The sequence below is a fragment of the Tenebrio molitor genome, chromosome X, assembly GCF_963966145.1.
Source record: "Tenebrio molitor chromosome X, icTenMoli1.1, whole genome shotgun sequence".
Lineage (NCBI taxonomy): Eukaryota > Metazoa > Arthropoda > Insecta > Coleoptera > Tenebrionidae > Tenebrio > Tenebrio molitor.
Genome location: NC_091055.1, coordinates 11,115,995 through 12,269,427, shown reverse-complemented (window position 1 = coordinate 12,269,427; position 1,153,433 = coordinate 11,115,995). Strand labels below are relative to the sequence as shown.

The following is a 1,153,433-nucleotide window of genomic DNA, read 5'->3' as shown; positions in this document are numbered from 1 at the left end:
AAAAATAGACTACGCACGACGATGAAGCAGGGACGTCTAGCATATCTATCATTGCTTAGCATAAAGAAAGACTTCGAAGAAATCGTTAATAATTTTGCCTCAAAAAAATCACGTAAAGTGCCGTTCACTTAAATAAATGTATATTATGAGAATTTGTATGTTTTTTAATAATAAGAGTTTGTTTATTTATTGGGAAAATAAAATTGTTAAAATATATTCTTTAATTTAAGGGGCCTCCACTTCCTCCTCTGCCCCGCGCCCTAATGCCTTTAAATCTGAATTTATAACAAATTATTGTTTATTGTTATTTATTTGTTTATTGTTATTACATACTTGTTTACACATATTGCGTGGATTTATTTGTTTTTGTTGATCTGGATTCATAACCTAACTGTAACCCCTTTAACCTGTTACATATCGAAGACCGTTCCTGGCGGCAATATAAAATATTCAGCCAACACAAATTCTCGTAGAATCGTAAGAAAATAACCGTTCTCAAGCTTTTCCTGAAATTGTCATTTTATGACAGTTCGTTCGAAACAATTATTCTGATAAACACATTTACGCCTGGATTATTCAAGTTACGCCATACCTTTTTAATGCTTTTGTTTTTCAGAACCTACTTGACCAGAAATTTTTTGAAACATACTGTATAAATATATGACTGTATATGGTTACATGAATAATACTAGGTTTTTGGTAACGTTTGTAACGTTTTTTTTTAAATAAAATTATTTATCCAATTTCTCATATACAGGTGTCCCAAAATTGGCGTAAAAACTACTTACATACTACCTTGTCGAGAATGTTTAAATGTACATAAAAAATATGGAAAAAATGTTTCCGACAAAAAAATCAATTATTTTTATTATTATTATTAACGATAATACAATGTAAACAAAGATATATTCATACATCATTACCTTGCAATGTTACCGTAAAGGATTTAAAATAATTTTTTCGATTTCCAAAGCTTCTAAATTCTCTATTATGCAGGATTAGATATTGGTAGTGAGTGATCTTGTACTTTGTGATAATATGTACGATTAAACGTAGCTGTCATGACAATTTCATACATATATAATATATAATTGACCTGTTAAGTGCCACTTTCAAAGACCACCAAATCAGCAAATAAGTCCAATAGGATTTTTTTAACATTTTTCTGACGTTTACGGTAATCTCTTCTACACCGTAGTGCACCGTTAGTACGCCATTTTTGGGACACTCTGTATTTTATTAAAATCTCATACTTTTTATGCCATCTCATATACAGGCTGTTTGATAAAAAACGCCTCAACCCATAACTTTTTTATTTATTATCCGATTTCAATGAACAAAAAAACCGAAGATATGGTTTTTCATGCGCTATGAAGCAGCCATAAAATAATTTGTTTTGGCGTTATTTTCAGTAGCTTACGATAGTCAACTTTTTTTTTTTAAATGGACACATGTAGTTTTTTAGGCTCAGTCTGATAAAGTTTTTTTTTCTGAATATAACGCTGTATTAAAAGTTATCGTTTGGTCCATAGCTGACTGAAAAAAAAAATAAAACAATTTTTAATTGTGGTTCAGTTTATTATGAAATTTTCAAGTGTGCCGTGAAAAACAATTGGAATACAAATGGTCAAGTGAGTTTGAAAATTTTCAGGTGCAATCTTGAAGAGTTTTATTATTATTTTCTTGGAAAACATAAATAATAATAATTATTTTTTTTTTCTATTAACTTTTTGTTTTTGACTATTTACGATTTTTATTACACTCGAACATAAAATAATAGTCAAATTATCGCTATCCTGCATGACTGACAATGTTATTTTATACTTAAATAAAAAAAGTTTTAAAAAGCAGATGAAAACTTCTAAGCTGACGTTTAAATGACATTTATCGTACTTTGTATTCAGATTGTTTTTCACGGCACTCTTAAAAATTTTATAATAAGCTGAACCACAAAAAAATGTTTTATTTTTTTTTTCAGTTAGCTATGAACCAAATGATAACTTTCAATACATCATTAGATTAAAAAAAAAAACCTTACCAGACCAAGCCTAAAAAACTACATGTCTCCATTTCAAAAAAAAAAGTTGACTATCGTTAGCTATTGAAGATAACGCCAAAAAAAAACACATTTTATGACTGTTTTGTAGCGCTTGAAAAAACACATCTTTGATTTTTTTGTTCATTGAAATCGGGTAATAAATAACAAAGTTATGGGTTGAGGCGTTTTTCATCAAACAGCCTGTATGTCTGTTTTTAAAATCTGGCAACCCTAGACATGGCCGGTATTACATTTGCTGTTTGTTGTTCAGGGCAAATGCATTAACCTTGCACGGGGTAAATGTAAATGTTATTACAATTACCCCATTCGTTCGTTTTGTTTCAGATGGTGCGGAATTATGTCAAAAAGAAAGGCATCCAACCCAAATACTCTGAAGATAAATTACGAAGAGGTATTGATGAAGTAAAATCTCATACGATGACCGTACATAAGACTTCAGTTATTTACAGAATTCAATCAAGGGTACACGAGGTGCTATTAAAAAATGTAAAGGACGAACAACTGCGCTTTCAAAAAATGTTGAAAACGTTTTGGCAACTTCTGTGAAGACACTGGCTAAATTGGGATTTGGTCTTAGTCGAAAAGAAATATTAGAACTGGTAGGTCAGTTTGTTAGAACGAATAAGGTCAAAACACCATTTAAGGAGGGCATCCCAGGGGAAGACTGGTTCCTCAATCTCAAAAAACGTCATAATTTGTCAATCCGAAAGCCTGGACCTAAGTATGCAAGGAAAAAAGCCGCCACAGATCCATTTATCATGTACGGATATTTCAAATACTGTGATTAAGTTGGACCTGAAAGAGAAACCTGAACGAATTTGGTATTTGGATGAGTGCGGCTTAATTATACCGTCTCCGGCAAATTCCTCGAATGCAGTTGCTCGAAATCAAATGCTCGAAATCAATTGCTCGAAAATGAAATTGCTCGATTTGCTCGAATTTATATTGTCGAAAATATGTAATTGGAGTGTAATTAGTAAATAGAAATTACAATTATAGTCGGAATACTATTCCTCAGTTCACGATTCCTCAGTTCTGTAATTTGTAACAGGAATAATAAAAAAAACACAAATTACAAATGATTACCTTTATTAACAAAAATATTTACGTTTACGAGCCTGCATCGAAGTGGAAGGACATCATTTTGAGCATTTAATATAAAACTTTTTCGCGCAATCGTGTTGTTACTTACAATTGTTGTTGGCACAATCTGAAAGTTGAACTTAAAAACCCTAATGCTGTAAGTAAATAACGACACCGATACCTACTGAGGTAAGTCATTAATGACATTAATGTCTTCAAAATATTCCTGTCAAAAAATTACTTCCAAGCTATTTTTTTTCGTATAAGCGATTGTGCCAGAAACGTTGTGGGATAAGTGCCATAACATAATCTCGGAAGTTTAAAAATTTTCGACTTCGTCTCTATTTTTCAAACTCTTTCTCAATTCTGTTATAATGCACTTACTAACCTTATATCCCAATATACTATTATTGCATAAACTTATTGTTTTATTAAAAAAAAAACTGTTGCGGCCATGGAGAAAATAATGGAATCTCAAATGCCTGCACCCGAAGATCTCTAGCGGCTGTACATCTTTACACTTACCGCAATTACAAATCCCACATCATTAATAAAACCAATCTTCAGATTTTTAATATCGTTTGATTTAAAATCTCATTCATTTTTTCTTCGGTAATTTCGTCTATAAATTTTAGAAATGAATCCTCATATCAGTGTAAAAATCAGAAGTTAAATATTTTGTGTAAAACAGTTTTTTTTTAATTTATTAAATGCAATACGGATGTGGCCTTTGTAATAGTAATCACCGCATTACCGTTCGAGGAACTTGCAATTCGAGCAAAGTCATATTCGAGCAATTGACTTTCGAGCAGCTGATTTCGAGCAATTCGTCTTCGAGCAATTGCGTTCGAGCAATTTACCTAGATTCTAATTATGAATACAGGGTTATTCACGTAAGATGACGAGCCTGACCAGGTAAAAATGCAACCCAAAATACAATTTATAAAGCTATCTATTATCATAATGCACATTTTTCTGTCAGAACTTGACATTCATTAGGCTGACATTAGCTATCTATGTTTTATTATCATAATGCACATAAAACATAGATAGCTAACGTCAGCCTAAGGAATGTCAAGTTATGACAGAAAAATACCTCACTCAACAAAGTATGATTTAATAACAATAATAAGCAATTAAAATCACAAAAGTAATGAGTAAATAGGATCATGTCGGTTCTGTCATCGTTCGAAAATATTTCAAATACTAAATATGAACGAAAAATGCAATGACAGATTTACCTTTCAAAGTAATAGATTACTTATTAATTAATTAATACGCTTATAATTTTTAAATACAACAACACAATGAATGCTTTGTAAAATGTATTTTGAGTTGTATTTTTACCTGGTCAGGTCAGGTCAGGTCAGGTCAGGTCAGGGTCGTTATCTTACATGAATAACCCTGTAGATCCATCAAAATCGAGAGTCGTCAGAGAAAAAGGTCAAAGCACTTCCAGAGTTACTAGTACTTCAGGGAGAGAAAGTAGAACTTTTGTTCTGGCTGCTAATGCTGTAGGTCGCCGAACGCCACTTTTAATCATTTTTAAAGGAAAAAATATAGTCTGTAAGAAAAAGTTCATGACTGTAAGTTTTTCCTTGGTCTCTTTGAAATAAAAACCAAAGGTAAATTTAATGGACCATTTTTATTGCATTTCCCCCAGATTAAAGTCTATCCGAAATGCTAAGAAATAAGAAATCATTATTACATTTGCCCCTTTTTGCCGGGTAATAGTGAGCCATGGTACTTGAATTTCTCACCTTGTTGACAGACTGATTTTAATAAAATTAGATTCGAAAAAAAAGGAAATATCCTTTTACTCAAATGCCAGATCAGGAAGTTCGTACAGATGCACAAAATCATCTATCAAAATGGAAAGATCGCCAAACATGCAAATATCCTGGCTGTAAATTGAAATCCTCAATATTTTGTGAAAAACGTCAGGTTAACCTCTGTCTGAACAAAAACAGAAACTGTTTTTACGACTTTCAGACTCAATAATTTTTTTCTTTTTTGCTTATACTCTATACTGGGTGCACCATGTTAGAAAATAATGAGAAAAATGATATCGGCGTTTTTTGAACTGGGCTGAAGAACATAAAGCTTCACATTACTCTGAAAACGTATTTTTGGCAGACTTTGACCATTTGTCAAACAATGAAAAGCTGAAGAGTTCAACACTTTGGAATCATTATTCGGAATTAAATGTTAATCACATATTCAGATCGCAAACTATACGAAAGTACTTGCTTTTTTAAAAAGAAAAAATTGTGGATACAAAGCAAAAAAATTCACAATTCTATCAAAAGAACAAGTAGACAACTTTCTACATAATGCACCGGATGAAAAATATCTGGCCACGAAGTAAAATTTCTGAGTTCCTACAGCAAGATTTATAAATGATTATTGTAAATTATATTGATATCAGGTGTGACCAGCGCGTGCCGATGTGATGACATGACTAATTTGTTAGTAGCAGATGTTGAAGATATGGGGTCTGCAATTCTGGTGAAAGTTCGAGATATCAAGAATTATAAATCACGGTCCTTTACGATCCTCGGAGAATTTTATCTTGAAATTCGAATTTGAAATTCGAAAAGACATAGAAATAAATAAATTTTTAGTGAAATACTACAACGGTAAATGTGCAAAAATGGTTATGTGGAAACATAAAATAGGATCAGCTGCACGAGAAATAGCCTCTTTTCTAAAATTGCCCTAGTGCAATGAATATACAGATGTCTCAGGCGCACATCAGCCACTTTGTTAGTGGACAATGGTGGTGATATTTCTGCTTTAAAGAGGCATGGGGGTTGGCGTTCTACGGCTGTTGTGGAGAGCTATATAGAAGATTCCATCGAAAATAAAAAACAAACAGCAATGAAAATCCTAGCACCATTAGATATCAACAAACCTAGTACGTCAAATGATGTAAATAATATTGTAAATTTCACAACTATTGGAACAGCCAGCACCAGTAACATAACGAAAGATATTGGGATTATCGGTGCTTTAAGGTTTGCAAATTGTACATTTAAACATTGTCAGTTTCATGTCAGTGCACCAAAAGAAATTTAAATAAAGTGAGTTCACGTTCGGTTTTTTTGTGTTCCCTTTGAAGATAAAATAGTATATATCATTCAGAGTAGAAAGTCTTTTTGTGCCTCGCCCAGTTGTCGGCCTCAACTGCGTTTCGGCCTTCACTCTCTGGACTAGGCACAAAAAGACTCGTTCCTACTCTTAATGATATAATATACTATTTTTGGCCTCCTCAACTCTAAATGACATGTTTACACATTTTGAACAGCTACGGTATCTGGATTTTTGCACACTAATCAAACGGTATCTGGATTTTTGCACACTAATCAAACTATCTGTCATTTTACCGCACGGAGTGTGTACAATACCACGAAAATTTTAAGCTTTCAGTGACCTCCAAAAAAGCTATTAGCTTATCATAAATGAAGTCCATTTATACTAAGACAAGATACCGCTACCATTGAACGGTTCAGTAATTGTTTTCTTCGGAAAAATTGTGAATTCTGATGGCGCCATCTTGTGGTATAAATCGTAAGCATATCAGTTATCGGTATAATAGATAACTTTTTGGTATTTTATTAATCAAATGTCAGTCTTTGACAGGTTTTGCAAAATTATTGGTTACAACAAATTTCAAATTTGAGAAAACGAGTTGTAAAGATTAATACGAGTACATTACTAATGCGGTAGGCATTTTACATCGCTCGGTTTTTGTTGTTGTGTTTCAATCGGGCCTATGGGAGTTGGACCACGTTATCTGAGTTTTCTATAGTCCTCCAAAGCTGCTAAGAGCTCATAAAGTTTTACGGGTATAACGAGCCATTATAAAAATATTAACTTATCTCAAATGGTTTATTACGTGATTAACAAACCGCCCAAGTGAACAGCTGCAGATCCTTTGCGTTAGAGAGAGAGAGGAACTGTTGTTCTTTGCATACCTGATTCAGAAAAAGAAAATTATTAGTAGTTTGAGGATTGAGCCACAATAGTCGGCTTAAAATAAGTTAATATTTTTATAATGGCTCGTTACACCCCTAAAATTTTATGAACTCTTAGCAACTTTGAGAAGTATCTATTTCGGAATTTGCGAATCACACCTAATATATGGCCTCTTAGTATGGGGACACACTACTATTCGCCATCGGCTATTTGGCTTGCAGAGAAAAGCGATACGCATCTTAGCAGGTTTAGGCTATACTGACGACTGCAAAGTTTATTTTACATCATTAAACATACTTACCTTACCATCACTTTATATATTGGTCTGTTTAATTTATGTTAAAACTCACCTGGATGAATACACTTCTCATCGCGAGATTCATACTTATGGAACCCGAAAAAAATCAAATCTATGTTTAAAAGAACTTAGACTTAATAAGTCTCAAACTGGAGTCTTGTTCTATGGTATTAAGTTTTACAACAAATTGCCAGAGGTGGTCAGGAATGCTAGTGTAGACAATTTTAAAATAAACATAAAAAAATTTCTTCTAAAGAAAGCCTACTACAATTTCGAGGATTTTCTGAGGGACACGATTGATACACTAAATTAAAATAGATATAATTGGATTGGTTTGACCTACTTTTATTGTGTGTTATGTTGTTGAAGCATCGTGTATTGTGTTTTGCTATTTTGTTGTACATATTTTGTTGTACATATTTTGTTCTTGTATATGTTTGACGTGTGCGATACCTATTGGGTGGTGTACGAATAAAAATTATTATTATTATTATTATTATTATAACTTTGGAGGACTATAAGTGTTCCGGAGGGTAGGGGATTAAGGGCGTACACGAGTTGGACCACGCTATCTAACTTATTAAATCATATTAAACAATTCAAAGACAAGTACATCGCTAACATTCGAAGATTTCAAATAGTGACGACCAAAAAATAATCTCAAAAATTTACCAATTTTTGATTCTCTATTTCGGTATTCACTTACTAATCCTAAGGTCTAAATTTTTCTAAACCACCATTGCGTAAAGTGAAACTTGCAACCGATAACAGTAACATTTGGCCAAACATTACCAACTGCCTTGTGTATCACAACTTCAAAATCTATGACCACTCGCATAAGTTTAAAATAGTTTTGTTTAGCAACAAATAAAAAAAATGAAAGGTACATAATGACTATTTTTTGTAACCATAAAAAAACATTTTTGCAATATTGGAATGTGCCATCAAGGTAAATATTATCGACCTGACAAAAAAAATACAAGCGTGTAAAACAACTAAATATCATGATTTCATCTCTTTGGCCCTCGATCACTACCTGGAAGATCTTAATTCCTTGGGTAGCGACCGGTGGTCGAACTCGACCACCAGATTAACACAAATTAGGGATGGTGGTCCAACTCGGTGACACCGTTTCAATCTAAAAACCTCGCGCTCTAAAATATAGCCTACCGCATTTGTAATGTATGTAAATAACTATTTTGACCTCCTTTGATGGAAACTTTGCAAATACTGTTCACGTCACATGAAACTTTGTTTTTACGGCGACTGTGCGACGGTGAATTTTTCCTACATACTACGCGGCGAAGTATATAATCCTTGCTTTTAAACTTTAGAAACCTAGAAGAAATAGACAATTTTAAATTAATGAAGCTGAGTTTCAGGAGAACAATATGTATACATTTTGAATTCAATTAGTTTTAAAAAATAAAATATAAAAGAAATCAAAACAGCAGCGCCATCTGTCGGTTCTACCTTACATTTGACAATTCTTGGGTGCGTTCCATTAAAATTCGAAAAATAGTATGTATTGTTTTTAACATTTTAAATTAAAAAACGTCGACCAAAAAGCATTATATACCTTGTGTGTGAAACATTTTGCAGCGTGAAGTTTAATTTGAAACACGACGCACAGCGGAGTGTTTCATAAACTGAGCGTTGCAAAATGTATAGTTGACTCAAGTTGCAAAAAACCACTTGTCATTTGCAACAGCATTTTTTCAATATTTTTAAACCAAATAAAGGCACAAAAAAGCCAGAAAATCATAGTTTGGATTGAATACTTTCCATATAAGTACAGTTTTAAAGTAATTTCAAATGACTAATGCCATAAAAATGCTGTTGCAAATGCAAAATGGTTTTTTGCAACGTGAGTCAACTTTAGCTTCCCACACTCGATTGTAAATAATCTTGACTCAAGTTGCAAAAAACCACTTGTCATTTGCAACAGATTTTTTTTTTAATATTTTTGAATCAAATGAAGGCACAAAGGGACAAGAAAATCATAGTTTGGATTGAATATTTTCCATAAAGTACAGTTTTAAAGTAATTTCAAAAGACTAATGCCATAAAAGTGCTGTTGTAAAAAACCACTTGTCATTTGCAACAGCATTTTTTCGATATTTTTAAACCAAATAAAGGCACAAAAAGGCCAGAAAATCATAGTTTGGATTGAATATTTTCCATATAAGTACAGTTTTAAAGTAATTTCAAATGACTAATGCCATAAAAATGCTGTTGCAAATGCAAAATGGTTTTTTGCAACGTGAGTCAACTTTAGCTTCCCACACTCGATTGTAAATAATCTTGACTCAAGTTGCAAAAAACCACTTGTCATTTGCAACAGATTTTTTTTTAATATTTTTGAATCAAATGAAGGCACAAAGGGACAAGAAAATCATAGTTTGGATTGAATATTTTCCATAAAGTACAGTTTTAAAGTAATTTCAAAAGACTAATGCCATAAAAGTGCTGTTGTAAAAAACCACTTGTCATTTGCAACAGCATTTTTTCGATATTTTTAAACCAAATAAAGGCACAAAAAAGTCATAAAATCATAGTTTGGATTGAATATTTTCCATATAAGTACAGTTTTAAAGTAATTTCAAATGACTAATGCCATAAAAGTGCTGTTGCAAATGCAAAATGGGTTTTTGCAACTTGAGTCAACTTTAGCTGTTACAATAGGAAAGAAAATCGTCTTAGAGCTACCATAAATAATTCCTCTAATTTTATTGCCCCTTTGTTGTGCTGTGCCGACTCAAGGAAGGACAAACATCAGGTAAATTAACAACCCCTACCGTAACCTCCGAGATAGATCGAGGCCGCGACCAACAAATAGTGACGTCACGAAATCCGGCCGACTACTGTGTAACTTATAATACACAATATAAAGAAAATTTTATATTTCAACGATTAATTCCCACATACATCAAATGTTCGTATTCAGCCAATCAGAGCGCTTGCTTTCATCCAAATCAAAAATGTTTATCGCGGATAAATCGTCCTCCTAGTCTGTCTTCTGTCAAAAGCGATTTAAAATTTCATGTTACTCCTGTCAAATATGACATTTGCTATCTTTTAAAAATATTGTGTGCCATACAATTTTATATCAATATTGATATTCATAACTACCTATCCCTACTCAGATATGACCCCCACACAGGAGTATGACTTGTATTCGAGCACTTGGAATGTACAGCTTGCATTCGAGGTACATTTTATTTTTTGTCACTTGTAAGTCTGTAACCGAAAAATATGGGTGCGGCTTCTATTCTATTTCAAAAGATTCACACTTAGATCTGTGTTGGCTTTGCTCTTCTTACTGTTTATGATTATTTTCAAACAATTAAAGCGTGCTTACGATAAGTAAGATAGCCATGGATTGCCATTTACGTACAACTTCTCTGCTTAAAACCATAATAACGACGAAAATTAAAACATAAATCAAATAAACTGTACATAACCTCACTTCACTTCCCTTGTCTTTATACCTACCTATTTAACATAATATCTACCATCAACAATTTTCCTACAATTTTGACTGAATGAACTCGTAATAAACCTTATTTCCAGTATTTCCTTTCCATTTTAATAATCTCTTGGTCATTGTAAAAAAAAGTACGGTAACAAAGTTAATACCAAATATACACTTAACATTTATATCTATTTAATTAAAATATAATTATGTATTTTATTCGCGGATCGGCGGCGCTAATTAGTTTGTATTCTGGAATTAATCTTGCCAAAAATAACCCGACCTAATTTTTTAAATCTGATAAATTTCCCAATTTTCACTAACATTTTTGCTTTAGACAATTTTACTCGTTGAAATTCGACATTTTTATTCAAAGGTTAAACCTTCGAGCTAAAGCTATCGGACCTAACCAGAATAAAAATGCCCAAATTCAACTCGTAAAATTGTCAAAGCAAAAAGTTTTCCTGAAATTGAAAAATTTATCCGATAAAAAAAAATAGGTCTTGTTATTTTACCTTCGACTAAAACTGAATATTGTTTGAAGAAAAATACTTATTATGGTAAAAAACAATAAACAGGGTTTTCCGCATCACCTTAAAGGTACTCAATACATGCGTTGGCTCTTGTGGAGGCCTCGCCAATAGCCCTATCTCTGTGTTTTATAACTTAAGTTTAACTATTAAATTTAAGTAATTTTCTTTTTGGTGGATTCTTATTTTGGGTGCTAATTTGGTCGTTGATTAATTTAAAATAATTATTAAGAAATATATTGGCAAGGATATGACTATTTCAATATCAATATCGACTTCAATGTTTTGTTACATAAAATACATTGTCATTAATTTCTTCTACATATTTTTCCAATTTTAACATTGTCAACTCCCGTAAAATGAGCCTTTGTTTACCGCTTCTTAGAAATTCAGTTTCATATTTATCTGAAATAAACCTAAGCTCACTAAATATCTGATATGCCTGAACAGAAGCTTCAAAGAATAATTCAGAGGGTTGTTTTTTAGAGCACCTCTTGTTAAATTTTTTAAACATTCATCAACATTTGCAGTCATTTTCACCACAGCTGGTAAAATTTAAAACAAAATCTGAATTGGTGGTAATGTATGTTAAACAATTTTCTCAACCGTCAACAAATTTAATTAGTGAATGTGCACAGTATCCGGCAATATAGAACAAATATGACAATATAGCAGAATTTGAGGATGTATCAAATGAATTCTTTAATATATCTGAAAAGAAAAAGATATTTTCAGATAACCGAAAAAGACCATTATCATTTTCATTTCTGTCATCCATTGAAAAGTCTTTTAAAGAAAATGTTTCAAATCTCGCGGACGTTAATTTAAGATGGTTTAAAAGTTTTAATTAATATTGGTCTTTTTCTTGTCACCTCTAATAGGGATCCATCGTTTCTGGTCATTTTATCGACTCTTATAAATAACCGATGACTGCGAAATGTTTTGTTGGATTAAATGACTCGCTATGAATGTATTTAATCCATCTTTTTTTTATTTCTTCATCTTTTGGAAAAGAAAAGACGGTCACATACATACAGCGTGATCAACAATGACTGAGTCTGTTGGCAATTAAACAATTGAAAAGTACTGGTGTTTTTTGTCTCGTAACTGGAACTGACCGGCTTTTTTAACTTGAAACGACATTAAAAACATGTTTGGGGTAATCTTGTAGTTTACGTCGCCCAAACTGTGCATCGCTTCGCGCACCATGCTAAATGTGTACAGCGTTGCCAGACTTATTTATTTGTATCGAATAAGAGAAAATTCACAATTAAGATCACGTGACGGTGATTTTAATTATACAATTATACTCTGTGCAGGCAGGGATGGGCGGTGTCGACAATTTGTGTCGACAATGTCATTGTCGACGCGTCGACAATTAGCCAGATGTCGAGAAATTGGAAGCTGTCAACAATGTCGACAATGTCAACAATGTCGAGATTCCGATAATTAAAGTTTTAATTGCATTCAGAAAACATCCTTACTATCGAAATAAAAATTTACGAAAAGTGAAGGTTTCAAATGCACTCTACGTAAATTTTGTTCTAACGGCGTATGTACGCATTTCAAAATAAATTCAATTCTGAAAAATTAAGTTAGGTTATGTCATGTTGTTGACGAACATCAACTACTTTCTAGAAGCCTTTTTTGCGATAAATAGGAATGTCTGATTATTATCAACGCATACAATTTGGATAAAATTTAAAATAAAGTGGGACAAGTCTTGCTGCAGATTTTCGCTAATAGGTACAGTTGCGGCCAAATAAAACTGGACAGCAATTTTTTCTATTGTAAATCGGAATTAAATATTAAGTCACCTGAAAAATCATCACGAAGGAGATAACATAAAAAACTATTTTTCAAATTGACATCATCCGCCACTGTTATGTTGTGCCCACAGGTATGGGTATCTGGTTACCAGAGAAACTTTCATTTTAAAAGCCTAAATTACCAAAATTTATAAAGATGACATAAAATGTCAATTTAGTGGTAGCTTTTATTTGGCCGCAACTGTACGTATTTAATATTTAATTCATTGCAACCGGTTGTAAATGTAAAGTTTTAAATGTGACACTTGTCAAAAATAAAATCCAAAACAATCAAATCGAACATGGTCCGCATTAACAATTTGGTTAAGTTGGAAATAATGCTAAAGCTGAGTACGGTTGGTCAATAAGGAGGATTGCTCTCAGCTATAATATCGCTAAATAAACAAGAGAACAACGAGAAGCCACACTAGTTTGATTTGCAAAAATCACCTTTATTGACTATGACATCAGATGACTCCCTCAACGATCATTTATATGCGCCAAATTTATACAATTGGTAATTGTTCACTTTAACTACTTCTGGAATTTTCGCGTTTTTTTCTGGCTAGACACCCTCAGGGCGTCCTCCTAGATCGTTATACTAAGACATTGGCGCGATCTTGAAACACAACAAGAGAAAAAAAAAATGGCATTTGCACAAGGTTTTAATGGTGCGAAACGATCTAGGAGGACGCCCTGAGGGTGTCTAGCCAGAAAAAACGCGAAAATTCCAGAAGTAGTTAAAGTGAACAATTACCATACAAGTATGTACCTATCATTTATGAAACCAAATACGAAATTCATTTTTACCGTTATGTTTTAAAATTATATTATTAGAAAAGTTTTCGCTACGGGACTGCGGCCGGTCGGGATCAAGTTAGGTAGAAAATTTCAAGGCAAAACCGAACATCTGGAAGCTTCAAAAAATTGCACCCTTCAACGCTCCATTATTGTAAATAGCACCGACCCAAACAAATCCTTTAATAAACATTTCAATGCCGAGTATGACACTTTGTATCCAATGTTTAGCAGATATAGGATATTTATCTGACTCTGAAGGCCGATCTAATAAAACTATAATATTCACCACATACAGGGAACGGCATTGTGGCCATTGTATAGGTAGGTGTATTACCCAAAGTATTACAATTAAATCTGAATTTACTAAGAACGATCCCTGTAAAGGCTGTATGACACGATGCTAAATTTTGTAGAAAATTTGTTAGAAAATGAGAGAGGACCAATGAACGATCAGAATCTGACAAAGACAGACTATGATCCTGATCGTTCATTGGTCCTGATCGAGGGTCTCTCTCATTTTCTAACAAATTTTCTACAAAATTTAGCATCGTGTCAAACAAGCTTAATTGAGGAAATGACTGTGCGTTCGAAGTTTCTACCTGATTTGACAAGAATTATGAATGAGACAAAAATGACCCTTATGGTAAAACATTTTTAAGGTAAAATTACAATGAAACGGTCGGTACCAACATCTTCATCTGGTGTCCCATCGGTTTATTAGTCTGGCCTTCAGATTCACATAAATATCCTAAAAGATGTTTGCAAATTTATGTTTTTAATTTTGATGCAACGCCAAGACAACAATTTGCAGGCCCTTTGACGGCTTTCAATTAGTTGTTCTCCGATGCCACCTGGCACCCGCACAAAGTTTCCGTATTTATATACATAGTTTCCTATCTACCTATGACACTTATCGCTAACATTTAAAATTACAGCTCAATTAACACAATTAATATGAAGTACGAGTAGGAGCAATTGTATTTAAAAAAAAATTGCTGTTCACGATTGATTTAAACACGCAGCAGGCCAAGATATTTTTTTGTTAGTTTGGCCGAAGGTCTCGTCATATGAGGTTCGTTATTAAATATTCGTCCTGTTGTCAATTCCGTAATTGATTTAGTAAAGTCCATTCAAAAATTTAAAAAACACCACCTGTTGCTTTAAGTTGGTAAAATTTAAAAAATCCAAGGTAGATACTTTTTCATACTATGTTGGTGACTATAAATTATGACATTTATTTGATTCAAAATAAAATTCAATTGCTTTGAATTTCGTTCATATTGTTTTATTAGCAGCACGTTTCATTTATTTATTGATTCTTATTATTTCTACTTAAACATGCCCAGAAAAACAAGACACTTAATAAACTTTTAACCTCAAAATTACAAGTCTCGCCAAATTTTACACTAGACAGCGTTGCTGATAGTAATTATCGAGGAAAATGTGACGTTGGTGGTTTTTTGATTTTTGAAGGGACTTTAGAATTCAATTATAACCTAAAATAGATTTATTATGCCAAATCACAATGTTGATTATTATTGATTGCCAACTAAAATGTCAAATTTTCAGACATTTCGAATTTGAAATACGTGTGAATGTTGTATAATAAATTGTTGGCATATATACGACAGTGCATGTAAGATTTAAGTCATACATAACCTCACATTATTACAATTTCCGACATTGTCAATATTGTTGACGCAGTGTCGACGTTTTATCGACATTGTCGACATTGATGACATTTTATGACATTGATGACGTATTGTCGACGTGTCGACGTCGACAAATAAAGTCGACGCGTCGACGCCCATCCCTGTGTGCAGGAGCCCCTCTACCACCTATTGTACCGCAACAAAATTTAAAAAAAGCACACTAAACCAGGGAAACAGATCAATTAACAAACGCATTGGAGTCGTACACATCCAACTAAAAGACGCGCTCAATTCTAATTATGATCTGGCAACAATGCAGAGTCTATGGGGCTGCGCGTATGAGATGCGAGATGCGCAGTTTGGGCGACGTAAACTACAAGCTTACCAATTTCATTGTTACCAACCATAGAAATAATAACCTATGGAACGAGCGTTGCGAACTGCGCCTGTTGGCATCGTAAGTTAGGCAACTTTTCTTACGCGTAAGGGCAAAAGCGCTCCAATGTGGATATACTTTACACGGAATGTTACGGTTTCACTCGACGTTATTATGATTCTCTATAATTATATTTCGTGTTATTTGTGTTGTTATTTATAAATACTTTAAAAATTCTTTCTTTAATGTGGTGTAGTCTTGCGCAGCTTATAAGTGTTACTAATCGTGCCTCAAAAAATTCAAACGTGTCTTTTCACGGGTAAGAAAAAGTGAATAAGATTAATAACGGTTAATATACACAAAATCAAAAAAATTATTGTTATAACTAGGAATAAAAATTATCACAAATTATGACCGCATTTTTCCAACAGATTCGAATTTAAGGAAAAAATGGATAATACAGTGTGGAATAAAATGATTTACATCTAGTTACCTTTGCATTACCCTTGTAAAAATACGAAATGCCGCTCTACAAAAAAAACAAAGCCTAACCTCAAAATATTTATCCAAATTCCAAATGTGATTTATTGCGAAGGGATGATACGAATGCAAGGTTGAGATTGAAATTAAAAAGGAGCTAACAAAAGCAAGTCACAGATAATGTTGAAAGTGGCCACCAATGTTTGTTAATTCAATTTAGTAAATTGTAACAATTGTCAATTCGATTGATGACATTTATTGACAGAACTAATAGTTCGGCACTTCGAAAAAAAAAGTAGAGCGGTACAGGAAAATTTACATGTGCAAAAATTCCAAAGGTAACTAGATGTAAATCATTTTATTCCACACTGTAGCTACTCGCAGGGAGAATATTATTCCATCAAAAAGTTGTATCTACACTATGTAGCGATCATTAAAAAAAATGATTTTGAGTATAAAATAAAAGGAAGTACAAAGTTAAAAAAAATATGCTGTGCTATCAATTTTCAATTTTTCACCACGCCTATCCTACAAAAAATCAGTCATAGGGAAAATAGAAAACGGAAACCAATTAAAAATAGGTAAGTTGAATCAACATTCAATGACCTATTTTGAATTGGTTACTTCAAATTTTCACTTAGAGAACATCTTTTTTTTGTAGGTAAGTCAATAATGTAATCAATCACTAAGCACAATTTTGACTTACCTACAAAAAAAAAGATGCTCTCTAAATGAATATTTCAAGTATGATGAGACTATTTATAAAAAATATAGAAATATTCTTTTAGAAAAATTGGTATAATAAAAAAAACATTATTGAGGAAATTGAAGTGCCTTTCTTGAAGCGCTATTCATAAAAAGGTAAATATGTTATTTTCTGTTTATATAAAAATTAGGTATTGTTTTATTTTTGGAAAAAGAAAGGAACCTTCAAGTTTTGGGGATTTCAAAAAAGAAGATTTAAAATATTCGCTTAAAGCGGAAACAATGTGGATAACTTAGCTGAACATTTAAAGGAATCAAAAAAGATATCGGAAGACTGCAGTAACTATTGACTAATTGTAAATGTGCTGAGAGAGTATTTAGGTTGTCTCTCATAATACTGCTGTTCCAAATAAGTTAATAAATTCTTAATCTTAGCTGGCAGACAATTAAATTACAGTGATTTTTTTACAACCTTAAGTAATCACATTTTGAATCAGGATCCTTTAAATAATCATGTCATTCAACTAATCAAGATTATTTTAGAAATGTTTCTTAATATCAAAATTCACCATATAAACAAAAAACGGAATGAAGACCAAAACGCATAAGGCAAATGTATCCTAAATGAATTTTATTTAAAAATCTGTAGAATTACCTCGTTACTCCTAATTTCGTAAATTTAAAGCGTCAATTTTACTTTTAATAAACTATTGTTCTACTTTTAAAAAAGGTTAAAAAAATAATAATTATATTTTAGGGGTAGTAGTTTATTAGTCTTTATAAACTACAGATATATATCAGTTATATACATTTTAATAACAGTTATCGATTGTTTTGAAATCATAATTCTCATTTTTTACTAAATAAAAGTTTAACTTTTACAATAATATTTGTTTTGTATAAATCTAATGTGCAAATTTGTTATAAAAAATCTTTTTTTTTGTATTTTAAATAGATATTTCAAGCCCGCGTCAATGCAAACTCGTAGCTTTTTGTCCTTACGAACACGGCGGGTTGCCTAACTTACGATGCCAACAACGGTTCCGTATCGCGTATATTAGCACGCTCGTTCCATAGGTTATTATTTCTATGTTACCAACAGACTCAGTCATTCTTGATCACACCGTAATTGCTTGAACAATTAAGCACACAGCATTTATCAGGCATATTTAATGAAAGGAAAAAGACTCACCCAGGTATATATTTAGTCAAATTTTTAGCGCTTTTGATAAAATAATGTTTATTATTATATCCTAAACGGCACCAACCAAAAGATTATTTTATACCTAACTAATAATATATAGCTTTCACTTTTTCATTTGTTGAAAAACACAAATTTTACGATGCACTTCAAACAAAGCCAACGGCCATCCATATTAGCTGACGCCACGATATACATTCTTCTTTCTATCATGGCTGACGCTAACAACATCAATCGATCACTTAGCGTTTTTCACTCATTTAAGAATCGTCTTCAACCTAAATGTGGTAAATATAAAAAGGCTACCACCTTTAATTTATCACTTTAACTTTTATGAGCTATTTTTTACACTTTTTAAAAAGAAAACTTGCGAAAACGAAGCTACTTACACGTCGCGATCAACGAACAAATAGACTGTTCCGAGTTCCCGCTCGACGCATGGCGTGCACGGTCAATCGGAATTTGTGACGTCAGATCACGTGACACAAGCTTTAGTCGCGACCCGTATATTCACGGAGGCCTTGCCCCTACTTATTTATGGTAGTTATAAGACGAATTTCTCTCCTATTGTAAAATGATTTACAATTTAAGTCAAAATTGACTATTTTTTGACGAAGACTTTACACATAATTATTGTTTTCATTAATTAAAACCTATTTTGCGTTATATTTTGTTCCATGTATCAGAAAATGGTTTTTGTTGCCTAGATCACAATCTGTGCCATATTTGGCAGGAGTAGCTTTTTCTTTTTTTTTGACAAAAAAACATGCAGCAATTGTTTTTAAATATTTTTCTCGGACTTCAGAATCCACAAGTTACAACAAATATTTAATTTAGCAAGATATAAAAAATCAGGCGGTAAGGGATTAACTTTCCCAAACTGAACTACAAAGACACAAAAAAGAAACTTTTGGGACAATAAGTAAAATCATTACTGTTAGAAGATACGTACATTTTCTTACCGATGCAAAACTGCCTGCTCCAGAAAGTTCCTGATCCAAATCGGATCTGCACTTCAACACTATTGTTATATACCTAGTTGCACAACATGAAAAATTACTAAACTTTCCACTTGGTCAGGGATCGGTTGAATCACGTTTAATTTAGGAAAAGATCGGCTCTTTCTTGCGTCTTCATGACGAAGAAGCAAAAAACCGGCGATTTTTTGCGTCTTCATGATGAAGAAGTAACAAATCACCAATATTGATTCTATCTCGAAATCCTCTTCGGGCTCGTTACCGATTTTTATTAATGGGATCACTGAAACACATCATACCGAATTTGAAAACCTTTCGCTTTAACCTAACCACACTACACAAATACAACCGAACAACCGCCATAAACGACCACACCACGGTCCACGGTGCAAGATTGCCCGCTAACTTCTAACCAATGGCGTGCGAGCGCGCGAAAGACGTCAGCCGGCGTGCCCCTTTGAACGTATTCGTATACAATTCTTACCACTAAGGAAAGAAAATTGAAACAGCGATGGTTTATGGAAACAAAGTAGGTCACCTGAACGAAAATAAATTGTTTTATTTTGTGTTTTATTATAAATGCGGAAAAAAAGTAGATATGACAAAGGTAACAGAATTTTTATAACACTGTTCGTCTCATTTTTTTTTTGTTCTTTTAGTGCTCTTATCAATTGAAAGTTTCCTCTTACGCAGCATCATTTTCTCCTTTTTTGCATTAAGATATTTTATTCTTACAAAAACTCTTTGGCGAGAAAAAGCCAAAATTAATTCGTCAGTAATAATATTTGGCTTGTTCATTTTCTTAGTATATTCTGTTGTACGTTTAATGATATTCTTGCCTTCTTGAAATTGCTGTTTATGATATTTTTGGTAATATTTTTCCATAATCTTCACTTGGCTTAACCACTCACTAGAAGGCTCGATCAAACCACCAAACGAAAGGCTTTGAAGCCATGATGGCATCGCATGAAAGGTTAAATCTTTTGTTGTATGCGTAAACGTCACAAGGTATGGATGCTTGGTGAGATTTTGCTTCGCTAAGAAGCCTGGAAGATAAATCAATTCATCAGACTCTGATGCTCGTCCAGATCTGCTGGCTGAACTAGTTGTGAAAGTACTAGTGGTTAGTGGAGCTACTATCATCCGGAATTTCTTCATTGCCCAAGGGTTCTGTAACAGTGAAATTGATCATTTTGGCCTGTTTAAAGGCCTTCGCTAAAAGAAATTCTTCTTTAATTTCTTCTGGTTGGAGCTCTACTTTCATATGGCTTTGTGTGATGCCCGGATTTTTTCCTAAGAGGATCATTCGAATCTTACACAGCGCATATAAGGATGATGGATGATCATGAAGGCCACCTCGAGTACCTACATATCTAAAAATATTATTAGTAGGGGTTAAAAAATCCAATACAAACATAGACACAAACAAAATTAGATAAATATATTGTTTAATCATTTCAAACATGATAATCCCTAGGTATATGAAGCGAAAGAAAAACCTCTGTAAACCTGTTTACTTTTTAGGAGCAATCGTTATGAGTGGTTTCTCTTTTTTTAATGCCAGATATTACTTTGTATTCTGTTTATAATGTAAATAAAAATAAATACCTGTGAAAAAAAAATTTCAAGACAATCCTGATTTAAGCGGTGGGTCAAAATGTATGTAACATTTAATGAATCCACCATATCCTTATACAAATTCAGCAAAGAATTAATCGAAATTAGAATTCCCTTTTGGAATATTTGAAGTGGGACACACATGTACATAACATAACATGCTGCCAATAGTATTTTTCATTTCATTCAAAATCGAATTTTGATTGCTTAAATCTAATCCATACGATTTCTTTGTTGGTACAGTACCAGAAGGTGTATATGCATTAAAAAGATGGAACCAATTATTTACAAGTTGGAAAACATTTACAACATCTCTTGCTAAATGTTTGTTTTCACCAGGAAGATAGTGTAGTAAAGAAGTCGAAGTTGTGTTTGAAAATAACTCTGCAGCCAGTCTTACATTTTGTCTTTGAGCTCTTCGCAGTTCAAATGAAGTGCTGTTAGTTTATGGCATGAACTAATTTCAGTGTCGGTATCTCTTAGCAAAGCTTTTATAGGATCTGATGTCAATTTTGCCCGTCTGATAGAATAAAACCTGTATCAAGAAACCAATTTCTGAGAAGCTTCAACAAGTGTGGTAAATATATCAGCAAAAAAATAGATATGACCTTCAATTTGAGGATGTATAATAAATGTTTTATCTATATTTATTGTCAATTCTTTCCTTAGACCTTGATTTCCACCACCACAATCAGAAGCACAAGCAACCACATTATAATTTATTTTATGAAGTTTGGAAATGATTGTTCAGGCCGTTAGCCCTACCACAGGTGGGGGTTACCACCACCCCCAACGCAAACCCTTGTTAGATTTGTAAGCACTTGCAACTGAAGAATAAAACGAGAAGCATCATCTCAATAAGTCTTTCTTTTTACTTCACCAATTTTAAAAGCGCCAAACGATATCGCAATTGGTCCTTCGAGAAAACGCGAACAATGATACTCTTCAAAATAACCTCAGTCATCTTTTCATGTATCTATACAGGTTGCTTCCAACTGTCGAATAAGCTTCTGGCTAATACCTCTTGCATATGTGAATGTGGACCCATAATTTCATCATCTTTTTGATGGTATTCATAAGTACCACTAACTTTCATTTCATCAAAACATGGAACTGTCGTTCTTTGGAAATTACTTTTAACATTTCCTGCAATTTCCATTACTCACAACACATCTTCTAGAACGCCATGTCGAAGACCTATATTTGCAGCCCAGTGTTGCAGAGTTGATAAGCCTGCTAATGGAAGCTTAAAGTCTCCCTCAAGTATATGTAACATCGTTTACTAAAATAACCCAGTGTAAACGCTCGAGATAATTCCTCCTGTTTCCACCGGGCTTTGGTCTGCAAACATAACATTTGCTCCTTTTACTTAGATTTCCAATGCTGTGTGTTCTTTCATAACGTTCATACTGCTTTCTTGAATCAAAATCTTTGTCTTCAACATTTCATTTTCCTTTTCTACATCTTGCTATTTTTTTAGGACACTAATATCTGTTTCCTTACTACTGGATGGAATGTCATAAGCAGTTAAAGCAGTATCTTGAACATTTTGATTTTCGACATTAGACTGTACAACAGTGGATTGTGTTGGTGTGTCTGTACAAGTGATTTCCTTTCTTTGATTTCCGCCCGTTTTGTTTTTTCCGATATTGTGGCCCCAATAGTCTCACGTTCTGGTAAGAGAAATTGTGAAGGAATAGCTGTAATTCCGTAAAATATATTGACAATATAAACAATGGCAGCTAAAAATAATTTACCATTTTTTTTCAATTTTTTTGGGATCGTTCCCATTACTTTCGAGCTTGTATTTCATCTTCATAATCTTGGGGAGTCTTTTGCAAATCTAAAAAACATTAACTGGTCTCCGGCTTCCTTAGGTAACAAACTTCTCCTGTGTAAAGAAATAGACAAAATCAAACTTTTATTCCAGTAACATTTTTTAGATATGTGTTATAATTTTCTAGTAATCATTTTTTCAATTTGAAGAACTACTGTGTGAGATCCACCGGATTTCTAAATTATAAAGGCGGCAGCTAAGGCATTTTCCTTTACAAATCCCTATTAGCTTGGTATTAATAATTACAGATACGAACAGTGGCTCTCAAACAGTGGAAACAGAGTTTAGTCAGTTTAGTTCAGCATAATAAAAAAAAAGCAAATTGAAAAAAATATCACTAAGAAAAGTTGTTCATTTAACCTAGCTGTGCATCTTAGAAAAGTTTGTTACCTTAAACACCAAACACCCTGTATATTAAACGAAAAAATGACACAAATAAGAAAAAATATAACAAAATAAAATTCTGTAAATCCTTTCAAAAATTAGAAGCTAAAAACAGGATAAAAAACAAAATAACATTCACTCAAAAAAAAGTAAAAAACAATTCAGAAGTGCACTATCTTGAGAATGTAAGGAAGGTTTTTGATCAAAACATTTGCAAACCGCGGTCGATGTTGTAGCCTGATGAAGTGATGACATGAACATTCTACAAATTTTTCATCTTGCATTACAAACACTCTCGACATTTTTTTCAGAAAAGGGAAGCCCTTCCAAAAGTATAAAATTTTCATGTTCAATGTTAAAAAAATGTCCCGGTATACTATTTTATCTACTTTGCTTTTTACAAATTTCTGAAATTTCAGCTGCTCAAATTTTCATAGTAGACTATAAATTTACTTCATAGCTTCACTCGTTATTTAGCTTAATTAGGTTCTAACGAGAGGCCGTACCTTCGGAAGGTTTTTTAAAAATAGAATTAAAACGATTGAGCACACTTCACTTAAATTTTATTTAACAAATAATCGACTATGGTGGCGTTTGGTCCCAACAAATGATAGAAATAAATAAATGACTTTAATAACAGAAGTTGGTGGAAATTTGACCCAATGAGATTTGACTCGCGGCCCTCGAATTGAGATCTGACTCATGAATAAATTACTAAGCTGGGCAAATATAGGAGTTTATGGCGCGAACAGCATTATACGAGTTAAATTGAACCCGACGCGATGCCCTGGAATCTCTCAGTCTAGCCTGGTCTAATAAAGGGTAAGACAAAAGGGGCAAAGGTTCTAACAGACTTAGAAGGGTACTTCTCTTCACGTGTCAGCTGTACCTAAAGGGTCACTATCCACCTAAATTTGGCGATGGCTCTTTGTGCTCTACGCCGGACCAACAGCTAATTCAGAACGATGGACACTGGCGGCAGCTTCCCCCAACCGAGAGAAAGTCCCAAAACGACGAATAATGAATTAAGATGTCCCCCTTTTTTATAATAATTTAAACTTGTCGAGAGCACGTTTCCCCAATCGGTAAATGCAAGAAGATCACATACTTCGCGAGAAAGAATTTAATTCAAGATTCTAAAGAGTCACGTGGTCATAAAAAGCTCAAAGAAAATAATATAATCGTTACTTTAGAACGATAAAGAACTAAATGCTGTTTGACTAATTAAATCACGACTACAAATAATGTTCAAGAATTAGAGAAATAATTTACCTTGTAAATGTAAAGCACGTGGTCAGAAAATGGCTGCTGGAAGTACTGAACGTACCTCCGGCTACTTTGGAGATCAAACCCCGAGTGAATCAAAAAAGCCCTGTTTTTTGTTCCGCATTTGGTTTTGTCATTCTTCGCGCACCCCACTTTCGCAACCCCTACTTGACCAAAGTGACCAATCAGCTCTCGGTTCTACTTTACGCTGATCGCGACACCTTTTTGATATCTTCTAGAACTTTTGAAATTACCGTTTCCGTTTTTCCACCATTATTTTAAATGTTTAAATTTAGACTTTTGTTAGGACCAGACCGAATGTACATAATTTGCTGTTGAATTAGAACTCTGAAAAGGAACACTAAATTACTGACTATACAATAACAAACTTCAACATCAAGAAACAAACACAATTAAAACGGAACAAACAGAATTAAACAGGAACATTGAATTACTGAGTCTATACAATAATAAAATCAGCACCAAGAATTAAACAGAATTAAAATGAAACAAACAGAATTAAAATGAAACAAACAGAATTAAAATGGAACAAACAGAATTAAAATGAAACAAACAGAATTAAAATGAAACAAACAGAATTAAAGTGAAACGAATTAATATTATTTTGAAACCTAAATTGGGCTTGAAACGCTGTTACGCAAGTGCCATGTCATGCAACTAAGTTCCGTTGTTCTGCTACTTCTAAAAATTGTTCTACATTGGTTTGATTCCCCAAAACTGTTCTAATTAATAATTAATTCGTAATTTACATTCTCTCTCTCTCACTCACACCTCTGATTTCTACGACTACCTGGCTATACCGTTACAGTGTTGTCCGTGTTTTCTACCGTCTCCCTTTCTACCGTGCCTTGTTACATTTCTAACTAAAAGTGCAGATGATTCTAGTTATTTTCTACGATAAAGCGCTCTGTTTCTAATTTGCAATTCTCGCCCTTTAATTACAAATATGCCACAAATTTGAGAATGCTAGAAAAGGTAAATTAACCTAATGAACATTGATTTGGTGGTTCTCTCAATTTGAAACCTGCTAACATCAAATTCATTAATTCAATTATCCCCTGATTTTAACTGGACCACCCAAATTGTCGAACATGTAATTTATTGCAACGCTTCCTTTCCCCTGAACACTTGTTTCCCTTGGGCTATGTTTTGCCCCGGACTTGTAAATACTTTTAAAGGGCCATATAATCTTATACCTTAAGCGTTACTTTACCTGCATTTTCAAAGAAAGGTTGGCAGATTTCACTTGAGGAGTGTGGTGCCACTCTTGTGGACAAAGCAACAATAAAATTTACAACTGACCAGCATTTCCGTCGCAAATTAACGGTATTTAAAATATTTCGTTGAAATTATTTTAAAATTAAAATTCTTAATTTATCGAACCTATTCGGACCGTTACAATATTGTATATATAATGAAAACGAATTGCGGCAGCTATACATGTGTATTGCGACAAAAAATAAATATAAACAGAGAACAAACAAAAATATAAACATGATTCTGCATGTAACAAAAATAAAAATATAACTATGAACAACAAAAAAACAGTTCGATGTTACGATAAAAATAAAATGCGAATTCTATAGCTACATAACAATATAAATATAATATTTTAGAACAAGCAACAAAAATAAAAATACAATTCTAGGAACAACAAAAAAACAGTTCGATGTTAAGAGAATTCTATACATAACATAAATAAAATAAATTTGAACATGCAACAAAAATAAAATTCTATGAACAACAAAAACAAAAATCTAAACAAGAGTAACAAAATGAGTCCGTTCATTCAATTGAATCACAAGTTGCTTGGTAGAGGCATCAAAGAAATTCCAAGCATCTCAATGTCGGCAGCTCACAAGTATGGCAAGGCACATGAAAAAGAAAATATATTAGTAACGAAATATAAAAAATATTAGTAACGAAATATAAAATAAACATAATTTTAAGTTTATTTATTGTCAGAAAAAAGAAAACATTTTAATATAGATACAGTACTTTGCCCTAATTTTTTTAGAATGACCAACAGTGGTAGCAGTTCGTTTACCATTTTTATTATCCCGCAAATATTTAAAAAATGTTAATCTAACACATTTATTAATAATTTCTTTATGACAGTGATGCTGTTCACAAAATGAATAATTTAATAAATTAAAATATTTTCTTTTAAATTTGTCTTCCAATTGATCCTAATGACCGTGATCATCCAGAAATTCATATAATTTAATATGAATTGCATCCACAAGTTCTGTCACACGATCATTAGGATACAGCAAACAATCCAAATCTTTGTTTCTCACTTTATGGGAGATAAACGCATGACTTGCTGCTACATATGAACTTGCCGGATTTTGTTCGTTAACGAAACATTCACTGATAAGTTCATGTTCTTCATCCAAGTCTGTTTCATGTAAAACAAGATCCGCAGAAGAACTGTTTTCAATTAGATATGTGCAAAAATCGCCCAAAGATTTGCAGTTATCTTCCTTGCAGTTACTACCTCTAGAAAGAGGAGAACTGAAGTTATTGATAATTACAGTCTTTACACATGATGGCACGTGGGGTTGGTATTACAAACACCGTGCTGTCGAACTTAACAAAACAAATTCTCCACTGGATCCTGATTTAAATTTCTTAATGACAAATACTGCAAACCCATTCCCTTTAAATTTTTCCACAAATGCATAATTGCCCTAATTGTGATTTGCCAACCTTCCACAAATTTAAAATTTGTTCGAAGCTGACCACTTTTAGAGTCAATTATTTTCCAATCCCTGATTCTAGGTAAATTATGTGACCAAAACTGCAAATGTGATGAATCCTTGGATAAAGCACACTTCAGGTTTTTACCTTCAGAAGGATGCAACTGACTTCCATTTAATGAATCTAACAAGCTGCCAATAAATGACACAAATTCTGCAGTATGCATGGCTTCTATAGGTAGTTTACCTTTGTCAGCAAATGTTTCTATAGCTGCTGCAACAGTATGGCTTAACTGCTGAGCAGCCACTTTAACCTTCATTTTGACATAACTATCCTTAAAATTATACAAATTGTACATATTCTTTTACCATCAACAACAAAGTAGAATGGGCTAGGTTTGTCTCTGTTTTCCCCACATTATTCGTTAATAGCAGTTCTATTTGTGGAACCTTGGTCGCAAACAGTAGCTATTACGTTAAGCCCTACTTCTTGTAATTGTTTGATGATGTGAACAATAATTTGTTTCAATTGATGTGTCTTTACAGTATCTCTTGTAAAATATTTGCTTATAATTTTTTGTGATACCTCTTACCATAAAAATAAGAGCATGGTTTGCATAACGATCTGTGCGTCCTAATGACCCAAGGTCTTCGAATCCAGATATTCTTTGTTTAGAGCTTTCATAATGAAAGCCTTCACAAAGAGACCCTTCATCGAAAATTAAGGTACAACATAGATCAAGCTCATCCCTGCTCTCCACATGTAACTTTAGATTTTCTATAATCAATCCGCATTCGAAGGGTATTTTCGATAAAAGATGTTTTAATGTTTTTTATAGGGCAGTGGAAAATAGGCCTGAAGATATCTATACAAACGATGACTTTTCTTATACATTGATAGTGCAAAAGCCTTATCTTGAATTATCCACCTTCGGCCACTAGACTTCCTGTGAACATTTCGTAATTGAGAGTTGATAAACTCTTTAGTTACATCATTAAGGTTCTGCTCAATGATTTCGAATCGTCCATCGTTGTACAAATTTCTGACTGAAGTCAAGTGTGCTCGTTCCCTTTAAGTAAATTTCTCAATTTACTTAACTTTGATAGAATATTGAGATGGATTTGATACATGTCAGACTTCTGTGGTGTTAAATCATTTTTGCCTGTACCCACTTTATTTAAAATCCCCCTTCTATTCTCCAAGAGCAAAGAATATTTATCAGAATTATCAATTGTCGTAGGATGACTTGGAAACACTCTGTGAATCTATTTTACAATAATCATGATCTGTAGAAGTTAGAAGAAAACCGTCGCCTGTGTTGGATGAACACTGTTGTGTACTGTTAATGCCTGTGGTGTCACTTGATAATGTACTAATGGTGATGTTAACATCTGTAGTGTTACTTGATGGTGCATGATGTGAGAATATACTGTTGTCTGTATGTGAACATGAGGGTCTTAACAAAGCTTCATCATTGGGCAAAATAAATTGTGAGGTGTTCGCGGGTTTGGGATCCGTTTGATACTTAAGGCGCTCTTGTATAATCTAATTTCTGAAAGTGATTTTCACAAACATAAAAATTTATACCATTAGTTTCATCAGCTATATTGCATACATTTTTCCATTTGTGAAAAGTTTCAGGATCTGTTGGAAAACTATGAAATTTAAGATTACGATATTGTATTGAAATTAAATTTGAAAAACAAACATTTTTACATGATGGATATTACGTAAATATAATTTCAAACTAACACAAAAGGAATGCTTCGACTGAGATACGAGTACTTACACAATTATATTTCCTTCTATCCTGTCCTGTTATGTTCTTTGCCTCCTGTTGATACTATACCATACCTATAAAGTGATAAAACAAATTAGTTTGGTATTGCATGTAAGATGTTACGTTATTATTTTCTACCACAACAGGTGAAAACTTAAATTTCCCAACTACTCCGGGGAAAATGTAAATAACGATTTTTCGTGACTGATTGTTTCCAGGTCCGGCACACAGACGTCTCGAGAGCAAGACTGTAGAAAAGTACAAGTAGCTATACAGTGAGACAATTTAACAAATTAAATCCAACCTAGATGCCACTGCGGGCGACACACTGTAGTCTATGAAATGAGATACGACAAAAAAATTAAAACAAGATTAACAATTCAAAAGAATCAAGATGTAACGGAAAGAAATGAACTGAAAGGAATTGAAGTCTAGAAGTGAACTAAAATGCTACGCTGAAGGCGCTTAACAACTAGTAAAACTTACAAAAAGTGCCGCTACTACCAGGCTATATTCAAGGTTTAACAATTTAATGAAATTAAAATGAAACTTCCCTTACACCGGGCTTCAGGCTTGAAATCCAATGAGAGTCCCGGGAAGAGTGAGCTGGAGGAAGGTCCTCCGAGTCCCTCTTTCGCCGCTGGTCTATCACGCCGTCCGTATCCTCGGAAAGTCCTCGGGGTCCTTCCTCCCCTCGACCCTTCCTAGGAATAAGCGTAAGTAAGTAAGAGTTAGCCCCGGTGTAAAAAAAAAGATAATGAAATACGATAAAAATAAAAACCTCCGAGAGCCAGCTAGCGCGTCGTTTCTGGCGAGGTCACTTCAGGTCTGATAGCGTGAAACTATGTAAAATGAGCCAAAATGGCGGACAGAAAAAGAAAGACGCTGAAGGACCTTGCCAGATAAGAGTAGCTCCTGGACTCGGGTTCCTCGGCCAGGGACAGTCCGGTGTGAGGTCCTGTTCTCTGGTGGGATCCTGGGGGATGACGCCGGCCCAACAGGGTGGCGAAAATAATCCGCTGACGCGTAGGGTTGATGACCCTCGTGAAGGAAGCCTAAATCCGCCGCAACGTACGGTTTGAGTTCCTCTTGAACGATTTCCAAGCCGCTTCGGTCTTCCTCCACGGGTTCGCCAGCACCTGTTGCACTGAGAAAACACCCCCTAATCTCCCCCTTTGAACACAACACTCACACACGGATCGGTCGTCAACCTCTCACGAGTACTAGTCGAGAACCACAAAAACGTTAGGAATGAAGCAGAAGACTTTGCTACAAGATGAACCAACAAGATGGGACTCCACTTATATAATGTTGGAGAGATTATGGGATCAGAAAAGCGCTATTTCTATGGTTTCATCATCTGCTAATTTCAAAAATATGAGTAGGGCTGAGTGGTCACTAGCAGAAAATGTACTAAAAATTCTAAAGCATTTTTATGAGGCAACTAAAAGTTTTAACAAACATAGTTCGGGTCTGTCTGATGTATGGGCTTTAATAGAATCACTAAAAACCATAATGAAAGATTATTTGACTGAAGATGATGCTGATACAGATGTTACAGCGGCAACGAAGGAAATTTCATCCCAAATCTCTAAGAGGTTTGGCGAAATAAAAAACAACGAAACATATATTCTAGCCACTGCTTTAGACCAACGCTACAAAGCGCAACTATTTTCAGATGAAACAAAAGACGAGCTTAAAGATTTGTTGAAGGAGAATTACCCTTTGCGTTATGCTGATGATCAAGAAAGATGACCACAACAGTATCAAGAGTTTGATAGTCTTGATAAAACCGAGGAAGCGGGCACAATTACATTATTTTCTGTTACCAAAAAATTACTTCTTTCTAAAAACAAATCGGACGAACATTCAACCGGTACAACTAGCAAAAATAAAAATATTGATCGCGATATTGAAAATGAAATCTCCGTATATTTACATGAGAGGACAGAACCATTGGAGTCAGATCTAGTGAAATTCTGGAAAAAGGAAATAAGGTTCCCTAATTTAAAGAAACTAGCAGCATATTACCTAGCTATTCCAGCTGGTTCCGTATTTTCCGAACAAATATTTTCGGAAACCGGCTGTATTGTAACGAGTAAGAGGACGAGTTTGACTGCAGAACATGTGAAACAATTGATTTTCCTTAAAAAAAATTGGATGATCTTGGAAAAATAGGCAAAGGATTTTAAATTTTTCGCAAAATATTGAAGGAGAGTTACCCTTTGCGTTATGCTGATTTAAATTTAACTATTTTATTTTATTTTTCATTATTGTGTACCTTTAATATTCCTACACCCATAATTTAGAAATGTGTTTTTGTTTTAATCTTCATTCTTCATTTGTCTAATAAAATAAAATTAAATATATTAATTTATTTATCCATAATCCATTTTTCTGTTTTATTTACCACTCAATCTAGTTCAAGGATAATGGTTTTTACATGATATTTACATTGTGATGTAAAAACAAGGTGAAATAAAATTTCAGATGCATTTATCTGAAGTATCGGTATGTGAAAGCTAGTATCGGAGTACCGGTATCGGTATCTGAAATTCCGGTATCGGCCCAGCTCTACTTTATATCTTCTCCCCTCCTCTCGCAAATTTGTCGCGGCCGGCACAGGAAGTCGGGGTCCGACAGCCAGTTCTGGAACGTTCTCGAACCTTCTCGCATTTACGATTTACCGCGAAATTTAAATCGTATACATATACCATACCTATAAAGTGATAAAACAAATTAGTTTGGTATTGCATGTAAGAATAATAAATAATTATTATTTGTTGTACAAAACTTTCCCTCCAAATCAATGCATTTGATACAATCTATTATTACATAACAGGCTATTCAAAATGTACTTCTACTTTCACTAAAATAAATTACACATTCACCTATTAATTACAACATATTTATGAGACTTACTCTTGAAAAATAGTTATTTGTATCACGAGGCTAGAAAATGCCATTTTGCAAGTGCAAAACATTTTCTAGCCGTGTAATACACAAAATTTTTTCGGCCGACAATTTATTTAAAGCAAAATACAGGGTGTCTCAAAAATGGCGCCCAATCTCTTGAGGGGTTATTTGAAGAGTTGAGTTCAATTTCGTTGTAAATTTTTTTTTCCTTTGGCTAGTTTCCAAGTCATACACATTTTAAAACAAGCAAATTTGGCGACATCGGTTGGTAAGCACAATCAACCAAACCAATTCTCCTTTGAGGTCAATGTAGCCATTGTTCTTTTAGCGTATTTTGGTAGGTCATTACTCTAAAAAGAAGGACTTCTGTGTTGTTCCACTACCCAAAGGGGTCTTGGAAAAAGTAAAATTGTAAAGTAATTTATAATTCAGATGTAAAATTTGGTAATAAAGGAGATACATCTCTTTGAAATCACCATATTTAAGAGCAAGTTATACAAAATCTGTTGGTCCAATCAAATTTGGTATTGAGATTTACCTTACCAGACTTCTATTCTTTAAGACCCTTAGGAGATTGGGCGCCATTTTTGAGACACCTGTATAATCATTTTTGTAAAAAAATTACCAGATAGGGGCATTTATTTTTCTTCCATTGGCAATATAAAGGATTCAAGAAGCGACTGTCACGACAAAAACCAACCAATTCCTCAAATATTCAAAACCGTCGTCGTTTTTTCTGTTATTCCTAACCGATCGCTTGATACCTCCCTCGGCCACTACTGCTATACACAATGTACAGCTTGCGATAAAGGATACAAATTTGTCCGACATCAATATTTTACACTTAAAAAATTGTACAAAAATGCCACATGACACTGACATTTTGTGCTGCCAACCTAAATCTTTCATTAAAAATTCTTGTGTCGATTTTCTTGCCTAGGCAGGATAAGGCATGTTAATACAGTATAATGCATACCGCTAGGTGCGTCATGCGGTGTCTGTAAGAAGTAGAGCTTACACTTTTGGAATGGTTTGCGATTAATCCTGACAGGAATCCCATAGAGCACGCTTGGGATGAGTTAGGAAGATGCGAGACGTCCAAAAACGCTACAAGCATTAAGGGTGGTACTTGTAGAAGAATGGGATAGCACTAATCAAAATTTGATTAGGCTCTCAATTCAAGGTATGCCTCGACGAATTCACACACTGCTGGATGTTCGGGGAGGTAACACTCGGTACTGAAACCAGAAAATCTTGATTAATTTAAAATAATCTCTTAAAGCGTTTTTCGTTTTTTAATGCTTTTTTTAATGTATGCATTTTTGTTTTGTACTTGTCATTAAAACCTGTATTCGATACAATTTATTATTGAACCGATTAAGTAAAAACATATTAGTTTTCTATTACTCAAAGTAATTGTAATTCTGTTTTAGTTTGTGCGCCACTTTTTTTGTAACTCAGTGTACGAAAATACAATTTTTGAAATTATAAATCAGTTTATTTTCATAATTAAATAAAAACATAAATATATACAGATCGCGAAAAAGTATGAATACAGCCAAATATTTTTAGAACCGTTTATTACATTAAATTTGACTCCCCGTGCCATTTAAAAAAAATCAAATTAGCCTTATATCTTCAAAATAAATAATTTTGGAAAATTGAAGAAATATCAGATAATAGAATTTAAACACTTCTAACTATGTGCCAAATTTCAACAAGCTCTGCTAAACCGTTCTGAAAATATTCAGCTGTATTCATAGTTTCCAGTGATCCTGTATAACTACTTAATTGCAATTAAAATTATTCCATGTCCACTGACTTCACCAAAACTATCGCTGGATTCATCTTCGTCGACATTAATAAATTCTTAGAATTCGAATGGCACATAGGACTTTTCAACTTCGATGACATGTTTAATTCAATTTTTCCACAAGGCTTTGTCTATTTTCATGGGATGAAAATGTGTATATTAGAGGATATGATCGATATGACGCGCACAATTGTGTGAATTGAGAATATCCTATTCCGACTGCCAAGGAGCCACAAACGGCAGCTTTGTTTATACTGACATTTGAATCAGCTTCTGTTGCAACAGTACCTACCTATTTGATACCTATATTACACACTTTGCATTTAGTTACGAAAATACTTTTCAGTCTGTACCTTGATTCCGACAAAATTTCAATATCAAAAAAGCTGCAGCCAAACCCATCGTACTTTAGATTTTTTAAACTTGTTAAAAAATATTGTAAATCTACGACACGCCGACCATGTATTCCAACATCTTGCTGCTTTGGATCTTCCGATAATGTTCAATTCCGGGAAATTATTTGTGGTTTTCATCTGAAGCTGTTCGTTTAGGGACAGGTAATCTCGCCACCAGTAATTACCTTAATCTTTGCGCATCCCTGTTGAGTAAAATCCCATCGGTAATTTCCCCACCAATATTTTTCAATACATTTTTATTGAGGGTCATACCCAATAAGGGTGGATTTAAGTAACTACCTGACACCAGACCCAACTTTATTTGTGTTTTTAGAAAAACTGAAAGAATTTCAAATAGACACTTATATGAAAATACAAAGTCTACATTTGGTAGCAAAAATTCATAATAAGCATGTCAGAGACAGACAAAAATTTATAAATAATATAATAAAGCGACATAATAATAAGATTACAATGGAAAGATTAATTCTTAAAAATAAAAATTTTATTTTTAAGAATTAATCTTTCCATTGTAATCTTAAATAATAAATTGTTTTTCCATATACATGCATTTACTTGTTTTCCTGTCTCAGACTCTCAGATACAGAAATATTTATGTCGGCCGTCCGCCGGCGCCGTCCTTTGGGCAGGTAGGTGTAGAATGTAGATTAATTCCGGGAAGTACAGTGGCGAATTTACCGGTAGGCTTAGCATGCCATTAAACGGTGGTGGCGAATTTACCTGTATCTTAATCTCGTAATGATGCTTGGTGGCGAAATTACCAACACCCGTTCGTTTACGTCCTCGCAAACAATAGGTTCAATGTCTGCTGTTATACCTGATCTGATTTAAAAAAGCATAAAAATAACGTGAGGTGATTCCGAAAACTGTGATTGTAACAACGATTGCTGCTGATTGCAAGTGTTATACAGGTACGAAAAGTAAGACAAAGTAAAATCATTATATTTACCTTTTATTACGTAATGTTTTCATTCTTCTTTATACAGGGTGTTAGGAAATGGTCTCCCAAGAATTTCAGAGTGAGTTTGTGAGGGAATTTTCCCTCACTCGACCACATTTGTGTTCGAAAGCCCTAATACCATTTTTTCCTAACATGAATGATTTTCTTAAAAATAAAAATTTTAAATAGTGCCCCACTGTTTGGGAGCTTTTGTACCATTTTATTGTTGTGATAATTAAATATATAGTTAACATTTTGTAATGAAAGTCAATTGCTTAGCAATCAAAAACAACAATGCCTCATATCAGATTTTATCGCTTACCTACTGTCACAATGACGTTTCGGGTTTAAATATTTCCCTTGAATAATAGATCATCAAAAACTACCAGGACTGCTTTTTTTATTGATAAAATGAATAATTATATTCGAAATATTTATCTAGATTCACCACACCCTTGAGGTAAGTTCCCTTTTATTGCTGCAATGAACTGAAATTATTTGTGCAGCTTCATTTGTGATACCACATCTCGATCAACCTCTAAAGGGATTTGAAATCGAGCACTGACCCTAATAAGATTCGTTAATTTCAGTGTAACTTTATTTATTTGTATTTGTATTGAAAACATTCATAATAATGCTTAAAATATCCTCCGTTTGCCATTACATACCTTCGGACAGCAGCATTGGCATTTCCGCTACATTCCCCATACATAAAATGCATATCTGCATACTCCTCGATAGAATATTCTGGCGTTGTAAACTATTGTAATCTTTGCAGGCGACAGATAAAAGATATATCAAGTCAAAATGTAGTAAATTTCAAATCGTTACCGAGCAATCATTTCTAAATCGAAACATACAAGATTTTTGGTGCACAAAGCAATATTTTAGCAGTCCCAAAACAACAGGGAACAATTTTATTTTCAGAAAACGGTTCAATTTATCCAAAAGCGGTATAAAGGTTTTCGACCACATTTTCTCTGATAAACTCACCCTGAAATTCTTGGGAGACCATTCCCTAACACCCTGTATACACTGGCGAAAGAAATTAAGGCATCACTTGTAATTTCTTCGATATCTTGGAACCGATGTTTTGTTTAAGCGGAGATTATTTGTATAATTAAAATGTTTATCAAGCATGATGTTTTCCTGCTTGTTTTTTGTTTTTTTGTTGTCATGGTATTCTGTCAATATATAAAATAACGCCCTTTTCACTACTATAACTACAAGAAATGTGCAAATTAAATTGTTTTTTGTGTTTGTTGTGAAGTACTTGTAGAAATTAAAATTAAGTGGTAAATAGTGAAGCATAAATATGAATAGGCGTCTGAATCGAAATTTAAGTGTTGAAGAAGCTGTGGCTGTAGTAACATTTGCAGAAACAGGTTTAAGTCAGCGTTACGTCGGTCATCGTCTAGGTGTTAATCAATCGACCGTGTCCCGTGTCTTGAAGAGGCATCGAGAACTCAAGAATACTCAAGACGACCTGGGCAAGGGAGAAAGCGAGCCACAACTGCTGCCCAAGATCGTTTTTTGATGATGCAGACGTTAAGGGAACGGTTTATTACGGCTCCTAGGCTGCAAAATATGCTCACAGAGGCCCACAATGTTCATTTAAGTTACGTTATTATAAGAAAAAGGTTACGTGGTTTTAATTTAACTCCCAAAACACCGGCAAAAGGACCACAATTAACTGCAGACCATCGCAGAGCCAGGTTAACATTTGCTCAAGAACATGTAAACTGGTCACGAGCCAGGTGAACGGTATGCACAATGTAACATTGTTCCAACTGTTATGTTTGGTGGAGGCTTTGTTATGGTGTGGGGTGGCATCACTTTGGAGGCTCGCACGGAGTAGGTTGTCATACCAAGAGGAAGTATCACGGCCGTGTGCTATATTGCAAACATTTTAGAACCACACGTGACGCCTTTTGCGCCTTTTAGAGGAAATTATTTCCTTTTTATACATGATAACGCAAAGCCACATTCTGCCAGAATTGTACAAGACTATTTTGCCCAAGTGGGTATCAGTACAATGCAATAGCCAGCCAAAACCCGATCTTAATTCAATTGAACACCTCTGGGACACGATGGGAAAACGCCTTAGAACACATCCTCGGCGTCCAGCCAAGTAACAAGAGCTTGGACAAAGATTGCAGGAAATTTGGGAAGATATTGGTCAATTTCCGACCCCGACGTTCCGAAACGGCAAGAACACGTGGCAATTTGGTGAGTGCAACTAGTAGCAGACCATGGCACCAATCGGCGATGAGCAAGCAAAAAACGTAGAGCAAAAAATCGCAGAGCTCCAGCAACAGATCAGCGAAGCCCAGAACAAACTGAGGGAGAAAAACGAATCCACTGAAACCAGCGACCCAAACAGGGAGATTGAAGAGGTCCGAACCGCAAGCATGAACTTGCCCGCGTTCTGGCGCAGGGACCCCAGACTATGTGTTCGTGACTAGGACCGTAATGAGGTGCTGGTATTTGTGATTTTGTGTAAATTGTTCGAAGGACCTGATGATTAAAACTCAATGTTTTAATTTTAACAATATATATTCCAACAACAATGAAAGTGGACCGAACTGTCCGAGGGTTAATACAGAAGTCGTTGTCTTTGAATGGTTTTCTAGCGAGGTAAGCTACCTGGAGGGTAGTGCCCACCCTTGACGGACCAAACTACCTGCAGATGCGCCAACGGGCGTATGGGAGTTCGACCACGGTACCTGTGTTTTCTAAGTATTCTGAAGGGTATGAGATTAAGTGCATATACGGGTTGGACCGCGCTACCTGACTTATCTAATTACCCAGGGGATCGGATTTTACCTGTTGGTTCTGGACTAGTAAAACAACAATTTCAGAAGAAAATTTAATGTGGTAGAAATTTACAAGATACAAATTCTATAAATTCGAATTTAGTAATAACATTATGTACATAACAAGCAGCAATTTTACTGTTTACTAATTTTTGCTTCTCAGCTACGTCTTTACGTACTTTTTTTACAAAACGGTTGGCAGTGTGTATTTTAATATAAACCTCACAATGGAAATCTTTTAACACAGATATGAATTGAAATATATTTGGATGAGTGTTATAAAAGTATTAATTAAATTTCGAATGAAATGATTTGCATGCATTTGTAGTACGACATGTGGATGCCGAATCACTTGTCCAAAGCTCTGGAGGAAATGGTGCCTCGTCACTAATGTAATTGTCCAGTACATAATCACAGAATTTTACAACTCTAACGTCATCAGGCATCTTATCAAACAAGTCAAATGCAAACACATCGCTAACATCCGAAGGTTTCAAATAGTGAAGACCGAAAAATAATCTTAAAAATTTACCAATTTCTGAGTTCTTATTTCTGTATTCATTTACTAATCCTAAGGTTTGAATTTTTTTAAACCAGCATTGCGCTAGATGAAATTTGCAACCTATAATAGTAACGTTTGGCCAAACATTACCAACTGCTTTGTCTATCGCAACTTCAAAATCGGTGACTACTGTTTTCGGTTTGAAACATAGTTTGAATTCGTTACACTTTTCTACAATTAATTGAAGTACCTTAATATAAGTTTCTGCAGTTTTGTTTGGTAACAGACAAAAAATCAATGGTACATAATGCCCATTTTTGAAGCCATGCAATGTAAACATTTGAAAAAAAAAATTGCTGCAATATTGAAATGTGCCGTCAACGTAAATATTATCGACCTGACAAAGAAAATACAAGTTTGTAAAACAACTAAATATGATGATCCGGTTGACTTCACTTGCTAGGAGAAGAAAATTCTCTCCTTTATTTGTTGTTAACTCCATACTTTTTACCGTGGTGATTACATCTTCTTACGTTTTTGGAATAATTGGATAAACAGACCGGCGTTCTTCATACATATTTCTTCTGACACATGCCATATCTGTGGTAGTTAGCGTAAGATCTTTATATTGATCTTGATGAAGCTGCCTACAGATAATTTTAGAAGGCTTCTCTGAAGGGTTTTCTGCAGCTCCTCTTTTAACACTGTTGCTAAACATTTGTCTACTTAACGTGGAATCCACATCGTGGTTATGAACTATATCACCACACACAACTCTATTTGTTTTGTCACTCACTTGGGTATACACTTTTGCAGAGCACTCTCTTTTTATACAACGCCATCTGATTTTTCCGTCTTTTGCAATGTGAGCTTGAGAAAATTTGAATTGGTTCACAACAAGTAGCATTTTGCCTTTTTCACTGAACATTGTTGTAACTCCCATTTTGAGTAAATATGTAGCAGGTGTCTAATACAAAACTAAATAAAATCAGTAATTGCTTATACATTTAAATACGTCAAGGTCCAACCACTTATTTTTTCAACCCCCAAGCTAATAGAGTCCCCCCGTCAGTACCTGGAAAAGCTTAATCCCTTTGGTAGCGGTCGGTGGCTGAACTCGACCATCAGATTAACAGAAATTTGGGATCGTGGTCGAACTCGATGACTCCCGCGCCAACATCGCCGGCCCCTTTGAAGGGTTGCCTTCAAATGATATAAATAAGTAAATGACCTAATTAGATATTTACAATTAATGATATAAGGAAACAAGGACGATCGAATGCTTGACCTAGTTTTCGGTAATTTGAAAATTGAGGTCAGTCCTTGTGTCGACGCTCTGACGCCTGAGGATCACTATCATCCATCTCTAGATATTACTGTTTTTATTGAAAATCTGAAACAGAAACCCCACAAGTCTTCAAATCAGCATGTGGCTTTTAACTTTAAAAAGGCAGATTTTGTTGGACTTTACAGAGAGCTGACTGTAGCTAATTTTGCTTTTCTGAACAATGTTGATGACGTGGATGTTGCTGTTTCGCTGTTGGATGACATGTTGCGCGATATATTCATCAGATATGTGCCTTTAAAGCGAAAGTCACTGGGGAACTTTCCTGTGTGGTATGACAGACAGATTATAACATCTATTAGGAGGAAACATAGATTGTGGGTGAGATACAGGAAAACTAAATGCAGGTACGACTATGATCAGTTCTCGGCGTTGCGTAAGCACATCAAGATTCAGACGAGGAATGCATATGATGCTTATCTTGGGAAAGTTTCATCCGATGTGAGAAAGGACCCCAAAAAGTTTTGGGGTTTTTTTAAGGTAAAAAATAATATCAGGTCTTTCCCATCTGTAGTGGTTAGGGATGGTATCATCCTGAACGATCCACAGCCATTGTCGACGCTTATGCTGACTTCTTTGTGCAGGCTTTTGTTTCGTCGGATCCCAACACCGGTAGCAATAGTGATCCAATTTGCGTCAGCACTAATGGCAACTACTTGAATATCCTTGGGGTGGATGAGAACATGGTGCTCTCCGCAATTCGCAGGTTGAAGTCTACGATGACTGCTGGACCGAATCTTGTTCCCTCCTTCCTTATCAAGGATTGTGGTGCTGTGTTGGCTAAGCCCTTGACTTACATTTTTAACCTGATCTTAAAGTCGTCCATCTTCCGGGTTGCTTGGAAGATGTCCGACATGACTCCTGTATTCAAGAGTGGTGATCGTTCCGATGTTACCAATTATCGGCCAATATCCCTTATTTGCAATTTCTCGAAGGTTTTTGAGCACGTTTTGCATTCTCTCGTCTATCCTCATGTGTCTCACATGATCATCGATAGCCAGCATGGGTTCATGAAAGGTCGTTCGACTGCGACTAATCTTGCGGTCATTAGTCAGTACTTATGTGAGATTGTGGACAGGAAGGGTCAGGTCGATTGCATTTACACGGATTTCTCTAAGGCGTTTGACCGCATGAACCATTCTATCTTGCTCGAAAAACTTGAGAGCTTTGGTTTTTCAGGGAATCTGGTGAATTTGATGTACTCTTATTTGTCTGGTCGACGACAGTGTGTTCTGGTCAACGGTTTCAGGTCTCGTGCGTACGGGCAGTCATCAGGAGTTCCCCAGGGGTCGGTTCTCGGTCCCCTGCTCTTTAACTTATACGTTAATGATATAACGGTTGGAATACATTCTCACTGCTTACTGTATGCTGATGACTTGAAAATATATCGACAGATCCGGAGCTCGGTTGATTGTGAACAACTCCAAGCTGATTTGACTACTTTATGCAACTGGTGTAACCGTCACTTACCCCTCAATTTTAAGAAGTGTTGTGTGATGTCATACGCGAGGAAGTTGAAATCCCTTATATTTGATTACTCCCTGGATCAGGGTGTACTTCAGAGACCTGATCATGTTCGGGATCTGGGAGTGACTTTCGAAGCTCACCTGACTTTTGATGAGCACACTCACAACGTACTTTCGGCAGCGTACAGATCGTTGGGTTTTGTGATACGCAATTCCAAAGGAATACAAGAGGTTGATGCTTTGAAGGCTCTGTATGTTGCACTGGTCAGGTCCAGACTCGAGTATGCGTCGCTTGTGTGGTATCCCATATACGGTGTTACTGTCAGCAGCTTGGAGGGAATTCAGAGACGTTTCCTCAAGTATTTGTCTTCAACGGGGTTTATCCGTGTCGGGGGTGCCCCCACGGTGAGCTGCTGCAGAGCTTTGACATCCAAAGTCTCTCGCTCAGAAGGAAAATAAATTCGGCCTTATTTTTGTACCACCTTGTCCGTGGCCGTGTGGACTGTCCTGACTTGTTGGGTAAGTTGTCGCTGCGTGCTCCAAGGTCCAACCTGAGGAGTGCCAGTACGTTCGTGGTTCCAACACCGAGAACCAATCTGCTGAGAAGGTCGCCTTTGTTCCATGCTGTTTCGAACTTCTCAGATTGAGCAGGAAGCTGACATTTTTGTCTGTCGAGCGTCTGACATTAGGAAGGCCTACGGTGCGGTTGAGGTCTCTGAATGTTAGTCAGTTTCGTCTGTCTCCGCTTCAATTGGCTTTTTCAAATTTCAATTTTGCTATTTTTTTTTTCTCTTTTCTCTTCTATTTTACATTTCTCATTTCTTCTCATTGTGTCGTGTTTGTTACTTACTCTTTTTACTTTACATTTCATCTGACTCTTTTAATTGGCTCTTGCCTGTTGAGTCAGTCATTAATTAATAATAATAATAATAATAATAATAAGTATAATTACTGAAACTACAGACATGAATAATATGAGAATAAGTACATGACGTCTCAAGTGAGAAGGAGAATGATTAACAAACTAAGACTAAACAATATAAACACATGAACTTAAGCTAATACATAATAAAATGGATTATAAGAACTATGAAATCACTTGTGACAAATACATGATATGTACACTACAAACATACATCAAATTGAATGAACTCGAATGTCGACGAGAATGTCGTTATCACTAACCGTTCACTCCTTTCGAATGTGACCTGTCTAACGGAAGAACGCACAGTTTTTTGACACTACGCGACACAACCGCTAACCGCACCTTTTGCTGTTTTAATAGACACCACTCTATCAACACCGTCGTGTCCTGGGTGGACCTGGACGACCCTACCAAGAGACCAATGTAGTGGTATGACGTTGTCTTCTTTGATCAACATCATATCTCCTGGTTGAACGTTGTCGTTGGTGATGCGTTGACCCTTTGGACGTAATTGTAGTTGCGGGATGTATTCTCGAATCCATCTGCGCCATAATTGTTGCCGCAATTGTTCGATGCGTTGCCAGCGCGATAATCTGTTTGTCTTCAATTCTTCGAGATTGGGCTCCAATGGCGCCGTCATGGGTTCGCCGATGAGAAAATGAGCAGGTGTCAGGACGGAAAAATCTGTTGGATCTGGACTCATAGGAGTAAGAGGACGTGAGTTCAGACAAGCTTCCACGCGTGATAAAAGCGTATACATCTCTTCATACGTGACTGATGTGTCACCAATTACTCTTTTGAGGTGATATTTAATAGATTTTATACCTGACTCCCATAAACCTCCGAAGTGAGGTGATCGCGGTGAGATGAAGTGCCAACGGATATTTACATTATTCATTTCTTGACTAATTAAATTTTGACATTTTGGTGAATTTAATAAAAGTTTTAGTTCTCGACTGGCACCTGTAAAATTTGTTGCATTATCCGAATAAATTTCTGCGACATGTCCGCGTCGCGAGATGAATCTCTTCAATGCGTTCAGGAAGGATTCTGTAGTCAAATCGCCCACTAATTCAATATGTATGGCCTTAGTGGTGAAACAAATGAACAAAGCTATGTAGGCCTTAACTCTTTGTTTACTGCGTGAGGTTCCAGTCTTTAAATATATTGATCCTGCATAATCTATACCGGTTTTGATAAAGGGACGAGCAGGTTGCAATCTGTCAACAGGTAATTCGCCCATTTTTTGTGTTAATCCTTTGGGATTCGCTTTAAAACACTTTACACATCTGTGAATTATTTTTCTGACTGTGTTGCGACCTGAGATGGGCCAATAGACTTGTCTGATTGAACACAATGTCGCCTGTGGCCCAGCATGCAATTGCTGCTCGTGCTCCTGTCTTACAATAAGCTCCGTTATGTAGTGATTTGCAGGTAAAACTATTGGGAATTTTTGGTTGAAGTTAATCGGTGCATGTGTTAATCTACCACCCACTCTGATTAAGCCTTCCTAGAAATGGAGTTAATGCTATTAATTTACTGTCCTTTCTGATGGTTTTGTTATTCCTTAAATCAGTTAATTCGGCATTAAAATGTTGGCGTTGAATTATTTTCAGAATTGCAACTCTGGCCTTGTTTAATTCGTCGCAAGTTAAAAAACCTGAAACCTTGTTTGTTTTGTGGTGACAATTATGTATGAATCTCAAACATAAGGCTATGACGCGCTGCAATTTGGAGAATGATGAAAATTTTGTTAACGTCTCAAATTCTGGTGTGGCCCTTGTAGCAACAAGCGTTATTTTGCGTTTTTCTGGGACCGATTGAGTCTGATCGGGATAAGAATTGGGCCAGTTCTCAGAAGGAGTTCGTAGCCATACGGGTCTGTGCCACCATAAATTTGAATTAATTAACTCTTTTGGGGACATACCTCTTGAAACAATATCGGCCGGGTTATCCTTTGATCTAACGTGATTCCAATCAGCTCTTGTTGTTGTGTCTTGAATCTCCGAGATTCTATTAGCGACAAATGTTTGCCAGCTATTTGCGTTCGCCGATATCCAAGCCAATACAATGCTCGAGTCTGTCCAATAATACTGTTTTTGAAGATTTAAAATGTTTTTGATATTCTCGCAACTAAGCGGGTTAATAATAACGCGCCACATAACTCCAATCTTGGCAGAGATATGGGCTTTAGTGGTGCGACACGCGATTTCACACACAACAAATGTACATTTATGTTGTTATGCTGATCAATTGATCTAATATATACACATGCTCCATATGCTTGAATGGAAGCATCGCAGAACCCATGTAATTCTATTACGACCGCGGGTGAAGAATTTATAACCTTTCGAGGAATTTACAAATTGGGTCAGTGCCTTAAATCTGTTAGAAACTGTGACCACAGATTCTCGATCGAAGGTGGAACTTGATCGTCCCAATGTAAGTTTAAACTCCAAAGATTTTGTAAAATGATTTTTGCCCGTACGACAATGGGACTAATAAGGCCAATTAAATCATAAGTCTGAGCTATTATGGATAGAATTCCGCGTTTTGTAACTGGATTTGTAGAAAAATCGGAAATGTATTTGAGTTTGTCAGCCGCGCAATTCCACAATAACCCTAACGTTTTTGTGTCTGCTTGCAAATATAGTGTTATAAATTTTGAAATTTCGGATGAATCGGTTGATTTTGGCAAAAGTTCGGAACAGTTCGACGCCCACTTGCACAACTGAAAGCCGCCGACTTTTAAGATTGATGTAATATCATCGCGCATTTCAATCGCTTCGTTTAATGAATTTGTACCTGTCAATAAAACATCCATTTAGAAGTCTCTTAGGATTATTTTACTGGCTAACGGGTAATTTTGAATATTTTCATACGCTAGTTCTTGCAATGATCTCACGGCCAAAAATGGAGCGCATGCTGTACCGTATGTGACGGTTTTGAGTCTATAAATTTCTAAAGGTTTTGACTGATCATCACGCCATAATATTCTTTGATAATCTCGATGTGACCCTTGCATTAAGATTTGTCTAAACATTTTAGCTATATCGCTACTGAGTACGTATTGATATGTTCTGAATCTAGTCAAAATGCTAAACAAATCCTCTATCATTAATTGATCATTCAAACTAATACCATTTGTTGTTTTGGCGGATGCGTCGAAAACTACGCGTGTTTTTGTACTGATTGAGTGTTCCTTGATTACTGCATGATGAGGCATATAGTAACACTTGTCGGTTTCTATTTGACTACCTGGTACCCTTTCCATGTGGTCAAGTGCCAGGTATTCATGAATGAAATCTGAATAACTGTTTTTCAGCGCGGGGTCTCTTTGAAGTTTGGTCTCCAAAGTGATAAACCGTTTCGTCGCCGTCTGCAAGGAATTTCCTAACGGGGTTGTATCGTTTTTGAAAGTCTAGGTCCCGTCTGTAATTTTGCCGAAAGTGCTCCTCACAAAGGATTTCTTCCGACGAAAGAGTTCATTTATTGCCGAAATCCTCAATTTGGAAAAACCGTTCGACTTGTTTATGGAGGATGTCTGCACCAATGTGACAATTGGTAACCAGATGATTATGATTTAAGCTGTTTTGCTCCGGGCTAATGTTCAAGGCGTCGCCAATTATCCAGCCAAAATGTGTTTGTTGTAAAACAGGCTTGTTGTGCCCTAATGAGATTTGACCTTTGTTTAAAATTTGCCAGAATAATTGAACTCCCATTAACATGTCGATGGGTCCCGAGACATTAAAGTGAGGATCTGCTAATTGGAGTGATTGCGGTAAATTTAACGCCTTTGAAGAAAACGTTTGTGCCGGCAAGTTTTCCGTCACCTTGTCAACTACGAAGAATTGCTGTTTTTTGGAAAATTTACTGAATCGTGATTTGAATTTAATGTCTGCGGAATGTGAAATGGTGTTGCCTGCATTGTTAATTCCCGAAACTGTTAGTTTGGTATGCCTTAACGGAACGTTTAAAAGTTTGCACAAAGTACTAGAAATAAAGTTTAACTGCGAACCTACGTCTAACAGTACTCGGCACGTATGGGTAATTGTTCACTTTAACTACTTCTGGAATTTTCGCGGTTTTTCTGGCTAGACAGCCTCAGGGCGTCCTCCTAGATCGTGTCCCACCATTCAAACCTTGTGCAAATGCCTTTTTTTCTCTCTTGTTGTGTTTCAAGGTCGCGTCAAGTCTTAGTATAACTAAAGGGTAAGGAAAATTTTCATTTGCACAAGGTTTGACTGGTGGGAAACGATGTAGGAGGACGTTCTGAGACTGTCTAGCCAGAAAAAACGCAAAAATTCCAGAAGTAGTTAAAGTGAACAATTACCCACGTATGATATTTGCCATGAATGTCTTCGACGTGAATTTGTGCAGTCGATAGTAATACATATGGCTTATTAAATTGACAATGGTTTGTAACAACTAAAGGTTCCGTTGACGATGGTTGTTGTATTGTTTCGATTGACTGAGGTGTTTCGATTATTATTATTATTATTATTATTATGATCAGCGACCGGGCAGAGGCAGAAGCCTGTTATGCCCGCGCCATTGGTATAGGTAGCGCTTAGCGTTATGGTCCATCTGGTGGTCTAGACTTTAAGAGACTGTCATATTTTGCTTTAAAGGAATCAGCGGTTTTACAGTTGACAATCTCTGGTGGAAGAGAATTCCATTGGTCAAAAATTCTATTTGTAAGGAAGTACTGTCTTGCAGTTGTCACGAACCTGTCCTTTAATAGTTTCAAAGAGTGTCCACGAGTGCGACCCCCTTCATGCAGAGTAAACAAATGCCTAATAGGGGATTGTTCAGAGGACAAGGCGCGAAAAACTACCAAGAGGTCACCTCTCACACGCCTTGCTGACAGACTCGGAATGCCCATCAAAGAAAGCCTGGCTGTATACTGGGGTCTGCTTCTGCCAAACGGCACTCTAGTTGCTCTCCGTTGAACCGACTCAAGCAATTGAATATCCCGCTGTAAAACAGGAGTCCAAACACAGTTCGCAAATTCCAAGACAGGCCTGACATATGTCTTGTACAGTTTCGCAAATATTGCTGGACTACTTTTGCGGAAGACTTTGTTTAGAAGGAACAGGATGGAATTGGCCTTCTTAGTTATTTTTAGAATATGATTGGACCAAGACAGATCAAAAGAGACTGTAACACCCAGATCACGATAGTTGTCAAAACTGGCCAGTTCCTTGCCGTTGATGCGATATATATGTTTGGGGTTAGTGTTACCTATGTGCAGTACGCCACATTTATCCGAGTTCAAGGGGAGTAACCAGTCACAGGACCAGTCATGAATGGCCAAGAGATCCTGCTCCAATGCCATACTTTGGTTGCTTATGTTGTATACTTTGATATCATCGGCATACATTGCAAAAGGCGATTTCAATATGCATCCAAGGTCAGCAGTATAGGCTATAAAAAGCAGGGGTCCCAGCACTGAACCCTGCGGCACCCCACTGTGTACCCTGACAGGGCGACTATATGACTCGCCCACCCTTACACAAAAAGTACGTTCGCTTAAGAAAGCGTTGATCCACGCCAAGAGATTTCCTGATATTCCCAGATGCTGTAGTTTGGAGATTAGCCGTCGCTTAGGAACCCGATCAAAAGCCTTGGAGAAATCCAAATACAGTACGTCCACCGAGTTGCCGTTATCAACCTCCCTAGTCCAATCTGCCAGACAGGCGAGAAGGTTAGACTGGATAGATTTACCTGGTAGAAAGCCATGTTGCTGCAATGGAATTAAATCACAGTCAAGAAGAAATCTAACCACCTGGTCGTAGATTATCGACTCCATCGCCTTGACCACTAGGGAAGTTAGACTAACAGGTCTATAATTTGCAGCGTCGAATTTGTCACCTTTTTTAAATATGGGACGCACTATTGCCGATCTCCAGTCCGGAGGTAGAACCCCGGGACCTAAACGACTGCTTCATCAAAACAGACAAGGGGACACTGAGTTCGGCGGCACAGTTTGAGAGAACCTTAGCTGTGATAAGGTCCGGCCCTGGAGACTTAGACACCTTCAATTTCCTGATTTTCTCGCACACTACTGTTTCAAGAAAATCGATATCCGAGAGAAAAGTGGAATTGGGCGGGCCAGGGACAGCAGGGATCCGGTCCCGTGATTCTTTCGTAAAAACTTTAGAAAAAACATCGGCAAAAATGTCGGCGACAACATCGCTGTTGTCTGTCACGGAGCCAGTAATATCTCTGACCTGTGGAGTTCCCACTGGACCCGACAGTTGAGTGCGAATGTGCTTATGAAAGTGTTTGGTATCTTTGGAATTACCAATACTCGCCTCATATCTAGTTCTAGCCTCCTTAATAGTGGTGGAAAGTTTATTAGAGAAAGCTCTATGGGTCTTATAATCAGCTTCAGCCCCAGTCCGCCTGAAGGTACGCCACAACGATCGTTTTTTCCTAATCAACTTTAGAATCTTGGAGTCGATCCAAGGCTTCTTTGAGGATCTTTTAAAAGTTACTCTAGTAGTGTGCTGCGCAATCATGTCTTGCAAAGTGGTTTTGAAAACTTTCCAGTTATGGGTCATAGAAGTATTAGAAAGTAATAAATTCCAGTCAACAACTGATAGATGCTGATTTACCGCAGCCCATTCTACCACTGTTCTCTCAAATGAAACAGTCTTCAATCTGGGACAGGAATAGATCTGAAGCTCGATTCCCAGGGTCACGTGATCTGAGATCCCAATTGGACTCAGGTATTTTAAATTTGTGAGCGAATTATCATCTGAGGAAATGATTAAATCCAGAGTGGATGGTGTCTGATTGAGTCTGAACCTTGTGGGTTCCGATACAAGTTGACATAGGTGGCTGTTAATAATTAGATCAGCCATTAGTTGAGATGAGTTGCTGAATGGCCCGCTGGAGTCCAAAGGCCACAGCAAGTCCGGCATATTAAAATCACCGAAAATGAAAATCTTTTGTGATGTGTCCGCCAGACCTTTGATGAAATCAATCAAGATTTTGTCGTCACTGATAGACGACGAAGGTGGCCTGTATACGCAACCCAAAACAAATGATACAGTTTTGCTGTGCACCCCAAGAAACAGTGCTTCAATACCGCGGAAGTCCCCGGATATTGGTTGTATCTTAAAGTTGGTCAGAACTCTGTTCGCAAAGTACATACAAACACCACCACCCCTCCTGCCGAACCGATCCCTCCGGAATAGTGTGTAACCTCTTATGGAGACCAAACTGTCGGGGATAGAAGATGAGAGCCACGTTTCGGTCAACAGAATGATGGACGGCTCGTCCCGACCCACAAAAGCACAAAAATCATCGTATTTTGCTAAAAGTGATGCGATGTTGGTGTAAGCTATACTACAGGATAAATAATTTGCGTCTGACGTGAATTTTGTTATGTTAAAATAATTGTCCTTACTAGAATTTACGGCTCGCCAACTATGGTACTCAAGTTCAGGTCATCGGCGCTCACCGAATCCTTAGACAATAAGGCTTTCCGGATTCGCCTCTGTATTTTTCGACACTTGTTTTTGATGCTCTTGTGGGGGACCACGTTGTAAACATCATGCAAGAGGTTAATTACGCCTTGAGTATCATTTGTGAAAGATCGTACCAGAGCAAGTATATCCGTTTCACCGCTGACTTTCTCCATGAACTCGACCATTTGGTCGAAGTCAATTGGATACTGCTCAGAGTTATTAACAGCATCTTTTGCAAGCATTAACAGTTCAGAAGTAGAGGTCAGGCTTTCCACTGAGTCACTGGATCTTATCTTTTTGGATTTACCGGTGCTATCGGAATTCGCGTTCGTAGGGTTTGAAGGGCTTAACTCTGTCTCGTCGTCATCCGTCATTTGCCGCTTTCCTGCCAGAGTGTCAGTCGTAGCATGCGTTGTAGGGTTCTTATTAGGGGTAGATGTTTCAAGGTCAGCATCTCTGTCTTGTGGACAGTCGCTCGCATAATGGCCAATCCTTTTGCACTTAAAACATATATCGTCGAACGTCATAAATATACGGTAATTTGTATTATCGAACTTTAACACGACCGAATCTGGCAGCCCGATAGCGTCATCCGGCTGTACATATATTTGTCTGCGAAAACTAAGGACATGTGAATATTCATCATCTAGTATTCTTGCCCTGACAAATGACATTTGCGAAAGTACAGTAAATCCAAGAGCTCTAATTTGATTATCGAAAACATGATGGGGAATTGATGGACAAACATTTGACAAAATAATACGACGCGCAGGGTTTATTAACCGACGTACCCCAACGACCTTGTCATTGATGGTGATGGATGAGTGGTTTAAGACCACGTCATCAACCAAAGACTTACTACTTAAATAGATGCAAATTCGTTCGTTAGAGATTCTCGATGCAAATAAAACGTTCTTGGGAGATACTATACTACCTATAGCTCTCACATAGTCCTGTAACATTAGTCCGTCGGTAGCATTACAAACTACCGCCTGCTCTTTACCAGGGAAAATTGTTGGCGAGTCGCTCGCCATCTTGCAATATGATTTGTATTAGCGCTCCAACCCGGGGGCGAATCCCGGAGCACAAAAATTAAATTTGTTTGATTGGATTTGTTAAAATGCAGAAGTGTGTTGTGTTTTTTGTTGCATTCTCTGCAGCAACCTGACTTGCAATTTAGGGCTGAATGATTGTGTTTTAAGCAAATCACACACAAGTTTAAACGTTTAACTTGGTTAAACCGTTCAGTTACTGCTAACTTTAAAAAATCAGCACACTGGAAAATGAAATGACCCTTTATGCAAAATGAACAAGTGAGTTTAATTCGCAGAAGCGTGATTGGCAATTGCATGCGTTTTGTGCTGCGACGATTGTGATTTCTGATTACCTGAATTTAGCGACTCTAAAATATTGCATTTATTATTTAAAAAGTCTTGAAGGTCTGCCAATTTCGGAATTTCTGAATTCAATTTTGCTTCCGATCCCCTTTTTGTTGGAAAATTCAGTTTTTGTGTAATTATTGGGACAATTAATGGATCCCATGAAATTGTGTTTATGTTTAGAACCTTAAGCGCCTCTAAATTGGAAATGACGGTGTCTAATAATTGTCTTAGACCTGAATATATGGTTTTGTTGAGAGGAGGTGCATTAAGTATGGCTTGAACATGTTCTTGCACAATGAGTCTTGTATTTTTGTATCGTTTTTTGAGTGTGTCCCAAGCGATTGCATAATTGGCCCCTGATATTTTTAAAGATTCAATGCATTTTAAAGCTTCACCCTTAAGAACTCCCTTTAAGTAATGAAAGCGTCTAATATTGTTTAAACCTTTGTTTTCATGAATCTTCAAACGTTTCGCGATCGTTTGTCTCTGACGCGGTATTGTCAGTTAATTCAATTTGGTATTGAACCTCCCTGAACTCCTTGTAGAGATCATCTAGGGCTGACATGCGTGATTTAATTTTGTTTACATTATCACCTGGTGGGAATTATGCAACAAATTTTGATATTCTGTCAAGCTGAGCTATTGTTTGATTTTTCTTGAGTATTAATTCTACTAACTCAGTCATTTTGAAATGAAATATGTGATTGAAATGAATTAAACCTGAATTAAATGTGTCGCTCACGGAATGGATCTGAACGGGAATGATAAATGATGCTCACTGACCTGACTGGTATGTCTTGGACCAACTTGGACTTCTGCTGTTGTCGGATGCTGCTATGGTAATTCCGCTGATGCACGAATTAAATTACTTATCACTAATCACTAACTCGATGATATCCGGCTCTATGGACCAACAATATGTTCATGATCGTGACTAGGACCGTAATGAGGTGCTGGTATTTGTGATTTTGTGTAAATTGTTCGAAGGACCTGATGATTAAAACTCAATGTTTTAATTTTAACAATATATATTCCAACAACAATGAAAGTGAACCGAACTGTCCGCTGGTTAATACAGAAGTCCTGGTCTTTGAATGTTTGTCTAACGAGGTAAGCTACTTGGAGGGTAGTGCCCACCCTTGACGGACCAAACTACCTGCAGATGCACCAACACATAGTATGTATTACATTCGCGATTATGGCCCTTATTTACTCAAATGATTTACTTCACTCGCCTACGGCTCGATTCGTAAACTTAATCTTTGTGAATAAAAACTTCAATTAACAATAATGTTGAAATTGACATGTGACAGCCATATTGATAGTTGTGCCATAGATACCAATTTTTAAAAACAAAATTTTCCAGAGATCTATTAAACCACGAGTGCTTTAATACAGGGTGGTCCAACACTTACCATTTTTGCGATTACGCGGTTTCTAATTATCGAAAAAATTTTACGCTTGGCTAGGAAGAGACACATTATGGAGCTATAAGCCTGTCCCATTATTTTATTTATGATCAATTGGGTTTCGCGTCAAGAGGCGATTAAGTGAAATTAATAAAATTCAAAAAAAATGTTTTAATCTAAATAGGTTCAAACTAATACAGAAAACAGAAATTTGAAAATAAAAAAATAAATAAAAAGCATCACATTGCCGATTTATTTGCAATTAAAGAAGGTGCCGCACAACTGACAGGAATTTATGACGCAGTTACATAAAGTGCCTAATCACAAACCAAACCAGAAGTAAGATTTACAATACCCCATCGCCAAACTGCAGGTACTTACCCTGTCAGGGCCGAACTCGACTATTTTACGCCTAGCAATTTCGGCAAACATTCTGAAGAAATTTTCAAATAAATTACGTAATGAAGTTGAAATTATTCAATATTCAGTTTTCTAAAATATCTATTTTTCATTTAAAGAAAAATCCGTTACTTGCTGCGAATCGTTTCTATCATAAACTGGAATTTCACCAATACTGACCTGAAAAATGGTTTCGGAGGAGCCGACAGCCCTGCGTCAAAAAGATTTATTGGGGGGCCATCACGTTACGAGCTGTCCTATTCAGCTCTACCATAAACGGTCTTGGATTCCAGCTTCCTTTAACTTGATATTTGATCGCAATTTTCACTATTACCTAATTATAATTCAAAGTCGGAAGTGGATCAATAAAAAAGGTGGAGTTCTGTAACTAGTAGAGAAAAAAAAAAAGCTTTCAATATTTGGACCAATTTGATATTAAATCGCTATAAAGTTAGCTCCATCACAAAAATTTAATTGAAAAAAATTGATTATGCTCAATCATAGAATATTAATTGTAGATTGTGCCTACCGAGTTTCAGAATATTTGGACATTTATTAAACGTGTAATCGCAAAAATGGTAAGTGTTGGACCATCCTGTATATAGATAGTCATAAACGACTCCAACTTGAATACAATAATAATAGACCCATTAGAGACGCAAATTCTAAAAACAAATTAGGAGACCTCAAAGTTACCTACAAATACGATTCTCATTGTGCTGAATCGAATGATTCCAAAAATGAACGTTTTTGACAACGAGGAGGTTATATTTTTTCCAGTCATTGAATCGACTTTTTAACAGGAATTAAATGAAAAGATGAAACTGTGCGTTTTCCACCCAAAATTTACATTTTGCTGATTTTAAAAGATTTACTATTTGAGATCAGCTATTTAAAAATACAATAAATTAAAAATTAAATTAAATTTTTGACATAAAATTTGTTATGTGAGTTACCAATTTTTTTCACTCATCGTTTAGCTAGTACGAAGGCCTATCAGAAAAAGGAGATAAAAGTGGGGGTTGTCACTTTAAAAATTATTGATGGCGTCATAATTAAAAAAAGTACTGAAGAATATGCACCTTTTAAAAACAAAGCTAACTTGTTCGAGGATTTTTCTAGAAATTAATACTTACAGTTTTATCGAATTTATTCCAAACTTTACGAACGCACTGTACATTCACTTCCTTAATTCGTTTGGCCATCAAGTAAGCAACATTTATAATTCTATATTTTTTTGTATTTGGTGTTGCTATTTTTAAAATTGTAATAAATTGTTCATTATACAATGTACGAGTATATCGTGTTTGTTTTCAACATCCCCCGATGGTTGCAAGGATTGCGAGATCTGTGCATTTTTTTGTCTTTACAAGCTAGAAGAAAGCGTTTTGTCACTGCGCAACACCTCCGAAACGATCTTCAGGTGACTACATAGACTGTTATTTCCAGCAGAACTGTTTTAAGACGCCAAGGTTTCCAGCAACTGGTCCACGATTAAATCCAGGACATTGTATGGCTCGTTTAAATTTTGCTAAAGAACACAGAAATTGGGACCGCGAATGGCACAATGTTCTCTTTACCGACGACTTGCGATTTTGTTTAACTAACAATGATCGACGTAATCGTGTGTATAGGAGACCGGGCGAACGCTATAGTCAATGTGCGATTCATCAAATTGACAATTTTGGTGGAGGTTCAATTATGGTATGGGGTGGTATCAATTGGACGGGCCGTACTGAACTTGTTGTTGTTGCTGGAGGTAGCATCACCGGCCAGAGATATAAAGATGACATTGTTATTCCCTATATTGACGAATATACTCACAATTTTGGTGCAGGTTTTGTGCTAATGCACGACCTCATATTGCCAGGATTGTAACAGACGAATTAAATTATGCCACTATACAGAGGTTGAATTGGCCAGCTCGAAGTTCGGATCTTAATCCCATCGAGCATTTATGAGGTAACCTTGGACGACGAGTAAGAAGATCACCAGTGCCCCCGCTGACTCTGCAAGAACTGTCTAATTTGCTAATTGCAGAATGGCAGCTAACACCACAAGAATACATACAAAACTTAATTTCAAATTTACCAAGGCGGATGGAAGCTTGTATTACCGCCAGAGGTGGTAACACAAGATTTTAGATTGTTTTTTTTAAATTGTTTTGAATTCATGTTTTATGGTTTTTGGTGTTACAAGTTATCTTTTTGTCCCGTTTGGATTTTTAAAATAAAATCTATGCTAAGTAATGTTTTATTTTTATCAGATAGGCTCTCAAGCATATTATGTGCAAAATCCAAGTTCATAAGCCCAATAATTTTAAAGTTAGAGAGAAATAAATTCTTGATTCGATATTTTTGTCACGAAGTGTATTTCAATTTTTGTAATAAATACATCTTGCCATTTGTTTTTGTTAAAATAGGTAAATACACAATGTTAAAGAAATATTTAAGCAGGTATATTTTAATCCTTTTTACCTGCCCTTCGTGCGGAGTTTGGGGCACCCAAAAGCTCGACGACGACGCGACGCTGAGATTGACGGAACAAAGGAAAACGAACTTAGTTGTGAGAGCTTGGGCAAGTCGACCTCACAATTAACGTTCAGAACGTGGAGCTCGACGACGACGCAGAGGTTAAACGGACTTGGTTGTCAGAGCTTGGGTCAAGCCGACCTTACAACAGTCACAACTAACGTTCAGAAAGTGGAGCTCGACGACGACGCAGAGGTTAAACGGACTTGGTTGTGAGAGCTTGGGCAAGCCGACCTCACAACTAACGTTCAGAACGTGCAACTCGACGACGACGACGAGATTTTGAAGAAAAACGAAAACAGACTTAATTGTGAGAGCTTGGAGCAGCCGACTCCACAACTAACGTCACCATTTCGAAACCAACGCGACGAAGCATCCGAATCAGACAAGAAAAACAAGAAATGGCGATTCAGATGTCAACCGAACAATTCCGGGAATTGCTCCGGACCTACCAAGGTGAACCGACAGTGAACACGGAATTTTTTTAATTGTACCGCTAGATACGACGGCTCAAGATCCGCCACGACGGTAGAAGAATTCGTCACCACTGTGTCCATCTACAAGCAGGTTGAAGGCATCACGGACGAGAACGCGCTCACAGGATTACCCTTGCTGCTTGTCGGAGAGGCAAATCAATGGTGGAACGGTGTGAAAACGCAGGCAAGTACCTGCAACGAAGCCATGACGCTCATCAGGCGGTTTACTTGTTTTAAAGCATATTTCCTATAGGTTACTTCGCATTGGAGTACATTTTATAAAACATCATATACAAGGGTGTATTTTTAAAATGTGCCGAAATTTTACCTACGAGGTTGTAAGACAACGTAAAAAACTAAAAGCAATTAAAAAAAAATGTCGCTCAAAAAATAAATGTCATTTTATTTTTTGACATAAAATTTTTTAAATATTTTTTCCGAGTTCTACATGAAGCCAGTAGTGTCTTCGACCACCCACATTTTCTTTCATATTTCGCACAGATGGGGGTTTATGACCGCTACCCTTGCAGCTTCTTGAAGGGCTGCACAAAACTTGTATTGTATAGCGTCACTTCTACTTGAGCAGCTAAACATTCAAGACGCCTTGTAGTTGTCACAAATTCATAATAAATTCATTTTTGTTAAGTTTAAATCCGTTTATATAATTTAATAACAACATCGTATAATCCTACCGATCGAAGCGTACGATACAACACACTGGTTCTTCGAGCCGGATTTAAACCGAATTATTATAAAAAAGTGAAAAAGTTCTCTAGTGAGTGTTGTCTTCGAGGTTTCCGACCCTTGGTTCAAGAAGCGTGGCAGCATCCAGAAGCTTGGTAAACAAACCCAACGCAATAGTCTCCACCCAGGAAACCAACAGGCAGTCAAGGACAGCGAGACGTACACCCTCTTCGTGGATAACAAATCCAGATCAGAGATATCTGTTTCCTTTTATCAACCATCCTCACCCGCTATTGCCATATTGTTCTTTTTGTATTGTCATTACGCGGCGTGAGAAGTTTGAGTTGCAAGTTCCAAATTAGATTTAATAATGCCGGAAATGGAAAATCCAAAAACTAGTCGTTCCACGGTAAAAGGTAAATTAACGCGAATAGAAAAATACGTAAACGATCATACTATCGAGAAAAATAGAAACGATCTAACCATACGTTTAAACGCTTTAGAAAATATTGTAAAAGACTTAGACAAAGCACAAGTCGGTGTCGAATCAATGCCCGGTATCGAATTAGCCGACGAGGAGGACGAACGTGATTCCTTCGAAGGGCGTTATTTTGATGTTGCTTCAAAAATTAACATTCTTATCCGGAAAACTCAAAATAAGGAAGAGGCGATCACAACAGGTACATCTGTCCGTTCCGTATCAAATTCAAATTGCGATGATTCTTTACAAATTCAATTGCCTGTGTATAGCTTGCCTACATTTTCGGGTTGTTATAAAGACTGGCTCTCATTCTCAGATCAATTTAAGTCATTTATCCATGAAAACGACAAGTTAGATAGTTGCAAAAAATTCCATTATCTAACTAAGGTCTTGCCTAAAAGGCGAAGCGCTTAAGACAGTAGAATCGTTATCGGTGTCAAACAATAATTATCAAATCGCATGGGATCTACTCGAAAGACGTTATGCCAACGAGAGATTAGTAACGCAAGAGCATGTGTATGCTATTTTAAAATTTCCGGTAATTGCAAAGGCCTCACATACGCATTTACGCGAATTAATTGATATGTTGAACACCAACATGGAAGCGCTAAAAATGTTAAAAGTACCGGTAGATAGTTGGGACGCGATTATTGTTCCGATTATAACCGAAAAATTGGACTTTCATTCGAAAAGGGAATGGCAGAGCAAGGTCGATGCATCTATTCCCAAGCATAAGGATTTTTTACTCTTTTTAGAAAAACGCCATCAAACATTAGAATCGTTGTTTCTTACGAATAAACTGGTAGTAACGAACGTCCAACCATCTAAATCAAAATCAAACAGCTACTCAAGCACGTCGAACAACCAGTCGTCAAATAAATCAAAATTTTGCAATGTGTGTAAAAAACCAAATCATTACACCAATCAATGCATCACATTGTTGAAATTAGACCTGAATGAAAGGTTCAAATTAATCCAGCAATTAAAACTATGTCAAAATTGTTTCAAGGACAATCATATTGCCGTTAATTGCAAGTCAAATTTCAAATGTAAGGAGTGCGACGCGAGTCATAATACTCTAATCCACGGTGCGACCAGTCTGGAATCATCAACAGCCCGTCCACAGTCGGTTTCTTTAAATTCTTACTCGCGTGTAAACATAATAGTCCAGTCAAATAAGGCGAAAAAAGGGGTAAACCTCGGAATGAAAGATAATAAGCTACAAACTTGTATAAATCTTTGTTCCGACATTTTATAAGTTGGCTCAAAAGTCTCATAGAATCTCGTGTACACGAGTCAAGATATTGAAGGTCAAAAAAATCGGTTTTTTGTAAATATCTTGTTTCCCTTGCTCTAAATGACATTTGGAGTTATTACAAAAGTTGTAGAGCATAGAATTCTCTACAAATTTTGTCTTAAGGAATATTAGATACATTTAACCCGTGGTGGGAGTATAATAGTGTGACGGTAACGAAGCCAACACTGACCACAGTTTGCGCAGTGACGTCACGTGCGGAGCAAAGTCCGCTGTTCTCGTGCTATTCTTCATAATGTTTAGCAAGTTTGGTGTTTTGTTTTGACTATTTTTGATCGTGCGTTCATCGAAAATCGTTCAATAAACGTTGTTTTTGTGTTTTGTGAATCTAGAACAAGTTTCGTTTGATTCTGAACTGTGTGAGGGTGAGTGTTTAAACTATTTCAATGCCTGGTTGTGCGATGTTTGGGTGTAGTAATTACACGAGAAAAACTAAAGGTTCCGACGTGAAATATTTTCGATTTCCAAGGGATACAAAGATGCGACATCAATAGGTAAATGCCTGTAAAAGGAAGGACACGTTTAAAGTGGCAAACAGTAAGTGGAAATAACCTAAAATGCAGTCCATAAACACCCTTTTTTGTAAGGTTATGTGTGTTCGGTCCACTTCACACCTGACGATTTTGAAATACCATTGCAACAACTCTTGAATTATAGTGTGAAGAATATCAGAACTTTGAAGCCTACCGCTGTACCTGTACCACCTCTACCTGACACCCAGACCAAGAAGAGATCATGTGATCCCTCTAATGGTCGTGCCGAAAGAATTTTGAAAAGACAACGACGTGCCGTCGTTAACAAAGCACTTGCTGAAATGCATTCTAGCAGTTCTAGTTCAAGAGAGGAGTTCAAGTACCAGACACCGCAATTCAGGACGTGGGAAGCGAGAACATATTAGATGGAGATCAGCCAGCATTCAACACTCAAGAAGAAGAAAAGAAAAAAATAGAAATCCTCCAGCAAGAACTTGATATGTGGAAAAGAAAATGTGAAGAGTTAATAGAAAAAAATAATAACTTGGAGGAACAAATACGGAAAATGAAAGTATTACCTAATGTTAGGACCCTTGAAACGATATTTACGCCAGGACAAATTCGACTTTTGTTGAATCCCTCCAAACGGAAGATTCACTGGAATGCAGACGACATAGCATCTGCAATCTCGCTTAGGAGTGTGAGTCCCATCTTTCGATCTTCAAATTATGGTCTCTGAGTGCACGAGACTGCACAATTGCTTAGATAATGTGTTAACAAATTTTCCAGTGTCAGTGAATTGCAAGGTTATAGATCCTTTCCTCTCTGATCACAAAGGGATTGAAATTGTCATTGATCTGCCGACTTTCTTTCTTGCTTTTCTTGCAGTACCATAAGATGTTAGAAAAAAAGAAAGAGTGGAATTAGACAGTACTTTTAATTCTCTCTAACTTTCATTTTAACCATTTTGCCATAAAATTATTAGAGGAGCCAATAATTGGATGTCCTTATTTTTACATGTAAAATCCTATGTCTCGTAAACCAATTCTACACCCGGTATATGTTATGTTTTGTTTTGTTCTGTTTTATGTTGGTTTACTAGTTTATATACTTATATGTGTTTAGTCTTGACTTGTGTAAAACATAATGTTGTTAACACGAATAAAAATTATTATTATATTATTATTATTATTATTATCGTAAATTACGCGCGGACTCACCGACACATTACCGTGAATTTTCCGGTCGGTGAAATCCAACGTAAACAAACCGGCGCCATGATCGTCCATCTGTCATTTTAGAGCGCACGTGTAGTACCGCCGGAAATGGTCATCAAGATGCGCTGTTCGTGCAATCATCGGGACGCCTTATTGCAGCGGAAAATAAGGTCCAGCTATTTCGTATTGCGCGCTCCTAGATTCGGGGGTAACGAAAAAAACCTATCGTGAGCGGAAATCAAGAAGAGTCGGTCGGCGACCGCCGAGCGGGCGGCTGTGCCGCAAGTCGCGAGATGCGAATTACGTGCGTGGCGTTCGGGATACGCAATCATCCCCGAGAGCGGATTGCCGATCGCCACGGTGCTTATCGTCCGGCGCTACCAGGCTTCGGGGCCGTCGAGGAGCCCGAAGAGTTTACCGCTACCGTTACCGATTACCGACTACCGAATACCGTTATCGAGAGACCCCTCGCCATCTAGAGAGAGAGAGGGGTAGTTCGATCCAGTTACCGTACCGTACCGTGAGGGAGTACCGGAAAGTCCTCCTTCAAGATTTATCGTGGAGTACCCCCTTTCAACGGAAAGGAGTCGTTCGCTGGAGTTCAGTATCGTCATTTCGCTTATGGTCCATTTTGTGAGGACACGTCAGGATCACGCTGTGATGCCGCGCCTGGTGTCGCAAGCGTAGTCGAATCTCGGCGAGTCCTGTAGCGCATCGGGATCATCTGCGAATATCTTCAGTATCGTTGTTCGTCCAGTCATATCGTCGTTCGCTAGGTTGATCGTTCGTTAGGTCGAACATATCATCGTTCGTCAGATCGAACATATCGTGTTCATATCAGTATCGCCGTTAGTACCGTCAGCATCATATCGTTTACGGCCCAGAATTTAAGGGAACACTTCAAGGTCACGCCGTGACACCATCGCATCGGAGCCGTACCGTACCGCAAGCTAAAAAGGACACTCATTCGAGGACAACAGACTCGGCTAAAAAGATAAGTCGCCAATTTTTCATTTCGGCATTGTTTAATTAAGAAACGCCTCGAATTTCCCGCTTCTCAAGTTTATAATTTCATGTACATTCATAATTTATTGAGACCTCGCATTTTGCAAGATTTTTTTATATTGTTTTGCACTCAAATTTTCATATAAAGTTTAACTCATCTTCACATGTTTAGTTTCACATTCTCATTGTCATTATCATTCAGAAATTTTTAGAGATCAAAATTTTCGGAACCTTCCCGAATTTAACTTTTCTTTATTAGAATTAAATCATTCATTTTCGTCAAGGTCATAGCCTGACATGAGCCTTGAATATAATTTCATTTTTATCATTTATTCAATCGTCAAAGAATTTTAAGTTCAGAAAGTTTTTTTTTTAAACAGAAACATGTCCATGTAATGAAAAGCTTTTCTGGTAACGACCAAATTAAATTTAAGGCCATCTAAGTGTACTGGTTCCACAAGTCTTTCTTTTTAAATCACAAATTACAGACGAACCATTTTCGTTGTCGTGCGAACCAGTACCAGATTAATGAAACCAGTTTAAGTGTCAGAAGCTTTGAGTGACCGAATAAACAAATCTTTTTAACTCAAAACTCATTTGTGTTGAAAAAGATTTTTTAATAACAGAAATGGGAGTTTCAAATGACGCAAAAATTTTACTCCTCTGAAGTTTTTGCGTAAAATCAAAAATAATTTTTTTCCCTCTTGTAGGTAAACTCAATCCGGGGACATACTGTATTTCTGGCCCTGAAGGCCCGCCTATTCTATATATATAAAACTGAATGTCTGTTTGTTTGTATATTTTGTAAGCAAATCTACAGTTTTACTCCGATCTTGATGAAATTTTGTACACTTGATCTTCAAAACAAGAAGAAAATTACTGTCTACTTAAATTTTACAAAAACCAACCCCTACTACCATTTTCAAAACTGTTAAGAGAAAAAGACAGTTTTTTAGAGTTGGAAATACCCTCACCTTCGCCGCTTCACCCCTATTTCATCCTCTGAGTATATCGTCACCTTCGCCGCTTGACACCCACAAAAAGCAACCCCTATTATCATTTTTAAGCTTGTTAAACACAAAAATTTTTTTCGAGTTGGAAATCGCGTTTGCATGATATGCTCAGGTGTCATAGTTACATGTGGTTGTTTATAAAAGTAGCAATTTCCCAAATGTGTTTGAATGATTGTGTTTTACCGGAAGATGTCTCAAATGAAGCAGAACAAGCTTCAAATAGCTTAATACCGGAAAAATCAAAAGGTAGGTATCTGAAATCAAACGAGACAATCAAACAATAGGAAGATCTAAATAAGGTTACAACTGAAAACAAAAGTGTTATGTTGGCGTATTTTCATGAATTGGTAAGTGATCATAGTGTTAGTTTCTTATTGTATTGATTTTTTTGTTTATATAGCCGAAGCAAAAAGTAGTCTACAGTAAAGTTTTAATTATTCTTCGTAAAAAGACAAACTTCATATTGAAATTACTGCGTTTATCACAATACATGAAAGTAGAAACATAATTTTAAAACATTCTGAAATTTGCGGGCGAAGCCGCGGGTAAAAGCTAGTAAAACTATAATATTCACCAAATACAGAGAGCGGCATTGTGTAATTGCTGTGTAATTCCTAAAGTCAAAGTATTACTATTAAATCTGAATTTACTAAGAACGCTCCATGCAGATGAGGGATTAACTATTCGTTGGGAGTTTCTACCTGATTTGACAAGAATTATGAAGAAGACAAAAATGACCCTTATCGTAAAGTACTTTTAGGGTAAAATTACAATGTAACGGACGGTACCATCTTCATCGGGTGTCCCTTGGGTGAAAAATTGAATATATCTACACGAGTCACGTCACACCAGGGGTTTTTCCAGGTTACTTGCACCCTGTTTATAAAAACTTTGTACATAGCTAATAGAGACAAATGCAGTATCACGCAGACCAATAAATTCATCTCAACCAACACGTCTTTTAATCGACCAGGCGAGAAAAATATGGTGCCAACCTTACATTAAACAACAAATTTTAAATCGTAATGTCGTTTCCAAAGAATCAACGTAATGAGAGTCATTGACAATCTATTTTTAATACCCCCCTCATTAAAGTTCCATTTAAAAAAATCTTAAGGGCGAGGTTACCGGTACGATTTGGTAAAGACAAAATTGGATAAGGATTAAATTGATTTATTTTCATTCAACAACTGCACCTGCGCAGAATCGACCATAGTTGCCAACCGTACTAAATATTGGGTTTGCTAAAACCCGTTTAGAAGACTGAAAAACACTCATCGTTTAAACTGGTTTTAATTCGGGATTAAGGCGGGGTTGTACCTAGCCGCGAACACAGAATCTTTGAATATGCAACCCTGATAACGTTTTCGGGGTCTGAAGTGCGAGGAGGGTTGGTTAAGAAATCATGCAGAGACCAAGGCTGGAATGGAAATGTTCGGCACATTTAGGATATGCTCGAACGTACCTATTTGTGATTAATGATTATATTTATAATACACCGTAGTAAGTAAAATCGACCTCTGGGGTGTAACCAAGTGAACAATAATTGTTCAACAATATACGAAATGAATTATTGACGATTTTTTGAGTAGGACGGAAAGTCACTATGTATTTCCAAAAAGTAAAAATTTAAATTTTTTGTTGATAGATTTGTACATAACTATAATACATACATATATTATACACAAAAGCACAGAATATTTTTTCGTCTTGATCACACCATAATTTTTTCAATTTATAGAAGACAAAGAAAATTAAACAGAAAGAGGAGCAAAATCATATAAGATTCCATGAGATGACACAAGAATTTTATAAATCTTTGGTTTTTGTTATTATTTTTGCAGTCTGTAACTTTACATAAGAAAAAGTCATATTATGATAATTGACTATAATCAAATTAATGTAATATTAGATAGTGTGAACCCGTGGTTTTAAGGCTTATGAAGCTATTCCTTAAAAACTCACAAATATTTTAAACATTTATACCATGGACAAAACGTGCAATTTCGTCAAATGTGTAAAACAAAGTTAAAAATGTTAGATACACATACGAGTATATGCATATAGAATGCAGAGCGGAGATACAACAAAAATTTCACTAATTTTTCAAATGAAAATATGTTAGTAAACTCTGTCCACTGATAGATTGCTTGACATCAATGTAACTAAAAGTGTTCACTCTACGCTATAAGAAATAGATCCGGCGCGAAATTTAAAAAAATGAAAGAACAGGTTTACACATGATGTTTTATTATTATTCTGCATGTTTGCACTTAGGAAAGACGAAAGAAAACTTCAGTATAGCAGGGGTAATATATTAGGTTTTATTAATACAGGGTATTTCAAGAGTGATAATGTGCCCCATGGATTTAAAAATGCAACGCACAATACATTTTCGAATTTCCGAAAAAAGCTGGCTACTGAAATGAAAATATCCAGCTTTTTTCGGAAATGGCTAAAACAAACAAGAGATTATTTAATGTTTAATGCATGAACAAAAATTACCTCTGTATCATTTTCGATGTTTGTAATGTCACTTAAAGTGTTCATTATGCTAGATTCTTGAGGCACGCACTCACTTCACAAATTCAAAGAAATCAACAAAAATCGCAACGGAGAAGATCAAAACAGCAACACGATCAAAACTAATAACTTTTAAAACCAGAGGAACGCAAAACAAAGCTCTAAAGATGAAAAATCGCAAATCTAAATGCTTAAGTTAAGGAATGCTCTTCAATACTTTGAAATCCTTTGGTAGTATTAATTGCCACATTGCAAACTAAACATAGTATGTAAATGGTTTTCATCTTGTCGTTTAGAGTAGGTCGAAATAATCTACCCCAGTTTGTCCTTCTTATCCAACCAAGTTGACTGGAACTTCACTCTTTTATTCATGCTGACGTGATTTTTCTTAAAATGATAGAAGTACTTTAATAATAATAACCAACTTAATGACAATTTGTTAGAATGATAGAATTTCACTTGGTGATATTACGCTTAACTTACCATTTAGCAAGGTGACAATTATTAATCAATCAATGTTACTATTGGTACCCGCCATTACACTCCAATTAGATTTTTGAAACATTTATTAACCTAATTTCATTTCAACATGTTGCCGTCTCGCATGTCATAAAACGCGCGAAAACAAAACAAAGAAGATAAAACAACCAATGGGAATTGGTCCATTTAGCGTGCTACCTTGTTTCACCAGTCATTCACTCATGACCTTATCTCATTCTGTCGACGCAACAAAGCGAAAAACGATATCGAATGAAATTATTCGTGCAGTACCAACCTATACGCAAAATAATTCCCATATTTTACAGCCAATTTCAAAGTAAAAACCAGAACCTATTACTTATATAATAACATACTTTCTTTTATGTCAAAAATAGTACACAATAGTATGAAAATGAATAAAATATGGTACTTATAGTGACGCCTTCTAAATTAGGGGGAAAAAAGGGAAATAGGGGCCCGATTGTGAACCCTGTGGACATCTTGTTCGGTGTTCCGGCATCTGTAATCGCACTCGTATAAGACTTGTTATTTAACAAAAAAATATAAAAATTATTTTCCTGAATTAATGTTCATATTTTAGACGAAATCAGTTCAATAATAATTTATAACGTATCCCACCTCCACCCGGCGGCACGGCAATTTTGCCGGAGTACATACACTATTACGGATATTACTATCAAGTATAGTGCAGTGCTTATCAACATAATTACCGGCGTCTCGCCTCCGCATTTTGACTTTGTTGTGTATTATGTTCTGTGTCAATGTTAAGGAACTTCCTCACGATATGACATGAGTATAATAATATACCTTTTTGAATTTCAACTACCAATGTGTTATCTAAATCCAGAATTTTTAAATTTTTAAAAAGAGATTGCGGTACTATTCCCGTTGCTGAAATTACAAATGGTAAAATCGAAATTTTTTCTAAACAAGATTTCTCATAGCAAGGGAGAGCTCTAAATATTTATTAATTTTTGTGTTGTATGTCTGTGTTATATTATGTGAATTTGGAACAGCTATATCTAAAAGATATGCTTGCTTTTGTTGTTTATTTAAAATTATAATGTCTGGTCTGTTATGCTTAATATGAATGTCAGTTAAAATTGTTCTATCAAAATATAACTTGTAACTGTCATTTTCCAAACAACTTTCTGGTGTATAACTATAATGTGGTTGTGTATTCTTTAACAAATTGAATTTAACAGCTAAATTCATGTGTATAATTTTAGCGAATATATCGTGACGTTTTTTATATCCGCTTTGAGCCAAAACGGTGCAAGAAGAAATGATGTGTTCAATTGTTTCCCCTTCAGTTCCGCAAATCCTACATTTATCAATTATCGATTGTAAACCGCATATGTGTTTTTTATAATTTCTTGTATTTATAACACGATCTTGTATTGCAAATATAAAACCCTCCGTCTCAGGGTGAATATTTGATTTCTTAAGCCATGCATGAGAGGCCTGAATATTAACTTCTAGTTGTTCCAGTTCTTTAAAGCATCTCCCATGTAAAGACTTCTGTTTTATATTTGCTATAGTGGCAGGTATATTTGGCTTAACAATATCTGAAATTATATTATCACTTAAATTTAAAGGTGTGTAGCCTTTATCGGCTGAAACCAAAGCATTAAAAAAGGTGTTATCACGAGCTCTATTGAGGAAATAATTTTTTAGTGAAGCAATTTGATTTTTAGCAGTATTTCTAGATTTGAAAAACCCCTACCAATGTTTTCGCGTGGTAAATTATATCTTTCAATAGCAGATTTAGGATGGTGTTTACTAAATTTGGAAAAAAGAACTCTAGTTTTAATGTTTATGTTCTGTAAATTAGTTTTGGACCATTTTATAACACCGAAAGAATAGGTCAGTAATGGAACAGCATATGTATTAACTGCTTTAATTAAATTATTACCGTTTAATTTTGATTTTAAAATAGATTTAATTCTTAAATAAAATTGCTTTTCTAAATTTTCTTTTATAATTGAGTGTTGAATATGATTTGATTGATTAATACCTAAATATTTATAAAATTCTCCTTTATTTAAATTTTTAATGATTTCTCCTTCTTGAGTTATATATTCTAAATGTTCGTAGTGACCGCGACATATTGATTGCATTTTACACTTATCAATACCAAAACTCATCCCAATATCATTTGAGAAATTTTCAGTTATTGTTACTAAAGATAAAATGTGATTCATTTTAGATGCATAAAGTTTTATGTCATCCATATAAAGAAGGTGATTTAATTTGGATAGTGTGGTATTATTATGTCTAATATTAAAACCATATCCAGTGCTATTTAATAGATTTGTCAAAGGATTAATGGCTAGACAAAACCATAAAGGACTTAAAGAATCTCCTTGATAAATTCCCCGTTTAATTTGAATAGGCTCGAATTTTAATTTAGTATTATTTATTGATAAATTTAAAGTAGTTCTCCAAAATGTCATAACATGGGATAAAAAGTTAATCAAATTCAAATTAATTTTATAAATTTTAAGAATTTTAATTAACCATGAATGTGGTACTGAATCATAGGCTTTTTTGTAGTCTATGAACGCGGTATAAATATTTCTATTATTTTTTCTAGCTTGTTCCATTATTACCGTATCTATTATGAGTTGTTCTTTACAACCAAAACACTCTTTAACACAACCTTTTTGTTCTTCATTAAGTATATTTAATTTTTGACAATGGTCGTAAATTATTACTTTAGGCTAGGGTCACACTACAGACTTTTCATCGGCCGACAGTTTAGTTGGTTGCTTAATAAGTATGAGGACTTATGTGAGTGCGCACACTAAAGCGATTGTAGTCGGCCGACAGATTGATCGAAAACAGTTTAGTTTACCTGTTGGGCGCGGAAGCTACCCAATAGGACTAAATTACACTAGTCTACAAATTTTGACTTTAAAAAAGTATTCTTCGCGTAAAGTACTTTTTTTTATTAATCTTCATATGATGAATACAAAATTTATAATATATACTTAAAATTAGTTTCCGTTTTCTAGAAAAAAAATTACAAGATTTTTGCAAAAATTAACAGAAATCATACTGTTCTTCTGTATATTATTCTGTATATATTGTATTCTGCTTCTGTAACATCTCGACAAACAGTCCAGCAATAATACTCGTCTACAGTGGAAAAATATTCGGAATAATTTTAACTAATTTTTGCTTGTCTACCCATGCTGAATACGAGTTGATAAGTAAAAGTCATTTATTAGTTTAAGTTTTCACGATACCTGATATCTTCCAAATTTAACGATCCTAACCTTCTTGAACTTGATAATATTGATATTTACTTAGTTAGTTGACATTAAATGTCGAAAATATTGTGTTTTAAGTTTCATTCACATTGGAAAAATTAGTGTTGAAATTAGCAAGTGAAATTAACGCAGAAATTAGTACCTTTAGTAGTATTCACAATGAAAAATTAAGCAAAGTAATTAGTGGGATCCGCCATCTGTTATTACACAGGGATATTGATGCATTACAGGGAACTGCTACGCTAAATTGCTAAAAATTTGGATTACAAGGTAACAAGGGTATTACACATGGTTTTGTACTGTTTGTAAATGTTAAAGTAAGTTGCAATGGACGAGAAATGTATACATTTATGTTATGTTTGACGACACTTTGACATGTAAAACAAAAATTTCAAATTGCGCATGCGCGTAACTAAAGTGAACTTACTAATTTCGCGACAAAGTTAGAAGTATACAAACTTTTCCGTAACGTACAAAGTAGACGTACTAATTACAAGCATTGTGAATGCGTCCGCACTTGTTATACTTCTCGTGTTAATTGAGAGTACTAATTTTACGTACTAATTATTCCAATGGGAATGAAACTTTACTGCTTTGTTCTGTATTACTAAGTGATAAGAGTGTTAAAAGAGACATTTTGCTATAAAATATAATTCTTTTTTTTTACTTTTAACACTTTTATCACTTAGTAATACAGAACAGAGCACTAAAACACAATATTTTCAAAATTTGATGCCAACTAACTAGTCAATATCAGTATTATCAAGCTCAAGGAAGTTAGGATCGTTAAATTTGGAAGATATCATTGATATCAGGTATCGTGAAAACTTAAACTAATAAATGACTTTTACTTATCAACTCGTATTCAGCATGGGTAGACAAGCAAAAATTAGTTAAAATTATTCAGAATATTTTTTCACTGTAGACCAGTGTTATCGGCCGATTATTTAGTCTGTAGTGTGGTCCTAGCCTTAATGCAAGCTGTCATAATTTTATAAATTGTAGGTAGACATGTGATTGGTCTATATTTTGATGGATTTTTAGTATCGGAATCTTTTGGTTTCAGATATGTTATACCATGGGCCAAAAACTCTGGAAATGTGTTAGGTTCCCTAATAAATCCGTTAAAGTGATCAAGTAAGCAGTTATGAATACAAGTAAATTTTTTTAACCAAAAGTTATGAATTTGGTCACCTCCAGGGGATTTCCAATTATGTGAACTATTAACATTTTTAATTAAAATTTCAAGGCTAATTTGAATATGATGTCGATTATTACTATCTGGTATATCATTTTCTAAATGAGGAATCCATTCTGCCTGATTATTAAATTGAACTTCATTTGACCATATGTTTGACCAGAATTCTTTAATTTCGTTTATATTTGGTGTACCATTATTAGTTTGAGTTTTATTATCTGTTAAATTTTTGTAAAACAACTTCTCATTATTTCTAAATAGTTTGTTTTCAAATTTCCGTTGTTTATTATTTTTATATCTTTTGAGTCGTTTAGAATAAATATTTAACTTCTGTAAACAAGTGTCTTTGATTTCTATTAATGTTTTATTATATTCATTATATTTTAAACAATGTATTCGGTTGTTATTTAAAATGGATTGAATACAATTATTTAGATGATTAGAATATATACCCTTTAAATATTGAGTTATTCGGAGTGAGTGAGAGGTGATAAGGAGAAGACAGCGGGCAAGAAAGAGAGGGCATGCCGAAATCGCCGAAAGCAAGGAAAGAAAGCAGCAAGAGAGAAAGAGAAGAGGGTAGGATGTCGGAAGAAGGTCTGAACCCATTCAGAAAGAGTTCCAGAACCGAAAGATCCCCAAGTAGAGGCGAAGAAAGAAATCAAAGCAAAGAAATAGAGGAGAAAATAGAAACAGTGCTCAGAGAGATAAAAGAGGATATGGCGGGAATAGTAGAGGAGAGCAGAGCACGAAGAAAGGAATTAGCGGCAGCGAGAGAGAAGGAGGGAGAGCAAGAAAGAGAGGACATGCTGAAATCGTCAGAAGTAAGGAAAGAAAGCAGCAAGAGAGAAAGAGAAGAGGGTAGAACGTCGAAAGAAGGCAAGAACCCACTCAGAAATAGTTCCAGAACGAGAAGATCACCAAATAGAAGCCAAGAAGAAAATCAAAGCAAGGGAATGGATAAGGAAATGAAAACAACCATGATAAGAGAGATGAGAGAGGAGATCAAAACACTAAGAAAGGAATTAGCGGCAGTGAGAGAGGAGAATGGGGAGCTAAGGAAAGAATTAGCGACAGTGAGAGAGGAGATGAGAGGAAGAGAAGAAAAAGGGCAGTTGGAGAAGGCAGATTGGATGAAAAGGATGGACATGATAGAGGAAAAGATGGAACAAAGAGAAAAGAAGGAGAGGAAGAATAATGTTATAATAACTGGAATAGGAGCAATAAGTGGAAATGTAGAGAGGGGGGTGGAACAATGGTTAGAAAGGGAGATAGGGGTGAAAGTGAATGTAAAGAAAGCATTTAAAATAAATAAAGATAAGATGATGCTGGCAAAAATAGAAAATTGGGAGCAGAAGAAGAACATAATGCTAAGTAAGAGTAAGTTAAAGGAAAAAAAAGGTGAGAGGATGTATATAGATGACGATTTGACAAAAGAAGAAAGGGAAACACAAAAGAAGTTAAGAGAGTTGGCCAGAGAGGAGAGAGATAGAGGAAAAAGGGTGAAAATAGGATACAGGAAAATACAGATAAACGGGGACTGGTTTAGATGGGATAAGAGACAGGAGAAACTGAAGAAAATTTGCTAGAAGAAGGAGAGAATAAGAAGACGACTCGGCGAGAAAATGTACAAGGAGAAGGTGAATAAAAAGGTAGAGGGACAAAGACACAGAAAAGTAAGAGAGAAGAGAGAGACTAAGAGAATCGAAGTACAATAGGGAGGGGAGAGAGTGTGTGTGAGAGAGGAAAATGATAGCGGATTGCAGAGGTGGGGACGAGGAGAGAGAGAACAGGAATGGGAAGGAAGGAGAAGAGAGAGAGAAGGTGCAGGAGGTGACGTGAGGACAGTGAGAAGATCGAGATGGATGAAAGAGTAAGGAAGAGGAGAGAAAGAATGGAGAACGAGAGAAGTGAGGGAGAAGAATAAATTGTTATTTTTATGTATGTTTTGTAATCAGGAATCCGAAAGCCCGTATGGCAAAATAAAGCATTTTGTTGTACACAATATTGAGTTATTCTACCTAAATCTCGTCTGATATTATTATTATTGAATTTAATGTTAAAGTAAATATTATTTTACTATCAGAATACATCATAAAAATATGCAAATCAATGAGGTTAAAAAACGTATTAGACATCACTATTCAAAGTCAATTTTGTTTCAGCACCAGCAAAATGTATATGATAATTATTATTCTTACATGTTTGTTATTTTACTCTAAAAAATAAACGTTTCTGCCACTCTAAGAAGTATTAATAATTTATTAATCCTTTCATAATGTACTAATAAACTTGATTCAATTTCAATAGTAGTTGTTTTATTACAAATTAGTAAGAATTATTATTAATTTCCCCATAAGAGCCAATATACCGTATGTTTCAAAAAATTTCTGGTCAAGTAGGTTCTGAAAAACAAAAGCATTAAAAACGTATGGCGTAACTTGAATGTTCAGGTGGAAATGTGTTTATCACAATAATTGTTTTGAATGAACTGTCATAAAATGGCATAAAATTCTACGAGAATTGGGGTTGGCCGTTGGCGTTGGAGCGTGGCGCCAAGATTTCATATTGCAGTACCGCGGAGGCGCAGACGATCGCTTATTTGCTTCGGATTAAAGTTAGGTTATGTACCCGGCGCGACAACAACATCAACAAAAGCAAGTAAACCCGGGCAATATGTGTAAACAAGTAATGTAACAACAATAAACAAATAAATAACCAACAATTAACAATAATGTGTTTTAAATTACTCTAGAGCAAGTGTTAAAAATGATAGCCCTGAGCTTCGATGCACATTGGAAGACTCCTATTCATCAAGCAGCATAGGTGCAAAAAATTGCCACAAATTACGAAGAGTCTCGCGTGCTGTAGGCCCGTCTTATTGAAAATACCCTTGAGCCAGTAGGAGTTGACTGTGAAAACATCAAGAATGTTGTTCCGGTACCTTTCAGCTGTTACTGAATCTTCAAGATCCTTTCGAACAATTCTTTCACAAGTTGACACTGATAACTCAGTCTGCTGCGACAGTTGCCTGAGAGATAATTGAGGTTCGTCTTCCACATTTGACAGTTTCAATATTTTCCTCAGTACGAACTTTGGGTCGAGCACTTCTGCTGAACACTGTCACTTTCTCGAAATGTGTGAAGTGTGTGACCATTGGAAAAATAAAGTTCAATCATGAATATCTGTTGTTCAGGAGTGAAAACCATTCTCATAGAAAACATTTTGCGAACAAAATTATTACGGCAATTAATGACGTTTTTGACAGTTCAGTTATTATTTGACAAGCTGCGCCATACGTTTTTAATGCTTTTGTTTTGCAGGACCTACTTGACCAGAAATTTTTTGAAACATACGGTATAAGTTCAGAAAGTTGCCCACAGTCACGTGGTACCAGTCAGCCTCTCTTTGTTAAACCTGTTATTCATTCGTATGCTCCTTCTCACTCCGGACCGGATTTTAGGCAAAATGGACCACTTTTATTTTTTAAGGCACATGTATGAAACTTGTCTATAAATGATTTCTGGCTTAATTAGAGTAATTAGAGCTATATTTGATTCTGCCTATTCGACCTAAAATGCCCTTTAAATACGTATTTTTCTTTTTAACTGCCTGAACATGCCTAAAATTACCAAAAATCAATTTCATTTTCGCGATTTTTTCCTAATTTTCGAATTCTGGGAAGTTTACGGTATTAAAAATGTAAAAGTGGTACCTCAATAAAATTTACAATGCTTTATGATTTCGAAATTTAAGGAGATTGTTGAAATGTACAAAGTGCAGTACAATAGAGGAATTACTTTTTCGCTTTTACGGTTGGGACCACGGGTTGGGACCATGGTGTCAGCGGTAAATACTCCCACAATACCAAAGTACCACAAACCATTAGACTGGACTACAGTGACAGTGCGGCCATGCGATGTCTCACTTCTGATTGGCTGGCTGAAAAGTCAGCCATTAGTTTGCTAGAGTGCATTTCAACGAGAGGTACACAGGCGTGGCTACCGAGATGCGCCAGATGTAGGGGAAGGGCGACCTAAAATCGAGTGCATTGGCGTAGTCCAGTTTTATTTTTGTTTTTACTTTCACAACACAGAAAATATCAGATTTTCACAACCGAGAGTAGAAATCAAGTTGTACGACATAAAAGAGAAGACGGTGAAGAACAATAACTTGGCTGTGATTTGCGACAAAATGGCGAAAAATCAGCTGTTGAAATGAAATTAGAAAATTCCCTGGAAAGTACAAACTAACGCCGCTACTGTCTAGGGAAGCCACGCCACCGTAGACCGAAACAGATTTCTGGGCAAGTTTATAGACGTGTACCTCTCGTTGAAACGCACTCTAAACTTTGCAGTGTCAGTACGTGTTGTGTGAGAATAAATCGTTATTTTTTAGTTTACTCTGTTTATGAACTGTTTTTCATAGGAAAAAATCAATTTACAGGATTTTTTATTTGTTTTGCCAATACAAAAAGAAAAGAATGTGGAAGTTACACTGTCAGAAAATATTCCAGAACCTAAAATGAATTTGAATATTGGGGAATTAAATTCATTCTACAATGTTTATGGCTATTTGGCGAACAGTACCAATAAAAATTAAGAACTTGTTCCAAGTGTATTGTCTGTGGGGTCAAAAACAGCCAATAACCTACGGTTTTCAAAATCGATTTTGCAATTTTGAATTAAAATAGTGTCATTTTGAATCTCGAAACAGCCTTCTTTTTTTCACTCCATAAAAAAAAACCAGCATCGAAAAGTTTTTTCGACATCGTATGTCGAAAAGTTGGTTACTAGATACCAAAAACATGACAGCATATAACAAATTTTTTCAAGATTTATGCTATTTTAATTCAAAATTGCAAAAAATAGCCCATAATATACGTAGTAAAATGAGGGTTTTTTCAGACGTCGGACAAACTTACGACTAGTAAAAAAAAAACACGTTCATTTTACTACTTACATTGTAATATACTACTAATGTTAAGAATTTTTATTTCTCTAAAATGTCAGATTTAGATGTATGTATTCTCACGTGTTACGTTGCCATAACTTAAAGAAAAACATTTCAGATTAAAAATCTCGGGAAAGAGGAAAGTTAATTTACGAAAAAAATATGAAATTAAAAGTTTATTTAGATCGTAAGGCACGTAAAAAATTTAACCTAGTGTTTTTACCATGCGATCAACAATTATTTAGATCAAAGAAGCCCCTGAGATTTTGGACATATGATGATAGCGATGAATCTTTTATATTCTGAAGTAAAAACCATTTTTGCGTTAAAATTTGATTAATTGTGACAGTTGTTTGACGTTTATTAGCTAAAGTTAGCAAACATACAACACTGTCAAAGTCATAGCCTCCCCAAGTAATTGTTGATCGCACAGTATATGTTTTAAAAGGAATAAACATTTGAAACTTTTGTTTGGATTTTTTTTTCTAAAACCGGTACAAATGATTGGAAATTATTTCTACACATAGTTTTAATCCATGAATTGCATCTGAGCAGCTTCAGTATCTAATTTTTTAATATTAGGCATTAACGCACCTAAAGGCCAATATGCGGCTAGCAAACAAATGGCGGCCAGACGTCGTATGTCCACACTGTTATTATAGAGTCACTGTAGACTGAACTGGCATAAATTACAGAGTTTATCTGCTTGCCTCTGTTATAATGGGTGCAGGAATACACAGTCTAATGGCACAGAATAGAGAACAATTGTTCTCTATTCTGTGCTAATGGTTTGTGATAACGTGCCTTCAAAAATAATTATATTTAGAGTAGGCGTTGACTACGTTTTAATTCTGTTAACAGTGTAGATAATTTCGTAGGCAATCAATTATTCTCCGGAGTTACACAGGTTGCATAGTAAGTTTTGTCCCAATTTCATATTAAAATTTTGACATTTGACATTCGTTCTCTTTCCCGTTTTCAAATTGAGTTGTGTTTGTGATTTTATTCGTTTTATTCCTCGTCTTGCGTACAAAAAATCAGTTCTTGTCAGAACTAAAACGAAATCTGCGTCAGTGTTTTACTGTTTTCCGACATTCTTGTGAACAATGGCTTTCACTGAACAACATAAAGTCTTCATGGTAATATCTTACTTTCGAAATGGTGTGAAAATCGATGGAGTTTGGTAGTATTCCCTTGCGTTATGTATGGAAGAGTTTGGAGAAGAATTCCCAGACATTGCAGTGGAATATACACAGTTTCGATAAACTTTAAACATTTCCTTAAAGAATTTTCAAGAAAATGGATCTGTGGGACGAAAACCTGGAAGCGGCAGGCCAAAGAAAAGAACTCCATAAGTGATTGAAGAGGCGAGACAAGCAATGGAAGAAGCCCTAGGCACTTCAATTGAGCATTTATCACAACAACTTGCTGTGTCTGTTGGTACCTGTCATTCAATTGTGAAAAAAGATCTTCACCTATTTCCCTACCGTCTCACATCTGTTCAAGAATTACATCCAGTTGATCTCCCCCAAAGATTAGAATATTGTCAATGGTTTCTGAATACTTTAGATGTTTACCTTGATAAAACCTTTTACACTGATGAAGCCTACTTCCATCTTAGTGGATATGTCAACTCTCAAAATACAAGAATGTGGAGTTCAGAAAATCCACATTTTTTCATTGAAACACCCCAGTACCCCCAGAAAGTAGGCGTTTGGGCTGCTATTATTAGCCAACACAGAATTATTGGTCCAATCTTTCTTGAAGGTAACAATTGTAATAATGTTTTAGTAATTAATTAATAATCAATGTTTTTTAGGAAATATCAATGCTGCAAGATACAGAAATGAAATTTTGACTCCATTTTTATAACAACAGAATTATAAGCCGTAATACACCAAACAACTGACCCCCTAGATCATGTGATTTCTTCTTGTTGCCATACATCAAAAATTCAATTTACACAACACCCATAAATGATTTGGCAGAACTACGAATAGGATAACACAGAAAATTAATGAAATTAATAATAATCCTATTGTTTTAGAAAATGTAACTAATGCAATTAGGTGAAGGACTAGGTTGTGTTTACAAGAACAGGGTGCACATTTTCAACACTTACTCTAAATTATGTATAAAATTGTTATCTCATATTGTGTGAGGTTATGTGCAATACTTAATTTACAATTCTTATTAGTGTTCACAGCAATGTTAATGTTATCTTTTCTTTTATGGTTTAAAGAAATAAATGAATTGATACGACTAACTATTTGTCACTTTGCTTAAGGTGGGTACTTTCAGACTGTCTGTTTAGTTCCATGTTCAGTTTGAGTTTTCATTCAATATAAATACTGAAACTGAATGGAGAATATGAACTAACCGTGTAACATCCCATTTACTTGTTCCCTTTATGTTAACAGTTACTTGACTTTGGTGCTTTTGAACTTTTGCGATCTTATTCGACTTTCCATTCGAATTTGGGGTATTTTTCTCCTGAAGATTAACTAAAATTTGCAGCAATGCCTCACAAAGATTTCGAAAGCTGAAACATCATCTTCCGTATATTGGCGAAAAGCCATTAGTTAGCAAATAATTTGTGATTGGAATAATGTTTGGATTATTTATTAATGTGAATTTCAATAATCTGAGATGAATGCACTACAAAAATTAAAAATATTTTCTAACCTAATTTTATTTCGTTAAATGTCAGACCAGACGATTCTTGTGTCATTTTCTACGCTGTAAAAATGTTGCAAACAATTGAACTTTCATAGGTTGCTCTAAATATAAATTTATTTGAAGGCACGTTACTTAGGTATTGTTAGAAGCTTTAACGTTTATACAATGGTCCCTGCCATAAAAACAAAAATTAAAATCCCGAAGTGTAACAATAAATAAAAATTCTAAAAATTCTAGAAATATAAAATTAACCATCCCCTCTGAAATTTGGTGGGAGACGTAAATATAAGCATTACAAATTTGTCATTTCTCGTTTACTTTATCTCTGTGCAGTAGTTGTATCTCTTGTGAACCTGTTTAAAATGAACATAATGCCGAAACAAAGTTAGTTAACGCGAAAAAATATTACAGTGGATGGAAGTTCTGCTGTTACTATTCAAAAAGCACAGTCTATAATGAACAAAACCGGAATAAAAAACCAATTAATTTATGTTCGCACTAATTTTAAAATAATCTGCGAAAGTATTACACAGTTGGAAAAAAATGGGTTAAGTACCTTTAACCGATTCTATCAAAATTATTGAAAACGTCTTTAACTCTCTTAAAAAATCTCCAGTCCCTGTAGCAGCAGTAGCATTAAAAAACTTGAAGATGTTACTGAAAAAAATCCTGGATACAAATTTCTTCTAGAATTGGCAAGAAATGGAAGAAATTAATTACAAATTTGCGCCCATTACCTCTTGCGAGGTAGAAAGAAGTTTCTCAAAATACACTGACCGGCAAAAAAGTGGGACATTAAAAAATTCATTTATATTTAAGTATGTAGGTTATTTTTTTTATCCCAAAAGTTTATTTTTGTTTTATTTCCTATTCTCCACAATCTTCTTTTGATTTACTGGGTTTTACCTTTCAATTGTTGAGTTTTTCTTAAATCTATTAAAATCTCAGATGGCGTTTATTTTCTTTCGTCCTAAAAAAAAAGCATTTCTGACATTGTTGTCATGGAATTTTCACAAATTTGTTATTCAAGTTGTCATTTTGTCATTGAAATGCCATTATCGCAAGAAGATTCTGCAAGAGCTATAGCTCTAGTCCACGTGGGCTTCAGCATTTGTGAAGCTGCGAATTCTCTCGGTTTTGCACGATCCAGTGTCCATAGAGCCGTACTTCGTTTTCGTCAGACTGGAGGGTACACCAGAAGACCTGGATCAGGACGTAGAAGAAGTACAAGCGCTCGTGATAATCGATACATTACGATGCTTAGTTTGAGAAATCGGCATATGACGGCAGTTAAGATAAGAAATCAACTGGAAAGGGTACGAGAGGTCAACGTGAATGAAAGGACCGTAAGAAGAAGACTTGGCGAAGCAAATTTAGGGGCCTATCGACCAGCAACTGGACCAGAACTTCTCAGAGGTCATCGGGTTTCCAGATTACTTTTTGCACAGGAGCACTTAAATTGGAATTTAGAGCAATGGAAGTCGGTACTCTTGAGCGATGAGATTTGCTCTCCGATCTCCAGATGGACGGGCGAGAGTTTGGAGAAGACCATGAGAACGCTATGCACCTTGCAATTTTTCTGAAAGGCTCAGTTTTAATGGAGGATCAATTATGGTATGGGGAGGTTTTTCTTGGGAAGCCCGTACACAGTTGGTTTTTATTGAAAGAGGCACATTAACAGCCCATAGGTATATAGAGGAGGTCCTACAAGACCATGTCGTGGGTTTTGCCCAGTTAGCAGGCGATGGTTTCATTTTCATGCACGACAATGCTCGCCCACATACTGCTCGAATTGTAACAGATTATCTTCATGATGTAGGAATTGATACAATGAACTGGCCAGCACGTAGTCCCGACTTAAACCCCATTGAGCATCTATGGGACGTTGTCGGTAAACAGGTTAGAGCGCGGCGTGGTGAGCTGGTGTCTCTTCAAGAGCTTCGAAGTTTCGTGCAAGAAGAATGGGATAATACGCCTCAAGAAGAAATTCAGCACTTAATCGAGTCAATGCCACGAAGGCTAGAAGCTGTAATAAGGGCAAGAGGCGGGAATACCAAATATTGAATTAAGTAGAGGCGTTAATGTTCCTTGTTTATTTATTTTTTATAATTGTATTTTTCTTTTCCGTTGTTAATGTGTTAATTGAAGCCTTTCAAATGACATCTTTGTTAGGTGGTATATTTTTAAGAACAGAATACAAGTAACGACATCATTTTTACTTAATTTTGTAATAATGATTTTAGTATAATATTATTGTATAATCCTAGAAATTCTACCTGAAAGGGCCGTTACCTCCCCCCTTGCAATTGTAAATTTAGTTTAAGCCTGTCCTCCTTTTACCAACATTCGAGATCTGTACCTCAGCCAGCACACTTCGAACGGAGTGAGCTGGTAAAACGTTAATAAATTGTTATTATTATTAACAAGTCTTTATTCAAAAACATTCGACCTCACCGGGTCAAACATTGGTCCTTCGAGCCGGATCTAGTGCGAACAAGTAGTACAATTCACGAAATCAAACCGCGAGTTCTATCGATAAACGTGGTACGAAACTCCAAGAAGAATCGCCACTTCCAGGAACTCCATTCAACCCAGGATTCAAAGGTTCAACTTCCGACAACGTCCAAGGCAGGCGCTCCAACTTCCGAGGCCCATCACGTCGTCAGGTTAGTGTCTCTCTTGATTCCTACCAAATCTACATTAACGTTCAATTAATTCAATACACGCTTCGATTTGCACTGAGATCATATTATTCAAAACAATTCAAATATTCAATCCTCACACATATTCAAGTAACAATCCTTTCAAAATTTATTAAATCAATTTCACAAAATGTCTAAAAAACAACTCGCAGAGGTTGTAATCATCTTAGATACTGTGCAGACAAAATTGCAAAGAATAGAGGAATACGTACAAGGTTTTGATCCCACCAAAGCTAGCATCAACCGCTTAAAAACACGCCAACAAATTCTTGAAGGCATTAGAAAAGAATTTGAAGAGACTCAATATGAGTACGAAATATTAGATTCCAAAAATGACGAAATGAAACAAACTCACATCAGATCTAGAATAGCCTTTGAAAATAAATATTGTGACATCATGTCCGACATGATGGATATTATCGATAAGGTCGAAAATTCCTCTATTTCTCATAGTAACACGGCTCCAACGTCGGGAAACGCCGCTAAAGACGTACCTTTTAATCTACCTGTAATTAATTTAGAAACCTTTTCTGGCAGCTACAAAGACTGGACAAATTTCGAAAATTGTTTCAAATCTGTTATTGATGAAAACAAAAGTCTTAACAACAGGCAAAAATTGCAATATTTAAAATCGTCCCTTCGAGAAGAAGCTTTGCGCGCGGTCGAGTCTTTATCAATATTAGACGAAAACTACGATAAAGCATGGGAAATATTAATAAACCGTTTCAAAAACACTCGCTTAATCGTGCAAGATCACGTCGCGTCAATTCTTAATGCTTCACCTATTAGCAAACAATCTCATTCCCACCTTCGCGAATTATTGGACACGATAACAACAAACATGGCGGCACTCAAAACATTAAAAATTCCGGTAGATTCATGGGACGCCTTAATAATCCCAATAATTTCTGAGAAATTAGACTACGTCACCAAAAAAGAGTGGCAAACATCCCTTGACACTAGCGTACCCACTTACAACGAGTTCGTCAAATTCTTAGAAAAACGTTGCACTGTTCTCGAATCATTAAATAGCTTGTCAACTAAATCTTCAAATCAATCAACGAATAACTCACTTCAAAAATCAAATCAATCAAACAAGCGAACGGTCACTTTGGCTGCTACAAACAAAAGAACAAGTTTCTGTACGTATTGTAAAAACTCCGCTCATTTAATTCACCAGTGCGACGAATTTTCAAACCTATCAGTTCAAAGTCGAAACGAAAAGGCCAGAGCAATGAAACTCTGCCTAAATTGCCTCAGAAATAATCATACCACTTCAGATTGTCGCAATACAGCCAAATGTCGTAATTGCAACAAAAAACACCATTCGCTATTGCACATTGAAAATAATCAAACTGAAAATCCAGATCAGGGTGATTCGTCATTAACTTTGAATAATCATGCCTATGCTACAATTCAAGACACCGTAGTCCTAGCTACTGCAGTTGTTCTAATAAAAAATGCCAAAAATGAGTACAAACCATGCAGGTTATTTTTAGATTCTGGTTCAATGTCGAACTGCATAACAAGAAAAATGTCAGCAAAATTAGGACTTAAACCTCGAAATGAAAATTTTGAAATCAAGGGTTTAAATGGTACGATCAGTACCGCAAATCAGTCGGTTGTCATAGACATCAAGTCTAAATACAGCTCTTATCAATTAACAAAAATAAAATGCATTGTCGTAGACAAAATTACTGAACATTTGCCGTTAGTAGCCATAAACCCATCAGGATTGGAAATTCCCGCAAATATTCAACTTGCCGATCCAAAATTCTACGAAAGTAGTGAGATTGATTTATTGCTAGGCGCCGCTCTTTTCTGGGCTCTATTATGTATCGGACAAATCGTCTTACCTACGGGATTAGTTTTGCAGAAAACGCACTTTGGTTTTATTGCCGGAGGTCCGTACAACAATAGGGGTTCAAACAAAAATGAGCCACCAATAAACACAACCGCCTGTAATTTGTCTGTAGCCGCGTCTCTTTGTAACAGTACTTTAGAAGACAAGGTCTGCAAATTCTGGGAAATCGAAAATGCAGGTGTCGGGTCTCATGAAGAACAAATGTTATCTTCTGAAGAAATTCATTGTGAAAACCATTTCAAAACAAATACCAGTCGCGATTTAGACGGTAGATTCATAATAAAACTGCCAATCAAGAACGAAAAACTAGACATTGGCGAATCCAAAAACTTGGCACTAAAGCGCTTTTACAATACCGAAAGAAAATTCGTGAAAAATCCAGAATTAAAACTGGAATATTCAAAATTCATTCAAGAGTATCTGCAATTAAAGCACATGCAATTAGTTAAAAATTTGCCCGATAAAAACTCCATATACCTACCGCACCACGCTGTTTTAAAGGAATCAAGCACGACAACTCGCTTGCGAGTAGTTTTCGATGCTTCAGCCAAAACCACAAACAATCGTAGTTTAAACGACAATCTAATGTGCGGTCCTACAATTCAGCGAGATTTATTTTCCATAGTGGTAGAATTTAGAAAATTTCAATACGCCCTAAACGCCGACATAACTAAGATGTATCGACAAATTCTTATCCATCCAGATGACAAATATTGTCAGTTAATTCTTTGGCGCAACAACGCGACTGAGCCAGTAAACACATACGCCTTGACAACGCTAACTTATGGTACAAAACCTGCGAGTTTCATAGCAACGCGATGTTTAAAGGAATTAGCCGAAATTAACTCTCACAAATATCCAAGGGCCTGCGAAATTATCAACAATAACTTTTACATGGACGACCTGTTGACAGGAGCAGATTCTTTAGCGGAATTAATAGAACTCAGAGATCAAATCATAAAAATACTTAAACAAGGTCAATTTGAATTGCGTAAATTTCAATCAAATAATATCACAGCTTTACCCACGAATCAAAACGACGAACCAAATTTAACGGTCCAATTAAACAAAAACGAACAAACAAAAACGTTAGGCTTATATTGGAACCCTAAATTAGACACCCTCAATTACGACATAAATCTAGATGACATTCCGCGAAAGGTAACGAAACGCATAATTCTGTCGGTCACATCCCAAATATTCGATCCGCTTGGACTCATCGGTCCCGTAATAATGAAAGCAAAAATCATTTTACAACAACTATGGGCACTCAAATTGGGATGGGACGAAGCGGTCCCTATGTCTATTCACTCGGCATGGACATCGATGTTAAACGAATTAACGCATGTAAAAAACATAAAAGTTCCGCGCTTGATAAGTTCTTACCCACAAGGCAAGGTGATAGAACTGCATGGATTTTGTGACGCATCACAACTAGGCTACGGGGCCGCCATATACCTGCGAACGCATAATAATGAATCGAACGAGTACGACATCAGATTAATATGTGCAAAATCCCGCGTTGCCCCCTTAAAAACCATTACGCTACCGCGATTAGAGCTTTGTGGCGCCCTGCTACTTGCGCGACTAATCACAAAGGTGAAAAACAATATTGCTCTCAATTTCTCACGTCAATTTTTGTGGACTGATTCGAGTATCGTTCTGGCTTGGATCAACACCCCACCTAACTCACTAAAAACCTTTGTAAGTAATCGGATTTCGGAAATAATTTCCTTAAGTTCACCTCAAGACTGGCGCCACGTTCGATCCGAAAACAATGCAGCTGACATTCTAAGTCGAGGTGCCTACCCTACCGAAATAATGAAAAACAAAATGTGGTTCACCGGACCACCTTTCTTAAAAAATCACGAAAGTCAATGGCCACAATCGAACATAAACGTTGGTCAAATGGAAATTGCAGAATCACGAGCACCCGCCCTAATTTGCAATCTAAACGTTGAAATCGAATTTCTCAAAAAATTCTCACAATTCAAAAAACTACAAAGAGTCACGGCGTGGACGCTCCGGTTCATAAATAATTGTACAAGTCAAGACAAAAATTTGAAACCAAATTTATCAACCACCGAACTAAAAACCTCTACTATGACAATTGTGCGACTCCTCCAAGAATCTGAATTTCAAAACGAAATTGTATCATTAAAAAACGGAAAACCTTTAAGCAATAATTCGAAATTACTTCCTCTGAACCCATTTCTTGACTATTTCAATATCATACGCGTCGGTGGAAGACTAAAAAACGCAAACATAAATACTGATATCAAATACCCGATATTATTGCCAAAAAATAATTTTGTGACTAAATTAATAATAAAGCACACTCATGAACAGCAGCTTCATGCCGGTCCCCAGGGCACTTTAGCGGCACTCCGCCAAAAATATTGGATAATGTCATCACGCAGTGTCATACGGCAAGTATTACACCAATGTCATAAATGTTTCAAGGTCAAACCAGTAGTGGCAAAATTCAAAATGGGAAACTTGCCCAATCACAGAGTGCAACCTGCACGTCCGTTTGCAACAACTGGTGTTGACTACGCTGGGCCATTTTACGTCCGGGAAATTAGAGGCCGCGGTAAAAAACTAAGCAAGGCGTATATAGCCTTATTCATATGTTTCGTCACAAAAGCTATTCACATAGAACTTGTAATGGACTTGACCACTCAAGAATTTCTTGGCGCTTTAAGACGTTTCATAAGTAGACGTGGTCATCCACATAATCTGTACAGTGACAATGGCACCAATTTTGTAGGCGCTAACAATGAATTAAACGAGCTCTTTAAATTTCTCCAAAACCAACAAACCCAGAACAAAATTCACAACAACTTAACCGAAATGGGTATAAATTGGCATTTTATACCAGCCAAATCGCCCCATATGAGTGGCCTATGGGAAGCCAACATAAAATCTGTAAAAACCCATTTAAAAAAAGTACTGGGCAATTCCCATTTAACGCAGAATGAACTATACACACTCTTGGTCCGAATCGAAGCATGTTTGAATTCCAGACCACTAACCCCGCTAACCGCAGATCCCAACGACCTTGAAGTCCTAACCCCATTCCACTTCCTTATAGGAGAGACACTAACGACTTTTCCAGAATATGATTGGAGTGAGGTGCCAATCAACCGATTGTCGAGATGGCAACTTATAGAAAAGGTCCGTGCCCACTTCTGGAAAAGATGGAGTCGGGAGTATCTCACGTCGCTACAAGGCCGCGGAAAATGGCAAAGGGAGACACCCCCAGCAGCCGATCTTGAGGGTGCAATGGTACTTCTTGTAGAGGATAATATCCAGCCTCTCTGCTGGAAGACAGGAAGAATCGTGGAAACCCACCCCGGAAACGACGGCCACGTAAGAGTCGTCACAGTCAAAACCAACCAAGGACTGGTTAAACGTTCACTACGCAAGGTATGCCCGTTGCCCATCGAAGAGGAGACAACATAAAGTGAAAGTGTATTATGTGAAGGGCAATTTAGTGAAGTGAATAATCCAATATGTTCAGACATTCGTTTCATCATATGTATTGTTGTTTTCCCGTAAATTCTGTCATAGTGATTACTGTATTCAGAATTATGTATTGCTTAACCTACTCATTATGTACTTGAAGCTCAATTCTTGATACCTTCAACGGGGGGAATATGTATAATCCTAGAAATTCTACCTGAAAGGGCCGTTACCTCCCCCCTTGCAATTGTAAATTTAGTTTAAGCCTGTCCACCTTTTACCAACATTCGAGATCTGTACCTCAGCCAGCACACTTCGAACGGAGTGAGCTGGTAAAACGTTAATAAATTGTTATTATTATTAACAAGTCTTTATTCAAAAACATTCGACCTCACCGGGTCAAACAATTATTTTTCTTGGTGTCCCACTTTTTTTGCCGGTCAGTGTATAAGTTCATTTTGGTGGATAACAGACAATGTTTTAGAATAGAAAATTTAGAGCAATATATTGTATGCAATGTAAATACGAGTATGTATATAACATATAACTAACAAACTTGTAGGTAGATGATATATTAATTAATAAAGAATAATTAGTAAATATCTTGTTGGGTGTACTTACTTAAAACTTTAAAAACCCATTTTTAAATTTAATTAACCACAACTTTAAGGACCTAATGTGGCTTATTTTCAGTTTTTAAGGGACTATTTGCAGTAGTTTAAGGGACTATTTTAGGCACCTATTTCCGACTTTAAATTGCCTAAAATCCGGGCCCTACTAATCGTAAACTAAGGGGTGACCTAATTTACACTTCTAAAGTTCTAAAACTAGGCGGTGATGTCACTTTTTTTTAAATACGACGTGACGACAGGTTTGGAGGACATAGGCTAACTTTAATCGAATGCAGGTTTTCACGGCCGTTGTCAATAGGGTTATTGTTTTCCGGGTTGTGCCGCGGTCGTCTGGATTGCTGGGTAGCTGACGTTTCAATAGCCATGCTGCTATCTTCTTCGGAGCTTGTAAATAAACTGTTTATTTACAGTTTATTTACAAGCTCCGAAGAAGATAGCAGCATGGCTATTGAAACGTCAGCTACCCAGCAATCCAGACGACCGCGGCACAACCCGGAAAACAATAACCCTATAGGCTAACTTTGACCACTGCACAATATAATAATAATAATAAGTTTATTCATGCCAAGATACAGCGTATTTGCACACGTCAACCAACTAGATTTAACTACCTATAAGAGAATGCAGCTAAAAAATTCAACTAAGCATAATAATATATGTACATCAAATTATAATTAATAAGAAGTAAAAGAGCAAAAATGAAAGCAAAGAAAAATTATTGATCAACTACAAGACTTTGTGCACCCATATCATGTAAAATCAGTGAATTTGTTCTCTAAAAACTCTTCAAACGAATAAAATTGTTTTTCTATAAGATATGATTTGATTTTACTCAACAGCATCTTTTCATTAATGGTTTTTGTTATTTTCACCGGAAGTTTGTTAAAAAATTTTTTAGTACGGAGTACGGAGCTGTGGTTTGGAGTCAAAAATGCCAAAAATGGAACCAGAACAACTATACGCAAATATTTTAGATAAACTGACACCAGAAGAACGCGTTATACTCAAATTAAGAGAACGAGAACAGCACCTTGAAGCGGAAAAAAAAGTGAACCAACTTGAAGCGGAAAAAAAAGTGAACCAACTTGAAGCGGAAAAAAAAGTGAACCAACTTGAAGCGGAAATAAAAGTGAACCAACTTGAAAAAAAATTGATGCAAGTGCAATTAGATGCGAAAGAAAAGGTTTTGGCCCAATTAAATTTTGAAAAACTCGAAAAACAAGGATTTATAGAACTGCGTTCATTTATTGATTACTATGATAGAAATTACGTAAATTTCGATGATACCACATCACGAGCTCGAAGATTTGCACGTTTTATGCAAAAGCATCCAACTTCAATGGAAAAATGGGGTGTACAGCTAACTGGATTTGAAAAATGGTTTACTAACTTTTATGATAAGCTTAACCATTACGCGCACCCTTTTTTTCAAAGAAAAAACACATTTTCATTAGCAGAAGGAATACTCGAACCCAAAGATATAACGTTCATTGCATTACTATGGGATATTGCTCCCTTACCTAAACAGAATCTCTACATAGAGGTAGATGATGTTAAGAAAAATTTATTTAAATACTATGAAAAGTAAAATTAAAAAAAAAAATATCTGAAGTTAATGTTAATTTTGTTTTTGTAATATATTTTTTTTATTTTTATGGGATTAATTTTTATGGGATTAAAAATATAAAGCGACTGTCAGGCAAAATTTCTTATCTGTGCGCGTTGTTAACCACTGGAATATGCTTCCTACATAACTTATTGAGTCTGAAAGTGTAAATATATTTAAGAATCGCTTGGATGATCATTTCGGCTGGTAATATCAATTTTCTTTATCTCTGAGTAATATAGCTTTATAAGCTCTACTCATATTAGGTAGTAATAATAATAATAATAATAATAAAAATCAAATATTCACCCTGAGACGGAGGGTTTTATATTTGCAATACAAGATCGTGTTATAAATACAAGAAATTATAAAAAACACATATGCGGTTTATAATCGATAATTGATAAATGTAGGATTTGCGGAACTGAAGGGGAAACAATTGAACACATCATTTCTTCTTGCACCGTTTTGGCTCAAAGCGGATATAAAAAACGTCACGATATATTCGCTAAAATTATACACATGAATTTAGCTGTTAAATTCAATTTGTTAAAGAATACACAACCACATTATAGTTATACACCAGAAAGTTGTTTGGAAAATGACAGTTATAAGTTATATTTTGATAGAACAATTTTAACTGACATTCATATTAAGCATAACAGACCAGACATTATAATTTTAAATAAACAACAAAAGCAAGCATATCTTTTAAATATAGCTGTTCCAAATTCACATAATATAACACAGACATATAACACAAAAATTAATAAATATTTAGAGCTCTCCGTTGCTATGAGAAATCTTTGGCGTTTAGAAAAAATTTCGATTTTACCACTTGTAATTTCAGCAACGGGAATAGTACCGCAATCTCTTTTTAAAAATTTAAAAATTCTGGATTTAGATAACACATTGGTAGTTGAAATTCAAAAAGGTATATTATTATACTCATGTCACATCGTGAGGAAGTTCCTTAACATTGACACAGAACATAATACACAACAAAGTCAAAATGCGGAGGCGAGACGCCGGCAATTATGTTGATAAGCACTGCACTATTACTTGATAGTAATATCCGTAATAGTGTATGTACTCCGGCAAAATTGCCGTGCCGCCGGGTGGAGGTGGGATACGAATAATAATAAAAATTGCACGCTCTGTTTAATTGAACACATAAAAAACCATTATGATGACTTTGAGAAGGGACTAAAAAAATGTTTGGGTAAAAATTTTCCAACTATGCAATAAGGAAATTGAGAAAACTTTTACAGCACAACAAGGTGAAAGTAAATGGAAGAGCCACAAGAGATGATATAAAAGTGTCAAAACACACAACAGCAAGTAGGTAAAAACGTCGCGTCTATTAAAGTAGTATTTCTCTTGAACTACAAATAAAAACAAAACAGACTGGGCACGTGTAGGGGAAACCGGGGCAATGGGGCCACCAGGGGCAATAAGGCCACCCCTATATTTTAAAAACCGCGTTCTTATTTCCTTCAAAATCGGGTGCTGCCATCTTCTAGAGGGAAGAATAAGTTGTATAGCAAAAATGGTCGTTGTGGTGACATCAGTTAGTGTTTTATAAAATAAAAAGCCAAAGCCTGAGTTTTTATCTAATTTTAGGTGTAAGTAAAAGTAAGTATAAAAATAATTTAAACAAAGATATTGCAATGAAAATTTTTGTGTTTAATATAAGATTATTATAACACAGTTTAGTATGTATTTGATTGTCTTATTGAATATTACAGATTACATATTTAAAATGTTTTTAAGAGTCAAATAATGGGGCAATAAGACCACCCACAAAACAAAGTGGTTTATGTGCGTTTTTTCTTTTTTCAGATGATTCTCAATTATAAAAGAACCACCAATAAGGATCATGATGGTGAAAATTCCATTATTTGTGGTGACTATGGTAAAGGTCGCGAGACTTGGTTCAGGTGCACCATATGCGGGAAGTGGGCGCATAAAGACTGTACTGGGGCAGATACGCTTAATGATTATATGTGTGATTTTTGTAATTTTATGTTGTAGGAAGTAAAGCATCATCGTTCGACGGAGAGTAAAGGAACGAGTGTTTGAAATTTCGAACGGATTCTAAATTTTACACCATGCTTCATGAAGCAAATCAGCTGCACAAGCGCAGTAGCAACCTGCATACAAGCGCTAAGCTGACTCAGGTGACCTGACCTAACCTATTTTTTTTATTTTGAAATTCACCTGAAATCACTAAAATTCACTATTCAATTTTATTACCACGAAACGAACATATAATTTGAAATATGCAATATGTATACATATAACCTCAAAATGCGCCTGGTGTTTCGTGGTTTAACTCGATGTCACTTTACAGCGCTCTATTCTGTATAGCTGTGCATCGAGTGAAAACTTGATGACGAACGATCGATATTACTCGATTGTCAACGATCGATGTCTGTGTAGCTCCTGCCTTATTTGGTGGAATTCCACAATGATGAATTCTCCACTTCGGAATACATCTGTCATTCCTGTGTCGAAGACTGTGTCCGAATATCCGAAGTTTAATTAGAATGAATAAAGTTAAGATAGAGGTCAGTGTCTTATTAATTGCCTGAATTAAGTGTGATACTGATAACAGTGCTTTTTTTAAATCAATAACAATATTATGTAAACATCATTATAAGCCAAAGATTTTTGTATTTTTATTTCACTTAGTGTGATATAAATTGTAATTGTGTGGTTCTGAATCTTGTAAGGCTACTCTTACGATTTAAATTTCGCGGCAAGTCGTAATTTCTAGAAGGTTTGCGAACGTTCCAGAACGGGCTCTCGGACCCCGACTTCCGGTACCGGTCGCGACGAAATTACGAGAGAAGGGGCAAAAGGTATGAAAGGTGGAACCGACGCCATTTCGGGGGCTTCACGATCGTAGCGCCGAGTGTGTGTGTTTGTATCCAAAGGGGGAGATTAGGGGGTGTTTTCCCAGTGCAACAGGTGTTGGCGAGCCTGTGGAGGAAGTCCGTATCGGCTGGAGGAGACGTCCAGAGAGAACTCCAACCGTACGCTGCGGCGGATCGAGACTTCGTCCACGAGGGTCAACGACCCTACGCTTCGGCGGATTGAGCATATAGGTTGTCCTGTTTAAATAGTTGTCGTTTTCACACTGTAAAACCTATCGTGGGGAATTAAACTCTTGTAACTTGCATAAGCGTTTCCATTCAACTCCTGGAATTTTACCGTGCCTGTTAGACGTTATATTTTTCATCACTGTTACACCCTCGAGACGTTGGTGTAAGTGAGTAAGACCGAGGAGACTTTCAGTCACACAAAAAAAAGAGTTATTCAAATTTTCCCAAGTGAAAATATGTAATAACCTAGTGGCAATAACGTCATCAAAAAAGACACATGATTCTTATACTGTTTCAACATGTCCTAACAAATTTGTAACTGCAAGTGGGCTAAAACCTAATAAATATTTTTTTGCTATCCCAAACGCACCTCTTGAAAAGAAAAGCCTAGTTTGATACAATAAATCCTAATAAAATCGCAAAAATTGACAACAATTGTATAGGCCGAAAATGTCTTTGCGCTTAAATAAATTTGCAATACCTAAAATTTTTAATAATCATAAAAATATCAAAATTATAGAAAATATAGGTACTTTGACAAATCCACTACCCATCGCTAATACTGTTGCAGCAGAAACGTCAATCAATTCGGACATTTCTTTTGAGAGTAAGTGTAATGAAAATCCAGTCACCACGTATAAACTTTCAAAAGCGGCGTTTGTCTCCAGAACGGCCAAAAATGACACCAAACGTACTAAGTAATTTTCAATATTAAAAGAAATTAATTGCAGAACGGTATCGGAATTGACTCCCAGGAAGAAAAAAATATATTTTCTAAATGGAAAACAAAAAATTCAAATTTGCAAACTAAAAGATATTTGGAATAAATCGCAAAATAAATTAAAAAGTTTATCAAAATTTGAGGCCACCTCGTCGTTTAAAGAGTTGCAGCAAAATCTAAATGCAGGTTAGGTCTCAATTTATACACTGTAAAAGAAAAATTCTGTGGTGGTCGTGAAAAAGTAGGTAAGTCAAATAATTTCAAAAATGAGTTAACAATGTTTACACCTTCCTCAGATTATAATGTAAATTGTGTTAAATTGGTTAAGTCCAGTCCCCTTTCGTTACATTGTAAAATCGGTGTGTGATATTAGGCATCTTCATTTTTTTTGTTCAGTTTTCGTAACTCGACTTGTCCAATTGTTGGTTCTAAAAAACTCAATAAATCAACTTAATTATTTTTTGGACTACACATTTAGCAAGTTAAACATAGTAACTTTACTTAACCATTTCTTCCCGACTTGGGTTTAAACAGTTGATTTGGGTATATAAATGTATCCATTTTCGCACGTGTGTTTTTACTGATCACTTGAGATGCCTAAATGAACACGGGCATACTGTTTATTATTTTATAGAATTCTAAGAAGCTCATTATCTACTCACGTCGCCCTCGCTTCGTTTTTGCGCGGAAGTTTTTTCAGTTACAACGGCCTTTTCTTTCCAAAGTTAGTCAGTTCTAATCTGCTTTTATTCACGATCACCGCGTTGAAAATGTCATTCAATCGGCAATCTGAATTTGTTAACCATATACGGCAAAATGTTAATTCTAAAATAAACGAAAACGTGCCAGTGCCTTCTGTTTCTAATGATAAACAAGAGACCGAAAACGACAGATGTCTATATCTAGGTAAGAAGTTTTTTAATTTTATATTTTTTAGTAACGAAATGTAACAAAAAATAATTTAATTTTTTTTTCGACACTGTCGGATTTTGATAAATGTCAAAACTTGTCAAACGAAATGCCAAGCCAATTTTAAATATTTTAAGCGATTTCAGAGCCTTTAAGTGTCTCGTCGAACAAAAAAACGTTGTATTCAACTCGTTCGTGTGTCAATTGGACTTTTTTTTGCACTCGTGGGCCTTTAAACTGACCCACTCATGCAAAAAAAAGCCCAATTTACACACGAACTCGTTAAATAAATAACTATTATAATCACTTTGTTCTATTTTTTAGATCTACAACTTTCAGACGACAGCGACGTAGATCCTACTGTGACTTTAGGGGATCTTTCTGGGTCATCTTCTGACGAATCGGAAAGAGATATCGGTGATAATAAACTTAATCATTATTTACACAATTATCACCAAACAATTTAAATTACATAAAGAATCATTTTTTTCCGTTCCGTTTAGGCAAAAAGAAGAAAAATACGGAACAATCGCTACCTTTACGAAAGGAGGTTGTTGAAACAAGAGAAGATACTACAATCGAAACTGCCACGTGCGAACACAATCAGACACCGCATAAACCTGCATCCAGTAAAAGTCGACAGTTTAAAGACATCAGAAAAGATCGAGAAACAAGAAAAACACTAAGAAACACTGGTAAAAAGTACACTACAATAAAAAATAAAGTAGTTTCAGAACGAGAAATGATTCCACTTAATCTTTGTCGCATGAAATGTCGCGAAAGGTTAATTGATGAAGAAAGACTTATTGTTTTTAAGGAATATTGGAGTTTAGGTAGTAGGGACAAACGAGCTTATTTCATTAATTCCGCAATAGAAATGAATCCAAAAAAATCACAAAAAACGGATTTAGTAAAAAAAAAAGTTACTTGTAAATACCACTTTTGTATACGAAACAAAAGAATCCAAGTGTGCAAATCATGTTTCATTAACACGTTAGGGGAAAAGAAAGGGTTTACTGAGTTGATTATTAAAAAGAAAAAAATGTCTCCTGCTGGTGTTCTGCTAGGTGATCAGAGACGATTAGTTCCGCCAAAAAATAAAATTCAGTCTGACCAAATTGAACAAGTTAAAATTCACATAAATCAATTCCCAGCATATGAGAGTCACTATTGCCGTCAAACCACATCAAAAAAATATTTAAGTACAGATTTATCGATTTCGAAAATGTATTCTTTGTACAAAGAGCAGAACCTTCCTAATCCTGTTTCTTTATCTGTTTATCTAAGAATTTTTCATAGTTTGAATCTTACGTTTAAACAACCAAAAACCGACACATGTCACAAATGTGATCTTTTCAAAATGAAAATAATTAGCAATGACAATGCAGAAGAGAAAAACAGTTTAATAGCTGAAAGAGACGCTCATCACATCGCGGCTGAGAAAGCATATGAAATGAAAAGATTAGACAAAGCCCAATCAAAAGAAGACCCCCAAAAAATGGCTTTTGCATTTGACTTGCAACAATGTCTACCCACCCCTTACCTGAGCACATCGGTGTCTTTTTACAAAAGACAATTGTGGTCATTTAACCTGACTGCCCATAATCTGGCAAATGACGAGGTGACATGTTATCTGTGGGATGAGACAATTTAAGGAAGAGGGTCAAACCAAATTGCCTCTTGCATTTTTAACTTGCTTAAAAACATCCCACAAAATGTTAGCGAAATAACATTTTATTCGGACACTTGTGGGGGACAGAATAAAAATAATAACGTGGCCTTAATGTTTTTATACGCAATTTCCAGTTTTTCTACATTAAAAATTATCAATCACAAATTTCTGGTCGCTGGTCATACTCACATGGAGTGTGACAGTGATCACGCTTTGATTGAGAAAAAAAAGAAAAAAACAAGTTTAAAAATAAATCATTTAATTGATTGGGTACAACTAATTAGGACGTGTAAAAGGCATAAGCCATTTGCAGTTAAGCACATGAATTTAAAAGATTTTTTTGACTTTGCCTCACTAGCTAAAAACAATGGCCCTTTTATTGTAAAAAAAACTGACACAAACGGGGAAAAGTTTTATTGGAAAAATACACAGTGGTTTCAATATAGACATGGTTCTCCGTATGAATTATTTTTTAAGACCAGTTTAAACGAAGAAGATCAGTTCAAAACCCTTTCTTTTCGCCGCCGTGAAAAATGTTCCAAAGCCATTCCGGAATTAAAAAAGTTTCAGTCGTTTCAGAAACCACGTTGCCTATTAGTGCAGTTAAAAAAAAAGATTTGATGGATTTACTTCCATTAATAGATTGCGTTTTCCACGACTTTTATAAAAATTTAAAAGTAAACGATAATGACCCTGTTGATCCTGACTTAGATGAAACAGACCCTGATGCTGATAATGTTTAAAACTTTACTTTAATTCGGAGTTCATAAATTCATTTCATATTATTTTTATTATCGCTTCCCTTACTAACTGTTTTGTGTATCTACTCGAATGATTTTGTATTTTATAGGAGTACATATTTTGTGTTTCTTTTATTTTGTATCTATTAATAACATTTTGATAATAATGTTGACAGGTTTGTTTTTTTTTTTTTTTTTGTAAAATATTATTATGTTAATAAAATAAATACAATCTGAAAATATTTGTTTTGTTCCACACTGTCAGAATTTGAGAATTTTCTCCTGTGTGAACGGATCTTGATAAATGTCACAACTTGTCGAAGCGAAACGTCAAGCTAATTTTATGCTATTTTGTGCTTACCGAATGCACCTAGTAAAGTTGAAATCAACTCCTTTTGAAATACACACAACAATAAAAAACATGATAATTCATTAAGAAGGAGTAAAAAGACTGTGCAAAAATGGATAACTCATGATTAATAATGGTTAAGTCTAATGTTAATTAAAAAAATATAAAATAAAATAATAAATCAAGGAATTAAATAATTCAGATTTTCAGTTTAAAATTTACTTACATTGAAAGCAAGTACAGGTAGAAAGAAGTTTCTATTTAATTACAGGATTTTAGGAATGATGTGGAATTTTGAATCGTTGCCCTGAAAAATTAACATTTTCGACTTACCTACTTTTTCACGACCGCCACAGAATTAATACGTGGGCTCCTGCCGATAAGGCTTTTGCACTCGCGATTTATAAAAGAGGATCAAGGTGTTATAGGTTCATATCTAAAATTTTAAAATTACCATCGAAATCGACCTTACAAAAAGGACTGAAAAATGTGCCACTTCACTTTGGAGTTCTACTGGATAGATTGTCAAAAGTAATTTCCAAAAAGAATAGGATTAATAGGTTTTGTACCCTTAGTTTTGACGACGTAGCTTTGTCAGCTGATTTAACATAATGCGGGGCCTCAGACTTAATTGGGCACACTAAGGCGAACAAAAGAGATGGCCAAAAATGCGTTGGTATTTATGGTACAAGGTTTGCGCAAAAGTTGGAAGTAACCCGTCGCATATTATTTTGTAAAAAATATTGTTAAAACCTGTCATTTGGAAAATAATATGCGAACTTCAAACTCGAAGTTTCGAAGTGGTTGCCACCGTTTGCGATCAAGGATCCACAAACGTATCGGCGAATAAAAAATTGCAAAAAAGAAACTACCACCGATGGGAGAGAAGGGCCTTATTTTTTCATTAACAATAAAAAAAATATATAACTTTTTTTGATACGCCCTATCTACTTAAAAATATAAGAAATGCACTGTCACATTATAACATTAGATTTTCCAATAACTTTGTAGCAAAATTTCAACACTTCGTAGATTCTTATCAGGTGGATAAAAAAAAAAAGGATTTCACATTCTTTATAAAATTCGCGAATGTTTTTTGAATATTAATTCGCCAGCGAATCGTGCCCTCAAAATGAAGGTATCTGTAGCGGCAAAACAATGAGTGCTACAGTTGCCAGAGCAACTGAAACTGCAATTGCAGTGACACCAGGAACAATTCCTGCAGAAGCCATTCATACTGCAACATTTATAAATAACATTAACGATTTATTCGACAGTATGAATTGTAATCTGCGTTATAAGTTTCACCGTTTGTGTACGTTGATTCTTTAAAATCCAAGATGTTATGCAAAAACTGCCCTGAATCCTTAACTCTTGACAAAGAACTCCAAATAGAAAGTAAAAAGCAAGCTTTGCTTCAGCGAGGATCGAGGCACGAACCGTACCCGGTGGCGGCTTTCTCAAGGAAGTTGAGAGGGCCACCGGATTAACGCAACATCAGATAAGACATAGAAGGGGGAAGCCCGAATACCAGGGCTTCCTGAACCGCGCCAAGGAGGAGGTAAGGAGTGAGGCCGCGAAACGCTTCTCCAGACCAGCTCCTCAAACCTCCAAAAGCACAAGGAAGAAGGCGCCTTTTCCTAGTGCGACGCGTGCCTCGCCCTCGCCGGGTCCGCCAGCGGCGGAGCAACCTCCGAACCAGTGCCCGATCGCCGTCTCCCCCCGCAGAACAAGAGCATCTTGCCCTCCGACCCCTAGGACAGTTAGGGCAGCCAAGAGGCAGACGGTAAAACTCAAGCTCATGCGTATTATCGCCGAGGAGACAACGAAGAAATGAAGGAACAAGATCATCGAAACGGATAGAAAACTCGACCTAATCACAACTGTCGAGGCAGAACCAACTTCCGCTGAGCACGACAAGGGTGATGCAGAGATTCCAGAAGAGACCCCCAATTACGCCCCACTGCCCCAAGACACCTCCACATCAGAGCCACCACCCCTTGCCGGACGGAGATTGTCCCGCGGCAGCCTCTGCAGGAGTGGCACCCTCCCGGACCTAACCTCCATCACGTCGGAAGAGCCCTCCCAATCCACCACCACTTTGGCGGAGTTCCTTATGGACACGATCCGCCAAGGGAGATCCCTAGGAGACGACGCAGACAAAGAAACCATCAACCTCGCCGAAACAAGTCTGAAATTATCCGATCGAGACCTGCTTCAATACATCGAAGAATGGCTGCAAAGAATCATCCCCAAGGGAGGCAAGAGAGGAAAGGGAAGGGGCACGGGTGCCCCCACAAAGAACTACGGCCAAGAAAACACATGTCGGGGTCCTAGGGCAGCCGCCTATAAAAAAGCCCAGAACCTAAACGCTGTTCATATATCAAAAAACCATTGTGGTACAAATGAGTTATCTGTCAGTGTGATCAGTAATAGGAAATGTCATGAAAAATGTGTGTTATTTGCACCACAATGGTTTTTTGACTTTTTTTGCACCGCTTAGGGTAAAGGGAGGAGAGATGGACCGGTAGGAGAGATGGACTATTGGTCTTAAAAGTATCTCAGAGCGCCCCCTCTCCTAACGAATGTTAATTATAATGATCCCAGTTCCTACAAATAACCGCGTGGAAAGAGTGTTCCATTTAAGTGAAATAATAAATAATCTTGGGAAAAAGCAGTGAATAATTTTTGGTGCCTTACATGAACATTAATGTTAAAAAAAATCCGGTAAGTTTACGCTTATTATTCATACTCCAACGTAACAATTAAATGTTTAAAACATATTATAACCTAAAAATGTGGTTATATTCAAGCAGAATTAGCTGCAATTAAGTGGTCCATCTCCCCTCTGCATCGAGGACAGATGGACCACCTTTACAGAGGAGAGATGGATCAAGGGTTTCTTATGTATTTTTCATTTCAGATATGCCTACATTTTATATTCGGAAGAAAAGTGCGGCAAATGATTCATCAGATACTGATAACAACGAAGAAGCAGCCAACAATGTGGAAAACATGGTCGCAAGAAAAAATATTGATTATAAGTTTGTTATTCATTCCAGTCCAACTCTCCTCCCCTCATTGGTCCATCTCACCTACACAGTGGAGGAGAGATGGACTTTTACACATCAGAATATATTATTTTTTTTACGTATGTTCAAAAGAATGGATTTGTGTTTTGTTACGTTTATAAGTAGGCTTAAACTATGTATTATTTTAAATAAATTTTATATTTTGAATTTTCTGAAGTATAATAATTTTGCAGTACATTTTCTAAAAAGTGGTCCATCTCTGCCCCATTTACCCTATAGTTAAGTTGTAGCTAACTTTAACTTATAGTTAAACGACAAATTACTTTGCACGGTATCTTTAAGTAGAGCTTAAATTAGGCATTTACTAATTGTTAAAAATTAATTTGTAGTTTGGGTAGGGATTAACTCAATTGTCATTGTTATGAGGTTATGTTATGACACATGTCACAAGTTGCTGCCACGTGTTTTGTAAATTGTGATTATCATTTCGTTGTTTTATCTTCGAAATGGCTGCAAATCTAAATATGGATGATTACGATAGTGATGGAGATGTGCTGGATGTGATAAATTTTATAGAATTCGGTATACCGCGAACACTTTGTGAAGGATCACATTTCTTCCTTACCCTGGACGAAGTAAAATTTCGAAAGAGATTTAGATTAACGAAAGATACTGTAATGAATATTCTTGGTCGGATAGACCATAATCTGGAATTTCCTTATGATATGTAAGTATAGAAACGATGGGTTGCAATCGTTAATTATTTCGCTTCTTCCATTAACATTACCTAATATTAGTATTTATTTATATTTTATTTTTCTTTCAGAAACAACTGCGTTGCTCCTATAGATAAGTTGTTGATTTGTTTGCGGTTGTATTCAACAGGAGGACATCTTGACGCCGTTGCAGACTTTGCAGGGATGCATCTCTCTACAGTCTCCAGAATAGTGGTAAAAGTATCAGAAGCATTTGCACGGTTGGCACCGAATTATATAGGATTTCCAACTACTAATGACGAGTGTCGAAAAACTCAATAGGATTTTTACAATATCGTTCAATTTCCGAGAGTTTTAGGAGCTATTTAAGATTCAATCTCCTGGCGGCGATGACCCTGAAATGTTTAGAAACCGAAAAGAACACTTTTCCATTAATGGACAATTTACTTGCAATTCGCATTTAAGAATATTAGACGTTGTAGCAAGATGGCCAGGTTCCACTCATGACGCTACCATTTCTAATAATAGCCGTATTAAAGGAAAATTTGAAAATAACAATTACACGAATTGTGTACTGTTAGGGGATAGTCGCTATGCAAACAAAACATATTTAATGACTCCCCTTCTAAATCCTAGCACTCCAGCAGAACAACTGGGTAACGAAAGTCATATTTGAACAAGGAATGTTGTCGAACGGTTGTTTGGAGTGTTAACTGAACAGCTTCATATTTTACGGGCCCGATGTTTAGATTTTTATATTGAAGGTGCTACCCAAATTCAAAATAGATTTGATTTTAGCAGTACTGTATTACAAAACATGGCATTACTAAATCCACATGTCATTTTCAACGAATATCGAGAGTCTCTCATGCCCTTAGCGACCCATTTCCCGAATTTGGTTACAAAAAATTATCTGCAAGCATTAGATTTAGAATGGCGGCAATTAAAGAATTCAAATATAAAATTTGATCATAACGTATGTTTTGGCTAAAAGTCAAAAATGAAAAATATGCTGACACAACTTCTGTATACCCTTTAGCCAATTCGCTTTGAATCTGTTACAGTGATGCGATTGTTGGTACAATTGTACCAAAATAGCTACAATACAGTACACCTTGGTACGTTGGTACCTCTTAGCCCTTTCTGGTTCAATTGCGTTGCAGGTCGACCAAAACAGCTTGGCGGGTGACGCAGTGGACTGAAATCCCTCCCACTAGCGAAGCGCACTTGTTTGTTGTGTCTGGAAGTGTTTAGATCGTGTACGAACTGGCGAAACGGGCTTCAAGTGAACAGCATGTCCAGGCTGTTTTTAGCAAATTTGTTTCATTGAGTGTACCGTACCTACAACCGTAGCCACATCCTTGTCTTACGCTTGTCGCTCTTTTCCTTTCCTGCGCATCTCATCCGCCAAACTATTCTGGTCAAGCAGTACTCTAGTCGGAGTAGCACATTTCGCAAAATCAGGAAAATCGCATCGCAATTCGCATTCGCAATGACAAAATGAAATATTCAAGATCCAACTGTCAAATGTCGAAATCGCGGCAATACCACTGTCATTCTTGTCAAGTATTCAAGTCAGTTGTCCTGTCACTTTAATTGTCAAATGTCAATTGTCAATTTGGTATTTGGTATTCCGAAACGAAAATGAAATGGACAGGTAAATATTTCTTTATTCCATATATGATATTATAATATTAACCTCATTTATCGCAGGTGGCTCATTAAAATACCAGTAATACCACCTACTGGTGGTGATAATAATACTGCGTGTTATTGAAATGCGTTAAGAAAATTTAAACGGTGATAGAACTCATCAAAACAAATTACTTTTCTATTTACCATTTGTTCAAAAACTCAAATTTATGCTCGAATTTATTTTCACCGTATTCCGTGTCATCGAGTCGTTTATGGATGGCACGGTGGAAAAACAGCGGCTTCGTACGAAAAAGGTTAACGCAAAAAAAGTAAATAGGGCAAAAACCCCTAGTCGGATAGATCTTGCAAAAACTTACTGACCCAATTTAGTCACGTCCTTCACCTGCATGCGGCCGTGTTTACAATTTATTGGCAAGTGAATTTACCGTAATTATCGTCAAAAATGGTGCAGTGCACTCATCCGGAGTTAACAGACATGGTGCTGATCTACTGGGAAGCTTTATCGAATGCTGGTGCAGCCAGGCGTTTATACATGGAGAGATTTCCCGGTCGCCAAGTTTCCTGTGCACGTACGTTTGTGAATGCTGTCCAGCATTTAAGGGATTATGGTACTTTTAATCCTGTCAACCGAAATCGAGGCTGAAATTCTGCAAGCTGTTGAGGAAGAACCGAATGTTAGTTGCCGGCGACTTGCATTACGAATGGGTGTTTCCAGTTTCACAATTTGGAGAACGCTGCACGAACAAGGATTACATCCTTATCATCTTCAACGTGTCCAACACTTAAAACCAGAAGATCCACCACATCGAATTCATTTTGTCAATGGCTTCTTCAAAAAATCGACGAAGAACACAATTTTTTAAGCATCATCTTAACCACAGATGAAGCAGAATTTACTCGAGATGGAGTTTTCAATTCGCATAATACCCACATCTTGTCAGAAGAAAATCCACACCAAATCCGAGAATGTGGTTTCCAACAAAGATTTTGTTGGAAATATGCAAACTCCCATCAAGTTGTATGTTTCAAGTTACCTGAGTAAGTACAGTTTGTTATGACATTATTAATAGAAAAGTTGTATAAAACATAAAAGCTAGAAATAAAGATCTGTTTTGAATCCACAAATACGTTCTCAAACACTGCATAGGCTCTACATGTTATGGGCCCAGCACGCTTCCACTGCGCTGAAAAATAAGAAATTGTACGAATTCCGCAACGAAAAAGTAACTTGAAGCTATTTGTGAGTACTACAAAAACGAAAAATGAGCTACACAAGCGTGAAAATCGAACCTCTTGGAAAAGACAATTTCGATACTTGGAAAATCCAAATCGAAGCTTTGCTCATTAAGAATGATTCTTGGAAATACGTGAACGGAACAATTCCGAAACCAAAAGAACAACCAGAAGCCGTAACCACGTGGGAATCAAACGATGCGAAGGCCTGGTCAGATTTAATTTTAACAATCTGCCCATCAGAACTTAAACAGATCAAGAATTGTCCTACGTCAAAAGACATATGGAACAAGTTACACAGCGTCTACCAGTCCCAGGGACCCGCTCGAAAAGCGATGCTCCTGAAAACATTAATTTTGCTGAAAATGAAAAATGGTGAGGATATGAGGGATCACATTCGGAACTTCTTCGACGTCGCGTCGTGGACAAACTCGAAGAGATGGAACTTTGTATCATCAATGACCTTCTTGCCATCCTTCTGCTCTACAGCATTCCCGACGAGTATGAACCTTTTGGAATTGCCATAGAAACCCAAGAGAAATTACCACAATTAGAAGCACTGAAGATAAAACTCCTGGAAGAGTATGAAGCTCGAAAACGAAATTCAAAAGAAAACGTTTCAGATGCCATGTTCATTTTCAAAAATCCTGGTAGGTCAAGTCAACCCAAGAAATCTGAAAATTCTAAAACTGAACGTTTCAAATTCGCTTGTCACACATGTGGAAAAATTGATTATGTGTTCTGAAAAGGCAAAATTCCAAGAAATGAGAACCCTGAAAGTGAAGACCTTGAATTTGGCCAAAAGCTGGTCAACGAAAATTGTAGGAAGCGGTACTGTAAAACTGAGTGTGGAAGAAAATCTCACTGTGAGACTAGACGAAACTCTGTACGTTCCTGACCTACGATCGAATCTCTTGTCAGTCGCGAAGATGACCGAACACGGTTTTGAAGTTATCTTCAGAAGAAACGAAGCCATCGTAACGAATCCCGACACCGGAAAAAATGTCATAGTAGCACGTCGAGATAAAGATATGTACTACATCGACGAGTCGTACGAAGAAAGCAGAGTGTCGCAGACGAGGTCGCAGATATCTATGTCATTACAAGAATGGCATGAACGTTTTGGCCACCTCAACGAAAAGGATTTGAAGAACATTATACGCAAGCAGGAAGTTGATGTAATTGACATTAAGGCCGACGAAGCTTTACCCGTTTGTGAAACGTGTGTGAAGGGCAAGCAGACACGGAAACCATTCACAAGGTCGGTATCTCAAACTACAGAACTTTTAGAACTCGTGCATACAGACGTTTGTGGACCCATGCGCGTGAACTCTCTCGCGGTTCAAGATATTTCGTCACTTTCATAGATGACAAATCAAGATGGTGCGAAGTATATTTCATGAAAAAGAAAAGTGAAGTTATCGAGAAGTTCAAGGAGTACAAAAGCTTGGTTGAGAAGAAAACGGAGCGAAAAATTAAAACAGTCCGATCAGACAACGGAACCGAGTACACCAGCCACTACTTGAAAGATTTTCTGAAACAAGAAGGCATCAGACACGAACTCACTGTAAAATACACGCCACAACAAAATGGAGTAGCCGAAAGAAAAACAGAAGCTTGGTGGAGACGGCGAGGTGCTTAATGATACAATCGGGACTCTCCGCAAGTTTTTGGGCTGAAGCGATTTTAACTGCAAATCACATCAGTAACAGGTGTCCTTCTCGAAGCCTGGGAGGTGAAATTCCATTTAAAATGTGGACGAGAAGAACCCCAAATGTCAGCTATTTCCGAAAGTTTGGGACAACAGCCTTTGCACTTGATAAAGCGCCTGGAAAGGGAAAATTTGATTCAAGATCGAAAAAATGCATTTTTATCGGATACTCCGTACAATCGAAGGTTTTGGGATCCAGAAGCAAGAAAAGTTATTCGAAGCAGAGACGTTACGTTCACAGGACGTAATCAAGCAGAAAATGATTTTACTGATTTCATCGACGAAGAAATTTTCAAGAAAAACCCAGAAAACGTCATTGAATTCAACGTACCCGAAACACAAAAGGAAGATAAACAAACAGAAACCTGCGATCTAGAAGAAGATGGAGAAACTCTCGTGGAAGAAGAAAACGGAGAAGAAATTCCCGTGATAATGAAGAGAGGTCTAGGACGGCCAAAGAAGGTTCTTACTGGCAAGCGGGGGAGACCGCGAAAACTGTTCAACATGATAGAGGTCAACGAAGACGAGGCAGAACCCGAAGAAGAAGAAACCCACGAGAACGAAGAATTGCATGATGTAGCTGGTCTGATCGAGTTTGGCGACCCGCAGACAGTTTCAGAAGCTCTATCTAGTCCAGAAGCTGCCGACTGGAAAAAGGCGATGAACGCAGAATACGAAGCTCTGAAAAGAAATAAAACTTGGATAATTGTAGATCGTCCCCAGGGAAAGAAAATCGTCGAATCGATGTGGGTTCTACGAACAAAACTCAAGAAGGACGGATCAGTCGATCGTCGCAAAGTCAGACTCGTGGCGAAAGGTATTACTCAAAAACCTGGTATTGATTTCAACGAAACGTTTGCCCCTGTGGCAAGACTCGGATCAATTCGTTTGTTCATGGCAATCGCAGTAGAATTAGGTCTCCAGGTACACCAACTGGATTTCACAAGTGCCTATTTGAATGGCGAAATCGAAGAAGAAGTATTTATGGAGGTTCCAAGTGAATTCTACGACATACTAAATGAAAAGGAGTCACGAAAATTCAGAGGAAACAAAGTATATTTGATTAGAAAGGCACTTTATGGCCTGAAACAATCAGGCAGGCAGTGGTACAAGAAACTAGACGAAAAATTAAAACAACAAAAACTGAAACCATTGAACTCCGATCCCTGTGTTTATATCAATAAAGAAGACGGAAACATCGTCATAGTCGTGATCTATGTTGACGACCTCATGGTCGCATCGGACAACCCGAGAAAACTGCAACGATTAAAATCAAAACTGTCGAAGTTCTTCGACATGAAAGATTTAGGTCCGTTGAGCTTTTGTCTTGGCATAGAATTCACACAAGATGTCGAGAAACAAACAATTACCATGTCACAATCAAAGTACATCAAGGAAACCTTAAGTCGTTTCAACATGGAAAATTGTAAAGGTGTAACAAACATCGGCTGGCATTTGATCGGTGGGAAGGTACTCCACCTTGATGTCTCCTCTCTCCACGGCTTCTCGTATGAAGTGGTGACGAATATCTACGTGTTTCGTACGGTTATGAGTACGAAACACGTAGATATTCGTCACCACTTCATACGAGAAGCCGTGGAGAGAGGAGACATCAAGGTGGAGTACCTTCCCACCGATCAAATGCCAGCCGATGTTTTGACAAAGGGATTGTCTTCGCCAAAGCAGAATAAGTGCATCCATGCCCTTGGCATGACTACGACCACATGAAGAAAGACACAAGATGCAGTTTGAGGAGGAGTGTTGGAAATATGCAAACTCCCATCAAGTTGTATGTTTCAAGTTACCTGAGTAACTACAGTTTGTTATGACATTATTAATAGAAAAGTTGTATTAAACATAAAAGCTACAAATAAAGATCTGTTTTGAATAACAAATACGTTTTCAAACACTGCATAGACTCTACAGATTTTCGATTAACGTGTGGGCAGGTATAATTGGGAATCGTTTAATCGGGCCACATGTCTTACCTCCACATTTAAATGGTGAAGGATATTTAAATTTTTTACAAAATGAGCTGAGTAACCTTTTGGATGACGTGCCGTTGGAAGTTCGGAGGGATATGTGGTACTTACATGACGGAGCGCCCGCTCACAGTGCACGAGGTGTTAAAAATTGGTTCGACGCTAATTTAGAAAATCGGTGGATAGGTCGTAATGGACCAGTTTTATGGCCAGCTCGTTCACCGGACTTAAATCCTTGTGACTTTTTTTTATGGGGCCATTTAAAACAGATTGTGTATGAGACTCCAGTTAACACTGTCGAAGAATTAACTGTTCGTGTGAATAATGCTGCCGAGTCAATTCGACGAAATTCCGACATGTTGGCTCGAAGGGCACAAGCGTGCATCGATAACGGAGGGCGTCATTTCGAACATTTAATTTGAAGGTTAGTGCCTTTGATCAAGTGTGGTGCGTAACTTGAATGTCACTCTCACTTACTACGAATAAAGAATTGGTTTTTGCTTGACCATCTAAGTTTTTATCTTCTTTCGCTTTTAATGTACGCAGGGAGACATTGGGCAGTATTAATAAAAGGTAGCAAATGCTTTTGCTAGCTATTTTATAAGCAATTGCTTTAAGTGATATTAATAAAAGTGTAGTAAATGCTAGGGAAACCTGACTAGCAAATGCTTTTGCTCGTTTTAGAAAGCATTTGCTTGACGATATAAGGACTTGCTTCTTTTAATATTAATAAAGTTTAGCATTTACTTGAAATAGTAAGCAATTTCTAGCATAAATGACATTCTCCTTCGTGTCGTACTAGTAGTTATAAATCGGCTGTTAAAGCACCATAAAAGTATGTTTTAAGTGCCAAGAAACCGTAAATTTTACAAAGAAAGGAAAGACAATACCATTACAAGAGAAGATGATGTAAAATTGTTTCATTTCCGAAATAAAAGTGTTCAGTGGATTGCTGATTTTCTTGGGAATGACGATGAAGAAACGCGTGGTGGTGCTTTATCTTCGGTGATGAAAATAAAAATATTGTTGCGATATTATCCAGGTATAAAAAATAAAATTATTCATAGAGTAATAAATAGTGTTAAACTATTTATAGGATTTCAAACTGGGGTAGCTGAACTCATAGAAGTAAGTCAACCAATTGTGTCGAATGTTGTAAAATTTGTCACGGGAAAAATTATAGACAAGGCACCACTTTGGATACATTTTCCTGGCGCCTTGCGTTGAACGGCAAGCAATTACTTGTCAAGCCACTAGCATATGCTTTTGTCAAGAGGATTTCTTTATTAATACCAAAACAAGCAATTGCTAGAAGCAAAAGCTTTTACTTTAAAGCAAATGCTAATGTTAAGTAGCAAATGCTTGGAAGCATTTGCTTATTTTTATTAATATCACCCGTTGTATGGAGAGAAAATTGAAGATTGCAACGTTGACTATCATCAAAATATGCAATCTGAAATCTTTGAAGAATGGTTTGAAAACTCTTTAATCCCAAACCTAAAACCTACTAGCGTCATCGTTCTCAACAATGCTCCCTATCACTGAAGACAGTTGAGAAAGACTCCTAACGCATTAGAAGTTTTAAGGATTAGGACATTTGAAAAAAAATATGTGGTAGACGAAATAGCTAAACAATATGGACATACGGTGCTAAGATTACCTCCATATTTTTGCATATTTACTCCTATAGAACTGATATGAGGTCAACTAAAAAAGAGAATTAGAAGAAACAACGTTTTCCCAAAGTTTGATAAAAAGTTTGTAGAACTGATAAGAAGTGATATGTCCAAAATTACAGCAGATGATTGGAAAAAGAAAATTGAAAAGGTCATGGAATACGAAAATTATTATAACGGCCTTCATGTAGCTGTGACTCGAAATGGAAGTGAGCAATTTATTATTGCAGTCAATAATGAAGAGAGTGACAGTGATGAAGAATACAACAATGAATATAGTGATACGTGTTAATTTTTCGTAAAAATAATAATTGTTTTTTTAGGGCGATGATGAAATAATTTTAACTTTGTTTTTTTTTAATTTATTTTTTTTTAAGTTGAGTTTTAGTTATGCATGTTTTTCTCTTAGTAGTCTTGCTTTGGATTTTTTGCATGATATGGATATTTATTGTTTTACGATTTTTAACAATATATATTTTAATTTTTGGCAAGATATGCTCATTCCTTCACGTGGTTTTTGCTGGGGTTAACAGTTTAAATACGTACATACAAAATAATGTTTAAATTGTTATTATAATAATTGAAGTCAATAATGAAGAGAGTGACAGTGATGAAGAATACAACAGTGAATATTGTGATACGTGTTAATTTTTCGTAAAAATAATAATTGTTTTTTTAGGGCGATGATGAAATAATTTTAACTTTGTTTTTTTTTAATTTATTTTTTTTTAAGTTGAGTTTTAGTTATGCATGTTTTTCTCTTAGTAGTCTTGCTTTGGATTTTTTGCATGATATGGATATTTATTGTTTTACGATTTTTAACAATATATATTTTAATTTTTGGCAAGATATGCTCATTCCTTCACGTGGTTTTTGCTGGGGTTAACAGTTTAAATACGTACATACAAAATAATGTTTAAATTGTTATTATAATAATTGAAGTCAATAATGAAGAGAGTGACAGTGATGAAGAATACAACAGTGAATATTGTGATACGTGTTAATTTTTGGTAAAAATAATAATTGTTTTTTTAGGGCGATTGATTCTATGAGACACGCTGCCCTATACATGCAACTCAGGGCTGAGGAGATCTGGCAGGAAAGATGGACTTGCTCCGACAAAGGCAGAGAAACACACGCCTCCTTCCCAAATGTGACCACTGAGCAGGACCAACTACCGGACCTGACTTTCGCAAGGACTCAGGTGAATTCGGGTGTCATCTCTGAAGAATTGGGAAGAAAGAAGATGACGCATGCGAGACATGCGAGGGAGTACGTGATGATCCTCGACACCGCATCCTGGACTGCCCCAGATACGTGGGGGCCCAGGAGCTCATCAACGAAGAACTCCGGTCCTGGCCCCCAACACTCACAGATATCCCCCACCCACCTCGAAAACGCAATAATTTTTAACATTCTGTCCAGATCGGACCCATCTCTAGACAACGACTGACGCAGGTTCAAGTCCAAATGATACTGACCTAATAGCAATGCCTTTCGGTAATAAATTAGTTAATAAATTAATCATTAACAAAGAAAATAATAAAAATATTTTTTTGATTTTCAACAATTTTTTTCTCAAGCTTTTTAAATGTAAGGGGTTAAAAAATGTATACTGTAATATTGACAGTTAAAACACCTATCAAAATTATGACGAATAAATATGGGTTGCTATTTAAAAAAGTAGATGATGACGTCATTACTTTGACAAGGAACACCCTGTATAAAAAAATGTTACGTCAATAAACGTGAAATTATAATTAAAAATCGACCTGTTTTTGTTCTTTTTTCAAAATAGGAAGTTTTAATTTCTTTGGCCCTCGGTCACTACCTGGAAAATCTTAATCTTCTTGGTGGCGACCGGTGGCGGTGGTGGAAAACTCGACCATCGACAGCAACTTAGGAATGGTGGTCCAATTCGGTGACACCGATTTGATTCTAGGTGTAAGTAGGTACTTAAAATTTTGTTTGCCGGAATTGTTTATTTTGTGAATTTTTTTTATTTTTTATTATTATAAAATATAATTTCCTAAAATACAAACAGAATACCAGGTACCAGTTATAAACAATTTAAACAGCAGTGTGTGTAAAACATTTGTCTGTGCAGAAAACAGCATATCTATTACAAACAAGATGGGCAACCCACGTAAAGAAGAACAGTAGCCGCGAAAAATAGACAATAGTTTTTATAAAAAAATATGTTAGTTTTGTTATGTATCTTTTTAGCAATAAACCTGTCACTTCCATAAACTTATAAAAAAAAAATAAGTTTCGTCTTGTAAAGGGATACAGAGGAAAATGTATCTATACATTTATTGCTGCAAATATAAAAGATGCTAAAATATTTACATCTTCCTCATCTGAGGATATACTGCAGTAATTTGTATTCCTTGGAGAAATTTTGAAGTGAAAAACTCACCAAAAAGCGAAAAACACAAAAACACCACACACATGCGAGTCGGAATGAGAACTAGGCATTATATTTTTATTTCAACTTCATTTGTAGTGTTGGTTAGTGTATGTAAGTAGTTCTGGGAAGTGAATATTTTGTTTTGTTAATTTAGAGCTCGTTTAATGTAAGTTACTTTAGAATTCAAAATGGGAACCCGTGCCTATGACTAATTCAAGCAGAAATGCATATCATGACAATAACAATTACGATTATAGTGCTAGCGATGATGAATGAACAGATGATGAAAATACCACTAATACACCTCCCGTTAAAAGAAAGCGAATAGGGGAAGTGCGTGTAATTTGGACCATTGCGTAAATAGGACCGGTTAAATATTACCGAAAATAAGGCATATAGTGCCATCTAGTGTGTAGAAGCAGAAAGCTTTATGCACTACCATAAGCACAAACAAAGATAGAGCTATAAATGTGTATACAAAAACACAAGGACTGACTAAACATTTTCACCATGAACGGCTCACGCTATAATTCTGCTGTTGATGCCCCAAATGAAAAAAGTTAGACAAGAAACGAAATGAAAATAATTTTTATTGTTATTTTAATGAAAAAATCAAGTTAACCGATCTCCATTATTTATGAATAATAATTAAATAAATAAAATGTGCAACATGAAACGTGCGTAAAATTGACATTTAAGTGAAGTCCATCCAGCACACTTCCAACAAATTTTTGTTTATGAAATAACGATAAATCCAATTTTCATGCAACATATTTTCCTTTTTTTCTCGGAAATTTTGTTATCAAAGGATATAGTTTTTTAATGCCTTTAAAATCAGAAAAAAACTCTAAGAAAATCAATAGAAACAATTATAGGTAACCATTTGAAAAATAAAAGTTACTGTTAGGATTTAAATCGCCGCGCGCTTGTAAATCTTTGCGATTTCTCTAGAACGTTCTAGAAACCCATCGCGACAAAAACGTACACGGACTTCCGTCGAAAAATCGGCGCAGAGGTGGCGAAAGCTATAAATCGTGGGAACCAGGGACAAAAAGGGGAAGTTCACGGCTGTTCGCAGTGTAGTTAGTGCCTGGGGAGAGTTAAGGGGTCAGTGATCCAGTGAATTTGCAGGGCTGACGGGACGACCTAGTGAAGTTCACGAGGGGCCGTTGGACAAAACTTTTTATTCACGGCTTCACCGTATCAGCTGAGAGTGCCCTCGTCAGCATTCAGTTATCGGCGAGCACCGCAGTTTCTTGCGACGGTTCTTTACCGGGTAAATAATTCCGCGGTGATAAGGATCAACGACTCCAGCAGTAAATCCGGAACTCGCTGAAGGAAGGGAGGAAGAGCTCGACGTCCTAACTCTCACCGGAGGGCGGTGTAATCGTTTAGCTTCCGAAAAGGGGTCGGCCTTCCACCCCCTTATATTTTCGCGACTTGCTACCAACCGGTGTCAAAAGATTTGCTCGTTGGGTTCGCGTCAATACAGGGAAGGTCGTGGGTTATTTAGTTGCGTCTTGTCTGGGTCAAAATAGGAGAAATTTTACTGAATTGTTTAGGTGTATCATTTCACGCGACAGTCTGTGAAAAAAAAAACATTCTCCACGAATTTATTGTGTATCATTTCCCGTACTCCGGGCAGTTCTCACCATTTTTTTCAGCCTCAGTCGATGATACTCGTCGTTCGTATTGTTAACCGACTTGAAGCCCACGACCTGTTCGTTATACCTCCGATCATTCCGGATTTGTTACCGGCAAGAGGGTTGCCCAGTTCGGGAGAGTAATTTATAACGTAACATTACCCATTGCCCATAAATAGGTAGATGGTATAAAAATTATATGCTCACTCAGGTTTGTAGTGTTTTTGGAGCCATTTCGTTTCCTGTAATTTTTTTTTTTCATTTGGGTCATCAATTGCAAAGTTATAGCGTGGGCCATTTTTTTAAGACAGCGTGTATATTAAAAGTTGTGTCGGAAGTGAAATCGAAGTGTTTTGTTCAAGTGAGTACATAATTTTTTTAAACTGTATGCCATGCTTGATATTATGAACTTGGGAACATCTATCATTAACCACAAGACGTATTTGTTTATAAAATTTAGAAGAAAAAAAGATTGTTATGTCACATTTGTGTAATTTGGACCAATCCGGTCCGTGTAACTTGGACCTGATCCATATTACATGAATTTTATTGGGACGACGCTGATGATGCATTTTGGTTTTTTCTGTAGAATGACTACAAGGAATGAAAGAAAAGCGCAAGGAATATATTTCAAATGGATTTCAGAAGATATGACCAGAGTTATTAAATCCGTTAAAAATAAACAAGAGTATGGATGCAACAGCTACGAGGGCAGTATGACAAGTACCCGTGTTAGCCAAGAAGCAAAAAGTTAAAAAAAAATCGATGTACATATTTTCCTTTTAACTTGATACACTTGGCCCAACGTCTTCCTAACTTTTTCAAGCCCTCCAAAAAAATAGGATTAGTTAAACTCTGCTAAATAGGCTTCAGATTCGGTAATGACCTCCTCGTTCGATGCGGATCTTTTTTCACCGAGCCATTTTTTCATGTTTGGAAACAGGAAGAAGTCGCAGGGGGCTAAATCGGCGTTTCGGCGTCCTGCGTACGATCCGAGCTGGCTCCCGTGCCTTGGCCTCCCGCGGAACCGTCTTGTTGCGAGGCTCCGGTTGCGCCCGCGAGGGTGTCAGAACTGACACGAACCAGGGGAATCCGGCTGTCTAATTAGAACAAAGCATTGCGATGGCCCCAGCGGGTGTTGCGCAATGTGATTTCTGCCCAGTGCTCTGAATGTCAACTTGAAGAAATTCAAGCCAGCGCGGGTAAACGGCGAGAGTAACTATGACTCTCGCTGTTTCTGAGAAAGAGTTATAGGGCCTGAACCTTCTCGTGGTTCCCGCTGGGTGATCGAACTTGTTTCGGTCAGCTAATACAGGCAGTTCAGTGTTTTCCGTAGGATATTTTTTGAGAGATTTATCTAGCGAATCATGTCTCTTCGGCGAAATGCTGGGCTTAGAGCTCAGAATACGGCCAGGCATAACATCGCACCTAGTGCAGAAGCCGGCCCTCCGTCGAAGCCTAATACGCCGGCGGCAGTAACGACGGCTAAGGATATAAACACTAATAGTCTTGGGACCAAGATGACATATTCTGGTTCCAACCAGCCGTCCACCTCGGCTCCCGTGGGAGGTCGAGGCTTTACCTGCCCCTGTGGCAGGAGTTTTGTTGCCAAGCCTGGGCTGGCTAGGCATCAGAAGGACTGTGGCAGTCGAGACATTTCCAAATGTCAGTTCTGCGAGGCCAGCTTTCCGTCCTTCATCGGCGTGAGGCAGCATGAGAGGAGGGCCCACCCGGACCTGTACAAGCAGGATCTGGAGGCCCGACTCCCCGAAGCTGAAAGTTCAGTGTTGGCGAAAAGCGCCCCAAGGCGAGGCCAGCAATACGTCTGGCATATTTTATGATGACATGGTGGCGGCTACGGGGCTTACTAAGCACCAGATCCGTCACCGTCGGGAGACACCCCAATACAAGATGTATTTGGAAAACGCGAGGAAGGAGTTGGCCGCGAGCTCTTCCACTATGGCCGACGTTCCAAAATCATTGACCCGCAAAACCGCCGCAACACCACCCAAAAGCGAGCGGATAGTTTCCCGCGAGGACAACAGTGAGCAAAGTAAGTGTACGGGTGCTGTCTCTCGAGGTATGAGGACTAGAGCCGCGGCGGCGCGAGCTGTCAGGCTTGAAAAAGAGAGCGGCCAGCAGACGGGTCCGACCACCAGGGCCCGTGTGCCCAGTCCACGTCTATCACCGGAGAACCAAAGAGAGCTGAACAGTATGCCGCTGGGAGGACCCGCAATTGAGATCCCCCCCGCCAATGATCAGTCTTCGTTAAAAGCTGAGACAGAGATGTACCATCGTTCCGACAGGGAAGGGGCTGCCTCCCCGCTACGTAATCCGATTCGGCCATCTGTACAAGGCCCAGTTACTGAGCGCCCCGCCCAGATCATTTTAGGACAGGAGTTCGACATCGGTCCAGGAGCCATCGCCACCGGCGACCGACGCAGTCACAGTCTTCCTGCAACAGTGGCGCAGCTGCGGAGCAAGGCTCTATGGACGCCACGGGGGGCAAGGAAATATGCCGTCATCTAGAACGGTGCCTCGCTACCCTACACGAAGTGGAGACTGGCCTGTCCGGGGTGGTCCTGGCTGCTCTGCGGGGGCAAGGCACCCAGCTCGTACGAGAAATCGACAGCTGGTTGTCGCGCTTTACGCAGCGGAAGCCTGGGAACGGAGAAGAGCCGAGGCGACGCACCAAGCGCCGCAAGAGTAACAATAGTTCGAACGCTCCTGAGCCTCGCACGAAGGACTTCCGCAACTATGGGCAAGCATATACCGGGGGCTCCGAGAGGGCCTACCTTTACAAAAAGGCTCAGGGCTTGTACAGAAAGAACAGAGCGGGCCTAGCTGAGGTCATCTTAGGGGGCAAGCCCGTCGCGGAGACAGCTAAAGCGAGGATGCCCTCCTTGAGGAACGTGGAGGATCTCTATGGCGGCATTTTAGAATCGCCGTCACCCGCCAATGACGCTCCTTTCGAAGCCAAGTTCGTCGAACGGAGTGAGAGTCTCCAACCCATCACCGAGGACAAGGTGTGCGACGCCAAGACCGGCTGGAGCCATTCGGCTACCAGCCCTGATAGGGTCTCGGTTGCCGCCGTCAAAGCCTCGGATGATTCGACGCTAGCCATCTTCTTCAACGTTTTGTTGTTAAGAGGTGTGCAGCCCACTGTATGGAGAGACACAAGAACTATTCTCATTCCTAAAGGGGGCGACCCAACCAATGCGGAGAACTGGCGCCCAATTACCATCGGCTCTGCAATCCAGCGCCTTTTCCATCGGGTTCTGATCAAACGCCTGAAATCACAAATAGGCCTCTCAATGCACCAGAGGGGCTTCGTGAATACTGACGGAACCCTGGCGAATATACTGATCTTGGACCAGTATATAATGGAACGCACCCTAAAGGGCAAGGCGTACTCAGTAATCTCTCTCGACGTTCGTAAGGCGTTCGACACAGTTTCGCACAACTCCATACGCAGGGCGATGGAGCGCTTTCGTCTTCATCCTATTATGGCATCGTATATCATGTCGAGTTTTTCCTCCACGACAACCATCAAAGTAGGAAACGAGCAGACAAGACCCCTGCGGATTTTGCGTGGAGTGAGGCAGGGCGATAGTTTCAACCCACTGCTATTCAACGTGGTAGTGGGCGAGCTTCTTGAAAAGTTTAATTCGAACTATAGAGGTGGCAGTCTCCCGCACGGCTCCCACTGTGCCGCCATGGCATTTGCGGATGACCTCGTCATGCTTTCCGACAGTGATGTCAAAGCACCACTCATGCTCAAGGAGGTAGAGACGTTCTTAAGGGAGAGAGGGGTGGGTGTCAATCCCTCCAAGTGTCGTGCGTTGTGCACGGGGGTTGTCGCGGGTCGGGCAATGGGTAGGACAGTTAGTACCTACTGAATCAACAACTTGCCGATTCCAGCTGTTGGTCACATGGATACTTTTAGATACCTGAGCCACAGCTATGGCTACGACGATGTGGGGAAACCTAGTCTGTTTAACCTCACTGCTTGGCTGGAGAATGTCAGAAGAGCCCCTCTCAAACCTGATGTTGAATTTTATAATATTAAATATAATAGTTTTAAAATTAGTTTAAGAAACGCTGTTTAGGGAGTTGTCACGAGTACCTATTGTTTTTGTTATGTTATTGTATTTGTTTTTTTTTTCTTTATTTGTTCTCCACTGTTACATGGTATTGTTTGCCGTTAATAAACCTATTATTATTATTATTATGTTGTCTTCTGAGAAGAGAAAATACTAGAATAAGTACAGATAGATTAAAGAGGTTTCATATTTCAACGTAATTTTAACAACAGAATTAAATAATTAATTATACATCTTAATTATTATCTTCCTTTGATAATCTTTTGCTTTTTTCCTATAGAGCTTTCAGTGTAGCGGAGAAATCTGATAAGTCGTTGAATAAGCATATAAAAGAAAATCTTTCTAATTTTGAAGTACCTCAAATACGAACTGGTTCTAAGAAACATACAAATTTATCATTAGCTAAGAAAGTAGAAGCAAAAGTAGCCGATTTTGATATCAGAGGAGCTGTTAAATTATTGTCCTCGGATGACTCATTAGCTTCATTCAACGAAGATGTTGTTGAAGAACTTAAAAAAATATCCTTCACCATCTCGCCAACTTTTTTTCCCAGACCCTTCCAAACCAGGAGACATCAGTTTAATAGTCAATGAGCAAAACGTTCGAGAAGCTATCAATTCGTTTCCTACCGGTTCTTCACCAGGTTTAGATGGCATGAGACCACAATATACTTGAAAGATATTATATTTTTGTCAGCGGGTGAAGCAGGTCAGAAGGCACTAAGAGCTTTAACCAAACTGTGCAATTTTTCATTATCTGGGCAACTTCCTTCAGAAATCTGCCATTTATTGTATGGTGCGTCTTTATGTGCCCTTCACAAGAAATATGGGGGAATTAGACCGATCGCTATCGGAAACTGTTTACGAAGATTGACCTCAAAGCTAGCCTGTTTTCAAAGTCGTAATATTGTAAATTCGTATTTAACTCCACACCAACTTGGAGTGGCAACTAAACTAGAATGCGAAGCAGCAATTCATACCACACGGACCTTTGTGAATAACAACCAAAACCGTGGAAAAGTTTTTCTTAAATTAGATTTCAAAAACGCCTTTAACTCAGTCGAACGGGATTGTATTCTAAAAGAAGTTCAATGTCATACCCCACTTCTGTACCCTTATCTTTATCAATGCTATAGAAATCCTTCAACTTTATTTTTCGGTAATCCTTTAATTTCTTCTTCTGTTGGAGCCCAGCAAGGAGATCCCTGCGGTCCCAAGATTTTTAGTCTTGCCATTCACACAATTGATCATATTTGGATTCTCAACTGAATATATGGTATTTAGATGATGGAACCTTAGCTGATTACCCAGAAGTAGTTTTATCCGACTTTAAGAAAGTTATCAATTTATCTCAGGAAATTGGCTTTGAATTAAACTTTAACAAATGCCAGATCTTTTGCTGTTCTGGAGACACAGATTTAAAAGTCATAAAGGAATTTCAAAATTTAGCACCAGGCATTAAAATCTGTGACCGAGAAGGCTTATTAATTTAATTCAATTTGACAGATTTGTCACAAAAGGTTCAAGTATGTTGCTTAGATACTGTCATTCTTACAAATACCAACAATTAATTCCCAACTAGGTACGTATTTTTGTGGTCAGCAGTCAGCAGCGTCGAATGGGTGTGGATAGGGGTTAATTTATCCCCATTATTTAGATCTAATAAAAAGGGGTTTTCCGCACTTGTTAGATCCTTCTAATGACCCAAATTTTTTTTGGCAGGTTATATCGAGACCACCTGTATACCTATTAATATGTCTGTATTTATATAATTATGAAAATAAATTAATTTATAATTAGAAACATTTTATTTTCCTACTTATAAATTAATCATTGTCTGGGGAATTCCCGGCGGCCATAAATTGGACGCTAGCTACCTGACTCCGTTTAATCCTACCCTTAAACTGGACCCTGCACTGAGGATTAAAATAATTTTATCTGTTTCTTTTCTTCCATAATGATAAATAAATATTCCAAAAATTTCATATTAGAACTGGGAAGAGGGGTCGTATTAGAATTGGAAGTGTGCTGGGTAAAATTTAAAATTAAGGTATTTACACTCCTCAGGTTTTATTTTCTTGTTAAACGTGTTGGAAGTTAGTTCTACTGTATTCGGTTCATAATTATGGAAACTTCCAAAATTAGTAGTGAACGTGGAAAAGAAGTGCTAATTGTGGAATCTGCAAAATTTACCAAAGACAAAGTGCTGAAAAGTGGTGAAACTTACTGGAGATGTGCCATACGTTCCTGCAAAGCAAAGGTTTTTACAATGGGAGTAGAAAGTGTCATTTCTCGTAGTGATTTGCAACATAATCATTCTAAAGATATTAAAAAGTTAAATCGTCAAACAATAAGTAACAGTGTAAAAAGAAAGGCGATAGAAGAAACAGCCGAAAGGCCTTCCAAAATAATACATTCCGTATTAAAGAATCATAGTGAACAAATGAGCACTGTATCTGTTCGTGACATTTGTCATATTCGTAACAATTTGTATAATAGCCGGCGAAAACGTCAACCACCGCTAGCAAAAACTACGGAGGAAGTTATGGATATTTTGAATAAAATAAATATTCGAACAATTAGCGATGAAAATTTTGTGCTTATTAGCGATCAAGATAAGAAGATTGTTGTGTTTTCGTGTTGGACAAATATTCGTCATTTATGAGTAGCGAAAAGATTTTCTTCGATGGGACGTTTAACTATTGAACCCAACATTTTTTACAATTATTATTTACAATCCACATGTTTGAAAATGGACACTACATTCCATTGGCATTTGGTTTACTTCCTGACAAAAGCCAAAAAACGTACGAAAGAGTGTTTCTTTTACTGAAAAATAAGTGGGAATGTGCCGGATTTCAGTCAAGTCAAAAAAAAGTTCTGGCTGACTTTGAAATGGGTATCCATAATGCAGCGCGAACAGTGTGGCAGCAATCACAATTAATTGGATGTCGCTTTCACCTTGGACAGGCTTGGTTTAGGAAAATTCAAAATCTTGGACTGATTGCCGAATTCAAAAACCAAGAAAGTGAGATAGGTACTCGTAGATGGCTCAAGTACACGTTTGGTTTGCCATTTTTAAACCCCACTGATGTTGGTGAGTGTCTAAATATGCAGACTATTTTTCGGAGAAGAAGCCAAGTTTCCGCTGGAATTATGGGCAGGGTGCAGCGACAGCATAGAAAGAACGAGAAATGCATGCGAGTCTTTTCACTCTAGGTTTAATTCTAACTTTTATTCTACTCATCCTAATATATTTTCGTTTATTGAAGTGCTAAAACAATTTCAAACAAACTTATGTAAAACTTCAAACTTTAAGGGAAAAAGGGAGAATTCGAGATCCTGCAGTTCGTAAACGTACAGAATTGTTACATAACAACATACACCGTTTTAATTTAGGTGAAATAACAAGATTGCATTTTGTAAAATGTGTAGCTCATTTATATTCCAATGTAAATAAATAAATAATTCAATTATAAAATATGTAGAACTGTTTTATAAACACACCACAAATAATGAAAATGTAAAAAAAAAATCTTTATGTATAAACTTGTAAATACAATTAAAAAAAAAAGAATTATTTCATGGGTTAATGAAAGGTAGCAATAGTTAGGGAGGTGAGAGTGTTACCGTTACAGGGGACCCGGATTAGTAGCGTCGAATTTGGCATCCTAACAGGTAATTTTCCTTAGTTGGGATTAACGAAATTCTTAGCGTCCAGTTTATGGACGCCCGGAATTCCGACGGAAAATTTCATAAACCGGCTCTGGATTTCGAAAGAGGGCAGACGGTAGCAGGTAGTCTCTCTTGGACGAAGTGCTCCCTCCTCTTCACACTAAGAGGTATTAAAAACGAATCCCCTCATTATTTACAGTATTGCCTATCATATAACGTTAGAGTTCTGGGAGTACTATAAACATTTAATATAAACTTATATGAAAATTGACCTACATCATACTTATTGAGCTAAGTCAACGTAAGATTTTTGTCTTTATATTTTAATGAAAAAACACATCATTGCTGCATATTTCAGTTTGATTAGAACATCTGCGATTAATTATGCCTTTTCAATATTCCTTGTTTTGGCCGCTGAAACCTACGCCACAAGGTTTTCAAACCATGATCATCCTTCACCGCAGATATTCAAAACATTGGCAACATCCTTACGTGAACGGGGAAGTTTTCAAGCCAAGAAAAAGGTTGTTAATAGTCATGTTGTCACCAATGAATTCAATTACGCGAGGGTATTAAACATGATTGAAAATAATCCCCATATTAGCACCCGTGACAGCAGTACCCAACTTGAAACCAGCAGATTTAGTGTTCTCAGAATTTTATCTAAGCGCAAATTTCATCCATATCACATGGAACTTCATCAGGAACTTCATGGCGATGCTTTTCAAAATCGAGTAGCTTTTTGTGAATAGGCGGAAGAGCTGATTCGAAATGAAGAAAATGTTTTTGAAAGATTTTATTTAAGGATGAAAGCACCTTCAAAAATAATGGAACTGGAACTAAACACAATATGCATTATTGGACTGTGGAGAACCCACCACTGGATGCGTCAACAAGACCACCAAAATCGTTGGTCCCTTAATGTCTGGGGAGGTGTTGTCAACAACCGCTTAGTCGGTCCATTTTTTTGAAGGTCACTTAAATGGCGATATGACCGGAACTTTTTACGAGACCAATTAAATGTTTTATTAGATGCAGTAGTTCCTCTTAAACAGAGATATCAATTATGGTTGCAGCATGATGGTGTACCTCCCCATTACAGTGTACTAGCCAAAGAAGAATTACAAATGCAATTTGGAGAAAATTGAATAGGAAGGGGGGGGGGGGGGGGGACCTATTAATTGGCCAGCTCGGTCACCTGATTTAAACCCCCCCGACTTTTTTTTGTGGGGTACAATTAAGGGTATTTCGAGAAAAGCTACACGTGAAAATATGATGGAACGTATTATCAATGCTTTTGAAGAATTAAATTGTTTAAACCTAGCAGCACGAAATTAAGCGAATTTTAAAAGACGTATACGGCTCTGCATAGAGCAAGAAGGTCGGCATTTCAAACATTTATTGTAATAGATTTAAGTATTTGAAAATTTCTTCAGAATGCTTGCCGAAATTGCTAGGCGTAAAATAGTCGAGTTCGGCCCTGACAGGGTAAGTACCTGCAGTTTGGGAATGAGGTGTCATAAATCTTACTTCTGGTTTGGTTTGTAATTATGTATGTACTTAAATTAGGCACTAAGTACGGTTTCACAATGGGCGTGAGCATAAAAACTACATAAGCCGTAAGAAAGACGTTAAATTGAATATACGAGTATGTTTTCTTATGACACTGCTCACAGTGCACGCTGTTTTTCGTTATGGTTATTTATTATCCTCTTATGATCATGCATAAGGAGTCATAAGAACGTTCCAGAACGTTCTAGAAGCGACACAAAGGTGGGGTCGCGCAGGTAGGCGGTTTACCATCCGTTTCAGGTATCGACAGCCGGAACATTCCGAAAGAATCGGCGAAAACACGGACCGCGATGTCGGAAATCGCGGAAAAAGCGGGGACCTCGGGGCAAAGCCCGGAGGAAAAGAGGGAACCCGTCCCAGCAAACTAGGAAGAACGGGAGGCGGCAGCAGGAAACGAGGGCACCGGCAGCCGCAGCAGCGGAGATTGGCGCAAAAAGAGCGCGAAAGGAGACAGAAGACAGCGGAGAGGAGGAAGCCCCAACCAGGACGAAAGTTCTGATAAGAGGAGCAGAAGAGGAGACAGAAACTTCGAAGAAGACAGCCGAGAAGAGCGGCGAGACCAGACAACCCCAGTCCGGACAAGGATGGAGGATCGAGGCGGCAAGAAGGAGGATCTTCGCAGCGCTGAAGAAGATCACGGAGGCGACCAACAGGGAGATGACGGGAAAGCTGGCCTTTCGACGGGACGACCAGCGTCAGGTCCGAGAGACGCAGGAGGAAATGCAGGAGGCGGTAAGCGACATGCTTATGGAGGTTGTCCTGGCAAGAGAGGAGCGTGTGTTGCAGGTGAAACTGCAGCGGATGGAGGCCACAGTAGGGAGAGACACGAGGGGACCGTCTCAAAAGAAGCTGGACCAGCTCCGGGAGGACCTGGCCAGGGAAGCCGGGGTGGAACCACCAGCGAGAAAGGGGGCGCAGCCACCGTCGGAGCAATGGGTAACCGTTGGAAAGAAGAAGGGCGCAAAGAAAAACCATGGAGGTCCGACCAAGGGGGCGCGAAAATGACCTACGCGCAGAGACTGAAAGCTCGCGTGGAGGAAGTCCACGAGACCGTCGTCGCGGCAGACTCGAGCTGCGGGTTAAAGGGTGTCCTCCAAAAGGTGGACATCAAAGAGACCGGGGGTCCGGTGGCCCTGATGAGCACCCGGAAGGACGGGTCAGTGGGCCTTGCCTGTAAGACCAAGGAGCAGAAGGAGAAGCTGGAGCAGGAACTGCGCAAGAAGGAGGGAGTGGCGGTGAGGGACATCCCAAGGATGAACCCCACATTGACCCTGACAGGGCTGGAGGCGCACTGGAGCGCCGAAGAGATGGTGGCGGACGCCCACCAAAAGAACAATTGGCTGCACGGAGGACAGCCACTGGAAGAGTTCCGGAAGAGCTTCGCGTTCCTCACCAAGAGGAAGTGCCAGAACGAGAGGCGGCAGAACATGGTCTTCGCCGTGGAACTCAAAATCCACCACGAGGCAATGGAGAGATCCCCCAACAGGGTTCATAACCGCGACATCGAGCTGAAAGTCCAGGGCACTGCCCTGAAACTTGTGACAATCAACTTGTGACTTAGGCATACAAGTTGACTCCAACTGACATTCAATGACCACATCAACTACTTCTGTGAAAAGACCAGAAGGATAATAACGTCGCTGCGGATGAAGATCAGTGGGACCTGGCAAATACCGGTGTCGGAGTCCTTGCACACCATATATGCGAATGCTGTAATTCCGATAATAGCATATGGGTCCGAGGTGTGGGCCCATAGAATTCGCATAGAAAAGAATAGGAGAAAAATAACCTCCATATACGGGTTTTGTTGCAGGACCATAACGAGAAGCTACTCCTCAGTGTTAGCCGGGCTCCCCCCTTGACTTAGTACTACAAAAAATCTCTTGCATGAAAAAACTGAAAAGAAACAACTCGACAGTTTTCATCGATGAGCACATCCATCGGCAGGATTTCGACTCCTTGAGACATCCCTGACTGTACCTGGACATCAAAATCCGGGAGACATGGCAGGCCAGATCGGAAACTTCCACCACGGGTCGTACGACCTCAATTTCATCCCCGGAGTCACGGACTCGCCTGTGACTGAACACAGACACGACATGAGCCAGGAAGTTTTGCAACTGATGGGTTTAATGTATTCCCTATTTTTGACCCACCGCATCTTATTTAGAGTATTTGCAACAACTTTATAAACAGAAAAAAAATCTACAAAATAAATGGAATACAGAAAACTGTTAATTGGGAGCATATAAAAATTTTGTATGAAAAAGATAATGGTCATAATACTCATAATTCATAATACATTCAAGGGAATGCGACCTTTATCACAGTTGACTAATCAACATATTTATGCTAGTAAAATGAAGAAACTGCAGGTGAAATACGCTACCCAAATTTTTAGTAATAGGTTAGCGTCAACCTTGTTGTTGGTTAGTAAATTTGGTGAGTGGGGGGAGCAGCTGATACCACAGAAGTACGGCAACTTTTTGAAAAAAATTTTGATTCTGTCAATGGAAGCGAAAAAAATCCGTCCAAAGGGAAAATCCTAAGGTGTGGAATTAGTGGCGACACTAACCACTTCAATTTTTGGAAAAAATAGGCAATACCTTTTTTAAATGCTACTGAATTTGAATGGCGGTCCCTAGATGAAAAGCCCAAACCGCCAAGCGTCAAGAATTGGGTCTTTACGTTAAAAAATCTGAGGATATGGCAGATTTTAAAAGCACCGTACTACCACGGCACGCCTGGTCCGCCTTGCGGTGGCCAACTCAAGATGTCGTTTCCGCCTCGTGCAGTTTTTTCGCAACCCCCGGTTATTTTCAGTTCTGTGTGGCGCGAGACGATCGGCACTTATTCCCCTTCGCAATAAAGGCATTCCGATTTTCAAGTGCACAGCGCATCGAATAAAGGCACTTCCGTAGTACTACACATGCGCTCTGAAGAGAACTATTATGGCGCCGCACAGTGGGAAATAATACCAAAAAGGTGGCCAAAAGTCGAAAAATTGAAGTCTTAATTCGGGACTTTTTCGCACATAAATTATTCCTAGAGGACCTCTGGCATAAAATCAACCGATTAATAAGTCACAGTTGTCCTTTATACTCGTATGTACCTTCGCGGCATCGCTTAAAAAGTGAGCATTGAAACGAATAAATGCTCCGTGTTTCCGAGCGTCAAACGTGCTGTTAATTGTTTCGCTTCTTATTTCGTCAGAAATTGCGTTAATAAAGTGCAACAAAAGGGATCATCTTCCTCAAAGAATGTAGAATGAAATGTATCCACCACAAAATGTAATGTAAAACATGTAATACAAACCTTCCACCACCCGGTGGCACGACAATTTTGCCGGAGTACATACACTATTACGGATATTACTATCAAGTAATAGTGCAGTGCTAATCAACATAATTACCGTCTTAGGTAAAGGGAAAATGATTAGGAAGCGGAATGAGTCCTACGACAACAGGATTGGGAGATTTTTTAATCTCCCAATCCCAATTTTTTGTTACCACTTGAAAAGAGACGAAAGCGCGGCGATTTAATTGGGACATTTAAAGTTTTTAACATCGCAAAATACAGTTCCCTCGAAAGATTGTTCAGGTGTACTGAAAATTCAGATTTGAAAGGTCACAAAATTAAACTGAAAATGCAATGTTGCACAACCAACGTCAGGTGCAATTTTTTTCCAAATAGAATGTTTGCTGCTTGGAATGAGCTTACTGAAGAAACTGTAAGTGCGGTCAGTTTAAATGTTTTTAAAAGCAGAGTGGACAATCAACTTTAAAGTTTTTATTTTTGCGTGGGAGCTAATAGATCATCACTGATCTCCGCTCCGCTCAATGTTAATAATAATAATAATAATATTTCGATAAATGATCGCCGTACACTTGGTCAAATTATTTTTGTTTGTAAAATTATAAACAATACTATATCTGATGAAAATTTACTTTCATCTTTGAACTTTAATGTTCCTAGACTAAACAGCAGGAGTACGCTAACATTTTATTTGCCATATGTCAATACTCGTCACTGTGCCAATGGACCACTAGTTGAAATGTGGCGCAAAGTGAATACTTATTGCTGTAATGTTGACATTTTTTCTTCCACATTAAAACATAAAAAATAAGGTATTAGAAAATTTGGTCAGTTTTGGGCGTGAATGAGTATTTCCTTTCTTTAATATTAGATTTTTGTTTGTTTTTTTCTCTTTTTTTTTTTGTTAATTTGTTGTTATTGTATGCGACTGAGCTAATTATATTTTAGTTAAATAATGTTATCCTGTAATTAGTAGTGTATACCTATTGTTGGATAATAAATTATTATTATTATTATTATTATTATTATTATTATTATTATTATTATTATTATTTGCTGGTCACAAACAACAATATCCTGAACTTTTTTGACGAAGTGTATATTGGAGCCTGTTCAAGATCAATATAAATTTTCACCATCACGAATATTTAACGTTGATGAGACTAGATTAACTACGGTACAGGGACAGGGACGTCCTTCAAAAATAATTGCATTGCGGAACAGAAAGCAAGTTGGCACCCTTACATCAGCTGAACCTGGAGCTTTGGCCACTGCAGTAATTTGCATGAACGCTGCCGGAGCATACGTTCCACCCATGCTTATGTCCACGTGTGAGCCGCATGAAGGCTGAATCAGGATGGATGCAAAAGGAACTCTTTGAAAAATGGTTTGACCACTTTCTAACATTTACTAGGGCATCAAAAGAAAATCCAACTTTACTGATTATAGACGGCCACAAAACCCATACTCAAAATATCGCAGTGATTGACAAAGCCAGGGATCATGGCGTAACACTTGTATGTTGGCCTCCTCACTGCAGCCACCGAATGCAACCACTCGACGTCTCATTTATGGCTCCTTTGTCAACGCCAAGAAGTTGAAACATTTATGAGAAATAATCCTGGACAAGTAGTGACAATTTATCAGATTGCCAATTTATTTAGGAAAGCATATTTGAGGGCAGCAAACTCCCTTAATCGCAATCCACGGTTTTGCAAAAACTGGACTGTACCCAATCGATCGTCATGTTTTTACGGATGATAGGTATGTTTGCTAATGCTATCCGCACTGATGTACCAGAAATACCTGAAGAAGAGGAAGAATTGAGGCAAGAGCCAATTCACGAAACTCCTCCACCCCTAACTCAAGATACAGCTAGAGAATCGTCTATAGAAGAAGAGCAAGAACAGTCGATTCACCAAACTTCTCCATCTTCACCTGAAGCCTCAACGTCCAAAGTTATTTCCCCTGAACCCGGACCTTCTCAAGTAATTCTACCAAAGACCATATGTCCGTATCCAAAAACTTCTTCAAGAAATAAGAAAACAAGCAAAAATAGAGGCAAAGCAGCTATACTAACCTTATAAAGATGAGTTGAATGCTTCTTTAAAAGGGAAACAGGAAAGGGAAAGCAAGAATGAGTGTCAACAAAAAATGAAAAGAAAAATAACCGTTGGTAAGAAGCATAAACCAAGTAAGAGCCGAGAAGGGTGGATCCGATGTTCATTATGTGAAAAGTGGGTCCACAATGTCTGTGCAGGGGTAGCGAGTGACGACGAAGACTTTACGTGCGATAAATGTAGATATGTACTAGCTTCATTAAATCTGTATTTGAGATGTTATTTCAATGTTATGTACCCTATCCCATTTTAGAAATATCTACTATCCCATTTTACCAACAAGTATGGGTAAAATGGGAAATAAACAGACATTTGCTAAAAATAACAACGAGCTTATATTAATGACATAATTACATAACATTTTTGTTTTATAATACAAAAATTTCCGATAATATTGCGGAATCTGGAAAAGTGCCCCGAATGCTTGCAGCGTTTCCACGTTGAATGGCAAGGGAAATCCTCTCGAAAAGGAATTTCTTTGATTTTGAATCGCCTGATTCCGCGATAAGTCGGTTTCCGATGACATTAATGAAATCGATGGCTTCTTTGCACCAAGGGCCTAAGGTTTCAAATGCTAAACCTTTAAACACATAGTTTGACGAAATGATTGAACTATATTTGCTATGTTTGCGTTTGCAAGCCATTTCAGCGGCAGAACCTGAGACTTCAGATGATTTCAATACGTAACTGTCTGCAAGTGTATCTACAACAGTAACGTCCTAAACCAAAGGTTGACCTTTAATCCACGGTACTAAAGTCATCCCATCTGGGCGTTTTCCGTCATCCCGAGACAGTCCGTTTGGTTCTAAAGTTGAATTCACATGAATAGAAGTTAAAGGCCGGTTGATAATGGAATTAATTTCAGTGTGTCTTGAAAATCTACCACTGCTTTTGAAACAACTTAGACCGTGGGTGCTAATTTCGTCAACTTTCGCACTGCATTTGCAAATATGAGGTGTACAAAGATTACAACCCAATCTTAAACCAATACAAACTTGGAAGGAAGTGTTATCTAAAAGAGTACCAATATTAGGAGAAGGTATTGCATGTAACCAAGATCCTGATTCTCTGCATTGCAAAGCCTTAAAACGAGCCAAGTCTGTAGGTGAATTAAAGATTAAGTCATTGGCAATTATTCCTTTTATATTAATATTATCCCAATTCTTCTGAAATTGTGAGAAATAAAGTATGTTAAACTTTAATTTGTTGTATTGTTTCAATAAAATATTGTACGGGCTATACCCAGACTAATTACAGAAGTTATCGGACATATGGGTACTTGTACAAAGATTTTCAAATCTTAAGTATCCCGTTTAACCCACACTTTCCCTAAATGTAGTAACAGCTGAAGAAGCATTATCCTGTACTAGAAAATTACTACAATATTTCCAGCAAGAAGAGCACAACGGTACAATTATTTCAGTGTTAAATAAAGTTCAAATGACAGTCCAAAATAAGTGTACATAAAAGATCGTTGTGTTCAAATGAAAATAACAGACTTTTTTGGAAATTAATATGAATTATTTAAAAAACGCATTCAATACATGTACCCTACATATGGATGTTTTTGAAATATGTATGTTTGTTTGTTTTTTCGATTTCATGGTATATTAATGTATCCATGCATTTAATTGAGATTCTGACAAGATAGACACTCGGTTACGAGTATAATGGACCAATTGGCTTGGTTCTTCCAAGTCCATTATAAGCGGATTCCACAGTAATTTTATTAATTTGAATAAAGGGAAAGTCTGCCCCTTATGCAAAAATAAAGTGGCGGTTTTTGAATAACTGGATAAATATCTCACAGCTACTCATCAACTTTCTATTAAGCATGAGAAAAACGATTTTTCTTCATTGGATGAGTTCAAAAGCTGGAAAGAAGATTTGGAAAAAGAAACGAATTCATCATATGTGTTTTCAAATTCGATATCTAGGCATGGTTAAAAAAAACACATATTATGTGTGCAATAGAAATGGATTTTACTAATTAAACTTACAAAAGCCTGAAAGACAACGGGCATTAAAATTAAGAGGAGCTAATAAAATCAACGCTAGTTGCCCGGCACTCTTAAAAATTGCTGCAGAGAATGAAGGTCGTATTAGTGTCAACTATATTCAGACACGTGTAGGGCACGATTTTGAAATAGGTAAACTTCGTTTAACCGCTTCTGAAAGACAAGAATTAGCTGGAGAACAACTTCAGGGCATACAAAATCATCGTATTCTTAAAGATATCAGCAAAAAATTCAACGCTGACAAAAAGGTGAGTTATACCACGATATCATGATCTATGTACATAACATTAAAAAGTCTTTCAACGTACAATCAGATGTAATTTTTCATAATGACGATGCTAAAAGTGTCGATATCCTCGGAGAAAATACTAGAATATCGCAGATGTAATTCTGATGTAACATAAAAAAAAAGGAAACTTTGAGTTAATATCATGTCGAGGTTATTTCACGTTTAACAAGAACGAACCATAATATCAGAGAATCGGAATCGGATGATTCGTCGGTTGGCGAGGATATAGTTTGTAATAATGACAATGATAATACTAATAATCAAGTAGGTATGCCAATAAAGAAAAAAAGGAAAATTTGGAAACCAAAAATCAAACCTTTAAATGTATCTACAAAAATAAGTGGAGGAAAATTTCATTTGAAGCGGCCCAATGAGAATCCTACACATGTTAATGGCTCTAAAGCTGCAAAAACAACTTCAAAAATTGAATCTCATTTAAGAAAAAATGATTAAAAATCTCAACTCATAAAAAAAGCAGAATAGAAAATATCAGCATTTCTGTGTGTACAAAATCTTCCATTTCTTCTCATGGACTCTATCATTAGTAAGTATACAAAAAAATATTTTTCCTGACTCAGAAATATGAACAGGGTTCATAACCGCGACATCGAGCTGAAAGTCCAGGGCACTGCCCTGAAACTTGTGACAATCAACTTGTGACTTAGGCATACAAGTTGACTCCAACTGACATTCAATGACCACATCAACTACTTCTGTGAAAAGACCAGAAGGATAATAACGTCGCTGCGGATGAAGATCAGTGGGACCTGGCAAATACCGGTGTCGGAGTCCTTGCACACCATATATGCGAATGCTGTAATTCCGATAATAGCATATGGGTCCGAGGTGTGGGCCCATAGAATTCGCATAGAAAAGAATAGGAGAAAAATAACCTCCATATACGGGCTTTGTTGCAGGACCATAACGAGAAGCTACTCCTCAGTGTTAGCCGGGCTCCCCCCTTGACTTAGTACTACAAAGGATCTCTTGCATGAAAAAACTGAAAAGAAACAACTCGACAGTCTTCATCGATGAGCACATCCATCGGCAGGATTTCGACTCCTTGAGACATCCCTGACTGTACCTGGACATCAAAATCCGGGAGACATGGCAGGCCAGATCGGAAACTTCCACCACGGGTCGTACGACCTCAATTTCATCCCCGGAGTCACGGACTCGCCTGTGACTGAACACAGACACGACATGAGCCAAGAAGTTTTGCAACTGATGGGTTTAATGTATTCCCTATTTTTGACCCACCGCATCTTATTTAGAGTATTTGCAACAACTTTATAAACAGAAAAAAAATCTACAAAATAAATGGAATACAGAAAACTGTTAATTGGGAGCATATAAAAATTTTGCATGAAAAAGATAATGGTCATAATACTCATAATTCATAATACATTCAAGGGAATGCGACCTTTATCACAGTTGACTAATCAACATATTTATGCTAGTAAAATGAAGAAACTGCAGGTGAAATACGCTACCCAAATTTTTAGTAATAGGTTAGCGTCAACCTTGTTGTTGGTTAGTAAATTTGGTGAGTGGGGGGAGCAGCTGATACCACAGAAGTACGGCAACTTTTTGAAAAAATTTTTGATTCTGTCAATGGAAGCGAAAAAAATCCGTCCAAAGGGAAAATCCTAAGGTGTGGAATTAGTGGCGACACTAACCACTTCAATTTTTGGAAAAAATAGGCAATACCTTTTTTAAATGCTACTGAATTTGAATGGCGGTCCCCAGATGAAAAGCCCAAACCGCCAAGCGTCAAGAATTGGGTCTTTACGTTAAAAAATCTGAGGATATGGCAGATTTTAAAAGCACCGTACTACCACGGCACGCCTGGTCCGCCTTGCGGTGGCGTGCTTTGGAAAAAGAAACGAATTCATCATATGTGTTTTCAAATTCGATATCTAGGCATGGTTAAAAAAAACACATATTATGTGTGCAATAGAAATGGATTTTACAAATTAAACTTACAAAAGCCTGAAAGACAACGGGCATTAAAATTAAGAGGAGCTAATAAAATCAACGCTAGTTGCCCGGCACTCTTAAAAATTGTTGCAGAGAATGAAGGTCGTATTAGTGTCAACTATATTCAGACACGTGTAGGGCACGATTTTGAAATAGGTAAACTTCGTTTAACCGCTTCTGAAAGACAAGAATTAGCTGGAGAACAACTTCAGGGCATACAAAATCATCGTATTCTTAAAGATATCAGCAAAAAATTCAACGCTGACAAAAAGGTGAGTTATACCACGATATCATGATCTATGTACATAACATTAAAAAGTCTTTCAACGTACAATCAGATGTAATTTTTCATAATGACGATGCTAAAAGTGTCGATATCCTCGGAGAAAATACTAGAATATCGCAGATGTAATTCTGATGTAACATAAAAAAAAAGGAAACTTTGAGTTAATATCATGGGTGACTTCATAAACGCATCCTGCATCGAACATCAAAAGACGGTCAAGATAACTTCGTGTTTCATCCGCGAGATGGCATTTATGTGATTCTTGGCGCCAAAGTCGAGGTTATTTCACGTTTAACAAGAACGAACCATAATATCAGAGAATCGGAATCGGATGATTCGTCAGTTGGCGAGGATATAGTTTGTAATAACGACAATGATAATACTAATAAACAAGTAGGTATGCCAATAAAGAAAAAAAGGAAAATTTGGAAACCAAAAATCAAACCTTCAAATGTATCTACAAAAATAAGTGGAGGAAAATTTCATTTGAAGCGGCCCGAAGAGAATCCTACACATGTTAATGGCTCTAAAGCTGCAAAAACAACTTCAAAAATTGAATCTCATTTAAGAAAAAATGATTAAAAATCTCAACTCATAAAAAAAGCAGAATAGAAAATATCAGCATTTCTGTGTGTACAAAATCTTCCATTTCTTCTCATGGACTCTATCATTAGTAAGTATACAAAAAAAATATTTTTCCTGACTCAGAAATATGAACAGGGTTCATAACCGCGACATCGAGCTGAAAGTCCAGGGCACTGCCCTGAAACTTGTGACAATCAACTTGTGACTTAGGCATACAAGTTGACTCCAACTGACATTCAATGACCACATCAACTACTTCTGTGAAAAGACCAGAAGGATAATAACGTCGCTGCGGATGAAGATCAGTGGGACCTGGCAAATACCGGTGTCGGAGTCCTTGCACACCATATATGCGAATGCTGTAATTCCGATAATAGCATATGGGTCCGAGGTGTGGGCCCATAGAATTCGCATAGAAAAGAATAGGAGAAAAATAACCTCCATATACGGGCTTTGTTGCAGGACCATAACGAGAAGCTACTCCTCAGTGTTAGCCGGGCTCCCCCCTTGACTTAGTACTACAAAGGATCTCTTGCATGAAAAAACTGAAAAGAAACAACTCGACAGTCTTCATCGATGAGCACATCCATCGGCAGGATTTCGACTCCTTGAGACATCCCTGACTGTACCTGGACATCAAAATCCGGGAGACATGGCAGGCCAGATCGGAAACTTCCACCACGGGTCGTACGACCTCAATTTCATCCCCGGAGTCACGGACTCGCCTGTGACTGAACACAGACACGACATGAGCCAAGAAGTTTTGCAACTGATGGGTTTAATGTATTCCCTATTTTTGACCCACCGCATCTTATTTAGAGTATTTGCAACAACTTTATAAACAGAAAAAAAATCTACAAAATAAATGGAATACAGAAAACTGTTAATTGGGAGCATATAAAAATTTTGCATGAAAAAGATAATGGTCATAATACTCATAATTCATAATACATTCAAGGGAATGCGACCTTTATCACAGTTGACTAATCAACATATTTATGCTAGTAAAATGAAGAAACTGCAGGTGAAATACGCTACCCAAATTTTTAGTAATAGGTTAGCGTCAACCTTGTTGTTGGTTAGTAAATTTGGTGAGTGGGGGGAGCAGCTGATACCACAGAAGTACGGCAACTTTTTGAAAAAATTTTTGATTCTGTCAATGGAAGCGAAAAAAATCCGTCCAAAGGGAAAATCCTAAAGTGTGGAATTAGTGGCGACACTAACCACTTCAATTTTTGGAAAAAATAGGCAATACCTTTTTTAAATGCTACTGAATTTGAATGGCGGTCCCCAGATGAAAAGCCCAAACCGCCAAGCGTCAAGAATTGGGTCTTTACGTTAAAAAATCTGAGGATATGGCAGATTTTAAAAGCACCGTACTACCACGGCACGCCTGGTCCGCCTTGCGGTGGCGTGCTTTGGAAAAAGAAACGAATTCATCATATGTGTTTTCAAATTCGATATCTAGGCATGGTTAAAAAAAACACATATTATGTGTGCAATAGAAATGGATTTTACAAATTAAACTTACAAAAGCCTGAAAGACAACGGGCATTAAAATTAAGAGGAGCTAATAAAATCAACGCTAGTTGCCCGGCACTCTTAAAAATTGTTGCAGAGAATGAAGGTCGTATTAGTGTCAACTATATTCAGACACGTGTAGGGCACGATTTTGAAATAGGTAAACTTCGTTTAACCGCTTCTGAAAGACAAGAATTAGCTGGAGAACAACTTCAGGGCATACAAAATCATCGTATTCTTAAAGATATCAGCAAAAAATTCAACGCTGACAAAAAGGTGAGTTATACCACGATATCATGATCTATGTACATAACATTAAAAAGTCTTTCAACGTACAATCAGATGTAATTTTTCATAATGACGATGCTAAAAGTGTCGATATCCTCGGAGAAAATACTAGAATATCGCAGATGTAATTCTGATGTAACATAAAAAAAAAGGAAACTTTGAGTTAATATCATGGGTGACTTCATAAACGCATCCTGCATCGAACATCAAAAGACGGTCAAGATAACTTCGTGTTTCATCCGCGAGATGGCATTTATGTGATTCTTGGCGCCAAAGTCGAGGTTATTTCACGTTTAACAAGAACGAACCATAATATCAGAGAATCGGAATCGGATGATTCGTCAGTTGGCGAGGATATAGTTTGTAATAACGACAATGATAATACTAATAAACAAGTAGGTATGCCAATAAAGAAAAAAAGGAAAATTTGGAAACCAAAAATCAAACCTTCAAATGTATCTACAAAAATAAGTGGAGGAAAATTTCATTTGAAGCGGCCCGAAGAGAATCCTACACATGTTAATGGCTCTAAAGCTGCAAAAACAACTTCAAAAATTGAATCTCATTTAAGAAAAAATGATTAAAAATCTCAACTCATAAAAAAAGCAGAATAGAAAATATCAGCATTTCTGTGTGTACAAAATCTTCCATTTCTTCTCATGGACTCTATCATTAGTAAGTATACAAAAAAATATTTTTCCTGACTCAGAAATATGCAAAGGCATGAAGATAAGAAAGCAACTCAACTTGTAGTTGGTATTTTAGCACCAAATTTTAAAAAGGAACTGATGCAAGATTTGAAAACAAATGTATTTTTTGTTCGACACTGTCAGAATTTGAGAATTTTCGCCTATGTGAACGGATTTTGATAAATTTGACAACTTAATTTTAAAGATTTTTAGCGATTTGGGGCCTTTAAGGGGCTCGTCGAACAAAAAAACGTTGTATTCAACTCGTTCTTGTGTAATTTTGGCTTTTTTTGGCACTCGTGGACCTTTAAAACTCTCGTTTCACTCGAGTTTTAAACTGGTCCACTCATGCCAAAAAAGCCAAAATTACAAACGAACTCGTTAAATAAATAACTATTTCTGTGATAATCGATGATAAGTACTCAAAAGTCCTTAATATTAATTGTAAGATATTGGAAAAATGGCTGTGTTCAAGATAGGATTTTAGATTTAATTGAAATGGAAAATGGATCAGCTGAAACTACATATATTTACCTCAATAAGAAAACTATTTGATGAAAATACAATTCCGTACAACAATATTATTGCATTTGCCTCAGATGGAGCCAGCACAATGATGGGTACATTTTCAGGAGTACAGGCAAAATTTAAGAATATTGCTCCCAATATTTATGTTCAGGTGTGTTTATGTCATTCGTTACATTTATGTTCCTCATATGCAACAAAGAAGTTACCTGATGTTGTGCAATTTGTGAGGGACATATACAAAGTGATCAAAAAGAATCCAAATCAGAGCAAGCGTTGCAAATTATCGGTCACGTCGTAGCAAAATCATATGCAAATAAGCGGTCAAAACATGGGCGTAGACAATTTATGGTCTCAAACGCTACTTAATAAAAAATTATACCTTATGAATTTTAGACGTTGGAATTATAATTGTGCATTTTATTATTATTATTATAAGATAAGGGAAACAATTTATAAGATAAAGAAGAACAACATTTTACATTCGTAAGAGTAAGTAAATTATCATCTTTATTGCTAAACGCGACGCCACTGGTACGGAGATGCTTCGTTGAAACGTCGCATTTCAAAATTCAAGGTTGTTGTTGACAATTTAAGTGATTTAACCTAGAAAACAAATCTTCGATTTCGGCAAAGTTTACAGACCTTTATTGAAATGTTAAGCAATAATTATCTCAGAATAAGTTGTAAAATGGGTTTTACCATTAAAGAGAAGGTATTTTTATTAGATTATTTTCGAAAGAGGGTGAAACAAGAAAATGAAAACTGGCCTTACTTTGTACACCGAAGAATTTCAAGCCAGATGTTCGAACCTAGATGTATTGGTTATCAACAAGTTTATCAATGTTTTAAAATTATAGTGCCTAATTTTAGCAAATCATAATCCATCATTAAGAAGAAGTCAGGTCAGCCCTTAGTTCAAATTTTAGAAATGGTGCAAAATGTTCAACAAATTATCAAAGAACATCCCTCAACTTCCATAAGGCGATTAAGACAGCAAGCTAAATTGTGTTATGGCACTTATCAGAAAATTTTTAAGAAGGATATTAATTTGTTTCCCTTTGTGTGTTGCAAGAAATAAAACCCACACATTACCCTAAACAAATTGACAGCTTCATAAGGGTTTTTGAAATTATGAGAGGCGAGTTTGATTCTGTCTGGACCACAATGGAGAACATTTTGAGCAGTTTTTGTGAAAACTTATTTTTTGACCTTGGAGTAATTTAAATGTTTTAAACACTGCTAGGAAAGATACGAGTAAGTTCTCAATTACCCAAAAATTAGAGAATAATAACTTTTGCACTTTTCTTACAGCAAACAACAAAACAAAGAATGGTGAAAAATAATTATTTTTAAAATTTTGTAACGCAAGATTGTGCCTTATGAAGGAATTTTGTGTAACTGGGTGTTTTTTCCTTAATCAATAATAAATAATAATTAATTATAACTTTCTTTTAAATCTATTATTCTAGAATTACAAAAAATTTATAAAGGCAATTAATAATAGATTTTTGAGAGGTAGGCAACCAACAAAACGAGTGTGGTCAGCAAGTAAATAAAAGCGGCTGATTCATGTTAGAAATACGTTTCGATAAAACAAAAGATGAGGTAGCACTCTTGATTTGGTTTCTTGTTGATCACTCTGTATTCTTACTTTAGTAGTATGTAGTAATAGTATATTTCAAACCAAGGTAAGAAAGTGCTTTCTTGCAGACCGCAGGCAAAGATTATGTAAGTGCCTAAGGTCTGCAAGGGCACTTTCTTAACAAGGTCTGAATACTTTTTTTTTCCCTACCGGCACAACTTCGTTGAAAAAAGTCAAAAAAAGATGGTTATATTCCTGATTAAAACGAAAATTTTGAGAATTGAATAGTAGGCTGGGTTATTTGTTTAATTAACTTCTCATCGCATTTGAAGATTTGACGTTTGTTCGAAAATTTGATATAAACAGAAGTTGTAATACCTACTCGTACCTAGCTTATCTGTTTATTTTCTAGATTATATGATTGATCTACCAACTTGCTTTATTGAATTGGCTTTCATTTATCAATAACTTATTTCACATTTGACACTTTTGACATTTGTATTTTGGTACAGTTTTATCATAAACATTTCATGATTAACTTTCTTACCATAGCGAGAAAGTTGAATTTTCTCACCTCAAATGAGGTATTCACAGCCTACATTTCTAACCGGTAGGAAAAAAAAGGTTTTATTCGGAATCATATTAAATATGCACATTCCTAACCTTATACGAGGGCAGAAAGTTAACCATTCCTTTTTATCTTTACTTCCCTCCCTAGGTCAGTAATAGGCCACTTTCCGCTCTATTATAAGGTTTTTCCAGTGGCGTACTTACTGAAAGTCGAAAAACAGTAGAAATGAAACTGCATCAAATTAATTGTTTATTTGCTAAAAATGTAATGATTCCGAATAAAATAGTATACAAACCTCAGTGGGAATGTGTTTAATTCCTGTCTCGAGCATTAGTTCACCTCGGCTACGCCTTGGTAACCTATCTTAGCTCTCGACAGGAATGAAACACTTCCCACCTCGGTATGTAATCTATTAATCTGAGCTAGCGGAATGTCAAGGGTTTGTTTCTGAATAACCACATAAATTGACAAACCCCATGGTTATCTTTAAAGGTAAGTGAAAATTATCAATTATAAATATAAATATTTTATATATCTATTGTAAATATATAATACAGCGTGAGTCGGGAGGAACGGCCGAAACTCCATGAGTGTATTTACACGTAAAAATATGTAATGTAAAATAAACTCATATGTTCTTATCCGATTTTCATTTGTTTTCAAGTTATAGCGTAATTAAACATTTTATCTAGCGTTCTACTTGTATCCAAATTTTCGCTAGTTTTCACATTAAAAACATGTTTGAGGCTAAAAAGAATATGGCTGGTTAAAAAATGAAGTGTACAAAGTGAACACTCGAATTCGACGTATTAGAAATATTCTGCAGCCAATAAAAGCATCAAGCAATTAGTAGAGTAACAAGCGCCCTTCGTAGGCGAAGCAGAAAGTGTTTAGAGGTCAACGGCGGTATTTTTTATCATTTAATAAAAGAACGTGCTTATTAAGACAATGTTAATGTTTGCAATTTTGTTTATTTCTTATTATATTATGTTAATAAAGATATATTTCGTCGCCATAACAATTCAACGTATAACAAAACAGAAACATTATCAGATTCTGATTAAATTAGGTAAGTTAAGTATTAATTAATAATATGCGTTACATTAAATAGATTTCAATAAGCACCTACAGTAGAAACTCGATAATTCGTCACTCGCTAATTCGACATGTTCTGTAATTCGTCACCCCTGACTGTGCCTGTTGTACATATCGAGCGATCAAATTAATTTGTAATCGAGTCATCCATGGATCTTAATTCGTATTTTTTTTGCGATTGATATGTCGAGATTTAATCTGTGTTTCAAGCTGATTTATTGGAGCGTGGAGTTCAAGTAACGACATACGATTTCGGATTCATGGATAACTCGATTACAAATTAATTTGATCGCTCGTTATGTACGTACCGTATTTAAGTTTCTGTAGTTTTTTTGTTAGAGATTGTTCTTATTTTTTTTTTTAATAATACATACTGCCTACATACGGATGTTGAAGTTATGTAGTTACATCAATTAAAATTATAAAAACAGTACTTCAGAATGTGTTTTAGTTATTTTTCCTAGTATTTTCTATTATTCGTCAATTTCCGTAATTCGTCACTCACCCGGTCCCGCATTATCGAATTATCCAGTTTCTACTGTCCTAGTTTTTTTTTATACCTACCTAGTAATTTATTTCTTTTCCTACATACGATGCACGAAAAAAATGATAATTTTTAAATTTACCGCTTTTTAGGCTAAATCTACCGCATTTGTTAGGTCGAATCTACCGCAACCATTTTACAAAGTCTGGCAACACTGGTCAACTGTAACTTGTAAATAGAAGATGTTCCTGCAAGCACAGTCTATGGTACTTCTTATGAGATATTAATTTTAAATTGTGATTTTGTATGTCGAGGCATGACTACCTCACGTAGAAACTGTCAAGTACATGCATATTATGAAAATACCAGTTAGTTAGAACTTAGAATGGAGCCTGAAGGCAGAAAAACTGACATGAAAAATGTCACGTAAGTTTCATAAATTTAAAGAGGCAATTTTATATTGACTTGGTGGTTAAAATTGTAGGACTGTAAAGTTTGATTGTATATTATGTGGACAAGACTTTTCCAAGAAGTACAATATCGACCGTCATATGAAAAATATTCATAAAACTTCTGCTAAAAAATGTGCTGGAAGTGGCAACTTAAGGTGTCCTCTCACACATAATTTTTTTTAGTAATTCTAATAGAGAATTTTATTCCGAAAACAACAATGTATCACAAGTATACACTTACATACCAAAAATACAAAAAAAAAATTGTAAAAAACGCTACTATCGTCTATACTCCATTTTGCACTAATAATTGGCCGCATATCTGCGCAATCCCATATGTTATTATTTGTCATTTGTTTTTCCAGCTAATTTAATTTGGTTATTACATTGTGATGCAATGCATTTTGATAGCTTCTCGCTTGGTGTTCGTCATTTGTTTCAAAAGTTAGTGTTATTTTTTTATGTGAAGTTATACTTGTGATATATTGTTGTTTTCAGAATAAAAATAAATAAAAATACATTGCCCGCCAAAATTATCGCATAAAGTAAAAATGAACCGTGGTTGTTTGTATTTTACTTCTTCTGCGGTTTCCTTATGCTGAATCTCTTGTTTTATCGTATTTCTTTTGTTTTGTAGCAAAAATCGCCATGCTGATAACTTCTGAAGTTGTTTACATATTATGAAAAGTCTGTATTAGTGTTATTGGTCAATCTAGTAAAGCATTTTGATTGTGGATTTGAGAGACGGTTAGTAAGAAGTTTTGGTTCCTTCAGTCATAAATTTCGAAAATGAATCCCTACGAACGTTTAAGATGACATACAACAGCCGAACAATGTGCACAAATCGTTGTACTAGCCGAAGACGGTATTAATCAACAAGATATTGCAAATGGTCTTGATTTGCACCAGGCAACGGTATCTAGAGTTTTGCGTCGTTTTCACGAGACAGGAGATTACTCTAGAAGACCTGGGCAAGGACGCAGACGAACAACAACAGCTCAACGGGATCGTTTTCTGCTTTTACAGTCGTTGAGACACAGGACTCTGACTGCTCCAGCTTTGCAAGTTATGACTTTATGAAGATATCAGTTCCAAATTAGTGCAAATACTGTTAGAAGAAGACTTGTTGAACACGATTTAAGGCCCAGGGTACCAGCAAGGGGCCCACAGCTGACAGCGGCTCACCGAAAAGTACGATTGCTGTTTGCCCAAAATCACGTTGATTAGGAATTGGATCAATGGAGGTTAATAATGTTCTCTGACGAGTCCAGGTTTTGCCTGGATCACAGTTACAGACGTGTGCGGGTGAACCGATGCTCAAGAGAGCGATATGTAACATTATCCCGAAAGTCAATTTTGGAAGAGTTTCCGTTATGGTTTGAGCAGGTGTCACTTTCGACGCTCGCACAGAGTTGGTGGTGCTAGAAAGAGGAAACCGAAATACGGCAGCGTACATTACCAATACATATTCTGGAACCTCATATTGTCCCATTCCGACCATTTATTGAGATGACTTTATTTTTATACATGACAAAGGTCGACCGCACGTTGCGGAAATAGTGCAGCATTATTTCCGTGAGGTCGAAATTGGGCAAATGCAATGGGCAGCATGGAGTTCAGACCTAAACCTCATCGAGTAATTGTGGGATCCTACAGATAAAAGAGTTAGAAGGTTACCAAATCCACCACCAACTCTTCATCAGCTGCTTTTGGGTCTAACTCAAGTTTGAGAAGAAATTAAGCAAAGAGTTATACAAAACCTCATTTTAAGCATGAGACAATGTTGTGCAGGTGTAATAAAGGCACGGGATGCCAACACGCACTATTAGATGTTAAATTTCTTATTTTTCTCCGAATTTGAATTTTTTATTTTTTTGTTTTCTTCATTTCTTTGTTGTGTTCTGATTATTGTAGTGTATTACTTTTATAAATCTACTTCTTTAATACTTTACAGTTCGAAATATTTAACTGGAAATACTTTTTGGCTTAAAAACACGAGTGTTGAAATTATGCGATAATTTTGGCGGGCAGTGTAAATATCAGAATTACTACAAAAAAAAATATTTTGACAGTTTAGCCTTGAAGCCCTTGTAGCTATACCTGAATTTGGTAGGCCGTTTTGTAGCCTATTCACAATCATTTAATAAGGTGTATAGATAATTAAAATCCTCCGATAAATAAGGGCGCACTGGACTCATCTTTTTTTTTTTGGGGGGCACCTGTATTACGCGCAGTACTTGATGGCATTAAAAAACAATGAACGTGTATGAAGTAGAAAGATGTATCTTTCATATTCGTGTTTTGTGACAAAATTTGGATAAAACAAAAGGCGACTTTGAAGACTTGATCAAATTTTCACTTTTAAAATTAAGACATTACCAATCGCCACGAAAATCCCTAAATCGAGGAAAGTAAACATTTTTGTTTAAAAACGGCTTAAAAAGGGCAAATTACAAAAAATAGTATAAAAAAACTCGTTTCATAAGACCTTGAAGCACTCATTCTTTAAAATATCTCGTGGCTACGTCACTCGTTTTTTAATCTTGAATTCGTGCTTCAAGACTGCTCTTATGAAACTTGTCTTTTAATATACTATTATACACGTGTAATCGATCATTATTGAAAATTTTTTGGTGAATTTGCCATTACTTAGGCAACTTTAAAGCATTAGTGCTTTAGTCCAATTTTGTACCACTTTTAGTTTCAAAAAAAGAGATTATTATTCAGGTACCTTTAATAAAAAAATATTTTCAATTACATCTCGGTATACCTGGACCTTGTTTATCCCTACAGATACTAAGACAGTGATTGGAATTTTTCATGGAATTTTGTTAATGACTTCAAACCGTAGGTATACCTGATTTTAACTTCAGTTTAGACTTAGCTTCCGAAGTGTTGTGTGTGCTCGTCAGTCGATTAAACAAATATTATCTGGAGACCGTGGTCCTCTGAAGAAAATAATTCAGTCCATCATAATGAAGAAAGAAATGAAGCGGTAGCGTTGCTCAGCGAAGATAATAAACAAGCTACGACAAAGAAAAAAAAACATATCTTTTTATCAACTGATGCTAAGAAGATTATTGTAAATGTATACAAGACATTAAAAGAAGACAACATCATTCCTTTAGATTGAATTTTTGGAAAAAAATGACCTATATTATGAAGAAAACTATACAAAAAAGCAACTTCTAGAAGTTTTAAAAACCAAACATTTTGAAAAACGGTATGAAGCCGATACAGAAGCTACGAGGGCCGGGTATGAAGTTCTTCGTCTTCCGCCCTACCATTGCATGTTTAACCCAAACTGAGATGATATGGGCGCAATTAAAAAATAATCTCAGGAAAAATAATAAACATCCAAAATTTAGTGAACGAACAATTGATTTAATCAAAGAAGAATTGGTGAAAATCACTCCAACAAACTGGGCCAATTGTGAACGGCACGTGATTGAAATAGAAGACAGTTACCGGGCAAAACACGTTAAGGACTTAATAATTAATTTACACGACGACGACAGCGACGATGGTCTATGTAACAGTGATTGTGACCATATTTAGTTGTTATATGTATATGTAAGTACATATATCTCAGTAATGTAATGTGTGAATTAATTAATTATGTATGTTAGGTAACTAATAATAATCAACAATTACTCTTTTAAAAAATACGAATTTTTTTTATTTTAAAAATGTAAATACGGACCTGGAATTTAAGAAGCTCAGCGTTCGTGAGTTTTTATTACAGGGTAGGTAAATAATCCCTAGTAATGGACCATCGTAAACGACCATAAATGTTAACTAGCCATGAAAAAGTAGTTTTAAAATATCGATAGACGGACTTTACTGGCCAGACTAACTTACTTGAAGGTGAATAAACCAGTCCTTAATCCATTACCGTCCCAATTAAAAAATGAGAGAATTAACCAGGTCGTTTTATTGAAAGAAGCCTCCTTACCGCCATCCTTACCTCAGTTCAAGTTCTCATTCACGGCTAATTAATGAGTCGTGGATTTCTCCACTCCTATCTTTTCATTGCGATAAGACTAATTGACGGATTATGGCCAGTGCCGTCAATCACCGTCTCAACAATTGGGTAACAAGAAACATCCGACCGTTACTCGAAGAATTTCAAACCCCTCTCCGATCGACGTTGTAGCTGTTACGCTGACGTTTAGTGAAAATGCCCCCAGCGCGCCGAAAATGTACCAGAAGAAACGCGACCACGCAGACGGACGCAACCGAGAGTGCTTCTGGAGAAAATCGATTTGACGAGGTGCGATCCAACGAAATTTCAGCGTGCCCCCAATTTGCAGCGTGTGCGCCAAGCCCATAACAAACAACGACGACCCCAATTCGACCCACAACAAATTCTTGCAATCGCAGCAAAAGAATACAAGTCCGAAGCCAGACGAGAGTCTTTATGTCCCTGTAGTGTCGGATCATAGTGACGCTTCGTCACTCAGGAGTTTGTAGACGATTTCCGAACAGAGCTGCGAAACTTGTCAGGTTGACAATTTTGAAATCAATTCTCCAGAACCGGTGATAAGAGAAGTGACAACGCAAAATTTCGATGGACAACTGGAGAACTGTGGATTGGTACAAGAGTCTGTTGACCACGTTTTGCCATGCAGTAATGTCAGTGCTTCGAATGTGAACGAGGAACCAGAAAATAACAGATCGCAGTTCGACGGAGTCACCACTGTAATAATCTACCAGGTCGAAAGAAGAAGAATTAGAACAAAGTAAAGACAGTGATGATGTGAGTGCCGAAACTACCAGAGAAAGAGAAGTAGTTCAAAATCAAAGCTAGTATGTTGCACATACACAATTACTTTTACAAGAGGATTTAGGAAATTAAGTTGCAAAATAAATTTTTAATTTTAATCTGAACGTGTAGTGTTTTCGTTTGATAATCGCTCCAATAAGGCGTCGAAGTGGTTATAATTCTTCCGTTGGAAAGTGTTAATATCACGTTTTGATATTACAGGTCAGCGGGTAACTGGCGGTTGTTGTAATTTGATCCACGAGGAAACTGCAGAAGTGTACATAACCGGTGACTTTTTCCAGAACTGTGTGATCTGGCAAAGATGACGGAATGAGCCTTGGTCACCAACTGATTTCATTGATTATCCTATTAGGCCAAACAAGAAACTGCAGACTAATTACAGACGATTAGACATTTAAGGAACTGCAATATGTGGGTGCATCTGGCCTAGAAACGGTTTAAGCCGACAATTTTCTGAAGTAATGTTTTATTAGATAAAGGTCACAGGGATTATGTAAGGAAATGACCACAAATCACAGATATGAATGGAGATGACGATCGCAACCGCATCGCAGCACATACCGACAAATAAAAATAATTAGTGTAATAGAAGTGATGTCAAAACCGCAGACAATAGACCATTTACGACAAAAATTCGGCCAGAGCGCCCAGAGCACAACTAAAACGAGCCTCTCTAACTTGTTTCGACGAAATAAAAACCCTCAAACCTGAATTAAATAAAAGACGAGTTACGCAAGCAACTGACATAACCCTATTGTTTTCATTTTCCACCAAACAGCGTTGCCGGTTTGGTTGCAGTGTTGGAGGTTTTTTGATTTTGGCACAGACTGTCAACATTGACAATGTCAATGTTCACAGGTCTGTGCCAAAATCAAAAAACCTCTTCATTTGTCGGTATGTGCTGCGATGTGGTTGCGATCGTCACCTCCATTCATATCTGAGATTTGTGATCATTGCCTTACATAATCCCTGTGACCTTTATCCAATAAAACATTACTTGAGAAAATTGTCGGCATAAACCGTTTCTAGGGCAGAAGCACCCACATATTGCAGTTCCTTAAATGTCTAATCGTCTGTAATTAGTCTGCAGTTTCTTGTTTGGCCTAATAGGATAATCAATGAAACTGGTTGGAGACCAAGGCTCATTCCGTCATCTTTGCCAGATCACACAGTTCTGGAAAAAGTCACCGGTTATGTAAACTTCTGCGGTTTCCTCGTGGATCAAATTACAACAACTGCCAGTTACCCACTGACCTGTAATATCAAAACGTGATATTAACACTTTCCAACGGAAGAATTATAACCACTTCGACGCCTTATTGGCGCGATTATCAAACGCAAACACTACACGTTCAAATTAAAATTAAAAGTTTATTTTGCAACTTAATTTCCTAAGTCCTCTAGTAAAAGTAATTGTGTATGTGCAACGTATTAGCTTTGATTTTAAAGTACATACTTCTCTTTCTCTGGTAGTTTCCCGGCAGTCACATCATCATCACTGTCTTTACTTTGTTCTGATTCTTCTTCTTTCGATCTGGTGGATATTACAGTGGTGACTCCGTCGAACTGCGATCTGCTATTTTCTGGTTCCTCGTTCACATTATTCGAAGCACTGACATTACTGCATGGCAAAACGTGGGCAACAGACTCTTGTACCAATCCACAGTTCTCCAGTTGTCCATCGATATTTTGCGTTGTCACTTCTCTTATCGCCGGTTCTGGAGACTTGATTTCAAAATTGTCAACCTGACAAGTTTCGCAGCTCCGTTCGGAAATCGTCTACAAACTCCTGAGTGACGAAGCGTCACTATGATCCAACACCACAGGATGTAAAGACTCTCGTCCGGATTCGGACTTGAATTCTTTTGGTGCGATTCCAAGAACTTGTTGTGGGTCGAATTGGCGTCGTCGTTGTTCGTTATGCGCTTGGCGCAGACGCTGCAAATTGGGGGCACGCTGAAATTTCGCTCTGGATCGCACCTCATCAAATCGATCTTCTCCAGAAGCACTCTCGGTTGTAAACAGTTCACTTCTGCATCCGTCTGCGTGGTCGCGTTTCTTCTGGTACAATTTCGGCGCGCTGGCGGCATTTTCACTAAACGTCAGCGTAACAGCTACAACGTCGATTAGAGAGTAATTTGAAATTCTTCGAGTAACGGGCGGATTTTTCTTGTTACCCTATTGTTAAGACGGTGAGTGGCGGCACTGGCCATAATCCGTCAATTAGTCTTATCGAAATGAAAAGGTAGGAGTGGAGAAATCCACAACTCACGAATGAGCCGTGAAAGAGAACTTGAACTGAGGTAAGGAGGGTGGTAAGGAGGCTTCTTTCAATAAAACGACTTGATTAATTCTGTCAGTTTTTTATTAGGACGGTAATGGATTAAGAATAATAAACGTCTCGATCGATCGGTGGAGTGGAACACTTTAGACTCTTCCAATATTGATATTATGGTCACCTCACTCTACATTTTTATAGACGCCATAAACAAAATTAACTAACTATGTCACGTGAAACATTTGTGTCGCCATAAATTATGCGCGATCACTGATTTGCTTGCTCAGACTCTTCGCATTCCAGTCGTCGATCTAAACGATTCAATCAAATCGACCGTTCAAATTGACGTTTTAAGACTTTTCTGACAGATGTGACACTTATGACTTCATTTGACAGATTTGACACTTCTGCGCGACTCCATCTTGCGACCTACATCTCTATTGTCACTTTCCTTTATCAATGTTCGTGTCAAAACACCAACATCAACAAATATTACAACATGTTTACCAGAAAGTAACAATTTTTATCGCATCCAAGTATTGAACCTGCATGCATCTCGTTAAGATGATTGCTTGTTAGGTGTCCGAGTCTTCATCGAAGCACAACGATAAAACCGCCGCTCATAAATATGTTTATGTTAGATCGACTTAATAAGTATTTACCTAGTAATTAAACAGCTCTTAATCGCGTTTACAGCAGCCGGACTTAATTGCTGTTTACGAGCCATCAAATCTGCAATTGCAACAATACCTGTGCGTTACAAATCCGCGCGATTATTTCAGAAATGTTCTACAAGGACGATTAACCGATCTGGTACGATTTTTTCTGCGAAACGGTCCAATCCGGAATTATCGCGTTCCAAATTAGCTCCGCCCTCAGCTAAGATATTTCTTTTATTTCTAATCAAAGTGCGTCGACAGTGACACAAATTCGAGGCTCGGATGGCACAATATTTATCGGTAGCGAGCACTTACCCTCCTGGTGTCAAAGGTTGGAGCGAATTCTCCGAGTCGTGGTAGTTCCGGTTGTACGTGCTGGGGTCCGCATCCCCCACGGAGAATACCCACAAGAAGAAGACCCAGAGGACGGCTCTTGACTTTCCAAGCATGTTACCTGGAACAGATTTGGTCATTTTTATTTGTGACGAGCAGACTTGTAAACAGCCAAGCGTCCGAGGAGTATTCGGGTTAATTCGAATTGCTGCGACAATACCAGAGTCAAGGGTCAACTGATCGTGATTGATCTCTCCCAATACACATTACACGCTCGGTGTCGTTTTGCATTAGTGATCAACACATTTACCTAAATAAATCTGTCGCTTCAACAATAATTTCAAGATGTCTATTTCTAAAACAAAGTATTTTGTTAGAAAATTCGAACGTTGTTGGGAATTGTGCAACCAAAATGCCGAAAAAGCGCGTCGCGTGGGTGAAGGAAATGAAAACGAACGAATAACGTCAATACTTAAAAAAAATCCACCTTACGGGGACAGCACTGATCGCCCAAAGGCCCTCTCTCTCTCGGCTTCTGCCACAAGCCATCGTTAACTCCCGTCAATTCCATCTCAAAGTTGCCAGGTCACTACTTCGCGGAGCTGTCTGCTCCCCTAGTTCAAAATCGGATGACCCGAGGGCCATCCACCCCTGTCCACCTTTCGGGGACATCATCCGATGAGCGGAACAGATAAACCTCCTTCTGAATCGCCTGATTTGCTCATAAAGTCTGCTACGACTGACCGTAAACCCGGTGGCACCACGGGGAGGTCTTGGCGGGGTGTACACTCACGATCGCGGCAAACCTCCTGCCGCGGTGTGCTCTTGGGTGGTGAGTGCACACCTTCTATGTGGTACGGCACAGTATCGGACCGGCGTAATCGAGTCCTGTCCGGGAGAAAGGACGCGACGGGGTCACTCGAGAAGGGGGCAGCTGACCCATCAACTGCCCACCATGGCGCGGTCGACACCGGAAACAATATACACAGGCACGAACGAATCTCTTTACGGAAGAACGCGCACCAGGAATCCACACTTGGCGCAGCAGGAAACTTGTAGTCAGACTAGCACCGGCGTGGAGCATCGATGCGTGAGCACACGCGATAAAGAGCGGAACGAGTGGAGATGCCTTATGAAGGATCGGAGGGTGCCGTTCATTGAAAGGGACACAAGAGTTCTCTAGGCGCCCTCCAACTCGGATGGTGCCATCGGGGACAACCATCAAGTGGAGCTGCAGCAACGGTGACCGTCGAGGTAGCGACACGCGTCTAGCGATAGCGGAGAGCTCCTCGGGGTAATATCTCGACTGTTCATGCCGAATCAATCGGAGCTTGGAGTGGCGGATCTCATCCATGCGCGAGAGGTCGGGCGCATCGCGCGACCGGCAGCGTCGGTAGAAGCAAACGCACAGCGCGGTGACGCGAGGCAGCTTAGAGAGAGAGGAGCACCTGGTCAGCAGATCCCATGGACCTTCGTCGGCTCGGGCGACGTAGGTATGGACCTTTCTTGGAGCCTCTTCACCTGGTGGAGCGGGGAGCTTGGGCACCCGGGTCGGCCAGCAGTCTTCCCTCTTGCGGAGCCATAGGGGTCCTTCCCACCAGAGGGTTGAGTCACGGAGAAGGTCCGGGTCGGTTCCTCGGGAGGCGACATCAGCCGGGTTCTCAGCAGTTGCAACGTACTTCCAACGGGCCGAAGGCAGTGATGACTGGATATATGAGACCTGATTGTCCACGAAAGTCTTCCAGCAACTGGGATGGCCCCTTATCCAGGCTAGCGTGACCTGTCTGTTGGACCAGGCGATGACAGGACATTCGGAGAATCGATTCTCTTGACGAACGTAACGAAGAAGACGAAGACCGAGTTGAGCAGCGCACAACTCGAGGCGAGGAACCGTGATTGTCTGGGTAGGAGCCACCTTAGTCTTGGCGATTAACAAGATGGTGTGGAACCTATAAGGAGAGACAGGGAGACGAAGATAGAGAGAAGCAGCGTACGCTCTGGTTGAGGCATCACAGAAGGCGTGAAGTTCTACATCTGGGACATCCAAAGACAGGTAGGTCCAGCGGGTGATACGAATAACTGGGAGAGTCTTTAGCGAATGGACAAGCTCGAGCCAACACCGGAGCAGCGGTGGACTGAGGGACGAATGCCAATCTGATTTTTCCAGCCACAGGTCCTGCAGGAGAATCTTTGCCCGCACGACTACGAGTCCGACCCAATCTAGCGGGTCGAAAACACGAGCGGTCCATGATAATACGGAACGTTTGGTGACCGGCTCGATTCCGGAATCAGGAGGGACAAAACTGAAAATGAATTCGTCTGTACCTGCACACCACATGACGCCAAGCATCTTGGCTTGTCGTGTCTTGGTTGTCCTGGAAACACTGGTTGCGGGTTCACCGGAGAAGTCGACTCTGGGAGTGTGTGGGACGGCATTAGCGACGGATAGTTAGCGGCCCACTTCCCAAGCTCAAACTTTCCGCGCGAGAGCAACTCGATTAGCTCGTCGCGACGAGTGACAGCGTCAGGAAAAGTATCGGCACCAGAGAGGATGTCGTCCACATAAGCGTCCTCGACGAGGCATGATGAACCTAGGGGTAGGCTGCTCTTCTCTAGGGCGGCTAACTCCTGCAGGGTGCGAATTGCAAGAAAGGGAGCGCTCGCAGTCCCATACGTAACCGTAAGAAGACGGTAATCTAGAACAGTAGTGGATGGGCTCGGCGCCCAGAGAATCCGTTGCAGATCCTGGTCATCTGAATGGACCAATATTTGGCGGAACATCTTGACAACATCACTGGTGAAAACGTAGCGATGGTTGCGCCACTGTAAGAGCAACACCGAGAGGTGGCGTTGTAGGGTTGGACCAGGGAGAAGCGATTCATTGAGAGAACAGCCTGCTGCGTTGCGAGGTGAGGCGTCGAATACGACGCGGAGTTTTGCACCTTCTGGACTGGGTTGAATGACACCATGGTGGGGAAGATACCAACCCGGTTGATTGTCAACGGGAGGTGAAACAACGGACATGTAATCTAACTCCTCGTATTGGTGGAGAAAACGGTCGTACTTCTCCTTCAGTTGGGGATCCCGGGCTAACCTACGTTCGAGAGCACGCAGCGATCTGTCACACGAGAACCTATTGTTGTTTCCGACGAGGTGAACGTTCGAACGACGAGGAAGACACACAACGAATCGTCCTTCAGGGTCGAGACTGTAGGTCTCACTAAAGTGTCTCTCACAGAGCGCGTCCTCTGGCGGCAGCGGCTGCTAAGGAGCGGAAACCTAAGGAGCTGTTGAACAACGTGTTCAGCGACAAGCGAAGTCTCAGAACCTGAATCGAGTAAGGCTCGAGAATATATCTGTTGCCCCCTGGGTGATCGCACTATTACCTGGGCTGTAGCGAGCAGGACGATGCGACGTTTCTGCATGGGACGGGCCAGATGCACGCTGGCAGCTGGGTCTGGATCTGAAGAAGCCGTGTCATGGAGAAGGGTATTATGTTTGTTACCGCAGGTGCGACACGTCTTGGTAGAACTGCAATCCTTGGTCATGTGGTGACCTAAACAGTTGAGGCACAGCTTAAGCCGTAGCACCTCGGCTAGCCGTTCGGTCGGGCTGCGACTACGGAATGTTTCACAGGTGAAGTGTGCAGGGGTGGCAGCACAGAAAGCACAGGGGAACGAGTTGTCATGAGAAAATGAACGGGGTGAAGCGCCAATGGCGTGGACCTGCGCCTTGGGCAGCACCTTCTTGAAGGGGTTGACGAATGACTGCGACTTCGTCTCGGGTGAGGACATCTCGAGCGTTCGGATGGGCGATTCCAGGAATTTATCCAACTGATTGAATGTCAGCAGCGTGGGAGTGTAGTCGGGGTTGACCAACATCCTCTGGTCATCATCTGTGGTAGTCAGATGGAGTTGCCAATCTGGACAGGTGCCTGCATCTAAACGTTTGAGAGTAAGAAAGACCAAGATGTCTTCCCAGTGCTCAGTGGGGCACTTCAATGTCTTCAGAGCTCGAACTTCCTCCTTTGTGCGGTCGAGAAGATGACGCATGTCAGAGTACGAACACTTCGACAGCACTGGCAGGTCGAACAGTTCCTTCAGACGAGCGTGTGCAAGCAGGCACGTGTCAGTGTCTACCTGGAGCAGGCCTCTCTCCAAGCGGGCTCGAAGTTCACCTCCGTCGTGGTGACATTCTGGACGAGACTGCTTTAAGAGCAGCAGCTTCTGAAACTTATGGATGTCTTGTCTACTAACTACTAGACCATCGAATGCGTCTCGGAATGTTTCCCACTCAGCGTACAATCCTGAGAACGTGGGAACGTCCATTCGTGGAAGCAGCAGGGGTGTAGGGGTGTCTCCCGGGGGGTGTCCTTGATCAACTGTGTCGCCGGGGAAGAGACCTCCATTTTCGGACGTAGTGCTTCGAGTCTAGCGGTGGCGTTGACATGCTCTTCAATCACAACACCGTAAGCATCATCGGTTACTTGGAATCCCGGATCCTCCTCATGGTTCACACGGAACTCCTCCCAGTGGGTGTCCAATGTCTTCCAGGAGACATCGATGAGTTTGTCGCTAGCGATGAAACGACCTTGTTCGATGCGGTCGGCAACAGTCTGTGGCCAATCCGGAATGCGCTTGACCAGCTCGTCTGGCTTGGCAACAAGCCTGGCGGCCGTACATGGGCTGGGTTCGATCTTCGACCTTGGCATGACGTCGACGATGAGTCACTTTGGGTTCGGTTTAACCTCGAATACGCTGACGTCACTGTGGGTGCAGGTGCTTCAAATTGCGACCACGCGTTGGTCGCCCCCGTGTTTCCGACAATTGGAAGAACACACTAGCACACCTGAGCCCGGAAGAATACTTCTTCACTGGCGATCACGCTTGAATCCGGCTCGAAAGACCAAATTGTTGCGAATTGTGCAACCGAAATGCCGAAAAAGCGCGTCGCGTGGGTAAAGGAAATGAAAACGAACGAATAACGTCAACACTTAAAATTTAATGATTAACAAAAACACGCACACACAACGACGACAAACTGAATGATTAAACGGTAACATCTGAACGATGGATGATTGACATTGATTGAAATAAACACTGATTGATTGAACATTGACATGATTTGAGCGAGCGAAAAAGTGGGACGAACTCGCGACTAGAGTAGCTCGACAATAGTGACGAAAAGATGGCGTCGATAACGCTGCGAACAAGGGCAGAACGAAGTTTTGACTATCCGCCCGGAAACTAGATCTGAACTGGTACCAATCGCCCATTGAGGGAGCGGCGGTTCATTTTTGGACGAATAATGCCAAACAAAAGTTGTTCGAATTAGTCTTCGTAATTTACAACACGAAACTGAAAATTATTTTTGGTTGCGGTCGTACAACTTTCAGCTTCATTCTGAAATCTCTAATTTAAAGTGTGACGCTCGTAATTACTCAATGCCTCTAAAAATCGAATAAAACAATTCGTGGGTCAATGTGCACATTTTAAAAATCGTCTCGGTCGGAGGAAGCCCAAGATAAATGATGGATCTGCACATGAGCGGAAGTTGATACCAATAAAATAACTATGTCTGTCAATTTTACGTACAAAATATTTGTAAAGTAGGGGCGAGAAGTAGGTGCGAGTGCAAAAAAAAATCAAGCGTTTTGTAAAACAGGTGAAATCGACTTACGAGGTGCGATTAATCCGTCTTTCGGTGGGGTCTGGATGAACACTTAACAATTCATGTCTTTAGGAATTGCGTGGGAGTTTGTAAAAACGTGATAAAAGTTCAAAGACAGCACTGACGGGGATAACACGTTGATGCTAACATAACAAAAAAATAAAATAAACAAAAAGACCTCACGTCGACTGAGTAAGGGTGTGATTATGTTGGAGCTGCGATGAGCGATAAGAGCGAACTGCCATTTGAAAATGGTACTTCGCTCTTATAGCCGCTTTTATCGCTCTTCGTAGCTCCAACATAATCGTACCCTAAGGCACAGTTGTTCTGCCGTATGTTATCCTAATTGCGTTCTGCTCTTTCCATGAAAGGGTCTTGTTTTTTGGGCGACGAAAAGTCGAAAACAAATCCGTGACTCCCAGGAACCGGATATTCCGATCGAGTTGGGGTTCCAAAAGGTACGCTATCCAGCACGAAACGGAGAACCACACAACTCTTCAGACGGACACAGGAGACTTCGTGAAAAATTCCAAAAATTGGTGCGATACGCTACCACGAAGTTCACCCAATCACGGTACCTTTACGAAAGAAGGAAGGGCGGTATCGAAACGAGAATTTATCACCTATCCCAAAAAAGCGTAACCAGTCTCGGTAAAGGAAAACGGACCTTAACGGCTGCCGACAGAAGGAGAATCGAGAACCGACAGATGCGTGCGTTCTAGAATTTTCGACGAGCGAAAGCAAAACCGAAGTGGGTTAGGAAAATCAAAACAAAAGGACCAAAATACCTACACCGTCGATCGAGACGAAGAGAGCCGTCAATGGTACTCTACAGAATTGTGACCAAAAATTTTTTGAAGAAAAAGCTGATCTTAACTTCCGAAAATGTTCAAAACATCTGTTTCTCCGTAAAAATAAAAATAATGAGACCTTGAACCGTTTTTGGCTTTGTTTTTCTCCAACGAAAAGAAAAGTTTACTGTTATGCATGTAAATTGGTAGCCACTCAGAAAATACAACTCAGTGGAGATGGATTTGATGACTGGAAACATGCATCTGAACGTATTTCTCAACACGAAAACTCTAATAATCATCTAGAGGCTATCACAATTTTGACAAAACTAGGAATGACGCAGGGACGCATTGATCAAGCTTTAGTCAGAGAAGAAGCAGAGCAAGCTCAATATTGGCGAAAAGTTTTGATGCGGGTCGTCAGTACAATAAAATTTATTGCAGAACGCGGGTTAGCTTTTAGAGGCGATGATGAGTTAATTGGTTCACCGAGAAATGGCAATTTTCTGGGTAATTTGGAATTACTGACAGAGTACGACCCATTTCTCTCTGCTCATTTGAAAGAAACGGCAAATAAGGGAAGTGGACACGTCAACTATTTGTCATCTACAATCTGTAATGAACTGATCACTTTGATGGGTGAGAAAGTTTTAAATGAGATTGTAGAGAGAATAAAAAGATCAAAATACTATTCAATATCAGTTGATTCTACACCCGACGAAGCTCACATTGACCAGCTGACAGTAGTCATACGTTATATGGAAGGATCTGCTCCCAAGGAAAGATTTCTTACATTCGTTCCTAATTGTGGTCATAGCGGTGCTGCCATACCAAAACCTCTGCTAGAATTTTTGGACTCTTATAAAATTGATATCTCTAATTGTCGTGGTCAATCGTATGACAACGCTCCAAACATGAGTGGCAAGTACAATAAAATGCAAGCTTTGATCTTGAAGAAGAATAATTTGTCCGTCTTTATACCTTGTTGTGGCCATTCTTTAAACTTAGAATATGTTCCGTTACTCGACATTTGCAACCAAATTTCTGGTTAACTGTTCCGATACTAATAGATTTCTGAAATATGGATAGTTACGGAATGGGTGTCAACTGAAAATTGTAACTTATCTGTCACCAAAACGACCGGCGAATTTAGTCCGGTTATTTCGGTTATGATGTTTTTAGCCAAAATATTGTGCGGACATTGTAAGGAGTCGCTTGAGATCCTTGAAGACGGTACGCTAGCTACGAGTACATTTGTCATTTGCGTCAACCATTACTAAGGAATTAACAAAATTAAATTTCGTGCCAAAAGCATAACCAGACCATTCCTTTAGTACCAGATTTTCAATAACCAAACTGTCAGCTGTCATTGAAGTACCGGTTACTTATGGCTTGTAACGGAACACACTCTTGCGCTGTTCACTTTTTTTATTTCGTCCAGAACTTATATGTATTTTTCACAGCGACTACCGAGCGATATACAATTCTGGTCAGCAAATTGCCAGAGAATAACACGAAATTCTACGTTCCCAAGAAATTGAGTGAAACTCGTTGCTCTTGTCGCGCCGATGCAACAAAAGCTATCGTTCATGGTTACGAATAAATTAAAGAAGCTCTTGCTGACATATCGCAAGATCAAGAGCAGAAAGACGTCGTTAAGATCGAAGCTGCTAAATTTTTGGAGAAGAACACCCTGTATTAATACGTGAAGGAAAATCTTTGTACCCCTTTTTAAGCAAATTGCGTGGACGGAGGAGTGTGAGATTTGGCATAGTGTCCCCAAAAAAAGAGACAAATCCATAGCTCCCTTATTTATCGGAGGATTTTAATTATCTATACACCAAATTAAATGGTTGTGAATAAGCTACAAAATGGCGTACTAAATTCACGTAAAACCCAAAGTGCTTCAAGGTAAAACTGTCAAAATATTTTTTTCAAATGCGGACACATACTTTTTTTAGTAATTCTGATAGACATTTTTATTCTGAAAACAACAATGTATGACATGACATTTGTAACCTCATATAAGAATTTTTTTTTTAAATAACACTACATTTACATAAGAATGGTCAAAAAAAATTTTTAATTTTAATTCAAAAATAAATAAACAGATCTTTGAAAACAGTTTCTATTATTAATTTATTTATTACTTATTTATTTATTATAAAAATGCCTTATTTAAGTGAAACCGAGAGGATAGAAGTTCTAATGATGATTGGTGAGGAGACGAAGCTGTGCTGAAGTGATGACACTTTTGATGACACACAAAAAATGAAACGGTCATTATGTGATAGAGTGTTGAATTAAAAAAAAAACACTTGTTCATCATGAAATTAACCCCTGTTGCCATTTAAAAAAATTCAAGTTAGCTTTGTATCTCGAAAACAAATGAAGGTATTAAACTCAAAAAAAATTACAAATTATAGAATTTAAATGCCCTTAACTCCGTAGCAAATTTCAAAGAATTCCAACAAACGGTTTGATAGGTTTAATAAAAAGAGCCTCAAACGGTAGCTCTACGTTTATTTATTCTTGAATTAAATTTAAAAAAAAAATTAGGGTTGTTATGTAAACTATTATTACATGTGATACATCGTTGAATTCAGAAAAAAAATCTCTTTTCAAAAATCATAAAATTAACCCGTTGCCATTAAAAAAAATTCTAGTTAGCTTTGTATCTCGAAAACAAATGATGGTATAAAACTGAAAAAATTGCAAAGAATAGAATTTAAATGCTTTTAACTCCATACCAAATCTCAAGGATTTCCAAGAAACCATTCTCGAGATATTTAACTGTTGCCATACGTTGTACGCTGTGACTAGCCTCCCGGCTCCGGTATTCATACGAATCCCGGTTTTATTATGACGTCACGCAAGTGATGTCATCGGCGACCGGTATTGGGGGTGTTTTGGCAGAGACAACGGTATTAGTATAAATTCCGGTTCCCGGCTAACAACGTAGACGAGACGACGCCAGACAGTGCTTGTTTTCACGTGATTGTTATTGTTTGTTTCCTGAAAATTGTGCCTTTGGTACTAGTAGATGGTGAGTACTTCATTAGGTACCTATTTTAGTTTTATACTGGGTGCCCCAAAATTCGGGGAACAGCTCAATGGGACAACGTCAACTTATATTAGAAAATAATGAGAAAAATAATTTAAAAAACGTATGGGCTGCATCACGACACCGTTATTAAAGTTGCTGTTAACTAAAATCATGATTAAAGTAAACATAAAAGGATATAGATTTATGCAATTATAACCTGCCAGAAAGAGATGAATTCGTCACCATGCTAATTAAGATCGTGATTACTGATTACATTTAATAAGCGAGCCGTGATACGGCCCTATCTTTTAGATTTGAAGATATTTGAGCTCAAAAGTTGCAGCTTTGATCTCATTTATTTTGAATATTAAAAAAGATTTTGATTATTTGTCTTATATTAGCCAGTGGCATAATAATACTGAATGATTGTGATCAGGTCCGCAATTATTTTCAGCTATAATACTTATAACTAGTGGTATGATTATTATCTGATATTATGAGTGAAATTGAGCTGGAGATTTCACGAGTCCAAAGGACGAGTGAAACGTCCTGCTTAAATTTCACGAATTTAATATCATCGATGATTAATCATGCCACGTGTTATAATCCATGAGACAATATAATGAATGAAATACAAAATTATTCATTTATTTGTCAAACTGACAAATTTATTTCAATCAAAAATCGTAACGACGAAAATAAACAAGATAATATTTTTTTTTGTTTTCTATTATCGCTGTGATAGCCATGACTTTACGCGTTTTGATTGGATCATTCATGATCACGTGATACATGAAATATATTGTCTTCATTATTTCCAGCATTTCCACGAAGTGATTTTATGTCGATTTTACCTCAAATAACGTATGGCAACATGGCTTTGATTTTTCTTTCTTATTTCCATGGATACAGACTATTAGGATGTTTTTAAATGTTGCTAAAGTCCATTCACGTTAGATTTTCCTTTTCAAGGTCAAATAATTTAATTTTTTGGCTCTGTAATTAGGTTTTGTAAATAGTGACATGCAGGTAAGCACCGTTCACGTTAGATTGAGCACTGCTAAATCGCATTATGTTGATTAGCTGCATGTCACTATTTACAAAACATAATTACATAGCCAAAAAATTAAATTATTTGACCTTGAAAAGGAAATCCAACGTGAATGGACTTAACAGTAAGGGCCACTTTACAGAAGCGAAATTAATTAAATCGTAATCAAATGCGAAATTAACTGAACACGTGATCCGATTGAACCAATCGAAGTTTCGGATTCATGGGTTAATCGCGCATTAAAATTTAATGGGAATTAAATATTTAATTCTCTTTCTATAAACTGGACCTTGGTGTAACAAACAAATAGGTCCATATCTTCTACAAAAAAAAATATTGATTTTTTTTACATATTTACCTGGTATTTTGATGACTACTTAACAACGTAGGTACGTCTAAGCTGTTCCGCGAATTTTAGGGCACCCTGTATATTATGCAGAATTTAGGCCTTAAAAATAGGGTTTAATGTAAACTACAAACTTTTAGGTTACGCTGAGCCTGAGGTTCTAAGCCTGTTACACGATGTCGGACATATTCAAAGTTGGAAAAAAGTTCCATAGTTATTCGGATATGGAAAATTCCCTTAAGGCTTATGAGGAACAAACCTTTGCGAAATTCTGGAAACGTGATGCACGTCTTATTGCTTCTTCACGCATCCCACGGCCAATTAGAGGGGAACTGAAATATGTGGAAGTAAAATTTTGCTGTATTTATGGAGGTCAGAAATTCAGACCATCCGGGAGTGGGCAAAGAGATATAAGGACTTTTAAGAAAGAACAATTATGTCCTGCTCATGTGGCTTTACGAGTAACGGTAGACGGAAGAGATCTGGAAGTGAGAAGTGTCTCGGAAACCCACAACCATGACAGAAGTATGTTACAGTTTCAATACCTGCCTCACCAAAGAAGATTGAGTGGTAAAGATAAAGAGAGTGTGGAAGAACTACTGGCTCTGCGAGCTAATAAGAAGTTAGTGAAACAAAAATTAGAACAGGAGACCGGAAAAGTGTTGACATTAAAAGATCTATCTAGTATTGGCCAAAAGTCGGGAAAGAAGTCAGAAAATTTAGACGAATGTGTCGATGTTTTGAGAAACCGATATAACGCTGAAGTAAATATTCTTAAAGATAGAGAAAATAATTTTAAGGGCATGTTTATTCAAACATCTAATATGAAAAACACGTTCAAAGCATACCCAGAATTTTTAGGTATTGATGGTACCTATAAATTAATAAACATCGGCATACCTGTGTTTCTAATTGTAGCAGAAGATGGCAATTGTCAGACTGAGATAATTTCTTTTTGTCTTTTGACCACTGAAGACAAAGATAGTTTTACTTGGTTTCTAGAAACATTTAGAGCAAATAATCCACAGACTGAACTCACGAAATGACCGATAAAGATTTATTGGAAAGGTCAGTCATAAAAGACACTTTTTCAGAAGCTAATGTAATCATTTGTATCTTTCACTCAATGCGAACCTTCAGCCGAGAAATCACCTGTGAAAAAATGGGCATAAGCCAAGCCGATAGGAATAAGTCGCTGGAACTTTTACAGAAAATGGTTTATGCCAAAACAGAAGGAGAGTTTGAACAATTGCACAACGTTCTAAACATATCTGCCCCAAAACGGGTTATTGAATATTTTGACAAGAATTGGTACCCCATTAAGGACGAGTGGTCAATGTCTAAAAATTTAATGAAAGGTTGTTTTCAAAATACGACAAACAATCGTATAGAATCGATAAACGCGAAACTAAAGTCCGTTATTACAAAAAACAGCACATTAGTAGAGTTCGTGCATTCATTTTTCACCATTATATCATCCCTTGAAAGTGAACGAGATTTTAAAGCCATATACCAGTTACAAAAAAGGCTCGTTACCTCATACTTACCAGGCAGCGATGAACGAAATTTTCTGAATGTTTTAACCAACGAAGCTGGTAAAATGGTAATTAAACAAATTGAGTTCAGCAAAAAAGTGAAAGTCCCTTCAAAAGAAGACAACGAGTCCTGTTTTGTTATCAGCAGTACTGAAGGGCAATTACGATGTGATCCAACTGATTGCAGCTGTAATTTTAAAGCTGGTATGTTGCTTCCTTGCAGACACATATTTGCCATTCGCACGCATTTAAAATTGCCTTTGTTTTCGGAAGAGCTTGTGAATAAGCGTTGGACTTTAGATTATTACAAAACCTGTCGAAGGCGTTTGGCACATGATTATTGTAATAATAAGGCTGAAATAGAGCCGGTGTTGGGAACGAATCTTGAAGCATCAGCAACACCTAATGTAACTGTTATAAATAAAAAAAAAGGCTCAAACATATGGTCAGAAAAGAAGAAAAGCATTAATTACAACCGACTCCTTAGCAAATTTAGTTGCTATGTCCAGCAATGATTCATTCGATCAGAAATTAGACAACCTGAAAACTCTAGAAATGTTGTGGAAGCAAGGTAAAAGGACAAGAGTAATAATGATCAATGAGGATGAAGCAAAGTTATCATGTGAGCTACCTAAAATAATCAGAAAATTTTCAAATCAATAAAAATGTCTTTTACAGCATCGAATGTGAACAAAAATTCTCTGGATGTCGAAAATATGCCAATTGTGCTTGCTGATACAGACACCGTGCAAATAGAAGTCATCACCAATGTCTCTGTAAATAGTGAAAATACCTTGGAGCACGCAAGTAGCACTGAAACAGCCTCCAATGAAGGCACCAACATTCAAGGTAAGACTGATTCAGAGTGCTAAAACGATTCAATCAAGTACTGGTGCATACTGAAATATTTGCTGTCATAGAAAATTAATGTTTTCACAGCTTTTGGAACCACCAGTGATGAGCTCACAAGTATTAAAATGCCGCAAAAAATCAAAAAAAGAGGACGCCCTAAAGGCAGCAATTTAACAACCATTGGACTTCCTAAAAGGAAGAAAGCAAATATCATACCATTTTTAAACATGCCATTCCAAAACAAACAAAAAAAATGTTGAGCTGGTTTGTTGGTGAGGAAGTTGCAGCCTTGGGTTTGGATGGAAATATCTATATTGAAGAAGAGTCGATTGAAACCAGATCGGAAATCATTCCTCATTCGGTTCTACATGAAAATGTAGATATTAATTTAGTTCGGTAAGAATAAATACCAAAATGATTGTAAGACAATTTAATGATAACAATTATTTAATATTTCAGTAACTTCTTCTCTGATGCTGCCTGGCAAGTTGTCCAAAATGTAATCATAAAGAAAAGGCAGCAAAACGAATGGCTGTGTGTTATGTGCAATTTAGAAATTACGAGAAATCAATCTGATTGCATTATCTGTGCTTTATGCCTTCTCTGGAGGCACGTTAAATGTACGACTTTAAAGAAAATACCGAAATTTTCAAATAAATGGATTTGTTCGGAATGTAAGGCGTAAACAAAACCATAGAATAGTGTGGAACAAAATGATTGTCATCTAGTTAGCTCGGGAATTTTTTCACATGTAAATTTTCCTGCATCGCTCTACTCTTTGAAGTAGCCACGTAGTTCTGTCAATAAATGTCATCAATCAAATTGATAATTATTACAATTTAATGTAATGTAAAGGTAACTAGATGAAGATCATTTTGTTCCACACTGTAGTTTTGTCCTGGCGATCTATAATTTTTTTTTTGTTTGTTAATGATTTCTTTTGTGTTCAAAGTTTATTTTCGAATTGTTTACACATACTGTTTTGTGCTCAGAGTTTATTAAATATATTTTTCTAGTTTTAGAATTAAGATATTTACCCTGTTTGAATAAACATTATACTTCAACTACACTCACCGGCAGAAAAAGCGGAACACCATTATTATTTAAAAATATATCGTCGCGGTATGTGGTTGCTCTTTTTCGATCAGTCTCTTGAAACCTTCTAACAGCTCTGTGACGACTAGCAAGAGGAGCCTCAATAGCATTAGCTGCATAACGGAAACAACAACAGTCTTCGACCAAAGCTACTGCTCTGGCAATATTTACACCAGCTAGAGGCATTTTTTTAAGTTGTGCACTTAAATTCGAAGTTAACGACAATAAAAAATTACAAAAGTTATAAATATCTAACCAGGTTGCTTGATTATTATAAAAATAGTAAATTTAAGAAAAGAAGGTTTTTAAGCAAAAAATTTGTTTTTATGCGAAATTGCTACTAAAATGGCCTATGCTAATGCTCAAAGTTATGTTTGCTATCATCGCCTCCTGGTCAAAATACATCAAAATAGGTATTATGGGAATAATTTGTTGTTGATTAATTAGTGTTCCGTTTTTTGTGCCGGTGAGTGTACATATATACAACTGTTGTTAATGTTATTACCTCTACCTTGAACATTTGAACTTCCTTCGGCCGGGATTGTCCATCCCGTCTATAGTCCAATTTTTACCCTTGTGAGGTGATGTCACGATTTCTTTACTCGCTTTCTCTCAATTGAAACGACAGAAACAGAAAAATACAAAAAAAGCGGTACCTACGTTTATTTATTGTTGGTTACTTTGTGGTTATTTTATGCTCCTGCCAATTTGACAATTTTTAATTTCTTTCACTTATTACATACATAACCTTTCGAAGCAATTGTCAAGAAATTTGAAACATTATTATGTAGTTATTATTTATGATCAATTTAAATTTGTTTCTGATCCTAGCTCAAACGTACGCAAATGGGTAAAAATTGGACTCTAGAATCTAGATGCAAATATGTATTACGTTCCCAGCCGGGATTTCAATAATCCCGGTCATCAGTGACGTCACTTGCATGATGTCAGAACAAAACCGGGATTCGTATGAATACCGGAGCCGGGAGGCTAGTCACAGCGTACTTTGTAGCGAGCCTGTATTCGTACATCATTACCTTGCAATGTTACCGTAGTGGATTTAAAATATTTTTTTCGATTTCCAAAGCTTCTAAATTCTCTATTATGCAGGATTAGATATTGGTAGTGAGTAGTGATCTTGTACTTTGTGATAATATGTACGATTACGATTAGACGTAGCTGTCATGATAATTTCATACATACAGGTGTCCCAAAAATGGTGTACTAACTACTTACTACCGTATCCAGGATATTTAAATGTACACGAAAAAAATATGGAAAAAAATTTTCAGACAAAAAAATAAATTATTATTTTTATTATTAACGGTAATACAATGTAAACAAAGATGTACTCGTACATCATTACCTTGCAATGTTACCGTAGTGGATTTAAAATATTTTTTTCGATTTCCAAAGCTTCTAAATTCACTATTGTGCAGGATTAGATATTGGTAGTGAGTAATCTTGTACTTTGTGATAATATGTACGATTAGAGGTAGCTGTCATGTCAATTTAATACATATATTTCAAAATAATTTTTCTGTTAAGTGCCACTTTCAAGGACCGCCAAATCAGCAATTAAGTCCAATAAAAATTTTTAAACATTTTTCTGACGTTTACGGTAGTCTCTTCTACACCGTAGTGCACCGTTAGTACGCCATTTTTGGGACACCCTGTATATGGCTCAAAATCACCAAGGTGGCAAATTTGCTTCGCCAGCAAATAAATTACAAAAATTACCATTTAATTGCACAAGTAAACATTAGTAAATACTAAAATGTATTTGTTTTAACTGTACATCATACAATATACTTCAAAAGTAAATAATATTTAATATTATTTCAAGATATATGTATGGAAAGTCATTTCGAGAACGCGTCCCAAGGATCGATCCTTAGAAACATACACCAGGAATTCCCATAAAATAAACGATATTTAACAGTTTCCACTACTTATCAGCGGCCAATTTTATTTAACATCTAATTTTTTTAACTATTATTCAAAAAATCTAATTAATTTAAATAGAAATATGCTTAAATATTTTCCCGACAAAGTATGCATCATTTCAGTGAACGCAATTGTAACTAGCTGAAAAGAATTTATAATGAACACAGCCTTTAGGTGCTAGCCGCAGTTTGTGGTAGGAGATGATATTATAACCGGCCGTCATAAGTGTTTTTCGCCAAATTAATTATAATTAAGTAATAAGTACCTTTCAATTCACTATTTACAGAGCGTACATCAATAGGTCATCATTCCGGGAATGCGTTTATAAGTTTGGAATATTGAAAAAATTCCTTTTAGATTACAACATTAAAACAATAACCTGAAATATTTTACACTAACCATGTCAGACCGCGTCGAAAATGGCTGCCGTCAAAAAAAAAACAGCGTTTAGTTGAAAACGTCATTTCGTGAGCGGTCATTTCGGGAACGTTCCCGGACATGATAGCATGTTCTCAAAATGATAATGATGTTCCCAGGACGACTGTTTCATTCCTGGAGTGATATCTGCTATTGCAAATTCTCAATAAATTTATTGTTTATGTTGTGTTTACACAATTTTCAACAAGATATTATACTTGTTGTTTTTATCATAGCAATATGGCACCACGAGGCTGAAAATACCAAAAAAAAGGCCGAAAAAGTTACTAAAAAAAGATAGTTCGACTTATTTGCGCTAATTTGCGCCGAAAAAAAAAAGCTAATGCTCGAAAAAGAAAGTTCTCGAAATGTCGATTTTTTGCGATGGCTTTTTTGAAAAACAAATTAGAAAAAAATTAATGTGTTTTGTGCTTGCCCAACTTAAATATTATTTATACACAAGTTTAGTGACGATTTAAGCTAATTTTCATAATCATAGCTTCCAAGTTTTTTCATCATAAAACCAAACTTGTAATTTGCCACCTTGGTGATTTTTACCCATATTTCAAAATAATTAACCTGTTTAGTGCCACTTTCAAAGACCGCCAAATCAGCAAATAAGTCCAATAGAATTTTTTTTACATTTTTCTGACGTTTACGGTAATCTCTTCTACACCGTAGTGCACCGTTAGTACGCCATTTTTGAGACACCCTGTATTTTATTAAAATCTCATATTTTTTATGCCATCTCATATATGTATGTCTGTTTTTAAAATCTGGCAACCCTAGGCATGGCCGCTATTACATTTGCTGTTTGTTGTTCGGGGCAAATGCGTTAACCTTGCGCGAGGTAAATGTAAATGTTATTACAATTACCCCATTCGTTCGTTTTGTTTCAGATGGTGCGGAGTTATGTCAAAAAGAAAGGCATCCAACCCAAATACTCTGAAGATAAATTACGAAGAGGTATTGATGAAGTAAAATCTCATACGATGACCGTACATAAGACTTCAGTTATTTACAGAATTCAATCAAGGGTACACGAGGTGCTGTTAAAAAATGTAAAGGATGAACAACTGCACTTTCTGAAAATGTTGAAAACGTTTTGGCAACTTCTGTGAAGACACTGGCTAAATTGGAATTTGGTCTTAGTCGAAAAGAAATATTAGAACTGGTAGGTCAGTTTGTTAGAACGAATAAGGTCAAAACACCATTTAAGGAGGGTATCCCAGGGGAAAGACTGGTTCCTCAATCTCAAAAAACGTCATAATTTGTCAATCCGAAAGCCTGAACCTAAGTATGCAAGGAAAAAAGCCGCCACAGATCCATTTATCATGTACGGATATTTCAAATACTGTGATCAAGTTGGACCTGGAAGAGAAACCTGAACGAATTTGGAATTTGGATGAGTGCGGCTTAATTATACAGGGTTGCATTTTTACCTGGTCAGGGTCGTCATCTTACATGAATAACCCTGTAGATCCATCGAAATCGAAAGTCGTCGGAGAAAAAAGTCAAAGCACTTCCAGAGTTACTAGTACCTTAGGGAGAGAAAATACAACTTTTGTTCTGACTGTTAATGCTGTAGGTCGCCGAACGCCACTTTTAATCATATCTGGGATCAATGGCGAGCACCACCAAATAATTGATTCCTGATTCCATCGTTAAGATATTGCATAATCCTGAAATAACCAGGCGCGGTATTATATCATTTGATTATAAGTTAGAAAATATGATTATTTCCTAAGTAATCCTTTGACTAAGTTGCGAATAATATTGTAGTCTGTAAGAAAAAGTTCATAACTCTGTAAAAGGTATATTTAATTGACCATTTTTATTGCATTTCTCCCAGATTTGAGTGTATCCGAAATGCTAAGAAATAAGAAATCATTATTACATTTGCCCCTTTTTACCGGGTAATAGTGAGCCATGGTACTTGAATTCTGATCCTCATCTTGTTGACAGACTAATTTTAATAAAATTAGATTCGAAAAAAAAAAGGAAATATCCTTTTACTCAAATGCCAGCTCAGGAAGTTCGTACAGATGCACAAAATCATCTATCAAAATGGGAAGATCGGCAAACATGCAAATATCCTGGCTGTAAATTGAAATTCTCAATATTTTGTGAAAAACGTCAGGTTAACCTCTGTTTGAAAAAGAACAGAAACTGTTTTTACGACTTTCATACTCAATAATTTTTTTTCTTTTTTGCTTATATTGGGTGCCCCAAAATTCGCGGAACAACTCAATGGGGCAATGTCAACTCATATTAGAAAATAATGAGAAAAATGATTAAAAAATTCTATACATACCTCTTAAATTTGAAGATATGGCGGCTCAAAAGGTGCGGCTTTGATCTCATTTAATTTAAATATAAAAAAAAAAGATTTTGACTATTTATATTTTACTAGCCAGTCGAATAATAATTCTGAACGATTGTGATCAGATTTACAATTATTTTCTTCATTATTTCCAGAATTTCCAAGTAGTAATTTTATGTCCGTTTTACCTAAAATAACGTACGGCAACATGGCTTTGATTTTTCTCTCATTTCCATGGATAAAACAAAAATAAAATATTTGCAGACTATTGGGATACATGGAATATAACAAATGGGTCCATATCTCCTCAAAAACGAAGATTGATTTTTTTAAACATTTTTACCTGATATTTTAATGACTACTTAACAACGTACTGCTAAGTTGTTCCGCGAATTTTGGGGCACCCAGTAAAGTCCTCGCCGAAAAATAGGTCGGTAGTCAATTTTGACTTAAATTTAAATCATTTATCTTCAAGCGGTCGAAAATCGCGCCATTGTGTATCTCCATAGAGACGGTTAAAGTTTCATTTTTTTTTTTCTGAGCGGAGTAGAAGTACTTCAAGTCCTAGGAGTAGAAATGTCCCAGAGGCGGCTCGACCGAGTCAAATAACCTAGTCATTTGAAGCATTTGTCACAATTTATTTATCAATGACAATATTCAATTACACGAAATATTTAACAATTAAATTATCTCTATTTAAAAAAAAGCGTCTAATAAAGCGAAATAACCAAATTATTATATTAAAATTAACCGGCGCCAGTGTGGTGAATAACAACGCTGTGTCGTGGGCGTATCTACGATGTCAGATGTCGAAATCAAACAGCGTCAGTCAAATAGCCGTTCAGTCATCGTTCAGTTTTGGGATAAGTTGTAATCGTTTGCTAGTCACGTTTTAATAATTTTTGTTATAGGTATTTAGTAAATAACTGCCGAAGCACGAGTATGTCAACCGAAAATGAAATCCAGTGTACTCCGCCGGAATTAACAGAAATAGCAGCAAAGTCTATACAAGACTTAATTCCGCTAAAGTCAAGAAAAGTGTACGATTTTTGTTATCGGCGTTTTTTGAACTGGGCTGAAGAACATAAAGCTTCACATTACTCTGAAAACGTATTTTTGGCATACTTTGACCATTTGTCAAACAATGAAAAGCTGAAGAGTTCCACACTTTGGAGTCATTATTCCATGTTAAATGCGGAATTAAATGTTAATCACATATTCAGATAGCAAACTATACGAAAGTACATACTTGCTTTTTTAAAAAGAAAAAATTGTGGATACAAAGCAAAAAAATCCAAAATTCTATTAAAAGAAAATATCTGGCCACGAAGTAAAATTTCTGAGTTCCTACAGCAAGATTTATAAATGATTATTGTAGGTTATATTGATACCAGGTGTGACCAGCGCGTGCCGATGTGATGAAATGACTAATTTGTTAGTAGCAGATGTTGAAGATATGGGGTCTGCAATTCTGGTGAAAGTTCGAGATACCGAGAATTATAAATCACGGTCATTTACGATCCTCGGAGAATTTTATCTTGAAATTTGCAGGAAGTACATCTCTATTCGAAAAGACATAGAAATAAATAGATTTTTAGTGAAATACTACAACGGTAAATGTGCAAAAATGGTTATGGGAAAACATAAAATAGGATCTGCTCCACGAGAAATAGTCTCTTTTCTAAAATTGCCCAACTGCAATGAATATACTGTCTCAGGCGCACATCAGCCAGTTTGTTAGTGGACAATGGTGGTGATATTTCTGCTTTAAAGAGGCATGGGGGTTGGCGTTCTACGGCTGTTGCGGAGAGCTATATACTCGTAGAAGATTCGAAGATCGAAAATAAAAAACAAACAGCAATGAAAATCCTAGCACCATTAGATATCAACAAACCTAGTACGTCAAATGATGTAAATAATATTGTAGATTTCACAACTATTGGAACTGCTACCACCAGTAACATAACGAAAGATATTGGGATTATCGGTGCTTTAAGGTTTGAAAATTGTACATTTAAACATTGTCAGTTTCATGTCAGTGCACCAAAAGAAATTTAAATAAAGTGAGCTCATGTTCGTTTTTTTTGTGTTCCCCTTGAAAATAAAGTAGTATATATCATTCAGAGTAGAAAGCCTTTTTGTGCCTCGCCCAGTTGTCGGCCTCAACTGCGTTTCGGCCTTCAATCTCTGGGCTAGGCACAAAAAGACTCGCTTCTACTCTTAATGATATAATATACTATTTTTGGCCTCCTCAACTCTAAATGACATGTTTACACATTTTGAACAGCTACGGTATCTTAATTTTTACACACTAATCAAACTGTCTGTCATTTTACCGCACGGAGTGTGTACAATACCACGAAAATTTTAAGCTTTGAGGGACCTCCAAAAAAACTGTTAGCTTATCATGAATAAAGTTCATTTATACTAAGACAAGATACCGCTACCATTGATCCGTTCAGTTTTCGAAAATGAACATGATTTAATTGTTTTCTTCGGAAAAATTGTGAATTCTGATGGCGCCATCTTATGGTATAAATCGTAAGCATATCAGTTATCGGTATAATAGATAACTTTTTGGTATTTTATTAATCAAATGTCAGTCTTTGACAGGTTTTGCAAAATTATTGGTTACAACAAATTTCAAATTTGAAAAAACGAGTTGTAAAGATTAATACATTACTAATACGGTAGGCATTTTACATCGCTCGGTTTTTGTTGTTGCGTTTCAAACGGGCCTATGGGAGTTGGACCATGTTACCTGAGTTTTCTATAAATATTCCGGAGGGTAGGGGATTAAGGGCGTACACGAGTTGGACCACGCTACCTAACTTATTAAATCATATTAAACAATTCAAAGACAAGTACATCCCTAACATTCGAAGATTTCAAACAGTGACGACCAAAAAATAATCTCAAAAATTTACCAATTTTTGATTCTCTATTTCGGTATTCACTTACTAATCCTAAGGTCTAAATTTTTCTAAACCACCATTGCGTAAAGTGAAACTTGCAACCGATAACAGTAACATTTGGCCAAACATTACCAACTGCCTTGTGTATCGCAACTTCAAAATCTATGACCACTCGCATAGGTTTAAAACAGTTTTGTTTAGCAACAAATAAAAAAAATGAAAGGTACATAATGACTATTTTTTGTAACCATAAAAAAAATTTTTTGCAATATTGGAATGTGCCATCAAGGTAAATATTATCGACCTGACAAAAAAAATACAAGCGTGTAAAACAACTAAATATCATGATTTCATCTCTTTGGCCCTCGATCACTACCTGGAAGATCTTAATTCCGTCGGTAGCGACCGGTGGTCGAACTCGACCACCAGATTAACACAAATTAGGGATGGTGGTCCAACTCGGTGACACCGTTTCAATCTAAAAACCTCGCGCTATAAAATATAGCCTACCGCATTTGTAATGTATGTAAATAACTATTTTGGCCTCCTGTGATGAAAACTTTGCAAATACGCACTGTTCACGTCACATGAAACTTTGTTTTTACGGCGACTGTGCGACGGTGAATTTTTCCCACATACCATGCGGCAAAGTATATAATCCTTGCTTTTAAACTTTAGAAACGTAGAAGAAATAGACAATTTTAAATTAATGAAGCTGAGTTTCAGGAGAACAATATGTATACATTTTGAATTCAATTAGTTTTAGAAAATAAAATCTAAAAGAAATAAAAATAGCAGCGCCATCTATCGGTTCTACCTTACATTTGACAATTCTTGGGTGCGTTCCATTAAAATTCGAAAAATAGTATGTAATTGTTTTTAACATTTTAAATTAAAAAACGTCGGCCAAAAAGCATTATATACCTTGTGTGTGAAACATTTTGCAGCGTTGCAAAATGTAACTTCCCACACTCGATTGTAAATGATCTTAACTCAAGTTGCAAAAAACCACTTGTCATTTGCAACAGAATTTTTTTTAATATTTTTGAATCAAATGACGGCACAAAGGGACAAGAAAATCATAGTTTGGATTGAATATTTTCCATATAAGTACAGTTTTAAAGTAATTTCAAATGACTAATGCCATAAAAGTGCTGTTGCAAAATGGTTTTTTGCAACTTGAGTCAACTTTAGCTATTACCATAGGAAAGAAAATCGTCTTATAGCTACCATAAATAATTCCATTATACCCTCTGCCTTTGTTGTGCAGTGCCGACTCAAGGAAGGACAAACATCAGGTAAATTAACAACCCCTACCGTAATCTCCGAGATAGATAGAGGCCGCGACCAACAAATAGTGACGTCACCAATCATAGCGCTTGCTTTCATCCAATCAAAAATCTTTATCGTGGATAAATCGTTCTCCTAGTCTGTCTTTTGTCAAAAGCGAATAAAATTTCATGTTACTCCCGTCAGATATGACATTTGCTATCTTTTAAAAATATCGTGTGCCATACAATTTTATATCAATACTGATATTCATAACTACCTATCCCTACTCAGATATGACCCCCACACAGGAGTATGACTTGTATTCAAGCACTTGGAATGTACAGCTTGCATTCGAGGTACATTTTATTTTTTGTGAGTCTGTAACCGAAGAATATGGGTGCGGCTTCTATTCTATTTCAAAAGATTCACACTTAGATCTGTGTTAGCTTTGCTGTTCTTACTGTTTGATGCAAATCTAAAAACGTCTTCGATTAGTTTTCTCTAATAAGTAATTATGATTATTTTCAAACAATCAAAGCGTGCTTACAGTAAGTAAGATAGCCATGGATTTTACTCGTTGAATTTGGACATTTTTATTCAAAGGTTAAACCCTCGAGCTAAATCTCTCGGACCTAACCAGAATAAAAATGCCCAAATTCAACTCGTAAAATTGTCAAAGCAAAAAGTTTTCCTGAAATTGAAAAATTTATCCGATAAAAAAAATTAGGTCTTGTTATTTCACCTTCGAGTAAAACAGAATATTGTTTGAAGAAAAATACTTATTATGGTAAAAAGCAATAAATAGGGTTTTCCACATCACCTTAGAGGTACTCAATACATGCGTTGGCTCTTGTGGATGCCTCGTCAATAGCCCTATCTCTGTGTTTTATAAGTTTAACTATTAAATTTAAGTAATTTTCTTTTTGGTCGATTCTTATTTTGGGTGCTAATTTGCACGTTGATTAATTTTAAATAATTATGTATTAAGAAATATATTGGCAAGGATATGACTATTTCAATATCAATATCGACTTCAATGTTTTGTTACATAAAATACATTGTCATTAATTTCTTCTACAAATTTTTCCATTTTTAACATTGTCAACTCCCGTAAAATGAGCCTTTGTTTACCGCTTCTTAGAAATTCAGTTTCATATTTATCTGAAATAAACCTAAGCTCACTAAATATCTGATATGCCTGAACAGAAGCTTCAAAGAATAATTCAGAGGGTTGTTTTTTAGAGCACCTCTTGTTAAATTTTTTAAACATTCATCAACATTTGCAGTCATTTTCACCACAGCTGGTAAAATTTAAAACAAAATCTGAATTGGTGATAATGTATGTTAAACAATTTTCACAACCGTCAACAAATTTAATTAGTGAATGTGCACAGTATCCGGCAATACAGAACAAATATGACAATATAGCAGAATTTGAGGATGTATCAAATGAATTCTTTAATATATCTGAAAAGAAAAAGATGTTTTCAGATAACCGAAAAAGATCATTATCATTTTCATTTCTGTCATCCATTGAAAAGTCTTTTAAAGAAAATGTTTCAAATTTCGCTGACATTAATTTAAAATGGTTTAAAAGTTTTAATTAATGTTGGTCTTTTTCTTGTCACCTCTAATAGGGATCCATCGTTTCTGGTCATTTTATCGACTCTTATAAAGTTATAAATAACCGATGACTGCGAAATGTTTGATAGGTACAGACTGCTGAATGTTTTGTTGGATTAAATGACTCGCTATGAATATATTTAATCCATCTTTTTTTTTATTTCTTCATCTTTTGGAAAAGAAAAGACGGTCACATACATACAGCGTGATCAACAATGACTGAGTCTGTTGGCAATGAAACAATTGAAAATTACTGGTGTTTTTGTCTCGTAACTGTAACTGACCGGCTTTTTTAACTTGAAACAGTAACGTGGGAAATAGAATAGACGGAGCATCACCATGTAAAGCGTTGATTCCTATTGGCGATTCCAGCTATCAGTGAAACATCTGGTGAGAATTGTGTGCAAAATGTTAAAGCAGACATAAGCCGTTGTTTGTGTTTTTTACACAAAATGAGGTTTAATCGAAGTTTATTTATAAAAATGACTAAAAACAAGATCGGCAAAACAAATTGTTGTATTTTTGGCTGTAACACGTGCCGAAAAAGCGAACCAGAAGCATGTTTTCATTTATTTCCCCGTAAAAGCAAATTATGTTTACATCGAAAATGTTTTCGGTTTGAAAGACCAGGAAGAGAAAAGAAAAGCATAGGAAAATGCTTTATTAATGGGAAAACCTTAAGAATACATTTGTAAGTTAAATAGTATTTTGAGGTTATATTTTGAAATGATTTATTTAAGCATCACCTGCAGAGACCAAAAAACCACGTTTGAAAGAAGAAAATGCCATTCCTTCTGTAAATTTACCTATGAAAACATTTTCTCAAAAAACAAATGAAAATAGTTATAAGGGAAGAAAAAGACAAATGTTAAAGGAAGAATCTGATGTCACAAATTACACCACATCTGATTTGTGTGAAGATGAACGTAATGCTGTTGATAATTTATTAAATTTAGGATCAGTTCTTGTGAACTTTCAACAAAACTATCATATTGAAGATAAAGGTGTTCAAGTGACAAGTGGTGATTTAGTTACACTAGAGGTCGCCCAGCGGTCGAAATTCGACCGTTTTCGTTAAATTTTTAAGTTTGAACGTTACTGAGATTTTTTTTTATCAAAGAGTATACCTCTATAATTATCGCATATAATTTTTTCGAATTTTGTTCAGTCAGCTGCGAGCGTTTACAAATACCTCATTTCATTATGAACTAATTTTCGAGTTATTTGAAAAATACGAACGATAGGAAAAATGAGGTATAGTTTGGCTATGCCATATTTAAAAACAATAAATAACATGTGTTTCGTATTTTTAATACCAATATTTTTTTATTGAAACAAAAAAACCGGGCGGTTAAAAAAATAAAATGTCTTGTTGAACTTAAAATAAAATTTCATCGTTTGCTAAATGCCCTTGGCCGTTATATTCAGAAATATAAAATCTCAAACCATTGAATGATCGAACTTGCTGCGACGTACAGTTGAAAACTGGCTGCCTCGATAAAATTGCAATTTTTTCGAATGTTTGTTTTTGAGACTTATTTATTGTCATCGCAAGTGCAGCTATAATTGCAAATTGACTTCTTTGAAAATTAAATGGTAAAATAGTACCTGAATATGTTAAATTTATACGTGGAATCAAAATCCTCTTATTGCGTTGGGTTCCAGTTAAAACTTCGCAATCAATAGTATTGCGATGCATAAACTTGATGCGTATTCTTGTTCCATAGACTAATGCTTCCTTTGTATTTAAGTTTCTGATTAGTAAACCGTGCAATTAACTTTCAATACTAACTTATGTGGTGGCAAACCACTAATAGTCAAAGAATTTTGTATTTCACTCCGAAGAGTTTTTTTTATGAATAATCTAAATAAACTCCCTCTTGGAGTGGATTTCACTGCGGGGGGATTAAATCAATTACAAATCATCCACTCCGCATTCGCTCCAAATTACCAAATTTACTCCGCATTTACTACGCAAATTTTTTACAGTGTATGAAGGTTTTGATATTTGTAACAACCAATTTAAACATTTATGCACCAAATTAAATGGCTCTAAATAGGCTACAAAAAGCCTTAAAAAATTCACATATAGGTCCAAGGGCTTCAGGGCTAAACTGTCAAAAAAAAATTTTCAAATGCGAACACATAATTTTTTTACCACTTCTGATAGAGATTTTTATTCTAAAAAGAACAGTGTATCACAAGTGTACACTTACCTACCCAAAATACAAAAAAAAGTTAAAAAATGCTACTATTGTCGATGCTTAAACTGCGCTCTGTAAGTGCAATCTCAAATGTTATTGCATATTTGTCATTTATTTTTCCAACTAACTTAATTTGGTTAATTTATTACATTGTAACGCAATGAATTTTGATAGCTTCTCGTGCTCATCATTTGTTTCAAAATGTAGTGTTTTTTTTTTAATTTTTTTCTTATATGAGGTTACACATGTCATAGATTGTTGTTTTCAGAATAAAAATCTCTATCAGAATTACTAAAAAAAAGTGTGTGTCGGTATTTGAAAAAAATATTTTGACAGTTTAACCTTGAAGCACTTTGGGTTTTACGTGAATTTAGTACGCCATTTTGTACCTTATTCCCAACCATTTAATTCGGTTTATAGATAATTAAAATCCTCGGATAAATTAGGGAGCTATGGATTTGTCTCTTTTTTTGGGGACGCCCTGTATATTATACATAAATTTTTATCTTTCTGCACTCCTTCTCCACATAAACTTTAACTATGCCAAATCTCCGTGCGCGCAATTTGCTTAAAAAGGGGTACAAAGGTTTTCCTTCACGTATTAATAACGGGTGACTATTAAAATTTTCACTAGGAGTTGGCTTTGAACGAGTTTTTATTTTTTCTGTTACTTTAGACACACGCAAGAACGAACGACAAATGTCAGTCGGTACAATTGAAACATAACCTATAATGTTAATTATAATGTCAAATTTGTCAGTGTCTAAGGTGCAACGGAAAACAAAGAATGATCCATTGCCAACCCTAAGTGAAAATTTTAATAGTCCACCCGTTATATAGATTTATTTGTAAAATAGAGAATGATAAACATTTGAATTCACTCACTATTGTTATCAAACTTTAATTTGTTAAATGATATTATACAACTTGGACAATAAACACGGCGAAATATGTTTGCAAGTATTTACATCAGCTGCAGCTAAAATAGTCTATTCGACGTTGTTATCGTTAACAGATAACTGTTTCTTCTAATTTCATGTGGAGCACTACTCAAGGCACTTGCTTGTAGACACAATCCAAAAATTTCCTACCTTGTTTCCACTACTTTAAAAAAATTAAAAACTTCGCCTTCCACAACACATCTGCGTTCTGCTGTTGTCTCTAAATAAGTTAAGAAAACCATCACAAAACCCGCAAATTCACGTAAAACCAACAACAAAACAATGCACAAACAAGCAGAATCGAACGGTGTATGCCTTAAAATCTGGCAACAGTGCGCGCTCAGTGGCGCCCCCAACGGTATCCGAAATCGCCAATATGCAACATTATAAGTAAGGGCAAGTTATGCAGCAGTAATAGCAAATCGGTTCTGTATTTACCTAACATTTATGTGGCAGTTGCGCGGGTTGCAGAGGTATCGTATCTGTTGTTTTTATATTAAGAAAATGGACCTATTTGTTTGCTTTCATATAATTATAAAACTCATATTTTTTGAAGATGACTAGCATGTGTTACGTTAAAAATTGCAAAAAAGAACAATATAATCCTTCTTCTCTAGATAATGTCATTACAAGGATCTGTAATGTTGTTTTTGCTACTTTACCCTCTAACTTATTTTTTGTCCTATAGATAGTCATATTTTAGATTTTGAATTTTTTTCGGAAAATCTTAATTTTATATTAATCAAACAAATAATTTTTAGTTATGCCAAAATTAGACTTCATTACTTTAACAAACAATTCAACAAAAATTTAAAAGGTAAGTCTGTAAGACAGCTTGTAACAAAGGTTGTACTTTTTAAACATCAATAAATTGATTTGGCTTTTGTCCGTTTTTATTTAATGTATCTTTTTATTGTATTTTGTTATCCCCATCATTATAAAATTTTATAATTATGTATATAATATACCCATAATTATTTTGTTCGCAACAGCAACCAGCAATACAATCGGCGGCCATCTTGGTAAGGGCAAAAATGAAGAGGTGGGAATCAAAACACGAGAGGCTAAATAACCCAGGACGATCCTTACCAATACGCATGCGTTAGTAACTTGGGTGCTTTGTTGTTACATGCTGTACTGCGTGCTGCGTGTAAGGCAAAGAACAGTAGATGAGTAGAACACAAACTAAAGATATAACTATGTTTTTAGAATCTTTTAGTAGGTCTATTATTGTATTCAATTTGGAATCGTTTATGGCTATTATCCGTTCACCTGACATCCGCACTGTCAGTGTCATTTTTTATTCAAATTGGTCAAATGTACATCAAAATTTCGACTTTTCTTTTGAGTGTACATTAAATCTAGTGATAAATAAATTGCTACTGTCAGATAGAAGAAGTTGGGTTATAAACTGGTGTTTCAAATTATTTTATTTAACGCTATTTAAGGTATTGCATCTAAATCTTCCTCAGAATAGAACTCCAATTCTGATCCTGAATCGGACGCGGCAAGAGAAATAATTGTTGCAGGAACATCAGCAATAGATAAATGACTCATATGCCTTTCTAATGTGGCAACATTATTTTACGTAAATTACCAAGTTAGTATAATAGGGATTTTAAATATTACCAACAGCTTGTCAACCTGACAGTGCGGATGTCAAGTGAACGGATAATATCTATTAAAGCACTCGTAGTTTAATGGATCTCTAAGAAAATTTTTATCAATATTTCAGTGTACTATTGTCATTTACACCAAAAAACTTCCAATATTAATGTTCAAACTCTACTTTTTAACATATGTTGCAGATGTAGTTGCATCCGTTACCTTGAATTACCAATTACATACATAATACAAAATTCCCTAGAATTTGAAAATTTAATTTTTTTATTTAAAAATTAAAAAAAAATCTAAAAAATAACATAAAAAACTCGCCTACAGGTCGTTTTCTAGACCTGGGATTCGTGCGCCAAATCAACCCTTATAAAACTCGTTGTCCAAACATTTCATCACAGTTTTTTTAGCAGCAACATCTAAAATCGTTTCCTCGGAAACGCATACATTTAGTAGAGTTACCTTCAGGAAGGCGTGTGTGATTGGTTATCTTAAAATCGTTTTCATTTCAAAACTAATATACCTACTTTTCACGTTTGTTGTTGTAGAATCCTTGTTGGTCTAAATATTAAAATTCACAGTTAAGCTGACCCGCGAGTTATGGGACACCCTGTATAAATGAGTTTACTACATAAAAAAGGTCTTTTATTGTATTGTTTCTTATTAGATACGCAAGTGTTGTTCTAATTTTTAAACAATAAATTTGCGATATTTTCTAAGTCCGTGAACGTCAAATTTAAATAACGCGCAAAATTATTGGACTTGCGCACAAGTATGGAATGGCCTGGGTCATTTAGCCTCTCGTATCAAAACAGTCTATTTCTCACGTCACTGACTTGAAACGACATTAAAAACATTTTTGGGGTAATCTTGTAGTTTACGTTGCCCAAACTGTGCATCGCTTCGCGCATCATGCTAAATGTATACAACGTTGCCAGACTTATTTATTTGTATCGAATAAGACAAAATTCACAATTAAGATCAGGTGACGGTGATTTTAATTATACAATTATACTCTGTGCAGGAGCCCCTCTACCACCTATTGTTTCGAAACAAAGTTAAAAAAAAAAGCACACTAAACCAGGGAAACAGACAGTGGCGGCTTGTACCCTCTTCGTGTGGGTAGGCGGCAATACATAAATTTGAAAATTGCAGTCGGCGAATGAAACATTAAAAAAAATGTCACTAATAGAATTGCGCAAAAGATCGACCAAACCTTCAGGAATTCGATAAACAAAAAACAATTATTTATTTGCAATGGTTCAGGAGATATATTTTTTTTAATGAAGCCATGTAACCCTGCTTTTTAGAGAAGATGACGTGGATCAAAAACGATGACAGATAAGTGTTAACAAAAGGACGTTCTAAACTCAAAATTTTACGTAGAATCCAAATTTATAATTAAAATGGGGCCTTTCTATTTAAAAAACAAAGATGACGTCGATTTCCGGTATTTCCGGAAGTGTCGCCATTTTGAAAATATTTTATTTGAGCTTGGAGCAGTCGATTATAGTCGGCCACCAATTTTCATATTAATACGATTTTGGGAAATCAGAAAGATTCTAACGAACGGGCTATGTACATAATTTGACACCAGTAGATATTAATTAATGTTTTTGGTCACAAAAATTATATGTTTACAAAACTACTATTCAGTAACTTATAATAATACTAATAGTTACAAGTTACAAGTTTGCTTATTAATGAAAAGTAAGTTGATTTTATTTCTTTCCTTGATTAATTTGTCACGAGGTTTATACAAGTTAACAATACCAAGTTACCTACTTTTTGTAAATGTCTATCTTTTATAAATGAAAATGTACTTATTATAACATCTGTAAAATCATCTGAATTTTGAAGAAAATGAAGCAACAACTCATGCGCCCCAGACTAGGTAGAAAACGAATCAGTGCGAAAGCCGCAAAGGCAACCGATCCAGTTGCCTTCTAAACGCTATATTGACATATTTTGCCCTCACGTCAATTTCACTCTGACACAGTGTAAAGAGAAAAGAGAGAGAGAGGGTAATCTCTCACGTTCGCAAAATTCAGATGAAATTTAGCTTAGGCGTGCAGTCGCCTGCCCTCGCTTACAATAGCGTAGTAGCGTAGCACACTGTGGTATAGCACACATTAGCACACATGATTCAAGCCAAAGTATTGGTAGACAGTGCAAAGTTATTGGCGGAGATTCATTCGCTCATTGCGCGCTGCTAATGGATAAAACATTCGATAATGTAGACAAACAAAAATTAAAAATTACATTTCAGAGTTATTAAATTATATTTGCCTATTAATAAATTTTAACTTGAATAAATTTATATCTTTGGCAAAGTCTGGGTAGGCGGCGCCTACCTTGCCTACCCTGACGAGCCGCCACTGGAAACAGATCAATTAACAAACGTATTGGAGTCGTACACATCCAACTAAAAGACGCGCTCAATTCTAATTAACATCTGGCAACAATGCAGAGTCTATGGGGCTGCGCGTATGAGGTGCCTAGTTTGGGCGACGTAAACTACAAGATTACCATTACATTGTTACCAACAGGCTCAGTCATTCTTGATCACACCGTATTAGGGTAATCTTGCACATACGGGATCTCAGATGTAAACACAGCGATCGAGAACTTCCGACTGCGTCAAATGCATGCAAGGTTGCCACGTGTATTTTTAGTGGGCGTTAATTTAAATAAAACCCAAAAGTTTCGAGTAAAACGGTTATTTATTATCTAAAATAAAATAAAGATATCTTACTCTTAAATTAAATTAGTTAAAACATATATTAAAAAAATCAAAAAATGCACAAATATTAAAATAAATGACGTTAAAATCTACTCCAAACTCGAAATTGCTGACTAACACATAAAATAAAATTTGAAAAAAATGTGTGATAATTCGACAGTTGTAATTTCAGCACTACAGCACCAGGAAACAAGTTATTTTCCCGGCAGTCTTAATTAGGTATTTGTTTGTAGACCGTTAATCATTATGGCAACGTCGCACGCGACAGAAAAATGAAGCACGAAACAATCCCATCGCTGTGTTTACATCTGAGATCCCGTGTGTGCAAGATTACCCGTATTAGTACTATCGTAATTGCTTGAACAATTAAGCACACAGCATTTATCAGGCATATTTAATGAAAGGGAAAAGACTCACCCAGATATATATTTAGTCAAATTTTTAGCGCTTTTGATAAAATAATATGTTTATTATTATATCCTAAACGGCACCAACCAAAAGTTTATTTTATACGTAACTAATAATATATAGCTTTCACTTTTTCATTTGTTGAAAATGAAAAACACAAATTTTACGATGCACTTCAAACAAAGCCAACGGCCATCCATATTAGCTGACGCCACGATATATACATCCTTCTTTCTATCATGGCTGACGCTAACAACATCAATCGATCACTTGACAATCAATTAGCGTTTTTCACATATTTAAGAACCGTCTTCAACCTAAATTTGGTAAATATAAAAAGGCTACCACCTTTAATGTATCACTTTAACTTTTCTGAGCTATTTTTTACACTTTTTAAAAAGAAAACTTGCGAAAACGGAACTACTTACACGTCGCGATCAACGAACAAATAGACTGTTCCGAGTTCCCGCTCGACGCATGGCGTGCACGGTCAGTCGGAATTTGTGACGTCAGATCACGTGACACAAGCTTTAGTCGCGGCCTGTATATTCACGGAGGCCTTGCCCCTACTTATCTATGGTAGTTCTATGACGATTTTCTCTCCTATTGTAAAATGATTTACAATTTAAGTCAAAATTGACTATTTTTTCACGAGGACACATAATTATTGTTTTCATTAATTAAAACCTATTTTGCGTTAGGTATATTTTGTTCCAAGTAGGATCAGAAAGTGGTTTTTGTTGCCCAGATCACAATCTGTGCCATATTTGGCACGAGTAGCTTTTTCTTTTTTTTTGACAAAAAACATGCACCAATTTTTTTTTTATATTTTTCTCGGACTTCAGAATCCACAAGTTACAACATATATTTAATTTAGCAAGATATAAAAAATCAGGCGGTAAGGGATTAACTTTCCCAAACTGAAACTACAAAGACACAAAAAAGAAACTTTTGGGACAATAAGTTAAATCATTACTGTTAGAATATAGGCACATTTTCTTACCGATGCAAAACTGCCTGCTCCAGAAACTTCCTTTTCGTATCTTCTGATCCAAATCGGATCTGCACTTCAACACTCATTATTGAATAGTTAGTTGCACATGAAAAATTACTAAACTTCCCACTCGGTCAGGGATCGGTTGAATCACGTTTAATTTACGAAAAGATCGGCTCTTTCTTGCGTCTTCGTGACGAAGAAGCAAAAAACCGGCGATTTCTTGCGTCTTCATGATGAAGAAGTAACAAATCACCAATATTGATTCTATCTCGAAATCCTCTTCGGGCTCGTTACCGATTTTTATTAATGGAATTATTGAAACACATCATACCGAATTTGAAAACCTTTCGCTTTAACCTAACCACTACACAAAGACAACCGCCATAAACGACCACACCACGGTGCAAGATTGCCCGGTAACTTCTAACCAATGGCGTGGGAGCGCGCGAATGACGTCAGCCGGCGTGCCCGTTTGAACGTATTCGTATACAATTCTTACCACTAAGGAAAGAAAATTGAAACAGCGATGGTTTATGGAAACAAAGTAGGTCGCCTGAACGAAAATAAATTGTTTTATTTTGTGTTTTATTATAAATGCGGAAAAAAAGTAGATATGACAAAGGTAACAGAATTTTTATAACACTGTTCGTCTCATTTTTTTTTTTTTGTTCTTTTAGTGCTTTTATCAATTGAAAGTTTCCTCTTACGCAGCATCATTTTCTCCTTTTTTGCATTAAGATATTTTATTCTTACAAAAACTCTTTGGCGAGAAAAAGCCGAAATTAATTCGTCAGTAATAATATTTGGCTTGTTCATTTTCTTAGTTATATATTCTGTTGTACGTTTAATGATATTCTTGCCTTCTTGAAATTGCTTTTTATGATATTTTTGGAAATATTTTTCCATTATCTTCACTTGGCTTAACCACTCACTAGAAGGCTCGATCAAACCACCAAACGAAAGGCTTTGAAGCCATGATGGCATCGCATACCCATGGAAAGTTAAATCTTTTGTTGTATGCGTAAACGTCCCAAGGTATGGATGCTTGGTGAGATTTTGCTTCGCTAAGAAGCCTGCAAGATAAATCAATCCATCAGACACTGATGCTCGTCCAGATCTGCTGGCTGAACTAGTTGTGGAAGTACTAGTGGAGCTACTATCATCAGGAATTTCTTCAATGCCCATGGGTTCTGTAACAGTGAAATTGATAATTTTGGCCTGTTTAAAAGCTGTTTTTAAAAGCTTTCGCTAAAAGAAATTCTTCTTTAATTTCTTCTTGTTGGAGCTCTATATTCACATGGCTTTGTGTGATGCCCGGATTTTTTCCTAGGAAGATCATTCGGATCCTATACAGCGCATGTAAGGGTGATGGATGATCATGAAGGCCACCTCGAGTACCTACGTATCTAGAAATATTATTAGTAGGGGTTAAAAAATCCAATACAAACATAGATACAAACAAAATTAGATAAATATCTTGTTTAATAATTTCAAACATGATAATCCCTAGGTATATGAAACGAAAAAAAAACCTTTGTAAACCTGTTTATTTTTTTGTAGGCAATCGTTACGAGTGGTTTCTTTTTTTTAATGCTAGATATTACTCTGTATTCTATTTATAATGTAAATAAAAATAAATACTTGTGAAAAAAATTTTTCAAGACAATCCTGATTTAAGCGGTGGGTATAAATGTATGTAACATTTAATGAATCCACCATATCCTTATACAAATTCAGCAAAGAATTAATCGAAATTAGAATTCCCTTTTGGAATATTTGAAGTGTTCTTTTCCCAATACATAACATGCTGCCAATAGTATTTTTCATTTCATTCAAAATCGAATTTTGATTGCTTAAATCTAATCCATACGATTTCTTTGTTGGTACAGTGCCAGAAGGTGTATATGCATTAAAAATATGGAACCAATTATTTACCAGGTGGAAAAAATTTCCAACATCTGTTCCTAAATTTTTGTTTTCACCAGGAAGATACTGTAGTAAAGAGGTCGAAGTTGTGTTTGAAAATAACTCTGCAGCCAGTCTTAGATTTTGTCTTTGAGCCCTTTCGCAGTTCAAATGAAGTGCTGTTAGTTTATGGCATGAACTAATTTCAGTGTCGGTTTCTCTTAGCAAAGCTTTTATAGGATCTGATGTCAATTTTGCCCAGTGCCGGCTTGTCAGGGTAGGCAAGGGAGGCAGTGCCTCCCAAAAAAAAACAGCACAAAAATTTCCTTAAATATATAATTTATTATATTAAATTATTTACTTGATTCGTTTTCGTACCTATATTTCACGAACTTGATGTTGTAAACACTGCAACGTTTAAAACAATTTTTAATTTCTGATGTAGGTACGTATAAACGCGTTCAATTGTATCGTTCTACATTGCATGTAAACAATGCAAACGTGGCCGGAGGCAGACCGTGTCTTTACCTCCCCCAGCTGACCAAGATCGATAGGATTTATCCACACGAGATTGACCTTGAAGTTTACAAATAGCAAGCGTTAAATGCAGGGCAAGGGAAGTATACCTCCGGCATCAAACGCGCCTGCGTCAAAACTGAGCACCGTGGCTGCGTGGATATGGATATCAATTCGGGAGGTTCGGGGTTCAAATCCCTGGCCAGGCTGCAGGTGAATAGGGTTTTTTTTCAGAGGTTTTCCTCGTCTAGTCGTGTAGAAACTTGTTCACCAGGTACGCTTTTAATTTAATGAATAATTATCAAGACAAATTATTTATAAAAGAATTGGGGAGACCACGTCCCGATCTTCCAAATTTGCAAACCGTTGCAGGTAGGCGAAAATGGTGTTTTAATACTTCGTGAGATAATACTCGTATTTGTAAGTGGCTCACTGGAAGTAATGTACGTAATAAATTGTATTCCTGGCAGCGTATACTTTTTAATCAGCGATCAGAAAATTCAGTATGGTGCAAATTAGGATACAGTGATTTAAAAAAATTAGTCTCTTCAAGTGAGAAGCATGGAAAACCTGAAGATTAAAGAACACATTAATCCAAGTGTGCAAGTTTCAGTTACTAGGCAAATTAAATGTAACAACAGCATTAGATGATGCGAGAAAAATTCACATTGAGTCTCATAATCTTTACGTTAAACATAATCGCGATATAATTAAAAGATTAATTATTGATTGTAAAAATTTTTAATCTTGTCAAAACCTGCCTCCCCCATTTACAGATTCACGAGCCGCCACTGATTTTGCCCGTCTCATAGAATAAAACCTGTATCGAGAAACCAATTTCTGAGAAGCTTCAACAAGTGTGGTATATCAGCAAAAAATAGATATGACCTTCAGTTTGAGGATGTATAATAAATGTTTTATCTATATTTATTGCTAATTCTTTCCAGAGACCTTGATTTCCACCACCACAATCAGAAGCACAAGCAACCACATTGTAATTTATTTTATGAAGTTTGGAAATGATACTCTTCAAAATAACTTCAGTCATCTTTTCATCAAATCCTATGTATACAGGTTGCTTCCAACTGTCGAATAAGCCTCTGGCTAATACCACTTGCATATATGAATGTGGACCCATAATTTCATCATCTTTTTGATCGTATTCATAAGTACCACTAACTTTCATTTCATCAAAACATAGAACTGTCGTTCTTTGGAAATTACTTTTAACATTTCCTGCAATTTCCATTACTCACAACACATCTTCTAGAACGCCATGTCGAAGATCTATATTTGCAGCCCAGTGTTGCAGAGTTCATAATCCTGCTAATGGAAGCTTAAAGTCTCCCTCAAGTATATGTAGCATCGTTTACTAAAATAACCCAGTGTAAACGCTCGAGATAATTCCTCCTGTGTCCAACGGGCTTTGGTCTTTCACTTTAGTGGTATTTCCACTTGATTTGATGTCAAAAATTCTTTAAATGCTAGTTTTGCTTTTTCTGCAAACACAAACATTTGCTTCTTTTACTTGGATTTCCAATGCTGCAATGTGTTCTTTCATAACGTTCATACTGCTTTCTTGAATCAAAATCTTTGTCTTTAACCTTTCATTTTCCTTTTGTACATCTTACAATTTTTTTAGGACACTAATATCTGTTTCCTTACTAGTGGATGGAATGTCATAAGGAGTTAAAGCAGTATCTTGAACATTTTGATTTTCTACATTAGACTGTACAACAGTGGATTGTGTTAGTGTCTGTACAAATGATTTCCTTTCTTTCATTTCCGCCCGTTTTGTTCTTTCCGAAATTGTGGCCCCAATAGTCTCACGTTCTGGTAAGAGAAATTGCGAAGGAATAGCTGTAATTAGTGTAATTCCGTAAAATATATTGAAAATATAAACAATGGCAGCTAAAAATAATGTACCTTTTTTTTCAATTTTTTTGGGATCGTTTCCATTACCAGACCATTACTTTCGAGCTTGTATTTCATCTTCATAGTCTTGGGGAGTCTTTTGGAAATCTAAAAAACATTAAAGGGCCAGTTGTTCAGTGCTTGGTTAACGAACCAATTTCTTGGTTACAGGTTTTTCAGGCAATTTTCGTCCATTAACCGTGGTAAAGTTAAACAAAATTTTAACCGACCGAAGAGGGCTCGGTTAACCGGTGGCGTTTGCGCAATATTGTCAACTGTCATTATCACATCAGCTGTGGTTGTGGTTTGCACGTGCACGTGGTTTCTTGCAAATAGTTGGAATATAGCTTATTTAGCTATTTTTGAGTTGAGATTAATTGTGAAAAAATGGAAAAGAGTGGTCGTTCTAAAAACTTTTCTACCAATGAAATAAATTTATTGGTGATGTTGTTGGACTCCAACAAAAAAGTTGTCGAGTCAAAAAAAAACAGGGGGCCGTATGATTTCCCATTCGTTAAGCCTTTCATTAGCTAAATAATTGATTACACAAAGTGAGAGTACATGCCAAGCACTATGTTAGACAGAGACAAAACAATTTAACGACGTTCTTTAACTTTAATGAAAAGGAAATCATACGGCCCAATAACTGGAACCAACAAAGAGAAAGCAAAAATGTGGAAAAAAAATACTCTTTCATTTAATTCACAGACAATAGAAGGCATTAATCGGGATGTAAAAGTGTTAAAAGAAAAGTGGACCAATTTGAAATTTGAAACGTGTGTCGGTGATAAACTACGCTTCAGACAAGATCAATTAATTTGTATTATGTTGGATATTTTCACTAATTTTCTCCAGTAACAGAATAACCGTGTTTTTGGAAAGTCTAAATCTAATGTAAAATTCTTCGTCGTTCCAATATTCTAAATGATTCCTTCTAATTTGCAGTCGAGGATTTTTATGAATTCTTCCCAAATTAACCACAAAACACTGCACCAAATTAACACAACTGTCAGCTGAGCTATTTACGTCTCGAATTTCAAATTTTTAACCTGGAAATCTAATACGCACGTGATTGCGCACAAGCAATGTTATCAATGTCACGAACAGTGGCGGCTCGTCAGGGGTGGCAGGGTGGGCAGTGCCCACCCAAAACCAAATGACATATTCTTTTTAAATTTATGTATTTTAATTTTTAAATTTACCAATTATTTAATTGATGATTTGTTATTAGAAAGTAAATGTTTTTATAGGTACATCAAAACATTTCCAAGGCGAATTTTTGTCAGGGTAGACATGTCTTCCCTGAGAGGTGTTCGTTGAAATATGAAAGCTCTACGAGTATTATGGCTAACCGTGCGAAACTGCGAAAGAAAGAGACCGAAGTAGAAACGTTTGTTTAAGCTTGAGTAATTAAGGCAAGACATGTCTGCCCTGAGTGAAAAGCATTCATTTGTACATACATTTTATTTAATTTCTCCCAACCTGTTCAATTGATTTATTCCAAATTTTGTGTAATAATATTTAGGGCTAAGATACATTGAAATAACTAGTAATTGTGAGAAATTATTCACTTAATTTTAAATTAAAAAAATATTAAAATTATTTTTCTTTGACCAAGATTTAATTTTTGCAAAACGCTGGCGTTATTCTTAAAAATATAAAAAAAAGTTATAAAAGAAAGTTGAATATCAGAGAAAAATCTTCAAAAACCTCCGCGACAGCATATGTCTAAAATAAACCATAAAGCTATTAAAACAATAATAAATAAATTCATTCGTATAATACTCGTAGCAGGCCAGACATGTCTTCCCTGTAACTTCGTCAAGAATCGGTACCTAATCGGTCACGTCCGCACAACTTAGTCGTTGGCAAGATCGTTGGTTTTCGTGTGGTAGTTCGTCAATTCGTCACGAAGAATTTGCGAGAATTAGTAAGAAATAACGGTGATTTGGTTAATTATTTAATGACAAACGCGTTTAATAAATTATCGTACGATGACAAAGTTTTTATTAAACAATTAGACAGGCGAACCCCTTCATTAAATTCATTCTAATCGTAAATTTAATTCATCGTGTCATTGGCTGACGGGTAGTGAAATCAAAAGTAATTTTTTTTGCTGGCCCTGTCTTTTGTTCAACAATTCCAAATTAAAAAGCCCATCGTGTACGACAGGAGTCGATAATTTGAAGACGTTGCATCAATCGGTCGAAAAACACGGGAAATCTAAAGATCATACGTACGCGGCCTTAAAATTAAAATTATTTGGAAAGCAAAACATAGAAAATTCTTTGGAAAAGTAATCGGGAAATTAAAACGTCTCATCGATATGACAATTTTTTTGGGTACCCAAGAATTGAGCTTTCCGAGGTCACAATAAAAAAGAAGACTCGTCAAATCGCGGTAATTATAGGGAACTCGCGGAATTCTTCTCTTCTGATGATTCAACACAATAGATCAATTTCGACTAAATAATCTCAGTCAAATTTCGATAGAAAAAGAATTAATAAAATCATTGCGTAAAACGGATACATTTTTTGACCAGGTAATTGATTATTTCGCCGATCGATTTAATTTATTTTATTTAGAATTTATTTCATTTACTTTATTGAGAATTTATTTTTTGTTTTATGTTTATGGAAAATTTGTTATTTTTGTTGACTTTATATCAACATTCTCATCACTTCCATAATAACAAATAACACTTCCTATTCCTAATTCCTTTCCCGGCAAGAGATTTTCTGAACCTTCCCGTAGGTTCTTGCTGGACACTGCAATTAGCAGTGACTAACACAGAAATTCCTTTCCAGCAATTACAACAAACATAATAAAAAATGTAATAATAACATTAAAATGTCTGCCCACCCAGCCAAAAATGTTACGAGCCGCCACTGGTCACGAAAGTAATGGTTACTTAACCAACATTTATCTAACCAAATGTTTGGTACTGAAAAACGGCATCTCGGTTAAAATATTGGTTAACTTTTAACCACTGTTACTTAACCGGAAAGTTAACCAATCACTGAACAACTGGCTGTAACTGCTCTCCGGCTTCCTTACATTTTTTAGAATTATTTTTACAAATCGCAACGCTGCAAATACTTCCTCCAGGCATCTGAATAACAGCAATTCAGAATTTAATTAATTACCTGCACAATTTAGTAGGTAAACAAAAATACAATGTACTATTGCGGTCAAAAAATTTCGTCCACCCGTTGCTTGTCATTTCACAAAAATTTGGTGTAGTTACTGTAGTTTAACCTTTATTGTCATTATGACTGACGTTTACAAATTCAAGTTTGAAATTTATTACTGTCACCTATTCTCGTGTCAAAAATAAACCTACTCCCTAGGATTTAGGGATATTCGTTACTAGGTTGCCATAAATTTGGTTAAGTTAATAATAATAATAATAATAATAATAATAGCTTTTATTAACCCAAGAACAAAACTGTCCACAAAGGGTAACAAATAATAAATAATGTATATGTATATTCATAGGCATATACATAAATAACAATAAAAGAGAAAAGAAAAGGTAAAAAAAAACAACCTAGAAAATAATATAATAGAGAAAAATTAAATAAAGAAAAATTAAATAAATAAATAAATAAATAAATAAATAAATAAATCCCCAACATAACCAGCAAATACATCAACCACATCTAATTCAACAAAGACAATGCTTCAGATATTCGACGACGGAATGTACCAGCATGATATTCAAATATATCAGCAAATAGCTGCAACTGGTTATACAACGTACACATAGCAATAATTGGTGAATTTTGATGGTAATTAGTGCTTGAAAGTTGATTGCAGAATGTAGCACTATAACGAATTCCCAATTTTGGGATTCTAAACTTTAACATTTCAACTAATTCCGAACAATCAATCTTGCAATGCACGATTCTGTGTAAGTACAAAACAGATGCAATCTGACGCCTGACATACAAGGGTTCCAGCTGAAATTCATTGATTAAACATGTGTAGGCATAACCCCTAACTGGATAAGCACCAAATTTAACAAGGTACAAATACTTTAAAAATTTCCTTTGTATGGACTCAATGGAAGAAACATGAGTTTGATATCTAGGGTTCCATACCACACAAGCATATTCAAGGTGAGAGCGAATGAAAGCATAGAATAATAGTTTAAGGCAATCAATACTTTTAAAACTCTTAGTGTTCCTAATTATAAATCCTAACATTTTATAACATTTAGAAGATAGATGTTCATAATGTTTAATAAAATTTAATTCTCGGTCAAAAACAACACCCAAGTCTTTTTTATTGTGACACCTATTCAATACAACGCCGTTAATACTATATGGATACTCTATACATGACCGTATCCTAAAGAAAGACATTGCTTCACATTTCTTTATGTTTAGGTTCAGCATATTCCTACTACACCAGTCACAAAGAGCATCTAAATTTAATTGTAAGGACAGACAATCATCAATGCATTTAACAACCTTCATTAACTTCAAGTCGTCGGCATACATCAAGACTTCCGAGGATATGTGTTTAGATAAATCACTTACAAATATTAAAAACAGAATAGGACCCAAGTTAGAGCCCTGATTAACGCCGCTAGTCACTTCATACATATATGATTTAACTCCGTGATATTCAACATACTGCCATTTGTTAGCATTGAAAAAAACAGTCTCATAAGACCATCGCAAACACCAACATTTTTAAGTTTATCCAGAACTATTCTGTGCTGCACCTGGTCAAAAGCTTTACTGAAGTCAGTAAACACTACATCCACTTGACTCTTGGCTTCTAGTGCATCAGAAATACGCTGAGTGAAAACTGCAAGATTAGTAACTGTGGAACGACCCTTAACAAAACCATGCTGATGTGCGGGTATAAACTTGGCTACGTGACTATACAAATGTGAAGCAATAATACGTTCAAATAATTTAGCAAAATTCGGTATAATAGCTATGGGTCTGTAATTAGATACAATGGATTTATTCCCAGACTTGAAAACTGGGCAAATTTTAGAATAACGCCACAGGTCAGGATAAACACCAGTCTCTACAATAAGGTTCATTATAAAACATAATACATCTTCAAAGCAATTAAGACAATCCTTAACTAAAAACGATGGTATTTGATCACTACCCATAGTAAAACTTGGCTTTAGGTTCTTACAGGCCATCCTTAAATCCGGGACATTTACTGAAAAAAGATGCAATACATCACAGAATAGCGTGGTATCACAAATCGAGTCACTGCAACCCACATCACTATCCTCACCATTGGAGACAAACACACTCTTAAAGTAATCTGCAAATCCATCGACGATGCCTTGAGCGGAAGATAGTAGAATTTCATTATTATATAGTTCACCAGGTATTCGAGTTGAGTTCTTTTTAGTGTTAATGTAGTTCCAAAAATCAGTGGGGTTAGATTTGATTCTACTTTCAGCAGACCGAATAAATTCATTGTATTCAGCACGAATATTTTTCTTAATTTCATTTTGGATACGTTTGGCTTGATCTTTATACATTTGTAACTTGGTCTTTTTATATGATTTCCAAGCTCTTCCTTTCCTCACGATGCTGTTAATAGTACACTTACTGAACCATGGTGGATATTTAGAAACTCCATTCTTAAGTAATGGGACACATTCATCAATCACCCGCAGAATTTTAGTGTAAAAAAGGTGACACGCAGAGTTGACATCTTGGCAGTGCATTACATCATCCCAGACTATGGCTTGAAATGCTGCATACATTTTAAGTTGTTTTAAGTTTAAGTTGGAGGCTATGTGGTTTCTGGTGACAAACAAAAGATATCCCAAAAATGTAAGACAGCAAATTAATTGTAACAGTTGCAAATGACTAATTTCTCGCTAAGTGATAGATGATTTTTCGTTTCACAATCCATTTTGGTTACTGGCGGCATATTTATTTGGATTTAATCTCTCAATTCAAAGTAACTAACCTTAGGCATTCAAAGTAACTTTTGAAAATTCTAGGTACACACAACATGAAAAACGTTATTTCCCTAAAAGTTCGAATTCTAGGGAGTAATTTATTTTTGACATGAGAGTATAAGAACATTGACACAATAGGCGCGTTCCATTTGCAACTGATGTGAGGTAAAGTGAGTGAAGTGCCTCTCCTCACCTCAGAACTTTTCCAAACAAGCCTCACTTGCTAAAAGGAATGCATCTGAGGAGTCATCTCACTGTCTGACAGATCATTGACAGAAGACAACTGTCAACGAAGTGTTCTATGCTGTCGCTGTCACATAGAACAATTGGGTTAATTCGTTAATTAATTAATAGTATAGGGGCCAGTTTACGGACACGAAATTAAGTTAATCGTAATCAAATGCGAGATTAACTGGACACGTGATCAGATTAAATCAATCGAAGTTTCGGATTCATGGGTTAATCGCGCATTAAAATTTAATTCGAATTAATATATTTAATTCTCCTTCTACAAACTGACCCCTAGGTATTTTCATATTTGATGGTGGAAACAAAAGACTGAGAAATGTTACAAAATTGTATTGTCTGTGTCAAATTCCTCATAAACGCCGTAAAAAGGAATGTTTAGGTAAATTTAAATTTTCGCTTAATAGATTGAAAAAATAAAAACCCGTTCTTTAATTTTTGTCAGTAGTTCAAAATGAAAAGTTATTCTTATATAATCAAACATATTACAAATAATTTCTCTAGTTTGACCGTGAATAACTTTCTTATTGCCAATCTGCTGAATAATTATTATTAATTTATTGTGTTTATGGAATTTATGTGCGAGAGAGAGAAGTTCGGGGATGTAGCTCTGTTTTCTACCCCTCGGTTGACCCCCCTCCATCTGTCATGAAAGTGAGCCCATTTCCTCACTAGAGCTGGGCCAAAGATTAAGGACTGGCAAGATACTCGTACGTCACTCCGAGCGGTGCCTTTGATGTTTCCAGCCGTTCTTCAGTGACCTTGAATGCATAGGCCCTTTAAATTAACCTGTGCAATCGGGAAATTTGAATAGGGCAAAAACGCATGAGGACCAGTGGAAATACACTTTCACGTCATCATTCGATTGTTTTCTTACAGAAAAATTAAAATGTTGTTTTACGTCAAAAATAAAACCCGATTTTATAAGAAAATATGAATATAATGTACTTATAATCAGTAGGTAAGTACTGTTACGTTATTAATTTTTTCTACCTTGAGTAAAAATAAATTTTCCGACTTACACTGGGGAAAATTTAAATAACGCTTTTTGTGACTGATTGTCTCCTAAGTCCGGCACACACACACCCACAAACGTCTCGAGAGCAAGACGGTTAATGAAAACAGGTGATGAATAACAAGCACGGTGATACACCAGGTGTTAGACAGAAACTCGGATATAAATTACAAAGTTTAATACTCTACTACCGGTCATACAGCGTGACAATTCACATTAAAGTTAAGGATAACCTAGATGCCACTTCGGGCGATACACTGTAACCTAACTTGACTGAGGTTGCAAAAAATCACTTCGCCTTTGCAACAGCACTTTTATGGCATTAGTCATTTGAAATTACTTTAAAACTGTGCTTATATGGAAAATATTAAATCCAAACTATGATTTTCTGGTTGTTTTGTGCCTTTATTTGGTTCACAAATATTGAAAAAAATGCTGTTGCAAATGACCAGTGGTTTTTTGCAACTTGAGTCAACTATAAATGAGTTGAAGAGTAGAAAACTGAATCCCAAAATGATACAATTAAGCAAAGTAAAATTAAATGATAAAAAAAATTCCAAAGTCCTTAAATAAGAGAAATCGGCGACAAAATAAGGTAAAAATTGAAAAATTGTAAAACGCAGTAGGCCCTTAAATTACTAATTGAAATTTACAAACAGGGCCGGTTCAAACCAGGCGGTAATTAAGTAAAAAAAAGTGAAGACGAAAACAAATTCCTTATACCGGGTCTGGGGCGTGGAATCAATCTAGATGAGTCCTGGGAAGAGTGAGCTGAAGGAAGGTCCTCCGAGTCCCTCTTCCGCCGCTAGTCTATTACGCCGTCCGTATCCTCGGGGTCCTTCCTCCCCTCGACCCTTCCTAGGGATAAAATGAAAGAATATAAGATAGCCCCGGTGTACAAAAAAAAATGGTGACGAGACAGAACAAAAACTTGCCGAGAGCCAGCTGAGACCGTCTTTTCTGGCGAGGTCACTTCAGGTCCCGTAACGTAAGCTACGTAAAAGAAAAATGCCAAAATGGCGGACTAGATAAGATGACGCTGAAGGACCTTGCCAGATAGAAACTGCTCCTGGACTTCGGGATCCTCGGCCAAGGACTATCCGGTGTGAGGTCCTGCTCCCCGGTGGGATCCTGGGGGATGACAACGGCCCAACAGGGTGGCGAAATGTGATCCGCTGACGCGTAGGGTCGTTGACCCTCGTGGAAGAAGCCTAGATCCGCCACAGCGTACGGTTGGAGCTCCTCCTGGACGATTTTCCAGCCGCTTCGGTCTTCCTCCACGGGTTCGCCAACACCTGTTGCACTGGGAAAACCCCCTAATCTCCCCCCCCCCCCTTTGAGCACAAACACACACACACACACACACGGAATCGGTCGTAAACCATGAACCGACAACCGAGAACCTCTAAGATGGCGTAGGTTCCACCTTTTATACCTTTTGCCCCTACTCTCGCGAATTTGTCGCGGCCGGCACCGGAAGTCAGGGTCCGAGAGCCCGTTCTGGAACGTTCGCGAACCTTCTAGAATTTACGATTTGCCGCGAAATTTAAATCGTAACAGTACATAATAGAGAGATCATTACAAATTCGTCAAAATATTAAGTTTTCAATTTTTTTGTCGCTACTCAAATCAAAATTACTAAATTTCATTACATAAAATAATCTGAACCTTATAAATAATTTAACCAAGTAGTCTAATGTTTACATGGATGAACAAGTGAAAACGGTAGTCTCACACAATTATTTCATTATTTTAAAACAATTTAACTGACCCAAAACTGATCGACACGCGTCACTTCGTCAACATAACGAACAGTTGTTTTTAAATTTTCACCAGTCAGTCGTATTAATTCGGCAGCGCAATTGGAGAAAATACCGAACGGCCCTTTAAATTGGAATCTCGTGCATCTCACTCCACGAAATCACTTCTTCGTCTTACTGTCGCATCTTACCAATTCTTAATCTTTGGCTGGGCTAACAAGGGTTGTGTAGCATCGGTAAGGGGGGAGATAAAATCCTCACTTTTCCTCAGTCACCTGATTGTAAATGGAACGGGACAAGTATAGTGGAACCAGAAATATAGTGATTTTATGAGGGATGAAGTACATTAACTTGAGAGGGTCAATTAAAACAGGGCAATAAACTTCTGGCACTCGTCGCGCAACTGGGCTCTACCTACCTTTGTCTCCGATGGTCCATTTTCAGACGGCTCAAAAACATCTGTCATAGAAGATTTATAACTCTCTTCAAGTTGGTAATAAAAGTGACCCCAAAATTGTGAAAGAAATTATCGACCAGAATCCATAAAATCACTATATTTCTGGTTCCACTATAACTGAGGTAAAGTGAAGTGAGGTGAGTTCGTCTGAGGAACAGTGCAAATGGAACGCGCCTAATATGTCAACATGTGAAGTGAGGTTATTCGTTCCTAAAGGCTGCTTTAGAGCATACGTGAGTGGAATGACAGTTGTGGACGAAATTTTTTGTCCGCCATAGTACATGTGTGGTTTCAGTACTTACCGAACTAATGTCAAATTTCAAAGCAAAATTTTTGGCAAAATGTCTGGTTTTGTGTAGAAACCAAGACGTGTAATAGGAGAATTTATCCAAATCGTCCCATAAAACTTTATTTGTTTCACACAAAACCAGTCATATTTCCAAAACTTTGCTTGGAAGTTTGACATTAGTTCGTTAAATTCTGAAACAGCGTTTAGTACTTCCATTTACCTTAAGCACTTTTAAAATATACATATATTCAGAAATTATTAACCACCTGCCCACTTTATATATTATACTTCACTTTAATAAACAAAACACTAGGCATCAACAATAGTCTATTCAGTGATTTTGCATACAGAAGAGCGAAGAATAAAATAATTCAACTGGCATTCCAATGAATAGCCGAACCAGAACCAAGCATATTTCCTAGAGGTTACCTCGCATTGGCGTACATTTTATGAAATATGATACCCACACAAGGGTGTATTTTTAAAATGTGCCGAAATTTTACCTACGAGGTTGTGGGACAACTTAGAAGACTAAAAGCAATTAAAAAAATTGTACCTCAAAAATTAAATGTCATTTTATTTTTTGACCGAATTTTTTAAATATTTTTTCCGAGTTCTACATGAAGCCAGTAGCTCGTGGTCAAAATTTTGCAGTGGATTTCAGGGACACCTGTACATAAATAGGTCTGATTCAATGAGAGACAAACGTTTCGATAAAACAAAAGGTGAGGTATATTTTTGACTTGTTTTCTTGTTGATCACTGTGTACTTTTATTGTAAAGAGCGATCAAATTTGTAATTTGTAATCGAGTTATCCATGAATCCGAAATCGTATGTCGTTACTTGAACTTCACGCTCCAATAAACACACCTTGAAACACAGGTTAGATCTCGACATATCATTCATATCAATCGCAAAAGACATACGGATTCAAATCCATGGATGACTCGATTGATCGTTCGCTATTTATGCCTACCACAAAACATTTCTGTGTATAGAGTGTTGTCTACGAGTCGCGACAAATTTTCATACGTTTCATTTTAGTTTGAAACAAGGAAGTTAAATTTAACTTCCTTGTTTCAAACTAAAATGAAGAAAGTCAAATTCAACTTCCTTGGTTTGAAGGAAATAACTTTGTAACTTTACCGACACTCAAGACGATCGCAAATAAATCTGTTACAAATGCTGTACAAAAATTGCTATCCCTTGAATTGATCAATTTTAGGGTCGATACGGTATTTCTAACTTCAACGATTGGGATGTAGGTACTGCAACAAACTGCTTGGTAACAAAAAGTTTATATGTTACACATAATTTCTAAAATGTTCTCGATGCAAAATATTTTATTGCATTTCCTAAAAATTCCAACTATACAGGGCGTTATTGAAAGTTGTAGAGATATTTTAACCACGAGCTACTGGCTTCATGTAGAACTCGGAAAAAATATTTAAAAAATTCAATGTCAAAAAATAAAATGTCATTTATTTTTTGAGCTACAATTTTTTTAATTGCTTTTAGTTTTCTACGTTGTCCTACAACCTCGTAGGTAAAATTTCGGCACATTTTAAAAATACACCCTGTATATCATGTTTTATAAAATGTACGCCAGAAAAAATCGCAAAAAATTGGAAAAACTCATATTTCTGCAGACAACTTTCTTTAAAGTGACTCTAGGGCGATGATTCTTACGGCAATGGAATGTTTTCGTCAAGTCTATTATGTAGACAGTTTTGATTTGGTCTGATTCGCATTTTGATTATTAAAAATTTTCGAATTTTGGAGCGGTGCAAATCAGCTACGGTTTGCACTGGATTTCGCTTATTATTATTGAAGAAGATACGGCAGTGATTGATTCTTGCACCGCTCGATTCCTTTCGTTCTCCTGATTAATTATCTGTAAACTAATTTATCCTAGGACGTTAAGTTGCCGAGTAATACTTATTATAACTCTAAATTTTACTTCGAGACCTCCTGTTTTTGGACTCCCAGTTCACGAAATTACGCCTGTGGACGGAATTTTATGTATCAACAATCTGTTTAATTAGTTAAATTACGCAGACCCGGTTCGCAGTCGCGACAAAAATATTTCGGTTCGAATTTGGTAAACTCCATACAGATTACGCGAGAAAATTGGTCAATTTTTAACTTTGGCGTCAACGTCTTGCGTCAGCAGTTCAGTTCGACCAATCACAAGCCAGAAAATGCACACAGCCGGACCTGCGTACTCACAAACAGAAGTAGCGATGGGCTAAAGTGTTATTTTCCTGGTAACAGTTCCAACTGTTATTGTTCCATGGTAGTAACAGTTCCAAATAACTGTTATAAAATAATAGTTTATTAAAGGAGCGAAAACGAAAAGGAAAAATTCACAAATGCGACCTGGTATTTTATTTTGTTGTTCTTGAACTTGTTACTGATAACTCGATGCTGACGAGTAAATCGAGTATAGGTTTCGGTACTACATACGGTTGGCTTAAAAAAAAAAACGGGAATTGTCAGAAAAAGTTCTGTCCGATTTTATTAAATTTTTATAGTTTGAAACGACCTTTTAGAGTTTAGGTTAAAAAACTGCACTTATGTGTCAGAAATACTACTGTCAAACGGACACAAATTGACATATTAAATTTCCAATTCACATTAGGTCAGATTTCAATTCCCGTTTTTTTTGAAGCCAACTGTACTAAAATTCGACTACTTATATGTAGTTGATTTCATATAAATGTTCAACAAGTGAGCTGTGCATTTGTAAAAGCACCTTTAATTTAGTTACATTACAAAAGTCACATTTATGAAGGTCATGTCCAATAAATCTTTACTTGGTAAAAATACAAAGGCAAAAACAAATAATAATTACTTTAATTTAATCAGTAAAAAGACGTAACATTGCTTTTGAAATCAGCAATGAAAAATTAGTCAAATCGGGTTCGCGCAGAGCAAGCAACTTTGAAAGTTGAAAGTCAAAGTCACTAGCTTTAGCTTTAATTAGTCTGTGGCTTTAATACCAACAGAAAACCAGATTTTCATGGCTTGCTTAGATGCACATTTATATGAAATTGAGTATATGTGCTGTACTAACTACTAATACAGTGTGGAACAAAATGATCTTCATCTAGCTATCTTTGCCTGTAAAAATATGATGTGCTCAAAATATACAACAAAATTCCAAATGTGATTTATCGAAAGTAAAGTACATACTTAATATCAGTAACAGTAATATTATAACAGAATAACAGTCAGTAACCATCAACGTTCCGAAACTAAAGAGTACCTACCTAAGAGTTGCATTGTTAAATTGTTACTGAAAGTATGGAATCGAATCGAATAACCGATAACGATAACTGCCATATTTTGGTAACAGTTATTCGCTGGAACTGTTACAGTGTTGGAACAGTTCCAAAGTAACAGTTACGTTATTTTTGTCCCATTTCTAAACAGAAGTTGACAGATGACAGAAGTGGTTTTTTGGTCGTTCGTCGTGTTCTAGGCGTTTTCCACCGCCTTGTCATTCTTATGTTTGTTCCAGCAAAATGAGCTGTACTTAATAAGTGCAATGGACAATTATTTATATCAAAGAAGGGTTGTAATCTTGACCGTGTGTCGACAGGGATGGAAGTATTTCTGGTTGCGTATACCTACCCGTTACAATTTAATTTTTTTCCGAATCTCGGCCAAACAGGCAATATGTCTATTCTTCGTTATTGAAAATACCATTACGAAAGTAAAATTAATCTTTTAAGTCCTGAAGTAAAAACCATTTTTGCGTTAAAATTTGGTTCATAGTGACAGTTATTTGACCTTTATTAGCTGAGTTAGCAAAGATACGAAAAATCTGACACTGTCAAAGTCATAGCCGCCCCTTATCTAAGTAATTGTTGATTGAGGTATGAGCAAACTTGTAGCTGCTACGAGTAATAATTAATAAACAATAAATAACAAATTTGGGTCTTGGTCGGCCATCACTGATTTTTTGACTTTTACTTTTGCGCTTGCGTACCGAATGCGACAGGCCAATTTATAAAATGGTCTGTCGTCGACTATGACACGTCAACGTCAGCGGTACCGTCAACGTTTGCGTCATACGTACGGACGTCAATCTATAAATCGAGCTTAATTTTAGTACCGCAAACATACCTTGTTCAAACCAGAAGGGCTGGACAACAACAACGTCTAATGTAGTTCGGAAAGCACCGAAAATCACACAGTTAGAGCACAAAAAGAAAATCACACAGGGTACCTCTGCACTCATCTACAGACAAGGGAGAAGTGTCGCAAAAAAAAACATGGCCGTTCATCCCCTGTCGGCTTCCACCCCCGCCCCTAGTGGTCGCTAGTGATACCGTCACTGGTACTATCCTGGCTTTTGTTGGCGGTTGGTTTAAATTCAAACTCGGCTATCTCAAAATGCTTTAGTACAAGAAACAAAACAGGAGGCAGCAAGAATTGTCGAGCGTCATGAGACATATACCTACTTTTAAAGTCGACAATCGTGAAATTTTCCCTCTCTTTGATTTCCCGCATTTGCTGAAGGGGATAAGAAATAATATTATGTTAAATTATGATGTTAAGTTTAGTTGGAGAAATGGGGAAGAAATTGCTTCGTGGGTTCATATTGAACAGCTTTATGATTTGGACAATGACGACGATGATTGCCGTATGCAGAAGAACACGTGAGAAAAGACAAAATAAAAAAAAATGAAAGTGAAAAATCCTGCGCAAGTTTTCTCTCATAGAGTTCAATCCACAATGAGGGGGCTGCTTAAACATGGAAACACTGTTCTGCCGCAAGAGGCTATAGGGACGGCAAACTTCTTGTAATTTGTGGATAAGTTATTTGACAGTGTAAATGGATCGGCTTTGAATCCCTTTGACGGCAACCTGTTAAGGCGAGCTGTTACTTCAAGGACAGAACATGTTAACTTCGAGTTCTGGAAAGCATTCAATTTTTTTCCAGAAACAAGCAATTTGTTCCACCCAGCATTACTAACTGGATTTTGTCAATTCGAAATCTCAAAATGATTTGGACCAAGTTGCAAAGCTCTGGGTTTGAGTTCCTTTGCACCAGAAACTTGAACCAAGATCCTCTGGAAAACTTCTTCTGGTGTGTTCGCATCCATGACGTTCGAAACATAAATCCTACCTGTAACTCCTTTCGTGCCACTTTCAAATCATCACTTTTAAATAATTTTTTAACTTCACATTCACCAAGTGCTAATTGGGAAACCTATAGGTTTGGTACCTCTGGATTATGCAGATGATAAATTGATCACTTTTAAACCCGTCAAGGGTCAAGGAGATATTATTTTACAAGTGCATGGTTATATAACAGGTGCAATGGCCAAAACATTACTAAAATCCATTGGTTTTTGTAAACCTTATCGCGCGGACTTGAAAACTGAAGTCAGCAGTGAAGAACTGATAGAAGCTAGAGAATATAAGCCAAACATTTTGTTGAGGCCTAGATCCAGGTTTATTGTTCTTTTTGGCTTATGTAGCCAAGTTACAAGCCACTATCTGCCAATACTTTGTGCGGAAAACAATTTCCATACGAAATTAGTATTAATTATAAATGGTAATATTAAAAGTGATATTTTTACATCCTGTATGGAACATAATTTCTTTCAAATGTTTGTAACCAATTTTGTTCATTTCTATTGCTTCACGTGGGTATGCAATGTTAACCGCATTCTTAGAGGTTCATTATTGTGTTCCACCACACACGATGCAATTAAACAACAAGCGTTTAAACTTTACTCCAAATATCGTTCACGTCAATTGGCATTGCGAAAAATAAAACAGTTGCAATAAACTACGTAGGTATACGTTACCTGCTCCTGGAATTTAACATTCCATTTTGTTATTGTCATGTTAAATAATAATTTATTTAGTAATTTTCTTTAGTTGTAGGTAGGTACAGTTTGGCTGCCATTAGGATATATTCTGTAAAGTTGACTCAAGTTGCAAAAAACCAATTTGGATTTGCAACAGCAATTTTATGGCATTAGTCGTTTGAAATTACTTTAAAACTGTACTTATATGAAAAATATTCAACCCAAACTATGATTTTCTGGTCCCTTTCTGCCCTTATCTGGTTCAAAAATATGAAAAAAATGCTGTTGCAACTTGAGTCAACATTACCTAATTTACATTAAATTTTAAAGGCCCTTTAATTTGCAATTTCTAAGGTAAAGTTGACTCAAGTTGCAAAAAACCACTTGTCATTTGCAACAACATTTTTTTCATATTTTTGAACCAAATAAAAGTACAAAGGGACCAGAAAATCATAGTTTGGATTGAATATTTTCCATATAACTACAGTTTTAAAGTAATTTCAAATGACTAATGCCATAAAAGTGCTGTTGCAAATGCAAATGCAAATGAGCAAAGTGGTTTTTTGCAACTTGAGTCAACTTTATACTCCATTCTTTATCTTGGTGAGTGGTCGATGCGATCAAGCAAGCCATGGGTAGCTTTGTAAGTTTTACTTTTTCCACCAAATTTGTGTGTCGTGTAAATCAAATATTAACTGTCATCGCTGTCATTCGAATTCAGAATCTTCGTCAAGCTCTCATCTCCAAATCTCACCATCTTATGTCGCGAAATGTAAATATATAAGCTGTACACATCGATTCTTAAATTTAACCGTTCCCGATATGAAAATTATCGGCGTCCGTCGTCGGTCCATCCGACCGTCGAGCGTCGACCGAACATTATTCCCGTCCCGTGCCGGGCAATGTTGCAAAGAAGTTTGGGTGTGAGAAATTAACCGGATTCTTAAACCATAAACCGAATCAAATTTGACCGGAAAGTGTGTGGCCGGTCTAGAACATTTTGAAATTCCCAAGCAAGTTATTAAAATTTTTGAAAACGATGCGATATGAAGATGACACGTTTGAGGTTATGTGTCGGTGGTCTCGGTCCATATGAATCATGAGCAATTTAACCAGGAAAATAATAAATAGAAAGACTTTGCGGCGTCTCTGTAAGTACATTATTGTAATCGTTGTCTGCGCTGATTTTCTCTACTTCTAGTCTGTGCAATAGAGCAAGGTCGTACGCCGGCCAAACTAAAAACGCTATGAGATGGCGCTATAAACTGAGGAATTGTAGGTCTCTGCAAAATGTCGACCCATCGCTTGTAGGTAGATATTATTTTTTTCGGTCAAAATTATTCATGAAAACTGTTTTTACTGAGATGGTCTGCCATGAACTTTGATTTCTGACATTTTTGACGCGTTTATTTGACGTTTAATGTTAACAGCGAATGTGGAACCTGTGGTAAAAACGACAAACCTCAATTTACAGTTTTCTGTAAGTCCCAGACCCACAGCGCCTCTAGTCTCACCAAAAACGTATTGCACAGACTATAATGAGATCAGCGCAGACAACGATTGTAATATTTGAATATTTTTCAACAACTACCAACGCACTTTTCCATTGGAACTTTCAAAAATCCCTAAATTTAACTTGACGGCTGAAAATTTCCCAAAAACCACTCACCAAGATAAAGAATGGAATATAACATGTTAAATTCTTCCATTTGATTGGCAGTTTATTTTTTAAAGGGTCGTTATTTTATGAAAATTTGATGCAGAATGGCCTAAATTGTATCTTATTTTTGTAAAAAAATCTGTATTTCATCCTCAACCTTAATAGTATATTATGATGCAAGTTTATAAGGAAGCCTTTAAAGCACGCGCGACGAGTTTATCTTACGCTATTTTTTATTATACCTGCACTACAATCTGAAAATTATAACAAAAAAAGTAAATTGAAATACCTACCTTTTTCGAAGTAATCTGTGTCATTAATCATTGATATAGAAATGGTCAATTGTTGTTGTTTCGTTGCTATTATAAATTGATCAAAATCACGACCTTCAAAATATAGGTGAATTTGTTGTTACCTAAGCGACCTTAAAGCTTTAGTGTTTTAAGGGCCCTTTTTCCCACACATTTTAGTGTCAAAAACAGGGATTCTGATTCAGGTATAATAAAAAATTGTATTTTAACTACCGTTTTCTTTATTGAATTTAAATAATTATATTTTTTTGACTTTTGACATTTGTCAGTAAAAAAATAACCAATTCATTATAAATAATGGTCAGGATGGAATAAAATTTTCTATAAATAATTACCTATTGCTAGTAATTTTTTTGCTTGATGTAATGTATTTTACTGTTTTTTTCAATAAAGTTGTTATTTGGAAGAAGTTTTTTTTTATTGGTGTCTTATTGGTTTTTTATTGGTTTATTATGCAATTATTTGCACATAGCGCTCGTAGCGATGGGAAGCGCAACTAAAGTGAATAAAGTGAAATAATGAAAGAGACAGCTATCTATGTCTCCCTATATACTCTTTAATCAATGAACACAACAAACATTGTAAGTTCATAGATGGATGTAGTATTTATAGTAATTCTCAATTATATATTATATGACTTCAACAAATCATCTATTAGAGAAATTTATCTAGCGACGTCAAAGGTTTTAACTACATTTGTGATAATTTTGCTTGAAATTTCCACCATATTTTAGATATTTAAATCCGCGCCGTTAAAAGGATTTGATCCCAAAGTATTTATTTCGTATTTTAGCTATCACAAGCCTGTTGTTCCTGATTCATCCATAATATAATCTAATATAGGTACCTACGCACAATTATCGCATCACTTTGTATAACAAATGGTCTGCATTTGGTATAGATAGACTAAATTTAATCTTTAAAGGGGGTGTGAAGCAAAAATCAAAGTTGTAGTACAAAAAAGTCTAAGAACAAATTTTCAAACCATTTTTGTCTACTATGACAAACGGTTGTCGAGATACACGGAGTTAAAACATAAAATGTATGCTGTGTGACGTCATACCGACATCGTAGCTGCAGCAATCGCTCAGCCGCGTATACTGATTGGGAGCGAATTATAGTTTTATGTCCGATCGGGCGATTTTTGCCTACTTATGGACTAGTTTTTAGGGCGTAATTCAGTATATTATAGCCCCGGGCTGTAAAAGTTTTTGTGGCCCTTGTTTATGCCGTTACTACAGTAATAACAATAAGTGGCTTATTCCACCTTCCTGATTTTTGTGTCGTTATTTTAAAATTGAATCTACCTAAATTATTATAAAATTCAAAACTTCGACCGGACATAAAATTTTGTATGTACCACGGGCATAATTAACGTTTGTGACCCTAGCGTGTTATGTGTTATGTCACGCCGCGGGCCACAAACGCCTTCATTACGCCCTAATACATAAATAACTATTATGTCACTTTTAGCAGGGTTTTTATAGCCAATGCTTGTTATAACTTTTCATAGCACTTGGTTTTGAACCTAGATTCACTCAGATTGAAATAAACAATATGAAAAATATCGAAAAATAAATTGTGAACGTGAACGAAAAAACTAAAGACTGAACAATAATATTAGTGTGTTTGCGGAAATACACTTTTGTTATGTTATAAAGAAAAAATTTTTATGATTAGCCAATCAAATTTTCAGAAATATGACATCTTTAAGCAACTAGCCCTTTATACGTAAAAATACATCGAAAAGTGGATGTCGTAAACACACTATTATGTATGTACTTTATAGTCAATCACATATCTTATGGTTGATCACTGATTCAATTTAACGTAGTTACACGGTATAATCTGTGGTAGTTATTTATTATTTTTGAACAATTTTGAAATTATGTATTTCGAACGACAGATATTCAACTTTCAACGAATCGGGAGTCACGAATAGTTTATAAAACTACTGACAGAGTGACTGGTCAACTTTAGACTAGAGCAATATAGTACTTCATTTTTTTAATAAATTAGTTCTTTGTATGTTAAGGCTGTGAAAGTAAACTTTTACAGCTGATGGTTGTGTATGAGGCGAAGCCGAGGTCCCAGAGACCGAAAAAGAATGTTCACAGCTGAAATATACAGGAAAAATGTATATTGTCAATTTGAAATTTCTAGTATTATTTCTTTCTTTCTTAGTTGCAATTCCCAAATGCGGTCATTTATAAAATCAGCTGTCGTGAAGAAAATTTTGACAGAACCACAAAAAAGTAACGTTTGACAACCGGAGACGTAAAACGATTTATTAAATAAATATGGCTAGATCAAGTCCTATTTTGAAACGTAAAATAAAGAGAAGAAAAGTATTTCTAGATATGTATGTAACAAACTGTGGTGTCATTTGGTTTATAAAAAAAAATGTCGACTTCTATTGAACATTTCAACAATTGTAATTGTAACATTTTTATGTAGAACAAATAAACAACAAAAAAAAGTTTTTGTTTAACAAACCGAATTAAATGTCTTTCTTTAGCTTTAAAAATTGCCTAAACGGAGCGTATATCTGTCTATAGGTACATGCCTCACATGCCATCATAAGAAAAATGTATTATTTAAGCTGGAAATTATGATAAATTCCAAAGAACTGTTGATATAGCAAAAAGCATACGATTTCGGCATTTTTTTGTCATTCACACACAATTTTTACGACTGTACTCTGTGCGCGCATATGCAATCCCTGTGTTATATTGGCAGACTCGTGTCGGTATGACGTCTTGCGTCACACGCAACTTCTGCTCAAATTCAAAAGGCTGTATGTTGGAAAATATTGGACCTAGCAACGTGCGATTTTCACCGTTGTTCTTAGGTTTTTTTGTATTATTTTTTAATAACAAGTTGTTTTTTTGCTTCACACCCCCTTTAAGAAGATTTCAACCCTATATTGGAATGATAATAATTGATTTTTGCACTGCTTGTGTTAATTTTTGTTGACTGTATGCAAGACATTGAATCTCTTGTTTTATCGTATTTCTTTTGTTTAGTAGCAAAAATCGCCATGCTGATAACTTCTGAAGTTGTTTATTATGAAAAGTCTGTATTAGTGTTATTGGTCAATTTCGTAAAGCATTTTGATTGTGGATTTGAGAGACGGTTAGTAAGAAGTTTTGGTTCCTTCAGTCATAAATTTCGAAAATGAATCCATACGAACGTTTAAGATGACATACAACAGCCGAACAATGTGCACAAATCGTTGTACTAACTGAAGACGGTATTAATCAACAAGATATTGCAAATGGTCTTGATTTGCACCAGTCAACGGTACCTATCTAGAGTTATGCGTCGTTTTCACGAGACAGGAGAATACTCTAGAAGACCTGGGCAAGGACGCAGACGAACAACAACAGCTCAACGGGATCGTTTTCTGCTTTTACAGTCGTTGAGACACAGGACTCTGACTGCTCCAGCTTTGCAAGTTATGACTTTAGGAAGATATCAGTTCCAAATTAGTGCAAATACTGTTAGAAGAAGACTTGTTGAACACGATTTAAGGCCCAGGATACCAGCAAGGGACCCACAGCTGACAGCGGCTCACCGAAAAGTACGATCGCTGTTTGCCCAAAATCACGTTGATTGGGAATTGGATCACTGGAGGTTAGTAATGTTCTCTGACGAGTCCAGGTTTTGCGTGGATCACAGTTGCAGATGTGTGCGGGTGAAACGATGCTCAGGAGAGCGATATGCTCAATGTAACATTATCCCGAAAGTCAATTTTGGAAGAGTTTCCGTTATGGTTTGAGCAGGTGTCACTTTCGACGCTCGCACAGAGTTGGTGGTGCTAGAAAGAGGAAACCGAAATGCGGCGGCGTACATTACCAATATTCTGGAACCTCATATTGTCCCATTCCGACCAATTATTGGGATGACTTTATTTTTATGCATGACAATGGTCGACCGCACGTTGCGGAAATAGTGCAGCATTATTTCCGTGAGGTCGAAATTGGGCAAATGCAATAGGCAGCAAGGAGTTCAGACCTAAACCTCATCGAGTAATTGTGGGATCCTACAGATAAAAGAGGTAGAAGGTTACCAAATCCACCAACAACTCTTCATCAGCTGCTTTTGGGTCTAATTCAAGTTTCAGAAGAAATTAAGCAAAGAGTTATACAAAACCTCATTTTAAGCGTAAGACAATGTTGTGCAGCTGTAATAAAGGCACGGGGTCCCAACACGCACTATTAAATGTTAAATTTCTTAGTTTTCTCCGAATTTGAATTTTTTTGTTTCCTTCATTTCTTTGTTGTGTTCTGATTATTGTAGTGTATTACTTTTATAAATCTACTTCTTTAATACTTTACAGTTCGAAATGTTGTAACTGGAAATACATTTTGGCTTAAAAACACGAGTTTTGAAATTATGCGATGATTTTGCGGCGTAGTGTATGTATGTGCAATATGGATTTTCTACAATTTCATTCTCGGAAGGATAACATAGAAAAAAAATTATGTCAAAGTTCAAATTTTACATGTACACTTCTGTTCAGTGAAAAAGCATAGGTACACTTACATTTTGCTTGTGTAAATCAGATTTACCATTACCTGATGTCACTGTCAATGTCAGTGGCAGGTAATTGAAATAATTCGATTTCAGTCAGTAAAAGTGTACCTCATGCCCCCTCTTAATGTTACTGTTATCAACATTATGGGTATTATTCTTTATTTTCAAGGTTTATTGTTGGTTCTGAAATCAAAATTCGTCTGTAAATTCTTACCTGATAAGTGATAACTAATAGGTATGGGTAAACATGGAAACAAACATCAAGTAAATTTACACAACCAAAAAATCGCAAAAATCTCTCTCAAGACTTGTACCTATGCTTTTTCCGTGAACAGAAGTGTACATACCTGTAAACATATGTTATGCGATAATTGTTGTGCGGTGTGTATATTAGTTAAAATCAATTACGCCTATTTTGAAAATTCAATTCATACAACCGTCGTTCTTCTTGGAACTATCCATGTTGGAACTGTTGCTCCAAAACAGCTTAGTTGCTTTAATTTGATTTCTTTTTTTATGTTAAGTATCTTATTTCTTCATCTTGTTGATCTTTGTACTTCTTTCTTTCAATGAAATGGTTCGATAAACTCTCTATAGGTACCTACATTGTTTTCTCTTTTTAGCAACTGATACTGAACTTCCCCCAGCACGCTTGGGTTTTTGCCCCAGAAGAGGAAGACTCTGTCAGACAGGCTCAGGACTAACAGGGGCAATGATGAAGGTGCAGATGAATTGCCAGGAAAATTTTCTGCATCCCACTTTTTGATGTAAATGTGCAACCCACTGTTTTGTATGCGTTTTGTTAAAAGTGAAGGCTGTTTAATTAACTTGATGGTTGTTAATGTTTTGATATTCTTGTGTATTAAAAGTTATACCAGGACTTTTTTTTTAACATTGAACATAGCCCAAACTTACTCCCTATGTTCAGTTTTAAAAAACACAGGTCAATGCATGTATGTAATCACGTAACCAAGGTAACGAAAATAAGTACCTACTTGACAGTTTAACAAAATGGTCAAGTTGTTTGAAGAAGAAATACACATAATGCAGTTATTCTATGCCAATCAGAGCATTATGGGTCTGTCACAATAGTGTTAATGTCAGTGGTAATGTTATAATGTTAGCGGAGATGGCAATGGTGATGTTAGTAGTCCAGTGTTCACAATAATGTTAACGGAATGTTACTCTTACAGCTGTCAACGTAGTGTGAACTGTCACTGCGCCTGCGCGTGCGTGAAATTCTCGATGGTGATTGGTAGATGTTAAAGAACCAGACATTTTCTGGATCTCTCAACATCGTTTCTAACATTAACAATATTAACATCACCATCACCATTATTGTGAACGGTTGAACGTTTCACCAATGTTCTGAAGATTAACATTCTGGCTAACATTAACATTATTGTGACAGATACATTAGAAATGTGCGTGACATTTCCAATTGAACATATGATAGATCAATTCCATCAATCGGAACAATTTTTAACGTTATATTTCAAAATCTCTGGCGTTCGGTATAGTTGGAGGCATAGCAACTCACAATGCATTGATCTGTTTTTTAAAATTGAACATAGGGAATAAGTATGGACTATGTTCAGAGTTAAAAAAATGTCCCGGTAGATAAGTACATACAGTGGCGGACAAAAAAAAGTAGGACAAGTCTTATTAAGAAATTTAACCAAAATTGAGTTGAGTAAACCGGGGTTACTATAATAAATAAATAAATATTTTCATAGTAACTATAGAAACGGCAAGCAAATTTACATTAGCGAATAAACATTGTCCTACTTTTTTTTGTCCGCGACTGTATTTACCTTGTTAAACAATTTACTTCTAGCATTTTTTTTAAATTATCATACAGAAAATGCAGTTGTGTGGTGCTTCTGCTCACTGTTTGACTTGTGCTATTAAATTCTTTGGCAATTTCCATCCTTGATGCGATATTTTTCCAATATATGTAACATCAAAAAAAAAATCCAACATTATTTGAAATTTTCGGAAATTAATTGCGATCGGGTTAGGCCAGCAAATCAACGAAAGAATAATGAAAAGGAATTGGAGAATGTTAAAGGAGGGATTATATATTAAGTAAAATGTGTTGTATGTATTTAGGGGGAGAAGTTCGCGAAATAATTCGTAAAGTTATAACAATCTTAGCAAGCTGACTGATTAAAGTTGTATAATATACTTTATTTTATTAAACAGTAATTGGAAGTCCGACTTTTACTAGATCCTTGCAGAAGTGAAAAATTTACACAAAAAAAAAATCATTAATACATATGTATCAGAAAAGATCTGAATCACCCTAAAAACTAATCAGACCATTGCACAGTTCAATATAAAAAATAAGATACCTTAAAATACATTATTTTAATTAATCAGAAGAACACAATAAATTTACAAATATACTACACAATTTAATACATACAAGTTAATCAAGCGCGTGCTCATAAATGTTAAAAGATTCATCTTAAAGATCGCACAAAGCTTGGGTTCATAAACCTGATTCATTTATGAGCGCACTATCAACACTATCCATTTTTTTAGGTGAATCTTGCGACATCTGTTGATTAAATTGTTCACATAGTTGTTGCACGGTTATCTTTTTCTCAATCATTCTCGGGTACTCGTGTACAATCTTGACCGGTGTATCGCCAACGTGAGCCTTGAAGTTGATATTTTTCCGTAAATTTTCAATGTCTGTTAACAACTCCTCAACAATCTGTTTCACGTCACAGTTAAATATCATTGCCGAAGTTGTAACATTTTCAAGCTCATTATCGATCTGTGGACAATGTTCTGCTATAGTTTTGTGTAAATTTTCTTCTAAACAATTTATTTGCCGCGTCCAACGGTCCATTAAAGTTTCTAATTCCTGAAAAAATATACATATATTTTCCATAAACACACAATGGAAACAAAAATGAACCTACATTATTATGATAATTTAAATCTTCTTTGAAAGTATTTATAAAGGTTGAGAAATACTGATGCATTTTACATTTACACGTTTCTATATCTTTTTCACTATTAATTCTATTTTCTTCAATATTATCAATCACATCGGTAATCATAGGCGTCATTACTTTCATTGGTTCAATCTGTAAAAAAACCACCTTGTTATCAATAACTAAAAAAATTTTTGTATACTAACGCATCCATTCAAATTGATCAACGTCTGCTTCACATTTAACAGAGGTTTGTTCATATCACTTGTCAATGTAACTCCTATTTCATCGATAATTTTCTGCGTATTTTTAATAGATGCCCGTTCTTTCAATAAACTTTCATATTTTAAAGTTGCCTCTGTAAGAGAATTTTCCAGAGAAATTCTGTAAGTCTTGTTGCGTGCTCTTCGTTCTTGAATATTATTATATTTTTCCTCTAAACTTCTATATAAATTAAGCAAATGACTACTCATAACATCTGAACAATTTTCGATTACGGCAAACTGATCATCTAGCTAAAATACAAAAAAAAAGTATTACTGATTTACAACAAACTTACAATCCTTACAGAAACAGAACCCTGTGCTGTCTGTACTTCAAGTTCTGCACTTTTTGCGAAAATATAATCTCCCACGTTTTCGATTTTTTTCTTTATTTCTTGATGTCTTTGTAACTGCAACTGATTGTTTTCTTCGACTACTGAATTCAACCAAGAGCTAATCGTACTTTCACTATAAGCGTTAGTCCTGAATAAGTTATCAAAAGTCAAATTCTGATTGGCAGATTGTGATTGTAATTCTAGTTCTAAACGATGCAAATGTTCTAGACTCAAATTCTGACAGTCTTTTAAGCTGCTGATCCTGCTTTTAAGATCCAACAGAGACACTTCCTGGTTTTTCATACAAGTCTCCAAAGAATTTTGAATTTGTTGTAAGTAACCAGCAGAAACTGAACTTATTTTCTTAGCTACACTAGCATTATGAAGAGTCGAGTTGATTTGAGTTTCATATTTTTTGTAAAATATTTCCCTATGTGTTTTAGAAGTTTCACACACATTTAAAAGAAGATTGGTCGTGTTATTCAACTTTTGAAGAGTTCCATTTAGGTGCGTTATCACATATTGATTTATTTCATGTTTCATATTTTTCTCCTTTAATTCTTTATTGATAATTTCTATGTCTGCATTAGCCCTGTGAAAAGACTGATCCAGCTTTTCATACTGTTGTTGTTTAGCATGCATGTGTTCTTTAAGTTGCGTAATTTCTTTAATTAAATATACAATTCTCTCATTTTTAATTCTCATATCATGACACAATTTCTCGTAGCCTGCACGGTTCATGTGAAAACCGTCCCCGGCTCTTGCCTGATTCAATTCTTTAGATAATGCTTCCAATTCATGTTGCAAATTTTCAAGAAGACTAGACTGGTTGCTGCTTACGTTGACTTGGGGACAATTAGCAATGCTACGTGCAACATGGGCATATTCTAACGTGCTAACGGTCTCTTCAAAAGCGCAAGGTGAAAATGTAGCGATCAAGCAAGTTTTGCAGTTTCCTCCTAAGCAATCTTGCAAAATTCTAGTGAGCTTTGATTCTCTGTATGGAACGTGTTGCATTTTTGACGCCAATGCTTTTATAACTTTTCCTAAGGTTAAAAGAGATTTGTTTATCGTGCCTGCTTCTCTAGCTCGCATATCTGTTGCTCCAGATTTCCCAATATTTTCACTTCCAGCTAAATCAATTAAGTTTAATTTTCCTGATTTGATTATTTCTTCTCCATCTATCGTCAGTTCACGTGTTCTCACCAGTATCGTAAAAATTGTATGAGAACGGGAACTTAATCTATTTAAATTCGTAGCGGCCGTTTGTCTTTCTGCTGTACCCATATTAAGCAAATTATAAACTTCATTTGTATTATGAACTGTTACTTCACACAACCCTTTGATACAAGTTGAACCTTTATTATCTGGATCATCGTATACTCTGCAACAATACGATTAGAACTAAGGCAACTATCAATAACCACTATTTACCTCAAAGGAACACTATCTTTGATTAGAAGATCACGGACTTCTTCATTATATATTTCTATAAATGAGATAGTTACTGTGAATTCTTTATTAAGCCTTTTTAATTCTGAAAACAAATGTGCAGCAGCTCGAGGAATAATACCGATCGATGGGTCCTACAAGTATTTAAAAATTACCACAAACTACTTCAATTAACAGGTACATTACGTTATCAAAATTAGTGCTTGGGGTAATATTTTGTCCGATCATTGTGTAGGTTTTGCCTGTTCCAGTTGGTCCATATGCAAACACTGTGCAAGTGTAACCAGATAGAATACAATCGATTAAAGGGAAGACAACAACACTGTAAACTTCAAATTGTGATGCCTTGCTTCCCAATACTTTATCAAAGGTATATTGTTTTTCGAGAGATCCCGATTTTATACAAAGTTCTTGAGATGATGAAAACTTTACAATGCACGGTCGTTTCGATTCAATTTCATTTTTTGAAAATGGTCTGAAATTGTAAATTAAAACAAAAAACATAAACTCCAAAACTTTTTTTTAAACAATAATTATTTTTACATCGTCACCTTAAAACTTATGATCTTGAAATTATTATTTTTATTCTATTCATATGTTGGAGTAGAAAAAAAAATTAAAAAATACTCTCCGATTGGTCTTATGTGGTGTACTTTTGAAATGCGAGTAGGATCAAAGTGCTTCAAAGATCTTCCAAGAAATTTATTTGGAAAAACATGGACCATTTCACATTTTAAAAGTTATTTTCAACTATGATCAATGAATATTACATTTGTTGGTAATTTACAAAATAAACTGCAGGATGTGGAGAGATGAGATTGAAAGTGAAATTTTTTTGGAGCACATTGGTTTAGCAATTTATCATGTACATTTAAAAGCAAAAACACTGTACAATGTACAAAAAACAATGGGCCGTATCACCACACCGTTATTTATTAAATTTGCCGTTAACTTAAGTCGTGATTAAAGTAAAAAAAAACGATATAGGTTTATGCAATTATAACCTGCCAGAAAGAGATAAATTCGTCACCATGGTAATTAGAGTCATGATTAAATTTAATAAGGGTGTCGTGATACGGCCCAATGCTTCTTGATTTCTTTCTGACGAGTGCCTAATTCTTTTCCTAGCAAAAAACACCAAACTTTCATTTTGTGGTAAAAGGGGGCCTTTACGAATTAAGGTGACGATAAGAATTATAACGAAACTACAACATTTTTTCAACATATTACATATTAGACTTTTTAGGAATACATTTTAAAACTTTTTCATTGTTTACGACCTTTCAAGTTACCTTTCTCTAACGTAGACTTTCACAAGTTGATAATTTTTCTTTTCAGTTCCGCTCATCTTCTAATTTTTGAAATTTCACCATACGCAACACACCTTATTTTAAAATAAGTACATTTTATTACAGCACTTCTTAAAAATCACAATAAATGAAAATGACACAAATTTAAATTTCAACCGTTGTAACCACAGAACAGAACACCACAACTAGAATTTACAAAAATACTACCAACACTACAGAAGTAATTTTACTAAATGAAATGTCAAATGAAGAGAATGCGTCATCATGTACGCTGGGTTGTCTATATTCAAACATAAAATGATAACAGTACCTAAAAAATTACGCTCCCAACCAACTCACGGATTATGAATGGCAGAAAAGTTAAAAACTGGTTTAGATTCTGGTGCAACAGTTGATATTATCTTATTATCACTACATATTTGTTGTCTTTAGATCTTGGCAATTCACCTTTCCAACGTCCAGAAAAATGTTCAAAAATAAATAAATTTCCTACCATTTCACATTCTTGGTGTTATTAAAAACACAGATAAAATATTTTTCTTACAGTGATGCATCTGAAATAATAAATCAGTTTTCGACTTGAGAATTGAATATGTATTTTGTTTGACGAGTCATTTGTTTTACTTCTTAAAACGGTGTAAAAGTGCGAAAGTGTACAAAAAAAAAGTGAAAATGTTGCTCAATTAACGTGGCAACATAAGATTATGCGAAATATTTCTGCTTTACACATTCTATTTTACTTCTTGTGTTACAGATTCAACAAGTCCCTAGTTTTTTAAATATTCTTCGGCGTTCCGATGTGACGATTAACAGTACCTACTTACTATTTTTTTTTAATTTCATTAATTTTCTATGTCATTAAAATGCATATAACTCAATTAGATTTCGTAAAATTTAAAATTTAACAGACGTAATATTATTTTTTGCATATAACGACTGTCAATAACTTTGTCAATAAACAAAAACTAATATATAATAGATAATTGTGAACGTGGACCAAATGATTGTACGTGACGCATGCGCAATTTAGTCTATCAACAATTTTTGTTTGTGTGTGTCAATTAGGGTTAGAATAAATTCTGTACAATTATGGTTTTTTATGAATTATGATAATGGAAAGAAGAATAAAACTCAAAACACTCAATAGTCACATAACCTGTAAGATATGTAGAGGATACCTGATTGACGCCACAACTGTAACAGAATGTCTTCATACTTGTAAGTAAAACAGTGGAGTTTAACGCTTTACAAGCAATATTAAGCACTGTCGTGGAATATACAGTAATTATAATAATTTTAGTTTGCAAGAGTTGTCTCGTAAAGCATTTAGAAGAAAACAACACCTGTCCAACATGCAATATTGTAATTCACCAATCACATCCCTTACAATACATAAGTTTCGATAGAACTATGCAAGATATTGTATATAAACTAGTTCCAGAACTTCAAAAAAGTAAGTTGGAGTTTTGCGCAGTCAAATGTGACAACCAAAAATATTTTAGATGAGGTAACTCGTGAAAGAGAATTTTACCACCAAAGAGGCTTACCCTGTCCCAAGGACATTCCTCCGAATCCTGGCGAGTTGGAAGAAGAGAAGCCATCAGCGGACGTGCACGCTGAATCTGACTACCACCGGCAAGATGAACAAGTTAATGTTTGTTTAGAATGCATTAGTTCAAATTTAAAAACTTTAAAAAGACGATTCATTCGATGTTCGGCACAAGCTACAATACTGCATCTTAAAAAATTTGTTGCAAAAAAAGTTCTTAACGGCATGGAAAAATATAGAGATGTGAGTACATAATTACCTTGTATTGTAGATTTTTAATTTTGTGATCATGAACTACTGTCCTTGAATTTTATTTTTTATTTTTTGCAGATTGATATTCTTTGCAATGATGAATTGCTAGGGAAAGATCATACTTTAAAATTTGTTTACGTAACAAGATGGAGATTTCAGAATCCACCATTGACCCTACAATATAGACCTAGAATTGACATTTAATTCCCAGTTTTTGAAATTATGTCCCTAATATTTGTTGCAATATTAAATGAGTAGGTTGTGATTTTTATGTTTGAAATAACAACAACGCCAAGAATATTTCATAGTTCTTTATTGCAGAATTTTATAAAATAGTACAAATTTTTATAAACATATGTGTTAATATGACGTAGATAATTATTTCTACTACTAGCATTTTTCAGCATTTATTTAGATTAAATGACATTCATTTTTTGAGTCTTTTAAAAATATTTTTATATAACATTTAAATATAGCCAAATTAGTAAGTTTCATTGTAAAAAGGTAGAAATTTTACGTCTGGATTTTGGAGCGTTAATTCTAATAATTTCCAAACTTTGTATTTTATTACTGTGATTTAAAACCGTCGTAAAATCTTATTTGTCAAATAAGATTTTATGCTAATAGATTAGGTACTTAAAAGAGTATCAGGCGCTTTTAGATATTGTAAAATAACATTTCAGGAACGCTCTACACTTTTAAATTAATAATTCTAGGAAAAATAACTTGTGAAAAATTGTAAAATATGTAAATGCTTAACTTTTCAACATTTTTACATCGACATGTAGTAATAATTTTCACTTACGATGTTTTAACTTGTACTTCCTATTCTGTTTGTAAACCTAATTGTTACAGGGCTATTTTACTTTAATCCATATTGTAAATATTAAGAAGATCTTGGATCTTGATTTTATCCCACAATGTTATTTTGCACCATTAAGCTTTAATTAATTTTTATTTATAAAGCAGTAAATATAACATCAGAACACTTATTTTAATTGCACTAATTTTGTGTTGAATTGTTTTAAGTGTATAGTGCTGTATTTTGTGCAAAATGTGTAGTATTGTAACTGTTTTTGTAAGTTTCAAGTATTATCAAAAAGAAAAACTGACCAGCCGTTGTATTTACAAAATCAAAAAAAATCCCTAAATTTTTATACATTTTTAATATTAGATAAGTGCAAATTTTTCTTGCATAGCGATATGGAGGTCATTGACGGGTCAACATTGCGATTTTTATTTTTTATATTGACCCCTTAATGATTAACAGAATTAGACTGTAAACGTAGTCCAGTTCTAACATATTAGTTTTTCCATACTTAATTTCATATAAAATTTGTATGTAAAAAATTAAATATTTTTAAACAAATCATCGATTTATTGATTATGCCCAATAAAAACGCATTTTACTTGACATGCTTTATTCAGATCTGTAATATTAACGAGTTCACAATTAACATAAATGCTTTAGCTTTGGTCCATAATTCCATCTCCAGATTTCCTCAATATTTATGCACGGGAATAACGTCAGTGTTCGAGTTCTTAGTGACCAACTGTAACAAACTTCCATTATCTGGTCGGTTTTTCCCAGAAATCCATTCAAAGAAAAGCCTGCAGACAAGTGCGTCATCAACCTTGCCGGCAAAATACCACGTTATTCCTCACTCTGCTATAAATTCGAGGGGAGTCCAGGTCGTAAAATCTGCATTAGGCATCCATTTTCGATTCATGGGGGTGTCCAAGGTGATCGGCAAGATCGCCACCACCAGGGACTGGCTTGGAAGACCGCTGTTAGGCCCCGCCAACGATTTGGTCAAGTGATGGACGGCGCTTTTCGCCATTCCGTATCCTATCATTCCAGGAGTGCCTTCCAAAGCGGCTTTGGCTCCCGTCAATGTGACCACACCTCCATCTTTGAGGTGCTGGGCCGCAACGGAAGCAGAAATCAAAGAACTCCAAACGCTTTGACGAAACATCATGTCGGAATTTTTAATCAAATCTGTTCAGAAATGAATTTTTTTTTATTTTGCTACTTTCAACAACACGTTTTCACATCTACTTTACCATGCTACCACTTGCAGATTGTAGGTAGTATACACACTTTCAAATAGATCCATTATATTGTATTTTAGTAATTAGTTTTCCAAGACCGACCTCGCCGCAAATCGCCGAGGTTAATTTTTTACACATTTAGCGACAATTTACCAATTACGATGTTGCAATAATCAGTTATTAGCACTTATAATATGGACATTGGCGTGTTCCTCCAGTAAAGAAAACAAGTGAAACTATTACCTTTGGCAGCATTGCCCCCTGCCCACCCTCCAGCGACGCAAATCACCGCATCCAATTTAGAGCCGTTTAGGGCTGACTTGATCGATTCGAGGACTTTGGATTCCTGTGTAAAAATTGGGTGTGTATTTATTCAAGGGGGTGTGAAAACAAACCTGTTGCGCCAGATCCGAATCCTTTTCCAAAACGATGTTTAAATCGGCGTCGGAATTTTCGGTGAGGTCAATCGAGCCGACCCACTTAAAGTTATCGTTGAGACATTATCAGTTTTATTTACGAGTACGTACTTACGAAGTTGTTCGCCTTAAGGGTTGAAATGCATTTGGAACCCAGGGCTCCACGACCGCCGTACACTACAACACGTCCGGCTTGTGTCATTTTTTGACTTTTTACGTACGTACGTGGTGGTTTCACGTAAATCTGAAAGAAATCGGTTCGTACTTTCCACAATCCAACGTTTCACAACCGCAATCACACCACAAACTGCAAGAGATCGATCTACATTTGATCTTGCCTTTCCTTTCAATTTTCAAGGCTACCATTATTATTTGTCTACTTTTCGACGACCAGTGGCCACCAACATTTTAAAATCGATGCCAGATTTCTCGAGAATGAACAAGTTTGATTCGGAAAAAGTCGACAAATATCCATTGTGAAGTTTATCCACGTGAAAAAAAGTTGTCCAGTGTTGTGCACAAAATTTCAGCATACTGAGAAACCGATCGAAAACTTGTCCTGCGTAAAAATGTTGACATCGAAAGATGTCTACGCACCAATTTGAAACTGCGATTGAAGATCCAAATCACAAACTGCTCAATACAAATCGCACCTTTATGTTAAAAATACCTACCACATTCTCTCATAGAGATTTTTTTTCTGAATATTCGTACATTAAAAGAAAGAACAATAAATTTATTTTAATTGAAAAAAAAATTGAAAATAACAAATCAAGTACCCAAATTTATAAACAATAAAAAATCTATTCTAGTTGCTTAAAATTACCTCCAAGCTGTTTCAGACACTGTCAACACCTTCTAAGTGCGTCTATCAATATTTTAAAACGACCTTTTGATTCCTTGAGTAGTTTATTGTCTGCTTAACGACGGTTCTCGTAAAAGTGGTGACTTTGGTTGTAAATTTAACAACAACAACCGAAGAATAAGATTTTATCATCAAGTAATAACCTTTGTCATAAATACAATTACCACTACCTGTTACATCCCTGCCTGAAGCTAACATTGAGAACCCCAAACTGACGAACCTCCCTCATTAGCATTTATGAGTAGGATTATTGCTGCAGCATAAAATTCTATTTTTCAAGTGACAAACATAAATTTACAAACAAAGCCGAATTCCACTAGAGTTTCTGTAGGACTATAACTGATCCTCAATAATCCGCAGGTACAAGTCTTGAACGTTCGAGTTTTTGTTACAGGGTAGGTAAATAATCCCCTAGTAATGAGTAGGGTAATGAGACCATTGTAAACATCGAAACGCGCATCCATGCATTCAGGAAATAAAGTGCGTCTATCGATATTTTAAAACGACTTTTTGCTTCCTTTAGTGGTTTATTGCCCGCTAACAAAGATTGTCTTAAAAGTGGTGAGTAACCGATCCTCAATAATCCATCGAGAGTTTTTGTTACAGGGTAGGTAAATAATTCCCCTGGTAATGAGACCATCATAAACGATCCAAAATGTTAACTACTGTTTAAAAGTCGTTTCAAAATATCGATAGACGTACTTTAAACGATTTGAGAGTACTTCCTTGCAGAATTGTGCTATCCTTCTTCTTAACTCTTGTTAGGTGAGAAGAGTTACGTGGGGTCTCGAATGTAACCTCATAGAAAGTAATCCAGTGGATTCAAATCTGGGGATCTAGCGGGCCATCGAATAGGTCCGTAACTATCCATCCATCGATCACCAATACATATATGTATTAAAATGCAATATTCATGTGGTGTAGGGCCGTCCTGATGAAACACGACTCTGTTCAACACTGCTAATGGCATTTCATTAAGAAAGTTGCTTATTTTGATAATAGAGCATAATATTTTTCAATAAAAAAGGGATCCACTAGTTCAACCTAGTGTACCTAAAAGTTTGCTAAGAGTAGGGCAAACGCGTATATTTGACAACTATTTTTGATCCAAATTTATGTCAATTTAATGTCATTAGGTCATTAGCGTCAGAAGAGTTTCTTTTAACGAATCAGAATAAATAAAAAATTGTAAAATACTGGAAAACCAAACAAAACAATATTTTATTGAACAATAAATAATAAATTCTATTCATATGCTTTGTCCAAACAGAACGCTTATATGGGTTTTTCGGGATAGATTTGAAAATTATACCATCTTCGGTTGTATTTCTACATCCTTCTACACTGCAGCCTGTGATTGTTGTTATTTGACGAACGGCAACGAATGTCACAATGACGGATATTTTAATAAAATAAACAAATAGGCTGTACAAAATAATGTAGTTTTGAACGTTATTGTTAGAAACAGGTACTGTAGCAGGTAGTTCTGCCTACTTTCTCTTGTGAGAGGGGTGAAATCACCCACCCTTATTTAAGTCGGAATATAGTGGTAAAAACCAGAGTCTACCACTACCCTTGGTACTTATCACTTGTACATCAACATTTTGTCTTCAATTTATACAATAAAGTTTTAAGTATTTATACAAAGACGACCATATCATTTGTACGGCTAATATCACCACCCAACAGTGATTAATCGTACATAGGCTGTGGTGAAAGTGATCCATCAATCAAATTGGATCACGCTGTTTGCCCTACTCTTAGCGTTATATAGGTACACTAGTTCAACCTATCTCCAAAAATGCCACACCATGCGTTAAGATTAAATAATCGTCTTTGGAAATTTTCTTCCACATGATTAAAAAAAAAATTTTTAATTTTTTTTTAATCATGTTAAGATTAAATAATCGTCTTTGGAAATTTTCTTCCACAACATGATTATAATTATTATTATCAAACTGTAAACTGTTTTGACAAATGGCGTGATTGACAAATATCCAGAGCTTTAGTCATTTCGAGTATTTAGAATACATTTTTCTCTTCTTTACTTTGGTCATTTCCATTTGATTTCTAAATGTTTTACATTACTTCTTTAATTTCTTGACTTTTGTTTAATCTATGGGCATAGTTCTTGCATTTTTATATCCAGAAAAAAATCTGTAATAAAAACAAATATACAATGCCATTTGAAAAAAACAAGTTGATGTTCATGTCAAAAACTGGACGCAAGAAAAACATCTGATTTAGTTGGTACTGAAGTGCTTTGAAAATTATTTCATTTGATGGGTCACTTATTTAAATCGGATAAAAAGTAAGCAAGATACAGCGTCAAAGGTTTTTCGTCAGTCACCCGGTATACAAGTATATTTTCTTATATGTATTTTTATGCTTTAATTAGGTCTAGTTGTATTTTATATAAAAAATACTTTCGATTTCATGTTTACACTATATGATTTAAAGTTTTTGATATTTAACACTTAACAGATTTTTTCCCAAATACAAATTACACCGAGCGAACAGTACGTAATGACCCAAAACACTTAAATACATTATGGAAATATTTCACTATGACTGAATTGTGCGCAAATTTGTGCTCTAAAACAATGTACAAATTTTACGCATTTTTTGGTGGCAAGAAGAAATGAAGTAAATAAAACTCTGTAAAAGTAAATAAAATATATTCAGTTATGAAAGAATACATAATAAAAATTATGATCCTGAGATGACGGCAAATGTATATATATATATTCTCATCGATAAAATATGCGAACTTGTATGTCGAATTTACAGATATCACAAAAAATAAAATATAAGGTCACTTCCTAAAACTTCATAATGTCGCGTATAATGGATAGGAAGTCAAGTAAATTAACAATTCAATAAAATTTAACATGAATCCCAAATAAATTAGGAATCATAAAAAATAAAAATTTCCGTCGTAAAATATACATGCTATGTATGTACATAAAATTAAAATCTACGTATGGTAACCATGAAAATATGTAAGCGATGAATAGACCGACCTGTCCCTATTCATAATTGCATAAATTTCTTAAATCGATTTAATAACTTCGAATTTCTAATTCGAATTATTTTTGTACCCGCCTAACTCACAAAACGGAAAACGTACAAACAAAAATAAATATGTATAACTAGAAATGACTTAAACTTCTTCCACAACTCAAAACATACACTAGGTACATTGATAAGGCACGAATCACAATAACATTGAACATTTAATTGATCGAAGACCGAAGACTGCCCTCCCAGGCATCTTTCTCGTTTTGTCTAAGCAACCTCTTCATTTCTAAAAAAAAAAAAACAAATCTGCCATCAGTAACACGTTTCCCAACGAAAGTCTAATTTACCTCTTGCAGTTTTCAAATCTTGCTTTTCTTTGGCGATCTGTTCTTTCGTTAACTTACTTTTAGTACCTAAATGAGTCGTAATTAATCTTCTTGCAGTCTGTAAGTTGGTTGGTGGACGTTTCATGGCAGGTTTTAAATCGGATTTGTTGGCAACATCCACGGATATTGCGCTGGCAGATGTCATTGGACGAACTTTAATCATCGGGTTGCGCATGTTTATCGCTTTTTCCGCTGCAAAAAGACAATTATTCGCGGTTTTTCTAAACGATAACAACTACTACCTTGACTCAAAGAACCTAAGACTAACAAAGCGTGGGTGTCATCAACCCACTTTATGTACATCGCGTCGCTGTTGATGTCGCTAAAAGCTTGGACTAAATCGTGAGTTTCTAGAGTAGCTGGAAAATTGTAAAGCTCGACGATATGCTCCAAATTTTCTGGGGGCTTGTTACTATAAGGGGTGTAGTCTTCGTTCGCTGTCATTATTGTGACGTCGTCACCGACTTTATCGACAATCTAAAAAAAATAAAACGAAGACTCAATTATTTCAACTAAAATCACGCGGAAATTGTAACACAGCTTTCTACGGGGTCATTATAAATGATTGTACCATCGTAGGTGGCTGTGCGCTATGCTTTAGGGACGCCGCTACGCCTACTAGTTGTTACAAACATTTATAATGACCCCGTATTTAAAACTACATTTTAAATTCTAACGGTACTGTTTATAAAACCACTAATTATTTACTTCTGTTAATAATTGTTCTTGAATGGCTCCATTATCGTCAAACAGGTCTTCCCAGTTATTGACACTGTCGCTGTTACCGATCTGCAACGGGTCCTTAGAATCGTCTACATATTTCATAATAGGTCTATTTTTCCTGTTGATGTACTCCTTCGTCATCCTCATGATTTCCTTCTCTTGTTCGTGCTTGTCATCTGGAATTTTCTTCCTACTTTGATTTATCTGATTTCTAACCTTCTCTTTGTCGTTCTTCGAAATTACAGTTGTTCCATTTTTATCTAAATTTTTGTGTGTCGGCTTATTTGGCTGCGTTTCATTCTCATTATTTATTGCACATACATTAAGTTTATCAACTTGTCTACTAATTTCTATCTGTTTTTTCACATTCGCACACTAAAATAAAAAATTCAAATTAGAACGTGAGAAAACTAGATACTACAGGTACTACTAGGTACAGCAGGCAAAAAACTATCACTTTAAAAATTAAATTTTGTTCGATGCAGTTCAAATTTAGTATAAGTTATGATAGAGAAATAAAATCCGTGATTAAAATGTTGTGATGTCAAGATATTTGGTTAAATTAATTTGAGCCGTTCTACTTTATGAAAATTTATGGCAGACGAAGATTTATGAGGGGTTGCAGTTTGTCTGACGCCGTAACACAGGCAGGTACCCCTGGATCCCTCTTGAATGGTCTTCGCACCATAAAGTGCGGACAAGAGTAATAACCACAAACTTAACTTTGTCTTCCATAAATTTTCATAAAGTAGAAGGACCCAAATTATATTAACCAAATATCTTTATATCGAAACATTTAATTAAATTCTAATCACGGATTTTATTTCTCTATCATTTTTTCGAAAGTGATAGGACACCTGTATGTCAAAAAACTTTCATTTATAAGATTATCACGTTTGTGACGTCACACGAGGCTTAATTTAGTAATAATTTGTTACAGAATTTATTGTTTTAAAGATAAATTAAATTTTGGTTTGACATACAAAAATAGAACATCACATGCAGTTTTAATTTTTCAAATCTAGGGGCAAATTAAAAATATGAACGATCAATTGTGAAATTTTTCGCTCTGGCAATGAAATAACCCATTTGAAACAACGCCGACAATTTACGCGAATTAAGCGCTGTCTAAATTTTACGCTTCCGCATTGTAAGCTTGAGAATTTCACTTTTCAAGTTAAGCAAGTTATGACTACAATCTTTACCTAAAATAAAACGGTCGTGTCATTTCAGTTTTGTACAAAGAAGGTATTTCTGTATTTCAACAAATTCCTTAAACGTTCATTTCACAATACTATATCGCCTAAATTTTGATCCTTCAGTACATACTTATATTTAGAAATTGTTGCTTTCATATAAAACCGATTATACAAAATTTAATTCACGCTTCAATACACACAAATTAAGCGATCCAATAACAGCTTGAAATTAATAATAATATGTTGATTAAAGATGCACTAAAGCTTAAAAATAAAATAGCTAGAAACTGGAATGCTACAGATTTGTTACATTTTCTTATAAATCGATTTAGTTTTATTATTAAACTGATACTTTCTACTAAAAGTGCGTTGCACTACTTTTTAATAGCCACTCTGAAAACCATCACTATACTCAAATGGATCCATTAATACAATAGATGCAACACGATCAACAAAAAAGGGCGGCTATGGTGAACGAAATTCTTGAAAACGTGCATTGTAACTGTCATTTGTCAATTATAACATTTACGTGAATCGAATTAAAAAATTGGTTTTCACTGGACAACACAAAACATTCATGATATAATCCTATTTTCGAAGTGGAAATGAAGAAAATGGTGACTGGATTTACTACTGTTAACGTTGTTTGTTGAAGTTTCTGCCAAATCTCTCATCATCGCTGTTGTTATGTATGAACGAAGCTGCACCACATTGTTTCAGAATTTCTTTCACTGCCGTTGATCATCTCTTTGTTCGTTGATCATATCATATTCAAGTTAAGAAAATTTAACGATACTTATTTACATTACGCATTTAAAAACTGCACGGAACGCTACGGATAAACATGTTAAATTTGCCCTTTCAAGAATGAGCCACGAAAAAAAAAACACCACGACATATATTACGAAGAGAACAACATTTCGTAATCCAATTTCTTATGATCAGATTGAAACAAAAATTAATTAAACACTATTTTAAAAAAATTCTGAAAGTTTAAAATGACATTTACGAACGTTACTAGAAAAATTGTTTTGTCCATTACAATTACTGTCAACTTTCAGTTTTTTCTTCAGAATCCATGATATCGTAGAAAGTACCAATTATTAATCGCCCGATCAAAAAAATATTATATAGAATAGTTGCATCAACTTTCGTTGATGCAAATTATTTTAGAAATATAATGCACCAACGTAGCCTTCAACCGAAAATGTTTTGAAGTCATTTTACGTATGACGTCATTTACAAAAAACAATTACATATATAAAACTTAAAAATAATAACATTTGGAAGAACTTACGCAACGTACCTACTGTATCAATTGTGTAACGTTATTGTCAGATAGCAGCAGCATGATATAAACGTTGACTAATAATTAGCGAACTGTTATGTGGACTACTGTAGCTTAAACTACGAGTGAAAGTTATAAATTACGTATACCAAGGTATGGTACTACGTCACATTAATATAGCGACCAACAGTACCAGACTCGGCAAATAATGAACAAAATTTAAACGAAACCATGAGAGTTTCCGTTATTATAACCAAATTAAATGAAAACAAACCTTTAATTACTATGTTTATCCTCAAGACTTTCAAATTTTTAATTTCCTCGTCAGCGATACAGAGTCGCACGCTATTATTAACTCGATACTTCTTGGCTAGAATGTTAAAAATATGGTATTAACTCGCCGCGTACTTTTTAGACGCGGAAGCACTTTCAACTATTAAAAATGTGCGCCATAATTATAACAGAATCGAATTGAAACGATTTATAAAATAATCTAAATCGTACGCGAACGTAAACCAATTACGGTGTATTGGGATATTTTGCATCGTGAAAATGAATTATTCACTTGCATAATTAAATCGTAATTTGCCCAACCTGTAGTGGCGAAAAAGTAAACGGATTTTAATTAATTTCGTATAATGGCTCCTACATCCATGCTTTCTCTACAACTTGCAGTAATGCAAAATTGAAATAGAACCAGTGAAAATAAAATAAAAAACTTACACAAACAGATGCATCATGTTTCTCTTGGCACTCGTAAAGGTAGTCACTCTCTTCTACTGTAACTATAAAGAAATGTCCTAACACAGCTAGATCTATTAGTTTCAAATCTCCTGATTCATCACAAATTTTATCACACTCTATTCTGTACAAACTATTTTCAAATTCATGCAATTCAGCAACAGATTCGTTGAAGTCGTTTACTTCACAACTAACTAAGACTGCCTGAAAAAGTTTCGCATTTACAAAATGAAACTTAATCTCGTTTGCAACTTACACAAGGTCTTTCAGTTTCAGTTTGAAAGTCATCCAGATCAAACAACGGATACGATTTAAAGTGTCTACGCGCATTTTGACTGTATCGGAGATTGTTTATTTCCCAACAGACATTGCTCAACCATTGAAAATTGTCATAAATTTTAATAAAACGGTCGTACATCAGTGAGGTGTCAAACTGTTTGAAATATAGGAATTTTTTAAATTCACAATTCCCATGTTGGTAGCAATTTTGTGGTAATCTTTGAAAATTGCACGGCAACGAATTAATAAAATACGCCAAATTCGCAATGTCACTTAAATTTAAAACACTTTCTGATGCACTCGAGCACTTTTCATTAGTCTCTTCCGATGGGATTGATTTATTTTTAATTTTTTCACAAACTTGTGGATGTTTGACTAATTCCGACGTCACTCTTTTATCACACTGTTTCGAAGCTAATCGGGACACTCTTTGAGCAGGGGGCACGTACAGTTGTCTTTCGGGTCGTTTTCGTTTGGACAACGACGATTCAGGCATGGTGTCTTCCTTAACTTGACTCTTCTTTCTGAAAGGCAAGTTTTATTAAGTGAAAACGTTCGCGTCTTGTCCGGTGCACTTACAAGTGATCTTTATGGCATACTGCAAGCGACTTGAACTTGCCTGAAGCTGACGTTATGTTGAACACTGCCAGATCAAATATCCTCGCTTGGTAGCGAAGAGCTTTAAGATAGATGGGCCCCAACGTTGGGAAGACGAGGACACTGAAAGTAAATGAAAGTAAAATCAAAAGTTTTACATAACTGGTGAGATCACAACTGACTTTCTCTTTCTCTGCATTACATTCCTTTTCCGCATGCTATAGAACAATGAATACAACGACTCCGACCAAATTCGTAAATTAAAAAAGATTTCTTCGAGACGGACTTACCAGATTTTCTTCTTGTTCTCCAACACTGTTCGGAAATCTTCACTTACACAACAGACAAAATCACGATCACAAAAGATTTTATTGAACTTTATAGATAAATAATTTAGCACCTCATCCACATCGGGTCGACTCATAATCGCCAAAAAACATATTTGTACTTGAACTATTTGTACCTGATTTCAGGAAACTGCGTAAAGCGTAATAACAAACGTGCAATGTCATGTGAATTGTTGAAATGAAACTGAAAGTTAACGGACATGCGTGACATGCGCCTTAAGACCTTCCAGGACCGTATTCTTCAGATCTAAGCCCACTATCGGCCCATTCCCAATATTTATTTCTTCTTTCCTTCTTATCGACATCGACAATAACATTATTACCTTTCTGAACCTAAAATCGAACAGACTTCGAACATTCGCTTTTAACTTTTACACTATTTATCCATCCGATAATGTTATTGGTAACACTACAACTGATAAGAGATGAAATCGTTTTAATATCAATTTTTGCTTCATTATATCTTATCAAATAAAAAATCTTAAAGACGATCGAATTCAAGGTGCTATTTGTATTAAAATCAATTCTCTATGAGCGGCAAAAGTATGGAATAAATTCATAAAAAATTAAACAAAATGTTTTTCAAAAAAATTCTTTGGACGGGTTAATTTTAGTTTATAAAAATACATGTTTTAGTACCAAATACAATTCCAAGCAGTCATTTGTTTTCGAGTGATCACGTCATCGATATTTTTTTTAAATGGAAACCCCCTATTTTTTTCAAACGAAAAAACTACATAGTTAAAAACTGTGTTATTAAGTATGTACTATGGCGGACAATAAATTTAGGCCGGCAAATTTCTGACATTTCAAAAAAGTCAATGCAAGCGACCATTCATTGTCATTATGACTGATGTGTCAGTTTGTCAAACTGAAGGTTTTCAAGCTGTTTGGCGTTTCCTTCGCCTTTTTCGTAATTTACAGATCATGACGCACTAGCATAACTGATTTGTAGTGGCACTTCTCTCTGATGCACGCTTCTTTTCCCAATTTTAATTTTGATTATCGCTGTCACGATGACAAGAATGACAAAAATCGAAAATGCGGTTAGTTGAACATAATGCCAGCTTCACATTTTGATGTCAACTCAATGACAGGCCGGCCTAAATTTATTGTCCGCCATAGTACTTAAAATTACGGAATCAAATGTTCGAATTGCCATCCCCCAGCTTGTTGACAATAAGCAAATTTATGAAGAAATCGCTCCTGTTTTAGTTTTATTTAGTTTTATCCCCGCACCCAATCAAAATTAAAATTTCTATAGGTACGTTGTCTCTGTTAAATGACTCATTTTCGAAAACGTTTTGTAAAACAAATAATACATACGAATGAAATTGATAGTAACATTTGACTGTTTGATATACATTCTTGATTTTTTGACTTGTTTTCGTTCGTTATAAAATTTATTTTTTCCAACTATCTTTTTTTTCTCAAAAATTTCCGTAGGTAAGATAACAACATTTTTATACTGTCGTTTAGACATTTAAAAGGGCTATCAGAATCAATTAAAAAAATAGGGCCTTTTCATTTAAAAAAAATATCGATGACGTGATCACTCGAAAACAAATGACTGCTTCGAATTTTATTTGGTATTAAAATAAAGTTGAGTCAAGTTGCAAAAAACCACTTTGCCTTTGCAACAGCATTTTTATGGCATTAGTCACTTGAAATTACTTTAAAACAGTACTTATATGCAAAATATTCAATCCAAACTATGATTTTCTGGTCTCTTTGTGCCTTTATTTTGTTCAAAAATATCGAAAAAATGCTGTTGCAAATGACAAGTGGTTTTTTGCAACTTGAGTCACTATTACGTATTTTTATACACTAAAATTGACGTGTCCAAAGATGTTTTTGAAAAAAAAAATTGTTTAATTTTTAAGGAATTTATTCCACACTTTTGCCGCTCACTGTACAGGTCATAAAATATTGTACCATCGTAGTAGGCGTTGGTGGCTTAGTTGAATGTGCCGCAAGCTTCATAATATGAGTGAGACTAGTATGGCCGCACCGATAGGTAGCGCTACTGGCGATAGTGGAAATCTGTCTACTAATTTGTCTAACGTTGCGAGGCTGCGACACATCCAAAATTTGTGTGGGTTTTCAAAGCCAACTACGATGGTACAATATTTTATAAAATACCCTGTACACTTTGGAATCACAAATTAAGAGATTTCAAGAATAACAGGAAAAAGTTAGATATTTTAAAAATCTCAAGTGGGAAATATGGAAGCATGTACTTAACATTGTTAATTTAAAAAAGAAATTAAAAAACCTTAGGACACAATTTCATCATATTTATTTAACAAATAATGGAAGTTAGTTAAACGCATTCTTGTAAAATTTTTAAAAAGAGCTCCATTCAACTGAGAAGAAAATCTTTCTTGAGATCACTTTCGTTGGGCAGACAATTGTCTATTCCACCACCTTTTTTGCTTTTTTACTTGTTATGTCAAAATGAGATACCTATGCCGCAGCTGTAATTATTGTATCCGACATTTGAAATCTAAATATACTGGGTGCCCCAAAATTCGCGGAATAACTTAGCAGTACATTGTTAATTAGTCATTAAAATATCAGGTAAAAATGTTTTAAAAAATCAATCTTCTCTTTTGCAGTAGATATGGACCCATTTGTTGCACTAATGTGGCAACATTTAAAAACATTTTATGTATCCTAATAGCCTGGAAATATTTCATTTTTGTTGTATCCGTGGAAATAAGAAAGAAAAATCAAAGTCATGTTGTCATGTGTTATTTGAAATAAAATCACTTCTTGGAAATGCTGGAAATAATGAAGTAAATAATTGCAACTCTGATCACAATAATTCAGAATTATTATGCCACTGGCTAGTAAAAAACAAATAGTGAAAATCTTTTTTAATATTTAAAATAAACGAGATCAAAGCTGCACCTTTTGACCCCCCATATCTTCAAATCTATTAGGTATAGAATTTTTTAATTATTTTTCTCATTATTTTCTAACAGGAGTTGGCTTTGCCCCATTGAGTTGTTCCGCGAATTTTGGGGCACGCAGTATATGTATACTGAAACCAATGAGTTGCGTAGGTATAGATGGTCTATCGCGTGCTAGATAGTTGCAGCAACCTGGTTTGTGCAATCCAACATTACCAGAAACTCTAGCATGCTACATGTTGCCAATTGTTGCCTTGGTATAAGGCCGCCTTTAGAGGACCTATTTCTAAACGTATAAATAAATTATTGTTTGTGTCACAAATATTTTTCATACAACACCCTTGCTACATTGAAGACTTAGAACAAAACAAAAATTTCAATTTGTAATCACGTGTTACCCATACTTGATGTTAATATTGATGTTTTATTTATTATTATATAATATGTACAACATAGAGGTAGGTATCGAGTGGAGAATGGATTTTGGTACATAGGCACTTTACGTGTAATAGTCGGTATAGGACGATTGCGCCGGTATTACCTGAGTTGTTTTAAGCAAACCTATATACAATTCATACATTCGGAATTTAAAATTTTCGAAAATTACAAGAATCTTGCCACGTTCACTAAGCATCTTCTCCATCGTAGCGTTTATTCCAGCGATCACTTGAATATTGTTGGACGAAACTACTGATTTTAATAAAACGTCCGAATATTCCCAACTACCCCTACTTTATTTAAAAAACAGGTACAGGTACCTTCCTAATTACCCTTCCCGTTAAGGGATTAAATTTAGTACCGGCGCAATCGTACCTATGAATTACAGGTAGTTTGGGAGATCCCAGATTATACCAGGTCATATCGGCGCAATCGTCCCAAATCCTGGGATATTGGCTCCCCTAATTATTTTCCAACAAAACCTTAAATACAAAAGTTGTAGAGTAAAAAAAAAAATTACCTAAATGCTTTTCTAATTATTTTGTAACACCTTCTGGTTCTGTTAGACAAAAAAAAATAAATATTAAAAATCTTTCAATAAAATAGTAATAGCCATGACTTCCGACAGCAATAAAGTTAATTTTTTGACAAACGTACCTAACGAATTTGCTGATTCCTTATAGAATGAACTCTTTTAACAAAGAAGAAAAAGTTAACTTCGTAAAATGGTATTACTCCGGGTTGTCTCTTAGAGACATGCAAGCAACATTTCCTGCATTGTATCCTGAGCGACCAATTCCCAGTGGGCTTTGACATGTCAAATATCATACATTGTCGATGTATTCTTTTTTCCATTATTGTGTACTTCCGGAAGATGTTAAAAAACAAAAAAATAAGAATTGGGAACCATTTTTAAAACTCTATAACTTTCGTATTTAGGCTTTGTTCTAAAATAATTAGGGGAGCCAATTTCCGAGGATTTTTACTTTTACATGTAAAGTGCTTATGTACCAAAATCCATTTTGTGTATGTGTATCTCTATGTTACCGCTAATATGCGAAAACTGATTTTATGCACAATGGCCAGAGATTTTAGTTAATATGCATATTAACTAATAAATATGGATACCTAATATGCATAAACCCCAAAGATTTGAGTGCTTATGAATAATATCTTTAAACTTTTAGTTATTATGCATAAAACACTAAATTCTTCAGTTATTTATCTAAATAACTGAGGTCAAAATGTCACAACAGCTTATCTTGTTCAAACAAATACATTTTCTTTATTTCTTTGTAATGTTAGATAATCAGGGTAACAATAGTGCCTCAGTTTATTACATATTAGATACTGCATTTTTGTATTATTTTTCCGTTATTCTTGTGTAAGTATTTCATTTAATACATTTTTGGGGATATAAATTATTCCCAAGTTTTATTAACCCTTCTCTTTTGCATTTTTGCAGTCGTCCCAGAATATTATTTTATTGTTACAGGGTTAATAAATAATAAAGCCCTTCCATTAGTTAAAATTATGGATAGGTACTTAATTAGTGCGATTCTGTTTTAAAATGTAGCAACATTGTTATTGAACAACATTGATTTTGCATAAATCAAACCATTCAACAGCTTCATATCAAAGCAATTACAACCTTGTTACATAACAATATTGGTAAACAGAATCGCACCAATTATCTACATCATTATCTACATCTACTTTTTCAGTGGTTATGCATAAAAGGCATATAAATTCGGTTATTTAGTTAAATAACTCAAGAACTTCATGTTTTACGCATAATAACTAAAATTTTAAAGATATTATTCATAAGCACTGAAAACTCTGGAGTTTATGCATATTATCGCGAGATATTAGTTAATATGCATTTAACTAAAATCTCTGGGTATTGTGCATAAAACCAGATTTCCCATATTAGCGGTAACATACCGGGTGTAGAATTGATTTACGAGACATAGGATTTTACATGTAAAAATAAAGAGTTTCAATTATTGGCTCCCCTAACAATTTTATAGCAAAATGGTTAAAATGAAAGTTAGAGAGAATTAAAATTACTCTCTTATTTCAATCTTAGTTTTATTCTATCATCTTGTGGTACTGAAAGAAAGGCAAGAAAAGAGTTAACACAAAAATACTAAAAAGTACTTCTAGGCATGAAATTTTATTTATTTTTTTAAATGGTATTATGGAGGATCTTCTTTACGAAACTTCCAAGCAACATTTGCTTCAGGTTTCCCAGAACGACCAATTTCAGCCATAGAAACAATTGGAAGAATTTGAGAGAAGTTTGAACATTTAATGGAAGATACCTTTTCATTCGTCCTGTAGTCCTGTACGAGTTCATTTGAAGGGCAGATCAAAAGAAAATTAAATAATAGTAAAACCACCCGACAAATAATTTTAGAAGTAAAATTGCATTGCTAGTACTGCTTTTTAGTATTTTTGTCTTAACTCCTTTCTTGCTTTTCTTTCAGTACCACAAGATGTTAGAAAAAAACAAAGAGTGAAATTAGACAGTACTTTTAATTCTCTCTAACTTTCATTTTAACCATTTTGCCAAAATTATTAGGGGAGCCAATAATTGGATCTCCTTATTTTTACATGTAAAATCCTATGTCTCGTAAACCAATTCTACACCCGGTATATACCTATGTTTATAAATAATTATTTTAATTACCAAAGTACAAGCATATTGTCTGCAATTGTCATTAATCAACAATTCTTGATATATTAGATGTATTTATTTGACGAATCTAAATGACATATTGGAAATACCTACATACTCTTCCATAATTACTTTGGCAATCAAACGTTTAAATCATAACGGATTCTGGTGTACTATACTAGACTAAACGGAATTCTATTACACCGCGAAATCAGAAAGTGAACAATCCGTAACTAACACAAAAATAATTATATTCTGGTGTATTTTGTTCGCAAACTAATGAGCAAACACGAGACACTGTGAAGAGCATATTTGGTCACCCCTGACGGAAAGTTGAGAACTTAGGCAACCAGTTATGTCACAGTGGGGAACCCTCCGTTGGGATTAGCAATGTTGCCAGTTATGCGTTCGTGTTCGTGATCGTATGAGTAGATAGATAAGTATGCAAGTACTAAGTACATAAATAAGTAAGACAAAAAGTTTGCACTTAATTAAACAAATAAAAAAATGAACCAGCAAAAGTCCAAAAAAAAGAAAGTAAAATAACGTATACGAGTATAGTCTATTTTTTAATCAAAGAACCACGACCTGTTGATTTAGGTTTTTAAATATAAAATTTTACTAAATGTCTGTCATTTTTAATGTCCTTGAAAGTACCCAAACTTGCAGCTAAAATTTGAACGTGTTATTAAAAATGCCTCGGAAAGTAAGACATTTATTAAACTCTCAAATTGGTTGTTATTAGTTGTTATTAACTTTATTAACATGCTGCTATGTCAAAAGTGTACAATGTTGTCAGCTCTATTTTGGGTGTAAATTGCGGTGTTGTGGTTCTTTGATTAAAAAATAAACTATACAGAATAGTGTTACAGTGTTACTGTTAATAAAGCAAAAAGATGAATAAAATAATATATCTAGCAAAAATATGTAATGTATATGTATAATAAAAATAATAATACCCTTAATAATAATAATATAATAATTTGTTATTATTATTGCATAATAAATAGTGCTGTCAAATGAATTATAATTACCTACTCGATATAAATATCTGTAACGATAAATAAAATCAAACCTGGGTAGTTGGGTACCATGCCCTTTTAAATGTTTATAATTTGTTGCTGTATAATAGGTACGTAATTAAATGTAAAAATTTTAATAAAACAGTTGAAAATAAATAAAATGAACGCCTAGTTGTAAATAAATTATTTAAAGTACATACAAACCTATCTGCAGGGTGCTCTCTTAGAAAAAAATGTAACAATGCAATAATACAGCAAGACCAATTAAGAATATCCGAACAATTTTCAATCCAAAGATTAATTAGTGTTATGAGGTCCATAATTTCTAAATACTGTAGGGAGATCAACTTAAAGATATTAACATATTAAGAATAAATATGTATGTCAAAAACTATGTTAAAGTATGTGCAGTTAATTGTTTTGTGATTGGAATAGTTTTTTTCAAGCAAATGTAAAGTTGTTGACGAATCCAGGATTTTGAATTTTGTTTATCAATGTCAAAATGACATAAAAAAGATTCCCACCGAAGGCATGAGAATATTAAAAAAAATCATTAACTGCGCACATCGCTGAATATATTAACCGGCTTGTTCGCTCTCACCAAATATAAAATGACTTTTTTCTCGTTTTTTTATTTAACCCTTTAGACATGGTAAAGTAAAGCTGTGGTGAATAGTAACAAAAAATCGCCTGCGCTGGCAGTGGACAAGGCACAGGTATAATCTTAGAGCACAGAAGAGACAGGGATAGGAGTTTTTTTCTTTTGATTTACATATGGGGGGAACTTAACCGGTCATTTTATGATCTCGTATAAGATCCATTCTTTAGTGTGTTGACCCTCGCTTTCATTTTTAGGGCGGCTATTAGTACGAGTCTAACTAAGTATAGAATTTTTATTATTCATATGGTTCATCCGGTATTGAACCAACAAAGCGAAATAAAAATTTTATGGGATATTAATTAATTGTCTTTTCAAAATACATCACAATTTAACTATAGGTACTGAATAAATCAATAAATTTTTAAATTTTATACATATAACAGCAAGTGTATAAATATGTTTATTTAAAAAATAAATAAATAAATACATAGGGTGATCTTTAATATTTCCAAAATGCTCTAACAACTTTATTTCGTGTCTAATTTCAAATGAAAGGGCGTCTAAGAGACTATAAGCTGACATACAACAATTTCTTTTTAAAGAAGTAATGTAAGTGGGATGATATTTAATTTTCTTATTTTAAATTGGGATATATGTATGTACTTATAAATAAATAAAAATAAATAAAAATAAATATTTACAATGTTGTAGTAATAAATAACTTTTATTGTTTTAAATTTCGAACGGTTTCAACAAGATGAATGTGTTTTCTATAGCGTCCCTTCGTATAACATATACCTACTAGACAAGCAGGCGCACATAAAAGGTAAAAAAAATGGCTAACCGTTCTTAGAGTCGAGCTTTCCTAGTTTTTTTCTTGTAGTTCTGCTTTCTTTTAGGTTTGCTCAAAGTACATTTTTTTAATTTAAGTTTATCTAGTTAAAAAAAAACTTTAAACTATTCAGATTTATATTTTTAAATTTCTTTATTGATTAAATATTCAAATACATAATGTTTATTTTCTTTGTGGTTAACGATTATACCACTATCAATTAATTAATAATAATAGTACTAAGCCACTACATTTTTATTGAGAAAAACTCAAAAAATGTTTATTTATTTGTATTACATGTTATACCGGGTGCCCCAAGATTCGCGGAACAACTCAATGGGGCAATGTCAACTCATGTTAGAAAATAATGAGAAAAATAATTAAAACATTCGATAAGTACCAATTAATGGGGGCTCAAAAGTGGCAGCTTTGATCTCGTTTATTTTAAATATTAAAAAAGTTTTTTACTACATATTTGTCTTTTACTAACCAGTGCCATAATAATTCTGAATCATTGTGATCCGGTTTGAAATTATTTTCTTCATTATTTCCAGCATTTCCAGAAGTGATTTTATGTCGATTTTACCTCAAATAACGTATGGCAACATGGCTCTGATTTTTCTTTCTTATTACCATGGATACAACAAAAATGAAATATTTCAGGACTATTGGAATACATTTACTCGCACCAAAAGAGTTGAAATAAGAAAAATATACGTCTAGATAAGAGATTAAAATCTCGTGGAACATTAATTATATCTTCAATTTTTTTTTACAATTAAAAAATGGTTTTATCGCAAATATGCTATACGATGGTCCACCCTGTATAATAAATTTTCATTAATTAGTCAACATAATTAAATTAATAACAGTAAGTATTATATTTAATTAATTTTGTTCTACGTCCAAATAATTGGACTAATTTGATATCAAATATAAATGCAACACATTTTAATGCAAACCAAAATGGCAGCCTCTTTTTGTGGATACTTCAACATTGATACATCAGAAAAAAAATATACAAGAAATACTTGGAACTAATAAATTCGATAACCTAAATTTCTATTTTTTAGTATCTGCTAAGCAACGTTGCCGAAATATGATTAGTGTAAAACTCACCTTGAAAGTACAAAATTACATCAAACGATGTATTATAAGAAAAGTTAAGTAATTTATATTTTAAATGAAAATTTCACGAGAATTTATATTAATTCTCTGTTAAAAATTTAAATTTTACGGCCCCAAAATTTTGTTTTCTGCCTCTGAAGTCACGTCAAGAACTTGCATCGCAATTATATTACAGTGTATTACGTCTGATGCGATTAATTCATAATTAATTAAAAACCATGATGCGCTGATAATTATGAATTAAAAAAAAAAACATAAATACATAATGTTTTTCTACAACAAAATTATAATATGTATACTTAAATCGAGTCAATAACGTGGAATATGATAAAAAGTCATAAAAACATATTAATACTACAGGGTTATTTATAACATCGTAATTGGCTGTGATTTATGGTACACGTATAGATTTGCCGCCTCTTCTGGATTTATAAATTTGACATTTGACAGTTTACCTTGTTACTTTGCAGATTTCATTGTTTATTATTTTTAAATGATTCGTTACGGTGTTTTGAGTTAGTTAAGAAAGCAAAAGAGTCTTTTTTGAGATTATCTCGTGCGCATTAGTTACTGCAGTAAGTTGGAAATATTTTGTTTACACTTCAACATAAACACTTTCTGATTTTAGGAAAAAGAAGAATGACTTATTCCTCAAAACAGGATACATTTATTGTAATATGTTATTATAAAATAGAGTGTGTCAGTGTTATCCTCTGTATTATTTTTTTTTTTGTCAATTTTCAATAAAATTTTTAATCAATTGATTGAATAGACGAAATTTGTTGCTTCTTTGTGAGGATTTTTTTACTTTAAATTACATTATCTTAAAGACCATTATTATTACGCCAACTCAATTTACCTTTATAAGTATGTATTTATATTTTTATAGTATAGTTACACTGTGTAATGTGGGTGGCAAATTTCACAGCCAAATACGACGTAAGAAACGTTTATAATATGTAAGAAATATTTTTAACACGATTGCTTATCATTAGTACAAAAAAAAATTCAAATGTTTTTAATTATTATTTTATTGAAGGTATTTTTCGATTATTGTTTTTCACAAAAAATAAATCATAAAGTTTCACATTCTGCCGGTAAAAAAATCTATGATTACTATCACTTTTCACTCTTACCTATTAACCTTTTCAAACATGTCTTTAAGTGGGGAAAAAACTTAAAACGTGAGTTGGATTTTTAAAATATTAAAAAATATTAAATTTAGGAAAAAAAGATTTTTTTCAAGTTAAAATCTTGCAGTCGTAAAATCGTATTTTTGTTTCGAAAATGAAGTGTAAATTAATGTGGCTCAAATCACGGAAAACTCTGCATCGGAAATGCTCGTTAACGGCGCAACATTTTGGCGGTGCGCTTTCCGTGGGTACAACATTCAAGGGTGCCGTCCCCATTCCTGTCCGCATCCCTAATCCTGCACCCAGAGCCGGCTCCTTATGCCCTGGCGAGCGTCCGTAGTGGGGACGAGGGCCGCGCTCTCACACTATCGGAGAGGGAGAAAAATAAACTAAAATCGCCAGGTTTGCTGCAGTTGTGGTTCGGACGGTTCGGAAGTTGCAATCTGCAACAACTCTACCTCATTCTGCGACTAATTTGATTTCGCTTTTTCCCTCGTTTTTTATCGGATCGTAACATTATTAAATTTGATGGTGTGCGAAATGGACTCGACTAGCAACAACAGCCACGAGGATGGCAGGGCGAACAGTGCTGAACCTGCCGGTGCCGCTTCCGGGACGATACTTTCGGGTGGTGTTGGGAGTGCTAATGCTAGACGGTCGCCGAAAGTGTGCGTCCCGACGCCGACGCCGAATTTAACGGCGGCCCACAGGAATTCGACGTCGCCGTCGCTGCCCCGGAAGATCATGAGCAGAAATCACAACAACACAAGTCAGTAAATGAGTACATATTTCAAAAAAATCTACCGTAAACATCCCAACTTGTCACTTTTCTTCTCTGTAAACATATCTAACTCTACCTCAACGTATATTTCATCAACCTAGATCAGTTAACAAATTAGTAAACTCATCAACACTAAAATCATTGGCCGTAGCTTTCGGCAAGATCATTTTTAATATACCACTATTCATACAATGTTGAATAACTTTCTGTGCATCATTTAAAATAAAACTATCGAGATTTTTTTAATTTAAATTAATCAACTGTTAACGCGTTGAGCGTCAGTAAAGCAATTTTATTCTTACGTAAACAATATTGCATAAAAATTTTTGGCGGGAAATATTTCTGCAATTTGATTTTTCCTCGAGATTTGTCGGTTCGATTAAAATTTTTCCATTAATTAAATACAGGGACACGTTTATTAAAAATATTGACTTACATTTGTATTAATTCATTTTTGCATTTATTCATGTTGCATTCAGCCGTTAGCCTGTCTGAGATTTTTTGAGTTGTTTTGCGTTATTTTCGGTAAAAAATCGATTTACATAATAGTGACCAGTTTTATATTATTATCATCTGCATAAAAATGTAAATATATTTTTTCGGCGTGCAACAGCATAATAAAACTTAAAAATAAAATCTACTTTGTTATTTTGATATGTGGCCTTTTTCGATCATTTGAAAATTTACATCGAGTAAAATTTAAGCAAATTTGCTGCTTGAAGAAGGTTACTCTTTGTTTTAGGAATTAAGATTTTAAAAATAGAGCGTCAAAAATGAAGTATTTTATTTTAGAACGAGACATTTGAAGTGATTTTTGTTCGTAAGGTGAATTTAGAAATAATCGAGAAACAGCGGCATCTGAGCAGACGTTTTGCTTCCTGTCTAGATACTGTGCAAAAAGTATTTAGTAAGATAACTAAACTATAGTTTTTGTTGGTTTCGGTGAACAGGGTATATTTTAAAATAATGCCTCTCGAAAAAAGTGCATCTGGGCTTGTTTTGTCGCGTTTTAATCCATTTACAGTTTTGAGTTTGTATTTTAAGATTTTTTTTGTTGCATTCCTCGTGCATAAAAAGTTCGTTTGATCATACAGCGTAACGTTTCCCATCAAATACGTCAGATGAGGAGTGTACATCGGCGATTTTAAATAAAACCGTCGGTCCTTCGCTAACACTAATATTCGGTCGGTACGCGGCGGAATGGGTTTTTTTCATCGACATTACAGAAGACATTTCTTGTACCATATCTAGCAACTTCTTGAGCGTCTTTTTTTAACGAGGAATTCCTACTTCAATTTCGGAGCGGTCTAAAATCGATAATTTAGTTTTTTTTCCTCTGCGAAGGTTGAAAAATTTTGGGGTAAAAACTAGTCCACAACGAGTTTGCTGGTGCCACAAAAAACTTATTGATAAAAAATCCAAAAGACAGTTTTTCATGCGAGACGGCTCTGACTGATTTCATAGTAGCGACCGAGGCTTGCGGTGTACACGTTATGTCATAAGTTTTGATCGCTTATATAAACAAAACACGATTGCATTCGACTCCGATTATCTCGTTTACACTAACTTCATTTTTATACAACGTGCACTCTTTCCCACATGTTATATTTCAGTTTTTATACAATTATATACTAATTCAATTTGCATCATTCCTAAAATAATCGCATTGTTTTCACCGTTGGGAAACATTTTTGTCAGAATTGATACCTTTAAAATCCAAAAAATATGGGAATTTTACTCAACGACAGCTAAATATAATGCATAAAATCTGCAGCTAAAATAGCATATTTTTTTAAGCAACTTATGTAACAATGTTTACGCTCCTAATCTATAAATTATTAAATTTAGTCTGAATAATTGTTTCGTAACTGTTACCTTAACCGCAGATCTTTACTTGCTTTCAGTTATTTTTTTGTACTTTCCAAATATTATTTTTTGCTAGCTGAATTTTTAGTTTTATTACAAACAGAAATAAAATAGGGATTTTTTTAAACTAATCTGTATACTATTGGTGACACTGCGTAAATGAAAGAAACGTTTTCAAATGTTTCTGTTCTCGACGTGCATCATGACTTGTAACATTTTTAATCATGAAATTCCATTTATTTTTACCAATTGAACTTATTTTACAATACGAGCCAAAATGTTAACACAGTCGGTTTAAGTCTTTATCAAACAAGCGACAAAAACAAAACATATTTATTGTCGTGTTATTATTATTATCATATTGTTATCATTAAAATCTGTAAATTTTTGGACCGTCACTGTGAAAGTAATCTGAGCGCGAAGCGGTTAGACGGTTTTTTCCTACATAAATAACAGTAGAATAAATAAAAAAAGAAGAGATGTCAGCAGGAGAATATTTGTAGAGCTGAGTAATAGTGTGCGCAGGAAGAAAGTACGGTAAGAGATCAAAAGTATCTAGAATTGGTACGGTGAATGTTTAAAATGAAATGTGTTAAATAAAAGAGAGCAGGTACAACATAAGTGTTGTGCAGGATTTGTTGTACATATTGTAAGATAAGTTAATGTTATCGTGTTGTGGTGTTTCAGTAGGCGCGCGCGAATTCTCTCAAAAATGCGGTCGCGAGGTGTACATCACTACAGTCGCCATGCCAGAACAAGACAGTTTTTGTTTCAGTTAACTCGATCTTACCTGTAGTTTTTTTGATAAATACCGATAGTTGTGTAGCTTAAACAATTACAATGACAGAGTACAGTACAACAGACTCATAAGAAATAATTCGTTACATTATTGCGTGTAAATAGAATCGAAAATGTGTACAACGAAACAAATAGGATAGAAAAAAAGAGTTGTAAAACAACGGCGAGAATAAAAAAGTACTGATGAAATTTTGACATGTTCGACACTAATAGCAAGTGACCTTTTGAGGAAATTTCATCGAGAAAAAACGAGTCGATCGTAATTTGTCGGTAGATGTGTACAATATGGCACCACGAATTACGAAAAGCACCGTTAGGGTTTCGTAGGGCGTGTTTGCCATCGAAATAATTTAGCAAATGCCCCTCTGATGGCCCGTCGGGATTGGTGGAGTCGGTTCGGGGAGGGGTGCGAGGCCCCTCGAGGAACCCCTCCGCTTCGGACGGATCACCCATTTCAAGGTTGCAGAAGGAAAGTTTTTTCACAGCGCCAGAAAAAGCGAACCCTTCATTTTCGATAATGAAAAGGAACGGCGCGAGTAATGATGGGAAATCTTTTTTATATATTGTCTTACCTGATGGTTTTATGGCCATGAGAAAACTATTTTTAGACGTCGAAAAAATCCCTGAATAATTTTTCTGATGAATTATTTTGGTACTGACGTATACCTAACTAGATTAAATCGCAGTTGCAGTCATTACGCAAAAAAAAACAAGTCGGGAGACCGTTTATAACGTTGAGCTTATTATACTGGTTCAAAAAAAACTGGGTTTATAACAATCTTAAACAAAAACTAGTTATTTTTTTGTTGTTTTCTACCAGTCGATATTTTAGATTTGTTATGTAAATTATAAAAAACTAATTACTTTTAAAGGTTAACATGTATACAATTTAAAAGAAATCAAAGAAAATTATCTCATAGCAGCATTAGGAATGCATCGTTTTTTGTGACCACCATCCTACAACTACTAGATATAAATTTGCTTTTTATTCGTCGGTAAAATCAAGTAGTTCAAGTTTTTTCGACTGAAACAAAAAAACAATATTTTTCTTCATCTGATGTTTATTCATTTTATGTCTGTGCATTAGCGTAATATTTCCATCACAAATACTTTATATGTATACCGAAATTTATTTTATTTTTTTGGTCTTTTTAGGTTCCCCAAATGTCAGCAGAAAATGTTAATAGTGTTGCTATTTTGTTTACAGATTTAAATATGGTGTTTTTTTAAATTCAAAAATCGAATTATTCTTACGTAACGGTTATTTAACGCGTTGACTTGCTTCTCGCCAAAAAACCACCGCCGAAATGTCGCATTCCAAAATTGAAAATTAGTTGCATTCGGCAACTTGAACTTTTACGCGTTTTGACCCAACCCAATGCAAATGCTGTCCACTTGCAAGATAACAAACAACTCACAATTTGACCAAAACAAAGAACACTGCCGTCTATTTTCAAACTCTTAAAACGGGATCGTTCTTTAAAAAATTATTTAATGCCGAATTAATCTTCTAAGTTGCGCATTATTGACAGTTACGGCTATTATTATACTTATCGGATTATGGTATTACGTCGATTTCGTACCTACCAAAAATATTCAATTGGATAGGTAATTAATCGGCAAATAAAAATAGTTGACGATCAAATTTATCGTTGACAACAGACTTACATATTGCAAAGTCATTGACCTAGTCTGGACACATATTTCGATATCGACTGCGTTTCCAGTTTTACAAGAAGTGATCTCAACTTGCTTCACCCCATTTTTAATCGTATGTACAGCATTTTACGCACACAGTAACTAAAGTGGAGGTAGATTTACATTGTTTATTAACTTCTTATCATCATCACCATCTCGAGATGCTCGGCTGAAAAATTTTAATATGCTCTATTAAAATCAATTTTACATCTCTACTGGATGATGAAATATTTGTTCGTGTTATGCACCAATACTAATTAATTAATTAATTAATTAGTTAATTACAACTTCTGTTTTATTTTCAAGTTGCAGCACCATGGGGATTTGCTCAACTGCAGCTGCAGAAACGAAAATTTTCCAACAAACTGTTACTAGTATAACAAATCTTTCACTTACACAATGTAATATTCTTTTTATTTTGATTTTTGTACGGTAAAATGTGATGTTTATTATTTAATTAAATAAACATTCCTTATAAGTATACTCTGGCTTCTACTTTCTCTTAAAATTAGCATTAGAATTTGGTGATTATACGGGTGATGTCCCCCAGACTTTACCTGGGCAGTTTTTGTCGTCATCAATACTTTACTTGCGTGCATACCTAATTACGTATGATGATTTTTTTGGACAAGTAAAAAAGGCTCATGTGTGCGGTAGTGTGAGAAAGGGTACGGACTTCAGGAAGGTCCGAAAAAAAAAACAAAAGGACCGTAGAAGATGTACCTGGCGGTTTTTATAGTGCGGGTGCTCCTTTGTAGGATATTCAAATACCGTACGGCCTAAGTATGTTGACATACCGTGTTCTTGAATATTAAATAGGCTGACATGCGTGATTTTTTATTACGTTCACACGATAAATGAAGTGGCCGTGTCGCACCAAGACAGACCGAGCTAAATCCTCAACCCTTCTCGCGTCTTCGTGGCTGGAAAAAAATGCCGGTTTTGTGCCGGCACAATGAAAAATAAATTTTCTTCGATAATCGTGGTTCGAAAGACCAAACGGGATATCGAGCGAAATTTTTCCGGTTTGCTTGGTACGAAAACGTCTTGTCTCCTATGATGGAACAAGTTTTTCGGTATTGCGCACGCTCGTTCACAAAAAATCACCCAAACAGACTTGCAGACACGGCGAATGCAACGACAATTGAGGAATCGATAAAAGTGCAGGTCAGGGATGATTTTAAAAACTGCAACTGAATCGTGCTTTCCTACGACAGGTTCTTTTGGCACTTGCTGTTAAATTATTTAGCAATTGTTGGATGGTTGATCGAAAAAATGTGCAAAATAACGATGCAGAATTTAAATACGGAAATGAAATACATATCTTAGTTGATGTACACTGCAGTAGCGATATAATAATAAAATAAATAATGTCATATGAAGACGGACACGGTCCGACGTGAATGTTGTGTAAAAAGTTGGCGTATAACAGAACAAATGATAATATTAGTGGTTTGAAATAAATTAGCATCAATTGATAGAAATATCCCTAATGATAAATAATAAATCCGGCCTCGATGCCGCGCCCCCTTTATGATACCTGATTTACCAGAATATAATATGCAACAGTTGCATTATTGGTTAGTGACTTAAAATAAGTTCTGTATATGGCTACCGTAATCGTCAATAATTTCTTTTTTACCAACTTTCGTTAATTATAAATACATGTATGTATATCGTTATTTATGTTTCAATACAGGGTGTATCTTAAATACGTGTGTTACATAATTTTAGCTAGTGGAAGATCTCGCCAATTTATGAAAATTTTCTCTATAACATTTTGCAAAATTCGCAAAATTACCAAACAAGTCATTTTGTGTGATTAAAGTCTCTATTTCTTTGTAACCATGACAAATTTAATTTTAATTATTTAATTTTTTCTATAACAATGTAACTTTTTTGACAAGCATCCGTTTCTATAACAATAGAAAATTTTCGCCCTTACCCAGAGGCGGGTAATATACATTTTGATGGCTAATTGATTCCAAATTTTAAATCAATTTGTGATGCTTTTTCGTAAAAAATTCAAATAGAGAAAACCTTTCATTTAACAGGCTCTGCTACGTGTTAAAATTAACACACGCATTTTAGATACAGCCTGTACCTATATGTGTATCTCTAAAATAAGTTTTTTTAATACGTTGATTGTTCGGTCCAGGATAAGTTGAGTCAAAAATTATAAAAATGGTTGAAAAGAGTGTTCGTATCTTAATTATAATTTAATGGCTAACCAATTAAGAGACAAAGAACAGAATTAAAAACATTTACAGGAAATTTAAGTTTTCAGAAGATTTTGAGATAATTTTATAAATGTACTGGTCAGTTTTGAGTACATTTTGACTGTAATTTGTGTAATATTTGAACAAAGTACACAATTGCATCAGGTATAGCTCATCCATTATGTACCTGAATTGTCAAAGTCCCGTTAAGGTGGCATCAGTGATAAAGCTACTAGTCACGTCAATGTGCATTTTAATTTTTTATTTGTGACGACAATTTAAAACAAAAGGAAACCTAAGTCGTCATTTGCGAAGAATGATCTGTTTTTGAATTAATTTCCTCTTTTGTTTTTCATTTTTTTGTTACGAAAAATTGAACCCAATTCTCTCTTCCACATCCAATTTATTACATAATAACTTCTGGGATTGATACTGTAAAATTCTTCCGTGAGCAAATAATAGTATATTATTTTGATTATACAGGGTGTCTCAGCTAAGACTTTCGAGCTTAATATTTTGGTTATTTACCAACGGATTTTTGTGAAATTTAAAATGTAGATATTTTATACGGGTAAGAGTAATTTATTTTAAAGAAAAAAACTGTGTTAAACGTGGCTGCAGATGCAAAAACGTAGACGCGTATGAAATAAACGCGCACTATCGCCGAATGTTGGTCACCCCTGTTCGCACAAACGCGGGTGACATATTTGACGTTTATCTTTCTAACCTTAAAAACACTTACAAAGTTAAAGACAACATTTGGACGTAATTTATTATCCTGGATGCTTTAATTCTTCCATAAAAGACTAAAACACGATCGGGATATTTTAGCTTCCTGTGTCTTAAAAAAATTGACGACTCTCTGAACCTTAAATTTTGTAAAGCCTAGGTAGTGTTCCACGAGAAAACGAACTGTGTCATTGAAGTTCTTACGACACTCTCCATAGGCAAAAATTCAACGATATTGAAATTTCTGCCATTGTAGTGTATTTTTAGAGTATTTTCAATAAATTTACACAATTTGACGTTTATAATAAAGCACGCCCACTTCTGACAGATTTTGAGGGGTGTACAAAATGTTGCTTGGCAACTTTTTACCAATTGTTTCAAAAGGTAACTGCTTAAATACCTTCCAAATTTAGATTAAATTTTTAACAACAAAATCTAATCTTTTCGTTGAGTCAGACAAGTGATTTAGCTAATTGTTTGTGTAGACACTTATTTTTTAATGTTTAACAATCTAATAATAATTGCGCTTAATAAAGGAAACATGTGTTAAAATTACATTTTTTAACTTGTGGTAATTTTATTATTACTAATTGAACATTCACCGTCTAAAATATCTGTATTTTAAATTTCATAAAAATCCGTTGGCAAATAATTGAGATATTAGACTAGAAAATCTCATTAGCTGAGATACATGTAGGAGTTAATAAAACGCTTTATTATCACATGAGTGCTTTAATGGAACGAGCGTGATAATACGTCTTATTAAACGAGTGTAATATACTATTTTATCTACTTTGCTTTTCTAATTCCTGAAATTTCGTCTGCTCAAGTTTGTAATCGAGTCATCCATGGATTTGAATCCGTATGTCTTTACGATTGATATGTCGAGATCTAACCTGTGTTTCGCGCTGTGTTTATTGGAGCGTGGAGCTCAAGTAACGACATACGATTTCAGATTCGTGGATAACTCGATTACAAATTAATTAGATCGCTCTTTATTTACTAAATTTACTTCGCAGCTTCACACTTTACCTTGACTTCTGACGTGAAACGGCTGGTGTTGCCAATATAACAAAGCTACAACAGTTACCAAAAAGAGTTTAATAATACGATTCATTATTAAACTATTTTCGATATAATAATGAGCGCATTAGTAACGCAAAGTACTTAGATAATAGTATGTTAAAAAACGAGTTTCATAAGGAAGTGTTTATTTATTTCATGAGCCCAAGTTTATAAAACGACTTGCGAAGCGCAAGTTTTATAAAGAACGAATCGAACCTTATGAAACGGGTTTTGTATACTATTTTTTCTATTTTGCACCTTTGGAGTCGTTTTTAAATCAAAAGTAAGAATTTTAAAATTCTAATTTTATGATGGTTGGCAAAAAACAATTGAAACTTGCGATATTCGCGCGTATTGGCGGAGAAGCTGTCAGAATGGGCATGGGTCACTTGCGCGCCGCGGTCAGAAAAATCTAAGGGTGGCCTTAATCCTACAGGACAGTTGGGCGCCAGGTTGAAATAAGGTTTTGGTCAGCAGGACAGTAGCGCGCGGCGGTCAGTTTACCTGTTAATCACATTTAGGTAACAGATTTGAAAATAAAACATTTAAATGTAAGGTGGAAATATTTTATTTCTTGTTATATTGGTAACAGACATTTTTTACAAAATCAAATCCGTCGATAGCATAATTCTTATAGAACTTAATTAATTGGTTAGATATCACTACCCGACATTTAAAAAAAAAAAATTATAACTGCAGTGAAATTACCTAATCTGGAGTAATTAGGGACTGCTGAATCTATAAACGTTAACAGACCTATTCCAGCACGTCTAGATTCGGAGTTAGGAACAATATGTGACAACCATTATGCATTAATAGTATTTTTATTAAAACAGTAAAAAAACTTAAAAACCAATAATAATTCTATCGACAATTTAATTCATACACTAAAAATCCCATTAGCAGCGGTGTTTTTGTTATTATGACAGCGAAAAATGTTTGCCCTAACTTTTCCAGCGACAAAACGGAACCTAACGTTTGAAAGCGTCTGATTCTAGTAGGTCTGCTCATAGTGATTTACGTATTCATTAAATTGTCTTACCGAATTACACTCAAGCTTTTTTTTAGGTCGAAGTAAACTTGACATTTATAATTCGAGTTTTGTTGTCTGGCAATTAAATTCAAAAAACTGCCAGAAAAAATTACTCGTCCGACGGACTCGTAATTTTTTTCGAGGCAGTTAGTTTTTTTCGTTAAATTGCCAGGGAACAAAATTCTCATTGAAATGTCAAGTTTACTTCGACAAAAAAAAGCTCTCGTGTAATTATAAGTGAAAAATGTTAACACAGAAAGGACGATTCAGTTCCAGTACAATCCAATACAAAACAAATTTATTTTTTCTCTCATGCGGCCAATTATCTTCCTTTTGGAGAACTCTACAAAAATCACCCATCATAACGCGATCCCATCTCCCCTGGGACATATGCCAAACACAACATAATCTGAGAGACATAAGCCTACTTAATTTTGACCTTTTAGTGCGCAGTTCGCTCTTAATGGTTGTAAGAGAAATTAATTTACAATGAATATATACAGTGACTTTTTTTTAAGACTGGTCATAGGGTTTTACATGCTAATTTTTCAACCCCCTGTTAACTTTTGTTCCGATGAAAATATTCAAACAATTTTTGGAACAAAGTTGGAAGATTTTTTAAACTATCGGATAGATTACAATTCAATATCCCAAACTGTCGAAAAAGTTGTGAAAAAAAATATTTTTTAGCGCGCCGAAAGCGTCCAAAAGTGGAGATCGTCAGGTGCTGGTTGACCCGACAATGGCGCTACTCTGGCGGCCGCTCGACGTACTATTATTTCGGCGCCCTAAAAAATATTTTTTTCACACCTTTTTCGATAGTTTGCGATATTAAATTGTAATCTATCCGATAGTTTAAAAAATCTTCCAACTTTGTTCCAAAAATAGTTTGAATATTTTTATCGGAACAAAAGTTAACAGGGGGTTGAAAAATTAGCATGTAAAACCCTATGGCCAGTCTTAAAAAAAACTCACTGTATACAGTGAGCGGCAAAAGTATGGAATAAATTCCTTAAAAATTAAACAACATTTTTTTTTCAAAAAAAATCTTTGGACAGGTCAAAAAAACTATCGATGACGGATTAATTCGAAAACAAATGACTGATTGAAATTTTATTTACTTTATAAACTAAAATTGACCTGTCCAAAGATTTTTTTGAAAAAAATTTTGTTTAATTTTTAATGAATTTATTCCATACTTCTGCCGCTCACTGTATATACGAGTATATACCAATACATAAAAAATGTTCTAGTTCGCAAACGTGACGTGATGGAATATGGAGATCGGGTATGATATTGTAGTTCTAATAAATGAAAGGTACAAAAAATGTTCGTAGTTGGGTCAGTTAGAAAAATCATGTCGGGTAGTATATTTGTAACATTTCCTATATTTTCAGAATATATGGTCAGAATCCTCTCAACTTTAGTACTGGCAGAGGAGTCTGGCAGTACCAATATGATAACCGTAAATTTTACTATCTCTATTACAGAACCGCTTTCAGCTGTTACACTGCTTTTGGTATCTAACAGCTCTGTTATGAACGCAAAATAGAAAAATCCATGTCACTATACAGGGTTGCGATTATGTATGGAACTGGCTCCGTCCTGCTAAAATGGTTTACGCTAGAACCTTGAAATTTTAAATTTACTTAGGACTCATTAAAAGCTACTTATTAAATTAAAAACAAAAATAAATATCCATAAGTTTTCAAAATACAAACCCAACTTGATTTTTTTAAATTGGAATATGGATTAAATGCGACATCATTAAAAAGCTCATTTTTTAGAATTAAATGGTATAATAGGTTTAGGCCCGGTTGTATAAAACTTAGTTAACATCGTGTCAGCTAACAACGCGTCAAGTCGGAAATCTGCCCATTTGATTGGCTGATTCAAATAAAATGTTAAATACCCTCCAATCAGATCGCTTGACATTTTGTTAACTTTAACAACGATTTGACATCGCTTTGTGCAACCGGGCTTAGTGATTTGTTCGACAGAATCTTTGCAAAAAATTAAAACTTAATTAAAATAAAATGAAAACACAAAAGAAGCAGCATTTAAAATCCGTCAAAAATCAGAGAAAACCAAACCTATGGCAGTACAGAATGACACATCTGATAGAGAATATTAAAATTTTGTAAATAAGAGGAGTACCTACTTGAGTACTTACATAAGTTTAATATTTGAATTCAATTTCAATTAGGAATACAGTAATTGTTTTCTAAGTTTTGTGCTCTTAAAATTTTATATGGTTTCGCACACCTTGCAATAAATGCTTTCAATGAAACTAAAATGATAAAACTAAACGAAGCAACGAAAATTTAATAAAATGTTTCAATTAATATTTGAACAATGGGTATGTTTCAAATTTATTTAATGTTTTTTTTTTCCAAAATTCTGTCGAAAACATCAGCAAACCAATCAGGTATATCATTTAATCCTAAAAAAAATCAAGTGGGCTTTGTATTTTGAAAACTTATGGATAAAAAAATATTTAAAACATTGGAAAAGTAGCTTTCAATGAGTTCTAAGTCAGGGTTCTTAAACCATTTTAGCAGGACGGAGCCGATTCCATACATAATCGCAACCCTGTATAAGTAGACATAATCACATATAATCGTGTCAAAAATAAATTACGCCCTAGGATTTAGGGATATTTGTTACTAGGTTGCCATAAATTTGGTTAGGTTGGAGGCTATGTGGTTTCTGGTGAGAATGACAAACAAAAGATATCGTAGCCATAAGGCAGCGAATTCCTTGTAACAGTTGCAAATGGCTAATTTCTCTCTAAGTGATAGATGTTTTTTCGTTTCACAATCAATTTTGGTTTCTGGCCGCTTATTTAATTGGACTTATCCTCAAATCATAGTAACCAACCTTAGGCATTTACAATTACTTTTGAAAATTCTAGTTACACACAACATGAAAAACGTTATTCCCCTAAAAGTTTGAATTCTAGGGAGTAATTTATTTTTGACACGATTATAGCCAAAATAGTAGGTACAGTAAAAGCTCCCTTAACGGACAGCTCCTATGAACGGACAGCTCTATCGAACGGACAGTTCTTCGGGCACCGTTTTAATTGGTATAAATTTGTTAAGAAAGTCATCTCTATTGAACGGACACTCTGTTGAACGGACACGGACAGCAATTTTTCCCCCCTCTTTGAAAATAGCGCTCCCTTAGGCGGACGCGGCTCCAGTCAATCGCCATCAGCCAGAGCTAGTCGCCTCGTTTTACATGCATCAAAATTACTCTTATTAGTGTTTGATTTGCACTCGTGATAACTTCCGCAATACATATGTAGTGGGTAAAGTTAAAATGAATTAAAAAAACAGACATGGAAAAATTTAAGCATCTGTTATATAGAAGAGAGAAGAGTTTACAGCGAAATGGCAATCGAAAACGAATGTCAACCAAAATAGAAGTTTCTAAGACAGAAGGTTTGAACATAAACTAGTTTATGAAGACAACTCGCAAAATTTAATGCAATGGTATCAAGTATACAAAGTAATAATTTTAAAATGTCAGTTTCAGTTTATCTAATAATGAAACTTATTTATCAATTTCTCTTCATAGTCGTAGAAAATGTATAGTATTCTACTCGCGGATAATGGATATTACTTGCTCGGATAAATTACGCCACTCGGCTGCGGCTCGTGCACAAAATCATCCTCACGAGTAATAGTGATCATTATCCGCTCATTGAATTGAATAATATACTATTACTTAATATTGTGGCCTACATCATTTTTTTCCTTTGAACCAGATGTATTCCTTTTGAGCGGACATTTCTGTTGAACGGACAAAAAATTGGCGACCGACGGTGTCCGCTCATGGGAGCTTTTACTGTATATTATGTTATGAGGAGCAAAAATGAAGTTTTATGTGCTGCGGCTGGTAGATTGGCTGCCGAACGCAGTGAGGAGATAAACCAGCCAAAGCACATAAAACCATTTTTGCTCCGAATAACATATACTATTTTTTCTTCAAACCTTCAAAACAAATTATTTAAGACATGTTAAGAAACCAGGTAGGAATTTCAAATGAATTAGCTCGTTTACTTTACAGCCGCTCATCAGCGGAGATAATAACTTCATGGACGCTCCTCGGCGGAGATAATAACTTCACGGACGCTGGTCAGCTTGTTATATGCCATGACAATGAAGTGACACTTTAGCATTATCAATGCAGCAATGCAATGTCATATTTTACGGACGTTTGAAGAAAAAATACATTATTTGACCTTGAAATACCCAATCCAACCTGAATATACTTTAATAATAACCAGTTTTAGACCAGAATTGTCAAAGTACAGCTAGATTGCCACTAGTGATAAAGCTACTAGCCACGTCACTGGTTATTTTACTTTGTTAATTGTGGCCACAATTTAAAACAAAAGAAAATCTCAAATGTTGACAAGTCCGTTACGTCAGTTGCGACGAATTATCTGTTTCAGAATGAATTTCTCTGTTCTTTTTTTCTTTTTGCAATAATTTTTGTCGACAAAAATTGCACAAAATCCCCTTTCATGTATAATTAATAATAACTTGGTGGGTCGATACTGTAAAACCCCTCTGTAAGCAAACAAGTTATTATTAAAGGTCTCATAATCTCCATTTTACATTTTGACATACAATCGTGTCAAAAATAAATTACTCCCTAGAATTCGAACGAAAAAACATCTATTACTTAGCGAGAAATAGAGCCATATGCAACTGTTACAAAAAATTCGCTGCTTTACGGTTACGATGTCTTTTGTTTGTCACCAGAAACCACATAGCCTCCAACCTAACCAAATTTATGGCAACCTAGTAACGAATATCCCTAAATCATAGGGAGTAATTTATTTTTGACTCGATTATAATATTTAGTATATTATACACCAAGGTGAAGAAGTTCATGATTATAGCCAGAGCGTCAAGATTAGAGCCCGAGGCGTGCCGAGGGTTCTAAGGCGCGAAGGCTATACGGGACTTCTTCACCGTGGTTTATATAGGTACTATTTTTTCCACTACTAGATACGTTAAAACCCTTTCCGATAATAATTATTAATAAAATTATTTTGTCCGATGCGACGATCCGAGTTCTCATTTTTCAACGGTTGCTATGAAAATCGTCTACGTTAACCAATGAAATCAACGAAAATCTTTCGTTGCTAGGTGACGGCTGTTCATTATTCACCTAGGTTAATAATGAAAATTATTATTAACCTTGGGAGAGAAATTCTACTTCTGGGGTCGGTTCGAGAGTCAATAATGAAGCCTGAGACTAGTAGTGGAAAAATGAATTTTTATTATTGCATCACGAGTACACTCTTGGCAAAAGTTCAATGGACAATGGTACGTTAATTAAACGGTACAGTCACTAAATTTTCGCTAACCTTGAATTTAACAATTTAGATATACAGAGTGTCGCAAAATTAACGTATTCCAAGTCGGGGATCTTGTAAGGAAAAATCTCAGGTATCTCGAAAAATAAAATAAAAAATATAGGAGGGGTCTTGACAAAGATATATGGGTCTGAAGGTTCAAACTTTTCATCATGTTTTCTTCAAATAAAAAATATAAATGGTTGACATGCATTTTGAAATATGGTGAGGATGATTATGTAAAATATTAAAATATAAATGAAAAGACATTTCTTGAAAAAGCAGCTTTATCTCGAAAAAATAAAAGTTTTATTTTTCCAATTTTTGTTCAAAAGGGAAGTATGTACCGGGTGTCCCATCACTTGTGTCCCGGAGGAAAATGACTTTAAAACTAAATTATATTTATATGAAGGTATTATAGATGCATAAATACTGTTCACCGCCACAAAAATTGGGTATTACTTTTTTGCTAAAATTAATTACCTAGGTACAACAGGCAAAAAACTATCACTTTAAAAATTAAATTTTGTTCAATGCAGTTCAAATTTAGTATACGTTTTGAAAAAATGGTAGAGCAATAAAATCCGTGATTAGAACTTAATTAAAATGTTTTGATGTAAAGATATTTGGTTAAATTAATTTGGGCCGTTCTACTTTATGAAAATTTATTGCAGACGAAGATTTATGAGGGGTGCAGTGTGTTTGACGCCGTAACACAGGCAGGTACCGCTGGAACCCTCTTGAATGGTCTTCGTACCATAAATTGCGGACAAGAATAATACCCACAAACTTAACTTTGTCTTCCATAAATTTTTATAAAGTAGAAGGACCCAAATTAAATTAACCAAATATCTTTACATCAAAACATTTTAATTAAATTCTAATTACGGATTTTATTTCTCTATAACTATTTCATAACGTATACTAAATTTGAACTGTATCGAACAAAATTTAATTTTTAAAGTGATAGTTTTTTGCTTGCTGTACCTAGGTAATTAATTTTAACAAAAAAGTAATACCCAATTTTTGTGGCGGTGAACGGTATTTATGCATCTATAATACCTTCATATAAATATAATTTAGTTTTAAAGTCATTTTCCTACGAGACACAAGTGATGGGACACCCGGTACAACATAGCTATAATATTAATCAGGTACTTTTGAACAAATATTGGCAACTTTGATATTTTTTTCAAAGTGACAGCAATTTTTTCTTAAACATTTTTACTTAGTCAACAGGATGTTGCCTACTAAGCCCCGAACTCCCAATACGATAATTTTAAGACACCCTGTATAATGGATAAAATTTTGTTTTATAAATATTGATAGTAAGCAGTTATTGGTGATTAGCGATTACTAAAATTTTAAATAAATCTTAACAATTTAATAATTTTTTTGTACAAGTTTTAATACACCCGATACTAAATAAGTACAATTCTTGCGTCGAATGGTCCTCTTCCAGGTCTGCCCTACCCTCGTTGATGTCTTTGGTGTATCACTAAACCCTCCGAAGGGGGTGAGCTCTTCCGATCAACGCTCTCACAAAATTCTTTTGGATCTGGGGCGCGTTGTTTCCCAGTAGGACCCCAAATTTTATGAATATGTCGTTCATAATCGCGAACTGAATTTTTAACTGCCACACGATTGATTTATCTCTAACACTAGACAAATAAAAATTCAATCAACGTAACACGTAAAACTTACAAGGAAATATAGAGTGGCGTAGGAATAGTTCAAAGGTCGGGCCCTATGGGACAACACAAAAGTGCGCCGCGTCGATCTGGACGACCTAATAAAGAAATTTTCTTGAGAAACCTATTTTGTCTATCTTAAATTCAAACTGTCCGTTCTATGGTAGAATACTGCACTAGTGTGTTGAAAGTTTTGTAAGACATCGGAAGAATTTGTGTGGATTACATTAAAATTGTTACGGAGAACAGTAGAAAAACTAAAAATATAAAATATAGTTGTTTCCTCCGCATTCCTGTTTTCAGAAACCGATTATGGTTCTATATATTTTTTTGGGGCAATCAATCACATTCCCAACATGCGACTTCTGTAAAAATATATATTTCAGATTGTTCTCTATTTACGCTCCGAGTACATAATTGATTGAAGTTTTCTTTTTCAGTTTTTCCCACCTCCTACCCGACGAATTTAGCCGAACTACAGTTATACAGGGTGATGCAAAATGCCTCGTTGTTGGTATATTATGACACACTCCTAGAAATGGGTGGTGATGACGTTCAGCAATTATGCGATGCTGGCGAAGAAGAGTTTTTAGAAATAATGTCACTTGTCGGTATGGCTTCCAAACCGCTGCACGTGCGGAGATTGCAAAAATCTTTACAAGAATGGGTTACAAATCCTACAAAGTTCAAATTACCCCTAGTGCCAGGAGAAGACTTCGAAATAGAGTTATCTAGCCCAAGAGTTACTAGCAATCACGGATTTTATTCTATAGATAGCGGCGACAATTGTAGAACAATATACTCACCGTCTCCTGGAGATGTTTGTGCCTTACCCCCGATCGCTAGTCCTGGACTAACTTTAAGCAAAAGGTAAGAACGACTTCAAACACGATTTATTTAGCAACTGCAAATTTTCAGGCCTTATTCACCATTAGATCCTTCTTGCCCCCCGTCTTCCAGTTCGAGTCCTGGAAGCAGCATGTCTCTACAAACTACCCCCGCCCTGATCGACTCCCAAATAGCTAAACTGGCAGCCGCTGCTGAAAGACTGAGCAAACATTTACCCCAGTTCGAACCAAAACCTCACAACACCAAGAAAAAAGTGTGCAAAGAATTAGAGGTAGGTAGAAGACGTCCGCCGCAATGTTTGCAAATCTCTTTTTCAGTTGGTGATGTCGATGCCGGAGAACGATCCTCGTCGTATGGACGAGATTCGCAGATACGCCGCCATTTACGGACGTTTCGACTGCAAAAGAAAACCAGAGAAACCACTGACGTTGCACGAGGTGTCCGTCAACGAAGCGGCCGCTCAAATTTGCCGCTTCATTCCTGCTTTATTGACGCGAAGAGACGAGCTTTTCCCCTTGGCGCGCCAGGTGGTCAAAGATTCGGGTTGCTACTATTCCAAAACTCAGTAATTTGTTTTGTTCGAGTCAGTGATAGGTCGACAATCATTTTGACAAATTTTAGGTTGTCGACTATGTACATGAACAAAAGTCTGATTCAAGACAGAGACGTTTTGGACGCTAGATGCAGTCCAAGAATTATTTCCAACGACGTTGATGGTGTCGTTGCGAAAAAACCTAAGCTCGAGACGAATTCAGATGGGGATGACCATCGGCAGGTCAGCCAACAAAACAGACAAAAACCCTCATCACAACTTACTATTAATTTAGAAGACTAATTCATAAAAACAACTAATTTTTTTAGGATTTCATATGCGCTAACGTGCATGCGTTATATTTTATTTATTTTTTGTTGTTGCTTATTGCTTTGCGGTGCTTTTTCTCGAGCTTTAATTTTTCAGCAAAATTATTTGCTGCTGATAATCTCAATTGCATGGCGGTATGATTTGTTGATTTACATGCTTACCTTAGATATGGAAGCTTAATGGATTTTTGCCAAGAAGGTGAGTCTGCTGGGAGAATTTGATAAACTTCAGATAAATCAATGAACTTTAAAAATGATGCAGGCTACATTATTAACCTGATGTATGGTATAATATTTTATTTATTGCAATAGTAGATAGTCAAGATTTTATATATTTATTTATCTGTGTATACAGGCTGTTCATAAACTCGTGCGTGATATTTAGGACATCTTTTAAAATAAAAAATTAAATTCACAATACAACCGTCAGTCAAGCTTCAAGTACTTTGAAAAATAACAAAAAAAATACAGACATACCTATATATATTTTATTTGTTTGTTATATGAAAGTACCTAATGTAAAGGTGCATCATGGAGCTGTCTGTACGTCAAGTTTTAAATGTCAAAAATTAATTCTATCAAATTTAGACATACATATTATACAACCATGTTCTTGCGTTAGCTTTCTGTAAGATTTTACGCTTGAAGACAATATTTTCTTGTATTTAGTCTCACAATTTTCTAGTCATTTTAACAAACTGTAAAGATACAGAGTGAAGCAAGGCAACGAGGAGAGAACCACACTGTAAATACGAGTATATGAGAAATGTACTGCCTGTGCTCCTCTTTGTATCCTTATTTTAATTCTGCAATAAAATGGTTATTAGAGAAGAATAAAGTGATGGGTCTATATTACCTCAATGTAATTGTCTTTAAGGGTATTAACGCTTTTGCTTTCAGCTTATCGGTCGTTGGGTAAGTTAGCCTTTTCACCACGCGCTTGATTTAAAAAAAATGCTATAGAATTAATTATTTTGCTTTTTAAATTTTTTAGCATGCAGGTCTTCTGAGATGAGGTAAGGCATTTGCTTAATCATTTATGCTTGCACATCTCTTTAAGTAGACAAATCTTGATATTGAATAGATTTAAATAAATTTATCTTTTGTGTGATACATCTTATTCTAGGAAACAAGTTCTGACGAAACTGTTCTAATGAGAACTTCGCTTCACTCTCTATTTCATAATCATTCCAAAAGTCACATTCACAGCAGGTTGGTACCGTTGATCCCACCAACCCCCGATAAAATGTATTTTCTTCAGGGACATCCCCACACGCAGGTCATCTTTAGCCATAGATTTTGAAGATGGCGATTCCCATTTCTCCTACAGCAACTCGAATTCACCCTCACAGGTACGCGCATGTTTCAGTGTTATGCAACCGAAAATACAACGAACTGAACGAGTAATTTTTTGTTTGCAGAATAGCGGTCACGATCAGGATTCGTATTCGGGAACAAATTCGGTTCAGGTGGTTGTTTCGTTATTTTTTAGCTGTTGTTAGAAATTTTGTTTCAGAAGAAAACCGATGACAGCAATGAGACGGACGAAGATTCGAGAAAATTGTCTCCTAAAGTTCAAATTATAGCAGCAAGCGGTGATAACATCATCGCCGTAGCGAATCCAGCTTTGGCCATGTCACCGGCAATAATAGCGCCACTAGTAGACGCAAGGGAAAGAAATCTCGAGAAGGAATGACTGACTACTTCTGTGATTTCTTATTAGAAGTGTTAATTGACTGAAACAATTTTTGACTTGTTACTATGATATAATATTTATTTACTTACTTTTTTATTTCTTTTTCTTTGTAATAAATATTTTGTTTGTGTGTGACTTCATGACATGTTTTTTATTATAGCGTTAAATACAACACATTTCTTATTCTTTTACTACGTCAACATGTATTGTTTAGTTTTCAATATATGTACTTCATTCTACAGTGCTTACATTCATTTTACCTTAAACTGACATTCAATTTATATTTTAGTACCACTAATCAAATTTTGTTTGATTTTTTATTATGACCTGGCAACAAAGATAACCTCTGCTGGAATTTGCACAACAAAAATACAATTTGACTCTGCACGATACGCTCTTCGTAAATCGGTATGCACCTATCACTTTGTTGTTGTTTTTCAATTTTCTATTAAACACTGTCGTCTGTTGTGACATCACCTTTATTTTTTTATATTTGAGCGTGACAATGTATTTCTAGAAACCAAAAATAAACATTTATCCGAAAACCGGATGTACTTTCTTTTATTCAACCATCATAACTGATACGGATAATTTATTACAAATCACAATTTTACATTAATAAAATAATTTGTTGTAAACATAAGCGTAGCCTCGTTTCGGAAAGGTATAGTACGGATGTAAACAATTATATGTCATTAGGTATTACGACAAAATTATTTGTTAACAAAATGCCCTCTCATTTCAGACTTGATTTTACAATTATCTCATCTGGCCTTGAGATGGGTTATTGGGAACTACACTCACAGTGAGTCATTATTTATTATTAATTTCTTCACTCGGTATGTTTGCACAAGAAATGTTTTCTAAAATTCAAATGTCTGTACTTATAATCTTTATTTTTACTTCTATTAATGCAACTTTATGTTACATTGAAACTATATTACTTAAATCAATCGTATAAATATTACAAGTAAATAAAAGCGCTTGTTACAAATTCTTCGGGAAACAGGACAAGGCCTCGACATTGGCTTCCTTTGAATATATTTATGGTAAAAATAATACTTATCACATTTTTACTGTATTTACTTAACGACCGGTACAAGTTAGCTGATATTTCTTTGAATCCAGTCTAAGAAAGCTGTGACTCGAGTGTAAACTCCAGGATAACCGGCTTCGGCACATCGACGTCCGTAAGAAACGATTCCAACTTGATGAAACGAAATGGCATCATTGACAATCTGTCGGTGCATCAGAGGACCTCCGGAATCACCTTGGCAGGCATCTTTGCCACCAGTTACGTATCCTGCACAAAGGACCCTGTCATCGATGACAGACCGTGTACCGTAAGCGTTCTTGCAGACATCGTTTTTCACCACGGGGAGCGTAACTTGCTGCAAAGTAGGACTTGACGGACCGTCTGAAAACATTTAACATGTCTTACGTTAGGTTTTTCTTGGATTTTGTTTGTAATATGTCGGTAAGTAAAAAACTTGCACAATCAAATTTTACTTACTGAAGTATAACGATCCCCACCCCGCCACCGTTGGGTTGGCATTTACAAAATTGCTGGATCGTAGCGGTTCATCGATCGGTAAGCAAATGGGAAAAGCTGTACCTGGAATTGTTTATAAAAAAATATGAGAACTGTCAAAGGAATTTTACCAATTTTACTTTTTTTGGGGATCCTTGATAGAGTCAGAATTGCTATGTCATTTGTGAAATTAATAGGACTGTATCCCTCGTGAACCTTTGCTGCTGCTAAGGGAATGGTTTCAGGCTTAGTACCATCGTCGTCAGAATATAAATCCAAATCGCCTAAACGCGCGATATATCTAAAATGTAATTGTACACGTTTACTTTTAACAATAGACTTCTTCGTTAAACTATATACAGCATGAGTCAACTAAAACAGGTCAGTCGAATAAAACAGAAACTAAAGAATAATTTGATTTTTTTTAAATGTGTGGTACACTCTCATTGTATGCACATTTTTTTAGGATTCTATGATAACCCTGTTAGGAGATATTAATTAAAACAAGACGACAAGAAAAACATTTTTGTACAAATTTGTACCTTTTTATATCCATTTGAAGAAGGATTTTTTTTTTTAATAATGTTAGTGCATTTGTTTTGGTGAAAATTAAACAGATTGCTCAAAATAATCCCTTATTCTCAAGAATGATTCTAGCCATGTTGTCGTTTGCATTCAAAACAGAATCAAGTAGTGATTCTGCTGGCTTTTGTTTTGAATAAATGAGCAACATTGCTAAAATAATTCTTGAGAATAAGGGATTATTTTGAGCAAATCTTTTAATTTTTACCAAAACAAATGCACTAACTTTATTAAAAGAAAATCTTCTTTTAACTGAATATAAAGAACTATAAATTTGCACAAAAAAATGTTTCTCGTCGTTTTGTTTTAATTAATATCTCCTAACAGGGTTATCATATAATCCTAAAAAAATGTGCATACAATGAGAGTGTACCACACATTAAATTTACCACAAAAAAATTTTCAAATTATTCTTTGGTTTCTGTTTTATACGACTGATCTGTTTTAGCTGACTCAGGCTGTATGTATACTAAAAAAACATTTTTACTGCCTCGGCAGATTAATATACAGGGTGTAACAGAAAAAAGGTGCACTTATTTTCACTGGTAATAGTACTCATCAATTACCTACAACAACTTTTCTGAATAAAGTTTCTTAGAATTTGCAAAATTGAATTGCCATTTGTCCCCCCTTTATTTTGACGTGCCGTTCATGTTGAATGCAATTTTATAAATTCGAAAAGTTTTTTAAACAGGAAGCGTAAAAACTGAATGTTTTTATTCCCTTCGTATTGCATTTGATGAATAAAATGGTTTCACTTTCGTTTGTGTTTTTTTTTATTATTGCTGTTTTCCTTGAATGTCATGAGAAATTATTACAATTGCGCCTCATGAATAAAAAGATTTCACTTTTGTTTTTTGTTACCTCCTTGTTTTGTTTCTTTATTAAATGTAGTTAGATTAAATTGTTCCATGGGCGGATAAGCAAATGTTTAGTAAATTTTAACTAATTTTTAAAACCCTTTAGAATTTGTTTTCGAAAAAAAATTATTTAGAAAAGTTGTAGTAGATGAGTACTATTATCAGTTAAAATAAATGCACTTTTTTTTGTTACACTCTGTATATTCGAAAGTCAGAAAATAGAATATTTCAAATTTATTTTTAGTTAGGTTTTAATTCTTCAATACATATTTATTGCAACACTAATATGTGTGTAGTTAAATAAATTTTAACTTGCTCAAAACTAGAATCCGTATGCAGTACATATTGTATAATACGTATGCATTATTTAATTTAATTAATATTAAACACAAACAGTTACGTGACAAATTTAAATGACATTCATCATTCCAAGTGGTAGTTGCAATAAATTATTAACTGCTTCTAATGTAATTTTAATTATGACACTTGTGAAAAATAGCGTCCTGTTGTTTTTTTTTCGAGAAATATCAGATAAATACGTTGGATTGTTCATTTTTAAAATAATTTTCATTTCGTAGGTTCTTAAAATGAACATGTAATAATCTTTATACATTTTAATAAGATACTTGTTAATAACATACTTGTATCTATCTATTGTTCTTTTTTACAAAAAAAATCTTGTTAATATTACACGTAACTAAATATAATAGAATAACCAGTTTTACCTGGACGTTTATTATTTGCATTTTAATGGATAGAATAAATGTTAGGTATTATCTTCAAAGAGCAACAATTTTATGTAAATTCGTGGTAAATTTTAAACAAAAGTTACACACAAATATTATCTCAATATTACATAATCATACAAGATATTTATGGTTAAGTTGAAAATGATCTATTGCTAATTAGGAATACACAGTAGTCAACTTAAATTTCCTTTATAATAATCGGATTTAGATTGCAAACAAAACTATTTGCTAATATGTAGTTGATATTCATCCTGCGTTTGTATTTTAGATTTCAAGGAAAAAATGTCCAAGAAGACAAATTTGTAATTCATTCGGTTTAATTATAAGTAAAAACACGAATTCAATAACATCCTTCTTATAAAGATTTAAAATAACGTGATGTATTTTCCAAATAAAATTTATTCAACCAAAATGTATTGCATATCTAAATATGTATTTTTGAATATTTAATTTTTTAACTTAAATCGATACTTACAAATCTGCTCTATTGTAAACACAATGACCGGCTGTTAAAATATGTCTATCGGTAATTAAACTTCCGCCGCACAGCCATTTTGGAAGATTCGGATTTTTTGAATTTTTGTACCCCAGAGCGACTATCCACGGAAACTCACCTTAAAAAACATAACCATGACCTCTCGCAAGAATTATATTTTTCTGGATTTGATTTGGTGAATAAAGAAAAACTATTGTATATAATACATCCGTTTGTCATAAAATACCTGGTTTTGCTTTGACCCCGTTGACAACTCGAGTAGTCGATGTATTACCAAATCCACATTGGGGTATTCTCGGCAATGTAGTAATTATATTAGTTTTTGGTATTGTAATCTGGGGACCTTGTGTCGTGGTGATCAAAACTGGTGTGTTTGGTATTTTTGATTGTGGACAACAAACCATCGGTGTGCTTTGTATGAATCCGCACGTTGATGATCGAAGAAAAGTGCGCACACGAGGGTTATCGCTTTTGGTTTCCAACAAATTCAATAATTCCGTGCAGTTGTATATGTTTATGCAAATTCCGTATATCTCGTCTGGCGTTTCGCATGGTACCCCTTCTGCAACTAAAGTACATCTTCTGTGAAGATTTTTACGTGCACTAGTTACACAAAGAAATTAATCATCTATATCTATATGTATAATTCCCAAAAAAACAAAAGAAAGGTATTTTCATGTGAAAATAAGTTGAAACTGTAGACACTGCCGGTTTCATAAATGGTTGATATTAGAAATAGGTAGGCAAATTTTTTAATTTACATGTTTGTAATTTAGAGATGCTGTAACCCCTAAAAAGTTTAATATTGTAAACTGTAAAATTTTACCGAAAGATAAATACATAGATAGGTAATTAATTTACTTTTGTATTTGTATAATTTCAAAATATGTATGTAGTCAAAAAAATTAACGTACTTATATATTTTTTTTAAAACACATTTTTACATACCCTGTCCAGTTGTCTGGTGTAAAACGTTGAAAGATAAAAACACAAATACGCACACAGACAAGTAAGTCATCTTAAAAAAGAACTACACACACGGATTCATTAACACATGAGAGATTAGCGTAATACTGGACAGGAGTTGCTGTGAAGTGGTTATTTCAACATAATCAGCGATGACGTTTTAGATATCACGGTCAGTACAAGAAGGACGTATCGCTCTTTTTAGTACATTTTCCAGAAAATAATTTCATTTCTAAGAAAGTGATGTATCTGTTAAAATTCCATTTCAAGTAAATTACTACTTACACGAACTAATAACTTAATTAGTAAACATATCAAATACAGATTTCAGTTAAATAAAGAAAAATATATGCAAAAAACTATGCTTGTTGTTTTTTAAATAAAGTTTAGGTTTATCATTTCGAGATTCGTGTGTTTGCATATAGGGTAAATTACCAGGAGAGAATTATACCTACCTATTGTAATAAAATTTCACACCATGTAAAACTGTCAGCAACTAACAATACATTGACAAAAAACTACAAAACCCTCAAATTTTTATGCGTTATAATATAATTAATTTAAGTCAATATAGTGCGATCAATTTGGTTTGAACCTATTTGCAATCAGGCGTCTCGGAAAAACCTCCAATTATGTTGTATTAGTATTTCTAGTATTTCTGGAGAAGAAATTTTACCAGATTTAGCGCATTCTCAAGTCTTTAACAACTGATGATGTTGATAACAATATCAACATCAAGGAATGGAGGCCTAGACAAGAATTAAATAAATGCCTCTATGGGGAGAACAATATCAACATCATTAGTAGATACTTTGATTTTAGACGGTTGTGCAATTGTTTTTGTTAAACCATTACATCATTTGTTTAATTTAATAATTAAGAAGAGCTCTGTTCATCCGTTTAATTTGAAAAGAGCTTCTACCATTTACCTACCTACCTGCTTCGTTAAAAAAAATGTGACGTTACTCCTCTTCTTTTACTAGTTATTGTTATTACATAGGTAAGTAGTTGCAAATGAAATTTGCGCTACCATTTTTGTGAAAGATTACTATGCGCAATATTAATCATTATCTTTAGTTTATTAATTTATTAATTTTTATTGTAGGTGTACTTCTTTATTTAGTTTGGTTTTCGTTTTACGAATGAGGCAAAGTTCCTCTCCGTATTTTCCACTCGATGATGAAGATTAAATAATAAACACGTCTCAAATAAAGAATAGATATGTTTTTATTTGTTTTTTATGCCTTTTACTTATACGAAAGTAACATGTTTTTATTATGTAATTTATTTAATAAATAATAAGTAATATGTATTTGTTTAATGCACTTACATGAGTAGGTACTAGGTAGGTAGTTAAATGACATACCTAGGTACGTACCTATAGGTAGATACCTATCAACCTATCTATATAATTACTTATTGTATAATTTATATTTCAAAAACTTGCTAACGCTGAAAACATATTTACTATAGGGGATTTATCTTTCAACTTATAAGAAGACTTAGGGCCAGTTTATAGAAAGAGAATTAAATATTTAATTCGAATTAAATTTTAATGCGCGATTAACCTGTGAATCCCAAACTTCGATTGGTTCAATCTGATCACGTGTTCAGTTAATCTTGCATTTGATTACGATTAACTTAATTTCGCTTCTGTAAACTGGCCCTTAAGTTTAGAAACGATATTAAAATGATTATTATATTCTACAGTCCTATCATTATGTTAGTTAATTTATAAGTTTTGTTCAAATTATGAATAAATTAATTAATGTTATATGTAATTCGAATCCCCCGATGTATTATTACTACATACTAAAAAGCAACTTTAGTAGCGTGCAGTTCAAAACTGTATAAATTAATGATAGAATGATAGAAATATGCAAATATGACAGGAACAGAGCTGTCACCGCTGTCACCTGTCATGTGCCTGTCATTGTCAATGTCGTCAATGTATAGTACGTCTGTTGCCGCTATAGGTTTTGAAAAAAGTTTTATTGAATAAAAAAGAGTGCAATTTCAACTCATAATGGCGTTAAACATCATTAATACACTCCTTTGATGATTATTTGAAGTCTTAATCGTGAACAAATGCTAATTTGATAATAAGATGTGTTAGTTATAAAAAGTGAGGTTACAGACATGGCAGGCCAAAATAATCTCGATTTGGACTTAGATTTAGATTCGGATGATGAATTGAATCATTTGAAAACATCCAAACGATCACTGTCTCACGAAGAGTTTCTGCGTAATCGAGAAATAATGACAAACTTTCCAAACCGATATTATCCAACACAAGAAGGTAAGGTTTTATCAAATCTCGTTGTCACAGGAGTGTGGAGTTAATTTGTAGATGTAATCTTAAAACGCCGGATCGGTTCAGGAGTAGCTTTTGTCAGCCTAGTCGCTGAAAATTTATTAAGCCACCCATTTCAAGTTTTGCGCCGACAATGTCAAGTGCATCATACGTCGCAAAGATACCACTTGTTACCGTTCACTTTGATTCCAACGGTGTACCGGTTACACCAGCACCAAGGCCTCACAACACTGTGGAAAGGACTGGGGTCTGTGTTGCTTGTGAGAGGTATTTCTCTGGGAGTGGAAGATTTAATTTCCAAAATAACACCATGGCCAAAGTAAAACACATTATTAAAATCATTGAAGCTTTCTCAGTTGTTAATTTTCAGGGAAATACGATGGCACAGCAGTTTAAAGCAGTTTTTCCAACACACACTTTTAAAATGGTTTGTATGGGTTACTGTACAGGTTTTTTCTTTTACTTAATTTTTTAGTGTAAGTTTGGCAATTGTTACCCCATTTTATTCAGCATCTTTTGTGGAGACCGTGCAAAGTGAAATTGCAAGTGAAAAACCAGGAATACTGGATGTATTCAAGGAAGGTTTCATGCGCCTGTTAAATTGGAATGGAGGCGCTAAAGGCAGAATGTTGCCCATCTGGGTTTTAATAGTACCCACAATAACCTTAGGATTATCTAAATATTTATTTTCAATGATGATAAAAGGAGCATCGGTTAGACTTTTACATTCAAGATTTAAAAACAAACATGAAGCAAATGGGGCTTTACCTAAGGATATGTCACACTCTGTTGTTCTACAAGATCTTGACATTACAGCCTCATTGATTGCCAATGTTGCAAGCGACGTAGCTTTCTTTCCTTGTGAAACGATCATCCACCGTCTATATCTTCAGGTACTAAGAAAGGAAGGGCTGGAATAAAGGGTAAAGGTTTTTTTTTAGGGTACCAGGACAATAGTAGATAATTTGGACAGTGGTCGTTCAGTGTTACCAATTCTAACAAATTTTGCTGGAGCAATGGATTGTTATGAGAGCTGTTTAGCATCTGAAGGAACAATAGGACTTTATAAGGGTTTTGGTGCTCTCATAATGCAATACACGGTTCACATTGCCCTCATACAATTTTCAAGATTCTTGCTAACGGAAGTTGGAAGTTTAATTCATAAGCCAAAAAAACAACCGCCCTTACCCACAGATATCTCCCCAGCCGCTTTATCTAATTTATCAGCTTCACACAGGTCTTATTTACTTCCATAACTAGTCAAATTTATCATTTAAAATGTTTATTTGATGTAGTCATTAGTTGGGAATGATGTGTTCTTGGAGGTGACAAATAATGTAATTGACGTTTAATATTAATTAACAATTGTTACAAATAAATTTTAAATTTCGATAAAATTGTGAGATTGATTTGTGATCTTAAAAGAACACGTGTAGTTTTTTGTTTTTAAATTATATTGCAAAAATCACGTTAAAATTGTTATTACTTTTGTGATGTACATTTAAGTTGACAATAAAATATCAGAATCACTTGTACTTGAGAGTATGTATGCTTATTTGCATTTATGTAGTGTCATAACATAACGTAATTCCTCAAAAAATATAAAGTCAATGTACATTTTGTAAAAACCTTTAATTCACAATTTAAAAAAAAAACGAGATTTAGATTTGTATTTTTCTTCATGTTTTATACAATCTGGCACCCTCTCTAGCTAATTTATCAGCTTCTTCATTTCCTGTGATGCCAGCGTGACCAGCTACATGTTGCTAAAATGTCACAATTATTTAATTACATCAAGTTCAAACTGCTGAGCTGCAAACCCATTTTAGGTCCATTCCTTGGCGTAGCTGGTCCAGTTCTTGAAAATCTTTCTTATTTTTAACATCCTGGTTACCTCTACTCAGTTTCCAATTGTTTTTCTTCCAAGAATATATCCATTTAGTCATTGCATTAATAGTAAACTGGGAGTCAGTGATGATGTTTAACTTTTCAATACCTAAAACAAGTATGTAGTTGAATACTCAGGAAATGAAATTGTTCAAAAAGTACCATTTTCTTTAGCTATTTTCAAGGCACAAATACAAGCCTGTATTTCTGCAGTATTGTTTGTAGCTTTGCCCACAACAGGTTTTGAAACATTACTAAAATAAACATGGGTAAATCCATACTTTTAGCAAAATTTATACATACAGAGGGTGATTATTACCAAACCATACACCAATGCCAGCTTTGGCCCCAGGTTTTCCATTATTTTCACAAGCTCCATCTGTATAAACAACAACATAACCACTGTTTTCTGAAAAATCATATTTTGATTTTTTCTGGGAAGGGCTAGCATCTGCTTCTTCTGAAGAGCTGCTAGTTCTTCTTTTCATAATTTGATCAATATGATTAATTTTGTCTTCAGTTTCTGCCTGATCATTCCAACCATCTCCACTACAATTGTGGTTATTGTTATTAACACAAGTTTCTTTTCGACTTTAAAATAATATACCTACCTGGAAAACTTACTAAATTTAAGCATGCCATGCTCAGCTCGGGCTAGTTCTCTTGTGATACTTTTTATTTCACAGCTTAATAATTCAGCTTGTTTTTTTGCTTTCTGGAGACGTTTAAATAATGTTTTAATCTCTTTTATTCTGGAAGAAATCAATTTAGTTGATCGGGACAGAGTTAACCTCAAAAATTTACGTGCTAGATTCCATCGTATTTACACTGAGTATTGGAAGGTGCTTTTGTACTAATCTTGACACGATTTTTCTTGATACTGCAGTGCCACATAGATAAAGACCATAGGTCAACATATTATAACACTTACAGAGATTTGAGATTCTTTTCTTCGTCAATTGGTGACCTTCACTACATTACTACTAACACCACAAACTAACACTAACTGACACTAACAACAACAACAACAACTCAACTAACCAGAACAGCGAAATCTACTACAGAGTATTTTACAATTTGACCAATCACCAACAAGAAGTAAAAAGTTCAAGAAGATATCTTCTTCTAGGATATCTTCTACAATAACTACAATAACTTTTTAAAAAATACAAAAACACCGGGAGTAGGGATAATAGTTAGTGGAAACATCACTAAAGCGCTGGCAAGCAATAGAAAAGAAAGAGATGTAACATATTACTGTCTCAATTGCTCTCAATCGTTCAGAAGTTTTGTTGTTTTATTTTTATTGGGATGTTTTATTTCTTGTAATATTTTTTTAAACTTCATTTTGTAAAAAAATTATAACATAACATGTATTTTGATTAATCCATGATTTTAACACATGTTGCATATTTTTTACAAAAAATAAAGACATTACGAAAGTCAGCATTTGAATTTCCCGCAATACGATGCGTGTGTGCGATGTTTCCACGAACCTTAAACTCTTAAAATACAAATTGTGGTGCGGACGCCAGAGTTGCCATCTACAGTTAATGTATAAATTTATAATCTGAACTGGACCCTGGAACAACAATCATCTGGAATCTGGAAGCAAATCTTACAACAATCAGGGAGTTCCTGCACGATGTTGCAAGGCAATTCTTTGAGAATGCGGCTGAACACCCAAATCCTTTTCCCGTCGATTATGACGCGAACATGCCACTCCGGCACAAACAGCCGAAGTGTCTGCTCCTCCGACAGACGAACTAAAGTGTAATTATCATTTCCTGTCTCTCACGATGTTTTGTCCGATGTTTTTTGTTTCAGACCTCCGCAGACACGCGTAGTTTCTTCGAAACAAATTACTAATGAAACTCTTCCATGTATATAGGTATGTTTCAGATCACAAACCAGGGCCATCTCCAGTTCCAGTTCAAAGGACCAGGTAAAAGTGTAAGCAAACCGGGTTAATCTTTATAGTTTCGTAAGGTGACGAGCCTGAACAGGTAAAAATGCAACCCAAAAGACAATTCACAAAGCAATCTCGATCCCTATTAGGTACATTATCCGTCATTATCACAATGCGCATAAAACATAGACAGCTTTTAACGTCAGCCTGAATGTGAAGTTCCGACAGAAAAATACCTCTCTCAGCGAAATATGATTTAATAACAATAATAAGCAATTAAAATCACAAAAGTAATGGGTAAGTAGGATCATATCGGTTCTGTCATCGTTCGAGAACCTGTTCAAATACTAAATATGAACGAAAAATGCAATGACAGATATACCTTTCAAATTAATAGAATACCTACTTGGATTCCTGATTTAATTTTTAAATACCGAAACACAATGAATGCTTTGTAAAGTGTATTTTGGGTTGTATTTTTACCTGGTCAGGGTCGTCAACTTACGTGAATAACCCTGTATTTACTTATTCTCTCACCGTTTCCCCATTTCTTCTTCGGCTCCGACGAGGGTTTTTTTCTGCAGTTTTTTCCCCTCGTTCGTAACGCATAAGCGTCGACGCCGATCTGCCTTCTCGCGATTTGTTTTTTCAACAACCCCCACCGTAGTCTCGACCTGCTGGGTTCGCAACTGGATGCCGACCAGTAAGGGGGTACTCTCTTGAGAAGTCTGTCATATAGGTGGTCCTAGCATTTCATGCGTTGGTACCTGCCAGTCAGATTGGGGAAAGATGAGTCTAGGATTCGAACTCCGTAAAAAGTCAGACAAGTTATTATTTGGAGTAATCATCAAACCCTTGACACGCCACATAATACATACCGGGTGTAGAATTGGTTTACGAGACATAGGATTTTACATGTAAAAATAAGGAGATCCAATTATTGGCTCCTCTAATAATTTTATGGCAAAATGGTTAAAATGAAAGTTAGAGAGTTAAAAGTACTGTCTAATTCCACTCTTTGTTTTTTTCTAACATCTTGTGGTACTGAAAGAAAAGTAAGAAAGGAGTTAAGACAAACATACTAAAAAGCAGTACTAGCAATGAAATTTTACTTCTAAAATTATTTGTTGGGTGATTTCACTATTATTTAATTTTCTTTTGATCTGCCCTTCAAATGAACTCGTACAGGACTACAGGACGAATGAAAAGGTATCTTCCCATTAAATGTTCAAACTTCTCTCCAATTCTTCGAATTGTTTCTATGGCTGAAATTGGTCGGTCTGGGAAACCTGAAGCAAATGTTGCTTGGAAGTTTCTTAAAGAAGATCCTGCATAATACCATTTAAAGAAAGAAATAAAATTTCATGCCTAGTGGTACTTTTTAGTATTTTTGTGTTAACTCTTTTCTTGCCTTTTTTCAGTACCACAAGATGTTAGAATAAAACAAAGAGTGGAATTAGACAGTAATTTTAATTCTCTCTAACTTTCATTTTAACTATTTTGCCATAAAATTGTTAGGGGAGCCAATAATTGAAACACTTTATTTTTACATGTAAAATCCTATGTCTCGTAAACCAATTCTACACCCGGTATAAAAATATAAAATAACTTGTAATACTAATTCAGGATATTCACTATACTTATAATAGGTATCAGTCATTGTACTCCAAACAATTAACCCTTAAAAAATTATGAAAGATATCCTAGCAGTTTCTTAATTCATTTACGGAAAAAGATTACCAAGAACACCAAAACCCGAAAAGGAAAAACGTAGGATGTAACAATTAACATAAAAAACAATTCAATCAATCAAACGAATAAATCAAGCAACACAAATATAAATATAGACTGGAAATAATTAAATTGATCATCATTCATCACCTTTTCTATTTCCTTCTTGCCCTTGTTGAACGTAATACCGTGAGATCATTTAAATTTATAATTAAAGTACTAGGCTATGACTTTAAAATTATATTGGCAATACCGTTGACATTTTGATTTAGTTTGTCAAAGTGATGCTTCAAAATTCAATACAAAATATGAAACTGCAAAACTACAGTTGTATCGAACACCCTACTTGGAAACAACCCGTTTCATAATTTGTATTGAATTTTGAAGCGTCACTTTGACAATTCAAATCAAGGTGTCAATGGTGTTGCCAATATAATTTTAAAGTCATAGCCTGCTCTAATTATAAATTTAAATGATCTCCGGTAGAAAATTTTAACTCTACTTCCTCAAAAAAATTTTGATGTTCTGAATTTCTTTCTTCCGTCTGCAAAACGATAGAATTAATTTGAAGCAAAAATTATCTGTGTAGATAGATCCTTTCCATTCTGCTCAAAGATTTCTCCACAAAAGAAAGAAGAGATTATTAAATCATCACAATTACACACCAATTGCAAAGATTTACAAATTTGAAAACAGTTGTTTGTTTAGAAGACGGTTACCTACTATAGATTTTAATTTTACCAATCGGAATCCAGCAACTAATACCATCAATAAGCTACTAGATCTTGATTATTTTTATTTAAAAAATAGTCACTATGGTAGCGATGTTTCCTTAATAGGAGTAATAAATAACAATAAAATTTGTAATTGTTGCAACCGAACATGTCAAATTGTTGGTTGCATAAATCTCAATTCATTCTCTTTATACATAATTGCAAATGAATCTATGAATGGTCTTTGTAAACCTAACATATTGCAGAAGTGTTACGAGTTTATAAAAATATACGTACGTTTAAATTTAAATTATTTTAAAAAAATAATTATTGCATATATTGGTGAAATTTTTTGCTAGAATAAACTTTTCCTTTTCTTGATAAACAAATAAAATCTGTATCATGGATTTTTTATATCATTATTTTCAGATTTTTTGTTTTAGTTTTCTTTTTATTACTTATTTTTACACAGTTTTAAAAGCAACAAAATATTATTAATGTTATATATTGCACAAAGATTAAACAATTATAGTAATAAAAATTGCGTGTTGCCAATGCATGCGTCCTTATTAATCCGCTAACAGGGTCACAACTGCAGTAAAATTTACAGATCATTTATTTTGTATCATCTATTAATACAATCGTTACAATAAATTTATTTTGTAGACATAAATAACTTTAATTGCATTGTTTTAATTGTAATGTTTTACACAACTATCAAAACATTTGTAAATAAATATATTTTGTACAAATATGTATTGGTGAATATACTTCATTGTTAAATGTGTCCCTTGATTATAACTACAAATTAAATTTTTATGATGGTAAGGTCAGTTTCAGTCACACTTTAATAATAAATAATACTTATTATTTAAATGGGGTAAAATTGTGAAAAAGCCTCTAAGAATTCATTTTTTATGAAAACAAATAACAGTAAATGATAAACATAGCCAAATAATAGTATTTTGTTATTCGAGTTGCACAAGACAGTCACTGCGTTCGTCGTGTTCTAAAGGTACGAGTTCTTCTGCAACGAGTGTAACATGCTATTTTTTCTACTTGGGCTTCATTAATTTATTTATTTTTTTAATATAAAATTATTATCTAGTGACTTTTATTTTAATGAAATTGGGTTGGTATTGACTAAGCAATGTCATTTCATTGAAAATTAAATTTTAAATGGTCTCCCAGATGTTACAATAATAATCTACCTCCTTAATAGTTTATTTTGATGCAAAACATGGATTCAGGTTCAAATGACATCACATTTAACACTGAAATTGACTTTCAATACCAACCCCAAATTCAATTATCACTAGAAACGATACTATAAAATTGATCTTCGTGAAACTGTTTTCTGTGTCACAAAATGCTCATTGTGACACCGAAGTAGAAAAATATGTTTTGTTCTAAATAATAATTTACGATTGTTTGACCAGAGTGTCATTTAGGCTTATCTAGTTTAGGATAATTTATGATGAATGATGGGTATCAGAAACGAATCCCACAATTGACTTTCAACCTTTCCCAAACATAACTAATATTTTTTCTAATCCATTAAGACGTAAATATAGGTACAATGGTCTGATGAACCAAAGTCAGTCGTTTGAAATAAATTCCTTAATAAGAAATGATAATGAAATAAATAAATATATGTATTCCAAAGTACAATGCTGATCTTGTCTATTTTTTTTTTATCATCACGCCACTAAGTTGTATACCTATAGGTAATAAAAATTATCTAAAGCAGAAACTGCTTAAAGCGTTCGTTACGTAATCCATCAATCACTTTTGTAAATTAGGATGAATACTACAGTGACAGGGTTCAAAACCTTTTCTACCAAGGATTAATAAGTATCAAACGTGGTCAAATATGTATATGATATTAAACATAGGTACATACTAGTGCTTCAACAAAATTCACTTAGAACCGAAATAAATTTGTAGTTCCAAAAATAATTTTATCAAATTTAAATTTTATTAGTGTTGTTTTAGGTTCACTTTACCTAATATGGATTATCAGTGTATACGTGAACGATATCTTGAAATGTTAGAAATTTATAGAAAATAATAAGTGTTCTAAGAAATTTAAGCAGTATGCAGATTTTCTTAGATCTCTGACTAATTCACTGAAATTTTTCCAATAGTCTCTCTTGACACCTTAACCTTGACTCATCATTGGAAAATTGATAAATGTTTTGTACGCTACTCGAATTCAATTAAATCTCAAAATCAGAAATAATAATTTTTTGAAATGCTCAACTTCAGAACGAAATCACAAGTATTTACGTCTTCAACTGAAACGAAAAACAAAGTTCTTACTTATTTCTGGGTCGGCTTAAAATGATAAGTACCTGTTATATTTTATTTTAGTGATAATCTGATTTGCAAATGTAGATAATAATGTATAGGTAGTTGATATAAGAATGTACAGGGTGATTCATCTTTTACCGCCGGTGGCAAAATTGACCTTAAAAATTATCATTTCACTTTCATATTTTGCAGACCTAATTTATTATCCATAAGGCACATAATATCAAAAAATGAAATGTATAAGTTAATTAGGTCAAATTTTGCCATTTCCTCAATTATTAATTGTTTAATTTATTCAACCTTGTAGTATATGCACACTCAGGTATTTTCACACAATTTTACCATGTTAAATTAATTTTAGCGTATGGTATATTATTGAAATAAACGCATTTTGATATTCAAATTTGTATTTGCTTCATGATTTACGATATAATGTCCAAATATCAATAAGATTTATTAGAGGATTTTTATTGCCACAGCAGGGAGTCCTTTGTAAAATCGAAGAAATTCGCCTAAGCAGGTCAGTTTTACAAGGTAGTCATTGTTAGAGAAAATTTACAACACTAGAAGCCAACAACCATCAATAAAGGCAACTTTTCCATTAAAATCGATTTAATTCAAAAACTATCAAACATTTTTCGAAACGGATTGCAGATATTGATTTTATACGCCATTAGCCACATTCTGATGCAAAAATTTGAACATATTTTTTTTTTTGAAAAACAGTTTTTTATAAATATCTGCTCAATAAAAAAATTTTTTTTGAAATAAATTATACCGGTCGAAAGTAAATTTTTCGACAAATCAACTCTGTAAATTTTATAAATTTTTCTCAATTCTTAAGTGTCATTTTGCCACCGGCGGTAAAAGATGAATCACCCTATACCTAAAGAATTATGAGTTTTACAAGTTACTTGACACTGAAATTTACTTATAAATATAAAACACATATGACGAAGAGGAAATTGACAAAAATGTTAAATTTAACATTTACTAACTGTTTAATGAAAAATGTTCAAAATTCGTGTTATCATATAATTTCGGTGTGACGCTCATCTCTTACGCAAAACAAGTACATAAAAAATTTACTTTTAGCACTTAACACTACAGCAATTAAAAATCATTCGTCATATCAAGGCCAAATATTTTTGATGCTTGTTACTGAAATGTTTCCTGACTGATTTTAGTTGACCACTTGTAGCAATTAACACGGAAGTCTTATTTTTTCACTATACATATAGGCTATTCAGTATCGATTATTTTTTCAAATTCATTAGGAAATTTTCTGTTTCAGGAACATGCAGTAATACGAGGTATACCTAATTGTACCTATTATGTATAATTTTGCAAAACACAAAAACAATATTCACTTTGACAAATCGACTTAGCTCGATTTATCGATGATCTAATTGTGTCTAGATTGAAATCAAATGGAGTAGACAAGTGTTAGATTATGAAAAAGGGATTAGGTAGTAAAAATTTTCCTACTGTTGTATATTTTCTATTAATGCGGAATAGGACAAAGGAGGTTAAGATGTCTGAATCGGAACGGAAATTTTACAAACTTGTTTTGGTCAATTATAATCTAAATTATTGTGTACAGCAATAAACGCAATCAATAATCTTTGGATTAACGATTTCGAACTTTAAATGATTTTTTTTGATGATATTTAAAGGAAAATAATTGTTCAAAATCACTTGATTTGGACATTCCTCTGTTTAGATGCATTCTAATTGAATTCTTGCCAGCTAAAAATCTGCATATATTTATTTATGATCTTGTGTTATTGATAAGTTTGTGTTTATTATAAAATATACTATCCTCACATCAGTTGCAATGATATGGAAACAATTACTCCTTACTACAAATTTACAACTTTTCATTATAGAGTACAGATCATTTGTACAATTGAGTGTCTAGTGCTTTAAGTGTCGAGTGAACTTTCATCCTTTAGTTACCTTTTATTTAGGTAGACTTATATCTGTTAGAAATTTTATCAAATGCCACTAACAAAGCACACAAAATACTTTCCAAAATAGTGCAAAACATCTGCAGTAAATAATAGTTTTTATTAGTCATAGCTAAACCTTATCTCGTAGACCTACGTAGGTATCCAAAGCACGAGTTTCTGTGAATATAAATGTTGTGACATTTTGTGCAATTTTTTGAAATTTGATGTTTTTTAATGTTATGTGTAATCTATTTAATTGTTGTATCGTAAGTATTTACATCCACACATGTAATATTTGTATTTCATCATGTATTGCGAATTAAACTGACTTATTTGTTTAGTCATTTTCTATTAATAAGAGGAACTCAAAAAGTGCATCAGTACAACTGTCTTACTGTTTTTCATTTGTGGTTTGAATAATCGATACATTAAATTCTTCATATTACAAACAAACTGAATTACAGTGAAATACAGTGAAGTTATACCTTCAAATTTCTTTTCTGTTGTCATTTTTTGATTCTTGACAAAGATTTGTGTAATATTGACTTATATTTGTAAGAATTAAAATGGTAAAAATGATAGACGTAGGTTCGTAGGTACTATTAGAACAAAGTTTAATTGAATACTGTCTTAAAACGCAAAACATCTCCATTTTATCTAGTGAGTCATTTAATAATGAATGATGATTAAGTGTTTATATAAATTTATCCTCAAACTTGGCGTTGAAGAGTCGATTGTGAACGTACTTATATTACATATACAGGGTGGTCCATCACTTACCTACCATTTTTGCGATTACGCGGGTTCTAATTATCTAAAAAATCTCACGTTTGGCTATGAAGAGACACATATATGGAGCTATAAGCCTGCCCCATTATTTTATTTATTATCAATTGGTTTTCGCGTCAGGAGGCGATTAAGTGAAATTAATCAAAATTCGAATTTTTTTTTTCGGGAATTTATGACGCAGTTATACACTAAGTGCCTAACCACAAACCAAACCAGAAGTAAGATTTACGACATCCCATCGCCAAACTGCAGGTACTTACCCTGTAAGGGCCGAACTCGACTATTTTATATATACGCCTAGTAATTTCGGCAAATATTCAAAGTCGGAAGTGGATCAATCAAAAAGGTGAGGAGCTCTGTAACTAGTAGAGAAAAAAAAACTTTCAATATTTGGACCACTGCGCAAAGGAATTCTGCGTCCTGTGAGACAACAAAGATGTTGACCGTTAGGTAAAATAACTTCGACGAGTTAAACCAATGGAAATAAGTGTAGCGGTCAACTGTTTTCTCACAATACGCAGATCTCACGCGCATATTTTCCATCTCTTATAAATGTAAAGGTCCAATGGATATTCAATCGCTATAAAGTTACCGCCACCACAACCACACAAATTTAATTGAAAAAAGTTGAATGATCAACTTTTTTCAATTAAATCTGTGTGGTTGTGAGCTCAATCATAGATAGTGGAGTAACGTTAGGTTTTTATTTCGGAACCGGTAGCAAGAGCTCGGATTTGAACGAAATTTTTTTAATGTGTTATAAATAAAACATATTAAAACCTTTATAGGTTAAAAATTGCCGCTCATTGTTTGTTTCATTAATTTATTGTTCATTTATAAGAACTGAAATTTTCCAGTTAGAAATCGTTATTTTCGCAAGAAAAATACTAGAGAACAATATAGAATGACTTTGGGAAGAGTATATTGTTATATTGAAACTTGTTTGGAATTAATTGTATGTGGAAAAAGAAGAACAATAGGCAGATGTTCGGTAGTCCGGTGTTGACCGGCTCAGATAGAAACACGTTCAGTTTGTCTTCTAGAGTCGCATAGTTAGCATTTTTTGAAGAAAATATATAATTATTTTTAATGGCTTTTGACAAAAAAGTGTTTAGTAATACCATGCGATCGAAAATAAAAAAAAAATCCAGAGGTCCGTGATTAATACGCTTCAGTTGGCAACACGTAAAAATGTAATTCAAATGTCATCAGATGCCATTACAATGGAGAACTGTCATTATTAATTATTGACTATTAAAATTGCTATTGCAATATGTTCACTTCAGAGCAAAAAATTTTCATTGTGCAGTGTTACTTCAGAAACCGCGAATCGTCCTATTCAACACCTCTAGTTTTCGAGGAATTTCAACAAAAGTTTCCGGACTTTCAATGCACTACAGTGGAGAGTAAAAAAAACCAGACATAATTTTTGACATAACAGTCATAAGTGTGAAACCGCCCTTCCAACATTTAAACTTATTTAGACTGATTGTGACATTTTAGTTAATAACTGTGTGAAAAATAAATTACTCTCTAGGATTTATGAATATTCGATACTAGGTTGCCATAAATTTGGTTAGGTTGGGGGCTATGTGGTTTCTGGTGGCAGACAAAAGATATCTCAAAAATGTAAGGCTGTGGCTAATTCCTTGTCACAGTTGCAAATTAATGACTAATGCCTCGCTAAGTGATAGATGATTTTTCGTTTCACAATCAATTTTGGTTTCTGTCGGCATATTTAATTGAACTTTATCCCTCAATTCATAGTAACCAACCTTAGGCATTCAAAATTACTTCTGAAAATTCTAGTTACACAACATGAAAAACGTTATTTCTCTAAAAGTTCGAAATATAGGGAGTAATTTATTTTTGACAAGGTAGTAGGTACGTCTGATCAATTCTTCCAATGTTCCAGTTGTCATAAACTGTCACATTGACAATAAAGAATGGATTATATTGAATTTTTGAAAATGTCACAATTTTGATGTCCGTTTTTTTTACTCCCGACTGTACCAACAACTTGCCTTGATTATTTTGTTTTTCCATTCCTGAAAAACAACGTGTTCAAAAATAGGCCACTGTAATTGCCCACCATCAACAATTTTAGATGAAAATGACATAGAAGAGGATGAAACCGGGGAAAATATTTAATTTTTATAATACACTCTTAATAAATTTTTACTTTCAGCATCTCTTGTATATTTTTTACCAATACTCGTCACAATGATCGTTTGAAGAGTTCTACTCACTTTGAATTTTAAGTAATTCATTGTCTTAGAATTTTTTTTTTGGTATCATGTTGTATTGGTAGGTGCTATTTAAGTTATTCTTTGCCAAAGAATATCCGACAAACAAAACATTAAACACAGGAAATAAGATTTTAATGAAAAATGATAAAAGCTATTTTTTAGAAAAAAAAATTATGTTATAAAAAATTGTCAAAATTTGAACAGTAATTTGAATTAGTATCTCGTATTGTCAAATTAAAAATTTTAACACGTAAAACAACCGACAAAAACACAATATGGAAGTAGCGCAAACTTTTCAATAATTTATTTAAACAAAACAATTCGGTTGCCATGGTGACCATAGCACTCCCGATCTTTGAAAATATCCCAATTTAACTATTATAGAAAAAAAATAAGCACAAATATAATTTCAAAATTATTTATTAAAGAAATCATAATGAGTCGCTTTTTGTGCCGGGAGTGTATTTCCCACTATGAGCGTCAATTTTTAACCTATAAAGGTTTTAGTATTTTGTATTCATGACATAAAAAAAAAAATTATTACAATCGGAACTCTTGCTACCGGTTCCGAAATAAAGCCGTATTTTTGTCTATCGTTACTCCACTAAGAATATTAATTGTAGATTATGTCTACCCAGTTTCAGAATTTTTGGACAATTATTAAATGTGTAATCGCAAAAAGTCTTGGACAATCCTGTAGGTATCACTCGTCCGTCTACAGAGTAAAACCACAAATGACGCAAAGATTGAGATTAGATTTAAACAGCTAATCCGTGATCTGTAAATTGTGGTGCGTTCACAATCGACTCTTCAATGGCAACTTTGAGAATAAATTTAAACGAACAACCGATATAAAACCGTAGATGCTTTCGTTTATCGCCAATAGATTCCGCTGATGCTGCTTGGTCTCCAGACCGATCGTCTAGCAATCTAGCTAGACAAAACACATCAAAGGTGTTAATTTGTACCCACGAATTAGCATTCCATTTTACATTAACTATTAAGATGCTACTGTTGTTATCATTTTAGAATAAAATGTGTTATAAATTACATATTTAGAAGAGCAAAAGAGTTGTAATCAATTACAAAATTACATTTTACACCTACTTTTTTAAAATATTTCTGACAGATAATTTTAAAAACTTAGGTAGGTATCTTTGTAATTAATTACATTTGTTTAGAGGTTTTGTATATTTTTCAATTAGCCTAGTATTGATAGATCAAATCAAAGATTAAAAAAATATATTGTCAGTGTATATTGCGTTTATAACAAATAGTGTATGATATATCGTTTATAAGGCATTTTGTAGCACTTACTCCTTCGTGGCACTTCTCGCAAGTCGTCGTGTCCTAAACCCGTGCGTGCTACAAAATGCTTCTTATAAGACTCGTATCATAATATACTATTACAGGTTTTGAAGTTTAAAAAATGAACTTCACATTATAAGTCCAAAAATTTCAACTCAGGAATGGGTTTGTTGCGTGTATTTTAGACGAAAGTATGTATGTACTTAATACACAGATCTTGTAGATCTCTTACATCATAAAGATAACTTTAATTTGTAAAAATGTTTATGTAAAATATAAAACTTAAAGTGCCTTATTTGTTGACTGTTGCAAATTATCAGAATTTTTTAATGACAATTTTATCATTCTTTACACTTGTATCGCAAAATGCATGAAGTCAGTAATTTTACACACGTGTCTCACGTGAATTTCACGCATCTTTGATTTTCAAGTTTAATGTTTTTCTTTAGATAATACACATCAATCTTATTTGAGCAGTGGTGAGATTTAATCTGTTGTTAATATAATGTTGTTGTTACAGTGCACATGAAGTGTTTTGCATAAGTACGATCTTAACTGAAGATGATTAAAACACAAACAAAAAGTCGATTTAATTATGTATCCACTCGATTCAGTGATAAATTTGGTAAAAGTAATGGACTTTACAGTTATAGTTTTAGTTTCTCTAGGCAAATATTTGTACAATCCTTTGTTACTTAAATAAATATTTCCGTTCCTGTGTTAATGACTCGTTAGCATGTTTGTCTTACAAATCATTCACAAATCGCGGAAACATCATTATCGAAAAAAGAAAATTCATGTGTAAAAACATTCTAACCATACTCTATACAGTGTGGAAACTACTTATGGAATAAATTCAGTAATTTCAAAACTAATGACATTTGTCGAAAACGCTGAAACAGGTCGATTCTTATTTCTCGTAATGCTTATTCTAAGTTGCTTCACTTGTTCATGACGTCATCCAGTTTTGACCTATGACGTCATCACCAGTTTTTTTTAAATGACGACCCCCACTTTTTTCTTCTCTTTCTGATAGACCTTGCTACTAGCTAAACGATGAATAAAAAAAATTGGTACATTACATAACATTTTTTTTGAGAAAATCATAAATTTTACTTCAAAAAATTTAATTTAAAAGTTTTAATTGAGCTCAAACAAAAACGACAGATATCTAAGGTTAACAATAAAATTTAATGCAAATGTTGAAATTGTCCCCCGCCAACCATTTGGCACTCATCGAAACTTTGTACACTGCGCTCAATTATGTAAGGGCTTATTTGTTCCATTTCAGTGCGAATTCACTGTCGTAAGTCTTCTAAATTGTTTGGTCTATTAAAAGAAATCTTTTATTTTATTAACCCATACAAAAGAATTTTTACATTAAAAATTAAATTTTTAATTTAATAGTATTATGGAAGGTACCAATTTTTTTCATTCATCGTTTAGCTAGTACAAAGGTCTTTCAGAAAGAGAAGAAAAAAAATGAGGGTTGTCTTTTAAAAAAGTTGGTGATGACGTCATAGCTCAAAAATGGATGACGTTACGAACAAGTGAAGCAACTTCAAATAAGCACTATGAGAAATAAAAATTGACCTGCTTCAGCGTTTTTGACAAATATCATTAGTTTTGAAATTACTGAATTTATTCCATAAGTAGTTTCCACACTGTATATTATAAATGTGCATCTAGGAGGCAATGGAATTGTGAATGCATATTGTTGATAAATTCCACGGAAATATCGAGCGATCAAATTAATTTGTAATCGAGTAATCCATGGATTTGAATCCGTATGTCATTTGCGGTTGATATGTCGAGATCTAACATGTGTTTTAAGCTGTATTTGTTGGAGCGTGGAGTTCAAGTAACGACATACGATGTCGGATTCATGGATAACTCGATTACAAATTAATTTGATAGCTCTTTACAAATTAATTGTTGTAGCATATTTTCAGACTGGACAACATGGTTGACAATAATAACAAAACAAAACACTAGATGCGTGTCTTTGGCTAGGCTTGCCGCCGCCGCCTAAGATGCACATTTATAATGGTTAATGAAATAAGCATTTTTTTTCGATTTTTTTTATACATGGTGTCCCCCCAAAAAAAAAGACGAGTCCATAAGTATCTTATTTATTGGAGGATTTTAATTATTTATACACCAAATTAAATGGTTATGAATAGGCTACAAAAAGGCCTAATAAATTCCCGTATAGCCCTAAGGGCTTTAAGGCTAAACTGTCAAAATTTTTTTTTTTAAATGGGAACACATTTTTTTTTTATTCTAATAGAGATTTTAATTCTGAAAACAACAATGTATCACAAGTATACACTTACATACCAAAAATACAAAAAAAAAAATGTAAAAAACGCTACTATCGTCTACAGGTGTTTCTGAAATAAGTGCGTTAATTTTAACCGGTAATAGAACTCATCAAAAGGAACAACTTTTCTGTCTGCCACTTTGGCGAAAAACGTTGCGTAATGGCTTAAAAAACTACGAAAGATTTTCCTAAAACCGTTCATATCTCCAAAACTAAGCTACCTAAAAACGTGAAACAACCAGATTCTTACGAAGTGGATTTTTTGCTATACGGGTAGATTTATTTGAATTTCGATTTCGGCGTTAAAACACGTTTTCTGGATAAAAATGGATGTTTTTTTCATATTAGCGCTAATCTCAATTAACCATTGCAGTATTTAGTGGCGTAGGGCTATTTTAGTGAAAAATCTCTCCAATTTTTTTTTGGAATTAAACATCGTTTTTCGGCAAAATGGTAGATAGAAAAGTTGTTCCTTTTGACGAGTTCTATTACCAGTTAAAATTAACACACGTATTTCAGAAACAGCCTGTATACTCCATTTTGCGCTAATCATTGGCCACATATCTGCGCGATCCCATATGTTATTATTTGTCATTTGTTTTTCCAGCTAACTTAATTTGGTTATTACAGTGTAATGCAATGCATTTTGATAGCTTCTCGCGTGGTGTTCGTCATTTGTTTCAAAAGTTAGTGTTATTTTTTTTATGTGAAGTTATACTTGTGATACATTGTTGTTTTCAGAATAAAAGTCTCTATCAGAATTACTACAAAAAATATGTAGGTATTCTCATTTGAAAAAAAATTCTTTGACAGTTTAGCCTTGAAGCCCTTGGAGCTATACGTGAATTTAGTAGACCCGTTTTGTAGCCTATTCACAATCATTTAATTTGGTGTATAGATAATGAAAATCCTCCGATAAATAAGGGAGCTATGGACTCGTTTTTTTTGGGGGACATCTGTATAATCGTGTCAAAAATAAATTACTCCCTAGGATTTAGGGATATTCGTTACTAAGTTGCCATAAATTTGTTTAGGTTGGAGGCTATGTGGTTTCTGGTGACAAACAAAAGATATCGTAACCATAAGGCAGCGAATTTCATATAACAGTTGCAAATGGCTAATTTCTCGCTACATTCAAAATTACTTTTGAAAATTCTAGTTACACGCAACATGAACAATGTTATTTTCCTAAAAGTTCGAATTCTAGGGCGTAATTTATTTTTGAGATGATTATAAACTAATTTGAAAATAGCTTGAATCACTTTAATCTTCAATTTTAACTTTAATCTAGATGCTATAATTGTAATCTTTTAATGATACATTAACTTCATATCATGCAAGTTACAGTGAAGCTTTATTTTCTCATTATTTATATTAATTTATAATTACATTAATTACCTAATTGAGTACATCACTAAATTCTTAATTTATAAAAAAAGACTATCACAAGACTAATTGTAATGTCTCACACATATATGTTACACTTAAACTATAATATGAAAAATATAATTTACTTGCCATTTAAGTAATTTAACTAATAACTAATAAAATCAGATAATACTAATCACTAATCAGTAATCACCAAATAATGTCATTTGCTGCAAATGAAACATTGTATTAAAACATTTTAGAATAAAGGGATTAAATATTAAATAATTGCTTTTAATTTTAATCCATCATATCAATATGATCAACAAAAAAAAAAAAGATGATGAGCGGCTATGGGCAATAAAACTTCTGAAAACGTGTGGCGTAACTTCAACCATACTGACAAAGAGAGGTTTTGTCGAAACAAATAACCTAGTCACCAATTTTTTCATTCCTATTTCAAAAATAGGTTTCTATTTTGTTCTTTCTCATTGTGTAAATAAATTTAAAGTACATAAATGTCAAATTTGACAGATGACAATTTATTAAGTTACGCCGCACGTTTAGAGAAATTTTGTATTCTATATTATCTCTTTTTTGGTGATCATGTCAAAGTAGGGTTTAGTAGATTTTTTATTGAGGAACATTTAGATAAATTTTTGATAGCTTCGCATTTTTTCAGTCATATAAACTATTTAAACTGGGTAGTAACGTGTTTATGATCAACTGGTATGGTGCTTGCTTTTGTTTCCGTTAACAGGAAGTGGAGTACGAAAGAACGGAAGTGTACGACCGTCAATATGAATTTTAAAAACCGTTAAAAAAGTTAGAGAAGGGATATAAAATGAATTTAAAATTTCAATTTCTTATTTATCACAACAAATGAAGGCACGATCAAAATGACAACGGATATTTGAACGATTTATCAACTGAAAAGACGTGCTACGTTGGAAAAGATAGAAAAAATTACGGCCTGCTTCAGCACAAATTTATTGAACACTCGTTATCAGACGAATGTAGCGAATAGCAGGACAGTGTTTGTTGCGACAATAAAAATAGGATTCTTCAGATTAGACTGAATTCCTACAAATTTAAATATCAGATATAAACATTAATTATGTTCAGATTCAATCAGTTTAATGTGAACTAATAATAGTATATTAACAGTAATGTAGATTATTATATACAGATTATTATCCCCCTATTCACTGTTAAAAATGTTCAAGCACTTTATCTACATCATTTTTAAGCGATTTTAATCACATGGATTTTTGTTTATATGTATACATATATATGTATATGCAATAATTTATCTCTCAATAAATACTTGAGAAATTAATTAAGATGGTTTTTCACCTTTAATCATAGCATCTCAAGAACAATAAGACGAATGTACGGGTAGGTACAGATGCAGATACTTAAATTAATTAATCACTGTTTTTTCTGGTAAAGAGGAAATTCCGATCAGTCGAGTTTAGAACTCGCACATTTCATAGATATTTTGATACCGAGAAGTAGACCAAAGCTAGTTATGATTCAATAAGTTATCAATATGTGGACATATTGAAATATCAATTAGCCACGTGCTCAAAATTCGCCCACTATTTTAGACACAATTGAAAATTCATGTATTACCTGATTTTTAAATTTTTACATTTATTTATTTTTATTAAAAGATATAAAAACAGTTTTATGTTTTGACAACTTTTATATAATAATAAAATTTATGAGAGTTGTAAAAATCATGACATTTTCACGTGGATCTCCACATACATACGTCACGTTTTCAATTTATTAACAATCCAGTAAAATAAAATAGTAATAAAATAAGTTATTAAAAATGGTCCGAATGAAATGTAATCGATGAACCTGTTCACTGGGAGTTAATGTGGAAGTACTTACAGAAGTCGTTATTTTCGGGCTCCAATTTTGTTCTAAATATTTTTGTTATTACATACTCCAAATTTTGATCGGAAACGTTTTGTTCGAACATTTTTGTAATTTAGATGTGTACAAAATATTTAGAAAAGAACTAGCGCCCAACAATAGCGGTTTCTGTAATTACTCCCACATCTTAATTACAATTAATTAATTAATGGTAATCCTACTCGTAATACGTTTTTTACACACAATCAACCTAAACATTTACTTACTAGATTTAAATCCGAAGAAATGTACTAAAAAATACAAAAAATGTAAAGAAAGTTATTATTTTCTGAATTAATAATTAATGTGTCAGATTTTGACATAAATGTATTACTCTCGTAAAATATATCTTTAAACCACAAAGAAATAGCATGTAAACTTTTTGTTATGCCTGTGATCGAGTCAATACAATGATTTTCACATCTTCCAGTAGGTTTTCTTTGTTAAGGCTAGTTACTCGGTTAGTAAAAATTATTATTTCAAAAATAGTAGGCCTATCTATCTCTATATCTATAGAGTGAGGGGCAAAAGTAACGCAACAATTCGATAAATCATAAACTATTTATATTAGTTTATGATTTAGAACAAAAACAGGTCGATTTTTAATTTTAATTTCACGTTTATTGACGTAACATTTTTTTATACAGGCTGTTCCTTGTCAAAATAATGACGACGCCATCATCTATTTTTTTAAATAGCAACCTATAATTATTATTTATCATTATTTTGATACGTCTTTGAACTATCAACATAAGAGTATAAAATTTTTAACCCCTTACATTTAAAAAAAAAATTCAGATATAACCCCAAGGGATTCAAGGTTAAACTGTCAAAATATTTTTTTTCAAATGCGAACACATTTTTTTTTAACAATTCTGATAGAGTGAAAAAAACAATGTATCACAAGTATACACTTACATACCAAAAATACAAAAAGTTAAAAAACGCTACTATCGTCTATGCTTAATCTCCCCGCAGGGAAATCCACTCCAAGAGGGAGTTTATTTAGATTACATATTTATAAAAAAAAATCTTTGGAGTGAAACCCAAATACAAAATTCTTTGAGTATTACTGGTCTGCCACCACATATGTTAGTATTGAAAGTTAATTGCATCCTTTTACTGATCAGAAACTTAAATACAAAGGAAGCATTAGTCAATGGAACAAGAATGCGCATCAAGTTTATGCATCGTAATGCTATTGATTGCGAAGTTTTAACTGGAACCGCACGCAATAAGAGAATTTTGATTCCACGTATAAATTTAACATATTCCTATTTTATCATTTAACTTTCAAAGAACTCAATTTCCAATTATACCTGCATTTGCGATGACAATAAATAAGTCTCAAAAACAAACATTCGAAAAAAATTGGAATTTTATTGAGACAGCCAGTTTTTACACATGGTCAATTGTATGTACGTCGCAGCAAGTAGAGTTCGATCATTCAATAACGGTCAAGGACATTTAGCAAACGATGAAAGAGTTTTTACAAAAAATATCGTCTACACAGAAGTTTTGAATCATTAAATTCATTCTCAAACTATTTTAAGTTCAATGGACAACATTTATTTTTTTAACCGCCCAGTTTTTTTGTTTCAATATAAAATATAAAAAGAAAATTCGAAGCACGTATTCTTTATTTCATTTTTCATTTTTTGTATGTATTAATTCTTTATTTAAATTTTATATATGTACATAATTTGAAAAAGATGGGCAAATTATTTGTGTAGCCTTGGCGAAACCTGGCCAGTATAGCAATAAAAAAAACCCAAGGAAATGTCAAAAAACGTGTTATCGCTTAGCCAAGCTATACCTCATTATTCCTATCGTTCGTATTTTTCAAATAACTCGAAAATTAATGCATAATGACGTATTTGTACACGCTCGCAGCTGACGTAATAGAACAAAATTCAAAAAAAATATATGCAATGATTATAGAGGTATATTCGTTGATAAAGAAAAAACTCAATAACGTTCAAACTTAAAAATTTAATGAATAACGGTCGAATTTCGACCGCTAAGCGACCTCTAGTTTGTTGTAATTTTAGTGGTGTTATTTGAAATAACTCTTCACAATTATTGATTATTTTATTATACCTACAGTGCGTTTTTTTAACTGTTGCTATAGGGAATTGGATGGTAAAACGTATACCCCCTGTTAACTTTTGTTCCGATGAAAATATTCAAACCATTTATGGAATAAAGTTGGAAGATTTTTTAAACTATTGGATAGATTACAATTCAATATTCTAAACTTTCGAAAAAGTTGTGAAAACATATTTTGTAGCGCGCCGGAATAATAGTACGTCAAGCGGCCGCCAGAATAGCGTCATTGTCGGCTCAACCAGCACCTGACCATCTCCACTTTTGACTTTTGTCACTTTCATTGAAAAAAATAAATACCGAAGACCTCCTCGAAACTATGATTAAATTATAAATTATTTCAATTATTTTTAAATTTTAGTGAAGTGAATAGTAAATTTTTGTTCCCATTTCGCCTACTACGTTTTTTGTCAAATTATTTGAAAAGTAAAATTAAAATTAGTTAAATAAAATTGCTTGTCATTGTTCAAACAGTATGCATTACATAGTCTTAAATTAATATTAATGATTTATTACAAAAAAAAAAAAAATTCACCAAATCTGCAGTGGATCATAAGTTAACAGAGGGTATAAATTTTACCATGCAACAACCAACAACCATTTTTTATGGCAACAGTTAAAAAAACGCACAAGTTTAGGACCTCATAAGAGCTCAACCAGAAACTGTGGAGTGTGGAGGAATTAAGGGCAAGAATAGCTGACGCTTGTAGTGCAACATTTACAAAACACTCGAAGACATTTTCAAGATCGCTTGAGACATTGTCTAGCAGTCGAAGGAAAACACTTTGAACAATTCCTTTGATAAAAATTTCTGATATTTGTTTTGTTATTTGTGCGTTAACGTTGTTTCATTTTGTTTTTTTTGTTTTTTTTATAAATAAATGTTTACATGTTCTGCCTTCCAAAAGCTAATTTAGTCATAGCCTCGAGGAGATCTCGCTATTTATTTTTTACATGAAAGTGACAAAAGTCAAAATTGGAGATGGTCAGGTCTCAGGTGCTGGTTCAGCCGACAAGGACGCTGTTCTGGCGGGCGCTCGACGTACTATTATTCCGGCACGCTACAAAATATTTTTTTCACAACTTTTTCGACAGTTTAGGACATTGAATTGTAATCTATCCGATAGTTTAAAAAATCTTCAAATTTGTTCTAAAAATGGTTTGAATATTTTCATCGGAATAAAAGTTAACAGGAGATATACACCGTGCTCTGATAGATTGTACGTTTTTTGACAGAAGACAGACCCAGAGAGTAGTGTGGCGGGAATGAATCTGCAGGGATACAACGGTTTTCTACATAACGTGAAACAATTGAGATGGAGAGTTTAGTATTTTTCACTGCTTTATGTTTTGGAACTAGAATTTAAAAACGTACAATCTATCACCGTACGGAGTTTTCTAGGGATATAAGTTTTACCATGCAATTCCCTATGGCAACAGTTAAAAAAAAGCGCTGTATATCTAAAGTAATTTAAAATACAGTCTGATCAAGAAAATGTATAATCGAGTCACCCTAAGAAATTTTAAATTTAAGCTAAATGATATTGATTTATAGCAATTTCTTTCATTAAAGCTTTAAAGCTTTTGTGTTGATCACAATTATTTTCTGATTTTTTTTTTTTTAATATGTTGATATGAATTGTATTAATTACTTTTGATTGATTGTTTTTTTTTATTATTATAGCTATTTGATGTAAAGGGGTTTCCCGTAATAAAAGGTATTATTATTATTATTATTATTATTAAAGAATCTCGTTGTAACTTGCATCACGCCATCACGGCTCACAAGTTTACGTGAAACAACTTCCTAACCTTACTACTACCTAATATTGTTTTTTTTTTAAATTCACACATTTTTAACGATAAAATCTACATACTTAAAAATTATCACATCGCTCATTTCTTTTGAATTTTATTTTGCAATCACTGGTGTAGTTCAATTACGGACATTTCCACTCGACTCAATAGCACATTTTCTTGATCACGTGATATAAAAAAGTATTAGCCTTAGTCAATATCTGCACAAGATTTTTGAAGTATGTATGTATAATGCTTCTCAAAAAAAGAAACGAATTGGATTTTCCAAAATAAAATGTGTTTTTTGTTATGGAATTTTTTACAAGAGTTCAGCAGATAAAAGATATTTTTATTTATTTAATTATTGTAATAGCGGTTGATCAGAATGACCTGTCAAGTGATATTGATCTCAAAATTCATCTCATAAAAATTCTCTAGAAATTAATGTCATACAACTCAGACGTGATTTTAGATAATCAAGTGTGGAGATAAATTTAAGTGTAGGTAATTAGGATTTATGATTATATTTTTTTTAAATTGGTGATCAAAGTGGTCTGTCAAATGATAATGAAAAAAAAATTAAAAATACAAGGTCTACATTAATTTGGTATTTCGCTTCAGAGGTTATTTCAATATACAGGGCTTTTCACAACTCGCGCCCCAGATGAGCAAACGCGAGAAGGCATCAGGATGTGTAATTTTAAAGAAAATAAAATCTACCTTGAAAGGTATTCGAGAAAAGACAACTTAAAGTTAACCAATCAAAAGCCCGCGCTCTCTAGATATGTGTGCCATAATTTTACGTTACTAGGTTTTAATAAAAAGGCAAATCTTAAAAAAAAAAATAGTTTGGCGGCGGGAGCTTTTAAAAAATGTCAGTGTCAAATTAAATTTGACAAGTCAATGCGTAATTTGCACATAATTATCATGTATTCAGCCACTGATTATTTAAAAATGATTATAATTTTTGGGGAATGTGGACGTAACGCCAGGGAAGCAGCTAGAGTCTTTTCCGAACGTTTTCCAAACAGAAATCACCCTGATCACAAGGTAATACTGAGAGCGATGGCAAGGACGCAAGAGATACGAGTAGGTCAAGTTCTACCAAATTTAAAGGAGTGTGGTCTATGGTGGTCCTTCGATGATCGCGGGAACAATTGAGAATGACGAAGCTATTCTAAACGCTGTTGAAGAAGATCGTACCAGAAACATTGGAGAAATTGCGCGTCCATTGGGTATTTCTAGTAGTACGGTAAACAGAGTTTTGAAACACAATCGACAACATCCGTATCATTACATTCGCGTACGCCCGAAGATTACCCTGCTAGAAGGGAGTTCTGCACGTGGTTACTAAACCAAGAGATGTTGGAACCAAATTTTGTTTCGCGAAGATTTTGTGTACATTTTGTCTACAGGCAGCCTGTTTGATAACACAGAGGAAGAGCTCCGTGCTCGAATCAAAGAATCCTTTACTGCAGTGACCCCACAAATGATTCTGGACTCTACGAGTAAATTTAACCTTTTAAGAAGGGCGCGATTATGCTTACAAATGAATGGTGCACTTTTTGAGCATTTGCTCTAATTTTAATTTTTTTGTTTTTTGACTGTTAGTAATTATTATAATTTTATAAATTGCAATAAAATTGGTTCTTTGCAGAACCGCTAGAGGCGCGAGTTGTGAAAGGCCCTGTATGTACTTATAAAATTTAAACAAAACATTATAATTCATTACATTTTATCAATAAATAATTATTAAAAAAGATATTTGTTCTTTGAGTCTTTAGCAAAAACTACGAAAACATTGCCTGATAAATTAGAAATAAAGTAGAATTATATAATGATAAGATATTTTAAACAATAGCCTAAATGCAATATCAGGAGTACGGATAGTAGGTAATATGTAGTATAAGAAGGATTTTGTAGTACGAACGGGTTTAGGGCACGACGAGCTTGCCAGGAGTGCCATAAAGGAGTAAGTGCTACAAAATGCCTTATACATACACTATTTTTTCTACTGTGCACCTTTTAAACCATTTTTAAGCGAAAATTAATAATTCTTCAAATTTGGGGAATTTTGTCGTGGTTGGCAACAAATCTCATTGTTTGAAAGATTTAATTGGTGCCATTCGACGACACGAATAAAAGCACAATAGTTCGCGGTGAAAGCAATTTTCACCAAAATGTTGTGGACAGCAATTTACCAGGGATTAGTCTAACTAGCCAAGACACGTTTAATGTTTACAACAATAATTGTATATTCCACTCAAACAACAACTTAAATTAAAATTCGTTTTGTTTTGACGTTTATTTTGACATTTAATTTTCGTCATGCCAACATTGAAAAAGTAAATTGCACTAGTGTGTTTCGATACGCCAATTTCTATTATAGCACGCAAAATGCGTGTCGTAATAGCCTTCATATAGACCCAAAGTAGAAAAAATATTATAAGAATTAAGCCGATGAAATTGATCAATCTTGCATTTCACATAATGACAATTATAATTTTTATTTTAGAGAGTGATTTATTGTTCTATAACTTTTCATTGTTTGCACATTTGATATTAATAAATCCCTTGTTTCAGAAATTCGGATTTGAAACAATGACTATTCCATTTATTTGTTTATCCTTTCTGTATGCTTTTGCAATTTTGAAATTTAGAAAAATGAAAAAATATGTACTAAAAAAAATGAGATAAAAATGTACTGTTTAGCCCTTTTAAAAAATGTTCATTTGTAAATTGTCGGATTTAAAAGAGGAAAAAATTCCGTGTGCAGTTACTCAATGTTGAAGCGTCTGTTTTGGAGTAAAACGAGAATACGAGGATAACAATGGTGGGGATCAACAATAAACAAATAACACCAATGAGAATCGTGGGAATTGTGCATGCACCATTCTCCATCGCGAATTTCTTTGGCAACACTGTGACATGGTTCAACGTTTTGATGAGGACTTTGCCCCCTGGTGCAACGCCGCCACTGCAACCTGTAGACGAGTCTTTACTAATCGGTAACGGTAATTAATAATATATTAATAAAAATTTTCAATAAATTACGCATACGTAGCAAATATCGATAAGAACTTAACGTAGCTGTAGTATGCGATACAGTCGCGTCACAAATTCGCAATAGGAACTGTATCACAAGTTTAGTACGAGGATAAGATCACGTAGTCCACTTGCGCCCCTTCTTTCCACCAGACATTCCTCAAATGAAATCGTCTATTTTTACAATTATTCATAGAAACGTAATGGATTGGTTGTCGGTGGCATAAAGGCTCTCTTTCTTATACAAATACTTCACTTCGTCTTTCTTCATTCAGATGATATAACTGGATTCGTCTTCGTCCCTACCATTTGTCACAATCGCAATGCTGCATTGCTGCGCTGTACCAACGTGTAAATGTCTCACCCAGAATGGCAACACCAATTGTGGCTCTCTCCATTTCTCTTTAGCAAATAGCTCCCCGTTTTTATCATCATAAATAAACTAAAACTTCAACCTGGCTTGGAAACTGACCTCACCCACAATGCAAGGTGGCTGCGTGATCATCCATAAAATCGAATGTTACATAATCTCTTTGATGATTTCCCGACGACTCCAATTTCGTGTATCTGGGTTTATTTATTTACGTAATCTGTGCATTATCACGGTGACTGTAAAGTCGTCAAGTTACACGCAACTTTTTTTCTTTTGGCGATTAATCGCAGTTAGTACAATATTGAAAGCTCCACCCAATTTTACCTTCAATTGAACCTGTTTAACGCTTGTCCAATCAACTCGCTCAAATTGCAAATATTTTACATAACACAATTGATTCGATTATTTTGTACATTTACTATATATTTCAGAAAAAATATAATCTAACAGTCATCATCACAGTGTCTAGCAAATAATTCTTCGGATAAAAATCTATGATTAATACACTTTTTTATGTTATACATACACTTTTCGGAGTTAACCATAGAATGTACAATTCAAACTTATTTCTTAGCCCAAAACTTATATTTTTAATGATATCTGTCTTAAGCCGATAAATTATTTGATGTAGGTCGCAAATGTCAAGTACTGAGTGGTAAAAGAAAGTTTCAAGAAACGAAGGTTACTTCGCAATGACAAACTTAAATGAGATTTAGTGTAAATATGCAAGTGCTTTAAACATTCACGTAAATTTCAAGATTAACAAAAATCTACTGACAGTATGTATTACATATACATATCTATATATATATTCATACGTTTTAAATTTTAATATAAATCTACTGTTTTATCTCTTTTTTTCCTTATTATTTTTGTCATAACAATAGATGTTTGTTTTTATTTATTATTGTATTCAAATATTAACATTATAACATTATATAATTTCCACATTGTAGAATGTATCTATTTATCTATCTATCTGTTTGACGTCGTCGCCATGAGTTTAAGTGTTAGAAGTGGATAAATAAAATCAGATAAGTGTAATTGTAAAATTACTATGTACTTTTAGACCAGTTTCTTGTTATATTACTTATTATAGCTTATAATAAGAATTCTTAATAGTTAATACTAATACACATCTCATAAAGATACTAACAGATGCTCTACCTACCAATGATTTGATATCGTTCAACTACTGATACAACAAAACTTATACGAAATATAATAGATACATATTAATATTTTAACCTTTTATTGCTGGAATATAATATGTATGTGTGTTCTTGATCGCTTTCTGTCGACCGACTTTGATCTAACATGATAAAAAATTTATCTTGTAAGAAAAGAAAAACCAACGCAAAACAGTTTTATGACAAACTTTACATTACTACTTACACTATTGTATTGTGTGGTAAAATCACACACTTGACTCTTGAATCCTATCAAGATTTTTTTATTGGGAATTATATGACGCAGTCAAGCAGTCATTGACTTTTTGAATATTTACATGGGTATAATAAGACGTTTTTTTTTGTAGTATTCTTAAAGTATGTAATAATGATTGCTTAAAATTGCATTATATTTACGTTCGCCTAATTTAAAGTAGATTGGCTTCTCAGAAGATACGATACGTGAGCCTAGGGGGCAGACAATCCAATTTTGTAATTTATTAATACATTTCTCTATTGCATAATTTGATCAATAACGAATTATTTATAGGTACGTTATAAATATTTTAGTTTCGTCAAGGTTAGACAAATGTATTCAGCGTAATAATTTTCTACAAAGACGTTTCATTTCTTTGGTTATTATTTTGACAAGATGAAAAGATTAGTTTTAAAATTTTGCAAATATATTCGTTGCACATGCATCCAGTGCACGCAGACAAACGGGAAATCACGTAAGTGGAAAGTTTAAAGAACATACAAAACATGTTAAGCACCGTGGCGGAAGAACCAGAAATCAAAAAGCATTCCGCGAAATTGTGAATGTGAAATTATTATCAAAAGTTAAGATCATGGCCGAGATCAATAAAGCAAGAAGTTTTTGAGCAAGTCGGGAAATAACTGATTGTTTTTGGGATCCACAAAATTGCATTATTTGCTTATCAAACAACAACAAACGGAGATGTGCGTAATGTAAAGTTCAAAATACGAACCTTGACTGAGCTATCAGTGAACACACTTGCATAATTTCTTATGAAGTGGCTCTTCATCGAAAAATTACGGAAAAATGGAGTGATGCCGTATAAAAATAAAACCAATTGATCACCTGCAAGTATGGTGATCAATTCAACAACTTCGAACTCCGTAGAAATTGTAAAAAATATTGATAACACGTTATTTATTGACAGCTGTGAAATGCAAATGACTGATTCGGGAGCGCACAAGAGCAGAAAAGTCAACCGGAAAAAAACATATTTGCAGAAATTTTTAAAATAGAAAAATGAATCATGAATCTTCCAGACGGACGGAAATAACCTTGGAGAACCGGTCAGGTAACGTGATCGTATACTATCGGAAGATTACGCCACGAGACAGAAGTCCAAATTAGCTAAAATGCAGGGTCAATGGTGCAAAGCAAAACCGCAAGTATAGTTTGGAAAGAAATTGGAATTTTCAGTGACGCGCATCTCTGGGGTTAACAGTTTTTGTCATGTCCTGGAAACTGCAAACCCGGTAGTTTGATCAGGAATTAGTGCCACAACAACTTCCAGGATCAAGATGAATGAACGCCAGGTAATTCCAGCTTCGTAAAGTACACACTGGTCGCCGCCAGGTACTTAACTTTTTTTAATGGTTCATTCATGATCACGTGTTAAATATTGTCCACTGACAGCAAAGTACTGATGTTTCTTTGGAACTGTATGCGTCCAAATTGACAATCGAGTTGGCAATACTGGAATTGTTAGTTTTTCTGAATATATCATTTTCATTTTAAGGATTTTCAAATTAAACGTCCTTACGTGGGTGGATAGAGTTTAATAAAAAAAATAAGTAAAGCTAATAAAGTAAAAAAAAAAGTTTTTGTTTAATTGGAAATGACGTGCCCTTAACGTGCGTCAAGTTGGCAGATAAAGTTTAATAAACAAGAAGTAAAGCTAAAAAATGTAAAAAACATACTTTTTGATTTTATTGGACATAAAAATTCACATTGACGCGGCGTTCAAACAAAGTGCATCAATAAATAAAACATTAAAGTAATCGTGTAGGTACATTATGTAATAATATATGTAATTTAACAGTTGTTACCACTTTAAATACGAAGGATGTCTCTATCAGTTAATTCGGCAATTTGTTTGTAAGCTTAGAATATCGCTTTTAATCATAATAATGTGGCAGTAACGCCGGCGCTTGGGTTTGATCTTTCACCTTTCCAATATGAGGTGATACCGTAATGGAAAAATAAGTTGTTATTTATTATTTTGTGAGAAACAAATTTGTTTTGATTATTGCGGTAAATTGGGGTGGGATGCAAATATGTTAGGGAATCCTTCGAAGGTGTTGTAAATGGGGTGTTAAAAATTACAGTAGATGTGTTCGAGGAAGATTTTCGTACGTCGTTGACCCTTAAGATTTGTCATTATGACAAATTTTATCGATAAATCAAACTGATAAACGCCTAATGCTTAGTAACACGTGCGTCCAATGGTTGCAGTAGTATTGAGTAGTGGAGTGGGGAGAATCCATCTATAAAACACCTACCCTAAAGTGAACCGTTCATTCTCAGAATAACCACATGAAACAGTGCTTCTTGTGTCTGACCGAAGATTAAAAAAATGTGTATAGGAAAAGTTACAAGTGTGAAGTTGGAAGGTCCCCACAGGACTCGAAAACACGTGCCCAAAAAAATGGAGTTGATCAATGAAAGCGGAAAGGTGTCGTATCAGGAAGACATCCTGGCCCTGTCGACTTACTACACGAAAGTCGTGCTTTTCGCCTTCGGGGACTGGTTCAAGTCCTTCCAGGACTCGATCTACTACAAGTAAGTGTTAATCGTTTGTGCGCGAAACGATTGTCTTATCGGTCGCTTTGTTTCAGAATTTTGTTCCACACCACTCAGCCAGCTCATGTTGTAACGGCTCTGGCCGTGATAATGGTGTCGCTGATGATGATACCGTCCGAAAGGAAAACATCCCTCGAATCGCCCGTGTGGACTGTCGTTTATTTGGGATCGTTCAGCGCCCATTTCGGCGCTCAAATATGGATGACGTTCATTTCGGGCCTTTCACTTTACTTCGCGTTGCCCCGTCACACTTTCGGCAACATTCAGAAAGTGCTCTTCCCGAAATACTTCTTGCTCAATTCCGTTTTGAGTTTGATAACGCTCTATGTTTTTCTTCGTGCCCACAAATACGACCTCAAGTCGACGGAGATCTCCGTTCAGGTAAGCGAATCGGCCCTGAATCCGCTTTGCGCAACGCTAACTTTTTCATTTTCCAATAGGTCGGAGCTATGACTTTGTGCTTTTTGATCGAACTGTTGATCCGTCTCTATCTGACACCTCCTCTGCTGAGCTTGATGACGCTAAAGAACCGCATCGAAGCGCAAGCCGGAGTCGGGATGGAAGTTGGAAAATTGGTACCTGGAAATCTTTTGAACTGTCCCCATTACGTGACAATTCACAAAGCTTTCCGGAAGGTGCACATGACGATCGCCATTGGAAATCTGATCACCATGGCGTGTACGATGCTACATTTATACCATCTGTCGCAGAAATTATGTGTATTATAAATTATAGCTATGTATTATAATTTATCCGAATACTCTAATTGCTTTATTTTAAAGCATTTTAGTTTGTAACGTATTTATTGTTTTTTTTATATCCTTATATAATAGTTTTATATAAATAAATTGAAAAATACTGTTTTATCTTTTATTTGGGTCGCTGTGTACAGAGGGCGCGTCTGTCAATACGTCTATCGACGTCAAGGTCAGCGGCGGGACTGTTACACTTTGCCCCGACATGATACGCCACTGTCTAGGAACAATCACTACCGTTATTTTTAAATATAAAAACAACGTTGCATAAATTTGCTAGTGATAGAGTGACGTATTATTGGTTTGGAAAGCATGTGCTTGTAAGGTTAATTACTTATTTATTAGCGAGTTTTAACATTTACGTTCGTGTAATATTTAAATTAGTTGATGCATTGTAGAGACAGTGACGTAGCATTTCAGATTGTTACGATCTTTATACTTTATAAAGATATTTTTTCTATATTTAAAACGCAAAATTGAAACACAAAAAGACTAGATTAAAATATTATGTACCTACACGATAAAACAGTGCTATTTTGAGTACCTATGTAATCAATTTTTTAAAATTTAAGTACATACATATATCGCAAAGTTAAATCAAATTTGGAGTCGATCGATCAAATTTATAAATGTAATTCTTTTTAATACCACTACATGTTGTTTCCTTAATGCAGGATTAAATACTGGCCGCAGTAACGTGACACTTGACACTTGCCTATTTAAAAATTAAAAATCAAAATTATTGTTGACAACCACTTCTTAAACAGATTGCGCTAAAAACCTTGTTTATCAGATGTTTATCACATTCTTTTTCGTGAAAATGAGGTAGGTGATAAGGCTTACCGAAAAAAAAAATCTGGAGTTTTCGAGAAATGTTTAAATGTAAAAAACTGAAAGCGACTAGGTACCTATATTTCTTGTGTTTCACACACATAAAATATGTACACGTTTTTATAGACACTGTTCGTCGTATTTTAAAATTAATTGAAAGTATGTTTTATATGTATAGCAGATGAGCTTCATCTACTTATTTACTTAAGTCATTTGTTGTTACTCGTTTCTGAAAAAATATAGAGTTTCTCTCTATGACATTTAAGAACCTTCTAGTTATATCATTATCAGCCTTGTAATGAATTAATGTTTTAGATTATTTGCCGCTTTTCTATTTACTTTATACCGATTTCAATAATTTTAATTCGATAATAACAGCCTCTTCAAGTTTGCGTCACCAAATTTTATCTGTCTCAGATTAAATTTTATTTTGGCATTAGTCATGTTTCCTAATGTTTTAGTTATTATTTATTTACGATCATAACCTTGTTGCAGTTTACTTAAGCGTTAACTTCGTGATTTATCACAAAAAAATATATATACTAAGTCTAAAGTTAACGCTTCATCACCTGATGTTAGTAACATACACCGGCAAAACATTTTATCAAAATTTTAAAATACGCGGAAATTTATTTATATTTTTCAGAAAATATTATAATACTGTTACACAATTAAATTAATCGCGGAAACGATATGATTCAACAATTCAATATATTTTTGATGCTTGCTAAGTTTGCAGAAATCGTAGGATACGTGCGGTTGGTACCTACATAATTAAATTCATTATGTAGGTCAAAGGTAATAAAAGTTGCAATCAACTCAACTCAACTTTAGTTGAAAATATAGTTTAACGGTTTAACAATACATATAGAGAAACTGAAAAATATAATAAAATAAATATACTAACGATGCATTTTTGTTCTCCGGTCACTTGCTTAAAAATGAATATGACGACTCGACTAATGAATGACTGTTAGGAGGTACAAAATAATAACGAGGAGGGTTTTTCAAATCTAGAAATTCTACAACATAATCAAATTGCTTCACTAAAAAATTATTTTCTCAATAGAGCTCGTGATAACACTTTTTTTAATGCTTTGGTTTCAGCGGATAAAGGTTACACACCTTTAAATGTAAGCGATAAAATAATTTCAGATATTGTTAAGCCAAATATACCTGACACTATAGCAAATATAAAACAAAAGTCTTTACATGGGAGATATTTTAAAGAACTAGAACAACCAGAAATTAATATTCAAGCTTCTCATGCATGGCTTAAAAAATCAAATATTCATCCTGAGACTGAGGGTTTTATATTTGCAATACAAGATCGTGTTATAAATACAAGAAATTATAAAAAACACATATGCGGATTACAATCGATCATTGATAAATGTAGGATTTGCGGAACTGAAGGAGAAACCATTGAACACATCATTTCTTCTTGCACCGTTTTGGCTCAAAGCGAATATAAAAAACGTCATGATATATTCGCAAAAATTATACACATGAATTTAGTAGTTAAATTCAATTTATTAAAGGATATACAACCACATTATATTTATAAACCCGAAAGTTGTTTGGAAAATGACAATTACAAATTATATTTTGATCGTACAGTTTTAACCGACATTCATATTCAGCATAACAGACCAGACATTATTATTTTAAATAAACAACAAAAGCAAGCATATCTTTTAGATATAGCTGTTCCAAATTCACACAATATAACACAGACATATAATACAAAAATTAATAAATATTTAGAACTCTCCGTTGCTGTGAGAAATCTTTGGTGTTTAGAAAAAATTTCGATTTTACCATTTATAATTTCAGCAACAGGAATAGTACCGCAATCTCTTTTTAAAAATTTAAAAATTTTGGACTTAGACAACAAATTGGTGGTTGAAATTCAAAAAGGTATATTATTATACTCATGTCATATCGTGAGGAAATTCCTTAACATTGACACAGAACATAAAACACAAAAAAGTCAAAATGTGGAGGCGAGACGCCGGTAATTATGTTGATAAGCACTGCACTATTACTTGATAGTATTATCCGTAATAGTGTATGTACTCCGGCAAAATTGCCGTTCCGCCGGGTGGAGGTGGGATAGTACGTTTTATTATTATTATTCAGAGAATTTATTTTATTCGTCACAGCCAGACGATCTTGTGATCTTTTATAAAAAAACCATCCTGGAGTCAAAAATGACCATCGTATGTGTAACATTAGTTAGTCCTCATTAAACTTTGTTACTGCAGTTATTGGTTGCAGTTCAATAAATTGTGTTGTACCTTCTCACATGAGCTACATTATTGTTATAATCAAGTCATGTTAGTGCTATCACACTGACTTAAGATTATTGCTATTTCCGAGTAAGTGATCGACTGATGACTACTTGTTTGGCATCCACATGGATGACGTGACCAGCGTAGTGTCTGGGAATCTCGGTCCAGACTCTGGACAAGATCTGTGACCGGAACTGCTAACCGTGTCATGCTTCGTGCTACTACCTATTACAAATCATAAAAATTAAATTGCGGCAAGGTCAAGAACGAATATTGTGCACGTTTAACTTTTGCACTTTTCCATTGACGTCAGAGAACAATCGAACCTCCTACTTAAAAACATGAATTTTTAATTTGATTTTTCAATCCAAATTATTATGTTGACCTTTTGATTCAGTTTTTGTAGGCCGTGGGTAATGATTGAGTCCATCATTTTTTTTAAATAAAATTTAATATGTACATAGACATATGTAATAATAAGTAGGTACGGTACAGTGACTTTTTTTTTAAGACTGGCCATAGGGTTTTACATGCAAATTTTTCAACCCCCTGTTAACTTTTATTTTTATGAAAATTACAAAGCCTAGCGCTGTTTTTAAATTAAACAATAATATTATCTAGTAATTTACTTCATTTTGTGATACCTACATGGTTGTAATAGACAATTTACAAACAAAATGCTATTTGTAAAAAATAGTCTGAACATTTCTTTAATAACGATAGATTCATTATTTATGTTATAACAAGGTTCTTTACTTCAATAAAAATGAAATGAAATGTTTAAAATGGCCTCCATAGACAACTAAGCAATTACACAATCAAATTTCATATGAAAATTACAAATTACAGCTTACTTAAAATTTAAAATTGAAGCAGACGGAATTCAAAAAACGTCTTTTTGCAGGTTATTCCTTGCTTCTAGTTATTAAATTGACATTGTTTCAATACATTATAATATCCCACATCCCACAACTTTACTACAAAACTGGGTTGATATTTTCATGAGGACAAAAGATAACAGGGGGTTGAAAACTTATCATGTAAAACCCTATGGCCAGTCTTAAAAAAACTCACTGTGTATATAATTATGGAATTATTAATAAATAATATAATACACATGATGATAGATTTCGTGAATTGAGTAGATGCAACCAACAATACACGAAGTACGTTTCCTGCAATTAATATTCCACCCACTATACCAATTAATCTTGTCGTTGTCGTTAATATATTTTACCTCGCTTATTGTCGCAACACACGATTTAATTGTGTATTTATTTGTGCGCGAAAGAGTGCATCGAGAGGAGTGTATTATTTCGTTTAGAAGTGAATATCAAGTAGAAATCCAATGGTTAAAAGTTAATGCATCCTCCAAATCATAGATGTAGTGCAAGACAAAAATCTTTCAACGTGGTAGAGTAGGCCATCTATAATACAGTATTATGATTGCAATTGCATTCAACATGGAGATTTTGATTACAAGAAAATAGAAATTTATAAATAAGTTACAATTAAGCATGTGCAGAGTGTTTGGTATTAACTGCAACTTGTAATAAATGAAAATGTCTTCCAAGAGGTAAGTTTTTTAAATTATGTAATTGGACGCAACTTCCTAAAAAACCCTACTCCAAGCTCTAGTTAACCTATTTTTCTTATTTTTGAAGTTGTTTCAAAAGCCACACGAATTGTCTCAGAACGAGGGTCTAACGCTCAATTTAAATGCACGTTTACTTGTTCAAATAAGGAATATTTAGCTTGTTAGGGACTTGTGGAATGATGTGAATGAATCATGACTTCCTAAACAGTTTATAATTTAATAAAAGTGCGTGTGTTTTGTGTTCGTGCGTGATAACCGGGTATTTTTTAGTGAATTAAAAAAGTTATCTGAAGAGAGTTTAACTCGACAACCTGAGGAGGTTTTTGATATAATATGCAAGCTAGGAGAGGGATCTTATGGGAGTGTTTACAAGGCACTCCACAAGGAATCTGGCCAAGTATTAGCAATTAAACAAGTACCTGTGGACACTGATCTTCAAGAAATTATCAAAGAAATCTCAATAATGCAACAATGTGACAGTCCTTATGTTGTTAAATATTATGGAAGTTATTTTAAAAATACCGACTTGTGGATCGTTATGGAATATTGTGGGGCTGGTTCTGTTTCTGATATAATGAGGCTGCGTAAGAAAACACTCACAGAAGATGAAATTGCCACTATTTTATCAGATACGCTGAAAGGTCTGGAGTATTTGCATTTACGCAGAAAAATTCACAGAGACATCAAAGCAGGCAATATTCTTCTAAACTCAGAAGGCCATGCAAAGTTAGCTGATTTTGGTGTGGCTGGACAATTGACAGATACCATGGCCAAGAGAAATACTGTGATTGGTAAATTAAAATTAATTCCAAGTAGTGTGATAAACTGAATGTGTTTGTTATAGGAACCCCATTTTGGATGGCTCCTGAAGTGATACAGGAAATAGGTTATGACTGTGTTGCTGATATTTGGAGTTTAGGAATTACAGCACTAGAAATGGCCGAAGGTAAACCACCTTACGGTGATATTCACCCCATGAGAGCAATATTCATGATTCCAACAAAACCACCGCCTTCATTTAGAGAACCTGATAAGTGGTCAGCTGAATTTATAGATTTTGTTAGTGTTTGTCTTGTTAAAAACCCTGAGGAACGTGCTAATGCTACTGATTTACTCAATCACGTATTTATAGGTGAGTTGCCAACTTAAATTTACCACTGTACATTTAAGATTTCCTTTAGGTAATGCTAAAGTCCCTAGTATTTTAAACCAAATGATCCAAGAAGCGCATGAAATTAGAGAAAACCAAAGTTATAGGAATATATCATCAACTGCAAATATTGTAGGAGTAAGACAAAATATCACAGAAGAATCTGTAAGTTCTCACATGAAATTGATTAGTATTTTGCTAATTTTTTTTTCATTTTCAGGATGATGAGGTAGCCTTAGGGAATCAAACAATTCTTCCTTGTACAGATGACGGTACACTAGTGCCTGGAAAAGGTGGAACATTGCTGCCCGTGTCACAGAGTGGTACACTAGTAGAGCTCGGTACGATGGTCATTAACAGTGATGTTGATGAGCAGACAATGAAACGTAAGTTTTTTTGTTGTCAAAATAATTATCTCAACTGAAGTACATTTTGTAATAAATTACAAAAACTCAACGGATGTTCTAACGTAATCGTAAAACGAATGGTGTAGTCGAGATGTAACAATAGTAATATCAAAAAAGGGGACACGGCATCGTGGCCGGATTTTATTTTGTCATTACAGATATTTCTATCAGGTAATCGTAATCTATCGAAAGCACTATTTATATTATCGTTTTTCCATTACACCTACTTTTTACATGAGATCACGTCGGAGTTTTTTTAATACAGATTCCAAGCACTTATGAACAATTAATACTTTCAGCAGAATTATTATTACTTGATAGAAATATCATCTAATAAAATATAAAGCTGACCTAGATGCCGTGCCTCCTTTTTTTATAACTAGTGATATATTCTTGTAACATTAACTATGGGCTACGCGCTGAACGTCCGTTCACAACGTTATAATGTAAAAGTAACTTTTTGACTTTTTTTAAATTATAATCGGACGTCATAACAAAATATTAATAAGAAAAACATTTTCAGGGCACGACACTGGTTCCAGTCAAGGTGGGAAAAAATATCGACCATTATTTTTGGAACACTTTGACAAAAAGGAAGCAGAAGTAAAGGTAATACGTATGTGAGATAAGTCTATAATTATTTGGATACTTTTATATTACCAGGGCAACGGCATCGTAACTCCTACCACCCTAGACGGTCCAGAAATTGTGCACGACGAACAACGTTATCAAAGCCACTTTCATGTACAATTAAATCAAGTTGCTCCGCCGCAACAGGCTCAACCCCAAGAACAAAAAGCACAATTTCACAGGCCTTTCTCAGATGGTGATTTTGAATTTGTAAGTGATTTTCGTAAATTACTCAAAATAAACAACGAAAGTGTTTTTTGTGATTTTTGTAAAAAATTAAATTAACAAAATTTGTCGCAGTTGAAGTTTTTGAGTTTTGAAGAGTTGCAACAAAGAATGGCCAAACTAGATTTAGATATGGAGAGAGAAATAGACGAACTTCGTAGGAGATACCAGATTAAAAGGCAACCTATCTTGGATGCAATGGACACAAAACGTAAACGACAACAGAACTTTTGAGATCAAGCAGGTTTATTGTTGCAATGAAGATATGGTGCTCAAAAAGTTTCTATTTTATTACATACTTGCCATTTAGTTTATCTTTGTTATTATTTAATTTAAAATGCTTTTTGAGCCAAGTATTGTTAGAACACAAATTGAATGAGGAAACACAAGTGTTCCTATTTCTTGTACTTAATGAATTTAGTACAGTTCATCTCAAATCAAATTTCCATATTAACATATTCATGTAATTGACTGTTCACAAAATTTAATTTCATAATTTTGTATTTTGTAATAATTCGTGGTAAGTAATCAATTTTATTGTATATTGAAGTCTTCAAGGTGATGTAACAATGTTTTGATTTATTATAAAATTTAAATTGGTTCCGCGTCATGTCCGTACGTACATCTGTTAACGCCGAACTGATCATAAATTTTGTAATAAATATTGGTGCATGTTACAGATCCTTTGCATAATAAATCCTATTTGTTAGAATGTCCAAACGTAACGTTGATTATAATTTTTTAAAGAATTTGTGATGTAAGATATTAATTCCAAGTGTATTAAAACTCGTCAAATTTTGAACTGAAAAAGGAACGATTAGCTCCGTATTTGTCGGCATTTCAATTTGGGATGTGCTGTAGTAGGTACACCTTCTTCAACAGATATTCCCGATTTTGGTGCGAATTTTATTTGTGTACAGTGAAAACAGTATATTTTCCATTAAAATGCACCGGTTTTAAACAATTTTGATATGATTATAATTTTTTATTAATTACATTAATTTTAATAAAATTTATATTGCCTTCACATGTTTGAGCTTTTATCAGTGTTACGTTTTTTTTTGTACAGTCATTTTTAACGTTGTGTAACTAGGTTATAACATGTACGATAAGTACGCTTGCTGTGCCTTTAGTAGACTATTAGATTATTTAGACCTAAGTACGAGTGTAATCATATTTTTTGATCAAATAAAATACATAACTAACCACTTTTTAAATTAAATCTGGTACGTATTGTGGGGTGTATTATTAATAAACTGACAGAAAAATATTTCCAATATATATTTACAATTATAATCTAATACAAGTAATGTCACAATAAAACAAATACATGGTCAATCTCAGAGTACAGAATGAAAACAATTAGGCTTATAGATAAGCATTTATTTAAGTTTACTTTTCAAATAATGTTAGTAGCCACAAATTTCCTATTGAGAATTCCATGCCTGAACATGTTTGTTATTGCATTGAGTATTGCTACACATTATGTTCAAGAATTACGTATGAAAACCTACGTAATTAAAAAAAAAACACTTGCAGCTAATAACATCAGTTTATTTGCTCGTTTTATTTAATTAGTGCCAATTTCGTTCTGACCTGAACCGGTGAAAAGATTTGTTTCATTTTTTTTTAAAAGCACCCTGTGGACAAAGCAACAATAATGGAACTGATTTTTTTCTATACTGATTTCCACTGATTTGTAATCACAGCTCTTGTATTCTTTTAGAACATTCTGTTTGTTTAAATTTAATGTACCAAAACGGTGAGTTTTCGTGGTTAACTAACGTAATAAAATTATTTTAACTATTTCGGTGTTACATCACATCACATTTAAGTGTAAAGACAATGAATTGATCAATATGATACAATAAGCACTAAATCTACACTACAGTAAATGTGAAAGGCACTGTTATATAAATGTTAGTGTAAAATAATGTACTTTAGAAACTGTAAAACTAAGACTACAAGTAACAATTGTCAACTATATATATATACATTACCAATTAAAGGCACAAAATGGAGGGATTAGTTTAGTGTGAGCATCATGTATTTATGTATCAAGTTAACGTAACCCATCTTCGATAAACTGCAACAAGACTGTTCCTGAAAGGAGCAGGGGTGCAATACAAATACAGTTAACAATAAAATTAAATAGGTATACGGTGAAGTATGCCTATTAATCAATTAAAAATATATATCTGAAACAGAATTTTTAAAACATTCAATATTTTGAAACACCATTACATTATCACAACGTTAGATTTGGAACAGCGGTTAAAAAAATGTTATACATGATATAAATTAAAATTGTTAAATAATTATCTCTAAAACACAACAATAAATAAATATGTAATTTTGATTTTTCAGTACTCGATATTATTTTAAACATCCTTTACTTCTTGCATCGAAGATATTTCATCAAACATCGGCGAACATGTTGGTTCAACCAGTCACATTACGATTAAAGTCGCTTCGTACATTGACAAAATATCCGATCGTCTGAATCGTAAAAACTACAATTACTAACTTAAAAATTACAAACTATAAAATACATATGTATGAAAAACATACCCAACAGTAAATTGATTTGAGAATTACAAATGCCGTAAATGTAAAATTAAAATGTACTTTAAAAATATATGTTTTGATTATTATTGCCACTGAAAGCGTATTCAAATGGTATATGTATTGCAAAAAGTACTTAAACGTCATAAGTGACAGTTTTTCCTATAACTAACAACTGTCGATTCTGTCTTACAAATTTTCGGTCAATTTATATAAATATAAAACATTTTCAGATTGTTTTCACAATATAACTGAAACAGGCTGAGCTGAAGAAGGCTACTTAAGTAGGCACTTTATTACAACCAAATGAGCACATTATCAGGCTTTGTTGTGGGTGTATTTATTAAAGATTGTACATCATCGTCTAAAATGACGGTCGGGAATTCTTCCCCCAGCTGAAGCGAAGGCACTAAATCTTCTGTACAGTCGATATTATCACTTAACGATGAAATGTCCGGAGTATCCATCGTGTGACTTTCACTTCCTACTTCCATGTTATTATCATCCATATTTGCTAAAAAGTCTTCTGGTGTGTGAGGCATCGAATACGTGGTACCCAAACCTGTATCGATCACAAAATCAAAATTACCAAATTTTATTTAACATCACCTACGCGTGTACAAAAACACACAAAAAAATGTCTGTTGCTGCATACAAAATTTTACGACCTGCTGCATTATAACCGGCCTGTTAATTTCATTAAAAATGCATTATGAAAATGTTTCCGAAAAAGAGCCAATTTCCGCCGATGAAGGCGCTTCACTAAAAATAATTATCAATACGCAATATAGCATAGAAAAAATAACAACACTAAATACAAAAACCACGAATAATAATAAAAAAATTGTTGAATTTAATTTCAACTCAGCAAAAAATAAGGAGTTTTTTGACTTCAAATTGAAAATGTCATTTGAACAAGAAACATTCTTTGTGAAAAAAACTTAAGATGAATAAAATCCCCAGAAAGCGCCCGTTTACTAGCGTTCTGCGGGGATCACTCAAACTACACTTTTGAACCCGGTTTATAATACAGCAGGTCGTGCAAAATTTATTTGCTGCGAATAATGCACCCCGAAAATAGTTGCCCCATGCGTCATCGCCGTCACGATTATGTGGTTTTAAGGGAAGTCTTATAGCGTGACAAAGGTATTTAAAATACAATAAGAGAGAGTATCGATCGGGTAACTGCAGAGGTAAATTAGTATCAACTTGTCCACACTCGTTCATATTTTCACTATTTTTACCACTATACGATCAACAAATAGAAAGAGATAAGGGGTGATGGAAGAAAACAAATCTTCTAAAAATGTACCAACAGCTATGAAAAGAATGTTTGCCGAATCTCTAACGAACAAGTATGTGGTGTATGGTAAATCCGAGCTTCGATTCCATTTCGAAAATATAATTCCGTCAAGGATATTTTGTGTTTTCGAGAAAAATCATTTTTCAAATGAAACTGACATAAATGTCACAATTGACAAGTGACACAAGTGACGGAAATTTTGTTTTCATAACCACCTCATCTTTTTCTCATCGATCATATTGTACAAAGTGACAAGAAGACTGTTGAGTTGGCAATACAATTAAGAACATTTTTTTATTCGGCTATTTGCAACACTGCAACCGTATATGTTTTGTTGGTTTATTTGACACATATCTGATGTAAAGTCCATTCAATAAACATCTGGACTGTCAAAATCAAAATTGCAGTTGTTAGGTTGGTTAAATCACTAGTTATTTTCATATTGCCCAGTTGTTATCTATGATTTTTTAATTTTTCAAACTATTCATTTGTTTAAATTGACATTGTCAGATAAATTGCAAAATTATTTAAGTGTATTTTGTAAAAAGGTAAAAATGGAAAGTTCAAAACGAAGTAGGATGGTTCGATTGGCGCGAGAGAAGAGGGCCATAAGAGATTATCATGAGGAACAAACAAAAAAGTGATAATAACGGGAAGAAATCCAAATTTGTGCCAAAGCCGCTCCAGTATTGTTAATTAAGAATTGGTGTTCGTTCTTGTGATTCACAAATCAAAATTTTGGAGATATAAGTGTTAATCAAGTGTTGTTGTTTAATTTGTTACCTGTTTTCAGTTTGTCGCGTATTTTTTATAAACTTTATTAAATTGCTCTAATTCATTTATATATAGTTGTAGCAATGAATGATTCAAAACATTTTTAGTTCAATGATTAAAAATGAAAACATAACCTAAATATATTTTGCAACTGGATTTTGATGTCGGTACACTCTAGCGAATTTTTTTTTATATTCAAGTACAGTCAAAACAAGCATTTTATTTAAAATTTAATTTTGACAGTCCAGGAGTTTTTTGAATTTACTATAACATTAACAGCAACAAAATGGTAGGTTAATAATTTTAATGAAATTAATTTGAAATAGCCAGCGCTTTAATTTGAAATGTCAAATGTTACTTGTTAATGATTCAACTGTCAGTGTCAAGTCGTCAACAATCGGAAGTAACTCCAGTTGTACCATTTAAAAATAAAACTCAGTATCACCAACCAACCAACCGATTAAAGTTAGTATATTAAATAGAGTTGGCTCCATCCTGGTTCCTAGGAGCGTTTTTCGATTGATAAATTGGCTGCACTTTTATTGTCAAAATCGGCACTATTTGTGTTTAAATAAAATTGTTAATTATCAAAATGTTTCTAGAGCGAAAAATAAATTCTAAATATTATGTTACCTATTTAGTCTTTGCATTTACTTCACAAAGTCTGTGGGAACCAGGCTGCCAATGCAAATTTAACTCTCAAAAACTCCCCTAGGAACCAGGATCGAGCCTACTCTCTCTTATAAACTAGGCAAAAATGAATAGGGAATTTTTCCATTTTTGAATTTTTTTATAAATACAGTTTAAAATTTGTAATGAAATGTGTTAGAATTAGAAATATATACACATTAAATGTAATGTTTCAAGTACCTGTAACATTTTAAATTTATCTAGTGTTTAAGAATACGTGGGAGGATTGGGGCAATTATTTTGCTTTCCAAGAAAAATTGTGGAATTCCCTATTAATTTTTGCCTAGTTTATACCACTCTATTCTTGATCACCTTGTTCATACTTTTGACATACTTATATGTACATACAAATAAAAACAAATGTATTTAAACACGCTTTGATTTTTAAAAAATTTGATTTTGTAATTTATCTTTAACAACATAAAAATATTTGTAGGTAGAAGTGTAAAAATATTACCTAAACCGCTGTCTGCGGATTCCTGTCTTGAATGGTCATTTAGACTTGTCAGAAAGGGATCCAACGCCAAATCGTTCGAACTACCCCTCATCATGAGTTCCTGTTGCATTCGAATTTCTTGTTGCCGTAATTTAAGTCGGTCGCGTTCAAACTGCAACAGTTGTAGTCGAAACTGTTGCTGTTTAGCTGGGGACGATTGCGATAAAGAGCCACTGTGCCAGGATTGTCCGGCTACCGTTCCAGTTCCCGGAGATCTCTGTTGTAAGTGTGTCGCTGCAATCAAAAGAAAAAACTCCTCAAGATCGACTTTCCGATAATTCGCGGCTTAACTTACGAATTCGAGGGTCAAACCACGAAGTAGTACGTGTTTGATGATTAATGAAATAAATTTCTCCTTCAGGAGTTTGTGCCTGCTCCCAACCTTCAGGCAGAGGGCCTAAATCTACGTCTGCATTCACTTTGGCAGCTAGAGAAAAAAATTTCTCGGTAATATTTTAATTTCCGATATTGAAGGATCAGGCTGAGTTAACTACAACCGATGCAGTTCAGAATTTTGAACTCGTGACTATTCCTGAATATAGCACAAAGCGAAGATAAGACATTAACATAATTACGACAAGTACGTGATCCTGGTCTGTGTTAGAGGTGTGGCAACCTAGACTGTTACGTTATTAGTGATTTGAAAATTTTGAACTGCATTTATTAACATCATCAAATTGTACCAAGATTAGGTCGATGCAACTGACAGGCTATTTACCAAAAATTGGGAACAAATACTTACGGGTCGAAGAATTTGATGCTTGTGCCTGCGAAACCTGATGTGATATTAGCTGTTCCGCGCTTTGGTGCTGTTGAGCTGCGGCTTGTGCAGCTAAAGACTTTCGAGGGTCCTCCCATGTTGTCGTCCTCGTTATGTGACTGCAAAAAATTCACATTTAAGCACATCTACAGACTCAACAAACTCAAATTAGCTCTAACGCTACATCACAGATAATGCACCTTCTACTTACTTCGATTTAAATTGCTGTTACTTCTTGAAAATTTTTACTACTCTACACACGATCTAAATGAAATAATCGTCCTCATTCGTTCTTCAAAAATTATTAATATGTAATGAAAACTCCGCTCAAAATGCGATCAGTACAATTTTACATTTACCAAAACGAAAAAATCACTAAGCTGTTTTCAAACTAGTAAACAACTTTTCTTACACCTAGAAACGATAGAATATTTGTGGGTTAATCTACTTTAATACAAACAATTTTTACGATGGCGAAGAAATTGAAAAACTATCAGTCTAAATCATGGTATAAAATTAGAAAAACCTCATTTACGACTTTTGCTTATTGATCTGCTGTTTTTACACACCGCTTTGGGATTATTCTATCCCACACTTCGAAGTTGTTGTCGGAAATTTTTTTCGGTGCGTCGGTGTTCAATTATTTTTGCAAACACAAGTTCAATAAGATTTTCAAAAAAATGCATCTCCAATCTTACTTAAACGGTAAAAACAACTCAGTGACAATAACGATAATGTCCAGACAGAAGTGCAATCATCTTTGATCCCATTTTTTATCTACACTACATGGCATTGATACACAAGGCGCAAAATAAAATGTGTGTGTGGATAAATGCAGAACGTTTCAAATTTTAAGTGATTAGTGTAAATGTTTTTAAAATGAAAATAGATTTCTCGTTGGTTCTAATTAGGACAAGTAATTAGTTATATTTGTAGCCACAGGCTGAGAGAAAATTGACAAATTTCTAGCAGAATATTTGCAAAACATTTCTAAAAGTAAATGCTTTGCTCGCCAAACAGTGGTTCACGTGAAACGTTTTTTCTGCTTTTATTTGGATATTATAAATTATCACACAAGGCAGATAATCTCCTCTTATTAAAACAACGATAGCATCTCGTTATTCTTATTGATAACGGGATAAAATAAACACTAGTTATCATGGTTTCAAGGAAAGATTAAAATGTTTTGTAGATACGGAATCTTAACAAAGGCAATAAATCTATAAAAAAGCAAATAGTTTACGTCATATTTAATATTATCCGGTAAAGCAAAAAAAAAAAAACAAACCCTTTATCATGAGCTAATCGAAATCACCTAATTCCCACAGTGATATAAAAAATTACGCAACAATTAATCAAACCCTTTGAACAAATAAAAGAAAAGTGTATAAAAATTGTGAAGGTCAGATAAAAATCCGGTACAAAGTTGGATAATGTACAATACGAAAAAATTATCGATAATATTTTACAGTTAACTGTTGTCACCAAATGAGATAAATGTAGAAGGTCGAAATCAGTAGAATAAATTAGAAAAAAAAAATGAAAACAATAAACTACGAGATCGGTCAAGGCGACAAGTAATGAATTACATACAACGTATGAAAAGTTTTATTTTTAACCTTATCAATGGTCAGGCGTAAGTGTCACAAGAGTCATGAAGCCGTCCAAAATAACCACAATCATTAAACAAAATATTCTTGGTGACTTGATTAATGTCGAATTGTAAAAGTAGTAATTATTTTTAATTGAATAAAAATACAACTCGACAAATTCTTTGAATCACCATTGGCATGAGTAAATTTCACCGAATTTGTTGGTTTTCTTGTACGTAAATGAATTTTTAATCGGATACATTGTGGCCACTCTCTTAATTGCACAAATTCCCGGTATCCCGTTTTGACAAAAAAATTCGGATAACAGCCAAAACTGATCGCTCGAATCGTACGAAGTAAACTTGAACTCGAAATAATCTAATTACAGAAATTGGGAAACGAAGCTACATTTTCCGACTATTTCTGGAGTCATTCTTCTGCAAATCAATGAAAAAGTATTTAAGTGCCCCATAAAAACGATTTGAGAAAGTTTCTCGAAACGTATTTTCCACAAATCATTTGCCAAATATTCTTGGAAGTCGGAATGAATGGTAAAGTCATTGAAAAGTAGAAATCTACCTGTTTTCAATGATACACAGTCGACGTTTCGACCTTTAAAGGCCAAGCGAAACAACCGACAGGAAGTGACACTCGATGGTAAATGTGTTCGAGTAAAAACTCTAATGCATATGGACAGTTATTTGAAGACTTTAGTTTCAGACTTCAGGAAATGTGATGCGGGGCGAAAATAACAAAATACAACTCGAAAATTAATTTGTTGTGGTAAACAATAAAGGTGCTATACTCCGTACTCTGATAGATTGCACGTTTTTTGACAGAAGACAGACACAGAAACGAGTGTGGCGGGAATTAATCTGCAAGGCTACAACGGTTTTCTACATAACGTGAAACAATTAAGATGGAGAGTTTAGTACTTTTCACTGCGTTATATTTTGGAACTAGAATTTAAAAACGTGCAATCTATCAGTGTACGGAGTATAGTAACCATTTAATAAATCCACAAAGAAACTAATCGAAACTGAATTCATATGAACGAGAAATATTTTGAAATCTTTTAAGTCAAAACACAACAGAAAACACCTCTGCACTGTTCAACAAACGTTACATACAGCTGTTCCAGAACTATCGCCAAAAAATGTTACATAGCAACTTCCCATGTCAATATTAACGCTAAATCGTAATTAAACATTCTTTTTTAGGCGCCTTTATGGTTTTACAGAGGTTGAAATTACCACAAAAGTGGCAACATCGTAAAGAGAATGTCCTGAATATTATAATAATACGGATTGGATTAGGTAGTAATCACAGTAACCATTTTATTATACTGTACAGTCATAGTAAAGATCTATACATTGCAAATTGTAACGGGCGTTTAGAAAGCCTGGTAAAAGAAAAACTGTTTTTTTCTTATGGAACATGTCACTTCTGTCCATATGCCCATCTTAAAATGAGATAAATACACATACACAGATAGAGTTGTTGATACATGATTTCTTTGTTCCAGCCTTTGCAACACTTTACATACAAAAACTATATATTTTTAAAATTATTTATTATTCAGTATTACATATTTTATCATGTTCTGTAAAGTTTTAGCGGTAGTTTTGAAACACCTGTATCTGTACTCCTAAATTAGTATATTTACGGAAAAGAAAATCTCATAATTATTTTACGACACGGTGCAATCAACTTTATTTTGACATGAAACATACGTCAGCGCCACGATGGAGCCTTCAAACATTTCTCTGAAAACTCCAAACTTTTATCTGGCTCTAATGAAATTGTTGTCGGATCTTTTTGTATTTATTCGTTTCTGGGAATATTTATCTTTTGATCGTTATTACCAAAGATTACAATCTTGTAACGATATTTTATTATTTTACCAAGCCCAGTCACGTCACTTTCACTACTCGAACTATGCCTACAATGAGGCAAGAGATGCGCCTACATTGAAATTACCTCAATAATAACTACTCAATACTTTGTAGGAGCATTTGACAATCGCAAAGAATATATTCACTTGTTGTCATTCTGGTGTCGATCATCGCATTGACAAAAATCGAATTTCATTAAATTTATTCAAACCGACTTCTTGTCGAATTTCTTTTCGATTTTTGCGCACACAGTGTATGCAAATGAACGTCCATAAATCAAGAAAAATTTATAAGGTATCTATCTATCCACACTCACGACGAAATAACTGTAAATTGTTATTCTTATTAAGGAGCAAACTATTTATTATTTATTCCTGAACGCGATGACCTTAAAAATGTTACAAAGGATATAATATGTACATACATACATATGTGTGTGCGGCGCGTTTACTTTCTAATAATCGATTGGGATAAAGACCTGCAATGCTTGCTAGACAATAGGTAATATCGAGGAGTGTTTTCCAGAATATTTCTGGGTGTAATATGGTCACAGTACCAGCGCATACCTATCCAAGAAATTTGCATAATGTTCGTACCATTGTTACACAATTTGACAATAAGAGAAAAATTGTGTTCTCTATTTTTACCTTAGCTGTGTACGCACCATCATCTCTTATGGATGTCTCTGGAAAATATTATTGTAAACACATTTAACAATCAATGCGTCAGCTACCATTTAAGACTACCAATCAATTTTAATTTAACGAAAACACAGTATTATTAATCGAGATGTACGTTTCTCGAGTGAAGTTTGAACTTTACACTTAAGACTTCTCGATTACCATATCCTAAAAAATATAGATCTGTTATAATTAACAATAAATCTGTTCCAGATGAGATTTACATGCCACAGAATGAAACCTGATGTCCCAACACCCGATACATTTTAGTTAATTTCGTCAAATTGTCGACGGAAAGTCAACAAATTTATTTCATAATTATCCAACACCCATTTTAGTTCTGTTCTGCAGCGCTACAATTTCAAAAAAGGTGGAGTTATGTCGGTGTTGCGAAATCGAAATCAAACTAGTACGACGTAAGTAGCGATAAATAGTTCCCTATAAAGTTTATAATACAATAAACCATAGAAATATTAATTAATTGCAAAATAAACAAAAACAAACTCTAAACAATGGTTTTGTATTTCACGGTAATGTAAAAAATTAATAAATGTATGAATGGAAACTTAAAAAAGTTGTTTAATTTTATTATATAAATCATTCCATTTTATTCCGTTGGAGTGTAGAATTTGGTAACTGAACATGATTTTTTAACACTACCAGAGAACGCATTCTTTAGTTGACGCAACTGATTTATAATCGAATTATGTACAGTAAATGTGAGATTAACATTGTATTGCATAAACAAGTGTTGAAAACGTATTTGCCGTACTAGTATCTCGTTTAAACTTTATTTGAAATGATCAAGAGTTGTGACACGACAAATCTGGTATTTACCTTATTTATTAAAATATTATACGTTCGATTTGCACTCTTGTGCACATACGCATTCCTTTGTATGTGCCACAGACAAACTAAACCAAATAAAACCAAATATATATACGTAATTTTAAAAAATATACTTCGGGAAATATTTGCTTGTTCAGAAATATGGATCGGTATTGATCGAAAAAATTGTTTCCAATCCCGACAATTTTACATAACTTGAAGCTTTCCTTAGCGGAATTTACATCGGATTCATTTATCGAAAGCCCCGTCACATCTTGTGTCGACGCCAATGGTTTTCCGGGATAAAAATACTAACACAAACTAAAAATAACACAATATAGCTACCACTTACTTCAAGTAAAAACAGAATATTTAATTTATTCAGAGAAATGCACATACAAACGTGTAAATGCCGAAGGAAAATTAAAATTCTTGTTAAACCAACTGGTTTGACGTTCAACAGTCGAATCAGTTTTTGAAGATTTCCACTAAGTGTGTCACAATTTTCGTTGAAGACTTATTCATCAACTTTACATAAATAAAATACGGTACTCTCAACGACATTTTTTAAATGTCAAGGACCTTTACTAAATTTGTCTGATAACACTGTACGCTCACACGAAATGTTTTTAAATAATTTTATTCATATTCGTGCGATTAAACATTGTTTTAATTTCAAAGGTACTGTTAATTTAGAAAATACAATGTACGTACAAAATAAATACATCATTTGATTGAGCGTGACCACATTGTTTTATATAAATCTGGGAGTGGGGAAAAATACGACCGCAGAAGGTAAATTTTAACGTACCGTTCTAAAACGTCGATGATTTATCAAAACCCAAGTTATTTAAACTTATTCCGTAACCACCGTGAAATGTGAATTGGAAATTACGCGAAATTTTAAAAGTAAACAATAAAATGTTGAAGCCTGAAAATTATTAACTATTACATCGACGTCGTATACGTAGGTACAATGTTACTTTGTTAACTCAATCCGGAACGTATTTTAATGAGGTGATACAAATTTACTTCAAAAACATGTTAAAACACCACTTGGTTATTTTTAAAACGCAAAAGTAAAATATTGTTTGTTGTAAAATATTTAAATTGTTCGTGACCGGAGAAAAACTTCAAAAAATAGTAATTGGGATTTTTTACACGGTAAATAGATCAAGTTCAATACAACATGTACAAGGTGAGTAAACACTTATGACTAGCTGAATAACTCAAAGTTACGAAGATATTTTTTCAAATTAAGTAGAAATGTACTCTAATCTTTATTAAAATAATTTAGATGCAAAAACCCTATTTTTGGTTATTTTTAATTTCAACAATTTTATATTGCATAGTACATACATATGGTGTATGTATTTGATAATAAGTAATAACATTGCAATGTCCGCTGTTAGAAACTCGCTAGATATTAATTAAAGTAAATTAATAAAAACCAAATTTAATGGCACTTAGTAAAATATTTATTAACAGCGGAAGTTGCAACGTTATTTTCAAATACATACAATGTATGTACTGATGTAAAATTGTTGAAATTAAAAATAATTAAAAATCGAAAAAAGTGTTCTTGCATTTTGACATGTAAATTATCTTCATAAAAATAACAATACATATGATTATTCGCTTATACATAATGTACATTTATACAACGGGATTAGTTATTTGTGTATCAAAGCCAAAAAGTGCATCTTTTTCGTCCGAGTCTAGGTTTTCTAATCAAGGCGCAGCCGAGGCTTGAAAACAGGCGAGGACAAAAGGCACTTTCTGGCAGAGGTGCACATTAAACTTTTTAGGCGACTGCACGAACTACAAAGGAAAATACATCATTGGAAAAATTACAAATTTATTTTGTATCTACTTTTTCCAAATATGTATGTACATAGATAAATTTATGAATACATATCAACAATTTTTTTGTATGTAGTAGCAATTACTTATTTACATAATTTATGGTGACAGGACAATTATTATTAATGTAGCAGTTACTGAATTAAAACGAAATATTCTTCGTTTCATTAAAAAATTTGAAATTTTTACAGAATGTTCTACAGCGTCACATAATCATTCCTGAATTTTTTGAGAATTTTAAATCGATTGGAAGTGTGTTTTCGCTGGTGGTGAAACTTGAATCACCCTGTATAAACGTTCATTTTCTTATTATGCATCAAATAAGCACCAGAAATAACGATACAACACTTTTTCGGGCAAATAAGATATGTACTTTAGTTAAATTTTACTGTTAAATATTAATTTGTTTTCAGTCGGTTTATTCGGTTTTGTCGGTTTCGTTGTTAACTTACTAAAACTAAACAAAGCAACAGACGAAAAAGTGCGCCCGAAAAAGAGTTACTTTTCGTCCACTTGGGAGTGCGTAAAATCACCTTTGGTCATTAAAGGAGCCTAAAATAGTAATTTATTATACGAGTTTTATAAGACACCATTTTGTCGCAGGCGTTTTTTAGAGCACGACGAGCGCAGCGAGGAGTGCTATAAAGCAAGCAAGTGCGACAAAATGGTTTGTAAAACTAGTGTAATACAATATTTTTTCTATTTTGTCCCTACTTTAATTTTAAATTTAAAAAAAGTTCAAAACACAATGTTGGGAAAATTATATTTGGCAAATATAAAAGGTTGGTAACACTGGTAACTAGACGAATATGTAATTGCAAGTTTTGAATTTAAAGTGTCGTGAAGTGCAGTGATCACGTAGCAACTACTCACTGTGAGTCGCTACCAACATTAAAAATTTAAGTAAATGTTCCTGAAACCAGTATCGAAAAGAACTCCTTTTCGAAAGCCGCTCGAGTGTTATACTGACCGTGTTAAAGGTGCAAAATAAAAAAAATATTTTTTTCCTCCGTGTTCGTTTCCCGAGATACATAACGTGAAAAGTGGTATATAACTAAATATATAAATTTTTTCAGTTTATACATACATATACCTAACTTGACATCTGTCAAAGATAACCTCAAAATTTACAATTAATTCACATTTTTCAAAATTTTTGCTTAAACGAACACGAAAATCGTTGTGTGCACCTCGGCCAAAAAGTGCCTTTTGTCCTGGCCTGTTTTCAAGTCTCGGCTCCGCCTCGATTAGAAAACCCAGACTCGGACGAAAAAGATGCACTTTTTGTGCCTTGATACACAAATAACCATTTTATAACTAGAGTGAATTATTCGGCTGACCGTAAGTGTTCGCTCGCCCTGTATAGGATAAAATTCTAAAATAAATACTAACATCAATACATCCGTATTGATAAAAAATCATCACGGTCATTATTTGAAGGTTTTCCTTATCGGAAATTAAATAAATAACAATAAGAGATTAAAGAGATCATTTTGAGACGTTACTGTTTTAACACGTCAAGAAACAATACTTTTAATTTTAATTGAATGCTGCTTCAGCTACAAAATAACACCGTACCGTGACAGAATAAAATAATTGGAGCATATTTATTACAAATAACAATTAGTGGTAATAATAAGTAAATAGATCTTTCAGATAAATAGGGCTAATTTCTTAATTAACTACTGCTTTGTTCCAGTTTTAAACTGTTCAGTTTTAATAAAGCAATATTTTATAATTACACTGAGCAACGATAGACTTAAGTACAAGAAAATACCACTACCATAATCTTGAACAACTGTTCTAAATTAATTCAACTGGTACAGTTGTTCTATGGTGTCATTAACATGTTAGAAAAAAGTAAAGGATCATATTATTTGAGTGTGAACATTATTATTTATAACTGTGAAAACAGAAGACCACGAATGTGAGAAAGGTGTACATATTGTTTGTGCACGTTACGAGAAGAGTATTTAATTGTAATAATTTTGTTGATGTCAGTGGATCTGAAATGATTGTGGTAATTAGAGTATCGTGAATGTGATTTGCCTTAAAACTTATTCCTAGTGGGATATTTTTAAGTAAAAGGCCATGAATAAAAGGATGACACCTACAAATTAACCTTTAAACTATTCGCCAGAGAATATTTACAAGTAAAAATATGTAGTGAGTTTGCTTTTTTTTACAGAATAGGGAATAAAACCGTGTAAGCCTAACCGTTGTAGTTTATAGGTTTAATTAGCTTTGCATGTAAGTGGACACGTGTAAAAGCAATAAAACAAATAAATAAGGCGCTATAAGTGTAAATAAGTTCATTATTTTGCTTGTGCATTCGGCAAAAGGTTCGACGTCCGACTTAGGCGCCTAGAATTTTAAAATCTAAAAATATACGTCTCGGCGACTAATTACATGTATGTGGAATAGAAGCCCTAACTGCCAAAATGTATTACATCCACCTCGAGGTTATTTTATAATTGAAAGAAATATCATATCACAAAACAAAACACCCAAGTAAACGCTTCAAATACCACTTTATTTCATTTTTATAACCGAATTTCATTCTCAATCAAATAACGTTCGACCTTAATACAAACAAAACAACTGACTCATGTGCAGGACCGGACTAAGCCGTTGCCAATGTTTCGGTCACGACAGGAATACCCCCTCATTTTTCAAAAACTAAATTTGATTTGTTTACGCGAGATGAACATCGTCGGACAGGAGTAATTTACATGACGCACCACTCCGATTGTCATTTCATCGCAAAAATAAAAAACAGTCAAAATCGAACGTGACGGAAGGACACTGTAACACCGATATCTTGGAAATCGACACGATTTTATCAAAATCGGTCAGAAGTCGGATACCGTGTCGTGAAACTAGTTCATTATTCTGTCAAAAGCAGTAAAACATATGTCAGGTGTTCCATAAAATTGATATTTTTATCTTTGGAAAATAAAAACAAACTACTGGGTGACGTTGCGGAATAAAAATCGACAGTTAGTCCGTTGATATCTTAAGTAACATATTAGTATTTTATTTACATTGGCTTCACCCGTGTGGCAATCCACTGATTTTGTTATGTACCTGCACAGTATCAATGGAAACTGTGAGTCACTTGTGAAGTCTACACGAAGATTTTTCATGGTTTCCTCTAACATGATTAAAGCGTATCTTAAAAAAATATATCACACGTTACGTAACATGAGCCGATGTTTAAGAAAACAGCGACAAAGGCACATTTGAAAGTACATCCGTTATATCATTATGGTGTAGATCAAGTTTCTTCGTCATTTTCACAGAACTTACAATAATACTTCTTACAAAAGTATACCGCTTGCACAGATAAAACGAACACCGGATAAAGTTTTACACGTGGAAACTTAGGGCCTCTGAGGTAAAATACGACATATAAAGTTCGAATTCCAAGAAACCCAGATACGAGGTTAACACAACCTAGATCTGAACCATGATCTCGCCTATATTTAGAATTTTATTGGGAATTTTACTTTATAACATAATGTTTACAGTAAACTAAGTCGTATGCATATTGTTGCTAGTAACGCAGTTTAGATTTAAATTTTCGTTGTCCACGAACAGGTTTAAAATGTACTGCGAGATTTCCGAATTCGTTCAAAAAGAGAAGAAATTCACTTGGTTAAAGCATAATTCGCAGGAATAAGTGATAGCGTTGTCGTTAGCCGCAGACGATCGTTGCAAATTTTACCAAAACTGGGAATTCGGACCACTTTGTGGAAATATGTATCGAGCGAACAAATTAATTTATCCATGGATTTGATTCCGTATGTCTTTTGCGATTGATATTTCGAGATCCAATCTGTGTTTCAAGCTATGTCTATTGGAGCGTGGAGTTCAAGTAACGACATACGATTTCGAATTCATGGATAACTCGATTACAAATTAATTCGATCGCTCTTTATATTTTTCAAATAAATACAAACCAAAGCTACACACGGCTAAAAGTGGCTACAAAAGTGAAATATAAATACATACATACATATGTATATGTATTTTTTTTAAGTTTACTTACTTAAATGTTCAACGGGAACGTGTTTGTCACATTAACCGCAATGTGCTGTTTTATACAAACAATAATTTTAGTTAAAAAAGAATAAATCAACAGTAAGTTGAGTGATAAAAATATGTATGTACAATATTTTATGTGAAAATTTATTGGGATGAGAATAAGAACCGACTTAAAGGAAAACAACCTGAAATGAACGAGTTTCAAGCTAAAAGAGTCGAAAAAGCCAAACTACTTATGCACAATTTAATTTAAACGTTTTATATCATCAAAATTTTAGATCTTAGTAGGCCGCGTTTCCGTCTTCGTTTGCGTGAATTATGTCGTTTTTGACATGTGTTATGATGTCAACGTTGAATAAAGCACAGATATGATTTTCAGAAGTCATAATATACTTAAGTCACAAATCATACTTACACCAAACAATAAAGATAGATTATATCGGCGGGTGGTTTTTTAAACTCCACATCTATATTATAGTCGCCTGTGACTACATTATTTTAGGATGGGGTTATAACCGGCTAGATGTGAATTTAAAAAAATCACCCTGTAGTGTATTATTATCAGTGGTTAAAAGTGATAATTCCACATTGCTTAAAGATATTGTAGAAAATAAGAAGCGTGAATTTAAACAAATTACGCTAAAATTTATAATTCAACAATCACTTGGGTCATTTAAATATTCTTTTGCTTTTACGCCGAACTGTTTGTTTTGTCTCGCAGTCACAAAAGAATTTTCGCTTTCATTTAACCTGACAGAAAACCAAAATGGAATGTTCAAAAACAAATTAATTTCGTAACAAAACTTTGTATTTCAATTTTGACCTAGATCACAAATTTTTTCAGTGCCTTTTACAACCACCTACTCATATGACGGCTCAGTACATACATTATTTAGGTGTCATATTTGTTCTAAGGATGTGATATTGTTAACAATAAATTAACAGGATTATTATTCGTCCAACAGTTTATTGTAATAAATAGGATCTCGGAACAAGTGGAAAATGATGAAAGAGTCGTACTGTGTGTTATTTGTCGCAGACAGTTTCCCTTTTTTTTTCTTGGAGCTTCTTCAGGACTGAACATTACTATTTGGGTCCATTAACACTATCTACAGTCTTCTTCACATTCATCACGAATTTCATAAATAATAAAATCATTTCAAGAAGAAATACACCAAAAATGAACAACTTACTATAAAATAAACTACATAATTTTGAAATATAACATGAATACAACGAAAATACTGCTCGCTTGTCAACAAGCTTAGTTTATACGAATTCGTTGAGATGTTTTAAAAAGAAATTTAATAGCAAAAAATCATTTTAATTAGGTTTTTCTTCAAGTTTTACATAGTAGGTCAACTGCTTTCATATACAGGTTTATGATAAAGTAACGCACAAAATTCATAAAACGCACAGTATTAATTTTTGAAAAAAATGCATGCAAACGTATGTATATTACTTATAGAAAAAAAATTGGGTCAAATTTGTCAAAATTATGACGTCATAATATTTTTACAAATGGGAAGCTATGATTCCGATTACATTATTTGATAGAGCTTATTTTTCTGGATTATAAAAATCTAGTTTAAGTAGGGATTACATAAAAAAAAATAAGCAAATTAATAAAAAACGAAATAAACTTGAATTTAATAATAAGAAATATTACTAATTTACAAAATTTTGTAAACATCACCACAAATCTGCTATTGAAAGATTTAATTTACCACGCGAAAATGGTGGTAGGGGTTTTTCAAATCAAGAAATTCTACAACACAATCAGATTGCTTCACTAAAAAATTATTTTCTAAGTAGAGCTCGTGATAACACTTTTTTTAATGCTTTGGTTTCAGCGGATAAAGGTTACACACCTTTAAATTTAAGTGATAATATAATTTCAGATATTGTTGAGCCAAATATACCTGACACTATAGCAAATATAAAACAGAAGTCTTTACATGGGAGATATTTTACAGAACTGGAACGAGAAATTAATATTCAGGCTTCTCATGCATGGCTTAAAAAATCAAATATTCACCCTGAGACTGAGGGTTTTATATCTGCAATACAAGATCGTATTACTTATTAAAAGATACACAACCACATTATATTTATAAACCAGAAAGTTGTTTGGAAAATGACAATTACAAATTATATTTTGATCGTACAGTTTTAACTGACATTAATATTCAGCATAACAGACCAGACATTATTATTTTAAATAAACAACAAAAGCAAGCAAATCTTTTAGATATAGCTGTTCCAAATTCACACAATATAACACAGACATATAACACAAAAATTAATAAATATTTAGAACTCTCCGTTGCTATGAGAAATCTTTGGTGTTTAGAAAAAATTTCGATTTTACCACTTATAATTTCAGCAACGGGAATAGTACCGCAATCTCTTTTTAAAAATTTAAAAAAATTTGGACTTAGAGAACACATTGGTAGTTGAAATTCAAAAAGGTATACATATTATTATACTCATGTCATATCGTAAGGAAATTCCTTAACATTGACACAGAACATAAAACACAAAAAAGTCAAAATGTGGAGGCGAGACGCCGGTAATTATGTTGATAAGCACTGCACTATTACTTGATAGTAATATCCGTAATAGTGTATGTATACTCCGGTAAAATTGCCGTGCCGCCGGGTGGTGGAAGGTTAAGTCATAAATCAATTAAACAATACTTTGAAACAAGAATTTACTCTAAAAACTGTTTGACGTGTTTCTGCATTTTTTTCAAAAATTAATACCTACTGTACGTTTTCTGAATTTTGTACGTTACTTAATGTTATCATAACTCTGTATAATGACGATGATAATATCTCAAACTATTAAACTAAAAGATACAATTGTATGTAGATATTTTACAATTTATAAATTCTGCTTGACGTAAATTTGACTAGTCATTTATTACCGCTAGGTATTACTTTATATGCAGAAGAAAATAAGATAAATGGTAGATGCTGGTGTACATCAGGCACCCTTATTTCATCATCTAACCGCTACTAATGGCCCTCATGGATTACGTCATATTTTTTATATTAAACCATTTAAATTTACACCTTGCGTTAGTCGCGGTAGCAGAAAACAAGTTAAAATGGGCAATTGCACTAAATTGTTTATTATTACAAACTTTTTTGACGATTCTATAAAATCAAGGGTATCAAAAAGAAAACATCACACCGAACCTACATAGTTATACATACATAGATACAAATCTGGCGAAATATACATAGATATCTATAACGTTTTGCACCCTACCCGACATTACACAATTACTTAATATGCTGTTCTGTAAACAGTACACTTTCTAATAATGTTACAAGCTATTTCTGCGGAATAACTTGATTATAAAATAAACATTTTACCAGTCCTGTATCAGCAAAAATATACAAATACCAATAAATCAAGAAAATTATGGAAAATACTCGGTCTTCCAGGAAAAACTTAAATAATAATTCTATCATATCTTATATGTCGCACTCGTTTGAGTGTTTCGCTGAACGCACACAGTTCAAAATTCGTTTATCGTATTGTTTACCACAATTTTCTCAATTTCGAAATTATATTTTGAAAGTTAGATCTAGTTCTATCAAAACAGATTAAAAAGCATTCACAAAAATCTCGCCGTACAATACTTAGATTAGATTAGAAGTTAGTTTGTTTTAGATGACCATCAATCACAGATTATTTTATTTTCGCGTTTTTGTATGTCACATGTCAATGTTGTTTTGTACCCATTTTTGATTTTATTGATCCTTCCAAAATAAATTTCAATCTATATCTTATCTGTACTCATTGATAACTACAACAACAAAAAAACTAAATCCACTAGTGAAATTTAAACCAAACCGTGCTTTTGCAACAATCAATGGATATTTACTATCCTTTCCTTGAAAATGAGGCAAATCAACAACCAAATGATAAAAACAAAATTCGAATAGACGCGCCTTCAGCGATTAACTATATTTAAGTAAGTGAATGATCTCATAAATGTTAGCTTCACAAAAATGTTTATATGTATTTAAATTTTACTTTAATTTGTGCGAGTATAATAAAGATGGGCGCACATTTATATTAGAGAATTATATAGCTTAGTGCAAAGAAAGTACCTACAGTAAAACTGAATGTCGCTAGATGGTGCTGTACGCGTAGATCCTATTAAAACAACACTTGGCTAAAGGGCTATAAAACGAACGTACCGGCTCCGTTAAAGTTTCGACTTAATAGTCGAGTAGTTATAGTTTATGGTTATTGCTAGGGCTATCAAATACAAGAAATCAGATTGGTTCATAAGTTAGTGTATACTTTTTAATTGCAAAACTATGCCCTTTCTAGTAGCTTTTCTTTATAACGTGCAAGACACAAAATGGAGGAATTAATGGTTTCATTCCCTTCATCGATATCCCCGAGCTTCTCCAAATCGTTCACCAGAAAAACAAGGGTGGTCATTTAATTGTTGTTTACTTTTCATTCACTTCCTTCTTTTGTGCTGTATTTACTAAATGCTTGATAATGCAACAACGTATTTGCCAACTACAATGTTTTGACTTTATTGGCGTTTCAGCTTTGGTTTTATGGTAAACAAATTTGTTTATCATAAATGGGTTTCTTTCTGACATATTTGAAATTTTTAGTTACCCAACGAGAAGTACGTAACATTTGCGCTTCTCAATTTTTAAACTGACAGAAGCTTTTTCTCTTTGAATGGTTTACAAACACGATTCGTCGCGGATCTTCCTACAGATTTACATCAAATCGCATCAAACAATTATAAACAACACGACTTCATTTCTTTAGACTCCAGCTTCCAGAACAATTAAATTAATAACCAAAACCTTCGCCAGTTGTCTCACTTGCAAGTGCCACTTTCCACTAATTTTTCTCTTCTTTAGAGTACGTCTACCTGTTCAAGGACAAAAACCACCCCATTTTAAAAGCGTACCTGTATCCATTCAATCGTATTTTTTGCTCAGAATAACAGATCTGCCTGCCGTTTCCGTATGTGTACATACGAGTGTACACATATTGCTTTGATAACTCTTGTATAAATAATTTCAAATCATGACGACGTCTATTATCAGCAAGCTGGAGCGGAAACATCCTAATAAGAGACAAAAGCGTAAATGTAAAATTGAAATGAAAAATTAAATCTCAACCTCATTGTCGATCCCCTTCCCTGCACTTTACTCAACGTTAACGAAAATAACAGTTTATTGTGTCTCATGACTACTGTATTTTTGATAATTGACGGTGAATAATTAAAATCTGTACACAGGAGTTCAAAAAAAAAATCAGTACCTTTTCTTGACTTTTCTTAAGTTAGACACAAAATAGGTTAGTAAATTTCTTAAAAAAAAGGTTTTTTAATATTTGATTTCCGGTAGGCTTGAAAACTGTCGTAGGCGATAAGTAGGTATGTATGTACTTGCTTATTACATTATTGTTATAAAAAAAAAATCGTTTCAGTACTGTGGCTGTCTGCTTATTATTTATTAGACTGTAATAGTATTCCGGGCATTGTACGTATTTAGAATCCCTTTTCTACTGGGTATCAACTACTGAAATGACAGGAGAATAAATTTTACATTTTATTCATCACACAATAAATTTATAATATTGACATGAACTGATACAACAAAACATAACATAAATTTAAGCCGACGTTTTTACACTAAAAACAAAAATTAAAAGTCAAGTTCACAGGAGTCACTGATCAGTGTAGCCGGTATTACTCCAATCTGAAAATTGTTGTTATCAACACACCACAAATATAATCAGATGCTTATTTTAAAAGGAGACAGTCGAATAAAAAAAATTCACTGGTTTATCATTTTCGTAAAATTAGATTGAGTCGAATGAAATGAAGGTAAAGCCACTGGCAACGTAGCAGTTAATCTTTAATCGCTGTAGTTAGATTTGGAAGAAGTGTAATAAATTCTTTGCCCTGAAATGTGACTTAACATTCACCTACTGTGATAATAATTTATGCTGTGCATCTAGTTCTTAAGAGAAAATCGTGGAAATAGTTATAAACTTATTGTAGCTTATTTATAACGAACGGAATCCTTGTCCCGGCAAGACTCAAGGGTGTCCAATTATAAGGTTGCAGTAGTACTGTAAGGTTGTCTGGAAGTTTTTATAGACACTCTCTAGAGTAGAGAATATCTGTTGATAAAGAAAGAGTCAAGTTCGAGTTTAAAAATGAGATGTGAACGTGTTTCGATCAGATCTGGCAAGTCGAGAAAAATGTTTGAGCGGTGATGGGGACAAAGTAGCTTCGTTTAGTCGTATTTCCCGTGCGGATACGGTTTTCAGAAGTTGGGTAGATTTCGCGCAGGTAATCGAAGATCATAGAATGCGCGTTCGATACAGATCGGAATTTAAAACGATCAGTCGAACGTGGAACGGTCAGCTTAGGTATGTGATGGTCCGAAAGCGTTGTAAATTGATAGGTAATAATCGAACGGTTGTTGATATGCAAATAACACAAGGTAAAGCCGTTTCCTCGCTAGAAAGTGGTCGTAACAGGTACAAACGGTAATCGTTATGCAGATTGTGAAAGCAAGCAAACAGTTGCGACCTCCACGAAAGAGGGCGGGTTAACCGCGGGATCTAGTCTGTGTCGTCATGACATGGGACGGTGGTCGTCGACTCGCATCAGGTACAGGTTACAGGTACAGGTAGAGGTACGAGCGCGGACAATAGAGCGCAACACCTGTTGTCAGGCCGGCATACTCACTTCAGATAGTACAGCTGTCCTTCGGGGGTGCGCGCCTGCTCCCAGCCGGTGGGCAGCGGGGTGTTGTCTTCGACCTTGGTGGCCACGTCGTAGGAGCGCTGCTTGATGTGGTGGTGCGTCGAGGCCTGGGCCTGGCCGACGGCGTAGGTCTGCTGGAGGGAGGCGGGCGAGCTGTGCGCCCGGTGGTGGGAGCTGGGCAGGGGAGCGGCGCCGGCGGTGGTGGTGGCGGCCGTGGAGCTGCCGCTGGCGCTCCCCGCCGAGCCGAAGGCCGAGTCGACGGAGTTCTCCCGCGAGTGGTTTATGGACTTGGAGCCCGTCGAGGGCGGGTTGAAGAACGAGTCCGGGAGCTTCCGCATGCTCCAAGGCACTTGCAGCGGCCGCTTCGAGTCCGGCTTGAGGACGCTGTCGAATAGCGCCTGCAGATCCGTCTCCGAGTCCTGGTCAACTCGCAACACCTGTTTGGCATCGTCCTGGTTTAATGCCATCTTCGGCACTCAGGACTGCACACTACACCAGAACCGCACGCACGCACTGACCACTCGCTCTTCGCTCCACTACCGCTCCGGCTCGGCCAACTTTCGATTCATCAACTCCTCGGCTCCCGGCACTCAACTACCAGTCAACAAAGTCTCAGACATTAACCAATGGATTTACACGACTGCGCACCCCCCTTCCCTTGCAGGAAGATTAGAGAACGACACCGATTACCGATATCTGCGTTGTGTTCGTTCGTTGCACCGTTCCGATTCCGACTTCGACTTCTACTTCACCGATTTCTGTCAACCGATCTCGATCTCACTCGGTCTCCGCTTCTCACTTCTCAAGTTCTCATGCCTCACGAAAATTATCCGATCTCGGACTCTCGAATCTCGATTTTCTACTATTTGTTGCGCCTGCCTGAATTTGACAGACAGACAACTGACTGGAGTAGCTGGTTTTCCTACTTCGGAATTGCTCGGAATGCTCACCTCATACACCTGTCTTCCACTTAACCGCGCGCATTCTTAGTGCATTGTTTTAACCGGAATCCGCTGAGGGCCTCGCTATCCGTGAGCTTTGCTCAAATTACTGATTCCATTAATGCGCCTAATTCGTTCGGAGATTTTACTTAAAGTCGTTGGCGCCACCTGTGACCGCTCAAATTAACTACAGAGTCACTGACTTCGCTTGTCGGCTTGTCCCAACATCGACATCCGGGGAATATTTACAAGTACAACACATTCTCCACACCGCAAATGGCGTACTCTTTGTCTCTCGAATATCCCACGGACTATTCACATTTCGAATTCTGATTACGTAATCGTCGTAATCCTTCTTTGAAAATTAAACGCCTTTAAACGAAAATAATATCAACAACTTCTCGCACAATCTCACTCGGCTCATATTTTACTAGAACTGAAAAGTTGACCCTGTTACTTGCATAATTAGCATTTCTTATTAATTCTTAAACAAAACACTTCATATTTACGCAATAATGTTCCTGATCTCGAGTAAATTTTGGACGTGATGGAAAAAACTTCTTGCCAAAATTTTAATTACCTAAGTAGGTACTTCGCCATAATTATTTTTTCGTATTATATACAAGAATCGTACATCCCACATTTTTTATAATTTGTAGTACATATAACACAAATGTCATCGACAATACTTATAATAATCACTACAAAACAATTTCCATAAAAAACGTAAAATATTGATTTTAAATCTTCATTAGATTTCCTTTAAAAATTAAAACTTAGGGTTACTCCGACAAGACTAAACGTCAAAAAAATGTGTGCCTATCAATTCGTAGGTGTTTTGTCTATGCATAAATCTTTTACATAATGAACAAAAATAATAACCATGAAAATTATTTAGGGATCGTTCGGTACCTACTAGTATATACCTAGGTATATTTATAAGATATTCAATGGACAACGATTATGAATGAAATTCTTGTTGTTTACTAGTTCGGTAACCTGATATGTATGTATTTTGCTACAAATGTCTTTTTCTTGGTAACACAATCTTTCTGTAACAAAATGATCAGACCCTCGACTATAAATAAAATCCAGTACGCACATTGCACACTATTCCCAATTCTCATACAATTATACTGGCCACGGAAACAATACAATAGGTTTATGGAGATGATACCTGCTACCATAAATTACTGCGCTATAGAGGGTTCAAGACGGCCATGGAAAAATTGTGGTTTTTACGAATTTTGTTGATTTATGACAAGCAGGATTACACTTTACAAGCCGACGGTCCATTGTAGGTAAACGAGCAATAATAAGAATAAGGGCCATAACGTATTTTTTCCGCCGGTACTATACTCATGTTATTTTAAGTTTAGTATGGGAAATAGTATATTAAAGAACGAGTTTTATAAGGGTTGATTTGGCGCACGAGTCCCAAGTGTAGAAAACGACCCGTAGGGGAGTTTTGTATGGGACGAGTGCGCCAATGTCCTTATAAAACGCGTTTTTTATGTTATTTTTTAGAATTTGCACCCTTGTTTTAATTTTTAAATAAAAAAAATTAAATGTTCAAATTCTAGGGAATTTTGTATTAATTGGTAATTCAAGGTAACGGATGCAACTACATCTGCAACATATGTTAAGAAGTAGAGTTTGAACATTAATATTGGAAGTTTTTTGGTGTAAATGACAATAACACACTGAAATATTGATAAAAATGTTCTTAGAGATCTATTAAACTACGAGTGCTTTAAGAGATAGCCATAAACGACTCCAAATTGAATACAATAATAGACCTATTAGAGACGCAGATTCTAAAAAGTACATTTTATAGTTGCTGCTAAGATACCTATACTGATAATGCATTCAGTCCCCATAATGAGGAGGCTAGCAAGGTCTAAGTAGTTTATTAGGGATAAGTGCTTGGACAAGATATGTTGCCTGTAAAGACTGCCTGAAGAACGCCAGGTAGTGCTGATTGTCTAAAGCGGTTTCTTTGTAATGGGTTATAAACGAAATCCGCTAACAGTGACAATCGTTATTGAAGTTAAGTACGGGACTGAATACATTATCAGTATATCTTGGCAGCGACTATACCAAATAGGCGACTTTATGTTCAGTTATCAATTTGCATTGTTTAAACAGATTAATAATTTTTTCCAAGAAACAACATATGGTGTGACGAGAAAACAGTTTTTTTTGCCATCTGTTGCTAATTTTCACACTTCATTTTAGCTCAGGTTTTCTAGAAACTGGCACTTTTTTCAAAATATAATTTGTTAAATTTAAACAAACATTTGGACATTTTTTAACATATCTTCCGCTAACACATCGGAAGATACCTAATTGTGACAAATTCTTTTCAGTTTTTTACGCAAAAAACAATTATTTACACTAGCACTTTAAGAACGAATATATTACATTATTCATGACGTACTATACAGATCTGTTTTGCCCCATCGAGAATTATTAAAATTAGTTATGTGACAATAAGAAATCTTGTAATCGAGTTATCCATGAATCCGAAATCGTATGTCGTTACTTGAACTTCACGATCCAATTAACACAGCTTGAAACACAGGTTAGATCTCGACATATCAATCGCAAAAGACATACGGATTCAAATCCATGGATGACTCGATTACAAATTAATTTGATCGCTCGATTCAATGATACCCTGCCATTAAATAGCTGCAGCTCTGCGACTACTATACTAGAGGAATGAACCTGGACTTGGGGTGTAACAATTATACTCATTCTGTGGCGTACATAACATTGTGGAATTATTAGTTTGAAATGAAAGGTGGGAAAGTATATCTTGACCGTGCGCGTGCGCATGTGTCAAATACGCCACTGAGACCCAGGCTTCCCTTATTCTCAAGTTGGACTCGTCTGAAGTCCACACGAATAATTCTGTCCAATGGGAATTATGTCGCATAGGAATTAGGCTGACACAAATTATATGTAATATAATTGTGTCTATTGTGATAATATTGTCAAATCACTTTTCTGCTTGTTTTGGTTACGATATATGTTAAATCCTGGTTTAAAAAAATTAATTCTGGAAAGTTATATCCAATGGGAAATCGGTAATTTGCAAACTTGTACCAATGCCCCACTCCGCTTCATGGCCAACCTGGCCAACAGTTGAAACCAGGGCCTGAAAACTGCTTATGGAACGTGGGTAGCCTATCCAAATTAGTTAGGGCCCACGTTTACTAGATGGCGCCAATCGAAAATGGTCTGGTCAAATGCGTTTTGCAATCTACTTTATCGACTTGACGATTCATCAAATTTTGAAATTTGAAAACGTCAGTGTTTTACATATTAGTATTTTCCGCGTGCCGCATATCGTTTCCGCAGTTATCCGGTTGTTGTGTGTGTTTTCACTCTCTACTTGTGTGTGGTAAGCTGGTAAGTAAACACTATATCCTCAATTAAATGTTTATTTCTAATACGCATGTAGACACTAAACATTGAAGTAATTTTCAGAAATGGGCAAGAGAAAATGTATTGTTTTGGGTTGCGAACAGAAGGAAAACTTACACCGATTTCCAAAGGACAGAGAACGGCAAATTAAGTGGGTGGCTGCTATAAACGACGAAAGCCTGTTGGTTTTATCAGCAGCCCAAATTAATGAAAAAAGTATCTGCTCCCAACATTTTGAAGCAAAATATCTGTTGGGGAAAAGAATTTGCCTTACCGGCGTACCAACAATTAATTTGCCAGGTAAGAATATTGAGAATATAAGGTCAAGTTCGACGTGCTAATTTTGATTTCTTTAGATCTGGTTTCCGTTGAGAGTACTGTACAGGGTGATTCAAGTTTTACCGCCCGCACGATTAACCCTATTAAAAAATTAGTAAAAATTACATTCCCTTCATATAAGGCTTCAAACGTGTGTAATCAATTTTCCTGTATCACTTCATTCAGAGCCATAAAATTAAAAAGCAGATTTTGAGCAAAAAATAATAATTATAAAAACTCATAGTTAAATTTTGCACTTTAATATCAAATTCCATTTATTTTAAAAACCGGTAACACTTTCATGATTTCAATGACAGCAAATTTTTCCTAAATGTTTGAAAGGACTCTCAGTGAAAAATGATGTAAATTAATGTAGCGGTTATTGAATTAAAACGAAATATTTACTCGTTCCATTAAAAAAATTGAAAATTTTACAGAATGTTCTCTAGCGATACACAATCATTTTTGAGAATTTTAAATCGATTAGAAGTGGGTGTTTTCGCTCGGACGGTAAAACTTGACTCACCCTGTACCTACATACGTCTAGGTATGGATCCAACTGTTGGGGCCAGTTTATAGAAAGATAATTAAATATTTAATTCAAATTAAATTTTAAGGCGCGATTAACCCATGACTCCGAAACTTCCATTGGTTTAATCTAACCTCGTGTTCAGTTAATCACGTATTTAATTAGGATTAACTCAATTTCACTTTTGTAAACTGGCCCATGGTATTGATTATTTTCCAGCAACATCGAAAAAACGATTGCGTTCTCCAGATGGGCTTGATGAAGGGGAAAACAGGAAAAAATCCCTTCGCAGTAAGTTATAGGTCACCAAAAACTGAAATTATTGTTTACTGATTTTTTGTTTTTTGTTTTTTAGCGGAACATCAAATATGCTACGATGATGATGGTGTAGGTGTAACTCCACTTCCTCCCTGTGATGTTACAATTACACCAAGAGTGCAACGCACAAATAAAAAACGTAAGGAATTACTTAATTTATTAGTCATTAGTAGGTAAAAAAAGTAAACCTCAAGCTAAAAAATTAAATGTTTCTTCCTTATGTATATAGGTACTTATAAGCTTATTATGTCTTATTTATAAATGTGATTTATTGCAGGACCTATTCTGACCTTAGCAGGAGTGAGAAGGCAAGGTCAGCTTACTCCTAAAGAGAAAATTCTTTACAAAGAAGTGATAAGAATGCGAAAGCGGCTGTCTGTAAAGAAAAGGTTAAAGTATGCCAAAAATTCTATTATGACCGGGCACTGGGAAGGAGTAGATAAGTTAGATCCTGTAACTGTTAATTTTTTTAAATCACAATTACGGAATTTAGATAAAAACAAATATAAACGAACATTTTCTTTAGACGACAAAATTTTAGCTTTAGCAATTTTCAAAAAAAGTCCCAAGACATACAGATTCTTGTCTAACTTGTTTACTCTTCCCAGTGCTGAAACTATCAGGAAAGTAGTCAGGCACATTCCTATTAAAGCGGGCATTTGCAAATTCTTGCTCAATATTATAAAAATTAAAGTAAACAAAATGAAAAATAAAAGAGAAAAATGTTGCATTTTATTGTTTGATGAGATGGCAATAAAACCAAATTTACAGTTTAACAAATATGAAGATATTGTTGAAGGATTTGCAGATGACGGCATTAATAGGAACTGCAAAGTGGCCGATCATGTGGCAGTATGGATGCTTAAAAGTGTAACCACGTCACCATCATGGAAACAACCAATTGCTTACACATTTTCCAAAGGCCCAGAATCATGGCCAAGTATTATGAACATGTATAAAAATTTAGTGAGAGAATGTGAAGCAATTGGTCTCCATATTGTGGCATCTGTGTGTGATCAAGGAGTCACAAATTCGAAGGCCATCAAGCAGTTAATTTTAGAAACAAAAGAAGTGGCTTTAAGAAAAGGTGAAGTGGAACGTTATGATGTTATAAAGATTGGGAAATCCATCGTTATTCCATTATTCGATCCACCTCACCTTTTAAAATGCATTCGAAATAACTTACTAACAAAAAATCTAAAATTTGTGCTTGATGGTCAAGAACGAGTGGCAAAATGGTCGCACATAGAGGATGCATATTTTATAGACAGAAGTAGTGGAAACCTGCGAGCTATGCCTAAACTCACAGATCTCCACGTGGTTCCAAACAAAATCAAAAAAATGAGTGTGGCCAAGGCTTCACAGGTTTTTAGTACTTCTGTGGCATCCATAATGTCACTGATGAGTCGCAGTGGTTCTATCAGTGTTTGTGGTCGAAGACAAATGTCTCGAGAGGGCGAAGACACTGCAGTATTATTGCAGTTCTTTGACAAATTGTTTGACAGTGTCAATGGGGGCATTGGAGGGAAAATAAAGAAATTATTAAGGCAGAGGACTACAACCCAAGGTTGTAGTCCTCAGGAACGTTATTGGGATCGGGCTTTGACCGTAATACGAAGCATGTCTTTTATTAAAGTCAAAGCCGCAGATCGATCTCATCCTGAGGTACTACAAAATTGGCAGCTGACTTTGAACGGATTTAAACTCCTGCGATTGCATTTGACTAAATTTGGTTTTTCAAAATTTTCCGCACGAGTTTTTAATCAGGATGCATTAGAAAATTTTTTTGGACAGGTTCGTCAGCATGGGGTTCGAAACATCAACCCAACGGTTGCTGCTTTTGGGCCCTATTATAAAAGTCTTCTAATTAATAATTTCAATAGGTTCCACTCCAAATATGCCAACTGTGAGGCCGATGAGTCCACAGGCCTCCTTGTCACTTTGAAACAATTTGTTTCCCAAGTGCCTTCACCACAAGGGAATCCTCTCGAAATTAACTTGTCTGATGTACCACAGCACTTGATAGATTCACGACATGATAGTTTCAGGCCCTTACAGAATTATGTAATGAATTACTTTGCAGGATATATCGCAAAATTTGTCATGAAAGAGACAAGATCTTGCGATATATGTGCAAGTAATATATTACACACAGGTACTCCTGATCAGCAACATGCTATAATAGTATCCAAAGATATTGGCAACAAACTGAATTATTGCAATGTTAATTTTGTGACAGAAATTGCACGATTTACAAATTATATTGAATATATCATTCCGCAATACTCAGCTCGTTGTAATATTTCTGATATATTATATCATTGTGCTGATCAGATAGGCTTTTTCCTTTTCTTTGTAGACTGTCCACATAAAGCAAATATACAAAAAAAAATTAAAACCTTGCTAATTAAATTCTTACTTTTTCATTATTTTAAAAATTGCACTCAAATAATGAATGGGGTCGTTGCAGCGCCAGAGCATCCTGATGCTATCCAGATTTTAGCTTTGGATGTATTTAGAAAAAATCGGAAGTACCCGCAACGGCCTCATTAATTGTAATTAACGTAGTGTTTGTATAGTTTTTGTCTAAATTTTTATTTTGTATAATAACAGTTTTTGTAAAGAATTTCATTAATGTCATCGGAAACCGACTTACTACGGAATCAGGCGATTCAAAATCAAAGAAACTCCTTTTCGAGAGGATTTCCCTTTCTATTCAACGTGAAAACGCTGCAAGCAGTCGGGGCACTTTTCCAGACTCCGCATTATTATCGGAAATTTTTGTATTGTAAAAAAAAAAAATTCTTATGTATAGATACATATGTACATACTTATGTTGATTAATTTATATGTTTTTGTAAATATTTTTATTTTATGTATATATTTAGTACATTATGTAAAATATAGTGTATTTGATTGGTATTTTTTTTATTTATTTATAAACCATAAAAATTCAAATAAGCCTGCGACAAAATAAAACATTTCAAATTTCCCGCGCGAATTAGTTTGCCCACGTTTGGTAGGTGGCGCTAACATTGCCCTTTTTTAAAACACGGCAGATTGCGTTCTATAGAGAGTTGTTCTGTGGTTGAAACGTGGAAGAGAAAAGTTGGCGCGTGGCGCTTGGGTGGCGGTGAGGAGAAAGCAAGTCAAGTTGGTCGTGAAACGTATCGTAACAAAACAACTTCACGTATTAGTTGTACGTAAGTTATACAGTGTAGGTGACTTAAAGTTGTGTGAAAACGATTTGAAAAATGTCGAAATCCCAAAATAAAGGCTTCACAAAAGAAGAAGAATTGCTTCTGCAAGATTTTAGCAGAAACGTATCGACGAAATCTTCGGCTCTGTTTTATGGTAACGCGCTCATAGTTTCGGCTGTACCAATATGGTTATTTTGGAGGATACATTTGATTGAAATCTATTCATCTTTAATTCTATTTGTTGTGGTTACCTCGATTGCAACTTACCTCTTGGCACTGGCATACAAGAATACAAAATTTACCCTGAAGCACAAGATCGCTGTCAAGAGGGAAGAAGCTGTGACTAGGGATTTATCCAAGAAACTTTCAGAAGACAAGAAGATGAGCAAGAAGGAAAAAGATGAAAGAATCTTGTGGAAGAAGAATGAAGTTGCTGACTTTGAAGCCACCACGCTTTCAATCTTTTACAATAATGCATTGTTTTTGACAATTGTAATTATTTCTAGCTTCTATTTGCTGCCATCTTTTACACCTCCTGTTAACTATACTGTGTCCATCGGTGTAACAGCTGGATTGTTAGCCTTACTTTCTACTGGGTCTCAATAGTTCATTAAAAAGCAATACATTCGTTTTGTAATTTATTCTGTTTATTAAAAAAATTAAAGTTAAATATTCATATAAATCAACTTTTATTTCCTTCCCACCCTTAAAACTACGTATCACTGTCTTCCTCTCTTTTACGTTTGAGACTATTTTCTATTTCCATTGGTGTTCCATTAGTTGCAGCGGTCGAAGCAATGTGTACATTGTGAGATGTTATTTGTATCTTGGGCTTCAAAGTTGTCTTCTGCTGTACAGCTACATTTGTTGTGATTTTAGTTAAAGGTTTAGGAATTGTAACAGATTGTTTTGTTACTCCTATAGGGGTCCTTTTTACATAACTGACATTTGCTTTTGTTGTTATTTTCATACCACCTCCTGTTCCTGCATTGCTGTAATTTGGTTTTGTCTTCTTTTGGTTGCAACTTTTGAGTGCATAGTTGCATGATGACAAACAATATCGATCTGGAGGTAATCTCAGACCACAATGAGGCTTCACTAAAGGCAATGGTGTGTAATTTTTGATGTTTGCACATTCTAAAACTACTTCACGTGGTGGTGGTGTTGTAAATGTAGATTCACTTGTTAATTGAAGAGCTAACCTCACATCATCTACATCTAAGAATTTCTTTTTCGAATTATTGGCATACATTCGAGCCTCTTCAAGAATTGATGTTGCGTAGCGATACACAAATTCGGTAAGTTGTACTATTGTTTTGGGTTCATAATCTGTAATACCCATTTCTTTCATTATGGACATAATAACTTGGCCATCCTTTGGAATATTTTTCGGCTGAACTGCTTGTGATTTATCTTTTTCAGACATGATGTTTACTTCTCACAAAAAAAAAGCCTGAAGCAAATCAATTGTTAATGGATCTTCCCTAATCATCTTTAAATAACATATTTTTAAAAATATTGATCATACCAACTAATACTCTTCACAATTCATAAGCTTTTGCAAAATTTATATTCCTTAACCTCTTTTCACTTAACCACGAAATATGATATTACTGTTGCACCCGATAAACTGCAATAAACAGTAATAAACTGGTTGTCGTGTTGCGAGAATGCATTTAGCACATAGCCTAAGCACGCTCCGCCCCTAACTGTTTAAGCGCGAATTTTAAATATTGAAAATAAAAACGCCTACTTTACTTGACCTGACCTGACGTGACCTGACCTGACCTGAAAAATGATGTGACAGCGTTCTTATATCGAAAAGAACTATTATTTTGCACGTTGGAACCTGATTTCTGGGGCCGCCGCAGTTTCTGATCACGCAGCGGCGCGCGCTGTGTCAGTGCTTTGGCTATGTGTTAAATGCATTCTCGCTGTCCTGTTGACATTCTAATACCAATACTACTTCAGTAAATTCACTAGGAAAAAAAATCACCAAAAAGTTCCTATAACAGCTGTCGTGCTGTCATCGTGTTGTCAATTTTGACAATTAAAGCGACGACGACTGCAGACTGCAGGATGTAAACGAAAACGACGAACGACGTGAGAAGTTAAAACACTCGAGAGATGGCTTGGTTACAAAATTTAGCGGGTCGTGCTGAAGATTTATTGAATAAAATTGACCAAAACGCAGCTACGGTTCTAAATGATAGCAGTAATAAGTTTGTGGATGAGTAAATTACATGTAAATATTTTGAAAACTGAATGTTCTCTCTTTTGATTTTAGTGAAAATTTGACTGTTATTAACTTTGAAGAAAAATCTTATCAAGAACCAGCCAGTAACTCTGCATGCATAGAAAGTACCAACAATAGTTTAAAAGTTACTGCAAATATTCCAAGAAATGATAGCACACATTTCATAAAATCAATCATTGAAGAGGACTTATCTTTTGATACATTGGATAGTCAAGATTATGGTATAGTATAAATGATAGACCTTTCTTCTTTAAGTTTTATTTGCATTTTTAGTTATGTGTTTTGTCTTTTGTCCAACTTTAGAATATAACTTGCATGCCCAACTTATTAAACACAACATAATAAAATTTGAATACTTTAGTACTTTAAATAATACAATTAGCTTTTGTATAAAGTTGGCAACTCTCATTTTCAATATATGTATTTTTCAAAATATTTGATCCAGGTTTTGTTCAAAACTCCCTGTAAATATCTTATTTGACCTACAAGAGATGCAGTAAAGTATGTCAACCAATTTTGGAGTATGCTTGCGTAGAATCATTATTATATTCGAACATCCAAAAAATTGCCAAATCATCAACAAAATAGAATATAAGGTTATCTAAACCTGGGGTTCCCAAAATGTTTTGATCAAAGAAGCCCTTTTACCAGACAAAATACATATTGGAGTCCTTGTAAAAAAATGTAATTATGTGAAACACAAAAGATATTTTAAAATTGCGTCATATACCTTGAAATGGCTATGGAGACATCCAAGAGCTCTGCAGAGCCCAATATGAAAAAATCTTCTCAGTTGAATTTGTAGTTAATTTAATCCATTATTCATGTTATCAATTTTGTAAGTTGGCGAAAGTTCACGTCACATAATTTACGAATTTACGCCATAAATGTAGTATTTTGTTTACGTTAATTGTTATAAAACAGTATGTTTTTCCACCACTAGATTATCCAGTGGTTTCGAATCAATTGTAAATAAAGTCAACCCGAGACAAGGCCTGTTATAGTAAACAATATGATTTTTTTCGAACATTTTACTTTTTTGAGAATTTATTTGCATCTTATGTGTTATACATTATAGTCAAATTAATATTTTCAAACGTACACGTTTAAGAACAATAAAATTTATACAGCAAGATAAATTTTTTATGACAAGTACATAATAGCAAAACCAGAATTTTTTAAAATATTTTTGATATCTATTAAATGTTATTAAAAAATGTTTTTCTTCCATGAAGTAATAAAATTGTGGTAATTAATCGCTGAATTACAGTTTTTCAGTCAAATAAATTTTAATCAAAAGATTTTTGACAATTTTAACGGCTAATAATTTTATAGTTGGAGGAGATAATGCTGAAAAATCTTCCAAAACCGGATCTCCAGGATCAAAATCAATATCTTCTCACAACAGGTACAAAATGCGTTACGTTTCGCTTAATTTGCTCATTTAAAATATGTAAATGCAGTTTCATTTTAACCGAAGACGTCCAAAGTTATCACGAGACAATAAACGTACTGGAGATTGAAGTGCGAGATCTTAATAAAGAGTTGCTAAATCTTCAGCATTTGTGTGCAGAGTTGAGGAACGAAAATACGAATTTGCGATCGCAAGTTGAAGCTTCAAATTATTTGGTTACAACTGCACAGTCAGAAATGGAAAAATATAAAGCGAGAGCTCAGAGAATTTTACAGGAGAAAGAGGATTTGATTTTATTAAAAAATCAAAGTAGATCTGCAGAAAACTCAGATCAAATTTTAACGAATTACAGTGACGAGTTAAAGTAAGGAACGACCAGGTTGATTATAAGAAATTATTTGTATTCTTTTAGAAAAGAAATAGAGTTCCAAGAGAATAGAAACGTGGAACTGTCGGAAAAAGTGAAAAAATTTACCCAGGAAATATCATTTTTACAACAGCAGATCGTGTTAACGCAGACTTCTTCTCAACAGTCGACACAAATACTTCAGGAGAATTTGATGACGGAGAAAAAAATCCGAACGATCGCGGAGGAGGAATGCCGAGTTAAAAGTCAAGAGTTGCAGTTGAAAACTCAAGAATTATCACAGCAATATCACATAATGCAATTAAAAAATGAAGAAGTCGACAAGCTGCAACAGGCCCTCAAAAACAAAGCCAATGCTAACGCGAATGGTGACATCGACACGAGAATTAAGTCACTCACGGAGACTCTCATGTTGAAACAAAACGCTTTGGAAACTGTCACTACTGAGAGAAATGCTCTGCGTTTACAATTAGAAAAATTAGAGGTGGTCATTACACTCGACGTTATTTTGTTGATATACTTTTGTTCGATTTTAGAGTGAATATCATAATAATTTGGCGCAGTTAGAGAGAGCTCAGGTCCGCGTTGTAAACATGAACGATACTGACGATGGTTTGTTAATTAATTATTAATATTAAGAATCAGATAATGTAGATTTTGTGTAGTTAAGTCGCAGGTCCCCCATTTTATGAGAGTGTCTCCATTTGACGCCGGAGTAACTAGAAGGGTTAAACATGCTTATTCAACTGTTGACGCAATTAGCGTGAGAACTGGTAAATTTTTGAGAAGATATCCAGTAGCACGAGTTTTTGTTTTTTGTTACATGGTACTATATTTTGTTTGTGTTTATAAAATGTTATCGTTTATATTTGTAGGTTCTACTGCACTTCTGGGCCCTGATTCTACTTTTCCTTTATGCACCTAGCAGTCGGTAGAAAATATCCTCCATATATATATATAATTACAGTAATTGTGTTTTAATAAAAATATTTTTTTAATTATCCTCTTTTATATTCCATCACCTTTGGATTTTATTGTGGCCGTGGCTATAAAACCGTGACAAGTTTTTACCATGTCACGTGATACAATTTACCTACTATACGTGAAAAGTTTTGATGTTAGTCACCGACCTAGGTCACCAATACAAAAAATAATTTCCGGTTATGTCCAATGAAAGGAATTTATCTAATGTTGGCACAATTCTGTTTCTCACAAAAACTTATAATTGTAGTAATTGTTAACATATTACTATTCCAGTATATTCATGTGAAATATTTATTTTCACTTAAATTTGTCCAGTATATTTAAAATTTATGCAGAACGTTTCAATTGATTGAAATCCTATTGAATTATTCTAAATGAAATGCAAAATGAACAAAATAGAGAATTATGTGAACTACAAATAATAAACTATTGTTCCATTTTTTCTTTTTTATTTCATCAGGTGTCAAATAGAGTGCGTTCATAGAAAAAATATACATCACGTGGTGTCCACTCCAACTAACTATAGTTGTCACGTAAATCACAATGTACTTCTCGATTTGAACGTACTTTAACTGGAATAAATAATTTCCGTTCCGATCAACGGGAATCTAGTGGATTCCATTGTTTCGCCTTACATAATGAAATTTGTAACATATTTTACGGCGTCTTGTATAATAATAGTTAATTTAAAAAAATTAGGAAACAAGAAAAAAAAATTGCACTTGTATTTGTTCTTTATACATATCTAAAACAGTACAAAAATTAAAATGAAAAACATATGTACATGATAAAATGTAAATAAGCAACAATAATATCGTAATTTTATTTGTTTAATAGATTTATTTTTAAGCTAGCAGCTTCCTTCATTATCAAGGCAACATTAAATCTTAATTTGTGGAATGTTCTGATGTTAACGTTAATTGTACATTTACGTCCATTTTTGAGTTGAAGGCACAATATAACACTCGTAGGTATTTTTTTTACTAATGTGCTAAAATGTGATTATCAAATTTATGCAAAATTATTATCACAGTTAACATACCTGTTAGTTAAGCTAATATCAATTCTCCATTTTAATGACACTAGTTTCTTAAATTCTCCCCTCCTTGAATTCACAATGTTATCAATTACTTTAGTCCTGTTACTAACTAAAGGTAATTCTTCTACAAATTCATTTGAAAACCCTAACTCTATCAACTTTGCATTAAATTCCTTGTCTGTTGTTTCCAGAAATAATCTAATAATTGCTAAATATATTCCCAAAACTTCAATTAATTTGTCTTTGGGTACATGATGATCATTTGAGATCTTTTCTAGGATTTTCAACCGATCTAGAGTTGGTGATTGATTTATGGACAGTGCCACTAAAATCAAATTCAAATTTACACATATCAACTATGTAAAAAATATTTTACGGCCAGTTTACCTTTCAGCAAATTATTTCTACAGTCCACAGAGCATTCGGAACTGGAGGCTATTGCAGCTTTAGAAATATCGTTCAAATTCATCTTAATTTTTCATGATACTAAATGGCACAAAGAATAATAACTAATTTCGAAGACTAAAACATACTCTTTTCTACACTTAATTTTTATGTTTGATGTAAATACTTTTTTACTTCCGTGACCAGAGTTTCTAGCTAGGTTATGAACATTGAAGTATACAAATGTGTGATAGTCGAATGAATGCAAATAATTTAATAAGTTTGTATTGATGTATTTATATCTGTGGTACTATAACAGGGGTTGGATTTTCATCATTGAACGCTTTAATAAGATTTTAATTATACAAAGTGAACACGTTAAAATATATTTATGTACTTCACTTAGCGGTTCATTTTTTTTACGTTGATGGTTGTTTTGTCTTGATGATCTCAGTCACGTGACAAATATGGCGGATGATAATAAGTGGTTTGTGTTTTTGGGAAAAATGAGAAATGTTTAAATAAAAAGTGTGTGCGAATTATTAACTTTTGGGTTTTATTTTTCAATTTAGTTGTGTACAAGCTCTCAGCTAGCAGTTCCAGTTGGATTCACAAAAAAATTTAATATAGTGTAAATAGCGGGCTCATTTTGTACATTTATAACCTCACTTTCTTCAATGTTTTTGTTTGGCAAAATACTATCTCTCAATGGTCATAGTAAAGAATTTATTTATCAAAATTACACCACAATTTTGTAGTTCCAATGCCAATCACTGAATCATACCGTTTTTTGCAGATTAATTCACTTCCATTCGAAGCACAACTAATAACAGAAGTGATGAACGAAGAATAATATCATGGCAGAAGTTGCTTCTCCAAATAAAGATGGAAAAGACAGCGGTTCACCAAACAAAGATAAGTTATTTGACCCTTCGGTTGATATGCTAGTTAATGATTTTGATGATGAACGTACATTAGAAGAGGAAGAAGCGCTAGCAGCTGGAGAATCAGAAGATCCCAACGCCGAACTGTCCAGTTTACAAAAAGTAAGATTGAATTGTGGTTTTCACGAAACACTTTTTTTGCCCCACAATGTTGTGCAACTAGTGTGCTGATACATTTTTTATAGGGTAAAATAAAATACCATGCTTTACAGTTTGGAGAACTTTATTTTACACTTTGATACACTTGCACTTGACCAAGTTTCTTTTTTGCGTAATTTGCCATAGAAATAAAGAAAATAAAAAATGAATTTCTGGTGGAATTTTAGGCATGCTCGTTGCGGTCGTGTGCGTAAACTTCCTACTTGTAAAAAAAGTAATGCTTTGTAATGTTGTACATTAGATTTATTGTTTATATTTGTACATGTTGCACAAATAACTTGTTATTTTGCAGGAGAGTAATATGCCATTAGAAGAACTGCTTGCGTTGTATGGTTATCGAGGTGAAAATCAAGAGAACGAAAGCCCAGTTGATGAAGATCCTGATCCTTCAGAACCGATGGAAGAACAAGAAAGTGAAACAGATCCTCCAGACCAACCTTCAAAGTTGAGAGCTCTGTATGAAAATATCCCTGAAAATGACCAAGATGCGGCTAGATTGTTGCGTTGTATGAATTTAATTTATTGTAATAGTTCATTAATAAATCGTGCTTGTTTCAGCTGTATCAAGGGTAAGTGAAGAAGAAGAGGAAGATTATGACTATAGCCCAGATGAAGATGAGTGGAGAAAGGTTAATAAGGTTATTTCTTTATTATAATTCATTACTAACATTTTATTCATGCATGTACATTTTATTTGAGTAATTTATGAGTAGTTAGATTGAGTAGTAGTGTTGTAGTAGAGTAGTGAAAAGTTGATCGTTGTCTAGTGTTTGAAATGTTAGTTTTGAATATTAGAAATTTTAGTTTTTGGGTGTATCATTTTTACAGAGAGCTTTAGTTCTGTTATTTTGTTTTTTTATTTGTTATGTTTGCAGACCATCATGGTCGGTAGCGATTACCAAGCACAAATTCCAGAAGGTTTATGCCACTACGACGACGCATTGCCTTACGAAAATGAAGATAAACTGTTGTGGGATCCATTAATGATAAATGCTACAATCGCGGAAGAATTTTTGAAAAAGGCGGCCGAAATATCAAAACCGCCAATCCCCATGGGCAGTCATTTAAGAGACGACGAACAAGCTTTGTATTTATTGCAGCAGTGCGGTCACAACGTTGAAGAAGCTTTAAGGCGTTTAAGGATGAACGTAGCGCCAAGTTCGGATACAATGAGCCTTTGGTCAGAAGAAGAGTGTCGAAATTTTGAATCTGGAGTCAGGTGTTTCGGGAAGAATTTCCATTTAATACAACAGAATAAGGTAACATAACTTCATAGCAGTATTAAACGCAAAATTATTGCAAGACTGACTAATTTCCATGATGTTAAGTGGCAGTATTTAGTTGTCGTAGTTACGTTGCTTTTAACTTTACAATTATATTAAAAAAAAAAATTCCAAGACTATGGCTTTGCAGTTTAACGCACTCTGTGTGTGGTAAACATTTGTAACAATTAGTTTAAGTGGATTCAGGCATTACTAGATTTTTTGGTGCTGGCGTTAAAAATTGTCTAGGATAATGACTAGTTTAATTTTACAAATTGTTACAATGTTTTTTAATTAGGTTTTGTGTCGCTTTTGTTCGCAAAATTTGTAAGTGCCTATTGTCTGTTAATTTAATTATGTCACACTTTGTATTTGTAAAAAGTACAAATTGGAATAATATTTTGTTAATAAAATGGATTTGGTTTATTTTTTAGTTTGTCTGAATCCACTCGAGTAATAATAAATTGGCTTTTTGTGGCTTTGTGTCATTTGTGGGCTTGTGGACGGTGGGTGCGAGTGTGCTTTTCCAAATACCAAAATGATTATTTATTTTAAAAGAGTAGTATGTGGTTAAAGGTTCGTACAAGGTCTGTGGGAGAATTAGTTCAGTTCTATTATTTGTGGAAGAAATCTGAAAGGCATGACATATTTGCCAACAAAACGAGATTGGAAAAAAAGAAATATACTTTACATCCGGGTCTTACTGATTTTATGGATAGATTTTTAGAAGATCAGGATGGTAGAGATAGAAGTTCTTCCCCAAATGTACAGTGCAGTGTTTCAGACAATAAAAAAAGTGTTCCAGAAAATGTTTCACAACAGACAAAATCGTCATCCGATGCATAGTAGTCATTATTTAAATATTTAGCATAAATATGCTAATTAGATGAACTAACATTTTATTATTTTTTACAAAAGATTTGCTGTAAATCAATTAGTTCCTGTATTTTGGTACATTTATTTTCATGGAACTCATATTTGTTAATTTATTTATATTTTTATATTAATATATTTTCCCCATATATTGCAAAAATATTATTTTATATTCATATAAATAGTTATGTAAATAATTTTACAATAGCGCTATTTTTAGTATTAATTTTTGTTACTTTATTATTGTGACAAATAATTTATTTGTATCATTTGTTTTATTTTATATTTCACATTTTAAGCCGACGGTTATTTTATTTTTTATTTACGAATATTGTAGTTTGCTACAAGTATTCCTATTATTAGCAAAACGACCCTTGTTTTGGAGATTATCTAATTTCAATTTTTTTGAGGTTAGATAATCTATTGTTTTGTTTCTTGTTTTTTCTTTTTATTTAGTTGAACTCGAGTCATTTAAAAGTATTTTCTAATTCATTAATTTAACATAGGTTTCTTCAACACATACGTATTAATTTAGAAATTAAATTTAGTTTGCGTATAGCGGTTAATTAATTTGTTCTGTTAGCGTTATTTGGAACAAATTATTTTATTGACGACCTTTATAGAAAACTGCATAAGATTTCTGGGCCATCATTTTCAATTTATTTTAATAGGATTCAAATAATTTGCACAATTTATACAAATTAATAAACTACCTACATAACATCTAATATAATCTATATATGCGTTACTTGAACATTTTAAGAGTGATTACTATTCATTCATCGAACAATTTCTTCAAAATTCTGAGAATTGACATTTTTTTTACCACTTCCATTTCACCCAGTATTGATTTTGTAATAATGAATAGTAATACCAAATTTGATTCTAGATTTCGTTGTGAATAGAAATGACATTACTGTTTTATTATGCACTATGACGATTGTTACATTTTTAAGTTAAATTTACTCATAATCAGATTAAAATGTTTTCGTAACGCTACGCTCCCTGTAAATAACTAAATAGCGTAATGGTACTGAATCTTGAACGATCGTAATTTAAACAGTGACGAATTAAGCCACGTTTCTTTAAGAACCAGCCTAAAATGTTATTTCACGTTTCTTCCACAAAAATGTGCACCTTATAACCTCATGCTAAGCTCCGGATTGTACAAAATTGAGTACCATTATTATAAAAAAAAAACAATCGATCTAATAATATATTTCCACCTGACTACGAATGTTGATGTCTTTCAGACATTTCAGTGCCTAGACGCGATCATTTTTATAGGCTTGGTATAAGGAGTCAGCCCGTTTTACAGTATTTTCGTTATTAATTGGTCCATTAATCTTTTCAATACCTACCTACTTGTGAAATCTTAATTCTAAGGATAAGTGGTAAATTGGGCATATTTTTACATATAATTGTTTTTGTACAAACTATAATAATATTAATTAGGATAGAGATTATTTATAAAATCTTGCAAAGATTGAGTAATTATTTTTTATGACCTAGTGCACATATACCTAATAACTTTCTATTTTTCCCAATCTAACACACTAATATTTGGTTTAAAATAATAAAAACGTATTGTAGTAGGTATATTTGCATATGTTTTATTAGTTTTGAATTTTGTAAATGAACTTGATAGACACGAACTTAATTGTTGACAAATAAGTTTCGCAAAGTCTGTCAAATATTGGTAGTCAACATTATGAATTCACAATTATTCAAGCAATTTGTTACATCTTTTTTATTTATTGAAAGTAATATTTATATTGCTTTGTGAGACTTTATCAAATGAATAAAAGTATATTTTTATTAAATGTTTTTTATTCTTGACGAATTTAACATAAACGGAAATTACACAACAGTTCAGTTTGCTCAAAGTATGCAACGAAAAAACAGACCGTATTAACAGCGATGGCCAAGAGATGTTCCACCGGAATTTCAACAAACACGGTTATTTGTGATAAACACTGATAAATTCACTTACCATTTTCTTCATTCCCTTTTCGTAAATGAAATTCTATTAATATTTGCATGAATGTCACGACTGACAGCTGACAGTTCACATTTTCACAGAAATTTTGTTTTCCATAGCCACCCTTTATCTTTTTTCCGTATACAGCACTATTAACACTGTATACTGGGTGAATTTAAAAACAAGGCCTTGTAATAAAAAAAAAGGTGTAAATCGCACAGTTAATAATCTGAGGCTGCCAAAAAAAATTGTTTTACAAAAAACAAAACATTTCAAAACACACATAAAACACTTAATAACAAGAAGTTACGAAAGTTTCCTGAGATGATTAATTCAGCGATGTAATCCACTTAATGATGAGCAGTCATTTTTTATGCGGGTTGTGCGTGATTAAAGGGGATACGGTTTAATTCGGCGATTCGAAGCAAGTTTGGATTTAGCAACTTTATGATAAAATAAAAATACATCATTGAACTAAACAAAATTTATTTGATCTTTTTTTTTTCGTTAATTAGTAATACTGTTTAAAGTACAAAAATTGAAGATAGAATTTCTTAAATTGTGAAACTATTACGAGTATTAAATATAACATTAGATATAAAAAAATGTCACATTTTTGTAATAACATAATGAACAGGTAATATTAAATAAATATCAGTTCTGTTACTATAAAAGTAGTTTTCAACTTTTTTAAAATGAGCAAACCACTTACAAAGTATTTTGTGGCCGGCTCATCCTTGAATGCAGTGATATGTGGGAAGGGTACAAGAAAAGACGACCTGAAGAGCTATAACAAATGTTTATTTAAATGAATGACATGGGCTACAGCTATAACGATGAACCACACACTCAGAGTTAACACACACACACACTCGACTGAGATCTGAATGTAGAATAATGCACGAAACCCTTGGCCTATCTAACATTCAAAGTTTAGAGAAAATACTTATGACAAAAAAATATCACCATTTACCCTGTGCAAGTCTCTGTTGTTGTCAAAATGCAAGTGACCAACTGTACTCAAGCGGACAGACTTGCTAGGTACTAGCTGAACATATGGTACAGGTACACAACATGAATACACAGTGACGGAAACCAATCAGAAGCCGCCCAAGTAAGGGGGGTAGCCAGGCGGGTGTGTCGGCGCGGGCTGTGGGTAACTATAGTAGGGGTAATTCGGGCTGGGCATGTGCAAACCCGGCCCGTACCCTTGAGCGTAGGGCAATTGCGGGTAAGCCAGCGGCATCGGCTCGTAATGGCCGCTCCAAGTGGGGGTGGGGTACAGGGGGTACCCCGAAGACGGGGGATAGTTGTAGGGGACAGGACTGGCTCTTGACGACACGTTGTAGTTATTGAACTGGCCGGAATACTGGTCTGGGGCCTCGCTCAGCGGCGTCTCCCCCTCGGTTATGCTCGGAATCTGATCCACCAAAGATTCCAAACCCGACAAACTCTTGGAAGCTATGTCTTGGGGCTGTCGTGGTGATGCGTACTGGGCCTCATGGGGGGGATCCATGTTGTACGAGTGGTAGGGATAGTGTGTCTGTTCACTATTAGACGACGGAGCGGGGCTGCTCAGCCGACATTCCGCCTCCTCGGCCATGCTTGTCGGAGGCTCGAAATCGGGAGGACCTAAACTAGGAGATGCTGGTGAGCCCAGCTGTTCTGAGCTGATGGCAGCGCTGATTTCTGAGCTGAGGTCCGAGTGGGTGAAGGGCTGTGAATGGGGGCGGGGGGATTGGCTGTATGGGGGCCTGGGAGACTGGCTGTAGGGCGGTCTTGGGCTCTGAGTGTAGCCCTGGGGCTGGGCGTACAGATTGCTCGAGCTGTTGGGTGGTGTGAGTGCTGGCCCCATCTGGTAGAAATTATTCGGTGACTGGATCGGTGACGGATTTGAGTAACATTGAGACATGTTGGTCGATGTATTGTTATCCGGTGGAGGTATGTCCATGTTTTCCACTTTGACTTTTTTAGGCCGGCCTCTCTTCTTTTTGGGGAAATCACAGTTATTTTGTTGAGTCGGTGGCGATTTGCGGACCACCGGCTTGGGGGGTGGCTCCTCGCCCTCCACTTTTATTTTTTTAGGCCGACCTCGTTTCTTTTTGCACGGCACAATAGTGCCGTCCTCTTTTTTGATCACAGCATTACTTATGTCAGTGAGTTCGGTGGAATATGGATCGGGCTTCGGTTCGGCTTCGTAACATGATTTCACGCGGGGTTCCGCGAACACCATTTCTGATTCATCGATCTCTGTTATTACACCGTTCAAGTAGTCGCGGAATTTCTTTAGCGCTGCGTAAAATGGTACCTTGTCCGCCGCTCTCGGAAGCTGCGCGCATCTTGCACTCGACGAAGGCATCACCCACATGTACTGCAAGGAAATATTTTTTTTCTATCAAAAATCATTCATTCTATTATCACCACAACTCGCTAAATCATTTTTCTATATCTCGACCCTCTACATCCACCGGCAAGAAATTATTCAAACATGGAAATCACCGACAAATGGGCCCACCAACCCGTAAAATTTATACTGCTTTTTTGCAATGCGCAATATGTAACTAACAAACATGCTAAAAATTAATTTTCAACTCGGAGGTCACCAGAATATAACCAATCAATTTACCACTTTTATCATTTTTTTTTTTTTACAAACACGATTCTGGTACCAATCAAAAAAATCTGGCAATATTTATAAACTCGTCACCACGGTTACGGATTTTTGCCCTTCATCAAAACATCAAAAAATGACGAAAACACAAATCCTTTAAAACATACCCATCTGCAAACACGTGATACAATCAATATTATACATTTTTGACCTCCGGATAAAACTGTAACCGCAACGTTTCTATCAGATATATAATTTAATTACCCGAAAATGTATAAATCACCAGATTTAAGCTTACTCATGTAAGTGTTTGTTTCTCGGAATTTTGATTTCGTGTTGAACAGAAAGATCTAAAAATTTTTACTGAACATCAAATTTTACGTTACGAACCAAAAATATACACACAGAACACGAAAATACTTACTTTTTACGATAGCGTAAAATTTATTTTGAATAAAGGAAAAAAACAAAAAACTTACTGTGTTAGTGCCGTCCACCAGGTCCGGTTGTCGTCCAAACTTGAAATCTTTCTTTCCAGAAAACACCTCATAAATCAACTTGCCGTTAAAAACGGCTATTTTAGGTCGAAATTTTCGCAATTTTTCTAATAATATTTGACTACCCTCTTTAATTTCCTTACGAGTTAGATCGGCACTACCCTTTGTCGCACGCTGTACCATATTTGTAAAGCCGATGCCTACTTGAAGTAATTTATAATCTTCGTCAGCTGACACTTGCTGTTGTGTTAGTCCCGACAAGTACAAACATTTCCAAAAATGATTTCCGGGACCCGCATAATGATGACCTTTGTAGGCCGCAAATAAGCCAGGATTTATACCAATCTACGATGTAATAACAATCAATTTCGATCCGATATCTATTCTGTTAACGACTTACAATGATAATGTCTAAATTTTCGGTCAGATGATCGGGCAATGTTCGTTTGGATACCTCCTCTTCGGGCATTCCATTAAATCGATCGTGTTTTTTTCTTTCTTTTATAGGCCGCGGAATTCCACCGTTCATGTCTTGACTATAGTCCGGCCTAGTAAAATTCATATTTTATAACATACAGAAATTGTCTGGAAACACAAAATCATAACAAAACATACCATTAGTAAACATAACGATAAAAACAACTATATTAACAATAACTACAATTATAATAAAAGTAGTAAATAGCAACAAAAATGTAAGTGAATAACACAAGATTTTTTTGAAAACAATACATTTTCATCACGTGGTCAGAATTACAATTAACGTAACCCGAAATTTGTCAAAAATAACATACAAAGGTGTTATTTATCGTAAAAAATATTTACTACTTATATGTAATTATTTTTTTTTATATTTGTACTACGCATTTGATACATGAATTTAAGTAATTTTAATGTTTTGTATATTTCGTTTGGTCACAACTGCTCTGATGATGACAATAATACAGTGTGGAAACTACTTATGGAATAAATTCAGTAATTTTAATTAAATTAATGACATTTATCGAAAACGGTGAAACAGGTTAATTTTTATTTCTCATAGTACTTATTTTAGGTTGCTTCACTTGTTAATAACGTCGTCCGTTTTTGAACTATGACGTCATCACCAATTTTTTTTAAATGACAACCCTCACTTTTTTCCTCCCAATCATAACAATTTTTTTGAGCAAATGACAGACTTTACTTCAAAAATTTAATTTAATTTTTAATGTAAACATTTTAATTGACCTCAAACAAAAACAAACAAACATCCAAGGTTAACAATAAAATTTAATGCAAGTGTTGAAATTGTCCGCCACCAACGATTTGGCACTCATCGACACTTTGTACTAAGGTAACGACAACTCATTGTTCATTTTTGAGACTCCAAATAAACGAGAGGACGTTATCGATAAATGCCGTGAGTGGGACAAAGACAGAAGTACACTATTTTTAGGGATTTTTGTGACTTGAAATTTAAGTGTCAAACAGATTAACTTAACATTACGCCAAATAAGAGAGATGGAAATATTCGTCGCAACCGTTGTCGTTACTACCTTATTAAATGTATTATCGAGAACCTTACTTTGTACACTCCGCTCAAAAATGTCCAGGCTAATTTGTTCCATTTCAGCGCGAATTCTCTACCGTAAATCTTCGAAACTGTTTGGTTTATTAAAATAAATCTTCTATTTTAAATAAACCCATACAAAAGAATTTTTACACTAAAAATTAAATTAAATTTTTGAAGTAAAATTTGTCATTTTCTCAAAAAAATTGTTATGTAAGGTACTGTCTTACGCCGCATCTACGAAGCAACGCAAGACCAATTGTTTTCATTCATCGTTTAGGTAGTAGGAAGGTCTATCAGAAAGAGAAGAAAAAAGTAGGGGGTCATTGAAAAAAAAAAATGAGTGTGACGTCATAGCTCAAAAATAGATGACGTCATGAACAAGTGAAGCAACTTATAATCATTATGAGAAATAAAAATTGACCTGTTTCAGCGTTTTCGACAAACGTGATTAGTTTTGAAATCACTGAATTTATTCCATAAGTAGTTTCCACACTGTATAATGGCCACAGATGTAGGGATGTAGCGCATTTTGATTTGCTGCTTAAAAATACCTTTAATTTAATCTAACCATAAAATTGATTTTAGCCACAAGTTTCATTTTAACAAATTCACAGTGATCCATTTTATTAAAATTTAATACACTTTATGCGCAGATCATGTGACACACACATAGGAACTTGAGACACAACAAAAGAAACGTGACGTCACGGATCTGATGTTAATTACAAAACACTTTTTCTTAGTAAATATAGAAAAACGTAACTAAATTTACTGTCTCTCGTGATGTTATTGTACAGTTCTGAAGTCGAGTTCATTACTGTGTACTGTCCCTCCACTATAATACTAGATAAAAAGCAAGACTGGTAGTCACCTTCTGGTACTTTCTACTTTATACGATTGGCAACTTTGATCTTTGTCCGCAGTGATATTCGACCAATTTTTGTACATTTTAGGGTTACTGTGATTACATTTACAGGCTTTAATTAGAAATTGTAACGTTTTGTGAAAAATACTTCCGAATTCGTGTTTACACGATCTCATTTGACATTTTTGATATTTGACACATTGACAGAATTTTCCCAAAACACGTCTTAAGGCGGCCTTATACCAACGCAACATGTTACCAATTGTTGCCTTGGTGTAAGGTGGCCTTTACACCACACAATTTTGTATAATTTACACTAGGGAGGAAACGGATAGTGAAAAGAAAAGAATTTGTTATTAATGTACGTCAACAGTGCCATATATGTTTTAGTTACTTTGACGAAAAAAGTGTACACTATTCGGCCGTTTAAAAAATATAATATCAACGGAAATAATTAAATAAAATAAAGTGTTCAAAAAATGTACACAGTATACTTTTGAACAGGTATTGGAAAAACATTTTCTGCAGTGGCTCTTTCTTGAAAATTATGCAAGAAAACATCTTGAATTTGATTACGTCGACTTCGTGACGTCATAAATGTCACTTTAACAGAGCAGACATGAGTCATGCCCACTTGTTTTTGAAATAATTTTGATCACAACATATGACAATTAATGTAAATGTATTGATGTTTTTGATAAAATTCACAGTACTAGAAAAAAACGTGTCAGGTAAAAAACGTTTTTGTTTAAATAAAATCCTTTAGGGACTTTAAATGAAGCGAAGGAGAGTTTGAAAGGAACTTACTGTTCAGGTTTAATCTTCTTTTTTCTCCCCCGTTTCTTGGGCCCTGGCATGAGCTGGTTGTTGAGCGGGGGCATGGGACTGATAAGATGAGGAGGCCCTTGTGCAGCAGGAAGCATCGGAATAGGATCATCGTCAATAAAACTGTAAGGATCTTCGAGTTTTTCACATTTCACTTCATGATTAACACTGGCAGTGTTTGAAAGCAACATATCAGCACTAGTTTCATAACCATCATCATGGGGTTCAAGTTTCATGTTTCTATACATAAAAACACAACCATTAAATAACGTTGTTTAGAAACACTTTCAGTGAAAAAACATAGGCACTTACATTTATCTGAGGGCGTGTTACAACCTATTATACGAGACATCATGCAGGATGCAGTACGTTATACATGATGAATTTCGCTTTGACTTGTTATTTTTGAGTCAAGGTCTTAAGGGTAGCTCTACGCTGTTCGTTGTGTGCTTTTTGATAATTAGGCAACACGTAAACATTGAAGGCAAACTGGTGAACTGGGTGTTGTGTAAACCTTACAGCGGTCATCAAACATTTTTGCTAGGTACATGCGGCAAAAATAATTTTCGAAAATCTAGGAGGGTTCGAGAATCGAGATGTCGAATGGACAGACGAAGTGGGAGATTCTCGGTTGGGGGACCAAAAATAAACAAACAAATTTCGGAAATGCCGAGGTGGTCGGTGGAAATGGGGAAAAGTTTGAACATTGGGCGATTAAGTAATGATTGTTTCGAAATAGATAAAGGTGTAGGCGGCATCTGCGGGGCAAGAATCAGGATGAATTTGGAGCTCAAGGGGCACAAGACTGTTTACATGCTCGCAAAGCAGCGCGTGTAGGGCAAAGGGTTGATCATCTATCTAACTTACAGCTTGTACTTATTGGAGAAGGTCACAGGGTGGTTGTTGTAGGAGTCGTAAGAGAGAGGTCCGGGTCCGAGTCCGGAGACTCCAGAGTCCGGAGCCCCGCCACCGCCACCGCCGCCTCCGCCCGCCTCCATCGTTGCTCCTAGCAATGTGGAGGACTCGCGGAAAAGAGTTGCCACCTGCATCGGCGATCGTACCGAGCTGTCGCTCGTCCAAAAACGCAAAAACCGCACACACGTTACATCTAGCTCCTACACTAGCTTTAGAAAAACCCAACAACAACCTCACCCTTTAAAAATAGTCCCAACTCTGTGATTGGTTCAACGAACGTTTCTGAAAAATCAATAGAATGTTATCGGCCTGTATTTTTGTGGAAGCCTTGTTCCGGAGCTCATTGTCGGTGTCTCCGTCGGCGTCGCTTTCTCCGACGCCTGACGTTGCTTTTTCATCAGCGCATTCTAGGAAAAAATATGCTCAACTAAAAAAAATTTAAATGACATAATTGCATTACCAATACGTAGAAACCTGTGCGTTCCTATCTGTATCTGCCTTCATCTGGTACAGATGGCGGTGCAAAATTTTCGATACATTTCGATATCAAGTTTCGAATGCCAAAACAAAAATACATATTCAAAATTCAAACGGTTCATACATCAAGTAAAAAAAAACATGAAAAAACGATTGCTAAAACGAAGGTGGTCATTAATCCATCGATCCCCTCACGTAAAATAAAAAAATTGTAAAAATTTTATCATATTTTGTTTCAAAACAAGTTCAGTAACAAGATTATATGTACATAAACTGGTAGAAAATCTTATCTGGTTATACTAGAAAATGTAATTTCACTTTCACAACTTATGTCATTACATATTTTTCCAATAAATAATCCATGGTTTCATTTCCAATCAAATATGTATTAAAGTCGCACATACCTACCTACCTACTTTTCGTGCATATATGACTATATGAGTATGCAAAATATCTCAGTAATGTATCGAGACACAAATTTATGGTTTTTAAATGAAACATTCAGTTTTTTTACATTTTTTGAGTGGGATTTTTAGCGTTGATTTTTTTAAAACTAAATAACGTAGTCCATCTTACAGAATTTTAAATAATCTTTTTAAAAACATAAACTTCTTAATGTTCATACTTAATGATTAAAAGTTATTCGAGTTTAAAAATTAATCAAAAATTTGTCGTCGACGGCGTACCAAGAACGACGACAACAACAAACAACAATGACTCAGAAGATTTTAAATTACTTGGAATTCATATCTACGATATCTACATACATTGTCCGTGTCGTGGTCCGTGCGTTTCACAGATGATTTCTGTAACAAACTATGAGTAACAGAATTATTTAAATTCATACTAGAGGTCAGCACTCTGTCAAATTTTGACAATTGACAGTGTCAAATTAGAAAAAAAAAAAGAATGAAAATGGTAATTGTGGTTGGCAAGGTAACTCCATTGTTAATATTTATGTGTCAATATTTTTGAGAATAGTGATAAGAATAATTTAAATCTGACGATTTTGTCTCGGAATATCCGCACGAATCCCCGAAAAGTCTACATGTTCGAGATATTGTTGTTTTGTCGTTTCACAAAATGTGGCATTGCTAGGAAGTTAAATAATGATATAAATGCGTGACAAGCATAAATACGATGGGTAATTGCTTGAAACGGTCGACAACTGATGATATTTCACTGTTGAGAGGTAGCGATAGCGTTCGTGAGTCATCATCAGATCAGCTGGGGCCCCCCAACTACCAAGTACGTAAACATAGCTTCAATATTAGCGGTGATCATTGATTGGTGCTTTTTAAGGAAACCCTTCCCATCCAAGCAGCCTCCCCCGTCTACCACCCGTCACCCAGCGTGACCCGGTCCGTAGCGCAACTGACCGAAGAGGAGCAGGTTAAGATTGCGAAGCGGATCGGTCTAATACAGCACCTGCCGACGGGCATGTACGATGGGTGCAAGAAGGCCAGGGAATGCGTCATCTGCATGGTAGAATTTCTTGTAGGTGACGCTCTGCGTTATCTTCCGTGCATGCACACTTACCATATGAGTTGCATTGATGATTGGCTTATGCGCAGTTTGACATGCCCCAGCTGTATGGAGCCTGTTGATGCTGCTCTGCTCACTAGTTACGAGACCAATTGACAGCCAGTGCCTTGCAACTGATCGTGAAACACTGTGATCTGAACTGTCTATGAACGGGCGTGAATGGAGTGTGGCTGTGAACCTCAGTTAGCTGGTAATAGCTATGTTTACATGTAGGTATTACTCAGTTCTTTGAGATGACTGTAATGTATATAATTCTAGATAGCAGTCTGTTTATTATATTAAGTTACTTGGTTTTAAGTGGTGATAGTCTGACAGATACGATGTTCTCCTCCCACAGTGGAAGGCCGGTTCCTTCCAGCAAGCAAAGGCCAAAAACTGTTCACCATTTTTATCTATCTTATAAATAATACTCTAGGAATGGTTTATTCACTACAAACAATTAGGCTAGATTTACAGTTTCTGTAATTAATGAAATACAAATGGTTCATATTTTACAAAAACTCATTTGTGAAAACTTAGCCCAGATAGACTTAATTATCTAAGTAAGCAAATGTCAAAAAGTTCACAATAAATCTTAGAGAATACATTTTACATCACTTCGTGGTGATACTTAGGAGTCAAGTAGAAGTAATTATAAAGTTTAATAAACTAAGAGATGCTGTTTCAAGACTATATCATAGTGATAATCTTAACAATCAACTAAAGTGGTGAACTGGTTTAGCTTGTCCTTCAGAATAAATGAAAAGTTGAGTAATTTTTTTTTTTGTGATAGAATTTACAAGTGGACTTAACCTACAAAAGAGACATTTTCTTCTAAATAATAATTGGGTGAAATATTCTCAAATCAGATCGACTCACGGTAATTTATTTGTCAGCTCGAAATTTGATAAAGTTACCTAAGAGAAATTGTCATTCAATACGAAGCGGTGTTTACAAAATTACATTTTTATCATTCGAGAATACCAAACATTTATCCGACGTACTTGAAAATAAAGGAATAGTGTTTGTGTTTTGGAAAATGATAATGTTTCAAAGTTGTTTTGTTGAAGGATCGGTAAAACAATATTTTTATTGTTGAACAGTCGAACAGTGATAGGACCGTTTGTTTGAATTCTGCGAAAACGAGTAGGAATTTCAAACATCTACAAATAAACTCCAAACGTACATTTTTTCTGATAGATGTCTTTACTAGAAAATAAGCAATAAAATGTGAGAAAATCTATTTTTGGAACGTAGATAGAATTCGTAGTTAATAATATTGTTGCGAGTCGTCTGATGAAGAATCTCAGTTTGTCAACTTCTAAATCTGCGGAATGAAAGAAATTATAAGTCTTGTGATAACGAGAAAATCACCACATTCCCAAAAGTACTTTCAGATTTTCATTACTTAAAACTTGAGCGGAAGTACGTCCAGTTCATATTCTCGTATTATTTCTAAATAAGTGATATATCAGTAGCTTGTTACAATGCAATCTACTTTATAAGCATACATAATAAGCATATTAGTTTCTTGATCGCTGTTACATGTTTTTATTTTGACAAAATTTTAATATTCGACATAGGAACATACTTACAAGTTTTATACAATAATGTATAGAATTCTCAAAGTGATAGCTATACATATATACATATATATCAGTTAAGTTGGTGTGCTGTGCTTACAGTTCTGTTACTGTTATTGAAGGTGTTGTATTTAGTTATATGCAGTTATTTCATTTATTCCTAGTGAAATATTTTGTCAACAACAATCAAATATTGTTCATATACCTTTGTTCTTTATTAATAATAAATATGGAAATGTGATATGGTTTTTGATTCTACTAATTTTGTATAGTTATATTACTTTGTTTAAGTTTTACACATTTTAACAGTTTTCCTATCGATAATAAACAATAAACTGTATAGTTTGTATTGTGAGTATTATTAAATACTATTTACACGAAATGTAAAATAACCGACCGTTCCCGACTATCCACACATTATCACTCGTTAATTTTTTTTATCCAACAAATTTTTGTTAAGTACCTATTTCTAGTTGCAAATTATTCTCGTCTAAAAAAAACATGTTTTGGTTAAAAATTTCAAAAACAAATTTTTAATAACATTATGCAACAATATCGTGTCGTTCGCATGATTCGTGTTATTAAGTAGCTGCATCAACAAATATGAGAAATGTCACTAATATTAAAAACATTTAGAGATACATATTTTACAATCCGATATAACGTGTGCAAATAATAAACAATTGTTGTAAATATTTGTACTTGATTATTGTTTTGCAAGAATAATCAATCTCAAAAATGAGGAAAATTACCACACAAAAAGTATAAGAATGAAAAAAATGTTTTGTAAGGGTTGGTGACAACTCACTTCTTAGTTCTTTTAAATAGATTTGTAATTTATGCAATAACACTTCTGTACGTTGTATAATGGGTTGCCTGCACTGGTGTTATTGGAGTCCATTTGGAAGTTTTGATACATAATTTTATTTTCATCTATGTAAATATATCAACATTTTTCCACCGAAGAATAAATTGTCTTACGATTTTATCTCCATTTTGTACGTCAGTTGTTCGAATAGTTCCGAATTAAGCAGTAAGCAGCAACATGAAAAATATCAGGATCACAAGTTTGACAATTTACTTTTATAGATAAAAAATAAGCGTGTGCGACGTTAATCAAAATTTATTATAATAAATTGCGTTAAATATAAATAAAAGATGAGGAACATGCGGATGTTTGGCATTATATTTAACAAATGAGCTGTCACTTCTGATTAATATGCATGTTAAAAGATTATGACATCTAGATCACCTTTTGAAACATTCCTTGACCTGCGACCCAATAAGGCATCTTTTATAACGATGGTAGCACGCGACTCAACATATACATTTTAAGACTTGAACACGCGTATACTATACAGATCTTTTAGATTATACCTGCCTAAAATAAATAGAATGTACGATTTATATTATTATTTGTGCCACGTTATCAACAAAAGATATGTCAAATGATCCAAACCAAAGAATTTCTTAAGACAATAAACGAATTCAATTTGAAGTCTTGGTTTCTGCTCTCTTTTTGATAAGCAATACATTTTGCATTAAAGAAAAAATATAAACAAAATTTTTGAATTGTTGACTGTAGTGACACGTGACATTATCATGGCAAAACTGAAAATGTGAAAACAAGAAAATTATCACTAAATATACAGCGTGATCAAGAATGACTGAGTCTGTTGGCAATGAAACAATTGAAAAATATTGGTGTTTTTCTGTTTCGTAATTGGCACTGACCGGATGTTTTTACTTGAAGCGACATTAAAAAAAAAGGTTATGTCGGGTATGTTTATGCTATTACAAAAATGACCCTTTGATGGTAAACGTCAAATTCGCCTGTCAAGTCAAAGCTGACAATCGGAAATGCGTTTAGATTACAGCGGTACAAAAATCATTCAAATTTTCATTGGTACCAACAGATTCAGTCATTCTTGATCACGTTGTAGTGATTGTCACGAGGATTTTTTTTTCAATGGTGGTTTAGTTCAATTGATTAGATAAAGGGATACGACCATCAATCGAAAATTTCGCGGAAAATATTAATTATAGAACTGCGTATTTATGAAAAGATTTATTTTAAGTAGTAAGCGTGGTAGAGAGTGTAGAGTTCACATTCACTGTATCATTTTTAAAACAAATTGCAATCATTATCTCCATAGAATTCAAAACAGTAAACAGGAATACTTCTTCTAATGATTTACTACTGCGCAGGAGTTAATCAGTTATTTTGACTTTTATGTCAAAGTTAAATAATCTCAAATCATGAAGCTAAAAGTGCCTCTTTCGCTTTGATCTTGTTTCATCTGTTTGCATTTTGCTGGAAAAATATTGTAAAAGAGATTAAGACGGGTTCAAGGCTGAACTGACGTGAAAACAACTCTGAATAAACTCCTTTCCAAAAGTTAAAGGTGTATCCGTAGGGGGTAATGTGATAAAATCTATTCAGATTTTACTTTACTCAACATCAGAAAATTGGAGATATGGAGCCTCAAAAAGTGCAGATTTCATCTCGTTTATTTTAAATATTAAAAAGATTTTGACTATTTGTCTTTTACTAGCTAGTGGCATAATAATTCTGACCGATTGTGATCAGATCAACGTAGGTACTGCTAAGTTGTTCCGCGAATTTTGGGGCACTCAGTATACTAGCTGACCGTACAGACGTTGTCTTGTCCAAATTTCAATAAATTTGTTTGTGATCGTTTTGTGAATTTGTGAAAAGCTATTGTAAACAAAGTAAAAATGAGAAATTTTACATGCGAGATGAATTCTATAGGCAGTCAGAGACAACGTTATCTATGAGGCAGTATGTACAATGCTGAAATGCTGGAAATGTGCGATGTGTCTGGAATGTGATCGACTTGGAACCATGCGGTGTTATGTCAAACAAATCATTTATTTTCTGCCATTAAATTTGAAATCACAATGAATCTCAAGGTGTTTGTTTCATTTACATTTCGATTGCGATTGCAAGACCGATGTTCAAGTAAACAATGAAAACAAAGAAGTAAATTGCGATGAACTTACAACAAAATCACAATTCAATTAAAAATAAATAATCAATTTTTCGTCACTATGTAACCGATTGGCTTCATTCACAATTTGACAATCAGCTGTCAAATAACATTTGTGCACGTAGCGAAATAAATTGGAATAAAAATAAAACAACCACATTTGTTGGACAGTTCGCGAAACAACACAAAAGTAAAAACAAATGTAATTTTATTTTATTTAGGCTGGAATGCGTTTTTCCAAATTTTTCTCCAAATTTTCCAATTTTTTTTTCAATGGAAACATTCAATTGTGTTATTTCCATCCCGGGAGCATAATCGAACAAAAAAAAAGATAATCAATCAAATATGTCGTTCCTATCGTCAGTTGATCGAGAGTACATACAAAAATTATAATTTTTGCAGTTTGTCAGAATTTTCCAACTTTCTATGTAATGGCCCCGAATTTTTTTTTCTTGAAAACTTTTCCAAAATGATAACGAACAAAACAAAAGAATTACGCATATCCATCGTTCTAATCCTGAGTTATGATTTTGAGTTCATACAAAAATCTCATAGAAAAAAAGTACTTTTAGTTTTACCCAAATTTTCTAATTTTCCGGGCAACTTTTCCAATTTTTCTTTCCCTAAAAACCTTATTCGAACTATTACGAACAAAATTAGCTAAATCGATCCAGCCGTTCTCAACGTTACCAACGAACAGCATTTCATATACAGGTGTCCCAAAAATGGCGTACTAACGGTGCACTACGGTGTAGAAGAGATTACCGTAAACGCCAGAAAAATGTTAAAACAATTCTATTGGACTTACTTTCTGATTTGGCGGTCTTTGAAAGTGGCACTTAACAGGTCAATTATTTTGAAATATTAGAATGAAATTTTCATGACAGCTACGTCTAATCGTACATATTATCACAAAGTACAAGATCTCTCACTATACCAATATCTAATCCTGCATAATAGAGAATTTAGAAGCTTTGGAAATCGAAAAAATTATTGTAAATCCTCTACGGTAACATTGCAAGGTAATGATGTATGAATATATCTTTGTTCACATTGTATTATCGTTAATAATAATAATAAAAATAATTGATTTTTTTGTCGGAAACATTTTTTACATATTTTTTTCATGTACATTTAAACATCCTCAATAAGGTAGTAAGTAGTTTGTACGCCATTTTTGGGACAGGCTGTATGTAGATTTAAAAATAGATTTAAAAATTAAAATTGCAAACACTGTTACAGAAAAGTATTACTGGTCGATCAGAAATTAATTACTGTGATCAGTGATTACGTACTGGGCCTTCTGGTATTTAACAGTACTCCAATTAGCCATAATTCTTATATCAGTATTTTAATGATGATGATTTATTTATTTTTTTTATTTAATACTGAATAAACACTGGAAATACTGGAACGTTTGAGACTAGTAATTTATTACTTAAGTATACATTCACCACTAGTGATGTGAAATTTGGTACTGATGAGTGACGCGAAATAATAGAAGTACTGAAGTAGGTACTAAAGCTAATTGTTCAACTATCACTGGAGGCTATGTCCACCACAAGTGATTAATAGGTACTTGCATGAAGTACGGTGCGATCAATTAAAAAATAAATCGAGTCGGCGTGTTACCTATGGCAACCCATGCTATAGCATAGGCTCCAAAGCAAACTCGATTTGTTTTTTAAATGATCGTTCGGTATAACTTATTGAGAAAACTCCCGTGACATTTGCTGTCATTTGCAATTTTACATATACATTTTTAAGTTTATTTCATAAGTACTAACCACCTAATATTTTAATTGGCTGTACATAGGTAGGACCTAATTATCCTATTACCGACTCAAATTTCAAAAGATTATAATTAATTATATCATTTTGAGGAACTAGAAATGTCAAAAATGTCGGGAGTTTTTTGAATGGCTAAGTTTTCTGCTTCGACAATAGATCATAGATCAGCAGGGGCGAGTAGTGATCCGTAGAGTGCCAACCACTCTGTAGTAATGTGATTATTTGATAGCATGCACATGATATTTATTCAGAAAATTTCTGCAGTTTTAAAACAAATAAAAATAACATAACATAATAATTACAATAAATAATAATTATTACAATTAGTAAATAAACTCCGACCTGATGGTCGTGTAAAAAATGGATGTACATACTTATACAAAACTAAATGACAATATAATTAACAATAACAATGTAATTAATTGGCCTTGGCGTATGAATCTATTGGTTGTTAGTGTTGTTACATTCACACGACAAGTCAGGGCCAGATTCAGGGCTCGCAAAAATGTTTCGAATATGTCGGAGGGTTGGTGTAGCATATTATGTCAGTAAATCTGAACAACTCTATCTACAATAAAAAGAGTAAAAAGACATACTCATTTGTAAAAATTAGGTATCTCTATTCATTTTACTTTCTTCCACTTTTATTAAGAGGTAATATCCACCATCTTCTCTCGGCCATTTTCTATTTTCTAATGATAATTTTGCAAAAGAAATTATGAAAATTGAGCTAGCAATCCCAAAAACATTCATTTCAGTGTTATTGTTCATTGCCGCAGTCTATAGTGCCCGATTTGTTTAATAATAAACAATAATAATAGAGTATTGTTGGTTATAGATTTGTCAACAAGAAATTACTCCGTAGGATTTATGGATATCGGTTGCTGGGTTTCCATACATTTGGTTAGGTTGGAGGCTATGTGGTTTCTGGTGTCGGTGACAAACAAAAGATATCGTAACCATGTCAAAAATGCAGTAAACACTTGTAACAGTAAGCAAGTGGGTAATTTCTTGCAAACTGATAACATGTTTTTTCGTTTCACAATCAGTTTTGGTTTCTGGCGGCATATTCAGTTTCACTGCACAAAGAGTCTCTCAATTAATAGTAATCAACCGTAAGCATTCAGAATTATAGTGATCCCAGAACTCTAATGTTTTATGACAGGGAATACCGTTATGAAATTAAACAACTTAACAAAGAAGCAGGTAAGGGACGTAAATAAAATAAACAGACCTCTAAGGGTCTGTCTTCGGCCTGGGGGCTCTGGATTTAGAAAGAGGACAGACAGTTTATACCTGGTATAGTTGTCCCAGAGCTGCAGCGATTTTATGGCAGGGTATCATTGTATAAACGTTAACGACATCGACAATAGGTTTAAACCACAGCTACAACCCCCAATCGTAAATTCATTCAAGTACTACCCTGTACACTGACAGGTACAGAACGAAAGTGATGATTGACAGGGGTCTGCTTAAGTCGCTTATCGGCATCTCAATAGACGTAATAAGAACTATTGCCCTGCCATAAAATCGCTGCAGCTTTGGAACAACTATAGTCTTTCTTGGACGAAGTGCTCCTCTTCTCACTAGGAGGTGTCAAATACTAATCCCCTCGTTATGAGTATTGCCTATCATAAAACGTTCTGGGATCACTATACTTTTGAAAATTCCAGTTACATACAACATGGAAAACGTAATTTCCCCAAAGTTCGAATCCTAGTGAGTAATTTCTTGTTGACATTAATTTACAGTTCTCCATTTTTGGCACGTGTCAGTAATGGTCATACCACGTGGAGACGTTGTACATTACATTGTACACACTATTTTTTACATAATAACAATGAACAACGAACGTTATAAAACAATACGACTATTAACTTTATTTTTCGGACAGGTGTACTTGGTGAGGGTGTTTTGTTGTAGTGGGACAACTGGGAAACTTCCATAGCGAACCGTTCGAACATGGCGCATGGCGCCAATGAAAGTGTCCAATCATAATGCTCATCATCTTACTCAAGATGCTGGTGTGGGGATGCCAGGGATGGACTTGTTTCAACACGTCGTAGATGTTGATGAACTAGTTTTTTCCCTCCTGCACTTTCTTCTTTGTTCCTTTTGGAACCGTCATTCTGAGCTTTTCCGGTTCTCTTGGTTGCGTCACCAGTTTTATTTGGCGCCATATCAAGTTATTCTGAAACAATTCTATTAATTAGAAATATAAAACGAATCCACCATATGCCGCCCCCGTCTCGCCGCCACAACTGACTTCAAAGACTGATCTTCTTTAGTTTTTTGGAGTGTTGAAAAAGAATATGTATTAATTTTTATCCAAAAAAATATTTGAAATTTGTTTGGGTAATTTCCAATTATAATCCATTCTTTATCTTGGTGAGTGGTCTTAGGAAAATTTTCAGCCGTCAAGTTGAATTTAGGGATTTTTGAAAGTTCCCATGGAAAAGTGCGTTGGTAGTTGTTAAAAAATATTCAAATAATGTACTTACAGAGACGCCGCAAAGTCTTTCTATTTATTATTTTCCAGGTTGAATTGCTCATGATTCAAACGCGTCATCTTCACATCGCATCGTTTTCTAAAATTTTCATAACTTACTTGGGAATTTCAAAATGTTCTAGACCGACCACACACTCTCCGGTGAAATTAGGTCCGGTTTATGGTTTAAGAATCCGGTTAATTTTTCAAACCCAAACGTCTTTGCAATATTGCCCGGCACGGGACGGGAATAATGTTGAATGTTCGGTCGGATTGACCGACGACGGACGCGCCGATAATTTTCAGACCGGGAACGGTTAAATTTAAGAATCGATGTGTACGGCTTATATATTTTCATTTCGCGACATAAGATCGCGAGATTTGGACATAAATGCTTGACGAAGACTCTGAATCTGAATGACACCGATGACAGTTAATATTTGATTTACACCACACACACATTTGGTGGAAAAAGTAAAACTTACAAAGCTACCCATGGCTTGCTTGATCGCATCGACCACTCACCAAGATAAAGAATGGAGTATATAAATCTAATGGTTCATGTACAATAGGTCAAATACGCTTACCTCCGAATTCGTTGTAACAATGAATTTAATTGAATGCTATGTTTTTAGTGATCTAGTTGGCGCAATTGCGCTAAGTTAGTTTCAATGTTTTCTCTTCTCTTTGATAAATTCAATTATTTTACTGGATACTAAGAACTTTTAGCAAATGACTTCGACACAATTAAATGACACGCAAATTATATGAAACTTTATAAAAATAGTCGCAAGCAGAGTCGACATTGGATAAATGTTGTCAAGTTCTGACGAATCAATTATGAAATAACCTCGTATAGATCTTGCAGATTCGCTTTATAAAAGTTAAATGAAGCCACTTCATTAAAATTAATTAGTAAATCAATATCCAAGCAAGGATGATGAGAGCCGCCCCTGACCAATGGAAATTTTTCCTCAGCTAGAAGCCGAGACATCAACAAATGATCAAAGTGTTTGTAGATATTAAATAAGTGAGAAGAGGATTTAAATGCAATTTAAATAGCGACAGATCTCATGTTTTTAAATTTATAAAACACATGATTTATATCTATTTGGTATTTTGAAAATTAAAAATATAAAGAAAAACATTCTAATTCTAGAATCAGAATAAAATATGTCGGACCTTAATTGTTGAATGAACCGTAATTTACCTAAATTACAAGACAGTGAGTGTATCTGTAGTAGTGCAAACAACATTCTTTCACAACACGAGCGTCTCTTTTCATTTCTTTTAAAATCATTGGAATGGTTTCTTTAAAATGCAATATTTTGCGTGCTATAGTATTTAAAAGTAAATACTATTTTGAATGTCTAATGTTAAATCCCGTTAAATTGTAGCCGTTGTGAGATGTGCATTTAGGGCCCCTTACTTCTCTGTCTTTCGTTATCACCATGCTAGTGTTATTTTTAAAATATAGTTGTTTTGAAAACAATTAATCTGTTGACCTGCCTCAAATCAATTATTATTTTCAAAGGATACTTTAGATTAAATATTTACTATGTAAACAATAACACAAGAGAATCGAAATATTTGGTGATTTTTGCACATACTTAAGTGTAATTTATTAATTTATTTATAACTTTCAGACATTTTTTCCCACCAGAGAAAACGAAAGCTGATGGATGCTAATGCGCTTCATACATACAAATAATAAAAACAAAGATAAACGGGTTTAACGTGGGTTTACCAGTCCTTTAAAAGATTCCACCTGAATCAACCTGCATTATGTCGGTGTCCTAAAAGTGCCGTATTTCTTTCAAGGTACATACGTCATTTAGGGATGTGGTAAAGTGCTGGAAAATATTTTTAACAATCCTGACCCTCTATTTAGGAAATATGTACATACATACAGTGTGGATAGGTGAAACGATTCTTGTAAAAGATAAAAAAATTCCCGATTTAAATTTTCATTTTCTGGGGTTCAGTCCTGCTTGGTTAAAGACTAATTTCTAACAAAATTTTAGTTTTGAAAAATCAAGTATGCCTTGGAATTAAAAAAAAACTGTATTTCTGTAGAGTAAAGTGCCTTTTATGTAACAAATACGACAAAAGGTTATTAAGAAAAGTTGTTTAGAGTCAACATCTAGGCCCCTATACCAAATTTCAAAATCATCGGCCAACTATGATTTTTAATTTTTTTAATTTTTAATATTTAAACAATGGTTTTTACTTGAGAACGCAAAATATTTATAAAAGAATCCTGTTCTCAAAATGGGAACCAATAAAATGATGACGGAGTTTATCATTCGCAACCTTTTGGAGTTTCCTCAAAATCTCTCTCATCATCGCTGCTAGTACGCCACATGTTTTCAGAAGTTTTGTTTCCATAGCCGCCCTTTGTCTTTTGTTTTGTTGAACATATTGTAATTACAACACTATAATATGAGGAAAGAGATAAGGTGCAGCTATGGGAAACAAAATGTCTGAAAACGTGTGGTATAACTTAATAACCTGTCATTTGTCATTTGTGACATTTACCTAAATTTTACTTAAAAATGGTTCTTACTCAAAAATACAAAATTTTATAACAGAATTCTGTTTTCAAAATGGGAACGAAGAAAATGATGACTGGGTTTACCATTCATGTAGAACTTTTTTATGCGAGTTTCGCCAAATTTCTTTTCATCATTGCTGTTAATATGATTCAAGCTATTTCGCACGTTTTCAGAAGTTTTGTGTTCCGTAACTACTCCTTATCTCTTTTTTGTTGATCATATTATAGTTTTGCAATTACAATATGAAAATATAATCAACAAAAGAAGAGACAAAGGGTGAGTATCATATCGATCGTATTTAGATATTAAAACATCAATATCTACGGCGTGATCAAGAATGACTGAATCTGTTGGTAACAATGAAATTTGGCAAATTTGAAATTGACGATCAAAGGTTCATTTTTGTAATAGCATAAACATAACTGACATAACCAAAAATGGTTTTAATGTCGTCTCAAGTTAAAAAATCCGGTGAGTGGCAATTACGAGACAAAAAACACCAATACTGTACAAAATAATGTAATTTTGAACGTTATTGTTAGAAACAGGTACTGTAGCAGGTAGTCCTGCCTACTTTCTTTGTGAGAGGGGTGAAATCACCCACCCTTATTTAAGTCGAGATATAGCGGTAAAAACCAGAGTCTACCACTATCCTTGGTACTTAACACTTGTACATCAACATTTTGTCATACAATAAAGTTTTTAAGTAGTTATACAAAGACGACTATATCATTTGAACGGCTAATATCACCACCCAACAGTGATTAATCGTTCATAATTTTGGTCCTTCGAGCCGGATGATTAAATCCATATCACACGACGGTCGTCTAGTGTAATAACAAGTGTAATACAACAACAATTCAAGAAACAGTTTCGACACCCAGAGGGCAGCAACGATTTCGTCACCTTCAGCAAGGGCAAAAGGGCAGCACGAATAGTCACCGAATTGGGTAGCAGCGAAGCGATCATCACTCAAGACATCAACAAAGGTTAGTGGCTCTCAATCCTTTCAATTTCCCTTCCAAACTGCATCACTACGTACGACTTTTTCTATTGTTCCTAATTTCGCAAATTTTCATCTCGACCACGTAAATCAAATCAATCATTATGCCCGAGACATCCTTATTAGATGAATCAATTGCCAAATTAGAGGCTCTAAAAAGGAAAAGAACCTCATTAAAAGCTAGAATTACGCGTATTCAGAACTTTGTGTCTAATTTTCAATCAAATGATAATGATGTGTCTCCACTAGAAACTAGAAAAACATTCATCGAACAAATATTCAAAGAATATGACGAGGTACAGACTGAAATTGAATCACTCGATCTTTCATCAGAGGCGATTGAGACACAGACTCAGGACCGCGACGAAATTGATTTAAAGTATCTCGATGTATTATCATCAATTCAAACAAAAATTAGACAAACGACGCCTCCACCGCACACTGCGGCCACAGCGAATCCTAACGGTAGTTGTTCCAGCGCTAATTCACATTGCTCTAATCGTGATCAATCAATCAAATTGAATCTGCCAACTTTAAATTTAAAATCTTTCACTGGTTGCTATAAGGAATGGTTGTCATTTCAAAATTCATTTAAATCCATTATTGAAGACGAAAACAACATGCTAAACAACTGTCAACGTTTCCAATATTTGCGATCATGTTTATCTGGTGAAGCTTTGCGAGCAGTCGAGTCATTAACGGTGTCATCAGAAAATTATAATGTAGCGTGGGATATCTTAAAGAAACGGTTCTGCAACAAACGGCTGATCGTTCACGATCACATAATAGCCATCACAAAGGCACCCCAAGTAATTAAAGCCTCGCATTCGTCACTTAGGTGTTTTTTAGATACGTTGAATTCAAATGTTGCCGCGTTAAGACAGCTAGAAGTACCAATTGATACTTGGCACGCTCTTCTAGTCGTAATAATTGTGGACAAATTAGACGACAATCTTGCAAGAGAATGGCAGGCTACATTAACCGACGAGGTTCCAACTTACGGTCAAACGATCGAATTTTTAGAAAGGAAATGTCAGTTGTTGGAATCCTTAAATCTATTGCACCCCAAATCGAACGTCAATCCGAATCACAATAATGCAAAAAACAATATGTCACAAAAACGAAGCACTACATCTTATGTTGCCACAAACAAACTACATTGTACATTTTGTAAAAATGACGATCATACAATCTTTCAGTGCAATGAATTTACAAAATTAAATGTAGAGGAAAGAAACGCTCAAGCTCGAAACCTGAAGTTATGTCTTAATTGTCTAAGAACCAATCATTTTGTTAACAACTGTCAGTCCAAATTCAAATGCCGTAAATGCAATCAAAGCCACAATACGCTGCTTCACAAAGAAAGACAAATCACGCAAACCAATGAAACACCAGCACAGGTAGAAAGTTTAAACGCTCATTCTATGAGGTCCCAATCATCAATTATTTTGTTATCAACCGCGATCGTTCTCATAGAAGATCGTAATAATAAGTCACATAAATGTAGAGCTCTCCTGGATGCAGGGTCCATGAACAGTTATATTACGTCATCATTTTCCAAAAAATTACGTCTACAGCAGAAAGCCGTAAATATAACCGTTGGCGGAATTGGTCAAATTTCGACGAACATCAAACAGGCCGTCCAGGTAAACATCAAGTCTCAGTACAATAAGTTTTCGGCGAACTTAAGTTGTTTTGTTCTGGAAAAAATAACCGAAAATCTTCCCCTGGTGACCATAAACATGTCTGCAATAAATATTCCAAAGGAATTACAGCTAGCCGATCCGAAATTCTTAGAAACTGCACCAGTAGACTTACTTATCGGGGCTGATTTGTTTTGGAACCTTTTATGTCAAGACCGCAAGGAAATAACACTGAAGAACCATAACAAACTAATGCTGCAAAATACCCATTTAGGTTTCATTGCGGGTGGGTCACTAAATATGAACAATAACAATAGCTCAAGCACCTGCTCGCTTTCTCTAACGTCGGTAACCGACATTTTAGAGAACCAGGTGCAGAAATTCTTCGAACTAGAACAATGCAGCAACCCTTCCGAACAAAAATGCTTTTCAAATGAAGAGATTATGTGCGAGCAACATTTTATTCAAAATACGTGCAGACAAACAAACGGAAAGTTTCTTGTTAAACTGCCATTAAAAAATGATCCTCCAATTCTCAAGTCAAACCGCGATAGTGCTGTAAAGTTTTTTAACAATCTGGAACGAAACCTAAACAAAAGGCCTACACTAAAATCAGATTATGTGCAATTCATGCGGGATTACATCTCTTTGGGTCACATGGAGGAAGTTCCGGGTTGCGAATTAAATAAACCAAACTGTACATATTTGCCCCATCACGCGGTACTCAAGGATTCTACATCGACCAAGTTAAGAGTTGTTTTTAACGCGTCATTTCGCTCAGCTGATGCATTAAGTCTAAATGACAATCTTATGGCAGGACCTACAATCCAGCCAGAGCTTTTTGCAATTTTGTTGAGATTCAGAACTTTTAAATACGTCGTAAACGGGGACATAGCTAAAATGTACCGTATGATAGAAATACATCCCGATCACAGTGACTATCAACGAATTGTTTGGCGCGAGAACACCGAAGATCCGCTAAAAACGTATAGATTAACCACTCTAACCTACGGTACAAAACCGGCCAGTTTTCTAGCAACAAGATGTCCTAAAGAACTAGCTCTTCAAAACGTAAATCAGTACCCGGAAGCCGCTAAAGCAATTCAACAGGATTTTTACGTAGACGATCTTCTGACGGGAGGAGACTCACTTGAAAACCTAATCACTTTACGAGATCAAATAATTCAAATTTTAGCTCATGGTGGTTTCTTATTACGTAAATGGGCCGCCAATCATCCTGCATTAATTCCAGATAGTCACGAGCCTAATCTCAACGTCAGTTTCGATAAGGATGCTTACACTAAAACGTTAGGGCTTTTTTGGAATCCTAATCACGATTCGTTACGCTATCAGGTAAAACAGTGCGACATTCCGAAAAGACTAACAAAACGCGAAATCCTGTCTAAAACTGCCCAGGTATTCGATCCATTGGGTCTTGTGGCGCCAGTAGTAGTAAAAGCAAAAATAATCCTTCAACAATGCTGGAGTTTGAAAATTGGATGGGACGATCTATTACCTGAAACTATTTATTGTGCATGGGTTAAGATCTTGCAAGAACTCGCTCACTTAAACGAAATCGAAATTCCCAGAAACATAATAAAATCAAGCCCCGTACAGGTGCAACTACATGGTTTTGGTGACGCATCACAAATCGCATATGGCGCTGCTGTCTATCTAAGAACAACTGATCATAGTGGCAATCATCAAGTTCACTTAATTTGCGCTAAATCTCGTGTGGCTCCTCTTCGCGCTGTTACGTTACCACGCTTGGAGCTGTGTGCCGCCTTAACGTTGTCGCGATTATTTAATACAGTTTTACGAACGATAAATGTCAAAATTGATCAGCAATTTCTCTGGACAGATTCCACAGTCGTTCTGGCATGGATAAACGCTACATCTTCAAACTTACAAACATTTGTAGGAAATCGAGTTTCCGAAATTCAAACGCTAACGGATGCGAAAGATTGGTATCATGTCAAAAGCGAAAGTAACCCTGCGGATGTACTAAGCCGAGGTGCTTTACCTGGTCAACTCAAAACTAATAAACTGTGGTGGAACGGTCCTGATTGGCTGTCAGAAAACAACGACACTTGGCCCGTATCTAACGTAAATCTTTCGGATATTGAAATTCCAGAACGGCGAACTGTCACTCTGACCAATATTCATTCTCGCGAAAGACAACTACCGCTTCTTACAAAATTTTCAAATTACAAAAAAACTGAACGCGTAATGTCATGGGTATTACGGTTCATCAACAATTGTAGGAAGCCAAACCAAAGGCAAATCTCTAGTTCTTTAACATGTGAAGAATTAAAAGATTCCATGAAGGCCATCATGCGTTTAATTCAAGAAGTTGCATTCAACGATGAATTAGCTTGCCTTAAACAAAACAAACCGATTAACAAGAAATCACGTTTACTGTGCTTAAATATTTTTCTCGACAAGAATGATAATTTAATGCGCGCGGGAGGTAGGTTGCAAAACTCATCCTTAACTTACGATGTCAAACATCCCATCGTGCTACCAAACGATCACCATTTGATTAAGGCATTAGTCAAACACGTGCACATTGAGCAACTGCACGCTGGTGTTCAGGGAACTTTAGCCGCGTTACGTCAAAATTTTTGGATAATTTCTCCACGCAGTGTGGTACGCAAGATTTTGCACCAGTGTTTGCAATGTTTTAAAGTCAAACCAAGCGTTATGTATCCTATTATGGGTAATTTGCCCAAATCCCGTGTCGAACCAACCAGACCATTTTCAATCAGTGGCGTAGATTATGCCGGGCCTATTTACATCAAGGAATGTCGTGGTCGCAGTAAGCGTACTGTGAAGGCATATATTTGCGTCTTTGTCTGTTTTTCAACTAAAGCCGTTCATTTAGAACTAGTTGGTGACTTAACGACTCAAACCTTTTTGAATGCGCTAAAACGCTTCATATCAAGACGTGGTCATGTGTACCATCTTTATTCGGACAATGCTACAAATTTCGTTGGCGCCAATAGAGAATTACTGGAACTAAGAACATTTCTAAAGTCAGCTTCATTTAGTCAAATTACAGAAAATCTGGCTAATAAGGGTATCTCGTGGCATTTCATTCCCCCCAGATCCCCGCACATGGGCGGTATTTGGGAAATAAACGTAAAATCCATTAAAGGTCATTTAAAGAGAACAATTGGAGAAGTCGTGCTTTCCTACGAAGAATTGTATACCCTGTTAACAAGAATTGAAGCAGTCCTAAACTCCAGACCTTTGTGTCCCTTGAGTAACGATCCTAATGACCTTAATCCCATAACCCCTGGTCACTTCCTCATCGGAGAGCCATTAACCTCTATAAGCGAAAGAGATCTTACGACGACGAGGATCAACCGATTGACGCAATGGCAAAGAGTGGAACAGATGAGGCAGCACTTTTGGCACCGCTGGCAAAGGGAGTACCTTGTTCAAAACATCAATCGTTCCAAGCAGCTCCGTGGTTCCGGTTCCAGACCGTCTACCCCCGCCTTGGAAGTTGGTTCCATGGTGATTCTAGTTGAGGACAACACGCCGCCACTACAATGGAAATTGGGACGCATCGTAGAACTTCATCCCGGAAGTGACGGTGTTGTGCGCGTAGTGTCCGTAAAGACTGTCAATGGCATCTTCAAAAGAGCCACGCGAAAGGTGTGCGTTCTGCCAGCGAATGAATAGACTATGTTTGTATCGTGTAAATATTTGTTATAATTATGCATTAACCCTTTTTTTTACAATTGACTTCAATGTTTGTATTTTTTAATGTTTTTTGTCATGTTTATTATGTAACAATCCTTTTTCTAATAACCATGTTCGATCTTTGCTAATTCCAATATTTTTGAAGTCCGTGCCTTCAAGGGGGGCGGTATATGTACAAAATAATGTAATTTTGAACGTTATTGTTAGAAACAGGTACTGTAGCAGGTAGTCCTGCCTACTTTCTTTGTGAGAGGGGTGAAATCACCCACCCTTATTTAAGTCGAGATATAGCGGTAAAAACCAGAGTCTACCACTATCCTTGGTACTTAACACTTGTACATCAACATTTTGTCATACAATAAAGTTTTTAAGTAGTTATACAAAGACGACTATATCATTTGAACGGCTAATATCACCACCCAACAGTGATTAATCGTTCAAATACTTTTCAATTGTTTCATTGCCAACAGACTCAGTCATTGTTGATCACGCTGTATATCTACCGATAATTCAATATTTGGTATAATCATATGAAAATAGTGAACTAATCAATATGTAATTAGTTTGAGAGAATTTTAGTTCTGTATTGTAATTTTGTAAATCTATCCTATCCAATTAAAAAAAAAAATCTTATAATTTTAGAATTAAATCGTAACGCATGAAGTGTGACATGAAATTTGAACCTAATCTTGTGCACTGACTTACATTAATCTTTATTATCAAGTTTCATCATACTAATAAATTTCGGAAAGTGTAAAATAATCATTTATTGTTTGTTATACATTACGGAGTAGCGATAACTGATATCAGTTGATACACCCGAATTGGGTTAATCCTTTCATTATAATTTACAAATTTGTGAACGATAAGAGATTAAAACACAAGTACGCGGAAGTTTAGAACGTGATTAGGTTATTTTTGTTTGACTTGCGACAGCCGCTTCACCACGAAGGGGTAGCAAGTTCAAATTTTTTTCTAACTAAGTAGACTTACTGATAATGATAACACATGACTCACGATTGTAGGTTTGAGGCCATAGTACAGCTCCGGGATCGTCACCCCATTTTCTCTCGTAAACCACCTGCATGGATCAGCGACAAACCGAAATATGTCACAACCAAATAGTTTTTTTTTTTGTGCGATATGTGATGTGACATGAAGCCATCAGCATTTCAAAAACAGATTCAACACAAAAAAAGATTTTTTTGTAATGTGACGATAGTTTATCTGCTAAATTCCAATTAAAACTTCTTGAACTCTGGCGAAGGAATAATTTGTAAAAAAATGTACGATAACTTTGTGATAATCGAATCGTGACATTCTTTCAATTTCTAACGCAAATCGACGACGACATTGAATGGTTCCTAAATTGTAGTTGCGTTTGATCAAATCGATTGGGTCTTCGATTGGGCTGGACGTATCTAAAAATTTTCGATATTAGAAACTAAGAGGAATTTTGATTGGCTCATTGAAATTCCATCGTTCAACCTTTGTGACCCCATTTTTCAAAAGGGATTACGTAATTTGGTTAATAATAATGCCTTCAACTTTCATCAATGCGTCTCTTAGTACACATGTCATGTCAAATTAAAATTTTAGATAGAAATGTCAAGTAACTGACCCGTAACCTCCTCTACCAATCGAACACACTTTTGCCGCATGCTTTCGATACACCAAGATTAAAGGACACTTCGTTCTTTTTATACAATTTTTTATTATTAATTTGAACAAAATCATAAATCAATTTAATCTCGACGATGCTATTTTTGATACATCTGTTAATAGCTTCACACTCACTGTTTGGCAAATGCTTCAATGGTTTACACACGACAATTCTTTTTTGAAAAATCATTCGTATGTATACAGGGTGAGTCGGGAAGAACGGCCGAAACTCCATGAGTGTATTTATACGTGAAAATAATATTTAAAAACCTTATACATATATTCTTATCCGATTTTCATTTGTTCAAGTTATAGCGTAATAACTAATAAACAATATTGCAAATACATATTAACATTGTCTTAATAAGAGCGTTCTTTTATTAAATATTCAAAAATACCGCCGTTGACTTCCAAACATTTTCTGCTTCGTCTATAAAGGGCGCTTGCTGCTCTCCTAATTGCTTTATGCTTTTCTTAGCTGCAGTATTTCTAATACGTCGAATTAGTGCTTCCCGAGTGTTCACTTCTACTTTGTACACTTCATTTTTCAACCAGCCAAATGTTTTTTAGCCTCAAGTATGGCATACTCTGATTACAAAATGTTTTGAATGTGAAAACAAGCGAAAATTTGGATACAAATACATAGAACGCTAGATAACATTTTTAATTACGCTATAACTTGAAAATAAATGAAAATTGGATAAGAATATATGAATTTTTTTAACATTATTTTCACGTGTAAATACATTCATGTAGTTTCGGCCGTTCCTCCCGACTCACCCTGTATACAAAACGACTTCCAACAATTTTTCTGATTTTTCTGGAGAGAAGTCTTTGTGAAAAAATATCGCATAAATGGTTCTGTATTAAAATCGGCGAATGACAAAGATAAACAAAATTGTAAGTAAACAAGACGATACTGGGTACAAAGCTTTTGTCGTAAATAAAAATAAACCAAATCACACCAATCTCTTCTCAGTTTCAGTTTCTCAATAAAAAATGAACGACCCGAAGACAAACAACTTTTATTTGTTCATTTTATTTCTAACGATAGCAGTCAATCTCACCTGTCAAAAATTAATTTCGAAACCAACATTGCATTTTGCAAAGTGGAAAGTAATTTTTGATCAAATATTTGGTGACAAAACATGTTGTGCAGAAGCTGTACTTGTAAAATGTATTTAACACTTGACACCGATGACAACTTGGTTCCTTAATTAATTGGAAAATGTCGTCTCGATTGGCGAATAATCACAACTAGTTGACATAATATTTTGTTCTGTTGGTATGGCTCTATTTACAATAACATCAAAAATATGACATTACTTTGTGTTCGCAACAAAGGGCGATAAATATGTTTGTGATTATTTAACACAGAGTGTGTCAATCGACAATAATTATTATTTGTCAACCTAGATCTTGCTGCAGTTTCCTTTAGCAGTAACAGTACCAAGCGCCGACCCTTTTGAGTGGTTTTTGAAAGTGTTGTAAGTCTTAAACGACACAAAATAATTTTTATTGTTTCATTTGAATTTATTCTGCACTTAGTGACGTTCAGCTACGTATCGAATTTTATATCTGTTTACCAACATGGATTTACAGTTCGAAGATCGACTGTCACTAACCTTGTTTCTTTAGCTGAAGCGTTGTGCAAGGCCTTGGTATAATCGAGTCAAGTCGATGTACTTTACACCGACTTCTAGAAGACATTTGATCGTATAGATATACCAGAAATTATGGTTGACAACTTGTATCTATATCTGTCAGCTTCATGATAAATCGTTGACCACTCCGGGATAAACATAAATTAGAAATTGAGAATTCCCCAAAGATCAACGGTGGGACTTTGGCTTCCGCACCTGGTGAACCAGCAGATAATGTTGCAATTGTTTACAGTGTTGAGATGATTTAATAAAATAAAATTTATTTGAAAGTGCATGTTGTTGTTTTTTTTTTATACCATAATCTAAAGTATCCACAACTTGTTTTAAATTAAGTCAACTTTTCGATAAGCGTAAAATCGAAAAAAACATATTTTTTTACTTTATATGTATTTTGAGTAATTTGTTTGTTTTGAGCTGTCAGAATTTGAATATTTTGGAATAAATATAAACGATGTCGTGTGACATTTTAATTCGTGGAGTTCGTAAATTAAAGAATGAAATTGGAAGAATGATGCAATAAAGAAGAAAATGTATTAAGTCATCGAAGGACAATAGGCGACCTCGTGTTATGGCTTATTAAAAAAATTAATAGATTGCGTAAGGGGTGTGATTAGGTTGTTAGGTCCACGTGGCTTGCCGCTTTGAAAAATGTGCGATATATCATCCGAATTTGACATAACGGCTATTCCAGTTTTGATAGAACCTCAGGTTCAAGGTTCATTTCTATCATCCGTTACAGAAATGCTAAGAAGTTGAGAGTGGGGAATTAAAACGATGTGTTTTAAGAGTGCAGTTCTCGGCAACAATCTAGTTTAAAGCATCTGTAAACAAGCAAGTGTCGTTAGCGGAGTAATTCAACGATGGGCACCAGAACCGCTCTTTTGGTGTTGCTCCTAATGTCATTAAGCGCGCAAATTGAGAGTGAACGACGCAGTTTACGTTCGGTTTTTGGTTCGATTTTCGTCCCGGGCACCCAGTACGAATCGCAAAATCCAGACTCGGAGAATAGTGTCGCGAAGAATCCTCCTCAAGTTCCGCAAACTGTCGCAAGTTACTCGGTCACCGAGAAGGAATTCACCGCGCTGCGAATCGAGTATATCAAGAACCAGATCCTGAAAAAGCTCAGGCTGAAAGAGAAACCCACCATAGCTTTCGCCGAGCTTCCGAAACCTGTGAAGGAGTACGACAACTTGATACCTGACCAAGATGACAACATGCACAGCAGCTACACCGACGATTTCTTCGGGAAAACCACACAAGCCATCGTTTTTCCATATGAAGGTGCGTATTTCTTGCACTTTGCTCTTTTTACTGTAAACAAGTATCACAAAGTATCATAGTTCGAAATTCCACTTGGAATCCCAATAAACAATTCTATCCGTTTATGTGTACACATATAACCTTTTTTATCAACAAAATGATAAAATTTTCTACTAAACACTAAATACTATGAGCAAAATATAAACGATACGTTTTCATTATAGGAGGTACGAGAAGCAATGTAGAAAATTAAAACCGTTTGTCGTGAGATAGTCAAAAGAGAAGACGTTCATTTTGTTTGTTGAGTTATGGTGATGATTAATAAAATCAATCGAATTTCTTAAAATCTTTTAATAACCCTGAAATTTGATCTCTACTTATTAATTACTAATTGTTTACTATAACTTACTATGAACATAATCGTATTTATAAATTTTGTAATCAATAATGGCTGCATTCGTCATGGTGTACGTTAGTCAGTATAAGAAATTAAAGCACTGACTGTGTTGTGAGGTAAGCTCAAGTACAATTTGTCTTGTTGACGTAGAACAAAACAGAACGTAAGGACTGAGAAGTGTTTTTGTTTTAGATGAAGCTCGTTGCTTGAGGAAGATCCGTTTTCCATCGGTCTGTGTTCCTTTCCAGATGCCCACCGACATTCACTCGACTGATGTCAGCACAGCTGAACTTTGGTTCCATAAAGAACCAGATAGTCTCGACTCCCACAATCAAACTTTTGTGGTGTCGGAAGTGGCGCACTGGGACACAAACAAGAGCTTCCAAAAGACGAAACCCATCGCCATCCAAGAGACAAGTCTCACAGGTAATTTCCCCCAAAGCTTGCAAACTAAAATACAAATATGCAAAATCTTCAACTTTAACCTCCGCTGTGTTTGTTTAACCTTTGCCAGCGTGTATTATATCCGTATCATTATCTTTTGATTATTTTTTATAGAGGGTTGGTTAAAGGTCGATGTGACTTATGTGGTGAAAAATTGGCTGGATTATCAGGATTCTCCGACTCATGCTATCAACGTGGCCTGTAAAACTTGCGGAATGGACAAAAACCAGTTGCCAATATCGTTTTCGAGCGAGTTGAAACCCTTCTTAGTGATCTACACTCACTCGCAGCTGAAAAGATCTCCGCATCGTCGCCCCAAACGCGAGACCAACTGCGGGTTGAACGTGAACGAGTGCTGCAGGGAGAGTTTTTATGTTTCGTTCGCTGACATAGGCTGGAACGACTGGATCATCAAGCCGGAGGGCTACAACGCCTACTTCTGCAAAGGTTCCTGCGCGACAGCCTCAGCTTTGACTCTGAGTGCTACTCAACACACCAGCATATTGACGGTAGGTGTTTCGTCTTCTGAGAAAGCTCCACATCTCATTCCTCGTTTTCTTGCAGAAAGTCATGTATGGTCAGAACAGAAACCGTGGCTCTCGTCCAGAGCTCACTCCGTGCTGTGCTGCGACGCAGTTCCAACCCCTGCAGCTTGTATACATGGACAACAATAAAACTTTGACGACGAAACTTTTGTCGAACATGATAGTGAACAGTTGTGGTTGTATGTAGTGTCCATGTCGGTGATAAAATGATCAGCAGTATTTTCTTTCGTGGTGATTTGGACCTTAACGCCAATAGACTTAGACCCAAAAGTCTCAACACCAAATCGTATCCAAGGAAATTTTCGTTTTAGAATGTTTCCTCGGATTGTCACCGATTTGTGTTCTGCCACAAATGTAAACCATTAATCTGAAGAACTCTGGACGTGATTATTATATGTCAATGTGTTAATTTATTTCCTAGATAATTGTATTGTTAATATTAATGTTATATAATTTAATATTTATTTAATATTATATGTATATTTTTTAATTTTGTAAGTAAATGAAATGAATTTAACAAATTCTATTTTTCACTTTACTCACAAACTGTTATTTGAAAATATACAGTGTGAACATAAAGTTTGGAACAAAATTCATAATAGCGTTATGTGATGTTTTTAAGTAAATCGCGGAAACACAGATTATATTTTAAAAAATGCCATCCTGTGACGTAAAATTTGTTTAAATGAGGTCATTGGATTTTACCCTGTTTTTAAGATACCTACATATATCGGGTGTGTCAAAAAAAACGGACAGGCGTTTTAGTATCATAGCATAGCATAACATAGACCCCGATTTTGTAACAAAATCTGTTCTGCAGCTTTCAGTTAAAGAAAAAACTCCTAGAAAGTGAAAATAAAAGTGGCAGCAACGCAATAAGTAACTAAAAACTACCGTATGTAGTTGTCACGGTTATATTTTTTTTTCTCTCAATTGTTGGTCAAAACGCATAATAACATTCACACTGGAATGTCTTCCGTTAGCAAAACGCATGGTGTCTTTGCAGCTAAATACCGCGTTATTTTCTGCGACACCAAGAGCTAAATACTAAATATTACAATATTTATCTGCGGTAAAACTCATTTTGAAACAATTTGAAAACTGTTACGATTTAATTGACATTTATTTTACAAAGGTTTTTTTTTCGTTGCTGTGATATGTAAGCAATGTTGCCGCGTTTAAAAACTGCTCCCCCACACCAAATTTCATCATATTTAACACTGACGAAGAAACGGATTTCGAACGTATTCGTGAAAGGAATTTTTGGATATCTATTGAGGGCACCTTTCAGAGTTGACACATAGAATTATGTTCCTACATCAATAACAGGATCATTTAGTTTTACAGGTAGTTTAGTTGTAACTTCCAAAAGCTCTTGCGCGTTAACGAAAGGCCGAAAGCAAAAAAAAATTTTTTCTTCATGTTCCAAGATTACCCTAAATTGTATACCTTCTTTGGTCTCCGTCCTTTTTGACACACCCGATATTTAAAAAAAATGGGTGTGTGTCGGTGACTGGACGCACGACAGAAGCGAAGCTTCTCCAAAATTAATATGAAAATTGGTAGCCGACTATAATCGACTGTTCCAAGTTCAAGTAAAATATTTTCAAAATGACGCCATCTACTCGTATGTTTCTTTAAATAGAAACGCCCCATTTTGATTTCAAATTTGGATTCTACGTTAAATTAAGTTTAGAACGTCCCTTTGTCAACACATGTTACTGTCATCGTTTTTGACCTATGTCATCTTTTTCGCAAAAAGGCAGGATTGCAGAGCTTCATTAAAAAATTTATAACTCCTGAACGATTGGAATTAAATAACTGATTTTTTTTATTGCCCGATATTTTGCACAATTATTGACATTTTTTAATGTTTCATACGCCTAGTGCAATTTTTCAAAATTGATAATCAAACAATGTCCAAAACTTCTTTTTTGGCCTCCTCAACTCTGAACAGCTACGGTATTTTGATTTTTACACACTAATCAAACTATCTGTCATTTTACCGCACGGAGTGTGTAAAATACCACGAAAATTTTAAGCTTTCAGGGACTTACAAAAAAACTGTTAGCTTATCATAAATAAAGTCCATTTATACTGCGATAAGATACCGCTACCATTTATCCGTTCAATTTTCGAAAATGAACATAATTTAATTGTTTTCTTGTGAAAAATTGTGAAGACTGGTGGCGACATCTTGTGGTATAAATCGTAAGCATGTCAGTTATCGGTATAATAGTTAACTTTCTGGTAATTCATTTCATTAATCAAATGTCAGTCTTTGGCAGGTTTTGAAAATTATTGGTTACAACAAATTTCAAATTTGAGAAAACGAGTTGTCGGCCAAAAAGATTAATGCATTACTAATGCGGTAGGCATTTTACATCGCTCGGTTTTTGTTAAAACACTCCCACTGCGCGGTCGTGTTTCCATCTAAAAACCTCGCGCTGTAAAATGTAGTCTACCGCATTTGTAATGTAAATAACTATTGTAACCTCTATTTAGTTGTTGCTTTTGATGATACGAAAGAAAATGATGAAAATTTATTTAGTAAAACAAAATCTTCTGAACTAGAAGTTAGTTAATTGGGCAATAAGAGATTATCAAGATATTAATTACTATATACAGTAAGGGGCAAAAGTAACGCAACAATTCGGTAAATCATAAACTGTTGAGTTTTGAAAAAGAAATCCATTTAAATATGACAAATTTTAATGATTGCAAAACTATTGATAAACCGAAATGCCTTGACATTTTAACCTTTTTTAATGTACTTTTAAAAACTGGGCAAAATCTTTGAAAATGTTACTTTTTAAATATACCTTTAAAAACAGAGCAAAAGCGTTAAAAAAGCAAAGTGTTCTAAAGGGGCCCTCCTAGTAGAGTTATTTTCTCAAAAAATTGTTATGTAAGGTACTGTTACGTTATTATTTTATTTCCCTGTCCCCAGGTGGGTACGCTACAAATTTAATTAATAACGATTTGTTTATTTTGTTCTTAGGCTTCGCGTCTGCCCCACAGTTGTTTACCTCAAGAGCGCAGCGACCTATTTGGTGAAGAAGGTGGACTGCCTGGAGCTCAGGAGAATGATACAAAATACATAGTACATATCTTAAAAGAAATGTTTATTCACTCAAAGAGAAAAATGACAAAAGTAAAATAACCCTGACTGGATACGAAAGGATCTAACAATTCTAACCAAATCGACAATAACGCCTGCAGGGTCCCTCTCCGAGTCCGCGATCAAAAAAATAAATTATGAGTAATAAAAAAAAAAACGTAGAAAGGAAGGATGACCGATCCTTGCGACGGGCGCTAGTACTGCTACGCCGCCCGCACCGGCGGGGAGGTCCTCAGGTTCCTTCATCGCTTCAGATAAATAAAATAGAAAAAATTCTAATCGCGATAAGGCCCGGAGAAGAACCTCGCACAAAAAGTCGATGACAATGTGATATTATTGGTATTAAATATAATGTATAAAAAAATTATGAGATTGTACAAGAAGGAAAATGTAACAGTGCCCCCAATCCTGTGATTAACAATAAATGAACAATGATAAACGAAATTATAGCGGCCGCGCAGTTAACGATAAAATGTACGAGAATGAATATGATTTTTGAACGCCGCACAGGGGGGTATTAGGCGGTGAAAGTTGATCAAAATTATTTACCTTCATTTTGTCATTCCTAACGTTATTTTTAAGTTTAAAAAAAATCTAGTTAGTATTAGGCGTTGTTAGGCTAGAAACAAATAATGTAAATAAAGACATACAGTGTGAACATAAAGTTCGGAACAAAATTCATAATAACGTTATGTGACGATTTTAGGAAAATCGCTGGGATAGGTCGATTTTATTTCGAAAAATACCCATCCTGTAGCATGTAACTTATTTAGGTGACGTCATTGGTTTTTGCGCAATGACGTCATCACCAATTTTTTAAAATAACAATCCCTACTTTTTTCTTCTCTTTTTGATAGACCATCCTCCTACCTAAACAATGAACGAAAAAAATTGGTACCCTACATAACAATTTTTTTGAGAAAATGACAAATTTTACTTCAAACATTTAATTTAATTTTTAATGTATTGGTTTATCTAAAATAAAGGGTTTATTTTAATAGATCAAACAATTTAGAAGATTTGCGGCAGAGAATTCGGGCTGAAATGGAACAAATAGGTAAGCCCTAACATTATTGAGCGCAGTATACAAAGTCTCGGTAAGTGCCTAATCGATGCCGGGGGACAATTTCTACATTTGGGTCAAATTTTATTGTTAACCTTAATTGTTTGTTCGTTTTTGTTTTAGATTTTTACATTAAACATTAAATTAAATTTAATTAAATTTTCTCAAAAAAATTGATGTAAGGTACCATTTTTTAAAATTAATTATTTAGGTCTTTCAGAAAGAGAAGAAAAAATTGGGGATTGTCATTTAAAAAAAATGGAGATTACGTCATTGCGTAAAAACCAATGACGTCACCTAAATAAGTTACATGTTACAGGATGGGTATTTTTCGAAATAAAATCGACCTATCCGAGCGATTTTCCTAAAATCATCACATAACGTTATTATGAATTTTGTTCCAAACTTTATGTTCACACTGTATATTTAAAAATAATAAATGTGTTATGGTGATTTTTTCCTTTTCGAGTCACTTCTGTATAGAGGTTAGTATAGTTTTCCCATTTATAATTTGGTTTTACTACCAGCCCTGTTGTCAGGGAGTTAAATACCCCGACAATAGGCAACTACCGCCATAAATCCTAGGACTGTAAAAGAAGGTCTGTTGTCTGACCAGGTTACAATATGTTCACTATTGCCAAAACCACAACCCCAGCCCCTAATAATTGCAATTGCACTGCCATAAAACCAAATTATAAATGGGAAAACTATACACGTAAAAATTATAAGTGGGCCTTGGAAGGCCTTGGAAATTAGTTTAAAACACTCCACTTTCACACCATACATTATTGATAACTTCCAGTTGCAGTTTCTTTGTGTTAACGCTAATAAAAAAGTAATCAAAACAAAACGCTTACTAACTCGAGTCCATCATAGAAAACTCCACGAGCACAGACAAAATTCACACTGAAAGTTCGTATAACCAATAACGTAGCTGGTCCGAACATGAGTCCTGAAAAGCAGTCAAGTTCGTTTGGGCCCAACACGCGTCTGTCATCGTGCATTTTTTGTTTTGAAACCGGCAAATGACAACATAATTTAACTACTACCCCACCAAAAGGTTCAACTACATCAAATCAAATTTTAAATATTCCACTTTTGATCAAATTTCACCATCCAATAACCCTCTGTGCAATAATAATGACTAATGAGAACCACGAGGCATGAAAGATTTTGAAAGCCACGCCCCTCAATGATATGCAAAGCGAATTTCACCTTTCCTCCGGGACCTGGATCCGGTGATGGCTGAAGTCCAGGTTCCTCCAGGAGAGCCTCGGGGACGACGTCGGTCAGCAGACCACGCCGTGGGTGTAGATCCGCTTTTCGGCGTTCAGTTCTGAAGAACCTTACGCGGTGGGGCCGCTAATCCGCAGTCCGCGCTTGGGTCTGGAATTCCTGAAGAATCGTCGCTCCAGCCAGCCCTCGTCGACTCCACCACGATACCACACCAGCACCTACTGGCACGCTAAATCACTCTTTGGTTCCCTGTATAGAAGCCTCTAAACAAAAGGAAAGCTCGTGAACTGCCCTCCTCGTCGCTGGTTCCCTCTACTATTCCCTATTATTTATAAGTTTCGCCTCTTTCTCTCAGCTGAGGATTTTGGTGGAAACGGATACTGCGATGGGGTTATAGCACGTTCTAGATTCTAGAATATCCGCGAAGATTTTAAGGTAATTTAAATCGTAACAGTACCAATTTTTTTCATTCGTCGTTTAGGTACATAGTAGGAAGGTGTATCAGTAAAAGACGAAAAAGGTGGGAGTTGTCATTTAAAAAAAATTGGTGCTTTTTGCGCAATGACGGCATTTAAACAGATTACGCGTCACATGATGGAATTTTTCAAAATAAAATCAACCTGTCCAAGCGATTTTCCTAAAAACGTCACATAATACTATTGTGAATTTTGTTCCAAAATTTATGTTCACACTGTATAACATTTGCCACTGATGAATGATTACAAGATTGCTTCAGTCCCTAAGTTTATTTAGTCACATAAAAAATTTAATAGTAAAGGAACCTTAAAAGATTCTAATAATCTATATACTAATACGTAAAGGAAAAGCTTTGTACCCCTTTTTAAGCAAACTGTGCGCACGGAGGAGTGTGAAATTTGGCATGGTTAAAAGTTATATGGAGGAGAAGTGCAGAAAGATAAAAATTTATGTATAATATACAGGGTGTCGCCAAAACAAACACGAGTCCATAGCTCCCTTATTTATAGGAGGATTTTAATTATCTGTACACCAAATTAAATAGTTGTGAATAGACTACAAAATGGCCTACTAAATTCACGTAAAGCCCCAAGGGCTTCAACGTTAAACTGTCAAAAAAAAATTTCAAATATGAACACATACTTTTTTTTAGTAATTCTGATAGAGATTTTTATTCTGAAAACAACGATGTATGACATGTATTATCTCAAATAAGAAAAAAAATTAAAAAATAACGCTAGGTACCTTTTGAAACAAACGACGAGCACCAAGCGAGAAGCTATCAAAATTCATTACAATGTAAATTAAGTTATCTGGAAAAACAAATGACAAATAATAACATATGGGATTGCGCAGAGCGCAGTTTAAGCATCGACGATAGTAGCGTTTATAAAACTTTTTTTTTGTATTTTTGGTATGTATGATACATTGTTCTTTTCAGAATAAAAATCTCTATCAGAATTGTTAAAACATTATGTGTTCGCATTTTAATATTTTTTTTGACAGTTTAGCCTTCAAGCCCTTGGGACTATGGGACGTATTCTATAACTGCTCCACTAAATTTTAAATCCCGTTAAATTAAGTTGTCATAGCAATGACCAATCAGGGCTTGAAATTTTAAATTTTAAAGGGCCCTAAAATTTTAACGCCCCTTTAAAAATTACAGAATACGCCCCTATATGTGATTTTATTAGAGCTTTTTGTAGCCTATTCACAACAATTTAAATTCGTGTATAAATAACTAAATCCTTCGATAAATAAGGGAGTTATAGACTCATCTTCTTTTTTGGGAACACCTGTATGTTACAAATACCTACATTAAATCAAATTAAATAAAACATTTATTATTTACGTTCATAAACTGTAAAAAATTAGGGGACTAAATGTGGAGTGAATTTGAGCGAATGCGGAGTGGATGATTTGTAATTGATTTAATCCCCCCGCAGTGAAATCCACTCCAAGAGAGAGTTTATTTACATTATTTATAAAAACAAAACTCTTCGAAGTGAACTTAAATACAATCATTTTTCCTATCGTTCGTATTTTTCAAATAGGTAATAGATAAAATTATTGTATAATGACGTATCTGTAAAAAGAAAAAATACAATGAATAACGGTCGAATTTCGACCGCTGGGCGACCTCTAGTATGTAATTAACACCCAAATGAAATAATTTTCTGTTGGAAAATTTTACTACCAACCCTTAAAATATTTGTAAAATACTTTATTATTTTTCATATAATTCCGCTAAGATATACTGTCGCGAGCAATAAATTTTGGTCGTCAAGGTCATTCTTTAACACAATGGAAAGTGGTCAAATGTAAAACGGGCATAACCTCTAATAAATTATATTTGTCTTGTCTTGTCTTGTCAAGATCTTGTCAACTTTTTGGAAATCCCAACTGGATTGCTACCCTAGTTTCTGACACATCCGTCTTCATCGGCGAAATAATTTTTACTCTGTTAAAATACGATATTGGGGCCATAATTCTGAATGTTTAGAATAAAACTTTGACATTTTTTTTTTATTAACGTTTTATTGACATTGGTCCTAATTAAGCAAGCAAAATTTTTCATTTGTGGCAATAGCGGGAAATTTCAAAATGACCTTGACGATCAAGATTTAATGCTATAGGAGGTGTTTGGTTTTTTTATTAATCTTGGCTAAATTATTTGAAATGATAAATAACAAACCAACATGTGTTGGTTGTGTTGTAACTGTAAACAAAAAAAGCACAGTATCAAAAATGTTTTTGACAGATTTCAGTTTGACTTTTGTACCATTTTTCACTTTGTATTAAACAGAGAATCATAAAATTTCTATTGCAACAGTACTTTTCGCGTTTTGACGTTTAAATGTTTACAAAGCGAATAATTTTTAATTTATAACGATTATACAGTGGTCCATAAAATCTAATAAATTTTAATTTCGAATTTAATTTTAATAAAAATTTTAAAACAATCTTAAAACATGTAGAATTTACAATTTTTTAAGAAAAACAAGGAAATTATAAATGCGACTTTTTGAATTTTTGCCGTCTCTGTTATATCTGGTATATCAGAAACTGTCTAGAAACTTTTTATTCAGAATTCAAATCTTAATCAGATTATATTTTATTACCCTAACTTAGGGGCCGTGGCTTTTTTTACACTAAGTTTCCAATGTTTTCGTCACATATTGGATTTTATTATTTTATTGTTTTTTAATAATCCAGCAATTTATACTTTTTTGGCAGAACATAATTTACTTACACGTGTTTATCCCAGTGACGTAATATTTCACAGAAATCAGATACATATGTTGTAGACTTGTCTCTCCAGTATGTAGATTAAAAAAGTGATCAGAATAACAGTATAGCAACTAACTCTTCCTTGCGGTTTTTAAAATTCCTATAATAACCTTTATAAATAGTTTAAATTGAACTAATCGTTCAAAAAAATGTTTCACCTGAGACGCATCCTATTGTTTAATAAAGCAACTGTTTGAAAAAATGACTTAAATTACCAACTTAATTAGAGCAAAAAAATGTAGATGAAAAGTGTGATATCTATTATAATTACATTGTGGAATATTCGGTGTCACCAAGTAAATAATAATTTGTACATAATTGAGGGGAAAATTTGCCAATGGACTTTAAAAAGTTGGCCAGAGTATAACTTGAGGCTGTATTTACAAGACAGTTAGTTACTTCTTTAATATTACTTCTGGTCTTCAACTGGTTCTTTGACGTGATAAGCTTAGTACGCTTACGACATTCGCAGGGTAATAGTTTAACCAAGTTTTGTGATGTTTTGTCTACATAGATGACTAGGTTTGTACCCATTATGTAATTACCCAACACTTAGAAAATAATTATAAAAAAATTTCATGTAATTTTTTTTGTCAAAGTTAACGATACGTTTTAGCAAGAGGTTTAACCTTTTTGTTTGCAGTATTAATTAAAGGCATGGAGTAAAATAACATTTATTTATTGCCTTAACTGTACCTTCCTGATAATAATTTATGACAGCACTAAAGTTTTAAACAATTGTTCGTTTAGACTTAAATGTGAATGTAAATACATACAATCGAACTGTACACCGTAATATGATGTAACTTACACGGTTATCAGCCAACTGTTTTTCAAACGTCTTTGAAACAATGAATTTAATTATCACTTAAAGAATGGAAATGTATTTCAGGTAAGAAAAAAAAAGTAATTAATAAATGCTGTAATTATGATACAAAAAATAAACTAAGGTCGTACCAATACTACCAACATAATAAAAATGACACACCTAACTGATCGTGAAATTGAGATATTTCACTAAAACATGTTGTATTTAAAATAGGATAAACAATTACAGATTGTATTTATAAAATAATATCCGTAATTGTAAACTCAAGTGAAATAAATCAGATGCGCAATTTATCATTCATAACCTATAACCCCCTAATTATTAAATTGTTATTGTTTTTGTAGAAGGCGTAAACCGTACGCAATAATTATTTAACCGGGCAACAACAAATTAATAAAAATACCCAATAAATAAATTTCTTGCTAATAGCCATTTTTTAAAGTGAGTGGAAAGCAATTATTTTATTTGACTAACTCGCTCAAATGTAGGAAACGAAAATTAGGTACATGTTGTCACTTGTCACTTGTCAGTCAATTAATAAATGCAACATACAACTCCTAATAATGTTTAAATCTTGTCCGTACTTGATCGGAGAATATTTTAAAATGCCTTTAGTTTTCGATTTTTTTTCTTAGCGACACAAAAACTCCAACTCGAAACCGACGTCTCTTTTAGGCGGTCGGAAAAGACAATTCGCTTGTCACTACTAAATTAAAAAATGTGTGTTGGAGGAAATGTTCAGTTCGACTCTTCCGAAAAATAAAAATAAAACGACGATCCGGTTGGTTTCCAGGAACGGTCACAAATTGACAAATTCTTCAAGAGAACGAAACGCGCCTGCAATTTCAGTTAATGCCCCAACAAATCGATAAAGTTAGCAATAAGTTGGCAGACCAGTTTAATGTTGGTCAGTGGGGCATTTTGACCCCGCCTGTCAACAACAACGTCGTCTTCTGGAGGCGACATCAAGAGCACGAACAATTACGCAACAAGACAAACTAACATCCGGACACCACTCTCAAAAATGCGATTTTTCACCTCATCCGGAAAAGACGAACGGAACGGTTTGTTCGAATTTGCTCGTATGTTGGCAATTCGTGAAATGATCGTTCGAGCAGTTTACGTGTGTGGTAATTACCTCTAGCTCTACTTGTTATTTTTTTAAGTTTCCTCCATTATTACGTGATTGTACAGAAGCCACATACGAAGCCGGTGTCGCAAAGCATATATCTCCTATTCACGCTTTAATAAACGAATAAATGTGTATGATTTGTTTATATGTAACGGTACAAGACTTAAAATGCGGTTCAACTCAAAACCGTCCAATGTAACTTCAGTATGAGTCCGCGATTTTATACGTATAGTTTGTTCCTTGATGAATTCACCTCGTGTGGTGGTGTTAATAACACCTTAAGCGATTATCAAAGGAATTAACATAAAAGAGCATGTGAGTAACTATCTATTTTAATTAAGAACGCGGGACAGGTCGTTTTCTTAAACAGATTAATGCAAATTACACTTACGTCAGTAGTATCACTGGTTTCCAGCAAATTCGATAATTTGTTGACTCGTCTTAGAACTTTACTTATCATTCATCTTCAAGCAACATTAAAAATGTACTTTGAAGTTATTTTCGATTCAAAATCTAGTATTATTTATATTCATCAAATTGTTTGTCAATATGGACATGTCACTTAATTAAATTATATCCACATTCAATCATCTAATTGATAATAGTATTTCAAATCAAGAAAAATTGTTGCTATCGATTGTCATTTAAATTTTATTCTAATTAAGAGTGGATCTCATTTTGTCGAGTATATGCTTAGCATTTTATAATATTTCCATTACCTAGATTAAACGAGTATCAAATCAATTCATTCCATTTGCTAAAGGAAATTTTTCGGATATCATAATAAAAAAATGAGTCAATTCACGCGAATTTATTTCTCAAATCTGTTATTTCAGTAATATTCGTAGCGTTTTTATGTAATACAGTAATACACTAACGGAGTTTCTCTCACTTGATAGAACTAAAACACTTGTGATTTAGTTTTTTTTTTTTATTAATTAGTTTACGTTATGGATTAGCTGAAATGTAATTATACAAAACTGCAACGGGACTTTATCTCAGATACATAAATTAATTGTGGTTGTAATTGTTACGATTTGTGTAATAGTTTTTGCAAAAAATAGGGAAAACGACAAAATTCCAAATGTGGGTTTTCATGGTTTCTGATTTTCGTCACATTGTTATCCAGGTTACGCTGTTACAAATGTGGTTTTTAGTGTTAGTTCGTTCTTTACTTTCGTTGCTAAATTTAACATACAAAATATTAAATTCCAGAAGCCGGTCCACACGAAATGTTAATCTGTCTTCTTGCAAATGTTCGAAAGAAATATTTTACAGTTATTATCAAATAATGATTAAAATTGGCACTTGGCATAGATGTATGCGAGCATATAGTAACACACGTTTTTTTGTTACCCATCACATTATTAAGCGTCGATAACTTTAAAAGGAAGGCTTCGTTGCAGTCACAAGTGTTTTATTGATTCTTTTTTCTCACCACAAAACTGGGTCTGTTGGTGCTTTTAACGGTACTGAATGTAAGGACCAAAATATCTAGTTTTCGTATTGATAACCGCAATAGAACAAAAAGAATTAACGAAACTATTCAGTACGATCAATAATCATATTCTGATAGTATGTCACCTAGACAATGCTCTATTATGTTAGATCGCAGGTTCCTATCTAATTAAACAAGCTATAGCTCACACACAAAATGCGGGTCAGTAGTATATTTTACCTAAATAAATTTGCTACTATTACTCTATATTCGGAGGGAATAAATCTTTGGTAATCCCCACCGTGTTAAAGTGTGTTAAACAATTATTCAGTAGAGGTTATCCACATAACAGATAGGTAGAGTACATTTCAACAAAACGTTTTTAATTTCATTTTTGATGGTTCGTCTAATTATGATTGTTCATTCGCTTTAAAATCATAAATTGTCCTATTTTATTAAACAATGATGTAAAAAGATTGTTGAATAACAATCGCCTACTGTCCTACTGAATCCTAGATGCCCCGACTTGAACTAAAAAAAGGTAATCAAGGTCATAGTGCAGCAAGAAGAAATAAATTTGATGTAACTGCAGTCGTAACTGCATAAAACCTACATCATTTTGTGTGTTTATCTCGTACGTGTTTTCACTTTTACACATCCTGAATACTTAAAACAATGAGTGGATCCCACATTTTTTATTGTATTATTTTCGTGTCAAATATGTAAAAGAGTAATGGCACATATTTGACGAGTAGACATTAATATGCGAACGTCACGGTTTTGAAAGATATTGTTGAAAATTTAGTGGAGCATAATAATGCTTTTCCGTAAAATGGTGATGATAAGCACCATTTCAAGACATCACTTAAATATGTTTGTTCTAAACACAGATTAATTGTCGCGTTTTTGATGTCGTTGAACTTTGCAAATTAGGGATTACGTTGGACAGATTATAAGAAATCTTCATTTAAAAGCTGAATTTACTTGCTGACGTAATTGCTATAAACTGTACTTATTACACATGTCACGCAACATGAATTTGTTAATTGTAGTGAGAACAAAGTGGAGAATTTTTATCAATTATTATTGATTTTAAAAACTGACACGACTCTGTTTTTTCAGGTGTTAGATCACCATTTTTGACTCACAGACTTAGACCTGATGATTCTAATCATGATTCATGTTATCCAACAATTACAATTAATTATTTTTTAATGAATCTTCGGCCGCTACAAGTGAAATAAAACATCATCAAAACGTTTACTACACGCAAGTTGTCTGGATTATTAAATATTTAAAAAAATTGCCATCAATATAATTACAACAAAAAATGTTGAAGAAAAAAAAATTTGCCAGCGGATGTGATAATTTATAAGAATTCTTTTTTATGAATGGCAAAAAGAATGCAAATGTAAGGTCTACTTAGGAGGACTCGGAAATAAGATTAAATTACAGTGTCGGACATATTTTTTACTTGTTTCTGACAAATAGTATGTGAAATTACGTTGCCGCAAAAAATTATAAATGGGGTCATTAATGTCTGTCGACTCCCAAGTGTAAATTTGACCAAATTGTGTCCAAATCTGTCCAAGCGTCAGCCATCGAAAACGTCAAAATGAAACGTGTAGTGAAGACATGTAATCAGAAGTATTTTGTTGTAAAACCCAACAATCTCTAATTGAAGCACATCAGTGTAATTGCAATGACTATCAAACCACTCAAACAGATAGTCTAGGTGCCAAAATTAAAAAAAAAAAAACACCAATGCTGCGTTATAACCTAAAATTGCAACCGGCAACGCTGGCTTAGTGGAAAATGAAAAAGTAGTTACGGCCGGTTTCATAATCCGACCCTAAAGTCTCCTTTAATAAAATGCGCCTTTAAGGTAAATCCGACTTTAAAGCTAAAATAAAGGAGACTGCATTTCATAAACGCGGACTATCGAAACATTAGTTAAAATTTGCATTAGTTCGAAAACGCATCATCCACCGTGTTTACGTAGTCATTTTCCTAGGGAATTCTAGGGAATTTTACAGTAAACGTTTGAAAGTTTTGGTAACTCGCAACTGTTTTCCTGGGACTTTGAAATGTATTTCGAGTATTTAAATTTTTGTTTACATTCTGCATTTTACATTTTGCTAGTGGAGCAGCGCCAAATTAAAACATCCGATTAATAAAAGATTGCGACCAAAAAAGCCAAATCCAACTTTTCAAGTGAAGGAATAATTTTATAAATCTAAAATAAAACTTGTATAAAATAACATCCTACACTTGAAGAGAAAAGAGGAAAGAGAAGAACATGAAAGAAAAAAACTGTTATTATTAGACTTACAGATTGAATTAGCAAGAAAACAATTGAGCAAAAAAACTAATGAATTCATGGAATATCTTTATTTTCTAAATACCTATAAGTTTCCGAAATGTTGATGTATAATCAATTGAATTATTGGGTACCTACTAATTCACAAAAAAAGCAGCAATTTGTTGCAATGTACTAGCGAAATGTCACTTGTCATGTAATTGAGGTTATGTTCCCCATTTAAATCCACCTTTAACGAGATAAAAGGCCGACAACGAGCTTTTAAAGTTAAAGGGGGTTTTAAGGAGTGAAAGACACCTTTAATGAATATGAAACACAATTTTTAGTTAAAGGTAGTTTTAAATTTAAAACCGCTTTTAAAATACATTATGAAACCGGCCGTTATATTGTCATTTTGACAGCGGTTGTCGTAAATTAGTCATGGCTGGTTTATTTTCTTTACCTCCAGTCCTTTTTTAAAATTTTTAAGTTAGAAATTACGATTTTTCCGTGCATTCGAGTCGACCAAATAAACCAAAATTGCCATGTAGTGATTTTTTTATTTGACAACCTAATTCAATAAGTTCGTTTCTTTGATTTTGACACCGACCACACAAAAATTGGTTGGGACAAAGATCAAAGCTGCCAAAACGAAATACATATGTTTATATATTTTTCTATTTTCTGATATTTTCTGCTGCACACAGTATAGTCACCCTGCCTGGAGTTAAATAACATCCACGGTATTTACGATCCAAGTTGAGTCATTAAGGTTTAACCGCACTCAAATTACCCAAAGCGACATATTGGTCTTTTATTTATTGTAGAAATGATTACGTTTGTTTGACACACTTTTAGTAGTTTAGTTTACTTTCAAACAATATCGTTATTCCCAGCAATCTAAAATAAAAATATACAAATTGATTTGACTCAGTATCTTCACAGCAATTTAAAATTGAAAACAAAACGATACAACAAACATATTGTAGGTACATATTCGTCGGTAAATATAAAAATTTCAGTGCAGGTTCTAGCTGAATGAGAAGTTATGAACCCTCCAAATACTGTTTTAATGATAAATTAAAGAAAAATGGCTATAGATGGATACCTACATATATCGGTTTTGTTGCCATGTGCTTTGATGTTATAAGTAAAGGGGTTTCTAGTCTAAGTTGTTAACATGTAGAAAACATTACAGTCGGAACCTTAAATATCTATGTAGGTATATTTACAAAGTTATAAAGACACAAGTAGCGAGTATTCGCTAACAACTTAAGTAGGTAGGTTAAAATGTATGTACTTGTTTTAAACTGTGGTTAATAACAATTCCAGATAGATACTACCAGTTTTAGGTTCGCAACGAATGGAGCACCAACTTCTCGTTCAAATAACAGGACTGTTGCATCCGTTGCTCACCTATTTCTATTTCGGAAAGACGTCAACAACTGAAAAAAACCGTCTAATGCATTTTTTTTTTGTGTGCGCTTTCTCGGGTTCGTGTCGTTTTTATTGATGTTTCTGCTTTCAGGATGCGGCTAGTTGTGTTGTCCCTTCTGGTAATAACCAGCATTCGACTGTTGCAAGCTCAAGAAAGTGCTCAATATCTTCAAAATGCCATACGTGATTTAAGATACATGAAGGGTCGGCAAACGGTGAAGAGAGTGGAGACGGTCGAAGCGATAGCCTCGGAGCCAGAACCCACGCCAGCGCCAACCCAAATAGCCGAAAGAAGAATTCAAAACAAAAGCGTACCGCCTTTGTCCCTGACCAAAGGAGAGTTGGCCGCGCTTTACGAAGCTGCAGTATCAAAAGGCGAAACCGTAAAACTGAACGCAGGTGATAATTCTTACATCCATGCGGCAGTTCACGAACTAGACGAGAGCCCCAGCTACGTGCACGAGCACGAAACTCCGCACTCTTCGGGGTCATCCAGTTCGAGCAGCGACGATGACGGGACTGGTTATTACTATTATTACTACCCAGTGAAAAGTTTTTTGGATGAAATGACGTCGCAGTCGTCTTCTGTAAGTCAAGTCGGATATGTTTTATGGTAATCATTGAAATTACGGTATTTCAGCACGAATATCATTACAGTCCGCCCAAACGTGATAAACACACTACCACCGAAAAACCTCAATTTCAGTACCATTCCCATACGCATCAGGTACTCGCTCAGACTAACAGCGTATAAATATTAATCGACTCTTTCAGCACAACGTAAAAATAACGTCCACAAAAGAAATGGCGCCGGAGAAGAAAGACAAGAAGGCGCTGGAACCGCTCTTCATGGCCATTTCGGGATTCATTGGTATGGCCGTGATGTTCGTTTTGTCGGTGCTCGTCTTTCCAAAATTCGGTATAAAAAAAACTCGAGGGTCAATCAAAGGTGGTGTGAAGAAGAACGAACGTATCACTGATATCGCGAGGGTTGCTTTGCAAGCGATAGAAGGGAAAGACTGCGCCGAGAGGTTCGCGTGCGAGTTAGAAAAGACCGCGAGGGCATTTAATCTGCAAGACAACAGATTTGTGAAGTAAGTTTGTTTTGAGGCATTCTCGCTGTCTTAACGGCAAGTTTCAGGTTGCTGAAAAGAATGGCGCCCAGTTCGCTTGGGAAACAAATGGATAGAGTGGGAAAGTACAGCAATAAAAGGCTCAGGTGTACTGCTATCCCTTGTAAAAAGAAGAATCCTCCTAAGAAGAAAACAAACGCAGGTGCCCAGAAGAAACCCTAATTGCCACCAAAGTTTACAATCTAGGAATTAACTTATTTATTTTTATTTATTAATTTGTACATTTTAATTGTTAAAGAAACAACAATATACGCATGAAATTATATTTGTATTACTCATTGAAAAAAAGTAGCATAAAAATTCAAAGACAAAAATAAATTGTATATAAATAAATACTTTCATCGCAATAAATGCATGTACAGTCTTAATTTTGTTTCCTAAATACAAAGAGCAAATGATCTTAAAGTATATACACACAATTTTTATGACATACAAATTGACATACACAATGTTAAAATATTGTTTAGTTTTTACACAGTACATTTAGTAAACAAAAGCACTACAATATCAAGCAGGCTATATCAGTAGTATTTTCCTATAATAAAAATTTTTAATTTAACGACGTGTTCAATAAATAAAAGGTAAAAGCACGAAATAATATAAAGTGTGATGACAAAATAATCTCCATTTATTGCATATGTATTAAAAACTTGTGATGTGAGATTCGCGGTCGATCAGTCGCGCACGAAACATTAGAAATCTTGTGTCCAATTGCTACGTACTCGCACATTTTACCTAGTTTAAACTATTCCCTATTCAAGTCAGAGATCGTTCACTTAACAGTGACATTTCCATGTGTGGCGCAACTGATCTTGATCGTGATCATGTGAAACGATATTTGAGCAAAGCTGAATGTTCTTAATCTAAAAGTCGACAATAAAATTATAATTACACATTATAAACGCGACCATCGTAGCAAACTTTGGTTTTCTTTTTTGTTAAATAAAAAGTTTTGGCTTTCAACTAGAAACAATTTGATAAAAGATATAAAAAACGACTTACAATTGTCCATGTTACTTATAAAAATATCTAAATAGTAAGATTATCAATCGTGGAATTTTTAAAATGGAATATAAAAACTCATTATGGCACCAATAATAACATATTATGAGTCACAAAGTCCGTGCAATTCTGCATAATTTACGATAGCTCGATGTAAAAACTCATATTGGGCCTGCAATAACAAAACAGTGTATTCGACTTGTCGTGAACTGCAACCAGTACTTACAAATGAATTAATGAGTCCGTTCCTTTGCGAACGCAGTTTTCTTGTTACTGTAAATATATCGACACGTTTTTCAATGCGTAACTGTTGTACGAGAATGTTAAGTCCGACGAACATGGAACTCCTGTCCGACCCTAAACTACAATGGACGACCATAGAGGGCGAACAGTCGTTGTGGACTAAAGCGGACTGGGAATGATCGACTAATTCTATCAACCCTCTGGTCACTTCAGGTACCTGCACAAAGATCAATCGATGACAAAAATCGACTCGCTGAATGTCAGCGCGATCAAAATCGCGACCACCTCCACCGACATTACCCAATATGATTAACAAAAACGAGCGAGGAGGCGGCCATGGAAAACAAAATATTTGAAACGTATCAACTGTCACTTGTCAGTTGTCACATTTGTTCGAACTTTTCAGGCATACTTTATTAAAAATGTTTTCACGAGAAAATTATATTTTGTAAATGGGAGCGAAGATAATGGTGAGCAAGTTTACGGCACGCAAGATTGTTTGTTGGAAGGTTCGACGAGACGGGAAGCGTTCACAGGTAACATGTTTACAAAAGTTTTGTTTTCCATTTATCACACCGAGATTTATCTTTCGCGAAATAAATTTCCAATTGCACGAGGTGGCAAAAAAGAGATGCGATCAAGAAAATGAGTGTGGCGAAAGGATTTATTTTAAGTTTTTATCTAAAGGTACACACCTCTCCGTCTACTGTCGGCCAGCCGTGATACTGTAAATGTATTACTCTGTGATCCTCACAATCTCTACTCTTGATGTACATCTCGCGTCTTGTATAATACGGACAACTTTCGGCTTGTTCGTATCTAACAGTGATGTGGTCGTACGTGCCTTCGTCTTCGTCTGGCCAATATCTTGGACATTTTCCTTCGCCTAATTCGGACAACATAACTATAACGCTGATTCCCTGTTCGGAAATCATTCTCCAGAAATCATTAATTGTTGATTCTGTTGGATCTTGAGTTATTATAAATGATTCTGTATTGTCGTAACCTTCTATGAAGGACGCATTTATGTAAGTGGAATGTTCTTTGCCAGATAGAGGAGTTAATATAACCCTGTTTCTATCGTATGGAATGACTACATCTGACCTATTCTTCTCTCTGTTCTCGTCACCTTTCGCGACAGAACAAGATTTCCTATCCTCAAATGCATTAAGTATATTCTAAAATTTCGATAATTAACAGAAAAATCAACCGAACAATCAACCGACTTACTTCAAATTCGTCTTCTAATTTGCATTTGCCTTTATCTTTATCACATTGTCTTAATTTGTCTACTGTCACTTTTAATTCAGTCGAACTAATTTCGGTATCGCCATATTGAGCTACTTCCATTAGAGCTCGATATATAAAAATGTATTGTTTCTAAAAAATTCTTCATCAATTAAAATTTCTCGTACGATCTTTACCTACCAAGGACTGAACCAAGAAGTTTCTTTGGTGTCTCAAATCGCATATAGTATTGAATATTGAGACGTGTTCTTCTTCTTTTAACTGTTGCAGCAGACAATCTAACGCCACTAAAGTACCCGTTCTACCCACTCCAGCACTACAATGTATCAAAATACACCCTTTCTCGATTGAATAAGCTTCATTTACACGTTTGATAAACTTTATTATTCCGTTGGGATGTTCTGGGGCCATAAAATCTTTCCACACAAGATAATGATACTGAGTTATTTGTCGTTCTTCCTTCTCTTTGCCCGGAGCGTTTCTGCTAATTCTTAACTCCCTTACTATGTAATCTGAGTATCTGGTTTCTTGAACGTGAGTCACTGTAATATCACCGAAACATTTGTCACCGTCGCATTTATCGGGCCAATATTTCGCACATTTGGTCTTGCTGTATTCTTCTAAATTCGTGAGCATTAAAATTAATTCTAAGTGTTGTTCCCAAATCATTCTCCAGAAATCGTTAACGGTGGTATCCATGGGACCTTGGGCGCAAATAAATTTTTTCCTTTCTTTATAGCCCATCACAAAATTCGCGTTGATATAATCAGACCCTGCTATACTATCGATCTGCGAGATTTTCACTCTCGTCTGATCGTACGATTTGATATCAGGGTATCGATTTTTGTATACATTTTCTCTAGCGTCTGACGCTCTAGTGGTTCTATCGGAGAACCTATCCGGTAACAACTCAAATTCTTGTTGGAAACCATAATCCGAATCCCTGTGCCGCTCGATATATGCTGATACGAGGTCCCCCTTGCTAATGGGGCACATATCGGGAGGATTTAGAGATACTAAGCGTTGACGACCCCGTAGGCTCCTGTACAAATGCCTAAGTCCAATTATTAACAAAAAAATATATGTATGACAATAAAATTTAAAAATAAATGAATAGGGTTGAATCCCTGAGCTGTGTATTAATTCAATTCGATTTATCATTCACAGCACTTAAGCATTTGTTATTACATAACCTTGGACAATTACCTGAGGGATGTCCTGAACGTAATTTCCACAGCTTGGGCGTGTGCTTGTTTAGTGTAATGATGCAAAATACATAAAGCACCGAGCAAAAGCAGGACAATCATCACAAGACCACACAAGATCTGCACAACCAAACTTAACGTGCCGGCAGCTGGTGCTGCCACCACTTCGGGACCGGGATTCATCATAACTAAGTAGTTGCTATAGGCGGCCATCGTCGTTGATTTTGTGCTATTCCCATAAACTACAAGCGGTTCAAAAAGATTGAACAATTGAAACACATGTACACAAAATGATACTTATATACCGATATACTTAAATCGAATGAATGTTTACTGAAAATGAATAAAACAAACAAGCATTTCACCCAGCGTCCACCACTGTAACCCGGTCTCTATCAAGCGGCAAACTACTACAACTCAAGGGGGCTCATAACGCCATCGCTTGAATAAAATAGAACACAGTAAGCTCCCTTGGGTGGATTTGAAATGACGATACAAATTGAGCACCCGCAGCTAACCCCTTACTCCCCAATAAGCTCTTGATGGTGACATTTTAAAGATAATGTAATGGTAATTAAATATGGTAACGAACTATAATAATGAAAATGAAGTCGGAAAAATGGATACGGACGCATCATAATCTGAAGTGGCGGATTATACAATGTACCAAAAAATATCTACAATAAGTAAGACTGATTACGGAAATGTACGTTTATCACAGATTTATTAGAAAATACACGAAAGAAAAAAGTGCCGCAGAATTGGAAAAAAATCTGACGTCACTTTAAACGCTCGTAAATGTGTAAAACGTTCCTAGTCCGTGTTTGTTGTCAGTTTTTCTTCACAATTTAATGCGCTTAGATAGTACGTTTTGTGACATCTACTTGAAAAACATCGTCTTGGTTTTTAACATGTACGCAACCCACATTTCATTTCATTACAAAGTGTAGCACACCACATATTCCTTGCATCAAATATGTCAGCAATGTTAACTCTTTAGTAAATTAATATTTTTAAATTTTGATCTAATTTGACTGTTGGCAAAAAATTGTAAGTTAGTTACATACCGATAATTTCCACAAATCCAGTGTAATTGCTACTTATGTCAAGAGTACCATCAAATGGTGGAAGAGGATCAGTAAGTTTGTCATCTCTTTTAACCCTGTTTGCAATATCACTACTATTATTATTGTTATTGCCATGCTTGGTTTCTCTAGGTGTTGAGTATGGCCTTAATCCAATGCACTCATCACACTGAGAACTTGACAAATTATAAACTTGTTCATCTCCCAGAAATATTTCACCATGAAATGTTGAGCTGATAATAAAAATATGTAAAATTTTCACATTTTGACATTAATTACAGGTACCTTGTGAACATTTCTGCCACGTAAGCCCCACCCTTCGGAGTTCTGTGTGCTTCTTGATATGACACAATCAAGAGACCTTCTGGTGCTGGTAATTCAGCTAATTTCTGTTGATCTTCCATTCTGACCAAATATATTCTATAGCAACAGATAGGACCATTTCTTTCAGACACTCTTGGAATTAACAATTTAAATAACCATTTTCCTTGTTCCTCCATTTTCATCCAGTAAAGCTGTGACAATTTTTGTTTGTCAGGTAACATTGATGGCATTGTACAATGCAAATCGACAGTTTCACCATTCTTTTTAGTTCTAGTGACACCACTTATTTTTACTGTGTAATTAGTATTAGCAGATACATTATTAAAACGAGTATTAAATGTATTTTCACTGACGCTTTTTAACTTTGGGCCCCACGTTGTGTGTTCTAAAATACCTTGGTCATTAATAAATGAAGAACTGCCTTCTAGATGAACCTGAAACATTACTCTTGAAATTTTCTAAATTACTAAACTACTACAATAGTTACATTATAATACAAGATTATTCCATGTGGTTTAAGTGGTGCTTGCCAAGTTACATGAACAAAAGAAATTTGGCTAATATTATCAAAACGACACTGAATGGTGGGATTTGAGGGAGGACCAGAAATACCATCCATTGTAGTGCCATTGACAATATCTGATGCTGGACCACATATTCCACTATATTCACTGCAAGCAGCTACTTGAAAATTATAGTTTGTAGCCGGATCTAGTTCTGAGAACATGTGGTAATTTTCTTTTGAAGCTGGATGAATAGCGTTGAATGATGAATTGTTAGTTTTTAAAAACAGTGTGTAATACTGTACATGATCTTTCAGATTATCAGTTGGAGTACTCCAACTTATGGTAATTGAGCTGACTGTCACACCTGTTACTTTCACTTCAGGTATGAATACAGGATCTTCTGCAAGCATTTTAATGGAGTTGCTATTTGAATATTGACTTTCACCTTCTGAATTTTTTGCCATTATTCTGAGTGTGTATTCTGTGTTGTTTTTAAAAATATCTTTCAGAACATATGACCTTCTCTCTCCTTCAATTTGTTGTTGAAAATAAATCCAATTTGAGTCACCTGCAGACATGTACTGAATTGTGTATTGAAGATGGTTAGGATCATTTCCATCGTTTACAGTCCAATTTAGATAAATCTTATTCATTCCAATTGCTTTAACAAAGTCAATGCTCACTTGGGGTTTATCCAATACTAATATAGCTGATGAAGAATTTGCAACAGAATTTCCAGTTGAAACTGCACAAGTGTAAGTTGCATTATCCTTTTTTGTTACTTCATTAATTGTCAAGGTAGTATTCTTTAAAGTGTCATTTATACTTTTAACAGTCCACAATTCTGAAGGTAGAAGAACATTATCTTTGAACCATTTGATCTCTTCAATTGGATATCCTTTAACCAGACAATGTAAGTTGATGCTTTGATGAAGTTTTGTGTGTATTGGAGGTGATATTTGTACTATTTGTGCAGGTAATGATACATTTAAAGTTATCTCACAAAAATCGATTGCTGGTTCATATTTGTGGGTACTGTGACATTTATATTCCCCAACATGCTTCAAGTCCACATCCACAATGTGTAAAATTGACACTTCAGATTTTGTATTGACACTTTCACTTTCCATTTCAAGTTTGAACCTGAAATTCATTAAAAATAAATTTGAACTAAAAATAATAATAATAATAATAATATACCCATTTTCTCCATCTGTGATATTCTTCTCACAGAAAGTCCATAATATAAAACTGTCAATCCATTTAGATTTGCATATTATCGTCACATTTTCTCCAAAAGGCAACTGATTTGGTTTGTAATTCAGAACTTCTATTGTTACAGCTCTTTCCTCATCTTCTGGATCTGTAGAATATTAGACAGTTAAACTTTTAATAAATATTTAGTCATTTGGGTGATATAATACTAACAATACGTGGATATCACTCACCAACTGCATTGCAATTAACGCTATATTTTGAAAAAACACAAATAATTAAAAAAATACCAAAATAATGGGCTTGGCATGAAAACATGGCGCCTTTAATTTTGAGTACAGATGTATTCGTAACAGCACGTAAATAGTATTATTCACTACTTTTTATCTCCAACTACTAACGCACAACATCTTTATTTACGTAACACCATAAAATCATAACATTTTCGCTTAATATTTTGCCGACATTAGTTTGTTGATGTGGTAGCCATTTTGGATTCAAATAAGAATGCAAGTTTTGTTTGTTTTCGCTAGAGGGCCAACGTATCCCACTACTGCGAATTATCGTTAGTCATAATCCGATGTAACAATGCGTAATGCGTAATAACCACAAATTATTTCCGTTTGTATCTTTCTTTTTAAAAGTTCATTTAATAGGTGTTTATCAACATTTTACAAATAAAATGTACAAACAACTTAATTTAACACAGCTGTTATTACCGTACTAAATCCAATTAGGTAATAATAATCAATCGCGGTATAACTTGATATTACGAAATTAGTAAGTAAGTATTTTTTTTATACCTACTTAACTCCTTTACAAAGAAAGGTAAAACTAAACAAAGCTTAAACTAAATTTTATATTTTTAAGTCTTTTTAATGATTCATTATATGTATTACGTCCCGATTTTTAGTCATTTGAGTGAAACAAGAATTAACAAAAATCTCACTCTCACTGGTTCTTAGTTTCTTAATTAAAATTTCTTAATTTAAAATATATAGTAATGACACTGTTGCTGTTATAAGTAAAGAAAATTAAAATACACTGAAAGTGCGCAGATCGTGAGTAGGTAAAATTCTTACAACTGAGGTTTTCACTTTTTGTGGCACTTTTCTTATTGTTCTTGTTAGATCCTTGTTTTAGAATTAACTTACAAAAATTGTAATAATAAATAACACAAGAAAATAATTCAACTGTTCCAATAATAATAGTCCAGATTACGTTGCGCGGGTCATCTGGGACCCACTTCGGTTCTTTTAATGTTCTTTCTTCTCTGCGAAACTCATGGTTTTATGTCATGAAAGAGAAACCATGCCAGACTCTGCTGTTGGAGCTGCAATACATATGTATACTCCGTACGGTGATAGATTGCACGTTTTTAAATTCTAGTTCCAAAACATAAAGCAGTGAAAAATACTAAACTCTCCATCTCAATTGTTTCACGTTATGTATAAAACCGTTGTATCCCTGCAGATTAATTCCCGCCAAACCAGTTTCTGTGTCTGTCTTCTGTCAAAAAACGTGCAATCTATCAGAGTACGAAGTATACATACATACAACCAACGTCATTTTTAATGTGAAATTTCATGGTTGTAATCATTATCAATGTATTTCAGAAGAACAGAAGTCTCAGATTTTACCAAAAAAAAAAAAATATATAACAAAAATAAAACGCCATAAAAATATAAAAGAATATTTTCAAATAAAAAAAAATTGTTGTTTTTCTGCTTGATAATGAAAAACAAGTTTGTTTTTTGAATAAACCCAGGTTCGGTTCGGGGAAGCTTAAAAATTCAGTATTTTCGTTGTTCATTTTATAGATAATTTTAATCGAGAAAATTGTAATTTTAATTTATTTATATCTCCTGTTTTAATGTGATTTTTTCTACAATTGTTTTACCAATGAAGGAAATTTAAAATCAAATTTACCAATTTTATCTTATAGAAATATGTATAATGTGTAAGGTACATACAGAGTTATTCACGTAAGATGACAAGCCTGACCAGGTAAAAATGCAACCCAAAATACACTTTACAAAGCATTCATTGAGTTTTGGTATTTAAAAATTAAATCGGGAATCGAAGTGGTATTTTATTAATTTGAAAGGTATATCTCTCATTGCATTTTTCGTTCATATTTAGTATTTGAAAAGGTTTTCGAACGATGACAGAACCCATATGATCCTACGTATCCATTACTTTTGTGATTTTAATTGATTACATTAGCCAACAGCCATTTTGTGACTGAGAAAAAAATTGTGCTTTTTTGTCCGCTTGTATGTACAAAACTCAAAAATGTTGAATAGAATTCTATAGCACGTCAAATTTCCAAGCTATGTATTTTTCATTAAGACTATGTAATAAACATGTATGTTAGACAAAGCAATTAATGCCTAACAGTAAAAGTAACAAAAAACATGTTGCTTTTTGAAATAAAATAGCTCAGTGAGCTGTGGCAATGACATTTCACCTTAAAAACAACGTATCTGTCATCTGTCTATTTTCAGAGTAAAAGATTGGCCCCAAAGAAAAGAATTTGTCGCAGGACAAGCTAACATATAGAATTTATTTACCTTTAGTGAATCCTAAGAAGGTTTAACTACCCCCATCGCAAATTAAGCTGGGATTAATAAAAAAAAATGTCAAGGCTTTGGATACATAGAGTGCTGCTTGTCAATAACTTGACAATTGTTTTCAAAACTGTGTAATGCCAAATTCAAAGAACGCATATTTGTTGGACCCCAAATTAGAAATATTGTAAAAGATCCACTATTTGAAGAAAAGTTTAATCACATTGAGTTAAGTGCTTGGAGATCTTTTAAAAACGTGACACGACTTTTTAGGCAACAAAAAAGCCGAAAATTATAAAGAAATAATAAAAAAACTAATTACACATGACTGTGAAATGGAATGTAGGATGTCACTTCCTCCACTCTCACTTAAATTTTTTCCTCCAAAATTTTGGTGCCGTTAGTGACGAGCAAGGAAAGAGATTTCAGCAGGATATACTAACGATGGAAAAACGGTACCAAGGGAGATGGGATCCAGCAATGATGGGGGACTATTGCTGGTTTCTGATAAGAGAAAAAAAAAAACTCCTTACACAAGAATGTCAACCTTTGCCAGAAAAGTCATCGACGGCAGATTTATGTTAGAATAGGACATCTTTGAATATTGGTTTTGTGTTTTGATTAAATTAAATGTTTTGGTTGTTTAATATATTTTTTAATAAATGAAATGTTTTTCGATTATCTACCTAAATACAAAAAATTATTAGCCTGTAACTCAAAATTTGTAGGTGATGAAGAATTTTCGTTATTAAATTCGTAATTAGAAGGGATGATAAACCCTAATGCACCTATTATCAAATCAGTCACATTTTTTTTTTCAATTTGTTGGCTAGTGTTATTATTGTTATTAAATTATACTTTGTTGAGAGAGGTACTCGTATTTTTCTGTCAGAACTTGACATTCATTAGGCTGACGTTAAAAGCTGTCCATGTTTTATGTGCATTATGATAATGCCGGATAATGTAATAGGGATCGAGATTGCTTTGTGAATTGTCTTTTGGGTTGCATTTTTACCTGGTTAGGCTCGTCATCTTACGTGAATAACCCTGTATATTGATGCCATATTTTATTAATAATGTAAGATAATCTTTTGATAAAACTTTGTAGATATCAAGGACTACTGATAAAACAAAGTATCTTGTCAATCTCGAGTAAAAAAAATCCCTTTAGTTATTTATTATTGCAAAATTGATTATATTTTGATAGTTTGGTGGAGGCGCCGGGTAATAAGAAAATTTTGTGTTTTCTTTATGTCAGTACAAAAATAATATGATTTTGTAAATTTAATTTAAAAAGTACTTGGTAATAAATAGGTAAATGTAAAATAATATATGTATGTTGCCAAACAAACATAAACACATTAATTTATAAAGTAAACCACAATAATGTAGTTAAGTACCATATAAAATATTTTTATTATACATAACTCTCTGCATAATAAACTTTTTGAATCAATTAATGATTCTAAGAAAAAAATAGTAGATTTTTTTTTCAAAGAAATTTGTGTTTTGAACGAGTAATGATTTTGAACAGTTGCAATTCACGTAATTTTATTTATTAATTGGCACATAGGAATTTAGAACAAAAGAAATAGTACGTTGTAAAGTAATAACATTTCTAGTTAAAATATTATTGAAGAATATTTTTCTGCAGTATTCATAGATGTAACATTTGTTTTTTAGAAGTGAACTGAAAGTTTTTACTGTTAAAAGTTTATCGACACGGCATTTAAAATTCGTCGTCGAAGTGTTTAGGAAATTCCTAAAAAAATATTAAATCCGTGATAAAATCCTCAATTATTGTTGATGATACCTTTAATTATGTTTTATGGGATTTCTCATAATAAAATAACGTTACGTTTGTCTTTGATATAAATAGATCCGGTGTGGCATACAATTACAGATACAAGCAACCGTAATGCAAATTATCTCATTGTATGTTTAAGCGTATGAATAATAGAATAATGGTAACAATTCGGAGAAATAGTCTAACTTTTTACGTCGCCCTTTTCCCATTGCTAGTTAGTAGTTACAATAGCGTTACTGTGACTCATGTGCGATTAACGTCACCATTCGTACACGGCAAGATTGTTTCACATGGAAATTTTGCCACTGCAGTCATTACAGACAGGAAGAAAATTCTTCCTATTTAAAAAATAACAACAAAAACAACAACAATAATACTTAAGAAGTCACAGAAAACCCACGTGAAATGGGGTTTATCCACCACGTTCATAAGTTTTTGTATGAATTTGCTAAAATGTGATATTTGCGTCAGTGTAAAAAAACCCTACAGCAATAAGATCGCCATTTAATTTTTTGCTTGAAATACATCACTGCCAATTATCTTGTACCTGAAGAAATCCTAAGAAATACCACAAGTAGCCGACAGACTAAAAACTGTCATAACTTCAGGCACTCGTGTTCAGCTCATAGTCATTAAAAGTCAACTCATTCGTACACGTCACTTAAAAGTATACCCCCGAAAGGTTTAAAACCCACAGTTTAAACAGAAGTTGTAAATTACCATGGCGCACACGAGATATTCGCATAAACCAGAAAATAACGCAGAGAAACATTTACTTATTTTTGGGACGTGATCCTTTATTTAAATTGAGTCAGCACACAATTAAGATTTTTTTTGTTTTATTAATTACAATAATAAAACAATGAAATCAGTTTTCAAAAACAAATGGAGCAAGGAATTTACACTGTAAACTGACATTCACCAAAAGTGTGAAATATTTTTCTTGAAATTAAAAATCATAACATAATGAAGATTCTGTGTAAACCGGTTGGTAGAAATTTAGTGTTTATCTTCATATTTTTCTTGTTGCGATGGTTAGTCATTAAACATGAGGTTCAAAATTTTGTTGTTACTGGCTAAAAGATAATAAACAAATAAACTAATTTAAATATTTATTTTCAGCGCGTGAACTGCTGTCAGACTTGACGCGAATGGTGAACTAAGTCATTAGTTTTTTTGTGAAAATTTTTATACAGACAACATTTTTGTGTGGTTTTGTCACACGTGTAAAAATGCATAGTGTCGTATTCTTTCCTTCATTACCTGCTGCGCCCCTAATTTTGTAATTTGCAAATTTACAACATTAATCTGAATTTATGAGACGATATTATAAAAGAAATCAAGCAACCTTGTGGTTGAAGTTACAAAATACAGAGTGAACCAATTAAAGCCGTGTACATATAGGTGGAATTGAAAGACTGCTATTAAATTAATTAGTTCATACATGTTGCCTGCTACAATACAGGACGTATTTAATCCGGTTACTATTTTAATTCAGAATTTTGCATCATTTTGACATTAATATTCGTTGAGATTTTGTGTTCTATTGCGAATAAAATTATAATAGAAATGAAAGGAAGGAAAATGTCAAAAATGTGTAAACTTAGGCAAAGATGAACAATTTCTCTGGTAAACGGTAATTCGTGTTGGCGGCAACGACCTTGATCAGTTCGTCACCTTGCCAGTGGTGTGGCAAATATGATAGTTGATTATTAGGCTATCAGAATGGTAATAAATTGGTGTCAATTCCGGGAGCATTTAGTCCATATATCTATTAAATCCGGTATCATGAAATAGATTTGCCAAAGGCTTTATAGCGACAAGTCTAGGATTTAGGAAAAACCCGTTCGGCGAATAATTATAGAAACTGACTTGTAATTTTGTACAAAAACAGAGAAACATAAGGATTGCGGAACTTGATCTAGTATGAAGCTATGCACATAGCCTCCGGCTTTGTTTATAAACGAATTATTGACCGTACGCGTTATTTTATTACAACATGAATTTATAAAAATCCAAGTGATGATTTGATTCGATTGATTTATATTTACAGTTTTTACGCCCATTGTCCAATCAATTTGCAACATAAACTGTTAACAAAAGTATAACAAACCAATTAAATAAAATAATAGAAAGTTTAACAAAATGAAATTGGTACCAAGTGGCGAAAAAATAGCTAACCTTCATTAGTCATCACTTCATCAGTCAGCGGTGTATTAATTCCGAGCTTGCAACGACAGATTTCGCCACTAAAATGTGTGTAAACGTTGTAGGTGGAAGATATTTTTGAAAATCTTCGTACAAAAATTTGTCGGATGTACGTGCACAATAGGCGAATTAATTTTTATTGGTTATTTATTGGGTATTCGGTTATTAAAAGAATCTGGTGATCGTTTAATAAGTGCTATTGAAATTTATGACAATTAATTTGACAGATGGCAGCAAAAATGATGCAAACAAGTGGCAAAGCAACAATCTCGGCGATAAAAGTCCAGCAGTCTTCAGTTGTGGTTACTTTTTAATATTTACCACGTCCAACAAGCAACGCTTAACATAAATTTATTTTCACTAGGTGCGAGTCGTAATTACGCACACGTATTAATTATGACCACCGAGAGACAGTCCACTGTTTTCAGTCGAGTGTTTTTAATTTTCCCGCAGACAATTTGCAATACGGGGCCGTAAAATATTTTGAGTTATGTCTTGTTGCATCCATTGGTTCCGGCGTGATTTATTTGAAAGTTTATGTTACACCTCGTATAACACACAATGAGGCTATGTCAGACATTCCAGAATGCAAAGTTAATTAAAGCGATATAAATTTGCGGCCAATTAAATAATTTTATAGTGTATTAACGCGAAAAATGTTATTGCCGTTTAACAGCGAAAAGAATTCCACAGGGACTTTTATACCTTTCCTAGTTACATGAAACACTCCTAAATACTCTTCGTAAAACTCATCTCATGTACATTATATTTCTGTCATGTATGAATATTTACGAGTTCGGCGAAATTGGGTCGTAATACTGTCACTATCGATTGTGAATTGTTCTAATATGGAATGAGATCGTTTCTTAGAAGAAGCGGCTTTTTATTCTCTTTACATATTCGCACGGTTCCACACTTTCTACATAATTGATCGAATTTGGTGGAGGCGCCAGATTAATTAATCAACCTCCGACTAAATTTAAACGTTTCTGCAAAAATGAACGAAACAACAAAAGAATTTTTTATTTACATAATTCCATTTCATTTTATATAAAACGACTTCGTAATAACATGGTGCTCACAATTTCGAGATGTTAACGACGGCACACTCAGGATTTTCCTGCCGATGCCAGTTTTAGTGCGTTGCAACACGTTAGCTTGCAGTAAAATTTAAATAATGCCAAAATAACTGTCCGATGCATTTTAACGGAAGATCTGGCCTCGACAGGAACATGTAAAAGTACTACCAAACTCGTAACTCATTTAACATGCATTACATCTTAATTTCATATTCATGACAACTTTACAAACAATTAATGATGTACATGGTTTTACATGGCTTTAAACAGTTACAATTAACAATAACTGTCGAAACGCTGAAAATAAATTTTAATTGCGAAGAATTTTGAAATACACACCTGATATTTATATTGATAATGATTTAGGTTTTTAGTTTTGTTTTTTAGTTCATCAACTCGACGTTAGTTGGACTGGCGTATCGATACTATGAAGAGTGTAATAAAAAAATAATTGAATCCAAGTACTGGAGGCAATAATTGATTTGTTTTCGAATAGACGATTGCGTGCTGGAAATCGGGGATCTTTGGGGGTATTAGTTTGGGCAATGAGAGTGGTCTTAATATCGTTGAAGTCAACGAACTTTCGATTTTTTTCGAAATACGCATCGCCGTATTTTATCGAAAGTCTAATAAAATCTAGAGCATTGAACGCTCTTATTTTTGTTGAATTCATAAAAATCTCCCACTGGACTTCTGAAAATTTCCAATAATTATTTATTTTTAGTTCGTAACAAATTCTTAGCGTCACTAATGTTTGTGGAGTCGAAGTTTGATATTTAAAGTAATATTTCTGTGATCACAAGGTGTTTCTTAAACAAAAATAAACCCTAATGTTTATATTTTACATCTCTCAATACCCACTCAGATCTTTTTAACCAGACGAACTTATTATTATACAATGAAGTCAAAAGATGACTTTTTCCAAAATCTGTTCGCATCAGAAATAATCATTTCTGACGTTCAACCGGAGTCGTAAATTTACATGCAACAAATGTATTCCGATGTGATCTTCAATAATTGTAGTTTTAATTTTAATCAAAAGTGAACAGCAGGGAGCTATAGCCGAATAAACCCAATCGGTAACACGGCAGGAGCCCAATTTTTACCTGCATCTTAACCCCCATGAATAACTTATGGTTACCTTCGAGATAAGGCACTAAAATTTGATTCGATAATTAAAAAGCACCCACAAAATTTAGACGATCATCGAGTAAGATCTCGAGCTTTGCTCTCGTTTGCAGACGTTACGACATTGTAATCTTCAAATGCTCTACATAAATATCGAGATGTATTTATTGGTTGTTTTTAAGATTGTGACGAACATTTAAACGGATGAGAGTATACTTGGGTCATGAACAAAATACATTCTTAGATTTTGGATATGATGTCATTTTTGATTGTTTATATGCATATCCTACTGATTCAAATTTTTTAATACAATTCGGTTTATTTATGAGGTTAACGACGAAATTTTCGAGAAACTAAAAATATCTCGTACAGTCAAAATCTCGGAATGCGTCTCCTCATTAAAAAGAATAGTTTATTCCTTAGTTTATGACAAGAATCGAAAATAATGAAACTTTAACTGTTGCCTTTTTAATAAAACTGAAGATTATTAACACAGCCAAAAATATCCTGGTTTGACTTGTACCCCGTTTTGTCTCAGTAACGAATTGCTTGTTGCGTTGCTTGTGTGAGCAACGTTTTAGTATTTTTCCAGAAGGACTAATACCTTAATTATATAATTCTTTCTTGCATAAATTATTACCACTAAAGTGTCGCAAGTAATTTTTGCACAATCTTTTCTCGTTTGTAATTGATTAATTAACAACAAAAATAAACTAGAAAACAGATATATTCTTGGATCGAGCGATGCTTCTAAATCAGACAACTGTGGTTAGCGGTGCAGCAAGAAAAAAAATGTTGAATATTAAATTAGATTTGACGCGATTAATTTATGAGAAAAAATTTAAATAAAAGTGGTAACAGGTCGTTAAATTTTAAGTTAAAAATTTTTTGAGGATCGATTTGATAGATGTCGAAATTTGATTAAAAGTCTAAGTGTCACGTGTTAAACGGTTGTTTAACACTTCGACGTCCGTCTAATTTATGATAAACGTTCTTGAACTTAATAAAGTTGTCGACATGTCAAGAATTGTAATACATATTTAATAGTTTTTGTCATGAATATTTAGTAATTTTCATAGTTCTAGTGTGAGTTATAAATAAGCAGAAATATTGGGTTAATTTTAAATAATCGGATTTAGTTCGACAAGCTGCCTACCCACGATGAAGCTTTAGCTTTGTGATTCACGGAGGTATTCGGAATCACGAGGATGACCATAAGAATACGATTTTTGTTCGTGTTTTCTCAACGTCACTCCAGATCTGTTACAATTTCATAAAATAAAATGTGAAAATATGCGACAGGAATTTTGCGTCGAGGCGCCAGTTTTTGTAAATATTTGCCACCCTTCCAGATTTATCTCCGGATAACTAATGATTGTGTAAATGTGGTCATCGGAGAGAGCGTCTCGTCATGAATTTTATTTTGAAAGGCGAGAAAAAAATGTCGATTGATACGAGTCGCCTTTATGAGAAAAAGAAAATAAATGTTCAGCATCTGGTCTTTTCGTGCATCTATTAGTGAACATTAACGTAGGAATTCTTCCAACGTGTCAAAGTTTATTGGTCGGACCTGAAATTGAGCTAATTGTGGCTTTGGTGTAGATATGCGGTGAAAGAGTATTTTCAATTCCTCGATGCACCAGCAGCTAACTATCCTTTCACTTGTCGCTGAATGTTTGCAACGCGTTATTTATCAACTTCTTTAAGAATGTGCTTACAGTAAAGCTTCGGTTAAATGTTTGAAAATAAAATAAATAATTCCAAATACTTTCATTTGACGTCATGTTACCTGTAACCGAGGGGTAAAAATACGTTCGATAATACGTATTGAATCCGTCGTCCTAAAAATATAGAAAACACTAAAAATAAAGGATCTGTGTTTTATTTTCACAGTTTAAAATGTTATGAATGAAAATGTGTTTCAACTTAGACATATGAATCACATAGCCGCAAGCGCAACTCGGAGCTTCCAGAATAAAGTCGAAATAAAGGCGAAACTGTTTACTTAGCAGTCATATAAATGTTAACTTTGTAGCTAAACAACTAAAGTAATAAATACAAGACATATTCTAAATTGCTCTTGGGCCACAATCGATCCATTACTCAACTATATCCGTTTCAGTGGCACATCAACCCCACCATATTTAGAAATATTTCCCGACACGATTCGTAAAATTCCAAAAGACATCCGAAATTTGGTAGTCGACTGATTTTGCCCCCATTCTTTTAAATTGCCATTTAAAACTTGCGCATTTCATCATGTTGAAAGCTAGAAAATACGAGTTGGCGTTCTTGTTCATCGCTAAAAGTAAATGTTGGAGCTTTCGTAGGTAGTGCGAAGCTCTACACACCCGTTTGTTTACCGCGTAAATTAGTCAGCTTCCAGTAAATCTACGTAGAAGTTGAACTTTGGAAAAAGGAATTTAGTCACGAAAATTTCGCATACACGACCGTTCCACCGGTTGAAATGATTTAATTGGGAGCAAACGAATTAGTAATTACGTTCAATAAAAGACGTTACATCCAATTTTTCTGCATAAAAAGTGTAATTTAAGGTCCATTTCCATGGCGTAATTGCGACGGGAGTGACTGGAATTCCTGGGAACCGAAGCGATCGTCGACAATTACCGCTTCTTACAGTCTACTACCTGGAAATATTAATCGCTTAGTTCTGGGGAAAATTTATCAATTTACCTTGAATCCTGCAAAGGATAAAGTGGAAATGTTCGTAATCTAACCCAACGATCGCCCCAGTTGGACAGGTGAACAGTGACCTACAAAGTGACGCATGCCTTGTTAACAATTCAAAAGATGGACAACCAATTATAATTAATACATTCCGGCGGAGGGTTGCCAAGACGAAATTTTAAAAAGAAGAAGTTAAATCAAGAAGTCCGCTGCCTCCGGTTTATTTTTATTTATACATAATATAATTTCGCCAGCGTATATTACTGTAAATTGGCACAACTTAATTATGATGGAACATGTCCAGGATGTTAATTATTTAGCTGATTATCACCGAAGGAAGAAGAAATTAACCACACCAAGACCATATTTTGCACACACGTCTTGAATTAAGACTAAAATTTCTGTTATACATTTTCAATACATCCAATTATTTTTAATTAAAAGTAGCATTTTTTATATTTCTTTTTATTGGTGATGTAATGAAGTAATATTTATTTTTAAAGATGAAGACACAAGTTAAAAACTTTGCAGAATTCGATTTTGAAGTGATACAGATTGTACGAAAATACCTTTGCAATTTAATTTTTAACTTTCAAATAAATATAATGTTACAGTATTCGTCTGTAATTATCGATTTTTTTTTTAAATTAACCACCGATTGGGATTTACGTAGCAGAAGTAAGGCGTTTTTGCGCCAATAATTTAAAAATATTCTTTATAATTATTAACCTTGACACAAAAATGTTAATAACACAAAAACAAAAAATAATGATAAATTCTCATCTCGATCGTGTTTCATTTGTTTTTTGTAGGGAATAAGTGTGAAGGTAAAAACATACCACAATTGTAACGATTTTAAAATGATTGTTATGGAAAATCCACATTTTGCAAGATATTATTACGTTAATTATAATTAATCATTTGTATAAACAAACTAGAAGGTTGGATCTTTCTGAATATTTAAAAACTAATACAAATCCGTTAAGACTAAACAATAAAAGAAACTAGTACTGTAATAATCTCGGTTGATGAAAAAAAAAAGGAAGAGGTGTAGCTCTGAAATGAATGAAGGAATGATCTCTCCATCAAGTAGTCATTAAAGCAGAACAAGACAAAAACTAGATTAATGACAGATGATAATGTAGATGCAGAAAAAATGCTAAAATGACGAATTGATTGTAAATAAAGATTTCTCTGTTTCATAGCGGGTGATTGCAATCGTTTACAATTGTGCATCACGGAAACATTTTTGGATGGGCAGATGCGTTTGTCAGTTATTAAACCAGTGCGACAACTTTCCACAAATAATGAGCTTAATGATTTAGATCTCATGACTCGATACAGATTTCGAACAAGTAAATCTCGCTTTTTAAAAATTGCCATTTTTGGAAAAAACGATGCTAACAACATCCTCAATTATCATATTTTCTCCTTGGACTACATATATTTGTGCACAACGTGACGCTTTTACATTGTTGTTTATATTATCTTTTTTAGATGACGTTTGAGATCTCAGTTTCTTTGAATCTCTGAAGAAAGTCAAACTTTTGGCGTACTGAAGTCCAGTAACTGGATTATTATTTTCATGTAACGAGAGGTCAAAAAATTCGCGATCGAGCGGGCCGGGTTTTCTCTCTCTTACTGACTTGAGATTTTCTTCTTTAACTGTCATTTTATTGTAAAATAAATTAAGAATTTAATGAAAAAAAAAAACATCAACTAAAAGTGAGGAAACCAAAAACACTGTCGTCGATTAGTTTTGAAAGAACTTTTTTCCGAAGGAAATAAATCGCATCACTACTTAACAGCTGAATGAATGACGTTTGGCAGCTAATAAAGCCTCGTATAGTATTTTTACCCCGAATAGAAATATCGACTAAAATTATAAATCACACCAACAAAGAAACAGATCTTAAAGCACCCCATCCGGTGATTTATGGTGGGGTGTTAAATAACCTCAGCCAAATATTTAGTGACACCCAACGGGCAAAAATGACCGGTTTCTTACCTGTAAGTGGATTGTAAATTACCGGATGGGGTGCTTTAAGATCTGTTTCTTTGTTGGTATGATTTATGATTTTAGTCAATATTTCTATTCGGGGTAAAAATAATATACATCTGAAAACACAACAGAAGCAAGCAACATGCCACTCGCGCACAAATTTTTTGAACGCCCCTTACCAACCTTAGAAACATTACGATGCAAATTTTTGTTAACTTTATGATTTGTTTACGTTTTATGATTTTAATGGTTTCGTCTATTCTATTAAGTGATTAGCAATTTTACCAATAACGGTATTAATCCTTAAATTTACATTTACATAAACATGATACCTGTCTATTTAATATGTTACAATCTATGGTTTGCCTTTGTATTTACCATCTGTGTGTAGAATTTTTATAACAATCCTCGTAATAAAGTTTAACTTCATATTTTATATACAGGTTGTATAAAAATGCTTGTGTTAATTTTAACACGTAATAGAGTTTGTTAAATGAAACATAATTTCTATTTGAATTTTTTACCAAAAATCGTTATTATTTGAGTTAAAATGTGGAATAATAATTTATCCTTACCTATGAGTAAGGGCGAAAATTTTCTGTTATGATAGAAACGAATTACATTGTTATAGAAAAAATTAAATATGTAATTAAATTTAAAATTCTCATGGTTACACAAAAATATAGACTATAGGGCTTTAATCTGACTCTGAAGGCCCGACTAATAAAACTATAATATTCACCAAATGCAGGGCCGGCATTGTATAATTGTATAAAGCATTACAATTAAATCTGAATTTACTAAGAACGCTCCTTTCAGATGAGGGATTGAATATTCGTAAGGAGTTTAAACCTGATTTGATAAGAATTATGAATGAGACAAAAATTACCCTTATGGTAAAATATTTTTAAGGTGAAATTATAACGAAACGGTCGGTAAAGTGGTCGTTGAGAGATAGTCAATTTTGACTAAAATTGTAATAGTATATTACATACTGAGGCGGAAAGTGTTCAATTCCTGTCGAGAGAACAATAGTTTACCGAGGGCTTGGCCTCGAGGTGAACTAGTTATCGAGACACAGGAATGGACTTTCTCCGAGGTTTGTATACTATTTTATTCACAATCAATCATTTAATAAAACAAGCAACATTATACACTGCGCCGCAAAATTATCGCATAAAGTAAAAATGAACCGTAGTTTTTTGTATTTTACTTCTTCTGCTATTTCCTTATGCTGAATCTCTTATTTTATCGTATTTCTTTTGTTTAGTAGCAAAAATCGCCATGTTCATAACTTCTAAAGTTGTTTATTATGAAAAGTTTGTATTAGTGTTATTGGTCAATTTCGTAAAGCATTTTGATTGTGGATTTGAGAGACGGTTAGTAAAAAGTTTTGGTTCCTTCAGTCATAAATTTCGAAAATGAATCCCTACGAACGTTTAAGTTGACATACAACAGCCGAACAATGTGCACAAACTGTTGTACTAGCCGAAGACGGTATTAATCAACAAGATATTGCAAATGGTCTTGATCTGCACCAGTCAACGGTATCTAGAGTTTTGCGTCGTTTCCACGAGGAAACCAAAATGCGGCGACGTACATTACCAATATTCTGGAACCTCATATTGTCCCATTCCGACCATTTATTGGGATGACTTTATTTTTATGCATGATAATGGTCGACCGCACGTTGCGGGAATAGTGCAGCATTATTTCCGTGAGGTTGAAATTGGGCAAATGCAATGGCCAGCAAGGAGTTCAGATCTAAACCTCATCGAGTAATTGTGGGATCCTACAGATAAAAGAGTTAGAAGGTTACCAAATCCACCAACAACTCTTCATCAGCTGTCTTAGGGTCTAACTCAAGTTTGCGAAGAAATTAAGCAAAGAGTTATATAAAACCTCATTTTAAGCTCAAACACACGAGTTTTAAAATTATGCGTTAATTTTGCGGCGCAGTGTAATAATAAAAAAATAATAAAAACCAACCTCCGTAATATTATCGTTTATTTCGGCAAAATAATAAAACTTAGTAGGCGCGCACGATTGAGATTGTATTAAAGTTTAGTTCACAAAAGTCAAACCAAATTGACATTTGCTCACATTTTTTAACAAACAAAATGTGCGATAGTGAAATAGAGTGTGCCCTCCCCAAAATTGCGGGAATTCGCGCACAAATTAACACTCAATCTCTTATCTTAGAAAAGCAAATTACAATACCAGAAAAACGTACAGAGATTTTCGCGATTGGTGCGACAGTAGCGCCACCACAGGTCAGTTATGGGTTTCATTACTGACCGCTTACGATTCATTACTGACTCCTTTTTCACCATTACTGACCGGCTGATGTGTACACGAGTAATCGCTCACTTTCTAACCTTTAAGAGGTTAAAAAAAACTGCACGTTGATAACCGATTGTGAATAAAATGATTTACAATTTTAGTCAAAATTGACTATTTCTCAACGACCACTTTTAAGTCTTCGCCGAAAAATAGTCAATTTTGACTTAAATTGTAAATCATTTTACAATAGGAGAGAAAATCGTCTTATAACTACCATAAATAAGGAGGGGTTGTTAGTAAAGTCCTCGTCGAAAAATAGTCAATTTTGACTTAAATTGTAAACCATTTTACAATAGGAGAGAAAATTGTTTTATAACTACCATAAATAATTTCATAAATAAGAAGGAGTTGTTAGTTTACCTGATGTTTGCCCTTCCTTGAGTCGGTACTGCACAACAAAGGGGCAATAAAATTACAGTGTATAATGGAATTATTTATGGTATTTTCTCTCCGATTGTAAAATGATTTACATTTTAAGTCAAAACTGACTATTTATCTACGAGGACTTTACCACCATCTTCATCTGGTGTCCCCTCGGTGAGGAATTAAATATTATCGGTTTATTAGTCGTTAATTACACAAAACGGCTCGTTTGGTAAACATTGGGGGGCAAAAAATCTTGAGAAACTTTTGCGAAATTTGCAAAATGGTATAGAGAAAAGTTTCATAAATTGGCGAGTTCTTCCCCTGGTTAAAATTAACACACGTATTTCAGGTACACCCCTGTATAATCAAAAGTTTTCTGATTTATATGTCACTTGCACTAAACAACTACTTTTAAAAATAAGTACATATGTATATCTAATTTAAATAAAACATTTTTTAAATTGGACACTTGATAAAAAATAGAGATTCTACTGATTAGGAAATAAGTAGGGAACAAATTTGAAACAGAGTAGCACCCTTTTCGGCATAATCATCTGATTTCATGATTGACGTAACAGTTATTTGTAGTGATTTTTGTTGTAAAGTTGTTTAACATTGTATTTCTATGAGATTCTACAAATAATGACAAATAGTGTGTCATTTGCAACTATAATTTATGAATTTTCTTAAGATTAAAAGAAGTGTGTCATATTTGGCAATGATTTCATGTTTGTGAAAAAAGAATGCATCATAATTTATGACTGTAAAAATTATAAATGATATCAAATTACAAACGTTCATAAATAAACTATATAGGTACATTTGTAAGACAAGTTTTCGCCCAAAGCTCTTAACAGCTCAGCCTCATCAATAATTTTACTCCTTGAGCTGTGAATTATGCTTTATGGCATTTATGGTAATTATACACATTTTTTGTGAACGCTTTAAGTTAATCACATCACGTTTTTATTAATGGTGTCATAAATGTTTTCCGTAAAATAAATATGATTTAATCTATCTCTTCATTTTTATAAATGAAAAGAACACGTTCGTCCTAGAACGAACAGTTTTGGTCGAACTGTTCCAATCACTCCCACAAACTGGTGGAAGTGAAAGTTATTACCATTGAAACGAAATCATTATGAATGGAAGAACCGAAATGATTGGTCATTTTACAAAGTTGACGTTTTAGATCCGTGATCGCATTTTACTGCTCGATGGATCCGATCAATTTATTTTTTTCTTTATTGCTAATCTGTGGCAATGACGACAATGAAAAATCCAATAAAATCACATTTCCCCACAGTATTTCCGTCACCAATTTAACAATTAAAAACGTAAATGGTATACTACTACACTATTGCACAAAAATCGATCGGCGGCCTTGATCGGATTAGCTGTACATCAAGGGAAATTTCATCTGGCAAATTTGTTTTTGTTCACCGCTAAAATATCCCAAATTTCTACAGCGATTCAACACTCGATATGTTACAAAAATGATATCCTTTATTGCACGTTTTTGCCAATGAGTAACAAGAACATTTCGTGCGAAGTCTGAAACGGACCCGGATGACTTACCCGAACGGAAATGCTCCGCATACAAGATCGATTTATCGATAATTATATTCGAAAATATGTATTTAATACCGCTATTTGAAAATTAAAAAAAAAAAAAAATTGTTTATTTAATGTATATTTTGTATTCACGTTCAAGTCGACTAAAAAAAATTCGCGTTTTGTGAAACTGCCATTCTTCACATTGTCACGTAAAAATTATTAACATTTAACGCACATCACATTATACGACACAAAAACATAATTAAGTTGTTTCCTTTTCGTTCGCCAACTTGCTTTTGTAGTTGTGATTTTTAAACAGTTTTTTACTCTAGTGTGCGGTTCAGCCTATTACTAATAATTGAAGTATCTTATAACAAAGTTTTTATGTTCGAGCTTATTGAATCAATAAACTCAGTTTTGTACAAAAATCAACAATGATTCACACTTCAGCAAAACACGAAAAAGATCGACACCGATTTATTAATCAAATTGAATTTTAACTAGTCGAAAATGATTAAATTACTACTTTATCCGTAGTGTCATAAATCATCTGATAAAATACATAAATATATGTTACTTGTACTTTATTATGCAGATGTGCCAGCAACGTGTCAATCAAAATATAAATATTAAATTTCTCGTGTGGTTGTCTTAACATTATGCGTAAGTGAAAAGTATCGAAGGATTTAATAAATGGTCGAGTGAAATTCTTTGTCCTAGAAATTATTAAAAATATTTGTGTACATATTTTCAGGCGTAATCAATTAACTATTATAATAACTTCTCGAGATTAAAAATTTAAAAATGTCCGTTCACAATAACAGTGAAATAATGCCTCGCGATTTGCAGCAGGTATTTAATCATCTGCTATCCATAAATAAACTTTGACCCTAATCGTGTTTCCGTAAATATTTCTGATCTGGTTATCGTTCACTTGAAGTTAAATTAAATTTGAAACCTAGTCGGATACTACACTTGCAACTAACACCCACAACCAGAATCAAAGGATTAAACTATCACTATTTATAAAAGTAGGTAGTAGTTTTCAAATATTTAATTTACTTATACTTTCCATGTGGTAACAATCCAAAATTATTATTTCGTGATTCATCGTACAATGTGTTTTCTAATAAACTCACAACTTATTATGCCATATGCATCTGTAGCATTTCAGCGTTATTCGTTATATCGGAATGTCGTTAAGTAGTCGAACCAAATCAAATAAAATTAAATGAAATTAAATTTCTTCCTTATTCAACTGACCGAATAAACATTCCGTTTCAGTTGTCAAATACAAAATTATAATATTCTAAATACTTGTAATATTAACCGGCGTCACGTAAACACAAAATATTTAATGATGCCAATAAAGCACTAGATACATAAAATGACTTTATTGAATAAACATATCGATATTATTTCCGTCTACAAATTTTCTGTGGACCGCGCGTGTAGGCATCAATTATAAAAAAATAATAATTTTATAACCCTTTTCGAATCACCTGTAAATGTATTTTTATCTCGTGCAATGAAATCAATCCCGAAATTGTTGGATTCTAACGGTAATAAAATTTTTGGGCGATTTGTGTTGTAAATGCTATTTGTGGTTTTAAAGTATCGCCCATAAATAATATTTACAACATAAACCGCCCAAACATCGATGTTTAAAAATATTATTGATTTGATGAAATAGGTATCTCGATTTCTTTACACGTGTTTTCTTCGTAACATAAAATGATCGTTTTAGTTATTTAATGAAAATTCCAACAACGACAATTTAGTAGTATTAAATGTTAAGTCGTGGGTGTCAAAGAGGTGATGATTTCATAATGAGCTGTCATCTGACAAAGTCGATTATTTAAAATTAAGTTCTTGTAAAAAAAACGACAAATGTTAATGTGTTTCGATAACAAGTATAACGATAATTTCAAGCTATTTCTTCGGAAATTCTAAAAATAGTCTTGGTCAACATTTAAATACAATTAATAAATTTTTGCACTTGAACTGTTTTGTTATTAATGGAACTAAGCAAGCCACGGTGTCAATCTTAATCAAAAATGTTTGCTTTTAAATAATAGAGCGCACATAAATTGAGAGTGTCTATGTTATTTATTACCGCAGCAACAATCTTTTACTGGAATTTAAATACATATAATATACATAATTACATATCACAGAGTGCTTATTATAATTCTGAAACATTTGTAGGATGTTTGTAATAATTAATAGCTGCTTCACCACATAATTAAAAAATTGCACTTAACAAATAATGTAAACAGATTTCAATTTTCGAAATACGTGCATAAACAGTAGTTTACAATTCTCAAACTAAAAATATTTTTATTCTTCCCACGACTAGCGCTTCAGTGGTCGATAACGCCGCAACTACGACCAAGTTCTTGCGGTTTCTGAGATTCGCTCTTGAGGTTCTCCGACTTTCTTCTTGAAGAAGGGGTCTAACTTTGTCACCATACCAAGATGTCATTTGTTGTAGCCGAACCATTAAAACATTATCAAGCATCATCAAGGCACGTCGTTTATATTTTCCAAATACAGATGAAGAAAGAAAATGTGTTTGACTTAAATTGGCCCTAACTAATCAACGACGTATGTGCGGAACGATGGCGCGATGAAAATCTATAATTTGAAGCGTAAAATGATTATCCGATCGTGAGGACAAGATTTATGTTTGGACGTCCTGCATACGTTTTTATTTCCTCGTTGTCAACAAGACAAATAAAAGTGGTTTTAGCTATTTCGAGTTATGTAAAAATATAAATATTTTATGTTTAGATGGTGTTACAGGTTTTAAGTAAAATTGTTTGTTTCATTTCACGTGTAGTACACCTCTTTCCGAATTTCTCCAACTTAAAGTGTTAGTAAACGAACGAATAGTTCAAAGAACAAACTCTACTCCAGAATCAAACAAATGATTCATCTTCTACAAATAGATTACTAAATTAATTGATATGGAACCCCCTAGTTTATAATACTTAGTTAACCTTTAAATTTCTTCGTATTGGAAATGATTAGTTCACGCTACACCTATAAATAATACACCTGCTGGAAAGAAATCTTCCCGGACTTATTTAACATTTTTTCGGTCGTCTAAAATAAATCACCACAAATTCACTGTTCACTCTATAATTTGCTTCGATCCAGTTCGATTTCGCGTCCCAAAAATAATTGCCTGGATAATCCTGACTTTTTGTTGCGTTACTTTCAACCTTGCCGTTTTGCGTTTCAGAAGTGTTAACGCACCGAGATCACTATTAACGTTAATAGAGATGCTTAAAAGTAGATTGGGGATTGTGTTTTCACGGTGTGACTCACTAGAAGAGCAACTCCGGTTCCAGATATTAATTAGGTATTCTGCTGCGTTAAATTAGCTGGTGGAAGTTTATTATCAATTTGTCACAAATCAAATTCACCAAAATGTCAAAGCAGACTAAAAATACTAACACAATTGACACGGCGCACATCTATTTTTAATTTGTTCAAGAATCATTGAATTGTATTTTTTTGGGAAAATAATAAAACCTAATCGCTGCTGGCTTGTTTAGCAAAGAAGTCGAGTGTGATATTATTGATACTCCTGTCCTACAATGAAGTTTTATCTAACTTTGTAGAGGTCAGTTATTTTCAATTTAGACTGAACTGGTAAATTTAGTCCACATGTAGGTGTATCTTTTATACGCAAAACATACCTAATATTGATTAAAATGTGGAAATTTAATTAGACGTTCTTTGAAAATGTGCGAAACGACAGCTATCTGGGCTGTTTAAAATCATCCACTAAAGTTTTTAGATATGCATATTGTTCACATACACGCTAAAAGTCATAGACTGTTTCGTTGAAAAGCTAACGTTTTGTGGGTGGTGAATGGGAAAATAGCGTTATTATTAATGATTAGTGGTTTGTTTCTGGAAAGTGTAAATTGTAGTCGGCTTCCAGAGAAAAGGGGTAATTCAGTTCGCCCCCTGTCAGGTAAACACTAAACGACTTAGTCAGACGGGTACGCGTGCCTTGTTCTAGGAAATGAGCCTACTAAGATATTGATTGTTTGTAAACAGAATACCAATTGCGACCGGAATCTCGCCAATGAATGTTAAAGAAGTCTCTTGCTCCTAAATGCACCACTTATTTCACCGTTTTGTGGTATTAATCGATCTAGAGTATTCTATTAAAAACTTAAATCCACATTGATTCTCTAAGTTCTGTGAGGTCATCACATTCCAAACTCTAGGTCCAAATCGCTACCCATGTGACCATTCCACTATCGATTCATTTGAGACGGTGGCTAAAAGATGGCGCTGACTTCAGTACATAATATGTTAGGTTATGACGCGACCACTTTTAAAAACAAGTTTCGATCACAATTTTAAAAATGAATTGAGTAAATTCAGAACAATGTGAAGTTCCTGATACCAAAAAAAAAAAAAAAAACTGGACTTGACTGGTGTGAATGGACATAGAAATCCAGTCAATACTTGATTTTTTTAAAATTAATTTCTAATTGCATTTTAATTGCAATTAATTTCACTTCACACTTTCTACATAAATTAAGTGAAACATGATAATTACCAGTTTTGGTAATATATTTCTCCAACATGTGTCTAGTAGACTTCATAAACTCTTTGATCTGACGATTGTAAAACAACAAGAAGAAATAGAATAGTCGCTGCCTGCGAGCTGAAGATTAATATTTACGTAAAAATATGTTTAAAATGTCTTTCAGAAATAGCGTATTTTTGAAAAATGACGTATACCTAATATTTTTACTTTTGTCGTACCGTTTTGGATTGAAAAAAAAATGTTCCGAGAGAGAATTTGACTTTTGTGAATGTGGTTTTTGTATTTGTGATTTGTAAGTTTTGGAGGGTTACCCGAAGTGGCGACATTCCGGTAGGTTGAGGTGAAGTCGTCGAAATGTGAAAAGCTCCGAAACGGCGGTACGATTAGCGGTAATCGTTACGTGGGGGTTAAGTTTTAGGAAGAAGAGCGGGCCGACCATCCCCCGTTTCTGTACGGTTAGGGGTGGTCTGGGGTGTTTCCTGAAAGCAGGTCCCCCCCGCGAATCGTGATATAAAAGTGTGAGTGGCGGTAAGCGCGTGAGTTTAGTTCAACCGCTACAACGTTTGGTTGCTGACGGCTAGCTAGCTGACGACGGTGTCGGCGGGTTGCGCGCCAGTGCAAGTGCATGTGCAGGTGCATAGTGAGTGAAGTGAGTGCGCTAGTCACTGATGCCGGCTTAGCCCCCGGCTATGGGCGGCAACTTGTGGGCTACGACAGCGGCGTGGACGTTCTTGTATCTAGTGCAAGTGCTAAGTGCGGACCGCAGCCTCTTCCAAGACCTCGGTCTTAACACCCCTCCGGACGTCACCAAGGTACCGCACCGGAGCGCACCCGCGCCCGACTTTACCTCGCACAATTCCTCCCCCACGAACGTGACGAATTTTAGCGCTTCCGCGGAAATCCAGGACTCGAGGGTTCGCCGCTGGTACCGTTACACTCTTTGCTGATTCGATCCGGGACAAAATTTTTTCATAAATTACAAGGTTGCATCCTTGTGACCGTTATTTGGAGTTCCGGCAGGTAATACCCGTCTTAGGGAATCCCGGATCAACCGACCGGAACTTAGATTTTCCACTCTCCGTAACCCAGAGCCGGCCCTGAACGGATGATACAGAAAAGCTGATTTTGATGCAATCATGAAATAAAAAAAATTAATCGGACTGTCGGATCGATCATTTTACGGGAGCCGACTCGTTTTACAAATCGAGATGAGACGATGATCGAAATTTTTTGATGGTTTCGGTGTTTGTTATTTTGATTATTAGCTGGCTCTGTCACGCATGTGGTGGTCTCCCGCCAAAACTGTCGTTGAGTGTTGAGCTCGGGAAGTTAAAATAGAAACGGGAGCAACCTTCGTTTCGACACTGAAATCTCTGTTTAACATCATCAAAACTTATTGTTTTGCTGTGAGGATGTTACTCTCTATGAATCCAACCACTTGTTGCTTATTCCACATCCTTTTTCCACAGATCAACATTAGTCAGGACGAATACACTCGCATGATGAGCATCTATCTCGACAGTCGTCAACAACATTCGACAGACATTTCCATTCCTAAGCTTATCACATTCTACACTGGTAAGTAAAAAATCGACCGACATTTTGTCCATCAAGTGCAATAAAAAACTAACATTGAACACGTCAAATGTGTTCATGCAAACAAAATAAAGCCAAAATAAACTCATCCCCGAGGCTGTTTGATAAAACGAACTTATTAAGTATCGTGATTATTTTGGAATTTCCTATCCAAATTAATATTGAGACATGAAAGTATAATAAGAACGTGCCGCCTATGTTTTGTCACAACTTGCACCGTCATTATCATTATAATGACCGGTGCAACGGGAACTAATGACATCATCAGAATTTACACGTAAGCTCCATATCGCAAAAAGCACACCTCAATTATTTTATGCCAAATCATTCGGAGCTATCTCCTAGGTTCATTAGAAAAATTTTCACATCGACTAACAATTGTACAGTTTTCTGGTATAAAATCACGAGAACTCCGGTCGTTTAAGCAAATTTTCAAAAATTAACTGTTTTGTCAATTGCAACAGAATTTCATCAGAAGAGGTTTACGAAATATCATGAACGATTACAGTAAAAAAAAGTTAAATAATGGCAACTGACTGATATTTTTATTTTTAATTAATTTAATTTAATTTTAATTTTTCGTTCTTGTGTGGTTGCAACTGACAATTGTTGATTTTTCGTCTGTAAGTGTGTCAGACTGTAATTTACATTGTGAGCAACCTTGTCAACGGACATCTGTAAAATTGGAGTAGACACGTTCCGTGGTAAAAATTCAGTTGAGATTAAACTGTCATTAGCAATCTCGTTGACTTTAAATTTCATAAAATAGATTCAAAACGTCTCGTGTCGTGATTAACATGAAATAGTCATACCTGTAAATAATTTTTTCGTATTATTTGTATTATTATGTTGTTAACATTGAAATCTCGACAAGAGGTGTCTTTCCATTTCGGGATTTCCCATTGCGTGACACTGAAAATTTGTATTTGTTGCGTTTCATTTCATAACGTTGTTTCGAGATTTAACATCAATCAAAATGTAGGAAAGAAACTGAGAATGAAAAAAGAGGTACTTAGTGTTAACGATATCAGTTGACTTGTCCTTAATCTCTCGCAAAATTAGCTCGAACGGTAAAATACCGTCATCAGTCAATTTTTACATCGACGATACACTTCGGTTTTGCAGTCTGATGCAAAAGTAGCAGATGCCCCTTGAAATTGCAGCGAGCGTAAACAACAAAAAAATATAATTAATTTGTTAACCATCGAAAGACTTGTTGCTGTTGATAAGTTAAGATAAAAAAAGTAGTACAGATGGTTGCAAATAACTAAAAAAAAATTTCAATAAGTATCGTTGTAAAAATAGGAATAGTTCAGAATAAAATATTGATCGTACATTTTTTCAAAACATGTTTTTGATGAAAACAATTTTCAGTTTTAAAAAATGAAAAAAAAAATGGGCAACTGTTGTTTTGTATTCTCTGCACTTAAATTAGTTGGCAAGCTTCATAAACTTTTGGTGCCGCTATTCGTTGTCGATGATTTATAAACTAATCTCTTTAGAAAGTGGTGACCGATCGCCAAAGGTATTGGTTAATGTGATTTTAACTGCACATCTCCAATTTCTCATCATTAGTACTCTTAAAAATAAAAATGAGGATAAATCTCATTATCTGACAACTGATCAGGATTTGTGCGAGAAAAAATACAAACAACTTAAATTAGGAGTGTCAAAAAAAAATCTCGTAACTAGGAATTGTCATAAAATTTGATAAGGTGTAATTGTAATGGAAGGTTGATTATTATTAATTAAAAAAATTAACTTCGCCAGTACCTAATTCTTGTATGTCTGGTTCATTAAGTGAACAGTAAAACGTAAAGGTGGTTTCGTACCTAGGTTGCTGAGCTAAACGACTGTTGATGATTAAAAAGTGCCTCAAGTATTTTGTCTGATGAATCGCGTATTTTAAGCTTATAAACTTAATAAAAAATAAAAATATCCACACATTTTTATTCCAAGAATTTAAAATGGAGAGAGAGAGAGAGAGAGATAGATATAGTGCCTATAATTAGTGTGGCTCGGGTTTAAATTTTAAAGGAAGCTTGATAGAAGCTGAAGATAAAACTTACCTGATGAAAAATTATTAAGAAAACGGCTAGCTTGTATTTTTACATTTATTTTGAATTTTATATTTGGTATTCGGGCATTAATTTAATGTTCCGTGTTCCAAACCAGCTACACGTTTAAGATAAGTGTAATTATCAATTTCAAGTTTGAAGTGGAAGATTGCAAATTTTTGCAAATCTCCTCAATCTATTGTGGTACCTTGTTGTGTTTCGTGTTTGTAAGAAAGGCACCACACAAACTTTTTGTGTGGAGTATTAGAAGTTGATGCAACACATTGCCAGGACCAGACAATATTCTTTTCATTTATTCTAGTTCTAGTACAACGCACTTCTGGATTCTAGTTGTTAAACCAACTAAGCCCAAAACTGACAAAACTGATCCGTCATCACACAGATCAATATCTCTTACGTGTACACTCTGTAATTTGATAAAAAAAATCTATAGAGAAAAGACATCAGTGGTACCTAAAAGTGCATAAAATAAACTAATCAATCCGGACATCGAAAACGCCTTTACTACTTTTCAAAAAGTTCTAATTGTGTTCTTTCTCCTCTGATAAGCTTTCGCACTGCCAAGAGAAGCAACGTCTAATTGAAAATTTAGTCCTGTTGGATGCTGTTCAAAATAATCAAAACACAGTCTTAAGACTTTCACTAACACTTTCTGTACAGCCCCTGCTCACATTGTGTATACTTTCTTAAAAAAAAACAACTAAATCTCCCTTACGTCACAAGGGTTATAATAAACAAAGCTCACCCCGAAAGTAAAAGGATTTATGGATGCTTTAAAATCGAAACTTTGTAATCAAATAATTAATGCAAATAAAATTGTGGATATTATACAGGGTGTCAGAATTCCACCGACAAGCTTTCAGGGCTGATTCAATGATCAAAAATAGGCATAAAACTCTTAATACATATGGGATAAAAAATGCTTAGTTTGCGAGATAATCACCAAAAAACGTAAAAGCTATCTGAATCTCTTAGATTTTTTTATTTATCTGTGCATTGAACACGGGGAGGCGAAATTTTCAGTTCCTTTATGTGTTTGTACGTTTCAGCAATAAATCCCACCCGATTGCTTTTAAAACTGCTGGTAAACCTTTTTAGTCTATATCTCGCAAACTAAGCGTTTTTGACCCCATACGTATTAAGAGTTTTATGCTTATTTTTGATCATACAATCAGCCCTGAAAGTTTGTCGGTGGAATTCTGACACACCCTGTATGCATTGGCGTCAAGTGTACAGTGATACAGTGTACCAGGTATCCGTGAAGCACTTTAATTTAAGAAAAAAATCAATTTCGATTCAACCGTATCATTTGAGACACAAGTGAGGTGTTCATTAAAACTTTCTTTGTTTTTTTATTGCAAATAACATGCTCTTGACGTATGCTTCGAATGGCGTATTTTTAGAACCATTTCTCATGTCAAACTATGAACCAATAATTTATGCCTAATTAGTTGATTTATTATACAAATTTCAATATCCGAATTAGTTAATGAAATCTGCTGTTTCTTAAGAGTCATTGATAAATATAAAATATCCTGAACAAACACCTGTTCGTGGAAGATAATTTATAACATTCAAACCTCATTCATATTATAATTGACTAATAGGTGGGTTTGTTAATAATACTAAATTCCTACGATCACACCGCAATTGTCTTGAGCTAAACAGTAGATACAATTTCCATTATTGAATTTTAAAACGTTTTGTTTAATATCGAACTGAGGCTGGTCATAAAATATTTGTCTCATTTGGAGTAATCGAGATCAGTTATGATTTGTAAGAGTTGACATAACATTTAAGTCGCGGCTATGATCTTACAATAATTAATGAAAATTGATACGCTTGTAGAAGACTTTATTTCTTCATTATCTATAACATTAAGGTCTGTCAATTAATCAAACTCTCTATAGAAACGCAGGTTTAATTAACAAAAAATATTGATGTCAAATAATTTTGTAGAGGAAGCTGCCTAATTAACTCACATTTTAACAAAACTGTTACAACGTCGGATCATTAAATGAAAAGCAAACAGAAATATACAAAACCTGTACTTTACCACATTCGGAAGAAGGAAAAAAAATATCCGTTTGGTAGATCACGCTGTTTATATTATCCGTTTACATTATCCGTTTACAAAGTTAGCCTAAAGTATTATTCCAATCTGTAAGAACGATTGTTCGACCAATTGGTCACCAGCAAAAGAATGCTCGACTGGAAGTCTACAACAACTCCTGTGTGAGTTATTACCGGTATTATATGTTTGTATGGCGCTTTATAACCGCATACATATTCAGCGAGAAATGTGTTGACTGTATGCAGTTTTATAATTAAACGGAAGGGTAAATTGCTGCAAAAGTACCAGTACCATACAAATTAAGAACAGTAAAACAATTTCTCAACGAAATCCTGTTCATTTCTGCTGCCTGATCGGTTATATTTGCGAGTTTTTTCGGTGATTTATTTGGTAAAATATTTTACAAAAAAATTATCAGTGAGGTTCTTCCGTTAAGATTAATTGCGAAGCTGACAGAGATAATTGCGGTGGAAATCAGCAAAGGTCAGAATATAATTAGTAGATTTCTAAGCAGAAGCATACCTGCTTATTCGAAAAAATTGTTGGTATGACAGTGGTTATTTTTAACAGCATTGTAGCCTAGTTTTTGGGGAGCCTAGAACGCACAATAAATAAAGAAGAAAAATGTCAGGACATTAAAATGGCCTAGAAAGTTTTAAAATAACAGAAAAATCACTGTATAAAAATTATCTGTGACAAATGATGACATCATAAAAGGATTTTGACGGCGACACGCAATGCTCGTTCGCAAACTTTTAAATAGACTGTCTCTTCCCATTAAATAAATAATAAACAAATAGAGTAGGTAATAATTATGAAGTAAACACGGTAATAAAAATTTATTGGTGTATTAAATCGGTCAGTTCGCCAATTAACAATTACGCATATCAAAATAAATGTAAGAAAGGACTGCTTTTACTTCGTACTACATTTTGTTTCATAACAAACCAGCGGAATTTTAACTTTTGAACAATCACCATTTGCATTAAAGAGTCCATTTTGGCGGGAGACAGGTGTCGAACGAATGGACTTGTACCATTTACTAACTAACCAGGAACACTTAATATACAGATGCAAGTTACACAAACACTTTTTAAATCCTCGGTGAAATTACGAACCATTGGTGAAACATTTATGATAAATGATATTAAGATTAAAATTCGATGAAACATATTCAGAGCATAATTAAGGCGAACATATATTTACGTGCACGTTCTAATTTTACTCGAACGTAAAATCGTTTACATTAAAAAAAGTTGAAAATAATTCAATTAAAACGAGTAACCAAAAACGCTCCCGTTGGACCGTGTCAAAACGATTTTACGAAAGGAAAACACAGATTTATAGTCACAGCAACCCTAAAATTGATTTAGTAAACGAGCAGGTGCAACTCTCTAACGTGAATGCAAAGAATACACTCGCGAGTAAACAACGGAATAATAAAAATTTGTGACAAGGGAACAACATTCCTACTCCTAATTACTACTCGCTCCTGCTAAACTTAAAAAGAAAACGATGTTTGAATAAAACCCTTCATTAAGACGTGTTTGTTGAAAAACAAATAGTTGTAAGTGTCTGAACGAACGATAGTGGTAATGAGATAATCCTTACGTTAACTGCGCCAGGAATAATAATGAAAAGCTGGGGAGACACCGAACTAATAAAATTCATTTTTTGACGTTATCGGGGATCGAAGTGTTTGATAGATTGGTAAAACGACACAATTTAAATTGAACGTTACCTTGACCCAAATATTTTATTACCCACGGTTTCTTTTACAAAAGTGTATCATTTCAAGCGAGAAAGATATTTTTGCAGTTTCCAAACAATTCGATATGTTCTCGTGAAAATAAGTTATCCTGGACATGAGAATGTATTTTTTCGAACTGAAAACGTACAAAGAATTTTAACAAACAAAATTACCAAAGATATTTAAGCAATATAAAATTATGATGCAACGCCGTATGAGTTCCATGACATGCTGGAATTCCATTATTTTCAGCGGAGGCATAATTTGGGTTCTTGAGTTTAGATTTTAAAGCGTGGTTCGCTATAAATAAGATTTTTGTCAAGTGTAGGTGGGTTGTAAGATCATTTTGTTATATAATGTTAAATGTTTTTGATACGCGTGTAATTTATACTTCCCAAATAATAATTCGGAAATATCAATGATAACGCAGTTTAACGCAAAATCTAATGTTATTAGTTAACCGCGGAAATTTATGATCTTTTTATTTACTACAAATGCGATTTATGTATCTACACATTTATAAAGACACTAAAAATATACAAATGTTGGTAGTTTGTCGCGTCACGAGTATTACGTTGGCGGAGTTACTTCTATAAATAAATTGGAAAAATCAAAAATAACTTATACCTTCGTTCCTTATGTTATCTGTAATCAAACTGGCGACAGACGGATTGTCCTTCGTCGCAGTTTTTGCTTCGTATCAAAATACAGATTTCGTTCAAATTACCATGTCTGATTAGATAATTTGGTTGGGGAAAATTCCAAAAGAAAAAAGTCGTTGATTTGTTAAATTTAATTGTCTTTCAATCTGAAGAGCTACAATTATTTTTTTTTAATTAAATACTTAAACCGCAAAGAATTTATAGTAGGTATACAGCGCAGGGATTTTCCAGGATTCCAGACTTCGTGTCCATTTTCGACGATTTCCGACGAATTGTTAAGATATCCGAAGAAATCCGAAAACTTCTGAGAATATATCGGAATTTACTAAAGATCTTTTGAACAAACAATAGTCTGTACCGCGTGCTTCCAAAAATGTCTGCCGTGAAAAACAAAAACATCGAAAACCGGTGGCTCTGCTTTATCACACAGAGACTAAGATTCACATAACCTTACTTTCAATTTGCGAATTACAGTGGGTGCACCTACGAGACGGCGGCACTGTCAAATGTTAGTAATGGTGACTCATTCGTTTAGGAACCGTTCAAAAACCAAAACTATTTTTGATCTTGCTGAAATTGTTGAAACACATGCACATCTCTTCGTTATTTTATGACAGTGCCTTCGTCATAACTATGCTAATAATGACATTTATGGTTGTATAATTCAAGTTAAGTCGTAACTTTACAAATCTATTGTTTTTTACAGGCGCTCGTGACCTGAACTTTTTTGAAACATACGGTATCTTTGTTAAATTATGTGATTGTATGAGAGTAATATTTGAATCATTGCGTGCTTCTAAAGTAAGTACCTACCTAAAGATCTTTGTACCTGCCTTCAGTAGGTATGTTATAATTAATGTTGTATATTTCAATAATGAATAGTCGCTGTCTGGGTTTTTAAATATTTAATTCCACATACGTATACTCTCATTTAATCGGTTTCACCTTTTAAAATGTCTCCTGAAGAAACAGAATTACATTAGCTTGATGATACAGAGAGAGCTCTGAATTCTATAATTACCACATTTCTGAAAAATATACTAAGTAAAACCCGATGTGTTTACTAACCCCAATACTATGGTATTTTTCATAAAAATCCAGAAGATTCCAAACTGCCAAGACACTGAAAACTAAACTAAAATTAAATCATAGTGTGCAGAAGTCGTCTTCAGAAAGCAAATCAGACACTGAAATTAGCATAAAATACGATGACACTACTGAAACATTTTCGGGATAAGATACAGATCACGCATAAAAGATAATTTTTCAAGATCATTACACTGATTCTGCGAACAAGTAAACCAAGCAATTAGATATGATATCTAACATAAATTTAATTGAATGTGATCACTTTTATGCAGTGAACCTAGTACATAGGTAGGACGATTTAATTTTAGAAAACAATGTGTTCTACATGAAATTTTTAAGAAGCGGAAAAGTAAAGAATGCTTTTGTTTGACCAAAAAGTAAACACTACATTGGCGATGTTCAACGGGAATACATTTTTATGGTCCAATTACATTCACTACTTTGGAACCCTTCCAATGATTACGATTATGGAAAAATTATTGAGACATATTCAGCGACGAAGAGTGCGTTTTAAATGATATTTTAGCCTCTTATTTTTTGTATTTCACAAATGTTTACTTAAGTAAATAGTTAAATACATACCAATTCGTATCCCACCTCCACCGGGCGGCACGGCAATTTTGCCGGAGTTCATACACTATTACGGATAATACTATCAAGTAATAGTGCAGTGCTTATAAACATAATTACCGGCGTCTCGCCTCCACATTTTGACTTTTTTGTGTTTTATGTTCTGTGTCAATGTTAAGGAATTTCCTCACGATGTGACATGAGTATAATAATATACCTTTTTGAATTTCAATCACTAATGTGTTCTCTAAGTCCAAAATTTTTAAATTTTTAAAAAGAGATTGCGGTACTATTCCTGTTGCTGAAATTATTATTGTTTTTTCTATTCCATCTGCAATCTTTTTAAAACGGTTATTATTTACAACATAAAACTCTGAGAAAGTAAGAATGTGTTATTTGAAAAATGTTTGGGAAGTGGAGGAATTCAGTCAGAATTTCTAGGGTTGCACTTAGAATTTCCTTAAATTGTTTTAGATTTCTGGACGCTGTTGAGGATTTTTACCACTTAATGAAATTTCCAAGGATTTCTTTGGGATGCATTGGATTTATTTAGCAAAAAAGGATTTTGTGGAGTACACTATTTTTGAAATAAACTAAAAAGTATGTAAATACCGACGGCGAAGACCACCAACGTGAACACAGCCGACACATTTATTATTTTTCCTTAATTTGCCCAAAAAATATTTACCGATGTAAAAAGTATTGTCAGCAGTCGGCATGTATGTTAATCATCTAAGGAAGGGAAAGCTGGTATTTAAATAACAGCCATAAAAATAGAATACAAAGACAGATGAGATTTTACCTGGTTGTGTTTATCTGTTTGTTGCTCAGCCGCTAGGAAGTGATAAAGACAAGTCTGTTAAAAGGAGCAAGTTCTTTTGAAGTGATACCTAAAATACATATTATTTATCGTGGTTAACGTACGGAAAGAAAGTACTTACTCAAACGAAATAGCACCAATGCAATCAAGCAAAAAGCCGATTCTTTTCATTTCCTGTTATTTATTGTAGATTGTAAATACGGACAAGATGATCCATTTCGGAAATTAAATTATTACTAAAAGAAATAATAAAAGTCAAGTATTCGTAGTACTTCCGGTGTTGGACTAATTAGGTAACTGTCAGTAACGTCGAGTCGAATATTTTGAACGGTAATTTTTGAAAAAAATCAACACCATTTCCAGTTGTGTAATTGTCAAAATGTTAACAACGTGGGCACAATAAATATCGGCTTCTTTGGGGTAACATTAACATCCTGTATGCTCTCATTAGAGTGAAGAGCTAAACGTTGTAGTGAGGAATTTTAACAGGTACTATCGCCCGAAAAAAGTTAATTGATGACTAATAGATGAAGATAAACAACTTCAGCAATTCAATTTAAATTTTTTGACACACATGTGCGACGGATTAATTTTATTCATAAATAATTCGAAAAGACGAGAATGTGTGAAGAAAGTCTACAATCGGAATAGGCGTTTAAGTGCTTTCAACAATGGCCATTCCGAGCCGATGCAATGCAGGCGGTTATTATTAAGCGGTCAAAGAAATGCAAAATTCATCGTTAAAAGTCATGATCTTTCATTAGTTTTACAGTCACGCTGAGAAAAAGTAAGAAGTACTGAACCGCAAGTCATTCGCTTGAATAAACGTTCGGAAGAGCGCGAATCGGAATTTTGATTTTATTTCGCAAAGTGCCAGACGCAAATCAGTTAAAATTTTAGAAAACGTTGTGTCGTGTACGATTTGATCCTTTCTGGTAGACGTTGACTTAGATGGCTGAATTTAAAATTAATTGAGTTAACCGATAAATATTTAAAAAACGGAGTTAATAACGTGCTGTTGTATATATTAGACATGCTACTAGCAATCAAGGAAATGATCTCGCGCCAAATATTTTGATGATTCATAGATAAAAAATGTATCACTAATTTATGTCCGCTTTTCAATAACTTTCGCACACAATATCTTAGATCCTTGATCGGTCCAATTTACTATCACATGATAATTACAATGATTAGTGAATGCGTAAATTGTAATTCGTTGTAAGGGACCTGTTTGTTTGAGTAATTGTAGGATTATCGCCTCGTGAATGAAAGTTTGTCGGTAGTACCGGTAGAAATGTAGTTGTAAGGGCAACGGCCACGTGTGTTTATAAACCTTGATGCGACTTCGGTGGCATAGTTGAGTAAGAACCGTGGATGATATGCATCGGTGTCCTAAAAATGGTGCAAGTTATTTTTACTCGTTTTCCAAATATTGCCATATAAAGCATGAGTTAACCAGGAACGTACAGAATGATTCTCAAAGTAGATTGAAAACAAATAAACCGGGAACCCACGTCCTCTGAATCACTGTTGCTTAAAAATGAGTTATTTGGAATGCCTTCGGGAATCTGACATGTTTTGCGCATAAATTTCTCGATTGCGATATTATCTGCATCTCAAGATTGAACGTAAATTGTTCGGACAAAAGTACATGATGACGTTTTCTTTTCCAGTGAAGAAGAATTGGTGGCCGAGCAGGGAGGATTCGACAAGGCTGAAATTTCCAGTTCGACGCAGCAGCGACGAAACGGAAGTCGAAAGCGCCCAACTCCGAATCCTTGCTCCCGCTTTCGTCGACGCCCATTCGACGGCGGTGCGAATCCAGGTGAACCAGGTCCTGGGAACGCGACGACGACGCACGCTGGAAGAAAAAGTCATCTACTTGTCGCAGAAATTGACAAAATGGTGTGAATTCGAAGTGACGAGTGCGGTGCAATCTTGGTTGAACGGCGAGAGAAACTTAGGTTTAGAACTAGTTTGCGTTGACTGTAAGACCAACTTCAGACCCGTGGAGGCCGCAATTAGTGCTTTAGTTTATCCAGAACATAGACGTTTCCGACGCGCGGCTTCTCCATACCAGCCGCTGAGACGGACAGACTGCAGGGAGTCGAGGAAGGGCAGCAAAAGAAAGTGTTGCAGGCACAACATGAATGTTAAATTTGCGGAGCTGAAGTTTCCGGAGATGAGTTCCATCGTGCAGCCTAAGTCTTACGAGGCGGGCTTCTGCCAAGGACAGTGTCCACCCAACTACAACCACGCCACTAATCATTCGCGGATCCAGAGCCTCTTGCATCAGATGGACCGCAAAAATGCCAAACGACTAAACCGAAGAGCTATACCCAAAGCTTGCTGCGCTCCTTCAAAACTGGAGCCTCTAGAAATCCTTAGGGTCAATCCCAGTGACGGGACGAAGCTCATCGTGGAGAAATGGGATAATATGCAAGTTGTCGAATGCGCGTGTTCCTAGTGTAGATATGCCAGATATTTTAGAAAAAATTTACGGGTCAATCGAGCATTTCTACATTAACTTTAGAATTCTTAAGTTGCTGTGATATTATATGTATTGTACATTGTTAAGTATTTATGTTACATTATGTGTCATCTGTCAGTTATATTTATAATTTCTCATTGTAAATGTATCTCCTTGAAAGTATTATTTTAACTCATTTTTTATATTTAATTTAATATTACTGTGTAATGTACGTACTGATGATGTTTATCAGTTTTGTAGTACTCAAGTTTTTTATTCCACATCCAATCCAACCCTATCGAGCATAAAAAAAAATAATTAAAACCTAGTCAGAAACTTGAACGATCGCTGTTCGCACTTGGGCCAGATCCTTCTTAAAGAGACTCCCTTCTGATTAGTTGAAAGTCCAGATACACTCGTTAAGATGTAAAATTCACTTTGAAGGCTGTCACACACGTACACGGAATGTTTGGTTCAACTTAAGAAATCTCCCTTCACTGGTATCATGCAGGCTATTCTGTTTGGATGTCTATTAAAAATGGTGTACCGCATTCTTTTGGCATTACGCAAGGACGTAGGTCAAAATCTAAGTGGAAAAAATTGATATAGAAAATACGTACGTGTAATATGTTTAGGTAGTATTTTAGGTAATATTTTAACTCTCTATCATATTGTTTCGAGCAATGGCGTAATAAGAAAAGAATGAAGGAAACAGAAAAAAAGAATGTTTTATTACAATTTTGCAATATTTATATCCGATTTATGCTTACGACTTAGCTGATAAAACCGCAAGTAGTGCTTGATTGCTTTTCTAGATTGTAATAAAATATATTTTTTCTACAAAATTTCCGTCAAGCGAAATAATTACATCTCTTAGCTGGTGATTTGAAGTTTAACGTTAATAATAAATTTTAACTTAAATAATAAAATAATAAATTTCACGTACTCAAATAAGAAATAGTAACTAGCTTTTTGTGGTATTAATTTAGTTTTTGTTGCTAAAATATCATTCATACATGTAGTTGAGAAATATTTAAAAGCTGCTATTTCTCTGCCATCTATCGGCTTTTCATTCAATAACATTTTACAGTTTTTTTTAGCGCATTTTACCCATTTTGAAAATATACTACGTACTTAAATATTAAATTCTTTAATTTTTATAACAATTTCAAAATTATAAACGATAACTTAATTTGTACATTTGGAATCTAAAAATTGTAGTTCTGTTGATTGTGCATATGTGGCAGCACAATGCACTACATCAACTGCGTCTGAATTAAAAGCAGAAACCTGTAATAATCAGTTTTTGTTAATGTTTATTATAATTTGTTTAGTTTTTACAAATTTAATTTGTGAACTATGGTTAAATAATACAGTTTTTTTAAACTTTTTTGTTAATATAATCGTTTTTGTTTAACTACTTATATTTGCAAAAGAAAAAAGTTTTTAGTTGAAATATTTAATTAGTGTTGTTATTTAATTTTTTCCTGTTCAGCCAGAATTAGTTTCTTGTAGAATTCTGGAGTCATCAAGTTATATACCTAGGCAATTTAGCACAGGTAAGTGATGATGTGCAATAAATAACGTGTAACCTAACCTCACATTATGTGGGTTTGTGGGTAGGTATATGAATATCATCGAGTTTTTAAAAATATTTTTTGAAGGAAGAGGTAAAAATAAAAAGCCATACTATGAGAAAAAAGAATCTAGGGTAACTGTTGTTATTACTTTACCTAATGTGTGATAAATGTCTCAACCCGGCACCGATTTTTGTAAACAAGTGGCATAATAATTCAGCAACTGCAGTAGTGTGTGCAGTTTTTTTAAATAACTAAATTTTACAAATAAAAAAATTCAAAATCGATTTGACAACGTACACTAGAAATAAAAAACTAATTTTTTGATATAACATCAAACGAATTATACAGTTGATCGAGAAAAAAAGATGGGCAAAAGACAGAAAATAAAACTTTTGGGAAACATGTGGCGTAGCATCAATAACAGAAACAGTGATAATGAAGAGAGATTTGATTTTACTAAAACTGCCGCAAATAAGGTTGTGCATGTTAATCCGTTTTCTTCGTTCCTATTTCGAAAATGGAATTATGTATATCTATATCATAAATACCTATTTCGTCTTCTGGAGTGAAAAACCATTTTTTTTAACTAAATTTTTGCAAACGTCAAAATTTACAAGTGAGTTTATTGTTACGACGCACTTTTTCAAAAATGTTGTTTTTCACAACCACTCCTTTCATTTTTGTACCAATATATAATTGTATAATTGCTGTGCTGTATGTTCATATAAATAAAATTTCTCAACGATGTTGACTTACAGATACAGATTTGAATCAATTGTCTCATTTTTACAAAATAATTTTCTGATAATAAATTATCAATTAATATTTTATTTATCGATTTCATTAATGTCTTCGGAAACCGACTTATTGCGGAATAAGGCGATTCAAAATCAAAGAAATTTCTTTTTGAGAGGATTTCCCTTGCTATTCAACCGGGAAACGCTGCAAGCATCCGGGGCACTTTTCCAGATTCCGCATTATCGGAAATGTTTGTATTGTAAAATAAAAATGTTATGTACCCACTTAAGTTGAACAAAAATTAGATGTTATATTTATCAAAAAATGTTTGTATTTACAGTAACAATAGTCATTTTTTATACAAAGTGATAAAAAAAAACAAATCAGAGCAGGCGTTGCAAATTATCGGTCATGTCGTAGCAGAATTCTATGTAAATAAGTGTTCAATGCATAGACGTAGAGAATTTGTGGTCTCAAACGCTACTTTATAATAAATCATACTTCATGAATTTTAGACGTTGGAATTGTGCATTTTATTATTATTATGCGATAGTGGAGACAATTTATAAAATAAACAAGAGAAACATTTTACATTCGTGAGGATGGTAATTTACCAGCTTTATTACCAAACGCGACGCCACTGGTAAGCAGATTTTTCGCGGAAATGTCAAAGAAACGTCAACGATGTGCTGCTAAGAAAGAATTTTTCGATTTCGGCAAAGTTTACAGATGTTTACTATATGTAATTGCAAGTAACAATAAATTATCCCAGAGTTAGTGGTAAAATGGGTTTTACTATTGAAGATGAAGCATTGATCAGTATTAATAATAATTAATTAATTAATAATAGACGTTTCCAGAGGTAGGCAACCAATAAAACAACTCTGTATGGCACGTATATACAGTCTGAACATAAAGTTTGGAACAAAATTCATAATAGGATTATGTGACGTTTTTAGGAAAATCGCTCGGATAGGTCGATTTTATTTCGAAAAATGCCATCATGTGACGCGGATCTTATTTAAATGACGTCATTATTTTTTGCGCAATGACGTTATCACCATTTTTTTTTTTAATAACCTCTACTTTTTTCTTCTTTTTCTGATAGACCTTCACACTACCTAAACGACGAATGAAAAAAATTTGTACCTTACATAACAATTTTGAGAAAATGACAAATTTTACTTAAAAAATTTTAATTAATTTTTGATCTAAATTGTTTTTTTTTTTTTGTATGGATTTATTTAAAATAGAAGATTTATTTTAATAGACCAAACAATTTAGAAGATAAATCCTAACGTTATTGAGCGCAGTGTACAAACTACAAAGTGTCGGTGAGTGGTTGGCAGGGGACAATTTCAACATTTACACTAAATTTTATTGTTAACAGTAGATGTTTGTTTGCTTTTGTTTGTGGTATTTTCAAAATAAAATCGACGTGTCCGAACGATTTTCTTAAAAACATCACATAACGCTATTATGAATTTTGTTCCAAACTTTATGTTCATACTGTAGTATATGCGTACGATCAAGCTAAGAAAAACGTTTCCATAAAACAAAAGATATGGTAGCACTCTTGATTTGTTTTCTTTTTGATCACTTGGTAGTACTTCTGTGGCATGAGTAAAATCAAAGAATATCATATTGCGAATATTTTCGGCATACCTACTGTAAATATCAAACTGAAAATTTAATTAAGATCTGAGACCTGCAAATCTCTTTTAGCAAATAAAATGAAATGTCTCCTCATTCAACGGTAAATACTAATTTCCGCAATCCCGTCTAAGATCAAAGGTACCCAGTCAAGTGAACAGTGAATGTCTAAAACGAATTTATTTTGAATGCTGAAGTAATATAAACTTAAAACCTCAATTTTATACTTAATTCTAGCGTGAATGTTGTGACAGCAAATTTTAACCGAAAATTATTTATAAAAGAGTAGTTACACCTTAAAGACTCTAGTTTGTGGTGTTTTCAGAGCAACCCTTTCTTCTGAAACTGTCCACGATCTGAGGAATTAAAATATAACTCGAAGAAAAATTTTCGTTCTTTATAAAATCGATATTTTACTCAGCGCAGTTTGGTGCTCTGTAATTGGGCGCTAGAATATCCAACACTAATTTTGAATAAGACTTGTGCTTAAAAGTTGGCCAATGATTTTATAGTCATGTATATGTATTAATACATGAATTTTATAAAAAAACTATTTTTGATATACATACTGGAGCAGATATTTCCAGGTACATAAGAATGTTGCTTCAAATTTTTCTAGGGTAGATTAAGACAACAAAACCAGATAAAGTATGTAATCAAAAACAAAACAACAGCTATCGCTTCGAATTTTTATTAAAATTATTGCAATGTACTAACAGTTCAACAAAAAGTATATTTTCGATATTTATCAATTAATATTTTCATGCCGCCGGCCGTTATCGACGGTTTTGCATAATTCAAAATCCGCCGGGAACATTAAATTCCCGGCCTAGTATGTACTTACAAAAGTGACCTTGGTTAAAAATTCACTAGAGAATGAGTTGGCAGCATTGATTCTTAAATGTCAACAAAGTTTGAAATAGAAGTTACTTTGGTTGAATTAATTAATAATAATTTTTTACTTTTTAAAAATGATTTCAATTTGTCGGCATGAAAAATTTTGTGGATTACACGTCCAGAAAATGTTTTGCGAGTGCTCGTGTTGTCGCCTCGGCCAGACGCCTTGGCTACGCAATACCACTCACACTCGCAAAATCTCATTTTCTGGACTAGTGATCCAGATAACTATTGTGGCCACTATCATATACATACTATTGTACTGTAATACAGAGTGTCTATTAAAGAACATATATCAAGAGTCCTGTGGAACTCGAATATATTTGATTTTTGCCGCTTTGTAGCATATTGTGGTACCAAATAGAAAAACAGAGGTTGTGTAACTTCATTAATGACAGGCTCTTTGATTTTTAAAATAAAAGCAATTAAACGCGTTCGTGAGGCAGCAATCCATACTCCAACCTTCATAGGATGCAATTCTGGAAAAACCTGATGTCTAATTATCTGCAAGCAAAGTTAAAAAATTAAATTGTTTAATTCGATTCATTATTAGGTACGAACCTGTCATCAGTCAAATTGTTTAAAAACCAATTGCAGCATTCTAAGCTCCTTTCAGAATCACCTTGTCGAAATTCTTGAAGTGTGATTTTGTAGGGATAGAAGTTCAGGTTTTTTATAACAAATTTCTAACAAGTGAAGAGTGGTACATCAGCCTGAAGTGATAACTTTCTGAGGAATTTTTCTGAGCTTCATTGGCGGAAATCTTCAACAATTTTTTCATTCACTGGCGGTCTGCCTACACTTTTACCTTTTTCAACACTTCCAGTTGCCATAAATCTATCCACAATCCTTCTAGTGTGTGGACTTAAATTTGCTTCCACGATGTTGTCATTTGGAAATTTTGCGAAAAATTCTTCCTTGCAAGCGTTTATAAAATAAACCCACTCTCCATTCTGCAGGGTACCATTTCGGTAATACGACATCACAATGAAGGTGTTTTGCTCAAGCGGTTAAAACCATTGCGGTTTACTGAAAAGATTGCTTATTACCTACTTACTGTAAACATACGAAAATAAATGTCTTACCTTAGCTACTTCGTAACTTGTTTTTGGTATCCACAGTTCACACTTTTGCGGAAAAACGTTTTGCTCTTGATAAAGATTCTTGAAGAAAATCACAAGCAAAACAACTAAGACGCCGAACTCACAAACTGACGCTAAAATTTAATTAATAAATTTGACAATTGTCATTTGCCAGCTGCAACTGTTCGACATAGTTCGGCCAAAAAAAATATAGAGCCGCACAATTCCACAGGACTCTTGATATATGTTCTTTTATAGACACTCTGTATAACTTCTTTCTAAAGAAATCTTCCCAAAGATGCTGGCCTGGAGCTCGATTACAAAAAACAACGTGTTATTTTATACAATTTTATTTAACTGTACTTTATTGCTTGAGAATTATTATGTATGCCATTAGTTAAAAAGTTCATTAGAGTTTTTTATTCGAAGGTAAAATAACAAGACCTATTTTTTTTATCAGATAAATTTTTCAATTTTACGAAAACTTTTTGCTTTGACAATTTTACGAGTTGAATTTGGGCATTTTTATTCTGGTTAGGTCCGAGAGCTTTAGCTCGAAGGTTTAACCTTTGAATAAAAATGCCCAAATATCAAAGAGTAAAATTGTCTAAAGCAAAAATATTTATGTGAAAATTGGGAAATTTATCTGATAGAAAATATTAGGTCGTGTTATTTTTGGCAAGATTAATTCCAGAATACAAACCTTAACGTTAGGTAATTATTTATTTATAATACAGTTATTAAAAACAATTGGAGAATCTGAGAGGAGTAGCATGCAATTTTAACGTCTCCGGCAAATTCCTCGAATGCAGTTGCTCGAAATCAAATGCTCGAAATCAATTGGTCGAAAATGAAATTGCTCGAGTGTAACTTTTCTCGAAATACAAGTTCCTCGAACTGCAATTTCTCGAAAATGTTTTGCTCGAATTTATATGGTCGAAAATATGTAATTGGAGTGTAATTAGTAATTAATAACTTCGGACTAGTCGGAATACTATTCCTTAGTTCACGATTCCTCAGTTCTGTAATTTGTAACAGGAATAATAAAAAAACACAAATTACAAATGATTACCTTTATTAACAGAAATATTTACGTTTACGAGCCTGCATCGAAGTGGAAGGACATCATTTTGAACATTTAATATAAAACTTGTTCGCGCAATCGTGTTGTTATAGCTACTTTTTGTTGACACAATCTGAAAGTCGAACTTAAAAACCCTAATACTGTAAGTAAATAACGACACCGATACCTACTGAGGTAAGTTATTAATAACATTAATGTCTTCAAAATATTCCTGTCAAAAAATTACTTCGAAGCTATTTTTTTTTCGTATAAGCGATTGTGCGAAAAACGTTGTGGGATAAATGCCATAACAGAATCTCGAAAGTTGAAAAATTTTCGACTTCGTCTCGATTTTTCAAACTCTTTCTCAATTCTGTTATAATGCACTTACTAACCTTATATCCCAATATACTATTATTATTATTGTTTTATTTAAAAAAAAAAACTGTTATAGCCTTGGAGAAAATAATGGAATCTCAAATGCCTGTACCCGAAGATCTCTAACGGCTGTAAATCTTTACCCTTACCGCAATTACAAATCTCACATCATTAATAAAACCAATCTTCAGATTTTTAATATCGTTTGATTTAAAATCTAATTCATATTTTTCTTCGGTAATTTCGTCTATACATTTTAGAAATGAATCCTCATATCAGTGTAAAAATCAGAAGTTAAATATTTTGTGTAAAACAGTTTTTTTTTTAAATTTATTAAATGCAATACGGATGTGGCCTTTGTAATAATAAGCACCGCATTATCCTGTGTATGATAATTACCTTCGAGCAAAAGATTTTCGAGAAACTGCCGTTCGAGGAACTTGCAATTCGAGTAAAGTTATATTCGAGCAATTGACTTTCGAGCAGCTGATTTCGAGCAATTCGTCTTCGAGCAATTGCATTCGAGCAATTTACCTAGATTCCAATTTTAATCACTTTTGACAGATGACAGAGTAGTAGGACGTTTTTATCGCGATAAATATTTTTGATTGGATAAGCAAGTGCTCTGATTGGCTGAACACGCACGTTTGATGTACGTGGGAATTAATCAGTATAAAACACCTTTTAATTTAAAAAAATAATCAAAGACTTGAAGTTAGCTCATTTAGTTATCATAACAATTCTGTGGCGGTCGTGAAAAAGTAGGTAAGTCGAAAATGTTAATTTTTCAGGGCAACGATTCAAAATTCCACATCCTTCCTAAAATCCTGTAATTAAATAGAAACTTCTTTCTACCTGTACTTGCTTTCAATATAAGTAAATTTGAAACTGTGAAAATCTGAATTATTTAATTCCATGATTTATTATTAAGGTGTAAACATCGTTAACTCATTTTTGAAATTATTTGACTTACCTACTTTTTCACGACAGCCACAGAATTAATATCCAGCGGGGGAATACAAGCCCGCCAAAAAAATTGGCGAATACCAACATAATAATAATAATGTATTCGCGTTTCAAATATAGTTTCTCGGATTTAGTACTTTTTGTTGCATTTTGTTACCTGACTTAATTTAAAAAATATTATTCTATGGGTAAATACCATAGTTGATAAGCTTTGCGTTTTTTGCCGAACTGCTGTGGTAATTTCATACATATACGTATAAATAAACGGCTTAAAAATAACCGATCATTTCTAACCAATTTATCAAATGAACGACATCTTATTGAAGGCATCGTTAATTTTCTATTAGATTATAGAGACCCAACCCCAGCACTTATCCATTTGATTGATCGCTTTTCAATCTCCAATTCGAAAATCCCAAAATTTCTAATTCAATTTAACTGTTTCGTAATTTAGAGTTATTGTTAGTACGTGTCTGTATATGCACCTACCCATGACTGTCAGTTTTTACATATCCTGTGTGCACTCGTTAGAATCTGTAAAAATCGATTAAAATATTTTCCGCATACACCATATTCGGTTTTTGTTGTTTTAACAAAGAGAATGGCGAGTGTTGAGCATTATAGTTCTGGTTGCGGAGCGTGCCACTAACAGTTAAGTGGACAGTGGTCATTTTACGCAACAAACCTATCACCCCCAAATAAGTAAACCAAACAGAAATCTCACAACATCTGGCCTCTTCATGGATCGTAAACTTTACAATCAGGAACTGTTGTGGATGCTAAATCAGATTTTCCATTCATAAATGACATTTTCATATTTGTTTCGTAATTGTTTTCCTCTAATGTAGTCAATGGAATAGTTACTAAAGTTTATGAATTCATAACTTATCAAGCTGCAAACCCCCAAGTCGACAAGAAATTCAGAGGTGGTGACGATTTGAATCTGAATTTAATTGCGGTGATTGAACCGTGTACACTAACCCCTTCTAATTTTACATTTGACACAATTAAAACCTTCAACTCGAACCGAGGGGTTGACTTTTTTGTCATTTTGCATTATTCTTTGACACGTTCGTGACATTTGTATTTATTATTGTGCCTATTAAGTAACAATATATTTTAATTGCGCAACCGTTATTTGGAGTTTATTTTAAAATTTAGACGACAAACAGGATTCGATTTTTTACGGTTACCTCTAAATTGTACTGTTATGTATCTATGTTGTTGGTTTGAATTGCGGCTCGAAAACGTTATTTAAACAACAAAGTGCACATGCAAATCCTGTGCAAACTGCATTTATTAAGTAAACATTTAAGGACGTGCAGTACGTTTCGGTTTGAAGAGGACCGCCGTGTGTCCAGTGGTCAACTGCTCCCTTGGGCCCAGTGATAATAACAGTCATTCTTACAATTAACCGTGACGGACGTTTCGGCTAAGCCCATTTGTTTTGCTACTGGGAAAGTAATTGTAAGTTCAAAACTAAAAGTCACCGTTGCCGTTCCACTTCCATTTCCAAGTTGTTTGTTGTTGGAAAACATCAAAATATTAAATTATTTTTTAACATCAACTCGAAAAATCAAAATACCCCAAACGAACGAAAACAAATCGGGACCGAACACGAATCCCGCGTCGGGACTCTAGCCACAGCAATTTTTGTTTTGTTTCTCAATGTATGGGTATAGACTATAGACATAATGATTGCCTAGACAACTTGCTTAGCAAAATATAGGGTGTAACAGAAATAAGTACATTAATTTTAACCAGTAACAGAACTCGTCATGGTGAACAATTTTTCTGTGTACCGTTTTTTCCAAATCGGCAATTTTGCTTAGCATTTTCCCCCCCCATAAATTAACGAGGCGTTTGTGTAAACCTTCTAAGCACAGGTTCTAATAATGGACAGTATTTTGATTTCGTAAAAATCCTTAGAAACGGTCGTCACATTTAGTCACTTCTGGTCTCCAGTGGCGGGTAGCGAAATTTTTGGAAAATTTTAAACAATTTTAACTCATTAACGACAACGTTTACGAAAAAAAAAATATTTAGAAAATTTGTTACTCTTGATGTTCAAGGTGTATTACTAGTTAAAATTAATGTACTTATTTCTGTTACACGCTGTATATACGTCTGTTTATGCGGAAATAATTTAAATAGTCTACCCTTTAACTTAGCACTTTTGACAAAATTAATACCTAATAGGTAGTAATAATGCTCTATTATATTCAATGTGTTACAAACAAAACTGACCCTTGTCACTGAAGAGAAGAAAGGAGTGTAAAATACAAAACGAGGTTATCTAAGCTGTAAAACCGTAAAAAAATCAAATGGTCCTGTTTACAAAATATTTTTAAAATTGTTATTTGTAATATGTATATTAAAAAATCGGTAACTTTTTGATTAGTAGTATTAACAGAATCTATTAAACATTTTTCGAGTACAGCAGATATTCCAATTTTTAAAATATTTAGAGTTATACAGGATTATTCATGTAAGATGACGAGCCTGACCAGGTAAAAATGCAACCCAAAATACATTTTACAAAGCATACGTTGTGTTTTGTAATTGCATTTTTCGTTCATATTTTGTACATACATATTTGAAAATGTTTTAGAATGATGACAGAATCGATATGATCCTACTTACTCATTACTTCTGTGATTTTAATTGCTTATTATTGCTATTAAATCAATCTTTGTTGAGAGAGGTATTTTTCGGTCAGAACTTCATTAGGCTGACGTTAAAAGCTATCTATGTTTTATGTGCATTATTATAATGTAATAGGGATCGAGATAGCTGTATAAATCGTATTTTGGGTTGCATTTTTACCTGATTAAGCTCGTCATCATACGTGAATAATCCTGTATACAGGTTGTTATTGAAATGCGTGACCAAATTTTAACCACGAGCTACTGGCTTCATGTAGAACTCGAAAAAAATATTTAGAACATTCTATGTGAAAAAATAAAATGACATTTATTTTTTGAGCTACAATTTTTAAAAATTGCTTTTAGTCTTCTACGTTGTCTCACAACCTCGTAGGTAAAATTTCGCTACATTTTAAAAATACACCATGTATGTCATATTTTATAAAATATGTATACGCCAATGTGAAGTAATCTCTAGGAAATATGCTTTAAAACAAGGAAACCGCATTGGTGTACGTTTTATAAAATATGATAAACAGGGTGTATTTTTAAAATGTGCGGAAATTTAACCTACGAGATTGTGAGACTTGAGACAACGTAGAAGACTAAAAGCAATTAAAAAAAATTGTAGCTCAAAAAATAAATGTCATTTTATTTTTTGACATAGGATTTTTTAAATATTTTTTCCGAGTTCTACATGAAACCGGTAGATCATGGTTAAAATTTAGTCACGCATTTCAATAACACCTTGTATACATACAGGGTTTATTAAAAATGGCGCATAATATTTATGTCACGCGAATCTACGTTGAATGCCAAAAAAAAATAATTCTAATTTGAATTTGGTCAGACGAATATTTTAAAAATTATTATTATTTATTACTTTCTGACTTTACTCAAGTTCGAAAAATCACTCTAGGTTAGTTGCGATGTTGCAATAGATTCAAAATTTATGAACAGCATATTTAAAAATGAAATTACAAATGAACCAATAATCAAAATGGTAAACTGAATACAGGAATATTTTTATTTTACTTGTTGAGTTACGTGTTATTGATGCTATTTAAATGTATGTTTCCATTACAATCAAAACAAATTTCCAAATTTGACCGTTAATAACTCCATTCGCGAAGGGTTAACAGAAAATTGGTGCTACAGTTTTTTTGCTTTTATTTCATATAGAATCATGTGATAAAGAGCGATCAAATTAATTTGTAATCGAGTCATCCATGAATTTGAATCCGTATGTCTTTTCGATTGATATGCCCAGATCTAACCTATGTTTTAAGCTGTGTTTTTTGTTCAAGAAACGACATACATGTGTATTTTTATTAAAACAAAAAAAAAACAGTAACTGTCCTTTGTAATTGATTCATTGACAGTACAACCAATTGACGTTAAGTAAGTAATTATAAAAGTTCATTAACATAAAACTACATATTTCCACGAGATATCATCATGTACAAAGTGGTTAGATCACTTAGACTAAGTACAATTGAACACAGTAAAGCATTATTATTATTAATTTTATCAAAAGTGCTAAGATAAAAAGTAGAATATTTAAATTATTTCCGTATCACTTACTACAGTCTGTTCGCTCATTCTTTTTGAGTGACGTATTTTCTTTTCTAATTATTCTAATTATTGTCTTGTCGCTACTGAATATCTTTCAGATAATATTGTTCGATAAGTTATTAATAACTCTAAGACTTAATAATAGATTCCAAGTTTAGAAGAAGCGCTCCGTCAAGGAGTTATTTAATAAATAGTACTATAAATTGAAAAGCATATAGTCTTTAAAAATGATCAAACACTGTTTAATTTAAATTTGATGTCACATTTTTTAGCATTAAATTGTTAATCATTGATAATCGATCGATTTGAGAGTTGTCCGATTTAATGTTTGCCGTCTTCATTGTGTCATTCTCTTACAATTAGCGGTTTCCATATTGATACATTAATTTACATGTTTATGTTACACTTTATTGTTTTTATATTAGGAGATAATGAAAAAAATTAGTAACAAATGATTGTAAACAGAGTCCTGTCGCGGCTCGCACCAACGATAAATAGTCGACCAGAAATGGAACACTGAGATAATTATTTTCCGAAAATATGTAAAGAAAAAGCTCGCACGGTGTGATATTTGTTTACTTAGAGAAATTCGTTCAGATGCTTCAATCTATGAAATGAGAGAATCACATCGAATTTTACTAGTCGAGTCCTTTTGTGTTTCGTATAATCACGCTGATTAGGATTACACACAAAGTTCAAGGTGTAAGCTTTCCAGTTACGTCGAGATTATCGACAACACATAACTGTTGTGTTCGTTTTGACAAAAACGTTTCGACCTATACAAAGTACTAATTAATCCGGCGTCAACGCGCCGAATACCTTCGAGAAGAGAAACATCACGTTCGCCAATAAATTTATTGACAGTAACAATTTATGCTGTCATTAATGTTGGTGGTGAAATCGCATCTGCTCATTGGTCAACATTTACAATAATTAGTACAAAGAAACGATTTTATGAATCACGCTAATACCTTTTCGGTAGGTTAGAAATAGGGCAGACAAAAGCGGTGGTAGCGAAAGATTTGAGTTGTGACGTCAGTGGCGCGTGTTCGACACACGCTGATCTTCTGTCCATTGTTTCCGTTTTCGAGACATGCACGTGACCATAATGGCCGACTTATATTCTAATGCCTTTTTTCCAGCCCCGGACTGAAACCGTTCCAAATTCAAACTCTTATTTTTGACCACTCGGACAACTAATTCACAGAAAACCACTACTACATTTCTGTTTCTTCCAGAGTTGAAATCATTCGTGGTGCCTTACTTCTCATAATTAGAGAGAATGGCGTTTGACACTTTCTTCCAAATCCTATGCTACGGTCCTGGACTGAATATAGGGTACGCTTTTCTATTGCTTTTCGTTACTTTGGTTACACATTCAAGATATTAGAAATTTGTTATTTTAATTACGTTACATTGACAGCTTCAACTAAGCTTTATTTTAAAATGAAAGCTGATGGACTGTGGCTACACTCCACACAATGCCGGGCCTTAATTGTTGCTAGGATAACGTTATTAATCCTTGTTCTTCAGCAAGGTCCTGCACTAAAAACTGAAAGTTGTCAGTTCAACCTGATGGTAAAATATAAAATCACATTTAAAAAACTGATATGTACCTGAAAAAGAACTGATGAGTTTTAGTATTTCTGGTACTTGCTAAAATTAACTTGCTTATATTTGAGTTTTGTTCTCTGGAAAATTAAAAATAACAACGATATAAGGTTATAACAACAGACTAACACTGTGCTGTGTGCTGATTTATAAAAACTTTTTAGTACATATAACTGTGATTAATTCAAAGCAGATGGAGTTTACTAAACTAATTTAGTTCACCCAAGATTCGGTCAATTTCAAAAATGAACCTGCACTTTATACTCTACTTATAATTGGGTGCGTCACAAAAGTACAAACATATTTTTTATGATGATAACTTTGTTTAATACTAAATTCACCTTAAAAGTGTAGAAGAACAAATACCCAGAAAAATTTGCATTGTGAATGTAGTACAGTGTTACCAGGAATAATGTCTATCGCAATCAAGACAAATATATTTTTTGGGCGGATTGTTTAAATGATCAGTTTTACTTTTTATGAGCAGAGCTGAAAATATCTGCAATCTGGTCAGCTAGCGTTTATTATTTTGTATTTAAAAGATTGATAGTGATGCGTGGATAATAAAACTAAGAACAGTCCTATAAATAATTTTTATTTAACATAATATTTACAAAAACGAATAATTGTCACAGCCTCGTGCAAATATTTACACGTGTATATACAGTCACCTTACATTTAATAATATTTACACCTCCATCGTCTTTCTATGTCCTCGTTTAGCTGATTTTCTGTTTTTTCTGTCTGATAATTTTGGCACGTGCACGGTGAAATGTCGTATTCCAGAACTGTGATTTCGGTGGAAACACTGCCTCTTCCAAATGTCGAAATGGAAATGGTGGAATTCTTAAACTTCTTTCGGTTGTAACGACTTTGGATTGATGCGGACCAATTTTTCAAAACCTGCGAGGGACCCGTGAGCAACATGAATGATTTAGTGTGCGAGATTTGCTTACCTTAAGACAATTGTGTCCCGTCCACGAAAAAAATCTTCTCACCGACATGTTTCTTTTACGATTTGTAGAACGCAAATGAATTAAGTTGAGGCGCCGCGTTCTTTATATAGATTGATTCCCCCTCCTGCTGATGATTCGCACTTGACTCTCACCCTCATTTATTCACCCTCAAATTATATAACCAGCAATGAAGTTATTATTCCCATGCTCAGAATTATTTACAAGAGTGGATTGAAAGTTTATGAAGAGCGACCCCTAATTTCGCACAGTTTTATAGTCCTGCCCAATTCCCAAAACACACACTCAGTATTTTTTAATTTGAATTTTATTTCCGGATTGGTAATAATGTTAACTCGAGCGTCATTTGAGTCGCAGAGAGAATTTTTTCTCGAATTATTCATTTTTGTTGTGCGTCAGTGAAAGAATCAAGTATTAGGCGTTAATTTGTGATAATACATATTTTATTGAAACAAATTGAGGAATTTTTCCAAACAACGTGTGAATTATATTAATATTATATTTAAGTTACAAACTGATGGCACTCGCGTAGGGTGTAAGGCAAAAATGGTATTTATTTAGGCACGTCGCCCCGATTATTTTATGCGGAATCAGCTTAATTAGATTAATGTCAAAATATCAGAGCACAGTTTATAAACAAAACTCACCTAGTTTCCATTTTTTAATGTGTAATAAATTGTTTGGTAGTTGTGTAAATAAATCAAACCATGTAAATTGACAGGGTATTGTGCATCACAATAATTCGTGATTAATATGGAGTCGTTAAATGACCACATGTTCAATGATTCAGAAGATAATTCGACATGAAGTTCCGAAACGCGTGTAATTGTCAGATATATGTTTTATTTGCGGGATCAATCAGCACATTGGGAAAATACAAATGTCAACTTTTTGGTGTCCACTGGCGCGTTAAACGGGAAATGATTCGTCGAATGTCTGTTGACGATATAAATTTACGTAAATTGGGTGGAAGTAATTCGTTATTATTAATTATACCTTCAAAGTAGCCTTAGGTGGCAGAAATTGAACGCGAAGAAGTCAAAGTTTTGTTTGTTTTTGACAGCACAATCATAATTTTTGGAAAGAGCATGATCTTGCAATTTAGCAACAAGATGAACAGTTTGTTTTATTTCTGTTAAACGTAGGTTTGTACCATCTTCTGCTTCACACCACCATTTATAGGTGTTTTTAAAATTTATGAATCAATTGTTTAGTGTTAAAAGTAGGGATGTTGGGTTTAACTGGTTTAACCCTTTAAACCAGTTAATTTGGTTAATTAACTAATGGTTTAACGCATTAAAACGTCAAATTGGCCAAAGAAATTAACAGATTCAATAATTTATTAATCAGTTGAAAAGGAGAATATATTTTTTAAAATACATACATAGTTTACAAAATTTTCTTTGTTGAATAAACTGCCCGATTAACCAAGTTAACTATTATAACATAACAAATTTAACTGTCAGCTAATTAACCAGATTAAACCTTCTAACTGGTTAAACCAGTTTAACCACACGGTGCTAAGTTTAACCTGCCAGATAGTTTTGTCTGGTTTGACTCTTTAACCAATTTAACCATCAGCTAATTAACCAAGTTAACTAATTGAGTACAGTATAGCCGTAGTTAAGAGGGTTTCACTATACCTATAACATATTGGCAATTAACCTTGAAATTGATTTATAAAAAAAGTGTTGTTACGAAAACATTAGCATATTCTTGTATTCTTCAATCACTCACATCGTGTTACTGAAAAAATAATATGTCGAATAGTTGTGATTATCATTTAATGAAGAAACATTTTCAAAAACGTCCAAGTGACAATACATATATGTACATATGTACATATGTACATATTTTTTGAATAAATAAAAATATGATAATGCTTCGAAATTTGTGTAATAAATTCCACAACAAACTTGATTATTTAATTTTTCGTATTTTGAAAAACAAAACGTCAAAAATTTCTTTAAAAATTAACTTTTTTCTTTTTTTTAATAATTTTTTCAGATTGTTTTCTAAATCCCATATTTTAATGCCCTCTATACAAGGTGAAATCGATATAGGTACATACATCAGAATATTAAAACCCCAATGATCTTCAGAGCATTTGTGAAAATCACATTCAGTTTTACGCTATACCCCCGCATGAGGCCAGAAATGCCATATACAATTTAAGCACAAAAGTTCTTGAAAAATTATCGAGTGCAACCCAAAAAATGTGCAAAAAGTTTTTGGTTTTCATTCATAATAAGGTTTTGTGACTGTTTTTAAAGCGTTTTTGCGACTATTGATGTTTAGATTTATCTGAGCTTCCAGAAGCGTCCCGTTCGGAATGGAATTAAGTTAAATTGGACTTTATGAATGTAAGATGTTTAACCACATTTTCGGTTTATTCACTTATTGAGGAATCTGTGGTTAACATATTATGATGCATTTCAATTTCACCCTGTACATACATATGACGTCTCGTCAACAAAAAATAATCGTACACACATACAATACGTAGTATGCACATTAAAATTTACATCACCTAGAAATTTCAAAAACAACTTGTTAAAAACTTTTTAAACTGGGTTTTAAATTTTTGTAAATTGTAATTAGTAATTATGTACTATACGTAGATATTTGTCAGCGTATAAAAATAACATATGTACTCGCAAATTTTATCTTTATCCAGTATAAATAAAAATTTTAAACACACTTGATATTCTGTTTCCCTGGATGTAATCTAAAGTTTAACTCTCTCTTTCTTGTTGTTGACTGGATTTGTTTATCTTTAAAGATTATTTTTAACACGAAGAAATGAGGAAGCCTATAGAAAAGAAAATAATATTTACTTACAAATTGAGATACAGAGAAATTAAATGAGTGTTAATTCTAACAACCAATCGTTAAATAACCAAGTATTGTTATACTTTTCATCACTCAGTTATCCCGTAAACGTTTTTTAAATGTGTGCGAGCTTTCAAACTTAATTTGTGTGTGTACATAGATTCTAATAGAAAAAAACATCGAACATTTTTATCTATTTCAATTTGTCATCGTGGTAACGAGTAGGTTACTTGTAACGTGTGTTCAAAAAATATTTGCTCAACCGACCTGGTGCTTGCTTTTATTTCCGTTAACATATGACGTAGCTTAATCAGTTGTACAAGCAGTGGATGAATATTTCTTCTGCAAAGAACAAAGAAGTTTTTACTTGAAATTAATTATTCGATTTAGATTACCATCTGGGGAAACGTCAAGGCATACCAATTAAAAGCACGAGCTGGGTTTGTAAAAAGAGAGAAAATCTGGGCCTGCTTGATCGCTATTATTTTTTTTGGATAATAATAACTATAAGGAGTAGTAAATAGCGAGAATTATGTTTTGTGTGAAAAATACCGACAAAACGATGAACAGACAAGCTTCCTGTTGTATACTATTAGTGTAAATATTAACAAAATAATTGAGCAGGTGTATTAATGTTGTGATATACCTGATACTTGAGCAAACTTATGCGGGTTAGTGGAGGGAAGGTATCACCTTTTCCCAGTGAAACAGAAATACTTAAACAAGAACAGACTACGGAACTAGTCTGGAGTTAAGCTCCTATCACACGTTTAGCTTGTCGTATTGCATATTTCTACAAATCTGCATTTCTTCGCGCAAAAATAAAGTAAATTATAAAAAAGTAAATACTTAATAGTCTTTCGTAGCGTAATACAAAAATAAATGAATAAATGAAAAAGAAATAAAGAAATGGTAATAACAGTTGTATGTTTAATTTAAAATAAGAATTAATTACTGTAAATGTTTCATACACGTAGTTTTAGGAAATAAGTCGTTTTTCTAGTTGCTAAAATCAGAAAGTGTTTATGTTGACGTACGAGTATGAACAAAATATTTACAACTTAGGTACTGCAGTAACTAATATCGTGCACGAGATAATCTCAAAAAAGACTCTTTTGCTTTCTTAACTAACTCAAAACAGATAAAACACCTTAATGAATCGTTTGATAAATAATAAACAATGAAAACTGCAAAGTGACAGGTGTAAGCTGTCAAATTCTAATACCATAAATCACAGCCAACTACGATGTTAGAAACATTTATAAATTAGAAGCGCGTCGAAGTAATTATTAGAACTTGTCTGTTTTGAATTTTGTCGAAACGGTTGTAAAATCTCGATCGGGAATTTTTGCCTCGGTTGAGGGAGTTTAACAGTTTAACTTCCCTATTGTGAGTAGTTCGTGATGCCGCAAGTGTAGTGCGTGGAGAATGGCGTGTACACGTACAAGCCTAGTCAGCCGGACGCACTGTACGTTCTACGTATGAGAGTCGGCTTCCCAACTATTTCCCACGTTCCGCCACCCTATCCGAGTCATGTCATTACAACCCCATACCCTGCACCATAAACGCTACTATTTGCATTTCACTTTTTATCGCACATTTTACATAATAACACCGCTACCAGATTAATTCGCGCTATCCGTACCCTCCTACACCGCAAACCCTCACCTTTTGCAACGGGACACGACAATTTGGGGTACATTCTTGTAAAAGGACGTAGACATTTGTCCAAGAAAGAAATACAGTAGCCAATTATCGGTTGCAATTTTGTGTGTTTAAACACGAAATGTGACATTTTTGAAAATTTTTACTAAAAGTGGTGAGCTACTTGTTAGTGGTGAACACTGCTACTTACAGCCTTTGTGTGGGAGTTGTCGCCTGAACGTGGACAACGACAATTAACAGAATTCGTTGTGGTCTGGGAATTGTGCGTGCCCAGTAAAGTGTGTAAGTGCAAGTGCAGGAATTGCCGATAAATTACCGCTTCGAAACAAAACTAACGCGTTTCCTCTTGTACCCCTTTGTACAAGCGGAACACATGCATATGTTAAATATTCATATAAATAACCGTTGTCCTACAGCTTGTGTAGTTTTTTTTTGTGTAAATAATCTAAAAAGCTCGCGCATAATACGCACATTTTTGTAAAGAAAAGCAAAATAATTGTTGGGAAGTTCCATTGTTATTTGAGATTTGCTTTACGCGTGAAGAGTTCGCAATGTTTCCAAAACAGGTTTATGATCCGCAAATAAGGGTGGCATTCTGGACGCATGCAGGATCACCTCATTTGCAAGGTCCTGTTCCTGAATTTAAATACACGTACATTTTGTTCCAGTTTTACTAGTTTATAATGCGTTGCAAAACATACAAAGCGCCATCGCGAGAAAGGGGTTGGAGTTCCGTTTTATTATTTTTGGAGGTAGACTTTCATCAGCTATTCGCGCATTGAACCCAACCCTTGTCCAGCTCACGTATCACGTCAGTCACCTCTTTCAGATTTACTCGATGCAAATGAACCGGCAAAGTTTGAAAACATTTCTCGGTGTGCAGACGAGCAACCCCCGGTTGATTTTTGCATCGGGGATGGCCTGAACAGAAGTAAACAATCATACTAAAAGTTGTAGAAAAAAATTTATTGCTAGAAGAAAATCACAACAAACTTCACATCTTGCGACATCCGACGTGAGATCATATAATGTAGAAAAATACGCCGGAAAGGCAAAAGTCTATAAAAATATTTCTATTTGGGAATGTTATTTATTGTACACTAGAAAAATAAATAAAATTCGTTCGAATTAGGTACAAAATGACTAAAACCTCCACTCCCGTGAAAAAAATTCGATTTGTACTCGATCGCAAGCAAGGTGGGATTGTCACTTGGTCACTAGAGGCACTGGAGGCTGGCACTTAATTTAAGTAACACTTAGTTTATCAGTAGGCAACTTCGGCGCCCCACGGCCGATAGGGTTTCATCCCTTGCGACGTGGGTATATTGCTTTGGTTATAGTTCTGGTGGTGGTTGGAGGTCGGAATGGTGAAGGTGTTGACGGGGTACTGATGGGGGCTGTAGGCCAGCGCCGAAGAGGTGGTGGTCGTCAGCGGTGTCAGAATCGACGTCGCGGGGGCCAACCTGCTGGTGTCCGTCGTGGGGGCCGCGGCGCTCGTCTGCGCGCACGACGTGGAGACGTCGAAGTGCCCCAGCTCGTGCATGTTCTGGTGGTGCAGAGGCGGAGGCGGCGGTTGATGGGCGTTCAAGTTGGCGATGGGTCCGTGATTGGGCACCGGCGACGGCGGAAGCGTGTTCAGCGGCGGGTACGGTTGGGTGGAGCCGTAGCCCCACGGCGCTGACGTCGCCTGTTTCGTGGCCAGTTCACGCTGGGCCGCACAACATTGCAGGTGCGAGGTCAAACGGAGCCGCAGCGGATTCTGCACGTCCAGCCCTTCGATGCGCTCCAAGTAGCGCGCCACCTCCGCCACACATTCCCGGAACCCCATTCCATGGTAGTCCATCGCGTACTTGTGGGGGTCGTAAGCGAACGAATCCAGGCCTGGAACAACACAAATCGATCACGCTGGGGCGAATGCGTTTTTGGAAAAGACGAGCCGAACAAAAATAAACCTGTTGCGAGTTATCACCCATCAAGGGCTCACCGTTCCCACGGGTTTTACGATCGCTGGCGCTCCAGCTGGTCTACCGCATGTTCCCACGCCACGGTCAACCCTTCATTCACCTGCTATGCTAGGTGCTGGGCTGAATTATGAATGAGGCCTAACAAACCTCACCAGATTCGACACGATCTTATCAACAACACCCCCTCAAGAAAACATCTAATCTGAACTATGATTTGGACTTGGCACACTTTTCAAATCGTGCAACAAAATTAAAAATGTTGTTTCATTATTTTTTTCAATTAACGCACAACACTTTTACGACCAAACATCTAAACTAAATTAACAATAATAAATAGTACAAAAGAAAACAATTAATCTGAAATCATTTACATATTTGCATTTAAATTAATAAATAAATTTGGGTGTCTACTCATGAAAATTAGAATTAAAAAAAAAAAAAATTCGTTTAATAATTATTGTATACATACTTCCATAATTTTAACATTGTCGATAATTTTGTCTTTTTAATAATTTATTTTTTATTTGTGCATTATCCAATACACTTTGATAATATGTATTAATTTTTAATTGCTGTCACACGATGGAAATGTTTGTAAAATTCGTGACCCCACATTTACAAACACAAAAAATGTCACAACTACAAAATAATGATTTGTTTGATATTGTTAAAATCACACCTGATCATGTTCAAATCAACACAACGTGCCAATAAATTGCTTACGTTGCAGTTGAACAAATTAGAAAAAATGTTTGTTGGCATAACTGGACTTACCTTTAGCGTGAATCATTTTTAGATGATCGACTGTCATTTGAAGAATTTCCGCTTTTTCCAGCTTTGCGGAACCTTGTTTTTCGAAAGCACTGGGCACAAGACGTTTCAGTTCTGATAGGGACATGTTGATGCGGTCTCTTCTTTTCTTTTCTATCACACCCCTTCGTTTTTTACGAGAGAGCATTTGGCAACTATCCGCATCACCAGGCGATGTGCACCTATGAAGCAAAAACAAAAATTTTCTTCCATCGTGTTCCCAAGATATATGCAATGTGTGGTATATATTTTATGAATTTTGTACGTAAAAATATGATATTTTAAGGCTTTTGCAGACCATCACCAAGACAAATTAAATCGGTGTCTTGGCTTGATTCTGATGTCGGTTGTCAGTGTGACGTACGTGGTGCGTCGACTTACTGTTCCTTGGAAGATTCCTCGGAGAAGACGTCGTCGCAGTCGTCACTCTCGGAGAGAGGCCTTTTGACAGACCTGGATACCGGAGCCCAAGAAGTGTTGGGGTTGTTGGCGGAGTAGCCCCAATGCAGCGGTGTGTTTTGAGGCAACGTGTGATCCATAATTATTTTCCGAAAGCACTATCACCACCTCGATTGTCGAAGTTGACACTTGTAGCTAAGACGGTTGCGGAAGCGGACGCGTGTCAGACGTCTGTCAAACCATATTCGCGCGTGCACAACCCGCCGTCAAATGTGTCTTGCCCTGTTGATCTGACGGCTGCCCTAGCGACGTTCGGCCACGTTTTTGCCCCACTCCTATCCCCACCAGAGGCACCAGCACACACGCGACCCGCTACCCTCTTCCTTGGGACCGTAAAGCACCCCCATGTTGCGTCCTCTTCTGCGGAAACCATTCATTCTCTGCCCGAGTTGATATATCTCGGATTCTGTACCACACTAGACCTAGATTTTCCCACATTATAGAGGATCATCAAATGTTACAGACGGCAAAGGGGCTGTGCAATTCGAATCATCATTTCTACTAATCTTGATGTTGATTGTTGCCAATCAATTTCATTGCCGTCATTTCCTATCCCATATTCTATATTTGATAATGTAGCAAATTTTAATGTTGATAAATGATACGAAAATATGTATGCCATTATTGAATACTTTTATTTGGATTCTCATTTTACATTTTACGTTTGATGCCATGATACAGATTTGTAAGTTACCATGGGTCAGATACAGATTATTAAAAAAAATATCCTAGAATTGTAATGAACTGAGATACTTGCAATGCTGTTTAGAGAAACTGATCGATTTTTCCAAATCCTAAATATCTACATCTCACGATGCACTTAATTCTAACGGGTGTTCAGAAAAGTTGTGGTCAATCAGGCCCTGGATCTCTTTCTTTTACAAACGCAGGTCGTCTTTAATTGGTATGCTTTTTCTCACTTTGAACATCATTCATAAACTTTTTGCAAAAGAAATAATTCACACCACTGCTTGTTCTCTGAAAAAATAACGTTTTACATCTATGATTTGACAATTGATGACAGTTAATGAAGCTACACCATGTGTTAACTGAAACAAAAGCAAGCACAAGGCCACTGGAAAACATTTTTTTAACGGTCTTTAACTTTGTATTTGTGGAGTTTTCTGTTATTCGAATATTTTGTTGATGCTTTTGTATGTTTTTTTTTCATTTAATGGAAGTTATTGTTATAACTAAATTAGGTAATCCGTTTTATACCGAGATCACTTACAAAGTGATCAAGAAGAACTGTTTGAGTCGGTGATACTGAATTTTATTTTTAAATGGTACAACTTCTGGTTGTTGATGGCTTGACACTGACAGTCGCCTTATTGATGAGTAATTTGACATTTCAAATTAAATTAAACATGCTAGTGAATCTGTTCGAGAGCCTAAAAGGAGGAGTTAATTTATGTTAATTTTTACATAATTGCTCTATATTTCAAGCTTAGTGTCTTTTTGCCATTAATTTTTACTCTCATAACCTACTATTTTCTCGCTGTTGACGTTACGTCAAATGTCTGTCAAATAAACCAACAAAACGTTAGTGTTGCAAATAGCCAAATAAACAATGTTCTGAATTGTATTCCCAACTCAAACAGTTCTTCTTGATCACCTTGTGTTTTCTTTTCGATAGTTTTTTTGTCGCCATTAAAATATGTAGTCAGTCAAACATCGTTCTTTCCTACACATTAAATTCAGTATCTCCAGGAAGCCATGAACAAGAAACCTTGAAAGTAGCTGCACCCACCCCCTTCTACCTTACCTGAAAGGGTGACTTTCATCTAAATTCCCTTTCATTCCTATAACATCATCGCAGATGCAACAACGCCATTATTAAATATAATGCAGTACCGTAGGTTATGGCTATTCGATATCTTTTTGGCACAAGTTTTGATAATACAAAATATACCTCGCCACGGATGTAACGGTAGTTACCAGATGGATCTGATTTTTTTTAAACGACCGATACAGTTAGCTATTGATTTGATTGAAAAGTGACAGTGCCAAAACACGTTATTACAGGAAAAAGATGCAACTTCCTGAATTATTTTTACTGTTAGGCGAGGTTATCGGTGTGACATGTGATGTGACACCATTACGCATTGAAAAGAAAATAATTTTTGCGTGGAGACAACTTTTTTTTTAATGAAAATTACAATCAAATTGAGAGCGCCGAGCAAAGCGATCACCAAGACTAAAGGCGAATCATTTTGACTCTACGATATAAATGTGATTAACAATAAGGTGGGGTGGCCCTTTAAAGAGGGTAGAGTGGCACTAGCCTATCGTGGGAAATGCTGTTTTCTGGTCGTCACACCGCCGCCACGCGACTGGCAAAAGTATATTGTGCATCGTGTTACGTGTTACTAAGGGAAACTAGAACACAATACGCGTTTGCCAAAGAAAACAACATTATCATAATTAATTTTTCTGTAAAGTGCAGCCGCAACTCGAGTGGGAATAAAAAATTAATCCGTCTCGCAGGGCAACTCTTCCCGTTGCTGTTTCTTACTTTGATAAGTTATTCAATATTTGCAAAAAAATATTTTTTCGAAAAGAATTATCTACACACCGCACAAAAATTATCGCATAACATATGTTTATACGTGTAAAAATTGAACTTTCACTTAATTTTTTTTTCTGTGTTATCCTTCCGAGAATGAAATTGTATGAAATCCATTTTGCACATATCAACATAAGGATAAGGAGTTACAGTCATTGACTGATTCGGTCCAAAGTATTGTGGTAAACGAGATGGTTCTGCAACGTCTCGCATACAGTCAACAAAAATTAACACAAGCACTGCAAAGATCAATTATTATTTAAAACTAGGGCTGAAAACCTCTTAAAGATTTAATTTAGTCTATTTATACGAAACTAGAGGTCGCCCGGCGGTCGAAATTCGACCGTTTTCATTAAATTTTTAAGTTTGAATGTTACTGAGGTTTTTTTTATCAAAGAGTATACATATGTACTTCTATAATTATCGCATATATTTTTTTTGAATTTTGTATTTCACTCCGAAGAGTTTTTTTTATGAATAATCTAAATAAACTCCCTCTTGGAGTGGATTTCACTGCGGGGGGATTAAATCAATTACAAATCACCCACTCCGCATTCGCTCCAAATTCACTCCGCATTTACTCCGCTAACTCCGCTAATTTTTTACTGTGTATCAACGTAATACACAGGTGTCCCCGAAAAAGAATTTGGGTCCATAACTTCTTTATTTATCGGAGGATTTTAATTATTTATTCATCAAATTAAATGGCCCTAAATAGGCTACAAAAACCCCTAATAAATTCACATATCGGTCTAAGGACTTCAGGGCTAAACTGTCAAAATATTTTTTTCCAAATGCGAACACATAATTTTTTTAACACTTCTGACAGAGATTTTTTATTCTAAAAAGAACAGTGTATCACAAGTGTACAATTACTTACCCAAAAACCAAACAAAAAGTTAAAAAACGCTACTATCGTCGATGCTTAAACTGCGCCCTGTACGTGCAATCCCAAATGTTATTACACATTTGTCATTTGTTTTTCCAACTAACTTAATTTGGTTAATTTATTACATTCTAACGCAATGAATTTTGATAGCTTCTCGCTTGGTGCTCGTCATTTGTTTCAAAATGTAGTGTTATTTTTTAAACAAATTTTCTTATATGACGTTACACATGTCATACATTATACATTGTTGTTTTCAAAATAAAAATCTCTATCAGAATTAGTAAAAAAAAGTATGTGTCCGTATTTGAAAAAAATATTTTGACACTTTAACCTTGAAGCACTTTGGGTTTTACGTGAATTTAGTACGCCATTTTATAGCTTATTCACAACCATTTAATTTGGTGTATAGACAATTAAAATTCTCCGATAAATAAGGGAGCTATGGATTTGTCTCTTTTTTTTGGATGCCCTGTATATTATACATAAATTTTATCTTTCTGCACTCCTTCTCCACCTTAACTATGCCAAATCTCACAACCCTCCGTGCGCGCAATTTGCTTAAAAAGGGGTACAAAGGTTTTCCTGGTCTCTATAGGTACTTAAGAAACAAAATGATGGGATAATTGTTGGGCGGTGTGTACCTATTACCCAAATCAGATAATCAGACTTGCATCACTGATTTTATAGGTACAATTTGTAATGTATGTATGTTAATTATTTATCGAATGTAGAACACAAAAGAAGTGTAAGTACGTATGTCTATTGTTTATTATGTTTTTTATTGAATTTTGAATTTTTTTAGTTGTTCATATATTCTTAGAATAGTCACTACCAATTATAAGGTTGTAATTGTATAAATGTTTATGAAAATCGGTGTGTTTTCGGGGGGCCATGCGCCCTGCGGTGTGTTATAATGTGTGTTAAGTTAAATTAACTTATTTTAGGTGTAATCGGAACTTGTCGTGAACTTTCGACGTCGTTTTTTGGTTCTAAATAAAGCTCATACGTTTCTCTCGCTTATCGCATGGTGAAAATACACATCTAAATAGTGCGATTCAGGCAAAAGTTTTTATGGTGGTGTGGTATATATTTTAAATAAAAAACCCGGCCCAAAATGTCGGGCGATGTTCAACCAAGAAAACGTAAAGATAAAAAAAGAAAGAAAGGTAAGACATATCAGATGGATATATTTAGATTTTCTATTCTAAATATGCTAAACATCTATTTTTAATTATAAAGAATTTACATGGTATTAACTAACTAGTTCGCGTGCTTTTGCTCATCTAACATTACTGAGTAAATGTGGTACCGCAAGTAACTATAAATTGTTGTTACTTGTAGATGACAGCACTGAACAAATACCGACACCACCCCAAGTGCCCATTTCGACTAATCAAAATGAAGACTTAAACATCCATGTGCACAAGGAAGATGGAACAGGTGGTGGAATATGCGCTAAAATAATTTTCTTTCTTTTATTCTCGGCTCTCGCAATTCTGATTGGTTTAATTATAACCGAACATCGAGGTTTAACAGACTGTAAGTTACTTAGGTTAGTTGTTGTGAAAACTACTGAGTACCGAATTTGAATGATTTTGTAGTAGACACGGTAGATCAAGAATCTCGTTTTTCACAATTATTTGAAGGCTGGATAGATAATAGTATAAGTCACGACGATAATGGAGATCATGTAGTAAGTTCTTTAGAAGATGATGATCATGGAGACGACGAGACTGAATCACATGAAGAGCATCACGAAGAAGACGAAGAGGAAGAGGAGGAGGAGGAAGGACAGGATGAGGGGTCGGAGGAAGTAGCTCAGACAGAAGAGGAAGAAGATGAGGAGGATGAAGAAGAAGAAGCGTCCGAACAAGTTCCTCAGACCGAGGAAGATGAAGATGATGAAGAGGAGGAGGAGGAGGAAGAGGATGAAGAAACGACGGCAGACGACGAGCCAAACGTGGAATCAGAGGAAGCAGAAGAAGAAAATGATGACGATGAGAGTGAGTTACAAGATATCAATGAAGATGAAGAATCCGACGAGAATGCAGCAGAGGATGAGGAAGCGCAAGATGTTGACAACAGCGTAGAGGAGGAAGGTCAAGATGACGAAGATGAAAATGAAGATGACGATGATAAACCGGTCGCATCTGAGGAGAACGATGTTGCAGAACAGTCTGAAGAAGAAGCAAGTGAAGAAACGAAAACTGCTGAACAGCAATTAAGCAAAGAAAACGAGGTACGATAAATAGAGAGTGAGGGGCGAAGATCTTACGATCGATATTTTAGGATGAAGATGAAGAAGATAAAAAAGAAAAAGAAGAAGGTGAAAAAGAGGAAGAAGACGATCAGCAAAATTCTAAAAGTAAGTTCATTCTCACGGGTAGTCGTTCAATTAAGTTTTACTGTAATGAATTAAGACTGATATTGTTGGTTCTTTTTTTACACAAATGTAAATCAGGAAATGCAAATAATGTATTGACAGAAACTACTGTATGTTACAGTGGTTGTTAAGATTGGCGTTGGCGTGGCTCTTTTGGTAGTAGCACACGTCGTTCTGGTTAGAAAGTGGAAGTCTGGTCAGTAATTGCATGCTCTAAGTGTTAATCCTCTTGTTCAAAATTTTTGTATGTTGTACGTGCCTCTTGCTTTTTATTTATCTCTGCACTAACAGTATTGCATTTCCTGGTATTAATTTTTGTTTCATCGATGTATCCCATGATGTATTTCTCAAGTTTTCGCTTTTTACTTAGAAACCTGTGTCGTATCGCAAATAATTAAACAATAACGCAGCAGCTGTCTCACGACCGTCAAGCGCTTTATCGCACCTACGCAGATTAAACCATGTTAACTATCATAAATTTGTTGTAAAGCAAATCAATCTGCGGAAACTCCCGCAAAGGACGAGCAACTTCCAGATCTCTCCAGAAGAAATACAATCGTAGTCCCGCCAGATTTCCAAGAAATCCAACAAGATATCGAAGATAACGCCGACGAAGGTACTTGCAAAGCGCAAAATGTTTGGAACTATGCGTTACAGTTCGAAACTTTTTGTCGGCAATTGACCCTCGCGATGTTATTAATGTTGTATTTAACTCAGAGTATTCAGACGAAGATGGCGAAGTAGAAAGCGACGAGGATAGACCCGAAGTAAAATCGGCCAAAGCTAAATATCAAGAGCTGAGGACGACGTATACTAGATCGTTGACTCCGGAAAGTGAACCGGAGTATCAGTGTAAGCCGGCAGATGCCGACGATGAAGAGTACGAAGAGGAGGATGATGATGAAGATGTGGAGGATGAAGAGGTCGAAGATGAAGAGGAAGAGGAGTCGGACGCGGCTGAATACGAGAAGGAAGACGACGATGAGGAGTTGTTAAAAAGATTAGAAGCCAAATATGGTAAACTTAAACGGGGAGAACAAGCTGACAAGCGAGAAGACCTCGACGAACAGTTTTCGTCCTGGAAACGTAATAATTTCATTTATGAACTGCAGACTGACTATTCTTTTGCTTTACTTTTATTTCATTTATTCGATTTATAAGAAGCTTCTGTGTACTTTGTTGCGTTGTTTTTTTTTACCGTTATATTCTCGTGTACCGGAAAAACATGTTTTACATTAATCTATTTTGCGATACTTGACCATTCATTATAAATTCATCCAGATTAAAGAACCAACAATTTTTCAATTCATTATTCCAGTAACCGTGCCGTTTGTTTGTATTGTTTATTCTGTAGAGATATTCGTTGTTACGCTGTTGTTTAATTTTTGTCCTGATGGTAAAACGTTTCAGTTAAATGAACTCTTCTAGGTGTGAATGTTCGTGATGATAATGAACCAGAAGAGTCCGATTCCGACAAGCAATCGGACGCTGAAACTTACGAATATGAAAACATAACGAACAAAGATGACGTAAAAATCAAACAAAAAATCGACGAAGCGCATAAAAATATTCAAAATGTAAGTGAACGTTGTTATCGAATTCATTACAATTATATAGTGGATTTATTTTCTTTAGGAATAATTTACGGAAAAATTCCAATAAATATCTTTCCTAGCTATTGTTATGTTTTTGATTGTTTTAATTTTTGTAGATTTGTGTGTAAATTACAATTTAAGCAGCCAATCGCCTTTTCTGGAGTGTTATTAAAAAATAAAGTGTTGTTTGTTCTTAATGAGATTTAAAAATATTTTGGTACAATTTCGCAAACTTATCAACAATTTTTTGTTAAATTCCGCACTAATTCCATCTACATCACCGAAATTGTTGATAAATTTTAAACGATTGCGTTCACATTTTTATAAAATACGAATTAACATTAACTTTACTAACGGTTTGCTTTTGATTAATATTTTTGTCTTTTTTATTTTAATGTTAGAATACAGCTTACGCAATTAAGCTTTTTGATGTCCTCCTCCAAAACTATTCCTCTTCACCCAGAAGTTTGTACGGGAAGGCTCAAGCTTTAGATGTGTTAGCCGACCAAAAACGAAGTAACGAAATTTTACAAAAAGCTATCGCAACGTACTTTAAACTTTTGGATCTCGAAGACGTCCCAGATCCATTATTTGAAGCAGCGGCTGAGAGGTGCATTAATCGTCTTAGATTTATGGGTATTGGTTCACTTATCGCGATTATTTTTCTTTGGTTTTGTTATTTGTATTTTTAGGTAATTACAATCGCGCAGTTGATGTTCATCTTAAATTAATAACTCGCTTTCCGGAAGAGCCCAAGCATCGAAATCAGTTAGTCGTTAGTTATTTAACAGTAAACAGGTACCAAAAAAAATGTACATGTCGAAGAAAATTTCAGTTTTTCTTTTCAGGGTGAAGAAAGCTAGAATGATGTTACAAGAAACTCTGTCGAAGTATCCAAATGATGGTTTTGCGTTGGTACATTATGGTTTTATTCTCAAAACGGTCGACAACAATCTCCACGATTCGATATCTTATTTAGAAAGAGGAATTTCCACAAGAGCACCTGGAGTGATCGATGGACGTTTCTATTTTCACCTGGGAGATGCGTTAGCTCGTCTCGGAAGAACCGAAGAAGCCATGAAGGTAACAACAAGCTTTATCTTCATAATTTGAGTAACCGAAATCCGTATTTCATCGAGTGTCAAATCAGGTGAGTTTCAGGTTTACGAGGATGGAGTCGAACAAAAGCTTTTCCTGTCGAAGTATCAGCGTTCTCTGTACAATGTGGATCGTTTGAAGGGACAACCTTGGTGGAAGAAAGAAGAAACTCCATACAAATTTTTGTACTCGGTTTTGGAAGCCAACTGGCAAAAGATTCGCGACGAAGGCATTTCAGTTATGAATAAAAACGATCTGTTTCAAAGTGAATCGGAGAACTTGAAGGACACCGGCGATTGGAAACAATTCGAGTTGTTCGCTAGAGGGCAAAAAAATGTAGAAAACTGCAAAAAGTGTCCCATCACTTGCAAAATCATCGATAGTATACCGGATGCTAGAGGGTGTAAAAGAGGACAAACGAAGTTTAGTGTGATGCATCCCACAACGCACGTGTGGCCTCACTGTGGACCAACTAACTGTAGGTTGAGGGTACATTTGGGCTTAAAAGTGCCCCCACGTACTTACATCCGGGTCGCCGACGAGATCAGGTAAGTAATACATACTGACTCGTGACAATTTAGAACCATCATATGTATTCAATTGTTAAAAAATCCATTGAAAATCGATTGACTTCATTGCTACACTAAATTCAAAAAACATCGACTGTCAAAACCAAAATTTTTAGTCGTTAGGTTGGTTAACTCGCTAGTTATTTTCGTTTACCGGCTGGTATCCATGATTTTTTAAATTATTCATTTGTTGACATTTTTAATTTAATCAATTAATCATATGTATTTTGTTAAAAATTGAAAACTGTCAAAACGAACTAGGGTAGCTTTATTACTTCACGAGAAGTGGGTCACAGCATTTTATGTATTGAGAGGAACAAAAAAATGTAAAAAAAGTGTTTTAAACAGGACATAACTTATTTTTTGTTACTAGATTTGACGTATTTACTATTTAGTACCTTCTACAAACAATTTAAAATTTAATAACTAAATACAGTCAAAACAAGAAGTTAACCAAACATTTTATTTTGACAGTGCCGGGGTTTTTTGAATTTGCTCAATTTTGACTTGTCTTGGACACGGTAATTTGCGAGGCAGCAATAGATGACCTTGATGGCCCCGATTTGAATGCAACAGTCGAGTTTGGCCTAAATATTCATCGGAAACGATTCCGTGATGTAAACTGACGGATTTGTATTTTAAGGAGTTGGAAAAATGGGGAAGTATTAATTTTTGACGACAGTTTCGAGCATGAAGTGTGGCATAACGGAACAACCTTCAGACTTGTACTCATAGTCGACGTGTGGCACCCAGAACTGACCTCGCTGGAAAAAAGAACTCTCTCACCGATCTGACATATTCTAAGATTTTGTAAGAAAAAATAAATACAGGATTTACAAAAAAAAATACGAATTTGAAATGAAAACAAAAAATACTTCATAATTTTAATTAAGTTCACTCCAACAGCACAGGTAACAAGAAATAATATGAATTGATAATCACTTTCTCAGGAAAAATAAGCATGCATTAATTTACACTATCGTAAATCGTGCCCATTCTCTCAAAAGCTTTGTCGGAATACATAATAAAAGTAATTTAAATTTTTGGAAACAGAACAAATATAACATTCTCTCAAAAGCTTTGTCGGAATACATACTTAATAAAAGTAATTTAAATTTTTGGAAACAGAACAAACATAACAACTACCCGTAACACAAAATAAAATAATTATGCTAAATGCAATTGATAACATTAAAATACTAAACATTGCTTAATTTGGATATATTAATTATTTAAAATGGCCTATACGCAGAGGGGAATTTTGAAGGTAAATTTCTTAAAAAATGTGAAGCCAGATATTCCCACTCGTTCAACTTGTATAATTCAATTATCTTCTCTTCGAGCTCTTTACTCGGCCTTTCATCCTGTAATCTGATGGCGTATTTTAACAACCGCCCAAACTGCTTGTACACTTTGGCGTGCCACAACATAAAATAAATAATATACGACGTTACGACCTACAACACATCGGTAATGATCACAAATAAAAAATCACAAAACAATACCTTCGAATCGCTTGGGTCAACGAAACGCACAAAACTCTTCCAAATTTTCGAAACCGACTCCAGTATTTCGCTTTTGTTGGTCTCCTCGAGAAAATACAGTCGACACAAAGCAATACCTTTGCGACACAAGCACTCCAGGTAGATGTTTTTCTTCTGATCCATTGCCCTAAAAAGTACGTTGATAACGGGTGGAAAAAATTCACACAAAAACAGACGTTTTTATTTTCGATGCGTCGGGACGCAAATCCGCCTTCATAGCGGTGAACGCCAGAATCGATTCTTCGTTTAAGCTCTCCAGTGCTTTATCGCAAACAGATGTAATTTTGTTTTGAGTGTCCTTGGTAAACTGAAAACTCCTGGATGCCAAATTCGGGAGGGCTCTTTTAACATCCAAGGGATCCAAAACTTGCAAAAACGCAGTGTGCAGAGGTAGATGATCGGGGAACTCGCCAGTATATTCCTCGTAGAGTTTCTCGGCATTGGCGACATCTACGACTTGCGTTAAGCGACAAAAACTTTCGCCACCCGCGCACTTACCCATTTTCCCCAAAAACTGTGTCTTGAGATCTCTCACTGCTTCCTTGCACTCGTCAAGTTTGGACTTATCGGAACTGTTGTTAGTGCCATTTGAAGATTTTTTTGACGAGCCTTCGAGGAGCACATACTTAAACGGATGCGAATCAACTTTTTTACCCAAGTCGTCTTTGCAGTAACTGATGTACCCTGTCAGTAACTGTGCTGGATTGTTGGACTTCGCTACAAATCTAGAAATTTTCGTGAGTACAAGAGATGCGGTGCGCGAAGCGGCGTACTTGTCTGCTGGTAAGGGGGCGATGTAAAATGGCATCACTGTGGAATGCAATCCGTGACTCACGTTCGCTTTTTTACCGGCAACTATTGCTTGCAAGTAGCTGTTGTACACGTCTAAATTGATAGCGTTACTCAATTTTTGTTGAAGGAGAAGAGGAACGTCGGAAAGTTTGTCGAGGTACTCCTTTTTTTCGTGTCTTACATGTAACCTAATGACGTAGTCACCTTTTTCTAATTTTATGGAATACTGGAAATTAAAGGGCATGATGTTCGCTGTTGCAAGATTACTGTATAATATACCTTTGAAGGGTAAGCATCACCGCAACCCAAAAGTTGCTTGTTGGAATCGAAAAGCATCCAAAGCTGTGATTCAAACTCAGATTCGTACAAAACGTCGCTTAGTAGCGCTACATTCGGCGATACTTCTGTTGATTTGGTTAGCGTGAAACTGTACACCAAAAGCAATTCATAAATTTGACGACTGGGTGGTATCACGTCCCTTGAAGTGAGAGGTGAAACTTTTCCTTCATTCGGTCTGTGAAATAACTCAACAATAAAAGCGATCATTTTCGCTGGCGGCACATTACTTTAAAATTTGGACGGAATTTTTCAAAGTGATTGATGGTAGAATTTCTTCTCCTTGTAAAGAAGTAACTTCGAGTGAGTGAATGCCATCTGCTGCGTGCATCATGATCGATTCTTGATTTGGTTTGATTCCGTGGAAAGATATCGAATAATCTAAATTAAGGTCTCCTAGATTGGCCCAATACTTGGCGATTGCAACTTCTAACACAACATTACTTCGAACTTGAAAACTAATAATGGAGTCAACATTTGAAGTGACGGTAACGGCTTTATTGGATTCTAAAGTTTTGCAGCTCTGTTTGGGCAACAAATGCATGGTGTGGACCACGAATCTTCCAACGCCTTTTGGATCTGTCGAAGACATGCGCAGAACGGCCCACGTAGCGAAATGTGGGACCACCAAAAAGTGCCTTTTGATTGAATTCGGTTTGAAAAGAACCGAAGTGAACGAAACTGCATGTTTGGATGATGCAATCTCGTAGGGTTGTATTACAGTTATGGGTATTTTAAAAACAGGTCCCTTTGCGACAGATTGTACATCGAATGCGCTAATAAACGTACTGTGAACACCAACAGATAATGCAGTTGGATCGACTTTAATAGCAAACACTCTACTCGCGTTCGATAAGTCTAAATGAGTTGGACAACTCACGTACGAAGCGTTACAAACTAAAGCTAACTTCATGTTGAAATTAATTTTAACGTCAGCTGCTACGTTATCCGAATCTAAAAAGTGCGGCTCTACCGAGATGTTATAAGAGGAACAAGTATTTGTGGGTTTCGATCTCAAGTAAATTCCTTTGGAATTGGACGATCCACAACTGACATGAAACCGAATGTCGCGTTCTGGAACCTCTTTATGTTGAACTAAGAAATCGAAACATTTATCTACTTGAAGTAAACCACTTCCTTGAGCAAATACTTCGACATCTGGCAATATAAAAGCTGTATTTTCTATAGCTCGCTTAACACTGAATGGCGAATAAGGACAGTCCAGTCGCATAAGCCCTGACAATATTATACTAACAGCACCGGCAACGTGTGGAGACGCCATTGAAGTACCGTTCATCAATTGCGAGTACCGAAGTGTGCAGTTAGGAACCGAGGTCACAGCGCCCCCTGGGGCACACACAGTTACACCAATTCCTCCATCTATACATGGACCCCGAGACGACCAAGTAAAAGGCATTTCTTAAATTTGTAAACGTTAATAGGTGCACAGATTTTTGTATTTTATAAACCTGGTAGTTTCTGACGCATGGAATATGCGGCCACCATCATCTCAGGTGATACATATGCTCCAACACCTATGATAGTTTCCTGGCTTATATCTGGAGGAGTACCGATTGTGCTTAGCGCTGGACCGTGATTTCCAGCAGATGCAACCCATATCACGCCATATTTATTTACTACTTCGTTCATCAATTCTCCTATTCGCCTAGAAACAGTTTTTACTTCAGAATGTTTCAAACATTCCCAAGTTCTTGGAGATTTTATTTTAATTCCTCTTCAATACAAACATGATGGAACTCTTGACCGTATTAATATTATTTGTTCATAAACTGAATTATTTTTACAAACACTACAATACGATCAACAAAAAATACAAGAACGGCCATGGAAATCAGAATTTCTGAAAACAAGCAGGTAACTTAATTAACTGTCACCTGTCAATTGTGACATTTACCTAGATTTTATTTAAAAAATGGTTTTCATCCGAAGACTGAAAATAGTCATGACAAGTGTCCAATTTTCGAAGTGGGAACGAAGAAAACGAACGCATATGCAACCAAACAATCACCTGCCTTTGTATTTTGACTCGTTTAACGCCTTCATCACCGCTCAGTACGATGAAGTGACGTCACGTTTTCACAAGTTTTGTTTTCCACAGCCGCCTTTTTATAAATCGTATTGAACTTCAACATAGACGTCAACAACAAAATTAAAATTTATTAAACATCTTATACTGATAAAACGAACGCGTAAATTTTGTCCACAAATCCAGTGCATTCTTCTCTAAACGCGGTCATTTACCTCCAAAGGACAAAGTCCAATGGCATGACCACATCTGCATCTCTGACGCATAAATCTTAATCAATTCAGCGTCTGTCGGGCTTTTAATTTGCATCTTACACCAGGAACCTTACCCGGCATCTGAGAAGTGCGCATGCTCGCCGTAGCTCATGTTAATTACATGAATTTTTTGTTCCTTTGATAACTCCATTAATTTGATTATGGCTCTGACCAGTGCGGTACCAGTTTCCATCGAGCCTAATCGACCATCGCCGATAGTGAATGAGGCAATTTGCGCCCCAGGTGCGACACCGCACTCTTGCGGACAATCCGGAAAAAACGCAGAAGCGATTGAGGCGACGTGAGTGCCGTGACTTGCTAAAATCGCGCTCATTACTAAACGTATTATCACAAATTATGACACCTACAGCATAGACCTACTAATTCCAAAATGTTCCCGTTATCGTGTACGTTCATGCTAAAATTCAGTTTGTCTGAAGACGTTAAAGGAAAATATTCGTGAGTGAGACTGTATTCTCCTAGAACATGGCATCGTTCGAGGTCTCCTTGCTCTGTTGTGTCCACACAACACTGCCACTTCTCGCCATCGTGAAAGAGAACGCAGTCGTAAACAGGACCTGCGTCGTGGAATTTCTTCTCGCTGGTCGTCAATATTTCCAATTTAGCTTCAAGATCTTCTTTTGTAAGCTTCTCCGTGTCTGACAAGCTTGAACCTTAAAAAAACAAATAATTCTACTTTTCTTTACACATGATATAACAAACTTGTGTGTTTTGAATCAAATTCGATTAGTTGTCTGTTTGCTTCAGCTACTGATTTTCTGTGATATTCATCCCATTTTTTCTCCTTGTATTCAGATGCCATACGCTCTTGCAGTCTTTCAGGATACAAGTCGTAGGCATGTTTCACACCTATTCTATAGTTGTTTGTGGGATTTTTCCATTGAGCAGGAATCTGTTGGCAAATATATTACTAAAGTTATTTACATCACTTGATATTTCATTACTTTAAGTTTTCTACCAGTGAGTCCTGTTATAACTGAATCAGTTGGTTGTACAATCGTACTAGTGTTAACATCTCCACAGCCACTACAGTCAAACCTGTGAATTACTTTAATTTTTCCATCAGATGTTTTCTACAAAAAGCTGAAATAGGTAATGACAAAATAACTACTAAGTGTACCTGTTCAGTACACAATGCTACTTAACTTCTAAGCATACACAGGTACACTTAGTAATTAAGTAGCATTGTGTACTGAACAGGTACACTTAGCAGTACATATTTTCATAATCATACCTGCAAACCAGGTGCTCCTGGATCAACTCCTGAATCAAAAATTGCTATTACAGTACCTCTTCCATCATATTCAGGATGCTTAGTAGTGAACGTAACAACTCCTGTTTCCTTCTTTGGTAATAAGCCCCAGAGAGGAAATTCAAGTTCAGTTGGTAAATCTGTCATAATTTACTAATGCCTAAGGATTAACAAAACAATGCTTTATCATTCTTGTTAAAAATAGAATCACGGATAAAGACAGTGGGATAAATCTTATTCCAATATAACCTTAAAATTAAAGCCCACATCAGCAAATTTTCAAATTACAAACCGTACAAAAATAATTTCAACAAAAACGCTTCGCAGTTAAATAATGTATTCACTTTGTTTAATTCGAATTAATTTATTTAACTGAATTAAAAAAAACTCACTTTTTTCTATAGTTGCTTACCTCCAGCCTCCACGTACGTCACTGTTTTGTTGCTAATTTTACCGCAATGCAATGATTTGGCTTGAACGAAGTTAGGAATAATGCAAAAGTGGCAGCACTGTTTTCACCAGAAACAATTTTGCAATTTAGTTGTTTAGTTGGTAACCAAATTAATCTTCCGAAGAAGGTTAGGTGTGATTTTCAAAATTTAAATTAAATCATGATCGTTTTTAGAAAAAGATGGACTCGCAAGAGGAACAAATTGATAAGGAATTAGAAACGGTCGAAAGCGAGTGCTCAAAATTATTTAAGAAAGTGAAAAAGTTGGAACAAGAACTTGAAGACGTTAAGAAGCAATATTCAAAGGCTTCAAATAAATTAAAAACTTTAAAAAGATCAAGATGTGATCAAGAAAATAAACATAAAATTGAAGCAACAAATCGTAATTTGAACAGTGAATGGATAGAACGTCAGTTTAAGTGGTCAGACACTATAAAAAAATTGGTCAAAGAGAAATTCCATTTTGATTTTTTTCGCCCCAAGCAGCTGGCTGCAATTAATGCAACATTATCAAAAAAAGATGTACTTCTTGTTATGCCAACAGGTGGTGGAAAGTCATTAGTTTATCAGCTACCAGCACTTGTTGATTCAGGATTCTCTTTAATAGTTTGTCCCTTAATATCACTTATAGAAGATCAACTAATAGCTCTTAAGAGATTTGGCATAAATGGAAAGACTATCCATTCTAGCACTACAAAAGAAGAAGTTAAAATTATCTATGAGCAGATGAGTGATAAAACTTCACCTTTAAAATTATTATATGTGACTCCTGAATGGATTGCCAAAAGTAAAAGGTTCATGTCTAATTTAAAGAAATGTTATGAAACTAATAGAATTGCACGGGTAGCAATTGGTAAGTTTTTGTACATTGCTATTAAAAAAATAATTTCATTTGTTAAAGATGAAGTCCACTGTTGCTCCACTTGGGGACATGATTTCCGACCTGACTATGGTTATTTGGGTTTGGTCAGGCCAATGCTAGCTAAAGTACCTTTTATTGGCTTAACTGCTACTGCAACAATGTCTGTTTTAACAGATATCCAAACAATGTTGAGTCTTGAAAATTGTATGATAATTACAGCACCTTTCAATAGACCAAATCTTTTTTACAAGGTATTATCTAAACCATCAACAAAAGAAGCAGTGTTGGATTATTTAGAAAAATTATTAAAAGAGGATTATGTGCATCAGACAGGAATTATTTACACCACTACCATAAATGACAGTGTTAATTTGGCTGTAGATTTGAAAGCTAGAGGTCTTAAGGTAGCTCCATATCATGCACAACTTGAGCCTCACCAAAAGAAAGAAATTCACAAAAAATGGTTGGAAAAGTCTTATCAGGCTGTTATTGCAACAATAGCATTTGGCATGGGAATTGGTAATTTACTAACTATTGTTAAAAAAAATTGCAATTATTTGTAATTCTCAGATAAACCAGACGTGCGCTTTGTAATTCATCACACAATTCCTAGAAGCATGGAAAGTCTTTATCAAGAAAGTGGAAGAGCTGGTAGAGATGGTAAAGTCGCGGATTGCACAATTTTATTTAGTTTGAATGATTACTTCAAAGTCCTGGGTATGGTGTCTTCAGTTTTGGATGAGAAGAAAGCACTTTCAGTATTAGAATATTGCTTAGATCAGAGAAGGTAAAGTCTCCACATTTTAAGCAACTTTAACACAAACATAATCTTAGTTGTAGACGCGCCATTATAGCCACACACTTTGAGGAAGTGTGGGACAAGAGTCACTGCAATCAGATGTGTGATCACTGTAAAACTGGTGACAACAACTTTGCTTACTACGACTTGAGGAGCGCATGCGCTGATCTTCATTTACTGATAGACCAAGCCACTTTAGCCGATGAAAAGTTAACACTAAATAAATTACTTGACGGGTGGTTCCAAACCGGTCCAAAGAAATTGAGAATTTCAACTTTGAACAAACCAAAAATATCCAAATATCAAGCGGAAACAGTTATTTCGTTTCTTTTGCAAAAAAAGTATCTCACTATTGACAAAGGTTACAATACATATTCTACAATTTGCTACATCCAAAAAGGGAAAACTGTGGGGGATGAGAAAATTGAAATGTTATCTTCCGTCAAGTACATCGGTTTTCCTAAAAGATATACGACTGACACAGACTGTAGTGAGCTAGGCGAACCGCCAGGAAAAAAAATTAAAAGCTCATGAGTGACTCATTAATACTTTTATCAAATAAAAAAATTAATACGTTTAATTCATCTTTAAGTGTTAATAACATAAACGTAATGAGATCAACGTAAAAGTATATTTTTGTATGGCCAAAAAAAAGACAAAATGTACTGAAATGGGTAGCCAAAAAATTTATTTATGTTATAAATTCCTTGTGATTTCCCCTTTTTTTGTAATTACGTTCATATTATTTTAACTCGTGATGTTTTCGTTCTTAGGTAATCTTTTTTAATACTGTTCACTGCGTTCTAAAGAACAACGCTGATTGACATTCCATATTGATGAAATTATGTCATCATGAGCAAAGGAAATTCACATTTAAAACTGTTGTTGCCATAACTACAGTTTTGTGATTAGCAGCATAAGGTTTTGTACAATATCATCAACGACTGTAGAAAACATTTCTGAAAACGTGGCGTAGCTTCAGCTAACAGCAATGATGAAGAGAAATTTGCCGCAACTCGAAAAACAAGGTTGTGTATGATAAATTGAGTCACCATTTTCTTCGTTCCCATTTCGAAAATAGATTTCTCCCATGCATATTTTGTGTCCTCTTGTGAAAACCGTGGTGTTTTTTTTTTTTTGGTTAAAATTTACTTAAACGTCATAATTAGCAAGTGATAGTTTATAAAGTTACGCCGCACGTTCTCTGATATTTTGTTTTTCATAGCCATCTTATCTCTTTTTGTTGATCGTGTGGGATGTAAATCAAATGGCCGATTATTACTTAAAAATTGTTTTTCCTAGTTTTTAATTATTCTTCATTGTTACCTACTTCATAGTAACTAAATTAAATTAAATTGTCCGACATTAATTTTTGGATGTATTGTACACAATTTGTTACAGAAATAAATATCTATAAATATTCATAAGAAAACTGTGTAAACTTTAAACGAACGCTCCCCTCTTAGGAAAACTAAATGATTTATGAATGGCCTCAATAGTATTTTATAGAAACATAATGAGATCGGAGTTTTACCTAACGACGTGTAAAATGTTTTTTGGCAAGTTTAGTAATTTGTTTAGCAAGTGGCGATAAAAATAAAACGGATGAAAATATATTGTTTTATTTAAGTACTTAACCTATGTCTTCTTACATTGTTATACATTCTTCTCTGATTGAAAAAAAAGATGAGAAAATAAAAACTAAGTTATTCACTACAAAGTCGATTATTTGTACATAAATAATATACACATTACTACAATTAGAAACACTTGTCATAAATTTAGTAAAGCTGGTAAGGAATTGTACATCTGGTGTCAAAAAATACATATAACCCACTCTCTTTGAAATCGATTTCTGAATGAACACTCCGATTGCAAGAACTCTTAAATGCGATCAACACACATGGCAGGAGACTATAGAAGCGTGGCTGACTATTGTCTGTGCACTTCACATCAGTCCAGTAAGAAGAATTGCGACAGCACCGGGAAAATTTAGAATGAATAACTCAAAAATGATGTCGCGAAAAGATGATACTTGACGTCCTCGGACGTCGAGAGTCTTTTTACGTGCAGAATTTTTCTGCAAGTGAGGGCTTAAAACTTGGTCCTCGGCAAACAGTTCAACTGGCCGGTACCGGCGCTTGATTTGCTTCTGTCAGAGCACTCTCCATCAGACGCTTGTGTTTTCCGATCAACTCGGGGAGATCGTAGGCTATGGCGACGTCTAACCTGTTGATAGGACACCCTCTGAAATACGTACACGTGGCCGACAGCTGCTGGAAATCGTACAACGCGTTCAGCTTGAAGAAATCTCTGTACACGTCCGGATCGGGAAGATCGTAACGAGAGATGTTCGTGAGGGTGGAAAGCCCTTCGTAAATGTGATAGTCCTGCGGGTGTTCGATGATCTCGTCGGCTACTTGCTTGCGATTGCCAAAAACAGATTTGTGGTTGTAATAGGTGGTCAAATAACAGTCTACCATCTTGGCGTGGTTTCGCACACGTACCTACGACAAATACGCTGAGTATATTGATTCGAAGCTATTTATTTTTCTTACCGCAAATCTCCGTGCACTGGCGATTTTATTTTCGATGCGTTTGTCAACAGCCGTCCTCAAATCTCGCAAAAACGCTCTCTCTTGGGCTTGCAGCAGTCTGACTGGAGCCCAAGATTCGTACGGTCTGGACCACAGCGACGTGGTGTACATCACTGGAGGCTGAGCTGACGACATCAGAGGAGAAATGTTCCAGATCAGGGCTCCCTGAACTCTCATCAGCTCTTCGGGCTTCACCTGATCAGCCTTATTCAAGATGATGCGACTCTGGGAAAAAAGACGTTGCGTAACGAAATCAATTTACGTATTGTACTTAATCACTTGATGCTCTCTGCCTTTCAGTTGGTCAAGAATGGCTTCCGTTTCGGGCCCCACATCTAATTTCGAAGGATCGTACACTAAAAATATTATGTCAGCCCTGTCAATAAACCACTGACAAGCATCATTGAAAGGAAATACGCGTGAAACTTGTTTTCGTACTTCCAAGATTCCAGGGATTTCAACTATGTTAACCTGGAAGCAAAACCGAGTTATTTTGAGTAGTCGCCGCACGAAACGATTACTTTTTCTAATAGCTTGCTCGGTAATTTCACACCTCGAAGTCGCTCCTCCAAACCTTGTCCAAATTTCTGTAAACCAGAAAATGTAAAATCGGCGGCTAATTGGGTACCATCCAAAATTTCCGACTCTTCGCCGTACATCAAAATGTTGAAGTACGCAGGCGACGGTTCGGCGCCAGTTCTGAGTGACGTTTCGTTGTACTCGTTGTCCAACAAATAATTAATGATCGATGATTTTCCCCCACTCCAAGGTCCCATAAAGAGAATCAGCGGTTTGGAAAAGATTTCGGCATCCCCAAAGTGTCTGTTGCTCAAATCTCGATACTTGTACAACACCTCTAAGGGTTTGATGGCGTTTTCATATAATTTTTTCAGTTCTCTCAACGTGATCTCGGCTACTCGGTTGGTTATTTTTTCGGTTTCGGACGCCTCGTCGTCCAGTTTGAGAAGATGTTCGACGTGTCTCCTGTCTCTCAGTTCGCTCGGAATTTCGATGTCGAGTGAAAGTTCTTCTTCCGGAGCTGAAGCAGAGTCGCCTTCCTCGTCGCTCGTTTTCTCTGTTTCGTCTCCTTCGGCACTTTGAGTCTCTCCTTCGGTACTCTCTTTCTCTTCACCTACGACACTTTCTTCTCTCTCTTCTTGCTTGGCATCTCCGGCAGGTTCATCTAAGATTTATTACGATCTTTCACATCTGTTGGCTGCTTATCTCTACTTACCTTCTTTGCTTTCTTCTTGTTTAGCATCGTCAGGAGAACTGTCGTCTTTTTCTGCACTTGTCGCATCAGCGTCTCCAGGTGTCTCAGCTTCTGGACTACCTCCTTCTTGTTCTTCAGTTGCCTCTTGGGCATCTTCATCTTCCTTGGTGTCACTTTTATCATCCTCCGTGATTTCACTTTTATCATCTTGCGCTGTGTCACTTTTATCATCCTCTGCAGTTTCGTCTTTGTCTTCTGCGGTTTCGTTTTTGTCATCTTCTTTGGTATCGTCTTCGTCTTTGTCGTCTTCTTTGGTTTCATCTTCACCTTCTTGACTAGCTTGCGCTTCTACACTTTCACTCGGTTCTTCTTCGACACTTCCCTTCTCTCCTTCCGCGCTTTCTTGCTGTTCGCCTTGCTCACCCTCACCGCTTTCTTCTTTAGTCTGATCAGCTTCCTCCTGTGTTTCTTGACTGCTTTGTTGTCCAGTTATTTCTTCTTTTTCTTCACTTTCCTCCTTAGTATCATCAGTTTCTTCTTTAGTATCATCACCTTCTTCTTTAGTATCATCACCTTCTTCTTTAGTATCATCACTTTCTTCTTTAGTATCATCACCTTCTTCCTTAGTATCATCACCTTCTTCTTTAGTGTCGTCGTCAGTTTCTTCTTTGGTATCATCCGAATCTTCAGTTTCCGCATCATCCTTGCTTCCTTTTTCTTCTACACTTTCTTGAGTATCTTCATCTTCCTCGGTTCGTTCAGCTTCAACTTCCGCAACCGTTTCAGCTTCGACAGATTGTTCTTTACTGTCAGCTCCCGTTTCAGTTGTATCTTCATCGCCAGCTGCAGTCTCTTCGCTTTCGCCCCCTTCTTCAGTTTGTTGATCGTCGCTTTCAGCTGAAGTTCCCGCTGCTGGTTCTTCACCACCGTCAGTTTCTTCTTGGGTGTCCTGTATATTTGTCCTCGGTGAAAAATAACATTAACCGTTCGCACTTACCGTATCTTCCGCCTCTTGTTCCGTTTCAGTTCCTTCAGCGCTCACTTCTTCTTGAGTATCCTATAAAAACAAGTTGAGACTGTCCCGGCGACAACTTCAATATTTACCTCTGACTCAGACTGTTGCGCGTCCGGGACGTTCTGATCGGCTTCGACGCTTTCGATGCTTTCTGTACCTTCTTCGTGAGTATCGTCATCTCCTTCACCTTTCTGGTGATCGGAGTCGTCGGTAGTGACTTCAACTGTAGGAACATCTTCTTTACTGTCTCCAGTTTCTGGAGTCCCTGTAGTACCGGTTTCTCCTGTTTCCAGCTCTTTCAGAGCTTTTTCGATATAAGGCCGGCATTCGGATTCGGAAGGACCTTCTGACTCTGCCTCACCTTGCACGACTTTAAAAACAAACTCAAATGTTACAAGCTACAAAACGAAAATAATTTTATAGAGGAACGATATAAAAATTGTCGGTGGCGAGGTGCTTGAAACTTTTTTGTCAGGCGTAATTATGGATTCATCTGATATTTAATCTGTTGGCAAACGTCCATAAAAACAGCTGTGATTTTATATTATGGAATCGAAAATATGATAGCGTGTAAAATTAGTTTTATCTTCTAATCCACAAAGTACCACCTCTGAAGCTTTACCGGATATCTTTTTCTGAATATAATTAGACAAATGGAACAACACGAATGCTTTTCAACGATGCTAGTCGTGAGGTTGTGGTTATTTTTGGGACAAATATTTTTAAGTAGTACTTTTTCATTTGGTGAAATGTTTAAAATAAAATGCATAGCACAAGGGCAGTTACAGTTGAAATTGTTCAATCCACGGTCGGTGTCTGATCTAAATCGGTAACACAGTCTAGGGTAGCCTTTGCTGGCGATTTGCCGATGTCGTCAGTTGCAGTAGGTACTTGGCTACTTTTAGATCAGCGATTTTACATTTTTTTTTAAATACTGATGCCACCTCTTAAATTTAAAATGTTTTAATATTAAATTTCAGCCTGTTTTGAGGAGGCAGCGTTGATCATCGGAGCGAACGGTCCGAGGCTCGGGTCTTCCGAAGCTTCCAGCTCTTGTGGTCGTTCTCCAGTTAAAAAAAAAATAATGCATAGCTCTTACTCAACAAATGAACAGCTTTTAGTCCCCATTAGCGTAAAATATTTTTATTTATAGAAATCGGTTTATTTGCGAAAATTTTTATTATTAGAAACCGGTATCGTCCAAAAATAACATATCATATTATATAGCACGAAAATGTATGGAATCATGGCTGCCATTCACATTATGTAATTTAGGTAATATCGGGGTTCACTATCGTTTAACACCACCACGGACTCAACCGAAGAGATTTCGAATCGCACAGCACTTTTCTCAAAGAAATTTTTTCGAAAAATGTCGCACTTTCCGGAGAACTTTGACAAACGTACCCTGCAAGGTAGTGGCGAGAAGCGAAACTCCAAGAAGCAGCAAAAGCCACGAGGACCTCCGGCAGACCTCCATGGCGTGTCTTCACTACACCCGTCACATTAACGTCTCGCACTGAAAACCCAGATTACGTTGGCCCATCACATATCACTGCGACGCCGCTCAGTGGCGTGCCGAAAATATTCCTCTTGAAATATCTCGACCAGCACCACGTCCCCGTCAAAAGAACCGTCCCAATTCAAAAAACAAAAAGCGCTCTCGGCTTCAGGAGCATCAGGAAATGGAGAGAGTTGAGCCGCGGGGCAAATATCGTGAGTACGCAGATGGTCGGATGAAGTTAGAAGAGGTCGTCGAGACGCATGTTACGCCACTGAGGGTTAAGTTCCAGCGACGCCCGACGACGCTCCCCGAATTCAACAAGTTCCGCGCAATCTCTAAATGACTTAATCTAAAGCAAATGGATTAAGTCTCATTCACCACCAGCACCTTAACCCACAGAGTTTGCTAATTATAAAGAACTATGAAAAAGCTGCAAGATTTTTCACTCGTCGCATTTTCTTTTCTCAAAGATTCGAAGTGTGTCACTGTGCACAAATCTATTTAAAAAAAAGTAAGTTGCCCAAGTGAATTGTTTACATTTTTTACACAATTTGATTTGGTCATAACAGTGCACTTTTAGAAATTTCCAAATAATTGTCGACTTATGTAAAAAATAAACCTACGCAACTCTGTAAAGATAGTTTTAACGTAACTATTTAGAATTCTAATCATTCTTAATTCATGATGAAAACGTTGAACGTAAAGTAACCTATATTTTTAGGGCAACCCCGTGCTCGGATATTTTTAGAAACAATTACAAATATTTATTTCAGGCGTCTTAATTGATTTTAATGGCACCGCGCTTCCAGATATATTACCCAAAACGCCAAAACTGAATGTCTTCGTCAATTGTGCTACGAATACTCTAATTAACCGTTTAATCGACCATTAGGTTTCGCTTTATTGGTCATTTCATTTACGTTAATGAAACGTCGAGATTCTTTGCAACCGCTCTCGGTAAACAAAATAAAACAGCCCGGATCTCGTAGAAACTTTATTTTAAAAAATGTAGAACAAATTTGACTAGGTGCGTAGTCGTACACGGTGACTTACAAAACAACTCCTTGAAAATAAAAGTACTACAAATTCCCAACATAAAATTAAGTACACGAGTATCATAAAAACACAACCACGTTGAAAAGAAATACGCAAGATGGACAAACCTACATTGCGATAAAGAAAGCACGACTCAGTATAAGTTTGAATTGTCAAGCTGTCGAGATCGCGATCATTCCTTGAGGTCCTTCGTTTGAAATAGTTCTACCACTTGGCGAGCAGTAATTCTTTCGGTTTCTTCGTGTTCTGGATCGAAAGTGAACCAGACGCCGATCGCGCACCGCGATCCTTTCTTGACGGCTTTCACTCCGTGCAGATTTTCCGATCCGGAAGAAAATGCGATCATCCGTCCGCATTTTGGTTGGACGACACTCTTAAAAACAGTTGTTCATTTTATTTTGCAGAAGCGGGGTCCAGATCGGTGTACCTGGATTTGTGCAGCGTTCGCATCCGCCGCGAAGATAAATTCGCCGCCTTCAAAATCATTATTCAAGTAGATAATTGCGCTGTAATCTCTCCAAGTGTAGGCCGGCGGTAATTTTTCGCAGATGTTGTCGTCCAAGACGTTACAGTTGTCTGCATGGATCGGGTGGCTGAAGTCTGTGCGGTTGGTAGGGGAGTCTAAAACGGACGGTTTTAATTGTGGTCCATGCCGGTCTGGATGTTGGGGGTGGAATTGTAATTTTACATGCGGTGTCTTCGTAAGCTATAAATGGAAGCGACCTAGTTGGATAGGTGTGATGCTACGTCACGTGTACCTGTGGGTGGTACACACCTAACAAAATTCTTCGATATTAAAAATAAAGCGGAGATATGCAGTCGCGTATGCAGACGAGTATGAGGAGTTGCGGACGTTCCTGTCGTGAGTAGGGTTGTAGGAGTAACTTACCTGGTAGAGCCGATCTGCAAACGAGATGTGTGTACGTGAAGTACAGTTGTTTTTTTACTTGAAAAAATTCTTGTACTTTGACTTTAGCCGTGTCGGTCAGTCTCAAATACAGTTCTAAATATTTCGGGTCGAGCAGACCGAAATAGACCAATAAAGCTGTTCTGTTTAGAGTAACACCTTCGAATTTTTCCATAACAGTGTGCGGTGATTTCTTGCCTTGATAACCATCTCCCAGTATTGCAAACATCTTGGCTATGCTCACTAATGTTTTACATTCCTTGGTTGTTGCCAAACCCTCCGATACAAATCTGTTTGGACCTTGTAGGTGCTTTTCGGTCATTACAACACGATATTTTATCGCCTGTTGAAAAAAGATTAATTTGAAAAGATGACGAACGAGTGGAGGTAGCGCCGTGAGGTTAGCCAAACTTGATCGTTACGGCGTCGAAGCGAGAATACGATTTTGTACATACATCAAAAAAAGCGGTTTTAGTAGAGGAAAATGGAAAAAATCGTTATTTTCGTACGTCAAATTGTTTATTGTAAAATACGAGATTCTTCTATAAAATAATTCAAAACAAGAAAGTTAATTTGTGAGCGAAACGTACACTTTCGTATTTATAAAAGTCCCAAAGCATGAACCGGAGGTCAGGCAGTGTTGTCAGTTTCTAGTCAAGAGGTTTGGCCCTGCAAGTCAAAGGGTATGTTAATACAAACCACATGCATAATATAGACTGTTGCAAACATTTGACACACCAAAAATCGAAAGAGTTTAAGGTGACCATACCCAAAGATAGAAAATAATCATTCAGCAGGACAGTCGCCCGAGACGTAAATTTTGATGTGTGATTACATAGAGTGCGATCCACAAAGAAAATTAACTGTCAATATTTTATTCGTAAAAATAAACAAGTAAATGATGCATTGGTTAAAGCAGAATCGTAAAACACCCACAATAGTTTAGTTTGACTCACCAAAATCTATTTACAGTTATGTAAATTTCTCTTCGGTCATATTTCAAAATACGAAGCGTCTCTACCGACGTCATTCTTTCTTATAAATTCAAATAAAAACGTTTGTGCTATTTTGTTTCCATCCAAAAGATTATTTTCGTAAAGAACATCCGTTTTTCCATAACAGATTTTTTACACCAATTTAAAAAAGTCTTATCTGCTCCAGAAAATGTCTTATCGTGCGAGAGTGCAAAAGGTGACACATGTTTTTATTATTTTGCACAAACTGCGAGTCTGCCAACCTTTATTGTATTTCTTGTACTCTTTTCTCAACAAACAGATAACTGACTGTTCAGAATTTCTTTTGTTTGATAAGGGTTCTAATAATAACATTTTGTTTTACCTAAATATTTAAATTTTTTGTTGTTTTGACTAAAACAGTCTAGGAAGAGTATCATTGTGATAACATTATTAGCAGTATAATTATCTTGAAAAAAATAAAAACATCATTACAAAATTAAGCTTTTTAGAACACGCATTTTATATTAGCTGCTTTCCATTCAATATCCTTATGCCCCTAGTGCTTGAAGCCTCGTACTTCTCGGAGCTGCTCGAGAGCAGTTATGAAAGGAACGGTTAAAATGTGCGAACTTTGAATTGAAATGCCCGTGGTTAAAATCCTAGGTTAAAATGCACGTTTGGGCCACACGCCCCTGCACGAAAGGTGGTCCTTGAGGGGAAAGGGAATGGTAAAACCAATGAGCGTGATGCCCACCGTTTCTAGCAAATGGAACGTGGGGTTTCAAGCTCAGGAGCAGCTCCGAACGATTCTTTTGACCGAATGGAAAGCAGCTATTATCTTCGCCAAAATTATAAAACCACCACCTGTTGAATGAAGTTGGCAATAAAAAAATCCTTACTGGTTATTTTACCGTCCTTAGTTGTTTTCGGTTATACAGGATGTCTCAAAATTCGCGAATTCCGAAGGTTGTAGGGGATCACTTCAGTAGTCCAAATATGGAAATTAAAAAAAATCGGGACTCCCCCCACAAAGATACATACATTGGTCTGAAAGTGCACTCTTTGAACTGCGTTTTCTTCAAATACATGTTGAAAAGTTCAGTGTTTATTGTTATTTTTGGTGTAGATGATTGTGGAAAACAATTACGAAAAACAATTTTTTGAAGAATAGCTTTACTTTGGAGTAAAAAAATCATAAATTTTTGTAATTTTTCTTAAAAATGGAACGGCAACGTGGCTAGAATAGTATTTTGTCACTGTGGATATGAAGGCTGCTACGTATTGAACAAAATTAAAGTGCTTACATCTTCTTCAGGAAGAGCGAATTTTTCGAGCTCCACTGGGTCTTTCCCTACCACGCTCTGAATTCGGAATTCTCGAATTTTGAGACACCTGTATTGTAAACTAATTTAATATAAACTTTCGTACCCTTCAGTTAGTTCAATTGCCCAATCGGAAAGAAAAGCACAAGGCCTAACATTTTATTTTCTCCGTGTCAAATGTACTTAAAGTTGACTCAAGTTGCAAAAAACCAATTTGGATTTGCAACAACAATTTTATGGCATTAGTCGTTTGAAATTACTTTAAAACTGTACTTATATGGGAAATATTCAATCCAAACTATGATTTTCAGGTCCCTTTGTGCCTTTATTTGGTTCAAAAATATTGAAAAAATGCTGTTGCAAATGACAAGTGGTTTTTTGCAACTTGAGTCGACTATATACGATTGCCATTGTACAGGATTATTCTAAATGATTGTAGTCGAAGTAGGCGTGAAAACTGAATGTAAAATTTTTGGTTGCCGCTCCACATAAAAAAACATCAAAATGATGTGAATAAGTGAGTACATATCGTTCACACACGGGAGTTAAATTGAGTGCAAAACAACTCAATATTTCTGGATTCAATCGTTAATTTAACAAAAATAAATAAAAACCTCACCACCGCACTTTTCACTTAAAAAATGACAGTGACAGCGACAAAACTGACAGTTCACATGAAAGCGGCAAAAATGTAATAACATGGGCAAAGATTTGAATTTGAACATGGGCATGGCCTACTTCGACTACAATCATTTCGAATAACCCTGTATTTTACAGGTAAATTGCAGTGTTGGTGGTTTTATAATTTTTGGCGAAAATTATAAACTCCGTTTCAACTGAATTGGCATGGGGGTGGCTGTGGAAATTCAAATTTCTGTTGGCACCCATGTGTATACCCTGCTTGCAGTTTTTTTGTATTTCTTTATTTACAGTATGTACTGCATATCAGTAAATTATTGTCAATGTCGACATTTGTTTAAATTGCGTATAAATATGTATAATTTACAAATTTGATTCTTAACCAAATTGAGTAATATTAATTATAATTGACAAAATTGACAGATCTATCTAGTTACTTTTTGTGTAAAGTAGGTACCTTTCACTGCCTTTCACATTTACAGCGCTATTGACACGGTCATGGCGCCTAATCTTACGCCAATTTCATTGAAAAGGATTGTGTGTGATGATTGTTGAAAAAAAAGCGAAAAAAATAAATTACCAACGTGTTATTATGGTGTAATGAGTTCTGTTGAATTTAGATATGAAATTTACTGAAATTAAAGTCGAGGAAATGGTTCTGAAAAGCAAATTATTCGAAATCTTACCGAGTCCTGGTAATATTTCGTGGTAATTTTATGTTGGTCATAAAGCTACTGCTTTTAATTGATATGTTGGAGCAATGTGGACATTAAAACGTCGGATTTTACTAGTGTGTTACGTATGATCGGTCCTTTTCGAACAGTTTCGTACAAAAACTACTTTTTTGTTCGATACTGTCAAAATTTGAGAATTTTCTCCTGTTAGAACGGATTTCGATAAATGTCACAACTTGTCAAATCTAAACGTCAAGCTAATTATAAGATTTTAAGCGATTTGGAGCCTCTAAGGGGAACAACAAAAAGTTGTACTCAACTCGTTCGTGTGTAAATTGGGGTTTTTTTGGCACTCGTGGGCCTTTAAAACCCAATTTACACACGAACTCGTTAAATAAACTACTATAGCAAAACTCTTTTTCGAATATGTAAACGAACAATTTTCTTTACAATCGACTTTGTAGAATGATTATTAGTAAAAAACTTAACTTACAGCAATTCCGGGAAATCCAGTTGTCAATATTTACTGCTGTTTTAAACTTTCCAATTTCCAATCAAATACTTCTTATCTACATGCAAAAAATACAATTAGATTTTTATATAATTGAAAAATCTCATAATAACGTACTAAATTGGTGCTAATTACATAACTGTAAATATTTTTGATCGTACCGGAACTTATATTAATTTTTATAAATGAAAAAATACCTATTAGCTACCTCAGATGCGATTTCCTTCGCTGGATCATCGAACTTAAATTCTCGAGCGATATATTTTAATATTCTTCGTTCATACATTTCCCTTTGTATGTAGTGCACTGCTTCCTAGAGTGAAATTAAAAATTTTAACGTCACAATTAAATACCAATAATAATTAAAGCACATAACGCAAGAAAATAATAACACGAATATTTACATTGTCAAAATATAACAACAGGAATTGAAGCTTATTTATGTTCAGTGTATGTAACGTAAATTGGAATAAATACTAAAAAATCGATTTTTTGTTGTTTGCATGAATAAATTTTATTATGGTGGACACACAAGACGGGTTCCATATGTTGTAAGTAGAATTGAGATGAAGACGCCTCCGCGAGCAAATTGACAATTCTTCGTTCAAATCTATTGACGTCGTAAAAAGACATTAACTGTGCCAAAAATGAACAGCAGTCAAGTCTAAAATAGTATTTCTTTAGGCAGTGCGTACGTGAGCAAAAATGTTTCCAGATGTGCTGCAACATCAAAACTGGTGTGTTTACGTGTTTACTTACAGGTCTTGGGATGAAGAGGTCATCGTTTGCTTTAGGTAGTCTTTTGTAGTATTCCATGTTGCTCAACATGGCCTCATCGTCTGGATAAAATAATAAATAACTAGAAACAGCCGCACAAGCTGCTCTTAAATTACCAACTGCAAAATTTCGGTTTATTATTACAGTGTGCTATTTCCTTACTACGTACGTACTTTTGAAATAGGCATACTGTAAGTAATGATAATGGCTGGGAAGCAAATCGTCGTGTTTTTCTCCGTTTAAAGAATTCAGTCGATTTCGACATTTGTGTTTGCATTTTAGGACGAAAGTGAAATGATCTGGAAGGTAAATAATCCCCAATTGAATTTGACAGGGCCAATCAAACTCGCCAAACTGCGAAAGAGTTCAGTCCTTCTACTTACTAGCAATAGAAGGGATCAAATCTGGGTACCAGCCCTGATCAAAAGGTCCTTCACACTGCGCCCTGCATTCGTCTTCCGTCTGAAGATACGCCCCCAAAGACTCTTCAAAATTTTGCACGACCCCATCCCAGTCTTTTTTCTCGTACGCGTCAGCTCCATGAATGTATAAATAAACATAATCCTGAAACGAAATAGGAATTCACGCGTGTCAAGCATTTATATCGACTTACTTTGGCTTCAAAATTCACAACTTCCGTCATGTCGACACCGTCCATCGAAGAGTAATGTTTCAGATTAGACAACATTATTTTATCGTCAGGATGCGCCACCAAATAAGTGAAGGCGGCAGATGCAGCCTTCTGAAATTCTTTATTCTGGAAAAAATAACCATCATTGTCACAAGTCATGTCATTGGTTTGGGTTTTATCGAGCACAGCTCTGCAACAGTTGGAATATTCAAAATTGTGCAGGCGTGCATTTGATTTGTTTATAACGTCGAAAACGTACGATTTATAGTGTCATAAAATTGGTAAAACCCTGCAAGAAAATAGAATAATCTAGCGTCACTCGAACATTTCATAAACAACAATTTACTTCCCGTAGTTCTGGATAAAATTAGAACTTTACAAGTTTCCTTTTTTTCGCTAATCTGAGCTCTCGCACCAGATTCACATCGGCCCGAATAAAATTTGTTTAATACGCTCAGAATAATTTGATCCTTCCGGTACAACTATCAATAATATCAGATAAACCAGTACAGAAAGATTTGCGATTTGGATTTCTGGAGTGAACCATCAAATTACAGTTGTTTTTTAATTTGTAAAACATCAGAGACCTCTTTCGGAATTATCACCCGTTCAAACTGTTGGCTTGTTGCCAGAATTTTCAAATGTAAACGTTCTGACTCCTTGGTTCTGACGAGCTTCTTCATTAAACATTAGAAATCTGTTACGCCCTCATTTCATATCTTGAATGTACAACGATTGTGAATGAAATTTGCTCGAGCATTTGTATTTAAAGGAACTAATCTCGATGTTGTGCTCTAAAGCAGCCATACAAACAATATAACAAGCTTACAGTCGTAAAATGATAATTGTAAAGCTCGTTTAACAGGTACCTTCAACGAACAGCTAGTTATTTTCGAAAATGTGACTGTAGAGTAAATAAAAAATAAGGTGAGTTCATTTCCGGTGAAATCGAAAATGACAGGTGCGAAGAGGGAAAATGGTGACAACAAATATTGGAACATGAGGCAACAAATTTGTTATAGGTTGTAGCGCTGCAAATCGTCGAAACAATTCTCTTTCAGACAGAAGTGTTATTTTTGATAGCAATTAAGCGAAAGACAGTCTACAATGTTGAATTAGGAAATGATGCGGTTTTTCTCGTTGTTCCCTGGATTTTATGACAGCAATTACGTAAGAGGGTCAGAGTTATCGCGTAACGCTTAAATTTAGCGTCAATTCGTTATGAATTGTTCGACGTGAAATTGTCAAAAAGTTAACCCCATTAGAGTTATTCAAAATAATTTGTTTTAACTGATAGGCTGTTACACGGTTAACACAATCGGATTCTATTAATAAACTTTGGCGGAAGTTTCTGCAGAACGTTTTACAATTTATCTTCGGCAATATCAACAAACTGTTTCGTTCAAAGAAGGCGATCTAATTTTATTGTCTTTTACGATGATGGTCGGATGTTTGCAAAAACAAACACCCATTTTTATTGTCGTGGAGTTTTCTTTCATTCTATCCGAACAAATTATTTAAACAGTCCTAGGCCTTCAACAGTCGTGTTCTCGTGTTCGATAAAACAGCTGTCTGGAGTCTGTCGACTAGTGTTATAATTATGAATGTTTCAAGAAAGTCAAAATTTTTGTGTCATGTTAAAAAAAGGTAACAAACACAACGCCTACTTCGAAAGTATTTTATTTTAAAAATATCTGAATTGTCTAGTAGGTAAAAATAATTAAAAAACGAAAGTTAAAATTTATTTGGTCAGGTACATTTTGGGAAAATAGTTATCGATGTGGTTCAGTTTGAACTTGCAGAATATTTTCTGGCAGAAGATAATCCCTTTATACAAAATATTTTGCCAAAACTGATTAATGAGTTAATGTTGGAACCAAATGATTAAAATGCGGAAATGTCATTCAAAATTTGAGGGTCTAAACATTGTACATTTTCCATTAATATTAATTAGGATGTTCCATCAACAAGAGATGCTTTCTCTTTGTTACTCAGAGATTTTTGTGCATTTGGAGCTGGTCACACAGGCATAACATATAAAGATTATGAATATTTGGAAACATTAAAGATTACCTGAAAATAGCAGATATGCAAGTACTCGTAGGGCTTTTTATCTTCGAACAGTTTCTCTGCTTCTTTGTTGATATTTGAATTGACAAATGTGTCCTTATGTGCGCGTTTACATTTCACAATGCACAACGTCGACTTCACTGCCCTTTCGTAAAACAACAAGTTGTCCACATCGACAGGGTAGAGCGGTTCCGACAGTTGTGCTTCTTGATGGCACTTCAGTCGACAATTTTGAAGTTTTTTCGTGTAATCCCTGTATTTCTGTACCGCATTTTCAAAATAAACAACACACAAGTCGAACCTGTTGTCGAGATAGGCCTCCACGCCCTTTTCGTACAGGTGTACGCATGATTTTGTTGTGTTTTGGCCCCCCGCAAGCACATGTGTTACCACACTGAGTAACACTACGTAGATTACACGTGCGCTAGCCACCATAGCTAAGTCAGACTAAAGTTGGTCGCTGGTCGGCTGGACGGCTGCAGAGGCCCGGGTGCGCCGCTAATTGACAATGAATGTAATCTGGACTTCCAGCATCTTGGTCACTGCCACTCGCGATATTAAAATAATAATGACACTAATAAAAAAGACATAATCGCGCAATGTTTGAAACGCAAAGAACGGTAAAGATTCTCAATACGCGATTGACGATCGTGTTCGCTTCATATTTAATACGTGAACTGTGTTATTCAGACTTTTAAAACATTTCTTCATTATTGCAGCATTTTTACAAAGTAGAGGAATAAATAATACAAGATTGAATTTTTTGAATCTAATCTGTTGTCCATATTCTTGAACTGTTTATTTTATAAAAAATAAACATTAAAAACGACATTGAAAATTATGAAGTTGAACGTAGGTGTTGTCTTCGTTCTACGACGTAGGTTTCAGTGGAAACTGCAAGAATGAACAATGAAAAATTGGTGAACAATTTTCATTTTTTTGAAAAGAGTACTTTTACCAGTAGCATATTTTTTGGCGTGCAAAAATGTTTTTAAAAGAGAGAACAGTTAAAAACACATCAGTTTAGAAGTTGTGACGTCACAAACAAGACTGAAGGAAAAACTTACCACAAATAAAAATACGTTTTAAACATTTTCCCGTTTCAAAATATCGTCGTTTCTGATGTTAACGTGACCACAAAGTCTTCAAGTTTGTTAATTTGACTTTTAAAGTGATTTGAAAAGTGTACACAATGCAAGAACATCTACAGAAATGTGAAATTATACAAACAAATTTCTGTCATATTTTTAAATATATTTTGATACTTAATCAACAAACGTTGCTATATAAAAGAGAATGTAACAGATAAATGTACACTTTAGGCAGATTTAATTATTATTAGCTTGACTTCTCTCCTGTTCAAACAACATTTTTAATTTGGCTTTGGTTTGTAAAGATTTTTCATAATTTTGTTGTCTCCGTCTTATTCTCTCTTCTTTCAAGCACTTTGTGAGCGCCGAGTCTACGCTATTACAGAATCCAACGAATTTCCCAAGGTAATGCTGTAAAATACAATGAAATAATTTATTTTGTTGTATTTTAACCAAACTAACCTCTTTGTGACAATTTTGCAATTCTTGAATTAAATCGTTACACCTGTCACTGTGCAAATGGGGTGATAAATCGGTGTGCATTTTAAATTTCTAATTGAGTTTTCCCTCTGGTGTGGACCGATAACCTAAAAAATGTAAATAAATCTTGGAGCAGCAGGAGCACAGTTTCAGACTAGACAAAAACAGTGGCCTCTATTTCAATGGTTTTATTTTACTTCGTTACTCCTAGATGGCGCCACGCAACTCTATAGTCACTCAATGCCAGCTACGTCTCTAGGTGCACGTATCGCCACTTAGACTTTGATACTGTCGAGTATTTTTTAATTCTCCAATTAAAAATTCTGGTCAAATAAAAAGACAATCGTTCAGATTTCATTTATTTACAACGGGATTGTACACATTTGAGTATGTAAACATGATGCTGTGGCGGTTCCAGAAACAAATCTCTTGCAACCTAATCTCACACATATTAATATACGTATGCTGAATCACCTATTTCAAATCAGACTTAAGATATCCTAAGTAGGTTTAATAACGCTAGTTGCAGTCAGTGTTTTACGATTTACATCAATTTTATTTACATCGAATGTTATTATTAAACCCACTCATAACATCGTGCGTACATACTATTTCATTATTCTATTCAATACTATACAATTGTTATTGAAGAGCTACAATCATGTATAATAAAAAATTGTTATTGAAGTAGTAAAGATATATAATTCACATTATATTAATATTTTCCCGATCAACATAAATGGTTAAATAAATATAAAAACAATTCATTAATCGTAATATAATAATGTATAATAGTATGCAGTGCTGGTGTATATTGCAAACTATCTGATTATTATTTTTAATAGCTGCAATGCCTACTATTATATGTACACTATGTGACCTGCAGAGCAACATATATTGGCAGAAAAGAAAATGGAAATGTCAGCAGCAACATGAATGTGCCGACGTTTCCAGTTCCACTGCAGGAATTTACAAGGCCCATGAAGAAAGATTTAAATATAATTAAATAATAAAGTAAAAAGTTATAAAATACGGTAGGTAATGAGTTCTTTAAATGAAAACGGAATGTAAAAAAGTTTTCCAAACTTGCTGTTTTTCATATGAGCATATGCAAAATCCTGCAATACATGTCTATTACCGTTCATTACTAGTTCTATGTGGGTTATTTAGTCATTTCTTTTATTACTTTAATTATTACTATATTAAATAGGTACCTTTAAGTATAATTTGAGCATATAGTACGAAACAAAGAATATCATTAATAGCTGGAATAAAACATTTATAATAAACCGATTGCACAACGAATCATAAAAAGGTCGCGTGTACTATACACTCAAAGATAAAAATGGACGAAAAACATTTAGTGTTTTTGTTTGTTTGATACATTTATATATACACATTCCACTGTAAATGCGATGAATGAACTAACAACTTTTCAGACATTTATTTCAGAAACAATGAAACCATATTCGTTACACATTTTAACTGTTCACTCACACCATTGGCAGTTTTTGGCAATTAGACCGAATTTTATTTAAAAATGTTTTCAATACTCTTATAAAAAATAAATTTACTGAAGTATGCATTACTGAAGAAAGAAAAAAATAATTACGTATTTCTAGACAATGAAACTTTCAAACGCTTTCAATTTGTTAAAAGTGTGCGTTTTATTTATGAGTATGTCTTGTAAATGTTTATATTTGACAATTAAGCTGCAATACAAGCAGAGATTCAGTCCCTAGCGTGTCCTTCAGACTAACCCACTGCAGATCGTCAAGGTTAAGTCCATTATTAAAAACACTATTTTCAGGCGTAGAACTCCTTGTTGTTACCCCTACTATATGAAGTGGTTGTTGGCGATTGTTTCGGTTCACCTAATGCGTACGATCCCTCGTCTTTTTTACGCATCCTATACACGATGAACATCACCACTAATATAGCACACAAAAGACCGACGACTGCTCCACCAATAACGGCTGAGGAAAAAAAAAACAACATCTCAAAAAAAATACACTTCATCTCGAAAATGACAACTTACCCGCCAAAATTCCTGGTTGGGCGAAAAATGGAGTGTGACGATCCTCCGGTTTGCGATTCATAATGACTTCTGGGTGTTTGGTTGGACTGGGCGCTGGTTCGTGCACGATGCTTTCCTCGCGATCTGGCGCTGAAGATTTCTTCGGAGACGTGTCCGTCTCGGGATGTACATCTTAAATTCACCACAAATATTATCCCCGCTCGACAACCGAAACACCATAAATTAACTTACTAGGATTAAAAACTACGTTTGGTTTTAAAGGTGTATCCTCATCATCTGGTCCGAAACCAGATCCGCTTGATTCCAAATCATGGGTCACCTCTCCGATTCCACTTCCTTCGATATCTGCATCATCAGTAAACGTAATGTCACTGTTGCGTGGTCCACTTGCCTACAAACAAAACCAACTGTCAAAGCAACGTCAACAATTAAAACGTTCGGCAGAAATCGAACATGTACATGTCATGTTTCCACCCTTGACAACAATGTAGGAAAGGCGGCACCTTGCGGCTAATTTTCCAGATAATAATCGAATAAATTCCGCATCGAAATTTCCAATTAATACGTATTATAAGACGACTTATTCCGTCAGTTTTGGCTTCAAGAAATGTAGAAGGAGAGTAATAAATAAGCAAGGTGCACCCAAACTAAATGATACGTAAACAAAATAATCCGTCTCGTGAGCAATAAATATCATCAGATATTTAATAATGTACTCACTTGATGCTTTGTTTGAAAATGTAGCACACTTTTAGTGCCGGAAATTCAAAAATATGTCAGTGTATTCCCCGTTAGAACCCTACCAGTACTGCAGGATGAGGTGCGAATGGCGGCCAGAAGGCAGGACTAATCAATAATTGTCTGCGCTGCTTTTGCAGCATCCGTTCTATCCCTGACAGGTCCGTATTTCGAACTTTTATGTCAAAAAAATAACCAAATTAGCCTCTCATGTGAACAGACATCTCAAAATTTAAGTGCAAAATTCAATAAAACTGTCTCATCCGATGGAAATTACGAGAGGAGGCTTTTAGGTGCGCCGTTATGCGTCACTACGCAAAATAATCCGGCGTGCGTGCATGTGTGTCGAAAAAAAAGTATTCTCAGTCAAATAATACATAATATAAAATGATCCGAACCCAATTCACATTTATAAAATCAATTATGAACGAGCACGTTTAAATTCATTATGCTCATAAAAAAAAAACAACAGTTTTAAATTAGATAAAGTTTGCAACACATATACAATAAATATTTTCGAGGACGAACACCGTGTACAATAATATTTTACGTACAACGTGAACAACATCTCGCCACATGAATCACGAACGTGTTGCGATAATTTTCGAACGAATTCATCGGAGCTTCTGAAAAAGATTTGACTTCGCAAAATGTTGTCGAAATCGAAGTTTCCGCGATGAGGCAATAGAAAAAAAATAATTCCAACGAACGATAACCGAGGAGCAACTTTTTATAATTCTGTTATTGTTTCGATCTTTAGACATCGCGATAACATAAATTAACTTTCAATAAAACCGACATCGAAAGCGGGGAAAATTTTACGAAGGAACAAAAAATTCCACCCAAAAATGCGCGTAGCGTTTAATTTTGATTTAATAACTCGGGGGCTTTTCGATGCGGAATTTTCGGAAGCTCCTTCGAGAAGCGAACGGTTACTTCCAAGGGAATCATCCGAGAAACGTTTTAATATCCTCAGGTGGTGCAGATATGCTGGAAGCTTTTTCGCGATCCGGCTCGCATCAAAGTACACTCGCAAAAGAGAAACCGACGAGAGCTTGACGCAAACACGAAAAAATACGAGACGGATGTTACGATTAACAATAATTTTACAGGTGTGCGTCACATAAAAGTACTTTGTGGTTGAACATTCAAAGATTAAGCCGTGGGATTGGATTACTAACCAAAACAGAGCGAACTGTGCCCTATCAAAGCGTGCTCCACCCACAGGAGCTGCTAATTATTCGGGGTTTAATTGCCATCACCGACTCCAAAGCGTAATTTACATAATTTGAATTTATTTTGGATAATTTACTGTGCGACAAATAAATTATTCTTATTCGTGTTGCTCCGAAGCGTGAAGTCGACCGATCTTAACCTATCTTAAATTCCGTGTTGCAATTTCATTACGTGTACAGAAATGAATTCCGAGACTTAACTCGTTTGTTCGCTTCAAGACTTTCGGCATAGATGAAAGTCTCATTTTGGAGTTTCTAACTTCTCGGTGCTTTCTAAGCTCGTTATCAAATTTTAATTTACACAACATCAAAAATTCAACTCGGTCGATGGAATTTAAATGTATCACACTCGAACGCTGTACACCGTAAAGCAGGAATGTTAGAGGGGATAACACTAGACCTTGTTGGAATTCGACGCCGCTACATGTACTTTTCAAAGTGTTTACAGGACAAATCCTTAGCGGAGAAAATGGATGTGGGTAGTACAAGCGAAAACGCATAACCGATTCCTGTTTAATCAAAAACGGGCAATGCAAAACTGCCCACTTTGTAACGTCGATCAATCTGTGTAAATAAAAAAAAAGGTAATCTATTTTGGTAGTGATGTAATCCTGGTCTTACAAAGCGCAGTCATTGTTTGGGGTAATCTAGTGGCAATGCGAATAATTAGTCCTTGCTTTGCCAACGGATTTCGAATGGAATATCAAGAGAATTCATTGTCTGTATGATATGATAATGTATGAAATACCGCCGACCCGGGTCGGTCCTAACATTTAATTAAAGCGTTCATGACATCAGTATTAAATAAAACTTGTTGAGACCCTTTAAAGCGACGATCGCTGATCGAAAGAGATCTATCTCGATTTCAACGAACAAACCACCGCCGACGCTGTGCTCATTTTTCCCTGAATTTTACTCCTGCTCGGTCGAATAAAACGTATTTCGATGAGACGCCGCCAAGAATCGTACATCTGATTCTGAAGGTGTAAAACGTATAAAAGAAGGCTGCTCGGGGCGGCAATTAAGCTCTTCTCTGCTGCGGCCGCAGCAGGAGAACGCCACTCAAAAATGAAAAACCGCGAGAAAAAACTACTTTTTCGTGTTCGTTTCACGAGATACGTAACGTGAAAAGTGGTATATAACTAAATATAAAGAGCGATCAAATTAATTTGTAATCGAGTTATCCATGAATCCGAAATCGTATGTCGTTACTTGAACTCCACGCTCCAATAAACACAGCGTGAAATACAGGTTAGATCTCGACATATCCATCGCAAAAGACAAATCCATGGATGACTCGATTACAAATTAATTTGATCGCTCATATACATTTTTCAGTTTATATACATGACATCATTGTATCAAAGATAACCTCAAAATTTACAATGAATTCATGTTTTTCAAAATTTTTGCCTAAACGAACACGAAAAACGATGTGTGCACCTCGGCCAAAAAGTGCCTTTTGTCCTCGACAGTTTTCAATTTAAGTCTCGGCTGCGCCTCGACTGGAAAATCCAGACTCGGACGAAAAAGATACACTTTTTGGGCCTTGACCCACAAATAACTATATTCGTCGGTCGAATAAAATATGACAATCGAAATTTGACGTGGTAAATAAGTGTTTTTACCAATGAGCGGAGCTAATGGCGCGAAACGACGTGTAATGACGGTCGGAGTTTATTTGTTCGTGTTGTGAGGGCATTAGTAAAATCGTGTATCGGCGAGTAATATTTATACAATTATTGTGGCAAGTCGATTTTTATGGCGACTGTAGATGTACACTTTACAATGAAATCAATTGTTGTTTACTTATTTTGATACGGGCTAATTTAAGAGCTTCGGGAACGGCGTTGCAAAACTACTCCTTGAAGTTAATAAAGGTTATTGCTATGTTTGTACGTAACTATGAGCGACATTTATGACACACAATAAAACATTATCATTATCTTGAGACAGTTATAAAGTGAACTGGATACTTCACATCATCTCAAAAATAAATACTACCACAAAGAAAATACTTTTATGAGTGTCGTGTAATTTTTAATTCGACAGGATATTCTATTAATAAAACTGTTTATGTATTGCAGTTGTACCTATACGCATCTGACAAATTTCCTAATTCAAATATTGTCTGTCAAGGTTACAATATTTATAAGTGTCCACAACTCTTGAGTGCGCTCATTTCAATTTACTCTGGCAGATTGTTCGGATGTGTCATCCTGGACATATTAAACGATGAGAACCATTTTCGTTGCGACTTCACCAATAAAAATATTTCATGATGACAACGTCTTTACATATTGACAGGAAATGGTATTGTTGATGTGCATCAATCGAGGTGATTCAGTCCAACGACTCGGACATTCAAATATCCTGGCTCCTCCTGACAACATACGTTTTCATTTTTTCAAGTGCAATTTGACATAAATGTCATAATATCTAATCTACACGCGCAATACTTGTAAAGATATTATCGAAAGGATTAAAAACAACAAATTTTGTTTGCAAACAAAGATATATTCCGATCCTTTTGTTCCAACAAATCCTAAAATAAAAAGAATCATTTACACCTGAAGATAAGATACATGGGCTGATATCTGTTACGTATTTTACCGAAACGTGTACTCTGACATGTTTTGCCTGTGTAAAGAGCGTCAATTACAGCGGCATAATTAGTTTGACCAAGTAGCACCACGTATACAGGGTGTGTCAGAATTCCACCGACAAACTTTCAGGGGTGATTATATGATCAAAAATAAGCACAACACTCTTAAAACAAGTTACAAAAATTGTTCAAAATTTTGCCCCTCCTATTCAATGCACAGCTAACACCAGTGCAATAAAGGACGAGGGATATGTTCAAAAACTGCGGGTGTGTTTCTAACTGCTCTACATCCTGCAGTTACGCGTGGCAGTATAACCCCTCAAATGCTCCGACTAGTTTTCAGATGACCCTATAAAAAATCCAGGGGATTCAAATCTGTGAAGCGAGCCGGCCATGGTATCGGACCGTTCCTACCAATCCATCTCTCACGATACATCGAGAAAAGCACGTGCCTGCCGACTAAAATGTGCTGGTTGCACCGTCGTGCATAAACCACATTGCATGTCTTAGCTGTAGATCGACTGGGTCTATTCCATTGGTAAGTCATTTTCTAAAAAATGTGTCTAAGCCGCCCCGGTTAAGCTATCCGACAACACTAATGAACCTATCAAATAGTTGCCAACAATCCCACACCAGACATTAATTGAAAATCTGTATTGATAACCTATACCATCTATTGCATGAGGATTTTCTTTGACCGACATGTGCATGGTATCGATATTGAACATTCCTTCTTCCCTTGTAAATGCAGCTCTGGGAACCGTTCATTCTATTGTGTGCTATTCAAGAACCACCTACAAAACTGTACTCGTTGATCAAAGTCATGACGATTCAGGTCCTGCACTTTTTGAAATCTAAAAGGGTGTAAGAGCTGTTCTCGAAGAAGTGTTGAAGCACTGGTTCCAAGTTCGTGTGCTACGGTTCGAATACTAGTTCTAGGATTATTAGCAACAGCAGCCAAGACATTTTCCTCTAATACCACAATACAAACTGTTCTGTAACGTCCTGTATCTGTCATAGACCATGCAAATTTTCCACGTCGTCGAAAACGTAGATGAATTGCTGCAAAAGATATGTAATGAGGCTGCTGCCTATTCGGAAATCGTTCTCCATAAATCCTTGCAGCCTCTCGGTCATTGCCGTTAGCAGCACCATACGCTAAATTCATGTTAGTTCTTCGAAAGTATACATTTTTGACAAAACACAGTTGTCAATAAACTAAAAGTCGAAAAACGATTTTCATAAAGCAAAAGCTAAATTGTCCGTTTTCTTTTAAGTCAATTGTTTTTATGTAATTTTTTGTCAATTATCTCGCAAACTAAGCATTTCTGACCCCATATGTATTAAGAGTTTTATGCTTATTTTTGATCATAGAATCATCCCTGAAAGTTTGTCGGTGGAATTCTGACACACCCTGTATAACATATTCGAGCTGAGATTGATAGTAGATTTTGTTGACGAAGTCTGAGATATTTTTAAGAAATTTGAGATTCGAAGAAAATAAATCAAGTTTAAAATTCCCCTTGTAACATGTCAATTCGAAAATAATTTATCATTGACGCTTTGTAGACTTTAGGGATCCTTACAAAAAGTAAATATTTCATACAAAAGCTATCACGTGTTACACTAAACCAAATTTACGACGTTAAATAAATTTTGTTGGCTGCAAAATAAAAAATTACTTAATATTGACATTGAGTGTGGTTGGATCTCATAGGAATGAGACTAAAATATCAATGAATGAGAGGGAAATATTCGAGGAGTCTACGAGAAAAAAATTCAAGCCAACGGAAGACACATTAGTTACATTATGATAAATTCGTGAAAAATACACTCGTATTGTGTGAGTCCCACATTCTATCTCTTGACAAATGTTTGTCTACGTGTTTTGTGTAAACGAAGTGGAAGTCGTTGTACGAGTACACCTTACAGTTTAACGCGTTTTCATTCAACGTCAGATCCATTTTGATAATTATTCCTCCCTGACACGTCCCAAATTTTAACATTTCCTGTTGAAACAAATCAATTTCCCTTAGCGCATTACGGTCGAGTTCATCCGAAATTCGCAGTGATAACCGGTGCTATCAAGTGTATTCCTCAGAACATTGAGTAAACATTTATCTATTATTATCCATCAAATCTGAAGCTTCGACATTTGCCGTGGCCCGGTCGACCGTGAAGCAATATCAATTTTCCAATACTGCCCGTTTCGAAATTTTCACATTTAGATTGTGCTGAAGGCATTATTGTGAATGAAAATGATGTCGTTAACAACGACGACCGTTGTTACAATGCGTTGAACTGTGCGTTTGTCACGGATAAGTAAGATTAAAACGTGTCACCAGAAAGTTACAAAAACTCGGTAATTACACGATTTTATCGTACGCAGAACCATTGCGCGTTTATTTTTCTTAAAACAATTTGTCATAAATCGCAAAACCTGTGTTTTTCTAATCGTAACATAATGTAGTGTGTGACTATTAAGTTTCATATTATTAAACACTAATGCACTACAACAGATTGTTGAACAATCTTTTCGGTGTTTATAAATATGTAATTGCATTATGCATGGTTTACACAATATTTTTTTTTTATGGGAGTTCTATTACTGGCGAATGTTTTACGTCGAATTACTGCATCGACAAAATAAAATGAAATCTGAAAACGCTATTTAAACCCACGCGCGTATAAAACTGAAATCATCAACGATCCAGTATTTAAAATCATTTCATTTTTTAATAAATCCAATAGAATTTTCCAGCTTCGATAAAACCTCAGTGTAATAATATTGTCATTCGTTTCAAACTTTCACGTTCTAAATTTATATAGGATCGTTCTACTCAGAATCTAGAATAGAGTAAAAAGTAGATTCACTTACAATACGTACTGATAAGTGTGTTTATTACTGTGATAACAACGATAAATAATACTATCTGCGATGCCAATATGTAATGAACCTAAATTTAATAAAAAATTACATAAATAAGATTAAGATGATCCGAATCCGAATCGTAAAGATAGCTGTACAAAATCAAAAATGTTATTTATGAATCTCGCAGGAGCGCCAAGGATTCACTTTACGATATTTCATTTATTTCAAGTGGACAACAATTCCACAAAACATTTCGTTTCTTTTAAAATGAAAAAATGCGGTCCCCAATCAGACAAAAACCAATAATGTTTTATTACCGTCGAAATTCTCCTCCTCCCCCGGCCACTTGATGGAACAACGAAATTAGGTTGAAATTTAATGCCCGATAAGAGTATTTAAAAACGTTAGTTAACAAACTGATACCGAACACGATGGGACCCGATACGACGCAATATTAATTTGTTTAGTTAAAATCGCTGGAACACAGGTCAAGTTTTTGTTTTGTCTGTGTTCTCGTATAAAGTTACAAATCTAAAAGTCGTGTAAATTTGTGTTATCGGGACGTTGAAAACTGCAAAGCGTATATTGTGTCAAAAGTTCCGAAAAACATTGTTTTAAACAAGTTAAAATGACACATTGATAAAATACGAGGCAAGTTCTCTGCGGATCAATAACATGGAAATTTCACTTCGCTCTGATGAAACTTGAATAGCTTATCAAGGTTTGATTTTACAATATCGCAGATTCTTCTCAGAGAAGATTTATAATACAGTGTTCCAAAACTATCGCCAAAACATGTTACACAGCAATATCCTATACATATCAACATCAACGCGAAATCGTAATCAAACGGTTTTTTAAAGCGTCTGTATAATTATTTTACAGCCGTTAAAATTTTTGTCTTATAACTTGATTAAATTTTGACATTGCAAATTGTAAGGTAAATCGATGTTGGCAAATATAAATTAAAAAAAAAAAACAGTTTCGAAAGCCTTGTAAAAGAAGGAAAACAGTTTTTTTTTTAATAGAACATGTCAGTTATGTCTATATGCCCATTTAAAATTGTGTGAATACACATATACACATAGAGTGCTTAGATACATGATTTCTTTCTTCCAGTTTCTGCAACTATGTATTTTATCTTTTGGAGACATGCAAAAACGAATTTTTTAAATTGATTTATTATTCAGTACAGCATATTTGGTCATTGTTCACTTTAACTACTTCTGGAATTTTCGCGTTTTTTCTGGCTAGACAGCCTCAGGACGTCCTCCTACAACGTTTCCCACCAGTCATAGCTTGTGCAAATGAAAATTTTCCTTACCCTTTAGTTATACTAAGACTTGGCGCGACCTTGAAACACAACAAGAGAGAAAAAAAATGCATTTGCACAAAGTTTGAATGGTGGGACACGATCTAGGAGGACGCCCTGAGGCTGTCTAGCCAGAAAAAACGCGAAAATTCCAGAAGTAGTTAAAGTGAACAATTACCGCATATTTTATTATGTACTGTAAAGTTTTGTGGGCAGTTTTGGAACACCTGTATAAAATGAAAAAAAAAAAAAAAAAACGCTCTTTGTCGATACAATTGACAATCTGATTTTGTACACGTGTAGATCGAGCCGGCATGTCGCAATTTTATGAATTTAAAATTAAATTGTATTATAACTGATACAAATTAGGAATATTTGCATTAATTAGAATATTCTCAAGTGAGATAAAATAGTGATGATAGTAATAATAATTTATTTTCTAGCAGACATTTAAATCGTAAATTGATGTTCCGTAAGATTATTATGTTTATTTACACTATTTTTTTTAAGAAAATAAGATTAGTTATTATTTACTGTTAGATGTGTCAAGTATACCTTGAATAAAAATAATATTTTTGTTTAAACTAGTGTTCTAATCTGCTATACCGTCTAATGATTCAGCTTCAGATTCGTTTCAAAGAGAAAACAATACCAGGTGTTTAGATTGCTCAGCGCATCCTGTGAGATTATAAAACATCTTCTCAGGCGCAACAACGAATAAAAAAACACTTGACAAACTGCAGGTGCACAATAAATACTAAAAGCACACACTGCGTTTGCAAACAAAGCTGATCAATTAAATTTTAAGACCACCGATAAAGATATATTCTTAGATTAAAACCAACGGCATCATGATTTAATAACGCAACAATGTCACCAAATACGCAACTTATTTGAGTAAAATACACAAAAGGACGCCACAATAGCGACGGTGCTTAAACCCCAATTTTATTTCAGTTCTCAACAGTTCGAAATGTTCTACATTGTAACAGTCGACAGTTCGCATCGATTTATTTTTTACATCTTAATTTGTCTTTCGTACAGTGCGGTTACACGAGTAAATTGCGTTTGTTGTATTTTGCCATGTATAAAATTTACGATCGCTATCACGATCACCGGGGATTACTTAAACTCGATTTGTTATGTCATTGCGTCCCAGATGATTTGTATTTTTTAGGGTTGAAAACGCAGAATAGGAAATTTTGAAAGTGGCGTTATGCAAATTGGGAATTCATTCGATAAAAATACTTTCGCTTTTCTCGCTCACCTCGTTTCGGGGGGGTGGGTTGGTGCTAATGAAAATTTAAATGTAACGCGAAACGTTAGTAAGGTGCAAACAGGTTGTGGGTGTCACGTTTTTGTATAAATTTTTCGTGTCAAGATGCTTGAAATAAGAAAACGCTTCTTCGATGTTAGTTATCGTTTGTGCCGACAGATGAAAGAGTCACCACTTTGACAAGAAAATTTCATTAACTTTGCGCTGGGGTATGAGGAGAAAAGTCTCGGTAAATAAGTATTCCCAGAAAAGTTTGTGTGTAATTTCCGTTGACTATATTCATCGATAAACTTACTTTGAAAAGTGTGTTCCGAGAAATTTTCTGATGGGAGGGTGGAAAGCTACGTTCCAACTTTATAATTAAACTAAAACACCTCGACAACTGATCTCTGATAAGTTGGAAATTTAATAAAATCGGGCAAGTCAGCGAACATACACTAACTGAATTTCGATAATAATCAAAATATCACTTTCTTAGCGCAAAATTAATTAACCATTCTCTCGCCGTTTTTCCTGATTTGATCTTAATTTTCACCATCGACCATAACATTCTGGTTCACTTGAGCGAACAGGCCCACCTATAATGTGAAATAAATTAAAAAGCATGTTGAAAAGTTACTAATAAACCAACTTTCGTCAACTTTATGGTTCGAATCATTCAAAATTCAACACTCAAGTTCGCAGCGTTTATTATTTGCGTTCACTGAAGGGTGTGCCCTAATACAAATTTATTGATTTTACAAATATTATATAAATTTGTGCAAAACACCAATTTATAGATGTCAATATGCGTTATCGATGAAAATAATCTCAAAGAAAACGAACAAAATCGTGTCTTGAGATCTCGGTGTTTACCGAGCAAATCGATTTGCACTAATTATTTTTAAACAACGCGGAATGTAACAGAAATCTTAAAAAACCAACACCGTGGAAGGATTTATTTTATTTTAAACAAAAATACTTCCTGAAACGATGTCTTCTAAATTTGACAAACGCATTTCGGGGTAACGGTTGTAAGTATTTCAACTTTATTTCGATTAAACTAACTTCGATGGCACTTCGTACATCGTGAAACGATGCATTAGATTCGTAAAGCGAATACTGACAAATCTAAAGGTTAATCTGCGAGCTAAAGAAGCGAACAATTAATTTTAAAGTCCTATGCATTCAAGTACGTCTACTAAAATTCTTTTATTTGCGCTTGGATCTACGGCTTAAGGCGGAGTATTCCAACAGGAGTTTGTACATAAATTTTTATTATGTCATTCACAATACATACACAAAGTACAAAGACAAATAGCAACAGTTTAAAATTCTCTAAATTTAAATTTCTTCGTAATCTTTTTAAGTCATTCTATTAAATTTTAGCACTTACAATTCTAATTGTTTTCAGAAATGAAATTCATTTATAAGCTGATGTCCAGTAAATAGTAGATTATGTCATCAAGAGTCGAAGCGAGTCTTTTTGTCCTAAGCCCAAAGATTGAAGACTGAGACGAAGTTTAGGTCGGTAATTGGGCGAAGCACAAAAAGACCTACTCTGAATGAATATCATTTATGTATGCTATTTTATCTTCATGCGGATCACAAAAAAAAAATGGAACATGAACTCATTTGCATATTTTCTTTTGCTGCAGTTACAGTAAAATGACAATTTTCAAACTTACAATTTTCAAATTTTAAAGCACCAGTAATTCCTAAATCTCTTGTTGCAATCCATATATTGAGCGATGAAATAAATTTGTAATCGAGTTATCGATGGATTCAATCTGTATGTCTTTTGCAATTGATATGTCGAGATCTAACCTGTGTTTCAAGCTGTTTATTGGAGCGTGGAGTTCAAGTAACGACATAGGATTTCGGATTCATGGATAACTCGATTACAAATTAATTTGATCGCTCTTTATTAGTACCTGAAGGTTCAATAATATTAGTAAATTCTACTACTAAAGTTTAATTTTTAATGTTGAACGGCCATCTTGCTATTTTTGATTTTGACATCTATCATCCATGCACACGACACAGTGATACGGGTTAAATATTGGGTAATAATTTCGTTATTTCGCTTTTTAGAAGCTTTTTTTAAATAGGGATGGATAATACAATTAATAAATATTTCGTGTAATTATTATGTATTGATTATAAATCGTAAGAAATCCCTCAAATGATCCAACATTTGACTTGGTCGAGCCGCTTGTGGACATTTCATCTCCTAGGATTTGAAGTGTTTCAAGCCCGGTTACAAAAAAAGCCACTTCAACCGTTTCTATAGATACAGATATGTATGTACAATAAAGACGCGATTTTCGACCGCTTGAAGATAATAGTAATTAATTATACGAGTTTTATAAAACACCATTTTGTCGCACATGTTTTTTAGAGCACGAGGAGCGCAGCGAGGAGTGCTATAAAGCAAACAAGTGAGACAAAATGGCTTATAAAAGGAATGTAATACAATATTTTTTCTATTTTGCCCTTATTTTAAATTAAAAACAGTTCAAAACACAATGTTAGGAAAATTATATTTGACAAAAAAAAAGGGTTGGTAACACTACCTAGTAAGTAGACAAACAATTGCAAGTTTTGAATTTAAAGTATCGTGAAGTGCAGTGATCACATAGCAACTACTCACTACCGCTACCAACATTAAAAATGTAAGTACATACATTTTCCTGAAACCGGTATTGAAAAGAAAATAGTAATTTTTCTATTTTGCACCTTTAACACAGTCAATATAACACTCAAACGGGTTTCGAAAAGAAGCTCTTTTCGATACTCGTTTCGGGAACATTTAGTTAAATTTTTAATGTTGGCAGTGACTCACAGTGAGTGGTTGCCACGTGATCACTGCACTTCACGACACTTTAAATTCACAACTTGCAATTGTTCGTCTAGTTACCAATGTTACCAACCCTTTATATCTGCCAAGTTAATTTTCCTAGCATTATATTTTGAATTTTTGTTTAAATTTAAAATTCAAAATCTATCGATTATATGAACGTTCATTTTCTCATAATGCAACTAGTAAGCACCAGAAATACAACACTTTTTCGGGTAAATAAAATACTTTGGTTAAATTTAACTGTCAAATATTCATTTGTTTTCAGTCGGTTTTGTCGATTTCGTTGTTAACCTACTAAACAGATGGCGCCACGGTCCGGGGTCAGAAAAGTGCGTCCGAAAAAGAGTTATTTTTGTCAGCATTGGAGTATATAAAATTACCTTTTGCATTAAGGGTGTCAAAAAAATGTATCTTCATGTTCGTTTCCTGAGATATATTGTCGTCAAAATTTCATGTATTCGGATTAATTGTTAAATTTTGTATAATTTATCGACAATATTTTATGTGCTTAAGTTAATGTTTAGAATTTATATTTTTTATATCGTCAACATTTTTATGAACTTGAGTTAATGCGTGGGATTTTATTTTAACCCCGACAAAGTCAAGAGCATGCAGCTGGGGTGATTAACTATCGAGCCCCAGCTGGGTCGTAAATGTCATAATTATCACAGTTCTGCATTTAAAACTGTTTAGTTTTAGTTTTTGGAAGCATTCTGTAACACACCGCCGAATAATAAAGAGCTGATTTTGATGTTTAACGTTTTCTTTCGTTTAAAATATAATTAATTCCCTATATCAGAAGTGGGATCGTTCGAGTGTTGTGCGAAAAACTGTTATGGTTGTGATTGTGATAAAGAAAAATACATCGCAATGTTTGAGGCTCGCGCCTTTCAGTGCGACTTCAGATTCGTCGACTACATCAGAGTTTTGGATGAATTCTGGGGACGACATTCGCGGACAAGCTGCTACCACGCGAAGCCATACCCGTGGACACGAGAGCATCCGACTGTCCATATTTAATCCAGAAGAGGAAAATGCCAGGGACTGGATCACCGACAATGAAAGAGCGAAAAAGATGTACGGCTGGGACGAGTACGAGGCAATACACCGGGTGTCGCCCTATCTTGTTGGAGAGGCCTTGGAATAGTTCAAAAGGTGGAAGATTTCGGACAGGAAATGGTCGAATTTTATTATCGAACTACGTTGTTCTTTTTGAGGCGAATCGACTTTGGAATAAGGTTTGAAATGGAATCTGAATGTACAGTAAGTCCAGTACTTTTCCCTCGTATCTCGTTTGATAGTGTTGTGTAGCCCGATTTTGTCGGTACTTCGCTACACTTTCTTTTGGGCTACCTGTCGTCGAATGTGTAATAATACTAAAGGTTGTCCTTAATCTATTTATTTACAATTAAAAAGTACAACGTTCGTGACTAGTTTTCAGAAGACGATAAGACGAACTGTTTCGACCACCGTGGTGGCGTCCTCTTAAATATGCCCTAAACTGCCTGCTAAAATAAACTACCTGCTAAAAGGAGGGTGTTTGGCTAGCAGTACGTCATAACAATAGGTATGCCAGATGCCAGGACGAAATTAGCTCATTAGCCCGTTAAATAAAAATCTAACCGAGTTGGAACTTGTAAATGCTAATTGACCGGGTATTGAATGCAATAAAACACGAGATGAGGTGACACAGACTCAAAAATAATCAGTGTCAGACCTTACTTTACTTTTTGTGAATTTGATTATTTCGGGAAAACTTCTGTCGGCGCACGTGTTTATCGAAACAAACGCGTCAGCACCCCTTGATCGGTTCACGTCGAGAAAACAGCAAAAATGTTATTTTAATTGTGGTCTTCGCGGACATTTGAGACATGTACTCGGCAAAGGCCGAACACCGTAGTCGCAGAAATGAAAAATCAGTAAAGTTCTTGTGCTCCGGCAGGTCTTCGGACTGTTTGACTGTCATCAGTGTCATCATTCGCGGAGTACCGGTTGATGTTCTTATCTTATTGATACCGGAACTGATCTGTCACTTGTCGGCGGTGCGGTTGTGCGGAGGTTGCAGCTGTAACCCCGGAGTTGTTTTGTACCCGCAAAAACCATGAATTAATCAATTATTTCGGAGGTAAAAATTACGGAAAAGGTTACGTTTTGTAGTAATTTCCGGAACTTACCGTCGAAGTGGATTTTTATATTATTCCTAAAATGACGGATCGACCCTTGTTAACATGTACCGACATTTGGGCTAAGGAGTTAATTTCATTTCATCGTAAGCCCAATAAAGAAGTTAGATTATTTCAAAACAAATTACCCGGTATAATGAATTTAGGCAAATACAAGGAACCGCAATTGAATAAAAGCAACAATAATAATGAGCAGTATTTACCTGAAAACGCACCTAAATCGCTAAAAGATTCAATTTTTGAGATTCAGTCACTTTTTACCACCGGTACCGCTTGTTCGACTGTCACAATGGGTGAATTTAAAATTTGTTTGACGACTAATGTTCTCGTTAGGTCAGGTGTTACCGTATTTCGAACGCAAGAAGGCAAAAGTCTCGTGGAATTATTGATGATTTATCTCAAAGGGGAATAGTTTGACACTCTTGCTCACCGTACGCAAGTCCGATTTTATTAATAAAAAAAAAAAAAAGGGAATGGTTCTTCCAGAATGTGCGTAGATTATCGCGCATTAAATCGATTACAGTAAAGGATCAGTTTTACCTAATGCCTCGAATTGAGAATCAAATCGATTGATTGCAAGGCAACAAGTTGTTTAGCTCTTTACACATGACAAGTGGGTTCCATCAAATCCCGATTAAAAAAAAGACTGAATTAAAAAAAAAAAGAAAACCTATTTATTACTACTCAGGGAACTCAGATGAAATCTTTAAAAATGTCTTTTGGGTTAACTAATGCTCCACCCGTTTACCAAAGGGGAAAATTTGATTTAAAACTATTTCTTTGTTCCGAACGACCAAGAGGTTGATCACCGATAAATGCTTTTTATTAATCTGCTAAACGATTGTTATAGGAATTTAGAATTAACCTTCACCTCGTTGCACCACATGAACATCGCGCGAATGAGCAAGTGGAGTACTACATGTCCACCATTGCAGACGTGCTGCGAGTAGAGTGCAGAGATGGTCCATGTACCTGGTCCGAGGGACTCTGGAAGATCCAGCTTGTCTCAAACACGACGATGCCGAAATCTAGGGGGTCTGCACCACTGCACCGGTTGTTTGGTCGAAAACGTTCCAACAATTGAGCGTTGAATGGTTTGGCAGTAAAAGAAACACCACCCAACAGGAGGATCATGCGCGAAGGAGTAGCAAAATCACTAGTCAGGAATGCTGCAAGACAAGAAAAGGGCGCTAAGCCAGCAGGCCCTATCTTCGTGGTTGCAGACCTAGTGGCTCTGAAGAGAGTGGTCAACAGGCGACACAAGTTGGCACTCCGTTGTAAAGGCCCTTATGAAGTTGTTAGGAGTAAAGTCGCCTGGGAGGTACCTTTTGAACCGGATCTCACCCTTGTTGAGGTGTACCTCAGCCGCGACGGAGCACCTTAAAAGGTGGTTGAAGAAGAGGATACGGTATTTATTATTACTGATGTTCGGATGATGTCACATTGACACTCAGATGTCAAAGTCGGCACACCAAAAGATGTTGTTTGATGTCATGTTGGTACTCAGATATCAAAGTTGGCACACGAAAAGATGTTGTTTGATGTCACGTTGGTACTCAGATATCAAAGTTGGCACACGAAAAGATGTTATTTGATGTCACGTTGGTACTCAGATATCAAAGTTGGCACACGAAAAGATGTTATTTGATGTCACATTGGTACGCAGATATCAAAGTTGGCACACCGAAAATTGTTTTTTTTATTGCTTTGTTTGAATGTCACATTGATAGTTCGATATCAAGGTCGGCATAATGAGTGATTGTTACATTATTGGATATTACGTTGGTTTCATAAAAATCAAAGTAGAAATAAAAGAAAGTCTGACATGACACTGGTAGTAAATGTGTGTTGCTCATTGTATTGTAATTACAGGTACCGATCAATTGTGAAGGAACTCGAGGGCGAGCTCCATGCAGGATTGGCCGTGTCGTCAAAATTTCATGTATTCGGATTAATTGTTAAATTTTGTATAATTTATCGACAATATTTTATGTGCTTAAGTTAATGTTTAGAATTTATATTTTTTATATCGTCAACATTTTTATGAACTTGAGTTAATGCGTGGGATTTTATTTTAACCCCGACAAAGTCAAGAGCATGCAGCTGGGGTGATTAACTATCGAGCCCCAGCTGGGTCGTAAATGTCATAATTATCACAGTTCTGCATTTAAAACTGTTTAGTTTTAGTTTTTGGAAGCATTCTGTAACACACCGCCGAATAATAAAGAGCTGATTTTGATGTTTAACGTTTTCTTTCGTTTAAAATATAATTAATTCCCTATAATATAACTAAATATATAAACTTTCCCGGTTATATACCTAACTTGACATCTGTCAAAGATAACCTCAAAATTTACAATTAATTCATGTTTCCTAAGACTTTGACCAAACGAACATGAAAAACGTTATTCAATTTTCGTGCGCTGTCAGTTTTCAGGTATTCGGCCTGTTTTTCATCACTCAGCTGACGCCTCGCGCTTCAAATTTCGGCCTCATACCTGAAAAGTGATCTGACAGCGCTACTCATATGAAAATCTACTTCATTAAGTAAGGTAAATTAATAGTTTCATAAAATTTATAATATAATAAATAACAACTAAACGTAATTATCAAGTTGAGATAAATACATTTTAAAACGCACATGTTAAAGAGTACTTCCCGAGAATGCTTATTTAAAAAAAAACATTGCATCATAACCACATTTGGATAATTTACGATTAGACTTAATTTGGTGGGATGATCTGGTAACAGATAATTTCAGGATTTGTGCGTTGTTTGGCTAAATAAGTTAATTACAAGAGCTAGCGATTTACGTATTTATACAGTCGCACGTTCATCATTGAACTTTCCCAGTTTTTCTGTCGACAAATTTCGGTGAAAACGTTACCTACATAATGTCGATACGCCATTAGATCAAACAAACTTCGTCAAAAATGTGTTGATGAGAAAAGTTAAAGCTGTTACAACCCCAAACTGGCATCGAAATTTCCGACTCAGGATGTCGCCCAAATTTTCCCGAAAGCAATAAATGCTTTTATTAAATTCCACATTAAAAACAAATAAGGTACATACGTTTTTTTCCATTTATATTTTTTCCGAACAGGGATAATAATTAATTTGAATCCTTGAAAACGGATTTGTTCAAAGTAATTGTGCAAAAAAAAAAATCGTTCCGAAGTTAAAGTAGGTACTTTTGTAGACTTTTGCACATTACCGTAAAAATTAAAAATATTTTTACATTACACGGTAAAAATATAACTTTAATGTTAATTTTGTCAGTGAAGGAAGTGAATAAAAGTCAGTGGAGTTAACAGATTTAAATAACACCATTATCTGTGTACAAAATGACAAATTATATGGTAATTTGTTTTTTATGCACCAGAGAACACAATTTCGCGATTTCATTCGCTCTACCTTCCTCTTTATTTAATTCAAATAATATTTTCGCTTTAAACACAAACGAAAGTATGTACTACATTTAGTTCATGTTTCAATAACTGTCCAATTTAACAGAAATTTCCTTCGTGGTGAAAAAACCACGCTAATAAACATTTCTCCAAATAGAGATGACTAATCTTGTTAAGTGGAGCCGCATCAAAATAAAAAAAAATACAGTAATTAATTGTATCATTTAACTTGTGGAATTAATCAGCTTTTTTGACAGCGCGGAAATAATACTAAAATAAATAAATCTTAAACCTCAACAAGTAATGGAAATCATGGTAGATATTATTACAGGGTGAAAATGACCACTGATCGCATTTGTCCATACGAGATATCGTTTATTGAATTTTGACTGAAACACAGGCGAAATGTGACAATGATTTTTATTATAAACGATTTCATTTCATTATTTATATGTACATTCATATGCGGTACAGGTATCGACAGTAAAAAAACGGCAATGAACTCATGGTGTGGTGGTGAGCTTCGAATTCAGTGTAGAATTTTCTATAACGTATCGAACGGTGAAGTGAGTATAGAAAATCTGTCGCCACATCAAAGGTACGTTAAACGTGTACAAAACCAAGTTCATGCAACTGACTTGGGTTGTTGAGTAATTTGATCGAATTTCTTAATGGCTCTTGGAACACCTGCTTGCAAATTCGTTTTCTGATGCTAAACACAACACATTTGGTATTAGATCCTCCACAAATTTAATTAAATTAATTAAAATTGAAATTGCCGTGGAAGTAAAGATAAAGGAGAGCAGCGAACAAAGGACTGAAGAGAAAATAAAACTAAGGTGATCCAGTTTAAAAGGGAAATACCTTGAGTAATATGATGTTGCAAAAATAATCCGAGAAAAAGTTGACGGGGGGAGTACTTTCTAAGCAATCAACCTAGGATAATAATCATTATTATCTTCAAAGACTTCCTTTGACAGACAACAGTAAAGAAAATTGTGTAATTTGTAATCTTTTCTTTATAAGTAAATAAAGCAACACCAAGGAAAACATGAAAATGACATTCTTTTGTTGTCACAGCGAGAATATTCAACTTATGTAAGGTGGTATAAGAGATATACGGTTAGTAGGTCAACACAAATGGTAAAGATGGTCGACCTACGCAGCCATGCACAGGTAGTAAAGTATGCGCCATCGGGCATCACAAAAGATCAACAAAAACATTAAAGAACAAAGGCCGAAATGCACTCCTTGGGAATTTTGCGGCGAATTAGCTTTTGAAAGAAATCTGAACGATTACCCGTTGGGAAAATGAATTTGACAGTTTTGGGGAAAAAATACTTTGCAAACAGAGCTCACATCGTTCCTCTTCTTTTCGACCCACAGGATTTCATTGGAAACTAAAGAAAACCAGAATTTCGTCATTTTAACAGTAACTGTGGCTCGGAAATGAAGATTTTCATGAACGAAAAGAGAAAATGAAAACGGTTGCAGAAATCTTCTGTCTCGTAAATTTAACTAGGTAGGTACACACTCAAATAACCAACTTTACAATTGTACAAATTCGTAACTCTTTCTCATAATTTTACACTTGTACCAAATGTTAAACTTTTTCTTAACTAAAATACGGTTCTTCAGCTCAAATATGCATAGAACAATCCGGAGATGTCTTATTAACAAAGTTTCCAGCGTCGTCACAGCTAAAATTGTTTGATAAAATAAAGAACTAAATAAATAACGAGCCAAGTACAGTTCAAAAACAAATGGCAACATTTCTTTTAATTGTGATTCTTCACACGTAGGATTATTTAGACTGCACTGATTGAATTATATTTCTGATCGTGAGTTTTCCAACAAACAAACTTATCACTGAGATGAATTAATTGTTAATAGCTTTGAAAGAAAATCTGGACCGACCCGGCCAATTATTTTCACATAAAATAATCGACCATCGCCATTTTCTAACGTTTTTATATGTACATGTAGGTTTATAAGGAAAATTATTATTTTCCCCCTCAATTTGATAACATAATCGAATCCCATTTTTGCAAAGGATTTGCGTGCGAACTTGTGCAGAACTATAAATTCGTTAATCAAGCAACTTCGAGTTTGCACACAATATATTCTGAAGCACGAGCAAAATCAGAAACAGGGAGAGCCGAATCTGAATATGAATGGAATGGTGGTTCGATTTGGTCTCTCGTATTTCTAGTCCTATCGTTGTTGGTGATTTATTATTAAAAAAGAACTTGACTATCTGATCCTTCGAACTCCCTTTTTTAAACATCCCAAATCTCAGGAAATTTGGACAAGTGAAAAATAAATTAAAGTTCGGACCAACAATTATTTACGAATCGCTGACACGTACATCATATTTAATAAATTCAAGAAACTTCAGTTGCTATCCAGAGAATAACAGATTTATATGTAAATGGCATTCCGCACTTGATAGAGGAAGTTAATCGGAACTTAACTTTTCAATCACGCAACAGGCACTTGTTTAAAGCCTTCCTCACAAAAATCAGAACCAACAAGTGCGAGTGCAACGATTATTACGTGGTATACAGTATCCAGGCATTTATCGAACAGAACAAATTCATTTTTAACAATGACAACACATTTGTGAATCTTATTAATAGCAAATTTATCAATATGCGATAAAATGAAAAAAAACTCATTTCAAATAATCAATAGCCCGGGGATCATAAGTTAAAAGTGTAACATAATAAATTCTGCAATAACTGTTTTTAATTCATAACCACTGGTAAAGTATGTTAATGAAAATATCGTCAATGAAGATAAACTTTCCAGAAATCATCAAATAAACAACTTCTTTGGGATAATAAATTTAAAACAAGATAAACAAACAAGACAAAACTGCGGAATTCTTAAATGCTAAATTTTCACATTCAGCCCGGAGATAAAGTCATCATTTTTTAATTAACTTTTATGAACTCGACGTGTTGACTTATTCATTTTTTCGTGGGAAATAAAGAAATTTGCTTTTCTTGATGGTAAATACAAAACAGACAAGTATGCACTTTTAACGTTGAAATTTTTTATTAACTTGTTTTACTGCTCGTTGACAATGGAACAAAAAAAAGGACTCTTTTCACTTGATAACACAAAGCAATGTATGAAGATGTTCCATGAATGTTCTAATTTTACAACTTCATACCTGGGGACCTAAAAATGGAACGAACAAGAGGCAGGATTGATCTTTTAACCTAGTGAAAGGATACACATAAACGCACGTACATATACATATTTTTCAACAAGTACGAAACGTTTGTCCAAATCAATATTTAGTTCCGAACACCAGAATCGCCTTCAAACAAACGTATAAAATCAATATTTTGCCTACAATATTATTTTTGTTACTTTTCAAGTCTTTCACTACAACTATTTCATTTTCGGTTTAACAATAAATCATCACCGCCCACATACCCATTGATAACAAATATTCATCAAAACTTTAAAATATGTATAACAAAATTCTGCTTTTATTGTGTTTATGGCATCAGCGGTTATTAAAATTCACACTAAATATGTCAAAAATAGTTATATAGAAAATTAATTTGTAACAAATGAACAATTGCTACACAATAATAATTGGAAATTTGATTGTTACATGCTGGTATTATAATTTTTATTCAACTCTGAAGCAGGCAATATTATAAAGGTATGTACTAAACCCACAAATCATTTCAATAATATAACATATAACACTTTATTGTTTCCCTTACGTCAAATACACTTTGTTGTTTTCCGAATACACTTCGTTACTAAACTAAAGCTAACGCGCGTTTCGACAGCAAAGCTGTCATCACCAAAGTGTATTTGGTGCAACGGAAACAATTAAAGTGTTATAGTTGTGAACACCAGGTGGTGGTCCATTAAATTTCTCTTGAATTAAGTATAATAAATATACATAAATAATAAGAATGGCAAACTGTGTTTGCTCATTTCCTTTTTCGAATCACAATGATAAATTGCATTAATGTCAAATGATAGAAAGAAAAGTTCATCGACGACTGTGACGTTAACTGAAAGTGCAAATGGTTCATTTTTCGCATCAGCAAAAAAAATGTTTATCTAACGCTTGGGAATTCCAGTTGATATAAGTATATTCGTATATTAAAATGAGTAAGACACATTAGCAATTAATATTTGCTACAGAATCAACAAAAATACTATCCGACAAGATTAAAAATTCGTTATGATTTATTTATTTCACAATAAAGATACATTTCTTTGAAAACAGCTATTCGTCACATATTATCACAAGAAAATAACATTCCAGGAAAACAGTTTTAATCAAAATGCAAACAATGTACTGTGTAAAATAAAGCTAAACTTCATTTACCTAATATTTCCAGTGCAAAAAACCGAAACAATCATTGATATTTTCGTTTACAAACTACGATTTTATATTAATTCATGTTCGGTAAATTTAATAGTACATATATTATTATACGAGTTGAATAAGACACTTTATATCATATGAGTGTGTTTAAAGCACGACGAGCTTAGCGAGAAGTGCTTTAATGGAACGAATGTGATAATACGTCTTATTAAACGAGTTGCAATAAAAATAAAATTACACATTTTAGAAATTATATTTTTGCAAATGAATAATTATACAATTAATTAGACGTGAGGTTACATGTATTTGAAAGTAGACAACTCCATATATTCAAACGTTGACATAAATTATAAAATGAATTTTAACAACTCGGTTCATTTATAATTTAATCAGCAATTGATTGGTTTTGGAAACGTTCAACGATCGAAAAAATAATAATAAGTATACATCGAGAACGTACAATGTTAACACTATTGCGTATAAATTGAATATGACAATTTGTCTCGATGTTATAAAATCACTGTAAATTAAGCTAAATGAAATTGGGTTAAAAAGGCAAACAGAACTCGATGAATGAACAGAAATGTTTTATGCTAAAAAGCCGATTCAAAAAATTAAATTGAATGAACACACTGTCAGTTGAAATAATTAATAATGCGAATTAACGCACCAACAGTTTGGTTATTCAATTTTCCAATATTCTATTTATTAGTGATCAATTTTAACCGGTGAATTTCAAACGCCATCGCTTCTCGGATTATTTCCTCGACCACCATTTTCCAAGCTTCCCAAAACATAAGCATTGTTGTGCAGTTATTTTGCGTTTTCATTAGTAATCCTTTAATCCAGATTTAATCCAACAGTCAATCAATCGGATTTATGTGCAATGTGGGCGATTTCAGACGGAACATTTCACGTTTTTTATAACAAAATTTCTGAAAATTCGAGTGGAAACATTCTACGTTGGTTTGGTAAATTCTTACGTACTGTTTTATGTGAAGTTTACAGGCTATAAATTTTAGAATTGCTCTTGGATGATACAATTTTTTCACAGAATTTAACTTCGATTCTCTTCTTTTTTTACTTTAAAATATACTAGTAAAACGAATCACGTTTCATTCTGCAGCACATTTTCGAAACAATTACAAAAATTACCATCACTACTGAAATAATCAAATTTACGTATTTTTAACGATATCGGAAATTTTATAATCAAAGGCAAATCTAGTGCTATCCTCATTCGCACGAATTGTCCTTTAATTAAAACAATTTTGAAGTTGATTAAAATCAAGTTTAATTTCGAAATTTCATTTTAATAATTCAATTAAGTAACTGCAAGTAAATTATTATATTCAAATTTCTTGCAAGCCAAAGCTATTTTGCAGTGTTTCATCCTTAATTTCAATTAATATAAAGAACAATTAAAAATCTCATAAACATATTATATATAATTATGAACACAATAAAAAGAAAATCTAGAGAAATAAACATACACGCATGCATTTTTTATGCAAAATATAACATTTTCTGAGCTAATTTTCGTTGATTTGTTTTCTTTCGATAACCAAAGAATACAGAAAGTTTCAATATTACATATTTACATTTCAAAATTATCAACTGAATTGAAAATGCCTTTATTCAAAGATAAAACAAAATATAATAATCGATAGCATGTTCTTTGTTAATGTCATTGATATGACTCATACAATATTCCTCGAAAATGGTAACTGTTCGCTGATCACTAATTTTACAGGGTGGCATCACTGATAAATCCGCACAATAATACGCTTTTCCGTCGTTGTTATTCTGCGAATGTTCGGTACAAAATTTTTGATTTGTAATTTTCTAATCTCCGAACAAGCAACTTCTGCTACTATTAATTTCTCATTGCATTATCTCAAGTTTTAATGCGATAAAGCAAAAAATTATTTTTAGTAACGTACAATCTAATACTTTAGGAGTATTGCGTACTCGAAAAAGTAATGAAATTATCTAACGAATCAACTGTTGTTGGACTTTTTAAGTTCAGAGTTCAAAAACTCTTGTCAAACAAACTTAAGTAATTCAAATTAAATTACTTGTGCGAGTGTTCTCCTGGTAAATTTTACACGACTTCTCAAATTTATTTATTATTTTGTGTTTATTGCATTAGATCGCTTTTGTTGCGAAAACTTGAAATGAGGCAAGTTATCGCTCATTTTTATTACAACCCCCCAAAACCCTGCGTTACGGAATAAGTAAACAATAAACATACCACCCGCATATTACCAATGTAACCTTTTCGCTTCCAAAAATATCCCATAAATAAACAGCGTTGCTCTCTAAATATATGATTCCCAAGAAAAGTAGACGGTCCTTTTAATAGTACTTCACTAAGGCCCCATCAGAAGTAATAAAACATCCCGAACAATAAAATTATTAATTAATCTGTTGAGAACATGATACTATAGACCATAAGCCAAAAATTATCTTGAATCTTGTATGTTAGTGCAAACAGTAAATTGCAAATTTCTGTTTTCAACTGATATACTCTAACTGACCACTCGTGACAATAAGTATTAATAACTGATGGGATAGTTAATTGAACATTTGTTTAAATACAGTTAAATTTTAATGCAAAGTGAATTGCTCTGGGGTGGACGCATTCAAATTATTTGTGGCCCGAATTGACACGTACTGCTGAAATATTCATTGATGCAAAAGTACGTCGCACTCATTTTAACGAAACAATTTTGATGGAAACGAGTTACGTAAGCTATCATATATTTAAAATCGAATGGTTATTTTATAGGCAGTTGGTAAGTTTTTGTTGCCGTTTTCTCGTTGCGGAAGGGACACATATACAAAGAAATATTTTCGTTTAGGACTTGCCGGAATGATGACCATAATAAAAATAACGGGAATGTACGACCGACTTGAAAGAAACAATAAACATATTTAATATGAGTGAATAATAAACAATGCTACCCTGGATCCGTTGATTAATCATCCTGACAAAATTCATCAAAATAAGCTTGAAATTCGAATCTGCAGTTTATGTCTGTGACATCCTAATTAATGGGTGATAAGGATTATATTTTAGAATTAATTTAGAATTATTAATGCCAATCAAATTAATTAAATTTAATTCTCTCTATGGGATACTGCTATGAAAGTGATAAACTATCCAGTGCAATTCTCTTCGTTTTAATTAGTTTCATAGATGAACGATTGGGATTCAATATTCGCTCACAAATTGATAATATGAGGAAAAGACTGATATTGTTAATTATTATTTATTAGTTATCGTGAGCCAATAACCGTATCTTGAACGTCTGCAAATTGTAATCGTTTACTTTATCCACTCACTGGAAAAATATTTGTTTTAGGCGTTTCGTAAACTTCAATAAAACCCCAAGTTTCTTCAAAAATAACACCAATTTCCCTCGGTCTAAATACTCAAGATAGAGTTACTTTTTGATAACACTGTTCTCGATATCCTTACGACACACCTACTTTGGAAGAAACGAAGTAAACAACAAAACATTTATCACCTTCATTAATATTTTTTGTTCGATATTTTTGGTAGCAATCAAAAAATTTGTGACAACGAATGAAAACCAGTTAACGCAGATGATTAGAGCGAAGGTTGTCACAGATGTTGATATTATAAAACATTGGTTTGTGATGCGGATTCATGGCGACCTTCACTTAAAACGCAATGGTACATTTACAATGAAAGAAAAAAAACAAAACAAAATGTTCCTTGTCAAAATAATTTCAGCAGGCGGTGCAGGTCATGATTAAGAAAAAAAATGTTGTCTTAAGAGATTCGTAAATTGAATTTATGATTCAATTATATCTTCAGTCAAAAACAGAACACGTCGTTAACATGCAAATAAATTCATTAAAAATTAGGGGGGTCAGAATATTTCTCCACAAACCTGTATAAAATGGAGTTACAAGGACAAAACACTGTTATACTGATGATGTTCACCCTTCATGACGTGGATAAACTGTGGGAATTTTTTACGAAATAACTGAGCCTCCTATTTGGTAACGAACCGGACAACGTTGACGTTTTTCAACCAAATTTTAGATTCGTAGGTACCCATTTGTAACTTTAGACACAAAAATACCATGGCAACTTTAAACTGTATATGATGAACGATTTGGAAGTGAAGAGAGAATATGTAAATAAATTAACAGTAATTAACACATATTCACCGAATTCTTGCAGATCGCGTCGAATATCACTGAAATCAATTCAAACGGTTCTTAATCTCGGAGGTAAAAATCTTAGCAGATGTTGCTATTCACATCGTTAAAAGTTTTACTGTGGCTGCGACAAAAATTTTATACAAAATAATTGACTCACCTGTCAAAAGGTAATAAACATGCTTTGTGACAGTCTTAATTGGCACCAACATCTTGTGCAATTGTGAAAATGCATTACAATTACATGATCCAAGAATTTTTTTGTCGGTATCAACGACCTCAACACGAAAGTATTCTCTTTGGATACTTTTGAAAAACTGAATATAAATCAATTATCTGATTAAATTATTCAAAATGTTTCGATGTTTAATTACATTCTATTCAAAAAACAAAAGAAAGAAAAGTTTTTATACAAATATGCAGTTGTATATGTACATATACATAGCTGATTAGATGTTGTTTATTAAGTTATTAATTGATGAATTATTTACGATCTGCATTTACGTGATATTCCTGGTTTTTAAAATATTTACTGCTTTTTGCTATTACGTAGTGAAATAGATATGTAATGTTTTTCTTGAAAGCATCTCCTTACAGTTGCAGTTTTTTGAATTTATGTATAGAGTGGACCATTATAAATGACTATAATGTCCATTGAATGTTTCCTTTGGTTTAAACAGTTGGTTCAACCTAAAATCTGGACAGAGAAGATTTGTAAATGTTTATTCGCTTTGCTTATGGTATCATACGTTTATAGATTGACACAGATGAAATGAGCTATTTATGAAAAATTTTGGAATATTAGTTGAGCGTTTTATTCGGAGGATTGTTCGGAGCGACGGAATATTGGCTGTGGTTTCCAGTCAAATTCAATAATTAAATGAACAATGATTGATTCTGGTTGAGACATTTGTCATTTTAGTATTAACAGTACATAGTGTGAAAAATATGTATCAGTTTAACGTAGAAATCTGAAATATGATGTAATTTATTTACAAGAAGCTGACTAAAATTTGGCATAATAGATAAAATGATTGAGTGACTCCTTTAATGCAAAACAACGTAACATCTGCAAGTGTGATTTTTCTTAGAAACTGACGCTGCCTTGAGATGTTTCTTGATAAATCCTGGACATAAAAAATCCAAATTCTGGATAGCATGTAAACATTTCCATAAGCGACTCGTCATTGTTATGAGTTTGCGTTAGTGCATATTTACATAAATATTTTTGACGTAAGTGCAAATATCAAGACGGGCAAATCGCGGCAATGTTGAAATGAAACTGGCAAGAATTGTAGCGAGTAAATTGCGTCTGTTGTAGATTAAATTACGCGGACATTAATTGGAGAATTTCTTAAAATCTCGAACGTAAAATGTCTAAGATTTGAGATAGCAAGGCCCCGAATCAAGTAGCATTGAAACAGTTGAACATTTGTAACTTACCTGTGCTGCTGTCGCAAACCCCAACAGGATTGCACAACATAATATTGAACATATCCTTAAATACATCACTAAAAACAGTTTTTACTAGTCGAATTAACTCGACTATTTGTTTTTATTTCTGTAACTTAATATGGCACGGTTACCCCACAGCAAGGAACAAACGCATACAGTGCACTAGCTGATCAATGAGAAATACAACTCAGTTACTGGCTGTTCAGTTACCGACTGTGCTCATACTAACACACATGCGGTTATCGACTCACGCAGTGACCGCGCCAAATTCAAATTTGACAACAGCACCAACCCGGCAACACTGTCTCAAATGTCAATTTTAAATAATAAGTAAACATAAACTAGTAAATAATTATGTAATACCACATTTCAATTAATTACACGTACCTATTGAAATATGCAAATAAAGTTAAATCCAAACTTGATTGAAGGAAAAGATTTTATATTGATGTATAAAAATCAAAGTACAGGATATCGAACGAAAACATTAAACAGCCTACTACGTTCTAAATAATATTTTTACCCTAAATTTTTCATTTATTTATCTTAAAATAAACTTTAAACCTTATTTTTAATTAAAATCTGTATGTTAAAAGCAGACATACAATGCTTTTTATAACTGAATATGTTTGGGCGACTTTTTTGTGTAAACATGCCATCGTCGTCAACATTTCATTATTGCAAATGGCAGCAGGAATACAAAATGGAGTTATATTTTTCTCAAATTATCTAAACAATTGAGAAGACTTAATTGATGGTAAAACTTTCCAAGTTGAAGAAAAATAAAATGATAGATACATAGAACTTTATTTCAAAGAATAGCAATCAACAGAAACAAACACGAACGCACTTTTCAAAAACATTATTAAACATGAATTCAGTAAGGTCTAGTTTAATGACTAAATTCAAACTCAAACAAATATTACTCCTTTTTATCAATATCAGTTACTCTTTGCTTATGACGATTGATGGCATCTTGATGTCTTTTGATTTGTTCTTCATGGAAACTAATTTCATCCTTAAGGTCATCTTTCAACTTTGTCAACTGTTCCCTTTGCTACAAAAAAATTAGTGAATCAGTATTAAAGTAAACAAGGTATAAATGTGACAGATGAGGCCAAACCTTCCTATAAAAATATTCTTCTTCTTTGGCAGCTTCAGATTTGCCAAAGGCTCCACCCGCTTCACGGATCGAGCCACCGCCACCGCCTCCTTTACCGGCACCGCTGCCCAAATCTCCCAATTGTGATGACATTAGTCGAAGTTGCCTGGGTGAAAAATGGCAATATTATGTAAGATGCTAAATTCGCGGTGTTCAAGTTTAAAACAAATTTACGCGACTTACTTTGTTGCATTATATGTTAAGGAAGTGAGTTTTGGATTACGTAAAAAATTCATTTCTTATAATGGGTAGTATTGCACCAGGAGTTGTAAGCCACAAACCACGATTTTACGCACAAACAAATTTGTCAAATATGATAGAGATGAGACTACAATATTGACAGACAGCAGACTGATTCCAGCGCCTCTCCGTGGATGTGACAAAACACACAAAGTAAACGTGAAAATTCAAACTCGATAGCAGTAATATTATTTACAATTTCGGATGTTTATATGAATTTGATTACATTTTCAAGATGTTTATTTTCAGTCATCCTCTAAACTACTTTAAGACGTAGTAATTAAGGTTAACAATCTTGAAAAAGCAATGTAAATTCAAAGAAAATCAAGAAAGGCTGAAGGTTTCATGTGCGACGTATAAAAGATATGTATTCATTTATTCAAAAAAATAGGCATTAAAATATTAATACACTGAAAATTAGTTATAGTAACTTTTTAATTATTGTAAACCGTGAGCTCTAAAAAAAATCGAACGACAATTACGGTTCAAGTGGGAGCGCTGATTTAAAATATTGCTGAAATGGATAACGGTCAGAATCTCTATGAGAAGTTACAGATCTCAAATGTTTCTTAGACAACAGCAATATTTAAACTGGCTGCCAAGTCATGGCTTACTCGATTTTTTTCCATGGCATATGTTAAAAGTAAACAATAAAGGACTGCTAAATGTCACGGCAACACTAAAAAAGAATCAATTGCAGCAATTGCCTCATCTAAATGACGTCATAGGCAATGGAATCAATTCATTAAAAATTAAACATTTTTTTTTTAAATTGTTTGGACAGGTCAATTTTAATTTATAAAAATACATATTTTAATACAGAATAGAATTCCAAGCAGTCATTTGTTTTCGAGTTATGACGTCATCGATAGTTTTTTTAAATGGAAACCCCTTATTTTTTTTCTTGATTCTGATAGGTCTTTTAATTGTCTAAACGCCAGTATAAAAATTTTGTTACCCTACATAAGGAAATTTTTGAGAAAAAAAATAAATTTGGAAAAAATAAATTTTATAACAAACAAAAACAAGTCAAAAACTATGTTAGTAAGTACTTAAAATTATGGAATTAAATGTTCGAATTTCCATCCCCCAGCTTCTTGACAATAAGCAAGTTTACGAAGAAATTCCCCCTGTTTTAGTTTAATCTAATTTTATCCCCGCACCCAATCAAAACTAAAATTTCTATACGTTGTGTTTCTGTTATATGAGTCATTTTCGAAAACGTTTTGTAAAACAAATAACACATACGAATGAAATTGACAGTAACATTTGACTGTTTGATATACCTACTTGATTTTTTGACTTGTTTTTGTTCGTTATAAAATTTATTTTTTCCAAATTTATTATTTTACTTCTCAAAAATTTCCTTATGTAAGATAACAAAATTTTTATACTGTCATTTAGACAATTAAAAGGGCTATCAGAATCAAGAAAAAAATAGGGGGTTTCCATTTAAAAGAACTTTCGATGACATCATAACTCGAAAACAAATGACTGCTTGGAATTTTTTTTGGTACTGAAACATGTATTTTTATAAACTAAAATTGACCTGTCCAAAGATTTATTTTGAAAAAAATTTTGTTTAATTTTTAAGGAATTTATTCCATACTTTTGCCGCTCACTGTATATAACCGTAACAGACCCCTTAAATACGGGGTGATCAAGAAGGACTGTTTAAGTTGGTAACACTGAATTGTATTTTAAATCGTATAACAGGAGTAACTTTCGGTTGTTGATGGCTTGTCGTTGTTAATGCTATACCTACATCAGATATTTGTCAAATAAACCAACAAAACATATCCGGTTGCAGTGTTATAAATAAACGAATTAAAATATTTTCTTAATTGTACTGCCAACTTAAACAGTTCTTCTTGATCACCCGGTATCACAAAACTTAACAAAATCTCTACCGCAGCGCCAAATACGGATGTGCCATTAATTAATAAATTGAAACAAACACTGAATCTAGGACTATTCAGATTTGTCCCTATCTAATGTCTCTATGATTTGTTTTTTTCTAGAATTAAAAATTGTCGGTAAAATAGGTTTCGTTACTTTAATTCCTAAATTAGTGACATCTAGAAGTGCAGTTTGTTAAAAGTGTTAAAACAAAAATCCGAAATGAAGTAATGCATCTATGCAACACAGCTGTCATGAGTGTCATCATCAAATTTAAATATAAAAAGAAAGCCCGATAATTGCGGATCCGCAACATGTTAGTCCCATGTGTGCCCCGAAAAAACTGCATAATTGAGAGGTTCACAACATATTTGGTTTAATTGGTGACCTTGTTTCAGGAATTATTTGTTATCTTGTAAAGTACAAACATGATAGGTGATTGTGCCTCAGATAAACAAGTTCTGTGATAAAATTGGAAATGGAGTTTGGTAATAACAAATTATTAAATATTAATGAATCAGAGGACAACTTGACTGACATAAGTTTCGTTGGATCGTATTCCATTAATAAAATTGATCAACTCTTGTCAGCACAAGTAGACAAGTTGTTGAAGGAAATCAAGAAAAATGTGTGGGGTTTTGACTTGATGTTATGTTTTTTCATTGCTGCTCTGAATTCGTATAGATCAGATCGATGTCTCCGACCATTTCCTACACTGTACATGAATGAAGATGGAAAGAATGTCAATCTTTTGGTAAAGACTCGCTGCTCAGCATGCATTTTTTTATCATCATAATTATAGAGAAATACCTGTGATAGTATTCCACCACTTAATACTCTCTTATGTGAACCAAATGAGTGTTCTCAAGAAGTAAACAAGTTATTAATATGGTTATTTTTAGAGAAGCCTCATCCAATTTTAAAAAGAATCAATTTTGTGAGTAATTTTTTGAAATAAAATCAACCAAATATCTGTCATATTATTTCAGAAAGATGTACCATTCCCTAGCAAAGTTAGCACTGCATTTAAACCCCATTTTATATTTGAAGTTTGTTATCATGACAAATTTGAGTCCATGTGGCACAAAAGGCAAGATGGTCGAGATATAATTTTTGCATATCATGGTACTGCAGTGGACAACTTTTATTCTATTCTTAAAGTGGGCCTTCAACAGCATTTCAGCATTGAAAAGGTTTGACCCCACACACAACCATCTAGGTTATGATTTTTCTTTTATCTTCAGGAAGTATTATTTGGCAATGGAATTTACTTATCTAATGAATTGTCACTGAGTGCACATTATGCTCCTTTTGGACAAACTTGGGCAAACAGCGCTTTAGGAAGCAAACATAGTGTAATTGCTGTATGTGAAATAATTAATGATGTTCAAAAAGTTAAATGCAAAGGTAATTGTTACTTTGCTGTAGCATTTCTAATCAACATTCGCTGTTATTTCAGATGCAAAAAATAAAAGAAGATCAATTAATGAAGATAGCTTTGGAGAAATTCCTGAAAAATATTTTGTGGTAACTGACAGTGATATGGTTAGAGTTAAGTATCTTATGATTTACAAACAGAAAGGATTTATTTCTGTCAAATCATTCATTGCCAAACATTTATTTTTATGTCTTGTACTTTTATACTGTATTTTTATCATTTGTATTGGAATCTTTAGTAATTCTGCAGCATATATCAAGTTTTTAAGGAAGTTTGATATTTTTTTTTCTTTTGACTAGCAAAATAGTACCTACATACCTACTGTAATAATATTTTTGTACAAATTCATAAGGTTTCATAAAACGTTTATAAAATTGCACCATACTTAACAATATAATTATACCTACGTTAATTACGAATTTTTCAATCAAAATGTAGAGGACCTAAATATAAAACCCTTAAAATGAATTATGATGCTTCTCTGTGTATCCCATACCTGTTATATTCCAACAAATATTTACTCAACACTTGAATTATTTCTTGTACTGAAGACTATATTGTACAATATGTTTGTGCGTAATATACACCATAAAGTGGAAATAAAACTACGACATTACGAAATGCGCAATTGTCCGAATAATCGAATGCTAAGGATGAAATGAAAAAATCTAACCTAATATTATTGGTTTAATAAACCGTTTAGTTGTGTGAATACATAAAAATAAGTAAAATAATTGATTTCAGTTGCTTATATAATCTGAAACCAAACATTACCATCTGTTGTCAAGGGTTCAATTGAAAACGGCGCCCACGCGTTGACGTCACTCTCGGTTACGGAACTTAACAGCACAAAATGCGAATTGTAACTTAGATCGATTGCCAGAAGCATGGAAGGAAGACATATGCTACGTATTGTGGTTACAATTTTATTTTTTATTCAAGTAAAATGTACCTTCCAAGTGAAAAAATTTCCCTTACGTATGCCCAATGTGTATCCTGACAGGGTAAGTGTTGTTTCTTTATTTATAGTTTAATGTTCGTGGGGTTGCCTATTCCTATTGATGAGAAACTCGCACGAAAGGTTCATTTGCTATCCCAAAAATTGCGGGAATGTTCAATTTCTATCTCGAAATCTTTTGAGGTGATTTGCAATCACAAATCTAGAATTGATTTTAATGCCCTTTTTATTCATGTAATGCTTAGAGTCTTCTATCACCTCAATATGGTTAAGCTGTTTTAGGTTTTCTCATTAATTATTAGCGAATGTGTTCTCCATAAAATATTCAAGCATCTAACAAAAGGCATTACAGAGTACTACCCCCATAACCTGTGTTATTCTGTTAGAAATAGCTAATGAAAGGCCACGCTAACTTTTTCCAGTCTCATCTCCCTATAGTGCAAAAAAGTAAAATCAACAGATTTGCCAGCGTTACATATAATAATTATACACATTTCCGGTCATTTATACAGTTTTAGAAAAGTTCATCACAAAGAGTGATTCTGGACTTGAATTCTATCACAGTACATGTTATATGAATACTTGAGCAACATATAAAAAATACAAATATACACATGTGAAAGTCTATTTCATGTTTATTGTGTTTAGGAATATATAATTATTTATTATGCATTAAAAGATGGGTTGAATATTTTGGAGAGGTACCTATATGGAATTGGAGAAGAAGAAACATTAGAAACAGAAGAAGAAGAAAGTTTAACTACAGGGGAATGTGAAGAACCACCGAGAAAAGATTCAAAAATAATAAAGCCCCTGGAGAGAACGGAATAACAGCAGAAATGCTAAAAGTGGGGGGGGGGGGGCAAAACCTGGAAGAGAATATAGTCAAATTAATAAACAAAGCCTGGGATGAGGAAACAATACCCCAAAGATGGAAAGAAACACTAATATGTCTTCTACATAAGAAAGGAGATAGGTCCAAGTGTGAGAACTACAGAGGTACCTATAGCTTTGATGGATACTATACAGTCTGTGCATTCTCAAACTCGAACATAGGCAATTAACATTATATTGAACGTTTTTGCTGATTCCTGCTTGCCAATTGAACTTACAGGTAAGGTAATGGTATCAATAGAAAGATAAAATTATTGCGCTTGAAATGATACTAATAATTAATAATTAAAGGTGCTATTTTTATTTTAAAATACTAATTTAAAACTTGGCGATTTTTAAATATGACATGCCATGATTTTTAAGTTGGACAGCATTTGTCAAAAAATTTAGTAATTTGTTGGGTTAAGTCAGCGAATTTTGGTAAATTACTGTCAAAATTATTTACGGAAAAATGAATAGTTACTCCATACAGATTAAGACAAATTTCTCTTGAAGCAAGTTTATGTAAATCGCGGATACTGAATATCCTCAGGAAGTACAAATATCATCCCTACAAGACACAGTGTCATCAACAGATTTTTGCTGTTGATGAAGAAAGTAAAAATGAAACATGTTATGAAATACAGCAGCGTGCTAATGATCGTTGCTTTCTGTCGACAATTTGCTTCACAGACGAATCTACTTTTACACTAAATAACGAACCAAATGTTCAAAACACGCGATATTGGGCTCAAGAAAACCCTCGAGTAAATATTCCTACTAGAACTCGGTATCCTCAAAAAATTCATATCGGCTGGGATTTTTAATAATATTTGAGATAAAGGGAAATTTAAATTCAGCAAATTATTTAGATTTATTATTAACTAAGGTAGGAACTGCATTGTAATTTTTTCAAAGAATTTATACTAAAAACTGCTTAAACTATTAATTACTTTAATATCATAATTTAATTCTTTAATATTATTGATGTGTCGAAATAATGGCATAGTATCTATAAACTGAATGCACAGTGTTAATTGCCTATGTTCGACTTTGGGAGTGGACACCCGGTATATAAAATAATGGCGGTATCAATAAAAAGTAGAGTAAACGAGGTCGTGGAAAGGAAAATAGAACAGTATCAATGCGAATTCCGCAAGAATAGATCGGTAATGGACCAAGTGTTTGTGCTAAAACAAATTATGGACAACAGCATAGACCAGAACTTGCCTCTTTACATGCTTTTCATAGATTTCAAGCAAGCATACGACACAATAAAAAGAGAAAAAGTGTATGAAGCAATGAGACAGATGGGTATAGGGGAAAAACTTATAAGACTGGTGAGAATGACTTTAAAAGAGACAGAATACAAAGTACCTACTGGCCAATGGACAACTATATGGAAAATTTAAAGTCAAGAGAGGCCTAAGACAGGGGGATCCACTATCAACAGTGTTGTTTAATGTAACATTGGATTCAGCAGTAAAAGCAAGTGAAATACGGGAGAATGGTCTGATATATAATCAGTTAGTACAGGTGATGGCATATGCTGACGACATTGTAATCCTCACGAGAACAAAAAACAACCTAGTACAAGCACTAATAAGTAGTGGAGAAGAAAATGGAACCAAGCCATGTGCCTAATTGGCTCGCAGAGCTAAATATATATATGTATATTATGCATTAAACGTTACACTCACATGTATCGATTTTTCAACGGTTTTTTTTTTGTTTAATGTACAAGGAAAGCCTAACAACATTTTCAAATTATAATAAATGAGTATTTCAAAAGTCTTGACAGGTTATTCAAAGAGGTGAGATGGTGGCAGTGTCAAGACCTCTTAATTCTGGATAATGCTTAATTAAAAAAAAAATAAATTTACTTAAACTACGCAGCATCCGGAAGGACAAACTTTTTTTTTTTTGGAAGGAAATATTGTCAATACATTTGTGAGATGTGCGGTATATTGAAAAATTAAAACCTAACTAGTGAGATAATATGCAAAAGGAGTGTGTTTCTTAAAACTGTTTTTATTTTAGGACGAATCCTACTTCTGCACAACCGTACGAGTAGTTCCTGATCAAAGTTTTTACATAGGTGGGGTATGAAAACATCGACGATTTTTAGATTGAACTGAGTATGTTTTAGTTGGTTTTGAGCCGACCGCCACAATGGACGTAGTACATCATATGATAGTTTTTGGGTGCTCAAAGCCTGGAACCACTGACCAGTATTGGTATAAAATGATGTCACATTAAGCGCAACTAAGAAATACATTTTATTTTTGTTTTTAAGGGACTGTGGTGAAATGGCTAGTTCAGATTCTGATCCAAGGTTTAAGAAAGCTAATCCTTGTGCTGATGGCTTAAATGTAGGTTTGTTTAGAAAGTGCTGAAATATTTTTTATCTTGTGTTTTCTTAAGGTAATTTATGCATGGGCTCTAAACGCTAAACCACTAAAACTTCCCGAAAATGTTGGATTTCAAGTAGGAAAGGGCACGCAGATTCAGTACTTAGTTCTTCAAATTCATTACTCTAAGAAGTTTAAAGGTGAACAGACTTTTAGATCTAGCCAGTGTAATTCTTAAATTTTTTTTTTGTAGATAATGAAACTGACAATTCAGGTTTAAATTTGATATATACCGAAAAACCGTTAGTATAACAATTTTGGCAGTTAGTACCATGAGCTAAAATATTTTTTACAGGCAAAGTAAGTTGGCTGGAGTTTTATTGTTAGGAACAGGTGGTACAATACCACCGCGGACTGTAACACATATGGAGACGTTATGTCAAATTAAGGAACAAAAAACTATTCATCCATTTGCCTACAGAACGCATACACACGAATTAGGTTTGTTTGTTCACTAGGAAATATGTTTTGTTACATTTTTTTTAATGTAGGAAAAGTTGTCTCTGGCTATAGTGTTCGCAGAGATAAATACGGTGACGATCGCTGGTCACTGTTAGGAAAACGTAATCCGTATACTGCACAAATGTTCTATCCGATTTTCGACAAAAGCCCCATCGAATATGGCGATAGACTTGTGAGTGCTTTTGATTCGCTAATACTCTAATGTACGAATAATGAAATAAATTGTAGGCAGCAAGATGTACCATGGACAGCACCAATAAGACTCAGTATACCATCGTAGGGTACGTATTTAACGGACATGTTTGTTAAACTCTCAACTTGATGTTTTCTTCTTGCTTGTTAACCAGACGATGGCAAATTCCTTTTACATTTATCTTAGAGATAATTAACTTTTAAAATTAAGTAGAATAGTTTATTTGTAAAATACGGTGGCGTGATGTTTTCTAACGAGATGTTGCTTGTTTTGCAGCCCTAAACATGAGAATGAAATGTGTAATTTTTACATAATGTACTATGTTGAAAAAGGAACGCCTTTGGAAATGAAATACTGCATATCTGAAGGACCACCATATTTCTACTGGCGTAACGAGGAAAACAATTTAAACAACATTCCTGATCAAGAAGCATCCAGTTTATATTAAATCGACCAAGATAAATGTATAGGATTGATCAAATTAAGGAAACATATATTTTAAATAGTGGCATTATATTTTTGTAAAAATTATTTTGAGCACTATCACGAATTTATTTTTGACTTCTCGAAATATGTAACAAGATGACTAATTAACCAGGGAATTGCAACAGCATATCTTGAACCAGTATACATGTCAAACTAATAGTAGAAAATTTATTTACACAGGAAGACTTGTTGACGTTTATTTTTTATATTTTATTTTATATTTATTTTATAAATTTAGTAAATTATTTTTTGGCTTACGTTAATTGTAGACTATTACGCTAATAGACGAGACTGTTGTACGTGATGTGAAACATAAGTTCAAACAATGCGCCAAAACGTATGGCATTTTATTATATATTCAACGTATTATTTCTACATTCCACTATTGACTTGCACAATATAAATGCATTCTTTATTTACAGTTTTTACACAATAGGTATACGTTATTTTTGCATTGTTAAATTTTCTATACTGGAAGTGTGGTGGGTTTGTCTTTCCAGTATTAATATTTTATTGCCGCCATAGAGAAAGTGTAACCGTTTTTTTAATGGTTTATTATGTATTTGTAATAAGTTTTATGCACTTATGTATTAACTATGTGACCTTCCCAAAGTAGTAAAACTATACAGTTAGAATCTCATAAGAGTGTACATTTATGTCAGCATATAACTAAGTAAAAAAACAATTAAAAAAATGTCGATAGGTTACGTGGAACCTCAATATCTCTATTCATGATGTTAAGATTTCTGTACTTTTATTTTTATTATATCATTATGATTGCATAATTTATTTTTTTTATTTTTTTCAATAATTATTTTTAGTACAAGACTTCATTTGGTCCGTGTCGAAAACTACCGTCGATCTAATAGGAACATAAGAATTTTAAATATTGTTACGCTTGTTGTAATTAATTTAATGTGTAATTAATAATGTTATTATTGTAGCATCTCCTTTATTTTTAATCTGAGAAACCTTACATGTTTTAGAATGATTGCCGGGACCTCCTGCATTATGTTTTATCATTTGTATTATGAAATTTGATTTAAGTATGTCAAGTTGGAGGTACTCATCAGTGCCTTGCACTTAAATTTATGCATTTACGAAACGCAGTCGCGCAAAGTCTAGGGCCTACAAATTCAGACTTACTATGTTAAAAAATTATATAACGCTAATTGTTATTTAAAATTTAGTGTTACAACAGGGTGATAAATGAAAGATTGAAAATAATGGAGACGATGGTCGAATTTTAAATGATTAAAATGATTGTTACATTTGCGAGGTTGACTTATAGTTGTTTGAAGAATTTATAAGAACAGTTATTGAAAAGTAGTTTTTATTTATTGGATCTGTTGTCAGCGAAGTTTACTATTTTACATGGGTTTAATAACTCTATGTATTGTATTAAGTGTACTTAGTATCTAAGCTCTAACATTTTAAATTAGGTTTTCTCTGTTTATGGGATTTGTAGCATTATGTTCTTTCCGGGTTAATTAAGCACAAATGAACTAACAAAAGTAGAAATTAGTGTTAGTTTAAATCTCCGCATTTAATACATGAACTATACTTAGATCTATTTAAGTAATCGTCAGTAACTGCAAGTATATAAATTACTAATCAATCATCGCCACAAGTTAACAAGAAATAATCAAACATGACAAGATACAAATTAGTAAGAGTATGAAAATATTTTGTTTTTGGACTTTATAAGAGTAGTTTTTTATTCTGCAGGTAACTCTCAAATCGGCTGTAATTCTGGCCTATAAAAAATGATTTATGTGACAGTAAAATGTGTGCGATTTAGTTTAGTTTAATTATTTTAAATAGAGGTTTTCCATTTTGCAACTTATGGTAAAGTATTCTGTCAGTATCATTGATAATTAAATTAGAGGTATCTACTAATAAGGTACCAATTGCTTGTTTAGAAAATAGTCGAAATGCGTTTGGACACAGTTTTTACGAGGATTAGCAAACCTCTGTTAGGCCTGACGATGTCTGCGAAATAACCGAATCGAATAGATGATTTTGACGGTCGTAATGGTTTATTTGAGCTTGAGATTTTCGTTGATCGTTGATTTTTGTGTAGACTAGTAGGAAGATCGAAAATCTGGTGCAGCGATGGGTTAAAAATTTTTAAGGCAACGTACTGATAAATATCCAAGACTAATTATATCTAATGTTACTTCTAATTAAATTGTATATTTGTACAGAGAAAAATAAATATATGTAAATGGAGTGTATCCGCTTTATGTAAAGTAAGTTGTACGGAGGGTTGTCTATCTATCTGCAGCAGGTTCGTCGCAGCCACAGCCACCGTTGAACGAGAAGAGAAACACTTGTTGAGCTGTTGATGCATATGTCAAGTTGTTTTCACAACATAAGATTTATTAAAATATTTACAGAGACATTTAAAACGATCGGTTTGCGACTGTTCGATTGTTGAATTGTTGATTTTGATGAGACCACGGGAACGGTGCGGTCGGAGGAAGAGTGTGACAACGGTAGAGAACGTTGGAAATGCATTGAATTTCGCGACAACGAAAAGGTCTCCGACAAGAATCAAGGTCTTCAATTCGCCTGCGGCGAGTTAAATGTGATGTCATAATGACATCATCGGGAAGTGTTGCGGCCGTTGTATGTTGGACATGGCGCTGGTATTTTACGAGTGGCCTGAATCTCGAATGCAGAACGTCGGATCATCTCTGTCGGAGTAAATGTTGCTGACTTGTGTGCTTGTCGCCAATTCAACGCCATTGCTGTTCTCTCAAATCGATAGTGGCTGACGTCAGAGTTGGTGCCGGAGGGGCGCTATCAACGAAGCGGGGGGGGCAGTGCACTTGTAACTTGGCTAGTAGTGTCATGTATCCGCGCAAGTGGCTCTGCGAACTGTCTCATGTTCTGTGATCAATTTGATGTGTGCAACGCTTGATTTGGCGTAAGTTTCGTATATTAGATCATGTCTTGTGTGTGCGTTTTAGATACGGTTAGTTATGGTGCATATAAATCCTCCTACAATATTTCAGTAACGTGCTAAGTGGCCTTCACCGGCGTATTTGTGTTGACATTGAAGGTCTCTACGCAAAGACTGCAAAAGGCCAGTAGAGGTCAACTGTTCAAATATAATACGGCACCTCCGAAATGGTAAATCTCAAGCTTAACCAGATCGTGAACGTTCATTTCATAATTACTCCATCACAACATCTCATAATCCGTCCTGCGACCTGTGACCTGCTGCGCGCCAGATATACAATATCGCTTATTTACATTTTTTCAAATTACGCGCCAAAACCGTACGACTAGGAGCCAACCGTCACTGTTGATTGTTTTTTTGATGTCGGAATCGAGTCGTTCTCGCTGAAAATCTACTCTTTCCTGTGCGGCACTGGCAAAACAGGTTGTGTCAGTTGAGGCTGGCGTCATGTAAAAAAGCAAATAAAAGAACCCTTCCAGCTCTCGGCGACCGATAAACAATAATTAGTATACAATAATTTTATGACATCTTGAGATGTTACGAGGAGGCGCCAGATGGAGCGGCCTGCTTCGCACCCTGCGGACGCCGAGTTGGTTGCAGGATGATCGGCGCCCAAATCATCTCACCTTTCACCTTTTCTTTACCTGTCATTAGCAGGACCAAACTTGACTTCTTGCATAATGCGGTGATCGCATACGTGCACCACGTGGTCTTTTCGACGCGCAATCGCGACATATTTCACAATCGCATGCTGATTTATTGTTTATAAACATTCACGCTAACATTTCTTCTCGTTTGCTCGGCCCACCTACTCCTGATCCTGCAAAAATTCACCTTGAAAGCCGGTCGCAGTCGAATTTTAACAATAATTGATCTCCGTTCGAACTCGTACTGACTCAACTATTTCGTCTTTTCTTTTTTACAAAAATCCTGTATAGTTTTTACATTAGCACAGGTAATTTCGTTAGACAACGATCTTCGAGATTTTCCCGTTGGGAATTTTGTCGTAACTAATACTTCGAGATAAGATATTCCTTGATTTGATAATAATTCGGTGTATCATTGGTTTTAATTTTTGTTTTGTCTGAACCAAGAATTGGTCTGTGAACTCCTATCGTTCTTCACACCCGTCATCTCCGCAAACCGATAATGAACTGTGAAGACGGTATCGGTTAAGTTTTAACAATACATGCGTAATTTTAATTAACAATAATTGATCATCATGATCGTTATTAACACATGAACAGGTTCTTTTTATGACCTTGGTTTTACTACTGTCATCTTCTTTCCAATGAAGATTGTTGGTCATCCATTATTCAACTGTCATGCAATTGTCCTTTAATTATCACTTCAGGATTGCTCATCAAAATATTGATCACATTGTGGCGATCGTGTCATAGATTGTCAACAACAGCCAACATGTATCTTCAAAAATTACTTTAACATATTTTAATAACGCATCGACATGTTTTCAAATACAATCAACAAACAATAAAAAGTGTGCTTAATGAATGGTATCAGTGCGTTTAAAACGCAGGCGAACTCTATTTTCATTTCTTTAAAATAAAATTTCTTTATACAAAGACATTCTCTATAAAATAAATCATATCAAGAGTAAACGTTAATACAATATTTCACTTTAAAACTATCTGGTGGCACCGAATTCGTCACTAATAAAATTGTAATATGTTTTAGGTAACAAGCCACGAATGGTTATGAAAACGCTTTTAATTAATTAATGTAATAAGTAATAACTTTTTAAAGCTTCTCGTTTAAAGTTGATGGTACGTCTAAATGTACAACGTCAAAAATAGTGGAAACAAAAGTTGCAAAATGATTTCATATTATGTAATTGGAAATAAAATTAATAAAACATGCATATTCAGAGGAAAAGAATTGTTGCAATTTAAATGCGATCTTTTTTATTTAGTACGTAAATAACTGCATCGGAATGACGGGCATAATAACTCTTGTTAACATTTTAAAAGATTTTTGAACGGAAAATAAATATTTCAATTACATATTTGCCTGTGTCAGTCTTTAAATGCAATAAAATTTGTTATAATTGTATTATATAATATTTTACATCTAATCTGTAAGAACTGGGCCACCAACAATTTATATAATTAGTGTGTTTGAATTTTTTGCAACATGGGTTTTGTACATTGTACGTAGTGTTCAATTTCAAATTGAAATTTGTTGAACTCATACGCTTTGTTTTATTAAGTAATATAAAATTGTTTTCTTTTTCAGGCATTCTCCTAGTGAATTATGGAATTTAATTTTTTACTGAAGGTAAGTGATTTCTCCGGTTTAATTACACATCCAGTTCAACTAATTTTTAGTTTTCAAAGTACAGAGAACATATTTCTTCAAAGTCAATTAATTTATTATTTAATAACTGATAGAACTTTGTCACTGCGTGAGATACATAAATTATGTATAATGTATCCAATTTCTGATGATTTTTTCCTTTGTGTATTGTCAGTCGTATTAATTGTCTAAATTGAAATATAAATTGCGATCCAAAATATCATTTAATAAAAACATAAAGCGATGTATTGAGTTTATGACAAATGAAATTAACAATCTGTATGTCAACGTTTCGTGACAAATGACCGTGATACGAGCGTCGTCACATTTGTCACACACATTGGCTATTTGAAGGTTTAACCATCCGTGTTATCTCTTTTTTTGACATGGAGTTAAAAATTATTACTTCGCCGTGTCGCCAAGATGTTTCAGTTAAGTTAAAAAATGCACAATTATTGGGCAAATGGGAGAGAAACTTTCAGAAATGATCAGTCGACGTCGTAATATGTACAGGGTGTCCCAAAATTGGCGTACAAACTACTTATTACCTTATCGAGGATGTTTAAATGTACATGAAAAAAATATGGAAAAAATGTTTCCGACAAAAAAATCAATTATTTTTATTATTATTATTAACGGTAATACAATGTAAACAAAGATATATTCGTAGATCATTACCTTGAAATGTTACCGTAGTGGATTTAAAATAATTTTTGGATTTCCAAAGCTTCTAAATTCTCTATTACGCAGGACTAGATTTTGGTAGTGAGTGATCTTGTACTTTGTGATAATATGTACGAAGAGAGGTAGCTGCCATGACAATTTCGTATACATATGTAGTTTATTTTTTAATCAAAGAACCACAACACCGCAATTTACACCCAAAATAGAGCTGACAACATTGTACACTTTTGACATAGGGTGAAAAAACTCATTATATTGAGGTTGTTAGAAATATTAGAAGCGCAGCATGTTAATAAAGTTAATAACAACTAATTTGAGAGTTTAATAAATGTTTTACTTTGCGAGCATTTTTAATAACACGTTCAAATTTTAGCTGAAAGTTTGCGTATTTTGAAGGACATTAAAAATGACAGACGTTGGCTGGTATAGCCAATAGATATCATTAAATTCCCTAGATTTAGTAAATCGACAGGTCGTGGTTCTTTGATTAAAAAATAGACTATACATATACATATTTCAAAATAATTGACCTGTAAAGTGCCACTTTCAAAGACCGCCAAATCAGCAAATAAGTCCAATAGAATTTTTTAAACATTTTTCTGACGTTTACGGTAATCTGTTCTACACCGTAGTGCACCGTTAGTATGCCATTTTTGGGACACCCTGTATTTGTTCATTGAATAAGAAACTTAGGGATACGGTGACTGTTTAATTTAAAATTAATCTGTTTTACTTCTCTGGCCGGATCCATTGCGGTGAAATCTCGCTTTTAAAGAGGATAAAATTAAAAATGATGAATAAGAAAAAATAATCGATCCACGAAAAAATTACATGTGTGGGTTAATTCGAGACCAAAAATGATGAAAGTCACGGGAACGGTGCACAGAGGTGTCACGACATCTTAATTCTTCCATGACTGAACTCGTTAAAATTTCTTATGAGAAATTTATTTTACGAACAAATAATCATAACGCGAAAGAAATCGGCGATACATTGACAATTTTTTATTAGATCGAATACCGTAGCGTCCGATAAAAATGGTGAAAACGTAACTATTTGTGCAAATCATATTTCAAGGATGTGCCACAAATTCAGGTACTGTTATCTCCGTATTTAAATTTGAAATGGTTTTTAAGGTAGATGTGAAGAACAGAAATTGTGCAATTTTTATATTTGTAAAAATCTCACACTACGAAAATGCAAATTAATTATGTCATTCTAACTAATTAGAAGTATCTATTAGGAGACTTAGTTTTGCAATTTTTGTTGGCATTTTAGAAATCGGTATAAAATTTAAAACATCAATATGTTTTACTCTGTTACGGTCAAATGAGTTTCGGTTGAAACGTGGTAAAATTCTTGGGAAGTAAGAAAGTGCATATTAGCCATTTTTAGGATGATATGGTAAGCGCGAAAATTTGTAAAATACGATTTAAACGCACCGAATTTCCACGCTTGAAGAGCTATTACATCATAGGTTGCGAATCTGTTTTCGTTAACGAGAGAGGCATTTCCATTGAATAAGGGCTCATTTCAAGGAAAAACACTAATTGGTCCTTGAGGAAGAATATCTTTTTTCAAAATAATCACCGTTTTCTTACATTATTCTATTTGATTAAGATTTCGCTATTAGCAATTTCGATATGAGTTTTTAATGATGGTCAAGCAGCTTATTATCAGAATTAACCAGATATAAAATGCAGGATTGAAAACGTTTACTTTAAAACTTTGACATTAGCAAAAAAGAGAATCTTTTTGTAAAAATTGGAGCAGTTCTTTCATAACACGTTTGTGACATACGAAATCTACACAAAGCAGTTAGTTACGTGCTCAATGCGATTATGAAGTGTGTTATTATAATTCGATTGTAATTTTTTAACGTGTTCTAAAGTTCATTCATTATTAACAGCAAAAAATAATACATATTAACGTTTTACTTTTTAACGTGGAGATGAAATCTTTGAACGCCAGATTTTCGTTAACGCTTATTATAAATGTACACGTCTATTTAATAATTACACGATTGCGTACTGAGATATCTTATCATAAGAATAGATGGGTAAAGTTTTAAATACATTATACAAAACTGTGACTAAATAGACATGAATCGTTGAGTCTTATCAGAACTTTTTTTTATATTTCTCTGGAGTTTGCATCGATAAGAATAGTCAGTCGAGGAATTTTTGTACTTTAGCGAACAGTAACGTTGATAAAGGAAAATAGAATTTCAAAGTTAAGGCCAGGGTCAAGTTGAATCTTATTGTTATGTTCATTAGAAGCCGACCAACCATTCAAAACAAATACGTTGCATGTCCACTAAGAAACCAAATGTGTTTAACTAAATGCTGCTAATTATTGATGTATATTAAAAAGTGTGATTTAATTAGAGATTCAGTCGACGATGGATGATAGTTTATGCAATAATTTGTTTGTCTGTAGCGTATGCAACCAATTAATCGAATCACAGAAGCAGCTCATGTGTGTACACTCATTATCTTCGCGAAATGAAATAATGAAACGGCGTACTCGCGACTCCACTCCATTAATTTCAACAAACACATTTATATACTTACAGAATTAAGCGTTGTTGTTACTTTTGAAATTTCGTAAAATTTCGGTGAAAGGATTTTTCTGTAACGTAAATACGTTTAAATTTAGATATATTTTTGTTGGTCGAATGTGTACTCTTTTGTACTATGCATTCAACGATTTGGAGGTGAGCCAAATTCAGAAACAAATTAAAGCTTACATTAAGTCTCCACTAGGTGGCACGTACGTGTTGAGCATTTTCTAATTTCAGCATTACAATTCGGGGGTGGAATACGACGATGCGAACGACAACGACAATTTCGAATGTATTTTCACCTGATCCCGTTGAATACGAAAGTGGTGTGCCGGTGTAACGTTCATGAATTTGAAAGTATTGGGGTGATTTACAAATCGAAATAATGTTTGGAGTAATTCTTTGGTAATACGATCTATCAAAGAGGGGGAATTGGCTCGTGGCATGCCACGTGTGTTGTACACAGCTGTGGCACGGACAGTAGGGGACATTTACGGTAGGCATGTGTGCATTTCTTCACAGGGGCCATGCACTGCTATGGGGTAGGTGAGCGACACAAGAAGCTGATGCACCATGCATTCTGTTTTCTGTCACCCAACAGCGGACCCACGTACGAGCAACCATAGATAACGAATGAACGTTTTTAAACCACAAGAATAATCAAAATGTCGAGCATTTCGTACGTAAAAAGATGTTAAAATGAAGCAAAAGACCACTCAAACAGTAACAATCGGAGACAGGAGTTTATTAAAAATTTAAGAAACGGAGAGATTGTCTTTCATTTTACACCGTACCAAGTTCAGCATCTCGATTAGACTGACTGAGAATTTTCAGTTATCAATTCAAGCTGTGCACGTAACATCTCGATCATATATTGTGTTAAAAGTATATGATTTATATATTTTTTAATCATTATAAAGCATGTCAACGACATATCTACTGTTGTAAAAATGTAGATAATTTTATGTTAATCTAATCAGTGGTTATCAGATCGAGCAGTTTTCCGTTCATCGTTTTTATTGCTTTTCGTACATTAACGTTTTGTAAATATATGTTTTTAACGTTGGTAATCACTCGAAAATCAAACATACCGGACAGTTGTTATTGAACAAAATGATTTTTGTTTTGGTTTACGCTATAAAGCAAGTTTGAAAATCAAACAAACAGGAAGCGTTGTAAGCAAAGAGAGAAAGATATTACATTTTGTCATTAATTAAAATTATGATAATGGTGTTGTACTCGTATCTGTTGAGTGTCAAACAAAATTGATTTCACTTGAAACGTACTACCATAATTCGATTTGCACGTACCGGATTTGTTGAGATGTGCTGAAAAATCCGGAATTTCTGATAATAGTAGCTTGATGGTGTTATTTAAGAAAAAAAAATCATAATACGGTGACTAATACTATTGTTATAGTAAGATACGTTATCCTTTTTATTTACGTCCGCAACGTTTTTAAAATTCTCTCATCGCACGGTAATTGCTACTTTATGAATCGATAGTTGTGTTTACTGTTCTATTTTATAAATAAACAAATTCAGTTAAATTGGTAAAACCAAAAATAGCTTCATTCATAAAGTAATTATTTGCCGACCGCCGTACATGATCATTTATTTTATTTAACGTTGGAATTTATTTAAAAAACAATAATAGTAATTTGGAATTATCAATTCCACTAACCTTCTACAAAGAGTGGCTGGTAATATGCTAAACAGTATAAATTAAGTGACAATGAAATTTAACAAAAGTGGCTTTGAGATCATCAAAGATCATCAAACTGTACGTAGAGTATGACACATTTTGACCACTGGCAAAATAATTTCTTTTCATCTCGTGCCGAACTTTATAAATAGCATTTTACAAGGGGTGTAAAAGTTCCAGTTTCTTGATTTGATCGATACAATTGTGTAAAAGATGTTAAAATAGATATCAAAATATTATTTTATGAATATTAATTTGTCTCCAAAAATAATAGTTTAACTTTAGAACAACGTGAACCGAGAATGACAAATTTAACTCGTATCGCATTTCGTAATTCACTTTTCACCTGCTTTACCAACCAGACACGTGCTTTTTTGTTAAATACGAATCGTTCGTATTACCCATGATATATTAAATGTCCAGGTGTGGGGTAACATGTTTGTCATTCATCGTAAATTAGCAAGTCATTAAGTACATTTTAAGCCACTCTAAAACCGAACGTGTAGTGGGGTTATAAATAAAAATGCTTGTGGACTCATTGTGTTAAAGTTGTTTATTGTCATCTCTGCCGGCAGTTATTCAACTTTGGTAATGAGTTACACGTGTAAATATCTGTTCGTATAATTTCCGAATTGAGTAAGGCTTTATGATTAGCTGTTGTACGTTCAATATTTTTACAGACGAATCGATCAGAAAAATTCTCGTTAAAGAATTGATTTAAACAGGAATGGTTCACTGGAAGTGCGTTTATAGGCCACGTAACTGCCTCGGTTCTGTTGTACAACCCCATGAAATAATTAATCGCGTGACGGTGGTAAAATATTAAAATTTTAATAGTTAATTAATTGAAGCGTATTTTTATTTATTCATACCTGAATTTATAGCCGATGGTACAAGAGGAAACTATTTATAGAGAATCGCCATGTATTTTTTTATCGTAATAATTTATTTTTATATTGTTTGTTATCCAAGGAAAGACAACAGTTTTTAGAACGCTACGTCAGGATTATGTTACGGTAACATTTCGATAATCGATTTTAAAAGTTTATTACCGTGAAACGCTTAATTAACGGGAGCTTATAAAAACTTTAGCAGTTAAACTGAGCTTTTTTTTATTGTTTTTTCTCGGTTTTATGTCCTAGAAGTAGTCCAGAGATTTTCATGAAAAAATATTATGTATTGGTCTTTTTAAGATTTAGAATGTTCCTCAGCTTTACTTACAATTTGCTGTTCGCTTTGAAAAGTTTGGTCGTGACTTCGATTTTACAACATGAAAAGTCCAATTTAGCTTTTTTAATTTTGAACAGCCAGTACCTTTGTCGCATGTGCTTAAGATAAGCCGGAACGTTACAGAAATAATTTAATCGTGTAAAATAAATTAATCACGTGGATGAATAATAGTCAACAATATTTTAGGTTGTAACCACCAGAAATTTACAGTTTCGTTTGTACTTAATATTGTTACATAAGACCGAATTTATCATCATTTGTTCATTCAAATATAGATAACATAATTGATAACCTTAAGTGTTATCTTCAATTTGACAACAAAGTGTATTTTAGAAACTGACGAGGATGCTGTATTATACTATAATGTTTGAAATTAAGCCGAAAATGTTGTGGAAACATGTAGCGATATTCTTTTTTGTTGTCATGTGCATACAATTATACAATACGATTTGTTGTTTTTACGAAAACAACGGTGCATTAACGTTAAATGAACGTCATGCTTGTGACATTATTCTGGGTAACACACCATTCATAAATAGAATTCACGTTCTCGTATCGTTAATTCAAGAACTCATTGATGATATTCCCAACGCAATGTGACTTCGGTAGTGGTAATCCTGAAGAATTCGCCGGAAGACAATTTATTTCTGTATTATTGTGCAACTGTTGAAACGAGACTACCACAAAAGCAGTAATAATAATCGAAGTAATGATAACAGTGGTGATGGTAAAATATATATATATTTTTTTGCAATTACAGTATTGATTTTGTTTCGCAGATAGTTTTTCGTGGAACTTTGCATTTTTTAAAATAATCAAATTTAAGGCGTTAGCCGAGACGTCAAGTGCTATTAAAGAAAATATTAATTTAAGTGTTCTGTAAATTAGTTTTTAGTAAATTCGATAAAATGCTAAGTACTAAAGTCGCCCTCCGAGGATCTTAAATTGAGCCTTCTTAACTAATCCGGAACCTTGGAAATTGAATAATCAAATTCTTCTATAAATAAATTTTAAAAAGCCGTCCGTCCATCCATGCTTTTATTCTTCGTACCTTAAATTACATTTGACTTTTTGCTCTCTTGACTTCATCACAATGAAACACTCACTTTTCTAAATTCCATCAAGTAAATATTTACTTTTTGAAACATATAAGTGTTTTTAAATGATTTTCTTACGTTTTGGTTACGAGTAAGAATCGAAATTTACACACGTTCTGACTTTTAAGACCACGCTTTTGAAGAACACGAAATTCTAGTTAATCGTTGACTCACTTTCAAGGGCACTTACATTTTTCTTCTAATCAATATCTATACAGAACGTTGAACTTCTAAACTCTAAATAAGAGAATGAAACCATTTTGCCGTGTAAGCTTTTCCGATGCCTTTTGTCGCTTTTAAAAATGTACTCTACGCGTTCCTTAACTTAAACTTTCGTAATGTCCTTGCGTGCAGGAACTAATTTTTATGTTGTTTTTTTTTTTTTTAATTTACTTCATGTATTTCTGTACTAACCTTTCGAACTAATAGCAAGTAAAGTTTCGGCTCGAGTAGTGTTAAAGTTTACGCCAGACTTTGAGACAACTTGTGCACTTTGCACCAGACAAACAACTACAAACATTAAAAGTAAATAATAACTAGTTTTATCTGTTACAATTTTCGAAATCATGCTGACAGAAATTAACTCATGCTTACAGATTTTCTACTGTAAATCGACAAAAGTTTATTACATATTCAATTTTTTTTGTAAATTCGTATGTAGAATATATGAATGGTTCTAGTGATCATGTGGCACGTGTTACAATCTTTTTTATTGTTATATTATCTACTTACACGTCCGTTAAATAGTTAATGCAGCGGAAGTTTCGCTGTGCCAAAACACAGTTTCGAATTTTTCTGTCGTGTTTATATAAAAATCAATTAAACTGTACGTATACAATTTAGATTTATACATAAAGATTTTGAAACGTTGCTATTTTTGACGATGCGTAATACAACAAAATGCAGATTTTAATTAGTGAATTTGACGTCAAACTAAAAACAAATTAAATGCCATTGTAGGTGGTGATTTAAAATCGACTATATTTTCCATTTTGGTCGCAGAAAACAACGAAATTGTTTCAGATTTTTTACTTAAAATAAAATAAAGGTTCGTTGTTTTTCAGGTTTTTTATCCAAGTTTTGAATTTTAACGATTTGCCAAATTGTAAAACTTTAGTGTGGATACATTAGGCGAAAATTTTTAAGACGGTACCCTCCACCAATTTTTATGTTAAATTTTTCTTTCGAAGCCCTCGTATTATTCAACTTAAGATTTCGCGTCTTAATTTGATTTTTCCCATCTCCTGTTTTCATTTTCTGCGAGAATAAAATTTACATAAGCGATTTAATAAGTCAATTTACATAAAAGTACGTAGACGGGGCGTGGATGATAGTTTAGCCAAATTTCAAGCGATTGAATATTTCATTCCGCTTCATTCGCTCGCTTCGTCGGCATGTAAATCAATGTACAGGGCGCTAATGTCACTTTTTCCCCATGCTGTTTCATCATCATCCCCATTTACTGTACCAAATGTCATTGGTCAGGTTCCATAAATAGGCTTCCTACTTCCATTTTTAAAATTTGCTCTTTCAGCATCAGTTATCGGAGATAATAGGCAATTAACTCTTGCCTCTTTTTTTTAGCGTGCTAAAGAAAGAATGTTTGAAGAATTATAGTATGTAATAACAGTTCGCTGTACATTTGAGATGGTGGAATTCTATGACACAAGTTTGTTCATTCGTACAAAAGTCTCTTCTAATAGGCGAAGGAATGTGAAGAAAAATCTAAGGAAAAACTCTCATCTATTGCTTAGCTCAGTATACATACTCGAACATGTTTTAGTAGGTCACAATATTTCACTATAAGTTTGATCTTGAAAAAATGCCAAATAAATAGTATCTTCCTGCTCCGAAAATATTTTGTATAAATAGATAACTCGACTATAAACATTCTGTTCGTTTTGAAGCGACTTAGCGTCTTAGAAAAGATTGTTGGGGGATGAAGGACTTTAAAATATAGATAAGGCAAATAATTAGGCACGAGATGTTCCTAATAAAGAATGTAATGTCCAAGTGGTAGTAGTAATAAGATCCTCGTATTTTCTTTCCTTATGTCTTCGTTTTCACACTAATTTTAGCCTCATCGGTGAAGGTGTATCGGGATGGAAACAGTTCCTTGGTTCAAATTTAAAATCTCTTACAAATTAACTAATGGTTAATTGAAAGTTATCGGCTCACATCTCCGAGTGTGTGAATGGGTTTCCGGGGGCGGAGAACACGTGCGCCCCCACGTGTCCTTCGCGAGGGGGTGGAGGACGCCGCCCTCTATGTGCGTCACTCCGCTACCTATTGATTGCAGTTGCGTACCGACGATGGCTCTGGTCATGGCCGAGATTGTCGTTGGCATGACGATCATGGCGTTACCATGTCTTTCTTCCTTTTCGCTTCCACTTTATTAATAAATAAACAAGATTATTCCCGAGAACAAATTTATTGAACATTACGTTTGAGCTCTTCTCCTTTCGACTTTATACTTCGTTCCAGAGACCACACGTCGTCCTATGGTTGTTGGTTTTTTTTTTCTTCTCAAACAATTTTCCAGTGATTCTCTTTTGAATTTATTTCAACAATATTTCAAGAAGAAACAACAAAAAAAAATATAATTTTCTGCTCAGTGAATGTAAAATGTATTTAATAAACGTGGTCGATTCGTTATGGATTACTGACCAGGAAATAAGAGAAGGTACTGGACTATTAAACACCCAGCCCACGCAATATTGTTAACTTTAGATCAATTTCTAATTTTATATTGTAACATTTTTCAGTACTGTACTAAAATAGTTGTATGATAATTTCATAAAATTGTTTTATATGTACTTGCTAATTGAAATAATGTGTATCATTGATGTAACTTGAAAATTTAAAAATCTAACCTCACAAAAAAATCTTAAATTTCCCATCATTTTATTAAATTCTAATGTAAGTCATACAGGGTTATTCTAAATGATTGTAGTCGAAGAGGCGTGAAAACTGAATGTAAAATTTATGGTTGCCGCTCCACATAAAAAAAATCATCAAAATGATGTGTTAAATTGGTTGCAAAACAACTCAATATTTTTAAAATTGATTGTAGAACAACTTAATATTTCTGGATTCAATTGTTAATTTAACAAAAATAAAAAAAAATCTCATCACCGCACTTTTCACCTACAAAATGACAGTGACAGCGACATAACTGACAGTTCACATGAAAGCGGCAAAAACGTAATAACATGGGCATGGCCTACTTCGACTACAATCATTTAGAATAACCCTGTACATATTTAATTTAACGTGTAACTTACTTTTTCTCTTGATAGGTTTATTTTGATTACAAATGTGTACAATCTGTGAAATTAATATTTTTACGTCATTTGATAATAATTTGAGTAAATATGTTGTGTTTTTTTTTGTCGATGCAAACAAAAATTGTTTAGCCTGAAGTGTCCCCGGATAGGTGAAACGACTCTTGTAAAAGATAAAACATTCTCGGTTTAAATTTTCATTTTCTGGGGTTCAGCCCTGCTTGGTTAAAGACTAATTTCTAGCATAATTTTAGTTTTGAAAAATCAAGTATGCCTTGGAAATTAAAATTTTCAAAAAAAACCTGTTTTCCTGTAAAGTGTCTTTTATGTGACAAATACGACAAAAATACAGGGTGATTCATCTTTTACCGCCGGTGGCAAAATGACACTTACGGATTGAGAAAAACTTTTGAAATTTACAGATTTGATTTGTCGAAAAATTTACTTTCGGCCGGTATAATTTATTTCAAAAAACGTTTTTTTTATGAGCAGATACATATTTATAAAAAACTGTTTTTGAAAAAAATTTCATGTTTACATTTTTACATCAGAATGTGGCGAATGGCGTATAAAATCAATATCTGCAATCCGTTTCGCAAAAGGTTTGATAGTTTTTGAATTAACTCGATTTTAATGGAAAAATTGCTTTTATTGGTACTCGTTGACTTTTAGTGTTGTAAATTTTCTTTAACAATGACTACCCTGTAAAACTGACCTGCTTAGGTGAATTTGTTCGGTTTTACGAATAGAGTTGTAAAGGACCCACTGCGGTGGCAATAAAGATTCCCTAATAGATCTTATTGTTAAGATATTGGGACATTATGTCGTTGAATATCAAAATGCGTTTATTTCAATAATACCATATGATAAAATTAGTTTAACATGGTAAAATTGTGTGAAAATACCTGAGTGTGCATATGCCACAAGGTTGAATAAATTAAACAACTAATAATTGAGAAAATACCAAAATTTGACCTAATTAACTTATAAATTTCATTTTTCCATATTATGTGCCTTATGAATAATAAATTAGGTCTGCAAAATATGAAAACGAAATTATAATTTTTAAGGTCAATTTTGCCACCGGCGATAAAAGATGAATCACCCTGTATATTAAGAAAAGTTGTTTACAATCAACAACTAGGCCCCTATACCAAATTTCAAAATCATCGGCCAACTATGAGTTTTCATTTTTTTTATGTTTACATATTTCACAAATCAAAGAATTTTATTTTTAACCGTTCTCTTATTATGAGTAAAAAAAAAATTCACACTTTGGTTATTACAAGTTACTGGTTTAACACTAATAAGTTATAATTAAATAAAAGTAAATCATCAAAACCTTAGATGGAAAAGAATGAAAAATCATAGTTGGCCGATCATTTTGAAATTTTGTTTAGGGGCCTAGATGTTGATTCTAAACAGCTTTTCTTAATAACTTTTTATCGTATTTACCACATAAAAAGCACTTTACGGAAAAATAGGTTTTTTGAAAATTTCCAAGGCATACATACTTGACTTTTCAAAACTAAAATTATGGTAAAAATTAGTCTTTCACCAAGCAGGGCTAAACCCCAAAAAATAAAAATTGAAATCGATTTTTTTTTATCTTTTGCAAGAGTCGTTACACCTATACGGGGACACACTGTATAATAAGCGTTAGAAGAGTTGCGTACATTTTTATTGAATATTGTCCATTTTTCGTTGTGGAAAAGTTTGAAAAATGATTTTCATTTGAAAAAATTTATATTGAAATCATTGGAACAGTTTTATGATCCTTCCATATAATTCCCCTCCTCATTTTTCCTTCATTAGCTGGTGTTATTTATAGCTTATCCATATTGCTTTTGGCACGATTTAAGTTTCTGGACCGTACTCGGTGAAGCTTTAGTTTTGTGTTTATATAAGATGTACGGTAAGCCAAAAAAGTAATGTCGAGAATAGGTCACAGCTTAGCAACGAAGATTTTATAAGTCTTTCCAATTTGAGTACTAGTTATGTGCGTTTTTGTTCTGTAGTGTGATTCGCTTGCATGACATTATTTTATTATCGTGCTGTACTAGTGTTAGCAACACACATTACAAGCAGCTATTAGGAATACACTTGAATTTGAAAATTTTAATTGAATTGTTCTTAACATATTTCAAAGGGACAAAAGTTTTGGATTTTTTTTTCACATTTCACATTCTGGTTTTCGACTGTGAAATGCCACCGAGTTATCTAAACTTCTAATTGATCAACTGATTAGAATTTTTAGCGGGTTACGTTGTTATTTTAAAGTTATTTGCATATAAAAAAAATGAAGTTGCAACGTAAAGGAAAACACGCGAAATCAGATGTACGTTGAAATTTCAAGTACACATAATGGGAATTCTTAAATTTGTAAGAAAATCGATAAACGTGTACGACACAAAATTGCTAAAAATAAAACGTTTTTTAATAACAGAAGTTGAAATCGTGAAATTGGAGGTATATTTTTACGTTTTCCATTAACACTTAATTCAAAGAGAAACGCCTCTAGTGTTTCTTTTTTTGTGTGTTACGTTAATTAACAATAACGCTTTATTCTGTTTTTGATGTAAAATTCTCGTAGTAATTAACTGTCAAATTCAAAATGGTCGAATTAATCAATTGTTTTTAACCTTCCACACAACGAGTTTTTCAAGTGCAGCGTTACAAAATAAGTACATACTCTACACCTTCCGTGACTGAAGTGTACATTTTATTTAGCTTGTTATCACATTAAAGCAAAATTTTTCTTGCGCTCCGCTACAAATAGCAGCACCAACAACAATTAAGCACTGCAAGCAACAATTTTTCTTCGGCTCGTTTTATTTTTAGAAAACGTTTTAAATATTTCTATTATTTTCTCCCTTGTTAAAAGTAACATGTGTTGCATGTTTAAAACGAACCTGCTATTACCTTGATTGCCATAAACAATTTTAGTATAAATATTTACTTTTTCATTAAGACCATTGGTGCTAAATTATAATTATGCAAAAAGTATTTCGTGTATTACATATAATACATCGAGACGTTATTTACACAATCGCATAAACAAATTGACGTAATGCTTTTCAATTATTATTTTTCTCGATTTATAAATCAGTCCAGTCCGTTCGAGCTTTTTAACAGATTTCATTTGGATTAATCTATTTCCACGAGTTTTCTTTCGGACAGCTCGCAATTTCCCGTTTAATTTTCCATACATCTACGCAGTTCCAAATTCGATATTAAACAATTGCACAAAATGTAGAAATTTTAATTAACAACTTGAGCTAAAGAAATTTTCAAATTCTAACAGCAGGAAATAAGCTTTGTACACTTCAAAGCATGCCTACATTACTCTTTTAATACCTTACGTGGGTGTTCAACATTTAAAAGCATTTCAGGTGAACGAACATAACGATTAAACGATGCTTTTCAGTAGGATCAGAAGAAAACCGAAAATTAAAGATTTTCTAACTCTCGGGCATGGCAACAGAATACGGAAAATTTTATCTTCGTATTCTCCAAATAAATTAAATGCCAAGTACACCACATTAGTGACGCTTATTATCGTTATTCTTAAATTATTTTTAGCGCAGTCGACTTTCGATTTTTAATATAATCTCTCCATTACGATATAATTCGCAAAAATCTTTTGGACACCTTCAAAGCTTTAGACAAATTTTAATTGCAGTTTGTACTACTCGATGACGTTGCATAACACACTGAAACGTAGACAATCGACAAATTTTTAGATCTCGCACTCAAATACATAGTGAGAAAACGATTCAACAGAAAACGTCCGTGACAGATAACATTACATTATTAAAAGATAATATTGATTTGTTAATGTTCATTTTACTATTTCTGTTTGTCACTTGTCTCTGTTTACAAAATTAAGTGTTTTTAAACTTTGTAATTTTATCTAAATATTTGCTTTTTTCACTTTCTTTCACAAATCGCCTCTGTACGTTTGTTGACGTTCTTACAATACGTTCGTCGTTGGTAATAAAATCTGTTTTTCATAATTCTTCAAGTTAAAAAGTACTTTTTTTTCTTTTTCAGATAAATCACACATATCATAAAAGTTGATGATGCTGAATCGTAAGTACACATTTCGTATTTAATATTTAAAGCGGTAGTTACAATCATTGTTTGATTTTTGATTCCGTCATAATTTTACTACTTTTATCGATCTTATCTGTATACGAACAATAGTAATCTTATTAATTTTTAAAGATAGAGGTAATATTCTGGGAATAATCGTATATCCACCTGACACAAACGCCATTATCATTTGAATTTTATATTTTTATCTCAACTTGAGAATCAAAATTTTAGTAATTTTTATCTAAGTGTTTCACTCACCTGTATGTATTTGTTTTAAATACCTAAGTCAAAATCAATACAGTAGTTGCTTCAGTTGGAAATTTTCGATTTTAACCGTAGTTAGTGCATGCAAAAACCGAGTGAACTGTTTAGGAACTGATGGATGTGCAAATGAAAACCAGGTAAATCCATCAGTTTTTAACAGGTTTTACTTTGCTTGCATTGTGGCTTTTTGAATTACATATTATGACACTTTATGTACATCATCCTATCGGAAATGTGCAAAGGTTTAATATAATATTGACAACAAAGAATCAAAAATCCTTTTTTTGTTTTTTTCCATTTTCAACGGACGCCATATTTAGTACAACATAGATAAGCAATTTGATATAAAATAAGAACCGAGTTGTTGTTCGACGGCCGTACAGAGCTTCGTGTTTCATCGAATGTTACTTGGAAGTGTCTGATGGCAAAGATAATGACGTATATTATGTGAAACAAAAGGCAACTTCATGATCCGGCTTAACATTTCATATTATTTTCCGTTTTCTTCGTTGAAGCACAACGTGATCATTTTCCTTTCTGTCAGTTACCGTGATTCGCGTTCGTAGTCCAACAGAGTCGGTAATAATTCATTAATCAGTGCCCGAAATGGGACAGTTAAATTTCTGGTACACCTGCTTTTTAAAAGTGGCAACTAGCCAACAATGGTTGTAGCAATGCCAACAAGTGGGAAGGACAGAACTAACAGACTCAATTTTTACTAGAGCAGCACCCACATTAAACGAACCGTAAAGCTTTCAGACATTTTCATCCGTTGGAAATGATTTTTTCAGTTTCACGTGTGAGGGTTGTTCGGGTGACGATTTTCGAACTGATCAAGAGTTGGATACGTCACCGAGGAACGATTCGATAATCTGTGTAATTCATTCGCGTTATTCCTTTGTACCTTCACGAACGTGATTTCAAAACGTAGCCCTTGTACTGAATTGTATAAATTTCAGCAGAACTAGGTCATCGTGTCGTTAAGCATAATGTGCCGAGAGGGAGACAAGTTGGAAGACGAGGGCACGAAGCAAAGGGTTGTTTACAAAAATGAACGCGTTTTATGTATCGGTAAATTAGCAAATTGGCTCTGTTTTGCATCAGGTCGGACACTGAATTTTACTCGTGGTATTGAAAGAAGAGTGGAAACTGCGAGATAAAACGTTGTGTGAAGTTTTCGGTGAGACCGGCAACCTATGACACGTATTTGTTATGTCAAAAGTTGCTGTTGTTTTTATTAAAAGCGTTCGGAACCGTGACCCTACTATGATTTACTGTGGGTTCAGTCAAGAACACGATGCCACATTGCTAGTTTATTCAAATAACTTTAAAACGCACAAAGTTGCCAAGAGATTTTTTAATGTGTCACTACTGTGTAGTCGCCGGTTGTTTAAAATGATTATTTTTAAATGTGGACATTCCTTAACAGTGGCAGCACTTTATTAACAAAATACACGGTCGCCTCTGTTTGCGTACCAAGTAAAATAATTAATTATTCACCCTTTCGGTCTAAACAAAATGGTTTAAAGTAGCTCGTGATTGTTATTATTTCAACAAGAAGCATGCTCGTAATGTGAAATCGGGTACTTAAGACGCGATTATGAACATAAAAAGACGAAAGTTTATCTTGAAAATATTGATGTTTGGACAGCGATTGAGTTGTAAGATAACTAGCATTTCTGTTTGTTATTCTCTGTTGTAAAAGTTGATCAGTAGAAAATTTAGTATTGACGCGACGGACAACAACACAAACTTCACTTCTAATTATCGAATTGTAATGTTTTACAACAAATTGCCTTCTGTAAGAAGTGTCGATAGTGTTGCATAATGCGTGGGTAGTAAAGACGAACTATAGAGGCGCCTTCAAGGTGTTTTTTAATGCTTCTCTAATTTGTGTGGTATGAGGTCGAACGCTGTTCCAGCTTCTAACAGGACTAATTATAAAACGAGAACTTGATTTGACGTGATTTTTTTTTCGATGAATTTTCGACAGCAAGCTTTATCGGTGTTTCGACTTTTCAAAATCACGATAAAACTAACGATCGCTGAACAAGTGAGAGTGAAGCGGCGCGGTTGAGAACGTAACAATAGATTATACAAACGTATTTGTACAATTTTTTTTGTGAATTACCAATTCTAAATATAAATTTCTTGAGCTATATTAGGCTTTGATCAACCATAAATAAAGTAGCTTTAGGTTATAATGAGAAGAATAAAAAACTTTGACATCAATTCACCATTGACCTTAAATGTTTATTGGCTTTGATAAATCACATCATTTTGTTTTCATAGTGCAAAAGACTTATTTATTAAAGTGAATTATTGCTCTATTATTCTATCGTATGTGTACAGTTCAATACTTTGTTGTATTGTTTTTATCCACGTTTGGAAAAATAATTGTGAATGTAATCTCTGTTAGTTTTATTTCGACCGCTAATTGTGCTTGTTCCGTATTTTTTCAATTGTTTATTCGAATGGGAAAACGAACGTTTGCTTCGCAACGTTATCCTAATGAAAGACGATGTTAATTCGCAACTCGGTGACTCTTCATTAGTGTCGTTCAGTTAGAAGCCATGGTAAGAAATTACCATAAGCAATGAATTTTACGAAATGAAGATCCGACTTTGAAAGGATGCAGAACGGAAACGCGAACAGTTCCAGTTCACAGCTAAGGGAAAAGTTTATTTAGTCGATACACACTCGAGATCTTCGTGTATTGATTTCATTTAACATCACACAAATTAATAATAATTTGGTAACTAAAACTAGTTCGTAAATGTAGACATAATTGCTTGATCGAGTATCCCCTTTGATCCCTAAATGTACTCGGTATTGCACGGGCTTCTCCAAATTGCCATTAGTATCGAGTACTTTTCACTTTCGTACGAGGAGTGATGAAATCAGAAATCAACACGAAACCATTAAAAAAATTGGCGTTCGCAACTTATCTTTGATATGTGTCATCTGCAGTGAAAAACGATAATTTGAGGGTTATCACTTCGGTTGTAGTCGTTGGATAAAAGTGCTAACGATAGATAGCTAATACTACACAAACAAAATTTATTGTAAATTCGCTCGGCAGATTTATCAGGAAATTACGACTTCTTCAAAGACACACAGTGACAATGCATCTTTTTAAAATGTCTTTTGTCAAGAGATAAAAGGTAACAAAAACCGCTGCTTCGATTTGGTACATTGTGGGAGAGTAAATAATTACTCTTAGATTTATTCGTCATTGTAACTAGCAGAAAAAAAAACCCTTTCTAATCATTTCCATTTAAAATAACTTTTCTATTGCTTATGGAAAAAGAAACTTACTTTTCGCTTAATTTGTTTTTGACATTCTTCTGTAAAATTCTCATTTCTCTTTTTTTCTTTATTCTTTAGCAACTTTACTGAACAGTGAAAAGACAAAATAACTAAAAACAATTTCTAAAATTTGCCGATTTTATTTTTTGTACTTCAAGATTTGCTTTTACAAAAAATTCAATGTAATGTTTGAATTTATCATTTGTTGAAAACATCGCATTTTGATTGTGCTCTTAATTAGTATGATTAGGTTTTTTTTTGTTTGTCATTTTAGATTATAAGTGAATGGAAACAATATTTTTTTTGTTTATTAAAAAAACAATTTGTACACCGACAAAAAGGTAAATCCAATATTGTTGGACCTAACTACATTTTGTTGAGAACAATATTTGATTGTTCAGATTTATAAAAAAATATGTTGTTTTAAATATTTTACGGTAATTTCCCGTGACATAAATATCCACCTTTTATAATTGCTCTTTATTTAAAGTATATTATGTTTTCAATTAATTATAAAATGAAAATTCTGTTGACAAAACAACGAGATTTTCATTGTGTTGCTAATTATCTCGATTTTATTGTTGAGTAAGTTGAGTATTTGTAATGTAAATAATTGAAAAACAAGATTTTGCAGATTCGTTTTTAAAATAAGCGGATTTGTTATTTGTGCCGGTCGCATGTTTTTTGAAATGTCAGGACAGTACGACATTTCGGAAGAAAATTTTTCTGAGAGTTTTTTATTGTCGTAATAAATATCGAGGAATTTGCTCGTCGGAATTGGAATTCTTGATTTTCGGGGTTCTCGTGTGTTCCTCTGTGTGATGATATTTTTTTTAAAGGGCGAAGTTCAGAGGCTTTCATATATTTAACTGTAATTTAATTGAATCGGGAAATCAGATTACGGTCTCGGCGCAGCGTACGCGAGGCGAAGTGTCTCGGATTCTGAACAGAAACTTTGGTTTTAATATAAGCAACCTATAGCGAATCTATGTATAGATAGATATTTCTGTTTGTTTATGTCTATAATTAACATTAAAAATTGTTCAGGCAATGCTGTGTGCAACTTAGGCAGGTCAAAAATACTCAAAAAGCTGTGCTATAGCAGTACTGAAATAAAACTTGTATTTTGAGCGTTGCTTTTATTCTGGATGAGAAGCTCCCGGACTTATGGTTAGTGGGCATCCGTTCCTTGGTGCGGCCCGTCGGAGAAGTGCTTCGACGGGCCGTGCCTCCCTCCGAAGGGCCGCGGAGGTTCGATAAAAAAATTCGTAACGCGTTGTCCAAAAATCCAATCGTGTGCTGTGAAGTGCTGTGTGAAGTTGAGGAACACATGACTCTTACTTCCCCTTACAGGCAATCCCCTGGAGACACTTGGATTTAAAACAGCTACCAAGATCTGTACTTACTGTCAATCTTACACCCACGGTAATATAGGACTTTCTGCAGCTTCACGTCCATTTCCCAACAGCTGTCGAATACGAAACGCATCACTTGCGACCAGCTTACGGTCCACGGTGGCGTTCGAATTCGCAGGCCACTATTATTATCGTAAATAAATCATTATGCAAATTGCGAAATCATTGATAACTCCCAAAATGACAGGAAACCGCTCTTCTATTTATTTCTGCGCTACGGACAATATCGATATCTCCCGGTTTTTTCTCTTTTACAGTAGCTGATATATTGTCAATTTGCTCGTTGGTATCCGCCGGATTTATGTTATGAAAAGAGAATTCGCCAGCTCGGTTAGTTACCAAGCGACTCAAGATTAATCATCCTCAGTACTAATTTCTTATCGACAAGCTCATTTCTTACAACTTAACAGAACTTTATTAGTCTGTATTTTCATTATGATATATGTATATATATTTTTTGTGTGTATTAAGATATTGATATGTTTGCGGTCACCTTAGGGCAATACGAAATGCGCGTTTTATAATATTCGTCGAAAAGGACATGCACGTATTTTGACAGACGACAGTAGTTGTGTCGACTATTCGCTCAATTAATGTACAAATGTGCAATCATCTGATTAACACAATGAGTGGTATTAATTATACAATATGATAATCAAATATTTTCTATGATACTTAATTACATTCTCGAATAGTCGAGAATCAAATTCAGGCACAAAACCTTTGAAGTATAAATAATTTATGTTGCATTGAGACACCCATCGGCTATTGTAGAATCCGGAGTCATCTTTGTTGGTTTTATTTTTTTTTGTGTGTCACTCAAAAACATAACTATGTATGTGTTTCACTAATTATCTGCACAATTGAAACTTTTGTTTATTTGATATAAAGCCATTTCTCTGAGCGCACTTAGTGTAGAACTGACAGATTGCTGTTCCAGGTTAATTGTTTTGCTCTGCCTGGGTTCATTATTTTACCGCCCATGAGAAAAAGTGAATTAACACTTTGGTGAATTGATTATTGCTAGATGATTTTTTTCCGAATGGTCTTGTTATTTTCTTATGTATATTTAATAATAGCATTTATTTTAACAAAATGTAACTGGTGGAAATTAAAATTATATGAAGTTCTTAAATTGATTTACCTTTTATTTATTTTTTAATTTGTGAAGAAATGATTGTCGTGTACGTATTAAAAGAATTAATAGTAGATAAGAGTAATGACCTTGAATGAGAAACAAGTCAAATTTAATCTGCATTACGCACGATAAAAGTACAAAAAGTATCTTCTTTTTATTTTAACACAAAAATTATACAATCGAAATCATTATTTTAATGTAAATTGAAATTATCAAATTGCCCCCTCCCAAGCCGTCGATATTTATATTTTTGAATACAAATTGACGTCATCGCGGTAATTTCCTTGCTATCCGAAATTTGTTTTGATGTTAGTTCTTCCATAAACATAAATAATTTGTGGAGAAGTACAAGGGCATAATGGTTTGATATGACCGGAACTAATTTCGCTTGCTTGTATGTTAAAAATGACACTGTGTCAGTTGTGTACAGACAACAAACATGGATATCAAGTCGGAATTAAATATTAAACATTTATTGATCAACTGAGAGGGTACATGTACATGTAGAAAACTGTCGGTATTATTTTGTCAGTTCGTAGTGTTCGCGTCGCGCCCATTTACTTTTTCAGGAGGTACACATTAATATCAAATGAAGACATGAAATGTGTCAATTAACGGAAATTATTGCGGATGCACATATGCGGCTGGCTTACGCTCAAAGGGGAGTTGGTGGCTCTCAGCCACCCTCACCACCGTCTGATCACCGACGTTCTTCCTGTACACGAAAATGGTTAATAAAAACAGTCAAAAATTTGCACGGTTGATACAATTGTTTGCGAGTACGTCCTAATTAAAATGGGGTCGGTTATTGCATTTCAACAACAAATGTCCGAGAGGATGTTTAATTTGTTGTACTTGTTGTTAGATTAGGCAAACGCTTTTGTGATGAACTAGTCCAAATATCAACATCGCCCCACTATAAACGAGTAAGTTTGTGTAAATGATACTCGCTTTCTGGTATAATAAACTGTTCTGTGAAAATATGCCAAAGGCCATTTTATTTTTGTAAATTTCAATGACTTTTCGTTTTGAGCAATAATAAATCAAGGACGGGTGCTGTCCCCTCTTAACAAATTGATTCTTTGTGGTAATTTTTGTTAATGTGCCGCTTCAATGTATTATTTAGAGACCATTTTATTACATAACATATTTTATACTGACAAACACTTCTCAGCACCCTCCATTTTTTTTATTCTACAACAATTTTTACTTACTGTTGTACTTTCTAAACTTCTTTCCAACTAATGCTAGTTGTAAAAAATTACGTAGCTGACGAATTTACAATTTTAGTAGTACATATTTAGGCATCAGTCAATAAAACTGATGTAGATGAAAAAATTGAAAACGTTACCTCAAAGAAATGTTTCGATTACGAAGACGACAATCTGTACGTCGGATTGTGTGACATTTAATCGGAAAATTGCGGTCGGACTTGCTGAATGGAATATTTTTACTATTTTCGTCATGTATTGATTTGAAAAAAAATTGGTTCAAATTCGTTCACATCGTGTCGCGGTTTTTATGTCACTTTTAATTCAATGTCGTTTGAATAATGTATGCATGCACGGTTTCCTTTACTTAATAAGCCAGCTAAATTTTTCAGATCTGTTCATTGAGTTGTTGAAAATAGTTTACCCACATCAACGCATTGATGTTGAACTGTCAGGTTTAATTATTTAGTGGGAAAAGGGACAACGTGAAATCCGTAGACCGATAGCGATATAGAAAAAATTCGAATTATTCAAACGTAGCTGGATGATTTTTTTTTCAAATAGTGGTTGCCATTCGCGTAATTTTATTTCTGCAGTTCGGTAAGGATAATGGAGTGTTATCCTTCCACCAGTAGTACCGCCTGAAATTTTGCGCTTGCTCTGCTCGAAAGTGTTTTATTGTAACCCATTCGTTGTGTCTCAACACGCGACGTTTTGACGTCATCGCTTTTTACTTGTTAATTACGATTAGGTTTGCTGATTTCGTATTCTTCCTCGGTTAACACAAAAGAAGTACAGTTTTTCCGTTGGATTTTTCTTTCCACGAAAGACTTAATATTTGCCGATCGTTTCCTTTGTAACTGAATCCACATGAACGCGACATTTTTAAAATTTCGAATGTTCCAGAATTTTCCTGCAGTGTTTTCTTTTCGGCGTCGAAATAATTGTCGATGTACTGTTGTCACCAATAAATTGGTCTTTGTATCTCTTGAAATAGAACAAGGGCATTCACCCGCTTGTTCACTGTTTCTTTGGCATTCGACTTTTAAACGCCTCACGTCGGAAAATTACTTTTGTGATTTTGTAAAATCATTTTTCGCCGTATTTATTACACATCTTTATGGCCGAATGCACGAAAAAACAACAAACATTTGCGGCGACGATAAATTGAAAGCAGACATTTCCCCATATTAAAGAAATAACTGGATTAATGAGGCCAAGCATTTTACACATGTTTGTTTTTGCAAGTTGTAGTTTTTATTGTTTTTTAACACCAGTGAGATCCTAGTTTGAAAAAATTATTCACATTGTTTTTTTCTTCGTAAAAAAAACAATTTTTGAAACGAACCGAAAATTCAGACGTGCATACAAATAACACTCGAACTGATTCGTTTGTGTTCTATCAAGATTTAAAGGAACATTTTATGTTTTACTTGGCATATTTGTTGATAAAATTTGTTTTGTTATCTTTGTTGGCAACTTGGTCCGCACCACACCAGTTAAAATTTTCTTGTTGTGAAAATTTATCTCAAACGGCCAACTGAGTCATAAGTAGGAATATTTATACATCGCAGATTTTGTCCGGGATTACAATATGTGTCAACATAATGTGAATTTTGGACGATTTGGACTTAACGTCTGCTGGGACACGATGTTTTTTATAAAACATATTGTACGGAATTTTACAGGAAACTAAATTTGTTTTGATGGAATAGCAGACAGCCTTCTTAATTTATTGTAGAGTAATAATAATAATCATTGTTGTTGACTTCAGTGCCATCAGTTCGCCACGTTGACTGACAAAAGTTAAATATTATTAAAGTTAAATTTTCAACAAAGAAGTTTTTGAACGAACGAGAATTTTATTTCTACTCTTTTTGCCCTTTTAATAACAACGTGATTTTTGTGAAGCTCTTTGAAATAGAAATACACTTTTGTACGAAATCAGTGATTGTATACAGTCCCTAGTGATTTTATAAAATTATTAACTACCACTAGTTAATTAATATAAAATCCAAAAAAATCTAGGTTTATGTAAAAAGAAATGGGACAATTGTAGAGTTGTAAATGCCATATTTTGCATTATTCCAACGAATAAGTTGCACGATGTTCTTATACCTACTTTGTTACTACATACCGTGCGTTCATTTAAATTTATTTCAAAGTTGGCGTTGAAGAGTCGATTATGAACGCACCACTCGTGTAAAAACGTAAGATTTAAACAGCTGTTGCGTAATCCGTGATCCGTGTAGTGCGTTCACAATCGATTCTCCAACGCCAACTTTGAGGATAAATTTAAATGCACGCACGATACTTAATAGAACTTTTTACTATTTTTCAATTTTTAGTTTGTTTCGCATTTTATTTTTACTTTTTTAATGTTAAAATTTATTGTTGTTCATCTAAGGGCCGGTTGCACCAACGTGAGTTAAATTTAACTACCGATTAAAATATACGCAAAAACTGTTATAACAATAGGTAACTAAAGTAACGAAGCATTTTAACCTACAGTTAACTTTAACTGACGTTGGTGAAACCGGCCCTTAATCTCCTAATTATTACAATTACATACTCACTTTATATTTACTCAATTATCACGTTACACGTTATCGTGATTGTGTACAATATCTATTGTCATGTATCAATTTTGACATTTACGTGAATTTTATTTAAAAAATGATTTTCCTCGAGAATGCAAAATATTCACGACAAAATAGTATTTTTAAAATGAAAACAAAGAAAACTGTGACTGGATTTACAATGCACAACAATTTTTTATCGGAGTTGCGGCAAAATTTAAGCTACGCCAAACGTTCTCAAAAGTTTTGTTTTCCATAGCCATCTTTTATGTCCTTTTTTTTTGCTCGTTTATATTGTATGTACGTTGAACAGATACGTTTCTAGTAGTTTTGCGCGAACAACTAAAAATGGTATACAGCAGGATCCAGTAAGACAATCAATTTTTATTTTCTTTGAGAAAAGAACTGCACATGGTCAGAGACAAAACGAAGTCTATTTAGAATATAATTTAGTCTGAAGTGACAGGTTTATCAGAATTTTTTGACGTGAGATCGAAATATGAAGTGAAAGAGCCAATTTTTGAGTGTTCGTTCAGTTCATCTCGAAGCTGACCTCGGATTTGTATGATTTTTGGTGGAAGAGAGGAGGAGGTTCAGCGATCCAAGTTTTGAGTGTGTACAAACTGTCATCCAACTCTTGGAATCTTTTGTACGATTTGGAGGCGTGAAAGGATGCCGTTTGGTCTCGTCCAAGACGGTACGCACGAGCGTGTATCGTTGACGTTTCCTTTTTTTGTTATTGTCAGATGATGAGTAAGATACGGAATGACTAACTCCCGTCAGGTTTTTGGTCAAGTTCCAAGAGGTACTTTTCCTGGTGTTCGTCGTCGCCCCGTCCGTCGTGAATTCCGAATATTTGGAAGCGAACATGGCGCGGGAGCGCTCGTCGTGATGGTCGTATAAGAGCAAAAACGCAGCAGGAGCTGGTCGGGCACGTGCTGGTGCGGCCGTGGGGTGGATTGGCAACGTTGTCCGAGGACCTGCGGCGGGGCGTCAGGAGGCGAGAGGGGCTGAAGAAACCCGACGCACTTGGCAGTTTCATCGCGCCTTAAAAGGCATCGGCACTTGAGAAGGGGTCCATGCGCTCGCTCCTGCCGCTCCTGCCGCCGCCTCTGCTGCTGCGTACGTTGCCGCTATCGCTGCACCACGCGGGCAAATAGGAACCGTGTGCTCGCCGTTATCTGTATCTCGACGGGAGCACATGGCTTTTCCGCCGGATTACTCTAAAGGTGAGTAACCGCCGGGGAGGAGTATTCCGTCGGGCCGCGGTCCTGGGTGAGTCTCGGCGAGGCCGTGGCCCACCATGGTATGAATGGAGCGAATCGGACCGGCATACCATGAGTCAACCGCTCGCGACGGCCGTCGAGACGTCCGCTCACCCCGGGCCCCACATTTCCCGCTCTGCACACGTGCCCAAAGCTATCTTTAGCTCATGGCCCCTTACACGTCGTTTTTTGCTTTGATTTGCTAGTTGGCGTCATGCAGAACTTGAAATTTCAAAACATCTTACTCTCTCTCGCCGCCATTATTTTTTTTTTACACGCGCGAACGTCCATTTGGCCACGTACTCCACACAACCAAATTGAATTACGCGATATCTAATTATCGTAAATGAACGTGTTATCCGAATTGATAAACAGAATTGCGGTATGTAATACTTAAATGCTTTCGGATTTCATGGAAGCGCGCTAATAACCAGAAACACCCAAACGTTTTATCGAGCCGCACAAGAACACTCTTATTTTATTTTATTTTTATTTTTTTACTTTCTTACTTCACTCCCGACATATGAATTGTTAATATCACGATCAATTTGAACGCTTGAGATTTTGTAATAATAAAATATTCATAAACAGTTCAAATAAAAACAAACGTTCGAGGTATTCATTCGACTCTCCGATCATCCTTCAAATTTCATTATCAGTATCACCAACGAGTGTTGTTTTTTCGTGTTCTTCCACAAATCTACACGGTTTTCGCCGTTTTTACACACTTCCATAACCACTATTTCCCAAAAAACAAAAATCCAAAAAATTAATTAGGTTGATAATCCAATATCTCGTCAGCAGTTTACCTTTTGATAAAAAAAACCAGAGTTGTACGCTTCCGTCGTTGCTTAGAGATAACTAAGGTTTTTGATATTTGTGTTTATGTTAATGTTGAATCAAGCTGATACGCCATAGATCTTTGAAGTGTCATAATATGTTGCTGTCATGTCAAGGAACATTGTTATGTTTTGTCATTCTACGGTTCAGATAGCAACTTTTAGAATTTCGTGTTACATTTTAGAAAATCTCATCTGTCGTTGGTGTTCTTCGCTCGAGACACCTTCATCTCAAAAAAATCGCACCATCATAAATGAAGACAATTATTTTTTTTGGTATACGTATTATTAAACAGTACCTTTGGGCATCATGTTAGTAAATATTTTTAATGAAATTGAAAATTGCCCCGAAACAAGGTAGATTTCTTTTATGTAGTTAAATAATGCATCCTGTAATTATTCCGTACCTTTGTTAGAACCTTTGTATCTAAATAACAAATGATGCCGAAAGAGACTGAGAGTATAAACATTCAGACAAACAAGTAAACATCTCTAGGTACATATTTTAAGCCTTTAGCCCTCCGTGTATCTAAATAACAAATGATTCTGAAAAAAACTAAAAATAGCTTGATGTAAGTACATATTTTAAGTCGATTTAACCCCGTAAGCTGCGGTAAAGTAAAAAAAAGAATTTAGAGATGCATTTTCGATAAAATATCACCCGATCAGTGACAATCCTTTTATACGAACAATTTCCTGTGTTACGTTGCTGTAAAACATGTGCGATTGTCGGTGCTTTGTGAAGATGAAAGATATATTAATTAATACGTCCCTCAAATCGAAGGGATTGCGTTCAGCACTTTGCAGCTTCGCGATCACCTCCGGGTTCGCATCGTCGCGATAATTTATTGGCAAAGTATCGTTCTACCTGGCGGCCGTACTGCCTCGTTCGCATTTGAATATTTTCGTCGTGCGATTATTGAATTTGCCAAGGTTGCGTTATCAGTCGCTCTCTTTGCGTTCGTCCGTCACGAGCGAAACTTTTTTTTTTTGCGTTGTCGGAGGTGTCCCGAGGAAAGAAAAACACACACGCGCAGTCCTGGGACTTCGTAGAAAAAGAGAAATCAAGGTCCGGACTTGTTGTTTGAGGAAACAAAATTTCGGCGTGTCCTTTGGGTGAAACGCGGAAAATGCGCGGCTCGTAATTGGAGTCAGTTGTTTATCCTGGACGTTCGCGTTGGCGAGTCGTGATCCGTCAAGATTGAACCGGAGGCGGGAAAGCGGGAGAGGCCTGGAAAACACGTGCACCAGCTTGCGCTCGGTCGGCGGGGGATAACGGGGGTGGGCCCCGATTTTCTGCCGGGGGGGGACCTGGCGCCCAGCATCCCCGTCGCATCTCCGTCGAGTCGTTATTTGCGGCTGACGCCCGCCAGGTAGGAGAGGCGGCCGCGACGGTACCGTCTTCACCACGTCTTCCTGAATTGTCTTCACATTTTTATTTGCAGTTCGCACCCGAGTGGACACTTCTTGCGGTGGATCAGATCGTCGGCACGGTCGATTTGAAGTGACCCCCTTTTTTCATGAATATCTTTACATATTGCATGTGATAAGACCGACGAGAGCATCATTTTAAGTAGGGGAACTCTGATTCAGGGGCAAGCAAAACAGCTGTAAGCGCACCGTCTTAGCGGAAATCCGGCGGCGAGAACATTCTATTAGGTCTACTACGAAAGGGCGCTGGCCCAACTTTTAGAAATAATTAAGAAAGTAGCGTCTTCGTCTGGCTCACGAACAGTCGGTCACAGCCTCTCCAAATTCAATCGTCGCTTGATTTCGATTCGTTATTTTTGAATTGTCCCGTCAACGAGTAATGACCGTACCAATTATCAATTAGCGGGCATTACGCGTGATGAACGAATTGAAGTTTTGTGAAATGTACGCACAATTCGATGGAAAAAAAAATTGTGTCTTGGAAGAAGCACATGTGTGCTGCCCGCACATACTGTTTAACCACACGTCTGGCGTTCAAACCTTTTACACTCAATAATTTCCTGTTACCAGAGATAATAAGAAAAAAATTGGTACTGAACTGTTGGCAGCTTTGCGTTTTAGCGGTGCAAAGTTTGTTCGTAATTAAGAAAATGTTGATACCGACCGAATCTTGCCATATTTTTGGAGTCAGTCCAAGGATTTTTAATAAAATTGCGTTGGGGAAAACTAATCGTTGTGGTTCTTTGTTGTGTAATAATTTTATTGTCCGGGAAGGAATTCGTGAATCGCGACCGAAAAGCAACAGTCAGTCATCGTCGTGGTGTTGATGTTTCGAATCGACTCCCAAACGTCAGTAATAAGGTTTTAACGGGAGTTGTTGATCTCTGGTGGTGCCGGTTTTATATTATCATCGTCATAACAAAATCTTTACCTATTTCTGTAACTTTTATCAATGTTATTAAGGCTTATGGTATTTGCAGATCAGGAACTAATAACATATTTGCAGGAGAGTGTAAGCTGTGGACATATGGGGGGCGGTCTCGTTTTAATTAACCGTGTGTTCTGCATTTGAAAAATTGTACTACCGGGTTTAAGAGATTTCGTGGAAATGGCACTTGACCATATTTATTTGTTTACGGAAGAACAAGTTTCGATTGCATTGATGTTCGGGGGAGTATGGAGGATTTGGTGATGTGGATCGTCACGAGGCGGTTGAACCATCTCATCACCTCGTCACACCGGTGATATTTGGGAGGAGAATCGAGTTTTGTGTTGGTGTCTCTCGGGAAGGCAGAAATCTCCTGGTCGGAGGGATTTTTGTTTTCGAACAGTCGGATCGAGGAAGTTTTCTGTTGGAGAGCGAGCTGTACGATATTTGATCCGGGATTTCGAGATTTCGATTGTCGGTCCGCCGCGGCGGTGTCGAAAGCGTCCCGGTCTATAATTAGCGGTGCAGCTCTCGGTGTTAACGTGCGACATTGAATCCAGGAGTCGGGAAGGGAACTCGTAAAGAAAGAGTTCGGAAGGCGTTGAAGACCACGGCGACGCACAAGATGCTGTACCCCACGCGTCTTCGCTACCCGCGCCAGCTGACTTGGACGGCGTAGATACCGACGGTGGCGGCGATTGGCCGCGTGCCCGTGACGTCACGGTGGCGTATCGACCAATGGTGGGCCGTCTCCGGTGGCGGGTATCAGCGTATCATCTCAGCTTGGCACGGGCCCGGTGCCGGGACTCGGTCTCGGTAGTTTTCTCGCGTGGTGCGCGTCGTTCTCTCCCTGCTGACTCTTGTAGTACCCATCTCGGCGTTCCTGCGAGTCGCGTTCACACAACTCTTCGCGCTACCTCCTCACCAGTGTCGCAGTGCCTCCGGCCTCCGTCTTAGTAATGTTTGATCGGGTCGTGGTACGATTTTCGCCAGGTGAGTCCGACTTATCTATGCTAATACCAAGTGTTAACACTTAACCTCGGACCGTCCACACAATAACACTAAATTATTAAAATACATTCTTTGGTTCCCAACGTTCGACGAATGCATTATTTATGGACGGTTTTTTTTTTAATTTATTTTTTTCTCCTACACTTTAGCCGCAGGAACTACCGCGGGGACTAGAGAAGGCTCGTGATATTACCATTGGGACACGAGTTCTCAAAGTCGAAACTCGACCAGTCGAACTTTCTCTGCTTGCAACTCCCCCATTTTAACAACAAAAACAAACAAATACATTTTACCATTATTATATTTAGCAACAATGCCTCTCTCGACCAATTAAAAATAGGACACCAATTCTATTTTCGTCGTGACTAAATAATGCCTTCGGAAAAAAAATTAATAATAAACAATTTCGAACCATCTCTCCTCGGTGTTTACTTTTTTTACTTAGGACGTGCGTCAGTGATTGTGTCTTTTATTTAATTTGTATTTAATCTTTTCGGTCGGTATTGCGGTTTATTAATTGTACAAACATAATTTCGTGTAGGTGGGTGGTTTAATCCACTACCCGTTACCTATACAGGTATATCGCCCTTGCCGCGTAGGAGGGCCACGCGCCGGCCTTGTTCGCCCTCCACAATCGATCCGCTACTACCCTGATCCAAATCAGGTCACTATGTTTGCGGGTGGCCCGTTTCCCTATCAAAAATTACAGTCAGTTTTTGCGGTAAATCAGGGAGATAATCGGTAAAATTGATGGGAAAAAATGCGGCGAGTTTCCGGGAAATTTTCAGCGTTCTTTTGCGACTTCTGTTGCGCGAATTACGAGCGACGTTCGTTTTGATTTGAGCAAATATTGTAGGAAGGAATGTTGTTTCAGATCATTGACGACCAACTACGAGGTGATACTCCACTACAACAGCTCTTTGATACGTCAGCGCTTTAGGCTATTGCCACACTGTACAGCCGACACGGGTTTACTATCCAGTGATTCAAAATTGCTGCCATGGGTCGCAAAAAAATTCAAATATCGAGAATCACCGACGAACGGAATCGACAGGTAATACTCGTAATGCGTGATTTGCGTCCGCGAGGACTAAACTATCGATACTTCACCAGTTCTGTTTTTCTTTCTCGTGATTTACCGGAAAAATCGGATGGGAAAATGATTCGTGGTCGTCTTTTTCTCGGCGAAACCAGAATAAAACGACGGCTGACAATCTCACGATTTTCAATCATTTTGTTTCCGACGAATCGAAGGAATAATTTTCCCATTCGAAACGTTACGATTGGAGCGGCGCGTTTTCCGTTTTGCACCGGCAATGATAATTTTTTTTTTTCGCGTAGGTCACTTTCAACAAGCGGAAGTTCGGCGTGATGAAGAAAGCCTACGAGTTGTCAGTTTTGTGCGACTGCGAGATCGCCCTCATCATCTTCAGCAGCAGCAATAAGTTGTATCAGTACGCCAGCACGGACATGGACAAGGTGTTGTTGAAGTACACCGAATACAACGAGCCCCACGAGTCTCTTACCAATAAAAATATTATCGAGGTACATCAAACCCAGCAGCAACTGTGCCCAATACTTGGCTGATGCAAACACGATAACTGTGTTTATTTTCTTATTGTTATTTTTTTTTCCAATTTATACGAGACCGATTTACCTTTTACGTACACCGATAACTTTTCAAAACCTAACACATTATTGTTATTTATTTCGCTTGTTGTTTACTAAGTTATCGAATCGCTGCATTTGCCTGTTATTTACGCGAGTTGTTGCTTCAGTTTTGAAATCCTAACTTTGTAATGCTAGTTACGTGTGGTAGAGACTCTTTTAACTAGAGATGATTAGAACGTGTGGTGTGTGTATGATAGCCCCAGAGGCTGCGTTACTCCATGAGCTGGTCCACTGACACTTGCAGGCACTTAATAAGAAAGAGCATAAGAACGGAGTGATGAGCCCTGACAGTCCGGAGCCGGAGACGGAGTACCAGTTGACGCCGCGGACCGAAGCCAAATACAGCAAGATCGACGAAGAGTTCCAGATGATGCTCCAGAGGAACCAAATCAACGGACAGAGGGTACGTTCTTGGGGTGACGAACGATCGCGATGTCGTCGTTGGGGCGATGGTGTTAAAATTTTCTGTTTGCCCGCAGGTCAGCATGAGCTCTTCGAATTATACACAACCCGTCTCGGTGCCTGTTAATATAAGTTATGGTGATTCTGGTCTTCTTCAATCTAGTCCGCAAATGGCTCACACTAGTATTAGTCCGCGACCGTCTTCTTCAGAAACCGATTCGGTTTACCCGAGCGGAGGCATGCCCGAAATGAGCAACGGCTATCCAAATTCTGCTTCTCCAATGGGTGGTTCGCCGTCACCGGGACCCAGTCCCGGGCCGGGTCTCAGTTCCTCGAAGCAGCATCCGAAACAGCACTCCCCCGGACCGAGATCTAACCTTCGAGTCGTCATACCCACCGCACTAGGACCAAGCATTCCTCCCCCCGAGGATGTCTCGTACGGAGAAGTGAGTAATATTAAATTTGCGTGCAGCGCCGGAGAACCAGTTCGAAAAGTAAATACATAGATAAGTCGCATTTAAGAATGTTTTCCGATGTTCGGTTGGGGTGTTAATTGTTAATTGTTGTTTTCAGCACAATCGCACCCAATCGACTTTGAACACGCCCGTCGTGGCGTTGCAGACTCCCGGATTGTCTAATTATCCTGGTACGTTGACTTCTTTCGGGGCTCAGGATTTCAGCATGGGTGCCGACATGGGTCTGAGCTCCATATCGTGGAGCGGCCATCAGATTTCGACGTCTCTGACACACAGCGGCAACTGTCTGCCGCAACTGGCGGTGTCCAGCAGCACTCCCCCACCCTCATCTTCATCACCGATACCCGTGAAAATAAAGAGTGAACCGATATCGCCTCCCAGAGAACATCACCCCCATTTGAGCGCCGGCGTCCACCATTCGCACGTGCAGAGCCTCAACTTGACGCACAGTCACCACCCGAGGCCCAGTTCTGCAGGTCACATAAGTTCGACACCTGGTAGTGTAACGCCGACGAATCTGCCGTCGCCAACGGGACCGCCTAGCGGGGGTGATTACGAAAATATTCAGATGCATAAGCGAGCAAGACTCTCAGACTGGCCATCCTAGACCGGCGCACGAGACGCTAAGTGCCATAGTGATAACGTGTGGATAACTGAACGCGTTTCTATTGCCAATTGTCATCTATGTGATAAACTACGAGTCTAGTAAAACTGGATATTTTATGAAATTTGTAGTCATTTATCAGTGAAAAAAAAAATTACAAAAAAAAAACGATTTTGTAGAGAGAGAGCGAGAGAGAGAGAGCGTGCGAACGAGCGAGAGAGGATCAGATTTATATAGAATGGGTTAGTGTGGTGAGTGTGTCGTGGTTCCAGTCAGCGACAGCGTTATAAGCTGGCGCCAACATTTGTTCTCAGAAACAAACATAATATATAGTGCCATTATTTTCTTGTAATTATTAGTGTCTTTTTTATAAATGTTTTTAGATAAATAGTATATTATTTATAATGTACACTTGTTAATTTAGCGAGGATGCAGCCACTAACAAACATATTGAGACTATGCAGGACACTACTCTTGTTATGTATTGGTGCTTTCCCCAACCTGATCGGATGTACTCTGTCCACTGGCTGTTGGTGCGGACGGTTTGACAGACGTCGCGGCGGCGGCGACGCCGGATTGACGCTGGCCGTCGGTCCGTCCGTCCGCCCGTCAATGTTGAATGTACTGTATTTGTACTGCTTCCCCATTGGAACCTAGAGTGTTCATTGTTGTAGCCTTTTCAATTTGTTTGTGATTTCAGAGTACGATATCTATTCTGTATATTGACCTACACAAATTAAATTATATAATTATACATTATATAATATATAGATATATTTTATCTACTGTTGTGTGCACAAACCTTGCACATAGTTTTAAAGTTTAAATGTCGGTTTAACCCGGCTGTCCGTGTCACACGGATGACCCTATCTCCACTGAACTACTGTAGGATTGCCTTACTCACAGTGCCTCGACAGTATGTACGTATCTATTTGTGTACTACACCATTGGATGTCTTCAGTAAGCCATCTTAAGTCCGAATGCGCTGCGGTACATTTTCGTCGATAATTCACAGGGTATTGCGCCGTTCTACACTCCACTCTGCTGACTGGCACCTGCTAGTGCTAGTGCTAGACAGCTGCCGCTGCTTGTGCCTTCTTGTTAACCTGGTACCTTTCCGAACCCCCAACTGGCTTCCGTGTCACTGCACTACTGTCTCTTCTGTATGTTATCCTTTATTTATGTCAATGTCTTGACATGTCAGTTGACACGATTTTATTTAGTCGTTTTATGTTAAGCGGAACATTACGCCTCATTTTTAAATGGACGAAATACCCAGCTACATTATGTAAATATAGTTATATTTTATTGTAGCGTTGCCAATATTTGTTGAATCATTTTTACACCGTCATCTTTTCTTCACTATTCATTTTGCATTTTACATCGTACGGCATATTATATTACGTCCATTTGACATAGGCATTTTCAATCATGTGCAATATTAATCTGACGTTTATTTATCTATGATGTATTGAATTAAACCAAATAAAAAATTGTTTGTTACAATTTCAAGCCTACATTTATTTAACAAAAACATCGCATCCATCTCTCATACTGTTACCCTCCTATCAAGCTGAATGTTTGTTAAAACAATTACCAACTTAATTGCCAAATCGAATATCAAATAAAAATTTTATTTGCTTTGTTTTGCGACTCTTATGCATTATGAATTAACTACCTAATTGCTGTAAACGCATGCGCTTTTCGCTTGTTATAGTTACCAATTCTAATTTAATTTAATGTCTTTCCTTAAACTCCTCATCAGGTAGTCCTTATTTGTTGCTTAATCTTTCACTTCAACTTTAATATCAACATTAAATTCACTCGAAAATTGATAACGACTACCTCCTTAATCTTCCAAACCATCAAGATGGTATCGTCCGATTAGATAAAATATTTGTCACGTTCGTCGAGAACAAAATTTAAAAAAAATACCAACAATGGTAAGTTGGAAAAAATAACTTCAAAAAAAAATTATTTCAAACTCTCACGTTATTAATTATGACTTGCTGCAAAGCACAGACGAATATCAATTAATTCAGTACAGCAAAAATTTTACAAGGCCGACACCATCGTTAACCTTGCTGCATTAAAGATGGTAACACACCGATAAGTAACTTTCACGCTTAATTTGGTTAACATTTTGCATACAAGAATGCTAGAAACAGAAGCTTTTTTTTTGTAATTTTATTTTTCACTATCAACTGATAATCTGTTGCCATCAATAAATGACTTGCAAAACTGTAAAGAGCGTTCAAGACCAATATCTTTCGTAGCAATTAGGTTTCAGACTTGTCCAAGTTATTCCAACAATTATAGTCGATTCGCAAATTGCAACAATCTGACAAAAGTAATTTAAGAAAGTAATATTACCAAAACCTGTGACTGGGCAAGGCAGATGAACGTCCATCAACATTGCCGGCAGATAAGTGTAAGAATAATTATGAATTCTTTTGAAAAAAGTCTTTATAAAAACAAAACTGCAGCAAAATCCAACGTTTTGAGTGAAATTTACAGATGTAACAAAGTTTATTAGTATTTTGAGCAGGTTTGAACGTTTGGATAATTCAAAAACTGTCAGGGCCGATATGATGAATGATGATTGGTCCACGGTCACTGGCCAATCACAGAGCGTGTTGCGGACGAGCCGCCCTCTTCGATATGCGAACATTTTCTACTGTAATTCCCCCGGCATTATTTCCCCGAATTTTGGCAATCTGTAATTTATCGCCTGCCACGTATTTCCCCAAAAGTTCTACCTGTATTATGTTAGTCACACGTTCACGACTCGATGTCGACACTTTTGCATTTAACTCAATAAGATTGAACGAAAAGTACATGCATGTCACATGTGCCGCATTTAATTTGCGTGTGGAGTTTGACTCCGCCTGTGTATTTGTTTTGTGATTTATCAACATGGTTGATTTTCCGTTCGTCGTAGTATACTTTTGATGGAAATGGCGGCCGGTGGCAGCTGATAAATTAAAGAGTTGTTTGTGTGGTGTTGGTGTCTCAACAATATAATTTTAATTGGTGAACTCTTAGTACTTATTGATTATATTATCATTGTAATTTTGTGACAATTCTTGTGAATACAATTTTTTATATGTCAGTACAACACAAGGACAAAGAAGAAAAATAATAAATGTTCAACAAAATATATTTGTAAGGCTAAAGTTTATCGCGGTGAGCACTGATAAAACTGAAAAAGACGTAAAACTCGTACGTGGTTTAGAAGAGTACTAGGAACGTAAGGAAAAATGTCAGGAGAATATAGTACAGATGATGACCTCACAACAGATGCCATACCGAGTCCACCAAGAGATGAGGTTAACAAAGAAAAAGACGAAAATGTTGAAGAGCTGGGACATATTAATGGACAACCCAAAATGAAAACAAAGTCGAGAGTTTTTAAAAAGCCTAAAAAAAGTACCCCGACAGGTAAGTGGATCTTTTAAATGAGACATGCAAATGGTTTATTTGTCTTTTTCAGCGTTTGCCAGTGTAATTAATATTAGTAATGCAAATGGTATCCACGTTGGTTCAAATTACAATGTGTACCTCAATAAAACTGAAAACACCCAAAAAACTGACTACACCATCACGCATGCTATAAAAACACTGTTTGACAGTACTGTACCTGTTGACCGTAAACATTTACTGTTTCTAGTGCCACACATAAATGAAGAATGGAGAAACACAGCTAGAATATTAGATTACTCAGATGGACAAATAAGTCAATTTTATGAGGATTATATTCGATCTGGCATAAAAGAGGTATAGGTTTTAAGTTTAGTGTTTGGTAAAATTTCTAGTGTGTATATTTCTTTTAGGTGAAATACCAACTGTTGCTGGACTGGATTCAAAATGAAGATGATGCTGCAACAGTTGCAAGGCTTTCTAAAGCTCTGTGGGAGACAAATCAACAAGACGCTGTGAAAAGATGGTCTGAGACTTTTATTGGAGACAAAAGATAATTAAACAGATCATTACATTTATTCAGTTAATAATTCTACGTATAAATTAAATTCATGAATGAAATTTAAAATTTCGGTAAAGTTATGTTACAGCTAGGCTTACAAATATATAAATACAGTTTTAGTAAATACAAATTTTTTTTGGAAAATCGTCAGTTGATTGGCCGCACGCAATTTCCGTTTTTTACCTTAAAAATGAATAATTGAATCATGATTCAAAAATTACGTAAAATGTGATACATTTTTTTAAGAGGATGAATACAAAATGCGATGTGTGATAATCTGATAATATACAAAAAGATTGCATTTGAATGTAGTTAATATTTTTTACGAAAAATAATATTTATGCTATCATCAATTCCATTAAATTTAATATTTGAATTGTTACTGTTTTATAATAGAATCAGTCAGTGTATATTTTAATTATATTTTGTAAGGTGACATAAGTGTATTCTTAATAAAATAAAACAGATTAAACATAACTTTTCTCTTGAATGAAAAAAAAAAAAATACAACTAAAATTATTTTACTCCTTTGAGGTCAAAGTTCTACTATCTTTGTGTAAATAAAACATTGTTATCAGTTGTCACATCACCTCTTGATCATCTAAATGTGTAAATACCAGAAAAAAATCTTACCATTTTTAAGCTGTCACCTTTTCTGATTGTTTTGTGAATATCTGCATCTTGCATTTGGAGTATTCTTCATGGATGACAGATTGATCTAAATCAGCATCAATTATTAAAACTGGAGCTGGACAGTTGAATTTTTTATGACATAGCCACTCCTCATGTAAATTATGAATGTCTTTAAAATAATCAAGGGGAATACACTGTTCTTCAGGTCTGTTACGCTTTAAAGTGCGCTCATATGCAACTTCTGGTGTTGTTCTCAAGTAAACTGAAAAATATAAATATTAGATTTACATCTATTTACGTGCATGTTTGTAATTCACCAATTAAATCTACACACAAGTCACAATTTTCTTTAGCCCAGTTAAACCACTGGTCCATTACAGAGACAGAGCAATCATCAATGCAACCAGTTCTAGCAAGTTGCTCCACAAAACAATTCCTTAAAATACACACCAATGTTCTACCATAACAATTGTAAAATTGTAGCTCACCTGGCGCTATATATTGACCTTTCCATTAACTTTATTGAACGTTTTATTTTCAAAGTGTGATGTTGCAGTATAGTTAACTGAACATAAGACTGAAAAGTAAAACTCCATTTCTTAGGGTCAGAATACAATTTTTCCTACATAAAAAAAAATCTTTTTTATTGTGTAAAGTGTCGCAAAATTAAGTTGTACCTACCAGTAAATTAAATCCATTGCAATCTCGCCATTTATTCACCGGTTCCGCAAGAACATTCACGTCATCGAACTGTTGAAAATAATTCAAGAAGGTGGTTTTTCCGCTACCGATATTTCCTTCTACCACAACAGTGTACGGACGATTTTTTGGGAACTCTGTGACCGAAAAATTCGTCAAGCGTTCATTTGCCATCTTTTTCTGATTAATCTTAACACCAAGAACCACTTTGGTAAAATAAAATGTGTGATTAACTAATTCCGCGACAGGTCATGTTTGCTTAGTTTCCCGCGTTTTAGTTTTAGGGATTTTCGATTTATTACCATAATTATTCTATTTTATAAATCATTTAAATTTAAATTATCATTTTTTTTTTAATTGCAAATGAACAAGAGAATTGTTAACCGCGCTTATTTGTAAGATACTATATAATATATTTAAAGTTGGATTACTCAAAAAAGTAATGATAGAATTATGTAGATAATGTAGATGTCTTCTATAATAATGGTACCTGTCAAAATTCTCAAGTTGTCACATCTGTCAACTCGTGTAAACAGCTGATTGTTTAGTGTCATTAATATTTTGATGATATAAGTAAAACTGCCATGATATATGAATAGTATAATTGTGCGGAAATTTTTTTTTCTAGTTTTAAATTACTTAAATTTAATGTGTTCCCGTTATGTTAATGATTCGACAGAATACATAACCTAGTAATGGCACAGTGCAAACAAACTCCACAAGAATTTATCAAAAACGCGTTTACACCCCAAGTCGCTGTTCTGTGTACCCCTCTCGCTGAAAAGTATTGTCAAAAAAATAACTTGAACTTTATAGAGTTACTTCAGCCTTTCTCAAAATTAAGCAATGATGGTAGGGAGAAGAAAAATATAAATTCAGTGATTGTGATATTTGTTTTCAGTCCATTATAAAGATCCAAGTGGTGGAGTAATAACAATAAGAAATTTAAAGTTGACTTTCTTGGATGTAAATGCACGACCGCCTCAAACAACCTTGGCTAGAAAATTTTTAAATTCATCAGTAAGTGAATTGGCAGATTTTAGGACAGAAAGCTTTACAACTGGTGAATATTCATTGGATATAACTCTAACCACACCTTGGTTTGAAGCTTGGAGGGATACATTTTTAAGAGTACAATATCCCTCAGATCATGAATACACAAAACATTTTTTATCATGCATTTTGGTAGTCTCATCTGCTGAAATTAATGCAGTTGAAAGTATCATTCAGCTAGCACAGAGTCTAAATCAGCTGCAGAACAGTGCCCCTGGCAAATTACCTAAGTGGTTTAGCTCAAATATTTTAAAATATTATGTGATCATACATGACAATGTTGAAGGAAATATTGATACGTGAGTTAAATGTTAATGAAAGTGCATCTAATAATATATTGTTACAGGGCACATGAGGCATATGAATCACTGAAAGGATCTTATGGGGAAGCAAATTGTTTTCTTTTAAGAATGAACTCAAGACCTCCAGGTGCTGCAAGTACTGAACATCTGCCTGATCCATGGAGTCAATTTATTAATAACAATATAGAATCAAGTGATTATAAACCGACACCTGAAAGCTCTCCTTATACCACAAGAGCAATATTCGATAGTACCCAAGATAATGATACTAAAACAAATTTAAATTATCACCCTTTGAGCCCAGATACTGAAGAATTGATAATGGTAGACATTTCATTTTTTTATGTAGTTCTTATTCATACATTTTTTTCAGAACACTTCAATTATTGAAAAAGAAAAATTTGTAACAAGTAATTTAAAATTAAAAGCTCACGGTCTATGTCTGTCAACAGAAGATGTTGAACAAGTTAAGTTATTTCTGCATGAATTTTCTAAAACCTGCCTGATGCCTTACATTGAAAAGCAAATACAACAATTAAGTGACGTTATATCAAATAAAAAAGGCGTTAGTCGATCATTGTTTAGTGCAACTAAAAGATGGTTTAATCCCAATAAACCAGGGGCTAGCTCAGTTGCAGTGAATAATTTAATGTAATATTTCAGCCTCACGCCTACAATTTTTTTTTGTATTTTTCATTTCTAGATATGCTCCAGATTCACCTGAATTGCAGGTGAGAAGACTGGGGGATCTGTATTTTATGTTTGGACACTATACTTTAGCATTTCAAGCATATCATTTAGCTAAGCGCGATTATAATACAGACCAAGCGTGGCTATATTACGCCGGCGCCTTAGAAATGGCCGCCTTGTCAGCGTTCATGGCCAACGAATCCAACAGAAAAACCTACGATTATATGGAGGAAAGCATAACTACTTATTTAAACACCTGCAAGTATGTTTTTGACATCAAAAAACTAAACATACCTTTATTTGATTAACATGCTTTTTCCGGAGTTAAGATATTTGTGAAGTTTAGTCTGATATATACGCCAAGATGTCAATTTAAATTTTTAGTCGTCACTGTTTGAATAAATATAATTAGTTACATGTTTTATACTCCTATATAATTATCAACAAAATGCCATCACAGTTACCTAAGACAAACAAAATGTGACAGTAATGACATTTCAAACAAAAATTTATCAAAGACACTGGCGTTTGTTTTTCAATGGTAACTCTGATGTTATCATATGGTACATATCTGAGGGTTGAATGGTTTTCAGTACAGTGTAGCTTTTGCTTTTTTGTGTTTTAAGGATGCCACAATTTGCAACAAGAGCCACATTATTAAGTTCAGAATGCTTGAAGAGCAGAGGGTTATATGGTGAAGCAGCGCACCAGTTGATAAGAATGACCAGTGAAGAGTCTGATTTGAGATCAGCTTTATTTTTAGAGCAAGCCGCTTATTGCTTTTTACATTCCAAAATGGTAAGGAAATACGCATTTCACATGGTATTGGCAGGTCACAGATTTTCTAAAGCTGCCCAAAGAAAACATTCGTTAAGAAGTTACAAACAAGCTCATCAAATCTATGAAAACAGTGGCTGGGACTTAGCGCAGGATCATATCTATTACACAATAGGACGACAGGCGCACAACCTTCAGCTATTTGATGAGGCTGTCAAGTCTTTCTCAAAATTGTTGAATGGTGATAGTAAACAGTCTGGTCAACAACAAAGTGTGTTTTTGAAAGAGTATTTAACAATATTAGGGGTGAGTGACAAAATAAGAGATGTTTGGAGAAATGGCCACCGTTTAAATTATACTCCATAAAAAAATTTAAGTGGATACAATTTATAGTGTAGTATTGTGAACACCCGTATACAGGGTTATTCACGAGTGATAATGAGCCCGACGGAATTGAAAATGCAACCCATAATACATTTTCGAAAAAAGCTCGATATTTTAATTTCAATAGCCAGCTTTTTCGGAAATGTAGTGTGGGTTGCATTTTCAATTCACTCGGGCTCATTATCACCCGTGAATTACCCTGTATGTTTAAATGAGAAATGGTTACATGATATGATAAAAAAAAATGAGGCGGCTGTGGAAAACAAAATTTGTGACAACGTGCGACGAAACTTAATATTATCACTTGTCAGTTTTGAGTTATGACATTTAGGTGATTTTTTTTTAACGCAACAAAACATTCAAAACAGAACCAACGTTTTCGGTGTAGGAAGGAAGAAAATGGTGACTGATTTTACCATACACGTGTCATCGTCGCAGAAGCTAGGACATAGATTTTCAGAAGTTTTAATTTTCACAATCGCCCCATATCTTGTGTTGACTATGTTGAATATTTTTAAGTAGCTGAGGGTGGCCTATTTTTCCGTGCATCAAAAAGTCTAAACGAGCAGGGAATCAGTGATTATTTTCCAACAGAATAAATTGATGAAAGAGAACAACAGCGACATTCCCATTTTGGGTTTGCCCGAGTTGGACAACGAATCGTTAAAGTTGCTGATGGAGCCAACGCCTCCGTTGACTACACCTGGGAAAATTCCAGCTGCAGGAATCAACTTTCTAGATAGAGACAATGCCGAAAATGTGTCACGATGGAACAAATTGGAAGAAATGCTTGTACAAGAAGCCAACGGTTCTATCCCTCTCACGTTCAAACCAATGATCACTTTATATACAGTCAATAATTTAACCAAAAATACTCCGACCGCTATTGTAAACGAACCGATTCAAATTTGCGTACATATGGTCAATTCCTTGCAAATTGTGTTGCAAATGAAAGATATATATTTGCTCTGGTCGTTCAAAAGCGACGAGATTTTGATTTCAAATGAAAATGACGACAAAAATGTTGATGATTACGTGAAAACTCACGTAACAAAGTCAGTATTAATTCAGAGCAATTGTAATCAAAGTATTGTCTTGTCCTTGACGCCTCTAGTAACGGGCCTAATTACACTGAAAGGGATTTGCTACACCCTAACTAGTTCAAATATGCCGACAGATAACATTTATATAAAGGGAAAGCAGATGTTCAATTTTAATAAAGAAGATTTCGAAAACAAAAGTTCTAATAACGTAGACATGAAGGACGTAGAAATTAAAATCGTTCCATTAGCACCTTGTTTGCAGGTAATGCGACTAAAATGATTTGTCCCTGCATTATTAAATTAGTTTTTTAGGTGACATTTTCAGAACTAAATTCAGAATTTTTATGTGATGAAGTACAAAAGATTACAATTGACTTTCAAAATACCGGTACGCTACCTTTACACAAATTGTACATGGCAACATCCGTACCCCAGTTTCTGTGCAATTGCGAAACGAGGATTAGCAGAATTTCGCCAGAAATTGCTCTAAACAATTGTACGCCTGCTATGAGAGAAAAATTGAGTAGGGAAAATCACATCACTTCTGTACCCCTTCCCAACGATAAACTCGATCCAGGGCAAAACACTACTCATTCAATATTTATTAAAGCCCCTAACAAAGCCGGGCTTTGTCTGGTCGATTTACTTATTTATTACGAAAATATCAATGTTGGCGTAGTTCCTAGGTATATTTGTAATTTAAAAAATAATGTATAAAACTGATCGTTTTGTTGAAGATATCGTTTAGTGAGGCATAAATGGACGTTGAACGTTCAAGAGTCGGTCAAAGTCGAAGCGTCGGTGCAGGAGAGTTTCAATTCGAAAGAAGTGGAAGAAATCGCTCTTGTACTGAAAACTTCAAATTTGAACAAATTGCACAGTTCCACTTTAACCGAGATAAGTCTTTTAAACGTGGGAATGCTGAGCAAATACTGGAGTTTCACAGAGAATATTGTCACGCCCAAATATATAAACTTGCATTCGCAAGAGTCGGCGCATATTTTGTTAAAAGCGAGGAGAATTAACGAAACGAAAAGTGTATATTCGAACATCTACCTGAATCGGGAGAGGAGCACCAGACAACAACTTAATTCGGCGTGTCTGGCTTTTGCCAAAAAGACCGAATACTGTCGTGTGAATTTATTCGACGATGTCGAATCGAGCGGACGGGACGACAACGTCGACGGGATCGTCTTCGTGCAATGGCAGGCGGCGGTGAACGACGCCCTGAACAGAGTAGTCGACGGCCAGACGCAAATTTGCGTAAAAGTTCACAAGACCAACGAGGAACAGTCAGACCTGGACGAGTTCGCAGCCTTAAGCGATCCCGCTACTTTACTGGAAGTCAGCTTGAACAAAGAGAAACACGATGAAAACGAAACTTCCTTCGAAGCCAAAGTCACGTGCACGCTGATTTATCCCGCCATGGTAGAGCACAACTTCCAGAGAGAGAAATTCTGCGTGGTACCTGTTACTTTGCTTTTGCACAGCATCGTGAACGACGCCGATTTAAATGTCATTATTAATACTTTGGGAGCTGCGAGGTACTCTCGATTCTCGTCTCGACTCGTTGATGATTTTTGGTTTTCAGCGGACCACCTCCATTTTTACATTCTGATTTGTTTTATCCATACGCTTCCAAAAATTTCTCTTGGCTCGGGACCGGGAGTGCCGTCAGAGAACTGAAACCTTTGACCACGGAACCGGTCCAACTCACGGCAGTTGTGTCCAAACCTGGAACTTTCGATCTAGGCGCCCGGATTGAAATCTATTGTAGCACCACAGACCAACCGGAGGCTCTCGTACTCCAGACCTGCCAGATCCAGTCAGCATTAATTGTCGTTGACGGCGATAGTTAAAATTGTTTTACTTTTTAAATATTTCTACCGCTCTTTATTTATGCTATTGAATTATATTATTTCCCACATTCTGTTGACATTATTTGTATATTTTCTCAACATAAATAAAAATCATTTGTTAACTACAACCTATCATATCTTTTCTGGGTCGCATATTTGTATATTTTTATCTTTTTTTTGTAACAATCTTCATGTATTAAAACAGAGAAATTATAAATAAAACTTTATTACGACTTTACAACATATCTTACAAAAGACTTACATTAATGACTAAAAAACCCTATTTGTTTTCGACGTTCGAACGCGCTTCTAACCGAACAGCTTCTTTTTCAGCCCAAAAAATTTAAATTTTTTGAAATGAAATAATTCTTGATCCTGGGCTGGATGGAAGTCGTCCTGGCCATAACCATGATTGACAGTGGGGTCAGAATCGTCGAAAGGCGCACACGTGCAAATTGACACCAAAACGAGAACGAGAAAAACCTGCAATTGAAATCTCATTTAATAAGGAAATTCGATATTTACCGGTTTTTATTACTGCAAGATGTAACTTCATTTTTTTTTGTATTTGTACTGATACCAGTTGATCAAATTAAGGTGGCAATGATTTTGAGAGACAACGCATGTGGCGTTTATATACTTTAAATAAAAATGCCCCACCATTCGGCGGTGGGAATCGCGTGTTGCAAAATCGAAAAAATATTTTTCCATTCATCATTGACTAGAAGTAATTATAGTGAGAAAAGCAGTGGTATGCTTGATAAATTAATAAATTATGTTCATGATTTAGAGTTTAGACGAATTGCGCAAGACGAGTATTGTCGTCGGAAGGGTAAAAAAATGTGATGCTGTGTGTGTTTTACAAATAGTGAGATTCGTTCTTAAATATTGACATTACTAGTGCAGTATAAAAGGCTAAATCAAAAACATGTAATTAAAAGTCAGTCATTATTTAATTCAATTGAAAATATATTTTTTTTAAAGTACATTTTATTTCGTCTAATAATATTTTTTTAACTTTTAGTGATAGGTACTGTTTTGGTCAAAAATTATGTGATTATCACTTATGTATAAATCATTATGTTTCAATTTATTATTATTAATTAATATGTCATTTTTCGTTAATATACGTATATAAAAGGAAAATAATTTTGTGAATTATTTCTTGTACCTACATCCTTTTCAGTTTTATAGTATTTACTAAATATGTAATTTTTTTTACAAATAATTTCGTTGACGATGACATAATCTCTTTTCTGTTTTCTGTAATATATTGTTGAGTCAGCTTTAACAGAACGATTTTTAGAGAATTACCTATATGAGTTTATTATATTCATAGATTTCGCAAGTTTTACCAAAAGTCAAGTACACCATAACATCTTAAGCAATTTTAGTATTGGTCGAAATTGCATAATCCTGAATCTACTAAATCAAGGCTAATTCCAGCACAATTTAATTTAGATCACATTGTCAAAGTTGATTTTAAAGCGAATCGCTTGAATTATTATTATTATTTTCCAAACTACTAAACATTTATCAACCCCAAAAAATTATTTTAAGTTCAGATTCTGTCACGGTTTATTATTAATTCAAATGCAACATTTATATGCATAATATTTTATTGGAATCAGAAAATTATTTTTATATACCTATAATATAGGTATACATCTATTTATAATTTACCAGCGGAGAATTTCGTCATACAGTGTATAATTCAACTTTTGAATCGTGATATTATAATATCATTGTATTTCTTGCAATACATATAACAACAAATCATAAACGTTATTGACAATATTTTTTTTTATCATCACTATCACTTAGGTACATTTAGATTTAGATTCAGAAGGTTTGAACATCAATTAAGTGAATTGGAAATTTCTTATTACAACTTAAAACAGGTTTTTTTCTTTGAAGGTAAGTTCAAACCAAAAATAAAAATTAATTTAGTGGAAAAATGATTTGCCTAATATTTAATACAAATCTGTGTTTATATTTTAGCCGTTTAATGTGTTCTCGTAAACTGAATTTGATAGAGAATTTTAAATAAATAACGACAAATTAGTTTTGTTTAATATATTGTACTTTTAAAAAAATAAAAGAAATTTTGTTAGTCACTGTATACTATTCTTCGTGTAATAAGAATATGTAACACTCATAAACCTTATTGTAAAATGTAGGTATGCATGCATGCATACATTTATGGGGTCATTTAACCTTATTGGACGAGAAATAGTACAAATACATTAAAAAAAATAATTTTGAGGGATTGTTTGGGTTCGGGGGTAGTTTTGTAATTTCAAATAAACTAAATAAGTATCGTATTTTTTAACTGATTACATGTTACATATCAATACAATGAGACAGCTTTTTACTTTGGTTATTTCTGTAAATGACCATGCAGATTTGTGAGTTGTGAAACAATAAGACAAGTTTGTGAATGTGTATATGCAGTGGAATACGAGTCAGGTTCAAGTGCAGATTTTGAACCGCTTCGAAATTAGCCAACGAAATTTCATCGATGTCATGGCCTACTCTTTACACTCACTAATAAATGTTAACTATACCAACCACAAACTTCACGCTAATTAATTTATTTGGTAACGCATCAATTTTCTTTATTGTTCTTGTCGCTTTACTTATTTTTACGACACCGTAATGAAGTTTTTACTATTTAAATAGGTATATTGATGATCTTTTATCTTGTCTGGGTTTCATCATATAAACAATATTGAATTCTGCCCTTGGACAAATTCATATTGCACAATGTGAAAGCTTTAAGATGTCATGTATCTGGCTGCAGCCTTTTTAAATTAGTGACGATATTTGTCTTATAATTCACAAAAATTTAAAATTTTAGTCCTAGCCAATTGTGAATAATACTGAATGTTACCGAAATATAAGATATAAGATAAGATAGTTGTTATTTAATTCAGTATCGATGATGGAAAATTACGAGCTTAGATATAGTCCGGACAAAATAAATGCGAATCCTGACTTTATTAAGTCAAATTATTTAACAACATGATAACGATAATAAATATTTATAGTAGGTCGTTCTCGAAAAGGGACAGGTATATAAATACAGGGAGTTTTTAAAATTCTACCTGCAACTTTGATGATGGATAACCATCTGTTTCCCATCATAAATCTTTATAATAATAAAGATTTATGATGGGAAACAGAAAACAATAGTTTTCTTTACATTTTTATTTGAATATGTTAAATAATTTGACTTAATAAAGTCAGGATTCACATTTATTTTGTCCGGACTATATACAGGATGGACCATCGTATAGCATATTTTCAATAAAACCCTTTTTTAATTGTAAAAAAAATGACATTTAGAAGGCATAATCTTATATTTCCGATGTACGAAATGGCCGAATCATTTTTTATAGAATAAAATAAATGTGAAATTTGACTTTGATAGCGTTTTATTATCAAAGTAATAAGCAATCCGGATTTTTTTCTTACAATCTCACTTTCAGGACAGTATAGATTTTGATTATACAAAAGTTGGCATTTAAATTAGGATAATAACTGAATAAATCGACATTTAACATCCATGAACAAAGTAGTAGCATTTTTATAGTATGTATACCTAGTGGAACCAGAAATATAGTGATTTTATGGACTCTGGTCGATAATTTCTTTTACAATTTTGGGGTCACCTTTATTGCCAACTTGAAGAGAGTTATAAATCTTCTATGACAGATGTTTTTGAGCCGTCTGAAAATGGACCATGGGAGACAAAGGTAGGTAGAGCCCAGTCGCGCGATGAGTGCCAGAAGTTTATTGCCCTGCCATAACTGACCCTCTCAAGTTAATGTACTCCATCCCTCATAAAATCACTATATTTCTGGTTTCACTATAGTAGTACATATTTTAAAATGACGGAAATCATGAAACGGTGGTAAAGTTAGATTTACAAGGGTCTCCGATAAGTCGTCGGCACCTTACAAACCCAGGACCATATCGCCAGTTATGATTTACAATTGGTTATTTGCGGTAACCGACCATTGTCAATCAAGAATTATGACCCATCGAGGGTCGTCGTAATAAATTACTCACATTTTGGTACCAAACATTATTAAGTGTGTTAATTTAAAATCAATGACTCCTTTATAATTTTTAATATCAGAAATGAGTTCTCTGTGGTATTTTCAATCCAGACAGTCGATAAAAAAATTAAGTAAATTTATTTTTTTCATTTTTTAGCGTTCGGACGCCATTTGAAATAATAAAAAAATCATGTTGTAGTTTAAGCACAGATTACTCATATAAGCAGATAGTGCACTTGACCAGCAATGCATTGATTGTAGCGGTCCAAGATTCATGAAGATTCTTGGCGCGGTAGCTTTCGTTTGGTTCGCGCGAATTTAAAACGTGAACCGATCGACGCGGAATTCTAAAATTGTAAATAAAGCAAATAAAACCAATATATGAGTTCTAATCAATTGTATTGATGTTATGTCCATAAAAATTATACAGAAAATAAAACCAGAATAAAATATTAACGTAATATATTTTTCAGAAAGAAAAAAAAAAAGGAATACAATTCAAACAAATCAATTATTCTAAATAAAACAGTCAAAATGGAAACGGGCTAACCCATACAGACTTAATTGTGGCATGAAATAAGTTTAAATTTTGTTGTAGTGAATTTAAACTACAGTTTTATTTATACCAATTCATAATTGTAAGTTATTATTAGGCTTTGGTTCTAAAGATATTACGTTATAGTCAATTATAACTATTATATTAAGTATATACATATTTCTATATTTTCTGGGTTAGGCCGTTTTATATAAATGCTTCACAAAGTCACAAATGCGATACATTCAATAACTTTCTGTTTTTAAGTGTTGGGCAATATGTTGCGGTTATAATATTTTAATGCATAATAAATTCTCATGTGGAGATACAGTTTTAGAGAATAATCTAGGGAAAATTCTTCTTTATCGTATTTATTTACAAAACCAACCAAACAGGTTTTTAAATTCGTGCGAACACTGCGAACCAAAAGAGAGACTTGCGCACTGAAACTGGAAACAATTCGAGGTCCGAGTGCACCGTAGTGTGCACTATCTGTTTGATTATTGACCGCAAAATTCAAATTTCTAGGATGATTAGAAATATGGTTTATTAAGAATATGCTATTCGATGGTCCATCCTGTAACTATAATAAGCTTGAAATTGTCAACGTGTTGGTATTTTTTCATAAATCAGTAGCACTGCTACATAACAACGTACATTGTAAATCTGTATAATATGTATGTACCTATATCATTTAAAATATCTGTTCAAAAACGTACAATTTTTTATGTTAGTTTAAAAATGTAGTTGAATATGAATAGGTAGATAGATTATAAAATATTGTACCATCGTAGTAGGCGTTGGTGGCTTAGTTGAATGTGCTGAAAGCTTCATAACATGAGTGAGACTAGTATCGCCGATAGGTGGCGCTCCTGGCGGTAATGGAAATCTGTCTACTAGTTTGTCTAACGTTGCGAGGCTGGCGGCATATTCAAAATTTGTGTAGGTTTCAACGCCAACTACGATGGTACAATATTTTATAATGACCCTGTATATATCGTTTGTTAAGGCACCCGCACCTCATGTTTGACTGTATTTTGCAATATAAGTATATAATATGCAGGATGGATGACAAAATTTGTCCAGAGCTCTAAAACTTTAATTAGAAGTAGGATTTAGAAGGTTACTTACGAGGTTTTGGAAACGATCGTCAACTGTTTATTTTTAAGTGTACGTCTCCTTAGCTTAGACGTACACATAGAAAAACCATTTTTTCTTTCATGTGAAAGAGTTTAGTATTCTGAGTTCAGTGATAATACGTCACTTGAAACTAACGAAAATTAAAAGAAAAAAATTGACGAACTTACGTTAATAATTTCAAAACTACATTTGGCACCTCGCTTTAATTTAATAAATCTTAAACTTGTCAAAGCAGCTTTTGTCTAATCTTCTTACAGAGCTCTGTCAGTGCTGTCAAAATGTTCAACAAGGAGGAAGATACATTTCAGGTTTGTTTTGAAGATCAAAAAAATTCTTATGATTACAAAGAAAGGAACCCCGACCAATCAAAAAAGAATTCAATCTAATAGAATAAAATTTACGTTACAAGATCTAAATTTGTGCGATTTTTTTAAATGCGTTAAGAAAGATTTTGATTGATAATAGTAAGTAATGTTATTAATTTTTTTATTTAAATAAATTGTTTTGCTTATTTTATATTATAATTCTACCATGTATGAATCAGTTAGACTAGTTAGAGAAATACCAAAAGGTGAACAAAATATTCAATTTAATTTTCCAGGTAAATTACGTAAATGACTGACCATGTAATTGATATAAAAATGATAATTATCCAAATGGTTTCTTATACACTCACCGGCACAAAAAACGACTCATTATGATTTCTTTAATAAATGATCTTGAAATTATATTTGTGCTTATTTTTCTTTATTATAGTTAAATTGGGATATTTTCAATGATCGGGAGTGCTATGGTCACCATGGCAACCGAATTGTTTTGTTTAAATAAATTATTAGAAAATTTGCGTCACTTCCACGTTGTGTTTTTGTCAGTTGATTTACGTGTTAAAAGATTTAATGTGACAATACGAGATACTAATTCAAAATGCTATTCAAATTTTGACAATTTTTCATAACATATTTTTTTTTTCTAAAAAATTACTTTTTTTTTTCATTAAAGTTTCATTTGCTGTGTTTACTGTTTTGTTTGTTGGATATTTTTTTGGCAAAGAATAACTTAAATAACACTTATCAATACAACATGGTATCAAATTTTTTTTCTAAAACAATGAATTACTTAATTATATTAACAAAATTCAAAGTGAGTCGTTTTTTGTGCCAGTCAGTGTATTTATATTTTTATAATATTTTTGCAAAAATTAGAACGACGTATAATACAAAACTGAACTCTTTCAGATTTGAAAATAAAATACGTAAAATACTGCTGCTAAAATCTAGTGAACCCTAAAGTATAACTAATATACATATACCGGGTGTAGAATTGGTTTACGAGACATAGGATTTTACATGTAAAAATAAGGAGATCCAATTATTGGCTCCCCTAATAATTTTATGGCAAAATGGTTAAAATGAAAGTTAGAGACAATTAAAAGTACTGTCTAATTCCAGTCTTTGTTTTTTTCTAACATCTTGTGGTACTGAAAGAAAGGCAAAAAAAGAGTTAACACAAAAATACTAAAAAGTAGCACTAGCCATGAAATTTGACTTTTAAAATTATTTGTCAGGTGGTGTCACTATTGTTAAATTTTCTTCTGATTTTCCTTTCAAATGAATTCGTACAGTATGAATGAAAAGGTATCTTTCATCAAATGGTATTATGGAGAATCTTCTTTAAAAAACATCCAAGCAACATTTGCCGCAAGTTTCCCGGACCGACCAATTCCAGCCATAGAAACAATTCGAAGAATCGTAGAGAAATTTGAACATGAAGGTACTGTTAACCCTGTATGTAAGTGCAGAAGGCCTCAGATGAATACGAATAGAGCTACTGAAAATGCTGCTAATGTTCTGCTAGCTGTCGAAGAAAATAAAAATGTATCTTTGCGACAAATTGGCCGTAATTTTGAAATTCATCATACCACAGCACAAAATTTTTTAAAGAATCAGAGGCCACAATTTCATTCGTTCAAATATGCTAGACATCAAGAAATTTTTGAAGAAGATAAAGAAAAAAGAATGGAGTTTTGTGAAGTAATGATGGAAAATGCAAATAATGATAGAACATTCATGTCGCGAATTTTATTCAGTGATGAATGCACATTTTCAGTACATGGCGAACCTAATAAGCAAAACTATCGGTACTGGAGTACCGAAAATCAACATTTGGTTTTGCAGACACACAGTCAGTATCGAAATAGTGTAAATGTGTGGGCCGGGATCTTAGGTCATCGTATAATTGGACCCTTTTTCATACCACATCGATTGTCTGGCGCGGATTATTTAAACTTGCTGTAAGAATTTGTAGGACCAGCTCTTCATGAAATTAGAGAAAATCATGAAACATGGTTTCAACATGATGGTTGTCCAGCCCATTATATGCGAGAGGTTAGAAACTTTCTGGATAACGCGTTTCCTAACCGGTGGATAGGACGAGGTGGTGAAATTCATTGGCCACCACGATCGCCCGATTTGGCACCAAACGACTTCTTTTTGTGGGGACATGTACACGATCATTTGTATGTGGGTGGGAAAACTTATAACAGTGTTGACGATTTAAAGGCAACTATAACTGAAGAATGCCAAAGAATAAGTTGTTATCAGTTGGCTGGAGTTAGAAGAAACTTTTACGCTCGATTGGGTTACTGTTCGGCTGTTGCTGGCGATTTATTTGAACACTTAATTTAAATTTTGTTACTTCTCAAATTTAAGCATTAAAATAGAATACATTTTTTATTTCTTATCATTTATTTCAGTACCGCAAGATGTTAGAAAAAAACAAAGAGTTGAATTAGACAGTACTTTTAATTCTCTCTAACTTTCATTTTAACTATTTTGCCATAAAATTATTAGGGGAGCCAATAATTGAAACTCTTTATTTTTACACGTAAAATCCTATGTCTCGTTAACCAATTCTACACCCGGTATAACTAATTTGTTTAAGATATCGATTGTCGGGACTCGCGATGCGATCTGTAATAAAAGCTCCGGGACTCAGGAAGATTATGTCATAAATTCTATATTGTAAAATGTTAGGTACAATTTTTCATAAACATTGTCTTCTGAACCATTCTTTCGATGACTTTTACTTTTTAATTTTACAATTTATAATTAAAGTTTTAATTGATTATTCCTTCCTCCTTCCCACCGGTGATTTAAAAAGTAGGTATACTCACTGATAGGGTTTATTATGACCACATTTAAAACGGCGTTAGATAAAGCCTTCTTAACATTTTTTAAATTTTGCTCCGTACCGATTCTAGTACTTCGTAATTGGTACATAGTTTCTGGGAAAAAATCACTTGCTTGTAAATCCCTATATTTTAAATGACATGAACATGTTTTTAATGCATTATTGTTTATTTAAAACATAATAATTGTATCAAAACTACATAAACTAGTAAAACAAAACACATAAATTCTTAAAGTGTAAACATAAAATAAAGAAGTACATCGATACATAAAGGTTTTAAAAAATTTCTTGCACAAATTGCTAGGAATAAAACATACAAAAATGTTTTGAATACATGTGTAATTTTTATGAGTGTCAAAAATGTAGTACATATTCCTTTTTTTACATAATTTTCAAACATACATTTCCTCTCAACGGCTGAATGGTCCCTAGGAATGTCTTCAGTTTCCTACAAGTTTGTCTTTAACAAACGGATTGTTCTTGACTTAAACCATTTATCAGGCAATAAATATACAAAATGCATCTGCAATTTATACATCTGATACAGTTTTTTATAAAATGACGTTTACCGACGGGCTTATTTGCTAATTAATCCCTTAACTTAAAAAATATGAGATAAATAAGTACATAGGTATATATTTTCACTAAAGGGCTTGACACAATCTTATGCCTTGAAAACATAAGAAACAAATAAAACGTTGTCAGTTTATACAAAATTTTATTAACTAAATTAAAAAGATAAATAACACCTGATCATAAACAATACATACCTAATCATTTTACAAAATTAACGTGAGACATGAGCTTTTGTACGCTTAAGAGAAAGTTTCAATAAAATCACAAAACTATTAACATATTAACAAAAAAATATTCTTTTTTCCTTTCGCATGGACTGGAGAACCCCTGGAAAGAAAGAAGGGTTATATGTTCAACAATCTATTACGCGAAATAAACGGTACCTACTAGATTAATTTAAGATAAGTATTGTTACTTGCTTTCATTCGTATTAATAATTATTAAAAACCTATTTCTTAATTTTTACGAGTACATATTTAATTAAGTAATCCAGAACTTACTTACGTAGGTACCTATATGTAAATTGCATGTTTATGATGACGGATCTTTAAAAGCCGCTGAATTAATTATAGTTGTCCAAAATTTGAGTGAATGACTTTTACACGGGTCGTGACTTCTAATTAGATTATACTAATTACCATTGACGGGTTTTATCTGCATACAATACAAATGTATTTGAACATTTCAGTCAAGGATGAAGTACAGTAGGGTCAAATTAACAAATTTTCGTTGTATGTTTTCCTAAGCTTTGTAATTATTTTATTACTGCGTATTTTTTTAAATGTATAAATTAATTTAAAGACATTAAATGTATGCATCTGCGTTTAATATACCTAGTAAATATGTAAATAAACTATTTTTTTCCATCAGTCATTCACTTTATAGACCTGTGTAGGAATTACTGAAGTAGGTACATATTTAATGAAGTATACAATTTATAATTTCTATATTAATTATAATAACTAGCTGTGCATGCATCGTCGATGGGATTTTCTATTATTTTTTGTTCTAAAATAAGTATGATTAAGATGACCGACATTTCGTTTCGTGATATAATTAAATGATTGCAGTAGTAACTTTAAATGCATAAGTATAGGTGTAAATTTTTTGTAGTAACCGTATAATGTAAAAGACAGAATATTACGATTACCGGTTTCATATTTTTTAAATGTAGAATAACAAACAGTCTGTGTTGTTTTTTTCTATTAATTTTATAATGTTAAGTTTTGAATGTATATGCCACCAGCAATACAGTTGCACTTGACACAGATTTAAAACTATTTGTATTAGTGGTTGAGTAGATACTTGTTTATTTAACTAATACCTCCTTTGCAAGACCTTATTAGTTATTACAAAACTATCGTTTTATTTAGCAGCACCAACACCTCTTTATTTAATAAGAAAAAATATGTACTTAGCTAATACAAAACACTTGTCTAATAGCCGTGCTCCTGACCATGACCATGTTCTTATTTACCTTGTTTATGCAAATCAGTTTGTGTTTCACAACATTTTTTACATAGCTTTAATGATTTTGTGATCTGCGAAACGAGATAAATTATGAATTTCTACATGTAATTTGATTACAGCAGCCGCCATCTGTTGTGCAAGATCTTCATTGATAAACGATAGCAAACAACAATCGACACTTCAATGCCAACTTCGACGCCAAATTTTAAAAAACGCGCTTTATGTATTGTTATTACAATTTTAATTGACGTAACTATAATCGTGTCAAAAATAAATTACTCCCTAGGATTTAGGGATATTCGTTACTAGGTTGTCATAAATTTGGTTAGGTTGGAGGCTATGTGGTTTCTGGCGACAAACAAAAGATATCGTAACCATATCAAAAATATAAGGCAGCGGTTGCAAATGGCAAATTTCTCGCTAAGCGATAGATGTTTTTTCGTTTCACAATCAATTTTGGTTTCTGGCGGTATATTTAGTTGGACTTAATCTCTTAATTCATAGGAACCAACCTGAGGCATTCAAAATTACCTTTGAAAATTCTAGTTACACACAGCATGAAAAACCTTATTTCCCTAAAAGTTCGAATTCTAGGGAGTAATTTATTTTTGATAGACAGGGTTATTCACCGTAGAGTTCCCGTGAAAATTTAATATTATGCAACACAACATACTAAAAGCTCAGATTGCTAGGTACCATGTTTAACGTTTTACAAATAAGGAATGAAAGTACATATGTAGTTCCATTTAAAAGTCAAAAAAATAATTATTTATTAAAATTTAACATAAAATAACATTTTTAATTTACAATGCGAAAATTTCCGATAATAATGCGGAATCTGGAAAAGTGCCCCGAATGCTTGCAGCGTTTCCACGTTGAATGGCAAGGGAAATCCTCTCAAAAAGGAATTTCTTAGATTTTGAATCCCCTGATTCCGCGATAAGTCGGTCTCCGATGACATTAATGAAATCTATTGTTTCTTTGCACCAAGGGCCTAAGGTTTCAAAGGCTAAACCTTTAAATATGTAGTTTGACGAAATAATTGAACGATATTTGTTATGTTTGCGTTTGCAAGCCATTTCAGCGGCAAAACCTGAGACTTCAAAATGACATTTTGTTCTCTATGTAAGATTATACGAAGAAATATTGGATGAAATCAACGTTAGACAAAAACGTTAAAAATAGGCCTATAGACTAAACATGTGCAGGTTGAACAGCATTTTTACGGCACTCACCAAAAGTGAGAATCATGTCTGTTTTTTCATCGTTTGAATACATAATAAAATCGTGTAAAATGTACGAATTTTTTTATTGTGTCAGACTATAAAATGATTCTTCTTATAACTTTACATAGAGAACTAAAACGTTAAACATGGTATCTAGCAATCTGAGCTTTTGGTATTTTGTGTTGCATAACATTAAATGGAACTCTACGCTCAATAACCCTGTACATAACTTCTACATATGTCGGTATACAGGGTGAGCCGGAGGAACGGTCGAAACTCCATGAGTATATTCACACGTGAAAATAATGTAAAATAAACCCATATGTTCTTATTCGATTTTCATTTGTTTTCAAGTTATAGCGTACTTAAAAAATTTATCTAGCGCTTGTTTACACAATGAAAACATTGTGTAAACAGAGTATGCCATGTTTGAGGCTAAAAAGCATTTGGCTGGTTGAAAAATGAAGTGTAACAAAGTACAAATGAACACTCGGGAAGCACTAATTCGACGTATTAGAAATACTGCACCCAAAAAAAGCATCAAGCAATTAGTAGAGCAACAAGGGCCCTTCGTAGGCAAAGCAAGTGTTTTGAGGTCAACGGTGGTATTTTTTAACATTTAATAAAAGAATTACGCTATAAGTTGAAAACAAATGAAAATCGGATAAGAACGTATCAGTTTATTCTACATTATTTTCACGTGTGAATACACTCATGAAGTTTCGGCCGTTCTTCTCGACTCACCCCTGTATATGTACACTCACCTGCACAAAAAACGACTCATTATGATTTCTTTAATAAATGATCTTGAAATTATATTTGTGCTTATTTTTCTTTATTATAGTTAAATTGGGATATTTTCAATGATCGGGAGTGCTATGATCACCATGCCAACCGAATTGTTTTGTTTAAATAAATAATTAGAAAATTTGCGTTTTTCCACGATGTGTTTTTGTCGGTTGATTTACGTGTTAAAAGATTTAATGTGACAATACGAGATACTAATTTAAAATGCTGTTCAAATTTTGACAATTTTTCATAGCATACAATTTTTTCTGGAAAATTACTTTTATTTTTTTTTTATTAAAATTTTATTTGCTGTGTTTAATGTTTTGCTTATCGGATATTCTTTGACAAAGAATAACATAAATAACACTTATCAATACAACATGATATCAAAAATTTTTTTTAAGACAGTGAATTAGTTAATTATACATATTAATAAAATTCAAAATGAGTCGTTTTTTGTGCCGGTCAGTGTAGTTTGTTGTTTTTTTTTTAAATTGATTAACATCGGTTTTAATAATTTTTTGATTAATTGTTTTTTCGCCTAATCAACATCGGTTATAATTAAGGTGACGAATTACAGAACATGCCGAATTAACGAGTGACGAATTATCGAGTTTCTACTGTATGTTAATAAAAGCTGGTCCATTTGATTTTAGTATATTGATGTATAGTGTTCCCATTTCTAATTTGGTTTTACTACCAGCCCTGTTGTCAGGGAGTTAAATACCCCGACAATAGGCAACTACCGCCATAAATTCTAGGACTGTAAAAGAAGTTCTGTTGTCTGACCAGGTTACAATATCTTCACTATTGCCAAAACCACAACCCCAGCCCCTAATAATTACAATTGCACTGCCATAAAACCAAATTATGAATGGGAAAACTTTTTTTTTATACCTGTCGAGCTGGATCCAGCACCCTTGCCCGCAAGCTATCAACACTACGGCGCCAGCAGCCGCGATCTGCGGAGGACCCAGCTGGTCCACTCCGGGAAAACTCCATCCGGCCCCGGCCTTCCTCGTCGTCGTCCTGTCACGAAAATCGAAAAACGCAAGAGCTAATCCGATAACCAGGACACAAAAGTTGTCCGGCCCGTTTCCTGACGAGGTCACGTTATCTTCGGGACGAACAACCCGTGGTAAAAAAAATTGAAAAGGAAACGAATTTACCACTTTCCTGGGCGTGCGGGGGGTTGAGGAGGCGTTCTTCGTTTGAGTGGGGACGGCGTCCCAGTGATCGGGGAAAGGAGCCAATCCGCCATCCCGGCGTCGGTCACTCCGGACCTTTCCCGTGAGGTGTCCCTTAATCCGCCGCAGCGCTTGGCGTCGATCATCCCCGAAAACTCGACCCTACGTGGGACCCCATCACGCCTTTACATCTTCACACTGGAACTCCCCGTCCACCACTCACTCTTCTTCTCTTCTCGTTCTCGTCTCGTCGGCCGTACACTCAAAAAAAATTTTCTCGGGACCTTCCGCAAGATGGTGCTGGCGGATTTTTTTTTAAAAGTACCTACAATCGGCGTCGACGAATAATCGGATTAATACTTGCAATTTATGCAACTATTTATACATCCAACTGCAACCTGCAAGACAATCTGAGTTTCAGCAGCATCCCATAAAATTCTTAAATACATTATTTATTTAAGAAGTTCGTGCAGCATCCTAAAAACGACCAACGCTTGTTAGTGCATTGCCTGTAGTCTTGTTTTGTTTTGCAGAACGGTAAAGAAGTTTTGGTACGTGTAAAAACAATGATAAAAATAATAGATTTATTTTAGATAAGATGAATTTAAAGAAAATGACTGACCAGTTCTGCCAATTTCAACTCGAACGCCGACGACGTAGATTTAAAAACATGACAACATTTATACGTGTTAATGTTCAACTGGGTGAAAACAATCGATTATTTTTAGCATATGTAATAGTCAACCAAGGGATACCTGTTACTATTATCGCAACTGATCCAAATTATTTACAAGGGCGAGATGTTATTATTTACGAAGACATGAAGATATAATTAATTATAATAGAAGTAATTAATTTAATAGAAGGAAGACTGCACCCTTTGATTATTTAATACTGAGGATGATAACCGACGTTTCGTTCTCGCGCTAAGACATTTCTTGAACTGTAGGTAAGAAAACATCTATCTAAAAATAATAGAACTTTTTTTTGTAGTAATCCAGAACAGATGATGAACAACTTAATCAGGAACAACTACAAAATCAGGTCAGGTCAGGTCAGGTCAGGTCAGGAACAAAATAGCGACTCTGGAAGGGACTCGACGTTTTCAACAAATTCTAATAAAAATATATAAGTATATAATATGTATATACAGGGTGAAATTGAAATGCATCACAATATGTAAACCATAGTATGTTTAATAAGTGAATAAACCGAAAATGCGGTTAAACATTTAAATTCATAAAGTTTAATTTAACTTAATTCCATCCCGGACGAGACGCTTCTGGAAGCTTTAATAAACTGAACCATGAATAGCCGCAAAAATGCCTTAAAAACAGAGTCACAAAAACTTACTATGAATGAAATAGCCAAAAAACACTTTAAATACCACAAAAACGTATATGAAAACTAAGAGTGAAAACCAAGTGAAAGGAAAAGTCAAAGCAAAAATCATAACTAAACAGTAACGTACTTATGTACAATTAGAAGAATTGTTCAAAATATCGGCCGTGATTTTTAAAACACGTCTGTGCTCTTCGATGTAGATTGTCCCAAACCCTTGCAAAACTTGCTGTATCGTCCCGGATTTGTGTTGCTGAATATGGGTGTTGTGGCTATTAAAAACTTCGTTACCTGTAAAACCCGCTTCATCGTTAAACAACACAATTCGCAAAAAATCAGGTTGATCAACGCATTTTTGAAGCACCCACTCACAAAACTCTTGTCGGCGAATGTAATCGTTTGGTTGCAATGTTTGCAGCCGCTGAACATGATAGGGGTGCAACCCTTGCTCTTTAAGAGTGCGACATACCACAAAGTGAGAAACCTGAAATTGACTAGCTAACTGCCGGGTACTTGATGAGTTTTCTTCCACAGTCTTCAGAGTTCAGAACTTGGGGTACGCTCTTGGCCTCTGTCCACACTTCTCGGTCGAAAAGTACCATTTTCTCGTAGACGCTGTACAACAGCCAGAAATGTTTACGAATGCGGAACACGACGCGCCGGAAACTTTTCGCGATACAAAACTTGTGCCCTTAAGGCAACACCATCTGCATTTCTGTAACAAAGTCTACTATATCGGTCATTTCACTATTGATATAATTTTCCATGATAATGATTAATGAATGACACACTGAGACGTAAAATTCCAAGCCAACAATACCCGAAGGTATACTCCGTACGGTGATAGATTGCACGTTTTTAAATTCTAGTTCCAAAACATAAAGCAGTGAAAAATACTAAACTCTCCATCTCAATTGTTTCACGTCATATAGAAAACCGTTGTATCCCTGCAGATTAATTCCCGCCAAACCAGTTTCGGTGTCTACCACTGAAAGCAACTAATCTGCACGCGGTACAAGTACCCGCGATAACAAAACTTTTTGAACCTTTTTTGCGTTGCCTTCGATAACTTTTTAATTTTATCATAATAAAATTAAAAAGTTATCGAAGGCAACGCAAAATAAAGTTATGAGAGCATACTCTCATAACTTTATTTTGCCGTACGGGCTTTAAAGGATTCTTATATACACAATTTTGTCCAAAGAAAACTTACAATTCCAAAAGAATTTAAATTAAACTAACATTTTTTCTTTCTATTCCCCTCTCCTCTCCTTCTCTGTCCTTTCCCTCTTCTTCCATACCTGTTTCATCCATCCTATCTCTCTTCCGTCTTTGCTCAGTACTTCTCCCAGTTCCTTTCCCTCCCTCTCTCTCATTTCGCCGCATCCGCTCCACATGTGCTCGATCGTCTCTCTCTCCTCACGGCACATCCTGCACATTCTTTCTTCCATCCAATACCTGTTCTCTCTTTCCTCGTTCCCACATCTGAATCTCGCCATCATTTTTCTTTCTTTCGCGCTCTCTTTCCCCAGGTACACCGGAACATCCTCTGTCACGCACTTCTCATACTCCCTGTTGTATAGTATTTTTACCCCTAATAGAAATATTGACTGAAACCATAAATCACACCAACAAAGAAACAGTTTACAATCCACTTACAGGTATTTTAAGAAACCGTCATTTTTGCCCGTTGGGTGTCACCAAATATTTGGCTGAGGTTATTTAACACCCCACCATAAATTACCGAATGGGGTGCTTTAAGATCTGTTTCTTTTTGGTGTGATTTATGATTTTAGTCAATATCTCGATTCGGCGTAAAAATACTATACCTCGATTCTCTGATTCTCTCCCCTCTCTCTTGCTTGTCCGTATCTCCGTCCCTCTCGCTCAGCACCGCACACATCCATCTTTATTCTGCTCTCACTCTTTCCACTTCCTCTTCCTCATCTTATTATGCTTCCTAACGTGCTATCAGGGGCGTACTTAACTTTTGTACATAGCATTTCTGCCCTCATGCGGAGGTATATGCCAACACTGAATGCACGTTTCACAATTGGTCTGAAAATCATAGGGTTTTAATTTTGTGATGTATGTAGGTTACGCTCGCGGCTACCCAAAAGTGCACGATAGCTGGTGGACTTCTCAATTTTTCCCTAGATTTAAAACGGGACCTCTCCAGTGAGGTTTATGCTGAATGCATTTTTTTATGACAAATGTATGCTTTGTTTAAAAAAGTGAAGATTCTAAAATTAGTCGTGTAAAGGTATAATACCAATGTAATACATATTATTAATCTGAAAAAAAATCGTGCACATTTGGGTGGCCGCCAGTGTACATATTTCGATTTTATCCTGTATATGTAGGTAGGTCCCTACCCCTTTTCTGGGACACTTTAGTCAACTGTGTGTTTTCCATTTAGTTAGTTATTTTTTTATACAAACAGACCGAAATGCCTTGAAATTCAGGGCAGCTTCATGAGCCGAAAGCGAATTTTACCTTTTTCAAAAATACCTTAGAAAAGGCCGAAATATCTTGACATTTTGACATTTTAAACAGAGCAGAGTTTTAAGTGTTGTGAGTCAAGTTTTACCGCTCGAGCGAAAACACCCACTTCTAATCGATTTAAAATTCTCAAAAAATTCAGGAATGATTGTGTATCGCTGTAGAACAGTCTGTAAAAATTTCAAATTTTTTAATGAAACAGATAAATATTTCGTTTTAATTCAATAACCGCTACATTAATTTACATAATTTTTCACTGAGAGGAGAGTCCTTGCAAACATTTAGGAAAAATTTAGTGTCATTGAAATAATGAAAACATAACTAGTTTTTGAAATAAATGGAATTTGAAATTAAAGTGCAAAATTTAACTATGATTTATTATTAAATTGGGCGGCCACTTCCACAAAAGTGGTTGTTATGGTACTCTTTCCTTTAGGGACTTAAGAATTACTACAAAAGTTGTCAACATATGTTTATATATCAACAACGAGGTATTTATTTATGACACTGTAGTTGTAAATCTTGATCATTTTTCGCTGTTAATGTTAAAACTAGAATAATTCAAAAACTAATAATTTTCTTTTGATGCTAATTTCATAGATGAGTTCTTTGAATTAACTGTGAATTATGAGCGTGTACTGAACAGGTCCATATAGTAGTAATTTATTTTGGCCCGGTTGTATAAAGATTAGTTAACATCGTATCAACTAACAACACGTCAAGTCGGAAATCCGCCCATTTGATGGGCTGATTCAAATCCAATATTAAATATCCCCCAATCAGATCGCTTGACATTATGTTAACTTTAACAACGAACTTGACATCGCTTTATACAACCGGGCTTTAGTGTTTTTCCCTTTACAATTTATTGCTCTCGCATAGTATACCTACCGTTTCTATAAAAAAGTCAGCTAACCCCATCGCTACCATGGTATAATAATTCTAGAATCTAGAACATAGACATCCACTATTATCCTCTAGAATCTAGACATTGGTTATGGAAGGAGTAAAATTTGTATTTGTGTAATTGTGTAGCCAAAATCCGCCATGTTTCTTAAGTAGAAATAAAGGTTCCCTTTCAGAAGGTGAAAATGTTGAAGACGATGTGACGCCTGACGCTCAAAAGCACAATATAAAAGAATCTCTTTTAAGCGGAAATTGTTTTTCATTGTTTTCCAAATTATCTGAAAAAGTTAATTATCAGGGCAGATTATTATTGACAGAGGAATTCGTGGGTGAATTCAGAGAAGAAATTGATGACGCCTTAGAACATTTGGCAGGATTTATCTGTCATCAAATTAATCTAAAAGCAGACAAAAATGCCAGCAGCAGTTTTTCTTGGACAAACCAGTTGTGTGAGGGTGGGTTAACAAAACCATTGGGGGAACTTATGCTGCATATGCAGGAACTGGAAACAATATTTAATGACACAAATGGTGATTCATTGGCAATCACAAACCCATTTATATTTTTTTTTTATAGAAAATGTACCTATTAAGCAAAAACGATCCCTTGTCTTGATGAAATTAAACAGTTATTTTTCAGATCAAGAATGTATATATGTTATATTTTTAATATTTTCCATTATTTATTATGTCTTTTATCCCCTTTTATTATATTTATTATATTTACTATCATTTATTTTATGTCTTTTATATATGTAGTTTCTACCTTCTTTTATTTTAACTAAATACTATCCCTCGTATAATTATGGACGGATACTTTCATGATGACGTCACTGCGCGAACTAGACGAATTTTGTCGGCCTGAGTATCACACCTGTAGAATTATTATCGCTGCTACTTAAAATCTTCGTACATTACCTTTCATAGAAATTGGAGACGCAAATTTTTTTAGTTTAATTTCATTATGCAAAAATAATTGTGTTTAAATTCAGCGCGCAAAATTTAAATTCTCTTTTCAAACGACGTCAATCCGCTTTCGGAGCGCCATCTGCACGCGCCGTCACGTACCAACAAGACTTGCTCGCGGGGTAAAGTGGAAATTTGTTGTGATAGTTCAGTGACGTCTGAAGGTGTTTTTTTTCGGCCAGTGTTTGTGGGATTTTTGGGCGGAAAGGGCTGAATTTGAGGAAGGTTGTTTTTTTTGTCGGCAGTATTTCGGTAGGTTTAGTTGGTTGGAGGGTGTTTGAGGGTTGTTAGTTGTGGGAGGAGGTTCGTGGTTGTGGGAGTTTTGTATTTGCACGCCACTGGTTCTGGCAATGTCGTTTTAGAGGGGTATCCAATATACTGAAATAAGTGGCTCTCTGCTAGCTACCAATCTAGTCTACCGTGGCGGGATGGAAGTTCCTTCCATCTTGGTTCTGACTCCTTGCTAAGAAGCCGGGTAGTGTTGAGGAAAAAATACATATACAAGATTTTAGATAAATTATAAAAGGTTATCGAAGTTGCTATGTGTCGTTTTATCGGATATTTCTGTATATAAATTGTCTACGGAATGAACTAGGTATGGAGTATTTAAGTGTAGCCTTTATCCAGTCTTTCTAAAGTCTAGTATGTACAGGGGAATGGCGTGTGCCTACCTATACAAGGCTATTGACTACTTGACTTACAAAATTTGGAGATTCTGATATGTAGTTATGCTGATTAAATGTTCTAGATTAGCAAAACTGTGCTTTAAACAAGGTAACTTGAGCCAGTATTCATGTTAGCACTCAATAGTCTCTACCCACAGCCCCACGTTGCTTGCATTTCTAACGTAATTTTTTTCATTTCCAGTAACCGTTCAAGGAACTCGAGCTTATGTTCGTTATTTTGTGAGCAGCCTTGTGCATAATAAAATAATGGCAGTACCTAGTCGTGCCCGAGTTTATGCTGAAGTTAATTCGCACAAACCACGTGAATATTGGGATTATGAAAGCTACGTTGTTGATTGGGGCCAACAGGATGATTACCAGTTGGTCAGAAAGTTAGGGAGAGGAAAATATAGTGAAGTTTTCGAAGCTGTTAATGTAACAAACAATGAAAAATGTGTAGTCAAAATATTAAAGGTTAGTTTATTTTTCTACTACACTATCGCTTACATCTAACACACATGCATCCCTTAACATCGACTGTATGATACTATACTGCTAGAACATTCAGGCAAGCTAACAATCAATTTTTTTTTTAATCATAAATCTGCAAGAATTTAATTTATACTCCAAAATCGACCTTGATTCGTTTTAACACCCACTTTTTTTGTCAGAACAAACGATAAATATTTTTCAAATCGCAAAAGTGCGATGAGTGGTGTAAAACGTGAAAATTTGTAACCTAAAAAATTCAATACAAGTCGTGATGCAATTGAATGACGTCACAGACAGGTCGGTGACGTCATCAGTTACGGAAGTCATCGTATTTTTGCGTAGAATGTGTAAAAAAAAAACCGGCGGTAAATTAAGTGAAAAAAGAGCTACTAATAAGTAGACGTCGTTTGTTGTTTTTGTTGTATCATCGTGTCGTCCACACTATTTTCCGAGATTACTGGATAACTTATCTTATGATGAAATGTTTCGTTTCAGCCAGTGAAAAAGAAGAAAATAAAAAGAGAAATTAAGATATTAGAGAATTTACGTGGAGGTACAAATATAATTACTCTCGAGGCTGTTGTTAAAGATCCCGTTTCAAGAACACCAGCACTTATTTTTGAACACGTCAATAATACAGATTTCAAGCAGCTTTACCAAACGCTTACAGATTTCGATATTCGTTATTATTTATATGAGTTGCTCAAAGCTTTGGATTATTGTCACAGCATGGGTATTATGCATAGGTAATTGAAATTTTATAATTGAAGTTGGGTCCTTGACCTAATTTATTTGTGTATAATATGTTAAGTTTTGTTTATTTTTTTAATATATTGTATTGACATAGGTTTGTTTGTGCAGGGATGTAAAACCACATAATGTCATGATTGATCATGAAAATAGAAAGTTAAGGCTAATTGATTGGGGTCTAGCAGAATTTTATCATCCAGGACAAGAATACAATGTAAGAGTCGCTTCTAGGTACTTTAAAGGACCTGAACTGCTTGTAGACTATCAGATGTATGATTATTCATTAGATATGTGGTCATTGGGATGTATGTTAGCTTCAATGATCTTTAGAAAAGAGCCTTTCTTTCATGGCCATGATAATTACGACCAATTAGTCCGTATTGCCAAAGTTTTAGGAACTGAAGAGCTTTTCGAATACCTTGATAAGTATCATATAGAATTAGATCCACGATTTAATGACATTTTAGGAAGGTGCGTATTTTTTCTTAATCTAATTAACACTATTAATTTTGTTTCGTCCGTTTAGACATTCCCGTAAGAGGTGGGAGCGATTTGTGCATAACGAAAATCAACATTTAGTATCCGCAGAAGCGTTAGATTTTTTGGATAAACTATTGCGTTATGATCATCTCGAGCGTCTCACTGCACGTGATGCCATGGATCACTCCTATTTCTGTAAGTATGCTTTTCAATTAATTTTTTTCATGTCGAACAAATTTCAAGTTGCCCTTTAAATTTTCAAAAGTGAAAAAATACTGTCAGCATAGTTTAAAAAACGACGAATTTTTGTCTCTGCACGTTTGACAATTATAGATTGGCGTGTTGAAATATTTAAGTGGTATTAATTCGTAACTGCAATTCAATTGAAGCGCACGAGGCTGTTAGTAAATAATTTTATTACTATTCGTCAATTTAAGAGCAATTTTGCCGTATTGTGGAAGTTAAAAATATTATATTGGTTATATTGATTGATCATTATGTTCGGTAAAAACGGGCGTTCGCGAAATATTTAGTTTTATATCTTTTTTTGTACAGGAGCTATCAGATTAACGAGACCTTTTTATCTAAAATGTCTATTATTACAAGCAGTTATGCGAATGATCGTATGTGGGTCAAGTTGTGTGCATTAATTTTAGTATATGTTCGCTAAAAATGAAGCTACTTTTTTTGTGTCAACTGAAAATTAATTCTTAACCCTCAAACGAAGTGGTACACACGTTCGGCACTTTGATTTTTCATTTTAAACGACGATTTTAGTAAGGTAGACGGATTTATTGATTCAATAGTGTTGCGTCAAGATCGTTTTCAGAATCACTAAGTATATAGTAAGGCATTTACACGTATGATTATTATGTAATTAAAAAAAGCTTCGAAACGATAGCTAGTTTGGAAGGTTGCCAATGCCATTGTACGTGGGCTAATTATAGCGCACACTCGTATTTTTCAAATCAGGGGCGTAACGATGAAATTTTGTTTTAGATCCCGTTGTTAAGGAGCAGTGCCGCATGATGTCAACAGTATCTTCATCCCCTACTCCACTTACAGGCAATCTGTCTGTTGTAGGAGTAGGTGAGTAGCTACCAGGTAAAGCACTTTCTCATTTCACCACATGTCACAATTGCCATACCCTATTGTAATTAGTCACTTTACATTTTAATTCATATTTCAAAGCTGTATTGTGTATCTCCATTTTCTGATGATAAGTTTTCTCAATTTTTATGTATCAATAATTAACCCTTTTGTACCATATTGTTAAAAAAAGTCGCTGTATTCCGTGTAAGTTATTCAATTTGTTCACATAGAATTAGTAGCCGAAAATTATATATATATTTTTAAATTATACTACTAATTCTCTGTTATATACAAATACATTATGGATTATTTCATTTAGTTGTAAAAATTGTTTTTTAAGTGTATAATTTGGAATGATAACTACCTGTTATTGTACAAAATATTTGACTTATTACCGATTAAAAATTGCTGTTGTGTATCGTTTTTGAACTTGACCAGTCAACAGCTTATTAATATGAGACTGTTTTAAGCTCTCTCTGAGGCTAGATACTTTTAAGGCGTACCCTATGATGCATCACCTATATCAAAGTCTTTGTGGGTGAAATATGTGTATGTAACCTTTTTTTACATAGAACTAGAAAAAAGTGTTCAACTTATTTTTATAATGTTGCGTTCTAGAGAGCGTTATAATTCATTTAACTTGAAAAAATGAGAAAATCTAAAATGTTGATGATTCAGTCCTCTTGGAGATGTTTAAAACAAATGTCACATTGTAACGAAATAGTTTCTTATACGCTGATTATTTAACTGAAAATTTTATTGTCGATTTTTGATTTTTTTTCATTGTAATTGTTTTGCAATAAACTGTATAAATAATCTCGACTTAAATTTATTAATAACAAATTCCTTTACACCTTTTGAGCTGTTGAGTGAGGCAAAGATCAGTCTAATAGTCGTTATAAATTTGTCTTCATTGTTATTTTAAGTAATTGTCAAATTTGATGGACGTTAACGTTGCAGATGAACCGGCGTCACCAGTTGGATCACCGTCGGATATTCCTGGTTCTCCTAAGCTCATTTCAATGCGTTCATCTGCTTTCTTTACTAATCTTGACTCTTCTACAACTCCTACACCTACATGAATTCAGAATTCCCATTTCGAAAACACCCAAGAATTTTACGTTTTAGTTAATCGTTTAATATCGCAAGGTAAAATTATTTTAATTTAGAAAGTGGTTTGATTTAGAGTGCAGTGATTTATTTGTAATTGTAATAATGAATTTCGCGGTTGTAAATTTTTTTTCTGGTGTAACATTTTATATTCGTTCAATTTTTGTATCATTAATTTACTAATAATTCTACAATACACTACACTCTTCTTCGGACTTATCCTATAATGAAAGGTATATGTTGAATACCATATGATTTAAATCATCCAACAAGTGTGCATATTGTAAATTTTTATAGTATGTTACTGATTAATCTGTGATTATAGTAGCAATTTTATTTTATGTATAATATATAATTGCATAAATAGTGTAATGTAATTTTAAATTGATTTACAGTAACAATTCCTTATGTCCAAATAACGTTTTTCACGCGGTTTAATAGCCCCAGTTAAGTATTATTAATTCATCAAGAACAAAAAACGTGTTTAATTTTGACCCAGTGGTTAACAGAAATATCTGGTTATATTGTTACTAGTTGTTAAAGTTTCTAATTTGTTATTGTAGAAGTTGGGATTTTGATTTTTTCTTACAAAATTACAATTTGCACGATCAGGCGGCATTTTTGTTGGCTAATTAACCATCTTTTTTCATTTCACGTCGCATTCGGTTTCAAACAAATACAAATTCTAAATATCTGTTCATCTAATTATAAGCGCTTATCTAAATATAAGAGTTACTCAACTAGTTTGATAAGCTCATTTTTTAAAAAAAATTGTTGTCATTGCCAGTAACACATTTCATGTTTTCAGTTAAAATGTCTTTGTAGTTCACACGATAAATTTCAGTTATTAAAGTAAATTTATTTTGTTCGAGCATATTTGAATTTTTTTTTCTAGTAACTAATTTGGACTTCTGAAGTGTATGATATCACCACTTTTCATATTGCTAATAGTAGTTAACTATTAATAGAAATATCAAAATTTGAAGTACCATTACAAATGTGTATATTGTAAAGTTTTATAACATATGTTACTGATTAATCTGTGATTATAGTAGCAATTTAAATTATTTATAAATTTTTTTACACGAATGAATTATTATGTTCATTTCATAATATTTCTATTAAATTTACGGAACTAACCGTTCAACCACCTTCCTAATGTATAGCATTGTAAATTTTTGGTGAAGCGGTAAAAATCTAACCTGAAGAAAATTAAAAAAAAAATTCTTAATTTCACTAATATTGAATATCATTCCGAGATTTCTAGTGCTACCTGTGACTTTATCGTGCTATAAATTAGGCACTTTGATTGTCTACTATTTCTTATTCCTTCAACAACCGAACATTTCTGTTTGTAAATATTTTGTAATGTAATATATTAGTGGATTACATATGTGTACATTGAGTATTGTTTTATTTTAAAACCTGTAAATTTAAATATCACAAATGAATCATTAAGGGCGTCATCTTGTCATTTAAAACAGCAACAAGGAATTCGTTGCGTTAATATTGTAAATGTTACAGTATTGTTTTTAATGAGTCTGAACTGTTTGATGTCGTTAGAGTTGTTCTCTGAATTTGTATGAAAATAAATTGTAAAATTACAAGATTGTTTTAATATTTTTTATTACGTTTCTCTATCACGGATTCGCCAAGAACATAATCGATTTAATCAATTTTACAAGCGCATTAAGCACAGACATTAAGAGGTGCTCGCACGAGAAACTAATTATAGTTACAATAACTATTAATTGGTGAAATGACAGGAAACTGAAGTTGTTATGCGATTTAATGTCCGTTCGGACAAAGTACGATACATCACAATTTAAAATTAAATTTAATAGTTGTTAACTAGGTTAATTAGTGCAGTTAATTCTGTACGTACCTACCTATCTTCTCTTTACGTTTTTACAAAATTTTATTTACGTGTCTTATTAATCAAGTTTTTTTGAAATGGTTATACTATTTTCTATTTTAAATAATAGAGCCAAATTTATGTTGCTTGGAGACGATTAAACAAGCCGTACTGTTTGTGGTGTAGTGATATCGATAGAGAAAAGATTGGACCAGGTAATGTGTTAGTTGATTCGGTTTGATATGAAAATCTGCCTAGTTACCAAACATATGTTGCGTGTGAACTTCGCGTGTTGTGACGCCGACTTCTGAGATTGAAAAAAGTTAATCAATCATATATTCCGCATTGATTTCTTAGGTGTATAGAAAAAGTCTCATAGGTAAAGGAATGAATAGAAGCATATAAAGAACTGCCTTTGCCCGTGCATCTGGAAATCAATAGTTAAAATTAACTAAAATCGATGCAAGCTAGAAATATCGTAATTGATCAGTTCAGCTTTGTTGTGAAATACACAAAATCATTAAATCGGCACCTTGCACCCCGAGTTCCCTCTTTTGTTGCTCATATTGTACCTAGTCACCACGTTGCAAATTATACCTACCACGGAAGAAAATGTTGAAATTTTGCTCTTACAGACACTTTCTGTTGACTCGACGAATCGAAAATTTGAAATTGGGTACAGTTCTTGTTTGAATTCACAAATTCACAATTTGTAGAGACCACCGCTTGCTTTGCCTCTGAATGAGAATTCGCTTGTATTGTTTTTGATTTAATTGTAATCGATATTGTTGACAAAGTTCAATATTTATTGCAATATTTTATACCGAAACCATGATAAATGTGTTTAATATGTATCTATCTATACAAAAGCTAAGCAGGTTTCCCTCGGGTTGTCCTTACTAGATTAATAAACAACTGCAAAAATTTCAACTGGTGTTAAAACAGTTAAAATATCTCAATGTCTGCTTTTCTCGATTACAATCTTGTCAAGGATCTAATGAATTTGGTTCAATAAGAATTAAAAACCAACCAATTTCAAAATCTTGGGGATATTTGTTTTTCTCATAGTAAATTCAGGTGGTAAATTCAAATTCAAAAATCTTGTGGATTGTCAAAATGAAATTTGATTAAAAAATGTTCAGTGTATTATGACATCTTTCATTTTTTACCCTAGGTGAAAAGTGTACGATGTTGCAGCTCTATTTTGGGTGAAAATTGGGGTGTTGGTGGGTCTGTGATAAAAAAATAGATTATAAATAAGTAGGTTGGACATGCACTATCACTAGCTATTTTCATATTACGTGGTTGGTATCCGTGATTTTTCAAATTATTCATTTGTCATAATTTGATACTGTCAAATATATTGTAAAATGTAATATTTTGTTAGAAAGAAAAATTGGAAATTTTCGAAACGAACTATAACGTGTTAATGTGGTTTTATTAGGGGAAGAGAAGAGAGTTGTAGCAAATGTTTTATCATTTGGACGTTTCTTTTATAGACGTTAATGAATAATGACCATTACTTAGCTGTTCCATTTCGTTTTAAAAGTGTTTAAAACCCAAACATAACCTAGATTTATTTTGTTACGAGATTTGATTTAAGTACCTATGACTTCACTTAAGTACACTAAATAAAGCAGAGCAGAAGGGATGATCGTACGAACTTGAAATTTTAGTGCTCTATTCACCTCAAATGAAGGAATGAATTATTAAAATTTTATCATGAACAACGAACTTGATGGATGTTTTTTGTCTGGTGTTTAATCTTTTGGTAATTGTTTACTTTATCTACTTGTGGAATTTTCACGTTTTTTCTGGCCAGACACCCTCAGGGCGTCCTCCTACATCGTTTCCCACCACTCAAACCTTGTCCAAATGCTCTTGTTTTTCTCTCTTGTTGTGTTTCAAGGTCGTGTCAAGGTCGCATCAATGTCTAGTACAGGGTCATTATAAATGATTGTCCCATCCCATCGCAGTAGGCGTTGGTGACGTAGTTGAATGTGCCGCAAGCCTCATAACATGAGTCAGACTAGTAGCACCGATAGGTGGCGCTACTGGCGGTAGCGGAAATCTGTCTACTAGTTTGTTTAACGTTGCGAGGCTAGCGGCACATCCAAAATTTGTGTGGGTTTTCAACGCCAACTGCGCTGGGACAATCATTTATTATGACCCTGTATAACTAAAGGGCAAGAAAAATTCATTTGCACAAGGTTTGAGTGGTGGAAAACGATGTAGGAAGACGCCCTGAGGCTGTCTAGCCAGAAAAAACGCGAAAATTCCACAAATAGCTAAAGTAAACAATTACCAATCTTTATACCTACATTTTTTTGTCCCGTCCCCGTGTGTAGCAAAGTTAATGATTAGTGATAGTTTAGACGTTGATTTCCTTTAGTTGTGCCGTTGTCATGCCCCGTGTTCGTCGTAATCAGCATTACTATCAATTAACTCCTTTTGAGAGGGGTCGAATTGTGGGAATACATGAGGCCGGATTATCCTTTCCCGAGATTGCCAGAAGATTGAGTCGAAGTGACGCTAACAATCATGGAAGGCTTGGTCCAACGAAGCCTCAGAAAGGCGTAGAAAAGGTAGTGGTCGGCCACGAATTACGAATCTTCGGCGACTGGCTTCAGTTAACCCATTTGAGACAACTCCGTCGGTGGAGGCTACTTGGAGGGCTGTTTTGGAAAGACAGGTGTCTATGCGAACAATTTGTCGCAGAATCCGTTCACATGGCTTAGCATCATAACGACAAATTGTTCGGCTTCCTTTAAACTCAGAGCATCGAGTTGCCAGGCTTAAGTGGTGTACGCTGAGGGAGTATTGGATCGATAAATGGCACCAAATCATCTTTAGTGATGACTGATGAATCTCGGTTTTGGCTATGGCAATCTGATGGACGGTTGCGTGTCAGAAGACCTAGAGGACAAAGGCTAAATTTGCACTTCGACGCCATTCTGGTTTAACAGCTGGTGTTATATTTTGGGGTGCAATACAGTTTGGAAGCTGGTCACCTCTAGTTTTCATTCAAGGAAGTCTGAATGCGGCCCGGTACATCAACGAAGTTTTGGGCCAGTTTTGTTGCCATATCTTCAAAGGCATCGCAACAGTGTTTTTCAGCAAGACAACACACAAGGCCAAACATTGCAAGAGTAACTCAAAGAGTTTTTAATGACAATAACCAGTGGCGGCCCTGGGGTAGAGCGAGAGGAGCGGCCGCTCTAGGCGCCAGGTGAGAAGGGGCGCTAAAATCCGATTTTGATTTTGATTCGAAGTTGTCGGCTAAAGGGCACCGAAAGGCAATCTTGCTCTACCCTGATAAAGGGCTCGGGCTGCCGCTGACAATAACGTCAATTTACTACCATGGCCTGCAAGGTCCCCAGATTTATCGCCGATTGAACATGTAGATATGGGACAAGATCGGCAGAAGAGTTGAAGATTTTCCAGCACCCATAGGAACTTTGGCTGAGCTTCCAGTTCAAACTCAAAGAGCTTAAATGAATGCATTCGTTTGAGAGGAGATACCACGCATTATTATTTTTTTAACATCTTTCCTCATTACCTACAGATTTTTTTGAAATTATTATCATTCATTCTCTTGCCAAATCTCAAATTGTCATAAAAATTTCAAGTTCGTATGATCATCCCTTCTGGGTGCTATGCTTTTTTTGGCGATCAGTGTATAAAAATTGAGGTTATGTAGAGGTTTGTAGCGCAGCATGTTAATAAAGTTAATAACAACTAATTTGAGAGTTTAATAAATGTATCACTTTGTGAGGCATTTTTAAAAACACGTTCAAATTTTAAATGCGAGTTTGCGCAGTGCGTACTTTCAATGGTCATTTTTTAAATTCCCTAAATCTTGTAAAATTTTATTATTGCAAACGTAAATCAACAGGTCGTGGTTCTTTGATAAAACAAAAAAAAACCCAGATATTAACTACAATTATGTTTTTGACAGTCCAGGTATTTTTTTGAATTTAATCCTAATGACAATATGTCAGTTTAAGTGCTATTTAACCAGTATGAACGTATTAGGTAAGTATAGGTTTAGAATAAACGATAGACGCAAAAAATAACAAATATCAAAAACATTTTTACTTGAGTAAATAAGTAATAAAAAGAATATCCACATTTAATTTGATGTTACCAGATATAAGAGTTTCTAATTGTAGATTAATGTTAATGAGATTCAACTCGGTTGAAGTACTCGGTTCATTTATTTGAATAGCGATATTTCTAATTATCGAGCTGCGGTATCAGACATCAACGTCCAAGATGTTCTACTATACTCGTAGTTGTAAATGGAATAAACAAACATTATTTTGATTTTATAGGCATGCATTTTTTTTCGTCTAAAAAATCTTAACATTACTGACATGTTTTACCACATATCGTATCACACCATGGATGTTCTGTATGAATAATTAATACCTGTTCACTTTGTATTGACCGTCAGTGGTGCAAATCGCACACACTTGGCATTAACTTTCATTCGAGCTGTCATAGTAACAGGTCAGTCATTTGCACCACTGACGTTCAATACAAAGTGAACAGGTTTTAGATACGAGGAAAATAAGGGTCACAATTTTTTTTTAAATTGTTCGAGAACAGTTTTTGGGGGGAGAACTACAAACTTATTTTCTGTAACGATTTTGCTGTCAACTGATCATTTTCATCTCCTTCATGAAACGTTATTTGTCATGTTTCTATCTACATATTCTGACAAAGCACGTGGGATTAATTATTCAATGTTGTAAACAAGATCCAGACTTCAGTCGATTGAACACTGAACCCGATTAAACCCAGTAAACACCATTAGTGTTATCAGGTGGATTAAATTATTTTGATCGAATTTAAACACCTAACAGATAGGTACTTGATGATGATGATGACTATCAAATGATAATAATTATCGACGTTGTTACGATTATTATTGTATGGCATTGTGTACAAGTATTGCAAAATTTGGTTTTCTTGTTTTAATTACCTGCTGCACTCTATTATAAATATTAACATAATAATTAGTGACAACTTTACTTTTCATGTATGGAAGAAGAAATACCTAGTAATTATCCCATAATTATGTCCATTTATTTTAATTACATGCTTCGTTTTTTTTTATAAATTTAGAAAAGTTGGAGTGGTGTAACTTTGAGTGAAAATAGTGAAAATTCTTTCAGTAGATGTCCACGGGGTTATCCGGCTTAAGCATGCGCGGGGGGGTTATTGTTATGAAAAGCGTTTCGCTTTTTCTGGCGGGCACCAGAAGTAGTAAAGGAAGTAGCGCTCAACCGCCTGTGAAACCGACAAAATCTCGTCGCAAAAAAATGACAGAACAAGACATAGCCTATAGGTGTTCAATGAAAATTTTAGAAGCCGCTAAACGTGACACGCTCTTCACCAGGTAGCTACATAATCGAATAGGTAAAGTTTATCGACGCATCCACTTGTAAATTTGCAGAAGCGAAATCGAAGCGCTCTACAAAATCTTCAGGAAATTAGTTACAATGAATAAAACCAAGTCTAGTCAAGGGAAGATAAAGGCCAACCCGAATGCCCCATCCGTTATTGGAAAACCTGCGAATGTTCAAGAAGTATGATATGTTATCGTGCCGAAGTTTTATAATACGATATTTTTCAGGGAATCGATAGAATCGTATTTAGAGAGATATTGCACAACACATTTGACATTGTTGCGGAAAACATGTTGATGGACAGAATATTCTGTGTATGGGACAAGGCCAACTACGGACTAATTACTCTCGAGGCTTGGCTACATGGTCTGTCTTTGTTTCTAAAAGGGTCGACGAACAAACACGTCGAATTCTGTTTTGCTGTGTACGACATGAACGCAGACGGTTTCATAACCAAAGATGAAATGTTTCAGTTGTTAAAGTGAGTAATCGTTCAAAAATCCACAATAGACAAGTTTTAATTCGTACGTAATAGCAACAAAAATTTGCCACATGAATATCACCCAACGCAATTATCGTTTTCGAAAACAAACAATCATAAAATTGAAAAAAGAAAGGGAACACAATAAATTATTGCTTTATTTTAATGAAACGATCTTAGTAATTATGAATTTTCTGAAAAAAAACCTGCCCATTCAGCTTCTGCAGTTCTTATCTTAACAGATTTCTAATATCTCTTTTTTAATAGAATTCTTGAGAATCGAGTTTGCTCAATGCTATCTGCTTTTTGTGCATGCATTCTTTTCATAATTAAGAACCGACGAGTTGTTAGGAATAATAAAATATTCCCAGAAACTGCTTAATAAAACATCCACAAGAAGAGGACCCTGACGAGAGCGTAAAAGATTTGGTGGATATTGTGATGAGAAAAATTGATAAAGATAAAGACGGCAAGGTGTCTTTGGAAGATTTTCAAGCCACCGTTGACGAAGAACCGTTGTTGCTAGAAGCATTTGGGAAGTGCTTGCCCTCTGAAAGATCGAAAAACACATTTTTATCTACTTTAAAAGCTTGAATAAAATATTCCCGATCAATAAAAGAACGAGTTTTATTTAAAATTTTGCCAGAACTTGATTTAACACACAGGGAAAATGAGACAGAAAATAAATATTTTAAATTGTATTTCGGTAGATAGCTCCCAATTTCTGTTGCCTAGTAACAGGAGTAAACAAATCTTGATTGATGATAGTTTGTCTGTGAATTAAGTTTTTTTTTACCATAGTTTCAAGTTATAAATTCACGACAATCTTTCCAAATGGGCGATTCCACGTTATTTATATTTTTTATTGATAAATTCGAAGTTTATTTAATTCACAAAATTGACTAAATAAATTGTGTTCGATTTTGTCTCCTGCAGAGATGTGAGTATTACATGAAAAAGTACTGAAATTGTTCTATCAATATTTGTAGATCTGGTGGTGTTACAGTCGAATGCAAAACAATTTACACTGTGTAATCTAGGCGTATTGTCATCAAAAAGTCAAAAATAATTTAAACGTCAATTAGTAGCATCATGAGTTTGACATCGCCGCGTCAATGTCACAATTAACGTCAAATAAATAATGTAAAGGTTAAGAACGAGTTACAATTAAGTAGTGTCCCACCGAAACCATGTTTTCCAGCGGAAACCGAGAAACCGAATTTCGGCATCTGTTACAGTTTCGGCCGAAACCGAAACCGAAACTTTTGAATTCAGTTACTTTTTGGATAGGTATAGACTTTTGTAATTAGATACAACTGTCTGTTTTCAATCCAAAAATAAACAAAATAGTATATTATGATACGAGTCTATAAGAAGCATTTTATCGCACGCACAGTTTTAGAGCACGACGAGCGTAGCGAGGAGTGCCCTAAAGGAGTAAGTGCGATAAAATGCCTTATAAACGAGATGTCATACAGTATTTTTTCTACTTTGCCACTTTTTCAATGAAAAAAAATAAAAAAGTTAAAGTTGAAGGATTCCACCCAAGGTCACGTCTGCGGTCTGCCGCGACACCACAGTATCCGTCAAAATTAAAAAATTAAATTTCACTGTTTTTAGTATTATTATTATATCACGCCTTTTCCTATTACGATACGTAAAACAGTATCGTAATAGCATCAGTACGAACGCAAAGTAGAAGATAATATATTATGATACGAGTCTTATAAGAAGCATTTTATCGCACGCACGGTTTTAGAGCACGATGAGCGTAGCAAGGAGTGCCCTAACGGAGTAAGTGCGATAAAATGCCTTATAAACGAGATGTCATACAGTATTTTTTCTACTTTGCCACTTTTTCAATGAAAAAAAATAAAAAAATTAAAGTATCCGTCAACATTAAAAAATTAAATTTCACTGTTTTTAGTATTATTATTATATCACGCCTTTTCCTATTACGATACGCAAAACAGTATCGTAATAGCATCAGTACGAACGCAAAGTAGAAAAAGATCTTTATGCTTAGAGTCCGGAGAAAATAAATGTGAATCCTGACTTTATTAAGTCAAATTATTTAACCACATGATAACGATAGTAAAGATTTATGGTAAGTCCTTCTCGAAAAGGAGCAGGTATAAATACAGCGAGTTTTCGAAATTCTTCACCTGCAACTTTGGTGATAGATCTGTTCTTCATCATAAATCTTTATCCTTACATTTTTATTTGAACATGTTAAGTAATTTGACTTTAAAGTCAGGATTCACATTTATTTTGTCCGGACTTATACTATTTTTATTATAAATCAAACTAAAAAATTACTTCTGTCAATTTTAATTAAACATTTATAAGTATTACTTAATAATAATCAAATTAACAAAGAGCGAGACGCGACGAAAAACAGTTTCGGCTGGAACCGAAAGTTCACCGAAACTCTTATTTTCAGCCGAAACTGTTTGTCAAAAAATGATATTGGCGACCAAAATATTTTGCATTTGACTGTATTACAATTGTAACAAACTCGATTTATAAAATTTAACACGAGTTGTCAAATTTGTTTGTTTATTCGAAAAAGAAGTGACACTGATTGATTCAAATATGCCATGTTTATGTATTCACTTGCGAATGGCGACGTTAAAAAAATAGGTACCGCGTGAGCAACAATTGCTGTATGACTTGGCAATAAAAAATTTTACTTGAACTTGGCAAGACTGCATTATACTTTTTTCCGTTTGTTTTATTGTCATTATTGACAGCTGACATAAATTTCAAATTTAAAGGTCTTTGTTTTTGTAATCTTTTATTGATAATTGGAGTCATTTGGAGCAGCGCCTTTTCCTCGCTCTAACTTGTTTGTTTTTAAAAACTCCTCATTTTTCAATAAATCGTTGCTTCCCATTTTCGGCAATCTATTAAATTCACGCCACTTCCAGTAATGTGAGAAATCTAGCCAACAGGGACGCAAAAAGTCACCATAGTTTTATTGGCAACTCAAATAGTAATTGTTGTTCAAGCAAGCGGTATAAGTTGCCATGTAATTGTTGAATTAAATTGTATTTATTTTTCAAAAAAATTACAGGTCCCTTAAGATAATTTTCCCGAAATAAAAATTTAAAGATGCAATTGGAATTTCCTTTAATGCTTAATACTAATTTAAAAAGCGAATTTCCGTGTGCGCGCTCGTTAAGCAAACTTTATGAAATGATCAAACATTTGATCATGATAAAATTTAGGTAATGGTGTATTACTCTGAAACGTAAACAAACCCATTATGTTATTTCTCGAACAACCTGAGTCGCGTGAAAAATTGAAAATTGTGGAAAAATGTTTTGATAGTCTGGCACACGCACCAAATAATAAACGATGCCGGCATTAAATATTTATAATTAGCTTTATTTTTTCGTCATTGTCATTCTCTTAATTGCGCGATAAATAAAAGAGGAATCTTGTAATTTTAACTTTAAAAATATTTACCTTTGTTTTATTAATAGTTGTTAATAATTTTTATGGGACACTTGGGTTTATGGATTAAATAAAATTAACGTCGATATTATAAAATATGAAATTACAAACCGAAACACGCCGGCTGGAACAAGGTTACTTCAGTAGTCTAACCCAGCAAGTTTCAGTTGATGTTTTACCCAGCAGAAGTCAAACGTGCTCTCCTAAAGTATCTCAGTGATGGTGGAACTTCACGCCAATTCAAAAATGGCTTTAAATGGAACCCAACAAATGTGAGTTATAATTCATAAGTTTCTACTTGTGTTGTTTTTTTATGCGACACTTCATTCTATCATTTTATTAGTTTATTTTAATGTGTGTTATGATCCGTTTTTACGCATGTAATTTTGCAACACCCGTATTATTTTACATTAGAAATATTATCCGGTGCAGACAAGTCCTATCATGCAGTTTTAGACATTATTTAATTGGTGATTACTCGAAACAGATATTTTCATTTTTTTGAAAAATAAGTACAGAGTACAAACCGATTTTCTTAATTATCTATTCCACACAAAAATAAATTCACAACTTCTAAGTAAGTGTGTGTCCTTATGAAGTATCATTAAAGAGTCCTTACGACAGAAAAATTTAGTTATAATGCAGAATATAGGTAAATCTTCAGCTAATTATTACTGCATGTTAGGTATTAAAAAAAAAAACTACCAAATTTATTGGTATTATATAAGTAAACATGCACCTGAAAGCCTTAATTACTGCGACCTTGATTCGATTGTAGTTTTTTATAAGAGATGAAATCCAGAAATTAACAAGCAAGGAGAAGTTACGTTCTTTTTTCCATTTAGATTTACACTATACCACTTTTTATCTGAATTTTATTTTTAAATCAATCGTGTGGGTTCAAACGTTTAATTGTTAAGATCGAGCGATCAGAATGCAACTTTTCCTCAGTCGAGTAAACCTTGACATAGTAAGGATTAGGTAGTTCTTAAAATGTCGTTACATAAGGTCTTTATGTTTACAATTGTGCGTACATGGTTCATTCAGTTATTTGAGCGAAAATAGATATAATATTTCGTAGCCAAAATGAAAGTAATGGTATAATCACCCTACAGTAATTTCTATCGGAGATTGGGCAAACGTATTGGCAAATTCCAAACCAGTTTGAATTCGTACGAGGATTATGTCCTACTATCTGGTGTTATACAATTCATTTACAAAATTTGTTATTGGGGAATATTATTATAAACTGAATAATAATAAAATATGAGTCAAGTGTCGGCTAATCCCGGTGCATTAAACTGCACTAATATTTGATTTTAGATAAATAGGTTATCTGTAGTTGGTGGATTTACTTTTGTTTATTTACTTTATAAATACATACACATGTTCTAAAACAAGTTTCCTGTTTGCAAATAGTCAACAGGATGAAAATAAAACGTGTTTCTTGTTTTACAGTAATTCAGGATTTTTTAGTTAATATATTATTCATGTAAATGTCATTCCAGGGTAAACCACTTTTTTGATGAATTTGAAAATATACCAGTTACAACCAAATGTTGGTCTATTTTATGCGATCATAATTGAAAATTTGAATTTTATACAATTATTTTCTTGTCATTGACAGTCAATTTGGGAATTTTACTGAGCTAGTTTTTGTTGTAAGTAAAGATTTGTATTTAGATTGATGCAGTTAGTCGTATTATAATTACCGTGAGATCATTTAAATTTATAATTAAAGTAGGCTATGACTTTTAAATTAGATTGGCAACACTGTTGACACCTTGATTTGAATTGTCAAAGTGACGCTTTTCAATACAAAGTATGAAACGAAGAGTTGTATCCAAGCCGGGTGTTCGATACAACTGTTAGCTCACTGATAAAACGGCATTCAGGCCGGATTCATTTATCAGTACATATATTACAATCAAGTAATGATAAAATGTGTTATAAAAACATAGTGCGACCTTAGGCTAGTTAAAATCGCTGCATACCAAATTAGTTTATATTTATCATATTTGAGATAATTTCTGGGTACATATCGATAATATGGTTCGAAATTCTCAATTATTATTATTGTAATGTGTATATCTTTATTTTTGTATTTATATTGTTACAGGAGCAGAAATAAAAGTATAGGTCAACAACTATTAGAGGTAGCTCAGGTTCTGGGAGATATCGTATTATTATTTTTGCAAATGTTCTACAGCTTAGGAGAATGTGTATACAGATTTATTGTGCCCATTCAACCCAAGCCTGTGAAAGGCGAAATTGTTTTGGTATGATATTGGCTTATTGAAAGTCTAAATAAAACATATAAAAATGATTATTTAGATTACAGGTGCAGGTCACGGAATGGGTAAAGAGTTGGCACTTTTGTACGCTTCAAAGGGAGCCAAGGTGGTCGGATGGGATGTTAACATGAAAAACAACGAAGAAACTATTTCGGAAATAAACCATCGCGGTTACCCCACGGCTCATGCTTACCAGTGACAAGCACAGAAACTTTTACGATTTGCTTTAAACAACGTATCGTTTCAGTTGTGATGTTTCCAATAGAGAAAACGTTTTTGAAGTTGCTAAAAAAGTGCAGCAGGAGGTTGGAGATGTCACCATTTTAATCAACAACGCTGGAATCATGCCCACGCATCCAATATTGACTCAAACTAAAGACGAAATCGAGAGAACTTTTAACGTGAACGTGTTGGCCCACTGTTGGGTATAATTTTGATTCCGCCACGTGTGAGACTACTACTTAGTTAAATTTGTTCGCAGACGATTCAAGCATTTCTTCCTGCAATGCTTAAAAATAACCACGGACACATCGTGGCGCTGTCATCGTGTGCTGGTCTTTTCGGTCTTGAGAATCTCGTACCATATTGTGGTAGTAAATTTGCTGTGCACGGCATGATGGAAGCTCTGAGCGAAGAACTACGAATGGACCCAAAATGCAAAATTGAAACCACCTGCGTATTTCCGTACATGGTGGATACCGGACTTTGCAAAAGACCTAAAGTTAAATTTGAGAAGTTGATGCCTTTGTTAAAGCCCAGATTTGCCGCTAAGGCAATCATGAGGGCGCAACAGATGAACAAAAAATTGGTATCCATACCTGGTTATCTCATGTCCCTCAACAATTATGTTAGGTTGTACTTGAATACATTTTTAATGAACTTGATAAACGTTAATTTGATTTGTAGATTAATGCCGATCAGAACCGCTCTTTATGTTAAGGATTTCATCAACTCTGGGGTAGAATCAGATTTGTAAGTTGACGTGTTATGATTTCACCCTAAAAGTGTTCTATACATGGGTTAATAGTATATGTATATAGTTATTGTTCGTAAACGTTACGTTTATTTTTAATAATTACTATTTTTGAATAAATTTTTAAACCAAATTTGTCCAATTTTTTACAACATGAAACACAGTTAACTCGTTAACAGTCATTTTCGGTATGAGTGCGTTGTCAGATCACTTTTCGGGTATAAGGCCGAAATTTGAAGCACGAGGCCTTAGCCGAGTGATACAAAACAGGCCGAATATCGTAATAGGAAATGGTATTTGGAACTCATTATAAAATAAGCCCATTGCTTTTTAATGGTTTAACGTTTGTAGCATGATGGTATCTACTCGAAATTTTGTAATATCTACCTATGTACCAGAAATTTTGATTGTTTCGATAACAAATGGATTATTGGATTTTCCGGATTTTTCTAGGTATACCTACCTAGGACGACTAATTAAAAATGGCTCATAATGTTTGTGTCTCGTAAACAAAATTTTAATGTGAATTTGGTCTTAGAAGAATAATTTTTAAATTCTTATTATTATCAAAAATGACATTTATGACAATTCTGATCGGTGCGACCTATTTTTTATAATTTCGCAAAAATTTCACAGCACAAATGCGTTGAAGATCCTCAGTAAGAAATGTTTAAATACGGCCCATTTCCGAATATTTAATAATTTGAGTAATTTATGACAGTCAACAGCAATGGGCTGTCCCAACCGTTCCAACCCTCATAAAAGTATTAGTACGTTATAAAAACCTGCATAAGTCGTTCCAAATATCGTTTTCTACTACTATACTTGAAAAGTGACAGCACACTAATATTGAACAACGTTTTTTCTAATTTGCTGTTTTAACGAAGCTGTTAATGCATTCATTTTGAATATGTTAATAAACCATTAACACATCCGAAATCTAGGAACTTTTTTCAGTTGGTGACATACATTGCCGGCAGCAAATTTATTGTGGTATTCTCTGCTATTTGTCGTACTTCTGGATAATTCATCTTTAATTGCAATTTCACTTGCTAAATGACAATTATGTTTAGTCTAGATTCAAATTTAAAATTTTACTTTAAATATCATCTTTGAAATAAAAAAGTCACCACCTGTGACAAAATTCCCTAAATTAACAAAATTGATTTTATTTGTAAAAAACATGTATTTAACATGCAAATTAAAAAAAATAGCATAAAAAAATCGTTTTATAAGACTTTTAAGAGCATTCGTCATTTACAAGCACTCCTGCTGCGGCAGTCGTGCTGCAAATGTAACTCGTATATTAAGTTTTATAAAATTTATGTTTTAATGTACTATTTTTTGTGTTCGTTTAAGCAGTCTTAAAAAAGAATTTTATTTCAAATGAATAGTAAGTGCTGAAATTATGCTTTTGCTTTTTTTTGCAACAATAACAGGGTGATTCACGTAGTCCGTTCGTTAAAAACTCTCTGATTTCCCAAAATCGTATTAATATGAAAATTGGTAACCGACTATAATCGACTGCTCCAAGTTCAAATAAAATATTTTCAAAATGGGGACGCTTCCGGAAATACCGGAAATCAACGCCATCTTAGTTTTTTAAATGGAAAGGTCACATTTTGATTCCAATTGATTCCATTGAATTTATCAAGGTTTGGCCAATCTTGTGCGCCATTAGTGAGATTTTTAGGTCTACTGCAATTTTTCAAATTTGATAATCAAAAAATGTCGAAAACTTCATTTTTTTAAACGACAACTACCATTTCTGATACTAGATATAAATGTAAAATTTAATTTTAAAGCCACTTTTGTTACTGTTGTGTATGACTATTTCCAGCCGTTTTGACGTAATTTCAATTTTTTGTATAAAATATATTTTTTATCAAGTTGTTTTATTTGAATTTTTATTCAAAAATCGCATTGCAATAAATAGTAGATAACTAGATAACAACAAGATGATAAAAAATAAGCAAATTAACAAAAAAAAAATTTTAATGCAAAGCTCAATGTGTGAACCGTTTTCATTGAGACGGTCAACAATGTTGTTGTTTTGTTGTCGTTATCTACTGTTTATTGCAATGCGATTTTTTTAACATTGATGATACATATATTTACTTTACGTAAATATTTAAATATCGCAGTGATGAAAAGTTGAGAGGAAAAAAAAATGTCGGACGAAACTAACATCTTATTTTAATGTCTTGTAAAAGTCATTTTTTGTTATAATTATAAATTATAAATAAAAAAACTGCCTTTCGATTTAATGAACAATTTCGATTTTGTAAACACTCGTGGTTTTTCATTAGTTCACAAAATCGAGCGGCTACTGTACCTCTATTTTCTTTTAAACTTCAATAACTATTTATTTATTTTTGATAAAAAAGAAAAGGATCCACGCGGTTGCAGATAATAAATTACTAATGACAAGGAAGGTTTTTAAATTTTGAAACTATTGGGTAAGCATTGCGTGTCACATTTAAGGCAAACTTTAATACAAAGGTCAAGATACAAATTGTTTTTATACTACAGGATTACATATTAATATTAATACATTATACATTACATATCAATCAATAGTATATGTATGAAACGGACACAAATATAAATATAAAATGGGATTTGCAGCTTAATGTAAATGTTATCTTTGTCAAATTTCTTCATTTTTATCGTATTACATTTAAACATAACCTTGAATACAAACCGTGTAATTTTATTCTTTATGACATTAACAATGACGTTATCCATAATTATGTAATCTATATATTATGTCGACAGATAGCCACTACCAGCTGATGCCGTTTTCGAAGCACATGGAATATACAGGGTCGCTACAAAGTTAAATATCTCGAGAATGGTTTCTCGGAAATCCTTGAGATTTGGTAAGGAGTTAAGAGCATTTAAATTCTATTCTTTGCAATTTTTTCAGTTTTATACCATCATTTGTTTTCGAGATACAAAGCTAACTAGAATTTTTTTAAATGGCAACAGGGGTCAATTTTATGATTTTTGAAAAGAAATTTTTTTCTGGATTCAACGATGTATCACATGTAATAATAGTTTACATAACAACCCTAAATTTTTTTTTAAATTTAATTCAAAAATAAATAAACGTAGCTACCGTTTGAGACTCTTTTTATTAAACCTATCAAATCGTTTGTTGGAATTCTTTGAAATTTGCTACGGGGTTAAGGGCATTTAAATTCTATAATTTGTAATTTTTTTTGAGTTTAATACCTTCATTTGTTTTCGAGATACAAAGCTAACTTGAATTTTTTTAAATGGCAACAGGGGTTAATTTCTTGATAAAGAGTGTTTTTTTTTTAATTCAACACTGTATCACATAATGACCGTTTCATGTTTTGTGTGTCATTAAAAGTGTCATCACTTCAGCACAGCTTTGTCTCCTATCACCATATCCAATCATCATTAGAACTTCTATCCGCTCGGTTTCACTTAAATAAGGCATTTTTATAATAAATAAATAAATAAATAATAAATAAATTAATAATAGAAACTGTATTCAAAGATAACTGCTTATTTATTTTTGAATTAAAATTTAAAAAAATGTTTTGACCATTTTTATGTAAACTATTATTACACGTGATACATCGTTGAATTCAGAAAAAAACCTCTTTTCAAAAATCATAAAACTAACCCCTGTTGCCATTTAAAAAAATTCAAGTTAGCCTTGTATCTCGAAAACAAATGAAGGTATAAAACTGAAAAAATTGGAAAGAATAGAATTTATGCTCTTAACTCCTTACCAAATCTCAAGGATTTCCGAGAAACCATTCTCGAGATATTTAACTGTTGCCATACTTTGTAGCGACCCTGTATATTTCCATTATTCCAAATTCTGTTATATATTTGCATCGGAGACAATTATTTAAATAACTTGAGAAGTCGTTGAAGTTTTGAAAATTACATTTTTTCGCTTCCCTGTCGAAAACTACGGCTACGGCAGAAGCATCGAATCTTTTCTGTAGAGTACAAAATTTCCTGCAAAAAAGTTACAGACGGCCGTATTGTACTTGTTGTAACTAGCTTGGATGTGAGAATACTCGAAAGCGCACCGCAAAATACATATGTACTTCAATTTCATGTGACTCCCAAATGTTGTTTAAAATTCTGAAAAAAATCCATATAGTGTCTAGATATTAGGAAGAAATGTTTAATGCCAATTAGAAGTAATTTCTAATCAATTTCGATTTTTAACACTGAAAAACCTAAATTTCTCATTTTCACTACATTTTTCTAAATAATGCTTTTAGCTTGTAGCAGCTATCGCAAAACTAAGTAGGTATGTATGTATTTCTTTTCATGAATTATAGATTTTGCTCTTTAAAAGACGGTACCTACATTGGTTTCTTATCACAACTGTTGTTGTTTTTAATAAACAAATCAAAAACGATCAAGTTTCTAAATAATTCTAGTTACGATCATTTACCGAAAAAGGTATTTCCTATTGTTATTTTATTTGTCTTAATTGTTATTAGTCGCCGATAATTTTTGGTTTTTGCATTTTGCGAGGGTACCTATTACTGAAGATTACGCAAAGGAAATAATATTGTAAGAAAAAACACAACAACAAAAAATTGGTTGGTGGTGAAAGAAAAAGAAATTTGTGCATCGTTATTTTTCACTGATGTACTTTAATATTTTATTAATATTGTTTTTGTCTCTTGCGATATGGGGCGTATCATGACACCGTCATTAAATTATTGCTGTTAGCTAAAGTCGTGCTTAAAATAAACATAAAACGATATAGATATAACCTGCCAGAAAGAGATGAATTCGTCACCATGGTAATTAAAGTCATGATTAAATTTAATCAGGATGTCGTGATACGGCCCAATATCGGTAAACATTACCAATCACTAGTTCATAAGGTGATTCCGTATAGTTGGTGGCCTATGTATAGCTATATACACAATACAACTCCTACTTTATAATTTTAATTTTTTGGGAATCAATTTTAATTAATTTGGTTAATTATATCATATACTACTACGTATTAAAAATGTAGTAGCATAACAGAAAAATAAAAAATAACATTTAATGATATATTTTTGTAACGAACGATAGTTTATAGTGATGCTGTATGGTTGGTTGCCTACATCCGGAACATTTAGTTTTAATTAATTCATGGAATAAATAAAGTTCACTGCTATTAAAAATGTTGAAGTGCGATTAAATAATATAAGTATAGATAGAGGCTGTCCCAAAAGTACAGCATTTCCCTACAGGTGCGTCATCTAGAAGTGTCATGGAATTCTGAAAATATTTAAAAAAAGCAATATATTTTATTTTTAAAGGAATTTAAAGATTCAATAATCAAGGTCAAAATTTAGAAGTAAACGAACTTATTAGTTCATACCTTCAACGGTTCATACCAAAATATTTATTGTGGATGTACAATTCATCGCTTTGCAGAGTTTGAGCTAAAAAAAATTAAAGAAGTATTGCCACTAAGGTTTAAAATCTTTAATTAAATCTTCACTTCAACAATTGAGACTAGATGGCAACATAGCCAGTGCACCTAATTGAAGTTACAACGACGGATTGTTACTAAAATTTAAAAAAAAATGTCAACTTCACCCTGCAATGTATATCTACTTTCAATGAATACTCCGACATGTATTTGATTCTGGGTGAATGTCTCAAAAATGCAGCTGAAGGAGCTCGCGAACATTCCCTACTCAATCCTTGCCGGTGCCATCCAAATGGGCACAACATTTATTGTAATAAAAAGCTGTCATTGTTGTTGTGTTACCTGAAGCTCATCAAAATGATTTCCTAGGTATTCAATGACCAATGATTTTACGTATTGCTAGGTAGAGGTAATTCTCAGGTTACAGCGTTGTCTTTTTTATATTTTCAAATTGCATATATTTCCTATATAGAGGGTCAGGATTTAAAAAAAATATTTTTGCAGTACTCTGCCATATCCCTAAATCCGGTACCTTCAAGAAAATGCGGTACTTTTGGAACACTGTGTATATGAATATGTATTAATTATTTAATTAATTTTTTATATGTGGAAATTTACAACGTCACAACAAAAACTTTGCGGGTTTTTACAGGCGACGATCTCGACGGGAAGTCCAAAGGCTATTGACTTATAGAAAATTGTTATTTATTAAAAAATCTCGAGCTATTAAAATGGTTAGACAGTTGACACCTTAACTTGTATTAAATATGCATGGTAAATATGTAATATAAAGTTTTATAAAACGCCTCATAAAAATTTGCATTGTTGTTGTTATATTATGAAAAAGGTGTTTTATATTGCTTTGTCTATTTGTTAAGACAAATATGGATAGAAAAACTGACCTTCACATGAATCGACGACGTTTAAAGTTCAATCAGAAATTCATTATTTTAGCTCATATCAGAGCTGAGAGCTCCGACACAGCCCCTAAACTATCAAGACATTTGTGATCAATCGGTGTCAAATCACCAATAAATTAATTACACCGATGTATTGGTTTAAGTATCTTGAACATAATAACAGTAATAATGTAATATCTTATATCTTAATGAGCTACTTGCAAATTATTTAAAAATGGTGAAGTTATGCTAATTCATATAGACGCGATCTTTGCGTTGTCAAACCTTGTAGAAAGCATTTCCTCAGTTTGGGACATTTTTTGACAATTTAAGTGTCGTTTGTAAAATATAAGCCAACTAAAATCAAATAAACTAATGTAAACATTATAACCTAATCAGGAGCTAATGATTGTATTAACGTATAAGTATGTATATTCTTAGATGTACCTAATTATTTTCTACAATAGTATCTGGGGAGTTTAGGAAAATACTTTCATGAACTGAACATTTCGTAATCTTATGTGTTTTTAAATTATCGATAAGGATAAATGGCTTTCAGTTCAGAGAAAACGCTGTAAGTCTGGAAACAATACGAGTACATACTTTGAATATTGGCTCGTGTTTAGCATTTAATCACTTGTTAATTAATTTCTTATTTTAAATAAATAATAGAAACAACACCCAGACACATCTGTTAACACTCATTTGCACAATTGTTAATTTATTTTTCAACAATGATCATACTAAATTGACTAATACAAATATGTACCTATAACAATAAAAGCAAAAAGACTGAAACACACTAGACAAGATGTGGTTAATTTATGACACTTTATTATGTGAATAGACTCTTGGACAATAAGTTATTAAATTGTAGTAGGTATATTAACTAAAAATCTCAAAAAGTTTTTTTTTACTTGTTTGTATACAATTGCTATCTTTTGGTCTGTACAAGTGATTATCTAATAACATTTATTTGTTTTATTTTTCTTATTTTTACTGTTAAATGTTGCCAACAACATTCACATTTTAGGATGACGCAACAATTTTTCTTTAATAACATTTAATGTTTAGTTGACGGGTGTCATTGAACTAGAAACGAGTGGACCGTGATTTATCTAAATAAAAGTTTAATATTTTGTAAAAAGGTAAGGTCGGTCAACCAAAAATACTCTTGTTTAGCACCGTACCTAGTTTACTGTGTGTTCATTAATCTTTACTTAAGTCAAAAAAAGGTACACAGAATTAACGCACGGATGCACAATGAATTTACTTACCCCATTTTACATAAGAGCAAAGTTTCTCCTCTAATTGTTTTAGTTAATGTAACCTCCAACGTGTAGTACCTGCAATTAAAAATATTTATTAATTCCACGTTCAGGTTTGTTGTAAACGTTGGAAACCGGGCAGCATTTGAAAAGAGAAGAGGAGAGGGATAGCATAAATTACTCTAATAGGCTCCACTAACCTCGTATTGAGGTACACTGTCATGAACATGCAGTCAACAAGTCAACCTTGTTCCTCTTGAACATCGGTAGAGTTGTAGTATGTATTTCAAATAGTGGCTCTAAGATGACCATTTACGGTAAATTAGTGCAGATAATTTTGGTGAATTACACGATATAAGTAAAGTATCAAGTGTTTCAAGTGATATTTTTGTACAAGGTAACAAATTGTTTCAGGAAATAAATCTATATCTGTACGTTCATGATGCTGATGCTGTGATGAATTATTACAATAAGTATGAATTCTTAACTATCTAAATATATCGATGAATTATTAAGAAACGTGTGTTTTATTGAGACATTTCATTCAACAATTATGTAGTTTATGAATAACGAGTAAGTAGCTTTAGTAATGTTTTAAATTTAATTGTAATTAAATTTAATTAAAAATATTATTTCCTCACCAGATTTAGGTACCTGTTGTGTTATTCTAATGTGATTGTTGTCATGTAGATATTTGTGTGATTGATTTAAAATAAAATACTTTATTTGGGCTTCTAGAAAATCTAGAGTAAAGTTATGGAATCTTGTTCCATTGGAAACTATGTAGGTACTTATTAACTTGCCATTCTAAAATTGTAATATGTAGATTAAGTATATGTTGCAATAAGTGAAGGCTGATATTTGATCATATTTTCTCTACTTTTGCCGACTAAATGAAGAAAAATTTGTGTTGTGAGTGATTTTAAAAATAACCAGTGCAAATAATAAAATGTACTATCTATTATGTATTGTATTGTCAACAAATAAAAATATTTATTTACAGTTTCTTGACGTCTCATTAACAAATAAATAATAAGACGAGATTTACTTAAACTTGACATTGCTCGTGTAATTCTTAAGTTAAGCAATACCATTTTTAGAATAAGTGAATTGTCATCAGACAAAACTTTGTTCTGGGCGTATTACGAGACTAGAGAGAGAATCTCACTTCTATGTTTCAAGGCTGGATAGAAGTATTTGTTTGAAATATTGTTTATGATGTTATAAACAGTAATCATTCTGACGATGTCGACGGTAATTTTTTTATTTATCGTTGTTTATTGCAAGGTACTTGCTCTTTCACGCAGGATCATATTAACTAGGTCAAATGAAATCAAAATCTTGTAAAGCAACAACTTTTCAATAGTCCAATTTAGTGAAATTTCTCAATATTCCTACATATTAAATTTAATTTCTCGAGGTCGCATCCTTCGTGCGTAAAACACTAAAACTTTCGGAAACTAGCGAAATAAAGAAGAAGACTAACGAGGCACACTGTACTGGTGATAATGATGGAAGTTATTCGTTCTAGAATGTTAATTCTCAATTACGATTTCACAGTAAATTCGACGTGATAACGTAATTATAGAAATACACTGTAACAGTCGTAAAAGTGGTTTTTTATCACCAATATTATAACTTTGCGTGAGACTTTCTCTAGAAGTATCATTAACTCTATGCCAATAGCATATTGCAGTTGACGATTAGTAAACAATACTTAAAATATTTTTATAAGAGTAAAACTACGATTTAAAGTTATTCAAAAAATATGGTTTTCTGTATCTTTTGGAGTTTGGACTATAGGACATTTATCTGACTCTGAAGGCCCGACTAATAAAATTATAATATTCACCAAATACAGGGAGCGGCATTGTGTAGTTGTATTTCCCAAAGTATCACGATTAATAATCTTAAGTTACTAAGAACGCTCCCTGCAGATGAGGGATTGAATATTGGTTCGAAGTTTCTACCTGATTTGACAAGAATTATGAATGAGACAAAAATGACACTTATGGTAAAATATTTTTTAAGATAAAATTACAGTGAAACGGTCGGTACCGCCATCTTCATCTGGTGTCCCTTCGGTGAACAATTGAATATTATGGGTTTATTAGTCGGGCCTTCAGAGTTACATAAATATTCTATAGCAACTGTAATTGCTACTGGGATGATAAGCGATTTTAAACTTGCTTAGATGACAAGTAAATTAATCATCAAAAATACAACTCCTTTATTATTATTGGTTAATCATGTAACAGAATTTATTTTACATTCTGAAATGGATTATTACTCATTCAGAGTACAGGATAATTCCTATTAAGTAGATAAATAAAACACACAACTTCATCACACCGTTGCTCGTCGAAATGGATTGTAAACTATTGGAAAGTCAACATCTCGCTTCTATTTTTAGTAATACTTTGTAGACTAGTGGACGGTATCCAGTAATAACACCTCAAGTTTTAATATTTCTTTAGAGAAGTGCTAAGGTTATGTGCCAGTTTTTCACTTCCTGGTTTTAATCGACTCCACATTCAGACTTGCCTCTCCGGTTTTTGTCTTCGTAGTTTGTCTGGAATTACGAAATTCGACCAGGAAATTTACGGACGTCATCCAAGACAAACAGAATTTCTCGGTGTCAGTATAGGAGGTTTTCCCGGTGAATTAATTGACTTCTGGACTTTCCAGTGGCAACTTTAGTTGGCATGGATGCATGTGACATCTAATACCTGTTCACGTTGTAAAGAACTATGCTGGTGCAAATCGCACACATTTGGCATTAACTTTTATATGAGTTGTCATACTAACAGGTCAGTTATTTGCACCACGGTGGTTCTTTACAACGTGAACAGGTTATGAATCTCACCAAATGATTGGATTTGGTGAACAAAAATTTAAAATATACAAACTGTTACAGCACGGTTTTATTTATTTATTATTTTTTTAAATTTCAGATATCAAAACAAGTAAGCAGTTAAAATTATATATTATCTAAAACAAAAACTTATTACTGTTTTTTATATTTACAAATCCTTGAACTGTCTGTGGATTATTTTGATTCTTTTAAATATGGCGTTTATTTATGTGTTCTATATATTTCCAACTGGAAAATTCTTAACATCATTTTAATTTTGTGTGTCAATACTTTTGGACAACAATATTGTTGTTTATTAAAACCTATGGGAAACAACACATTTTTTTTTAGCTATTGTTAAAAATAATGAATCCGGGAATTACCATTTACGCAAGTGTGAACATAAAGTTTGGAACAAAATTCATGATAGTAGTTTTTAGGAAAATCGCTCGGATAGGTCAATTTTATTTTGAAAAATTCCATCATGTGACGTCCAACTTGTTTAAATGACGCCATTGGTTTTTGCGCAATGAAGTCATCACCAATTTCTTTAAATGACAATCCTTACTTTTTTCTTCTTTTTCTGATAGACCTTCCTACTACCTAAATGATGAACGAAAAAAATTGGTACTTTACATAACAATTTTTTTGAGAAAATGACAAAGTTTACCTCAAAAATTTTATTTAGTTTTTAATGTAAATTGTTTTTTTGTATGGGTTTATTTAAAATAGTAGATTTATTTTAATAGACCAAACAACTTAAAAGATTTGAAGCAGAGAATTCGCGCTGAAATGGAACAAATAAACATTACATTATTGAGAGCACTGTACAAAGGGCCGGTGAGTGCCAAATGGTTGGAGGGGGACAATTTCAACATTTGCATTAAACTTTATTGTTAACCTTAGATGTTTGTTTTTTTTATGTGGTCATTTAAAATTTTTACATTAAAAATTAAATTACATTTTTGAAGTAAAATTTGTAATTTTCTAAAAAAAGTTGTAATGTAAGGTACCAATTTTTTTCATTCATTGTGTAGATAGAAGGAAGGTCTAATCAGAAAAAGAAAAAAAAAGTGGGGATTGTCATTTAAAAAAATTGGTGATGACGTCATTGCGCAAAAACCAACAACGTCATTTAAACAAATTGCGCTTCACAGGTTGCACTTTTTAAAATAAAATCAAAGTGTCTGAGCGAATTTTTTAAAAACATCACATAACGCTATTATTTTGTTCCAAACTTTATGTTCACACTGTGTATTTTATCCGGTACTCCTTGAACAAATGATTTCAAAATATGTATATACTTTTTTAAAGTGACACTGTTTTCATTCGAGATCAATTCAACTCTATGCAACATACTGAAAAATCTACGTAGGTAAGTTTATTTTCCTAAGTGATTATCACTGGTTAATGTTTTGTTCTATTTTGGATCCTATCATAAGTGTCAAACCAGATTTATTAGTACACTCTTGTTAAAATCAATAATAGTTTTTTAGTATTTAAAGTTACTTGAACGTGAAATATCTTAAAATAAAAGGATGACAACTATAGTACATATTTACTTAATGGTAGATTTATGCAAAATGAAATTTAAGCAGTATTCTATTAATGTACGATCGCAATCAAAGAACACTGGTACAATAAAATTTTAGCTGTTTAAATCTGGTTGGAATCTGAAGAGTCTACCTATTCCTTTAGCAGGCTATAACCGTGAAATCTCAAAATGACAGTTTTATCAAAATTGCAAATTTTAACGTGATGCTGCCCGTTAGTACAAAGGGCAATTATAAGCGTCCATTTAAGAGATTATTTAGTTGCATTTTCAGTGATTTAAGGACAAAAATTAAAAAAAAAACCTGCTCTTTGTGTGCTTTAAAATTTTATAATGTGTTTTGACAAATACCTACACAAAAGAAGTGTCTAAATCAAAATTTGAGTTTCGGAAGTGCCTACAGTAACATATTGTACCAGTATTTTTTGACCACGATGGTAGAATACAATCAAATTTTAGGAAATTTAATAAATTCTAGATTTCTATAAAAATATAGGAGTAACTTTATTTGTTGTATAGGCAACCAATATTACACCTAACACGTATATTTGTTTATTTTTGCAGTACAATTAAACCTGTTCGTTGTTGTTTGCGTTATTCTACATATATTGTATTGTATTATTATCGATTATTTTATTATTTGTGTTTTTTCACTGTTAATTTAACACAACGTTTAGAATAATATACCGTGCCCGACAAAAAATGTGGCATTTAATTTTTTATTTTTGAAATTTTCATGTGACGTTATTGTATTTTGCAAATTTATATTTTTTGAAATTATACAGTGAAGTATATAGATATTTTACAGTTAACAATATGTTTTTTTCAAAATATTTTATAATTCTTGAAAAATAAATTGCTTTTTTTTGTTCGACACTGTCAGAATTTGAGAATTTTCTCCTATGTGAACGGATTTTGATAAATGTCACAACTTGTCAAAACGAAACGTCAAGCTAATTTTAAAGGTTTTAAACGATTTGGAGCCTTTAATAAGGGGCTCGTCGAACAAAAAAACGTTGTAGGTATTCAACTCGTTCGTATGTAAATTGGGCCTTTTTTGGCACGAGTGGGCTATTTTACACACAAACTCGTCAAATAAACTACTATTATTTCAATTTTTTGCAATCTTTTTTTCTCGTAATCTGAAATTCTAATAATCAAAGAAAACAAATAGTACACAAGACATAAATATCACCAAATAAATACATTGTTACCTACTAGAACAATAAATAGTAGACACTCTTAAATTACTAAAATTTACCTGGGTTTGTTTCTCAATTACCCATTTGTTAGTAATGTAAGGAATGGAAGTTTTAAGACATACAGCTTATTAAATGTACGCCTTGAAACTTACCTACCCAACAATACAACATGAGGAAATGATGTGGTCCACCATGATGAATTTCTTCCGAACATTTTTCTCCTGAACTTCCAGTTGCTTATCAGTACATTTTTTATTTATAAATTTTACAAATTCACCATAAATCAATTTTAAATGAACCAACAAAGTATCTTTAAAATGGCGTAAAGCAGACAGTACTGCACAGTAGTTAGGTATATAAGGAATATACTCTAACTTACATTTTTAAAATAGGGCGAAAAATGAATAAGAAAAAAAAATATCCAATTTTTCAAATTCTGAGTTAGAACGTATATCCACATTATCTAACAAATGTACTTCCTTCTGATTGGTCACGAGGTCGCTTGGATCTATGCTTGGATACGTCCTCCACTCTCTTGAGATTTACAAGGGTTTCGATCCAACGATTCCTATTTAAGTACCTGCTTTTGTTCATACTGCATACAGGTGTCCCAAAACTGGGGCACTAACTACTTACTACCTTCTCGAGGATGTTTAAATGAAAAAAATATGGAAAAAAAATTCAGAGACAAAAAAAAGTTATTCCATTAACGATAATACAATCTAAACAAAGATGTAAAGTTGACTCAAGTTGCAAAAAACCACTTGTCGTTTGCAACAGCATTTTTTTCATATTTTTGAACCAAATAAAGGCACAAAGGGACCAGAAAATCATAGTTTGGGTTGAATATTTTCCATATAAGTACAGTTTTAAAGTAATTTCAAATGACTAATGCCATAAAAGTGCTGTTGCAAATGCAAAGTGGTTTTTTGCAACTTGCGTCAACTTTACCTACTCGTACATCATTACCTTGCAATGTTGCCGTAGTGGATTTAAGATCATTTTTACGATTCAGAGCTTCTAAATTCTCTGTTATGCAGGATTAGATATTGGTAGTGAGTGATCTTGTAGGTACTTTGTAATAATATCTACTATCTACGATTCAAGATAGTGTTCATGGCAATTTAATGCATATATTTCGAAATAATTGACCAATTAAGTGCCACTTTCAAAGACCGCCAAATTAGCAAATAAGTCCAATAGAATCTTTTAACATTTTTCTGACGTTTACGGTAATCTCTTCTACACCGTAGTGCACCATCAGTGCGACATTTTTGGGACACTTGTATGTGTAAACATGGATCACACTGAAACAATATAAAATGGCTAAATGTCTTTATTAATAAAAGGTAAATTAAGGAATACTAAAAAAATGACCAAACGTAGATAAAGTCCATTCATTTTGTATTGAACTTTTCGAGGTCAAATAATTTTATTTTTTGGCTTTGTAATTATGTTTTGTAAATAGTGACATGCAGGTAAACACCGTAAACGTTGAATAGAGCATTGCTAAATCACATTATGTTGGTTATATGCATGTCACTATTTACAAAACATAATTACAGTGCCAAAATTTAAATTATTTGACCTTGAAAAGTTCAATACAAAATGAATGGACTTTATGTATTTTAATTATTTTAAACGTAAACGAATAAAAAAATAAATTTCGCACCAATTCAGATCTACAGGGTCATTATAAATGATTGTCCCATCGTAGGTGGCTGTGCGCTATGGCTTAGGTGCGCCGCTACGCCCACTAGTTGTGACAAACATTTATAATAACCCCGTATAATGATGTTGATGTTGCTCATCTCAAACATTTTTTATTGTATAATTCTGGCGGTGTATTTTTTGAGGTTATGCTAAAAAATGGAGACAAATACAGAAACAGATAGTTATAATAGGTACTTAATATCGCAGTTTGTTTTAATTGCCTCTTCTAATAGAAGAAGAGCGGTTAGATATTCTAATAATAGGTACCTATATTTAATGCATGATTATTGTTTTAAGCATTTTACAAATAATTGAGATCATTTTTGAAAATTAAAATTCAATTGAAACTGCTGTAGCTTTTTGATCGTTTCAAGAAATCTGGGTCTTGAGAGCAAAATTAATCTTTATTAGAGCAAGGAAGAAGGAAAAAGGCATCGCGGCTAAAGTACATATTACATTGGGTAATTACATTATGTTTTTAGTTTGTACAATACTTTTACGTGGATTAAATTGAACTAGAAACATGTAAGGGAAAATATAATTTTTTTATAAGATACCTATATGGTAGGTAATTGGGATAATGGTATTAAAGTACTTTTAAAGTGACTGTTAGTATAAATTTTTATGATTTATGACTTATAAAAAGGCAAACAGCTGTAATAATTTTCCCGTACATGTGTCAGTTTATTTGAAAGAACTCCAAATAGAATTGGAAAACTATATTTAATGAATTTGGTCATAATAATTTAAGTTAGAACAAGAGTAATAATAATAAACAAGTATTTCTTATATTTAAAAGGAGTAACAAAGTGTCTGGTTTAAAATTTTAAAATTGATTTGTACATAAAATTAACGGTTAACAGAATGTATTACCTAAGCGTAAAAATCAAAACTAGCATTATTTTCACATTTTCGTGCGGTAATAATATGTACCTAAATTGTGTACAAATGTAAGGTCCTTAGGATAAAACACCAAGATTTTTAAATGATGAAAAAAGGAGAAGATTTTCATATCAACTTATGAGAAAACATGTGAAAATATGTATAACAAAAAATGATATATTTAATTAAACAAGTCACATAACCAAAACAACATTTACATGCTAAATAACATCATGATAAATTGAATCAGTCCTTGCAGTTGTGCAACAAAACTAACTTAAACATCGAGATATAAAATATGTATAAAATCAATATTTAATAACATACATTAATCGAAGTCCTCATAAGTAAAGTGACAGAGACTTCTGTGCACGTGAACCTGCAAAAAAACAAGGAAATATTTCACAAAAAATTAGAGTGCTCAAAAAATAAACGAAAATTTAAAAGATCAAGACGTATACCTAAAAGGATTATCTCTGCACCAAAAATCAGGTTGTTGAACAGTTAAATCAATTAGATTTGAAAATAATTAAAAAAAAAAATAAGAAAAGTCCAGTGTGAGACTCGTGTTCATGTTGTGTCAGCGAATGCTTCAAAGTGATTACACAAAGATTGACTCAAGAACAGTGTGAATAAATTCGGTACCTAATACGTTTGCACAAAGTGACTGACATTATTTTATTATCGATGAAAATAGTCTAATTAGTTTATGAACATTTACAGTTCGTAATTTTCCACAATTTTGATTGTACTGTGAAAAATTATTTGCTCTACCTAAAAGGGCATAACAGAAAGATGTAATTAAAAAAAAAGATTTTTATTCTCTTATGTTACAAATATATCTATTTTGCAAATTGGATATATTCCTCCTAATAACATTTAATTACGTTAGTACTTATTTGGTAACAATTTATGTTTTTTTTGTCAAGTATATTAAATATTTACATTGAAATAAAAAATCTGGCAGAATAAATAGTCAGTTTAAAAATTTTTTGAAATTTTTTGGTCGTTTTGCATAAGTTATTAATCTACTAAAGGTTATTAACGCTAATTATTTGATTAATCCATCCAATAAATGATGAAACTTTTACGTAAACGCCTGGAACGTCCACACGACCGCACCCAAAGCCCCAAGATACTAAACCAGCCAGTTCGTAGAAGCCGTCGTCTTGACATACCAACGGTCCGCCACCGTCGCCCTGCAAATCGTTCAAATTATTAAAATCCCAAAACGAAAAATATTTGTGTTCCATTTATGTACATTATTCGATGCCAGCAGGTGGTCAAATATTTTCGATTTGGCCACCCACCCCAATCTTCTCTATCGCAAAGAGTAATTTGAATGTGTTAATAAATCAGTATTGTACCTGACAGGCGTCGTTGCCTTCTTCTCCTCCTGCGCAGAAGCTACTCGCGGGCAATATGAATATTTTCTCTGTGACCGCATTCACCTTCCTGATGCACTCAGCATCACTCACGATGGGAATCTCCGCTTCTCTGACTCTCAAGGGAATAGGACCAGCTTAAAAGAAATTCACGGATAGTCGAGACGTCAGACATGAATACAAGAGTACCTTCTCCCATGTAGCCGTATCCTGTTACTGTACATCGTTTTCCTGCAGCGTGACTGACTCCTCTGGCCGGGAGACACACCAAACAAACTCCTTCTTTCAGTTCAGCCTGACCGTGGAGTTTCAACAAGGCGATGTCGTTATCCAGAGTCTGACTGTTGTGGTTGTGATGAATGTACGTGGTGGCCACTCTCAAAGTCTGCGCTCCAGGACTGCCATACTTCCGAGTTAAGTCGTGATCACCCACTCGCACATAAATCGCGTCTCCTGACCTGACAATACTGCAAGCAAAAGCAGTGTAAGTGTCATATAAAACGATAGAAAGTGCTTACTTTGTGACGCAGTGTGCAGCTGTCAAAACCCACTGCGTTCCAATTAAAGCTGCTCCACATAAATACTGATTGAGAGAATTAATTAAAGCAACTTGCCAACACCATTCAGCTTGCTCACCGTCTTCACCACCAACAACTCTACCACCTCTCGAGGTGCCCTTAACTCCACAGACATATTTGCTGTAGATCGGAGGTTTGGCAGTCGTCGATGCAATTTTTGTCGGTTCTAAAGCTACAGAAACAGATTCGAATCGCGAGAATTAACTGATAGGACAAAATACCCTGAGAAGTGTCCAGCGCCGAGACAGTTGTGTGATCTACGTTGGCTTGAGTGCTCACTTTGTGGGTCGACTCTTCCTTTTGGCCGAGCGCTTCTTTTATCAGAGATTTTGGTGCACAACACTTGGTTCCAGACTTGCGACACTTAAACAGCTCGGTCATCTCCGCATTTCCTGCAATTTCAACAGTTTGCCGTCGTCTTCAAACTCGACAGCCGCAACTTACTGAAACACGTGAAGCTCAAGTACGAAACTATACAAGAGCCGGGACACTCGCTTCTGGGATCTAGTGTCGTGGTGGAGGTCGTCAGCGGCGGTTGGTGCGGTCGTGGTTTAGGTTTGGCGACGGTGACGGCAGCTCTGGTGTTGTCGCAACACACCGAGCCTCTCTTGCAGTTTGAAGTGTGCGGGATCAACACCGACGGTCGTTCACAAAACGCCGCCATTATATTTAGAAGGCAAAAACCTGGGCAACGCGGTCCGAGATCTGGAGTGGTGGGTCTTGGACTCGTCGTGGTTATTATTTCTTCGCTAGGCTGAGAGAAGAATTATTTCGCGTTTGACAAATCTCTCCACTTACCGAGGTGATGCAGCAACTTCCTTCGGAAGGGCACTCCGCGTCTGAATCTATGTCGTCGCAAAAGATCGCGAGTAGTCCGCTGACGCACTCCCCACGGCACTGCTTCAAGTGAGGTGGTTTCAGCAGAGGCCTTTCCACTTTTACGGACGGGGGTTGCGTCCTGATGGCATGAGTCGTACTACTCGGAGGTCTCGGCGTCGTTCGCACTTCAGTTCTGGTGTAATTGCTTTTAGTTTTGTTCGGAATTATCAAATTCGGGGGGATTTTATCGCCGAAAGCGTCGCTGGACACGCAGCATTTCAGGCTGGGTTTACATAAGTCTTCTGTTGTCAGGATAGCCTCGCAGTAGTCGGCGATTCGTTCGGCCACACAAACTCCAGGACAAGCCTTCGCCGACGCTGCAAACACACATGTTACTCCGTAACTGACACGTTCTGGGAGGAAACGTACCGGCTTGTTCGTTCGTGCTGTTGGAGTTCTTCTGTTGTATCTTGTCGTCGGAGGCTAACTGAAAATTAATTGTTGAGAAATCGATCACGCTAAGAGACTGCTTCCTGCCTGATTTGAGGTATTTGTTATTGGTGCGATTGTTGTACTGGTTGTTGTTCTCTCCACGGTCGTGGTGGTCAAAGATGTTGTTTGATTTGGCGGCGGGGATGTGCTCTGTGATGGATCTTTTTCGGTCGAGTTAGGTGCAGGAGGTTCCACGCAACACTTCATCGAAGACGAAGGACACACTACATCTTCTAACACATCGTAACATATTATGGTCGCTAAGGCATGAACGCACACTCCTGGACAGTCTTTTGCGTCGGCGGTGCTCGTAATTGTGTCCAAAAGGCCTACGCATAAATTTACATCACTATACACACAAAAAAAAGAAATTTTACGAAATTTTACCACTATCTGTTTTGTAAAAATGTATCTCGCTTCACAATTAAAATACCGGGTGATTTTAAATGATTGTGACTTTTTTTCTTAAGTTGGGAACATTTTTCATAAATTATTTTGGCAAACTTGATACCTTAATCAACACATTGGCGTACGTACGTCATTTTGACATTTTATGTATTAATAAATTGTATCAAATAGGCGAGGACGCCTATGTTTATGTCAACTATCACATTATTAAAAAGCAGAATAACCAACAATAATATTACCAACCTATGAAAAAAAGTCACATTCATTTAAAATCACCCGGTACTATCGGATGCGTGAAAGCATCGTTTAAAATCAGACAGTTCTAAACCGGTCAAACAACTTCTAAATAGAGAATTTGAATATATATATTATTTTAACGGTCGTGGAACTTCATCAATTTTCCCACTCTCGAACCGCATTGATCAACACTTCATTCATGCATTTGTGCCTCTTCTTGACAGGTTTTTATATTTCATATTCTTCTGGGATAACTCGCTCGCTCACTTAATACGATATAACCAACACTGGAGGTTACTATTTGACAACGTTCCCTCATAAAACGTCTAATGCAAGATATGCAGACACCATCTACGTGTTAGACTATAAACTAATACTGCCAACAGTATTACAAATGTCACTTTAATTAGTTCTTGAATATATGAACGCTCAAGTTAAATTTAATTGTGTACTGCTACACTCTATTCTTTGTTCTTTATAATATCACACTAATCACCACTTGCAGGCATGTTTATATTTTACTCCACAGTTGTTAGCATCTTGCTCGTACTAAAGCAATTAATTTCACGATTATCTTATGAAATAACGGTAAGGTAACAGTAATGGTTCGCTGTTAAAGACCGTGGTATCCGATGAGATTTTGATGGATATCAGATATGTATGAGCCGTTTCGTTTGATCCTCCAAGTCAAACCCACTGTACGCCTCTTTAAAGTTTTTCATTTTAAAAGACCATGAAACCATGTGAAAACAATTTTTGACATCTCCGATGTTGACGAATGAAAAGGATTTTTTTAACTTGCTGCAAATCAAGTAAAAAAATTGTATTTTATAAGAATCTTGCAATTTTGTAATTCATTATAAGGTCCTCGTGTTCAGTACTTGTTTTGTGTGGAATCGCGTAAATAAAAGAGAATGAAAATTTATGTGTCTGTTAAAATATGTTTTGACAGAATGTTTAGAACAATTATCTTGTCTCTATATAATTCTCAGAGGGCCATAAATTCCCTTTAATATCCTGTCTTGGTCTTTACAACCTTAGCGTCAGTCTGGAAAGGATTGTTATTTTGAAGCACTCTTTCCAATATATAATTTGTAAAATACACGAAGAAGTTTGTGTGTGTGTGTGTGTGTGTGATAAATCATTTAAAGGTGTTTCAACTAATTCCGGATTTATGTGTACTGAAGGTAAGCGTAACTTAATCGGCAAATTAGTTAAATTTCGCCATTAATAACTGGTGTATGGAACGGAGCTTCGCAGCAATTGTGAGTCACATTTTTGGGTTATCGATCAGATATGATTCATTGGCTGAGTGCAGATTTCACCGTAGAAAAGCATTTCCCTGTAATTTTTTTCAAGTGAAATTTTATTTTTTCGACGGCATAGCAAACGCGAGCGCTGGAACAAACATTTGACAAGTACCTAATGGATAATTGTCGATTGTGTTTGTCTAAAAAAACAGAGACATGCGTTTATAGAAGACAAAGTGTACTTGCGACGGTAACGGTACAATTAATTTAATTTAACGTGAGCATTAAAGCAAGGTATTTGTTGAAAGAGTAAAATACTTAGATACGAGTCTTTTTCGGTGTTTATCTAAAGTTATCCGACACGATTTTTCACTTAATTCGGTAGTTATCGAGGGCGATTGTGTTGGGCCAGATCAAAACTAGCTCCTAGCTGAAAGCTCGTTTGTAAGAAAAGTTAGAGCAGCCTTGAATATTCGCGAGTAAGTCTGCATCGCAGAAAAAGCGAGTTACAGTTAGTGAAGTTACATTGGGGGGCGGATCTGGATGGTGACACCGAGGGGTACAGGGCGTGGGGTACTTTTCGTGAGGTGGTGTTTTTGGAGGATTCGACGCTAACGGTAAACTGGCGTACCGCTGACGTAGGATAGCGTCGACGGCACTGCGGGGTGACATACCTGAAAGAAAGCTTCCTGCGAGGGAGTCATCCTGAGCTCCTGCGAGTGCACTACACAAAAGCACAAGAGCAAATCTGGCGGTCCTAAACATTTTGGCGCTCCAAGACACTCACAGTCAGCACGAGCGCATCGTTTGGCCACAGAAAGCCGCGACTGTTTCATTCATATGCGCAACTAACTTGTGTGCAATACGGAATCGCTTCCAGAATTTACCGTTGCGGATGCCTTCTGTATTGGTTCAAGGCTCTTGGCGCAGCACTTCTTGGTTTTACTCGGCCATTCGTATGCTGACTGCCAGAGTGCACAGTTATCCGTTGGTTCGGCCAGAACGAGGGCCTGGCCTTGACTATATATCGATGATGGTCAACGACCTCTACGTTACCTTGCGTTTCTTACCTCAACATATAGTTGACTCCTACATCTCGCCATTACTTGCGCCTTCGACCTCTTCGGCTCGGCTTGAACTCGACCAAGACGCGATCCGCCGCCGATCCTCGCTATCTGCAAAAAATCCTTTGTCTTTCGCATTACACATCGTCGAATTAACGATTGAATCACCACATTTCGGTCTCCGATATGCAGATTTCTTTTTAAATCTACCGTTACAAGTAAATTTGTCAACGGCTTTGATTTCGCTTCCACTCCTTCCTCGGAACTCCTCTCATTTTACAAATTGTTGAATTATTTCAATGGATTTAATAAAAACGACAGGTATTGAGTCGCCGTCGTAACTTTACTCACTTCCTCATCACGCACATCTCTCACCAAAATTCCCCAAATAAATACCAACTTTTGACACATATCAATTTGAAATTCTACAAGAACTGCTCAAAAATCCAAGTGCAGCTCGGCCAAAACATTTGTATTTTGCACCACAAACCATTATGACAGACAATGTGCTTATTGTTGTCCTTTGCGGCATTCTCTATTTGTAGGTCGTACAGTCAATGCGATCCGAATACATATAAACGAGATTTGGAATTCCAAAAGACTTAATTTTAGTAATTAAACCACAACCGCTATTGATGTCTGCCACACTGGTTAGTCAAATAACTTGATTTTTTTTCTTAGTAAAAATTTCTAAATGAGTTACGGACACCTGAATTAGTAAAGCAACTGGAAGTTCTAGATAGTTTGCAGGACGACAACAAGCGAGCAAAATTTTTAGCAACAAGTATTCCACAGATGAATTTACCTGAGAAGCGACCCGTTAAAACATTTCTGTGTGAATTTCTAGTACCTAAAAAGTTAGAATTGAATATTGTAAATTGTTAGATGTTGTGTCAGCGTACATTGGATGGATCGATGATTTTTTTGTAATTCCTCTCGAGTTCATGAGAGCGATGTTATGAAAGGCATCAAAAAATATTTCAAGCTTTATTGTACACAGTGAAGCTGGTTTGTTTTAGAAAGAGCAGGTTCGTCAACAGAACATCAATATAAAGAATAATATTTGAAAAGCGAAAAATTTTTGATAAAAAATTGGTTTAATTGGCGTAAACAGTTAGGAGTAAAGCTAACCCATTTTTAATTAAAACTTGTATCGACCATGATGTAAACGGGAATTTTATTGGTACCCACTTGCAAGTTTGATCATATCGTGGTCTAGTTTTTAGCGCTCGAGTAATTTCAAAGTGGGTCGCGTAAAGTAATGCGGGTACTTTGAGGGAAAATTCTAACGGGTAAATGATGAATGAAAATCGTTCGGTACAATCTGAATTTAGCAGAATTTTTGTTTCGAGAGCGGAGAATAAATTGAACGTTTGAGCGGCAAGGGCAAGCTTTTAAGGTTTGAATAGATGGAGGGTAATATAAGTTTTAATAAAGCAGTTAGCTGAAATTTATGTATAATGTGTATAAATCGGTCCCTCTTCTCGAGTTTAGTTTTAATTGTATTTGATTAGCGAGATCGGCAAACAAAGCTTCCCAAATATCAAATTTCTGAAGATTTAATAACGTTCGGAAAATCGGTGTTCTTGGACCACAACGGAACGCACACGGCCAATGTGAAAATGCGTTCTGTTTGCGTTGTTCTACCAACAACGGTACTATTTTTGCCGATTTAATTCCTACATTAAGGAGAAACGCTCGTGAACATCTCTCAGGTCGTTCAGTTTTTATAGGAAATTAAGCGAGACTTTAAACGAAAGTTAGAAAGAGCGGTACGGTGATTATTTGAACGTTTAGAAAAGTAGAGTGTTCTAAAGGTGTCGTCCTAAAAGGATTTGATCCTTGGATAGTAAATTTGTTTGTAAATCATCGTTCGACCGTTCGACAATCGAAAATTGGTCCGGCGTTCGACAGAAAGTGCTTGTTGGTGTTAATTATTCGGTAAACATTTGTAACTAGCCGCTACCTGCATCTTCATTGACACATCGATATAACCCACTTAAACAGCATTTCACTGGATATTGTGCCTTTGTTCCGAGTGTCAGTCAGTAGTGTCACACATCTGTGCCAGAGATAATGGCTTTCTTGCGTTATTTTAATTGACGAGTCGTACTATGCCTTATAAATAATAGGGAATTATAGTGGTTCAGAACGAATACTTCGACGATCTGATACCAAGTGGATATTGCAATGTAAATTCTCGAAGCTCGAAGCCCGATATTTATAGCTTTCGATAAGAGCGGTAAGCACTTGGCTTCTCCTGCTGAATAATGCTTGGAACAATATCTACACTGTCACAAGCGAATGTTTCATTTACTCATAGAAAAATTTCGTTTCGGACTCTATTATTAATTTTGGATGTCCCGTGCCGCGTCAGTGTTGCCAATATTTTACGGGTTCAGCTGCAAACGAAAAATCGAAAATGAAACCACGTTCTGGGTTTTTTACAATGGGTGTTTATTTATCAATAAACTTTACAGTAATATAAATTACACACTACACATATTACTTTGAGATAATGAATTATGGATATAGATATTTTTTGTAATTTGAATACATTTAGAACAGTAAAACAAAGAGATCTAATTACCCTATGTTATGTCATTAACCTGCTCGACTTACTTTTCATCGTATTCATAACAATGACGTCGCTAGCGATCAATTTTTGAAGAAAAAATCCAGTTACAGGAAGATAGAAAAATTACAAAAAAGTCTAGCGCCGCCCCTGTATTTAATACACAGCAGTGGCTTACGTTATACTTCCTAAAGTATTTACAGTTAATTTACATTCTATTTCGAATTTCAGTGAAATCATTGCGATCACTTGCAAATTGGGAAATCATTATTGAATTAATTAAATTCTAATTTTGTTTGCAGCTTTATTATTATTATTTCACCATCAACTAAACTTTTAATCTACATACATGAATAATTACAAAGTTACACACTTTAAAAATAACCAAAATTATGACGCATACCCTGTCGAAGCGAAAATAATAGGTTTCGTTAATATAGAAATATATATCCTTATGTATGTATATATTGGTTGATTGGGTTAGATTTAGTCAGGTTTGTGACAATCATGATAAATATTATTTCTGTGGTAACAAAGATATTCAGGTTGAGATCCTTAATTATACACTTTTATTAGACACTGTTTAAAACACCATCAAGAAATGTCACTAAAAAGTTTTTACTCACTCCTCCCTTCAACCAACAAAGTTTCTTCCATCCCCTAATACTCGTACATCGTTACAGCTTGCATGCCAACAACAAATCAAATATGTTTCACTTGCAATGGGACAATGGGAAATTACTGTTTATTTCTTTACGATTTCACACCAACTTTCTCAATTAACATTTTTGCATTATACGATTATATTCATTTAAGTTTACATCTATTCATCTAACGACTTTAGGTTGTTCATATTTACACTATGGTTAAACAATCTTTAAAATAACAATTAACATTCAATAATTCTTTAAGTGTTTCAATCTGAGGTTTTCCTCGACATTTATATTAAATACTCCAAGTAGTATGCAACACGTAAAACATCTACATTTTATATCATTATTTGAGACATTGTTATAACAATCTCGGCAAATACATCAAACGAAAACACAGATATTTGATTTTTTTTTCGTTTTCATTCCACAAAGTAACATTTAATAGTTATCATCGTTGACAAAAATGAAACACAGGGAAATTCTAGAGGTCTAGAACACAGAAACTTGAAACACTCGATTAAATTTGACTTTTTTTGGTGATTTATTTTTTTCATTTTTAATTTTTTTTGTGTCGTTGAGGTTTTTTTTCTTTTTCAATTTATATACAAATTGACGTCGGATAAAATGGCTACCTCGAAGCGGCCACTGGTTCTTTTGTCTCAAGTAAAAGGCTTAAATAGACAGCGGAATAGATGTAGGAAAGGATTAACATTGCGACGATGTTCAAAGAACTGTTTGACAGCCCTGCTGATCCAGTTTGCATAGCGGCTGGTCTCTCACCTGAAACAAATATTCATTTTTCTCACTACATTGTGCCTCACAATAGCTAAATAAATGCTATAAATCCTTTCAAAATTGTTGTGCGCACGAATCAAAATGTTTGGGGATTTCATTGATAAACTATCTCCTGGCTACTTATACAATAGTTGATAGGTAATGTTCTGCAGTCACGCTCATAGGAAATTACCGATTTTTCCTTATACCGAATGGCTTTATCGCAAGTCGACACAATGAAAAGCCGTCGACTGTGTCGGCATTAAATTTGACGTCTTCCAAAGATTTTAATGGTGACATCATCGGAAAAGTTCAACGTGTTTAATTGGTTGCCTCTATACGTCCTCCCTTCAAATACTACATTTCGTGGAATTATTAAAATATTTTGCGTCAAGACCGTGACAATAAATATCGGTTCAGGTGCGCCGGGTTTTATTAACTCGACGTTAATATTTGCTCCAGATTTGATATTGAATTTATACTCGGACAAAAAGAACAGGAAAACGTTTAAATCAAATCGCACTTGTTTTCCTAGTTAGCAAAACAACCAATTTCCAATTTTCGATGCGCCACTTTACTTGATTTATGATTCTTGCGCCCGCTTATCGATTAATTACAGTTTGTTTCCATTCAAGACTAATTAATTAATCTGAAATTGAAATTACGCATTCATTATAATCACTGTTATCGTCTTTGCATAGAGCAAATGCCAATAATTCGGGACTGTTGTCTAAGGATTCTCTTCTAATTTAATTTTAATCCGGGATTTCTAACCGGAAGGAAAAAACTTTCCACCGTACTTTGTTAGGCTTCGATTACCCGTTTTTATTTGTATTTAGGATGCCTAAAAATTGCCGGTATCGGCAACGTCGTCTTGTTGATGTCACGTATAGTTCAGCGAAGCGCTCTAATCCTGGAAATTTTCATGATGGTGTTAGCGGAAAACATAAAAATATTTTTCAGCCACTTTGACACTGCGCTTTCAAAGGTGAATCGAACGATCTTATCCTGAAAGGAATTCTTCCAAATTCGATCTGTTTTTGCTTTTGGTCAAGTGGACCAAATCCGCAGGTAGCAGACAAAATTATCCCACGTTACTTAGTAGCAGCAGTTTCTCTATTTATACCTGTACGCAAAACGGAGTCGACAAAGAACAAATTAAACGTCTGATCTGAGTTTTCGACACTTTCTGGTGCGAACTAGATCCGATCGCTCCTACCGAATTGATAAATTGATCGTAAAAATCAGTACCGGATCGTGTGTAAGAACGCAAAGTCTTCGGAGGGTGATTTCGTCGTTGCATAACCCTGGCCAGCTGGTGTATCGGCGCTAATGTGGTTTTTGATTCAGATTGGCAAGAATGAGAATGTAGATGGTGATAAGTTTGTTGGCTCGGATGTTAAAGAAAATTGGCCTTGTTCCAGCTTTCCACGGAAAATATAGATAGTGTATTTGAATAATTAATAAGCAGCAAAGCGCTGCTGGATCGAGCTTTTAGATGCGTCGGAAATTAATATACGAAAATACAAACTATGTCGGTTGATTAAGCAGAAAGCTCAGCTTATTTCAACGGCCGCCATGCGGCGTTACCGATGAATTGATTGTTTCCGATCAGTAAAACGCTGCATAATCCTCGTTGATTATCACGGTTCCCAAACGATTTCAACGCTGTTCAAACCCAGGATTACCGTTTTTTAATTTGCTTTATTCACCATTGACGTTAAAAAGAGGATTAGACTTAGAAATTATATATTATACGAGTTGACCGTTTCGGCATGATCAAACAAATATTTTGCGACTTTCGACAACCCTTTGATTCTAGTCCGATTTCCTCTTCGCCAGTTATCCCTGTGTGGCGATTTTCAGTTTCACAACGACATATTTTCGATGTTTTCAAAAGCTTACCATAAGCCGGCAAACTGATTAAAGGAAATTCAATCACAAATGATTGATTTCAGAGTGGGAAATTTAAATGCACGTTTATAGAACAACAGAGACGAGCGGAATTTTGCCGAGGGTATTTCGCCGCCGCAATCTTTACAATAACATTGAACAATAATAAATTTAACAGCTAAACCGATTTGCGAATATTATTTACAGCGGAAGAAGTAACCACCACACCACATACGGTTGCAAAAACAAATCAGCTCAAAAATACGATTTTAGATTAACAAAATCGAATGGCGTGTGTGGATATTCGATTGATTTAGTTTGTTTGGTGTTCCATTAAGAGAACGTTAAAATTGCAGCTTTTCGACTTGTTTTGTTGTATCTGTTCGAAATGAAATTCTTTTCCCGCGAACGTGCATTGTGAGATTAGGGATAAAGTCATTTTTCGGATGGTAATGTCGCGTGTTGTTTTTTCGTTTGTTGAAAGGGGGAATGTGGGTAGATAAATTATTATCTATCGGATGTTAAGACTCATTTAGCAAGTTTCCGAGCAATGGATCAAGTAAGACATTCAATACATTCCTTGTCAAGTCGCAATGCGGGGTGAACAAAGAGATTGTTGAAAAGATCGATTCTGAAGTTGTAAATTAAGAAGTAAAACACAAATTGGACATCAAAGTGCCAATGGACAATAGAACAATTATTTAGTGTCAAAGCAACAAGAATTCATTTCCGTCGGATCTGACGGTTACGCCGGCAGAAATTGGAACTAACAAATTAGCTGTTCGGCAACAATGCAGAAGAAGAAAACGAAAGTTTTGTTATTAAATTATTGTGCATTAGCTGGAGAGCCGTGCCGTAGGTGTGGTAACTTTGTTATTTTAAGCGCACCCTCGAGTTGATTAGGAGGAACATTTTTCAGGTTTTGAAACAAATAAAAGGTGTGTGAAAGTTTCTCAACTTAGGTTAAAGTTTAAAACGAACCGGAGAAAAACACGTGCACACCATCCACATAATTATCAGGTGGCAGTGGCCACTCAATTCGTTTTCTCGCATTCCATCAACTTGTGTACGTAATTACTTCGTGATTGATTCACACTTTTCCTATTTCCATCGCTTCTGTTCCTGTATTGCCACCGGCATACATAGTGTTGACTAAATCTCTGCTAATTGGAAATCAATCGTTCTAATCTCGTGAGCGTTCTTTTATTTGGTCGGCAGCTTTTAATTCGAGATTTTAACACGTTCGGAGAAAATGCGAAACAGGGTGGGTAACTCACCGTTCAAGACGTGCACTCTGACGCTGGCGACATCTGCATTAGACGGACTGCAAGAATATTTCCCCGAGTCTGAAATGTCAGCATGCTGGATTAACAAGAAACTTGTAGTCACATCTCCTTTTTCGGTGATGACGCTGACTCCGCCTCTGTTTGAATCATAACTTATCACCTGAAACAGAAATCCCCATTTCACGGAATTTCCTCTTTTAATTGTAGCTTTATTGATCACGTGATGGATGCGTTGCGCAGCTAACTTAATTTGCATTTGAACAGAAGAAAAGTTAAAAGGAAGCGTGAATTATATTTGTTTCCTGCACCCTTACTTTTTTCCCTTTCTTTTCTTCTGTTCTATTTTACTGTGGCCAAATTTTCGTTACTGTTACTGTCGGTTCATTAAGACACCTATTACACTCTACAGACTCGAATTACCTCGTTACTCCATTTGCCTAAAACCATGCCTTTAATTTAAAATCTTTTATTTGATGAATAAGCTGATAAAAACTTATTTCAAACTTGTAATTTATACCGCTCTCTGACATTCACTCTAATGTAATTATGGTATAAATTTTTATTATTGTGCGCTCTGGCAAAATATCTAAATTGCTACTTATATTTAACTGCACCAAAAGCACCCACTTCGTAATATAACGACCAACATCAAATTTAAAACTCTTATTTTCCCTCTTTCTCTCTCTCTCTCCCTCACTCTTTCAAATTTTATTTTTCTAAATACACACTTTAAGTATGCTACTTTTATAGACTTGTCTTTCCCACATAAAAATACGTCTTTTTGTGCCAGCTGCGAAATAATAACGCTGAAACATTTTCGTTTATTAAATTACTTACGTCGTCACGGTGGTACCAAAAAATATAAGCTGGTGGTTCCGGACTGAAGCGGATCGAGCAAGTCAAGTTGATAGTGCTTCCTTTGTCTACGTGTAAATCTGGTCCTCCAAGTATCTGCGCTGTAGGTACTAAAATTAAGAGGCAAATTAGTATCTTGCTGAGTTGCTTGTTTGAACCGCAACTGTAGTAAAACTTCTTTTTATAAATTATTGATTTTTGACGAATTTATTACACTACTATAGTTCAAAGCTAAAAACTGAATTAGTGCGATTGTTAGATATCAAGAAGCAAAAAGAAATTCATTAATAGATTACTGGAAAACATAAACAACCTGGCACCTGTAGGACAACTACATTTGGTTTTATTTACTATTTCGCGTGATGGTTCGTCTCCAGCTAGTCCCTCTGAAACAACACATTTCAGATTGTAAGAACAAGAAAATAAAATAAAATTAAGAGTCGAGATGAAAAAAAATGTATTTTTGTTCCGTGTAAGAAAATAAAGAGGAAGAAAGGTGGGATGTCTGTCAAAATAGATATTATATGGGGGAACATAATATGAATCAGTTCTAGTCGAGGGTGTAGCACCTGCTTATGCGACATGAGATTAATTTTGTCTGTTATCCTCGTGTGTCGGATTCTTTGGCTCAAGAGGATATCGCTTTGAAGTTGTGTGCTCGTAAACTGTAGAAAACTAGTAACTAGTGAAGTACCTAATATTAAATGTTTATAAAGCAAACCGTGCCTTTGCCTGATTGGTGTTTTTGAATAGTGAAAGATTTCTTCGGGTGAAGCAATTAGGCGCATCATGAGATCAAAGGGAACTCGTCGATTTCAGTTGCTGCAAGAATACGAAATTCGTTGCAAATTATAAATGAGATCAGTGTGACGATATCAGTCGGTATGATTTTGCAGAGAAGTGCCTGAAGCTTTATGCTAATTCCGGAGAAATTGTTATGCTGGTGAGATTTCCAATCCGTAATTTTGTTGTAGCGTTAATAAGTTGCATCCGTATTTTGTGCGATACAAATGGTCGATGATGAAAATCGATTTTCAATTTCCCATAAGTAGAGACTTCCGACAGAGCATTTAAATTTATAATTAGAGTAGGCTATGATTTTTAAATTAGATTGGCAACATTGACTGTTGACAGCTTCATTTGAATTGTCAAAGTGACGCTTCAAAATGTTTACTTTAGAGAACATACATTTTTTCTTACGGAGAGTTATTTGAAAAACATACTCGTACAAGCTTGCGTTGAAGATTTTCAAAATGCATTTCCTAATTTTCTGGTTGAACACCCAAAATTAGTTCAGATGTTAGAAAATGCGTTTGAAAATATGAAACGGCGAGTTAATAGTTGCATCAAAGCCCGGGGGAGAACACTTTGAACGTTTGTTATAATTGTTGATAAAACTGCATTATTCTTTAGTGCTCCATTTCCTTTAAATCGCAGATTAAAACGAGTGAACATAAGAGAGAACCCTGAACGTCAACATGTTTACATAACCTCTAATTTACAAAGTGAGTCAATTGACAGGATCTGCGAATCTACAGTCACTGTTGCCAATCTAATTTAAAAATCATAGCCTACTCTAAGTATAAATTTAAATGATCTCTCGGTAGTTTTATGTTACTACCAAGACCCTAAATTTCAAATCGCTCTCTATTTTAACTTACTTCAAATGGCTGCGAGTTTTTCGCGAGTGCATAAAATGTACTGTTAGACATACTCACCGACAACATTAAGGTTAACGAAATAGCTTCTCACTGGTTGTGTGCTAATTTGACACTCGTAAATTCCACCATCTCTCTTTTGTGCCCACTTGATCTGTAAAGTCCATTCGTCGGTTTCAGGATGGTGATTCGCCTGAAATCTCTGGTCGCTCGTGTATGTGTAACTACCAACAGTTAAAATGTGAATGTCCCTGTGACGAATCCACGAAACCTGAAACAAAATTCAAGCTGCAACTATTTTAATCAACCACCGGGAAGATTGCTCAAAAATTTAATCTATAGAGGAATGAGCAGTTAAATAACTTCTCCCAGAAATTCAATTAGAGAATGCTACTGACATCTCCATTACCTTTTTAATAATTTTAATCGTCGCTTCAACCAATGCACTTCAGCCTCTTGTCTAATCTCTTTCGCTTTCAAAAGTTCAACTCAACAATGCATTCTAAACTAGCTTTATTCGACTCGATAATAATAGTTTCAAGTGGTTTTTAAAGAATTCCACAACAATTACACTCAAATTTATTCATGACTGTTTTTGACGTTCAATACCAAAGCATTATCTTGCTTTACATAACAGTGACCTCTGAAAATTGCAGCTTAATTTTATTATGCACGTCATTGTTGATGCAATAACTCAGTAAATACTCATATGATGGTTTTATAGTGACACCAAAGCTCGCTTATATGACCGTTGTTTCAGTGATGACGATTTACCAACGACGCTTTTTAGTTCCTCCTGTAAAACCTCGACAGGGCGAAATTGCAGGTGGATTGTAATTATGACCTCTTTATTTACACTGGTTATGCACGTACATGACCACTGTAATGTAATAGATGCATCGAGAAATGGAAAAAGGTAATGACTCGTTTTACGACAGATCTAGACCTGTCGAGTCGTATAAGAGGGGTCCGCTTCCTTTTTTGAAACAATCTCAACCTCGGTCAACGATTAAATCTGAGCTAAAATTTCACATTCGAAAACATTAATTGTGAATTAAGCCTCTAAATTTAATCTGAAAATAAACGACACGAACGAGTCTAGGGGCAAGTATTGATTTTATAGTTTGGATTGAATCTCCTAAATGCTTAATACGATTTCGTAAATTAAGTTATTTTAAACTAGTCTAGACGAGTAAATTAGCCATTTACTTTATCAGATTGCACAAAGAGAATTAAGTTGTGCATATGGTGCAAAAACCGTTGGGCCAATAATGCACTTGAATCCGAGCAAAATGAAATAATTGGTTGTCAATTGAAAATACGCCGAATGTACAAACGTTTGTTGTTATTGTCAAATAGCCACATTGTTTTGTGTTTTCGGCCCGACAATAGCCATTTCTCGTTTCATCTAATAAAACAATTTCTTTTATTTGCCGCGTCACGAGTTTTATCTATTTTCTCCATTAATTTTTTTGTCACCTGCGGTTATTGCACGAGAGTATATGAGAGATCCTGGTTGTTAATATCCCTAGCTCTGTAAATAAAAACCTCGAAATAAACTTTCTGTTCTAAATATGAGCGTGTTTTAAACGGATGCGAGCAGAGTGGAAGTTTTAGCGCTAACAATTCTGTGCGGAATTTATTAGGCGGATTTCTTCGGCTCTTTGTACTCCTAACGTAATCCATTTCGGTTATTTTGATTAAAGTTTTCATAAGTTCATCTTAAAGGTTTGCCTCAAATTTCACTCGACATTCCAGAAATTGTAAAATGCTATCACTTTCTGTCTGCAGCCGAAAATTATTTATTACGCTGGAATTACACTTTTGCAAAGTAGGGTTTCATATTTGCTGTGTCATCGCTGTTGGTATTTGTGTTGGAAAAGTTACGGGATGGAATTGGTATTTTTTTGAGGCGTTGCGTGTTTAAAGAAAAAGCATTAGCCTATGATAAATTATAAAATTAATGAACTGTTTCGTTGCGAGCTGGAATTACCAACAAAAGGAATAGAAAATGGGGTGAGGGATTTGTTGTACAACATGCGAATGATATGTTCTCTTTTCTGTCACGGTTCAACTTGTCGTGTGTTTCAGTCTGATGGTATGAATGTATCTAACTTAGATACCAACTTCAGTCGTAGTTTAACTGAAATCAGGCTAACATTCCCAAATTTCAATTTGGTTCAGATTTACCACTAACAAGTTTCCTAAAAGCAGATTATCACATATTAGGTTTCTAGTTAAGCGCTGTTTGATGAAAATAACCGATCTTTTCACGAGTTTAGGAATTAGACCGACTCTGTCTTACCTAAAGCCATTTGCAGCTTAAGACTGAAGGGACTGTTTTGTATTTAACTTTCGACAACCTCATTTGCTTTTCAGTTATGTCGAACGTTTACGACCCTTTACATTCATTGAAATATGCTGATAGCGTTTGTCACGCGATTAAATTGCTCAAATGGATCATCAAAACATCAAGTTTCACTGCAGCTTTTACGTCATACTAAAATAATATAAAAACTATAAATACTTTTCAGTTCTAATCCGAAAAAGTTGTCACAGACCTGTCAGAAATAGTGAAAAAGTAAATCAAAAGTCTAATGTCAAATTTGACTAAACACACTGAAAACTAGAGAAACTATTGTGAAGCGTAAGTTCTGAAACAGATAAATAAGTTTAGTGTAACTATCGGGTGTTCATTTAAATTTATCTTCAAAGTTGGCGTTGAAGAGTGGATTGTGAACGCACCACGGATTACAGATCACGGATCAGCCATTTAAATCTCACCTCGCTTTTTGCGTTGTTTGTGATTTTACTCTGCAGACGGACGAGTTGTGCGTTCACAATCGACTCTTCAACGCCAACTTTGCGGATAAATTTAAATGAACACTCGATACTGGTGGAGAGAGAAATTGCTTAAGTCGTTAACCTACAACAACTAATAAAGGCGTAAAGTCGACTGTTAAAAATTTAAACCAGTGTGATTAAACTCCTTTGGAGGATCTAGGTTCCGCATTATTTGTTTTTAACGGGTGTAGGGTAGCAAATTGTGGAGACATATTGAGGGCGCTGACATTTTATTTCTAACGCAACCTTAGTCGTACACGGTCGGAATAAAAACGTAACAATTGATAATATTTTGTGATAACGCTGCGGCGAATGTACAAAATATAAAATTGCATAATTCTACAATAATTGTAGTGATTTGCTTCTCATGAAAAATTCATGTTTAACATGAAATTAGCTGCACCCACGAGGTCGAAATTACCGCTATGAGACTTAATTAAAAACTGTTGCTAAAACTGATGCTTTTTGCAACAATGTAAGGTCGAATTTTTAAATTAGAACGAACTCTTTGTGTTTCAGTTTGATCGAGTATTATGTTAATTTTATTTAAAAAATTGTAAACATGAAACGAGTGGAATTGTAATGCAATTTCATTTTACTTAGCTGACATATTGTAATCGGAATCTACACCTGTGTCGCGAACTGAAGTGATTTAGTGTGTGTAGATTATTAGTTAATAATAAAATTGTTTTTATTGGGTTTCTTTAAGTCGTCGATTCCGCAGTGAGATGTCGTTAGGAACAGGCTAAAATTAATGAAGATGTTGATAACGTTCGGGGCCATATTGTTGGACTTACGGCTGCATTATTAGTGGTCGGAGTGGAAAAATGATTTTGTATGTTAGCATAATGGCGTGCGATATATTCAGGTTCAGTTTTTGTTGGTGGATAAGTGGATGTGGAAAAATTTTGGTTAAATTAAAGGGGCCGGGGAGAAAATTATTTCCTCCATCATCTCCACTGTTATTTTATTACTTAAGTTGAAAGGCGAAGGAAATTGAGGAAAGGAGCAAAGTGAAATATATTATCATACATCAGATCGTTTCCTGATACGTTTCCTAGTGTGTAAAACAGACTTTTGTCAAGTTGATTGTTCCAATTTGTTAGTCTTCCGATCAGATAAAAAAGATCTGACTTTGTGATATTTTCTATAAATTGTCTTAGTCTATTCCACCACTTAAAAGAGAATGTCAGGAGGGAGGTAATGCCAGGCTTAAACTCACAAACCACTCTAACTTTCATTTCACGTTTTAATTCCCAATTAGAATTTCTCAAAATGAAAATTCCGATTCTGATAATGATTTGCTTATTTTAAATTGTCTGGAGTGATTGTGCAGTAGTATTTAGAAAAATAATGCAGAAACTTTTAATTAAACTCTATATTATGCGAGATAAGTTGGTTTACGTCCAAAAAGTTTTACAAGTCTCCTGAAAATAACCTGAGGACATACTCGTAAGATATGTATAACTAACAGTTTTCTGGCCGTAAGACACCAGTTGCGACATTAAATAAACATAAACATAGGAATAGCATAGCTGTATACCTGAGTTGGATTTTTATTGTTCCTCTTGAGCTTTTTTATCACTCAGCCGTGGACCATTTTGCACAGAATAACGTTAGCTTGGAACAATATAATAATCAAATTTTTTCACTCTTGTTGCTTGCAAATGAAATTATCCGTAGGTCTGCGTTTCTTCGGAACGAGAAACTAGAGCGTTTTTACTTGCACCCAGTTCTCCACACCGACGACAATAATAATTACGGCGCGAGTTCATTGTTTTACGGAAAAGTAGCAAAAATAAATTGCGAGTATTCGCGACGCCTAAATAAAAATAAAACTAAGACTCCAGTGTATTCTAAGAGATGAATGAATTTATAGATCAGCATCGGTGGGATTTCATTCGTAGAACAGCGAACAGGCTTAAAGGGGGTAGAGTTCGGAAGAAAGAGGGAGTTGCGCGTTTCTAGCTAGAGTGGACCAACAGGGAGAATGTAATTAATGACCCAGAGGCAGTAATTGTCAGTTGAGCTAGAAGCAATCTAATCGGAACTTGAAAACTTGTTAGTTTTTAAACTTGCCTATCCCAAACTAGCGGTGCGTAAATTATGTTGGAGGAAAGCTCTAAACACCACTTTACTTTTATTTCCAACTACTTGAACCTTTTTTTAAATTTATTTAAATGTAACTCGTGAAGATCACAACAGACAATTAAGTTTCACACAAGACTTATCATCACCTTCACTACCGAAACAAAGTATTAAAGAACTTAACGCTTTCATTAATATATAAACTTTGTTGGTGGGGGTTTGTGAGTTGCCGTAAGTCTAGAGGGATGAAAGGTTGTACACGAAAAATATTAAAGTCGTTCAACTAGATCGTATATTATTTAATCTCGATTACCCTTCAAGATTTTTATAATTCTTTATTATTTTGTTTTTTAAACGAGATGAGTTTATCTAATTTTTCGATTGTCACTTAAATCATCAAATAGCCAAAAATATTGAGACGTATCATTTCTTAAAAAGCTTTTATGTGTATTTTAGAGTCTCATGCATAAATGTATATTTACAAAATCGGGCCGAAACTAAATTTAAATTTGCGATGTATAAAAGACAATATAAATGTGAAATTTATTGAATGTTCTATGTGCTCCATTAAATATTTGTATAAGAATTATTACATAAATTAATTTAATTTTTATTACAACGTTTTTCGCAATTTTAGATAATCCATCATGTACATTTTTAATTTGTATTTTAGCCATCCCGCTGATGATTTTTGTTCCATTTTAAATTAAAAATAGTTTGACACTGAGTCTGACTGTCAAATTGTTAGAGTTAGATCATTATTGTACTGGGAAAAGAGACATATTTAAATATATAATGAACGAAGACCTTTCGGTGGGTTAATAATTAACTTAAAGAAGCTTCACTTGACTTACAACGTGTCAAGTTTAATCAATTTTGAAACATTTGCAGCTCGCTTTACCAATTAAAATTCAATAAAGTTCAAAGGGGCTTTATTTTACTTTTAGTTATTTCTCTTTGATACATCACTCCAGGATGCTTAATTAAAAATTTTAATATTCCCGCCGTAACAAAGCAAAAAGGAACAAGTTAGGTAAAATTTTGTGTGATCATTTTTACATAATTTATTACCAAGTCAAAAATTTTCGTTCAGTTTTGTACCAAAGGATCAAAACTTAAAAGGATCATCTTTGGAAGTTTTTCCGTTCGATTATTTCTCTTTGGCGAGTTCTTTTGGGGAACCTAATTAAACATTTTAATGTATAACACAAGGAAGAAGTTAGCAACAATTTCGAATAGTAATTGCTTTGTACAAAATATTTTTCAAATTTTTTGACCTCAGATCGAAACCTGAGGGGATCTTTTAACTTTCTCTTTGAGAAGTGTTGAAACTTTTTGAAAACGTCACCCAAAGCTAATTGGGTATTAACGCTAAATTCTCAGACATTCTGCTGTACATTTTTTTTGCACTTTTCGTTGGAGCATTTTGGGATAAAGTACAAAGAGATTATTAGCGAGTTAACAAAAAACAAAGTGAGGGACAACAATTTTGAGAAGTTCATGTTTTTGTTCCAAATAAAAAAACAATGTTGATTATGTTAAAAAATAATTTGATGGGATTGTTTGTGGCCTGCCTAAAAACAAGGAGCTTTAAGGTAATGTAATTTAAGGTGAACAATGTTTACTTAAAATTAAATTACCTCACGACTAATTTCATCTGTTCAACTAAACACAATTATATTGAAAAATGCTGAAAACAAAATCAGTACAAAAACAATGTATTGTTTTCAAAGAAAACATGTTTAGTGCTCTGTTCCAGACACTTCATTACACTTTTTCACGTTGTCTGACCAATATTGCGACAGCAACGTATAATTTCTTCTCGTAGTCTTAGAGGTCGACTTCAAATTGACTTGCGACGGTCGCACTTGTTGTCATGGTAACGGCGCAAGAGAGAAAGATGACGCATATTGATAATTAATGATTAGGACAAAGATAGCTACACATTTGCGCTGCACCACCTATTTGCCACCATGACTTGAAATCGGGCCCTTAGTCTTTAAAATATCCAAATACTGTAAAATGTTGGATTCCTCTCTTCAATGCGCTTCTTTTGAGCTATCTTAACTTTCTTAGTTTCATAGAAAAACGCAAAAAACTGAGAAACGAATTTAATTTTTCTTGCATATTCAATCGGCCATAACTCACTTATTACTTATGGCATGGCATTAAGTTTTACACTCAACAGTTTCCTAAGATTTTGTAAGCTTTCCAGTTGATTTTCCCTTATTTACACTGTCAGCTTCAACAAATCCGTTGATTACGAATTACCAAAGACATTTCCTAGTTTAGTACATTGGGACATTTTGTATATTTTGTAAAATTCTTGCAGGTCAACATTGAATTAGTCCACTTATAATATTTGCATATTTCAATAATAAAATTTATAATAAATGTATCGAATTTCAGGGAATAATTATTTTAAATGTTGATAAAATAAGAAAGTTATCGGTTGTTCATTTAAATTTATCCTCAAAGTAGGCGTTGAAGAGTCGATTGTGAACGCACCACGGATTACAAATCACGGATCAGTTGTTTAAATCTAAACTCACTTTTTGCGTTGTTTGTGTTTTTACTTTGTCCAGATTGAGGATTGGTGCGTTCACAATCGACTCTTCAACGCCAACTTTGAAGGTACATTTAAATGAACACCCGATATGTAGGTGTAAACAAAATGCTTACTTCTTATGAGCTTATGACAATAACAAATGATTATTATTGATTATCACTTTAAAATAATAAACAATAAAAATTGTAGTGACAAATTTGAACTGTCAAACGTCAAATTTACAAATCCAGAAGAGGCCGCAAATCTACAGGTAGGTATACCATAAATCACAGTGAACTAGGATGTAAGAAACATTTACGGTAACCCTGTATATTGGTAAAGTGTCAGGTGAGATTACGAGTGTGCAATTTCTGGCACCTTTCGTTTTATAAAATGAAGGTGAACAATAAAAATTAACGGTGAATAACAGGCGGCGGTATTAAAAATGAAATCAAGTGGAGTTCAGAAATAAATTTATTTTCTGGAACAATGCATTCTAATTAAAAAAAAAGCGAGAATTGGGTGGACTTAAAAACAAAACCTCTCTGGGTACAAATCATGTATATAATTTGAATAGGCAGGAAAAGTAGTGGAGTATGTAATTTATACGTACCCGCGGGCAGATTTTGGGTATTGTGAACCCGTCAGCCCTTCTTGCATATATCACGAGCACTCCTCTCCCATAGTACAGACACAATCGAGATAAAACTCTTTGTGCCGTCTCTCTGCAGTCTCACTTTACGACAAAAAGAACATTTGTCAGAATCCTAGATAAAATTGGCTCTTTTCGAATCGTAATTTAGCATTTATTAATTTTCAGTTGCGCGCCACGAGTAAATTTGTTGGTGAATTAAAAGTGGCTAAATGTGCACCTGGTATTTAAGTGTCTTGAACTTTACAGGCTCACTTTATGCCGGGATCCTGCCGTGAATCTCGCTGAGCAGGATTATGTTATGAATGCAGCAGAATTTCTAACTTCGCAAAGATAAATGGCCGAAAACAGACAAGAATGGGCCTTGAGCCGTGTCAAACAAGAACATGCTATTTAATGTTGTGGGATTTCTATTTTAAACTTTAATAACTGAGTCGATGGGCTCATTGTTTCACTAGGATACAGCAACTTATACGGATGATTAATACATACTGAGCTTTCTCTCCGTCATATAATGTGATCATAATGTTTGTATTGTCCGCTTTGTTGTTAAATTTATGTCTCGACGCTGAACTACACCGAAGTATTCCGACATTCCTCAAATAACTCAAAAACTCATCGATCCAGTGATTTTGCCAGGCAAATAAATTCTACTTCCGGTTCCGGCGCGTCTGCACAACTTTGAAGAAAGACAAAACTTGCTGTTAATACATTTCCCAAATTTTTAGCCTCTCCCTTTGATCTCAAATTTATGGGGTTTGTTCCCGGCCAACTTAATATTTGTTTACACCTCCAGATCACTCCATTAATAAACACATCACTATCTCATTTGACGAATGATTTGTGACAAAACCATTACAATTTTTACGACTTTATCGACCTTTCGCCTGGAACATTTTAACCATTTTATCATCTTATAATCAAACTTCAAAACAATCGTCGCCCCGAGTTTTGTTCCATTCCAACCCTTCTGTACACTTTCTTCTCACAAAAGACCACCTCGATCGGTTTTGAATCTTTTCCAAACGCTATCTCGAACCGAATCAATTAAATCTTGTCATCTCTGTTTTATGAGGCGTACCTAATTCAGGACCTGATGATTCTCCCCTTATTATAGTTTCATGGAGGGTATAAGATAAACAATAAATTAATACAGTGTCAGGTACCCTACTTGACCTGGATCAGGTTAGATTCGCTTGGGTCCAGGCAAGTCAATGAGGTGTGGATTGATTTAACGGAAGTTTACTTTACACCATTTACAAAGACGGTCGTCCTATTTTACTCTTTTTCCACTGCGACTTCGCACCTCCAACCAAAAATTAATTAAAACAATTTTCTACTCCAGCTTTGACGAAAATCTCCACCGGACTTGGGGGAATGTGATTTTCCGCAACATTACAAACACGAGGAATGACTACAAGTTTTACTAATTCCAGAACCTACAAGTACACAATACGTAAGTCTACATAATCGTATTATTCAGTCTCGACGTGCGAACCTCGAAGGTTTCTCATCGATTTTGCGAGTTGCATTTTAATATTAAGATTTTGGTTTCTTTTCTTTTATTAACAGAAAGCGAGAACTTTGTGTTATTCTTTTGTGGAAACTAATGCATTCTGGAAGGGCAAATGTAGAAAACGTGTCAACTGGTAGCTTTCGTCGCCCACCAAAACGTGTTTTTTTTGTTGGTATAGTTGGGATTAATTTGGAATAAATTAAAGGATTTGAGAGTGTCGAGATTTTATTTTTTCAACGAAGAATCAATATTTTTTTTTGACTCGTCGGGTTACGTACGTACCAATGCAAATAAATCTGGATATTTTACTTTTAAAATTCGTCGAAATAACGGCGTGTTCCATTGCAAAATGAAAGACGCTAAAACTAAATTGAATTCCTTCTACAATTCTGTCTTAACTGTTCTTGCATTTGCAATTCAGGACACGTTTCTTAAATAAAATTTCGAGATTACAATAAACAGTTGAAATTGGTTTTGATAGCAGGATATCGTATTTGGAATAATTCAATTTTTAATGTAAAAATTTTAGGTTTTCACTTAATAGAGAGAAAAGTTTACGGTACTAGTTTTCGAGTGAGTCTATAGTAGTGCACTTCTCGTGCACTGGTAAATCCCCAAATCGATTTAAATTCAGCTGCGCAAGTTAAATTTGTTGAATAGTTTATTTGGTGTTAAAGTTACACTTATTTGTATTTCCTCCTTGCCGATATAATTAACCACCCAACTTTCTCGATAAATTAAAATGAACTGTGGCGATAAATTTCCTGTTTAATTTGAGTTGTTTCGGGTCCGAAAATGAATTTTTGATGTTTTGTTAAAATCTGAAGTAATGTGAACGAGTGCACGGTTGCGAATTACCCGCCACTGATAACTTACTAATGCTTGCTTTCAACCGGGAAAGTTTTCAATAACCCTATTATGGTTGTTAGTGGTATGGAAATCGACTTAATTGTTGATGCCTCATCAAGTTATAAACTTCACGAAAGCATTCATTGATGGTACAATTACAACTGATGTTATTTCGCCGCTTCTGAAACCAACAAAATGACTATTGCAACAATCAAAAATTAATGCCTCGCCATTAACTACCCACAATTAATGAAATCGCTAATATCACACCATTAATTTTTAGTTCGACTGTACAACACGAATGCGATAAATTCGTCGATCGATCCTCGCCCATTACACCACTGTCATTACTAATTTCCTTAATAAGGCTTCAAGCGATGTGAAAAATGTAATATCAGAAAAAAAATTTCATTTGAATTTGTGTTGCGATCAAAATTTTAATATTACATTTTTTATTTTTTGATGCCTTCGAAATTAAGGCTTCCCAAGGAATTACGCACTTAATTTTTTAAAACAACTCCAGCTATTCGGGGTATTTACGAAATTTGAATGAACTTCTCGATACGTGGGTGTTTTCTAATCGTCGTGACGCGGTAAAGATAAATTCAGGTGAAATTTTATGCCAGCAATTTTTAATATCGACTCCAAACTTATCGCAGTTTATTTTTGGCATGAAAGGGAACGAAATTACACGAATTATAGCTTGAAGTGTTCTACTCCGCGAATTTCGATAAACATGTATTCGAGCTGAAAAATTAGTTCTTTGTGAGCTTTCCACCGCTTTTGAGGTGTCTTTTTTCTCCGCTTTAGGCGCATAGATTTAGAAGTTTTCTGATGAAATTTTAAATCCCGCCACCCCAAATGAACGGGAGCGATCTTCTAAACACTACTATGTTAATCCCACCAAATACACACTTTACAAACTGCGTCCTTTAAGTTGTTGTCACGAAATAACTTGATTCGCTATTTTTATTTACACTTCAGGCATACCTTGTATTCGTAAGTTAAGTATAAATTACTTAGCGTGTATTTACATGTGTGGAATAAATTATACAGCACCGGTAGCATGTTCATAAGCTGTATAATCAGGACCTTTTATGTTTGTATACAATTCTGCTTTGTTGACAACGTTTACGTAGCCCGAGTTTTGGAATACAGATGATTTAATAATTAAAATAAATACCGACCAACTTTAAAATACGCCACTGCCTATGCGGTAACACCCTTGTTTGGCGAGAGTTTAAGTCGCAAACTTTGTTGTTACACTTTATTATCTAGTTTTGATTTGGGCCTTATGAGAATTCCTCCTGATATGCCACAACGAAAATGCCAACCATTGTAAATCGAATTTCACTAACATAACGAGTCGGGGATTAAGTTTCTGACAATTTCACGAACGTAATACCTTTTTTCTAATTTGCTGTTTTAACAAAGCTGTTAACGCATTCATTTTGAATGCGTTAATTAACCATTAACACATCCGAAATCTAGGAACTTTTTTCAGTTGGTAACACACATTGCCGGTAGCAAATTTATTGTGGTATTCCGTATTTCTGGATAATTTATCTTTAATTACAATTTCACTTGCGCAAAATGACAATTATGTTTAGACTAGATTTTAATTTAAAATTTTACTTTAAATATCAACTTTGAAATAAAAGTGTCACCAACTGTCACAAAATTACCTAAATTACCAAAACTGATTTTATTTGTAAAAAAACATGTATTTAATATGCAAATTTGAAAAAATAGAATAAAAAACTTGTTTTATAAAACTTGAGAGCACTCGTCATTTACAGGCACTCCTGCTTGCGGCAGTCGACCTGCAAATCTGATTCGTGTCTTAATGTTAAGTTTTATAAAACTCATGTTATAATATATTATTACTGTTTTAATGAGTATTTGCCAAACGATAAATTTCTTCTCTTACCACACTATTAGTCTTCCCACAGTTCCATCTCTAACTGCCTAGATGTTTACAAAAATTTGCCCTGTTTTAATTTAGTTTAATATGTAATAGTTATTTACGAACCGAGTGTGAGAAGATATTTTTCGCACATGAGCGCATCATTGGAGGCACAAGCGACGAGGGAGCGAGTGCTTCATTTGCACGAATGTGCCGAATACGTCTTCGCGCATCGAGGTTTGTGCAATATTTTTTGAAATGAACATTAGCATTTTTAAATGATTTCCAATACATAGTTTCCAATTTAGTGAATAGATGGCCCAAGTGTTAATCGAATTAATAGCGATTTATTTTCATTCTTTCGAAATTTTCAACATCCAGATTGGAGAAATGACGTTTTGTAAAGCAGATTTAATTATTATCAAGTCAAATTATTTTCAGAATGCTAAAAAAGGCCACTGCTTTTTGGATAATTTTGAAGCACTAGTGCGCGAAATCTATGTTCACGGTTAACTGTTGCGGTTGCGAAATGTCATTTTGAAGTTAGTGAGTTCAAAAATATTTTTTTGTACTCATAGCCTCAAAATCGGTACTTCCCGGTTGTCCTCGAAGTGGGGAAATAACGATTTCCCGCACGCCATGTTTTTTACTGTGCAACAGAAACTAGGGGAAATTGCATTGTAAGGTTGGTATTTAATAACGTAAACAGACGGAAACGTCAATTCACTTTAAACAAAATGGACGTTTCGTTACATTTGCAATTATAACATTAATTCTCATTAACTCAATAAATTAGTCATTTTATGATAAAACAAATAAGAATGCATATATGTAATTCAAAAAGGTAAGAGTATTAACAGGGCCCCGAAAATAACTATGTACATATTAAGATTTTGCATAAACAGACACGAAAAATGTTATTCAATATTCGTGCGCTGTCAGTTTTCAGGTATTCGGCCTGTTTTGCAGCACTTGGCTGACGCCTCGTGCTTCAAATTTCGGTGTCATACCTGAAAAGTGATCTGACAGCGCTACTCCTATGAAAATAACTAATTTCGTGTTCGTTTCCCGAGATACATAACGTGAAAAGTGGTATATAACTAAATATATACATTTTTCAGTTTATACACCTAACTTGACATCTGTGAAAGATAACCTCAAAATTTACAATTAATGCTTTATAGTTTGTGCGGTCGCCTAAAAAATTTAATGAGGATCTCTGCCAAAAAGTGCCTTTTGTCCTCGCCTGTTTTCAAGCCTCTGCTACGCGTTGGCTAGGAAATCCAGACTCGGACGAAAAAGATGCACTTTTTGGCCTTGATACACAAATAATTATATTCTATTTTGCACTTTAACACAGTCATTATAACACTCAAACGGCTTTCGAAAAGGAGTTCTTTTTGATACCGGTTTCAGGAACATTTACTTAAATTTTCAATGTTGGTAATAACTGATAGTGAGTAGTGGCTACGTGATTATTTGACAGTTTAAATTCAAAACTTGAATTCTTCGTATAGTCACTAGTGTTACCAATCCTTTATATTTGCCAAATTTTACTATCCCACCTCCACCCGGCGGCACGGCAATTTTGCCGGAGTACATACACTATTCCGGATATTACTATCAAGTAATAGTGCAGTGCTTATCAACATAATTACCGGCGTCTCGCCTCCGCATTTTGACTTTGTTGTGTATTATGTTCTGTGTCAATGTTAAGGAATTTCCTCACGATATGACATAAGTATAATAATATACCTTTTTGAATTTCAACCACCAATGTGTTCTCTAATTCCAAAATTTTTAAATTTTTAAAAAGAGATTGCGGTACTATTCCTGTTGCTGAAATTATAAATGGTAAAATCGAAATTTTTTCTAAACACCAAAGATTTCTCATAGCAACGGAGAGCTCTAAATATTTATTAATTTTTGTATTATATGTCTGTGTTATATTGTGTGAATTTGGAACAGCTATATCTAAAAGATATGCTTGCTTTTGTTGTTTATTTAAAATAATAATGTCTGATCTGTTATGCTGAATATGAATGTCAGTTAAAACTGTACGATCAAAATATAATTTGTAATTGTCATTTTCCAAACAACTTTCTGGTTTATAAATATAATGTAGTTGTGTATCCTTTAATAAGTTGAATTTAACCGCTAAATTCATGTGAATAATTTTTGCGAATATATCATGACGTTTTTTATATTCGCTTTGAGCCAAAACGGTGCAAGAAGAAATGATGTGTTCAATGGTTTCCCCTTCAGTTCCGCAAATCCTACATTTATCAATGATCGATTGTAAACCGCATATGTGTTTTTTATAATTTCTTGTATTTATAACACGATCTTGTATTGCAAATATAAAACCCTCAGTCTCAGGATGAATATTTGATTTTTTAAGCCATGCATGAGAAGCTTGAACATTAATTTCTGGCTGTTCTAGCTCTTTAAAATATCTCCCATGTAAAGACTTTTGTTTTATATTTGCTATAGTGTCAGGTATATTTGGCTCAACAATATCTGAAATTATATTATCACTTAAATTTAAAGGTGTGTAACCTTTATCCGCTGAAACCAAAGCATTAAAAAAAGTGTTATCACGAGCTCTATTGAGAAAATAATTTTTTAGTGAAGCAATTTGATTGTGTTGTAGAATTTCTAGATTTGAAAAACCCCTACCACCATTTTCGCGTGGTAAATTAAATCTTTCAATAGCAGATTTGGGGTGATGTTTACAAAATCTTGTAAAGAGAACTCTAGTTTGAATATTTATATTCTGTAAATTAGTTTTGGACCATTTTATAACACCAAAAGAATAGGTCAACAATGGAACAGCATATGTATTAACTGCTTTAATTAAATTATTACCGTTTAATTTTGATTTTAAAATAGATTTAATTCTTAAATAAAATTGTTTTTCTAAATTTTCTTTTATAATTGAATGTTGAATATGATTTGATTGATTAATACCTAAATATTTATAAAATTCTCCTTTATTTAAATTTTTAATGATTTCTCCTTCTTTAGTTATATATTCTAAATTTTCGTAACGACCGCGACATATTGATTGCATTATGTTTTGAACTTTTTATTAATTTAAAATTTAAAATAGGGGCAAAATAATGAAAACATTGTATTACACTTGTTTTATAAGCCATTTTGTCGCACTTATTTGCTTTATAGCATTCCTCGCTGCGCTCGTCGTGCTCTAAAAACGCGATAAAATAGTGTCTTATGAAACTTGTATAATAAATTATTATTTTAGGCACCCTTAGAAAACGGTAATTTTATATACTCACAAGCGGACGAAAAGTAACTCTTTTTCGGACGGTGACCGTGGCTTCATCTGTTGGTCTGTTTGCAAAGTTAGCAAAAACCGATAATTGTTCTGTTACCATAAATTATGTAAATAAGTACATAATTGTATTGCAAATGCATAGTAAATTTCTGGTTTTGTTAATTTAATGTGCACCTTTGCCAAAAAGTGCCTTTTGTCCTCGCCTGTTGTCAAGCCTCGGCTGGGGTTCGGCCAGAAAACTCAGACTTGGACAAAAAAGATGCCCTTTTTGGCCTTGATAGACAAATAACTATTTCCCAAGTTATAAAAAGCAACTATCGATCTAGTTTCATGTTATTCCTGCACTGACTAAAACAATTTAATTTTAGCTATATTGCGCACCATGATAATAAAAAAAATAATAATTGGAAGTGTCATTATCTATTTTTTAATAATTAGTCTTAAATTGTGATCCTGGATGGTCATTATTTTTTATGAATAATGTTTTGTAGTCACGGCTTTGAAAAGGTCAAAGAAAAAAATATTAAGGGAATATAAGAGAGATCTTATTGTATCAGTGGATATATTGAGTGAATTCAAAGCGTACGTAAGAATCCTTCACAAATCAGGTTTTATAAAGTCAATAAAATGAAAAACTCACCGTTTTATTTCCTAAATTTCGTACGCGGCAGCTGAGATAAGCCGATTTCCCAACAAGAGCTGTTACATTGCGTGGAGTCATTGCGTCAAAATAAGGTTCAAAGCGATTTTGTGGAACTGCAGGTGGTCCCAAAGGCGGCAGAGTGGCACTCTCTTGGAGAGCGTTAAAACCGTTGCTGCCAGAGTTTTGCATTCCTCCGTTTACCAACAACGACCCTGAAATGAAAATCTCATTATATTCTGCACTCTCGTGCACAAAAAATTTAAATGAAATTAGCCACAACGTCAAACCAACTTTCCAGTTTTTCAATCGTCGATTTCGCATCCGCGACCGACCAAATGCTAATCACCAAAAATCAAACGTCCAACGAATCAAAGTAATAGCTTAATTGGACAAAATCAATCACTCGAGAAAAATTCTCGTAGATTGTTTTAATTTTTGTTTGTTGGAAAAATCTAACAGCTCTCTAGTATCGTTCGGTCGTTTCTGATGGGTGTCAATTAAGAGAGAAAATGTATTCTGATAATAATTTGACTCAAACAAGGTGACTCTTTTTGATCGAAGATCAAAGAAAATGCGTTATTAATCATTCTTTAAAGCGTCAAATACACAGCTAAATATTCATGTTCGTATTAAAATTCATTTGAATTTATTGTGACAAATGTGTCCCGCGGTTAATGCATAATTTCCTGATTACGCTTGAATAAATCATTATTTGAAGCGCCTTCATTGAAGCACGTCATTACAGAAGAAGTCAAACGTGCTCTACGTGAACGTGATCCACCCTCATAATCTTCCATCGCGGTATTATAAAAGCATTAATGACTTAATATTCAGTAGAAAATTCAAATTACTAAATGCTACTGAATTTCCCGAAACAGTCATTTTAGAAAAATTATTATGGCTGGTGTCATTAGGCGGCAAAATTTGATCGATAGAAACATTAGGACATAGTTAGAATGCTAATGGAGAATAGAGGTCATTATTCAACTCACTACGGTCCTGTTAAAGGGTATGCACTACTAGATTTAGATGTAAATCAGTTCACTAATTTTCCACCGACACATTATGTGGGTGGCAACACCCTGTTAGCACTAAATACATCATAAGGAACACCCACTCCTGTTCACGAAATCCAAAGCAGAGATCTAGGGAATAAGGAGCCGTTCAAAATACGCAAAGTATCATGGTGCAAGGGAGTTTTTCGATTCGGGATGAAACGAATTAGCAGCTGCAATGATTGGACGAGGGGAGGGTGAAATCTAATTTTGTTGCAAAGGGATGGAATGCCGGTTTTGACAACTGTTGTGTTGACAATCAGTTTAATCTCGTCGTTATGGTTTTTGGTCGGTGTTAAATTTTGCAATTTAAGATGTCGGCAGCTATAGTCGATTAATAGCAGCAAGCTTGTTTTGTTTACATTCCAGCTTAGTATGAGCTTACAAGGGGAATCCTTCAACACTGAGGGAGTTGGCCTCACCCTTCTCCTTTCTCTTACCGCTCCCACATCATCTCTTCGCCCTGTGTCACATTGTCACTGTAAAGCGAAATTGTGTTTCATTGTCTCCACTACTGACGATACTTAGTTGTTAGACTGTTGTGTTCCTATCTGTTCTTTCAACTTCGGCAGCCATAATGAATTTTTAATTGTCCGATCATCCTACCGAGTTTCATACTGAATTGTATTTCACTGACCGGCGTTCACTGCATTTGTCCCACAATAAATACTCCCTTTCCAATTATTATTTATCGATATGGTCACATTGTTTGCAAACTAATGATGAATAAATAAAAATAGATATTTACCACTATCATAAAATTCTGCCTCCACATAAATCACGTTTGACATGTGTGTGTGTGTGTGTGTTTTTTTTGAAATAAAATACTTTTCCAGAGGACACAAACCAACCTACAATTGTTAACTTCTTTATGTAGATGCGATATGTTCAGGCCGGTCTCTATTCGACCCAATCTGCACTCCATTTCCACCCTAAAAGTGATAACCAAATACACTTTGCAAGATTTTTCATTTTATATCTCTGTAATAACATAAACCTGAGAGTCAATTTTTGGATAACGTTAACTCTAGGGGCGTTTGATCTACAACCAATATATCAGAATAGTAAATTGTTCACTTCTTTTTAGTAAAAATGGAAAACTCTGTATCACAACCGAATGTGTTTACGCATTTATTTGAATTTAAACATTGTGCATGTTTCCGGTAATGTTATTTAATCTGAATGCAATATAAATAAATTAGATGGTGTTCGTCGCACAATGTGTTTGGTTTGTTATTAAAAGTTGATTGGGTTTTTGAATAACAAGTGGCAGATCGCGGCTGATACTGTTTAAAACGCACATATTTCGATTAAAATTATAATTCGAGTTAAATAAAATAGTAAAGAGTATTTTCAGCAAGTAAAGGGCTGTCACTAAGGCAAATGTGTGTTCGATGGGTCTAATGCATATCAGGCACGAACATCAAATTTCCACAAAACGGAAGATTATACCCTTACTAATTCTATCAAAACCAGGTCCATTGATCGATAACGCGGATGTAAACATTAATTGCATATTTGCTCTGGGAGAGGTAATGTCCCAAAGTGGAAATTTCCTTAATTATGGACACTCTTTAGCTAAGTACTGATCTCATATTCAATCACATCAATTTTAATCACTGTACAATAGTTCCGAATTATGAAAATTTCATTTAGAACAATTGCAGAAAGTAACGTGATGATGCTAAGCGATCTCCACTGATTAACACGTTGTAAATTCGTAAGAATTTCAAGTGATCTACGTGGCTAAATGATGAACCGTTTGGTAAGATTAATTATTGATACTTCGAACACGTAGTTTTGGTGTATTTTTGTAAAAGTGGTAAATTTGTGTGTTAAATCGAAACATAAAAATGGCTACTTGCTCGTAAAAATTTAATGACTTTATTAAAATAGTAAAACTAAAATTCAAAGTCGTAACACGTTGGTCTTGTAAAATAATATGACATCACTGTTGTAAAATTGGATGTTGGTAGCTGATAAAAAATTTATAGAACCTTAAGTTCACAATTCAGTAATTCCTGGCTAGACTTTTAAGTCGGTCATAATACCCTCCTTAATTTTCAATCGATTAAATGAAATTCTAAATTATTCCGGAGTATTATTTCCAGAGGGTAACTAAATTTAAACTGTCAAGTTCAGCTTATTTTATAAATGTGATCAAAGTAGATTCTTATTGAATCTTTCAGCAATATAGTGACTGTATAATAATTTTGAGAAATACTACCGGGACAGAAATTCTTGTTTAATTGTTCGTACTTAATAGTGAAATGGCGTCTGCGTTTATTTATTCCAATGTATTACGAACGCTGCTTTTGCAGCTTGCATTGCAAACATTTACTCTATTTGCCGACTTGAATAATTCTCCTTCAGACAATCAAAATTTAATCGTCTCAAACAACAATATTTAACTTCCAAGAAAGAACTTTCATAAAGAATTTTAGGTATGTTTAAAAATGTTCAGTCTCAATTTAAAAACTGATATCGCTGCACCGTTCCTGTGACATCGAAGTTTTAATCCTGTACAAGAAATTATGTGATTTTGTTGCTTAATTGAATTATTCTTGAAACCTGTTGTGTCGCTATAAATAGTGCAACCCATATGGATTGTGTCCAATTTATGGTGCATTCGTTATGTTCGCTATACCGTCTGTTGGGATTTCCGTACCCACAAAATCGATAATGTCTGATGTTATGGCGTTACCAGTCCCGACCAACAACAAATTAAACTGATCGCCATGAAATTACCCTCTTGCACAAATTCTAATTACCGCTACTTGCACCTGACTGAACGAAAATATCCCGAAGACTAAATGACCCAGAACAAATTATTTACGCGTTTACGTTTCATATAACTTTGTAATTTGAGCTGGAAGTTGTCTGTTTTATTAAAATATTTTGCATTGTTGTCAAATGCGCTCGAGAGAGACGAGAATAATCGTCATTCTAATGATGACAATTTGGTTAAAAAAATGCCGTTGATATTGACCGTAATTGTTTAGAGTACGAGTTTATTTTATTATTCGTTATACACATATCAACGCGAGGATTCCATTTGCGATGCATGCTGTGCTAGCCCGGCGCATCCGCCATTTTTGCAACAAAGAAACTGGATTAATTACAACCGAAATAAATCGTTGGTGTTTATTATTGCGTTATTTATAAGCTAGATCGTTAAAAACAGCTGCGAATTTGTTGATAGTTCTCAGCGATTCACTATGTTGAATTTATTTTACAAAAGAGTGCTCCAATTGTGAAATAAAATTAATAACTAACCACTCTCAAAACGAAAATATGGCCTCACCTTAAGATATTTACAAAGTAAATACAACGATCCAGAGTTGGAGAATTTGTTGGTATGATAAGTAATTGGTTGCGTTCCCAAATTGTATCACAGTTGCAACCGCTTTGTCGTTGCTCGATGGTGATATTTTGTAACGGGAGACAAAACGTTAGATACAACAAAATTTGTAAGTGTGATTGTGTTAGGTCGACTTGTGTGGAATCGGGAATAGAATTGGTGATGCAGAATTATAATAAAGCGAAAAATCTTGGCTACGGTCCTGGTTGTGGTGTTTTTTCACGAGTTGGTGTAATAACTAGCAATACATACAAGGCACGTAGTGGCCTATGCTGCTGCTTCTGTGGGGTGAGGCGGTGGGAGTTGGCAGCCTAATGTGATGTATTGTGGTTTATATGTCACGTATGATATGTGTATCCCACCACCTATCCCACAAATCCTTTTTATCGTTTCCTACACTATTAAAATTACCAGTTGGACTTGTGTGATCTTTCTCATATTCCATTTATCGGTTGAACGTCGTCGTCTGAATAACGATTAAAATTCCATTGTTCCGTTTTTTCCTCATACAAAGCGTGGAAATCCGATGCAACTTAAAGGAAAGCACCAGCTCCAAAGAACTGATTTAAAACGATCACAATCCTAAAGGTGGATTAGGGTTTAAAAGTGAATAATATAAAATCGCTTTTCTTTTTACATACGAGGGTCAAGTGTGTTTGCGTCGAGCCGTGCACTTGCTTTTTGATAGCTGATCTGTTTTTATAATTCATCAGTGTTTGGGATGGTACGCTTTGAGCAACAAAAAATTAAATTACTCAGGATTCATGTGCAAACAACACCCTTCTCACACAACATTCCGTTTACATATATTAAATAGAAAGTATGCATATTTGACGGTTACTTTGAACTAGTCCTACATTTGTACAAATCAAATTAATTTCTGTTTACAATTAATTATAATCAAAGCAAAATTGTTTATCATTTAACATGTAAAGAAGCTAATTGAACAGATGCCATTTATTAAATCTAGATGTAGAAGCGGTCATATCCACAAAGGCGTATCATTACCAATGGCACGACTGAAGCAATACATCGCCTAAATCTAAATTCCGTTGCTACCACATCAGTCATCACCACATTTTAAGTCTTTCATGTTTTTATTATAGTTTGAATGCCACAAACTTAGATTATTAGTTGAGCGAAATGCAAGCAAATACCACAATGATATTGGATTAGGTTAGAATTTACGTGTTTCGAACGAGGGAAACGAAAGTAGTTTCAGATTGTTCGTGTATTGGTGGTTGCATCTTTCAGGATAATCTTTAGACTTTTGAGGCAACCCTCCAAAGATATAATTTGGTATAGTTTGTAGTATCGGTTTGTGTTGATAAGGAATAGAATGGAATCTACAAAGACAAGTGGTACTTTCCTTCAACATTTAACGAGCGTATTCAAATTCATAACTGGATTAAAAATTATACATTTCTCAGCTGGTGTTTTCTTGCTTTGCACATTTCGTCGTCATCGAAACTCACAACACGTCTTTGCTACTTGAATAAAGTTGTAATTGATTAGTTCAATTATTATAGAAAGAAATCTTTTACGTGACAGATTTAAATTCTCACGTTGTTAATTGTTCAGAGGAAGACGTGTTTAAAATAAAGCAAAACAATTATTTGTCGTCGACTAATTCAAGAATTTTAATTTCCATTTCGTGAAGTATTTCGCATGTGAAGGGTGTGAACAAGAGTCAGCGGTGTCACATTTTAAAGGTTCCGTAGAAAGCGAGATTTTAATTTTGTTTTATTACTCTTTTTAAATTATTTTGCGACCAACAGAGGAAAGAGAACGTGTCGTTGTGTAGTGTGGGTTTGTTTGAATGGCGCGGCTCGAATTAGAATAGCGTCAACAGGAATTACATTTCGCATTAAATCTAAAATAGTTGTGGTTAATGGAAAGCGGCAAATTTCAGCGATTTCAGAATAAATGAACAATCGTGGGTGTCAGCAGAAATCTGTTTGCATATTTGGAATTTGCGTCAAATTCTGAATAAAATCTACATTGCTTATTTTTAGGCTAGGAAACAGACGAATGATGAATGCCCACGCTGGTTTGAACTTTGTTTATAAAATGGACAAATAAACTGCAGCTTCATTCGACGGTTTTGTGTTTCAGTAAGCGAGGTTTTGTTCGTAATGGGTGTTGACATTTCGATACGGCACTGAATAATTAATTTTGAAAATTCACTTGAAACCTATTCAGATTGTTCAAATTTTGTTACAAAACCGTGTTAAAATTATTCACATTTTTATACAGATGACGTAGAATTTTTACCTCCTAAAAAAAAGTTTGTAGGTGGCTGCTAAATCGTTCGAACACTTTTTTTTTGCAATTGTTCCAATCAAAATCTTGTTACTCTGTTTAAAATGCTCATTCCGAAAACCACCCGGCCAGTTTGTAATTAATCAGTAAATATTGAAAAACTTTTCGTTGATAAAATAATTACTATTTAAACATATGCATTGACATGGGTTCATGCACCTGTAAAATAAACGAGTTCGTTTAACAAGACTAATCATAATGGGAAGTTTGTGTGGTTTATTCGCTTCGAATTAATCTCTATTGTTTATTGTGTAAATTACCACAAACTGTAGACACTAAAGACCCATGTTTCAGACTAGGTAGATCGCATTTTATGCATACAATAACATTTCACCTATCTATTTTACGCCATCATTTAATGAATATATTTACTTTATTACTTTACTTTGTTTAATCCTGATACATTTTTCCTTTTCCGGTGTATGTGGGAGTTGAGTTTTTTGCTCCACATCTCTTTCCGTTCTTTTCTCTCTTGAAAAAATCTGTCTTATTATTTTCTCAACTTCTTCTGTTTATGTCTCCTAACCATCTCATTTGTTTTTCTTCGACTGCTTCCAGAATTGGTTTTATTTTCAAGTTTTCTCTAAAAGTGGAGTTTCATCTTGTCTGGTTTTTTGCTTCTATTTTTTTAAGAAACCTCATTTTTGTTCTTTGTATTCAACTTTTTTGTATTGGTGTTAGTGTCTATGTTTCTAAAGCATATATTAGGACTGGGGATTATACAGGATTATTCACGTAAAATAAGGAGCCTGACCAGGTAAAATGCAACCCAAAATACAAATTATAAAGCTATTTCGATCCCTATTACATTATCATAATGCACATAAAACATAGATAGCTTTTAACGTCAGCCTAATGAATGTCAAGTTCTGACAGAAAAATACCTCTCTCAACAAAGTATGATTTAATAACAATAATAAGCAATTAAAATCGGAAAAGTAATGGGTAAGTAGGATCATGTCGGTTCTGTCATCGCTCGAAAACATTTTCATTTTCAAATACTAAATATGAACGAAAAATGTAATGACAGATATACCTTTCAAACTTTTGTGTTGCATTTTACCTGTTCAGGCTCGTCATCTTACGTGAATAATCTGTATAATAATTTTCAAATTCAAGTGAACGAAGCAACATGGGAAAGAGTGAAAAAATTCACAATAGGAGAGAGAGTAGAGTCGAACCAACTCCCGCTGGAAATAATTATAGAAAGAAGTAAGTACGAAGAAGGGGGAAAAGGAGGAGCAAGGGAGGAGCAGAAGAAGGTGGCAATAAAAGTATGGGATGAACAAGGAGTGGAAGAATACAGGAGAAGACTAGAAAAAGCAACATTTGAGGAGCAGGAATTGGAGGAGATGGCGGCAAAGCTGAAGGAAGTAATCGAGAAAGCGACGACGAAAAAGAAGGAAACAGTAAGGGGATCAAAAGGGGCAGGAAGGAAAAATGGGTGGTGGAACAAAGAATGTGAACAACTGAAGAAGGAAGCGGTAAAGGCGTTGACAGAATGGAGGAGGAACAAGTTCGATAGAAGCAGATTCCTTGACGCGAAAAGAAGATACAGAGATAGATGTAGAGAGAAGAAGAAGCAGAGGAGAGAAAGGGAGGAGAAAGAGACAAAGGAAATAAGAACAGAGAGGGAGGTATGGAAATACATAAACCGAGAGAGAAAGCAAAAGGAATCAGTGAGCGAGGAAATAACAATGCCAGAATGGGAAACTGCTGGAAGGGAGAAAAGAAGACGGAGGGGCAGAATCACAAATGAAGGAGAAGCAGACGGCGCCGGAGGAAACAGAAATCACAGCGGAAGAGGTGGAAAGACAGATAAGGAAGCTGAAAAAGACAAAGGCACCGGGGAGGAGAGTGCAGAATGTATGGGACCGAAAGGATGGTAGAGAGGATGGCTGAACTGATTAACGGAGTATGGAGAGGAGAAGGATTTCCAGTAGACTGTCATATCTATAAAAAGGGAGAGAAAAACAGAGCGGAAAACTACCGAGGAATAACTCTCCTGAACACGTGGTTTAAGTTGTATGCGTCAGTCTTGAGCGAAAGGATGAAGAGAGAGATCGAGGATAGAGGAAAAAGAAGTGGTACTGAACAGCCAAGCCGGGTTCAGAAAAGAAAGGGGCACTATGGACAATGTGTACATCCTGGACCATTTAGCAAAAAGTGAACTGAAGAAGAAAGAGGGGAGGATGTGCGCACTGTTCGTAGACTTCAGGGCGAGTGTATGAGAGAGGGAAAGAGAGAGAGGTCGAGGTGGTATAAGTGAGAACAAAGGGCAAGGTGAAGGTGGGAGTGAAAGAGGGTAAATGGTGTGAGACGACAAAGGGAGTGAGACAGGGCTGCCCTCTCAGCCCTATGCTGTTTACAATATAAATGGCCGCCGTGGACGAAATGTTGAGGAAAGAGCAAGGGGGGGGGGGAGTTTGGTGGGCAAGAAGAAAGTTTGGAGCCTGGCGTTTGCGGACGACATGGTGATTGTGGCAAAGGGTGAGAGAGAGATGAAAGAAATGATGAGGAACCTGGGAAAGTATGTGAGGAAGAAAAAGCTGGAAGTGAATGTTGAGAAGACGAGAATGATGGTGTTCAAGAAGATAAAGAGGAAGAGTGATGAGAGCGAGAGGAAGTGGGAAGAAAGCAAGATAAAAAGAGTGAGCGAGTTCTGGTACTTGGGCTACACCACGGACAAGGCGCAAGTGAGAGAGGTAGTGAGGAAGGCGACCAAGGTAATTGGACGTGTTTGCGGAATCGGAGAGAAAGTGGGGAGGTGAGTTCGGGAGGAGAATGATGATGTTCGAGAGCATGGTAGAGAGCGTGCTGATGTACGGAGCAGAGATCTGGGGATGGAAAGAACAGGAGGAGGTGGAGAGAGTGCAAGAGAAATATTTGAGATGGGTGCTAGGAGTGGACAGAGAAACACCAGGGTACATAGTGAGGGAAGAGTGCAAGAGGAGCAGGCTGAGAGTGAAAGCGGGAAAGAGAGCGGCAAAGTTCGAGGACAGAACGGGCGGAAGGGAAGAGTGCAGGATACTGACTGACTGCTATAGAGAAAAAAAAGAATGCGGATGAAAAGGTGAGAGAGAAGTACTATAGGAGGAACGGGTATGCCAGTGAACAAGTGGAAAGAATAATACCAGAAGGAAGATGGATATGTGCGGAGCTGAGCGAGAGGGACAGAGATACGGACAAGCAAGAGAAAAGGGAGAGAATCAGAGAATCGAGGCACAACAGGAAGCATGCGAGGTGCGTGACAGAGGAAATTCCGGTGTACCTGGGGAGGAAGAGTGCGAGAGAGAGAAAAATGATAGCGAGATTCAGATGTGGGAACGAGGAGAGAGAGAACAGGAATTGGACGTAAGGAGAGGAGAGAAGGTGCAGGATGTGCAGCGAGGAGAGTGAGACGATCGAGCACATATAGAGCGGGTGCGGCGAAATGAAAGAGAGGGATCGAAAGGAACCGTGAGACATACTGAGCGAAGACAGAACGGAGATAGGATGAATGAAAGAAGAGGGAAAGGATAGAGAAAGAGAGGGGTGGGGATAGGAAGTAATAGAGGTTATTTTTGAAAAATTTTTTAATTGCCAATTATGTTCAATATTGTTTATGTATATAGAGTTAAAATGTAAGGAATTTGAAAGCCCGTAGGGCAAAATAAAGCAGTACTAATTTTCAAATTTGGGTTTATGTGAAAATACACTGACCGGCACAAAAAACGACTCACTTTGAATTTTATTAATATAATAATTAAGTAATTCATTGTCTTAGAAAAATTTTTTGATATCATGTTGTATTGATAAGTGTTATTTAAGTTATTTTTCGCCAAAGAATATCCGACAAACAAAACATTAAACACAGCAAATAAAATTTTAATGAAAAAAAAAAAGTAATTTTTTAGAAAAAAATTTATGTTATTAAAAATTGCCAAAATTTGAACAGCATTTTGAATTAGTATCTCGTATTGTCAAATTAAATCTTTTAACACGTAAATCAACCTACAAAAACAACATGGAAGTAGCGCAAATTTTCTAACAATTTATTTAAAGAAAACAATTCGGTTGCCATGGTGACCATAGGACTTCCGATCATTGAAAATATCCCAATTTAACTATAGTATGATCAAAAAGTCTTTGGATCAGAGTAGCCGTGGAATTAACAAACTATCTAGGAAATTATTTCTTTCAATGATTTTTGACATTTATTTGACAACTTTTAAGTTAGCAGGTTATAATTCAAAATGTTTCAAAGAGAACATACAATTTTTATTATTAAATCATACTACAGTAATGGAAATCGTGGTGAAAATGGTGATTGGATTTATTCGCCTCGTTTATGTTTAAACGAGTTGCGTGAGAGATTAGCACTACTTTGAAGTACACATAAAAACTACGGACAGTAGAAGTAAATAATTCTATAGATGGTTTTTACATTTAATGGCTACCGCGATCCAATGACTTTTTGATCATACGATATAATAAAGAAAAATAAGCACAAATACAATTTCAAGATCATTTATTAAAGAAATCATAATGAGTTGTTTTTTGTGCCGGTCAGTCTATATAGTTATATTATATTTTCAAATGTGTGCCTTAATGGACATGAAATTGTCACACACAACAAGGAATTTTGAGGAAGTTATGTAGAATAGCCACCCCAAAATCTGTGAGTTACATCCTCACTCCTTTTATGTTTGCCACTGGTCGTAAGAGGCGCTGCAATCGAGAATCGAGATGTTGGCGGGAATATTTAAATGTTCCACTAATTGTTTCTTTGTTCTGACATGCAATCAAAAAGTCCATATCATATTTACTATGATTTCGTTGAGTTTACAGAAGTGATGATAAATTGAAATCATCCAGTATCATATAATTCCATTAATTCTTTTAATAATAGTAGAATAGGAGTAAGATTAATTGAAATAGAAAAACGTATTTCAGATTTAGACCTGATATATTTATAATTTTAAATAGCTGAACAAAAACAACAAATATCAGATTGGGTAATGATATATATCGTTATAAAATGTTACCGTTGGATTTTTGTCTGTTTGCTACGTTATTTCACTGCCATACTTGTCTGAACATCTGAACAATTGTAATGAATTTCATATTTACCCTACTAGATATTGTCAATATTATGATTCAACAATGAAGCATGTGCCTGTAGTATAATTCAAATAAACGTTAATTACATCCAATTAGTAAACAGCTTATGACAACCACTAACTCTCGTTGAGATATATAGAAATATTTAGCAAACAAATTGTGCCGTTTGTATCGTATTATATTGTTTGGTGAAAATTTGACTGCCGTCTAGAATATTGTTTGCACACGTTCATATTTAACGTTAATAAAATGATTCCGGAGTCGTGGATTGTGCGTAGTTTGGAAGGAAGAATGACGGGTCGCGCGGTTAAATTTTGATTATTTATGTGTCGTCGAGGGTAAGTAAGAAATAAAATCGGTTTCTGCCAAGACAAAATTGGGCGTTCTGTTTCCTTAAAATGTCAAGCTGGAAGATATGCGGTCTCAATATGCCAGAAACCGGAGGGTACGGCTTGCGGCGGACCACAGTGGTAGGAGAGCTTAACGACAGTTAGCTGTAAGCTCAGTGACACCTGTGTGACAGTTATACGGAGTTAGGTCGAGTTATAATAGTGGTTCCTTCATTATATCAGACGAAGAATCCGGAAGAGCCAGCCGGAGCTTTATTGTTCGGCCAATTTAATTGAGAAATTTAACCTAATTTCTTCTTTTAAGAAATCCTTCAAAACGAAATGACGACAACAACTTACCCATCCGAATTTTTACATTGTGCACCGAACGCAACGATTAATTCCAATTAGATCTTTCACACCATAATTATCTCTTCCACTAATGCCAGTTTATAAATTCACCACTTTTTACAAGCGAATTTATCTTCATTTCAGTTAACTCACAGCTGTGGAAATCGGGAATCACTTTGTTTATGTACTGCACGCGTTCAAACATTTCCAAACATTATTCACTAAACATGACAACTTTATTTCCACCTACGTACCTATTAACATGCTGCGACAATCACGAAGACGTTGACAAAATCACATTATAATACCCTATGATCAAGAAAATTTAACAGACCTGTGGCCCATGAAAAACAACAATCCTTAAATCCCTACTGACAGCGGTAATCCTCGTTTATTTTGACACGTGACGTCTCAACGAATCAATCTACCCCACGAGTTTTGCTTTGTGTGGCTAACTTTTATCCAAAATACATTTGACGTTTTGTGAAACTTGAGGTGTTTATGTTACTCATAAAAGATTGAACAGTCTGAAAACCTGATTATTTCGATGAGCCCGTTCCGTTTTCAACTGTACAGCCGGCATACTTTACCGATTTGTAGCTAATCGGACCTGCGTAGCTCCTATTATCTAATCGTCAAGAAAAAAGCGTAAAATGCAGTTTTCTTCTAGCTTGTGATTTATTATAAGCTCGCTTATAAACACAAACCCTTCGCTATCCTGCTGCTTCGCTTCAGCAGATTCTGTTCAGCTATTTCAAGAACGCAATTAAAATTGAGGATCCCGTAGGATTATAGCCTGTTCTTGCGTAAAATCGTGTGCAATCTTAGCTTAGACGACCATATCATTATTGGTTTGGAGCTAAATTTCTGCACTTTAGGGAAAATTGTTATTACGTCTGGAGTGAAGCAAGCTACATTCTGTGAAACAACGACGACCACCTACAAAAACCGTAACTGTTTTGTTCGGAACGAATAAATTTTTACCAATTTGACCGAATGTACGAATTAACTTCGTTTAGTTTTGTTCTAAACTTTTGTAAATGGCCTGTTAAACGGGTTGGCGTCGATCGAGTCCGGCGTTTTATTCAAATTTTCCTTTCCCCAGAGAGTTTAAGTATTTAGCGAGTGCGTCCTGAAAACTTGGAAACTCCACCTGGTCTAAAAATGCAATTCATTTAGATCTCCCCTCCGATCATAACGTCGTTCGGAGAGATAAAATTCAACCGTTATTCTAATGCTAAAAAATCAGCTCCATTGTGGGGCAAATCGAGTTTAGACCAGGATCCCGAACCGGACTGGATTTGGGTTTGCCCCTAACTTTATTCACTTCGAAAATTCCTAAAACAGGGTTTCTTCTTTAAGAAAATTGGAGGGAACGGATGAAAAGTATATCATTCAAACAGTTTCGAACGTAACGCTGTGTCAACTGGATTTTGACTGTTATCGTTTAGTTTTTGTTCTTCCTGGGTCGCCGTGTAGATGATAATGGCAGCGTGCTAAAAACTTTATTGCTATTAAATGGTTTGGGAGATTACTATTTCGCATAAAAATAAATTCACGGTGAGCTTGGTTCAGAGCGTGGCTGAATTATAAATGTCGTAATAATTTCATTTTTTAATAACTTTGCCAGCAAATATCCCAAAGGATATTAAAGTGACACATTCATTCATTTTAAAACTAAGTGAACGATTTATTTTTTCCGTTGACAACGTTCAGATTTCGAATTTCTTTTACAAACACAACACCAAATAAAATCAATCACACACTCTAAAGAAAAACTCCATTAATTCTAACGATAATTATTTACGTTTCAATCTTATTTAACATTTTTTACTCCAAAAAAATCATTTTTATATAAATAATATTTCTATAAGTGTGTACGAGTACACACCATTCTAAAAATTTCTTCACAATTCTTTTTTAAATAAAGATTTACTCTTGCAATTCAGTTAATTTTCATTGTTGTGTATTTGTTTGTTGTTTTTTTATTCCTTGCGAATTTATATTCTCGAATAAACCTGGGATTTACTAAAGAAAATGAATTTATTTATTTATTTATTTGTATGATTTATGTTTTCACGTTGTAAACGTAAAGCGAGGAGAGATGAGAGGTTGATCCGTTGTTTAATTTACTCGGATTTTGTAAGGTACAGTTGCCTGGAGGTTTTAGATGTATTTTTTATTATTTCACATTTGATAGCGGTAGTGAATTATTAAGTAATCGTTTTGGTTCGTAATCGGAAGGGTCGGTTTGATTGTTGGCGAAAATGGAAAAAAATTCGTAGATTTACTTTGCACATCGGACAGGTTAATAAAAGGTAAACAAAGCCGTTACAAAGTCTTCGGTTCTATTAACCTTCAGAAGAACGCATCCGACCCTTAGTTGCTATTAAATATTTCACATTTAACAAGGGTAAAAAAGCTTAGAGAGAACCGTCCGAAGTGCGGATGTACGTTTCGTTTACCGTTCACATATTAGGGGCTGTATTCGTTACATACGGGTAGGGGTTCTTCTTTGAGTCCTCAAAGAGGTCCTGACGGCTTATTTTGGCCAGGAAGCGGCTTCGAGCCGGTCGTTGTAAGTTCATTAGTTTTTGGCGGAGGAGTTAGTGTCTTTTATTTATTAGGTAAATCAGTGGCGCAGCAAATATTTGCACCATAGAAGTTGGAGCAAAGTAAATAGACAGCGGCGGCAAAATAAATATCTGAGCGTACCATAAGTACAGGATAGCATAATATAATTAGGTATCTGCGTATGAGGTTTTGTAGGCATAATCTAACGGAAACACTGAAGGCATAGGAAGCGGAACATCCTTTCATATTCCGGTCTTGCCGTACAATGCAGGATGCGACAACAGCGCCAAACTCGACGACTTTAACTTGCTTACTAACTCGTAAATTGTTAGTTAACATGTTCCCTCATTATCGCCGATCCGCTGAGCTGTCACCCCTAAAAAATACTGCACAAATGAATCACTTAATGCGGTAATCACCGACCCCAAGAACCCAATAAATAAAAACTTTCCTGACCGAGTTCATAGTTGGACGTCTTCACAGTTTCGTTTTATCGCCAGACTTGCAAATCCCTATCGATCTGTTTAGAAAAATACTAATTCGCGTTAATTAAATTTTTGCTAGTCAATTTACTCCGGTTCCGCCGACACCGACCAATTTAAAAGACACGATAAATACATTCTCTACACATGTAAATTTTAATTACGCGCCACGCGATACCTAATAGGCCTGATCGAAATTGTTGTGGCTCTAATGGTGCAATAATACAAAATCTCGAGAGGAGAGCTATAGCGGATAATTAAGTTATTTACACATCGTGTGCCACGCCGGCACTAACCTCATTTATCTCAAATATTTCACTAATTAATTAATTTATGCATGTGTGTTTGTAAAACATTCATTCAATTTTTGTTTCGACTTCAAACGTCAAACAATTTTTCGCACCCATCTCATTTAATTAGCTGATGACACAATTTCATCGGGGGCGCTGATTAAGTGCTGATATTTCATTAAAATCCAAAGCAAAATCGTGGAGAAGATCTCTCACTCTGCCAAGCCAAATTTTTTAAATTACAAATAAAATTAATCACAGAGGTACAAAAATGAAACATTCAAAAGCTCTCTCCAGAACATTACCTATACACTAGCTACCCAGATCGTCACTTCAAATTTAATAATTTAATGTAAACGAAATTTACAATGCATTTACAATGAATTCTCTTTATTTCCGATAAATTAATTAATTTTCATTTTAAAATGCAAAATTTCTATGTACATATGTATTGCTTGTCCTCTTATAATTAAAGAATTACTGAACGGATTTTGATGAGATCTTCACTGACAGTGGGAGCGTTTGTTTAACTTAAGTTTTAATACACTCAGCAGTCATTACTGTGGAAAGAGTCTGAGTAACAACGAAAAAAATACATTTTTGGAGCATGTATTCGGAACGGTTGCTTAGCAACGGCGCCGGATCTTTCTAAGACATTCTAATGTAGAGTTCCTTGATTTAAATTTTTGATAGTGACAGTAATAAGATGTAGTGTCTCTTATACTGGGTGCCCCAAAATTCGCGGAACAAGTTAGCAGTACGTTGTTAAGTAGTCATTAAAATATCAGGTAAAAATATTTTTTTAAATCATTCTTCTTTTTTGTAGAAGATATGAACCTATTTGTTACACTAAATCTGGAAACATTTAAAAACATTCTATGTATCCCAATAGTCTGCAAATATTTCATTTTTGGAAATAATAAAGAAAAATATCAAAGCCATATAAGAAATGAAAATAGCAGCACCATCTGTCGGTTCTGCCTTACATTTGACAATGCTTGGGTGCGTTCCATTAAAATTCGAAAAGTACTAATTGTTTTTAACATTTTAAATTAAAAAACGTCGGCCAAAAAGCATTATACATACTTTGTGTGTGAAACATTTTGCAGCGCTTAGTTTATGAAACACTCCGCTACGCGTCGTGCTACAAATTAAACTTCACTCTGCAAAATGTAGCTTCCCACACTCGATTGTAAATAGCTATTTTAGTATTTAAAATAAACGAGATCAAAGATCCACCTTTTGAGCCCCATATCTTTAAATCCAAAAGATATAGAATTTTTTAATAATTTTTCTCATTATTTTCTAACATGAGTTGACATTGCCCCATTGAGTTGTTCCGCAAAATTTGGGGCACCCAGTATATAAAAAGAGTGTGTGCTTAAGACCGCACGACAGAAGTGAAAACTTCCTGACGTTCCTATTTCCTAATTGATTTTAAGTAATACATACAGAGTTATTCACGTAAGATGCCGAACCTGACCAGCTAAAAATGCAACCCAAAATACAATTTATAAAGCTATCTTGATCCCTATCACATTATCATAATGCATATAAAACATAGATGGTTTTTAACGTCAGCCTAATGAATGTCAAGTTCTGATATAAAAATACCTCTCCCAACAAAGTATGATTTAATAACAATAATAAACAATTAAAATCACAAGAGTAATGGGTAAGTAGGATCATGTCGGTTCTGTCATGGTTCAAAAATATATGAGGTGCGCCTAAAGAAGTTTTCACTTCAAAAATACTTCTAATTTCATGTTTACATAGCATGAAAGTTTGTTTATTTGATATACATAGATATTTTGATAGCGTTATTTGATTTGACAGGTTCAGTTAAAATTTCTAACAAAGACATTGGCTAGAAAATCTTAAGCAATTCTTTAATAATGGGATTAATATTAAGATCAAGATGAATATCTAGGCGAAGATCAAGATGAAAGAAAGCCGGGTCGATAGCTGCTTCACTTCTTCAGTTATATTTGAAATTTCAGTATTGCAACTTATTTAAAAGTTTTTACGACTCCACGTATTAGAAAAAACAAACGTGCCAGACTAAACGTCTCTTTTGTGACGTTACAGCACAAGTACTTGATTCGTACTTATTTCCAATAAACTGTTCTTAGAGAATTAGCTTCTCCAGTGTAAAGATTTGATCGGTTTATGGAGTACCGAGAGTGTCAATTTGCGAACTGAAAAGGAGATCCAAGTTGTGAGGCTTAAATTATTAGATGGGACATTAATTTTGACAGTTAGTGTATGTAAGCGTCGGGAGAGTCATCTCGAGTTCTGGGGTTCCCCGACTGTCGAGTACCAGAGCCGAGGAGAGCCGAACGGGAGTCAGGACAGTCGAACGACCCTGGAATGAGGGGGGACACGCGACCTGACGGCGGGAGCGGATTATTGAAGCTGAGATATTGCCCGTGCCATGTAGCAGCTTTTAAATATACTTCTTTAATTACGCAAAACTGTGGTTTTGTTCAGTAAGAAAGAGTTTAAGTTTTACATCAGGAGTGGGATTCACACGTGCGAAAGTGCAATTTATTGCGGAACAGTGTTACTCCAGTGAGAACTGAGAGGGTTCGTAATTGTTGTCATTCTGACGTACAAAAGCCATGCCGAAGCACCGGTCACGAGACAACAGCGTGGAGCGTCGGAAAAGTCGATGCGAGCAAAGGGGTCACCAAGTCTCTTCAACGTCTACCTCCAGGAGGCACCGCCATCACTCGCGGCGCCGGACCGAGTGGGAGTCCTCGAGTTCAAGGGGTGGAAGCCGTTTCAGCGACTCGGGGCTTGCTCGTCAGACGATTCGACAGCATACGGAGGAGTTGAGCATCCTCGAATCGGTGACCAACATGGGCCAAAGTATAAAGGAGGGTATTGAGAAGTTGGTAAGCCGATGCGAGAGAGACCCGGCTAAGGTAACCAATTTTTCAATCGCAACAAATATCATTGAAAATTTCGACCCAAGTTGTAAAGATGTCGAAGAGTGGCTCAATGCGGTGGACGAATACGCTTTTATTTATGGCTGGGACGACCGCACCACGAGCCATCTAGCTTTGACCAAGTTAAGGGGTGCCGCAGAAACGTGGTATAGGGGATTACCCACGCGACTATTTACTTGGGCCGAATGGCGCGAATTAATTTTGAAAAACTTCAAGCAAAAACATAACTTAAATGCCGCCATTAAAAACATGATGGCCTGTACTGCAGACAGGTACCTAAAATTGTATGACTATCATTTTGCGAAACTAGCTTTAATCCATAAACTAAGGCTTCCCATTAATGATGAGAACCAAATAAATTTAATTCTAGGTGGGATTATGGACGAACAGATAAAAATCTGTGTCGAGGCATCTAACATTTGTGGGGTTGAGAGATTAGGTGCGTATTTAAAAATTCTCGACGAGGAACGAATTAAGTCTAGACGAGTTGCGGATAAACGCTCTCATACAGTTATTGCGTCATCGTCATCAGCTAACGCTGATTCAGTCCAAAAACAAATGAGGAAACCAATATTAACGACCGCCGATATCGAGAATTCTGCCGTCGTCTGTTTTAAGTGCAAGGGCCTTGGGCATATGCGTTTTAATTGCCCGACACTTAATCGTGGCGTTAAACCTAAACAGTTAGCCCTTGAATATAAGAATGTTAATTTCATCGAAGAGGTAAATGAAAATAATATGATAAAAGACATTTGACTAGATGGGGTTCCCGTTAAGTGTTTCGTTGATATCGGGAGCGGGTGCTCGTTGGTAACTCGATCTCTTGTTTTAAGATTGCGACTCCGACCAACGACTTTGGAGTGCCCTGTTGTGTTGGTGGGTCTGGGCGACGCCCGTGTTTTAACAGACACTTGTGTAAACATTGAGATCGAAGTTGATGGTATTTGTAAATTGGTGAAATTTTTTATTGTTGATAAGTGTGTTAGGAATGTGGAGGTGCTTCTTGGCCAAAATTTTACGGAACTGCCCGATATCGAATATGCCAAATCTTCTGGCGTTTTTAAGTTTTCACAAAAGGGGTGTTACAACGTCTTAGTTGTTGACAAGACAGTTGTTCAGGTCGGACTTAATGATCCCAAAATCGTAAATGATCTTCTTCAATTATTAAATAAGTTTCCTATGTGTGTTTCGCGTGGAATGTCCGAGGTAGGTTGCGTAACTTCTGTAGCGATGAAGATCGAACTGACTACGACACAGCCGATCTCTTGTAGACCGCGACGACATTCGGATGTCGAAAATGAAGAGATTCGAGAAATTGTTTCGGAGTTGATTCGTAATGGCATCGTAAAAGAATCAAATTCTCCTTATTCCAGTCAAGTTTCGTTGGTAACAAAAAAAGGAAATGGGAAAAGGTTGGTGGTGGATTATAGGGCGCTTAATAAAATAACAATTAAAGATAACTATCCACTACCACTCATTGAAGATTTAGTAAACAGGTTGGCGGGATATAAATATTACATCATTCTTGATCTATTTTCGGGGTATTACCAAATCCCAATGTCTGAAGAGTCCATCCCTTATACCTCTTTCGTGACTCAAGACGGACAGTACGAATTCTTACGAATGCCATTTGGCTTATGCAATGCTCCAGCAGTATTCCAACGCATGATCAATACTGCTCTGGGCCAACTCCGCTTTACGAAAGTTTGTGTATATATGGACGATATTTTAATACCGGGAAAGACACCGCAGGATTGTTTAGCTGTGCTACAGGAAGTGTTGCCAATTTTGCGGGTCAATGGTCTCACATTAAAATTATCCAAATGTCATTTTCTCAAAACAGAAATCGAATATTTAGGTTACATTATCTCGGAATCTAAGGTCCAACCGTCAAATTATAAGGTAGCGGCGGTCGAAAAATTTCCCATACCTCAGAATATTCACCAAGTTCGTCAATTTCTTGGACTGACGGGGTACTTCCGGAAGTTCGTCCAAGGTTATGCAAATAAAGCAAAACCTCTTAGTTTATTATTACATAAAGATTCGGAATGGCGGTGGGGTGCTGAACAAGAGGCATCATTTAACTTTCTCAAGGAAAGCTTGATTAGGAAACCCATCCTTACAATTTTTAACCCAAAGTTACCAATCAAGTTGTATACAGACGCTAGTAGATTAGGGATCGGTGGTATCTTGATTCAATCTGAGGACGGCAAGGAGAAGGTTGTTGCATATTATAGTCGTCAGACTTCCATTGCAGAACAGAAATATCACTCTTTTGAGTTAGAGACCTTGGCAATAGTTGCTTCGATTCAAAGATTCAGGCGTTTTCTTCTCGGCAGACCTTTTACTGTCATCACAGATTGTAACTCGGTGAAAAATACTTTTTCCAAAAAAGAAGTGAATGCTCGAATAGCCAGTTGGGTTTTACAGTTGGGGGAATATGATTTGACGATTGTGCACAAAAGTAGTCAACAGATGCAACATGTCGATGCTCTCAGCCGAAATCCTCAGGTCAGTGAACAGAGTGTTCGGGTTGCCATGATTTCTGCGGAAGACTGGTTGTTTGCAGCACAACAGTCTGATCGGTCTATTACAGAGATCAGACAGATTTTAGAGAGTGGGGATCGCAAGGGTAACAAAAGCATCTTCAATGACTATATTCTAAAAACGGGTAGAGTGTATCGTATAACGCCATTTGGGTTACGATGGGTGGTGCCAAAATATTGTCGATTCCAAATCTTAAAATTATCACACGACGATGTAGGACATTTCGGTTTCGATAAAACATTCGAACTGATTAATGAAAAATATTGGTTCCCAAAAATGCGTAGATTTACAAAAAAATATGTTGACAATTGTTTAAACTGTTTGTATTTAAAATCCAACTCGTCACAAAAGTCAGGGTTCTTGCATCCAATTAAGAAAATTCCAAAACCATTCCATACAATTCACATAGATCATTTGGGACCCTTTATTCGGTCCAAATCAGGCAAAACTCAAGTTTTTACGGTAATCGACGCATTCACCAAATTCATTTTTCTTTACGCAGTGAAAAGCACGAAAGCAATGTATGCAATACAATGCCTGAAAGAGATAATTAAGAATTTTGGTGTCCCGCACCGAATAATAAGCGATCAAGGTTCTGCATTTACTTCAAAAGAATTTCGTAATTTCACAGCAAAGTACTCAATAACCCATCATTTCAACGCGGTAGCTCTTCCAAAGGGTAATGGACAAGTGGAACGATACAACAAAGTCGTATTACATTCACTGTCCACTATGGGTGCCAATACGGACGATAAAAGATGGGACGACAATTTAATAAACGTCCAATTGGGTATAAACGGTACTTTTAATAAAGCCATAGGCGCAACACCCAGTGAAGCTTTAATGGGCTATCGGGTGGTATGTCACGGACTATTGGATGCTGGTGAGAGTAGTATGGTCGATGTAACTGAAATACGGGATAGAATGGTTAAGGGTGCAGAAAGGTATCAGGCTGAGATGAAACGTCGTTATGACGAAGCACGGCTACCTAGCAAGGTTTATGCCGTCGGTGATTTCGTCCTTCTACGAATAACCAGTAATGTCGCAACAGGACAAAGCCATAAACTTTTGCCTAAGTGGCGAGGCCCCTTTAAGGTGACCAGGGTGTTGGGAAATGATAGATATGTTGTCGAAGACATACCTGGGTCTAAGCGTTCACGATTAAAATATCAGAGTACCGCTGGCGCCGAAAACATGAAACCCTGGGTTGCCTTTAGTATCTAAGATTAGGGTTCGTGTTCGAATACACGGAATGTCTACACATGTGCACATGTATAAATATAATCGCAGTTATTCTTGTTATTTTATGTTTAGCGTTAATGTTCTCGATTTATACTTATGTTAATTTTTTTTTTTTGTCGGCGGTAAACTCGGGTGCTCTACTGTTGGAACGACTGGGTAGTCACGGGTTGTGGCGGTAACCAGTCTAGACAGTACCACTGAAAGGGTGTAGTCGACTAGGTTAGCACGGAAATGGAGGTTGGCAGTGGCAGTTATCAACATCCGCAGCGGGTGAGGACACCCGTTACGTCAGGAGAGGCCGTGTAAGCGTCGGGAGAGTCATCTCGAGTTCTGGGGTTCCCCGACTGTCGAGTACCAGAGCCGAGGAGAGCCGAACGGGAGTCAGGACAGTCGAACGACCCTGGAATGAGGGGGGACACGCGACCTGACGGCGGGAGCGGATTATTGAAGCTGAGATATTGCCCGTGCCATGTAGCAGCTTTTAAATATACTTCTTTAATTACGCAAAACTGTGGTTTTGTTCAGTAAGAAAGAGTTTAAGTTTTACATGTACTTGTGAAGATACCGGTGTTTAAAAATAAACTTTTATGATGTAACGGTGGTGTTGATGACTGCCACGTAATTATATGACGGATTAATGAATTAATTAATCTGTGTATTAATTAATCGATTTTTTGTCAAGTCGTTTTTTGAGTGACGTTCAAGATAAACGTGGATTTATAAACGAGTTATTCGAATATGAAACGTTGTAATTAGCGTTTCTAATCTGAAGATATTAATTCATTCGGTAATAATTTACGAAAATAGCATACGATATAAAATTAACACTATAAACGATATTGTTGGAATAATTTCCATACCTGATATCTATCTAATTTATATATAAAACAAAGTGCGTGCTCGAGCAGCGTTGAAATAAATTATAACTGATTTAGCAATGTTCTGATTTTATTGCTAAATGAATAATTAGCGAGAGAAGTCGAGAATGAAGAATTTTTCAGAGTGAATTGTCGCCCTTGGAAATTTCCGATATTTAATTTGTGGAAGTTAAACAATGGCCCTTAAATGGTGTCAAGAAATATCACGTATTCGTATAAATTCAGGGCCGTTGTACGTGCTGGCACTTTCCACAAACTTTCAAGTTTATAATACGTAACTGTTGCAAGGGGCTATGTGCTTTTGATACCACCACATCAACTGTTTCGAATATATCACGTTAAATGAAAATTGAGAAACCAGTCTCACACACTAAATAAACAATTTCCCAACGCAAAATCTCAACTCGTTTACAATTTTCATTTTATCAGGTCATCATTTTATTCATCGGTTGTGCGAAAGGGTGGTTCGCACATCAAAGCTCGTCCTGCAAACTCTTTGTTTCAGTTTTGGGACTAATTTTTTTTGGATACAGGTGGTCCTGTCGTTACTCCCTCGAAACATTATAAAAAATTGACATTTTTTTTTGCCTTCTGCCTTTGTGAAACGTTTGGAGAGGCAAACTCCCCGGACAGGGATTACATTTGCCTGAAAGGCTGAATCTGGTCCAAAATCAATTTTTTTTTCGTAAACGAAAAATGCATTAAATTGATTCGACAACGATTTCAAAGTACTAACTCTCGTCCGAGTGTTCGTGATTGCGTTTCAAAAACATCAATGGAAATTTAGATTAGTGTTAATATCAAACAGAACGATTTCTTTCATGTTTTCGAAACAAAAGGACAACCACGGATTTTCAAAAAAAACTCGTTCGCTTCGATTTATTGCTTCTGACAAATTGAAAATGGCTACCTGCGAAATTAAAGAAGCCGCATTAACCAAATGAAACTGAAAAAAAAAAATTCAATTTGATTTGGTATCGACTTGTTTTTTGTATTTACCTATTTTCCGCGTTCATTTTCCATTACCAGTCAAAATCATACATACTTCGTTTTTCACCAAACTTGACGCATTTGTGTATCTAAATGTTAGCAACATAATTTACCGTAAATCAATTTGTATATTAATTCTGTCGGGCCTTCAAATGAAATCCTGGGCTGGGAAGGCGTTGGAAACCCTCAATTGTTTTGTTTTTCAAAGTGTACATTCACAATTGTAATCAGAGCATGTTGATAACTAACCTAAAATTGTGATAAACAAAAGGTATTTCTGTTTTTTCTTTCTTTGCAATGTTCTTTTACATTAAAATAGAATAATTAACGATTCCTATTCTTATGGGCTTAAAACAAATACATATGTTCAACTATGTCATTCGTGCCAAACGGCGGGAAATTCAAATTTTACACTGTTCTAAATGGTTAATTTTTTTTCAACAACGCCTACTCAGCCCAGGCTTTCATTTGAACGCATGATATATGTTCGTCAAGGACTATAAAATTTGTTTGAAGCTTGGAAGCTCCAAGGTTGTATTTTTATGGGGTGATTTTCAAAGAATAATAATTAACCTTTACGCTTTTGAAATGAACTAATGAGAAAAATGTCTTAGTGTTTTGTGTCTTCACTTCAAATACTTCAAATGTTATCACACATAGAGTGGAAAATTATTGAGCAACGTAAAAATGTTGTAACAAATTGCTTTGCAGTAATTACATTAAATTTTAACATCAATGGTTGAAATATCAGAAAATGTTATATCTTTCAAATGACATTGGTAGCAGTGAATAGAAGCGGTACTTTTAATTACAGGTCGCGTAATATGTCTTTTTATTTGGGAATGGTTCTTATTAGAAATTAAAAAATCAGACTTCAGGAAGCTTCTGTGGTGTCAGCTGCGTAAAAGAACATAAAAGCGAAAATGTCGCTATTGATCTTCAATATGATTCATTTTAAAAGCAGCTCGGTAAGTATTTCATATAAGACGAGTTCCAAATTAATTAGTAAAGATTGATGAAAACTAATTAAAAAGCTTTTACCATTTCTTTCGAGTTTGCTTGATAATAGATATTCACTGATTAATAAAAGTTGGACGTACAGGTAAGAAGAAAAAATGTTTCACCGGGACAAAATTAAAACAAGAGAATGAAAGTGAATTGTCTCTTAATTTCTCGTAGAGAAGCGTTTATTAGCGATGCAAATACTTGTCATTATTCTCACAATGAAGTGAAATAGAGCTGTACTACCTCCGTGCAGCATTTCGGTGCAGATTTAGGTCAGACTTATAAAAGAGAAAGAAATAAGAGCGGGGTTAACAAACCAACGCAAATATCGGAACAATGGAAAGAGTTTCATCGTAAATTCAAATAACAGATTTATACTGTCCCGGTCTTGTCTTGGATATAATTTGAACCAAATCGAATTATGTGTTTGTTTTAAATGATATGAATTCTTCGACGACACGAAACGTCAAGCAAAGTTCGTCGCAAGTTCGACGTGAAGAATTATTAAAGGAGTTTTAGGTCGGTCTCGATATCTGTTTGAGTCGACATATATTTTTCAAGAATAGAGCGAAAACATAACCACTTCAAAATGATTTATGGGGTGTACTTAAAATTTAGTAATGTACTTTTTACGTCATGGATTTCTTATTTATACGAAATTGACAACACCGCTCGAAGTTTGTTGCAAACAAATTTTCATTCATCGGTCGGGAGTAGAAAGCAATTTCTATTTGGTTCGGTTCCTTTCAGCTTTAGATGTAATATTAACAACTGTTAAAAACGTTTTATTGTTTAATGATAGTTGCGGTAGTTTGTCGTACTTATCCGATAGGAAGTGTTTTCTCGAAGGGAGCGCATATGTGGGGGTGAAATCGACGAGATTGTTTACCAGTTAGAAAGAGAAATATGTGGAGGTTAATGGGTTGTGGGGTGATAATTTAAAGCTGCAAGGAGAAATGAAATAAGAGTGTGTTGTTTTTTGAATTTAGCATGTCGAGGGGTGGCGTATAATTTGCGTGCGTAATATTTTTTGGAGGTATCTGTCCGTACATGTATTTTCACATTATGTTGGTGAGTTGGCATTTTGGGAGGACGATGGAATAGGCATTCATACGTTGTCCGTTCATGTCCTAGCGTGAACTGCGATAACTCCCCGAATTATTATTGTTTAATGTGTTCAAGCGTTTGCAACGTCACCATGCTGATAACAACGCCGACGTATACATTTTTGTGTTCATTATAAAAGTTAATGGAGCAAAATTTTAAAATATGATTTTGAATCACGTCAAGGCCGGTGAAAGAATTACGCGCAATAATGATAATTACTTCCGGTGGGTGTAATGAGGTGTCGGCGTTAAATTCACACTACATTGTTAGCTGATTTGTCAACGGTTTGTAACCGAGAGTTGAGTTGAAGAGACCTGTATGGTTCTATAGGGAATCGACCCTTCACCAGTCACACGAACTAATTATAATATAATGGCAGGCCCTGTTACGCCCATCCGGTGGCGGAAAGCGGAAATATTCTACAAATTGTTAAATATCGTTCTGATTATCGGCTTCAGGAAACATCTCTTAAATCCACATCAGGCGAAACAATAAATTTAATCGGTAACTTTTTATCATTTCGGCTGACGCGCGGAATTGGAGTACCTCAGGGAGCGTTTCTCTTCCCTCTACCATTGTTATTGGTCGTAATTGGATAATGGTTGTAGCGGGTTTAAAGCGAATAACGATAACAATCTGAGATTACAATTTTATATAGTTGTAGCTCTCGAAAGGATTACTACCTTCTTGCTCTGGGTTACTCTAAATTATTCACAAACACAATTAGGAAATTGGTTTTAATTTAAGCGAGTTATTTACTCGCCCGTTATAATTTACAAGTTTACGTTTAAATAAGACATAAATCTAAAATCGCAGATGGTAGGTAGCAATATTCGAATGAAAGCAGGGCGGGCTAGAGTGATTCATTAGTTTACGTACTACTCTACTATAAAATATGTTCATTCCGGTACAACCTCTAGGATAGTCCCGATTAAACACGCGTTAAATCCTTTAATTAAAATTATCTTCTTTAATCTATTCCAATACTAATCCCGTTACGTATTTACCGATGAACAATAACCAATTCATTTTAACGACTTATTCCAAAACAGTGTTAACAGTCCTTCAGTTACCATCCATTATTTTTTACCAAATACCACCCAATTATCCAATATAAAATATCAACACCGATTTGCAGTTAATTTTGATTCAGTTTTAATTCTAGTTATGTAACTGCCAATTTTTTTAAATGCGAATTGCAAGTAAATAAAAATGCAACAAGCTTTAATGTCAAGCTATTAATTTTAGTATTGTTAAATTTTGTTTTCCACTGTCACTCAACAAACATTTTGACATTTTCAACTTTTCTATTAACAGCATCAAAATAGTGCATATATTGTTATACGAGTTGCACAAGACAGTCTATTGTCGAACGAGAGGGTTTAGGGCACGACGACCGTAGCGAGGAATGCTCTAAAGGAACGAGTTCGACAACATTCTTGTGAAACGAGTGTAACATGCTATTTTTCGTGTTCGTTTAAGCAAAGTCTTAAAAAATATTAATCAATTTTAAATTTTGAGGTTATCTTTGACATATGTCAAGTTAGGTATATAAACCAAAAAGTTTATGGATTTAACTTTTCACGTTATGTATCTCAGGAAACGAACACGAAATAGTGTATTATGTTATTAGGAGCAAAAATGAAGTTTTCTGTGCTGAGACCAAAGCACATAATAGGTTATATCACTAAGAGTAGAAGTGAGACTTTTTGTGCTGAGCGCAGAGATTGAAGACCGAGGTCGGTAACTGGGCGAAGCACAAAGAGGCCTTCTACTCTGAATGATATACGAGTATACTATTTTATTTTTAAGCTGATCATAAAAAAATCGGACATTTTTCTTTTCCTGCAGTGACCTACATTAAAATTGCAATTTTCAAATTTGCAGTTTTCAAATTTTAAGGCACCAGTAATTCCTACTTCTCTTGGTGTAATGTTATTGGTCTACAACACTATCTAAATTATTCGATGAACTTTGTGTAAATTTCCCAAAATGATGAATGATCCCGATTTGTAATTTTTAGTATCCTGAACTTTTACTAAGATAGCAGAGCGCAAATCTTCGATATCTCTCATTATCAAATTGCTGATTTCATTGCATCGACAAATGCCCATCACACAACATACAACCTACAATAATAATTTATAATTCTCCCTCTAGGGAACTCAGAAATTTTTACCTTTGTAGCCAGATACTTTTCATCAGGAGCATTATGTAGAAATCCTAAACTTTTCTGAACTTTAGTGAGATTAGATCCTGCGTAGTTTGCCGCGATCTGCGTCAATTTTGAAGGTGTGCAATGAATTCGTTTTAAATGGCATCGGACATAGGTATTTCAGTTATTCGCTAAATATAATAAAAATTATCAAAACGTGAATAGCAAACGATTACAACTTACATCTGTTTAATTTTTAACACTGAACCACCATCTTGCAATTTTTGATTTTGACATCTGACGACATTCCTGGACACGCCCACACGCCTCGTGATACACTACAATGGAACCCATTAAAAATTTTGGGTGATAATTTGGTTATTTCGCTTTTTAAGAGGCTTTTTTTTATTGTTGCAAAATGTCCGGTCATTTATTTTTTGTGACATGACCGTCCAATGTGACCGAGAAATGACCAGTCACTTATTGGTCATTTATAGAATAACTTTAGAGTGACGTCATTTTATTGGTCTCATCAAGACCTTTAATTCGATATATGAATTATATGATTTGCTAGGGTTAAGACATTCGAAAACCCATATTAATAAACACACAACAGAAGTAAAAAATATCCAAACTGTGATACGAACATGACAATTATGAATAATAATTTCATGACTTTTTTGAATTATTAATGTATTTTATAAATAGAACTAAACAGTAAAACACAATTAACAAACCTATAAGACGAAAAACAAAAAAATATAATGTTATATTGCCCATTGGGCGCACATTCATAAGTGTCCGGACATTTATCAATATGACATGTCCGATAAATGACCATGACCAGTCATTTATTGGACGGACATTTAAATGACCGACAACACTACTTTTTTTTAATAGAGATAATTTAATTATTAAATATTTCGTGTAATTGATAAATAAATCGTGACAAATGCTTCAAATGACCTTACATTTGACTCTGTCGAGCCGCCTGTGGACACTTTTACTCCTAGACTTGAAGTATTTCTATTACGCTCAGAAAAAAATGCCGCTTTGACCGTTTCTGTGGAGATACACAAAGGCGCGATTTTCGACCGCTTGAAGATAAAACCATTTTTGTTCAATAACATATGTTATTTTTTCTTCAAACATTCATAACAAATTATTTAAGAAATGTTAAGAAACCAGGAATCATTTTAAGGTAGAAGATTGGGTAGACTGATAAATTAATGTAGGTCGTTTTGGAAAGCGTTACTATGACTATGATTATGTACTTGATTAGTATCGGGTGTTCATTTAAATTTCCGGTCAAAGTTGACGTTGACGACTCGATTGTGAACGCATCAATTATTTAAATCTTACCTCAGTTTTTGCGTTCTTTGTGTTTTTACACGAGTGGTGCGTTCACAATCAACTCTTCAACGCCAACTTTGACCGGAAATTTAAATAAACACCCGATATAAACAACGCTGTGAACAAATTTCGAATTTAAAAAAATAATGATTCGTTTCTCAACCAGTTTTAATTTGGATATATGTAAGTACGTTGTGCAATTATGTACAGTTTCTTGATTAAATCTTATTTAATCACTTCAGCTTTCAATATGTCAGATTCAGAAACGAATTTGTTAAAATTTGAGTTAGGAATTTCAAATGATTTAGCTAGTTTATTTTATCTGCCGCTCGCCAGGGGAGATAATAACTTTATCTGCCGCTCGTCAGCTCATCAGATGCCATGGCAATGAATTGACACTTTAGCATTATCAATCCAGCAGTATAATGTCATATTTTACTGACGTTTGAACAAACAATTTTATGGTGTGTTATTTTCTTAACTACTTTTTATCCGTCCATATTTGTGTTTTTTTTCTTCATATTGTGCTCGTTGGACATAAGAACAATAACGTTACCTGAAGCTGGCGAAATTTATCACAATCAATTCCAGTACAAGCTCTTGAAAATTCCTCATGTCAAGTGACTACATAAACTGTCAAAGTGAAGAAAACTTTAAATGATCCAACTTTTCTTATTGGAGTTATCAATCAATTATCTTTTCATTTGTTCCTTTGTCTTTCGCCAGATAATTTCCTCGGAGGAGCTTTGCAGACGTCTTCATATCTTGGTGGAATTATAAAGGTACAAATATCAATGTAAATTGATTTTACATTTATATACGACAATGACCTGCTAGCTATAATGGATATGTAATTTTGCTCACTGTAACCGATGTAATTTAAAACGAATTAATTACACATTATCTGCCTGCAGTATTTAATAGAGACACCTATATTAAAATCTCTAATAAGTACATTACATATTTAAAAGTTTGTTATACTAAGTGAAAATAGGAAAAATTATTGTAACATTTATAATTAATTTTTAAATTATCTATATTTTTATAATAGACTTTTTTAGACAAGAACTGTGGCCTCTGCGTAAATTATTACTAGTAAAACATAAAGCATATTTTATGCTCTCTCTGACTGTGGGTAGATTTCATGAATAAATAACTGTTAATATTAAATTTTATGAGGTAACTGTAATGTTTGCCCACTAAGGTAAATGACGGAAAAAAATTCAATTTCAGAACTGACAAATGTGTCTGATACCTTTCATAGCATATTTACTGTCTGATAAGGTACACGCACAAAAAACATACTTGAAGTTACGGTTAAAATAAACGAAGGATTTACCAGTGAGTGTACTTGTTTTCAGTAGCGTAATGGTGGATGCGCCGGGTAAACAGTATTCTACTCTTGTTCGCTTAAAAAGACAAGCGTTGTGATTTATTATTTATAGTGATATTGTGGATATACCGGATAATGATTGCAAAATTAAAATTTGTTCCAAACTATTTTAGGCTTTGGGAACGTGGTATCAAAAAAATCAAATCAAGACATTTTAATCTGTACACTTTATGCCATATATCTAAGTGATTGTTAAAGTGTTTGACATTAGGCAGAACAGTGTAATCGGCAAGAGCTCTGTGTTTTATTAATATTAGTTGTTAGACTGATTTGATTGCAGGTTCGTGCAACGCCCTCTCCCGACATGCAAGACCTTTAGCCAATCACTAGTTAAGCAACACTTTTGCAAGTAGTGCGAAAATCTGCTGACTGTAGTTGTAACTCCAATTCCTCGCCAAATTGTGATGCAAAGCAAATCAGTAATTGCAAGTGTGTTTAACTTTGACAGAAATGGAGACAGCAATGTGAAATATGCATTTGATGGACCGGCTGGTGATTGATAACACAGCTCGGTGTACATGCTGCTGTCAATTTTCTTTGTTAGTTTATCTTGTAATAACAGGTAGCCACGTTTGTTATGAAGTGTGTAACAACGGGGTTAATCGAAAATTTAACGAATCACATAAAAGCGAGTCTCGTTAATAAACATTCATTATGCGCAGTCGTAATTAACGTGTTTCCTTAGCAATTATCTAAATCAGAACTTTAATCGGCATGAAGGGGCGAATGGAAAGTATGGCTTATTTGCAAAAGTTGACGGGAAAAGGAGGTAAAATAGTGAGGCAAACGGCAGGGATTTTTGGTAATATTTGTTTTTATTTGCAGTTTGTAAGTTAGTTAGTCGGCTTTTCTATTGATTTTCGAAGGTAGCTTGGTCGCAATATTAACAAACTTTTAAAAGTTTCGCGACTTAAGTATTTTACATATCGGCTGATTTCCATAAAATACACAAACATCCCATTGTCATTATAGTCTTGATAACAAAACTTTTAATGAGTTGGAGACTTTTAGACACCGAAATCAATTTCCTCTCCGTTTGCATTCCATTTATACATATTTTTGTTTCGTGGCGTCTATCCTTGTTGTAAAATACAATTTCTGCCTTTATATCGAAATCAAATTAATACAAACGCGTGACCTGTTAATTTACAAGCTAATTTCTATTCAATTAACTAATGGTCGTTGTTTCAAAGGGCGATGATACTCCTAATTTGCTACTCGAGAATACGAATTTCACTTGGTATTGCCTCGCTGGTAATCTTTCTTGGTGGAGTCTTTGTTATTTTCTTTATTACAATCTTGTCCCGTCATATTCTGCTTCACCGTCTATGTTTCTAATTTAAATTTGTTTTACAACAACAAATAGTGTAGTAACTGTAGCTGCCGGTCCAATTTTCCCTCTTAATATTTAACACTTGACCAAAAGGAGTTCTTAGTTTTGTCGGAGATAAGGTAACTGGTTGTCATTATTTATGAGAAGGGGTGAAATAAGACTTATGATTTTTTCGGTGAGTAATAGAGGGCACATGTGGTAGACAAGGCGGCATTTATGGCGTCCTTTTTGATGATATATTAAAGAAATATTTACTTTTGGAACTGGAAGGACGTCGTGTGGCTGGTTCTGTTTTAGGAGAAACATTATTGCCCTCCGACCTTACGTTTGGGTTTGTTATAACAATATAAGTAAGAAAAAATGTTTCGACATTACTAAAGTTACTCTCATCTGACAAATTAAGTTTGCCGAGAGATCCAAGAAAATAAACTGACTTTGGCAAATATGGAGAATTGTCTCGGAAGTACACCTGCTGACAAAAATTATTACAAGCGAAATACCCAAGCTGGTGTCTGCTTCTCGTTTATTTAACTTATGGCTTAAACACATGCTCAGATAATTACAAATGTATATTCCAAGTCATGGCTTCAGCAGTACAGAAACGAGTTAATTATGGCCACTTTCACGAATCCTGGAAAACAAATAATTTACAAGATATTTTTTTGGATTTTAATTATTTTCATCTTCTCAAAAGAATTTTTCTTATTGTATTACCGGTGGGCGTGTTTGTACAAAGTAATTAAATACCGAGGAACAATTTTAAAAAGATGAAGCTACATCTGCAACTTTTTAATTGTTTTCCTCATATAAATATTAACACCGAAGAAAACTAATTAATTTTGAAATTCAAAAGAGTTTTCATTATGTTCGCGATCTGTACCTTAAAAATACTGCAGTCTCAAAAGATTCAAAGAGATAAACTTAATTTAGGAACAGTCATAAAGCTATATTACTTTGTTGTTTAAAAAGGAAAATCATCTGATACAATGGAGAACGAATGAAATATTTTCTTTCGAATTTTTTACTTATTTTATACGTCAAAATGATTAATTTCAATTTTTATTGTTGGAGGAAAAACTTCGTCGTGATACAGTTAAAGGGTTTCACAGGGACACCAACAAAAACGTGTAACGTCATAAATTATCATACAAAAACTTTAAATTTTATCTTATTTAAAAATAGCACAATAGCAACAAAGATAATAAAAACTTTTCTGTATATATTAATAGAATATTTTATTTTACTAACGAAAATAATGTTTTTATTTCGTGACTAATCGTTATAGTTTTCTTTAATTGTTTATTAGCATGAAAATAAATTGATTATTCATATTATATTCATTATTAATAAATACCGTTTTGTAATATTTGAAAATTATACACTTATGTAGATTTTTATTGATTTTAAACCGAAATTAATCCAGATCTGACCGTTAATATACGAACCATGTACTAGCTAGCTCTCTATATCTGCTGAATTCTAACTCTTTCATACTCTGTGCAAATTTAATTAAACTACAAACCCAGTACTTTTTTATTTAACATTACAAATTAATTAGTTTCTTTACTGTTAACATCAATCACAAATTACACATACATTCCGCGCATAATACATCAAACATTTATTCCACAAAATACTAATAAATCAATAATATACATATTACAAGCGTGTGAATTCAAATAGCTCGTCGAATACTTCGTATATTTGTTATTTCGAATGTTGAAGAAAACATTTTATAAAAAATCGAATTAAATTTTATTATATCCGTACATCGGTTGTCAATCAACCACAAATTTAAATATTAAGGGATGTAATGAAGACAATCGCATTTTGCAACGTACTTACATGACAAGATCCACCTAAATAAAGTCCATTAGCTGCATACAAAGATAATGTAAAAATAAATCTCATTATTTTTGAATTGACTTTCATTCCGACTGGCCAAATTGTTACAATTTGCCATAACCATAATTGGATTTGAGATAAAACAAAAAGTTTAATTACTTGTTTGCAAGTTACAAAAACTATAAATATTTCCACCCCATGATGTAGCACGTACGCGATATGTACTGGGGTGGCAGTCACGAAAATAATAAATCGTTAGTAGATTTAAGGATTGCATTAACACGTTATTTCGTAATGAACGGGCATCATTTTAAAAAGAAGTAGTAAAATTATTGGACATTTTATTACGGTCGTATGTAACAGGCAATATATTTTTTAAATTCATTTGGGAAATGTTTGTTAGGTTAGTGTTTGCGTATTGGTAACATAATTTTTCGTTGTTTTAATACGCTTCCTGCATAATTTAGTAATATAAAGGGACAAAACAATTTTAATTTAGAAATATAGACTTGTATGTTGTGGTAGTTGCATATCCAATTGTAAATGCGAGCGGTGGCGGTTTAAATCCCGGATTCCCTGTAGCGGTCTGTTTTCCTTTTTCATCAATATTTCTCTTCTTTTCATTATTTAACACGGTCCGCATTTATTCATTTTCGCAATTCACAGCGTTTTGCAGCAAATTTGAATATATACGACACACAGAATCATGTTAATCATGTAAATGATGATACACGATTAAACCCATATATGTTAGTTTTTGAATAAATTATAAACCAGAATTCGCACAAATGCCGCCGCTTCGAATTAAACCAAAAATGATGATGATGAAATGTTGGAAGCGTTTCACTTTCGTCGGTTAATAGGGTATAGTTTCTTCGTTGGGTAGAATAGCAGAGAGGTGTAAGTGCGACAGTGTGTGTGGGATAAAATGTTCCAAGATAAATCTGATTTTGAGAGGGTGGAGGCGTTGACTGTGTCGATCTTTTAAGGTAAAATAAATGTTGGCACATGTCAAGTGTTGATTCCGGCCTGTGATGCGGGTAAAAATGGTCCTGATGGCCTTGATCTTGACACACAGGTTGCGGTTGGTCCTTCCCAATTGTGTTGTATCATTGACTATAATAACATCATCATGCAGATGAAGGTAAATATTTATCGTACCAACAGGAGCCGGTCGTCAGTTAGATACCATTAGCTAAAGTAGAAGAGACTGGAATAGTAGCAACCAGCTTTCGCGTTGCAGCTTTGCCGCACACGATTCCTGCGGTTAGCTAATGTACTGTTAAACCACATACACATAATAATCCTGGAAAAATGTTATGGTGGTGCACTTGTACTCCAGTGGATACCAGAATGCTCAACTAATCTGTTATCGTATATTGTTTTATACTGCGATTACACACGCGTCGTTTCCTTAAGTGTTATTAGACGAGCAATGGGCGCATTTTCAGGAATTGCACACAATTCCCCAACTAGAATTCTTATCGTGAACTTTTTGCAACCAGGTTTTTAAACCACCTCTTATTGTTTGTTAGTATCCCAAACTCTTTCGTTTCTTGATAATCGCAACAAGAATACGACCTATTCTGGCTTGCAACATGAATCTTCAACAACAGAATGTAATAATAATAATAAGAACAATAATTTGGCAAAAAAGTAAATCTGTAAAACTATCAGAATCAATTTTTGAATATATAAAAGATTTAGCATTTTTTTTAATTTTAAATAAGTGTATCAGGCGTTCATTTAAATTTCTCCTCAAAGTTGGCGTCGAAGAGTCGATTGTGAACTCACCAGTCTGCAAAGTAAAAACACAAACAACGGAAAAAGTGAGGTTAGATTTAAACAGTTGATCCGTGATCCGTAATCCGTGGTGCGTTCACAATCGACTCCTCAAAGCGTTGAGGAGAAATTTAAATGAACACCCGATATTTTGAATTTACAATAGGATAAAAATAAATAAATAAAGGGTGGCTACGGAAAAGGAAATTTCTGCAAACGTGCATCGTAACTCATTAAACTGTCACTTGTCCGTTTTGACATTTAAGTGAATTTTATTTAAAAAATGGTTGTCACTCGAGAACACAAACTATTCATGACATAATCCTATTTTCGAAATGGAAACAAAGGAAATCGTGACTGGGTTTACTACACACGACCTTGTTTGTTGGAGTTTTGGTAAAAATCTCTCATAATCGTTTGATTGAAGCTACGCCACACGTTTTCAGAAGTTTTATCTCTCTTTTTTATCGGGGCTTTTTCGCATGGTTTTGTTTACTATTTAATCACAACATAAGAAAATAACAGTATTAAAATTAGTAGAGATATCTGTTGTATTGATCAAGAATACAATTTTATGAATCTTGAACAAAACGTTTTCTTGGCAACTTTTTGAACAAACTTACGGAAATACACAAACTCAATAACAATATAAAAGTTTGCTAAACTTCAAACGAAACGTTTTAATTTCCCAACAGTAATTTATGGTATGCGGCTTATTAATAAAATAATATTTTTGAAAATGAAAAGTGCGATTTAATTATGTTTTGGGAGTTTCAAGTTTGTTGCAGCTTTAGCGTTGTAAAAGTATATTTAAAATGTCCTTTGAAAAGTTTTCATTCAAAATTGAACCTGCTTTTATAAACACTAGTGCAAAATCTTTACACTTACGCATCTATTGCATTTCCGATTGTAGATCTTGAATATGGTGATCTGTCAACGTATGCATGATTAAGATTCATTCTTTGAGGAAAATTAATGTTCAAATGAAAGAGCAATAAAACAGAATTTACTGATCATCACGGGTAGTTCTATCAAGTAATGATAATTCCTTTAAAGGCACTATTTTGTTATACATATTTTATTATATTATCCTTTCGTATTCTTTTCCACTTTACCCAGGTAGAAACGTATTAATACCACACCGCAGATTACCGACACATACTGAAATCAAGTAATTAAGCTATTACGTACTGAAATTACAATGGAAGGATGTTTTCCCAGCGGACGCCCATCCAAATGATGACCGCACCCCACGTTGCTTAACTTCACAACTTTTTTTTTGGGGTATTTTTTAATGGAGCTAGTACGAATACGTTTTCTTGAGCAAGTTTGTTAAGGAAAGTGTTCACTCCGAGCTCTGGGATCTGTTTATTCTTCGGTTTGTCGGAGATGTAGTGTTTCTGGAGGTAGCTGTGGGGTTAGTACAATCGGTGTCAGTCGACTGGTGACCAAGTTAGTTCGACGTTAGTCGACACCGCAAGTTGGTGCCCGTGAGACTGACAATGGCACCCCTAGTGGGACTCTCCGTGCTAAATATTTAAAATTCGATTAAATCGCTAATGAAATTTTCAAAGGAACTCGCGTTTTCGCGCCGAATAAGAAAGCGAATTCGTTAATATTTGACCGAATATATTTAACAGATTTTATCTAGTTTGATGACAGTTTTTCCGACCTAAAAATCTCAACAAATCTTCTAATGTAGTTTGAGTATTGCAATATTCAGTTAGGGATCCTTCGTTTCTGGAAATTTAAACAAGGACGAAGTTGGCACACGGCTTGGACCGACATTTAGGATCCCCTAATAAATATCGATCCATTCTGACAACAAGATAAGAACGTTAACTTTATTTTCTATAGACATAAAATAACACACAAACTCTATAGTATAGTGGCTCGGCAACCCGCGCTGTAAATAATTTCACACAAACAAGTATGTCTCTGGATTTACCCAGTTTTCCTTGAATTTTAAATTAAGTAACTAAAAATAAGCAATTTGTTTTAGCGCTACCAACATTTCCTTCGAAATAACACAGTGATTTTGAGATTTCAACAATATGCGCAGATCGAATGAGGCCAGCCCGGTAACACGATTTGTCACCTACTGATTAAGTCTGAGGCTTGCTAAAATACATATTTTTAATAAAATCGATGCAGATAATTTTCAATTGTGCTTTCAGGAGGACTTTGGAATAAGTTAAGATTAGTTGATCATCGAAATGAAGAAAAGCGCCTTGGGGCGCAAACGAATACGTAAAAACTACCTCAGATCGTTATTTATTTTTTAGGCATCCATAATCAAAACGGTAATTTTACGTACTCACAAGCCGACGAAAAATAACTCTTTTTTGGACGCTGACGATGGCGCCATCTGTTTGTATGTTTACTAAGTTAACAACGTAACCGACAAAAGCGATAATTGTCCTGTCATCATAAATTATGTAAATAAGTAACTGTATTACAAATAGTAAATTTCTAGTTTTATTGGCAAACTGATAACAAATACAGTGAAATCTCTCCCTCCCTCCCTTAAGCGGACCCCTCTGTTAAGTGGACATTTTTCTTAGCCCCGTTTGGACCCAATGTATTTTAAATGAGATGTCACTTCTGTTAACCGGACGTGGACAATACAATTCGACACCTTTGAGAAAAATTTCTCCTTTAAGCGGACAGCATGGTATGTTTTTTAGTGTTACTATTATGACTGGACATTAGGAAATTCGAGGAATCATAAAAAATGTATGTTAACATTAAAAGAAAACATTCTAATTCGGAAAAAAATTGAAATAGGAAAAACACAAGCAGCAAATATTATTAAAAAAGAAGACGAATTAATGAAGAAATGGCAGGAAAGTGTACATTTGAATGGAAAGCGAAGATTTTTGAAAACTGAAGGATTGAAAATAGATCAATTAACTTACGAGTGGTTTATAAAAACAAAAATATTCCTTTGTCCGGACTTATTGTAAGAAAAAAAAAAGCCAAAGAGATTGCAGAGACTTTTAATGAAAATTTTAGAGTTTCTTTTGGCTGCCTATGCGCAAATAGCAATGGCAATAGTAATAGTGTTGATACTGACGATTTTATTAATTTAAATGATAAACTTGAAGATAACAATGTTGACTCAGCGACAAAGATGCTGCTTTGCACCCTGGTGAAGTCGACGAAGAAATTTCTATTAAGAGGACACCTCTGTTAAACGGACAAAAATCTTGTCACGGCAGGTGTCCCCTTATAGTAGATTTCACATACAAAAATGTTAATATGTATTAATAAATTTATCTATTTGAAAAAGGTAGATACAAAATAAATTTGTAATTTTTCTTTATAGTTCGTGCGGTCGCCTAAAAAATGTAATGTGCACCTCTGCCAAAAAGTGCCTTTTGTGCTCTCTTGTTTAAGCCTCGGCTGCGCCTCGACCAGAAACTCAGACTCGGCTAAAAAAGATGCACTTTTTGGCCTTGATCCACAAATAACTATTAACGTAGTATGTTATTATGAATTTAAATTACAGTTTTCATGTCCCCACTAAAGCAAGTTTTGTAAAGGTTTGAATAAAACCAGCGAACAATTTACGCGTGTAGAATTCGGCATAATATGAATTTAATCGAATAAATATTTCAGAGGATACCGGCAATAAACAATAAACTATTGAAACATTATTTCAACCTTGTTTATTAAACAAAATACATTAAATATCGGTGCGGTTTTGGTGGAAAAATTTGAGCAAATTTAATAAAATCACGAGCCGTTGATGTTAATATACAAAACTGGGGAAAATAAAAAATGTTTCTCCGTGCCATTTCCCTATGTTTTTATTCCTGTGGGACACCTGGCTTAACATTTTTTAATCAGACCAAAATTTTACAAACAAATTAAAGCTCAGCGCTTTTGTTTTCGCTCGTAAACTTATTTATGCCCGATTGAAAAACATAATTAAAAAGTTCAATGCGTTTAATTTAATGTTTTTTAAATCGTGAAATAAAAAAATTAACAGTACCTATTAGGCCTACAAGGATTATCAAGGATTGAGGGAAATAACCCTTCAAGTTGGAAATGCATTATTTCCGGACCTCATTTTTTATTAAATTATGAGTATGTAAATTTAACATATTTGAAAGGTATCAAAGCTATTGATTTTTAAATGCGTTTCTTTGTCAGTGTTATTCGATTACTTCCCTTAGGTGGAACTTTCTGTTATCGACGTTACTGAAACTCGGCTATATAACTTTAAATTGCTTTTCATTTAACACTGAGCGCTTATATTCTCGCGTACGCGTACATATCTTTTATACATATAAAACTTTTTTAACACCAAACATTTTGGATCTGCTTTTATCAGTGCGGACGCTGCTCATTTACATTCCTATGAAATATGGCTAGAATAAATAAAACATATAAAACATGCTTCTGTTGGATTATTTGTCCGCTTAACAAATGATCTAAATTATTCAAGCATGTGTCATTTTGCTGTTTGGAGTTACCACAATAAATTACCTAACTAAATGCACCTTACCTAGTCACAAGACACAACTTATAGGAATATTTATTACCCCATAAAAAATTAACACTCGTGTTCCGTGCTTTTCCAGGCATAAGTGAAGCATTTTCATTTATTGATTGATATCGGTTAACATGTATGTTTTCCTTTAATTCCCAAACGAACCAACTTTGCTAATTAAACTTGAGCAACCACATAAAAAATGTTTTTATTCAGTTATTTTATGACTCAAGCTTTATTGTTTAAAGCTTGTTGTTCTAGTATAAGTAGGGCAAGCATATATACATACAAGGCTTTGTTATGACAAGTCCTGTTGAAGAATTTTCTGTCCTGTGTTGTCGCATTTCCCCTTAGAAAAACACTACGATTCGGTCTGTTATAAATCGTTGTCCTGAAATGATCAGGACGAGAGTACGATAATCCCGTCTTTTTCAAACTATACGATTTCTCATATAGGTTTGGAATTTTAGATCGATTTTCATGTGAGGGTGGTTAAAAATAAGTGGTCGGAGGTTTTAAATATCTCCGTATCGACAAATCTCGTTTATTAATAATTAAAAGTTCGTGTGTTCGACTCCGAATGAATTTCAATCTTATCACGATTTGGTTGATTATTTAATAAGGATTTACCAAAAATAACTCCCTCATTTGATCCAAGAAAGGGATAAAATATTTGTTATTTTCGGATTCATGGAACGCGAAGTTGTTATTGAAAATAGCAATTTCCTAGCGATTGCGTATTTCGCATTTTAATTAAAAGCGAACAACTGAACAATATCGACAGTTTAAAGCCCGCAAAGTGTGCACTCGTCACTTGTGCGTTATTATCATCCCTTTTGTGGCAACAGTGTCTGATTAAATTTTTCAGTTGGGGTTAATTAGAAGTCGAGTTTCGATAAGCACCTGCATTAAAAAATTTGTTAATAGCACGAGACGAGTAATTAACCTTTGCTTGAGTTCGTTAGGTGGCTCCACGCACTGTGGGGGCCTTTATTTCCCGAACGAAAAATAATTAGGGGTAGACAGTTCGGTATTAGTTGGCAAACTTAGATTTCAGTCTTAAAGTTAATCTAGGGCTAAATTTGAACCGCGTTTCTGCAACCATGCAACATAACCACAACAAGTTTCAGTGTATCTTTGAATGGTGTAACGCACTATTAGCTCTAAACTCAAGCCCAACTTCATCATAATCAAAATTTTGGGACGGCATTCGGATTTGCAATTTAACGCAAGGGGAAACTCGATCTGGATCAAGATTTCCCTGAATTACACGTAACTAAGTGCAATTGCAACGAATAAAATCAATACAACCGTTCTCATTTCGTTAATTACGTCGAATGAAAATGTTTTTGATGCAACAAAGTGCACACGTAATTCACTTACTTCCGCTGTGGTGCACGTAAGATAATGTTGTTTACGGAAAATGATTTGTAATTTATTTGTCGGGGAAAGTTGTGGCGAAGCTAGTTTCACGAATAAATTTCATTTTTAAAAATGTATCCCTTGATATATTCCGTATCTGCATTTGCAACAAACAAGTTTTTGTACTTTATAACTTTACAACTGATGTAAAAATGTCATTTGCAAATATATTTGCATGGGAACACTCTGTTAAAAGCCCGCAACTATTTATTTTGCAACAAAGCATGAAGGAATTTAATTTCACTCGATTCCACCGCCCTTGCATACAATGCTTACATTTTTGAAATAGAAATTGCTTCCTATTTAAGATTTAACTGCCAACATCTTTTTCTCACTGTCGAAAAATAATTCAAATCAAGTCAAGAGAGTTTACAAACTCATATTTTGATAAATCTCACACTTATAAATTATTGTCACATTTTTAATTGGTTTAAATCGGAAATCGGATTTATTACTCGGTTGACGAAAAATTCCTTTTTTAGGTACCCATAATGAAAACGACAACTTTACGTACTCACAAGCGGATGAAAAGTAACTCTTTTTCGGGCGTACTTTTTCGGACGCTGACCGTGGCGCCATCTGTTGGTCTGTATTGTATTGCAAATAGTAAATTCCTAATTTTGTTGGCAAGCTGATAACAAATACTATACAAAATTTGTTAATATGTATTAATAAATGTTTCTATTTGAAAAAGTTAGATACAAAATAAATTTGTAATTTTTCCAATGATGTCTTTTGCTTTGTAGTTCGTGAGGTCGCCTAAAAAATTTAATGTGCACCTCTGCTAAAAAGTGCCTTTGTCTTCGCCTGTTTTCAAGCCTCGGCCAGAAAACTCAGACTCAGACGAAAAAGATGCACTTTCTGGGCTTGATACACGATAGTGATTATATCATTAAGAGTAGAAGTGAGTCTTTTTGTGCTAAGCCCAGAGATTGAAGAATGGGACGAAGTCCAGGTCGGCAACTGGGTGAAGCACAAAAAGACTTTCTACTCTGAATGATATACATATACTATTTTATCTTCAAGCGGATCACAAAAAAAATCGGACATAAACTCGCTTATTTATTTTTCTTTTCCTGCAGTTACAATTTGAATTGTAAGGCACCAGTAGTTCCTACTTCCCTTGTAATATTATTGATACTTGAAGTTTCGATAATATTAGTAAAGTCTACAACACTATTTAAATTATCCGATGTACTTTCTGCATATTTCCAGGTCAAATTTTCCCAAAATGGTGAATGATCGCGATTTGTAATTTTTAGTATCCTGGACTTTTACTAAGATAGCAGAGTCCAAATCTACGATATCTCTCCCATTGTCAAATTGGTGATTTCATCGCATCGATAAGCCACTTAGTATTAATATAACCTCAATACAGAATGTCCCAAAAATGGCGCACTAACGGTGCACTATGGTGTACAAGAGATTACCGTAAACGTGAGAAAAATGTTAAAAAAAATCTGTTGGACTTCTTTGCTGTTATGTGGGTCTTGCGTTATTTTTGATTTTGACATCTGACATCGACATTCATGCCATTGACACGCCCACAACGGGCGACTCTTTAATACACTACAGTGGCAGCGGTTAATATTGGATAATAATTTCGTTATTTCGCTTTTCTGAAGGCTTTTTTTAAGAGGGATAATTAAATTATTAAATATTTCGTGCAATTGATAATTGTAATTGATCAATAAATCCTGACAAATGGTTCAAATGATCTTACATTTGACTCGTTCGAGCTACTGGACACTTCTACTCCTAGGACTTGAAGTATTTCTACTCTGCTCAGAAAAAAAAATGCCACTTTAACCGCTTGAAGATAAATAAATAGCGGTCGAAAATCGCACCTTTGTGTATCTCTATAGAAATGGTTGAAGTGGATTTTTTTTGTAACCGGACTTGAAACACTTCAAATCCTAGGACTTGAAATGTTCACAGGCGGCTCGACCGAATCAAATGTAAGGTCATTTGAAGCATTTCTCACGATTTATTTATCAATAATTACACGAAAAATTTAATAATTAAATTATCCCTTAAAAAAAAAAAACTCTAAAAAAGCGACAATGAAATTATTACCCAATATTTCGGCGCCACCGTGGTGTAACACGAGTCGCTGATGTGCACGGATAACAGTAAACTTTAGACTTTAGTAGACTGTACTAATATTATTGAACTTTCAAATACTAATAATATTGCAACAAGAGAACTAGGAATTACTGGTGCCTTTTAAAATCTCAAAATTGTAAGTTTGAAAATTGTAACTGCAGCAAAAGAAAATAAAGAGTTTATGTCCGAATTGAGCAGAATTTTTTTTTTGTGCTTCGCATAGTTGGAACCTCGACTTCGTCTCGGTTTTCAATCTCTGGGCTTAGCACAAAAAGTCTCACTTTTACTCTTAATGATATAATGTACTATTTTCTTCACATTCAGTCCGTAAGTACACTCTCATCGTGGATAATTATGAGACCATAAGTAATGAATAGAGAGCGGATTTATATGCACAAAAAAATAAAAATTAAGCGCTTAAATAAGCATAACATACTGAATAAAAAAGTTTTATTTTAAACAAAAAAGCATTAAAAAGCATAAAAACAAGATAATAAAACACAATTCCTAAAAATGAAAATATAACATTTTTGTATTGCTTATACAACAAAAAACAACTCCTTATGGTTAGAAAACACTACTTGAACTTCAATCTTCTTCTTTGAAACAATGAATGATAAGGAGTTGTTCTAAATGATTAATTGTAAGATTTCTTCGTCGATCATTCAATATATTTTTAAAGTTGGAGAAACTGCGCTCCACATCTACACTTGTAGTTGGCGCAAATTTGAATTTGGGGATAATTGTAGAATCGATGTTTAAGTTTTCCACATATTCGCCTTGTAAAACTCGCGCTATGTCACACAAAATACCAAAACCTGTGTTTTTGTTTAAAACATTGTCGAGTTTCTCAGATACGACACGCCCAACTGCTCCTCTCACAGAGTTAGTTTCTTCTTTAAATTTTTGAACCATATTCACTGAGTCAACCAATGGAACACCTTGTTTTTCTAGTTTTGTTATAGTCTCACATACAAATTCATAATTACTTTTTAGAAAAGCTAAATTCTGTCGCAACTCTTTATTTTTGAAAATATCTATGCAGTTTCTTATTGACTGCGACGGAGCGTCGACAAATTCGGTAACTACTTCTTCAAATTGATTAATATATTGACTATAATAAAATGCGGCCTCTAACCAAGTTCCCCATCTGGTCAAAATTGGTTCTGGTGGTAAAGGTATGGTTGGAAATGTTTCCTTAAAATATTGCACTCTTAGTGGGGCTTTAACAAAAATTTTTTTACCATTTGAAATTAACTTATTTACCACAGGAAATTCTAATCGTATAGTTTCAGCTATTCTGTTTAGTCCGTGCGCAACACATGTACAGTGAATTAATTTTTCGTAAAATATTTTTAAGTTTGTTCCAGCTTTAATCATGTATGCAGCGGCATCCGAAATCATTAGCAAAATTTTGTCCGTTGGTACGGCATTTGGAAGAAAAAAAGACGTAAGACTTTCATTAACAAATCTGGTAATCGAATTACTGTTTGTTTTGGACAATTCTTTGCAACTGACAACATATCCTTTAGTAGGAATATCTTCCTTTAAAATACCGAGAATTAAACTTGCCACGTACCTTCCACAACTGTCTGTTGTTTCATCGACTGCAAACCACATGTAGTTACTTCCGATGCGTTGTTTAATTTTGTTACACACTTCTCGAAATACTGGCTCTAAATAATTTTTACGAAGAGTGCTCTCAGCCGGAACGTGTCTATTGCAATGGGTTTGTAGAAACTGTTGAAATGGGCCTTTATCTAACTTTTTGAATGGTATATTGGACTGAACCATCATCCTACATAAGTCGAAGTTAAACTGAAATTGTTCGTTTTGCCGTGATGTGCTTGCAACAGATTCTTGTAGAGTTTGTTGTTTAAATTTTGAAATCTCGAATTTTTTTCTTCGTTCAACATGAGTGTTGCTTTTCATATGTTGAATAACATTATATTTTTTTTCGCTTTGAATCTAAAATAATATTTTCTGAATACTAGAGAATTAGGTAACTACACAAAAAATACTTACGGTTTTAACGCAAACTCGACAAAATATTTTATTATTTTCAATTATAAATTCTGGAAAATTTTTTATCCACTCATCAGGCGTAGATTTTGGTTTTGGCATTTTTGAATTAAATTTTAAATGAAATGAAACAATGACCTGCACTCTAAGAAGGAATACGAGGGAATCGGTAAATATGGAGCAAATAATTCGCCTAGTGTTATCGTGTTAAACCGGTTTTTCGCAACAACAAAGTGAGAGATGAGTTCCTATAAACCTGGCTGCCACCACATTTCATCAACGACAAACGAGAAATTAATTTTTTTCATTTCTTGCGGCAACGGAATGTTTTCCGTGTTAAAACAATAAAAATTCTAATAAGTAAAGAATGAAAAAATACCTATAAATAAGGAAAAAGGCAGTAAATAAGCATATACATTTTAATATGCATAAAACTGCAAAAAAAGCAAAAAAAGCATAACAAAATAGGGCTCAAATGACTCAAAATTTTAAGTCTGTTACACATCTCAAAAAGTATTGAGCTACTTATAACCCCCACAAAAAGCATAAAAACTAGAAATCCGCTCTCTAGTAATGAATGTTAGAAATAGCATGGTCTCTGAAGAATACGGTCACTGTTGTTATATTTCGAATTAAATATTATATTGCCTGTGGGAAATTATTTTGAGGCACTTTATTTTGTCCTCTATACATTTTTCACTTCGAAATAAGAGAATCAAGTCGATACTGTTTTATTAGCTTCCATAAACGCTCCAGATTCGCTCATTTATCGAAAAATAATATCCAAAAGACAAAATAGATACCGGCGGAATAGTTGTCCATTTATTAAGAATCTAAAAATGGTGGTCGGTAATAATCGATTTTGAATTTATTAGCAGTCGTCGCGTAATTGTTTGCAGGTGTTCGGTATTTGTAAATAATAATGGAGGATGAATGGGAATGAAGTTTAGCAAACCGGAGTCGCGATTGATTAGAGAGACGTTATAACGTTAATGCCAAATCTTGTTAAAAGTATGGCTTTAGTGACGACGAGGGACTGTAATTTAATTAAATGAAGGGGAAAACTACAGTAGGGGTGAAAGTTTGACTTAATGACGATGTTTTTATTTTGGGAATTTTATGGTTTAATTCGGGTGGAAGTGGAAGTGAGTGGATAATTTAAGTGTGTTTCTGAGTTAAAGGCTGTTTTGACAATCTGTAAAAAGTTGGGAAGTTCGGGGTTGAGGTGATAAATATTTACGACGAGTAACAACAATCGATGTAAAAATTGCGTTTTTCATATCGGGAAAATTGCACAGGGAGAGGGTGTAATTGCAGGAGTATTGTATTTGCGTATCGTATGCATTTGGGTCGCGTTAAGTCGAAAAGGGAATTGGGTGAGGGATGCGGCGAAAATAAAGAGCATTCGAGGAATATTTTGTCGCCCGCTGTGATATTGAATATAGAATTTGTCCAGGCGAACGGAGTCGCGTTTCATCCATTGTTTCAATTTACATGGCTGAGTACCCGCAGCCTAAGTAATACTTTATAACATATGTCAATAAAGAGGAGAAAGCCTAAAACAAACCATCGATGCGAAAGATATAAAAGACACGCTGGAAATAATGGAAATAAACGACAAACACAGAGTCGAAAAAGAACAGAAGTAGGAAAATTGGAATGCAAGAAAACATTCCGATTCTAATGTGATGCAAATGAGAAAAAGTAGGGATTTTAGGCTGAGTATTTCCACGGCCAGTTTGTTTTATACGTTTGTGTAATTCAAATTAAATACTTTTCAACAGATTCTCTGTTATTTTAAAAAGATTTGAGTCGCATAAGAAATCAGCACTAAAAACTTCTTTCAACCTCGTCTCTATTTATTTTGGCGGATTATTTTTACAAAACTTCAAAGGTGGAATTAAGTAAGAATTGCATACCCAAGGCGAAGCAAACGCACTAAAATTTACCCTGTTTCCATTAAATCTGGAAAATTTACTCCGTTTGCGAAGCATTTAAAAAACGCTTCTGCTCCTTGTAAGCAAACAAATTAAAAAGTAACGTCGATCTCGTGCAGTGTAGTTTCTGAAATTCTTTTGCGAATAATTACGGATGAGGAGAGTTTCTTTGCGAAATGATTTAATAGATTCAGGGAAGGTTCAGCGAGGCCATTAATAAATTTAAGAAGCTACCTTATTTGCGCTTAACGTTAGACATTTGATAAATCTTTTGCAACGCCCGTTCAATTAAGCAACGTTCTTAAATTATTCGTCAGGTAATTCTGAGAAACACTTAGAAATCGAGTGTTATGTTTGCGAAGTCCGTTCGGTTAACATTGGAATTTAATATTTATGTTTCAATCCTATGTGTGGATGTGCAATTCAGACGTAACGAATCCCGCTTCAATTAGCAATACTGCAGCCATGGTCACCAGTTTAACTAATTGAGAAGTTCGTCAAAGACGTTAAAAGGTATGTCGGTCTAGTTGGCTTCGTAAAAATAAACGATCTCGTCATGACGTCTTCTCCGATTCCTCAATTAGTTAATTATTTGTTGAAATTGTTGCAGAAATAGAACGTTAATAGAATCTTCCGTGTCGAGCATCTCCTGCAGCCTCGCTTTCAGATTGCAAACAACTGACAGACACAAGCGCGAAACCAATTACGCCATCTCTTGTCGATAGTTCATCAGCGACACGCGTGTCTCAACGATTACACATCCTTCGTCGAAATATTTATATTCAGAATCAGGCAGGAAGAGAAAAAATCGCGAAGGGCGGGTAATTAAGAATCGTCGGGGACGAGGGGAACAGAAGGGGTGGACAAGGCAAACAGCAGAAACAATATGCCCATACAAAATGCCTGCTAAAATCGTATCACATTTTTTTTTTATTCGGAGCCTGTGGGTGGAGACAGTGGGAAAAATTTCAAACTCCATTCGGCAGGTTTCAAAAACAGAAACGCGAACCACTCGATTGTGGACCATCTGTACTTTGTACGTGCAAAGCTGGAATCGTCAGATTTTTTCGATTAAGCTGCGATTTAAATCATGCACGAGGTAAACATATTGCCGGAAAAGTAGGTAGTTGTTTTGTTTCGGAAAATGTTCAAGGTTGGGTGGCTGGCGATAACATCGCAGTATCTTAACGTGTGTATTTATATTCAAAACATAGGTAATAATTTATTTTTATTTGAATCCGCGAGTGATAAATCCATTCTGAGCCATGTTATTTATTATCCTTTATTTGGAATTTATTCAGGCATCATCTGGTCACGGTTTACTTGAAAATTATATCGGCCATTTTCGACGGACCTCAATGTAAATATGTTGAAAGCGAGATGGCCGCCTTCTTTACCAGATAGGCATTTTAATATTGCCATAAAAAGGCGTTTTTATTAACTGGAATACTTTTAAAAGTCAAATAACTCTTGATACTGTGGAATTATTTAAAATGTAACGCGTCGAAAAAATTCTCTCACTCTCACTAAAAACTTGGCAAATTTTCATTAAAATTTTAAATTAATGAATTGGAAGACAAAAGTGTCAGTTGCGATGTAATTAAAATTGAATTAATCGTTACTCCGAATTTTAGAAACGTCATCTGCTAGGGGCTAGGCAAACGCCCAATAATTAATTGCAACTAATTTTATAACATAAGCATCGAAACTCGCCCTTTGGGTTTTAACGCGACGCAACTTATCTCTTACTTTCGCCTTGACTAAATTGAATTTTTACTTTATTTAAATGTCGGACCGGCGGCCACTTCCTTGGGGAAAAGTCGACGACGCCGAACTAAAACACACGACCTCAAAAAATGTCAAATCGAAAGTTGTCAATTCTGCAAGAAGTCATCGTGGAACACTCCGGATTCCCATTTGTGATGCAGAGGATATGTAAAAGTGGCCGAACCGACCAATTTGTCGTCGTTTTCCGGTGTATTAGGATTTTTAAAGGACGCGTGAAGAGTTTCTTCTTTCCTTCCCTCATTTCTGATATCACTCAGTTATAACGACCCTTTCTCGGGGTTGAAACTATTTTAGTGTCGAGAGTTGCCCCCGGTCGAGGGTTTTATGTGTTGTTCACACGGTAATATCGAAAATTGTTATTTCGTCCAATGGCGGAGCTATCGGGTCAAGTATTTTAATCTGAGGTAATTATTTGAGCGGTCCACCTGTTTATTGTAGCGACAAATTGAGAACTGTCGAAGTGGAGCGTGTAAGTCGGACATTAAGCATATACGGCTGGTCCCTGACCTGCAACTTGCAACCCCTACATGAATAAGGGATGAGTTACCGGTGAAAACACCCTTCCTTTCACTACGTCATAACGCGTATATGTTGCACCCCATAAATTGCCACTTACTCAACTTTCACAACTCATTAATCTTTGTTCTTTTTTGTAATATAAGGAATTCTTGATGGATGGAGGCGGCTGTTTTTTTTCTCGAGTGTGCGATGTGTAAAGCAGTCGGTGATCTTGTTATTTTTGTGTAAAAATCAAAGACAATATTTCCACAAAACGGTTCTCATTCTTGGGATTTTCCTTCGCAAGGGCATTAGAAATACACTGTCAGAAAGATATTCAATTTCACGGTATATTTACCTGATATAAATTTTCTTCAAGAGTATTTTTAGGGATATAAAGCTTTTCGCAGGTGTTACAGGGACGAACGCTCCCAAAATATTTATTTCTTAGAAATTCTATTCCATCAAACAGGAACAACCTCCATAAATACACTCAACAACGTAAAATCCAACGAATTAAAAATAAATTTATTTCACTTCACTTCACCACCATCCGATTTTTTGGCGATTTCCTGATGAATATAAATGTGAGACTCTGCTCGACGTGAAGGACTAAAATATGTACTCGTAACAGATTTTTAGTTTTATTCCGCATAAGGCTCAAGTTTTTATGTGAGAGCCGTCGTGACTCTTGAATCGATGAATCATGTGGGTAACACCACTGGGAGAATTTGTCTCCTCTCCCAGTTATAATTGCATAGATTACGAAGAGAAATAATTGAGTTACGGCAGTGTTTATGCTATAAATTATCTTGTAATTATATTGTGACAGCTTCCGACTAGTGTGAGTGAAAGTTGTATGATGTAGCTCGTGTGAGAATTTTCGAATATCATTTTAACTACGACTAAATATCGCACAAAATATCACAACAAATTTCAATTACTCTTGTCAAAAGTTTGACAAGTCGTGTAGCATTAACAACTCGACGAATCTCCAATAAATGTGCGACGGCGTAAATAAGAACGTATAAACGAGATATGTAAATAGAGCTAACATTTGTTGCAAAAGGCGAAAGCTTTCTGAAGCTTAAACTCGAGTTGTTACCTAAGGGGTGATGTATGTGTAGACGGAAACAAGCAATATCTCGTCTTGTGTTTTTTGATTTACAGCTCAATACGCAACAGGATGAAGAAACTGATAATTTAGAATCTCATAGTACGTGTAATGCTTCAAATTTATCGGATTGTTACATATTACACACACAGTTCCAAACAGTCTGTAATTTATAACCCGTTTTCCACTAACTTCTTCAGAACAAATTATCTGTTGTTTCCCACTTTAATGCATTTGACTTGTTGGCCTTTTATCTTTCGCTACTTTCCACAAAACCTGCAAACATTCCACTCGATACGACCTTATATGTATAATTAAACGAAACGCAACTGCCTCGCTTCCTTTCTATATTTCATTTTTCTGTTCGAAAGCTTCGGAAAACACCATTAAAAATTCATCGATGAAGCTCAGTAATTTTTAAATAAACACAAACCGATTAGGACCGATGAAATTAGTGGAAAGCCGAGATTTCTAAATAACATCCAGCTGTTTGCAACAATTACGCGCTTTAATTATTGACGACAAAGTCAATTTAAGCAATTTGTGCGTTGATCGACAATCTCCGACTAGTACAACACTTCACGATTAACAAAATACTTAATTGTTGCGGGGCAGCAAAGGGAATTGGTTATTGACGTGGAATTTATTATTGATGAAAAATTATTTACAGTTGCGCTCTGGATGAAATTATTAATCGTGAGTTCGCAATCGGTAATAATTCGATGATGGGGTTCAAGGGAATCAATGACGGTTTCATTACAGAGTAACTTGGGGATGCAGCATTAATACAGTTACTATTAATTATAGAATTTGCGTTATCTCTCCAAAGAGGGCGGAGCAAGTAAAATAATGACGGTATTATTTAACTAGATTGTTTGCTAAATACCTTCTGTTAGATTGCACAGCTTCAGATATAGCAAATATGTTTTCTGGAAAGCGAGCGTTTGTGTGAAGCTTAATATAACCGTTACGGCAAGACGCTCTTGTTGTGATTATTTAAGTAAATTGTGATAATTAAAGGTTCATTAAATTATTGCGCCAGTGGCATACATCATCTCGAGTCAGATTAGGGAGAGTTTGACGAATACGTTTTTCGTATCGTTTAGTTCATTGTCGTAGTTGCTGCCGAGGTATAATTGCCCTTTTGTCTTCCCTTAATTCCGCCAATAATCATGCAATTTAAAACAATATCTTCTAACAATGTTGCTGGAATTAACCCTTTGTCAACACGCAATCCCCCAACTCTTCCAGAATGAAGCTCCACCACTTAAAAATATTGTCGCCCCTTTAAGACGAATACTACATTCGAACAAAAATAATCCTGTTAATGTCGGTAAATACTCGTGTGAAGGGTGTGTAAGCGTACCGAAATTAGGTTCAATAACGCTGTTTATACCAAGTAAATCCGGCAAAATTCCTCTCTTGTTGGTTCTTTTAAGTCTAATGTAAATGTACCCAAAAGGACTATTTTAATTTTCACCTTTCTCCACGTAATTGGCTGCGAATTCTTATAAATTATGCATGACTTAAGCGAAATTTCAATTATCAATTAAAATTATGCCTCGCGAAATTGTATATTATAAAAACATTTTTTCCGCGTGAGGTGCGAGTTTACAAAACTTATTTACTTTTTGTAAAATTAACTTTGCAACTTTATGCAAATATGAGTAATTTATTTTCTCACAAACCGAACGATGTTGTAGCTTTTTAATTTTAATAAAGCACAATTTGTCCCAATTTGTTCGAATACATTTATTCCATAAAATACTCATTTCTTTCTCGTAATCCAGCCAAATTGACTGAGAACACCACACGATTCAGACTGTAACGTCCAAAAATAATTAAAAATTGTTCTGTGGTGGTGATCAAAAGGAAAACAAATTAAGAGTGTTACCTTATTTTTTGTTTTATCGAAAAGTTTGTCTCAGATTGACTGATACGGATATGTATACAAAGTGATCAACAAGAAAATAAATCAAGAGTGCTAGCTCATCTTTTGTTTTATTGAAACGTTCATCGTAGCTTGATCATACACTGATTTATACTTGCTATGCACAGTCGTTTTGTTGGTTGCCTGCCACTCAAAAGTCTATTATTAATTGCCATTATAAATTTTTTGAAATACATGAATAATGGATTTAAAAGAAAGTTATTATTACTTATTATTTATTATTAATTAATGAAGCAACACATAACCACATACAATTCCTTCATAAGGTACGTAAGCTTTGGTTACAAAATTTTAAAAAGATTATTTTTCACAAATCTATGTTTTGTTGTTTTCTGTAAGAAAAATGCAAAAGGTATTATTGTCTAATTTTCGGTTGATTGAGAACTTACTCGTACCTTTTCTAGTAGTCCTTATAACATAAATACTCCAAGGATAAAAAATAAGTTTTCACAAAAACTGCTCCATGTTCTCCACTGTGGTCCAGACAGAGTCAAACTCGTCCTTTCATATTTTCAATAACATTTACCAAGCACTCAGGTGAAATGGATTGACAAAATTCAGTTATGGTAGTCTGTAGGTTTTATTTCTTACAACACACAAATTTTATAAGGAAACAAATTAATACCCTTCTTCAAAATTTTCTGACAAGTGCCATAACTCAAATTAACTTGATGGCTTAAACGCGTTATGGAAGTTGAGGGATGTTCCCCCACAATTTGTTGAACATTTTGTACCACTTCTGGAATTCGAACTAGAGACCGACGTGACTTCTTCTTAATGATCGATACTGATTCCTTAAAATTAGGCATTATAATTTAATAGATTGATAAACTTGTTGATTTCCACTTTCTTGTTTCACCCCGTTTCGAAAACAATCTAATAAAAATGATGCCGTCTCTTCAATGGTAAAACCCATTTTACAATTTATTCTAGGATAATTGTTACTTACAATTACAGGAAACGTCTGTTAACTTTGCCGAAATCGAAAAGTTGCTTTCTAGGTTAACAACAACATATCGTCGACGTTTCTTTGACATTTACCCAAAAAATTTGCTTACGTGCATCGCGTTTGGCAATAAAGCTGGTAAATTACCTATTCTTACGAATGTCAATCAAATGGTACTCTTATTTATTTTATACATTTTCTCAATTATCAGATAATACACTGACCGGCACAAAAAACGACTCATTATGATTTCTTTAATAAATGAACTTGCAGTTATATTTGTGCTTATTTTTCTTTATTATAGTTAAATTGGGATATTTTCAATGATCGGGAGTGCTATGGTCACCATGGCAACCGAATTGTTTTGTTTAAATAAATTATTAGAAAATTTGCTTGTGTTTTTGTCGGTTGATTTACGTGTTAAAAGATTTAATTTGACAATACGAGATACTAATTCAAAATGCTGTTCAAATTTTGGCAATTTTTCATAACCTAAAATTTTTTCTAAAAAATTACTTTTAATTTTTTTCATTAAAATTTTATTTGCTGTGTTTAATGTTTGGTTTGTCGGATATTCTTTGGCAAAGAATAACTTAAATAACACTTATTAATACAACATAATATCAAAAAAAATTTCTAAGACAATGAATTACTTAATTATATTAAGAAAATTCAAAGTGAGTCGTTTTTTGTGTGTAATAATAAAATGCACAATTATAATTCCAACTCTAAAATTCATGAAGTATTTATTAATTTATAAAGTATAAGTTTGAGACCACAAATTGTCTACGCCCATACATTGAACGCTTATTTGCATAAAATTCCGCTACGACATGACCGATAATTTCCAACGCCTGCTCTGATTTGTTTTCTTTTTGATCACATTGTAGGTGTGACAAAAGTGGCACGGTCAAGTTATGAAAACAAATTCGCTACAAGCAACGAACGAAATGACGAAAGTGACCAAATATTAGGAGATGATTTATTTCAATTTGTTGCAGGTGACAGTTCTTCAGATCTTCAGCTTATCCCACAACATCAACCGGGTGAAAGGAGAAAGTAGCAAACAAATTTGTTTACATTGTCAGCATCACGTTGTAGTGTAATAAACTAAAATGGTGAATGATTATCTTACCATCAATAAAATTTGTTATTTCGAAAAAGTAAATATTTTTACAAATATGTGCTTATTGTTCCCGGCGCATCCACCATTTTGCATGGTTGCATTTTGCATAATGAAATGCACACATAGATTTGAATTTACAATATTTCCACATTTAAAATTGTGTGTTGATGTGAATTATAAAAAATAATTCTCATTAGTCGCTAGTTTCATTTACATAATTCGCACTGAAAAATCTTGTACATTTGTATAATTATGACGAAATATTGAATAAAATAATCCAGAAGGGATTTGGAATGTTAACATGATAAGTTTGATGTTTTTCCGATAGGACCTGAAAAATCATTTGTAGGCTTTATGGAAAAAGCGATCCTTTTGAGGATATATCAGGGGATTGCGTATTTTAATTGCGAAGTTTTAAAAATGTTTTTGCGGAGTCCGTTTCATCTGGGCTGAAGATTTTCGTGAGCGTATCTTTGCAGCGGGAATAAAATGCATTTGAACGATTTGAATATAGCAGGGCTTTCGATTGAGCGCATTGTACGAGATAAAAGTGGGATGTTTGTGACTTTATTTTTAGAAAAGGCATATAAAAAAAATCTACCTGCGAGTGAATTAAAGCGAACGAAAGAGAAAAAAAGTCGAGCAGAAAGTGGGTTCTGTCAGAAAACCGAATAAGTAGTAGAATTAGCGAGACATCGGATACAAGCAGGATATCCGGCCTATCCGTACTATTGTGCCCAAAATACTTTCGTCAACGTTATTTGGTCGGAGAGCTTTGGAACGAATCTAAAATAAAAGAGGAAAGCACCGGCATGTGTAAATTCGGCGGTGATAATTGTTACCGCGATCATGCTTTCTATGAATTCTTTCACGTTCTGGTCCCGACCGATTTCCACAGATTGAGAGATATTGCCGGCCAGATGGTGAGATTTTGGCACGACTTCGTACTCATCTAATACACGAGAAATTAAATTTAGACCTGAGATTCTTATACGTTCAGGAATTTGCATATTTAAATTTCAATGAGTGTCAGACGCTAGAAAAACTCACGTAATATTTATAGTAGCTGAGGATCTGGAAATAGACGATCTTCTTTCACATTTAATATCGCACATCAATGGTTCTTATCATTTTTCAATATATTACCTTAAAGTTTAGACGGTGACTGTCGCTGGAATGTCAACTATTCCATCAAAATTTAATCTTCGATAAATAACAATTTTGCATTAAAATTTCAAAAGATATTGAACATACCGTTTATCAAGTCTTGAAATACAGAAACTAAACGATTCACGATACGCACTGATCTCAAGTTTCGATTCGATAAAAATCAATAATCAATTCCCACAAACGTGTGTTCAAATCATTTTTTTTTCAATTGATGCAAGTATCACAAATCGCTTGTCCAGAAATTCGGTGTTTTGTAAAACGCAAATCACTGTTTTATTTATGCAAGTCTCTGATTGTACTCTCAACAAACAATACTGTTTAATTGCCCCTAACGTCCCCCCAAATATTATCTCAGCGTTTAATTAATTATAAATAAACAACTCTAATGATTTCAACTTTCATTCAGTGGAATACTTAATTAGTCTCCATTGTGTCAGAAGTTTGTATAACATGATACATCGCAATTGTTGCAAATATTGATTCATCATTTATATTTAAATTGTTACAATACATGCTAATGATATATTCACATTCAAACCTATACATCGGTGATTTGCAGATTATCAAATTTTTAATGTGACAGTTGCATAAAAAATAAAATCCGACAATAAGTTCAAGAGGTTATGGAAAAATATCTTTGACTTGTACGCAACGTTAATTCTAATGATTTTCGCAGCTTAATTCGAAGATTTCACGATAAAGGATTTTTAAAATCTAGTTTTAGTCGATCAATGTTCGGAAAAAATTCGAGTCGAGTCGCTCTCGTCCCTGTTGCAGTTTTCTGACGACGAAATAATTTGGTTTGAAGAGTTTCTTAGGGCAACATCGATTTCACTTGAGCTAACAACGTATTTTTAATGGAACTATTTGTTATTGTGAATGGAAAGGCGCGATTTTTCCACGGTGAAAGTAAAATTTTTTTCTAAAAGCACAAGAGTCTATCGCGCTAAATAAATTTCATCACCTTTCAAGATAGGTCCTTGGTTCCTCTTACAGCAAAGCGGAGGCGTGCGAGATTAGGATACGCTAAGCGGCATCGAAGAAAGCTTTAAATCCTATTGATTAAATTTCAAGGTTTTGCTTTTTGAAAACTGAGGAGTTGTCGTTATTACAGTTGGGTTTTGTAGTGTTCAGGTGAGCGTCGTCGTCTCCTGAAGCGCGTTTCCTGAAGTGACCTCGTTTGCGCTTTCGCTGTTATAATTACTAAGTACAGTTTTAGGTTTGGCCTAATTGAAATATTGTAAGTAGAGTGTAGATGTGTGGTAGTAATGCGAAATGAGAGAGACTTAGGGCGAGGCGGTGGAAGTAGGCAATCCTGGTAGCGGAGCTCTCTCCCGGGGCCAATATTACAGCTCAACAGAGGTCCACGCCTCTCTGCATGTCCCTGCTGTGCTGTGCTCACTACACCACTGGGTCACCATCACGTCGCTAGTCAACTTATCCCCCTGTCCTTTTTGTCTTTGAAATTTTGATTTGTATGGATGGTTGAACATCCTGTAATATTTTTCCATCAAATGCTATCCAATATCAATCAATACCAACATCCCGAATCCTTACAATCACGCCGTGTTCATACTAAATTAAATTTCCTTGGAAAACAATCCTATCGGCATATAACGAGCGATAAAGCCAATCACCATTACCACAACCTCCCCAGACATCTCCATTTTAACGAAAAAAAATCAACCACGTTTCAGACTGATTAATTTATTAATAATATCTCAGTACATCACATCATCATACATTATTCTACGCCTCACGCAAAATTCGGAGCCAATATTATTTACGGAAATTACGAGTCACTTCGATTAAATCGGATCAGATATCAAGTACAGATATTTTGGACATTACCACTTCATAATTACGTAATGGACGTAATATTTTTACGGCTTTGTTTTTCAGATAGAAGTGGATGAACAGCACTCGATCCAGACGAAAAAATAATTTTCTACGATAATTATTGGAAGAGTAGGTGAATGTGATTCGGCGTACGAGAACAGAAGGCTCAATTTAAAAATGAAGAATGGCGTACCTGTGAGAATTTGCGGCACACAAGAAGTGGTGAACACGTCTCCAGAGTATTTCAGGTCTGCTTCAACAAGATTGGTGCCAAACATTTGTCTTTGTTTTCATTAAACGCAACCTGGACGCAACATACTTAACATGCTATTATCGATTTATCTTGACAAGATTCACGTGGTTTTATTCGATACAGTTGCCGATAAAACTTGAGACCTACGTTTAAAATACTGTTACGTCGATCCGATTTATTTCTTACGATAAAATATGGGTGTTCATTTAAATTTCCCTTCAAAGTTGGCGTTGAAGAGTCGATTGTGAACGCACCACTCATCAGTCTGCTGAGTAAAAACACAAACAATGCAAAAAGTGAGATTAGATTTAAACAGCTGATCCGTGATCTGTAAGTAATCCGTGGTACGTTCACAATCGACTCTTCAACGCCTACTTTGAGGATAAATTTATGAATACCCGATACATTGTAACACGTGCTCACAGAAACGTGGAGATGCTAACTTAGGTTAACAATAGTTGAGTGGTTATTAACAGATGCGAAAACTTAAAGAACCTCAACTAAATCATCCTTTAATAGTTCCACTCTACGTCCTCTTCAAATTTCTTTTCAACAACACAAACACATCATAATTTTGTCGAAGCGTTATTTATGACTCTAACTGTACAAGTTTCGATCAAACATGGTCCATTAATTTTTGTTTGTTTACTCTTGACGGCAAAAACTGTTATTCGTTTTTATTTACTTGATTAGTTAAATCAATAAAAAAAAGATTTTGATCGTAAATTGAAAACACTCGGAGCCACTCTTTGCATAATTTTGGAGTAATTTAAAAGATCGTTAGAGGAAACGTCTCAATTATTGATATTGTTTGATAACTTGGTAGCAATTTAGTCTTAGAAGTTTTTTTGTTTGCATGCATCGCTCGTGAGGCGCTTATTCTGAGCAAATTTAATTAAAAAAATAAACAGAGATCTGGAGCATATCAATATCATGTGGAATTATATCTTCTCTAGACATTAAGTGACACTCAAGATGGTAGGGTGTGTAACTGACGAGATCGGAATTGAGATCCGCAGCTGTTTTTTGCCACACAATTCTAATCTTAATAGATTTAAGAAGATTATTTTGGGCTTGCTCCGTCGTTAATTAGCTGTTATATACTTTCCTGCTGCCGTTTTTATCCGAGAAATGACACTGACAATTATTTACTTGTGTAAAAAGAAATACTGATGTAATAAATAATACAGTGTCTATAAATGAATGTGGGTGCCTAGTAGGCGTTGAAAGTTTGTCGATTCTTTCATCAGAAATCGAATAATGTTAGTATGATCTACGATATGCAACCTTCAAAACAAATTGATTTTATTGGTTGCCTAGCTTGACAAAATAGGTGCTTTACAAAAAAAATGAAATAAAAATAAAATAATGAAATGCATTAAAGACAGATCTCAACACTTTCAACAAATTACGTATTTATTGTACACTTAAGACGAAGGTAAACAGTAACTCAATTAAAAATGTAACAATGAAAATTAAAGAAATGTCTCGAAGTATCCTCTATTTTGCTCTAAACATCTTCTCACTCTCTTTTTCTTATTTTCAAAAATATTTTGTAACATCTGTTCATTGTTACGACAGCAGTTGTAAATTTCATTTAAATTATTCATTTGTCCTTTATACACTTCGTTTTTTAGGTCCAAACACAGAAAAGTCTAAGGGAGTTAAGTCAGACAAACAGATTATTCTGAAACCAGTTACAATAATTTGTGCGGCTTTCATTAGGGAGGAGCTCTTGTATACAGTTGTTACTTTATATGGATGTAAATGCAAGTTCTTTTTAACAACTTCAGGACATGTACTGCGAGGAGACAGTCTGGTAAGGGATGTTGTCGGATGTTTTTCTAAATGATCTGGTATGTTTTCAACTACATCTTCAATCACCTTGGGACGACCTGGCGATTTCTCCTTTTCAACAACAATTCGATGTATGTGAGCTGCGAGAGACTTTTCTACAACATTTTGGTCCGGGTAGTTGGCTAAAAATTCTTTTTCGCAAGCTTGAACGCTGTATGTCCATTCTCCGTCTCTTTTAACACCGTTGTGGTAATAAGACATTATAATGAATTTATTTTTTTCAAGTGTGAAAACCATTTTAGCAATTACTTCTAAAATATTTGCTAGGTTATAATACAGGGTGCGTCTACTAAAACTTTATATCCGAATATCTGTTTCAATTATCAATTAAGGTAAACAATATTTAGCAATGTTATATATCTCAACGACCTCTTGACATGTGCTTAACAAAAGTTAACGAAACCTGCAAGGATACAGAGCTATTTGAAAAATAACCGCAGTAATTTTTTTTTTTTTTGGCTTTTTCTCAGCTTACGGAGTATAACATATTCAGCTGTGGCCTCTGTATCTCCCTGTATTGTTTTTATTACACTTTTACTGATTCTTTTATTTCTGAACTATTCGGTAAAATACAATAAAAATTCAAATAGGTATGTATGTACAAACCTAGGTGTAGGTATGTACGTTTGCATCCTAGGGATCAGTCTTCTCTGGAAAAATTTACTTAAACTATTTTAAAGTAAGTTTTCAATAAAACGAATTTAAATGTTATTAATTTTATTTTTTAAACAATGAATCCTGGGGTACCCGGACCCTCCTAATTTTTTTGTTTTTATTTATAAAAGTGGCTATTATGGAAGTGGGTGCGTCAAGCTTAAAGAGGGGGTGAAGGTGAATAAATAATTTAAGCACATCCTAAATAATAACAATTAAAATATCTGCAATAAATTCAACAATGTAACACAATTAGCACCAAAGAAAATTAAATAATGTACTCAAAATAATTATAACTAAATAAGATGCTCAAAATTTATTTCAACCATTAACTTCCACACACCTTTCAATTCTTGAATAAAAACTCCGTGAAGTTGCAGTTGCAGGATCATTTCATATGGATGAAATTTCAAAGACTTCAAAGTTCTAATAATCGTGCTTTGTGAGACATTCAGTGTAGCCGCTACTGCTCTTGTGCTTGTGTGTGGATTTTCAGCTACCTAATCAACAACGGCATTTTGAAAGTTAATATTTTTGGGGAGTGCATCCCTTACTCGTGGCAATTCTTTAACACTGCCAGTATCTTCAAACAGCTTTACAACTCATCTGATATTCATTTCGGAAAATTTATCATTTTCTTGACGGGCCTGAAGAATTCTTGCTGCGGCTCGATAGTACCTGTGACACTCTCCATACGTAAAAATAATATTAATTTTCTCTTGCTGTGAGAACAACATCTTGTATAAAAGATTATTTCAAAGATTTCACAAACTTTTTTACTTTGACGTTGTCAAATAATAAATTAATTATGTTTTTTTTTTTTGTAAATCAGTAAGCCGTGAAGTACTTTTTTACGTAAATACACACTGGTGAATGAACTCTGGAAATTGTCTTTATTTAACATTAATTTATTGGTCAATAATAAGCACAAGGATGATTATTAGGCAGAAAATCTACACAGAAACATTTGATATGCATGTTAAAAGTTATAATGTTAGAAAATGCTGAAAATATTTTTTTTTTCATTAATTTTTTTCTTGAATATTCCTCTTCTGTCCAGATCCTTGTTAATTTTTGTAGTGCCTATGTAAAGAGGGCAATGCAGCCTTTATTAAGAGTAAATATCATTGAGCAGTCATTTAAAATAACGAAGATATTCAAATATAAAGTTTAAGCAGACGCACCCTGTATTATGTATGCTGATTTTCAATATAAAAACAGATAAAAACAATACCTTCGTAACACCACCGGAAATTATCTAGCTTTAGAAAGAGCTTTTTTTAAAGAATAAACAGACCAGAAACGCAAGAAATAACAAAGCAGGACTTCCAAAGCGGAAATGAGATTAAGTTAACTTTGTGTTGACAGCTTGTGAATATTTGACAGTTTGCGATTTGTATTTCATGAATTTAAACGAGGTGCAAATTCAAAGTCCAGAGCTATCTACGACCCTACATTCTTTTACAGACAGTATGTATAAATGTGGATATAAAAATAATTGTAATTTTAATTTTTGACAATTTACATTATCAAAAATCAACGAGGAAGATATCAAAACATATGACGAAAATCCCGGCGCCTCCACCATTCCTGTAGATAATTATAGGGAATGTTAAAAATGTTGTGTGATAATTAGAGAATTGTTTGAATTTGTAACAAAAACATTAATGATATGTTCGTAGACGGTTTGTACTAATAAGTCGGTGGAGCGGCCGTGTATGAATATTTTAAAATGAATATGTAAAAGTTTCATTATGTCCCAACGTTCACGTTATTTTCAGGCGGTCGTAGATGTTATTTTCTGAACTAGAAACAGTAGATTTAATTTGTTTTAGTAAAAATGACAAAAAGCCGCAGGACGCAATCAGAGCTTGAACAAAACGATAAAATACGAAAAAGGCAATTAAAATGAGAGTCATTTCTGTTTACGACATAACAGATATAAAGATGAGATTATCGTTGAACATTACTTACTCGCTGCTAAAACAGTTCTCCTAAATAGTTAACAAAATTAGTTTAGTTCGTACGCGGTAGCAGATTAAGATATATTTTATGAAGAGTCGCTAACAAATTTCTATAATGTCTGCGCAGTCTGAGCGATTGATTTGGAGCAAAGTAAGGTAAACATGGTGTGAAAGAGGTTCGGGCTTCGCCATCATCGAACAATTCATTTCTTTTCCAAGTCTCGCAAGTCGACCATTACGAGACTTAAGTAAAAGTTGCACGGGTCGAAGTGTTCATCATTGTAAGTGAACGACAAAGCGATCTCGAATGGGGCGCAAATCGCTCTCGACCCTGTCAAAACGAAAATCTTCACGAAAAGTGTGAAACACGAATTAAAGTTTAACCTTATTTGACGAAAGGTAATTAATATTGACAAGTTTCGTTTGATGTTTCGTCCGCCGGTTCAAACGTGTCGGGCCAAGAAATGTTTTCATTAGCGTTCAAACTCGCATTTAGAACGTGTTTTAGACCTTTCAGCGCTTCACTCCTTCTGAAAACGACTGCTCGACATATACCCACAACGGCAAACATTCTTAGGGTCGTTTTGCTGACTCGGCTATGTTCAAACTTACTTGTCCTTATGAACCATAAATTTTATTAGGCCCACGAGGCCCGAATTTAATTCAGAATTAGATATTTACTGCGTTAAATGAGTTGCATAACAATTAAGCCCTCCTCTAAACATTTATTCTACGTGGGACACTATGCGTTAATTAATTCACTCAAACGTTCGTTCTTTTCTTAATCTTAGCCTTGCCCGCGATTTGGAATTAAAGTCGTTCAATGCTCCCCTCTTCTGCTAAAATGTAGACGATCCACTCACCCACACTAATTTACTACAGAACAAAATTAAAAACAAACAGCTTTAAATTTATTTTATCTAGCTGCCGAAAAGCGGGGAACACCGAACTTATAATATAAAACTAACACACACATATTGTTTCACGAAAATTTGAAAAGGGTAAGCGCATCCACATTGATGTCATGAAGTGACTCTAAATGTCAACCGAATGTCCTATGTCTTCACACTATAATGGAAATAGTAATCTACAAAGATTGATCGTGTCCAACACATGAAAAGACGAACAGATTCTTTCACACAAAGTTCCGGTCATCAGATTCCCACAAAAACGTTATCTTACCGAAATAGCTCGCACTCGTTACTTTGGTTAAATTATTTTTAACCGCTTCCTTCACTCAAAATGTCTCACGTAACACATCACACGCAAAAACTATCAATTAAGGCAATTAAGTAATACAGAGTTATTCACGTAAGATGACGAGCTTGACCACGTAAAAATGCAACCCAAAATACATTTTACAAAGCATTCATTGTGTATTAGTTTGGTAGGTATATCTGTCATTGTATTTATCGTTCATATTTAGTATCTGAAAATGTTTTCGAATGATGACAGAACCGACATGATGCTAGTTACCCATTACTTTTCTGGTTTTAATTGTTTATTGTTGTTATTAAATCACATTTTGTTGAGAGAGGTATTTTTCTGTCAAAACTTGACATTCATTAGGCTGACGTTAACAACTGTGCGTTATGATAACTTTATAAATTGTATTTTGGGTTGCATTTTTAACTGGTCAGATTGGTGATTTTACGTGAATAACTCTGTATACTTTTGACCACATTCATAAACCAACGACAAGATCTCTGTGCTTGTTTGCACCGACTATTTTGATAAAGCAAAAATCTTATACGTATAGTAACAACAAGTTGTGAATTTATGACTGATATTTTACAATATTAATTAAAAATGTAACACACAGGTAAAGAGAGATTCGGTTGAAAAATATCTAGGTGGTTTGTTAAAGATCCTGAACAGTTTAAAGTTTTGTTTTAGTTAATTAAAAACCGCAAGTTTTTCCACTTGTAAACTCTTGAAACGAAACTTTTCGCCTAATATAGGCTTCTTTATTCAAGGCAAGTACTGCTTGACCCCGTTTCCGAAACATATATTTAGAGTAGGTAGTTAAATTAGTCTACCGTTAATAAAAGCACGTTTCATAAATGCGTTATGCAAATATTATCAGAGTTTCAATCAATCACATGTTTTACGGATGAAATGATATAAATTTGTTTCGGCAGATCGTTAGGATTGCTGAAATGTAATTCCCCTTTTGAACGTTGACCACTGCGTTAAATGTCTGACACGAGTTAGCATTTGAAGCTAATTTCTCACAACTAAGCTGTTACTTCAACTTAGCGAAGACAGTTTCACCCACGACCACCCGTTCAGAAATTGATCGCGGGCAGAGTTGCTTAGTTTCTATGATCAGATTTGAAATTTCTGCACGATACGAAATGTTAATAAACACAACTGGACTACTTTCATATTTTTCGTTGGAGAATATTTTGAGAGGGAAAGATTCAATGGTGGACCCCTCATTCCACTCACTGCTGTTCGAGAGGTAATATATTTTTCTATTTTGCACCTTTAACACAGTCAGAATAACACTCAAACGGGTTTCGAAAAGGACTTCTTTTCGATACCAGTTTCAGGAACATTTACTTAAATTTTTAATGTTGGCAGTGACTCACAGTGAGTAGTTGCTAGGTGATCACTGCTCTTCACGAAACTTTAAATTCAAACCTTGCAGTTGTTCGTCTAGTTACTAGTGTTACCAGCCTTTTATATCCGCCAAATTAATTTTCCTAGCATTATGTTTTGAACTTTTTTTAAATTTAAAATTTAAAATAGGGGCAAAATAGAAAAAAAAATTGTATTACACTCGTTTTATAAGCCATTTTGTCGCACTTGCTTGCTTTATAGCACTCCTCGCTACACTCGTCGTGCTTCAAAAAACGCGTGCGACAAAATGGTGTCTTATAAAACTCGTATAATAAATTACTATTATACTACAATAATATCCATCATAGAGCAGAGAGTTGCGGCTGCACTTAAAGTAAGCGTCAAAAGTGTCAGTAATGTATGCTGTCCAGTGAAAGGGAATGAGTTTTTAAGAACTCCCAAAAAGAAGAGACCAAGAAAGAAATCCTCCGAACAATCTGCAATAAGAGATTGTGTGTATGAAATGGTCAAAGAAAGTAAGTACTTCATTGTTGTTTGTGTATTTTGGAATTTTTAACATTTTTTGTAGAACAGTATGTAACACGAGCCTCCTTGTTGGCATTATTATGTTTTATAATAAAAATATTGGGCGAGAAGGCTGTAGGTAAGATAAAGCTGTGGAAATGTGGAAAGCTGCATTACAACATATGACGCCAACGATGTCGGAAAATAGCATATGAAATACTAATAAAATAATAGATAATTGGTGGGAACGTGAACTCATTTTTGACAGGGAGAAAACTGCTCCACTGATTATTATCAGCCTGGGTAAGGATGATGATTCGGACGACGAAGAGAGCGATACCAAAGAAACTGATTTATATATTGTTCCATTGTATTAATGCATTTATAATAATAAAGTCTAGATCACTAATTTGTATGTGTTATTAATTACTAATAATTAATTAGTAATTACTATTAAATTTAGGCATTCATTACAGTTATTCATTTCAATTTGCAATTTTAATATCTATGAAAACAATCGTTTTTCATTGAATGGCAAATTGGAATTTCGTCTAAGGGAAATTAGTTAAAGGGTTGCATAACTGTCAAAAATGCTGTCGGTTCGGCTCATTAGCGTGTGTAAACGTGGTAATTGATGACGTCAAACTTTAATTAATGACGTAAGGGCACCGACTGTAGCTAGATTACGTAATAGATATACAGGGATCACTTCAGTAGTCCAAATATGGAAATTAAAAAAAATCGGGACTCCCCCCACAAAAATACATTGTTTTGAAGGTGCACTCTTTGAACTGCGTTTTCTTCAAATACAGGCTGAAAAGTTCAGTATTTATTGTTATTTATGGTGTAGATGATTGTGGAAAATAATAACGTAAAACAATTTTTTGAAGAATAGCTTTACTTTGGAGTAAAAAAAAATTTTTTTTTTTTAATTTTTCTTAAAAATGGAACGACAACGTAGCTAGAATAGTATTTTGTCACTGTGGATATGAAGGCATTGAAGGTATTGAACAAAATTAAAGTGCTTATATCTTTTTCAGGAAGAGCGAAATTGTTTTTAAGTATTTTTCGAGCTCCACTGGGTCCTTCCCTACCACGCTCTGAATTCGGATTTCGCGAATTTTGAGACACCTGTATACATATTTCTAGATATTTTAGAAGCCGTTTGTTTACCGTGTGCATTCCAGGTTAACTGCATATCGACATATATTCCTAAATATGTTTTGAGTTTGCACCCCACCAGCAAATTGTTTTAAAGTAAAAATCATATGTATAGTTTTATCTTTGTTTAAGTATAAGATTTTCCGTTAATATTTCCGCATTACTCACAGTAGTGTCATCGGCAAACAATGCAGTATCAGCACACGAAACATAAGAAGATAAATCGTTAATATAAATTAAAAACAAAATCGGGCCGAGGATAGAACTTTGTGGTACTCCATAAATAATGCGTGAAAAATCAGATAATACTTCGTTTATTGTAACACACTGACCGCGATCACTCAAATATAATAAAATTAATCGTGTATTCGAGGGATGAGAATTATACGTATAGAGTTTCCTCAACAGGATGTCATGTGACACACAATCGAAAGCTTTGCTCAAATCCAGAAAAGATGTTGAATAATATTCTTTACGTTTAAAACAGTCGATTATTTTGTCTACTAAGTTAGTAATTGCTTTTAAGGTGGAAGATCCTGTACGGAAACCAAATTGCTGAGGATACAATACACACAATTTAAAATTTGTTCAAATAATAATTTTTCAAAAAATTTTGATATAGCAGGCAGGAGAGAAATAGGTCTATAGTTATTCATATCAGCTGGATTTCCTTTTTTATACAGTGGGATGACAACAGCTGTTTTTAAGCAATCAGGAAAAAATATTCTATTCGGAATCGTATTGTAATATGCGCGTTCCTAACCTTATACGAGGGCGGAAAGTTAACCATTTCTTTTTATGTTTACTTCCCTCTCTTGGTCAGTAATAGGCCACTTCGCGCCCTGTTATAAGTTTTTTCTAGTGTCGAAAAACGGTAGAAGTGAAACTGCACTAAACTAATTGTTTATTTGCTGAAAATGTAATGATTTCGAATAATAGTATATTACATACCGAGGCGGAAAGTGTTCCATTCTTGTCGAGAGAACAATAGTTTACCGAGAGGCTTGCCCTCGAGGTGAACTAGTTCTCGAGACACAGGAATGGACTTTCGCCGAGGTTTGTATACTATTTTATTCACAATCAATCATTTAATAAAACAAGCAACATTATAATAATAAAAAATAAATAAAAACCAACCTCCGTAATAAAATCTTAGTAGGCGCGCACGATTGAGATAGTATTAAATTTTAGTTCACAAAAGTCAAACCAAATTGACATTTGCTCAGATTTTTTAACAAACAAAATGTGCGATACTTAGTGAAACAGTGTAACCTTCCCCAGAATTGCGGGAATCCGCACACCAATTAACAGTCAATCTTTTACCTGAGAAAAGCAAATTACGATGCCGAAAAAACGTACAGAGATTTTCACGATTGGTGCGACAGTAGCGCCCTCACAGATCAGTTATGGGTTTCATTACTAACCGATTACGCGTCATTACTGACTCATTTTTTCACTATTACTGATCGGTTGAGTACGCACTTTCCAACCTTTAAGGGGTTCGAAAAGCTGTACGTTACTAACCGATTGTAAATAAAAGTGATTTCAATTCCGGAGTCCTATGCAAATTATAAGCGTCGTATATAAGACTTAGGCCTGGTTTATTCACCTTCAAGTAACTTTATTTGAACGGTAATTACCATTGATCCACCAATAGCAGATTCTAAATCATAGCAACCCCTGGCCAGATAAATTTACTTGTTGTTGTTGTATGTATATTTAATACCTATACAGGTTTATAAATTATCCGATTTTCGACATTTCCCACTAACTCAATAAAATACAATAAAATATAATATAATAACTAAAACTAACTAACTAAATATGTAATTCAAAACAATAACAAATTAGCATCTTTCCAAATACAATTATCCCTCCCCACATATTGTCCCTCTTCTCCACTCAACCTTCTTCATCCATTCGATCCCTCTTCCGTCCTCATTCAACATTTCTTCTCTACTTTCCTCTCTCTCTCTCAATTCTACGCATTCATTCAACATATGTTCTATCGTCTCCTTTTTTTCTCCACACATCCTGCACACTCTAATCCTATCCTCATTCCAATATTTATTCTCTCTCTCCTCATTTCCACACCTAGATAAATTTACTTGAAGGTGAATAAACAGGGCCTTAGTGTATTACGCATCTTATCTAATGTCTATTTTTTCCTGGTAGACTGTTGCGCGCCCCATTTACAAAATTCCGCAACGAAATGCGACCTCCCTATTGGTTAGTGGAATAGAGTAACCAATAGGGAGCTCGCATTTCGTTCCAGGATTTTGTAAATGGCGCGCGCAACCACCTACCAGGAAAATAGACTATAGTACAGGTGTAAACCACTTCACAGAAGAGTTAGATCTGAAACCAGTTTTATAGAAAATTTGTTTTTGTGGGAAAGCTAAATTGTAACAGCATACAATAGTGTTCATAAACATTTGAAACTTAACAGTTTACACAAAATTCCAGTTTACGTCCAGTTAGATGTGTTTTTTATGTGGAAACTTGGTTGAAAGCACATCAAGACAATTTTAAAATCGTAGAACATGGTGAAAATATTAACCTCCTTCATCGATACATTTTGAAACTCTACGATGAAAATTTCTCATCACATTTTCCAACATCATCGGATTATTTTGTTAATTTCTATTACTTTATGTTGATTTCTTTGCTGTAGATCGACTAAATAGGAAAAGCGAATGTTGTTTACTTGTGAAAGCAGTTGTTTTATTATAATGCCACAGAAAACTCAACTCAACTCAAAAAAGACGTTACACTCGCAAAACTGACATCTGTTAAAGAAGGCGGGATCCTTCTTTCATCAAAAACTAATAGCCAACTTGATGAAGTTTTTATTTGAACACCCGTTATGAACATCGGTGTTTCAAAGATTGCCAATATCGTGAAGAGTAGAATTCACGGAAATAAATGGATAATCAATTTGTGGTAGTTTAAACAAATGAATGATTATGTAATTAGTGAGAAATTTAGGGAAAGCAATTTGACAGACGGCTACCCGTCCAAAAATTGACCGACCGCAGCGTTGCTCCACTTCTTTGATCAGATAAATTTGATGTTTTCGTGCCAAAATAATTTCATAAGGAAGGTAATTAATATTAAGGTCAATCAAATTGAAGAAAAGTAGAAATTAAATAGAGAGTGAAAAAACATGAACACCAGGAATGTAATCGTATTATACAGGGTGTCTCAAAACTCTCGAATTCCGAATTGAGAGCGTGGTAGGGAAGGACCCAGTGGAGCTCGAAAAATACTTAGAAAAAAAAATTCGCTATTCCTGAAGCAGATATAAGCACTTTAATTTTGTTCAGTACATAACGGCCTTCATATCTACAATGACAAAATACTATTCTAGCTACGTTTCCGTTCCATTTTTAAGAAAAATTACAAAAATTTAAGATTTTTTTACTCTAAAGTAAAGCTATTCTTCAAAAAATTCTTTTACGTTATTATTTTCCACAATCATCTATACCAAAAATAACAATAAACACTGAACTTTTCAGCTTGTATTTGAAGAAAACGCACTTCAAAGAGTGCACATTCAGACCAATGTATCTTTGTGGGGGAGTCCAGATTTTTTTTTTATTTCCATATTTGGACTATTGAAGTGATCCCCTACAACGCTCTGAATTCCGAATTCACGAATTTTGAGACACCTGTATATCATGCGTTCAAATGAAAACCTGGACTGAGTAGGCGTTAAAAAAAGTAAACCATTTGGAACAGTGTAAAGTGTGAATTTCCCGCCGTTTGACACGAATCACATTTGTTTATATTTAATAGGGATATGATTGAACATGTTTGTTTTCAGCAAAGACGGCTTAGATACGAGTATTTTCTTCGAGAATAGGAATTGTTAGTTATTGTATTTTTAATGTGAATCATTGCAAAGAAACAATAAAACAAAGATTTTTTGTTAATAAATTTAAGGTTAGCTGTCAACATGCTCCAATTACAACTGTCAATTTACACTTTAAAAAAGCAAAACAACTGACGGTTTCCAACGCCTTCCCAGCCCAGGATTTCATTTGAACGCCCGATGTAATTGTAAATATTCGAGAAACGTATGCGTTCAGAAAATGAAAATCGATGATTTTGTTAGGATGCATCTTTTCCAGTTTGATGGACTCAGTCTAAATCTTATTTCCATGTTACTGGCTTCGGGATGTTTTCCTTTTTACTCACGTCTTACACGCATTTTGGATGTTGGTTGGTTAATCGAAGTTACCTGAAACAGAAGAGATGTATTAGTATAAAAAGTTTTTATGGCGCTATTTTAAAACTGGGTAATGGAAAGTCTGGAGGATGAAAAATATAGGAATATAGATCGTATTGTAAAAAACCTTGAGGATCAATCCGAGTATTCTGAGTCAACAGATAGAAGTACTTTGCAACTTTGACGTAAAATCCATATATGAAAATTCGTTTGAGTCGAATCTGACGTGAGGAACATATGCCTGAAGTGAAAGAGAGTCCTTTTAAGAACATTTATTGAATATGAGCCGCGGAAAGATAATGGAGAATTTAGTTTTAGTTTCATCATTTATCTATTTCTGAGGGGAATATTACACATCGTTCAACATATCGAGCAGGTCAATCTGTCCTACATCAAAGTCAATACCAGCAAAATTCAAGTGAAACGGTCAGCTTTTTGTATCTCACTAATGGAACGATGAAATATGATATTTATTTTCCGATTTTGTAAACACGACAAAACTGTACAGCAAGGCTTTAGTCACTTGGATGCATATAAAAAATAATATCCATAAAATTTCTACCGGTCAAATATTGAATTTTCAATTTTACCCTCTATTTGCAAATCGGCTGCTAATCGGAAACAACACTGTTTGCTCAATTTTTCGTTGTTTTAATTAAATACGCTCCTGTCTTATGTTTGTTTATGAGAGATTACGTGTCGGTATGAATTTTTGAGGTTGATGATTTCTATTTGCATACTGTCAATTAGCCATGAAAGAGAAGGCCCAAACGCAAGGGTCCTAATACTAATAAAATTTGTGAAATTAAAAGATAATACCGACCCTTTTATATTAAATATAGTGGGAAGAGTAAAAAGAAAGGGTGACTTCATACTTTGTACGGAAATTGTAAAGAGCTTCGTAATGAAGTTGCGGATATAGCGCCATCTGGTCTAAATGGACCGACACAGACATACACAATTACTGACAAGCGACGTTCGACCGTCGCTCTATTGCTGCAATTTTTTCCATCAGCACATCACACTTTTATAACTTATATGACTCGATGGAAACAGCTTTGTACTTCCACTACATGCCTGTTTATCAACGACGTGACTGCATTTTTCAATCGCACGTCCGCCGAAGATTCTCGATTGGAAACGCTGCTTGTTTGCAACACTTCTTGCATTTGCAATTTGCCGTTTTAGGGCGTCATCGAAAAATTCTCTTCGGACCTCGGAACTACCCGTTGCGATGAAGCGACACAAACTTTTCAACTATGTCATTCTGCATACTTATTCCATACTTCCATATAAAATCATTATCACAAACGAGAAATTTAAAAGGCATTCCAAAAATGATGGACATAAATTGCTCCTCGGCATGCCATCGGACCAAGCCGTTCGTGTAAGGTGCAGAACCGCATTATTCTAAATTGTTCCCACACATTCTCCCCCCTTGCACAGTGTTTCGTCGACATTAGTACTTCACCTCATCGACAAAACCCTTCCCATATTCCCCTTGCCTTTCCATCTGTGACCTCTTTAACATAGATATTTGTCGCAACTCCATAATTTTCTATACCATAAAAAATGTTAATACTGAACTACATACTTTCATATTTACCATTACCACCCAACTTCTTCCCAAGTTAACGAAATAATTTCTTAACCAAAACTCTAGCTAGAGAAATACTCTAACTATAATGAAAATCACATCAAAATTTGTACGGTAGTTATTTACCTACATGCGCTCAAGTAATACATACATCTATTTCTACAGGGTCATTATAAATGATTCTCCCATCGCAGTAGGCGTTAGTGACGTAGTTGAGTGTGCCGCAAGCCTCATAACACGAGTAAGACTAGTATCGTCGTGGCGCTACCGGCAGTAGTGGAAATCTGTCTACTAGTTTGTCTAACGTTGCGAGGCTAGCGCCACATCCAAAATTTGTGTGGGTTTTCAACGCCAACTACGATGGGACAATCATTTATAATGACCATGTACTACACCTTCATCGATGCAACGTCTATCACTTTTTTTGCATTACTGCAAAAAGTTGTCCGTACAGAACTGATTGAGTATTGAATGAGTCTGATTTGCCAATATCACATTACGTGCTTGGTAATAGAATAACTGTTATCAACTCCAATTTGACCCCTAAGTTTTCATGTATTTCTGTACATACCAGATTCATTATTGATTTGTTACATTATTCATTTGCAGAACTGACATTATACTCGTATGAACATCGGTGTTTCAGAGATTGTCAATATCGTGGAGGGTAGAGTTCACGGAAATAAATAGATAATCAATTTGTGGTAGTTTAATCAAGTGAATGATTACGTAATTAGTAAGAAATTTATCATTTAGAAGTGAAAATGCTGTGGATTTTACTGTGGGGTTGGTTTGACAGGTGTAATATAGTTGTTCGTTAAAGTTCTAGAATTGGTGTTTAGAAGTTGGCGGGGTCGGAATAACTGCGTGAAAGATGTCACCGGAGTATTTGGCGATCATTTTTGCTCTTTCGTATACACATTCACCCATATATTTTTTTGAAGGGATGCGAGCGGTGTTACAATATGTTAATTTGGTGGTGAGTGGCGATGAAGAGGATATTTTTGCAAAACATTCCCGGTCAGCCGAAATCTGAGGTCTGGCTAAATTGAAAAGAGAAATCCTCTCGTCAGTGTCCACGTTAAAGGGCGAAATAATTTAGCGTATTATTCCGGGGGCGCAACCTGGGAATAAGATAACGTTTTTCGCGTCGGCACATTCCTTATTTGCATAAATAATTAGGAAGTTTAAATTTTTTCCATGTATAACATCCGTGTTTCACGGTCACGTGACGGAAATAATGCGAAACGAAATGAAACAAGTTTTTAATGAGGAGGATTTTGCAAAATACATTTCCCATTTCATTAAAAGCGCTCACTTTCATGGCCTGAACCGGGGCAGGAATTATGAAATATAATTCCCGGATTGTTTCCTTTTTTTCCGAGCAACGGTGAACAGAATAAATAGTTGTTTCGAGTTAATCCACTTGAACTTTGTATCGATTGCATTTAAAGAATCGCACTGCCGTATGTTCTCCTTCAATTCTAATTTAGTAACCAAGTCATCAGGATTTCAAAAGATGCTAAACTCAGCGGAGCGTTCACCCCTCAAGTGCTTGCAAAGACATCCCGCTGTTAAGGACTGTGAATTCTTCCCGAGTGCTTATATCCTTGTACTGTTATAGCAGTTTTACATTATATATTTCTTGATTTACAGTGACCAGGAATCCGAAAACGATCTTGAAGGTCTCGCGTACTGGATCAAAATGTCTAATTTTCTGGGTCAAAAGAAGGATGCTTAAACTGGAAGCGAGACAATGTTCAGAAGCAAAAGAATAAGGTGGAGTAAATGAAACATTGAGAAAAAGTGTAAGTTAACATTTATACCAAGATTTGAAAAATCAGAGATGTTTTAAAAGTCAATTGAATAACAAAAATATTCTATGAGAAAATATTCAAATTTGATTTGATTTCCACTTAATAAACTGCTTGACAATAAAGACGTCAAATAAGATTCGAATCAGCACTTGAAGGAGTAACTTACCAAAAGGAACTGTTATTGAATCTTTGAAACTTTTTGAATAGGCGAATATTAAAGTTGAAATGATAAGATTAATTATTCTAGAAAAGAAAAATGGCGCATTTCAACAAGGACGCAACTGTAATCGGAAAAAATTGTGGAAATGATGATTACTAATAATTGATTTCAGCGACAAATAAAACATATTTTGTCTACTTTGCTTTACTAATGGGTTCATTATTATATCGAAAACAGTTTAATAATGGATCGTATTATTAAGCTGTTTTTGGTAACTTTTAGCTTTGTTCTCAGTCGTTTCAAGGTAAAGAGTGGAGCTACGAAGTAAATTTAGTAAATATAATATTTTAAACATTTAGCACACGAATGACAGATATTATTGAATGTCAATGGCTGTTACCAATCCCCGCAAAAGTTCCTAGTCCTATGAAAACTTGACCAGCCAAAATTTCAGGAATTAGTAAAGCAAAGTAGATAAAATAGTATATTACACTCGTTTAATAAGGCGTATTATCACTCGTCGTGCTTTAAACACATTCGTGTGATAATAAAGCGTCTTATTAAACTCGTATAATAATATACTATTACTTTTTGTTCAAATGAAAGTTGTTCGTATGGACGTAATGTGATCAGACTTAATTTGTTTACAAGTTTAAAAAATACTATTGATAAAAAATAAGTTGAAGGTGTTTCAGTCGAAAAAATGTGTGGCCCAAGCAGACAGATCTACGTCACATTTCGCCAATAAATCTCGTACTTCATATACATTTTATATTGCTCGACCCTGTTCCGCAGCTTTGGTACAAGAAATAATTCGGGCGATGATCTTAGTCCGTGAATTTTTTGTTAGAATTAAATCGAAATTCAAATACGATTCGTGAAAGTTCGGCAGGAAGCAAGTCATTGTTGTTTTTATAGGGAGGAAAGCTTCCTTGGCAATCTGTAACAGAGTTTTTATAGTTCGACCTTCCCGAAGCCAAATGGTTTTGTTGTAGGTTCGACGTTATGAGAGGCGCAGTGGGGATGTACTGTTCACGGTGGTGCGATTTTAGTTATATTAAAGCTAGAAGAGTTGCTGATGGACGATTCCACGTCCGTCGAACGTTTCTATTATGTCAGCAGCACCACAGAACAATGCAGCGTAGGTAAGTTATAATTACCACCAACAAAATCGAGGGGTTTTCCTCGAACCTAATTCGCTCAAATTCAATTCTTTCCCGGAGGGAAAAAATACAGACGGTGATGTTGCTGCAAACCAAGCTACACCAGTAAATTGAAACGGTTATTTATATTCATTCTCGAGTAAAAATGTGAGATACACTTTTTGAAATAAAACACGTGAAAGGCTTTATCGGGGGAAATTCATGCATCGGTTAAACGACATATTTATGCACAAATGAATAATAAATGCCGACTCCCTTTTACCCACGAAATATCATAATTGCTCGTTGCGTAACTTGAAATCATGTAACCTTTCATTTCCGAGTATTTGTTCAAACCTGGAGAAAAGACCAACTTGTGGTTGGATTCTCTCACAATAAACATCAAAAAATCTGTTGAGAGACTCTCATTCTACAACCAGAACATCCTATTTACCTTCGTTTCACACAATGACGGTAATTGCTATTTAGATTGTAACAATAACAACAAAACTAAAACGAGCCGGAGATCAATAAAACTGTTTTCATAAGGGGTTGTATACTTTATGCAAGTTGTTAGTGCTTCACTATGAGTAGTAATATACAACGCAGCGTTCATTTAGATAAAAACACAACGTACCATTTAATTGGAGTGGCCCCAAGACGACTCCCATTTTAACAATTTAAATATGAATTAAACTGAATTGGTCTGCGACGTGAAACAAAATTTTATTCCAGTATCGATTGGAAAATTCATAAAGCGAAATTAACAATAAAACAATACCGTAATGAACTGCCGGAGAAGACAATTAAGAAAACTAAGAAAATCATTAATAGTTAAGTGGAAGACCATTCAGAGAATTAAAACTGACGTTTTTTCTTTACAAAACAGAAATAAGTACAAATTCAGTAGCTTGCAAATCTATTATAAAAGCAAAACGCTTTAGAACATTTCTCAACACTTTCTGCTTCATATATTTTCTGTTCTCTTTATAGCTACTATGCAAGTTCTTTGAAAGGAATCGAAATGCTAAAACGCTGCACGTGAAGCGTGATACAGGCGTTCTATAAAAGCTCAGGAAATTTGTGATTTTTATTTCGTAAAAAATTTGTTCACACTGTTAATGGTACAATGTGATCAAAAAGAAAACAAATCAAATTATTGGTCATGTCGTAGCAGAATTCTATACAAATAAGCGATCAATGCATGGCCGTAGACAATTTGTGATCTCAAACGCTACTTTATATTAAATCATTCCTCATGAATTTTAGACGTTGGATTTATATTTGTACATTTTATTATTATTATCAGATAATGAAGAAAATTTATAAAATCAACAAGAGCAACATTTTACATTCGTAAGGATGGATAATTTACCAGCTTTATTGCTGAATGCGACACCACTGTTAAGCAGATTTTTCGCGGAAATATCAAAGAAACGTCAGCGATGTGCTGTTGCTAACCTAGAAAACAACTTTTATATTTCGGCAATTACGCTTAAGTATTGTAATTGTAGGCAACAATTATTTCAGAATAAGTGGTAAAATAGGTTTAACCATTAAAGATAAAGCATTAATTATTAAGATTTAATTAATCAACAATAGTTTTTCGTGAAGTATGAAACCAATAAAACAACTGTGCATAGCAAGTATTGTTGTGTGTAATGGTTGTTGTGTTGTGATTGTGTTTTGTGTATCATTTTCTTTTTGGCAGGGCTTCTAATTGGGTGTCAAGCCTGTTAGCCGTCAACAATAATAATATGTAATAATAATTATTATTATACGCACGACTCAACAAAGCCAAACGTTTCGATAAAACCAAAGATGAGGTAGCACTCTTGATTTGTTTTCTTTTTGATAGCTCGGTAGTGGTACAGTTGGATGAAAATTAGTAATAATAATACTATTTAATATCTTGTAGGCGAGTTTAGTTTTAGCTTTAATTTAAAGTTAGATTATCAGTAAGTTCTTGTAGGTATTGTCTCTATCGAGTTAAGGGTTGTCATTTTGAATTTCAAAAAGCTTCGAAGATTTGTATTTATGAAAATTAGGGACGTCAAATGTATTGTTCGTTTTGTTGAAGGGAAGTTGAAATTCCAGCGACATAGTTTAATAAATGCGTAAACTTTCATATTTAGCTGTGGAAGTTTATGAAGTCAACTAAATGTCAAAGAGGAAGTTTCACTGATCACACACGTGTTTTCTTTGACCCGTGAACAAAATAATTTCATCAGAAAAGGCTTTGTGCCATGTCGCTCCTTAATTTCGAATATTTCTGGCGTCCGTTAAGTTCACCGTTGCAAACATTTTTGAGCAGTTTAGAGCTGGAAACTTTTGCTTTTCTAGTCGTTTAAACGTTACACTAAACGACCGAAAACTTCAGAATAAACATAGCCGAACAAGATAAGAAGTAAAAGCAGGCGGGCTTTGAATGACCGAATTTTTCAGACAGGCAGCCGCTCGTTGTTTTAATGGCCATTACTTTTTTTAGCATTATAGGCTCAACGTTTCTCAAATTTTCTCGTACAGTTGGAAATTGATGTCGACACAAATATCGCTGACCCCCAAATCGCGACCGGGGAAAACGAACAAATGCGACGAACGAAGTGTTTTGCTAATGTGAAGCTGGCGTTCATAGTAGTTATGTTAATTTAAATGAAGCAGTAGCAATAATAATCCGTTGTACGTGCTCCTCATGACTGGGATTACTAGTAAGTGTCTGTTACTAGCGGTTCGGACCAGGAACTTGCAAACCAATTTGCAAGAACTTTACTGCACCAAATTTACAACCACTCCGCCCTCTACACTGTTATTAATATAAACACGATGCCGAGATTCGACAAATAAACAGGTTTCCCTCAAACCCGAAGAAAATAAGAAACGACGAGTCCGCCGGAAGCACCATCATTAGCCGTTTACATAAATGTAACCAGCCAAGCCAAAATTTCTATGCATTTTTATGACCTACGTGGATAATTCGCGTACATCACGTTCGTAGAAAACTTTCAGAAGCTAGCCGACTATTTCCTTGGTGTACCTACGAGACACAACTGTTTTATTCCTAAACAGGTTGCCTCAAATTTCCTAAATACCGTCGAGAAAAAATAAACGCCGAGTTAAACATGTAATAAGTTACTTTCTGTCATTCTATACAGGTTGTCCCAAAATGCGTAGAACAGCTTAGCAGTACGTTGTTTAGTAGTCATAAAATTTCAGGTACAAATGTTTAAAAAATCTATCTTCTTTTCTGTAGAAGATAGATAGACCTTTTTGTTACAGTAAATGTGGCAACATTTAAAAAGGATAGATTTATCCGAATAATCTGTAAATATATATTTTTTTAACCATGTAAATAAGAAAGAACAATCAAACTAGACTGTCAAAACAATTTAATAAAAACTTAACACAGTAAATGTTCAAAATTTTACCCATGCTGCTGTCTACAGACTTCTGCTCTTGTAATTATATTTGTTTGTAGTCTTTGAAGCATTTCCACTTCTATAGAACGAGTTGCTCCAAAAATTCTTTGTATCAGATAATCTTCATTTAAAACTGGTATTCTGTACACCCTAGCTCTAATATGACTAAACAAGAAAAAATCCCAAGGAGTAAGAACAGAGAATTTAGACGGCCATCGCAGACCTGATCGATCACAATCACTCAGAATTGGCTTGTAAAAACAAATAGTCAAAATCTTCGTTAATGAATATTCAGAATAAATGAGATCAAAGCTGCACCTTTTGAGCCCCCATATCTTCTAATCTAACAGATATAGAATTTATTTATTATTTCTCTCATAATTGTCTAACATCAATAATTGGCATTGCCCCATTGAGTTGTTTCCCCAATTTGGGACACCGGTGTGTGTTACCAGCAGAATGTGGGATATTAGGGGCTATTCTGTATCTAGTACGTTAAAAGTAACACACCGATAAAATTTTAAAGCTCCTTCAAATCGAAAAAGCTATTCTGTATCTGCGCATCCTGTTAAAATTTTGACGTACGTACGTCAAATTTGGGAGGAAGTACGTTAGTTTTATGGGTCGACGATTTCCGACCCTTAAATTTTAACAGACCGTTTTTTTGCCCAGTGTATCTTCATTTTTGGGTTACGTTCTGTGAGCTTTTACAATAATTATAAACTTTTCCTTTTTTAAATCAACAAGATTGCTTTCATGCAGCACTTCGAATAAAATCTTGTAAATGACAATTTTCCCGATTAAAAATAGATATGCATTATTTAAATGTTTATTTCATTATATACTTAAAACAATCCTTATGAAAGTTATGACTAAAATTTATATTGTAATGTAGCACTGACATGCTTCTTTTTTTGGCGTTTGGCAGCACGAGTCAACACCTCATTGGCCAGCTTTATATTGGACTCTGCAATATTCTTAGGCACTCTTCATGTTTTTCTGCGATATTTATTACATTAGTTTGGGGATGCTTGCGTTTTCTACTTCTTTCTTCTCTTCTGTTATGCGTATCAACACCCAACACATTAATGTCCACCCCAATGTCAGGCGTCTGCTCATGGATATCAAAGATACGCACTAGCACCACATCAGATAGTAACATCGGAAACAAAAATTACACAATAAATCCAAATACTCAAGTACTTGCCTTCCACAATTATTGCTGTCTTCTCAGCAATCACTTTTGTTTACATTACGTTAACCTCACTTTTCACTTATATTCAATCCATAGACAAATGAACACACTTCGTTGAGTGTGTTCATTTGTCTATGATTCAATCCTAACACTGTCAAATATGAATTTAATTCTCAGTGCGCAAGCGCTAAGGCTCGTTCACAATCAACTTAACGTACCCACCTTAAATTTTACCATTTTATCGGTCTACGTTATTCTGAAGTTACAGAATAATAACTGAGAGTTTTTGAATTCCTTGCATGGATAAAACATGGTAAAGTTTTAATAACTAATAATCCCTTGGTTTACGTTTACTCTTGTTTTGTCTTGACAGTTTCATTTCTTTTATTTCTTCTATTAAATTTTTATATTTAACAAAAGACAATGTACGTTGGTTGTTTTGTCATTTTATCTTTTTAAATGTTGAAATGATCATATTTAAATAGAGTTTAATACATAGTCCGAAAAAAATAAAAATAATTTGACTAAAATTATTATAATCAACTTTTATATTTTTGTAATATAAAGAATTTCTCAATAATACAGTACTTTGACAAGTGTCACATTAACAAATTTACGTTATTTATATTCAAGCGCATGCGCGTTACAAGTAGTTCATGAGAGTGTTTTATTTTTTCCCTGGCATTATACATATAACATAACTAGGCATTATATTTCATACACACCGCACAACAATTATCGCATCACTTTGTTTCTTAAGTATATGTATAGCAAATGGTCTGCAACCATTTCGTATAAATAGACTAAATTTATTCTTTAAGAAGATTCCAATCCTATATTGGAATGATAATTGATTTTTGCACTGCTTGTGTTAATTTTTGTTGACTGTGTGCAAGACATTGCAGAACCATCTCGTTTACCACAATACTTTAGAGCGAATTAATCAATGACTGTAACTCCTCATGTTGATATGTGCAATATGGATTTTATACAATTTCATTCTCGGAAGGATAACGCAGAAAAAAAATTAAGTTGAAATTCAAATTTTACACGTATAAACATGTTATGCGATAATAAATAATATAATAATTTTACGAGAGTCGTTTCACCTATCCGGGGGCACACTGTAGGTACAATAAAGCCTAAATAATTTCTTCTTATAAATTATAAAATGACTAGGGGTTTTATAAAATGCCACTATTCTACATTCTGCCGGTAACATTTATATTTCCTAGATGTGAAATGTAAAACTATATTTCAGGTGTTCTTGGTTGTTTATTGTTTTACAATACAAGTCAGCTACATAAAACTCTTGGAAACTTCCACTAAAACTCGATTAATTAAATCGATTTTTATTGCGTCTACAAGTAACGCCCCCTGTTGATAAATGGGATTTGTTTTCTCTGTTTCAAAGTATCTATAGATTCGACGCTCACCCTTGAAGCAATAGATCAATATTGATATAAATTGAAGTGTAACCAAGAATCCAATGATGGATATGTCGCTGTAATCTATTAGTCTATATAGTCAGGTACATGGGATCAGGTAATCAAACACTAGACTCGCGTCATCAATATCCCGACTCATGACTTACTACCTTCGTATATAAAGCTAAGCAACACAAACTATGAAGACAAGACGAGACGTTTTATTTTGTTAATTTTATTTTGAATAAACATTTCTAGTTGTCTTGGTCGCATCAAAACTACGGAAGTAGGTATACATTCATAAAAACTAAATCTTAGACGGTAAGTAGTATATCATTTTTAGCAGGAGGACGTAATACATATAATATGTTAGATTTACTGCATATTGTCAAATATTTTATGTTTCTTGGTCTGTTTTACGATCCCGTTTTCTTTCCGTAATTTTTTTTATTTGGCGATATAATCTTGACCTTTGCTGCAACCGCCTGCCTTTACAATTCGTCTTAAATTTTGGGTTAGTATTTCGTAAATAAAATACTGCATAAATACTCCAGAAAAAAACAAAACAAAATAAAGCAGGATATACAACGGATTTTTGCGAGTCGGGTCAGTTTCGTTGGTAAATGTTCTATAAATGTGAAAGAAGAATAAATAGAAAGGAAATGTGGAGAGTCGGGAATTGTGGGGTTTACGGTGGTGAAATTAATTTTTGATAATTAAAATGCGTGTAAACTGTATTTTTTAATGAGAGCATCGTGTATTGTAATTCGGCGGATTAAATATTAAAATCGCAGTTATTAAATAAAAACAAAATAAATAAATAAAAAATAAGTCTGTATTAGAGGGAATAGGTCGAAAGTAAGAGGAACAAGCTAAAACAAGCTGAATATTAATATGTATTTTTAGGGTCGGTCATTGTGTGCTTGTAAAATAAAAAGCGAAGTCATTATATATGCGTATTGTTAAATGATGATAAAGAAAACGCTTAAAAATATGCATATTTGACAGAGTGGGAAAGCCCGACACAAAGTCAGTACGCCCTTTTGTATAGTCTAAATTAAATAAAAATAAAAAATCCTGCAGAGGCTCAGGTGTGTCAAATAACACGTAAACACTAATAAACGGTCGGACAGAGTGAGTTTATTATGTCGTTTTTGCAGCTCGCGTAAAACTCTAAAAAAGAGCTTTATAAATCATATACAACGCACATCTAAGCTTACATTCCTATCATGGTGAAAATTATGTTATCCGCTCCGCCAAACTTTCCTTCAAATTTGAAATTTTGTTTAGCGGTAAGTTTGAGATTTATACAGTTTGCAAGGGAAATGCAAGCTAAGTTTTTCCCCAACATTAATAAATATTCATTTAAGGAGTTGGCCGATTTTCTCATTATCTCCTTTTTCACTTTTTGTTGCAAATTCCTTCAATAAATTGCAAAATATCGGTATGGAGTAAATTTCGTTAATGAATTCGTTTGAATTTGTCATGACGGGAAGTATTCGAAACTTGCAAGAAATTATTTGCACATAATTAAATAGCTTCGGTGGAATATCTTTGAATAACAAAACACCCCAACTAAGTTGCTCTCTATTTCTTTCTTCCTGAATCGATAACGAATGGAACAATGAAACAGTGGCGGCGATAGTTGGGATAATTCCAAGCTCGAGCTTGAGGGCTTTTTAAGGTGCAGCAAAATGTTTCTGAGCTGCGATATTTCAGCTTTTCCCATGGAAATGTGCGCTATTAAACTGTCGTGACTACCATAAAGCTTGAAATCTTTTAACAACAAGTAAAAAATTTTAATTAAACTCAGAAATTATTAATGAAATTACGGGGAGAACATGTCGTGTCCATTGTTGTTCGTACTTCGTATCATTATCTACAGTAATTTGTAGCAAATCTCGAGCATAACATTAGACAGTTCAACCAGACAACATTCAGTATTCTTCTCGTCTAGATTATTGTTACGTTATTATAGAAGAAATCCGAGCTGATCCAAAATGGTAGGTCCTTTCTTTGTGTTTCATGGAGTTCGCCAAGTCTCATCAGGCATTACTTGATATCAGAGTCAGACAAATTTTCAATATTATTATCCATCATACAATGGGAACTCCAAGCAAATGTATACTGATTTGAACACAGAAACTTGCATTGCATTAACAGTCCTCCTCTTCTGCTAACGTTAATTTCTCATCTCTCAACGTTTTCTTTGTATGCCCCAATTTCTTATTCGTTATATCTCTGACAAGCTATAATTGTATCAGATCCTAGAAATGTTTCTCGTCTTGTTTACACTACAAACTTGCAAATTTATTCGCTCCAATTCGAACAGCTATTAAACTTGTAAATAATGCTAATTCCTTTCGAGCCCACAAACCACGCATGCCGACAAAAAATCCTTTTAATCCTCCACGATACGTCATCGAACCCCCAAGTTATGTCCGCAAATAACACTAATCGTTGATTATTATTAATCAACGTCCATATTGCTAATCCGATTTCATAATATTTTATTGAGAATTAGAGTGTTGTACTAAATCAGATGATATAAATTGTTGTGGTTAAATAAAATCGCTGCGTTAAAACCCACCCGATGTGAATAATGCTCGTGAAAAATATCGTACCGTAGATTTCCCACCCCTATCTCCTGGATCAAATACAACTAGATGATATGCCCAATGAGGTGAAAGAGTTATGCCCCATCTTAACCTAAATCACTCCTCACTATGCACGGAATCGAACACTTTAGGGGCGAATCGAAACGTAGACGTTAACTTGTCAACTCTAAATTTTAAATCTAACATCTGTAGACGAGAAAGAGTCCGCGCTTTTGCGAATTTTCCTAACAAAAATGCTTTTAAAAACTATGACTTAACGAATTTTTGTTTCCCAAAAACACATAAATTATGCCAAGAAAATTTTATTTATACACCAGAGTAGAGGAACTGGATTTATGGCTTATATAAAACATAGCTTATATAAAAATGGTGTAAAAAAATGCAGATTTCGTTACCGAATTTTGTGGAGAATGTTAATTCGGACCCGATGCAAAGACGTTGGCCGAATTGAATATTTTCAATTTAGACAGAAAATACTTGAGAAGAAATCTGCTGCTCGTCGATAATAAGGCTTCAGCTTAATTTATTCTGATGGTCATGTTATCTATAAATGTACAAAACCAGTAAGCTTTTTAAGATTTTCCGTATAAACTCCACTTCAAGCTTAAAAGCAGGAGAATTAAGTTTCATTGCATTAATATACCCGTTAAAGTATGCATTCATAAAAAAGTCACAATGAAACTTCAATCAAGTTATCTCACATTCATTATGGTGAATATACTCCGTACACTGAATAGATTGGACGTTTTTAAATTCTAGTTCCAAAAAATAACGCAGCCAAAAATACTAAACTCTCCATTTTAATTGTTACAGCTGTTAATCTGAATAAAGTTTCAGTGCAAGTGTTTTCAATAATTGTTATAAACTTGTTGAAATTATTGATCGAGTATGAATGTTTATAACAAATTTTTTCTACTTTGGGTCTATATGAAAGCTATTACGACACGCATTTTGCGTGCTGTAATAGAAATTTGCGTATCGAAACAGCCTACTTTTTGGCATGACGAAAATGAAATGTCAAAATAAACGTCAAAACAAAACAAATTTTAATTTAAGTTGTTGTTTCCGTGGAACAGTTGTTACAAACATTAAACGTGTCCATAACATTTTGGTGAAAATTGCTTCCACCGCGAACTATTGTGCTTTTATTCGTGTCGCCGAATGGCGCCATTTGAATCTTCCAAACAATAACATTTGTTGCCAACCACGACAAAATTCCCCAAATTTAAAGATGGTTTAAAAGGTGCAAAGTAGAAAAAATAGTGTATGATATCTCCTTTATAAGGTATTTTCTAGCACTTACGCCTTTATAGCACTCCTTGCAAGCTCGTCGTGCCCTAAACCACTGCATGCTACAAAATGCTTCTTGTAAGACTCCAATCATAATATAGTATTTCTTTTATGTATGTAGAAAAAAAACTTTTAGAATAAATTTAAATTTAAATTAAGTTAAATACATTAAGTAAATTGGGTAAACCTTAGATTATTTATTTAGACTATCAATAAAAAACAGGACTGGTGATAATTGACTACATAAAATTTAATATTATAAATTATGCAAGAAAATGAATTCCTGCTTCTGAAAAGTTTCATTAACTAAAATCTTTGTTGTTGTAAGTTTTTTCTGCATGTACGAGATGTTATGTTGCCTTTCAAACAACTTTAACTGATTAATTAAATACACTTCCGACGACTCGTTAAAGTAAAATTAAACTGTACCTACAGTATTCTGAACTATGTATTTATTAATAAATAAGGAAAAAGTGGAAGCTTAAAATTTTTTTGTCACAATGACATGAATAATTTCTGATTCGTTATTTTATTTATGTCGATAATTGAATCGATACTTTTTGTTTGGTTAAAAGTGTTATTCGGTACGGATATGTGTAGAGCTTTGTGTAGAGCTTCGCCGAACAATACATACTAATGATGCTGACACTACGCTACACTAACTTATTCAGCAGTTTTGTAGTTAATAAGTAAAATTAAGAAACTCCTAATTAGAAGCCGTCTGGATTGCGTGTAATGAAGTTTAGATCGTCTAGAACACGAAATGTTTATTTCTAGTGCAAAAGTGTAACAGTGATTCATTTATTTAGCATTGTGTTGTTACATATGAATGCTAATAGATAATTGGACTGCATATATTTTCATTATCGAGTTAATGTAAACATTATCTAATGAATGCGGTAGGTTCAGGTATATCCGCAAAGTAATTTATTGTTGCAGCAATAGATGCTGGTGTTCCTATAGCAGTTTAATGTGAAACTGAAGTAAATTGTATTACATGAGAGTACGTAGAATGTGGGATCCGAGGTCTCCGACGTCTATTTTCCTTAATTAATTTCATTCCAGCAATGATTTTTCAATCACGGAAAATTAATAGTGAAGGAAGGTGTAGCCTGGTAATGCTGCGGTCATAAATTATTATTAAAACTTGTACTAACAAGGGACGAGCGTTTCATCAAATTCCGACCAATTAGGTAATGGAGTTTTGACTCTAATTTGACTGCAGTTTAGTCTATTTGGGCGGAAATGTTGACAGTACCGTTCTTAAGCACGGCACTGATTTCCTGTTTGAAAATCAGGACACGCAACGAAATGTTGCCAAATGAACCTTGGAGCAGGCCCAATATACTAGAGCTTTTTGTTAGATTTCAGCTGACGATTAAAAATATTAGTGTGGTAAAACGGTCCGGTGAAAATGATTTTTCTTTTGCTTTTCTGCTAAACCGAAGAAAACATTTTTGCCGACAGATATTTTTAATATTAATGCACACTGTTCGTGTTTTAATTTTGGGTGATTTGCCCTCCGAGGACTCCTTTTGCTCAATTTACTCTATTTCATTCCGAAAAATTAACCTTCACTTTACCTCGAAGGAAATATTCTCGATCGCGCCTAATACCACACAATTGCCCTTTACGACACACAAGAAAAAATTATTTACTCGAACGCCAAGATCATCCACTATTTGTCTTCAATGTTCGTTAATGAAAAATTAGTACTTTTCAACTTGACGGTGAAGAAGTTCCTCATAAATGAGGAAATGTTCTTTTGCTTTCACGTTCCACATGTATGTGCTACACTTTGTTTACTTGATACAGCGTAATGATAAGACTTCCCTTAAAGGTATTACGGAATACCTGTACAACCAGAAGAAACCAAAAAAAAATATATTAGCGGAGGACGAATTGGAAGTAAATATTCGTTATTATAAATAACAAGCATTCGTTTTTTGCTAATAAGTCTTTTTTTTTACTTTTTCTTATTCCAGCATAGCCTGAAGTCGGTACTCATTTAGTCTTGTATTAAAGAAGACCAGAGTAAACCAAACTTTATGGTTTCGTAAGACGATGACCCTTACAATATTTTACCTCAATGTGTTGCAGTACTTGTTTCGCTATTGTAACACACGTGATCAGCACGTCATAACTATACAAGTTAAGTAACCGCAGTATATGCATTTTCCTATGATTTATAAAAAAATTGTAAAAACTCGGAGCTAAAAAAAAATACGCGCACATTATTAAACGATTTTTCCTTCAGTGAAAAAATTGCGATCCAAAAGTAATGAACATGTAAACTTTTTTTTTCAGGGTAGTTTATAAAAACTTATCTTGTGTTTACGTGAGAAAACTCGTGTTAAGACCTCCCGGACAACTTATATTTTATAATAAAGTTTTTGGTGTTTTTCGGCTTTTACATTTAGAGGATAAAACCTAAGTTGAAAGTGAAAAGTTTGAGAGTCACTGAATTTCGACGTCGTCTTATCGAGTTTTCTTACTTCTTACTTTCTCATATATTGGATGACATTTTCGCTGCTATTGTACCCTACTCGTGTTTACCGGTGTTGAATTTTTGCATTAAATATTTCCGCGTAAGAAATATAATAACAAAAATAAACACACGTGCATTGTGTCAACAATACCAACTGCAGACATTTTTAGAAAAATTCTATTTACGATTTTCGCTGGACTTAAATTTAATCCTAGTTAACTCAAAAATACACTTCTACAACTGTTTTATTTTTTAACAACGAAACAATACGTTATTTTTTATATAATTTTATGAAAAAAGACGTATAATGATGTCACTTTGTTATAATTGAATTTAAACCTACCAAAATTCCAATTTTGGCGTTAGGCTCCGCTTTACGACGATTCGTTTTACGTCGTTTCGCTCGTTTTAAACTTGTACCAAAAACCCCGCTTCTAACGGTTTAGCGACATGACGCTTTTACGTCCTTGCTGTAACACCTCAATATTATAAATGATTTATTTACATCAGTTTTGCACACATATGACGATTGCAGTGTGGGCAGGCGTAGACCAGCAAAGCAAGCCAATGATTCACTTTACGACAAACGTAGTGGAGGAAATCGTCTACTCTGAAGTCCTCAATTATTCAAAACGTGGATACAACAAATCGGATGTCATAAACAAAGGGTGGGAACACTTCTCGTTGATGACCTGAGCAGCGCAAACTTGTTAATTATGATTTCCTTGAATTTGAAAAATGTAAATGAAACTTGACGATTTCTCTTAATTTTGAAAGTAAACATCACTTAGGAGAATTGTAAATTTGCATGACCCGGTGAAATCTATTTAGCAAGTTTAACGCGAAAGATTCATTTTCGTAATTATGTGTGGAGCTTTTCAAACGTGGGTCATTTCAAATTTATGGACCTTGAAATTGGTTGAAAATCGATAACCTGTCGAGTTGAAAGTTCTTAGGTAGGGAATTAGGAAGAAACCGTTTTGGTTGAAGTGCACCGTAGAATGCATGTTGAAATTGACGGATGAATTTTGCACCACCTTGATAATTTGGTGGCTAGCTCCTTCGGAACGTTTCCCTCGTTTAAGTATTATCTTTTCTATTCGTTCTGCCCTTTCTCAGCAAACTTACTCCACGCTGCTACAAGTTACACCATTGCCGTTACTCCACGCAGTAAATATTATTTTTATTAAGAAATCATTCCATTGTCTGTCAAGTTATTATAAAGTTACATTATCAGCGTTTGTAACGAAGTTGCTCGTCTTTATTTGAAAACTTCCATCAAGTAATTATTCGAATGTGCTTAGTTTGCGAGCGAAGACCAGCGTCAACAATTAAAACAAAGCAAACTTGTATATTAACCGAATCGTTGGATACAGTATTGTCGCGTACAGCTTTATTAATATCAAAATTTCAAAAACAGCACAACTTCCTCAAAATGACAACCGACATGAACACTTTCTCATTAACGGGTACACTTTGTACTCACGTTGGAAGCTCGAGTAGCTTTGACTAAAAACTGACAATGTCACCAACTTAATCGAGAATAATCGAGCACGTTATGTTTATTTATGTTGCGGGAATTTTTCGCGGGATTATTATTCGAAAATCTGTACCGCCGGTGCAGACTCGCTTTGTCGAAAGTTGTTTGAGCCTCCTAATTTACATAAATTAATTAAGAGTAATTCATAAGTAAAAGTCGAGTCCTAATTGGTCCCCCGACTTGATTCGAAATATTTTTCGTTGCACAGTTGTGTTTCTGAACGAGTTGTACGACAAAACAAATTAGTTGACGAAAAATCTCCAATTATGCAATTTCACGTTTAAAATTAACTCAACGTTTGATGTCGTACTTATACTCCAAAGACTAATTAGAGTAAAATAAAAACATTTACTCTGCTTCATTAGCCTTATTCTATTCGAACGAGCAAAAAATTTGTCAGTTGAGCCAGTGTCGACCAAGTTTGGTTTATTATTAAGCGGGGGGCGGGCTGTAAAAAGTCCGACACAACTTAATTCATTATGATACGATTTCTTACCGTATCACTGGGCTTAATTACACGGTTTCCATGTCAAATTTGACATGTATAGTTAATTTCGCTTTACTTCGACTAAAATCTAAATTTTGGATTAAATGCTACCACCAAGTCGCTCCGGGCTTTCCTAATTTTCTAACTTACAAAGGAAATTGGGCGTTTAATTATTTTTCTCCAAAAATACATCTTCTTTGTGAAACACTTATTGTTTGCGAAAATGTTACCTCAGGCCATACGTAAATGAATCCTTAAGTGAGAAGATGTGTGTTTTATCAATTCCTCAAGGCACCACTTCTAGCGCCTTTGTACTCATCAAGCATTCTCCATCTCAATAACGATCATGTTAAATAACTCCTTCTTCGACGTTTCTTCAAAATAAACCGACCACGTCCTCCTTTTTACATTCTTGACGCTGTATTTAATATTATTTGATAAAAATGTACAAAACTCGATAGGTTTTTCTCTGATTTATGCAGAGATTTGGAACCCCATCCTGACTTAGCCTCTGACAGCTTATGTCAATCCTATTCTTTAGGCAATTCTTTTCAGAACTTCCAAGACGTTTTAGTTTATACAACTCCAATATTATGAAAATAAACTCGCTTTGTATAGAAACTTTACCTTTGAAGTGGCCATCTTATATAACAAATGTCACATCGATACGTGATTTTCAAAGACACGAAAAGTTCCTTTCAAAAAAAGGTATTGGTCACAATCGCAAATGCAGTCTGTCTGTTTGTCTGACATTTTGAATAAATTTAACGTGACTTTGTCGATATTCGTGTGGTAACTGAATCTAACTGAAAAAACGATACACAAGGAGAAATATCGAGTGTCTCAGATTGGCCGAAACGTCACAAACACTTTTCCAGTAAATTGGTTTAAACAGTAAGGCAAGTTTCTATTTCGAATGAAAAACGATACAGTAATGAAAGTCTCGAGGAATCTAAGGCACGATTTGTTTTGTAGCAATTTGCACGAGTGTCCTCTGTGACGCTTCTAATTCTAGAAAATGACAATAAAATTTTGGAAATGATAACGTCGGTGCGGACTCCGAGATCTGTAAAATGATACATTTGGTGATGTGAAAATTTTCCGTCTGTCGTGTATTATCGGTTGAAACTAATACTTTTGCATTTCTGATGCGGTATTAATTGCAAATTTTTGCAGCTGATAAATATAAAGAAAGCAATGAATAATGAGGTAATGCGTCATTACGCATTCAAGCTGTTGGAATTGTTTTCACGATTTAGTACAAAGAGAAACGTCGTGAATTAAACGTCTTTAAAATGACGGAAACACCACAATTAACGTATTGTGACGAAGAAGTAGAAGACATTTTATTATTGTGTTACGCCAATTATTTCGGAAGACATAAACAAAGGCATGCTCCCGCTTTCACGGACATTTCCAACAACAAATTAATAGATCATTACTTCACCCATCTACAATTCGCCGAATGGAAAAAGGACCAACTGAGAGTTTGCTTTCGCAGTGGTAAGAACCGTCCGCTTCCGGCGTCGTTCGAAATGCAAGGACCGAAAAAAATTTTTCAAAATCAATACGTCAATCTGAAAAAATGGAGGACTCTGGACAACCTGACCGGTTTGGAAGGACCTGAGCATTCGATCGGGACTCTAATGGCGACGAGGGAGAGGAACTTGAGAGTCCTCACTATCGCCAACTTCTTCTATTTTGCAAATATGATACCTTCCCTGGAAGAAATTTACGAGGCCTTGGACGCTTACATGAATCCAAGAAATTATTGTTGACAACAATCTCTTGTCGGAGCGATTAAGTGTGCTTAATAAAATTAAGTAAAAATAATTGTGTTTATTTTTTGTACCTCGGAGACAGTGAATTTGTGCGGCGGAATCTCGTCAGATCTTGCAGCGAGTGGGTTTAGCAAAAGAAAAAAAGTAATCGCGTATCTTGCAAAACTCGGCCATCTCGAGGTTTTATATGGCGTAGCTTTAGTTTGTTTTTTTTAGAATACTCATGATTGAGGGGGATTTGGTCGCGCAATTTAGTATGTTTGAAATAAAAACGCTGAAGTAAACAAGGAAATATTCCGTTGGGTAAAAAGGTAATAAGAGTAAGACACATAAAAATTTGGAATGTATTTCGATACACACCCCAAGTAGTTACACGAGGGTTGTTTTAGAAAGTTTGATAAAGTGGGAGGAAGTATAATCCACATCTAACCAATAAAACGTATTTCTCCCCTTGAGCCGAGCGTTTGACTTGACGATAACCGACTTCGATTGCCTCACTTAACAACGAGAATAAGTTTATACGGTGAACTAAAGATTTTTTCATAAAAATTCCTAGGTTTGATGTTTAACGATCTGATTCTTGATACTTAAACGGGCCAGCGTTTTGTGGAGGACCATCTAAAGGGTTCTTCACCGGCTAAAAGTCAACCGGCGAAAAGGGAAAAGAAGCTTTCGGCTAGTTAAATTTGCATTTTGTCTGCAAGAAATGACGATAAAATATTTCCATAACTTATCCTTAGATAAATTTAGAGAGGTGTACTACAATAGAAATAAAGTAACGGAGTTTGTGCGTTTACTTTTCCCCGTTGGGATGGATACAAACTCAATAAAGTTTATTTCACACCATTTTTCTTCTGTTAACTTTGCCTGCTTTAAGAAGAACAATTTATTACTTTGCGACATTCTTAAATTTAATAAGAAACTTTCCAATCCTCCCGAAAATTATCAACTCTTGCTGCTACAATATGCTAATTGAGATGCGAACTGTCAACTGTCAGATTAAAACAATTACTCTTAATAGCAACTCTATCTACTTCTATTTTCGCCCAAGAACTTCTCCTTATCAGGAAAATTCCTAATGACGACCAATTGTAACACGATATTACTTCGTGCGTCAGAATCAAATATGTCAAAGGTTTAACGAGGATAAGGTAACTTGAAGACATTCGAAACTCCACTACTAGTTCTCGAGTTGACTAAATACTAGATCCAGAGACGCTATTTTACTCTCATTGTTTCACAATTATTCATTTTAAAATCAGTACAAGGATCGAACGTCCAAATAAAAATCTGATCTAAAGTGCTTCGTCACAATTTCTATTTATTTCCCGTACGTCGTAACTCGTAGTTTATGAACTGCCACCGCTGTCAACTTTAACCTCCGATTTGTCTTTGTTTTTTTTTAACTCTATTTTTAATAAAAAGTCGTTTTTTGCAAAACTTACCGATAACTGGTGTAGGAATTACTGAGCTAAATGTAACATATTATCTCGGACACGCGTTCCTCAAATTTTTCAAAGCACTCTTGACCAGATTTGCATTTCGACAATCGACTGTTTTAATTGTTAAACGAAAACATCAGTGTTTTTCCGGGTACAAACTGTTCTGTTACGCAACATACGCTCTTCATAAATTAATCAAAGTTCTATAGATTTTAGATCAAAAGGCGGAACTGCGCAACTCGGTAGTTATCTTGATTAGATAAGAGCTTTTGTTTTGAAAAAACCATTTTTCGTATTTATTTTAAATGTACGTTTGTTGGTCAGTATTGCGCTACAGTTCGAATTAATTGCAGAATTTGTTACATTTTTTATGATAATAATTGGATTTCTTTGACGACAGTAGACAAAAAAGAATATGAAAATATTCCGATGAGATTACTCAAATGTGACTGTTCATTTCTCGAAGACAATTATATTTCCAAAGCTCTCTGAACCAATTTTCTGTTTTATATTTTAAACACGTTCTTTTATAAAGCTCCATAAGAAAACTCTTGAGGTAGGTTTTACTCCACGCAGATGAAACAATACAATTTTTCTCAACGCGTTTCACTAACCAAGTTAGCATCCTCAACTAATGAAAAAGTGTAACGTTTTGATTACAAGATCCGAGTCTCGTGTTGATTTTAATCAAAAGTGTTAATTTTTTGTTTAGTCGACTTCATTGTTTCTAACTTGATTCGACCGTATTGTTGAAGAGTTAATGACCAATTTGACATTAAAACAAGAACACGTCGGTAGTTCTTTCGAGTTTGAAGCTTGTTTAGATTAAATTTGTTTTATTCGAGACACATTTGCTAAAATGATTTTACTCTGGAGATGATGAGGATTTATATAATTAATGTTTTCTTTTCGGGACTCATTAATTATGCTGAAGTTAAGTCATATATTATCGTGGCTGTCATTGGTTTGAAGTTAAGAAAGTGTTAATTTGATCTTAAAATAGACGACGTCGGTGGAAATATCGTGCGGCATCTTTTGACGGTAAAATAATAATACCTCATCCTTTGTGTTTTTAGAATAGAAAGTGTTTTAAATGAAATTGCGAGTTTTGCGTGAGCATTAATAAGGAGCGTCCTGCAGTTCGTTTCACTCGTAATACTTTTAGTAGGTAATAAGTGCTTTAGGTGGGTGCGCCGGGGAAACAAGCAAGAAATTGAAACTCTTCATTTTTGGAATACTTAGAAGTAATTTAGTAAGATAATGCTTCATAAATTTTCTAACGAAAAATGCTCGACTTTGACGTTTTAAGATTTAATAATAATTTTAAATGTAAAAGAGAAGTTGCACGGAATTAAAAAACTTTATACATTTCGGGCCTTAATTATGCGACAATGAGAAGGAAATTTTCTTTTTAAATATTTAAACTAGAGAATGTTGTAAGTAGTAGCTGAGAACCAGCTTTTATGGTCGGAAAAATTCTGAATAAAATGTTAACGTGAACAAAGACTACCGGAAAAAGTGTGATTCGTATAAAGCTTTCAACTTTTAAAAGTTTCTTAACTACTACGTAAATGTTTTACTTAAAACGGTTTAGATAAAAAAAAAACTTCTAATATATACTTTTTAATTAAAACACTGAAAACTTTCGTTCTCAAAACGGCGTTAAATAATTCACAAATACTAATTAGAAGTCATTCGGTGGGCATCGTCTTGAAAAATCAGTACCTTCACGCTTAGTTTCAATTCAAGAGTGTATAATTATAACACCTGTTAGGTATATACGCGCTGTATAAAATATACACGTGTTTCGATCGACTGTTTTTGTTTTATTCGCGTTGCAGTGCGAAAAGGTAATTTTCATTTGTCATGATGAGTGAGCAGTGTCAGAATTTCAATATGGCGTAATAACAGAAACCAAGGTAGAGTACAGAATTAATGTAAGCAAATTAAACACAAGTTAGAACGAGTTGTACGTTAGTTGAACGGCTGAGATACGTCAAAATCCACACGTTGTTGGTAACATATGCCAGGACATGCCCCTCAATTTTGCATCTATGAAATTAATGCTCGAGCTAACCTCACTTTCTACTCCCCATACGTCAACTCTCATTTCTTATTGCAATTTTACTTAATTACACTTAACGTGCGGAACGTACCGCGATGTTTCAATTTCGACTCAGCTTTATCAACTTTTTTACATCCTTCTACTTTTAGGCTGATTCGAGAAGTTTCCTTCATAACATCTTCTGATAACTTGTAACACCATATACTTTGTCGCTTTTTGAAGGATTATCCCTAGGGTAGTTACGCTTACATGTTCGCCACTTTCCTGAGAAAAACCCAATAAATTCTACTAGAAAAATTGATTAAAAAAAGAAAAAGGGACACTTTAGAAAGGTCCAAACTTTCACCCCTTTGCCATGTAGCATGACAAATTTCCCTCTTACATTTTTGCATTTGTCGTTTCCTGTACTAATCCACAATCAGTCTTTCTCGCTGTGTACGCTGAAAACCGAATAAAACTTTATTGCAAACAAAACGAAAAACACACCGGAATGATGACTCTATTATGACGAGATTAAGTTTTTTTAATAAAACGAGCTTTCCAACTATCGGATCTATGAAAGTTGAAAGTGCTTATTATCGTCGTGGTATTGCGTGATCTGAAACCATAGTCTCGTGAATTCGGAACGCTTTCTTCCAGCATAAATAAATACACATATACAAGACGCGAAACGAAAGAAGATCAATCGATTGCCAGAGAATTCGATTCGGATTTATAATCCCAAATCCGCCTAACCCAGCAAACTCCTTTGATGTTGGCGTGCTTATTATCCTAATCACCTTGCCTTGTATAACGAGAACCTACAATCACATCGTCATCCCGTAAAGGACGTGAAACTATCCGAAATTGAGATTTTCTTATTAATTAATTCGTCACGTGAGCCGTACCCATCAAAATGACTTCCGTCATTTGAAAAATGGCCCAGATCGAGGCGTCATCTAGATCGCTCGAAATTATTTCGACTCACACGAGAGAAAATTGCTCTAACGAGATACTCCTGAAAGCTGAGAATGTTTGTTAGTATTATTTCCGTTAATGCGCCGTCTAGATTTCTGCTTTTGCTCCCAAAGGGCCACGCCAAATTACTCCGTTATTTTATTTTCTCCTAATCTTCACGGTTAGTGTGAACGTCGCCACGACTTCAACTATTTCCTATCGACGATGGCCCCACCAGAGTGTTACTTATTTGATCTAACACTCGCAATATCATCCTCGTAATTCCTATGAGGTTTGTGCGTTAAAGGCTATGCATATTACATTCGATACTCCTAGATTCTCTAAATTCCTTGTGTTATTCTTGCGCGAGCTTTCGTCGAAAACATGCTTTACGAGATGGCCACTATTCTAACGTTATAAGCTGTTTTCAATTCAAAAGCAATGCGTCGGTAAATGGATTCCAAAACCAAACGAAACAACTTCTATGGGCTCCCAAACAGATAAAAAAACAACAAAAAATAAACGTCATTCTTGCAGACCTTAATATTTCCAATCTTTAAATCTCCATTGTGTAAACATCTCCTAAAATCGATAAAGCTCTGTATCACTCGTCCACATTATACTACTCGTTATTTTCCTTGTTAGAATCAAATAAGAGTAAATTGGTCCGGTATTCCTATCACAATATCCATTGTACATTGTGTGTCAAAACGTTACAGACTTTTTGTTGAGAGCTTTTCTTTGTCAACCTTTCAATTTATAATAAATGTAAATTACGATAACCGCCACGTTAATATTTTCACCAAAGAAAGTGTTCACCTCGAGACTGAAAAAATCAAAGCGACATCTGTATTTGATCGTGACGGAAACGATTTTGATATTTTTCTTGCTTACTTTTTAACCTATTTGATGATCGGTTATTTGCAAGCTTTCTATCCGCAACGACCGCCTTGTCCTAGTAGATTTTACACGGTTCATTTGACAACATCGTAGGAAAACCACGCTGATACGGTTTCTCTTTTATTGCCGTAGAAAGTTGTTTTTGGGTCTCATTTGGTATATTATAAAAGGTCCCGTTTTCAATTATTCACTTAATGGACGTGGCAAGTGTACGTCTTCAACGAGGTTTCCATTACAAAATAATTTATTGATGAAATTCCTTTACGCACGTTACAAACTAACTTCGATTGTGGTCGCAGTGGTAGTCGTCTCATCTTTCAGCTTAAATTTTTAATGACGAGGATGGAAAATTTGTGAAAAACCAATTAGAATGAGAAAGGAGGTGGACAGTACGGAACAGATGTCCAAGGTTCATTTCATCTATCGATCGTCATAAACTTTCAAAAGATATGTCACGTTCCCGATATGATGGGCTTTTGTAATTCTGTATAGGTGTTTTCCGACACATTGAGTGTATTTAACAACAAAAGCCGACACTTTGAGATAATTACACCGTGTGATGGGACAATTACCAGTGTTGTAATCATTCTTCCTCGACTCTGTCTCCTCCTAATTCGAGATGTTATTGACAACAATCCCCTTGTTTCGTCGCTATTATTTATGCGCCCGCACTTCACGTACATCTACGCTGCGATTATTTATCAGAAAATCAAAGGTCACATTATTCACTACCGCCGACGAAATTTGTTGACGTATCTTCGCGGGGCGTGGTTCAAAATTTTGATTTAACGATTGGGTCCGGTCGTTATGTTCTTTTATGGATGCGTTTGCCTAAGCCGAACGTGAAGGCATAAACTTTTCAAAATGGTCAAAATTATCTAAACGAACTGGCTAAATCGGTATCGGCATATAAAATGATCCCGGGGTTGTTTTATGTTGTAACAAAGATCGCGGAGTGGGATATCCGGTGGGATAGATAGATAACGGACCAAACTGCGAAGATATTTGTCCGAATTATACCCAATAGACGCATTCGAAAGTATCAACGTGAATAATCGTTTTGATGAATTTGAAATAGTCGCGCAGTCGTTTGATCCTTTTGTCGTTAGAATTAGTCGGGAGTGGATGGTGTTGTGGGATTTATCCCGGCGTTTCCGTCAACTCTAAGGACCAGATAACGCCGGAGATAGCTGGTCCCTCAAGTGCACAAAACAACGAAATTATCTGATACGCTTGTGCGATATATTATTCAACCTGCACCACCTTCAACCCCACGAATTTCCCTTTTAATTAAGACACACTACGATCCTACAATTGGCCAATCTTTACAGCTCGATCGCATCACGAGTGAGTTTTTCTGATAGGAAGAAATTTATAATCTAAATCAACATAAATTGCTTTTATGGAATCGATCTGTGACCAATCTGGAAAGTGGAGTAGAATGGATGGCGCAAGTTAAGCGTTAAGTTAAGCTAATGAAAATTAAGTGCATTTCTTATCCCTTTCACGTAAGCTATCGACTTATTTTCATTTTAACTGTGACCGTCGTCTCGCTCTGTCGAAGGGAGGAATTAAAAGAAAACGTGTTAATGACGGTGGTGAATGTTGATTCTAGATGTGTCATGTGTGGAAAACAGAAACGGGGCATGGTTTTAGCATGCCTAGATAAACAATCGCTTTGTATGTCTGAGAGCATTAGCGTCACATCATTTGTCACAACTGTCGGGTTATTCACCCTCTCGACAATGGAACAATCCTAAATTGCGTTTTTTTACGGAAAAACAGGATCCTGTTATTGGTGCATAAACTATAGTGTTTGTGTGATGAGCTTTCCACGATTTGCAAATTATATGTTAAATGATTGATTAAACGGTGTTTGCTCAGGTATGATTGCATCCGATAGTAACCATTCTAATTTATCATGTGAACTTACGGAAATTCGCCAGGGCACGCAATTCCTTCCTTAGATTTCATTATATTTTATGTTTTTCCTTCACCATTAGCTGAAGAATAATGTTTGTATAAGAGCCGACCCATCACTATCTCGAAGAAAACATTACTTTGTGTATTATCTAAATGTAACGTTTATAAATGATGATTGTTTTTTTTACAGAGGTAACCTAACCGATGTAAAGGAAAGAGGAAACAAAAACGCCGATATTATTTCACCTTCATGATTTTTCACCAAAAACAAATTGCTTTCATTCTGATGTTCCCTTTCCGGGTTGAAAAAGGTACAGTTAGAAAATCTTCATAATCGTGATAATTTCATTTCATTTGATTCGTTGCTCTGCGTGAATTTAATTTAATAGCCGAAACTCTAACAACCGCAATTATCTGCAACTTTGAAATATGTATTCGTGCTACATGCTCATTCTTGTTCATCGAATTCTCTCGCATTTTAAATGATTCGTTTCAATGGGAGGCGAAATGTATTTAGGAGGAGGTGACAACTAGACCGTACCTACGTACCTATTTCTATTTCTAACTTGGGCATTTTTGTCTGGAAAACTTTCATCGTCAAAACTGTATTGCGAATAAATTTAACAAGCAACGCAAAAGGCGATTACGCGAAATTTCTGAATTCATTCAGACGTGATAAATGTGCCATCTCCACCACCAGAGTTCGAATTATTCGAATAGGTACGTTATATATCATCTCTTGTTATGTACCCATCTGATGTACCTCGCGACCTAGCTAATTAATTACTTTCTTTCATTAACAGTTACGGCATTATGCGGCAAATATTTACGCAATTTGCTTCAAAGAATTAAGTAAATTTTTACACGTTACGCCGATTTGCGATGTTAGTTTACCAAATCTTTAATTCGAACAATGTTTTGGAAAACATCGTGCAGACAGAAAATTTTTCTCGTTGTTCATTATGTTTTAAAGCGGTTACTGATGGGTTTCTCGAGAGCATTACAACAATCTCTCCAGTAGGTCAAACCATAATCGTAAAATTGAAGATGAATAAATGATTTATTAAAAGGAAAATGAAGTTGATTTCAGTGAAAATCAGCCGTTCGGAACCGAACTAGAATAATGACGAAAGTTGAACGGAACAGAATGAGAAAATTTATAAACGTCTCGTTGTAAAATGAATGTAAAAGGAGTTATATTTTAGTAATTGTGTTTGTTCGGTAAAATTGATTAATTTGTGACAACACGTGAAAGGCTCTGTTTAGCAGACAAAACAAAATGTAAGCAGTACATGTACTGTGGGTAAATATGTAAATTGTCAGTGTTCATAATAGTTAACAATAGTTTTGTTTGTTATTTTAACCTGTAGTATCGGAAGTTGTTGAATGAACGAAGCGGAAGTATAAGTCAGAAATTAATTAGTAAAATTGTGTTCCCCATTGACGAAGTAAACAATCCAATTCACTAATTCCCGACAGTATCGACGAAAATAGGCGAGAATTTAGCGAAAAAAAAACTTATATAAATCCCCCTGGTTTATTTTAGAAGCCGTAAACATATTTACAGCCCTTTTATACCCTTAATGGTTAGCAATGTCAAGCTAAAGAAATTAGCGCACCAATCGGACGAAATGGCCACGACTGAAAATGGGGCACACTAAAACAGACTGATGGCGCCTACATTTGACAAATTGACAAGCCCTTTAATTATAAAGAGGCGAAATGTGGACCCTTAAACAGCTCTAACAGAAATCGGCCGTCACGCAATATTAATCTAGTAAAGTCAATGTAAATTGCCGAATTTAACGCACTCCTGTCAAACACTTCACTATTTAGCACATTTTCAATCATCAACCACTCTGCATGATTTATCTCGTTTCGCGTTGACGTGCCGCGAAAAAATGTGATAATTACGGCCACGCAAATTACCCTTTTATATTTAAATGCTCGTAATGCCTTTCAGATTGTTGATTTTGTAAACAGTTATTCCCAACAATTGTACGTGCGCCGCCATTTTTATTATCGAAATATATTCCTGTTTGTCACTGTCGAATTAAAACGACAATTAAACACTTGCCGAAACGACTGCAACATTTATATATACTATATGTATAACGGAACTGTCGCTGTCAATAAAAATATCGATTTTCAACAGGATCTATCGCTTCCAGGGTTTCTTTGTCACATATACATATTTGAAATGTTCACACTATTTGCCACCCCGTTTACTCCGTTAACCGTCACATAATAAAAAAAAAAAAAATTACTGAATACTGCTTTTTAAAAAAATTCTATAGAAATTTTTAAAAAGCATTATTCAGTATGCCATGTTGTTTACTGTTATCCTCTGAGACACAAAGACACTAAGTTAAAACGTTAAAAAATGTACATATGCACATCTTTGTACCACGATTTTTAAATAATTTGCTAATCTGCACCTGCGTCACGAACGGAGGTGAGTCCTCCGCGATCAATTATGACGCCATTAGACCTAGACAAAATTTTAGTCCGAATTCCTAGGTGTCGGCAATAAACATTTCTTCTTATAAATTAGTTGTCGGGTGCTACTATTATTAGAACAATACTAATTAGAAATAGTAAATTGTAGAATTCGGTGTGTTGTCTTATTTGGTGGGAAGCGATTTGTTTGTCGCCTTTGGGGTGAACGTGTCGGCACATTTTTCGTCTCAATAAAGAACATTTTTGTTCGTGCTTTCCAGTAATTGAAATGATGCGTATTAAACGTACTCGTATGTTCAAAATGAAACGAAAAATGAAGTTATGTCATCAGACGACAATCTCCATTTTTGTTTTGGTTCGTACGCATCACATAAACTCGGAAATTGGCAATGTCGACTGTCCGACGATAATTTTGTTTCGGTGAAAAAATTGCGGCTGACAAAAATGATTTCAAATGACGTAATTAATCGGGTTCGGACGTGTTTTGGCAGCATGACAACACTGTTGAGATGCACGGACGTTGTCATTTCTTTATGAATATGTGTCAAGTGAATTTAAATATACGGCATGCATAATTACTTCTTAACTGATATATTATCATAAGTTTATCAAGTAAACTCAAATGGTCACACGCACATGTAGATGCTTGATGTAGATTAAAGTCTATATGAATTGCAAATTAGAAAAAAATGCGTTAATAGACTGAAATATTGGTAACATGACTAAATTATCTAAACAACTTAATTGCTGAATTTTAAGAAACTACCAAATTTATACTGCGAACTAGTGCCTGAAAAGCTTTTTACTCGTAACATTTTTTTCAAAGCGCAAGTTTTATTTGATAATTGGTGCAAACCGTGCGAGTCCGACTGCAGTTGTAATGATTTTATTGGTTTAAACTTTTCACCATCAAACTTTTGGTTTTGTTCTAATTTACTCTCATCCCCATCCCTAGTTCAGTCGATTCGGTTTTATAGGTGTTTGCTAACTTTTATATCGAGCATACCGTAAAGTGATTAAAAAACTAAAGGAAATCGAAGTCTTGGCAAAAATTGGAAATTCCAACTTACTAGCATGTTTGTAAGAGTTTAGAGCCGCCGTAAAACCGCCCTCGAGTTTCATACCGTTTCATTTAATAAAACAGTCGAGAGAATCAATTTGAGAAAGTTGTATACACGTCCGATAAAAAATTCATTTTTAAGTCGAATTTCTGACAACGTACGGAGGTTGGATCAAGAATTGGGAATTACGAGTGAAGAAGTATCGGGAGTTCAAATCCTGGACTGGGAAGGCGTTGGAGATTGTCAATTGTTTTGCTTTTTTAAAGTGTAAATTGACAGTTGTAATTAGAGAATGTTGACAGCTAATCTAAAATTTATAAACAAAAAATCTTTGTTTTTTTCTTTCTTTGCAAAATTTTACATTAAAAATACAATTACTAACGATTCCTATTTCCGAAGTAAATATCTAAGGGCACCCTTTGTTAAAAACAAACATAAACAAATGTGATTCGTGTCAAACGGCGGGAAATTCATACTTTACACTTACAAATGGTTTACTTTTTTCAACGCCTACTCAGCCCAGGTTGAACACATGATACATAATACGTTTACAAACCTGATGTCGATGCTTTTTCATTCTCTATTTAATTTCTACTTTTCTTCAATTTCATTTACGTTAATATTAATTACCTCCCTTACGGAATTATTTTGGCACGAAAACACCAAATTCATCTAATCAAAGAAGCTAAGCAATGCCGCGGGCGGTCAATTTTTGGCCGTCCGTCAAATTACCTTCCTCAAATTTCTCACTAATAGCATAATCATTCATTTGTTTAAACTACCACAAATTTATTTCCCTGAACTCTACCGTCCACGATATTGACAATCTCTGTAACACCGATTTTCATAACGGGTGTTCAAATAAAAAGTTCATCAAGTTGGCTATGACTTTTTGATGAACGAAGATAGAGCGAAAAAGGAATGCTGCCTTCTTTGACAGATGCCAGTTGTGTTTTGCCAGTGTAACGTTGAGTTCACAAAAGGGAAACAATTATTTTTGATTTTACGCAAAAACTTCAGAGGAATAACATTTTTTGCTTCGTTAGAAACCCCCATTTCCGTTATTAAAATCTCAGTAGTGATTTACTACATTCTTAAATTAATATTTTCTCTTAAAGTTTGGACTTAGAATTAAGTTTTATGTTATAAATTTGATCACAATTGGCCTTGTTTTTTGACAAACAACTTATTATTGTCAGAAATAATTTCAAAATGTCGAAAGAATTTAGTGTTGGACCGGTTTTCGTCACATAATTACAAAATTTAATGAAAAATTTGCCAACACTTATGTACCACGCATGGGTGTGCGAAAGCTTATAAAAAAGTTTTAAAAAACTGGATCAGTGACTAAGTTACAAAAAATATATATATATATAGTGAAGACCTGCTTAATAGTGATGAAGAACTAAGACAGCCCATAAGAAACGCTGTAGCATCATCAACAAATAGCTTAAGGAACTTCAATACATATAGGATTAAATTATATGCAGAAAAGGGCGGAGAGTTAATAGAATAGTTTTATATTATTCAATTATCGTTTGATTTTTTCAAAAAAAAATGTTTTTTTCTGCATTTTCTTTTATTTTAATATTAAGTCTTTCTCTATGTTGAAGAAGACTTTTTAATAACAGAAATGGGGGTTTCAAATGAAGGAAAAATGTTATTCCTCTGAAGTTTTTGCAAAAAATCAGAAGTAAAAAATGTTTTCTCCTCTTGTGAACTCAATCCGGGGACATACTGTACGTATCACTTGAGCGCATATAATTAAAAAACTGCTATACAAATTTTGATGAGGTTTTTATTAATAGCTAGAGTATTTCCATAACTACAGTTTTGGTAACCGTTCATTTGAACTGATACTAATTAAGGTTGAGGTGGGGTTTAATAAAATAATAATTTGTCGGAAGAATCAAGCTGCAAAGTGATAAATGGGAATACGTAGTATACCATCAATTAAGTTTTGTTGTAATTAATAAGTTACCAGTGGCTTTATCCCATGTTAGGCTAGAGTTGTAGTGGTGACATTGCTCAACTTGATATGCATAAGTTTAATCCCGTGGAGGGATCCGCTTGAATTATAATCTAGAAACAGATTTTTCGACAATAAATGTTTATGATGTTGCCCTAAGCGCTGATTAAAGTATACATTTAAATTACGTTGCAAGTTGTATAAGGCAAGATTGTGTGGGAGCGGAAAAGGTGTAGGTGAAACAAAATAAAAAGATTAATAAATCAATAGAGAAAATTGAACAAAGGGTTGAGCGTAGGGTTAGAAAGTCAACGCAGTATATTGGACAGATCGTTCTAGCTATTTTGCAGGGTCATGTGCCTAGCTATCAGTTGTGACCTCACGTACGCTTCTGATAATGTAATAACATCTCGTCGCCTCCGGTAAGTACCTTTACCGCCGCTTTTGTTCCAGTTTTAAAATTGCAATACAAAAATTACGAGTCGCGATGTATTTTTATTGCGCACATAAATGCGAATGGAAATAGAATTTTGAAAAATAACGTTTGTGGCATCGGCCACCAGTGGGTGAATTAAACGGTCATTTCGATGAAAATGTTCGCTTGTAGTAAACTGAAAGTTGCTTCTCTCGGTAGAGTCATTTGGTACGTAGATGACCAACAGAATTTCCGATAAGTGAGGAAACATTTGTTCTTGTAAGTTCCCAGCGCCTCTGGCAGACATCTATTGATCTTCAGTGGTCCGCTGCGAAAGTCTGACGTGTTGGAATGGACACGAACATACGTCTTTTGCTACATTTTATGGCACGTTAACTCGTCATGCATACTTATGAACGCCATTTCTTGAGCCGTCGCTCTCGCAAAATAAATGCTATTCTACGAGATCACCTGCCAACATCCTCCACTTATCTGTCGATAATTAACCTCCTCTTACACCTGCCGCTTCTACCTTCACCACCACCACGGCAACGCTCCGAGCGGACACTCGACAACCTCGCAACTCCACATGTCTCGCTCCAATTTCACAGAAAACTGTCACGTATTTTATTGTTAGTGTTTATCGATTTTTTTTGTGGGGGTTTGTGCTTTCCTCATAAAATTTGCACGTTTCACCAAGTTATTTAACGAAGCTTGTGTACGCTCAGAATATTTGGATTATCCAAAACAATTTAAATTCCTTAATCTAGGCACTCACTTCTCTTTAAATTCTCAGTGTGGAAGTCGCGGGACTGTGTATCGTCAAGATTTATGGATATTGGTGCACAAAACGTGTTAATACAAAATACCGACACACGTTCGTTCTCTAAATACACAAATCAACTGTTCAGACTGATGCTATTCCTTTACTAAACTCATAACACACCAAAATAACATATCCTTTACAACTCATTATCCGCTTCAAAACATTCTCAACATTCAAAAACAAACATCCCAAAGTCTTTTATCTTGCTTCTAATATTCAACTTATCATAAATCTTGTGTTCCTCTCGCTGTAACATTATTATTGTTATCACTCTCCAAACTCACTGTTACTTCTTTCAAATTTTCTACCAACCCATGTCATATTTTATCGCGATACTGAATTAGATCACAATTTCCTCGAATTAACTCCTCTCTTACAGATCCAATCTCTGCGTGCTGTTCTTGAAGAGTTGCCACGTTACGAAGTAGCACCTTAGACTACTGACATGTTCACTTTATCTCGTACAAAGTACTGCTGCAACATATTCAAATTATGTTCCTCTCGCCTCACAAAACTTCTTCATTTTGCACTTTCGTAACAGCACTTTTTCAGACCGTTCGGTGTGCGGTAATTGAATTTAAACCGGACTTTTATTGCGATGATTCCTTTTTCGAAACACATTATTTCGAATTTAACTTCAAAGAGTTTTCTCGATTTCATTTCGAAAAAGTGTGAAGTTGTTCGTGTTACTTAAGTTATCTTCGCTTGTGTTGAGAGACGTTCGTGAAATATTGAGATTTTTGCGTGCCACTTTCTCGCAGAACGCAGATGAAAGTGTCTTTTAACAATTTTTGTTCGTGTTTTTGGTTCTGAGAGCGAAAAAAAAATTAATTTAACCCACTTAGCCGAAGTACAAAAGCTCAAATTTAAAATTCTCTTTGTAACGAGAAGCGACAGTCTCGAAAATATTATTTATTGCAATTAAAGTTCTTTTCCATAAGCAAAAGGTTTTTAAACTTTTTGTAATTCGTTTAGTGGCCACGTAATGCTGTCAAGTTCTGCGCTCCTTATCAACAATGAACTAATTTAAGGAGCAGATGTAAAGTCATCACAATAAGAAGCTTTTATGCTTCTTTTTCATAAAGTAAAATCACATCAGAACTCATAAATCTTATAAAAGCGTCGCCGAGATGATGCCGGAAATAATATGGTGATCGTGTTGCTTTTAAAAATTAAAATCTGCCGTTGTTCAGATGCATACAAAACGTAAGGGTCTTTAAAAGGGCCATTAAGAGTAAAAGTTTATCGCCACACCTACTCCTCCATTACCTACAATACAAACCAACACGTTTTTGTGTGTCCATCGTGTGGGAATTATTTAGTAAAATTCTAATGGAAGTAACGGAAAATATTTTCTGCGATGTATTCAAATAACCGGAGATAAAATTTGTTTTACAACGGCATTAAAAATAAAATAAGTAGAGTTATGGCCCACATTTCACAATAGCGATAGCATTAATTGTGAAATTGTTATGGTGTTGTTGAAGAAAACAAACATAAATAATAACCGGCGTTACCTATGTTTTCGCAGTGATAATAAACTGGAGGATGTGTCTGAAAACAGACGTAATGTTTGCTTCAGCGGTAAAAATTGATTGCACACGTTGTGTTTTTTTATCATTTTCTCTAGTGAAAACACGTTAGTGTAAACAACGACGAATGCAAGAAGGTGGCGTAATATTCATTTCTCACTTCTGATAAAATGTGTTGAGAAAACATAACGAGTAATAAGCAAATAAGGCCACTTTATGCGTCAAGTCTGAGCCGTTATTAAGGACGTATAAAATCTCGGTCGGTAAATACACTTTGTGTTTTCTCCAGAGATCGTATTCTATACTAGTTTATTTTCACAACAACGTTCACACGCTGCATACAAAAAAGCCTCTTGACGAAGGTCCAGATTTGTCACTTGAAAAGCTCAGCAAGTTTTCCGAGCTAAATGCATACGCTTCCTCAGAAAGAATTTAACATCCTTTAAGTAAACTTTCTCCTTAGTGTTACGACATTTCAATATTTAATTTTTCCCAAATCCTGACAAATGGGCTAACCTTTCCGCACCCCGAGAAGATAAATTATTTTCTTGTGCAGCTTGGAATTTGATGATCGTCCCAAATTTGAATATTGTTTTTTTAAATTTCAGTCACGTTATACGTTATACGTTATACATTACGTGTGAATTTCACGAGGCACCCGCCAACTTTGGTCATTAATTAATTTATGAATTAATCACCGCAAGACGACTTTTACGAGAATCGCTAGATATTCTCGACACAACCCCAAAATACTAGCAAAATCTCGTTTGCCTCATCGGAAACATACATCACAACTCACTTCTGCCCAAGACTTTCCATTAATACGATCTAGTTTCGATTGTAAATGTACAACTTCTAATACAACATCCTTTTCGGACAAATATAATACGAGCACCTGCGGACCGCACCGTTCCACAACACCACCCTTTCTGCACTTGTATCTCGACGACCCAACCCTTTATCTTCTTTCGCAATGTCCAAGATCGTTTTCTAGCAAATGTTGCAACTCGATTAGTTCCAACAAGGGCCAACACGTTGTGTCAACCCATGTTATGGTTCTTAGACGAACACTAGGCTACGTCTGTTTCAGATTTAACGCCCTATTTAGTTATTCAACGCAATGATAAAATTATCCAAATCGAGTCTGTCTCTCTAATTGGGAGATTTCAATGTAACAATGATATTTCGAGGGAAAATAATAAAACTGTCACTTTTAATCAGGGTCCTCCCCCCATTTTGTTAATTTCCATTAAATTTATAAATTGCCATTTTAATAATAAACTTTATCTAGATGCGATGCAATATTGTTCTGGGACGTCGCGTTTCTATGAATAAAATATTCAATTAAATTGAGCGAGTTGTACGAAGTTTGTAATTACCATAAAATTTAACCTGGGGTCAAAAAACCTGAACGATTAATCACTGTTGGGTGGTGATATTAGCCGTTCAAATGATATAGTCGTCTTTGTATAACTACTTAAAAACTTTATTGTATGACAAAATGTTGATGTACAAGTGTTAAGTACCAAGGATAGTGGTAGACTCTTGTTTTTACCGCTATATCTCGACTTAAATAAGGGTGGGTGATTTCACCCCTCTCACAAAGAAAGTAGGCAGGACTACCTGCTACAGTACCTCTTTCTAACAATAACATTCAAAATTGCATTATTTTGTACATATACCGCCCCCCTTGAAGGCACGGACTTCAAAAATATTGGAATTAGCAAAGATCGAACATGGTTATTAGAAAAAGGATTGTTACATAATAAACATGACAAAAAACATTAAAAAATACAAACATTGAAGTCAATTGTAAAAAAAGGGTTAATGCATAATTATAACAAATATTTACACGATACAAACATAGTCTATTCATTCGCTGGCAGAACGCACACCTTTCGCGTGGCTCTTTTGAAGATGCCATTGACAGTCTTTACGGACACTACGCGCACAACACCGTCACTTCCGGGATGAAGTTCTACGATGCGTCCCAATTTCCATTGTAGTGGCGGCGTGTTGTCCTCAACTAGAATCACCATGGAACCAACTTCCAAGGCGGGGGTGGACGGTCTGGAACCGGAACCACGGAGCTGCTTGGAACGATTGATGTTTTGAACAAGGTACTCCCTTTGCCAGCGGTGCCAAAAGTGCTGCCTCATCTGTTCCACTCTTTGCCATTGCGTCAATCGGTTGATCCTCGTCGTCGTAAGATCTCTTTCGCTTATAGAAGTTAATGGCTCTCCGATGAGGAAGTGACCAGGGGTTATGGGATTAAGGTCATTAGGATCGTTACTCAAGGGACACAAGGGTCTGGAGTTTAGGACTGCTTCAATTCTTGTTAACAGGGTATACAATTCTTCGTAGGAAAGCACGACTTCTCCAATTGTTCTCTTTAAATGACCTTTAATGGATTTTACGTTTATTTCCCAAATACCGCCCATGTGCGGGGATCTGGGGGGAATGAAATGCCACGAGATACCCTTATTAGCCAGATTTTCTGTAATTTGACTAAATGAAGCTGACTTTAGAAATGTTCTTAGTTCCAGTAATTCTCTATTGGCGCCAACGAAATTTGTAGCATTGTCCGAATAAAGATGGTACACATGACCACGTCTTGATATGAAGCGTTTTAGCGCATTCAAAAAGGTTTGAGTCGTTAAGTCACCAACTAGTTCTAAATGCACGGCTTTAGTTGAAAAACAGACAAAGACGCAAATATATGCCTTCACAGTACGCTTACTGCGACCACGACATTCCTTGATGTAAATAGGCCCGGCATAATCTACGCCACTGATTGAAAATGGTCTGGTTGGTTCGACACGGGATTTGGGCAAATTACCCATAATAGGATACATAACGCTTGGTTTGACTTTAAAACATTGCAAACACTGGTGCAAAATCTTGCGTACCACACTGCGTGGAGAAATTATCCAAAAATTTTGACGTAACGCGGCTGAAGTTCCCTGAACACCAGCGTGCAGTTGCTCAATGTGCACGTGTTTGACTAATGCCTTAATCAAATGGTGATCGTTTGGTAGCACGATGGGATGTTTGACATCGTAAGTTAAGGATGAGTTTTGCAACCTACCTCCCGCGCGAATTAAATTATCATTCTTGTCGAGAAAAATATTTAAGCACAGTAAACGTGATTTCTTGTTAATCGGTTTGTTTTGTTTAAGGCAAGCTAATTCATCGTTGAATGCAACTTCTTGAATTAAACGCATGATGGCCTTCATGGAATCTTTTAATTCTTCACATGTTAAAGAACTAGAGATTTGCCTTTGGTTTGGCTTCCTACAATTGTTGATGAACCGTAATACCCATGACATTACGCGTTCAGTTTTTTTGTAATTTGAAAATTTTGTAAGAAGCGGTAGTTGTCTTTCGCGAGAATGAATATTGGTCAGAGTGACAGTTCGCCGTTCTGGAATTTCAATATCCGAAAGATTTACGTTAGATACGGGCCAAGTGTCGTTGTTTTCTGACAGCCAATCAGGACCGTTCCACCACAGTTTATTAGTTTTGAGTTGACCAGGTAAAGCACCTCGGCTTAGTACATCCGCAGGGTTACTTTCGCTTTTGACATGATACCAATCTTTCGCATCCGTTAGCGTTTGAATTTCGGAAACTCGATTTCCTACAAATGTTTGTAAGTTTGAAGATGTAGCGTTTATCCATGCCAGAACGACTGTGGAATCTGTCCAGAGAAATTGCTGATCAATTTTGACATTTATCGTTCGTAAAACTGTATTAAATAATCGCGACAACGTTAAGGCGGCACACAGCTCCAAGCGTGGTAACGTAACAGCGCGAAGAGGAGCCACACGAGATTTAGCGCAAATTAAGTGAACTTGATGATTGCCACTATGATCGGTTGTTCTTAGATAGACAGCAGCGCCATATGCGATTTGTGATGCGTCACCAAAACCATGTAGTTGCACCTGTACGGGGCTTGATTTTATTATGTTTCTGGGAATTTCGATTTCGTTTAAGTGAGCGAGTTCTTGCAAGATCTTAACCCATGCACAATAAATAGTTTCAGGTAATAGATCGTCCCATCCAATTTTCAAACTCCAGCATTGTTGAAGGATTATTTTTGCTTTTACTACTACTGGCGCCACAAGACCCAATGGATCGAATACCTGGGCAGTTTTAGACAGGATTTCGCGTTTTGTTAGTCTTTTCGGAATGTCGCATTGTTTTACCTGATAGCGTAACGAATCGTGATTAGGATTCCAAAAAAGCCCTAACGTTTTAGTGTAAGCATCCTTATCGAAACTGACGTTGAGATTAGGCTCGTGACTATCTGGAATTAATGCAGGATGATTGGCGGCCCATTTACGTAATAAGAAACCACCATGAGCTAAAATTTGAATTATTTGATCTCGTAAAGTGATTAGGTTTTCAAGTGAGTCTCCTCCCGTCAGAAGATCGTCTACGTAAAAATCCTGTTGAATTGCTTTAGCGGCTTCCGGGTACTGATTTACGTTTTGAAGAGCTAGTTCTTTAAGACATCTTGTTGCTAGAAAACTGGCCGGTTTTGTACCGTAGGTTAGAGTGGTTAATCTATACGTTTTTAGCGGATCTTCGGTGTTCTCGCGCCAAACAATTCGTTGATAGTCACTGTGATCGGGATGTATTTCTATCATACGGTACATTTTAGCTATGTCCCCGTTTACGACGTATTTAAAAGTTCTGAATCTCAACAAAATTGCAAAAAGCTCTGGCTGGATTGTAGGTCCTGCCATAAGATTGTCATTTAGACTTAATGCATCAGCTGAGCGAAATGACGCGTTAAAAACAACTCTTAACTTGGTCGATGTAGAATCCTTGAGTACCGCGTGATGGGGCAAATATGTACAGTTCGGTTTATTTAATTCGCAACCCGGAACTTCCTCCATGTGACCCAAAGAGATGTAATCCCGCATGAATTGCACATAATCTGATTTTAGTGTAGGCCTTTTGTTTAGGTTTCGTTCCAGATTGTTAAAAAACTTTACAGCACTATCGCGGTTTGACTTGAGAATTGGAGGATCATTTTTTAATGGCAGTTTAACAAGAAACTTTCCGTTTGTTTGTCTGCACGTATTTTGAATAAAATGTTGCTCGCACATGATCTCTTCATTTGAAAAGCATTTTTGTTCGGAAGGGTTGCTGCATTGTTCTAGTTCGAAGAATTTCTGCACCTGGTTCTCTAAAATGTCGGTTACCGACGTTAGAGAAAGCGAGCAGGTGCTTGAGCTATTGTTATTGTTCATATTTAGTGACCCACCCGCAATGAAACCTAAATGGGTATTTTGCAGCATTAGTTTGTTATGGTTCTTCAGTGTTATTTCCTTGCGGTCTTGACATAAAAGGTTCCAAAACAAATCAGCCCCGATAAGTAAGTCTACTGGTGCAGTTTCTAAGAATTTCGGATCGGCTAGCTGTAATTCCTTTGGAATATTTATTGCAGACATGTTTATGGTCACCAGGGGAAGATTTTCGGTTATTTTTTCCAGAACAAAACAACTTAAGTTCGCCGAAAACTTATTGTACTGAGACTTGATGTTTACCTGGACGGCCTGTTTGATGTTCGTCGAAATTTGACCAATTCCGCCAACGGTTATATTTACGGCTTTCTGCTGTAGACGTAATTTTTTGGAAAATGATGACGTAATATAACTGTTCATGGACCCTGCATCCAGGAGAGCTCTACATTTATGTGACTTATTATTACGATCTTCTATGAGAACGATCGCGGTTGATAACAAAATAATTGATGATTGGGACCTCATAGAATGAGCGTTTAAACTTTCTACCTGTGCTGGTGTTTCATTGGTTTGCGTGATTTGTCTTTCTTTGTGAAGCAGCGTATTGTGGCTTTGATTGCATTTACGGCATTTGAATTTGGACTGACAGTTGTTAACAAAATGATTGGTTCTTAGACAATTAAGACATAACTTCAGGTTTCGAGCTTGAGCGTTTCTTTCCTCTACATTTAATTTTGTAAATTCATTGCACTGAAAGATTGTATGATCGTCATTTTTACAAAATGTACAATGTAGTTTGTTTGTGGCAACATAAGATGTAGTGCTTCGTTTTTGTGACATATTGTTTTTTGCATTATTGTGATTCGGATTGACGTTCGATTTGGGGTGCAATAGATTTAAGGATTCCAACAACTGACATTTCTTTTCTAAAAATTCGATCGTTTGACCGTAAGTTGGAACCTCGTCGGTTAATGTAGCCTGCCATTCTCTTGCAAGATTGTCGTCTAATTTGTCCACAATTATTACGACTAGAAGAGCGTGCCAAGTATCAATCGGTACTTCTAGCTGTCTTAACGCGGCAACATTTGAATTCAACGTATCTAAAAAACACCTAAGTGACGAATGCGAGGCTTTAATTACTTGGGGTGCCTTTGTGATGGCTATTATGTGATCGTGGACGATCAGCCGTTTGTTGCAGAACCGTTTCTTTAAGATATCCCACGCTACATTATAATTTTCTGATGACACCGTTAATGACTCGACTGCTCGCAAAGCTTCACCAGATAAACATGATCGCAAATATTGGAAACGTTGACAGTTGTTTAGCATGTTGTTTTCGTCTTCAATAATGGATTTAAATGAATTTTGAAATGACAACCATTCCTTATAGCAACCAGTGAAAGATTTTAAATTTAAAGTTGGCAGATTCAATTTGATTGATTGATCACGATTAGAGCAATGTGAATTAGCGCTGGAACAACTACCGTTAGGATTCGCTGTGGCCGCAGTGTGCGGTGGAGGCGTCGTTTGTCTAATTTTTGTTTGAATTGATGATAATACATCGAGATACTTTAAATCAATTTCGTCGCGGTCCTGAGTCTGTGTCTCAATCGCCTCTGATGAAAGATCGAGTGATTCAATTTCAGTCTGTACCTCGTCATATTCTTTGAATATTTGTTCGATGAATGTTTTTCTAGTTTCTAGTGGAGACACATCATTATCATTTGATTGAAAATTAGACACAAAGTTCTGAATACGCGTAATTCTAGCTTTTAATGAGGTTCTTTTCCTTTTTAGAGCCTCTAATTTGGCAATTGATTCATCTAATAAGGATGTCTCGGGCATAATGATTGATTTGATTTACGTGGTCGAGATGAAAATTTGCGAAATTAGGAACAATAGAAAAAGTCGTACGTAGTAATGCAGTTTGGAAGGGAAATTGAAAGGATTGAGAGCCACTAACCTTTGTTGATGTCTTGAGTGATGATCGCTTCGCTGCTACCCAATTCGGTGACTATTCGTGCTGCCCTTTTGCCCTTGCTGAAGGTGACGAAATCGTTGCTGCCCTCTGGGTGTCGAAACTGTTTCTTGAATTGTTGTTGTATTACACTTGTTATTACACTAGACGACCGTCGTGTGATATGGATTTAATCATCCGGCTCGAAGGACCAAAATTATGAACGATTAATCACTGTTGGGTGGTGATATTAGCCGTTCAAATGATATAGTCGTCTTTGTATAACTACTTAAAAACTTTATTGTATGACAAAATGTTGATGTACAAGTGTTAAGTACCAAGGATAGTGGTAGACTCTTGTTTTTACCGCTATATCTCGACTTAAATAAGGGTGGGTGATTTCACCCCTCTCACAAAGAAAGTAGGCAGGACTACCTGCTACAGTACCTCTTTCTAACAATAACATTCAAAATTGCATTATTTTGTACAAAACCATTTCCGACTGCAGAGCAAGAAAAAAGTACATTCGTCAGTGTAAAACAGGTCGTTTCGCGATATAAAGTTTCAATTCTTGCTGCCGTTTCCCTAATTAATTCAATTACAAATCCTTTCGGCTGTTTTTCTATTCCATTTTCACGTCCTTCTAAATCAAAATTAATATTTAAATAAATTTAAAACACGATTAACTTACAATGGATTCATATTAATTGTGTCGTGTCAAAGCTTTTGATGTTTTCGCACAAAGATCAGAAAATGTCATTAAAGCTTAGACCGGGGCAAGAAATTCATTTAACCAAAATGAAATTTAATGCAAAATCTGAATTAACAAAATAGATCTGTTACAGGATCTCTCGTTCTCGCTCTCTCTCCCTCAACAGTTTGACTGGCATCAGATGGATTTATTTTTATTCGGTGCGATTCTAATTATTCAATTCTAGTTTGCTAAATCATAACCATGTTTCTAACAATCATGATTATGAAAATTCAAGTTTGTTGTGACGGGTGTTTTTTTTAATTTGTCGTCGAAGTTGGCGTTGAAGAGTCGATTGTGAATGCACCATCGGATTACAACTCTGATCAGTTGTTTAAATCTAACCTCAATTTTTGCGTTGTTTGTGTTTTTAATCTAGCAGATTGAAAAATCAGTGCTTTTGAGACGAGTGGTTCATTCACAATCGATTCTTCAACGCCAACTTCGACGCCAAATTAAAAAAAACACCTTTATGAACGTGTGACAAATCATCTTGCTAATTTGAAAGATGGACTTGGTTGCAGTAAATTTTCTTTTGAATTTTCAAAATAACGTGGAGAATGCTGAGAATCAGCTATTGCTATTACGAAGTTCTGTTGTGCTTTCAAAACTAGATTGAGATGAGAATATACCGGGTGGGGCATCGTAAACGCGCACGCCAGAAATCGCGACTTCTAATTAAATAAAATTGGCGAAATTTTATATACCTGACTAATTATTGATAAGGTATATTTGAGAATTTTTTAAATTTTTTTTGTTAATAAATAAGGCCGTAACAGTTTTATTAGTTTTCTGAAATTAACTGTTAATTTACCTATAAAGTTTTTACACTAAATGAATCTGTATCTGCTAGCCCATCAAACCCTGGTGGCACAATTACAAATTTTGACTTGGTTAGCTAAATAATTCGCTTTTTTATTTAAATGTAAACCAGACGGGTGATTTACGGCACAATGGTATCATTTCCCAACAAAGGTATAGCCGACCGTTTTAAACCTTTTTGCCATAAAATTGACAGTTTCCATTGTCACCTAAATTTACAACAAATACAACAATTACAACAATAAATAAAAATGATTTTGAAAGTTGAAATGTAAAACTGCGTTTAATTCAAAATCTAATTGGTATTTTTTTCCGTAGATTTCGTAAATAATTATAGGAAGTGAATCTGGGTAGGTTAGTATAAAAATCAGAATTTGACTTTTTGGTTGAAATTTACATTTTAATTTTTTTGGCTTTGTTTGTAATTGAAAAATTATCAAAAAATTATGAAATGTACCTTACCAATAATCAGGTAAGTCTGAAAAATTTCGACAATTTAATTTAATTAGAAGTCGCGATTTCTCGCGTGCGCGTATACGATGCCCCACCCGGTACAGTGTGGAAACTAGGTACATATACTAGTTTCAATTTGGTTGTAGGTCGTAAAATTTTATGGTACTTTAAGTTAAAGATCTTGCGGGGCTTATAAATCCTAGTTTACCACTAGCAGGTAATATTTTAAGCAGGGTTGTATTGTACATTTGGTATATTTGCATTGTACGGCAAACGGCACGCGCCGCTTCCCAACCTTTTCAAACCCAACCATTGTGTCCGTAAATCGCTCATAATATCCAATAAAATTTTACGACCTACAACCAAATTGAAACTATAGTACATATATACTTTTATATTTTAAATTTTAAATTAACTCAAACAAAAGCAAATAAACATTTAAGGTTAACAATAAAATTAAAGGCAAATGTTGAAATTGCCTCGCGCCAACCTTTTGACACTTACGGACACTTTGTACACTGCGCTCAATAATGACAGGGCTGATTTGTTCTATTTCAACGCGAATTCTCAGCCGTAAGTCTTCTAAATTGTTTGGTCTATTAAAATAAACCTGCGATTTTAAATAACCCCATAGAAAAACATTTTTACATCAAAAATTAAATTAAATTTTTGAAGTAAAATTTGTCCTTTTCTCAAAAAAATTGTTATGTAAGGTACCAAATGTTTTAATTCATCGTTTAGGTATGTAGTAGGAAGGTCTATCAGAAAGAGAAGAAAAAAGTGGGGGTTGTCATTTAAAAAAAATTGGTGATGACGTCATAGATCAAAAATTGATAACGTAATGAACAAGTGGAACAGCTTAGAATAAACATTATGAGAAATAAAAATTGATCCATTTCAGCGTTTTCGACAAATGTCATTACTCATTAGTTTTGAAATTACTGAATTTATTCCATAAATAGTTTCCACACTGTAGATTGATAAGGGATTACAATTAATTAAAAATGATTAAGGGCCGTATTTATAGTTAACTCAAGATTAACTTGGGTAAGAACGTCTCAAGCATGAAGCTTTTGCTTATAATTTATTTTATTTTATAGTCATCTGTTCGGCTAAACTCGGGTGAGACAGTCACAGGTGGTACGTTTCCATAGTGATATTTCAAGACTTGTCAAATTTTGAAAGATATTTTTTGTGTTTTTGCCCATTAGGGCTGTTCAATTAAGAATCGTCATGAAAACGGTTAACTGTACAGGAAAAGAAAAATAATTTTGTCCTTGAACTTGCCATTTGTAATTAAAATGGGGCAACAATTGCAGAGACCGCTTTTTTGAGGCACCAACTTTTATCTAAAAATATTTTTAAAAACGTCACTCATGTCATTGAGTTCCATAAGCTACTCAGGTCTCGATTCGAGGTGACTCAAACTTATCCCTGGCTTGAGTTAAACTTGACACTCAAGTACGTTTTATAAAATAAAATTTGAGAATTTGTGTGAGACTCATAAGACAAACTCAAGTGCCTATAAATACCGGCCTTAAATATGCAAAGTTGACTCAAGTTGCACAAAGCCCTTTTTGCAACTGACCTTCGAAAATTTACATAGTGTAACGTGACTAGTTGCAACAGAAGTTTCGTTAGCGTAAATTTTATAGCGACCTTTTTTAGTAAATTTTTAGTCATTATTTATTTGAGGTTAGGTACAGCATAAATAGATTTTCGTGTTCGTTTCCTGAGATATATAACCGGGAAATAATAACTAAATATATAAACTTTCCCGGTTAAACACCTAACTTGACATCTGTCAAAGATAACCTCAAAATTTTCAATAAATTAATGTTTTTTAAGACTTTGTCCAAACGAACACGAAAAATGTTATTCAATATTCGTGCCCTGTCAGTTTTCAGATATTCGGCCTGTTTTGCAGCACTTGGCTGACGCCTCGTGCTTCAAATTTCGGCCTCATACCTGAAAAGTGATCTGACCGCACTACTCATGAAAATAACTATTAAATTACAGCAATGCTGTAATTTGATTCGTCAAAATTACCAAACACGATGACAGCTAATACCAACCTAATTTTTCATCCGTGGTTTTTTGCAACTTGAGTCTACTCCTTCTTCAACGTCTGGACCGTAATTTCCATTTGCTGAAAATTGGTCGTCTTGTTTCTTTTTTTAACATTAGCAAAATAACAGAAAGAATCCATTTTTAAATTAATAGACGCGGGTTTGACGGTTGACTTAAGCAATGCCCACTAGTGCCAAGCACACTGCACATGCGCGACGCTTGTTAAATAACGAAGTTCCTGATGGACCGGGGCAATAACAATCATTGCTCAAATTTGTAGGTGGAATAGGAGAAAATCATAAATTGGTTATCGACATTGTTACAACACTGCAGAAATAGCAATGTTGTTACTTAGCAATCCTGAATTAGACGAAAATCAGAATCGCACCGATTGGTGGTTCTCGACAAAATCAAAATCCATATCATTATCAAAAGAGAATTATAGCAACTCCTTCACAAACATTCTAATGAAGAAATAAACATTTATATAGTGTCCAGATCTCGGACTGATATTTCCACAATTCAAAATGTCTGCATAGGTATTTAAAGTTACACGGATGGTATACTTCGTCCAATGAGAGATTGGGAGATTTTAAATTGTATTAAATTAACCCAACACTACAAAATACACTAGAATACATTAATTAGAGCATAATTTCAGGGCAAAAATATTTCAAATTTTACGTGCGTTAGGTACTACTTTCTCTACGTATGATTTAGTGATTTTTTATGTCAACCAATCTCTCGCTGGACAAACTATAGAACCGAAGTGAATATCAATACAGTCTCGAGACTCGAGTAGAAAATGTTGGTCCCTGTTTGAAGAACGATTTAGTAGAAAATTGTGTAAGTTTTTCCTAAACTGAACCTGTTGAATGTAGTCTTAATGGTAGAATTATTTTACATAATGTGCGCATATTAATCAAAAGGGTGCTCGTAGCAAAGTTAGCAGAACTCATAGAACTATTGATACGATAAACGCTCCACTGACCATTAAATTATGTAGTTTGGTAATGCACTTTCGGGATGACGTATCAAATGATTTAGTCAAGTTTCACGTCGGTATCAGAACAAAGGGGACGTTTCAGTTTCGTCATTGTTTTGTGAATATGTGCAAACGTTCGTCGGGGTTGTAATAAAATCGTATTTAATTCTTTGTAGTGTGGTTTTGAGTCGAACATAGTTCGGTTTGGATTCGGAGGGATCGAGTAAAAGTTTGTTCCTTTGGTGTTTCGGCGAAAGGATAACAGCTTGGCAACTCGTATATACGTGATGGTTTGCAGCGAACTGTTTTAATTCTGGGTTGATTAGATCCGTGTCGTGGAGGTGATTGTAAAACGAGGTACCAACATATCCTTGTCCGGCTCGTCGATAGAACTGGTCGAGATTAGCGCTGTCCTGAGACCCCCACCTGAATAACATCATCAATCACAATACCGCAAATCCAAATTGGATTCTGCTTCGCTCTGCTCCATCTACGAGCGACCCACCGACTTTACTCGGGCTTCTCTCATCAGAAAGCACGATAGAGTCTCTAATATTCTTGGACAGTTTAGTGGTGCTTGCCGCAGGAACGTGCATTGCAACCACATTATAAATAAATGTGTACGACACATTGTTAAAGTGGACGGCAAGACTTTTTCAAAGGAGAGTTGGCTTTAGCGAGCAATTAGAAGATGCAATATGTAATTGCGCTGCGTCTAGACGGGAATATTATTTGACAATTTGCCAAAGCCGAGAGACGGATTCGATTTTGCAAGGAACAATGTCACCAGTGGAAATATTTCAGGTAAATGGAAAGTAACAATGGCGAAAATCATCAATAATAGACTCTAGGAGTTGTTTACTAGAGTTCCCGCCAGTGCTGAGTATAGTGGGAGCATTGTATGTGAAATCAGCATACGAATACTATTACTCTCCATTAGTGTCCCCAACCGTTGATTTGTAACTCAACATCCACACACCAGCAAAAACAACATTATAAATTTCGAGTTAAACATTAGCGTGGCTCTATAATCGATAGAGCCCTGTCTAAAGACGAATGTTATATCTAATGACTCTTCTTCAATCTCGTTCCGGTATCTTTCACTAACACCTGCCTCGGTTCAAATAATAACTTGCTCTCTGGTGGCTCATTATCCTGCGAGTTCCTATTATTCTATCGTTTAACAATAATCTCGAGCTTATGGCAGTTTTTTAAATATCGCCCCGTCCCTAGATTCACAACGGGGATTGTAATTCCACTTTTCAAGGAAAAACACTCCCGGAGGCAGCATATTGGGGAGGCAGCGCGCTGACCATTTGCAAGGATAATATTGAAAGTAATGCTCAAATTTGCATTTTATTCTGCTTCCTGAATAATATGTTGGTGTCTCGCGGTACACTTGGCGGAATTTCCACGACGAATGTTGCGGAAAGGCAATTTTTTTAAAAGATGCACCAACCATCACACCTTACACTACATTTTACCATTTACCATTTTACAAATACTTTCGTAATTCCTGAATTGAGTGCATTCGCGGTCGCATTGTGGCTTCCGACACGAAATGAGGGCTCGTATTGTGGAGTCGCCGCTGCAACGATTTTTTTTTATGTAATCGGTTTCAGCTAATTCCGTGAAATTTATTTTAATTCGTTTCAGTTGTAACGTCGTGGCTGAAACCGACAGAGGTCCTTTTAATGTTGTCAAGAAACAATTCCGGGTCAGTTCAAGCGGCAACTTCGGAGTTACTCCGCCGTCTAAAAACAAAGCGGCTTATATTGCTTTGTTTTTCTCCGACTAATAGCGAACACTAACGAACCTCAACGACTCTCACCGATTTCCTATCAATATCACATGATCATTTTGATTTGGGGTTTAACCGAAACAATTATTTTAATTACATACGCGATGCATAACAGATGAAGTTATTTTTGGCGCGAGGACTACTCCTATGCTTATTTCGTTGAAATAGGGATTTACGTTCTAGTTCTAGAACAGAATAAAAACGGAAAGAGTACTAGAATACTGTCTGATGAATAATGAAAGGTGATTACTTATGTAAGCTCTTGTTATAAAAGACTAAATTTAACAGAAAAGTTCACATATTCCTGCATAGTTCGTAAAATAGTCGAGTAATGTTTAGGAAAATGGTTAGATTAGATTGACTCCTTCTCACGAAATATGTGTGTGAATAAATACGAAGGTGATTCACGAGTAATAATGAGTCTAACAAAATTTGTGATGCAACCAACAATACATGTCCCCCATTATTTTTTAGTTTGTGTTTTTATTAATTATTCCACATAATGATTTTGATTAAATTTGACAAATTTGACATAATCGGTACAAATGGAATGTTGGCTGCATCATAAATTTCGTTAGGCACATTATACTCCTGAGTCACCCTGTATGTTTTGAAGGAATATGACGAACCCGTTTCGTACCTTTATCTGATTTGCTATTCAAGATCAAACAAGTTGTAGCTGTAACAAAGGAAATATTCCATATAACGACCAATTGTTCATAATAAAAGTATATTCCGGAAAACACTTTTAAAAATGTGTCGTGCGATTTATTCTTGGGGGGAGATTTTATCACCGCGTCACATTGGCTGCTGGAAAACTTAACGCTCCTTCTTAAATGCTTTTAAAAAATGGCATTAAAGCAAAAATTGCATCGCGGGGTGGATAAAATTATCGAACGAAAGAGAAGAATAGAAGAGGACACGTGAGTAGAGCTTAATTGTGTCTGTCGAGAGGAGTAGAAGAAAATTCATTTTGATTATGAAGTAACATTTTCGGGATTGGAAATCGTGTGCTTTATAATTCCATAAAAACATCGTAACAAAATTTCCAATTTTAGGATTGTCGTCGTCTTTTAACCAGTCTCTGGCAACAGAATGTTTTGGAAGTTTGCCAAAATGTTAGTTCTAACCGAAAATCGCCGGTACATTCTCCAGTTTCAGCAAACTAAAACGAATGTCGGGCTATACGAAACGTTTTCAATAATCACTAGTTCGCGTTCGAGTCGACTTGGAAAACGCCCTCAAATGCCAACATTTGTTTTGACACTAGCCTTTCTGATTTATTTCAAGTTTAGAACGGCGTTTGACACTCGACGACCGAGAAGCACTTTCTGAGTTCGAATCGGCGAACAAAACTATCATCCGCTTGGAAAGCCGAGATCCCGCTCTTTCAATATCCAATCGGCTATCGATCGACGCCCCCCAAAATCAACCAGACGCCCTCAAAAATAACTTATCGAAATACGACCGATCAAACCGCGAAGCATTCAAGGAATCCCACCTGAAACAAAACATTGCCGTTAGAATTGTTTGAAAACAACCAGGATTGAGCATTCATCTTACGATAAACAATGCAGCCCTTTGTGCTCAACCACTCGGGGGGTCCAATTCTCATGCATCTCAGCACATGTTCCTGCCACTCACACCGCCGCATTCGCATCAACTTCGGTCATAACTAGGTCAGTCTCAATTTCAACAGATCCAATTTCAACTGCACAAGCAATGCTCCACAATTTTTCGATCGCTCCTTTCGCAACTACCCAAGATCGATGAAAAACAATGTTCTGTGTAAATGCACAAAAAATGGGTCACATGCAATATATAATTTCGTTTGTTTTCCGATATATTTTAGGACCCCGGAGGCTGTAGAATATTTACAACCCAAGTGAACTTGCGGATAGTCAATATTTATGTAGGACCAGATTTATAAATTTCACCAATAATTAAACTGGTTTCCTGTCTGCACCTGATCTGTTAAAAGGTGGGTTAAGCAGACTGTTGTATTTTATTGATAAAAATGCCGCTAGGGTTGCTATCATAAAAAAGCGATCGCAACATTTACCTATTAATTGCCCATTTATATTGATAACATCACCAAGCTTAGTTTTGTGTGGATTTTAAATGCATCGTGAAATACATTTTTTAAGTCTGGATGCATTTTGTTATTAATCAAGTTGAAACCAGTGGTGGCTCGTCGCAAAAAAGGAAACGTAAACACAAAATTCACTTTTAATTATTACGAGTACTCGTACATCCATCAATTAAGCTAGTAATGATCAGTTAAAAGTACAAACCAATTGAAAATTAAATTAATACCTTGCTTGTAATGTTACAAAACCACCTCGTCGATAACTGCATTTTGACTGACCAATTCACCACCCTTGAAAAATTTTCCAAGCGTGTGATTGAAGACAATGAAACTTTGAAAATCAACGAACAACATTCTTCGAAGTTTTCTATTGTGTTGATCGCGATTTTATGTTAAATGAAATTAAGGAGAAGCACGAATGCATAGGTTAAATGTCAGGCGGCTCGCTGTACCGGGCTGGCGGAAACAGGGAGAAGTGCAGCAGCAGTGTCGGATGTGGTTTAATTTACATTCACACTTATTTGTTTTTGTTATTTGAACAAATGTGCAATCAATAATGAAACAAAAATTCAATCAGACACGACGCTGGTAGTACGTCTAGCCGTACCTTATTTGCATACGACATATGTTACTCAATTCCCGCCTGTTCGACATAATAGAGAAAAGGACGTGACAGTTGTCTCTACTTGTAGAGTCGTCCGAGAACTATGACGTTATGTTGCAGGCCCTATCCCCCTATCGTTAAAAGAAACAGGTAATGGACGCAAATAGACAGATTTTGTAAACCAGATCTGAATTTGAAAAAGGGGGAAGGATACGGGGTGTAGTATTTTTACCGCTAATAGAAATATTGACTAAAATCATAAATCACGCCAACAAAGAAACAGATCCTAAAGCACCTCATCCGGTAATTTATGGTGGGGTGTTAAATAACTTCAGCCAAATATTTGGTGGCATCCAACGTGCAAAAATGACCGGTTTCTTACCTGTAAGTGTAAGTACCAGTAAGTGGATTGTAAACTGTTTCTTTGTTGGTGTGATTTATGATTTTAGTCAATATTTCTATTAGGGGTAAAAATACTATACGAGATGGTTATTTTACACCTTTACTGAGCAGGTATAAAATACTGATCGCCTCATTACTGTCAGTGGCGGCCCTGGGGTAGAGCGAGAGGAGCGGCCGCTCTAGGCGCCAGGTGGAAAGGGCGAAATCCGATTTTTGAGAATGTTTGTATTTTATTACGAGAAACTGAATTATAATTGATTCGAAATTGTCGAGTAAAGGGGAGTAAAGGGCGCCGAAGACAATCTCGCTCTACCCTAATAAAGGGCTAGGGCCGCCGCTGATTACTGTAGTTCAAGTCACTATAACGTGAGAGTTCTTGGACTACTATACAGTGTGGAAATTAAATAACCCATAAATTCAGTAATTCCGTTGATATTAATTTTTTGGAAAAAATCTCGAAGGGGTAGAGCGATTTTAACTTCAGCAAATAATCTCAGCTTATTTTCACTTTCTTATGTAATTTGTTTTTCATGCTATGACGTTAGCGACTTTTTTTTTAATAACAACATATATTTTTGGTAGTACTTTTTATTGCGTTTCCAACTGTATAAAATTTTCAATATGTTATATTTTAAAAAAATCGAGAAAAACAGTGTTAAATTTCAAATATTAAAAATTCATTAAATTTGGAAAATTTAACTAGTTGTCGGGGTAAAAAAACAAAAAACATTAGTTACGGCTGTCAGAATTACACAATTTGTAAATGCCACAGTAAAGGAAGTGCTATTATTTTGCTTGTTTTAAATTAGAAAAAATATTTTATTAATAAAAATAAAATAAAAATTGAGCGAAAAACAGAGAATTGAAGTATTAATGATGATTGGTTATGGCGACTGAGCTAGGACACATCAAGAAGTGTATCAGCCCATAAATAAATCAACAATTACATAGTAGGATTGAAAACAAATTTCGGGAATATGACGTTGTAAAGAATCTTCCAAAAACTGGACGTGTGGCGACATTAAATGAAGACGCACAACTTGATATGCTACTAGAAATTGAAAACAATTTACATTCAACTTTGTAAAAGCATTGCTTTGGACCACAATATAAGCCACACGTCAGTTCTAAACCTTTTGAAAGCTCAAAAATTCCACCCATATAAGCTGCAATCGGTTCATGAGTTGGCAGAATATAACTTTGATCGTAGGCAAGAATTTTGTGAACAAATGATGGAAATTTGCCTTCGCGATCCAATATTTTCCCAAGGTGTTTTATTTTTGGATCAAGCAACATTTTGTTTAAATGCAACGGTCAATAGACAGAATTTTAGATATTGGGCTAGGCAAAATCCCATTGGATGCAGGAAATTCCTACACAATATCCTCAGAAAGTTAATGTTTGGGCAGGAATTATTGATGATAGAATTCTAGGTCCATTCATTTTTGCAAACAATTTGACTGGAGATAGATACCTTCAATTTTTACAGTTGGAATTGATGCTTGCATTATTCCCCAGTGCAAATAACCCTGACTTACCAAGTATGTAATACCATTTGGTTACAACAAGATGGCGCTCCGCGTTATTACGCAATTAATGCGCGGCGTTACTTGGACCAAGTTCTTCCAGGAAGATGGATAGGAAGAAGAGGTCCAATGGAATGACCAGAGCTAGGTCTCCTGGTCTAACGCCATTCTTTTTATGGGGGTGCTTAAAAAGCAAAGTGTACAACAATCGACCCAATAATTTAGAAGATCTCAAGCAAAGAAGATTAGGTTAACATCACCGAAAACTATCCAAAACTCTTTTTCTCGATTTTTTTGAAATATAACATATTGAAAATTTTATACGGTCAGAAACGGAATTAAAAGTACATACTACCAAAATCAATAATAAAAAATATAGGTTGTTATTTAAAAAAAAGTAGATGACATCATAACATGAAAAACAAATGACATAAGAAACTGAAAATAGACTGAAAATATTTGCTGAATTTAAAATTATCGCTATACCCCTTCGAGATTTTTTTCAAAAAATTAATATCAACGGAATTACTGAATTTATGCGTTCCACACTGTATGTGTTTCAAATACCATGCGATCGAAAATAAAAAAAATCGAGATGGGTGTGATTAATACGCTTCAGTTGGCAACAAGTAAAAATTTAATTCAAATGTCATTACAATGGTAATTGTCATTATTAATTATAGAATATTAAAATTTACTATTACAATATGTTCACTTTAGAGCAACAAATTTTCATTGTGCAATGTTTCTTCAGCAATGGAGAAAGGCTTGAGACGAATGACCTATTCGACACCTCGAGTTTTTGAGGAATTTCAACAAAAGTTTCCGGACTTTCAAGGCATTTATCACAAGATCAGCTGAAAATATTGAAGAGGTTGAACAAAGAATTGCATAGATTAACCCAAGAAACTAACCTATCATTTGGTACAGTTCAGCTTATCCTTAAAAAAGATTTGCACTTTTTTCCCTATCGTGTGTCTATCGTGCATGAAATTACCCCTTGACAATAAGAGCCCCCACAACAACCTCTCTGGATAATATTGCTCGATGATCGTTGGATCGATTTATAAAAAAGCGGCGTGCGCGTGCTCACCGTTGACGTTAAATAAAGGTGCGGGAGTTTTAAATCTCATTGTTTCATTGCACTAGCTGAGGAAATTATTTTACAACCGACAGGTCACACATAATTCACGCCTTTATGAAAATGCAGATTTCAACGTTCTCAAAATCACTAACCTACCCTTTTAAGACTGACATCTAATAATTGAAATCTTAACGAATTGCCAACTGAAATTTTTGGTCAGCGCCTACTCTAATTTTTTTTTCGATCTGACGGTACCGGCAAGCCGTACTGATGTGACCGACTAGCCTGTTTCGTTTTGTTGGTTGCATATTCAAAATTTTTACAATCAGTCGTTTTGATTAATATTCACTTATTTCAGAAATTACATTTTCATCAGACTTAAGTAACTGCTGCTGGTTAAAACACTTGCAGCTCTTTATCCGGACTTGTTTTCATGAATCTGATTCGTTATATATATTTTAAATAATGAAGGGAGGCGAGTTTTTGGCGGGAAATCCTGATAACGTCCCCTTGTAATCAGAGAATAAATTGGGTTAATGAGCTTTTGAATTCCTTGCATTAGCTTAAAATTAGAATCCGGCTTCAGGTTTTCGCTTAATTTGCAAGTAAAATTTGCATTTTTCCAATGTAATGGCCACAACAATAAATAATCGTCGTGCGGCACAAAATGTCAGTCTGTTTTTGAAAGAAATACGTACACATATTTCTCTACATCGGTCTTTGTATTTTTTCCACTGAAAAATAGGATTCGATCCAGACTGATTCAGGAGCAGGCTATCACAAAAACTGGATGACCGACAGACATAAATCGACTCTGACAAACAGTGATGTAAGTTATTTGGTTCTGTATCTATGCCAGAAATTAATTGAGCTTCTTTAGCTGCTCGATCCATATGGATCCGTTTTCCCATGTAATTTGATATATGAAAGCAACCGACAAAATGCGGGTGCGTATTGTTTCCTTTCGGCTACCAACAAAGAATTATGAAAATGTAATTAAGCTGATGCAAATTTCTAGAAGACTATTTAAAAAAATTGATTGCAATATTATGTAAAACCCCCTTGCACCACGAGAAAAAGAGTTTCATGTAATTTATCATAAGAAATCTGGGGGAGCACTCATTAATTCCATGTTTGTTTAGCGGTGTAGAGTGGTTAAACTGAGAAGAGAATTTATATAATTTAATTACAATTGCAAATCGGCTTTCGAAATTGAATAATTCAAATTTAATTAGTGAAGTTGGGCGTTATGAGTAAAATTTTGCCGGACGTTCTAAATCAATAATTATTAAAGTAGTAAGTACTGGTGTAGCAGTGAATTAATTACAGAATCACTCACTTTTGTGCCCATTGCAGCAAAACTATCACCGGAAGAATTTTGTGACCGTGTCGCTGGATAAATTGAGTAGTTTTTGAGCAGATTTATTTTAAACGAAATTTGGAAGAAATTTTGTCGGGGAAGTGTGTATGAGTTTATGCTAAGTCAGTTCGAAAGTGATCCTTTTAAATGCATAGAGAGAAATAGAAAGCAATTCTGGTAATTTCGTATATTGACATTGATTTGTGTACGTCGTATATCCCGAACATTTTCTCGTTATTTTATTAAATCCAGTGAACGAATAAGGCAGTTGCATCCAATAAATCGGAGAAAATCTTTGTTGTATGACAGCCATCATTTGTCTCATTTACTTCGCTTGATTGGGTTAATCAGAAACATGCCAAAAACTACGTGAAAAATGTTTTTTCTATGTGAATTTACTTCCAACCCTCTTGAGGACCCTATAAATTGCTCTCTAGACTGCCAACCTTTCCTTTATCAATTCCTGCGCTACACCAAAACTTCCATTTAAATATTTACAAGAATTCTGCAAAATACCTATTCATTATTTCAGGATCGCTGCAAATTTTGCGCGCCACTATCGAAAATTGAATTTCGTTTTTTTTTGCGCCAAATAGGATGAAACGTACCTTTTTTCTTACATTTCGTAGACATCGAAAGGGTAAAAGTGGTGGATTTAATTCGACGAGCAAAAAATTCCTTTTATAAATACGCCAAAGCGGCAATATCGAATTAAAATAAACAGTAGGTGAGTTTTTGTCTTTGCATGTGTGTTCCGAATTGGTCCAACCTGTTCGGCGATCAATAAAAGTGTAGTTTCGGCCAGGTAATTGAGGAAATTGTATAATTTTGGGGTAACAAATTAGATTGTCGAGTGCAGACACTATTAATCATAGTCAGGGTGGGTTTTATATTATCAATTAATTTTATCCGAACGTAATACCTTGATCGTAAGCAAAAACTGACCGGCGGATGACTGTCGTAACTCAATAAAACTATTGGAGAAGTGAAGAAGGAATAAGAGAAGTGTAAATTTAAGCAAAAACTCGGAAAGTGTTTTTAAATGTTTGGTGAAAAATGGGCGAGGAAGAGTTGTAAGCGATTGAATATAATTCTTGATCTTGGATTTATGTATCATCGTTAGCGTCGTTACATGCTGGTATTAGCCAGCTAGCGATTTTCGGCCGTCTTTCAGTCTCCAAAGGGTGACAGTAATATCGATCAGTTCCGCTTTCGACGAAGAAAGCTATATTGTGGTCTTTCTGGTGCTAAACTCTTTCTGCGCGATTAACTGTTTCAGGATCGGCTTATGTATAAGGCATCGTTCAACACGATAAGCTTAACTACCCGCCTATAAGAACATTAGTAATGTAACTGCCCCGACATTCATACCCGAACCGTAATCGCCACTGACAAAACTCAAAAATATACAAACACGTTTGCCACAACTGCACGCTTCTTCATGCCGCAACTAATATCTCCAGATTGTTTCATTGCGCTTTGTAGCTATCACACATAACTTGCACTTGAATCCTTAACTGGTCCGAACGCGTTAAAAAGAAATACCTTCTTTAGCGTGATCAGATACATTTAGTAAATGTAATGAAATAATAAAAAGATTCACACTCTCTCCCAAAACTTTAACGCCCACTTTACGCTGATACATCCAACATTTTGTCCGACACTAACATTTTAGAAACTCAAAATCAACCATAATATTATGAGAACGTAATTAATTGTTGGCTCATTTTGATCTCTCGCCGCTAGTGAACGCGACCGCAACAAGTAGCCGAACTCTCCACTCAATAGTTATCAACCAAAGTACGGCGTGATCAAGAATGACAGAATCTAGTGGTAACAATGAAAATTTGAATGATTTTGGTATCACTGTAATGTAAACTCATTTCCGGTTGTCAACTTTGACAGTATTGACAGACAAATTTGAAATTTACTATCAAAAGTTCATTTTTGTAATAACATCAACATAACCTAATTTTTTTAATGTCGTATCAAGTTGAATATCCGGTCAGTGCCAATTATGAGACAAAAAACCACCAATATTTTTCAGTTGTTTCATTGTTGATCACGCTGTAGATAGTATGTAATAATATAGAAGTCATACTTCTTCGTGGTACAACTAATATCCCCAGGTTATTTCGTTACACTTTGTAGTTATCACATATTCAGATACATTTTATTATAAACATAGCAAATACAGTTCAATTATTTCGTCAAACTACATATTTAAAGGTTTAGCCTTTGAAACCTTAGGCCCTTGGTGCAAAGAAACAATCGATTTCATTAATGTCATCGGAGACCGACTTATCGCGGAATCAGGGGATTCAAAATCTAAGAAATTCCTTTTTGAGAGGATTTCCCTTGCCATTCAACGTGGAAACGCTGCAAGCATTCGGGGCACTTTTCTAGATTCCGCATTATTATCGGAAATGTTTGCATTGTAAATTAAAAATGTTATGTAATTATATTTATTTTATTTTTAGTAAATGTAGAAAGTTTCACACTCTCCCAAAATTTTAACGCCCACTTTACGTTGATAAATCCAAAACATTGTCTGACACTAAGAAGATTTTACATCATAAGTTAGGTATCTACAGAAACTTAAAATCAACCATAATCTAACGGACTCTCCATTCAGTTGTTATCAACCAATACAATGTGATAAAAAAGAAAACAAATCAGAGCAGGTGTTGGAAATGATCGGTCACGTCGTAGCGGAATTCTATGCAAATAAGCGTTCAATGCATGGGCGTAGACAATTTGCTGTACCTCATATGTAATAAATCATATCTCATGAATTTTAGGCGTTGGAATCATAACTGTGCATTTTATTATTATTATCTGATAATGGAGAAAATTTATAAAATAAACAAGAGCAACATTTTACATTCGTAAGAACGGGTAATTTACCAGCCAAACGCGACGTCACTGGTAAGTACATTTTTAGTTGAAATGTCAAAGAAACGTCAACGATGTGATCACTCGGTATGGAAGATATATTTAATGAAAAAAAGGAAGTTTTCAAAGACCTAGTGAACATACATGTCTAGCTGAATATTTGAGCGCTTGGAAACTGAGTTCTCAACAGGATACATTAATTGAGAGGGAGAAACGGCGGACATTTTTCGTCATTTGGACAAAAATTATTTTTATAAATAATTCTTTTTTATAGAAATTTGTTACGACCACTTGGTGTACCGGAATCCCAAGCGACTGCGAGTTCGTGATAGTGTGAATTTTTTCATCTGGTCGTTTTAAAAAACAGTAAAGTCAAAATTAGTCCGAATTAAAAATGGGCAAACTTTTGTAATTTAACATTTCTCTTTCCGTTTCAAATTTCAAAGTTCCCAATGGTGATGTTTAATTTAAAACATCAAAACAGAGCAATTTCTGACGTGGTGGGAAGAGGAAATGATAAAAGCGATGTCATTTAAATTTTGCTGGAATTAACAGTAACGAGAAGTCGATGTAGGCCAATTGGCAGGTTAGTTACGGCGCTGAAGTTTTATTGATTGTGTTGTGTCGGAGATGAACTATCCTTTTATTATGAGTTTTTATAGAGTCCCCGTAAGAGTGGGTAGTAAATTCAAATTATATAAAATAGACATAAAAAATCCTACTGCAGAGTATCTTTCTTATATTTGTATCATTTTACCGGGGACACATAAAACATGGTTATAAACGTGACTGAAAAGAATACGTTATTACATCAGTCCAAATAGCGAAATAATTTTCTCAGATTGTGTTACCCACGGGCAATGTTCCCTTCAGTTTTCCTAAATAAAAGGAAAACAACTGCACTCTTCTGACGTAAAATTGTTTCTTCCAATTTTTTTTGTAATCAACTTTAAGCAACGGAGAAGTTGTGGCAAACGTACACGAGGGATGGGCTTCTGATTCTGTCCGACCATTAGAAAGAATTCTGGTATGTTCGTGTCGAACAATAATAATTTCTAGTTAATTATGTAAATGTAGGAAATAAATTGCCAAAATGATCTGAAATTGCAGTGATCGCCCGTTGTGAAAACATAGAAACTGTATCACTTTCGTAAATAATGCTGTGAAGTTAAATTATCAAGTCTGGAAAGTTTAAATTATTAATCCAAAACCATTCCTTGTATTGCGCTTTCCTTCAAGGAAAATTTATCATCCCGTTCATAGATTTATTTCTATTGAGAAATAAATAACAACGAAAACATTTCCAACAAACTCCGCACGGATGAAAAATCTGTCACACAGTAAATTTCACTCGTAATATTCCCCATGTGGTATTTGAAAAATTAATAACAAAAAAATTATTTAAAAAATTCCAGAGTTTGATAACTAGTTAATAGATATATTTATTCTTACACACAACACTGTTGAAATCTGTACATTTTACTCGAGAGCAATCAATTTTCTTCATGACCCTACACACAGACATTCTCTAATACCGCACTAAATCTAAAAGCCTGCACTCCAATAAAATGATACGACTTTGTAAAATGATATGCGCCATTTCATTTAAATTAGGAAAATCAAATTCCAAGACAGTCGAAACGATTTTTATAGCAGTACGAAATTTTGCAGCACGTTTCACCATTTTGCAAAGAAGACACGCACACTCTAATAAATTGATAGAACAAACGGCTGACAAACACATTACTGCCATTTGACATGAAATTCTGTTAAGTTCGTTGTCATTCTACACTTTTCTTCATATGTCGCACAAAACATTCAAGAAATTGATACTATATTTTTTAGAAACTTATGAAGAAATGTCTCATTATTATTATTAAATCTAGGGCGGGTTTATTTTTCATTACGAATATTTCTACATGATATACTATATTATATCAACTACCAACCCTGGCCATAGGCACATTTAAAATTACAGATATTTAAAAAAAATATATGAGTTGCTATGAAATATATTTGTTTAATGTCATATTAACAGCTATAATTATCATCCGTACAATTTTTGATGTAGAAAGTAAAATTACTTTTTGCTAGGAAATGCAGGAAAGGGCAAACCAAGACGAAAACTTTTTGTCTTCTATTTGTTTTACCGACGAATGTATACAGCGTTTACGATTACATATTTCAAAGTCGGACTGTGGTTTGGCATAATAAACCTATTTTAGGTTATAACTGAATTGCACTAAACCAATTACGGAATTGACAACTAGACGAATATTTAACAACGAAACGTCATATGCCATTACCTGACACCAACCTAACAAAAAAATATTTTGGCCTGCCGCGTGTTTAAAACAATCGTGAACGGCTAATTAATTTACGTTAAACAATGAGCCAAACACCCAGGGCACTCGATATTTGTCTCAAGAAAATCCGCGGATAAATTTAACTACAAGAGCGCAATACCCTCAGAAAATTAATGTTTAGGCTGTGCTTTTTGATAATCAAATAATAAACAAAAAACGACTCACTATGATTTCTTTAATAAATGATCTTGAAATTATATTTGTGCTTATTTTTCTTTATTATAGTTAAATTGGGATATTTTCAATGATCGGGAGTGCTATGGTCACCATGGCAACCGAATTGTTTTGTTTAAATAAATTATTAGAAAATTTGCGTTACTTCCATGTTGTGTTTTTGTTGGTTGATTTACGTGTTAAAAGATTTAATGTGACAATACGAGGTACTAATTCAAAATGCTGTTCAAATTTTGGCAATTTTTCATAACATACATTTTTTTCTGAAAAATTACTTTTTTTTTTTTCATTAAAATTTTATTTGCTGTGTTTAATGTTTTGTTTGTCGGATATTCTTTGGCAAAGAAGAACTTAAATAACACTTATCAATACAACATGATATCAAAAAATGTTTCTACGACAATGAATTACTTAATTATATTATTAATAAAATTCAAAGTGAGTTGTTTTTTGTGCCGGTCAGTGTAATTTGGCCATTGGAGATGGTAGGAAATTTAAATTCACAAACATATTTAGACATTTTGATAAATGGGGTCGGCCCTGCAATTGAAGAAGTGGCACATGAAGATCAAGAGGCTGCGCATGTGAAAACCCATTTAAACCAAACCTTTCCAAATCGCTGGATTGGTCGTGATGGTACCATAAACTGGCCGGCCAGATTTCCCGATCTTGCACCATGTGACTTCTTCTCGTGGGCCTATCTTAAAAACAAAATTTATAAAATGCAACACCCAAATGTTGATTCTCTGAGGAAGACCATCGTGGCGGAATGCAGAAAGGTAACAACTTAAGAATGTGACAACTGTATTTTATCATCGGCTGGGTTATGGTTTAAACCAGAATGGAGAATTATTTGAATATTATTTATTATAACTTACCTACTAGTATTTTGTTTATTTTTTAATTTTACATTTATTTTGTTTTTGTTTATTTTGTTATTATTATTATCGCGAATAAAAATGTTTCTAATAACTTGACCATTTTACAAGTGTTAAATTTAATTCTTAATGAAATACTCGTAGGTACCAGAAATCATGCAAAAACTATTTTTCATGTTAAAGCCCTATGGCCAAGTTTGGTAGTTGACACTCGGTATACTGGAGTTAAGTTAGTAATGAACCAATGACGACGAAGATTTCCTGGTGGCCACCCATTCAAATAGTGACCGCCCTCAAGTTGCTGCAGTTCTCAAACGGAGTGCTTTCAGGTGATATAACCGTCGTATAATAAAAAAGTCTTAAATTCTTCTTTCACAAACAATGAAATATTTTATTTTACTATCATGGAAACATGATGTGTAAGTACAATGTGATCAAAAAGAAAACAAATCAGAGCAGGCTTTGCAACTTATCGGTCATGTCGTAGCGGAATTCTATGAAAATAAGCGTTCAATGCATGGGTATAGACAATTTGTAGTCTCAAACGCTGCTTTATCATGAATTTTACACGTTGGAATTATAATAATTGTGTATTTTATTATTATTATCGGATAATGGAGAAAATTGATAAAACGCGACGCCACTAGTAAGCAGATTTTTCACTGAAATGTCAAAGAAACGTGGAGGATGTGCCGTTGTCAACCTAGGAAACAACTTTTCGATTTCGGAAAAGTTTACGGATGTTTCCTGTAATTGTAAGCAACCAATTATCCGAGAATAAGTGGTAAAGTGAGTTTTACCATTGAAGATAAAGCATTAATTATTAATAATTAATTAATTTTCCGAGACGCATAGTAAGTATACATATCCGTACGAGTTAATCTAAGACAAACTTTTCGATAAAACAAACGATGAGGTAGCACTCTTGATTTGTTTTTTTTTTATTACTCGGTAATGTAGTTCAAAGAAAATGTGTGCGGTGTAGTAACTGAAAGTATCCTCACAGATTCACTTGTCAAAAAATTACAAAGCTGTACTTACTCTTATTTTCACGACACGACCCATAAAATGCTTAAGTGTTAAGTGTATGGCTTGGATAAAAGCGCTTTACTTTAAACGATATCATTCCGACAAAGAATCGATCAGTTTGATTTTCCGAACTACGAGTACTGTGACATTTGGCTGATAATTTCTTGAAATAAAAATGTCATCTAAGCGTTCAGATTTCGACGTATAATAAATGGAAATTGGTGTGTTTATGGCAATCATGAAAATGTAGCGAAGGAGAGTAGTGTCGTGCATCTTTATTTGATTCAGCAATCGACTTAACTGATGTAAAGCCTAACATAAAGTGAGCCTTTGTGTATAAAATGGAAAGAGGGTAAAAGTTCTGAATGTTAATTTATAGAGGACATGTCCATTTAAGAAACTTTGCTATCTGAACATCCATATTATTTCCGTTTCTCTAAGTAAATTAAACAAACGGCGTCTTCTTCATGTTCGTTAGCTTCGTAGAAAACATCGACGTCCTGCTGCCTCGCCTGGCTTCTTTTTTAGACGAATTTAAAACAATGACAAGGAAATTAGAGTAAATTTATGAAGATTTTCCGGATCACTTTGCACTGTTTCCTCTGTTCTTGTTTTACAATTAGAAAGTTACATAGTGGTTGAATTATTTAAATTCGGAGAGGGACATTTCAATTTCGCGCGTATTTAACCGGAAATTGGCATGTGCCACTTTGGGTTGCCACACTCTGTAATAAGCTGTAACCACCACATTTGACCCATTAAATTCGTCTCGTATGCATCTGTGGCCAAACCACATCGACAGGATCTGCCAGGTCAAGTCAACTTTATCATTAAAATTCATGTTGTGTTGCGTTTCTCCGAGGGAGTATGTTTTTTGGAGGAGGACCTGATAATATGTGACATCTGAATGGTAATTATTGTGTATTGAACGAGGAATATCGAGATTGTTTCCATAATATTAGCTGTAAAATCTAATAAGGTGATGTGGAATGAATGCATCCGCAACCACTTAAGATTACAGCAACCAATCTCGTTGAACTAACTCTCCGGAATACTGAATACGTTGTTCAGTATGGATGAATAGGAAGATTCCAGTCTTAAACAAGACAAGGTTTATACCTGTAGTATGGGAACTGTTGATTTCAAGAATTGTTCTTTGCGGTGGTGCATGCAAATTAAGTTTTCCTATTACGTCACGTATATGCCGTGTATGCTCATAATTACAATAATAATCTAGTTACGATGGCTGGTCTTACCGAAATAAGGCAGTATATGGAGAATGTATGGAAATTACGGCGAAGTAAGACAGCTCCGGGTTTACTGCCTTGCATCTTAACATTTCAGCCCTCGTATAATTATCGGTATTTGTGCGGCAAGGTCTGGAATATGTCCGCGAGGTGACGTCGACAAGAGAATTTTTTGAATGCCGTTGAGACCCTCGGCTCGAGAAAATATCGACAATATTTTAAAAATAAGAAGTTTCTGATCTCGACCTATCCAGTGGTAACTTAACCTGAAGAGACAGCAGAAACATTTCACAACTGTCAGTGACAAAGTGCATTTGAGTAGGACACATTATATAAAGGTTTCCACGCACGAAGGAAATTCACGTATAGTCGTCTCATGTTTCTTCAACATGAATTACCTATTTATGTAAAAAAGTCATGGAAAAAGCGACACTAATGTATTTCGATCGCTGAATAGTCAAAATCTTTTATGCGGGGTAAGGACGCCACTAAAGCAAGCGAAGAAAGGACCGACTATTCAGATGCACTTAGATCTATTTGATTATAATGTCCCCGCGGGAAGTCCCTATTTATTACCAACTTTACATAGTTCGACTCACCCTTTAAGGCTCTCCGAAGACCCTTTTGAATTTTCCGCACATATCGTTCGACTAATCTAAAAAGTCGAATTAATTGATCTAAAGTAGATCCCAGGTGTTCTATAATCGTGACGTTGCGGTTAGAATTAAGTAGAATTACAATGGCGAGAAGTGCCATTCCGGTCCCCGGTCGGACATTTCAACATCGGTATCAACGCTCCAAACGTAGAAAACAGATGTTTCTGATATGCATAATTACCGCATTTATCATTCTTTAAAACTACCAACTTCACATGTATTTCCTCAACTGAAAATGCATAGGACCTGCAATTACACGTGACACGTAACAAATTCATAAATCCATAATTTGTCACACTGACCACCTTGTTTAAACTAAATTGTTTCCGTGCACGGAGAAATCCATATTCCATTTATGTGTTCCTGACAGTCACATCAAACAAAACCATATTATTATTATTTACCACATCGACATTATTCAATAACGAGTTAACTTTCTGTTGTTCGAAAAAAACCCGAATACCCAATTAAAATATCATTAACTATTATTAATCATCGCTTGTCTATCACTAGTTTGAACTTGTTAATTTTTACATCAACTCGACAAAATAATGATTTCCGGGTGATCCGCGCTCATCCAAGTACAAGTGCTGACGTTTCGTCATGCTATACGTAAACCCTCTATTTTCGGCCACCTCTGAAAAACGGTCGCCTCTAAGAACGCCTAGTTTTGAAGTTCTCAGAACTGATTATACCGAAAACCACATAGTAACGACCCTCCCAATAGCGGGCACTCCTATTAAACGGCCACGGCCACTCCGACAAAAATATTATTGGAAAATTTCATGCAATTTTACCTCTCAATACCGGTCATAAATTGTTTTGACAAAAGATACTTAAAATCCTTTAATCCTTTAATTTACACGTCAAAGATCAAAGATATGGGCGAAGTGTGTGAAAAACTAAGAGACTCAGGTTTTACAAACAAAATTTAAGAACTTAAAACCAACCTCTATTGAAAAATATTTCAAAAAAAATTAATTACACGATGTAATATGGCAGGCAATATATAGGGTCAGTTTATAGAAAGAGAATTAAATATTTAATTCTAATTAACCCATGAATCCGAAACTTCGATTGGTTCAATTTGATCACGTGTTTAGTTAATCTGGCATTTGATTACGGTTAACTTAATTTCACTTCTGTAAACTGGCCCTTACTCTTAATAAAGTTAGTATAAAAATAATCGACGTGTTTGATTTATTCTTCACTCAGTAACGGCCACCTTCCTATAGTGGTCAGTTTTACAATACATTTTTCTGGCCGCTATTTAGAGGTTTTACTGTAATTTCTTCAGAACATATGTGAAATTCTCTTGTCGATTAAAAATTTTAACTAAATCTGTCGTTACCAATTATAATTAAATCGAAATAAAAAACTAGAACCGTGTACGTAGAGACAAAGCAAAAATTGATTGGATTGTAGAGTTTGCACCCACTCGACCAAATTAAACTGTAACATTCGTTTTATAATGAATTTTGTTGTTCTGTCAAGTCTTTTAGAGCAAAACGTCAAAGAATAGAGATCTCAAGAACGCGTTTTTATTTCGCAACGTTTTCCTCGCAGTGACTGAAGAACAGATTTGATATTTCCACTAATGAACATATTTATGGCCATCAATTTATCAGAAACTTTCCTTACAGTGTGATTTATGGTACAAATCGAGAGATGATGGCTTAAAACACGTTTCCAATCGTACGCATTTTTATATGACAATATGAGTGCGATTTCCGTGATTTCTTTTTGACAACTGACAGATAACTGCAATTTTATTTGATAAAGTGTACCAAACGGAACGTCATATTGTTCTAAAAATGGAACTGCTTCGATGTTAGATCTGCAAAACGTTCGTCGGAAATAATATAAAATAGTCGCCTGCAATTTTCGAAAGAGAACGGAAATTAAACAAAAGCGGAGAGGGAGTCGTCCTAGATATAAATGTCTAGATGTAAAATTATCGGGAGGATTATTATATCGACTTCAGCTGAGAATTTTATTGAGGAGTTGCTGTACTTAAAACTAATAGATCTGGACGAAGCGTCAACCACGGAATGAATATTCCAAAATCCATATCGAAGTAAAATATGATTGAAAATAAAACTAGTCGTGAAATAAATAAAATTTCCTGTGCGGATGCGACAATTTGGGTTTTTTATAGGTTTAATATGGGCACTTTTCGTTTGGAGTGGATACAATTACAACAGTTAACGGTTTAATTTGCAAACACAAGCGTTGTTTTATGCTTGAACGTCCGTATTTTATCCTCTCTCACAAGGGAAACCTCTAATTATAATTTACATTTATGTTATCGAAATATATTTTACGTGACAACAAAATATTAAATCGGCCCTCACACATCTCTTCGCGCTTTACGTGATTTACTAACTCAATAAAATCATTCGAATGCGCAAAATCCAATCAAAAAAGAATTAATCCTGTTCTGGAAAAATGCTATTCGATTCAAATCAGAAATGTTTGAAACAACAGAAAAAGTAAACTTCTATCATTCCCAACTAAATTAACTAATAAAATTCGTCTTCCCTACATTCGAGAGGTTGATTGTGATTGAACTGGACCCGAGAATCCTGAACGCGATTCTTTTAACCTTTACATTTCGTAATGTTAAAGCCATCGACATGGAATTCCTTCAAAACTTCCCGTCACGCCATTTGGTATTATAACTATTATATATTTAACTTTCCTTCGTGTCGAAATCGCAATTATTTTAAATAAATTGATACAATCATGATCAAATGATTGTAATTTATTCACGACCTGCCAACGCTCCCTTGTCCCATTTTTTAGCGAACCATTAAGATCCCATTCTTCGAATTTCACGTGGAAATAGCTACCACATTTTTCCCTTGATATTTATGCAGAATGATACAAGAATTAATTAATGCAATGACAAGATTATCGTTTAATCATTTATAATCACCCGCGTTCCTGATGGATTAAAAAAAAACATTTGCGGGGTATTTGACGATAAGCTGAGTAGCTCCCTATAATTAATTGTTCTTCATCCACAAATTTAATAGCACAGATTAACCCAGCCGCTGTATAATATTCATCAATCCTTACAGTTGAAACCACCGTCTGAATGAGAAGAACCCGCAAGAACGCTCCTTCTGGATCTTAATGGCGTTCAATCAGGTACCAAGACCTAAGACAAAACAAATTTCACTGTTTCACAAAACTGAAAAATTTCATTAGCAAATTCGGACCGGAACAGCATTAGAGACGTTGAAACTTGTTCAACACAAATTTATTAACGCCCAAAAATTTGTTTTTAGGCATCCTAAATGAAAAATGTAATTTTACGTATTCCCATGCGGACAAGAAGTAACACTTTTTCGGACGCACTTTTTCGTACGCACTTTTTCGGAGGCAGTTTTCAGGGCATGGACCGTGGCGCCATCTGTTGGTCTGTTTAGTAAGTTAACAAGGAAACCGACAAAAACGAGTAAACCGACTGAAAACAAATGAATATTTGACAGTTAAATTTAACCAAAGTATTTTATTTGCACGAAAAAGTGTTATATCGTTTATTTCTGATGCTTATTTGGTGCAGAATAAGAGAATGAACGTTCATATAATTGATAGCAACAGCGTGATGAAGAAATATCTAATACAACAGCCAAAGTGATGTCTAATGTCTAATACGCCGCCGGACATCGCAGATGATTATCGCAATAATTGTCCTATCACCATAAATTATGTAAATAAGTAATAGAATTGTAAATAGTAAATTTCTGGTTTTGTTGGTAAGCTGATAAAAAATACTATAAAAAAATTGTTAATATGTATTAATAAATGTATCTACATATTTGAAGAAGTAGATACACAATTAATTTGAATGTTTTTTAATATGTATTGTCTTTTGCTTTGTAGTTCGTGCGGTCGCCTAAAAAATTCACCTCTGCCAAAAAGTGCCTTTTGTCCTCACCTGTTTTCAAGGCTCGGCTGCGCCTCGACTAGAAAACCCAGACTCGGGCGAAAAAGATGCACTTTTTGGCCTCAATACACAAATAACAAATATTAAAATAATCGATATCCATCGTGACCAAAATTATTGAGAAACTGACCGAAAAATAACTCGTACTTGACTACCAAATTTTTAAAACGGATATTTACAGATCGATTAGTGTCCAAAATGAAATAAAATTTTTATGTGTACCTACATAAATTAACGTACCTTGCTCCACCAAATATTTCTTTTGCTTTCGTTTCCGTTATACATTTCTAATTTGAAACGAAATATATTTTGATAAGTTTACTTTTTTCTACGTCAATTATCGTTGGACCGTTTCGTCCGAACCCGTTTGAAGCTGAAGAATTTTGAAAATATTGCTCATCATCGGATAAATTTTGTTGGAAGCTATTAACAGTTTCGATTACTGTAGTGTAGCGCAACTTACAATTACATTCCTTCGCTAGTTTGTAGTTCCTGGGTTCTAGTTTTATAATTAAATTGAATTCTTTGTACGTATTGTATTATGTTCTCAGAAGTTATTCGTCCCACACGTTTAATTTTGAGCCATTTTGAAGTTAAATATTTCCTCAATTGTCAACGGACATAATACAAAATCTATAATCTACAAAAACAGTGTAAAAGAAATTTAATTTTGTATAAGAGTCTCGACTCTCGCAATTTAATTTTCTTGGATCTCGGTACGATTGTCGACGTACTGAGGCTAAATCGAAGTATTGTTTGCGAATAATAAAAAGGTTTGAGCAAGTGTTTTTGGATTCAAGGCGTCTTACGTTATATCGGTGGTTTAGTTCAATAAAAGTGCTACGAGTTCGGTTCGAGATTGCTTTTTGAAACAGATTAAATTTCAAATTCAATGTTAAAATAAAATTGTAGCGGTGTAATGACTACTAGAAGTATAAGTGCACGTCATGGTAGAAGTAATTAGATTTTGATTAGTAGTTACAAAGCACATATGGTAATAGAAGAACGTGACTTTACAACACTACCTACTAAGGATTTGTTACTAAATGGATAAAAGTGTATTAAGATTGATTTTTCATTTTTTGTCGGTTGTTTTGTCAAGAATTTTGTTTGATTAAATTAATGAAACATATCCGACTGGAAATAATAGAAACGACAATTAAGGTTGGATTAATGACGTTTGGAAAATTATCACAAACGCAGCCGAATTATTTTATAAATTCAAAGCGAGAAGAGTGAAAGTGTCGAGTAGGTCATTTTAATTACCCACTAAGTTAATTAATTAGCTGAAATTAATTTAACTTAATTCGAATACCGGTTTCCCGTTAGTTGCACGTCGTGCAGCTAGCTGCAAATAAAAACCGCGAAACCGGCGAAACCGTCGAAAAGTTCAACCCTGTACAGTCGGAGGCGCTGTATGAAGAATCTGCATATTCATGGTAAGCTTCGGTAATCTGGTTGAATGTAACCACTTGAGCACATTTAAGAGTCTTACGGAGATAATGAACATTTTTGCAAATAATCGCGGATTTATGCAAATTTCCTACAAGGTAAAGTGAGTTTTTACTCCGTACCTGACTATGAATATTTTACTATTAATGCGTGCCGCAACAATACATTTCTTCATTTATCAAACGCAAGACAAAGTCAAATACCTCGATTATTATATCGCTTGTACCGGCAAAAAATGTTGGCAAAGAACGAAGAGTTAAATATTGTTACAGCGCCTTTCAGGATATTGGAGGAGAATCCTGGTTTATTCTAAATCATTTCTGCAACTATAAATATTCCGTACTGTCAGAATATATGTTGTATTCAAAATATTTCATACATTTTAACCAATTTCGGGCTCCATACCGGAGTGTATTTACCACAACAGAGAACTCGTACCATTTGATTACTCAATTTCAGAGAAAAAATTTCTCTTTCTTCAAAATGTGAATATTTTTGCTAAATAAAGACCACCACCTCGTCAAATACAGCAAGTTTTCGTGAATAATTCTTTCCTTGAGTTTGACATTATAACGAATCAAAAGAATAATTAATAAGTATGTATTAAAATTTATACACCTCATAGTTTATTAACATTCATGAACCCTCTACGATCCCATTAATTCTGAAATATTTAAATTTACCTAAATTTAGATACGCTTTCCGTAAACTTGATTACACATTATCGTCACAATAAAAAGTGAAATAGCCTCAAGGTTCCATCACGTAAATCACTAATTCAGACGGGGCATAACTTGTCTTATTAAATGACCATTTATTACCGACACTTCCAAAATGCGAACCATTTATATCCCTTATATCCTAATCAATTATTGTTCTTTTCAATCATGTCAAAATAACAGGCGCAGAACCTACGGGAAACACTTAAAAATTAAACGTGTTCTTCATGGAACTTGCACAGAATCTATTTCCGACACTTTTATTGTAATTTATTATACTGATCGTTACTGACCCTAAATTAGACACATCAGCGGAAAGTGGGTATTAGTGTGAAGCTTCATTAAATGTAAATACTAATCGTGAGGGGTGAAACCACACATTATCTTTTGTTTACTGTGTAAATAAATGAATTCAAATTGGAACAAATGATATTGAGAACGAATTTACGCCACGAAACTTTAACTATTACTTTATTTGACACGGCACTGTCATTTGTCCAACTAACACTTGTTTTTTGCGGGTTGTCACGACTATTTTGATTCGTTTGTCTAGTTAAGTTAGGTTATGGTTATGAGTATTATCAAGACAAATCAAGTTAACATGTATGTTCGAACCATACATTAAACTTTTAATTGGATTGTGACGTCAGAGGTGGAATAGTCGAAGTTATCTAGTTACTTTTACGTTATACTACTTGACTATGCTAAGCAACGTTGGTAATTGTTTCCACAATTTTCCCTCTTCTCCTAGAGTTTTCTATTTACGTTCTACTACAAATTTAAACGTTGCTATAAAGGTTTTATTTTTGATAGTTAGTAAACTGTTATAATATAATATACAGTGTGGAAACTACTTATGGAATAAATTCAGTAATGTCTAAACAAATGATATTTGTAGAAAACGCTGAAACAGGTCAATTTTTATTTCTCATAGTGCTTATTTTAAGTTGTTTCACTTGTTCATGACGTCATCGATTTTTGAGTTATGACGTCATCACCAATTTTTTTAACTGGAAATCCCCACTTTTTTCTTCTGTTTCTGATAGACCTTCCTACTACCTAAACGATGAAAGACAAAAATTGGTACCTTACATAAGAATTTTTTTGAGAAAATGACAAATTTTACTTCAAAAATTTGATTTAATGATGTAAAAATTTTAACTGACCGCAAACAAAAACAAACAAACATCTAAGGTTAACAATCAAATGTTACGCAAACGTTGAATTTGTCCCCCGCCAACTATTTGGCACTCACCGACACTTTGTACACTGCGCTCAATAATGTTAGGGCTGATTTGTTCTATTTCAGCGCAAATTCTCTGCCGTAAATCTTCTAAGTTGTTTGGTTTATTCAAATAAATCTTGTATTTTAAATAAACCCATATAAAAGAATTTCTAAATTAAAAGTAAATTAAATTTTTGAAGTAAAATTTGTCATTTTCTCAAAAAAAATGATATGTAAGGTACCAATTTTTTTCTTTCATCGTTCAGCTAGTATGAAGGTCTATCAGAAAGAGAAGAAAAAAGTAGGGGTTGTCATTTAAAAAAAATGAGTGTGACGTCATAGCTCAAAAATGGATAACGTCATGAACAAGTGAAGCTACTTAAAATAAGCATTATGAGAAATAAAAATTTACCTGTTTCAACGTTTTCGACAAGTGTCATTTGTTTTAAAATTACTGAATTTATTCCATAAGTAGTTTCCACATTGTATATTATAATAATCTATTAAATGAAGATTATTCCATTCGAGGAACAAATTGTATCATGCGTTCAAATGAACACCTAGGTTGAGTAGGCACTGAAAAAACTAAACCATTTGGACCAGTGTAAAGTTTGAATTTCCCGCCGTTTGACATGAATGACATTTGTTTATGTTTAATCGGTACATAATTGGACATACATATTTGTTTTTAGCAATGGGTGCCCCAGATATTTGCTTCGAGAATAGGAATCGTTAGTTATTCTATTTTTAATGTAATACATTGCAAAGAAAGAAAACAGAAGAAAGATTTTTTGTTTATAAATTCTAGGTTAACTGTCAACAAAATTGCAACTGTCAATTTACACTTTAAACACCAAAACAATTGACGGTTTCCAACTCCTTCCCTGCCCAGGATTTCATTTGGATGCCCGTGCGATCGAAAATTAAAAAAATCGAGAAGGCCGTGATTAATACGCTTGAGTTGGCAATACGAAAAAATTTGATTCAAATGTCATTACAATACCAATTGTCATTATTAATTATTGACTATTAAAATTTGCTATTACAATATGTTCACTTTAGAGCAAAAAATTTTCGTTGTGCAGTGTTACTTCAGAAATGGAGAAAGACTTGAGAACGGCGAGTGGTCCTATTCGACATCTCGAGTTTTTGAGGAATTTCAACAAAAGTTTCCGGACTTTCAAGGCACAATAACTTGGCCAGAAAGTCTACAAATGCTTAAAACATGTTTTTGGAAACAGGTAGTGTTCTGCGCAAAAAAGGCAGTGGACGACCGACAAAAAGAACAGCTGAAAATATTGAAGAGGTTGAACAAAGAATTGCAGAGACCCCAAATAAATCCATCCGGAGATTAGCCCAAGAAACTAACCTATCCTTTGGTACAGTTTAGCTTATCCTTAAAAATGATTTGCACTTTTTTCCTTATCGTGTGTCTGTTGTGCATGAAATTAAACCCCTTGACAATAAGAGCCCCCACAACATAACCTCTGAATATTGATCGTTGGATCGATTTATAAACAAGCGGCGTGCTCACCGTTGAATAAAAGCGCGGGAGTTTTTAAATCACATTGTTTCATTGCACTAGCTGCGGAAATTTTTTTACGATCGACAGGTCACACTAATTTTTTTTTCGATCTCACGGTACATTCTTAAACGTTACTATAAAGGTTGTATTTTTGATAGACGGTAAACTGTTATACTCTATTTTAAATGAGGAACAAATTGTATCATGCGTTCAAATGAAAACCTAGGCTGAGTAGGCACTGAAAAAAGTAAACCATTTGGAACAGTGTAAAGTTTGAATTTCCCGCCGTTTGACATGAATGACATTTGTTTATGTTTAATCGGCACATAATTCAACATGTTTGTTTTTAGCAATGGGTGCCCTTAGATATTTACTTCGAGAATAGGAATCGTTAGTGATTCTCTTTTTAATGTAATACATTGCAAAGAAAGATTTTTTGTGTATAAATTCTAGGTTAGCTGTCAACATGCTCTAATTGCAACTGTTATTTCATTTCATTTGAACGCCCGATACATTATTATATAAGTAGTATAAGGGCCCCTATGCACACAGCTACTTTTTAAGGAAAAGCACCCCGATTTTCAAGGGTAAACTGAAAAGCAGAAAAAATCGTGAAAACACCCCCGATTTTAAGGTATATTTAAAAATTAACATTTTTAAGGAAAAGCACCCCGATTTTCAAGGGTAAACTGAAAAGCAGAAAAAATCGTGAAAACACCCCCGATTTTAGGGTATATTTAAAAAATTAACATTTTTAAGGAAAAGCACCCCGATTTTCAAGGGTAAACTGAAAAGCTGAAAAAATCGTGAAAACACCCCCGATTTTAAGGTATATTTAAAAAATTAACATTTTTAAGGAAAACACCCCGATTTTCAAGGGTAAACTGAAAAGCAGAAAAAATCGTGAGAACACCCCGATTTTCAAGGGTAAACTGAAAAGCAGAAAAAGTCGTGAAAACACCCCCGTTTTAAAGGTGTATTTTAAAATTAACATTTTTTCAAAGATTTTACTCTGTTATAGTAATAATAGAGGATTCGGATAATTATAGAACTACTTATGTCAAAAATAGATAAAATTTATTTAAAAGAATCATGAGTTGGAAAATTTGGTGCCAAACGGTATAAAAATGACCAAGTTTTAAAAATTCTACAAATTATTTGCTCGAATTTATGGGATTTATTGATAATCTGACGACAGGGAAAGTTTCCAACTCGTTCTTGAAGGATAAAAAACGCGATTATAAGAATCACAGACGATTAATTAGTTTTATTATTTGATCGATAAGACCACATTTAAATCCAAAAACTGTCAAGTCAAATTTATCAGATTTAACTAATGTATTCGAAATATCATCAAATTCATAAAACATTTTATCTTTAAAGAAATATACATTTCTATATCTGAATGCTCTGCTTATATTTGGAGGTATTCCAGCAAATAATTCTGAAATAAGGCCGTTTTTCTTTGATCTAAACAAACACTCATCAAACTCAATATACAAAACTATATCATAAAATATATATGTTTTTCAAGAATAAGTTCTAAATATCGCATCAATTCTTTTTCCTTTTGGTATTCCTAAATTTTCAATAGATTGACCATTGTATCCACTTTTAACATTAAAACTTGGAAAATCAATTAAATAATATAAATTTTTAACAACTATTAAAACATCACCTGAAGGTCTTTGATAAATATGCAAAACTTCTTTAAAATCATTAGGCAAAAAATATAAATAATCTTTAATTAATTTCGGTTCTTTATCATAAGTCATATCTTTTAAATTGACTAACCAAACATACTTCTTATAAAAAATATACATATGATGATTTGCAATTAAAAATGTGTCAATTTCTTTATTAAAATCACATAAATTCACCATAGGCTCATGAGTCGAAGACGAATTACCAACAGTATCTTTTACTCCGACTTCAGGGGCGCTTTGCCAGACTTTGCTTACAGTAGGTTTAACTGTTGTTGTTGTTGGTATTAATTCATATTTTAATCGTTCAGGTCGTCCATATAAATATTGAATTGCCCACATATCGTCTTGAGTTAATTTATCAATATCACCTTTATAATAGGCGTACATAATTGAATTATTGTTTGCAGAATGTTCAATACCTAACGTGTGTCCGATTTCGTGTAATAAAACAGTATAAAAATTAGTTTGATCATCACGTGTATTGCTTAATTCACCAAAATACCAATTTTCTGATTTATCAAAATGAATTCCTCGGCATTCGTCATCATTTGGAAAAAAAGCATGAGCTAAAATATTACCCTTTCCATCAAAACTTTTAGAACATATTCCTTTTTGACAACGTGAATTATGATTATGCTGAAACAACGTGTTAGAAAATGATATAAGTATGTCCGGTTTAACACTATTGTACTCGCCTACGGCGCTGGGCTGGCTGTGCCAGTACTCAAACTTTAAATTTGAAACAGATTCCCACTGATCAAAGGCTTTTTGTGCTAATTCTTTCATCTCGTTTGTAGCTAACGGAAAATACCATTTAAGATTTGTTTTATTCCATTTTTGATAATGAATTCTATAAGCTGTTGGATTATCTTTAACGCCACATCTAGGTTTACTGATAAATGCAAGTGTTTCTTGATTTAATGTTCCATCAGCTGGTAAATTATAGAATTCTTGAAACCTTATTAATGCTTCATTGGTATGCGAAACACTAGTCAAAGACGTTTCTGTTAATAATGATCTATTACTCTCTAAATATCCAAATTGTTCTCAATAACTCTGAATCTTCGATTCATTGTAAGGTTTCGCTGAGCTTGTAATATTAACATCATCTGAACTTTTTACAGTAGTGAAAAATAGGAAAAGAATAAAATATTTCATTTAATAGAATAAATTCCTGGACGCTGTCGACTCATGGACAACGCGATTTAAATAACAAATTGAACTAAATGGGAAGATCTTCAGAAATAATTATATTACAAAAACAATCTTCACAATCACTAGAGTTGAAGATCATATGATTTCTTTGCAGAAACACTATTTGTTTTTTATCAAGAAAATATGAAACAGCGTCATATAACTCATACAACTTATTAATTTTTGTCTGAAAATAAGTCAACAACGGATAAATATAACTTCAAGTTTCCCTCTAAAATAAAAAATAATCCATTAGTTGGACCAACATCATCTGATTTACTTATAGCAGTAATATCATACCTCGTATCAGTCTTTAAATCAAATAATTTAATTTCTTTTGGTTCTGTCATCGTCCTCGACTCTGGGCTGGCATTGCCAGTCATTTATTACAATAAGAAATTATCAATTCCCGTTTAAGTGGACTTTTTCTAGGTATTTCTCTCTGGGAAATTAATTAAAATTACTGACAAATTCCTCTTCACGTAAATTTATTTCTTTTTCATTTATTTTATCAGCCTTATATAAATGCAATAACTGTCGATAAAATTTATAAATTAACTTATATTCTTCAATTCTTTCTGATATTTTTAATCTCTTATCTAATATTTCTATTACCCCTGCACCAAGAGATAAACAAACTAGTGGAGGTAGGGCTAACGAAGATAATCCCGATGCACTAAATAATAATTTACTAATAGATAATCCGATCCCAATTTTATAAAAATATATGTAACTTTTTCTGTATACGTACAAGCGTTTTTGTAGATATTTTTCCATTTATAACATATAGATAATATATTTTTTTTTAATTACGTTCAAATATTGAAATAGTAGGTATTATCACGAGTGAGCGTCCCTGAAAGGGACTAGTGCTTTGCGCGCAAAGGCGAATCTATTCTCATTTAAACGACACGGTATCTGTTTAAAAGAATATAATATATCATAAAAATCTTTGCCTCTGTTGACATTAATTATTACATATATACAGTAATGACCACATGAAACAGAAGAATTCATTTGTAACTGCGTGTTATTCCACGCAATATTTTTTCCGCTACTTAATAAATATTTTTTTATTTTTTCTGGTGGAGATATTCCAAAACTGTCAAAATATAAAATATTTTTTAAATATGGTTTGTTTATGTAACATACCCAGTGTGAGCCATAACAATTAGAGGGTTGAAAATTAATTATACCTGATTCATCTTTTCTAATTTTTTTTTGGTAACATGTCAATTGCAAAAACACCTCGAAAATTTCGCGTAGCTTCATGAGGCAAACCCGAATTTTTCATAATATCAGATATTTCTATATTACTTAAGCCCGATTTCCTATCAATTTTATTCCTTGCCCATATGTCTTCGTCTTCGCCTCCGGAATCTTTCGATTCCCTCGGGAACCTTTGGTGACCTCTGGGCAGGCCTTGCCTGTCTTCTGGTTTTTTGTGTTTTTTTTTATTCTTTTTTATACCATCTCCAAAGGCTTTTTGTGCTAATTTAGTACCAGCATAACCAGCTGCGCCTAATCCCAATGCTTTGGCTACAGCTAATGCCGCAGGAATTAAAGCAGGTAAAAATCCGCCTATCTGTGTTGGAGAAAATTTAATATCACAATATTTTTTCTTCTCCTTTTTACACTTTTTAATTTCATCAACTTGTTTTTCTCTTAATTTAATAGTATTATTAGGTCTTTCCATTAAATCGAATCTTATATTACAATCTATTCTTTTTTCTTTACAACTTTGGAGTTTGTTTATTTGATTGGGTGATAAATATACTCTATAATCATTCATTGACTCAGTCATTTATTTAATTAAAAACTCGACAAAACCTCGTCTACTTCATTTCCAAATAAATCTTTTCATCTATGATATTCATATTTGCAATTCTTCGAGATTCAACTACGGCATACATATAGTAATTAACATTTTGATAATCTTTTAATGTCCAATTAACTTCTAGTTCAGATGATTTTGTTTTACTAAATAAATTTTCATCATTTTCTTTTGTTACATCAAAAGCAACAACTAAATAGAGGTTACAAAAATCTTTATAGCTGACGCACGTACCTTCATCCAAATCTTTTTTATAATTACAAGAGAGGAATGAGGCATACAAGCGTTGTAAATCCTCATTATTCACCTGATATTCATAAGTAGGATGTTGGGTACCATTGATTTTAATATTTATTCTTTCTAAATTCATATTATCAAAAATCATCATTGTCTTGGTAAAATTATCGTTTCGTTCAGCTCTAGAAAAAACTATAAAAACTCTAGATATGTATTTTGTTTTGATTATTTACGACGCGCCAGTTTCCACTTCCAGAAGACCACAAATTACTACGGTAACAGTTAAGCGCATTCCATCCACAAAGAAAGTTAGATTTGCTAACTAATAATGAAGATAATATTTTCTCTGTTTCTAATGAGGGTTTTACTATTGGGATCCACAAACTAATATCAGATATTTCATAATCATAATTTCCATCAACTTTAGCGTGTAATATATTTTTCACTCTATTTTTACGTAATTCAATGCGAATTTTTCCATTCAAAACTTTGTTACAGTCTCGTACAAATCGAAAAATTCTAGATAAAGGAATAAATTTTGTAATAGTTTTTTCATCTTTTGTTAACAACCATCTCTCTAAATATCCTTTATTGAATGCAGAATTATTTGTGATTTTTGAAATAATAGTTTTTATATCAACGTCTAAATCTTTAATTTTTTCCGATTTATCTTGCGCGTCATATTTGTATTGAGACGTATCTGCTGAATCTGCTGTGTCTGGATACCAACACAATTGTGATGCTGAAGTATCAGAAACATCTCCTGAAAATTCAATCAGATTTGAAATTAACGTAGCAACACCCACATAATTTGTTTCTTCTATTAATACCTCTTCATAGAATAACCTCTCATAGTCAAAATCATTTATCCCATTATTTGATATAGTTGCATAATTATTTGGATTGTTTTTAATTTTAGATTTGACAAAAATATAAGCGCCTGATAAATGTTTCCACCCACTTATGTTAGTTTCGAGCGTATACTGTTCAAGTTCTTTCACATTGATATTACTTTCTCTTATTTCATTGTAAGTATAACTTTTTGTTGATTCATCGATTACAGGCATTTCATCAATACGCCATAGGCTGTCCACAACGTTTTCCATTTATTTAAATAAAAAGAAGTCTTTTAGGAAACCTCAGCCTTCAGCAGATTTTTAATAATTTCCTTTGACTTTTTAGTTAATCGATTCGTTTTGCTCATGAAGACCTTGTGTGAATTTTTTGACTTGTTCTTTTTTATTCCGTCGCCTCGTAAATGTTCATTCATCGATTTTTCATTTTGTTTAGAATAGGATTTATAATTTCTTCTTTATACGTAGAAAACGGCAGTGATTTTACGTATGTAGACGCTATATTTTTAAGCCCTGAAGTCACACCTTGAATGATATCCTCTTTATTATTGTTCCAAAAAGGTTTTAATATATTACGATATAAAAAGCCTAATGCAGGTATAGCAAATTTTTTTATAGATTGAAAAATATTTCCACCTCTAATATCTCTATGATATTTAAGACCAAACCCATATTGTTTCGGAAATAATTGTTTTCTGTGAACGACAAGTACCATTTATTTTACAAGAAAGACGAAGACTTACTGAATATCTAGAACAAAATTTAAGCACTCTCCATTAAAATGTATCAATTGATTTAGCTGATTTGTAACGGAAATGCGAATATTAAATATATAATCCGTACGATTAATTGGTAAATATTTCGGATGCGTCGGTTCAATATTAATTAAAGATCTAGGTGAAATATTTGGAGTAAAAGCGTATATAACATCACTTTTGAGATTATTTTGATAACTAGATGGAACTAGGGAACAGTGAATCAAGATTTGATCAATATCTTTGGTGATATTACCAATTTTTGTTGCATAGTTTATTCCTTCTTTATATATTTTTTTATAAAATCCTAAAAGCTCATATATCTTACCGTGGGAAAAGTCAATTTCATAGTCTTTGTCGCGTATAATTAGCAAAAAACGATTAGTTGCATAATTTACATCAAAATAAAACGGGGGTGTTTCAAACGTTCCAAAATATTCTTGGATATAATTATTTAATTCATTTTCATCGTACAGACCGTTTGGTAATTTTAATATTTTCCACTCCGATTCATTTCTATCGTCTTCTTTCATGATTTCGTTATTTTTGAGCTGTACTACTGGATTTTTACCAGACTTGTATTTTATTTCGTTATTTTTATACTCTTCAGTAATGTTATCCCAACTATACCAGAGACTTGCTGTTTTTAAAGCAATTTCACCTTAATCCAGATAAATTAATAGGACTTTCAGAATGACTTATTTCAAAATCATTTTCTTTAGATCTAATGTGTATTAGACTCATTTATTCAAATTAAAAAAGCAAGCACACGAATTCAGCCCAGCATCGAGAATATCCTTTTGTGATCTGATTTTTTTATGAGTTTCAGATTTAACAATTTATCAAGTATTTCTACGCATTCATTGTATACATCAATTGAATCATTTCCAGCATTTTTTGACGCAGTTAATAGATTAAGACGTTCTACCATTTCACTCGGATCTGAAAAAATACCGCTTCCTGTTTGATGTCTGCTACTATGCGAAGCACTAGTCAAAGACGTATCCTTTTCATAGAAAGGAATTTTTCGAATATCTTCTAAAACACTTTTATATTTTTTCAACTGTGAATACACATATTGTAAATTATCAATTTTTTCTTGTTCTTGTGATTTCTTTGCGTTTGTAATGTGCGCATTTAATGATTTTAATTTAGTTGATATTTCGAGTATCGTTGTATCAATTTTTGCATTTCGATTTCTAATGTCTAACGATAATAAATGTGAAGGTTTTTCAAATTTAATTTTTTTTTCAATAATATCAAAATTTAAATCTTTATTCGGATCTAAACTTATTGAGGTATGCGCAGCAGGTGATTTTGGTAATGGTAATAAATGATCCGATTCGCTTACATCATCGCCTTCCGCATTCTTTGAAACATTTTTGTCTTCGGCTTTGCTTCTGGTCTGGGCCTGCCAGTCTTCTTCCTCGATTGCTAAAACATTTTTTGGATTCGCTTCGTTCATCATGAGCGAGGCAAATTCAGTAATATTATCAAGTTTGTCAGTTATAGGTTTCTGTAGCTTCTTAATTTCTTCCTTCGTTAAATGTTCTTTAAATTGTTTTAAATGGATTCTGTTTTTTATTATTTGACGATTTTTTAAAATAGCGTCAATTATTTCAGTTTTACTATCAGTGTTAGTCATTTATATATTATGAAAGACCGAAGTCTGCCATCTAGGATCATTTGGATCAATTGTCCGAGGAAATGCTGTAAGAATAGATGGATTGTAGTCGCCAGAAAGGGATGTTTTGCTTGCTTAAGTGTTTTTTAATGAAAATTATACGGAAACCCCCGTGGTCCAGAACTGGTATTTTCCTATCTACTTTTGTAGAATCCTGTCTATGACTAAACGTAACGCCCTTCAAATTTTTTTTGAATTTTTGGATTCGTTTTGAATTTTTGAATCATATGTGGATCAAAAGTTGACGGATTTGATAAAAAATCCAATACTGTTTACCAATATCACGGGTGTTTTTGGCATGGTTGTACTAAATGTTATAGTTCAGATTTTATTAATAATAAGATTAAAGCAACTATGGAAGATCTTTATGAGAAAACAATAGAAAGAAGCGAGCAAATAAAAAAAGCTGGTTATAACTTAATAGAAATGTGGGAATGTGAGTGGACAAAGTCAAAAGAATATAAGAAAGAAATGAAACAAACTGAAGAAGAAATTAAGGAATTGGAAGAACTTAGTCCTAGAAAAGCATTCTTTGGAGGAAGAACGAATGCAACAAAATTGCGCGTTAAGGGGAAGAAAATGAAATATATAGATATTTGCAGTTTATATCCAACAGTACAATGTTACGATGATTATCCAGTTGGACATCCTACTGAAATATTCAAACCTCGTACGTATAATTCACATTGGTATGGTTTAATAAAATGTGCAATTTTACCACCAAAAGGTTTGTATCACCCCGTTTTACCTGTTAAGAATAAAACCAAATCTGGTGATGAAAAACTAACATTTCCATTATGTCAATTGTGCGCAAAATTAAATAATCAAAAAGATAAATGTTCTCATACGGAATCTCAAAGATTTATCAGAGGAACCTGGTGTACCAACGAAGTAAAAAAAGCAATTGAAAAGGGCTACAAAATAATAACTATTGATGAGGTTTGGCATTTTTACGAAAAATCATCAAATTTATTTAAAGGATATGTGAAAGCGTTTATGAAAATTAAATTAGAAACAAGCCCTTGGCAGGATGATTTTGAATCAGAAGAAGAATATAGAAAAGCTGTAAAAGAAAATCTAGGTATTGAATTGGGTAAAATAGAAAATAACCCTGGAAAGAGGGCTGTTGAGAAAATATGCTTTAAATTGCTTATGGGGTAAATTTGGCAACAGAATATGTTACAGATGTTAAAAGGTTTTATGAAATTTTATTAGACGAGAAACTTGATAATATACGTATAAACGATATAAATGAAAATATGTTACAAATTGATTATAAGTTAAAAGATTGCTATACAGGGTGTTTTCAAAGTTGAGGCGTTCCTTTTAACATGTGATAGTATGCGTTGTTCTAAAGAATTTTAGCCAAAATCACCTTAGTAAAATGTGTACGGCAATGAAGATACAATAATTTAATTTTTTTGAAATTTTTGAAACCGGTCCTGCTCAAATTTGCGCTGATTTGTTAGAAATTGGAATTGACAAAAAAAAATCAAATGAGTATGGACGTTAATCAAAACTACTGTCAGAGTTGTCATCTAATTAGTCGAAATGGCTTTATTATTAGGAAAATAATGAGCTCACAGATATGTTGCAAATGCATGGGCAATGTTATTATCACGTTATCAGAATGCATCTGCAGCGTCCAGAGAGTATTGCAAAGCGATTTCCGGAAAGACACCATTCTGGGTCAGGTTAGTTATTAATCTAGTACAGCGGAGAAATGGACAGGACCGGACTTAAAATTTTAGAAAACAATAAAAATATACAATCAATTATCTCCGTTAATACAAACATTTTACTAAGAAGATTTAGGCTAAAATTCTTAAGAATAATGTGTAGTACCTCGTGTTACAAGGAACGCGTCAACTTCGAGAACACCCTGTATAGAAAATGATTTCAATACCAATATATTTATAGCTGCTTTTACAACTGCAAACGCAAGACTAAGATTATACGAAATGTTAGATAAATTAGGAAAAAGCATAGCATATTATGATACAGATAGTATTGTATATATAGATGATGGAAAAAACACTGTTAAAACAGGCTGTCTATTGGGACATTGGACAGACGAATTAGGTAAAAGCGTATGGATAATAGACTGGAAATCAACAGACCCAAAAAGTTATTGTTATAAGACTAATACAGGTAAAGTTGTTTGTAAAATAAAAGGATTTACGTTAAATTATGAAACGTCCGAAAAGATTAATTCCAATAGTATAAATAATATTTTAGAATATAAAGACAAAAAAATCAGTACACAATATAATCGAATTACCAGAGATACTAAAACTAAAGAACTTTTAAATAAAGTAGAAACAAAAGAATTTGGTTTTGTTTATGACAAGAGAGTTATTTTAAAAAACTGAGACAATACCGTTTGGATTTTCACCCTTTTCATTGTTAATTAATGATAAGTCAACTGAAAACTAACTGAAGATTTATTATAGAAAATTTGTTACACAGTCAAAAATTTGTTATACAAACATAAATTTACTGAATATTAATTTTTCTTATAAATAATTTGCAAATTTTTCGTTTCTTTTTCAATTTCATTTTTTATAACTACCCCTAGTTCCTCCCGTATAATCGTCCGAAGATCTTCTTTGAGCCCACTTTCAAAACGATTGATTGAAGTTTGAATTGATTGAATTGACTTTTCCATATTCGATAATGCATCAGCTATTATGGCCACTTTCTCAGTTTCGGCAACATGGGACGCTTCTGTAAACTTTTTTTTAAAGCTTCGGCCTGCAATAATAAACATGAGATAAAATGTTTTCCACATAAATTACTTTTTTGATAAGAGACATGCAAACACTTGGACACATGTAGGTACTTAACATAGAATTAACAGAACAAGTTAAAATAATATATCAAGTCAGCTTGGAGTTAGAGACAACAATATTTTTGATAAAACCAGACCATAGAGACATAGACATAAAAGGGGCCAAACATATAAAACCAGCACAAACAACTAGATGAATACTGAATATTGATGTAACATTACATTGGTTGTGTTTTGCATCTCTAGCTCTGTCCTGACTCTCTTGTTGGCGAAATTTGCTATATTATCATCTGGGGTTTCGCTGAGTCGTGCACTATGTCTTTTGCTCATTTTATTTTTCAACCTGAAACATAAAGCGGTAGAATAAAAAAATAATTTCCAATTTTTGACTTGTGTAAACACTTTCTGTTATGAAATTAATATTGAAAGACGTGAAATATTTTTATATTTCATACGTTGAAATTAGGTAATACCACTATTATCTAGACCTAAGATTTTAAATACAATTTGCTAAACTCATCTAGTACTTACCTGATTGATTCGTATGTGCGAACATGTGTACGACCAGAGTACGACGGTACGAACCAAGGAGGTTAAAGTAAGAGGAGGGAAAGCAAGTTTGAAAAAGTGATGCCACCCGCCAAATCGTGCAGAGCCATAAAAGGTTGCTAAACAAGGGTGGTTGGCTGGTTGGTGGGGATGGTCCCAGTGGCGTATAAAAGACGGATCAATTTATTGTAATTTGTAACATAAAGTACATGAAAAAAATTAACAAAAATAAAAACAGTAAATTTATAATTCAGAAAAAACTATAAGTACATGACGGGGCGCACTGGAGCATTTATTGTAACATAAAAACGCTTAACACCTTGTTGCTGGGGTTCAAGGAACGCCACTGGCGCCAAAGCGATGCGATACCCGGTGGGCCGTTCAAGGACGTTCGCGGTCATAAAAGGTTGCTGGAGAAGGAACGATTGGCATCACTTTCAATGCATTACCAGCATAGGGCGCTTTCCCTCCTCTTACTTTAACCTCCTTGGTACGAACCATTGGTACGAACCGGATGTCAAGAACAGAGAAACGTCAAGAGCTTCAGATTTGCCAATATAACTAGCGGCGGTAAATTCAAATACTAATAAACAACACTCGATACTTTATACCCTCTTTATACTGTTACTATGGCCATATGAGCCGAGTTGTTGTGGACAATATAAAAGATACCTTTATATAAAATACATCGTCAAGGAATTTTGCTTGAAAACGTATTTTATAGATCCATAAAAGCAAGGGCTGCATTTTATTCAAGATTTCGAATGATTTTATTCGAATAATTTATTAAAATTTTGTTCAATGGATTAATTTCAAAAATCCTTAAAAATTTAAATTGAATAGACCCGTCTACATGAGTTTGTATAGCACGCCTTCTACCTTAAAAAACAGGGCAAAATCTTTGAAAAATGTTAATTTTAAAATATACCTTAAAATCGGGGGTGTTTTCACGATTTTTTCTGCTTTTCAGTTTACCCTTGAAAATCGGGGTGTTTTCCTTAAAAATGTTAATTTTTTAAATATACCTTAAAATCGGGGGTGTTTTCACGATTTTCTCTGCTTTTCAGTTTACCCTTGAAAATCGGGGTGCTTTTCCTTAAAAATGTTAATTTTTAAATATACCTTAAAATCGGGGGTGTTTTCACGATTTTTTCTGCTTTTCAGTTTACCCTTGAAAATCGGGGTGCTTTTCCTTAAAAAGTAGCTGTGTGCATAGGGGCCCTTATACTACTATTATATCATTCCACCATGGTGGTTACTTAATAAACAAATGATTGCGCGAACATTAGATACAAAATTTAAAAAATATTTTTAACTATTCTAAAACACAGTATTCAAGTGATGTAAACTCTATTTGTTTGCTGTCCATTTGAGGCAGACTTTAATCAACAAGGTATTTCGGATCAATAATTTGGTTACCATAGCAGTCCAGTAGTTCAACAGATGAGAATCGTGTTGTTTATGCAGCTTTGAAGTAATTGAGAAAGTAATAATGAGATTTGAAAGTCTTAATTCTTATTTTTTTCACTTGGAGACACCGCCTCGGTGTTTTAAAAGATCCGCTTTGAAGTTTGTTGAAAGAGAATGACTGGGGTAATAAATAACGTCTTTATATCAAACAAATTTTGTTTTAATATTTGAACGTTTTACCTGTGTCTGAGCGATGTTGGAAAATATTTGGATGTTTCCGTTCCTAAAAGCTAATTCTTCCTAAGAAAAATACTTTTATTTACAAAATAAGGAAAATTGTGCCTTAATAATATAAAAGCGGCCTTATTTATAAATTTGTTTCCTGCTTAACATTTGAGGGAAATTTTGTTTGAAGGAGCTTAATAAAAGAGGTGTATAAAGTAAGATCCTGCTATTGTGTTGGGTAGAAAATATTGGACAGGCGTTTGTTTTAGAAGAGTTTAAGAACAAAGAACTACAATAAGTAGAAAAAGTTGGACTAAAGTAGAAAAGTACGCAATCGCTCGTAAACAGAAGAACGGTTTGAAATAGAACAGACTAATTGGAATTGTGACGCTTCTCTTATATTGTATCCTAATATCGTTCGTTTTTTTTTTTTTTTTTTTAAATGTAAAAACTCACAATTCCGACAGATAACAGTCCAAACAGAGATATTTATCAACAGGTAATTGGTTTTAGGAGAAACAAAATTTAAAATTTATTTGTGCGGTGGCCGTCAGACATAGGCGGCTCGTTTAGATTTTAGTAGGAACAAAAAACAAATTGAATTTTATTCCGCGTCTTTAATATTAATGGGAGGATTTAAACTGTATGTGTGGAGGGTGTATATTGTGAATTGTGTGTCCCGCGTAATCTTATTGAAATTGAGTTTTATCATCGCACTATTCTGACAAAATGAACTATAAATATTTATCAACAACCCACGCAGGTTCATATCTTTAAAATATCACGAGTTGGTGGTGCCACGAAGCGACGAAGAAATGAAGGGTTTCGAGATGTTGTAGGTTTTAGGTCAGTGGTGGAGGCAGAGCTGAGATTGTTGTTCAGTGACAGACAGTAAATGTAGAAAAGCAAATATCCGAGAACAAAGGAAAATTGATCCCTAAAAATAATAAAATACTCTGGTAAGAGAGGAGAATAATGTAATTTTATCAATACGTGACAAAAATTTTCATGTGCAAGCTTGATATATTGATTTGTCCATTGAAGCTGATGATAAGAAAACGCAACGCATCTTCTGATGTCGATAAGGCATAAGAAGATCCCCAATCCTGACGGTACAATATACCTAAAGTCATTTACATAAAATTCATGAATCATGAATTTTAAAATTGACGTTAAGGAAATCAAGTTATGAATATTTTTTATGGTGAAAATGCAATAAGAGCAAATGTCGACAATAGATATCTCTTTAGTATTGAGGGGTATGCTCGCATTTTATATATTGATCTCGATATACGGAAGTCGTACGCGTTGTCATCTTATACATCTCGAATATTTATTACGACTGATTTAAATGAAGCCATATAACAGCCACCATATGACTAATTTCAAGTTTATCTTGTTTTAAAGTTTTACTTCAGCCAACAATATTACTCCTTTACCCGGCTAACTTCCACCACATATATCACTTTCTTGTTTCATGTTTCTTACGTAATTATTTGTCTTGTGTAATTTGAATTTCCGTACCCCTTTCGAGCACACATCCAATTCCTGTATTATTCCTTAATTTCGTTGCAGTAAATTTTTTTCGTCACGATCAATTAACGTTGAATACAAAATAAGGCCACCACTCTAAAATATTTAAATTCATTCAAAAATTTTGTTTTACTACTAATGGGGTCGTATATAAAAACGTTTTCGTGAAAAGGGGAAGTAAAACTGTACTTCTCACAAAGCAGCAACTTTTAATAACATTGAGACATCGGTAATCGTAAGAAATTTAGGCATTTAATGTAATCTGAACTTTTCTTATTTAAATGCAAATAAAATATATATCTTTAATAAAACAGGCAAAATTTAAGAAGAACGATTAAACCAAAGAAAGTGTATTTGAAGGGAAGCAAATGGCTTCACATTTAAATTTAAGAAATAATACGCATTTAATTCCGGCCGATAATTAATTATATTTAAGCAATTAGTGAGCCGAAACACCAAACCGTGTAAAATATTGCAGAGGTATGCGTAAGCTTATAATCAATTTTGTTTTATTCCCCTTCCTTACTACAGCTCCAACAAAACAGATTAACTTTGAAACAATGCTCATCTATAAACATTTTTCACAAACACATCCAGACGTATTTACTCACTTTGCCCTTACAGTTTCCGCCACCGGATTGCATATCTCGGTCACCGATCAACAACCCCTAATAATTACGCTCATCAAACTCCAAACCTCAATCGACTTACTCGAACCGCATCTATGAATAAACTTTGACCGCCCTCGGGCATCGCAAGAAGTCTTAAACAAGGAATAGCCGCCAAATAAACCACCGAAGCTCCCGAGGAATAATTCGACCAATCCATAAACCGAATTTATTGAGAGATTATGTGTATCCAGTAAGCAAACAGACGCTCCAAAGATTCCACTTTCCGTCAAATTTAACATGTACTAAAAATAATTATAACCCATATTTCCCGGGGGGCGATTGTTTATGGCCGCGATTAATTTAACGTATCGTATTAGTGGTGATCGATCGTCCGGAAAAAAAACTATTTTTTTAAGTGGTAGCTTTCAACCGCCCCCCAGTGTCACGTATCACCCTCAACTGCACACGACGACGAATTCATTTTAACTAGGAAAATGACGAGCGGAATTATTGTCGGGTTTGTTGTATTGAAGAATTTAGGGATGATTTTCCGAATGAAAGAATTGATGAGGAAACGCTAAACGGACACGTAGGGATAATTGCTCCCCTCTTCTGAAGGACCGAGCGCGGGAAAACAATGCCGACGGAGGGGGTGTAGATGTTCGACTCGTGTAAAGTATACCCTTAATAAATCTTCCGCAAAGCTGGTACTTCAGACAGGTATATTATAAGTGACGAATAAAAAAGACAAACGTTATTGCAAGCGAGATAAATTTAAATCGCAAAATAACCTTGTTCGTAAGTGGCCTTAAATCATTGTAACAGAATTTTTGTTTGGAACATGGCACACACCAGTGAAAAAATGTTACCATTCACCCGCGCCAAATTTGCATACGAGGATTGTACGAAACATCGAACATGGCCTTTGAATGATGATGAGTTTAACATACAAAACACGAATTTTTCTGTTTTTTGGGGGAAGGGGAGATCACCCTACCGTCAAGTTTCCTCTCCTAAAGAAATAAATCTGAATACACATCAGTTCGGTTCATTTATTCGCCATTTTACTACCTGCTGATCGTTAAAAATTTACGTGATATTTATTTCCATTTCAACTAATTTACAGGAATAAACTTGAAACTGTTATTTACGCTTTTTAAATCCTATAAATGAGATACTTAGTGTTTGATGATTCGACGGACCTAAATCAATCAAAAAAATATCAAAAGGATATTATCAATTATTACCATGTAGCAAATTACGTAAAAAATAATAGTGCAGGATTATTCACGTAAGATGGCGACCCTGACCAGGTAAAAATAAGGTACTATATCTTGTGATATAGTACCTTAGGTAAAAATGCAACCCAAAATACATTTTACAAAGCATACATTGTATTTTGGTATTTAAAAATTAAATCAGGAATCGAAGTAGGCATTCTATTAGTTTGAAAGGTAGATCTGTCATTGCATTTTTCGTTCATATTTAGTACCTATTTGAAAATGTTTTCGAACGATGACAGAACCGACATGATCCTACCTACCCATTACTTTTGTGCTTTTAATTGTTTATTATTGTTATTAAATCATACTTTCTTCTCTCAGAACTTGACATTCATTAGGCTGACGTTAAAAGCCATACTCCGTACACTGATAGATTGCACATTTTTTGAGAGACACAGAGTCTACGTGGTAAAAAGTAGTATAACTCGCAAATACTCGAAGAATCAATAATTTCAACAACAGTTTATAACAATTCAAAATACTTATACTGAAACTTTATTCAGATTGACAGTTGTAATTCTGTAAACAACATCATAGGTTGCTACTGGCAGGAATTAATCTGCAAGGCTACAACAGTTTCCTAAATTAACGTCAAACAATTGAGATGGAGAGTTTGGTATTTTTCACTGCGTTATATTTTGTAATTAGAAAACATGCAATCTATCAGTGTACGGAGTACTCGTATATCTATGTTTTATGTGCATTATGATAATGTAATAGTGATCGACATAGTTTTATGAATTGTATTTTGGGTTGCATTTTTACTTGGTCAGGCTCGTCATCTTATATGAATAATCCTGTATACAGGCTGTTTGAAAATTGCTAGTACAAAAAAAACCTGGTAATTGGTGATGGTGAGTTGAAGTCATCGGCAAAAGAAAATTCTAATAAAAATCCTCTAGTTTTCGAGATAAAAATTACTAAGAATTGGGTTAAAATTGTTAGTGCACCACTGAGTTAAGGTATTTTAAAAAGACACTTCACGTTGTTAAGCAATAACGGAATAAAAAATTTGATGTTCTTAAACTGTCAATCTGTGGTTGCCAAGATCTTGCAAAAAAATCTAAATTTTTCATATTGTTGTATAGTCCTTCATTATCACTACGATCATCACGCTTGGTTACCAAGGTTTAAAAAATATTGCCCCGCCTGAGGCGTAGAATATGCAGGAATAGGGTTACTTTATCCCTTTTGTTTTAAAAAATTAAAAATTGGTTTCTTGGATTTCTTAGGGCTTCCAGATGCCACAGTTTTTTTTTGTACTAGTAATTTTCAAACACCCTGTATACCGACACTGACGTGCACTATTGATCGCCATAATTTGGGAGTTGATACAAATATTTCAAATTTATTTGGTTACATTACATAGAGTGAAATTTCAGTTGATAAGTGCTTTGTCATACGTACTCGTTGAATATTCAGTGCTTAATAAAACTGTCGGAAATTTTGTACTAGTCTGTCATATATATTCAATAAAAACATACATTTATATAAATTTCATCGTTGGGGTTCAGGTATATCACGGGTGAAACAATTTTTAGGACGAAAATAAATTCGTTTGTGATCGCAAGGACACGAGGATTACGCCATATTTGGCGTTCTTTGGGTAAATGGGTAACAATAATTTTTGCGAGTCCAGCTCGTACAGTTCTCGATGAACAAAGCCAATTATTGATGTCGGGGGTTTACTTGAAATCATTTGAATTGGCAAGGGTGGGTTCAGCTTTAACTACAATTTGGTGATGATTGATTAGTATTTAGAGGCGTATTTAATAATTTTGATTAATTATGAAGGTGATTATACTTTCGGATTAAACTTAATGAAAATGGAACGAATTGATGATCCAATTTAAATAGTAATTTCAAATTAATTTGCTTACTGAGTTGAATATTATCAGTAAAGTATGAAACAGTCGCGAATTCAAATGTAGCTGTTGAAATCGCATTATTAAATTTTCAAACAAAGTGGCGATATAATTGATTCCAAATTGACAAACAGCTAAAATTAAACGAGGGCAGTCCGTTTGCGGGGCGGTTAGACAATGTGCAACTTCTGATAGCACTTGAGTGTTGATTGGGTGTAGTTTTATAGGTGAATTTGCATTTTCATTGTTTTGTTTATTTCTTATTCTGCAGTTCTTACCGTTTAAGGAGTTTTAATTAACTCCACCCCGATAGCATCCTAATTCTCCCCCGAGCACTAGCTTTCTTTCTTCGTTAAAATTTATTCATGAAAAATCAATGAAGTATGGTGTTAATATTTCATATGGATTACGGTTCCGACCGAGTTTCATGTTGATTAAATGACCTAGAGGAAAGGTGGCGTTTTATTTCAGTAGTTAGTTTTACCTACCGATCAGGCGACGAATTGAATTTAATCCAGTTAATAAATTTAAACTGGATGAAAACAATATCGGCGAATATTTCAAGTGTACACTTCAGGAGTCAATACATTTTTGTAAGCGATAAGTTTCTATTCTGGTCAGTGATTCGGTTAATATGCCTAATAAATCTTTTGATTCCCGGTAAAAACAACGTTTGGTTGCACAAAACAGCAATAAATTTCAAAAATGTACCATATTCTATAAATTTATGACCTATTAATATTGTTATATTGTAAATGGACATGGCATTTGTCAACATTTAGGGAATTTTTTACTGGGGGAAAACGCTTGCCGTCGTTATTTTAATACAGTTGACGCAAGAAATGTCGCTAATACAAATACATGGAAGTTTTTAAACAAAACGACACACCACTGCGCGTTAAGTATATACATTCCGCTGTAAAATTCGTGCTTTTTCAACTAGACTGCAAACTTCCGCTCGACTCCGGCGAGGGTGAGATGGAAGTATGTGTAATTTTGATCTCTTTTCATTTTGATGTATTTCTTACAGCTAAATCGATAAAATTCTCGGGGAGTACGAAAGAAAAATGACCAACAAAATGGAAGTTCCAATAAATGGTCTGTGAAAAATATAACATTTTCAAATTTTTCACGTTGCTCGTTGCGAAGTATCGAATTTAGATTAGAGAAAATAGAAGGTCAAATCTACTAAATCTAAGTGACGCTACGTAATCCACACGTGTTTATTTACATATTGATTTTATTAGAATATTTTGAAAGCCCTTTATGAAAAAATTTCTTCTGAAAGGCGCACCCAAAGCATATTCTTGTTTTTTAAAACTCTTTGCCGTTCCCATCAGTCACTTTGTTTAAACTCAATCTAAAAATAAAACAAACCTTTAAGAAAATCTATCAAGATAACAATACCGTAGTGGTACAAGTGAACGACAAACAATTTTGCTGCAACCGTTCTGTGAAAATAACAATGCGTCAGTGGTGGAATCAAGAACAAACAATTTTTCTGCAACCATTTTATTTTACTAAATTGGTTTCGCTTCGGTGAAGAAATTCTTAAACGGTATCATTTCTAAGGTACGTCGGAATCACTAATAGGTTTATCAAAAATTGATGTCGACGTAAAAAGTCGATTCAGTAGGATTTGTGTTATTACTAAAGAGATAAAAAACAACAAAATAATATTCGTGACGCATTTATTTGGAAGCGAAATGTTTACTTTTGTTGCAGTTAAATTTGCTTTGTGTTTCTCTGTGGTGGAGAGTCATTACCCAACAGAGCTACTAGAAACTTGCATAATTGAAATCGCAAAGTTTCACGTATTAGATCGAGCAAGCTGTAACAACTTTTCAACAACAAAATTCAACCAAAATTCGTTCCAAAATTCCAAGCGTACGTATTTATGAATTACATAATTATGTGTGTTAACGTGGACAACTAACAGTCACAGAGTGGAATTGCGGTCTTATTAGAATCCAACAGTGTGACATAATCACATTTATTACATCTATATGTTGTTATCCCGGCTAACATAAATGTAAGGAATTTCAGCTGGTCCTCTTTACCTTCCTGACCGCATTAATTCCTAAAACCACTACGTGTACGTGAATCCGAAACACCATCATCTTGACCAGACCTACTCCAGTCTAATTGCGAATTACATCATTTTGTTCGAGGAAAGGTTAGTAAGGGAATATATTTTCGTTTCGCTCGATTTAGGTTCAAAGCTAGGAAGGACGTCCAAGGCCTTGTGCTCGATATGACCAACAATTTGTCCCGGAACAGCTGCGATTTTAGTTTGAAACGTCACTTGCAGTTTTAATTGTATCTGTCACTCACATGTGTCGAACATGCTCATTATAGAGAAAATATCTGCACACCCGATCAACTAACTCGCCCCCCACTAATCATTTTTTTTACACAAAGAAGAACCCAATATATTAATTGTAAAAATTATCTTAAAAATATACGAGATGAAGCAATATCCGGAACGGTCAACGTTTGGATGGGTGACTAACCACCCAGGAAACCCCCTTTCGTTCCGTTATAACTTCAATACTTCACAGTTGCATTATTTGATTTTAGTGTTGTTTGTAAAGCGAAATGTCGTGTGAACAAACTTTCGACCTGGATGTCGTGTAAAAAGTGGGCGTGTAGAAAAATAAATGACTATATGTACAGGGTTATTCAAGTAAAGATGAGCCTGACTAGGTAAAAATGCAACACAAAATACAATTTATAAAGTTATCTCGATCCCTATTACATTATCATAATGCACATAAAACATAGATAGCTTTTAACGTCAGAATGTCAAGTTCTGACAGAAAAATACCTCTCTCAACAAAGTATGATTTAATAACAATAATAAGCAATTAAAATCACAAAAGTAATGGGTAAGTAGGATCATGTCGGTTCTGTCATCGTTCTAAAACATTTTCAAATACTAAATATGAATGAAAAATGCAATAACAGATACACCTTTCACACTAATAGAATACCTACTTGGATTCCTGATTTAATTTTTAATTTAAATATCAAAACACAATGTATGTTTTGTAAAATGTATTTTTGGTTGCATTTTATTGTGGTCAGACTCATCATCTTACGTGAATAACCCTGTATAAGTAATGTTTTGGAAGAAATAATCACCACTTGATAGAAGTATGCAATGTGATAAACTAATAAATAAATACGGCCCGGATACAGTATCCCTTTATTATATTATAAATTTAATCCGATGGACATATCTTATGTGGACATGTGGTATACTGGTATTATTATTAGAAATGTAAATGTGACAAATAACAGGTAGCAAATAAAAGTGAGTGACGTAAATGCAACTTTGTACAACTTGTCGTAGAGAATTGTGAATAATTATGTTGTTATTGTTAAATAGATTGTGAAGGGCCCCACGTGAAATGTTGGTTGCAGAAGCACGTCGTCAGTGTCCGTTTTAATTTATCTTTTAATGGTGATTTGAGTTTTCATTCCGGTTCATATCCAGAAAGTTGAATCAACTATTTTAAGCGAAACGAGAGTGAGGAATATGCGGAAATATACGTGTAAGCTGGAAAATCAGCAGAATTCAGCTGTATGTATTTAAAATGAGGGTTGAGAATGTTTATTCATGTGGGCGTAACGAAAGTAATCAGAAATAAAAATTTAAGCGCGAGGCTAGTGCGAGATATTTCACGCAGGGTGAGTATGGAAATTCCTGAAAATATTGCAGAGGGACGCATTCCAGAATTGTGGTATCTTAAAGTTGTGGTTCTGCATACTTGGAACCGGAGCCAATGTATAGGTTAAACCGCTAAGCTCTCCTGGTATTGATGACCTTAGCAAATAGTGACTTGAGGGAAGCCACATTTTGCTCTGGGGACCGCCGTTGTCATATTCTCGTTTAGCGGAGGTTATTAATTTCGACAGTGAGTATTGACACACGAACCTCAACTATTCGTTTAATATTTTCGACGCAATTTTACGACACCAGAAAGGTCGTAACATTAACCCTCTAAATGGCTACTATTTTTTAGGATCCCCTCTAAATAATATTTCGTGAATGTATTCCTATCCATATTGCGGAACCTATTCTCCCCGAAGACCTTCCGGCCAACCTCCGATTCTTTACTGTTTTGTTATGATCTGCATGTTCCACCACTGCGAACCTCCTTTCTAATTAAAATTAATATTAACCTTCCGACCAGGTTAGCATATAAATATATAACACCGTGTCGCCGATGCTTTCCACTAAACCCTTCAATTAATTGTTAGGATATTGATCTGTCGACTCTGTTTACTGCTACCTTAATTACGCTGGGCAAGGCTTAACAATTATATATTAGGGAATCGTCACTCTCTCCTGCTGTGCGCATGTTTTCCCGAAATAATGCAACAGTTTTAAGGGGGGCGACCCAAAAATGACAGTTATTACTGGTCTGGGATATTACCTTGAAAATCAATTGGACCTATCCATAGACCAACGCTGTTAGCCTTATATAACAGTTGATGAATCTGTTTCTGCATCATTTATGCTGCATTAAATAAATTCATCATCGTTCTGTCCTGAAACGTGTAAAAATAAATAAATCCCGTTGATAATTTATGCAGTCGTAACGAGACCAGCATTTGTCTTTTTGCGGAATTTAGTAAGAAAAACGCGGTAAATCCCAGAACTTATTTATTATTCAAAATGGAAATAATTTACGTTACCCCAGTTTAAGCCACATGTGAATTAGGACAGGTTAAATATTGAACGTCAGACTTGATATATCAAATATTAGGATTTGATAATTGGCTCCGACCACCTACGAAAGCACCAAGTGATGTACACCTGTTCAAGTCTGTTAGTCATACGAAAGAATGCCTTTAATCTATTCATTGAGCATTCTAAAAATACTCCTCTCGACTACTAATTTTATTTTAAGTACGACTTACAATAATTATTAAATAAATAATATACACAAAAATAAATTACAAATGTATGTATGTAGCGCGTTACTCATAATAATTATTACCGCTGAATATATTTTTAGCATCGCGTGCCGCTATTATCGTATTTACATGACTTTTTCAACGGTTAACTCTCATTTATATCCCCCATATAAACCAAGTTTTTGATCTACAGATTTTTTCAAGCCTCGCAATATTTTTACTCAACTTCCACCTAACAAGTAAACATTTGAAGAGAACGTTGTCGTTTGCAATTATGCTAAAACTCGTACATTTCCATAAATAACGCAAATGTCATTCACTGCAATTAATACCATAAACAAATGTTGCATTCGTCTCCCGTTGAATTCCAAATACCGTATAGAGCAAAATGAGTTTTTATGATGATATATCGACATTTCAGTTCCATAATACACACCGTAATGCTAAATGACGCCCTCGTATCTACTTAAGCATCAATAAATAATCAAAAACAGAAAAGATGAAAGTACTTCAAAATCAATAATGCACGTCCGTCCGTATTGACATTTAGTTTTAATTTTGACATTTCGTGTCAACCGTGACACATGTTTGTGGTGTAGGGTGTGACGTTGTAAAATTTAACCCAGCTGCATAATAAACTAGGACGTACTTCTGCATCGAAAAGTGCAACGTCGGGGTAGTTTTCGTTTTGGTGTTTATATCAACGTTTATACAGTCCGTGTTTGTACTGCGCTCCGGTGAATTCCCGACTATCGGAGAAGATTTTCTATAAATATTTAAAATTACGTACATGTAAATGTTTCGTAAAGTGCAAGTCATTGGTTCCAGACCCTGTGATTGATGAATTTATTTGAGCAACCCTTGTGCAGATTTGGTTGTATTCAAACGAAGCTGGCACCGGCAAAAACTCCGTTTATTTGTTGATGTGTAACGTTTTCTTAGTTGTATGAGGCAGGCAGTGAAAGCACTCTATTAGAAAGTCTTCCTTCACCTCTCAGTCGCTTCTAATGTCTAACACTACTCGGGAAACGTCGATACTAACCCTTCTAGTTCTCTGTTTGCCTCTGCGATTACCTTATTCACTTTATCGTTCGTCAATATCGGAAAATATCTATATCGTCATTTTACGAAGAGTCGCAGTTGTTCTAAGATATGCCAGATCACTTGTGTACTTTTCACCAAGTCAACTGCTCTCCACGATATTGCTAAAATGTTTTTCTCTACTGGAATGACCTGAAATTCTCTCGGATCTAGAAGCGAAATGCTCCTCTATGGACTAAAATGTATGTGTCATATCGCACGATCAAAATCATATTGGATTAGGAAATACACCAATTTTTCCATTTTATAATCCGACTGGACCATACAATTTAAAAAATAATTCCACTAATTTCGTCGTTATTATACCTACATCGGTGTTCAGTTTTCTAAAGGTCGTGAAAGAGAAGCGAATTTTATGAATTAATGAGAACAATCAGCTTAATGAAATGGCGATTTGTTGAAGGTGTATATCTATGAAACAATTAAATGGTGATAAATGGTTTACTTGACACAAAACGTTTGGATCGTCAATTAGAATAATTATTAATTAATTATTTAATAATGTAGAAGTTCTATAGCGAAAATTAGCGCATTAAAATCGCATTTGTAACGTTCCCTTATAATTAAATGTGAAAGCTGATGAGTTGACCTCGGAAAAATATTGAATATTGACGTACGATGAACGTTTCATTTTCTTTGTCGAACTATTGTGTAGGTTAACTCGGTTTACGTTCGGTAAAATTAAAATAAATTTTGTACGACCACGCAGGTTTCACTTTAAGACAGGCCACCATTTTTTCAGCACGTTTTATCCTTTCTCTGCGCCCCTTTTTAGGCATTGAAATATATCGAGTTATTTACAACTTAAATTAATTAATCGCTTCTGTTTTATGCATACTTTTAATCAGATCTCTGTGGAGTTTGTTGAACACCGTAACTAGTCAAATTATTTTGCCAGCAAAGAAATTTCTGTTCGATTTCCAATCCATTATGATACTGAGCAGTCTAGGATAATTTTACACGAGTGAAGCTTAAGTTTATACGACAATTATAAAGTTCAACAGTCGTTAACGTGTTTGTTGCTATTTTTAATTTTCTCACTAATGAGCATCTAAAAATATCTTGTTATTGATTTGAGACGTTTATTTTGTTTAAAAGTTAACACAGCGAAGCCAACATTATTTTTGTGTAATAATTTTGAAAAGGTAAAACTTCCTTGAACTCACTGTGAACATGAGCAAGTCGACATCGAGAAATGTTTACTCCTCTCGTAAATTTACATTAGAAGAAGAATCTATTATCTTTGTATAATTGAGGTTCAAATTGTAAAAGTTTGACGGACTTTGTGGGTTGCTACAATTGTTGTAAATTAAGAGATAAATGTTTATGTCCGTAAACACGCAAAATCAAACTGACACAGAGTTTTAATTGCGTGTAATTTTTATTGAAACATATTTTAACCAAGCGCAGTAAATAAATCAAAAAGAGAATGATTAAGCGTGAAAAAAATGACTAAAATTTCCTTCAAAACATAAAATTATGAGGTCCTATTTTTACAACGTCACGCAAGAACAACTTACATTTTAACATAATAATTTTACAAATCGTGTTAATTGGATCTATAATTTATTTCTTGATGTCGCTCGTGTAAACTCGTACGTATTAAAATGATAATTTTGGTTACCAGGAAGTCACGTTAACATTTCCTTTTGTTTACGGTGAACTCAATTAAAGACTGTTTTGTTTTCCTTAATGTCATAATTATAAATTTTGATAACCCTCTCGGAAATTATTACGCACTATAAAAAGCTAAAAATAATCAATTTTTGTTTATTTTACAAAAATCTGAACATGCAAAAGCTATTATGTGGCCAAAAACCGTAGTCTGTCTTCTAAACATGCCCAAGATTAAATTGTTGGACTGTACTTATTAGGATAAATTATTCCACAAATGGGGTAAAACCTCCCTTTACTCATTAATTGTACCCGGAGACACACGACTCTTTGTAACATGTAACAACATGCCTTGGCAGCCAAAACGAGCAGAGGTTAAAATGAATACAACACTTCCATTATACAATTGAAAATTAAGCACCGCGGCGTGAAAAAGCAAATTACTTACTCTTGCGAACACTCAAATCTATAAAGAAGTTCTTGTTAAATTAAATATTAATTACAAGCAAGTTGCATCCAAAACAAACAACTGCATAAAACTTAAAAAAAAATCGTTTTTATTGTTAAAACACGGAAAAGGGTGAATCCGATTTTTAAAGGACATGCAAGAGCGTCAGGATCCTTTCATATTGAAGCACATGCCAAAGAGGCGTTAACATGGCAGACAAAACAAGTATGGTTGTATTAGCACCTGCTACAGTCTTGAATCATTAAACTATTCATTAAATTCTGTATATGCTGTATATTCTGTAAATTCTGTCTTATAGACGAGACTACTCTTTTTGAATTTTTTTTAGACAAGTTGTTTTTAACAAGACTTCCAAGCGAATGTAAAAAGCTGCCGTTCGTTCCAGGACATTGAAACAAGTAAATCTCTAATATGTATTGAGTATTTTGAAGAATTTTTTTATTTTCGAAAAGTGAAAGGCCAAAATTGGACAATGTCGAAATCAAAATTTTTATTAAAAAATTCAAAAGTCGATAGCAGTTCGCATGTGTAAAAACATGCAGAAATACCGTTTCATTGACGAAAACCATGTGGCTACAGTGAAACCTAGGTTAACCGAGTCGCAGTTATCTCTGTTGTCTGTAGTAATTTCGATTCACTAATCCGTGCGAAACTATGACTCGTGAAATATTATCTTAATTACGTTAGTTCAGCCTTTCTAGACAGTTCAAAAATGTTGGGAGTACAAAAGAAAACCACATTAACAATAGAAAAAATCTGAATCGATTGGAAAAACCTAAAAGAAATCCGCTGTTTCTCAACTGACACAAAAATATGTACAAAGTTACAAAGTATAAAAGAACGTATATCAAGAGTCCTGTGGAATTGTGCGGCTCTATAATTTTATTGTGTCGAACTGTGTCGACCCGTTAAAGCCGTCAAATTAGATGTCAACAGTAAAATGTCAAATTATTAGATCTTAGCGTCAGTCAGTTGTCTAAGGGTACGATTATGTTGGAGCTGCGATGAGTGATAAGAGCGGCGATAAGAGCGAAGTACCATTGTTTTCAAATGGCAGTTCGTTCTTATCGCTTATCGCTTTCTTCAGTTTTTCTATATTTTGATTACTTTTCATTTTGCAAGTCTATTAAAAATCTGTCATTAATGGACTTACATAACCTGTGTTTTTCTATTTGGTACCAGAATATGCTACAGAACGGCAAGAATCAAATACATTTGAATTTCACAGGACTCTTCATATACGTTCTTTTATGGACACTTTGTAATGTATTTGACATCATAATATTTGCTTAAATAAAACGTCAAAGATTGAAATTCAGTTATCCGTGTCTTTCTCTTATCCGGCACCGGTTAGACCAGTCATTAGAACGGATAAGTGAGGTTTTACTGTGTATTGCGAAACCAGAATCGTTTATTTTCGTGTAAAAATATCGAAAATTATGTTCGATATAATTAATACGTGCACAAGATAGATGACCGTTGAGGTAGTTGCGAAATGCAAATTGTTTCATGTAGAACAATGAAGCTTACAGAAATTAGTATTCATTTAACAATGTTGTGATTTTGGTAACTTGATATTTCGCTAAACATTGTTACATGCATTATCGATAAAAGAAATTGAGAAAACAAGTAACGAAAACATGTTCGAGTCGTCAAATCGACAACCCTACTCTGTGAAAAAGTACTGGTAGGTAAAAAGTTTCATGTTCACTGGTTTATCTCCACTTGTCAGTGGAAATAACTTTTATGACTTATTCCACTTTAGGAACGAGTATACAATATCGTTTTTATTGAAATGGGTGTATTTCCGTCTGGAATTGTTGGGTAAATTTCTGTCTTTTTTGTGTACTTGTGGTCACCATTGCTACCGAAACGTGCAGATGCTTAATTTTTAATTAGCAACGGATAAATAGAGCCTTGCGTGTCTCATTTTATCTGCCACGTTCCACACTGCCATTGAGATGAGAACGAAATTACAGTAATGTTAAATTTATGATAGGGTCGGTGGTATTGGTTCTCCTGACATCAGCTCCCATCTGCAGACGATTTGGTTAAGGCTTAGACAATTATCTGTTTAATCCTATATGTCATTTTTAAAGGGTCGGGTTAACATCAAAGACTGTTTAATCGCAAAACTGCCTAAATAATGCACTTAAATAAGATTGTTAACGAACACTCACGTTTGATCACTTTGAAAGCGATATAAAGGAAATACGTCGCATTGTGTGTGCAGGGAAATGGCGAGCTTTTAGCGAAGTTGCGCCGGTTCTATAATTCTGCATAAAATTACTAAAGTACTTCAAAACACAAGTACATTTTACGTAAACCGCGTATTCTGTAGCTCAAACAATCAGCTACAATGTTTTGGACATTGCTCTTGTTGTTGACGTTGATTCCTCTAAGTTGAGACGAGACTCAAACACGATTCGTCGATTTGTATAATTCAAGAAATTTATGTCAGTTGATTCGACCACGTTGTTGACAGCCTTACAACATTTTAAAGATACAAGATATAATTTTAATAGCGTGACTACATTTTCAAAAAACAAGGAACCAATGTTTTACGACACTATAACTATCATGTACCCCAGTATAAATCGTGCCGATAAACATCAAAATAACCCCCGACAAATAAATACTATAATTGAAACGCGATTATCTCTGTTTCTTTTGCTAAATAAATCCTCAATGTTCAAGTTAATTACTGAAACTGAAAGTTCAGTGATATGACGTCCGACTATGGGGAAGTTATATCAATACTAACTGAGAATGTTTCATAATTGAATTTCTATCGATTAGAATGAGTTCGATGGCAACCAATAATTTGATGGAAAAATAGCCAAGACACAACTAATTACACCTGCACCATATTGCCCAAAATTTTGACAACCGGTTAACAAGTTTTCAGATATCTTTTATCGACAGCAAATAAATGAAATGTTTGCTGTTGATTTAGATTCTTTCTAGATATTACTACAAGCATGACATGTAATAACGTAAGATTCTCTTTTTGCCCTATCGACAATAAATAATAATCTATATATGTATAACAAAATCGATTTCGTCCTATTGAAAATTTTGTCAAGATAGATACATTATTGTATTCATCATTAAGCAGATAAAACTGAACGTCCAAATTGATGGCACGTAACATAACAGTCAATAATAACGAGCGATCAAATAAAAAATGCCTCATAGTGTGCGCTCAATTGACTTTTGTTGATTGGCCGCGTGCGATGGCGATGCAACTATGACCACTCGTCATACTAATTTCTGCCATAAAGCAAACTTCTAATAAAAACTACCGTTAATATGTTTCTGTACTACTTGCACATCAGAATTAAATACTTATAAGGACGATGAAACACTCATCTGCAAGTATGTTTCATTTGCTCGTTCCTTGTTGAATAACAGTTATTTTAAAAAATGTTTAATGGATGATATTCAGAAAAATATTTTGTTAAGACTCTTTGTTGTTTCGCTCTATAAAATTTTATAGGTCAGAGTCGTAAGCGCATATTTAATTGCTGTGGGCAAAAGCTGCGGTTATGTTTTTGGATATTTTACTTCTGACCGTTATCTTTATTTTATAACTGCAGACTAATGGAGATCGCCATACATTTTAGGTGAGGCAATAATTAAATTACGAAATGCTTCAACAACTCGACCACCGCGAATTTCTAAGCCCGTCGCTTTTTTAAACTCATTTTGTTTTTTAAATTGATTTGTACATAACACTCAGCCTATGTCGCATTTAATTAATCATAAAATTCAATTACAGTTCATTTAAATACAAATAGGAAGGCACGGTTTATCGACTTTTAATTATACAATTTTTTCACAATTTCCCAAATTTTTTATCCTCCTGTTACAATTATCTCAGTTGCGTCTCTAAACTCCACTGGAACCTGGATATTGAACAACATTCGTGTCCATCCGTCTTGTTGCTTTTTTTACAATGGATTCATTCCGCCAAAAATTCAGTCCCAGCTTTGAATGAGATGTAGTAAAAGATAAGACAACGACAGTGTCCATTTGATTACATTTTGCCAACTGTCATTGACCCAAACAAATCTAAAATTAACAATTTGTTGCACATTTAGAGATTGTAGAGGCCAAAAACCAAGCACCAATCATTTATTTTTTAGCTGTTGGCATTAGCGTTACCTGTGAAGTGTTACGAACTTACGAATTAATTCAACTACCAAAAATGCCAACAAAATTATTCTGACGTTAGATTTGTTTTTTTTTAGGCTTGTGTGGTGCGATCTATATTTCACCGTAAATTATGTAAGCAGATAAACAACACACAAGACTTGAAAGGTGTCACTTGTCAACCACGTACTATTAATAATATTTAATTGACATTAATGCACTTGTCTAAACTCAATTTTAAATACTTTTTTACGTGATCGAGTCCTATTTCGTTCGTAAAAATAAGGGCGGCAGCGTTTATTAAAGGGCCTGTATGCCAGATATCCCAGGAGATTTCAAGTATGAGCGAAATACATAGAAAACGTGTTTTGCCCTATGTTATCTTTCCAGGTTAATTTAAGCTACAAGGAGAGATATCATCTTTTGGTTGAGACTGACTGGTATCTTTTAATACAGTATTTGCAAACCTTTCACGTTTCATTTTTGATGAAAACGTTATTTTAACCGTGCCATAATCTGGAAGTTCTCAAACTGAGGACATAAGCTCAGTGTGAGTTGGATAGGCAGTTATCGGCATAACTTAAGATTAACTGCTCATCATTCTTTTGAATTTAATTTTGTTAACTTGAATATACTCCTCCCCTCAGTTTTAAATAGAGATCAAAACAAACTACATAATTCGCTTTACAACTTATATATTCAGTTTTCTCATTTAATACTAACTCTTACCTCCTAACCGCAAACTCTTAGTATCGTCTTCATTTTGTTCGCGTTCTTCGTTTTTCCTTTAGAACCCACCCGTTGCTGCATTTAAGCCTTGAAACTAATTAGTTCTGATCTGTACTTTATTTGGAAATATGTTTTCCCAGCTTAATAACGTAACGTGTAGTACAGAATATGGTAATTCCATTCGTTGGCTGAATCTGTAAGCCGGTCAGGTCCGGTAAGATCCGGTCAGGTCAAGTTGGTAACAGTATCATTATCATGTCAAAGTACAAATTTCAGTTGATTTCAATAGTGTCAAATCCATGTTGAATTATTACTTAACAATAAAATTATTTGTTGTTTTTTTACAAAGCTTAAATTGTCAGACCCACTGAGAGAATATCTTTTAAGAATTTTACAATAAATTAATTAGATACTCAATGGTTTTGTAATTGAATTCACTACCATGCTACCAAAATGTATTGTATTTGGAATTTGAAAATACTTTTACGTAATTAATTTTATACAATCCAAAAAAGAGATGAACCATTTTTAAAAAATTAAAAAGTAATTTTCTTCACATAGCGGCAATATTAAGAGAATTTGTTGCTGTAATTATTATATTAATTAGTTTTATATTAAGAAACGCTTTAATCCTAAATTAAATTACATCATGTTTTCTTATTTATTCTTTGAAAACTAGGAATGCGTAAATATTTGTAATTTTAATTTTTAATAAAGGACTTGTGCGAACAATAAAAGCGTCAGCTCTTTAATGAATTCTGTACAAATAAAATCTTACAAAATGTAGTTGCCATGCCGACGGAAAAAAATCATCAATCATCAAATGAATGTGAACATACGTTATGATAATTATAACGCATGTTGAATAACTAAATAAAATTAACCATTTTATTAAAGTAAATACATACAGCTACAAATTTAAATAAAGCAGTCTAAACATATGCATCAAATGTTACGAAATTAAATATTGGCTTAAAAATTCATAACTGCTTCAGCCTGAAGGAAACGGTTTGTACATATTTCTTCTTTATGCCCGTTGTCGTTGTAAATATTAGCCAACAGTTATTTCACAAAATTGAAAGAAGTTTGAAAAGAATATCAATTATGTAGCTTATTTACTTAACGTCTATTATTTTTAATGCAAGTGAATGATTGATCTTTTTGTGTAAATCTCTAATCGATGGCGTATCATATGTCGTTAATAGTTACGGAACAAAATCGCCAATTAACGAAATGTCTCTCGATATTTGTAATGCTAACGATCGTCTAAAGCTCCCCTTAAAAATCCAATCAATCACAGCAATCCAGGTGTATTTAACCCACCTGAAATTGGTGACTTTCATCTCAAACATCAAGCAGAAATAAAATGTTTGCCTTTGCTCATTTCTGCTTTTTCCCGACACTCCAGTTTTAGAGACCGCAGAAAATTTTAAAGTATTGTTTACGAAAAATCTTTGATACTAAAGGGCGCGCTTTTATTATGCTGTTATCAAAATGAAATTTTCAATTTTCGTCCAAGGTATTGATATCTCGGTCAGGGTTTCTTTGCATATATCTAAAGGATCTTAAAATGGGCAGCCGTTAGACCCTGAAGCCAACCTGCGGCTACCAATATTTTACTTCGCTTCCTTTAGCCGCGGTAAATCTGTTGATGATGGATTTAATTTTTGCCACCTACAGATGTAGGGGTGGTATTAATTGATGAACCAGCAGGATAAAGTCGAAAATTCAATTTTATAACGATAATCGACAAATTCCAAAAATTCCTGAAACTTAGATTCAGGCAATGTTGACATTATTTTGGGCGGTAAGGTATTGTACAAAATATGCCATATATTTTCATTATCATACATTTTCTTGGTAATTATGAATGAGTTAAATTAGTTCTGAATTTTAGAGGCCTACCGCATGTACAAGGGTAAAGTTTTCAGGGTAAAATTAAGCTCACATTACGTCAAAATCACTTGAGCTTATGGATGTGGCATGTTAGAGAGTTTGACTTCACTAATTCAATGAGATAATTACGTTTTTCGTCTTATTACGTTCGTGGAGTCCTTCTGGATTGTTGTCATCGTAAAAATTGAAAGGACGACGATTCCCAAAACAACGTATTTTTAGCAAAAGTAAGTAAATGGGTCCATAATCGGAGGCCCAGCTTGAACACGTTTGTAACAAATTTGTGTGGGTAACGGGGAAGTAATTGTTTACCATTTTCCAATAAAATTAAACTCGTTCCATTTTATGTAATAAATTGATAGATATTAGTTTTCCCACGACAGACGTGAGGAATTCCTCCCTGGTGAGCATTCCGCTAACTAATCTCTAACGCCCACATTACAGTAATTAATGATTTATTTAACAACAGCGAAAAATTGGTTTTGGTCCTTGAGTCTCCGCTCCGGTGTGTCCGATTTGGTTCTAGTTCTTGAATTGTGGAGTAAACTTGTTAATAACCAATCATCCATTACGATGTCAACAACGCATAGAAAAGGGGTCTGGAAACTACTCGAGGGATTTTGGGTTGGTTTGTTTGGAATTAATCCGTTATTAAAATGTCTCTACCTAAAAAGGATTGTCATTTGTACCAAATACTTTTTCACAAATAACTCTGAAGTTCTTTTTAGGTAGTTGGTAAAATTTTTGACGCTCGGATGATTTGGTAGATTGCTCAATTTGACGAAATAATTTGGGTACGGCGAAATGTTTGCTTGTTTTTAGTAGGGAAGTTGAGAGGCTAAAACATGCCCAACGGCCTATAAAACTTAATTCCTGAAAGACAATAAACAGGAGACTCCCGAGTCTTAATTAAAGCATGCATGTTTAGAAGTGTGGGCCAGCAACCTTTTACCTGTGTTAGAAAAGATCACAGCAACAGCCAGAAGGTATGATACCATTAAACGTCCCATTTCTGCGAGAGTGTACAGTTTATTGCCGAAAATTCACATTTCCATTCACTGCCACTGAGAGTAGTTGCATCGAGGAGAAAACACTGTTGCAGTTAAAATTAGGCCCCGCCTGCTTTATTAGTGTTGCAACGTTTGATTTTGAAAATTGTCCACCAGTTCGCAAAATAAGATGAAACTCATGACACCAACAGTCTCCAATCGTCAAACCGGACAAGTCTGAAGTGTTGTCACAAGAAGTTTAAGCACTCCGAGTGTTAAGTTCGAACAGCAGAATTTTCCGCGTGTTCGTAACAGGTAAATTGGGGATGGAGTGGAGTAATGATCTGCAAGGGGCGACAGATCTCGCGATACTGCTGGCGTCGCGACGCTTCCGTTGGAACCGTCGTATCTTGCAGTGCGCCCCCTAGCGCTTCGCTCCCGCACCAACAGACTTGTTTCGTATCGACCTCCGCCACGAATTTTGATGCCCTACCGTGTTCTTTTGGGTGTACACATCTTTTCTTCACCTAAGATATGGAACATACACCGAACAACCCTTTCACTTGAAAAATGTTTTACTGCCCTGTAAAAATGTTATCGCCCGCAAATTTCCGCCTACCACTATTTTTATACATTTACACACAAATGTGACAAAATGTGACGTGCTTGCACTAGTTTATCACAAAATCCCAGCATTGTCGTCGATTTTATTGCTAAATAACCCACTCTCGGGGACTCTTTCCACTCCCCAAAAACTACGTCATCTCCACGCACATATCAAACAAAAAATTCAAAAAGTCGCACAAATTTGAATTTGAATCTGAATCTCGTACCCGCCATATTAAAATATAAATCTCATTTCGCACAATATTTACTGAGTCTTTTCTACCTCACCTGCACTTATTTCTGATCTCTCCCGTCTGCTATCTCTTCTACGTGACCGTCCATTTTCTCCAACCAACGTTTTCGATTTCTGGTCAGATTTAAGATTTTTTCAAACTCAACTACCACTGCTACAAAAAAAACACAACAAATTATATTTTTATTTCGTATACACCAAATAAAATTACGAGAAATTAAATGATACACAATCATACTTTTTTGTTTCTTTTACAAGCGTGAAAATAAAATTTGACAACAGCGGATTTGATGCTGGATTCGTGCAAACTTTATTTTTGATTTGTTCAATAATACAAAAAATTTGATACAACATACTTTAAATTCAAAAAAGTTACCTGCTTCAATTTAATTGTCAATTTTCCTGGACCGTTACAACCCCTGTTTGTGGCTAAAAACCATTCTAACTTTTGTACGGCAAGCACACCATTGGGTTCCACTGAACGCTGCCTTTAAATAGCGATCCATTATTCCATTTTTGTTCTTCTTTCGTTCTTTTTTTCTCTAACACATTCGCCTCGGATCTTTCAAACAACTAGTTTTCATTGTAGGAATTTTCATCTATCAACAGCGAGCGCAAATATTCTTTTCAAAAAATCCGACGTGAAATTAAAATTGAATTAATAAAAATTAAATTGTGAGGCTATTCGAAAGTTGCAAGCTTTACACTTTTTTGTCATTTCCTTAATTGCAAATACAAAGTGTTCAGAAAGAAAACAAATTAGAGCAGGCAAATTATCGGGCATGTCGTAGCGGAATTCTATGCAAATAAGCATTCAATGCATGGGCGTAGACAATTTGTGGTCTCGAACGGTACTTTATAATAAATCATATCTCATGAATTTTAGACATTGAAATTATAATTGTGCATTTTATTATTATTATCTGATAATGAAGAATAGTTATAAACAAGAGCAACATTTTACATTGGATGGGTAATTTACCAGCTTTATTGCCAAACGCGACGCCACTGGTTAGCAGATTTTGTGTTGAACTGTCAAAGAAACGGTGTTGTGGTTAACCTTGAAAAAAGTTTTCGATTTCAGCAAAGTTTTTCAGACCCTTTCTGTAATTGTAGTAAGCAACAATTATCCCAGAATAAGTGGTAAAATGGATTTTACCATTGGAGGTAAAGCATTAATTATTAATAATTAAATCATTAATAATAGATTTTTCGAGAGGGGGACAACTAATAAAACGACTGTGTATGGCAACTATACACATGTGTACAATCAAGCTAAAACAGACGTTTCGATAAAACAAAAGATGAGGTAGAACTCTTGATTTGTTTTCTTGTTGACCACTTGTATAGTTTTGTTAGTATTCTAGTAAACGTAGCATTCATTTTTTGGTTATCTGCTATCCCTCGATAAGTTTTAGTGAAATTTAATACAATTCGGCCAATGGATAATTCAGATGTTGGACACTTCACGTGCGTTCCTTAGTTTTCCGATATTCCACTTAAACTAGTAACTAACTTCTAAATTAACAAGAACCTTGGAACGTTACATTTCAAAACAATATTATAATAACTAAGATAACTATATTAGCCTCAATAATAATCAGCTGCGTTATTTGGATGATCTGAAATTTAATACGCTAAAAGCTCCTTTGTCTGTTTAGAATTTTGATTATTGAAATTTTGCAAAATTGACTGATTCTTTGTTATAATAAGTACATATGTTATATATTATTATGTTCACGATTTAAGGTCGGCTTAACTTTTTACGTGGTCTGCGTAGGTAATAAATCGAGGTCTCACGTTATAAAAAATGTACATCATAAATTTGACTTTAAACTAGGCCTATTTTATAAATTTTATAAAGTTAACGAAAGCGGTATCGATCCAACCTGTTAACCTTCGTGTTTGATTTCATAACGTTATCCACTGAATATTTATTTAGAGCTTTCGAAATAGTTCCGGCTCTGGTGGTAAGAATCGAGACCGATTAACTGCAAGCTAGCGTGATTTTCGGAAACAATACTCTCGAAAAAGCTCAACACTCAGAATTGAAACAATGATTTAATGGAGATTTGATAGCAGGTTTTCAAACTAGCGTGAATTTGAATCAATATATGAAAAAAGTGGAATTGTTTTTGTTACAAACATGGATGTAATTTAATGACGCCGTGAAAGCTCTAGCTGATCAAAATGTTCTGTTGCAATAAACAGAATTGCTGACGCAGAAATGTTGTCTTGTCAGCCGTGGAAATGCATCACGAGCCCAGTCGATACAAAATGTAATCAGATTCTTGAGTAATCTGCCCGAAAACAACTTTAATTAAACATTAAAATAAGTTTTATTAGTTTATTAAAAGAGCTTTAATGTTGTTAGGGAAGTTTCGAAAATTAAGCTTCATTTTTGACAGATGTATTTTTAATTAAACTTCCATGGCAAATGTAATTTTAAAAATTATTTTATTTTGCCAGTGGTAAAGTGAAAATTAAAAATTCAGTTAGTGACGTTGATAAAAAATCATGTTTGATATATTATCCATCCTCTTATATAACATTCGATAAAAAAGAGAAAACCTTTAATTAAAAATTCCGTCGATCAACAAAACACTAAGTGGATTGGTTGTCGTTGTGTATACATTAAATAGTAATATCATTAGTAAATAAATAAAAAAATAAACGGTGTTTTAGTTGCCGTTAGAATTTATTCTGTTAACGGTGGAAAAGCCTCCCTTCATTTAAGCTAATGTAAATGAAAATAGGATTTGTATGTCGCGTGTAAACAAAAAAATTAAAAAATATCATTAATTTGTTAATTAAACAAATTTGTTTGACGTGATTATTTGTTGGAGTGTCGTTTGTTGTGAAGCGGAAATGGATATCCAATTTGGAGGCATTTCTTGCAACGACAAGATTTGATAGTTAATCTTGGTTACATTGCCTGACCGGACACATTTTACGATGGAATTAAAGCGGATGGATGATTTCCCTTGTTCGATATAGATAATTACAATATGAATTACTATTAGTCAGTATATCACAATGATCGGGAATGTTCTATTATCGACCACCTATAGCCCGGCCCGTTAGGTATGTTCTGATCCACTCTCATTTAACTGTTATTGTTACTAATAACCACCATTATCCACAGTCATATTTGGATTTCTCCACTCAGTTGCAAACATAACAGTAACATTTGACGCCAATTTCTACAAACTCTAACAATAATTTCCATAAATCAAATTAGGTTCGAACTGTAAGAAGAGCATGCAGAGTTACTCATATAGCAACTGGCAAACTCTACCAAAACTGAAATTAGTAATTAATGTCTGAGCTGACAGTTCCGATTGGATTATTACAATTAGAAGAGTAAGTCTGGAGCGTTTCTGACAAAACGTAACGAAATTGAAAAAGTGCCGACTGTTAGTCTAAATAATAGTTGAAATTTTAATTAGTCTTGATGGATCAGAATGAATTGAAAAGTTCTTTGTATAGTTTAAAAACAGTTTGAAATTAAACGTTTAATTACTTATAAGCCGTGCGACAAAGTTTCTAATTTACTAAAGTCTCTTATGAACCGTCTGACACGTCTCATTGTGGAAATTAAACATCGCGAAAATCTGATGCCACAACATACACATAGCACCTAATAGATATTTCCTGCAGTCCATCACATTTTCGTCAATACTACAATTAGCATTTCGCGTGCTGTTCCGGAACGTTGCTGGTCATGATTTGTGTCACTGTAAAGTTTGAGATCTATTATTTAAAATTCGGGGTACAAAATCGTAATCTGCTAACAACAGACTCGCCAAACTATAAAGTCTTGCCAACAGCAGAGTAAAAACAACCTTAAACCTAATGAATAATATAGTGTCGTTAAGATTCTCACTGTGTAAAGCCACGTTGAACTGATGTATCTTTGTCCGGGAGGATGTCGCCGGATTTTTCCGGATGGAGAAGGATTAAGCTAATTTCAGCGACATGCAGTTACACGAACTTGCATTTGATTACCTAGCGATATGAACTTGCGGTTGAAGTTTTAATAACCGAGCAATGGATAGCTACTATTTTGATCTAATAATGCGCCACAATATGAGCATGGGTGCCATTGTCCACCACTGTTTATTATAGTAATAACGACGCGCTCTTGAAATACCATGCTGTTGTTAACTGTTTCGGCTCCGCTGGTAATGAGTAACGAATACCAAATTAATCAGACTTGAATTACTAAAGGCAAATTAACGTCAATATTCAGAACCGGCATACCTCTATTTCCACCTAAGTCTCAATAGATTCTCCCGCTATGACCCTTCAAACCTCATCGATCACGATTCTTGTCGTGGACGTACAAATACAATTTATTTACTTATTCACCGAAAGGGACCTTTTATATTCGAAATGTCTGTTGTTGCATTACTCCGTCTTGTCCGCCACTTAATTGAACTACAGTCAAAGAATTTCCAACTCTTCCACAACACAGACCATGTACATGCACACAGTCAACTCCGGTTACAACGAATCTTCACTGACCACAACAATTCGTTCGTTATTTACGAAATTTCTAATAAACGAATAACCTAGAAATACATATATCAGTTTAAACGAATCTATTTATTTACATACGATACAACAACTCTTAACTGTCATGTTATCAAAGCTGGTCTGTTGTTTACTTCTAAAATGTCTGTTATTTTTACTCGAGCGAATATTTTTTTCAAGTGCTTACCAGTGTTGTTGATAGATCATCTAAGTTGCATTTGTAAAACTATGTTTGGTTTCCATAGACAACAAGTGCTGTTATAAAATATTACAGAACTAATGCGGTTATGTAAAACAAAGAAACAAGGATCTTATAAGTAACACCAAAGCAACAACAAACTTATTAGTTATTTGCTTATACAGGGTCATTATAAATAATTGTAGAGCTATTTTCATATTTGGTGGTGGAAACAAAAGACTGAGAAAAGTCACAAAATTGTATTGTCGGTGTCAAATTTCTCATAAACGCCGTACAAAGGAATGTCTAGGTAAATTTAAATTTTTGCTAAATAGATTGAAAAAATAAATTCTAATGACACCAATAAAAATGTAGTCCTTATAGTTATAATAATTATTATTATTGGTATTGATAAGTGTAAAACACAATCAATATGTCGCGGTCATCACGAAAATTTAGAATATATGTATAACTCAAGAAGGAGAAATCATTAAAAATTTAAATAAAGGAGAATTTTATAAATATTTAGGTATTAATCCATCAAATCATATTGAACACTCAATTATAAAAGAAAATTTAGAAAAGCAATTTTATTTAAGAATTAAATCTCTTTCAAAATCAAAATTAAACGGTAATAATTTAATGAAAGCAGTTAATACATATGCTGTTCCATTCCTGACCTATTCTTTTGGTGTTATAAAATGGTCCAAAACTAATTTACAGAATATAAACATTGAAAACGGTGGTAGGGGTATTTCAAAGCTAGAAATACTGTAACACAATCAAATTGCTTCACTAAAAAATTATTTCCTCAATAGAGCTCGTGATAACACCTTTTTTAATGCTTTGGTTTCAGACGATAAAGGTTACACACCTTTAAATTTAAGTGATAATATAATTTCAGATATTGTTGAGCCAAATATACCTGACACTATAGCAAATATAAAACAGAAGTCTTTAGATGCGAGATATTTTAAAGAACTGGAACAACCAGAAATTAATATTCAGGCTTCTCGTGTATGGCTTCAGAAATCAAATATTCACTCTGAGACGAAGGGTTTTATATTTGCAATACAAGATCGTGTTATAAATACATACAAGAAATTATAAAAAACACATATGCGGTTTACAATCGGTCATTGATAAATGTAGGATTTGCGGAACTGAAGGGGAAACAATTGAACACATCATTTCTTCTTGCAGCGTTTTGGCTCAAAGCGAATATAAGAAACGTCATGATATATTCGCTAAAATTATACACATGAATTTAGCTGTTAAATTCAATTTATTAAAGAATACACAACCACATTATAGTTATACACCAGAAAGTTGTTTGGAAAATGACAATTACAAATTATATTTTGATCGAATAGTTTTAACTGACATTCATATTAAGCATAACAGACCAGACATTATTATTTTAAATAAACAACAAAAGCAAGCATATCTTTTAGATATAGCTGTTCGAAATTCACATAATATATGTAACACAGACATATAACACAAAAATTAATAAATATTTAGAGCTCTCCGTTGCTATGAGAAATCTTTGGTGTTTAGAAAAAATTTCGATTTTACCACTTATAATTTCAGCAACGGGAATAGTACCTACCGCAATCTCTTTTAAAAATTTAAAAATTCTGGATTTAGGGAACACATTGGTAGTTGAAATTCAAAAAGGTATGTTATTATACTCATGTCATATCGTGAGGAAATCCCATAACATTGACACAGAACATAATAAAACACAACAAAGTCAAAATGTGGAGGCGAAACGCCGGTAATTATGTTGATTAGCACTGCACTATTGCTTGATAGTAATATCCGTAATAGTGTATGTACTCCGGCAAAATTGCCGTGCCGCCGGGTGGTAGAGGGAAAGTATTATTATCACTAATAATATTATTGGTATCGACATGAGCACATGAGCTAATAAAACAAAATATGGAAAATGACACTGACAATATAATCTTATGACATTTCTCAGTCTTTTGTTTCCACCATCGAATATGAAACTATCTATAGTCGAAGCAAGCCATGCCTATGTTATGAAATTTTTGCCGCCTCACTGTGAACTATCAATTTTTGTAACGTCAGTGTCATTTTTTAGGTGAAAAGTGCGGTGATGAGAATTCTATTTATTTTTTTCTAAATTAACTATTGAATCTAAGAATATTGAGTTGTTTTGTAACCAATTTAACTTCTGTGTGTGAACGGTGTGTATTCACGTATTCATCATTTTTTATATGGAGCGGCAACCATAAATCGTACATTCAGTTTTTACGTCAACTTGGACTACAATCATTTATAATGACCTTGTATAATAAAACGCATGAAAAGGATATATTTTTTTACTTTGTTTTCATTGTGATCGCATATTACTGAATCGAGGAACGTGGAAAAACTGGACTGCGTTTAGTTTTCGCCGATTCTGTTATGTTGCCTTACCAACCTTGTAACGTAAAGTAATACGTAGTAATATTTTTTAACGTTGATCAAACAATCCAAGCTACAAGTGTTGTAGCACCGTCTGGGAATATAAAAAACTTCGAAGTACGTGTTGGCATGCTCCTTCTGCTGAAATTACCGGTAACTGGTCTTCGCAAACGTGGCTGTCAGAAATGCTATCGTGTTGGGGAAATTTTTATTGGAGTTCGTCGTAAAGGATCGCCTGTGAAGTTGAATTGGTATCTTAGAGTGCGGTCTAGACGAAAAGTTGTCGTGAGGTGGTTTGTAGTAGCCAAACAAAAATTAATAGTGTTTTATGGACTTCAATTTAGGACTTTTGAAGTGGTGCGCTATAACCGGAAGATCATAACAAGCGCGTTCGCTAAATCCGGACTGTACTGTATACAGAGAGTATTTACTCGTGATATCAGCACACCGAAACCGTGCTCAAATAAAAACTCAGCTTCACTTACCTTCAAAATTAAATCACTGGATGTTTTATTTGCTCCTTGTTAGCGACTCTTGTGATATCTGTAGGAGAAAGTAGCGGTTTACACTTCACCGATGTGGAATTTGTTACGCTTCACAATTTCAAAAACTGTTGGTTTGTTTTTAGTATTACCATCACAACTTGATTCCCTAACTCTTAAACGTATCAAAAGCGAACTCCAAACATGTGAAACATGTAAGTTGTGCAAATTTGAAACAACTACTACTCGTAGTTTTTTTCTGACATATTTCTCAACACAGGGGCGTTGAAAGTTAAAGAAATCCCAATCCGAACGAATTTTGTTCGAATTTTGCGGCGGTAAAGACCCTGGAGATGGGGCTTGAAGCTCATAAATTGCATTTAAGTACAGTTGCTGCATTATTTTTGATAATGCACTCGCCACCAACTCTACGGATTGTCGTTCAGTTTTCTTAGTAGAGTGCTCCTAGGCAAATTTATTTTCACTTCCGTGGGACTTCAGAGGCTAAAAGCAACAAATGACACAGAATCCAACCCGTGCCCTTGTGGCTCAAAATGCGAAAACTGTCAAAAATCGAATTACATATATAACGAGAAAGTAGAAAATGAATGTGAATTTTTGCTAAAAGTTTCGTAAAGTGTGCGATTTTTTTTTTGAAATTGAAAAAATGTACGGGCTCTGATGGGCATAAATTAAATTTGAAGGTCGATAACTCGAAGTCATTACAACAAAAATTAATTCAATTTGGCCATTTCGTTTGTTTTCACTAGATTATCTCGAAAACGAAAGCCTGAATCAGAAATTTGTTCTCGTGATAAAAGTTGGCCCAAAGTAGCGAGATTCGAGCAGTCTTTATCTTCAAGCGGTCGAAAATCGCATATTTGTGTATCTCTATTGAAACGGTTGAAGTGGCTTTTTTTTGTAACCAGACTTGAAACACTTCAAATCTTAGGAGGTGAAATGTTCACCGAGATAAATGAAGACATTTGAAGCATTTCTCATCAATAATTACACGAAATATTTAAGAATTAAATTATCCCTATTAAAAAGAGTCTCTTAAAAATCTAAATAATGAAATTATTACCCAATATTTAATCGGTGCCACTGTGGTGTAACACGAGTCGCCTATGATGACAGATGTCAAAATCAAAAAGAGCAAGATGGCCGTTCAATATTAAAAAGTAAACTTTGGACTTTAGTAGACTTTACTAATATTACATATTAACTAGGAATTATTGGTGTCTTAAAATTTGAAAATTGTAAGTTTGAAAATTGTCATTTTACTGTAACTGCAGCAAAAAAAAATAAATGAGCTCATGTCCGATATTTTTTGTGATCCGCTTGAAGATAAAATAATATATTATTCAGAGTAGAAGGTCTTTTTGTGCTTCGCCCAGTTGCGACCTCGACTTCGTCTCGGTCTTCAATTTCTGGGCTTAGCACAAAAAGACTCACTTCTACTCTTAACGATATATGTAAACTACGATTGTTTCATTGTATTAAAAAGAAAATAAATGGTTTTTATTTAATTATATGTCTCGTTGTCAATTCTGAACGCTACAAACATGCCGCCTTCAAGCCTCCAACTACCGCCTCCCATCCTCCATTTTCATTGCCGCTCAATCCCCGCGTATCTCTTCATCGTGTAGTTTTGAAGTTGAATGTTAGTGTTTTAATTTTTTAATTTGCAAATGTTTCGTGCAATTATAAATCCCGAACTGCAATAAAACGCTTTATTTAGTTTAACTGCGTAAGCGCAACTTGTGCAGTGTTATCGTAATTAAAGAAAATTATACAAAATATGATTTGAACTGTAAACTTGAATATGAATTTGACTTCTTTCAAATATCATCATCATCATCAATATTTCTATACATAATCTATAATAATTTTCAACGTATCAAAACTATCAAAGCTCCAAATTGTTCGTAATCACATGAAAGCATCGTTTGCAGCAGATTATATTTTAGTTTTTAATACTCGTAATACATCATGACTTTGTGAAATGTTGAAAATTATTTATTCATAACAGAATGTATATTGATACTGGTTACATGCAAAAACTTTAATCTGAATGTACAAATCTGCTTACTCCTATGACAAAAATAATCACTTCCGTTCCAACTATTATTTTTATTGCTGCCCACTCCCCGCGTACCTCTTCATCTTGCGTTTTGAAGTTGGTTGTTACTATTTTCATTTTTTCATTTGTCAATATTCGGTGTAATTATAACTTCCAAATATTTCTATTCATGTGAATTCAACTTTAGAACCAAACGGACTGTCTCGGGATGACGGAAAACGCCCAGATGGGATGACTTTAGTACCTTGGATTAAAGGTCAACCTTTGGTTTGGGACGTTACTGTTGTAGATACACTTGCAGACAGTTACGTATTGAAATCATCTGAAGTCTCAGGTTCTGCCGCTGAAATGGCTTGCAAACGCAAACATATCAAATATAGTTCAATCATTTCGTCAAACTACGTGTTTAAAGGTTTAGCATTTGAAACCTTAGGCCCTTGGTGCAAAGAAGCCATCGATTTCATTAATGTCATCGGAAACCGACTTATCGCGGAATCAGGCGATTCAAAATCAAAGAAATTCCTTTTCGAGAGGATTTCCCTTGCCATTCAACGTGGAAACGCTGCAAGCATTCGGGGCACTTTTCCAGATTCCGCAATATTATCGGAAATTTTTGTATTATAAAACAAAAATGTTTATGTAATTATGTTATTAATATAAGCTCTTTTTACTTCCAAATTGAAAAACGAAACTGCTTTAGTTATTTTTATTGTACCAAGAATGGTGACGTGAAAACTATCCTAAGATACGTTAACGGCTAACCAAACTCCTAAAATTTCAAATTTGTTATTTTAAAGAGACCAGAAAGAAACGCATCCGAACTTTTTTCGCGGGCACCCGGTATTTATAAAGAATTTATATTTTACCTAAACTTTTGACTGCTAAATTCAAATTGTTTTGTTCTACTAATTAGGGAAACCAGCAGTACGAGCGCAAAAAGTGAGCTTGACTCAAAATTGAAATTTTATGTAAAATTGGAACATAATATGTACATTTTTTGTCAACAAACTGATGCTTGTTTAGATTCAATTAAAAAAAAAAAGAGAAAATATTACAAAAATAATTAACTCCGATGTAAAAATTCGAATTCGAGTTTAAAAAATTGAACAGGAATTTAAGTCATGTACAATATTACTTTATTTATATTATCTACATCATATATATTACCGTCTGTAAAAATTCCCAACATATCGAAGTCCCAAACAGTTTGTAATCACGTGAAAGCATCATCTACTCGTACAACAGATTATATTCCATTTTTAATGATGTATGTATTAGACTTGGAATGCAATATACAGGTGTCCCAAAATTGACCTACAAACTACTTACTACCTTATCGAAAATGTTTAAATGTACATGAAAAAAATATGGAAAAAATGTTTCCAACAAACAATCAATTATTTTTATTATTATTATTAACGGTAATACAATATAAACAAAGATAACGGGTGTTTTTTTAAATTTGGCGTCGAAGTAGGCGTTGAACTGTCGATTGTGAACGCACTATACAGGTTACGGATCACGGATCAGCTGTTTAAATCTTACGCTTTTACACGAATGGTGCGATCTCAATCGACTCTCCAACGCCTACTTCGACGCCAAATTTAAAAAAACACCCTTTATATTCGTACATCATTACCTTGCAATGTTACCCTAGTGGATTTAAAATAATTTTTTCGATTTCCAAAGCTTCTAATTGACGGAAAAGCGACATCACGCGGTTAATCAAAAACCTATATATTTTCTACTGCATACGCATATTTTTAAAATTTATAAATAAAACATTTGCTTAAATAATCATATATTTATTTAAAAATATTAACACAAATTTAAATAAAGAAATCTATATTAATAACATAATTACATAAACATTTTTGTTTTATAATACAAAAACTTCCGATAATATTGCGGAATCTGGAAAAGTGCCCCTATTGCTTGCAGCGTTTCCACGTTGAATGGCAAGCGAAATCCTCTCGAAAAGGAATTTCTTCGATTTTGAATCGCCTGATTCCGCGATAAGTCGGTTTCCGATGACATTAATGAAATCGATGGGTTCTTTGCACCAAGGGCAATTTAATAATAATATATATTTTTCAATAATTTCATACATATTTTCCAAAATTAAAAATATTGATACATATTGACCTTTATATCGAGCGATCAAATTAATTTATAATCGAGTTATCCATGAATCCGAAAATCGTATGTCGTTACTTGAATTTCACGCTCCAAAAAACGCAGCTTAAAACACAGGTTAGATCTGGGCATATCAATCGAAAAGACATACGGATTCAAATCCATGGATGACTCGATTACAAATTAATTTGATCGCTCGATATAATAATAATTGTTCATAAAATAAAATCCAAAAAACTGGAACAAGCATCTCATGCTTATGATCGTTTCGCTTCTTATCAGATGTGTTAAGACTGTGGAATAACATAATAGCTCAGAAGAAAATTTCTAAATACACTTATTGTAAACAACAGTTACTATATTAGGTTTTTAACAATTGCTGTCATAAAATATTTGTTCCAAATTCCTGTTCAATTTTACAGCGGAGATCGCATATTTTACATCCTCAGTCACTATTTTTGTGGTATTTTCTCTTGTACTACACGATTCCACTACAAATGATACATTTATCATGAAATTTTAACTTTGATTTAAGCTGACATTCAGAGCTCATAATGTTGGTTATTTACAGTTGCGATAACGATTAGAAATCTTTATTTGTCTCCTCTAAAATCTTTAGAATTTACAATTTTTTTAACATGTCAAATATAAATTATTTACGTACTAGTGCAACTGCAATGAGATATTATATAAATGAAGTATTTAATCAAAACAATGCCATACAAGATTGACTTGTAACAATAAAATCATGAACATTTCTACCCGTAACAGGCCGTACATATTTACAATTTCGAAAAATATATGAATACATAAACTGTACAGACTTTTCTATGAAACTTTTTTGAGTTTCAGGGCATAAGATTGGATTATGAGTCATTCATTAATCATTACTTTTAATCTGTATGGTGCCAGGGAAGTCAAAATAGAAGCAATGTAAAAGCAAAAGCACCCTACTATACCGGCTGAACTACTCGTAATAACGATTTGATAAGGAACCAATTTTTTTAAATAATCGTTCTAGTTTCCCTTTTTTTAACAAAAGAAATCTTTTATGAAACTTTTTCAAGTAATGCTATCATGAAAAGTCAAATCAATCTTCTAGTTCGCAATGTTTGCCTTAATTGTTTTGGAAACTACTCTTATTTATCCTTATTAATTTTTATTCCTGACTACCATTACATATCATGTTTGCTGTGGACCACGAGCACTTTAAACCCTTGACGTTAGGATACAGGGGGATGGCGCTTTAACAGAAATACGAAAAAAAAATCCAGACAAGAAATTGTACTTTGCATTGATAGTAAAAATAACATGTTTTATTTATTTTTCCGTAGTCTTGTAGAGGAAAGTATAAATAAGATACCTTTGGGGCTAATTTTTCGATTTTTCAACCAGAACCATCGAAAAACTTGTGTCACATATGGAAACATTTGTGCAACTTTGAGCTCCGATAAAAAATTATAAGTAAACAATTTTTCGGAAAAATATTACCAAAGTCTTCTAGGATGCTGAATTTTCTGACTGTGGGTTCGACGATTTATAGGACATTACCAAAACAATAGCCACACTAATTTCATTGTTGACTGATAATAATTTACACTTAAACTATCTAACAGAAATGATTTCCTTTCATAACATCCTGCCCCATTCTCAAATTTTCCGGAAAATACCTTCTCGAATGACTTCATCTCCGTTCGCTACACAGGAGCGGATTGCGGAGAGTTCGAGACTCGTGTTGACTCTTCCTTGTCCGCCATAGCGCATTTACAATTACATTACTAAAAAACATTTGATCTAGATTTCCTAATTTTAATACGAAATTTAATTATTTTGTATGAAACGTTAAAAACATTCCAGTGTGACATATTTCTCAACACAAAGTCATAGTCAATTATATCAACGTGAATGGAATTTGTTACACCTCTACGTACCTGTTTCGCAGATTTATTACCAGTTTAAAAAATGGACAATACGTGAAAAGAATACAAAGGTTAATCTAAAGTATCTGATATTTTGACGGTCCAATTATAAATATCACGAAATACCTCAAACAAGAACACGAACCCTCGCTACTACTATTTTCAAAAATAAATACAACAAACATTTTGCTCATATATTTATTAATTTCAAATTTAATTTGAATCGGCTATTCTTAAATAAAAATACAAACTGTGTAGCACAACATTATTTTGTTCATTTAAAATAATGGGCACAAAATCACACTCGACATCAGTGTGGCAGGTGAACAACACGTACACTGTTTTTTATTAAACAATTGCATTAAACCGCAAACGTCAAATAAAACTAAATGTATCACAATGTATTGCGTGTAATAATTTGGCTCATTTTACATCTGCAGGGTTATTATTATGGAAAGAAAACAAACGAACCATGTAACAGTCACATCTCGCAGAACTGTTGAAGACAGATGTCGTTAGTGGGGTAGGATTTTCGGTCTGCTGATGTGGAATTAGTGTCCAATATTTTGCCGTAATTTAGGCAGAATCCGGCTAAAGATCATGCATAACGTGTTTGTGACCTAGGTATTAACAGTATTTAATCCGGACCTGTGTGAATGGATAGAAGACAATGGCATTGCGGTTTGTGTACACTGCAATCTATAATTGGATCGGGCATAAGTTTACCGAAGTAAAGTCTAGTAGGAAGACATTATATAAACAGTGTAAAAAGGGTTAGAATTTGAAATATCTACCTCCCACAAAGATTCTATACACAATTCCGAACTTTTCATATCAAATCAACCGTAAAACCGGAAATACCATTTCCGCACTTTACATTGTGGTTTCTGATGTTATAGAAGCTTAGCTAGAAGTAATTTTATTGGGGCTAAAATATGTATTTAGGTATTTATTTGTTGGAAATTTGTCATTTGTAGATGCAAGTGCAAGTGCCAAGTTGGCCACACAACTATCCACTCATAACATTATATCATTACACCAAAAACCCACGCAACATACACTCACCATTTATTATTTAATACATCTTAAATCTTAGACATATGATTACACTGTTTTTATAAAAAGATATGTTTTACAATATTTAATCCTGCTTTATTCAAACTCGTTCCCTTTGTCTTCATCTACGATTCCTACCTTTCCTTTTGTAATCACATCTAAATTTCATACACAATATTAATTATTATTATTGTTCAAAGCTTCCCGTTTATTCGATTGAAGCTTACATTTCGTTTGATGCAGTTCGTGTTGTTCCTTTAAACAAACATTTTGTAATTAACGAAAGTTTAAATTAGATCAATTTTAGATAATCCAGAAGAGGACGGAAACATCTTTTGTTTTTTAGACATCAGAGTATTATTCTAATCCGATCGTTCAAAAGTAGAGAAAATTAAGAACCAATCGTTTTATAATAAATTGTGAAATGAAACTTGAGATTCCCGTGAAATTTATTTTTTAGGCACCCTTAATGAAAAAGGTAATTACGTACTCCCAAGCGGACGAAAAGTAACTCTTTTTCGCACGCACTTTTTCGTACGCACTTTTTCGGACGCACTTTTTCGGACGCTGACCGTGACGCCATCTGTTGGTCTGTTTAGTAAGTTAATAACGAAACCAACAAAAGCGAGTAATCCGACTGAAAACAAATGAATATTTTACAGTTAAATTTAACCAAAGTATTTAATCCACCCGAAAAAGTGTTGTATCGTTTATCTCTGGTGCTTATTTGGTGCATAATAAGAAATTGAACGTTCATAAAATCGACAGCAACATCCAAAGTGATGAAGACATTTCTAATACATACAACAGGGAAAATGATGAATAAATGTCTAATACGCCGTCGGGTTAATTGCAATAATTCTCCTGTCGCCATTAATTATGTAAATAAGTAATTGTATTGCAAATAGTAAACTTCTCGTTTTGTTGGCTAGGTGATAAAAAATTGTTAATATGTATTAATAATAATTTTATCTATTTGAAAAAAGTAGATACAAAATAACTTTGTAATTTTTCCAATGATGTCTTTTGCTTTGTAGTTCGTGCGGTCCCCAAAAAATTTAATGTGCACCTCTACCAAAAAGTGCCTTTTGTCCTCGCCTGTTTTCCAAGCCTCGGCTGCGCCTCGGCTAGAAAACCCAGACTCGGGCGATGCAATTTTTGGCCTTGATACACAAATAATTATTATGTATTATGTCAAAATCAAAAATAGCAAGATGGTCGTTCAACATTAAAAAAACTTTAGACTTTAGTAGACTTTACTAATAGGTATTGAAGTTTGAAAACTGTCATTTACTGTACCTGCAGCAAAATAAAATAAATTAGTTCCTGTCTAATTTATTATTAATTGAAAATAAAATAGTACACATACAGGGTGTCGCAAAATTAACGTATTCCAAGTCGGGGGTCTTGTAGTGAAAAATCTCAGGAATCTCGAAAAAATAAAATAAAAAATATAGGGCGGGTCTTTACAAAGATATATGGGTCGGAAGGTTCAAACTTTTCATCATGTTTTCTTCAAATAAAAAATATAAATGGTTGACATTCATTTTGAAATATGGTGAGGATGATTATGTAAAATATTAAAATATAAATGAAAAAACAGCTTTATCTCGAAAAAATAAAAGTTTTATTTTTCCAATTTTTGTTCAAAAGGGAAGTACAACATAGCTAGAATATTAATCAGGTACTTTTGAACAAATATTGGCAACTTTGATATTTTTTTCAAAGTGACAGCATTTTTTTTACATTTTTACTGAGTCAACAGGATGTCCCTACTAAGCCCCGAACTCGGAATACGATAATTTTAAGACACCCTGTAAATCATTGAGAGTCTTTTGGTACTTGGCCCTCGACTTCGTCTCGGTCTTCACTCTCTAGGCTTAGCACTAAAAGACTCACTTCTACTCTTAATGATATAATCTACTGTTTTATGTAGTTTGAAATGACAGAAAACAAAGTACATACAACAAACATTGGCAGTAAAACAGAACGACTGCAATGTCGAGGCTGTCGTAGTGTAGATAGAAATTTTGTTTACACTACATGAAGAAAATCGTGAAACTATAAAAATGTTTTTTGGCATATTAAATTTGAGATTTTGCCAGTACGAGGCTCGTGTATGAGGGATTTAAATTATTTGCGAACTCATATTAAATTCGTTTAGCAAATAATGAATGACTGACTACACAAGGGCTGTGGAACTCGTGGTCGATTAGAAGACGCTGCATCCTTGTCAGTTCATAAAAGCTGTTTACGCTCTACAACAAAGGCGGGTCGGTATTGTTATTTGGATATCATTTTTTAATTACCTTTCTGCGTTACTTGCTGCTTAATAATTTGCTTGATGAATTTTGACTGAAAACATAATCTAGTGTGTCACGGGAAGCTTGAGAAGCGGTGCTTAGAAAGGGTTTTGTATGTTTAAAGATAAATAAAGAATCTCCACATCCTCACATTCTAACAATTAAACACACTCACATGATGATGTTAACCTACTACATATCTACCATCAACGCGGTACTTATTCAAATATTTACATTAAGTAATTTAATTAGATTTCTGCGACCCACATAATTTTAGAAAGCCCTGAATTAGTCGAATAATGTGACACATTCAGGTTCTGCCTTTAATTATTAAATTAATATACTTATACTGTATCTTAATGGTTGAGATACGAAGCTTAAGTGGAGCAATATGTTTGCTCATAAAACTGATCAAACAAAAAACAAATTGCAACTTTAATTATTTACCATATTTGTCAAACTCAAAGGATCTCTTTAAAACTAACACTCATTAATAATGAATCATTAAAATGAACAGAACGCTGAAACAAAGATAATTCAATCTTTGACTTTTTCTCCGTGGATTTGAAAGTTTTCATTCGAACGGTGAAAAAGTCTGCTCGTTGATTAGCGGAAACGTTATAACTTTTAGCCGTGCCGTTTTAATTACTTTAAACAAATTAATATGATCAAATTTTGATTTCTCCTGTGTAAAGGAAGGCAGTAAATTCCACTTTGACGTATTTGAATAACGTAAAATTTCTGGTCGAGCTTATTTATGCTTTTCGTTCGGCGCGATGATGAATGTAAATTTTATAGGTCGCGTTAAATTTGTAACGTTGACAAAAATGTATTTATCACCAGCCGACTCGTTTTGACTTTGATTGTGCGAGGAAGCTGATTCCGGTATTAAACGTGCGAAACATGTTTACCCTCGATGTGATCTTCGATAATTTCGTTCGACTCATTGCACTCCTGCACAGCATTTGCAATTTAATGTGGAATTATGTAAATTGTTATAAATATAGTTCACGTGCACCGCGAGTGCGGTGAACGAGAGATGGTCGAAGGAAAACCGATTGGGTACCGCAATCAAGTACTCTCGGCGAAATTCTTTTTAATTAGACCGTGTGGCAGTTTGAAATAATTAACTTATTCATAAATTATGTCGTTGCGTTTGAATAACCGAATTTTGCCTGGCATTTATTAGACTTTCCTTCTGTAAATTTGTTTATTACTTTATCCCTTGCCGGTTCTAGTTGGATATTTATGATTTAGCTGAACTTTCCGTAATTTTCGTCACGAAAACCATGTAATATAGGAGAAAAAATTTCATTTGGAATTTCATTTATTTATGCAATATTGAAGTTGCTGTTCTCTTGGCATGGCGAGTCGAAAAATTCGCCCGAGATAAAGAGACACCATGTTCCTGAATAAGCTTCCCGTTTTAATGATGTTGCGCTCGAGTTGATTTTAAACAATAGAACCGAGGACGCGTCGATTAGTGCTTAATAGTCACAAGACAATGAGAAAGCACACTCGGTATAGGTTATCCCGACTTTTATCTCATATCGTTTTACTTGTAAGGTGATGCTTACCTGGAGCTAAAACGAATTCCATTCCTAATAAGATGGCCTACATAATCATGGGGTAACTTACCCAAATTGACGCCATTCACCCCCACGTAATCATATCCTTTAATTTATTTTAAAGCACACCGAATAATTTCGGCATTTACACCGGAACTCTTTTTTCTCTCTCTCTTCCTCTCCGTGAACAATCAATTTACAACACTTACAGTCAACCTGAAAAAATTTCGTTATATTGCACTAATAAAATTCCTACCCCTCATAATTGTTCGTTTACTTACAATGCACCCTCGATTTGTAAAATGATTTCCTACCCATCATAAATTAACAGATACTCGTGCAAACCAGCTCTTCACCAGGACCGTCTAAAAGAAATAAAACTCCAAATACACCTCCTCATACAACCTAAATAATACCTGAGTTCTTAGAGTACAACTTTATTTAATCCCTAGAGTAAACGAGACGTGCGTCACGTGCCCCAATTTCTGGTACAATATGATTTATTAATAGACTAACAATATAACGACATTTTTCCAGACTCACTATACAGAGTGATCAACAAGAAAAAATCAAGAGTGCTACCTCATCTTTTGTTTTATCGAAACGTTTGTCTTAGCTTATCGTACACACTTGCTATACACAGTTGTTTTGTTGGTTGCCTACCTCTCAAAAAATATAGTATTAATTAATTGTCATTATTTTCCACCATTTATTACCTATCTAAACTTTTCTTTCCATGCATCCTTCTTCTTCTTTCTTTTCTTGTCGCTTTTCATTAAAACCCAATTTCACTCCTATTGTTATTCCACCGGTAGCTCTTCCCTTTTTCTTTTCTCTTTTTGCCCCTTGACCTTCCCATTTGTACTCTTTCGGTAGCGACTTTTCAATTTTTTTTCCAGCTCCGTTCTTCAACCCATGTTTTTACCAGATTCACTATCTCGAATTATCTGACGTAGTCCCAAAATTCTTCTCCTTTTTTATTTAATCCCGCTACGTTCCTGTATAGTACTCTCACTTTTGCTTCTCCCCTCTCTTTCCTATCTTTTCTCTTGTGTTCCCCTTTGTACTTCTTTTCCGTTTTCCGTTTTCTTTGTCCATCTACCTTTTTATTCACCTTCTCTTGAACTTTTCCTCGCCGAGTCGTCTTCTCCTCTTCTCTCCTTCTTCTAAAAATTTTTTTCAATTTGTCCTCTCCCTCATCCCATATAAACCATTCCCCGTTTAGCTGTATCTTCCTGTATTCTATTTTCAGTCTTTTTCCTCTATCTTTCTCTTCTCTATCCATCTCTCTTAACTTCTTTTGTATTTTCCTTTCTTCGTTTGTCAAATCGTCATCTATATACGAGTACATTCTCTTACCTTTTCTTTCCTTCAAGTTACTCTTATTTAGTATAATGTTTTTCTTCTGCTCCCAACTTTCTATTTTTGCCAGCATCATCTTATCTTTATTTATTTTGAATGCTTCCTTTACGTTCACTATTCTTGCACCCCCCTCTCTATATTTCCTCTTATTCTCCTTATTCCAGTTATTATAACATTATTCTTCCTCTCCTTCTTTTCTCTGTGTATGCTTTTCCTCTATCTTTTTCATCCTTTTCATCCAATCTGCCTTCCCCACCCGCCATTTTTTTTTCTTCTCACTGCCGCTATTTCTTTCCTTAACTCCCCATTCTCCTTTCTCACTGCCGCTAATTCCTTTCTTAGTACTTTGTTCTCCTCTCTTATTCTCGCCGTATCCTCTCTTAGAGTGGAAACACTTTAAGGAGAACACGTTGAGTCATCCAAATCTGTCACTGATGTTTTGTCCAGTGACGTGTTATTAGCGTTCTGAAATGGGGGTTTAGTAAATACGCTTTTATTTGAATTATTATAATTTATTCAACCCAAAAATCACGAAACACAACGAAACGAATACTGCCAATGCAAATCACAAAAGAGTACTAACGTACGCCACTGACGCAGCATGGCCGGTCAACGGTTCATACCTTCCTAACTCTAAATTTAAAAAATGAACTCGACTGACGTATTCCGTCTAGTGCGCAACTTTATTGGTGTGTTCTCCTTAAAGTGTTTTCATTCTATCTCTCTAATCATGGTTTTCATTTCATTATCCATTTCCTTGCTTTTATTTCCTTCTCGCTTCTACTTGGGGATCTTCCCGTTCTTGAGTTCGTGCCTTCTACAGACGTCCTTCCCTCTTCTCTGTCTCCCTTGTTGCTTTCTTTCCTTACTTTCGGCGATTTCGGCATGCCTTCTATTTCTTGCCCGCTGCCTTCTACTTATCACCCCTTACCCGCTCGTCCCCGTTTACGTCAGTAATCTCTGCACTTTTTACTAGACACGTCTGCTCACTATCGCTGCCAGGCCAGGAGTCCTCTATTAATGAATTATCAATTAATTATTATTAATAATAATTAATGCTTTATCTTCGATGGTAAAACTCATTTTACCACTTATGCTGGGATAATTGTTGCTTTCAATTACAGGAAACGTCCGTAAACTTTGCGAAAATCGAAAACTTTTTTCAAGGTTAATATCAACATCGTTGTTTTAAAACTGACGGTTCTTTGACATTTCACCGAAAAATCTGCTTACCAGTGACCTCACTTTTGGCAATAAAGCCGGTAAATTACCCATTCTTACGAATGTAAAATGTTGCTCTTCTTTATTTTATAAATTTTCTCCATTATCAGATAATATAATAATATGCACTATTACTTGATAATATCCGTAATAGTGTATCTACTCCGGCAAAATTGCCGTGCCGCCGGGTGGCGGGATATTCCAACGTCTAAAATCATGAAGTATGATTTATTATAAAGTAGCGTTTGAGACCACGAATTGTCTACGCCCATGCATTGAACGCTTATTTGCAAAGGATTCCGCTACGACGGGACCGATAATTTGCAACGCCTGCTCTGGTTTGTTTTCTTTTTGATCACTTTGTACGTACTATTCTCACATCTGTATTGTAGACAGGTCAGGATAAAATGGAAGAAAAAATTAAAATTATTTAACACAAATGTACGTCGCTGGTGTCGGTTTGGGGTGTGAACTTTCGCAAATACAAAACCAAAGATCTAAATTATTCACTGGAAGAGGCGAGCCACTCGGCAGCTTGCTAACCGTATGCTACATATTCCAATAGGTCATAATCATGTACTATTGTCACCAGTCACGAATTACATGTTTACAAGAGAAAACTAATTCAACTCTCATTCAAAAATTTTTAGTTCATTTGGGTCCAAATATGAAGAGTTTGTTGTAGAGAAAATGCAGCGGCAAGAGGAAAAAATCTATTCACTGAAATTTTCCTGATGAGACCTCAATAAATTGCGAAACGTCGAGGGTCGAAAATTTGTTTTATTGAACCGGTTGAAACGTTATCCTGGAGATAAAAATGTTTTATTGAACATTTTTATGACTTCATAGTGTTTCTTGTAGTCCTAAAAATTCAGATTTATGCGGTTTTTTCCACGTTTAAAATGGGTTTTATGTCAGTGTCACTTTATGACGGATCCATGGCCAGGAATTAATGTATTATAAAACAATAATAAAAAAGAAGGAGGGTTACTGAAATATTTTAGCAGCGTTAGTAATGAAACGTACCGGGACTTAAAGAAACTACGTTTACTTTTATCACAGTGCTTTGCTCTAAATAAAATATAAGTATATTGTCATCATAAACTGTAAAAGCTTTTCCACAAAACAGAAAGTTCTGAAAGACAGTCGTGCATATGTTGGCGACTACTTGTGTGATATAATGTTGTTTTTATGGAAGGACACATAAAACTTTACAATAGTGTCATTTTGGTTGTTGACTGTTGACAAAATTACAGACAAATGAGGAGAGTTTGCGTGAACAAATTAAAATCGTTGTCGAGTCAATAGTCAAGAGATATTGTTTGTTGTTTGTTTGTTTGAGAGATTTAGTGAGACAGTTGGGTGCAGTGCAACAAATTTTGTAATAATTAGATAGGTTTCTATTGTCCATTTTGGTCAAGTTATTTCAGCGATGTAAAGCTCAGAGATAGCTTATTCACTAAGACTTCCGCACCAATTAATAGAAGACTCTGAATTTACAGATCATTTGCATAACTATGCGTTAGTTCCAATTCTTGAGATAACAATGGTTCATGCACAAATTTAATAAAAGGAGATCAATAGATCCGGTTGAAATATACGATTATTGCAATCAAGGACGCAACTTGCACCATCAAATTACCAGTTCGCTTTTGCAGTGATGCCGAAAGTAAAGTGGGAAAGTATAAAACGAGCTTATTTTCCGTACGGAGTGAGCGTTGAGCAGCGTAAAGAGTCGATAAATTAGAAATAAGGGGTCATTAATGTCTGGCGTTAGAAAGATGGAATAATAGAAGAATAGACTTGAAGTAAATGGGATAAATGCAGGAAAAATATTGTATTATATATTCAGGTTACATTTCAAGAATCGCAAGTACTCGAAGTGCAGAATGATACGAGAAAAAATAGAAAACGTAAAGTTAGTCAAGTTTCCCTACAAATGGAGGTGTTGAATCTATACATAGTATTATTGTGAATGATTCAGGGGCATGGAGACATTTTAAGAATATTATATACTGTCGCAATTCTTATATAGTGTGGTATGGTGAAGTTCGGGAAATGGTCGGCATGCAAAAGAAGGTATATTCGCGAGGGCAGCGGCTGCGAAACTGTTACCAGGATCTAGGCCTGGTGGCGTCGATATCCATCGAAAACAATTTTTCTCGCCTCGGAAGTGACGACAAGTGGAAGACGCCGAAACGGAGTGACCTCAACGATGGGTCGATTCGATCGTGGAGGTATGAAAATTTTGAGCGTCGATGGAACAATATAAATTAGCATTTTTGGCGTGTGCGACCCCAAGATGGCGAAAATTATGTAATGTATTATGTTGTGTCGACGGCAGCTAAGTGGGCGATGTTTGAGAATCGCTGTAATATATCGTGAGCGCGTGTGGGTTTCCAAAGTATCTGTTTAGCATACATAGGAGAGCTCGCGCGCGCTTCACTAAGCTCTTCTGTTGTGGGGGTCCGCAAAACCCCCGCCGGGTTGCCTTCGGATCATTCAGGAATACTGGACAGTCCTTAATGCCTTATTTACCTAAGTTAGATGTTATTGTGTAGCTTAATTAAAGCTTATCGCCCGGAAATAATCTGACTATTCGAGAAATTTACGGTGAGATGGATCAGCTCGGTAATTTAAAAAATAATTCCGAAGGCTCGGACGCAATTTTTACGTAGCTCCTGTTCGAGATGGAATGTTCAGTATTAGAAGCAAATGACAATAAAATTCCGAGCTTATTTTATGAGGAAGCTTCTCAGTTTTTTAAATTTTAATAAGCATGATAAGAAAATTCTTGCTCACATAGCTACGAGTAGTTGCAAATTATGAAGGAATTTTTCTTAGATTCCGGTTGGATTATTTAAGAGAGGTTGAATGCATTGTTTGTCTATATATCTGGTGAAGCATTGTCTGTTTTTGCCATTAACGATGTTCCCCGCCGAGGAATGTTTCTGTTAACAATGAATCATACTGAAAGAAGTTGTTCAAAGCCCTTGCCCTAGTGTGGTGTAGTCGACTCCGACCCGGTAGAGAAGACATCAGCTAAAATAAGATCGTATTGATGGGCATATTGCGTGTTTAGAATAGAAATTTTCCTGTCGTGCCGACCTATAACTCGGTGATAATTGTTAATGGAGCTTTTCCTGCTGTTGCCTAAATATTAATACTCCTATCAGTGATTACAACAGATCTCTGGCAAATCCACATTTTTCAAGTCGAAGAAGTTTACGTCGGCAAACAACTTAATATTTTCCTTGCGGCTTCTTCTGTCAACTTTATGCGTTTTAGTTTCAAAGTTTTAAATTTATATACGTTAATTATCACTTCTAAAACTCTGTAACTTATTTCAGAACGAATTTTCCACATCGATGATACTTACACTAGCTTTCCTCGAAACACTATATCACATAACTAAAATTTATCTACGAACACCCAGTTCTTGGATACTTACAGGTAAACACAACAACGCTGCGAAATTCTACAATATTGAAATTTGAGCCCAAACTAACTTGCAAGTTCCAACTTACACAGGTGGTTTTGAAACACACTACGCACAAACTCTTACCCGTTGTAGACCACCAGTCACCAAAGTCAAACCCCTTTTGACGAAACTTCAAGTTATTTTCCCAACCGCCAAACGCCAAACCAACAAAAATATTTCCGTACACAGAAAATCTTACATATACGAATCTACAACTTTGACTCTTTGAATTACGAATACGGATCGTGTTGAACCACATTAAAACCTTCACGAGAGAAAATTTCTTATCGAGTCTCCCTCGCAAATGTCGCTGACTCAACTGCACCCATAAGAGTCTATTAAAATTTAAAAAACAAAAGGGAAAAAGGTAGGACTTTTATTGAAAATATACGAGTATATCTACATTTAAAAAGAATTTATTTTATATGTATAATTATTTATGTTATTAAATGGTAGCAACATGTTGACAGCAAGAAAACATGAAGGCGAGAAAGTGAGGTTAGGAAGTTGACGTTTCATGAAATAATAAAATTAACGTCAAAAATAAATTGCAAAAGTTAGAATTTCTACTATATGTTTAAATAAAACACTAAACTTTTACGAAGATTTAACAAACAAAATTAATTATATTTAAGTCTTGAAACAACGTAATTAAACGTATCGATGGGAGAAGATATTTTTCGTGTTCGTTTCCCGAGAGACATAACATGAAAAGTGGTAAATAACTAAATATATAAACTTTTCTGTTTATATACCTAACTTGACATCTGTCAAAGATAACCTCAAAGTGTAGAATTAATTAATGTTTTTACCGTCATACCTTAAAAGTAATCTGACAGCACTACTCATATTTAAATAACATTTTTTTTACGCTACCATTATTAAATACTACGTGTTTCACGTACCTAAACACAACACCAAATAAATTTGGCAATGGAAACTAGATTCATTCAACATTATACATTGTAGTTTTGGACATTCCTAACTAACATAATGGGTAGGAGCTTTCCCGCAAATGTGTGAACAAGGGGGAATTCTAAAGAAACTTCAGGGATGTCCAAAGTCCAAACAACTTTTTGTCAATATATTATTATGTTTTATTAGACCTAGTTAGGTACTTATGAAAATTGAATATTGGTTGGCATTGTGAGTTCGTCGTGAGTTTTATTTTTCATAAATACATTATAGTTTTATGAACCAATTAAAAAAAACAATAAAAACATTTCTAAATGGCGAAGATATAAGTCGTCTAGTAGGACTCTCTTTTAAAAATCTTTGCCGATGGTGGAATCTTTTTCTGTCAGACATCATCCGAAAAATAAAAAAATATCTATTCTTCTTGTAAAGAAAGGTAACGGCTAAAATGTAGCATAAAGGAAAGGTTTTACTATTTTTTTGTAGAAATGACAGTTGTTTGGAAAAAAGATCTGATTTTTACCAACATTTTGAGGTTTAAAAATTTATAAAAAATAAACGTCGCATCTAATCAAAAAAATCGTATGTTACATCCTAGATAATATTATAAAGAATATGTGGAATAAATTGCATCAAAATCGGTTGAGTGGATCTCGAAATATTTTGTCCACCAGTTTGAAAATTAGTATACATATTATTTCATTAAGAGTAGAAATTAGACTTTTTGTATTAATCCCAGAAATTGAAGACCGAGACGAAATCGAGGTCCTCAACTGGGCCAAGCACAAAAAGACCTTCTACTCTGAATGATATACAATATACTATTTTATCTTCAAGCGGATCTCAAAAAAAATCGGACATGAACTCATTTATTTTCTTTTGTTGCAGTTACAATTTTCGAATTTAAGGCATCAGTAATTCCTAGTTCTGCTGTGGCAATATTATTATTAATAACTGAAGGTTCAAAAATATTAGTAAAGCCTACTAAAGTCTAAATTTTAGTTTTTAACATTGAACGGCCATCTTGCACATTTCACAGTTCCTTTTTTTAGAAGCTTTTTTTAATAGGGATAATTTAATTATTAAATATTTTATGTAATTATTCATAAATAAATCGTGAGAAATACTTCAAATGACCTTACATTTGACTCAATCGAACCGCCTGTGGAAATTTCAACTGCTAGGATTTGAAATGTTTCAAGTCCGGTAAAAAAAAGCCGCTTCAACCGTTTTTATAGAGATACACAAAAGCGCGATTTTCGACCGCTTGAAGATAAAAGTACATAGTTCCGAGAAAAACGCAATAGAAAAAACAAAAAGCGTAAGAGTAATGTTAAAAATGTAAATATTTAAAATATAAGAGTTATTTATGTATCAAGGCACTAAAGTCTTATTTTTATGTTTTATGTAACTTTACTGACGATTTCGGAAAAATGTTTTTTACATGTTTAAACAATTAAAATATTCTAAATGTATTTATAAATAAGAAATCTTCACAACAAATCAATTTTTTGAAAATTTCAAGATGGTGTGACATCTTGATTGTATCAATGGGAGAAGACATTCACCAAGAATCTAACGGGAAAAATAAATTAACGTCGAAAACAACTAGTGAAAAGTGCAGTTTCTACTGCAACCTATAAGTTTAAGTCATTAAGCATTTATGACAATTTAACAACCAAAGTTAATTGTACTAGAGTCTTCAAAGAGAATAATTAAACGTATCAATGGGAGAAGACGTTTTACAATTACAAATTTTTGATGACGCGACAAATGTAAATTATAAAAATAATTTGAACAAATTTGTAGGGAAAAAAATTAATAATTACCAACTTTCTGTTCACTGTACATTTTAGAAGTAAGAAACTAAGCGAAAGCGAAAGCAAAACCTCATGTTAAGACTTGCAGTGTACTAGTATCTTGGCATTTTCACATTTATAATTTGAATCTCTTACTGTCACACGCATACCAACATATTAAATTTTCCCATTAAACTAAAAGCGAAATATTTGTAAGCACAGCGAGCTTCATATCGCGACATTCTCGTCTATTTGTTGTGAAGTGTTATTTTTTTTTAACATATGTATCGCTAGCAGCATGTTTGTATTGAAAAGCTTTAGATGCGATAATATCGAATTGTAGTGGACATTAAACAGAGTAATCCTTGCATTCTCTGTAACACGAAGTAAAAAAGTAGCACATTCACATTTAATATCGTTTTAGGAGAAATTTTTCTCTAAAAAGGTATTGTAGAGATAAATTTTACAATAAACTTCTATAACTGACAGTTTTTTCTTGGCAAAGTAAGTGAAAGCCGAAGGAAGATGGGATCCGTTTGAGAGGGCATTTTATTCGCATTGTTGGTTTAAAAGCTTCAGTGCGATGGCTGTTGATTTTTTTGCATCATGATTTAGATTTTGAAAGACTGGGCCATTTAATGTTGTCGAACACGAAAGTTTGACTTTAACAAAATCGATTGGGGAAAATATATAGACATCGTTTTAACGCTCGAAAAAACTTTCGAGTAGTTTAAAACAAAAAATATTTCAAATTGCAGTGCTCTTAGTTTTATTTGAAACTATAAACGTATTTTCATTGAGGCGATAAATCGCGAAAGTTTCCGAAAAGCGCTAATTCCAAATATATGTAAGTCCCACACGTTTCGCTTCGTTACGAAACGAAAGTTAAAGCTTCGGTGTTTGTGAACTGTTTAGGTAATTTTTAATTTAATTGAAAATTATTTTCTCGGGGTGCCATTAAAATTTGCAGGTTTGCGTAAAATCTGTTTTGTGATTACAATAAAACCATATCTCCGGGCTGGTGACAGGAAAAACGCGAATTAAAGCTGCCACCGTTTATGATAGACACCTGGTGGAAAGCACCGGAAAATGACTGAAACAACGTCAATTTTATATTCACAATAAAAGTAGACAGGATTGGTTGGTAACATGTTTTCATATAAAAAATATGAATTATGTATATCCAAACGACGTCAGGTCAATTCGTTGCTCAATTGACAAAACCAAACAAAAGTTTAGTTTATATAAAATTGAAAACACGTTTTATAAGTTAAAATGAAGCAACATCTGGAGCTATGCCTAAGATTTACTGATATAAAGTTTCCTATCATGCGTGAACTTTATAATGTTTTCACGAACTTTAAAAACTTTTAGGTATTAAAACGGGCAAAGTTTTCACATTGAAGTCTTGATAATAATATGTTATTTCTGTTATAGTTATATTTCATTATAACCTGATTATTTTCTCTTTCTATTCGGCTGCCGAAAATAACCAAAAGTGATCAGTGATCCACCTGAAATTTTTAATGACGCATGTTGACTTCAAGTGGCGACGAAAATTCTAATGCGAAACATGAAATTGTATAAATTCCTACTGGGAGTTTACATCATTTTTATTCACGGACATGTCCTACCCCCAATTTCATAATTTCCTAAGCAACTTCCGACACGCTCTCGACTCTAATTGTTATTATTAAAACATTAATTTTCCACGTTTCGACGGCTAAGAAGACCTACAATTTTTTCTTATTTTATTACATATTACTGCATTTAAAAATACCATAATAAAACGAAACAGCTCGTGCTGCTCAGTTTACGATGTAGCAACGAGTTTTCTTCAAGCCACTGCAAGGTTTATAACGTTTGCACAAATTTCAGACTAAAACAACTTACCCCATATCTTACACCAAACAAATGGATTAACTCCTTAAGTATTCCGACTACTCCGACTTACTTCATATGTTGGCACTCTCATAAGATAGGCACTATTTACCTAAAACAACACTATTAACCGCTCTTACACTTCACAAACTTATTGCTTAAAGTACATCTAATATCCAATAATTTACGCCAACTTACTAACGTGATCCATTTAAATTATAGTTTAATTTCAGGCTATCAAAACAAACGGTTTACTTACGGAAACTACATTCCACACCTACATAATTTATACATAAATTGGATTTAATATTTTGAAAATTGCATTAAAGAAAACTGAAATACCACTAGAAACATTAGAAATTTATCAAGTATTAACTAACTACTGTAATGGTCCAAAAAGGTTAGCTAAGTAAAGAATTTTAATTTTTCAATAATACGAAACGTCCTTAACAACCATTTATTGGTGGCGGAATTTTTATTAGTTGTAAATTTTTATGTTTCTCAATATCTCAGAAGTAATGGTAATGTAGTACTTACCCAAATGAAATTTGTTGATCAAACCCAGGTAGAGGTGTTGGATTCTCTCATGGGCTGTGACCTTGTAAATATCTACGCGAAGGCGGAGCGATAAACCAATGAAAAATCTGTACTGTACTGTACCGTAAATTAAAACTGAAAACGTCGGCTACTTTACATCCAAATAGGCGAGAGAGAGACGAAACTAACGAATGACGATGTTTTCCAGACGGTTTGTAGCGCCTACTTGAAACCGATATTAGTCGATTGCACAAATATGACTCATAGCCCAAGAGAAAATCCAACACCTCTATACTAGAGTAATAAATGTTAATGGTCAGTAATTTAGAATTATTTTCAGATTTGTAATCCAACAACTTATGTAAATTCGGTTTAGTCGTGAAAAAATCAAATTTTAAACATTCAAAATTATGGTGGAAAAAAAATATAGAAAAGCTAGGAAAAGTAAATTATTTTCTTTCAGAATTCATTTATAAAAAATGGCTTTCTTCTAAATATTTCTTTAATTTGTTTTAAATTCGTTATCGCCGAATACGTGATCTTTTTGGATTTAACATTTGGAGAAACGCGTTCTCGCCAAGATGACCGTTTCCAACATAGATTTTTTTAAATATTTTTAATTCATTATTCGTTCCTTGAGTTTCTCTTAGTCGCAGAGGTTCCGTCAGTGCCCATTGTATAGTGATCCCAAAACTCTAACGTTTTATGATAGGCAATATCGTTATGAAGTTAAACAACTTAACAAAGAAGCTGGTAATGGACGTAAATAAATAGACCTTTAAGGGTCGGTCTTTAGCCTGGAGGCTCTGGATTTAGAAAGAGGGCAGACGGTATAGTTCTCCCAGAGCTGCAGCGATTTTATGACAATCATCATTTTCGTTCTATACCTGTCAGTTTACAGGGTAGTACTTGGACGAATTTACGATTAGGGGTTGTACTTGCAGTTTAAACCTATAGTCGGTGTTGTTAACGTTTATAGAATGGCACCCTGCCATAAATTCGCTGCAGCTCTGGAAGAACTATACCAGGTAGTCTCTTTTGGATGAAGTGCTACTCTTCTCACTAGGAGGTGTTAAATACTAATCGTCTCGTTATTAGTACTGCCTATCATAAAACGTTAGAGTTCTGGGATTACTATACTCGAGTAGCTGTGGTCCGGCGCAAAGCACGAAATGCAGCCACGCTACACAATGTGGAGAAATGAATCGTTGATAAAAGGCTGACACGTGAAAAGAGTTTTTCATGTCATAAGTCAGATGACACCTTTCTTTTCTATTCTTCCCGATATATAATTTTCATTTTAATTTAACACAAGTCGATTCAAATTTTTGTAGGATCACATAGTTCGCGTCTCAAATTCTTTGAACGCTGTTCCATGTTCATAAATTTATTTGTTCACGTTAGTCACTCATCTATTAGTCAAATTTCAATTCACCAACAGCCGCAAATTAAATTTCATTGGGTCCGAACTTAAACCAACATGCACCAAAACGTCATTTATTAAATTCACACATTTATTTATACATTTTGTTGGGACCAAATACCACCCAAGTATGATTACTTGTAAAGTAAAATTTAAATGAAGTGTGTTCAATCGTCTCATTTAAAAACTCTTCCAACGGTACGGCCTCTTCTAGAACTTTAATTAAATAAAATTAACACAACGTAGGATGAATAAGTTTTCCCTCACAATTTTTTTTGTTCCTTATTTTTCCTCAAAAATACCATCCGAGCATAAAAGTGAACAGGATAACACCCAAAAAGGGGAAAACGTTACAGTATCAAGTTGACGTAAAAATATTCAGTTCCGAAACTTCAGCAAATATAACAAGCGTTTAAAAATGCGTGCTCAAGCGGTTTTCTCTCTCTTTTACGAATGCAGGCGATATACATAACCTCACTTTGATCATCATTTTATTGTAAATCAAGTCAATAAAACTAGGAAAGCTCTCGTTGGTCGATTTTAAAAGGAACTAACAGGATTTTTCAAAAGAAGTAATACACACCACTGCTTGTTGTAAATGTGCTTTTACAGGTGATGAAGCTAAAACAAAAGCAAACACCAAGTCACTTGACCAGAAATTTTTTGAACGCCCTTTATTTTCACCCAATTTCTTAGTTAAATTCTTTTGTTTTAAATATTTTTACCATATATCTGATTCTACCAAACTATCCAATACAGGAGGATTTTAATTATCTAGGCACCAAATTAAATAGTTGTTAATAGGCTACAAAACGGCTTAATAAATTCACGTATAGCTCTAAGAGCTTTAAGACTAAACTGTCAAAATATTTTTTTTCAAATGGGATTACATACTTTTTTTTAGTAATTCTGATAGAGATTTTAATTCTGAAAACAACAATATATCACAAGTATAACTTCACATAAAAAAAAATTACACTAACTTTTAAAACAAATAACGAGCACCAAGCGAAAAGCTGTCAAAATGCATTGCGTTACAATGTAATAACCAAATTAAGATAGCTGGAAAAACAAATGACAAATAATAACATGTGGGATTGCCTAGATATGCCGCCAATCTTAGCGCAAAATGGAACATAGACGATAGTAGCGTTTTTTACATTTTTTTTGTGAATTTTTGGTATTTAAGTGTATACTTGTTATATTGTTGTTTTCAGAATCAAAATATCTATCAGAATTACTAAAAAAAATATGTAATCCCATTTGAAAAAAAATATTTTGACAGTTTATCCTTGAAGTCCATGGGGCTATACTTGAATTTATTAGTCCATTTTGTAGCCTGTTAACAACCATTTAATTTGGTGTACAGATAATTAAAATCTTCCGGTAAATAACGGAATTATGGACTCGTCTTCATTTTTGGGGACACCTGTATATTAAAACTAATTTAGAATATTTATACAGGACAATAGTTGTTTGTTATGAAACGGAGCACGTCCATATTTGTAAACAATACAGAAATATGAAAACACAAAGCAATATTAATTTATCATTGCCCGTATATGCATTTTTAGTTTTTGTCTCAATACAATGGTGACATATTCCATGTAAAAGCGTTCTTTTAATATTGTACTTATTTCATATTTGTTTTATGTGTGTAAAATTGTTTACGCTCTGTACGATACATATTTTTTTAAATTTCGAAATACATTTCGTCGTTCTTTTAAATTAAACCGAGCAGTGGCGTAATTTAAAAATATACTTTGATCCTAGTGAATTTTTATTAAAAATATGAAATAGATATATTTTTTGTAACCTGGACCTGCACAGTGACAAAAATTTCATCGGAACCAGTCTGTCGAAATTCTGATTGGCTTGTTCGAATCTCTTGCAAGCTTCGAAATATTATGATAAAATGTCGTAGTGGATAATTTGCTTTAGGTTTCTGGTGCGACATAGTTGTCACATCAACCTATAACGCAAGTATTGAACCTGAGCTGGTGAAGGATCCTACGATAAGGGGGGAGGGAAATGCGAGATATGAAAGCAATTGTCTAAATGCCTACAGTTAGTAGTTATATTTGATGTAAATACATCCCATGGCGTATACAAGTTTTACAGCAATGGTAATATATCGTCTCTTAAAACGGCTAACCTATATTTGAGTCAGGTCGCAATAAGATTAGCAAGGACTCGGTTCGAGGACATAAAACCCTTTTATCGAGCAAGTGGAAATAAAATACACAAATGTAACATCTGGCATAGGGTACAGTGGCAGACCCGTTCGTACGTTCGAAGTCGTTAGCTACTCATAAAAAGTTTCTTACATTGCGGCCACCATTCAAGAAAATATTGCTGAATAAAAACTATAACCGGCAATACTTCACTTTCTTATCACACCTCACGCACACAACCGACATTGTCTTCGAAATACAGTCGATTGTGTTACATTGTGTCGAGCTACTTCAAATTTCGCATACAGAGGAGCGTTCCGGGTATAAATTACATAAAGGTGTGACTAACTAACAGCTGATCTGATTATAGTGTTGCTATAAAGCCAAACTGCATTGATTAATTATCTTAATATTCGTAGCTCAACGATATCAACTAACAACATCCACCCCTGTGGAATTTGACGAGAAGATTTTAAAACGTGCAGCGCAAACACCAGGACCGAGGAACAACTTCTATACAAACAACTCCAACTTACTTAAAATGAAATTTAGAGAGGTGTATTAAAGGGCTAATTAAGCAAAAGTTTTAATTTTGTCATCCGTTTAAGAGCTATTCTCTTAATTAGTTTGGTAGGTAGTCTAAAATAGAAACACTTAATGTATTATGTTACCATTGCGATTTGGAGTTTCTGCAGTTTCCCCAAATTATAAACAGAAAGACAGTAATAGCGGAGCACCGGAGCTCGGGCCTCGCAGGAGCGTTCCTCGCTCAAAAATTTTCAATCATTAGAACACAGAAACAAAACAGGAGTCCCCAGATCGTTACAGCCGTACCCAAAACAAGATCATTTACAACTCTTCGCCGAAACAGAATCGATGAATAAAATGTTGTAATGGGAGCGACTAAAGTAAAATCGTGGTCTGGTTTTCCTCTTGATCCAGCGGGTTTCGCTTAACAAATCGGTCAATTCGACTGTGATGACACAACAATAAACTGTGGCGGTAATTTATTCAAATACCATTCTCGTGTCTTCAGCGTTCGATGAGAATCACAGGGGTGTTCATGCCGATGTTATCTAAACAACCACTAAATAAACAAGCGAAAATGAGTGACCCCAAGCGTGAGTCTCACGCACCATCCAACAAATATTACATGCACGATCCTCCAATATAACAATCCCAAACAGAAGCGCTGCATCACTCCCTTTTTATTTAAACACAAATGCAACCTACAGTTTGTGACACTCTCCAATATCATTATCATTCCATTGTCGACTGGATTTAATTAAGCTACCCCTGAAGTTTGATCTCTTTATAATCTCATCAGTAAGACATCTCGACATTAGTCGACGCTTCACATGATAAAATCACGTTTCTGGCGTCACTCAATTCGAAATCAAAACCGTTTCGACAAATGTCAGCGACTAATCGATACATTTCCGATAGTGTGGTCCTTCGAAATTTACTCTTGCCGAATGAGACAGAATTAATAATTACCATTTGTCGTGCTTAGAGTTTACGATTTGGAGGAATTGCAGAACAAAACGATATTGATTGCGCCTTTGATGCGTGGATGATAATGTTGTAGATGGAGTTGATAGTTAGTTGTCGAGTTTTATTTTTAGGACAGCCGTAAGAAACTCATTTTAGCCAAATTAATGTATCGAGGTAAAAAAGACTAATGTCATTACTGTGATGAAGAATATGGCGGTGTGTTTCTATGGAGCAAAGATAGAGGGAGTAACTCGTACCTAGCACCATCGCATGTTCAACTAAAACGGACAAAATGATATCGCGATTAATAATACGATAATAACGTATGAGATATATGACACTCGGAGGAACATTCACGCTTTTACCACGGAAAAAGTCGAAATTAGTCTCGAAATAGAGTTTACAAAAAAAAAATTCCCACAACCAGTTATACATGTATTTATTCGTATTTTTAAATGGCCGCGGGTCGACAATATTTTTTCGGTCTGTTAAAAAGGTCATAAATTGATTATATCGAAGGAAGCTACTCAATGTTACAAGATCCACTCTTCTGTCAAATTATCGACGTGTCACAAAGAAAGCGATTAAAGTCAATATTTGCTCGCTGCTGGGCTTCTTTTGGGTGCTTTTCCTGACCCTTTCCCTACTTTAACCTTCACATGTTCGTTTACTTTAGATAAATACGATAAATACCTCGGAATTTTCTAAAAGAACTGCCTCCAAGGCGGGCCATTGATATATAAAATGTTTAAATGGCACGTGGAAACCCTCGACACATGATCCGCTTTTTCAAGTGGGACGACGAAGTTACTTTACAAGCCGAAGGATTAGGACCATTGTGGAAAATTGAAAGAACGATAATAAAGTATCCGTATTTTAAACACACAATTATATTCCCACGATTTTAAAAAGAGTAGGAAGCCGCTTTATGTTATGAAATAAATATGAGGTGGGACGAACTGTCAAAGATGCAGAAATATGATTATACCTGTAATGATCATTCAGAATACCAACTGTTGATATTAGAGTTACAACAGGAAAAACTTTTTTCCTTGTGGCGATATATCATTAGAAAAATAGTACCTTCAAGTATTTATTTGATGTATTTGTTTCTTTTTCCTTGTAAAAATAAAGAAGTTGGGTAAAAAGTGGTTGAAAAAGCACATCGTCAGTATTTTAGCTGGTGTAAATCTATCGCAGAAACGTCTCTCGCATCCATTGACCTTGTCACACGTGATAAATATCAGCGCTCTGCTTCAGGAGACACTAACTCCCTGTTATTATAACACCCTCTAAAAACCGCTCAGGATATAAACCATTAGACAATAAATTTACCACCTGCCACTGCCGATTTCAATCAATCCAATCTGTCGCCTTGTTTGGATAACCACACAACCATCAATTTGTAATTTATATCTTTCATCCGCCATATTTATAAACGTAAACATCTTGTTACATATTTTTTTCCGATCCGATCGATTCCATTCGGAATGAGATTGTCACCAAATCGCGCCTTTTTGAAATACGCGTCTTTACTAGATTTTAAAGTTAATCAAAAACACCAACTTTTGTTGCGATTTTCAAACGGGTACAGAACATAATTCCTTTAAAATCGGGATATTTTCCAATATCTTTTGTAAATGTTATTCTACTTCGAACAATGGATTAACAAAGTTTCTTTCCTTTAATTAAATAACTTTGTCAATTTCTTTTAAAGTTTTCTTCATTCTAAGAAAACAAATAAAAAACCAAAGTGGGACAAGAGTCAAGTTTGTATTAATTAAGTTATTAGCTAGTAAAAACGCTTCTATAAATCGTGCAGCTTTATTTAGGGCTTCCCTATACAAACAAATAATTGATCGCTGGCATTTTATTTCTCTTCTTTGTCCTGTAAAAATAATAAATCTATTTTAGCCACTGTTGTGACGTATCAAGCTACCTTCTACAAATTGATCTCTATACGTAGTATTCTGCTATTTGGAAACAATAATCGAATGAGTAAACAAGTACAAAAATGTGTACAAGTGTCGGTCATCATTTTGTGCGTCTCGTCTTGCAGCCAATCATTTTTCCATTAATATTACAACTTTTTTTAGCAGGTTATTAAATTCGGAATGGGCAAATTGTCATTTTCAACTTAATGAATTTTCTAAAACCGTTACCTTTTGTTTACTGTGTCTGTGCAGATGAAAATAGGGAACTGCAATTTGTTCAAATTAGCAGTTTAAGGCATTCCGAGTTCCTTTTTGTGTCAAAACATCTTAGTGCAAAACACGGGATTTATTGCTCTTCATTAATATTTGAGTATTTATACGGAGCATGAATAAAGAATGAAGCCAGGGAACAACGTTTTAAGGAATCAGCAATTATGCTAAATAAAAGCTCTAAATATAGAAGAGATACTCATAAAAAGGATACAATTAAATTTAAGAATTGAAGCAAAGTTCACGTTGTCGACTTTCCACGCGATGATAGGTGGAAAGAGTAATAAGCGCAGTTAGCAATGTAAATTGTTAAATTCTCTCATAAACACCATTTTCTGCAAAATTATACTCCTTAAAATATTTCCACACTAAAGACTTTCCAAAACTTAACGCATTGAATTAACGAACAAATACATTTCAGTGGAGTTCTCGCCGACCAGAAAGACTCTTTAAAACGATTCCGATTAAAATGGTGAAAGCTGAAATTTGGCATGTGGCGCAATCGAAAGCTTATGATGACCTAAATTGCCTAAATTGTAATTTATCCAAAAACTGTTCTGTACAAAAGGGCACTGTTCAAAATTTTCAAGTTATTAACGTGGACGAATAGTCATCATTTTCTGTATTCTGTCAAATTTTAGAAGCGATGTTTGTAGCCGTTTGGGTGGAAACAATTAAATGTTTTCAAAAAAACATTACCATGATACAGGGTGAAATTGAAATGAATCATAATACAGGGTGTAATAGAAAAGAAAAGTGCATTTATTTTAACTGGTAATAGGACTCATCTACTATACAAAAAAAACAAAAGAAAGTGAAACCATTCATCAAATGCAATACATTCAGTTTTTACGATTCCTGTTTAAAAAAGTTTTTAGATTTATAAAATTGCATTCAACGTGAACGGCACGTCAAAATAAAGGGGGGACAAATGGCAACTCAATTTTGCAAATCTCAAGAAATTGGAATAAATGCACTTTTTTCTGTTACACCCTGTACGTAAATAGTGTTTTCAAAAAGTGAATAAAGCGAAAACTTAATTCTATCCCGAACGAGACGCTTCTGGAAGCTCTAATAAATCGACCGTTTACCTACAGGAATGAAATAGGCAAAAACACTTCAAATACATACACGGAGCCGCAAACACGTGTAAGAATACTTTATGACTTTATGAAATTATAATGTTTAACCACATTTTCCGTTTATTCACTTATTGAAGATGCCATGGTTTACATATTATGACGCATTTCAATTTCACCCTGTATATACAGGGTGTTTTCGAAGTTGAGGTGTTCCTTTTAATCTGTGATAGTATGCGTTGTTCTAAAGAGTTTTAGCCAAAGTCGCCTTAGTAAAATGTGTACGGTAATGAAGATACAATAAGTTAATTATTTGAAATTTTTGAAACCGGTCCTGCTCAAATTTGCGCTGATTTGTTAGAAATTAGAATTGACAAAAAAAAATCAAATGAGCATGGACATTAATCAAAAATACTGTCAGAGTTGTCATCTAATTAGTCGCAATGGCTTTATCATTACGAAAATAATGAGCTCACAGATATGTTGCTAATGCTTGGGCAATGTTATCACGTTATCAGAATGCAGCTGCGGCGTCCAGAGAGTACGCAGAGCGATTTCCAGAAAGACACCATCTTGGGCCGCGTCAGTTATTAATCTAGGACAGCGGAGAAATAGACAGGACCGGACTCAAAATTTTAGAAAACAATAAAAATATACAATCAATTATCTCCCTTAATACAAACATTTTACTAAGAAGATTTAGGCTAAAATTCTTAAGAATAATGTATAATATCTCGTGTTACAAGGAACCCCTCAACTTCGAAAACACCCTGTATATACAGGGTGTTATTGGAAGTTGTACAGATATTTTAACCACGCGCAACTGGCTTCATGTAGAACTCGGAAAAAATATCTAAAAAATACTATGTGAAAAAATAAAATGACATTTATTTTTTGAGCTACAATTTTTCTTAATTGCTTTTAGTCTTCTACGTTGTCAAACAACCTCGTAGGTAAAATTTCGGCACATTTTACAAATACACCCTGTATATCATATTTTATAAAACGTACACCAATGGGGTTTCCTTGTTTTAAAGCATATTTCCTATAGGTTACTTAGCATTGGCGTATATTTTATAAAACATGATATACAGGGTGTATTTTTAAAATGTCCCGAAATTTTACCTGCGAGGTTGTGGGACAACGTAGAAGACTAAAAGCAACTATAAAAAATTGTGCCTCAAAAATTAAATGTCATTTTATTTTTTGACATATAATTTTTTAAATATTTTTTCTGAGTTCTACATGAAGCCAGTAGCTCGTGGTTAAAATATCTGTACAACTTTCAATAACACCGTGTATGTAGTTCAGTCTACAGGTTATTCCACTTATTACTGTAGCTGAAAACTAATTGGATTCCTTTTTTTTTGGGTTCCCAGACAACAAAGTGCCAAAATGACCCAAAAAAAACTATTTTTTTTTTAAATAACTATTTTTAAAGTGGCTCCATGGCGATGATTTTGCGTCCACTTTTTGTTTGGTCTGATTCGCATTTTATATTATTTAAAATTTTCAAATTTTGTACAGGTCCAAATCAGCTACGGTTTGCACTGTTCGATTCCTCTCGTTTGCCTGGTTAATTTTCTGTAAACTAATCCAGCCTAGGATCTACAGTAGCCGAGTATAATGAGTAATGACTGAAGTTAATTTTGAGGTTCCCTTTTTTGGCTCCAGACCACAAAATGGCGTTTGCGGCCGGAACTTTCTCTATACCTGAATTCAACTCATCCTATACCTTAAGTTAACCACGACTTGGTTCAGATTCGCGACAAAAAATTTCTGGAAAAAACCCTTCTCGAATTTTCGCCTGAGTAAAAAATTTAAACGGCCACAGCTCCATTATTAAGCAATATATCGCGAAAAACCTTGCAGCGTTGGATTCCTCTTGCCAAGACAGTTCTTTTGGTCTGATTCGCATTTTAATTTTTGAAAATTTTTGAATTTTGGACAAGTCCAAATCAGCCACGGTTTGCACAGGAACTCGTTTATTATTGAAAATACGGCAGTGGTTTTTGCATCACTCGATTCCTCTCGTTCTCCTGATTATCTTCCTCTTTTCATTTTCGAGAAAAAAAATCTTTTTTTTCAATTTCCTTCTCATAAATAGTGTATAATTATAACCGAGGACAAAAACTATAAACTAAAGGACATTGTTTTAAAATGTAATTAACTCGACTCAAGTTTCGCTCTAGAAGCCTACAATTTAGACCCTTCCATTTTATATAGGGTTTTTATGTGATTCTGAACGTTCGAGTTATAAAACTATAATATTCACAAAATCGACAAAGCAGCATTTTGCATTTTTGTACGCTGCTGTAGTACAGGCCAACTTGTATCTTAGTAGCACTCCTAAAAGTTACTACCAATAAGCCAGAAGAATATATGACAACATATGATGGGTTGCCTATATCAGGATATTAAAAAAAAATGGATATTGACATTAATCGATTTTGACTAGGCTGTGACCAACGCAAAGATTATAATTAAGAAATAATGAATAGAAGTTAAAGAATCAATAATACCGTTACAAATGTGTTGTTTTTAAAGCTGGGTAACTCATCTTTTCAAGGTTTAGGAAACATTCAAAAATAAGTTAATCCCTGTTTACAGAAACATTTTATTATTGGTCTAAACGGACAAAAAATCTATTTATAAGGAAGTTTTGACGATAAAAGTTTTGGAAAAGAATTTAGGCAAGAGAAAGAGAAAGAGAAAGAGTTTTGCGAATTCTAGTGAGGATGAGAGAGCAGTTCTTCTATGCAGGTCGTACCTGATGGGTTGGTTGGGTTTTAAAAATTGATGACGTGTGAGCAAATTACGAGTAGAAAAAAGTTTGTCATCAGCGCAGAGTGAATCGTGAAAATATCAACAAGTGCAATCCTGTACACAATAGTTTGGTGAGCGAAGCGTGACTTACAATTGAAGGCATGTTAACCGTGAAAATACCACAGGGAGCAAAGTGCGGTTGCAGACCAGTTCTGATGCCTTGCTCGCCAAGAGGTACGGAACAGGCTCCTTTGCAACGAATGGGTAACAGCATTGTCTCCAGGGAAATCAAGAAGCGCCTTGTTACTATGCGCGAGAGAGATGACTTCACACCACGAGATGGATAAATCGCGATTAATTATCAACGGCGATATTTAGCTTCTCTAATCCCACTCGGTTAAAGAAAATTTATTCCAATATCTCGATCGCCAAACGAATTATTTACACAAACTCCCCGAATTTTCAGCAACAAACAAACATCCCCGAGCCATAAACGAGCCTCATGATCTTAACAAATAGAACATCATCAAAAGGGTAAATCAAAGCTTTCAGCGGAACTTAAAAATTTTACAAAATCCACGATTTTTCTTCTAGTGAAAACTCGATCTTACGCTTCTTTGCCAAAAGTAATCAAGCGAAATTTCGTATCAACTTTCAACAGTTTAATTAACAACGTTCGAATTATAAAAGGATTTCAATTTTTGCTAGACACGCTGCAAACCATTTTTATCCGAAATGATTTACGACAACATAATTTAAATGTGTTGCTGTTTCCAACATTTATGGACTCTGCCAAAATAGATTAACAAAAATGATAATAATGTGATGATAATTGATGGCCCATCCTGAATAATATTATAACCAAATTAAATTTTATATTGTTGGTGATCAAATTGAAATAACAAAATTCTACATCTCTAAATTCGAAGATAATCACAATAATTAAATTTTGTTACGTTCAAGATTCTGTCTAATTGCAGGAATCAATCGTGTTTTTTCCTAAAACATCTCTAAGTGACTACCAGAAATTTTCTCTCAACTCACATTTTATTAAAATGTTTACGACCAATTTTAACTTCAAAAGTACCATAAAAACTTTACAAAACATGTCCCCCAAAAGAATAAATGGTCCTCATACAATACCATTAACTTAAAAACTTCAACTTATTTACTCAAATATTATTGTAATGGTTTTTTAACTGTTAGAACTGTTGTTTTCTCTGTACCTCTATCATCGAGTGTGGCAAATCGATGGAGACAGTAATGAAATAGTAATTAGCAACCATCACGACTTCATTAGTAAGAACCAGTGGTGCTAGTTAAGTAGTTTGAACGCACTGTTTGTAACACCAGATTGAACACAGTTAATAAAACTTATTGAAAGTCTTCTAACAGCACAAAATTTTATTTTGTGACGTTTTATAGATTCCCGTTGATAATAAATAATAATTGTTTTTAGATCAACGAGTCCATTGCTTTAATCATCACGTTTAAACCTAAAAGCATGTATTTTATTGTGCTGTCAGAAATGTCAATACCTTTTCCATTAACTGATTAGTAAGCGTTTGTCTTTCTTTTTATAAATAAACTCTTTGTACGTAAATACTTCAGTGGTAAAGGAATTAAACTGACATATGAACTATGAAGATTAATTAAAAATGGCGCTTTGTAGATGTCAACCTTTATTGTGTCACAGCGAAGGGTATTCCAGAAGTAATCGATAATTGAAGCGTTTGCTGCCCAAAGGGAACAACTCCATTTTTAGGCGAAAATTATTTTTATGCCCTATGGTAAAGTTCATTCACGTTGGATTTTCCCTGTCAAATTGTTGTCATGTTGCAAACCTGCACCTCATTTCTTAGTAATTTTTACATTATCGTGTTAGAGCGACTTAACTTCTTTAATTTTTGAATGTCAGTTTGACGTGTGAAGTAAAGTCATTGATTTTTTTATAAAATTTTATCCCTATCCTATTCCTTGATAATTTTACCACGGTGGAAAAAAAAGAAGGTTTTTATTAACAGCTAATTTGAAAATTACGTTAATTAAATGTAGCCAAGAACTGAAAAATTGCCTATCAAGTTAGGTAACTTGTTGACAGCGAACTACATAACCTTTACAGTCTACGCATGACATGGTTACTTTATCAGCCCGTATTGGGGACATACACAGCTTAAATATTATTGAAGTAAAAATCACACTGCCAAAAAATTTAAAATTTGACCTTGACGAAGAAAATCCATTGTGAATGAATTTTATGTAATAAATTCTTCTGCACCGTTTGATACAAGAATGACTCAAGTTCATTTAAAATAAGCACATTTAGAGAACTTTTTGTACCTACTTTGAATTTGGATAATAATCAGCACAGACTTGTATATTTTCTGTTTATTTTTATTTGAAACAGATTATCAATAAATAATAATATTTATTGTTTTCAACTGTCATAGATTCTCATTTTTCTCCTTTGTAAACTGCCTCTTAACTGCCCTAAAGCAAAATGAGCAGATAACGAACCGTTATAGTTTATACCCTAGACAACACATTCAACGTCACATTTGTGACAGGTCTTGAAAAATTTGTCAAAACTGTCAAAAGCAAGTGCGAAACCATTTTTAAAAGATTTGGAAGCTTCAGGGACGTCGTTTCAAACAATAAAATTTTGTATTCAACTCGTTTCTGGGTAAATTGGGCTTTTCTAATTGACCTCGAGGCCTTAAAACCCTCGCTACGCTCGTGTTTTAATCTTGTCTGTCGGGCAATTAGAAAAGCCCAATTTACACAGAAACTCGTATAAATAACTATTATTTTCTTCAGTAATAATTTCTAGTAAAAATTAAATTCTCGAAAAAAATGATCGTGTATTATAATTGTAAAGTTTGCTTTATTTTTACAGAGAAGTGGTTCAACTGATGCAATTGTTATACAGCGTGTCCCAAAACCATCGCCAAAAAATGTTACACAGCAATTTCCCATATCAATAGTACAATATAAAATGTATCTTTGATAGACAATTTAAAATAATATCTTGCTCCACCAAAGAAGAAACGTTGAATTTTTGCTTGAACTTAATATTTCAGCCATAAAGCAATGTAAACTGATTTTTTCTAATTTGCTGTTTTAACAAAGCTGTTAACGCATTCATTTTGAATGCGTTAATAAACCATTAACACATCCGAAATCTAGGATTTTTTTTCAGTTGGTAACACATTGTCGACAGCAAATTTACTGTCGCATTCTCTGCTATTTACCATATTTCTGAATAATTCATCTTTAATTGCAATTTCACTTGCGAAAAATTACAATTATGTTTAGTCTAGATTCAAATGTAAAATTTTACTTTAAATATCAACTTTGAAATAAAAGTGTCACCAATAATTTTCACAAAATTCCCTAGATTACCAAAATTGATTTTATTTGTAAAAAACATGTATTTAATATGCAAGTTAGAAAAAATAGCATAAAAAAACTCGTTTTATAAAACTTAAGAGCAGTCGTCATTTACAGGCACTCCTGCCTGCGACAGTCGTGCTGCAAATCTGATTCGTGTCTTAATATTAAGTTTTATAAAACTCATGTTTTAATATACTATTATGATGACGTTCATGGCAGCGTCATTGTGATATTTTAAAATGAATTAAAAAATTTAATTGTTGTGTAAAATGGTTAAATTGACGGATGTTATCTATCGAATGTGTTGATCATTAAAATTGCGAATTTTGACTTTTATGACATTGGTGTGAGTCGTGCTCTAAGAAGTTTGCATATAAAGTAAAGTTATTTGAGTAATGACGGTTTTAGTATCAACATAACGTGATAGCAAGACAAGTTCTGTAATTCTGGTAAATCCACATTCTCCTGTGTAAGTTTATAGTTTAGTGTAAATATTCCACGTCTTCTTGTTGCGACAACGTTCATCAAAAAGCGTCTTATTTACAATTCATAAAAAGTGAAAAAATTACAGCTCGAGTTAAACCGCATCTTCTAGCAACTCCTTTCGTTTACCGCGCGCTCGTAGTCGTTATTGGTGTTGCAAATGGAAAAATTAGCGTGTTATTAAGAATAGAGTTGCCAGTTCTGGAGTTGACTAGTAAAAATACGAGCCCTAGTAATGAGAAAAGTTGTAAATTAACTCTTTTGAGGAGTTCGAGGGTGCGACTTAATTAGTAATTTGTAGTGTGGTATTAAAATTTTTTTGCACGAAAACATAACTGGCTATTAATTTCTGAAAAGTTGTAGAAATAACTTGAAGTTATGTCTCGAGGAAATCGTGATAAGAAGAAATTTCGCAACATCCAAATCATAAACCGTCGTGTTCATTCGTTCCCAAATAATGCAGTCAACGTAAATCTCGAGTGAATTACGAGAAAAATGAAACAACGAGGAAGTCCGGTTTACTACCTAAGACCACATAAAACGCAACGTGAAAATACTAACGCAGGGTTCAAAATGGCACAGGATTATCAAAGGACAGAAGTTATTTGTTGCTTCTCGGCTGAATATATAAATTCGAGAATTTCTCTGATTGTCAAATAAAAAACGATACGAAAGAGGAATTAAATCGAGAGGAGAACACAAGTCGACATAAAGGAATTGATGAAAAGCTGGATTTTTCTCCCATTAATAAATTTTGTAGCGCGCGGTGTTTTATGAGTGAAAGCGTGAAAAGGTTCCATGGGTTCGGCTGTCCCCGGACTCATCATGAATATATAACGACGGTCTCTACACCATCATCTCCCCGATATTCTACAAGATCTGACGCCTTCAAACTAATTAATTACTTCAGATTACATCTAATGTATCATTTAGTTGATTATCTAGCTTTCTACCTTGAGTTTACCAAACTCGCTAAGCTTCGGTCTCTTGGCAATGCAAATTTCATTTGTGTACACTTCTTCGTTTCCACCACATGGGAAACCATCACTCCTAAATTATTCCCTCGCATATTATTGCGACATTTTTCCTCGACTCAATCCGTCCCTCCTAATTAAAATTCTCCTCTGAAGCTAAATTATCACAAGGAAATCTCTTTGCAGTACAATTCAATAGCCACCTAAGTCCGGACGAAGAAAATTCCTCACCTCTTTTTACCACCCACATTCGCTGCCAGGAAATTTATCTCGGGAGCACCTTTATTTATGGCATATTTATTAAAAGAAATACCTCCTACACTACCCCATTTATGGTTAATTAGCATAACAATCGATGTAAAGTAGCAATAAAAACCGAATGTCACAGTAAAAGCGTGTAAAAATAAATTCTTTATGTAGCAGTTAAAAAGAACCTTCACGTTCAAATAAACTACACTCTTTTAATTAATGTTTAGTTGGTAGTGAGTTATGTTGTGTGGTTACTGCTTTTAACAACTCGACTTAATCAGTTGTTACAAGAAATTAAAATTCACCTCGACCACCACACTTCGCTTTCAATGAATTTGTGTTTAGACTAAAATCACACGGAAATTTTTAATGAATTTATTAGAGCGCTATCAGAAATTCACGCTAAATTGATGATAGTTGTGGTAGTGGTGGTGGTTTTAGCGGTGGTGACTGTTTTCCCCTTCATTTACCTTTATCAGATAAGCAAGATGTGTTTTGTATTTAATTAGCGTGACGGTTATGATTAAGTCACTTAATTAATTGATTAATAAAGTGTTATCATGAAGCAAATTTACTCTATTGATTCCACCACACTCACCATCTTGTACAATTTGTAATCCTCAAATTGCTCCGATTCCTTGATGAAATCCTTTAAAAAATGTATAAATATTTTACTAATACCTCCGCACAATCAGTTACTAATCGATCTCCTGTGTTCTGTAGGTCAATATTCTCTTCACAATTGTTTTTCTGTTATAATGGTACTAAAAAAAGATTTACCTAATTCAAACTGCCCTTCAGAATGTCCTTCAGCAAAGCTAATTTTAACGGAATCAATCCAACTGTAGCAACTTTTCTGCACCTTGCAATGTTACCCCCAGGGTCAAAGGGAATTCAAATTTGGCGAGGGCGAAGCAAAACCGTCACCGGTTTTATTTATTTTATTTTATAAATGGATTAATATGGAGCGCATTTGTTGTTGCACACGTATCAAATTAAATTTTTCCGATCACCTATTTGCTCACAACGCGATACGACCTTTGAAAAAGTTGTGGACTCATTCATGTGAATATTTTATCTGAACTAGAATAAAACAGGACTCCATATAACAAATTTCAGGACAAATAGAGTTTCATTTTTTTGCGATTTGATCGTCAGGGATATCTGTAACGTGCATTTCAACTGCAAGCGTTTTGGGCTGTATTTGTTGTGCAAAGTGCAGGGTCAGAAGTTCGTTGGTATAATCACACTCGAATTTGAATCTGACAAGAGTGTGGTAGTGTGGAACTGGTGAGATGGTAGTGGGTCCTTTAGGTGTTTGCAAGTTTTTGTCAAAGCACGAGCGAAACCTTCTAATGGAGAGTGCGCTGTCTGCATAAAAACTATCTGTAAAAATAATAATTTTGCATAAAATAATAGCGCACATAAAAGTAATAATGTGACTATAAAAACAAAAAAACTTTAGCTTCAGGAAAGTTTTGTTTCTCGCAGGAACGTGTCATTTTAAGAACTGAACGAAATTAATATCAAAGAGCAAAACTGCTATCAGACATGCACTACAACTAGGAAAACGGTCTGGAGCCAAGCCAGTGAACACTTCTGTTTTTTTTTTAATCGTTGAACGTGTTGTTTTGAAATGTACGTTTTCACTTTTTCTTTGCTGTGTGTTCGGTATCGACTTAAATATCCAGCTTTCAACCACTGTTCAGCTTAATCCTACAAACACGATAAATCGTTTGAAAATCTTTTATAACGGCATTAAAAAAAAACTAAAAACTGTCAACGTTTTAATACTTACTCGGTCCAGACACATTTGCTATTTTTCATTGAATAATGGTAGTAGCTTTCTTTTCTAGTCTGATTGTAAGTTCTAAAGTTTACCAAACTTTGATAATAAGTCCCCGTTTGTACACTTTTTGTTCCTTTGAATTTATTATGCACACTATCACGAACCTTCGTTAGTAATTTAATGCTCTAGTGGAAACTTTCATAACTGCAAAATGTGTCATTAGGGTGAATTGTTAATATCTGCTACAGCAGCATTTGTGTAGACCTTTTTTGGATCCTTTGCTGTTCCTTCTGGTAAATTCAAATGCAGTTTTTTATGCCGAGAATGTAACATCAGCGAATAATTTCGTTAATTACAATTACACCACCATTGATTCTCTAATTTTATAAATTAATTAGCACAGTTTCATTACTTTCACTTCAATGTATACAAGCAATTAATAACAGTTCGAAGAATATTTAACGAACGCTTCCCAACAATGAATGAACAGACTAATTCAACCTATAGGTTGAATGACAATTACAATTACTGTCGTACATTTCTAACCGTGTTCAAAGGAAGATACAAAATATTTATAAAAAAGATTAATGCCAAGAGTCGTTTAGAATATTAGATTAATTCGCAAACGATTTTAATTATTCATGGTACGTAAGGAGATGTACGGCTCAATATGAATAGCTCAAGCCATCAACACATTTAACTTATAAGCTTAATCGAATTATTCAAAGCATGTCTCCATAGGAAAGTAAATTTTAGAGCATCTTAATTAATTAACTAATTAATTAGTCTTGGCTACATTTGGTTCGTGTAAGTTCTAACCAGGCCTGGTAATTCCGAGTTTGTATATTAATTATACGAGACACTCTTCCAGGCGTTAGATAAACCCACAGTGTCTTCATGCCTATGCAGGCAATGAACGCTTCCTTTCGCGCTTGACAAACGAGAACGACTTCTTAGATTTATGCCAAATATATTTCATATCAAAGTGCACCGGCTTGACTTCAACACGGATTAACCGCACGAATACTATATTAACCGTGTTTCCATCTTGCTCAACATTTACTTTATCATAGAAATTCAGTTAGGAAAAGCCTACGTCAAATTCCGTTTCATAACAATTAAAAATTTAAGCATCTTAAGTTAACTGTAAAGGCACTAATGTATTCTTTAGCGTTACCTATTACAAAGGAAACGCGTTTTAAAAATGTTAATACCTTAGTAAATAATATGGCAGTCAGTTTTCCTGTATCAAGAGACTAACCTCTATAAAATTCCTTTACTAATAATGTATGACATAAAGTTGAAGCAAGTAAATAAAATTTTATATAAAATATACATTTATCAAGTTTGTAAGATCGCTGATCATTCTTCATAGGTATTCGTGCTTGCTGAAATGCGCATTTAAAAATATTTTGACGTACTAAACAGTTATTTATTAATTACAACTAGAGCAAAAAAGCAGGAACCTATTTAACTTAATCAAAATGGTAGCGTTGAAATTATTTATTTTGCAATATTTTTTTACATGTGTATATTTATAAGTTTCATAAATAAGCAGTTGTGACAAAAGGAACAGACAGAATGAATGAAGAATGGATTTTGTTGTCTGAACATCACTTTATTTTTCCATTCCTTGGATGCATTGGGTACGCAACCAGTAATACCACTTTTTCATAAAAATACTTCAGATGTAGCGATTTCAAGCTACAGAAACACACGATAAATCAGAATTATTGTATTTAAGCTTGTTATATATGTGGCGAAACATATGTCAATACAAAATTTGTTATGTGTCCGAACAAAAGCAAAGAAATAATTTTATTGTTTAGGAAAAACTACATAAATCTTTGCATCTTCAGGATCAATAAAAATTTAACACATGTTCTATCACATAAGAATTTACGTAAACACACTTGGTAAACAATCTGAATTGTATACTTTTAATAAAACCCTTTAATGTGACTAGTATCATACGTCATTATACCGGGTGATCAAAAAGGACTGTTTAAGTTGGCAGTACAATTAAGAAAATTTTATATTTTGGTTATTTATAACACTGCAACCGGGTATGTTTTGTTGGTTTATTTGACAAATATCTGATGTAGGTATAGCATTAACAACGACAAGCCATCAACAACCGAAAGTTACTCCTGTTATACGATTTAAAATACAATTCAGTGTTACCAACTTAAACAGTCCTATTTGATCACCCCGTATTATTAAGTGCCACTTTCCAAAAGTATACTTACTGTTTCATGGCAAAATTCCAATGGCAGTTGGTTATTGTGTGGTATAGTATGAGAACATTTTTTTTTAACAAAAAGGGTGAGTGAAATTGTGGTGAGCATTAACAAGAGTTGGATTCTGAGGAACGCAGACACAATATGTCTTAAGGGTACACGATGTGTCCTTTGTAGCGATTTGTGGTGAAGCTCTTGTAGTGTTAACATGCCCTGCATACTTATCACTCGTACCTCTACCTACTCATCCTAAAGATAGGTACCTATAATATGTCATTTAAACATTAAACATGATTTAAATATTAAATTGACAGAGCTAGATGAAATGATAAAGCTAGAAAATGAAAATAAATGTAAAATACTTAATCATGTAATCTCCAAGTAAAATCTAGAGGAAATATTGCTCAGAGAATAATTTACAAAATAAAAATGGTTGTCATATAAAAATAAAAATTACAGTTTCACATTATCGTCTCTAAAATTAAATATTCAACAAAAATTAATCCTCTAAATTTGATTTACATAATTTATTTCTGACAATAAATTAATCGACTTCTTTGTATTTTGAATTTTTTGACCAGGTTCCATTGAGCTTTTTAAATTATTTTAAATTGTATTTATGTAACACAACGTCCTCTGGTCGTGAAGACTTAAACAAATAATACATCCTAACCTATAATTTTGATCGAAGAGTTTTTCCATATTTTTGTTTTATTCTTGGGAATTTTAACATGGATAATGTTAGTCTGGAAAGTATACAACGAAAAATTAATATGTGCTTTACGATATACGAAAAATATTCGTGGCTTCTAAATTGCTACGTATTGGTAAGACAATATGTTTTGTGTTTTCGGGTAGTAAAACGTAACTATGGACTTCAGGATTTTTTTACGGAGAACCATTGGAACAAAATACTAAAAAACTGGCAAATATCCCTCGGTGACTTAAATTCTGTGGAAATATCGGAACTATTAAATTACGACGAACAAGTGAGGTTAGGTGAAGTGTCAAAATCAGTTTGATCAAAAAACATACAAGTAGGTCTTTACAGGAACAAAATTTTGCCGTTGTCTATATTGGCGTTGAAAACCATTTTAATTTCTTCATCTTTGTCGCGCAAAATGATTGATTTGAAGATAGAAAGTCCCTGTTTTACTCAAGACGAAAAACTCCTAAAATTATTTTGGAAAAATGTTAAAGCCAAGAAGAGACATGAAATATCGATTATGTCCAAGGTTCTCATCATTACATAAGTAGAGCAAGTAAATAGTATATAATTTTAGATTTGTTACGAAACTGCGGTGAAAACTGATTGTTTTTACATTGTTGACATTGGCTCAGGTCTTGGACATTTAAGTCGCTTATTAAACTATGGGTATGGTTTTAAAGTTTGCACCATTGAGGCCCAGGAAGTATTGAGTCAACAAGCGAAGTAAGTATTGGGTGTTGCATAATATTAAGTATTTTTTTAGAATTTTAGATGAGGAATTTGAAACAATATTAGAAAAAAAATTTAAAGGGTGCCTAAAATATCATAAAACCGTCCATATTAACGAAAAAATACAAGCAGATGTAACAGTAAATGAGTTCTTAACAGTATGTGACCTACCATCTGCATCCATTTCAGTAAATTTCAATAATTCATTATTACCCTTTTAGATTATTAAAAATGCTTTTAATGTGGATCATGATGATTTTAAATTTGGAATTGCAGGCCTCCATCCTTGTGGTGATTTAGGAGCAACACTACTTAAGTTATACAATGAATGCAGTAAAGCACAATTTATAAACATAGTGGGATGTTGTTACATGAAGTTATCTACACAGTAAGATTAATATTTTTATAAATCATTGCAAAAGATTGTTTTCAATTTTGATAGGCCCGAGTCAACTCAAGGATTTCCGTTAAGTCAATTTTGCAAAATGAACAATTACAATCTAAGTTATCATTCCCGGGAAATTGCGTGTCATGCCATCGAAAATTATGTTGACAAACTTAAAAAAGACGAATGTTGGCGGTTAAAAATTCATACATATAGGGCGGTTTTAGAAAAAATCATCATTAATAAATATCCGGACTATCACCATTGTGCTTTAAATAACGTTAAGTATACAGAAGATCTCTCATTTAGAAGGTAAATTTGCGATTTCTGTTTTATAACATATTTATATATGATTAATTTGTGTTTGTAGTTATTGTCAAAAAGCTACCAGAAAATTGAATATAGACTTTTCTGAAGACAAATTACAAAGTAACGAAATTGATGAGTTATTAATGCAGTGGAAAAAAGTTGTGGTATTTTACTCCTTGCGACTACTATTTGCTCCTTTAGTTGAATCAATAATTCTTCTCGACAGGCTGCTGTACTTGAAGGAATCTGGTAAGTGCAGCCATCTGTCGGCACCAATCTTATTAAAACACTGAATTGATGTTCTAGGGAGTAATGGAAAAATTGCAGCGGTATTTGATGCGAAAATCTCACCACGAACTCACGTGCTCACTGCCAAAAAAAACTTGTTAACAAATGACAATACCGAAGATTTTTAAGAATGTAACGCCTTGTATATATTTTTTATAAAAAAATTAATAACACTGAATTTGTATTTTCTTAAAAAATAACACTGTTATTTCAAAAAAGTAAGATATCACAAAAGATTTACACATAAACAGTTTTTAATCCAAAATCTAAATTGAGATTGCAGTATTGTCTCAACATCAAATTAGCTTGTACGAAATCTTGACAATTTAGATTAATATATTATGTACAAAAACAATTAAAATGAAAAATATTTCTAATTTGATATCGTAACAAGGCTCTACTTAAATGCGTAATAAAAAAAAACTCGCTACGTCCTGATTTTACTAAAAAATAACATTTTATTATGCAGAAAAACAAGATATAGATTTTATAAGACAACAACTACGCTCTAGATTTTTGCTAACACTATTGCAGTCCTGGAAGGTATGTAAACCTACAACAACATTCGTCAAACTTAATAAAATTGCATTTTGGTCATCTCACCTGGATCGAATTTCGTCTGCCGCAATAACTCTCAGGTTTCGTGAAGTTATGAATGGAAGTATCGATTCTCCCGTGACCTCCGAACTCCACATTGTCGGAACATAACGCGACATAATATTCACCTTCCCCTTCGAAACCCAACTTATAATCGGGAAAACTTTTATTCGGGTGAAAGTTGAAGATGAACAACAAGCCGGCCCTTTCAAACGCAATTACTTTATCATCCTCGTGTTTCCAGCTGACGTAAGCAGGTGGCGCTCGCAACCAACCAAATTTCTCTTCGGCGTGATTCACAGCGGCGTCCCAGGCGTTCAAAAATTTGTACTTGAGCATATCGTCGTCGACGAGATTCCACTGTCTTCGGGCGTAATGGTAAGAGCTGTTGTTACCCGCTCTGGGAAAATCGAGCCACTCGGGATGGCCAAATTCGTTGCCTATGAAGTTCAAATAGGCCTCGCCTCCCAGAGCGTGAGTTACAAAACGAATCATCTTGTGCAAAGCTATTCCGCGTTCGATAATCGGCGAAGAATCGGAGAGTGTGCTCATGTGGGTGTACATTTCTTTGTCCATTAACCAAAACGCGATAGTTTTATCGCCGACGAGGGCTTGATCGTGTGACTCGGCGTAAGCGATATTGGCCTCCATCCAACGTCTGTTGGTGAGGGTGTGGACGATATTCCCGATATTCCAGTCCTCATCTGAGTAGTGCTTGAGTAACTTGATCCACGTGTCTGGGATCGCCATGGCTAGGCGATAGTCGAAACCTAAACACCCTTCGCTAGTAGGGCGACAGGTTCCCGGCATTCCAGACACGTCTTCGGCGATCGTAATAGCGTCATTCTTGAACATATGTGCGACGTGGTTTGCGAGCATTAAATAAACCACACCTTCGGTATCCACCCCCAAGCCGAAATAATCGTCGTAAGTACCACCGAAACCTTGTCCAATCCCGCGCGAGTGATACAACATCGACGTGACCCCGTCAAATCTGAACCCGTCGAACTGATACTCCTCCATGTACCATCTAATATTGGACAACAAAAATCTCATTACCTCAAATTCTTGGTAATTGAACAATCTCGAATCCCACAACGAGTGTTCGCCTCGACCTCCCGCGTGAAAGAAACACGATTCGGTGCCGTCGAATTGGTTCAACCCGTCCATTACATTTTTGCTTGCATGAGAATGAACCAAATCGAGCAAAACGGTCAAGCCGAGTTCGTGCGCGCGGTCGATCAACCGTTTCAGTTCTTCTGGAGTGCCGTAACGACTAGAAACTGCATAAAAACTGGTCACCTGATAGCCGAAACTTGCGTAATATGCGTGTTCCATAATCGCCATCAGCTGGATGGCGTTGTATCCTTGCTTTACAATTCTTGGCAAGATGTTTTCTGTAAAATTGTTGTAAGACCCTACTTTCAGTTCAGAAGTGGCAATTCCCACATGGCACTCATAGATACGAAGACTTTTAGGCCTACTTGGCTTTGCATGTCGAAAAATATATTTCTACAATTATTTATTCAAATTACTGAAATACAATGACACACCTCTCACCTCTGAGCTTGGAGGATTCCAGAATTTATGTTTGTAAATTGTACCTTCAACTTTTGGGGGTTCTACTACATATGTAGCATAGGGAGACAGACGATCTTCTTTTGAGCCAGATTGTGTTTCCACAACAACCTAATATGACATGTTGGTTATTATTTAAAATATTATCATTATATTATTTTTAATTAGAGGAAGTACCTTCAGTTCTGATAAATGTGATATGGCACAAGAACCATCTCTGTTAGGTGGTATAATAAGTTCCCACTTTCCATACTCTTTTTTTTTATATGGATGGCTGTCCCTGTTCCACCCATCTATAAAAAAAAATCACATGCAGTAGTTATTCTTGCAATTTTTACCTTAAAACGTACTAAACTCTCCAGTCAAGAACAGCTGAACAGCTCCAGGAGCCCATTCTCTGCACACTATACTATTATCAGGTTGTACATGAATACCATAATATTTATATCCTTGTGTAAAATTGTCCAAACCACCTCCATTTTCTTCAATAGAATCGAGTAAATCCTTAAAACAGCCATACCTATTAAAATAACGTTGAAAAAGATATGAAACTTTTTATACAAATCTATTTACAACCAAATTTTTTCCTGACCTTCTCAATGTCAAGGAAGTAAAATCACGTTTTTTTACTTACCGACGCCGTATTTCCCTTTCGTATGGTTTAAGATAAGGGTCTCTGGATAATAGGGTGTCGATTTCGGGAACCTCAATTTCCATTGGGTCCAGAGACGAATATTTTCCACCCATTTGTCTTGCAGTGTTTACAAACTAATTTTCTTTCAAGTTCAAAACTAAATGGTTTAAAATTGCTAGATTTACGTTACGTCTCTAATATGGTCGATAAGAAAAGTCAAAATGTCACTGATATTATGAGATTAAGATTCGACTATTTTTGTTTAATTTATTACTTAGGTTTGTATTGAAGGTTAAGATGATTTATTTGACCATATTGACATTTAAATGATCTTTCACGTGCATCAGGACACGAGAATTGGCGAAAACGAACGAAGTTGATTAAATTGATCGGCAGCGCGCGCATTTCAAAAATATTTGAAAATTCAGTGTTATACTCGTATCAAAAATAACAGTTCTCTTAAATTTTTATTACTTCTAATTTATTTATTTACTACTTGATTGTTTTTATTCCCTGTTGTAAATTATAAATAGATGGTTATCGACTTCCAGAGTGACAATTTTGCAGTCTCATATTTACATTTGAAATGTTACAAATTTTAGACAAGTGTAGCTAAAATATCAGTAGTAATTAATTACTTACATCATTTTTTGTCGGCTTCATTTTTGCTCTGTTCTAGTTCTAAAACAACCTACTTTGAAATCACAGCCAGTCTGCTCCTACATTTTACTTTCTAAGACAACATTTTGATGAATCTATTTTGTAAGAATGATAAATATATTCGCTTTGTATTTCAAGTTGTTTTGAACATTCGAAATGGTAATACGAGAAAAATACATATTGAACGTGAAAACAAATAAATGCTCGCGCTGTCGCCCTGACCTAAATTGTGATTCCTAGGGTGGTTGTTTGGTAGGTTGGTATTACGATTGGTACGGTCTAAGTCAGAAAACTTACTGCTGTCAAATGGCACAACCAATCTAAAAATGTCAACACTTTAAAGTCGTCCCAATAATGTAAATTTTAGTATTTTTAATAAAATGGCAACACAAAAGCCTGGAGAATGGGCTAATACTTTGATTGTGCGTTTTGAGGAACAGGTTAGTGCTCATTAATAAGCATCTATAAATGGAGAACATCAATAGAAATCCTCCCACCTTCTAATCAATATTTACATGATGGACCAGGATGGAAATTAAATTTAATACAATTTAGATTTTCTAATCTGGACAAATTGAACACCGTTTTTGTTTTAATTTTAGCTTCCATGTAGAATTGGACCTCAAACCACCCATTCAAGGATCAATGAAGAACAGAATCAGACTTGTATTATACAAATTTCTAAATATCGTTTTGCTTTGGTGTTAGATGGTTTTGTTAAAGTTTTAAAAAGAATACATGAACTGGTGAGTTGATACTTGTTGAACTTTACATTCATTGTTGGCTGAGTTTTTGTTTTGACAATTTTAAGAACTGTGTTAGCTAAATGGGTTAACTGCATGTATTTTTTTTTAAATTTAGTATCAGACTGGAACATGTGGAGCACCACGGCAGCATGGTCCAGAACTAGAGAAAAACTACTATGACAGTCTGCTTATAGTTCTAGAAACATTAGAGAAATGTTTTAGCCAACAACCGAAAGATTCAATTACGCTTACAATGGAAGAAAATCAAAATTTAAAATCTTTATTGAAGGAAATTTGTGCATTTTTAGGTTAGTAGTATATCAATTTTTAGTTAAATTATTCACTTGTTTGTTTTAGATATGTCAAATGATAATCCCAACACACATGCAATAAAAGTGTTAGCCAGTAAAGTTTTATTTGCTTTGAGTGTTAATTTCTTTAATGCTGTTTTTAATCGAATTTCATCCAAATTACAAGAGCTTGCATCATGTCCAGATGAAAATCCTGATTACAGTGATATTGAACTAATTCAGCACATAAATGTTGATGTTAATAGACTTACCAAATTGCTAACAGGTACTTTGACTACCAATTTTTTCTTACCATTACTTGTATGTGTACAGTATTAAAACTTCACTTGTTAAATTCCAATTAAATTAAATCATTTTGCAGAGGCTATTCAAAAGTTTCGACTGCTCAAAAAATCAGCACATCTTGTTTTTGTTAATTCACTTGAAAAAGCCATTTGGAATTGGATGGATCATTATCCCTATGAATTTGCAGAATTACAAAAAACAACAAATGAAGAATTATCAAAGTGCTGTGAACAATTATTTGACATTTTAGATAATTTTGCAGATAACAAAAAGGGTCGTGCTGCTTTATGGTCACTTCAAATTATGCTTCTCATTTTAGCTCCTGTAAGTCTTCCTTCATTATATCATCAGAAAATTGCATTCCACTCAACTGAATACATATTGCAGAAAGTTCTTGAAGAAATTGTAAATGCTGATAGTGGTGCTCCTTGTTCTCCTAGACATAATAAAAAGAAGCAATTTATCGATTCAATAAAGCGAGGAATAGGACCACATGGAAATTCAAGTAAGCAAATAACTGAAGCTGCCGCTGTTACTTGTGTTAAATTGTGTAAAGCTTCAACTTACATTAACAACAAAGATTCAAATAATGTTGCGTTTACATTAGTACAAAGCGTCATCAACGACTTGAAGGTACAAGTTATCAATTGATGATGTAACCTGATCCTTATATTTAATGTATTGCAGTCGTTGCTTTTTAACACAACTAAGTTGTTCTCCAGAGGGCAAAATTATTTATATCAAGATATGGATTTGATGATTGACTGTTTTGTTTCCTGTTTTCGCATTAAACCTCACAACAACGAAGCTCTAAAAGTTTGCCTCAACTTGAATTCACCTTCAGTGTATCACTTTGTATTGGTTAGGTCGCTCTATCGGTAAATTTTATTGAAAAAAAATATCCACTTATCTTACTAATATTTTTTTTTATCAGAATCGTCACAGAATCCAAATTACACTGGTGGCCCAAAATAGATTTAGTTTATAGTAAATCTTCGGAATTAAGAGCGATGTTCACTGATACTCTTAATAAAGTTGCTCAAGGATACATTGCACACACTCCGTTGAGAATGATACAATCGTTGACGCTTAAAGGTAAAGACTCGCAAGCTAAGTTCAAAGAACGAGCTGAAGAAGTGCCTGGACATAGGAATTTATTGTTGTATATGGTGCGTTTAATACACGCCGATCCCATGTTAATGCTAAACGTAAGTTTATTATTAAAAAAATTTAAAAATTACAATTTTATTTAATTAAATTATTTAGAATCAAGGCAAAGCCGGCCACGAAATACAAAGTTCTACTTTAGAATTAATAAATGGTTTGGTGTCTCTCGTGCATCAACCGACAATGCCAGACGTCGCACAAGAAGCAATGGAAGCCTTATTAGTTTTACATCATCCTGAAAAAATTGAAGTTTGGAATCCTGAAGCACCAATCAACACGTTTTGGGATGTTAGGTGCGGCCGAATAACCACCAAAGAAGCGACCAAACTAATCGATTATTTTTCAGTTCTCAAGTGCTATTTTCAATATCGCAAAAACTGATTCAACACCAAATTATGAATTATACAGATATTCTGAAATGGTTAAGAGAGATTTTGATTTGTAGAAACGCGTTTTTATCTAGACATAAGGAATACGCCAATCTCGGTAGTCAAATACCAATATGCAAACAAGCGCATATAAAATTAGAGGTACGTGATGTGCATCATGCAGACTTTTATTTTTATAAATACGTAATTACTGAACAATTTTACACGTTTATTTAAAGCTAAAATTAAAATTATTTGAAAACGAAAGAAGAGCTATTGAAAATGTATTTTGGTCTTATTTTCTTAATACAATTTTTTTGGCGATTTAAACTTACAGAGCGTCACCATTTTGTACGATTAGATTTGAAAAAGTTGTTAAAGCACCAAAAAGATTATACGCACCAATTTTGTTATCATTATATCACTCAAATCGTTTACTTTATCATCACAAAATTTAGAAAAACGTTCTTTACCTATCTTTTCGAAAATGTTGCTAATCGATAAAAATTGTTTTTCAATTATTTCAATCACAAAGTCTTTGCATGTTGCCAAATAAGTTTTATGCGAGTAAAATATATGGATTTTGATTCTTATGCGAATTGTAAAACACACAATGTTATTGTTTGGTGCTTAATAAAATACTAAATGACAGTAATGACATTTCAAATAAGAGTTTGGCATTTGTTTTTCATAGGCAACTTTGATGATATTTATTTGGTCATGTGATATAGTATGATCAACAAAAGAACAGATAAGGGGCGGCTATGGAAAACAAAACCTGTGAAAAAGTCGCAAATTGTCAGTGGTACCAACAGTGAACGCTGATAAATCCAGTCAGTCAGCATTTTCTTCGTTCCCATTTCGAAAATTGAATTCTGTCACGAAAACCATTTTTTAAACGAGAATCGTGTAACAACTTTAATGATTCAGTTACGCCGCACTTTTTCTGAAAAATAGCCACCTCTCAGGTTTTTTTTTTTTCAACGTAAATGTAATGGCTGTGTTCCTGTCTAAAAACTATTTTTCCAGGTTGTTTTTTTCATGTATTTGTGGAGTATCGACATGGACGCGGTACTAGTCGCCATGAGTTGTTTCGCTCTACTTTGTCAAGAAGCCGAAATTCGTTGCGGTTCAGACGAAGTTACCGTCACCTATCTGGTACCGAACTACCACGTTTACCAAGAATTAGCTCAAGCTTCAACAGTTTTGACAACAGGTAAGTCGTTTGTTTTAATATTTGTTAAATAATGTTTGGAAAAAAATAACAGCCAGCGGGGAATCTAGAATGTGTTTCCCAGAACACGCCAACGGTAAGTTCTTGTGCGAGTTGTTTTCGTTTAGGGTGGCGATAAATGAGAATATTTCCCTAGGGCGAGCGGCTCTACAGAAGCGCATAATGGCACTGTTGCGAAAAATCGAACATTGCGTGAACGGCGTCCAGCCAGCGTGGGAGGAGACTTTTATGAATTGGAATTCAATGTCGAAGAACTTATCGTCGTACCCTAAGGCCAAAGTGGAAGACGGTCAGATGGAGCCGTTTCACAGATCTATGGGTAAGAGAAGAGCGTCGCATCAAAACTCCGAGCACGAATTGGAAGAGCAAATAAACGAATGGGCGAATATGACCGGATTTTTGTGCGCACTGGGGGGTGTATGTTTGCAGAGGAAATCGCCTTCGAGACCCACATTGTCCGCTTCTTCGCACTCCAGTCTTTCCACGTCTACCATCAGCTCCATCGGGTGCAGCACTCTGTCGGAGAGTCGCAAATCGAGCGTGCTGACAGGATCGGGACAGGAGCCACGACAGTACTGTCCGGTCACTCAGTAAGACAGTTTCATCAATTCGACGAAATTTTTTATAACCGATTTTCGTAGATTCGTCGATTTGCTGTTGCGCCTGTTAGTTTGCAACAATGAGAAGTTCGGTGCTCAAATTCAGAAGCACGTGAAAGAACTGGTGGGACACGAGATGTCGTCGGCGTTGTATCCCATCCTTTTCGAACAAATCAAGACGATCGTTGACAAATTTTTCGACCAGCAAGGACAAGTTGTGGTGTCAGATGTCAACACTCAATTTATCGAGCACATTATTTTCATAATGAAAAACATACTCGACAGTACTAAAAACGATCAACCATCCGAACACTTAGGCGTGACGAGTATAGAAGGGATGATGTTGGCCATCGTCAGATACGTCCGCCATTTAGACATGACTGTTCATGCAATACACATCAAAACAAAGCTGTGTCAACTTGTTGAGGCAATGATGAAACGTCGCGACGATTTGGCGTTCAGACAAGAAATGAAATTCAGGAATAAGTTGGTCGAGTACTTGACCGATTGGGTAATGGGTACATCGCATCAGATAGCACCACCAAGTTCAGGCGACGTTACGATGATCACGAGAGACTTAGATCAAGCTTGCATGGAAGCTGTGGCAGCTCTTCTCAGAGGATTGCCCCTTCAGCCGGAAGAATCGGATCGTGGTGACTTGATGGAAGCAAAAAGTCAACTTTTCCTCAAGTATTTCACGCTCTTCATGAATTTACTTAACGACTGTTCTGACGCTGCGGACGTTGAGAAAGACGTTTCGAGGCAACGAGTCAACGCTGGGAAATTGAGTACTTTGCGAAACGCGACGATTCAAGCGATGTCGAATCTGCTGTCGGCGAATATCGACAGCGGATTGATGCACTCTATTGGTAAGTAGCGAAATACAATTCCTTAAGAAAGGAAGTACACACACTTTGATGAAATTTACGCTCAAAAGCACACCACCAAATTTATACTGAAAAATTCGCTGCCCAAGTGGAAATTCTTGCGTTGAATTAAATATTCAATAAGCATGAAATTGTCAAACAATATTGTTAATTAGAACCAGAAGAATTATTAATTTATGAAGCCGTACCTGATCAATACCTAACTTTTGGTTATATATTAATTTTGTGTTTAAGTAACTTCAATCGACGTGTTGCACTCGTCGCGTCGACATCTCAAATCTCCAAATACACCGTAATTAGTTGTTAATACCGAATATTGAAAATAAAAATGATCAGATTACGTCTACATAGAAAAATATGTAAACGCGCAAAAGAAGATTATCTCGAGTAAAGCAATTTATTTGTCGACGTCTTGTGACGACGTAGGTCTGTTTTCGTGAGTCGCATGTGCCCAAGCAAGTTTCAATTATGAAAATCAATTTGATTCCAAGCTTTCTTTAGTGTCAAGCGTTTTGTGTTGGCTTTCGAAATTAACCATAACTCAATTAGTCTAAATTTGCTTTGTTGTAACCCCAATTTTAAACGGATTAATCAAATTGCTGATAATTTTAACTCAACGCACAACGTTTGACATTAAATAAGGCTTTAAGCATGCATTTTACGTTTAACTACAAAGACGAGACGTTCTCGTGTGAGAGGCGGACCATCTTGAAACGATTCCTGTCCAAAAAATAAATTTCATCATTGTCAATTCGTGAAAACGTTTGGTGTGTCACAACAGAGGTAATTTCATTAATAATACGATGTTTTAAATTTACGAAAGGCATGTTGTATTTTTGTTGTGCGTTTGTTTGTTGGCCAGTTTACGCGAATCAGTAGTATATGTAGTGCGTTCTCTGTGCGCGCGTTGGGTGCAACGAAATTGGTGTGTGATATACATTTGTTAGATTGTAACTAGTTGTAGACTGTGGCGCTACCTTGGTACCAGTCGTAACTGTGGTTTTTCTCAGATTTGGGTTACAACAAGGACTTGCAAACTAGAGCAGCATTCATGGAAGTTTTAACGAAAATTTTGCAACAAGGGACCGAATTCGATACGTTGGCCGAGACGGTGTTAGCGGATAGGTTCGAACAGTTAGTACAGTTAGTTACGATGATAAGTGATAAGGGAGAGTTGCCGATCGCGATGGCTTTAGCTAACGTCGTGACAACGTCTCAGATGGACGAATTAGCTCGGGTTTTCGTGACTCTGTTCGATGCGAAACACCTTCTGTCGCCGCTCCTTTGGAACATGTTCTACAGAGAAGTGGAGGTTTCCGATTGCATGCAGACGTTGTTCCGCGGCAACTCGTTGGGGAGCAAGATCATGGCGTTTTGTTTCAAAATTTATGGTGCCAGTTATTTGCAATGTTTGCTGGAACCGCTGATTCGGCCCCTTTTGGACGACCCCTGTTGCAGCTTCGAGGTGGACCCGGCCAGGTAATTTTAATTTTTTTGCGGGAGTAGTGTTAAGACGGGTTTTCTCTATTATAGGCTAGAACCTGGCGAACAAATGTCCCAAAACAGGCAGAATTTGATCGCTCTAACTCAAAAAGTTTTTGACGCAATTGTGAGTAGTGCTGAAAAGTTTCCGCCTCAGTTGAGGTCTATGTGTCATTGTCTTTATCAAGTGTTGAGTAAGCGTTTTCCTCAATTCCCTCAAAATAATATTGGTGCTGTCGGTACCGTTATTTTTCTGCGTTTTATTAATCCTGCTATAGTTTCACCACAAGAGATGGGCATTGTAACCAAGCAGGTTCCTACGTCGGTCAAAAGAGGACTCATGCTGATGTCGAAAATACTCCAGAATATTGCTAATCACGTTGAATTCAGTAAAGAACAGCATATGTTACATTTTAATGATTTTCTAAGAGCTCATTTTGAAATAGGGAGAAGGTATAACGAACAATAATAACTGACATAATAGTAAGGGGTAATTTTCTAGATTTTTTATACAAATTGCGTCTGATTGCGAAACTGTTGATCAGACCTCGCATTCAATGTCCTTCATCAGCGATGCGAATGTACTGGCTTTACATAGATTACTGTGGAACCATCAGGAGAAAATTGGTGATTATTTGTCGAGCAGTAGAGACCACAAAGCTGTTGGTCGCAGACCATTCGATAAAATGGCAACGTTGTTAGCCTACTTAGGACCCCCCGAGCATAAACCTGTCGATTCACAGTATGCTTCAAAGATTTTTTCTTTCACCGTCGACCGCGAGTTATTTAATTTAAATTTCAGCTTGTTGTTTTCGTCTTATGCGAGATGGAGTTCTATCGATATGTCTTCTACTAAATTTGAAGAACTAATGGTCAAGCACAACATGCACGAAAAAGAAGAATTTAAATCTATAAAATCTTTAAATATATTTTACCAAGCTGGAACCAGCAAGGCTGGTTTTCCAGTCTTCTATTACATCGCCAGAAGATACAAGTACGTACGAAAATAAAATTTGCACCATCAAATTTATTTTGTTTTTAAGGATTGGAGAAACTAATGGCGATATGTTGATTTATCATGTGATTTTAACTTTGAAGCCTTTCTGTCATTCACCTTTCGAACTTGTAGTAGACTTTACGCACACTTGCTCAGATAATAGATTTAGGACTGAATTTTTACAAAAGTGGTTCTATGTTCTGCCTGAAGTTGCCTATGAGAATATCCACGCTGCATATATTTATAATTGTAACAGTTGGGTTCGGGAATACACCAAGTTTCACGATCGAATTCTAGCACCTCTCAAGGTAAGTCATCACGCACGTTTTCGGATAGATTTAAATGACTATTCCATTCACCTGCCATTTGTTAAAAATGGACCAATACAAACACAATTTTACACATTTGTTACCATGGTTTCAAAAAATTGGACCGAATATTCCCACTCGTGGAAATTGGTTTCACTCATTCAATTGTGCTTGCGAATCTCACTCGTGCTGACGCACTCGTGGATTCATTCCCAAGCACAATTGATAATTCGTGACCAGTTTGAAAAATAATCGACATAATTTGGACTACTCGTATTATAAATGAATATTTTGTAGGGAAATCGCAAATTGATTTTTATCGATGCCCCTAACAAGCTTACGGAATTTATTGAACTCGACCAACAAAAACTACCTGGTGCTACGTTAAGTTTAGATGAAGACTTGAAAGTGTTTAATAACGCACTGAAATTGTCACACAAAGACACCAAAGTTGCAATAAAAGTGGGACCCACCGCCATTCAGATCACCTCGTCGGAGAAAACGAAAGTGTTGTCGCACTCTGTTTTATTGAATGACGTTTATTACGCTTCAGAGATCGAAGAGGTTTGCTTGGTCGATGATAATCAGTTTACTCTGACAATTGCCAATGAAAGTGGTCCTCTTAGTTTTATTCATAATGATTGTGATAGCATCGTGCAAGCAGTAATCCACATAAGGAACCGTTGGGAACTCAGCCAGCCGGTAAGTTAGATCCTTACGCGATAAAATTATAAAAATAAAAAAAAATCGAAGCTTAGACAGACTTAGTTGCTGGGTCCTTAGTTGATGTGTTTTCAGGATTCCGTGACGGTTCACCAGAAGATCCGTCCCAAGGACGTACCGGGAACTCTGCTGAACATGGCGCTGTTGAATTTGGGATCCTCCGATCCGAATTTGCGCACCGCCGCTTACAATCAGCTGTGCGCGCTGACGGCGACTTTCGATCTCAAGATCGAGGGTCAGCTGTTGGAAACTCAAGGGTTGTGTATTCCTTCGAACAACACGATTTTCATCAAATCGGTGTCCGAAAAGTTAGCAACGAACGAACCACATCTCACTTTGGAATTTCTCGAAGAGTGCATTCAGGGTTTTCGCGTCTCTAGTATCGAATTGAAACATTTGTGTTTGGAGTATATGACGCCGTGGCTGGCCAATCTCGTCAGATTTTGTAAGCCGTCGGAAGAGAACAAGAGACAGAAACAAGTCGCACAAATTTTAGAAAAGCTTATTCTGTTGACCATCGAAGAGGTGGAAATGTATCCCTCGATTCAGGCAAAGATTTGGGGGTCTATAGGTCAAGTTCCTGAGTTAATCGACATGGTTTTGGATAATTTTATACATAGGTCGGTAAATTCGGGATTGGGTTCTCCCATGGTGGAGATCATGGCCGACACTGCCGTGGCCCTGGCGTCAGCCAACGTTCAGTTAGTTGCTAAGAAAGTTATTGGTAGGTTGTGTAGAGTTGTCGATAAGACTTGTCAGTCGCCAACTCCTCTTTTGGAACAGCACATGATGTGGGATGATATCGCGATTTTAGCGAGGTACTTGTTGATGTTATCTTTTAATAATTGTCTAGATGTTGCTCGGCATTTGCCATACTTGTTCCACACGGTAACTTTCTTGGTGTGTTCCGGATCTCTTAGTATGAGAGCATCAACTCATGGGCTCGTTATTAATATAATTCACTCTCTATGTACCTGTACGAAACCTTCATTCTCTGAAGAAACCCAAAGAGTTTTACGCTTATCTTTAGATGAATTTTCTCTACCAAAATTCTACTTGTTGTTCGGTATTAGTAAAGTTAAGTCTGCTGCGGTAACAGCATTCAGATCTAGTTATCGACACCCCAACGAACGATGGTTTGGGACCGAAAGAAGTTTTTCTGGTGCTTCGTCAGACAGAGAACGACTGTCTTTGACTTCACTCGAAGTAATAACTGACGCTTTACTAGAAATAATGGAAGCTTGTATGCATGATATACCTGACTGTGATTGGCTTAACAGTTGGACGTCTCTAGCCAAAAGTTTCGCTTTTTGTTTTAACCCAGCCTTACAACCGAGAGCGTTAATTGTTTTTGGATGCATTAGTAAAAGTATAACTGACCACGACATGAAACAGCTCCTCCGAATTTTGGTCAAAGCTTTAGAAAGTTTCAGTGATATCGTCCTTATTGAAGCGCTGGTCATGTGTTTGACCAGACTCCAGCCCTTACTTAGACCCGAATCTCCTATTCATAAAGCCTTGTTTTGGGTAGCAACCTCTGTTTTACAATTAGACGAGGTGTCTTTGTACGCTTCCGGATTAGCTTTGTTAGAACAAAACCTGCACACTTTAGATTCTCAGGGCATATTCGAGGACAGGGTGAGTAAAATATTCCCACACAAAAATATTCTTCGATCGAATGTACGAAACACTTTTCAGACACTGGAGAACGTGATGATGTCGACACGCGAACCGTTGGAATGGCATTTCAAGCAACTCGACCATGCAGTGGGGCTTAGTTTTAAGGCAAATTTTCATTTTGCATTAGTGGGACATTTGCTCAAGGGATATCGCCATCCCACACCAACCACGGTTTCTCGAACATCCAGAGTTTTGACTATGTTGCTTGCTATAGTGGCTAAACCGCAAAGAAGAGACAAGTTTGAAGTGACGCCCGACAGCGTTGCGTATCTCACTGGTAAAATGAAGTGACACCTCGCGACCGCACTCGGGAACGAAAATTATTTTTCAGCTTTGGTCGGCGTGTCGGAAGAAGTTAGAAGTCGCTGTCATATTAAACATTCTCTCTCGAGGAACTTGCAGGATTCGATTTCGCAGGAAAATTTTATGAATGAGAACATGGCGAACATAAGTCACCAAAGTAATCACTCAGGAAATGTTTCAAATACGGGTAGTGGCGTAAATCGTCGACAAAAATCGTGGGATCTTTTGGATCAGTCCGCTATTGCTCAAGCAAAACAACACAAACAACCGCCACAACACCAGGTAGGATTTTTCTTTGGAGTCGTTGTAATGTAGTAGTAAAATTGTTGCTACTAATGATGAACTTGTTACTAATTGTAAAAGTATGTTAGTAACTGTTTAATGGACACATTTTTTTTATCAACAGTTGTTATTGTAGTGGTAGTCTGTTAATTTTTTGATCAATTAATCAATTGCACGAGTAACATTTCTTTCGTATGTTTCTGAAAATTTTAAAATGAGTTTTCACCATTTTTCTGTTGAAATTCACGTCATTGTATGTTCGTTGTTGTTTCGATTTTATATTGATGTGAATTTATGTTCACATTCGTTCCATTCATCAAGAAACATCAAATTCAAATCAAATTCTTCAAACTATATAGGCCTACAGTCTGATAATCCACAAGGTGAATTGGCAACACGTTGCAGTTAAATATCTTTTGCTTTTTGGGAAAAAATCAGGATTTTTTTTCTTCAGTCACGTAACAAACATCCACACAATTTTTTCACTTAAATTTCTACTACGTTTATCTAAATAAAGTACGTTTTTAAAATCACACAAGTTTGTAAGTCGATCAGAATTGACAAATCGAGAGATGAACTACGTACCCACGCCTATCTTCAAATAATTTCAACCTAGAGATGCTTGCACTTCCATTTTTTTTTCAAATTACGTTCACATTAATTCCTATAGATGTTTTTAATCCAAAAAGAAAAAAATCTGTTGGGCCGTTTTTGAAAGATTAAAGGTCTTTGATTTTTAACAATGTAATAACAAATCTCTTGATGGTAAATACTGATTCGTAAGATTTATGGTCCTGTTTTTCAGTCGTTCATTCCCTCTAGTAGTTTATAAACAATTATTGTTACAATACTGGTAGCAATGGCTGTTACTTTCTGATTAACGTTAATCATCTGCACTGCTAAAATATGTACCTACATAAAACACTGATCCTTTCAAACTATGCATTAAATTTAATTAATCAATCAGATACGTAGTAAATACGAAGTCTGTTGTACTCGCAAACTGCTCGCAGTAGCCTTGAAGAGTAGTTGGAATGGTCCTCTACTCACTTTGTATTTTTTCCACACAGAATTAAAGTCAAAATGCACAGATTCCATTGCATGTTCACTGAAAAACATCAAACCTTGCTGCGTTTTGTTGCAAAACTCCACAATATAAAAAAAAACACAGCATGAAGTTTGGAAGTTACACTAATTTTCAAAGATAGATAACTCTCTTTGAATGAATCTATGTATATAATATCCGAAATTGAGATCCAGGTCTTGACCAAAGCATGATTGAACAACTGCTCTGAAATCTTGGAAATCTTTGACAAACTTTAAACATCCCAGACTGGAATTTCTACGTAAAACATCAACAAGAGTTTTACTAGCGTTCCCTTTGAAACCTGTTCCACCATGGGTTACTTCGCGCTGAACATTACAAGATTTTGCCCCTGTTAGTGCTTCTTTTTCAAAATTAGCCATAATATGTATGAAGAGTGTACCTATTTACAACACCTAACATTAAATGCAGTTCAGGTGGAGTAATTATCCAGAAAAGGCTTACGAACAGTGCTTCTAGCAAACGGTGGATGGATACAATTTTTAAAGCACTTGGATTAGCTTTTTACGGCCTCTGCTTGCAACCATTTTGTAAAATTTTCCTCACAATTACTAATGGTTCTCAAAGCACCCCATTTGTCAAGTTTATCCTTCATTGCATAACACCATGTGCAAGGAAAAAGGCTGCTGTGCCACATGATACCTGTTAAAATATTTACAATTTTAAAATGGGTTGTGATTGTTCCATGAAAATCGTTAACGTTTATTACCGTGGTGCGTGGTCTTTTGGCATTTTATGTAATAGAAATCAAACATAGAATCAATCACAATTAATATTTTGGACTTAAAAGTAAATTGACAGAACTGGTACTTCTAAAAAAATAATTTGACAGGACCTTAAATTCAAAGCTTACTAAATATACATAACTTGAAATATAAATTTGCAATAATAATTCATTTTACAAAAACGGCTCTACCGATTTTTTTCTTTTTGAGTCTAAAATATTTGTGGGAATTCAAGTGAATATATTTTGCAGAAAAACCGGAAGTGCAGGCATCTCTAGGTTGAAATTATTTGAAGATAGGCGTGTACCATATTAGATAGTTGACTGCAATTTAGCTAAATTTCTATTTCGAGACTCCCATCGCTCACTAAGCTCTACTGTTTTAAATTTTTATATTTCATGGGAAACACGTTACTAGCTGCATTGAGATGCGTGGTACGTTGATACTTAATGAAATTCTATCAATTAGATATGTACATCTATTTTAGTGTATTTTTGAAGCTCGATGCGTTTAGGTTCTTCGTACCGTGTGTCTTAACTGCTAACAGTCGTTAGAAATACAGTAACACTTGTGATTAATGTTGAGTAAATCAGAAGCACCTTTGAATAATCTTCTCACTGTCACTCGCAAGATTGCAAAGTTAATTTTAACGCGTTTCATTCGCAGAAAACTAGCAGACAATAAAAAAGAGAAAACGATCAAAATAATTTGGGAGCCCGGTTAGCCATGAAAAACAAAAGGTTGACGCATCTGTCAATTTCAGAGGGGGTTAAATCTGTCAGTAACAATTATCCCTTTTGGCTAATTTTAATGTACTTAAGAATAAATTATTCAACTCTGACCCTTTTTCGAGTGATTTATGTCATGCTGTTACGATGAGTACAGTGTTTGTGAAAATACAGAAGGTAGTTGTCTTCATGTGTGATCGTTACACTTGGATTTGTATCTTTTTAAATTGTTTATAATCAAGCATAATAATCGGTTCTGATTGGAGCAATTGTAAAATAGAGCGGTCTCAAGCCACAGAGTTGATTGAGAAAAAAGTCAAATGATCAGAATAGTAATTCTAATAAAATAAAACGAAATATCGGAAAAAAAGTCCACTTGATACTTTATTTAAATTTACATTTCTATGTGAAACATAACTGTGAAGTTAAAAAACAGGTGGGTTCTTAATATGTATATTTTTTTGTTCGACACTGTCAGAATTTGGGAATTTTCTCATGTGAACGGATTTTGATAAATGTCACAACTTGTCAAAGAAACGTCAAGCTAATTTTATTTAAGCGATTTGGAGCCTTTAAGGGGCTCGTCGAACAAAAAAACGTCGTATTCAACTCGTTGAATAATATACCTACTATTTTTTAAATTCACTAAAAGTTGGCAGCCATGGCCCACTTTTTATTTTTATTTTGATAGTCATACCCGAATGCAACAATCCACGAATAGATTTTTGTTTATTTTTCATGGCTAACTCGACTACTAGATATTCCTGGCACGCGATTTTTACAAAAAGATAAAAGTTATATCCCGGGTGATCAAGAAAATTTGTAATCGAGTGAGTCTTGGAGATGAACCGGCATCTCTTTTCTTGAAACTTGAATACCTAGGATTAATTAATTTTAGTCGTTAAAAATTTTATATACTCAGGGCCAGTTTATAGAAAGGGAATGAATTATTTTAATGGAATTAAATTTTAATGCGCGATTAGCCCATGAATCCGAAACTTCGATTGGTTCAATCTGATCACGTGTTCAGATAATCTCGCATTTGATTACGATTAATTTAATTTTGCTTCTGTAAACTGGCCTTAATGTTTTAAAGATAGGTAAAATTGCAGCCTTTACTACAAATTTTTTGACGTCAATTTAAATTTTTGGTTAGACTCTTGGTGGACATTTCGTTGTCATTTGCACCACAACTACACACGTTTACGCAAAATGTCAACAAACGTCACATTCATGTTTTCTGAAAGTCGTTTATGCGATATACATATGTTGCTACAATTTAATGAAAGAAATGTTCTAGTAATTTTTTTATTTAGTTATTTTTAATGATAAAATAAAATCTTATTTAAAATCACTTCCACCATTTTTTCGTTTCGTTCGTTTTTGTTTTGTTTTATTTGACAATTATCGGTAGATTTTGATCACGGACATTTTTCCAAGACTGACTGAATTACAAATTTTCTTAATAGTAACACGATACTTATTAGGTGTCTCACGCAGTGGAATTTTTAAAATTAATTCCTCATAAAAATAAAGTTAAAACTAGGTACCTACTGTTTATTTTAACATTTGTTCGTTTTAGATTAATACGATACTTTAAACTTAATATGTGCAGGGTTATTCTAAATGATTGTAGTGGAAGTAGGCGTTAAAACTGAATGTAAAATTTATGGTTGCCGCTCCACATAAAAAATCATCAAAATGATGTGAATAAGTGAGTACACACCGTTCACACACGGGAGTTAAATTCGGTGCAAAACAACTCAATATTTCTGGATTCAAACGTTAATTTAACAAAAATAAATAAAAATCTCATAACCGCACTTTTCACATAAAAAATGACAGTGACAGCGACAAAACTGACAGTTCACATGAAAGCGGCAAAAATGTAATAACATGGGCATGGCCTACTTCGACTACAATCATTTAGAACAACCCTGTATAGTTAGTGACATATTTAAAAGAAAGTTTTACTGAATCATAAAGATTTCTTTACCGTATAATTTCAGTTAGTAGTACCTAACGTATTGCTTCTTACATAAAAGATATCCCAATATTAAAATTTCAAATATGTTATTTTCATCTATTTTTGTTGAAAGGACAGAACTGTATATTACTATTTCAGACAGTTACATAATATTAAACTTAGGAATTAGTGAAAAAATGAAATTGTTTTTCTTGCATTTATTAAAGTAGAAAAAATTGCAACATCCGTTTCATTTATTTATTCTGACATAAAGTGTTGTGGGCGTTGCAAGTTGTTGTTTTTCGTAATATTTTGGAGTGACAGTCGGTGTTTCTTGGTGTTTTTAATAATTTTTTTTGGATCTTTGTTGTTCGAAGTTTGTTACGAGTGTGACTGTACAAATCGTTCCTATCATTGACGGTGTGTGGTGTTTTGAGAAGGCGGTTTTGACGCAAATACTGCTTGTTTATGTTAATGTTGTTGATGAGCGAGAGTGTCATTTTATTCTGGCGTTAAGCTTTAGGGGTTAGCTTTATGTGTTTAATGTAAAATTGAAAATCTGAAATGGAGCGAGTAAATCGGTAGTTGTATTGATGTGAAGTGGGGAATGTATTGATAGTAATTGTCGTGCCATAACTGACCAGGTTGAAAATTCGGCAGCCAGTAAAGGCTGGCGAAGTCTAGACTTATCCCAGAGCCCGGGACCTCAGGCAAACGGAGGCCTGACCCGGCCTCTGTATCGCACCCAGCGTTCTAGTTCGGTACCCGTTCAGCAGAACCCAACACCCAATGCATTAAACAGTGAGACACATAGCCAGCCCGTGCCTCCCATTAAAGTAAGACTTGCCTGCCCTACGCAGCATTGTCACTACTTTTTGCAAATCTTTCATTGCGACCATCATCTTCTCGTAATATTAGCGATTTGCAAACACGGGGCTCCCACATCGATGCGACACGACAACATCGGCCGATCGTGGTAGCCCTGACGGTGCTTTGTTTCGTCCTTGTTGTTGCCACTGTACTTTCCCCTTGAGTAAATAGAGAGATAAGTATCGTTTGATGCCTGGAATAACCCTCTGATTTGCACATGTACCAAGTTACGGAGTATTTGTGCCGCATAATGCATACTAATCCTTGCTGCTTATCTTGCCTGTATGCCTTCTCTGGGGGTGGCCACCATTCAGAGTGCACGTGCCCTCTTCAAAACACAACGTTCATTCTCGGTGCCAACCACCAAAGAGCAAAAACTTCTCGATGAGTCTGATGACAAGGTAATATTCTACTATCAAACAGTCCACTGAATATATTGCTTTTTTTCACCAACAGTTCTCGTGTAGCTTTTGTTTTCCCATACCAAATTCCACCCCTTACCTTAACCCTACTGGTAACGGAGAGGATTCAAAATCCTCCATATCAGCAATTTTCCAAAGCTTTTAACGCCGCTACGCATTAAATTAACAATTGCGCATTTTTTAATTTTTTTTTTTTTTGGTATACTACAACTTGACAAGAAGTTTTCTTTCGAAACCACACACAAAACAACAAATATTTTTGTACCTTTTGGGTTATTGGCTATTAACATTTTTGTCTTTTGCATACATTGGCCTATTTTTTGGTAGCCGACTGATGAGTACATTTCACGTAGCAAAAAGTTTGTGTGTCTGTTAAAAACTTTAAAAATTGCTCGAACGAGGCGTCCAGAATCCTCTACATCACCATATTAACCTTTGTAGATTTATCAAACCAACCACTATAACATTATTGTGAATACGAATCGACTTGATAAATCTACACGTTAAAATTTTGTTCAACTTACTGCACTGCATGATTGAATGGCTGTAAATTTGTCGTGACAGCATCTTGATTTAGTGTATTTTTCGCGTTCACTTTGCAACACGTTTTATGAGGACTCTTGATTTTGTAGAACCGCAGCACAAGGGTTTCAGTAAGCAACGAAAATAACGTCCTCCTTGATCCCGAAGTTCTAACAGATTTTTCAACTCAGGCCTTAGTTTTAACCGTCTTAGCAACTCTCGTCAAGTACAGTACTGATGAAGCTGAAACTAGAATATTGTATCAGTACCTAGCGGAAGGGGCCGTAGTTTTTCCGAAAGTATTTCCCGTTATGTGAGTGGAACGTGTTTTATTTTATTCTGGACGCATTCGAAACGAAACGATTACTTTTCAGTTATAACTTGTTGGATATGAAGATTAACAATGTTTTAACTTCTTGCCATGACCAAGTAATTTTAAGCGCCGTCAGAAGTATTATCCAAAATATGATAGCTTGTGAGGACACCAGCCAACAACAACTTCATTATTTGCAAAGTTGCGGTTTTGGGGGGCTTTGGCGTTTCGCCGGACCATTTAACAAGGTAGTTAATTATTTCGGTTTATTATAAAGAAACTTACTGGATATGTTCTAGTACAACAACACAGCGGAAAGCAGTGAATTATTTGTGAATTGCTTAGAAGCAATGGTCGAAACATGTCTTCCTATTGAAGAATCCGAAGGAGAGAATGGTGAAATGCAGCAATATCCTTCTATGTTAAGTGTTAGTTCAAATATGAACCTTTCCTCTAGTCTTTCTAGTCTCACTCTGGGTTCACCTACGGAAAAAGAAATTACGAGAGATTTAGAAGGAGGGAGTACGACTTCTTTGGGACGATCATCGTTCAGCAAACAACGCAGTTTGAAAACGAAAACGCATGTGCATTCTGAAGGGTCATCCATTCATAAATAAGAGTCTTAGCGCGACGGAACGGATATTTTTTTAAGTAGGGGAATTTATCTCACTAGCTCCGATGTTTTATTCAAATGTTTTTAATAACTGTTATCTCTCTTTAAATGGTATAAATTCTTCTACGTTATTGTTTTAAGGATATGTGAAAACGAGCTGTACAAAGTGTTACTTATAGTCTGGCATACAAATTAATTTTAGATAAGGTACAATCACTCTGTCGGGACATTTGATGCGTCACGGACTGCATTTAATTTTATTCATACATTAACAAAACATTATTAATTTTTTTACTATGTCACAGAACCAAAAATTAATGTTTATTTTCCTCAACTTCGTTTTATGCATTTAAACTGTGGTTATCTTGTAGCCTCTCTAAGTGTAAGTACGTATTTTTATTGTTATCACGTCTTGTGTTCATTTTTTCCAAAGGGAAATTTTGAACAAATATATTGTTATTTGTAGCTGTAAGTATCCATTTCAGTATTTTCAAAACTACATTAGTGTTTAACGTATTGTGTTTTTATTTTTCCAACTGGTTCATTTTTAGTTCCTATACTCTCTTTATAGATTTAAATTTTTCACATATCCATCTCTTTATCATTACTATCTGATGTACAAATCTTTACGAATCTATATGACAAATAGTTTAAAATATTGTTTTATTCAGTGTTTTTATAATTGTTTTTAATCGTACGGTCGAGTCTCACTAATCGTACGCAAAGGGACCAGACCAAGCTGAAAGTGCGAATTAATTATCAGATGTGTTGTTACTATTAAAACTTTATTTTCACATTGTCCCGAGCATCGTGAAAATACAGTTTTCGGTTTGCATAATTAATTGTAAGTCACAACGTTACACTTCACCTTATTCGAGGTGACTTCGGGTTGACGAGACTCGACCGAACGCTTGTATATAGATGATTGTTTTAAAAGTAATTTAATTATTTAAATTTACAACTATTGTTTATCTCTCATGAAATTCTATTTGTGATAGATTAATGTATAAATGAAAATATGTATGTTTCTTAAATATGGCAAATGTTTGTATCTATGATATTACATATATAAGAATATTGATCGGTTCATTTTTATTGGCGTCCAGGTCAGACGAAACTGCACTACTGTATTTAGATTTTTTATTATAAATCACAGATTACAACAAAACTGGAAACAAAATTTGAACGAAAATGATCAGTCTTCTAACAGTAAAGATACATGATTGGAATAATTCATTATTCATTAATCCATTCGCAGCTGAGTGCCGCTGAAGCAGTATATCTCAAACTTGGGTCGGGTTCAATTAAATACTCTATGAAGCCGGCAAACGGTATGGCATCTAGACGTTTCCACTTGTACTTGTCGACAAGAACGTCTTCGATCTTCCAAATTCTAAGCTGTTTGTCCTCTATGTGTTTCAATTTACCGTTAGAAAAGAAGAGATCAGCTTTTGACCCTCTCTTGGTTATATACTTGGGAATACCCCCGAGAACTTCCCATATTAAAGTAATGTGGTCCACATCCAGAGAAAAATTGTTATACAGTTTCGGATAAAACAAGAATTCACCCGTGGCCAACTCGAACGCCAAACATCCGACAGACCAGATATCGGAGGGACAATCGTAGCCGGCGTCCAAGATCACCTCCAACGCGCGATACTGTCGAGTCTGAATGGTGGAGTTGTACTTGTTGTTCTGAAAAGGAAATTTATTTGACCGCTACGCACCCATTCTCCACCACTTACCACCCACGTGGCGTTCCCCATGTCGCCGATCTTCACCTCGATGCTCGCGTCGATCCACATTGGTCCCTTCAACTTGGGCTCGGCATGTTTCTTCCTAAAACTAACCAGCTCCGACAGAAACGGATCTTCGGGATAGGACTTGGTGCGGAACAGCTGGACCTCTTCGTAGGAATCGTCGTCCTTGCCGTAGGCTTGCACGTTGCTCCAACGATCCGACGTAACTACAAAAACAACACTCGAGAAGGGGAAATCGGAGGATCGCTGATGAATACCGTAAGTTTTGGGGAGAGCAATTCCCAACTCGTTGAATTTTTTTGCAGTATTTACCATCTGTCGGATGTAGGGCTCTTTGGCTTTAATCAATATATTTTCAGGTTTCAGATCGGTGTGTATGATACCGCATTCGTCGTGAAGATATTCTAGACCTTGAAGAACCTTAAACATTGCAGTGAGTACAACAGAACCGACTCCTTTCGCATTCCTACTTGTTTTATTATTCTCCTGACTCCGGGAAGTTGTATGCCCCGGTATTCGCTCTGCTTAATTAAATGTAGTAATGATGGTCCCATTACTTCTAAGACAATGGCAGTGTGATTGCCATTAATACTTTGACAACAAAAATAATCGAACATTTGTACTATATTTCTAAAACCAGCGTGATCACGATTTGTTGAATTCGTACATTCCAACAATTTTATTTCGTCTTTAGCTAACGCACTTAATTTTGACTGCGACTTGGACACTTTGATTGCCACATAATCATTTGTCCTGCAACAGATTGTCAACTTCAGATGGTCGTTTGTGAGTTTGACAGCGCTTACAACTGATTGTGGCAAAGCCAAACCGTGGAAAATTGTCCGTAGCCTAATTTTCTACAAACTTCATACTTGTCACCCAGAACATCTCCTTCTGAAATGGGCATGTAACCTCCCACATCGTAACTTTTGGGGTCTTCTTGGGACGAAGTACAATTATTCTCACTTTCGACAATTCGGTGTAGATCATCTTCATTCATTTCTTCTACATTTTTCGATGGCGTGCTGCAAATACACAATTTAAGCAAACGTACTCTCAAAGAACGTCACAGGGGTACTAATAAAATGGTGAACAAGATTTCGATATAAATCGCCTGATAATCGGTACTTTGTCTTCGACGCAATCAACTCCGTCCACCTTGCCGGAGTCATTGTCTTTTACTCGTATCAAAACGATCACGTTGTAGCAGATGAAGTACAAGAACGGCAACAGGAGGTTGTTCAGTATGGTCAGACACAAAGTCGTCAAGTATTTGTGTCGCGTGAAGTCGTAGTCGTAAGTGAAGTCGCGGGCGTGCGTTTCGTTGGCGAAGCACAAGAGTTGACCCGACTCCATTTTGAAAGTGCGAAATTCGCGGGCGAACAGGGATATCAACTTTATTTCTCAACTTAAAAATTATTACGTCACCGGTGTTTGGCAAAGACACAAAATTAAAATTGTACCGATGCGAGTTTTATTTTTAGTTTAATATATTTGGCAGTTGAATTATTTGAGCTGTGAATATGTCACAAAATTCGCCGCACTAATTTCCTCGTATCACAATCATTATTATCACAACTATTTCCTTTGCGTTATTATTTTCGATTGCTACAACTCCGTCCACTGACTACCGCCTCGGCGTGATTTGTTTCGTTTTTTTTTTGGCGAATTTTTGAAGTGCGTTTATATTGTAGTGTGGAACCAAACTCGCACAAACAACCGAACGGGTCACATAAAAATACTTGAAACCTTCCCAATATCTGAAAGAGGTATTAAACGCATCTAGCTTTTTGAAAAGGGACTTATTTTTTCAATTCCAGCTCGACAGTGCCATCGAATTTTGTTGCCGTGTTCAGAAAAAAAAAATTGGCAAGGTTTTACGTTTTCAAAATTATCGTACTGAAAGTATTTTTAATTACTGTGAAATTTTGGCCGTTCCGCTCGGGTCATCGTTAGAATGTTTTAATTGCTCCTACACTTTTTACGCGTAGATACTAAATAAGATAAAGATTTATGATTTAGAAAGGATACAAAAAGTGTGTTTGTTTGAGTTGACTTGATGCGGAAAATAACGGGAACGATGGATGGATATGTAAATAATAAAATTTCGTTTTTATTGATATTTAAGTGTGTTATAGGAAATTGGGTCGTGTTGATGTTATCGAGAGCGGTGTTAAAGCTGTGCATGCAAATGATATGTGGAGATAATCGATCGTCTTTTTTTTTGTTGTTGTTGTATTGTTTAGTAGAAGTTTAAATATAGCCGTCGATGTCGTGTATGTTTTACGTCACATCGAAGGGGTGGAAAGGATGCAATTATTGACGAAAGTAATGGACTTACAAAGACAAGGATTCGTGAGCATAGAAAGAAGATTCTTTGCGTCGTGTCGGCGGAGACAAAGACAACGAGAGGTAGTCGAGGCGATCAGTTTCAGGTTGTTCACGAAATTGATATCGAGTCCTGAAATCGCGATCGCCGAAATCTGCATTCGTGGCTTGACAGTGTTCGGACGGAATTTGGTGTTTGTATCTCCACGAGCGTTCCTCGAGCTGCGCGAAGTAGTGCCTTGAGGAGTAGGATTCGTAATGCTTGACTTCTTCAATGCGTTCGTTTCTGAAGGTGTTCTTCTTGGCATAGCTCGTGAAGAAAACCCCTTCTTCCACCAGCGACGCAGGCCGAGACCTGAGGTGAATGGTGTCGAGTGAGGAGTGAATTTCGGAACGGGTTTGTCTTTCGTCTGGATCGCCGCTGTTGGACCTTGAGTACGCACCAGCTCGAGATGTCGTCTGGAAACTGTTGGGGACCTCAGGAGCCAGGATGAAGCCTGTTTGGACCACGAACTCGCCGCGAAGTGTCCTTTTGCACTGAACGTTTTCACCCGTTTCTCGTTCACACCCGCTAGGACCTCATGCGAATCAGTCATAATGGAAGTGGCTGATTATCAGGTGATATGTATCGGCCCGCGACATGGGGATTACGGCTGCTTTCGGCACTTTACTGACGACTGTGCTGGGTACAAGAACCCGCGCATGTGCGACCTGGAAGACCGTTCGATAATCGACCCGAAAGACGGAAATTAAATTGATTACTGAAACCACAAGTATCTTCACCCCGTGGAAATCCTGCTTTTTTAATCTGATTACTGTGCCCACACTCTTGGACACTTCTTTACCCGACACGCGAACACCGCCCTTCCTTCATCCCTCCGGACCAACGCAGACATGTCCGCCCCGATTCTGCCCCCACTTCTCTCGCTCTCATTCCAATTTATCGAAATGCTATGACCAAAGCTTCGCTTTCTTTCGAGACTTTCATCTCTAACTATCTCATCAACAAAATTAATTGGTCTAATAATCGGCAATCGCCGTAGTTCATCAATATTTGTACCGTACGAAAGGTTCAATAAAAAAAAATTCTACAGAACAAAACTTTATTGCCCTTAGCTCCTTCATTAAGCCAGGCTTGCCTGCGAATCTTACACCGTTGGATGCCTTTTCCACATGCGCTTCTTTTGAATCAAAGAACTTTCTACTTCACTATTTTAGTTCTCGAGAAAAAATCGAGAACCCGTTAAAACTTATTAAAGAAACCTAAGTGACTGTAACTTAATTATTAAGCCACGTACAGCAATGAGTCTTGGACCACTGGATTTCTCCCTTAGGCACGCTTCTTTTGAGCTCAAGGAGTTTATATCTCACCATTTTGGTTTACAAGAAAATCGCACGAACTTGTTGAAAGGGGCAGTATTTTCTTTGTTAAGGTACGTATGGCGATGAATCTTGAGCGTTTGGATTTCTCTCTTTGACACGCTTCTTTTGAAGAAATTTCTACTTCACCGTTTTGGTTTTCTAGACGATCGCAAAAACCTATTAAAAACTGCTTTAAAAAAAACTTCAACGGCAATAGCTTTTCATTTAAGCCAGATATGGCCATGAATCTTGCACAATCAGATTCTTTTCTTCGACTCACTTTTTTGGGTCCAAGAAATGTGTACTTCACCGTCGTAGTTTTGAAAGGAATCTCAAAAAACAATTAAAACCCCTTTTAGAAAAACCTAAGCAACAATAATTTCTTTATTAAGCCACGTACGGCGATGAGTCTTGCACCATTGGATTTCCCTCTTTTGAACTAAGAAATTTCTACTTCAGTGTTTTGATTTCCGAAAAAATCGCAAAAACTTATTAAGAACTTCTTTTAAAGAAAGCCACACTGTCACTACAGTAACTTCCTTACTAATCTACATAATGCGATGAGTCTTGCACCATTGAATTCTTCTCTTAGAGGCGTTTGTTTAGAGATTAAGAAATTTCTACTTCACCGTTTTGGTTTTCTAGAAAATTGCAAAAACCTATTAGGTAAAACCTCCTTTTAAAAAAGCTAAGCGAAAGCAACTTTCTAGTTGCGCCACGTGTAATGATGAATCTTGTACCATTGAATTTCGCTCTTAAATATGCTTCTTTTGAACCCAAGATATTTCTGCTTCACCGTTTTAATTTGCTAATCAGTTGCAAAAACCTATTACAAACTAACCTAACCTCACACGTCGGTTTGGACCACAAAGCGGGGTTTTACGTCATGGAGGACCCCCGCGAAGACTACGACGGCAACTCCACCCGTTAAAACTTATTAAAGAAACGTAAATGGTTGTAACATCTTTATTAAGCCACATACGGCAATGAGTCTTGGACCACTGGATTTATCTCTTAGGCGCGCTTCTTTTGACTTTGAGTCCAAGGAGTTTATATCTCACCATTTTGATTTCCAAGAAAATTGCAAAAAATTGTTGAAACCTTCTTTTAAAACAATCAAAGCGGCAATATTTTCTTTGTTACACTACGTATGGCGATGAATCTTGAACTTTTGGATTCCTCTCTTAGACACGTTTCTTTTGAACCGAAGAAATTTCTACTTCACCGTTTTGGTTTTCTAGACAATCCTAAAAACCTATTAAAAACTGCTTTAAAAAAACTTCAACGGCAATAGCCTTATATTTAAACCACGTAGGTATGGCTATGAATCCTCCACCATCAGATTCTTCTCTTCGACTCACTTTTTTGGTCCAAGAAATGTCTACTTCACCATCGTAGTTTCCGAAAAAATCTCAGAAAACAATTAAAACCTATTTTTGAAAAACCTAAGCAACAGTAATTTCTGTATTAAGCCATGTATGGCGATGAGATGAGTCTTGCATCATTGGATTTTCCTCTTAGAAGCTCCTCTTTTGAACTGACGAAATTTCTACTTCACCGTTTTAGTTTCGAAAAAATCGCAAAAACTTATTAAGAAGGAACTTCTTTTAAAGGCAGCTAAGTGACAGTAACTTCCTTCGTATGGCGATGAGTCTTGCACCATTGAATTCCTCTCTTAGAGGTGTTTCTTTTGAGTTCAAGAAATTTCTACTTCACCCTTTTGGTTTTAGAGAAATTGCAAAACCTATGAAAATCTCCTTTTAAAAAAAGCTAAGTGAAAGTAACTTTCTTATTGAGCCACGTAAAACGATGAATCTTGTACCATTGAATTCCGCTCTTAGATGAGCTTCGTTTGAACTGAAAAAATTTCTGCCCCACCATTTAATTTTCTAATCAATTACCAAAACCTGTTATGCAGGTATCAACAGCTTTAAAAAAAAACTTCAACGGCAATAGCTTTCTACGTATGGCCATGAATTTTGCACCATAGATTCTTTTTTTCGACTCAATTTTTTGGGTCCAAGAAATGTCTAAAAAGTAATTAAGACTCCTTTAAGAAAAACCTAAGCAACAATAACTTCTTTATTAAGCCACGTACGGCGATGAGTCTTGCACCATTGGATTCCTCTCTTAGAGGCGCCTCTTTGGAACTGAAGAGATTTCTACTTCACCGTTTTGATGTTCAAGAAAATCGCAAAAACCTATTAAAAACTGCTTAAAGGATAACTTAAACAGCAATAACTTCCTTATTAAGCCACATATGGCGATGCTTCTTGCACCATTGGGTTCATTTCTTAAACGCGCTTCTTTGCGTCCAAGGAATTTATACCTCATCAATTTAGCTTTCGAGAAAATCGCAAAAGACTGAAGAAACTGCTTTTAAAATGACTTGAAACGTCTTGCGAGGCCGCTGGGGGTCATGAATCTCGCACCGTTACTTCTTTTAAGAAAGTTTCTTTAAAATATTTTTTTATTTTTTTGCGGTTTTTTATAAAACTAAAACAGTTAAGCATAATTTTTTAAACTCAAAAAGATAGTCTTGAAGAGACGAGTCCACGTTGCAAGACTCATTTCCATACACGGCTGAATAAGGGAGGTTTGAGCTTTTTTTTAAAACAGTTTCTTTAGTGTTTTCTGCTGAAGCTTCGATCTAATTTTTCAATGTATTCTTTTGACATCCACGTCGGAGCTTATTTGTTCAACAATTCACCCAACAGGCATAGTAAAATCAAATAACGAAACAGTGAACCGACAACGGAACATGGTTTCCAGGCGGCCACCCATCCAGATATTGACCGCAAGCAGTACTGCTTAATTTATCTAATCGAATAATAATTATTATTATACCTACTAATGAGGATTGTAAAAGAAACTCTTTTCGATTCCGTTATCCCTCACCTTGAGATTACTTAACACGTGTTTTTATCCGTTTCGTAATTTTTGTCGGTTTTTAGGACATTGGCGACTCGTCTCATTCTTAAATGAGGGGCATAGTACAATCGAACACTTCAATTAATAATTGTTTTTTACTTTCAACGTACATCTGATAAGATAAATTAGAGACAATAATAAAACACTACAAAACTTGTAAAAATTGAAGACCAGTTCGGTGAGTTGAAGGGCACAAAATTGAATAAACAAATCGTAACTAAACTATGATGCGACTTTTCTTTATTATTTGTTGTGTGCTGGTACCGTGGATCTCCTCTATAAACATCGGTAAAAATCTGTGATTCGTTTGAACAACAAATTATTTATGCTTGTTTTTCACGACAGATCCAAGAATTCTTAATGGCAAAGTAGCATCTCGGGGTCAATTTCCATGGCAAGTTGGTTTTATCAGTCAACAATACTATACCAACATTTATTGTGGGGGAGCGATAATCAGCAACGAGTGGATTTTGACAACCGCAGAATGTGCCTACAAGTGTTGAACGAACATCCAACGAGCGACAAAACACTAACATGTCTCTGTGTTCCAGATCCGGCAACTACAGTGTATTACTATACGGTAGTACTAGTGTCAAAAATATGACAGTTGGAGGAGCCGCCATTTCCGAAATGTTTATCCGCCATGATAATTTTACAGCGGCCATTTTAAAACACAACATAGCACTGGTCAAACTTAGAGATCGTTTGACTTTCAACGGTATTGCACGTATCATTTTACTTCAGACGAATTTTTTGTGCACATTTCCTTCCAGAGTACGTACAGCCCGTCACACTACCTTCGAAAGAATATGAAGTGGGCACCAAACTCACAGTAAGCGGTTGGGGTCAACCTGATTCTGATTTAATGTACACTAACTTGACCACCGTCAGTAACGACAACTGTCTAGAATTCTATGTTTACACTCTGATTTACGATGGAGTGTTTTGCGCTGTCAACAATCTAGGCAAAAAAATCAAAGGAGTTTGCAATGTTAGTACCCATCTTCGCAGAAGAAACCAAATTTGAATGCCTCGTTTTGTTGAAGGGCGACGAAGGAGATCCGTTGGTTGTGGATGCTGCTGGGAATCCAGTTCTGGTGGGAATTCACAGTTTGCATTCAGGGTGCACAAGAGGCGAACCGTCAGTGCATGTCAACGTATTTTACTACAGAGACTGGATTAAAGAAAAAACAGGAATTTGAAGATGTAACACATATTTTATTTACCTGTTTTATTCTTTTGTTACTCAATCTGCGACTGTTCAAAAATTAAGGCGATATAATTAAATGTTTTGTTAAGTAAATCTTGTTCAGCAATTCTTATGAGGAATAGTCTGGAACTGTCCCGAATCCGCACCTGTATCGCGAACGGAGGTGATATCGTCGAGTCTCGAAGACAAGTGGTTCGTCACTAGAAAGAGAGAAAAACGGCGAAGAGAGTAAATTTATTTAAATTATTAGGAAAACGTTATAATGCCTTGGATCTGTTAAAAAATTGTGACATGTATGAATTCAAATGAAAACATAATTGTAGGGGTTAAAAAAAAGACACAATTTTGATAAATGTTGTTTCAAACACGCCCCAATGTTTACAAAATATATCTATATTCCAGTTTTTTCTCTGATCCATTCTCTGTAATAAAATACATCAGTGTACACTGATGGATTTCCCTTTTCACACCCCAATCGACTGATGAAATTCTCTAGACCAACAAGAATTGGATTCTTCTTGATTTTTACCACAGCTGGTGATCCTTCATCTCTCTACAAGAACTAATTGAAGACTGAAGAACAGTTTTTAATAAATTGTAACTCACGTCACAAGGCCCCTTAATTTTGTTCTCATCCCCTGCACAAAACACTCCAGTTTTTGTATTTGCCACTCCAAATTGCTGGATGCATCGTTTCTTATTGAGTTTGGTTAAAGTCGTATATTTCAGAGTAGTGGTTGAAGAATTGGTGCCTAAAATGATTTTTGTAAAATGAAAGAATCTTGATTGAAAAATTTACCGTCGTCTGTGAGACCCCAACCACTAACAGTGATCTTGGTTCCGGGTTTGTACTTCTTTTCTGGCAAAGTGATCGGTTTGACGTAATCTTGAAAAAGCATCGACGTCACAGGTTTTGCTAGTTTGACGAGTGCTATGTTATTGGCGGGTATACCGTACGTGAAATTTTCGTGAACAATGTAGTCGTTGGCAATTGTCACAACACCGTGTGTTGCGTTCTCCCTGTCAGCCATTCCCAATAAAATAAGATTGGTTTTTCCAGCCCTGAAGAACATCAAAATGAGTATCGAATAAAACGACAATGTTGACAGTTTACCCAATTAGGCAGTCGGCAACTGTCAAAATCCATTCATAACTGATTAAGGCACCGCTACATCGAATGTCGAAGGTTTGTCGCTCTGTGATTATGGCTTGCCATGGAAATTGACCATCGGTAGCATCCTTTCCGTTGATTATTTGAAGATCTAAAAATATTTGTTCGTTGTGTCGTTAAATGTTGAGAATTCTTACCAGTTTCGAGTAATAGGGCTACGGTTGGAAAGATGCAAAAAATTATAGTCACAGATCGCATCTTGACTGGTACCATGGACTTTTGTCTTACAATTGAAAGATAACATTTTTGAGAGGTGTGGTTTGGTGTAGATGTATGATAAACCTGAAGTGTTTGTGATGAACAGAATTATATTTAAATCTAAATTTTTCATCAGTTGCAATTTCCAAAGTTTTAAAAGAAGAAAGTGTGCATCTGTTCAGCAGATTATGCTAAGTGCGTACAATATCGTTATCTTTACTAAAAACACGAATGAAGGTGAAGATCAAGACGTAGATGAACGTTAAGTTGTGTGTGAAGATCGAGGCGAAGATGAAAATAGAGATTAAAGATGAGGATCAAGACACACGTGAAAATTGAGACCAAGATAAAAATAAATACCAAGGCGTCGTTGAAGATCAAGACATAGATGAAAATCGTCAATAACCAGGAGAGGTCGCCAGATGTGCGACGACTTTTTGATTAAAAAAAAAAAAACAGAGTGGTTGTCCCGACTGCCCATATCGTCACCCTGAAAGGAAACGATCGAAAGCTTGTAAATTTACGAGAAAAAAAAATGGTGGGTCAGTCGGCTAAAGGCGTTTAAAAATAAAAATTTTAAAACCTACATACATACATACCTAATAGTCCAATCAATAGGGACTTTACCTTGCAAAAGATACAGAAAAGTTTAAACTTTTGGCAGATATCTTCTATTAGGCATATTATTAATATTGCTGAGTTTGCGTCCTTGGGGGGGTTGCCGCTCGCCCCGCCATATTGGTGAATAGGGGTGGAAAATCACATTTTCGCGATTATTTCATTATCCGTGCGAGATGCGTCTATCTAAGTTTTTATAAAAAATGTAGAGCATGCAATTCTCTATAGTTTTTGTTCTTTATGTTTTTTTGACAGATCAATAGTTTCGTAGTTACAGCGTGTCGAAATCGAGCATTTTTATTATTTTTGTACTTTTTACTCTTTTCCACACCACCACAGGGGTAGAGCAATAGGGCGCGTTTTTTTTTTAACGTGGTGTCCCCAGTAGGGATAGTCCACGATGCAATGGAAGTTTACTGTTTTCTGTTTTACTCTTTTTGGTCTTTTTGTGAATATAGACGGACCCTTTTGATCTAGATCGATCGGTATAAATGAGCTGAATTCGTCAGAGTTCATGAATTCCTCTTGTTTTTCAGGGTTATCATCATCATCATCATCAGGATCATTTGGCATTTGCCAAAATACAAATTCATTCATTTCATGCATTTGCTCGTCTTCATCTTCGAAGTCAGGGAGTATTTCTGGAACAATTGCTACACGAAACTCCATTACAACTGGCATTTTAACCCCACCTTCGTCCAACCGCATGCAGCATCACCTGATATTTTTTTGACTTCAAATTCAAAATTTCATTTGAAAAAGAAAAATTCTCGATGATGATGATGAATAATATTCTCAAAAAGTACAAAAGCGCCTATTTACTAGCGCTCTGCGGGGATCACCCAAACTACACTTTTGAACAGGTCGTGCAGAATCAAAGTGGAGATTCTAAAGGGTTCTGTACAATTTGTTCACAAAGGATATGATTCTTCCAGCTTGCAGAATTGTTATCTACCACGACCTGCTGTATAATAACCGGCCTGTTCATTTCATTAAAAAAGCATTGAGAAAATGTTTCCGAGAAAGAGCCAATTTTCGCCGATGAGGGCGTCACAGTACGGGCGCTTCTGAAGAATAAAAATGCGGAAAAATAGGTTTAGACATGATTTTAGAGTTAAGATTGAGCACAGTAAGTTCATATTTTCTTTCTAAAACAATACTGAATACAATTGGATTTTTGTGTTTTTGATTTTAAATTCGAATGTCATTTGAACGAGAAAAACTCTCGGTGACAAAAACTTAAGATGAATAATATCCCCAAAAAGCGCCCGTACACTAGCGCTCTGCGGGGATCACTCAAATTACACTTTTGAACAGGCCGGTTATAATACAGCAGGTCGTGTTATCTACATTTCATTTAAATCGAAGCTTCCAATTATGTCACGTTAGATCGCTAGATGGCACTCTCCTCTACGAACCAATAAGGTACCTCTTTAATCGGCACGAATGCTGTACTTTCGTTTCATTACGGCTTTCTGTTGTTTTTAAAATATGTTATTAATTTAATATTATTTTTATTACTACCTCAATTAAAATATGAAATAATTCGAAAAGAGTAGATAAAATATGTTCAAACTTCAGTGTAGATTTCAAATATCGAGAGTAATTCGTCCATGAATATGTAGATGTCGCGCATCTGGTCGCGGTGGTTTTTCTTTAGAATTAATGGACGAATTATTCAAATATTATTCTTTTTAGGGTATGGTACGCTCGAGTGGAAAATAAATGAAAGGCGAGATTAGCGATGACATTTATTTATTTATACGTAAAGATATCTACAGATAATGTACATAGACATATTATACAAATTTTTAAATATATATTTATTAGTAGTAACATAAATATTTTAATTTTAACATTACGGTTTAACACCTCTAACAAAAGTAACGTTATGGTAGTTTCGAACAAAATATTTAAATTGTTAACAACATTGGTTGCAACAATAGGAATACAAATGAACCGTTCGCAAATGTTTATAATCACCACCAACATTTAGTATAGCATTTATAAAATAATGCCTAATTTCCACAAGTATCTATTATATAATATCGAATGGCGATCAAAAAATAAAATCATATTAAAATTAATAACAACAACAAAAACAAAACAAAATGACACATTCCTAAGTCGCTTAAAATTCTGAAAATGGGAGTAGTGGGACTAAAACATAAACCAGAAGTGACAAATCAAAAAAATATCACAAACAAATCCTAAAACTAGAGAAAGTCGAGTCCGGGATATGTTGGTAAGGATTAGAAAGGCTGGTTTCTGAATACGTCGAATATTCAGCTAAGCTAAGTAATAGTGCATTATAAAGTACGGTGCGTTACATAAATGCGTACAAGTGTGGGTCGCCTTCCAACACATTACATGAAGATACGTCTGAGGTCTGTCGGTGCGGTGATCATACTGCACTGAGGGCAGATATTTTTACTACCCTGCAACAAAATCGGTAAAATTCGTCTTGATAGCTCTTTTTCGTCGTCTACTCACTAAGGCATGCAACCAGCAGTCCTCGCAGTGTACATGCCAACACACGGTAGAAATAACCGGTTTCTTGTAGTGCTCCTAAACAAACTCGCATAATCAGCAATTATCGACGATACGATCGCGCAAATCTCACCAAACATATCAAACACTTGTAGTCTTCGGTTTCGGTGCTGGTAGCCGTCTCCCCCGAATTCTCCGCCGTCAGCGGTCGAATTCTGTTCCTCAGCTCCTCGAGCATCTGCGTCCTGCTGGTGGGTTCCGCATCCGACGTGCTCACGTTGCTGTCGCTCTCGACGATGACGTCCATCGTCACCTGCACATCCCCGCTCGAGTTGACGGTGGCGACTTGCGATTGGACGCCTTCTTTTTTGCTGGTCTTGTCTTGCGTCGTCTTGATGACGACGTCGCTGTCGGTGTATTGGGACGGCCCGAACGAACACTCCTCCGGCTCGTCTCCGTCGACGATCACGTCGTCGTTGTCGTTGTCGTTATCGGTCACCCGGCCGGTGCTGCTTCCGATAGTGTTGCCGCTCGCCGCGGTCGACACCGAAGTCGAGGTTCGTCGCTGGTGCTCGGCCCACTCTTCTAGCTCAGAATCACCCTCCACGTCCACGGTCTCGTCTTCGTCGTTCACCGAGTTCTGACGAATTGGGAGTTGACCGCCAAGTCGACGACAAATTAAACTCACCTTTCTGCATTGCTCCACGTGCATGTTGAGCTCTTCGGGGGTTCGGTGCATTCGACCCACGCATATCATGCACCCGTCGTCCACTTTCCGTTTCCGGGTCTTCATCCGGAGACGACCCTGACGGTTGGACTTTATCCTTTGGAACGTCTAAAAAACAACACTCGAATCTAGTACAACAAACAATGAGAGTTCAATAAATAATAAAAAGTTATAAAGACACCAACTGTACCCCATTAAAAATTTTAGAAAAACATGACAAGCGCCCTCTATTAGTTTAACTAACTATTATTGATGGGTAACTGACATTTCGACTAATTCGTCCGAAAAGCACAACCTTCATGGACATTTCGTCGAAATGAAAGATCGTTTTAAATAATTTCGTAGTTTGGAAAAAAGTATTCAAAGTTTTATCCACAGAACGAAAACAAATATAACAGAGAATTGTTCAATTTTGTGTTTGTTGTTTGTAACCGCTTAAGACAAGCTTTGTTAGTTTGTTCCCACTTTAAAAGTTAAGACTTTACTAACCTCCCAGCGTCCCTCGGGACCGCTGTCACCTGGAAGAGCAGGTGGACGTCCAGGTTCCTGTCGTCGTTTTCTGGTGGCAGCTAATCCAGTTCCGCTAATTTTACACAACACCTCCAGTTCTTGTCCTAGATGAGCCTCCAGTTCTCCTGGTGAAATGGTCATACCGCAAATTGGGCAGCACGAAGGGTCCCGTTTTTTCTTATTAAGAGCTATATCTAGAAAAAGAACGGATAACGATGTAGCAACAGCAACAAACGAAGATGAAGTTTGGTAATGTTTTATTTTGTCAGTTTTGAAGTGTTTTTGGTAGTTTTGGATCGTTTGGGATTTTAAGAAATGTGGGGAAGTGTTGTTTTTGAGTGTGGGGCGAGGATCGGGCCGGTCGCGACGAGGTCGTCGGTGCGTGTGGGGGCAGCGTCGCGACGCTGCGCCTCTAAGCAGGCAAAAACAAAGAAAACTAAGATACAAAAATATATCAGTTTCATCTGCGTGATCCGACGAAAGCCGTGAAATATATTAGCATTTGTCATGTTAATAGTCACAGGGGGCAGATTGGCGGATTTGGCGCTCAGAAAGGGCCGGGGCCCGCATGTCGCCGCACCTGCGGGCATCGGCGTCGCGCTTGCCGGAGTTCGCCGATCCGTCAGAGGCGCACATCATTCATGGGATTAGCCGGGCTAACCTTGTTAATTGCCCGACTAGACCCGTGCCCGTGTGTACCCCAAACGTAAATCAGCACCGGCTAAAAGGGGATGAAATGAGCTTAAGTCATCACGTTGCGCTGAATTTACACCGAGGCCTCGCCCAACCTGCCCCGAGACACCGACCCGGCTCGCCTCCTCGAGCCGATCCTCTCTAACGCCGGCTTTGATTTACACTTTCAAATGCGCATCGATTCTTCTAATTCGTCTCTAAGCTCGACTAATTCCGACCCGCACCCTCGCGCCGACGATCGAACGATCCAAAACACCCCGAAAGACCAACACGATTCGGTGCCCCAACCTCGCTGAACAATCAAGAGTAGTGTAAGTGTCCAAGAAGTTCTAGTTTTAGATGCGATGTTACGGTGAAAGTGCGAAATCGGTGACTCTACACTCTCCCTAGCTATTTTATACGTTCACCTCGACCATCAGTCGAACTGTTACTTACTTTCACCAGTTGTTTTACAAAATCACCAACTTAGTTAAAGTGGGTTAATCGATTTGATCTCACTTTGACTGGTCCATCATCCAATAATGTGCCAGCAGACAGAGTTTTGCAAAACATTCTTGTAATAAAAAGTTCCAAGCAAATCGACATTTGTGTAAAAAAGTAGAAATCGTGCAGTTCCAAACGTCAGAGCTAATTGCAGCAGATATTCCTTTTTATACCCATCTTCGTACCTACTTCATTATTATCATACGTATGTTTATAAAGGTGTTTTTTCAAATTTGGCGTCGAAGTTGGCACCGCTCGTGTAAAAGCGTAAGATTTAAAAGCCAAATTTAAAAAAAGCACCCGTTAAATACATAGGTGCTTTATTTTGTTCATTTCATATTGTTCGTGTTATATTCACTTCACAATATAAATAATATAATGTACTGTTGACCATGCCAATCTCTATAATTACTACCAGTCCAACACGTTACAGTGACTGTCTAAAACAACTAGTGATTTTCCATATTCTCTAGGAGATCTGAAGATTCAATATTTTCTTACAGGCAACAATTCGATGCTGCCGATTGGGTTAGAAAGAGTATTTTTTACAAAATTTGACAGCGAAAAATTGTCATGTTGTACGTGTTTTTTACAAAATTGCTCTGTCCATTTTGTTGTAATGCATAATTTTTTTATCTACACCAACTTGTGGTCACTACTGTCAGTCCATTCCCTTGGGCAGTTTCCAAAATCGTGCGATCTAAGTTGTATTTTGGGGGAAATCGAATTGAGGTTAACGCTATCAAAGTGTGTCAAGTATCTAAAATGTCAAATGAGATTATGCGTGAAATCAGAAGCACCTACATATTTTGTACGCTAATAAAACGCAACTGTACCTGTACAAAATTGGTTGTTTGCATATGTTGTTTGTAACCGTAACGGACAAATTTACGTCAAAGCTGCCAACCACATAAAACAGAAAGTACTAGACGAGTAGCTGCCAGTCTTATTTTTTATTTACTCGGTTGATATTGATTAACTCTACTTTATTTATTTATTATATTATACAAATTTACGTATCTATTTTTTTTTATTTATGTACACAGTGGGCCGAAAAAAACGGTACAAATTTTGTACTCTCGTATCTTCCTGAGTTATTAAGTTTTTGAAATGATTAATATACCAGTGGAAAGCCCAATTTTTATAAAAAATGCTGTGCAGTCGACATTGCTTAGCTTCACTGATCGAATGATGATTATTGAATGAATGATTGAGTGTATGGATTATTATCTGCCAATAAAAGTATGTAATTGCCATTTCGATTTTTTTTTTTCGTTCATTGTTATGTGAAAACAATTTTTTTTAATTGCTTTTAATAAATGACGAACTCACATACATACTTCTTTGTCCCTGTTGTGATTTCCTAAAAATGAAACTTTACTTTTTCCAACATTTATTCACATTAGAGTAAATTCTTGTTTCATCAGGCACATTTTAATTTTTATACTTTTTTTTATAAATTAAAAAACTGATGACACTTGGTCATTCGGAAAAGAAAGTCGTCAGCAGATCAAGCAGTTGGTTCGTTGACCTGTGCAGATTAAAAATAAGCTGGTATAATTGGTTTTTAATTAGGTGAGAATTTGATGACCGGTTAGGGTGCAATTAAACTACCTTGTCTGACTTCCGATTTAAAAGGGCTCGTTAGAAATAAAAGGAACGCTAATAAACAATAACGATTTTAATAAGAGTTTCGAGTGGAGGGAAGTTCGCGAGAGGCCTTAGAAGTTTAGATTATATCCGTGCCTTTAGACAGACAATTTCAAACGACTGTTGTTAAATGCTCGCTGGCCCACTTAGTGTTTATAACAGATTTAATTAATTAATTTAGGCGCTCTACAGCCTTTTCGTAATCTTACAGCCAGTTATTACTTTGTAAGTATAATAACTGTAACACTACTCGACAATTTGAAAATTAATATCTTCATAAAATGCCCCTCGCTGCGAACTGCCATATTATTTAAGAGCGTGTGTCGCCCTTATGAAAGCTTATGTTCTTATACCGTCGTCGGCGACACAATACCATTACCTGTGGATAGCTGGATGCCCCACGCGATTTATGACGAAACGCACATTATTTTTATCCCATCGTTTACCACAAAACTCCCCCTTACGAGATTTTACGCCGCCGTTTGTATCCACCGAAGAGATAATTGCTCGTCACGCTTTAAATCCCACCGATTGACGAATAAATTCCGATAGATTCGCGCCACTGACACCTGTCAGCGAACACAGATCAACCCTTTTTCCGGCGCTTCCGATGAAGTATCAAGTAGTGTTGACCGCATGAATTTGTGTTTAGTGCTTTTTGAACAAGATAGATATTCCTACAAATTGCTTCCTGCGTTCGCAGGTATGCATTTAGTAACATATGGTGTCAGCAGGCTAATCGCGTTATTGACAGACAGTTGTGCCACCGTACACAAGCCCCCATTATCGCACCTTTCATGTTAACACGTTCAACAACCTAATTTTTACCCCATCTCCAAGAAAATTATTTACCCGCCAGGTATTCGTCCAACGAGACGAACATGTACCGATGACAGTTGACAGCTGTCATTCACTCGACTTGTTTATAGTTTTGTTTTATGAGCAGCCGTATCAGTTTTCAGAGATGCATCTGTAAAAACTGGTGCATTCAAGCTGTTCTTATATTAATTTTATTGATGGAGCACATACCAATAAACTCGTCTACTCAGAACTGAGAATGTCGACACCACTATACGTTTAATAAAATAAGAAAAAACTGCAGACACCTTTTTTGATTCAATTACCAGTCCTGCAGGATTATCACCATTTATTATATTTCTCGGGAGAAAAACGCGACTTGTACAGACTGGTCCTGAAGCACGATTCTAGATGATGAAATAACAAGTTGTTAATTTTTGGTCGCGAGGGTTTCGTTTTGGGGACACCCCGTATAGTTGCGTGTTGATCGGTGTTGAGAAATGCGCTTCTGGGCTAGGACGACGTATTGAATAAAGGAAACTGAGTTGATTTATTTTCGCATCACGCCCAGCGTGCTGTCCGCAAAACAAGATATTAACAAAGTTTTGATGCGGCTGGACATGGGGTAGGTATATAAAGCTATTAATTTCGAATTTATCCCTAAACTATAGTCATTAACATAAACATATCAGGAGATGACCTCGATTAGGACGAATTCCCGATCGTATTAAAAAATTATAAGCACATAAAAACGCTTATCTCGTGATTGTTCCGTCAAGTGGGTTCAATTCATAAACATGCTTTGACAAGCTCTAATGATCGCGCTAATAACTAATTTGACTTAATTTAGATTAGACTACTGAATAAATCCACCTGTTGTGTTTTTATTCCGTACAGATTATGTTTAATCTGACTAACAAAAAGCTATTTGACAGGTTTAAGATCGTAACATATGGCGGATTCGATATTACATTTATATTAACCATGCATATGTTACAACACTTAGACGTGTAATTTGTTCCCATCAAACTTGCATCACTGATGGTGTATTATCTGATTTCGAAATTATCAGACCACGTTACGGAATACACGATCTATATCAAGAAATAACTCCATCTAGACAACATTAGAAACTACAAAATTGCTTTCAAGCAAGAACACACTACAAAGTACTGCATTATTATAAATGTTTGTCACATCGTAATGTGCTGCGGATTTGCCGCCTACAACACATAGTAAACGAAATTATTGATGTGATTACTTGGTTGCCTAAAAACAAGGGGCTTTTAAATCATAACAGGTTTATTTATTTATCTATAGGGATAGGAATGGATTTGATATCATATATTCTTATTTTGTTAAGTTTCAAAGTTCTTGTTCGATCGATGAAAATTTTATTGAAAATAACAAAAATGTACACGTAGTACCTAAACAATGTACCTAGTGTTGTCAAATTAATTATTATTGAAATGGAACATACGTTGCATTTTGATAATTAGACATTAAAAGAAATATTGCTCCCGTTTCAGGAAATAAACAATTTTCGTTGTTGCTAAAGTAAAAATGTGTTTATGTTTAGGCGTACTCACGAAAGTAACTAATGTCCTACACGAGATGGTCTTGAAGAAACCTCTTTTGCTGCCTTAGGTAATTCAGGATACTTTAATTAACACTTTGATAAATGCTGAACAACGTAAACCGCAAAGTGACAAGTGTAAGCTGTCATATGTAAAATTTACTAATTTAGAAGAAGCGGCAAATCTATACAACCAACTACGATGCTAGAAACATTTGTATAACAATCCTGTATAAATATTTGGAAAAATTCTGTTTGCTTAGATTTCGCCTGCTTCTAAATTTTCATGTAAAGCTGTTTGTGATCTGATGAAATAGTTTCAAGAAAAATCCAGATGTAATATCACCTACTGTCACTTTGGCTATTACCCCCATTTTTTTCAAAATTCAAAAATTGTGATTATGGAAAATAAGACGAATTTCGCTTTCTACTACAGAAAAACAAGCCGTGTATAAATATTGCTTAGAGCGAAAATAAATTAGTCCAGAATTAAAGAAGTATAACATTTTTGAGAAAGCTGGAGATACAAAGATAACATAACCTCAAAGACCATTTAGGTTTGATTTGACGCAAGTACAGCCAGATTCAATAGTAGTGAAGTTTCCTAAACACATTATATAGATTTGTCAACAAGAAATTACTCCCTAGGATTTAGGGATATTCGTTACTAGGTTGCCATAAATTTGGTTAGGTTGGAGGCTGTGTGGTTTCTGGTGACAAACTAAAGATATCGTAACCATGTCAAAAATTTAGGTTGTCAGCGCTTGTACCGTGAGTTCGAAAAAAAAATTAGAATTGGCTGTGACCAAAGATTTCAGTTGGCAATTCGTTAAGATTTCAATTATCAGATATCAGTCTTAAAAGTTAGGTTAGTGATTTTGAGAACGTTGAAATCTTGATTTTCATAAAGGTGTGAATTATGTGTGACCTGTCGGCTGTAATTTCCTCAGCTAGTGCAATGAAACAATGAGATTTAAACTCCCGCGCCTTTATTCAACGGTGAGCACGCAGCTTGTTTATAAATCGATCCAACGATCAATATTCAGGAAGGTTATGTTATGGGGGCTCTTATTGTCAAGGGGTTTAATTTCATGCACAACAGACACACGATAGGAAATCACAACAGACACACGATAGGAAAGAAAGTGCAAATCTTTTTAAAGGATAAGCTGAACTGTACCAAATGATAGGTTAGTTTCTTGGGTTAATCTCCGGATGGATTTATTTGGGGTCTCTGCAATTCTTTGTTCAACCTCTTCAATATTTTCAGCTGTTCTTTTTGTCAGTCGTCTAGTGCCTTTTTTGCGCAGAACACTACCTGTTTCCAAAAACATTTTTACGCATTTGTAGACTTTCTGGGGGCTTGTTGTTGTGCCTTCAAAGTCCGGAAACTTTTGTTGAAATTAATCAAAAACTCGAGGTGTCGAATAGGACCATTCGCCGTTCTCAAGTCATTCTCCATTTCTGAAGTAACACTACACAATGAAATTTTTTTGCTCTAAAGTGAACATATTTTAATAGTCAATAATTAATAATGACAATTACCATTGTAATGACATTTGAATTAAATGTTTACGTGTTCGTAACTGAAGTGTATTAATCACGGCCTTCTCGATTTTTTTAATTTTTGATCGCCCGGTATTAACTATTATTAAACTTTACTCATAATTAGGTACCATAAAATGATAAAAATCGAAGGGCTCGCCATTCTGGAATTATTAAATTGATTAATTTTTTTTAAATTGGACTTGCACAAAGAATCTCTCAGTTGATAGTTGACAGAATACGTCAACCGTCAACATCAATGAGTAAACAACCTTAAGCATTCAAAATTACTTTTGAAAATTGTAGTCAACTTAAAAAACGTAATTTCCCTAAAAGTTCTAATCCTAGGGAATAACTTCTTGTTGATATTACTTTAATATTTCTATTTTAGACAGACGTTAATCTGAAAGTATATTTTTAATTCAGAATAAGTGAAAAAAAAAATAAAATTCGTTGAGAATTGAATTTGTAATTTTTCGAATCCTTCTAAGCTAATATATTTTTTAAATTTATCATGTTTGGACGTAATTTGTGATCTTACCGATTAGTAAATCGCATGAAAGTGTGTAATTAGTGTAACGAAAATATGAATGTATATTGTATAAATCAGTCCGGAACGAAAGTAGACGTGAATAAATTCATCAAGATGTACGAGAATTTGAAGCGGGTATAAAATATTGTTTTCTAAAATAAAACCTGACAGGTCTACGAGGAAATATGCATATATTAAAGTTTTTCCGTGTGCAAAAAAAGCAAGTTTGTACGTTAGGGATTTGGTTGGTGATTTGAGTTGGTGTTTAACATCAAACGGCTGCTCGCACCTCCAAAGCGTACTAAATCCTTTCCCGGATTTGTAAACGAGTCCGGGTCTAAACGCCTGTATGTATGACTGACCATTTATCATTCGTGCACCCCCGCCCTGACTCTTTAGACACCCTATTTCAACAGCGCCGACCGTCGACCACCGACCGTCATCATGTGTGATTGTTCCCCATTTCCTTTGCATTTCTTCAGCAATGCTTGTTGCTGCGTTTTATTACGTGTCTTTTGTGTATTGTAGGACGGGCCTCCATAAAACGGGATGTTTGAAATTTATGGTCGGGGATGTTAAATATCGAATTAAAATACTTTACAACCCGCGTGATTAATTCGCCGAGAGGACGAGAGGTTGTACGACAATGTTTTCAGTTTCGCGATAAAATCTTACAGCTGTGTTTGCCAACAATTTGGACGTGAGTCAAGATCGCGAAAAAACAAGAAGAGTATGTATATGAGAGGGCCCAATAAAATAAATCCATAGAAAATGTAGCAAATGTCTTAACATAAACTTGGATGCTATTGTTTCCGGCTGTAGGGTTAACAGAGCGGTTTGAAGTTGGGTAGGAAGCAATGGCGTGCGGCCCATTTCCTCCCAAAACTGTTCTTCACACTCACATGTTCTCATATTCACACATCCACCCCACCGCAAACTGCCCCCATACCCGTTCATATTATGTCGCCGATATAGATATAGACTCATTTGAATATTTAAAGCCTCCTTTATACACACTTTCGAAAACGTAATACCTCTACAAACAGAATTATTATCCTAGCTATGGCTCGTCTTAATATATAGCCCGAGAAAATTTCGCGAATTATACAACGCGACATGACCTCAACCCCGCCGCTTTATTGCTCATAAATTCAACTCGTTTGAGACGTACCTCATCTAATAACAAAGCAATTGCGTCCACCACGTACCGAGTTACCGACAAAACTTATACAAACCACCTTGCATGATCGATTCCTGAATTGCGCCACTTAACAACCAACACACGCCTCCCTTAAAGCCGCCAATCTCCACCGGCCGCAACAAACGGACATTCTCGCCCTCTTTCAAACATTGTTAGCCATAAATCCCTATGTCATTTTTTCCCAAGATTATCCCCGTGTCCGCGAAAGCCACTTACAATCATACCGCTTTTTATGAACAGCTAACCGCTCCCGTACATCGTAAACACTCCAATACACCGAAACATTTCCGTCTTTGATCATTTTTTCGACTGGACGTTCGAATATTTCTCTTGCTTATTTTCGCTCCGCGATCGTAAAAATTAAACACCTTTTAGAGAGGGTGTAAAACGGAATTGTTGCGGCCGGGATTACATTCCAGCGCAGCATTGTGAGGAGCAGATTACGGTAGACCAAACACACAATCCTGCGGTAAGTCTGTCGTCGAGATGGGTGATAAGTGGCAAGGCTAACACGCTGACGGAAGTCGTGAGCATCCGGAAAGAGCCTGACCGAAAGAGTCGTGGGTTCAGGTTGGACGTTCAATCTGATGAGGTATTGATGATTCCGTCGTGTCTGAACCAGCTGAACCAATTACATTTCACAAATCCTTTACACACCGCGTCTCTGCGGTTCCCCAACGGGAGATCCGCAGGATTATCTCGCACCGCTTCCCTACGACACCGCTTGAGGACCGCATCTGCTGACAGTTTAGATAATAGCCGACACTTATCTATATGTAGATGCGGTCCAAAGCTCCTGAAGCTCGATAGTTTTTTCATTTTCACAACATTAAATCATATTAGGTATCCTGCTCCACCGCATCAAATAAATTAAACATATGCAACCAACAATACACAATACTCTCCACAATCTTTCGAATTAATTAATTATGCCATTGGTCTTTGAGAATGTTTTAATTTAATCTGATTCGTCCTCTAGTTATGTCTGGAATAAAGTAGCAAATAATAGAAATCTTCCAATCGCAGTTTGGTGGTCTTGTAATGAAACGAGTGGAGTTTCTGGTGTACTGATGGTATTAATGACAATGCTATGGCGCGACCGCTGCGACTAGTTCTGAAATGAATTAAGTTTGTCGATTAAGGGACCCTTTCGCAGGAGTTAGTATAACCGATCCCAGGATTGTCGAACTTTTCACGGAGAGTTTCTTATTGTTGGGAAATGTCAAGGAGAAAGAGCGACGTTCGCCAACATACTAAAGACACGAGTAAACAAACAAACTAAACTTTTATTAAAACCAAACAAAAAATGAACATAGAGAAGGCCATTTTGACAAGACGAAAGCTTTGAATCTTAGATATGTAACTTGTAGCAGCGAAAGAGAGAAAGACGAACTAGAAGAAGTAAAAAATTTAAAAATTGATTTGGTATGAAGTGAAATACAAGCATATTGGTAAATATTTAAAAAGAGTGTTCTGTCACAAACAAAGTAGTATCGGTTTGAAAAAATTAAACATTGTTAGTTTACGAGAGGAATACGAAATCATAAATGTTCGACTTATGCCTTTTTGGAATATATTGTAGCCTATAAAAAATATATTGTATTGCTAACACCATTTATTTGTCTGTCGTCATGTTTTTTGACCGCGACGAGCTTTTCGATCTTTTGACCGTTACAATGAGTTTGCCGCGTTTGTATCTGTTCGGCGAACAAAGTACGTCTTAAGAAAGGTGATCTGTGAAAAAACAAGAAGTATTCTGGTAGTGAAATTGGGATGTGGAGATAAGTAGAGGTGTGTGAAAAAGTGAATCCACCGGGGTCAGCGGATGTAAATACGGTGATCGATCTCCCGGGGCGACTGTAAATAGGTAAATGGGGAGGTTGAGGATTTTGCGAGATGTCAATCCTGCTAATGATACCGCACGACCGCACCAAATTACCCCGGCGTTGCGAAGCCGAGGTGAGGGGAACCCCTGGAACCATATGGCGCCTATGAGAGTTAGTTTTCCCGTTTGTAATATTCCTAATGACGAACACACGCGCGGCTCGTCTGCTGCACTGCAAGCACACGTACTGCATGAAAACGCAACTTTTCGCGAGCCCCTCGGAGGTGAGAAGCGGCCTCTATAATGAACCACTCGATCGCCGGGGGTTCCCATCGATTGCACCGAGGCGAGGGCTGTTCGAAATTAATAAACGATTCTAGTTCGATTGGAAAACAAACTTTGCTTTCCTTCCGGACCGCCCTTATTAATTTTTCTCTAAACGAAAAAAGGACAACCGATATGCTAATCCGTCTAGCACCTTTTTTCATTAAATCGCGACCGGCGTCTCGTTACGAAACAATGTCAAGAGGAAATAAAAGATACAAGCTGAAATGAGAAAACAGAAACGAACTCCCAATCGACAAGCAAATTGCTAAAAATCTACACTACACGTGTACTTCAAAATTACAATCACATTTTTCCAAAAATTATTGTGTCACTAGAGTTAACCTGTTGATAATTACCCAAATTTAATCTACTAATCTGAAAGACCAGAAATGAACAACATTTATTTATTATCAAAAATGGAACAAAACATCTAAATTAGCTTCTCATGAAAGCAACATTTCAGAACTTTTAAATCTAAGAAGAAACTTCAAATACAATTTCTAAACCAACACAAACGAAATGACAACTTTTCATTACACAATTATTTCAACAAAAACACAAAACAGTGAAGTATGACTGTGCTACAAATTCATGCTTCATTCTACTTCTAATATTGAACTTCAATTAAAAACAAAATTTACCAAAAAGTAATATATCAGGTAAGACAAAAATGATAAGACCAGAACAGGCAGTACTTCTTCTGCGAAATCCATACGGTCGATGATCAATCTGTTTACTAATGTATTGTTTTCCTCTTCTGTAGGTTCTTCCGAGGTACTTTGTTCAGATGGTTGTTCTTCACTCTTCAACGGCCAGCTTAACTCTTTGCTGAGATCGATCCCGTAGAGTTGCTCCAGAGATATTCTCGACAGTTCTGTGGACATTTGAGCTAACTCTATGCATGCCCTCATAGTCGACAGCATTCCGCTGAGATTTATTGGTATTTCAGTAGGTGTCTCTACTATGGGAGTAGGACTTGGTAGATTTTGACTTTTTTGTTGTTTGCGTTGCTTTTTCGGTGCTACATTCACGTTTGGTAATTTACGCCAGGATAGATTGGAAGTTTTAGTTTTGGATTGTTTTTGTTCTTCTGGTCCTTCCAAATCTGCTTTGGTCTGTTGTTTCCCGCGTTCACGTTTGGGTGGCGTCTGCGGTTTTGCAGGCATCTTTTGCTTTGGTCCGTTCGTGTCACGCGCTTTTTCGTTGTCTCGTTTCTTCTGCTTTGGTGTCTCTTCGGGGGATGATTTCCGGGACTTTGTGTTTCCTTGTTTCTTAGATTGTTTTTGGTGCTTCCCTTGTCGAGTTTGACCCATCTGTTCTATTTGCGGTTTGATGCACTCCCAAACTGTTCGTGTCTGTGGTTTTGGTTCGAACTGAGGCAGTCCTCTTGTATCACGCATGTCCGGCTTTGGTACCCTTCCACTTCCTGCTTGACCATTATTTGAGTTGGGATGTTCTCTAGTTGTTTCACTCTCTTCTCTCGATTCTTTTTCCTTTGAGATCTGCCTCTTAAACTCCCCACGAAAGGGTGGTGCTTTATACTTCGGTTGTTCCGGCTCTACTGGTTGTTCTCGAGGTGGTGAGATTTCGTGCTTTGGTTCCTCATGCACCTTTTCCTGTCGGTCGTTGTTAGAACCATCTTCCTTTCTTCTATCTGTTTTTTCTTTTTTAATAGGGATGAAGTCTGTTTTTAAATCTGGCAATAAATCCCATGTTAATGTCCGCAACGTTTCTACGTTTTCAGTCTCAGCTTTTTCTTCTGTGGCTGCTGCTGCTGCTCCTGTAGCATCCACAGCAGTCGGTCTTGTTATTGGTGGTTGAGTATTAGTCTCCGAAGACATTTGAAACGGTTCTCCTTTCAAATCATCTACTTTTTGGTCTTGCTCGGTTAAAGTTGCCATCGTTATTCTTACAGTTTTCATGAAACGATCTGTATTCACTGTGTGAGGAAACGCTCTTATAGCTGCAACTACGGTATTCATGCACCTTTCCATAATTTCACTCACCAATACGTCTTCAGGTGGAAAATACAAAGGCACTCCACTTTCTAGTGGTCTTATTTTAAGTATGCAGAGAGCCAAATGTCTCTGTTTTAATACTACAGAAAGCATTTCAGCTATCATGAGTGGAAGTAGACGCGTCAAAGCTTCGCAATTATCAAAAAGCTTGATCAAAATTTTTTCCATAGAATCAAACTGTTCTTCGTAGTCATTAGTAAAAGTTTGTCTGATATTGAAAACGTTTAACGCTAAATTCCACAACATATCATACAACAAACTGTGTGTTGTTTCCTCTACGTACACGTCATTGACCCACCAATACATTCTTTTCATCAATCGTGAGAAAAAACGTGAGAGTTCATTTTCCGATAACACAGCTAGGTGTTCACTTAGCAGTGTAATAGCACGGGGTGGCTTGTCAAAAGAAATCGTTCGAGCAATATCTAATAGGACTTGTCGTTTAAGAATCGGTCTAGGTCTTCGGCTAAATTCAAATAACGAAGAAAAAATACCAGGGAAACCTGATAAAGATCGAAAAGTTTCAGGAAGCGGGAATATTCCAGTTATGGGATAGAACATAGAATGGTATATCGGCTGGTAGGGAGTTGATGATACATCTATGTGCGAGGGGTATCCTGTTATTGGGTACGAACCCGAAACTGAAAATAATACGTTATATTAGAACAAGTCAAAAAATGATTTTCAACCCTGAATTTCAAATACTTGTGATATTAATTCTACTTCTACTTTTAAAGATGATTTACCTGTTGAGGTACGTATTTCTTGAAGAAAATATGTACAAGATTAATACAAGTTCTGTACCTACAAATCCCAAAAGTGACGAATTTGCTGACATTTTCCTTAAGCTATACTCAACCAGACTCTAACCTCCTAAATTTTGTCTTAAAAGAAGAAAAACATTTTTTTTTGAACTAATAACTGGTGGATTGTTGTCATAAATATCACAAAAACCGTTAACATTCCACATTTCCAGTTTTACAGAAAAATCTTTTTCCTCAACCAGTGCTGAGGAGATCCTGTATCACCCCACGAAGAGAACCACCGAGGCGCGGTGGTGATGGTTGAACTGGTATCAGTGTTATTTCATTTGGTCGTTGTGCGAATGGTGTTGTATCGCATCTCGTAAGTCATAAATGGGCTCTAATTCGAAAAATTAATTTTCAAACTGTGTCTTTTAAAAGGAGGTCTACACTATTCGTGACTTACCTTTGCTTACCAACGCTTAAAAATTGAACAACAAAAGAGAAAGGTCTTTCTGACGTTATAAAAATCTAAAAATAAAACTAATTTTTTTTATTTTTAGATCAAAATCGGAAAAGAGGAGTTGTAAAGTGAACATGAAGGAAATCATATACCTAAAAAGTCCTCCATTCCTCTTGGGCCCGTTGGAAAAGCATTCCCCACCATCAGACGTACCAAGCACTAAAGAAAATTGTTTGAGAGGTTAATAGGGAAAAATATTAAAAAGGACCCATCAGTTCTGGAGTTAGACCATAATTTGTGATAAATTGTACTTGATAAAATTAACCCCTTTATGGGGGTTTAAGGAAAAAGTGGTAGAATGTAGAGGATTGCGTAGATGTCTGCAAATTAGCAAACGAGAGCAACACATAACGGGTGGCTTTTTAAATTTGACGTCGAAGTTGGCGTTGAAGAGTTGATTGTGAAAGTGAACGCACCACCTGATCACGTGTTTAAATCTAACCTCACTTTTTGTATTTTTAATATGCAATTTGAAAAATCAGTCTTTTTTAGATGAGTGGTTCTCAGCTGTTTAAATCTAACCTTACTTTTTGCGTTGTTTGTGTTTTTAATTTACAGTTTGAAAAATCAGTGTTTTTAAGACGAGTGGTTCATTCACAATCGACTCTTCAACGCCAATTTCGACACCAAATTAAAAAAAAAACTTCCTTTATTATTAAAGTAAATTCTGGATGGATTGGGTATTTCAAGGTCTAATAATTTTATTGTTTGCCTATGTGATTATGTCTTAAAATAGTGACACGCAGGGAACCAATATGATGCGAATTTAGCGTGATGGATTGGGTATTGCAAGGTCAAATAATTTTATTTTTTGGCTATGTCTTCTAAACACTAAATAGTGACATGCAGGGAACCAACAAAATGCGAATTTAGCAATGCTCAATCCAACGTGAACGGTGTATACATCTTGTTCGTTTTTACTTGTTGCTTCGTCAAGTTTGAACGCGCCTTTAACCAGTACTTGATCTATTGTCGGGTCCAATTCACAAAAAAAATCTTTAAGCCTGGCTCAGAATTTAGCAAAAATACAGGGTGATTCTGAAATAAGTTTGGAAAAAAAAACCCGGTAATTGGTGATAATAAGTAGAAGTTATAGACAAAAATATTTTCTTATAAAAGTTTTTTCGTTTTCGAGATACAAATGATTGAAAATTTGGTCAAAATTGCTAGTACACTGCTAAGTTAAAGGTAATTACCTGATTATTTTGGTAGTTTAGCAACAATAATAATCAAAGGTAAAAGGTGCCCATCAGTTACAAACTCCTCTCGATCATTTCCAAAGAAACATTTGCACCTTCGACTTTATTGTGGAATTGATGTAACAATTATTGCTAATGAAGTGAACAAACTCGGACACATTTTCCCTATTCATAGGCGTTGAAAATACAAGAATATAGGGTAATTTCCATCCTTTTGATTTCACCTCCAAAAGCCATTTACGCAGAATTAATTTGTGTGGATACTCCACATTTTTTTCCAAACTTATTTCAGAATCACCCTGTATACTAAGGAATAGAAAAATATTAGATTGTTAGTGACCAACATAATCTACATCTAGTTTGGTGATTTTGATACCAACATAAAAATCATAAAGTCACTTGTTTTGCAACAGTTTTTCCATTTGGAATAATGGACTCGGCCAAGATGGTGGGCGGCGAGAAATATTTCTCATTTAAGACCTACGAAGCAAATTGTTGCTTCTACCAAACCACAATTCACAAATAGTAAAATTCGTCAATGTACTTACATTTTCACAACTGTGATCCGGGCAAATGCCTTCGCAGTCAGCTCGTATCGGATTCATTTTAACCCTAGAACCACCCCGAAAATTTAAAATCGAAGAAATCGTACCCTCACAAATTCCACTTACCTGACAGGCACAACGCGACGATAATCAACTCGTAACCACAACTTTTTAGCAAATTTCAGCTAAATATTTGCACAATCTGCCACCACAACTGAGAAGAAACGCACAGGACACTCAAAGATGCTGGACGAGGCACACGTCAACAATCATGGCTTCCGAGCGATATCCGCGAATCGACCGAAACGGCGGAATTACGTCACGTCATCGATTATTGGCTCCAAATTCGAATCTCGATCACCGTTCGATTTTTTAATCATTTACGAAAACGGTCCAAGTCGGACCGATTGACTCGTTCCACCCTTTCATTATTTAATTTGAACCAATATTCTTTTTATTAAATTACCCGATATAAAGCAACCAAAAGTTTCCCACAATAAATATTCACTACACGTGCACATTTGTAAAATCATTGTCTTCAACGTTGAAAACTGAATAGAAACTTTATGACCGTGCTAAGTTCAGTGCAAGTCTTTAGACATTTTAATTAAAATGAAATCCGTTCCGCTCTTAAAATTTATGTCTATCCTGTTGAAAGTTTTTTTTTTTTTTTGGTAGGAGTGTATTATTTGAAGCTCATTTTTCTGTAGCGTTTTGAGAAGAGGCCAAGAGGGAGAAGCGTCGTCTTGCATGTAATTAGAATGCATGATCTAAACGACTTAATGTCGAGCAAAATGTGAAATTAATTGTCCCAAATTAACCCTTCCGTTAATTTTAAAGAGCTATAAATCTTAAACCTTCATTTGGAGGCGCCGATCAAAACATTACCATCGTCGAGCAATCATACGTAGGGCCAGCTGTTGCAAGCCCCCAAGACACCACTAACAACCACTGTGGCGAACGTACAGCCCCACTTAATCATCAAAAGGAAAAAACTGTTGCAATTGCGCTCTTTGAACTGCGGTGGTAATAGAATTTTCCCGTTTTTACAATCCCCTGTTTAGCATATGACTCCGCACTTGATCTGGCGAGAAGTCAAATATTTGTCGGCATTTTAAGCAGGAAGAAAGAGGGGTTGAAAAGAACACCGAACCGCGAACAAGCTTTACCTTGCCGTTAGTAGATCAAATACGTCAATTTATTCAAGCTTTTATGAATAAATTACAGCGGAGCGTTCTTTTCAATGGGGAAGTTGCCATTATTGCGTGGAAGCTGTTTGATTCTTGAGGCATTCTTAATGCGATTATAAATCGATCCATTTCTGGACAAGGGATACCAATTGAATTAGGAGTGTGGCCACCGATCAAATCGGGCTAATTGAGAGATACGACCGACCCAAGAATGCGGTTGTAAGCTCATTATGGAAAGCTCTCGGTTGGTTTGTCGTGGAAACGTTCGTTAGGAAATTTTTGTGAATTTTGTGTCGGGTCTGGTCGGTATTCGGGCATTTGTTATGTGGAAGTGTTTGATTGACAGGGTATAAGGAAGGTTCGGTTGTAAGGGGATCAGGTCTGTCTCTGGCTCGTCTCCGGGCCTGACCGAATGATCCACGTTGACATTTAAATTTCCCCACGCTTTGAATGCATCGGAAACACAATAAAAAAGGCCAAAGTCGTCTTACCATATGACAGGGGATATAGGCGACGGGACGGAAATAATATGAAAATTTCGACTCAGGTGGATTGCGAGGTCGTTCCGATAATCGTGGGTCCGGAGCCGGAGCCCCCGGAAAGGTGAACGTTCGAGTCCGGATCCGAGCGGTGCAGACAAGACACCCTTGCCTCGCGATGCAACTCTCAAACGTGGAGTATTACATTACAAGATAGTCAAGCGAGAGAGGGGAAATGAGAAATGTGTACGAACCGAAATGCAACTGCCGCCGATCATCAAACCAACGTGGCAGAAAAATGAAAAGCTAAATCCGGTTATCATAGCAATTTCCACGGCGCTCCGTGGCGAAGTGAAGCAAATTCGTTCAGCGAGAAGGTACCTTTGCTCTGCACTCGAGCATTAAACCCGCGGGCGGCTGCCTAAGCCTTGACGCCTTTTTCAGGGTAGGATTCACCCCGCTCAGGCGAGTGCTCCTTACGAACGATCCCCGTTCGACAAGAATATCCCTGTTACCCACTCTTTGCTACTTAATTATTTTTTAACGTCGTTCTCGCACCTTTCCACACTTCTAACGAGACTAATGAGTTCGAGACACGACTTCTTCCAAAAACAGTCATTTATTTTTTTTTACTTAATTAATTTACGTAATCATTTTATTGGGGAATACCTTGACCCAGCGAGCACGATGAAATACGAAACTTCTGGTGATCTCTGACGATTTATAAAAGTGAAGGAGGTGCCATCTCCAGAAGCAAAACTCAGTGATAATTTGTGTTCATCCGAAAAATTGTTTGTCATAGATTTAGAACAAAAGCGTTGCTATTGTAACCATCAACAATTATTTTTGTACTGAAAAATCCTAACTCGAAGTAATGAAAATGCAAAAATGGTACAGTTTACGTCATTTTGCGACGAATTTTAAGAAAATCCTTTAAATATTCGGTGATTCTCGTTCCAGAAAAGTGCGTCACAACAATATTTTATAAATTCAGTTGTAATTCATTCTGTAATAAATTTTCAGCGACGTTTAAACTGTAAAATAAATATTTATTTTCATTAAACATTTTTTTTAAATGACAGGCGTTCAACATTTTGTTCCAATCGTTTAAAAATTTCCTTGTTCATATTTATTAATATTCCATCAGAGAATTAAAAATCTGAATAAACAAAATTTGAAACAATACAATAATTATGAAAGTAACGAGCGTTCAGAAATAATTTTGCAGGCAGTGCTTTTCTCTGTCTCTCTCATTTACAGCCTCAGGTCGTCTTTTTGGTTGGTACATTTTGACATTTCTTCTAGATACATATCTCACGTTTTCACGTCATCATTTTAATATAAATTAAACCATTAATTTAAATTGTCCCGTGGGTTAGTTGAGAACTGATTTCTGTAAAAACACAATTGGCACTTCTTGTTTGTTGAATGAACGTCTTTTGACATCTGTGACAACTACTCCGTACCTTAACGAAAACAAAAGCACCTGACCATACAATTTTTTAACACTCTTTATACCGGGTGAGTGAAGTTTTACCGCCCGAGCGAAAACACCCACTTCTAATCAATTTCAAATTCTCAAAAAATTCAGGAATGATTGTGTATCACTGTAGAACAGTCTGTAAAAATTTCAAAATTTTTAATGAAACAGGTAAAGATTTTGTTTTAATTCAATAACTGCTGCATTAATTTACATAATTTTTCAATGAGTGTCCTTTCAAACATGTAGGAAAAATTTGGTGTCATTGAAATCATGAAAACATCACCGGTTTTTTAAATAAATGGGATTTGATATTAAAGTGCAAAATTTAGCTATGCTATGATTTATTATTAAATTGGGCGGTCAGTTCCACAAAAAAAGTTGACGTAGATTGTTTATGGTACCCTTTAGGGACTTAAGAATTACTAGAAAAGTGGTCAACACATGTTTCCCAACAATGAGATATTTATTTATGACACTGCAGTTGTAAATCTTGGTCATTTTTCGCTCTTAATGTTAAAATTGTAATAATTCAAAAACGAATAATTATCTTTTGATGCGAATTTCATAAATGTGTTCTTTGAATTAATTGTGAATTATGTATGAGCGTGTACGAAAAAAAAATTTTTTTACTCAAAATCGATTTTTTTAATTTTATGACTCTGAATTAAGTGATAAGGGAAAATTGATTACACACATTTGAAGTCTTACATCAAGGGAATGTAACCCTAAAGTTTCGTAATTTTTACTAATTTTTTAATAGGTTTAATCGTGCGGTAAAACTTCACTCACCCGGTGTATAATAATATATCGGGTCTTTAAATTTTCCGTCAAAGTTGGCGTTGAAGAGTCGATTGTGAACACATCACTCGTCAGTTTGCAGATAAAAAACACAAACTACACAACAGCTGATCCGTGATCCGAAATCCTTGGTGCGTTCACAATCGATTCTTTAACGCCAACTTTGATGGGAAATTTAAATGAACACCCGATATTTAAAACATTCAGAGCTTTAATAATTAACAAGTGTATCTTTTATTAAAAATTGTTTTTTGCTTGGGAATCAGTATCTCAGGTATTTTTTTTATCTAACGCCACTTTGCTACTTTTCGCTCCTTTATTAAAATTTACATTATACAAGATACAAACCACAACAACAAAGAAAAAAATTCTATTAATTTACACCCACTGGGTCTGTAAGATATCTTTTTCCAGTTACAAAACAAATTGAATCCGTTATGCAATTTATTATCAGATTCTACTAATCGTAGTTTAACCAAAAAATATAACTATAATTTAGCATTGTTTTTTAATTCTTTAACTGATTTTTATATGTATATATTTTTTTTTAGTTTCAACGACATTACTGGATATTATAAATAATTTACGTAGATCTTGCATGTTTCTAAAAATGTATCATCAAGGGCGGCTATGAAAAACAAAAGCATGTGTCGCAACTTTATATTATGTACTACAAATAACCACAGACTAAAATTCACTTAACCTAACTTTGAATTTGCTAATTACAGTGATATTGGACTGTGCAGATGGAACGGTGGCACGGTCGAATATAGTAACACTGACTCATTCATATAGGAACCGTTTCAAACTAAAACAATTGTAAATAACTATTGTAGTGATATCTACAGTTACATTATTTAAGTTAAGCCATAACTTTTCAAATCTTTTATTTTTCACCAACGCTATTAACCAGAAACTTTTTAAAACATACGGAAGGTGTTATTAATACTTCATTACTTCAGAATTTAATAAGTTCCATGCTGTTACAGTTAGCTGTTTGTTTCAGATGTCAAACATTTATTTCCTGGAATTCATTCTCCATATTTCCAAAATTTTATTCACGCGTTGTTCAAGAAGGATTAAACTCATTTTCACTTAAACGGTTTTGAGGTCCAAATGAATCGAGAAGAAATCATCAACGCTAAATTTCTGTATTTTATTATAGAAAAAATAAATACAAACAACTAACAAACCGAAATGAATTTTTATGGGGTGCCTGCGATATGGTAACGAGCGTTCAAAAACGTTGCAGTCGAGTGGGTCTCTTCTTTCGTTGTAAGAAATAAGTCATACGACCAACGAACAAATCACTTTTTACATCTGTGACAGCAGCTATTTGACTACAAACATTTTTGAAAGCTCTGTATCCATTTATTCAAGGATAACAATTCTACCAGCACATCCTACAGGTACGTTGTAACCAAATAACCTAATTTTAACTGTTTTGTAATTTTTTAAACAATGACAGCGCTTCAAGAAAAAATGTGCTGTTACTAATTTTAATAAAGCTTCTAAAAAGTTAACGATCTGTCTACTTCAAAATTTCTTATGAGTAACTATTATATTAACCACTCAGTTGAATTTCAACTATGTATTATTTACATTGTTTACCATTCCAAATATTCCGTAAACACACTTTTATAAGCGTCTCACTCTTCTCACATAGAACCGGGGAAGCTCTTTGGAGCTTCACGCAGAATATTTTTCAAAAATTTCTAAAATCAGAGTAGTATCGCGCGTTTCAAATCCTGGGCTGAGTAGACGTTGAAAAAGGTAAACCGTTTAGAACAGTGTAAAGTTTGAATTTCCCGCCGTTTGACACGAATGACATTTATTTATGTTTAATCGAGACATGTTTGTTTTCAGCAAAGGGTGCCCTTATATATTTGCTTCGAGAATAGGAATCGTTAAATTATTCTTTTTAATCTAAAACATTGCAAAGAAAGAAAAAAGAAAACTTTTTTTGGCTCTAAATTTTAGGTTAGCTGTCAAGATGCTTCAATTAATCGCTGTAAAAAGCACAACAATTGACGGTTTTCAACGCCTTCCCAGCCCAGGATTTCATTTGAACACGCGATATCAACAACATTGCAATTTTTTGATTGGAGTCTTAAGACATGATTCAATCTGTAGTTTGAAATTGAAAAACTTGGTTTTTATCGTTCTCGGATTGGGGGTACAAAGCAAGCGACTAGGACCACAGAGCATCAAACTATTTGAAATGTTGCCAATATTTGACAGTAGGGATGCCGCACCATTCGGCAGTAAAAATTTAGCTAATCGGGTGAATTTGGGGGTCGGAGGGGACGCTCCCCCGCGCGGAATCGAGGTTTGGAAGTGTGCGTCGGTAGAGCTGGGGGCCCCTATGGCACATGTCACGGTCTAATCTGACCGCACACACCTATTCCGTAAGTTTAATTGGTTTAACACGTGTTCCTCTCATTGGGATTTAATATTCACCGCAGTTGCCGTCCCGACGCTCGCAGCGGCGCGATCATTTTAATAGGGAATTAGCCGGCATAACCGCTCTCATCAAATCAATTACGGCAAGATTTAACAACAAATATACAGTGAATTACGCCATTTTACAGCTGCGCTCGTTTTAAAGCCCCTTCCGTCGAAATTTAATCTCGTGACATCTACAACAAAGCAATACAATAAATTACCGATATAAAACAATATGAAAGCGCGCGGAATGCGTTAGTCTTTGCATTCCTTTCCCGGTGTCATCCCTCGCAGCCCAATTACGAGTGCCCGGCCGGCGGGGTGAGCGCGAACACCCCCGCATCTATCAGAGGACGCGACAGCTCTCCGGAATGATTTATCTCTTGTGTCACCTCGCCGCCACCGACGCGACATGCGTCATCGCCAAATAACCTATCGCTCTCTCAATTGAAATGCTGTAATTTTTAGCTATTTTCGATTGTTTAATAGTTCGCTGATTTATTTACTATATATTTAATAAATCCGGGATTGACACTTATTAAACGTCACCACCAAGCAACAAGTCATTTTCATTTATCAAACCGACCCTCGGACCCCCGCACCAAAGCGTTCACGTCAAACGGAACGTTTCCTTCTTCCTGGCGTTCTTATTGATGTTTATTCGACAATTACACACGAAGAAAGAGGAGACGCGACGGCCCTGATGTCACCGTTGCAGATTAAGATCGCGAAATCATAGCGTCGTCGTCGGTTAAATTTGTCGGCAGGCTGGATGGGGTAAACAATGTGAAAATTTGGGACAAGGCGCCGCCTCGGGGTGAACGTTTACCGATTATCTTCGCGCACCCCACACCAGAACGCACTTGTTGACAGCTGATACCGTACTTTGGATATGTTTAACATTCTTCGATCACTCTTTTGATAAAATCTCTAACATCTGTTACGAAATGATACATAATCTGTTCACCAAAATCGAAAATTATTAGCACAAAATACATGATCAAAAAGATATATTTTTCATCATTTTGTTTTCATTTTTATTTAGGTAAATTACCATTTTGTATTTTTATTTTGTATATTATAGGGTGCCGCAAAATTCTCGGAACAATTTAGCAATCTATCTCTTTTGTGGAAGATATGGACCTTTTTATTACACTAAATGTGGCAACATTTACAAACATTCCGTTTATCCCGATAATCTGCAAATGTTTCTTTTTTTTTGTTTGCATGGAAATAAGAAACAAAAATCAAGGCCATGTTACCGTATGTTATTTGAGGTAAAACCGACATAAAATCACTTCTTGGAAATGCTGGAATTGTTTTACCACTATCTAGTAAAAAACAAGTTGTCAAAGTCTTTTTTAATATTTAAAATAAATGAGATCAAAGCTGCACCTTTTGAGCCCCCATATCTACAAATCTAAAAGATATAGTTTACATATTTATTGTTTTTCTTATAATTTTCTAACATGAATTGACATTGCCCCATTGTGTTGTTCCGCGAATTTAAGGTACCCTGTATATAAAATAAATAAATTTAAAATTATTTCAAATCATTCCTATCCTTCGGTATTTTGAAAATATTTTTTTATCTGTACCGAGTGAGTCAATTTTTTTTGTGTTTAATTTTCATAAATATTAATAAAAATATTTTTTAAGAGTCTGATTGTAAGCTATCAGTGAATTTTGATTTTTGAATTGAAGGGTAAATTAAAAAATTTATGTGTTTGAATTACCTACACAGATAATTTTATCAATTTTGTAAAAAGACCTTTGTAAATAGGTTTATTTAAAATAAACATTACGATCACTCTCAGTTAAAATAAAATGAGATATGAAAAATTGAGAAATGATTTTGAATTTGTTTTCTAATTGTTGAAAATTATTAAAAATTCAAATTTTACTAAATATTACTAATGCAATTTACTTATTTTTACATCACTTTTGACTGTGGATAAATGGATACATTTTTTTTCAGAATTTGTATGTCCTTAGAAAGGCAAACAGACGATTCTTCCAAGAATTAAAAAAAAGGGGGTATATTTTTACTTAAAAATTAAAATTACCTTCAGATTATACAGAAATGAAGAATTACGGAACATTTCTAAAAATATATAGGTATAAAGAACTTTCGAGTGCAGCCGAGTTCCTGCCAGCGGTCAAAAATTTTGGAGTTTTGTAGCAAGTAGTGATCGATAAGGGATTAGCGGTGACGATAAGACTTATCTAGTAATTAGGAATTGAATTATATTGCCTTTCCTAAAATATTAAATTTAAGAATGTTTTGCTAATTATGTGGATGTCGTAGACAGACTTCTTGCAACCAAAGATTAAAACCCTCTCTTATTTGGTGTAGTGCAGGGGTAAATCCCACTTAATAATAGGTCCATTTCAAAGGAATTTTTTTTATTTAATTATTTCTTTAAAAGCGTCAGCACGGAAGTTAAACATTCTGAGTGAAAAAAGCAAACTTGTTGTGATGAATGATGCCAAATTTTGTCAAGCCAGAAAGTTAAGTCCGTATTTTATAAAGGTGTTTTTTAAATGTTAATACAAAAAAACTGGGTCATATGGAGATTCTAAAGAATCCAGAAAACCATTTTTTTAAATCTAAAACGGTAGGGAATTAGAGATAAACTAACCCTGTTCGATTCACATTCTACCCCACAGACGCAACAGTAGTAAACAATAATTTAATGCTATGAACAAAAATACAACAAAATTATTATTGTTACTTGACAATCCTAATTACGTTTTTATTACCTTTAATTCAGCAGCATAATATTATCTCGAAAACGAAAAGACTTTCATAGATATTTTTTTTTGTGTCCTACTCATCCTTACTTATTACCAGTCTTTTTTGTACTAGCATTTAAAGAAACACCCTGTATGTATTTGAAAAACCATTATTAAGTTTTCAAACTTTTACCTATGCAAAAATAAAGAGCATACACAATGATAGAAAAATTATTAGATCCAACATACAGAATAAACAAGATTCTTTACACAATCTGATTCAACGTTTTAAAAACGGACACATAAATAGATTACAATTTCCGATAACCTGGGGAGGAACTCGTCTGTTGATAAGAATTATGGAGGTAAAGAAGTGACCGCCAGGAGCAACTCGGATACGCCCCAGTTTTCAATATCTGCGTAGTTACAAAAAACTAATTATTTTATATCTACTAAAGTGCTTTTGTTGAACGTTACTTACATTGTCATATTACTTTTTATTACAAAATAAAGTTTTTTTCCGGCCTTATTTCTGTGGCGGTCGTGAAAAAGTAGGTAAGTCAAATAATTTCAAAAATGAGTTAACAATGTTTACACCTTAATAATAAATCATGCATAGGTATACTCTGTGGCAACTACCTGAGATCGAAAAAAAAGAGTTGGCCGTGACCAAAAATTTCAGTTGGCAATTTGTTAAGATTTCAATTATCACTTATCAGATGTCAGTCTTAAAAATTAGGTTAGTGACTTTGAAAACGCTGAAATCTTGATTTTCGTAAAGGTGTGAATTATGTGTGGACCTGTCGGTTGTAAAAGAATTTCCTCACCTAGTGCAATGAAACAATGGGATTTAAAACATAAGGTTACTCTTCACTTCATGTTTTCAAATGACCTTTGCAAAGTCGGGACATCAATTAAATTGCGCTTATCAGTAATTAGTTAATTACTTGCATTAATTCGGGAATTGTGCCAGGCCTGTTTTTGAACACGTTGTTTTTCAGGTATAGAAAAACGAAATAACCAAGGCAAGTTGTTGGTAAGTGCCTTGAAAGTCCGGAAACTTTTGTTGAAATTCCTCAAAAACTCGAGGTGTCGAATGAGACCATTCGCCGTTTTCGAGTCTTTCTCCATTTGTGAAATAACAGTGCACAATGAAAATGTTTTGCTCTAAAGTGAACATATTGTAATAACAAATTTTAATATGTAGTTGATAATTAATAATGACAGTTAGTATTGCAATGACATCTGATGACATTTGAATTAAATTTTTACGTGTTGCCAACTGAAGCGTATTAATCACGGCCCTCTCGATTTTTTTTATTTTTGATCGCACGGTAGGTACTTATGGAATAAATTCAGTAATTTCAAAACTAATCACGTTTCTCGGAAACGCTGAAACACGAAACAGGTCAATTTTTATTTCTCATAATGCTTATTTTAAGTTGCTTCACTTGTTGAGGACGTCATCCATTTTTGAGCTATGTCGTCACACTCATTTTTTTTAATGCAATGCAATAATTTTTGTTTTAGTTTTCGATAGTACTCTTAACGGCCTTTGTAACAAATCCTTCATTATATCTTTTTATAATACATAATATATACCTATGCAATTACATATGTATACAGGGTGATTCTGAAATAAGTTTGGAAAAAAAATGTGGAGTATCCTTGACACAAAATAATTCTGCGTAAATGACTTTTGGAGGTGAAATCAAAAGGATGGGAATTACCCTATATCCTTTGAATTTTCAACGCCTATGAATAGGGAAAATTTGTCTGAATTTGTTCACTTCAATTGTTACATCAACTCCACAATAAAATCGTAGGTGTAAGCACACTGCTTTGCAAATGTTTCTATGGAAATGATCGAGAGGAGTAAGGTTACGTTTGTGTCTGACGGGCACCTTTGATTATTATTGTTGCTAAACTACCAAGATAATCACGTAATCACCTTTTACTCAGCAGCGTACTAGCAATTTTGACCAAATTTTGAATTATTTGTATCTCGAAAACGAAAAAACTTTTATAAGAAATTTCTTTTGTATATGACTACTCATCATCACCAATTACCGGTTTTTTCCAAACTTATTTCAGAATCACCCTGTATTTATATTTTAAAAGAATGCGTATGATGTCACAGCTCTTAAGGAGAAGACGTCACAAATAGATGCAGTAATTTAAAACCAGCGCACTTTGAAACCTGTTTTAGCGTTTTACAAAAATATATGTAATTCGTTTTGAAATTACTGAATTTACTCTAAATATAAGATTCTCTACACAAAAGAAGAATTTCAAAATTTGATTTATTTATTAAAATAAAAACTTTATTACCAGCAAAAATCTTAACAAGAGAAAATGAGGTAAAAACTAAAAAATAAGAATAATACATAACTTCTAATAAGGATATTTTAAGTAAAACTAGAATGAAGCCAAATGTGAAATGGTTATTTTTATGGAGCTTATAAAAGCCTTTTAATTAAATTAAATTCTATGAAAAATTCTTTAATATACCTACCTATCTACCTACAAAAAACGGACAAAAGAGCCGAAATGAAATTTGTATCTAGAATTTTTCGAATAATGTTTTATGGAATTTAGAAATTCATACATTAGGTATGTCAAAGGCATATAATACATATTAAAAAAAAAGAATCCCAGTTATGGTAAAAGGTCAAATCGACACAAATACGCACGCAGGCAATTTGAATAAATGATAATTTACAGGAAAATGAAAAATGCCATCGACAGCGATATATAAATTATGGTTAAGAAAAAAATTTACGCTTTCGCTACAACGTTGCAACAATTCCTCATAAATAAATGACGTCGGCAAATACATATGTAAATTAGACAGCCAAAATGTACGATACGATAACAAAATGTCGGCTATTAAAATTCGCACGACTTTGTTTCTTCCAATCGTGAAGAGGGCAAGTCCAACCCTTGGGTCGTTCGTGAAGGTGCAAAAAATCCCAATCGATAGACCGTCACGCTACATAGAGTGCAAATTTAGTTGCATAATCGACAGGGTGGTTGCATCCGAGGTGGGCAATAATATGGTCGATACGGATCTTGGCCGTTGCCATAATATGTCATAAATGTTTTGCAAAATGCTCAGCTAGTTTTTAGTTGGTTATTTGAGCGGGGATAGAGGGCGTGTAGCGCAGTCCTTACGGCGTGGCCGCCGTAAACCACGCCTCTGCGATCGAACTCGCACCTGAACCATAACATTCAAGTGGCATTTGTTTAGTTCCTGTTTTTCCATTCCAACTTTTCTCTTCCTGTCGCAACCGGAGGAAAAAAATCCGCCAGGCGACATTTTTCCCGGTGTTAATTGCTCACCTGGCGCACCTGCAAGAAGTCGAAGGATCGTCGGGAAAGGTAAAGAACAGCCGAGATTGCCCCGAGTAATCTATCGCCCTGCAAAGGGGTCATCCGATTGTAATAATAGGGTAACGCTCAGTTTAGAGGGGAAATGAGACCAGAATATTTTATCTTGAATACATTATTCCAGGCGAGGGAATACGAGAAAAATATGGTATTAGTGACATAACTCAAGGAAGAATCTCCACAGGTGCAACATCTACATTTTAGATTGGCCTGTTTTCCAATTTGCTATTCATAAAGATGTTAAACCGCAAAGACGTCGCTTCATATTTTATACATCAGAGTACGTTCCCAATCACTCTAATATTGACACGACCTGTTTCTGACGTCACGCACTTAACCACACCCACATTTATTTAGTCTCGTATATTCATCTTAGAAGCAAATCGAGTGGACAGGACGGAAGTCTAAAAAGGACCAAGCTGTCACCGATATTGTGTACAATTTACTGTTTCATAATATGTCCTGGCGATATTAAAATTTCTCGTGATTGATGGAACTTAGACAACAAACGGTTACAGAATAGAAAGTGGGGAGCGCTCTCGGCAAACCTTTTATTGTTGCAGAACATTGTGCTATCTCGATGACATTTTTTACCCCGAACTGAAATTTATTAGGTTATTTTGTTCATCAGTTTGTTACCGGATTTTTTTCGTTTTTATTAAACTCTTTTCCAACCACTCCATCGCACGTACCTCCAGATCCACAAATCAAATTCGAAAACATTCCTCGACTCTTGCAGAAGAGGTTTTACGTCGGGCCATCGCCAACAAAGTATTTGTCCGTACCGCTAACTAAAAAATAAATAAAATTTGATTTCCTGGGGCCACTAAAGTGAACACTGAATTTTATTACGATGGCTTCTGTCGTAAAGCGTCGAAACGTTTCCATAAAATATCCTTAATTTTGTATTTACAGATTCGTTTGAATAATATCGCCTCGCGAGACAAACTAGCTGCATGTTGGTGCGGACGCGAGCGCAACTTTGTTTTTCGCAGTCGCGGATGCTTTGAAGTGTACTAAAATTAATTAATTATGAATGGTTTTGAACCGTTTGAATTTTGAGTGTGGCGGTTAGGCATATGAAATTCAAGCCCATTGATGCGGAATAACCCCTATAACGTGGTGTAATAATCTGGTGGAAATCGCATTCCTGTCCGATGATAAATACTAACTCTGGCAATATCTTCTTCCAAATAAAAGGTCCATTTTACAAATGTTATCACGGTAATATATTTATAGGTCGTAACAATCCCTGCTCCTTCTGTATCATTTCATTTCACTCATTCCAGTTACATTTTGTAAATTTATGTCCCCAAATATTAGGTCGTGTTTCTGACAGCGTGGTTTAGAAGGTATATTTCCGCTGCGGTTACGTCTGTCTTGCCAAAGCAATAACCGCCTTCTTACTTTCCTAAATAAATGTCAATGATTTAAACGGGATTATTATTGCGGCAGGGGCGCCCTCCGCTTTTTATTCTTCTCTTCACCTCAAATAACAAACCTACAAGCCAATTACTGTCAAAACTAACACAGAAAACATTTTCTCTGCGAGAAAGAGAGGGTTGAAATTACATTCGCACAAAAAATATGTAAAGTCAAAGCCTGCAGGATGCACCCTTTGCAGCATGACAACTTGTTAGCTTGTCGCCCTCACCCCAAAAAACTAAACTCGCCGATCCTTTTATTAAAAAATTACTCACATCCATATTTTCTAATCGAACAAATCAAAATATCCATTATTAATTACAATATCCCACAACTAATTGTTTAAACTTTGCTACAAATCATTTTTTATTTAACCAACGAGTCTCGACTCGAGTTTCGGTCATTATTCAATTTACAATAAATCAGAACCCCGTTCGTGTTTGATAAAAATATTCGTTATCCTGTTATAAAGAAAACTAAAATATTTGAATCGTTTGATTCATTTGCTATTAACGTAACTTTGTCAGTAATTTATCTCCTTTAATATAATTTCCTCGTTAGGTACAGTTATTTATGATTATATCTGACTTAATGATATCACAATTTATTCAGACTTGTAAATGAAAATAGACAGATGTGGTTTGACAGTAGGTATGTTGCTATTTAGCTATTTAATTCGCAAAATTAAAATGTACTAATTTCCTCTCGGTATTATACTCTTTTGTAATTTATTGTTGCTGTTAAATTCTTTCTAGAAATGACCCTCTAAACTCTGAAGTGTCAGTATAATAACTTCTATTTGCATCGATGTACAGAAACTAATTTTGTCATTTATACCAAACAAGAAATATCGGGCGCAGCCGAGTTCCTGCCGGCGGTTAGAAATTTTGTTAGTTAGTTAGTGAACGGTAAGCGATTAACGGTGGCGATAAGAATTATCAAGCAATTAGAAATTATATTGCCTTTCTTAAAATATTAAATTAAGATTTCTTGGTCATTATGTTTTTGTCACTGGCAGACTTCTTGGGACCAATGATCAAAACCCTCTCTTCTCTGGTAGAGTACGGGGGTAAATCCCACTTATAAATAAGTCCTTTCCAAAGTAAAATTTTTAGTCTAATTATTTCCTTAATTGCGTGAGCGTGGAAGTTAAACATATTCTGAGTGAAAAAGACAAACAACTAGTTGTAGCTACCTAATGATGCCCCCTTTTGTCAAGCCATCATTCTCATTTTAAAAGTATGTAATACATATTTATCCTTCTACTCCTATTTAGGTACATATTTGTAAAAATATTATTAAGTTTTCAAACTTTACCTATGCAAAAATAAAGAGCACACACAATGATAGAAAAATTGTTAGATCCAACATACAGAACAAACAATATTCTTTACGTCCTAATCTGATTGCACTTTTTTAAAAACGGACACATAAATAGACTAGAATTTGAAAATGCCGCATGTCATTATAATCTACACTTGTAAGTATTGTAAATAAAATTGTTTCTTTTCTCATCAGTATATTTATTGCCAATAATTCTTATTATGTATTAAAAAAAAAATAATTATAATCTGATCAGGCTAGCACTCCTGGAATAATCTCCGATAACCACGTCTATTTCATAAGGGTTATGCAGATAAGGAAATTAGGTACCCCAGCTTAAATAATTAGCTCTATGTTACTATTTCGCAAATTTTTATGTTTATAAGATTCGAATTTGGGGGGACAATTCATCATTAGATAAATGTATTGCCGAACAATAAATCACAAATTAAGATTTGTATAAAAATAATTGTGAATATTTTATTTACAAAATGTAGTAAAATGTGTCCTTATTATTTATGTAAAACATTCTATCCTCACACTCGGATTTTTTTGCTTTTAGAGCCTTAGTTCTTACAGAAACAACACTTACAAATTGCACGATTAAAACTCTTGCAAATAGGTAGTTAGGTATACCTATATATTTTTTCATATTCACTAGATTTTTAAATATTGGTTATAACACCACTGGCATCTCAAATTACAAAAAAAAAATGTAGAAAACGCAATGTGATATTTTCTGTTATCGGATTTTTTTTATTGACATGTGTTACGTAAAAACATGGATTTTGTGCATCAAAAGATCATTTTTCCTACTAGGACCAATTAATTTATCTTAACTTCAAGCAATCGAAAATCGCGCCTTTGTGTATCTCTATTGAAAGGGTTTAAGTGGCTTTTTTTGTAAGCGGACTTGAAACACTTCAAATCCAAGTATGTAGTTGAAATGTCCACAGGCGGCTCCACCGAGTCAAATGTAAGGTCATTTGAAGCATTTCTCATGATTTATTTATCAATAATTACACGAAATATTTAATAATTAAATTATCCCGATTAAAAAAAAGCCTCTAAAAAAGCGAAACAATGAAATTATTACCCAATATTTAACCGGTGCCACTGTGGTGTAACACGAGTGGCCCGTTGCATGGATGACAGAGATGTCAAAATCAAAAATAGCAAGATGGCCGTTCAACGTTAAAAAGTTAACTTTAGACTTTAGTAAACTTTACACTAATATTATTGAACCTTCAAGTACTAATAATATTGCAGCAAGAGAGCTACAAATCACTGGTGTCTTAAATTTTGAAAATTGTAACAAAACAAATAAAAGAGTTCATGTCCGATTTTTTTTTATGATCCGCTTGAAGTAAAATGGTATATGTATATCATTGAAAGTAGAAGGCCTTCTTGTGCTTCGCCTAGTTGCGACCTCGACTTCGGCTCAGTCTTCAATATCTGATGGGCTTAGCACAAAAAGACTCACTTCTACTCTTAATGATATAATTATAAATTAAACTTTTCATAGTTTATCTTAATTATTATTATTATTCCACACATTTTAATTAGAAAATGTTCTCAAAACATGCAATTTATCTAAAGCTAAACTAGCTGTAGATTTTTAGAATTTTTTCGCTTATATTAAATTATTTACCTCTGCAGAACACTTTTAAACTTCCTCATTAAGTCTATTACAAATATTTTTTCAACAAGGAATTAATTCAATTTTCAAACAATAACATCATCAACATTTTGAGACTGCAAATAATTGCAGAAATACAGTTTCCAACCTTCTTTCTAATAAAACAACAAATTCTTGTACATATATTAAGCAAATATTACTCACCTATGTAGGAACGTCCACCTTGTATGCGGTATACGATAAATATTTTCATTTAATTAATTTTACAATTCACAATATATTTTATCAAAATCTCCAACACGCTTATTATGAGTTATTTAAAAAAAAAGACTAACCAATCGGATATTTCGTGATTTGATTAAGTGTGGTCAATCTGGATTTTTAAAATTTTCAAATTCATTTATAAATTAGCGAAGAAGTCTTATAGAATTGTTTTACTTGTAAATAAGATTGAAGCAAAAATTAAGACGGCGTAATTAAGAAAAGAGTAATAGATTGAAGGGAGTAAATTGGGTGTTCTATGTTATGTAGGTCCTCGTGAAATAATCCTTGCTGAGATATCTTTACACGTTTTTAAACTGTAGAGTGACAAGGAGTCAGTCCCCTCGGTTTAATTTAATCAGCAGCTGAATGAGCTAAGTTTTCATTTATTTTTATACTTTGTGAGTTCTTTCTTATTGCTTGTGAAGCTGCAGTCGTATCTCCTCTTATCGTATTTAGTAATTCACCTTGCATTAATTTGTTGATTTTTCGGTGATCGCATCGGCCGTTGCGACCGTAGAAATTAAGAATTTGCTTCGGACACGTCACAAATATCTGGATTTATCGTCGGCAATTTATCAGATTCCCTGTGAAACAAAGGAGATCCCTACGTGAACCCTATTTAGATTTTCAGAGAGTTCGGCAAAGCGAGATAGTTTGAATTTAAAAGTACAAAGAGGGTCGAAGAATGCAGCGATATTTTAAAATGTTATCTGGATTGGAAGTATCGGACTGGTGCTACAATGTACGTAACATGTTGGGCTTAGATATACTTGTTAGCCTAGCTGCGAAGGCGGCGCAAGGCGGAGCTTGAGACGGCGGCCGAATGTGGAAGCGACGCCGCCGCCGGGACGTCCGACTGCAAAGACGCCCGTTCACTTTTCCGCTAAATTGCGCCAAAACAACGCCATTTTTGCGATGCCGCTCTGCACAAAGGGTGAATCACTCCAATTACAAAATGACACGTTCGGAAAAGCGCAACGCTCTGACACCGCCATCGATGCATCGGGGTCCAGACTCGACTGTCACGAACTGCACCGCGTATGAGTTCCCCCGTCTGAAAGCGTCCCCCATTTCATATCAACTTCATGTAATAACTTGTTAGCGTTTGTCACTTCTGCCGTTTTCGAGTTCGATGGAACTAATTTGTGTCGGGACGATTTACATCACGATGGGACACTTCTCCGAGAGGTCGGACTCCACCGAAGAAATCTTGTTTGCTCCGGAATTGGCTCAAGTGGAGGAGGAGGAGGAGGAGGAGGAGGTTATTACCCGACACGTCATCACCTAGATTATATTAAAGAATAGGTACGGGAGTAACCCTTGAACTGCTCTAAGCTCGGCAACGTATTTCGCGGAAAGCAATTTTCAGGTTAGTTCGCGGTTGACGATCTTCACACTATCTCTATCCTGTTCCTGTGCCAGGACCATACGGCCGTCTCCCTCCGTAGATTGGTGTAGATCGTAGCAATTTGCTGCAAAGTGGTCCGATAACACTAGGGCTCTGACATATGGCTACACATGCCGCTAAGAAGATACGATATAAACAAACACTTCTTTGCATATCTTATGTACCAGGGATAATAGGGCCGCCGGAGGGTAGCTCCGGGACCATTATGACATAATAGGGTATTGAGCGCCTTATTACGGCGTCCTTTAAGATGTATTACCTTTTTTGCGGCTTATTATTCGAAACATGTAAATGAACTGGATCTATTTGTGCCGAAATTATTTATGGTCGGCTCTCACGCTCCACTCCTTTCATACTAATAGACAAAACTCCAATCTACGAGAGAATCATTGAGTGGCGGCTCTCGTCGCAGCCTCCCTCGCTAATGCATCTCTAATTTGATTAGAAGAAATCGGAATGACCCGTTCCGGTTGAGTTGTCAGAAGGGACGATCAGACCGAGACACTCATACACGCGTTTAGTTTTTATGGCGGCATTTAGCGAGATCACATTCCGAACATTTCCACCACTTTATCCATTGTCACAAATCGCAGCTCGGTCCCCACAATTACCTAAGTATTTATTGTCTCAGACGCGACAATAGGAAAGGCCACATTTCAAAATAAAACCAGGTATTTGCGGTGCCAGGCTGAACGGCTTACCGCTGACTACCTATAAATTCGATGTGATTGGGCGATATGTCGAGCTACCATGGTCGAGGCTTGGACACTTATCGAGCTGACTACGCACAAAAGGCAACTCCTGAACGACATCGTCGATTATCCAAGACTCTTAACAAAACTACCGTTCGCCTATTAAAAATTATCTAACAAGAAATCTATTTAATGATACTAATTACAAAAAAAAAATATCTCACTCCGTTATACCAAATAGCTCACGTTCTATTTCATTAGTTGAAGCTTAAAAGAAAGCTTTTTCCAAGACCCGCAAATTGTCGTTAATAAAATTAAATCTATCCGTGATCACAGTGAAACCAAACCTTTTAAAAAGCTGTATTTATACATAATTTATTCTAGGCAGTACATTATTTTTGGAAAAATTAGAACGTGGGCGTTTTTTATTTTATTTGATACAAAAATGTTCTTGTCTTGAATACAATCAATCCGAATTTGAAAAATTTGCCTAGAGTGTACTTCAGAGTTCTGCTTCGAACCCATTTTTAAAAACTTAAATTACCGTTTCATACTAATGTTATTTCATAAAATATCATCAAGCGATGGATTCTAAACAACTACAAGTTGTGTGGAGTAAAATTAATTGGAGATAAAGAATCTTGGAAAAACTAAACCTATTATTTTTGCTACATACAGTAATAAAGCAAAGTTCAAGCTTTAATAGCTTTTAGGCATTACGTCTTTTATCCAGGTGTGTTCGCCTCCAAGTTAGAATCTGTGTACTACAAAATAACATAGATTGGATCATCAAATAAATAATAGAGATGTTCCAAAAAATAAAAAGTTAGCGAGTTAGTAGAGCCATTAGAAGAGAAGTAGAAGAAGTTTTGGATCTGGATATTAGAGTTTGGAGGATGAAGCTAGATCTGTAAATGAGTACCTCATGAAGACCATGATGGACAAATTGGGATCAGTATCGCTGAGGAACTTGCTCAAAAATTCATTAGATTTTGTCATTTCCAAAATTGGGAAAAATCAATTTTCAGCAGAGAATTTCTATCTGTACGTCCAAATTATTTCTCTTTTAGAAAATGAGTCCTTTCTGAGAGGATTCTCCTAAGAAGATTAGATGGAGGGATATGGACAGAATTTTTCTCCATGAGATTGTGGATTATCACTAGATCATCACCAAAGAAGAATAGGGGGTTCTGTTTCATCGAGGTTATGTAAAACCACATGTGGCGCCAAAAAAATTAAGAAGTTTGGATGCAAACTTTGGATGGCTCATTCTCATTTATATTCTTCAGATTTGATGCCATCAGATTAACATTTGTGTCGCAGTCTAGAGATTTGGAAAGAAACCAAACGAAACTAGTTCATGTCTGACAGAATAGCTTCTTTTAATTGCTAAGATAAAAAAATATAAAGTTGTGACGGCAAATTATAAAATAAGAAAAATATTTCTACAGCGTGTCTTAAAATTATCTTATTCCGAGTTCGGGGCTTAGTGGGGAACATCCTGTTGACCAAGTAAAAATGTTTTAAAAAAAATTGCTGTCACTTTGAACAAAATATCAAAGTTGCCAATATTTGTTCAAAAGTACCTGATTAATATTCTAGCTATGTTGTACTTCCCTTTTGAACAAAAATTGGAAAAATAAAACTTATTTTTTCGAGATAAAGCTGTTTTTTCAAGAAATGTCTTTTCATTTATATTTTAATATTTTACATAATCATCCTCACCATATTTCAAAATGAATGTCAACCATTTATATTTTTTATTTGAAGAAAACATGATGCAAAGTTTGAACCTTCGGTAATTGTTCACTTTAACTACTTCTGGAATTTTCGCGTTTTTTCTGGCTAGACAGCCTCAGAGGGTCCTCCTAGATCGTGTCCCACCATTGAAATCTTGTGCAAATGCCTTTTTTTAATCTCTTGTTGTATTTCAAGGTCGCGTCAAGGTCGCGCCAAGTCTTAGTATAACTAAAGGGTAAGGAAAATTTTCATTTGCACAAGGTTTGACTGATGGGAAACGATGTAGGAGGACGTCCTGAGGCTGTCTAGCCAGAAAAAACGCGGAAATTCCAGAAGTAGTTAAAGTGAACAATTACCGAACCTTCAGACCCATTAAAGACCCCCCCCCCTATATTTTTTTTTATTTTTTCTAGATTCCTGAGATTTTTCCCTACAAGACCCCCCGACTTGGAATACGTTAATTTTGCGACACCCTGTATATTGAAAAAACGTAGATTGTCGTTGAGTAAAATCGATCATTTTCGAAAACTTATATCAATCGATCTGTTATTGTGTTGGATAATAAAATGTACCGTCTAGAATTACGGAATAAATCAGTTTCGCATTAAAAATTCCATCGACACGTTTCTACTTAACTACCAAGTAATAAAAGGTTTTTCTTTTCCGCGTAGATATGTACAATGTGTCTGCACTTAAAATGACAATCTGATATTTTCGTTACCTGTAGAAGCCGGTAGGTTTGAACTTTTCAACGTTCGTAGAATTTCATATGGTTGAGCTACTCTACTTCTTCGCGTTGGAGATATCTAAAGAAGAAGAATCAGAAAAACTTATTCAGAATGTAATTTTGACCCCTTGCACGAATTTCAATACAACATTCACATTTTGATCTTTTGGTAATTTTCAATTTTCGCTAGTTTTCCAACTTACTTAAAAGGTAAAGTACCTGGTGAAGTTTTACGATTGTGCAAAAATTCTATTGCAAAGGATAACGAACATATCAGGCTGTTTTCGTTTTAAGTGCGACACATTGTAGATAGTTTTGAGTGTTCGTTTGCTCTATGTTTGTTTATCTTCATTTTCTTGTTAAAACACCTCGTAAAGTTTTACGATTGTGCAAAATTAAAATTCCTATTTCTATTGACAACGAAAATATCAGACTGTCTTCATCTTAAGTGCGACACACTGTAGACTGTTTTCAGTTTTTATCTGTTTTCTGTTTGTTTATCTTCATTTTGTTATTAATGCACTTCATGAATTTCTACGTCTGTGGAAAAATTCAAATATTCAATTCTATTTCTACAAACAACGAAAATATCAAGTTGTCTTCATAGTGCGACACAGTGTAGGTATACAGTGCCTTTTTTTTAACTCTGGCCATAGGGATTTACATGCTAAAAAGTTTAGGGTCTGTTAATGAGCTTTTTAGTAGGAATTTTTAAGTGAAATTTGGTAGAATATTAGATTAGTATTTTATAAATCAATTTTAGTTCGGCCCATCGTACAAAGCAAAATAATCACGGTGTAGAGCAAAAATAAGTTTATTAAATTTACTACGTGATTTGCCAAGTAGGCTGACGTAATGTAAACTCAACAAGCGTCAAACAGTAATCATTTTCAATGGATACCTTTTCAATAAAGAAATAAGTGAATGGGAGAGATTTTGAAAAATGTGCAGTTTTATTTCATAAACATAAAACATAGGAAATCATAATTACATCAAAATAAATAAAATTCTACTTCAACAATTTGAAACTACATACTTTAATTATTTTTGAATTTTCATTTCATAAATTGTTCAAACTGTCTTCAATAGGCTGTAAGTAAGACACTAAACTAACCAAGACGATCATAAAAATTTTGTCGAACATTTTGTAACTGTCTACGATTATAAAACCTTCTATAATGATAATGATAATGTAATAAGTTAAAAGTAGTTTTTTTAAATTAATTCCGTAATTATTTTATTCTGTAGTATAAAATAAACTGAAATTGATTTATAAAATACTAATCTAATATTCTGCAAAATCTCACTTAAAAATTCCTGCTAAAAAGCTTATTAACACGATCCAAAGTTTTTGTCATGTAAATCCCTATGGCCAGCGTTAAAAAAAAACACTATAGAATGTCTTTTAGTGTTCATTTGCTTTCTGTTTGTTTATCTTCATTTTGTTGTTAGTGCACTTCATGAAGTTCTGAGCGTGCAGAAGTATCAAGCTGTATTTATTTCAAGTGCCATACATTGTAGATTATTTTGAGTGTATATTTGCTTCCTGTTTGTTTATCTTCATTTTGTTGTCAGCGATAGAATAATTGTAATTGATGATCAGTGGAAGATTGTCGGTGGAATGGGAGTCGGGATCGCGTCAAAGGGTTAGTCGGGGAGCCAAGGAGGCATCCAAGATGGTGGTTTCCGGAAGCGTCCCGGTGAAGACATAGCGCGCGGGGCTTCCGAGGTAATAGGCATGTTAAGGCGGCAATGTCTGGGCAATTACCATATTTTAAACGGCAAGTGGCTCGGCGGGCGTTAATCCGGAGGACAGGTATTCCATTAGCGCCGAGTCTCACCCTTCCGCGTTATCTCCGTCGAGTTTTTCCAATTGTTGTTTAAAACGATATTTTAGAGTTGGGCGGCGGGGGTGACTTTTCGCCGCCTCGTCGCAGATGCTTCCTTTGAGCGACACCTTTTGATCGGTGAGCCGAGCCGATCCGCTCTCGAGCCGATGGTGTAAACGGCAAGGGGACAGCCACCGTAAAAAGTCTGATACTAACATAATTAAAGTACAAGCAGTGTAATTTTACTTAATTAAATTCCCTTCTTTGGGCGGACGACAGAACGAACGCCACACGGCAGGGAGACGATATGAACTTTTTCCACCCGATGAACATTAAAACTCGGCATTTAATTTCATCAGAGATCTAAGAGGAGATTTTTGACCATAAAAAGAAGAGACGGTGAGCTCGTTCCGAGCGTTGTCAGATCGTGATTCGGAGGGTTACGTCGAGCAGATGGACATTTACTCTTATCTCGTCTCCGCGAAAATAAAAACATAAAAGCGTGTCGGGGTGCGGATCCGGGGTGATTGACGACAACGAGAGTAATAATGGCATAATTACCGTGGTCGAAGAGGAAGCTGGTCTTGGCGAGGGCGTGGGCGGCGGGAGGGAGTCCTGGCACGGAGAACGCATAAGCGCCGCTGCTCCCGCCGAAGCCACCCCCGAACAAAGGTCCTACTGCAACAAAGGAACACATCAACGTGCAATCCAACCCGACGCACACAACACGCGATATTAAAAAGAACCGCCCCGAAGAGACCTCAAACGCTCTTCCAGACCGTCGACAAATCACACGGTCCTCCACATAAATCAATTAGACCGACCGGGCGGCATACCGGAGCCGAGGAGCTTCCTCTTGTATGTAAAGCAGGAAATCCACACCAGGACGGTGTCTTCCGCGGCCCAAGGAGCCGACGTCGAGCTCGTGACCGTGGAATCGATTCGCTTTTTTCATTTCCTACGGCGATGAGCCCGTTCCGCAAACAGTAGTGGGAAAATGTCGGCATTTTGAAAACAATTCAGACATAAATAAGTTGTCTGCAGCTTTTCGGTCTGCAGAATGCGGGATACACGTTGCCGCTTGTTGCTACACGTGAACACCGGTCGTTGATGTATAAGGAAATAAATTACCTCGACTTCGAAACATTAGCACTTTTCTTGGGCGCCTTTCAACACCGCAGGACCAACGACACGATCGCTGACTCCACACAATTCTCATTCTCAAAAAAAAAAACAACAAACAAACAATTATTACCAACACGTGTCCTCGCAATGAAGTATGTATTTTATTTCACCTTTGAGCCAAATTCAAATTTTAGCGTAATATCGATTTGAAAAGGTACAAGTACACAAAAAATTTAAAAAACCGTATCTTCAACTGACTAGAATAGCAACCCCAATTCAAATCTTGGAGTCTTGTCTCAATGTATTTATTTTTTTTTTATACAAAATAAAATTGTTGGCTATGCTATCCCAAACTATCTAATCTCTTCAGTTATACAATAATAATTTTTCCACTTTGGTATCATAAAGAGAATTTTGTGAAACTTCACAGAAATGCCACCATAACTCATGCTACACAAAAGTCCCTAGATTATTTCATAATTAGATGTTTGAGTTTTTATCAAATTAATGCGACCAAAGTAGAAAAAATAGTATATTACACTCATTTTATAAGACGCACTGTGACACTCGTTCTGTTGGAGCACTCCTCACTACGCTCGTCGTGCCCCAACCAACTCGTATCACAATCAAGGGTCTTATAAAACTCGTATAATAATGTACTATTATGAGTGTAAAAGAAAGGAAATTAATTCAAAAATTATAACTAAAGCTAGTGTGACACGATACTAAATTTCACAGAAAATTCTGTAAAAATGACAAAGACAGATTATGATCCTGATCGTTCATTAGTCCTGATCGAGGGTCTCTCCCATTTTATAACAAATTTTCTACAAAATTTAGCATCGTGTCATACAGCCTTTAGGAAGATTTTTTCTCTTCGTAAGGGTAGAATTGGAAAACAACATGCTAGAATTGTTACGTGTGAATAAGTCCAATGATATAAAGACCAAGAAGGGAAGAGGATGTCCAATTTTGACACTGAACTTGAGAAAAATGGTCCAAAAAAATAACCAATCGCTTCAGATTGGTAAATTTGAAACAACTGAAGCTTTAATAATTTTTCAAAATAGTTTTAAATATTCACTAGCAAAAGAATAAGAACCAATATGCCTAATAGATTTTCAAATATGTAATTACTTTTCGACTTCTTGGTTTCCTAACTTTGAATTTGCGAATGACAAAGCTACTGGCTTAGAAATGTTAGTAACGGTGACTCATTGCCGTAGGAACCATTCTCAAACCAAAATAATTTTTGAATTTTGCTGAAGCTGTCGAAGGACTTGGATGATCCAAGTTGATTCATACTCGTAAGTTTTCAAATCTTTTGATTCTGATAGCAGCTCTTGATCATTCATTTTTGTGGTACAAGCTGTGAAATGATTTCAAGTGTGATTCGTTATCGTTTAGAACTTTAGAACTTTTAGGAAATTCATAAGTATTTCTTGGAAAATAAAATAAAAATAAAAAATTTTCATATAATTTTCGTTTTAGTCTGCCTCAGGCTACAAATAAATAAAATTTTGTCAAGTGTTTAAAATTAGATCAACGAAATAAAAATGGCAAAGCCAAATTGACTGCTGAATGTTTCTTCTTTTTACTTTTAAAAATTTGATTGTGAAAGTCAGATCATCAAGAAGAAGATGGAACAATAAGAACCATCATTTGGAACTACAAAAATGGCAGCAGAACACAACTAATCTTTTTTTTTTTCAAAAAACAATTCAAATTTTACACATTCTACATTGTACAAATTTTAATAAATGCTAAATTAATTCATATTTCTGAAAGTTCCAAGTGTTTTATAAACTTATTTTTGAAAATTCTCCAATACATAATTTTATTTAGCGTTAGATAAAGGAGTTTGTCTTGAAAATGAGATTGTAATTTACATCCCAGTTAAAATACAGATTACATTTTTGTCACCATATTTTTCTATACCGTTAGGGTGTTTGCATTTACAAACATTTTAACAAATTTGAGAGAAAGTTCTTTTTCATTTTAGCCTGTGAGATTTTGAAAAATAATTCTAACCTCAAATTAAACAGAAAATTTGTATAGTATATAATTATAAATACCTATATACATAATGTATACAACGTGTTTCAACACAAAATACAATCGCTGGAGAGCTTTTCCACAAATGTGTGAAAAGAGGGAAATTTTAAAAAATTCAGGGGTGTCCAAACTAATTTTTATCAAAATATGATGTATTACACCTATATGTAGTCTGTTTTTTTTATCAAAGAACCATCAACACCGCAATTTACACCGAAAATAGAGCTGAAAAAACATTGTACACTTTTGCCCTATGGTGAAAAATCTCATCATATAAAAATTGAGATTATGTAGAGATATTAGTAATGCAGCATGTTAATAAAGTTAATAATGAATAACAACTAATTTGAGGTTTTAATAAATGTCTCACTTTACGAGGCCTTTTTAATAACATGTTCAAATTTTAAATGCGAGTTTGCGTACTTTCAAAGACATTTAAAATGACAGGCGTTGGCTGGTATAGCCAATAGATATCATTAAATTCCCTAAATTTAGTAAAATTTTATGATTGCACACCTAAATCAACAGGTCGTGGTTCTTTGATTAAAAAACAGACTGGTGAAACACGTCGTTGTATATGCATAATAAAAGTTGAAGAGTCGATTGTGAACGCACCACAGATTACAGATCACGGATCAGCTGTTTAAATCTAACTTCACTTTTTGCGTTGTTTCTGTTTTTACTCTGCAGATTGATTTCATAAATACATTTTCTTCAGATAATTTTCTATATGAAATACTTTTTGTTACCATAATAAAGAAACAAAAATGAGTGTGAAAATATGTAAACAAAACGTAGAGTATAAGAGAAAAAATACAATTTTTAATTCGATTTAGGATAAAAATCAAAATTTTAGACCAGTGGTTCTCAACCGGACGTTTGTAGGATACGAAGAAATGTTTGTCTTTATTTGTCGAAGTTTATTATAAATAATACGTGTTTTTAAAATAAAAAAATCATTGCCATATTTAGTACAGAAGATGAGTTACAAATTCAGAAAGTTTGAGAACCAATATTTTAAAACAGTAAAATTAAAATAAACTTTAAAAAAAGAAATAATGTAAAGTAGAAAGAAAAAAATTGACGATTCATTTATGTTCCTAGTGTTTGGATATTATGTAATAGTTATTTATGCTCTAAATTGGGCTTTTCTAATTGCCCGAGGGACAAGATTAAAACACGAGCGTAGCGACGATTTTAAGGCAATTAGAAAAGCCCAATTTACCCAGAAACGAGTTGCATACAAAATTTTATTGTTTAAAACGACGTCCCTGAAGCTTCCAAATCTTTTAAAAATGGTTTCGCATTTGCTTTTGACAGTTTTGACAAATTTTTCAAGACCTGTCAGAAATGTGACGTTGAACGTGTCTAGGGCAACGGTTCGTTATCTGCTCATTTTGCTTTAGGGCAGTTAAGAGGCAATTTACAAAGGAGAAAAATGAATATTTATGACAGTTGAAAACAATAAAATAATTTTATATTTGGTTCATTAAATTGTAAAAACGTAATAGATGTGTACAAAATGTTTGAAAAACATTGTGTTGTACATTCAGTAAAATATTGTTAGTGACTTAACCATAATTATTATGTATTTACTATGAAATATTTCCGCAGATAAATATTTATTACTTAGTAGCAGGTCGTTACAGATTTAATTAAAAGAACAGACCAACAACAAAACATTTATATTCAGAAATGATGCAAGCGCCACTAACGTATGTACTTAATTTTCATCGTCAATAACAATTTTTAAAAATGAAATTGTACGAAGTATCCGCAGAATCTCATTAGCAGTTTAGCAAACAATTGTCTCTTAAAACAAGATAAATGTAAAAAAATTTACAAAACACACCTCGCACCGTTACCTAAGAGAAGCACCTCGCATTTGACTCCATAATTTTCATTTGCTCAAGTGTAATTTATTTTGTTTGAGTGGTGTTTACAAATAGGAAAATGAGTAAATAATTCAGGAATGGTAGATTTAAAAATGTGTCTAATCAACGATAACATTAAATTCTGGTGTTTGGCCGTGCGGAATTTAGTCCCGAGCTGGAGAATGTGTTTGATGCGTCGGTGACCCTCTTGGAGGGTTTGAGATTGCCGTCGTAAAATATCCGAGTGCAGAATTGGTTTTATGAGATGCACGAGAAACGCAAATGAAAAAAGAAAACGCACGTCAGGGATGAGACGTACTGAAAGTCGAAATGCCGCAAGTCAAATGCGAATAAATCGAAGTCAGGGCGAGAGCTTTGACGGAGTTGACAGTCGGCAGATGTGGACCCCAGCATGGGCAAAGTCCCATTGCACAAGCGATGACTCGATGATAAGGTAATAAGCAGACCAGTCCAATATTTAAATACATGAATTATGTAGATGTGTACTTATTCGATTGGACATATTGATACTCCGCTGGCTGTTATTAATAGTCACAATTTACACACAATACAATTCCAAACTCTGAAAGCAACGTTTGAATACAATTTATATTCAAATGAAACGTTCATTTGTAATTGCAAGACTTCCACTGCACGCTGACTTAACGCACAAATCTCACACATCATCAAACGGTAATTTGATCAGCGAAGAGCAAAAAGTCCAGATATAAAAATTTTACTGTCGGATAATTCTGTTAGAGAGAAATTTTGAAATATGAACACATGCAAGCTTACATAAAAAGCCGTGTTTGCAGTAAATATAATAACAATAAAATGTAAATTGATTTCTCACGGGGCATGGGGTGATCCGGAGGGGACAACAGCTGGAGAGGCGACGAAGCTCTCGTTCAAAGAGGTTGTCGAAGTTGCACCTTTGCATTTTCGAAAAATCTCTCGAAAATCTCGACGGCTCTGGAACGACGCCGTGTGACTACGATCAATTTAAAAAGTAATGAGCGGTGGCAAATAAGCCTCGGGGAAAATCAATTAGGGTGCGATTTGTCAGCGGCACAACACGTAAGTGACTCTCGGACACCTGCTTTACGGTCCACTGCACTAAATAGCCGTTTGCAATGCTCATTTTAAGTGTGCCACCGAGTCATTGAAAAGGGAGAAGGTACGCCGAGTCCTCGACAGGGTAACTTCCCCTCGACCCGGCAGTGTCATTCCACCGAGATTAATCCTATTACGAGTCTCGTATTTGACCGATAATTCAGGCGTAACCGTTATAAACACCACTATTTAGACGGATGTATTTCATGTTCTGCAAAGCTAACAATTTGTCAACAATGAAATACGGCCGAACGACGAATCGCGTTTTTAATCGGAACGCCACCCCTTTCGGTCTTGGCGATTTTTCCAAAATCCAGTCGATACCACAAATCAAACGTCGAACAGTGAATGGGGCCATTGAAATGATTGTGCGACCGTAGGGCCGGAAGTCGCATAAAGACATGGTCAAACGTCAGTCCCTTAGAACCGCTGGAATTTGTACCTACGATTTTATGTACTTCCTCTCTTTACCTACTCGCATTTATCACCGTTCACACCCCTTTGAAGATTAAAAAGCTAACAACCGGCTCGATGTTTGCGCAGGAATTTCGAGTGATCAAATAAAAACGGTAAGCTCCTGCAAAATCCCGAAATGAATTACGCAAGTCGTTACGCGATCGCGTCGGACGGCTTCATTACCAATTAAGGCGAGCGCTCACTAGACGACAGTGTGCGCAAAAAATTTTCGAAGCATCGCTTTCGTTGTGGCCTCGTCTTCGATCAGAATGAAGCAGAAAGGAAAAAGGAGACGGTACCATCACGAAACAAATTGTTTCCGTTTGACGACGAACGTGGATGATGACACTCTGATTGCACTGATAATGATTTTGAATTTATTTCTAAATGTAGGATGATTTCTTTGTGCGATACAAAGTATCCTTCGCTTGCAATAGTTGAACTAATTATTTATTCCAAAGATTTATGACTCTAAAATGGTAAAAACACGTTGTTGGGGTAAACAAAATCGAAATGTGCGATTCTACATTGTGAACTGGTGAGTGCCCACCTTAATAACTCTGTAATAGTGAAGCTGTAAATACAACACAAAATTACCATGAATCTACATTTTTTTTGCAAACAGTTATGTTAACAATTTGCAACCGTAAAATTTTTGAATACGTTTTCAATGATTTTCATTAGAGTAAATTTTTCCATAATAGTTAAATGCTGTTTCCTGAGATGAGAGCAGTCACATTTTTTCTGTCTGTTATTCAACCGCACAATGATTTGATGTAAATGATTTCAGCATAACGATGCTAGAGCTTATTCTGCAATTATCGTATTGCCAAATACCGTGCCTTTAAATAAATTCGGAAATAGAGTGGGCTGTGATTTTATTATGAAGTTGAATTTTTAAAGACAGCACAGCAGTAACATTTGACAGCACAGAGTACACGTGTTTATTCTGATCGTCACATAGAACTATTGACAACTGTCGGTGCCAAAAAGTCTACCAACCGTTAATAGACAAAATAAATATAAATCACAGCCTACTTTAATTCCGAATTTATTTGAAGGCACGGTATTAAGGCCCATAGGTATGAGTTTTTAGATTTTTTGTTTAGCTTAAAAAAAAATTAATAGTGATTAATAATTCTAGATTGTCCAAACTGCAATGAGAAACAATTGTACATATTTTAGAATCATTTTATACATTTTTTAATGATTTTGATATCAAAAGATATTCTTTGATAACCGGATAGAGGTTGAAAATTTCATTTCTTTTAGTTTTCCATTTTTAAGTGAAATACTTATCGATCGTTCGATTCTAGAAAAAATTCTGTATTAATATTTCTATTTTAATGTTTTAATATACGTTGTTTCTTCACTTATCTATACATTTTCAAAACACAAACAAATATTTAAAATGTGGTCTAATAGTGATTCTTGAACTGTATTTTTTTTTTGAATCTTTTTAACTTCACCTTAAACTTTGTCATTTTCAGAACATCAGGCAATTGTTGAAAACAATTTAAAATTTGGTGAAAATACTAAATATCATCACTTTTTTCACCGGTAAAAGAATATTACTGACAAAAATTGTTTTATTTTATAAATTTTGCAATAGTTGTTGCATTAGAATAAATGTTATGACGATTTACTTTTCGACAGAAATTAAAAGTAACAAAGCAAATTTACGCACATGATTATTTTATCCAGGTGCTCCAAAACTGCCGCCCAAACTTTACAGTGCATGATAAAATATGCTATACTGAATAATAAATCATTAAAAAAATCGTTTTTGTATGTCTCTAAAAGTAAAAGATAAAGAGTTGCAAAAGCTGGAAGAAAGAAATCATATATCTAAGCACTCTATGTGTATTTGCGTGTTCACACCATTTTAAATGGGCATATGGACATAACTGACATATTCTATTAAAAAAAAAAACTGTTTTCCTTCTTTTACAAGGCTTTCGAAACGCTCGTTTTATTTATTTTTTTTTTAATTTACATTTGGCAACATCGCTTTACCTTACAATTTGCAATGTCAAAATTTAATCAAGTTATAAGACAAAAATTTAAACAGACGCATAAAAAAACCGTTTGATTACGATTTCGTGTTGATGTTGATATGGAAAATTGCTGTGGAACATGTTTTGGCGATTATTTTGGAACAACCTGTATAAATTTGTGTACATTTAGCAAGACGCTGCGACAGCTCATTTTGCACTAGCATACTAGGCATTTTAAAAATTATTGTCTGGATTTTAATTAAAAAAAATTATTTTAAAAGGGAAAACATTTCAAAATATTGAACGTTGAAAATTAAAAGCGATAGTGCAACAAACAAATTGAATACAGAGAATTTTTGTTTGTGTTTGTAATCTTAATCACTAATCAACAACATAATGATTGGATATTTCAAATAAAAGCTAATTTTGCTATAGATTTGTCAGATTTTCGCCTAGCGTCTTTTTGTTTTTTTTTAACTTCACCTAAAAATGTCTTTTTCAGAACAGCTGTGAATCATATAAAAAAAATTTAAATGAGGTAAAGATACTAAATATCATCACTTCTAAATTTTCAAAATTTGTCAAAGTCATTTAGCGTAATTCCATTCCGAACGAGACGCTTCTGGCAGCTCGAAACAAGGCTTTAACGCTTTAAAAACAGAGTGTCACAAAACCTTACTATGAATAAAATAGCCCAAAAACACTTTAAATACACAGAGTCGCAAAAACGTGTAAGAATATTATGATTATAAATGAAAACCAAAAACATTTTGCACCTTTTTTGCGTTGCACTCGACAACTTTTTAATCTTACTTGTGATATGAGTGGCGTACTCAACTTTTGTGCTTAAACTGTACATGACACTTCTGCCCTAATGCGGAGGTATGACGCAAAGCTGAATGCACGTGATTTTTACAAATTGTCTGAAGATTCTGGGGTTTTAATATTCTCATGTATATCGATTTCACCCTGTATACTTCTAACAAGACGGTGCGACAGCTCATTTTGCACTAGGCCTCCTATAAATAATTGTTTGGATTTTTTTTACTTTAATTGAATCGCTGATTGCAGAAAGGGTACAAAGTCAGTGGACTGAAATTTTGAGACACAAATTGCTTTTTTTTAATTTGCGTATAATAACTTCAATCAAAAATCAAATACATATTGAAACACTATCTTTTTCAGCAATATTTCAAAATGTTTGCTTTAATCGCTTAAGACTTAAGTAATAATTACAAAATGCTAGAAAACATGACTTGTATCCTTTCAGTGATTCAATTAAGAAACTTCATTTGAATATTTCCAAAAGCATACTGCAACAGGTGAATTTGGACTAGAAAAATGATTTTCCAAAATACGAAAACCTTATTTATGCTTCTCCTTTTTTTAAATAAAATTTTCTAAAAAAATTATTTCTAAAATAACAATGAAATAAAAAACACTTCGTTTTGAAAATGTTACAGGTGCTCACTAAAACAGATGTTTTTACATCACTGACGGTTTCTTGTCGATTAACAATTATCAGTTATGTACACTTTTTGAAAAAGTAAAATCCAAATACCTAGGTATTACAAATTTAAAAAAAATTAAAACTTGTCAATGAAATTATTGTATTCCTTACCCATTACTAATAATACATAGAATCAACTTTGTATTTTGTATCTAAATGAAAATCTCATCTCTTTTAGATTTTCATTTTTAAATGAAATACCTATTCTAAAAAAATATTATTTTAATGTACGTTCTTTCTACATATCTATAGGTTTTCGAAACAGAGAAAAAAATTCGAATATTCTCAAATGATGAATATTTAACGTTGAAAATTGAAATTCAAAAATTCAAAGAACGATGGATTTCAGTAAATTAATCTCTCTAAAAATACATTTTTATTTTTTCTTGTCTACTTTATTACACATAAAGGCCACAGAAAAAATTCCAACGAAAAATTTTAACAGTGAAGCTTCCTACCGTGTTGCTTCTAACCGAAGAGCCATATTTTTTGGTCTCGGAATAAATAAAAAAAAAAATCAAGTTTTCTGTGTTTGTTTACGGTTCTCATGAGTGACTAATCGGGCAGCAATCCGTCCCAAGATCAAAAAAGGGTCGAGTTTGATTAATGCTCGTTGAAGGTACGATCCCGGGGAATAAATTAGACATTTGAATTTGTAATAAGCGAGTCGGTCTCGGTCGCGTCCGCGATCCTCCGCATCCCAAAATCAAAGTTGTTGTCAATCCCGGTCCTCGTTGCTATTCGATAAATTCGTCCATAATTGAAACGTGGAACATGGCAAATAAAATAACCGCTCTAACTGTTTGAAATGAAATGATGTAATTACGCATTTTACAGGGAGCAAAACGTGATTTGGTATGCACAGGGTGTCGTACTTGTTAGCGGTCGTGCAATCGCGGGGTGCAGACGCATCGCGACGCCGAATTCCCACCAACACGTACACCCTAATTGCACAGTGATGAGAACGTGCGTTTTACTCTTTGGTCCCGGAGTTATGGCCGATTTGAGGTTGCAAAATGGTCATAACGTCGCAATTAAATCTCGATGTTTCATCCCTTGTTTCGTCGATGATCCAACAATAACGTCGCCCGTCGCCCGTTTCTCGGGATTAGCAGAACTGGCCGCGACACGAGACTTTGAGACTTTACGTCGTCGATAAATTATGGCATTGCATCAATCGCAGCTTTTTACGATGACTTTACGGCGAGCGTTTAGTGGAAGTGTTGCGATGGGTTGCGAAGTCACCCCAGACGTTGCCGAAGTGGTGAGCCGACTTAACATTGATGTCGCTCGGAGTTATAACTCTTGCTTATATTTATGAACCTGGACCCAGACCCGGCCGAAAACATCGGAGGAGCTGTAATGTGCTGTATGCTGTCTGTCGGTGAAGATATACGACACCTGGACCGCAAACTCTATAAATTCCTCCTGACCGTCACCGATTTTCCAGCGAATTTTGACTAATTTCGTGATGGAATGGTGGTTGGTTCTTCACCAGACAGACGTAAACAGAGTGATTTGTCTGCGTAAACAGGGTATGGAGGATATCACACTAGTGAAAATGACACTGACATTTCAATTTGAATGTTGGGTGCATGTCCGCTTTGGGTCGACGCTATGTGGTAACTGCTACGGCAGGCGTCGAGGGGTTCTGCCAAACCGACGCTTGATTACACCAGTTTAACTTGTTATTGAATACACTTCGTCGAATTGCTCATTATAACCACCCACAATCACACTCTCCAATCTTCCCACGTCTAGTCCTGACGGGATTAAAAATCGAACGGTCGACCAGACGGAAGAATAAATCGAAACATTACGAATTCAATTAAGAAAATCCACACGTCTTTTAAAAGGTGACGAGAAAATCCCCGACGGTTTTAAATCCGGGATAGGCGCGGAACGTGTTAACATTTTTACATGACAAAAAAGGTTGTCGAAAAGGGGATTCTGCATGTTATGATCGTGTTAAAGAGTCGACTTATTCATCTGAGCTAAAGTCGACGCCTTCGAGCGTCGACGGCTCATCGCCAATCTGAATTGTTAATGGGACAGGGGTGGACTCGGCCAAAAAAGAAACCGCGATCAGATGCCATCGCGCACCATAAACTGCATTGTTGCACCAATCTCGTTTTTACATTTATTGGTGATCGACGGTGTTTACGTTTATTTATAGGCGCTAAGCCGCCGACCGACTCTATGACGGGAAAAGCGATAATAAAACAAACTGCCGTTCACAGGCTTAACCCTGATTTACACCGCAAGATAACTACTAACACTAATGTTCCACTACTGGCACACAACTTATTGGGACTATTTTTACGTCCCACGAACAAATGCTAACACCCACCACCCACCACCATTATGTTTTATCAAAACGCTTTCACCGTGCACGACCAGATCAAAATGTCTGCCCGAGAGAGTCAAAATAGTAGATTATAATTATAATTAAGAGTAGAAGTGAGTCTTTTTGTGCTAAGCCCAGAGAGTGAAGACCGAGACGAAGTCGAGGTCGAACTGGGCGAAGCACAAAAAGACCTTCTACACTGAATGATATATAATATTTTATTTTCTGTAGTTACAGTAAAATGACAATTTTTTTAAGGCACCAGTAATTCCTAGTTCTTTTGTTGCAATATTATTAGTACTTGAAGGTTCTTGCTATTTTTGATTTTGACATCTGTCATCCATGCACACGGGCGACTCGTGTTACACACCAGAGTGGCACTGGTTAAATACATATTGTGTAATAATTTCGTTGTTTCGCTTTTTTACAGGCTCTTTTTTAATAATTTAATTATTAAATATTTCGTGTTATTATTGATAAATAAATCGTGAGAAATGCTTCAAATGACCTTACATTTGACTCGGTCGAGCCGCCTCATGGACATTTCAACTCCTTGGATTTGAAGTGTTTCAAAAGCCACTTGTACCGTTTCTATAGAGATACACAAAGGGGCGATTTTCGGCCACTAGAAGATATAGAAACATTTTTCAAAAACTCGCCAGACCAAAATATTAGTCACTCTACGGTGATATTTAACTTTCAAATATTGAACCCTGAAGGCCTAATCCTTATCAAGTATTTTTTCGTCTTCAGTTTCGTCAAAATTTGACAAAATAGTTACTTGCTAAGGGTAAGTAAGCCCTTTGATTACTTAAAATGAACGGTAAATTTGCTATTCGACGTTTGTCCAAAAATTCTTGACAAATTAATTTTTTTTTAAATTTCTGACAAAAAATTAAGAAAGAGTTAAATGTTTTGTACGCATTATTTAATTAGTTTCTTAATTTATACCATAAAAATAACTTAAATATATAATTAATACTTAAGCACATAACATTTTTAGTTTACAATACAAAAATTTCCGATAATAATGCGGAATCTGGAAAAGTGCCCCGAATGCTGCAGCGTTTCCACGTTGAAGGGAAATCCTCTCGAAAAGGAATTTCTTTGATTTTGAATCGTCTGATTTCGCAATAAGTCGCTAAGAGTTAAATGGGTTAATAGATCGCTTAAATAAGATGATTAATATTATATTGTACCTAATGGAAAATAAATTAAATTCTTAATTAATAAAAAATCTAAAAATGCACTTAATGCCGAAAACACTACTCAAAATTTCAGTAGAAATGGCAAATATTTTGGAAATACTGAAAACATTTTTTATGTGAAAGAACTGCATGTCCACCATAGAAATCGTATATATTTGTATTTTTGAAAAACTTCATGATTGCTATAAAAATGTTAATAATAGTGTGTCGTACTTAAGATGAAAACAAAAAAAGAGATATAGTTCCAGTTCTCGATATTTAGCTTCGCGAGGGAAATAGAGAAAGAAGTTATCAGAAAAAGTTGTTGCAAACCCAAATTGACGGAATGTAACGAGTTTCAAGGCAAAATTTACGTTTTGATTATTCAAATAATGTTGTCAAAGTCCACTCGCGATGCAAGTTTTAATGTTCAATTTTGAATAGAGTGCCGTGGAAACGAAAGAACTTTATTGTTTGTTGTTTATTCATAAAATGAATGAAACACAAATTATGCAGAAGCAATAAACTATTCAAAATTTAAATGTAAAGTTTGCGTTGAAATGGAGTATAGGGGATTAAAACTTGGTTTTAAACAACTCCTAGTGATATCTGTAACATGAAGTCAAATATCGAAAATTATTATTGGCGAAGTCGCAATCGGCTGGGTTTACACCTAACAATTGAACTTGTGAAGTCATATAATTATGCAAAAATTTACATTTTTGCTCCTGAAAATAACATTGTCATCTTAAACGCAACACATTGTATATAGTGAAAGTAAAAAACTGGTATGTTTGGGATTGGCTGCAACATGCTTGTTGTTACCTAAGCGAAATAGCCTAAAATTAATCTTACGAATATGAACAAAACCTCAGCTGCATCTACGATCAAAAATGTATCATGTATCGGCTACTGCAAACGGATTAGTTTTTGAACGCGCGTTATAATAATACCTAAAATGTCGGTTAAAAAATTAAAAACTCTGACACAAACTAAAATGCGGCAACCAATGAATAACGTATTTTTATCAAAGTAACTTTAATAAGTTGTATATTTTTTAATTGTAAGTTTTGAAAGTAAGTACCCAACAGAAACTGATGGTTCACAATTTTTATCGTTTAATTTTTGGTATTTAAGGATCATTGTTAAATTTATTTAGTCACGAAGAAGATGCTATTACAATTGTTGTTAATCAAAGGATAAACTAATAATTTTTAATCCAGTAGGTTCTATCGGGTGTTCATTTAAATTTTCGTTCAAAGTTGGCGTTTAAGAGTCGATTGTGAACGCACTACGGATCATCTGTTTAAATCCTACCCTTGTTTGTGTTTTTACACGAGTGGTGTGTTCACAATGCACTCTTCGACGCCAACTTTAACCGGAAATTTAAATGAACACCCGATACAAGGAATACAATCATGGTAAAAAATTTCACACAGATTTACTAGAAACAAGTAAATGCAATCTTGATAAGAAGTATCGATTGTTTTAGGTAACAACAAGAATACATAAAGTTTAGGACAAGATGTTTCCACCATTTCTTATCTGTACTCTATTCTCTAACTATTTGAAAAAAGTATAATTTAGAAATATGAATGTATCCAATTTTGGAATTCCAATCTTTGGAATAAACATAGATGTAAAAATGTTCTACGTTTAATACGAACTTTTAAAAATATTTCTTACGACGGATCCATCAATTTTGTTTTTGCTTGCCATAAAAATGTAGGCGTATTGAGTTTGGCAACAATTAAAAATGTTCAAATATAGCTAAACTGAAAGGGAACAAATCAGCAATGATTTCTTTATTTGAATATGTATTTTTAACATTCGCAACTACATACAGGGTGTTAGTAAATGATTGGGAATAAATTTCAGGGTGAATTCCTTACGAAAAATGTGGCTTAAAACCTAAATAAAGTTTTTTGTTAAAATGAGTAGTTTTCTCAAAAAAAAATGGAGTCCACTGTTGGAGAATTTCTCTAATTAGTTCATTTGTCTGCCTAAAATCGCATTAGTTTTCATTTTTTTTTTTTAAATTACAACGTTCCACGTTTAAATTTTTTCTTTAAACCATTATTATTTCGCAGTATTTCAAAAAAAAATACGGATATGCCAGAATACATTTATTTTTATTTTTTCTTTTTTGGGAAAACTACTCATTTTAACGAAAAACTTTATTTAGGTTTTAAACCAGATTTTTCATATGGAATTCACCCCGAAATTTATTCCCAACCATTTACTAACACCCTGTATACATGTGATTGTTTACTTATGTCAAAAACCTAGACATACCTATACGAAAAGTTCAATTTTATATTTTTGTTTATTCTTTCTACACGACTAAAATATCTACTACTAAGTGTCAATAAAAATACTCAAACATTGCAAAACACAATTTTTCCATAATTTTGATCTACTACTTCTTATTGGTCCACAGTTCAAAAAGTTTTGAAAATTTTTCTCTACAAGAATTGCGCAGGAGTTCTACATCAACCGAAAGGTCTTCAAGAGACTTATTTTTCTCTTCAAATGTCACTTTTGGTCACTTGTAACAAAAACAATCAGATGTCAGTCTCATCATCTGACACGATATGCTGTAGCGATAAAAATTTAAAAACCACGGATTTAATCATTTTAGGACATCTAATAATTTCTACGGGTCCATGTGTGTATTTGCGGGTGGAGCACAAAATCTAACATCAAGCTAACTACATATTAATATAATTGGTTAAATTTGGTTATAAGTTATATTACTTAGCTGAAGCATCACGTTTATGTGGTATATTTGAGCTTTGGGCAATAAGCGACAAGGGACAGTGGCGTAGATAAGGCTTATTGCTCCTGCGGGTCGATTGTATAAAAGAGAAGGTAATAATTACGAGGAGGGTATCATTTCTGGAGTCGAAAAGAGGCATTCATTAGGGCAACCGCGTCCCGACGCTAGCCCTCTTAACCAGCGTCTTATTATATCTGGTTTTTAAACTGAAATATGCCTTTATCTCGCGAAAAGTGGCTTTCATTACGAGCGCACCCAACATTTTACTAACACAATCAATTATGGAATTTCGCCAAGCATAAATGACGAGCTAATGTTTGCACATTTTTAATTGAAATGCAGAAACGGTCGTAACTTTTTGCAAAACGAATGCCGCGGTTTGTTAGGTATGCATTTTTGTGACAAATGATAAATCCTACCAGTGTTTTGTCAACTTACCGCTTCTACAGATTGTATAATTTAACAGGTCTGGTTTCAATTACATTCGTCAATCTCGTCGGGCTAGTTCTCGCTCCCTGCTGAATCTATTAAGTCCCAGCTCGGTCGACATTCAGGTGATAATTAATACGATTTTACACGTGATCCAACGCCCTTTATCACAATCTACCCACGAGCCGACCGACAAAAAACAAACGAGCCCGACAAAGGCGCTGCAAAATCAAAAATGCAGAAAGAATATCGACAACATCGAAATCTGAACACGTGTAACTAAACCAACTAAACTATGAAAGAACTATCAGCATTCCATCGGTGAGATTAAGCAATGTCCGACGCACTCGCTATTCGGATGGGCGACTTTGATACTTCATAGCTTCATTAATTCATTATACATAATTTCAGTAATGTATGATGACGTAGTCTTGTAAAAAGTGGGCGCATAGGACAAGGACAAATCATGATAATACATGAAAAAAAAATATGTACTTTATGACAAATAAAATCGACCTCGATGCCGTGTATCCTTTTTTATAATAATATAAATTTAATCTCAAACAAAATAAATCCACTTTCAATGGAAAACGAATTGTATTTCGAGATACCAAAAAATGTATACAGGGTGAGTCGGTTGGAACGGCCGAAACTCCATGAGTGTATGTATTTACATATGAAAATAATGTTAAAAAAAACTCATATGTTCTTATCCGATTTTCTTTTGTTTTCAGGTTATAGCTTAATAACAAATAAACAAAATCGCAAACATTAACATTCTTTTAATAAGCGCGTTTTTTTTTGCTTTATCTACAAAGGGTGCTTGTTGCCCTTCTAATTGTTTCATGCCTTTCTTGGCTGCAGTATTTCTAATACATAAGTCGAATTAGTGCTCTCCGAGTGTTCACTTGTACTTTGTGTACTTCATTTTTCAACCAGCAAAATGTTTTTTAGCCTCAAACATGGTATAGGTACTTTGATTACAAAATGTTTTGAATGTGAAAACAAGCGAAAATTTGGAGATAAGTAGACCGCTAGATAAAATTCTTCATTACGCTTTTAATAACTTGAAAACAAATGAAAATCGGATAAGAACATATAGTTTCTTTTACATTATTTACACGTGTAAATACACTCATGGAGTTTCGGCCGTTCTTCCCGACTCACCCTGTATGTAATAAATAGTAATTGATAAACTTATGGTTGCATATTTTTTGGGGGTTCTTGAAAGATTCACGTTTCGAAATTTGGTTTTACTTTAGTTCTTCAACTCAACACAAATTAAAAATATACATAAATACATAGTTAGCGATCAATTCATATTTTCGATATTTTTTAAAATGTTCCCATTTGATTGTACCGTTCATTAAGACGTGCTATCAATTGTTTTGAGTTTTCTTTGCGTTGCAGTCAGTAGACAATATGTAACCCCAAATAAATGTTAAAAAAAGACAATTAAATTTTTATTAAGTAAATCTTGTTTAGCAATTCAGTAAATACTGTAACGGATGAGGAATAGTCGACATGCACCTGGAACTTTTTCTAATCCGTACCTGTGTCGCGAACAGAGGTTAGTTAGTAAGTGAGATGAGAGGTGAAGAAGTCTCCTACATGAATGACTCAGCTATCGAAAGAAAGAGAAGTTTCCTCAAAAATTAGAGGATCAGATAAAATGAGATTTTAAACGATGGACACAAATTAAAAAATTAAAAGTGCAATAGCTGAAAAGGAATATTGTTTTATAAAAAATTGGTATTATAAATCATTATGTATTATGATAAATATCCAGTTAAAGATCTTTTAAGTGCACTAACAACATATGTGATCGTTTGTTTACTTTCAACAGATAAAATATTTTTTTATTTAGGCTAGTATTTTTTATGCACTGCTCAAAATTCCAATAAAATAAAAATAAATCATTTCCTGAAGATTTTTTGTAGTAAATTATCAAAGAATTCGCATATTCCAAGATACTTTTATAAAAAAAAAACTGTTTAAAATGCTTTTTAGCGGTTACTCTAATTTTAAAATTAGTAAATAAATACAAACAATGCAACAATTATTTTTTTTTTTTATTTCGGTGTCACAATGAGCATTTTTTGTATTCGTTTCCTGAGATACATAACGTGAAAAGTGGTATGTATATAACTAAATATATATAAACCCTTTGGTTTATGTACCTAACTTGACATCTGTCAAAGATAACCTCAAAATTTACAATTACTTACTGTTTTTTAGGACTTTGCTTAAATGAACACGAAAAATAGCATGTGACACCCGTTTCACAAGACATGTTGTCGAACTCGTTCCTTTAGAGCACTCCTCGATGCGCTCGTCGTGCCCTAGACCTTCTCATTCGACAATAGACTGTGTTCTGCAACTCGTATAACAATATACTATTGTGATACTGAAAACAGTTACACGACGAACACTTTATAGCATCGTTTCTAATGATTATTGAAGATGGGGTAGGTATTGATAAATATCAGTGTTAAATGTGATGTCATTTGAACCTGAATCCATGTTGTGGGATCAAAATAAAATATTAAGGGGGTAGATTAGTATTGTAACAACATTTGGGAGACAATTTAAAATTTAATTTTCAATGAAATGAGATTGCTTCATCAATACCAACCGAGATACCAACCCAATTGCATTAAAATAAAAGTCACTAGATAATTACATATTTTATATTTTTTTAAATTAAATTAGTGAAGCCGAAATAGAAAAAATAGCATGTTTTACACTCGTTTCACAAGAGATTTTGTCGAACTGGTTCCTTTAGTGCACTCCTCGCTGCGCTTGTCGTGCCTTAAGAGGGAACCATATCACGTGACTTTTCTCAACGTAAACAAACAGTCCCCTTACGTTTCCATTCTGACCACCCGTCCTAGTTCTTGGTAAAATCGTCACTTGAACATAACTCGGACATCGTGAACTTTGCTATCTTTGTCATAATGATGGTTGTGAGAATGAGACAGAAATTGACGCGTTCGTTAATTCATTTCAACGCTATGAAACTAAGCCGGCAACACCGTGCAAACTACCCGTACCCTATGTATCTGCCACACAATAAAAATAAGAAACTTGTGTCCATTTGTCCATGTGTCTCTTATTTCTTATAGTAGGTGTCGGTACATAGAGGTTGGTTGTTTTATGAAGTAGCAATTAGGTAATTCTAATTACGTGAATTTGGTTATTAAGAACATGTAATACTTATTAGGCGTTCACAATTATTATTGTTTTAAACACGCAGCATTTATAATCGAATTACTGGTTAGCAGTACTCGCTGCTAGCAACGTACCTACCAGTTTCGGGAAGTGTTTCCCGAATTTTTGGTCACTTTCGATGTATTTCAACAACATTGTATGCGAGTAGAGTTCCTATTCCACCAATCTTACCTTTAATTTTTCAATTTTAATGTAGGGGAGACCGGTGTCAAATGTAACGAAAATTGTTTAGTATTTTTTTCCTGAGGAACCCCTTTAAGTAATTTTTATCGGATTATTTCTTGTCAACATAAGTAACAATTTGACATACTTATACCGATTTTATAATTTGCCTGCCAAAAATGGTTTTTTAGAATAGTTCCAAAATTATCTCACGTGTCGGGTGTTACTATTGACACCTATTTGGTGTCATTTGTAACAGGACTGGTGTCAATTGTTACAAACATTAACAACAACAAAAAATATCCAGAACTCACGTAACTTTATTATAAAAATTTTGAAATTAAACAGTATTCATAAATAATACTAATAAAATTAATCCCAGAGACAATTAATGCATACAAAATAAGGATCTTCATCAGTGCAACTAACATGTGCCCATTGTTTGCAATCTCTACACTGGATCCACTCTTTTTAGCTTGTGTTATAATACTAAACAGAAAGTTTCCTTATCTTGCTCATCCTCTTCAAACGAATCGCTATCATGAACAATTTTATTTTTTTTAATGGGTTTTAATATGTAACAATTGACACCGTCTCATGTGTTACAATCGACACCAAGTTGACATTTCTGATTCTCCACCTCCCTTATGATACATGCTGTATAACCTGACAAATTTAACGTATTCAACAGATAGCTAAAAGAACATGCATTGTGGGGTCTTAATCAGATTTGTAATAAGTATAATAAACTAGGGTGTAGACCGAAAAATACTTGTGTGCGGAAACTTACGTTTTGCTGCAATTATCACAAATCTTTTTAAATAAGAACAACGCGACCTACTTGCATTGCGCCAACCAATGCTCGATTGGTAAAGTAGATATGCCATACGTTGTTGAAGACTTTTCAAACTTTATATCAAAAATGGCGCTAAAATCAGCCCTGTTAGTTTCGACACCTGTTACAATTGACACCGGTCTCCCCTACGTATAATAAAAATAGAACATCTTACATTTTTGCAGTCATAAAACTGAATCGATAAAATTAAATAAACAATTAAAAATGTAAGGCATTGGACTGGGTATACTTGTAGGTAAGTATGTACAATGAGGGACATGGAATCCTGGGCAGTCTGTTATTGTCATTTCAAAAAGTGTCAATGTAAATGCACCTTTACCGTCATTATGATTGATATTTTCCACCGCCGTCTTGATGATTGACATATTTCACTATACATCTGCCTGGGCGAAGCTTTAGTGCCTGTGATCTCCACGGCGCCACTTTAGGGGGGAATGTCACTAAATAATCATAACCTCATAAACAAATTTAATGAATTCAGTGAAGTTGTCAAAATGCAGTGTCAAAGACTCAAAGAGTGTCGCAGTTTAAAAGTAGCTTTAATAACAACAATTTTATTAATTTTGTTGATGCTAGTTCTGTGTGGTGTTTCTGGTTTTTAGCATTTTGCTGTTAGTGTTTATGAACTAGCTTTTTTATCATATTAGAACTGATATTGCGGTAAATGCAGCAACAACAAATTCCGTTAGTTGTAATGTTGTAAACCTATTTCTAGATTAATATTAAAATTATAATCTCATTCTTGGATTTGCAGTACCTACATTATTTCCTAAGCGGGTCATTTCAGATAAAGATGGGTCCACAACAAAACAATTACCTATATTTGCTTAATTAATCCGTGCCATTCTTGGTGGAAATGAGTGGAAAGGATATTTTACGTTTTGTACAGTTTTGAATGTAATATCATTTTGGGCAAATTATTATTCTATGAATTTGCACTCGCCACTGACCGAGATATTTTCAAAAAACGCGGCGCCGAAAGTTTGTCCCTCCCGCACAACCGAACCAGTGCGCAACATTTTGCTTTTGCCATTTAGAATATCCAAACTGTAATTACAATTAAAGTAATGTATCATTTATCACTGGACAACTACGCATGACTGCATGCATCATGCAGATACATGTGTGTGGACTGCATGTCAAAATTGTCACGATGCACATGACGATGTGATAGCATGACAGTTAGTTGCTAACAGCAACCCCCGAAATCAACCCTAAACGTCAGAATCATGAGAACATAGGATTTTTCGGTCTACGCCCAGGCCGCTATAGACACTCTGACTATCTAGCAGGTCGTGATATTTTCAAAAAAACTGTCAACTTGGTTATGAGTAGCTAAGGTATGGTTTAGAATTTTGACAACTGAATCACACATCTGCCCAGTTTTCCGTGTCCCCAATAGTACCTACACATACTTATGGGTTTCACAACATTCTCAACTTGTTGAGCTGTTGCGCATAATTTTATTCAAAAAAAAACCAAAATGTGTAATTTATTATTATTATTTTATTACACTTTTATACATAACGTTTCACTTGACTAATTTTTGTCATTAATAGTAACTTAGTGTAAGACTTGGTTTTTACCCAAGGGCTTTATCCACTCAACATTTGACAACCATCTCGTCGTCTCGTCGATACATATTAAATTAGACAAATCTCAGCTGCAGTCGTACGATAATCTACAATCGGACTCACTTTCACTTCACTCGGGAAAGCACAGGTCCGGACTTGGTACACTCAATTGGGACAGTACAAACATGCAAACGATAAACACTTGACACATCTGTCACAAATCAAGGGCATACAGTGACTCACCATGGGGCTTCCTTTCCCCTAACTCGATCATGTTTTTCTGTGCATTTTTAAACTTCGCTTACAATAGTCATTAACAAGTGGTTAAATTAGGATAATCCAAAATTTCTTTCCTTGAAGGATTACGTATCGCCAACTGTCTTTGTTCTCTAGAGTCAATAAGCTCTGGTAATACACAATTGAAATAAAATATTTTCAAATTTGGCACCATTTTTTCTTCCCAAAATATTTTGTCCCTACATATCTATAAAATAAAATTTATTATATTATAAAAAATAATATTCGCTAAATGAATAAATTAGGAAGACTCTTGTTTATAACGATCTCAGTATCGAGATTTTAATCACCTCTTCAACCATAATGCCCTTTGGCGTCCAGATCACAAAGAAACACACATCTTTCTGTGTAATAGCAAGTTGGCCCTGAACTTGATAAAAGTATGGGTGGGTGCGTTTCAGATACATCTTGTTCTGTTTCATCTCAGCAAATTTTATTAATTTGCGTTCAATACCTTCCTCGGGGGAAACATCTACACAATTTGCAGGACACTTAACTTCTATAAGTGCATTGTTATCTATGAGGCCGTCAGGGCTGGCACCAAGATAATAATGCGTTTTATCAATAAAGAATCCACATTTTGATACAGTGAAGCCATATTTTAATTCAAATTCTTCGATCGCCAAAGATTCATGTTCGGTTCCCCATCGAGTATATCTATTTCCCTTAAATGTGCAATACAAGAGCCGTTTCACCATATTCTGGCAGGAAGTAGTACTCCTCATTCGACATATTTCTCCAAAATTGGAAGCTGTCAAGCGCAAGTGACGTTCTTGTTTCCACTTTTGGCTGGCCGATTGACTTCTGGTTTCCTCTTCGATGGCAGTGATTTGTTGTGGTGACTTCTGTAAATCTTTCAAAAATTTTTCTTGCTCTGCAGCATATTCTTCGTGTGTCATATCCGGGTTATTATTGGCATTTGGTCCATAATCTTGATCTGGTAAAGCCATGGACTGTTTTTTGGAATATTTCGTCCCAAATAACTTTCGTCGAATTTTGCGATTATGAGAAATTCTTATTTTTTTTGAAATAAACTTTCTCATATACTTCACAGGAGTCTTTTTTACAAAGGCGTGATGGATTCGGCTAAAAAAATTGCCTCCACAATTAAATGAAATAGCCGCTGCTTCACACCTAGTTTGGTATCCACGACGAAGAGAGTAATTTTTGCGTTTACCACCTACAAACTTGCAGACAATGCTATTGTAATGTTCTGCCGTATTGGTGTCCATATTCAAAATAAGACTGTGCAAATTGAGGTTTAATCTCGAAAAGCATGTCTGAATGTCTTGATACAAACCACAGTCTTTCATAATAGGAACAACATTTTTTTCGTTTTCCGGTGGACTGCAAGGAAAGTAATTTATTTTTGAGCATTCCGCATGCTCTCCAAATACGTGTGATGCAACATTTTTTAAATCTCCCTCTAATTTGGCCACTTTTTCAGATACGCTATTTGTTTCACTTATGCGAAATTTTGTAGCTCGAACGACAGCTATTCGTAGACGTTGAGCATTAGACTCCAAAACTTTTCGTACTGATGGAGCAACTGGCATATTTTTGGAATTACTTCTTTTACGCTCTGAAATATATATTTTTGTAAGATCTCATTCATCATTGTTAGCAATAGTACTCGTCAACTCGCGCAGTTTTGAGGAGAAATTTCTAAGCAAATGGTTGCGACACTCCACTTTTTCAACTAATTGGTTACCATATGGTTTAACTTCTTTAAGCTTTCGATAAACTGAGCTGTCGCCATCTCCAACCATTCTGGTGTACTTGATACCATGCATATCCAAACTACGTTTGAAACCTTCTGCTATAATATCAGTTTCCATAGCTGTAGATGGCCCTGCCCAGTTCCGGAAGCAGAGATGTTCACTTGGTATTGACTTACTACCTACTGTTCGTGCGCAAATCGAACAGTATTTATTACGGACTGCCAAAAACAGTAGCTTGCCCGTTCTTTGACCTATAATACACGCCTGAAAATTGTGTAACTAGAAAGTAGAAATAATTGGTTTAGGTATCAAAAAACATACAACTCCTGACAAAGCGTCATAATTAACATTGTACGACCGCTTTGACCAGGCTCCATCAGTCACAACAGTTATACACGGAATTCCATCACTGTCGACTTCTCCAAGAGCTCTTGCGAGGCTTGCTTCTTCGACAGCGGCCTCACCCATAGTTTTCCATGCTGTTTGGCACATAATAGCAGCCACATCAGCTTCATTTGCAGCATATGTCTCATACGCCATCATAGGCATATTAATTGCTGCTGAAATTTCCTCTAATTCACTGTATCCAATACCTGCAGATATACAAGCTAATGTTGCGCTATGGTTAATATCAATTGCGTTTTCTGTAGCCTGATGGTCTTCGTTTTCAGTCGTTAATTTTACTTCAATAGCACACATCTTACATTTCAATGTAAAAATACTATTGAAACCTTTTTGCAGTTCACCAGATACATACATATTAGAAATGTTACATTTACAATGGGGATGCTCCCCCATTGAAAATAATTGCTGAAATAAATGCTCTACATCGAAAATTCTTCGACCAGTTGGCAACTTAGAAGCTTCAATGCTGTGAAAATAATATATGCCTATAGCTAGTGGTGCAATAAGTTAGGAAATTCAATTTTTTTCCGTATTAGGCATGGGATTTTTTATCTAGGCGACAGCCGAGATGAAAAACATGCCGTGTACAGGATTTTTTCTACTGGAGTTTGGAAAATACATAAAATTTGGTTATTTTTAATATTCTATTAATTATTTTTAAATTAAAAATTGTTCTGCTTTTGTTACCATAGAGAAACAATTTTTGTGAAATTCGGTGTGGAATTGTTTAACTTTTCCACACTCATTTGAGTGTTGAAAAGTTCAATTTTTCCTAACTAGAATAGAAAAATAAAACTAAAGAGAGAATCTAACCTTCATCAACACATAAGTGCTATTTATTATCAGCTTTTTTTTTTAACTTTTCTACCTCTATACAAACTCGCTGGATTTCTTTGAAAGCTGGCCGACTGACTTTCCTTTGATAAATGCTATCAATCTTGGATAGTTTTTAATTTTTATGTCAGATCTAGCGCCTGGTGCAATATAAATTACTCTCTCATAGAATGCTTCACTGTTTTTCAATTTAAATACAATTGTGTGATCATAGTAATCCGATTTCAGAAAAATGAAACAATAGTGTCAATCAAATGTGTTAAAATAATTATATTTTTGTAAATAAATCAGACATTACTCGTGAATCACCCTGTATAATATCATAAGTGGTGAAATTTTGTCGAAAAAATTTTCAGATTGTACGCGAGTTTGTTGCATAGCAATTTATCGAATAACATTGTTATAAAAATCACGAAACGTTAGTCGAGTGGTTTTTGACCAATGTCACGAGATAAATTGGCAACAAACTCGAGTAAATCAATCGTAAAATTTTACCAGACAAAATTTTACCACAAATGGTATTCGGAGGACTATTTCATGAATAATAAAAACGCTTCTGTTCATTCGTTTTAGACAAATTTTTGACTTTTTATTTTATTGTCATATTATACCTGTTGCTATGACAAAAATTTTGCCATTTGAAAACCCTCTACCTTCCGCGATTTCATTGGACCATAGGGTCTGGCAGAACTTTTATTAGATTAAATTTTTCAGTCGAAATTTTGTATTCATTGTTGAGTGACGGAATATATGATTCGTTGAAACAACTAGGAATGAAATGGTCTCAATTAAATACCACTTTTTACGTTACCTACCTATCCCAGGAAACGACCAAAATTGAACTTTTAATGTTGAAATATTATTTCCGCCCTTAGTAAGAAATTTTTCACTTTTCTTAACTCAAATTAATATTACAATGTTAAAGTTTTCCAAACTCCAGTAGAAAAAAAAATCTTATTTCATTTTTAAAATCTTTGTACCTTTCACTGCACTGGGAATTAGTATCATTTCCCTTTGATGTTGACTCAGATATCATATCCGTATTAGCTAACACACGAACAGCAGAATTCATTTCATTAGCATAATTTTCTTTGTCGCTGAAATTTTTTGTCAATAAATATTACACAAAGAAATATTAACACAAAGAAATACTTTTCAGAAGTAACTTCCATTGTATCATGATCACTAGCGGATGTGACAGAAGCTGCCACGGTTTCTTCTTTTGCTTGTCTAAAATGTAGGAAAGTTGGTATATTTACGAAATTACCAGTATATTTAATTCTCAATAAAGCAACTTACTGTAACCGTCTAAGAGCTAACAACCTTCGGTTTTTTCTTCTTCGAGATAGTGTTCTATTACCTTTACCCTCTTTTTCTCTTCGACAAACACGACCCATAGTACAAGCGGCAAAATCACAACACAAAACGAAATACCACTTTACTTAAAACACTATGTCAAAACGTTTATATCTAGCGCCAACACGAAGCTAAGAACTGGATGCGGACTATAGCGATGTTGCCACAATCACACATAAGAGTAGGTTAGGGAAATTTGTTCGAGATGGCAGCACTCTATTGTAAGATAATTTTTACTAACAATTTCTCAATTTATGATTTCCCTGTAGGTTTTTTGGCCTAACAATCGATATCAATAGGAATGAATAATAACGCACAATTGACCTGGACATATATTTTGATAATTACAGTTTTTTTCGTATTATTATATTTTTTTATTTCATTATTTAAACATTCTTTCCATCTACGTCCATTCAATACATCTAATACAATAAATAAAGTCAAACTAAAATCCACCACGGCTCATAATAACAGAATAATTTGAGAAATTAGTTTTCTCAATATGGCGCGTGCTCTTGAGCGTTCTTAAACCCTCTCGTTCGACAATAGACTGTCTCGTGCAACTCGTATAACAATATACGATTTTAATTGAACAAAAAATATGTATTTTAAAAATCATTGACAAACCCGTGATGGTTTGAAAAGCGTGCCCATTTAAATTTTTAAAAATATAAGCTTAACTTTGTATTATTACGCAAATTAAAAGTGTAGTCACCGAAATTAATCATCGTTTTATAAAACAACGTAAAAATTAATATTATAAATTACTAACTACATATTATGCTAAATATCAAGTTAGAGCTCTTATCAAGCAAATTTGTCCATTTCAACGGGTTAAATTAGAATAAATATTAAAATCTGAATTTTAAACAAAAATAAATTAGACTCAAGTCCGAATTATTAGATTTTAAAGAACAACATTGTTTAATTAATCTGATAATTTCGTAAGGACTTTTTGTAAAGCATCAAAGACGTCGATTTTCATTTTCCAGGATGCATTTATCACAAAACTTTTTCGAAACACTTTCTAGCATCGACAAACTCTTTGTGATCTGAAAACTCGTCGTAAGTAAATTTTTCAAAAATATAAACCAGAGTTTATATTATTTTGGTGACAGTGGACTGCGTATTGTCCAAAATTTGATACAACACAACGCCGCCAAATTTTTGCACCTCGTCCGTGGCGTTGTCAAAAATCCTTCCAATTAATTTTGAGACTGTCGAATAGATTTCGATAGTAAAAATAAAATTTGCCGATGGTGGTCTGCATAAAGCGGGGCCCAGGGATCGGCATGTGGGTGTAGGTGGTGTTAGTGCTACCGAACAATACTGAAAGTATTTTTATGGTTTAACGGTCTTCCTCCGAGGATATATTACTTTCATTTCGAATCAATTGCAATCCATCTGGGGAACGAGGGCCCGGACGGAGAAATCATTCTCACCCGCAATTAATGACAATCGAAATTAAAAACGTAAAGACCGTTATTGGCCGTAATTTCGCGTCCCGCACCGCAACAAATCAAGCCCGAATCTATTATAACGAAATTCTTACATAAATAATTCCGACTTTCGGATAGATCCGCCACCGAAGAACGGGAGCAGAGCAATCTAGAAACATTATTGGATGTTGGTGCGTTTTGCGGTGTGAAAAGCCGCAATAACAAATCATATGTAAGCTTTTACTAACAGATTTTAACTGTCTATGTAATGCTAACATAATGCGCGGTGTTATGGGGGAAATTGGGTTTACGCGTGATTTTAACGACCATGGTGGTTTGTGTGTTTTGTGGTTTTTAGTTTTTACGCTAGATACTTATTCTCCAATTATTTTTGTATCGATGCACTAGCTCATTGATAAAAGACAACCCGACAGGCCGGCTTCGTCGCAATTACGATAACACTCGGAAGTCGAGGCTTTCTCGGAAAATTTTTATTTTTAATCCGGCACGATAGCGAATTAAACGAATCATCTGCACACGCTCGCGCAGACAAAGAAGTTGCACCCACTTCCGGCGAATCAGTCGGGACACGTCGAAAAATTGATTTTGTCTCCCGTGTCGCAATTTATAATAATTAATGAAAATGAAACGAAAATAATGTAGTTTTAAAATAGTAGATATCCGCTTGCGGCTTCGCTCCGACTGAATAAATTTCGAATGAAATCGACGAAATTTTGCCAGTGTGAGTAATAAAAACGTTTCCAAGTGGATGTTTCTACGGATATTAATGTGTAAACGATTTGTTACATTTCCAGGTGGCCACAAGCCACTTTAGCGGAAGAACAATAGTTAACATTATCTGTTTATTTAGCCTAAGCAGTTGGGTTCCATCTCGATATGTAAACAAAAGTGAGCGGTCTTAGACAAACAAATAAAAATCCATTTCATTTCTGTATGATATATTTATTTTTGTCTCAACATTTTACTTATGCACGGACAAAATAAGTCGCTTTTATCCCAACTTGGTGCGGTCGTTTTTCACAAAATTTGCAACGGAAATGGACACCAATTTTCAATTTTCGTTCTCAACATTTTTCATGCCACAGATGTTCAAAAATTATAAATGTAGATCAGTACTAGATCTGCAGCCACGTATTTGGTTTTTGTGTCGTTGCAATTTTTCAAAATATTGTTTTTAATTCAACTCACGTGACCAATATTAATATCGTATGTCTCAAAAAATGTATAGCGTCGGAAATGTGTGGCGCAGCTTCACATTATTACACATAACCGCACGGTTAACATAACCTAACTGGTGGAAATGACTCATTCGTATAAGAACCCTTCTCAGGCCAAAATTATTTTTTGATCTTCGTTCATGACAACTATCATAATGATATTTATGAGACTGGATTATTCAAGTCAAGCCGTATGTTTTCAAATTTTTGTTTTTCGGAATCGCTCTTGATCGTACATTTTTTTAAACATGGGACAATTAATATGTACATAACAAATCAAATGTTTCAATGAAAAATCATTACTTGTCGCAACTAGATTCGTTTTTGACTCTTGGCGAAGAACGATTAATTTACGATAATCATTTCTTTTTTCTTCCAAATCATCGAGTACATGGGTATGTAGTAACAAACATTTATTCGTTATTCCAAAAGTAGTAAACGTTTGTTTGTCGTAAAAACAACTTACATGTACATCTGCTAACATTAAGAAAACTGGTTTTATTTTAAAAAAGCTTTGAAAAAACATTAATATCTACTAAAATGAAAACTTTTAAAAATCATTTGAATATGATACTGTACGATAAAAAATATTATTTACTTTAAAAGCAAATTATTTCAAATTTAAATTTAACCGTCGGAAGACGTGTCCCTCTTTTATTAAATTAACAGACACTTCAACTAAATTATTTTATTCCATACTGTGGTCAAAATTCACTTCTACAGTCGTAAACAAAATTTTTCAAATGAAATATGATAGTTTAGTAAATTTAGATAAAACGTAAGGATATCACAAATACTGCAACTTTTAGAACAAAGTCACATATTGTATTTTAATGATTAAAAGGTGTACTATAACATGACTTGTATAATTTTTAGAGCAACAAAGAATATTAAGAATAAAATTATCTTTAACCAAGTTATAGGTACAGGAGGCAACATTTCATAAAAAATATTATCCGAGACGGATTTTTTCCTACCGTGTGTTTCAAAACTATATTTTAGCAAACTAGAAATAATTGTCAAATAATTTTCACTCATTGCGTCATTATTCAACGCCATTATTCACTTCATTTGTTTTACTAATCATTCATATATTTATTTTATTTCCCGGAGCAAATTGGTAACGTTACCTTTCAACGTAATCAGATTGCTGACTAATTAAAAAATATATCGATTACAGACACATTAGAACTGCGAATACTCAAGTGTTAAGAAATATGTATAATATGAGTTCTCCTTATCAATACTTATACCTAGAAATATGTACAATGTAGCGTTCAAAGAATTAATTTTTTTCTTTTGAAAATTCTGAAAAACTGATTGTCTTGACCTTCTAGAAAAAATGTTAATGTATCTACTAGCAAAATCTGGTTGAGTCATTTTAGTTGAAATTGATTCGGATTAGTTTTAAAATGCTTATTAGCGGTTACTCTATTTTTTAAATTAATATCGGGTATTCATTTAAATGTATCCTCAAAGTTGGCGTTGAAGAGTCGATTGTGAACGCACCACGGATTAAAGATCACGGATCAGTTGTTTAAATCTAACCTCACTTTTTGCGTTGTTTGTGTTTTTACCCCGCAATATGACGAGTGGTGCATTCACAATCGACTCTTCAACGCCAACTTTGAGGATAAATTTAAATGAATATCCGATACAACATGGAAGCAATAAAACAGACACATTTTTTAATTGAACAAGAATCTTTTAAAAATCATAAGCAAATCCGTGATGATATACTCTTTACTTTGTATTATTATGTAAATTAAAAGTGCAAATGAATTAGCGTTTTATAAAACAACGTAAAGATTAATATTATAAATTACTAAATATCAAGTTAGACCTCTTATCAAGCACACTAACAACATACGTGGTCATATAAAGTGCAAATTTGTTTATTTCAGAAGGTAAAATTAGAATTAAAATTAAAATCTTACGAATTTTAAACAAAAGTATGTAATTACATACATACAAGTCCAAGTCATTAAATTTTGAAGAAAAAATCTTCATGCTGATAAAACCAAAAATCAAAATATACATAGATTGATAATTTCGTGAGAATTTTTTGTAAATCATTAAAGACCTCGATTTTCATATTCCACGTTGCGTTTATTACAAAATTTTTAAAAATACTTTCTAGCGATCACCCCGCCTGCCAATTTTTTTTTTAAATCAGTGACAAACACTTGGTGATTTGAAAACTCGTCATTCTGAAATTTTTCAAAAATAGGAACCTAATTATTTTGGTGACAAGTGTTGAGAAATATAGAAAAATGTAGTCTTCAAAGAATTAAATCTCTTTTTTTTTGAAAATTGTGAAAATGACTTGACGACCGCCTAGAAAAAATGTTTGCTGCCAAAATCTAGTTGAGTCATTTTGGGCAAAATTGCTTCGGACCAGTTGTTTCCAATTGATTTGATGTAGAATGTGTTTTATTTTGTGGTGATCAGAAGGAGTAAAATATTTGTGTGAGTTAAATGAGAACGAGAATTGTCAGACGTGAAATGATAAATAATCGAGTGAAAAATTTGTTGAGCCTTCCGGTCGGTGTGTTTTTGCGTAGATCCCGCTCAAGATAATCACCGATGCATCTTCGGACCTCGTCCGAGAAGAAGAAGAAAAACAAAACCGACTTACTCCGAAATCCTCTGTTGTCGTCGTGAATTCCTGGCGAGTCGTTGTCGGTCGCCGGTCCGTGAGTGCCGTCCCCATCCTCCGACATGTGAGCGTCGAGGCTCTCCTCCTTGACGGTGGTCTGGGGCTGGGGCGACATGGACGCGCTCGCGGGGGAACAAGAGTCCGTTCGAGGGCTCGGTCCCAGGAACCGCTCCTCCGACGGGGAGAAAATACCGTGGCCATGATGTACAGAATCACTGTTCGTCTCGATTTTCAAACACTTGGGCGGCGCGAATGCCGACGGAGACGGGAACGCCTTCAGGTCGGCCAGAGGACGAAACGCGCCGGAACCGAGGGACAACCCGGGGTGGAGGAACTGCGGCTGGAGATGGTTCAGAATGTGCGCCGGAAGGCCGCTGTAAGCCTCCATGTGGCGCAAACCGAAACTCGAGGTAAACGGACGATGCAGCTCTTTCGAGGCCTCGGACATCGCGAACTAAAACACAAAAAGACATCAACATTAGCAAAAGAAGCCGACCGACCGAATCTGAAATCCTGGACGCGACGGGACCAACTCACGTCTTAGATTGAGTCAGTCGCGTCGCTCCGATTCCAAATTTCTTGACAGTTACAGAATAAACCTGTTTCGGTAAAAAATACAAGCATTCAATGCACCAGCAGGTTGGAGAAATGTGTGATGAATGTTAGAGCCCAAGAAGTGCTTCTATCTCGAGCTAATTGCTCATTGTCTGCAGCAGAGTCTTCACTCATAAACAGAGACGTCAAAAAACAATAAAATGAGGCCATATTGATGATATACCGCAAATTGACTGAGCATATACAAACAAAGTTTCAAAATTACTCCACTGTTAAACGATAATAATTTGTTTACCGTTTGCGCTTTGTCTCCCATTCCAATTACAAATTTTATTTATTTTGCAAATCTAGTGGTCAAACCGACGGACTTTCAAAATTGCCCTTAGATCTATAATTTTGAAAGTCTCGAAAAAATCGTGTGGTCATCACAGACCGTCAAATTTCTAAGTCATTGTCCCAGATGATGTTGTCAATGACTCTAAACAACTGTCATTTAATATTTCCTTTTCTCACAAAACGGTGAGATTACTGACCTGGGGATTGAACGGACGTTGGATTCGGAGGGCATCTTGCAGACCACCGGCGGCCTGCGAGAACACCACAAGGGCTGGAGAATTCAAATGCCCAGAGCTGGGCACGTACGCTGAATTTTCCATGGCTGGAATAGAAAAAAATTGATTTTTGCAATTTGAAAGTGACGATTTTTCGAAAAAATTTTAAGTGTTTGTTTCGAAAAAACTTACCTGCCCTGGGGTGCGATTCGAAGTTTTCCCTTTACGTTAATGAAACCTACTCGAAAATAGCATATGCATCATGAACGACCACCCGGATAAGACTGACAGAAATAATTTCCCTCTCCTAAAAACCCACGTTGTACTCCCACCCCTAAACTCCGCGCACCACGTGCTTCGACCGTTGAATAACGCCCTTTTATTATCTCCCATCAAATGCGATACCAACAATTTACATGTTGAAAATATGTCGTCGCGTTTTACTGCTTGTGTCTGTCATGTTTACAATTTTATCTTTTGTCGAGGATTTATTACATATTTTTAATTCTTGCTCCTTATCAAAAGTATTCAACAGCGAGTTCAATTTAAAAATCTGCTTTTAATATACATAGTTAAATATGTTCTTAAAGCAGAAATTTTCAATCCTTTCTTATTAGACTCATCGAAAAAATTGTATTATTTTCTTCGTTAATCAAATAAGTTTCATTAATCTTAATCCGATCGAGAAGTTAATAAAATCTTTTTTTTAACTTACTAAAGTAATTTTCCACACTATTATCTGGTTATCTAAACATTATTTTATTGGCATCTATACTTTATATTGGTATATTTTACAGGCTTTATAATAAATTATCTGTGGCCAAAAATTAAATGAAAATTTTGCAGAAATGTATTTTGAATGGTGTAAAAAATTCATTAAATGTATAGTGCTGTGAGAATATGTATAGTCAAACAGAAGAACCATTATTATATTAGTCAGAAACCACAGAAACGTGCTACAGCGCCATCTTATGCTGTATAGGTAAACGTTCCATAATGGCGCATTTTCAAATAACTGTATTAGATGGTAACTTCCCAAAAATTTTAAATGTCCTGTTTAAACATTCTACAATAATGAAGGAAATGACAAAATTATATTTTATTTTTAAATATTTAATAAAAAATTAGTTATTTAAGTATTGTTTAAAAAATATTAAACAATTAAACCTACATCTGATGTTTTTAATAGGTTTACTAAAACAGTTTACTGTTTAAGGGGAAACCCTCATAATGGTTTCTACTAACAACCCTTTAATTTGGGTTTGCACACTAACTTAAGGGTTGCCAGGATCTTCCCGGAATAGTTATCAGGAACACAGGAGACGCAAAAGGTTGAGAAGTCGACAATTCTCTGATAACTGAGCATCTTAGCGAGTATTGATTCTTTTAACAAAATAAATTACGAAATTTGAAATATTGTTATTGTGGCTTTGTAGAGTTTTTCTCGTCGAGCTGTATCCTTTTTATTTGTGAAAATTTTAAATTTTGCGTAAACGCACGAATTTTTACAAAATAATAATCCACAAATAGTTTTTTGAATGAGAACTCGCCGAGTTTTTTTTTTTTTTTTAATTCATGACAAAAAGTTATACCTAATTCTAGAATGCAAAAAATTGAATTGTAATCAAGTTTGTGATTCAATATTTCAAAAATTATTTCTTGTTTAGTGAGGACATTGGGAGAAAAAATGTCCTTTGTCTTACAACTTAAAAAATGATGAACCAAGTAAAAAACGATTCTTCATTTTTGTAAAACACGCTTTATTAGAAAAATACAGTATCAGTAAAACAACATCTTGCACAGTTTCTGCAACTTAAATTAATAATTATTACCTATTAAATATTAATAAAATGCGTAAGATCTGTAAAACATTTAAAAAATTATTTTGACACTTCACAATCCTAGATAAATCGATTCACAACAAAGTACTTAGAGTATTTGCGGTAAGTAACAGTTGATTTATTTTATATTATTTTATTAATTATCATCTTATGTATGGTAGCAGATTATCAAAAATACTGTTCTCGACTATCAAGATATATAATCAACAAGTTGATTTTATTTTAAAATTATCAATAAAAATAAATTAAAAATAATAGTAAATAGTGTTAATTACTAAATGATGAAACAGCGAAGCGATAATTATGGGCAATTTTGTTTTTTAATGATGTATAAATAAACAAATAATGTTAATAACGAAAATAATAAATTAAACAGCTAATTCAATTTTATTGCCAATAAAAAAACAGATGTGGTGAAAATGCAAAATTCAGTAAAAATTGAATTCTGATTGGCTATAGTTATGCAACCCTTTAAACTCTCGTGTAATTTTGTTGCAGTAATTATTCTATAAAGAATTAGTATCTTCGAAGACAATATTATGAAAAATTACAGCTGAACTTGTGTTATTTAGATAACTGAAGGAAAGAGTCATAACAAAAGCACAAGTTATAAACATCGATCGTGATTAATTGCTAAGCAATAATTCAAATCGATTAACTTTTTTCATAACATATATTTTTAAACTTTACAATTGTTCTATAAATATATTTAATAATTGTTAGTTTTAAATGTATTAAGAATATATTACGATGTATAATTTGGAAGGCCATTTTATAAGCTTGTTAGTTATATTAAACTGACACACATTTAACAATAAAAATACATTGTGCATAACAGACTTAAATACATAAAAAGTACAATAAAACATCAATCATGTAAATGCAATAAAAAATTAAAGCATCCCCGGAGAGTCACTCTCTTTGTTTCTGGACTTCTCGAAGAACATCGCATCCTGAAAAACGAAACAAATTTCATAATTTCTCACACAAAAATCTGGAAACGCACAATCAAAAAGCAGGCTCCTAACATGACGGCTTTCATTCTCACGTCCAGATCCATGGGAAAAGTGATCCCGAAATAGTCAGTATCGGTGAACATTTCTCTAATAAGTCCCGACCATTGCTTGGAAATTCGTCCTACTTGGGTATTACCGTCAGCCGACATGATTTTAAACTCGACGTCACCGCAGATGCTAAAAGTACAAAATGGACCTTCTATTCTCAGGACCGTCTCACCACTTGGATTTTTAATGGCGTAACTGGGACAAAAGATGCTCCACTCTTGTTCCACGGTTCCTACTACAGTACCAGGCGGTGCTGACACCTCTATACTCTACAACCAGATCAATTATTTTGGCAATTAATCTCTCGGCTTGTACCTGTAAGCAACAGGGGAAACAACACGAATCACACGCTAATGGACGGTGCAGATGAATCACTTCGTTTTTGTAATTGTCTAGAATGTTCATATCGAAAGGCCGTATTGGTCCGCAACAGTTTCTAGTTAAACAGTCTGAGTCTTCCACGGCGTAGTACACTTTTTGGCCTAAGCTGTTTTTCACAGTGTATTTATTTTTGGTCTCGAATCCGGTAAGAGCTACAAGTGCACATTAAGTCGCATCGATTTCAGCTACTCGAGTCGTACCTTCCAGCAACTCGACTTTTTGGTGGACTAGCAACTGATCAATCATAGTAAGGTATTCCAATCCTGGAGGGCAATTGACTTGTCCTTGCGGTATATTCATCCAACCACCTAATCACAATCATCGTCATTAGCCCGCACACGATCACATCTAATTTTGGAATTTTAGACTTGTGTCAATATTGAAAGAGGATTTAGCAAATTTTTCACTATAATACTACTTCTGTTGACAGATCTGGTCACAATTGACGTACTTACTGTAGCTATCCATTGTAGCCCAACTAGATGTGCTAGCGTTCAAACAAGGGACTGATAATGAGTAAGTCATTGTACTTGCATAATTTAGTAAACATAAAATTGTTGATAAGATAGTGTTCATAGTTTTATGTGGTACAATTTTGTACAATTTTGCAAACAACCGGAACAAACAAACAGTGAGTGGTGCTGGGTACTTGCCTCTGTTCGCTTTCCGAAAGAAACTTGTGGTAACCCTTATTTTTTGGTGACTTTTTAATCTTAAACAATTTACCAAACTTTCTGCATAATATTCGAGGGATCGCTTTGAATTTTATGTGCGTTCTTAGTTCGGGCATTGTCATAACTGACCCATTCTCTCGTACTTTATCAGCCAAGAGTACAAGACAAACAAACACTTTATCAACTTGAGACCGTTCACTTTACATTTGTTTTCGTTTTTCACTACATCCTTCAATTCAACATGAACATTTAATTGAAACTAGCCAAGCAAACAGTTTTGGTGTCATTGTTACCTAATTGTTTTTTTGAATATTTATCTTATCTCTGTCTATGTAAAATTACATAAATCCGCTTAATCTTGTTTGGAGAGTCATTTTTCACTTACCTGGAGCGCCTCCAGGTCCCATGGGCTGATTGACGACGGGCTGAGGTCCGTAGGGACCTGGAGGAGGGTAACCACCTGGGGGCGGATACTGTCCCGGGGGATAACCCTGAGGTGGAGGTCCGTACCCCGGTGGCGGCCCATAACCGGGCGCGGGCGGCGCCCCGTACCCTTGTCCGGGCGGAACTGGAGGATACTGACCTACAAATTCCTTACAATGTGACCAATTCTCCAAGAACAGCTCTTACCGTTGTACGGAGTCGGATAGGCACCTGGATGTTGACCACCAGGAGGAGGATAAGACATCTTAAACTGTTCTCGAATATTTCAACAGATTTTTTAACAACTGCAATCCAAAAACTGCACACATTTCATTTAATGTTATGTGGTATCATCATTGAGTCATTTTTAGTACGTGTCTATATATATCTTATTTTTTATCATTGTATGCGTGCAATTTTATTACATCACAAATCCCAAAATTAAGCACTCATCTCTTAATACCTACATTTTATCGTGATCCTGTCAAAACAAGGGCCCCGGTTGATTTCTTCAACTTTTTGTGTACTGTTGAGTGAGAAAACCTGTCAATGCTGTGTGAGTCACCACCTAATAGGTCAACACAACATTGTTAACCACGGTCTCGACCAGGTTGTGTTACTTTACAATCCAAGCATAGTCTGACAGGCCATGACGATTCTATCGGCCGAAATTGGAATTCGGTGTTAAAATTGTTTACTGCGTACAAATACCAAGTGAAAAAATTTCCAAAAATTCGATACCAGATGGCGTCCCGACTCGAGAACTATAATTATATTTCCGTGGCTGCCGTAAAATAAAATCTCTGGACGAAACTTATTTATATTTAGATCTAGGGCTTGGTATGGTCAGTTTTGTGTGCGATCAAGTAGTTACGGTCAGTTTTATGTTTGTGTTTTTATGTTGTTTGTGGTAATTAAGTGTGTTTTGTGTGCGTTGGGAGAAGTTTTCTGTTTTGGTTGTGTCGGAAATAGGGTAGGTGGCGCTGTTGGTATTGTGATGTTGTAAATGCTTGGTTGTCGAGAAGAAGCATGCGCAAATAAGCTAGTGTGAAGTTTGGTGTCCCCTCTCCATAGAAGTCCGAGTCATTCCTCGTGGCTTTACGTCTATCACAGATAGAAAGACTGCGAGATGAACAGTTCGCTAAGATGGCGTAGTGTGTTTGACTGTTTTTTGAAATGGATTGCTCTAATCTGATAAAGGTGATAATCGTGAACCCAAACAATCGACTCGCGATTGTGTCTAGTGCTTCGGCAGCGTGTTGGAAAATCAATTAATAGCGAATTTGTAAGAATGCGTGAGTTTAAAGTTGTGGTTCTCGGATCGGGTGGGGTTGGGAAAAGTGCATTGACGGTTCAGTTTGTTTCCGGATGTTTCATGGAAAAATACGACCCAACCATCGAGGATTTCTACCGCAAAGAGATCGAAGTGGACAATTCCCCTTGTGTTTTGGAAATATTGGACACGGCAGGGACGGAACAGTTCGCCAGCATGCGCGACCTTTACATCAAGAACGGACAAGGGTTCGTGGTGGTCTACAGTTTGACTAACCACCAGACGTTCCAGGATATTCGGTCTATGAAGGAGCTCATCACCAGGGTGAAGGGCACCGAGCGAGTCCCCATCCTCCTCGTGGCCAACAAAGTCGACCTGGACCACCAGCGGGAGGTGCAGACCAGCGAGGGCAACTCGCTGTCGCAACAGTGGGGTTGTCCTTTTATCGAGGCGAGCGCCAAGAACAAGACCAACGTTAACGAGGTGTTTGCCGAAATCGTTCGCGAAATGAACTTTAGCCCCGAAAAGGAAAAGAAAAGTTACTGTTGTTGTACAGTGCTCTAATAGCGGCCTCATTTCTCTGAATTTATGGGAACAATGTGTTACTACAGGCGGCACCCGCTTGTGTGAACTCTTACATTATAGCACTGTGGACGATTATAAATTTACATTATAAATAATGCTCATTTCTAGTATACTTAACGTCATGGATGAATATTGGCTTAGAAATGCACAATATCTATATTTTTATACATTGAACAAAATCAACGTAAACGATGCATAAATATTTTATTTACGAGTTTTTTAAACCGAATCATATCTACCATAAGATCTACATTTGATAGTGCCTGAAACTAGAAACAGAATGCGAAACTCTTACATGGTTGATGTTTATTGATCGGCCTAATCAAAAATGATTTACTGGGCCTTTATCATGCATACTTATCTCATCTTTGATGGTACTGTAATAATCATGAGCTCATATTGTACATACTTTAATCTAATATTATTTTATCAGGAGATCTGTGTTTGTAACATAAACTTTTTTCAATCAAAAGTGGCGTGTGCTTGAAGATGAATGCTTGTAGAACTAAGTAATAATGTTACGATAATGAGTGCGATCTGAGAGCCAAATACGATTTGTGATATATACGTATAATAAAAAAAGATTTAAGTGGACACCTTGTTTTATTTTTGTCAAGATTCGCAGGTGTCCAGAAACCACAACTCAGAAGTATTCTACGCAAGACGCGATCTACAAGACAGATTCCAAAGAAAGTTGTGTAGGCAGTGTTCGACACGCTACACTATTTAATAAACTGCAACTCGGCCACCTGTTTCGTATAGGCTTTCTACCATCGACAACTCGATCATTTTCAAAATATGAGACTCACCTCGCGATCACATAGATGTTCTTCAACAAAATTCGTTCGCCCAAAATTTTAACTCCCTCGTTCGGTGGGTATGAATCATCGGAGTTTCACCGAGACCAACACAACTATCGATATATAAATTAAATTATGACGCGACATCAGAGGTGTCGATTGAGTTTCGCTAGATCAAAGCCGGCATCAAATTTCCAATATTCAGTCGAGCTGGAAAATCCAATAAACTATTATTCGGTTAATTCAACGCGATAATTGATTTGTTCGAATGTTTTTCGTGAATTGTCGTTCGTTGATGATCACTCCGAAAAAAAAAATATGGGCCCGGAGTACACAATCGATACGTTTATCAGCGACGAGAATACACTATCAGTTGTATTTCCCGGAATACATAAATAATTGTACCTTTCGGAGATTATCTTGTTTACTATGTAAACATATCACATCGGTGCTAATTGTTTGGGATTGCTTAGAATTTAGCGATTTTAGACGACTCAAGCGATCAGCACATTCAAAATTAATTTAACTTTTTCAAAATTCGATTCGATCGCAAAATCGTCCACTCGAGACTCTGTCAAGTTCCCTCTCGTTTATCGTCCACAATTGTAATAAAATACGCCCTGATAGTAGCGACATTGTCGCGTCGGATAATTTATATAACACACTTGTTTTATTATGAAACATTAACGTCATTATCGGGACAACAAAGCTATAATGGTCACAGGATCTAAGAACAAACGCCGCTGTTTCGTATACAAAGGATCACTTTTTCAGTAAATTTCTCGAGTGGCACTCGAATCCAGATCGATGCTGTTTATTCACCAGTGCAGAAGTGTTTGATTAAACATTTAGTAGATTCATCTTACAATGAGTCAACCGTCTCTGGAATCTCAAATGAAAGGATTTATAGAAATTGTTGAAATTTCTTCTCGAAATCAAGAATTCTGACAAACGATTTCGCAATGTTGCTAATAACTAATAAGTACTTCCAGGACAGTGACACCGAACGAGGAAAAACTAAAATGTGTGATAGAATTTTTAAATTAATTAATACACAAATGTGATGGCACTTTGTGCCAATGGTGGACGTCTTCGTGCATCAGTACTGCTTGGCACCTGTCCGTTTAGATTTTTATCTGCAATTCCGGTAACGAGTTTCTCAAATGTTCCGTGGTTTCCGACATCCAGATGTACTTTGCAGTGAACTTCACCATTTTAGATTGGATTGCAGTCAAGAGAACGACAATAGCGACCTCCACCATGGTCTCTAATCTCTATAAATTTCGGAGAAAATCTGCAATTGGAGAGAGAGACGTTATTCATGTAAGTCTGAAAAATATTGTTAGTGCGCGTCAAGTTTTTTGAATTTGTACTACATATCTGGGACGAAAATGACGGAAATCTTGAGTCAGCTAGGTTGCTGCTCGCCAATTTTATGACTTTATAGTCTTCGACGAATTTAAAATATTTCTACAATTTCAGCATAAATATTTACAGAATTTCCGATCGATATTCAAACATCGCGGCACGTTAACGATTGATATTTTACTCGAATAAAGATCTGATACCACTAATTGACAAAATAGACAGCTCCTATCAAAAATGTATTATATTGACGGTTTTTTCGGCAGTCAATCGAATATATCTGAACTTTTTTCTAACCTTTTTTTAATTAGTGTAATCACGCTGGTAAATTTTTATGAATTAATTTAGACAGATGAGTATTTAATCGTTTGCGACGTTATTTGCTGTTATTCTACAAAAATCTCAAGTTCAAGAATTTTTCGATTTTTTAATTTCTTTTTCCTTTTATTTTTCTCTTAGGTAATACATCTCGATTTCAAATTAATAGCTGGATAACATAGAAATTTTTAAATGTCAAGATTTTCTTTACAAAAGTGTCTTTATTTAAACATCGACAGCTTCTAACTTTACTAACATGTTTTTCGGCGCTAATCAAATATTTTTGAACGTTTACGGTTTATTGTATTTTTTATGAATTAGTCTAGACAAATGACGTCTGGATTGTTTTTGACGCTTGTTATTCCCACAAAATCTCAACTTCAAGAATTGTTTTTTTATTTTCATTTTTCCATTCATTTATGTTTTTCCTCATTTTTATGCTTCCTTTTATTTTTATTTCTCTCAAGTAAAACATATGTATGTATCAACAAGAAAATGTAAAAAAAAATTCAAAACATGATACAGGGTGTCCCAAAAATGGCGTACAAACTACTTACTACCGTATCGAGGATGTTTAAATGTACATGAAAAAAATATAGAAAAAATGTTTCCGACAAAAAAATCAATTATTTTTATTATTATTATTAACGGTAATAGAATGTAAACAAAGATTATATTCGTACATCATTACCTTGAAATGTTACCGTAGTGGATTTAAAATAATTTTTTCGATTTCCAAAGCTTCTAAATTCTCTATTATGCAAAATTAGATATTGGTAGTGAGTGATCTTGTACTTTGTGATAATGTGTACGAGGAGAGGTAGCTGCCATGACAATTTCATACATATATTTCAAAATAATTGACCTGTTAAGTGCCACTTTCAAAGACCCCCAAATCAGCAAGTAAGTCCAATAGAATTTTTTTAACATTTTTCTGACGTTTACGGTAATCTCTTCTACACCGTAGTGCACCGTTAGTACGCCATTTTTGTATACATATGTATACAAATTTTTATTCATTACAACCAAAAACAAATAAAGATCAGATAATACATATGTTTAATTTAAATTAATCATGTTTTGGGGCGTTCAAATGAAATCCTGGGGTAGGAAGGCGTTGGAAACCATCAATTGTTTTCCTTTTTTAAAGTGTAAATTGACAGTTGTAATTAGATCATGTTGACAGCTAACCTAAAATTTATAAACAAAAAAATCTTTCTGTTTTTTCTTTCTTTGCAATGTTTTACAATTTAAATTAAAAATAGAATAACCAATGATTTCTATTCTCGAAGCAACTATCAAAGGCACCCTTTGCCGAAAACAAACATTTTCAATGATGTGCCGATTAAACATAAACATATGTCGTTTGTGTCAAACGGCGGTAAATTCAGACTTTACATTGTTCCAAATGGTTTATTTTTTTCAAAGCCTACTCAGCCCAAATTTTCATTAGAACATGATACTATACTCTATTCACTTAAATTATATAATAAATAAAATCACGTGATATTCGCCTGCTTGCTCGGTATTGGTCAAGGCTAAACAGACATGCAACGACCACACTTTCACGAGGAACGAAAACAAGACGGTTTCAAATCACTTGATGGTCATCAAAGTCACTATCCCCAATTTTTTTTATTAATTGTGAAATTTAAAATACCGTATTTTTACTCGCCACGAAAGGCGAAGCTACATTACTCAAGTGAACGGAGTATATGCAACATAGAAAAATATTCAAATATGGCAAGATTTCGTCTACAAATATTTCTTCGTCTGGAGTCAAGACAGATGCCTCATGTTTCAGAACAAGTGACGTTCGATATTTATACAATATTATCTTGTGGATATTTTCTTAGGGAAAGAAAAACAAAACAGTATCGATCCCAGTGATTTCAGTTAATTTAAAACCAAGTCATAATTCATGACGTCTGAATTAGTAATACATTTTTTGTCGTAATGCTTTATAGTGACGCGCTGAATGTAACCGTATTTTTTATAAACCTAATAATTATTTTGTTTTAAACGAACGGTACCAGTCTGAGTACCTACAGTCGTTGACCTAAAAAAAAAATCTAGTTGCAACAAGCCTAAAATAACACGAATAATGAATTTATTATGTCATAAAACCATTCCTGCACCATCTAAATTTTAAAAATAATTTTTAAATAGTCGCTGCACACCTACGGGTGTAGCTGATGTCAGCTGCACGCTTTATTGTTCATTTTATTGTATTTTCTATTTGCAATATTTTTTCAGTGGCGTGTTATTTACAATACAGTTACAAACGAGAATCTTTTTTTAATCGGAATAAATGGACGAGACGTCATTATTTTTACATTTTATTTTGGTTCGAACAGGCAAATATTTTGCTAATGGTTATGAGAGAGTACAATAACCAGAAAATACATCGCTCGGCCTGTCACGCCCTTAATTGACGTGCAGATGTATCGGTAAAAATGTTCAAACGCAAATTTGTGATCGACTCCAAACTAAGACTCGACGGAATTTGTGACGAAACCTGATTCCCATAAAATCCAAACATTTTGATTTTTCGAGGAGAATCGCGACTCTTCCTCGTCGTCCTCATTTCCCTCATTTTTGTCAGAACGTCATGTAAATCTAAAATAAACAAAATTCCAATAGCGTTCTCGCAAAATTCAATTCAATGGAAGAATGATAATATTTCATTTCACATAGATGGGAAGTTTACAGTTAAATTTAAACAATATCGTATCGTCGTGAAAGTTGATACGTCGGTGTAAAGGTGAGGAGAAATGCGAAAAATACTAATTGAAGGACGTAATGACGTCTTAGTCGAGCTGTATCGATCCGAGGTTCAAATTGTTTGTTGGTGCCGAAATTCTACACGAAATTAACAAAAGTGAAAGCTCATGTGGACGAGATAAAAACATTTATTAACGAAACAATAAGTGGATGATGTAAATTTTTTCACTGTAAAAACTCTTTCAAACGGGTTCAGCTCTTGGTCGATTTTTCATTTTCTTTGATCCACGAAAACAGATTAAAAAGACGAGAGCGCTAACTTTGTTGACTGTTAAAACTCGTTCGATATTGATAATTCAGTTATTTTCCGAGATAATTACGTTACTTGACTTAGTAATACAATTATGGACGTATTGGGAGGAGCCTCTGCCTCAAAACCATTATTATAATGCCTCTATCTTAGTAATATTGCAAGACGATACTAACTTCCATTTGCAGTTTATGATGGCTTCATCTCAGCCAGAATAATCCCAAAAAAATCACTCAAACCTCAAATACGTTTCTAATTTACTCAAATTTCGTTATCTGAACGTTCAAAATTGGATTGTAGAGGTGTTTCTGGAGCAAGACTCGCTAACCATATTATCACTCACTGACGCTCAATATAAATGGCGTTTATTAATTGATAATAATTCTACGCTTTAGACACGAAACTAATTAAAATAAATATTTTCTACTCGACTCGTTTCCCGAGATACATAACGTGAAGATACATAACTAAATATATAAACTTTTCAGTTTATATACCTAACATCTGTCAAAGATAACATCAAAATTTACAATTAATTAAAGTTTTTTAAGACTTTGCCCAAACGACCACGAAAAACGTTATTCAATATTCGTACCCTGTCAGTTGTTAAGTATTCGGCCTATTTTGCATCACTCGGCTGACGCCTCGTGCTTCAAACTTCGGTCTCATACCTGTGAATAGTAATCTGACAGCGTTACTCATATGAAAATAATCATTAAAACAATCGTCTTGTACAATCTTTGACGAAATCATTTTGCGCGATTCTTACACTGTATTCGTTGTTGCAATTTTTCATTTTTATTAATTAATTTGCGAGGGGTAATAAAAATGTATTTCCTTGAAATGCACATTAAATTATCGATTTTTAATTTGTTGAAAACTTTCTATTATCCACGCCATAAATCGTTGTTTTCAAACTTTTATAGCTGATATAAAATTCTTTCATGTCGTTCGCCTAAGAAGCGAGTGATAAAAGGCAAAACAACGTCGCATACGAGTTCCATTTCTCGCAATTTTATTTTCCGGAGAAGTAGTCAAGATTGTGACAATTTGGATAAAACGTATTTTAAAAATTAAGGAAGCGTGAAAAATCAAACAACTGTTTAAATATTTGTGATGTTGTGTGCGGTAGATACGAGGATAGAGATAGTGACGTGGATAGATTTTCTGTTTTAAGGGTGTCAGTCTGAATAAAAATGGAAAAAAATAGTTGCGGTACAAATTGTGTTTTGGTTAGTAGATGATTGGATACGGGTAGAGTATTTATAAAAACATTTTCATAATATTAAAGGAAGTATAACACGTGTGCGTATCGTTATCTTAGGGAACGGAAACAGACACTCTAATACCCTCTACGAACCCTAAAATGTGATAATTTTTTTCGATTACACCGTTAAAATGACTGGAAGCCGAGTTATTTTTATTGGTGTAATTTATGTAGTAGTTTCCGATGATTTCGTAATTTACCCCGAGTCCGATCGATTCCTCTTTTACGTCCCAATAAATCGGCCATAACGTTCACGAATACAATATCATGTCAGACGAAGTTTACAGGACTCGACTTCGAGGGTAATCACTAAAGACTTCTTAGCTGATGGAAGATAAAATCAATCGATCAGCATAAAATGGAAATCGTTCCGGGAATAAAGTGATCTCTAACAGGTCCCTTCCTCTATCACCGCCCAAATCTCAATCAGGACGCGACTTGCGGGAAAGATGAATAATTCAAGGCGATTTGCATAAATGTGATCAAAATAAATTTTCACATTGTACAAAAATTCAAGTGGACCTTTGGGGACCGACTAATTTCAATTTTATGCTCGCTCTTAAGCGTACACAGCTGGCCCAAATTACGCTTGCCCAAACTCTCTTTGTTGCCAAAAACTAACTTGATGGGAGACAACCAACGTGCTTTGCTGATTCACAAATCTGGACCCTTTCAAAATCGATCGGTGAAATTCCAGTTGTCTGTCAGTGCCTCACAAAAAAAAATTCTAATTTTATAAATAGGTCAAACAAAATGTATTCTATTATTCTGTCGTACTAACCTCTATTTACTATTTTCTATTTTATTATAACAGTTTAGTTTGAACAACATTTCGACTACAAAAAATATAAAAACACTAATTATAGCTTCAACGAATACATTTTTTGTTTTTTAAACAGTACCGTTATCAGTACGTTATCACGAGTTTTTATAAAATATTCGCTGTAGGGGACCTTCACGATTAATTCTTTTTGTGCGGTGTAGGTACTCACAAAATAAAATCCGTCGTGTTAAAATACATATCTACAATCGACAATATTTATTATGACGACAAGTTTATCAGCGATAACTGCTCGTAGTGGTAATAATAGCGGCAACCATAACAGTAGTAGCAGAATACAAGAGAAAAGAGCGAATTATCTATTTATTTAAGATATTAACATACATATGTATAAACAATAATATTGATCTGACTTTTTATTATATTTATATAACTTACTGGTAGAGTGTAATAAATAATAGACAACTGAAACAAAATAAAGCAAGTGTTCATTTATCCTCAAAGTTGGCGTCGAAGAGTCGATTGTGAACGCACCACACGTCAGTCTGCAGAGTAAAAACACAAATAACGCAAAAAGTGAGGTTAGATTTAAACAGCTGATCCGTGATCTGTAATCCGTGGTACGTTCACAATCGACTATTCAATGCGTACTTTGAGAATAAATTTAAATGAACACCCGATATACATGGTTGTTCTAAACTAAATGATTGTAGTCGAAGTAGGCGTGAAAACTGAATGTAAAATTTATGGTTGCCGCTCCACGTAAGTGAGTACACACCGTTCACATACGGGAGTTAAATTGGGTGCAACACAACTCAATATTTTTAAAATTGATTGCAAAACAACTCAATATTTCTAGATTCAATCGTTAATTTAACAAAAATAAATAAAACTCTTATCACCGCACTTTTCACCTAAAAAATGACAATGACAAAACTGACAACGACAAAATTGACAGTTCACATGACATGACCTACTTCAACTACAATCATTTATCGAGAGACTAAACTTGAGTATTTTTTAAAAGATTTTGAAACATGTCGAGCATCGGGAAGATGACGAAACGAAGAGAGATTTATTTGTTAAAGAAGTAAACCTGAGTCATTTTATCTTATCTGTAATTTATTTCAAAATTAGGATGACTCAGATACGAGTATATAGTACTGATTCTGTACTACATATTGAATTTGTTCGGTAGATATTCAAGGCGCTTTGTCAGACTTTTGGATGTCGGCAAGTATCGAATGGCACACAGAAGTAATAAAAGTTTTAACCGTATTAGCTTTATACAGTGGAAGAGACAACTCTGGTTAATTTTGTAGGAGTCTGTTGTAACTCAAATGGACATCGTATTGTGTCTAATTGAAATTAGATACTGCACAATAATCTTCCATTTTACTGTCCGGAAGTGGAAACCATAAATTCGGATAAGTGAGTCGGATGTTTATAAATAGGTTGGTGCGTTTTGGCTCTTGTCATCTACATTACGTGACTTTTAGACTTCAAAGAGGGATCAATTTAAATTTTGTGCAAAAATAATTTTCGCCAAATTACACGGCGTTTGAGGGAATTTGGAATTATAAATGAGATTATGATCGACCGTTTTACGGAGAAATAAGCTCGGCACTTGATAAACACACCGAATTTTCAATCAAACTTTGAAGTTACAAAATTGAGATTAGCGAAGTGTGCTGTAATTTTATTTATTCACGCTGTTATACTCCCCGATCGAGATTATTAGCAGCTTAAATATTTTTCTAAATGTGTTTGTACAACGCGGTTGTTTTACCTCGGCGTGTATTTTTCTTATTATGCACGTTATCTTGATACAATGGTTTTTCTCTGGAGTTATTTACGTTGCGTGTTTTCTCTCTTCTGTCTACATTTCCTTATTTTCGAACAATATTTCGAAAAAACTTTACAAACAACGAGCTCCGCGCGCGGGTATTTGTGTTAGAATGTTTTCTCTTTGAAGTAAATACGTATCGGACGGAAACAACAATATTAGTGGAGGACTAATGCAACGCAAAAAGGACCAGCCAAACGTGAAAACTCCGCAAGACGCTGTTCCTTCGACTAGATTAAATTCAATCGAGTTATGATAATGCGAAGTTTACGCTTCGCAATTAAACGATTTTTCCCTAATGATGTCGCAACGGCACCATTTTCCATTTGTTTTTAGATAGTGTGCAATTTAAATGAAAATGCTCTTGGCGTTACGGAGAGTTGAGCACGCATAACTGTTTTTAGATTCGTGAATGTTGTTTAGTAGGGTAAGGTCGGCCAACTTCCGTTTGTTATTGAGCAAATTCAACACGGTGATACCTTTTATCCCGATCATTATCCAATTCAGAATTAATTGAAAAGATTCGGTGTGTAAAAGTTGAGTCATTTTAACGACGTCATTACAGACACGACGAAAAGGAGCACGAGACAGGTTGAAAAAGTGGCTTTTAATGACAGCTGACCGGAGTTGCAGTTTAAGTTGACGCATGCCGGGGATTTACGCAAATCTACTCGACGAAATTATGATACAGCTACACATTTAAATTCATTTTACCGTTTGCTTCACGTTTGCCGACGCATTGTGAGCTGTGGCATGGTCGGTTTTATGCTTGTCAGTTGGGTTTCTTCAAAACAGAAAAATACCAGTCCCCCAACAATGGACTAAACTTATTCAAACTTTACCGTAACGCGAACAAACCGCTACGTTTACTCCACGATTATTTAACATAGCGTTTAGACGGTGATTATGCCGTGGTGGACGTAGATCGATCAAAAAGACAATATTTATAAATATTCATTCAATAATTACTTCATTAATAAGACAGACAAATGCTAAGTATATTTAAAAAAAACTGTAGGCAAAGTACAGTACACTAGTCTACTTAAGTAACCTACTGCTTGCATACGTAAGTCTACGACAAAAAATTGAGATCATCATTTTTATAAATCTACAAAGTTTGTATTTGCTTGTTGTTCATAGATGACACAAACAAGGACATTTTTTTTGAGAATGATAAGTATTTAAAGTCGAGTTCAATCTATAGGTGTCCCTGAAATGTGCGGCAAAATTTTAACCACGAGCTACTAGGCTTCATGTAGAACTCGGAAAAAATATTTAAAGAATTCTATGTCAAAAAATAAAATGACATTTAATTTTTGAGCTACAATTTTTTTAAATTGCTTTTAGTCTTCTACGTTGTCCCTCAACCTCGTGGGTAAAATTTCGGCACATTTTAAAAATACACCCTTGTATATCATATTTTATGAAATGTACGCCAATGTGAAGTAACCTCTAGGAAATATGCTATAAAACAAGGGAACCGCGTTGGTGTATGTTTTATAAAATATGATATATTGGAAGAGCAACGTAGTTGAAAGGCGCCACCCCAGTTATTATTATTGTTAGGATTGTTATTATTGTATCTGATTTATTTTCTGCTAATAACTGTAATTTGTTGAATTTGAACTGCAAGTATCAAATAAAGACAAAATTTCTTGCACAGTCTAGGACAATATAAATTAAAATTAATAAAATTAATTTTAATTTATATTGTCCTAGACTGCAAGAAATTATATATAAGGGTGTATTTTTAAAATGTGTCGAAATTTTACCTACGAGGTTGTGGAACAACGTAGAGGACTAAAAGCTATTTTAAAAAATTTTAGCTCAAGAATTAAATGTCCTTTTTTTTGACACAGAATTTTTTAAATATTTTTTCCGAGTTCTACATGAAGCCTAGTAGCTCGCGGTTAAAATCTTGCCGCGCTCTTCAGGGACACCTGTATGATACTCGAGCACCTAGATAACGAAAATAATTTTCTGTGAACAAAATAAAATACGTTTTGGATTAATTTTACGTAATCCACTTGATAATCACGTACGTAAATCAATCAAACTAAAAACATGCCAATAATTCACCAAAATTAGGATTTATTTGATGATGATGATGATTTTAAATGTTCTAAGTAAAGTTTAGTTCATACTAATCTACTTATGTAAGCTGTTACTCGCGTGCTTAAATCAACCAAGAGTTTGGAAGAAAATGTATATTTTTGTTTCAACAAAGATTTCATTTATAAAAGAAAAGAATATGAAATAACGGAGGCCAAGTAGAATCAAACTATCTACTTAAGTAACTTATGTACTACTTATGCACACGAATTAAAAAATTAAAGTATAGAAATCAAAAATATTTTTTATAATGCTTTAATTAATAAAAATAACAAAATACTGTGAAGTTAAGCAATGTCGGGTGCCGTCAGTGTTTGGATGGGTGATCGCTGGGGAATACATATTACTTTATTATTATTACATACTTTTTTCGGTATTATGTATCTGTAATCCGTAGTATTGTATGAACAAACTCCGACGTAGATGTCCTGTAATGAGTGGGCCTGTAGTAAAATACATGATAATAAAACATGGTGTTTTTAAAGGAATTATCATTGCTTGATAGAAATATCCGTAGGTAATAATGATAAATAAATCCGGCCTCGATGCCGTGTCACCTTTTATGTAAACAAATGTAAAATATAATAAATATTTAAAGTCTAGTTAAACTTACTAAGTACAGATGTTTTCCATGATTCTACAAAATGTGTAGGTATTTATATTATAATAAATTCATTGATAGTAGAAACAAATGAATGAGTGGAAGCATACTTTACAGTAACCTACTTAAATGAGTCGATTAAATCAAAGGCATAATATTCAAGGATTCAGCAAAATTAATTTTTATGATTGATTTGTCAGTAATAATAGAAATACAAATAAATATATTGAAATAAATTTTATAAATTCTGAATAAAATCTAGTTCACACATAATATACAGGGTGTATTAAAAATGGCGCATTATATTTATGTCACGTGAATCCATTTGAGTATTAATATAATGTTCACAAAATTAAATTATACACCCCTAGCGCTGTCCTCCAAAAAATTAAATTAACATCAAAAATTCTTAGTGGACACCAAATAATTATATTTTGGAAAATGAGAACAGCGTCACCAAAATAGCAATGTTTCGTATTGTTTTACTGTTGCTTGCACTCTAAATGCTATTTGTTTACCGATTTTACTAAATGTTCACCAAATGTGGAACGCTCACGTTACGCGCCTTTACTGCAAATATAAATATTCATGCTATCCATTTATATTAAGCACATGCTCAAAAAAACTACTTTTTCGAAAACTGATAAAAAATGTAGACATTTTATGACCTAAATCGGTTGTCAAAGGGATTGTTTTTTGTTCACTGGATTTCTAGTCCGGACAAAATAAATGTGAATCCTGACTTTATTAAGTCAAATTATTTAATAACATGATAACGATAATAAAGATTTATGGTAGGTCGTTCTCGAAAAGGGGCAGGGCAGCGAGTTTTCGAAATTCTACTTGCAACTTTGGTGGTGGATAACCATCTGTTTCCCATCATAAATCTTTGTTATTGTTTTCTTTACATTTTGATTTGAACATGTTAAATAATTTGACTTAATAAAGTCAGGATTCACATTTATTTTGTCCGGACTATACAATCTAGAACAAAAAAGACTTTTACGTTCAGCAATTTTTGATTAAAGTAAAGGTCACTATTTCGCAATTTCTTAGCTTTATATTCCAAATTGGCCAGTATCACACTTTCAGACACGTTCTTTAATTTCTTAGAGCCACACCAATTCATGAAATCCTTCTAAGCAGATTCATATTGTCTAGAAGGCTTTTCCGGGATAAGACTGCTGTTTCTAATACATCCAAAGGCAGATCATCTTCATCAATTTCGGAACTTATTTTTGTTTTCTCTTCTTTCTTTTATTAAACACCAGTAATTCTCCCAAAATTGCAACCAAACCTTACAAAATTAGAAGTTACATCGTTTGTTTGACGGTTGCTATCATTATTAGTTGGTCAGAGCATTCCAAATTTAAAACATCAAGATAATTGTAGACAAAAATTTTTTTGACTTTCCGCTAATGTGGAGCTGTGCAGTTTTCGAAAAAACGTTGGCTGATACTCGATTGCGAAATTCTTTTGCATTCTATGTCCTTATTGAGAGGAGACCTAATAAAACATAGATTTTTCTTACAATTGATATACAATATAAAATTCCTTACAAAGATACTGAAGGTGTAGAGTTTGCATCAAATTTTCTTCAAATAGAAATTAGGAATGTTTGCCGTTTATTTTATTCATCGTGAGAAAATAATGATGCAAAAAATTGTCTTAGAAAAGTAACGTTATCGCGGAGTAAAAAAATATTTAATTTTTGCAATTTTTGTTCAAAGAGAGACGGCAATTGGGCGGGATTATTGTTTTGTAACCTTGGCAACGCTTTGATCAGAAAATTATAAGGTAAGGAATGCGGTTGCTGTATTGAACAAAGTTAGAAGGGTTATTGTATCATCTTAAGAATTATTCAAAACTTTTTTCAACAAGTTCTTACTTGCTTCACGGCATTCTCTCTGCAACGCTTTGGAGTCGGAATGCTTTAATTATGAGACACTCTGTATGAGAGGGTAATAAGAAGTCTAAATCTGGGTATCCATTTGAAATTGAATATAGTACAAAATATAGTAAACATTTAGTATTTTTGTGAGACAAAGAGTTTTTTTTACTGCATAAATATAAGACACTAACAAAAAATAAATTATCAGGTTATCATTTCAGAATTAAATATGGAATACAATTTGGTGAACATATAGCATTTTTAGGCAACAAAAGTTATTTTTAGTAGCAAATAATATAAGAAACTAGCAGGATGTCAATATCTGGTTATCGCTCTAGGATTATGTATGGTCTTAATTTTGGTGAGCATTTAGTATTTTTGGGTAACGAAAGTAATTTTTTGTATGAATAAATTTGGTAAATTTGGTAAACAGTTAAATACCACCCAATCTATTTGAATACCGAACAAAAAATTCGAATTCGAATGTGGTCTTAGACGGATAGCTTTTAAATTATTATTATTATTATTATTATTATTATTATTAAAAATGACATTAATGACCATCTTGTTACTTTCTGACTTTACTCAGGATCAAAAAATCACTCGAGCTGGCGATGTTGCAATGGGTTCAAAATTTATGAACAGTAAAGATTTTGCATTTTTAAAAAGGAATTACAAATATACCTACCAATAATCAAATGATAAAATTAATGCTGGAATATTTATTTACTTGTTGAATTATGTTTAAATGATTTCTCCATTACAATCGAAGCAAATTTTCAAGTTTGACTGTTAATAACTCCATGAGCAGAGGGTTAACAGTAAATTCGTATTAGAGTTTTTTGCTTGTATTTCAACATAGAATCATGTGACGTAAATATTATGCTCCATGTTTAATACACCCTGTACATAAGTGACCTAATAGTTGCCTACTTTAATCAATCAAAAAATTCTACACATTTCAATAAAATATGTACATATTTGTTTTTAATAGGTTGATTAATAACACCAACAAACATGTAAAAAAAAAATAAGAAAAATGTTGGCTAAATATCGATCACGCTAAACTATTTAAGTAACATTAGTAATATAAATAAATACAACAGCAAAATAAATATATTTAGACGTAATATACACTGAGTTATATTTGCTCATTCTCACTTAAGAGAAATCGAAATAATTCGTAATACAACAAAAGGTATCTTTGATAACGTTTTAGGTCCTAGGAAGGGAAACAAAGAGCAAATAACAAAAGAAAGTTAGTTCATTTATTTAACCCATTATATACAGAGTGTCCCCAAAAAAAAAGACGAGTCCATAGCTCCCTTATTTATCGGAGGATTTTAATTATCTATACACCAAATTCAATGGTTGTTAATAGGCTATAAAATGGTCTAATAAAATCAGGTATAGCCCTATGGGCTTCAAGGGTAAACTGTCAAAATATTTTTTTCAAATGGGATTACATACTTTTTATTAGTAATTCTGATAGAGATTTTAATTCTGAAAACAACAATGTATCACAAGTATAACTTCACATAAAAAAAAATAACACTAACTTTTGAAACAAATGACGAGCATCAAGCGAAAAGCTATCGACTCTTCAACGCTTACTACGGGGTGAAATTTAACAAAACACCCGATATGTTTATGGAGCAAGTACTAATTAAATATGTAATCGAAAATGCAGACAACGTAAAATGAATGATTAGGTACACTGCGTACAAAAAGTTAATGCTGGACCTAATAACAAGGGGAGTTATCGTAACATGAGAATTTATTCCATAAAACCAGCAATAAGTCAACATTATGAACGTAATAAAAACGTGATCTGTATTCTTTGGATTGTTTTTAAAGATAAAAAGAAGTACCTATATCCGGAAGTGTGCCGTCGAGGAAAACCTTAAAATCCTTTTTTGTGCGCAGTGTATTACTTAAGTAAGTACAAAAATAAACCAAAAAATCATGTGTAACGGTTGAACAAAATTTATAATTGTTTGTTAATGACTTCATAAATAACAGAGACAAGTGCAAAGTGAATAAAGAAAAATGTAAGCACAGTGTAATCACGTTAATCTGCTTAAGTAACCTAATGCTTGTGTGCGTAAATGAATAAAAAAAAATCAGATCGTGATTCTCACTGATATAACGAGATCAATACATGTTTGTTTTTTAACGACTTTATTGACAACAAAAACAAATACAAAATAAATAATTAAAAATGTAAGCAAACTACAGTTCATGCTAATCGACTTAACTTAGTACATACTTACGTAAGTAGAAAAATGAAAAAAAATGAAGACATAATTTTTAACAATTAACAGAACGTATCAAATACAGGATAAATAAAATGAATTATGTGTAAAGGTTAGTTCACACTAATCTAGTTATCAAACCGAACGACATAATTAAGGTGTAACGAATGACAGCTGCACTTGCATTTAGATTAAAAATGGTGCAAAATCACCCAAGTCAAATATTTATTTGTTCAACGTTAAAAGTTGATAATTGCAGAGAGCGCTTACCTGGAACCGCAATAATTTGTCATTCGTTGTCGTTACTCAGCGCAGAATAATTTTGTCGCTACTTCTGGCAACAATTAACGAAATACCAAAGTCTACCAAGGAGACTTGTTTGCAAGCGGTGTCGCAACCGACAAAGTCAAACAACATTTTGTGTTCTGGTAGAGCGATGGTGGTGTCGTTTGGTAGAGCGATGGTGGTGTCGTTAAAAGACCGAAAGTGCACAATTTGATGCACCGATAAGAGCGTAATGTAATATTCAGTGCAAATGGAACGATTCAATATGACATTATATTTCCAGGATTGTACCTGGTCGCAATTATGCGACCCTCCGGCTCATTCGAGCTTGGTCGACTTCCGGTTTATTCGATCATTTGTCTATTGTCGATCGTTATTACATATTTATCCGCTCTAACTGCACCATTCGACTCTATCGGGTATAGATTCCGACAACACGATTCCTCCATTCTATTCGTACTCTGGCAGAACAATTCTGAATATTTTCAAGCAAGACGTCGATCAATATCTGTACCATTACCCACAGTCTCAACTGACGATGATGTTTTCGCGTATCACGCTTTTTTGGGGATTTGTGCCAACGAGATAAAGCGATTAGGAGATTTTTTGCGAATTTAATGAGCTCAGATTTTGTTGAAAATTAAACGAAATTTCAGGGTAGCGTGCAGGAGCCTTAACACAATTAATAAATCATCAAAGCGAATTTGCGACAAGAACACATTATGACGAGAGTGTATCCTCTTTCTAAGGCTTAGCAAATTTGGCAGACGATTTTTGAATCCAGACCAACTTAATGTTGTATAATTCAGCGTCGAGGGAGGGATTACACACTCGTGTCAACCCTGTATTAACATAAATTTTGGCGAAAGGGTGAAATCTGTCTTGCCATGACTCGATTCAAATGTATGAGTATGTGACGTTTCGACACCAGTCAATATATGGCTCGAGTTTGATAAGGTTAATTAAGGACTATGTCAACGAGAAGGGTTAGCGATGTTCAGAGTCTCCAGTGTCTGGTCCATCAATCGGGATTATTAAAGGAACTGACAATCGAGTCCTCCAGTGAAAGCGAAGCTCCCAGAAGGGGTCTAACAAGCACTGGCGCAGGTAGTTTCCAGTTTTGATTGATTTTGCTGGTATACATCGATGGTTGCGTTTGACAGTGTAGACATAACAGGATATTAGATTTGTCAGGACTAGATTCGACTTTTTACGATATCGATCCTGCGACTTGATATTCCCTTCTATTTGTCTGGATTTATACATTCATTATTTATTTTAAATTTAAAATTCCGTATCGCACTCGACTTTCAACAAACACAATTCTATTGAAAGGAATATTTAAGGGAAATAAATTTAATGGAGTAGAATATGTTCTTTTCTCAAAGCAACCTTCACAAAGAAGCTTTTTAGTTGCTTATGTATATACATAGCAACACTGTCTGAGAGCATCATAAAGAGAGTACTTGTATAGAATTTACGTTCAAAACGAAATTTCCTTAAAACTTGATGGTGGAATTCTCACCAAAGAAATATTACGAACGGAAAGATATTAACATATTATACAAACGCTCTTTGTCTTCTTTTATTCAAAAACAAGTTTATTTGCATTGTTCTCGAAAGGGCGCTCACTTACAATAGTCAAGATGAATAAGAAATGACTTTTAAAATTATGAAAAATATTTATTTTGCCATTCCATTAAATTCCATTTCAATTCTTTATTTTTCTACATCAAAGCTCAAATCTCCTTATTAAATATTTAACATTTCTCTAATTACGATAAAAATATGCACAACAAAATCATCAAATTCCTTTCTCTCGAGTTTTATTTTCGCCATTTGTTGTCGTCTTATTTTTCAGACGTCAACAAGTCGAAATCGACAAAAATCAAATAATTTCCCTCACAAACAATTTCCGGGAATTTACAAAATACCAAGGGCTCCCGTGTGGCTCTGGGAGTTGCAAGAAATTCCATAATTTGCATCAGATCGGTCAGATTTATGACCGACCCTTGTCAGTTGCCAGCCTGGAAACATCTTTGTACTGCAAGAAGTATTCAGGTAGAGCGTCGGTCAGTACAACAATTTGGCTAAAATATTTTGTGGCTCTCTGAGAAAGGGTGGGGTCGGACCATAACGCACGTGTGTTTTCTCGATGGGTGGAAAAGTGCGATTTCGATGGAGCACGTGCACTCTACATGGAACTGTAAGTGCGTTAACCACTTCACTATCTCCGACATTGTCGTCCCTTTTGTGCGAAAAATGCTTTTCCTGTAGAAGAAACGCGTTCGACTGAAAACAGCTTTGTTATCACTCTTGCAGGTAGTTGTCGACCTGACAAAATAAAATCTAGAGTAGCGTCGAATCTCGAATCGTCACTGCAGACATTTTTGTTGTTTGTTTTTTTACAAATCTGTGACAAAATTGCATTTTAATCGCTCGATGTTATCAAACTTTACAATTTTGACAGAGTTCGTTGCTCCTTCATTAATTCCAGATAAGTGCTTTATCACACCTATTTCCTCTAGTTTTTGCGGACAATAATTATTGTGTCATCTTGAATTTTGGACGATTGTCGTTGTGTTAGTCGGAACGATTTAGAGCGAAAATGAGTTGGGAACAAAATATGAAATTTAGATTTGATGAAACTGTATTATGCATGCGCATTCTCATTAGTTGGAAGTATTTATTCAGGAATTAATATTTTTAGGGGGTAATCCAACAAAGAATTATATCCGAGTCATTAAACTTTTCGACCGAAATATCAGAACGGCTAGAAAAGCAAAACAAACAGTAATTTATGTTAGTCGGTCTGAAATAATGCAAGGAAATTGAAGGCAGCATGTTGAATAGATTACTGTTGTATGGTGTGTATGTGAAAAAGTCGTTGCTTACTACACCCACACATGAGAGTAGCACAGAGTGAAGAAAGCTTCCAAAGTACAAGTGGTGTGGATGTTTATATAATCGGTAGAATATACAAACAAAGAGAACGGAAGCTTCTTCCTCGATCGGCAAATAGAGTGATCGCCTCCACGGTCGAGATGTTGTCCGAAATGGTCCAGTTATGATGATATTTGCGATGGCGCGATTTTATTTAGCCCGGGACGTAGGAGTCGGGTGTACTTCAATTAGTTTATAAATAACTGAATTTTGCATAGGATTTGGGAGCAGCGTAGAGTAATTATAGATAATAGCATCGCCGTGTAGGGAAAGTTGTCAATTTTAAAATTAGAGGCAATGGCAATTATTGGAGGTCAAGTGAAAATTGCCTCCCCGGCTCGTTATATGGGCATCGTTGCCAAATTATCTAGTTCACCGGAAATATCCTCTTTGGCTAGGAAATGGCTCCGTTGGTGTGGTGAATCACAACGGGTTTTCACCGTAAACAATAAATCATGGGAATAGATTTGACAAAGATCTAGAGGCGACGGACGCGTCACCGGTCTTCCTCCGGTGCTGATGGTTCGTCCGTTGGTTTAATTATAAGACGCAAAGAAATTTCGGAAACGGTGCCACAGTGTCAACAAAGCGCCCCGCCGTGCCACAGGAAACAGATATCCTGGCCTTCGACTCGAACGCCCCGCACATTTTAATTAAATCACCGAAGGACGATCCGGCGAAAAATATTTCCTCCGGTGCAACAATGAATTTTCCCGCATTTGCATATTTATCGAACACGACATTTTTTCGAAACAAATAATCGGATGTGGCTCAAGCCCGATGAATTATTCACAAGGAGTTAATTTACCGCACGGTTAAGAAATCATTTTTCTTCACCCCCGGTTTTCACAATTCTGTTCGATTCGTTGAAACCGTATCAGAGTGCAAACAAGTCCGCGTGTGCACTCCGGGGCTAGTTTAACTAACAAATTTTCATTTTCTAATTTAATTAAATTCCCGACGTTTACACTGTTAAACGCTGACAGGATCAATAATTGTATCGCCGCCACCTTGCGCTCGGCCCCGGCCAGTTCTCTTTTCTACTTTTTTGCCAATTTACCACTAATGAATGAAATTTTTAGAAGAACCGCAGATAGCGTGAAGGGGAACAGTTAAACGTAAATAATTGTGGTGTATAATGCCAACCCGCACCCATCTCCACGAAGTAAGCTCTCTTGGGGCTATTTGTAGCCGAGGCCGGCCCTATTGGAGGACCTCTACTCCTCTAACTACGACATCAACTCTAATTTCAACCGTGGTATTTTTCATCCGCACTTTAATCAATTCCATTTCATACCTACTTTGTTGAATAGTCGGTTAATAAACTCTCCGAGCTACGACTTCTTCTCCGATAGCGTGCCATCATCATCTTCTTACGGTAATATCTTGTACCACATGCATAAACATGTAATCATTATAGCATAACGTCAATACTACACACAACTCCGACATTGTTTTTATTTACTCTAGTCTAGCATTTCTCCTGTTCCAGTTGAAACAATGAAATTGTCTTCATTTCAGCTTAACGACTCGACATGTTTAACTACTGTTAAATCGAGAGCAACAGTCTCGACGGCCTAAATGTTTGATTTTTCTACATCTCGTCGCAACTTTTTCCGATGTTTTTGTTGCGCCAAACTTTCACAACTTCTCTTTTCGGAGGGTTGTACCGCAACATAGAACGCTAATTACAGGGGCGAGTTCGGCTCAATAAAATCATGCTTTCAGGAGTTTATTCTAATTTTGTTTCCGACCCCCACCGCTTCGAACAAACCCATTTTTCATATTTGATACAACTAAGTCACTTCCTGGTATTGATTCGCTCATCCGCGTTCCAACCCCCAGGAGCACTGTAACGTGAGCCACTTTTATCTCATGTTCCTGCTGACCTTTTAATAGTTCATCTCTCATTTCACAGTTCGTCAGTCACTCAAAAAAACACCGCTTTTACACTAATTTTTTCAAAAAGCAATCCGAACGCGAGACAAAAATTCAATTTGCGTTTTGCAATAATCTTGTCAGGGTGTCCTTTTAATGCCAATTTTATTCGCTTCATCTAGAGGAGTACGTCGTTGACTTGACCCGCTTTTATAAACTTACTTGAGCAATTGATTTCGTTAGATTTCCAGATTAGACCGTATCGATGTTTAGTGTAAATAAAACGTGACGAAATCGTGCGATAAAGGGTCAAAGAAAGACTGTGACGTTGTGACACACACAAAATATAATCATGTTGTTACTGATAACGCCAATAAAGATTGTAAAGCGCGTTTCAAATTTTCAAAAAGAACCGCTAACACAAAGGAATGACTAAATAAATTTTCCGATCGGATTGAACCGAGTCGGGCCACGCTAACGACAGGATTTTAAACAAGTACGAGTTGTTGGGCTGCGTGTACCAATCATGAATCAATTAATTCGAGCAATCGAAGTTTTTGTCGACTACTGCAAATCCATTCATCACAAGTGGAAGTGTATTATCGACACGATTTTTACCAATTACGAAGTTTCTACTCGTTATTGCTTCATTAATCTAGATTTTATGCAAATCGTGGAGAAATATATTCAATTAAAAATTCTTTTTCTATTTGAGTTAGGTGAGTGTTAATGAGTGACCGCTTGGTGTATAAGTAGAGGGTGCTTTATTGGTCTACGGCAGGACCGCAGGACATTTAACAACCACGTATTCCCTCTTTGATTTCACACGAGGGCAGCTCGTTTCTCTCCGCAACCCTTTTAAATAAACAACCTCCCTCTTTTATTAGGATTTAAGCCGCCATCGAAGCCTCGATGTATAAACATTTTCGAGAGACTTTTTCCAGAAACAACGTATTTCTAGACTTAATCAAACTCGATATCGATGTCTTAATTGCGCGGAACTGTCAAAACCCAATAGAAATAGAACCGAGATTTATTCTGTTTTGGGGCGTATCCGAGTTCCTCCCGGCGGTCACTTCTTTACCTGTATAGTTCTTATCAACAAATGAGTTCCTCCCAAGGTTATCGGGGATTACCGGGGCAGGTGGTAGCCGGATTAGATTATAATTATTTTTCTTAAATACATTTATCTCTTTTGGTTCAAAAATTAATTTCCCCATGTAGCAATATACAGCACTCCTCTTACTAGGAAGGAGAGCAAAGAGTAACAGTACATAGTGTTCATTTTCATTCGGAATATGTTTAACTTCTATACTGACGCTCTTAAAGAAAGAATTAAATGAAACATTTTACTTTGAAATGGGCCTATTATTAAGTCGGATTTACCCCTGCACCCAATCATTATTTGCAAAAGTATGTCTGTGACATCCATATAATTACCAAGAAATCTTTAAATTTACTATTTTAGAAAAGGTAATATCATTCCAAATTATGTACTAGATAATTCTTATCACCACTGCTAATCTTACTGCACACTACCTGCTACAAAACCCCAAAATTTTTGACCGCCGGCAGGAACTCGGCTGCGCCCCCCCCCCTTGATTTTTAATTTCGTGTTTAACACTATCGATACGTCGATATATTGAAAATAAATACGTCCGAACATGATTCTTATAAACCGTGCGGCAACGGAGATGATTTAAAGAGCTTGTTTATAAGATGTAGACAATATTTAGTTGATTTTGTTTAGACGAAATTTTTATGGTTTGACTAATTTTGTATTTCGGTAACTGGATGAGTCTACAGGTGTTGACGTAAAAGTACATCGGTTATGTACATTTGCTCGAAATTTAACTATTCAACAATCACACCAATTTATGATAATTTAAACAAATACAAATTTGCAAATTCGTCGAACTTCGTGGAGAATATCACAAGGCAATCAATTCTATTGTTTAACTGTAATAGGTTTTTTGCAATGCAACTCATTAATTTACATATAAAGAGTGGTTGTGCTTATGGCGACGTCGAGGTGTCTTAACTGTTTGCTTTCAGGACACGCACATATTGCCTACATTAAAAATACAAAGATTACCATCTCGCGCATTAACCCTGTAATTCTGTACAAAAAAATTTGTCAGGGGTGGACTCTATAAATATATTTTTGTCGGGTCCGGACACGTAAATGTATCAATTTTTGACAGCTGTTTGTCGAAATTCGTACTGGTTTTGGTAATTGTTGAAACAATTATGTGAAAATTTTGTGCGGGTGTCCACATTTTAAAGTAAGAAAACGTAACGAAAATAATTTTTCCGCAGTCACGCAGCGTGTTTTACATAAAGTGGATAAGGCTCTTAAATAATAGATATTTCCCGATTTAATTGTGTAAAATTGTGGAAATTACGCTCGGGGTTGATTACGACTGGGGTGGAGTATGACGTACGTTCATAAACATTTCATTTCGGTGTAATAGCGTGTAGCAGTGAGTTGTTCAGATGTATGAAGAGAGAGTTTTAATTCTGTTGTTTTCCTAGTAAAAAATATACAAATGTAATTTCAGTCCGGACAAAAACGACGGATTACTCCGGATCAGTTAAAATATTTTTCGAGCTTTGGCCTCTTCTTGATCCAGTTTCACGGCAAATTTAACACAGATTCACTCAAAAGCACGCCTAATAAGATTGCGGAAACTCATTTTTAACAAAAATACGGCCGGCATTGTTTGCTAATCTGTTGAATGTAATTTTGCGACATCCTCGAAGCTTGTTTATGAATCCTGTTCTCCAAATCATAACAAGCCCTCTAATTTAACAACGTTATTCGCATAAAACAGACTTTTATCTCTTGAATTTACAATATTTGTTTTTTCTCTCATTTAGTCATTAATTTGACGCTATTAAAATAACGACAATAATGCGATAAATCTGCGGAAAGCTCTGGAAAACACAAATATACTCTTGTTTCGTAATAAAGTGACATCCAGATTTAATATTTGTTACGTTGCACGAGCGAGCCGCTTCGACATCTAATTTCACAAATATGTAAATGCTTTGATATTTTTCAAGACGTACAAATTTCATTCGGTGATATTACATATTTCGAGACTCATTTCGTTACTTCGTCTCGAAAAGAATTTTATTGAAATTTATCCGAATCCAGTTCGTGAAAAAAATGTTTGCAGTAATTATTAACGTTCTTGCATTTCGAATTCAAACGAAATAATTCGTTATAAATTCGTCACATAAAGTGAATAATCACTATTGCACCAATTATGACGGTATTAATAACGTCACTCGATTTCTAAAGCATTTTTTATTTTGTTTTTTGATAATATACAGCATGTTCAAGGGCACAAATTGCTAACTACGCTAATCAGTTACCCGATAAGTTTCTTTTTGTTTGAAGAAATACATAAATCGTATTTGTCGCTGTTTTATTATTGTCCAGAGTGATGGCTCCCAGATAAAAATTCATATCGCCCGTTTAATTAATAAACAATTAATTTTATTAAATGTTTACGCGTTTTTAACGTCAATTAAAAGATAAAAATAAAAATACCACCACAGAGACGACTTTTTTTGAACGTTTAAAGCCAGGAAAAAATCCTATCGCCACAAAATATTTGCGTAAGGATGTTCTCGAAGGCTTCGATTTAAATCTTTTCTTTGCACGAATCGTCATGTGTGCTTGGTGTGGTGATATCGTGGATTAAGGATAAACCCGAGGACGATCGAGATGCACATCTGAAAATTCTGAAAATAATCGAGCTTTTAACTGAAGCTAATTAAAAAAGGATTTTAAATAAACAACATGAGAAAATTCGAAATCAAACACCAAAAGAAAATACATATGTAATTCATTACTGTGAAATAATTTTATGATATAGAATATGATACGTTAAAAAACATTTTTTTTACATTATTTAAAGAGACGTGTTCGGAAAGATTGATTTGATCATCATGATTCGTGAATAGAATCATTTCCGAATACGATAAAGATTTGAGGTGTGTCTGTTAAAACTTACATTTATTAGAATAAGATATTTGTTGGGCATTTTGTGAATTGGAGTTTTTTGATATTTTGAGTAGTGAAACGGGAGCAGCGGCGATTTCCCTAATTAGAATCTGTTGTTGGGATGAAGAATAAAGAAATCGGTGCGTAATTAAGCGAAGGAATAATGAAGGTGGGCAAAAAATTCATTTCAATTATAATCCCGATTTTATTTTTACCTGATCGTCGTACCATCTGGACCTGAATATCTTATTATAACAGTAATAAAGAAAAGCTAGCGCATCTGGCGACCATGTTCACCACAAAACGCGAAATGCTGAAATTACAATAGATAAACAGAACGTAAACATCAATTTACCACGTTTTGGACGGCTTTCATTTTCTTTAATGCTTTTGGGCTACTTAACGTCTTTAAGCACAAATCCATTCTCGAAAATATTTCCGTGGTTGTGTGCAACGTCAGAACCCTTTTAATCGATAACAATTTGGAGCAGTGGCGTCGGTGCAGTGGTCCTCGTGAAAAATTTATCGGCTTGATTTAAAAATGAGCTTGACAATCATACTGGTCACAAATAGACAGGAAGTGCACTCACGATGTTGATATATGTGACTCATTACTAATGCAGTCTGTTCTGTTTAATGATTTAAGTCGTACAATGAATGGTGTTTTTTGTAAAAGGCGCTGTTTGACGTATCCCAACCAATAAACTTATTAACAATATTATTATCACACTGAATACGAGACAGGATAAGTTTTATTATGTACGGCCATAAACGAACGCGTACAGTCATCCACTGTCTAACAGTGGCGTAGAACCGGCGAGGTCCGCCATTTTTTACCGGACACGTATCCGCTCCCACTATCTTCTCCGGCGGACATCCTCGAATGCAAAATTTCCCAATTGCTCTTCACCCAAAAACTCTTCAATTATTCCATCGGAGAAAACTCCGAACGACGCCTCATTTGTCATCGTCCATCGATTTTCTGTCTTGTCAAACTTTTTGTCGCCCAACTTTAATCAAATTACACGCACATGTTTTCTAATTATCTTTAGATTACCATAATTCATTTATAAGTAATCAAGTAATAGAGTTTGCGGAGCTACAAGATGTGTGCCTGAATTTTGATTTTAATGAATATTGATTACCGAAATTAACTTAACGCAAGTCACACCTGTTTTTTTTTCACACGGATTGATTGATCACTGTCAAATCGATACAGATTACTGAGTCTCTCTTTTCGACGGAAAATATCGAAAACACAATGCTCGGGGCTACACTGCCACGCCTTTTTTGATGTTACACTTGATGATATTCACGACGGTACGCTACTGGTTTCGTGTAACGTCATTGACCGTTTACACCGTACTTTATGATTGTTTTTTATTTAATAATTCGTGTTGGCCCAAAAAATCAAACTCAGACTGTGGTTTTTGCGAAGCGGAAACGTTTTCTCATTAACGACAATTACGTATTTGTAATTGACTATTTTACTTAACAAATTTCAAAGGTTAAGCTGGTGTTGTTACCTAACTCTTCTACCTACACAATGGTCTTGATTCATTTTAGGAGCAGAACACTGCAGATCAAACGATTACACAAAATTTAATATTAATAATTTTACCAATTCACTCAGACTTGCCTATAAATTTCAAGTATTTTGGAAATCACTCTTAATCACCCAATTATAACCATTCCAACGACCGGTTTACACCATTATTCTTCGTTCATAGTTAACAGTTCTCGATTAATTTAATTTAAGGCAATGTACAAAAAAAAAACAGAAATTCTTTTGTCGCCGCTCTAGATTCAATTTTTTCCTGATCTTCATTTGTTTTGCAATATTTTTCCCACTAAACGCCACCACAAATCGATTCGTGATATGGAAAACTGGTGCAAATCTATTTTGACGAATTTGCAAAACAACTCAACATACATTAGTAATTAATATTCGTCTGAAATGACTCGCGTAGTAAATGCACCCTGAAGTAAATAAACAGTGAATATTTATAATCTCTGTAAAAATAAATGTTTCCATTTTAACCCTCCCAATGTAGTCCACATGTTAATTAAGACATGTTTACAAGTTCTCGTATTTTTTGAGGGAGTTTTTGCAGAGGCGTACAGAGATAAGGGAGGAAATTCGCAAAGACTCGGATAGACATAAAGATGCTGATGTTTGTGCGGGAAATATTTAAATTTAAAAAGATGGTGATCCCGTATGGATGGATATTATCTGAATCTCGAGGGTCATATCCATGTCAGATAGATCAGAAGAAGAGACAGGATGGATTCTCTATTTTCGAAATTCGATTTATGTCAACAAAACAATAATTAAAAAGCTTTCACCAAGTTAATAAGGTAATTATATTTATCTACTTTTTCCTCGTGATAATTCTATTTCCAGAAACCGTTTTTGATATAATTATCATTTCCGTTCTCTCCCGTTTGTTTACAATCATCTTTTTGTGATACAAATATTTGCTGGGATTATTTTTCATATTTTTCTCCGGTCACAGGAGACGTGCTTTTAATATTTTCGCGTCAAATAAGTGTATCGAGGCGATAACCGAATCGATCAGGCATTAGAGGCGTTTGCTTTCGCGACTTACCAGGAAATTATGAGTGGAGTAATGGAGAGTTGATTTATCTGTGTCACTGGAGTTGGCATTTTGCACTTCCGAGGATGATGCGACAAATATAGAAACTTGAACGCGGTGCTCAAAAAGCTGATATCCGAGAGAAATGATTGACGGAAATTGCGCCGTAGGAGCCATTGTTTCAGATGCAGCGACGGATCTCGGCTCGTATTTTTAAGAGAAAGGGTCTCCGATGCTATATTTATAAATGATAACAATTCATCGAGAATATGAATTTAGGAAGTCGGAGAAAATTTGATATTTCAGGCCGCATTTGAACAATCAAGCGGTGGAAATTGGTATTGGAAATTTCGCTCGTTTCAGATAACGACGGAAAAATAAGGATTTGACGTGAGCCGGAGAAGTGAATGTGGAAGTGAACAGGATTAAGCCGAGATGAGAGAATGGGGGAAAGAAATTCCAGTTATTATCGCTGAATACATAAGAAAATAAGAGGTTTTAGGGAAAAGTACCGTCAAAATTGCCAACTAGCATATTTTTATTTGTTTAAACACTAAAGAAAAACTTCAAAGTGATTTTTAATAATTGTCATTTATTAATGACACTAATGGTTGGTTTACATCATTTTTTTTAGAAATGTCAAAAAAATGTTGGCCAAGATTCCGTGTCCGGAATAGTACCTATTGCTTTTATTTATGTCTACTTATTTTCTACATGTTACGGACTTTTCGTTTCCTATACCTATGTTTTTATTTCATAATTTTTTTCGAATCATCTAAATACACTGACCGGCACACAAAACGACTCACTTCGCGACTCACTTTGAATTTTAAGTACCTAATTCATTGTCTTGAGAATTTTTTTTGGGTATCATCAATAATAAGTGCTATTTAAGTTATTCTTTGCCAAAGAATATCCGACAAACAAAACGTTAAACACAGGAAATAAGATTTTAATGAAAAATGATAAAAGCTATTTTTTAGAAAAAAAAATTATGTTATGAAAAATTGTTAAAATTTGAACAGTATTTTGAATTAGTATCTCGTATTGTCAATTAAATCACTGAACACGTAAAACAACCGACAAAAACACGACATGGAAGTAGCGCAAACTTTTCAATAATTTATTTAAACAAAACAATTCGGTTGCCATGGTGACCAAACCTCTCCCGATCATTGAAAATATCCCAATTTAACCATTATAAAAAAAAAATAAGCACAAATATAATTTCAAGATTATCTATTAAAAAATCATAATGAGTCGCTTTTTGTGCCGGTCAGTGTAGCTGAACATTCAAATGCAAGTATTATTGTATGAATGACAAATTGATGTTTTATACATTTTTTTCGCATAGAACAAATTTTCTGGTAGGTAGATAGGCAAAATTGGAGAAAAATTGCCCCGCAGAATTTGAACTGACGTTAGAAAAAATTTCCACCCCAAGTAATTTATTATATGTAGTTATTATACAAGGTGTATCTAAAATGCTTGTGTTAATTTTAACACGTAGCATAGCTTGTTAAATGAAACGTTTTTCTATTTCAATTTTTTACTAAAAAGCGTCACAAATTGATTTCAAATTTTGAATAAATTAGCCATCAAAATATACAGGGTGTATCTGAAATACGTGTGTTAATTTCAACGAGTGAAAGAACTAGCCAATTTATGAAACTTTCCTCTATAACATTTTGCAAAATTCGCAAAAGTATTCCAAAATTTTTTGCCCCCCTATTTTTACCAAACGAGTCGTTTTGTATGATTAACCAGGCTCAATTTTTTGTAACCATGAAAATATTAATTTTAATTATTTTATTTTTTCTATGACAATGTAATGCTCCATTTCTATTACAACAGAAAATTTTCGCTTTTACCCATAGGCGGGTATACACTTTGATGACTAATTTGTTCCAAATTTTAAATCAATTTGTAATGCTTTTTCGTAAAAATGTTATAGAGAAAAGTTTAATGAATTAGCGAGTTCTTTCTCTGGTTAAAATTAACAACTGTATACCCTCCGTAAGGGCGAAAATTTTCTGTTGTTATAGAAACGAAGCCTTTTCAAAGAAGTTACATTGTTATAGAAAAAATATAAAGACTAGTTAATCACACAAAACGACTCGTTTGGTAAAAATTGGAGGTCAAAAAATCTTGGAAAAGTTTTGCGAATTTTGTAAAATATTCTAGAAAAAAGTTTTATAAATTGGCCAGTTCTTCCACTGGTTACATTAATTAACACACATATTTCAGATACACCCTGTACATAGTTATAGGAAAATATGTTAATTTTTTTATCATTAAATTAAATCTAACTGTTAGCCACGTTTGTAGTGTTCTATTTTTGCAATTTACCCAAGAAATAATTTTTTAAATTTTATTTGCGACACCGCCAAAATCCTTTTGTTATTTTAATGTTTTTCAAATACTAATGTATTTCATGATTATAAAGTATTTATTATTTTATTTACTAATGCATAAATTAGAAAATTTCTACTTCCTCAAATGTGATTCAGTCCGAACCTGATCAAAACACAGTGATTCAGAAATCAAAAACCTGACCAAAATCGTCAAATCTAAAATTTTCCAAAGATAACTTCTACTCGCTCCATACTGAACTTTGATTATCAACTGCAATCAGAATTTAAGAAAATGACTTATCATCCAAAGTCCTCCTTATAAATATTGCCATTTTGCAAATATTTGGTTTAACCAAATATCTTGCAGCTTGGACTCACTGCTACCTCTTGGAGTCATCACCAATAGATAAGTATTATTTAAAATCTTATAATCATGTAGACAGGAGCTAAAAAAATATATTGCAACAAAAATTAACTACTACTCGATTCGTTATTATAATTTTCCAAATACAATGCTAGTGTAAAGTAAGGGATAAAATATCATAATTTTATCTACTTGTCAATTTGCAATTTGCATTTCGAAATTCTAAATCGTCATCTTTTGACATGAGTTATAATAAATTCACTATTCTATTTCACCCAGTGGCGGTGCAAAGGGGTAACTTAAAAAGTGTCAATAGCACAGGAATCAAATGTTACATACTTGAAAGATCTTATTATCCTCTATCCACTAGGTAATGAAAGCATTTAAAATTGATCACTGAAAACTAAAAAAAAAAATAATTATATTAAATTTCATTTGTCATTTATAAATTTTTATATTTCAATCAATAGCCTAGGGACGAGAATGGGACACGAAATTGGGCAATAAAACCACAGGTTATTCAAAATATTCTCAACGATTTTGAATACAGTTTGGTTACATGTCAGGACGTTGGATTTAGAAATGCAAAATGATCTATCCAAGGATTTTTGCCAGAAATCAACGACATAAATTTAAAGAATTTTATTCATTACTTTACACTGGCGCGAATACTTCCAAGCCCATTACATATATTGATTCTTCAAATTTATTTACTTAAATTTATTTTTACATAGGTTCCCATCAACATTTAATTTACTTGAACAGAAAAGAATGTCTTAGGCCCAGTTTACAGAAGCGAAATTAAGTTAATCGTAATCAAATGCGAGATTAACTGAACACGTGATCAGATTGAACCAATCGAAATGTCGGATTCATGGGTTAATCGCGCATTAAAATTTAATTCGAATTAAATATGTATTTAATTCTTTTTCTATAAACTGGCCCTTAAAGTAATAAAAAAAGAGTTTTTCTGACCATGAAAATCAAAAAATTGTTTGTTTTTGTGACACAGAAACGATCTTGTTTTCTAAAATTGGAAATAAACTTAAACATTAATTGTTAAAAGAGCGTGAACACAATCCTATTAATTGTGATAGTGAAGGAGATGTTACACAAATTATTGAAAATGTAAGTAGTGATAGTGATGAACTTTCTTTGACTTTTAATTTTTTAATTGATAGAAATGTTTTAATGCAAATAGTGAATATTTTTACGTGTTTTTTTTCGATGCTTTATACATATGTATTATATTAGAGAAACTGAAAATCGAGTGTTTATCTGAATTTTTAGAAACCAGTTATTGAACTTATTCAAAGTGGTGAATTCTTTGATCAATCATTTTTTTTCTTTAGTTAATTGTTTTTTTTTTCACCACTGAATAATTTTTTAACAGGTTTTATAGATTTTTGAATCCTCTGGACATTTTTTTTTTTATCTGAATTACTGTGGACTTTCACTACCAATTGAAACCCGTAAAAACAAGTTTTTGCAATTTTCAATGAAACCAGGACCAGGATAGAGAAAATAGATTCGAAAAACGTGTTAGAATTCAAATTCAGAAAGAGTCATTATGACTTTAATGGTACTAAAGAGAGGACCTTTACAAATTATACTCAGTACATCAAATTCATTAACAGAGCGAAACAAATCCCATTATATAAAACTTTTATAATGTCGACAACACAACAAAACGAAAACAATTAATTAATGCAACATGTAATGCAGGTAATAAATTTTTACACAGATTGAATAAATGTATTTCGTGTCAAACAACAAAACTGTTGGTACTCGTGAAACGTTTATAGTAGTTGTTCCATCCAATATTATTTTTCCACTTCTTAGTATTCTTATCCCAGATGTAACCGACATTACTGTCAGTAAAATAGTAACGATTTGGCGACGACACCACATCTTGATTGTGTTTCGTTATTTTGGAGAAACAAAACCTGAAAACGTGCGACGAAAACTTTTATGAAAGACGTAAAAGTTGAAGCCGCAAAAAGCGAAAAGAACACTTTTAAGCGGCTTACAAGTTATAAATAGAATTATTATATTTGTCTTTTTGGCTTTCCTTAAATGTCGCTGAAAAGCGCACAAAAATGTACATCTACAATCGATAACAATATTTTTGGGTAATGAATAAAACTGGTATTTTTATTTCATTAAGATCGTTAATTACTTCCTCGGATTTGACACGACTGGACTTGTTTGAAAACTTTTTCGATAAAAACTTCATGATGTGTCGCTGATTTGGCGTCTTTTAGGAAGTCTTGTTACAGTCTCATAATATACTCGATATGAAATCGAACGATTTCGTATAACAGTTGAGTGATGCATTAATCATGAAGCCAAGTCTAATTTAGTGAAACTTTTGTTTTGAACATTTTTTCTTGTATCAAGAGACTTCGTCTCTCTAATCTACATATTTAACTAATAGTTCGCCATTAGGCCGACTTTCTCTTGTTGGAAAAATGTCTATGGATCCTAATAGTTTGAAAGCCCTTCGCCTCCGTGTCCACCGTTTAAACACAAAACTCCTACAGGTGTCTACCTATTTCACTTTATCAATTAAGGCAAATTGAGATGAGACAATAATCAAGTCTGTTTCAAAGCATATTGTGACAGAACCCTTCATGAATAAACCAGCGAACTTCGACGTTTCGACGTGTTTATAAAGTCATCAAAACTTTCCATTCAACAATTAATGCCGCCCACCGGTGCCAAAATTTGACAACCACTAATGCTGTTAGTGTCGTCGAAATTGATAATAAATACTTTAGGGAGTTTAATGTGGTCGTTCTCTTTCTAAAAATACGCACCCACGAATTTTCTTTGCTCCAAAAGTTGGAAAAGTATTGAACACCGGGGATCATTGTTAAATTCGTGTTCAGTGAAACTAGCTCGTTATCAACTCCTATGTTATGTAAAATAATTTATTAAATTCATGTGGGTTCAAATTTCGTAAATTGTTTTAGAGTGCATTACAAAATAGACACGCGTTAACACCTACACCCGATGTCTCTGGCAGCAATTTATTCTACTTATCACAAATTGGGAGTTTCATTTTCAGAAAAGTTATAAATACAGTATGACACATAAATTTGATTGGGCATGGCACGCCAACAGGGGGCGTCCTTTTTTTACCACAATTACTCAAAATCTGACAAAATATTAAGAGATTGTGACTCGACGATAATTAATTTTTTTGTAAATAATTGTTGCCTAGCTTAACTTTCAATCTTTTACGTGCGTCATTTGCAGCATTTTGACCTTTCCCTAATTTGGAATTATGCAGCCAGAGGAAATTTTTTTAATTAACTTCATTGATTGCTGTTTATAATACGATGTTTTCTACGCTTCCACAAACAATTTTTATAAATTACAAGCAACAAATCATTCGATAACGTATCACTTTAAAGCATTACAAGGCTTAGCAAATCCGTCCTACATCCGATGCAAATCACAGTGCTATAACTGATAGCTTAGGTAAGGTTTAACCAAATTCGTTAATGCTTTCAATTCCTCGACATCTGCATGACCAACCAAAACCCACCAAATCTAAAAATTACACCAATTAAAAATATTTAATGGATGCAGTTCAATAGAAAAATGCCAAATTAATTATAGCTGCGCTGCGAAAAATTAAAAATAAAATTCAAGGATATGAAGTGATAAGTAGTTTTATTTTTATAACAAAACAAGAAACGATTTGCATCAGAATCATATGCGAAGTTTTTACTGTACGACAATGATAGGACAGTTTGTGGGTAACGACAAAGCAGACTTTTTATAGGTAATAATTTTTTGGTGCAACGGCAGCTGTGTTTAAACATTTTAGGATTTGTCCTAACAGTGTAATCAGGAGTGAAATCATAAAACATTTTACTAAAATACTAACGGTGAAGATAATGTTCTTATCAAGCATGTGACTTACAATAAACATATTTTTTAAGAAGCATTAGGGACATAAATAATTATAAACAATTCCGGAGATAAGGAGAAAAGTTTGATTACAAATTCCAGCTGAAAATTATTTTGGGAATCGTGTGTTGTGGGGTGGATCGATCGCCGACGAATGAGAAAATCTTATCAGATAAGAATTTTTTTGGATCTGTGAGAAATGAAAAATGAGTGCAGCAGCGTGTAGTGGGAAGTCGACGAAGCAGTTATCGATAAGAGAAACGAGAAGATGTTGCAAGTTGTTAACAATAAAAAATAAAGATAAGACTCGTGGTGGTTCTCGTCGATCGGTCTCTCGAGGTCAGTGGGTCCGAAAGCAAAGGCGAAAGGAAAAATTGGACGAAAGTCGACAAAGCGATAAAAGAAAATGAAGGTGGTAGCGTAGATAAACAAAGTCAGTTTGAATATTCTAGTGATAAAAAATGCAAAACACTTCGTTAATGCCGAGTACCAACAATGCAAATTCGAGTGAAAGCGACGATAAAGATATAAAAGAAGTAAGAGTCGTCTGTGTATCTTGTAAAGAATTCTAGAGATAGGGAAAAATAGATATGTGGACAGGAGGACGAGAACGAAGAGAAGTGGGGGAAATTATTATCAAAATCAAAGATTATAATGATACCGAATGTTTAAAAAAATGTATGGTGATGAATAACAAAAGCCTTGAAAACTTGATTTAACTTGACTCATGATAAAGTGTCATGAAGTAACTAATAAAGAGAGATGGAGGTGTTTCATCAATTGAAGTTGCACAAGCTAGAAGAAACAAAATAGAAGTGAAAATAGAGAAGAAGAGGAAATCATTGTAGAGAAGAAAATACAGACATGAGTGGAAGTACGTTCCAAGAAAAAAAAAAGTTTCTAAGAAAGATGTCTATGTCTTGTATGAGTAGAATTGAAAGTCAAAATGATCCAGGAGTAGTTCTAGAAAAGAAAATATCCATAAATAGAGGGAACGGGAAGGAAAACTGGAAAAAAGTGGAAAATAAAGAAGATAAAGAAAGAACACCGCTTTAACTTCGAACCTCTTGCTCCTCCTATTCACTAGTGTTTTTTTCTAAAACTAGTTCTTCATCTTCTGAACTTTGAATTCTATCGGGTATGGTACAAGTGATGATTTGGGCAAGAAGTTTAAAAGTGAAGAAGAATACTTCTACACAAACTCGAAGAAAGAAAATAGGCATGAAAATCGAGAACATGGAAAGAAATGATTGTGGAAAGAAGACACTGCTGGATATGAGCAGGAGTACGTTACAATGCAAAGAAAAAACATTTCAAGGAAGATCTCTACGTCTTGTGTGAAGAAATGGAATTCAAAGTTAAGAAGGTCAAAAAGTGATTCTAGAAAAGAAGATGTTAATAGATAGAGGGAGCAGGAAGGAAGAAAGTGGAAGAGAAAGTCATGAAGATAAAGATTAGATTTAAACCTCATTTACTGGTGTATTCTTTTCCAAAACCACCTCTTCCGCTTCGGATTTTCAGTCCCATTCTTTTCCATTTCTAAGGGGATCTCCACACATCTGACAGAAATAATCTTCCTTAAGATGCGTTCGCAACTTATTACTTTTCTACACAGCGTATCTTATGAATACTTAAACATCACAAATTACAAAGAAGCAAAAAGTTTTTCCAGATCGAAACGATCGACGTTTCCAAAGTTCACTTGAACGATGCCTTCTAATCGTGTGATCGACCTTTTAAGTTATTAATTTTATTTTTAGTCTCAGCGGGGAGCGCTCGTACACCGCCTTTTGTACAAATCGAGAGAAGAAGCGTGCGTACAGGAATAAACATATTTTATTAGGGATTATAACTCGTAACAACGGATTCGTTGTCCCGTTGATTAATTATTCTCCGATCCTGTTACACGTAATAAATCATACCCACCTATACAACCCGAGTTCCGATTAATTTCGTTAATTCACTACACAAAAATCAATATTTTTGTCAACATCATTTTTTGTCTCACCTAAACGCGGCCGGCTAAAAAATATTGTCGTTTATTATTAGCGCGTTGACGCTCGACCATCTGCTGTGACATTCTCTTTTGGGACTAATAGTTTCAATTAAGTCAACATTTTCAGAGTCGGCGAATTTTCTTGACTCGTCACGAATTAAAAATTCTTGGCGAACAGGCCTCACACATTTTTCCACCGTCGACTCTAAATATTAATTAATTCATTAACACAAATACTCCCGCTATATTTTATTAACGACTACTAAAAAGCCAGCGGGGTTGTAACACCCTCTTAATGTAACATTTTACGAACAGCAGAAAAAAATATCAAAAGAGCGAATGTTTAAAAAACGGTGCTAATTCCCTCGAGGCGCGCTGCATAAATTAAAATTTATCAAGATTCTCACCGGTCATATTGCAACTTCCTTCATAAAATTACGTTTTTGTCTTTAGTGCGTTACAACACATTTAAATGCTGTTACTAAACATGACAATTATGTTATATTTCCTAACTAAAAGCGCATGCACCTCGTTAGAAATCGCAGATTCAGCGCGATCAAAATTGCACTTGCTTTGTTTTTTATTCGTGTTTTATCGATGGATTTGTGTGTATTGGTGTTTGATCGCCGATCATACACGTTGTCGACGAATTTGTAGATAATGAGGCGCATCGTCTATTTTTATTCGGAAAGATAATGCGATTCGCTTTCAGATAACTAGTACCTGCTGGAGCAATTTTTATTTCTGCACGTTCTATCGCTCCTTGGTACCAGTTTGTCGCATAATTAAATGCATAATTGAATGAGGCCACAAGTGCACTATCAATTATAAGGCAAACAGCAACCTTTTTGAAACCCACTCGTCAACTCATTCGTTTGAACAACCTTCCCCAATAGGACCGCTCAGGCGAGGTAACGCCACAAGAACTTATTATTATTATTAATCCGTGCAGATCTTGTGTCGTTCTAATTAGACTAAATTTTAATCGGCACAATTAATCGCCTTTTCTGCGGAATCTGACACGTACATGTTGCAGACATCTAAAGGTTATTATTAATTTTGCAAATTATCTTCTATTCTGTATCTCCGTAATTGTCTCGTTTACACTACTGTTGTGCCTTTGACGGCTCGTTCAGCCTTTCTCCTCGAAAAACATTTCTCGGAACTCATTAAGGATTAGGGGTTGAGAAGATAAGAGCGTTTTTAGTCGAGCCGGTTTGATTAAGACAGTGTGTTTAAATTTCAACAAGTCATCCGATTGTGAACGACATTTTTTGCGGGAGGGCGCAGGCTTGAAACGATGAGCTTGATGAGGGGTACAGGAGCGTGGCGCTCGCCCCCTTCTTTAATAACTTGTAATTAAACCAGCCGAAGCTGATACGCTGCAGGGTGCAGAATCTGTACCTGATATTGGTGCCTCGCATTACCCCAAATACAAATATTCATAATTTGTAAAATTATAATATAATGTTTCCGACAGGTACGCTTTGAAGTTTCCTTACACTCTAACTCCTTCTCGACATCCCCAAACGACGCCCAAATAATGTTATAAATTCGCATCTTTGGTAAAAAATACAAATCCAATCCGGAGTTGCGAATAAATGGGAGTTTTGGCACACACTTCTCTCTATTATTAGATTTATTGTTGCAACAACTTCACCAAGTAAAAATCACCACTACTCCTACTACTCCTTGCACCGCACAAAGAGTTTTACTGTAACGGAAATGACCGCCTGCACAGTCACAACCGAAATATTTTCCGATAAACTCCATTTCAATTGAATTGGCATAAGGGGCGGCTGTGGAAATTCAAATTTCTGTTGACAGCCATATGTATACCCTACTTGCAGTGTTTTTATATTTCTTTATTTACAGTAGGTACTACATGTCAGTAAATTATTGTCAATGTCGACAGTTAAAATGACATTTGTTTAAATCGCGTTTAAATATGTATAATTTACAAATTAGATTCTTAACGTCCTATTTGTCAGTAAAATATGGTAACAAAACTGACAAATCTAGTTACTTTTTGTGTAAAGTACCTTTCACATGTAAAGCGCTGTTTACACGGTCATGGCCTACTGTTATGCCAATTTCATTGAAAAGGAGTTTATTTTGTGCATCGTTTCAAACAAGACAACCAGAAAACAATATCTGCACCACACATGTTTCATTGCGAAAATTTTTTACCGGGAATTACCAGACCGTTAGCATCTCGAGATAGGTATCAAGGTGAGTCTGACCTTATGGAAGAATAGTCTGTTTTCCTTGTAATAAAAACACTTATCGACGTGGATCCAGTTAAAAATCGCAGCTGAGGCATATTTTAACGGATGCTTAGTTAATTTATGACGCTGTGATTTATTTTGCCTCGACAGTTGTTCGCTAAGGGATTTCTGGTTTGTGAGTTTTTATTACGCCATATAAATTCGGACATTAAGGAGTGATGCATTGTTGGATTCAGTGGAAAAAGGCGTTGTTTAAATCATTGAGTGTTGCCGTTTTGGAATTATTAGATTCCTTCCGTAATGTTAGATGACAGGTGACAACCTGATTTTGGGAAGGTAAGACTTCTTGGGAAAAGTGTCCCAAACACTTGAAACCGCTCGACACCCTTAATTGTATTTCTTTCGGTGATCGTGGAATATCGAATATCGTTAAACCCAAAACGTTGATGGAAAGACCCGTACGATATGCCACCACACAATACTGCCTTAGCATGAATTCATAAATAAATTATTGAGTCGGCCGGGACTGTTCATGTTATACACCATATTCCCTCTAGACAGCTACTTTCATTTTAAATGAAGAAGCACAACGTTCCACGTTTGGTAATTTCATCGAGGGAGATTCTCATTATTGTTCTGCCGATTTTCGAATTGGCACTACAGTCCTGTTCTGATTTATCCCTGAATGCCGTTCATTCCATCCAGTGAAGTCATCATCTCAATTAATTTCAGCTTTTGTTGTAGTCAGATTTGAAGCACTCCTTCACCTCGAGAATGGAGAATTAATTTCACTTCAGCCAAATTCTTCGAATGATTTCTAAACTATGTTGCACCTCACTGGTAAGTTTTTTGCGACCATACAAAAGATAATATATTATTCTAGAAACGAGAAGTGGACCAAACTGGTGCGATCGCCTGTGGTTACAGTTTATTAGAATACCCTGTTTCGCCTACTGGGTCCACTTTTTCTATCTAACAAACTGACTCTTCCTGTCGCTCATTCTCGACTTATTTATTTGAAATTCCACCATGACCGAATGATCTTGGTTTGCATGATTTAGTGCAGCTCGCGCGGAGGGTGAGTTGTGTAATTGTGTAAACTGGTTTCGCAAGCAATTACTTCGAATCGTACTCGTTTCCGCGGGGTGCGGTTTAGTTTGTCGTCGAAAATTAGAAAACTAAGTAGATAAGTGCCCCCGCGACAAACGAATCGACAAAATAATTTTCAAGTGGTTTTTCGCGAACATTGGGGTTGCATTTCGTGTTCGGCGCATCGCGAGCGACACGAATTTGGCAATTTCGGGTAGCCCGTGAATTTTCCAGGTGGCTTTTTGGCGTAACTCGGTGAAATGTGCGTCGCCTTAGGCCGGCCGGTGTTAACATTTCGCACTTGTGCTCGTGTGCTCCTTTAAAATTCATCCGAAAAATCAGCAACAAATGTGGACCCGGGGCGCCGAAATTTCATTGGGTTTGCTCGTGTAATTGGCGATCTTCTGCAGTGACAGTGTGGGTTCGTTCCCGCAAATCGATAGTGTTTTTGTACGTATAGTGTGTCAGCTTTGACGAGGGATAACAAAATTCACCGGTGGCGGCGAACAGGGCGAGTGATGATTATTTGATCAATTTCACCGGACTGCTGGTGTGAATGTGTGCCGTTAATGATTTAATATTATGGCGTGCTGACGTCAGGACTAATTAACATTTCACAAGTCGTGTGTTACAAGCGTCTCATGATGGCTGGAACAGCTTGAGAGACGCTGTTCCGACATAATGGACACCCTCCAATCTGGCTACCGATAAATTTTTAACGAAACCATCGAAAGCTGAACGTGTTTACTATTTATTCAATGAGTCATTGTGATTTTACAATCTTGTCACAGAAAGCGACCCTCAATTCTCTCACTCAATTCGCTCCATCCGTACGAATCCAATTCGCTGTTTAAACACTCCCGAATCCCGTATTCCTCCAAATTTGTCTCGCGTCACTCTTGAATAATCATTTCACCGGCCCCCTTTCACTCCCACTCGTTACGGCCCTGCGCCCGATTAAAAATCTTCTGTTGCGGACAAGAAATCGGAGTAGAACCCAACTGAGCAGTTGTCGAGAGGTTCGATTGTAATTTCCCCATTTTGGGCGACTTTTAAAACCTGACTCACTCGAAAAGTATTTAGGCGTAAAGTGCTTCAACCATAGGCGTGCTTCGCATTTTTCCGACGGGGTGACAAATTCGAAATTCCCCATGCAAACGCGCCCCACCACCAGCTGTGACCTTCCCAAGGTTGCAAATGAAATTTTACAACGGTCTATTCTTTCTTACTCAAAATGTGGGCCACATCTGTCAAATTAACGTGTAATTTGTCCGACCCGTTCGTTTAAATTTATATCACTTGTTCAGTTGTGGAGACAAAAGGAGAAAGCGAATGTGTCCATTAATAATTGAATATAGACCATCACCTGTGCCGACTTAAAGTAACTGAGTTTAGCGTCGCAGAATGGAATTAAAAACTTGACTTAACAGTATCACGCCTGTAACTGTGAATGGCGGTGCCACAGTGTCACCAGTTTCATTCAGTTATTAATAAAAATAAACAAAAATCGTTTCCTACAAGCGTAACTGCATAACTTTTTCTACGTTTCCTGACTACCTCCATCTATGAGTTGAGATTATAGTAATAACTGAATCATCACCCACATTATTGAAAATAACCTGCGGGTGTAACGATTTTTTTCTATTTCTGTACTCATGCAAGTGACGAATTTAAAACTGTCAGAATTAGTCACTAGTGTTACATAAAATGCACAATAGCGTAAACTGACTTTATTAGACAAAAAGAATTTGAATGTATAATAATGTATAGATATACCAAGATACAGTTTAAAATAAAAACAAAACACATATATCACAATATGTTTGATCTAATCCAGTTTCGCACCTTTCTTCTTTGCCTCGATTGTAGTTTCAAATTTCAAATCTTCGTTAAGCTTCTTAGCTAAGAAGTACAGTTCAGCAAGAGCTATGATTAAAGCGCAAATTATGCCTAAGAGAAGTCTAAAACCGAAATCAAGATTTCCTATCAGCAGTTCGACGCCGATAAAGCCGAAAGCGAATCCGGCGAGCACGGACATGATGAATTGACTGATTGCGATTAGATGTCGATTCATCTGTTTCACTGAAATTTTAAAATAAACCACTTGAAATCGCTCACATTTTGACTTACTCTGGAATGAGATTGTGTCTTCTGGATGCTTCCTACGAACGTTGTCGACATTTTTAGTCATGTTACTGTATTCTCTGTTTTGCTGTGAAGCTCTCAAACGTTCGCAACGCTTTTCCAACTCGACGTTTCGAGGTACTTCACAGTTCTTAGGCAAAATGATTTCTGAGCCTTCGAAAAGATTGTGAAGGTAGACTTTTGTCGAGTTGTTCTCGTTGTCTCTCTGGATGTAGTCGTACAACCAGTGCAGATCGTGCAAATTCAAAAGTCTGTCGTTTTCCGATATTATTGCTTCATTGTGGAAAGGCAACTTTGTAGAAACTTTAGAATTAAGGTTCAAGGTTTTCAAGAATTGACGATCTTCGTCGGTTAGCAGGTACTTCAGTTCTGCTGGCCTATCGGTCTCCTCTTTCTTAATTTTATTTTTGAAAATTATGTTAGCCACACCCGCTGGAATATTTGAAGATATCTTGATAGTGTGGATGTAGTCGCACAACTTCTTAGATGGCTTCACGTGGATAGATGGGTTTGAGATTTGTCCAGTATTCATAATTTTAAATGTGGAGTTTCTTTTCTATCTCTGAATACAACTTCTGCAAGCTCTCTGACTTGTTCTCTGCCAACGAATTTATTTCTGAGTAGGAAGTTGTGATATAGTCCATAAAAGTTTCCCACTCGATTTTCCTCTGCTGCTTAGCACTCTCTAAATATTCGCTCTGAAAGCAACCACCCGTTAAATACAAAATATAAGGAATTTAAAAAACAAATAGGTTTGTATTAAAATTTACCATCACAAGTTTATGACATTTTAGACAAAAATATATCAATTCAGATCGGAGACAATTTTTTCCTATAATACTCTTGTATTTCTCTCAAACCATAAGTTGAAATTTGGAGTCTATCTGTCATTTGAATTCTATTTTGAAAATTAGCAAGATGACAAGACAATTAAATTAACAATAACAATATATCACTTTCTCTTTTGAAGATTTATTGCCCAGATCTTATAGCTTGTAATATTCTATAGTAGCTACAAAAAAAATATGGGTACAAACATACCACTTTATTTATTGTCTAAATTTGTTTTAATTTTGTCAGATTTAAACATTTCATTCAAATATTTCCAAGTTGTTTTGTAAAAATTGTGTACAAGAACTTAAAAACGTTATGAAGAAATAACACCCAGATTGTAATAAATAGTAATCAGAAAAGACTATCTGTTAAAAAAAAATTATTGTTTTAGACCTATGTATTTTGTTTTCTCAATAGAATGTTTTGTTTATATACATTTTAAAAAACTTATCATCAAGCTATCTTGTGTCTTATCTTAAATTATTAATAAATCTATAGTCTGGAGAGGTTTAAGTTAACTTAAGTAATAGAATGTGTTTAATAGCTTAAACTGTCTTTAAAAATTTTAAAGTTACATTTTGCCTTAATGTAATAAAAACAAAATACTAAACAAGCAATTCAAGAAAGACTTGAATTCCTTAGCACATCACGTAATATCTTTCAGTGATATGTTTAAATGCTTAGAGAATGTAACACTATTACATAACTTAATATACAACCATATAACATTCCTCGAAGCATTTAAAAATTAGAATTATTGATAGTTATATAATAATAACTGTAGATAAGAAATGAAGGAAAACATAACCACACATTAATGCATTAAAATAATCCTATAAAATTTAGATTGCCACCATTAGTGACTAAACATAGTAACAACTGAATAACTGACCTAGATCCATTTGCAATATTTTAAATTGTCTTTGTACTTAAAACAAGTTTAAATTATTGATAAATTCTAGTTTCACACACAATTTCATTTTCTCTTGGGAAAATTTTGCTACTTCTAAAGCTACATTACCTCTTTATATTTATTTTCCACGTCAACAAATTGATTGCACACTGTTAACACTTTTTGGAGTTCGTTGTTAGTTTCAGGCAGGGCTTGATCAACAGCTTGCTTGAACCTATCGACTTCCGTATCTTTAATATCAGTAATATTTTCGATCGCTTTAAACAAATAATCCACTTCAGTATCGTTTCTTTTTTGCTAGAAAACTGATAAAGTAGGACATATAACCTCAAAGACGCATCGATTACCTCAAACTCTTGTAACATAAAACTGATCTCCCCGCATAAAAAACTCCTGTGGTCAAACTGTCTGTTCCAAATTGTTCCAATATCTGGAAATATGAAAATTACTCGACATTTCAAATGTTGCAATGTTTATACCGCACCCTTAGAAATGTCAGACATTTTAAACACAATCACATGACATCTGTCAAGTGGTGCGGAAAGTTAGCACGGCCGCGAACCAACCCGCAGATTGTGTCCATGTGTTAAGTATGCACAGATGGCAGCACTTGATGTTTACAACTTTAAAATAAAATTAAGGCGTAGTGGAGAGAAAATTGTGACGGTCAATCAAATAGAGATAAAATGTTTGCAACTTTTTATTTCAGTTACTTTCGTTATATAACAATTGTAAAATAAATTGTGTTTTTTTGGTTTTTGTAACGTCCTTTGTAATATTAAATAATGTCGAAATTTGTAGGGTGACAAACTAAAGAAAATGATTATCAATTGAAAAATTTTACGATCTGGTTAATCGTGTATTTTAAAATTTGATAGATCGTTGGGTACGATTTGATTGTGTGGTGGGAATGGAGATTTGGTTGCACCGGTAGGAGTGTGATTTGAAGTTTGCGGAGTTAGTGTAAAGTAAAATTCCCTAGAGCGTGGTGTTGTGATGTATACAACAGTTGGCAAAAGTGTGTAATAAAAGTGATCAACAATCTCCGAAATAGCAGAAACAATGAATGCAATATATCAATAAATTGTTTATAATAATGTACGTGCGGGACAGATTTGTGCAGTGAAGTATCATAATTAAGTAGAGTGATGTTGATTATCATGTGTTCGTCGTATACGGCTCGTCGGAGCATTTAAAGTGAAAAACTGATGCTATTTTGACTTATTTCTACTAGAATACATGATGCCTACTTTAGTCGGAGTTGCCGAATTTGTAAAAGAAACTAAGGATGACTACCATTCCCCGATCACCTCCACATTTGTGTCTCGGATGGCACAATTTAGAAATACCATTGCAACACTGGAAGAGGTTCGTAAAATGATTACATCAATCAATAGACACTTTCCCTTTTACTCGGAATACTTTTCATTATTTTTACGCATAATGTAAATAATCATTAACTAATTATGTGACACACATTTCGGCATTTCACTCATTCGTATTTGCCACAAACTCGTTTTGGCTAACACTCAAAATGCTGTTTACTTATTTGTAACTTCATATTTTTAGACCCGTTTACTTTGATACCCACAAATGTTCGGATTTTTGTTACACAGGATATGCCAGATATCGCACTTCCACCAGGAAATAATTAAAACACGCGACAAATTTTTTGCAGTGTTTTTTGCGACCTCGCCGTTAATTTGACCCAATTTTACCAACTTACAAGAACCTGCCCTGGAGCCTCATTGAAAACTTCAAACTTTCAATTTGGGCCAGACTCGATTCATAACTGTACAACATTAGCATCTGATCAATGACTCATAATTATTTAAATTTAAATGCGTTTCGTCGCTGTCATTGTTGCAAAATTCTTTGTTTAACTTTTTAATCCCACCTGCAACCCCACATAATCCTCTTATTTTTCAGTCCTTCCCATCCAAAATTTGAGCACAATCTGAACAATTTCGTCTGTGCTGAAATTCCAAAAAGAATCCAAAAATCTAGACTACTTCAGAAGCCAGAACATCTCCGCGTTGATTTATCATCGATTTGAAATCGACAGTCTTGTTTGTGGCGTTCGATTTATTGACTCTCGTAACAGTATACCTTATCGTGAAACCTTGATTAAATAAATATTTTATTTAACACGGGAATAACTAATTCTCCAATGTTGATTTATTTGCCATCAGAACATTTCGGATCTAAAACACTTAGGAAATACCCAGTTTTGCATTTAAGTGCGTAATTGTTAAGGTAAACATGAAACAAACTTGATTTTTTAAGTAACACCTACTGTAAACATGTGTACATACTTGGAGGTAAATCGAGAAGTCATTGATACAAGTAATCATTTCGTGTGTGCTTGATCATCGACATACGTTGTAAATTAATTCGTTGTTAATAATCTTGTCTGCTACCCTTTGTCCGAAATAATTTTCACGGCACAAAAAAATCCCATTTAATTTTGTTTCAAGTGAAATCAAAATTACCGTGTGTATGAAAATGAAACAATTGCGGTTCTTTGTAAATCCCACAGAGGAGAGTTTCCTTTGTTCCCTTTATTACACGAATAAGTTAGCGTTTATCTCATCTCTGGTCACTCTTATTTTTTGGTGATTACATTTGCCGGGCAGCAATACGTAATTTTAAACAGAAACGTCTGAAATTTTGGCCGCCAGCTTCTATCCCGGACCATCGAAGCGTTTAGTTCAAGTCGGGTGCGTTTCATTTTTAATTGAAATTTTGCAGATTTGTGAACGCGTCAATATCGCAAATTTTAGATTTGCGATAAAACGCGTCGACCACTCCAAAATTGAAGATTTTCCAGTCAAACGCGTGGCCAAGATCCGTATGTGTCATTGTTTGGTGGCCGATTAGATTTTGAAACGTTATCTTATTTTTCTTGAAGCCTTAGATTACAAAAATGGGCGACAAACAGGATACTGTCTAGTATCTAGTCCCAGTCCGTCGACTTTTGTCAAAATGATCGAGGGAATAAATGGAGCGACGGTCTTTAAACGAATTGAATGACGTTGCGGTCTTGCCATTCTTGTAAAACCAGTAACATTGAAGAGAAAGTAACGTTTTGGGTTACTTTGGATTATTGTCCCGCTATAATATCATATGTTTGGCATGCAAACATCTGTGCTGAAAAGTGGGTCTACAGCGTGTCCGCACAATCTGTACGCATTAAAAAATAGTTCCGTCAATTTTGAAATTGAAATTTTTAAGTGTCCACTTGTAAACAAGATTTAACAACTTGTTTAGAATATTTTCACACTGTTGGTAAAATTTTATTGTCGGTAAAACCTCCATTATGTATTTAATCTTCCCATACACATGTAATTTTATTGCAAGACACAATAAAAACTTGTCTGTTGAGCAAAGTTTATTATGAATTGTGCTCAAAAGCGATTATGCAATTTCGGAAATCGCATTGAAATTTTTGAGTGCGTGGGCGTCTTGCGACTTTCTTAAATCGTAATTGGGTCGATCCACGGATGTGCCACATCGTTCGACTACAGAAGAAAATCGCACCGAACTTGTTTCTTTTTTTTTTGGAAATTGCAACCGAACCGACTGGTGCTCGGGTGTTAATTGTTTGGGTGTGTAAATACGATCAAGATAACCAACTTAACGAACAATTTATTCGCAAATACCCCAATTAAGACGAAAATAAAATAAGACTTATTGGACACGACCTATTTAACAAGTAAACGAATTATTCTCGATTGTTTAAATGCAAATAAAAACTAGATTCAGCCGAAATAAGCTCCAACGCCGTGCAACTAACTGGCAACTTTTGACCAACTCTACCGTGACTTCCGTTCTTTTAAACTACAACTGAGCGTGTCAGCTTCCGACGAACCGTCCGGTTCAAATCTGCACGATATTTTTTAAATTAATCACTCCGGAGGTATTCGCCGCAAGAAATTTGTTCCTTGTCAAGGTACGGCTCGATCGTGAATCATTTTGCAAATATTTGTTCAGGTTGTTTAGATTTTTCGGTAAACAGACAACGCACACAACCTCGACTCGATCCAGAACAAGCTATTAATTGTCAATTTGACAAATTGGTCGGCAAAGGGGTTGCAAATTTGTCGTCGCATTGTTCCTCGATCTAATTATTGTTTCGAACGAGCGAATCATTTTCACGGAGCTTTAATCATGGAAATCGAATCATCTTCGTTAATTGTTTCACGTCCGATCGTTTTGATTTGAATTTTTTTTTTGAGACTAGACGCACAAAATATGTTTGTTTTCGTTCGTCACACAGTTTTTGTCAACTGGAATTTGAGGTCGCATTTTTCGTCGAAAAAAGCGTCGACGATAAAAAGTTGGAAAGTGAGAGTTCGGCGACGAGCTAGAGGGTGAGAAAGTCGAGAGAAATATATTTGTTTGGTCAAGAGAAAAAAAAAGCGAGAGACTGCCTTTAAGAAATTTATTGGTGTGCTCCTTTTGACATTTATAATCTTTCAGACTCTGGATTACGACCGGGATGGGCTGACTAAAATGAAGAAGGCTATCAAAGCCATCCACACATCTGGAAACGGTAAGCGAACATGTTGATTTCCTGCGTTGCATAGCATTATTAACAACAATGTATTTTATTATCGTTCATCAACACGTTCGTGTTGGAGTCCTTGTTGCACTGTCCCACAAAAATGACTTAATGTCGCCACATTCGCATTATACATCAAGCTAATCAGCCGTGTTAATCGCCAACATTAATTCTGAACGAACAGGTTTATTACGAATTCTGAACAAACCGTATTCTCCGAATAATTTATTCCGAATTTACATCTTTTTAAAAATATTTTACGGTCATTTTGTTCGGCGGCTACCTATAAAATAGCAAGAGGATAATAGCTTCAGTCGAATAAAACGATCCCAACCCCATTCTCGTTGCAAGGGTGACTACGTGATCAACGCGAGATGGTTATGTAAAAGTTGGGGAGAGTGCGTATTCAATGAATTGAGAGGAAGTTGTTCCGTATTTATCAATTTTCCCCTTTATCATAACGCCACTCCAAATCACACCGTCGTTTGTTCTGCATTTTTCTAATTGTTTTCAACTCAACGTAATTTTGTCGAACGTAATTTTTGCAGAAACAGAATTCCACGGACCCACATATAGGACTTGTAATTTTATTTTCTCTGTCACCATATGATTCAATATAGAAACTCATTGAATATGCTCGTTAGGTGCGCCCCAACTTTGTCAAAATCAAGTACATTTATCCTAGCGTCTGTGCTCCCAACAGAAGGAAACTACAAATTTAATTTTGGGTACGAGAAACGAACGGTTCAGTTAAATTCAGGAGTAATATACGTCTCGAATATGATTATCGTTTTAGAAATTTGTGGAGGAAAGCAGAATGTAAAACGATATTATTTTTTGCGGCGTAAATAAATGAGCAAGCATTATTCGAGGTAGCTTGCGCGGCTTCTTGCAATTATTTATAAGATGCTTACCTTCATGTAAGAATATATTGTAGTGGCTGTGTATTTTAGAGGAATCATTAAATTATCTGAAATTTAATAGTTAATGGGGAACGAAGAATAATGACATGAATTGGCGGTTGAAGTTGACTAAAACGTTCCGCCAGACTGATTCTAAATGCTACGTTAATGTCCGTAAACAAACACACCTATATCTAATTATGTTTAGCATTCATTCGTTATATTCTGGTGAATATCCTAATTACGATAATGTGTCATTGTATCAAAATGAGGCAGCGGATAGATCGGAAAACGTGGAAAATTTGTCGCCCGGATCGAAGTTCGCAGACCTCGACTGCACTGGTGCGACTTTTCATCGATTTCCTCTCGAAAATCTCCGACAATTATGTTTATGATGTCATTACCCCGACATGGATAGAGAGGAAATTCGTCGGAACATAGGAATAGGGTTTTCTCTGCATGCCGAGATGTTTTTCCGATTTATTCTAATCTCACACGGTGACGCGTAGCAACTCAGAGAATCCAATCCATCACGCAGCATAATAATTCCACTCTCTGGAGAAATTTTCCGACCGAAAGTGTACCCGAACCAATATTCTGGTTAACAAATAACGACGAGTTTTTAATAGAACGACATTCAAATGGTGATTTTGACGAAAGCAAAAATCTCTTGTGTTAAAAATGGGAATTTTAAATGCAAACAGGATGCTTTATTTAGTCAGAAGGTTGGAGCCAGTTCCGGCGAAACAATGAAACACAATTGGTGACAAGTAATTCGTATTTTGCGGGTCGTGCCTGAAAAAAAAAAGATGTTAATTTGTGTTTTTTTGTAAATTTGTTGCAGCTCACGTCGAGAACGAGATGTATCTGAGCAAAGCTTTGGAGAAGTTGGGGAGTAAGGATCATGAGGACGTGATAGGAGAGGCTTTCGAGAAATTTTCCGTCGTTACCAATCAGCTGTCCCTTTTGAAGAAAACGTTAATGCAGAATTTGAACAACATCGTTATGTTTCCTTTGGACAATTTATTGAAGGGGGACTTGAGGGGGATAAAGGGTGATCTGAAGCGACCGTTCGATAAGGCGTCGAAAGATTATGACAGCAAATATGCCAAAATAGAAAAAGAAAAAAAACAGCAAGCCAAAGATGCGGGTCTAATCAGATCGGAAATTACAGCAGCAGAAATAGCGGACGAGATGGAAAAAGAAAGGAGACTGTTTCAGTTGCAAATGTGTGAAGTAAGAACCGCGACTGTTGTCCGGTAAAAATCTGATCATTCTGATTTCAGTATCTAATCAAGTATAATGAAATTAAAACCAAGAAGGGTATCGATTTGCTCCAAAATTTAGTCGAATACTACCACGCTCAAACAAAGTAAGTATCGCGGATGGTGATAAAACCGTTGCTAATCGCAGTCCGACAGTTATTTTCAAGACGGATTGAAAACGATCGAACACTTTGGATTCTACGTGGCGGACCTCAGCGTGAAGTTGCAGAAGATCAAGCAAGTGCAGGACGACGAAAAGCGAAAACTGACTGACCTGAGGAACTTGATCAAATCGACGCCGAGTATCGAAAAAGAAGTGAGCGCCGCGGTCTACGACGAAGACACCGTTCTGATATTTTGTTGTTGTTGAAGGTCAGTTTGCCGGTTGATAAAGGCGCCGCGGGTTACTCGTTACATCAGCTCCAAGGCGACAAGCATCATGGGGTGACGCGGAGCGGACACCTACTCAAGAAATCCGAAGGAAAAATGAGGCGAGTCTGGCAGAAAAGAAAGTGCAGAGTTCAGGCGGAGGGTTATTTGGAGATCTGTCACGCCGACGAGAGTAAACCACCGACCAAAGTGAACTTGCTCACCTGCCAAATTAAAGTAGTGCCTGACGACAAACGCGGCTTCGATTTGATTTCTTGTAAGGGGGACCGGCGAAAAAGTGTATTTTACGTTCGATGCTTTGCAGACAATCGGACTTACCATTTCCAAGCGGAAGACGAGGCGGACCAGCACGCTTGGATGTCTGTGTTGATCAATTGCAAGGAGATGGCGCTGATGAAAGCTTTCGACAACAGCGGGAAAACCGGAAGCGACAAGGTTAATCACAGCTTGATCGAGCTCCAACAAGCGATAATACGCTACATACAGAAGATCCCAGGGAATGACAGATGTTGCGACTGTAATTCGCAAAATGGTAACGACAAGTTACAAGTCGCACAATTAATCCGACACTAAACTCATTTTTTACAGATGCCACCTGGTTGTCCACAAATTTCGGTATTATCGTCTGCATCGAGTGCTCAGGTATCCATCGAGATTTGGGTGTACATATTTCCAGAATTCAATCGTTAACTCTCGATAACGTCGGAACTAGTCAATTGGTACTCGCCAGATTTATGACAAATCATAGTTTTAATGATATTATGGAAGCTCAGTTGTCACCTAATGAAAAACTCGAACCGTCCAGTTCCATGTACGTGGTGATACCCGTCGCTCTACAATTCGATACATCTCGATTGTTTCAGGGAAGAAAGACTTAACTTTATTAGAGCCAAATACGTAGACAAACAGTTCGCTGTGAAGACGTGCGAAAGCGAAATGGACAAACTCGACGACCTCGAAGAGGCAGTCAGCAAAGGCGATTTGGGTCTGCTTCTTCAAGCCTTCGCGGAGAATGTGGATTTTGGTGCGCTTTTACCGTCTTCGGTGAGTCCCACCGCCACGATTTTGGAATGTCGGTAATTGTGAGTTGTAGAAAAATGGCGAAACAGCGCTGCACCGAGCGATATTGAACGAATCGGGGAGGACGCTGCACATTGTGGATTTCCTAATTCAGAACATGTCCAATTCGGCGATCGACAAAGCGACGAGTCCTCCCTCGAGTTTAGAAAATTACGGATCAAACACAGCTTTGCATTTATGTGCCATTTACGATAAAGTAGAGTGTATGAAGCTTCTGTTGAGGAGTGGTGCTAATGCGAACCTCAAGAATTCTCAGAACAAAACCCCCATGGATATTGCTCAGGAGTTGGGCCATCATACGTGCGAAGAACTGGTAAGGTTTTCGTCAACCGGGTTAAAACAGTTGATGTTTGTTTTATATATTTATTTTATTTCAATCGCCGTACCAAATTTCATTTACGTTTACAATAAAAGTGGAATTTATTTTTTCCGGTAAATTTTTGTTACGTTGATAAAGCAGCTTAAGTTAAAAGGATTATTAAACAATGAAATAGAACATTTTCATATACAAGAATCGAGAACTGAATGTGGTAGTGTAGAGCAAAGAAAGTGGTGGAGGTGAAAATAAACAGAAAATTTAAGAGTTTGAGTGAAGAGAGTACAAAGAAAGAGCTTTGGAAGAAAATTGCCCACACAGGAGTGGTTGAAAACAAAAGAGAAGCGTTGAATATGACAAGAACAAAATGGAAGAAGTGTAGAAATAAAAATACCCATTTGATCGAAAGAGTTTTTCGTATTTTATTTATCATAATAAAAACAAAATTTGTTGACAGTTCTGGTATGTAAAAATAAATTTAAATAGTGATATCTAACAAAAGGAAAAGGAAAGAGGGAAGAAAACGTGTGGAGAATAAAAGAAAAGGTGCTAGATTATTTCAAAGCATTTGAATATCGAGAGTCTAGTAAAGAGAGGAATACTCGTCATAATGCACAGTAGTGAATAAAAAGAGAAATGGATCTTTTGATTGGCAAATTCTTTTTTATCGCATTCAACACAGTGAACAAGATACTGTAATTAATGAAGGTTATTCTCTCACGTAAAACGACTGAGGACAGAATTCAAAGAAAATGAAAATAATCGTGTTGAAAAATAAAAGAGGAAACAATAAATAGAACATCGGGAAAATGTTAAATCAGGTTGCGAATTATTAAGAGGTTAGTGGGAAATAAGAAAGATAATTTTACATAGAAGAAATGAAAAAAATATAATGTACACGAGTTACATTAATAAATAAAATTTTCTATAGTGAATTAAGATTAAGAATAAAACCTGTTAAAACGTTTGCTTTTGCCAAATGTTTGTGTTTTAGGTATCACGCCCCAAGAATTTGACTTTTTGAAGATTAATATAACCTGTTGGGAATAATATTTACTGTATAAAAAAGTACAGCACGAATTAATTTTTAAACTCTTATAAACAGGAGACAAAATAGAGTAGAATGATCTGAGAATCACGTGATATATCGTGCGTTCATTTAAATTTATCCTCAAAGTTGGCGTTGAAGAGTCGATTGTGAACGCACTAGACGAATCACGGATCAGCTGTTTGAATCTTACGTTTTTACACGAGTGGTGCGTTCATAATCGACTTTTCAACGCCAACTTTGAGGATAAATTTAAATGAACGCACGATACAATAAATAAAACATGAAATAAGATGGAATGAATTGACTAAAATTGAGCAACAGAGCAGCGTTGTATAAAAGAGAGTTGACTGGAAAATTGTACGACAGTCTTAGAAGAAGAAAATGCAGGAAAATAGTGTAAAATGAAATACTATGAGCAAAATAAGCCTGCATGGATGAGAACTGTAAATTTAATAATAATCTGTTATCAAAATACGATAAAGAAGGCAAGAAAACTTATTTGATGAATAAAATATTGAAGTAGTTTAAGTGAGAGAAAAAACTCATGACGGAGAGAGGATGTATAAAATATGTAAAGTACTGAAAAAAATAGTAAGAGAAAAAGAATGGGGAAAGGAAATAACATGAAGAATTTGTTTATGAATGTATTTGGCAACATAAGTCTTGGGTGAATTTTGTAAGCGTATAAAGCAAAATCATAAATAAAGTTGCACTACATGAACATGTAAACAACTCTCTGACAAATCTCCCCTATTTTCCGGCAAATGGACTCGACCATGGTTTTGCGCGCAGATCACGTGACCGCCCCTTTACACTTTATTACAAGTCTAAGATGAAATATTAACAACAATAACAGATCATACCAATTCTTACATTTAATAAAATTCAGGTCAGCAGTTACGATTTTATGATGTAGTCAAAATCATTGAATTTCGACTTTTTTAGTTAAATTATTTAACCGAATGTTTATCAGGGTTATATAATTTTTAGCTCATTGAATAATATGAATTCTTTTTAATTTGAAAAAACGTATTGTTATTTTGGGAAATATAAAGTGTTGTGTAATGTTTTGATCAATTGAAAACAACAAAAAGTGAGAGAAATGAACATGTCTAGAGATGTTTCGTGCAGCGTGCGCAACAATTACTGTTTGAGTTGGCAATAAAACTGGTTCTTATGTCATGTTCTAAGGAGAAAACTATTTTATCAATAAATGATCACAAAATCCAAAACGTTAAAATTTGAAATTTGTGTGAGCTGTCAATAATGACAATAAAACAAACAGAAATATATACAATTCACAGTGTTTCCAATTTAAAGTATTTTTTTTTAATTGCCAACAAACAGTTATTGTTGCCCACGCGGTAGTATTGGACTCGAATCGAAGTTGAGAATAAGCGAAGTTAATCAATCAGTAGCATACCTTGCAGTTGGCGCACGCATATACAATACAGGGTGTTTCACGAGTGATAATGAGCCTGACGAAATTGAAAATGCAACCCACAATACATTTGCAACGCTAACGTGGATATTTGTTTTTTTATTTCAGAACGAAAAAGATAGTTAACTGCAGTTTCGTCAATTTTGACATAAATGTCATATTCGCTTGATTAAATGAAATTATGAAAAAACAGAGTGTTTGGGAAAATGTCTGCATAAACGCGCAACGGCAGAGGCATTTTTATTACATTCGCCTTAAATCAGGATCATGTCTCTTTTCTCATCGTTCGAATACATTTTAATTGACGTATTTTAACTTTTTCGTAAATGTCAGTTGTGACAAATTAAATTATTGGAAGCAAAGCTATCATGGATTCATAATTTCATTTTAAAACAATACGATATTTAAAGTATCCAGGTTAGCGTTGCAAATGTATTGTGGGTTGCATTTTCAATTCCGCCGGGCTCATTATCACTCGTGAAATAATCTGCATAATAAGAATAAGTAGTACATTTTCCAGAGTCGATTTCAAATTAATAATCCTCACAATGTTAGGTACGCCAATCAATGCTGAAAATGGTTCTGATATAATAAATACAACTCTACTCTACTGAAGAAATTTTTTTCACTAACGTCCACACAAACTACAGAGTAGCATTTGGTGAAGTTGATTTTAATGTTTTATTTCATTTTGTGTTAGTTGATGAATGCGGCAAACCGACAGAAGAACTTTTTCGATAACATAAACATCGACTGGAACTTGTCTCACGATGATGGTTCGACTGATTTTTCGGATGACGAGACGATAATCGAAGACAGAGTGAGTGTCCCTCGATTGTCTTAATTTTCAACGTTAACAATTTGCTTTCAGAATGGTTCACTAACACCAGAAAAGAAAAACCGTTCCCGCCCGCCCAGTTACACCGGAGGCGATTCTCCCGTAACGTTAAGATCGCGATCGTCCACTTGCGACAGTTTACAATTAGGAAGCAGTCCTAACAGTAATAATAGACAAATGCCTCCGCCGCCGCCTCCGCAGTCCAGAAAACCAGGTAAGAATCGAGTGGGCGACGAAAGCGCGGTGATAACCGTCGCGAAGAGTTTTTAGTTCACGCCAGTTTAAAAAAGAGAGTGGCGCCGCTCCCACCGCCCCCAAATTCAATGCAACTGCAGTACGGGACTTTACCAAGTAGTCATAGTCGAACACCGTCGGATCCTATAGCTGCGGGATACCACACCTTAAGTCATACCCATAAGCGTTCACCGAGCAGCGATTCAAGCTCAGGTAGATCTGTGATACCAATAGGTAAGTCGGGGTGGTCCGCTCTGTTTATTAGTCGCCCCTCGACGGGATTTCAGGAAGTAAACTAGTCATATCTTCAGATTGTAAGAGTGATAAAATGGGAGTGGTCAGGAGGCCGCAGAATCCTCCGCCTCCGGCGCCGAACTCGAGCCGTCTTTCGAACGGTCGCTCAACGGAAAGCATCTCGTCGATGGCGTCCGACATCGACGTGCCGGGTTCACTCCACAATCCCGTACCGCCACCTAGAAGGGTGAGTGTCCGAACGTTTAGTCTTAGCGCAACGTCCGAATGGGATACGAGATTAATTTGACTAGAGACTAACTGTTGGGTATATTTTGAGCCTGATTGGTTTGCAGAGGAGATACAAGTTTCGTTTGGAAAGTTGTGCTGAAGAGAACGCTGTTTCTATCCCGGTAAACGTGCTGTCGTGTTCTGGCATGTGCGAGTGTGCAAACTGCCATTTTTCGCTGACATAACAGCTTTGTTCGTGCTTTTCACACTTAATTCGAAACGTCGAACCAATCAGTTGCATGCGCAGTAAACAACCATCGACTTGTGCCAGCCTAATCGTTCATTTTGCTCGTCCTGACGTCGCAGACCGACACTCACACGACATCTCTTCTAGGCGTCCGACTCTCCCCCTCACAAAGTGTCGTCTAGTCCGATCTCCACCGGATCTCTCTGCTCTCCACGCTCAATGTTGACAGGAAGACTGCCCTACACGCCAAACGGGAGCAACGGATTGAAAAGATGTAGAGCTTTGTACAACTGCAGTGCCGATAACGACGACGAGTTGTCCTTCAGCGAGGGAGAGATCATAATCGTCATCAACGAACACACGGACGACGAGAACTGGATGGAAGGGATGGTCGAGAACGAACCCGACAGGAAGGGCATGTTCCCTGTAAGTTTTGTCCACAGGCTGCCGGATTAGTAGCTGCTGGCGCGATCGAACGGTTTAATAGGTGGTTGAAATTTGTTGAGTATTGTCAGTTTTTGAAACATTTCTGTTAACATTGTCGATAGCGGTTTTATCAAAATTGATTTGAACGTTGTAAGCCATATTGTCAGTAGAGTATTACTATATCAGTTTCTGCCATAATTTCCGTATTTATTATTACTTACTATTTTTTTTAACCGTTCAATTTGTATTTTATTATTAACGACAGAATACGTGGTTCAATGTAAATATAATTTATAATCGTTGTGAGCCTGGAGATGTTTTGTTCCTCAAATTATTAAATTTGACTGATGTACCTATTTGTCACTTGCTTGATTACATTATAAAAGCATGTTTGTGTATATAAAGTCATATTTTTGTAGAAAAATTAATTTATACGAGTGATCGCCTGTTAGAATTCTTAAACCAAAGAAAAATCTATTGTTCTTATGCAGATGTAGTATATATAGCTATGAATATATAAATTGCCAGTGTACATATAAGATAACTAAGATGTGTATTATTAGGTAAATGAAATATTTATTTATTTTGTGATTGCGGTAAGCACAACATTGTTTATTATTACTTGATTTACCCTTCAAGACTACTGCACAAACTCGATTCAATATGATTTATTCAACATATCCAAATTACTACAATATTTTTTATCGTATTTTATTTACAGTATTGTTTGGGCACAAACATGCTATTAAACAATTTAATGGCTTTTGATGTACGTAATATATTTCCTGTAACTAATAATTATTAGCCAGAATGTATTGTAGATACTCTCAAGTATTGAATACAGTTTTATTAAATACTCAGTATACCGTCATTGATTGTTCAAATAAATTTGCCAAGTCTTCTTCAGATTGTTCCCTCGGTGCCATCTTGGTAATGCGATTCTGAAACATAACAATTTGTTAACTTAATGAGTTCGTAACAATGTACTTTTTGTTCTTGTGTTTAATAATTAAGCATAACCTAGTGTAAGACTTCATAGGTTAAACAACCAGTGTTCACCAGAAGACTATTTGTCTGAATAAAACATTAGATTATTTGTGGTTTAATTACAGTACTCAATCACAAATACTGTCACAACGCATGCGCAGTACCTGCGGTAAAGTCCCCTGTACGAGTTGAGGAATGTCGTTTTTGTCAAAACCAAGAGCGGAAAGTCCATTTTCGATCTTCATCACGCTCATGTACTCCCTCATGACGTCCGAAAGAATATTTCCGGCGTCAGCCGTTTTGGCGTTGCGAATGTCGATCCCGAGGATTTCTGCCGCTTCAAGATGTTTTTCGGGGCACGCAGGAGCCGTGAACTGGAAGACCGCCGGAGCGCTCATCACCACAGACAGCCCGTGAGGAATGATGGGGTGGTCATCGCTGAAAGACAAGACGTGACAGATGCAGACGCGGTGTTAAGTCTTACTTGTAGTCGTTGGGCGTGAAAGACTTTACGTTTCCGGAGATGGGATAGGAGAGTCCGTGGCAGAGGTGGACCCCGGCGTTCCCGAACCCCACGCCGGCCATGGTGGAGGCCAAGTGCATCGCGGAGCGCGCCTCGAGGTCGTCGGGTTGGTACACCGCTCTGAAAGAATCTCGTTACGGGAGAAGTGGTGGACGGAGTGTCAACCTTTTGAAGTATTTGCTGATGATGTTGAGCGCGTAGCGGGCCCACACGTCCGAAATAGGGTTCTGACCCTGATACGCCGGTCTCGCTGCAGGATTCGAAGGACAAGGTGTGCGCTCCTTGTACGGAATCGCAGTGAATGATTCCAATGCGTGGCAAAACACGTCGAAACCTGAATAAGCGGCGACTTTCTCCGGCAGCGACAGAGTGTGAAGCGGGTCGATCAGGCCCAAGATGGGCCTCAGTGCCCTGTTGGAGATGCCCGTTTTGGTGTGTAGAGCTCTATAGTCAAAAATCGTCACCCCGGTTGTCTCGCTGCCGGTCCCGGAAGTCGTGGGAACTGAAATCGCAGCGGATCAAGCAGCGACACCGGTTTTACAAGCCTCGACTTACCGGCGATTAGGGGTTTGAGCGGTCGCTCGATCGCTTTAGCCTTCCCGATCGGAGCGTTCACGTAATCCAAGAAGTCCGCTTCCGGATTTGACGCGTACAAATTAGCTGCCTTGCACGTGTCGATGACGGAACCTCCGCCGACAGCGACGTAAGCGTCGAAGTTGCCCCCTTTCGCGAAAGCCACAGCCTCTAGGAGGCTCTCGTCGGTGGGTTCGACTCTGACCCGGTCGAACACTTCGAAGTTTACGCCGCTGCGGGCGAGGGAGTCCACGGCGGCGCGCACCGGGGGCAGCTTGACCAGAGTGGAGTCGGTCACGAGACACACGCTCCTCGCCCCCATGTTCGCCATGTCCATGCCGACCTCCCTGGTGACGCCTTCGCCGTAGCGCACCGTCGATGAGGCCATCTTTGGAGAAAAAGCGATTGAGAGAGCGCGAACTGCGCCTAAATTTAGACAACGCATGTTGCATCCGCTCTCGCGAACGTGTCTTCATTAATTATTAAATTGTGGTTGGAAGGTCAGTTTTAATTAAATAATTTGGATTCATGCACGAGAGATTAAATTGTTTTAACAAGGATAAAGGATAGTTACTTCAAAGGCGTACTCCTTAGACGGCAGAGCGTTGGCCACGCTGCTGACATGGACGGCTCCCGTGTTAGAATGAGCAGGACATTTACACCTGCAACGTGTCACGTTGACCCTCTCTAGATAAACAAATCGCCACGATACTTACGAATTCGACGCCACGACCTGGATCAAATTCAGAACGTTTTTCCTCGATGCCATTTTCACTTTTTTGGCGCACCGACGATCTGTCGCACTCTGCTCTGGGAAACGCTTTCGATTCGACTCGATAAACAAGTCCAAAGGTTTAACAATAATGCGCCCGTTTTAAAATGTCATATCTAATGTTGATTTAATTTTTTGGCGATTGCGTGGAAAATTTGCATGGTGGAATTAAATTCGAATGAATTTCTAATAAACCAACGCGGTTCTCCCCGTCCTGATGCCTATGAATAAACTCAATGACGTGACATTGTACATGCTGCTGTTTAAACTAACCATAGGCATTATCATTATTGTCTTAAATTGTTTTGAATGTTTTGAGTGCCCCGGAATTATCTAATTTATTTATAACTTGTGTAATTTGTTGATTTTAACAATAAAAAATTTCAGACACTCGCACTGATTTTTCAAACAACCTTTTATCATCGTTTACAAAATTTTTCCTCACATTAAGAACGTCGTTAAACAGACGACAAACTCCAACTGCGCTTAATTTTTTATTTTAGTTCTTTGCAACTATCATTCACAGTCGCCACATACAATTACTAATGAAAATTTGACCAGTTGGGATCGATTACTTCAATAAAACAATACCAAATGCGTAATAAATTCCTGCGGTCCAAGACATCTATAATTTGATTTAGACAAACTATCATGAACACCTCGTTATTTTAATTCAATACGAATTTCTACACAAAAATAATTAATAATTTTTTTAGAATTCTGTTCCATTAGATATGCAATGTTCAATTAACAATCAACTTATTTTCATATAGGCTATTAATATTGTTATCTATTAGGAACATAACAGCTTCATTGTTTTTATCGATCTTTATCAATCAATTACATAGAAGTAAAAAAACTTGTTTTTGTTACTCGATAAAATAATCATTTTATTTAAAATGATGCTTTTAGCGAGAGAACTGAATATACGTGACCACAAAGCAAACAAAACACTCGAAGACTTGGAGAAAGATAAAATGTGAATAAATCTGAATGGGGAATAAATTAATTAATCCAACTGGTCGCATTTCGCGGCCCTACATACGTTGCAGATTTAACTCCGTTGAATTTTTGAGCTTGTCTGTCCCGGGTCCTTGGACTCGTTTATTTTAATGTGTCCACTCGTCCAGACAATTTAAAAGGAAGAATAATCGCTGTTGTCATACTCGAATAAAGAATGGACTAATCTTTTAGACACAACAATATTTTCACAACACATTTCGACAAAAACGATTGTTTTGAAAATGCGTTTCGTCCCGCAAACATTTTTGTTTTTTATTTTTTTTTTATTATATATTATATTTACAAAATGCGTTGCTCCAAATAAAGGAATCGTTCCATTTGCAGGTGTTTCAACACCGAAAGCAAATAAGATAGCGGCTTATTGAAGTTTCTGACTGCGCAATAACCAAACTATCCTTCATTACTCTTTCAAAATGTGCATCACGAATGATACACTCGTTGGCTATTTTTTTGACCGAAGAGGTCACAGCTGAATATCCTCTTTGTGACAGGTCAGAGTTCATTTTCCCTCATTTATTGGCGCACAAGTATCTCGACTTCCTCTTCGAATAAATTACCAAATCATTTTCAGCCTGATTAAATCGTGAGATTTTTTCATGAATGACAATGAGCATCCAGGCTTGTCAGGTTGTCTGACGACCCGTCCTTGACCTCTGCCACAAAATATCCACATTAGAATGTATTTATATTTAATGGTCACAATTTTTTCCAATTGAATTCTGAACGGTCTAAATCGGGTATTGCCCTAGTTTCATCACTTTGTTAAAATGTCGCGGAAGCAGCTGTTTTCTTTGAGAAAATTTTTATCTGATCGGTTCTTGCCACGAATTTTCTCATTTCACTCGAACAGAAGGAACAAGTTATCAGTCTGAATATTTTGATGAGTAATGCATTCTTCGAGTATTGTTTTGTTCCCAGTAACACTTATCGTGTTTTTGTTGTAGCGTTTAATTAATTTTTGCGATTTATTTGGATGCAGCATGTGTATTGGTATCCCTGTCTTATCCTGTTCGTGAACTGAAGTTGTCATAATGATCTAGATACTGTTTGAATAGACTCACACCCAAAGGGAAACGGGAACATGAATGTATTAACATGTTAACAGATACACCCCCTAAATTCATAACTAGGCTGTCTTAAACTTTGGAATTCAATGGTGATTAAATTTGATTCAAAACATTGTCTCTTACTATATCGGACAAGTTCCCTCCAATCAAAGAAAGTGTACTTTATCAATTAACGACCTGATGATGATAATAACGATAATCGGACAACTACAGAATCGTTAGTGCGTTTTACTTTCAACACTGACTCGATTTTAAAAATATTCCGCGAACATCGATTAATCCGAATTTTCACTACTACCATTAACAAGAAAAAGCGTAAACAATTTATGGATGAGACAACAATTTTGTCACTTTTAATTTATTTTTTGTTTACCATTTAAAAAACAAGTTTACACGTTTTCTTTATCAGAGTAAAGGGCATTGGCTAGCAAACGAGATAATTTTATCGCCCTGGCCGACACATATTTTTTTTTTCTTGACTAAGACCTGTATCAAATTTAAACAAAATCGTAATTAAATATGTTTAAGGATAAGTAGTGAATAATCACGGTGCACTTCAAACGCCATTGTCAAAATCACATGAAGTTTTGCAGATTTCGATTAATGACAAGCTTTTAGTGCGTTTATTGGTTTGATTGTTTTTGTACATTTGCACCATGTTAATTAAGATACAGTTGTCTGATATCGATCAGGACGTGGCACGTAATGGAAATAATATTACGGTCACGAAATCGAATTTACAGGTGCTCCTCAGCTCACCGAATTTATCCAGACTCTTCAGAATTATTCGCCACAACACCTCTCCATTTAGTTTATGTTACTAGTTTAAAACAAATAATCAATACATACCACAAGTACATAGTTTATGGAGACCTTTGAAGAAACCATTTGATTTTTGTGAAAGATTGAAAAAACATTTTTTTCCAAACGTATGAGTATGACCTTCCTTTTGGAATTATTTTTTAGAGCTAAGTTAAACCCAGTCACTTCTTAACATGCTGCAGATTAGCCACCGGAAATGCTCTTATCGTCTGTTCGAAGAAGTTCCGATTATTTTATTTTTTAAAATGTTTAGTTTATACCAAGAACGACAATCAAACTTCAAATACTCATTATTCATTAATATCGAAGGCGCATGCGCAGTCACCACAAGATTATGCAAATGTCCAGACAACACCTGAATCATTATTGTAGGTACAAACGAATTAAATAAACAAAAACGTCTTTAATTATTTCGATTTTTTTAAGTGATTTATTTTTAACTTTACGCTTTTTTTTGTATCGGGGCTACTTTAACCCTGATTAGTAAACACGTCAATTTACTATTCGTCACCCTTCATTAAACTCGCACAACGAGCAACAACAATTGAGCAATGTCAAGTCAAATATAACAAATTTTGCAACTTCACCATGTTATATAAAACAAGTAAAATTATGTTAAAAATGAGATACTTGCAATGAGGCCAACACAACTTCCTAACGAAGTGAAAGCATTCACGGAGGCAACGCAGGTGATGAATCACACCACCTATTTTGTAAATTTTTAAAATCATTCAAAACAAGATTTCAAAATCACGATTTTTTTTTAATTGATTATGTTGCATATTCGTGCCAAGTATGCTGTTACGAATACTAACAACTAACTAGACATTATATTTACCTTGAATTTTTTTTGGAAAATCCAGAGTTTAATTCTCTCATCGGTGTTTCCTTGAACGTTGCAAGGAAATTAGAAATTAATTAGTTATTCATTTCCTAATCAATATCATAACAATTTCTTAATTAAAATCCATTAATTAATTAGTAAAATTACCTTTAAAAAAATGATGTCTGCGTTTCTATTTTAGCTTTATCTTAAAAATAAATAAATAAAACAATCACCTTATCAGATAAGCGAGGAAGTAAATAAGTGAATACCTCTGTAATTTCGCTCTGCTAAAAATTAGTCGTTTTTAATTGGGAAATTCTGTTTTGTTTTCTACGAATTTTGTAGCAGTTTGTCTAATAATAATGTTCATAACGTTCGCGAAATTTGAAAAACAAACAGACGTGATTTTCCGAAATTAGATACGAGAAAATTTTTCAAATAAAATGCTGATACCCATTTATAAAATTTATTAAGATTTCAACTACAATCTTATAGTTTCATGAATATGCACGAATGCATAAATTAAGAGTAATAGTTTAACACTTGTAACACTATTTTGTGTAACCTACGTATAATAATTAAAACAATAAGCGCAAAATTTACAACTGACTAAAGTAAATACATAATATAATTAGAAAACCCTATATGTATGATTAAACGCGATTATTTTTAAGGTATTGAATTATGTACTTGCGGAGTTTGTTTGAACTCGTATCGGTTTATAATCGGAGTACGGGGTCCGGACAGTTCTTCGGACAACGGTTTGTAGACAGAACCGCTGTGTTTCTTCTGTCCCGGTGTAGTATGCCATAAAGGTATCTTCAATCTGGGAAGATTTCCGTTATGCATGTTGAACGACTTGTTTCGCTTCAAGATCAAAAGCGTGATGACAACGGCGACGAACAGCACCAAAAGAGCTGTCAGTATGAATACAGAAGTGATCGACAGGATGTAAGAAGCCTTGGCCAGGTTGAAACCGCTCGTGTCTAAAACAGACTCCTGGACGTCGACGTCTGTCTTGTCGTCCATGTTGTATTCCATCTCGTAGCTCGTGCTGTCCAGGTCGTTGTACGCGTCGGGGTCCTCCAAGCTGTCGATGATGCATTCCGCTGGGAAGAGTTTTTCCCAAGCGCGGGTCGGATTGTAGGTAACGTCACCATCAGATCGCAACTCTTCGTGGGTCTTGATGATGCTTTCTCCTGCGTCTTTGGGGTAGATCGACTTGCTCACCAAGTAGTAGATCAAATCGTCGACACTCTCGGTACACGCCAACGGATTGTTCTCCAAATCGATCAGTTTCAGCTTCGGGATGACCGAGACATCGTCGACTGTCACCACGGTCAGTTTATTGTCTTTGGCGTAGAGTTCTTCCAACGAGGGAAGATTGGCATTGTGGTTGGTCCACAACTGTTCCAGATTTGAGTTGCTGATGTTTAGTTTTTTCAAGTAGGAAATGGTGGCAAAAACGACGGGGTCCAGAGGAAGAAGTGGATTACCGGACAAATCTAGAGTCTTGAGGGAACTGTTGGCAGCAAACGAATTGACTCCGACTGTCCTGATTTGATTGTTTGACAACGACAGTTCTTTGAGAGCTTGCATTTTGGTAAAGATTCCATCGATATCTTGAATTTGGTTGTTGGACAAGTCGAGGGTTATAAGATCTCTCATGTTTTCAAACACGTCGATTGATTTGAGACCGCAGTTTTTGCACGAGAAGGTGTAAGTCTTGAAAAGCTCACCGTTGGCTTGAAACTTAGGTAGATGGTCGAGGGGATTGTTGTCGAGAACGATCCTGTCGAGATTGACGTTTTCCGCAAAAATATCATCATCAAGTTCTACAAGTTTGTTATTTGACAAGTTCAAAAAGTTCAAGTCTGGGATCGGTTCGAAGACGTCAATCGGTAAAACAGAAATTTGGTTGCCGCTCAAGTCGAGCGAAGTGAGAGATTTGAGATTTTTCGTAGCACCACTATCAAAAGTTGTCAGTTTGCAATTTCTTAAAGATAGGAGTTCTAACGCGGAACAGTTTTCTAAGACGAATGTTTCTAGAGGATTATCGTCTAGATTCAAAGTGTTGAAATCTTCGTTTTTGGCGAACAAATACGGAGGAAGTTTAGTGATACTGTTGTTAGACAAGTTAACTTCTTCCAGACCGGTGACGTGAACGAACGTGGACTCGTCAATCTCTTTGATCAAATTATTAGCGAGATTTAAGAAATCTAATGCGGGCAGCTGTTCCAAATTCGGTACTTTGCTCAGCTGACAGTCGTTAAAAATCAGTTCTTCTAAGTACTGCGACGCCAGACTCGGCACTTCTGCGAACGTAACTTTGGAAAAGTTGATCGTACCCAATTCGGGCAAGCCGGAATCGAAAGCCGAGGAATCGATCGAGCCGATGGTCGAATCCTCGACGATTACTTTTTCTAAATCTTCAAATCCTTTGAAGGCATCTCCCTCGATATGCGTGATTTCGACGTTTTTAAAACTAAGAGTGGTTGTCTTTTTGGAAACGTCAGCGAGAGCCTCCGGTGTCAAAACAAGGGGACTGTCACAATCGTGAATCCGTACGATTCCGGTTCGGGTGTCTTCTCTGCATTTACAACCCACGATGCAGCTAGTTTGGGTGGCTGTCTTTGCCAACGCGGTACTAGCGACGGCAAGGAGCAGATAAAAGGGGTGCATTCTCATCTAAACCAAAGAAATTTAATTAGTGACCGTTTCGCGATACCAACTCTTATCAACAGAGATAACGAACGAGTAGCTTTGTTTAAACGTTGACACGTAGACAGGCGACTAAACTGTTGCGAAAAGTGATAATTCGGCTGGTAACATTATGCAGGCGAAAAATTGTCAATGCTGTCCCGTTTGTCTGGTGACTTAAGCTAACCTTGATGCAGCTCTTGTTGCGCACCGTACTGAGACAGTTTCTAATTGGACAACAACAAAGAAGTTCTCGTGGTCTATTTTAGTACTGACGAACTACTGGTACTCACCTTCATGTTGACTGGCACCACTTGGTGAACCGTGGATGTGGCCACGAAACAAAACTAGAACCGAACACCGTTCGTGTATACTAATGGTTAACAATTTAGTTTCTACCTGTACTGCGAGTACTCAGGTAAGTTTCTCCCACTCCGGACTCGAGTTGTCAAGTGACTGCCAGAAGATGGAGCTGACTGTTTCGTATTGGAACCAGAACTCATATCATTGCGTAACGCATTTTCACGTCCACAATACCAGCACTCGTTTTGTCTTCACTCTGTATTCACGCGTTCGACCAAAGCGCGCGCTTTCTTCAAATCGACAACAGTACTTCGGATCGTCGTTCGATCGCACCTACTAATTCACCAGGAATTTATTAAATTTATGACAGACAGTAATTCGATAGTAAGATAACGATGCCGGGTGCCAACATGTGAGTGCAGTGAAGTCTGGACAGCGCTTACAGACAGTTACCGAGTGCTAGTGGAGCTCCAGAGTGCATCTTGCAGTTTCGTGTAAGTCACATTTTTTGATAAATCGCGACGAATCGACTTTGCGTACTTGAACTTATTTCCGAATAGGTCAAACAATTCGCTGAATTAATCTACTATTAAATTCGACTTTTCGAAATTCGATCGGTCTCGCACGTTTGTAAAAAATACTCACATGTACGAGCGTGCGATTTTTACCACAACAGGAGAATTTTTTGGGATCGCAAGTGTGTTTTCGAGCGGTGACTTTCTCTTTCACGCCAATTAATTATTTTCTCTGGAAAGCGAGCTACAATTTGGGAGTTGGTGGTGTCGCGGTGGAGGTAGTACCGGAGGGTACTGAATTTTCTTTCAAAACAGTAAACCGGCGAATTACACCGTTACAGCGGCTACCTACCTACATATCGCCCGCTTTTTGAGAGTGAATCATACGACATCGTCCAACCAATAATCTTGGTTTAGAAAGCAGTGGTCTCGTTTCGATTATAACAAACTACCATCAGTGTGTTGGTCCTTTGCCGTTCAGTACGTATCCCGGTACTTGAGTTACGCAATATTTAATTTCATTGTTGGCCTTTGGTTCGTATCCTTGTGCATTCATCAAGATGCGTGGACAACTAGTGCGGAAGTACTGCATTATTCTGTAGACAATTGTCACTTAAGTTTGTCCCATCATTATCGACCACTTTATCCAAGTAGGATGACACCCGCGCGTGCTAAATTATTGATTGTAAATAATTAAATTGTTACACGCTGATTTGTTTGTTTTTTTCAGAGCACCAACAAGATGAAGCTACTACTGATCGCCGTCGCCGTCTTGCATCTAGCTCTGGGAGCTTCCATCGTCGACGTCATGTGTCCAGACTCCTGTACCTGCCAGGTAAAGGACGAACATTTGGAAACATCGTGTGTTTCATACGAATTCATCAAGAAATTGATCCCGAAACAAGTATCGACAATAGTGCGTCTGAACATAAACAATGCCTCACTGGTCAACATCGATTCCAAATTAAAATATCTCAAAAATTTACACTCTCTGGATTTGTCGAACAATGCTGTCGCATCGCTACCGTCACAGTTTCCTTATTTGCCAAAACTGAAAAATCTCAACTTGACCAACAACCATTTGGGTTACGTCTCGTTCTCTCAACTTCCTCCCAATCTGCAAGTTCTCGACTTGTCCAAAAATTCAATCGAAAACTTTCCCAAAGACTGGACCGCTTTGAAACAACTCAAAACTCTTCATTTCCATGACAACCCGATTCAGTGCGACTGTGACAACTTATCGATCTACGAACAATTGGCAAGAGGAGTTGAGATACCTGAAGTTCCGATATGTAACTACCCCAAAGAGTTTCACGGACGACCAGTCAATACAGTCAATTGTTCTTTGATAAGAGAAAATTTGCTCAATTCCATGTTGGGAGACGAACCAGGGTCAGGAATGGAAGAATTTGGAGAATTCGAGGACCATCCGTCTCTGATCGACGACCAAGAAGAGTTCATAAATGCTGAAGAAGTGACGACGTACAAGGCCGAGGAAGATTTGAACGAAGAGGGTAGTGGCGAGGAAGGAAGTGGTGATTTGATACCGATCCTGCCGATTTATTCTTCCCCTAAAGCTTGTCATTTCAACTGTTCTACACCGCGACCGGTTGGAGTGAACGACGAAACCGATGCTTCGCCTCCACCCAACGAAAAAGAACAAGTCAGAATAGTCCTGGAAGACATCTTCCAGTTCGACTCTACTACGCCGACCACCGAACCTGCGACACATCCCGCAACAGAGCCCACACTACCAGCTAAAGAAGAGCCGATATACGTCAAAGAGAGCGACAAGAGTGAAGTCGAGACGTTCCCGACCAACGACACAGTCCTCGGCGAAATGGAACGAGCCAGCTTCGAAAATTCCAGCAACCACTCTGTGTACATAATAGTCGCTTTGTTGGTAGCATTCGTGGTTTTCATCGCTATATATTACGTGAACAAGAGAAGAAACCAGAAGAGGAGGAATCAGCGCAAGCGGAACAAGTCCAACGAGAACGGATTCGGTGAAGAGATGAAACCTCTGGGGAAGTCGGCAGAAAACGCCAAACCTGTCGAACAGATCAACTCCAAAGTGCCAGAGACGGCACCACTTCTGAACGGCCAGAACGGCAAAGTGAACGAAGACAAACCTGAACCTGTCGACGATCAGAACAAGGAAGAAGAAGAAGAGATCGAGTTGCGCAAGAATGACATTCGCGATTCGTTGACACCTCAACCCGAGCGAGTCACCATCAGAGCGTCAGAAATTTCTGATTCCATTCCGAAAACTCCCCAATTCGTGCACCGCCAGTTGAACAGTGATGGAGAATTTGTCACCACTGAAATCAATTCCAACTAGAAGGCACTAGTGAAGTGAATACCTCAGTATTTAATAGATGAATACGTTTGTGATAAAAATTATCTTATATCGCGGTCGTTCCTATTATTTAGTCTTCGACGTGAAGTCGATACTTACGTAAGTTCGCAGATTTTAACTGCATGTTCGACTGTTTATAGGTTATTGTATATTTACTTATTTTTATGTTTATATATTTATATACTGTTGCCAAAGTAATTTTTCATGTGGAGAGAGATTCATTTGTAGAAGGATTGTGGTGCTTTTACTGTAACATACGAAAGTACTTTTTGTGGTAATTCCTCGATTCTTTCATGTAAAGGTGTCTGATCTATTTGCCAGTGCCATTAGTTTCGATAAGTCATAATTGGGATAATTAACTTAAATTATCGTTAAGTCAAATCTAGTGTAATCTATGAATAATTGTGATCGTATTTAATTCGTTACTACTTATTTATTAGAAAAGTCGAAACTAACTCCCAAATTTCAATTACCCAAAATGTATAAGTTGTCATTGTTGATTTTCTGCACCTGAAGAAATTTGATTTTGTATAGTTTACGCAAATATGTCGTGAATCGAGAACAGGGTAAAATTTAGAAAATTGAATCAAGTTTTTTATGTTATAAATGTTATTTATCTAGCGTGAACATACTCATATTCACAATATTTCGTTTTTGTATCAGTTTTGCAACTTAATAAATCGTTTAAATTCCATTTCTTCTATTTTATTTCCCTTTCCACTGACACAAAGACTCAAGGTTTCCAATTCTTCGACACTATCGAACGCTTTAATTGAGTGTTTACGCGACGTGTCCAATAATTTCACCACTTTCGGTGAATTAGTACCTATTAAAGCAATCAGTACCCATATAAATAAGATTAGGCGTACAAGGTCTCTTAACAAATTTTTACCCTTTAAACTGGTCGAAGATTACTAATTGTTTTATAAACATGAACTAGCAATAGCTGAGCCAGTGATTCAACAATAATGTGACTCTACAAAAATAGCTTTTTTGATAAGATTAGAGAGTAAATAATGCCACAGCGGGAGCATCCCGTCCCCGTCCATTGAAATTTCCAACGGCTAAGCTTTCGAAAATATGAAATTGCTTTCGGAACCGGAAACGGAGAGACGTGCGTCGATTCACATCGACGTGCCCGTTGGTTCCGAAGAGTGGTACCGGTGTGGTCTTGTTTGTCTGTCGATGCTGATTACGGCCGTCAACGGTCGCGAAGGTTCACTTTGATACTCGATTAAGAATGGATTTCGAACGTCGTAAAACGTATTATCATATTAATTATGTAAGTTCCACGTAAGTGCCGACTTCTCGGACTGGTATATTTACATTGATTGTTCCTGTTAATGGCGCATGTACCGTTCCTTAATGACAAATGCACCTAGCGGAATTCACTCAAAGAATTCCAGGAAATGCGACTCACAATCTCCGCACGTTTTTCAGGGGTTGCTGATATTAAGGCTGCTAATGCGTCTCAAGGGGATGAAACGGGGCACCCATCCGCAGAATGAGAACGACCAAAAATAATCAATTACCACAATGCAAAACCGTAAACAATTCACGGTTAGAAGCTGCAAGTCAACTCTGGGTTCTATTAAAAACTTGTTAAATGATAATCGAGTCCTTTAAAACAATTCTAGCGACTCCTCTAATCCTGACGACGCAATTACTTTGAAGCCCGCTGTTGGTTCAGCAACAAAACTTTTTCTCCTATTTTTTTAATTCCCTTCTAAGAAATTGTTCAAACAAGCCTTGTTGCTTATTTTTTCATTTCGTTTCAAGGATATTTTTGTGTTACTACAACGTAACAACGCCACCTGTACATACTTAATACGTGTGCGTACTTTTTTCAAAATAATACGCTTTGCAAACGAACGAAAACTAATCGATTACATATTATGCAAAGCGAGTAAATAATTCATGTTTGAAAAGTGAAACCGACCTTCAATTTGTATTAAAATTCAGATAAAATGCTAATCCAGATATTTAAAACAAATCTACCTAGAACAATTTTACTAATTTTAGAAATGTAGTTATTAGTGTGTCTGTTTTATCGGCAATTTTTAAACAAACAAACACTTATTATTTCAGTATTTATTACTTCAGTAACAAATAAATAAACCAAATAACTATGTACTATCCTCTAGAAAGTAAATAAAAAAAAATAGAAAAAACAAATTAGTTTATTTACGCTGACTGATAAGAAATCAGTTGAAAGTCACATTTCATTTATATAAAATGCTAATAACGCCGTTCAACGCAATTCTAGAATCTGTTCTAATTCCAAGAATGCATTTACCATATGTTCCTAACTGCAGTTAATCCCATTAGAATAGTATTTCTGAAATTTTTAGCTTTACAATTTTTAACCAAAGCATTAATTTTATAGATTTATGTTTAATAATGAATTAATTAATAAGTACTCAAGTTTCTTTCTTCTAGAAAGCTATGTAAATAAACATCAAAAAATCTGAGCCTTTTGTCAGTTTATTTTTGGTTGCAATCTGAGAGTGACCTCGAATTTGAAAAATGACAGTTGAACCATTTAAAGAAATTTATAGAATGTCTTCAAAATGTAGGAATCCATTTGTTTAGAAGCTTCTATCTCGGTTGGACTATTTTTTTAATCTTAGAGTTCAATTGATAAAGAAATGTTTATGATGATTAATGTGTTAAGTAACAAATACATCAAGTAACAACAATTACAGTTTGCTTCTAGGAAGTAGGAGTCAAAGAAAATACCAAACCGTTCCATTTTTATTATTTTTGTCAGACGTGAACAATTCTCGGTTAAAAGAAGCAGACAATTTGTGTTTAAAGTTACATAAAATGCTAATGAGTCACTGAAAAGAATTTTATAAATTCTTCTAGTTCTAGTAACGCAAGTGTGAAGAAAGATATCCTCAATTATAGGTCCTTCTAGTTGAAAACTTCTTCTGAAAATTTTAAACAAAGGAATGTACTTAATTTTTTGTTTGGAATTTTTAAAGTAAACAGTGACAAACTTGTCTAATTCTAGGAATGCAAATATGTATTCACACACTTGTATTTGTAAAGGGTGTTTTTTTAAATTTGGGGTCGAATTTGGTGTTGGAGAGTCGATATTAATGAACCACTCACTGATTTTTCAAATTGCAGATTGAAAACATAAAAAACGCAAAAAGTGAGGTTAGATTTAAACAGCTGATCAGAATTGCAATCCAGTGGTGCGTTCGCCAAATTAAAAAAAGAAACCCGTTACTTGACTCTGTCGAAAGAATTGTTACGAAATTTGTAAGTAAGTTTACTCTATTCTTTTCTATATCTAGTTCTTATAATTCTGGGGATGCAGTTACATCTGTAGCTGTACAATTTTTCTGAAATTTGTACAATTCAAGTTTAAAAAATTGGATACCAATCAGTCACTGCAGCGTCGTCCCTTTGGAAAGCAGTCGAAGAAAACACGACAGAATCAAATTCTCGTTACTTATTTCAGTTTGCACTGCAAAGTTGTTCAAGCATGTCGTTTTTGCACTAAATACCCGTTGCCGTACCAACGCCCACTTGCAGGTGGTTCAATGTGGTTATTTTTCGGCACAATGCACTTCGCCAGTGTCATTTTTGCAAAAGTAGAAATTTTGTTTGCGAATCGGCAATGTCTGAGATGAGTCTAGGTCAGCAAGATCAGACTGACAAGTTCCATTGTGCCTATCAGGCACATCAGGTAGAAACTCGTGTTTGACTAAGTGGTAGAAAGTCGTGTCTTTGTAGCAAGTAATGCATATTCGACCTATTAACGTAAGTGCAATTTTCCGGAATGGTGTATACATTAGTCGACTCGTCCGAAGCAAAAACCCGGCCTAATAAGATTTTAAGGGAAAGCAATTCAGGTCGAATGCAGTTGCACAATAAATATTAGCAAATTGTCCATTTATGTGCGTACGTAAATAATTCATTATGCCAGAGATTATATTTAATTCGTGTGGTATTTGGGATCAATAAATTACTATTACGGTCATTAGGAATTAAATAAATACTCCAACATGCATGCATCACCCGCAAACGCGATTTTTACTCCCGATCCAAAAAACAACGAGTTGCCACACTTTGATCCTTGCAGCGCACCTGCCCTACGACTGACGAAATACTACACAGTCAAAGTGCAACGTTTACGAACTTTGATTGTCGATTTTTTTCCATATATGTATTTACCAAAAAACTTCCATTAATTGTTTGAGCTGACTGATGTAATATTTGTCGTGCGAGTTAACACCTCATTTCTGCTTATTTGTACTGACATTTTCACAGTTTTTATGAATGCGTAAGTAGAACTAGACGATCGCCATTAAATATTTGTCTCGTTTCGAAGACTTTTGCATTATTCAAAGTGCCATAAATATTTCAACAGGTCGACTAAAAGTCGACAAATTTTTCATTCATTACAATACGAGTCTAGTTATGTGCAATAAATCTGCTGATCTCATTCGATCTGGGGTTATCTCGCCTAACCTTGCGACCAAGGTGTAATAAATTCAAAATTGTATTTTTATTTGTCTTTGAAGCGAACCAGTCTGTATTAAATTACGACGACTTGCTGAGACATCAACTAGAGATAACGGCTCAAACTTGATACTAGCACAGTACACTTCCGATAAAATTTGATGAACTGGTAATCAATCATCGGAAGCTTTACCTCTGTATGATTTATTCTACAGATCAGAGGTCAGCATGCACCTAGCCTCGATTCGCCTAATTAATCTCGAAAAAATCTGCTTAATAAATCAACAAGTTCTACGAAAAATTTCATCATTTTGCATGTCAACAGACATGATAAATCTCGCCTGCACAAGTCGCAAGAATTTGTAAATTATGTTTTCTATCTGTACCAATATCCACAACTCTAAAGGAATTATCTTTGTGGGTCCATAAATAGCATCGACTCGGTTTAATAATAGCATTTCAACTCGTGTAATAATATTTTGAAGGTTACTCGATAAAATCACCACAATCGATTTCGAATCTCGGTCATCGCGATTTTTCTCACCGCTTTTGCACAAAATCTTCCCGATTACCAATTAACGACTTAATTGAGCCTAGATTCCAATAAAACAATAAAATCTGCAAAGTTCAACGGCTTCGCGGCAATCGCTTCGCGATTTTTGGACATTCTCGATTACATTTATCTTTATTTGAAATTTAAGAACTTTCCCCCATAATTAGGAGCATCATTAAACTTCATTTAGCGGTAATTGTTTATTTGACCATAATTTGTGCTCGTGCTTGATTGTCAACGAAGAATTTTATCTCTCAGCCGTAACGGCACGCAATTATTACGTTAAGTATTAGCTTGCTAATTTGACTCGGCTACTTGAGGTAGCCTCAAATCACTCAAAAATGTCTCCCGACACACCAGCTTCACCTCAACCCTCACAGGACTATAATTAGACGACCGTTTTTGTACGACTCGGGGAAGAACCAAATTAACTCTTAATTGATACAAGACACGCGGGCCACGAAAAAACACAACACACAATTTTACCAAAGGTGGCGACATAAATAATAATAAAATAATTATTGTCAGTTAGCTGGATAAACTTGAGTGAAGGTTCATAAAGGAGAAAATGATTAAAATGGTATTTTCTTAAGTCAGACGTACTCGTAATTGAGAAATACCGGATTAAATGTTACAACAACATGGACTATTGATAAAGTGATAACATATTGACGCTGGTGTGTAGGAGGTACAATTGTGACACAAGACGTCAGAGACGCGAATTTAATTCTGGACATAATTCTCCAATAAATGATAAATCTATGGGTTTTTGTTCGATTTACAACATTTAATAGACTTGGCAACAGTGCGTTACTGTTTCCACAAGCAATGAGCGTTACAACGCTCGACTTTCGGCGATTAGATCAAGTTTCTTATCAAACGACGTAAAGTATAAATGAAATGTTTGTGGGTCAAAACAGTATTATTGTAATTTTGAGCGATTAAAGAAATCAAAAGTTGAAGCTTTGTGTGCGTATTTTCGCCATGAATTATTCTGCGGTCCGATAAATCTTTAATAGATGTATTAATGTTAACTGAAACACTCTAGGTATTAATATCAATAATTCCGTTGCCGCAAATTTGTCACAACAAAGTAAACTCGTTTTTATTTGGCACGTTCCCTTATTTTTCATTTTGGCGCGCGATAGGGTGTATATGAGTTCGTCCGGCGGTCACTTCTTCACCTGCATAACCCTTATCAACAGACGAGTTCCTCCCGAGGCCATCGGGGATTACCGCGGCAGCTATTCGACGGGTGGTACCTTGATTAGATTACAATTATTTTTCTTAAAATACATAGTAACAATTGGCAATACACTGTTGAGAGAAGAAACAAATTTTTACAAGATTTACAAGGGTAAATTATAATAACATGCGGCATTTACAAATTCTAGTATGTATATTTATGTGTCCGTTTTTAAAACGGGCAATCAGATTACGTAAAGAATCTTGTTTTTCTGTATGTTAGGTCTAACAATTTTTCTACAATATTGTGTGTGCTGTTGCATAGGCAGAAGTTTGAAAACAATAATGTCTACAAATGCAACATGTATTAATGGCAATAAAAATTACTTTTAAAGTGAGATTGATGGCTTGGCATAATTTGGCATCATTTACTACAACAAGTTGTTTGTATTTTTCAATCAGAATATGTTTAACTTCTATGCTGGCACTTGTAAAGAAATAATTAAACTAAAAATGTTACTTTGAAATTGGCCTATTTATAAGTGGGATTTACTCCCGCACTCCATCAAATAAGACAGTCTGTCAGTGACATAAACATAATTGCCAAGAAAACTTTAATTTAATAATTTAGGAAAGGAAATACAATTCCTATTACCCGATAATTCTTATTCCTTACGGTTCACTTCCTGCTACAAAACCCCAAAATTTCTGACCGCGGGTAGGAACTCGGCTGCGCCCGCCGGATCTATTGCGATACTGTACGCTACCGCCGGACATTTAAATCTGCTCCAGTTGCAACAAAAACAAATAAAAACAGTGTATAGTGTTAAAAAAATAAATGAAGTGTTTGCTTTTCATAATTAATAATCGAACGAATACCGAAGTGAGTAAGTGGTTGTAGTAATAGTATACGATATGTCGACATGACTTGTTTGTTATTTTTTGAACGCTACACGCGTTCACTCTTGGAAAATTTTACACAAATACTCAGGGTTTTTCGCTACAAGAAAAAAGAGTTGCTGGCATTTCCTGTTCCAACGATTTTTACCTGACTTGCACCGGTCTGTTCCTTAATTTTATTTTACGACATGACTTACACTTGACTGATTTATAAATTTAGGCACTTTAAGCGATCCCATCAAGATAAATAAATTATCGATACTGTCACGGCCTAGGCGAAATACGCCCAATAATGGCTATTGACGTTCGAAGAAACGTGTGATAGCTAAAATGTAATTCTAATTATCATCAACTTCCTTTTTATCGAATTTGAATTTAATCGAATGGTATTGTTATTGACGCGTTCAGTTTATTAATTATTTATAATTTCTCCGAAGTGACCGTGCAATTTTTATGTCTTTTTCTTTAAAAAACCACAAATATTTAATTTAATTGAGACATAAACAGTCTGAAGTATTACACTGTCAAGCATGCGGAGACATTAAGAAAGTAATACTATTTTATCGTATAGTTCTCAAGGATTTGGTCCAGTTTTAATTTGACGTTTAATTAACTGTGCATCGATTTCCGTTTCGCATCTCTCACGTAGTTAATTAATTACAATTGCAACAATTTAATTAAGAAATTTTTCGCTCGCCTAAAAAATAAAAATAAAAATTTCGTCGTGCAGGATGCTAAAACGATCGGTTTGACTTTAAGACGTGTTTACGTGTGATGTTCTGAATGGAAATGTTGATTTTTTTTCGAAGGCAATAAACAATTAATAACAACGTCAAACAAAAATAAAAAAATTGATGGATTTGCGTCAAAACAACGTGACATTTGGCGAAACAAGATGGAGAGTGTGCAAGAATCGAGGAATAATTTGTAATAGTTGTTTAAACACTGTGTAGAGTTTGAACGTTGTATGTGGCCTTGAATAGAGAACACCCAAGCTTATTGACACCAATAATTACTTAAGGACTTCTTGCTTCGGTCACGGCAAGTCCGCGTCTTTAGTATTTCTAACAATAAGCCGTTGAAGATTTATTGCCCCGTCTCTATTTATTCCCTAATACAGTTATTACGGAAGTTGATAAAATAAAAATGTTTTTGTTGACAGATCTGGGAGTACGTTTTGTCGTTGAAAACTCGACGTTCGAAGAATGGTCAAAATAAGCATCTCATTAAGTTATCGAAAATACCCTCGATTTTTCCAGTGATGTTGAGAGGGAAGAACCAGTAAATATTATTTTAAAAGTGAATCTCGGGATTCGTCGTTGCGCAATCTCGTAGTAATTGGTTTAAATTCGTAATTGGTCTAATTGCGGCACGAGGGTCCACGTGTTGCACTTGCACCAGGACGTTGCTGAAGCCGATACCACCAAAAATAATTCCCACTTTCAAGGTCAATGCTGTAGGAAATTTCAAATACGTCTGAGCAGCCTCCGTGGATAAAAATAACTGTTCATAACGAGTTACGACGTCCTCGATGTCTTTAATTTATGCAAAATTATTATATAAGTTAAATGTAGGCCAGAGAACTTGTTTTAGAAAAGCATTGTTACGTTGATAAATGTGAACAGTAAACGTTGTGGTCAGGCCGTTGCACTCAAAACTGGCAATTTGTTAAAAATTATCTTTTACCCTATTTATGGAAATTGTGCGGCGCGCTACAATCGCGGTGTTGAGCTTCGCTTTGTGATCTATAAAATTCAACTAAATATTAAAATCGAAGAGGACTTGTTATTGTCTTCCCGATTGACCGATTGATGACCGCACAATTAAAATTAATCAACTTACAGAGTCGGCTGATTAATTGATGACCGCGTCGACTAATTTTAATAACAAATTTGGCAGACTCTAGGCAAATTTTTTAGCTTAATTTGGAATAGGAATATCTCAATCTTAATAACAAAAAAAAGTCGTTAAAATAATGTTCAGCGTGTTGATTTAACGGGAACGAGAGTGTAAAATTGCAAATCGGTGACTTAATCACGAAGATTTAGTTACTTTTGAATTATCAATTTCTGAAACAATGGGACGTAAATTTTTATATTTTTTGTAAAAGCTTTTGCGAATGGTGTAGGTCAGTAATTTGGGTTGAAACATGTAACGGCAGTTTAACAAAGTTCAGTGACGGTTGTTAGAAAGGTGTTCGACCAGGTTCAAAAATAAAATATATTTTGGACATGAAAAAATTAATAATTTATCGGAGAGTTCGAATTCGTGTCTATTTTTATGTTAGTAAAAAGGAGAAACTACAGTAATAATATTTGTAAGTCAAATATAGTGAAAACAAAATCGTTCAATTTGATTACATTTATTTTATAATTAAATGTATTGATTTAAATAAAACGCTTGCGAGGTTTCGCAAAAATTCCCATCGAAGAATAAATTCACCGCAATGAATTTCATTTTTGTTCCATAATGATCGGCACCCACACTGACTGTTTAAATAATGTTATCTTCCTTATCATAGCTCTATTTCGAAGATTAAATTGGCACTTGCAATTTTGACACGAGGTCAAAATATAAATTATGTTCATGAAAATTTGTACGTTGAGATTAAATGTAGATGTTTGGATAGAAATAGTAGAATTATTACCTATAAGACTCTAGATGAGATAAAGAGATTTAAAATATCAATCCATCTTTTATTGAAGGTCGAAACCGATTAGCGCTTGTACGATTGATTTTAAAGATGTTTTCGTCAAGAAATGTTAAAGAATGACGTCGAAGGACTTGTGATTGACGCGTTTTCAGACGACCACACAAAAATTCCGGTGAACCAAGATCTGGTAGTTTTGGAGGACATTTTATTGAAAACTGAAAAGCAGGTCAGAGTGGGACCACATGTGAGACTCGCTCTCGTGGAATTTTTGAACACGTAAAAGGTGTGAAAAAACCCACTTGACATCAATGGACGACATGACCGGACAGTTTAATTATGCAAAATGGAAAACTGTCGCGAAATTCGACAAAATACAAATTGTGAGTGGTATCGATATATGATGATTCGGATTTTGTAAAAAGATTAGAGCCGAAAGCCATCGAGATATGTGGTATTTGACAAAGGTCAAGGTTCGAGAGAAATTTATCTTATCTGAATAGATTTTGCAGTAAAATGAGACAGTTAGTTGTTATATAGTTGGCACAAGTATTTGATAGTACCTTTGCACCAGCTGACACGTCAGCCATGACTCACTGGGTATACCCCAAAGACGCATTATACAAACTTGTCAAGACAATTTTCGACAATACCATCTACAACGACAAAATTCAATTTTTCCACCTGCTCCATGATTAAACTTTGACATTTCCGTAAATTTATTCCAGATGTAATTATTTATTACAGAAGAAAACTTGAACTTTGAATGTGGATTATGTAACCGTCGGGCCGAAGATAAACATTTCCCAATTCAACAATTTGAGTAAATAGAAGTAATATTTTTTCACCACGCTGTACGGCTTCAAGGAACGACAGATAAATGTAAGTAAAACAGATTCGATGACTAGAAAAATCGAAAGACACCTGCCACAACAATACCAACAACAGAAGTGATTTCGCAATTACGTCATTATTGCACCTAGGAACGATAAGTTGTCACAACATAACCAGATCCTCCATCACGGCTATTTTTACACTTGACTTAAATGCAAACCAGCTTTGGAATAATGGCCCTAACGGCGCCCACAAATAGACATCAGTTACCATTTTAACCCACGACTCCCGAAAATTTTATAAATGGGAGTGTTTTATTCAAGCTCTTTTGGTTTACGACAAAACGATGAAAATATTAATAACAAATTAACACCACAAATTGGCTGTTTAACACGATTTTACTACTGCTTCATATTTTGTGTGTTGAAGTTTTTTAAGTCGACTCTATTTACATTAAATAAAATAAAACTGTCTCTGATAAAGCGACTTTGTTCTTGATTCACATTTATTTCACTATCGCTTGACAAATAATCTCGAAATGAGCACAATCAACTTTCATTTCTTTGTACGACATGACTTGCGATGTTAATCTTCAAAGGATTGCGCTCTTAAGATTAAACGCTTCACAGTTAGATCACGTGACAACACAATTTCACCTACTCCTGGAAATTGTGAATTTTTGCACTGATACAGCTCAGCTTCTCTTTCTCGGGTGTGTCAATTCACCAATTTTACACCTTCACATTTGACTTTTAAGCGCTAGCCGCGCTCGATTACACCGTACATTCTGTAAATTTTTTAACGTCAGAAATGAATTAATTTGAAAATAGTTAAGCTAACTGCGTTGTAAACACACGAAAATCGTGTATATACCCATTCTTAGTAGTAGTTTACGTCTGCGGTTACAATTCCATTAGCTATTTTCAAACAAATATTATTTTTATGTCTATTGAAAGTGGCAAGGTTAGGGTTTTGTTATTTTCAACCCGAACCTTGTAACAAAATTTATTGTGAAGTAGTCTTGCACTTCAATTGTAGACAGTAGTTTTGAAAAATTTTACATTCTGCAGATGTACATTAACATTATTTATAATTCATTGCGTTATCTTTGTATAATTACTCTTATCTAAATTATATGACGAATCGCGATGACTCGACACTGTTTAAATTTCGCATTTAATAACCAAAACGTATTCAGTTTGGTGTTATTTCTACCTATTGACCTGTTTCGTATGTTTCACTTGTTTTGAATAGTAGCAAATGTACAAGTACTGCCAATCGTTTCCGATATATCGATACGCGCTACACTGTTTTTATTATTTTTACTTAATAAACCGATTGAATACCTAAACAAACAAATTCGTGTCAAATTAATCAACTACATACTTTTCTTCGTGATTAAGCGAAAATGATGAATACACACTCCATTTTTATCAAAAATCGATAATCGAGTACAATTTTTGGCTGGTTATGAGATCAGTCGATTAATACATATCATTATCGTTATCACGTTTTCTAAGTGTTACTTAATTAGGAAATTTGCAGATTTCTGACAAGGTTTTTGAATTTTAACCTAAAATTTAACCAGTTTTTAATTAACATTATCCTACGAAACAAATTTATGGAAAATAATGCAAACTGCATTAATACTGATCCCACAAGACTCGTGTGACACGTTTTGTACCAATTCGGATCCCAAGATAAAAACTAAAATAAATTTGAAAATGTTCTCTATTTAAAAAAAATATTTATATTATGTATCTTAATCAAGACTGTGTACGAATAGGGATATGACACTTTTCCAAAAATATACAACACAGCACATCCTCTTATTGAAACAGTTAGACTCATATTTCTGCACACAAGGTCATATGTGCATTGTTTTGTCGTCAATTTAGAGACAAGTGGCGAATTGTACAATTATTGCAAAAAACAAGCGACATTGACATTTCGTTGAGATAAAAGTTTTTAAATGTTTAAAAACTATCTTTGCATTCTGGTGTTAATTTTTAAATCGTGCATTAAAAGTCAATCGTGGCTGTATCGCAACCGAATTATCAATAATTACATCATGAAGTTTAAACTGGATTCTTTCAATAATTCAATTATTGGCGATAAACACGAAATTGTATTTTTTTTGTCCACAAACAATATTTTCTCCATCATTGTTTTATTTTGCGAAGAATTTGATTTGGTCGTGTCGATCAAGGTTCGCCATTTTAACGCGAATCAATTATAATTATTGTTAGTATTGACCTAAACACTTTACATTCTATACGGTATCACTAAGGGTGCAACTACACTACCAATTTTACGCTTGATCAGCCAGCGGTAATTCCTAAATTGTTTTCACCATTACTTACGCTGAAAAACCTTGATACAAATTCCTCTTTTTACGCAACAAGACCTCACGTGTTTAATAAGGTGATTTGCTTGAACGCGGGTATTAGATTTCCGGACTTATCAATAAAAATATTTCAAATTGTCATATTACATTGCTTATTTAACGCTCCATTACTCAAACTATTCTCGCTTCGTGTAACGATTCCCATTTCCACTAAACACACCTCATATGTCAAATAAAGCAAGTTTTGCAAGTTTACGTGTGTATTTATTTCGAAAAATTCTCAACAAACAACTCGACTACCCACGGTTGAATGTGACGTCGAGCATTACTAATATTATGTTTGTTTGGTATTTTAGGCAACAATTTCACTTTTTCACTGGAACCTCGAAAATGATTTCACTTTTACTAGACTAACTTATTTACAATATTGTTACAATAATTTTGACCGAGTCATGACATAAATACTGTGTGGCAAGGTTTACATTTTGACAGGTGAGAGTCAGACTGTCCAAAAAATGTCTATCAGTCTTGCCTCTTCTAGGCACACATTACAAACCATTAGACTAAGGTAGAGAGTAAAATACAATTTTTAACCTAAAGGTATTTTTATTACTTGCGTTACACGTTCGTACCTCAGGCAGAAGATATCGTCTACGGTACTTGACGAAACACTGCTCAGTACAAAGAATTGTTATTATTACATTGTGACTTATCTCGAGGACTATAAATCTCACACTGCACCCTTCGTTGACCACGTGACTGACAAATAATTTATTGGTGAGTCTGTGTCAGAAGCCGTTAGATAAGCAAGTAATTACCGGACTAGCTAAGTTCTGACTGACGGATCATTTTTGATCATACCGGAGAGTATCAGTCAACGTGAGCATTTCAAAAATCACTTTCTAACGTTGTGCGAGGTTGCGGTCGTTCAGAGTCTGAGCTGTCAGAGTCGACGACGACCCGGCACGCACGTTGACCTTCGGAAGAATCCGACTTCCTCCTTCTCCGGTGTCGTCTAGGTCTACTTCTCTTGGCCACATCGGGAAGGCTGCCGTGCAGGCTATGTTTGGAAGCTATGCTGTGCAAGCTGCCCGCAAGACTCGGATGAGAGGCGTCAAGTCTCGGCATCAGCAAGGCCTCGTTGTACGACGGCGGGGTCTGCAGCTCTCTGGGGTCGGGGGCGTTCCTGCTGGCTTCTTCGCGGACTTCCGCCTGCATGCGCTGCATCCGACGGAGACTCTCCCGTTCTTCGATTCTTCTGGCTTCGTTGGTTTGTCTGATGCGTTTCTCTTTCAACAGGTACATCCTCCTCATGCCGAGGATCACAAACAGGATCAGGAAAACGGTGATGATGAGACCAGTGGTGTACCACCAAACGGAATCGCTGCGGTTCGCTTCCGGTGTCCATTCCTTCTGGCATGCCACAGACCAAGGCTGGCCTTCGTACACGTCGGGCGTCTGACAATACAAATTCTCTATACGTTTCCCAGTTTTGGTCAACCAAGTGTACAGCTCTTTCAGTTTTGCGCAATCGCATGCCCACAGGTTGTCAGAGATGTCCAGTTGTGACACTTGCAAGAAACTCTCTGGAGATACCGAAGTCAAGCGATTTCCAAACAAGTACAAGTTCCGCAAAGATATCAGCGCCGCGAAGGTCTTGTTATTGACGTTCTCGATTCGACATAAACTGACGTCCAAAGTATTCAAACTGTCACCTTGCAGGTAGTCCGGAAGACGCGAAATTATATTTTTTGACAGATTCAATATTTTTAAATTGGGCATTAAAGACAAACAGTCACGGTCGACCGCGTGTATCTCACAAGAACTCAAATCTAGCGCCTTCAAAGAGTCGCTGATAAGACTCGGAACCTTGCTGATGTAGTTTCTGGACAAGTTCAAAAATTTTAGATTTTCGGTTGTCTCAAATAAGGTACGATCAATCTCGCGCAACCTATTTTGCGACAAATCAATCCTTTCCACTTTGGATAATCCAACAAAAGCACTTTCCTGTATGTCGTCTATGGCATTGTACGACAAAACTAGAGCCTGCAGATTGGTATAATTAATAAAACTGTAATTTGGAATTCTTTGGAAATTATTTCCGTGGAAATTAGCTTCATAGACTTGTGGAAGATTTCCACTAGGGACCACCCGTAGATTACAGAGAGACAAATCTAGATATCTCAGACTCTCAGAGTTGCAAAAGAACTTCGTCAGATTTGTATTTTTGTACATGTACATCGTTTCCAGAGCTGTTAGATTAGTAAAGGCCAAAGGACTGATATGCTGCAATTGGCACCTACTTAAATCGATAAATTTGAGACTGTGCGAGACAAAACTGGTTCGAAGAGATCTGATCGGATTGCCTGCGAGATGCAATTCTGTTAGATTTGGCAGCTTTTCTAAGATTTTGTTATTCAAATTTTCTATCGAACAATTATTCAGACGTAATATACGCAAAGAAACGATTTGTAGTGGATTTTTCTCTCCTGGTAAGCTGCGAAGAGGATTATGTGAAAAATCCAAAAAATACAGTTTCTTTGTCGACGTAAAAATGTTTGATCTTATATCCATCCAGTCGCTAAACATGTTGTAAGTCAAGTCCAACAATTCCAGATTTCTCAGTTGTCCAAAGGTTCCAACTCCGAGACTTTGTATCTTGTTATGTGACAGATTTAACGATCTTAAGTTGGTGTAATAATTTATATCCTCAGGAAAAACTTGAAATTCGTTGTAGGACAGATCCAGAACTGTTACCTGCAAAAATAGCTTAATTAATACAAGTCATAAAAGCGTTTTCTTTAAAGTGAAAGTTGCAATAAATTAGAGGCCTAAACTTTATAAATTACGGTAAAATTGTGAAACTACACGAGGCAACACAATTACACCAGCTGACAACAATTCTCAATTATTTAACAACTCCGGTTTCTAAAAAAAATTATTCACTTGAAAAATATCTCACAAATGATCTAAAAAATTGTTAATGACTAAGTATGATCAAAATAGGAATCGCAATAACGAATTTGTATATTTATAGGCAATATGGTCTTTACTCTGTTGTTGCGATCATCGTTTTCTGAAATTTTTGCAAATATGAAAACGTGACTTTATTTCTTGAATTGTTGTTTCCATAAGAGATGAGAACCGATCAAGGAGAGATGAAAGGTGTGTGACGAATTTTTTATTAAGAAGTGCAGTCTCCTAAGAGCAATTAGTAGTTATCTTCAGTTTAGAAACTTGCAGGTATTGAGAATACTAGTGACCGATATAATGATATTGTAATTGCATGTCGGTTAAAGGAGAACGGAAATGTAAAGGTTAAAAGATGTGGCATGCTTTATAAGAATGGGATAAGATAACTGAAGAATAATTATTTGTTCTTCGAGTTAAAAATAAATTAAAATAAGTTCGTGATGATTATCAATAATTACATGTTTAAAAAATGCGGAGTAAAGGTGAACGAATGATTTGGGTGGCATTGTGAAATGTTGAGTAAATAGTTTTTTTGATGGAAAGTTAATTCGAGAGAATTGATATGTTTTGCAGACGGTAATTAGGCCGTCGTCGTCACGTGTCTGTGCACCTAGAGTAAAAAGCTTGTCAAATCTATTGTAATGATTCCCTTTATTCATAATATAATAGGTTTGTCAGTGGGAATCATTCACGCATATATAATTGGCAGATATAACAGGATGGAAACAATATTTGATAATGTGAGCAACTCTTTTATCACTCATCTTTTTAATTAGATAAGTAAGATTGTTATTACATTACAATTCAGGAATAGCTCGTCAAGTTTGCACGCTACTGTGCGCAAGTTTAAAAATAGTAATAAACAAAATTTGCGTCATTTATAAAGTTTTAAGTTTATAAATGGTCGATTAGTGTCGACTAACCGTGTCTTTTACAGCATAATAGTAGGTAGCAGAACCAGCTGTAAAAAATCATAATTACTATTGTGACGTCTTAATTCCACCGTAAATGGGATGTTATTTATAAATTCGTTGATCAAAATAAATTGTTTGTACAAATCAATGTAAAAATGGATCCGATTAGGAGTTTCGATGGATCCATACGGATCAGGAGATTTGCTAATGTAATTTCCAAACTGTCATTTTTTACATCGCAGCACTTTGGACATTGCGTTAATAATAAAGTCCTTCGGTGACAAGGTTGTCTAGTTTAACGAGTGATAATGTCGAACGGCGAAATATATGTTAATTCATTTAATTGGGCTTTAAGAGGTGGCAATTTTGTTTAACGTCGCGCGGTTTTCCGTTTTTTGCAAGTTTTCGTCCTTACTATTTGCGATCGAGGAGGATCAGCCATCTAGTGGGAACGTGCCAAAGCGACATGTTCCGATTAAGACTGTAAACACGACCGGGATAAAAATGGACGAGCTCTCAAAAATATCTACAAAGTACTTACATTTGGGTCGAGTCCGTCAGGTAGACTCGTCAAGGAGTTGTATTTACAGTCGGTGAAGTTCCGGGGACAGAAACATTGTTGGGGACACGTTGGATAAGACCTAACTGCAATCGGTACTAAAGTTAAGAGACACCACACTACACCCCTCATGGTAAAATCGGTCAATTGTCGAATTTTCACAAGACATGGATATTGCTACGCACACTGACCGCTAATCGTTTACATCCATATTTTTAAAAAGTCAAAATTATGTAGCAACACCATTGTAGTATATCTACAGTACAAGTTTGGTGTGGATGAAGGTTGTAACATCATATCTAAACTGAGTCAACAATGATTATATTGATAACGAATTGTTTTAGAGATAAGAGGAAAGCTACCTTTAAAGCAACAGTGTAAGACACATTACCACCCAAAATGTTTTTCCTTCACATAAGCTACAACAATTAAATTATTTTATTACCCGGCCATCAGTCATATTTAAATTAGTATGCGTAACGGTGCCATAAATATTTTTTTCTTACAGTCACATTGTTTAAATGGTTTGTTATTAGCGCTGGTGCAAATCAAATCTTGATATTTCTCTTGTTTACTTGAGACTTCCTGCGGTTACACCTGTTCTGAATTGGCAATCGGTCGTAATCTGGATAAAAAAATATTGAGCAATTTACATTGATATACTGATAGTAGTGCAATACACAGGTCGACGCTTTTATGGTTCCATCGTGTTCATTACTGCTACTCTAAAATAATAATAATATATTTTCATTCGAAATAAATTTGTACACAGTAAGGTGTGACAACGATAAAGTTCAAAAAACCTATTAACAAAAAATCAGTTTGTTGCAAAATCTGGTTGTGATAAAATCACAGGTTTCTAGATTCTCGGAAATTTTCGAAATTCTTTTTTATCGTTGTTCCTACAAGCATGACGCTTCGAGAATGTCCTGTTATCGCCCCCGCTTTATCATTGACGATTCGTAATTTTCGAAATTAACTTTACCCTTTGCAACAGTGAGACCTGTGTACTTAATTTTTGCAATGAGGTTTTAGCAACCGTTCCGCCGTTGCTGTCATCTGTTGTCGGTCAATCTGTCAAATTACGAAACAAGTTAATTATTTTTGCACATTAGTCGCACCCAATCGGTGGTAAGTTCGTCCCAAAACCTTGGATTTATCTGCTGCCCATGCATATCATTTAATTACAAAGTGGCAACGCTATAGCAATTAATCTTTGACCAAGTTAAGGTGATAAACAATTATATCCCCATCGTAAACACCAATTTTCTTTCTAGAGAAGCCAACAGCGGCAAGGTCGCAGACGATGAACGTACACAAGTGGAGTATTTTTTAAATGTATTTGCATAATTGTTACTAGGATTAAATAAATTGAATTGTGCTTCACCAATGATGTAGATTTTGTTGGCGAGGATGTTGTCTGTGGAAGAGTGGAAGTAAAAATGTTGGTGAGAGTGTCAGATTGTTTGTATTTGTTGTGTGTTGTGTAGCGATTAGAGTAAACATAAATTTTATGTAGTTTAGTAATTACCTTGAACGGCGTCATTTAATTAGAGTCATTTTAGGAATATATGTTTTACGATGATGTTAATAACGTGTTTAAGATTGATGAAATGGGTGTAATGATGTGCGAGGGAATTTGCGATTTATTGGTAGGAGAGTTGGATGAATTTAGTATGTATCGGTAGCAATTTGCAGTATTTCAGAATCAGCAAATTTAAATTCTATCCTATATTGACCAGGAGCTAAATCTGGGACCTTTTCTTAATGCGGGAGTGAGTCAAGTAAGTCAGTCAGTCAGTCAGTCAGGTGGATAAGAGAGAAATTCAATTTTGATTACTAGCCGGATCGGATGTATCAGGAGGAGGTCGTGCAGAATGGTCTTGAATATTTGATGTGCCGTTATGGGATTGGAAACGATCGAAATGTTGGTTTGTTTTGGTGTTGTAAAGTTCTGTTGTCGGTCCACTTAAGATTATTGTTTGATTCGGCATCGGAGTGATACTGGTGCGTATTTTGATCCATGTCAGCCCTTGGGAGGCTCTTAAGCGAACGTCGGCGGAGCGGGTGCACGTGTAATCTCTTGTTTCGATACGGCTTTATCTGGAGCCTGATCTGGTGGCGGAGTCTGGGGGAGGGAGGCCGCCGCGGATGACAAGTGGAGTGGCTTTCGAACGATTTCAATCGAACCGCAAACAGCGCGCGGATAGGCGGATACAGTTCACCCCGGCCGGGGCATTATCTTTGTGTGTCCGTATCGCAAGCCCCCGGGAGCCTAATGCTGAAAGGGCTGGCTCACCTCTTTCAGGTGGCAGCCAAGAACGCCGACTAATTGGTATCGTCGTCGGCGTTTAGGGCGGTTTGTGGTCATTCAAGAAGTTGACTCAGAAGGAATTAATACCGGTCCGTCAATACATCTTGGGTCCACCAAAGAGAACTACGCTTTCAACTAATTATAACCGACAAAGTCTAAACCGAGTCCGGATACTTAGAAGTTGCGGCAAAGGAGTCGGGGGTGCCTATCTGACCACATACACACCACTTTGCGCCGGCATAAAATAACCCTTAATGGCCAATTACGCGTCTAGAGCTGCGACCACACCACCGACGCTTTCCTCGAATTAATCTTTTCCGCAGTGCTGATCCTGAGCCGGGCCCCGAGCCTAACCTGTTGCTCGGCTCATCCCGATTTAAAACCCGCGCTGATTCCTCCGGTTTCGCCTCCTTCTCCTCCACTTCTTCTTGTTTTTAATTTTCCGACCTTAATTCGCAATCAATAAAGAGGCGCTTACGTTCGCTAAAGTTAGGCGGTAGATCGTTTTTCGCGCCCGTCTGTCGTCTCAGCTGCTCACCGGGGACACGCCAAACTCTAAGCCGGGCTTACTACTTACGGCCCCAGCTTCACACTTGATCATATTTATGCGATGTCCGGATTATCGGTGGCTGACTACCTCTTACACTTCCAAGACGCCTTATATCGATTTATGGGACATCTAGTACTTAAGCGTTTCTATAAATCCTCATTAGACAGTAATTAGTGGAGCTTTGCCTTCCACGTACGTGAGGACTCGACGGACGGACTGCGGTGCCGCTCCCGAAAAACGACTCACTCATCCTCATCCCCATCTCTCCCTGAAAGGAAGAGAAGATTAGGAGGTCAGAGAATAGTACGAGTAGTAGCTGGGACTCGCTGATCATTGTGATAAACGATTATTGAGTTAAATAAACAGTCCGCGAGAGAGGCTCGTAACTTATAAATATCTATCCTGTTTTCCTTACAGGACTTAGGCATGATATATAGCGGTGTAGCTATAAGGATTATACACCTACTCCTTTCTTCATAAGTTCGCGAGAGCGTGTCTCTCTCCGTCGCGCATAACTCGGTATCGTCGGGTGTTACGGATATCTTAATAAGATTCATGAAAGGACGCCATATTTTATATCCTCCCTATCTAACGTAATGCCGCATGAGCCGTTCTTCGTAGCCAGCCGCTGCCCCGTCGGAACGCTCAGATAAGCTCCAGCACCACTGCTCTCTATCTAATGATGTCTTCTACTAGGTGGTAGCGATTTCGTCTAGATATATCATAATAATTCCTAGCTAACTGCAGCGCGTTCGGCGCTGCTGTGCAAGCCAACAATATAATTCCGAGAGCGCCGTAAATCTCAACTTTTAGGAGTGCGCGGCTCGCTAAAGAGAGAAGAGCGGGAAAGGAAGGGGATTAAAGATCAGTAATCTTATAGGATAGATGAGTTATGGCGGTATTTCCCGGTTCCGTTTCGTTCCTCGCCGTTCCTCGCAAAAATCCTTTATGTTTGCCAAGAAATTGCCGTTTAATTGGTCGAGATTACGGCTTCGAAATTAATTAAGATTCTATAGGCCATGCATCTTGGGATTGATACCGGAAAACCGAAACAGGTGCGTCTCGAACGTCGTCCACCGGACCGCTTCGGGGAGCCCCGAAGACCTTACCGTGCCCATATTTTATTTCCTATCTGCGTTAATCTCTCATATACGGCGCGCCGCAATCGGCAATAACCATTAAACACACCAAAAGATACCAACAGCTAAGTCTAACCTCCCCGCGAAATAATACTCCACTGCATATATCACTTCCAACGCGAACTCGCGACAAAGACAAGCATATTTCATTTTGTATGTGAGCTTTATATGCTGCCGCGACGTTATCTGAGTTGCCTATGTGCCAAGCAAGACTACCAAGCCGGTTACATTTTTCGACGACTTCTTCTTCACACCAACAGAACAGATACGAAACAAACTACACAACACGAGAACGTCCTCGCTCACGAGATTCCGCAATTTCTACAATTAATTCATCGATTATTTGATAAAAAAAAAACGTATTGTCTTAGAGTGCGTCGCGTGAAACGTGAGTTGTACCCTCTAAACGCTAAAGCTTGCGTTGCGTTTTTCGTCTCTTGGTATACACGTACGTTTCACGATCTGTTATTTTTTGAGTTGTTCTTGTGATTCTTCGTAATCAGGTTGCAAATAAATCACGATATTATTGTATTGTTATCATATCACGGCACATATTTTGCAAATATTATATTATAATACTAGCGTTAGAGATGTTACAATCCACACTGTCTAATTTGAGTCCTTGCAAGTTCATCTACATTAAAAAATTGTTTGTTTTTCGTAAAATATCAAATTATCATTATTTTCAATATTTGTTTGTAATATTTGAACTACTGGACAGATACCGTAAAAAGATGATGTTCTTTGTTTGATTTTTAATACCTAATACCTAAATGTGATACCATTTTTTATTTCACATTCAATGCAAAAAATACAGCAATTAGATATTTTTTTCGTTTGTTCTTGATAAAACACAAATCATTAGTAGGTATTATTTTTTTAATATTAGTGAAAGACAATCTATGCGTAGGCAGTTTGCAATGAATAAGAAGGTGGGTAGTTCAGATCCTTTTGTATTTAGCAGGTACAGCTTCACACCACACAAAAGTATCGTATTTTTTTTATTTTTCATATTATTGATAAAATGAAAATGTCAACTATTTTTGACAATAACTTTAATAACAACTGAACAGTCCTTGTGTTCAATGCGTATAAACAAATCATTTGAAAGCTTCTTATAAACGTATATTTAACTTTATTTCTTAGTTAGTTACTTAGTTAGTTAGGGTCAAATCTTGTAATCCAAGCTTTTTTAATTTCATTTGTTATTACATAGTTACTTAGTTTGGGTCAAATCATGTAATCCAATTTTGACCTACTTCCACATATCCGATTAATATGAAACTTTGCACACAACCGTAATTCCGATGACAATTCAATACATCAGGAATTAATTGATAATAGAATTAATCGTGTGTGCTATGTGACCTGATTTAATTTATTTAGTGCAATAAAAATTACAAGTTTCCGACAAAAAAAAAATACCTATATAAATACTGTTTTTGTAGAAGCAGGTTTTTATAAAAATGTAGTAAAATGGAATAAAATACTTTTCTTCAGTTGATAGTGTATATACAGGGCTATGTTCGAAAAAGTTCCTCTGAAGTGGGAAGTTGCGACCTAATCACTTCAGAAGGAATTCTTCTTTTAAAAACAGTTTGCTTTTTTTTATTTATGTACTCGTATTATACAGTGTGAATATAAAGTTTGGAACAAAATTCATAATGTAATTAATAATGTATAGTAATTAAGTTATTATTGTATTATTGTCTTTATCCTGTTTCTTGTAGGGTTCTCTTTTTAGTATTTTTCTTTGTATTTTCTGATACGATGTTACGATAGATTTGTGTATCCTTTTTATGGACTGTATGGTCTGTTGGGAAATATATTATTATTATTATTATTATTATGTATTATAATAACGTAACTCGGACAGGTCGATTTTATTTTGAAAAATGCCATCCTGTGACATACAACTTATTTAAATGACGTCACTGCTTTTTGCGCAATGACATCACCAATTTTTTTAAATGACAACCCCCACTTTTTTCTTCTCTTTTTGATAGACCCTTCTACTACCTAAACGACGAATGAAAAAAAATTGGTACCTTACATAACAATTTTTTTGAGAAAATTGCAATTTTTATTTCAAAAATTTAATGTAATTTTTTTTTGCATACTATTTAAAACAGAAGGTTTATTTTAATCGACGAAACAATTTAGAAGATTTACTGCAGCGAATTAGCTCTAAAATGGAACGAAAAGCCCTGATATTATTGAGCGCAGTGTACAAAGTGTCGGTAAGTGCCAAATGGTTGGCAGGGAATAATTTCAACATTTGCGTTAAACTTTATTGTTAACCTTAGATGGTTGTTTGTATTTGTTTGAGGTCAATTAAAATTTTTACATTAAAAATTATATTAATTTTAAAAAATAAAATTTGCCATTTCCTCAAAAAAAAATTGTTATGTAAGGTACCAATTTTTTTCATTCATCGTTTAGGTCGTAGGAAGGTCTATCAAAAAGAGATGAAAAAAGGGGGGTTGCCATTTAAAAAAATTGGTGATGACGTCATTGCGCAAAAACCAATGACGTCATTTAAACAAGTTGTACGTCACAGGATGGCATTTTTCAAAACAAAATCGACCGGTCCGAGCAATTTTCCAAAAAACATTACATAACGCTACTATGAATTTTGTTCCAAACTTTATGTTCACACTGTATATTATTTATTTAGGGCACCACCGTTTTTTGACGAAAGGTCAAATTAAGAACGAGACGGTCTCAACAATTAGTGCCTAAAGATACTTCACTGTGTGCAAAGTGGTAAATTGGATATTTTTCTATTTAGTGCTGCACAACAAAGTAAAAAAATCACTTTGAACCTTTGATACTTAATAAAATTTAATTTTCTTGAACATTTGGTGTGAACCATCGTGTGTTTACTGGATCTTCATTTCTGCAATTCCATCATTTAGACCCTCACCTAGTACATATCTCTACAAAATTAAAAATCAGACAACTGTTCCTCTCTTACTAATATGTATAATGCCAAATTATTTATTTGTTAATTTTTTCCAATATTTGGCTGTGATTTAAACACCTGGTCTGTTTTTGCCACTGGAATATGGAATTATGATAAGTAAATGTTATAGTCAGGACATTTTTTATTTACTTAATACGAGTATCTCCACAAAATCTACTGTTACCGAATTCTGGATAAAATGCAAAGTTACAGTGTACATCTTTGCGGCCACTTCTCATAAGCGGACATCTCTCTTAAGCGGACACTTTTTGAGGGACCGATAAAATATGTGTGGCTTTGCTAATAAACCCTATTAACTGGACACGGACAGTGAATTGCGGTATTTAACGTCTCATGAACCTCTCTTATGCGGACAGTCTGTGTTGTGAAAATGTAAGAACCTCGCGATTTCCTCTGAAGTATTATATATATTGACGGGTGGAAACAGAACGGCCTAAGAACTCCGTGCAGTAGTTTTACTCGACCAAGCAAACATGTAGCTACCAAAAAAACGAATTCTTACGCTTAAAGAAAAAATAAATGTAGTTGAGTTTTTTGATAAACAAAAAGATAGTGTTCGTGTTCTAGCCGGTAAATTTCAAATTGGAAAAACACAGGCGGCAAACATTATACGCAAAAGGGATGAATTTTACAGAAGTGGAATTCCAATGAGTAAGTACGTCACAGAAAAAAGAAGATTTTTGAAAACGGAAGAATTTAACATCGACGAATTATTTGTTAAAGCAAGAAACAAAAGTATTCCCTTGTCAGGACCTCTAATAAGATCAAAGGCGAAAGAAATTGCTGAGTAGTTGCATTACCAAAATTTTCTGTTTCACTGGCCAAAAGATTAATTATGATATGCATACATATGTATTACATATTAAGAAAGAAATTCCTCTTGAACGGACACCTCTATTAAGCGGACACAATTTCAGGAACCGCGGGTGTCCGCTTAAGAGAGAGTACACTGTATTTTATACAAATTTATATTTGACTAGATGATAATTTGGGCACTTTTTTCTTTTCTAATAAAGTACCCGGCAGTTAGTTCGTGAATTTCAGGTTTCTCATTTTGTGCAAGGGTTGTACCCCTATCATGTTCAGCGGGTGCAAGCATTGCAACCAAACGATTACATTCGCCGGCAAGAGTTCTGTGAGTAGGCGATTCAGAAGTGCGTCCTTCAACCTGATTTTTTGCGAATAGTGTTGTTAACGGGGATTTTAGTAGCCGAAACCCATATTCAGCAGCACAAATCTGGGACGATGCAGCAAAGTTTGCAAGCGTTCTGGACAATCTACATCGAAGGGCACAGGCGTGAACAATTTTTTTAATCGAACGTATGTTACTGTTTAGTTATGGTTTTTGCTTTGACTTTTCCTTTCACTTAGTTTTCACTCTTAATCTTACACGTTTTTGAGGCTCTGTCTATTTATAGTAGATTAAAACATGAGTTTTATAAAACTTATCTTAAGACACGAGTCAGATTTGCAGCACGACTGCCGCAGGCAGGAATGCCTGTAAATGACGAGTGCTTTATAAAACGAGTTTTTCTAATTTGCATATTAAATACATGTTTTTTACAAATAAAACCAATTTTGGTAATTTAGGGAATTTTGTGACAGTTGGTGACACATTTATTTCATGGTTAACATTTAAAGTAAAATTCTAAATTTGAATCTAGACTAAACATAATTATCATTTTTCGCCAGTGAAATTGCAATTAAAGAATACCAGAGTCAATTTGCTGCTGGCAGTGTGTGTTACCAACTGAAAAAAGTTCCTAGATTTCGGATGTGTTAATAGCTTATTAACGCATCAAAACGAATGTGTTAACAGCTTTGTTAAAACAGCAAATTAGAAAAAAGTGTTTTTTTCGGATATTCATATTTCGATTTATTAGAACTTTCAGAAGCGTCTCGTTCGGGATGGATTCAGTTAAATAATTGGGCTTTATGAATTTAAAATATTTAACTACATTTTCGATTTATTCACTTACTGAAGATGCTAACGGTTGACATATTGTGATGTATTTAAATTCACCCTGTATACATCCCAAAAAAATTTCAAATCAGACATTTATTCCTTTCTTAATGACAATTAAATTACATATTTATTTTTTAATATTTAAACTTGCTTTAAAAAACTTCTTCCAAAAATTTTGAAACATCAGAATTTTTTGATTTGTTCATTGAAATACATATTATTATTAATCTCTGGCAGTTTGGTATGCGCAATAACGTACTTTAGCTACCTTTCTATTTTTGTGCTTCTAAAAATATTTTTTTATAATAATATTTAATGTCAAGTTATTTTTTTCAGACACTTTTTACTTTCTTCTGTAATTTTCTTAATTGAAAATCAGACACATATGCTTTGTTCAAAATCCAAATAATTGTTCTGTCACGACTATACGGAAAGCTAATGAGCCGGAAAAATTATGAAATGTCCTTTTCCTTCGTTGATAAAATATTAAAATATCTTTTCTATATTTAACTGTAAAATCTGAACATTCAATTATTCATTGATACTTTCGACACATGCCGCGATATGATTCCATTCCCATTGAGAAGACTTAATTTTTTTTGTCAACGTCGAGTCAACTACTGCCACTCAAATAGAATTATGCGAGTCAGTAAACGGACACTTTTCTGTTCGTGCCAAATAAAAGATCAATTTTTTTTCTCGATATTATAACCAACTTTGATGCTGTTGGACGATGACGATTGAAACGTTTTCGATCGCAAACGATGGTCGTGGTGAAGACGGAGGACCGAAAGGTGGGCAGATAGATAGATAATCGAAGTTTTACCGTAGTCGTTATTAAATAAGTTATTACATAACGGTTTCTAATTTCGCCGCCGTGTAGTGAAGTGAACGTTTGTTCTTTTTTAGGGTTTCCCGTCGAATATTAATCCGTCTGACTGTCGGGGCAGGTGTACGCTCACAAAGTGATTTGGAATGGTCCTTATCAATGGCTAGGAAATTAAGGTAATAAAATGTTACAATTATGAAAGAGCCTAATATTCGCGCGACATCAACGACTAAATGTCCAAAAGGAGCAGTTTTATCTCGTAAACATACTTTACTTGTTCCATTTAAGACACATAATTTTATCGGCGGCAATGCAGATACTGACAATTCACTATTTTAAAATGTTTTCTTAGGCAGAGCTCCAATGAGATAACACTCTGATAAATGCCAGCGCGTTACGTTCTGATTGAATTTTAATTAAATTTCTCGGCACAGATATACTCGTGATAGGCATCCCTACGTCCCGCAACGGCAGTTAGAGTTTTTCTTATTAGCTACAGAGCAAACAATATGCGGTTAGCTGAGATGCACCGCGCTTGTCTCCCCTTTTTAAAGAATGCTGACAGGAAATTAATTCTCAAAAATGAAAGCTGCCAAAGTAGTCCGTTCGGAGGCAATCATCAGTGATAACGGCGCATTCGTCTTATTTCATTTAATAAAGCTGTGTGCACGATGGGTTATCAGCGGCGACTCTAAACTAACAGGGGTGGTTCGCTCCTTCGTCGTTTATTATTTTTGCGCGGAGTCGAGTTCAATCAGCACACACACGCGTACACACCTGCAACGAACGGGGGCAGAACGCCGCCGCTGCCGCTGCCGCTGCCGCCCCCCGGGCATCCATCCGCCTCGTTTACATGGAATCGTTCAAGTCTGAAGAGCGATATTTTTGTTCCGCGTTCGGGATTAATTTGCACCTCGAAGGTGTTCACGGTGATTTAAACAGATTGAATGGCGGGCGCCCTTCTATTGTGAGGTCTGAGTCGAGTTGCATATGACAGGATGGTGTACCTGTAGCGATTCTCACATGTCTGAGCGAAACGTCTCTGTTAGTTTAGCGAATTTGAAGAAACGCCCGGTGAGGTAATGGGGTAAGAAACTTATAGTGTATAAAGAAGTGCCCTTCCCGCAACAACGCGCCATGAGTAGTAAGTGGATTCGATGAGAACCGCACTTTCCACTTACCAAGGATAAGCCCTCTAAGAGCGAGAAAAGCTTTATCCAAAGTCAATAGTTAAATGATTTTAAATTCAAATCGGGTCTTGTTTCTATAATCGATCATCTCCGCCTAATTTTATTCCCGCTTATCTGGTACTTTCTCGGTGACATCGTGGCCGGGATCGGGTCCCCGGCTCCCTCTCTCCGCCGCCCCATTATCCCTAATTTTTATTGCCATTTTTATCATTACCGAGATTGCGACGGTGGCGCCGTCGAGTTAATCGGATCACAAGTCGGGCCTTTAAGAACGTGATCAGGAGATGCGGCGAGGATTTGCTGTGTACGCCTGTCTTCATCTTAGTCCCACATATCTCCCGGCCTGCGCCTTGCGCCCCACGGATAGGAGATGGAAATTGAATAAGCCAACTCAGAATGGACGTGACAGTATATTTTTTATCTTTAATTTAGCAGCGAGCTGATAAGTAGCTGCTCCCCGACGGAGCTGGAGAATATGCATTTCGCTAAAGGCGTTCGGGCCGAGATTACGCTCTATATCAGTATTTATTATTCATAACCGAGGCGGAAAGTTGAAATAGTACTATAACGCATGATAAAGGAGTTTTAAATGGTGCCCGCTGAGATCATCCCTTAACCGCCGAGAAGAATATAATTGTTACTCCGACTTCCTCCATTTTTCCCCGGATTTTTCCCTTTCATCGTTTCTATAGCAACTTAATAAAGCAGCTACAGCTTTACGGTGAACTCACAAAGCGAAGAACAAGCACAAAACACGACTTCTTAAGCTTGCCAATCCCGATACACCCATTCTCTCCCACCTGAAGACATCCCAATTATATTTGTTCGCATCCTGTACGAGCAGCACGCGACTCGAAGAATTCATTTGTGCATAAAATCAGAATTAGTAAATAATGCTTTGTCTGCGTCATTGTTTTGTTGCACACTCCCGTTTTCACGAATCTAAGATTGCCTCACGTCTCGAATGGGGATGATGAGGCCAATCCGATTTTCCCAATTAAAAATGCTCAAACTCCTCTCTACCTGGCGCCGTCAAGAAAACTTTCATCCGGAATGGCTTTGCTAGCTAGTGTGGATGTTCAGATAAATTGTGAATGTGTGCCAAGTTGGGGGCGGTCGGGTATTTACCCGGCTAACAGCGGCTGTACGCGGACAACGCTATCTGAAGACTGTGACATAGATTATCATTGGCTGCCTGTAGTTTCCTGGAGACTTGGAAACTTGCTCGATGACGAGCTTATTGTCGCACACCCTACCATTGTCACCTATCTGATCTAATGAATTGAAACATCTGAAAGACATCCAACCTGCTCTCTATTTCAACCTCTCTTCTGATAGCGGAGCACATTTCACATCGTCTCCTACTCGCATCTAATACAAAATACGTGTGCCGCCCCATCGACTCTCATCAATTATCATCTATCACCTTTCGCATTAAAACCACAGATTATGGGAAAAAATCATTTTATTTCTTTTTTTTTATTTACATACAATGTTTATAATAAAAAACATAAACTGCGTAAAGAAAACGTATGGAGTATTTATTTAAATACACTGCGTTCACATAGACATGGCCACTGGCTACAACACGACAATTATTAAGATACAGACTGATAAGGTATTAACATGGCATGTTGCATACATGTCTTATTATCATCAACAAACGAAACATTCCGCTTACAATACAAATTTAATTAACAATCTTTGGTACAATTATTATTATGAATTCAACATATATTATAAAATTTTTAAGAGGGTAGTACCTCTTACGTCACGCGACGTCACGTTCTCATGAGGTACCGTACAAGCATGCGAACAACGTAATACTGGTTGCATATACGAACAAAATCAACGAGTATTAGGTACGAATAATATATCTAATATGTATATTTTTTTCTCATTTACACCCTCGATTGCTAACAGACAATAAAGAGAGCAAATAGTTTATTGTCTATTCCGATTCGTTCTGTCCCTATTAAAAATTTTATCGATTGAATCTTGACCTACTTAACAAAAATTAGATACCAGTCTAAGTACAGGTTAATCACACCAGAATATCATCAGTTGGAACAAACTATCTAATTCTTAATCACGCTCGTTATGGTGGTACTGTCCCGCAGGTTGGTTATCGAAGAGAGACATTTTCAGCCTCTTGCATTTGGCTCTGCGATTCTTGAACCAAAACTGTACGTTCTTTGGTTCCAGCCGTGGGAATTTTTGACGGTAAGGCATACAGTTCAACTCTTCGGTGTATTTTAATATCAGGTTGTGAGAGGGATGGGTGTTGAGAGAAAACCACTGCTCTAGTCTGGGTACTTCCGTGACCGGGTCTATGAAGGTGCGGTTGCGCTTCCGGCGTTCGTCTGCTGTCAAGCTCGCCATCCCCAGAGCGCTGGAGCCGGGAGGCGAGGCCGCGGTATGGGACAACCCGGGGATGTAGTGACTCATGTACATGATGCTGTGGCTAAACATCGAATTTGGCACTAGGGGGAAACCTGCCGCTAATCTTTCTATACCGTCGCTGGGAGTGCGCGACAGCAAGGGAGTATCTACGTCTGGAGAGTTGCAGTAACGCTGAGTTATTTGTCTACTTGCCGGCGAGTTCATGGTGCTCCCGTCGAAATGGCTCTTCTCGTTCTCGGGATCAAGATCGTCTTCTTCCATGTCGGACAGGTTGATTTTGTTGTTGTTGATGTGGTCGCCGGGAGAGTGATAGTTGATGGGTTCCTCCTTCGGCTCAACTTTGCACAACTCACCCTTGAACAAATTACTAGAATAATATTGCAAATATTAGTGAAGGTACCCGGCCACTTACTTGTATGTTTGGAGGGGGTGGAGGCGTCGACGGACGAGGACTGTTCTCTCTGGAGTCGTGCTTCCGCGTGGTCGTGAGCGACAGCGGTACCGAAGGACTAGAAGGTTGGACCTCGTTCATGTCTTCGTCCTCCAGATCAGATCCTGCATTCGAAAACTCGTCGGAAGTGTGAGAAGTCTGAGGTCCTCGCCTCGCCGACAGACTGTTCTTCAGTCTGTGGTCCCCCAGTCTCTCCGAGTTTAAGTACCCGTCAGAAATGAGAAAACCAGTACCGTTGGTGGGACTGTGGTTGCTGTACCCGTTCACCGCCAGATGACACGGCAATCCAGGAGTGACGTTCCTGATTTCGGCTCGTTTTTGGGCAGCTCTCGCGTTCTTGAACCAGTACACCACGTTGTTGACGTCCAGAGGCTTGCGACCCCTTCTGGACTCGAGACTGTTCAGTTCTTTGACGTACTGCTGGATCTGCTGACGGCTGGGATGTTGATTCTCGGTGAACCATCGCTGCAACTTGGGCAGTTCCAATTCTGGATCGAAACTGGTACGCATTCGAGTTTTTTGAGTCGGAAACTGGTTGTGAACCGTCTGCATGGCGGGATGTCCGGATTCTGATAGTGTGCGTTCTGGCGGTTTGGGTTGTGGTGGTACAGAGTACTGACTGGAGAAGGAACCACCGAACTGGGACCTCCCGGCTGGAGATTGGGGACTGAACTGAGTCGACCACCACTGATCGAATTTTCTTCTGATCTCTTCGGATATTTCCGGTACCGGAGCGCAATTCGGCGAAGAGCGACAAATCTGGGAGAGTACGATCTGAAAAATTTAACGGTGACGATGATGATGAAAAAGAGAGAGAGATGGATGGAACGCACGGTATAATTATGAGCGATGTTTGAGTTATATTAAATGTAAATTTGAGTCTTTGCATGTGGGTTTTTAGGGTGAGATTAGGGTACTTAACAACAGACGTTCGAAGCCGTGTTTCCCGGATTTATCTTAGGTTCAGCTACATTCAAATGAAAGGCGCAAGTGTTATGATTTATAAGCCGTCGTTAGCCGAGCGCTTTCTGGCGTTGTACTTATTTTTGAATCAGAAACTCGCTTTGTGGACAAGGATCAAGAGCCACTAAACCGAGTGAATGAGCATTGCACGTCTATAATCCGTCCCTAATAAATAGAACCCGGTTCAAAACACGGCTCACCCCACCGTAAGTGTTTGTTGTATTTTATCAATTGAAGAAGAGAAACGACATTGTTGGTGGGGTGGGGTTCAGATCTACTCCGTGCTGTAGGATGTAGAAGGCTTTTGATCTCATTAATACCATGAAATAATGCTACATAATCTTATTAAAAGCGAGGTTACTGCTATTCTCTGCACCCTTAATACATTCATTCCCGTTTAATTCTTAAGGCGCGCGCCTCATAACCGCTTTCCTTCGAAAAGCGAGACTCCTGTTTTAGCATAAGCAAAACGCGATTTAAACAAATCCAAATTATGCGTACCTCGTCGAGTGGACATCCAGACGAGATCAGGAGGCCGTGCGACTGCAGCAGCAGGAAACGCAAGAGTTTGTCCTTTATGTCCGTGAAAGTTCCGGGTCGACCCCGGAACACTTGAATTCTGAGGGTGGCGATCGTGGTTAGTTCGCCCAGTATGTCGCCGACGGTGACGAGAGGATCGTCGGATATCTGCTCGAAATTGAGCGCTTTCCAATTTTTAATAACTACGGAACCTTTGGCGGCGGCTGCACTGTCAGCAGAATAGCCTAATCGAAGCAGGGCAGCTTGCACGAGACTGTGAAAAGGGGTCCCGACCGGAATTATTACGTAACTATCGGTTTCCACCATGGGACGCCGTCTCCAAGCTCCGTGCTGCAGGGCGCGGTTCTCGTCCAAGGTGCAGATCGCCTCCACGATGCAGTGGACCGGCAGGGACTTGGCTGCAAAAGAACACAAAATTAACACGAATCTCCCTCCCTTAATCTACAATGTGGAATAAAATGATTTACATCTAGTTACCTTTGCATTACCCTTGCAAAAATACGAAATGCCGCTCTACAAAAAATAAAGGAAAGCCTAACCTCAAAATATATATCCAAATTCCAAATGTGATTTATTGCGAAGGGATGATATCAATGCAAAGTTGAGATTGAAATTAAAAAGGAGCTAACAAAAGCAAGTCACAGCTAGTGTTGAAAGTTGCCACCAACGTTTGTTAATTCAATTTAGTAAATTGTAACAATTGTCAATTCGATTGATGACATTTATTGACAGAACTAATAGTTCGGCACTTCGAAAAAAAAAGTAGAGCGGTCCAAAGGTAACTAGATGTAAATCATTTTATTCCACACTGTACCACCTCTCGCATGTTATTAGATCTCATCAGATATTAATTAGATCCACCGAAGTGTCAAAACTACAACAGATTTTATACGGAATATCAAAAAGTTAATAGAGATGTATCGAGTGGTCCAGATGAAATAAGAACTTGTGAGGTCAGTAAACATTTCTTCTGCGACTTCGTACAATGTAAGTGGAAGAGTCATTTGTCGTAGTGAATCGGAGGAGGATTTTATTTGAAGTGAACGATCTGACAGTGGGAATAGGATAGGATCGGATGATAGTTGAGTTGTGTATTTGTTGAGAACGTGACTGTAGGATTTTAGGTTTTTTTGTGGAGATCGTGGGGTGAAGAGAAGGATTTGATTGGAGAGAATGGAGTTGTTTGGTGTAAAGTATGTAGATGATCGTCAAGATGATTAAAGAGATGGAGTATAATTTGTGAAGTTGGTCGTATCTCAGTTGAAGTTGGCAAATGATGTTGGGTGTCAGTGTCAAAGTTAAAAAGTGCGCAGCACGATGGAGAGATAAATAGGTAAGCAGAGGCAGTTAGAGTGGAGAGCAACACGGCAGATGATCGCGCGATACTAGAAGGGCGGAATCTCCTCAGCCATAGCGAATTTAATGGGAACGTGTAAAGCGGAAAAGTATCCAGTGATAAGAAAGACAGACAGATCAATTGATAGCGGGGAGAGATGACAGTTAACGTGGCGGTATAGTAAAGATTTCTTCATTTCCTTTTCACCTTAAAAGATGACAAAGTTTGTTCGGTTTTCCTTTGCGCGTTTGAAATGCGTTAAGTCTCGATAAGGCAGTTAGTGATAATCGACCGGTCGAGAATTAAAGTAGCGGTAATAGAAGGCACCGGTAGGTAGTAAGTAATAAACCAAGACGAGGGGGTATTAGGCCTGGTGGCCGCCCTGTCTATGCTAATCTTGTTAGGTTAAGAAGGTTTCTGCATATTACAGAGCTTTAACTGGAGCAACCTAGACCTAGCCGCGCGTCTTAAGGATTAGTTGGCTCGAGTTGAGCCGGCACACAAAGGACGAGGTGTGCGACGTCACTCGTATGAAACAGTGAAAGGTCTTAATTTGTAAGTCGACGTTATTTTCGTTTTATTAAGGCGATGTTGGGGCCGGTCTTACGATGCAGATGCGGCGAACGGCGAACGCCGAACGACTCAGCTCTAAATCTCAGGGATCCGGCTGCAGGATCCGGCCCAGGACCTAATCCTGTCGGCTTACCGCGCTGTGTATAGTCCACTAGTCGCTAATCCCACCGGCTCTAATCCAGGCGGGCTGACCAGCGTCTTAACTGGGGTTCATATTGCCTTCCGGTCCTTTGTTCTAGCCTGGCTGATCAATAATGCAACCTTATAAATAATAAGGCCGACTCTAATAACTGCGTTACGGAACGTCGTGACCTCCGGACTTATCCGACTTGTCTAATTGCATCGCCTTCGACGGTGCACCCAAAAACTGAAGGAAGAGTGCCGTCGCGACATGTAGTTTCAGCACCGGTGCCCGCCAACTTAGCCAACTTACGCCGCCGCAATCAGGATTATGTCAACAAGTATTCGCTCGGTGGCGGCGAACTACAGAATCGACTGGTCTATTGTTCAGATAAGCACATTTTTATGTGATATTCCCTTCGACGAGGAGGCAGGATTTGGTTCGGCCACTCATTACAGATTACCTACGAAAAATCTTCCTCCGCTTGATGCCTCCACAAAGCGGCCTTGTTTCGGATTGAGGTTTCTTACTGTTTACTTTAATCCGGTGTCGTACTCTCTTTGTGCGACTTGTGCTTTTTTTTACACGACCGAAGGGCGGAATTACCTAATGTGCTGCTAACGTCCGTCGACACGTCCGGAGCAGCCGCGTCGTCGAGGCCAAAGCGTCTTACACAACAGCTTATTTCTATCCATTTTCTTATTAGCTTAAGTCTTGTTAGTCTAAAGTTTTAATTCGCGCAACTTGTAAAGAGTCGACAGTGGGAGGCGCGGAAGGGCTCGAAAGTTCAGTTTAGAGAGTGCGAAGGGTCTTCGAACCCGCAATACTGTTTACAATAAGTCCTCTGCCCTGCTCCGCTAGCGCGCTAATACGATTTCATGCTGGATTTGCGATAAGGATTTAAAGGAGCCACTTGGATTGCGAAACATCTTCGAACCAGAGTAACACACTGTTTTATAAAAGCTCCACTCGATATTGTCCGAACACCTACCTTCCTCAGTTTCTTTTCTTTTTTCGCGCAAACCCTGAAATCTCAACCTGGACCTGTATTAAATTGCACCCGTGAGCCGTTTTAATCGCCAACAGGTGGCATCCTGACGCGGTGTCATATTAGGTTTATCGTCTCGACGATGTCGTGTGACTCCTTTTATCGATTGCACTTCCGCAGTAGCGTCACACAGGTGCAACACACACACGCGACAATTTTATTTCATTACATATATTAAAAAACATTTTTTTTTTCACAAAGAGATTTCATCACTCTTTAGGATTTTGTTCACTTTTTGTCTCTAGTCTAAAAAATACGTTTTTGCTTAAGTACCTAAGTCTCGTCTTCTTTACAAGTTCTTAATGGATCTCGGAGCAAAACTCTTATCAGGCATAAAATGGAAGCAGAAACTACGATATAGGTTATTGTCAAATCCTTATTGCTGTATTGGGAGATCCGTCTCAGCATTTACAATAAGTTAAAAAGGCACAATCAGGGAGTTTCATCCAAAACAAAGAAAGCTGTAGTATTTGATATTTTCCAAGATTTATTTATGTAATCGATTAAAAACAAACTATCAAAAAATTACATCAATACGTAAAGAATTACTCGGTAGATTTTCTTACAAATGGTATGTTTCACTGGAGTGATCAATAACTATACTGTCTGACTCAAATGTAATGACTGTACGTGAAAGGGAATTAACTCACTTTTTAAACAGTATAATCGTGTCAAAAATAAATTACTCTCTATGATTTAGGGATATTCGTTACTAGGTTGTCATAAATTTGTTTAGGTTGGAGGCTATGTTGTTTCTGGTGACAAACAAAAGATATCGTAATCATATCAAAAATGTAAGGCAGCGAATTCCTTGTCACAGTTGCACATGGCTAATTTCTCGCTAAGCGATAGAGCTTTTTTCTTTTCACAATCAATTTTGGTTTCTGGCGGCAGATTTAGTTGGACTTAATCTCTCAATTCATAGTAATCAACCTTAGGTATTCAAAATTACTTTTGAAAATTCTAATTACACACAACATTAAAAACGTTATTTCCCTAAAAGTTTGAATTCTAGGGAGTAATTTATTTTTGACACGATAGTACCAAACGCTACACCTGCATTAGAACGTACAAATCAAAGATTTTTTACTCTTTCAATAAACAGAATCCTAATGGGTCCTTGAAAAACGGCAAAATCATTATTCTCACAACAAGATTGTTTTTCCTTTATTTAGGAGTAGGTATATGACGCCATCACTAATTATTTTTTGGAGTTTATCTGTGATGATCTAGGTTTTAGATGATCCATATCGACTAAGTACTTGTTTTGTTTCACTGTTAAATCTAGCGTTATCTACTTTATCCAAGACCGCAATTAAATACATAGTATTTTAGAATCACCAAGGCCAGGATCGTTTCGGTCTATCAAAAAAGAAAAATCAGGTTCAGAATTTTGTCCCTGGGATCACCTAAGCAAATAAACAACGTGATAATAACAAAAACGCTCGAAAAGAACACCAAACAACCTGTGTTATTTATTTTCTTATGTCTAAGTTTTACTTTACTGTTGAAACAACCTCTAAATTATGTATCCGATTTGAACATTATCTATTGATTGAATATTGAAAATCGCGAGTCATTAGTATTTTAGATAGCGCCAAGGTCAGGCATGTTTTAGTATTCTGATAGTTTTTTGATTTTCCTGCGAAAATGGTACTTCACAAAAATCAGATATGATTAAAAATAAAAGTCTCCAAAGTAAATTCTTTACTTGCGATACCACCAAGGCTAGATCATTTTCTGTTTTCTACAAGTTCAAAAGATTTGGAAGAGATTTTTATGTGAAAAATCCTTTCCTAATAGAAAGTATTCGAAGTATGCTGATCAACTGGTCTTTTAAAAATAAAAATTCCAAACTAAATTGTTATCCTAGGCAAAATAATACTCAAAGTGATTAGAATAAACAAAATAAGCTTCTAGTCTAGACAATATCCAATAACAGTTCAGAGATTATCTGGACGGTTACATTTTTTCTCTTGTCTTGCTTTTGTTTTACTTAACTGTCGCAACGATCTCTCGATGTGGACTTGTTTGAGGATTTATCTATCGATTTTATTGAAAATCGTCCTAGGATATTTGAGATATTAACAAAGAGTAAGGTCATTTCGCTTTGATCTTTGTGCGGACATGTAAAAGCTCAGGGAGCAACTTTCAGAATTGTTGTTAAAAATCGAACGAAGCTTCATAAATCATTTTACTTGAACCGTAACAATCTTACGCAGCATGCAGTAAGATTACAAGAAATAAAAAAAATCCAAAATGAATTTTCGTAAACATGACAATATCCCAAACAAAACATTTTTTGGGTAATATTACTTTTGCTTTCTATGAGATGAAGAAGTATCTTGAAAATAAAGTTTTGTCGTAAAAGTTTTAATACATACAGGGTGATTCACGAATAGTGTCTGATTTAGCGCCTTTATTCCTGCAACACAAATTACTCTCTCATAGAATACTTCGCTGTTTTTCAATTTGAATAAAATTTTGTGATCATAGTATGTAATCCGGTTTCAGAAAAATGATACAATAGTGTCAATCAAATGTGTCAAAATAATTATATTTTTGTAAATAAATCAGACACTATTCGTGAATTACCCTGTATATGTACTTCTACAATTGAACAAAATATCTGTTTGGAAGTTAGAAGTTTGTTTGGAAAGTTTTCGAAAATGTTTGTTTTGGGGTGGTGTCGAAAGAATTTGTACAGTGTGTATCTCGTTCGGGTGTTATCTATCGATCGAATTGAGAATCGTGATCGAACGATAGTCTCGAGTGTAGCAAGGGCACCCAGCTTAGTCGTCTTTTCGGGGCGAAAGATTTGGAGGCAGCTTTTTGGCTTTGGGTCGAAACGTCGTCTGGGGGAGGTATTTAATTTAAGAAACCCATTGAAAAATGAGGAGAAACAAAAGAAAATCTGTTGGTAAGCGGATTTTTGGTAAAAGCCATAGAAATTAATAATCACGTTAGCGTCCCGGCATGAGGCCGAACGTAAAGTGAAGCAAGTTAATTATTTCTTTGATCGTTTATTGGCTACTTAGAAAATATGAGGGAAACCCGACAAATATTCTTGATGAATATATCATTTCGAAGGCGGATGTGCACTATCAGAGTGTCGGTAATCCGCCCGCGCTCCCCGCCGGACGTTTATCTGCTTCCGGTGTTGATCCCCTTCAATCCGGCATGTTCGAGCTGAATATCATCCCGAGTCCCGGGTTTGGTCCGGCGAATGCAGCGCCTCGTCCTGCACATGCACGTCCTGATCCTGCCGCGTGCTTATCTCCTAGGATCGCTCATCTGTCTCCTCTCGCGTCCAACTTCGGGATTAAGCTCGGCTATCCTGTAAGCTCGCGCACGCACCCGCCCGTTCATGCAATCGGTGCAACTGCAAGGATTAATTACGTATTTCGTTCGGATGCAGATGACGGCCGAAGGACGACGGGATCACCTTGGCGACACCTAAGCCTGGATCAGACGGACCGCTAATCCGCCGATATGTTGGGGCTGCACGCCGCACTTGCCCACCATGAATACAACTATAAACCTGTTCACTTCGCCCGTCTAATCCCAATAATATACGGATTAATTCGGCTACAGATTAAGTTTAGCCATTGGTGCGTGTTATCGTCGTTTTCCAGAACTACACTACTTTCGGGACGCACCGCCCGCTGCCCTCCCGTTAATCCCCTTCATTATGCCGCGATCCCGAATGAACCGCCGCAACAAAACGCACTTCTTAACAACGTTCTCTGACGCAACTTCCACAAACTATTCGCTCTTTATCGCACCTAAAAACACCAAACCACGCTATTCTTCGACCAACATGCCGATCACTTTGTTCTTGACGCTCCACGACAACAAAGAGATTATATCCAAATTTCGATGTTTACGCTCACGGTGAAACTCGAATTTTCAAAATTGCGCTTGCAGGTGTTGTCGAACCGTTGCAGCTAAGCCGACTTCTTAATCTGCAATAACCGTAAACAACCCACTTACTGTTCAGGATCCTCATAATTCTAAAATATAATGTACCATTGTGCACGATGACCTTCTGTGGGTCGCGCTAAATTCTAAGATTGCTTTAAATTTCAAAAAACAGTCGACGACTGTATTACACATGGTGGCCACTAAAACATTTTTTTCTTACGTCAAAACTGTGGTCAAATGACAGTTTTACAAATTATTTGATAGGTATTGTCAAGTAGACAATGAATTGACAAATGGACAAGACAAAATTTACATTAGGATAATTTTCATTTCTCGTTTTTTGCAACCAAATGTACAGCACTTGGGTTATCCAAAAACTGTTCATTTTGAAATTTCGAAATTTTTCTATTCTACTTCATCGAACAATACTTTTCTGTCTTCCTTAGATTTTTATCGCAAGTAATTTTTTCATGACGGGAAAATTATTATTTATTTTGTTCCTTATTGGACACTTCGAGTGTTCATTTTTAATTAAAAACGACATTTATTCCTCAAGGATTTTTATTATAGTCGATTAAATATTGATACAAGTCGAGAATAAATTTCTTAGAGACACTGGGTATATTCACCGACTCGGGGTGCAACACAATGTGGTAATTGGGGTGTGAATTGTAAAGGACCGTAGCTGTGTCTGCTGCTTTCACGAGTTTGATCATTGGCTATTTAGCATAACCCTCTCTGTGGGGATGATTGACCAGTTCAACCCCTAACAGTTTACGGAAAATTCACCACCGATTTGAATCGTTTGGGTGGTATAACACGCCGTCTTTACACACCATAAAAATTCATACACCGCGAGAAGGGTCACCGATGTAATGATAACCACCTGTTGACCACTATAAGTGTAGCGTTTAAGCAAACACCCCGAGTATGACTATATAGGTTAAGCTGCACCTGAAAATCGATTCGTCAGATTGGAACACAATTATATTTTTTAATTTGGCAAAGATCGGATTAAGATCTTTACGCCGCCATGTGTGAATTTCGAATTGATCTAGATCAAGATATTTTTGTGAAATTGATAATGTGTAAAGGGAATTTTATAAAGGCGGGCTTGTTTTAATCTTATCTAATCAGCGCAATTGTGATTGGTGTTTTATTTTATTATATTATATGATTTTTAAATCATTTTTATACCGCCAGGAAATCAGCCATTCTCCTTTTTACTGGTTTGGTATTAAATAGAGCTATAAATCTGGTTGAATCTAGATTAAAAAGTTACTGATAATTTTTAAATCTGTTCTTTTTCTTACACAAAAATTTGACGTGGAGACAAAATCCCAAAAATAAAATATGTATATTTTTTTTAAATAATATGGACACTTCCAATAACATACAATTTTCAAAGTGGAAAGAATATAACAAATAGAGTAACAATGATCAATAAAAAATTAATAAAGAAACAAACTGTTTCCAATTATTTGTATATAATTTGTTTTTTTTTTTATTTGCACAGAATGGAGTACTTTATTGTTTTAATTTGTTTTCAAAAACTTTCGTTATATTTTTACACTTTTTTTAAAGAAAGAGTAGATTCATTACTGCTTCTCTTTAGTAAAAATATACTTAGCAAAATACACTACAGTGTTTCTTAATTGTTATTAATGGCCAGGCAATAAATTTCATTTTCAACAATTAATTTCCTAGTCCTTTCAGGTGTCTTTTAAGAGTTGTTACTCTTTAATGAAAGATTTATTTAAGAATAATTTAGTTAAAAGATAATACACTGCTTGGATAAACGTCATCGTCGAGGGTGCGTTCAAAAGCAGCAATATTCATGCAAGATGACTTTCTACGTAAAACTATATTTCTTCTTTTCTTTTGAAAGAAATTTTGTGTGGCTTTTAATTTTCTTCGAAATACATATTTACATCAAATCGATGTCCTCTTGTGTAGAAAATACACACACTGGGTTGGTCGTACAGATACGAGTATTTCTGCCGAGGAGAGTACGTTCAAAAACAGCAACTCTCGTCGAGTAATAAATTTCATTTTCAACAAATAATTTCCTAGTCCTAGTCCTAGTCTTTGAAGAGTTGTTACTATTTAATGAAATGTTTATCTAAGAATAAATGCCTCAAGAGATAACACAGTGGTCTCAGTTGCTGCTCGGACAGACGTCATGTTTAGGGTATGTTCAAAAACAACAATTCTAATCCAAGATGGCTGTCTACGTGAAATATTATATTTCTTATGAAAAAAGTTTTCATTTCGTTTTAAATATGTACATATATATATTTATATGATATCAACACAATACGCACCTGCTGCTCTTTATTTTGAAAATGAAACAACCTATGGTGTAAGTGTTTTCAACACTTTCTTATTGCTCATGTTAACGACATAGTTTGTGAGCATCTGGTATATCGGATTGTTTGTACAGATATTTCTGTTTCTGCAGAGGGTTTGGTGAAGTAAAACGAGCGTAGATGAGAATTAATATTTTTGTTATTGTGAGGGTGGGGTTGACAAATGACGCGTGAAGGGTAGCAAGTAATGTAAAAAGTTTGATAAAGGATGAATATCGAGCGATAGATGCATGTACGAGTATATCGTGTCCGTTTTAAAGCCGTTGAAAGGTGAGATGTGAGAAGAGATCTATCTGAAAGAAGCGACGTAGGTGTGTTGGGTTTTATGTAGAGAAGCATCAGTAATAAATTTGAGCGTTATGTTTCGAATTTTTCTTTTATATTTGATCCCTCGTGAATGTTAATCCTGCGCGGGCTTAATCCTCTACTTCCCGTCTGGAAGCAGGAGGAGGCCAGAGTCCCTCTAATCCCGGCTTCCTCTAATTCCCTACCTTCAGCTTAATCCAGCTTTAACTGGCCTACCATTGCTAGTCGGGTCGCTACTATCCCGTCGATGTGCCCGTATGGCATATGGGCAGACTGCATACCTGATCCGACCGCTGGATGTTTTTGGGTCGGGGTGTACCGGGCTGCAGCCGTTTCATCAATCATGAGCAGATAATCTGCTTAACGCCGCACAATCCGCTTCAATCCGACCGACGAGCGGGGCGGAGGGCGGCGGCCGCTAACCCAACAGAGGCGGCGACTCTTAACCCGCGATACCGCTCGTTCCTACCTGTGGAGGTCTTGGCCGCGTCGAACTCCTCTTTGACGGACGGCGGGGACCCGGTGCTCTCGAGGGGAGGAGTGCGCGGTGGCGGTGGCGGCGTGACGGCGCGTTCGGCTGACTCGCGGCTCGACCGGCCGGTGGCGGCGGGTGTCGTGCTCTGCGGAGACGGCGTCTTGCAGCTCCTGGTCAGGGCCAGCGCCTGGCTCTACAACAAACAAATCAAACGATTAACTCTTGCATCGACAAATCTGGACGGTTGACTGGTCTATTGCGTTTAATCTGGGTTAAGTGGGGTCAAAAAGCATCTGAATTCCTGAACGCTGCGTTTGCCAGACGGCCACCACTGCTCCGAACGAGGGGCCCTCCATAACCCCATCGCTGTATTCTTCTCCCCTTACTAATGCACTTTCTCTACAAAACAGCCGGCTCAGATATAAGAAGATCTAACTAAATCTGCATGACTCATAATTCCCTTAATCCGCATATAACAAGCATTTGTGTGCCCGTTTTTTAAGCCCGGGTTCTCAGTCTTCAGAATTAAATAAGCTCATGAACTTCCACCGCTCGTCATTACTTGCACAAATAAATCTCCCCGGAACTCCTGATCCATACTAATTTAAAAACAAAAACTCGACATCCACGCTGCACCGATCGTCTACTAATAAACAAGAATTAGTCGCAAACCCGACCGACATCTTCGTGCAAAACAACACACGCAAAAACTTCGCCAAAATCATTATCGCCACATCCTTGCCAAGGTCACAAGGAGTAAAACAACACACTAACGCGTATTTTCCCTCTATCAGAGCAGACATGCTTCATCGGATTTGGGTCAGCCAGGACTACGTGAAGTGTCTGGATATTGACCTTTTCCACCGGCTGCCAATTGAAAGAATTTTTTGCCCATCTAACGTTTCTCTGCTTCACAAAAATTAAACAGTATCGTGGAAATAAACCGTCTGTGAAGGTATGAGGAAAGTTATTAAAATCGCAGAATTATTACTTGTCTCGGGGAAAAAACTCAGCAAGAAAGACGATTGTTCGCAAATCGCTGCCACGACACTCTTTTATCGTTTCGTACGATGCAACAAAATCACAAATTTGATTTGTTTCAGAACGGAAACTGGACGGTATTAAATTTTTTTTAAATGCAACAGGCAGGGGAAACTGGTCGCGTTTGGACCGCGAAGATGAGGAGTTTAAATTATCAAGTGGCCACGTTTTGTACTGATCAATCTTTTCGTAAGAAAATAGTTTCGCGAATCGTCGAAAAGAACAAGACCTACTTAGTGCAACTCGACCGGTAAATTGATTTAAAAAAATGTACACGATTTTTTCAGGGATTAAAATAATTCAAAAGTACTAACGATGTATTTGTTTTCAACAATTTTTGTTCCTGTTAAAGACAAAATTAATTTATTAAAGATCCAGAGATTTTTTGATGTTTTGTCACTAATATAATACACTGTAAAAAATCATAATTTTACATTTAAATTTTACTTCTACAAATGACACACATAAGTCACAACAGCCATAAATAATATCTTATGGTTAAGACAATCTTACTTCATGTTAAATATTATTGGTGTAATTTTTTACCAAGAACTGTGTAAATTTGCATTACAAATTAATTCTGCTCTACGTTTTAAAGTATTGAATGCAGTGTAGTGTATACACAACGTATTCTGAAGTTACATCTTTACATAAACTTCGATTTTTATTTTTTATATAATATCGAGCATCTGAAAAATGTTATCATACCAAATATTTTTGGTTTAACTTTAGTACAAAAGCTGTGGCAAATATTTTTAAACAAATTTACTATATTGAAAAGTTTTGGAGTATGTATTTTGATCACAATTGGTGTAAATGTATCGTGCGTTCAAATGAAATCCTGGGCTGGGAAGGCGTTGGAAACCGTCGATCGTTTTACTTTTTTAAAGTGTAAATTGACAGTTGTAATTAGAGCATGTTGACAGCTAATCTAAAATTTATAAATAAGAAAATCTCTCTTTCTTTGCAATGTTTTACATTAAAAATAGTAACTAACGATTCCTATTCTTGAAACAAGTATCTAAGGACATCCTTTGCTAAAAATAAACACGTTCAATCATGTGCTGATTAAACATAAACAAACGTCATTTGTGTCAAACGGCGGGAAATTCAAACTTTACACCGTTCCAGGTGGTTTACTTTTTCAACGCCTACTCAGCCCAGGTTTTCATTTGAACAGATGATACATCAAATATGACACTTTTAGAAAAATCGCGACGTTTTTTATTTTATTGAAAATTCTTAAAACATATGTTGCAAATGATACCTACTCCAAATTTTGAAACAAATTTATATTATAACACAGTCAAAATATTGAAAAACCTCACTTTACACAAATTTTATTTTTTTTCTGTAACAAACGTGTCAAATTTAAGGAAGTTTTATCATATTAAGCACAAGAAACATTTTAAAATAATACGAATATCATCATAATTTCAGAAAAATAGTGATGTTTTTTTTATTGTATTGAAAACTATCTTACCCTATAATCAAATGTAATTTTATTTCATGTAAATTTTGATCCTAAGGCTTGTTTAGTTCTATTTGTAGCTATAAATGATACCTTCTTGAGGTGTAAAGTACCTAATAAATATAATGTAATAGTATATTACACTATAAGTGATGAAAGTGCCTGATTTTTCAACGAGCAATATGTATATGATATACTCTCGAGCCCCAGCGAGTGAGGATAGTATTGCGAGTTGAAAAATAGCACTTTGATCACGAATTGTGTATACTATTTTTTCCAACATCCCTTAACTGAGTCTCAATTTTAAATTTCTTTATAATTATTTTAGTCCCATATTTTTTGAATTTTCCGGATCTGGAGTTTCAATTAATGCAAATAACAGTGTTTTAAATTTTTATATTAATAAGTAGGTAGTACATCATTAAATAAATTTTCCTCACTAGTGAGTTTACTTTCTCCATTTTCCTCACTAGTGATGCAAACGCCTATTTTCCTCACTAAATTGAGTGATGAAAGTATCATTTTCATAATCGATGTTGGAAAAAATATTTTTCATATACATATTTTATAAATTATGAACAAATAGTTTTTTTTATTGTTAAAACCAACAATTTGAAATAATTTTATTGTACAAAACATATTTCATGTAACTTTATAACAATTTAATAATTACAGTCTACATTATTGCGTTAAGAAAGTAAAACTGGTTGCAATAAAAACGATATGATTGCCATTATTTGGGGTAAATTTAGTAAATACTTTTGAAGGGTGAAATGTCGTTTTTCGGGCAACTCGTACTGCACGTTAGCGTTATAATCATCAGCGCAAATCCGACTCGACTTTTAATTATGATGTTTAATAATAATAAGACATCGTTATTAGCCGTATAGATTGGTTTGACCTTTGGTGTTTTTGCAACATTTCTGTTTGCCAGAATGGCGGAAAAAGCGAACACAACAAGGAGCGACGTCGATAACGAAAAATTGGAGTTTGTCGAATTTTGCGTAAAAGATGGAAGGCGTCGAAAAAACTGTTGGGGACCATTATCTCCGAGATCGGTGTGAAATGTATGATTTGATGTAAATGAAATCGCGTGTTGTTGGATTTCGGCGACACTTCCTAATCGACTTACTCGTAGGTTTTTGTTCGAGGGGACGGCGAGCGTGAGAACTGTGGCGGCAGCAGTGGCGAAAAATCAGATCGCAGACGTAAGGAATCTGGTTCATTTTTGGTACAACGTGAGTGACAGGACGGCTATAGCTTAACTTCTACGAAACAGTGCGCAAAAAGTGCCAGCAGTTGTGTAAGTATGCAGGGCCAGAATAGGAGCATCGACCTGCCAGACTGACTATCGTCGCTGCCGAAACTGCACAGGGTTCCTGCTGATGGTGATGGTCTGATGGTACTCTCTCGCTGTTCGATCTCCCATCCCATCATGGTGCACCCTGCACTCTTCGCCTTACTACGCCTTCCACCTCGACGATGTGGCCGCATTAGCGCATCGACCATCGTCGGACCACCATTCATCACCATTTCGTACCCTTAACGGGGACCCTCCCTCGGATCTACGCCCGAATGCGATCTGATTATTTTTGCGTTTCTTCAACCTCCTTCAACCGGACGAGTTTCTCTAGATTCTGTGGTCGTAACAAAAATCGCTTGAGAGAAACGACAGGAAAAAATTCATTCAACAAATCCGAACTTTGTTGTTTGCGTTATGTTTGCGCGTTAGGCGACTTTTCCCTACTTCTTGTCCCACAGGGCAACGGTTAATTATTTTAATTGTAAACATTTTCTGTGCAATTTCAAGTGACGTAATCGAATTCGCGCAAAATATTTATAAACTGCAACGATAATCTCGTTTTCAACGGTCTTTCTTAAAACATTCTATCAAAAGTACCAGCAGACGTTCTAATTATTCGTATAAATTTAGAACTGAAAAATGAAGATTAATCGTTTAGTAATTAAAAAATATATAGGTATACAGCATATGTACAACATATGTACAGCACGTATTCGTCACATATATGGATGCCATAATATATCACATGGGTACGAGGTACGAGAATTTTTTTTCAAATTAGATTTGGATTAATGAGATATATCTAAAAAAAGTAAAAGTTCAATTTATCCAACGAAAACTTTTTTTTGTTATTGATCATTGATATTGATTATTTTTGTGGGGGTTGTGTTGAATTTTGTTTGTACGAGTATATAGCTGATTAGCTAATAAACGACATATTAATATTATCATTCGTCGATAAATCATTTCCCAAATAAGAAATCCAAAAACACTACAGAAATGTTAAGTACAGAACTTTTTCCTTAAAAATAAACATTTTAAATCCGAAGAAAAATAAGTAAAGTTTTTTCACTTTCTGGCAAATAAGTAAATTTTGAATGACTTTTTTCTTAAATTAAATTAAATCGAAGTAAACAAGTGTTTTTTTTAAATGAAATCTCTTTTCTCTTCTTCTCTCAATTTAACAATTATTAAACAAACGAAAAAAAAAAACGGTTATACGATAAATTCGTTATTTTAATTCGGGTGTTCATTTAAATTTATCCTCAAAGTTGACTTGAAGAGTCGATTGTGAACGCACTACTCACCAATCTGCATAGTAAAAACATAAACAAGGTAAAAGTGAGGTTAGATTTAAACAGCTGATCCGTGATCTCGATCTGTAATCCGTGGTGCGTTCACAATCGACTCTTCCACGCCTACTTTGAAGATAAATTTAAATGAACACCCAATATTTGAAATTAACATTAAACATTAAGTGTACCTTTTGGTTACAAAAAATATATATACAGCACAGTATTAATTTTTGAAAAAAATGCAAAAACACGTGAAACAGTTTTTTATATTCTGCGTCTTTTAACATATGTATAGAAAAAAAATTGGGTCAAATTTATCAAAGTTATGATGTCATTAATATTTTTTTCAAATGGGAAGCTACGATTCCGATTAGATTATTTGATAGAGCTTATTTTTCTGGATTATAAAAATCTAGTTTAAGTAGGGATTACATAAAAAAACAAATAAGCAAATTTATACAGAACGCAATAAACTTGATTTCAATAATAACTAATAAATAAATTAAACAATACTTTAAAGCAAGAATTTACTCTAAAAACTGTTTGACGTGTTTTTGCATTTTTTTCAAAAATTAATACTTCACGTTTTCTGAATTTTGTGCGTATACAGGGTGTAACAGAAAAAAGTGCATTTATTTTAACTGGTAATAGGACTCATTTACCACAACTTTTCTAAATTATTTTTTTTCGAAAACAAATTCTGAAGGGTTTTAAAAATTAATCTAAATTTACTAAAGACTTGCTTAACCGCCTATGGAACGATTTTAATCTAACTACATTTAGAAACAAAACAAACAACAGTAATAAAAAAAACAAATGAAAGTGAAACCATTTTGTTTATCAAATGCAATACGAAGGGAATAAAAACATTCAGTTTTTACGATTCCTGTTTAAAAAAGTTTTCAGATTTATAAAATTGCATTCAACGTCAAAATAAAGTGGGGACAGATGGCAAATCAATTTTGCAAATTCCAAGAAACTTTATTTAGAAAAGTTGTTGTAATTCATGACTACTATTACCAGTTAAAAAATGCATTTTTTTCTGCTACACCCTGTATATCATTTCTAATACATACTCAACTGTCCACATTCTCTTTCTGTTGGATAGTATTTGAAAAAAAAAATCTCATTGTTTCATTACAAATACGTCGCCAATAAAAAAATCTACAAATATGTGTTCCAAAAAATAAAAATATGGAAACTGAAAATAATAATGAACTGAAGTTCTACAAAATATTTTAAGTTTCATAAACAAGCAAATTTTGGGTGAATTATTTTTTATTTGAAACCTTCGTTTTTATAACAAAAAAAACGTCATGTGGGTTGATTTGTTTTTTGAGTTTTGTAGAAATTGTGGTCCTACTACCCTACTATTTCATTTAAAAAAAAGTAAACAGCATTTTATGCAAACTTTCTAATTAATTATTGATAAAAAACATTAAAATTGAAAATTAGGTAAATTAGATATATCTTTTCAAGTTTCATTCACGAATTATATATTATAAATTTTCAATGAAGTATATTAAAGTTTTAAATTGTCCCAGGCTTGTCTTTTATGAAAATTGAATAAGAGAAATTACGAAATAATCCTTATCGAGTTTTGATTTATAAAATTCTTTTTGTTCACTTTTCCGTAATAAAATTACGTGTGATCAACATTGCATTAGGGGACGATTTAAAAAATAATCATTTTGAAAATGATCATTATTGGTTTTGTACAAAATATAAAGACAATACTTACAATAGTTCTATCTAAAATCATTAAATAATTTTTTTTAAAAATCTGAAAACTGGATGGAATGTTTCGTACGGAGTTTATATCAAAATTAACTAAAAATTGGAACTGCAATATATGATAAAAAAAACTTGAAATATATTTGTATTTAAAAATATCCGCTGTTTAAATAAATCTGTTAAAAAATCCTTCCTTCTCATCTCTATTTCAAATTTAACAATTAGATTTAGTTATATATTTTTTTTATTAGGGCTTAAACTCGGACAACGAAAGAAGTAAAATAAAATAAAGAATTAGAATTACATAGTTTTGTAGTAATTATGTATTAATAAAAAAATACATCATTTTAAAATAGTAGAAAGGTATTTCGTACAGTCTTCAATTTTAGTTGAACATACAGAATAATTGTGATATCTAAATACCTTGTCAAATATTATTTTGTTTAAATAAATAAAGTGCAACACGTTACTAATTCCTTTTTATCCTCTTTTTTGCTACGGAAATTATAGAATTACATGATACAATAATTGTTTTGGAAAATATATTAACGAAACAAAATCCGAAATTATTTAAAATTAAACTCTCTCTCAATCATAAAAAAAAAGAAATGAATTTTGATTGAACTATTCGAATTCAAATGGGCTGTACACTCATGTATGCATTTTATGAAAACTGAACAATGGAACGTTACAATATAATCTGCATTAGTTCTTTATAAAGCCCTTTTCATCCTCTTATCGAAATGTAACACTGTCGTAATATAATTACGTACACATACAGGTGATCGAATACTATATGTTATATGGGGTGTTCATTTAAATGTATCCTCAAAATAGGAGTTGAAGAGTCGATTGTGAACGCACCACGGATTAGAGATCATGGACCATGTTTAAATCTAACCTCACTTTTTGCCTTGTTTATGTTTTTACTGTGCAGATGGACGAGTGGTGCGGTCACAATCGACTCTTCAACGCCAACTTTGAGGAGAAATTTAAATATAATGCCCGATATTTAACAAACGAAAAAAATGTCAAAAATCTAATTGTTCGTTGTAAAAATATGTACTTATCTATCACAGAATCATCATATAATTATGATAAGTTACAGACACCACAGTATCAGTCTTTTGTTAGTTTAAAAGTTTGATAATCGCTGTTTTACTTCCAACTCTTGCAAGAACAACAATTTTTGAAATAGCTTCGTAGAAATTTGAAAATGTAAACTGGGACCGTTCGGGTCAAACAAACGATCAGTTTTTAAATTTTGGTCGAAAAACCGCTGAAATTATCGAGAAAATAATGCGTTCAAATATTTATACATTCATGCGGAAACGGCGGTCGTCCTGGTTCCGGATGTACATGGCGATTATGGATTATCCTAAAATATAATGATGCTTTGTCCTGCAGTCTGACATAATGCAATTTAATAATATCGATAGTTAGGTAAAATGGTTTGCGGTTCCATCAAACGAATCATCGTCATGTACGCCGAATCCGGACTAATATTATTAATTACAAATTATGTTGCGGCCGTGATCGGTGTCGGAAAAAAGTCCGTCAAGGGTCGGGACGAATTCACCGTGTATCTTCCGACAACTGACCCAACAGCGTTATCAGCAGGAAGACGAAAGGTTGTAGTTCGTGGTGTTAATAAAAAAAGTCTGCGAAGCTTTCGGAACGTCAGCCAACAACATCTGACATTGTGTTTTATAGTCCGCGGCGGTTCCATGTATCAGTGTTAATGAATGCGTTATACGTACCAAATAATTAACTACGTATAACCAGTTTAAAGGGAAATAAATATAAGGCAATTGACACGGTAGTCCTGTTCAAAAGATAATTTTGTGGAATGACCGGTATACAGGACCGGTGCAACCTTTCATGTGTAACGCCCGGAAGGACATGATGTTTTTACCTGTGTTCCCACCTGTAGCACCCTATTCAAGCCACCCTCGCTTCATGATACCAATAAAACGGTTTACTCACGGGGCACAGTTTTATTATTTATTTATGACGAGTCGAGTCGGCGTCGCAGATATTTCGCTATCTTATCGAACTGGATTATTATTAATCCAGCAACAAATTCATCTCAGATCGCACGCGGATCCTCGACCGTGCAAGTCCGTTTTGCTCTTAATTGTCGCAGATAAATCGGTTCGAGCTTATTAAATTCCCATCGTACGTTTATTAGTGGTAATCAATAGCGCGCCGCGATTAGGCCCTTAAAAATTTTTTATCTCTCAGTTAATATTTACTAAATCTCGGTTCAGTGTATTGGATGGTAAACACTGCGCGGATTTATCTTGTGAACTTTATCGAATAAATAATTCTTTAAAAGGCGCAATTTCACTACAGCCGAAAAATCAAAAGGTACGACTGTACCCGGAGCGGGGCGGATGGACGCAATAAAAACTAGGTCTATCGTAAAATTTACAATTTAACAACAGTAACTTAAGAACATTTTCTAAAGGGGATCTCGACCGATATTCGACCAGATTAGGCACAGAAACGATTAGTATAAACCTATTAGTCATAAAGTTAATGCTTTATTTAATGACAACCTTATGGCGGGGTCCTCGTTCAGGTACCTGTCCCAGGTAAAATTCACAATGGTCTCTATTATAACGGCAAAACAAAACATTTTTTTAGTTGGCGCCTCAGATTTTCCTAATGCGTTAGTATCAATAGGTTATTTCTAATGTAAATTATGATTAGTCTAACAATGTGATTGTAAACCTAGTTATCACAGTTTTATTAATCCATTATTAAACCTCAATGTCACCGAGTTTTCGCAAATTTTCTTGGAGACGAATTTCGTTGGTGGTTATTATCTGGTGATAAATATCCCTACGAGGCTTTGATTTATAATCTAATAAAACATTTAAAAACAAACTGATAATAACGTGTATAATCATTAAAAAAACCTTGTTGGTACGTATCTCCATCGACGAATAAAAATCTCATTGGGTGTAAATTTTGTTCGGGTGAAATGTATTGTCGAGGAAGGAAGGAGTCGGGGTGCATCGATGCAGGAGTAATTAGAAATAAATGAGTAATAATAATATGTTGACAAATAGCAGAATATGCAGGTCATACAATGTAAAGTACAGGTAAAGTGGTTGTGACGTCTTTAATAATGTAGTACTAATGTGTAGGTAATTAAAATGCAAGTAAAAATAATGATGAGGGGTGGTGGAGTTTGTATTTAGGTTGGGAGAAGGGAAGTGGTGGTGAGTAACACGTGTCGTGTTAAAAATTTGTTGGGACAAAGCGGGTGTCGATATTCGAAAATAAAAATGTGAGTGAATTCGAATGAGGGCCATCAGTTTGATCGATTCCCGATCCGCGCGGGATAAAAGCTCGGCTAATCCGGGCTTGGGTAAATCCGGGATTAACGAGATATTCCGGGAACGGATCGAATCGGGGGCGATGCTGTAATGATTATTCAGCGGTGGACGGAGATTATCGAGTTTCGCGAATATTTCGATGGCAATTGTGTCCAATTTGAGCGGAGCTTAACGACGTTAATAAATAATTTCAGTTTTACGTGCGTGCATATGCAGAAAGAATTCCGTAATTGAGCCGAGGCGTACGGGACGTGATTAGGCTAATTAGGCGGCGAGAGGTGGTTAATTGTCGGCGGCGGTACCTGCGTGGCGACGTCTGCGAGCGGAGCACCCTTGGTGTTGGCGGCGACCCAGGCTTCGGCGAAAGTCTCCATGGCACTCTGAAAGTCCATCGTCATAGGTTCGGTTTTGGCGGAACTTAGAGGGACATGACGCAACGTGAACCGACGTGAACCGGCAACGTGACTGAGCGCTCAGACCCGGCTGCGGTACGGCAACCGCACAACGTGAACGCCCGGCAACGACTGAGCGGAGTTGTCCGGAGTCGAGAACTCGGGAGTTGCGGCGGCGGTGCGACTGCAGATCGGGGTAGATCGCGCCACCCCTTGCATGCGCTCACCGCGCAACACGCTTTGTGCTTTTAAAAAACGATCAACTGCACACTTTTTCTTAATGAATATGGCCGGCCCACCGGCCAACCAGATCTGGACGTCTCAATCTTCCTCGGCGGTGTTTCACCTGGAGCGGACCCGGGTCGGCCGGATCTGGGTCCGGGTGAAATCCAGGTGCGGACTCCTCACCGACGACGGTTTCATGCTTTTTTCCCCGACCGAAGCGTTTCTTGGAAAGTTTTGACTATTCGAGCGCCTGCGCCCCACACGACAGAGGAGCGTCGAGACGCTCAAATGAATAGATGTGTAGGCGGAGTTCCAGCGTCGGGATAGGCGGTTCTGAACAGAGGTATGTCCCACCCGCAACAAAGGGTTCAAGCAAATTATTCATCCCTACAGATTTCCGCATAAAATAAAATAAACTGCTGTAATGTGATGCACACGACGGGTCCCACATGCGGCTCAAACTTCTTCGTCCTTTTCGAACGTTATGCTTTTTCTATGATAATTTTATAACTTGACTGTCTTACTTCCAGCCGCACTGATACGATCGTGCCAATTTTATCTAATCGCAATTTACATATGCCATGAACATGCACAGCATATTGAAATTTGATAACCACTTTTACATTTCCAAAATCGCTC

The 1,153,433-nt window shown here is 35.0% G+C and overlaps 62 protein-coding genes, 16 long non-coding RNA genes and 1 pseudogene across 140 annotated transcripts; 38 read left to right on the top strand and 41 right to left on the bottom strand.

Moving 5' to 3' along the window:
• Positions 1-29,438: 29,438 nt before the first annotated feature.
• LOC138140135 (uncharacterized) lies at positions 29,439-31,577 on the bottom strand. The gene is made up of 3 exons (XR_011162444.1): positions 31,442-31,577; positions 29,813-31,377; positions 29,439-29,735 (listed from the first exon to the last, which is right to left on the bottom strand). It is a non-coding gene; the product is annotated as an uncharacterized lncRNA (long non-coding RNA).
• A 38,433-nt stretch (positions 31,578-70,010) lies between these two features.
• Positions 70,011-71,397, top strand: LOC138140140 (uncharacterized). The gene has a single exon (XM_069060909.1). The coding sequence runs from the start codon at positions 70,055-70,057 to the stop codon at positions 71,117-71,119; it is 1,065 nt and encodes a 354-aa protein (XP_068917010.1). The 5' UTR covers positions 70,011-70,054; the 3' UTR covers positions 71,120-71,397.
• An 81,595-nt stretch (positions 71,398-152,992) lies between these two features.
• On the top strand, positions 152,993-153,709 carry LOC138140110 (zinc finger MYM-type protein 1-like). The gene has a single exon (XM_069060853.1). The coding sequence runs from the start codon at positions 152,993-152,995 to the stop codon at positions 153,707-153,709; it is 717 nt and encodes a 238-aa protein (XP_068916954.1).
• A 1,857-nt stretch (positions 153,710-155,566) lies between these two features.
• LOC138140004 (zinc finger SWIM domain-containing protein 3-like) lies at positions 155,567-160,515 on the top strand (annotated as a pseudogene).
• A 40,075-nt stretch (positions 160,516-200,590) lies between these two features.
• On the top strand, positions 200,591-208,590 carry LOC138139774 (uncharacterized). Its single transcript, XR_011162375.1, has 2 exons — positions 200,591-201,017; positions 207,000-208,590. It is a non-coding gene; the product is annotated as an uncharacterized lncRNA (long non-coding RNA).
• On the bottom strand, positions 208,546-213,332 carry LOC138139771 (kinesin-like protein KIF11). The gene is made up of 7 exons (XM_069060242.1): positions 212,667-213,332; positions 211,561-211,849; positions 211,357-211,508; positions 209,893-211,306; positions 209,531-209,839; positions 209,310-209,477; positions 208,546-209,251 (listed from the first exon to the last, which is right to left on the bottom strand). Exons 1-7 carry the CDS (start codon positions 212,720-212,722, stop codon positions 208,871-208,873), a joined length of 2,769 nt encoding a protein of 922 aa, XP_068916343.1. The 5' UTR covers positions 212,723-213,332; the 3' UTR covers positions 208,546-208,870.
• A 229-nt stretch (positions 213,333-213,561) lies between these two features.
• On the top strand, positions 213,562-215,854 carry l(3)73Ah (lethal (3) 73Ah). The gene is made up of 4 exons (XM_069060244.1): positions 213,562-213,902; positions 213,985-214,137; positions 214,187-214,476; positions 214,564-215,854. Exons 1-4 carry the CDS (start codon positions 213,791-213,793, stop codon positions 214,687-214,689), a joined length of 681 nt encoding a protein of 226 aa, XP_068916345.1. The 5' UTR covers positions 213,562-213,790; the 3' UTR covers positions 214,690-215,854.
• A 35-nt stretch (positions 215,855-215,889) lies between these two features.
• Dhpr (dihydropteridine reductase) lies at positions 215,890-217,314 on the bottom strand. Its single transcript, XM_069060243.1, has 5 exons — positions 217,069-217,314; positions 216,933-217,016; positions 216,781-216,883; positions 216,151-216,484; positions 215,890-216,096 (listed from the first exon to the last, which is right to left on the bottom strand). Exons 1-5 carry the CDS (start codon positions 217,153-217,155, stop codon positions 215,988-215,990), a joined length of 717 nt encoding a protein of 238 aa, XP_068916344.1. The 5' UTR covers positions 217,156-217,314; the 3' UTR covers positions 215,890-215,987.
• A 3,165-nt stretch (positions 217,315-220,479) lies between these two features.
• Positions 220,480-226,779, bottom strand: LOC138139846 (uncharacterized). Of its 3 annotated transcripts, none has more exons than XM_069060405.1 (8): positions 226,723-226,779; positions 226,035-226,175; positions 225,433-225,979; positions 225,159-225,380; positions 221,934-222,323; positions 221,468-221,702; positions 221,187-221,417; positions 220,480-221,125 (listed from the first exon to the last, which is right to left on the bottom strand). In XM_069060405.1, the coding sequence occupies exons 1-8, from the start codon at positions 226,755-226,757 to the stop codon at positions 221,055-221,057; spliced, it is 1,872 nt and encodes a 623-aa protein (XP_068916506.1). In that variant the 5' UTR covers positions 226,758-226,779; the 3' UTR covers positions 220,480-221,054. The 3 variants fall into 3 exon arrangements, with proteins under 3 accessions (XP_068916506.1, XP_068916504.1, XP_068916505.1); XM_069060403.1 differs by lacking the exon at positions 226,723-226,779 and adding an exon at positions 226,343-226,716; XM_069060404.1 differs by lacking the exon at positions 226,723-226,779 and adding an exon at positions 226,235-226,352.
• A 4,271-nt stretch (positions 226,780-231,050) lies between these two features.
• nab (NGFI-A-binding protein homolog) lies at positions 231,051-258,047 on the top strand. 3 transcript variants are annotated; one of them, XM_069060094.1, is made up of 9 exons: positions 231,051-231,136; positions 254,843-255,272; positions 255,321-255,522; positions 255,569-255,816; positions 255,873-256,026; positions 257,239-257,324; positions 257,374-257,464; positions 257,534-257,581; positions 257,629-258,047. In XM_069060094.1, exons 2-9 carry the CDS (start codon positions 254,896-254,898, stop codon positions 257,806-257,808), a joined length of 1,386 nt encoding a protein of 461 aa, XP_068916195.1. In that variant the 5' UTR covers positions 231,051-231,136; positions 254,843-254,895; the 3' UTR covers positions 257,809-258,047. The 3 variants fall into 3 exon arrangements, with proteins under 3 accessions (XP_068916195.1, XP_068916194.1, XP_068916193.1); XM_069060093.1 differs by lacking the exon at positions 231,051-231,136 and adding an exon at positions 237,539-237,917 and having other exon boundaries at positions 255,321-255,504; XM_069060092.1 differs by lacking the exon at positions 231,051-231,136 and adding an exon at positions 237,540-237,917.
• Positions 258,048-258,685: 638 nt separating this feature from the next.
• On the bottom strand, positions 258,686-263,132 carry LOC138139692 (venom protease-like). 2 transcript variants are annotated; one of them, XM_069060097.1, is made up of 7 exons: positions 262,975-263,132; positions 262,253-262,594; positions 262,006-262,144; positions 259,480-259,640; positions 259,322-259,423; positions 258,895-259,225; positions 258,686-258,840 (listed from the first exon to the last, which is right to left on the bottom strand). In XM_069060097.1, the coding sequence occupies exons 1-6, from the start codon at positions 263,042-263,044 to the stop codon at positions 258,912-258,914; spliced, it is 1,128 nt and encodes a 375-aa protein (XP_068916198.1). In that variant the 5' UTR covers positions 263,045-263,132; the 3' UTR covers positions 258,686-258,840; positions 258,895-258,911. The 2 variants fall into 2 exon arrangements, with proteins under 2 accessions (XP_068916198.1, XP_068916197.1); XM_069060096.1 differs by having other exon boundaries at positions 258,686-259,225.
• Positions 263,133-264,892: 1,760 nt separating this feature from the next.
• LOC138139691 (mitochondrial outer membrane protein SLC25A46-like) lies at positions 264,893-266,841 on the top strand. The gene is made up of 5 exons (XM_069060095.1): positions 264,893-265,291; positions 265,343-265,625; positions 265,677-265,733; positions 265,782-266,199; positions 266,248-266,841. The coding sequence occupies exons 1-5, from the start codon at positions 265,132-265,134 to the stop codon at positions 266,560-266,562; spliced, it is 1,233 nt and encodes a 410-aa protein (XP_068916196.1). The 5' UTR covers positions 264,893-265,131; the 3' UTR covers positions 266,563-266,841.
• A 78-nt stretch (positions 266,842-266,919) lies between these two features.
• rnh1 (ribonuclease H1) lies at positions 266,920-268,377 on the bottom strand. Of its 2 annotated transcripts, XM_069060099.1 has the most exons (7): positions 268,125-268,376; positions 267,998-268,073; positions 267,805-267,945; positions 267,497-267,742; positions 267,356-267,447; positions 267,127-267,302; positions 266,920-267,072 (listed from the first exon to the last, which is right to left on the bottom strand). In XM_069060099.1, the coding sequence occupies exons 2-7, from the start codon at positions 268,009-268,011 to the stop codon at positions 266,986-266,988; spliced, it is 756 nt and encodes a 251-aa protein (XP_068916200.1). In that variant the 5' UTR covers positions 268,012-268,073; positions 268,125-268,376; the 3' UTR covers positions 266,920-266,985. The 2 variants fall into 2 exon arrangements, with proteins under 2 accessions (XP_068916200.1, XP_068916199.1); XM_069060098.1 differs by having other exon boundaries at positions 267,998-268,377.
• A 27,143-nt stretch (positions 268,378-295,520) lies between these two features.
• On the top strand, positions 295,521-297,961 carry LOC138140331 (transmembrane protein 205). Its single transcript, XM_069061283.1, has 4 exons — positions 295,521-295,833; positions 296,753-297,079; positions 297,136-297,481; positions 297,541-297,961. The coding sequence occupies exons 2-4, from the start codon at positions 296,874-296,876 to the stop codon at positions 297,826-297,828; spliced, it is 840 nt and encodes a 279-aa protein (XP_068917384.1). The 5' UTR covers positions 295,521-295,833; positions 296,753-296,873; the 3' UTR covers positions 297,829-297,961.
• A 4,325-nt stretch (positions 297,962-302,286) lies between these two features.
• On the top strand, positions 302,287-306,197 carry hpo (serine/threonine-protein kinase hippo). 2 transcript variants are annotated; one of them, XM_069061280.1, is made up of 8 exons: positions 302,287-302,556; positions 302,848-303,368; positions 303,422-303,709; positions 303,759-303,892; positions 303,948-304,113; positions 304,658-304,737; positions 304,798-304,974; positions 305,065-306,197. In XM_069061280.1, exons 1-8 carry the CDS (start codon positions 302,537-302,539, stop codon positions 305,221-305,223), a joined length of 1,545 nt encoding a protein of 514 aa, XP_068917381.1. In that variant the 5' UTR covers positions 302,287-302,536; the 3' UTR covers positions 305,224-306,197. The 2 variants fall into 2 exon arrangements, with proteins under 2 accessions (XP_068917381.1, XP_068917380.1); XM_069061279.1 differs by having other exon boundaries at positions 304,658-304,743.
• Positions 306,198-306,255: 58 nt separating this feature from the next.
• Positions 306,256-330,596, bottom strand: yki (Transcriptional coactivator yki). 2 transcript variants are annotated; one of them, XM_069061281.1, is made up of 5 exons: positions 329,240-330,596; positions 311,560-311,696; positions 311,113-311,244; positions 310,779-311,051; positions 306,256-308,116 (listed from the first exon to the last, which is right to left on the bottom strand). In XM_069061281.1, exons 1-5 carry the CDS (start codon positions 329,722-329,724, stop codon positions 307,851-307,853), a joined length of 1,293 nt encoding a protein of 430 aa, XP_068917382.1. In that variant the 5' UTR covers positions 329,725-330,596; the 3' UTR covers positions 306,256-307,850. The 2 variants fall into 2 exon arrangements, with proteins under 2 accessions (XP_068917382.1, XP_068917383.1); XM_069061282.1 differs by lacking the exon at positions 311,113-311,244 and having other exon boundaries at positions 329,240-330,587.
• A 7,291-nt stretch (positions 330,597-337,887) lies between these two features.
• Positions 337,888-338,677, top strand: LOC138140328 (translocon-associated protein subunit gamma). The gene has a single exon (XM_069061278.1). It carries the CDS (start codon positions 338,050-338,052, stop codon positions 338,599-338,601), a length of 552 nt encoding a protein of 183 aa, XP_068917379.1. The 5' UTR covers positions 337,888-338,049; the 3' UTR covers positions 338,602-338,677.
• Positions 338,621-339,689, bottom strand: Taf9 (TBP-associated factor 9). The gene is made up of 2 exons (XM_069061277.1): positions 339,524-339,689; positions 338,621-339,448 (listed from the first exon to the last, which is right to left on the bottom strand). The coding sequence occupies exon 2, from the start codon at positions 339,419-339,421 to the stop codon at positions 338,708-338,710; it is 714 nt and encodes a 237-aa protein (XP_068917378.1). The 5' UTR covers positions 339,422-339,448; positions 339,524-339,689; the 3' UTR covers positions 338,621-338,707.
• A 332-nt stretch (positions 339,690-340,021) lies between these two features.
• Positions 340,022-343,032, top strand: LOC138140326 (golgin-84-like). Its single transcript, XM_069061276.1, has 8 exons — positions 340,022-340,229; positions 340,283-340,473; positions 341,588-341,660; positions 341,716-342,030; positions 342,079-342,517; positions 342,570-342,645; positions 342,699-342,859; positions 342,909-343,032. Exons 1-8 carry the CDS (start codon positions 340,123-340,125, stop codon positions 342,966-342,968), a joined length of 1,422 nt encoding a protein of 473 aa, XP_068917377.1. The 5' UTR covers positions 340,022-340,122; the 3' UTR covers positions 342,969-343,032.
• Positions 343,033-344,865: 1,833 nt separating this feature from the next.
• LOC138139802 (mesoderm induction early response protein 1-like) lies at positions 344,866-349,501 on the top strand. Of its 5 annotated transcripts, none has more exons than XM_069060304.1 (6): positions 344,866-344,968; positions 345,237-345,486; positions 345,836-346,049; positions 346,102-346,172; positions 346,419-346,802; positions 347,382-349,501. In XM_069060304.1, exons 2-6 carry the CDS (start codon positions 345,298-345,300, stop codon positions 347,649-347,651), a joined length of 1,128 nt encoding a protein of 375 aa, XP_068916405.1. In that variant the 5' UTR covers positions 344,866-344,968; positions 345,237-345,297; the 3' UTR covers positions 347,652-349,501. The 5 variants fall into 5 exon arrangements, with proteins under 5 accessions (XP_068916405.1, XP_068916407.1, XP_068916403.1 ...); XM_069060306.1 differs by having other exon boundaries at positions 346,102-346,181; positions 348,932-349,501; XM_069060302.1 differs by having other exon boundaries at positions 346,102-346,181.
• A 938-nt stretch (positions 349,502-350,439) lies between these two features.
• Positions 350,440-357,058, bottom strand: Tdg (Thymine DNA glycosylase). Of its 4 annotated transcripts, none has more exons than XM_069060019.1 (5): positions 356,877-357,058; positions 355,992-356,249; positions 353,168-353,315; positions 352,750-353,112; positions 350,440-352,030 (listed from the first exon to the last, which is right to left on the bottom strand). In XM_069060019.1, exons 1-5 carry the CDS (start codon positions 357,056-357,058, stop codon positions 350,759-350,761), a joined length of 2,223 nt encoding a protein of 740 aa, XP_068916120.1. In that variant the 3' UTR covers positions 350,440-350,758. The 4 variants fall into 4 exon arrangements, with proteins under 4 accessions (XP_068916120.1, XP_068916121.1, XP_068916122.1 ...); XM_069060020.1 differs by having other exon boundaries at positions 355,992-356,132; XM_069060021.1 differs by lacking the exon at positions 356,877-357,058 and adding an exon at positions 356,322-356,862.
• On the top strand, positions 355,994-357,839 carry LOC138139661 (uncharacterized). Its single transcript, XR_011162348.1, has 2 exons — positions 355,994-356,134; positions 356,919-357,839. It is a non-coding gene; the product is annotated as an uncharacterized lncRNA (long non-coding RNA).
• A 400-nt stretch (positions 357,840-358,239) lies between these two features.
• Rnf11 (Ring finger protein 11) lies at positions 358,240-360,749 on the top strand. The gene is made up of 2 exons (XM_069060023.1): positions 358,240-358,649; positions 358,704-360,749. Exons 1-2 carry the CDS (start codon positions 358,542-358,544, stop codon positions 359,040-359,042), a joined length of 447 nt encoding a protein of 148 aa, XP_068916124.1. The 5' UTR covers positions 358,240-358,541; the 3' UTR covers positions 359,043-360,749.
• Positions 360,750-380,815: 20,066 nt separating this feature from the next.
• daw (dawdle) lies at positions 380,816-383,203 on the top strand. The gene is made up of 4 exons (XM_069060263.1): positions 380,816-381,317; positions 381,886-382,119; positions 382,252-382,646; positions 382,702-383,203. Exons 1-4 carry the CDS (start codon positions 380,897-380,899, stop codon positions 382,867-382,869), a joined length of 1,218 nt encoding a protein of 405 aa, XP_068916364.1. The 5' UTR covers positions 380,816-380,896; the 3' UTR covers positions 382,870-383,203.
• An 8,550-nt stretch (positions 383,204-391,753) lies between these two features.
• LOC138139682 (uncharacterized) lies at positions 391,754-399,902 on the top strand. Of its 4 annotated transcripts, XM_069060077.1 has the most exons (6): positions 396,114-398,359; positions 398,414-398,546; positions 398,596-399,091; positions 399,145-399,231; positions 399,279-399,598; positions 399,646-399,902. In XM_069060077.1, exons 2-6 carry the CDS (start codon positions 398,431-398,433, stop codon positions 399,797-399,799), a joined length of 1,173 nt encoding a protein of 390 aa, XP_068916178.1. In that variant the 5' UTR covers positions 396,114-398,359; positions 398,414-398,430; the 3' UTR covers positions 399,800-399,902. The 4 variants fall into 4 exon arrangements, with proteins under 4 accessions (XP_068916179.1, XP_068916181.1, XP_068916178.1 ...); XM_069060078.1 differs by lacking the exons at positions 396,114-398,359; positions 398,414-398,546 and adding an exon at positions 391,754-391,891; XM_069060080.1 differs by lacking the exons at positions 396,114-398,359; positions 398,414-398,546 and adding an exon at positions 393,301-393,645.
• Positions 399,887-406,953, bottom strand: Ptp69D (Protein tyrosine phosphatase 69D). 4 transcript variants are annotated; one of them, XM_069060075.1, is made up of 11 exons: positions 406,679-406,953; positions 406,451-406,613; positions 405,232-406,393; positions 404,706-405,178; positions 404,403-404,653; positions 403,337-403,577; positions 402,311-403,184; positions 402,113-402,262; positions 401,578-402,060; positions 400,866-401,099; positions 399,887-400,811 (listed from the first exon to the last, which is right to left on the bottom strand). In XM_069060075.1, exons 3-11 carry the CDS (start codon positions 406,378-406,380, stop codon positions 400,743-400,745), a joined length of 3,924 nt encoding a protein of 1,307 aa, XP_068916176.1. In that variant the 5' UTR covers positions 406,381-406,393; positions 406,451-406,613; positions 406,679-406,953; the 3' UTR covers positions 399,887-400,742. The 4 variants fall into 4 exon arrangements, with proteins under 4 accessions (XP_068916176.1, XP_068916173.1, XP_068916174.1 ...); XM_069060072.1 differs by having other exon boundaries at positions 406,699-406,953; XM_069060073.1 differs by having other exon boundaries at positions 402,311-403,172; positions 406,699-406,953.
• A 101-nt stretch (positions 406,954-407,054) lies between these two features.
• On the top strand, positions 407,055-409,697 carry LOC138139683 (uncharacterized). Its single transcript, XR_011162351.1, has 2 exons — positions 407,055-407,249; positions 408,973-409,697. It is a non-coding gene; the product is annotated as an uncharacterized lncRNA (long non-coding RNA).
• Positions 409,698-429,280: 19,583 nt separating this feature from the next.
• Positions 429,281-442,164, top strand: mav (maverick). Its single transcript, XM_069061102.1, has 3 exons — positions 429,281-429,601; positions 430,259-430,367; positions 441,105-442,164. Exons 1-3 carry the CDS (start codon positions 429,479-429,481, stop codon positions 441,896-441,898), a joined length of 1,026 nt encoding a protein of 341 aa, XP_068917203.1. The 5' UTR covers positions 429,281-429,478; the 3' UTR covers positions 441,899-442,164.
• Positions 442,165-443,221: 1,057 nt separating this feature from the next.
• Positions 443,222-474,739, top strand: Asph (Aspartyl beta-hydroxylase). Of its 4 annotated transcripts, XM_069059962.1 has the most exons (14): positions 443,226-443,460; positions 469,193-469,414; positions 469,590-469,787; positions 469,850-470,487; positions 470,538-470,613; positions 470,753-470,827; positions 471,122-471,247; positions 471,349-471,717; positions 472,060-472,208; positions 472,628-472,862; positions 472,919-473,024; positions 473,075-473,309; positions 473,388-473,872; positions 474,537-474,739. In XM_069059962.1, the coding sequence occupies exons 2-14, from the start codon at positions 469,363-469,365 to the stop codon at positions 474,685-474,687; spliced, it is 2,895 nt and encodes a 964-aa protein (XP_068916063.1). In that variant the 5' UTR covers positions 443,226-443,460; positions 469,193-469,362; the 3' UTR covers positions 474,688-474,739. The 4 variants fall into 4 exon arrangements, with proteins under 4 accessions (XP_068916065.1, XP_068916063.1, XP_068916066.1 ...); XM_069059964.1 differs by lacking the exon at positions 474,537-474,739 and having other exon boundaries at positions 443,222-443,460; positions 473,377-473,605; XM_069059963.1 differs by lacking the exon at positions 443,226-443,460 and having other exon boundaries at positions 469,168-469,414.
• On the bottom strand, positions 453,444-456,474 carry LOC138139638 (uncharacterized). Its single transcript, XR_011162342.1, has 3 exons — positions 456,219-456,474; positions 456,095-456,169; positions 453,444-456,030 (listed from the first exon to the last, which is right to left on the bottom strand). It is a non-coding gene; the product is annotated as an uncharacterized lncRNA (long non-coding RNA).
• LOC138139635 (uncharacterized) lies at positions 456,669-457,944 on the bottom strand. Of its 2 annotated transcripts, XR_011162339.1 has the most exons (3): positions 457,711-457,725; positions 457,046-457,212; positions 456,669-456,992 (listed from the first exon to the last, which is right to left on the bottom strand). It is a non-coding gene; the product is annotated as an uncharacterized lncRNA (long non-coding RNA). The 2 variants fall into 2 exon arrangements; XR_011162338.1 differs by having other exon boundaries at positions 457,046-457,944.
• Hey (Hairy/E(spl)-related with YRPW motif) lies at positions 462,511-464,993 on the bottom strand. Its single transcript, XM_069059979.1, has 3 exons — positions 464,716-464,993; positions 464,299-464,516; positions 462,511-463,441 (listed from the first exon to the last, which is right to left on the bottom strand). The coding sequence occupies exons 1-3, from the start codon at positions 464,871-464,873 to the stop codon at positions 462,825-462,827; spliced, it is 993 nt and encodes a 330-aa protein (XP_068916080.1). The 5' UTR covers positions 464,874-464,993; the 3' UTR covers positions 462,511-462,824.
• Positions 474,740-474,763: 24 nt separating the features above from the next.
• On the bottom strand, positions 474,764-480,687 carry TppII (Tripeptidyl-peptidase II). 3 transcript variants are annotated; one of them, XM_069059959.1, is made up of 14 exons: positions 480,552-480,687; positions 480,122-480,299; positions 479,832-479,960; positions 479,590-479,779; positions 479,235-479,540; positions 478,941-479,184; positions 478,035-478,231; positions 476,796-477,984; positions 476,509-476,743; positions 476,211-476,455; positions 475,936-476,162; positions 475,614-475,887; positions 475,399-475,564; positions 474,764-475,350 (listed from the first exon to the last, which is right to left on the bottom strand). In XM_069059959.1, the coding sequence occupies exons 2-14, from the start codon at positions 480,284-480,286 to the stop codon at positions 475,126-475,128; spliced, it is 3,792 nt and encodes a 1,263-aa protein (XP_068916060.1). In that variant the 5' UTR covers positions 480,287-480,299; positions 480,552-480,687; the 3' UTR covers positions 474,764-475,125. The 3 variants fall into 3 exon arrangements, with proteins under 3 accessions (XP_068916060.1, XP_068916059.1, XP_068916062.1); XM_069059958.1 differs by having other exon boundaries at positions 480,532-480,644; XM_069059961.1 differs by lacking the exon at positions 480,552-480,687 and having other exon boundaries at positions 479,832-479,970; positions 480,122-480,260.
• Positions 479,961-483,193, top strand: LOC138139623 (ATP-dependent DNA helicase Q1-like). Of its 2 annotated transcripts, none has more exons than XM_069059969.1 (5): positions 479,961-479,979; positions 480,765-481,443; positions 481,492-481,971; positions 482,023-482,239; positions 482,287-483,193. In XM_069059969.1, exons 2-5 carry the CDS (start codon positions 480,771-480,773, stop codon positions 482,783-482,785), a joined length of 1,869 nt encoding a protein of 622 aa, XP_068916070.1. In that variant the 5' UTR covers positions 479,961-479,979; positions 480,765-480,770; the 3' UTR covers positions 482,786-483,193. The 2 variants fall into 2 exon arrangements, with proteins under 2 accessions (XP_068916070.1, XP_068916071.1); XM_069059970.1 differs by lacking the exon at positions 479,961-479,979 and adding an exon at positions 480,665-480,717.
• Positions 483,194-483,857: 664 nt separating this feature from the next.
• LOC138139621 (midasin) lies at positions 483,858-488,643 on the bottom strand. Its single transcript, XM_069059967.1, has 8 exons — positions 488,484-488,643; positions 487,166-487,446; positions 487,059-487,118; positions 486,083-487,010; positions 485,370-486,031; positions 485,128-485,319; positions 484,810-485,073; positions 483,858-484,758 (listed from the first exon to the last, which is right to left on the bottom strand). The coding sequence occupies exons 1-8, from the start codon at positions 488,554-488,556 to the stop codon at positions 484,372-484,374; spliced, it is 2,847 nt and encodes a 948-aa protein (XP_068916068.1). The 5' UTR covers positions 488,557-488,643; the 3' UTR covers positions 483,858-484,371.
• A 918-nt stretch (positions 488,644-489,561) lies between these two features.
• On the bottom strand, positions 489,562-498,691 carry LOC138139622 (prolyl 3-hydroxylase 1-like). The gene is made up of 9 exons (XM_069059968.1): positions 498,127-498,691; positions 496,036-496,179; positions 495,806-495,986; positions 495,596-495,721; positions 495,405-495,541; positions 494,854-494,958; positions 490,526-490,886; positions 490,064-490,257; positions 489,562-490,009 (listed from the first exon to the last, which is right to left on the bottom strand). The coding sequence occupies exons 1-9, from the start codon at positions 498,556-498,558 to the stop codon at positions 489,809-489,811; spliced, it is 1,881 nt and encodes a 626-aa protein (XP_068916069.1). The 5' UTR covers positions 498,559-498,691; the 3' UTR covers positions 489,562-489,808.
• Positions 491,041-494,621, bottom strand: LOC138139637 (uncharacterized). Its single transcript, XR_011162341.1, has 2 exons — positions 491,500-494,621; positions 491,041-491,212 (listed from the first exon to the last, which is right to left on the bottom strand). It is a non-coding gene; the product is annotated as an uncharacterized lncRNA (long non-coding RNA).
• A 665-nt stretch (positions 498,692-499,356) lies between the features above and the next one.
• On the bottom strand, positions 499,357-499,864 carry LOC138139633 (COX assembly mitochondrial protein 2 homolog). The gene is made up of 2 exons (XM_069059985.1): positions 499,677-499,864; positions 499,357-499,625 (listed from the first exon to the last, which is right to left on the bottom strand). The coding sequence occupies exons 1-2, from the start codon at positions 499,755-499,757 to the stop codon at positions 499,452-499,454; spliced, it is 255 nt and encodes an 84-aa protein (XP_068916086.1). The 5' UTR covers positions 499,758-499,864; the 3' UTR covers positions 499,357-499,451.
• A 176-nt stretch (positions 499,865-500,040) lies between these two features.
• LOC138139631 (syndecan-like) lies at positions 500,041-530,440 on the bottom strand. The gene is made up of 4 exons (XM_069059982.1): positions 530,209-530,440; positions 501,964-502,123; positions 501,733-501,903; positions 500,041-501,670 (listed from the first exon to the last, which is right to left on the bottom strand). Exons 1-4 carry the CDS (start codon positions 530,272-530,274, stop codon positions 501,501-501,503), a joined length of 567 nt encoding a protein of 188 aa, XP_068916083.1. The 5' UTR covers positions 530,275-530,440; the 3' UTR covers positions 500,041-501,500.
• Positions 514,878-519,034, top strand: LOC138139636 (uncharacterized). The gene is made up of 2 exons (XR_011162340.1): positions 514,878-518,203; positions 518,668-519,034. It is a non-coding gene; the product is annotated as an uncharacterized lncRNA (long non-coding RNA).
• Positions 530,441-531,011: 571 nt separating the features above from the next.
• Positions 531,012-531,726, bottom strand: LOC138139632 (ATPase inhibitor mai-2, mitochondrial-like). Of its 2 annotated transcripts, XM_069059983.1 has the most exons (3): positions 531,566-531,726; positions 531,344-531,488; positions 531,012-531,277 (listed from the first exon to the last, which is right to left on the bottom strand). In XM_069059983.1, exons 1-3 carry the CDS (start codon positions 531,616-531,618, stop codon positions 531,143-531,145), a joined length of 333 nt encoding a protein of 110 aa, XP_068916084.1. In that variant the 5' UTR covers positions 531,619-531,726; the 3' UTR covers positions 531,012-531,142. The 2 variants fall into 2 exon arrangements, with proteins under 2 accessions (XP_068916084.1, XP_068916085.1); XM_069059984.1 differs by lacking the exon at positions 531,566-531,726.
• Positions 531,727-533,680: 1,954 nt separating this feature from the next.
• LOC138139626 (protein mono-ADP-ribosyltransferase PARP16-like) lies at positions 533,681-535,427 on the top strand. The gene is made up of 5 exons (XM_069059976.1): positions 533,681-534,275; positions 534,324-534,458; positions 534,511-534,714; positions 534,766-534,928; positions 534,981-535,427. Exons 1-5 carry the CDS (start codon positions 534,000-534,002, stop codon positions 535,256-535,258), a joined length of 1,056 nt encoding a protein of 351 aa, XP_068916077.1. The 5' UTR covers positions 533,681-533,999; the 3' UTR covers positions 535,259-535,427.
• On the bottom strand, positions 535,158-535,696 carry LOC138139639 (uncharacterized). Its single transcript, XR_011162343.1, has 2 exons — positions 535,456-535,696; positions 535,158-535,402 (listed from the first exon to the last, which is right to left on the bottom strand). It is a non-coding gene; the product is annotated as an uncharacterized lncRNA (long non-coding RNA).
• Positions 535,697-535,770: 74 nt separating this feature from the next.
• On the top strand, positions 535,771-541,127 carry LOC138139627 (peptidylglycine alpha-hydroxylating monooxygenase-like). The gene is made up of 10 exons (XM_069059977.1): positions 535,771-535,963; positions 538,831-538,888; positions 538,940-539,027; positions 539,087-539,162; positions 539,215-539,341; positions 539,395-539,443; positions 539,497-539,642; positions 539,693-539,835; positions 539,892-539,944; positions 540,133-541,127. The coding sequence occupies exons 1-10, from the start codon at positions 535,847-535,849 to the stop codon at positions 540,302-540,304; spliced, it is 1,029 nt and encodes a 342-aa protein (XP_068916078.1). The 5' UTR covers positions 535,771-535,846; the 3' UTR covers positions 540,305-541,127.
• A 1,999-nt stretch (positions 541,128-543,126) lies between these two features.
• Mef2 (myocyte enhancer factor 2) lies at positions 543,127-580,332 on the top strand. Of its 5 annotated transcripts, XM_069059973.1 has the most exons (9): positions 543,127-543,274; positions 543,363-543,480; positions 545,564-545,605; positions 560,239-560,277; positions 576,548-576,727; positions 577,015-577,218; positions 577,589-577,747; positions 577,824-578,192; positions 578,320-580,332. In XM_069059973.1, exons 5-9 carry the CDS (start codon positions 576,674-576,676, stop codon positions 578,827-578,829), a joined length of 1,296 nt encoding a protein of 431 aa, XP_068916074.1. In that variant the 5' UTR covers positions 543,127-543,274; positions 543,363-543,480; positions 545,564-545,605; positions 560,239-560,277; positions 576,548-576,673; the 3' UTR covers positions 578,830-580,332. The 5 variants fall into 5 exon arrangements, with proteins under 5 accessions (XP_068916074.1, XP_068916076.1, XP_068916072.1 ...); XM_069059975.1 differs by lacking the exon at positions 543,363-543,480 and having other exon boundaries at positions 543,133-543,274; positions 577,601-577,747; XM_069059971.1 differs by lacking the exon at positions 543,363-543,480 and having other exon boundaries at positions 543,133-543,274.
• Positions 580,333-581,574: 1,242 nt separating this feature from the next.
• imd (immune deficiency) lies at positions 581,575-583,283 on the top strand. Its single transcript, XM_069059981.1, has 3 exons — positions 581,575-582,267; positions 582,320-582,603; positions 582,660-583,283. The coding sequence occupies exons 1-3, from the start codon at positions 582,087-582,089 to the stop codon at positions 582,801-582,803; spliced, it is 609 nt and encodes a 202-aa protein (XP_068916082.1). The 5' UTR covers positions 581,575-582,086; the 3' UTR covers positions 582,804-583,283.
• Positions 582,761-584,429, bottom strand: LOC138139629 (deoxynucleoside kinase-like). The gene is made up of 5 exons (XM_069059980.1): positions 584,123-584,429; positions 583,930-584,063; positions 583,759-583,877; positions 583,442-583,703; positions 582,761-582,991 (listed from the first exon to the last, which is right to left on the bottom strand). The coding sequence occupies exons 1-4, from the start codon at positions 584,312-584,314 to the stop codon at positions 583,447-583,449; spliced, it is 702 nt and encodes a 233-aa protein (XP_068916081.1). The 5' UTR covers positions 584,315-584,429; the 3' UTR covers positions 582,761-582,991; positions 583,442-583,446.
• A 189-nt stretch (positions 584,430-584,618) lies between these two features.
• On the top strand, positions 584,619-590,376 carry l(3)76BDm (trafficking protein particle complex subunit 8 homolog l(3)76BDm). Of its 3 annotated transcripts, XM_069059955.1 has the most exons (11): positions 584,619-584,713; positions 584,769-584,992; positions 585,042-585,492; positions 585,540-585,819; positions 585,869-586,146; positions 586,199-586,447; positions 586,812-587,268; positions 587,941-588,651; positions 588,702-589,075; positions 589,127-589,933; positions 589,981-590,376. In XM_069059955.1, exons 2-11 carry the CDS (start codon positions 584,836-584,838, stop codon positions 590,246-590,248), a joined length of 4,032 nt encoding a protein of 1,343 aa, XP_068916056.1. In that variant the 5' UTR covers positions 584,619-584,713; positions 584,769-584,835; the 3' UTR covers positions 590,249-590,376. The 3 variants fall into 3 exon arrangements, with proteins under 3 accessions (XP_068916056.1, XP_068916058.1, XP_068916057.1); XM_069059956.1 differs by lacking the exons at positions 584,619-584,713; positions 584,769-584,992 and having other exon boundaries at positions 585,132-585,271; positions 585,330-585,492; XM_069059957.1 differs by lacking the exons at positions 584,619-584,713; positions 584,769-584,992 and having other exon boundaries at positions 585,042-585,160.
• An 82-nt stretch (positions 590,377-590,458) lies between these two features.
• Positions 590,459-591,187, bottom strand: LOC138139634 (uncharacterized). The gene is made up of 2 exons (XR_011162337.1): positions 590,787-591,187; positions 590,459-590,731 (listed from the first exon to the last, which is right to left on the bottom strand). It is a non-coding gene; the product is annotated as an uncharacterized lncRNA (long non-coding RNA).
• Positions 591,188-610,241: 19,054 nt separating this feature from the next.
• On the top strand, positions 610,242-616,132 carry CkIIalpha (casein kinase II subunit alpha). 4 transcript variants are annotated; one of them, XM_069060265.1, is made up of 8 exons: positions 610,437-610,733; positions 610,791-610,912; positions 611,006-611,277; positions 611,791-612,041; positions 612,157-612,516; positions 612,572-612,720; positions 613,525-613,629; positions 614,578-616,132. In XM_069060265.1, exons 2-7 carry the CDS (start codon positions 610,867-610,869, stop codon positions 613,620-613,622), a joined length of 1,176 nt encoding a protein of 391 aa, XP_068916366.1. In that variant the 5' UTR covers positions 610,437-610,733; positions 610,791-610,866; the 3' UTR covers positions 613,623-613,629; positions 614,578-616,132. The 4 variants fall into 4 exon arrangements, with proteins under 4 accessions (XP_068916368.1, XP_068916366.1, XP_068916365.1 ...); XM_069060264.1 differs by lacking the exon at positions 614,578-616,132 and having other exon boundaries at positions 613,525-614,439; XM_069060267.1 differs by lacking the exons at positions 610,437-610,733; positions 610,791-610,912; positions 614,578-616,132 and adding an exon at positions 610,242-610,390 and having other exon boundaries at positions 613,525-614,439.
• A 5,090-nt stretch (positions 616,133-621,222) lies between these two features.
• On the top strand, positions 621,223-623,098 carry LOC138139887 (calaxin). The gene is made up of 5 exons (XM_069060462.1): positions 621,223-621,647; positions 621,713-621,986; positions 622,044-622,176; positions 622,224-622,477; positions 622,849-623,098. Exons 2-5 carry the CDS (start codon positions 621,766-621,768, stop codon positions 623,069-623,071), a joined length of 831 nt encoding a protein of 276 aa, XP_068916563.1. The 5' UTR covers positions 621,223-621,647; positions 621,713-621,765; the 3' UTR covers positions 623,072-623,098.
• Positions 623,099-625,853: 2,755 nt separating this feature from the next.
• Positions 625,854-629,336, top strand: LOC138139886 (17-beta-hydroxysteroid dehydrogenase 13-like). The gene is made up of 6 exons (XM_069060461.1): positions 625,854-626,208; positions 628,056-628,215; positions 628,271-628,425; positions 628,478-628,655; positions 628,712-629,082; positions 629,137-629,336. Exons 1-6 carry the CDS (start codon positions 626,156-626,158, stop codon positions 629,204-629,206), a joined length of 987 nt encoding a protein of 328 aa, XP_068916562.1. The 5' UTR covers positions 625,854-626,155; the 3' UTR covers positions 629,207-629,336.
• Positions 629,337-632,963: 3,627 nt separating this feature from the next.
• LOC138139889 (uncharacterized) lies at positions 632,964-637,690 on the bottom strand. The gene is made up of 3 exons (XR_011162401.1): positions 637,446-637,690; positions 636,814-636,882; positions 632,964-633,334 (listed from the first exon to the last, which is right to left on the bottom strand). It is a non-coding gene; the product is annotated as an uncharacterized lncRNA (long non-coding RNA).
• On the top strand, positions 636,670-637,323 carry LOC138139888 (uncharacterized). The gene is made up of 3 exons (XR_011162400.1): positions 636,670-636,684; positions 636,918-637,162; positions 637,219-637,323. It is a non-coding gene; the product is annotated as an uncharacterized lncRNA (long non-coding RNA).
• An 8,118-nt stretch (positions 637,691-645,808) lies between the features above and the next one.
• On the bottom strand, positions 645,809-651,559 carry mas (masquerade). 3 transcript variants are annotated; one of them, XM_069060408.1, is made up of 11 exons: positions 651,409-651,427; positions 651,247-651,351; positions 648,327-648,610; positions 648,219-648,276; positions 647,769-648,166; positions 647,415-647,724; positions 647,192-647,362; positions 646,911-647,142; positions 646,582-646,859; positions 646,375-646,529; positions 645,809-646,206 (listed from the first exon to the last, which is right to left on the bottom strand). In XM_069060408.1, the coding sequence occupies exons 3-11, from the start codon at positions 648,486-648,488 to the stop codon at positions 646,039-646,041; spliced, it is 1,932 nt and encodes a 643-aa protein (XP_068916509.1). In that variant the 5' UTR covers positions 648,489-648,610; positions 651,247-651,351; positions 651,409-651,427; the 3' UTR covers positions 645,809-646,038. The 3 variants fall into 3 exon arrangements, with proteins under 3 accessions (XP_068916509.1, XP_068916508.1, XP_068916507.1); XM_069060407.1 differs by having other exon boundaries at positions 651,247-651,559; XM_069060406.1 differs by lacking the exons at positions 651,247-651,351; positions 651,409-651,427 and adding an exon at positions 650,851-651,191.
• A 1,493-nt stretch (positions 651,560-653,052) lies between these two features.
• LOC138139850 (uncharacterized) lies at positions 653,053-733,200 on the top strand. Its single transcript, XR_011162389.1, has 3 exons — positions 653,053-653,482; positions 670,412-670,522; positions 733,010-733,200. It is a non-coding gene; the product is annotated as an uncharacterized lncRNA (long non-coding RNA).
• On the bottom strand, positions 653,921-859,897 carry dpr6 (defective proboscis extension response 6). Of its 4 annotated transcripts, XM_069060411.1 has the most exons (8): positions 784,261-784,595; positions 749,323-749,365; positions 677,276-677,490; positions 660,995-661,205; positions 659,597-659,662; positions 659,259-659,386; positions 658,413-658,581; positions 653,921-655,248 (listed from the first exon to the last, which is right to left on the bottom strand). In XM_069060411.1, the coding sequence occupies exons 2-8, from the start codon at positions 749,333-749,335 to the stop codon at positions 655,097-655,099; spliced, it is 954 nt and encodes a 317-aa protein (XP_068916512.1). In that variant the 5' UTR covers positions 749,336-749,365; positions 784,261-784,595; the 3' UTR covers positions 653,921-655,096. The 4 variants fall into 4 exon arrangements, with proteins under 4 accessions (XP_068916512.1, XP_068916510.1, XP_068916511.1 ...); XM_069060409.1 differs by lacking the exons at positions 749,323-749,365; positions 784,261-784,595 and adding an exon at positions 859,491-859,897; XM_069060410.1 differs by lacking the exons at positions 749,323-749,365; positions 784,261-784,595 and adding an exon at positions 859,491-859,897 and having other exon boundaries at positions 659,612-659,662.
• LOC138140020 (uncharacterized) lies at positions 722,188-724,351 on the bottom strand. Its single transcript, XR_011162425.1, has 2 exons — positions 723,778-724,351; positions 722,188-723,720 (listed from the first exon to the last, which is right to left on the bottom strand). It is a non-coding gene; the product is annotated as an uncharacterized lncRNA (long non-coding RNA).
• On the bottom strand, positions 835,869-837,270 carry LOC138140081 (uncharacterized). The gene is made up of 3 exons (XR_011162437.1): positions 836,704-837,270; positions 836,395-836,515; positions 835,869-836,135 (listed from the first exon to the last, which is right to left on the bottom strand). It is a non-coding gene; the product is annotated as an uncharacterized lncRNA (long non-coding RNA).
• A 19,906-nt stretch (positions 859,898-879,803) lies between the features above and the next one.
• On the bottom strand, positions 879,804-880,521 carry LOC138140109 (uncharacterized). The gene is made up of 2 exons (XM_069060852.1): positions 880,099-880,521; positions 879,804-879,989 (listed from the first exon to the last, which is right to left on the bottom strand). Exons 1-2 carry the CDS (start codon positions 880,519-880,521, stop codon positions 879,804-879,806), a joined length of 609 nt encoding a protein of 202 aa, XP_068916953.1.
• Positions 880,522-911,178: 30,657 nt separating this feature from the next.
• LOC138140418 (methyltransferase-like protein 25B) lies at positions 911,179-913,145 on the top strand. Its single transcript, XM_069061463.1, has 9 exons — positions 911,179-911,374; positions 911,429-911,541; positions 911,599-911,782; positions 911,831-911,979; positions 912,020-912,143; positions 912,207-912,373; positions 912,428-912,682; positions 912,741-912,928; positions 912,986-913,145. Exons 1-9 carry the CDS (start codon positions 911,279-911,281, stop codon positions 913,093-913,095), a joined length of 1,386 nt encoding a protein of 461 aa, XP_068917564.1. The 5' UTR covers positions 911,179-911,278; the 3' UTR covers positions 913,096-913,145.
• Positions 913,146-913,399: 254 nt separating this feature from the next.
• On the bottom strand, positions 913,400-916,595 carry AGBE (1,4-alpha-glucan-branching enzyme). Its single transcript, XM_069061460.1, has 6 exons — positions 915,777-916,595; positions 915,493-915,662; positions 915,320-915,435; positions 915,125-915,253; positions 913,571-915,076; positions 913,400-913,520 (listed from the first exon to the last, which is right to left on the bottom strand). The coding sequence occupies exons 1-6, from the start codon at positions 915,887-915,889 to the stop codon at positions 913,476-913,478; spliced, it is 2,079 nt and encodes a 692-aa protein (XP_068917561.1). The 5' UTR covers positions 915,890-916,595; the 3' UTR covers positions 913,400-913,475.
• A 120-nt stretch (positions 916,596-916,715) lies between these two features.
• Nf1 (neurofibromin 1) lies at positions 916,716-936,153 on the top strand. Of its 3 annotated transcripts, none has more exons than XM_069061459.1 (27): positions 916,716-916,876; positions 917,039-917,182; positions 917,298-917,490; positions 917,540-917,758; positions 917,855-918,102; positions 918,166-918,411; positions 918,466-918,656; positions 918,713-918,986; positions 919,045-919,238; positions 919,292-919,475; positions 920,343-920,529; positions 920,582-920,623; positions 920,684-921,137; positions 921,189-922,015; positions 923,044-923,512; positions 923,567-923,968; positions 924,018-924,257; positions 924,318-924,509; positions 924,559-924,820; positions 925,118-925,522; positions 925,619-927,181; positions 927,242-927,500; positions 927,555-927,808; positions 933,517-933,603; positions 934,257-934,459; positions 934,521-934,707; positions 934,759-936,153. In XM_069061459.1, the coding sequence occupies exons 1-27, from the start codon at positions 916,817-916,819 to the stop codon at positions 935,074-935,076; spliced, it is 8,304 nt and encodes a 2,767-aa protein (XP_068917560.1). In that variant the 5' UTR covers positions 916,716-916,816; the 3' UTR covers positions 935,077-936,153. The 3 variants fall into 3 exon arrangements, with proteins under 3 accessions (XP_068917560.1, XP_068917559.1, XP_068917557.1); XM_069061458.1 differs by lacking the exon at positions 933,517-933,603 and adding an exon at positions 932,977-933,168; XM_069061456.1 differs by lacking the exon at positions 933,517-933,603 and adding an exon at positions 932,977-933,168 and having other exon boundaries at positions 925,604-927,181.
• A 51-nt stretch (positions 936,154-936,204) lies between these two features.
• Positions 936,205-940,095, bottom strand: LOC138140417 (SRSF protein kinase 3-like). 2 transcript variants are annotated; one of them, XM_069061462.1, is made up of 6 exons: positions 939,174-940,095; positions 937,639-937,857; positions 937,303-937,585; positions 937,090-937,252; positions 936,818-937,038; positions 936,205-936,767 (listed from the first exon to the last, which is right to left on the bottom strand). In XM_069061462.1, the coding sequence occupies exons 2-6, from the start codon at positions 937,830-937,832 to the stop codon at positions 936,309-936,311; spliced, it is 1,320 nt and encodes a 439-aa protein (XP_068917563.1). In that variant the 5' UTR covers positions 937,833-937,857; positions 939,174-940,095; the 3' UTR covers positions 936,205-936,308. The 2 variants fall into 2 exon arrangements, with proteins under 2 accessions (XP_068917563.1, XP_068917562.1); XM_069061461.1 differs by lacking the exon at positions 939,174-940,095 and adding an exon at positions 937,911-939,129.
• Positions 940,096-943,556: 3,461 nt separating this feature from the next.
• LOC138140134 (chymotrypsin BI-like) lies at positions 943,557-944,756 on the top strand. Its single transcript, XM_069060903.1, has 5 exons — positions 943,557-943,741; positions 943,799-943,949; positions 944,005-944,171; positions 944,227-944,444; positions 944,500-944,756. Exons 1-5 carry the CDS (start codon positions 943,678-943,680, stop codon positions 944,653-944,655), a joined length of 756 nt encoding a protein of 251 aa, XP_068917004.1. The 5' UTR covers positions 943,557-943,677; the 3' UTR covers positions 944,656-944,756.
• A 122-nt stretch (positions 944,757-944,878) lies between these two features.
• LOC138140133 (brachyurin-like) lies at positions 944,879-946,119 on the bottom strand. 2 transcript variants are annotated; one of them, XM_069060901.1, is made up of 5 exons: positions 945,972-946,119; positions 945,778-945,925; positions 945,463-945,725; positions 945,270-945,415; positions 944,879-945,216 (listed from the first exon to the last, which is right to left on the bottom strand). In XM_069060901.1, exons 1-5 carry the CDS (start codon positions 946,045-946,047, stop codon positions 945,055-945,057), a joined length of 795 nt encoding a protein of 264 aa, XP_068917002.1. In that variant the 5' UTR covers positions 946,048-946,119; the 3' UTR covers positions 944,879-945,054. The 2 variants fall into 2 exon arrangements, with proteins under 2 accessions (XP_068917002.1, XP_068917003.1); XM_069060902.1 differs by having other exon boundaries at positions 945,007-945,225.
• A 2,269-nt stretch (positions 946,120-948,388) lies between these two features.
• Positions 948,389-1,023,640, bottom strand: LOC138139899 (E3 ubiquitin-protein ligase Rnf220-like). 3 transcript variants are annotated; one of them, XM_069060479.1, is made up of 9 exons: positions 1,023,546-1,023,640; positions 1,023,336-1,023,460; positions 1,022,227-1,022,701; positions 990,165-990,281; positions 950,357-950,571; positions 949,829-949,975; positions 949,274-949,780; positions 949,144-949,218; positions 948,389-949,088 (listed from the first exon to the last, which is right to left on the bottom strand). In XM_069060479.1, exons 2-9 carry the CDS (start codon positions 1,023,456-1,023,458, stop codon positions 949,017-949,019), a joined length of 1,731 nt encoding a protein of 576 aa, XP_068916580.1. In that variant the 5' UTR covers positions 1,023,459-1,023,460; positions 1,023,546-1,023,640; the 3' UTR covers positions 948,389-949,016. The 3 variants fall into 3 exon arrangements, with proteins under 3 accessions (XP_068916580.1, XP_068916581.1, XP_068916582.1); XM_069060480.1 differs by having other exon boundaries at positions 990,165-990,278; XM_069060481.1 differs by lacking the exon at positions 990,165-990,281.
• On the bottom strand, positions 961,398-966,670 carry LOC138139898 (uncharacterized). The gene is made up of 4 exons (XM_069060478.1): positions 966,162-966,670; positions 966,039-966,102; positions 964,384-964,450; positions 961,398-963,666 (listed from the first exon to the last, which is right to left on the bottom strand). Exons 2-4 carry the CDS (start codon positions 966,093-966,095, stop codon positions 961,628-961,630), a joined length of 2,163 nt encoding a protein of 720 aa, XP_068916579.1. The 5' UTR covers positions 966,096-966,102; positions 966,162-966,670; the 3' UTR covers positions 961,398-961,627.
• A 2,208-nt stretch (positions 1,023,641-1,025,848) lies between the features above and the next one.
• On the bottom strand, positions 1,025,849-1,028,363 carry scramb1 (scramblase 1). 5 transcript variants are annotated; one of them, XM_069060894.1, is made up of 7 exons: positions 1,028,204-1,028,363; positions 1,027,944-1,028,041; positions 1,027,699-1,027,896; positions 1,026,840-1,026,947; positions 1,026,574-1,026,791; positions 1,026,201-1,026,527; positions 1,025,849-1,026,147 (listed from the first exon to the last, which is right to left on the bottom strand). In XM_069060894.1, the coding sequence occupies exons 2-7, from the start codon at positions 1,027,999-1,028,001 to the stop codon at positions 1,026,088-1,026,090; spliced, it is 969 nt and encodes a 322-aa protein (XP_068916995.1). In that variant the 5' UTR covers positions 1,028,002-1,028,041; positions 1,028,204-1,028,363; the 3' UTR covers positions 1,025,849-1,026,087. The 5 variants fall into 5 exon arrangements, with proteins under 5 accessions (XP_068916995.1, XP_068916993.1, XP_068916994.1 ...); XM_069060892.1 differs by having other exon boundaries at positions 1,027,944-1,028,007; XM_069060893.1 differs by having other exon boundaries at positions 1,027,944-1,028,055; positions 1,028,204-1,028,362.
• Positions 1,028,364-1,028,660: 297 nt separating this feature from the next.
• Rap2l (Ras-associated protein 2-like) lies at positions 1,028,661-1,030,188 on the top strand. The gene has a single exon (XM_069060898.1). The coding sequence runs from the start codon at positions 1,029,028-1,029,030 to the stop codon at positions 1,029,571-1,029,573; it is 546 nt and encodes a 181-aa protein (XP_068916999.1). The 5' UTR covers positions 1,028,661-1,029,027; the 3' UTR covers positions 1,029,574-1,030,188.
• A 1,275-nt stretch (positions 1,030,189-1,031,463) lies between these two features.
• Positions 1,031,464-1,087,748, top strand: Asap (ArfGAP domain of ASAP). 7 transcript variants are annotated; one of them, XM_069060882.1, is made up of 16 exons: positions 1,031,464-1,031,717; positions 1,077,909-1,077,981; positions 1,079,737-1,080,128; positions 1,080,179-1,080,264; positions 1,080,314-1,080,473; positions 1,080,530-1,080,803; positions 1,080,852-1,081,079; positions 1,081,136-1,081,358; positions 1,081,411-1,081,591; positions 1,081,641-1,081,940; positions 1,085,136-1,085,255; positions 1,085,307-1,085,487; positions 1,085,535-1,085,741; positions 1,085,807-1,085,988; positions 1,086,095-1,086,151; positions 1,086,364-1,087,748. In XM_069060882.1, exons 1-16 carry the CDS (start codon positions 1,031,583-1,031,585, stop codon positions 1,086,670-1,086,672), a joined length of 3,108 nt encoding a protein of 1,035 aa, XP_068916983.1. In that variant the 5' UTR covers positions 1,031,464-1,031,582; the 3' UTR covers positions 1,086,673-1,087,748. The 7 variants fall into 7 exon arrangements, with proteins under 7 accessions (XP_068916983.1, XP_068916981.1, XP_068916985.1 ...); XM_069060880.1 differs by having other exon boundaries at positions 1,085,795-1,085,988; XM_069060884.1 differs by having other exon boundaries at positions 1,031,465-1,031,717; positions 1,085,535-1,085,720; positions 1,085,819-1,085,988.
• On the bottom strand, positions 1,071,250-1,072,211 carry LOC138140129 (transmembrane protein 199). Its single transcript, XM_069060897.1, has 2 exons — positions 1,071,665-1,072,211; positions 1,071,250-1,071,616 (listed from the first exon to the last, which is right to left on the bottom strand). The coding sequence occupies exons 1-2, from the start codon at positions 1,072,209-1,072,211 to the stop codon at positions 1,071,363-1,071,365; spliced, it is 801 nt and encodes a 266-aa protein (XP_068916998.1). The 3' UTR covers positions 1,071,250-1,071,362.
• Muted (biogenesis of lysosome-related organelles complex 1 subunit 5) lies at positions 1,072,127-1,074,061 on the bottom strand. The gene is made up of 4 exons (XM_069060899.1): positions 1,073,911-1,074,061; positions 1,073,774-1,073,856; positions 1,073,535-1,073,723; positions 1,072,127-1,072,377 (listed from the first exon to the last, which is right to left on the bottom strand). The coding sequence occupies exons 1-4, from the start codon at positions 1,073,927-1,073,929 to the stop codon at positions 1,072,216-1,072,218; spliced, it is 453 nt and encodes a 150-aa protein (XP_068917000.1). The 5' UTR covers positions 1,073,930-1,074,061; the 3' UTR covers positions 1,072,127-1,072,215.
• On the bottom strand, positions 1,087,296-1,089,751 carry T3dh (Type III alcohol dehydrogenase). Its single transcript, XM_069060891.1, has 7 exons — positions 1,089,442-1,089,751; positions 1,089,300-1,089,387; positions 1,088,708-1,089,113; positions 1,088,318-1,088,654; positions 1,088,114-1,088,272; positions 1,087,794-1,088,067; positions 1,087,296-1,087,583 (listed from the first exon to the last, which is right to left on the bottom strand). The coding sequence occupies exons 1-7, from the start codon at positions 1,089,492-1,089,494 to the stop codon at positions 1,087,500-1,087,502; spliced, it is 1,401 nt and encodes a 466-aa protein (XP_068916992.1). The 5' UTR covers positions 1,089,495-1,089,751; the 3' UTR covers positions 1,087,296-1,087,499.
• A 3,936-nt stretch (positions 1,089,752-1,093,687) lies between these two features.
• On the bottom strand, positions 1,093,688-1,096,370 carry Gp150 (glycoprotein 150). Its single transcript, XM_069060888.1, has 2 exons — positions 1,096,229-1,096,370; positions 1,093,688-1,095,923 (listed from the first exon to the last, which is right to left on the bottom strand). Exons 1-2 carry the CDS (start codon positions 1,096,232-1,096,234, stop codon positions 1,093,905-1,093,907), a joined length of 2,025 nt encoding a protein of 674 aa, XP_068916989.1. The 5' UTR covers positions 1,096,235-1,096,370; the 3' UTR covers positions 1,093,688-1,093,904.
• wdp (windpipe) lies at positions 1,096,211-1,099,806 on the top strand. 2 transcript variants are annotated; one of them, XM_069060889.1, is made up of 2 exons: positions 1,096,211-1,096,353; positions 1,097,484-1,099,806. In XM_069060889.1, the coding sequence occupies exons 1-2, from the start codon at positions 1,096,264-1,096,266 to the stop codon at positions 1,099,092-1,099,094; spliced, it is 1,701 nt and encodes a 566-aa protein (XP_068916990.1). In that variant the 5' UTR covers positions 1,096,211-1,096,263; the 3' UTR covers positions 1,099,095-1,099,806. The 2 variants fall into 2 exon arrangements, with proteins under 2 accessions (XP_068916990.1, XP_068916991.1); XM_069060890.1 differs by lacking the exon at positions 1,096,211-1,096,353 and adding an exon at positions 1,096,496-1,096,732 and having other exon boundaries at positions 1,097,486-1,099,806.
• A 12,493-nt stretch (positions 1,099,807-1,112,299) lies between these two features.
• LOC138139790 (leucine-rich repeat protein SHOC-2) lies at positions 1,112,300-1,116,844 on the bottom strand. Its single transcript, XM_069060277.1, has 2 exons — positions 1,116,486-1,116,844; positions 1,112,300-1,114,814 (listed from the first exon to the last, which is right to left on the bottom strand). The coding sequence occupies exons 1-2, from the start codon at positions 1,116,633-1,116,635 to the stop codon at positions 1,112,946-1,112,948; spliced, it is 2,019 nt and encodes a 672-aa protein (XP_068916378.1). The 5' UTR covers positions 1,116,636-1,116,844; the 3' UTR covers positions 1,112,300-1,112,945.
• A 596-nt stretch (positions 1,116,845-1,117,440) lies between these two features.
• Positions 1,117,441-1,122,344, top strand: LOC138139791 (uncharacterized). 2 transcript variants are annotated; one of them, XR_011162378.1, is made up of 4 exons: positions 1,117,441-1,117,634; positions 1,117,781-1,118,155; positions 1,118,210-1,118,287; positions 1,118,347-1,122,344. It is a non-coding gene; the product is annotated as an uncharacterized lncRNA (long non-coding RNA). The 2 variants fall into 2 exon arrangements; XR_011162377.1 differs by having other exon boundaries at positions 1,117,441-1,118,155.
• A 6,580-nt stretch (positions 1,122,345-1,128,924) lies between these two features.
• dve (SATB1_N and homeodomain domain-containing protein dve) lies at positions 1,128,925-1,152,718 on the bottom strand. 2 transcript variants are annotated; one of them, XM_069060459.1, is made up of 5 exons: positions 1,152,480-1,152,718; positions 1,141,981-1,142,179; positions 1,131,796-1,132,232; positions 1,130,293-1,131,105; positions 1,128,925-1,130,234 (listed from the first exon to the last, which is right to left on the bottom strand). In XM_069060459.1, the coding sequence occupies exons 1-5, from the start codon at positions 1,152,573-1,152,575 to the stop codon at positions 1,129,563-1,129,565; spliced, it is 2,217 nt and encodes a 738-aa protein (XP_068916560.1). In that variant the 5' UTR covers positions 1,152,576-1,152,718; the 3' UTR covers positions 1,128,925-1,129,562. The 2 variants fall into 2 exon arrangements, with proteins under 2 accessions (XP_068916560.1, XP_068916561.1); XM_069060460.1 differs by lacking the exon at positions 1,152,480-1,152,718 and adding an exon at positions 1,150,746-1,150,794.
• Positions 1,152,719-1,153,433: the final 715 nt, after the last annotated feature.

Excerpts from the sequence above, each read along its gene's own strand:
- LOC138140140 (XM_069060909.1), top strand. The coding sequence starts at position 70,055 with ATGCCGAAATCGCCGAAAGCAAGGAAAGAAAGCAGCAAGAGAGAAAGA.
- LOC138140110 (XM_069060853.1), top strand. The coding sequence starts at position 152,993 with ATGACGCAGGGACGCATTGATCAAGCTTTAGTCAGAGAAGAAGCAGAG.
- LOC138139771 (XM_069060242.1), bottom strand. The coding sequence starts at position 212,722 with ATGAGCGGAACTGAAAAGAAAAATTATCAACTTGTGAAAGTCTACGTT. Across the intron at positions 211,509-211,560 it reads CAAGCACTAATTTTGATAAC|GACCCATCGATCGGTATTAT; the intron begins GTAATGTACCTG and ends AAATACTTGTAG. Across the intron at positions 209,252-209,309 it reads ATTTAAATTATCATAATAAT|GAATTAGAAACTTTAATGGA; the intron begins GTAGGTTCATTT and ends ATATTTTTTCAG.
- Dhpr (XM_069060243.1), bottom strand. The coding sequence starts at position 217,155 with ATGACACAAGCCGGACGTGTTGTAGTGTACGGCGGTCGTGGAGCCCTG. Across the intron at positions 216,884-216,932 it reads ATTCGGATCTGGCGCAACAG|GAATCCAAAGTCCTCGAATC; the intron begins GTTTGTTTTCAC and ends ATTTTTACACAG. Across the intron at positions 216,485-216,780 it reads AGGGGGCAATGCTGCCAAAG|ATTTGATTAAAAATTCCGAC; the intron begins GTAATAGTTTCA and ends ATTTCTGAACAG.
- LOC138139846 (XM_069060403.1), bottom strand. The coding sequence starts at position 226,476 with ATGAGTCGACCCGATGTGGATGAGGTGCTAAATTATTTATCTATAAAG. Across the intron at positions 226,176-226,342 it reads GAGAACAAGAAGAAAATCTG|TGTCCTCGTCTTCCCAACGT; the intron begins GTAAGTCCGTCT and ends ATTTACTTTCAG. Across the intron at positions 225,980-226,034 it reads GTATGCCATAAAGATCACTT|AAAGAAGAGTCAAGTTAAGG; the intron begins GTAAGTGCACCG and ends CTTGCCTTTCAG.
- nab (XM_069060092.1), top strand. The coding sequence starts at position 237,677 with ATGGTGTGCGAAATGGACTCGACTAGCAACAACAGCCACGAGGATGGC. Across the intron at positions 255,523-255,568 it reads AAGTGTGCAAAGAATTAGAG|TTGGTGATGTCGATGCCGGA; the intron begins GTAGGTAGAAGA and ends TCTCTTTTTCAG. Across the intron at positions 257,325-257,373 it reads AAAAGTCACATTCACAGCAG|GGACATCCCCACACGCAGGT; the intron begins GTTGGTACCGTT and ends TATTTTCTTCAG.
- LOC138139692 (XM_069060096.1), bottom strand. The coding sequence starts at position 263,044 with ATGACTTACTTGTCTGTGTGCGTATTTGTGTTTTTATCTTTCAACGTT. Across the intron at positions 262,595-262,974 it reads ACACCAGACAACTGGACAGG|TTGCAGAAGGGGTACCATGC; the intron begins GTATGTAAAAAT and ends GATGTACTTTAG. Across the intron at positions 262,145-262,252 it reads CGGGGTCAAAGCAAAACCAG|GTGAGTTTCCGTGGATAGTC; the intron begins GTATTTTATGAC and ends ATGTTTTTTAAG.
- LOC138139691 (XM_069060095.1), top strand. The coding sequence starts at position 265,132 with ATGGCAGGCCAAAATAATCTCGATTTGGACTTAGATTTAGATTCGGAT. Across the intron at positions 265,292-265,342 it reads ATATTATCCAACACAAGAAG|ATGTAATCTTAAAACGCCGG; the intron begins GTAAGGTTTTAT and ends GTTAATTTGTAG. Across the intron at positions 265,734-265,781 it reads CAACACACACTTTTAAAATG|TGTAAGTTTGGCAATTGTTA; the intron begins GTTTGTATGGGT and ends TTAATTTTTTAG.
- rnh1 (XM_069060098.1), bottom strand. The coding sequence starts at position 268,110 with ATGTTGACCTATGGTCTTTATCTATGTGGCACTGCAGTATCAAGAAAA. Across the intron at positions 267,946-267,997 it reads AATACGATGGAATCTAGCAC|AATAAAAGAGATTAAAACAT; the intron begins GTAAATTTTTGA and ends GATTTCTTCCAG. Across the intron at positions 267,303-267,355 it reads GAAAATAGCTAAAGAAAATG|GTATTGAAAAGTTAAACATC; the intron begins GTACTTTTTGAA and ends TACTTGTTTTAG.
- LOC138140331 (XM_069061283.1), top strand. The coding sequence starts at position 296,874 with ATGTGTATAGGAAAAGTTACAAGTGTGAAGTTGGAAGGTCCCCACAGG. Across the intron at positions 297,080-297,135 it reads CAGGACTCGATCTACTACAA|AATTTTGTTCCACACCACTC; the intron begins GTAAGTGTTAAT and ends GCTTTGTTTCAG. Across the intron at positions 297,482-297,540 it reads CGACGGAGATCTCCGTTCAG|GTCGGAGCTATGACTTTGTG; the intron begins GTAAGCGAATCG and ends ATTTTCCAATAG.
- hpo (XM_069061279.1), top strand. The coding sequence starts at position 302,537 with ATGAAAATGTCTTCCAAGAG. Across the intron at positions 303,369-303,421 it reads CAAGAGAAATACTGTGATTG|GAACCCCATTTTGGATGGCT; the intron begins GTAAATTAAAAT and ends TGTTTGTTATAG. Across the intron at positions 304,744-304,797 it reads AAAAGGAAGCAGAAGTAAAG|GGCAACGGCATCGTAACTCC; the intron begins GTAATACGTATG and ends TTATATTACCAG.
- yki (XM_069061281.1), bottom strand. The coding sequence starts at position 329,724 with ATGGCATTAAACCAGGACGATGCCAAACAGGTGTTGCGAGTTGACCAG. Across the intron at positions 311,245-311,559 it reads AGCATCAAATTCTTCGACCC|CTGCCAAAGTGAATGCAGAC; the intron begins GTAAGTATTTGT and ends TTTTTTCTCTAG. Across the intron at positions 311,052-311,112 it reads GTGGTTTGACCCTCGAATTC|CGACACACTTACAACAGAGA; the intron begins GTAAGTTAAGCC and ends TTTTGATTGCAG.
- LOC138140328 (XM_069061278.1), top strand. The coding sequence starts at position 338,050 with ATGTCGAAATCCCAAAATAAAGGCTTCACAAAAGAAGAAGAATTGCTT.
- Taf9 (XM_069061277.1), bottom strand. The coding sequence starts at position 339,421 with ATGTCTGAAAAAGATAAATCACAAGCAGTTCAGCCGAAAAATATTCCA.
- LOC138140326 (XM_069061276.1), top strand. The coding sequence starts at position 340,123 with ATGGCTTGGTTACAAAATTTAGCGGGTCGTGCTGAAGATTTATTGAAT. Across the intron at positions 342,646-342,698 it reads CATGAACGATACTGACGATG|TTAAGTCGCAGGTCCCCCAT; the intron begins GTTTGTTAATTA and ends GATTTTGTGTAG. Across the intron at positions 342,860-342,908 it reads TTTTTGTTTTTTGTTACATG|GTTCTACTGCACTTCTGGGC; the intron begins GTACTATATTTT and ends TTATATTTGTAG.
- LOC138139802 (XM_069060302.1), top strand. The coding sequence starts at position 345,298 with ATGGCAGAAGTTGCTTCTCCAAATAAAGATGGAAAAGACAGCGGTTCA. Across the intron at positions 345,487-345,835 it reads AACTGTCCAGTTTACAAAAA|GAGAGTAATATGCCATTAGA; the intron begins GTAAGATTGAAT and ends GTTATTTTGCAG. Across the intron at positions 346,050-346,101 it reads TGCGGCTAGATTGTTGCGTT|CTGTATCAAGGGTAAGTGAA; the intron begins GTATGAATTTAA and ends TGCTTGTTTCAG.
- Tdg (XM_069060019.1), bottom strand. The coding sequence starts at position 357,058 with ATGCAGGTGGCAACTCTTTTCCGCGAGTCCTCCACATTGCTAGGAGCA. Across the intron at positions 356,250-356,876 it reads TTCTCCAATAAGTACAAGCT|AAACATGAAACTTGAACCCC; the intron begins GTAAGTTAGATA and ends TTTTATGTATAG. Across the intron at positions 353,316-355,991 it reads AAGAAGATTAAACCTGAACA|GCCGGACTATAGTCAAGACA; the intron begins GTAAGTTCCTTT and ends GAATTTTACTAG.
- Rnf11 (XM_069060023.1), top strand. The coding sequence starts at position 358,542 with ATGGGTAATTGCTTGAAACGGTCGACAACTGATGATATTTCACTGTTG. Across the intron at positions 358,650-358,703 it reads TGGGGCCCCCCAACTACCAA|GAAACCCTTCCCATCCAAGC; the intron begins GTACGTAAACAT and ends GTGCTTTTTAAG.
- daw (XM_069060263.1), top strand. The coding sequence starts at position 380,897 with ATGGGCACCAGAACCGCTCTTTTGGTGTTGCTCCTAATGTCATTAAGC. Across the intron at positions 381,318-381,885 it reads CATCGTTTTTCCATATGAAG|ATGAAGCTCGTTGCTTGAGG; the intron begins GTGCGTATTTCT and ends TTTTTGTTTTAG. Across the intron at positions 382,120-382,251 it reads CCAAGAGACAAGTCTCACAG|AGGGTTGGTTAAAGGTCGAT; the intron begins GTAATTTCCCCC and ends TATTTTTTATAG.
- LOC138139682 (XM_069060077.1), top strand. The coding sequence starts at position 398,431 with ATGGAGCACCAACTTCTCGTTCAAATAACAGGACTGTTGCATCCGTTG. Across the intron at positions 398,547-398,595 it reads CTAATGCATTTTTTTTTTGT|GATGCGGCTAGTTGTGTTGT; the intron begins GTGCGCTTTCTC and ends TTCTGCTTTCAG. Across the intron at positions 399,599-399,645 it reads CAAGACAACAGATTTGTGAA|GTTGCTGAAAAGAATGGCGC; the intron begins GTAAGTTTGTTT and ends GGCAAGTTTCAG.
- Ptp69D (XM_069060072.1), bottom strand. The coding sequence starts at position 406,783 with ATGTTTTCATGCCAAGCCCATTATTTTGGTATTTTTTTAATTATTTGT. Across the intron at positions 406,394-406,450 it reads ATCACAGATGGAGAAAATGG|GTTCAAACTTGAAATGGAAA; the intron begins GTATATTATTAT and ends AATGAATTTCAG. Across the intron at positions 400,812-400,865 it reads ACGGACTCATTAATTCATTT|GCCCAATATGAGTTTTTACA; the intron begins GTAAGTACTGGT and ends TTGTTATTGCAG.
- mav (XM_069061102.1), top strand. The coding sequence starts at position 429,479 with ATGGGCGGCAACTTGTGGGCTACGACAGCGGCGTGGACGTTCTTGTAT. Across the intron at positions 429,602-430,258 it reads CCCCTCCGGACGTCACCAAG|ATCAACATTAGTCAGGACGA; the intron begins GTACCGCACCGG and ends CTTTTTCCACAG. Across the intron at positions 430,368-441,104 it reads GCTTATCACATTCTACACTG|TGAAGAAGAATTGGTGGCCG; the intron begins GTAAGTAAAAAA and ends TTTCTTTTCCAG.
- Hey (XM_069059979.1), bottom strand. The coding sequence starts at position 464,873 with ATGGATCACACGTTGCCTCAAAACACACCGCTGCATTGGGGCTACTCC. Across the intron at positions 464,517-464,715 it reads GAGGAATCTTCCAAGGAACA|GTGCACATCGCCTGGTGATG; the intron begins GTAAGTCGACGC and ends TTTGCTTCATAG. Across the intron at positions 463,442-464,298 it reads AAAAATGATTCACGCTAAAG|GCCTGGATTCGTTCGCTTAC; the intron begins GTAAGTCCAGTT and ends GTGTTGTTCCAG.
- Asph (XM_069059962.1), top strand. The coding sequence starts at position 469,363 with ATGTCGGGCGATGTTCAACCAAGAAAACGTAAAGATAAAAAAAGAAAG. Across the intron at positions 469,788-469,849 it reads ACATCGAGGTTTAACAGACT|TAGACACGGTAGATCAAGAA; the intron begins GTAAGTTACTTA and ends ATGATTTTGTAG. Across the intron at positions 471,248-471,348 it reads CGAAGATAACGCCGACGAAG|AGTATTCAGACGAAGATGGC; the intron begins GTACTTGCAAAG and ends TATTTAACTCAG.
- TppII (XM_069059959.1), bottom strand. The coding sequence starts at position 480,286 with ATGACAGATTTACCAACTGAACTTGAATTTCCTCTCTGGGGCTTATTA. Across the intron at positions 479,780-479,831 it reads TCACTGGTAGAAAACTTAAA|ATTCCTGCTCAATGGAAAAA; the intron begins GTAATGAAATAT and ends ATTTGCCAACAG. Across the intron at positions 477,985-478,034 it reads CATGCGTCAGAAACTACCAG|AAATGCCTTTTACTTGGTCG; the intron begins GTTTATAAAATA and ends TACAAATTTAAG.
- LOC138139623 (XM_069059969.1), top strand. The coding sequence starts at position 480,771 with ATGGACTCGCAAGAGGAACAAATTGATAAGGAATTAGAAACGGTCGAA. Across the intron at positions 481,444-481,491 it reads AATTGCACGGGTAGCAATTG|ATGAAGTCCACTGTTGCTCC; the intron begins GTAAGTTTTTGT and ends CATTTGTTAAAG. Across the intron at positions 481,972-482,022 it reads AGCATTTGGCATGGGAATTG|ATAAACCAGACGTGCGCTTT; the intron begins GTAATTTACTAA and ends TGTAATTCTCAG.
- LOC138139621 (XM_069059967.1), bottom strand. The coding sequence starts at position 488,556 with ATGGAGGTCTGCCGGAGGTCCTCGTGGCTTTTGCTGCTTCTTGGAGTT. Across the intron at positions 486,032-486,082 it reads ACAAGAAGAAAGCAAAGAAG|ATGAACCTGCCGGAGATGCC; the intron begins GTAAGTAGAGAT and ends AATAAATCTTAG. Across the intron at positions 485,074-485,127 it reads TGAAAGGCAGAGAGCATCAA|AGTCGCATCATCTTGAATAA; the intron begins GTGATTAAGTAC and ends CTTTTTTCCCAG.
- LOC138139622 (XM_069059968.1), bottom strand. The coding sequence starts at position 498,558 with ATGGTGGCTAGCGCACGTGTAATCTACGTAGTGTTACTCAGTGTGGTA. Across the intron at positions 495,722-495,805 it reads TTTGATCCCTTCTATTGCTA|ATCATTTCACTTTCGTCCTA; the intron begins GTAAGTAGAAGG and ends TTTACCTTCCAG. Across the intron at positions 494,959-495,404 it reads ACCTCTTCATCCCAAGACCT|GAAGCAGTGCACTACATACA; the intron begins GTAAGTAAACAC and ends ATTTCACTCTAG.
- LOC138139633 (XM_069059985.1), bottom strand. The coding sequence starts at position 499,757 with ATGCACACCGATTTATCACCCCATTTGCACAGTGACAGGTGTAACGAT. Across the intron at positions 499,626-499,676 it reads TGCAAAATTGTCACAAAGAG|CATTACCTTGGGAAATTCGT; the intron begins GTTAGTTTGGTT and ends TGTATTTTACAG.
- LOC138139631 (XM_069059982.1), bottom strand. The coding sequence starts at position 530,274 with ATGTATTTAAGGATATGTTCAATATTATGTTGTGCAATCCTGTTGGGG. Across the intron at positions 501,904-501,963 it reads AAACGTAGTTTTTAATCCTA|ATGTACATCCCGAGACGGAC; the intron begins GTAAGTTAATTT and ends GGTGAATTTAAG. Across the intron at positions 501,671-501,732 it reads CCAACCAGGAATTTTGGCGG|CCGTTATTGGTGGAGCAGTC; the intron begins GTAAGTTGTCAT and ends TTTTTTCCTCAG.
- LOC138139632 (XM_069059983.1), bottom strand. The coding sequence starts at position 531,618 with ATGAATTTTTTACGTAATCCAAAACTCACTTCCTTAACATATAATGCA. Across the intron at positions 531,489-531,565 it reads TTAACATATAATGCAACAAA|GCAACTTCGACTAATGTCAT; the intron begins GTAAGTCGCGTA and ends TTTTTCACCCAG. Across the intron at positions 531,278-531,343 it reads AAGAATATTTTTATAGGAAG|CAAAGGGAACAGTTGACAAA; the intron begins GTTTGGCCTCAT and ends ATTTTTTTGTAG.
- LOC138139626 (XM_069059976.1), top strand. The coding sequence starts at position 534,000 with ATGGAGTTTGGTAATAACAAATTATTAAATATTAATGAATCAGAGGAC. Across the intron at positions 534,715-534,765 it reads AGCATTTCAGCATTGAAAAG|GAAGTATTATTTGGCAATGG; the intron begins GTTTGACCCCAC and ends TTTTATCTTCAG. Across the intron at positions 534,929-534,980 it reads TCAAAAAGTTAAATGCAAAG|ATGCAAAAAATAAAAGAAGA; the intron begins GTAATTGTTACT and ends CTGTTATTTCAG.
- LOC138139627 (XM_069059977.1), top strand. The coding sequence starts at position 535,847 with ATGGAAGGAAGACATATGCTACGTATTGTGGTTACAATTTTATTTTTT. Across the intron at positions 535,964-538,830 it reads CCAATGTGTATCCTGACAGG|GACGAATCCTACTTCTGCAC; the intron begins GTAAGTGTTGTT and ends TTTTTATTTTAG. Across the intron at positions 538,889-538,939 it reads TGATCAAAGTTTTTACATAG|TTGGTTTTGAGCCGACCGCC; the intron begins GTGGGGTATGAA and ends AGTATGTTTTAG.
- Mef2 (XM_069059973.1), top strand. The coding sequence starts at position 576,674 with ATGGGTCGCAAAAAAATTCAAATATCGAGAATCACCGACGAACGGAAT. Across the intron at positions 576,728-577,014 it reads CCGACGAACGGAATCGACAG|GTCACTTTCAACAAGCGGAA; the intron begins GTAATACTCGTA and ends TTTTTCGCGTAG. Across the intron at positions 577,748-577,823 it reads ACCAAATCAACGGACAGAGG|GTCAGCATGAGCTCTTCGAA; the intron begins GTACGTTCTTGG and ends GTTTGCCCGCAG.
- imd (XM_069059981.1), top strand. The coding sequence starts at position 582,087 with ATGTCAGGAGAATATAGTACAGATGATGACCTCACAACAGATGCCATA. Across the intron at positions 582,268-582,319 it reads TAAAAAAAGTACCCCGACAG|CGTTTGCCAGTGTAATTAAT; the intron begins GTAAGTGGATCT and ends TGTCTTTTTCAG. Across the intron at positions 582,604-582,659 it reads TTCGATCTGGCATAAAAGAG|GTGAAATACCAACTGTTGCT; the intron begins GTATAGGTTTTA and ends TATTTCTTTTAG.
- LOC138139629 (XM_069059980.1), bottom strand. The coding sequence starts at position 584,314 with ATGGCAAATGAACGCTTGACGAATTTTTCGGTCACAGAGTTCCCAAAA. Across the intron at positions 584,064-584,122 it reads GCAATGGATTTAATTTACTG|GAAAAATTGTATTCTGACCC; the intron begins GTAGGTACAACT and ends TTTTTTATGTAG. Across the intron at positions 583,704-583,758 it reads CTTGTGTGTAGATTTAATTG|TTTACTTGAGAACAACACCA; the intron begins GTGAATTACAAA and ends TATATTTTTCAG.
- CkIIalpha (XM_069060265.1), top strand. The coding sequence starts at position 610,867 with ATGCTGATTAAATGTTCTAGATTAGCAAAACTGTGCTTTAAACAAG. Across the intron at positions 612,042-612,156 it reads AGCATGGGTATTATGCATAG|GGATGTAAAACCACATAATG; the intron begins GTAATTGAAATT and ends TTGTTTGTGCAG. Across the intron at positions 612,517-612,571 it reads TTTAATGACATTTTAGGAAG|ACATTCCCGTAAGAGGTGGG; the intron begins GTGCGTATTTTT and ends TCGTCCGTTTAG.
- LOC138139887 (XM_069060462.1), top strand. The coding sequence starts at position 621,766 with ATGTCCACGGGGTTATCCGGCTTAAGCATGCGCGGGGGGGTTATTGTT. Across the intron at positions 621,987-622,043 it reads CGTGACACGCTCTTCACCAG|AAGCGAAATCGAAGCGCTCT; the intron begins GTAGCTACATAA and ends GTAAATTTGCAG. Across the intron at positions 622,478-622,848 it reads GAAATGTTTCAGTTGTTAAA|AAACTGCTTAATAAAACATC; the intron begins GTGAGTAATCGT and ends AAATATTCCCAG.
- LOC138139886 (XM_069060461.1), top strand. The coding sequence starts at position 626,156 with ATGGTGGAACTTCACGCCAATTCAAAAATGGCTTTAAATGGAACCCAA. Across the intron at positions 628,216-628,270 it reads TGAAAGGCGAAATTGTTTTG|ATTACAGGTGCAGGTCACGG; the intron begins GTATGATATTGG and ends ATGATTATTTAG. Across the intron at positions 629,083-629,136 it reads TCCCTCAACAATTATGTTAG|ATTAATGCCGATCAGAACCG; the intron begins GTTGTACTTGAA and ends TTTGATTTGTAG.
- mas (XM_069060406.1), bottom strand. The coding sequence starts at position 650,941 with ATGTTTAGGACCGCCAGATTTGCTCTTGTGCTTTTGTGTAGTGCACTC. Across the intron at positions 647,725-647,768 it reads GAAGTTGCTGCATCACCTCG|CCTAGCGAAGAAATAATAAC; the intron begins GTAAGTGGAGAG and ends TTCTTCTCTCAG. Across the intron at positions 646,530-646,581 it reads ATACGGCTACATGGGAGAAG|CTGGTCCTATTCCCTTGAGA; the intron begins GTACTCTTGTAT and ends ATTTCTTTTAAG.
- dpr6 (XM_069060409.1), bottom strand. The coding sequence starts at position 859,548 with ATGGGACGTTTAATGGTATCATACCTTCTGGCTGTTGCTGTGATCTTT. Across the intron at positions 661,206-677,275 it reads GAAATTTAGGAAATAAAACG|GTTTCGTGGATTCGTCACAG; the intron begins GTGAGTTTTTCA and ends ATTTTGTTTCAG. Across the intron at positions 659,387-659,596 it reads CAAATGTAGTTGTCCTACAG|TACCTACAGCGCAGATACTT; the intron begins GTGCCAGGTTGT and ends TCTTAATTTTAG.
- LOC138140109 (XM_069060852.1), bottom strand. The coding sequence starts at position 880,521 with ATGATGCTGGCAAAAATAGAAAGTTGGGAGCAGAAGAAAAACATTATA. Across the intron at positions 879,990-880,098 it reads AAGAGAGGGGAGAAGCAAAA|AACGGAGCTGGAAAAAAAAT; the intron begins GTGAGAGTACTA and ends CATGGGTTGAAG.
- LOC138140418 (XM_069061463.1), top strand. The coding sequence starts at position 911,279 with ATGGATAATGTTAGTCTGGAAAGTATACAACGAAAAATTAATATGTGC. Across the intron at positions 911,375-911,428 it reads TTCTAAATTGCTACGTATTG|GATTTTTTTACGGAGAACCA; the intron begins GTAAGACAATAT and ends TATGGACTTCAG. Across the intron at positions 911,783-911,830 it reads AAATATCGATTATGTCCAAG|ATTTGTTACGAAACTGCGGT; the intron begins GTTCTCATCATT and ends ATATAATTTTAG.
- AGBE (XM_069061460.1), bottom strand. The coding sequence starts at position 915,889 with ATGGGTGGAAAATATTCGTCTCTGGACCCAATGGAAATTGAGGTTCCC. Across the intron at positions 915,254-915,319 it reads CACATTTATCAGAACTGAAG|GTTGTTGTGGAAACACAATC; the intron begins GTACTTCCTCTA and ends ATGTCATATTAG. Across the intron at positions 913,521-913,570 it reads GCAGACGAAATTCGATCCAG|GTTTACATACCTTCCAGGAC; the intron begins GTGAGATGACCA and ends ATGTTGTTGTAG.
- Nf1 (XM_069061456.1), top strand. The coding sequence starts at position 916,817 with ATGGCAACACAAAAGCCTGGAGAATGGGCTAATACTTTGATTGTGCGT. Across the intron at positions 917,491-917,539 it reads GGAAATTTGTGCATTTTTAG|ATATGTCAAATGATAATCCC; the intron begins GTTAGTAGTATA and ends TGTTTGTTTTAG. Across the intron at positions 924,821-925,117 it reads GAATTCTAGCACCTCTCAAG|GGAAATCGCAAATTGATTTT; the intron begins GTAAGTCATCAC and ends AATATTTTGTAG.
- LOC138140417 (XM_069061461.1), bottom strand. The coding sequence starts at position 938,188 with ATGGAGTCGGGTCAACTCTTGTGCTTCGCCAACGAAACGCACGCCCGC. Across the intron at positions 937,586-937,638 it reads TGGCTTTGCCACAATCAGTT|GACAAATGATTATGTGGCAA; the intron begins GTAAGCGCTGTC and ends AATCTGTTGCAG. Across the intron at positions 937,039-937,089 it reads TGCTCTCCCCAAAACTTACG|TTACGTCGGATCGTTGGAGC; the intron begins GTATTCATCAGC and ends TTGTTTTTGTAG.
- LOC138140134 (XM_069060903.1), top strand. The coding sequence starts at position 943,678 with ATGATGCGACTTTTCTTTATTATTTGTTGTGTGCTGGTACCGTGGATC. Across the intron at positions 943,742-943,798 it reads GATCTCCTCTATAAACATCG|ATCCAAGAATTCTTAATGGC; the intron begins GTAAAAATCTGT and ends TTTTCACGACAG. Across the intron at positions 944,172-944,226 it reads AGATCGTTTGACTTTCAACG|AGTACGTACAGCCCGTCACA; the intron begins GTATTGCACGTA and ends ATTTCCTTCCAG.
- LOC138140133 (XM_069060901.1), bottom strand. The coding sequence starts at position 946,047 with ATGGTACCAGTCAAGATGCGATCTGTGACTATAATTTTTTGCATCTTT. Across the intron at positions 945,926-945,971 it reads AGCCCTATTACTCGAAACTG|ATCTTCAAATAATCAACGGA; the intron begins GTAAGAATTCTC and ends AAATATTTTTAG. Across the intron at positions 945,416-945,462 it reads TTGGGGTCTCACAGACGACG|GCACCAATTCTTCAACCACT; the intron begins GTAAATTTTTCA and ends AAATCATTTTAG.
- LOC138139898 (XM_069060478.1), bottom strand. The coding sequence starts at position 966,095 with ATGAATCCGATACGAGCTGACTGCGAAGGCATTTGCCCGGATCACAGT. Across the intron at positions 964,451-966,038 it reads CGGATCACAGTTGTGAAAAT|TGCTTGGTACGTCTGATGGT; the intron begins GTAAGTACATTG and ends AATTTTCTTTAG. Across the intron at positions 963,667-964,383 it reads AGGAATGGAGGACTTTTTAG|TTTCGGGTTCGTACCCAATA; the intron begins GTATATGATTTC and ends TATTATTTTCAG.
- LOC138139899 (XM_069060479.1), bottom strand. The coding sequence starts at position 1,023,458 with ATGGAAAATTCAGCGTACGTGCCCAGCTCTGGGCATTTGAATTCTCCA. Across the intron at positions 950,572-990,164 it reads CAGCTTCCTCTTCGACCACG|ATATAGCTCTTAATAAGAAA; the intron begins GTAATTATGCCA and ends TTCTTTTTCTAG. Across the intron at positions 949,976-950,356 it reads GTCCCGAGGGACGCTGGGAG|ACGTTCCAAAGGATAAAGTC; the intron begins GTTAGTAAAGTC and ends GTTGTTTTTTAG.
- scramb1 (XM_069060894.1), bottom strand. The coding sequence starts at position 1,028,001 with ATGTCTTATCCTCCTCCTGGTGGTCAACATCCAGGTGCCTATCCGACT. Across the intron at positions 1,027,897-1,027,943 it reads CTATCCGACTCCGTACAACG|GTCAGTATCCTCCAGTTCCG; the intron begins GTAAGAGCTGTT and ends AGGAATTTGTAG. Across the intron at positions 1,026,528-1,026,573 it reads GTTTCCCCTGTTGCTTACAG|AGTATAGAGGTGTCAGCACC; the intron begins GTACAAGCCGAG and ends ATCTGGTTGTAG.
- Rap2l (XM_069060898.1), top strand. The coding sequence starts at position 1,029,028 with ATGCGTGAGTTTAAAGTTGTGGTTCTCGGATCGGGTGGGGTTGGGAAA.
- Asap (XM_069060880.1), top strand. The coding sequence starts at position 1,031,583 with ATGTACTTTGCAGTGAACTTCACCATTTTAGATTGGATTGCAGTCAAG. Across the intron at positions 1,080,474-1,080,529 it reads CGCCGAGTATCGAAAAAGAA|GTCAGTTTGCCGGTTGATAA; the intron begins GTGAGCGCCGCG and ends TTGTTGTTGAAG. Across the intron at positions 1,085,742-1,085,794 it reads TAGATCTGTGATACCAATAG|GAAGTAAACTAGTCATATCT; the intron begins GTAAGTCGGGGT and ends ACGGGATTTCAG.
- LOC138140129 (XM_069060897.1), bottom strand. The coding sequence starts at position 1,072,211 with ATGAATACTGGACAAATCTCAAACCCATCTATCCACGTGAAGCCATCT. Across the intron at positions 1,071,617-1,071,664 it reads AGACACAATCTCATTCCAGA|TGAAACAGATGAATCGACAT; the intron begins GTAAGTCAAAAT and ends TTAAAATTTCAG.
- Muted (XM_069060899.1), bottom strand. Across the intron at positions 1,073,724-1,073,773 it reads TTATGTTACAAGAGTTTGAG|CAAAAAAGAAACGATACTGA; the intron begins GTAATCGATGCG and ends TCAGTTTTCTAG. Across the intron at positions 1,072,378-1,073,534 it reads TGGAAAATAAATATAAAGAG|AGCGAATATTTAGAGAGTGC; the intron begins GTAATGTAGCTT and ends GGTTGCTTTCAG.
- T3dh (XM_069060891.1), bottom strand. The coding sequence starts at position 1,089,494 with ATGGCATCGAGGAAAAACGTTCTGAATTTGATCCAGGTCGTGGCGTCG. Across the intron at positions 1,089,388-1,089,441 it reads CAGGTCGTGGCGTCGAATTC|GTGTAAATGTCCTGCTCATT; the intron begins GTAAGTATCGTG and ends GACACGTTGCAG. Across the intron at positions 1,087,584-1,087,793 it reads TACAGGGGACTTTACCGCAG|AATCGCATTACCAAGATGGC; the intron begins GTACTGCGCATG and ends GTTATGTTTCAG.
- wdp (XM_069060889.1), top strand. The coding sequence starts at position 1,096,264 with ATGTGGCCACGAAACAAAACTAGAACCGAACACCGTTCGTGTATACTA. Across the intron at positions 1,096,354-1,097,483 it reads CCTGTACTGCGAGTACTCAG|AGCACCAACAAGATGAAGCT; the intron begins GTAAGTTTCTCC and ends TGTTTTTTTCAG.
- LOC138139790 (XM_069060277.1), bottom strand. The coding sequence starts at position 1,116,635 with ATGAGGGGTGTAGTGTGGTGTCTCTTAACTTTAGTACCGATTGCAGTT. Across the intron at positions 1,114,815-1,116,485 it reads CTGACGGACTCGACCCAAAT|GTAACAGTTCTGGATCTGTC; the intron begins GTAAGTACTTTG and ends CTATTTTTGCAG.
- dve (XM_069060459.1), bottom strand. The coding sequence starts at position 1,152,575 with ATGACGATGGACTTTCAGAGTGCCATGGAGACTTTCGCCGAAGCCTGG. Across the intron at positions 1,142,180-1,152,479 it reads TCGCAGACGTCGCCACGCAG|AGCCAGGCGCTGGCCCTGAC; the intron begins GTACCGCCGCCG and ends TGTTTGTTGTAG. Across the intron at positions 1,130,235-1,130,292 it reads CACCCCCTCCAAACATACAA|GGTGAGTTGTGCAAAGTTGA; the intron begins GTAAGTGGCCGG and ends AATTTGTTCAAG.